General features: G+C 42.3%; 6 protein-coding genes and 3 long non-coding RNA genes across 23 annotated transcripts; 5 read left to right on the forward strand and 4 right to left on the reverse strand.

Moving 5' to 3' along the window:
* Positions 1–247,859: 247,859 nt before the first annotated feature.
* Positions 247,860–272,069, reverse strand: LOC106731884 (uncharacterized). The gene is made up of 3 exons (XR_001368126.3): positions 271,932–272,069; positions 253,835–253,946; positions 247,860–249,280 (listed from the first exon to the last, which is right to left on the reverse strand). It is a non-coding gene; the product is annotated as an uncharacterized LOC106731884 (long non-coding RNA).
* Positions 272,070–376,056: 103,987 nt separating this feature from the next.
* Positions 376,057–386,462, reverse strand: LOC142818453 (uncharacterized). Its single transcript, XR_012895923.1, has 2 exons — positions 386,323–386,462; positions 376,057–376,324 (listed from the first exon to the last, which is right to left on the reverse strand). It is a non-coding gene; the product is annotated as an uncharacterized LOC142818453 (long non-coding RNA).
* Positions 385,070–761,192, forward strand: PDE3A (phosphodiesterase 3A). Of its 2 annotated transcripts, XM_006121290.4 has the most exons (16): positions 385,070–387,142; positions 621,719–621,769; positions 692,171–692,431; positions 695,638–695,792; positions 698,675–698,790; positions 705,743–705,962; positions 710,710–710,795; positions 712,841–713,010; positions 714,266–714,403; positions 727,838–727,949; positions 732,039–732,152; positions 734,422–734,621; positions 740,156–740,359; positions 740,747–740,902; positions 744,087–744,327; positions 751,048–761,192. In XM_006121290.4, exons 1-16 carry the CDS (start codon positions 386,159–386,161, stop codon positions 751,290–751,292), a joined length of 3,453 nt encoding a protein of 1,150 aa, XP_006121352.2. In that variant the 5' UTR covers positions 385,070–386,158; the 3' UTR covers positions 751,293–761,192. The 2 variants fall into 2 exon arrangements, with proteins under 2 accessions (XP_006121352.2, XP_075753972.1); XM_075897857.1 differs by lacking the exon at positions 621,719–621,769 and having other exon boundaries at positions 385,071–387,142.
* A 141-nt stretch (positions 761,193–761,333) lies between these two features.
* LOC102459228 (solute carrier organic anion transporter family member 1C1) lies at positions 761,334–810,369 on the forward strand. 5 transcript variants are annotated; one of them, XM_075897872.1, is made up of 16 exons: positions 761,334–766,581; positions 774,079–774,141; positions 782,412–782,562; positions 786,125–786,266; positions 787,818–787,950; positions 788,445–788,566; positions 792,624–792,770; positions 794,016–794,114; positions 794,866–795,111; positions 798,555–798,719; positions 801,059–801,254; positions 802,577–802,742; positions 803,278–803,462; positions 806,151–806,215; positions 807,389–807,506; positions 808,924–810,368. In XM_075897872.1, exons 3-16 carry the CDS (start codon positions 782,434–782,436, stop codon positions 809,144–809,146), a joined length of 2,136 nt encoding a protein of 711 aa, XP_075753987.1. In that variant the 5' UTR covers positions 761,334–766,581; positions 774,079–774,141; positions 782,412–782,433; the 3' UTR covers positions 809,147–810,368. The 5 variants fall into 5 exon arrangements, with proteins under 5 accessions (XP_075753987.1, XP_075754006.1, XP_006121348.1 ...); XM_075897891.1 differs by lacking the exon at positions 774,079–774,141 and having other exon boundaries at positions 761,334–762,250; XM_006121286.3 differs by lacking the exons at positions 761,334–766,581; positions 774,079–774,141 and adding an exon at positions 775,685–775,926.
* Positions 810,370–822,096: 11,727 nt separating this feature from the next.
* LOC102458991 (solute carrier organic anion transporter family member 1B3) lies at positions 822,097–857,281 on the forward strand. Its single transcript, XM_006121284.4, has 15 exons — positions 822,097–822,251; positions 827,575–827,724; positions 830,343–830,484; positions 830,573–830,705; positions 834,013–834,137; positions 835,067–835,213; positions 837,860–837,958; positions 842,506–842,751; positions 843,987–844,151; positions 846,489–846,684; positions 847,414–847,576; positions 849,164–849,348; positions 850,470–850,534; positions 854,602–854,719; positions 855,822–857,281. Exons 2-15 carry the CDS (start codon positions 827,599–827,601, stop codon positions 856,036–856,038), a joined length of 2,127 nt encoding a protein of 708 aa, XP_006121346.2. The 5' UTR covers positions 822,097–822,251; positions 827,575–827,598; the 3' UTR covers positions 856,039–857,281.
* Positions 857,282–870,973: 13,692 nt separating this feature from the next.
* Positions 870,974–910,561, forward strand: LOC112545500 (uncharacterized). The gene is made up of 3 exons (XR_012895930.1): positions 870,974–871,293; positions 900,019–900,206; positions 904,875–910,561. It is a non-coding gene; the product is annotated as an uncharacterized LOC112545500 (long non-coding RNA).
* LOC102458761 (solute carrier organic anion transporter family member 1C1-like) lies at positions 882,758–937,624 on the reverse strand. Of its 3 annotated transcripts, none has more exons than XM_014572622.3 (15): positions 937,528–937,624; positions 914,745–914,888; positions 913,729–913,870; positions 913,495–913,627; positions 911,404–911,534; positions 910,568–910,714; positions 900,830–900,928; positions 898,994–899,239; positions 897,309–897,473; positions 895,862–896,057; positions 894,836–895,001; positions 890,785–890,966; positions 887,714–887,778; positions 886,046–886,163; positions 882,758–883,265 (listed from the first exon to the last, which is right to left on the reverse strand). In XM_014572622.3, the coding sequence occupies exons 2-15, from the start codon at positions 914,853–914,855 to the stop codon at positions 883,043–883,045; spliced, it is 2,124 nt and encodes a 707-aa protein (XP_014428108.2). In that variant the 5' UTR covers positions 914,856–914,888; positions 937,528–937,624; the 3' UTR covers positions 882,758–883,042. The 3 variants fall into 3 exon arrangements, with proteins under 3 accessions (XP_014428108.2, XP_075754049.1, XP_006121345.2); XM_075897934.1 differs by lacking the exon at positions 937,528–937,624 and adding an exon at positions 935,911–935,932; XM_006121283.4 differs by lacking the exon at positions 937,528–937,624 and adding an exon at positions 919,459–919,824.
* Positions 937,625–951,968: 14,344 nt separating this feature from the next.
* On the reverse strand, positions 951,969–981,252 carry LOC102458523 (solute carrier organic anion transporter family member 1A2). Of its 8 annotated transcripts, none has more exons than XM_025183740.2 (16): positions 981,179–981,252; positions 978,967–979,254; positions 977,174–977,289; positions 975,513–975,654; positions 973,835–973,967; positions 972,595–972,695; positions 970,126–970,272; positions 968,671–968,769; positions 967,718–967,951; positions 963,343–963,507; positions 958,484–958,679; positions 956,560–956,719; positions 955,152–955,336; positions 954,442–954,506; positions 953,373–953,490; positions 951,969–952,441 (listed from the first exon to the last, which is right to left on the reverse strand). In XM_025183740.2, exons 3-16 carry the CDS (start codon positions 977,231–977,233, stop codon positions 952,282–952,284), a joined length of 1,965 nt encoding a protein of 654 aa, XP_025039525.2. In that variant the 5' UTR covers positions 977,234–977,289; positions 978,967–979,254; positions 981,179–981,252; the 3' UTR covers positions 951,969–952,281. The 8 variants fall into 8 exon arrangements, with proteins under 8 accessions (XP_025039525.2, XP_025039524.2, XP_025039527.2 ...); XM_025183739.2 differs by having other exon boundaries at positions 978,967–979,714; positions 981,179–981,226; XM_025183742.2 differs by having other exon boundaries at positions 978,967–979,069; positions 981,179–981,225.
* Positions 981,253–1,008,198: 26,946 nt separating this feature from the next.
* Positions 1,008,199–1,011,406, forward strand: IAPP (islet amyloid polypeptide). Its single transcript, XM_006121281.4, has 3 exons — positions 1,008,199–1,008,284; positions 1,008,388–1,008,522; positions 1,011,090–1,011,406. Exons 1-3 carry the CDS (start codon positions 1,008,205–1,008,207, stop codon positions 1,011,277–1,011,279), a joined length of 405 nt encoding a protein of 134 aa, XP_006121343.1. The 5' UTR covers positions 1,008,199–1,008,204; the 3' UTR covers positions 1,011,280–1,011,406.
* Positions 1,011,407–1,062,769: the final 51,363 nt, after the last annotated feature.

Here is a 1,062,769-nt window from a genome sequence, read left to right on the forward strand (position 1 = left end):
CTGACTCATGAGTTTCCATAGGCATTCATGGCTGCAAGATATTATGGGATCTGAATTGTGAGAAGAAACAATGTCAGGTTTTGTGCTCTGTGTGGTAGGATGAGAAGCTTCTGGAACGAGTGCATTTTCCATTCTTTTTTCATCTCCACGACAACACTCAGTTACAGAGCTTTGAGTCTGCAGTCGGGCCACACCACCCTACAGCTGTTTTGTCTGTGGGAGAGAGAGAGAGTCTGAGGAGAAAGATGGAGGAATATTAGGATGTTAAGTTGTTGCTGTTTTTTTTTCCTCTCTTGTTGGACTGCTGTTGAGTTTAATGCATATTTTACTGTTTTTCCATTGGTGTCTGACTCATTGGGAGACCTCCACCATTGCCTGTTTCCAGGTCACACCCCTCGATTCGACATCCTGCACTAGACCTTTTTGTTTCTCCGCCTTTTCATTATTTGCCACCAGAGTCATGATGGTTGAGCAGCAGAGCCAGATCAGCAATAGGTAATTAGCCAGCCAGCTGCGAGGAAGTTTGCATTGGCTCTAGCACTATCAGTGGCAGCCTGAGGTAGTTTTAGCTTCCACAGCCACAGAATGATCTGGGACCCTTCCAAAAAACTGAGAGAGCAGGTTTAATGGACCTCAAACCCCAGCCATGGGTGCCAGTTTGTGATGACTGTAAAAAAATTTTGATCATAAGGAAATATCTGTAACATCCTGTCAATCAGTTAGATTTAAAAACTATCTTTGAAAGGGGAAAAAAAGAGAGATAAACAAGCTTATTTTTAAAATGAAAACTGAGATCAGTTCTGACATTTCAAGGTCACCAAATAATGGGTGCCTGAGGCTGCAGGCTTGGGAGAGCCCAAAGGCCAACACTATCAGCCAGAAATAAAACTCACTAGATCAGACAACACTCTACTGCCTGAATGTTCATGCTGTATTGATGTGATCTTGTTGTTTAGAGCTGCATTAGATCAGCTGCAGAATTCATTGTTTCCCCGGAGGAACTGGATGACCTTCTGTGACCTGTCCATTTAGATAACTGATCTCTGACACAAGCATCTGCTCATGACTGCATCAATAGAGTTGTTCACACAATCTCTCTCGAGTGCACAGTGACAGCTCTTCCAACAGTTAGCTGCTTCTACGCAAAGCTTTGCTGGGTTTATTGTGAAATGACTGTGTCTTATTTTATTCCACCTCTTCACTTGCTTCTGCCTTTAGAAAATTGCCTTTTACACAGTATTTTAGATTTAGAGCAATGTAGCCTTGACCAGCCCTTAGGGGGTGGGAGGACCATATAACTATGTAGGGAAGCCATGTAACTCTGAACTGATTGCTAATTGAGTTTTGTTTAATTTTTGGTATGGGACTTGACTGAAGATTACTGTTTAACCAAATCTGCAGAGACAAAGGGCACTGTTGGATGCTTGATTTCCTAAAACACCTTTGAAAATCTTGTCCTAATTCTCTCTGCATTGAGCAATGTTTGCATGTTAGCTGTGTCCACAATGAAGTCCTTTGCTCCTTGATCCTCTGACTAAACCTGCACCTGATAAAATTGCTCCAAGGCATTGCTAGCATAATACTAAGCAATAACCTTTCCCCTTCTTGACTCCCAAGACCATTGATTGACCAGATTCTGGAGAATTTTAACCATAGAAGAAAGGTCATTGGCACTGGTACATTGCCACTGGGGCGTACTGGAAAAGAGCAAATTCTACTGGAATCCTGTATGTGTTAGATAATTGTAGAAGTTTGTCCTGGGTTTGATCCTGCAGAGTGCTAAGTTTCTTTTGAGAGATGCTGAGTGCCCTGAAGGATTGGCCCCTCCTCTTTTGTACCTACCAACTGGTTCCAAATCTGTATAAAACTGGAGCTCAATAACTGAATATTTCTGTACATAACCCTCAGTCTTTTTGACCTTTATTCAGCTTTTGAAGCTCACCCCTCCTTCTTGATCTCGTGCCCTTCTTTGCTTTTTCATGACACTGTTTCCTCTTGGGTTCTCATCCTCCTTTCTTAAGCACTTTTTAGGGACTCCTTTTCCTCTCCTCTGTGTTCTATAGGGCTTTCATATCGGTCTCCTTATTTTCTCTAAGCCTTATCCCTGGGTGATCTTAACTCCCTGCATGATTTTTACTATTAGTTTTTGCTGATGACTTACATATCTACCTCTCCTCACCTTTCCTTTCTCCTGCTATTCAGGCACATGTCTTTGACACTCTCTTTCTGATAACAATATCTTTAAATGTCACCATCATAAACTGTATAAAGCTAAAACTCAGTCCCTGATTTTCCCTCCCAAGTGGAGCTGACCCTAGGCATAACCACACTAGGCAATTACTTGAGGCACCGATCAGCTGAAGGGTCCTAATTAATTAGTGTGTATGGAGGACGGCCCAATGGGCTAGCACAAGTATTGTTCCCAAATCTTTTCTAATAATTCTTTTCTGCAGTGCTCTGAATAGCATCACCATCTGCAACTTTGGATCTGTCTTTGTTTCCTTGCTCTTTGTACATCCAGACAGTTACCAAGCTTTGCTACTTGAACGTATAAGACATCTGTCTCAGCCTTTGTTTGGATGACCAGAGCACTAGTTTACAATCTGTTCACTTTTACCTTGATTACCCTAACGTCTTCCTCTCTGGCCTCCTTAATCCCCTCATTCCATTTTTCCATTGAAAAAAAGCAATTGCTAACTTTACCTTCCTTGCCCAGCAATCAAACCACATTGCTATTCCTTTAAGTCCCTCTACTCCTTGCTTCTCACACATGGTATCAAATTTGAACATTTTTTCCTTCAGGTCAGGCCTGCACAACTTCCCCTTGGCTTTGGCTCTTAATCTTTTTTAACCGTGTAACTTCTCATTCTACTGCCAACCTCTCCTTCATCTCCCCATTCAGTTTCTTCTCTGTCCCTCCTTCCATGGAAAGACCTGTTTGTAGGCATAGAATGATCCCTAAGTCCCAATGTAGTAAAATCAATCCTCACTCAGACCTCTCTTACAGCCTTGTTTTGCAAGGCCTACAAACACTGACTCTAGCACTATATTTGGGGTTCAGAAGAAATTTTCCTCCAGATCAGATAGGCAGAGACCCAGCTGGTTTTTCATCTTCCTCTGCAGCATGGGGCACATATCATTAACAGGCTAGAACCTAGAATTAATGATGGTTCTCTGTAACTTAAAGTCTTTAAATCAAGATTGGTTGGCAGATGAGGTTCTGTGGCCTGATATGTGAGGGATGTCAGACTAGATAATCAGGATGGTTCCTTCTGGCCTGTGAGTCAGTCAAATGCTTTCTCCTCCCCCAACATTTTACAATGAGATTGGGAAATATTTTTTCCTAAGCTAACACGTCGCTTGGATTTAATGCCTTACTATGTTTCACCCAGTCTTCTTTTTTCTGTCTTTCACATGAGATGTCCTGAGAAAAGAGGTTCTTCCAAACTCCCACCACTTTCCTTAAGGTGGAGCACCCTCCTGTCATCTTTAGGAAAACAGCAGTTCACCTACAAATTACTCCAGCATCTTGATCAGCAAACAAACAAATAGTCCAAATATTTCTCTGGCATAGGTTCCCGAGTCGTATCAGGAAGTATTGTTCCCTTTTGGCTCTGGACAATTCTTGAGTAGGGCTTCCAAATGGTTTAACAAAAAGTACTGAACCTCCTCCTCCTCCCAAAAAAAACCACTGGGAAATTCTGTTCGGGGGGAGGGGAAAGGGAGGCCAAAGTTGTAAAGCCCCAAAAAAGGGGGGGAGGGGCTTCACCTTCAAAAGGCCCCGCGCTCCTCACTCCCCAACCCCCACCAGACGCAGCAGGGGAAAATTGTCCCCGCTGGTCTTCCATCCCAGGGAAACAGGAAATACCAGACATTTCACATGTCCAGTATTTTCTGTTTTTTTTTTTTTTTTTTTTTAACTAGACGGGGAACCTGAATAACGGACAGTCTGGGTGAAAACTGGACACCTGGCAATCCTATTCTTGAGTGCAGTGCAAGCTCCTACTGGCCACACACCTACTCTATTCCTGAGTCTGTCTCCCATCTGTGAGGTCAGACTCTGGGCCTGCAATGTCCCAGAGCTGTCAGCAGCAGAAGCACTTGCCCTGTCATGCAGCCTCTTCTCAAAAGGCATTCCCACCATGCAATGGAAGGAGAGCTAGCAAGAGACAGTGTGGCTAGGCAGCTGGCAAGAGTTCCCTATCCCATCAGCCTCTGCAGGAATGGACAGGCCTACTCCTCCTGTCTGTTCATTTCTTACTCTATAAGGGCCTGAGTGGCTGACAACCACACCAGGCTCCTGAGTAAGGTGTGCGTGTGGGGGACAGCTCTGCACTCCCAAAAGGAGATTTAAAGGACCTGGGGTTCCATCTGCCACAGTAGCAGCAGCCGGGAGCCTTGGGTCCTTCTGAATCACTGGGCTTTGGGGCAGTTGCCCCCATTGCTCCCACCATCAGTGGGCCTGGTCAGGACTCCAGAGGCGAATGCCAACCTTCATAGCACTGCTGTTGATCTGGGGAGTGGTGATTCCAATGGAAGCTTTCCATGTGTTTCATATAGGGCAAAGCTGAATAATACAAAATAACAGCATTATGTACAGTAGGGGGTTGGCTTGGTTTCATGGCTGTATCTTTGTTTTTAATATCTCTACCAAATGTTTTGTTCTTGACTACAGTGGGTTTTTTTAATGTACAAGTGCTGCTTGTTTAAATTTAAACTTAAAACTTACCGTTTGTCTTAATATTTGATGTAATATATGAAACTTGAAAACATGATATATGTAGGGAAGAAGATATATGGAAATGTATACTTAGAATTGTTGTGGCCTATGGCAATCAGATCAGGCTGTCTATAGTTCAGTGGTATTAAGATCTGAGTCCATCTCTGATATACAAGGGAGGACATATTTTTTACAGAAATAGTTTGACCAGAGCTAAAATGGAGATTTTGCTTTCTATGTACACAAGGCCAATCAGGCTAATTTTAGTACCTGTTATTTTTAAGAATCATCTATCTAAAGCCACATCTTGATGTAGGACCTTTTCAAGTACTCTTGGCTGGTGTACTAGTCCTTAGCTGGGATATAAAGCTGGCAGATGAATTAAGTTGTTTCCAGTGAGCTCCAGAGTAACTAAATCAGTTTTCATCTGTTTGCTGCCAACATTTTTAAAATTTAAATAAAAAATATTTTCCATTAAACTCATGCTGCAGTGGAGTTGTGAAGTGCAAAGAAGTGTAGTTTGAAGAGCTGTCTCTGGAAGGTCAAAGAGTTTGGGCCAAGCAACTGAAATACACATGTTTTGGGAGCAAATATTACTTTGTGGTAAAGTCATGAGATCTGACTATCATTCCTAGTTCAGCCTCCAATATCTTCTGACAACTTGGGAAAGTCACTTGAGCCAAAATTTTCATACTATGCATCTAGTGATATTTAAGCAAATAAAACAGGGCTTGATTTTTCACAGGTACTGAACACACTATTTCTGCTGATTTCAGTGGTGCCCAATTATGGATTGATGCATCTAACTTTAGACACAAACAGTTGGCATTAACCATCATGCACTTCCGTTTCCCTATCTCTAAACATAGGGGTAATACTGCTTCTAGGTGCCGACTTCTCAAGCAGGAGACCATGAAGAGCAAGGTATTCAGAACTAATTCATGCAGAGGGATGCTTATTATCCTTTGAATGAATAAGTCCAGTTACTTGATGACTTTTTTGAAACATTCACCTAGAATCCTAGAATCATGACGTGAAAAGCGTTTCCCTCAAATTGAATTTTTTTGCATGATGTAGACACTTTTTTTCTGTTGAAAAAATAGTTTAACAGAAACTTCTTGAGCTGCCACAATCACATCAATCTCTTATTTAGTGTTTTCTTTTAGTATTTTAAGCATTCAAGTTTCCTCAGTGTCTCTCTATTTTTATTTTAGAATCATAGAGCTGGAAGAGACCTCAGGAGGTCTTCAAGTCCAGCCTCCTTCCCAAGGCAGGACCAATCCCAACTAAATCAACCCAGCCAGGGCTTTGTCAAGCCGAGACTTAAACACCTCTAGAGATGGAGATTCTACCACCTTCCTAGGTAACCCATTCCAGTACAGGCAGTCCCCGGGTTACGTACAAGATAGGGACTGTAGGTTTGTTCTTAAGTTGAATTTGTACTTAAATCGGAACTGGCGTCCAGATTCAGCCACTGCTGAAACTGACCAGCGGCTGACTACAGGAAGCCCGAGGCAGAGTTTCTCTGCCCCGGGCTTCCTGGAATCAGCCGCTGATCAGTTTCAACAGCAGCTGAATCTGGATGCCTGGGACAGAGCAGCTGGGGCACTGTTGGGTAGGTCCCTGCAGCGCCGCACCTCGGCGCTGCGGGGACCAACCCGGCAGCACCCCAGCTGCTCTACCCCGTGTGTCCCCAAGTCAGCTGCTGCTGAAACTGATCAGCGGCTGATTCCAGGAAGCCCGGGGCAGAGCAACTCTGCCTCGGGCTTCCTGTAGTTAGCCGCTGGTCAGTTTCAGCAGCGGCTGACTTGGGGACACCTGGGGCAGAGCAGCTGGGATGCTGCTGGGTTGGTTCAGTAGCGCCGCTCCTCGGCGCTACTGGATCAACCCAGCAGCACCCCAGCTGCTCTGCCCCAGGCGTCCCCAAGTCAGCCGCTGCTCTACCACAGTCGTCCGCGAGAAAAGCCTTGTCTGCTGGGGGGGGGAGGAGGGGTGCAGCTAGTGTGCCCCTCCCCAGCAGACCAGGGAAACGCAGGTGGCGGGACCAAGACGCGCTGCGGTCCCGCCGCCTGGGTCCTCCACGGCTTTGCTCCGCGTCTCCCTGGTCTACTGGGGGGGCCCAGCAGACCAGGGAGACACGGAGCAGCTTTTCTCACCCCGGAGGACGCAGGCAGTGGGACCGTGGTGCGTCTGGGCAGTGCCGCCGCCCGCGTCCTCCGGGGTGAGAAAAGCCCCGTTCGTAAGTACGGATCCGACATAAGTCGGATCCGCGTAACCCGGGGACTGCCTGTACTTCACCACCCTCCTAGTGAAATAGTTTTTCCTAATATCCAACCTAGATCTCTCTCACTGTAACTTGAGACGATTGCTCCTTGTTCTGCCATCTGTCACTTCTGTGAACAGCCTCTCTCCATCCTCTTTGGAACCTCCCTTCAGGAAGTTGAAGGCTGCTATCAAATCCCCCCTCACACTTCTCTTCTGCAGACTAAACAAACCCAAATCCCTCAGCCTCTCCTCAAAGGTCATGTGCTCCAGTCCCCTAATCATTTTGGTCACCTTCCGCTGGACCCTCTCCAAAGCGTCTACATCCTTTCTATAGTGGGGGGCCCAGGACTGGACACAATACTCCAGATGTGGCCTCACCAGAGCTGGATAAAGGGGAATAATCACTTTTCTGGATCTGCTAGCAATGCTTCTCCTAATGCACCCTAATATACCATTAGCCATCTTGGCTACAAGGGCACACTCTTGACTCATATCCAGCTTCTCATCCACTGTAATCCCCAGGTTCTTTTCTGCAGAACTGATACTTAGTTATTCGGTCCCCAGCCTGTAACAATGTTTGGGATTCTTCTATCCTGCATGCAAGACTCTACACTTTTCCTTGTTGAACCTCATCAGATTTCTTTTGGCCCAATCCTCTAATCTGTCCAGGTCACTCTGGGCCTTATCCCTACCCTCCAGCGTATCTCCCTCTACCCCCCCCAGCTTAATGTCATCTGCGAACCTGCTGAAGGTGCAATCCATCCTCTCATCCAGGTCATTAATAAAGATGTTGAACAAATCTGGTCCAAGAACAGATCCTTGGGGCACTCCGCTAGAAACCGACTGCCAACCTGACATCGTGCCATTCATCACTACTAGTTGGGCCTAACAGTCTAACAAGTGTTCTATCCATCTTACAGTCCATTTATCCAATCCACATTCCTTTAACTTGCTGGCAAGAATATTGTGGGAGACTGTATCAAAAGCTTTGCTAAAGTCAAGGTATATCACATCCACTGACTTTCCCATATCCACAGAGCCAGTTACCTCATCATAGAAGCTAATCAGATTGGTCAGGCACGACTTGTCCTTCGTGAGTCCATGTTGACTATTCCTGATCACTTCCCCTCTGCCAAGTGCTTCAAAATGGATTCCTTGAGGATCCCCTCCATGATTTTTCCAGGGAATGAGGTCAGGCTGATGGATCTGTAGTTCTCTGGATTGTCCTTCTTCCCTTTTTTAAAGATGGGCACAACATTTACCTTTTTCCAGTAATCCAGGATCTCTCCCGATCTCCACGAATTTTCAAAGATAATGGCCAAAGGCTCCTCAATGACATTTGCCAACTCCCACGGTATCCTCGGATGCATTAAATCCGGGCCCATGGATTTGTGTACATTTAGCTTTTGTAAATAGTTCCTAACTTGTTTTTCCCCCACCAAGGGCCGTCCACCTCCATCCCATATTGCATTGCCTAGCACATTTGTCTGGGAGCTGACCTTGTCTGTGACGACAGAGGCAAAGAAAGCATTGAGTACTTCAGCTTTTCCCTTATCATCTGTCACTAGGTTACCTCCCTCATCCAGTAAGGGCACCACACCCTCTCTTATCTCTTTCTTATTGCTAACATGCCTGTAGAAACCTTTCTTGTTATCCTTCACATCCCTTGCTAGCTGCAATTTCAATTGTGCTTTCACCTTCCTGATAACTCCCCTGCATTCTCGAGCAATATATTTATACTCCTCCCTAGTCATCTGTCCAAGTTTACACTTCTTGTAAGCTTCCTTTTTGTGTTTAAGCTCACCAAGGATTTCCCCGGTAAGCCAATCTGGTCACCAACCATATTTGCTTTTCTTGCTGTGCATCGGGATGGTTTCTCCCTGTGTCTTCAATAAGGCTTCTTTAGAATACTGCCAGCTGTCCTGGACTCCTTTCCCCTTCATGTAAGCACCTGTTTCATAGGCAAACCAGGCTGCTGTTGGGAATTGTATATGCTGGCTTCTACTGTAGCTCTGAATAGTGGGATCCATTTAGGCTAAAAGCAGCAGTACACAGTGATGGAGAAAAACAACTGATTTAAAACAAATAGGGGTTTCAGTTAGACTCCTAAATCCATATTTTGGCATCTAATCAGGAATCTGAGTCCCCAGCTGATGAGCACCTATTAACATTAGTGGGATTAGCTGCAGGGGAAATCTTTAAGACCAAAGCAACCATCTATGAGGCACTTTGTGCTAGGAATTCTGTTCAAAGTGGCAGCTGCACAACCAAAAATCTAGGCAATAGTTCCTGCCCTGAATAAACATACAATGTACATTTAATATAAGAACGAGGACCATAAGCAAATAAAGTGGAGCAAGGAGGGTGGGAGAAATAAGATCACGTGGTCGCTCAGAATGATGATTCCTTTAGCATCTTATTTTTTAAAATTTGTTTCAGTATAGGCAAGATGGCAAAAGTGAATCTTTAAGAAGGATAAGGTGGGAGAAGTAGGTTGGTGTATAGATTTGGGAATGGGATCTGTGTGTAAGGGACAGCATAAAGGGAGACACAAAAATGTATGTGAAAGGAGATAAAGGTATAAGGGGGAGTAGGAAGAAGATAAGGGTAGAGATTAGATAGGCTGTGTGTGATGTAAGGGCTCAGTGTAGCTATGTGACATACAAGAGTAATCTGATTTCTGATTGCATCACAGGTAACTATTGTATACATTTAGAATACTCGGAATTTGAGTAATATGGTCATGTTGTTTTCAGGCTTGAAATCATTTTGTAGATATTGCATGTGTGTTTATGTACAATTAATCAAATGCAAGCAAATTATGGAAAAATATTTCCTCTATAAGCTTTGGTGGATTTTAGAGCTCCATACATGGCAAAAGTAAAATACTCTAAATGATAATCCTACTGGTGCTGTTTATCAATATTGTGGCATGATGAAAATTGTACATTATAGTACATTGGTTCTCAGCCTAATTACTGTTGTGGGTCGCATATCTCTCTCTCTGTTACGTGGGTCAGATGCACACAATACATACACTACCCGTATGGCCTAGAGCAGGGGTGGACAACACATTACAGACGAAGAGCCAAGGGGGAAAAAAAGTTGTTGAGGAACAAAAAAAAAGCCTTGGCCGCTGCATTTGTGTGACGGCGCGTTGGGGGTCCCCCGTCTCCTGCACCCCGAAATGGCACAAACAGACCGCACCAGCCGGTGGAATAGAGGAAGTTTATTGCCTCTCCAGGATACAGCACAGCACAGATGTAATCTGGTCACAGAGCTGGGCTAGGATGCCTCAGGCCCCCTTGAGTTGGGGGGAGACTGGGCCCCTAAACTCCAGCCCCTCTCCCTAGGCTGTCTCCTCCATGCTCACAGACAGCAACTAACTAACTCTCTTCCAGCCCTGCCCCCCAGCCAGGGCAGCATTCCACCTTCCTTTGTTCCTCTCCCTGGGGGGTGTCTGGCCATACTGGTTTGCATAGTGACTCATCCTGTTTTGCTGGGTCGTGGTACCCACAGCAGCCAGTGGGGGTTACCCCAGAGCCAGCAGCATAGAAACCAGCCAGGTACCCCCACTACGTCACAGTTTGGTCGAACAAAAAACCCCAAACAAACTACTTTTAAGAGCAGCGCAGGCATTGCCCTTTTAAGGTGGCCATTTTGAAGGCAGCCATTTTGAAGTCTGCACAGGATACCGCGACTCCAGCTCTGTCTCTTTCAGACAGAAATACGTTGCCCCTTTAAGAGCCACGAGCCACAGGTGCGGGTGAGGGAGCTGCAATTTTTTCTTTGAGGAGTCACATACGGTTCATGAACCGCGGGTTGGCCACTCCTGGCCTAGAGGGTGTCACATGGACCATAGTTGGGTGCTGATTGAGTCGCAAGCAGCCCCATGTGCCACTGACTTACGTTCCATATTTGGTTATGAAGGTTTGGACCAGTCTAATCAAAGGTATAATTGCTGGTATTCAAAATGTTATGTTCCAACAGTTGTCACTGGTGTTATAGGATGGACCATAAGTTTCTCACTATGCCCACAGGGTAAAAGGTCTACATGGAGGGTGTTAGCTGACATGTTAGTAGTAACGATTGTGGAATGTCTGGATCAACAGTTTAATTACATCTGGGCCAGCTGTAGAACTCCTATCTCTTCTGCATTTTCTTCACTTAGAATTGTCATTATCTCATTTTATTGTATGTATTGCCAAAGACTCGTCACTGTAGTTTCTGAATAGCTTAAAAGTATTAATAGGTTGTTATTCCACAGAACCCCTGTGGAAAGATAGAAGTATTATATTCATTTCAGAGATGAGGAACAGGGTTTGATTAAGTATCTTAATGTCATATGGGAAGTCTGTGAGATGACCCCAGCTCTTCTGAGGCCCTGTCAGATGACCTGTCTGCTAGACCATCCTTCCTATCCCTAAGACTCTTAGTGCTTTTACAACTGTAATGGATTTAGGCTGTCACCCCTGTGAGGAAGATGAAGTGTCAGTCACCATTTTGAAGAAGGTGAAACTGAAGTACAGAAAGATGAAGTGAATTAGCAAAATCCACTGTAGTTAATGATGGAATTAGAATGCATGACTTCCTCATTCCCAGTTCTTTGTTTTGACAGTTAATCCACAGAGATAACTGGCACATCTAACGTGCCCTCCATACAAAAGATAGCTAATTGTTTTACAAACACTGGACGAAAATAAGAAAAAAATAATTGTCTACATTTTCCACAGAAAATCTTAATTTTTTTCAGCAAAAATTGAATATCAAAATATATTTGTCAAAATCAACATATTTTGATTTAATAATGCTGCCATGGTGCCTCATGTGAGTTTTAATTAAATTGTCTCATGTCCTTTTTCTATAAGCCAGGTTCTCTCTGGTCAGATTATGTCTCCCATGATGCACCACAGGATATGTGGAGAATTCTGGGATTCCTTGGGTATGGCATATAACAGATGTGGTTTTTGGACTACAACTCTCAGACACTGTGGTAGTTAATCCAAATTGAAATATTGAAAATAAAAGAATTTTGAGGAAATCAGACGCTTTGTGAAAAAATGTATTTATTGGAAAAATAGTTTTGGTTGAAAATTTTTGACCAGTCCTAATGTACAACTCCTACTTTAATGGTAACATTGTACTATACTCATTTTAAAGTTGGATAAATTGTGACACAGGAAGACTGACTTAACTTAGACCAAAGTTGCAAATGACAGAGCTAAGAGCTAAGACAAAAGTTGATGAAACTCTCTCTCCCTTCTTTTCTAAAACTGAGAGTATGTCTAGACTACAGGGTTTTCCCGGGATACCAAAGGTATCCTGGAAAAACTCCACCACATTCAGGGAATGCGTTTTATCTTCTACATTTTTTTTTGCAGAAGAACAAATGCGGTCTTTCGGAAGCCCTGTCTTCCTCGTTTTACGAGGAAGAAGGGATCTTCCAAAAGAGGGGGACTTTCTGAAATTTGGCCCAATCTAGATGTGCCAAATTTCAGAAAAGCCTCATCTGAAAAAAAAAATTGGAAAAAGGTGTAGTGTAGATCTAACCTAAGCTATGCACTTTTCCTCCCTAATATTGACTTCCGTTGGTACAGTGACTTATACCAGCGGCCAGCCAATAACAGGTTATTCCTAAGAACTAGACTATACCTTTTCTCTCATCACATTTATTTTCTGTAGCACTGGGCATGATCTGGACATCCCAAAAAGTTGTGGCATTTGAACTTTAAATGCAAATCTCTAAAGGTTGCTCCTTCCACCATTGCCTTTTTTAGTTTTTTGTGGCTTTCACTGAAGAGCTTCAGGAAATAGCATTTATCCTTATAATTTGGCAACACCATGCCCTTTTATAAAATTTGCATTTATGCAAAAATTGGGACTGCTTGTTCTAATTGTCTGTCTAGCTTTTTCTTTATTCCATGCCCCACACATTGTTGCATAACACCTGTGATGGAAGTGAACTATCACCATCTTTACATGGATGGAGTAGGTAGAAGGGTAATCTGCTATTCCACGATAAATACTTCTACCTACTCTAAAGATGCCAGATATGTAGAGTGCCTGATCCAATGTGATGTGTGTCATGTCAGATAATAAAATGAAAGTGGCTTTTTAAGAAAAAAAATCCCATTTCCCACTGTAAAAGGAAACAAAATTCTGTGATATCTCTCCGTGAGAGGGATTTATGGCCAAAATATTAAGTAGCTGAAAGTCTGTCTTACAGTCAGTGTAATGATGTCAAAATCCTATATATTGCAGTGTGATTGGCTGAAATATGATGCAACATGAATGAGAATGTAAAGAAATCAACCTTCTCTTCATGTCAGATAGTCTAAATTTTGATAACCAGGATCCCTCCAGAAAGAAACTTTGCAGCTAAATTTAGAAGAGTGCATCAAACAGTGTCATCTAAAATGTGAGCTCTCCTAATGGAAGAGGGAACAGGACTCGCTAAGGTTAGATTGTAGTAAAAAAATCCCACGGCAGCCTTCACCTGTGAGTGAACTTTCCCTCAGGGAAGAAGCAATTCAAATGATGCAATCTATCGCTGTCAGCCTTTCTAAAGTGCTTATCATAAAAAAAAATCAGCAGAGTCACAAAACCCAATAAGGAGGAAGGATGGTTCAGTAATGAAGGTGCTAGACTTTGACTGGAGGAAGCCCCATGATGAGTTTCTAAATACCTTTGTGGATCTGGGTCATAGTAGGCTGCAATTCTCCATCTGTAAAAATGGGGATGATAGAACTTCCACACCTCACAGGGTTTTGTGGCATTGGGAACTGTCTCTTCTCTTTAAGCGATTTAGCTTCCCGGACAGGAAGTCAGGAGGCGTGGGGGAAAAGGAGGGGCTCTGCAGAAGCCTATGCTCTGGTATGCGTAGGCCATTGGAACTGAAACACTGAATTAAAAGAATATCTTTCAGCCACAGAAATCTCATATGAAATGGACATTCACAATGTGTGCTTTTAATAAACAAAGGTGGACAAATCATTCGGGAAAGGAAGTATGCCTACAAAACAGGAGAGAATCTCTGAGCGGCTATTGTGATGTACTGTTTCCTGACTATACGTGCTGAGAGAACCAGGTAAAACTCCAGTGAAGTAGTAAAAGCCACCAGCTTAACTCAAGGCTCAGTTTGGCTCAGAAAAGGATTTTTGTTAGCCAGTCCTCCTTTTCCCCACAACACACATGAATGGAGACCAAATGCATGTGCTAAAACATGCTTTTTAAAGACCTCTTTAAAGCCCTCCTTAAACATTATTGACCAAACCCAAGGAGCTGTCCTCTTCCAATCACTGTGTGACACAAGGCCTTCATGGTAGTTCTGTCCCGATGCACTGTTAAAGCAAAGTCACCAGGATAGCTCTGCAGTCTAGTGAACGCAGCATTCAGCTGATATCATAGTTTGAGACAGCTTGGTCCAGCTGGTAGAGATGGTTGGGTTGCCAGGTGTCCAGTATTCAACTGGACAGTCCATTTTTTGCGCACTCTGTTCGGTAAAAAAATTCAGAGAATACCAGACAGGTGCAATGTCCGGTGTATTCTGCTTTTCTGGCTGAGCGCCTGACGAAAGGCTGGCAGGGGCACGGAGATTGGCTGGGGAGGCAGGGCTGTGATCAGCGCTGGGAGCCCTCAGCTCAGCTGGTTGCGTGCAGAAGCCTGGCAAGGGTGGGGGAGGTGGGCTGCGATGGGTGCTGGGAGGTTAATGTAGTCAAAATATATGATGTAGACTGTTGATTGTTTATAATAACATTCCCATTCAGTGTTAAGCATAGTTGTGGTGGGTTTTTTTTTTTTGCCTGACAAATTTTTAGCACGTGTGTTTGGTATTTTTTAGGAAACCATCTGGCAACCCTCAGAGCTGGGTGCACTGCAGAGGTCAGAGGCTCAGTCTTAGAAGGAGAGACCACCTCATGTCCTCTCTAATGACAAGATGTGACAGGGTTGTCTGGTGCTTTTGTGACAGGAGAGGTTTCCATAGACTTTTGTGTTGCATGTGGTACAAATGGCATATGAAAACTCATCTCATCTTCCTTCCACTCCCGCCTCTGCATTACATTTTTTTATACTGCAGCATTTTTTTCTGATCTAGTTCCTTTCCAATTTTCTTTTCTTTCTTTTAGCACCAGAGAATGCTGACACCAGGGAATCAGTTGGGTTGCTTTAAAAACAGCAAGGCAGGACTGGTGACAGTTGTTCAGATGGAATTTTGAAAGGCCAGAAGGAGTGTGTTGAAGAAAGCAGAGCCTGGAGTCAATCAGACCAGGAGAAGGACCAATGAGGAACAGATGCCCAGGTTGAATGCTGACAATTTCAAACACTTAAAGCTTCAGACAGCCTGGACCTAATTGCTAGGGTACTGAAGCTTTTGTTGGGGTTATATCTAGGAGGTCTGTGGACTGGAAAACCTGGCTTTGATTTGGGTTTTTGGTGTTAGGAAGGAATTGTCATGGAACATTCCAGTCTCAGGAAGGCTGCTCATGACAATAATAAGTAAAGAAACAAACATTCCCACCCTTTTGTTTAATTTGGGAGCGAGAACCGGTGACTTTTTTTAAAGCCAGTCCTGCTGCTCAAGGCGTCACTCTGACAATGTTGTTTGAAACTCTAACATTTCAGGTCACAGGGTTCCGTGAAACAGTTTTGCAGTTTGGTTTTGCCTTGGTTCAAACCTGAAGAGAGTCAGGTCTAAAAGGGTTTAATATAACCTTCGGTACATCAGACGGGGGGTACATATGTAGATGCACAAAGTCACATACGTACAATTTAGTGTCAGCTAACTTTTATTAATCAGTTGTTTGTTTAAATAGAGAGCTCGCTTCATCCCTTCTGATTTGAACCGTTGAATTGTACCAGTACCATTTCTAACCTCTATAAACATCAGTATCCAAGCCCATGTGAATTTGTTTTTCAGCTCAAACTTTGAGAGCACAACGCTTTACCAAAATCTCAAGCCCACATAGGCTGTTGCTCACACATCCGCTGCTCTAGACCCATATGGTCCAGAGAGGAAATCACACTAGGTGAAATGGAAGTTTTCTCGACCCCTCTCTCGTGGGGATTCCACCAGTAAGCCTGCATTAAATTCTACCAGGTCCCACAGGAGCCTTCTAAGGGAATGAAGAAGGGATAGAGATTCAACTTTTTCTCCCTGTCCACCCTCTCACCTAGGTTAGTACTGGTCATTCTTTGTGCTATGTTGGCCCAACATGGCACAGATGACTAAGGTGTCTTGTGCTGCTGTAACCCTTTGCCTCTGGCAACTTTCCTGCACCCTGTGGCTCCTTACAAGGATCTGCTTTACCAAGAAGTAGCTAAGAACCTGAAAGAATTTGGCCTTAGATGTTAGTGACCCTCCCATCCTGTTTTCTATTATTTATTCAGTAACAAAATTGGATGTTTGGGCTGATAATTGCCAGGAGCATTTCCCTTCCTTTTTAAAAAAAGCTGATCCAGTGCTCTATCTCAGGGCTACTCTTACCTGTAAAACAAGCTGACCCAGGTTAATTTTAAATGAACCACGCCTGATTTATGGATTTGGAGGGAGGAAGACCTCCGGGAACTGTGATAGATTTGCCTGGTTTTGAGCCTGCACACTTGTAAAACATAGCAGTGTTCGGCAAGTTTCTCTTTAATTGTCATTAGGGATGTAAAAAGCAATTTTAAAAGATAACCAAGTAACTGCTAAAAATCTTAGGAGTAAGCACTGCCTGCTCTACTCCCGGGGATGAGGCTTCATTGCTGCTGCCCAGGGTGAGACATGCTAGTTAATCAGTTACCCTTTTGCATCCTTAACTGTTATTAGAGTCACAAAGTTTGTTACAGCACTAGCTGCTGTTAGAAAATCCATTTTCCTATGGCTTTTTCAGTAGTTCTCTTCCTTGATGTATTTAAATTATGGACTTCTCAATTATATACAGAATGCAGAGGTTTTAATGAATGGTGACAAATGTATGTTTGTACAAACAGTCATTTCCATTCCTATCACCCTATCTTTCTTTTTTTATCAGAAAGGACGTGACATGTATGTGAAAACAGACTCTAAACATTTTGCCAATGTTATTGGCATAACAGGGTTTGTAAGGAGTCATGTGGTTTATGCAAAGACTAAAGCTAATCTTGGAACACTGACATGTGTAAGCTTCCATTTAAAAAGCCTGTGAAAATAGTGAGAAGCAGATGGAAAGTTGCCATGGAAACCACTAACACTTAAGTGTGGGAGAAGAAAAACTTTTGTGTGGAAACCACAATTATTTTCAAAAGAATCTGCAGATTTCAGAAGCTTATTTCCCCCCCCTACTCCACTGGTGGGACAATTTTAATAGATATGTAAATATACATTCACACCATTCTAGTTATTACATTTTTTTCTGACGACTAAAACATAGTCTTAGAAAAGAAAATTTTCCAGGTCCAAAGTTATGTGCTAAGGACACACCTTAATTGTATGTGAGTGTGTGTATAATTTTTAACCTTAAGAATAAATGGGATTTGATGTATATTTCTGTATAGTCTTAAATGCTGTCATGTTAAAACAAAATGGTGACTATGTACAAGAGGAAGAAATGGTTGTATTGGATTAGATGTACACCACATTGACTGTAGGGAGGTACAACTGACAAACTTGAAGAATTGGGAGATTAAAATAAAAGCTGAAGAGAACATGAAAAGGAAAAGTAACTTGGGGTCCACCCTTGCACCCTTATAAATGTAAGCCAAGATTTTTAAAAAAATCAATGCACTTGCCTGATTGTCGGAAGCATGAAGTAGAAATGGATGAACTTGTTTTAGCGAATAACATTTTTGCTAAAGATTCATTTTTGGGGGCTGTGAACTATCCACAAATTCAACTTGAATTTGACAATTAGTCCCCACCAAAACCCTATTTAAAATGGCACTTAATTTTCAAATGTATTCCATTAACAAAAGGTAAAAACATCTGAAAAAACAAAAAATCAATATTTTCTTGTTGACCAAAATGTTTGTTGACTCGAAACAAATTGAAAAAACAAAAATTTGGTTTCTAAATGTCCTTAGTCTTTCCTAAATTATTTTAAAAAAATGTTTCAATTAATATTTTTCTTACACAGTTTGGTTCAAATTGAACTAGGTTATTTTTTAAAAATTTTCTTCTTCTTTTTTTTGGCCTCCAAACTGAAAAAAATCCATTATTTATTCACCTGTAGCACTGAGCACCCAATAGTTCACAGTAGATATCAAGCAGGTGCCTAAATATAAATCTGAGAAGCTAAATTTAGGCTCATATTTTTAAAACCTTGGCTGTACGAATTATTCATTTGTCAAACTGATGACTGGGATTTTCAAAAGTGCCCATGTGATTTATTAGCAAGAATCCATTGACTTTCACTGGGATTTGTGTACCAAAGGTGAAAATGTCTACCTATCTATCTTAGTACAGTGATGAATGCTCTACAATATATACAAGACTGAAATATCACATTGGGCCTTGTTTTGGCAAAATTACAGTACATTCTGGCAGACCAAACATAGATTTGCTGAGCAAACAAGAGAACGAGATCATTTTAAAATTAAACAAAATATTTGTATTTATAATATTTGAGTATCACAATAGAAGTGGGTCGTTAGGACAGATTTGAATGAGGAGAGGGTGAGGCAGAGATACTGTGATCAGAATAATGTTCCAGATAGAGAATTGTGTACAGTAAGGTTGCCAGGTGGAGAAGGAAATTACAGGCAGTCCCCGGGTTACATGGATCCGACTTACATCGGATCCCTACTTACAAACGGGGTGAGACAACCCCGCACTAGCTGCTTCCCCCCAGCAGACCAGGGAGATGCGAAGCTAGCACCCCCCCCCCCCCCCCCGCCAGCAGACCAGGGAGACGCGGAGCGGCTTTTCTCAGCAGACACCTCAGCTTGAGAATAAAGGACTGCGGGAAGTGAGGTGTGGGAGAATAAAACTGAGCTCTGGAGAAATGTTTGGCTAGAGTTTCCCCTACAATATGTACCAGTTCCGACTCACATACAAATTCAACTTAAGAACAAAACTACAGTCCCTATCTTGTACGTAACCCGGGGACTGCCTGTACAGGGTGCTGATATTGCCACTGGGGGAGAGTGGAGGCATGAGAGAGAATATCAGCAATGAGATCTAAGATGCAGACTGGAAAAGTTGTGCAGGGCCTTCAAATCAAGACTGGGAAGTCACCTTGGTATCATAGATAAGGGGAAATCACTGATATGATTCAGAGAGGGATAAGAGTCGGATATGATGAGGAGGATAATTTTAGCTGTTTTGATGAGGATGGGGCTGGTGGGGAGCCATGTGAGTATCAGAGTACTATATGAAATCCTGTCCCCATTGAAGTCAAAGGGACATGAAGGTTATACCCCCAAAATACTCTCTCAATTGCTGAAGTAGGAGTGGTTGCCATGCTCTGCTGGTAGGCAAAGCATATAAAGCTGGTAGGCAATTGCATATTTTAAAACTACTAAAAAAGTTAAGCTTTTTTTTTTAAACAGCTTACTGTTTAATCTTGTTCTGTGGATACACGGCTCACTCTTCTGCCCCCAGGATTGAATAACAGTGAAGAGAAAATGGCTTAATAAGGATTGCAAGCAAGTAGTCTACACTGTTCATTTTACACGAATGATTATTTACTACGTTTGTTTAGCTATTCATTACCTTGCCCTTTGGTATAATCACTAACTAAATTCTAATTCCTTCCTATTTTTATTAAAGTGGCTGTACTTGGTGCTGTAATGGTGAGCAACAGACTAATCAACAGTGGAAGGGAATTAAAGCTGGAGCCAGATGGGGTTTAGGAGATCAACATAACATTTCTGTAGTGGAAGAGAGTGGCTGTTAAATAAAATATGAAGCAGGATTAATGTTGCAGATGACCTTAAAATACTGAATTGCAAAGAGCAACCCTGAACAGCTGCACCTTTGATTATTGCATGCTTCTCAATCTTCAAACCTGACAACGTATGACACTGATAACCAAAATGAAGCAAATAACCAAACCTGAATGAACTGTATTTTCTGGTGTCTTGATATAATTGACAGGTTATGAAGTTGTATCGGGATGCCCTTTTCCTAGTGTGATTTAAATAAACCAGTTTTGCAAAGAGAAAACTGGAAAAGCAAATTCCATCATGTGCAATTATAAGAAACTGCCATAAGGGTCACAAACAGGGTTTGAGTTTTTGGTTATGAGAGCTTTAGCATGGATTTCTATCAACAGAGCCATGCACAGATTAAACATTTGTATCCTCATTCGCATCCATATCCACAAAAATGAGCTGCAGATATCTGCATCCACATCTGCAGATGAGGATATCTGTGGCTAAAGAGTTGATAGCCTTGGATTTGCAGGCCTCTGTCTATCACTTGAGCTTGAAAGAGTAGCTATTGTCTCTGAGCAGCTTCTAAAGAAGGCTCTATACACTTCATTGGTACATTACACAGATTTGCTAGACAGCCCTAGAACGTTGGGGCTCAGGGTTCTCGGGCTCTCTTCCTGGTTCTGTGAGGCAATGAGGTCCACCAGGGAGAGGTAGAATAGCTAAGGGAGCATCTACACAGCAGCATCATTTCGTAGTAACATCCATTATTCCGAAATAACAATGCAAACTTCTACACAGCAATTCCGTTATTTCGAAATAAATTCAAAATAACGGATGGCTTATTCCAACTTCTGAAAACCTCATTCCATGAGGAATAACTCTTATTCCAAAATAGCTATTTCGGAACAGCAGTAGTGTGGACGCTCCACTGCTGCTATTTCAAAATAGCTCCTCCCCGAGGCCATTCTAATTAATTACTCCCCAGTGCCTCCTGGAACTCTAAAATGAGGTAGCACATCCACAGTTGGGAAGTCTTCCTTGGACTAATTTTGAGGCTTCCCTGCAGTGTAGATGTGCTATTTCAAAATAAGCTGTTTTGGAGTATTTCTTCTAGAATAGCTTATTTTGAAATAAGTGTGCAGTGCAGATGTACCTAAGAGAACTAATTTGATAGGATTGCTGGTGTGCTGAGGCCACTGCCTATCATGCTGACCATTATTGTCTCACTGTTCCCCTGTACTCCCTCATCCATCTCTATCCATATGTTGTCTCTTGTCTTATACTTGATTTCAAGCGGTTTGAGGTAGGGACTGTCTTTGTTCCGTGTTTGTACAGCATGGGGGGGGGGGGGGACTGGACCTTGAGTGGAGTTCTTAGGCCCCATGATGATATTAACAATAACAACCATAATAAAAATAATAATAATTAATGGTTATGTAGATGATCTGCCCTATTGGAAGCTTCTACTTTTATCTCCCATCACATCGTTCCCTCTGCTGATTCTTCTCTTTCTCCTACAATTGCCGAGGATTGGGGGACTGAATGGTCCTTTCCCCGGAGTGGTCTTGCGGCCTCTACTGAATTGTCTATAATATAAACATATTTTATCACCAATTTTAATGTTATTAGTGCTGCCTGCAACCTTTTATATGACTGAGGTATTTAGCCATTGCTTTTCCTCTCCCTTAGATATTCAGGGACTTTTGCTAAAAGGGTTTAACTCTACCTTTCTTTCTGGTCATTTTTAGGATCAGTGGCAAGAATTTGTCCCCAGTCATTTTATTCAGCTGTCAGCATGTCGTATGCCTCTCTGCCTATTGTATTTTCCTCTATATTTAACAATGTATTTAAGTCAGTGGGAGTTGATCAGCATTTGTAAGGAGACGATACCCAGATTTGCATAATCCCTATGTCAGAAACGAGGAATTTACAGGAACTGTTTGATTCTGAATTATCATGTGTCTTTCACTCAGTTCAGTTATTAGTTCTTGCGGTGCTTTAAAATCATACTTATCCAACATAATTTAAACTTTTTGTTGCAGTGTTCTTTTTAAGAGTCTGCTAAGGGCTACGCCCCCTGCTTGCTATGCTCACCGATCCCCCATCTGTCCACTGAAGTGGATCATGGCTTCCCCTCTTACCCGTGCCAAAGCAGGAGAGGAGTGCCACCAGCCCTTCCTGCAGTCAGATGGGGGCTGGACCACAGGGTGATAAGGCAACATGCTGCATTTATAACAAAGTAGCGTATGCATTTACACCCACACACACGTCCTGCTGATGTAATAGTTACCAGTCTGTTGCTCAGCCCAGCCTATTGGCCTGATAGGTTGGGTGCGAGGAAGGAGCTGGGTTCTTGTCAGCCCGTATTGATGCTCCACAGTCATAGTAGAACCATACAAGACACCCCATCCTTTATAGGATTTTCCTTCCATGCAAGTCTATGCATATTTCCTTTTCATGCCCTAATCAGTCATTTAGCATCACAATTGGTCTTTCTGTGACATATGTTAATCTGGAAGTTGTTCTCACAGTCATCTGATATAAGTGTGCTAATGACCTTTCGGGGGGTGTGTGTGTGTGTGTTGTTTTCCGGCGAAAGTTGTTATCGGTTCTCTATCAAGGGGTGTCTGCCACTAACTTTAGGGTTCATCAATCTGTCTTGGTTCAGTTTGCGTCTTCAGTGTGCTTTAGCTTAGTTGATAATTTTTAGTGCTTCTTGGTCTCCAGCCGTTCCTCTGACCATTTAGGCTGTCACACTTATTTCTCCTAAAACATTCTCTCTCTCATTCACACAAATAATACATTTACAGAATTGCAACACAGAACAAAGGGGTACTTTTAGTCACTTTAACAAAGTTACAAAATCTTTCAACATTAAGCTTCTTTCTATCTATTACAAGGCCTTACCTAATATTAACATCACTATGTATTACAATATTCCTTCCCTTCACTTTAACATCAGAATATGCTAACATCAAACAGAGCTGGAGCTAAGGTAACAAAGCTGCCTGGCCTGTCTGAGGCTACATCTTGTGTTTAAGTTTAATCCAAACCTTATGCTATAACATACATTCATTATAACTACCTTATTACCTACAAAATTACAAAGCTACAAAGAGAGGGATGCCTGACATCACAGGAATCAAACAAAACCTTTTGACTTAGCTAGCTCTGCCCTGCTTTACCTGTAGCCAATGCCAAGGCTGGAGGCAGGATGAAAGGAAGCGATCTAGAGCAGTTAGGGGCTGACCAGAGAGGAGTCAGGAGTTGGTTCTGCTGTCTGCAGGACCTGAGCTAGAGCCTATCTACTTGATCAGGCACTGGAGCATGTAAGCCAGGAGTGGACTGGCAATCGGAATAGGCCTGGGAACGGCCCTCCCCATGATGTGGTCCCTCCGTGGCCCTCAAGCCCCGCCCCCTTTCCCTGCATCACATCTAGCATGCAGCACAAGTGGTGGGTCAGGCTCCGTGCGCTGAATGCAGAGCTGCTTGGAGTGTGGGGCCACGGTGGCTTGTCACGGCTGGATACGACGGCCCACCAGGAAATTTCTGGTATCCCGCTGGGCCACTCCGCCCCTGATGTAAGCCTCCAACCCCATCCCCTTGGGTAAAGGTGGGGAACCTACAAGGAAAGGGAAGGGAAAATTTGGACTCTTGGAGCCACGCCCTAAGCTTAAGAACTGTACTTGGACAATAAGCCAGAATTCCTAGGCCCGGGGCACACACAGCAGGAGTCTGCACCCCTTTGCCACCAGCTAATTCTGGGACCTAACCACTAGGCCACCCTGCTGCCAGGGAAACGCAGCCACATATGGATTCAGATAACTCAGTTTTAAATTTCCTTAGAAAGATAATAATTTAATTGGGGTTTAGATTATTTTCTATTGGGTTTTCCCTTTAATAGTGAAATAGCTCCCTCATGATTTTAAAATTGCAGAATTTATTTCAGAGAGAGACAGGACCACAATATCTTTAGTATAGTCTCTATTAAATTCTACAGGACCTTTCCCCCATAAAGGTAGAATTCTCTTTTTCTTTCATTTGCTCACTTTTCCTTTCCCTCCTGTCCAAAAAAAAAAAAAAAAAAAAAAAAGCCATTGATAGATGGAGACTGTTAAAATCCATGGCAGCAAAAATATGAATGTGCAGCAGTTTACAATTTATTAGTAAAATTCCAACTTTTTATCATAAGTTTGTTGCTATACACAGACCTGGATAAAATTTCTGTTCAGAAGCTAATATAAAAATGAAAAATCCCAACCAAAGTCTCCTTTTCAAGTGACATCATGAACATAACTTTGGATTCAATATGGCTCTACTGTAGTGAAGTCAATGGCAAAACTCCTCTATCCCTCCATTAAGAGAAAATAATTTTCCTTCAGGAACTAAGAGCCCAAATTTGCAGCTTTTTTCAGATAAATAATTTAAGTGACTATTGACATATTACTTCACATTTACTGCCTTATTTCTAACGCACTGACCAGGTTTACCCAAGGGGAGGTAAGCTACCAGATCGGCCTCACATGCACACAAAACCAGAATTGCATTGTTTCCAAAATATGGGTCACAGCAGGATACACTTCATATGTTTAATTGAATCTTTTTATGAATGGCACACTTTCATGCATTTTTCATTGGAGGAAATGTAATGTTTTCATTTATTAGGCATTAGAAGCGAGACTTGTATCAAAATGATTATGTAGCCTGGCTTATTCATCAAAGCCTGTGAGTACTTTCAACCAGAGGGATGACATATGAGGGTGCTTCCTCAGGGCAGGAGAATCTCGGTCACTCCATGGCTACTTCTACACTGCAGGCTTTTTGTGCAAGAACTTGTGGAGTGTCTACACTGCATGCGTGTTCTTGCACAAGTAAATTTACAGTAAAGCATCAGAAAAGAGGGCTTCTTGCACAAGAGTTATTCCTCTCCCCACCAGGAATAAGCCCTCTTGCGCATGAGCTCTTGCGCAAGAAGGCAGTGTGGATGGGCAACAGGGGTTTCTTGCACAGGAAACCCCGATGGCTAAAATGGCCATCAGAGCTTTCTTGCACAAGAGAGTGTCCACACTGCCATGGACGCTCTTGTGCAAAAGCACATGTCAGCGTGGGCGTGCTTTTGCACAAGACCTTTTGCACAAGAACTCTTGCACAAAACAGTTCTTGAGCAAGAAGCCTGCAGTGTAGACGTAGCCGCATGTGTGCTCTGGACACACAACTTCTTTAAAGGGATGTATCCCAGCATTGCACGGGCATATGCTGCCTAGATTTGTCTCAAAGGCCTGCTAGGGTAGGTTGACATATCACATAAGCAGAGAATGTGCTAACATACTTTAAGGTTATTTTTCTGTGCAACTGTAGGTGATTAATGAAAACCTGAGTCCTGCCACAGCTGCACAGTAGGGTGGATGCAATAAGACAACCTGCCTGATTCAGTGGCTAATGTCAGGGTTATCACAGGCCTTGCTTAGAGAGCATGAAATAAACTGCTCTATTCTTATTTGACACTCACTCTCTCTCTCTCAGAAAGAGGCAGACTGATGCACAGGGTGGATAGGCTGAACCTTATATGCCTGGGGGAATTCTGTGCCTAAAAATTCTGCACCAAAAATTAACATTTCTGCACATCATTTAAAATTCTGCATATTTTATTTCTTAAAGTAATGCAATATTATCATGCTGGTATTAATTATTTTGGTATCATATTTTAACAACAATACAATTTCTGGAGAATGGGATTTGGGAGCAATGGGGAAAAATCTCCTAACCCCATCTGTTTAATAATAATGTTGCTAGTCTTGACCCTGTACTTGTAGACAGTTATTAGTCAACAAATCTATGCAGCTATGTGCTCAGTGTTACATCATCATCAGCTGAAGAGCAAGTGTGGGCTGGGGACTCAAACTCACAATTCATACCACATTTTTATGGGATTATTTTCAGTCCAAAAATTAAACCAGTTCTAATCACTAAAGTACCATAAGCATTTATAAGGCCATCCTGTCCTTTACAATACAGTTCCTTTATGCTGGTAATGATAAGGAGCCTTAAAATGTTTACATCTATTTTACACTCTTGGGGGAATTCACTAAGAAGAATGGGAACAATTCACTAAGCTGTCAGGCTGCTATATTGTACTTTGCCAGACGGGACAGAGCCTACCTCACACCTACCTCCTCAGAAACACAGCAAAGCCCTGCACCTCCATGCTGAGCATCCTACAAGCATAGATTGTCTTTTTTTCCTCTTTCTCAAATGTCTGACTGCCCAGCCTCCCCTCACCCTGTAAGTGCTTTTATGTCTCTATGGCTGCTCTAGGCTTGCAAACTAACCTGCCTGCACTGCTGGGGGGGGGGGGGGGGAACGGGGGGACGGGGGGACTCATGACCACACTTGTGGCTTCCCTTTAATTCCCCATGAGAACCCATTTTCTGAAAAAGAAATCTGTGGAGGCCATGAATTCTGCACATGTGCAGCGATGCAGTATTTCCCCAGGAGTAACCTTATAAAAGGTTGGAAAATTGGCATGCTCCCTTGCGTACCAGGACAGTCAAGGAGGAATATTCCCCCATTTCAGGGACACCTGAGGCAGAGTGCCTCAGTGTTTCCTCTCTAGGGGTTATGGCTCAACTCCAGGCTTGTGAACTATTGTAGTGACAACCCAAAGACTCACTAGAGGAATTGTGGGTTGTTAGTTTATGCAAACCCCCCTCTCTATGGCAGCACTTTCCCTTTTCACCAACAGAGGGAGCAGAGGAGCTCTTTCCCTCTAAGCATCAGGTCATAGGGTTTACATGATGATTTCTAAATTGTTTTTATAAACCAGTGTTTTTTAGAGTGGTCTGCAAAACCCCTTTGAAAAACCTGTTAACTGGCCCCTCTGGTATGTTTACTTACCAGTGCCGTGGCCATGGAGCCTAATGGCTCCGGTTTGCTGTTTGCAGCTAAGGGCAGCCATGGGAAGGGGTGTGGGCCAGACTGCTGCTTCCTGCAGCTTCCCTTGTCTACAAATGGGTGAACTGGAGCAAATAGTAGCTGTGAGGTGCCATGGCCATGGCCCTGGTAAGTAAACACACTGGAGCAGCCAGTTAACAGGTTTCTCAAAGTGCTTTTGCAGACCATTTGAGAGAAACTGCTAAAAATGCAAGAAAGAAAGGTAGCATTAAAATGTCTTTCTAGTCTGTTTGTCCTTACAGAACTCAAATGGACTGTTCCTTCTTCAATCTCCTCTCCCTTTTTTTGTTTTGTTTTGCTGTGTAAGTTCTCTTTTGCCAAAGTTCTTTAATCTGTGTTACTGCTGTTCTGTATCCTGTTTCAAAACATGACCTTACCAAGGATTCAGCCCATCAGTTAACAATTAACCAGACTTGTTCCCAGTCATAAATACTTAAGGTTTATTAATTGATGTTTATTCCGATCCCTCTCAAATGCAAATCATTTATGCAAACTCCTGCAACCTTGAAATGGAATTCAGATTGTCTGCAAATATTTGAATAAACATAAGTGGGGCCCTTCTTGTTTATGAACATTTTTTAAGCTGATTCACTCCTCAACCTCTGAGGGTAACCGATATTAATAATGATTGTTGTATGATTTTCATTTCACATCTTCCTAACAACACATTTAGCTTACTGAGTTTGACAACAAACCTTGACCCTGTCAAGTTGTTCAGTTAGGGAGGTTTTTGTGAGCCTTGATCAAACAGCAGCTGCCAAAATGGAGATGATGTCACCAGGCTCTCTCAGGCTGTGTCCAGACTCAAGGGTTTTTTCGAAAAAAGTAGCCTTTTTTGGAAAAAACTTCACCTGCATCTAGACTGCAGCCGCGTTCTTTCTAAATTAAATCGAAAGAATGCAGCTTTTCTTTCGACAGTGGAAAACCTAATGTCACGAGGAAGAACGCCTTTTTTCGAAAGTGCTCTTTCGAAAAAAGGCATTCTTGAATGCAAACAGGGCTTTTTCGAAAGACTGCCTGGATGCTTTTTTTCGAAAAAGCAGCTTGCTTTTTCGAAAGTACTGCTTGCAGTCTAGACGCTCTTTTTCAAAAGAGGCTTGCAGTCTAGATGTAGCCTCAGAGAATGACAGAGAGAGGCCCCAACCCCAGACACCCGAAGTATCTAACTTCTCATCCACAGGATCATACTAAAACCAACAGAATAGATGAAAATGAACACTTGAGACATTTATTTATTAACAATTAAATCATTACACTAACAGCATGTATATTAAAAATGTCACTTTAATTGTGAGTTTCCACTGCAAGCAAAACTCTTTCATTTTAGGAATGCTTTTCTGGCTTTGTTGTGTGCAAACTGAAGTATAATTGAGGAAAAATCTAATTTACGTGCAATATCACTGTTAATGTTGACCATTGCGAGCCCATTCAAATGCTCTTGTCCCATTGTAGAATGATGATAGTTCTTTACTTGTTTTAACAAGTTGAATGTGCATTCACTTGAAGCCACTGGTTGAGGGAGACAGACAAAAATATGTAATGCAATTGTGACATTAGGAAATACAGTCGGCAGGCTGAGATTGAGTATTTCTCAAAGCAGTTTTTGTGGCTTGCAGTCTGATTTAAAGTTGGTGGAATGTATATGTTTCAGGAAGACGATCTCATCACAGAGATCACTTGAAGTTTCATTGTTGTTCCTTTGTTGAAATTGTTCAGCCACTGAATGTAGATCTTCGTCACTTCGTTCTCTGATCTCCAAAAGGAATCCAAAAAGGGTACAAATTTGTCGCAGTAACTCAAATTGATGTGTAAAACCAAATTTGATGAAGTCAATAATAACAAAAAGAAAATGGACTCAATAGTGCCTTTCTGCATCAGATTGAGATGTTAGGCTGTGATTAGTGGAAAACTCAGATGAAATGTTAATACCCTGTGCTACTGATTTGGACTCAGAAAGGATTGTGTCCCATTGATCATGAATCTTTTGAATATCTTTAAGAAGTCATTCAATGTTATCCCTCTCAACATCTAACGTACAAGATTAGTTTTGTGGATCATTTTTAGCGGCTTCATCCACACGAACAACATTAAAATGCATTCAAATTTAGATGTATACTTTTGAATTCACTTAAGCTCAATGTGAGCCAGTGCTGGAAGAGTTAGAGATTCAAGTTCACTTATGAATTCATCTGAAGATGTGGGTTGTGCCCACAAAAGCTCATGTTACCATCCACATTTTTTGTTAGTCTCTAAGGTGCTGCAGGACTATTCAATGTTTTTAAAGTTTTTTTCAGTTATAGACTAACACGGTTACCCCTCTGAAACATCTAATTTAAAGGTTAAACTCACCCTCAGACCAGAAAAATCACTTTACAATAACAGAATTCATTAAGACTTTCAAAACCTCTAAACCAGTGGTCTCCAACCTTTTTGAGCACGAGATCACTTTTTGCATTTAAGTGCAATCTAGGATCCACCTCAAACCCAAACACTCTTGCCCTGCCTCCTTCCCGCTGCTTCTCCAAGGCCCTGCCCCTGCTCACTCCATCCTTCCTCCATCATCCACCCTCACTCAATTATATCAGGCTGGGGGTAGAGGGTTGGGGTGCAAGGGAGGGGGGATGCAGACTCTGATCTTGGGCTAAAGGATTTGAGCTAAAAGAGTGTGGCAGAGGTTCTGAGCTGAGCCTGGGGCAGGGAGTTCAGGTGAAGAATGGGTGCAGACTATGGGTGGGAGTTTGGGTGCAGAGGAACTCAGGGATAGGGCAGGGGCTTGGAGTGCAGGAGGTGTTCGGAATCGGGGCTGGGGTTTGGAATACAGGCTCCAGCTGACTACCGTTTTCCACAGGTGGTGGTGCAGTGGCGCTAAGGCAGGCTCACGCCTCCCCTTGCCCCTGTACCATTCCGAAAAGCATCCAGCAAACTCTCTCAATCTCTGCCCCCCTGCTCTGTGGAGATGGGGTACAGGGTGGATGGAGGGGTACCCTGACATCAGCACTCCCTCCTCCTCTTCTTGGGCCCTGCACAGCAAGCAAGAGGCTCCTGGGGCTGGGGTACAGCTCCAAGGCAGAGGGCAGGAGCAGCACGGCAGTGCTAAGTGGGGCAGATGAAGTGCCAGCACTTGGCAGCCTCCCAGCCAAACCAGTCAGATCACCTGTCAAAGGCTCCAAGATCTACCAGTAGATCCTGATCTGCTGATTGGTGACCACTGCTCTAAACTACCCAAAGACTGTGAGCAGTGTTTCATAATGTTGAATCACTAATCACAGAAGCTACTCAAGTTTCCAGTCATGCAGATGAAAACTCAGATGTGACTGAAAAATTGGCTAAGGCTTAAGGTCCCACAATGATTTAAATAATTTTTTGCAGGTATATACAGCTTCACTTATTGTCTCTGTTATAACTGCAAGGTGTATAATAAATGGAAATGACTTGGTAGAAAAATGTCAACATTTGAGGCAACTTTGTCTCCTGAGGCCCGGGGCCAAAAGGCTCTTCTGCTCCCCCACCCCCAGTAGGGCCTGGTAGTCACCAACATGCCCTTTTAACTCAGCTTTCATTCATTTTATGGATCCTATATTATTCCAAAGTGGAAATCTATAATGTTGGTCTCCAGTGGGAGTTTTCTTTGCTTGAGATTCTCCTCCCCCCCCTCCCCCAAATTAGTATAGTGTTGGAAGAGACCTCAGGAGGTCATCAAGTCCAAACTCCTCCTTTAAAGCAAGACTAATCCCAACTAAATTATCCCAGCCAGGGTTTTGTCAAGCTGGGACTTAAAAACTTCCAAGGATGGAGATTCCACCACCTCCCTAGATAACCTATTCCAGTGCTGCACCACCCTCCTAGTGAAATCATATTTTCTAATATCCAACCTAGACCTCTCCCACTGCAGCTTGAGGCTGTTGCTCCTCATTCTGTCATCACTGAGAACAGCCTCTCTCCAGCCTCTTTGGAACCCCATTTCCATTAGTTGAAGGCTGCTATCAAATCCCCTCTCACTCTTCTCTTTTACAGACTAAATAAGCACAAATCCCTCAGCCCCTCCTCCTAAGTCATGTGCTCCAATCCCCTAATCTTTTTTGTTGCCCTCCACTGGACTTACTGCAATGTGTCCACGTCCTTTTTGTAATGAGGGGGCCCCAGAATTGGAAGCAATATTCCAGATGTGGCTTCACCAGTGCTGAATAAAACAGAATAATCACTTCCCTAGATCTGCTGGCAATGCTCATACATCCCAATATGCTGTTAGCCTTTGTTGACTCATATCCAGCTTCTCATCCATTGTAATCCTCAAGTTCTTTTCTGCTGAGCTAGTCAGTCCCCAGCCTGTAACTGTGCATGGGATTCTTCCGTCCCAAATACAGGACTCTGCACTTGTCCTTGTTGAACCTTATCAGATTTCATTTGGCCCAATCCTTCAATTTGTCCAGGTCTAGGATAATGTATGGCAATGCACTGGATCCAATTGTGGGACGCTATGCCCAGTATACATAAGACCTGGGCTGTTATGCCCTGTGACCATAGCTAGAATAATACATTTAATTGTTCAGATCCTAATACCCAAAGGGCTCTGAACAGCTAAACAAAAGAGAGTTAAAACTAACATTTACAAAAGGACAGCATGTCCTAAATAAACTGCAGAGCAACCGGGAAGAGAAACTGCCACAATCCAACCAGAATGCAATGAATAATACAAAGAAATCGTCTGTCCTATAGACACAGAACTTGAAAGAACTGCGCTCTAATAATGCTACTAAGGTAGGCTAAAGGGAAAGGCCACAATCCTTGGCCCTTGATGGAAAAAAATTTCACCTCCGTCATCTTAAGGTTATACTTTGGGATGGCCTTCCATGATTGCGAGCATGAGATAGGGTCTAGATGGTTCCTCTTAGGGCTGATTGGGAATGGGATTGTTTCTTTCTATACAAACATCCAAGGTATATAGTGGAATAACACCCACTACCCCCCCCCAAAAAAAAATATCTTGGAATATATTGCAGAATTCCTGCCTGACTTCCTGGGTGGCAGCTAGAGAGCCAGGCAGCTCACTTTCCAGGGAAGGCAGCCTGAGCAGCCTGCCAGGTGACCAATTAACTGTCTGACTCCCCAGGGAATAGGGGGTGCCCTAGTGATGTGGTCACCCCCCCCCCCAGGTTAAATGACAAGCTAATGAGGCGCATGGGGCTTGCCTGGCAGATTTCCCTGGATTTGGGGGAAAATGGGAGGCAAATCTGCCAAGGAACTGAGAGTGGGGCCTGTCAGACTCTTGGCTCCTTGTCAGTCCATCCATGGACTGACACAAATTAGGAAGGGGTTCTGGGAGAGTGAAGAGAGGAGGGTCTGGCATGTCAGGGGTTAAACAAAGCCTTTTGGCCCAGCTAGCCCTGCCCCACTTTACCTGTAGTCAATGCCAAGCCTGGAGGGAGAATAAAAGAAAGGAGCCTGGCTTAGTTAGTTGCTGACCAGCAAGAAGACAGGAATGTGGTTTTGCTTTGTGCAGGACAGGAGCCAAAGTATGTCCAAATGGCCCCCTGCAGCTGCAACTAAACTTCTGTTCCCTCCTCCACTTTGGGACAAAGGGGGAAACCTGGTAGAACCCTCGGTAAGGGGAAAATCTGGAGCTTTGGGGTCATGCCTCAAACTCAAGGAGTATACTCATATACTGGGCTGGAGTTTCTAATGAGGGGCACCAGTGGCAGGATTCTGCACCCCTTTTCTGCTGGCTAACTCTGGGACCTTTCCACTAGGCCACCCTGCTGCCAGGGAGACCTGGCCACAGGGTCCCTCACAGAATCCTGCCTGATTTTTGTTGGAATGTCATCAAAATGACACTTTCCCAAAGGACATCTTAATTTCAATGAATCAGCATTTTCCGATTTGAAGAACAAAAAAGATAGTTTGTTTTATTTGAAGCTTTAATACTATGAACCTCATTCTACTGCTCCAGTTCCTTCGCATGGTCACTTACGCCTGGTAGCAGGGTGAGGTATAAAATGCTGCCATTCTGATTTGGGAACATCTTAAAATGCTTCCTTGTGCACATCGCTGGAATAAATGACCAGAGAAGATGTACTACAGCATCATGGGTTTATGTCACAGGGGACTGGTTCTTTTTCAGAAGAAGCAGGATCCAGCATGCATGGACAGATTATGTGCTGCCATCTGTGTTTAAAGGAAAAAGTGTGGACTGTATAAAGGAGGAGACTGCCACAGGTGGTTGTTGACAAATGCTTGCAGACATTATAGGGAATAAAAAGTCTACTCCAAACAAAAGGGACTGGGATAGCACAGAAGCAGACCCTTAGGATGGAGGGGCTGCGGCTGGCTTGGGAAGAAGGTTGGAACTTTAAAGGGAAAACATACCTTGAGAGACTGGGTCTAGCTGAAACTGGGATGAAGACATTATGGCTACGTCTACACTGGCCCCTTTTTCGAAAGGGGCATGCTAATTTTCAACTTCAGAATAGGGAAATCCACGGGGGATTTAAATATCCCCCGCAGGATTTAAAGATAGATGTCCGCCGCTTTTTTTCCGGCTTGGGGAAAAGCCAGAAAAAAGCGTCTAGACTGGCCCGATCCTCCAGAATAAAGCCCTATTCCGGAGGATCTCTTATTCCTACTTCAAAGGAATAAGAGATCCTCCGGAATAAGGCTTTATTCCGGAGGATCGGGCCAGTCTAGACACTTTTTTCCGGCTTTTCCCCAAGCCGGAAAAAAAGCGGCGGCCATGTTTATTTAAATCCCGCGGGGGATATTTAAATCCCCCGTGGATTTCCCTATTCTGAAGTTGAAAATTAGCATGCCCCTTTTGAAAAAGGGGCCAGTGTAGATGTAGCCTATAGGTTTGAATTTCACTTAAAGGCATTTGTTCAGGACTTAATAACTTGGATGTCAGAAGGGCACAGTGTTGAATATCTGGTCTGTGTTGGCTTTTTAAGGGTCCTTGAGTGAAGGTGAAACTGAGGCAGGTCTCAGAAGAACCCTGCTGATCAGCAGTATTATAGGATGGGGGTGCCCTTTCACAGTCTAATTTTTAAGAAGTCAGGCACATAGGTGCATGCAGTTAGGCAGGCAGTATATTGTGTGTTTAACTTCCATGTATGCTTTACTATAACATGTAAATCAAGAACTGGCATGTGCAAATGGCTAGTAAGAAGCCTACTGGTGCAAACATTTGCAGTCAGTTAGCAATAACCCAAACTTGAGATCATAAAGGTTTGGCTAATTGGAGAGAGCTGCCTTTGAATTGAAAAGGTTGCCATCTCTAGGCTATCGAAAGATAACAGGTACTTTGGAACACTCTGTCACCTGGAAATCCAGTGGCAGAGATGGGCTCAATAAGACTTTGATCTTGCAAACTATTGAGAGTGGTGAGTATTAGCGGCAGCACTTTTTTTTGCTGTTCTCTCTAGCTCAGACAGCTCTCAAAGAACTGTTCTTCTTTTTACTAAGCCCCAGTCCTTATAGTGTCAGTTCTTTGGGGGAAATGTTGCAATCAGAGAAGGAATTTACAGGGCCTGGACAAAGTAAGAGAAGGTGTACGTGCCTGGGTACAGGCATGTGTGTCTGTAATGGATATAAACAGTAAATAATGGAGTCATTCACACAAGGCAATAAAGGCAAACCCAACAGAAGTATGAGGAGGAACTTCTGTAATGAAGTTCCCATGCTTTCCCCCTTCAGAACAGCATTTCGAAGTGACAAAAGATATAACGAGGTAACACAAATCCTGCATAAGTCCACTGAAGTCAGTGGACTTAGTGTGGATTTACTTTGCTGTAAGTCAGAGCAAGATCTAAGCCTACAATTCTACCTCATGGGCTTATAGCACTGATGGATTCCCATGAGATAAACAGGTTAGCATGAAATGAAGGGTCAGTTCCAGAACCCTGGTTCTCTTTGCCACACAATAGGAAGGAAACACGTTGGCCAGTTGATGGAGAATTTTAACATGGCTGACTATACATGTTAGCTGCCTTGCTCAGACTGTGGGTCTCATCATTATCCGAAGAACACCTTGTCCTTATGAAAACCAATGAGCACATTTAAACTGGAGAGCAGCAGGAGTTTCTGGGTTAGGGAGAGCACTCAACTGCTGATTTCCAGACTGGTGGCTGGGAGAGTGAGAATTGAAGAGGCTAGAAAAACACCTTTAGGAATTGTTGGCTCAAGGCACTGTCTGAGAGAGGTGAGGGAAATATTTTTTGGAGCTGAAGCTCACGTCAAAAGGACATATTACTTTATTTTGCCTCTTTCCTTTTAAGCAATAATGCAGGGCCTGAGACAAGGGCTTAAAACATCTCCTTGGATTGGTGAGACACACCCCTCTCCCCCAGCATAGGTATAGTTGTAAAAGATGCCAATAGAGCTAAATTGATTTACAGTAGCTGATAAGCTGTCTGAAAATGGCTTATCCCAGACCAAAAGAAACCCCCTTCCAATAATTTGTGGCTGGAATGAATGAACAAGCAGCTTTGAGACAAATAATGAATGTAGGAAATGGTAGCTGTTTTATTGTTATAAGGTTGCATTTTATATTGGACTACTTCATGTCTTAGTTTCCAGGTTCCTGGTAGCCTCTAAATGAAAAAAAAAACAACTTTCTGTAGTTGTAGGAAAAGTCCTGGATCCCAAAGACTCGTTTCTGGGAAATGCAAATGTTTGAGTCATTTGTGTCTAAGAAACACAATCTCTGTTGATTTCTGGCTAGTAATTATTATGCACCCTAATAAACACAGTATAGGCTTTTTTTTTTATTGCACTGGATTTTATGCAATTGGTGCAGCATTGCCTGTGTTCATTGCTATCTGGATTCACCTCTATCTTGCCTTTGTCCTCTCATCCTGACTCTTGGAGCTCCCTCCTCCCTGGCTCCAGTCCCAACTTTCCAGCATGAGCAGGACGCCTGCCGCCTTACGTATGTATCAAGAAGCATGAACAGATCAACCTTTTTCTTGAGCAGTTCATCTGACTTCCCATCTGTTTCAGAATCTAATCCAAAAGTGGCCTGCTTCTGTTAAAAACCCTCCATTTGACTAGCTGTGTATTAACAGTTCTACTATTTGGATATACGTGTAGCAGAAAAAAAAAATCTTGTAAAAGTACATTAGTAGGTAATAAATGTCAGACCTCATTTTGTCCAGGAAGTTCTCTAGGCATCTGGCAAAAACAGTACATGGCTTATGTAGTACAGAGAGGCTCTGTAGCCAAAACATCTTCCTCCTGCTGGAAGTCATTATTATAGACTTTTCTCTCCTTCTCCCACTCCCTCGGTTAGATATACCACTGAGAGAAAGAACAAGGGAACCCTAACAAAATAAATTGATTGAGACTTGGTAACAGTTCAGCTAGCTAAAGGGAATGAAGAACTCATAAACTAGAATCTAAGGGCTTGTGTACAGGGGGAAACTAGTGAGCGGCACATTAGGCTGTGAGTTTATGGTGTGCTAACTACAAACTATAAATGTGAAGACACTTACTGAGTCCTAAAAGTGCCTTTGTGTGCTGTAGCTTAATACAAAGAACACAAAGTGATTTCTAGTCTGCAGTGCCTACATGAGTTGGTGAGAAATAGCAGCATGGAAACTTCTCAAGTAGACAAGCCCCAAGAAAGGGTTTGTAATGCTGAAATGCCTTCATTAGGGCCTCATTACACCTGGCCTTTCCATGAATAGGCAAGAGGAGGAGAATACAACTGTGCAAAGATTGAATACCTTATGGACTTCCTGAAGCATTGGGAGAGTTAGTGCTTTAAAGAATGCATCTCAGAGGTCCCTCCAGGGTAGTACACCAACTCTAATACACACACAACAAGTTTCTAATTTCTCAGTTTTTAGCTAGTCAAGTCTGGCATTGGCTATGCATCTTAAAGGGAAAAAGCAAGATAAGTCATATTTAAAGTCACTAGCTTTCTTTCTCTTACATTGAGATGGGCTGACATGCTGAACTTAAAATCTGAGTGAGTCCCTAAAATTTTTTTGGGGTGGGGAAGGGCTTGGGTCCTGTGGTTGGCTTTGACCCTTTATAGAAAAAGGTCTGTGTTGTTAAGATCTGAGTTTACATTTCCATAAAGCTCAGGTGTGTTCACTTATGTGTTTTTTGGTTAGGATAATCTCTAGGGGCATGTCTACACTAGGAAATTATTTCAAAATAACTAAATTCAACTTAACTCCTGATTTTATAAAATCGTAACAGCATGTCCCCATTATGGGAAAGCCTTGACATTAGTCCAAGGCAGGCTTCTTTATTGTGGACACGCAACCTCTACTTAGAGCCCCAGGAAGTACTGAGGAGTAATAAGTTTGAATCAGCGGCACCAGAGAGTCCACACTATTTCGAAATAACTATTTCAAAGTTAGCGTTATTCCCTGAGAAAAGCAGGACTACAGATTTCAAAATAAGCAGCCCGTTATTTTAAAATAACAGTCTTGGTAATGTGGATGCTTCACTTATAAATTCAACCTAAGGGGAGGTGTTATTTTGAAATAATGCCCTAGTGTAGACCAGGACTAGCTGAATATCTCTGTCTCTTTATAAGTGAGCCCCGTGGCCCGTGAGTCTTTCACTTAAAAAAAAATACTCAGGATTAATTCTGTGCACGTATCACCATCCCTTTCCCCAAAATAAAAGCTTTCCTAGCTCAAACCTCAGTCACTGTCTATGTTGTTCTGTAATCAGTCTGTCCATCCATCAGATTCCCCAACCATTTAAAAAAGGGAGACTGGTTAGACATAGATATCAAACCCAGAAGGCCAGTGATGAGTATTTGAGAGTTGTCAAAGGAACATCCACAGTGCATTATTGTTAGTGTCCACTGATTTGCCATAGATGATTATTAATAATTACCAGTTGGTAACTCAAATTTTTTTATTGCATTCTAACCATAGTTAAATAGATATATTTGTATTCTATGGCTGTTAAATGGGAATAAATGTATTATTTAATGGTCCAATGGATATTTCATGAGCATATAAAAGCAGAAATGTGCATATAAAATAAAATATCAGTTTCTGGCCATTAAAACCCCTCCACACAATATTTTGGGCCTAAGAAAACATTGTTTTAATTCCAAGTATTTATTAATTTTTAAATGAAGGGAAAAGCATTTCAAATCAAAACATTTCACTTGGAAAATGTTAAACTAAAACACTCTGGGTTTTTGGGAATTTTTTAAACCAAACAATTTGGCAAAATCAATGTGAACTTGCAAAAAATGTCTTGGTGTCACCGAATCTCTGGGGGTTTTTTTGGCCAGAAAAATGTTTTGGTCACAGAATTTCACTGAGATCTATATAACAGGTCTGTTCTCTTCTAATTTGAGGTGGGATTTTCAAAGAAACATAAAGGAGTTATCTGCCTGACTCACTTAGACTCACTTGAAAATGGCAGCCTAAATCCTTATTTGTGACACAATTTGAAGTGAAATCTACTATTTAAAGAACTATTTATTACTTCTCTACTACTAAATAGAGAAGGGGCAATATACAAAGTCTAGATCCAGAGCTAAACTATTTTTAGAATTCAGGGCCGTTTGAAGATAGGAGTTTTGCTTTTGACCATTATAGGGTTAAAGGCCAGTCAAGAACATTTATCTAACTACTTATATGGTTCTCATCATTAGATTCATTTTGAACTTCAGCTTTCCCAATTTTCTGTGCTGGTTGAATCAAACTTTTAAATTCAAAACCATCTGTATTAACAAATATCTCCCAAGATTACTAGATACTGCTTTTTTTTTCCTGCTTGAAACTCCAACATGTTCTGCCCCAAAATGGACTGTAACATTGATTTGCATTACAAAATATTAGCAGAGTTGTTTGAGATTATAACATGGATACAAATAGGAAGTGGACAGTTGCAAAAAATAATCCTGACCTTCATCGGTCCTTGCTTTAAAATGAAAAAGTGTATTTGGGGAACAATAGAGCTGATGAGAGGAGGAGGATGAGATACTGTGCAAAGAGAAAAATTATCGTAGTTCGATAGAAAACAAAGATAATAATGTATCAGTTTTTCCAAAATGACTAGTGATTTTGGGAGCCTCAGTGTTTGGAGGGTCCAACTGGAGACCCCTTTAAAGGAACTTGATTTTTCAGAGGGAAGGCCCCTACAACTTTTTGAACTGTAGCTCCTTGAATTTGGCTCAAGTTGGGCAATCAAAAATCGAGTATCTAAAATAACTAATCACTTTTGAAAACCTAGTTCATATAAAGACCTGAAAGAAAAGGGCAATACACAAGTCTACGTTTCTGTGAATTCACTACAATAACTTAAAAAAAATTAGACCCAAGTCTTGATTTGCAAAAAATATCCTAAGCAAAGGTCAGACTAGCTAATGCTTTGGGATGATCAGCCTAGAAATCTGGGAAAGTCTGAAATAGCTATACGCAATATTTGTCACTTCCTGAATTTTGAATAAACAGTTTTATGCAGCTGCATGTAATTACAAGATGTTAAAGGACTGTTTATTTAACAATAATATATTGTAAAGTCACTAGGAAATACAGCATTAGACAGAGAGATGTTAAAATGTCCATTAAACTATCTTAAAAGCTGTACCTTTTATGAATGAGTAGTTTTGCACCCTGGTTAATCAGATGTAGATCTCTGTACATGTGCCAACATAACTGATGGAACGAAGTTCTTGGACTATATTGTAAAAGAGGGAGTTGTTAACTTCATTTTACATTTCAAAATAAGGTACATGTTGTCATAGGCCTTGTCTACACTAACACAGAACGTTGATTCTAAGTTGCGCAAGTAATTTAACTTGAATCAACCTATCTTAAAGCAGTGTCTACAGTTTGCTATGTCAACAGGAGATATCCTCCTCTTGGTCTACCTTCTGCCTCTTTTTGAGCTGGAGTACTGATGTCAATGGGAAAGGGCTTTCCCAGTGACTCAGTGTATCTTCACCAGACTCACTAAATCAACACTACTGCATCAATGCCGATTTAGCACCACAGGGAAGACTAGCCCATAGTATTTGAGTGCTTTACAGTCTTTAGTATAGCTATCCTCAGAACACCATTGTAAGGTAGGGAAGAATTATTGTCCTTGTTTTATAGATTGAGAACTGAGATACAGTTAGATTGTGTAAGCTACTATAAGTCACACTGGAAATCTGCGTCTAAGCAAGGAACTGAACCTAGGTATTTAGAATGCTAAGCTAGTGCCCTACCCACTAGCCATCCTTCTTTAGATCATGCCTATTGTTAAATGAAATGCCATTGTACAGTGTTAACCTTTACCTGGGACAATTTCTTTCCTTTGTACATTTTTCTGAGCAAATTAGTGTCATTCATTGCTTAGCATCCATGCTGAAACTGTCTGTGTTTGCCAATTGTAATGTGGACACCTATCCCTTATGAACTACAAATTCATTTCCTATAGATCACCAAATAACTGTCCAAGGGTAGCAAACTTCAGAGAACGCCTACACTACAGTGCAAAAGTCAAATTAAGCTATGCAACTTCAGCTACACCAATTGCGTAGCTGAAGTCAAAATAGCTTAATTTGGCTTTTCGTGCTGTCTACGCAGAAGGAAGTCAAAGGAAGAACACTCTTTCTTTGATTTTCCTTGCACCTTGGGTAATGAGGGTTACAGGAATCGGCATAAAGAAGCCCTCCATCTCAAAATTATTTTGAAATAACGGCTTGCTGTGTAGATTTGCGCTTTGTTATTTTGAAATAATGCCAGTTATTCTGAAATAATGCTGCTGTATTGACCTGCCCTCACTTACTACAGACCCGTGCTGCATTCAGACCAGTGTTGTAGGGTACAAGGCTACATGATTTCTACTCCAAGGCTATGGCTATACTGCGCCCGATTTGCACAAAAAATACGCAAATGAGGTGAAGTGTGGAATATTGCTATGCTTCATGTGCATAATTAATGAGGCTCCGTTTGTGTGCAAGAGGTTTTTGCGCAAAAAGGAGCTTCTACATGTCTCCTTTTTGTGCAAAAACCCCTCTTGTGCAAGAGCCGTTCTTCCACATTTTTTTCAGGAAGAACAGCTGTTGCGCAAAAACGAAGCCTCATTAATTATGCAAATGAGGCACAGCGATATTCCATGCATTGCCTCATTTGCATATTTTTTGCGCAAAACGGGCGCAGCATAGACATAGCCCAACTCTTTTAATCTTACATCTGCCGCCTGAGTTTGGTTTTTTTTTCAGTCTTGACATGACTATCACAAATTCACATTCTTTTCTTTAAACAAAAAACAAACAGTGGGGTGGATTGGTTAGGGTTCTGTTAATAGAATGAAATATACATATTGTTCTCTCCCTACCAGACAAAAATAATTAATCATTGATGTTCTATTATCACAGCTGCAACTGCTATGAAATTCTCTGATTTGTAGGGAACAGACAAACCAGCTAGCTGCCTTATGAGGAAAATGTATAAATAAATGTGAAACTTCCTTCTTCTCCTGATGGGAATCTAGCTACTTTGCCTTGATTAGCCTTGATTAGCAAGGACCCAATCCTGCTGTCAGGGAAGTCAGTGGTATCTTTTGTCATTGATTTCAGCACTAGCCCAAGCAGAACCTTACATAGAATTTTCATAGATAATTTACATAGATGGACTATTGGATCAGCAGATTGGTCCATCAAGTCTGGTATCATCATTTCAGTAGCAAATAGCTGATACATCGGGGAAAGAGAAGACCTTTCATAATGCACTTAGTTAATCATGCAATGTTGCCCATAAACTCCTCACTCTGTAGGAGGTTGGCTTATAATTTGACAAAGGAGTGTAACAGGGTTTACTGGCTCTTTAGGGCCAATGGGGAAGTCTGTGCTGCAGCTGGGAGCATGTCTCTTAGGGCACAGAGACAGATTTCTGAAAGAAGGGTTCAAGTTAGCATACCAACGCCCTCACCAAAAAAATGGATGTTGCAGCATGGGGTGTCCGCTTGGACTCTCAAGTCTACTTGACTTGCTAGCCCAAGTCTTGTCTCTAGAGCTGCAACATCCATGCTGCTATTTTTAGTGAGCTAGCTCAAGCTCCACTATCAAGTTTGTCTACCTGGACTGGGAGTTCAGCTGCAATGAAGCCAAACCCTAAGGGTATGTCTAGACCAGCGGTTCCCAACCTTTTTCCAGATAGGGACCGATTTTGACAATTCAGGAAGACTTGGTGACCCAAGGCAATTCAAAAACAGGGGGAGGAGGGAGGATAAAGCCACCTGGGGAGACACTTGGTGACCCTTTTGAAAAGTAATGGCAACCCATGTTTGGGTTGCGACCCATAGGTTGGGAAACCCTAGTCTAGATTATAGAAAAGATGGAAGCTGCCACTGTCAATCTTCCAGGGTTTGAATTAGCAGGTCTAGTTAAGACATGCTAATTCAAACTGAGCAGGGCACTCCAGTTGATGCTGGTAGTCCTGCTTCCATGAAGAGTAAGGGAAGTTGAAGGGCTAGTGTGCTCATTTCGACTTCCTACAGTATGGACAGCACCAAAAGTCGAGTTAAGGTCCCTTGACTTCAGCTACGCAATTAATGTAACTGAAGTTCAGCCTTGTCCCATAGTGTAGACATACCCATAGAGGCTAAGCTATTCTGTGTTAGGAGTTCTTAAGCAGACAGCAATTATAGAGGAAGGACAAACAGATGCTGAAAAAAGAAATGGTATTAAGGTAACAGCTGGTGTATGGAAAAATCCCATGTACTCAGTCAGATTCTGGGTAGGTGAGTAGCATATAATCTGCTTTTCCCTTCAGAATAGAAAGAGCTTGTTAGGAAGAGAACTGCTTGTCAATTTCTCCCAACATCAGGCAGAATGAAATGGAATTCGCTTTGACTGTGTCTCTAATTGCAAGAGGCCTTAGGGAAACCGCCTCCTAACAGAGATATGTGGAGACACAAGGACAATTTTTGTGGGTTTTTGTTGGTTTGGAATTTTGCTGCCAGTCTGGAAGCAGCAGGTGAAGATAATTTAACTCCCAGATGCTCCTTTAAGGAGGAAGTGTGGAGGTGGCAGTCAGTTCTCCTGTGTTCTAGTCCCATCCCTGACAATGTGTCCTGCTGGTGTCTTAGACACGTTGCTTTTCTTTAGTCATTTGCAAAATGGAGTTAATGGAGTTACAATAGTAAGAGTTAGCTTAATTTTAAAAAAGTCATGGAAGGGATGTTAACTCTCCTTAAGGACTCACATCTAACAGGGGTTAGAAAGAAATAGGTTGTTTATTCCATAGCTACTTACTTCAATGTTTCTTGGAGTTGCCTCTGAAGAATGAAGTACTGACCAATGTTAGATGTAGGATACTAGATTAGAAAGAGTATCAGTCTGCGCTGGTATGGCAATTCTGAAGCTATTAATAATACTTAACTATCTCACAGTGGTATAAATGAATAGTCACAAAGAAGTAGCCATGTTAGTCTGATCTTGGTAAAACAAAAAAGCAGTCATGTAGCACTTTAAAGACTAACAAAATAGTTTATTAGGTGATGAGCTTTCGTGAGGCAGACCCACTTCTTAAATGAGGTATAGGCTAAAACTATGAGGTTTCCAAAATGGTTTGAGATCACTGGGTTAAAAAACACCATGAGTGCAAATTACTGGTAGATTACTGCCACGTTGCAGTAGCAGAGAAACAACGAAAAGCTCTCCAATACGATTCCAAATTGTGCAGTATATTTGTAGGCAAAATAAGTGGTTAATCATTAAATGACAGACAACTGATTGCGCTAAGCAATGGCCTTTTTTCCAGCTAGGCACGTGGTGTCCTATCCCTCCCCAATCATAACTAAAGATAGAACAAAAGCCCTCAATAGCCAGTCAATAAAAAATAATTAGCTCTCACAGCTGGAGATGCATTTGTCCTTGAGTGTATCTAACAAACTGTTTTTGACTGTATGATAATAATGTCAATCAAGCTGGATCGAGAGACATTATTAAAGCATTTGTATGTTATGGGTTTTATCTTTTAAAAATGCATACTTTCTATCATAAGATATTGCTGCTTGTATGTAAGAATCCAGACAGATACAAATCTTGACTGAGGCTGCATCTAGACTGCAGGCTTCTTGCGCAAGAATGTACTTGAGGTGTGGACACTCTGCGGGTTTTTGTGCAAAAACGCCCTTTTTTCCGCAAAAACCCTGTAGTGGACATAGCCTGAAGGTATATAGTCTTCTGGTTTTGGAGGCAATTCTGTCTGTGGTTACAATGTAGTTGCAAGGCAGGCCTTCATCTTCTCTTCTTGGGCTATTTGCTAACCCCTGGGTGACTGCTTATTACTAAGTTAGCCTCTGCACTCACTTTAACATCATTCTTCAGCAATGGCTTTATCCTGCCTGTGCTGATTGCTCTGGTCTGACCCAGCAAGGCTCTTAAGCACAAACTTATCTTTATGTATTCAAATAGTCCAGTTGACTTCAGTGAACATATTCACATGGTTTGCAGTTCTGCAATGCTCGTAGGGCTGGAGGAAGGGACCTTCAGAGGTCTTCAAATCCAACCCCCAGTCTTATCTTCATATTAGAAAAATCCTGTTGTCATTAGCTTTGCTTATCTTTGTGCTCCCTTCATATGCATTCTGTCTTGTGAGAGGTGTTTGTTGCCCTTGGATGAGTATGTGCTGACCAAAGTGAAGCCTAGTGCATAGGTCCAATAGCACAATCTGACTGTGTGGTAGCATTTTCAATTTGGTTTTTCTCATAAAATATTGTTTCTCTGATTCTAGAGGATATTGTAAAGCAGACTTTCCAAAATTGTCATCAAGATGTCCAATGATGTAGCCAAACACCTACCAGTCATCCCTTACCAAGAGGAGGATGAGGTGGCCTGTTGCTCTTTGTGTGCTCTAAGGAGGATTAGGATGCATGAACAGGAGTGCTTTCCACTAGGGATTCGTACAGTGCCTAACGCAATGGAGCTCTGGTTTTGATTTAGTTTCCAAGTGGTACTGTAATGTTACTATCAATGCTGGTGCTGTATGGGAGGGAGGGGGCATGGACAGAGGAGCAGGGAAGGTTGGGAGGAGGTGGTGCATTGCTTGTCAGAAAAGGGAATTGGATATATGCTGTTTGAGGACTGAGGAGGTATGCTGCCTCAGGGGTCGGAGAAGAGAGGAGGGGGAAAGATCATTTATCTTCTCTTTGCCTTGTGGTCTCTCACCTGGTGATCCTTTCATCCTATTTGTGCTGAGACACATTTATAGGACCAGACCTGCCTGAACTCTTGAGGCAGCACCCAAAATAAAGCCCACCAGGATGCTGTTGACCCTAATGGAGCCAGATTAAAGGGCTAATTTTCTGTTATCCCATACATAAGTTCACTTGCCATGAATCAGTATGCAGACTGAATTGTAAAGAATGCTTTGTGTCCTGTGAAATTCTGTGATCACATCACCTATGTGGTCATGAGAAGCCTGGACCCATGTTAACCCAACCAGTAACATATTTTCCCAGTTTACAGCTGACCTGTCTCTTTTTGTGGTTTGCCTGACAACTTTTACAGAGTCCAGGATTTTTTAAGAGGAGTCTTTCCCATGCTTCCTGTATCTTTCCCTCGGTCCTAGACTGATTCTCTATTTAGAAGTCAGCTTCTGTTTTGGTTTGTTGTCTACTCCATCAGTAGAGCCCTGCTGATCCACAGGTATTTGTGGATGGGGATATCCACGTCTCATTTTTGTGAAAAGGGATGTGAATGTGGAAACAACTTTTGTATTGTAAACCCTGCAAATTTGCTGATTCCTTTTATATGTCATGGGTATCTGCAGCTACAGATATGGATGCAGATATCTGCAGCTCATTTTTGCAGATGCAGATACAACATTTTGTATCAACATAGGGCTCTACCCATCAGTGTCTGTAAAATCTGATTTTTTTCCTCTATAAAGCCAGAAAGCAGTGAGATGCTGCTAGATTCTACATTTCCCTTATGACTCAATAACAATATTTATGGAAGGTTTTCCCTGTTGTCTAAATTTCTTTTGGATTTGTTGGAAAGGAAAGGGCATGGTAGACTTTTGCTTACAGTTGAACTGATTTCTCTTTGGATAGAGCCATGTTAGCATGGACGAAACTTGGAACTTCCATAAGAGAGATCTTACATTACTTATGTGGAATGCTTCAAATAATGGTCTCTTTTTGTTGGATACAATCTATGTTTTCAGAACAGGCATTTTAAGATGCCAAATCTGTCTAACTTTAACTGGGAGTCTGTCATGCTGTTCAATTTGTGTTTCGTGACTTGAAAAAAATGTTTCAAGTGTCCTATTATATTAGATTGAGAAGAAAAGTTTGTTCCTTTCTGGTTACTTTCTCTTCTATTCTGTTATGATTTTGACTTATTTGTGCTGTAGCTGATGTATGAAGTGCATTTTTGGTAATATAAAGAATGAAAAATATAAAGTTTTTTTGTGTAGCTTCTTCAGAGACAGCAGGATTTTCTTTTCTGAGAACCCCAAATGCAGCCAGGAGGAATGGATCTCTCTTGCTGTTAAATATTCTGTTTGATACTTTCATTATAACATTCTATCTTACAATACCTGTTCCAGAAGCATTTGTAAGCTAGTATGGGACTGTTAGATCAGTAAGCCTTTCTATGTGAGAGAGAATCACAAAGAGATTTGGAATTGTTGGTTCAAGTGTAAAAAAAAAATTGGTTCTTGTTATAACGTGTTAATTAAGTCCTACATTCCTGCTGGTACATGTATAACCTGGTGGGCAACCCCCTGCCCCCTTTTTTCCACTACAGCATCTATTCATTTAAATGGAAGGATAGGCAGGACATAATTGATATGTCTGACTGCACCGGAGTAGAGCAATTTCCTGTCTGTACCTGGTTTCTCATTAGAACTATAGAGTTTTTGATTTTGGGTTTTAACTGATAAACACCTCCAATCCTCTTCTCCCCTGAAATAGGTGGTTTTTGGATAAACACCAGAGGAAACACAAGAAATGGCTACTTTTCTCAAAGGGCTTGTGTACATGGAGTAGTAATGTAGACTGCATGGGTGTGATTTCTAAAGCACACTAATGTCTTGTATATTAACTGGCCCATGTTGACCCTGCTGCTGTGCACTAAAGGATTCCTAATCAGCTTTAACATAGTGCTGTTTGAAACAGTACTACACTGAAATACACTAAGGAACATTACAAAGGGATTAGTCATTTCAATGGTATATACTGCAACGAGCGCTGCATTTTATATACAAAGAGAGCCTTCAAAACCCTGATTTTTGAACTTATACATAAAACTAAAAAATTGCTAAAAATAACCTCCCAGATGAAATTAATACCCCCCCCTCCCCACCACCACCACCAGAAGGCCTAATTATAAGCTAAGGTTATTAGGTTGCATTAGCCAAAAGAGCCTTTTTTTTATAGTTTCCGTTGGTCAAAACCACTAAGAAATATAAAAAATGCTGTCAGGATGTGTGTATAGGAGGTGAGTTTAATTTATAGACTGCCCTAAAAATTCACGTAACTATAAAACTGGATACTTTTTTATAGCTAGGAGAAATTCCCCTGAGGTTAATGGAATAAGTCTTGTCATTCAGAAGTTTTCCAAATGTAGATACAACTACTATTTAAATTGGTCTTTTTGTTTTTTCCAGCTGTATATGAACTCCTTTTGTTTCAAATTGTTTGGTCATTGTAAAAGAAAAGGACACATCAATTTACATTTTTAAATGACTAATAATCATGATTGGGGAATGTTCTATGGATTTTTTTTTGAAATGGTGGTTTCAGCAAAACTAATTTTCTTTAGGCATTTGAGTTTTGCAGGAATGTTTAGATTTTCTGTCAGGCTTTCTGAATGGAATATTTTGTTTGGGGACAGTTTGACATTAATATGATTTTGCCTTGTCACTGGCGCCTCACAGGAGGTGTAATTTAGGTGCGTCTATTCCAGACCAAATCTCCCATGGTGTGTCATACTGCATGATGGGACATGTAATCTGGCCTGGATGCCCGGCCGATCAAGTAGAATGGGGACATAAAGCAACTGAACTTACCACTGTCATGAGGCACTGCAGCAATTCAGACAGATGCAGCTAAATGTCAAACTACTTTGAAAAGGAACATTGCAAGCTGGAAATGTCCAAATTCCAATGTTTTGACTTTTTGAAAAATTGCAATTTGAAAAAAAGTGAGTTACTCACCTCGTGCAGTAACGAGTATTCTTCGAGATGTGTGTCCCTGTGGGTGCTCCACTCCAGGTGAAGGATCGCTCTGAGCCACAGATCGGATCCTTGCAAAGCAGTTTCCCCCATTGGACCGTGCATGTATAGGGGCTGTCTCGAGCTTTTCCTGCCTCCTGTTAGTGCACAGCTCAACCCCCTCCCTTTCAGTTCCTCGTCTCTTCCCGAATAACTAAGACTCTGAGCAGAGGGGAGGAAGGGAGGGTCATGGAGCACCCACGGGGGGACACATCTCGAAGAACACTCATTACTGCACAAGGTGAGTAACTCCCTTTTCTTCTTCTAGTGGTGTCCCCATGGGTGCTCTACTCCAGGTGACTACAAAGCAGTATTCAATAAATGGCTAGCGGGAGCCGGAGTCAGTGTTTAGCGGTGACAGACAGCACTGCTGTAGCAACTGCTGAGTCATCATTAAGTTGTGGCAGGTTGGTGTAATGTTTGGCAAAAGTATGGTCTGAAGACCATATTGCTGCCCAGTAAATGTCTTTTAAGGGGACAATGTTCAAAAAGGCTGTGGAAGCAGCCGTAGCTCAAGTGGAATGTGCTTGTGGTGGGCATTGTAACAGTTTATTGCCCAGGGTGTGACATCTGACTATACATGTCGATAACCACTTCAAAACTCGTTGTGATAAAATGAGTGTTCCCTTGGATCGTTCAGCAATAGAGATAAAAAGTCTTTGAGATTTATGGAATGGTTTTGTTCTTTCCAGGAAGAAGGCCAAAGCCTGTCAAATGTCCAAAGTATGTAAACTGGCATCCTTTTGTGAAGCATGTGGTTTTGGGAAAAAGGTAGGTAGTATGATGGGTTCATTGACATGGAATTCCTTACAGACCTTCGGCAGGAATGTCGGGTGAGGTCTAAGTATGACCCTAACCTTTGTGAAAACCATGTAAGGGGGTTCTGCCATTAACGCCCCAAGTTTGCTTACTTTCCTAACCGAGATGACAGCTAGCAGGAAACAGACTTTCATAAAAAGAAAAGGGAGTGGCACGGTAGCCAGTGGTTCGAAGGGAGGCCTCATGAGGTGATCCAGGACAAGATTTAGGTCCCATAAGGAGGGTGGGGCCTTGTAGGATGGGTATACATTGTGAAGTCCCTTAAGGAATCTCTTTGTGATAGGATGGGCAAATATGGAGAAGCCATCCACCAAGGTGTGGAATGCTGCTATCACAGAGAGGTGGACTCTTAAAGAAGAGATTGAAAGTCCCGATGCTTTAAGGTCTAGAATGTAATTGAGGATGGTATTTAATGGGGAGACACGGGGTTCTACTTTCGCCCGCTGACACCAGTGGGAGAATTGTGTCCATTTTTCAAGTAAGTTTTGTGTGTGGATTGTCTCCTACTATGGAGGAGGATCTCCTTCACTTGCTGAGAACACTGATCTTCTATCTCTGAGAACCAGAATGAAGCCATGCCTGAAGATCTAGGGTATAGAGCTGTGGGTGCAGTATCCTCCTGTTGTCCTGAGATAGCAGGTCTGCTTGGTGTGGTAGTGGATAGGGAGGCTGAACTGCTAGCCTGTAGAGGTATGGGTACCAAGTTTGATGGGACCATGATGGAGCAATCAGGATGACTAGGGCTTCGTCTCTGCAGATTTTGCGTAGGACTCTTGAAATGACCGGTATGCGGGAGGCGGGGAGAGAGGCATAGTGTAGGGTGGCTGTCCATTTGATGAGAAAGGCATTCCCCAGAGAATGTTTGCCAAGTCCCACCCGTGAGCAGAATCGGGGGCACTTGGTATTCTGGGTAGAAGCAAAGAGGTCTATAGATGGCTATCCCCATTGGTAGAAAATTGAATTTGTGACCTCCGTGTGTAATTCCCACTCGCGATCTAAGGTAAAGTTACGGCTGAGAGAATCCACTTTGGTGTTGTTCACCCTCGGCAGGTACGATGTTATGAGGGTGCCCTGGTTGCAGATGCACCAGTTTCACAGGCAGATAGCTTCCACACAGAGGGAATGGGAGTGGGCTCCACTTTGTCTGTTTATGTAGAACATTGTGCAGATATTGTCCATTAGGATGCAGACTGTGCGACTGGTGTTGTTGGAGGCAAAATGTGCACAGGCATTCCTTACTGCTCTCAATTTGAGGAGGTTGATATGTAGTAGTGTCTCGCTTGGAGACCACCTGCCCTGAACCACTCAGTTGTCCATATGTGCCCCTCAGCTAAGGAGGGAAGTATCCATGGTAATTTGGATAGTGGGTTTGATTTGTGGGAATGGAACCCCTGCCAGAAGATTATTCAGTACTGTCCACCATTGTAGGGATGCAAGAACGTGTGGTGGAATGGTAACTCTCTTGCTCTAAGGGTGTTGTGACGGGATGTAAAGGGTTGCTACCCAGAGTTGAAAGCATCAAAAGTGTAGGCAAGAGTGGTGAACTACATAAGTGGTGGAAGCCATGTGTCCCATTAGTTGGAGGCAAGTAAGTACTGTAGTGGTGGGAGTTCTAAATATCTCGCTTATAATTTCTTGTATAGTTGTAAAATGTGTCGAGGTAGGTATGCTCGAGCTGTGATTGAGTCCAGGCATGCACCAATAAACTCTTTGTCTTGAACTGGGTGCAATGTTGATTTGGGTTCGTTGACTAGAAGGCCTAGACAACTGTGGAGGGCCGTGGTTGTACTTATTATGGAGGCGGTTTCATCCCATGATGACCCCTTTATAAGGCAGTCATCTAGGTAAGGGAATATGATGACGTTCTGTTGTCTGACGTATACAGCCACAACTGCTAGTACCTTCGAAAATACTCTCAGAGCTGATGAGAGACCAAAAGGGAGAACTTTGTATTGGAAGTGTTCTGGGCCAAGGGTAAAGCGTAGGTAGTGTCTGTGAGCTGGATGGATAGCTATGTAAAAGTATGCGTCTTGCAGGTCGAGGGCTGTGAACCAGTCCCCTTGATCTAGCGCAGGAATGATCATTGTAAGTGTGAGGGAGTGCAGACTCTTGACCACATCTTCAAATTTGCTGCTTGGAGGGTTGAGTAGTTGGTGGGTGGGCCTGGTTGGGGCACCTTCTCTGAGCTTGTTGTCTTGGTCTGGTGTCTTCATAGGGCTTCTGTGGTTGATTGTACTGCCTGTATATGTTTCGGTTGTATGTGTTATATGGATTGTAAAGTCTGAGTTTGTAAGGCAGTGTGTACATGCCCAACGTGCGAAGTGTGGTTTTTGAATTTTTGCTGTTATGGAGCTGCAAATAACTTGTGCTTATCAAATAGCAAGTTGTCTACTTTGGGTTGGAGTTCCGGACTGTAGCCAAGAAGTTCTACGCATCTCTACCACCGTAACTGTCACTCTGGCTGCGGTGTCAGTGACATCCATTGCAGTTTGAAGAGCAGTGCAAGTGATTGCATGGCCTTCATGGACTGTTGCTTTCAGGATTGATCTTTGGACTCAGGAAGATGTGGTATTAATTCTCCTAATTTTGAATAATTGTCGAAATCATGATTTGCTAGCAGAGCAGAATAATTTGACATTCTGAATTGTATGGTGGAAGAGGAGTATATTTTCTTGCCAAATAAATCTAGCTTTTTATGATCCTTATCCATGCTGCCGGTCCTGTATTGTGGCAACTTTGCTCTTTGTTGTGCTGATTCCACAAATAATGAGTGGCTGAGGCAAGCTTCTCCATGATGGTGTGGAGTGAACTGAGGAGCGGCGTCTATATGGGTCCCAGTGATACCAGGGCCCCCATTGCGGTGGATAAGGTGGGGGTGGATGAGGCCAGTAAGGATGCCATGGGCTTTGTTGTGGTCCAGCCCTCTAATGGTAAGAGTGAGACCTCCTAGGCAATGCGTGCCAGGAGGAGTATACTGTGTGCCAGTCATCATCAGGCAAGGGACCCTCATGAAATGACATTGGTGACATAGACCTGAGAGGGAACTGTCTTGATAGAGACCTCGTGGGTGAGTAATCAGTAGAAGGCAGGCATGGATGCTGCTGCCTGCTGTGAGTGTCAGTCACTTCCTGGGGCTGTTCTCATAGACTCATAGACTTTAAGGTCAGAAGGGACCATTATGATAATCTAGTCTGACCCCCTGCACAGTGCAGGCCACAGAATCTCACCCACCCCTCCTAGAATAATCCTCTCACCTATATCTCAGATATTGAAGCCTTCAAATACTTTGAAGACCCCAAGATGCAGAGAATCCTCCAGCTGTGATCTGTACCCCATGCTACAGAGGAAGTTCTGTAGCAGCCTCATTTGGCTGCTTATCTATGCCTGCTGTCGGGGCCAGTGCAGCGTCTTGCTGCGCAGCTGTAGCTGGTACTGGCTTAGCTGGGTAGGATTTCTTTTGCTGCGGTGCCGCAGATTTAAGTGGTGCCAGGGCTTTTAGCGGCACGGGGGCTTGAAGCGGCGCTGGCTTTTCTTGCCGTGCCAGCCGCTTGGAGTGTTCTTGGGACAGCTCCGAGGCGGCAAGCACCGGTCCCAGTGCAGAGTGTGAGGATCTTCCCGCTGCTTTAGTAGCAGGGTCCTCATGCTATCCCGTGCCTCTCCTCTGCGTTTCGGGGAGGAGGAAGCTGGAAGAGAGTGGGATGGTGAGACTCTCTGGGCGCACTTTTGGGACGAGGGGGGGAAAGGGGGAGGCTCCTGCCGCCCTGTCCACTGTCCTTCAGCAGGCTGTAGAGCCTTCTCAAATAAAATCATTCTCAGGCAGCGCACTCTATCTTTTCTAGTTCTCGCTGTGAATGAAGCATAGCGTGTGCAGCTGTGGGGTGAGTGGGTTTCCCTCAGACAGCGAATGCATTTTGTATGGCCGTCTGAAGCTGGCATAGGCTTGCGGCACTGGTCACATTTTTTAAAACCTGAGGAGCCGGACATATCCAGTTCTCTCCTTCTCCTCCTTATTCTGTTGTTTATTTTCCTTGTTTTATTTGTTTCTGTCTGTTGTTATCGTTTTCTTCTGTTTCTTTTATTTATTTATTTTCTTTTGGTTGAATATCCGGAAGAGCCCCGGTTTACCAGGGCTCCTCTCTGAAGCGAGTTCAAATGCCCAGGGGGAAATTTTCATTAAATTTGTTCTTCTTATTACTAGGTTTTTTTTTTTTAAGAAAAAACAAGGGAAACTAACTTGGAAGTACAACAGGGGAAACAACTGTGACTAATCCTAACTAATAGAAAAACAGTCTGAGAGACTGATAAGGAGCTCCTGTTTGCTCTGTCCGCTGAAGAGGGCAGTTGAAGAGGAACTGAAAGGGAGGGGGTTGAGCCATACGCTAACTGGAGGCGAGAAAGGCTCGAGATGCCCCTTGCACATGCACAGCCTAACTGGGGAATCTGCTTTGCAAGGCTCCAATCTGCAGCTCAGGGTGATCCTTCACCTGGAGTGGGGTACCTACGGGGACAACACTCAAAGAACTTTTTTTTTCCTGAAAAAAAAAAAGGACTTTTCATTAAAATTTGGGACAAAAACAAATGTAAACATATTGGAATTCCCTGTAGAACAGAAATACAGATTTTTTTTTCTTATAGGGCCCTGATTTTTAGAGGGTGAGTGCTCAGTACTACTGGAAAATCAGGCTGCATTAAGATGTCACTTCTGAAAATCCAGAAAGCATTGTTACAATTGTTAACATTTCTTCCACCTACAAAACCTCCACATATACAAATCAGCCAAAAGTCATAGGGTAGGATTGCATCACACTGGATACATCTAGACTTAACTGCTATTTCATGATATCCCAAAATAGCAACACTGTGTCCGAAGAATGCGTCCGCTTTTTTGGAAAAATTTTTGAAATAACGAATGCACTCTTTCACCATCCCTATAAGCCTCATTTTGTGAGGAATAAAGGATGGCTTAAAAGAACACTTTATTTTGAAATAAAGTAGACATGCCAAATTTCAAAATAGCCTCTTTCAAAATTAAATTGAAAAAAGATACACAATTTGTATAGTACAAATTGCGTATCTTTTTTTGATTTTAGAGTGCAGTTTATACAGAGCCTATGAACCTACCTCTTCTCTGGCCCAGTTCCAGTGATATCACTGACATTGCAGATGTACACCCTTCCAGTTACATCACACCAAACTGTTAGAAAGATGTGGACAAAGATTTTTTTTTTAACCTTTTTCCCCCCCTTAAAACATATGTAAGCCAGGAGTCTGAAGGACTGCTTGAAATGCAGCCAGCTGAAGTTGTTTAGCCTTGCAAGATAAGTAACTGTTGATATGGAAATACAGCTCATGCTGGGATGGGGAAGGAATCCGGAGTGTGGTTATGTAAATCCAATTCAGCCAGGGCTGATGGAGGATCGGTTGTTAGAATGGAATGTGATGTATTGTAACTAATTTGGGCTGTTGTGCGGTCACAAATCATGCTACCTCTAAATGTGGGAACTGTAAAATATGACACCAGTGTTTGCAGGAGAGACACCATCATTGTAAGAAGTCTCAGATGAACAAGCCTCCCCCTTCCAGAGTTGAGTGAACTGAGTTGGGGGGAAAGGGCTTAAGCCAGCCTGCTTTATGCTGGCCAGGTGTGAGCTATAAGACTAGTTCAACCTGCCTCTTTCCCCCTTGTTTTAAGGATAGACCTAAAGCAGACTCTATCAGGAGTCTTTTTGCTAGTCCAGTGGAAGCTGGAATCTTTTGCCAGCCTAGGTGATGGCTAAAGAGTTGAAATCACTGTCACTGGTTTGGCCTGGAGCCAGACCTATTGCAGCCAGCAAGACTGCTGGCAGGAGCAACTGGCAGGTGGTCAGTAGGAGTGGTGGTAGGCAGGTGGTGGGAGCAACCGGTAGGCAGCTGGTAGGAGTGGTGGCAGGTGGCCAGCGGAGCAGCTGGCAGTAACGACTGATGCATAGCCACTAGGAGCAGCGGCAGGCAGCACATGTGGACCACAGGAGCAGCACAAAGGTGGCATGGCCTCAGGCTCAATGAGTGGAGTCATCAGGGTGATGTGTCTGGCTCTGCACTGACTGGACAGAGCTGTAAGTGGGGTGTTTGAAGTGAGGTACTGAGAAAGTTTGGGTAAATGAATGGAACCCTTCCCTTGTGGGACTAGTAAGCCTGAGGGGCAAAGGACATTGCTCAATCCATTTGAGCTGGGACGGTTACTCGTGGGGGGTTAGGAACAATGTTTGTGGTATTTTTCTGAGCTAATGCCATGTGACTTCTCTCTCTCTTTCATTAAAAGTTTGTTTCTACACTCAGACAATGTGCTTGCAAGTGGGGAAGCATTGCCTCTCAGAGGCTCCCGGGAGTGTGTGAATTTCCCAGGCTACTGGGTGGGGGCTTGAGCCGGTTCTGTGTCAGATGGATGAAAAGGGACCCCTAGATGTTGAACCCAGCCCTGGCTGCTGCTGTCACTACCTGGCAGAAGGGTTACACACATATTTTAAAGAAGCCTTATTGAAGGCACAGGAAGAAACCATCATGATGCATAGCAAGAGAAGCAAATGTGGTTGGAGACTGGATTGGCTTACCGGGGAAACCTTTGGTGAACTTAAGCACAAAAAGGAAGCTTACAAGAAGTGGAAACTTGGACAGATGACTAGGGAGGGGTATAAATGTATAGCTCAGGAATGCAGGGGAGTTATCAGGAAGGCGAAAGTGCAATTGGAATTGCAACTAGCAAGGGATGTGAAGGGTAACAAGAAAAGTTTCTACAGGCATGTTAGGGGGTGTGGGGCCCTTACTGGATGAGGGAGGTAACCTAGTGACAGATGATGTGGGAAAAGCTGAAGTACTCAATGCTTTCTTTGCCTCTGTCTTCATGGAAAAGGTCAGCTTCCAGACAAATATACTAGGCAATGTAGCATGGGGTGGAGGTGGACAGCCCGTGGTAGGGAAAGAACAGGTTAGGAATTATTTAGAAAAGCTAAACGTACACAAATTCATGGGTCCGGATTTAATGCATCTGAGGGTACTGAGGGAGTTGGCAAATGTCATTGAGGAGCCTTTGGCCATTATCTTTGAAAAGTCATGGAGATCTGGAGAAATCCCGGATGATTGGAAAAAGGCAAATGTAGTGCCCATCTTTAAAAAAGGGTAGAAGGACAATCCAGGGAACTACAGACCTGTCAGCCTTACCTCAGTCCCCAGAAAAATCATGGAGGGGATCCTCAAGGAGTCTATTTTGAGGCACTTAGAAGAAGGGAAAGTGATCAGGAATAGTCAACATGGATTCACAAAGGGCAAGTCGTGCCTGACCAATCTTATTAGCTTCTATGATGAGATAACTGGCTCTGTGGATATGGGAAAGTCAGTGGATGTGATATACCTTGACTTTAGCAAAGCTTTTGATACCGTCTCCCACAATATTCTTGCCAGCAAGTTAAGGGAATGTGGATTGGATAAATGGACTGTAAGATGAATAGAAAGCTGGCTAGAAAGTCAGGCCCAGCAGGTAGTGATAAATGTCTTGATGTCAGGTCGGTGTTCGGTTTCAAGCAGAGTGCCCCAAGGATCTGTTCTTGGACCAGTTTTGTTCAACATCTTCATTAATGACCTGGAGGAGGGGATGGATTGCATCCTCAGCAAGTTTGCAGAAGACACTAATGTAGGGGGAGAGATAGATATGTTGGAGGGCAGGGATAGGGTCCAGAGTGACCTGACAGATTAGAGAATTGGGCCAAAAGAAATCTGATGAGGTTCAACAAGGACAAGTGTCGAGTCCTGTACTTGGGACGGAAGAATTCCAAGCATTGTTACAGGCTGGGGACCGAATGGCTAAGTAGCAGTTCTGCAGAATAGGAGCTGGGCATTTCAGTGAACGAGAAGCTGGGATATGAGTCAACAGTATGTCCTTGTCGTCAAGAAGGCTAATGGCGTATTAAGTTGCATTAAGAGGAGCACTGCTAGCAGATCCAGAGAAGTGATTATTCCCCTTTATTTGGTTCTGGTAAGGCCACATCTGGAGTATTGTGTCCGGTTCTGGGCCCCCAACTACAGGAAGGATGTGGATGCATTGGAGAGGGTCCAGCGCAGGGTGACCAAAATGATTAGCGGGCTGAAGCATATGACCTATGAGGAGAGGCTGAAGGATTTGGATTTGTTTAGTCTGCAGAAGAGAAGAGTGAGTGGGGATTTGATAGCAGCCTTTAACTTCCTGAAAGGAGGTTCCAAAGAGGCTGGAGAAAGTATGTTCACAGTAGTGACGAAGGGCAAAACAAGGAGCAATGGTCTCAAGTTACAGTGGGAGAGGTCTAGGTTGGATATTAGGATATTTCACTAGGAGGGTGGTGAAGCATGGGAATGGGTTACCTAGGGAAGTGGTGGAATCTCCATCCCTAGAGGTTTTTAAGTCTCAGTTTGACAAAGCCCTGGATAAGTTGATTTATTTGGGATTGGTTCTGCCTTGGGTAGGGGGCTGGACTTAATGACTTTCTGAGGTCTCTTCCAGCTCTATGGTTCTATGATTCTAAAATAAAAATAGAGAGAGACTGAGGAAATTTGAATGCTTAAAATACTAAAAGAAAACGCTAAATAAGAGATTGGTGTGATTGTGGCAGCTCAAGAAGTTTTCTGTTAAACTGTTTTTTCAACAGAAAAAAGTGTCTGCCTCATGCAAAAAAAATCAATTTGAGGGAAATGCTTTTCACATCCTCCTTGTATACCCTTAGAGAAGGCAAGCACTGTCTGTTCTTGAGTCACGCAAGGTAAGCCAATACAAGGTATATGTCAGTAAGTTCAGTAACGGAATAATGGGAAACTGATTGGTGAAAACAAGTGAGGTAGAAAGGATGGTGTTGACAGTTTGAGGGAAATGAGACAGATACATAGAAGGCAGGATGGGGGAGTGGCTACCTAGGGTGGAGGAAGGCAATTTCTGCAGAGCAGAAGCACTGCTAGTGTCAAACATTAAAAAAAAAATCAACCAAGTCCTTAATAAATATGAGATTGGCTTGAAAATCATGAGGCTTCTTTTTTTTTTGACTTCTGTTTTTTAAACATTTGAGATCCACACAGGTTACAGTGTCAAGCTTTTTTTCCACAATCAGGAGTGATTGAAACTAATTTTTTTTTAATGAAAGCTGAGATTCTTAATAAATAGTTTGCCTTTAGGAGCTGGGGCTTCAAATAAAACTTTATATACCACGAGTTTTAGCAACACTGGGAAAGTGTCAATGCTGGGCTTAGAAAGGTATACAAGAATCACTGTAATCCTTGTTAATTTTGTGAACCACTAAATTCATGGGTCTTTTTGAAGGATGAGAATTGGCATTCCTAATATTGTGTTTCTTCCTCCTCATTAAGTCATGTAGTCTGTTTTCTATTGAAAATCAGGCAGTCAGGGCTGCCAGCCAGTGTTCTGAAGAATACAACAAGACCAGAACACTCAGGGACACACAAAAATTAAATAGACCCAGATCCTCATTTGGAGTAAATTGGCATAGCTCCATTGAAACTCCATAAGAGTTAAAGATTTGGTCCAGTCTTTGTCATGGTGGCAAATTCAGAACACTGATTGGCAGCTACTGTGGCATGGATTAATAAACAAAAGAATAACAATGTGGCCAGCAACCTCAGACAGAAATCTCTCTTGACAGCGTTTCCCCCCCTAACCCTCACTGGAGAGAGGCTTAGGAAGACCTATAGTCATACCATATTAAATCATATGTGCTGCCTTTCAGCTTTCTCTTTTCCTTCTTCACTAATGTTTAATTTTGCTGATAAACTACTGCTCTGAGCTACAACTCAAGTTTGTTCTGACATCCAGAGTACACTGAAACATGGACAATAAATCATTTTGCTCCTGTTTCACAGCAGAGGGCCAAATTAATTTCTCATGCAACTTCCAGAGAAGTCTGCAGATTTATACCGAGAATGAATTTGGCTCACTGAATGCTGTATGGGTCAAAGACAGGATGGGAGCAGATGGGCACCACTACTGGAATTAGGGCAGGTCTGTATTAGAAACTCGAATTGGTGCAGCTGCACTGTTGTGGCATGTCTGGCAAAGATGCCCAAAGCTGCTAGAAGAGAGTTCTTTTGGCTTAATTACTCCACCTCTGCGACAGGTGGTAGCAGCACTGGTGGGAGAGCTTCCTGCTGGCATTGTTGGTGTAAGCATCCCTCTTGGGTCAGTATTACTATGTTGCTTAGGGGTGGGATCATTCACACTCCTGAATGATGTAGTTATACCGAAGTAATTCTGTAGAGTATCCCAGAGCTTAATCTCTCTGGCTTTGTTCCCATACATTTGTTTCTGTAAAAGTCATTCTGGAAAGTTGCTCGCCCTTGGCTATGTCTATATTTTCTCATACAAATGAGACTCTAACAAAGTATCTCACATTTTTAGTGTCAGTGCTGTTGGGCAGGAGACTTGTATTTATAAATGTAATTAATATTGGTAAGAGTAGTTAAAGTTCATTTTTGTGTTCCATAATTTTTATATCTCACAGGAAATTTTGATGCAGCCTCTCTAAAGAGGCCTTTCCTTTTACAGCAAAATTGTATCTTCTCATACATGTTTGTGTGTGCATTGACACTTTAGCAAAGCTTACTATTTATCATACCAGCGGTCAGTTCTTTACATCTCCAGTATGGTGTCTCTCAGCATGCTGCTAATGTGGCCAGATCTAAACCTGAATTTTGGAGTGGCTTCTACCTGACACACACAAGTAGTCTTACTGATATCAATGGAAATGTCTATCTCAGGAATCATGAATGAGGAGTTCTGTGACTTGAGCCTGTCTTTAAATCTAAGCATCCTTTCAATCACTTGAAAATCTGTATTAATACTTAACAACTGGAGCATGGAGGAGACAGGAGAGCTACCTGGACCAAACTTAATTCTCATAAAACATGACCTTATGAGATCTATCCAGGCATTCAGATTCATAATAACCAAATGCATCAAGGATTTAATGTTATCTGTGAAGCTGAAACACATGCTCATCCATGCAGTAATAATCTGTATTGTATACCAGTGTATTGTATACCGTTGATAGCTGGAGTGAATGGAAAAGGCTAGTTCAACAGCCAATAATATGCACACAGAAGGCTTTTAATTTGATAGAGTTAACTTTAAAATTAGAGAGCCATTGAATTTATGAATTAACACTGAAATTATGGGAACAGATGTTACTTGCTGCTGAATGAACTGCAGAAAATAGCAGCAGTATACTGTGTAATGTCATCTCACACTCCCTGACAAACAATGTCAAGCTCCCTGAAGTCAGTGCCCTCCTTAAAAGCCTTAGCCTAATGGTTGTCTAGCTAAAGGCAACTGTAGTTGTGACAGAAGGTACCTCTACTGTATATTTCCCCACCCACATCACTAAAGGCTCAGAGCAATTCTATTCACACTAGCCATTACCTTTAGGGATTCACTGAATAAAAAATGAATGCCTGTGCCCCGTCTCAGAATAAAGCACTAGACCTAGACGAAAAGCTACCATTTTCCACTATCAAATGCCATCTCATTAGGGTTGGATTCTTAGCAGCATCTCACTGGAGCAGAATTGTACTACATTCAATGCTAAATTAAGGCATAGATACAAAAATACAATGCCTCAGGCTATGCACCCGAGAGTCCTGTGACATCAAATCAAAGCTTTCATTAACAACCGCCACAGAAATTAACCTCTGCAGTTACAAAGAGAGCCATGGAAATCTGTATCTGAGTGTAAGTGATGCTCTGGTGTCTGCAGACAGTCTCTAGCAGAGGAAGGAACAGGAGTCCTGAGGGCAATGTCTACGCTAGCACTTATGATGGCAAATCTTCTGTTGCTCAGTGCTGTGAAAAAATTCCCCTCCCTCTTGTGCCATAGTTTTGCTGGCGTAAGTGGGAGTGTGCACAGCACTATGTCAGTAGAAGAGCTTCTCCCGCCAGGATAGCTACCACTGCTCACGGGTGGCTTTATGGTGTCGAAAACAGAGCTATCTATCTCTTGTCAGCAAAGAGCGGCTACAGCAGTGCAGTTACACTGGTACTGCTGTGCCACTCTGCGCTAGCTAGTCTAGCCATGACCTAAGCCTAAGAAGGGGCTGTCTACCCTTGCAGTTTCCATCAGAACAGAACAGACTGTTTGAAATCTAAGGCATTCACTTAATGTTGATACATTAATTGTTTTGTTGATTTTTGTTATTGTGTCACTCATTTGTTTTTGCTACAACTGCTGTAAACAAAACATGACCATTATCTCAAAACTAAAAGATAGTTTGTAACCTCACCAATGGGAGACCAAACTTTGGGGCTGTTCTGAGCCTGCAGAATTAGTGTAACATTTGAAAGGCAAGGGGATCTGTTGGATGTATCCCTGGCCCCTTGTTTGAAGGAAAGCCGACACCCAACCTTTACACTTCTAGATTGCAAGTTGTCCATGGTAGGGACTCTCTCCTGTGCTGGGTTTGTACAAAGCCCAGCTCAGGGTAGGATCCATAACCATAGAAAAATGTAGGGCTGGAAGGGAACCCTGCACTGAGGCAGGACCAAATGAATCGATTCCTTTTGGGGCTGTTGTAATAAAAATGATCAATACGATCACTTGATCAGAACATAGATATAAGTGGCAGGAGCCTCTTTTAAATGAATGTCTGTGTGGCAGTGCAATGGTTGTCCTCCACAAGATTAGATCTAGAATAGTTTTTAGGTATTTCAGTAACAAGCTAGTAACATCATCAATAGCATTGGCAACATTTATTGAATATTGTAGAGAATGTGAGCAGCATGAGCTTTTTCTCTCATCACCTTGTACTGGGGGAGGTCTTCCCAGACACTCCCACTCTGTTGCTTTATTATGGACAGGTCACTGTTTATAATAAGGTTCAGTTTAATAGATAATCACCAGATGGTTCAATCTAATATATAAAGGAGAATGTTTGTATGTTTGTGCCCCAATAACTTGGACACCATAAGAGCTACCGCAACTAAACTTTGCATGGGATAACCTTTCCTCCAGGAGAAGGTTTTAAGGTACTTTTGGACCTGACCAGGGTCCTGCCCTGCCCCCCATGGCACCTGCGGCCCTGGGCACAAGCTGGGGTGCCCCTCCCGCGTGTAGCCTCCCAGACTCACCCCCTCCCGTGCGCAAGGTTACATAAGTGACCCTCTTCCCCCACCCGCCCACCAGCACACAGTGCCCCCACCCGCCTGTGCACAACTACTAGGGCACCTGCCCTGCCCCCTGCAGCACCTGCAGCCCTGGGCACGAGCTGGGGCACCCCTCCTGCGTGTAATCTCCCCTCCACCCGGGGTCGCTCCCCACCTGCCACCCCCCCCTCTGGAAACCAAAACCAAAGCCTGCCAGTCTTTCTGCTCAGCTCGCTGGGCTTATCTGAGCAGAAGGAATCTATGTGCCTGCTGCAGCGCAGGGCGGAGGGGCCGGGTTAAACTCTCAATTCGATATACTGCTGTGAAGTCAGACAGCTGCTGTTCGTACTGTGAGTGGGGCTCTTCTGTGTCTGGTTTCAGCCATTGGGCTTAGATGTGAGCTCTGAGCTTTTGCTTGCCAAGGCAGGGGAGGTGGATCCCTGAGCCAACCTTGCAAAGAGAAGTCCCCTTCTGGCCACATGACTGTGTTCTGTTCTCCTGGGGGCTGGCTGCTCGGTCCTGGGGGGAGGAGGGTCCTGCTGCTCTCAGAGGGTCAGGTGTGGTCCAGGAGCCATCAGCCCCCAGGGTCTGTGGCTCTGGGGGTCCCCTGGCTCAGGGCCCCCTCCTTTCCTAAATTTTGTTCCTCCGGTTTCCTGAGCAACGCCGGGTAAATCCAGCTAGTAAATAATTAATTGGTTGTTAGTTAGAATCCAACAAGTCACTCATAACCTCCAGTTACATCCTCTGCTGTTGGAATTACCACCATTTATAATGCATTCCATTCATACTCACAACATATTTATAGTATTTTTATTTAGTCAATAAAACTTTATTTGACATTCATACACACGGCCATGGGTGGTATTGAATGACTCACTGTTTTATGAATATGGAAACTTTTCCTGACTATAGTTTCTGGAGGTGGAGCTGATCAGAGAACCAGTTAGGGATGACAAATTGTATTTATAATGGGTAGTTTATTCTTCCTTCCACAATCTACTGGTGATTTAAAAACAAAACAATTCTTCTGGCTAGCTCTATTAGCTCACTGATGCAGGTTGTATTGCTGCCACCAGTGATATATCTTCACGGGAATATACATGCCATTTGCTTGACTTCAAAGAAGATTTTTATATTGGAGTAATGACACAGAATTAATGTTTATCTAAAACATTTGCTAGTAGTTCTGTTTTCTCTTTGCTGTTGTTAGAGATGGTACCAAGCCATAAAGTTGAACTTTGGATTTAAAAATTCTTAAATGTGGGTTTAAGATCTGAGCTTTTGATGTGGGCTATTTTTGAAGCTGAGTTCTCCAGCTCAGCTTCTTTCCTTCTGTTTGGTACTGTGATTAAGTATAATCCTGTCTTTTGTACCATCATGTTCTGTAGTCATAGAAATTACTATGATGTCAGAAATCCAGTATTATGATTCAGAGTGTGAAGAAATAGACTATCAAGGAGTAAAGGAAGCCATTGTGAATACAAAACAGCAATGCAGGAGGGAATGAAAATTAAATTTGAGCTGAGAATTTACAATCCAAATTTAAATCAGAATTTTCCTGAGTTTGTGGGTGGTTCAGATTATTAGGCTTCATCAATACTGCCAGTTTTCTGGGCAGGAAATATGCTAACGAGGGACTCATTAGCATGAGTCGCAATCTCATTAGCATATTTTCTGCCGTTTCGTTTTGCGCAAGGGGTTTTTGCACAAAAAGCAGTGTGGACATTTTTGTGTGTGCAGAAACCCTGTTTTGTGCAAGATCCTTATGCCTCTCTGGGGAAAAAAACCCAAACCAAACTCTCACTTATCACAGAAAAGGTTGGGAGGTAAACTGATTTACACAGATTTTAGAGATCACCCTCAAAGACGTCAGAGACTAAATTGAGATGGGTTATTTGCACGGGCTCAAAAATGAGTAAATTTTTAGGCTACCATTTTCTTTAGAATATCAGTTCCTCCCTTGACCCTTTTTTGTTTTTTAGTTGAGATTCTCAATTGTCATTGCTAGAGGGGTTGTGTTCCATGCAGTGCTGAAGGGATGGCTGTGGGAGGCTGACCTCTAGTCCTGCTCCTTCTGCCTGAGGCCTTGCCCCATCCAGAGGCCAGAGCCCTACACTGGTATGATTTTTGGGGTCCCAACCTACAGTTTGAGAACCACTTTGGGGTTCCAATTGCCAGGGTTGACATTAGACTTGTTGGGGCCTCGGGCTAATGCACCACAGCCAGGGGCTAGAGCCCAAACCCTAATCCCACTGTTTGGAGCCAGAGCTTGAGATCTTGTCTCTTGAGTGGCGGAACTCAGGTTACAAGCCTCTCGCTTAGAGTGGAAGTCCTTTGTCTATGGCCCTCCTCCCAGGGTGGTAAAGCTTTCACAGGCTCAGGCTTTTGCTACTCCCCTCCCGGGGCTGTGTAGTTATTTTTGTCACCATGCTATGAAGCTTGAGAACCACTGGACTAGAGGGTCGGAATCTCTTCTGGTCTTAGAGTCCGATTAAATTGGCCGATTTTGATAAGGCAATTCCTATTCTGCTTCATGCAGAGGTTGAATTAGCACTCTGATTACACTGAGTAATAATAGTTTCATATGCAGTGATGTAGGTGAAATGCTAACAGTGTTAAAAAGCCCTGGTGGATTAAGGAAATGAATAGGGAAAATGGATTAGCCTTTCTGTTTCAGAGACACATGAGAAATATAAGCTAAGTAATGGCTTTGAATGGATTAATTGGGATTTACTTTTATGTTGCTTACCTTTTATAATGGCTTCAGTTGTGACCCGGGGCAGTAGTTTGTTAATGCATAGTTTCAGTGCTGTTTTTATTACTGTAAGGATGCTTTGCAGTATAGTGCTATAAAAACGAGTGTAGAAGATGGCAGCATTATACGGCTTGGAACTTTAATTTTGGCTAATGAATTCTTCTGCTATTCACTCTTATGTTGGTACATTTATTAAACCAGAGAGTGGCTGTATCCCTTGTTTCAAACACTAACGGTGAAATATTACTATAGTTTCCATTTGCAAGGAGATCTTGCCAGCATTTTCATAGCTGTATCTTTCTTCCTTCATATTTGATTAATGGACTGGATTTTATTTCTTTTTTTCAGGGTGTGTGTAGGGCATGGAGAGATGGCTGTATGTGCAAGAGCGTGTGTTTATATATATTAGTTAAAATATTACTTTATTGTCAGAAGTAAACATATTTGATACATTGCAGTGTTCCAGGAAGAGGTGCTATTGCAAACAATATTAAAGGCACAGTAAAGAGTTGTGGTTTTCATTGATCCTGTGTTTGGAACGTTAGGGCAATGTGTGAAGTAAGCAATAGATGAGCCTTCCTGTGGTTTTAGGAGGAGTCATGGAGACATAGTTGTAATTAGCAAGTACACCAGTGTTTACTGGTGCCTTGTAGTCAATGTGACTCCTTAATAAAAAAAAAAAAGATCTGCCAAGACATTCTGCATATTTATTAGGTCAATATTAAGGAAGAATTATTTATGAGACCATGTCATCTCTCTGAAGCAATCAGTTAAAAAGAACCGGTGTTGCTAAAAACTCTGGCAGAAACACAGAGATGTTCTGGGACACCAATAATAAGGCATTACATAAAAGATTTTTCTGAAGTACAAGTGATTGCAATAGAAGTTGACAAAAGGGGTGAATTATCCTGTTTTGTACCTTTGCTTTTTGAAATAGCAAAAAACCCTACTGTAATCTAGAGGCGCTGAGACCACTGATAAGGGAGCATGAAGTCTGCTTTACAACCTTAGCTGTGAGGCTTTTAGCTCATGCCATAAAAGCACATGGCATTAGCCACTAAGGTCACAGGTTCAATCCCTCCTGCCAACGACCAGGGTTTGCTGGCTCTACACCAGGGGTGAGCAAAAGGGCCTCCATAGGCCAGATCTAACCCACCAAGCAGATTGATCCGGCCCGCGGAGGCCCTGCCACTCCCAGGCCAATTAGAGCCTGGGGGCGGGGGGAAGTGCACAAAGTTTCCTGCACCACTTTGAAGCACCACGAGCTCCTGTCAGGATGAGAGGAGGCTTTGCATGCTCCTCTGGCCCCAGGCCAATCAGGGTCTGGGGGCAGGGCAGTTTCCTCTGCCAGAGGAGGCTTCACGTGCTCCCCCGCCCTTAGGCCCTGATTGGCCTGGGGTTGGGAGAGCACGGGAAGTCTCTTCCCACCCCTAGGGTCATGGGTGTTTTGTGGGAAGCGGGGGAGGGAGGAAGGAGCTACCCCCCACCAGACCAATTATGATCTGGGGGCGGGGAAGCCTGAAGCATCCTGGCCCCACCCCTTCCTTTTGAGGCCCCGACACGGCCGGTGCAGCCCTCCCCTGCTCTACGCTATAAAAATCATAAAGCTGTGAAATGAGTGTAGTTGTTTCAGCTCCACTGGGCAAATGCCACATCACCAAGGCCACCATTGCTGTGGGCAAGAATTTCCTTCAGGAAGAGTTTGCCTCCTTTACTCATGTTGAGGAGTAACTTACTCCATGACTAGTCCCAGTGAGACAGATGACATGCAAAGGACAAAGGGCCTGATAAAGGTTGATGTTTTACTGAGACATCTCATCAGCATTTCCAACAAGGAGTGTTTTTTTTCCAGGAGTGAAGCCTATACCAGAAGCAAATAACGTATCCCCTCTTATGCTGGCTCAGGGCTCCCAAAATACCTACTACTGGAGGGAAAATGTTGCCGCACAACACTTTTTACTCTTGTGTGTATAGACCGAAGAGGGACGGGGGGGAGGAGGAGCTTTTTGGGGTCAAGGATTAAGGATATTAAATATCGACTAATCGAATACTTAATGCATTTTGCATTGGCTATTTGATTAATTGATAGGGCGATTCTGCCTTTGAAGTGTAGCAACAGCCCTAGGACTGTTACACTTCAAAGGTGAAATCACCGCGTGGAGCCCAGGATCAGCTGGGGACTCCAGCTGATCCTGGGCTCTCTGTGGCGCTGCTGCTTTGAAACACCTCAGGGAGCCTGATGCTGGGCTCCCCATGGTATCATAGAATCATAGAGCTGAAAGAGACCTCACGTCCAGCTTTTGGTGTTTCAAAGTGGTAGCACCTCATGGAGCCTGGAGGCAGGGGGGGAGTCCCCAGCTGATCCTGGGCTCCACATGGCACTGCCACTTTGAAATGTCATGTGCAGCCTGGGGACACCTCAGCAGGCCCCAGGCTGCACGCGGCATGGTCTGGCCCTAGGCTTCAAGGGGCGCTGCTGCTTTGAATTACCCCTTCTTCTTCCCCCCCATTGCTGCCTTTTTCTGATAGAGGCAGCAATGAGGGGCAGGGGTGGGGTGGGGCAGGGGGCAAGTGACTAGTCGACTAGACTATCGATTATCTGATAAGCATTTGCTTATCGGATAGACATCTAGTCAACTAGTCCTTCATATCCATATCGGGGATGACTGACCCACAGAAAAAATCAGTCAGGTGGGGAGCAGCAGAGCCTGGACTGACAGCACAGGCTCCCTAATGCTGGGGGCAGGGAGGAGCCCTGAGCCCTGAGGGCTGGATCCAGGCAAGCTGGGGACTACATCTGGCCTCTGGGCCTTTGGTTCCCACCCCGGTATAGACCCTGTTTCTGAGTAACCTGGCCAGGGGGAAAGTTGTATCTTATTTCCTTGCATGACTTCTCAATCTGGGCAAAACTTAATCTATGAAACCAACAAGGCAGTATGGGAAGTACTGGGCTGCTTGTTATCTTTTTATTAAAATAATATTTTAAGCAGAGAGGCCTAGGAATGGGTTTCTAGGCTAAATTGCTTTGTTCTACAAGTTGTTTGCAGTTGGTTTCAGGATATTAGACAGACAGGGTGGATGAGGTAACATCATTTATTGGCCCAATAAATAAAATATAATAGAATAATATCCCAGAAAGGCTCACATTGGTGGGGCATTTAGGAGAAGCTTGCATTACAAGAACTTGCACCATTCCTCTCCTCTGAATACAAGAGAACTTTAGTCACCAGAGCTGTCAAACCTTTCACTAAATTTATTTTTTGAATTACATTAGAAATTAAAGTTTGTTTAAGACTGGATCAAATTCAGTTTTTGTAAAGATTAAATTAAAAACACCTGGAGTAAATCTTCAGTCTGGTTACAAATCAGCCTGGAACAAGTTTCAACATTTGTAACACATTTATGTCAGAGAGTGCAAGTTAGAATTGTAGGTAAATTAAAAAAAGTATTGAATAGTATAAGTTGAACATTTTTATGTGAATCTGGAGCCTCCAACATAACCGAAAAGAACTAGAGTTTTTTGGAAAAAGCATTTTCCTCCCCAAAATGCTAGTTCAAAATATCGTGGTAAAAATTTATTTCATGGAAAATTTGAAAACTAATCAAAACAATTTTTTTGTGTCTAAACGACATCAAGTGTTAAAGTGTGCGTGTATGTGTGACAACCAACTTGTTTGTTTTTTTTTTAACCATTTTCTAACTGGAAATAGTTGGAAAATAGTAAGTGTTTTTTCCCTCACTGACTCCCCCATTTTCATTATTTTTACCTTGCCACTACCACATCTTTTCCAGGGGAAAGCAAGAGAGGAAAACTTAGAGAAAGGAAGAAAATATTACAACCCAAAAATAGAAAACCAAAGGTTTTTCCTCTTCCAAAACCCAAAATGAAACATGGGAAGTTTAAATTAAAGCTAACGTTTTAGTTTTTAAATGTTGACTTGAAGATAAATTTGTGGTTTTGATTTTGGGAAAACTGAACATTTCCACCAAAATTGATATTTTCACACTGAAAATTTTCATTTTGATGAAACTGCACTGTATAGCAGGAAAACCAGATACCAAATTTTGGATGAACTATAAACTGAGATCCTTACCATTGGTGGATACTATAGAGCCCAAACTGGACAGCAAGTAGTGTTAAGTACCTATAAGTTCTGTAAAATGCCAGCTTAATAATTATGTTCAGTTTGGTAAGGTGATGTTCTTTATTTTCTAAAATGCTGTGTAACACTGTCTTGTACTGATAAACATCTGCTGTGTTTCACCCCAGAAGTGGTTGCATTTTACTAGTGGACTGAATGAACTCTGATAAGTGATATGTTGATAAAATTAATGTTTCATTATAACAAATTAAGTTTCAGTATGAATTTTGCATATGAGATAGCTGCAAGCATTAGAAAATTGGTGTAAGCATCTGTGTATAATTCATATATTTGATTAAGTGTGTAATGTACAGATCTGGTTGTTTTCTTCATGTAATTAGTAACCAAGTCTGAATTTTGAAGGGGCCAGATTCAGACTTGGATACAACTCAACTGCAGAGTTAAAATTAACTGGCTGTCTAGATCTAGTTCCTTGAAGACACATCTACATATCAAAAGTCACCACCATTATGGACACCATTTGCTGATTATAAATAAATGTATTAACAGCCAGAGGTTGAATTATCAGAGTTGTAAAAGCTGTCATCTTTCGCAGCTGGCATTTTTTCCCCTATTAAATGTAATCTCATTTAAAAAGGATTTTCCAGCAATTCGGTCTTACAATTTCTTAGCTTGTGTAGCGTAAGAGGTGACAGATCTCTACAATTGTTCAGAAATATACTTGGCATATTGGTGGGTTTGGCTACCTTATTCATACTGCTTGGCGTTTCATATGTATTCTATCAATAAATGACTTTTGATTCCTGAGTATTCTTTCCTGTGGAGGTACTGTATATTGAAATAGGCTTGGTTTTACTACTTCCATTGCTTTAAATGACTAATGTGGGTGCATGAACACTTCTCTCTTCGGGACAAATTCCCCTTTATCAATATGTGGCAGAAAACTCCCCCCACCATTTTTTTTTCTTTTAGTGAATTTTGTGCTTGTGAAAGGTGTAGGATTATAACACAACGTTTATATCTGCAAAGCTAGTAACAGGATGGGCAGTAACAATCAAAGTTCCTCTGTGCCAGCCTGCTAGTGAGCAAGATTACCAATTAATGCTAAATGCAGTTGCTTTTGCAATGTGGACACCACACCTGCTTGTTAGGAAGTGGACTGAGACAGTCAGCTTTTTCCATATAGACTACTGAATAACCTCGGGTATGTCTACACTACAGCGCTAATTCGAACTAAGCTAATTCGAACTAACGCGTCTAGAACTAAAAACTAGTTCGAATTAGCGTTTTGCTAATTCGAACTAGCATGTCCACATTGAGTGGACCCTGAACAGGGCTTAAGGATGGCCGGAAGCAGTGCCGGCAGGGCATCAGAGGAGGACTTAGAGCGTGGAGATGCTGTCTCAGGCTAACCGAGGGCTGCGCTTAAAGGGACCCGACCCCCACCCCGGACAGTTCTCAGGGGTGCCCCGCTTGAAAACCAGTCCTGGCTTGGAGTGCCCGGAGTGCCCACACTGGACACATCACACCACTCGGCCATCAGCCCGGCTGCACTTGCCGCAGGCTGCCATCTGGGGAGAGAGGGCACTTGGGGGGCTGCAGGAGAGCTTCCACCCCCAGAAGCCCGCAGAGCCAGCCCAGTCCTCCCCATCGGGGGCTCGTACCCCATTCCCCCCTCACCTCCTTCCACTTACCCTTCCCTAACCCCTTTTCTTGATGTACAAAATAAAGGACAATTGTGGTCAAAAATGGAATCTGTCTTTATTGAACAAAACTGGGGGAGACTGGGAAAAGGAGGTGGGAGAGGGGAAGAGAGAGGCTGGGAGAGGGGAGGGCAACTAACATGATCAGGGGTTGGGAACAGGTCCCAGATGAAGAGAGGCTACAGAGACTGGGACTTCTTAGCTTAGAAAAGAGGAGACGGAGGGGGGACAGGATAGAGGTCTCTAAAAGCAGGGGTTGGGTGGAGAGGGTGCATTCAGAAATGTTCTTCATGAGTTCCCATAAAGAAGGACTAGAGGACACCAAAGGAAAGGAATGGGTAGCAGGCTTCAAACTAGTAAGAGAAAGTTGTTCTTCACAAAGCAAATAGTTAACCTGTGGAACTCCTTGCTGAAGGAGGCTGTGAAGGCTACAACTAGAACAGAGTTTAAAGGGAAGTGAGATCAAGTCATGGAGGTTGGGTCCATGGAGTGGTATTAGCCAGGGGGTAGGAGTGGTGTCCCTGCCCAAAGTTTGTGGAAGACTGGAGATGGATGGCACAAGACAAATGGCTTGGTCACTGTCTTCGGTCCATCCCCTCCAGGGTCCCTAGGGTTGGCCACTGTTGGCAGACAGGCTACTGTGCTAGATGGACCTTTGGTCTGACCCAGTACGGCCATTGTAAGCTCAGGGCTCAGGGTCGGGGGTCTCAGTGGACCCCCTTGATTTTCATGCACACCTGCTCCTGGGTGGCCAGGCTGGCAGCTCTCCTGCCCTAGACGGCCACTTTCCTGTGCCTAGTGCGGAGATCGTGGACGAGGTCCACGATGTCCGCGCTAGCCCAGGAAGGTGCCCGCCTCTTGCGGTCCCGGGCAAGCTCCCGGGAGCCGCCAGCCTGGTCCCGGGAAGAGGGGGTGGGCTGGGGGACATCGGGTGGGTGGCTCTGTGCCGTGCCAGGTGCAGGGTCTGCTGGCTGGGTGCTGGCAGGCTTGCACCTGGCACAGGCACCGTAGCCAGCCCGTGCCCCTTTAAGGGGTCCGGGGCCGGGAGGGGGGGCAGACGAGTTTTCCTGGTGTTGGCCAGAGTGGCCACCAGGGAAACCTGGGGAGGGCTAGCCTCCCACTAGTTCGAATTAAGGGGCTACACACCCCTTAATTCGAACTAGCTAGTTCGAACTAGGCTTAATCCTCGTAAAATGAAGTTTTCCTAGTTCGAACTAAGCGCTCCGCTAGTTCGATTTAAATTCGAACTAGCGGAGCGCTAGTGTAGCGCCTATGAATGTTAGTTCGAACTAACGTCCGTTAGTTCGAACTAACATTGTAGTGTAGACATACCCCAATTGATTTCCATGATTCTTAATCCCCGTCAGCAAGATTTGAATCAATAACAGAAGGTACGTCTACACTTCAGACAGACACCTGAGAGTAGCCCGTGCCAGCTGAGTTGGTCTTGTGGGACTCAGACTAAGGGGCTGTTTAATTGAAGTCTTGATGTTTGGGCTTAAACTGCAGCCTGAGCTTTGGCACCCTCCCACACCGCAAATAAGCAACCTCTTAGCCTGATTCTTCTGAGACCGAGTTAGCTGGTGCAGGCCAGCCAGAAGTGTCTAACTGCATTTTAGACATAACCTTAAAGGTGACAGGCTCTTTTTCCTATTGTTGGTCTCCTGGATTATGTAGCATTCTCCAGCCCCTTGTCTGACTCTACTTTAGAGAAAACCCATTTATAATGGCCAGAAATAAATAGTAAATTCCATTAAGAAAGTAGAGAAAATTACCGGGATTAAAGAATCACATCAGTGGGGATGAGATTGTTGCTTTTGAGCAAGAAGTTTGATACCAAGGTTTTATTCAGAGGGTTCTTGGTAGAGCACTTAAATGTACTGGAAAAAATATCAGATTACGTTCCAAATCCTAATTTTTTCCTGGCACACACAAGTGGATAACTATAGGTTTAGGAACCACGATAGGTAGCTGGAGAGAATTGGAAGGATGGTATGACAATCTGTTTTCTTTCCTTTTCTCCAATTACTTCATAACAATATTCTGGACCCCATTCTTACTTTGCAAAGCAGGTTTGGCGAATTTAGTTCCCCATCTGCGGCTGTAACCTCTACATTTTCAGTCACATTAATTTGGACTTGTAGGGAGCAGTTCCCCTTTTTTAACCCAATACATGTAATAGACTCATTAAAGTAAACTAATTTGATGTGCTCCTAAACAATAAGATTTGTATTCTTGGAAGATATGAAATGTATACAGCAATCTTCTCTGTGTATAAAAAACTTTGCACTTCCAATTGTATTAATGGAATAGCTGATAAATTCCAGATGCAACAGTTTGAGGGAACAAATTTATGACACTTGGTTACTTTATGCAAAACTAATGTTATGCCTTGTAGAGAGAGGTTGAGAGTTTTTAAATGAGAGGACAATTTTGGACATTGTGAATCTTTCTGTTCTTGCATGTTGAATAGATAAAGAAATAGATACAATTTTATTTTACATTTCTGAAACTGCTATCATTTAGGCTACGTCTAGACTACAAGCCTCTTTCGAAAGAGGCTTTTTCAAAAGAATCTTTAGAAACAGCTTCTTTCGACAGAGATTGTCTAGACAGCAACCAGTATTTTTGAAAAAGAGAGCTGCTTTTCTGAGAGAGAGCACTGAGGCAGTCTGGATGCTATCTTGTGAAAAATCACTGCTTGTGTTCAATAACGCCTTTTTTCTAAAGAGCACTTTTGAAAAAAGCCATTATTCCTCGTAGAATGAAGTTTTCTGTGGTCGAAAAAACTGCTGCATTCTTTCAATTTAATTTCAAAAGAACACAGCAGCAGTTTAGATGCAGGTGAAGTTTTTTCAAAAAAAGGGAATCATACCATTGGTTTTCAATGTTGACTTAGCTTCAGTGAGTAAGGGCTGGTAGACTAGGCTCTTGCAGTAAAATTCACTTTACCCATATAACTCAGAGAAATAGTGTTTTATACAGTAGGTAACATAAATCAGTTTAGGAGGCAGAATCCATATTCCCTACATAAGCATGTGGCTACTGTGCTACTTGCTCTGGCTGTTGGAGCCCCTGAATTTGCAATTCACCTGTGTCAATTCTCTCCAACATGGTTTATAAAGAAGTAATAAGGACACTTCCCCTGCAAAAGCATCCCATGGCACCCTCCTATCACAGTTCCAATGCAGAGAGTAAGGGATGCTGATGACCTCACACCAGGGGTGAGTTTCATCCTTGTCTTCTGGATTGTTGTAACCTCCTGACCATCACTACTCCCTGCCTCCCAATCCTTTCAGAACACAGATACTAGTATTGTCATCTTTGCCCAGACATATCTACTCCCCGGTGTCTTAGAATCTGTCTTTTAGTGCCCCGCTTCAGGGGCTTACGGGGGAACGCCACTCCTACATACTGGTTCACTGTACAAGAGTGAACTTTGTGCATAGTACATTTTCCATCAGCTATTATGGATTCCTCACTCAAGACAGCCCTAAACTCATGCAAACATGCAATTCTGGAAAATTAATCGCAGATTCAATAAATGTCTTGTAAGCTGTCTTATGAGCTCTTGGTAGCTAAAGTGGATGCCATAGAGCAACTGGACTTTTTTTTTAAACAGATCTATATGCAAATGAATTTGAAGTACCTTATGGGAAATGAAGAAAAAAATGTTTTTTGCGAGACTTGTATGTATTTTGGAAGTTATTTGAACATTTGGAATTATGGGTCTATTGAGAAACATGTAGACAGATTGTTTAATTATAAAAAAGCAGTATTTGTTCAGTATGAAAGCAACTCAGGGATGCTTTGTGTAAGATCTTTATTGCTTCAGAGACTATGCACCAGCATAATAAAAGCTTTGTGTTGGTCATCTGCTGATACAAGTACTACCATACTGCAGAGATCAGACATTTTCCCAGGACAGTAAGCCCATACCAGAACTGACAAATCTCCTAGAGCTCTTAGGCTTATGTGCATGGAGATAAAAAGTATGTATATGTGTAAGCACATACTGCAAGTATTAACGTACCTTTCTCATACGGCTCTGTAAATATGTACACTTCTACCTCATGCTTTGGTATGTGAAAAGCTAGGCTCAAATAGATGCATATTTTTACATAATTAAAAATACTATAATGAGCTAAAGAAAATCCTATAAAAATTGTGCAGAGTTCCTGTAAAATGTGGAGCCTCTGGAATTTTCATTGTAATCAATGGGAGCACTTCTTGGGATTTGACCCCACAGGGTTAATTTAAAATGAACACCAGTTACCTAGCACACACTAATGTTACTCCTGGATTCTTCCCAAGAACCTTTCTGCTCAGATCTACAGAATATCAAAATAGCACAAAAGCATGATGCAAATATTTTATAATATTTAGACCCTCTGAGAGGACTAAAGGTACACAGTTTTACCGGTGGTATAATTTACTATGAAAATGTATTCTTTTCACCCCTCTGTCCACATAGTGCATACACATGATACACACCACTGTTTCTGCGTGGTATGTATTTGTTTTATGCACTAAATATACTGCCTGAAAAGCAAAATGCATGGGACAAAATCCTGGCCATGACTACTCTTACAAAGCCATTACTCCTCATACAGAGCAACATAATGCTCCCTAGAGAGCAATCCCTTCTAGTGTGTGCTGTATACTGTGGCATATTTGGAGTGGGAACTGAGATTCTGACCATACTCCCAAACTAGCAAACTACTCTTTCCTATGGATACAATGCAGCAGTGAGCATGATTAGCCACCCCCACAATGAGAGTGATTCATGTATCCTACTTTGCTGCTGTTCAGATGTCTTGACCACTCCTAGCACCCATGCAACAAAAGAACAAATGATAATTTACTTCCACAGCTACTAAAATTCACATATGCTGAGATTCAGAGACTGATGAATGAAGCACAGTGAGCGCTTGCTGCTTTATCCATCTGTTCTCCTCTTATGCTCACATGTGGCAGACTTCTCTCATTAGCTCTGATAGATATGCTGCTTGATAGCATTGCTGAGTTCTCCAGTCCCATTCTGAGGGACCATTAACACTGGTCCAAAAGACCAACAATCTGTTTTGGGGATGTACAAGGAGAAGCTAGGTTTTTTCCCCCTCCATGCTCAGTCCCCACCCCTCATTTAATATTCCCATGTTTAAGACTGAAAGCTCTAGATCAGTGGTTGCCAAACTTTTCATCATGCTCCCCTTTTTGATTTTTGAGAAACCCTCAAAAAAAATAGCAGCAAAACTTGGGGTGCGATTGACAGGGTGTGTGTATGGCTGGGTCGCATCGTGCCCCCCCTCCGGAATTTCTTCACGCCCCACCAGGGGGCACCCCCCCCCCAGTTTGGGAACCCATGCTCTAGATGGATGGTGTGAGAGGGAAATCAGAAGAGAGGAGAGACAGAAGATTCCCCCACTGAAGTCAATAGGAGCTTTTCCTTGGATTTCAATTGGAATTGAATCAGAAGCCGGTGTTAGTTATGGAACCTTGGTACTTCAGATATGCACAATGAGTCCCAAGTGTGTGGTGTGGGTTGTTTGGTGGTTTTGTTTTTGCTCGTTGGTGAGAGAGATGCTATGAAGTCATGGAATATTCAAATACAGTTATATCAACTTTATAAATATTATATATAGCATTGTGGGCTACATGCTGTGTTCTGGCTCCCTGAGGGTGCTGCATAGTTTCCTGCAAGAACTCCTAGGAGTGAAGGGACTGGGAGGGGGTATAGTATGGGTGAAGGAGAGGATTCTGACTGCGAGGTTGCATGCTGCCCCTACCCCCAGCACAAAGTCCGCCCCACCCTCAGGGGCTCGGGGCATGCAGAGCACATGGCCCCTTGCAGCTGGCCACTTTGAGAGGGCATGTGGGAGCATGAAAGCTTGAGGCTCCTGTATCCAGCCTGTGGGCTGCATTTTGCCCACCCCATCCTATATGATATGCATCTTCCTGGCAGCCAGAGCCTTAGTATTTCATTATGGTGTGTTTACAATGATTGTGTAGTACTAGTATCCCATTTTAAATGTCTTTGTAGCACATCAAACATTTCTGCAGATGAAGGAGGTGCTTTTGCTGGTTCCATAAAGTCAAGGGGGTGACAAGAAGGAGGGAGAAAAATTGTTCTTCTTGGCCTCTGAGGATAAGGCAAGAAGCAATGGGCTTAAATTGCAGCAAGGGAGGTTTAGATTGGACATTAGGAAAAACTTCCTAACTGTCAGGGTGGTTAAACACTGGAATAAGTTGCCTAGGGAGGTTGTGGAATCTCCATCACTGGAGGTATTTAAGAGCAGGTTATATAGACACCTGTCAGGGATGTTCTAAACGGTACTTGGTCCTGCCATGAGGGCAGGGGACTAGACTTGATGGCCTCTCGAGGTCCCTTCCAGTTCTAGTGTTCTATAAGTCTATGATTCAGAGAACTTGTAGGTAAGGTCCCATGGGAAGCAAGACTGAAGGGAAAAACAACTGAGGAGAGTTGGAAGTATTTCAAAGGGACGTTGTTAAGGGCCCAAAAGCAAACAATTCCGCTGTGTAGGAAAGATAGAAAATATGGCAAAAGACCAGCTTGGCTTAACAAGGAAATCTTGCATGATCTCAAAATAAAAAAGGAGTCATATAAAAAATGGAAACTAGGACAAATAACAAAGGATGAATATAGGCAAGCAACACGGGAATGCAGGGGCAAGATTAGAAAGGCAAAGGCACAAAATGAGATCAAACTAGATACAGGCATAAAGGGAAACAAGAAGACCTTTTATAAATACATTAAAAGCAAGAGGAAGACCAAGGACAGGGTAGACCCACTGCTTAGTGAGGAGGGAGAAGCAGTAACAGGAAACTTGGAAATGGCAGAGATGCTCAATGACTTCTTTGTCTCGGTCTTCACCGAGAAGTCTGGAGGTGTGCCTAACGAAGTGAATACAAGCAGAGAGAGGATAAGTTTAGAAGATAGGATACACAAAGAACAAGTTAAAAATCACTTAGGAAAGTTAGATGTCAGCAAGTCACCAGGGCCTGAAGAAATGCATCCCAGGATACTCAAGGAGCTGATAGAGGAGGTATCTGAGCCTTTAGCTATGATTTTTGAAAAATCATGGCAGACAGGGGAGATTCCAGAAGACTGGAAAAGGGCAAATATTGTGCCCATCTATAAAAAGGGGAATAAGAACAACCCAGGAAACTACAGACCGGTCAGTTTAACGTCTGTCCCAGGGAAGATAATGGAGCAGGTAATTAAGGAAATCATATGCAAACACTTGGAAGGTAATAAAGTGATAGGGAATAGCCAGCATGGGTTTGTGAAGAACAAGTCATGCCAAACTAATCTGATAGCTTTCTTTGATAGGATAACGAGCCTTGTGGATAAGGGAGAAGCGGTGGATGTCATATACCTAGACTTTAGTAAGGCATTTGATACGGTCTCGCATGATATTCTTATTGATAAACTAGGCAAATATAACTTAGATAGGGCCACGATAAGGTGGGTGCATAATTGGCTGGATAACCGTAGTCAGAGAGTTGTTGTTAACGATTCTAAATCCTGCTGGAAAGGGATAACAAGTGGAGTTCCGCAAGGGTCTGTTTTGGGACCTGTATTGTTCAATATCTTCATCAATGATGTAGATATTGGGATAGAGAGTACGCTTATTAAGTTTGCAGATGATACCAAACTGGGTGGGGTTGCAACTTCTTTGGAGGATAGGGACATAATTCAAAACGACCTTAGCAAGTTAGAGAAATGGTCAGAGGTAAACAGGATGAGGTTTAATAAAGAGAAATGCAAAGTGCTCCACTTAGGAAGGAACAATCAGTTCCATACATACAAGATGGGAAGCGACTGTCTAGGAAGGAGCATGGCGGAAAGGGATCTAGGGGTCATAGTGGACCACAAGTTGAATATGAGTCAACAGTGTGATGCTGTTGCAAAAAAAGCAAATATGATTCTAGGTTGTATCAACAGGTGTGTTGTAAGCAAAACTCGTGAAGTCATTCTGCCGCTCTACTCTGCACTAGTTAGGCCTCAGCTGGAGTACTGTGTCCAGTTCTGGGCGCCACATTTCAAGAAAGATGTGGAGAAATTGGAAAGGGTACAGAGAAGAGCGACAAGAATGATTAAAGGTTTAGAGAACATGACCTATGAAGCCAGGCTTCATGAACTGGGCTTGTTTAGTTTGGAAAAAAGAAGATTAAGGGGGGACATGATAGCGGTTTTCAAATATCTAAAAGGGTGTCACAAGGAGGAAGGAGAAAATTTGTTCCTCTTGGTTTCTGAGGACAGGACAAGGAGTAATGGACTTAAAGTGCAGCAAGGGAGGTTTAGATTGGACATTAGGAAAAAATTCCTAATTGTCAGGGTGGTCAAATATTGGAATAAATTGCCAAGGGAGGTGGTGGAATCTCCCTCTCTGGAGGTATTTAAGAACAGGTTAGATAGACATCTGTCAGGGATGGTGTAGACGGAGCGTGGTCCTGCCTTGAGGGCGGGGGGCTGGACTCGATGACCTCTTGAGGTCCCTTCCAGTCCTATTATTCTATGATTCTATGATTTACATTGTGGTATCTTTAGAATGATCATAAAGAACAATACACATGGCAAGCCTGTAAGTTATTTACATACATTAACACTCTTGGGAAAGTTAGTACAATAGGTATTTTTCAAATCTGGTACCCAAGTTGCAACTGGCACAGTTGATGCACTGAGATACCACAAGGATGAGCAGCAGTATAAAAGTGATGGGAAGTTGCATCAAATATGAGTTGACATATTTAAAAATATCCAGACCACTTACATGTGAGGGGTATGCATCTAGTCCAAACTTGCTTCAGTTTAGCCATACTGAATTTTTCATCCTTACAGGAAATCCTTTCCAGGCTCTGATTAGCTCCAGATTCCCACAAGTAGTTTTTTACCTCAGCTTTAAGGAGATATTGACTGAATGTGTTATGAAATGTGGCCGATACATTTAGGCCAAAAAAGAGAGAGATGCAGCTGGATATAGAGTAATATCACTGATAGCTTGTCCAAATAGCATGTTTATTTTACTTGGCTTTGTCAGCTACAGTCTCTGAACATAATAAAAGATGGAGCATATCTGAGCAAGCTGTGAGCAAACTGTAATCTATGGCATTAAGAGCTACTATCTTTGTAAAAAGGCAGCATGGAAAATCAATTTCCAGCATATGTTATGGCAAGGCTCACAAAGCCTGAGCCGCTAGATTCCTCCATTTTTGGTACTCTACCATTTTTGCACTCATTTTAAATCCAGTAAATTCTAACTCTTTAGTTCTCATAACTAAAAATTCCAAAATGCAGACTTTTTGGTAAAACTGCAAGTCAGTATGGGTTTTTTTTCCCCACAAAAAACGACAGGTTATCTACACCCTATTATGAGTCAGGCCTCCAAAATAATGAGATTTTAAAAATATATCCATTTTAAGTGGTTTTCTTTGCTTTCTAGTTTCTGAATTTTAGACACATGGGTCATATGTTCATACTTTTCTCCATAGCTTTGAGGAGTAGATTTTTTTTCTTTTAAATGAAAGATGAGATTCTCATACAGTCTCCTGATTCTAGTAACTTAGGCTTTTAAGAAAATCATCAAATATTTTTGAGACCAATGATTGAAGTTAATGGGCTTTTCATTGTCCTTTTCAGGGAAGATCTGTGAACCCCTTTAACTGAAGTCAGTTAATTGTGACCCATGTCATGTGTCAGGGGTATTAATATTTTGTGACTCTGACACATGTTAAATGAATGAAGCCAGAAAATAAAGATTAAACTTTTACCAGTATTCCTGTTGTGTAACTGCATTAATACAGTGTCAGAATCTTTTAACCAACATGGAGCAAATTAAGCCGGGGGAATCCTGGAAGAGAACTGGGGGAAGAGGCTGCAGGGCATGTGGGGCGTAATGGTTTTGCATAGAATCCTTAGAGAGCAACTGTTTTAAGTGGCAGGCCCAGAAGCAAAGGATGCAGCATAATAAAGTTAAGGTGTGTGGAGGGATTTTTAATAGACATCATCTACTTTGTTTAGGACTAAAATTTGTATTTTGAAAATAATGTTGTATTAAGAACTGAAAGAGAAAAGTTTACTATGATTTATTTCAGTAGAACAGTGGTCCCCAACCTTTTGAGGTTGTTGGGCGCCAGGGGGCGTGGCCGTTCGCCCGCCGGGTGCCAGGGGGTGGGGACACTTGCGCACCCGGGGGCGCCCCCCCATAGCTGCATGCCCAGGGCCGGGGGGCCCCCCCATAGCCACGCGCCCAGGGCCGCCGCTCCCCCCCCTCCGCAAGCGTTACGCGCCCGGGGCCGGGGCCAGGACTTCCCTCCCTCCTCTCCCCCCCCCCCCCCGCAAGCGCCGCACGCCCGGGGCCGGGGCTGGCGCCTCCCCCCCTCCCCTCCCCGCAAGCGCCGCACGCCCGGGGCCGGGACCCCCCCATAGCCACGCGCCCGGGGCTGTCGCTCCCCCCCCACAAGCTCCGCATGCCTGGGGCCGGGGCCGGCGCTTCCCCCCCTCCACCACCCCCCCTCCAGCACCCTCCCTCCGAGCACCTGGCGGGCGCATGCAAATGCCCCCGCGGGTGCCATGGCGCCCGCGGGCACCGTGTTGGGGACCACGGCAGTAGAAGGAAGGAAGGAAGGGTGGGCATCACCGGAAGGAGCTGCCAGAAATACTCTGACAAGTTCTGTTTAACTGAATATATAGTAGCTGGTTCTTGGAGAAATGTGTGGTGTCAGTTGTAGTATAGTTTTCTTTGGGCAGGTTTTTCATAACTCTTTGACAGGAATAATTTCTTGGGCTGAGTTGCTTGCTGCACAATATATCCGTAGCTGCAAACTAATTCATAACAATTATAGATTCCTTTTGTAGTGCTATGTTGACATCATAATTATTTTTAATCAATAAGAGGCTGATAACTTCAGTGGACTATGAATCAGGCACTATGTGAGTGCTAGTCGGGTACCAATCTGCAAGTATTTTAGTCAATGGGACTTGGCCTCCTAAATCACTGAAGCGCGTTTGGAAATCCCACCTCAAGACTCTTACCTCCCTTCTTTGTTTGGTGATGCTTACTTTGGCTGTATCGCATTGTAAAGGCATAGTAATTTCTGTTCTCTTTCAGCATCAACACTTTCTAAGTTTCTCTTCTCCCTAGGGTATAAGTGTTGTATTACTTTATTCATGGTAGAATCTTCACAGTGCTAAATCAACAAAGTGCAAATATATCTTTCCACCAAACTTAAGATATTCTGGTAGGTCTATTGCAATTTCTGAAAAGACAGCTCCATCATAACTGCCATTGTTACATGAGGTTGTGTACTTTGTTTCAGCCACTATGTGTCTGACTTTTGGTAACTCTTCTGTTTTCTGTAGCTAATTTTCAGTTGTTTGAGATGTAATTTTCTTCCATCCACTATTTTGTGAGGCACTTGCTACATCTGTAACATTAATCGGTTATGTGGAAGTTTGTCAAATGTTCTTTTCTAGGGAAAACCTGCATAAATACATACACCTTAAAACTGCCCTGCAGGTCAACAAACTGATGTTCTATCGAAACAAAGTTGGGGTAAACAAATTTCAGAGTTCAGAGAACTCCACTGAAAACTCCCTGCTCAGAATCTTATTCCCAGACACAGAAATGTAGGCAGATCTCAATTGCCTGACTGGAGCAGAAATTAAGATGTGAATCTAATTAAAATTAACTTTTGTGAGGATTATAAGATAACCTAACTGCAAATTTATCTACTATATATTTTAGAGTCTGTCTGTTTGATCAAAAACTCTTCCTTAAGGGTAAGAATCAGGACCATCAAATCTGACATACAGCTTCCCTTATCATAACTTAAAGCAACGTAATTCTGGTTATGCCAGGAAAACAGGATGTGCCTGGAATGGGCTTGCTTCTCATAAAACCAAACAGAAAAGAGACAGAATCACCAAATCAAGTACAGTCCCCAAAATTGACACAAGTGAGCAACTGTTGAAAGAGATTGAACCAATATGAGCCAGAAAAGAATGTGATGCATTGGAGAATGTCCAGCAGCGGGCAACAAAAATGCTTAGGGTGCTGGAGCACATGACTATGAGAGGCTGAGGGATTTGGGCTTATTTAGTCTACAGAAGAGAAGAATGAGTTGGGATTTGATAGCAGCCTTTAACCACCTGAAGGGGGGATGCCAAAGAGGATGGAGAGAGGGTGTTCTCAATGGTAACAGATGGCAAAACGAGAAACAATGGTCTCAAGTTGCATTGGGTAGGTTTAGATTGGATATTAGGAAAAACTACTTTACTAGGTGGGTGGTGAAGCACTGGAATGGGTTACCCAGGGAGGTGGTGGAATCTCCATCCCTAGTGGTTTTTAAGTCCTGGCTTGACAAAACCCGGGCTGAGATGATTTAGTTGGGGTTGGTTCTGCTTTGGTCAGGGGTTTAGACTTGATGACCTCCTGAGGTCTCCTCTAGCCCTATGATTCTATGAAAAGCAGGATGAACCTGGAATAGGTTTGCTTCTCAATAAATCTTACAGAAAAGAGATAAAACAGAAAAATTTGGAGTAGAGTTCTATTTTGGCATAGCAAATTAATGCTTAAGGTTTGAAAACTGGAAGACAATGTTATTGACTATAGTCCTTTTTTGTTAAAACACACCAACTGATAAGAGTTTATAGGGACGAAGAAAAAATATACTTGATGGAATTCCCATTTAAAATGGTATTAAAATTAACTTAATAAATAACACTATATTTTTGAAAAATACAATTATTTCAATAAAGCATGTACATTTTCCTTTTATTTTTTAAAAAATAAGGTCCTGAGCAATGCTGGGTAAATCTGCTAGTAGCAAAATAATAGTGGGAAAAGACCCCACCTCAAAGTAACTTTTGTAATCAGCAAATTTTTTACCTTTCTCCTTTTTCTTCATCCTCTCCCATTACCCTTACGTGGTTAAAGACAGTAGGGTTGAACTTCTACGAAAAAAACAGATTTAATTATATATCTGTGGTGACGATTCATGTAATTCATTATTCTGTTTTTCATTGTGGCCACTGATTAATTCTTCAAAGGATAACAGTAGCCCTTCATTTTGTACAATGCTCTCATTGCGGGTAGGTCCTTTTCTTTTTGATCCAACTTGATTATCTTTGTGCTTCAGAGAATAATCTAAGATGGTCTGGAGCTGTGTGTTTATAATAGTGAAAAATGTAAAACCTTTTTGAGAAACAGTGTGTGTGTGTTTTTTTTCTAGATGTGAAACCTAGCAAATCTCATTGGTTTTGCTTTCATGTGCAAAATATTTTTGTGCAACTTTTGTTTAAATAAGGATGAATTTATAATTATCCTACCTAAACTGATACTTTTTACTGCTTTTCTATATATTAGAGCAGTTCTCTAGGAGATCAGTGATTATCTTAGTTGGAAATTAATGTACTAAGAGTCATATCACAGGTATAGCGATGGGTTTTGGGTGTAGAATGTTGTATCTTTAGTAGAGGGTACATCACCAGGAATGTTACATGTATGTTAACGCCCTGCCCCCCTTCGCTTCCCGCCATGGCGCTCGGCTGACTTCTGCGCCGCTCAGCCGGACTGCCATGGGGGAGCCCAAACAGCCACTTGTTTCCCCGTGGCAGCCTTGCTGAGTGGTGCAGAAATCAGCTGAACGCCACGGCAGGAGGTGAAGGGGGGCAGGGTGGTGACGTGCGGTGTGACAGCGACTCCAGGCCCCGCCCCCTGGCCGTGAATGTCACCACCCCGCCCCCCTTCGCCTCCCACCGTGGCGCTCGGCTGACTTCTGCACTGCTCAGCCGGACTGCCATGGGGGAGCCCAAACGGCCACTTGTTTCCCCGCGGCAGCCTTGCTGAGTGGTGCAGAAATCAGCCGAACGCCACGGCAGGAGGTGAAGGGGGGGCAGGGTGGTGACGTGCGGTGTGACAGCGACTCCAGGTCCCGCCCCCTCGCCGTGAATGTCACCACCCTGCCCCCCTTCGCCTCCCGCTGTGGCGCTCGGCTGACTTCTGCGCCACTCAGCCAGGCTGCCGCGTGGGAGTAAGTGGCACAAGTGACCATTTGGGCGCCGCACTCCCCGTGTAGCACGGGGAGGGGAAGGCCAAATGGTCGTTTGGACTCCGCGGTCCCCCAAGTGAGAGGCAGGAGGGGGAGGAGAAGAAAAGAGAGAGACAGAGAGAGAGAGGCAGGAGGCGGAGGAGAGCTGAGAGTGAGTGAGGGGGAGGCAGGAGGAGGAGGAGAGAGAGAGAGAGAGAGAGAGAGAGAGAGAGAGACCGGAGGCTCAGGAGAGAAGACCAACGTGGAGGAGAGACCTGAAAATCCCATCTTATGACGGGCTAATTGGCTACTTTCCAAATAATAACCCCTGCTTGTGAAGATGAATAAGCTTATTTCAAAATTTCTATTTTGGGAATTAACCTGGCAGTGTAAATATAGGCCTACCATTCCTCTGCTTGATCCATCTCTGCCCATCTACTTCCTTCCTATCCCCCTTTTACTCAGAACTTTCTTGCTCTTTCCTTGCTGTGATCTTCATTTATTCACTGTAGTCTTTTACTATATTTGCCAACATGACTAAACTACCAGGAATTGTTATTTATTTTAAATGGGATGTGAGGCTGTGTTCCCTCTGAGCTGCACAGCTTCACAGGTGAGTAATCAGCCCTGTCTGGTCAGACAACTAGGAGTCTTGAGCCTCTGATTGGGTGTGGCTGATTAATCTCCTAGGAAGCTGTGCTGCTGTGCAGCTTAGCAGGAACACTGGTGTGAGGTTGACCTTCTTTTTACTGACACAGATAAGAATCTGTGGAAGGCCACAGCTTTAGACCAGATAAGAAAAATGGTGACTCTTTGGCTGACACATTGAAGTAAAGTTTAAAGAAATTACATTTTGTTCTTCACTTGCTTGCAACTTGTGTTATCATTTGCACCTGTGCAAAATGTGACTGGTAGAGTTTTAAAGCCCATTTTGCACAGGAGTAACTGATGACTCAAAGTGCAGCATAGTGGCCAATGGGAGAGCCCCGTTATCTTATTTTCTCTCTTACATTTTCTTAAAAGAAGCAGTCTCTTTCTCATTTTCTGTGAGCATGTCTAACTGCACCCTTTTCTCAAACAAGCAGCAATAGAGGGTATAATATACAATGGATAAGAGTCAAATATGCTGAAAGGGCAGAGGAACTTGAGTCGCTCTGAAAATAAATGGACCATATGCTATTAAAGCCACATAGGTATTATTTAAAATGTCCCCATTTACAGACAGTCCAGCAGCTCCAAAAATTCTCACTCAGTGAAAAATTCTTGTCATATTTCTGAATATTTTTCTACAGTTTGTGGGAATTTTATTTTGTGTGGAAATTAAAATGTGTTGCTTTCTGCATCAATTTTGTTTTGCCCTTGCCAACTCTTCATGTTATGTCTCCGTTAGCCAAAGTCTTTATAACAATATAAGCAAAGCTGCTGTCTTGTTATTGCTGGAAGAAAAAACTATATTGACTTGTATTTCAGGGGAAAGAAAACTGTTTTTTCTCATTTGAGGATTAGACTTCATAAGACCTTTCAAACTTCTGCTTCTGGTTCAGTTTATCACTTTATTTGGCAAGACTGACAGTCTTCCCTCTCCCACCGACCATTCATACATATTTTACTATTTATTTTATTTATTTAACTATGATTTGTTATTTATCCATCATTCATTTTTATTACTATTACACCTGGAAGTCCTAGCCATGGATCCAGAGCCCACTGTGTTAGATGCTGCACTAACATAGAACAAAAAGATGGTCCCTCTGTAGTGCATTTGAGTTAAGGATTTTGAAGTGTTTTGCAATCACCAATCCAGAAAGACTTGCTGTTTCCATTGGTGTTAGGTGAGTATTGTGATACCATTTTAGTGCTGAATAACCCAGAAGTAAAGGAACGTTGTCAAGGTCAGGCAGCTAATCATCAGTACACGAGCATGACCCAAATGCAGAAGTCCTGACTTCCAGCCACATGTAATAAACACACAAGATCATATTCTCTCCCTCAGCTGCTGGTTAGGAGCCTATTGGTAGGGCACATTAATTGTACAACTGGGCAATCAAGCATTCACTTTGGCTCTTATGTGGCAAATGGAGTGCCCAAATGTGGACTTAGAACTGGGTAACTTCATTGCTGTGCCCAAGTTTGAATACTGGGCCTTGTGTGACAAATGCAAAACTGACACAAGAGCCTATTAAAATACAAGTAGCTTGTTTCTCTCATAGAAGCATGAATAATTTAATACTTTCATCATTTATATTATAAATTATCAGCGGACACATTGGCTCAAAGTCTGTAGGGAAAAAAGTTATGGCCAGCATTAACTCCACTGAAATCAGTGGACTTAAATGGAGTTATATTAGCGGATGAATAGGGTCTTGGGAGCTAGAAGGAAAGCAATGTGAATCTGAAAGATAGATAGTGCTCAAGTTTCAGAACCTTTACCCTCTTAGCTTCAGTATTTGGCTACGGAAAAGATCAATGAGCGATCACCAATTTGTGTACTGCCAAACTTAAACTTATTTGGAACAGTTCTCAGTTTTATATGCATATGAGAAATCCCAAGAGCTTTTACACTGTTCAGTTCAAATGTTTAAAAAAAACCTTCATGAGACATGAAAGGGATGTTGACAAAAGCTGTTCCTGTTGAATTCATTTTAGCATATCACCCAGTATGGTGTGGTCAAAACTTGACACACTGCTCACTTGCCAGAAGCCTGTTTGCCAAATACAATACAGTTGGGATGGTGGGATGAATAATCTGGGGAATCAAGTTTTAATCTAAACTTCTACCCCCATGTACGTGTTTGGCATGAACATACCTGTGAATAAATCACCAGCAGTGACTAATTTCCCAACTTGATAATCACAAAGAACAGAAGCAGTAATTTTACTGGATCATCTTCACTGAGTTTGTGTGAGGCATATTTGGAACTGTTTGCTAATAACGATAAACATCATCTCTAAACTGCTTTATGCCTGTGGGGATAAGTGCTAATGTAATCAAAGAATGTGAAATTGGCTGTATGCTTGCAGCCTTGCTTCTTGGCACCAAGTGTGGTTATTCTTTCATCTTAGTTCTGCATAGCAGTTATCAGACTGACCCATTGCAGAGAGAGAGCAGCAGCAAAAACACTTTAAAAAGTGCAAAGGAGGAGGTAAGATTAAGGCAAACATTTACATATCTGAGAAAATTACCCAGGAAGGACTGGAAATCTGATGACATTCTGTTTACCTCCAGTAACGCTAAAACAGTTGGCAAGTGATACAAACCAGAACATTTTGTGTAAATCACAAGTGAACACAAGGGTCTGTAAAGCTTGACAGCAAACCCTAGCATTATCAAGCTGTCCCTGCCTCATAGCATTAGCTTGTTATGCTGTGCAATACTGCATTTGCACTGGGGCATCTAAAACTCTGTTTCAAAAAATAAAATAATTAAATAAAGCATATGACAGTGAACAGTAGGATGTAAAAATGGAACTTAGTTGTTTACTATTTTTATTTTATTGAAAAAGCCCCAACCCTTTTCCCAAAAATCAGGGCAAATGGGGAATGAGGGGAGAAGAACAAAATAAAAAATGCAGAGGGATGAGGACAGATGATTGTTTTACTTTTCACGGGAGTTATCAGGTCAAGGTAAATCCTCATCTCCCTCCTCACTCAACCTGTTAATGTGTGAAAACTATGAACTGCTTTGTTTTTGATAGGATTTTAAAATCAAGGAAGAGCTTTTTTTTGTACTGAAGATGCCTCTGAAGAGTCGTTCTCTATTTTGAAAAGCCCCAGTACAAAGTCTGGAGATTGTTCCTTCCTTTGTTGAGTACTTTGCATTTATCCATATTGAATTTCATCCTATTTACTTCAGGCCTTGTCTCTGGTTTGTCCAGATCAAAGTACTTGCAACCCCTTCCAGCTTGGTGGTATCCACAAATGTATTGACATAAAGAATATACTTATCTAAATTGTTGATGAAGATATTGAACAGAACCCAAAACTGATCCCTGCAGAACCCCAGCATGACTGTGAACCATTGATAACTACTCTCTTGTCCAACCAGTTATGCACCCACCTTATAATAGACCAATCCAAATTGTATTTCCCTAGTTTATTTGCAAAAAGGCCTTGTGAGACTGTATAAGATGCTTTATTAAAGTCTAGGTATATCACATCTACCACTTCCCCTTTATTCACTCTTCAGGGCAAGTGTGGTTTCTTGTCTATGGATCAGATCCCAAGAACACTGAAGTCAGTAGAAGGGGTCCCATTAACCCCTTGAATCAGGGTCTATGTGCTGCAAGGTGCTCACTTTTGGTGCTGGATAAAATTTTAAAGTATATATTTTAAATATTCATCTATATATTCTTTTATCTTATTGCTAGTGAAAATTTGACTTTCAGAAAAAAAACAAGAGACCCATCATGGGTACTTAAAGAAAATCTGAACATACATTCTTCTGAAATTAATTATTTTTATTCACTATATAAATTAATAGCTATGACTCCCAGGCAAGAAAACTCAAATGTTTACTTAAGGCCATAAGCCTTATTCCTGCCTACTGGTGTTATGGCAGGTCATCTGTCTGTCGTTCATTTAAAAACCCTTTGTGTTTAAAAAATAAATAAAGAGAAAAGTTGTATGTGCCCTCAGGGCACTTATTCAACTGTGAACATACAAAGTACAAGTACATTCATTGGTCCAAAAAAGGAGAACATGGCATATTTGAAACAATAGTCAGTTTCAGAAATGCTGTTGATTTATTGAATGTGGCAGCTTCAGATATCTGAGGCATGCTCCCTGCTTGCAGGATTTGAACTCCCTTTTAAAAAAAAAAAGTTCCCCAAATGCATTAAAAACTTAGCTGAACTAGGCCATGACTGACTTACCCAGTCTGTGCTTTTAGAACTAGGGAAATGTTACATACCTTTGTTTCTTCTGCTCTTTATTAATGTATGTTCACTATCAGTTGTGGCAAAGTCCTGGCTGTGCCCCATGGGTCCTGCACTCCTTGAGCCATTATTATATACCTCAGAGGCTCACAGTAACCCTCTCTGCTGCCTCTGATGTTTTTCTAGAGTTTAGGGTTACAGCTTATCGAGCCATTGTGATCATAGGCAAAGTGAGTGAATGGAAAGAGGGAGATCCCTCCATAATTCCTGGACCTCCTTTTCCAGGAATAAGTTATTTCTGTGGTGCAGGGAGGTTTGGGGTATCCCAGGCCCATCCACTACCCTGGGTTCCAGCCCAGGCACCCTAGGCAGCAGTAATGGCTCAAGTTTTTCCCTTTAACCCCAAAACAACAGACTTTTCCCTGGGCTACTTCCCTAAACGCTCCTCTAGTACCTTTTCTGTGGTCCCTGACTGAATCTTTCCCCTGTCAGCTTCTCCACAGACACACTTTCCCCCCTCTCAATCCATCCCTCTTCTCCTTCACCCTCCCTTACCTGAGGGAAACTTTTATAGTAGCTCCCCCTGGCTTTAATTGGCTGCAGGTGTCTAGCCTGCTTCTTCAGGCCAGCTACTAACTAGCCTCAGGTGTCAGCCTGCCTTAATTATGTGGCAGCAGATTCTGAACATTTATTCAGGGAATAGAAAACTGTTTATCCAATGCTCTGTCTATCTGTCCTCCGTTAGAGTGCAACAGCCAGCTATTCTGGGTCTGTCACACAGTAGATAACGTAAATATAAATATACATCAGAGGCCCAGCTTTAGTTACATGAAGTAGCTTGATTTTTAGATAGTGTTTCAGCATTTTCTCTCTGCCCCCCGCCACTGAAACCCATTTTTGAAAATGTGTGCTGATTTACAGAGGAAAAGCTCTTTCTCCTCTTTAGGATTCTTCTCAGGCTCAAGCAAGATGGAAGCTACCTGAATGCTGAATTAAATTTTTGACAGGGTTTTGATGTTTACCCACAATATCCTTTACATCAGAAATAGTGGTGTTACAAAGAAGGTGATCTGAACTACAGAGAGCCAAATCAAAACCCTTGATATGATCACTCCAGTTTGGGGGCAGTCTTTTCAACTTGGGCCCATTTCTAGGTCTGGATGAATTGGAGATGACTATCTCCATGAGGCTGGCTCTTTGTCATGCCAAAAGTCGTGTCTTTTTGGCTACAGCAAAACAAAACAAAAAACTCACTAGTCATCATATTAATTTATTTTAAAAAGATTTAATTCTGGAATGTAATACTGTATTTCAGTTCATTTTCCATTAGAAAAATGGTCAATAGCTGTTCCTAGCAGCTTAAAGATAGAGAAAAGTACACTAATATAGTTGCCTTGCGCATAAAATGGCATGAAAGGAGGTTTCTACTTAAATGGTGTTGCTCCCTGTTTAAGTGGAAAGCCTTTCTCCCTATTACTTAAACATCTGATAAAACAGTTGTCTAATAATAACAAGCAGCTAAGCCAAATGAGGAAGAATATTTCTGAGAGCTGGATTCAAAACCACTAACCACAACGAATGATTCATGTGATGCCCCCCCCCCCCCCACTTGTGCAAGTTTTCCAGAGAATATAAGGCCACTCATTATATTTCCATGTCACGAAGCCCACCTACCATCACAATGCACGTGTACAAAGGAGCAGAGCTGAGTTTGCACTGGAATCCTAATTGATTTCATGTTGCATTCATATTTTTTGGCAATGCTTGTAGAGTATGTGATATTGATTGGTGCTTACATTTATATTGGAAAAATTATTGCCAAGTGGGTTAAAAAAGATATATAACATGTTGGAAGCTGTAGGTTTCATAAAGCCAGGACTGCTTCATTTCCATAGTAACTACAAATTCCACATCATAAATGTTGGTCTCTTTATGAAGTTACTTTGTAATCTCATCTTTTGTCACTGCAGGGAGCTCAGTCCCTTTTCTAATATACTACCTGGTAGCATGTGTTCTAGGACACTATGCTAGAAGCAACAGTAAAACTGCTGCAAGTCCATTAACTTGAATGGAGATAAATGTGCATAGCATTTCCTTAAAAAAGAATCTAAATACTACTTTAATCAGAGTATTTTATATTAATATGTATGTATATAAAGGATGGATAATTTTCAGGCCATTTATAAAGCTGTATGGTATTCTAGCTAAGATAAAGAAGGTACTCAGTTCTCAGTTTCAAGGTATAAACTGATCTTTAGTGGCCAAAAAAGCTTTTCCCAGTATGTTAAATTTTACGTTCTGGGCAGTAATCACATCAGAGAACATTAGAGCTGTGGTGTAGTTGCTTCAGTGAATGTACTACTGTGAATTAACTAATAAATAGTGTAACATTTATGCTCAACGTTGATGGCAGTAATGAGGGCTGTGTTCAATAGCATGTCTAGGGAACTGTGACTGAAACCCCATGGCAAAAGGTCCTCTGTTCTTTTCAAACTCTCACCTCAAATTTGACAAACTTGTTATACCAAAAGTGTCCTAGAGAATTTTTTTCCCAACATGTAAGGGATCTGCAGAAAGCTTCTAAGATTAATAATCATTATGAGATATATTTATAAATAAGGAACCATTTCCAGTAACATAGTTCCTACAATTCATAGGTACTTCTTTTGCTGTTGCATATGTTTGTTATTTCCACTTCAATATATTTGATGAAGTGGGTTGTGCCCACAAATGTTCATGGTTCTATATATTTTGGTTAGTCTCTAAAGTGCCATTGGACTACTCGCTGTCAGTAAAAGTTGTTTTATCTAGTTCTGTACTGACCAGAAAGCTCTATAAACTGGCATTTCTGATCTTCACTGAAAGTCCGGTTTATAGTCTGGTGGTGAGGGCTGGCAAGTTCCCTACTTGGCTCCACGAGGCTCTCCAGAAACGGCAACATGTCCTTGCTGTTCCTGGGTGGAGGAATGGTCACAAAGGTTTTGGAATGTAGGAGACGGAGGTGCTAAGGCTGCAGGGAGCTGTCCGGGTGGGCAAAAGCAGCAGGTCCACACCCCCTTGCCTATGATGAGTGGCCATTTCAGACTGCAGTCTGCCCCTGAGGTAGGGGCTAGATGTTGGTTGGCAGTGGGTCACTGAGGCAAAGTGGGTATTGGCAGTTGGGGTTCCCAGAGGGGGAGGACTCCAGAGTGCGGGGGCACTGCCACAGGGCAGTACTCTGAGAGAAATGCACTGTGGTCTGGGAGAGACAAGTGTCTGGATGAGTGGTGCTGAACAGGCATAAATGTAACAGCAGGAAAGAGGAGGCACTCAGACTGGAGTGAGCTAATTCCCAGAGTGATCAGCAGGAGACACCACAAAGGTGAGTCACAAACTTGCTACACCAAGTAACAGACCGGGCTGCAAATGGAGAGAGCACCAGGGCTGACTGAAAATGAAATCCTGCTGGAGAGAGGCTGGACATGTAAATTAGCTTTATGGGGTGTGGGGACCCCAAGCAATTTCTCTGCTTTCTATCCCCTAATGCTGGCCCTGTTTATGACTGCCCTAAACCCATCCCAGGATGAGTTGTGACCGTCAGGTAGAGGTGACTTTTGCTAAGTGGTTAATCAGTAGGAAAGGAGGTGAAAACACACTCTCCAACAGCAGTTCTAGTGCATTTGAAGGAAGATCTCTGCCAGAAAGTGATAATATATGGTACTAGATTTTCTAGATTAAGCCATATATCCCCCTCTCTTTGAGATGCTACAGATGCCAGAGGTTTAGACATGTGGCAAATAATTGTAAAGGGAAAATGAGGTGCAATAAGGATAGAAAAGGTTGTTGATTTGGCTATTGTGTGGGTGGAGTGGATTTAAAGTGTAGCAACAGTGGAGAAAAACATAACTTCACATATGAGGGTTGTACTGTAGCAAATTAAGCTAAGGACATACAAAAAAAATGAAGAAAACTAACAACATCAAAGGAGGAAGCTGTTAGGAGATATCAAGACAAAAGAGAGGAGAAAGAAAGGAAGGCCATTAAGGGCAAAGAGATAACAACATAACAAAATAATGGAAAAATTAAGAGTGATAGTGGGGATAACAAAGATGACACACTGATTAAAGAGAGATTCCTAGTTTTTATGATTGAAATAATAAACTGCATATCTCAGACAGGAAAGAAAAGTGAATAAATGATCATTATAAAAGCAGCTGAAAAAGTGTTTACATGTTAGCAACCCAGTAGTAGAATGCAGAGCTGGTTTTAGGGGCAGCTCAGCTGGGCATCGCCCGGGGCAACCATTTTCAAGGGGCCTCAAACAGAGCCGGTCTTAGGACATGTCTAGACGTGGATCTATCGACAAGGGAAGCCTTTGTCAACTGCTTCTGTAAACCTCGTTCCACAAGGCATAAGGGAGCGGTCGACAAAGGCTTCCCTTGTCGACCGATCCGCGTCTTGACTCTCATGCTGTGCAGACGATCAGCTGAGCCGGCACAGCACGGCGGCCATTTTTATTTTAATGAAGTCGGGGATATTTAAATCCCCATTTCATTGACTATGTCGGGTAGCCTATTTTACATGTCTCTGTTGGCAGAGGCATGTAGTCTAGACATGTCCTCATATTGCAAAGGGAATTATAAAGGCAGCAAGGCTAGGTATACTTAGGATACGGACTTATCCTAAAGAAAATGTGTGCTCTAGTGGAATATGGTGCATAAATTGGTAACTATGGAAAGGAATAAGACTGGTAAGAAAGCAAAAATTACAACGAATAATGAAGATTTGATGAAATATAAAAGATGTAAGGCAGTTTCACTAAGGACTATACAAAGGGCAAGAGAAAAATGAAGAAAAGCACTGTATGGGGGGTGATGGATTATATTGTAAGGATATATGGATAGAAAAAAAAGCAAAAAAAAGTATGAGAACTAAAAAAATATTGATCGTAACTTTTGTGGATATTATAAAGCTTATGATGTGATATGGAGAAAAAGTTTACATCATAAAGTAGCTACCATAGGTATAAAAGGAAAAATATATGGATGCATAAGGTGCATATATTTCTTATGTGAAAGAACTCTGAAGGTCTGAGAATAGAGAGCCTACTCAAGTGTGTGTATGAATATATATAGTGTGTGTGTATAACAAATAGCACTCCACAAACAGTGTCATCAGTCTTACCTTATTCAACATCATGATAAATGATCTTATGACCAAGATGAACGCAGGAATAGGTGTCACTGTATTTGCTTATGACTGCCATGTGGGCCAAAAACAGAAACCCTGAAATAGTTGCTAAAAGAGTAAATGAAGTTCTAAGGCTTTGTCTACACTACACGTTTTTGTGGCAGAAAACATGTTAATGAGGGACTCATTAGCATGAGTCACAACATCATTAGCATATTTTCTGCCATTTCTTGTTGCACAATGGGTTTTTGTGCAAAAGGAAAAGGAAGCAGTGTATCTGCTTCCATTTTGTGCAAGATCCTTATGCCTCTCCAGGAGCTCTTGTGCAAAATGGGGTTTTTGTGCAAAACAGAAGTGGCTACACTGCTTCTTTTTGCACAAAAACCTTGAGCAAAAAGAAACGGCAGAAAATATGCTAATGATGTCATGACTCATGCTAATGAGTCCCTCATTAGCATATTTTCTGCTGCAAAAATGTGTAGTATAGACAAAGCCTAAGAGAGGCAGCAGAATTGAGAAATAATGAGGTTTAAATTCTCAATTGACAAGCTGAAAGTAATAGTCTCAAAAAAAGGAACATTTAAGTGAAGATTATAAATTCTCTATCTGGACGGCAATAAGCAAAGTTAAAAGCTTCATATTTTAGGTGTGATATTTGATAGCAAACTCACTTAAAAAGACATAATGGAAAATGTTAGAGATAAAATGTAAAGGCAAAATCACTTACTGGGAAGTATTTCTGGAACTCCCTAGGGTTGCAGATAAGGAAGCTATGGTAATATTATATAGAATGCTAAGACCAATTATTGAGTATAATGCTAGGCTTTCAGTTTAGTATCAAACATTAATTTTAGAAGCTTGATTCAATCCATGCTCGGCTGCTGCAAATTGTACATGGTGCTTTCATCACAACGCCGCTGTGTGTGCCATAGATAGCCGTGGGTGAAATACCTCCTACTTTTAGACATAATCTTTAGGGATAAATCCATTGAAAACAATGAAGCTGGAAATACTAAGCTAATACATGATGAATGCTGGGATTTAAGTGGTCAATGTGTAGGGCAAAAACTTACAATGACTCATGTAAGTATGGTTAAAGTGTAGAAACCAGTTAAAAAAACCAGTTAAAATGTATAGCTTTAGGAAAATATAAATTTAAATAAAATATATCTCCTGACATAGATCTGGAATTGTTTAATGAAATTAAAAGAGGAGTGTTAAATGTCCAAGATATAGCAAGTGGCTGCACTGCACCTTTAAGCTGAGGGGAATTAGCTGGCTGGCGGTATGAAGAGAATACTATTTGTGTATACAGGCAGTCCCCGGGTTACGTACAAGATAGGGACTGTAGGTTTGTTCTTAAGTTGAATCTGTATGTAAGTCAGAACTGGCGTCAGCCGCTGCTGAAACTGATCAGTTTCAACCGCGGCTGAATCTGGACGCCAGTTCTGACTTACATACAGATTCAACTTAAGAAACCCAGGCGTCCCCAAGTCAGCTGCTGCTGAAACTGATCAGCGGCTGATTCCAGGAAGCCTGGGGCAGAGCAACTCTGCCTCGGGCTTCCTGTAGTCAGCCACTGGTCAGTTTCAGCAGCGGCTGACTTGGGGACGCCTGGGGCAGAGCAGCTGGGGTGCTGCTGGGTTGCTCCAGTAGCGCGGCTCCTTGGCGCTACTGGAGCAACCCAGCAGCACCCCAGCTGCTCTGCCTCAGGCATCCTGATTCAGCCGCTGCTGAAACTGACCAGCAGCGGCTGAATCAGGACGCCTGGGGCAGAGCAGTTGGGGTGCTGCCGGGTTGGTCCGGAGCGGCGCTGCAGGACCAACCTGGCAGCCCCCAGCTGCTCTACCCCAGGGGTAGGCAAGAAAAGCCTGGTCTGCTGGGGGGGCGGGGCACTAGCTGCACCCCCCCCCCAGCAGACCAGGGAGACGGAAGTGGCGGGACCGCCCAAGTCCTCCATGGCTTTGCTCTGTCTCCCTGGTGTGCTGACCTGGGAGACGTGGAGCAAAACCGCAGAGCACACGGGCAGCGGGACAGTCCAGGCACGCCGTGGCTGTCCCACTGCTGGCGTGCTCCGAGGCTTTGCTCCCCATCTCCCTGGTCTGCTGGTCAGACCAGGGAGTCGGGGAGCAAAGCCGCGGAGCACACCCGTAGTGGGACAGCCCAGGCACGCTTGGGCTGTCCTGCTGCGGGCGTGCTCCACGGCTTTTCTCCCCGTCTCCCTGGTCTGACCAACAGACCAGGGAGATGGGGAGCAAAGCCTCGGAGCACGCCCGCAGCGGGACAGCCCGGGCGCGCTTGAGCTGTCCCCCTGCGGGTGTGCTCCACGGCTTTGCTCCCCGTCTCCCTGGTCTGCTGGTTGGGAGACGGGGAGCAAAGCCGCGGAGCACGCCCACAGGGGGACAGCTCAAGTGCGCCCGGGCTGTCCCACTGCGGGTGTGCTCCAAGGCTTTGCTCCCCGTCTCCCTGGAGACCAGGGAGACGGGGAGCAGCTTTTCTCGCCCCAGAGGACGGGGGCGGCGGACCGCAGCACATCTGGGTATCCCGTCACTCCCGTCCTCCAGGGCGAGAAAAGCCCCGTTTGTAACTGTGGATCTGACGTAAGTCGGATCCGCGTAACTCGGGGACTGCGTGTATATATTTTTGGCTGGGGAGAGAAGAAAGGCAAACCGCCGTAAAAAAAAAAAAAAAAAGAAGACAAGTGGTGAAAATGACACATCCCCTGGAATCTGGATGGGTGGCAGGGTACCCTCTTTGCCCCTGAATGGGTTGAGGTAAAACCCCTTTGCTAATTGCTGGTACCTTCTTGTGATGGATGTCCAATGGAGGTACTCTGTAGGGAGTGACCAGATAAATGGATTGGTAAAGAGAGATTGGTTAAAGGAACAGAATGGGGAGGGGAGTTTGGGACTCCTATAATTGGTATGGCAAGGAGACTACCCCCCCTCTCTGATGGCCCATCTTAACCCTCCTATGAAGGGGTGAAAGGTAAGGTCCAAGCAATTGTTTGGGTCTGGCAGAAGCCCATGAGACGCTATTGAATGAACATGGGGTTATCTGCACTGAACACTTTTATGTACTAGTTGGTCCCAGATGTCTAACAAAGTTGCAATCTGATTAAAACCAAATGCAATGTCTCCTGTCCTCCTTTTCATATAGCTGGACAACCAATACATTTGAGATAAGCAGTGATGCTAGTGTCAAATGTATGCCAATGGCTCCAAAGGTGTAAGGACAGGAAGGGTTAGAACCACATTCTGCATTTCTTTGCTCAGAATCAGAAAAACTATAAGGCTATCAAATTTTGTAGCTGGTTGGATGGCTAAACTGGCAGGAACAGTGCTGGCATTAAATTAGGCCATCATTGTGTACCCAGTTGCCATGGGTCTCCCATCCAATTCCTTAGCAGGACTACTAGCCATCATAAATGACACTTTGGATAGCAGAAATGATATCTTTAAGGAAATATTACTGTTAACAAAACTGATGCGGTTAGGCATAATCAGTGCTTTTTTTGTTTAAAAAAAAAAGGTGCCGGTACTCTAGGGGAAAAAGTTATTGAGCTCTGATTGGAGATGCTGGTACTGCATCTGGAGGTGCCAGTACTGCGTAGCAGGCAGTACCATCACCAAAAAAGCACTGGGCATAATCATAGTAATGGCTTGGATCCCAATCTAGATAGGGATTGTAGGCAGTGAACTGGCAAAAAAATGCTGTCAAACATGAGCGACTCGATTTAGAGATCCCTTAAAGTGAAATGGGGTTTTAAAATCTAATTAAAACGATCTAAGAAAGAAATGACAGAAATATGAGCAAAAGAAACAAAGAAGAAAAGAGTCTATGAACTATGCCCAACAAGTGAAAATGCTGACATGCTCCAAGGACCTAAGAGAAAGAGAAGTAACTTTATTTAGAATTTTAGCTGGCCATTGTGCCTAAAAAGGTGATATTTTTTAACCTCTCCCCAAAGATAACCCTCCCCCAAATATGAAGATAGATGATATGGGATATGCAAGGTCTAGGACACAGTTGTTCATGTCCTAATTTATATGAAAAATTGAAAGGCCTTAAAGTATCAAATTTTTGGTGTAACACCTAGTAAGAGCATCAAAAAAATGAGACCCTATTAAAAAACAAGGTTGAAATAATTTAATACCGGGAATGGTGAAAGGCTTTAATTTTTCAATTGTCCACGATACCCAATGCTTCTACTGACTTTTTGTTTTCATATTACGATTTGTTGGGTTGTCCTGGTTTCTCACAACCATTTGTCTGCATTTTTGTGAAGACATGTTTGATTCACTGCAGACTTCCATTGTGTTGTAATCAGGAAACAGCCTCATATTCCAAGATATATGTCTATAGCAGAGCACTAGCTGTCCCTGCTTTTTCTCAGAGTAAAGGATACCTGCCAGCATTTCTTAGACTTAGAAAACTGTTTGACTTATGTGGTAAATATTACACTGTGATAATTAAAAATCCCTTGGACTTTTCCAATAGTGGCATTATCTTTGATGTTCTGGTCAAATTTTAAACAAGATTATTCTTTCTTTCCGGTCCTCAACATGATTTGTTAAACAGCTGCCACACTTCATTTCAAAGATGGCCGTATTTCATTGGTGGGCAAATCATTCCTATATTCAGTTTACACATCAGTTGCTCAGGTTCATAAAAAATATTGGGTCCTCTAACACAGAGAGTTCTGTATAAACTTATTGTCATACCCACAGTTAATACATTCAGGCAGTTTATGGCAGTAATTAAAGGAAGGGTGAAATACAGTGTTAGAACATTGCACCACGGGTAAGATAAATTATGACACTGCAAGAATGGTGAAACAAGTTAAAATTTACATTCTTTTCTTACCATTTAAATGAGGGTGATTCTGCCTTTTGAAACGTGTTTCCATTCCCACAGGAACTGCATGACGCATTAGGGCTACCAGCTGTATGGGTTTAGCAAAAATTAGGCTTTCCCAAGTGAGATTTTTCAAATCAATTTACAAGATTTTGCCACACATTTCCAACTTACAGGGAGATCTACTGTATAAACACCTGCTCTGCTTTTAAAATCTTAGCCATTATGTTTTTGTTTTTATTAGACGTTTTCTCTTTATTTTTAAGGTGTCTATTTCGTTTTCAATCTTTCCTCCCATTCCAGGCATTTGGATGCTGTGGTGGAATTTATAACTGGGGCTATTGATTAATCTCAGTTAACTCATGTGGTTAATTTAAAAAAATCATGATTAAAAATGTGATTAATTCTACTGTTAAACAGTAAAATGCCAATTAAACATTAGTATATATATTTTGAATGTTTTTCTACACTTTCAAATATTTTGATTTCTATTGCAACACAGAATACAAAGTATATGGGGCTCACTTTTTTGAAACAATATTTGCACTGTAAAAAGACAAATAAGATGTATGAGGTGAATTGAAATGTAATATAAGTACTGTATACAATCTTTTTATTGTAACAGTGTAATTTAGGTAACCAAAAAACCAGCACAAAAACAAAACAATATAAAAATGTAGAGCCTAGAAGTTCACTCAATTCTGCTTCTTGTTCAGCCAACTGCTAAGACAAACAAATTTGGAAGTTTGGTTACAATTTGCAGGAGATGATAGAGCCCGCTTCTTATTTACAATGTCATCTAAAATTGAAGTAGTCTTTGTATGGGACTTTTATAGTTGGCATTGCAAGATATTTAAGTGCCAGATACGCTAACCATTTGGCGGGGTCAAAGCATGGAGGGGCAGACAATCCAAAAGATATGCTGATGAGGCTTGTTAAAAAATGTGTTAATGAAATTTGTGACTGAACTCCTTCGGGTTGAATTGTACGTCTCCTGTTCTGTTTTACCTGCATTCTGCCATATTTTATGGTATAGTAGTCTTGGATTATAACCCAGCACATCTTGGTTTTAAGAACATTTTCACAACAGAGTTGACAAAATGCAAAGAAAATAGCTATGTGAACTGCTATTGAGCAGAACTTGTCATCAGCATGGGTGATGGCCCAGCTGGGGTGGGCAGAAATGGGACCCTCTTTTTCATGCAACAGGCAGGGGCACCTGCAGCCAGACTGAACAGAAATGGACTGCAGCTTTGGCCATGTCTGTACAGGGGAGTCCCACACCTTCAGGTAGAAGGCCACCAACATTTCAATTCTGGTGGCAGTTGGGTAGCACTTGGCCCTCACTCTCATTGGCTGGGATTGCAGTCTGATGCTGGTTTACCAATGTCTTCTCCACCCTCCTCTGGTGGACTTACGCCTGAGGATGATTCACCTGCATTGCATCCACAGGGACATGAAGTCCTACTGTATGGGTCCCACTGATGGTAAATGAGGTGACCCATGTGGTGATGATGGGGCTGGCTCCCTGCTTCACCTACCCCATGATATTAGAGTGGGACTTTTTGGGCTTTGAGGAAATCTTGCATGCCACCTGCCTGGGGGATCCCACGGTCCTACTGGTTTTGAAGGGGGACAGCCTTGAGATCCAGTCAGAGCCTATGGAGAGGATATTGATCCTGATGAGTGTGGGGATGAAGCCTGCCACACCAAACATGAAAAACCATCAAGGAGGAGGTGAAGGTCATGCTAGAACTGGGAGTCTCTGAGCTGTTGCAAAGCAAGGTGTGCAGCCCGGTGGTGTTGCTACCCAAACCTGATGGGACGAGATGGTTTTGTACTTACTTCCAGTGAGTAAATGACTTCTTAAAGTTTGAAGCATACCCTATATCCCAGACTGTTTTAAAGTGTGTTCCATGGCACCCCAGTGTGCCGCAAGGCAATTGGAGGTGTGCCACGGTGAACAGAGTTCAAAATGGCCACCCTTAAAAGGGCAATGCCTGCTCTCCAGATAAAAGGGCAAACTGTTTGTTTTTTTTGTTTAACAACTTCTTTTCCCCGTCATTTTTTGTTTTTGTTCAACTACTTTTCCCTTGGGAATGGCTGCCCTTAAAGGGGACAAGACTCCTTTTTTGAAACCTTTTTTTGCTCAACAAAAAAATCCTTGGTGTTCCCCTTTAAAAAAAAATATTGTTTGATGTTTCTCGGTCTTAAACATTTAACCTTTTTATAACACTGCTATATCCTGTGTCGAAGAACTACTCGTCAAGTTCACCTCCCTCAACCTCACCAAGGGATACTGTCAAATTCCCCTCAACTCTACCTGAAGGAAAGAGATGGTGTTTGCCACTCCAAACAGACTCTCAGTTCACCTGGATGACCTTTGGCCTGTATGGAGTCCCTGTGACATTCCAGAGACTTATGGACTGCCTCCTGCAGCCCCACCAAGAATATGCCATGGTGTATCTGGACGATGTCATAGCATACGGCAGACTCTGGGAAATCCATCTCAATTAGGTGGCTGCAGTTTGGAGGGCTCTGCATGAGGTTGGCTTGACTGCCAACCCCAAGAAATGCTGCACTGGATGGCAAGAGACTACTTACCTTGGACATACTTTGGGTCAGTGGCAGGTACTCATTGGGAAAATGAAGGCCTTCGCAGCCTGCTCTCCATCTGTCATGAAACAATGGGTACAACGTTCCTGTGTCTAGCTGGCTACTACCAGACATTTATCCCACAGTCTGCCTCTATTGCACCTCCTAATCAAGCTCTTAAGCAAAGATAGCCTGTAATGCATCCACTGAGACATTGGACTATGAGGATGCCTTCCAGATTCTCAAAGCTCACCTTGCCAGGAGCCAGTGCTGTACAAGCTAGACTTTACCTGGGACTTTGTCCTCTAGACTGATGCCATGGAGGTAGAATTCAAAGCGGTTCTTTCCCAGAAGGTTGATGGTGAGGACCTCCCCCTCATATTAATATTAACCAAAAGTTATCACCTCATAAAAGAATTTACTCCATTATCAGGAAAGAGGCCCTTGCAGTCAAGTGGGCCTGCAACTCCCTCAGGTACTACCTCCTCAGTGGCCGTTTCATGTTGGTTGCCATTCATGTCCCATGGAAGTGGCTATCTTCGATGAAGAACCGTAATGCTACACTCATGTACTGGTACCTTGCCCTGCAACCCTATACCTTTACTGACTGGCACAGGGCAGCCAAAGGCCATGCTAATGCTGACTCTCTGTTCTGCAGAGAAAGTTTGAGGACACTGGCGCTGATGATTGGTACTTGGACTTGGGTGGAGGGATGTATGTAGTGAGACACAGTGGCCTCCCATGGAGCCAGAAGAGGAAGGACCCCTCATTGAGTGCTGGTGTGTGGAGGCAAGGTGTGATCATCCCTCCCACCAGAAATCAGAGGATGGGACAAGAAATACAAAATGCGGGTCTGGGAGCTCTGGCCTTAAAAAAAAAAAAAAAAAAAAAAAAGCATTTGGAAAATTTTCCATTCCACTAGTATTTCAATCAAGAGTTTTAAAATAACTGCCTGAAGATTTCTCTGGATCATTAATGTTGATTTTAAGTAAACCTTGTGGCACTGGGAAAGTTCCAGAAGACTGAAAAAAACTAATATGCCAACATTTTGAAAAGGTAAATGTGGTGACCTTGCTAATTATAGGCCTGTCAGACTGACATCTATTTCAGGCAAGATAATGAAGTAGCTGATATGAAACATGATTAATAAATAACTAAAGGAGGGCAATATAACTAATGTCAATCAACGTGTGTTTATGGAAAACAGATCATGTTAAACCAACTTGATATCTTTTTTTTGAAATCACAGATTTTGTTGATAAAGATAATAATGTTGACATAACATACTCGGACTTCTGTAAGGCATGTAACTTATACTGCATGACATTTTGATTAAAGAACTAGACTGATAAAAAATAAACCTGGTGCACATGAAATGGATAATAACTGGCTAACTGACAGGTCTCAAAACATAATTATAGGCAAGCAGACATTATCGAGTGGTCTCTTTCCAGTGGGGTTCTGAAAGAGAGGCTCTTGGTCCTACGCTATTTTAACATTTTTATCAGTGACCTAGAAGAAAACATAAAATCATCACCAATTAAGTTTCTAGGTGACCCAAGAATTGGGGGAAGTGGTAAATAATGAAAGGAACTGGCCACTGATTCAGAGCAATCTGGATCGTTTGGTAAACTGGGTATAAGCAAACAATGGTATATTAAAATGCATACATTTATGCTAATAAGGAACAAAGAATATAGGCTTAACTTACAGAATGGGAGAATCTATCCTGGGAAGCAGTGACTCTGAAAGATGTGGGGGCTATAATCAGATAATCAACGGAATATGTGCTACCAGTGACACTGTGTCCAAAAGAGATAATGTGGTTCTGGGGTGCCTAAATGGAGGAATCTGAAGTAGGAGTAGAGAAGTTATTTCACCTCTCCAGCTGGCACTGGTGCAAGCAGTATTGGACTATTGGGTATGTCTACACTTGCACCCTAGTTTGAACTAGGGATGCAAATGTAGGCATTCAAAATGGTAAATGAAGCTGGGATTTAAATATCTTGCACTTCATTAGCATATTCTCGGCCACGTGCTTGTTCGAAACCCAGCTGTTTCAAAAGTGAAAGTGCACTCCAGGCTGCATTAGTTTGAATCAGACCCTTTGGTTTGAACTAACATTACTCCTCATTTTTTGAGGAGGCCCGGAGCAGTTCAATAAGAAGGCTAAAGAGTGATTGATTAGCCTATAAATATCTACATGTGAGAATGTGTGCAGAGGGAGTTGTAGCATGATCCTATGTCTGAAAGTTGAAACTAGACAAAGTTTGAATGGACATAAAGTATAAATTCCTAACGATGAGAGTAAATGACTAATGGAAGAATTTACCAAAGGATGACATCACTGACAATTTTAAAATAAAAATTGGATGCTTTTTTAGGGTGCGTCTACACAGCAAGACTCAACTTGAAATAAGCTATGCAAATTGAGCTGCATCAATTGTGTAGCTTTCTTTGAACTAGCTTATTTCAAAATAGGGAGTCTCTAACCAGCACTTATTTCGAAATAGATCACTCTTCCTCTGACTTCCCTTACTCCTCATACTATGAGGAGTTACAGGAGTCAGAGTAAGAAGTCCTCCAGCTTGGCAGTATTTTGACATTATTGCCAAATAACTGCCTGCTGTGCAGACACGGATTAAGTTATTTTGGAATAGTGCTAGTTATTTTGAAATAATGTTGCTGTGTAGACATACAATTAAAGATGTACTCTAGGAATTATTTTGGGAAAGCTCAATGGCCAATGCTATACAGGAGGTCAAATTAGACGGTCATAATGCTTTTGTCCAGCCTTAGCATTTATGAATCCATACTCTGATTTCTCAAAACATATTGAAGAGGCAGGAAACTGAGTTCAGATTTCTACTATAGTGGTGTGGGCTCCATTAAAATTAGTGGGGTCGCAACACTGAGAGCAGAAATTGGCTTGTTCTGTCTCAGGTGAAGACTTCCGCTGCCAAGTGAGTATAAAACTACTTGTGATGCAATTACTTAATGTATGTGGATCAAATCATGCTCCCACTGAAATCAATGACAAAAGTCCCTTTGGACTGCAGTGGGATTTAATAATTTGACATTTTCTCTTTAACCGTAGCTTGTTTTCTCATGAAGTTTCAACTACTAACATTCTTCCCGCACACCTCAGGATAACTCTGTTGTAGCACCTTGGAGTCCAGAGGAGCATCTGCAGACAGACTGATGTCAATGGAACTGAGGCTATGTCTAGACTGCAAGCTTCTTTTGGAAGAAGGATTTGCGGAAGAAACCTTCCGGAAAAACTTTTTTCAAAAGAGAGCATCTACACAAAGTGCAAAGAAAAAGCAATCTGATTTTTCGAAAGATAGCATCCACCTTGATTGGATGCTATCTCGCATTTTAGTTGTGATTACTGTGGACAGAATACCAGGGCATCTGTGTTTTTTCCTGGAGGCCTCTTCTTTCAAAAAAAACACTCTCTTAGGTGTCCACACATGCCTTTTTCTGAAAAAGCTTTTTCAGAAATATGCTTCTTCCTTGTAGAAAGAGGTTTACCGCTATCAGAAAAACCCTCCATTCTTTGACTTTTTCAAAAGACCGCACTAGCAGTGTGGACGTAAGTGTAGTTTTTCTGGAAAAATGGTAGTTTTTCCAGAAAAACTCTGCAGTGTAGAGATACCTTTGTACAAAGGTCTCTAATTTCAGTTTGCTACAGAAAAACTCTCCTCTCAGGGTATCAGTGGAAGACCTGCAGATATCTGAAAATCACTGTGTTAAGGGTAACATTGCCCATTGCATCTTCAGTGCTCTTCCTTGCAGCATCTTCATGGACAGGAAGGGAGTGAATGAGATCATTTCTTCTGCTATCTCTTTCCCTCCCTAGCCCAACCCAAATGTAGCACAGCTGCCTGACAAATCTGCAAAGAGCACTGGACTGAAACCAAACTAGCAGATGTCTATGGGTGTGTCTAGACTATAGGGTTTTGTTGACAAAAGTGGACTTTTGTCGACAAAACTATACCTGCATCTACACTACTGCTGAGTTCTGTCAACATAACGTCGACAGAACTCAGCAGTTTTGTCGACGCTGGTAAACCTTATTTTACGAGGCATAACGCCTTCTGTCGACAGAGTTTCTGTCGACAGAAGGTGTTATTGCATGTAAACTGTGCTTTGCGTCTACACTACCATGTCGACAAAGCAGCTTGCTTTGTTGACAGAACTGAATCTAGTGTAGACGCTCTTTATCGACAGAAGTTTTGTCGACAGTATCTGTCGACAAAACTTCTGTCGACAAAAGCCTGTAGTCTAGACGTACCCTATATCTAAAATTCCTTTTTAACTTCAGTCAGCATTTCCACTAACTTGCTTGAACTGGGAGCAACTGATAGCTGCCCCCATGAGTAGACTCCTACCACAGTCAAATTATTTTTGCTCTACTGTCTCCCCTGGATGCTATATGCATGCTGTTTAGAAGAGAGATGTGACCAACTTCCAGGTCACAGACCACTGGCTGAGAAGCACACAGTTTATGAATGGTTAACATTCCTTTTCATTAAACAGCAAGAACATAGGAGTCTTATGTTGCAAATCCTCTCCTATTTTTACTCCATGGACTTGTATTTATTTTATCTTTAAGGGTGAGACCAACCTTTTTGCCTCCACCTTTTGTCTAGGACCATGCATAGCTGTGCTTTATTCTAGAGGCACTGGGAAGTGATTCCCACTAAAGATGTCTAAATCTGCACTTCTTAAACCTCTGGTAGCTGTTTACATTAGTGAAAGTGGATGTAAAATATTACAGATTGGAATGGAAGTGGCTTACACCCATTCCACACTGGTAGAGGTAATTATGTAGATGCAAATGCAATGCATGTCAACTCCTCTCCTTTTCTCCAAACTGTGGCTTTAGAAAGGTAATAATTTGCAACACTAAAAGTGGTATATTTTGTATCCCCCTTTCTTGCATGCAGTTAACTGAACCATAGCATCTTCCACTTGTAGGGCTGCTGTTTTTCCACTCACTGATGTGACTGTTAGGATTAATAATAATCTAAATTGTTCTCCTTTAACACGTTAGACCACCAATAAGTGCACCACAGGCCGCCATTGGTATATGGACCACAATTTGAAAATGGCTATAAACTGTGTCAGTAGTGTGAAGAATTGTGAGATACAGCATGATGGTTTGGAGAAAGCAGGTGGCTGGGGAGAAAACACCTGACAGTAAGAAGTACGGAGATAAAAACAGCAGGAGCTGAGAAGGGGAATGGTGTTTTTACAGAAGTGATTACTGAAAGTGGACCTGTATTTCTGGGAGCGGAAGAGGATGGGAAATAAATTAATCAATGAACCTAAAATGCATCGTGGGACAAACTATTTTAGCCTTTTCAGACAGGCTGGGTACAGACACGAAGGGGAAGTAAGTTAAATAACTTGTGGTGCATTTGAATGAGAACATACATCATTTTTGTCAAAGCCTCACAGATATTCTTCAAACTGACAGAAGAGTCTGACCACATTTCCCCATTTTCCCACCCTGACTGAACTTGTGAACTAGTTAGGCGCTGTCTGGGTTCCGGACATTTCAATAGTTTTGGCTCCATACCATTTTAACATCCAGCCTAGGGAATTCCTGTTAATTTTGTTTTATTTATTACACTTTTTGTTATTTTATGCCATCTCTCAATATGTTTAATCTCTGCTTTGTTGGAGAATTTGAAAAACAATTGCATTCAATAAAATCTCGGAGAGAGTCTTGTGCAGAAATCCTACTTCTTCCTTTCCAGAATTTGTCTATTTTATGGGTTTGAGTGATTGGGTCAACTAGAATCAAAACTTGAAACTAAATCCAGTTCTTAATTTGGAATATGGCATATCTCTTTTTTTTTTCTCTCTCTCTCTCTCTCATATGGGGTAAACCCAAATCTATGTTTAGAATGTCCCACATCTGTTTTGTGCAGGTCGCTTATATCTCTGAATTTACCATGAGCAGTCCTCCTCTCTAATTCAACCTGTTGCTTATATAAAGAAACTTATATGTGTTAAGGGACATAAAGTATGAATGAAAGGGGTTGTGCTGCTTGCTTTGTCTGTGGCCAGAATTAGAGTATAATAGGTGCGAGACTTGTCAGAAAATTGGGTGACTGGGCAAAGAAGTGGCAAATTCATGTTGATAATTGCAAAGTAACGCACACTGGAAAACATAATTCCAGCAATATATACAAAACAATGGGGGCTACATTAGCTGTTACCACTCAAGAGAGAGATCTTGGAGTCATTATGGATAGTTCTCTGAAAACATCCTCTCATTGTGCAGTGGCAGTCAAAAAAGCAAACTGGTTAGGAACTATTAGGAAAGGCCACTTTGAACACTGTGTGCAGGTCTGGTCTTCCCATCTTACAAAAGATATACAGCCTCTCTCCGACTTAAATTGGTTGTAACTCGGTTTGTTTGTAAGTTGTACCTCATTGAGTTACACGCAACCGCGCTGTTCGTAAGCACGGATCGCATTCATAACTCGGGGTCCGCCATTTATGAGAGTTTCAGTCGTAACTGCAAATGCTCGTAAGTCGATTGTTCGCAACTCGGGGACCAGCTGTATTAGAGTTGGAAAAGGAAAAGAGAAGGGAAGAGAAAAGGGGCATGAAACAGGGCTTTCATAAGTGGAGAGATTAAAAAGACTAAGACTTTTCATTTTAGAAAAGAAACAACTGATTGGGGACCTGAGAGAGATCTATAAACATCATGAACGGCATGGAAAAAGTAAATGAGGAAGTATTTTTTACCCCTTTGCATAACACAAGAGCCAGGTATCACACAATAAAATTAATAGGCAGCAGGTTTAAAACAAAAGTATTTCTTCACACAACTGCACAGTCAACCTGTGGAATCCATTGCCAGGGGATGTTGTTAAGGGCAAAAACTATAGCTGGGTTAAAAGGATATAGAGTCATGGAGGATCGGGCCATCACTGGTGTTAGCTAAGATGATCAAGGATGCAACCCTAATGATATCAGTGTCCTAATTGTCTGACTGCCAGAAGCAGGGAGTGGATGATAGGGGAAGGATTGCTCGATAATTACCCAATTCTGCTCATTCCCTAAGAGGTATATGGAATTGGCTGCTGTTGAAAGACTGAATACTGGGCTAGATGGATCTTTGGGCGGATTCAGCATGATGGTTCTTATGTGGGGAAACCCAGAAATTCTAACAGCAAGTCAGTCACTTATAAGATATTGTTACCCAGCAATACACTATGTTTTTAATTAAAGCCACTGATAGGCTAAAAGTGATAGGCTAAAATCTCAGCTTAGTGAAGGCCAGATTCAGCTCCTTTATTTTCTTTAAGAGAAGTGGGGAAATATCCACTATACCAAGAATGCTATAGCCTTTAATTTACACATCATAAAGGCTGAGCTCTGAGTGGGTGAGATGAGTGTGGGTGCCTTTCCATATTTGTGTAAGATCTATGAGAGATTTCCCCTCCCTCTTTCTCCCCTTCACAAAAAAGCCAGCTAGTCTGTGTCAGGCCATCTGGCAAACAAACAAACAAACAAACAAAAAATCAAACAGAATTATGACAAGTCTGTACTGTTGACATCTGTCACTGCTAGTTCTCTAGATGCAGGGCCTGACAGATGTCAGAGGCTTTATTTAGACTGGATTGGAAGGAACAGACTTATGATGAAAAAGTTTCATGACCCAGCTAAGAAGTATGTTTTCTCCCTTTTCATCTGTTTACCTTTTGAAGTATTTATATATGTTCTTGTTTTCCCTAAAATAATGTGAGCCATTTGTTTTGGAGACTTTTTAGGGGAAAGTGATCTTGTGCAATGCAGGTCAAGCAATGGGGTAGAATTTCTGTTGCATGAGAACTATTTGATTGGATCAGTATAGTGTAAACCAAAGGTTTTAAGAGAGGCTTTGACTTTACTGTGGCAATGAGAGCCTTATCCAAACAGCTGTTGTCATGACTGGTACTAGCTGCAAGACTGTTTGTCATTTGGAGTTTCACTGGGGAAAGGTTTAATATCAGGAAGTTTCCAAGGGGCTGCTGGTTGTATTATAGCTAATGCATTTGTTTTTTACTATTTCTGGCCTTTCCTGGCTCACAGTGTAGCTTCCTATAATGTCATGATGCCCTTTATTTAGGCCTGAGTAGGGTGCACTTTACTTTGCACTAGTTCTTTGATATTATTTCTATTGTGGTTGCCTTCATTATGGCATGAAAATAAACAAAGATGCTCTTCTAAATTGTGCTTGGTTCTGTTACAGCAACTGAAGGAGTCAGGTTAAAACTTAAACTGTTACAGGTTTATTAAAGAAGCTTATAAATCATATGGTAACAATGGCTATTGCTCTATTTCTTAACTGCTAGCAAATATATATCTTAAAAATGGTTACAAAGAAAATAAAGATAGAAAATAGAAATAATGGTACCAAGTGACAGCTTAATCTTTAAAGAGCTCTAAGTCTATGTGTACACTTAAGACAAAGGACCACATCCAGGTACAATTTTTACCCCCTTCTGTGCCTCTTGACTCCAGCGGGTCAAGCCAGGGCCAGTCCCTCAATTCCTAGGAAAGACGAATACGAGGTGGGCGTCCCCTTGGAACCTCGGGAGGTCAAACACCTAACCCGACTAGCAGATAGATGGTACATTGACACTCAGAGTAAATGTGCTGCTGGACCCATCTTTATACCCATAGGGGCCCGTATCCACTTTCTTATCTAAGATGCCGAATTGTACTGGTTTGTCTTTGTGACGCTAGTTCTTACAAGCAAGTTTCAAGTTAATTTACACTTGCAAGAGAGAGAACTAAATTGTGAATACTAGACATTTTTTTTTACTGGTCGAGAGATTCCTCCCCCTGCGGATGGCTGTGTATTCGTATCAATATGGATTTTAGTCAAGGGCACTCCTTGGCAGCCTCTTGGTCAGCAATTGGCATATCTGTTTACAGACATTCAGGGTCGCTGAGCCTGCCATATCCTGAGCCTCCTGCTCCAAGGCTTACTGCTCTGTGTGCCCTGCATGCTCCAGGCAAGCAAAGATGAATGTTACAGGGGGGTTCCTGTCTGGCTACAGATGTCTTCATCAATGATTGTGTCAACTGAGCCAGAAATTTACACACTTGCTGATGGTGATGTACTTTGTATTAAACAGACTGTCAGATTAAATTATTGTAATAGACCTGTCTGATCTAAAATATCTAATCATTTATGAATAAATATTTTTTGAAATTCACATCTCCTTTTTTGAGGTATAAGTTCATCTGCATTATTAACAAAGAACTTAAAATTCCATGGTGTTTATACTATGGTATTTAGTTTTTAGCCAATAATAAAGAAAATAAGTATTTGAAGAAATGTAGATTGAGATCCAGGTCTAAATTTCAAATACCCCCAAATTTCAGATGCTTGGGATCTAGTCATGACTTGGCTCTAGTCATTTTTTTGTCTCAGGTCCCCAATCTTCCGAAAAAACTTCTTCCGAAAGAGAGCATCCAAAATTTAAGTATACTAAATCCACAGAATACCCCTTGTCCTCATGTTTGTTGATCCCTTCATAGAACTCTATGGCTACGTCTACATTGCACATTCTTGCGCAAGAAGATATGCAAATGAGGCACGGTGATGAATATCGCTGCACCTCATTTGCATACTTAATGAACCACCATTTTTGCACAAGAGGCTTTTGTGCAAGAAGGAGCATCTACACTGCACTTGCACAAGAGGGGGTTTTTGCACAAGAAGGAGCAGTGTAGACTGCTCCTTTTTGCACAAAAGCCCCTTGCGCAAAAATGGCGGCTCATTAGGTATGCAAATGAGGCGTGGAGATATTCATCACCGTGCCTTATTTTCATATCTTCTTGAGCAAGAATGTGCAATGTAGACATAGCCTAGTAGTGTAGTAAGGCATTTCCCTTTACAGAAACCATGTTGACATTTTTCCCCAACAAATTATGTTAATCTATGAGTCTGACAATTTTATTTTGGACTATAGTTTCAACTCTTTTGCCCAGAACTGATGTTAAATTTACCGGTCTGTAATTGCCAGGATCATCTCTAGAGCTCTTTAACATTAATATTGGCGACTTCCAGTCATTAGATATGGAAGCAGATTTAAAGGATAGGTTACAAATTACAGTGAATAGTTCAGCAATTTTACATTTGAGTTCTTTCACAATTCTTGGGTGAATGCCATCTGGTCTGGTGACGTGTTACTGTTAAGTTTATCAAATGGTTCCCAAACCTCCTCTAATGACACCTCAATCTGGGACAATTCTTCAGATTTGTCACCTAAAAAGAATGGCTCAGGTTTGGGAATCTCCCCAATATCCCCAGCCGTGAAGACCAAAGCAAAGAATTCATTTAGCTTCTCCACTATGATTTTACCATCTTTGAGTGCTCCTTTAGCATCTAGTTCACGGGTGGCCAACCCATTAAGCGAAGAGAGCCAAAACAGCGGTGGAAAAAATGTGAAGAGCTGCACCAAACACCTCTCCCCCAAAAAAGGAAGCGCTCCCCACCAGCCCCCCAGAGTTGTTGAGGAAAAAAAAAAGGATGCTGCCCCTTTAAAATACAAGGCTTTTTGTCCACATCAGGCTCCCATTGGCTGCCGCCCTCTTGGTGATGTCATTTTGAATCACTGCACTGGACGGTTCCCCTGCCCCAGTGAGCACAGAGAGCCGGGGGCCAGAGACCGTTTCTAGGGGCGCAGGGTTGGCTTCACGAGCTGCAGGGGAGGCTTTTCAAGCTGCACTTTAAGGGGGGAAGAGCCACATGAGGCTCGCGAGCCACGAGTTGGCCACCCCTGATTTATATAGTCCATGGGCCCCATGTTTGTTCCATGAATGTGGCTAGCATTGAGATGTACAAGGAAAAATTAATATGAAACTATTTTGAGAAATGAAATGAATAGTCACACTGCTTTCTGAGTGCTATTCACAAGAAACACATGCACACTTTCAGGGTGCATCTATACAGCAGGGCTTATCTTGAAATAAGCTATGCCAATTGAGCTATGTCAATTGCGTAGCTTATTTTGAAATAGCTTATTTCTGAGTTTTGGTGCTGTCTATACAACAATTATTTTGAAATAGAGCACTCTTCCTCTGACTTCCCTTACTCCTCATAAAATGAGGGTTACCAGAGTTGGAGTCTGAAGTCCTCCAGCTTGACAGTATTTTGACATGTCGAAATAACTGCTGGCTGTGTAGATACAGACTATGTTATTAATGTTGCTGTGTAGACATAGCCTCAGGCAATTATGAGGTTTCTGTGTAGAAGGTTAGCGTGCACACTAACAAAAAGGACTTGTTCCCATTGAAGTTGGAGAGATTTCCTATTGATGTCTGTGGTAACAGGGTCAGGTTCTAAACTTACAGTGCTTGGTATGGTCACAGTAATACCTGGGATTCCTTATCAATGTGATAATTGTATACTTTTTCTCCAACGTATACAGGAGTTTTTAATTTACTTACTGACAACAACTGCTTAACCTAGTAGATTTTATTCAGGGGGATTTAAAATGCACTCAGAAAATGTCAATAATCCAGATTGAGGTCTGCTCTGCTCTATAAAGGCTCTTATACTATGCTCCTTACTGTAGCATCTGAGCACTGTCCAGTAGTTCATTAAATGACATGACTAATATTTTATAATGGCTGGTTCACTTGCTCTCATCCTCCTTCGGGGGGTAAAGGAGGGAAGAGACATGCGTATGTGCAGTGGAGTGTTTTTGTTCTGGTAGGTTTTTGTTTTGTTTTTAAATGCTCATGTTGTTCTGAGTGTATTTACTTAGTGTTTATTCAGGCAAAATGTCACAGAATGAGGACTGCAGAATTTGGCCCTGTAGAAGGGGCCCCAAGTTGCTCAACAATTTCTTCTTTCACTATATTTACAAATACTGGGATGCATTTGTAGGGTTGACAGAGACTAATAATCTTGTATACTGAGCCAACTTGATCTGGAAATCCTTGACAGAAAATAAATATGGAAGCCTGAGAAATTATTTTAGTCACTTCTAAAGAATAGAGCCCCACTTTAAATCTAAAGTAAACATACATCCTACTACATAAAGGTCAGACAGAATAACATTAGCTAGAAAGTTAAAAGTCCTGCTAGTAAAATCTGATAAAATCCCAAAAGAGATGGGTCCAGATGCCAAAATATCATGAAATATTTATAAGACCGGATTTGTTTCAAATACTGGTTTCCTATGAGAAATACCAACCCATGCCAGCTGAATCCATGAAGTGGGCCAAGAACCCTAGGATATATAGAAGTGGAGCATAACTTTGTAATTTATAGTTCTAAATTTAACTTATTTCAAGATAGTGCCAGTGAGAGCACAGTGATATGTCCAGGAGAGGAGGGGTATTCTATTGATTCATCTTGATGTTACTTGGATAGATTTTTAGTGCAAAAGTCACCAAATTCATGACTGACTCTAGAATATCTGTTTTTAAATCAACTCCCTAACAGTGTTACTATACATCCATTAGGAAACCTGATTTGCATGTAATAAATACCATTTAATCAAGGAACTTAAAATTTGGGACTTACAGAGCCCCAAGGAAACCTACAGTATTTTCATGCATATAACCGGTGTGTGTGTGTGTGTGTGTGTGTGTGTGCGTGCTACTCTCCGGTGCGTGCTACACTCAGGGCTGCATGCCTCACATCCTGTCCCTTCCACCTTCCTTCTAGGGGCATGGAGCTGCCCCCCACATCTTGTCATGGGGCTTTCAGAGGCTGTTGGCACCCTTGACTGTTGGTTCTTGTCTGGTTCTCCCTCCAGAGACATTCTTTCCTTTATGCTACTTCCCTGAGAAATATGAAAGAGGGTATCATCTCAAGCTCATGCCATGAACATTGCAAAGAGAGACATTTTTAACTATTGTAAAAAGATCCATTGTGCGGCTGGAGACTTGAAAGAAGAATGGGTTATTATAGCTCAACCATTGTTAAAGGTTAATGTTCCTATCATTGCATTCCTTTTTCTAGTTCCCATAACCAGTCCGTAATAACAGATAAATATATGAGCTATTTCTTTGTGTTGGCAAAATCACAATTCAGAAAGACACAGTTTCCCTAATTATTTTTAAACTAGTACTCTGCTTTATGGCTAGATGAAGAAAACTGTTTTTTTTTTTAATAAAAAGATTTTCTATGTTATACTGACATTGTATAAACCCCTGTTTTTCTTCTTGTAAAATGGGGGGGAGGCAGTTTTCTGAAACTCATGAATTAAAAGGGACTCTAATTGAAGTAAAACTATGACTTGAAAGGGAAACTAAATTAACACAATATAATAAATGTGGCCAAAAGTCAACCAGTCTGGTATTTATCTGAATTATTTTATTGCTGTAAGACAATTAAAATGTCTTTGTTATTATTTTCTCTTGTTTCTGTAAATTAATGCCAGCAGGTTGATGTTATCCAGTCCCCCAGTGTTAAGCAACATTGACTCAATACTTATGTTCCTAGCTCTTTTACTGACTTTCTGTGTGACCTTGGACAAGCCATTTAATTTGTTTCTGTCCCAATGTATTACTTTCTGAAATCAGTGTAACAATGCCTACTGTATCCAAGTGAGCTGGAGTGTTGCTTAATACATATGGAAAGCACTTTGTACCAGAGTAATATGCTGTTAGGACAGCACAGTAATCTGTTTGCTTTACCATTGATGGTGTCCTTTGAAAGCCCCCTTCTATTGCTAGGAGAACAGCGGTAGTAGTTGAGATGGCAGACGGGCACTGAAGCCTGATGACTGCTTGATTAGGAATTTTTATGATATGATGCTGTAAGTTTAGGAGAAACTAAGAGATTTAGAGATTTTGTTTTATTATGTCATAGCAGTGGTTCCATCGCAGAAAGAGAATCAGCTGATAAAGCCAGACTTTGGGTAGGGGGTTGGATTCAATGGCCTCCTGAGGTCTCTTTCAGCTCTATGATTCTATGCCCTTCACCAGGGTCATGGGGAGAAAGTACACTGCCTTCCTTGGGAAAGTTTTATTTAACTTCAGTTGTCCTGAATGCAGGTTAGGCCTGTCTATGTTGCGGTTTAGTTCACACTGAGTTGATGCATATTAACTCATGTGCAGTATGTAAGCCACAACACAAGTATCTGTACATGATCTATCTCCTGTCTTTCAGCTCATATGATTGTGTAACAAAGTGGGGGCTTGGTGCACAGTAAGCATGCAGCAGTTCAGGTCACCATCCCATGATCCTTCACTTCTCTGCTGAGCTACATGCATTGTGGGATTTTTCTCACTGTGCATTGTGGTATGCATAGCAGAAACCAGTGGAATTCTGGGACATGGAAGCTACGTCTAGACTGCATCCCTCTGTCGACAGAAGGATGCAAATCAAGCACATTGAAATTGCTAATGAAGCAGGGATTTAAATATTCTGAACTTCATTAACATAAACCTGCTTCATTAGTAATTTCAATGTGCCTAATCTACATCTCTCTGTCAACAGAGAGGTGTAGTCTAGACACACCCGGAGGGTCAAACTTCTTTTGTTCCATGCTTCCTCCCTTTCCAGGTGGGCTAACACCATTTTCAAATTGCTATTAGTCAGTGTGGATGCAAGAATGTTCCACATCGCTGTGCTGGCAATTGCAAATATGCAGAGGCTGTCTGTGCTTTCCTTCAGTTCTTGGGGTTGGATGGTTTCAGTTTTGGACTTCATCTGCTGCACCACTGCAGGATAGATAATGCAAGCTGACTTTTTTCTCTCTGTTTCATCTCTAAGGGTATGTCTACACTACAGCGCTAATTCGAACTAACTTAGTTCGAATTAGTTAATTCGAACTAAGCTAATTCGAATTAGCGCAGCTAGACTTAAAAACTAGTTCGAATTAGCATTTTGCTAATTCGAACTAGCATGTCCACACAGAGTGGACCCTGAACAGAGCTTAAGGATGGCCGGAAGCAGTGCCGGCAGGGCATCAGATGAGGACTTAAAGCGTGGAGCTGCTGTCTTGGCTAGCCGAGGGCTGTGCTTAAAGGGCCCCAACCCCCACCTCGGACAGACAGTTCTCAGGGTTCCCCACTTGCAAAGCAGTCCTGGCTTGGAGTGCCCTGAGTGCCCACACGCGGAACATCACAGCACTCGGCCATCAGCCCTTTAAGGGCTCCGGGGCCGGGAGGGGGGCATACTAGTTTCCCTGGTGTTGGCCAGAGTGGCCACCAGGGAAAGCTGGGCAGGGCTAGCCTCCCACTAGTTCGAATTAAGGGGCTACACACCCCTTAATTCGAACTAGTAAATTCGAACTAGGCTTAGTCCTTGTGGAATGAGGTTTACCTAGTTCGAACTAAGCGCTCCGCTAATTCGAATTAAGTTCGAACTAGCGGAGCACTAGTGTAGCGCCTATCAAAGTTAATTCGAACTAACATCCATTAGTTCGAATTAACTTTGTACTGTAGACATACCCTAAGATATTCAATGGCTGTCATTGCTAAATCTAACACAGAAGCAGTAACCTTTTTGTGCAGGAGCTATGTTATGTTTTGGAAGCTGACAGAGCTACAATAGCAGTAGAGGGAGCAGCAGGAGGATAACACCAGGTACAACTGTTAGTACGCGAGCTCTTCCTAGAGTAGCTTCACACAGCCCAACAGTTTCTTGGCTTGGGAAACCAGCCTCAAATAGTGCTGAGGATCAATATACAGACTTGGGATGAGCAGCAATGGCAACAGAATGTCAGGATGGTGAGGGTAACCTTTTTTGAGATCTGTGCTGAACAAGCCCCCAAACTGCAGTAGCAGCATACCTACATTCAGTGTCCCATATACATTGAGAAATGGAGTCTGTGTTACCATTTGAATGCTGTCCGTTGAGGTGGGAAGCTAGGAGCCCCATTCAAAAAAGGCAGACCAATGAGACACACTGACGTTACTCACCCGGATGATGCCCTCAAAGTGGTGCAGGTATGTTAGGGAGTGGTAAGCTCTGCCAACAGCAATGATCGTGAAGCTGCCCCACAGAATCTCTGGACTAAAAACAAGCATTTTCTCAGACTCAGATTCTGCCTTCTGTCCCCTGCAGCCATGCTGAAACTGCAGAGGGAAATAGATTGGGATCTGTACTGTTTGTTTGAAACGTTAACAGCTCCCCTTAGTTTTCCTTGAAATAGGTGAGCCTGTGAAAAGCCATTTATACATACATCCCTAATGTAATTGTTTTTATGTACCATGGAACAAAGACCTCACCATGGAACAAAGTGTGACTACTAACCAAACTCCCCCCTTCCCCACCACAAAACTGTCCTAAAAAACCGTCTGAATTCAGTACAACTAAATAATAGGATTAGTGGAATAGGCTGTGTAAGGGGAGATAGAGGTAAAAGTAGAGAATGCAACTACTCCATGGGCTGCCATTTTGAACACATGAATGAGGGATATTCTGGGGTGGAGTTTGCTCACCTGGACAGATGTGGGGAGGGAGAAGGAAATTAGTAGATGGGTATATGTCCTCCAAGGCATTTTTAAATATCCAATGGTTCGATGTTCAACATGAGATAGAAGCCAATTGCTTAGCTGGTCCGAATGTCATTTTGAGAACATGTTAGGAAGGGGCAGAGCAAAGGCAGCAAAGGAGGGACAGTGGGAGGGAGATGGGATGCTGGAAATTTGGGAACCTATCTTGCCTCTACCAAAAATGGCAGCATCTCTGAAGTACCTGGAAAAGATGTTGGCACAGCAATATAGCATAATACTGCTAAATTATAAAACTTAAAAAATAACAAATAGACTAATAACAGCTTAAAGACTAACAAAACATGTAGACTGTATCATGAGCTTTTCTGGGCACAACCCACTTCTTCAGATAACTGGAGTATTAGACGTTCAGATCCAAGAATAAATCAGGGAAGGGGGGAGAGGAAAGAGGGAAAAAAAGAGAAAAAAGGAAAGGGAAAGAAAAAGAGAGAGAGAGAGAGAGACAGTGAATAGATGGTTCAAATAGTTACTTTTAAATGAAGTTAAGTTCCAATCCTGAAGCAACACAGTGACTTAGAGATCCATGAATGAGTGTCCAGGCAGATTCAAGGGTTCTCCAACAAGTTTCTGTGTATTGCCTTTTCAGATATCTGATTTGTGTCCATTAATTCTGTCCAGTTTGCCCAATATATATGGCAGTGGGTCATTGTTGGCATTTGATGGCATAGATCACATTAGTAGAGACAGTCTATGGGAAAGAATTAATCTCCAAGTCCCTGTGTTGCATCAGGCCAATTCCACAAGTCAAATACACAGGGAAGGATTGCAACTTAACTTCATTTACAAGTTTAATTCTTATGCAAATGGCATGAACAGGGACATCAGCTGGCTCACACACTACCTTCCACATTCTGATGACTTAATCAACCAACCAAACAATGGAGGTGCTAATTGTTCTTATCAGCCTCTTGGATCTGGACTTCTAATACTCCAGTCATCTGAAGAAGTGGGTTGCGCCCATGAAAGCTTTCTTTCTACATGACTACCCTCCGTGTCCTGCATTCTGAAGACACCCTGGATGTTCAAGTAGGTCTCATCACTATTCTTTCTCCTTCTTGTCTTCTCCTGATCACTTTTGCTTGAACCTAGTGGTAGTAACAGCAGGGGTACCACTGTCCATGCGGACATTGGGTTCCGCAGTGGCATGCCAGCAACCAGTCCTGTCCAGCTCCTTCCAAAATAGACACGTCAAATGGGCACTGTTGACTTTTCTTCTATCATTGTTGGGTTTCTGTACATGTTTCTTCGCTCCTTGCTCTTTATATAGTTCTTGTAGGCATGCTGGCTGCGACCCTTCTCAGCCATCTGCTCTGCAATCAATTCAAAAAGTACTTACTGCATTGGCTGGCTACAAGAGCTGCCTGCAATAATGCTTCTCCCAGATGGCAAGGAGATCAAGAAACTCACCACAGCTCCAAGCAGTTTAGCAGGTGCTGGAGTGGTATCACAGCAATGCTGGTATAGTTGAATCCAGGATGAAAAGGGTGAATCCTGGGGAGTGGGGAGGGCACACAGGTAAACAAACAGGTCATGGGCATCTGCAAAGCAGTGTGTGACAGCAGCGGGAGGACTGCCAAAGTAGTGTACAGTGGCAGAGAAAAATAGTGGCTCTGCACTGATTTGCTACACTTTGAAAGAGGATAACAGAATTTGTACCAAGCATAGAGTTAGTTAACATTAAGGGGTTGTGTCATGTGTTCTCAGGCATTTTTAATCCACACTGACTTGAGTTAGTATGAAATAAACCCCTCCTCATTTAGACAAACTCTTAATCACTTGCAGTACTGATGCAGGTCCATCCAGAGTAATAAATGGCAGGAGGAAGTGTCTGAGTGATACATGGATGGACCTTATTCAAGCTGTCCTTAGGGAGGGCAAACTAGTGATCCTGAAACATGTCATGGTCCAACCCTTGTTCTAAAAATTCACATATGTTTGATAATATTACCCATTGTGAGTCAACATTTAATTTTTCCTTTTCAGGGAGAAGCGCTGAGGAGGAGGTAGCAGGTCAATTCAACTCCAAGAGCAACTGGCAGCCTCCATATCTGGAACCTAGCACAGTGGATCCCAGAGCTATTTATGGGTTCATATGCCTTCCAACCCAAATAATTGCAATCAAAGCCTTTTCTGAAGCAGGAAAGTGTTCCTGAATCTTTTTATCATGAAATAATCATTCATTTTCCCATGCCTCTCCATTTCCCAGTTCTGGCTAGAAACAGAAGTGCTGAAATAGTGCAAATGAGGAACGCACAAAAATTCTGCAGACACAAAAGGCATGGATAGCTGGGATAAGTCTGGCTAAGCATCCTTGCTCTGGATTGCTGTCTGAACTGAACCTCAGAAACCCAGCTCCCCCTTTGCTATGCTAATTCTATTTTCACAGGCTTCAGTTTTGCCATTTTTGGTGGACCTGCTACTCCTCTCACTTAGTCATATAACTCCTGAGTTAAGTGAGTTTCTTTACCTCAGAGATGATGTGGGTTCTAATTGTTTAGGCCCTGATTCATCAAGGCACTTAAGCAAGCTTCTTATACTGTGAATTCCAAAGCTCATCAGAGAAAGACTGCTTTTGATTTCAGAGTGTTTTCATTCAGGACCTAATTTCTTGCAGCTTGACTCTGCAACAGTGACCAGTAGTGTGGTGCTTGGGACCACTCAAAGAGTGAGATACAACTTAATGCAATTAATAGCAATAGAATCAAGTCCAAAGGGGTTAGTTCAGGGATGAGCAAAGGACCCTCTGCGGGCCAGATGTGGCCTGCCAAGCCAGTGGATATGGCCTGTGGCCACCCTGCTGCTCCCCCCACTCCCAGACCAATCAGGGCCTGGAGGTGGGGGAGTGTGCGAAGTCTCTTCACCTCCGCTAGAGCACGCAGCAACTAGAGAGACATGCCAGCTGTTTAAAAACAGCTGGCATTTATATCTAGCTGCCACACACCTTGGCTACGTCTACATTGGCATGATCTTGTGCAAATATTCTTTAACGCGAGAGTTCTTGCATTAAAGTATTTGCACAAGAGAGTGTCTACATTGGCATGTGCTTTTGCGCAAGAGATGTGCTTTTGCACAAAAGCATCCATGCCAGTGTAGACGCTCTATGGACAAGAAAGCTCCGACGGCCATTTTTACCATAGGGCTTTCTTGCTCAAGAAATTCATGTTGCCTGTCTACACTGGCCTCTTTCGAAGCACAGTTGCGCAAAAGGGCTTCTTCCTGAGTGGAAGCATCATAGTTCTTGCGCAAGAAGCACTGATTTCACACATTAAAACGTCAGTGTTCTTGTGCAAGAACTCGCGGCCAGTGTAGACAGGCAGCAAGTTTTTGTGCAAGATCACGCCAATGTAGACACAGCCCTTAGGTGGGGGAGGGGGGGAGGAAGCTTTGCAATCAGGGCCTGGGAGTGGGAACACGTGAAGTCTCTTGTGTCCTGTCCCTTCCCTGCCACGGGTGCGTAACAGCTACAGACACGTGTCGGCTGTTTTAAAATTGATTGGCTTGGGGGTGGGGGAGTAGCAGGGCAGCTGCAGGCTGGATCCGGCCCGCAGAGGGCCCTTTGCCCACCCCTGGGCTAGAGAGACAAATTGGCTGTTTTAAAATGGCCAGTGTGTCTCTGTAGACACCATGCACTCTTGTGGGGGTGAGGAGATTTTGCACCCTCTCCCACCGCCAATGGCCTAGACGTGAGGTCTCCTTCCACTAGGCACCTAGAGGGAACTGCCAGCTGTTTTAAAACAGCTAGCGTTTCTCTCTAGGGGGCGGGGTGAGGGAGGGAGTGTGAAGTCTTCTCCCACACTCCCACCCCAGGCCAGTCAGCGGGGGAGGGAAGGGGGAAAAAAGCACAAGAAGTCTCCTGGCCCTGCCATTAAGGTGTGGAATATTGTAAACAGGAATGTTTCTTGTTTGGGTAAAATATTGTTTGTTTAGACAGAATGAGACAAAATACATTTGCTTTGTTGACAGGATATAGTACAAGAAATCTAGGACTTTATATGGCAAATTGGAAATAATTGTGGCACTAATAACTCTTCTCTGTATTACAGATGCTCCCAAGCCTAGTAATTTATCTGAATTTGAAGAGGTTACACATCAAATGTCACCCATGATTTTGAATTGGTTTCGTTTTGCAGAATATAAACCCCAATAGCAAGATTATGCAATACCAACACTTTCCCTGGTTTTGCCCATTTCTGTTTGAAATGAAGATGGACCAAACCCAGAAATGTTTGTGTGACTAGTTTCGGTTTTTAAAAGCAAAACTTAGCAGGTGGCTTTTTGCAATATGACCTGGTGGCTTGTCTAGTTTACCTTCTAACCAGATTTCTTTTAGCTATGTCTTTTTAACGTGCAGCTGCATTGAGTTTATTCCCCTCCCACCTGATGATTCACCCCTTGCAAGGGTGTGGAGCTGCCCCCCTGCCAAACACATCTTGCTTGGGGCCTGTGGTGGCGGTCAGTCCTGCTGGTTGAAGTTCCATTGTGTTTATGCTGTTTCTCTAATTCAAACTCTTAACTAAGTGCTGATATCTGTCTGGGAAGAGTGTTGCAGTTCTCAGGCAGTAAGGCAAAGCATGATTAGACTTAGTAGCTATAAAAACTCTGGTGGAAATTATACAAATATTCCTTAAAGAAACATAACAACTGAAGAAAACCATTGACCTTAATTTCCCTTTTGTTCTCCTTTACCTTCCAATAAACCCTTTTATCCCATAGCTTTATTTGGAAGAGAATGTGGGTTATGTCAACAGCCAAAATGGCCAGCAAATTATGGAAACTGCTCTAAGCGTATAAACATTTATCTTTGGGAAATTGTCATTGGTAGTAAGGGAAACTATGACGAGGAATTCTGGACAGGAGAACAGAACCAAATATCAGGTTAATAAAAACACTTTTTACATTATTCTCCTTATACTCTGCATAAGATCCACTCATATTGATGAGAATTTATTTGGTCAAGTAGTCTCACTGAATTTACTGGGACTACGCAAATTGTTAGATAATACTCTGTGTAAGAGTGGAAGAATCTAGCTCTTGTATGTTAAACTGATTTCCTAAGGAATCTGAAAATGACCATCTGAAAAGATATATGCAGTTTTATATTTTTCAGTAGATCCTCATCATGAGTTCATATTTCCTACCTAATCTTTCTTCAGCTCAGGAGATATTCAGTGTAATCTAGGGTGTGTCTAGACTGCATGGCTCCATCAACGGAGCCATGTAGATGAGTTTACTAAACATAGCAAAATGAATCGGCAATTTAAATTATCGTGCTTCGTTTACATCACGAGGCATACCAGAGCACTCGACAAAACAGATCAGCTGATTGTCGGCACAGTGCGGCGGCCATTTTGATTTAAATGAGGCACAATTATTTAAATCTCTGCTTCATTTTGCTATGTCTAGTAAATTCATCTAATGGCTCTGCCGACGTACCCATGTAGTCTAGACACGCCCCTAGTGTCTTTTCTAATTATGATGCTAATGAACGTTAGCTCTTATTAAATGTTGCAGACAAAACCAATGTGAATCAGCCATATGAGATTGAGACTGATTTGTTTGTGACATGTGCAGTACAATTTGTTCTTAAAAAAAGAAAAGAAAAGAAAATAGCAAAACTTTCCTTTCTCTCATCCACAGTACAGAAGCTGAGCATTGCAGTTTTCAAAATAAATGGCTACTTTTCCCTTTAAAAAAATGCATGTAATGAAATTTTAGTACAAGCACAAGAAGTTCCCAAAGGATTTTTAACTTGAACAAACACATTTCCTGCATTCTTATAATAATGCTGTGTTTACTTTGCCAATTAATGAATCATTCCCCAAAACAACTTGTGCATTACCAATTCCTCCATATTGCATTTATTAAGTTGGAGAACCAATCCTTTCCTGTGAAAAGTTCTGATATTGATGAACTGCCATTTTTCAGTGCGGAAATGTTTAGTCAAAGTGTTCCCAACCAGTTCTCCCTGATAAGTCCTTTGTACCATATCACTGAAAAAGCTGCAACAGCTTACAAGGCATTTAACTCCACCTGAAATAGTGGTGGGTGACAGCTCATTTAGAACAAGTTATTCTAAACGCTAAGAACTAGAAAGCATAAGATTTGCATTTTATAAGTCATCTGACTAGAGCAGTAGTGGGGAGCCCCCGTTTAGATCTTCCCTATTTAGATTGCAAACTGCTCTGGGCAAGGACTTACTTCTTTGTACAGAGACAATCCCTGCTCTGAACAGTTTACAGTTAAATAGACAAGACAGACAAAGAGTTCCAAAATCTATACAAGGGAAATTGCATTCCTACTTAATGCTGCCACTGCAAGTCTGAAAAGAAAACCCACCGTCTAATATCTTGTATGCAAGCTGCTGCTGATGCTATCCAAGGATGCAGGGAAAAATATAAACACGAAGGCCCTTGTCATTTGTTGAGACAATGAATATTAAGTGAAAAAGTTGAGAATGTCTCAGCTGCAAATGTCACAAGTTTGGTCACCCTGGAGACTGTCACTTGATGTGTTGAAATACCACAATGCTTGCCTGGCTACTCTCTGGAGTGCCCCATCACTCTCTCACTAAGTCAGCCTCATCAGTCTCTTCCAGCAGGGCACAGAGTTGTGGTTACAGCCCATGGCAGAGCAACACAGACACTGAGGTCCTCTCAGCCTGGGAAGGCTCAGTTATAGGGTCTTGCCACAGCACCAGGTGCACAGCCCCTATGGGACCAAGACCCCAAATAAATCTATCTTACTCTGCATAAAGTTTTATACAGAGCAAGTTCATAAGTTATTCACCTCCTTTATAAATGAAAAAAAGATATGCACAGCTTCCCCCCTCCGGGTAACAATTATTTACACTGGATTTATCAATCAACAAAGTGAGTTTATTAATTATAAAAAGTAGGATTTAAGCAGTTACAAGAGCTAGCAGATTTTTTCCAGGGTGGAAATCCTTTGTGTTCAGTTTAAAATTTTTCACACTTCCCAATGGAAAAGTACAGCATCCAAAATGGGTTCCAGCATCAGGTGACATGGCCACATGGTTTGACAGGATAGACCATAGTCCAGGCTTACAGGAAAACCAAGACTATTCACAGATCATTGTCCCGAGTACCAAAGCCCTTAAGTTCTTTGACTACTAGTAATTGCTCTCACTTAGCATGTCTACACTAAAAAACAGGCTTACACTTCAGATTTTCTAACCTCTCATGTAGACATAGAATATACACATTCAGCAGATTATAACTTTTTGAATGGTATATTCCATGAAGTATTTTGCATAAAGTATATTCGAATTATGTCATGTTCCTATTCATGAGCATATTTTTCATAAAGAATAGGGACTCTAACTTTACAGCAATCATCTGAAAATTCTGTCATTTGGGTACTTGGCATATGTTTGGATCTCAGTGAGAGAGAAGTTATACCTAGCAGTTACTCCGGACGTTCTTCTGCAACCTTTATCAGAGAGTGTCTCAGCTGGTTGATCAAAAACAGGAGGAACACTTTGCTTTGGTACATCACATTAACATTAGTTATGTTGAAATTTGTTTTAAGCATAATGAATTTGTTTTCATCAAAACACATCAGACATTTTAGATAAGATCAGACTCTACAGCGAGGAATTAAACTTACAATGGAAGGAAGTTCGAGAGAAAAATTTGCCTTAAGTTATAGTTCGTTGGCTACTGCATTAACTGCAGTAGGAAAGCTAAGGAGCTGTTAAAGAATTTGGGTACAGCCAATGACAGAGTGAAATGAGATGACAAGTTAAATATACATAATTGATCTAATCTTTCTGAAATAATTAATGCCATCAAAACGTCCCAACGGTTATACGTAAATAGAGAAATCAAATGGCTCTTGGGCATCGAAAGGAGTCTTTCATTGATTTAAATGAGCTTTGGTTGAGGCCCAACTGATTGGAGAGCCTGACAAGGTTGACAAGCAGCATTGAAATGCTAAGAAATATTATGGGAAATAAACTATCTGCTTAAAGAGGGAGATATTCCACCTATTACAGTGCTCTATCTATGTCTTATATAGAGAGAAAGAGGGAAACCGAACACACTACATGGAAACATTCATGTCACATGAAGAAACAAGAAATTGCAAAGCTGTACCACAAAACGCACGATGGGGCAGAGAGCTAGATAAGAGTCATCATGCAGAGCATCTGAATGAGTAAGACCCATGTGGCAAGATGGTTCTAATCAGTAGATGCAGCAGAGAGAGAAAAGAGCATGGGACTTAGATTACCCATCCATGCAGACACACCCTGTCTGCTGGGATAAGTACAGGGACGAATGGAGTTGACACTCCTTCCATCGCTGCCTCTGTAGGGTAGAAAGTGGACCCTTATTACCTGCTGCTCCCATAGGAAGGAAAGGATCCTGCTGCCCTCATGGGGAATGGGAGAAGGAGAAAGAAAACAGCCCTCTGCCGGTGTTACCTCAAGAGCGGGGAGGGCCATGTGAAATCCCATATTGTCACATGTTAAGGAACAGAGAAACTATTTTCAGATTTCTGAAAATGACCCTTTAAAGGACCGTTGTGTATATATCTCACTTGTTTGGCTTTTATTGTGTTTGATTATAGTAAATGTGATCAAGTCATGACCACTTGTTCTAAGTGACAACTAATTTTTAGTTTTGTGATCAATTTACCTTAATCTCTCATGATATGATCTAAGATAGAATTCTCCCATGTTGCATGCTATACTTTGAGTTAGGAAATATTATCTATAATAAATAGAAATTCTGAAGGTATTTTAGTATTGGCAGCTAGAGATCTTCAGTATATATCACTGGGATTGAATTCCCTATGACTACACAGCTTTTTATCTACACATTTTAGAAAGGTAAGTAAGGAGCCAGTCATCCTGTTCCCTAATGTGAGTTAGTGGTCTGTACCCAACCGGTACTTAGCAGACACAAGTACAAAAGCATTAGTCTCATAACTAGAGCACCTGCTGTTTGGCACTCAATCTGGCTTTTGGAAGGATTGGATGGAGCAAAACCACAGATATGGCTCACTAGTTCTGGGTTCACTGGGCACTTGCATATTTGTATAGCCCCTCACACAATGGGATCTAACTCCTTGATTAGAGTCTATAGGCACTACCATAATACAAAAAAAAAAAAAAGAAAAGTCCTGAAGAGCAACATATATTAGCCCTATTACTGCCATAAATTGCATTGGTTGCAGTAGCCTTCAAGGGGCCATTCCTTGTGTGTGGAGGGGAGCACCACATTGCAGAGGGTTCTCTGTCCACACATACTTTTCTACAGCAATTGCCATATACTGTGGTCTATGAAAGTGGGATTAGGTCCCTAATGAGTATAATCTGACTGTAAAAAAATAACAAGCCCAAAGAAAGGCAATAATTGACTGGCTATAAAATGTAACTACAGTTGCTGTCTAGTCCTACTGCTGGGACAGCCTTAGCACAAATACATTAATCATACAATGTCATCTAGTGTCCACAACTGGCCTCTAAATTTTATTTTTCCAGGGGTTTTTGGTCAGTTTTTGTAGGACAGCATGTACATTGTGCAATGCCAATAAACCAGGCTGATATGCATTTTATAGTTACGAGTGAACAAATGATCCTAGCAAGCAATTAGGCAATAACTATATTAAGAATAAGATGAATTAGGGCCAAAGTCTAGACATTTGCTTTTCAGTTATGAGGCTCTTATCATACTCCACTGAGCTCTGCAAGTCAGTAAAGTCGCTTAGCGCAAGCACTGATACAACAAGAGTTACAGACTTAGCTAAAATCAGTGCCTTTTAAACAATCTCACTCCATTATTTTATTTATGCAATCATTAAAAATATAATGCCAACTCCTGCATTATTTACCATGGTTAAACTCTCATTTATTTCCAGAGGAGTTTTGCCTAAGTAGGATTTAGTCCCAAGTCAGATAGAAATTAAAGACATTTTTATCTTTTTAAACTGAGTTAAGCTTAGAAGCAGTTATGGAGACAGAACTACACCAGAGAGTGTCTTTGGAGGAGGACTGAAGCAAATTGGCAGGACAGCAAAGATGAGCTTGCATGGCTTGTGTCTGTGGTGTACTGTTCTGCTGACAGAGGATTTCTACTTTCAAATGTGTCCATGAAACCTGGTTGACACAAATGTGGCAGTTATGAGGGCATAAAAAGATTTTAATTGGCTAAAACAAGCTCATCAGGTTTCTGAGATCAAGTTCAGGATTCCCAATTCAATTTGCAGCATTTTACCCGTTGTTTCCTACCAGGGATGTTTACCCAAAGAGGTAGTAAGGATCCATGAATAAATCACCTGCTAGTCTCAGTGTTGTTCATTTTGTTTTTTAGTTTATTTTCACTGCAAAGTTACGCATAGTTATGCCCCTGCCCACAGTATTATTTCTTTGTCAGCACTGTTTCTTGAAGGGACTGTGATTCATAGAATCATAGAATCATAGAGCTGGAAAAGACCTTAGAAGGTCATCAAGTCCAGCCCCCTGCCCAAGGCAGGACCAATCCCAACTAAGTCAACCCAGCCAGGGCTTTGTCAAGCTGGGACTTAAACACCTCTAGGGATGGAGACTCCACTACTTCCCTAAGCAACCCATTCCAGTGCTTCACCACACTCCTAGTGAAATATCCTAATATCCAACCTGGACCTCTCCCACCACAACTTGAGACCATTGTTCCTTGTTCTGCCATCCATCACTACCGTGTACAGCCTTTCTCCAGCGTCTTTGGAACCTCTCTTCAGGAAGTTGAATGCTGCTATCAAATCCCCCCTCACACTTCTCTTCTGCAGACTAAACAAATCCAAATCCTTCAGTCTCTCCTCATAGGTCATGCGCTCCAGCCCCCTAATCATTTTGGTTGCCCTCCGCTGGACCATCCCCAATGCATCCACATCCTTCCTGTAATTGGGGGCCCAGAATTGGACACAATACTCCAGATGTGGCCTCACCAGAGCCGAGTAAAGAGGAATAATCACATCTCTGGATCAACTGGCACTGCTCCTCTTAATGCAACCTAGTATGCCATTAGCCTTCTTGGTTACAAGGGCACAGTGTTGACTCATGTCCAGCTTCTCATCCACTATAACCCCCAGGTCCTTTTCTACAGAACTGCTACTTAGCCAGTTGGTCTCCAGCCTGTAACTATGCTTGGGATTCTTCCGTCCCAAGTGCAGGACTCTACACTTGTCTTTGCTGAACCTCATCAGATTTCTTGTGGCCCAATCCTCCAATTTTTCTAAGTCACTCTGGACTCTATTCCTTCCCTCCAGCATGTCTACCTCTCCCTCTAGCTTAGTGTCATCTGCAAACTTGCTGAGGGTGCAATCCATCTCCTCCTCCAGGTCATTAATAAAGATGTTGAACAAAAACCGGTCCCAGAACCGAACGTTGGTGTATTCCACTAGAAACCAACCACCATCCTGACATTGAACTGTTGATCACTACCCGCTGGGCCCATCCTTCCAGCCAGCTTTCTATCTGTCTTACTGTCCATTTATCCAATCCACATTCCCTTAACTTGCTAGCGAGAATATTGTGGGAGACCGTATCAAAAGCTTTGCTAAAGTCAAGGTATATCACATCCACTGACTTCTCCATATCCACAGAGCCAGTTACCTCATCATAGAAGCTAATCAGATTGGTCATGCATGACTTGTCCTTTTTGAATCCATGCTGACTATTCCTGATTGTTGAGAGATGAACATTTATGGTAGCTTCTTAGTGCAGAGTTTAATTAATGTCTGTTATAATAATGCCTCTGTAAAAGAAGGAATGTTGTTTTCTGAGCTTGGAATAGTTGTGAAATATCATTAAATACAAATTATGTGAATTTTCTTTTGGCACAGCTGGTTTCATCCTAATATCCTTTCCTTTCTGTCACCTAAAGTAGAGATTGAATTTATCTGTTCCTTTTTGAGAATGATTCCTTTTTGCATTCAGTATTCCTGATCTACACCTAAATTATCTTCTTTCTTTGAAATGTTTGTCTTTTTATTGTTATGTGTCTTCCCCCAAATTGCTCAGCTGGTGTGTTTCTCTTTGTAATTAGCCTCCCACTGGGCTTTTCTTTCAGATGGTTTTGAAAAAGCTGTAATTACAGCCTATGGCATTACATTGATTAAGTCATAGAAATATATTCTGTTGTAAGATCAACTTGGTTCAGCCTCACTTAGAACCTCCCCCAAAAGCACTGAAGCCAATGGAGTCTTCTAATTGATTACAGTGGAATTTGGATCAGACCCCCCCATTCCTTCAAATATTTATTTAAATGTACACGAATACTATAAAAGCGCACCTATCCAAACATGCTGTATACCCTTGATGTAACTGAAAAAAAGGGACAAATAATACATAAAATACAACAAAATAATTCAATATCTCGTTACCAGTAAGCAAGACTGGACCCATTGTGTTAAAGGCACATGAGGCTTTTCCATGAGAGCATTTCATGTTTCCCTTTGAAGTCTATAGACTAGTGTAAGTGTCACTAGTGTAAGTGTCACTGCTTGGGTTTAGGGCTGGTTTCAAACTTCATAACCTTCCTCAAAAGCTTGGGATGAGAGGATCTCTGGTGTTCAGAGCAAGAACCATTATGACATTACCTAAAGTGCAGTTTGGACTGTTGAATAGTTAGCTGCAGTTCCTTAGCTCTCTCAGGCTACATCTACACTACATGGTTTTAACACAAAACAGGCCATTTTTGTGCAAAAACTTGCGGAAAGTCCTCAAGCATGTTTTAGTGCAAGTAAATTTACAGTAAATCAAAATAACAGAGGAGTTTTGCTGTGTAGGTATTCCTCTTTCTACGCGGAATAACTCCTTTATGCGCAAGAGTTCGTGCTCAAAAAGGTGTGTGTGGATGGGCAACAGGAGGTTTTTGCGCAAAAAGAGCCAAAAAATTCCACTTTTGTCGACAAAACCCTATAGTCTAGACACACCCAGAAAGTCCTGAATTCAGAGAGGTTTTATAAGGAATTTTAATTCTTGGGAGATCTATAATTAGAGTGACAGTCCCTTATTCCTCCACCCAGCAGCCCAACTTCTTTAAAAAAATTGGCAAATTATCCTGTATTTTCCCTGCAGTGGGGCAGGGGGGGAAGGGGACAGAGGAGCTGGGTCTCATGTAGACTGTGACTGAAGAAAAGGTAGTGCCCACCTTGTAACTTTTAGCTGAATGGTTAAATACCCATGTGGGGCATTGGAAGACTCAGGTTCAATTCCTCCTTCTCCCTGATGGGAAGAAAAGATTTGAACAGGTGTTGCACCTCTTAGGAGGGTGTGATAATCACTGAGCTCATTCTACGAGGAAGAAGGGTTGTTCCAAAAGAGGCCTTTTTTCTGACTACTAGCCCAGTGTAGATGGACCAATTGTCGGAAAAGCCTCTTTCAGAAGAAAAGTGGAAAAAGATATGCAAATTGCGGTTCATAATATGGCTATCTTTTTCCGATAGAACTTTATCATCTAGACACAGTCAGTAATGTACCTGTGATATTTCAAGGTGCCCTGACATTCTGTGTCACGCTGCCCAAGAGCCGTTGTTGATCCAGGCCTACCTTTCTCACAATGCAGCATGCCTGCCTGCTTCTGGTCCTTCACATTTGGCAGAGCTAGGCAGTGGCAGCCCTAAAGAGGCCTTTTGTGATAGAGTGGTGCTCTTTATAACTTCCTGTCTTTTTGTTGGTAAGTACCTGTTATATTTCCACTGGTTTCCCCTTTTATATTGTTCAGGAAAATGGTACTTTTCATTACTTTATTTTATTCCCTGAAGCTTGTGCAACTTTAACAATAAATGTCACTAGAAAGTGAGAGAATTAGTTGAGAATTCTGATTTAAAAAACAGTATCTATATTACAGTACCAGATTGGCATAAAATGGTTATGTTCTCCATCACAGACTCTGCTGCATTTCCTTTAAAATGTATTCATTAATAGCTAAGTGATAAAATCCCTGAGGGCTAATACCATATACGAGACACGTAACTGCTTGTTTGCATTGAGGCCTTGCTCTTGCAAATACTTCATGCATAGGCTCATCTTGACACTTGCTGTGTGTACTTCCATTGAAGTTAATTGAGTTCGTCCTGTGTGAAGTCATCCCAGGAGACATACCTGGGTGGTCGACAAATGCCTTTGATGTCGACACCCGCGCGTCCAGACTACCGCGCTGAGCCGACAAACAGCTGATCGGCTCAGCGCGGCAGCCATGTAAATTTAAATGAAGCGGCGATTATTTAAATCGCCACTTCATTTTCCTATGCCTGGTAGCCTAATCTACATGCCTCTGGCGACAGAGGCATGTAGTCTATAGTTAAAGGGTACGTCTAGACTGCAAGCTTTTCTCAAAAGAAGCTTTTTTGGAAGAGATCTTCTAAGAAAAACTGCTTCCAAAAGAGAGTGTCCACACTGCCAAAGCACATAGGAAAAGCAATCTGCTTTTTCGAAAGATAGTGTCCACTCTGAATGGACGCTGTCTCGCTGTGACGGGGTGGAGCAACCCCGCCACTTGAGCGAGGCAGACGGGGCCGCCGCGGAGCCGGCAATCAGCGCGGCAGGCCCGAGCGGGGGCGGAGGGACACGTCATCACGCGGCGCCGGGGCGCGCCGGTGATGATGTCGGGAGAGCAACGCCAGGGACGGCAAGGGGAGGGGGGATAAAAGGAGCCGGGGAGGCCAGGGGAAGGGGGGCGGAACCGGCGGGGCCAGCGGACCCGACTGGGCAGGAGCCAGCGGCGGCGGGGCAGGAGCCAGCGGCGGCGGAGCAGGAGCCAGCGGCAGCGGGGGTGAGACCTGCGGCAGCCAAGCCAGCCGGAGGAGGGAGGAACGAGCGAGGGAGGAACGAGCCACGGGAGCCAGGCAAGGAGGCAGCCAAGGCAGCGGGGAGCCCGCAGAGACAGGCGGGTACCCGGAGCAGTGAGGGTCGGCGGAGTGGAGCAAGACCCAGGGCGGGCTGTGTAACCCGAGAGCAGGGGCGTTTTGGGGTACCGGCCCCCCCTGCTACCACTGAGAGGGCACCTCTCAGTGTCAGGGCCCTGGGTTGGGGTCCGGAGAGAGGGCGGGCCCGGGCGGGCCCGGACCCCCCACTCCGCCCGGTGACCCAGAGCCAAGTGGTATCCTGAGCGCGGCCTAGGGGCAACAGGAGAGGCGGCGGCCCGGACAGGCGGCCTCTTGACACTCGCATTTAAGCTGTGATTACTATGGATGGAGTGGCCACCAGGGCACCTGTGCTTTTTCCTGGAGGCTTCTTCTTTTGAAAAAATTCCCTTTTCTGTGTCCATACATGCCTTTTTCCAAAAAAGCTCTTTCAAAAAAGATGTTCTTCCTCATAGAATGAGGTTTACCAATGTCAGAAAACCCCCCATGTTCTTTCAATTTTCTTTCAAAAGAACACAACAGTGTGGACATAAGCGAAGGTTTTTTGTTTGTTTTTTTTGAAAAATGGCCGTTTTTCTGCAAAAAACCTGCGGTCTAGATGCACTCTAAGTGACAGGTTCAAGGATACACAAGAAGTCTGCACAGAGGCAGTAAATTAACCCTTATTTCCTGAATCAAAATCAAGTGATTTAACGAGAACACCACCTTTCCTTTCCTCTTAAAGAGAGCTGATAAATTTGAATCCTTAGATCCAGGAGCTACCTTTTAGTTATCTAATTCTATGAATTTAGTGTATATGATGAAAAGCTTAGATGCCTGAGATGTAGTATCTAGGATTAAATTTAATCACAGTCAAAATATAGTTGGATCACTTCTTTAGCTTCTTTCTAATGTTAGATATTGCATTATTTTGGTCTAATGGTTACTGTAAAGACATCTGTATGAAAAACAATTCAAATTTAAAATTTGCCATTAATTTTGCCCTGATAATGCTCTACATATTATACCATTCTGAGTTAATAGCTATCTCTGAATAGCTGAATCTGGATGCTGTTGTTACTTAGCTAGCTGGGAAATGCTACCTCTTCCAGAGCGACCACATCCAAAGCTCACTTTCTTAAGTGAAAGAAATAAAAGAGATTTATCATCCATATTTTGGGTCTGCCACAGTTTTTTATCATACTTAGTTTTTAAGGCCAGAAAGGACTATTATGATCATCTAGGCCGGTGGTGACAATAAGTTTTTGATTGTGGGGGAGACATTCCAAGTTTTTGGTAAGTGGACAAGGCCACGCTTTTCTATAGAAAGGATCTGGGGTCTGGGATGAAGGTGAAGTGCAGAAGGGAGCTCAGGGTAGGTAACTGGGGCACAGGAGAGGATGTGGGGTCTGAGAGGGAGTTTGGATGAAGGAGAGGGTTGTGTCCTGGGGTGGAGGCTTGGGGTGCAACATCTGGGAGGGGATATGGTTGCAGGAGGGGATTCTGGCCTTGAGAAAGGGTATTAGAAGGGGTCAGGGTTTGGTGTATTTTGCCTCCCCCCCATCTAGTCTGATCTTCTATGTAGCATGGGCAGAGAATTTCCCTGAAATAATTTGTTTGGACTAGAGCATATGTCTTAAAAAAATATCCAATTTTAAATAAAAAAATTGCTGGGAATGGATAATCTGTTACAACCCTTGAAAAATTGTTCCAATAGTTAATTTATCCACATGCTATCTGTTAATTTTCCAAATGGTAACCATATGTTTCAATGTCATAGAGTATAGCAGTTCTATTTTATATAAATGTTTATACCGTGTTTAGCACAGTACTTATCTAAGCACCTTCCAATCAAGCATTATACAATTTGAGTAAAACCTGTCAAATTATTCTTTTGTTTATTCTCTCATGCAAATTCAAAGGAAGGGGGTGCATGTGCAGTGAAGTGAGTTGTTTTACAGTTTGCTTTCTCACAAAATTCATATGAAAATTTTAAACAAAGTTAAAAAAATGTACTTTGCATTTGGGGTGTGCCAAAGGTGATGGGGTTTACAATGAAAAGTTTTCCCAGGCTCATTCAGTAAATTATATATAAAAAAAATCTATGCAGGTTTTAATCCTAAACAAATTATATAGTAATACATATTATTTCGATTGGTAGTCATTGTGAAATTCTGTAATACGTCACTACAATGTCTTGTTAAGTATATCACATGTTGGTATGTATGGTATCATAATCCTTTGACTATATTGCATCTTTTGGGTTATTTAGTACCCTTGACCCACATTGGAAATGACACTATTTTCAGTGGGAATGCATGTAATTGTTTATATCTATAAAATACAAACCATATTAAGATTTGAATGGGTTTTGGAGAGTCTTAAAGAGCTAGGCTTCTTGACAAAGAAGTGGGTACATTTTGACAACACTTTAAAGTTCTATCTTGTATTCAATTGTCCTGGGTTTGGTTTAAAAAAAAGTCTTTGCTTTCTATATTGATTGTCTGTCCAGTTTGTTTCTCTGGTCAACATGCTCTGGATAAAAGCGAGGAAATGAAAACCGCAAACTATTAAGCGATTTACTTTTGAACAGATGCAATATTGATTTTCTGTTTGTTGTGCTGTCAGTCACCGATGTGTCTGAAACAACTGCAAAAGTCTAACCTGTAACTTTCTGGGAAATGTTAATTAATGAAATGATAACCGCTCTGAATCACTTTTTAAAAAGAAGTTAATGAAACTCATTGTTAACAGAATTCGCATCTTTGTTGCTGATTTGTTTGTTTTTTTCAGAAGTGTTTTTAATATGGCAGAGGAATGTTTGAAAAAGAATAGAAAAGTAAAAAAAAGATAACTGTACAGGTGAAATCATGGCTCTGTTGACATCGATGGCAAACTTCCCATTTACTTCAGTGGGGATAGGATTTTATCATCAGTATTTCCTGGAAGGTTTTTCAAGATACAAAATGCAAAACATTACACATGAAAGGGAATATAAGTTATTCAGAAAATCCATGGAAATGTGACACCAATACTTGCAATTTATCTTATTACCACTATATATACAGAGAGGCAGATGCTGAGCTCATGCTTGTGTTCCCATCACATGACAGTTTATCTTTGTCACTTTTGACCCTTTGAATTCATGATAACTGACATCCAGGTTCCTGTTTTTTACATTCTTCTTGGACTGACCAAGTGCTCTTTGTGCCTTTTAAAATTTCTTTTCTTACTCTGGTCTTTAAAATGGTTAACTTTAATTATGTCACTTAGGCTTTTCCCTAATTTAAGCATAAACGGGATTTTTTTTCTCAGATTAACTAATCATGTAATGGAACTTTCCTCTAGTGGCATCATAGCAAAGATTAACGTTGTCTGGAATTACAGTAAGGAGAGGCTACGGAAATTGGCTTTTGTCCCTGAAGACCTTCTTTACAGCATTGTAGTTCTAAGCAAAATGGTTTAAGGGGTTGGCCTTGAGTGTGTCACATAACCACATGGTGCCTCAGTTTCCCCATGCCTTAAAATGGGAATTGTGATGCTGGCCTTTTGTTAAGTTCTTTGAGATCTACAGGAAGAAAAGTACTATAAAACTACTAACTGTCACTATCTGATCACTTACCTACTCTCAAGGTGCTTGCTTAAACTATATTTATGTTAATGAGAGTTAAATATAAGAGATGAGACTGACACTTTTTATCACAAATAGAGCCAGGAAGAAAATAGTTTACCAATCCCACACAATTTTTTGAGATTTCAAAAACATTTCCTCTCCTGATTTGGGATGAAAAGTCAAAATCTCCCAAAAATGTGTGAACCAATAAATAAATAAATAAACATTAAATTGGTCAGTTGAAATATTTTATTTCAATAATTTCAAAATATTTTTGTTTCAAATTCAACATTTACACTTTTCAAAACTAGGAATGACCTTACATTTTGAAATAACTCATTTCTAAAGAAAAAAGGAGACAGTTCTGACAATTTCAAAACTTTTTTTTTCCAAAAGGGATATTCATGAGAACTGATCCTTTCCTGCAAAAGTTTCAGCTTTGAGGAATCAGCATCTTGTGATGGGAAACATAATTCAGCAGAAAATTGCTGGCCATCTCTAATCAGTAGTCTGAGCATTACTAAAGAGCTCTGAGGCTTGTGAATATGCCTATCTAGGGAATAGATGTCATGTTCTTAGTATTAAGGGTCTACATGGATGCACCGTCTTGCTTGCTTGATAGATAATGAGCCTGAGGGGGTTGAAAATGCCATTACTTCATACAAGTGTTATTACAGTGGCTATTAGTCATGTAGTTAATTATATATAATGCTAAATTAGAGTTTTCCAATTATTATTATAATTGGTTGCTCAGTTGCACATGGAATTTTTAATGGTGTGTGGTTTAAATTGTACTTCCGGGGTGGCAGTTAAATGGGATTTCTTCAGTAGTGAATTGTCACCTGTAATTGGATGATGGATTAATTGAAGCAGACTTAGCAATTAAGAAATTCTATTTAAAGTTGGCAGAGATTTCTCACTCCTCTCCCCCCCCCCCACTTTGTTTGTAACTCTTTGCTTAAGTGAAAGTAATAACCTTGCCCACAGCCTCTGAGCTAATAGATCTGTTTTTAGTAAAGGTGGGTATAAGACACATTCAGATCTAGGTTAGTTTTAGGACAGGATTGGGGCCAAATCAGGGCTAGAGGTTCAACTAAATTGTTCATATTTTGCAAAATCTTTTTGTGTGATTTCCATTAAAAGAGATTACATTCTTGCAAGATCTGCTGATCTCATGAATTATCCGCCATTCTGAAGGAAGTGGGCCAGCAGTTTTTGTGAGAATTTCATCATTGTGGTCCATAATCTCAAGAGAGTGGCTCATTTCCTCGGGAATTTGGCAATAGCCAAGCTACTTCTGGGAAAAGACAACATCTTTGTATGTGACCCATAGACAAAATGATGGAGATGCCTTTCAATCCAGGGTTTGGACTCTGAATTTTTCCTGCCTTCACAATTAGGTGGAATTTGTATTTGAGCCCCATGTTTACTTTTGATTTGCTTTTGTTTTCTGAGACTGGACAGAGATGCTTGAACATTTTAATCTGCTTGAAAGTAAAACACACATGACAATGCTCTGGGCTCCTGGAAGACAAATTTGGGGTGAAATAAAATTGGGATTGGTTGTCTGCAACTGTATGCCTAATATAGTGGAGTTTTGGTCTGTGAATAGGACTCTTATGTGCAATGATAATACACATAATTAACAATAATAATATAGAATTACTGAGATTTTAGTGTTTGTGTGCTGCCCTTTACACTTCTGTGGGTCTTGTGAAGACTGACCCAGATATTTGGACAGGACTGGGTATTGTCTTTTTCTCTTTACATCACAAATATAACACTGCCATGGTGAGGCCCAATTAACAGTGTTCACAAGCATACATACAACATGCAGGGCCTAGCTACATATATATACTGCAGCTCTGACACAGATCTGGCAGCTTCTGAAACACAGAAGCCAGTGACAGCTGCTAGAGAGCTTGGGAAGTATTTCAACCAGCACAGGACAGAGAATGTCCAGTCAAGTAGAAGACATGCTGATTCTATGATCAGTACTATCAGCAGCAGCTATAAAATCTGCTGAGGCTGAGTCTGTCCTTGATCCTATTGGCTTCACTTGTTTCAGCTCATAAGGATGAAGTTCTTGAGGGGGGGCGGGGAGTGAGAGAGAGAGGCCCTGGTACAGTTCTGAGTCCAGGATCAGTGGGTGGAGGGAAGTGGCTAGGTTCTATCTTTTCTTCCATCAGTGCAATACTGAGGTTGCTTCCGTTTCTTGGGCATCTCAAAAAGCTTGTTAACCCTTTTCTCTTCATATGAACCACTTTTTTTTCTTTTTCCTTGTGTACTTAATTCACCAAGTATCAGAGGAGTAGCCGTGTTAGTCTAGATCTGCAAAAGCAACAAGGAGTCCTGTAGCACCTTATAGACTAACAGATGTATTGGAGCATAAGCTTTCGTGGACAAAGACCCACTTCACCAGATCCACGAAAGCTTATGCTCCAATACATCTGTAAGTCTATAAAGTGCTACAGGATTCCTTGTCACTTAATTCACCAAGTTAATTTTCACATATAGAATATTTTAAAGTCAGCTTTAATTATCCTAAAATGTTAATGAAAAATGGTCTCCTCTCGCTGACGTAAGATTAGCAAATCCAGATAAAACTACCAAATAATGCACAGCCATTTCTAAACTGCATAACTTGAAATCTCACAGCAACATTTGGCATATAGATGAATTGGAAATAATAGTTTAGTGATGTTCTTCATTATGACACAGTGCATGTGGTTATATTTATTGAATAAGGTTTTATATTAAAATATATTTAACCTATATTGCTGCCAATAACTGCAAACAGCTTTAGTTTCTAAATTAAAAATCCTGTCTGTTTCATTCCCAGAGTGTATCAGTGTATGTTAATCAACAACAAATAATACAAGCTGGACCTCCCTAGTCCGGCATGCTTGGGACTTGAATGGTCCCGGATGAGGAATTTTGTCAGATCTGGGGAGGCCATTTCTGACCCTCCTGTTGCCGGCCTCATCACCTGCCGGCCTCATCACCACCAGGCTTCCTGGCTCACCCCCCAGCCCAGATGAGGCGTACACTGGCTCCCAGCTCTCCCTCTCCCCACCCCTGCAGCCCAGCTGTGCATCATCCCAGCCTCACCAGCCCTACAGCGAGCTGGGACTCGTTGATCCTGAGCCATCTGTGGAACTTCTGGATCACAGATGTTGACGGACCAGAGAGTTCTGGTATATAGAGGTGCAACCTGTATAAGATACGTAAAATGATGTTTAATTTCATTGTATACTTTTAAAAAACATATTTCCTATTCGTGATTTTTATGCTGGGAAAAGAAAAATATCTTAGACTGATCCTGCTTTTCAGGAAACACAATATTCAGATAACAGGTCCTTAATCATTTTTTCTTTCAACAAATCTGCTCTGCTGGCATGTTTTGAGAATTGATACACAATCCGTCCATATGAGCAATGCCACACTTGAAATCTGTTTTATGAAGCCTTCACATAATGAGAGTATAAATCAACAGAAAGCATTTAAACTGCCTTTCTTGCATTTGCAAACATTGGGCCAGTTATGCTATCCTTGTATCCAATTAGATTTCAGCATAGGATTTGCTTAAGTAAAAACAACAGGATTTGGTCCATAAAAATATTAAAGGAATAATAGTCAGAAAATTCAGTGTAATTAGAAACAAAAGCAACCCCTCCTGCCACACACAAATCTAAATTAATTTGTTTCAGTATGGAAAAATATGTGTAACAGTTTTTCTCTCTTTTTTGGATATTCCAAGGCATATAGTACAATTTCTCCTGTTATATAGGATAAAGTATAATTTCCTGTTATTTCTCCTGTTATAAAGGATAGTTCTTATTCAGCTTCTTTCTGCATCTGAAAAAAAATCAGATTTGCTATGTTTCATTTCCCATAAACTGTTAGATTCAGAAGGAACAAATCTTAAATTCAAGAGTTGTAAAAGTATGCAATCTGAAAGTGACCCAAAATAGTTCAGTCAAACCTATGTGGACTGTTTCACAGTCAGATAGAGTTTCTTGCCCAATTCCGCCACTGACTCACTCTATGAACTTGGGCAACACACTCATCTTCTATGCCTCAGTTTCTTCATCTGTTAATAATAAATTATATATATTATAAGCATAACTACTGTTTCTGAGGTGACTCAGAGGAAGGGTGTAATAGAAGTGAAGGGTAAATTATAAATGCAGGAAACTGCAAAGCATGAAGAGATTATATGCATACAAATAGACAGTGGGTATAGGGAGGAGAAATTTATTAGGAACAGGGAAACTTTTTTTCCAGTAGATGGAGCCTATTCAGGAAGGATGGGCTCCACCTAAACCAAAATGGAACCAGATTGCTGGCACTTAAAATTAAAAAGGTCATAGAGCAATTTTTAAACTAAAGGCTGGGGGAAAGCTGACAGGTACAGAGGAGCATATGGTTTGCACACAGGCATTCTTTAAGGGAGAATTTATTAGTGGAGATTCTCTATTTCCTAGTAATGAGGAGAAGATGGAAGATAATAAAATCTGGGTAGGATCTTATGAGCAACATTTAATTACATCATTCAGTCGCAGACAGCCAAATAGTGACAAGTTCTTCAAGTGCTTAAATACATATGCTAGAAGTCTAAATAATAAGATGGGTGAACTAGAGTGCCTCGTACTGAGTGAGGATATTGATACAATAGACATTACAAAAACTTGGTGGAATGAGGATAATCGATGAGACACAGTAATGCCAGGGAGCTGGTAGGGAGACCAGAGAGGTCTGATAGGGAGGCAGGATGTAGAGCAGGGGTGGCCAAGACAGCCTCTGAAGGCTGAAACCGGCCGGCCAAACCACTTGATCCAGCTCAATTGAGACCTGGGGACGGGAGAGGGCATGAAGCCTCCTCCTCCTCTCACCAGGGGCATGCGGCACCAGAGGGAACCGCCAGCTGTTCAAAACAGCTGGCAGTTCTTTCTAAGTGCCAGGGCAGAGGGGCAAAGACTTCACGCACTCCTCCACCCCCTAGCCAATCAGGATATGTGAGGAGGGGAGCATGGGAAGTCTCCTAGCCCCACCCCTTCTGTCCAAGGCCCATTTCCTTCGTGGGGAGGGGGACCAGGGCCACTTCAGAAATTTGTGAAGTGGTCCCCATTCAAAAATTATGGCCCACCCCTGATGTAGAGGAAGACGTGAGCCACAGACACAAACAAAGAATCTGTTTCGGGTGCTGTGAAGTACAAGAGACTGGGGATGAGTGGGCTAGAAGATTTGATTTTGCTACAATAATGTTCTTTTAGCACAGGTCTGTGTGTTTGTAGTTGATACAATAGATTACAGTAAAGCCAGTACAGCATCTCTGAACTTTTTTTGTTTCTCTGGAGATCAGCAAAATAATCTGTTATTACTTATATTTATATTCTTGGTGTGTTATTCCTAGTGCTAAGAAATCCTAATCCCTTTGGTTTCTTCCTTTCTTTTTTGAGGGAGGAAAAAAATGTCTGGCAGTGGGGGATTGTAGAAACATCAAACGTGCTGTGTGAGCTTCTGAGAAACATGACATTAAATGTTATGTTCAATCATCCAAGTCCTTGAGACTGGAATTGCTGGGTGATCTCTGTTCTCAGAGATCAGCGTAAAGTGAGACTTTTTCTTAGGCAAAGAGGGTGAAGCGTCACCAGTGAGCCATTTATCAAATGTGTCTGTCACTTTGCAGAGTTCAGCAGACAGCCATGAGGAGTTCAGAAAGCACTCTTTAACTGACCACTGACTGTGTTCTGTGCTAAAAAAATGAAAGCCCCGATCTCGCCACACACACTTAACACTATACGTACCCCATTGGATACATCTGCACAGTGAGTGGCTGAGAGACTCAAAACCTGGGTTGGCAGGCTCAGGCTACCACATTAACAGTTGTGTAGAAGTTGTGGCTTGAGCTCTGCCATACCCCTCCCCGGGCTTTAGAGTCCAAGTTCCACCCAGAACTGCAACATCTATACAGCTAATTTCAGAGTGGTAACTCAAGTCTGAGGCTGTTCACTGTGGCTCTAAAATTTCCTGTTGTTCCCCATTGACATCAGTAGAACAGCTCATGTGAGTAAAGTTGCTTCTGGGTGACTACATGTTTGCAGAATCATCTTGGGAAGTAGTCAGTGCATCTAAAATGTTAATCTCTACCCAAGACTCAGAGCCTGGAGTTTATTAAGTCAGTCAATGGGGCTTTTGCTTCTGATTTTATAAGCTTCAAAATAAGATCTAAGGGTAACCCTTTCAGAATCAACATCCCATGTTTGAAAATGACTAAGGTACTTAGATTCCTCAGTATCACAAAAAGTGAATGGGATTTAGATGTCTAAGTGCTGATGGACAAGACCCATGCTATCTCCACTTGAGTTAGTGCACCAAAAATGGTACCAGTAGGGTAGCCAGAGTGGCTCACCTTCTGAGTCCATACGCAGGTGGTCTGAGCAGGTTTATATTCAGGTGGCTTCTCTGAGCCACTGCCTGTACTATCCTGGGCTACACTGTTACTTTTTAGAGAGCTCCTTTTAAGCAGAGTTAGCACATGTGAGCAGGGGTAAACAGAGAAGCACATCCCCAGTTTCAGACTCCTGCGGCAGGCCCCTGCTAGCTGACTCAGACACACAGGGCTGTTAAATTGCAATGTGGGTTTCTGAGTTTGGTCTTCAAAGTGTCATGAATTCTATGATTCTGCCATTTGGGGAAGTTGCAAGAGAAATCTCCCTTTATCTGCCATAGTTCTGATCTTGTGTGATATTAGCATAGTGTATTGATATGGCTACACTAGCAAAATACTCTGGTCTAAGATGCTTGGCTGAGGTCAGATCAGGGTTGAAAAACAGCTAGTTACAACTGAACCCAAATAAACAGATTATACTGGTAGGCAATGGTGCAGTCTCTTTGCTTGAATGCACGCACTCACACACGCTACGTTAATTCAGTCCAGCATTTAGAAGTGCTCCTGGATTCCTGACTGATGCTAAGCTCTTATGTCACAGCATCCACAACTAATACTTAGATCAGGGCTGGCCTTACCAAGAGGTGAACTGAGGCAGCCGTCTCAAGTGCCAGACTGTGGGGGGGGGGGGGGGGGGAGAGCGCCACTAGGACCAAGAGTGTAGAAAATTGTGTCTGCTGCTGGTATATATGTATTCTCTCTGCACAGAGATGGTGGAGTGCCATGAGAGGAGCAAAACAGGAAAAGGCAGAACTGAGACCTTTTAAAGTTTTGGCCCAAGCAAGGAGGCATGGGGGCGTCATCTGAGCTCCCCGCCTCAGGTGCCAAAATGATGTGGGCCAACCCTGACTTAGGATCATTTCTGGTGAGCTAAGAAGACTTCATCCCATCTTGGAGAACAAGGGCCACTTGGCCTCTGATGTACATATCACTGCCTAGGTGGAATACAGCAAAACAACAAACTCAGGCTTGAAGCCATGAGGCCTATGTAACTTCAACTGGAATTGAACACTGTAGCATGTCTGAGAGCATGTTAAACCTATCCTCTTTCTCTCTAGGCTAGCTTTCCATAGAATACAATAATATACAGTATGTAGCAATAATTCTATAAAAAGAGTAATTTAGAAGACTATGGTGATGAGGTACACTACAGATCTAAGGACCTGAATGGAATAGAAAAGAGAGCTATTAAAAATAACGGAAGTATTGGAAAAAGGTGGTAAAACAAGGCTAGATGTTTGATCTGTCACTTTTTATCAGTTCTGAAATGTCACTTGCTGGTTCCATCGGTGTAATAATTATGAAGGTCAAAATCAAGAGTTAATTGTTATAATCACCTTTCAGATATTTGTTCCTATTTTTATCAACAATAATATTTGCACATTTCATGTTCAGGATTTACACTCATTGTAAATTAAGAAGATGGTTTTGGCATATTGTCAATAGATTCTTCCATTACTGTTACTCTAGGGTATGTTTTCCTTTATCTTTGTTGGAGCAAAAGAACTTGATGGAAAATAACATGTTGATTTTTAGGAGAGTTTTACAGAGTTTTGTTTTCTTCTTGTTTTGGTTTATTTATCATGTAGTATGCTTACAAAAGTATAACAAATTGCAGAAGATCACATGGACTAATAAGAAAAGATCTGATGAAAAATAGAGAAAACTGAAAACCTCATCACAAAAACACACAAGGACACCATAAGAACAGCAGCAGAGGAAAATAAAGGACTAAGGGCAGGAATGACAATGAAAAGTAGGAGTTCAGTCTTGTAGGTTTCCAGATAAGACTGCTACAATATGCCATAGCAAATAAGGTTGAGACTGATTATTAACATTTGTGCAGTGTTTTGAGGATGTGCACCTGATTTTTTTTCTTAAAGGAACTTTGCAGCATGACCAAAATACTAGTCATTCTAGCATCTGGTGGGGAAAAGGGGAAGGCACATGCTAGAATCTGAAGGGCCGTAAGCAGAATGCCAGCAGGTTCCTGTCCCTCTTTTGCATCAGAGAAAAACCAGGTTGTATGCCTTTGACCTGGATGTATGATCATACATAAGTTAACACCATGCCAGCAGTAAAGCAGACCAAATCCCTGTATGCTTCCACCAGTACTCTATCGATGTTCTGAAATAACTTTGGTTTTAGTTTGCTTTTGGAAAATATTCTTATTTGGTCTCCATTAACTGATCTGAAGAATAATATGCCCAGCATTTTAATTACATAGGCTACATCTAGACTACATCCCTTTTTCGTAAAAGGGATGTAAATTAGATGTATCGCAATTGCTAATGAAGCGGGGATTTAAATCTCCCCCGCTTCTTTAGCATAAACATGGCTGCCGCTTTTTTTCGGCACGGAGCTTTGCCGGAAAAAAGCGCCAGTCTAGACGCTGATCTTGCGGAAAATAAAGCCTTTTCCAAAAGATCCCTTATCCCTCTATGAAATAAGGGATAAGAGATCTTTTGGAAAAGGCTATATTTTCCGCAAGATCAGCGTCTATACTGGCGCTTTTTTCCGGCAAAGCTTCATGCTGAAAAAAAAGCGGCAGCCATTTTTATGCTAATGAAGTGGGGGAGATTTAAATCCCCGCTTCATTAGCAATTGCGATACGTCTAATTTACATCCCTTTTACGAAAAAGGGTTGTAGTCTAGACGTAGCCATAGATATCTCCACAACCAAAATAAATGGGATTGGGATGGTTTTTTTTAAAGTTTTGTACTCTTAAGTCACATATAATCTTAGCAATTTTGATTTTTTTTTAATATCACACTATAAATTTACCCCCAATGAATTATGCTGCGTTGTCATGGGATTCACAGTCTGCCTCTCCATTCTCCATTGACGCAAACTTTCAAAAGCAAATGTACTGAGAATAACCTAAGTGCTGCCTGTGGAGCTAAGCTTTCTGTCCTTGTTTGTTATTGTAACATTGATATACATATCTTCCATTCCTCATTTGTTATATCCTAATGTCATTAGGACGAGTCTGCAGCAAATTTAAAAGCTGGCTGCACATCCTCTTTGACGTCATTAGAGAAAGGTCCTGACTACAGACCTGGCATATACTGTCTGTGATATACTGTATAAAAATCCATGTCATTGTTGGCACTCAAGGAGCACTGGAAGTGATTCAGCTGTCTGGAATGGGCAGATGGCTACTATCAGAGTTTTATTATCACCATCATTATTTTTACAATGGTTTCTGTGACAAGTTCAACTTTCAGATTTGTGTTAAAGTTTAAGGATTTGAGCAACGCAAAGTGACTCTCCCCCAAATCCCTTCCAACATCGCAGCGAAAAGTAGGACAACAGTTTAAAGCTAATTAGACAGATCACTTGGTTCTATTACCAAGTTTTAGAATAATTGCCTGAAAATTCTTGTGAATTGTTGACTTAAATATTTTCTATTTGTCTTGATTTAGTGAACAATTTAAATGTAAATATATTGTGAGCTTCCAGCAACAAGGAAAAATGTCTGAATTAGTTTGAGTGTTGCACTCTCATAGAGTGTATACCAAGAACGATATTTTGGGAAAGATCAGTTATTGTAGGCCACCACATATTGCCTTCCAAGTAATTGAGCATAAATAACTCAGGAATAAGGGGTTTTCTCTGTCTTAGCCACCTCTTGGGTGTGCATTTTTTGTTTTGTACAATGTTTGGGGGAGGGGGAGACTAGATCACTTTGGGATTGGCATGAGACTATGCAGTCTGAGGCGGTCAGTTCAAATACAGCTATAGTTGGTGGTTTAATGAAATAACCAAATCAATAAATCATTTTAGGAGTGTGTGTGTGGGGGGGGGAGGTAGGAGAGGATGCTGATCTCTCTGCATTTTTGAATACTCATGCTGTCAAAACTACCATCTCAACTTTGCTGGCAGTTTTTCTTCAAACACAGAATAAGCACAGAGGCTAACTACCCTCTCTGTCATCCCTACAGATGATCCCTTCAAAACAGGGTTGAGGAACACTGGATACTTCTACTACTCCTGCCTGAGTGCTCCCTAGTGAGTAAACAAATGGAGAATTTCAATCCGGTCAGGACTTTTTCACAAATTCACTAAACTACATGCACTACCTGTTCTTTTATTTTTAAAGCATCCTTTCAATGTTAAGTTTAACCAATTAACTGCTTAAACAGGGACAAGCAAAGGGGACCTCTGGGGACCTCATTGGTCTGGAGCGGCTCCTGTGCCATGAGAAGCAGCAATTGTAGTGTGCAAGCTTCTGGCTACCTGCCCATGTGGGCTAGGAGTCGGCAGCCTTACGTGGGGCTGGAAACCCTTCCCCACACCACCCGGGCCACTACTTCTGGCCCTGAGTGAGGCTGCTGACTCCCGGAGCTGGCAGCACTGTGGGGCTGGATCAGCCTTCTGCCCACAGTGGGCCACAGGGCAGAGTCTGCTCCCAGGTAACGGTTAACCATTACCCTTCATGGGTGGTGCTTACCAGGTAACCAGTTAACTGTTCACATCCCTGTTAACAATGATTCCCAGTAAAACGTCATATTATCTGAAAGGGGAAAAGCCCTTGTAGAATCTAATCTGCTGTCTTTCCCCGAATCCTCTGATGTGAATGTGTGTTACAGGTCCCACTTTGTGCCAATCCATAGAGGATACAGGCTAATTACATCTACAGCCAACGAGTCTTCTCTTGGCAACTAGTGCTTTTAGCTATGAGGATCCCTGATTCAATCCCAGGTGCTTCAGTCAAGAAGTCAGTTATCACAAAAGCACACAAGTTTTTCATGTAGAAATATACCTTCTTAGCTGTATTATAAAATCATTTGGTATCAGAATTACTCTTATATTTGTAACAGATCCTGAAAAATTCTGCATAACTTTAACTCACATTTAGCACTCACACATACAATACTAAAATCTTTCAAGAAAGTTAAAGTAGCAGAGACAGACTTGTCTTTACTAGAAAGGTAGTGCATAAAGTCATGTTGGGATAAAGCCTTGAACATTCATATTCACTATTGCAATGTTAAACACAATGCAATATAGACAGGAAACAAGACATATCATCTAGACTCACCCTTATGGATCGGACACAATGTTAAACACAATCAGGCCATGTCTTCACTACATGGAAGATTGACACTGCTATGGTTGATCTTCTGGGGTGTGACTTAGCGGGTCTAATGAAGACCTGCTAAATCAAATTCAGAGGGTGCCCCCGTTGGTGCCAGTACTCCTGCTTCTTATGAGGAGTAAGAGAAGCCAATGGTATTGTTTGCTTCCATCAACTTCCCGCTGTGTGAACAATGTGGAAATTTGATTTAAGATACGTCAACTCCAGCTACGTACTTAACATAGCTGGAGTTGTGAATCTTAATTCAACCTTCTGCTGGGTTGTAGACCAAGCTTCAGTCTCTGAACTGTGGCTGCTAAGTCACAAATAAAGTGCTAAGTGGACACAAATAATGTCAATGTAGACAGAGACTGCAAAGACTTTTAACATAGTACTAATTAACATGACTTCTCAACATGAGGTTGTGCTCATCAGTACACTAATTTTCTAGTGCAGAGGAGCCTATTGAGATGAATTTCTCCCTGATTTCAGTTCAGTTCCACAACAGTGTATTTTAAACCATCAGTCTCAGATATTTTCACATTTGTCTCCCAATTTCATTCCCTTTTGATAATGGGAAATATATTTCATTCCCTTTTGATAATAGCTACAAGTTAAACTACTCCAGCACTCTCTGGTCTGGCAAAATCTGTGGTCTGGCATGATTTTTGTTAGCCGGATGTCCATTTATCATGGGTGTGACCAAGTTTTCCCGCAGTCCCATAAGGTTTATTTACAGCCACCAGTCCTGGCTCTCAGTGCTCTGTGCTGTTATTTAGCTCTTATTTACCCTTAAATGTCTTCTAAGAGCCCAGTATCGGTAATGCTGCTAAACAATTTGGACCTCCTGTGATTTGGAAAATTTTCTAGTTCAGCACCAGTCAAATCCTCAGGGCTCCAGATTAGAGAGGCTCAATTTGTAGTAGCACATTTGGCTGATAATGACATAAACATCTTTGATACAGAATCTCACCCTCTCCAAGTAAGAAACCTCATAGAGAAGATGCTCAAAGTGTTTAGTCTGATTAATGCATTGTACGACATAGAGAATCCACTGAATAGTTCACTCTGCTAGGGTATGTCTACACGACCCCGCTAGTGCGAACTAGCGGGGTAATGTATGCATACCGAACGTGCAAATGAAGCCCGGGATTTGAATTTCCCGGGCTTTATTTGCATAAGCCGGCCGGCGCCATTTTTAAATGCCGGCTTGTTCGAACCCCGTGCTGCGTGGTTACACGCGGCACGGGCTAGATAGTTCGGACTAGCAAGCTATTCCGAACTATCTGTACGCCTCGTGGAGTAGACAAGGAATAGACTTGTTTGGGATAGAGAGCCTCTTGGGCTAGAGAAGAGGCAGGAGCCTGGTGGTGAGAACAAAAAAGATCCTTTATTAGGGATGCTGTTAGTTGTCAGCCACTTCAGCTCACAGACTAACACAGAGTCTCCCTATGTTGCCCACTTTTATTAAGCAATCATGGAACAGATTTCTGACTATGCCAGAAAGGACACAGGAGCATGTACAGAGGAGAGAAACTGGAACCAGAATGCAGAGTTTGAAACACTTTCAATTCTATATCCACATCTGTAGTGTGAGCCTACTTCTGGTTTAAATTTATTATTGAAACAGTTTTTGGCCCAGATCTGTGACACTAGGAGTAATATAACAGAGTGTGCATATTTTGTGTGAGCACCAGAACCAAAGAAATGTAAAACAAAAGCAGAAAATCAGACTATTTCTTGGTCTAATTTCTTATGGAAATCCTAGAAGAGTGATCTCTCTTTTTTTTCTTTCAAAAACACTGCCACGTGACCTATTTTCTATTGAAGTTATACCCAGATGCAGCACTTGTTTTTAACAAAAAAGAAAGCAACTTGCACAAAGAGAGAATGGCTTCCGATGCATTTGTCTCATGAAATTACAGCCTGCTTTGTGAGTCCAGGCAGTGTCCAATTTCTAAAGAGCTATAAAAGTCTTAGCAGCCATGTGACAACATGAGGCTCTGCAATATTCTCAGCACTGAATTATTTGGGAAAGTCACTCTCCTAACAGGCAATGGAAGTCTGTTCTGCTTGCCGCAGATTTAGTGCTCTTTGATTGGATCTAAGCGATTTGGAGGCGGCTATTGTTGTTTTTTACAGGAGACGGGAAGAGCTAGGGACATGCCATTTTTCATGGAGCAAAATGACAAAATTCAGTGGGCAGCACTAAATTTTATAGAAAATATTTCAATGGCTAGTATCAAGTGAGCACTGCTTTATAAGGAGCTAGAAATATTCTAGGCTGTAAAGATAAAAAAGAAATCAGGCAATACAAAGATTTCCACTTGCTTCTCCATATTACTTTGTACAAATTCCAAAAAAAAAAGAATACCACATATGATTTGTTCAAGAATAACAAATGACAATAAAAGCCATATCTACATTTCAGTATTTCCTCTGTAGGAAAGTTACTTTTCATCTGAGTCCATTTATCGGCAACATAGTCATTTCTCTGGTTTTGTACTCCTTGTCATTAAGTAGTATAAAATAATGTGAAAAGGAGGCTTCATCAGTTGCTCTCGAGCATTTGTTATTCAGCCATGACTCCACAACTTGCCTTGAATATCTGCATTCTACTTCACCCTCTGACAAAAATATTTCCAGTGCCTTGAAACAATTGTGAAATAGAGAATAGATTTTGACAGGATCAGATTTCTGCCCACACTGGTTGTCTTTGTGCTGCAAACCATACCATGTGCTACTGTGGACTACTGGGGGCACCAAAAAGAGAACTTGCATACTTGAAAACCACACATCTCTACCACGTATGCTTCCTTTAGTTGTTGATTTCTGGCACAATTTTGAACAGATCTGATTCCATTCAGGGCAATGTTACATACGTGCACTTGCCCTTTCTTTAGCATTATATAAGAACAGCTGCTCAATTTACTTTCCCCTCGTTGCTCATTACAAGGATTTTGATAGTCCGGATGGGCTTGTAAAATCAACCCATGCTTTATATTCTAAGTCCAAGTCTAAGACAATAAAACTCTACAAAATGACCTATATTCTGAACCATTAAATTAAGTGCCACAACATAAAGAAATCCATCAAAGACCCACACTGTACTCTTGGACTGACAGCTAATCAGTCTCTGTTAGGTTAGTGCTTGTGCAGTGGTTGAATTAAATCAGCTTTTACATTTTCGTGTCTAGAATTTTGGTAAAAACAGAGTAATGAAAGCTTTATATATTAGAACGGCTATACTGGGTCAGACCAAAGGTCTATCTAGCTCAGTATCCTGTCTTCTGACAGTGGCCAATGCCAGGAGCCCCAGAAGGAATGAAGAGAACAGGTAATCATCGAGGGTCTGTCTAGACTACAGGCTTTTGTCAACAGAAGTTTTGTCGACAGATACTGTCGACATGGCTTCTGTCGACAAAGAGCGTCTAGACTACATCCAGTTCTGTCGACAAAGCAAGCCGCTTTGTTGACATGACAGTGTAGACACAAAGGACAGTGTAGATGCAATAATGACTTCTGTTTACAAAACTCTGTCGACAAAAGGCGTTATTCCTCGTAGAATGAAGTTTACCACCGTCAACAAAACTGGGGAGTTCTGTTAATGTTATGTCGACAGAACTCAGCAGCAGTGTAGACACAGGTATAGTTTTGTCGACAAAAGTCCACTTTTGTCAACAAAACCCTGTAGTCTAGACACATCCCAAGTGATCCCTCCCCTGTCACCCATTCACAGCTTCTGAGAAACAAGCTAAAGACACCGTTCCTACCTATGCTGGCTAATAGCCATTGATGGACCTACCCTCTGAATTTATCTAACTCTTTTTTTTAACCCTGTTACAGTCCTGGTCTTTACAACATCCTTAGAGTTTATTTCTGGAAAGATGTTTTCTGAGAAAAGTAGTATAAATAAAAGAGAAGACTAGGCAAGGATTGTGTTTAGCAGCGCCTCACTAGTCATGTCTGCTGATCCGTACACTTGATAATTCACATATGAGGAAAAGCTTCTTTTCCTCCCTAATTCTCAGCCACATTCAACTCAATAAAGGCATACATTTTTAGATGCTGAATAGCTTCACTGAAGTCAATACTTTGCTGAATCAGGGCTGGTGTCATCTAGTGGGTCACTCACACCAGATCCAGTCTGACTCCCTTAACTTCAATGTTGCAGGATGATGGCCAGTTGTCAGGCATCATTATTTATACATAATATGCTACAGAATATTTATTAGCATATGGTAAAATAACATTTGACACCATACATTAATAAGTAACACATGTTTCATAATTAAACTGCAATAGTATAATAAAGGAATCAGAGTCCAGAGTTACAGGAGAAATTCTTCTTAAACTAAAGCTGTAAGGGATGATGGTAATGTACTCAAAACCCTCAGCAAGACCTTGTGTACTCAAAACCCTTTGTAGCAAGCGGGACCTAAATTCTCATGCAAGGCTCCCTGCTTCCAGTAGCATGAACCAGAGTCCAACTTTGTAGCAAACTAGAAATTCTGTGGCAGCTTCCAGTATATTTTCAACAGGAGTGTATTATTCAATTTCATATGTAATTCATTAAAACTATCAGAAGAATATCTCATGTAGTATTGATTTTTATATTCAAGTATATTGATTTTTAAGAAATCCCTCACATTTTCAGTTTTTATTTTGATGTAGATTATTTGCATTGACAACATATAACTAACCCAAAACCAGTTGTCAGAAGGGAAGCTGGATAGAGGACAATGAAGGATTTTGATGCCCTAGGCTCACTGAAGGAGGAGGAGGTTCAGGGTGCTTTGTTATTTTTCACAGAAGATAGCTGAAACTTTGGGAAGTGAGTGGTTGGGATAATGAATATCCTTCCTTCCTTCTTGAAGCAAAGTCAAACGTGGCATGAAATGTGTTTTGGGAAGCTTTACCTTGTAGATCTAGTCTAAATGTCCACTTTTTAAAATCTTTCATGCCCTGTCAACTGTCACTGAGCTTATGTCTAGATTGCTTTCCTCTTCTGAAAGAGGAAATGCAAATGAAGCGCTGTTAACATTTTCTTGCACTTCATTTGCATATCCTCTTCCAGTCTTTTTTTTGGAAGAGGTTTTTTCGGGGAAAAAAGGCAGTCTAGATGGGGGTTTTCGCACAAAACCCCCCTTTTTCGAAAAACCCCTTCTTCCTCAAAAATGTTAACAAGGTTCTCTCGAAAAATGGGGTTTTGTGCGAAAAACCCTGTAGAGACTATTTTTTTTCTAAAAAAACCTCTTCCGTAAAAAAGATCAGATGAGGATATGCAAATGAAGCATGGGAAAATGCTAATCAGCACTTCATTTGCATTTCCTCTTTCCTCGTTTGCATTTCCTCTTTCGGAAGAGAAAAGCAGTCTAGACGTAGCCTGAGTGCACAAGCAAATCCCCACCATTCCTGTCTATCCAAGGACACTATTTACATGCCCTCTCTGTTAAGTCCCATACATTTTCTCCACTTGAATAGTATTTCTAACACCATTTTCGTTCCTTCAGTGTTTGCATTATTGGAAGCCCTAGCATAGATATGCTACCAGATTTATCATCAGACCACTTACACTATTAACATGCACAGGTTAGGAAAAAAACTCCCTCATTTTTATAATGATAAGTAATTAGAGCAGGAAAGACACAAAGCATATCTCTCCCCCGCCCCTTTCTTGCAGCCTTCATTCTGAAGGGTTTAAAAAACAAAAGGCACAAGCCTTTGGCTGTGAATGTAGTGAAAGTTTGTTGTTCCTTTTACTCTCTTCCACTGTCCTTTCCCATTCCTCTCCTCAGTTCAACTGCTGGCACTGGGTCACTTTAAATTTAAAAGTTTTACTTATGAAATAGGTTCCAATTCAGATTTTTTTTCATGTCAGTGTCAAGCAACAACCCAGCCATTCCTGTAGCCTTGTTCCACACCATGGCTCAAGGAGAGTGAAGTTGAAATATGAGGAATTTCTCTCTGAGGTTTGTCATTGTGAGAAATTTTGAAGTCTTTTTCTCCACTCTCAGATTTTGCTATCAGTCTTCCGCGCTGTTGCTGCTAATGTGAACTTATGACAGTTTACTGTTGTTTTTTGGCTCACAGAATGACACTGTACATACGCCAGTAAATCAGGATGTACCGTGTCTTTTCTGTATAATTTTCTGGATAATTTTCAATGTCAACCAGAACCAACTGTTTTTCTTGGAGTGAATTTCAATAGCATTTATATTTATAATGCACATTTCTAACATCTCATATGTTGAACCCCGGTATTTATTCCATTGGGAAACTAAGGAATAATTAATGACTTTGTTCACCGATAGCATTCATTTCACAATTTAATTTATAAAGGATTGGTGTGGAGGTTGGTGGTGCAATATTTTCTGGCCTATGATCTGCATACTCTTTGGGTTTTTTTGGCTTTCTTTTACATGGTCCTAAACATAGTGGAAACATCAGCATTCAAAATGTGAACTATCCCATTGTATTCTGATTGTATGTGACTATGGGAATTGTCTGCTTCATCATACAATGTATGTCTCCTCTCTAATCAACCTAAATATTTATTGAATTTCAAAACTAAAACTTTTGGGGCCTGATTCTCACTCAGGATATGCCTTCACTGAAAAAAAGGTGCATTCTTAATTTGAGATAGGTAGCCTTTGTTAGGTAATGTAGATTAAAATAGCAGTGAAATGATCACACCTTGTCTTTTATCTTTAGTTAGCAGCTCAAGTTCTATCCCAGAATTCACAATAGGCTTTGCAAGCCTGAGTTAAAAGGCACTTTTTTTTTCAGTGAAGACATCCCCTCAGGCCTCTTTATACCATTCTGTCTTTAAGAGGTCACTTGCTGTCTCCACCTTAGCTGGTGTGCCTTCCCCCACCTGTGCCTGTAAGAACATTGGCTTGTTTACTTGAACTAGGTGGTGGGTACAAAACTTAAATATGAACAAAATTTAAAGATTCATCATTTAGGGCTGTCGGTAAATATTAGCTTTCATGAGGGGCCCAATCCTGAAATCTTTGCTCATATGACTAATTCTTGCTCACATACGTAGCCATTTTGAAGGCAGTGGGACTTTATATATAATATGGTTGAAGCCAAGTCAGTCCTACAATATTAGATCATTTTGTACGGTTCTCAAGCTTATTTCTCTTACTTTGCCTACCTTCTTTCTCAAGTAATATTCAATTTTGTGATCAAAGGCTGCAGGATTGGGACATAAATCTGAACTTAAATTGAATATACTTGGTAGTTCTAGCTACACATCATCCTCCCCTAAAAATATTATACAATTTTTGCAATAATCTGAGAAAAATATGTACTGACCCACATAACATTTCTCCTTCCCCCTAACGCAAATAGCCCATTCCATTTGCTTCAAAAGATATGTGAAAACAAAGGCCTTCTGGTCTAAGACTAAGCATGAAAAATGTCAAGGGAAAGAGTCACAACATAATCCTGGGCATCAGATTGCTGGACTCCAAATGAATTTTGTTATGTGCAACAATATGAAGATGATGGGTCATACAACCCTTCCACATTTGTGCACATAAGAAAAATCATTGTGCTCAGGGATGGAAAAAAATTAGAGGTAACACTATCATATTCCAATGACTGAAAGTGTCATTTTATATCCCAAGCTCTGTACAGAAACTATAAATCTACTGTTTCCTCTTATTTTTCAGTTGAGAAAATGAGTGTCTTTCTGAACTGCAATTATTTGGAATTACAGTACCACTTTAAAATGTCTAATGGCCCAATATTGTAGGTGCTTTACTAATTTAATATTCTATTACCTAATGCAGAAAAATAATATACAATGGGAAGCCATCTTCCCTAAGCCAAACATTTCATCTAAGGAAAACCACTATGACTTCGTACCATTTTTTCCACCTCTGACAAAGCAGAGGTTCAGGATTAGAGCCTGCTCCCTTTGTCAACTAGTGAACTGTATATTTGGTTGTTTGGTCTTGAGTAAAACGAATCACCATAAAACTAAAAATCCCTGAAAATTAGTCCCATGTCTTTACTGTGCATGTTGCTCCCCTTGTGAATTTTCACAATAGGCTGAAACAGAGATTGTCATATGCAGATGGTCTAGATCAGGGGTGCCCAAACTTTTTTCAAAGAGGGCCAGATTTGAAGAAGTGAACATGCGTGAGGGCCGTCCCCGCACTCTCAGCCCCAAGGCGGAGGGCCCGCAGGGTCGGATGTGGGCGGAGAGCGCAGGACACGCCGGCCTCACGGCGGCCTGGGCGCAGGGCGAACCCGCAGCCGAGTGGGGGAGCAGGGCTGCGGACGTGCCCTATAGGGCAGGCTCTAGGACCGCAGAGGCCACGGGTGGCGGCGGCGTGGCCGGAAGCGGCGCGCTGGGCGCGCCAGTTCAAAAGAGCGCCGGGGAGCCAGGAGAGGGGGAGGAAGCGGGGGCCGTATTAAATCGGAACACGGGCCGCAATTGGCCCGCGGGCCGGACTTTGGACATGCCTGGTCTAGATAATGCTCAAAACAGAGTTCCCAAAGTAAATTATGCAGAGAGAGAAACTTTCCTCTATTTAAATACTTGACTACCCTAATATTTGTCAGGAGGTGCATCTTTCCATATGGTGAGCTGTCCACCCCATCATTGCATTATGCAAAGAAGGCACAGTGACAAAATGTAATAAATGCTATTGTTTTTTTCTGACAGCTACGATGTGGCAATGTACATGAGACAGTGCTACAGTACTTTTGATAAAGGTTTTTATTGCATCTACAACAGCACTAAGACTACTGAAAAATAAGGCAGATGAATTCATAAAGGGTGAAATCCATTTCTGTGCAGAACACCGGCACAAGTCTTTTCTCTATTTCTGTCCCTCATAAGTCTTCAAAATATAAGTCTTTTCTCTACAGAGATTGATATACATCCTAAACCAAAGTATGATCTTTGCAAAAGACCTAGGAACCTTGATAATCATTACAAAAAAATATAGTAAGAGCATTGAATTGCAACATGTGGATTACAAAGAACTAAAAAAGGTTCAGATGTTTAAAACAATTTTAAAGTCTATATCTCAGCTTCTTTGTTGTTAGATTCTGCGCCCCTTATTCCTGCTGCCTAGTACCTGATGCTGGGAGATGCTTTGTTGATTTTAATGGCACTACATTATTTTATCTGTAAGACTGGGATAGTATTTCTTTGTGCCATAATGGTGTTGTAAGTAGTAATGTTTGTGCATCATTTTGAAAATATGTAACTATATAAGTGCTAAGTATTAGTAAAGTTTAAAAAATCAGGGCCTTGCAAAGAGTGTATATTTTACGTGGAATATCATGAAATTAATCCTAAAAGCAGAGAAAAGTAGAGATTTGTCCAGTGAATTTCATGGCATCCATGCCTGCTTCTTTAGTAGTTGATATCTGAAATTCAAGCTGTTTTCCTAAATCATGATCAAGTTATGTGGGATGGCTTCTGTTCTCTTGACTGTATTAGTGTAAGTCTCATAAAAGATTAAACTTTGCTTTCCATTAGTATTTGAGCGTGAGCTTAAAATCTGTGCTAATGAAATTCAGCTGCATGAATATTCCTGGAAACCAAACAAAAGGGTCATGAAGATGTCTGGAAAAAAATCATATTAAAATTCAAACAAACATTTACAGGAAATGATTTTACACTATTCACCCAGGTCTAGAACAGAATTTAGAAGTAAAGACTTTTTTTGGTTTGTTTTACTGCTCCCTCTCATCATCTTTTTTTAAAAGCAGAGATATGGGGAGTTTATTCCCTTACTATAGTGCAAATCAGCAGTAAGTCCATTGACGTCAATTGAGACACACCAGTATAAAATCGCTGTGACATCAGAACAAGGCCCTTTTGTTTTCAGTCACCTCTGATCAAACTACAATTCTACAAGTTGCTGAGCACCCTCAATTTCCCTGGAAGTTTCTTGGAGGTCAAGTGCTCAGCATCACTTTCCAGGATTAAATCCTAAAAATATGTACATTGAATTCACCAATGAACTGGAGGAATTAATTCTGTAGATTTAGCATTCCTTATTTGTTGTTTTAGGCCACTTTACACTTGATCTGACCTTAAAGGTCAATGTTCTGGTCTCTGGTTTTAGTGTAAACAAGACTTTATCCTTTTTTGACCAGGACAGCACATCTTAAAAGTATGTGTGCCAGAGCTGGGGTTTATAATATAGTTGTTTCGACAGTTCATTTGTGATAGTCTGTAGTAACGGGGCACATTGTTGTTCTCTATCAGAATTTATAGCCATGCCTTCATCATTTCTGCAATTCTTTATTGCTGCAATGTCCTGGGAAAGTTTTTATCTGAGTATGGTAGGTGATAACAAAGTTTTTCACATCAGCACGGCCAATCAGAATGCTAAAGTACAATTGGTGAGCTTGTTTGGCTTTTTTTCCTCAACTGTTTGGGCTCTATTTATCTTTAAAAAATAAAATAATAAAAAAAAAACCCTTCAAAGTGAAGGACATTCTCAAACTCTCATAAAAAATGCCATGCTTTACCTATAGTCTAAAAGATAGAATCAATTAAGTGGAACCTGCAAGAAAGAAACAATGGATAGAAAATTACAGCAGAGTGAAATACAGTTTGGAGATACTTGGTCTTTTGCTGACCAAGAACAACAATAGAGTGTACCATGCCACCCTGAAACATGCAGTCAGAAGGTGACTCTTGATGGGAATGCTCTTACAACTGTATGTATACTCTTCTACACTTGAGCAAGATCACTGAGAAGCTTTCCTATGAAACCTGACTTCTGCCAGTAGATTAGATCAGCTCACAGTTGGATTTAAAAACAAAATGTGCCACCAAGTGGAAAGTGTCTGTGATGGTAGAGTACCTCTTCTTTAGCTGCAGCTAATAGATGACTTCTTGTCCTTCACTTCAATATTTAGGTAGCCACATAACTTCATACTTGCTTTTACATAAATATATAGGCTACCAATTTGACAAAATTAATTAGTGAGATATGAGCCCCTAGTTGAAACGTAAATTGGTTTACTCTGTTTTAGAAAGCTACCATTGTAGTGAAGCAGTGAGAACTTCCACTTATTATTCTCAGACTGCAGGAGTCTTAATCTATTGCACTATAAACAGTACACACAAATAGATATTTACATACATTGCTAAAGAATTTGTTTTGTCTTGAGAAAAATGAAGTCCCAGAGGTAATTCTTGTGCTGTGTGGGAAATGATGTGTCCTGGAAGAAATTTATAGCCATGATTGTTTAAAAGAAATGAAAAAAAAATAACATTAAAATGTTTCAAACAAAAACACTCAATTGTTTTATACTTTTCATCAGACTATCATTGACAGTTTATAGCAGTTATAAATTCTGGGCAAAAGATTTGGGTCACTTCTTCTAAATGAGTATAACCAACTGTGGGTATTATTGTGGTCATGTTGTAAAATACCTTATTAATGATTCATTTTATTTGAATTAATTGTTAGACCTAAAAATTACCTGAATTGAAAGTACAGGCAGTCCCCGGGTTACGTACAAGATAGGGACTGTAGGTTTGTTCTTAAGTTGAATCTGTATGTAAGTCGGAACTGGCGTCCAGATTCAGCCACTGCTGAAACTGATCAGTTTCAACAGTGGCTGAATCTGGACGCCAGTTCTGACTTACATACAGATTCAACTTAAGAACCCCAGGCATCCCCAAGTCAGCTGCTGCTGAAACTGATCAGCGGCTGATTCCAGGAAGCCCGGGGCAGGGGCTTCCTGTAGTCAGCCACTGGTCATTTTCAGCAGCTGCTGACTAGGGGACACCTGGGGCAGAGCAGCTGGGGTGCTGCTGGGTTGGTCCAGTGGCACCCAGAGCGGCGCTACGGGACCAACCGGCAGCGCCCCAGCTGCTGTACCACAGGCGTCCGGAGCAAAGCCGCGGAGCACGGGGGCAGCGGGACAGCCCAGACGCGCCGTGGCTATCCTGCTGCCCTCGGGCTCCGCGGCTTTGCTCTGCTCTGCTCCCCGTCCCCCAGGTCTGCAGACCAGGGGGAGGGGGAGCAGAGTAGAGCAGAGCGGCGGAACGCGCGGACAGCTGACAGCCCAGACACATCTGGGCTGTCAGCTGGCCGCGCGTTCCGCCGCTCTGCTCTGCTCCGCTCTGCTCCCCCTCCCCCTGGTCTGCAGACGGGGGGGGGGGGGGAGCAGAGCGGAGCGCGCGGCCAGCTGACAGCCCCGACGCGTCTGGGCTGTCAGCTGGCCGCGCGTTCCGCCGCAGCTTTGCTTCCTCTCCCTGGTCTGCTCGAGACCAGGGAGAGGAAGTGCCCCGTTCGTAACTGCGGATCCGACGTAAGTCGGATCCGCGTAACTCGGGGACTGCCTGTACTCAATAGTTTTCCAGTCAGGTTCCAACATTTCATTTGTAAGTAACTAGTAAGTGTTGCATCCAAGGTAGCCATGTTTTTGTATCTGTTTAGAGGGGACCATATAATATGGGTTGCCAAGATTAGTTTACTATACATCAAAGGATCACATTAGGATCCTATTTTCCTCTACGCAGAATTACCCTGTCAGGGGAGAGGGAGCTATGAGTTGAAACTCATAGATGTTTCTATTCATTCTTTCATTGGGGTTATATAAGAATTAGAAATTCTGTTTCCTTAACTTTAGACTTGTAGTGATCTCTGGTATCTACAGCAAACAAGAAAAATTCATATTGATATCCTTTGCCTCTTTCTCACCCTTGTCCCCATAAGTCTCTTGAAAGGATGGTTTCCCTGACCATGGTGGCCCTTAGGCTATGTCTACACTGCAGGTATTTGTCTGCAGAGAGTATCCTAATGAAGCGCTCATTAGCATTTGTCACACTGTCATTTGCATATTCTCTGCCAGTGCTTTTTGCACAAGAGATTTTGCACAAAAACAAGCAGTGTAGACGAGTCCGTTTTGCACAAAAAAACCCTTTTGTACAAGACCCTGTATACCTCCTTTTTGGAGGCATAAGGGATCTTGCGCAAAAGGGTTTTTTTGCACAAAATGGCATCGGCAGAGAATATGCAAATGACAGTGCGACAAATGAGCACTTCATTAGCATACTCTCTGCAGACAAATACCTTCAGTGTAGACATAGCCTTAGAGGACTAGAGTGTTTATACAGTGCGTAGGTCTGAGAGAAGAAAAATCCAGACATACCGAACTGGCTCTTCTATTTTCCTTATTCCAGCACACTCCTGCCCAGTCACACCTGAATGCTTGTGGAGGGTTCAGGATGCTATTGGTCAAGTTGCATAATCTCTCCTTGTTTCATGTTGCTCAGTCTATAACATGAGTGTGACTGTTCTCCTTTTTCATAGCTACTGTAAAGCCAAACTGGACTTTGCAAACCACATTGAAATCCTTGGATGTACAAAGCAAGCTAAGAGAAGATGAAGTATTATTTATGCAGATCACTTAAATAGGTGAGCATTTCAAAGGGGTGAAACTCACCCTATTGCATTGCGTGTAAGTGTCTGGGTTCTCTACACTGGGATAAATGTCATCCCAGATGAGGTATCTGTCCCATGTAGCACTGGAGTATGATCACTGAAATGGAAAATAATGCTACATTATTTTCCTACTATTTCTGCCTGCCCCTTTAACCTGATGTTCAGTCAAGACCAAAGGCTCCTTTGCCCCCAAGTATGATTCCCTCCTCCTTTTATATAAGGCTTTCCCTTCAGGATTAGAACCATGGAGCTGCTCAACTTAATTATCAGCTTCCCACAGACCCTTATGGTCCATGGAAAGCAGGGCAAAGCTTTAATGCCATGGACACAAGCCACACCTCTGATCTGTGCCATAGTTCATGAGAGTGGGCATAGAGTTCTCATAACAGCACTTCACCAAAATGGGAGATCATATGCCCAAGAGATATTCACAAGATGCCATTTCCAGACACCCATTCAAAGCCCCTTTATGCCAGAGTAGTGTAATGGGGCCTAGGGTAATGGAGAAACAGTTTCCTTGAGGTAAATAAATTTTCTGAGGGACTGTTGGTGTCACAATTCAGGAGACTACCAACAAGAGCTGGGAAGTGTATGTAGGGATCAAGAGATACAACCAGGGATTTGCCCCATGAAATAACTATTCACAGTGTTCTGATCCACTTGTTTTATCAAACAAATACGTCAAAGATAGCAATCCGATATTTTTCAGCAAGTCTCTCACTTAAACAATTGTGTTTCATGTGTTCCAAAAGCCTCCACAAAAGTCAACAGATTTATGATTTCATGAAAAACACCCTATCACATTCAACAGCTTGCAAAAAGTAAACTTCCTTCCAAATATGATGTGCCCTGATTGCTGTGTGAAGCAGTTTAAAGTAACACGACCACATAAAAACTGTCAGAGTGTTAGGGTATGTGTTGCTTTTTCTTTCTGTAAAACACTGATGTTGGTCTCCACTACTGCTCAGTGTTGCACAGTCATACCATATATGCTCACATGAATAAGTGCTACCCGTTGTCAATAAGATTAGCAGAATCTGACCATTAATTAGGAAGAAACAACATGTAATCCTTGACCAGTTAGAATCTTTTTAGTTAATTTAAGTCTTCTGTATGAATTCATCTGGATTTTGGGACTAGCTTGTGTTTTTGGCACATAGCCGTCAACTTCAGAAGGTCACAATTCTTCCCACACTCCCCTCTTGCTCCGGGGAATAGCAACTTACTGCAGTCCTAGAAAAAGTTCAGATTACTTCTCTCTATGCCCATACAGCTTTGCTTTGCAGGCTAGTATGTATAGGAGAAAGAAACAACCAAAGATCCACCCATTGCCCAACAGACCATTCTCCTCTTTCTCGCTCACTTGCTCTGAGTGGATGGGAAGCACAGCTCCTCTCCTATGCACAGGACCAAAATCTGGGTATCCCTAATACAGCTATGAGAAGAATGAGGTTATGCTCTCTTAAATCTGTAGACAATCTTTCCACTTTTTTTAGAGCATAAAACTGCATAAAATGTCCTTCAGGCATGTAAATTGCCATTGTAACCAGCTCGTATTTCTGTAAATTCTGGCCCAAATGTTTCACAACCCAGATAATTACCTTTGTGGAACTATTTCTCTATTTCAACCAAGTTATGGCAACAAACCTTGAATTCATTTATACTCACATTCCTAAGAGCTGCAATATGAACGCCACTGTCATAGCAATGTAAACAAAAATGCATTATATGATAATACAATTCCTAGCCAAAAGGTTTCAAGTTCTGGCCCAAAATGTAAACACAGAGAAACCAGGAAGTTCAATTATAATGTCCCATAGAAAAGATAACTGGGTTCTGTTCCACATATGGTCAAAAGTATTTTTTATACTTTGGATGTGTTAATTCATTGCTGTGGGGCCAATAAACTTTAATTTATTGATTTTTGTGCCTTGGAATTCTCAGTCCTAACCATGTGTTGCAATAGCACAAGGCCCAACAAAGACTAAAGTGAGGGGGAAACAAAGTATTTATACAAGGCACTTAAAATGTTGAAGGATTCACTCCTTTAGTGTAAATAATGCCCCAAAGTCTCTTCCAGGATTCTTTATTTCTGATATGAATGATTTTCAGAAACAAATGCAAGAAGATAACAAATTTGTGGGCAACTTAGGCATGGTCAACTTAGGGCTTTAATGAAAGGGATTTTTGTACTACATTTCCTCTTTTCCTTGGAGCTTGCTTTAAAAAAAAATAACACAGAAAGATCCAAAAAGGTTAGTGCAATGTCATGCAATTTTGGATCCAATCAATGCAGCTTGGTATGTCATTAAAATTGGTGGAAAGTTCATTAATAAAAATAAGTTTTGGTATAATATGCTCCAGTTAGCCTGAAGATTGTCACCACCAAGCCAACATGGACTCTAAGCTTCTGTTTCCTGGGCTGTCTGAGTTAATTCAAAAGCTTGTCTTTCTGACCAACAGAAACAGGTCCAATTAAAAATACTATCTCACCCACCTTGTCTCTTCAGTTTCTAGGGCTGACAATTTGGGACTTTAGAGAAACTAAGCTCACTTTCATTTGACAAGAATATCAAAAAGTGCCAAATGACTAGTTCTATATTTTGAGAAGCAAAAAGTCCCCAGAGAACAGAGAGGGTGTGAGAACCTCATGGCTCATCCACATTTTTCATTCGATGTGTACTATACAGTTGTTGTCTACCCTTTTCAGTTTGAAGACATGCAAATTTATGATGAATTAATCTAAAATAGCTATGGATATAGCATATCAGATAAGGGTTGTATCATTCACATTCTAGGTGCCAAAACTGCTTTGCTGAGCAGTTCTAGCACCTGAAATGCTAACAAGATAACACTCATCAGATAAGATGTACCAACATGCATTCACATTATCTAATACAGGAGGAGACCAGGTATTTAGTGTAACTATGTCAACTCCATGGATATAAACTTTACCCCTTCCTGTCTAGCCTTTGAACACATGATCATATAATTCTGACAAGATACAAAATAACGTATTATTCCTCTTAACATAATTTATGGGAAGCCAAATGTTAATAACTTTTTCAGGTTTGTAATTTTAAATAACAAGAATATAAGAATCTACCTAGTTCCAAATGAAGTTAGACACTTGAAATGCTCTCTGCTATGACATATGAGCAATGGTGTTTTCCATTTTTCCCCTTAATCACCCACAAAGTAGCAGGGATGACTGACAAGGTTGCATTCTGTATCATGCATTCAACTCAAAATCCCAGATCCATATGCTGCAGTAAGGGGACTATCTCCTCACTGTACCAGAAATTAGCCCCAGTGTAGGTACCCCAGTTCCTTTAAGGGATACCTTCTCCCTAAGTCTGCTTTCGGCTCTGGTTTATCAGAGAGCCGGGTCCCCTATGGAATGAGTACTTGCACTGGTCATTTGCTTCAAGGAGGCTCCAGCATTTAGCTTGGCTGTCTCATACTCTTCCAGGTTCCCAGCTATTTAACAGTTCCCACCTTAATATCAGCCAGAATACATCTGCTGCTTGATCAGAGAGGTGTACCTCATTGTCTCTGAGTGAAGACGTGTGGCAGTGTCAGAGGGGTACAGGAAAGTGATCCTATTGGAGACCAGGATGTAGGTGGGCATAAGCCTATGGAGGGGATCCATTGAATCCTGGAATCCAACTGATTATGGAGGAGACAAATAAAAAGAAAAGGGAACCTGATGGGGGACACGGAGCGGAGATTCCCCCAACAATGCCTACTGCTCCCCAAAAGCATTGCGAGAGCCAGTGGACGCTGCCCAGAGGAACTTTGCTCAGATACATGAACAGATACAGGAGTAGAAATAGGCCCTAGAGTCTTTGGCTTCTCCCTCAGCTAGACTCAACTCCCTGGGTGTGTCTAAATTACATGGCTCCATTGACGGAGCCATGTAGATTAGGCAGGATGACAAAGGGAAATGAAGCGGCAATTAAAATAATTGCTGCTTCATTTAAATCAAAATGGCTGCCGCACAGTGCCGATCAGCTGATTGTCGGCACAATGAGGCAGTCTAGACAGGGATCTGCCGACCCCAGAACCCTTCGTCAGCAGATCCTTTATGCCTTGTGAAACGAGGCTTACAGGATCTGCCGACGAAGGGGTCTAGGGTCGGCAGATCCCCGTCTAGACTGCCGTGCGGTGCCAACAATCAGCTGATAGGCACAGCGCAGTGGCCATTTTGATTTAAATGAAGCGGCGATTATTTAAATCACCACGTCATTTCCCTTTTTCAAGTAAACTAATCTACATGGCTCCATCGACGGAGTCATGTAGTTTAGACGTACCCCCTGGTTTTATAAACAGTCACCTTGGCCATAGCCAGGAGGAGGTTGATGAGGCAGTCCCGCAACTTTGTGGGGCACAGATGGGGTGTGCAGAAATCAATAGGTGAGAGGGAGAAGTGCAGCCAGAACCTCAATAGGAGGTTCTGGAGGAGCTAAAAGAGGAGCTGTAACCTGGCGTACTCAAGATAGACTTGCACCAGGGTCTCCCTCATCCGACAGAAGGGGCAAGCATCAGGGACAGGGGTGAACCATTTCAAGTGCATGCCTGTGCTAGCAGTGTCATGGAGAATTCTCCTTTTGATGGCCCCAGTGAGCCACAGGAAGTACCAGAGAGTGCGCCTATTGGGGTCCTGGAGGTGGGCAGGTATAAGCCTGCCCACATTTAAAGGACCCTCCTCCAGCCTACAGGGAGCATTCAAAGAGCCTTAAACTACAACTGATTCTGGGGGGACAAATAAAGAGAAAACAGGGACAGGTGTGAGGGTTAAAGGGCTAAAATGAGGGAACTGGATGGAGACACTGAGCAGAAAGCCCGGGGCAATGCCCACTGCCCTTCGACAATCTCGAGAGAGAGCCAGCAGACGCCACCCAGTGGAACTTTGCCTGGATGTATGAATGGATACAGGAGCAGAAATAGGCTGTGCAGTCACAGGCCCCTTCCTCAACCAATCTCTGCTCCCTGGTCTTATAAATTGCTATCTTGGCTATAGCCAGGAGGAGGTTGATGAGGAGGTCCCGTGACTTTGTGGGGCCATGGATGAGATGTACATAAATTAATAGGTGAGGAGAGAAGTGCCCCTCTCCCAGCCTTGCGGGAGGGACAACCGGGCTCAGGGTTCAACTATTTACAGGGGACAAATTATGAAAAACAGGGACAGGGCTGCAGGTCATAGGATTAAAACAAGGGAACCAGATGGGAACACTGAGCAGAGAACCTCGGACAGCGCCCAGTGCTCCTCGAAACTGTCCATGGAGTGAGTGGATGCCGCCCAGAGGAACTCTGCCAGGATGCATGAGGCCAGGGAGGAATGGAAGTAGGCCCCACAGCTGCAGAGCACCACCTCATCTAGCATCCTCCTCCTGGTATTATATATAGCAGCTTTCGCCAGGGCCAGGAGGAGGTTGATGAGGTGGTCTCACAACTTTTAGGGGCTTTGGATGGGGAGTGTGTAAGTGAAAAGGTGAGGGGAAAAGTGCAGCAAGAGGTTGGAGGAGCCGGAATAGGGGCTGCAACCTGGAGCATTCCTGATATGCGTGCCCAGGTTTTCCCTCATGCTGCAGAAGGGGCAGACATCTGGGACAGGGGTGAAGTACTGGAGGCTGCTGGAGGAGAGATATATTTGCCCCAGATTAAATTGGTCCCTATTCCCAGGGTAAACTAGCAAGGGCTAACCCAGAACCAGCAGGAACCTGCTAGAAGCAATCACAGCACTGAGGCCAATTAAAACACCTGGAACCAATTGGCAGGCTTTCAGCCACAAGGGAGCTAGATTAATCAGAACACCTCTGGTGGCTAATTAAGAACCAGTTGAGACTGGTTTAAAAAGTCTTCCCTTCTGTTTGCTCAATGCATGAGAAAGGAGTTGTTGAGAGAAGTGTGATGGTGTGTCTAGGAGAAGAAAGTGTGTGTGTGTGTGTGTGTGTGTGTGTGTAAACGATGAAGCAGAACCGCTGGTGGGGAAGGCTGTAGGGAAGTGGCCCATGGATTTGTAGCTGCCATGCAACTGTTACTAGAAACATTAGAGAGCTGTTATTACGAGGTCCCTAGGCTGGAACCTGGAATAAAGAGAAGATCTGGGGTTCTCTTTCCCCCAACTCCCCATTTCAGTACTAGCAAGAGACTGGCTTTGGTACAAGGGTTTTTCCTATCCTGTACCACTTGGAGGGACCACAGAGATTATGAAGCTCGGTTTCCCCTCTTTTTCCCTGTGCTGGCTAATGAATAGCTCAACAAACAGCAAGCTGGTATATAAATTGAGGGCTGCTGTGAGCCTCTGAGGCAAGTAATGTGCCTGAAAATGCAAGGCACACAAGTTAAGGAAGAGCTTTGTCACAGCCCCCTTATGCTCAGTTTCAATACAGTTTGCAGTCACCTGCTGGAAAGGATCTTGGTTCTTTCCTAAATCACTCTGCTCTCATGATTTTAAAAAAAATCTCTCAGATGGTTCTGGGTTAGCCCTTGTGAGTTTACCCTGGACTAGGGACCTATTTAATCTGGAGCTAATTCTACAAAATCTCACACCATTGTCACTCAGGTATACAACAATCATTTCAGGTGACTGGTTTTTGGCTGCCAAAGAGTATGATGGGGCATTAGCTGACATTAGCACATGTACCTCTTTCTATCCCATTCTCTTCACCACTCAGGCCCACCTGGGAACCTCCACAGCACATGGCTGTTTGCCTTTGGGCTCAATGCCTAAAGATTCTAACCATGGGTCTTATGATCTAGTCTCTTGCTCCCCTCCGTGAATGCCGATTCAAAGCTGCCTTACCATGAATCCCAGGAGCGAATTACCAGGGGAACTGGCTGGGTGCCTGTGCCTTTTGTTTGCATATTCAGTCACCTTCTTCAGTGATTGTCTTTTGTGATGCTAAGAGAGGAGATCTACACCTCTGACTTATTCTTGCCAACAAAGGGGCTACGTCTACATTGGCAGCTTCTTGCGCAAGAACTATTTTGTGGAAGAGTTCTCGTGCAAAATGTCTTCCACAAGAGCGCCTCTACACTGGCATATGCTTTTGCGCAAGAGGGTTTATTCCTCATGGGGAGAGGAATAACTCTTCCGGAAGAAGCCCTGTTTTACAACACTGTACTATAAATTAATTGCGCAAGAACACACGAGGGCTGTGTCTAGACTGGCAAGTTTTTCCGGAAAATCATCTGCTTTTCCGGAAAAACTTGCCAGCTGTCTACACTGGCCGCTTGAATTTCCAGAAAAGCACTGACGATTTCATGTAAAATCATCAGTGCTTTTCCGGAAAAACTATGTTGCTCCCGTTCGGGCAAAAGTCTTTTTCCGAAAGACTTTTGCGCAAAAGGGCCAGTGTAGACAGCATAGTGAAAAAGGCGATCAGGGCTTTTTTGTGGAAAAGCGCGTCTAGATTGGCCGCAGACACTTTTCCGCAAAAAGTGCTTTAGAGAAAGGGTCACAAGGCATAGAAAAAAAATAGATACAACCTGACACTTGACTTCATATATATATGAGATGTCAGAAACTTTGGGGTTTGTACTCCAAGTAAGATGCTTCCATCCCCATTTTAATTCAAATAATTGATGCAAAAATGGGTGATGAGATTGGGTAGCTTGGAACACAGAATAACCTTTGAGACAAACCTGTCAAACCCAGCCTAGCTCAACAATTTTTCTTAAATGCTGTCTTTGGAGAAACCTAGTTACGTTTGGTGAAAATAAAACTCTGAGTGAGGGCCTGCTTCCGCTCCTATTGAAGTCAAAAAAGCCATTGATTTCAATTGGCATATAATTGGACCTTTTGAGCAGTGGTTTATTCTTATTCCTTCTTTTTTTTTTCTTCTGAGTTCCTTCTCCCTCAGACTCCCATGCAACCCACAGTTTAACTTGGCAGCAATCAAAGGTCTAACTGAAAATGGTTCAGCTATTTAACACTATGCCCCTCCTACAGGGAAAAAACTCAGCAGGTCAAAAGCCATGGATATTTAAAAACAAAATAGAATGCCAGAAACTACAACATCTATTACTTCCATGGTTTAAAAAAAAATATCAGCCTTCTGTGCAATTGTAATGCTGGTGAACATCTGATGTGTGAGGAGTGGGAAGATGCTTTAAGAGCTGAATGACAAATAGTATATGGTCTGAGTTTGCTGGCACTTCTGTGACACCAAAGACCCAGAGTGATTTCTGATCAGGATGTGGTCTATTTCCTTCCTGGCATGTCCCCTGTTTGAAATCCAGGTCCAGCAATCATTGTTAGGAGGGGGCCTACATTTAGGACCCCATAACAGATTAGTGCCTGAATGCATATGTCAAAAGCTGGGTGATGATGTCTTTTGGGGAACCCAAGCCAAACGGACCTATCATGGTTTCATATCTAGTTTGGTCACAGCCTGTTATGGCATTGAAGTCTCCAAGCCCTATCATTGTATGATGGAGGCAGGGTCAACTTCATTTTTAATGCTAACTCGTAGTAGAATGCATCTTTTCCCACAGGTGATGCCTCTTCTGTTTGTGTGACTGCCAAAACAACAAATAAGTGTCCACAATGATGTTGTAGCTTAGCATAGAATAAGCATTTAGAGATGGGGTTCAGTGTGGTTAAAGTTTGTGCTAGACTTTGTGATAACATGTGCCACACTTTGAGCGTGGTGTGGTCCACCAAAGTGGCAAAAGGCTGCACCTTCCACTATCACTTGATTGTTTCTTAACCGGTGGTACGAGTACCTTTAGGTAAATTGGAGATAATATTTCATGTCCTCACAGAGGTGTTGAAATGATAAATTCATGTTTGTAAATGTTCACATATGATGATGAAGGCTGATAATTAGATAGGAAGTGAAAGATCACTTCTGGTGTACACAATAAGTGTTCTTTAGCTCAAGTCATTAGTGGAAATCTGTGGTTTTGGATGTCACATTGGGATTTTAATCACTTCAGCTATATGATTTTTGATGATTGTGTGTGTGATTGCAGCACATGTGATATCTCCATAATGGCAGAGCTGAAGGACAAAGGGGAGCTACAGTTTTCTGGCCAAGTTGCCTTGAATATTCCCCAAGGGAACTTTTTCTTATCTTCCAGATGTTATGGTTACTACAGAAAGACATTGCCAGGAGAAGAGGTTGTGCAAGCACTGAAGGAAAAATAGGAAAGAAGCACAGAAATAATTGTGATGTAGGGAAGGAAGGGACCTTGCTAGTTCATCTGTCTCAGTGCAGGGGACAGAGGCAGAACTAAACATTATCTAGACCATCCCTGACAGTTATTTGTCTAACCTACTCTTAAAAATGACAGGTCCAAAAACCTCCCTAGGTAATTTGTTCAGTGCTTAACCACCATGACAATAAGGCTAGCCTAAATGTCCCTTGCTGCAAATTAAGTCAATTACTACTTGTCCTATCCCCAGTGACTAAGGAGAAACATTTGTCACCCTCCTGTTTATAACACTAGTCTTACTCAGCATTTCTCAGGTCCAACCCAGGGGCAGGAAGGAAGTTGTGCAGGCCTCCTGTCAATGTTCCCCAGGCACTGCCTCGAAATGGAGAGGGGATAGGCCTGGGGGGAGGCATGCAGGCTTCCCATGGTGCTCCCTGGACCCAGCTTAGGGACAGGGGCCATGAAAGCCAGTCCCAGGTACATTCCCTGGGCACCAGCAGGAGGGGTGGAGGGAGGAAACACACAGGCCTCCTGGTGCTCCCTAAATCCAGATCAGGGGCAGAGGAGCTGCACAGGTTGCCCCTATAGGCTTTCCCTGGGCCCTGGCTGAGGGGTGGGGGGTGCACAGGTCAGCCTGGCAGCATTCTCTGGGTACAAGCCACGGAATGGAGGTGGGGTGCTGTGCAGGCCGGCCCCTATGGCACTCCCCAGGCCTGGGAGGATGGGTGCACAGCCAAGCTGGGCGCAGCCATTTTGGGTGGCCCAGCTATACCGGGGGAAGGCATGTGGAGGCGAGGGGGAGGGCTGTGCTTCCTGGCCCCAGCAGTGTCCTGGGGAAGGGCCTCAATGGTGGGGCTAACAGGGCTTCCCGTCCCCTCCAGTCCAGGAATGGGGCCAAAGGAAGGGGGAGGGGAGACACTTACCAGGACTAGTGGCCTAAAAGATGGCACATCCCGTCCTCAGCCACTCCCTTCCTTGTGTGGCTACCCCCAGTGGTCTCTTTACAGTATAGCATCCCTCTGAACAGTCCCCTCCCTTTCCATGTTCTGGAAAACAACAGAATTTCAGGCAAATCCCATTTTCCTGACACATCCATACCCTGGTCTTGCTTTAAGTTAGGATAAGAGGAAGCTGCATAGCAAATTTGGTGGTCCTAGCTCTTACCGTTTAGGAGGAATTCTTGAACAAATGGACAGATACAGACCTCCTCTCTTCCCCCCACCCCTTTTCTCAAGAGAGATTTTTATATACTTAGACTTTTATCATGCCTCTTGCCCCAGTCTTTGCTTCTCCATTCTAAACAAACCCCAATTTTTTCTCTGTCTTTGTAGGTCATGTTTTAAAGGATTTTGTTGCTCTCCTCTGTCATTAAAATTTGTCCTCCTATTTCCCAGTGTGCTAGCCTGAACTGGACCTGTACTCCAGTTGAGGCTTTATTAATGCTGAGTAGAGCGGAAAATTATTTCTCATGTCTTGATTACAACACTTCAGCTAATGTATTCCAGAATGGTGTTTGCTTTGTTTGCAACAGTATTACATTGTTGACTCTCATTTAGTTTGTGATTCACTATAACCCGTAGATCTTTTCTGCAGTATATCTGACTAGGCAGTCATTTCCCCTTTTATATTTGTGCAATTGATTATTCCTTACTAAGTATTGTACTCTGCATTTGTCCATATTGAATTTTATCCCAGTTATTTCAGGCCATTTCTCCAATTTGTCAAGATCATTTTGAATTCTAGCCCTGTCCTCTAAAGCACTTGCAACTTTTCTCTGCTTGCATTGGCAGTGCATGTGGGACCACATGCTCTTCTGCCCTCCCTCCAAGGTAGATAGGGCTGGCACCTGCAGCAGGAGTCCAGGCATGTCTACACTGGGGAGTTATTTCAAAATAACTCCCCTTATTTTGAAATAACAAGGTGAGCGCCCACACTACTAAGCCTGTTATTTCTAAATAATGGGCTTGTTATTTCGAAATAATACCTCCTGCTTGTGAAAAACAATAAACTTATTTTGAAATAGTTATTTCTGGAGTTATTTCAAAATGATTTACTTTGAAATAACCTGGTAGTGTAGACATAGCCTTTGTATTGTTGCTGGAGAAAATGAATGTAGGAGAGAACAGTGGGCAGGTATAGAGAACATAAAGACAGTGGAATCTCAACTTTTTTTCAGCAATTTTTACTTTAAGTTCAATGCAAAACAATGTATACAGGCAGGTGTTTTCTCCTACTGTAGCTGTCATAACCTCCCTAGATACAAAACAGGCTTTCCCCTGGTATTTCTGTCTTCAGCCTTTTCCCTGCCCCTGTCTGGTGTTTTGTACAGAGCTAATCTTACTGTCAATGTGGAACAAATCAATACACAATAAAACTCTTTTCAAAAGCCCACGTTCTTTTTCACAGTTCCTTTCTTCTGTGTTGTTGTTGGGTGTCCTTTTCTCTAACCCTTTTTTTCCTCTGTTTCCTTCTGCCAGTATCTGGGGTTTCTCTCCCCACTCCTTTACCTCACACCTCCTTTCTTTTCTTCCCACCACACAGGATGAATGCTTGTGGGAAATGCAGGTTCCAGGAGTCTAGTTCCCTTTCCTTGTAGCAACATTTCACTTCCAAACCAAGCAAGAAAAAGGCAGCTGTATTTTACCAATTGCTGTTAAGGGCATTATTTAGATCATAAGTGCTATGGGGAAGGTCCTTGCCATGGCAACACTGCTTTAAAACTAATATTACCCCTTTGCCCTGCTTTCTTTGCAATATTCTGTGGCATGTTCTTACAGGAGTGGGACCAGTATGCTCCTGTATTCTAATCCCAGTGCAACCACTCCAGTGGCCTTGTACAAATCACTCATCCTTGTACCTCAGTTTCCTCCCATGCATAAATAGAGAGGAGCGTGTCAATCAATAAAAAACCTTTAAAGATTAAAAATGTAAAGAATGAATTATATATGTGCATTGCAGATAAAATTGTTCTCTCTTCCACAAATGTAAAACATGCCAACTGCGCCAAACTGGTCAGTCAGGTTTGGCTGTACGTAATGGAGTATAGAGCAGACGTCAGCTGGGAATATTGCCTGTTGAATTCACTGCAAAGCTTTGACCCTTCTCAGACAGCTGCCTATTGTTTGTAGATTCAAAGCTCATAGTTAACAAGAGTCTCCTGTTATCTTTATAAGAGCTCTGTCTGATAATATTTTTTGTCACAGAGTCAGAGAAAGACTTACCTGTTTCCAGAATGAATAATAGAGAGTAGCTTAATAAAAAAGTAATAATAATTAACACCCGCATGTTACTGCTACCTTTACTGAAAGCAAAAGGAAGCCTCATCACAGCTGGTTACAACAAAACGGGAAAGAGCCAAGAACTTGATTTTAAAAAAAATCTCCAGTGGGAGAAAGCAGAGCCACAGAGGTGACGGGGGCTAATAGAGAAAAGGCCTTTGGAACACATCAGTAAGCAGTGTTAGTAGGGAGTGAGAGGAGAAAAGAGGATGTGCCATAGGCAGGCAGCATAAAAGGAAAACCAACGTCATTAGAGTGGAATTTATTCTCCTTGGATCAAAAGGTCAGTAGTATTGCAATATGCTGTTTGTGTAAAGAGACGCACATGGAAAAAGGAGGACAGTTCAATACGCATACATCTGAATACCTGCGTGATGAGCCCACTCTAATGATAATAATAAAGCAATGTGAGAAACTCTATGTATTATTCTAGAAGGGCAGAACCAGGGACAGACTGGGATGAAAAGACACTAAGAAATTTAAGCAGAACCAGGAACTGATCAGGACTTCCACTGAATAGCTGAGTACAGTTTATCACTACAGTGCTAGACATAGTGGCTAAGATTTTCAGAAATGACTAGTGAATTTGGAGGCTTCTGTTTCAGCAATAATCTTAAATGGAGACCTGATAGCCTGATAATCAAAAGGCTGAGAATATCTTTTAAAAAGCAGCCAATTGTATATGTCCTAAGGTCAACACCCAAAATGCTAGCCACTTTTGAAAATCATGGCTAATAACCTTCTATAAAATGAAAGGGGAGGTAAAGTAACCCAGAGATTTCAACTACATTGACCCTGGATTGGGCCCTAACAGTATTTTCCTTGAATTAACCAAACAAAACACATACACTAAAAACCCACCACCTCAATAGCACACCCTTCAGTGCACATTTCCCTTATCCTACATGTACTGTATTTTGGTATTGTATGTGCTGTATCTGATCTGTTCAATAAAATATTTCATGTCTGTTTGTTCCTGTGAAAGCCCTGGATATGAAAGCTTATGAGTAAACATAACTATGATTCTGGCATAAGCATTAAATATAAAAAATGAATACCGTAGCAAAATTTAATGAAGAAACTGAAACAACTCTTCCTTCCAGAAAGTGAATTAATGCAAAATCTCTGCACAAAATATGAACTGATATCTAGTTTACATGCTAAAAAGAATTGGAAAATAGAAAGTGACAATACAATAATTATTTAGTAATACAGGCTATGCAAGTACCATAATGAGCAGCTTATATCTTGCAGGCAGCTGGTTTCCTCACCTCTTTTCCATATTTGCACGGTTCATTGTCCTACTATGTTACCTGTAATCTGGAGGTTTATGGCAGAATAAACTCATTAATCCTAACAGCCCAGTTTTCGTTTGGAGGATGGAGGAAAAACTGTCAATAAACATCAAAAGAACTTCAGATGACACCTGTTAAAAGATGAGAGGGCCATTAGACATTACATACTCTGTTATCAACTTTTTATTACACATGTTTGTGGTGACTGCATTACACCACTTCTGAGCTATATGCTGGTTTTCTCAAATGAAGGGGAGTAAAAGATTTTATACAATGCCACCACATTGTATGCTACCAAGATTTCCTTTTGGTGTACTTTCAAATAGGGTCTTCATATCCAATTGAAAATATATTAAGGACTAGTTCTACAACCCTTACTAAGTCAAAAATTTTTTACTAACCTAAGCAAATCGACTGAAGTCAGTGAATGTGTCTTACTCATTATGGACCTAAGCCATTGGAGTCTTGCCATTGAGTTCTGCAGGCATTGTACAGGAGCTACTGGTCTGATTATGACATACCTATTTAAATTGCATTGTAATGAGTAATCCCAGAGAAATAAAATTCAATGGACTATTCATGGTGTAAGATACTAATTAACTTGAGGAAGAATGACAGAAACTAGTCCTCTTGGATCAATGCAAGTATAGGCAGAGTTTAATGCAGAATTATATTTACTTCAGGGCTTACATTTTATTTTATTTTTATTCCACGGTGGGTGACATGTTGTAGCTTTATGTGTTGATTACCCTACTGCACACAAGAGTGGGATTCATTGTAATGCATGTGGGGGTTAGAAAATTAGTACATTCTGGTTTGAGGATTAAAAGGTGTGTATCACTTAAAATGTAAGTAGTTGCAGGCAGAGAAGAATACCAATAATACTGAAAAATTCTAAATTATTTTTTTTAAATAGATGCTTAAATCTTCGGCTTCTAAACCTTTTATTAGATATCTAAATAAGTGACCTGTTTCAGAAGCATTCAAGCAATCAGATTTCACTTGATGGGAGTTTCTGGATTCTCAGTCCTTTTAACATGCAGGTCATTTTTTAGGTGCTTAAGTATCTGAATGGTATGGACTTTATTAACATCTTGGCCTTTATCCATAAAGCCAAAGCATTTTGGCAAGGGAAGAAATGAAACCTCCCTGGTCATGCTTCACTTATGCTGGTGGTGTTTAAGGGTCAAGCTGTACTCCCATGGAAACTTATTTTGTCCTCCTCCATTTTGTGGAGGATTATCCTGAAGTGTGCCAGGAAGATTGCAGATATGTTGGCAAATTGACACCTGTGTATGTTTGAACATATTTTTAAATATTTATTGGATAATCCATAATGTTTATAAACCTCTTCATACACCATCATAAATGTATCGACTCTGAACCTTGTCCGTGTAAAGTGTGTGTCCCTTACATTTACATAAACTGCCTGCTGAATAAGAGCTATCTACATGGACAATAATACACAGCTTGTCAAGCTCTGTAATTCATAGGCTCACTCCTGTATCCCTTACTGACAGCATGGAAAGTGATGATTTTGGACTAAGGAAGGCTGTCAGCACAGGATCTAGCCCAATAATAATATTTGATGATCACCCAAGTTCCATTTCTGGTTATTCACTATTTGAAATGAAAACAAAACTTACCTACTGTTTTGAAAAGCTCTTCCCACAAACTACTATCTCCTTAGTCTTCCTCATCTTTTTCTCAGTTTGTTTTCTGGGGGTTTATTTGGTTTGTACTTTATGAATTTTCCAGGAATTTTTGCTAATAGCACAATTTGCCTGTATTTTTCCCACAGCAAATGGTACCAAGGCTCGTGCACAATGCACGTTTCTGGAACTTTATTACCAGCTGAGAAGCTGATTGAGGAATGTGGTGTTTCAGCACCTGCATTCCCAGCTCTGCCAGTGATTTGCTATGAGTATATGGATAGAACTCACTACCTTTCTGCATCTCAGTTTCTCGGTGTATGAAGTAAGAATAATCTTACATTCCTTGGCAAAACACTTTTGGACCTACAGATGAAAAATGATATATAGGTATTAAATAATGTTGCTATTTGCGTTGCAATATCCCCATTTTCATGGAAATATGTTTTTAATATGAATATGCATAACTCAAATAAAGTTTATGTAAAATGGGGCAAGTAACCTGTCATTCAAGAACTTGTGATATCCTGAATGCGTATATTCTACTTGTGTGTGTATATATCTTTTTTGTATCTGAACTTAGAAATATGGAGTGTGAATCTGCTTAAAATCTAGGTCATATAGTGAAAACTGGTAGTGGTACTTATGGTGTTCCAGACAATGATCTGTAAATGGTTTTGTTTTTCCTGTAAAGCTAAATTGTGGTTGGTCCTACAAAGACAGGTGACCATGCCACCTGATGCTTGAATTCATGTTGAATTTGGTATTTTTCCATTGGGAAGGGCAGGAACTCTTTATTTCATCCTCCTGGGGGAAATTCTGTTTGAGGGATGGGTAGCAATGGGTGTCTTCAGCTGGCTTTTGAAACTGCTTCCGCACACTTGACAAGTTATGTTTTGTAACAATTCCTCTTAGAGTATTGGGCTTAGCTGACATGTTTTACTTATTTTTGCTTAGTAACTTGTTTTGATCTGTCTACTTTTACTTGCAATCACTTAAATTAAACTTTTTATACTTAATATAATGTTTATTATCAAGCCCAGTGTAAGTAATTGTTACCTTCTCATCTCTTTTTCATTAAGAGGGAGAACTTATGAGCTTTCTCTATGTAAAACTTTTATAGAGAGTAATATGGATTTATTTGGGGGGTTCATCCTATTTGGGGCTGTACTCCTGAGTGCTGCCAAATCCTTGTAACTGAGCCCTGCTAGAGCTGAGCTGTTATCAGCATCTGTGTTACTCTTCTGGGGGGCTGTTACCTCAACTCTGTGCCTTGACTGGGGGAGACCAGAGGATCTGACCCAGCAGGATAGGTTGGTGGGGTGCCCCCAGAGGGCAGGTTAGGCAAGCTCAGTGATATAATCAACACTCTGGGTGACAGTCTCGGGGAGACCTCTGTAATCCAGTCTGCCCCACTATTTTGGGGCCAAATCCTGATTTCTTTTAATACATTTTTACTCCACTCTTACTTAGATTTCCAATGACTTGAAGAAGTTTTTGCTTAGCTGTAGCTCTTCTAAAGGTCCCAGCAAGATGTAGAGGGTGACATCCACGTGCCATTATCGAGTGTGGCAGGGTTTTGTTGTTTGGCTTCAGAGTTTTTATAATCAGGGGTTTAGATATGTTGAAAATAGTTTTTACTGAATGTTTTATTCTGTCTTTATTCTGGCAAACTTTAACTGTTGTCAGTAGGATTTTGCCCGAGTAAACACTGAGTAAGAATCCTAAGGATGTCTGCCATTATTATTTTTATTAGACTCATTAGAGGCTTGAGCCAGCTCCCACTGTAATTCTTTGAATTCAGTGGGAGCTGGATTGGGTTGTGCAAGAAGACATAAGGTCAAACCAAAGCCCAGCTCTCTAGTACCTCTGAAGTTTAGGGAAGTTTGCCTACAGAAGCAAAGTTTGCTGTTCAGGCCCATCTCTTCCTATAAGAAGTTGATTTTGCTGCTCTCTATTTCAAATATATCTGGAATCTTTTGTACAATAAGAATTGTTCCCCTCTACTAATACAGTATATAAAAAAATCACCTTTCCACTATGTCAGTTCTGTCTTTCTTCTTTTTATACATTTCAGGGTCTTCCTTGTTTGTTTGATGTACCACTTTTCTGGTACTAGTGGAAAATCGTGGAATACATTGTGAATTTAGTTTGAGGGTCTTTTAATAGTTCTTTAAGGAGATGAGAGTGCTGATCTTTAGCACATGTATGGTTGATGTTTGAGGATGGAGGGGAATTGGCATGACACTCTCACAATGATTTGATAGATCTCTTATCCTGCTTTTTTGTCAACAGCACACTTCCCTTACTGAGGAAATACTATTTAAGAAATTCATTCCTGCTGTTTTTTGAAAGAAAAATTAGAGAACAAAATGTGTTATTTAGAGATGGACCCGGACAGGGATACCTAGTCCAAAATACCTCATCCTCAATAGTATCTGAGTGGTAGCTGTGTTTGTATGTATTTTCAAAAACAACGATGAGTCCTGTGGTACTTTAAAGACTACCAGATTTATTTGGGCATAAGCTTTCATGGACAAAAACTCACTTGATTAGATGCATGAAACAGTGGGTCCAGAATCCCTTGGGAAAGTTTGGATCCATGTCGAAATTTTGTAACTCAGTCCCACCTCTAGTTGTATGTAATGTGATGTTGAATGGTTTGTGGAGGTGCTGTGGAACCTGAAGGTAGCTCATGACTTCTTTTAAGGCACTGCAGATTCAGGTGATTGAACATGTTTTCTAATTTGCTTAACTGAATGATAGGCATCTCAGTGCCTGACATCAAGGCAGGTCACCAGACTGAGCAGGAACACTGTGTGCTGTGAATCACTGCATGCTAGCAGAGACTGAATACTCTTAAAGTCTGCAGTCTTAAACTTTCCTCCTTGATATTAGTAATAACAAGAAAAATAGGAGCACCTCAGGGTGATCATAAAGACTTGGTCTTTATTGGATGCATTCTGAGTGTCTTTTCGAACAGATTATTTGATTGCTTTCCTTGTCTATAAAAGTTTTTCTTCTATAAAATGTGCATGTATTTACAGTACTAGATTATTGTAATCCTGCAGCAATTCTAATAGGCCCATCATTGTTAAATCAGGAATAAGAGTGAACTTTGTTTACTACACTTGGCTGTGGTATTAAGGAAGCATACATTCAGGTGGGAAGAAGGATAACATGGCAGCCTTCATGTAATGTGCTAATGTTACTTACATAGAAAGGAAGCAGGGAAAGGATCCTTGTAGCATGATACTTACAGCAGTAAGAGCATGAATGGCTGCATAATGAAATTCAGGCTACGTCTAGACTGCAAACCTCTTTTGAAAGAGGCTTTTTCAAAAGATACGTTCGAAAAAGCCTCTTTCAAAAAAGAGCGTCTAGATTACAACCAGTACTTTTGAAAAAGCAAGCTGCTTTTTTGAAAGAGAGCACCTAGGCAGTCTGGATGCTCTCTTTCAAAAAAGCACAGTTTGCATTACATAGAGCCTTTTTTCGAAAGAGAAAAAGGGAAACGAGGCTACTTTTTTTGAAAAAACCCTGTAGTCTAGACACACACCCCAGTTTTACCCTCTAGAGGTAAGCTCTTGTTACTGCACATTTTGGAAGAAGACCACAGGCAATAATATTTTCTTATAAAGCACCTCCCATCTTGATGGATCCCCAAAACACGTTATAAACATACATTCAGCACAACAAATGCAGCTCTGTTTGGGTTTGGAGGGAGCAGCCTAGCACAAACAGTAACCAACACACAGAGAAATGTTTTTTTCTTTTCTTTACTAGGGAAATAGATAACCCCCACCCCCCACATCCCACTCTTATTAAAAGAGTCTTCAATATCCATTCATTACAGACATGACTACTATCGTTAAGGTCTCAGCATAGGATCGATAGAAAAAACTAAGCTAAACAAACAGTTTGATTTCTCATTGCATTACAGTAGTTTTAGTTTTACTCTGGTGAAACGTCATAGAAACCAATGAAGTAAAACTGGAATCATACAGAAGTGAATCAAGACTTCTTTTACTGTACTGTTTTTGCTTTTCGTTTTTAGCTTCTCCAGTGCAAAACTGGAATAAAGCATTGAATTAGGCCTTTAGAGCTTGAGGAATTGGCCTTTAATGGCCACCCCCTACCATCACACATTAAGTAAAATCAAAGTAGTGAAGACTGACTAGTATTTCATAGGAATCCAGGGCTTGTGCCATATTTTTTAAAAACTTGTGGAATTCTTAGAACAAGACCATTAGGTGACTCAAGAATAGATGGGATTCCAGTTTACAAGAAGAGAATGCCACTTGACTTATGGGCAGTGCTTTGTTTTTCTTTTGTTTTCTGCTACAACTCGTGACCATTAGGAATGGTTTAGGGCCAAAATAACCTTAATGTAGATCCACCCTGGTAATTTTCTAGACAGACTGTTGGGTGCATTCACTTAGAATTCCATGTTTTGTGAAATGGCAAAATATCTTGCCCACTTCTATTTTTTCCTACTTCAAATGTCAATTGTATTGTCTTTCTGCAAAATGTACTCATGAAATTCAGTACAGGTTGAACCTCTCTAGTCAGGCATCCTCAGAATCTGACTTGTGCTGGACCATGGGAGGTCAACATTTTCTAGCAGCATTACCAACACGTCCACTGCTTCTGGGCTCTTAAAAGACATTTAGGGGTAAATTAGAGCTAAATAACAGCACAGAACACAAAGCCAGAGCTGGTGTCTGTAAATAAACTTTATTGGACTGTGGGAAACTTGTCCAAACCCATGAAAAATGGACATCCTGCTAACTAAAATCATGCCGGACCAGAGAGGTTCAACCTGTATTACATGGCCAGAAAATGGCCCAACGGTATTTTCTTTGTAAACTGAAGTCAGGTCTCTCTTTCAGAACCTCCTGAAATACTGCATGCTAATTCTTTTCACTCCTATGGCACATGTAGGGCAGATCGGAGTTGATCTGCAGCAGTTACCCTGCTACTGAACTCTGCCAATAAATTGTTCCATATTCCAAGCAGATGTTTCTCTTTTAGGCTAATGGAGCTCTTATAGACCATTTTCCTTCCCAAGAGAAAATATCAGTAGATTTGGAAGCTGGAAGAACTCCACTCAATAGCAGAAGCAAAGTGCCAGCAGCAACAACAGTTTAATAATAAAAATACCATAGATGGAACAGCAGTTGTATTTTGTGTTTTAGCTTGTTTCCAAAATGACATTTTTCTTCCCTCAATAAGCTCCTCTTTTCTTTGGAAGCACTTTTTGTTGTAACAACTTCCTTCCAGGTAAGGGGACCAACAAGGAATCTTTTGTCTGTAACTGTGCCAATGTGGTCAAGAGATAAGAAAAGAGGGTGGATTAAATGTACAGTAGTTATCAATACAATTCTGCCTTTACCCACGCTTACCACACAGCTGATAACTAACATACTGTAGGTATATATCTTCTCTAATAAAGCTTTATGATCGGGTTGGCCTGCTTGTGATCTCACATAGCATAAGTCAGGAATAAATACACCAAATTCAAAGGTTTTACACTGCCGTTATTCCTGAAAATAATCAGCGTAGAGGAATTGCGCAAGAGGATTTTTCTTGAGCAAGAAGGGGCAGTGTAGACAGCTCCTCCTGGCGCAAGAGCCTCTTCTGCAAAAATGGCGACTTATTAGGTATGCAAATGAGGCTCGGTGATATTCCATGCTTAGCCTCATTTGCATATTTCTTGTGCAAGAAGCCGCGAGTGTAGACATTGCCACTATATATCTACTCCAACAGGTGAATGATTGTGAACCAAGTTAGAATTCCATGGAGCTTGAATGATAACCTCAATATGACTAATTCCTGGAAACTTCTATTCTCTTGGAATTCGCACACTTAGTTTTGGTTCATGAGTTGATATTGAGGATCACAAATAAAATATTAATTAGCCCCAAGGTTTTGTATTTTGTATGAACTCCATCTTAACTCAGGAAAGTCAAGTTTCACTGAGCTGGGGTACAGAAGTGAGAGTCTGCTTTCCCCTCCTTGCTGAGTTCCTAGAGCAGCAGCAAAAAAATCAATCAAGCTGTTGCTGACAGTTCCAGGTGTTACTAAAAGTAAACTTATGAGACTAGATCATAAGCTCATCAAGGCAAAAAAGAGCTCTTTCTGGGCTTGAATAGCAGCTAATATCATAGGGCATGTCTACACTACCACCCTAGTTCCAACTAGGATGGTTAATATAGTCATATGAACTTGCAAATGAAGCCCGGGATTTGAATTTCCCGGGCTTCATTTGCATGTTGCCGGGCGCCGCCATTTTTAAATGTCCGCTAGTGCGGACTCCGTGCCTGCAGCTACACGCGGCACGAACTAGATAGTTCGGACTAGGCTTCCTATTCTGAACTATCTGTACGCCTCGTGGGCATTTTGCTCAGTTTCACTTACTATTTATGTATTTATATAGCAGCACAGGCTACAGGAGGAAAGAGGAAGAGCAAGTTATGCTTTCTACCCTACATCTCCCACCCTTTTCCTCACAGCAGAGTTGCCAGAAGGGTGAGTTGCCAGAAATTTCCCCTGCCAGCAAGAAGATGGAGGAGAGGGAAAAAGGCTAATATAGTCTTGGGATGTATTAGGTGAGGTATTTCCAGTCGAGATAAGGAGATGTTAGTGCCATTATACAAGGCATTGGTGAGACCCCATTTGGAATACTGTGTGCAGTTCTGGTCTCCCATGTTTAAGAAGGATGAAATCAAACTGGAACAGGTACAAAGAAGAACCACTAGGATGATCCAAGGAATGGAAAACCTGTCTTATGAAAGGAGACTTAAGGAGCTTGGCTTGTTTACCTTAGCCAAAAGAAGGCTGAGGGGGGACATGATTGCTCTCTTTAAACATATTAGAGGGTTAAATACCAGGGAGGGAGAGGAATTATTTAAGCTTAATACCAATGTGGACACAAGAACAAATGGATATAAACTGGCTAGTAGGAAGTTTAGACTTGAGATTAGACGAAGGTTTCTAACCATTAGAGGAGTGAAGTTCTGGAACGGTCTTCCAAGGGAAGTAGTGGGGGCAAAAGAACTATCTGGTTTCAAGATTAAACTAGATGGTTTTATGAAGGGGATGGTTTGATGAGATAACATGATCTTGGTAACTAATTGACCATTCATTATCAGTGGGAAGTAGGTCAATGGAGGGATGATAGGAGTTACTTTAGAGAACTTTCTGGGTGTCTGGCTGGTGAGTCTTGCCCGCATGCTCAGGGTTTAGCTGATCGCCATATTTGGGGTCGGGAAGGAATTTTCCTCCGGGGGAGATTGGCAGAGGTCCTGGAGGTTTTTTGCCTTCCTCTGTAGCATGGGGTACAGATCGCAGCTGGAGGATTCTCTGAATCTTGTGGTCTTCAAAGTATTTGAAGGCTTCAATATCTGAGATATAGGTGAGAGGATTATTCTAGGAGGGGTGGGTGAGATTCTGTGGCCTGCACTGTGCAGGGGGTCAGACTAGATGATCATAATGGTCCCGTCTGACCTTAAAGTCTATGAGTCTATATCAGGCACCTACTTATCAGGGCCGATAGGAAAAATGGAGTGCCCAAGAAAACCTACATATAGCACACAACCTACCACCCCTTTTGATTAGGGATGTAAAAGTGTACTTGATTAACAGATAAGCAAAAGCTGATAGGTTAATGCTATAGACCACATATTCGCCGCCCCACCCCAGCCAGTAATTTTTTTTAGCATCTGGTGGGCAGCCTGGCTCAGTGCTGGCTTGTGACAGGTCCAGGACCTATCCTTGCTGCGGCTCTGCATTTAAAGTGTATTAGGAGCCGGATGGGCAGGCAGTTCTGGTTGTGCCAGGTCCAGGAGCTCAGATCTCCCTGCAGACAAGGGCTGCTGCCACCCTGTGCTGCTGCCTCTTTATCCTAGGGCACAGCACAGGGTGACAGGCAGCCCGTCCATGAGGGGAGCTGTTTTTTAACTTGGTTCCCCTTGCAGACCAGCTCCCGCCTGGCACCCTGCACTGCTGCCTTTGATACAGAGGCAGCAATGTGGAGTGGCAGGGGGCTCTTCGAGGGTGAGGCCAGAGAGCACTGGCTGCCGGCCCCACCCCAGGGGTCTATAGAATAGTCGACTAATCGATCAGAATTCATGATCTTACTCGACTATTCAATTAACCGACATTTAACATCCCTATTTTTGATCGTATGGGAGGAGGAGCCTGCTGCTCACTCTCTCCCAGCCTGCCTTCTGTATCAGTTTCTGGGCAGTAGGCACCTGGTAAATTTTCTATGCTCTGCAAATACTTTGACTGCCCTAAACAGTAATAAGCATGCTGCTTATTGCCATTATTTGCTGGCTATCTTGACTTTTTAAAACCATTCTCAATGGTATTTCTGTTGTTCATGTTGGGGAGAGGGGGACAGGAAATAAAAAGTAGTTTCCATTCTAATCCAGTTGAAAGGACATGGCAAAACAAAACTAACTCTCACGTTTCATTGCCAGGGCAGAAACATTTGGCTTTTAATAACATCTTCTTGAGACTATTTACATAGTGTGTTTGGCATTATCCATATCAGTTCATGCCCTTTGTGTGTTTTAGATAACATTGTTGTATTTCCTTTGACTTAGCTTTTAGTGCTCTGTGAACTTGCCAGTAGTCAGTGCAGCACAGGGCTTCTCTGTGTAATCCCTTACAAAAGATGTTTATTAAGTAGTTATTCATTATTTCATATTGTAAATTCACCGTTCACAATGAAAGCCTCAAAAACCTCTTTCAGCAGATGCTCTATGCTTCTTCCACCAGCACAGTAAGTCCATCTCTAGTGTTTACAAACCAACGCCTCTCTGAGTGTGACCCCCCGTTACACTAAAACACATTTTTTGTAAATATTAAACACTATTATGAATGCTAGAGGGGAAGCAGGGATTGGAGGCTGACGGCTCACAACCCCCATATAATAACCTCTCAACTTCCTGAGAGGTCATGACCCCCAGTTTGAGAACTCCTGGCTTATTCCAGACAAGATTTACACAAATTGTAAGAGGGAAAGGACACAAAGTTTCAGTATGTTTCTGGCTGATGAGGAGAAAGATTTTCTTTGAGTCAGTGCATGAAAAGCTGAGATGTTTGGCAAGGTCCATGTCCAGATCTGAACTTCCCTGACGCTCAGGGGTTTCAGTTTGGCTCATTATATAATTCCATCTCCCCATAAAGTCCAAATACAAACTTCTCTGTCTTGTATGTTTGGATCCAGACAGTTTCAGTGCAATACCCATGATAGTCCTATTCACAGCCTCACTTGTGTGTAAGTCAGGAGTGGGGAACCTAAGGCTCAGGGGCTGGATGTAGCCCTTGGCTTGCCTGGATGGCCCCCCTAGGCTTAGGGCTCCCTTTCCAGCTGGCTCCTGTGCTCTTCCTCCCACCCAGACCCCACATCTCAAGCTTGCTTCCCAGCAGCCCCCTCCCACACACTAGCCCCTCATTTTTGGCCCCATCTCAGACTCTACGGGGCCCCACAAAATCTACTAGCTTGGGCCTTCTTAGGCTTTTGTGCCTCCCCTGACTTATTTTTCTGTGGGTCAATGGCCCCTGACCCAAAAAAGGTTCCCCACCCCTGGTGTAAGTATCTGAATCAAGAAAATATGTATCCAAAAGAGCTCAAAACACACTTTGTTCACCAGATGCAAGCACCAAACTAATCTAAACACTGACACACTGGTTAGTAGCATAAAATTCTAGAGAACTTTTAATGCCAAGGAAGCAGAGGAAAGATATTTTCAGGCTCTGACCCCCTTACCACTTGTGACGGAAGAAAGAGAATTCTGATTGCTTGAGACTAGGTAAGTCATAGGAGTATTGTAGTTCTATCTAGTCTGGAGATAGCTAAGAAGATTATGAGACTGTGCCAGGAAACAACTGTTCCCAGACTGCAAGTATGCATGAGCCATCATAAATGTCATTTCCTTCATCTCCTTTTTTCCCTAATCACAAAATAGCACAATTCTTTAGTACCCGAGAAGATTAGGAGAGCTGTAGTTATACCTTTTCCTTCTCTCCAGTGAACTTCACTTAGGTAGATCAGCAGTTTTTAATCAGGGGTATGCATACAATCTTCCACAGGGTGTGTCTGCTCAGCTAGATATATATTTGCCTACTTTTACAACAGTTTACATTAGGAGTGGGGTGCTTATGGTCTGGGGGCCTGATCCAGAATTGCAGGGCCAGTGCTTGCACTCCAGAACTGTGCATCCCCATGTTCCTCCCCACGAAGCTGAAGTGCCAGTGCTGGTTCCCTGCTGAGGAAGAGCCCAGAGCCTCACAGGCTGGAGTCAGGCAAGCTAGATTTGAATCTGACCCACGGGTTCTGCCTGTTGGGAGAGGAAGCTCCAGCACTCCCCTCTGCTCTTGCACTCCCAGTCCCATCCAGACCCCACACCCGCACTCCGCATCTGCACCCTACTACCCTCTCAAGCCCCTCAACCCCCAACTGGCTCCTTCATCCTTCCTCCCAACTAAATCTGCCCCCCCACCAGCTCCCTGCCTGGCAGCCCCCTGCCATACATTGAACTCCTCATTTTTGGCCTCACCCACAATCTAGGCTAGGTGAGGGGAATGTGGGGAGTGTCTTTCTACTTTTGAATCGGGCCACATCATGAGATTTTTTTTCTTTAGCCCCTGATTGATTTTTTTTTCTCTGGGTCAGCAGCCCTCAATCCAAAAAATGTTCCTCATCCCTGGTCTATATAAAAAGAACAAGTGAAGTCAATACGAAGTAAAATTTCATATAAACAAGGACTTGTTTTTACTGGAGTATGTACTATACTACATGACAATGTAACATGCATATATGCACTCCATTAGATGTGGTTTATGTCATTTACTGATGCATGCAGACATGTTAATGAGGTTGAAATTCATGGAGTGTATGTAGTTGATATATAAAAATGCATTGATTTTTGTTTAAATGGGCAGTTGAAAGTAGCATTAGCAGCGATAGAGAAAATTGTAAGAAACTGAATATGACTGGGAAAAAAAACCCATGGTCAGTTCTGCAAGGAATGTATTGCTTTTGGATTCACATGTACAAATAGCGATCCACTTCAAGCTCTGTTTCCTTTACAGAGAAACTCTATCAAATGACAGTATGAAGCCAGTACATTTGAAGACAAAACATGCAGTGGATGCAGGTAAGCCAGTATTTTTTTTTTCAAAGAAAGCTTTCTGAGTCTGGACTTGCCAGCTTAAAATGAAGAAGGGGGAAAAAAGCTTATGTAAGCACTATACCATCCCCACAAATAGTACAAAGCAATTTTTAAGTGAGATGAAACTTTGTGTACATAAGACAAATGAGACTCCTGAAAGAATGCCGGCTAAAACGCTTTCATACTGATCATCCTCCATTGCCTTCCCACAGTTCCCCATGTGTGCCCAGAAATCCAATCAAGTTCAAGATCACTGCAAAAGAATCCTAGAGCAGATCGGCTCACCACAGCACAAAGTAGAATGTGCCCCCAGAAATGCTCGTGACACTCACAGGAAAGCATAACACTAATAAGGACTCAGTAATGTGAGCAGGGCATTGCAATACAGCTGCTCACACTTCAGCTAGGCTAACCCGGGTACAGAGTCCTAGGTACTGATCACCCAGATTAACTCTGAAAAGATGATGTATCCCTTCCCCCCGCTCTCCGAAGACCCATAGTCAACCGTTATAGAGCCTAGAGCACCAGTCTCATGTGGTACTGTAGTGTAGCATTATGTAGAGCTTCTCTAAGGGAACATCTATCCTACAGGACAAAGTCAAATTAAGATGTACAACTTGTGTAGCTGAAGTTGAAGTAGCTTAACTTGGCTTTTGGTGCTGTCTATGGGTGTGTCTAGACTACATGCCTCCTTCGACGGAGGCATGTAGATTAGCCAGATCGGAAGAAGGAAATGAAGCCGCGATTAAAATAATCGCGGCTTCATTTAAATTTAAATGGCTGTCCCGATCTGCTGATCAGCTGTTTGTCGGCAGATCGGGGCAGTCTGGACGCGATGCGCCGACAAAGAAGCCTTTCTTCATCGGCACAGGTAAACCTGGTTTCACGAGGCTTACCTGTGCCGATGAAGAAAGGCTTCTTTGTCGGCGCATCGCGTCCAGACTGCCCCGATCTGCCGACAAACAGCTGATCGGCAGATCGGGGCAGCCATTTAAATTTAAATGAAGCCGCGATTATTTTAATCGCGGCTTCATTTCCCTCTTCCGATCTGGCTAATCTACATGCCTCCGTCGAAGGAGGCATGTAGTCTAGACACACCCTATGCTGCAGGAAGTTGAAGGAAGAACACTCTTCCTCTGACCTCCCTTACTTCCTGTGATTCCACATCCTCGCAATCAAAGTTCTTCTCAGTTCCTCCTTGGCCTAAATGTCTGATGCCATTTCAACTCACTCCCTAGTGGATTGATAGCCAGGTGTTTGCAGTCTAACTTTAGAAACACTAATTAAATTAATTAATTAAATAGAAAAGTCTGTCTGTATTTATAATTTAGTTCCTAGAATGGAGACTGGCCTTTAAATGGGATAGTAGTAACCTGAGTATACTGCCGACTATCTGTATCCAGTATGGAAGTCTTATGGCTTAAAGCTTGCCTTTGTTAATAAAAACATTGACCATTGTGTGAAAGTTCCAGCAGTGATGCTAAATTGACTCTTTTTTGTGGGGGGAGGAGGGAAGGCTGAACCATTTAGGATGACCCATTATATGTTTTGTCTGTGCATACTTTTTGTTCTGTTTTTTTGCCTCTTGCCTCCACTGTGACATATAGGGAGAAAGCATCCAGATATTTTGTCAGTTGCCTGCAGACCCTGTGATATGTCTCACTAGGTTAACATAAACATGTGATAAAAATCACAACTCTGGCATGCATCCCTGTAAGACTTACACAATCCCTTTACCTATAAATATTCATGTTTCATTCATGATGAAATGTTCTCTCTTGTTTGCGTGAGTTCCGGCAGGAAGGGAGTTCTGTCCAAGTGTTGCCCCAGGCTTTTTTAAAATCTGCTTTACTGAATTTAAAATATATATTCTGACCAGTGCAGTCTGATTACAAAGCAGACTAAATCACTTAGCTAAGCATTAGTCTGTGCTGTTTTCTGTAGCATGATTTTACTGTAGTAAATAAAACTGCTACAGCATCATCTGTAACATCTAGTTCTGGCCATTACCAGAGGACCAAGTAGCATGCTAGATGAAACATTTCTCCAATCTAATATTACATAATTTATGTTTCTATGCAAGTGTAATCTGTTTTAAACCCAGAGCCTAATTCTCTGCACTGATAGGGCACCACTGATGTCAGTAGGGATGTTCCTGATTTACATCAGTGTAAGTGAAAAATGAGTCTGGTCTAATAAGTTCAGAATGGGCTAGGTTTTGTCCCAGGTCACACAAGCCTTTGAAGCATTCTGATAGTACAAAGCAGCCACGGATAGATTCCTCAGCTGATATACCTGGGAATAGGAGAAGTGGCTGAAGTGCTGTTGCATGATCTCCAGCCATAACTCACTAGTAATCAATGAAGCAGAGGGACAAACTGGGTCCCAGCATCCTCAGGGTTGAAGAAAACAGAAACAGAAACCCCTCTAGTGCTGATCCAAACTCAACTTGGAAGACTCACAAGATAGGAGCTATCAAACCTACTTCTCTCCTGCTTCTTGTTAAGGGATATTCACATGGATTTGACTTGATTAAAAGGAGTTTGACTCCATAGCTGCTTAGGAAATTTCTCTCCATCAACTGTCCTGCCAAAATAATTTACCTAACATTGAAGTAAATATAGGAAGAAGTAGTGAAAGGCAAGGTATCTATCTGCATTGACTTGTTAGACCCCATCCCTCGTTCGACTCTCCCACATACTTTTTCACCTGTGTGTGCACCCTTTCCTCTCTAATGAGACTTTCTCTGGACAGATTAAAATTGCAAATGTTTAGGTATTATTGCAGGATTGCACATAATATCTCAGGCATATGAGAGAGTCAGGACTAATGTATATTCTGGGTAGTGTTCTGATCTTCGAACTATTATTTGAAGCAATGGGCCAGACAAGAATGAATTTTTGAAGTTAAGTTGGCTTCTCAGGAAATCCTGAGGGGGAAGGGTATGCAGACAAAGCCTGTTGAATCTTTGCCCTGTGGAGGGGACCTTTGTTGTGGCACATGGGACAAGATCAGAGGCCCACAAGGCATGAAGGAGTGACTTTTAGATTCATGGGGGTTCTTGTGAACCTAGGAAGTTATGAACCTGTAACCACTGAAAACTCCTGTGTGGGATTTGAAGGACTAACCAGAATGCTTGTTGGAGTTGGAGTGGTCTCTGGTAAGCTTAATAGCACAGGTATAGGATCTTTTTAACATGGTCTCTTTGCAATGCTTTCACTTTACAAATATGTTTTTCTGCTTAGTAAAAGCTCTGTGGTACCTTATAACAGTGGGAAATTACATTATGGACAGCCTCTAACCAGAGCAGCAAAGCAATTCTCCTTAGTCTATCTGACTCGCTGAGGAATTCACAGTGCATTGTGCAACCTGGAGAAATTCCAGCCAGGAGTGACAAACATGCAGGTGTCTACCTACAAGAGTTGGCACCAAAGGCAATGTGGCTCTGTGGATAGGGCACTGAACAAGAGATCAGGGTTCTGTTTCTAGCTCTGTCCTGAAAGGTAGCCTTTGACAAGTCACTTTGACTCTTTGTGCCTCTATTTCTTCTTTTTTGTGTTTTCTATGTAGACTGTAAGCTCTTTGGGGCAGGGACTGTCTCTTAGGATGTGTTTATATTATAGTGAGACCCTCATTTTTCACTGGAATTCTCTAGGTGCTGCAGTAGTAAAAATAATGCTACTTGTTTTGTGAAGCTCGGTTCTCACAGTCTTGTTCCTCTTTAGAACAATGGAAGAATGCCTACAAATGAGCGCACAAACTTGGCTGAAAACGGTAGTTAACTAACCATGCATGTACTTATCAATACTAGCTCTACTAATGCTTCTGATATTTAGTGCTTAAAAAAGAAAATTCTCAATAGTGGCATCACAACAGTAGGGTCAGCTTGTTCCTAGGTGCTACCACAATGCAAATAAATAATAGGTATAACTAGGGTAGGAAGGAGAAGGCTTAGACAAGAGGAGCTGCTGGAAGGAGCCATTAGTCTGTTCAGCTTTTGCCTTGACAAATGGCTGCAAGGCTAATCATTCCTGTGTGACAAGAATTGCTAAAATGTGGTGGTGCTTTGTGTATGAACCATATATTGAAATATAATTTCTTCTGTATTAGCCTAATATCAGACAGAGTACAGCCTGAGTGTTCGGCAGGCAAAAGATTAATTCCTTAATTACAAGGTTACTTTCTCACTTCCCTTAGAGGAGGTGTATCAGAACACTCCCATTGAATAGAGCTTAACATTTAAGGGCTTTACTGATTTAATAGTTGAGAATGTAATGGGATAATTAAGGGCTAATTTTCCAACCAACTATTGGTCAACAGGTGTGCTGAACCATATGAAAAGAGAGCCTAGGAAAGCAGCCAGAGGGAATCTTTCAGTGGGTTGAATAGATTAGACTTTTAAAAGCTTAGGATACTGTTTTCTGAAGGGGATTATTGTAGCCCAGCTGAAGTCAATGACAAACTCAATTTTACTTCATTGGGTTCAAGACTTTACCGAGTGCATTTTTGCTTTCCCCAGGAACTATACCTGTAGGAGTGGGCAGGGGTTAACAAAATCAAAAGTTATTGTGACTTGTTCATAAAGGGGAAAAAAACTTTTAGGAAAAGAAAGTAGTGGTCATTTTCAAAAGGATAAACCAACTGAAGAAGCTAACTAACACCTGCTGAATCTGCTCTTGTCTTTTACCTCATTCACCCAGCATTGGTTCAGATGAGTTGATCAAAGAATATTCTTTAACTAGATCAGAAGTAATTCACATGCAGTCATTATCTGTGTATCTAACAGGTATTTTCAGTATTGGCTTTCTAGAAAAAAAATTTTTGAAGGAGAATTTTATATGGAGTTCCCAACTGATATTCCAGAAATATTACCAAAATATTGACGTATTAGCTGGACCAATAAATATATCAACTGTCCTAAAGCATGTTATTTCAACAGAAGTGTGATTTAGATTGTATTTTTATTTTACATCATTTGAATAAATATTTTCCATTCTGATCTAAGTGCAACTGAGTTTTCAAAAATAGATTTTTCTTCTTGGAACTGACGTATGTAAATCATAGAATCATAGAATACTAGGACTGGAAGAGACCTTGAGAGGTCATCAGGTCCAGTCCTCTGCCCTCATGACAGGACCAAGTACTGTCTAGACCATCCCTGATAGACATTTATCTAACCTACTCTTAAATATTTCCACAGATAGAGATTCCACAACCTCCCTGGGCAATTTATTCCAGTGTTTAACCACCCTGACAGTTAGGAACTTTTTCCTAATGTCCAAAATAAACCTCCTTTCCTGCAGTTTAAGCCCATTGCTTCTTGTTCTATCCTCAGAGGCCAAGATGAACACGTTTTCTCCCTCCTTCTTATAACCCCTTTTAGATACCTGAAAACTGCTATCATGTCCCCCCTCAATCTTCTCTTTTCCAAACTAAACAAACCCAATTCTTTCAGCCTTCCTTCATAGGTCATGTTCTCTAGACCTTTAATCATTCTTGTTGCTCTTCTCTGGACCCTCTCCAATTTCTCCATATCTTTCTTGAAATGTGGTGCCCAGAACTGGACACAATACTCCAAATGAGGCCTAACCAGTGCAAAGTAGCTGCACCACATCAAATTTGGTGTGCAGCTTCCTCTTACCATAATATAAAGTAAGGTAAACTTATGGTTGTGTCAGGACAAAGAGATGTGCCTGGAATTTGATTGTTTCTCATAAAATGGAAAGGAAGAGGTCTGGTAGGAGGGCCAGTTATACTGGAGAATGACCACAGATAAGGCAGCAAGGCTAAAGATGGGGACCAGGACAAATATAACCAGCAAGAGGCCAGGGTGAAGAAAGGGACAGCCATCTATTATATATTTGAGAAAGTTTGTTTGTTTGTTTGTGCTGTCTGTCCCCCAGCCAGAGGACATGCACCCCTCCCCCAGCTGTGCCAGCTGCAGCTGCCATGGACTGATGCTTCTCACCTGACCCCAAGCTGCTGCAGTGAGAGGGCTGGGGTTGTCCTCTCTACCTGGGGCACCCTGTATACTGAAATCCTCATCCCTAGTCCCACCCCAGAGCAATGATTTAAATAAAGAAAAACAAAACTTACTTAAGGACCCAAGCAACTCTGAGAGGGCACTTTTCTCTCATTGCATAAAACACAAATTAACACAGATGTAAACTGATGGAATTACTGAGAAGTAATTGGATCACACTTCTAGCAACAAATGGCAGAGCAAGTTGCTCGTGGATACATAATCTCTTACAGTGCTGATGAAGGAAGCACACCATCTTGTCTTGGGAACTATTAGTTGATCTTTTTAGCTTTATTCTAATAAGACACTGTTTGACTTGGAAATCACAATAGGCTTTAACATCCAGCTCCCAAATGGATTCCAAAAGTGGCTGTCAATGAATGATGTTCTAGAAGAACAACAGGCCTACCTTAGAGATGTCTACTAGGAAGCTTCCATATCTTCACCTTGACCAAACAAATCAAGAGAAGAAGAATGGACGTGGACACTGACTGGAGAGATAGAAGCCTTAGAAAAGAGACAAGCACAGGTGGTGTGACAAGGAAAACAACACACATGGCAACAGAGAAGGTAAAGAAGAAAAAGAAAAATGAGATACCAATGAAGCACCCGTGAGGGGTAATTTGAAGAAATTGTTCCAGTAAACACTATCATCATGGTTCCGGAGTCACAGTGGTATCATTAAGGTGAAAGATGGTTAACCAGAGAACCAGAACAGAAAGGAACAATGGTGAGAACATTTTAATTAACTCAACCAGCCATGGGCAAGAATTCCAACTGATTGATGTGAAGGTGAAGAATTAAATAACTCAGTGCTAGAATTTTAAGAAGCAGAGGAAACAATTAAGCAGCTAAAAATGACAAAATACCTGGTCAAGATACAAAAAAAAAAAAAAAAAAAAAAACCCACTGCTTAAATGCTTTAAGGGGGGGAGGTGATAGTAAATGAAATACATGAATTTTGTAGTGTAGTTTGGAAGAGCGACTTCTGCCCAGAGGAGCGGAAGAAAGGCATGATCTTTACATTACCAAGGCAGACTATAGAGAGGATGAGTCAAGAAAGAAAGCTGAAGTGGTTTGGATGTGTACTGATGTCAATGAACAAGCCCTTTGTTTTCCTCTACCAGCTGGTATCAATCAATGATAAATAGGAAAATCATTTAGAAGGATATTGCTGTCATGGAAACAGGACAAGAAACATGGCATATACAGACAGAGGTGGAAAGACTGGATTGCTTCATGTGTCTCAAGGCATAAGTGTATGTAATAATAATATATGTGGTCTTTGTATTTCTTACATTCATTGACAGAAAACAAATTGTAAAAGCATTGGGTATGCATTTTATAAACACATTAAGTAAATACTACTAGTAATATTCCTTCATTGCCAATACACCCAACATATAGTGATGTGGAAGTTAGTCTAATGGTTAAAGTAAGAGACAGGAAGTTAGAGTTTGTCCTGACATTGGCTTGGTGATTGACCCTAAAACACCAATGTGTTTTGTGACTTATTTCATTTATCTGTAAATTGTGTCTAACGATACTTATAGAAGTCTTCTAAGTCTTGTGTGTTTGTGAAATATTTTGTGATTCTCAGATGAAGAGCTAGATAAGAGCTGCTATTAATATATCCCATAGGCCTCTGGTTCTCAGTCCCTTTCTGATAGCAAAAATTAGTACATAGCCTCAGGAGGTAGAACCAAAGGCTGACTGCAAATGACTGCTCCAAGCAGGGATAGGGACTGGGCTGGGACCCAATGTAAAAGGGTGGGCCTGGGATACTTGTATACCCTGCTGACAATTCCACCTCTGGGGTGGCAGCCTCCTCGTCTAAAGCCAAGAGGCCTGCATTTGTCTGCCATTTGCCAGAGCTACAATAGCAGGACGTAGTGTCACTCTACCTTGCTTAAGGGCCTTAGCTCTTAGACCTGAGTAGGCAATCTGCCAGGCCACCGCTTTCTGTACTTCCCATTGCCCAGAAACAGCAAACAGCATCCACTGGGAGTTGAAAGCAGCTGTACGTGTGGATGCTCAGATAAACAAAGCATCTGGCAGCCCATCAGTGGCTACCCCTGGCAAACTGCACCCATCCTGCAGGCCAGTTATCGCCCACCCCTGTCCTAGACTGTTGTTACTGTGCCCTACTTTAGGTCAGAGCCCCAGACTACTTGCCACTTGGCCCTGCCTAGAAGTCCAGGGTCTCAGATACTGCTAATTTGCCAGTACGCCATCTCTTGATAGAGGTGCAGCAATGAGTGTCACATGGCTTCCCTTTGAAGCTACATGGGCAGAGAGAGGGATAGGCAGGGGTGGCCATAACCTCCTATATTGGGGTTTAGAACTACTTGTAGAGGGAATATTACTGCCATTATCTTTGGTCCAGATTCTAGTCTCCTCACTCGGGATCAGTTGAAGCATCCTTTGTTAATGTTCCTTCATTAATATTCAGAGCCAACCCTATTCAGGAAGAATAATATCTATCATAATTTGGCCCCTTATAAAAACGACAGATGACTATCTTAGTATTCTTGCTAATAAAGTAGAACACCACAAAATCAAGAAAAATACTAAAGCAGCTTGCCTTGTCATAACTGAGTTAGTAAGAGATTTAATAAAAGTGTGATTAAATAAAGTTGATATGAATCCAGCAGCAGTGCACAATGAAAAATAGTTTAGTGGTCTCTTGCCCTGACTAAACTTTTCACCCACATTACATTACATTATAGACTTGCACAGGCCTAAAATAGAATCCCAGAACCAAACCTATCTGAACTTTGGGAAAATGTGGATCTATATCAGTGTGCAAATTCTGTGGTTCTCATTCTGTCTAACAGAACCAAACCAGAACTTTAATCCAAATACCACCAAAGTTTGGGAAGGGTCCAATTCTAATCTGAATCTGTACTTTGTCTATGAAGCTGAGACTTATCCCTTAAAAACAGGTCATTATACTGATCTTTGGAAAGGACGTACAATTATATCTCTTTAAAAAAAAAAGAAATATAACAATATCCTAGAGGTTTATAGATCCATCAGTTTGATTTGTACTTCTGCCAGAAGACTCTTGATTGTTTTCAAGTATGGCCTATAAATAATATGTTTCTCTCTCACATGAGCAGGTTTTCAAGCAAAACATTTTACAATGTGCATCACTAGTCTGCTTTACTCTATTTCATAAAACAATATACAACAGGGGAGAAAAATCCATTTTATTTGACTTTCTCAAACATGAGTATTGTTTTCAACTTCATTAATTATTCCCGATGTTGGAAAGAAGCGAGTGGAAGGAGTGTGTTTCAGTTCCAGTTCTTTTCTTGCACCAACTCTTTCATTTATCCTTTCTTATGAATACAGAGACTGGTCCAAAATAGTTCAGATTTATTTCTGATGTAGCACCGCAGAACTCTATTTACATCAGAAATTAATTTAAACCATTAAAGACCTTGAGTCTGCAAGACAACTGGCATTCTTGATGTTTAATGGGAGATAGGGGTGCTGAGCCACATAGGATCAGGCTCTGTATTTTTAAGTAGAGAGAAGTGAAAAAGTCTGGATGAAGTGAGAACTGATACGGAACCCAATTCCTGCCTGAAACATCCAGAAGACTGTACAGGTGAACATCTTTGCCATCAACTATAGTGTACGTTTTTGGTGTATGGCACGGGTTTTCGAACTCTGGGTCGCGATCCAAAAGGGGTTCACAAGCAGTGTTCCCTGTAAGCTGTGTGCTCAAGAGAGAGTCAAATGGCACCCAAACCCCAGCTAGCTTTTTGTTTCTACTGATGATGCACATTTCCATGTTTCAACGAACATAGAAAAATTCACACTACACATGGATGGGAAAAATACGCAAATGGATGGAAAAGATTAGAGGGAACATTGCCCAGCATCTTAACAATGGGTCAGTGTCAGAGTCCTCTTCAGGCTGCCACTCCAGCAGGGGGAAGCATCTGTCTCCTACACCACCTCCAGCCAACTGAGTCGCAGGACCTATTGCGATGTAGTAGGAGTGCTGTCTGCTTTGTAACCCGGTGATCCCAGGTGGCTGTGCTGTGATTTGTGATTCCCAATGACTCAGTCCACATGTGTATTGGCCCAGACACCTAACTCCCAGGCTGAGCAGATAACTACCCTATTCCGAGAGAGAGAGAAAGAGAGAGATGGGGACTGTCCCCAGGCTGGGGGGTAAGGCCAGGGAGTTGAATTAGTCTCAGCTGGGCTAGGTTGAGTGATGATGTTTGAGACCAAGAAAAGGGGAATTCAGGGCCCATGAGCCCTTCCCACCAAGAGGAATAAGGCTGTCTGCTCTCGGTGTCTGTGCTAACACCAATTCTATGTCATGCTATATCTCTGAGAAGCAATAAAACCAACTACTCTACTGGCTGGTGGAGAGTCACATCTGGCTGTGGATGGAGGAGCAAGATTGGAGGCTCCCCAACACGTCGTCACACCTGCCTTTTATATATCCTGTACTGTCCCCCTTGCTTTCAGCAGGGTGGATGTCTCTTAGCAGGCTCTGCCTGCCAAGGAGAGGGAGGGAATTCCTCCCCATCAGTCTGAGGGACGCCATACCCCCTCATTGCAATCACCCATTACCAATTTTCAAAATGTTCTTCCATCTTCCCTTTTATTAGCAGATACAATTTCTTCAACATAGTTTGAATATGGGGATCTTTTAAAACAGAGAGTTGGATGTTTGTTTTGAGTGAGCAATCTTTAGATGAGTAGTAGCAGACAGATTTCTTCAGTTCTTCTAGTGACCAAACTTCTCTCCGGGGTACTACATTCATGACCAAACCAAGATGATGCTTGCTTTTGATCCTGTTTCCTTTTACGTTCCGCCTTCTAGAAGACTGATCAGTGATTTCTTAAAATAATAAGATGTTGATATTAAGGATCCTCAAAAAGGTCCATAAGCTGCATTTCTCTTCTAAAGGTCATCCTGTTATCTTAAAATTGTTATCTTACCAGTCAGTTTGAGGGAAAGTTTGTTTTTCATACTAATCTGCACTGTTCTGTCATGAAATGTTCCTTGTTTCCCAGTACTGGTGGAGGGGCTTGGGCTCCCTGAGCAGTTCTTGTGATGGCCCAACTCCATTTTCTGGCCTGTCCAGGGAGTAGGACCCTGGTGAGAAAGAGGAGTAGTAGTTGGTGGGGCAACAGTTCTAGCATAGGTGGCCCCCTTTTCTACATAGAAAACAACTCTTGCACTCCTGTAATCTGTGGGTCCATGTGATAATCCACCACTGCATTAGGCAGAGGATACAAAATGCAACAGGGTGCAGAGTTTGGTCTTCACTGCTTGCCTTGAGTGCTGAAGGCCCCCTTAGAGTAGGAGTACAGCCGTACAGTGTACAAGGGAGGTGAAACCAACATTGTAACTAAACTGCACTGAATGTTTTACCAGCATAAAAGTCTCTGAGCTGTTTGTGGGCTTGAGCAGAGGCGGGAAGGAGTGGTTCCTGCCACACTGCTGTTATGTACTGAGTCATCTCTAGACCCTACTAATTTCACACTCTGCTCTGTCACATTTAAATTGGTATATAATGCTAGGTTCTATTACTGCATAATCAGTAGTGAAGAAGCATAACACAGATAGGTAGCATTTTGATCTCTACAAAATTACCACTCAGGGTTCTCTCGGAATAAACACTTAATAATTGCAGTAATCACAAGCCATTACAATTTGAAATTAAAATGATTCTAATGCACAGAAATCTGGAAAACTCCTAATTTAATTCTGCAAAAATTCATCTCAGTCTATGACCTACCATCTTCTAACTTACATTCTTGACACCTGCATATTTTTCCTGATGTGGGTATCAGGCAAAAGGTTCAAGGAACAAATTATGTTCCTTCAGACCGGTGTCCTGTTATCCGATACATATGGGTGGAGTCCCTCTGAACTCATTTGTGCCCTGCATAGGTGCAAAGGTCCACCTACATAGAATCCACTAATTTTTTAGCACAGAAACAACTATTATTGGTGTTAGTTTTGTTTTGTCTCTGTCAGATGAAACAGTCATAAGAAGAGTTTGCGCTGGGATACAATTTGTTGTTGGTGATGAGATTCTTCAGCGTGAAAGCTATTTTAAAAGAGTAAATTATTCTTGTATTTACTATTGATTTCTTCCATCATTTGGTGCCAGAAACAGAATGACCAATGCTCCTGTGAGAACAAAATTTTCATTAAGACAACGAATTACACTTCTTATATCCATGGCCTGTAGTGTGAATTTATATTTATTTCCTTAGTATAAATACAGCCGTGTTACAGTCACTCAAGGCTAGAATCTGTAAGTTGTTGTTTTAGTTGTACAATTCCTCCATGCTCTGGAAAGTTACTGACAGATGAGGATTTTGTAGGTTGTAACACTGGGGAATTCATAGTTAATTTTAATGGCACTTTGAAGCATAATTGCGTAGCCTTCTGTCAGGAAGATCAGTATAAGAGAGTCTTTAGGAAGTAGAAATATGCATATTCTGTATGGGGAATTGTCTTTTTGAGCAACTGAAAGAGAATTGAGCTTGATCAATTAAGCGTATTCAAACATACCGACAATGTCAATGTTGACTGGATAAACGGTGTTTACTCTCCCCTTTTTCTAAATACCATATGTTATCCAGGAGCTGCAGAAATTATTCCTTACAGAAGTTTATGGAATTACACAGAAACCCAAAATGTTCCACTCGTTAGTATTATAGCTCTGGTCAAGACACTAGACACTAACCAGGCCAGGCCTACTGATGGGGGCAGGGAGGAAGGAATGGGGCAGTTGCCTTGGAGCCCAGTGATTCAAAGTGGCCTGCCACTCCCAGCTGCTGTCCATGATACTGCAGCGGCGACAGCAGCTGGAGCCCCGGGCCCTTTAATCACAGTTGGAGCACCACACTGTGTGTTCCAGGCAGCGCTGAGGGTTGTCTGGGTCTGGTGTGCTCCAGATGGCGTTGAGGACTGGCTGACTCTGGTCACGCCCCTTTTTCCTGAGGCCCCACCTCTTCCAGGAGCACCGAGCCAACTCTCCCCACTTTGCCTAGGCACCCGTGGAGGCTGTCGGCTCCCTGAACCAGGGTGCTGTATATTTGTCCTACATGCTGGGTCTATGTGCTTGCCTTGGTCTGAGCAGCCTCTGGCTCCTCTGACAAACATGCTGGGCACAGTCTGTCTCCCTTTCAATGAAATGATTTCTTGCAGTCCAACTAGACCATGGTACCAGAGCTGATCCCTCACATACACCAGTTGTGTAAGCAACCCAATGATCTATCTTTGTGGGCCCCCTGTTTAATTTTCCAAGGACATGACATAGTTGAAATACTCAAGACACAGACTTTGCAAACATTTGTAACACAATCACTTTCTATGTAAGCTAGCAAGAAATATGCAGATGTCGAGAAAATCATAACATGCCTGTGTGCTGTTTCCCTGCCTCAGTTTCCTCACAATTCTTGAGCGTTCTTTGGGCTTTGATCAGAGTACTGTAAGGAGGCCAGGATCCTTCTGCTGCTAATTCCCTCCTGCACATGGAGTTTCTTCTCACTTCTGCAGCCAGCTTTCTGCTTCTAGTCTCTTCTCCCTCTCTAAAATGGCTTGCAAGAGACCCTTTCTTTTATAACCTCCAGTCCCCTTTGACAGATGACTCCCATCAGGTAATTTATTGCTTAGTTATTCCCCTCTGGAGTTCATACTTGAAAATGTATTTGTCCTGGATAGTAGCCATCTTTTTAAACAAGGGTGGTCCATTCAAATGGTTAATGAAACTCCATTATTAGCTCTCTGCCATGTGTAAGAATTTCTCTTGTCACCTCCTGTGGGTTTAAGATTAATATGGAGGCAAAAGATAACACAAAAGATGAGCAAACCCTATATTAAAAATGGCATTTGTCATGTAAACATAGAGACTCCCCAATAGAAAGCATAATTCATAACCTATACAGAGGCAAATTTCTCCCCAGACATCAGTTGGCATGTCTATATAGACTGCTGAAGCTGTAATAAGCTACACAACGTGAGCTACATCAATTGCGTAGCTTAAGTTGAAATAGCTTATTTTGGCATTTAATGCTGTCTACACAGCAGGAAGTCCGAGGTAAAGCACTCTTCCTCAGACTTCCCTTACTTCTCATAAAATGAGGGTTACAGGAGTTGGAGTAAGAAGTCCTCCAGCTCACCATTATTTTGACTTTATATCAAAATACTGCTTGTAGTGTAGATGCAAGCTATGTTATTTCATAATAACATCAGTTATTCTAAAATAACACTGCTGTGTAGACACACCCTTTGTCAAGGATATGCTACTCAGCTTTCAGCAAAAGATTCTATAGGCTTTGCTTGAGAGGAAGATGAAAATATATTGGCATCAGGCATCCTTTTTAAACTGTCCTAAAGTGTTAAATTTCAGCAAGGTGGATAGGAAACTTAGTGTATAATGCTTGACACTGATTTACAGCAAATGGTGCAAATCATACCTTAGAAAATAATTTTGGATTTCAGAATGTATGTTTGCATATACAATATATAATGAAGTTCGAGCTTCAGCTTTTTTAGCACTAAATCATTTAGGAAAAGTTGCACCCTATATCTCATTGGAAAGGTCACTTTCACTAGACTTGCAGTGAGGACTTAGTCTTGACTTGTAACCAGTTCCCAATACATCCACAAACATTGTTTATTTTGGCAAAGGTACTTGAGAAAAAGTTGTGCTGGAATTACATCAACTTTTTTGGCATTCCTAAAATGACCGTTAAAATTTCGTAGCTTAATTTCTGTGAATAGCTTGCAACCAAATGTGAATAGTTTTGATCCAACTAGATCAGGTTAGAGTTTGATGGGAAACCAGAAAAAAACCCCAAAAACCCCATAATATATAACGTAGGAATTACAGTGTTGGCTTAAATTAGTGGTCTAGATACTTTAGTTCACTGTATCCTGACAATGGCACGTACCAGTTGCTTCAGAGAGAGATCCCCTGAATTATGAGTGCTTATGTTGCTCTAAAAATCATATAACTTCTAATGTAACTGTGGATGCTCTTAATATTCATATAAACATCTCATCCTTGTATGTGTCTTGCTTAGCGTCTTGCTTAGCTGTTGGCTTCAGTGACATCTTAATGAGTTTTGATTTCCATTTTCAGCTCATATTCACTGAAATCTCAAAGCAATGCTCAGGATGTTACCTATATAGTAGTGGGGATGGGGGGAGGGACGGACAAGTGGCTGTAGAGACAAAAGATCATCTTCTGTTTTGGAAGGTGGGGCTCTGGAGTTTAGGAACAGATAAAAGAATTGTAAACACCAGCTTGGGACAGGCTCTGGTTATTTGGTTCTATTGTGTTTCAATAAAAATGTCATTGTTAAATACAAGTTCTCTGTGCCCTACAGAAAGCACATAGATGAACCTAGGTGATTATAAAACAAAGAAAATGTTTGCATGAACCCTGGTAACATAGGGTATGGCTAGACTACATGCCTCTGCCAACAGAGGCATGTAAAATAGGCTACCCAACATAGTCAGTAAAGAGGGGATATAAATATCCCCGGCTTCATTGAAATAAAAATGGCCGTCACACTGTGCCAGCTTAGCTGATCATCGGCACAGCTTGCGAGTCAAGATGCGGATCGGTCGACAAGGGAAGCCTTTGTCGACCACTCCATTATGCCTCATGAAACCGCTCCCTTATGCCTCCCTTATGCCTCTGTCAGTAGAGGCATGTAATCTAGACATACCCATATAAGCACTGAGTTCCACAGAGCTATACTTGGCACCCCTTAGGCCATGTATCCTGGCTAAAAATATTGCATTTCTCAAGTAATTTATATTGATGCTATATCTGTGTGGATCAGTTGAAAGTTTGTTAATTGCAAGTAACTGTCAGCAGGTAATACCTTGTAAAAATTCCCAGAGGTAACTTTCTTGTTTAAAAGATGTGCCTTGAAAAACTACAATACAATGGTATTTGCACACTGCTCCACATGCTGTTGTGTTTCAAGAGGGTAACCTGACATGACCCAGTGCAAAGCATTATAAATCTTAGGATGCCACAAAGTTTAAAGAAATATTCTGTAAATATATACCAGCTGCCACAAGTATCAATAAAACAAATTAAAATGTACAGCATGAACTTATGTAGTTATGGGTCAGTGGTATGACATATCTTTTGCTGTACACAGTTATCAGAGCAAGACTGGGCCAGGTTTGGCGTCTACTTGCAATTACAGCTTCACTGCCAGTTCTGGGGCAGTGTATTCAGTCACTTAAAGCTTGGCTGTCCACAAATGGAAAATTTTAGAGTCATGCTGTTGCTTTTACTTAAAATTCAAGCCTAAATTCACTGGTAGTTATTCAGAGACAGTTAAGGTAGACTGGTACCATTAACCAATCTGCCCTCCTGCTATAGAATGTCACCATTAGCTACTGAAGTGGAACTGAGCTCAGTGACTTCCGGTTACAGTTAAAAAAATCTATCTTGCCTACTCTCAAAGATGGTGTACTGGCATCTTTATTTTATAGATGAGGAATTGAGGCAGAAAGATTAAGCACTCATGTCACAAAGAAGGAAGTCTGCGGCAAAATCAAGAACTGAACTGAAGTCTCTTGACCCAAACAATATCATACTTCTCAGGATCTTTACTGTAACCTTGTGTATAGACAGGGGAGTTGACAGCCACATCGGGCCCCTGGGCAAGGTGGGAGGGGCAATTCCATACTCCTGGAAGGGACGGGGCATTGGGTGGAAGGGAAGGGTCTGGGCAGACAGCCCTCAGTGCCACCCCAAGCCATGCTGCTCCCCTCCCCCAGCCCTTACAGCTGTCTTGGGCATGCTGTGCAGTGCTCTTGCAGTGATTTAAAAGGCCTGGGGCTCCAGGTGCTGCTGTTGCTACAATAGTGGCGGCAATAGCAGCCAGCAGGCCTGGGCCTTTAGATTGCCAGGGCCAAGAACTGTTCCTCCTTTGCCCTCTCCCCATCAGTGGGCCTGTATATAGACTATTAAATATAGGTTTTGTTTCAGGCATAGAGCCTGATATTCTAGTCCTGCCACCCAAATTGTTAATCCTGGATTGCAAAGCTTCCTGTTTCTCCTGGAGCTGACAATCACTGAAGCAGTAAGTTGACCACACCTGGCAAGAAATTACTCACCCTTTCTTTTAATCCTCAAGAGGATTCTCTGCATCCATGGTGGTCAAAACAGGCATTGGGCAGAGTATGAAGTTGGATGACACAATCTGGAAATTGAATAGATTTCAAGTTAAGATGCCTTTAAAAAATTGTAAAAAACAAAGCATAAAGTAACTCATATAATGCTGTGGTCAGCTTACTTCTTGACAGCGTGCATAGAAGAGTGGTTTTCACTGTGTATACTATTCCCAGACCATAAATTTGTGAAAAGATCTAAGGCTGAAAGTGTGTTTTAGTGAAGCCTACAAAAAAAAGTAAAATATATCTGTAAATAAAAAATGAATGAATCCAGCCAGTTCCCTACTACCTTATAATCCTTCATCATTGGCTATCACCCCATCCTATTCACACTGTCCACTCAGCCTTCATTTCTCTCTGTATCTCAGTGTCATGTTTTATTTAAGGTAGCAGCCTGCAAACCTGAGTCATTCTCTACCAGCTCACCTTTTACGTCACTTCCACCCAGTTTTACCCACACTGGCAGCAAAAGTGAAATGAAATCTCACTACCAAAACATCCCTTTCTCCTCTTGTATCCCTGGCATGGGCTTCTCCCAACACTCCTCCACAGTTTTAGAGGTAGGACAAGTAACTCAGGCTTATTCTGTCTGGCCTGGGAGGTTAGCAGAGGAATTGATTACCAATGTTCTCTGTACCCCTTGTTAGGAGGGAAGAAGCTGACTATGTGCTGCCCTCCTCCAGAATTTGTCCTGGTTGATGAAGGGAACTGCCTACATTATAAGGCTCACCTGGCCAAAGTCCTAAAAGAAAACAATAGCCTGGTTTGGTATGACACCAACTATCATCATAGGACCTTTCCGTTCTCTCAGCAACTGTCAATGTTGTTCTCTGGGCTTCTGTCTGCTACAGAACTCCTGCAGTGGGGTGGACTGCCCTTTCCTGCACATTAGGGCTTCCTGCTCTTGCCTTAAAAGGCTAGCATACCCCATTTCACTCCCCACCGTGGCCCCCATTCTGTTTGGTACAGGCAGACCTTTCAGTCTATGCACTGGAGTTTAACTTCAGCAGTGCTCTGCATGGATCGTTCCACACAGGGCAGCTTGCAGGTCTGAGAGCTTTGTTTGGCACACATCCCTCACCGCTTGTTCATCTGAATCGCTCTCCCAACTCCTCTTAAAATCCACTTCTTCCATGAATTCCTCCTTTGATCTAGCCTCATTCACCCTTTCTATTGCCCTGTGCATTTCTTCATGCAATCATGCCGAATCAGGGTGTAAGTACCTTCCTAATGTGCACTGGATGTCTGTAGCAGAGCCAGGATTTGAACTAGGGATGTAAGCGACTAGTGACTCGACTAGATGCTCCCCCCCTTGTTGCCTCTGTCAGAGAGAGGCAGCAAGGCTGGGGAAGCAGGAGTCGGTGCTGGAGGGAGCCAGCTTAAAAGTCAGTTCCCCCCAGCACCATATCCATGGGGAGGGGGGTAAGGGCGCAGTGCAGAATTGGTGGCACTTCTACCATTAAAATGTAGCGAGAGTGTGACTCTTGCTACGTTTCAAAAGCAGAAAGAAGTGCTGCGGGGAGCACCAGCTGAGCAGAGGACTCAAGCAGTCCCCCGCTGGCCCCATGCTCCCTGCTTTTGAAATGTACAAGAGCCCCAGGGGCCTCTTGTACATTTCAAAAGCAACGTGCGCAGGAAGCATGGGGCCAGCAAGGGACTGCTTGAGTCCCCCGCTGGCCCCATGCTCCCAACGGTGCTTTTGCACTTGAAATGCCTGCATTTCAAAGGCAGAGGTGCCCTTATTAACCAATGGAATAGTTGATGGAAATTCCATTGACTATTTGATTAGCTGATTAATCTAAATTTAACCTCCCTAATGTGAACCTAATTTGAACCTTGAGTTCCAGGGTGGTGCCTTAACCACAAGATGATGCTTTGTTTCCAGATGTCTTTATGCTCCACTGTTTTCTGGCTGGGGGGACCATCTTTCCAAAACTGTATATGCCTGTTAATTTTCACGTGATGCAAATAACCATCTTCTGTACTGCACAAAGCATATGAAGCACAGTATTTTTCATTTCCCCTCTCCAACTCATTCTACATCAAGAATCAAACAATTCTGCTTCATTTGTACCAGAATCCAATGAGCAGCACGGTGTCGAGCTGTTCCATGCTTTCTCTTAACTGGGTCCTCTTTTTTTTTGTAAACCCTTTCCTTTGTGTTTTGTTTTGATATAACCAAGTACCTTTTAAAACATTGTGAAGTTTTTATGTTTCTGCCTAGCACGAGTTGGCTCCCACTATTTTAAATCAGGCCTTTAGATCATTCATGATTTATTTTACTCACTATAAGCCAACAGATGAGGTTCCTTCTTGATCCTGCAGCTGATCGTGAAACTGTCAGATGAGATTTATGTACTTCAGTAAGGCATAAATCACATAGTTAATCATAATTAAGGTTGCGGAAGTTAGACAGAAATCAGTTAAAGGCAGAAAACCCATCCAGCAGCCATTGCAGCTGCCCTTTGCACAAATCCATCATTTTGAACAAGATAAGCATTCAGTGAAAAACAAATGCCTTTTGCTTGAACACACACAGTTTCCACGCACTAAGCTACACTGAGATCCTAGTCTTAAATAATTTAACTTACTTATCCAGAATATGAATTAGAGATAAAGATTGGGGGATTTTTTAAACAAAAAATCATATTTGTGAAAATCTCTTCTCTTGCCCAGCTCAGAGTTTGCCTAAGGTGGGAAGTACAAGTCATTTTTAGATCTTTAGGGCATTAGAAAGGGGAATTAAACCTTGACAGATTTGAAAGCCAAACCTGGCTTTTAGTTTTGAGCTGACTCCCATCTCTAGAATTAAAATTCTAGAGCCAAAGCATCCTGAACTTGAAGACTTGTAATTATCCAGATCAGAATTTTGCTGTCAAGCCCATCTCTGTAAAAGGGCTCTCTTGTGACTGTTAGTTGCAGTCCTGCAATGGGTGTGGGCAATAGAGTGTGGACCCCATGGAGCTCTCCCCATCACAGAGGGAGAATGTACACCGCCATACTCTGTGCTTATATTCCCCATGGTCAAACAGGACCTTGCCATTTAGGAAATGCAATTGTAAGGAGAAATTTGAAGACCCAAAGCTGCTGTAATTATTTCTAGTATAAATATTATTTTAATGCTTGTTCTTTGTCTCCAGCTATCTCATTCATCACTGGCAATAAAATGTTCACTACAAATACTGCTTAGAGATGTTTGGTATAGACATTACTGGGAGACATTCAAGGGCCTGTGTCTTGCAAAGGGTCAGACTAGTTGATCACAGTGGTCCTTTCTGACCTTTTAATTTATTAAATAATTTCCATTACAATTGTCTTTTTTAAACTATTGCGAGTAAATTCAGGCTTGCTATCATTAGAGTACGGTCGGGGAAAGAAGGTGATGGGAGACATTTTAAGCCCTGAGCCTTTTGCAGTCACTGGTAAAATGCTGCAGCTAGTACTCCTGGACATAGAGCAGAAGGTAGGTTGTATAATGGGTGGAGCTCAAGGGGGTATGATCAGCTCCAAGAAAGTGGGGTTATACACACCTCATCCCTTTAAGTAAAAGTCCTATTAGACTGAATAGGCAGCAGGAGTAGTGTGTCCAGTTCTGAATGGATTAAAGGTCTGCTCTAGAAAACATGACCTATGAGGGAAGATGAAAAGAACTGGGGTTTTTTTAGTCAAGAAAAGAGAAGACTAAGAGGAAACATAACATCTTTCAAGTTAGGGATGTTAGATAGCGTGTAATTGAATATTTGTGTAACCGCATCAAATTTTAGTCATTACACGACTATTTGATAGTCCCCAGAGGCAGAGCCAGCAGCCAGTGAGCTCCTGACCCAACTCCCGGTGAGCCTCCTGCCACCCTGTGCTGCTGCCTCTCCTTAAAAATTGGCTTCCCATGCAGACTGGCTCCTGCCTGCTACCCTGTACTGGTGCTTCTGAGACGACAGGCAGCAGTGCGGGGTGGCAGTGGCCTCTGTCCATGGGGGTTCCGAGCTCGCCCAGGCTCACAACAGACTGAAGTTGCTTCGCAGCAGCCTCCCATGCCCCTCCTCCCCCCAGTGCTGCTGCCTCTGATACAGGCAGTAACACTGGTGTGGGGGGCAGGAAGGAGGCAACATGGATCTGGTGTTGGGAGGAGCTGGCTTTTAAGCCAACCCCCCCCCCCCCACACACACACACACCATCCCGAGCACTGGCTCCTGTCTGCCTCCTTCTCACTGCCTTCCCATGGGCACCGGCTCCACTTCCCCCCTTGCTGCCCAGGCTTATTGGTTAATTGTGTAATTGTCTACACGTTGGCATCCTTATTTCAAGTACCTAAAAGATTGTTACAAAGAGGATGGAGAAACAGTCTCCTTAACCTTTGATGAACGGACAAGAAACAAAGGACTCAAATGGCAGCAAGGAAGGGTTAGGTTGGATATTAGGCAAAACTTAAATGTCAGGATGATTAAGCACTGGAATAAATTGCCTAAGGAGGTTGTAGACTCTCCATCAATGGAGATTTTTAAGAGCAGGTTATTCAAACAGAATTTCTGTCAGAAATAGTCTAGATGGTGCTTGGTCCTGCCAAGAGTGCAGGAGACTGCGACCGACGACTTCTCAAGGGACCTTCTAGGTCTATGATTCTATATGATTAAACCATTAGAATTCCATAGAAATTTACTAGAGTCTTACAGAAATTACTCTTTAAAAACTATAGAATATAATAGTGAATGATCTTTTCTATAGAGTTTTATTGCAGGGTTATAATTTTCTATAATGTTTAATGATTTAAAACATCCTAAAGAAAGGATATTGCTTTTTTATTGCTTTAGGAATCTTCTGTGAGGTCCTCAATGCCCACTTGTTGCTTCTAGAAGGCTCTGGGGAAAGCATGTATTGCTGTTTATAAAACAATGGTGATTGTTCCCACTGGGTATGCTTCTAGTTATCTGCCTGAGCTATTCAGCTCACTTCTCCTGTGTAGGAGGAATGAAGTAGGGAACCACCACTCAGCTGCACTTAAGGATCTTAGAAATACTGGAGAGATTAAAATACAGCTCTGCTCTGCTCTCCACCCACCCTCCCACATGATCCTTATCGGAGAACATTATACTCTAGGTTTAATTCATTCATGCTCCCACAGAATTCTATCCATAGGTGAAACTGATGGCTGACTAAAGAAACATTGCAAATGAAATAATATGCATGGCCATTGTGTTTAGATGCCACCAAAATGTGCTTGATTAACCCATTTCTCTCATATCCTGATAAGTATAATTTGGGTGTTTTGTTCTCACTAGTTACCAGAAAGGATGCTGTCTCTGGTTTGCAGTGAGTATGATCCATACCCTTTTGCTAAAGACAGAGCTGAACAAGCAGGAAATAAAACAATAAGTATGTGTTATATAAATGGATCTATGAAACCATCAAAGAAATTGAATCATGTTTACAACAACTGGTATGGATTGCCAAATAATTTGAAGCACTTGGCTTTTGCTTTCAGGCACCTTATTTAAAGTGCTCCATCCTATGCTTTAAAATATGAAAGCCAAAAATAATCCAAAAGGGCTCAGAGATGCCAATTGTATGCCAACTAAATGACAAGCACACTAGTGTCAAGGTAAACTCGTTATTATGACCAGAACTATGTGCAGAAATGAGGTAACAAAACATCCAGCTTGGTGTATCTGCAGCCTGTAATTTCCTTGTCTGGGGCTTCTTTGTTTCTGCTCCAGTAGAATGGAAGTGTGCTCAGAAACTAAAGACCATATCTATAGTGTGCAGGAAGTATGGCATCTCTACAATTGTTGGAGGAATTACTCCATACCACATCTTCCCCTTTATACATTTTCTGACTGAACTAAAATGTCATGAAATTAAGCTAACAAACTATTAGAAATACAAGAACTGACCTAACTCTTCAAAGGCATAAAAATTGTGTATCCATATGCCAAACCTTGGTCTTGTTTTCAATTTGTGCATAAATTTTCTCTGCAGCTGGCCTAGCCCAACATGTATATGAGACTGGCAATGTTGGGCCAAAAATAGTAACACTGGAGTTGTCAGAAAGTTTTTGAATTCATTGAACTCTCTTTTATGGTCTAGCATCCATGCCCATTCAGTGACCTCATGGAAGAGATGTCTTAAGTAAGTTGTGCAAGCAATAGCGTTAAGTATGAATTTGTTGATGTAATTCAACTTGACTAGCAGCTTTTGGATTCTTTTTTTTATCTTCAAGTCTTGGCATATTCAGCATTGCTTGAAACTTTGATTCATTGTGCAAGATTTCTATGGAGGTCATTCGCTCTCCCAAGTATGTAATTTCTATTGTTTGAAATTTACATTTGGCCATATTCAGTTTAAGGTTATGAGGTCTCACTATTTTCAGTACTTTCCTCAATTATACCTGATTATCAATGACAGTCCTGCCCCAGATTATGCCATCAATATACACTTTAACACCTCTTTGACCCTCTGACATTTGGCTTCTTGTACAGTGAAACACTTCTGAAACTGAACATATTCCAAAAGACGGTTCAAGGAAGTACAGATCTGCCAAATGGTGATTGGATTTTGGCAGATCTCCTTGGACAGAGAGACCTCCAGGATCTGCACTTTCCAATCAATGCATCTAAATTTGTTGAAGAATTTGGTTACTTACATTTCAGACAACAATTTGCTTCTTGCAAGCAAGTGGAAGTGTTCTCTTTTTGTTGGTCTCTCTCCCCTTAGGCTCCGTACATAGCTATTGTAAATCATTTTTTCTAGGGACACAATAATCCTCAAACATTTTCTTGTTTCTGCAAAGCTTTCTTCTCTTTCTCTTCCATTATCTGTATGGAATGTATTGTAAACATCCCTTCCATTATCTGTATGGAATGTATTGTAAACATCTGCCTGCCACTGTTAGAAACAGGTTTTTTGGTTTTTGCTCATTCTCTAGTGTGTTTGACTATGTGGCTGTCATATACAGATCACATTATTCTTTGAATCTTTTCCAGGCATATTCGGCATTTCCCCTAGTTCTCAGGGCTGGTGGAGAAGTTACTTATAATTGTGTAGGCTTTGTAGCAACCATTGCAATGTTACCTCTCTTGCTGGATTATCTAGTACACTGTGCCTTCCACTTCTGGTGCCATCTAGCATCTTACTGATGAGTACATTGGTGACCATGTCAGTTCTGTATTATGAGCAGAACTATGCACAGAAATGAAGTAACTATGTGACTTTTCTGTGTTGGGTGTCTTTGTTTCTGCCCCAGCAGGAAGTGTGCCTAGAAACCAAAGACTGCATCTTTTCACTTCCGGGAGGACTTATCCCTTAGCAAACCACCCTTTCACCTCCCCAACACAGACACACAAATAGAAGTTGTGGCTTTACTTGAGCCACAGGTATGATTAGTTTATCAAAGACACAGTAACACGTCAAAGGTTCCCACTGAGATACACATATAGGGCACCTCTACAGAGCCTACTAAAAGCCCTCAAGGCACACTGGAATTTCACAAAGAAGATAGGAGACCACAGACAGAATAAGTGAGCATGCCCTATGGAATTCTTGGGAAAAGACTTGAAAGGCGGGGTGAATAGCTATCAAACAGTGGCCTCATCCTGAGGCACACTATAAGGGATGGTGTAGTTAGAAGAAACAAGAGACCATAGTGAGAAGAACAAGCCTCCTCCCCACAGAAGTTTAAAAAAAAACAAATGAAGATTGCTGTGCTTGGACCAGTGTTACTGTCCCCTACAAATACAAACCCAAGCCTCTAGCTTTAGTAATTGACACAATAACCAAGTATCAAGAAGCAAAATGGTCCTATGGAAACAAGATACCTTTTTTCTGAGTGGAGCTATGCTATGCTTTGTTGTTGTTGTTTGTTGTTTATTTCTGTTAGTAACCACCCCCCTGAGAGGTTTCCATGCTGCCTACATCTCCTGGTCTCATGTTTGATGGAACAAGTGGTGGTGAAGTGAGAGAGGAAAGGAGGAGGCTGCAGGGAGTAGAGCATTGGCCTACATCTTGAGAGTCCTAAGCTCAATTCCCTGCTCCACTGCGGGTCCCTGTTTTGGTGTGACAATGGGTTTGCCATTGAATCCTTCTGTGACTCAGTTCTCCATCTGTCAAATAGTGTAAATAGCAATGCCCTACTTTACAGGGGTGATATAAATGCACTAAAGATTCTGAGGTGCTCAAATACTACAGTAATGGGGGCTGCATAGTATGTAAGTAAGATAGATTCCCCTCAACAGCTGCCTGGGAAAAAGGGCATTGCTGGAGAAAAGAGCTAGATTGTCGTCTTGTGCATGCCCACAGGGGTTGTATAGTCATTAACCCTTAAAAATATAGATAGATCCACACTTCACAGATTATCTGATGTTTAAAGATAGAATTAACAAATATACACATGATGGGGTGGAGTAGGCCCTTAGGCCCCATGCTGGTGGCCCCATGACTGAGCCACACCGCACCCTAGAAAAGGGCAGTAGGGAGATCCTACAAGATGCCTAGAGCAACTCTGTGGGATGCAACCAATCAGGGCCAGGATCCACCAGGTTAATATAAGAGTTGCGAGGCCAGAATGCATGTAGTTCATTGCTAGAGCTAAAGGAGACTGGAGGGTGGTCTGGGCTGGTTGACAGGGTGCCAACAGGACAAGACCTTCAGACAAGGGTGAGGAATATGCTAGAATTATGGGGGAGTGGCCCAGGGAATTGCTATAGCAACATGGTTTATTTAAAGGGACATGATGCATGGCTGCTATCCGTGGGATCCTGAGGCTGGGACCTGGAGTTCAAAGTGGATCCAGGTCACCACCCCTCCCTTTGCCCCACCAGCCACTGGGAAAGTGGACCGAACTTTGATACACTCCAGAAAGGAACTAAATTCTTTTAGTGGTCCATCTGACAAACTGGGGCCAGAAAGGTAAAAAGTCTCTAGGGAGGCAGGCCTGCAGGATATGCCCCACAGCAGGCCCAGGGTCAGGACTGCTAGAAGAGCAGGGGGAATTTGAGAGAGCCCAGAAGAGGTTGAGATAAACTATGCTGGACTGATTGAAGAGCAATCCCAGAGACAGAGCTGGAGATTGAGAGACTTTACAGAGGGTGCTGCAATAGGTCCCCTCTTGGACTTATACTCCAGAAGGGGATTGCTGTGTTTTTATTTCACAATACAGACTGTGTGTGACTAGGCCAGAGGGCTGTCACCAAAGGCCCACCTCAAACTGAGAGACAGTATGCAGGCACATGTTCTCAGCCAGGGGGCTGCTTGAGAGAGATGAATGCACCCCTTTGCAATATTATTTTGTGACTCTGTTCCATTTGTGTCTACTCAGCTGGTTTGCTAGTCTTACTATAGATTTATGAACCCATAGTCTGATGGAGTTCATGTGACATTCAGAATTGTAGTAACATTCTTCAATTGTATTTGTTTATTTGGATCATGTAGTTACAAAGAAAAGAACAGCACTGCTATTATCGTTCCCTCATGCATAGAGAAAATTAAGCATTTAGACCCAAATACTCAAGGTATTTAGGTGCTTTATTCCCACTGAATCAAGGAGTTAGATACCAATGCCGATGATTTACCAAGTTCATGGTCTTCCATTATTTATACTGTCATTGCAAGAACAGTGCAATCAAGTTTAGTTGCTTTTCACTATGCACATATACAGCTGGTTGTATGACCCATGAAAAGTAAGTTTAATTGTTTGGAGACAGTGTTAGGGATATTTGTTAGCCAGAAATCTCAAAATAAGAATGACAAAATGACTTGATCTATTTCCTGTAACATGGTCACACGGCCTATTTTTTTAACAAGGAAAACATTGTTTTGTGTGGATATTATTAGGCAATAAAAAAATAGTTTTTTTCTGTCCACTGAGATAATGGCAGAATGTTTTGTCTATGCCTAGCCAATCATCATCAAGCTTCTGGAAGATATGAAACTGATTTGAAGTTCTTGGAACTTCAGCTCAATAGCAGGCATAATTTATAATGCTTTGGACGGGAAGTTTCTAAGAAAAGAACTTTTTGTAATAGTTTTTAGAATTTTTGATGTTTGAAGTACATTTTTGATTATTTGCTGTGCTTGACCATTTGCACGGAATTTATTTTTCTGCCATCTTGCCACCCTTTACACTGTACAGAGCACATGGCGCTTTCCCCTCCCACCTCAGAAGTGCCCAGTGTGGCACTCTGGCAGTGATTTAAATGGTCCAGGACTCCAGCTGCTGCTGCAATAGCAGTGGTGGAGACAAAGAGCCCCGGGACCCTTTGAATTGTTGAGCTTGTTCTTTGTCCCCCTCCTTGTTATCAGATTTGCCCAATACTCTGGGCTATGCTCATTTATTAGGGTTACTCTTATGGGACTAGGGGGAGGTTAACAATTCTATCAGTGTGCTGCTTGTGCTTACTTGTGCTCTTATATGGAGCTGAATTCTCTCTGATGCCAATTCCCCCTCCCACTGGAGCTCTCCTACAGGAACTAGGTTCCTCAGGATGGGGTTCTTCCCTCTTTAGCAACACACACAGACACTCACACCCACTAGCAGAGCACGTCAGAGAGGACTGGGTAATCAGCACTCACAACCTCATATGTCCCTGGACTCAGCAGACTGGGTTTAACAACAATGCACACTGCACCCTCATGTGCCTTTGGACTCAGTGGGCTAGATTAAACAGCACTTTAAATCCCCGCTTCATTTGCAATTGCGATGTGTCTAATTTGCATCCCTTTTACGGCAAAGGGATGCAGTCTAGACACAGCCTATGGGTTCCTACAGTAAGGCCTACCATACCCTTGAGATGGCATTTCTCAGTATAGACCTCCCCAGGATTCCAACCCAGGAAGCCGGGAAAGAAAGAAACAGTAAGGAAACTCCTTCTTTTAAACTGGCCAACATTGACAATGCTGTAGCATTCTTATCTGGATTCAGCCAACACATACCATTTACCTAGGAAGGCTCCAGGGGAGTAGCTGGAGGTTATGAAAAGTTGTGATTATTAGGAGGTGGGAAATTTGTGGATTTGTTTTTAATACTTACTTGTTAATCCTAACACTTTCCTTCCCTAGATCCCATATTCCTTCACCCAATAAAGTTTCCCTTTGTTGCAGTGTTGTCTTGGAGTGTCATTTCTCTGCTGAGTTTTGTGTTGATACTCATCACTGTTTCAATGTATTGGGTTTTACTTTCCTTTCCAGCCATAGTAACATTATGCATTTGCCTTGAGTGGAAGCACCACTGTCATAAAAGTTGTCACGAGAGGCCAGGACACAACTCATGCAAGGAGTGGGAAGCAGCCACTCCAAACAGCAATCACCAGGGAAGAGATGCTTCAGTCATATCTTGTGGGAGGAGATATGTTTAATTGGTATTTTTAATATATGTATGCATTTTTGAATGCATAAAATAATCCCTCTCATTTGTACCAGTTCTGGAGTGCTGCAGAAACTCAAAGGGAAATCCTTATCTTTTAATGAACTTGAGCCTCTCCCATTTGCTAGCCAGACTGATAAATTGAACAACTACTACTATCACACTGCTAGTCACATAATGGTTGAAATATAATTTTATGTTTCAGGCTCAATAAACACCTTGAGGTTCTTTTGTTTATTCCAGTGTACATAGGCTCTGTCTTTGCCACAACTGCTGCATTACCATTATGTTCAATATTAAACATAATAATAATAATGTTAAAACCAGTTATATAAATTGTTTGCATGCCAAAAGCCTAAGTTGGTGCAACAACATTGTTGGATTTAAAAACAAATGTGGTGTGAACCAGAATAAATCTTAACTGATAAAGGGCTTTGTTAATTCATTGTTAAAGACAGGGTTGGGTTTTTTATTCATAATAAGACAAATCATGGACTTTCATACCATTTTGGCTTTGAATGTATGGTTGGATCTTGAATTCCCAACACAAGAAAATAAAGGTTGAAGGAGGTGCTCAACCCGACACAATACAGCACAAGTATATAGAACCCTATGTTGCCCTCACTTCCACTGAACCAGTGAGTTTGCTATTGTCTGCAAAAGAATGGATCGGAAAACAGAATTAAAAAAAAAACTTTGAAAGACCCAACTTAATTTGAGTAATAGGAACTTCCTATTTCTTTTTGGTTCACTGTAAGCAGTACATAGAACAAAGAGACTGGCAATCAGGACTCCTGGGTTCTCCTCTTGGCTTTACCACAGATTTGATTAGTCATCAGGGCTGTGTCTACACTGGCATGAATTTCCAGAAATGCTTAAAACTGAATACTATTCCGTTTTCAGTTTTTCCGGAAAAGGAGTGTCTACATTGGCAGGCTGCTTTTCCGAAAAAGCCGTTTTTCCGGAAAAGCGTCTGTGGCTAATGTAGACGCGCTTTTCCGGAAAAGAGCCCCGATCGCCATTTTCACGATCGGGGCTTTTTTCCGGAAAAGACTACTGGGCTGTCTACACTGGCCCTTTTCCGGAACAGTGTTCTGGAATAAGGACTTATGCCCAAGCGGGAGCAGAATAGTTTTTCCAGAATAGCGGCTGATTTTGTACAGTAGAGCATCGTTGCTGGAAATTCAAGGGCCAGTGTAGACAGCTCGCAGCTTATTCCGGAAAAGCGGCTGATTTTCTGGAATAAGTGGCCCAGTGTAGACACAGCCCAGATGTATTATGGCAGTGTTCACGGTTGTCACCGATATGGTGTTCTGTCAGATGCTGATAGAGGTTTGGCTGTGTGCGTGCTCACTCTGCATGCTGAACTGGCTCTGTGCATATAGGCAGCCCAACAGTCCCTGAGAGAAACCCCAAGGATCACAGAATAAGATAAGGTGTGAAGGTGCCAGGTCAGGGTTATTGTGAAATGAAACATAATCTCTAACTCCCCAAATCAAATGTCCACAGGTCTGCCAGTATATGAGACCTTGACAATGGACCAATTTAGTCAATGGCAGGACTTCCTGAGGCCAGACAAAGAGTTAAAGTGAGGTATCCTGATATTTATAGGCAGAGATAAACTGCGATATACACCGTATGTATCATCTTACATATTTCATGACATTTGTTACTTCCCCTTGTACTTTCCTTCTGACATTTCAAGCAAAATGTTTCTATTCACTATGGCTACATTTATACTGCTTCCTTCTTGCGCAAAAGCCTATGCAAATGAAGTGTAGATTAGCATATTGCCATGCTTCATTTGCATAATTAATTAGGGGCTGTTTTTGTGCAAGAGGCTTTTCCGCAAAAAGGAGCTTCATTTGCATAGGCTTTTGCGCAAGAAGGAAGCAGTATAGACATAGCCTACTTATCATTGCACTTCACTCCTGATGTTTCAGGCAAAATATCACTATTCCTCATTTTTGTCAAATCATTTGATTGTGTGCTAGTTTGGGATGTCCTTGTACTGCCCTGCTGGAATATGTTTACTTATTCTGTGTGTTTTAGCAGCGATAGCAATACTGATGTTGAGTTTTATCTCAGACACTGGTTTACAGGCAAATATCTGTTTTTGACGGGGCCTGATTGTTATTCATAGTATAACTTTTGTTGACTTTGGTTCAGGCCTCAGGCCTTACCCTGGGCCCAGGCTTCAGGTGCTTTCTTATATTGATGACTGATCTTTTCTTTTCCAGGCAGCAATCTGTGAGCGATACATATTTATTGTTGTATTATGGCAGTGTCTAGAGGCTCCAGCACCATTTTGTTAAGTACTATGCCCAGCAGTTGATCCTGCCCTAATGTCCTGGTATCTAAACACTTAGGATATGTCTAGACAACATGCCTCTTTCGAAATACAGCGTCCGGGTTGTATTATGCGTATCGAAAAATCAATCCACTCTTTCGAAAAAAAAAAAGGCACCCGGAAGTGCTTCTGGCAGGGCCTGGGAGCAGCCTTTACTTCCTGGTGGTGCTGCCTGCCCTTTGCAGAGACGTGCTTAAAGGGATCCCTTTGGACAGCAGTGGCTCTGCTCCTGCTTCTGGCTTGCCTACCTCCTAGAGGGAAAGCAAAGCTGCTGCAGTGCTTGCTTTGGTTGCCTTGCTTTCTTGGACACCACAGCAGTTTATTTCCTGGGGTTTTTTTTCTGCTTTTCACTGTGTTTTTGGCCATGGAGCCTGAGCTGCCTCTGGGCAGATGATGGCCCCACGCTGCCATGCTGCAGCTTCTGCTGCATCTTCATGACTCTGTCATGAATCTCCTGCCCCATATGGACCCAGACTAGACCTACGAGACCTTTGTCCAGCATGCAGGAGCTCTGTCCTTGCCCCCAAGCTTTTTTGGGGACAGGCGGATTTGGAGGCATGAGACGAGTTCGGACTGGTGGGACCGGCTCATCATGGGGCTCTGGGATGACGACCACTGGCTCCACAACTTCTGGATGCAGAAGGCCACATTCCTGGAGCTGTGTGCCTGGCTCGTCCCTGCCCTGCAACACCAGGACACCTTCCCCCTGCAGAAGCAGGTCGCAATCGCCCTTTGGAAGCTGGCCACCCCCGATTGCTACTGCTCCATGGGACACCAGTTTGGCGTGGGGAGGTCTATCGCCGGGGCCATTTTGATGGAGGTAAGTCACTTTCGGGGGACAGGCCCTGCTGAGTGTGGGGATTGAGAAAGGGAGACTGCCAGGCAAGGGCAAGAGGGAATGGGGGATGGAGTGGCACTTGGAGATGGCTCCTCGGCCACCCCTGAACTGATGCGGGAGAGGGGGGCATCCTGACAAGGGGAAGGTGGGTGGGTAGGGGGCGGGTTCTCCTCCCAAGCTCTTAGGTAATCTGTCTAACTCCCTGGTTTCTCTCTGTCTATTTGTTTTGTGGTGCAGGTGGTGAGGGCCATCAATGCAGAGCTGCTGAAGAGGCTCGTCCATCTCGGGGACCTGGACCAGGGCTAGACTGAGGCATGGGCGAGCCGGGCAGCTGCCCAGGGCACCAACTGGTGGGGGGCACCTGATGGCAGCTGTAAGGGGTGCACAGCATCCCTTACAGCTGCTATCAAGCGCTGCGCGCTCAGCTCCTGCAGCGCTGGCCCTGTGGCGCCAGCTAGCAGTGCCCTTCCCCCCACGGCCGCGGAGCCCTGCACAGCCCAGTGCACGCGCCAGCAGCGGTGGCCAGGCTGGGCTGGGCAGTGCATGTGCTGTGCACCCCCGGGCTGCGTGCTAGCAGCCATGGCAGGCCCGCACATGCTCCATGTGTCCCGGGGGTGGGCCCATACTCCGTGGGGGTGGCGCTGTGCGCCCGGGCCCGGGGCATTAAAAGGTGGTTGCATGTTGTACCCTCCATAACCTGGTGGAGAGGATAGGGGAGGCCTCCCGCCGGGGTGGGGGACAGGTGCTGATGGCGAGGGGAGGCAATTTGAGCAGTCCCAGATGGCTGCCATCCACCAGGTTCACCAGGCTGGAGTCTGAATCCGAGAGGCCCTGAGGAAGAGATTCTCAGAAGGAGCCCACTGACTCTTCCCAGGGCCTCCCCCGTGGGGGGGTTGGCCTGGCCCACCCCTACCTTTCCCTCCACAACTCTCATCTTCTTCCCATAAAGAATACATACACACCCAGTTTTCTTTGGAAACAGACATTGGTTTTTTATTAGAAACACTATCAGTAAGGAAAATGTGCTAACTGTTTAAAAAAACTTTCTCTTTTTACTGTTCAAATGTTTATATACAAGGTAAATCTTTCATTCAAAAATAAATATTTTTTTATATAACTGAAATGTCCTTTAACTGAGATGGTAGGGGACTGAAAACCTGGAGAAGGGAAGGGGTCAAGTAGACCGCTGCTTCCCTGATCGCAGGGTCCTGCCACCCTCTTGTGTCCTGGCACCACCATGAACTTGGGCTCAGGTGGAGCAAGAAACCCTACACCTGGCCTTGGTGGGGGACGGGGGCAGCTGTTGGGCGTGTGAGGGCTCAGGAGCTGGGGGTCTGGGGGAGCAGGTTCCTCCTGGTGGTGGGGCAGGTGTGGTGCTCCCCTCATGGGTGGAGGAAAAGAGGAGGAGACAATTCATGTCTGTGTGCACCCCCACTGTCCCTGAGAGCGTGCCATCACTGTCAGGGGCTCTCCTTTGGACAGGAGACTCAGGGGTGTTACACGTGACACCGCATGTGAGTTGGGCAGCAGCCTGAAAGCATCACAGGGGCCCCACAGTGCCAATGGGACCAGATGGCTGCCCACACTGCCAACCTGCCCATGTGTGGTGACCCCTCAAAGTACTCACCTGATGATCTCTACCCGACAGGAGCAGTTCGAGGCTGGCTGCGGCAGCTGGCACCCCAGGCGGAAGGCGCGATTAGCCTGCACAGCCCCTGCCTGCACAGCCATTAATGCCTAGTTTGCCTAGGCTCATGGGCTGCCCCTGCTCTCCGATGTCCACAGGCCCGGCTCCTGAGAGAGGGTCCCTGCTGTCTCTTCCTCCTCCTCCGGATGCAGCTTTCCCATCCCTCCTTCCTGGTCGTCGTCCTTCAGGGGTTGTTCCACAATATGGCGGGTAACCCGGATTCCACGACATGCAGTAGAGTCTGAGCTTCCCCACTGCCCAGAATCTGCTCCAACTCTGTATAGTATGTGCAGCTCTGTGGGGCTGCCCCGGAGTGGGAGCTCTGGTCTCAGGCCTTGGCATACCCCCTGCCGCAGTTCTTTCATGTTGGCCCTCACTTGGTCCATGGTGCGGGGGTGATGCCCTTTCTTGGCCAGTCCCTGGACCATGTGCCCATATATGTCCGCATTCCTGTGGCACGACTACAGGGCCTGCAGGGATTCTTCCTGGGACCAGAGCTCCAGGAGTTTTTTAATTTCTGGCCCTCACCAGGCTGGTGCCCACCTTTTGGTGCCCCTGGGTGGATTCTCCTCACGGTCCTGAGAAGGGCCAGGGGGGCCTTGAGGCTTGGACATGGCTACACAGGTGCTCTGGCTGGCTTCCTGACAGTAATGCCTATCTGGGTGCCTGTGCCTTTTAGAGGCTATGGACAGGAACCATAGAGGTGCTCAGCATGTAAAGGATGGACTGTCCACCAGGGCTTCTTCCTGGAGGCCTTTTTTTCGGAATAACAGGCTCCCTGCATCCACACACACCTTTTTTCAACAGATCTCTGTCAAAAAATGCGTTATGCCTCGTAAAATGAGGTTTACCACCATCGCCAAAACCGCCATGTTCTTTTGATTTACTGCCACAGCAGTCTAGATGCAGGTACATTTTTTTTCGAAAAAAGGCCACTTTAAAAAAAAAACCCTGTAGTCTAGACACACCCTTAGCTATCGCCCATGGTGTAATAAAAATAAATTTGTGTTTGTAAAGAGATTTAAGATGATCAGATGAAAGGCCATGGATAAGTACAAAATATAATTATTGGCCAATATTTAACATGCATTTATTATCAGAATATTGGCATTGTAAACAGTATTTAACTTGGTAAACAGAGTGATTGTGCCTAGTTGCCCACTTCACCACATGGTATTTCTCTAATCCTTCTGGAACAAATCTTTTAAAAAAAATTGTTACTTCTGTCTTAGCTTGTTTTGGTTTAGTGTCAATATTCTCAAATTAAATTACTTTGTTGTTTAAATGTTGTTGTTGGGGTTTTAGTTAATTTTTAAAAATCCAGGAATGATTGACTTAATTTCAACAGCTGTTTTTACAAGAATGTCTTGGCAAGAGTTAGTCATTTAGTCTCCCAACAACAAAGAATTAACACATTAAAAAATTCCTCTTACACTTTCCAAAGGACATGCCTATTTATAGATTAAACTACATCTTTAACATACATTGTGCCTGGGCATTGCAACACATGTGGGTTCAAGTCTTTATTTGGTGGAAATTGAAGAACAGTCATTGACTTCATGGGTCTATATTGATTTACATGAGCTGAGGATTTGGTTCATAGTATTCAGCCACTGTTTGACCCACAAAAACAAGCAAGTCATGTGATTTCTGATACAAAGGGATCTGAAAACATATAAGGATAAAGTTGGAAACCACGTGGTTGATTTAATATCACAAAGGACCTTCATGATATTTCATTAGGTCCGTTAGCCACACTGATACAATGAGTGCTATGTCATACACCTTTGCTGCACCCCTTATGGTAAGGGTGACGTTTGAAGAAATGAAGGTCAGTGCCCAATAGGGCATCTGCAGTTACATTAGTTGATAAATATATAAGGCAAAATGGTGCTTTTTAAACAAAATAATATAGCACCAACCAAACATTTCTTTGTCCAAATGTAACACACTATTGCAATAAGTTGTTTACTTTTAATGGATAGCCCTGTTCCAAGAGGCGGTATTTTTTAATATCCAAATTCACACTGGTGATCAGTTATGATTATTTGTCCAATGGTGCTATTTGTTTCCTGACCTGGTAGGTATAACTCTGAGATTGCTGGTGTGAACATACACATTGATTAACTCAAAGTTCACACTTCTCTAATATTTGATGAAAACTTGCCCAGTGACTATTCTTGCCAGTAAACCTCTTCGCCAATCTGTTTGATTACCTCAAACAGAAAATGGGCACAAACACAAGGAAATGCAGTTCTGTAATGAACACCATGGCAGACTACCACTAGGAGTGCGGTGGTACACCAGTCATCTCTCAGGGCCTAGCTACACTGGAGCATGCAATTTCCATCCTAAGTAGGCATGTCCACACATCACATGACATGCTAAAAACAGAAATGTAGCTGTGGGTATATGAATGGCAGAGGAGACTGGCTGCCCTGAGTAGGAACATTTCAGTTGGGATTCTATTCAGGGCTTTTAGCCCCTCCTACTCTTTGCACCACTGTGACTAGACTTCTAGTTTTAGCATGCTAGCTCAATCAGAATTAGTGAGACTATGCTACCCAAAGCTGGAAATTACACTCCCACACTAGTGTAGATATAGCCTTTCTATATTACAGCATGATCTATCTAGACTCTGTAATGTGAGCTGAAAAGCTACCATTAGGTTCTATAGGCTACAGCCTTTGGGGAGTGCCAATAAACATTCACATCTTTTGAAGAACAGAGAATAACTTTACTAGCACTTGCAAAAATCAAAGGTGCAAATATGCCTAGACACAAGGACTTTCATAACAAAGAACTCTGCCCAATAGTTCCTAATTCAACCCTGAAGGAGGGGTGTTTACTGAACTGTTCTTAGAACCGTAAGAACACATACTTATCTCTGGAATTCTAAGATTCCCTTCTTGGTTCTCCTTGATCTCTCTGGCTTTGTCTTCCCTCTTGCAATGAGCCTACCAGTCTCTTGATTACCCCCTACAGCACACCTTGAATATAATCCCATTAATTTTCCCAGTCCCTTCAAATCTATCCTTCCTTTCCCCATGCAAAGCACAGACAAATAGATTGGTGGTTCTCAAACTTCGAGTTGCTGACCCAAAAGTGGGATGTGACCTAAGAGCAGGTTAGACAGACACTTGTCAGGGATGATCTAGACAGTGCTTGGTCCTGCTGTGAGGGCAGAGAACTGGACTTGATGACCTTTCAAGGTCCCTTCCAGTTCTATGATTTAAAGGGGGTCACCAGGGCTCATGTTAGATTTACTGAGGCTGAAGCTTGAGAACACATCTCTCCATCTAAATCCAAAATCCACATCCTTGGGATTCAGCCCTGGATGGCAGAGCTCAGATTGAAGTCCCCCTGTGTAAGCACTTGCACTTCAGCTTCCAGTGCATGTGTACGTGCATGTGCACACACACATGCATGAACACACAGAGTGTTGTGTAGTTATCTTTGTTATCAGAAGTAGTCATGGTGCAATGAAGTTTGAGACCCCTTGATTCAGACAATCCGATCCAGCCTGTGTCAAGGCTTCTGCTTCACATTCACCATATCTTTCTTCAACTTTTCACTCCAGATCAGTACTCTCTTCAGCTATGGCTTCTCCTTTCCCCCAAGAACTAGTGAACAGGCCCTGGCAGGAGACTAGGATGCGGAGCAAAAAGATCAGAGGCAAAGATTAAAAATACTTCAGAATTGACACCACCCATAGGTTCCAGCCTACCACTTTCTCCTCACAACAGCAGGGTCCTGCAAGCTTTCCACGAGCATGTTAAGACTGTCTGTGGTCACTAAGGGTATGTCTAAACTACATGGCTCCGTCGACGAAGCCATGTAGATTTGTTGTTTTGGCAAAGGCAAATGAAGCCGCGATTTAAATGATCGCGGCTTCATTTACATTTACATGGCTGCCGCACTGAGCCGACAAACAGCTGATCAGCTGTTTGTCTGCTCAGCGCGCTAGTCTGGACGCTCCCCTGCCGACATCAAAGCCCTTTGTCGGCAGACCCGGTAAACCTCGTCCCACAAGGAATAACGGGGCTGCCGACAAAGGGCTTTGATGTCGGCAGGGGAGCGTCCAGACTAGCGCGCTGAGTGGACAAACAGCTGATCAGCTGTTTGTCGGCTCAGCGCGGCAGCCATGTAAATGTAAATGAAGCCGTGATCATTTAAATCGCGGCTTCATTTGCCTTTGCCTATGTGTCTAATCTACATGCCTCTGACGACAGAGGCATGTAGTCTAGACACAGTCTAACTTCTGATTTCATTCTTTGTAGAAAAATCATCTCCCATTACACACATGGGCAAAGGGTGAGACAGATTGAGGAGAAAATATCAATCTAAACTGACGGCTCAGAACACTCCAGAGAATCGGCTGGATTTGATTTACATTTAGCAGTGTCACTGGAGTGAGCTCATAAATACCTGAATGAATCTTCCTTGTTACTTCAATTCTGTCAGATTTGTGGTTAGCAGCTTTTCTTGTCCCTAATTCTTTTCATTCTTTTACCCTGTTTAACTGATTGCAACGAATTGGGGAAAGGTAGGGGAGGCAGGAAGGGAAGCAGCCTAACAAACCTTAGGTCTCATAATTCATTACAGGAGGAAAGGTATATTCCTGTAAAGGTTATGATAAGGCTGATCAGGGCAGAAAAAAGTTCACTGATTAAGAGCTGCCCACAGTAGTTATAAATAGAACTTTTCCTCATTCGTGTTAGCTAGATATTCTAGCTTTGGGCCCACAACAGATACAGCCCAGCTCCAGCCAAACAGATCTTGTGCCAAACAATGGAAAAAAGAAAAGTTCTTCTGATCTTAGCATATGAGATGTTGAAGACCTAATGATGAACTTATTTAAGAATGCAGTCTTTTCTGAAGAAGTGATAAAATACTACCAATACTGAACTAATTTTTCCTCATCTTTCATTCTAGATGAGCAGCCATAACTATGCTTCTCACAATTTTTTGTTTCAAAGTCAGTTTATTCAGTCATAGATCATGGCGCCAGATGTACAGTTTTCATTCAGACAGAATTCTAGGAGGCTGAGTCTAGATTGGCATGATTTTCCAGAAATGCTTTTAACGGAAAAGTTTTCCATTAAAAGCATTTTCAGAACAGAGCATCTAGATTGGCACGGGTGCTTTTCCGCAAAAGAACTTTTTGCGGAAAAGCGTCTGTGCCAATCGAGACGCGCTTTTCCGCAAAAAAGGCCCGATTGCCATTTTCGCGATCGGGGCTTTTTTTGCAGAAAACAAATCTGAGCCAGCTCCGTAAAAACTTGCCAGCTCTCTACACTGGCCCTTTTGCACAAAAGCTTTGCACAAAAGGGACTTTTGCCTGAACGGGAGCAGAATAGTATTTCTGCAAGAAGCACTGATTTCTTACAGGAGGAGGTCAGTGTTTTTGCGGAAATTCAAGCGGCCAGTGTAGAGAGCTGGCAAGTTTTTACGGAAAGCGGCTGATTTTCTGGAAAAACTGGCCAGTCTAGACACAGCCTGAATGTAAGTTTACCTGAGGAAGGGCTATGTAGTCAAGTCTCAATGGATTAATATTAAAAAAATTATGATTGTGTGTTTTTATCAATTTGCCATGTAACATAAGATTCTAGTTTCTGTATTTCTATCAGTGAAATGATCAATAATAGTATGAACAGCAAAAGGTTCTTGTTTAACATCAGACTTCTATATATTTGATATCTTTACATTTGTGTCTATTTCCTTTTGTGGGCTCTTCTTGTAGCAATAACTTATCAATCTTGATTTTTTTTACCAATAATTATCATACTTTGTGTGCTGAATGGGTAATTCTTCTATGTTATTTGTATTGCACTTGCATCTAAAGACACAGTTAAAAATTGGGACCCTACATGATGTATGCAGCAGAATACACAACAAAATAGTGGTTCTTGCCCCCAGAGATTTTACAAGGTAAGGTAGAGACAAGAAACAGCAGGTGGATTCAATAAACAGATGGGGACCATAAGGTAATAATGAGATTTAATAAGCAGCAGTCACAACACCAAATGTCTGGTTGCTATTGAGTATTTTTCAGGCATGACAGCAGTTGTAAGAATAGATTTGGAGACAAGAGATAGCAACACACTTATGAGTGGCACTGTGAAGACTTATCTTTGTTGTTATATGAAAACTACTTAGACAAAATGTTCAGTTTCACATGCAAAATACAGTTTTCTTGTTTTGTTTGTTTGCCAGTCCTCCATCTGGGAAGTTGGGTTTATCCTTCCTTGTCTATCATCACCAGTCATGAAGATCCTACAGTCCAAATTCTGCCATCAGTGACATCTAATTGAACCTTATTAAGAACTGACAATGCTACAGAAGTGAGAGAATTCACTTGCTGTTAGCTTTGCAGTGCTAACTAGAAAAAACATGAACTTCTTCACAAGTGTCAGCAGATGACTAATTATACACAGGGAGCAGATCTCTTGAGTAAATAGATGCCATTTTTCACTTAGCTTGGGTTGGTTTCTCCAGCTGAGAATAATCAGGTGCAGCTGACACTAGGTAGACTTGGAACCATAAAGAGAGAAAGGTGATGCTGTCTAGAGGTCCCAACCTCAGAGCTCTAAAAATAGTAGAATTACTAGACTGATGCCATTTTAGTTTATAGGTGGTTTTTGGCGGGGTGTGGAAGAACTTAACCCACAAGAAATGAATGTGGTGAGAGATGCTGTTAGGCTTTTATTTTGTGTGGCTATGCTTTTGATCTCACAAGAATCCTCCAAACATAAGCCTGAAACCCCAGAAGAGCTTAATCTAAGAATCCCCATGGGCTATGTCTACACTGGCGGGTTCTTGCACAAGAATCTGCAGAGCGTCCACACTGTCCACCCTCTCTTGTGGAAGAAGATTTACAGTATGGCGTGGTAAGAGAGGGCTTCTTGCACAAGAGCTACTCTCTTTTTTAACAGGTGTAAGCCCTCTTGCGCAGGGGCTTTTGTGCAAGAGGGCAGTGTGGACGCTCGGCAGGGGTTTCTTGCACAAGAAACCTCTATGGCTAAAATGGCCATCGGAGCTTTCTTGCGCAAGAGAGTGTCCACAATGCCATGGGCGCTCTTGCGCAAAAGCACATCTCTCACATGGCAGTGTGGACATTTTCTTGCGCAAGACTTCTTGGACAAGAACCCTTGCACAAGATGTTCTGCCAGTGTAGACATAGCCATGGAGTTTTCCATTATGGGTCAATAATGCATCCCATAATGCCTCTTTGCTGAATCCACTTACCTCCACCTTGGAAGATGCCTTTTTGGCTCGGGTACGGCAGTAGCAAGGTGCAATCGTGGAGGCCACTATGACTGCTACCAGAGCTACCCCCATGCTTATAATTCCATTTTCAAATGGCGGCGATGCTCTTCCACATATTTAGCTTCTACTTCAACTCCTTCTTCAACACCTTAGTTCACCACATCATTACAGAGTGGGGGAGCTCTCACCTCCATCTGGACAAGCTTCAACCTGCAGATCTTGCTCTCATAGTTCTGCATTCACTGCTGCTTTTGTAACCTCCTTGATCAGGGTTCCATAGCAGTAGTCACATCAGAGGGCAATAATAAAGCAACCTGACAACTTCTTACTAGAGCCCCAGGAGCTTGTTTGGCCATTGCCTGCTGTTGTACTGTCCAAGGAAAACCACCAGTTAAAATCCACTGGAAATATGGAATCTGCTGCACTGGAGTTACCAGTTTCTTAGCATCTTCAGAGAATCTCCTGTTCTCTGTCTGACTATAGTTTGCCAGAGTTAGCATAAAACCTTCCCTGTCCTCAGCCAGAGACCACAGCTGTTTTGGCATTCCCACAATTACTCTGTAGTAAATTTTTCCTCCGTGTTGCTGATTTAGATTGGGCGTTTTTGTTCCAATCCAGCAGGAGCAGCATTTCAGTGGCTGGTGAGTGATCTTTCTTTTTACCGTGTTAATAAAACTTTAGACTGTTTGGGGATCTTTAGGATGAAAAATGGTTTTGATAAGGCTAGCTGAATGTGCATTAATTCTAATAATTTACTGAGCCCCAGGCAATGGGAACAGTACAGTAAAATTCTTTCATGTTACCCAATGAATAAACTGATGCATAGGAACACTCTCCTCCCACCATGAATCAGCATATAGAATTGTTTTGACTTAAATATCATTTAAATCTCTTGTTTGTTTCTATGTCTATTATTTAATTTAGGCCTAAATTCAAGGTGATGGTATAGACAGTAAAGTTAATAAATAGGCAGCCACTGCTAAGCTACCTATCAGAAAACCTGCAAAGGAATTGTGTTAAGAAAGTTTGAGTGATTATAGATTGTCCCATCCAATTTATTTAGATTGTGAACCATTACAGTATTTAATTGATCAAGAGTTGTGTTCATTTTCTCATGCTTCACTTGCTAGGCAGTGGACATTATTCGGTTTAGCAGAAGAGCTATGGGGCTAGATCCTGCTGTTATTTATGATGGTTTAAATCCAGAGGAACAAAATACAGGACTATGTAGCACTTTAAAGACTAACAAGATGGTTTATTAGGTGATGAGCTTTCGTGGGCCAGACCCACTTCCTCAGATCAAATTGTGGAAGAAAATTGGCATGACCATATATACCATGTCCCTGTTTCAAATTGTTTGTCTAATGAAAGACAGCATGTTAGCTAAGCTATATTATATTAATTGAACAAGGGTTTTTCTGTGCAATAGAATGTTCTTAATTGGCCTAGATACAGTGAAAAAGGAAATTTGTGCAGATTATCAAAGGAATATATTGTGCTGACAGAGCTGATTTTATTTCCATTAATTGATTTAAACATAGATGGGAGTGCAACTGTTACATCAAGCATGCAAAAAGTAGGATATTTCAACAGCTAGATTTCTATCACAACATTAATTAGGTCTCACTGTCCATCCTGCATGTTGAAGGCTATCGGCTAATTTACATACTAGTGCAGTACTTTAAAGTTTATATGTAACAGGGATAACAAGAACATGCAATGCTATTTGTATGCAGTGTGCCCAGGGTAACATTGCTGTGGGATCCTAATGACTTTGAATGCTTCATCTCTCAGCCTTAATTTTACATTAACCAAGTGATGCCTAGAGATGAGTCTACAGCAATATCTCAGATCCATAATCCCAGATTTTGCAAATAATTACCATATCTATAAAAGGATAATGTGAAACCTGGGATCAAAATGGCCCCTAACTCTTGGGGGACTAAAAATGAAGGTGCAAAATTTGCATCTTCAACTCATAGAACCATAGAGCTGGAAGAGACCTCAGGAGGTCATCGAGTTCAGCCCCCCACCCAAAACAGGACCAATCCCAACTAAATCATCCCAGCCAGGGCTTTGACAAGCTGAGACTTAAAAACCTCTAGGGATGAAGATTCCACCATCTCCCTAGGTAACCCATTCCAGTGCTTTATCACCCTCCTAGTGAAATAGTTTTTCCTAATGTCCAACCTAGACCTCCCCCACTCTATCTGTCTTGTTCCTGAGAGTAGTTTGTAGGTGAGATGTGAGTGCAAGTGCATAGATACTAAGCTCCACTAATAGCTCATGCCCTGATCTTAAAATGAAATATGCATGGCGTCCCAGTAAATTCAGTGGGGCTCCAAATGGGTATAGGGTTCTGTCAGTGGGCCTCTCAATGAAGGACCAGGGATTAAATATTTTACTTATCTAGACCAGTGTTTCTTAAACTTTTTGAGACCACGGAACACCAAACAATAGTATTTTATTTATGCAGAACATCTATTAAAATTTTCTTCAAAAAAAAAAAATGTCAGCCAAAAAAAGACAAAGACAAAGACAAAGAAGAGGTCATGGCACACCTGCGAGTTGTTCACGGAACACTAGTGTTTTGAGGATCATAGTTTAAGAAACACTGATCTAGACTACTCAGTCACAGTTTATTGTATGGAGACTTAAGAGACCCTCTGAAAGCTTGATTTTAACAAAAATTAAAGGTTAACAAGACATTTAAAAGGATTTAGGGATGGTTTGTTTTGTTCTATCTTTAAATGTTAGGATTAGTGTGAGAAGCAGAGATTAATGTTGTATATAGAGAAAAAGAAAAATATTGTCAGAGCCAAATTTATGAAGCATTGTGTATATAATTGGGGTAAAATTAAAGACTGATATTTTTCATCTTTATGCTCTTATGAGGGTGTTTTTGAGTATATTGAGATGGTGTTCTGGATACCTTTTAGAAGGCAAATTGAAAGAATAGATATAGTTATTTTTAAAACACATTTATTAATCATTGTGGTAGGGAGGATTATCGAATCAGCTGACACCCTTCATGTGAAACTCAGAGCCTATAACTACACAGCCTAGAAAGATTTATGATAGCTTTTCCCCTTGTCATGTTTTTTCAACATTTGTACTCATAGACAGGACACCTTCCTATGGTGTCTGGGGGAGTTGTATTTTTAAAATAAAGTTTTATTGATGGGTTTATTCAATTTAAAGATCATGGATATAGTTAATATATAGCATGTACTCAATGCTCATCCAAGAGCTGAGATAAGCAGTACAGAGTGCAAATAATAAACATGGCAAATTAAGAACGCAGCACAGAGCACACTGCACAAAAGACAAGACTATTAAGTTTTTAAGAATTATGGCCACAGAAATACAAGCTGAAGTCCTTGTCCCATTGAAGTCAATGGCAAACTCTCATTGACTTTTACAAGGCTGCGATTTCATGGTAGTGTCAATGCAGGTTATTCAGCCCTCTCCTTGAATATCTGTTGAAGTATAAGGAAATAAAAGGTGAATGAAACGGGGAATTATTCCTCTATAGAATTTAAAGTAATGAATATGAATACAAGTGTTATGCCGCTTCTGTTTCTCTAGGCCACAGGTTTTTTAAACAATGTATTTACGATTCTTTAAAAGCGCTAAATTATCTCTATCTAGGTTTCTATTGATGATACCTATCACTGTAACAGCTTTGAACAATCCATTGTGTATAAATTGTCGACCAATTTCTATTACAATTATTAGTATTCGGTACTGTCTAGAGGTCACAAAAAAGGATAAGGGCCCTCTATCACTAAGTATTGTGTACATAAACAATATTAGACAGTCCATGCCCTCAAAGATTTATATAAATATTGGACCTGACAAAATAAATAGGCTTACATATAGATGGATAAGGGAAAAGAGGAGAAAGGATTGGATTAGATTAGATGATTATGTAGCTATATAGGGATCATGCTGACTTCTGAGTCTGTAGAAAAGTTGTTGTTCTTTAAACTCTACCTATTTTTAAAAATAATTTCCTATTTCTACTGTCTGAAGTCGATCATGTTTAATCAAATACTGGTAAGTATAATTTTTATTTATCATTTGATTAGCTTTCTAAATAGTTAAATACTACTCAGTGAACAAATGTGCATGACCCATATCAAGTTAGTCATTTGTGAACAGGTTTTTTTTTAGTATTTAGCCTGCTCTCATCTATATTGTCTTTCATGACCACTAGATGGCACAGAATGTATCTATCACACACTATTCTTAAATTTGTAATGTATGTCTCCCTCAGGAGCTCATCAACATTTAGAATCCATGCACTAATTTCCTCCCGTTTTCTATTCCTGTTCCTCCCAAGACACTCTCCTCATCAGATCTGTTATATCCTTTGCCCAGTCTCAACTTTACTACTTCTTCCATCTCATCCCAGGGATTTGTTCTGCTTTTCTTATACACCAGGAAGATGCACTTTTCATCCCACCTAAAACACTCTTCATACTAGGAAACTTTCAAGAGCCACCTCTCCCAAGTGTTTGCAATGACTTGCACTGGAATTCTTTTAGCTATACTGAATGAGTCCAAACCTAGACTATAAGTGCTTTGCCAGTGATGTTAATTTTTGTGATTTCATCCTGAGTTCAGCAGTATTTAATGCTTTTTTAAAGCCCCAGTTCCTGGAATCATGTGATGGTATGTACATTTCAGCATTCATTTTAAGAAGTAATTTGCTACCACTTATGTTTGCAAAGAAAAGCTTGAAAATCATATTATTTGGGGGGTCTCCAGCAATTAGCAACAGTGTGAATCTGATCAAACATACTGATGTAGCTTTAATTACTATAATGGAGTTACTCCAGATTTAAGTCAGCTTTAACCTGAGTGAGGTAATCTCTGTCTTGTGTCTTCTACTGCACAGACTAATAGGTCAGTATAAATAATAATAATTGTACTTCTGATATTGTCTTCTGTTGTGATACAGAAAGTAACAGGCATAATCACTGAAGCCATTAGATAATATCTTTGCCATAAAATGGAGAAACACATGGGTCTAAATTATACTTCCTACTGTCAACAATAAATTAAATTAAAATAATTGAAATGCTGTAAATTAAAGCAGAGTTTGACCCAGTTTCCTGGAAAGTTGCAGTTTGTGACAATATTTTGATTATGCTGAAGTATTGAAATTCATTGACTATATGATTAGTTATGAACTATTTGCTCAGCGCAAGCAAGCAGAATGCCATGTTCTGTCTCAGCTTGTTGTTGCTGTTTTACTCCACCTGCAAGACAGAAAGCCACAATAGTGCTTTGCATTTTCAACAGGCCCTTGATGTTTGATTGTTGCCTTAGAACTGATAACTTCTGTTGTCTCAAAACCTATGTAGATTCATTTTGTTTCCTGTCATAGTGACTATTCTATTTGTGCAGTATGAACCCCTTGGGCAAGAGTCACGCCAAGGATGAATTTGGTCCCTTCTATTATTATATTGTTGTCTTCATTATCTCATGTTATATTATTGCACAGTTGTACTAAGATTTTCATTTAAAGCATGACTGTCTATGGTCCCTATATGACTATAGAATTTCAGTGCCCCGCGCCTTTAAGTGATTGATTATATTCTCCAAATCTGGCACAGTAACTCTTCAGAGGCCAATTCAGTTTACTCTTTGACTTATATTTCTCTTTTTATAATCGAACATGTCAATAGATATGTCCATGTGTTGAGCATATCCTTGATTCAAACACCACAGGAGTTTATACCTGGATCAGAGCTTTAAGGGAGGAGACTGGGCCTTATTTGTAGTTTTAAGTATAAAGCCAAAAGTAATTTTATATTTTTCCAAGGTTAAAAAAAAAATCAACTTGATTCTTATTGTGTTTGAAGTGGTTGGCCAATCCCGCTTTTCTGAACAAAACCTGGACTTCTTTTCCTACCAGAAAGCTCAGTTATTTAGGGGCTTCTGAAAACTTTTCCCAGACTCTAGTAATTTTTAGAATTCTGTAGGATTTATCCATACAGGTCTTATTGCTATTACATTGTTCATGTTTTGCATGTTGTGACCCAAGGACTTCTTGATGCCAATGTGTAGAGGATACAGGGATCTCCTGAGATCACCAAAACAGTGCCATGTAAAGTCTCTAATGAAAACCTGTGGCACACTGGTGATCATAAACATTGTGAGATATATGTACACAAAATATGTTAAGAGTAAGGTACAAATGCTAAACATTATGTTCTCTGGGTCTATGAGTTAAGGCAAATCACCAAGTGGTAATCCACGTACCCTGGCAAAGAAATCAGGGATAGACCTGTTTATCTCATGCTGGCTGGTCATAGGCAAATTGCCTGTTGTATTGTTGACAATGGACACCCATTTACATTCTTAGTAAAATGCTAATCAGTGGATTACAGAGGCTGGAGGAAATAACAAAAAGTGCAGGATTTATTCTGTTTAAGAAATGAACTTTTAAAACTATTTTTGTATTACAGATGAACCCCCAGTTAGACCTTCAGTCTGTGAGGATAAGCTGCTCATTGATTTTAGAAGGAGAGGTTTCAACTAAATTGATTGCAAAGACTGTGGAAAGAGCTCAGAAGAGCTTGCAGAGATTGTGGAAAGAGCTTGGAAGCTGTCTTGCAAGAGATAGGAGAGTCTGGTGTTAGTTAAGTTTGGTCTCTTAAAGTGTGTTATGATTTTGTTTTCTTTGTAGCCATTTACTTCCAGTATTCTTACTTACCACTGAATCTCACTGGATAATATCACATAAAGTGCTATCTGTTAGGGAGTGTGGTGATCCTGAATTGACTCTTCCAAGCCAGTGCAGATCTAAGAGTTCTGTGCAGTTTCAGTGGAACAGGGGCTGTGCAATCAAGAGGGATGCTTGAGTAATTCAGGGAGTTAGTGAGAGACAGAGGCTGGTGGAGGCTTTGTATTGCCACAGGCTGGTGGTTTCAGGGAACTCATTAACAGCAAGTATAGACAAGGCTTCTTCATGCTAAGGGCAGGTAATATGAAAAGTGCCTTACAACCCTTAGACTCCTGGGAACCACACACCAGTAGAGAGTTCCTATCATTCCAAAGACTACCAAAACACTTTACAGTATTTAAACTGATAGCCATTGAATTGTAACCAGGGTGACCACCAACTGTGAAAAACTGGGGCACTTTGGGGAGGGGGGGGAGGAGGTTAGGCGTAGTTGCATTTATAAGACAGAGCTTATCAGGACAGTCCTAATCATACTGGGACATCTTGTCATCCTAGTTGCAAGCACCTCATAAATGTCTATCATTGATTCTTGTTTGTTCCTAGCCTGGCCATTTAATGGTATTTTCCAAAGCACATAACATGGGATCTAAGGCCTCGATCCTGAAATTTACAATTCAGGCTTGACCCTTTTGCCTCAGTGGAGCACCACTGAATCTGTTGGCTGCTCCACTATGACCTTTGTGCGTCCATGGGATGTTGCAGAATAATATAGGGAAGGAAAATTTTGACCAAAAACACTGAAGAGAGTGTGTGCTTTTAAGGGAGGTGTAATGCGGGAAAGAGGAGGGGGCAATAATGTGGCAGCAGTTCACCAGGGTTAGCCCCTGAGAGTCCCTCACCGCTATATTTACCTGCCCCTCTGCAGGCATGGGAGAATGCAGCTCCCTTTAGCTGCACATCACTATTCCCGACCAATGGGAGCTGCGTGAAGCAGCATGGACTGGGACACTGCTTCCCGCAGCTCCCATTGGCTTGGAACAGTGTTCTGTTGCAAATGGGAGCTGCTCTCACCCATACCAGTGGAGGCGCAGGTAAATATAGCAGCAGCAGCCCATGAGGGGCAAACCCTGTGTACCTGGATCAAGCCCATCGGCTACAATTTGCCCACCCCTTGTGTAATGGAATCTTAGCAGACAGAACCTCTGGGTCAGAATCTTCTGTTTGACTGACTGCTCACCAGGGTAAGTGTAGTGGTATTACTCTGATGTGCATGGGTATAAATCAGAGGAGGAATATCCTACTGTTTTTATAGTTTCATCCAAATGTCATGCACATTAAGCTGCAATAGCTCAGTTGAAGTCAATAGGAGCTGTGTGTCTAAAAGTGCAATCAATTGCTATTGAAATAGTTACATATAATGAGACATTATGGGGATAGTTTTCAGATAATACTTCTGATTGCCAATACATTTTCACACACATCTGTTAAAGGAAGCAGTCTCTTGACCAAATGCCTGCTTTAACTCAGTAGTAAGCTTGCCTAAATCAATAAAACCACTACCTCTATCAGCAGTGCTGGCATGCAGTAATAAGCACATATAAGATAAACAAACTTTAGTGGCAATTTCCCATCTTGGCTTTCAAATGTAAAAATTACACGTGCCTAGTTAGTGTAATGAAATAAAATGGAAACGGTGTGACTTATGGGCCTGAAATTGTTCCCAAGGTGTTTTTTACTCCATTGTCCTCAGTGGAGCTGTTTCTAATTCAGACAGATGAAAGTGAGGGCACAATCAGTCTGACTCATAGTCACAAAATTATATCCAGGACACGGTCACTGTAGAAATTGGTGCATGATTAATCACAGAATTTGGGAATTATCACATACAATCTATTGTATCTATCTATCACATGCTCAGTCTATTACTAGATTACTTTGGAGTACATTCATTTATTAGGGCTACTCTTCTGAGGGATGCAAGAGGGGGGCAATTTTATCAATGTGCATCTTGTGTTTTTATATGGCCCTCTGGCTACATCTACACTGGCCCCTTTTCCGGAAGGGGCATGTAAATTTCACTAGTCGTCGTAGGGAAATCCGCGGGGGATTTAAATATCCCCCGCGGCATTTAAATAAAAATGTCCGCCGCTTTTTTCCGGCTTTTAAAAAAGTAGGAATAAGAGCCTCCGGAAAAGGGCACTTTTTCCGGAGGATCGGGGCCAGTCTAGACGCTCTTTTCCGGCTTTTTTAAAAGCCGGAAAAAAGCGGCGGACATTTTTATTTAAATGCCGCGGGGGATATTTAAATCCCCCGCGGATTTCCCTACGACGACTAGTGAAATTTACATGCCCCTTCCGGAAAAGGGGCCAGTGTAGACGTAGCCCCTATGTCTACCTCCTGTCACTTCCTTCTCAATGGAGATATCCTGTAGGACCTGGGTTCCCCAGAGCTGGGTTCTTCCCACCCCACAACTAGATAAACACACACATTAAGGGCATGTCTACACTACCACCCTAGTTCGAACCGGAAGATCCCTTATTCCTACTTGAAAAGGGCTTATTTTCTGCAAGATCCCATCTAGACTGGCGCTTTTCTCCAGCAAAACCCCGAGCCGGAAAAAAGCGGCAGCCATGTTCATGCAAATGCCGTGGGAGATATTTAAATCCCCCGCGGCATTTGCAATTCCGAAGTGTCTCATTAGCATCCCTTTTACGGAAAAGGGTGCCAATGTAGACACAGCCTAAGTGTGAAGTTTTTCTGTCCTATCTTTGATGCAAATGAGGCTAGGATTGGGGGTTTTTGGGGTGGGGGATTAAGTGTTTCTTTCCCTGCCTGTAAACATTGCTTTTTGTAAGTCTTTCTGCTACAGAGACTGGTGGTATGGAGAGTCTTTGATGAATCAGACAGGCTGGATACTATGCCCTGATTCCCCACAGATGCAGAGCTAGTAGGTAACAAGTATCCAGTGAAGATGCCCTCCAAACCTATTATTTGATATTGGCTAATCTTCACTGTTTAGAGCCACTGCTATAGCACAGAGGAGAAAATCAAAATATGAGTCTTGGTAGAGGTAAAATAATATATTTTTTAAGAAAGTGAAGAAGTTTTGTACAGATGGGATTTCCTCCTTTTCCTTCTGTTGCACACACACAGGCTTAATTTAGTGCACACACAACTATTGCATTGCACAGTCCATTATCTGTACTGCAATCAGGAGATGTGAGTGCAGCATGTGGAGGCATACCTGAACTAGATCAACACTAGTGCCAGAAAACATATAGAATGTGCTTTGCTGCCATTCTATATTAGCACTGTTCTGCCCATCCTGTTTTTAGTACAGTCAAGTAAACACAAAAAGAAAAAAAATCCAGAACAAATCAAAATTGTGGAGATTCATGTTCCTCTCACCCCTTGCTTCTTCTATGGATGAGGGAACTCAAGGCAGCTGGTATAGCGATGGAGGGTGGTGGGGGGCAGTTTCCCCTGGGCGCCACACTAGGGGGGCACCAATTTAGTCCCATTCCACTTCCCCTGTCATCCCTCAGCTCGCCTGTTCCTCCTTTGCTCGCCACTGACGGCTGGAGCCTAATCCCTGCCTCTCCGCTCCCAGCCCAACCCTCCTCCATCTCTACTGGTGGGTTAGTGTGTGCAGGCGTCCGGCCCCAAACTGGAGGGGGCAGGAGAAGATGTGATACAAGCTCTCCCCCCCCCCCCCCCCGAGGTTGGGCTCAGTCTTGTGTAAGATTCAGGGCCCTGCTATATGGTGGCGGAGGGAGGAAGGGTGCAAATTTTGCCTTTGCCCCCAGGCACATCATACCCTCACTACGCCACTGACTGGAGGAGGGTGAAAGGAAAATATCAGGTGCCCACTGTTGTTTCTTAGCCCATGACTCGTTCTTCTACTATTTCCTATCTTTATCTCTCTTTTGCTTTTGTTGCAGTATTTGAGGGCTTGCCTAGAAAAATACTCTGAGGCAGACTGGGGTATAAATCTATCCCTTCCTAACACAGTCTCTGTACACGTGGCTTCCATGCACTAGAGATTCAGTGCATTGCAGAAGTTTGTATCTATGACAGCAGGGTCCATGTGATGCACAGTGTGGGCAAGCCCTCAGTCCCTGCTAGCTATGCTATAAATTTGAATGTGCATGAGAATGGTTCCTAGAGAAAAATGCTTGTTGGTGCTGAGTTCTAGTGCTTTCTCCCCTTGCAGTATTATTCCATTATAACTCAAGGTCTTCACTCTTTCTTTATTAATCTGACTATATATTTTAGAAATGAGCATCTGTCTGAGTCCATTTGTTCAAGATCTCTTCCTATAAAGAAAAATCTAGGACCATTTGGTATGCAGCTTCTTCTTAACATAACATAAAGCAAGGTCAGGGTTTGGTTGTGCCAGGACAATGGGATGTGCCTGGAATGAGATTCTTTCTCATAAAATGGAAAGGGAGGAGTCTGCTAGCAGGGATAGCTATACTGTATAATGACCACAGGGGGACAGCAAGGGACCAGAGATGAGGATTGGGACAGTTATAATCACATTGGGCTGGCAGGGGTAGAGAAAGGGACAACTATCTCTGATATATTTGAGAGAGCTTTTGTTTGTGTGTCTGTCTGTCCTCCAACCGGGGGACATGTATCCTTCCCCAGTTGTGCCCACTGCAGCTGCAGAAGCCATGAACAGATGCTTCTCACCTGACCCCAAACTGCTGTGTTTAGAGACTGCTGAGATTGTCCTCTTTTCCTGTGGAAGCCTACCAAGCTCCTCATCTCTAGCCCTACTCCAGAATAATGATTTAAATGAAGACAAACTTATTTGAGTTAAGGACCGGAGCAATGCCAGGTAAACCTCTAAAATACTATAAATAAATGGTACCTCAGTACAAATACTGTGGTCAATGTACTACTTTCTTGGTTACAGAACAATATAGTCACGGATAAAAATACATCCAGCAGAATAATAGGCATGCACACAACTTCCATTTAAATGTAATATGTTTTTCTGCATAAATAATGACTAAGGTTCTGATGCAATATATCCCTTATGCATATGCTTAAATTAAAGCACAAGAGGAGTCCTGTTGAATATAATGGAACTACTAGTGCTTTAAGTTAAGCATATGCATAACGGCTTTGTTGCATCAAGTCAAACATGTGCCTAAGTGTTGCTGGGGTAAGGCCTAAAATAACTAAACATGTATTTAAAAAAAGAGAAATTAAACAATTTCAGATAAAAAGCTAGTTTTAGTCATTTATTTTTTTGACATTATGCTACATTACGATTGATAGTTTTAGCATTGCTGCTTGACCTTCAGTTTATTGTGGAAATATGTCTGCGCTTTGTGTTGGTGAGCTTAGGAATGTTGGCTAGCTTTGGGAATTGGCAAACCAGTTTGTATCAAAAAGAGCCTCTAAACTTGCATCACATCGGAACAGAACCATTCTAGGGTTTATAAAAAATGCTATTAACATTAATTCACTGTTGTGAAAGTTTGCCTGCCTCTGCATTTAGGGCTTCTGGTTGGGACTGCAAGTAGAGATACAAAACAGAGAGGCAGTGTCTGGTTTTGTTCATAACCAGACTGGAAGCAGGAAGTAACAGAAGTCTTTTTTATGAGAGCCTGGCCTTAAGAGTTTTCCAGAGTCAGAAGGTTTAGCTAAGTAGCCACATTTTCAGGTGTGAGAGGCTGACAATCAGCATGAGCCCCTGGGCAAAAAGGATGGGGACTCTTGTGGAAGGGGCAGGGGCAGTCAGCCCTCAGTGCCAGGATGTTCCACCCCAGCCTCCAGAGCCATGTGGAGCACCAGGTGCAGTGCTCCAGCAGTGATTTAAAGGGTCTGGAGCTCTGGCTGCTGTCACTGCTACTGTAGCAGCGGCGGCCAGGAGCCCTGAGCCCCTTTGAATCCCCAATCCCTGGGGTAACTGTCCCCTTTAGTCCCCGCCCCCAACAGCAGACCTGGTTGTCTGTTGGTTAGAGCACAAGATTCGTCATCCATCAAGAGAATCTGTTCCTGACTCTGCCACGGGATTACTGTAGGACAACAGACATTTCCCTTAACCCCGATTCCTCTTCTCTAAAATATGGATGATAAGGCTTGCCTAATTCACAAGTCTGCTGTAAGTCATAATGCATTAATATTTGGACTTTCAAGTCTTTACATGGAAAGTACCATACAAACGTAAGGCACTGAATTATTTTTACTACACCCTAAATAATGGAAGTTAGGAGCCTAACTGTTTCTGAGCATTTTAGGACCTAGTAGAAAGACTTTGTTGGCTTTAACAAAAGACAGAACTATGCAGCAAGATGGTTTATTAGGTGATGAGCTTTCGTGGGCCAGACCCACTTCCCCACATCAATATGTGGAAGAAAATTGGCACGACCATATATCCCAAAGTGATACAATAAAAAAAAAAGGGTTCTGGCCCACAAAAGCTCATCACCTAATAAACCATCTTGTTAGTCTGGTCTAGCTGAAACAAAAGACAGGACTATGCAGCACTTTAAAGACTAACACGGCTACATCTCTATCACTTTGTTGGCTTTGTTTCAGATATTTAGTGGTTTGCCCACAACTAAGTAGCTAGTGTGAAATGTCTGTAACCTCCCCCATAAAATTACAGCTTCATTGTCTTGTTATCCTTCATGCAAATGTGTATGTATACATAGATCTTTTATTCTTCTATCTCTTTACTGCCCAGGACCACACCCTAGTCTAAGTTACTTTGGTTCAAGTGTTGTGTTTGTACTAGCATAAACGTACAAAATGTCATTCTTGGCAAGATGAATCACCTTTCCTTTAATTTAACTGGAAGTTAGACCATCATCAGACAGAGACTGTTTTCCAAGACTATTTTCCTCTCTTTTTAAGGACTGGGAGGCCAGGTTCTACCGCAGGTTGAACCTCTCTAGTCCAGAACATCCATATTCTGGAATTATTTTAGTTAGCCGGATGTCCACTTATCATGGGTGTAGCCAAGTTTCCCCCAGTCCCATAAAGTTTGTTTACAGCCACCAGTCCTAGCTCTCAGGGTTCTGTGCTTTTTTTTATTTTTAATTTACCCCTAAATGTCCTGTAACAGCCTAGTAAATAGTGGAAGTGTTGATAATGCTGCTAGACAATATTGACCTCCTGTGGTCCGGCAAATTCTCTGGTTCAATACCAGTCAGATCCTAAGGGTGCTGTTCTGGAGAGATTTAACCTGTATAGAGGAAAATACAAGATTTTTTTCCTCTTTAAATACAGTACATATTCCACTGGCAAGGTACTATCTTGAAATTACTGCTTAGCATGCAATTCTAAATGCTATTCTGCTATCACTTGTCATCCTAGTATAGGGTGCTTTCAGGAGGGGAATCTCTGATATGTTACCACATAGGTACAGTGGGCTGGTTCTACCCTACCACAGTTGATGATGTACCTCCCCTTGCAACTTCCACTAACATCTTACATGATTACAGAGGCAGTTCCAACATAGGTACAGAGGGAAGTTGGAGAGGACTCTCCTCACAAAATGTAGCTCTCAAAGATGCCTTGGGAGGTGACATTTTCACCCAATAAAGTGTTGAAAACTTATTTTTAGCTGTAAACTAAGCAGCTGTGACATGCAGGAGAATGGTTCTGTTGAGTTAAAACCTGCTGTAGTCCATTTTAAGAGCTAATACTGTATGTTGAAGATATTATGTAAACTGCAGTAAAATAATAGTACTTAGACCACTGTTGGCCTTTTAGGGACTTTATCTGGATTTATTTTTCATCAGAACTGAGACATATGATACACATTGTACCCTCATCCTACTAAACATTTATCGCTGCTTAAGACCGTGGAATGCTGTGTGTAATGAGGAAGTAACTGATGCAACCAAGTCTTTTTATATGGTAAACTTCAAATGCAGAGTCTCTGTTGGATGGTTATAAATAACCTCAGCCTATTTAGGTGTATATTTAGCACAGATAGATCATTAATGAGATACCATACAGTATAAAGGAGGATGTGTGGGGTGGTGAGGTAATGAATTATCTGAGATACAGATCATAACTCCATCAGCAAGATTCATGATTCATAAGAGCCTGCCATGTACTACGATACATGGTTAAGAGTTTTGATTAAAAATTAAACAGAGTGCTAACTTAGAGTATATGCAGCTTCCTGACCTGATTTTGAAGGGGCATATATAAATAAAACAGTAATTTCAGCATCAAACATCCTCTTTAGACTGGGCTGTGGGACCTTGGTGTTTCAGTTCATTTTCCAAAGCAAGCTACTAGCCGTTTCAGCTAAACAAAATTTCTCCAGGTAAAGAAATCACAGAATCCTGTTCTGAAATTCAGACTGAGGCACACTATGGAAACAAATATGCAGAAGGAAAGATCCGCGAAAAGTGAGATTTTTAAAATGGCAGTTTCTTCTAGGTAGCAAAATGCAACAATGAGCCAATTTGCCAGATATGCAACTCGGGCATATTTGAATCTGAATTTTGTTGTTGCATCTTTGTGGGGCTTTCCTGGTCATCCTCAACAAAAAGTAACTGTGTCTGGTCTTTGTACTTGCCTAGCAAGAAGTAGAAAAGCTCCTTGGATCCTTCTCCCATTGTATATATCTGCATAAAGGCTAGGAACAATCTCACCCAAAGGTAGCAGCCAGAGACTTCGAATGAGTGGCTAAGACCTTGCCTTCCTCAACAAAAATGCTTTTGTGAATGTGCAATGCAAGCAGAGGACTGCTGGATGCACCATGTTGCCTGGCCAAATAGCCTGCAACTGTGTGTGTGTATTCTTTAGAACTTCTGCAAAAATTCACATTATTCAACTTCCTGCTTGGCTCACTTTAAAGGGAATGCAGAGCACTGACCCAGCAACCTCATTAGAATGCACAAGGGATTGACCCACAAATATATTTCCACTAGAAGCACAAACTCTACAAACAGGAGTCATCAGCAAGGGTGAGCAATAGAACCCTCATTATAGTTGGTCATCACAAAAGGAAGAACAAAAGCAGAACTGAAAAATTTTCCCTATTACTGTGGCAAGTGATGGGAGGTGCCAGCATGAACATACTGAATGAACCAGCAGAAAAGTTAGCTTGCCTTGGCTATAGTGATTCAACCAAATTTAAATCTCAGATAGTGTATGCCTGGAGAAACTCCCCCTGCATTTACAGTATTTATAGAATTACTTTACATTTACATTAATGTAGTTGAATTCAAGGTAAAACTTTCTAACACACCTACGGGATCAGGATTCCAAACCCTAAGGACATTCAATGAGACTTCATCACCTCAATGTTTAACTTTTGAGAACTTTAATACAGTTGTTCCTAAGTCAGCTAGGTACTTTTGAAAATTGCATCCTTTGTTCACAGAGCCAAGAATTTCTCTGTACCTATTTAGTAGATAGTGAGAATTTGTTTACATGTCCTAGCAAACAATCACAGACTGTTCCCACCCTGTACTATAAATGGCAGTTTGCAGACTGATCAGTACAACTAGTAAAGTGAGCATAACAGACTGAATATACCCCAGTGACCCAGTGTGTATCACATTAGAGGAGATGAAAATCATTGATAATGTTGCACTTTATCCCATCCGCTGTGTGTTTTTAAAAAGTTTGGTACACAGCGTACTCATGTGGGGGGAGGGAAGGGAAGAAGGATTGTTTAGCTCTCTATATCAAGATGAGGTGAAAGATGACATGAGAAGCTTTACCCTCGCTGATCCGTTTCAAGATTAACCTTTTGCTTAAATGAATGCTACTCAGGCTATTTCAGAAGTCCCTATTAAACAGTGTAATTAGGAATGATGGAGTGATTATTGTATGTTTCCTTGGGCGTGGTTGCTGCTCTTGTTATGTCTTTCATGTAGTAAGTTGCAGGCCTAAAAGGTTTGGTTGTATGTGTTTGTTTGGATCCATGTTGGAAAAGATGCTTCTCTGAATATTCTCCAGATGCTTTTGTTTGGAAATCTGGAACAACATAGCTGATAATAATCAGTATGTTTTGGTTTTATGCGGTCCCATGAACAGCCTGTCTCGTGACTTTCTCTTCTGGTTACAACTAAGATGTAGAGAGCCACCTCTTTGTGAAGATCCAAATAGTGTTTTCTCTGACATCTGCCAAACTCAGTTGACGTCCTGTTTTCCCATAGCCTCTGTCTTGATCTGCAAGGCCACTCTCTTTTCTTTCAGGCCACTCTTCCTTTGTCACTGAGCCTTTACCACCACTCAACATTTTTAGTTATACCGAAGCTGATTACTCCTAGAGACCATTGATAGCTTCTGTCAAGATTCTGCTGCACTTTTATTGCTAATGTTGTTTACAGACTACTTTCTTTCCTCACCTATTGCTGCATTTGATGCACTTATTAAAGATTAAGATGCTAATATTTTCCTCATGGAGCTGTTCTGAGGCAGATAAGGATAAGCGTGCTTGAGGCTGGGATATGCCTCTGGGCACTCTCATTCTTGTGATGATCAAGTGGGTCTTGAAGTTTCCTGAAAAGCAGAAACTTATTTCAGAAATAACCATGGTAACCAGACGAAGATGGTCAGCCTAAGTTTGCTCTAACCCTAGTATAAATCCAGCATAGTTCCACTGACACCAAAGGAGCTACTTTGAATTTACAGTGATATAAATGAGAGCAGAATGTGTCCAAATGAGAAGAGAAATGTTTTAAAATGTATGAATATGTCTGTGTCTAAACACTATCAAATGAGCACATCCATTGAGTTTAAAACATTCAAGTGCAGAAGATCCGACTCTCATTCCATTGAACTCAATACCAAAACGTCCATAATAGGACAAAAAATGTATTTTTGTTTGCTTTAGTTTTTCATCTTCAGCTCTACTGCTGTTTCTGCTGAATTACTTAAGTCTATTTTCTCAACCTAAGAGATCTTGCTTACCTGGAACTAAGAATCCCAGCCTTAATTTGAGATTCCACCCTGCTGTCCTATTGGCAGTCCTGGAGCAGCTGATAGGGCCACTGATTCTACTTAAGCCAGCAGCAGGAATAGGAAGCCACTTGAACAAACCTCAAGTTTGTTAAAACAACATAAGCATTCAGTTAAAATGCTTTACACCCTTTATTCTACAACTGTCTTCTTTAAATTAGAATCCTCTCATGAGCATGTGGACATCCATTCTAGTATGGAGATTTTGCCATTAATTTCAATAGGGAGCAGAACTGGGACCTAAATATTTAGGCAAAAGATATGTCCAGTTCTGAGAGCACAGATGTAGACATAACAGAAAGTCACTAATTAGCACCATTCCCAAATGAAATAGGCGTGAAGACTGAATTATCATTTTATTAGCTTGGAGCAAAGAACATAAGTCTGGAACCTCAGGGACAGGAACATTCTTGGGCGAAGATGGAGAAGTTTGCACAGCTGCTGCTGTTCAGTGTTAGCCTGATGGTTGACATTCTCTATCCAAAAAGCTTATGAACTTGACCCCTTTCATGAGCATTCTATTAATTTAAAACTAATTTAAAAAAAAACTGTTTCTTTGGATTTAAATCAGAATAAAATTACACTTACAAAAAAGCACAAGTTGTCCTTACTTATTTAAGTTTACAATTTAAATGATGACTGCCAAGCAGCAAAACCTAACCCAATAATGAATTGATTCAGCCCGCCAATATAACCAAAGAGCCCCTTGGAGTCCCTTTGGATCAGACCCTCAACTTTCCCCATTTAATCTGTGAAAAACATGGGGATTTTGCAGCATGCTTAAAATATCAAATTTAAGGTGGAAGGAACAAGTTCCAGGGTCCCAAGTTCTCCAAAAAGAGTATCTGGCCAGCAGCTCCGCTCTTAAAATGAGGGCAAATTCTCTGCTGGTTGCAGCTGTGACTATATGGCAGGGGGAGAGTTGAAATCATTTGGGAAGACATGTTCCAGGCCTTTGCATTTTGACAGCACTCTTTAAAATATGGCCCATTTTTCATGTAATTATCCTCAGCTTTCTCTTGTCCCGCATGTGTCACCATCAACCTTGCGCCTTTCCTGAGCATTCTATTAATTTAAACTAAATTTTAAAAAACAGTGTGTGTTTGTTTAGATTTAAATCAGAACAAAAATTACACTGACAAATATGCATTACATCAATATGCAGTATATAAGGTCAGAAAGAGTGGGAAGTTTTTGTGAAAGGTTTTTGCTTCCTCATGCATATGTAATTCTAGCTTCAGAACAGTTAGCAAAACTGTCAACCTAGTGTCTTTCACAAGCAGTAAACGTGAATATTTTATTTTGCTTTTACAGGCAAAAGGCTTTTTTAACCTTTCAATCATAAAAAGCATGTATAGGAAAAAAATGTTATCCACTTCTTTAAAAAAATTAATACAAAAATAATTGTACATTTACCGCAACCCCAATTGCCTAATTAAATGAAGAAGAGTCATATCCCATATCCCCCAAGAGTAATGTATAAACACATATTTCACTCCAATATTAATTTTTCCAGTGATTTCAGATATACCCAAAATCTTTTAGAAAACAAGAATTATGATCTTTAACAGTCAGAGCAAATAAAAATTGGTAGAAAGAGATATCATTGATTCCTAAAATTTTAATTTGTTTTAGTCCAAAAGTTACCTACAATTCCAACAATTTTGTCTCTCCTAACTTTTACGTTTGAAAACTGTCAGAAATAAAGAATTATGAAACTGAGGCACAAAAGTTGTTTTATCAGAAGGATTGAATCCCACAGCATCTTAATTTTCCTGCACGAATATATTTTAATGTTTTGCATATTGAATCTTTTGCTCAAACTTCCAATATTGCCAACTCCATGTGTTCAAATTTCAGGAGTTAGAATCATGAAAATCTTTAATAATAATAAAATATTTAATAATAATAAAATAATTTTTAAAAAATGATAAATAATAAAAATTGGAGTTATTTGCATCTACCTTCTGGTTTTTGAGTCTTCAGCCTGAATGTTTTCTGTATTTTTTTTTCTTTTTTCTGCCACCAGGAGTTTTATCAAACTTCCTCATTTTTGTAACATTGAAAGCTGAGATTTTTCACATAATCACATGACTCTAGGAACAGGGTCTTTAAAGGAAACATAAAATATTGTACAACTGACAGTAAGATTTGACTACAAAGTAGAATAGAAAAGAAGCAAGGCTTAGTACCAAGCAAGCACTTAAATGCCTAATTTTATTACGTTGGTTTTCTTCCCCATTTCTCTTTGTGATGACTAGTCCAGTTGAACCACTTTGAACCACTAAGTTACTCTTTCAGATAATAAGGGCAGGAATCAGCAGCAGAGACGCAAATATGAAGTAGACTGCTTCACATCATGTTGTGTCCATTTGCACCATCTGAATAAAACCCAAGATGAGAGAATGGTTAATGAACTGTTTTTCCTGGAAATGTTGGCTGCAACAGAAAGTTTGCAGTACGTTGTAGTCTCATGGGGAAATGAAGGTAAAACCATGTCAATTGAAATGAATGAGGTGGATGAGCAAGTAACCTAAGGAAAGTCTAGACTAATTGGTTTTGAAAGTCTAGACTAATTGGTTTTGGTACCTATCAGCAAGTCCAGTGAATTTCACAGAACATGAACATTTCAGTGCTTTCAAATCTGCATTTTTCACCATTTGAAAAATTTGGCACACGCTAAATGGCAAATATTCTACACTGCTTTAGGCCTATCTTTTAATGTCCTAAACAGCCCAGTGAGGGTTAATAGTTTCAATGGAATAACTTGATTTAAATCTTCCAACCATTTAAAAAATGCTAGCCCCAGTCTTTCCCATAAAGATTCTGGTTAACTTCTTGTAGCAAAGCATTCATGATTTATACAACTGTGCGCTATGTTTCCCTTATACAGGCAGTCCCCGGGTTATGTACAAGATAGGGACTGTAGGTTTGTTCTTAAGTTGAATCTGTATGTAAGTCGGAACTGGTGTCCAGATTCAGCCGCTGCTGAAACTGACCAGCGGCTGACTACAGGAAGCCCGAGGCAGAGTTGCTCTGCCCGGGGCTTCCTGGAATCAGCCGCTGATCAGTTTCAACAGGCTGAATCTGGACACCAGTTCCGACTTACATACAGATTCAACTTAAGAACCCCAGGCGTCCCCAAGTCAGCTGCTGCTGAAACTGATCAGCAGCTGATTCCAGGAAGCCCGGGGCAGAGCAACTCTGCCTCGGGCTTCCTGTAGTCAGCGCTGGTCAGTTTCAGCAGAAGCTGAATTGGGGACGCCTGGGGCAGAGCAGCTGGGGTGCTGCCGGGTTGGTCCAGTAGTGCCCAGAGCGGCGCTGTGGGACCACCCAGCAGCGCCCCAGCTGCTCTACCACAGGCGTCCAGAGAAAAGCCTGGTCTGCTGGGGGTGGGGGGGGCAAGGGCGCACTAGCTGCACCCCCTCCCCCCCAGCAGACCAGGGAGACGCGGGCGGCGGACCAAGACGCACCGCGGTCCCGCCGCCCGGGTCCTCCGTGGCTTTGCTCCGCGTCTCCCTGGTCTGCTGGTCTGCTGGAGGCCAGCAGACCAGGGAGACGGGGAGCAAAGCCGCGGAGCACACGGGCAGTGGGACAGCCCAGATGCGTCGCGGCTGTCCCGCTGCCCGCGTGCTCCGTGGCTTTGCTCAGCGTTTCCCTGGTCTGCTGGGGGGGGACTCCCCCCCCCAGCAGACCAGGGAGACGCGGAGCAGCTTTTCTCGCCCCGGAGGATGTGGGCGGCTGGACCGCGGCACATCTGGACGTCCCACTGCTCCCGTCCTCCAGGGCGAGAAAAACCCCGTTCGTAACTGTGGATCCGACATAAGTCAGATCCGCGTAACTCGGGGACTGCCTGTATTTGAAGATTGTTTAGTGATAGCGCATCAGCTATATCCCATGGCATTACTAACTAGTATTCTGCAGTCTCTTTTGTCTTTTGAACTATTGGATAACATCATATATATTTTTATTTTCATGGGTTTTCTTTTAAGTTTTTATTATCATATGCACCTTACCCATTGTGCAAAAATGGGCAGCAATTATCTAAAGTGTGCACTTACGTAGTACACTTTTCTAAGCATATAAAGTTAAAGTGCTGTTACTGATCAGCCCTTTTTGAGGATACCTTCAAAAATGCATAAGAAAATATTGTAACCGGATGTGAATTGTCATAGTTGGCTTCCTGGAAGCCAATGGCAATGTGACAATTTACACCCACTGTGCACTAGACCTCAGGTACTTTTATTGTATTTCAAATGAAAGTTATAAACCACCGAGATTATTTTCCTCCTATCAATTATATGCTGTCAACTCCCACATTTTCTTTAAAATCTCAAACTTGAAATTATTTTATTTTATCCCACCAAAATAGGAAATATGTCCAAATAAAAAGACAATTGTATCCGATGTGATGTATTTAACTACAGGTTGGACCTTCCCAAAACCAGAACTCCCTCATCTGGCAACATCTGTGGTCTGGCAGGAGCATGGTGTTCCTGGACCAGGGAGTCCTGGCTGGGAGCCCCAATGACAAGAGGGCTGGTGGCTAGAAGCCCAGCTGGGCTGGGGCTGGTGCAAGAGCCCAGGTATTGTAGCAGAGGCCATGGCAGCCCCAGTAGCAGGGCCGGGGACATGGCAGTTGTGGCAGCCACAGTAGTGGGGCTGGGGCCAGAGACATGGCAGCTGCAATAGCAGGGCAAGGGCCAGAGACACAGCAGCCCCAATAGCGGGGTTAGGGTCAGGGATGCGGCAGCCCAGTAGCCCGGCGGACGAGGGGGATGGCTGGGGCAGGCAGCAGGGTGGGAAGGTGGTCTGGGGATCCAGTAGCAGGGCACCTCCTCTGGTCTGGCAAATTCCCTCATTAGGAATCAGTCAGGTCCAACCTGTATAAGGAAACCATTCAAAAATAAAATGTGGCCATGCACAAAGCAGTCTAATTCTGCATAAATTGTTTACCAGGAATGCTGCCACAGAGAGGCCATTTAATTTTGTCCTTTTTTCACCTTTGTCACTTTTTTCAGCTTTTTTTTTTAGCAACTTTTTCATTTCAGCTCTCTAGATAATTGTTCTGTTTTGGCCAGTTAGTAACATTAGCTGAAATACCATTTCTTATCTTCAATCTTACTTCTGGCTCTTGTCCACTTTTCAGCTACTCCTCCAAGTTCTCTGACTTCTTACACTGCTCGAAGAAAGGATTTATAGAGCTTTACTGTCTTCTCCTTGCTTTTGCTGCTTTTTCAGTAGTATGTCCCGTGACTGCGTCATTAAGGAATTTTACAACTTATTGTAAATAACTATAATGTGGATAGCACGGTGCTTCAAATAAATGAGATTGATTGGAGGACTCTACTAACTTCGCTTGCAGAGATTCACAGATGTTAAGACCCTCATTATCTATATTTATCTTCTGATATCCCTAGAATACTCATCTGCTCACTAATCAATCATGTCACATAGTTTTCAGAAACAGTCAGGAGTCCTGTGGCACCATACAGACTATCAGATTTATTTGGGCACAAGCTTTCATGGGTAAAAAACACTTTGTCAGATTTCAGAGTACTGCAATCCCAAGGTGTTATTTAGTGGCAGTGACAGCAAGGAATATCTCTCTTCCCCACCCTACTTGTGGAGTTGATAATGGTACGGGAACTTGTCTTCCCATTATAGGGTGGAGATTAAATTCTGAGGAATTACTTCAATATGTCCCCTATATTCTTAAAACTTTTGTTAGTAAGGACCTGGAATTACTCTGTGTGTGTAAGTCCATCAACATTTTTATGATTCTCAGAGTGGGGTAAGCTTTTTGTTCAATTATACCAGCTGAAGTCTTGCATACCAGAGCAATGAACATAAGAAACCCTAGAGAAATGGACACACACAAATTCTATAAGGCGAAGCCTCTTTCTTCTCATGTACCTTTTTTGTGTGACAGACCACAGTGTGACATTCGCTCATTTTCATTTTAGAGTCAAAATGAAGTCTTTTCAGTCTAACTTTTCTCTAGTGTTTGTTTGATTTCTGGATTTAAACTGTTTTGTAAAACTCTGAAAGCCCATTTCTCTAAGTTGAACTAAACAACCCCTCATTGTACAGTATGAAAAAAGCCTGACGAAAGTTTTTTGGTTAGCCACCAATTTCTTCTCTTATGTTTACAGTCTCAGATTATAAAGCTATCATCCGGCATTCTCACATGTGCTAACTAATTGCTATGCAGTTGACAAAGAACACATTTACAAGTAATGTGTGGAATGTACAACCGGATATATTAATGTCAATTCACATGTTACCTAGATACAGGTTTTGTTTGTGATTCGGGTTAGCAAATTAATTTCTTAATTGTTCAGCACAGAGAAACTAATAGTACAATCCAAAGCCCTTTGGAGTCAATGGAAAAACTCCTGTAGACTTAAATGGACTTTGTATCAGGTCTTTAAGGGATTGATTGTCAACCATATTATAATTCCACGTAGTGAGTCTAGGATAGCAACTTGGCCTCCCTTTGACCCGGAAGAGGAAGGACTCCCCCTTTGATTGTGAATGTGTAGGTGAATTTACCTAAAAAAAATCTAGGTTAAGAGAAGATTATTCAGGATGTAAAGTCAGGCACTCAGAAGTCAGGAAGTACCATAATTAAGATTGCCTACGCAACCTTAATCCAACCCCCTCATGCTTGTGCATTATGAAACATTCTTTAATTACATGAATGATCATATCCTTTTTTTACCCCCTCCATAGGTACACAAGATGGAAAGTGCTCACTTTATAAGCAGCTATTCAATATCCCCACCACCATTGTTCAATGTGTAGCCGTAGGTCTTGTTTGCTACACACTATTCTGAAGATAATTGTTAGTTTCCTTATGGTCTTTTCTATGGGGCTTATTGCTACTATAGTTGAGTGTTTTACAAACATTAATGATTTTATTTTCACCATACCTGTGTGACACGAGGAGGCATTATTATCCCCACTTTACTGACATTCTCCTTCACTGGACAGCCCTGATTCATCTTCAAAGTTGGTCTCTGCATTGAAAGTAGCAGGGGGTTTCTGTGGAAAAAGAAGTAAGTGATCATGTAATATGTGTTGTAATGTTTACACACATGGAGGCTAAATTAAGGTTGTATAGGCAAACCTTAATTCTAACATTTCCTAACTTTGGAATGCTTGACTTGGCAATCGTAGTATTCTTCTAATCTTTTGTGTGTGTGTATCACCTATACATATTTATTAGAAATGAAATCTGTCAGTCTGTTTGTCTGTCTGTGCAAGAACTCCTCCTAAACGATAAGAGCTAAGGCCATCAAATTTGGTAAGCCGCTTCCTCTTATCCTAACTTAAAGCAAAGTCGGGGTTTAGTTGTTCCGGGAACACAGGAAGTAGCAGGAATGGGGTTTTCCCCTCAACACAGGGCCAAGAGATGAGGGACATGATCCTCACACTCACCACTTAGGGTCTGTGAGTAGGGATGGGATACTGTAGAGTGAGTACTGGGAACAGCCACACCAGCATGAGACTGACCAGCTGAGCTGTGCCTGTTGCCGGCCAAGTCACCTTCCTGCCCATAGCTACAGGGCCTGGCCTTCCTCCTCCACCCTGCTACAGGACCTAGATTCCCCTCCCCCACACCTACTAAGGCCTGCATCCTTCCCCTGGCTGCTCCACATGGGCATGTGGAGAATTCCCCTTCCCCATTTTGAGGCTCCTACGGGTCTAGCAATTTTCCCTTCATCCCATCACTTCACCCAGAGCGTGGGGGATTCCCTTCCTCCCACCCAACCTGTGCCAATCCACCTGGGGTCTAGAGATTCCCCTCCACTCCCCCAGCGCCTGAGCAGCTCCTCTGAGGGCCTGAAGGTTACCTTCCCCACCACCCACACCACACAGCTCCTCACAGGGCCAGGCCCTCCTCCTCCCACTCTGCACTGCTCTGCCTTTGATTTCCCAACAAAACCCATCAGATCAATGCTAGGTAAATCTCCTAATATAGTATAATGAATGAGAGAGAGATGGGCCTAAATTGAAACTATAGCATCAGTAGCAACCGAACCTTTGCCTCCCCAAAGTACAGGTATGGATCTGAATCTTACAATTTGGGCCTTGATTGTTAATAGTCTAATTGGAAATACCAAACCCAAACAACCCAGAACTCTAAAGAGCAGATTTGTGATTTACAGTCAAATCTGGCTCTGAACTTCGCTGCCTGAGCTCATTTCTGAAGTCAACGTGAAGATTTTTTTAGTTGCTGGGCAGCCACTGTCCTTTAGTGTGTGTCTGAGTGCAAGACCCTTTTAAATCATTACATAGCACTGGGGAAAACTTGATTTAAACATCATAAGAACATTGCAGCAGAAACAGGGTCTCTATTGAGAAAACCAGATTGCACTGGGAAAATCAGAAACTATGCACGATGGGAAAACAGAGAGCACAAAAGGGAAACCCATGCAAGTTTTGTTAGTCATCATTAACTTATCCTGGAGATTCCGCAAGGGAGAAACAAGGGAAGCATTGCTGGCACCAAGCCAACCACGGTGGCACCTATAACTTGTGGGCAGAGAGGGAACCTTCTACAGAGTTGGTGTGGAAGTGTAACTGGGCCCTGCAAGAAAGAGAGCAGGATCCAGTGCACCTGATTTGATTACCTACTGCTCAGTGAGGCTTAAGGAAAGACACCTGGGCCTTATAAAAGGGGAAACAGTCAGATGATTTGAAGTAATGTCTGCAGGCATTGTAGGAAGTAAAGAGAATGCTGCAGGGGGAAGATATAACAGGGGAAGACCTGTGAAAAAGGCTAAACTCCAAGCAAGAGGTGCTGGGAGAACATAATGACAGACACCCTAGGAAGGAGAGCCTATGCCCCAGGTTGGACTGAAGAAGAAGGCGGCTGGAACTCTGAAGGGCAGATGGACCCACAGGAAAAGAGGATCTGGGCCCAGCCTAAGATTGGGGCAATGAACTGTTAAATAGAGGACAGACCTGAGGGAGGAGGAGCCAGGCCCAGCTGAAACTAGAATGAAAACTTGGTAGGTTTGAACTTTCTTTTGAAAGACTTGTGCTAGATGTAATAAATAGAACACTGGAAGTGGAATGTTTTGAACATGTACCCTGTATGAACTATTTTAAGGCCCCAGGGCAGGTAGGACCATTTACAGGTTGCAATCCCCTTTCTATGAATCACACCACAGTGAACCTCCAGCTGATCTCCAGATAATATTGAGGAACATTTAACTTTTGTGCTCAGTGCTACTGATCTGTAAGAGGTTTTGAGGTATGTAATTCCACTTTGGTATATGTAATGCAGGGGAGCGCTTGACTCAAAGAATAGAAATCTGCCAATTTAGGTACACTTGCTCTGAAGTGCCACTCTACACATTGTACCCTTGAGCACTAGTAAAGATTTTAATGCGCAATATTAGAGGAAGACAAAGGCCTGTATGAACTCACTATCTATTTGATGTACGCAATGCTATCTATCTACCAACTCCAGTCTGACCATTATAGGCAGTTCCATTTCCTCACATCCACTAAAAAAGCTACACGATGTTAAACAGAGATAAGTAAGTTTGAGACAGTCATTTTGTTTATTATATTATCTCTTCCTTACTGTCATCACCTGATTAGATTTTTGGGGGGTCATTCTAGCCTAGTTCTGAGATCAAATACTTTGAGCTAAATCCATGAGGGTCAATGTAGAAGCTCTGATCCTGTGTTAGTGATGAAAAAACCATTTGTCAAGCCACTAATGCAGTGGCATGTATAGATGGACTGTCTCATCTGAAAATACCAAGCCACCTAATGGAATCTAAAATTACCACAGTTGTTTTCAAAAGTGATGAACGGAGGCAGACAGTTAGCAGACAATACATACTGTTCAAGGACATACTTAAACAATAGCTGTGAATTACATTCTGCTTCATTACAAAGAAAAGAGCTGGATTGTCTTTGTCAAATGGAATTTTCCACTACCATGCCCTATTTAAAAGGCACCAAATAAAATTTGCCTGTCGAAAAAAAAATCTATTTGTATTTTCAGCCCCTCCACCTCAAAATACTCTATTGAAAATGTCCTCCATTTGTACAGCATCACAAGCCTTCTCTTTGGAAATGGTTCATTTCCAACTATTTTATTGTAAAAGAAAGCCTCTGTCTCACGTGTTGCGATGGACTGGTGGGCATGCTTCAAAGAGCCCAGGAGTCAAGGTCAGTGTTCCCTGTAGGCTGTGCGCTTGTGTGGCCACTTAGGAGAGATTCCAATGCCGCCCAGCTGATTAGCCGAGCGCCCACGGCTAGGTTGTGTTTCTATTAGTGGTGCATATTCGCACATGCCTTGGTACACATAACAAATTTATTCACACAAATTTATACACACATGGATGGAAAAGATTAGAGGGAATATTGGTCAGGGGGATTAATTTGCACCATGGCCTAGCTATTCACACCTGGAACAAATCATGAATCTATTTCTCTTAGCATAATCCATCCAGGATTCATTTGAGCAGTACTTAGATCGCCTTTTCCATCAGGTTCCCTGCTGATGAAGTGTAGGTACAGCAATAAAGATCTCCTGTTCCGCAGAACATCTTCCATCTCTTTAACAATGTCTGTCCCTAAGCAAAACAGCTTTTATAATCTTTTAAAAGATTGTCTTGCCTTGCAGCCCTCCAGCCAGAGTGTAGATACCTCCAAAAGGTTGAGCTACACTTAGGGCACCATTTCAGATTTTGGTGGGGAGAAGGATCTGTCCATGCCACAAGCAGAGTGAGGGCATGGGGGGACCAGACTGAGGAGAATGGCTTCAGCAGTGTTTCTGAACATGCTCAGTGCAAGCCAAGCAGCAAATGGGGATAGGACCAACCCATTCTGCCCATACACACTCATGCACACACCCTTCCTTCCTTCCTTCCAGAAGCTATTAAGGCACTTGAAAACTCTCATATTTTTTATCAGATAATTTTGGAATTAGCTGACAGAGGGACTGTATCTAATTCCTAAATAAAAGAAAGAAAATCAAATAAATATTAGAGCTGAGTGTGTGTCTAATATTCTGACATTTGTGGCAAGTCACTTATGGGACACATGCTGGTTAGGTTTAACATTTTAATGTATATTCTTACTTTGCAACTAACTCTGTAGAGAGAGAGAGTATCAGGACTCATCCTGAGTTCTATCTCAGAAGGGGAGCGGAGTTGAGTGGGTTACAGTATGGGGCAGATACCAGTGTTCCCTCTAAGATTTTCCATCCATGAGCAGAGTGAGTTTTGTCTTATGCACCAATATTGAAGTCATGTGCACTTGTTCAGATGTGTGCCACTGTGGTACCCAAGAGTATGTCTACACTTGATTCCTCCTTCGAGGGAAGAAAGCAAATGCAGCTGAGCGAAATTGCAAATGAAGCGTGAATTTGAATTTCCCATGCTTCATTTGCATAATCACGTCCGGGTGCTATTTCGAAATACCCTATTTCGAAAAAAGAAACGCTGTCTAGATGCGGTTATTTCAAAAGAAAACCCTTCTTACGAAATAACCCTTAAAACTCATTTTATAAGGAGTATTTCGTAAGAAGCGCTTTCTTTTGAAATAACCGCATCTAGACAGCATTTCTTTTCGAAATAGGGTATTTTGAAATAGCGCCCGGATGCGATTATGCAAATGAAGGGTGGGAAATTCAAATTCGCGCTTCATTTGCAATTTCACTCAGCTGCATTTGCATTCCTCTCTAAAAAGAGGAATGCAGCATAGACACCCTAAGTTATAAACCTCTCCCTTTCCTCTACTGTCCTGACTCCTGCCCTTCTGTCTCCCATCAGCTCTCCTGGCACTTGCCCCCACCTGTCCATCCTCTCTGACCCCTGCACCTACTCTTCCCTTTCCCCTTGTGCCCATCCCTCTTCTAGCATCCCTCTCCTAACACCTCCCTCTACCCACCTGCCCGCCTCTCTCCTCTGCCCTCTGCCACTCATCCCTCCCCTCCAATTCTGTCCCCATGTCTGCTCTTGTGCTTCACCTCCACAATCCCTGTGGCACCTTCACCTTCCCTTACTCCTGCAACTTCCTGGCACCTCCCACCTCCTTCACTGCTCTTGCCCTCCACCTCCCTGGTGCCCACCCCTCACTACCCTCTGCCCCAGTTCTCCTCACACCCCTCTGCGCCCTCACACATGACTTGTTCCAACCCACACCTTTCTCATGCCGATCCCTCCTTTCAAATCCTCTTCTCCCAGCACCTACTCCTCCCCTCCTCTATTCCTTCCTCTTGCCCCCATTGCTCTTCCCCTCTCCTCTCCCAGCATCACCCTGTCCCCTCCCTTCTCCCACTTCCACTGACACCTTCCTATTTCTCCCCACCCCAGATCCTCGTGCCCTTTCCCCTCATTGCCTCCTCTTGGCCCCCTGGCATTTGTCTCTCTTCCATCCTGCCCCTTGGTGCCTTCCTTTTTTTCCTCCTGCCTGGCTTCTCCTCTCCCGTTAGCACAAGCCCCTTCCTTACTTCACTCTCACCTTCCCCTTAGTTATTCCCCTGCCCCTTCACTTACCTACTGCCATCCTGACACCTGCACTTGCCAGGCAGGGTAGCATGGTGGGTGGCTGCCCTGTGTGGCGGGACGAGTCAGGGCTGTGGTGCTATTTTTAGTACTGTGGCCTCAGCCCAGGAGCAGCTGCACCATGGCCTAGCTCCAGTCCTGACACACAGGGCAGCACTTCTCATGTGCCAGGACTCAAGCCAGGGCCACAGTACTATTTTTGGTATGGCGGTCCCAGCCTCAGCAGCCACCATGCAGCCACAGCCACAGCTGCTCCCAGGGACTGGGCCACACAGTGGGCAGCTGCCCCATGTGCCAGGTCACCGTGCTATTTTTAGTTCCATGGCCCAGGTTTCACTCCGGTAGCAGCCACACAGTCCGTGTGATGGCTGCTCCTGAGGTGGGCAGTCAGCCACCACACGGCCCTGCCCCCAGGAGCAGCTGGGGCCGCAGCTGCACAGCTCTGCTGAGGGGGTGGGCGGGAATGAAATTCTTGGTGCGCAGGTGCACACCTTACAGGGAAGCCTGGCAGATACATTTGCATTTTATATAATAAAATCAGAACAGACCTACTGGGTCAGACCAAAGGTCTATGTAGCCCAGTATCCTGTCTGCAGACAGTGGCCATTGCCGGGTGCTTCAGAAAGAATGAGCGGAAGCGGATCAGCGGGCAGCGTGAAACTGCCACTCCTCTCTGGCTATTGGGGTGCCATTCTACTCCTCCTCTTGAGTCCTCTGGCCTGCAGGCTTATGCTGCTTGCCAGCAGCTGGGCATAGCCCACAGGGGGCCAGCCAGGGATGGGTCTGGCTGCAGGAGCCAATGGCAGCAGGGGCGGATATAGGGCAGGGCGAACGGGGCGACCGCCCCAGACCCCGCACTTCAAAAAGCCCTGCGCATGCGCCGTGGCAAAGGGGGGGCCCCGCGGAATTACGCTGCCCGGGGCCCCGCAAAACTGTCATCTGCCCCTGAATGGCAGCATGCAGCTTCTAGGGCATGACAAAATTTGGGGCAATACACAAATACTACTGTTTAGTTTGTGTATCAGTAGGGATGGTCCTGTTTTGAAGCTATTGGCTGATTATCTATTCATGCACTCTTAAGACCCAGATGGATTAAAGCAATGACAGTCAAATTCATGCTTGTGAGACAGACTGGTTATGAAACTACAACCACAGGGGGAAAAAAGCCTCTTAGTGTCATCTGAAGAACTGTTCACCTAACAAAGTCTTTGTTAAAGTTGGGGTGATTGCTGGTAAGCTCAGTCATATGCATGTCGGTTCTTTTATTGTTTCAGTGTGTTTTCTCTGCAATCCATTTACCTTAAGAATAAACATGGCAACTGAACTATGGCAGCTAGGCTGCATCTAGACGGCAAGCCACCTTTCGAAAGAGGCTTTTTCGACAGATACTTTCGAAAAAGCTTCTTTTGAAAAAGAGCATCTAGACTACAATCAGTACTTTCAAAAAAGCAAGCTGCTTTTTCGAAAGAGCACCCAGGCAGTCTGGATGCTATCTTTCATAAGAACATAACATAAGAACATAAGAACAGCCGTACTGGGTCAGACCAAAGGTCCATCTAGCCCAGTAGCCTGTCTGCTGACAGTGGCCAGGACCAGGTGCCCCAGAGAGGGTGGACCGAAGACAATTATCAAGCGATTTGGCTCCTGCCATCCCTCTCCAGCCTCTGACAAACAGAGGCCAAGGACACCATTTTATCCCCTGGCTAATAGCCTTTTATGGACCTAACCTCCATGAAATTATCTAGCTTCTCTTTAAATTCTATTATAGTCCTAGCCTTCACAGCCTCCTCTGGCAAGGAGTTCCACAGGTTGACTACATGCTGTGTGAAGAAGAACTTTCTTTTATTAGTTTTAAACCTGCTACCCTTAATTTCATTTGGTGTCCTCTCGTTCTTCTATTTAGTTTGCATTACGTAGCGCCTTTTTTCGAAAGAGCACTTTCGAAAAAAGGCATTATTCCTCGTGAAATGAGGAGTACTGCCGTCGAAAGAAAAGCCACATTCTTTCGATTTAATTTCAAAAGAACACGGCTGTAGTCTAGACGCAGGTGAAGTTTTTTCGAAAAAAGGCTACTTTTTTCCAAAAAACCCTGCAGTCTAGACACAGCCTTACACTGTACAGATGCTGAGGAAAAAAGTAAAGCAGGCCTGCTTTGGGCAATTTGACTGTGATAGGGAATTCACAGAGAAATAGGTAGCTTGAAAATGCCCCAGTCAAGATGGGGAAGGGACAGTGGGGGGAGAAATACAAGTCTCTTCTACTCAACAATATGTGGATTTTGGGTGGGAGAAGGATGGATGGCCATTGCTAGCCTCCTCTCAAACTACCGTATATTCCGGCGTACAAGACGACCTCTGAAGTTAAAAAACATCCCCCAAAAATCGGGGGTCATCTTGTACGCCGGATGCCCCGCCGCCGGAGCCCCTCCGCGGCTTTGAAAGCCTCGGGGGAAGCCGGCGGGGGGGCATCCCAGGCGTGCATGGGCTGCCCCCCCGCCGGAGCCCCTCCGTGGCTTTGAAAGCCTCGGGGGAAGCCGGCGGCGGGGCATCCCAGGCGCGCATGGGCTGCCCCCCCTCCGGAGCCCCTCCGCGGCAGCGCGGAGGGGCTCCGGAGGGGGGGCAGCCCATGCGCGCCTGGGATGCCCCGCCGCCGGCTTCCCCCGAGGCTTTCAAAGCCGCGGAGGGGCTCCGGCGGGGGGGGGGGGGGGGGCAGCCCAGGCGCTCCTGGCGGCTTTGCTCCCGGTGCCTCTGGTCTGCTGGGGACCATCTCCAGCAGACCAGGGACACCGGGAGCAAAGGAGGCGGAGGGGCGCTGGGGTATAAGATGAAACCCTATCTTTTAATTAAAAAGATAGGGGGTCGTCTTATACGCCCAGTCGCCCTATACGCCGGAAAATACGGTATACAATAAAGAGTTCTGCAGAGGAAACAGGAGTCTGCACCCACCTTGCTTATGAGGCAATGAGTCAGAAATTAGTTTATTAACAGAGTGATTAGCAAGTGATTAAGATAAAAAAGGACTGTCAGGATGTTTCCTAAAGTTATATGATCCATTCCAACCTTGGTAAGTAAGTAGCTCAAATAAGTGGCTCCTTTTTTATACCACGGACCGGCAAACCCATTCACAAAGTTTTGGTAGACCAGTGATAGAAATGTAGCCGTGTTAGTCTGGGGTAGTTGAAGCAAAATGCAGGACAATGTAGCACTTTAAAGACTAACAAGATGGTTTATTAGATGATGAGCTTTCGTGGGCCAGACCCACTTCCTCAGATCAAATAGTGGAAGAAAGTAGTCACAACCATATATACCAAAGGATACAATTAAAAAAAATGAACAAATATGAAAAGGACAAATCACATTGCAGAACAGAAGGGGGATGCGGGGGGGTGGGAAGGGGGAGGAAGGAAGGTAAGTGTCTGTGAATTGCTGATATTAAAGGTAGGGAGAGTGGGATGTTTGTGAGTTAATGGTATTACAGGTGATAATTGGGGAATTTCCAACTCACAAACATCCCACTCTCCCTACCTTTAATATCAGCAATTCACAGACACTTACCTTCCTTCCTCCCCCTTCCCACCTCCCCGCATCTCCCTTCTGTTCTGCAATGTGATTTGTCCTTTTCATATTTGTTCATTTTTTTTAATTGTATCCTTTGGTATATATGGTTGTGACTACTTTCTTCCACTATTTGATCTGAGGAAGTGGGTCTGGCCCACGAAAGCTCATCATCTAATAAACCATCTTGGTAGACCAGTAACATTTTATTTGCATATTTGCCTATCCATTATGCAAATAACAAATATGCAGATATGCAAATAAATGTTACCTGTCCACCTAGTCCCAACTCAGCCCCTGCTCCCCAGTGCCTAACACCTTTTGACCTTCACCCCTACACCCATGTCCTTTAACCTCTTAACCTCTGACCCCTACAGCCCATGCCAACACCCTCTTGCTCTGTGCCCCCACCATGCCCTCACCTCAAACCCTTTTGCCCTTTGACTCCCACCCTACCCCTGCACTCTCCAGAGTGAGGCTGCCCCCACTAGGAAGCATGGCTATTACCGCCGTGCAGGCAGGGGGAGCGGCCATTGGCGGCATGTGCACTCCCTCCTCCTTCACACTACCTCCCTCTCCGAGTTTGTTTGCGACCTCATGGGTAGAGGCGGGAGTGGGGGAATGTGGAACCCCGGCCGGGCTGCCATCTTACCTGGAGGGAAAGAAGCGCTTCCTGTTCTGCCGCCTCCTGCTGCCTCCTCAGCCTCAGTGCCGCCATTGGGCAAAATCTCCAGCAATTGCCGCAGCCTGTCAGCCAGCAGTTAATGGACTGGCACTGGTCCACGGACTGGCAGTTGGGAACCACTGGCCTAAGTGATTGTATTTTGTAGATTTTTTTCTACAATTGTTTCAAATAACTGTATTTAAGAGGAAGCAAAAAAAAGTTATCAATATCTTTTTGAGAAGATAGCTGTTTTTTAGATGAAAGAAATGCAACAGATCTAATCTACCTGAATCTCAGTAAGGTATTTGTTCAATCTGAGAAAATCTTAGTTAAACTGAAGAGCATGGAGTTTAATACAAGAACTGAAAGGTGGATAAGAAACTGATTAAAGAGGAGACTCCAACAAGTCATATTGAAAGGTGAGCAGTTATGTTCCTCAGGAATCGGTCTTGAAACCAATTTTATTCAACATTTTCATTATTGACCTTGGCACAAAAAGTGGATGTGTATCAATAAAATTTGCAGATGATGTAAAGTTGGGAGCTATTGCCCATATGCCACATAATGTGTAAATGTATACAAAGGCAGAGGTTTGCTGTGCAACTTTCAATATATGGAATGCTATATACCAGCTCCTGTGGTTAAGTCTGATCAACTCAGCATAGCTTTGCTTTGTGTCAAATAAAGGAGCCTGAGTGATGAGACTGGGCTCAGACTGAATTCTTGGGGAACGAGTGGAAGAGGTCTCAGGGGAACCCCAACATAGGGGGCCACAATGGCTAGTGTAACATAGCTTTGTCTTCCTCAACACGTAGCTGTGTTGTTTTGTTTCATAGCTGAATAAGAGCTAAAGCATGATAGTTATCTTCTTGTAAAATCCTAAACTGAGACGAGACATTTGTAGTGTTTACTGTGTGATTAGCTAGGAGAGGTCAGCACTATAATTTTGCCTGGTTGACTTTGCCTCATTTACCTCCCAGTAAAACTACAGTACCTTGTCTCCTTATGTTTTTACAGTGGAGTAGTTAACGCATGTTAGTTATTCCATGCTAAAACACACCTTTTTTGTCAATAAAGACAAAGTATTAGGGCATCATTAGGTTCACACCCTGCAAGAATTAGACCTGTCTGTGCTACCAAGGAACTCCTGTGTATTAGGGAAATCTATTGTTGCCCTTTGGAGCAGCTTTCCAGCTGCTTAACATTGCCCGAGTACACTGCGAAGTGGCCACCTGAGTATTGGGTCCTGCCTTTCAAATATTAGGTGCTAAAGAAAATAATCTTGGCAGTTTGTTGTATTTTCCTATTGAGCTTTTTCAAGCTAAACACAAACTTGACAGACTCCTCCCCTCCCCTTCTCCCCCGAGGTTGGTCCTTCTGGACAAAACAAAAAGAAAATAGTTTGCTCTGCCCAGTGTAGGCTGCAAACTAGACAGCCTTTGTGCTTTTATTTTGGTTAGCAGCTTGGACTCCACAAATAACCCGAACAAATATTATGCCTTAGATCATTTCTAGAGGAAAAACTTCCAAAGCAAGCAAAGAAACAATACACAACAAATCTTCTCATGGAAAACTAACAGCCAATTAATTATCCTCTCAAAATGATAGATGATCATTTTGAGGCATTTTGCAAAAACAAGAAGTACAAGTCCTATAGATTTTTAAATCAGGAAGTGGGAGAGGGAGGGGAGAAGGGAAATATGAAGCACAGTAATTTGAACCGGATTCAGCCCACCTGTGCTATGTACATAATGTAATAAATAAGGAATGATTTATACCGTCCCATGCTGCATAAGAGCCCTTTAATTTTGCACACTTAAATTTTGTATAACATACCAGTGTCACACTTTATAGGAAGTATTCCATGTCTTTGGTACAAGAAGTGAAGTTGTGTGGATAATAAATATATTCAACTTTGACTTCTACATCATTTAGCCCAATGTGGAATTTTAGGCTGTTCTCTCAGGATCCGGCTGCAACATATCTGTAGCAAGTCAAATAAACAATAATACCCCTGTGTTGTTGCAAGTTCAGGACCTCTTTAAGATTCATTATGAGGACTGCTGATCTATTACCAAAACATAGCTTCACACGTTATCACTTGAGCAGCCATCATCTGAGCTCAGTCACTGCTTCCTTAAAATAACTGAATTTTAAAAATCAGAGGGGTAGCTGTGTTAGTCTGAACCTGCAAAAGCGGCGAGGAGTCCTATGGCACCTTATAGACTAACCGAAGTGTTGGAGCATAAGCTTTCGTGGGCAAAGACCCACTTCATCAGATGCAACATGCATCTGACGAAGTGGGTCTTTGCCCACGAAAGCTTATGCTCCAACACTTGGTTAGTCTATAAGGTGCCACAGGACTCCTTGCCGCTTTTGTAAATTTTAAAAAGGAAGGGAGCCAAAGTTTATTTACTGATCAGGAGAGTGAGCTCATTCTATGAATTAATGTTGGTGGTTTACTTCCAGAGCGCAGGAAATTTTTATTTGATAGACCCTGCTCCGTTCCTTATACTGTCACTTGAAAAGAGCTACCCAAATGCATATCCATTCTGACTCTTGAAGAAAATAGGAAAGGGCTTAGTTTTGCAGCCGGTGGAGGAGTGCACTCTCCAGGAGCTTGATACCTTCTCCAGCAATCATCACCAGTCCCCATTTCATGTTCCTGGATCCACGACAATGACTGAGGAAAAGTTTGTGGCGTATGTGCAGTAGTGTTTCCAGCATATGCTGCTTGTTTGTTTGGCATTTTGGCATGAACTATTACAACATGGGAGGTTTATTGTGTGATAAATTCCAATAACTATTGTTAGTTGCTAGAAAGAAATCTTGGAAAAGTTAATGGAGATTAAACAGTGTCATTAAAAACTGTAATATTTATAGTGAAAAAAATCTAAAAAATGTCTCAATCTCCTTGTCTTTTCCTAGCCCTACCCATCACCTTTTTAAAAGTTTGTTCCTTGTTTTGTTGACTTTTCTTTCTTTTTCTGTTAAAACCAGAAAAAGTCTGGAAAATGATGCAAGGCAGTGTCTTGCTCACAAAACAGTTTGCTCCTCATGTTCTCTGGCTGCTGACGCGAACGAAGTTTGGATGGTATGTACCAGTCTAATGATAATGCTACCATATTGCTGTATCTTATCTTCCACCTGTGCAAATGTGGTGCTGGGGCTAACTGAACTTCCTGCCTCTCCAGTGTTTAACAGAACCATTGAAATTAGAGAAGGAAAAGACTATTTATGTCACTTCTAGTCTGTTCCAGAAGGCCAGTGCTGGATTGTTCTCAGTCTAACTTCTAACATCTCAACCCAGAAGCTGACGCAGTACCCTGTCACTTAAATCTCGACCAATATATGTACATTGGGACTGGACTTATATCAGTGGTGGACAACCTGCACACCTGGGCCACATGCAGCCTATCAATGGTTTATGTGAGGCCCATGAGAGATTTTCTTTACCATGCCCTGTGCACAGGATTGCCAGATTCTGCTGGTATCTGTCCATGTACTTTTTTCATACCGGTATTACTAAAATGACATGCACATGGGCACGTAGAGGCTACGTCTACACTACGAGTTTTCTTTGCAAAAAATATGCTAATGAGAGATTCATTTGCATGAGTTGTGATCTCATTTGCATATTTTCTGCCGATCCATTTTTGTGCTGGTTTTTTTGCACAAAACAAGCAGTGTGGACATTTTTCTTTTGTGCAAAAACCCCTTTTTCCGCAAGATCGGTATACCTCCTTTTTGGGGGCATAAGGATCTTGCGGAAAAAGGGTTTTTTGCGGGAAACTAAAACGTCTGCACTGCTTGTTTTGCGCAAAAACCCCAGTGCAAAAACAGATCAGCAGAAAATATGAAAATGAGATTGCAACTCATGAAAATGAGTCCCTGATTAGCATTTTTTTGCTGCGAAAACTTGTAGTATAGACATAGCTGAAGTGAGATGCTGGCTGATTGCACACAGCATTGACTGTGAGAGCCACACACTCCCTCTACATCCAATCAAAGCACTCTGCAAATTCTAGATATGCGATTGCAGTTAGCAGAGCTACCCTATCCTGGGAGACCTTATTGGTTACGACAGTCTTGTGGCCCACTGAGATGAAGAAGGGCCACTCATCTGGTCCATTCACTAGCCTGGTTTTCCCATTACTGTTCTATATAGAGGATTGATTAACAAGTGGAGCCGCAGCTGAAAGGCTAAGTAGAGAGGAAAGCAAACTGCAGGAGCTGGAAGCAGATAGAGAGAAAGGAAACACTGGTGCAAGTGAAGCACTTTAATGAAGGCAGAGCTGGGCAACACTGCGTCTAGTGCTGCTTCCTGTCCCTCACAGAAGATGGGGAGCTAGCCTTGACTTGCTTGCATGGCAGGCCATAGCCTGCTGTCACAGTACAATAAAGCATGAATTGGTGAAAGGAGGGAGAGTGATTTATTCTTTTGGGAGCAGAAAAAACTCACCGAGAACTATGACGTTGTTAATAATTTTTAATCAAAAGCATGCAAAATTCTTGGTAGCCACATAAACCAAGAAGAAACTGTGCATATTGAAATGCATTTTGCTGTGAAATATTGTGGGTATTAAAAAACTTCAGATGAAAATTAGTGTTGAGTTCAACTGGACAGAAACCTAGAATGTTCTTACATAAAGCCCTGGGAAGTTAAAGTTTGCATGATTCCTGTCTCCTTCTGTAATCCAGAAGGCAGAACTGGTTAATTTGTGTTTGTACTATACTGCTGCCTTTAAAAAAAGTCAAACGAGAAAAAAAGATTCTTCAACTGAGCCCTGATCCTGAAATGTGCTGGTGTCTTCTGGAAGGTGCTAAGTGCCTTCCATTTCTACTGCGCCTGATTCTCCTCTCACCTACACTGATATAAATCAGGAGGAATGCCAATGCCCCTATATTGAGAGAGAGAGAGCTAGGCCTACTGACTTCAAAATGAATGGAGAATGCTCAGAACTCCACAATATCTGTCCGCAGTCCTTAAACTGTGAATATTTAAGTATGGCACAGACATGGTTTTAATTAAACTACTAGAGGTAACATTTTCAGAAGTGCCTAAATCCCATTTTCAAAAGTGCCTTAGGTGCTTTTGAAAATTTTGCTGCATAACTCTTACAATGGTATGGTGCGTCTCCTTTTCTTAATAATCCAAAATTGTCAAAATCTCATTACTGAGATTTAATAAGAGTCTTACCAACTCTGATGCCATCCTGTCCCATTGGTTTGAATGAGAGTAGATTTAGGTCCCCAGGGTTAGATGAGGGACACAGAAGTCCAGATTCTCCTCTCAGCTGCACCTTTGTAACTGTAATGACCACCATCTTGGAACAGATGCTAGGAGCTGAACAGATCTAGACATGACATGAACTGCTATAGCTTGAATAAAAGGCTATGCAGCTGAAGGCTCTAGCAGACAGGATCCATGCTGTGGATCAGGCATAAAGCAGAATATTTAACACATAGTAGCCTGTGGGTTACCTAAAAATAGGGTGAATTATGGAGTTACTCCATACGTCTTTGTCTTTATTTCCTAGAGTTTTATACTTGGTTTCTATCCAGACGTTTATGAAGTTACACTGCTGTAAATGAGAGCAGAATCCAGCTCCATATCCATCCAGCATTAGGGCAAGAGACATGAACTGGTAGATTTTACTCCTATTGCATTCTCTCTTAACTTGCTATGTAACTGTGCCAGTCACTTAACTTTGCTGTGTCTCTATATTTTGAGCATGTTAAATAAGGACAACAACAATTCAGTTTACATGCCTTGAGTTCTTCTGAATAGAATTGTCATATCAGCATGCAGCAGTACTATGATACTGCCATACCTTGACTTTCTAATCTGAGGATTTCAAACTGCATTAATTACTGGCAAGATACGACCAACACTGATCAACCCACTCTCATGGGGTTTCATGCTGTTGTTTATACTCCACAGTAAAAGTTACTTATGTTCTTATGTCATTATCTCAAGTACAAAGGCTAAGCAGGGTTCCTAACAATCAGGTCTTTATGGATCGAAAGACCATGGTGATGGGAGAGGACTATCGTGTTTCTGATATGAGGGGATTAAGATAACTCCAGCAGTTGGATAGTCAATGCCAGACAAATTCCGTTTGTCAGATGAAATAAGTTGATTTCTGATGTAGAAGGTCATGTGGGTCATTTTTATCTTCAACATTAAAAATGCACTGTGGAAATCAGACCATAAATCTATGTCCAGAGCAGTGTAACACTGCGTAACTAAAAGACATAACATTCAGTTTCTAAAGTATAATGTAACTAGTATATTGACTCAGAATTGCTTGGGTCCTTAACTCAATCAAGTTGGTTGTTTGGGGATTTTTGGAAAATAAAAGGAAGGTGTAAATGCTTTATTTAAGTGATTGCAATTTTCAAAAATACAGTGTTACTTTTATGGAGTTAATTTTTATTTCAGATTTCTTTTAAAAGGGATTGTTACAATTTTTCCATTTAATTGGTTTTTAGCAATTTTTTTAGAATGAGAATTACATCAAGTGTATTTTTTCTTCATCTATGAGTCTATGATCCCTATGAACTCTTATCATTTCCCCAGACAGAGTCAGGAATGCAGCAAATTGTTGACTTTCCTCTCGCTCTCTGATAGTGACAAAGAGGTACAGACAGCAACATCTCCGTATGAATCTGAGGGGGAGGGGGAAGCTTGAGGTCCCCTTCCCCCAACCCTCCCTAGGGTCACAGCTGTGGCTCTGAACAGACAGACAGAAACACAAACTGTCTAAAATATATAGTAGACTAGAAGATTTACCTGGCATTCCTTGCGTCCTTAATTCAATTATATTTTGGTTTTTTAAAAATGTACATGCTTCATTTAAATTATTGCTCTGGGGTAGGGCTGGGGATGAGTAGGCAGGCAGCCCTGTGGAGAGAGGACAATCCAGCCCTCTCTCACCACAGCAGCTTCAGCCAGATGAGAAATGCCTCTCCATGACTACTGCAGCTCCAGGGAGCACAGCCTGTGGAAGAGGCATGTCTCCCAGCTGGGGCAGGTCCAGGTTCAGCTGCCCCCTGCACTTCCCAGCCAGAGTGAGGAATGCAGAAAACGATGTACTTTCCCCTTGCTCCCTGAGGAAGGGGAACAGCCAACAATGTTCCTGTACAAATCGAGGGAAGGGGCAATGTAACCCCACTTCCTACAAGGTGCCTAGAGGGTGGGAGGCATAGAGCTGGGGCAGTCCCATATGAGGAGCACCTACAACCAGCCACTTTCACAGTCACTTTCCTGGTGATTGTCATTTTTCTATACAGTTTTATGAGAATCAATCCTATTCCAAGCACATCCCATTTTCTGGCACAACCAAACTCTGACCTTGATTTGAGTTATAATAAGAGGAAGCTACATACTGAATGTGGTAGTCTTTGCTCTTACTGTTTAGGAGGAGTTGTGGGACAGACAAACAAACAAACTCTTCCAAATATATAGCAGATTAATATGGATGTCTCTGCAATAATCTCTACATTTTCATGAATTTGTTTTTCCAACATGATACTGTTCCAATTGTCTTGACCTCTGAGTTGTTTTCCAAATGTTGTCTATGAAACAGCATATTTTACATCAGTACCAAAATCATTGTGGGCAGCTGTACCACAGGGGAAGAACAAACACATTTAAAGAGAAAGATCTAAACATAAATCATTTACTACTGCTGTTAAAAATCAACTGAAATTTGTGCCTTGAATGCAACAAGATTTTGGCAGGAAAGATGCTTCGCCAACTTTTGGAAAAAAAGAGTTCCTTATTTAATTAAAATGGCCATGTTCCAACAGTGGTTCCTTCACATTTTCTTGTCTTTGGCCAATACAAATAAATAATCATATTAGAGAGTGGTTTCTGGCCGGGGTGGGCAATAATTTTTAATGGGGGCCACTCCAAGATTTTGGAAAATGATCAAGGAGGTCAAGAACTTCTGTGGAGGGGGCATAGGGTGTAGAAGGGATAGAGGGTGCAGGGGAGAGTGTGGGGTCTGAGAGGGAATTTGGCTGCAGGAGGGGGTTATGATTTGGGCCAGGAGCTTAGGGAGCAGGATCCAGGTGGGGTTATGAGTGCAAGAGAGGATTCTGGCCTCGGGGAGGGGTGCAGGAGAGGGTACAGAGTCTGGGAGGGAGTTGTGGCCTGGAGGAGGTAGGGAGAGGAGATACAGAGGGTTTGGGTAGTGGCCTGGGGCTGGCAGTTGGGGTGAGAGAGGAGGTGGGGTGCCAGAGGTATGCTCTGGCGGGGGGTGCTTACCTAGGTAGTTCTCAGCCAGTAGCTCTGCAGGTACTTGAGACAGACTCCATACCTGTGCGCTGGGCAGGCTGCTCCACGTGGCTCTGCTCCAGCACAGGGAGGACAGGAAGGAGGAGGCTTTATTCACTGCCTCCTCCTTCAGCAAAATTTCTCAGCTCCTATTGGCCACAAACTGTCCAATGGGAGCTTGGGGATTTTGTTAGGGGGCAGGAACACCGTGCAAAGCTTTCTCCTCCCTGCCCAGCTTGCTGTTTAAAGTGGCTGCAGTTGCTCTCTAGGAAGCATGCTGGTGAGGCAGCCATGGGCTGGATTCTTGCCCACTCCTGACTTATGGTGATAAAAGTATATAACAAACTCAGACAGTAGTATGTGTATGTACTATACACAGACTTACCGTGCTCACAACAGAAATCTTTCTAGCATTTTAAAAGTTTTTTACTGGTTTGAGAGAAACTTTTTATTTGCATAATATGGAGTAGTGGATGAACATAATAAGAACTTTCAAACAGAAACTTTTAAGTGCAACCATTGTAATTCTTGTACTAAGCGTAATGTTGGGAGTCATTAATAAACGTTAGATAATAAGACAGAAAACCATATTGCCTCTGTATAAAACCATGATACATCCATCACAACAAACAAACAAAACAACAAAAATTGTAATTGGAAAAGTTTCAGAAAAGGCCAATAAAAACAGTGAAGGATATGGAACAGCTTCCATATGAGGAGAGATTAATAAGACCGAGAGTTTTCAGCTTGGAAAATAGATGACTAAAGTAAGATATGGTTGAGGTCTATAAAATCAAGACTGATGTGGAGAAAGTAAATAAGGAAGATTTAACTCTGGCTTCCTTTATATTTGTATAGTACCTAACCCAATGAGAACTGCTTCCTGTCAAGGGTTTTGGATACTTCTGCTATACATATAATAATAATTATTAATAATAAATAATCCATCACCAGACATAAAGCTTTCTATCAACATCTGACCTAACTTATTTTTAGTGACCCTGGTTTATTTAAAATATGTGATTATTGCTTTTCATCCTCCATTTAGAAGCATATTCTTGTACAGATGCCAGAAATTGCAGGAATTAAAAGCAAACATCCATGCGCTAACAATTGTTGCAAGTGCTACACCCAATGCACTCAAGTCCCATGACATTCCTGAAGTCAACCAAAACACATTTCTGTGCTTGCCTTGCCACTGTAACCGCTTAAAGTAAAAATGTTAAAGTAACCACCACTCAATAAATCGTTGCCAAAAATTACAGTAAAACCCACTTTCTTAATGGTCAAAGAATGAAGCCAAAAACAACAAACCAGTGTGCTGTGGTAAATTTTGAAAGCATTGATATAAACCATAAAAACATATTATCAATTATTTTCTTAAGTTGCCTCTCGCTCGCTCGCTTTTTATTTTTTGGTAAGCTGCAAGCAGAATGATGGCCTATGACAGCTATAAATAAGGCTGAGTAACTATAAGATTCACTGTGACTGCATAGGACAAATCCTATAGCCCTTACTTAAGGCTAGAGCAAATCTTCCCTCTCTAGTTGTAAAAACCACAGAAACAAGATAGATTGCCCAGAAAACTACATTAAATTCACATCCTGGTGTTTTTAGTGAATGCTTCAATTGGGATGGAAGACTTGTGGGGCTGTAAAGGAGGCAATGGAGCATCCTTCTGTGAACTCCAGGAGTCCACTGGGAAAAGATGCTACCGCACAGCAGAAAGTCAGAGATTCTTCACTGACTGCTATCCAACTTCTCAAGATGGCTTCTGTTAGTTCTTCTTTGCTTGCACATACCTTAACTCTCTTACGTGGATGAAGGCATGAAGGAAAGTTAGTGCTTCTTGAAGCTTGATGATCTGCTAGGCTCAAAGGGTAACCTACTGTGATATTCTACTACTGTTCTGCCATGCCCCCCCCCCACCCTTTCCCTCCTCTTACTCCATCAGATGCCCATGAAGGTCTGTGGAGCCAGGGCAGAACTTCTGCAGTACTGGCGGACAGCGAAAGGTGGATAGTGACATGGAGCAAATGTTCCACCATCTATCTACTCCATGTACCTCTATTTACTTTGCCCCCGATTTGTTCCTTTGGTTCTGTGTTTCATTCATATTACCAAAGTAAGTACTTAGGCCCAATTCATGCTCCTACAAAACTCAAGAGTAAAGACTGCAAAATTGGGCCCAGTAAAATGTGGCACACTGGAAAAGTCAGATACAGGAATGTCATTAATATCTGTCAGTTTTGGAGGGGATTCATATTTAGATGGTAAACTCATAAGGGCAGAAACTGTCTTTCACTTTGCGTTTGTATGGTGCCTAAAGACAATGAGGACTCCATCTTGGTTGGGGGTTTCAAGGTAGTACCATAATGCTATTAATATATTTTTGTCAGAATGTCTCAACTACTTCACACTGGTATAAATGACTACACAAGTTTTAGGGCAAAGATAAATCAGGCCTCCAATACAGGCAAAATCTCCCATTGAAGTCAGTAGTGGTTTTAGCAGCATAGGGATTGTAAGAGTGGGTGTTTCTTGTCCAATCATGCCAAAATTTAAAATGTTGCTTAGCTCAATAATAAAATGACTGACTGTTTCAGTTAGTTCTTCAACAGTGTGACTAACTGCAATAAATCTATTCTGTCTTACATAAAAAAACATCTCTGAGTTATAGATGCATGTCTTAATACAGTGAATGAATTAATTTGATTACCATCAGTCTGTTCTCATTATGCTCCACTTATTCCACATTTAACAGTATAAAAATATGATTTAAAACATTTTAAATCCTTTCCAACAAGGTTTTAATTTTTGAACTCCAATGGAATCATTTCTGAACTCTTTTTTTAACCAGCTAACATTTTAAGTTTCCAACTGGGGATTTTCATTTATTTTTCAGAATAGTGAAGTGGGGTAATTTTTCACGACACAACAGTTATTTTTAAACCTATGGTTCTGGGGATGGAAAACAAGTGTAAAGCACCATATATGGGGCAAAGCTCGCCTTCAGGTATACCCTAACTATCCTACTAACTTCATTGGGGTTTCCAGGGAGTGCAAAGGAGTGGAGGTTGGTCCTAGATTTGTTTATTTTGCTGTTCAAGAGTTTCTTTAAAAATGAATCCTCACATTCCTGCTTTCCAGAGAACAGGGATGGGCTTGTTCACAACAGCTTTACAACCTTTTACTTTTGTTTCTTTTTTCTCGATCGCTTCAGGGAGAGGGAAAAAATCATGTGAATCAACATTTTGTTCAGATGGATAGTATATGATGGCTTAACCCGCAGTGCTCCAGGGCTATTTATCTTGGCATCCTTCCAGATAGACCATCTGATATGCACAGGACACACTTTGTCTACTCATGAAAAAAGGGGAAATTTGAGATTTTATTCCTACATCATCTGTTTACTCCCTATTCCTATAAGAATATTCTAATTTTCATTTCAAAACTAAGTTGTCTTGAGTCTATCTGCCACTGGCAATACACAAATTTAAAAACAAGCAAGAACTTTAGTTTGTGTGCACATTATTGCTTGTACCCGTTTAACAGCAAAGGCTTTTTGCCAGTGATTTCTAGTGTCATCCTTTAATGAAGGCCTGTTGTAATGACAGACAGATTAACTGGATTAGGTCTCCAAGGATGAGATACAGAACTGAACTTTCCCAAATCTTGAGATATTCAGATTCAATATTTGTGTTCAGACTCATCACAAGTGATTTTTTGCTAAGGGTTATTGGACCAAGAAAATTCAAGATTGAAATCAATTTAACTGCTATATTGAAATCTTGTTGGTAAATCACAGCTGGAGGACACACGCAGTTGTACTGCTCAAGCAGAAGCTGGTAAATATTGCAGTATTTAAATTCTTGTGCAAATGGATGGTTTCTTACTTGACTGTGTGGCCCTGTACAACATGGTTTATGGACATTTTAAAGTATCAGCAATGGCCTGTGTAATGCAGGATGTCAAACTACCAGAGGAGAAGCTGTTCTGGATTTGGTTTTAACAAATAGGGAGGAACTAGTTGAGAACTTGAAAGTGGAAGACAGTATAGGGGACAGTGATCATGAAATAATAGAGTTCATGATCTTAAGGAAAGGTAGAAGGGAGACCAGCACAATTGAGGTAATGGATTTCAGGAAGGCAGATTTTGATAAGCTCAGAGAACTTGTAGGTAAGGTCCCATGGGAAGCAATACTGAAGGGAAAAACAACTGAGGAGAGTTGGAAGTATTTCAAAGGGACGTTGTTAAGGGCCCAAAAGCAAACAATTCCGCTGTGTAGGAAAGATAGAAAATATGGCAAAAGACCAGCTTGGCTTAACAAGGAGATCTTGCATGATCTCAAAATAAAAAAGGAGTCATATAAAAAATGGAAACTAGGACAAATAACAAAGGATGAATATAGGCAAGCAACACGGGAATGCAGGGGCAAGATTAGAAAGGCAAAGGCACAAAATGAGATCAAACTAGCTACAGGCATAAAGGGCAACAAGAAGACCTTTTATAAATACATTAAAAGCAAGAGGAAGACCAAGGACAGGGTAGGCCCACTGCTTAGTGAGGAGGGAGAAGCAGTAACAGGAAACTTGGAAATGGCAGAGATGCTCAATGACTTCTTTGTTTCGGTCTTCACCGAGAAGTCTGGAGGTGTGCCTAACGTAGTGAATACAAGCAGAGAGAGGGTAAGTTTAGAAGATAGGATACACAAAGAACAAGTTAAAAATCACTTAGGAAAGTTAGATGTCAACAAGTCACCAGGTCCTGAGGAAACGCATCCCAGGATACCCAAGGAGCTGATAGAGGAGGTATCTGAGCCTTTAGCTATGATCTTTGAAAAATCATGGCAGACAGGGGAGATTCCAGAAGACTGGAAAAGGGCAAATATTGTGCCCATCTATAAAAAGGGGAATAAGAACAACCCAGGAAACTACAGACTGGTCAGTTTAACGTCTGTCCCAGGGAAGATAATGGAGCAGGTAATTAAGGAAATCATATGCAAACACTTGGAAGGTAATAAAGTGATAGGGAATAGCCAGCATGGGTTTGTGAAGAACAAGTCATGCCAAACTAATCTGATAGCTTTCTTTGATAGGATAACGAGACTTGTGGATAAGGAAGAAGCGGTGGATGTCATATACCTAGACTTTAGTAAGGCATTTGATACGGTCTCGCATGATATTCTTATTGATAAACTAGGCGAATATAACTTAGATAGGGCCACGATAAGGTGGGTGCATAATTGGCTGGATAACCGTATTCAGAGAGATGTTAACGGTGCTAAATCCTGCTGGAAAGGGATAACAATTGGAGTTCCACAAGGGTCTGTTTTGGGACCGGTACTGTTCAATATCTTCATCAATGATGTAGATATTGGGATAGAGAGTACGCTTATTAAGTTTGCAGATGATACCAAACTGGGTGGGGTTGCAACTTCTTTGGAGGATAGGGACATAATTCAAAATGACCTTAGCAAGTTAGAGAAATGGTCAGAGGTAAACAGGATGAAGTTTAATAAAGAGAAATGCAAAGTGCTCCACTTAGGAAGGAACAATCAGTTCCATACATATAAGATGGGAAGCGACTATCTAGGAAGGAGCATGGCGGAAAGGGATCTAGGGGTCATAGTGGACCACAAGTTGAATATGAGTCAACAGTGTGATGCTGTTGCAAAAAAAGCAAATATGATTCTAGGTTGTATCAACAGGTGTGTTGTAAGCAAAACTCATGAAGTCATTCTGCCACTCTACTCTGCACTAGTTAGGTCTCAGCTGGAGTACTGTGTCCAGTTCTGGGCACCACATTTCAAGAAAGATGTGGAAAAATTGGAAAGGGTACAGAGAAGAGCGACAAGAATGATTAAAGGTTTAGAGAACATGACCTATGAAGCCAGGCTTCATGAACTGGGCTTGTTTAGTTTGGAAAAAAGAAGATTCAGGGGGGACATGATAGCGGTTTTCAAATATCTAAAAGGGTGTCACAAGGAGGAAGGAGAAAATTTGTTCCTCTTGGTTTCTGAGGACAGGACAAGGAGTAATGGGCTTAAAGTGCAGCAAGGGAGGTTTAGATTGGACATTAGGAAAAAATTCCTAACTGTCAGGGTGGTCAAATATTGGAATAAATTGCCAAGGGAGGTGGTGGAATCTCCCTCTCTGGAGATATTTAAGAACAGGTTAGATAGACATCTGTCAGGGATGGAGTAGACGGAGCTTGGTCCTGCCTTGAGGGCAGGGGGCTGGACTCGGTGACCCCTCGAGGTCCCTTCCATCCTATTATTCTATGATTCTATGAAACTAGATGAGCACAGTGGTCCCTGATAGCCTTAGTATTTGTGAATCTATGAATTGTATTATTAGAAAATAAATTTAATGAATAACTAATTCTCGTGCTTTCGCAAGTCATCTGAGCACCCATAGGGGGAAGGCGGTCAGAAAGGAATTAATGTTAGAAATTTTCCAACAGAATATGTGTCTGCAGGAAAATGCCATTTTGTTGAAAGTAAAAAGTTTCATGGGAACATGGGGACAGGGCTAGATTATGAAAAGGGCTTTAGGGGCTGCATCCCAGGGGGACCCCGGCCAGCAGCCAAGAAAGTCCCTGCATGATGCAACTCTGCCTGGTGGGGCGAGGGGAGCAGCCAATCCCATCTCCTCCCAGACCCTGCATCCCAAGCCCAGTCCTGTATCCTCCCTCCCTGTCAGACTTGAACCCTATCACCCAGATACTGCACCCGTACCTCCAGCCCTCTCCTGGACACCCATATCCCTCCACCCCACTTCTTAGCAATCCCCTCCCACACACCAAACCCATTATTTCCCCCCCATCCTGGAGCCTAGGGGAACCCACAGAATCTACAGTCCCTGGGCTCCCAGAAGTGTTAATCCGACCCTGTATATGGATTTGAATAAAGTTTAATTTTGGTAAATTCCAGAGCAGAACATTCTGGTTCAACCTTTATGGAGCAGAATATTCAAATGTTAGGTTTGAAAAGCAACCTATTACTATAACCTATTTATAATCTATTACTATTATAAAAGGAGCGGTGTCCATCACGCCGTCTGACACAGAGAGCATTTGAGAAGACTTGAGAAGTTTCCAGAAAATTCCAGAATGAGTGAGAAGTGATGAGCATGGCTGGGGCCCCTCCCTTCGGGCTGCCATTGGTGAGGGCTTGGGGCAGGGCTTGGCACCTCTCCAGCAAGTGGCCAACAGGTGCGGCAGGGAGCTGGTGGCAGCAGTGGTACCATGCAGACTTGTGTCCACTGTGGCAAGCGGCTCGTGGGCTGGGACTCCACGCTGCTCCTGTACCCTGGGGGCAGCCTGTCCAGCAGGTGGGGATGGTTGGGGGCAGCACCTCACGGTCCATCAAGCAGCTGCTGCCACAGCATGATGACTTCTCCAAGCAACACATCAGGCCCGGGGACAAAGAGAAGTGGGAGATGCTGTGAGTGGTGGGGCTGGTGATAAGTCCCTACCCTCCACATGCTGCCCATCCCTTCCTTGGCCCCTTCCAGGTCTTCCCACACCCTGCCTTCCCCCGCACCTGACCCTTGTGCAGCCCGCTTGCTCGCCCCACCTCGCCACCGCATCTTCCCATCTCTGCTGCCCCTCAGCCCGCTGCACCACAGCCGTAAGGCAGGGCTCAGCTAGTACGATATAAGACTAGAGGATTTACTGGCATTGCTCAGGTATTTGTGGGGGTTCAGGGAAGAGGGTGGGGATACAGGAGTCAGGGCTGGGGGCTGGAAGGTCTGTGTGGGCTCATTGGGGATGCCTACAGCAGCAAGGATGGCACTGCTTCAGCAACGGCAGCTCCCTGAGATGCCCAGGGCCATGCTGCCTGGCTGGCAGCTTCTCCCCGGGGGATGGGACTGCACCAGGTGCAGCTGATGACTCTACTGGGGGAGAGGTGGGGCTGCACTGACTGCCCCTGGCCTGCATCTCCTCGTAGGGAGACGGGAGAGAGGGTTGCACTGCCCGGCCTCAGCAGTGGCAGGAAACGGGGCAGCTCCTTGGGGAGCAGGGGCTGAACTGCCTGATCCCAGCACACACGGTTTTTCTGAATGGTGGGAACATGCTGGCCTGTTCATGTTGCTCCTTTGCCAGAGAGTCTCATGCTGGCTGGCCCCGGCCTGCAAGGTTCCTCTGCAAAGATGAGAAGGGATGTGCTGCCGAGCCCTGGACTATACTGCCCAGCCTTGGTTCATGGTTCCTGGGTGGGGGACCTGTGGCTAGGTAGTCCAGCCACAGTTTTCTGGGGGGGGGGGGGGGAGGACATGCTACCCTGACCTGGTAGTGCTCTGGGAAAGAGGGGGATGCTGGCTGGCGAGGCGCCTCCCCAGTGCTATAGCCAAGGGCCAGGTGGGAGGGAATTGCAATAGGAGGGCACTTTCTTGTGGTCAATGGCTGGCAATATGGAAAGCCTGGGCCCCAGATCTCCACTCTTCCTGGTGCAGCTGCCCCCTCCCCCCGGTGGGCTGGGCTGCCACTTCCTGCGGCTACTCTGGATTGCGAGTGGTGAACTGGTGCCAATGGAAACCAAAGCTCCATGACCGCAGCGCCAGTAAGTAAACATACTGGTGCGGCCAGTTAGCAGGTTTCTCAAAGTGGTTTTGCAGGCCACTTTGAGAAACATTGATATAGGGAAATAATAGAGAAATAATTGAGAATGACATTTCCCACCCAAATCAAGTTCCCACCCAGCTCTAATAATTGCCTAGTTTTCTAGTGTTTTATGATGTGGCTTGTACATCTTCTTCTGCAGTATTTGTTAGCTAATACAGGGAGTCAGGATATAGGAGTATTGTCCATGTGCCTTTGGTCTGGTTCTTTATAGTTACATTCCTAACTCCATCGTAGGCTTTTACTAGTATCTATCACACCAGTACCTAAATGATCCAATTAGTTGTTTGCAGTATGAAGCATATTTACAATATGAGGTAAACAACTAATTGTACAGCTTCACAATTTTAATATCTATTAAAATTAGATTATAACAGGCTGATAGCTTTTAACATCCTACAATATTAGCAGGTGGTGATCTTATTGGTTAATAGTTAAATGGTTTCTGCTAACTCAGAGGCAAATTATTGACCCCTCACCTGGACGTAAAGACAATGGGAGTGGACCTTTGCATACAGAATATTTAGGGTGTGGAGTAAAAAGCTTTGACAGAGGAAACCTAGGAATACCCAAGCCCGTGAAGAAGATTTTAAAAATGATAGCAAAAGAAACAACCCCTACACATTTACAGCACCATCAGCAGTGAATTAAAAACTGACAGGATATAAGAGGCATCCATTCAGAAATACACAGCTGCCTCTTGCGTTAACGTATTTGCTTTGGTTCAAGTCTATAGACTATAGAATATCTGATGATGCCAGCAGAGAATGAATATCAAACGTGCAAACACTGTTGGAGAGATTTTGCTTGTGTGTGTATGTATGTACACACATATATATGATAGAGTCTGAAATTGAAAAGAAACCTGTGTGGAAAAACTGACTCCCTCCAATTTCTCTCCGTGAAGGAACTCTCTGGCAATTTTTGACTAGTTTTGAAATGTATATTTCCTTATTTTACTTAAGCTTTTTAAATGCAATATGCCACAGCAAGACACTTCCATGGTATAATACTTTTGCTCCTACTGTCAGGAAGCAAAAGCATGGCAGCAGGCTTCAAAGATGTGGCCTGTGGTGCCTAAGGATCTGTTGTTTTTCCCCTCAGTTGAGGCTTCTAAGGGCAGGATTGAAGACAATTTTCTGTTGTCACATTCAGGACATTGTCACAGCAGAACCAGTGTCATATTGTAAGGTTATGTGCTGGAACAGCAGGACACGATTAGTATTTATTTAGGCTCTGGTAGCAGTCAGGAGCAGTACGTACTTTACAGACACTTTGAAAGGAGCACTTCCTACTCTGAAGAGCTTCTAAAAGTTGAAGACCAAGCCAAGGGAGTATGAAAAGGAATCAACTTTCAAACAAAGTGGTCAGGACGGTGACTAGGGAACGTAAAGTTAGTGTTGCTGTGATGGAGCAGAGAAACCTCATGCCAACAGAAACAAGAGTAAAATAACCTCTGGGCTCAGCTAGCCCTTTCCTGCAACATGTGCAGCTGATGCCAGGCTAGGAGGGGGAAGAAATGGAAAGAGCCTGGCTCAGTTCAGGGCTGACTGGCTGCAGGAGGTAACTCTGTGCTTCTATAGGAAGGGAAGTTTATTATGAATCTCACAGGCAGGAAGAAGGCCTGTGTCATTGACCAAGAGAGAGACTGTTGAGATGACCAGGGAATATGCAACAGCGAGTGAACTTTTATCATTTGACCATAAGGACATTGCAGGGCGAGGCCTCTTCCAGCCTTACATCTGCCCTGCACAGAGGATTTGAGGCCAAGGGAGGATGCTGTGAAAGGTCCAGAAGAGGGCACTGTTCCAGGCAAGCCACTACAGAGTGTTTGGACTATAGGGGTTCTACTCTAATCTGAAGGAATATAGATAGGATGTAGTTCAGGGCTGCTACCAATAGATTCTGCCAAGAGGACCCTGATGGTGTTGCTTCATGCAGGACCCTAGGTTGGAACCTGGTAGAGAAGGAGGGCTTTAGTCCTCCTTTTACACCTTCTTAAGTGCTGAGGTCCAGATGCATTTGAAAACCAGAAGATTCCTGGCCTAAGGTTAGGAAACAGGTACCTCTACCATCCAATCAGAGAAGTTAGGGCCCACACATCAGGTAGGCTAACCATTAGGCTGTCTGGCCTTACAAGCATTCTATCAGAGCCCCCTTTTGTTTTTTATTTGTATAGAATATGTTCAGCTGTTCTTCCTCCCAGTGACTGGATTGATGCCAACATGGTTATAATATGGTCATTATTTGGTCTATATGGGCATTACAATGATGTATAGGCATTACTACAACACAATTGCTAATAACGTTTCAAATTATGATCCATAATTTATAGTGCATACTGGGTGATCTCTAAGGCAATTGGGTTAAGTTTGAAAGGGGGATGTGTGTCTTCAAAATGGACTCCTTGCTAACCAAAAAACTACACTGTACTTTTGATCTTACTGCTGACCAAAGAGGAAGGGAAGACAGAGGTGGGGGTTTGGGAAGAAGTTCCTGATGACCCTGGATTTTCTACTGTGAGTTGATAAAATGGACTTTTCATTTATAAAACAAACAAGCAGGTGGCAGAAACCATCTTAAAGAATTAATGTTTTTTAATGATCAGGAAATAAGGAGAAGTCAAGACCATAGAAGTATGAGTGAGTGCTAGAAAGACATAAAACCTGATCGTAGAATTCAAATTGGATTTAGAAGCCAATTAAGAGGAAAGCCAAAATATGCCACAAGTAGATCGAAAGAATTAATGAACAAAACAGCAGAGATTTGTCCTTTGAATCACTAAAACTATCTCTTGGGACAACTTGTTAAAAAGGGCAGTGCTGCTGCTGGAGGCCTTACTTGGATAAAAGAGTGCACTGGAGTGTACTAAAGTGACTATGCAGTCATAACTATCTAGTATTATCACCATCCAGTCTACTTGGCATTTCCAACCAGGAGATAGAATATTATTATTGTTGCTAAGAAGCAAAAGTAAATTGTAAATTAATTGGCAGGAGGAGTATGAAATCTCTTGTAATCTACAGTATCGATTTTATGAGCCTTGTAGGCATAAGGAAACCAAATTTCAAAATAGAAAGTTACATACTGAAACCATGGAGAATAAGGAATGCTTGTTAATTTCTTCCAGAACAGATTCAAGGCGCCAGCTATCTGATGTTAAATCAAGCAGCAGCCAATCTTTGATTGTAACAGAAGCAGTAAGGTATTATATATCACAATCTGGGCTGGTTTCTTGCATCCTTTAGAAAATCACATTTAGTTCAGGATTAAAGATAAAAAAACAAAGGAATAGGTAAGACAACCTAGCACTGCTAGGTTGACAGAATCAAGAAGGCTTTCAAAACAGACTTAGAGGAAGAAGCTCCTGCTGATGTTACTTTTGCTATTGTATTTTGTTTCTTATTCCCCATTCAATGTTGTTGTAAATTATTAATTTAATAATCACTTAATTATCCTTGTGAACCTTAAAGTAACAAAACTTAGCCTTGGTTTTTATTGTTTAGCAATTTTCTCATGACTTAACACCTTAGCCCACTGTACATGTGTCATCCTAAATGACTGAATAATATAACATTTAATTTTTTATTCAAATGGGACATTTATGGGACACCCAAGGTTCTTCTGTCAGCATATTTTATTTTTTGCAGACAAGGGCTTTTAGAGGAATTCTGCTCACAGTTTAGCAATTCTTCTACTAAATCATTTTTCATTTACTTCAAGAGAGTCTTCTCAGAAGTTTTGCCTGTTGCACTTAGAGGTGGTCAGATAATTATGACCTGGGGCTGTGTTCCCTCTAAGCTGCAGGGGAGCACAGCTTCACAGGTGATGATTAATCAACTCTGCTTAGTCAGTCAACTCCCTGTATGGAGCCCTAAACCTCTGACTGGGTTGGGCTGATTTCACCTGTGAAGCTGTGCTGCCACACAGCTTAGAGGGAACACTGACCTGGGGTTGTCACTTTTTCTCTACAGGCCTTCTGTGGAAGTGTTTCTCCACTCAGGAATGGCTTATTGCATGTTTTCTTGGCTTGTTGCATTTTTCGATAATAGAGTTAGCAAGTTTAACTGCCTATTTGGCTTTACCATTTGGCTGATGATGGTTGAAATGATATGTTTACTATTCATTCCCAAGTGAATTATACTAACTCACTACAATTAAACAGGATCCCATTGTCTAAATCAACATCATTTGGGATACCATGCCTGCTGACGTGCTCCATTGCTTTGTCTGTCATGGTCATTGTTCATCTAGTCCCCATAAGTCTGAATAGCAGTCTATAGGAACAAGATATTTTGTGTGGTTTGTGGTGAGAATGTCCATTCCTATTTTGCCCCGTGGTCTGTTGGGGGAAGCTTTGTATTTTCACTGTCTCTTGACAGGTTGGCCTGTGTTTCTCCATAGGTATTACAAATGTTCATCAGGTTTAAAGTAACTTTTCTCATTTTCAGGCAGTAGGCAACATCTCTGGCTTTTCAGATACAGGCAGTCCCCAAGTTACGCGGATCCGACTTATGTCGGATCCGCAGTTACGAACGGGGCCGTCTCCCTGGTCTCCAGCAGACCAGGGAGAGGAAGCAAAGCAGCGGAGCACGCGGGCAGCGGACAGCGGACAGCCCAGACGCGTCTGGGCTGTCCGCTGCCCGCGTGCTCCGCTGCTTTGCTCTGCTTTGCTCTCCGTCTCCCTGGTCTGCAGGCCAGGGAGACGGGGAGCAAAGCAGAGCAAAGCCGCGGAGCACGCGGGCAGCGGACAGCCCAGACGCGTCTGGGCTGTCCGCTGCCCGCGTGTTCCGCCGCTTTGCTCCCCGTCCCCCTGGTCTGCAGGCCAGGGAGAAGGGGAGCAAAGCAGAGCAAAGCCACGGAGCACGCGGGCAGCGGACAGCCCAGACGTGTCTGGGCTGTCTGCTGCCCGCGTGTTCCGCCGCTTTGCTCCCAGTCTCCCTGGTCTGCAGACCAGGGAGAGGGGGAGCAAAGCAGAGCAAAGCCAAGGAGCCCGAGGGCAGCAGGACAGCCACGGCGCGTCTGGGCTGTCCCGCTGCCCCCGTGCTCCGCGGCTTTGCTCCGGATGTCTGTGGTACAGCAGCTGGGGCGCTGCCGGTTGGTCCCATAGCGCCGCTCTGGGCGCTACTGGACCAACCCGGCAGCACCCCAGCTGCTCTGCCCCAGGCGTCCCCAAGTCAGCCGCTGCTGAAACTGACCAGCAGCTGACTACAGGCAGCTGACCAGAGGCTGACTACAGGCTTCCTGGAATCAGCCGCTGATCAGTTTCAGCAGCAGCTGACTTGGGGATGCCTGGGGTTCTTAAGTTGAATCTGAATGTAAGTCAGAACTGGTGTCCAGATTCAGCCGCTGTTGAAACTGATCAGTTTCAGCAGCAGCTGAATCTGGATGCCAGTTCCGACTTACATACAGATTCAACTTAAGAACAAACCTACAGTCCCTATCTTGTACGTAACCCGGGGACTGCCTGTACAGGCTTCTATTCTAAAATGGCTCTGTTATATTCTCGAGAAAAGTTTTCTGTTCTCAATGATCTGGGAATCGTGATTCAACTGCCTTTATACTGGATGCTGTTTTGTATGCTTGTCTTATCTCAATAGCTCCAGTCGTCTTGAGAGACAAGTGGGATTGCTCACCAGGTATCTGGCCATTCTGACAGAATGATGGAGATGAACTCTAAAACAGAAGAGTGGCCATACTGTATCAAACCAGCAGTCCATCTAGCCCAATATACACCACAGGCCAATGCCAAGTACTTCAAAGGGAATGAATAGAACAGGGCAATCAAGTGATCTGTTGTCCAATTCCAGCATTTGGCAGTTAGAGGCTTAGAGACACCCAAAGCATGGAGTCGAATCCCTGACCATCTTGGCTAATAGCCATTGATGGACTGATTCTCCAGGAACTTACCGAATTGTAAGTATTTCTCTTTGATATTTTCATCTGATAGTTCTGTAACACTCCCCCATTCAGAAGCGAATTTGAACAAAGCAAACATACCAGTCTCAGTGATTGTTAGCTGCTGCAGTGCTCCAATGGTGTACTTGTGAATGTGTTTGTTTGTTCCTTTGTTGTAAGTGCTATAGTAATTATTAGGGGGAAACCAGGCACTTTCTTTACTGTCTCCTACCTTGTGGAAGGATCTAGCTGTTGAGAAACTCCAGTTCTCCACACCATGTGAGTTTCACTCTAGCTGTTGTCAGCTTCTCACTGAAGATGGCTGTTGTATTAGGGCATGGTCATGAACAGATGCAGTTTCATAGATAACAAGGGTCCAGGTAATGAGGGTCTTGATCATCAGAATTAGAATCTTAATTGAATCTAGGAAACCAGTGCACTGTCTGGAGTTCTATGCTCAGGCAGCTCAAGGGTACGTCTAGACTACATGCCTCTGGCGACAGAGGCATGTAGATTAGGCTACCAGACATAGTAAAATGAAGTGGCGATTTAAATAATAGCCGCTTCATTTAAATTTACATGGCTGCCGCGCTGAGCCGACAAACAGCTGATCAGCTGTTTGTCGGCTCAGTGTGATAGTCTGGACGCGCGGGTGTCGACATCAAAGGTATTTGTCGACCACCCAGGTAAACGTCATCCCAGGAGGCATACCTGGGTGGTCGACAAATACCTTTGATGTCGACACCTGCGTGTCCAGACTATCGCGCTGAGCCGACAAACAGCTGGTCTGCTGTTTGTCGGCTCAGCGTGGCAGCCATGTAAATTTAAATGAAGCGGCGATTATTTAAATCGCCGCTTCATTTTACTATGTCTGGTAGCCTAATCTACATGCCTCTGATGACAGAGGCATGTAGTCTAGACGTACCATGTTGAAGATAAACTGTCACATGCTGTAACATCTGGAACTTTTTCATTTTCATTCATGTCATTTGACTTGGGGAACAGCCATAATCATTTCAGTTATTAGGATGATAACTAATGCTAGTCAAGAAACAGAAAAGAAAATCACAAGAGAAACCCAACGTTTTTAGGTGACTTTTCACCTACAGGTTTAGAACAGGAATAATTTTCTTGTTAATTCAATTTCTCTGTGAATATTGTCTAATATTTGGTTGTGTAATATTTTAACTTTCATTTTTTTTTTCTTATTTTTGGTTTTATAATTCCCCCTGTCTTCTCATCCTCCTCTTTTTTTTTTTTTTTGTTTGCATTTTGTCACTGTATAAGAGAGAGGGATGGGGAAAGAAAAGCAATACAGCCAAACTGAAAAACAAAAAGAATCACATTTTCCAGTTTCATAAAAACATGGAAAATCTTGAAAAAACTACTTTTACAAGAATTCCAAATTTTAAGGAAGGCTATTTTTCAGTGAAAAAGTGTTGTTGTTCCAACCATTCTGACCAGCTCGATTAACTTCTTTTGTTTTTTTAACTTACATAAACTATTTATTGGGCCAAATGCCTTCATGGTAGGTGTAACTCCAGTCCTTGTGAAACCACAACTTAGAATGCAGTCCAAAAATGGGAATGCAGATAGATTCAATTATGTTTTAATCTGCCTGTTAACTATTGTATATGTTCTTCCAACAGCCAACCATCCAATTTAAAGCTTCATTTTTGCATCCCTTGGTCTTTGTGCTACTCATTCATTATTGGGGGGAACCTACTGCACTGACTAGATCCCTATTTTGTGGTATGTGCTTTCATCATACACCAGTAATGCTTTGCACAACAGTTTTGCTAGACACAAAGGACCCCTGGAGCACCATGCCCGGACACAAGGAGGTGCTCTTGAGTCAAAGGCATACTTCTTCAGACCATATAAGCAATAATTATGGTGACAAGGAGTCCTGTGGCACCTTATAGACTAACAGATGTAGTGGAGCATAAGCTATCGTGAAGTTGATAGATTTCCAATACATCTATAAGGTGCCACAGGACTCCTTGTCACTTTTGCAGATCCAGACTATCACGGCTACCCCTCTAATAATTATGGTGGTGCTTAAGTATAGCGAAGATCAAGGCCTGCCATTATTTTGTGGAGGCTGTTTTGAGGACTGATGCAGGGTTTGCAACTTTCCCTTCTGTATATGCTGCACTATGTGTTCAGTAAAATTTCATCCACATATTTTACCTATGATGCAATTGTATGGGGTTTGCACTATCATGCTGGTTTGGCACACAAAGAGTTAACAAAATGCTAACTGCCTGCTTAGCCAGAGTTGATTGGCAGCCCCACAGCAGCTGTGAGGATAAAAGGCCTATATGGTAGGAGGGCAGCATGGCTGCCAGAGAGGCAGAGGGACAGTGGAGAAAAGCTCCAGCCAACAAACTGGTGATGAACCACCAGATAAGACAAAGCTCCTGAGAGAGAAACAGGGAAAGAGGCTGGAAAGCCTACAGGTTCAGGAAACAGCAAGGTACTTGAAAAGGGTTAACTTCTCCCTTAAAAGGCTGCTCTTGAAAAGGGCCTTTAGCTGGAATCTAGTGGAGCAGGTGGTCCTGGATTCACCTACCTCTTTCCCAGTCTAAGGGAGAGGGAAAACAGTCAAGGGTTACAGGTGGTAGAGATCAGGTCCAAGACCCTTGGACTTTGAGTTCCTTATTTTTGGGTTTTTCTGTTTACCATAAAAGAGTATATAGACAAAGTCATGACTAGTGTGAGAGCAAGGCCACATCAAATGACAGATTGTCGTGGTGCCCAATTGGGTTAGACATGTTGCTAGACTGAAAGGACCTCTGCAGCACTGTGCCTGGACACAAGGAGCTGCTCTTGAGTCAAAGGCATGCTCTTGCACACCACATAAGCAATTATTTTTATTGGTAAATAATCTCAATAATAAATAGAAAGCCTGTCTGTAGGCAGGCTTAGAAAGATTCAATTAATATCCGTAAATGTCAATTTGACTGTACACCCATAAACTGACAAAATAATAATGAAACTTGCTAATAGGCAAAGTAAGAAACATGCTGCATGAGAATTTATTAGAGTTTTATGTAAGGATCTATTTATGTGTATACTTTGACATGTGATGATGACAGTTTGTGTTTTTAGGGCCTAAAGCTTTAACTTTTTGAAACTCTGTGTCTGTCAGTAAGCAATTACTTGATGTCTATTGTCTGATCGCACAATTTCCCACAACTGTGCAAGTTTATACTGATAAACATTTTAAAATGTGTTTAAAACCCTTAATTTTGCACAATTGTGAACCTTGACATGGATAAAATAAAAAATGCTTAAAAATAAATATCAGTTGAAAATATAAAAATATTGAAATCAAACTCTGACAGTTTTATACATAGGGAAGAATGGGTGCATCAGGCACCCTGACTGGACTACATCTCCCTTGGTACATCCAGCCATATGGTGACTCCCCGATGTACAATACAGGTCAGTCAGTTGGGTCCATATTGAATTATGGGAGATTTAGTCCTCCAGAAGGTGACCCATAGAAAACAATAAGAACCTGAACTACAACTTGCATTAACTGCAGTTCTTTATAAGCATACTGCCTTAGCATTTTTAACTGATTAAAAGCTAAATGTTTTGGGTCAGTTCACTAAAATAAATATTTTTGTTTGGGTCAAGCCAACCACAACAAAATATTTAATTGCTTTTTTTTTCTGCAACTTTTATTTTATTTTATTGTATTGCAAAATTGAAATTTTCCCAAGGAAAATCTTGATTTTTTTGGTCTTAATTTTCTGTTAGAAAAACTCCCAGTTTTTACCAATGGTAATTGAAACACAGAGGTCAGTTATTTTGCCCCAAGACCAGGCAGCTCATTTGCATCAGAATCAGGAATGCCATCCAGATGTCAGGCTGACCATATTTGAAACTGTTCGAATTTCACCTGGGTTGGATTCTTGTGACCAACACCAAACTTAGATCACATTTGTGAAGGAAAAAAACCCATGATCCTCTTGGTGTAGAATTATAAAGCAGACAAAACTTGGTAGTTTTAGCCAAATTTCATTTTGAATATTTCTGTTCTTTGAAATGAAAAAATCTATAGTGTGAAAATGTGACTCCATCTTGACTCATGCAGTACTATCCCTATTTTAACCATTAGAACTGTGCTACATGGTCAAAACAAAAACCATACTAATTAGCTAGGGAAACACTTTCTTCCAGAATGAAAAGATTTTTTGTTTTGGGTGGGATTGTTTTGTTTCTGATTTTTTAAATTAACATACCTTTTTAGGCCAACCTTAAGCCTTGTCCTGCACTGACTATCTGCTGGAGATAATTATGCCTCCTGTATTGGTATTGGGTTAGAGGTCTGTTGTAAGCACCATCTTCAAAGTATTGTACAATATCTGTATTGTGTTTCTAGAAATATAAATACATAAAAGATAAAGCATGCATTCAATTAAGTAACAGGTGACACCTAAAAGCCAAACAACCTTTTCAAAAGAAATTTCCCATAAGCCCAGCAATATCAAAGCATGATAAATGATAACCAAATATACAAAATAGCTTTAGAACTTGCTTACTCTGATCCCTTTACATGGCACTGACAACCACACGTCCAGGAAAGCTACCTACTGTGCACTCGCATGGAAGCAGCAAATGACTTAAGATGAGGAAACCTGTGTTTGAGGGGTTGATTGATTCTGTGACTCTTTGGGATTAGGGAGTGCTATGTGAATTACCTGGATCCCAAGAGGGAAAAGAAAAGACTAAAATGCATAGGTGGTTTTTGTTTGGTTTGGTTTTTGGAGAAGTAAGGAGAGCCATCTATGTCTACTTGTTCACATCTTGCTCTGAATGCAGCTCAGCTGCACCTGAGTATGGAGCGCCGTGATACAGTCCAGGTTCTGGAACCAGGAGCTTTCTGGCTGATGAATACACATAAATTGATACTCGGCCTCTATTAAATGAAGACTGGCAATATCTCCCTTTCAAGGAGTTCAATTTCTCAGTTTCCCTTTACCCCATAATATTGAAGAGCCCTAATCTTGGACTAGTACCCCATTGTATTAGGTGCTGTACAAACAAAGAACAAAGGCAGTTCCTGCCACAAGGAAGGCAGAAACTATCATTTTATGGTGGCCAGTTAGCATCTTGTTCCTAATCTTCCCTTTATGGGTCAAGGTATTAAAACATAACAACAGAAGAACAGTCATACTGGGTCAGATCAAAGGTCCATCCAGCCCAGTATCCTGTCTGCCGACATTGGCCAATGCCAACTGTCCCAGACAGAGAGAACAGAACAGGTAATCATCAAGTGATCCATTTCCTGTCGCTCATTTTCTGCTTCTGACAAGCAGAGGCTAGGGGCACTGTCTTTGCTCCTCTTGGCTAAGAAACATTGCTAGACCTATCCTCCATGAATGTATCTAGCTTTTTTTGGAACTCTGTAACAGTCTGTGGGCATACCATGGATTTATATAGCAGCAATCTGATATTGTTTCTTTTATTATCTATCCCTTTCTTAATGATTCTTAATGTTTGCTTTTTTGACTTCCACCCCCCTCCCGTCTCCCCTATTTATTTTGGTCCGAGACATCCAACACTCTGGTCATATGAAGAAGTGGGCTTTGCTCACGAAAGCTTATGAGACCATGTACATGTTTTGTTAGTCTATAATGTGCTACCAGATTATTTGTTGTTTTTTCAGTTTACCTGTACAGATTAATTCGGCTACCCCCTGAAGCTACTGCACACTGAGTGCATGTTTTCAGAAAACTCCACAGTGACTTCAAAATCTCTTTCTTGAGTGGTAACAGCTAATTTAGACCCCATCATTTCATATGTATAGTTGGGATTATGTTTTCCAATGTGCATTACATTGCATTTATAAACATTACATTTCATCTGTCTTTTTGTTGCCCAGTCACCCAGATTTGAAAGATCCTCTTGTAGCTCTCCGCAATCTGCCTAAGACTTAATTATCTTGAGTAGATTTGTATCATATGCAAATTTTGTCACCTCACTGCTTGTTTATTTTTTCAAGATCATTAATAATACATTGAATAGGTCTGGTCTAATTACAGACCCCTGAGGGACACCACTAGTTACCTCACTCCATTCTGGAAACAGACCATTTATACCTACCCTTTGTTTCCTATCTTTCATCAGTTACCAGTCCATGAGAGGATCTTTTTCTTATCCCATGGCAGCTTACTTTGCTTAAGAGCCTTTGTTGAGGAACCTCATCAAAGGTTTTCTGAAAATCTAAATTCACTGCATCCACGGGATCTCTCCTTATCCACGTTCTTGTTGACCCCCCAAAGAAATATAGGAGATTAGTGAAACATGATTTCCCTTTACAAAAAGCATGTAGACTCTTCCTGAGGAAATTATGTTCATCTATACGTCTTTCAATATTGTCCTTCACTATAGATAGATTGAACCAGTTTGTCTGGTACTGAAGTTAGGCTTATCAGTCTGTTATTGCTGGGATTACCTCTGGAGCCCTTCTTAAAAACTGATGTCACGTAGGCTATCCTTCAGTCATTTGGCATAAAAGCTATTTTAAATGATTGGTTACAGACTATATAGTTAGTAGAATTCACTTAGTTTTTCTGCATTGGCCTTATTCTTGAGTGCTCCTTAAACATCTCAATCGCCCAGTAGCCCCACTGGGTGTTTAGCAGGCTTCCCACTTCCGATGCACTTAAAAAATGTTTGCTATTACTTTTTGCATCTTTAACTTGGACTTCTTCAAGTTCTTTTTTGACCTTCCTGATTATTCTTACACTTCATTTGCCAAAGTTTATGCTCCTTTCTATTTTCCTCACTAAAATTTTACTTCCACCTTTTTCAAAAATGGTGTTTTGCCTCTCACCTATTCCATTGCTTTGTCTAGCCATGGAGAAACTTTTTTAGTTCTCTTATTATATGTATATTGGAATATGCATTTAAATTGAGCCTCTACTATGATGTCTTTAAAATGTTTCCATGCAGCTTGCAGGGATTTCACTTTTTTCATTGTGCCTTTTAATTTCTCCGAGAGAGAGACATTTTAGTTTGTATCTGCAAAAACAATGAGGAGTCCTAATAAAGCTGTTAGTCTCTAAGGTTCCTCATTTAATTTCTGTTTAACTAACCTTTTCATTTTTCTGAAATTAAATGCTACAGTGTTATGGTGCTGTGGTGTTTTTTGCTGCCCATGGGCATATTAAATTATATTATTTTCACTGTAACCCTTCCGCCAGGTAGGCCCGGCAGCAACCAGGGCTAGGTTCAATATCTAGGGGTTCATCTCTCACAGAACCGGCTCGAGCCCCCACCCAGTAGCCTGGGAAATTCACACACCCCTGGGCGCCTCTGAGAAGCAATGCTTCCCCACTCACAAGCACAGAGTCTGAGTGGCGAAAAGAAACTTTTAATGAAAGGGAGAGAGAAGTCACATGGCATTATCTTGGGAAAATACCATAGAGTTTGTAGCCCCCTCACCCACGAGTAACTGTCCCAGCTCAAAAAGGATTGAGCATTGTCTTTTGTCTCTCAGGCTCACCAGTCCAACAAGGTAAGGGTTCCGTTCACTTATCCAAACTTTCTGTGTACCCCATGTCAAACGCCCTACTTATAGCTCTGTCCAGTCAGTGCAGACCCTGACACATCATCCTGATGACTCTACTCCTTGAGCCTGAGGCTATGCCACCTTTGTGCTGCTCCTACCAGCCGCCTGCCAGTCATTCCCACCAGCTGCTCTGCTGGCCACTGCTACTACTAGCCGCCCGCCAGTTGTTCCCGCCAGCCGCTCCGCTGACCCCCTGCCATCGCTCCTACCGGCCATCCGCTGGTCATTCCCACCAGCCACTCCGCTGGCCACCCTCTGCTGGCCCCCTCTGCTGGCTGCCTGTTGCAGCTCCTACTGGCCGCCTGCCGCCGCTCCTGCTGGCCGCTTGCTGGTCATTCCCACCAGCCACTCCACTGGCTGCAATGGGTCTGGCTTCTGGCCAAATCAGTGATTTCAGCTCTTTAGCCACCACGTAGGCTGGCCAAAGATTCCAGCTTCCACTGGACTAGCAAAAAGACTCCTCATGAAGTCTGCTTTAGGTCTGTCCTTAAAACCAGGGGGAAAGGGACAGGTTGAGCCAGTCTTACAGCTCACACCTGGCAGGCATGAAGCAGGCTGACTCAAGCCCTTTCCTCTCCGCTCCCCCCCCCAACTCAGTTCACTCAACTCTGGCAGGGGGGAGGCTTGTTCCTCTGAGATCTCTTACAATGATGATGTCTCTCCTGCAAGCACTGGTGGCATATTTTACAGTTTCCCACATTTAGGGGTAGCATGATTTGTGACTCCCACAACAGCTCCAAATTAGTTACAATACACCACATTCCATTCCAACACTGATCCTCCATCAGCCCTGGCTGAATTGGATTTACATAGACACACCTTGGATTCCTTCCCCATCCTGGCATGGGCTGTATTTACATATCAACAGTTAACAGTTAATTATCTTGCAGAGCTAAACAATTGGAGTGAACATACCCACGCCCAGGGCAGCTCTCTCCTTTTAGCTGGCTGATAGCAAGCAGTATTTCAGCCCTGGCTTACATCACTATTAGCAAGCAGTCCATCTATATTCACCCTGTGGACCAGAACCTGTGCTCTACTTAGGACTAAATCAAGAATTGTGTGTCCTCATGAGCAAGTTGTGGCTAAAGCTGTCATGGCATTTAGATAGTACAGGTTTTCTTGACTCTTGTCAATCTGGATGCCACACAAACACACGGATGGTGTTGGTTTATGATCCCCTTCCAATATAAGAAGATGTCATGATGTTGGTCAAGATCTCATGACCAAACCGTGACCATTAATACAACTGTCATCCATTTTCCATATTATTGACCAGAAGCTGCTGTTGGCTTACTTCTCAGCCATGGATAGAGTGGGCACGATTGTCCTCAAGTGCCTTTATTCTTCTCAGAGCAACCTCAAAGGGTTGTGTTTGATAGTTTTTGCTTCTCTCTCAAGCATCCGCTCAGTTCTGCAGGGCTTCATCTTGTTCTTCCTCTTCTTCCTCAGCACATCTATAAGGCAGAGAGGCATGTTAGTGAAAGAGAAAGGGTGGTGGTGTGATGTCCTCCTGAGGCTGGCCAGCTTCTCAGCTTTCTGTTTCTCTCTTTACTAAGAAGATACAGCACCTTATACGGTGTCTAGCTGATGCTAGTAGGCCTGGGAAGTAAAGGGAAAGTTTTATATCTACCCATCTAATTGGTGGCGTGTGTTTCCTGCAGTCCCATAAAGTGTGTTTACAACCACGAGTCCTGGCTCTCAGTGTTCTGTGCTGTTACTTAGCTCTAATTTACCCCAACTGTCCTCTAACAGCCAAGTGAGCAGTGAAAGTGTTTGTAATACAGCTGGACAATATTGACATCCCCTGGTCCGGAAAATTCTCATGTTCAGAACCGGTCAGGTCCTGATGGTGTCAGACTAGAGAGGTTCAATCTGTATTTCAGAACTATTCTATTTGGAGCTATGTCTTTAAATATATTTAGAAGCTGATGCTCACTGTTTAACTTAGGATTTTTCCCCATAATCATGTTGCCACACTGGCTAAATTAAGGTTTTGACCCATGAGGCACTAAGAAGCTTGGGAACTGCCTGCTTCAGAGATTGAAACTGTGTGTCATGCTGTTGCCCCTAAGATCAGCAAGGGCACTCAAAGTTGATACAATATTGATTTAACAGTCCACAATAGAAGAGTTCTCTGCTGATTTCCTAAAATATTGATTGTTATACTGTTGAGAGGGTGAACCAGAGTTACAGTGTAAAGTGAAAACAGAAGTAAACAGTAAACACTTAAGTTTGTATATATCAATGGTAGCTCAGTGCAATCTATTGTGGCTACATACAACCCCACTGCTCTGTGTTTTTTATGTGTATAGAATCATAGGGTTAGAAGAGACCTCAGGAGGTCATCAAGTCCAACCCCCTCAGTTAATATTAAAAGGGCCTATGAGGAAATCAATCCACCACTTAAGTAGTCTGAAATTGTTGGCTTCTGGGGGCTTCTAGCTGTACATTAGAGTTTACTACTGGATTGGTTTTGATGTTATGATTTGTGGTTTTAATGGAATGCCGCAGGTGCCTACAGCTTGGGATATCACCTTTTTATGGTCTTAAAAATCCACAGAAATAAAATGAAAAATAGTAAAACAAAGATGTACAACTAAAACTGAGCTTTTACAATGCTTCATGAACCGTGCTCAAAGGAGTATTTTAAAACTGAAACCAAGTTGCCAATCTTAAAACGGAGCCACCAGGCAACACTTAATCTGCAGAGTGTCCAATATTGGGGTCACAATATGGGCAGTGTGTATAGGACTTTTGCGAGTCCTGCTGGTGCAAGATGTAGGATTCCATGAGTCCTCTTTGCATTTAAAAGACCCTGCACTTCGAGCCTGTTGCTATTGACCATGTGTCCTCTTTTAAAAACAACCCTCTGGAAAAGACTTTGTTTAACAAACTGTATTCCAAGTTTCACTCTCTAAATGGTGCCCTTACTCCGGCTTGTCCGCCTTTTATTGTAGAGGAAAATAATGGTATTGAACCTTGTGTTCTTTATTAAAATAATGCCAATAAGGCGAACAGGTATGGCCCAAAACAGAAACCCTGGAAACTAACATCTCTAAACTTCTGATTAAGTTCAGATATCTGAGCCAAAACTCACAGCTCATCTCCACCTATATAAAAGGCTGAAACAAAATATGAACTTTACTATGAACCACTCCAGACTCTATGGCTGTTTGGATCTGGATCATAAGTCTGCAGCTTTGGCACATATCAAAGAACAAATAAAAGCCCCAGTTCTGCAACCAGATCCATGAAGTCCAACCCAGGCAAAAATCAGTGCTTCTCTTGATTGTCAGTGCAGCTCTAGTTGTAGACCTGGGACTGAAGTGTTTTGTTTTGGTTTTAATTTTATAGTCTTACTGGAGTGCGTTTCCAGAGAATCCCACAACCTCTATGTGTTTTGGAACAGAATTGGGTTCCTCCTTACTTTGCAGCTGAAATACATTTAATGATGACCTCTAGTCTGGTTTTTCACTTAATTTCACAATGCTCCAAGGGTACCATGCATGCTTTGTATAGCTCCCAACCAGTGGGATGACTTTAGCAATCTTATGAAAAACCTTCCTAAGCCAACTCTGTTTGCTAAACTTTTCTAGAACAAAATAAATACTATTATCACTCACCAATTTGTTTCCTTTAAAGTTGTGGAAGCTTTGTTATATATGTTTTTAAAACAAGGAGGAAAAGTACATTTCTATAGTTGATTATACATTTTTATGAATCATCTTTAAACCATTCAAAAACATTTGAGGAGAGGAGAAGGAGAAGGGAGGAGTTAAAATGAACTAATATTGCACTCACTGAATCTGATTCTTCTCTCACAATAGGTCACTGTCTAGTCCAGATTGTGATCTGAGTTCCATGTAGAAGAGATGGGGAGCTTGGTGCCTCCCCTGAACTGCTCCTTGTGAGTTGAGGTCTGTGCACTGGAAAAGGTTGGGGTTTAGGACAAGGGATGGACCTGGGACTAGTCTGATGAGAGGAAATGCACCATCATGTGCCCCTTCTGATCTGTGAATACTGTCTCAACAGTTAATACAGCTTCAGGTTGCTAAAACCATACAAACCAGAAATGGTGTTAGCAACTAAAGGCTCTATACCAGGAAGGTAGACAGGGAGGTAGCTGCTGAGGACCAGAGCTGACTGAGAACTGTAGCTGAAGTGCACTGTTTTGAGAACAGTATAATTAGCTTTCTACCAGTGTGTTCTAAAATTTCTGAGCTTGTGACATCCTCCATCTGTAAACTATTAGAATACTCATAATTTAAAAGAAATGCTCCCTTAATGCTTAGCAAATGACAGGAATAATGTGCCAAACTCTGCTCCCAATAACTTACTCCAGTAGACTTACTCCAGATTTGCACTGGTGTAACTGAGAACAAAATGTTAGTGACTAGTATAAAACAAACAAATACTGGGGCTAGATTTTGCCTACGGGAACAAATGCGAGTGTGCATGGCCCTGTGCTTTGAGAGAGTTTGTGCTTCTATCACCCAGAACCCAAGAATCTTTCCCATACCCTCTAACTCAGTGGTCCCCAACCTTTTGGGGCTGCTGGGTGCCCGGGGGCAGGGCCGCTCACGTGCTGGGTGTCCGGGGGTGGGGCCGTGCATGCACCGCACACCGGGGGGGGGGGGGCGGAACTGCCAATGCGCCACGCACCCAGGTGCGGGGCCAGCCCAGATCATTCCACAGGCGCATATAAATGCCCCGGCAGGCACCATGGCGTCCACGGGCACCGCGTTGGGGACCACTGCTCTAACCCCTCAGTTGCTACATCCCATTAATTATGAGTAGAGACCAATCTTCTTTCATGTGGGTTGTGTGGCTTATGAATCTCAGGTGTATGCATTACTGTCATGGTTGGGGAAGGAGCTGAATGGAGTCCTAAAAATATTTTTTGTAGAGGGTTCTGCAAAACTTACAGTTGATACACTATTTAGTGGATTTGAAAATATTCAGGCACTATTGCTTCTTTCGACATATTACCTTAGGCTATCACTGCTTACTTTCAGCAGTGCAGTTTTCTTACCCATATGGGGGCAGAGCTATGTCCCTGAATTCACACTCCGTAAATCAACAGAGTGACTCCATTGAATTCACCAGAGAGTTAAGCCAGAATAAGTGAGAGGAGAACTGGGCTCTGGCACTGGATCTTATATATTCAGAAGTGTCATGTCTGACACAGGATAGCTACTTTTAAATTGTCCTGCAACAAAAATACTTCAAAAACAGATTTCAAAGAGAAACTGCAGAGTTACAATTCATTTGCAAATTTGACACTATGGCTACGTCTAGACTGGCATGATTTTCCGCAAATGCTTTTAACGGAAAAGTTTTCCGTTAAAAGCATTTGCGGAAAAGAGCGTCTAGCACTTTTTGCGGAAAAGCATCTGTGCCAATCTAGACGCACTTTTCCACAAAAAAGCCCCGATCGCTATTTTCGCGATCGGGGCTTTTTTGCGCAAAACAAATCTGAGCTGTCTACACTGGCCCTTTTCCGCCGGATCTAGCCCTGCCACCTGGGAGCATGCCCAGCAGAGATGCCGCAGTGACCACACTTTTGGAAACACTGGTCTATAAGGTGCCACAGGACTTCTCGTTGTTTATGCAGATTCAGACTTACACAACTACCCTTCTGATGCTTTATGCACCCCTTGGCACCTCTCCTGGATTCTGGATTGCTCCAAGGGTCAGTGTAGCCCATAGCATAAGTTATCACAGTCTCTATGCCAGCTCTATACTGTCTCTGCACTGGAAGTATTCCCAAAGGATCTGTAAAACTAGATTTGTGGCCTATTAAAGTATCTTTTATGGCCTCTAAGTTGGACACAAGACCCCAGTTTGGGGGGAAGCGGGAAGGAAATGGAGGAAGGGTGATTGGCATGCTCTCTCTTTTCTTAATCTCTTTTAATGATCTGCAGTGGGGAGTATAATCACTAGTAACCCACAGCGAGACAGTGAGGATGTACAGTCCAAAGCAGCTCTTTTCAGAAAGAAGCAAAAAAAGCTGATCTCCATTTATATTTAATATCCTCTCTGTAATCAATACTAGCCTTCTTCATGCTTGTTTTCCATGATCTTCTGCCAGCTTCAATGTCTTTCAGATTTCTTTTGTATCCTGCAGGGTCTTCCCCACACGCAATATAAAACCAACAAAGGACTGTTAAATAAAATATATATACAGTAGGTGACTCAGCCTGCTCTGGCTATATTCTTTATAATTACTTTTTCAGTTTCAAAGTTTAAATATTACTCTCCTGCTCTAAGCTAACAATAACAATATAAAATGCAGGAGAAAATCTGTGTCAGTATATTGTCAGCTACAGACCTGAGAATAAACATGCTCTTGAGTAGGCCTTTTTCTAAAGCCTGAGGGCTAAATTTTTTCTCATGGAAGTAGGTGTAGCTCTATGGATTTCAATCAAGGGTTTTGCCTTTTCATTCCAGCAAAAAATATGGCCCAGAAAGTCTATCTTACCTCTGCATTCCCAAGTTTATTAAGTTTTTGAACCAACACCCGATTTTGGGTTAAAGAAGCAACTCTTTCTTGGTGTTTTGTTACCATTGTCACATGACAACTGCTAAAATAGGCACATTCACTCTTGGGAAGGTATCACATATTCTTCACACAAATTTTGTCCCTCAAGTACAGTAGTACAAGCCCATCAGTGTCCAACACCTGCTCAGAATAATTGATAGCATCAGCAATTGCTCATAATAACCCATGTAGTGCATGGGAATTGTGTCGTATCCCTTTAAATAGTGGTTGACCCCTTTAGTGACACTTTCTGCCTTTAGAACTGTGCCAGAGCAGCAGTGTGTATATGTACCAAGACCATTCCTGGTGTGTATAGTTAGTTCAGTTCTTTGGACTCCCCTGGGCCGCATGGTTCATTTCCAAAGTATCAGAATATAAGGTAATGAACACAGCCTATGACTTCAAGTTGCAAAGAATTCTGGTTCATGAGGGAGAAGGCTTGTGTTGAAAGAAAAATATTCACCACTGTAAAAAATGAAAACAGAAAATTGCTGGCACCATAAGTTGTGTTCTTCCAAGTTTGCCTGAACATGGATATCTTTATTTCAGCACAGAGTCTGTTCATTTAATTGTATTCCAACCCTAATATGGCATGACCAAAGTAAAATATTTGTTTTAAGTTTGTTGATTAGTATATTATACACCTACATAATTTACAAAATATACAGTGTGAGCTACTATTCCCATAAAATGGATGATAATGAAAACACTTCTGAGTATTTCCAAAATATCTGCTCTCCAGAGGAATACATTAAGAGGAGTAGGTGTAACTTAGTCCTTATCAGCTTACAAAGATAGATAAAAGTGCACATTTTTATTGGTTAAGTCATTAACATTAATTCTCATAACTAATTAATTCAACAAGCAATATTGAAGACAATTGCAGAAGTCATTTAGAGCTTCTACTTGGCATTTATAATTTACAGTGTGCAAATGTTTGGTTGTTTATTCTCAGATCTTTCATTATTGTCATTATTATGTTTTTTTCCACTTACACTACCTTTACCTTATGTGTAAATAAAGCTGAAAAGACATGGAGTCTGTGTTAGGCTGTATAATCCACCATTAATTTAAATTAATGAGTCAGCAGCTGGTCTTTCTTTCTTAATTTCATTCTCCACATTTCTCCCAAAGATCACAGGCATTACTTTTTCTCGGTTGCTTATGTAAAAAGAATGACGGGTTCAGGAGATATGGTCCACGCCACAAAGATCAGTGTCACAACTGGGCACACTTCTTCAGTCTTAGCACTTGAATGAGCTGCAGGGGTGAAGCAAACACTTGGGGGAAGTACATGAAGTCTCCCTGGCCGCCACCCTCCCTCCCCCATGCTTAGAAGTCAGCAGAGTCAAAGATGAGGGCACAATTGTAGATGATTTTGAGAAGCTTGCATGTGTATGTCTTGTGCAGTACATATTCTAGAGCTATCAATCCAACACTTCAGTAAGAATTACATGTATTTTTTTCTCCAGCATCCTACCCAATGCATATGCATTACCTCAGACATTCCCAGTCTCTTCTGGATGCTGCTGGGCATAGATCCAACTTCCCCATTAGCTGATGGAGAGGGTGTTTAAACTCCCTTCTGCCCCCAAGGTCGCCCCTACTCCACCCCTCCCCCAAACTCCTGCCGTCACCTGTCCCTTCCCACTCCTGCCCCAATTTAATTCCCAAGCCCTCACCCTGCCTTGTTTCTTCCCTATCCTGCTCCACCCATCTCCTCCCTGAAGTGCACCCCATCCCTGCTCCTCCCCTTCATTCCTGAAGCATCCTGAATGCCACAAAAAATCCGTTTGGAGTGAGAATGTGGGGAAGGCATTGGTCAACATGGCTGCTGGAGAGAGAAGGGGAACTTTAGATGATAGTGGGTACTGAGCACCTGCAAATTTTTCCCTTTGGGTGCTCCAGCCCCAGAGCACCTATGGGAGTCAGCCGTCTTGTGACATTCCACAGGGTACAACTTGGACTGTTGAGCAACTGTGTAACTCTCTAGCTTTGAGTGCCTTTTACACTGTTTTACCATCAGAAGATCATACCTGACCTGTTCACACAGCCTTCAGCTTGTACTGCTTCTTGTACTGTCCAGTACACTAATGAACAATGCGAGGGCACAGAAAATCTGACCTTTCATCTAAGGAAATGATATATGCACCAGCCTTGCTATCTTAATGGAGGGGCCCACATTCTGGAATCCAAACAGATTGGTTAACATACAATAATATGCTTAACTAGAGAAATGCAGATTGTAAGTGATTACAAGGGATAATGCATAAAAAGCCAGATTACAAAAGAAAAGGGAAAGATATGAGCTTATACCTAACTTGACAAGGTGAATGAACTTAAAAGCAAAGGTTGTGTCTCACCATACAATGTTGTAAATTTCACAGTCTGCATCTCCTGTCAGCCTGGGACCACTCCCCCATTTAGCTCAATTCTTTGAAAGTTGTTAATGTCATGAGCAGACAGACAGGAGGAGGAGAGGTGAAATGGAGGCCACTGTCTCTCTCTTTTATGTCTTCTTTGAGGATTATCTCCGTCTGGGTTGCAGACAAACAGTCTCCTGTGTAGGTGAGATCTGAACTGTCTCTGAGATGAAATGTTTGTGGGGGTTTTTTTGTTTACACCTTCACCCCTATTGGTGAATGGCTGCTTAAGCATGTGATAGCTTTTTTAACAACAGCTGGCATACCAATGTGTCTTTCTCTCTCCCTCAGAAAATGGTTTGTGTTACTGAACTACGCTGTAATTCTAGGTAACGGTCATAGAGTACAATCTTTTAACTTTGCACATAATGTTGTTAGACACATCTTAGCAGGACAATAGTGTTTACTTGATTATGACTTTTCACATGATACCTCACAAGGCATATGTTGTACAACATTTCTCATAGTTCTGTAAAAGTTGTGACCCCCCATTAATGGACTCATGTTATCTTGCCTACGTGCAGAGCTGCTTATTGGCATGACATCCATTTATATGTGAAGAAAGCATTTACCTAGGAACAAAGGTGACTAGTGAATTGTAAGTTGTAGTCATACAGCAAGCATCTTTCTTTTTCAGTAAGATCTCTCTCCTGTGATGTGAGCCAATTCATTTTCACATGGCTGTTGACACTTGATTGCACACATTAATACTTTAAATGCATTACAAATTAAATAAGAGGCATGCAGTAAAATTCACAGAATGTAAAAATAGCATGTAAGCAAACATCTGGGAGCATATATTGGGGAATAATTTCTTCATAAAAATTGATAGTTGGACAGTTTATTGGACTAATTCGATAAACAAAAGAATATTGACGCTTTCGGGCATTTTATATACAAGGTCAGCTCTTAGAATTGCAAAATAAGGCCCTGATCCTGAATGAATTTATGCATTGGAGTAACTTTAGAGATGAGTTAAATCAGACTACTCATCTGCAAAATGCCGAGTAGACCCAGATTCGTTTTATGCAACTACTCACATGTTAAAAGTTATTCATAGTTGTAGGCATTTTCAGGATTGGGACTTAAAGGCTCAAGCTTGCAAACTTCATACATGTGCATAACTCCTGTTAACTTCAAAGGAACCATGCACATGAATGTGGACTAACTCACATGAGTAAGATTTATGGGCTCATGGTCTTAGGCATGATTTGATTATAGTTACAGTCAAAAGAGTCTTAGGATGGATGTCACCTGAATCTGTATTTTTCTGTTTCTTATGAACTATACATTTTAGTCAACATTGAGCGTCTACAGGTTTATTATCTCTAATTAAAATCAAACACCAAAGCTCTATTATATTTGAAATAAATTTGTGATGGTAGGGTGAAATCAAGACACCAGATTAGTTTAGTTTAAGATCATAAAATGAAAATGAAAAAGCTTTCAGGGATGCTAACTTGAAATGCTCTCTGTTCAAACATTTTCACTGACTATTTTAGGCAGCTAGGGAAGGGCCCAATGCAAAGCCTTCCATGGGAATCTTTCACCCAACTTCAATGGTCTTTGAACCAGGACCAAAGAATATATGTGAGACAAAAGAGCTGAAGCAGTTGTCAGAGGTCCACAATCCATGGGGGAATATCCTTCCCCACTTTTTATGGGTCTATCCTGTATAATAGCTTATTCCAAAACATAAGCATATACAAAATAAAATCTGTAATGTGGAAATTTAGTGAATTCCATATTTGTACCGAGAGACTGTTTAGGCCTGCAAGATATGTTGAAAGAAAGAGATTGATGAATTAAAATACAATTGAGGATGGGGAAATTAATTACATTCTGGCTATAGATAGAAAAATTCCTATATATAACTAAAAATAGATTTTCACACTGAAAAGAGATTGGTGACACATTTACAAGATTATATTTGAAAATAATTTGTGGGTTGTGATTTGTGATTCTAAGTCATAACAGTAATAAAAATGAACTGAATAAGGTAGGGGCTTGATTCTGATCTTGGTTACACCAATTTAAATCTAGAGTGATGCTAATGAAGTCCTTGAAACCAAATTTTGGTTCTTTTATGGTATTCTGTAGATTTCCTTAAGCAATGCCAGATTATGGCATAAACTAACCAAACTACAGGCTACAGCATTGCAATATGAGAAGTCTCTAAAAAAAATTGACTCCATTTCAAATTTTACCAAAAGTAGTTGATAAATAAAGGAGGTATGGGAAAAAGATTATCTCTAAATATGGACATTTTCATTCAAATATGACATAAATATACATGTGACTACATAAATATCTTTACCCTTCATCACTAATTGTTCATTATTGACAGATAGGAGGCCAGGGCTGAGGAAAAAAATGATAATTGCACTTGTAAAAATAGTATTTCTATGAGTAAGTTGATAAAATCAGAAAAAATGTGAAGTTCAAGATGGCAATGTTGTGAAGCAATCCTTCCAAACTCATATTTGTATGAGACTCACGCTTGGATTGACTTCATGTATAGTGTCCCCTTTAGCTGGTAATAGCCAGAAAACCACCATCTTTTGTTTTCAATCCAGTACACTCAGTCATAAAGTGCCTTCAATCCTTTTTCTTCGTTTTCATAAGTATTAGTGCATTCTTTAGATCTGTTGTATAATTGTGTATTTTAGTGTGCATGCTACTTTCTGCTTCATGTGCTATCCATGCTTCACCTGCAAAGGGAGAAATTGCAGCTTTTGTCTCTAGTGTTGACTCTCACTTGCAAACTTACTGCTCAAAAACCCAGGCATGGTCTTGCTAGCCACTCCTTGTCTTCACAACTTAGACCAGTATCAGGCTGTTGAGGGCATTGCTTGTTTGATCACAGGTTTTACAGCTAAGCTACAAAGTCTTGTCTAAGACAAAAGGAGAGAAACAGAAGGGAGACAAAATAAAGAAAAAAGGAAAAGACACATGATGGGGGGCGGGCGGGCGGGAGAGATGAGCAAAATCTCATATCCTAGGTAATGTTCTGTTCAGGATGTGGCTGGTGCTGGTGGAGGTGGAGATAATCATCTGAGTCCTTCTTTTTGGCTGAGTCTGACCAAGACATCTCTAGGTGTAAGAAAGATGAAGGCCCAGAAGTGTCATGATGAATCTTGAGGTCTCAAGAAGTGCTGGGTGTGGGAGCTATAGTCATGAAGCTTTTAGCTTCTTGTCAGTCAGCTTCTTGATTTCTCCCCAAAATGGAGCGATGGGTGAAATAATGATAGATGAAAAATCATTATCTTTTACAAATTATGTCTCCTTTCCGACATACCAGCTTTGGTCCATTGATTTCTGGGCCTACATTTTTGTTGTTCACCAGGCATGATCTTATCACACTTCCTGAATTACATTAGTAGGCTTTTTTTTGTTTGGCCTAATTCTTGTCTTTGTCTCCCTTTTGCATCTTTTTAAATCAGCATTTATTGACATAGGTCATTGTTACATTTATATGAACTTCTCACATTGGAGCTTGCCATTAGGTTAAAAGGGGCTTGACTATTTGCCATTTAGCAATTTGCAGTGTTTCAATAGCCATATTGGTCCCAGGAAGTAAGAGACAAGGCAGGTGATATCTTTTATTGGGCAAGCTTCTGTTGGTGGAAAGGAGCAACAAAGAATTCTTCCTCAGATTTGAGTGTCTGAGGAAAATAGAAAGTGGAATGCAGACTGTTAAGCATAAGGGGTTCACATAAGCTGTAAACTGGGGTCCATGTCCCTCTGGTGATCCTTGAGGGTACTTCCAGGGGTCTGAGAGTCATATCTGGGGTCGCTGGCCCTGCTGATCAACTCCTCTACCGCCCTTCCAGTGCCTCATGCACACCATGGAAAAGCTGTTCAGCAGTATGCAGGAGGTGCTGGGAGAGAGGAGGAGGAGCAGGGATGGGGTGTGTTTGGGTAAGAGGGGCGGAAAGAAGGAAAGAGCAGGAGCAGGAGTGTAGTAGGGGCATGGCATGGCCTGGAGCTGAGCAAATCTCAAGCACCCTTGGAGAAAATTAAAAGCTGGCTTGGGGGCTGGTGAAAATTTTTAAATTAAATTGGGGGTCCCCATGTTGCTAAATTTTGAGCAACATTGCTGGAGGAGACCACTTAAAATGAAGTCAGTAATTAATGGTTTGCAAGTGGTAAGAGACAAATTGCTGTAATGAGTCATAAAGCTAGTGTGTCTGTTAAGTCCATCGTCTTTAGTGTTCAGCATAGTTATGAATTTTAGTCCCCAGGCTTGTCTTTTGAAGGAGTTGGGCAGGTTTCTTCTGAGGACAAGGATTAAGAGGTCAGATACGGAGCAATTGTAAAAAGTGTTAGCCCAGGGATGACAGCATGGTTTTATCACCATTTTGCTCCATTAGTTCATCTGAAAGCATAATGATTGTCTGGTTTTACCCACACAATTGTTGGGACACTTGATGCATGGATGAACTACATATACCCATGTTGTGATAGACATGTGTAGGAGCTGCCGTTTAGTAGAAATGTTGGGGTTTGTTTTCCATGGCACAGCTAACTAACCACAATAGCAGCAAATCTGCAATTTTCTACTAACAATGGTATAATCACAAACATAAACTGAAGAATTTTAGTGAGTGTTTTAACTAAACCCCAAGAAGCTTGGAAGAGTTTGAAAGCCAGAGATTTGAATATCTGAATCTTTTGTTGCTGCTCTAATTTAAGTTAAGAGCACTGGAGAAACCCATACCATCCACCAAGTTGTGTGCTTCTAACCCTAAGCAACGAAAATTACTTGATAATTCACCATCATGCTGGCCTCACCAAAGAGAACACCACCTCAAAGTTACAGTTCTGTGTCTGCACTATTATGTCATGCTACCCAACAACCCTGCATTTTGTCCTATAGTGTGGTAAACTAAACCAAACATTTTAATTGTAGCCCCGGTTTCATAAGGCATTTGTGCACATACTTGAGGTTAAGCATGTGTTTGTTTAAGAGTTTAGCTAAATCTGTGCTTTAAACTTCAATGAAGGGAGTCATGGCATAGATTAGGTGTTGGCAACCCCCGGCATGTGTGCCCCAGGTGGCCCGTGAGCCGATTTTTACTGGCACGCAGTGTGGGAGCTCAGCCCCCCGCTCCTCCTCCCCTGCACAGCGAGAGCCTGTACTGCTGCTTGAACCTTGTGGTCGGTGTGTAGCCACAGCACCAGCTCCGGGGGACAGGCTGAGAGGCTGCAGATTGGTCTGTGTGCCAGCCAGCGGTCAATGCTCTCCCCCTTCTCCGCCTGCCCAACTCCATCATAGAAGTGATCCGGAGGAAGCAGCAGTGAGCTGGTGAAAGCAGGTGAGCTGCTGTTGCTCATGGTGGTGTCTGTGTGGGGACTCATCTGGGCAAGCTCCGGTGGCTGAGACTTGAGCCACATGGGCTGCTCCTTCAGCAGCGGGGCTAAGACCAGGGCAGGAGGCTGCTCCTGGGTGGCTGGGACTATGGCTTGGGCCACGTGGCTGCTCCTCTGGTAATGGAGCTGCAGTAGTGGGACAGGTAACTCAGCCGGGGATGGGGGCAGAATGTGTGTGTTGGCTCAGCAGCAGGGAGCAGCCCCACAAAGTAATGGAGACACGGTAGTGGCGCAGAGGCAGCCCAGCAACCCAGCTGGAGACAAGGGCCGCACGTGTGTGACTGCATGGGGTGGGTGGGGGAAAGAAGGGGTGGATGGGTGCTGGCATTGTGGTGAGGTTGAAGCAAGGAGGTAGTTTGTCTGTGCTGTGAGGTGGGAGAGGAGTGGATAATTTGTTTGTGCCTTAGCTGGGAATTAGGACAGGACAAACTGCTGGTGCCTGCTCATTTGAGAAACAGGATTTTATCCCAGCCCCCACCTGGGCTGGAGGGAGCAGATTCCACAGGAATGGGGAGGGGGAGGGTAGGTGGGTGCTGGCATCTGTGTGGTGAGTTGGAAGTAGGATAAAGTTATTTGGGGTGTCTGACTGAACACTCAGAGGCTTGTGTACTCCTTAAAGTATCAAACTATGAGCTTGAACCATGTGGGCTGCTCCGAGATTGGAGAACTCAGCAAGGCAAAGCAAGGCCAAGGATCACACTAAACAGTAAGATTTGCATCTTAATTCATTTATTAATGCACCTGCTGTAAATCAAACTATTATTGACTTTAAAAAGTATCACCAGCTCTCGGACCCATACGCACAGGTGAATAAGTTAAATATTGGCACACCACTTCTGAAAGGTTGCAGACCCCTGGCATAGATTATTAGACCCGAAGGGATTATTAAATCATCTATTCTGATATCTTTTATAACACGCCATAGAGTTTCACCCAGTTACCGCTATATTGAGCATGTACTTCAAGACTGCATGAAAATTTCACAGTGTATAAGAAATGAGTACATTCCTGTTTGTCATCTAAATAGGAGCAAACATTGAGTCTGTGTGTACACTGGAGCGATCTTGCGCCAAAGCAGCCGCTCTTGCGCAAAAACTTGCTGCCTGTCTACACTGGCCGTGTGTTCTTGCGCAAGTAAACTGGCATTCTACTGTATGAAATCAGGGCTTCTTGTGCATGAACTATGATGCTCCTGCTCAGGAATAAGCCATGTTGCCCAACTATTCTTGCGCAAGAGGCCAGTGTAGACAGGCAACATGAATTTCTTGTGCAAGAAAGCCCTATTGTTAAAATGGCCATCAGAGCTTTCTTGCGCAAGAGACTATCTACACTGGCATGGATGCTCTTGCGCAAAAGCACATGCCAGTGTAGACGCTCTCTTCTGGAAGAGTTTTTGCACAAGAACTCTTCCGCAAAAGAGTTCTTGCGCAAGAAGCTGCCAGTGTAGATGTAGCCTTCATGACAAGATAGCAGTATATGGTTCTTCTGTAGGTAGCTTATTACATCTAAGAATTTCAAAATGCTGAATAAACATTAATTATTCCTCATTGACACACATGCAACATTCAAACTGTATTAGCACAAATGCAAAAAAGTGAATTTTCAGCACTACTGCTCAAACATTGGTGGCTAATGAACTTTACATTGAATCTAAAAACGTAAAATTCACAATTTGCCATTTGCTCTGTGATTATTTACATAAATAACCCAAGCAAAGAAAGAAATGCTGCTCGTGATTTAATTAACTAACTGCCAGTATAATCTGCCTATCATTAATTGGTATTTGGTAACGCATAATTTGGAATAAAGAGTACATTTGAGGAACTTGTGATCTGTGTGAGGAAAAACATCATGAACAACAATTTGTCAAAAAATTATTTGTTGCAAATTATTTATTTAGCTCTACTGATCAGACATCAGTTGAATGGTGTATAGTCCATTTCCAAATTCCTTGTAAACATTAGTGCGGAAAATGGGCTATACACCATTCAACAAATGTGCTCTAACTTATTGTTGAAAAGTGTCATGGCATATACACATGCCATTTCATAGGGTGTGGGCTCCGAGGGCTGTGGTCCGTCACTCTGAGTCAGTAACACAGCCCTTGGTTTACAGGACAGCACAGCCTAATGGCCAGAGTCAGTACCACGGCCCTAGGGTACGGGGCAGCACAGCCCAATGGCTCACTTTCTTTTAATTGTGAGTACAATATCATTGTACGTTGCCTTGTTTCAGTCTTGTAGCAATCACATTATTGGACTAAATAAAGTTAAATAAATAACTTAGGCTTCAAAACACATGTATAACCCAAACAATGACAGAGCTCAGTGACAGAGTTTAGTGTTGAATGAGATCCAAATTTACAGCCATCAAGTTTACAATGGGCAATTTCAACTTTTTTGCACACTAAGTGTGAGTTGTTAACAGGCTACATCTACACTGCAACACTATTTCAGGTTACCGGAGTATCCTGAAATAGCTATTCCAGCCCATTATTTTGGGCTTGCTATTTTGACGTCCTTTTAAACCTCATTCTACAAGGAGTAAGGGATATTTTGGAATAGCACTTTATTTCGAAATTTGGCGCTGTGTAGACAGCATCAAATGACAAACTTTTTCAAAATATCATCAAAATAAGACTCATAATTTGCGTAGCTCAAATTGTGTATCTTATTTTGAGTTACTGTGCAGTGTAGATGCACCCCTACTGTCTAGCTTGGGGAATTACATTTTGCCTTGCTGATTTCCAACTGTATTTTCAGCTAGATCCTCTAATCATCTTCACTTCCAGCCTAATGCTTGTGTGTTATATTTATGGGAGCAGTTGAACAGTTGTGTTGATTCCCAGGCATGGCTATATTTTATTATAAGGTGATGTGTATCAATGTAAATACTCTGCACTTCCATAGTGTTTTTTTCTACAAAGTGTCAAGGTGCTATACAAATACAGGCAGTCCCCGAGTTACGCGGATCCGACTTATGTCGGATCCACAGTTACGAACGGGGATTTTCTCACCCCAGAGGACTGGAGCGGCCGGACTCCTGGTCCCGCCGCCCGCCTCCTCCGGGGCGAGAGAAGCTGCTCCCTGTCTCCCTGGTCTGCTGGGGGAGCCAGCAGACCAGGGAGACGGGGAGCAAAGCGGCGGAGGACCCGGGCCGGACCCGGGCCGGACCCGCGGCGCTGATCTGGAAGCACCGTGGGTCCAGCCCCGGGTCCTCCGCCGCTTTGCTCCCCGTCTCCCTGGTCTGCTGGGGGGGGACGCAGCTAGTGCCCCCCCCCCAGCAGACCAGGGAGACGTGGAAGCGCCGTGGGTCCAGCCCCGGGTCCTCCGCCGCTTTGCTCCCCGTCTCCCTGGTCTGCTGGGGGGGGGGAACGCAGCTAGTGCCCCCCCCCAGCAGACCAGGGGCCTGTGGTAGAGCAGGTGGGGCGCTGCAGGTTGGTCCCGCAGCACCGCTCCTTGGCGCTACTGGACCAACCCAGCAGCACCCCAGCTGCTCTGCCCCAGGCGTCCCCAAGTCAGCCGCTGCTGAAACTGACCAGCGGCTGACTACAGGAATCCCGAGGCAGAGTTGCTCTGCCCCGGGCTTCCTGGAATCAGCTGCTCATCAGTTTCAGCAGCACCTGACTTGGGGACGCCTGGGGTTCTTAAGTTGAATCTGTATGTAAGTCGGAATTGGTGTCCAGATTCAGCCGCTGTTGAAACTGATCAGTTTCAGCAGCAGCTGAATCTGGATGCCAGTTCCGACTTACATACAGATTCAACTTAAGAACAAACCTACAGTCCCTATCTTGTACGTAACCCGGGGACTGCCTGTATTCAGTAAGCTTCAAAATCTCTTTAGGGATGAGTAAAAATCCTTCATGGAGAGTCCTGTACTTCCATCTCTGGGAACCTATCTCCAAAGGGATGTTGAAGCTTATTAAATGCATATGGAAAACTGAGATTTTCTGATAAGTAAAACTATAGATTATTATTTTTATTATTAGTGTGTGCAATATTGAAATTGTAGGGCACCTCTCTCTAAAGTCAGGTATTTTGGCTGACCTACTGAAGGTGTAACTAGGGGTGTGTCTAGACTACATGCCTCCGTTGATGGAGGCATGTAGATTAGACAGATAGGGAAAGGGAAATGAAGCCGCGATTTAAATAATTGCAGCTTCATTTAAATTTACATGGCTGTCGCGCTGAGCCGACAAACAGCTGATTAGCTGTTTGTCGGCTCAGCGCGCTAGTCCGGACGCTAATATTACACACATACAAAAAAAGCTGTATTAAAAGAACATTATTAAGATTGAAAAGTTAGGAAAACATTTGGCCCCTTTGTCTTTAATTACATGATCACATACTATTTTTTTCCAGAAAAAAGGAAAAAAGGATGGACAGCACTAACTTAAATCTACATAGTTCGGTATGCGGCTCTAGGCCATATTTACTGCACATTATTCAAGCCCCGCTTTAAAGACAGAATTATCTATTTCCTCATCGGCTCTTTTAAGGTTCTCACTGTGATGGTTCCCCCATGCTTTATAAAATTTGGCTTATGAATATAAATATGCTTTAAACAAATATTTCATGTTACCGATCCATTTTAATGTTAAAATCTGCTAGAGCTGTATATCCTATTTTGTTGCATATATCAGTCTTGTATGTGAAGTCAGATATATGAAGGGTGCATCTGTTTACAGTTTTAAAAGTGCTCATGAGAGCCATAACTGGTGTCCTGGAAGCCTGATGGCTTGGTGATCAATTCAACAACTTGTAAACAGCCTTGTTTGTCCTGTAAGTCCAGAAGGTGGTTGGTCTAGAAAGACCATGACACCTGGTACTAAAATACATTTCAAACCTGGTATTTTTCCACAGAAGAAGGAATATAAAAGAAAATATTTCCACCCTGAGGGAGAGTCTATTTAAGAAACAGGAAGCAATCCCCTTTTATCTTCAGCTGGCTTTTGAAACTGCCTGACACACTATGGAGAAACAATGAACTTTAAAAAGGGCTGGAGACCCAAGTTAAAAGTGTTTGTCTCTGACTTGAAGTTTATGCCTGAAATAAGAACAGATGTTTAGGGTAAGAATTTGAATGCAATAAGTTTCTTAGTGAATTAGAACTATGTATGTGTTTTCTATTCATTTTAATTTAGCAACTTACTTTGATCTGTCTGTTTTCACTTGCAGTCACTTAAATCCTACTCTTTGTACTTAATAAAAAGCACATTTGTTTAGTATCAGTAAATATTTGTAATCTAGGGGGGAGTAAGCACTCTTTCATTGATAAAAGGAGTTTACCTATGTAAAACCTTTGCACATAGAAAGATGATTTATCTAGGTAGGTTTGGTCCCATTTGGATGTTGGTTTCCTGGGTGCTGAGCCCTAGAACTGCATCCTACCAGAGCTGAAGTGGTTCAGTGTCTGTATTGCTCTGCAGGGGGGCAGTAACCCCAACTCTGTGCCTTGTCTAGGGGAGACCAGATGATCTGGCCCAGCAGGACAGCATGGTGGGGAGCCCCAGAGAGCAAGAAGACCAGCATCAGTGGTATGATCAGCTCACTGGGGAACAATCCCAAGGTGTCTTCTGTGACTGTATCCCATCACACTCCACACTACAGCATCTAAGAGCTTCATATACATTCATGAGTCTAGCCCCATAACTCTTCTGTGAGATCAGGAAGCTTCCACTTATTTAGGGTGACATATCTGAGATTCATGGTCCTACTTTTTTAGAATACTTAGCATTATATAACACTTTGCATATTCGAAGCCTCACTCCTATTAACTGCAGTTTCAGCTATGAGTGGTCAGCAGTTTTGCAGAACAGACCCTAAGGTCTCAAGTTGGCCGCCCAGAAAATGAGGAACACATAATGGCCATCTGTGAAAAGTTTTGGTAAAGTAACTTGCCCAGCTTCACATATGAACTCTGTGTCAGAGGCAGGGAGAGAAACCTGTTCCCCAAGGTAGTATACAACTGTTGTAGCCAGAGGAGGTGCAGGGATTTGTGTTGTGCCAGCGAAAGTGAATTGGGATGCAAGGTCTAAGAGGGGGTTGTAACCTGAGGAGGGGTGTAGGAGGGGATGCAGTGTCTGGGAAGGTGTATGGGGGCTGGAGCAGGGGTGTAGAAGGTTTGGGTTAATGGGGTTGGGGAGCAGAAAGGAGGGAGAGGCTGGGGTGCCAGTGGCTGGGAGACCTTACCTAGCTCCTAGCCAGCAGCCCAGCAGGTTCCTAAGCCAGGGTCCCTGCCTTTCAGTCTCTGTACTGCTCAGGGAAGTTGCAGGGGCCATGTTTACTTTTCTGAACTGAATGCTGTAAGTGGAAGAGGGGCACTTCACATGCTGCCTGTCCTGTAAACAGGCAGCTGCTATTGGCTGGAAACCAGCCAATGGGAGCTTTTGGGGGTGGAGACAGCATAAGAACTTGTCTCCCCTCCCTCCAGGCTCTCAAAATTCAGAAACACATATGGCCCTGCAGCCAACTTTCCTGAGTGCCAGGCGGGGGGGCGGGGTAGGCAGGGAGCCAACTGAGGCTCTGGCAGGCCAGATCCCACAGCTAGGTGGGCCCGCAGATCATATTTTCCCCACATATCTTGCCACACCTGGCAAGAAGAGCTGGGAGCAGCCAATATAGTGAGTGTCTGTCTTCTCCCTGTAGCCCTGGACTGAAGCACTGTCTCTCTTGGTGGGAGTGGTGCAGGTGCAGTCAGGTCTGCACCAGGAGCTGAGAGAGGCTCAAACTTGCTCCCTGAGGATGGACTCTTCCAACATTTTAGCTGCTACAATCTTAGAAGTCTCTACTGTGCATGTATGAATTGCACATTTTCAAAGACTTCTATAACTTGGTCAGAATCTTATGGGCATGTCCCTGACACACAAATCACTTGGACTCCCTGTCAAATTTCAAGCCCTTGTTTCAAAGCATGAGGGTGCTAGCACTGTACAAAAACAAAGTTGCCATCAATGTATAACATGGGCAAAATAACATATTTTCCTGTAGTTGTATTCTTGGAAACTGCTGAACTGTTTTGGCTGAAAGTTTCCAAACAAATTCAGCCTGAGGCAGGAACCCAGCATGGAAAATTTCAGCCTCAATGGTTAAAGCTTGGCAGTGTTATAATGAACTGAAAACTGACTCTTATAAATGGGAAATGTTGCGCCACCTTAATAATAAGCAGAGCTACCAGCCCCACCTGTAATAAACCAGCCAGCATAACTCAAATTCCTAGCTATTTCCTGGCTATTATAACTGAGTTTATGGTAACTTGTCTTATTTGTGTGCATCCCATATACCAAACTCCAAGTGTTTCATAAAAATCGTGTATTTAAGCTTCTCTCCTATTAACGTTCCACAGTGTCCTGCACTTTCTACCTAGTTGTTCCTGTATCTCAGTAGGTCACATGCAGAAAGGAGAGGGTTGATATTTTCTCTCTTCTCTTAATTGCTGCTCTTGGGGAAGATGATATTAAGAAACAGAGATGTATCCAGTTCAGAGCCTCTGCCCCAATGTGGATCCTTTGCGCTAGTTGTGGTATATAAGAGCTATAAATCTAAATAATGGGCCTGATTGAGATACCTGCGCTCATACTGAGTAGCACCTTGTTTCTCAAATATTCTCACTGAGTTCTGAAGGAAAGTGCCACTCAGTGTGAATCTTGGTAGGAATTAGACCCTAAATTACTAGTACCATACTACTATAACTAGGGCTACAAATGGAGCAGGACTGCAAATGGAGGAGGGATGGGGCCAAACGAGGTAGTTATCCCAAGGCCTGGCAAATTAAAAAGCTGGAGGCTCCAGGTCACGGCTTCCGTGTCAGGCTCTTAAATTGTTGCTGGATCTCCACATGGGGTAGTCTAGTGAGCGATGAGGACTGGCTGGGGGAGGCACAGCACAGTCCAGAGGTACTGAGGGATACTGCCCTTAGCTCTGCCCCTTCCGCCTGAAGTACTGCCACTTCCAGAATGCCTGGAGCCACATCCCCCCAGGGACTGGCGAAGTCTGTCACCAGCCCTGACTACAACTGGATACTATGGCTGAGCTTTCACAAGTCGCTGTGTTCAATGTTCAGACACTGAATACAAACTATTGTCCTGACTCTCTCAGTCTCTTGTAAAACATCCAGAAAAATATATCTAAAGCCCTTGAGCATTTTAAGATGTTGATTTGGCTCAGTTGTTGATTTTTGTTTCCTTGCTCTTTAAGGTTTCTGTGAACCATTGCTGTAATTATTTTCTGTTCCGGGCAGATTTTGTCATGACTTCCTGAAAGTTATCTTTCTCCTGCCATACGTCACTCCACCTAGCTTTACCTATCCCACATAGCTCTTTAACTTTTTGTAAGAGAGGAAGTAAAGAGCATATACAATTGAAATAGCCAGTGAAATTTTAGGTAGGCAAAATGGCCACAATTTAAAAATCAAGAGTCCTAAAAAAGGGTCTCTGAATCTATGCTTAGGAAGCTGTCTGATTTGTCTGAAATGCAGACATCAGTGGGAAGTTTTGGATGCTCTGCACTTTGGATACTCATAAGGGGTATGTCTAGACTACAGGGTTTTGTTGACAGAAGTTTTGTCAACAGATAGGCTGTGTCTACACTACATGCCTCTGTCGGCAGAGGCATGTAGATTAGGGTTGTAGGCAAAGGTAAATGAAGCCGCGATTTAAATTATCGCGGCTTCATTTACATTTACATGGCTGCCGCGCTGAGCCGACAAACAGCTGATCAGCTGTTTGTCGGCTCGCCGCTAGTCTGGACGTTCCCCCTGTCGACATCAAAGCCTTTTGTCGGCAGCCCCGTTATTCCTCGTGGAATGAAGTTTACCGGGGCTGCCGACAAAGGGCTTTGATGTCGACAGGGGGAACATCCAGACTAGCGGCGAGCCAACAAACAGCTGATCAGCTGTTTGTCGGCTCAGCGCGGCAGCCATGTAAATGTAAATGAAGCCGCGATCATTTAAATCGTGGCTTCATTTACCTTTGCTGAATAAACAAATCTACATGCCTCTGCCGACAGAGGCATGTAGTGTAGACGTACCCATACTGTTGACAAAGCTTCTGTCGACAAAGAGCGTCTAGACTACATCCAGTTTTGTCAACAAAGCAAGCCGCTTTGTCGACATAACAGTGTAGATGCAATAATGCCTTCTATCGACAGAACTCTGTCGATAAAAGGCGTTATTCCTCGTAGAATGAGGTTTACATACGTCAACAAAACTGCTGAGTTTTGTCGATGTTATGTCGACATAACTCAAAGGCAGTGTGGACGCAGGTATAGTTTTGTCGACAAAAGTCCACTTTTGTCGACAAAACCCTGTAGTCTAGACACACCCAAGGTGACTACATAGGCCTTTTAGGCTCCTATTTTTGAAAATCTTGATCCAGATGACCTGGATCCAGCTGACCTTGATCCAGCTGGATGATCCTGCTATTGACTTGTTGTGTGACCTTGAGCCAGTCATTTAACCTCCTTGTTCCCTTGTCTGTAAAAGGATAATGATAATTCTACTGGTTGCACACTTCTGCATTTAAAAGCATTTACAAATCTAGGTGAAAAGCACTATATTAGCAATAGTAGATATTTTTAATTATTATGAAACAAACATGGATCTTATAAAGATGCATAGTTATAAACAACTTTGAGATCTTTGGATGAAAGGCACTAAGGACAGTTAGTGCAAAATGTCATTATTAATACAGTAAACATCCATGTCTTACGCTTTTTCTGTTGTGATACAATGGATGTTTCCCAGGTGTTGGAAGGGAACATCATTTGGGCCTTGATATTTTTCACTGTTATTTCCTGATATCTTTTGTTTATGAACCAAAAATAAAAAATGAACCTAATGTCTCCGCGAAGAATTGCATTTATCTTGTAAATTGGTGGAACTTCCAATGACCATAAAATAACATTTTGAAATATTACTTCCTTGTAGGTGGTGACATTTCATGGCTTAAAAATGAACACAACTTGTGCAGCTCGCTTACTAGTGTTGCAGTTATCTCCGTAATGATAGACTGATTTTTCATTTCTTTTCCATTTTAAGGTCCTTGGTTTAATTCTGAAGGATGCTGAACTCCCCCCTTCCTCCCTCCACACACTTCTTCCAAACAAAGTCACTGGAAGCTGCAAGTGCTCAATACCTCTCAAAATTAGGTCTGTATGTAGAACACAAATCACAAGTTAGGGTTCTGTTATAAGTTACAGTGGTGAGTGTGCTGCATTGCCAGAAGAGTGTTTTTACATTAAGATAGTCTGAGCTATCTCTCTAACTTGATCCCATGTGTCCTGCCTCTCTGTTTCTGTGTTTGCCAGCAGCTGGCCAAACACCAGAAAAGAATAACAATGAGTGAAGACCTCAGGAGGAGGCTAAACTCACTGGTTCAAATTCAGAGCTGATGCAAGCTCGCGCAGTTCTACTGCATTGGGCCTATCGTATGTTTGCATAATAGCAAGGTGATATTCTGTAAAATAGAGTAATAGTGCTTCCTTATCTTAGCAGGGTGTTGTGGAGATAAATACACTATCGGTTGCAAGGAGCTCAGACGTGATGGCAATGGGGCCATGTAAGTACCAAAGAATTTCCCAAAATTCATGGATACTCAAATCCAAGGTTTTGATTTGATCCATTATGGAAACACAGCCTAAAGTAAAGTTTAGCTCTGGAGCTGAACTTCCCCAATAGTGAGGGACTCTGGGATGCAGCAATTTGGTTCAAGCTCATTTCTACTTTTGACAAACTTGGTCTGAGGGTTGAGGTTAGAAGAAAAGATGCAGCCAGATAAGTTGTGCTCGGTTTCAGGTTTAACAACAAACATTTTTCATGGCTCTTGCTGTCGACTGCATGTATCACATCAGTTGAGATGTATTTCCACAGTATCAGCAGAAACCACAAGATGAACAAATTGTCCTCACAATTGGTAGCATATCTTTTTCTGCTTTTTTTTTTTTTTTGGAAGAGGCTTTTCCAAAATTTGTCCTGTCTACATGGGGCCAAATTTTGGAAAAACCTCCTCTTTCGGAACATCCCTTATTCCTCATATAATGATGAATACAGAGATGCTGAAAGAATGAGTCCACTTTTTTGGAAACTGTTCCAAAAAAGGGGCCGCATTCCTTGAACATGGCAGAGCTTTTCCAAGATACCTCCAGTATCCTGGAAAAGCTCTGCAGTGTAGACATAGCCAAATAGTTCAAAGCTACTTTCCAAAGGATAATAAACACAGAATAGATTACTAAAAGTGCTGATAGAAGCCAAGAATATAAATGAGTTCTCAAGTATATTCTAGATCAGTTTCCAGAGAAGGAGAGAGGATTGAGGGGTTATAAGATAAAATAGACAGAGGGGCATAAAATAAGGAAATAAATAACTTAAATAAAGCAGTTTAGTTTAGCTAGCCATTTCCTATTGATAACATTTCACAGGTTGTATCTTACTACAGGTTGAACCTCTTTAGTCCAGAATTATCTGGTCTGGTAACATCCTTGGTCTGGCATGTTTTTAGTTAGCTGGATGTCTGCTTATCATGGGTGTGGCCAAGTTTCCCACAGTCCCATAAAGCTTGTTTACTCCCACCAATCTTGGCCCTCAGGGTATGTCTACACTACAGCTCTAATTCGAACTAACGTAGTTTGAATTAGTTAATTCGAACTAAGCTAATTCGAACTAATGCATCCAGACTAAAAAACTAGTTCGAATTAGCGTTTTGCTAATTCGAGCTAGCATGTCCACACAGAGATGGCCGGAAGCAGTGCCAGCAGGGCATCAGATGAGGACTTAGAGCGTGGAGCTGCTGTCTCAGGCTAGCTGAGAGCTGTGCTTAAAGGGACCCGACCCCCACCCCAGACAGACAGTTCTCAGGGGTGCCCCGCTTGCAAAGCAGTCCTGGCTTGGATTGCCCGGAGTACCCACACTGGACACATCACACCACTCGGCCATCAGACCGGCTGCACTTGCCGCAGGCTGCCATCTGGGGAGAGGGGGCAATCAGGGGGCTGCAGGAGAGGTTCCACCCCCAGAAGCCCGCAGAGCCAGCCCAGTCCTCCCCATCGGGGGCTCGTACCCCATTCCTCCCTCACCTCCTTCCACTTACCCTTCCCTAGCTCCTTTTCTTGATGTACAAAATAAAGGACAATTGTGTTCAAAAATGGCATCTGTCTTTATTGAACAAAACTGGGGGAGACTGGGAAAAGGAGGTGGGAGAGGGGAAGAGAGAGGCTGGGAGAGGGGAGGGCAACTAAAATGATCAGGGGTTCGGAACAGGTCCCATATGAAGAGAGGCTAAAGAGACTGGGACTTTTCAGCTTAGAAAAGAGGAGATGGAGGGGGGATATGATAGAGGTCTTTAAAAGCATGAGTGGGGTGGAGAGGGTGCATCCAGAAAAGTTCTTCATTAGTTCCCATAATAGAAGGACTAGGGGACACCAAAGGAAAGGAATGGGTAGCAGGCTTCAAACTAATAACAGAAAGTTGTTCTTCACAAAGCAAAGAGTCAACCTGTGGAACTCCTTGCTGCAGGAGGCTGTGAAGGCTAGAACTAGAACAGAGTTTAAAGAGAAGTTAGATCAAGTCATGGAGGTTGGGTCCATGGAGTGGTATTAGCCAGGGGGTAGGAGTGGTGTCCCTACCCGAAGTTTGTGGAAGGCTGGAGATGGATGGCACAAGACAAATGGCTTGGTCACTGTCTTTGGTCCATCCCCTCCAGGGTCCCTAGGGTTGGCCACTGTCAGCAGACAGGCTACTGGGCTAGATGGACCTTTGGTCTGACCCAGTACGGCCATTCTAAGCTCAGGGCTCATGGTCGGGGGGGTCTCAGTGGACTACCTTGATTTTCATGCAAACCTACTCCTGGGTGGCCAGGCTGGCAGCTCTCCTGCCCTAGACGGCCGCTTTCCTGTGCCTAGTGCGGAGGTCGTGGACGAGGTCCACGATGTCTGCACTGGACCAGGCCGGTGCCCGCCTCTTGAGGTCCTGGGCAAGCTCCCAGGAGCTGCCAGCCTGGTCCCAGGAAGAGGGGAAAGGCTGGGGGGCATCGGGTGGCTGGCTCGAGCCGTGCCAGGTGCAGGGTCTGCTGGCTGGGTGCTGGCAGGCTTGCAACTGGCACAGGCATCGTAGCCAGCCCGTGCCCCTTTAAGGAGTCCGGGGCCGGGATGGGGGCAATAGAGTTTCCCTGGTGTTGGCCAGGGTGGCCACCAGGGAAAGCTGGGGAGGGCTAGCCTCCCACTAGTTCGAATTAAGGGGCTACACATCCCTTAATTCGAACTAGTAAGTTCAAACTAGGCTTAGTCCTCGTAGAATGAGGTTTACCTAGTTCGAACTAAGCGCTCCGCTAGTTCCAATTAAGTTCGAACTAGCGGAGCGCTAGGGTAGCGCCTATCAAAGTTAATTCGAACTAACGTCCGTTAGTTCGAATTAACTTTGTAGTGTAGACATACCCTCCGTGTTCTGTGCTGTTATTTAGCTCCAATTTAGCCCTAAATGTCTTCTAACAGACCAGCAAGTAGGAGAAGTGCTGGTAATGCTACTAAGCATAAGCATGGTTTTTATGCTTTATCTGCTTATTTCCTTTTTCCAGTAAAATTATGTAACACACTAACACTTTGTTATGAAGAGAGATAATAAGCCTTGGCTAAGCATAGACTTATATAGAGTGTATCTGTACAGTCATACGTTATTAAGCAGCATTGCAAGCATTGTTCTGTTTATTTTCCTTTGCAAAATAAAAATAAAAAGAGACCCACTCACTACAATACTGACCTCCCATGGTTTGGCAAATTCTCTGGTTCGGCATCCATCAGGCCCTGAGGCTGCTGGAGCAGGAACTTGACATTTGATGCAGGATGACCTTTATGTTGCAGATGTGCCTTTTGCCATTCCCTCTAAAATTGGGCAACATTTGGCCAAGTTACAAGTCTTTAAAAAAGAGCACTTTGCATATGTGAACATAAAGGATGATAAAACCATTGCAGAGAAACTAAATGATTTCTTTGCTTCAGTCTTCACGGCTGAGGACATTATGGAGATCCCCAAATCTGCACCGTCCTTTGTGGGTGATGAATCTGAGGAACTGTCCCAAATTGAAGTGTCATTAGAGGAGGTTTTGGAACAAATAGAAAAACTTAATGTCAACAAATCTCTGGGACTGGATGGCATTCATCCAAGGGTTCTAAAGGAACTCAAATGGGAAATTGCTGAGCTATTATCTGTGGTTTGTAACCTATCCTTTAAATCGGCTTCCGTACCTAATGACTGGAAGGTAGTCAACGTGACACCAATATTTAGAAAGGGCTCTAGAAGAGATCCTGGCAATTACAGACCGGTAAGTCTAACTTCAGTACTGGGCAAATTAGTCGAAACAATAGTAAAGAATAAAATTGTGAGGCACGTAGAAGAACATAATTTGTTGGACAAAAGTCAACATGGTTTCTGTAAAGGGAAATCATGTCTTACTAATCTATTAGGCTACGTCTACATTGGCAAGATTTTGCGCAAATACTTTTAACGCAAGATTTTTTGCGTTAAAGTATTTGCACAAGAGAGCGTCTACATTGGCATGTGCTTTTGTGCAAAAGATGTGCTTTTGCGCAAAAGCATCCCTGCCAATGTAGACGGTCTCTTGCGCAAGAAAGCTCCAATGGCCATTTTAGCCATTGAGCTTTCTTGCGCAAGAAATGTATGTTGCCTGTCTACACTGGCCTCTTGCGCAAGAACAGTTGTGCAAGAGGGCTTTTTCCTGAGCGGGAGCATCATAGTTCTTGTGCAAGAAGCACTGATTTCACACATTAGAATGCCAGTGTTCTTGCGAAAGAACTCCCCGCCAGTGTAGACAGGTAGCATGTTTTTGCGCAAAAGCACTTGCTTTTGCGCAAAATCATGCCAATGTTGACACAGCCTTAGAGTTCTTTGAAGGGGTTAACAAACATGCAGACAAGGGGGATCCAGTAGATATAGTATATTTCGATTTTCAGAAAGCCTTTGACAAGGTCCCTCACCAAAGGCTCTTGGGTAAATTACATGGCCATGGGATAAGAGGGAAGGTTCTTTCATGGATTGTGAACTGGTTAAAAGACAGGAAACAAAGGGTAGGAATAAATGGTAAATTTTCAGAATGGAGAGGGGTAATTAGTGGTGTCCCCCAAGGGTCAGTCCTAGGACCAATCCTGTTCAACTTATTCATAAATGATCTCGAGAAAGGGGTAAGCAGTGAGGTGGTAAAGTTTGTGGATGATACCAAACTGTTTAGGATAGTCAAGACAGAAGCAGACTGTGAGAGCTAATTTGGCTATGACAAATCAGAAAAGAGATCTTGGAGTTATCGTGGATAGTTCTCTGAAAACTTCCACACAGTGTGCAGTGGCAGTCAAAAAGGCAAACAGGATGCTAAGAATTATTAGGAAAGGGATAGAAAATAAGACACAGAATATCTTACTGCCCCTGTATAAAACTATGGTATGCCTACATCTTGAATACTGTGTACAGATGTGGTCTCCTCACCTCAAAAAAGATATTTTGGCCTTGGAAAGGGTTCAGAAAAGGGCAACTAAAATGATTAGGGGTTTGAATGGGTCCCATGTGAAGAGAAGCTAAAACGACTGGGACTTTTCAGTTTAGAAAAGAGGAGACTGAGGGGGAATATGATAAAGGTATGTAAAATCATGAGTGGTGTGGAGAGGGTGGATAAAGAAAAGTTATTTATTAGTTCCCATAATAGAAGAACTAGAGGACACCAAATGAAGTTAATGAGTAGCAGGTTTAAAACTAATAAAAGAAAGTTCTTCTTCACACAGCGTGTAGTCAACCTGTGGAACTCCTTGCCAGAGGAGGCTGTGAAGACTAGGACTATAACAGAGTTTAAAGAGAAGCTAGATAATTTCATGGAGGTTAGGTCCATAAAAGGCTATTAGCCAGGGGATAGAAATGGTGTCCCTGGCCTCTGTTTGTCAGAGGCTGGAGAAGGATGGCAGGAGACAAATTGCTTGATCATTGTCTTCGGTCCACCCCCTCTGGGACACCTGGTGCTGGCCACTGTTGGCAGACAGGCTACTGGGCTAGATGGACCTTTGGTCTGACCCAGTACGGTCGTTCTTATGTTCTTATGTGAGCAGAGACTTCAGTAGCTAAATTTCATTTAGATTCCATCCACACAACATGCTCCAATGAAAGGCCGAGCAGGACATTCCTGGAGGCTTCTCCATGCTGTGCCAGGTCTGGACCCATGAATGGAAAGCGGGAAAATTATCTTGTTCTTTCAGTTACTCCTCTCTTGGGCTTTGGCACATTAGACAGGGAAGCTGCCTGATTTGAAAGCAGCTGCAACAAGAGCTCAACTTGCCCAGGAGAGAAGTATATTGGATGAAGGAGAGTGATGAATGCTGTTGGGAAGGGATGATAAAACTAAGCAATGGGGAAAGAGAGACTGGTTAGGTAAGGAGACCAGCACTTAAAGCTGGGAAAGGAAATGGGGGACTGGGACAAGCAGGAAGGCCATAAGGGTTCACATTAGATGAGGAGATTCGAAGGTGTGAGAGTAGGACTTGTCTAGCAAAGAAACTGGCATGGGGAAGAAGCTTGAAGGGTAGACACTGGGGCTGGGTGGGTGAGGAGAATGGGATTAGGAAAAGGAGTTCTGGTTAGTGAAGAGACAGGACTAAGACAAGGACAGGTTGGAGGGGCAGGACAGAAGGGGATATGGTTGGGGTCAATGTTCAGAAGAGTCTGGGCCCACTAGAGCACACTCACCTCCAGAGCCTGGAATGGAACCCTGGAATTCTCACCATTCTTCTGATGTCAGTAAAATTCTGCTCTGCAACCTGGCCTGCTCCCCTCTAGAGCTCATCCATATTAGAAGATGATAACTTAAGTGACCAAAATCTGTATGACTGATGTAAAGGTTCCAACCATGCTGATGCCACATAATGGAATTGTGCGGGGGAGTTCAGTTTACATTTTAAAAACCTAAGAATGTACACACACATCTATATTAAAAGAACACTGTTAAGGTTGCAAAATCAAGCACTCAAAGCTAAGAAACGGCAGAAGTAAAGTTGCCTGGGTAATCATAATCAATAGCCTTCTGTGTATGCATTACTATGCAGTCTCTAAATACCTGATAATATGCTGTTTTTCCACATGATCCCTGCACAGAATGGACAGTGCTCACTAAATGAACAGGAAATCATTATTTTATTGTCTCCTTATTGCTGAGGGTGTGGCTGCGGATCTTATTTACTGCACACTATTCAAATTCTGGTCTGCAGGCAGAACTATGAATTTCCTCATAGATTTTAATGGCTCTCATCACTAATGTCTCTAAGTACTTCACAAATATTAATGAATTTATTTTCACAACACTCTGACTCTTTGCATCCTAATCCTAAACCTTCCCAGTGAAAATTTTATAGAAACTGAAACATCTTCACAAAATATTTTGGCTTCAAGAAATACCATACTTGCTGAAATTTCATTTTGGCTAAAATGTTCTGACCAACTCCAGACGTTGCCTGCAACTCACTGCACTATCTTAGCATGAGGGTAAATTAGCTAAGGAAACCAGGAAAAATCTTCACTGAAATCTGAGAGTCAGATTCACTTCCACGGTTGCACTGGTCCTGGTTGCAGACTCTTGTACTATACTGTGACCAGAACAGAAAAGCACTGAGCAAAAGTGCAGTCATGAATGACACCTGTGAACAAAGATTCTCAGAGCAGTCAGTAACCATCCCAAAAGTTAATCTTTCTGGACCCGACTTGGCTGTCTGTGCTTTGTCTAGGTGGTTTCAGTTGTCAGGATCTTTGTGGATCCCCAAAAAGATTGTGTCCTCCCTGGAGTTAATTCTGTCCCCTTGTCTAGTACAGATATCTCTACATAGATACTAATTGGCTTTCCCCGTGCCCATAGATGTAAATGTGGCCTCATTTTCTTGAAAAAATAAAGGATTGAATTGACTGTTGTGAGCTGAACTCATGTTTCCAAGTGGAGAAGCTTCACATTGTTAGTTTGGGCCAATAATCCTTTCCCTCTCACTAAATAAAGACAGTGATAGAACTTAGAGAGAGTATAATTGCAGTTACAACACCTTAAACATGAAAATAGGTATTGTAAAGGGTTTCTGCATACATCTCTTCACTATTGGCTTACCCTGCTGCTGTTGGTCCAATCTTGGGATTAGCAACATTCAGAGGAAATGCCTTACTTATCATGAGAACAAGGAGTTATAACCTTTCAGTTTGGAGAGAGAACTTTCTTCCTCTTAAGCCTGCAGTAGTAGTAGTTTTATGTGAACATGGTGCCAAATTCCTTGTCAAAGGGTGCTTCTGAAAGCTTTGTATCACCTGAGGCAGGCAAAAACGACGGGAAAAGGTGTGGGCATTAATGTGTCACACACAAAAAGGCCAATGAGACATTTGGAAAACAAAATAGCAGTATGATATAAATCAAAAGGAATTGCCTAACAGATGCTGTTCTCATGACATGGTATTCACACATCATCTCTCCATGCTCATTGCAGGCTCAGGTTTTATATGAGAGTTCTTCCTGCTTGTCTTTCCTCTCAGTCTTTCCCATCCCATGATGAAATATTTGTTTTACCACAATCTCACATGGCTTAGCTATGTGCCATTTAGAAGTACGTTATCATAATGGGCCCAGTCATGTTCTCACACAACTAGATTACTCCACAGCCTGTGCAGTGAGGAACAAAACCTGATGTGTACCTGCTGTCAAGTCCTTTTTAGAGTCCATATTGTACATAATCATAATGGTGTACTTGGGAAAGAGAAATTACTGAGTGCCATGTGGATGGGTTTTAGACATCAAACACAATAAAAGAGCAGGGACATCCATTTGTGTGTCTTTGAAGAACTTGAGTAAAGCTACCCAACTGGACTTTATTAATTTTTCAGTATATTAAATATACTGCACCTCTAGTTTTATGTTCAAAGCTATAAAAAGGCATAGCGTAACCTAGAAAAACACAAAGTCAAGTTAAGAAAATATCCCAGAAATATCTGTAAGACTAAATCCTAAAGTTCTTATTCACTTTTGGCTCAGGTGTTATTCAGGTAAACTATTGAAGCCACAGAGGCCCTCAGATGAGGGTCTTTGTGGCCTGATTCATCTCATCTTAGACATCCACTGAGCTGATCTGGATTCATATTGTTCCTACCTTATATCAAATAATAGCTTACTCTGTTAGTAGCCCTGTTAAGTAAGTATTAAGTAAATACTCCATAAGTAACCCTATCAGTTTTGCCTGCCAAAAGACTAAAGGGCCTTTTATATGCCACCCAGGATCCTGGTGTATAAATTACCTCTTCAAACTCTCCACCACCATTTTTGAAAGGCTTGTTTTAATAGCACAGAGGTTTACACAAAATAATGGAAAGTATGAGTATCAGTCTCACTATGTAAAAGATATTTGTAGCTGGTGCTGGTTCTCAAGAAAAAGGCGGCTGGTATCACATTATCTGCCCCGTCTTTGTATTGTACCAAGAATAAGTCTCATAATCTTTACACACTAATATATACAGAAAAAGGGACTATGTGGCCCCAAAGCTTGTGTATTATAAATTATTCTTGTTCCAATAAAACGTATCACATTATCTACCTTGTCTACTTAAACATATGCTCAAGGTGATAAATTAATCTTTATTTTTAGTTCATTTTAAAGTGTTATTAATTCACGTCTCATTTAGCTTATGCAACTATTCTGAGTTATAAACATGTATGCTTTGTATGCCAAATTGAAGAATCAGCCCTTGTCTCTGCTAGCTGGCACTGACCACCCTGTGCTAAGCCTAGATGCTTGGGCTTAATGTGGGGAACAAGATTTAGACAATATGTGCATGCTTAATTTTCCTGGTGATTAACCCAGTGACAGAATTATATAGCAGCATGTATAGAATTCCCTTTTTTTAACCTGGTGGTTCTTCCTTTTAGAGCAATGTTTCAAAGGAGGTGGCATAAAAATTCCAGCAGTAAATTTTGCATCCATGTTTAAACTGTGATAAAATATTATGATGGCTATTGATAATAGTTCCTAAAGTGGCTAAGTGCAATATAAGGATTTTGGAAGCTCTACCTCCAGAATGTTTGCAAAGAGTGCAAATGGCTGAAGGATGTGGGGAAATGGATACTGTAAGCGAAGTGACCAGGGTGATGACTAGCCCTCTATCTTGTTGCTTCTGTGTTGCACATATATAACAATTGCTGTTATATTACAGAAAAACTTACTTTGGGTTTTTGTGGGGGAGAAAAAGGAGAATTGGTGTAAGGGTAGGGCATTTGTAAAGAAAATGGGAATTGTGAGAGTTAGAAATGGGAGACAAGGAGCAGGAAGTGTTGGCAGCTGAGGAGTTGCTGTGGTAGGAGACAGGTGGAATGCATGAGAACCATCACCAAAGGCAATATAGAAAATGCACGGAGGGGGAAATAGAGCTCTTGTTTCTGTGTTGAGTGGATATTTCTGTCAGAAGTTTGTGAAGGTTCCTTGTAGTTGCTGCTGGTGTTCCATGTGATTTAGAGAATGGAAGAGAAGGCTGATGTGAACATGTTTCAGGTAGATTCCCTCAGAGTCCAGTGGAAGTTGGAAAGCTCTAGACAGTCCTAATTTATCTAGCCTTAACTGCCTTTAGCACTGGCTGCTGGTGGGAAAATCCAGCAAATTGCATTAGAAGTTTTGCCTGCACAGTTCATTTTGTGGATACAAATTTTACTACAGCAAATTGAACCTTTAGAAAGGAAGCCCAAACTAAAAATATAGGCAGTTTTGTGTTGAAATTAGAACTGAAGAGCAGTGTTCACCACTAGGGTTAAAACTAGTGAATAACGCCCTATAGGTATGAGCAAAAAGACCCATCTGATCCTGTTTGTATTATCTCTGCAAGTAAGCACCCACCGGTGTATGATGCTGATTATTGGAACTGTTTTGTTGAGATATATACAGTAAAAGGCAGGCATGTCATAAATTTTTGCGGATGGAGAAACTGAAGTGTGGGAAGATTACAAAGACTTGCCTATGATCACACACACTGAGTCACAAAATCCAGAATTCCCGTGTCCACTCCCTTTCTGTAGGCGCTATATACACTGCCTCGCCTCCTGAGGCTCTGTTTAAAAATTGCAGCATAATGATACAATCTTTATTTCTGTTTATTGTGTATGGGTTTGGTTTGGTTTTACATGTTTTATTAGAGTCAGATCGTTGTGTAACTAACATATCAAAGAGGACATTAATAAGAAAAAATGTTAGCTAGTCATAGTGAACCACAATACAATTACCGTCTTACCATCAGGAAATCTGTTCTACTCTAGACTAAGTCATGTGCTTTTTGTGGACTAATTAAATAAATGTCCCCAAATTACTAGAACTCATGAAAGTAACAAGATATGGGAGGTTTTTTGTGTCTCTTGGATTGAATATTTCCATAATTTCCTTTTTATTCCTTTTCAAAGGACTTTAACTTTGGATTCCCCATTTTTCCAAAATGTAGCTTCATTTTAAGCTGTAATTGTTTAAAGAGACGGGGGGGGGGGGAGCAACTTCCATTATTGAAAGAAACAAGCTTTTGAGCTACTTAGAGCTCTTCTTCAGGTCTGGGAAAGAGTGCCAGAGCTAAATACAATCTGTGTTAATTGCTTACAGGAAACAATCTATTCTACCCATTAAGAGTCCATTTAAAGTGAAGTTGCCTGTGAACAATTGTGCAGTCATAGAACAAGAAGGAGGATTTGGTGGGTTAGTTCACCCATATTCTCTCTAGTATGGTGGGACCAACAACACACAAACATTTCAAACATTTTCTTTTAAAACATTTCCTGCAAAATTTATTTTTATGCCTTTTGAAAAATGTTTAGAAATGCCCAATGACAACAGTTCCAGATGACCATGCATTCTGAGTAAGAATGGACTTCATTCCTGGATGTAGTTCCTTTGTCCTCCCCCACATAGCTTCCTCCTTCCCATTCCCCATATCAGGGAAATGTTTTCACAATGGTTTGCCCTTTTGCAGTCCTCCCAGATAGTACAGTGACTGTCTAGGAAGGAGAACTGAAAAAAGGGATCTGGGGTCATAGTGGACCACAAGTCAAATATGAATCTACAGTTTTACAGTGTTGCAAAAAAAAAAAAAAAAAGAAGAAGAAGAAGCTAAAATTATTCTGGGACGTATTAACAGGAGTGTTGGGAGCAAGACACGAGAAGTGATTCTTCCGCTCTACTCTGTGCTGATTAGGCCTCAGTTGGAAAATTGTGTCTGGTTCTGGGCACCACATTTCAAGAAAGATGTGGAGAAATTGGAGATGGTCCAAAAAGCAACAAAAATTATTAAAGGACTAGAAAACAAGCTATGAGGCAAGGCTGAAAGAATTGGGCTTGTTTAGTTTGGAAAGGAGAAGACTGAGAGGGACATGATAGCAGCTTTCAAATATCTAAAAGGGTGTCACAAGGAGGAGGGAGAAATTGTTCTCCTTGGCCTCTGATGATGACAAAAAGCAGCGGGCTTAAATTGCAGCAAAGGAGGTTTAAGTTGAACATTGGAAAAACTTCCGAACTGTCAGGGTGGTTAAACACTGGACTAAATTGCCTAAGGAGATCATGAAATCTCCATCATTGGAGATATTTAAGAGCAGGTTAGGCAGACATCTATCAGGGATGATCTAGATGGTGCTTGATTCTGCCATGAGGGCAGGGGACTGGACTCTTGAATAATTAAAGGGCTCTTGGAATAAGGGATCTTTTGGAAAATGCTTTATTTTCCGAAAGATCCGCGTCTAGACTGGCACTTTTTTCCGGCAAAGCTCCGAGCCGGAAAAAAGCGGCAGCCATGTTTATGCAAATTAAACGGGGGGGATTTAAATCCCTGCTTCATTTACAATTGTGATGTGTCTAATTTGCATCCCTTTTACGGAAAAGGGATGCAGTCTAGACACAGCCTATATGTCCTCCCTTAATCAGGCCCATCTTCATCTTGGCCATCCAGAATTTAATGAGCATCATCAGGCCACGAGCATATAACAAGATGCTATTGGGGTCCTCAAACTTTGTGAAGTCTGCCACGGATGGACACCGTTATTATTATGTGTGCATCTAACTGATGTGTATTTGTAATGTATGCATCAGCTACAAAGACTTTATTATGTAAATGAAAAGCACACTTAATACCAGGATAGTGCCACTCCCAGCTTCCCCCTTAAAATCAATCTAAAAGCATAACTCTACAGGAAAATTAACAGAATAAACAAATTTGGCCCAACCAATCTGGTGTTAGGAGGAGCCAAAAATAGATGGAAAATCTTCAGAAAGTGAAAGAACACTAATTTTTTTAATTCTCTATTTCCCAAATGTTATATCAGATTTGCCATCAGATTTTTCAGACCGTTTCTAACCTTGGCTAAGAGCTGGCATAGAATTCATTGCTGTGGGCAAAGTTTGGGCACAAATTATGCTAGGATGCTATTTTCACTGTGCACTAGTCTCTCCATACTGTTCTCTTTGTAATGGTTACATCATACATGTTGCTGAAGGAGTCTCTCTTCTTGTGAAGTGAAGAGTTAGTGTTAAAATTCAGGGGCAATTATGCCCATATCATCTTACTGAAGTCAGCAGTTACATCATGTATGAATTTGACCCACTGAGGTATTCAAATTAATAAGATTAATTGAGGGCCAGTTTTGTCTCTGGGCCTCATTTTGGGGGGAGGGAGGGGAATTGTTAAAAGGCAAATTTATTTTCATATTTCTCTTCTGCAGCTGCATAAGCATTTCCAATCATTCCTGTGTTTCACTGTGTACTCTGAGAAGGGTTTCCATGCTCAATACAGTACAGCTAAGGCACTTGTGCTGCTGAAAAAAAGATGTGTTGGAAGGAAAGAATATGTAAACAAGAAGACATGTTCACATAAATACAAAATTCAAATATTTCCATTTAAAATCTGTAACTGTAGCCACCAAATCCAAAGGCTTAATCATATACCACCACGTGGCATTTCATGCCAGGGTTTAAAATGATTCCTCTTCAGATTACAAAAAGCTGCTATAAAATGTTGGGGGAGGAGGAAGGGGGAGAACCAGCCTTCTAAGATATCGTAATATAATGCAGAGACACAAACTACTGAATTCTGCCAAAACCACTTTTTGTTATGTAAAAATGAATTTAATTGCTTTAAATTTACATAAATTTATGAAGGAAACTAAACTTATTAAAGCATTTAAAAAATAGAACAATAGGATCTTGGAAAAACCCAGCTGGAAGGATGTTTCCTCATTTATTTTTATGTAAAAACTTTCCAACCTCTTTTGCTCTTTTTGGTCTTTGTGATTTTTAAATGCTTGTAAAAGGTGCCAGATTGACAGCTGTGGTAGTTAGAGTTTTCTTTTTTGATAAGAACACAACTATATTTGGGATAGTATATTCAACACAACTAGAGTTGGGATGTTCCCATGCAGTCCTGCTGGTGTATCTCAATTTGACGTGAGAAGGATGGTGTCTGGAAAGGAACAGATAACTCCAGTTCCATTATTGCCTTTACTGCAAAAACGTATGTCATGTGTTTACCTCACATGAGTGTTACTAAGTTTAATGAGGTAATCTTTACAATATGCTTTGAATTGTGTGAGCAGAATCCAGAGCTCAGGACATTATTTGAATTCATGAACAAAGCCCAAGTAAAAGCTCTTCTAGTTTTGAATGTTGTTTAGTGCAAAAATCAGTGTTCATAGGTTCAAAAGGTCTATGCAGTATGAATTTTGAGATGTACATTGGAAAAATATTCTGCATTTTGTCTCTGTGTTGTAACTTTCTTCGTTATCTTCCCTGAGGAAAGAGAAGTAGGATTTAATGTCAAAAAGTAGGACATTTGGCCATCCTGCCTTAGAGGAAGCAGAAAACAGAATGTCTTGCTGAAAATTAGGGCAATGCTATAAAAAGTAGGACAACTGGCTACCTGTGAGTACCTTGACAAGATCTTTGGATTATTCATAGTATATTGTACTTACTTTACATATACACTTAGTTTCTATAGCTTCATTGAGACATATTAAAGGAGTAATTGAGCAGGATCTGCTCCATAAGTTAATCATAACATATGAAGCCCACGCGGACTCTCAACACATTTTTATTATGAAAAGTATCCAGAAATCAGCTAGAAACTGTTTAGATCAGTTGTAGACAAGCACTGTGACCAGTCCTTTAAAAATACCAATGTCACTGAGTAGAAGCATGAAGTAAGTTGGTAATATATTAGATGTGATTCCACAGACCTATTCTACAGCTACACAGGGCTACGTCTACCCTGGCAGCTTCTTGCGCAAGAACAGCTGTTCTTGCGCAAAAACTTGCCGGCTGTCTACACTGCACGCACATTCTTGCGCAAGTAAATTTATAGTCTAGCATCAGAAAACAGAGCTTCTTCCAGAAGAGTTATTCCTCTCCCACGAGGAATAAGAGGGCAGTGTAGACTGGCAACATGAGTTTCTTGCACAAGAAACCCCGATGGCTAAAAAGGCCATCAGAGCTTTCTTGCGCAAAAGAATGTCCACACTGCCATAGATGCTCTTGCGCAAAAGCACATCTCTTGCGCAAAAGCACATGCCAATGTAGACACACTCTTGTGGAAGACTTTTTGCACAAGAACTCTTCCGCAAAACAGTTCTTGTGCAAGAAGCTGCCAGTGTAGACGTAGACTTATTCTCTGAGGGCACGTCTATACTACACGCTTATTTCAGAATAAGCTATTTCGGAGGAAATACTCTGAAATGTCTTATTTCAAAATAGCACAGCTACACAGCAAAGGCCCATTGAAATAGCGCTGCTCTATTTTGAAATAGAGTATCCAAACTCATTGGACGCTGAATCGCATTTAAGGCCACTCGGAAGCACTTCAGGCAGGGCATCAGGACAGCACTCTTTTCCTGGAGCTGCTGCCTGAGGCTGAGGCTCTAGCTTAAAGGGTCCCCTCCCCCCGTACAGCCATGTCTCAGGCTCTTCTCCTTAGCCTACCTCATTGAGGGACAGCAAAGCCTTTTCTCTCCCTGCTGTGGTTGCCCTTACAGATACCTCAGCTCTCTAGCCATGGAGCCAGACCTGCCTCCCAGCAGTTGGTGGCTTTTATACGCGTTAGTGCACCTCTTGCTGCAGTTTCTGCAGGATATCTTCCTAGCCCTGCAGGAACAGGCCTCCCAGCTGAATGTGGGGCAATTCCTCACCTCTCATTGGGCACTGCTCATGCAGCTCGACTCCACCCGCCTTCCCCTGCACATTGTGCACTGTCGCTTCTGGCGACTGGACACCAGCTCCGACAGGTGGGATCAGATCATCCAGCAGTGACTCCAGAATGTCCTAGTGCGGAAAGACACCTATCTGGAGCTCTATGAATGACTCATTCCTACCCTCCATGTGAGACCCTCCATCCCCCTCCAGAAGCACATCACCATTGCCATCTGGAAGCTTGCCACGCCAGACAGCTACTGATCCATTGGGAACCAGTTCGGAATGGGGAAATAGACTGTCAGGGCCATGATCACGCAGGTATGGTGCTCTTGTGCTATTGTCCCAGAAGGGTGGTGACCTGAACTGCTGGCGTGAGGTTCCCTAAGCAAAGGGGGGGACGGTGGTGGGGGTTTGTGGAAGACCCCTCCCTGGGAGGTTTTTCAGTCCCACCTTCACAAAGTCTGTGGGTGGATAGGTCAAATTGGGGTTGCTCCTGATGTGGGGTAAAAGGGGAGGGGTTGAGCCTGGGGAACTCCCAAGGGCTCTGGCAACTGTGTGATTCTGTTTGTTTCCTTCTACAGGTGATCAGGGCCATCAACACCATCCGGCTGCACAGGATCATCATCCTGGGCAACACGGACTCCATCATCACCGGCTTTGCCACGATGGGCTTCCCCAATTGTTGACAGCACCCACATCCCCATCTGGGCCCCTGACCACCAGGCATCTGAATAAATTAACCAAAAGGAGTACTTTTCAGTGGTCCTGCAGGCCCTCCTTGACCACCGCAGCCAGTTTACAGACATCTATGTTAGCTGGTCGGGGAAGGTGCATGATGCACGTGTCTTTAGAAACTCCAGCCTCTTCCAGAAGCTGCACACTGGCACCTTTTTCCCTGACTACACCATCAGTGTTGGGGACGTGGACATGCTGGTCAGTACTGTAGGGGACACAGTCTACCCTCTTCTCCCCTGGCTTATGAAGGCCTACACTGGACAACTTGATCCCACCAAGGAATGTTTTAAAGCCAGGATCAGCAGGACCCATATATCTGAGGCACCTTTTAATGTCTCAAAGGGAGGTTCCATTGCCTCCTCATCCGGCTGAACATCAGCAAGCAGAACATCTCCCAGGTGGCGGCAGCATATTGTGTCCTTCATAATATTTGTGAAAGCAATTGGGAGACACTCCTGCCAGGGTGGGTGGGGATGGTAAACACTGAGCAGATTGTCAGAGCCTTTGAGCAGCCACACATGGCTGCTATCCAGCTGGTCCTTCAGGTGGCTGGGTGTATCCACTAGGCCCTGAGGGAGAGTTTCACACAAGGACACCAGTGACACTCTCCCCTGGGCCTCCCAACAATGGTCCTGTGCTTTGCCCCTCTTTGCCTTAACTGACACACCCCTCCCTTCCCACCTTTCTCTTCCCCCTTTCCCTCCTCTCCGCTGCACAGACAATAAAGTACACTTTTGCTTTGGAAAGAATGGACTCTGTTTTTTTATCGGGGTAAATGTAACTGGGGAGGGACTGGAGAAAGAACCTGGGATGGGGGAGGAGGGAAGTGGAAGGGAGAGAGGGAAAGAGAGGCTCAGGACTGAGGCTGGGAGTGGTGCCTGCATCGGGTGGTGCCACCGCCTTGTGTGCAGGGCCCTTGGTGGCCACAGGGGCATTAGGGAAAGAAGCCAGAGGGACGGAAGTTGGCACAGGAGCAGCCACCAGCTGATAGATGACCATGTGGAAGGTCATGCAGATGGATTGTCCCTACTGCAGCAGCTCCTGCCAGGTGTTGCAGTGCAGCTGAAGATCCTCCTTCAGTATCCGATCCTGCCAGTCCAGGGTTCACAGGGCAGCGATATGCTCCTTCTAGAGGTCCTCATGGGCTCTCTGGCACTGGCAGATTACGCTGGGTCAGGAGGATAGCACAGTAGGTGTTGACCGCTCCTGTGATGGGGCGGCCCTGCCCCGCACTATAAATGAACCTGTGGGCAGGGCCCATCTGGCTGAGAGGGTCCAGCTGGAAGAGAGTTCCCCTCCCCCATAGCCTTGCAGGGCATGCTCACTGGTGAGCCGCACTATAAAAGTCCCTGAGCCAGCTTACTTGGGGCTCTTAGCCAAAGGGGAAGGACCGGCAAGACCAGCTCCTGACCCAGAGGAGTCCACGCAGCCGGAGCCAACACCGCAGCCCCACCCTCCTCGTCAAACCCGGCAGTGGAGACCATGGAGAGGTATAACCACAGGGGGATGGCGGGGAGACAGAAAGCAGCCCAGGGCAGGGAGCAATAGAACCCTGAGCGCTCAGCAGGTTGCGGGGAGGAATCCCTCGCTGAGCAGGCAGTGGACTGAGTCACTGCCAATAGGGCCCTGGGCTGGGACCTGTTGGAGTGGGAGGGCCCAGGTCCCCCATCACCCTCCTTCTGCAGCACCCCAGAGTCCAGGAGGGCCCATAGGCCCTAGGTCTAGGCCACAAAGCCGTATTTACCCCAAGAGGGGGAATTCTCAAAGGCTGGGCCAGAAGGATGTATTTACCCCAAGAGGGGAGACTTTCAAAGATTGAGCTAGAAGGCCGTATTTACCCCAAGAGGGACACTTGCACAGACTGAACTGCTAGGCCAGAATGAGGGAGATCCCAACCAAGGGGCAGCACCCCTTGACAGCTCCCCCCTTGCAGCTGATCCAGCTCTGGAGAACAAAGAGAAGGGCAGTCATCTCGGGAGACACTGTGCATGAAGCCTAGCCCTCATTTCTGAGCTATGACTGAAAGGCCTCAGGTCAGATGAAATCAACGTGCTTTAAGCAAGGTCACTTGAGGCCTAGACATTGGGCCCTTTCCTGCAGGTGCACAAATATCCCAGGGTATGTCTACACTACAAAGTTAGTTCGAACTAACGGACGTTAGTTCGAACTAACTTTCATAGGCGCTACACTAGCGCTCCGTTAGTTTGAATTTAATTCGAACTATCGGAGCGCTTAGTTCGAACTAGGCAATCCTCATTCCACGAGGATTAAGCCTAGTTCGAACTTACTAGTTCGAATTAAGGGCTGTGTAGACCCTTAATTCGAACTAGTGGGAGGCTAGTCCTCCCCAGGTTTCCCTGGTGGTCACTCTGGCCAACACCAGGGAAAATCTACTGCCCCCCTCCCGGCCCCAGACCCCTTAAAGGGGCACGGGCTGGCTACGGTGCCCGTGCCAGGTGCAAGCCTGCCAGCACCCAGCCAGCAGACCCTGCACCTGGCATGGCTCGAGCCAGCCACCTGATGCCCCCCAGCCCTCCCCCTCTTCCCGGGACCAGGCTGGCGGCTCCCGGGAGCTTGCCCGGGACCGCAAGAGGCGGGCACCCGCCTAGGCTAGTGCAGACATCGTGGACCTCATCCACGATCTCCGCACTAGGCACAGGAAAGTGGCCGGCTAGGGCAGGAGAGCTGCCAGCCTGGCCACCCAGGAGCAGGTGTGCATGAAAATCAAGGGGGTCCACTGAGACCCCCGACCCTGAGCCCTGAGCTTACAATGTCCGTCCTGGGTCAGACCAAAGGTCCATCTAACCCAGTAGCCTGTGTGCCGACAGCAGCCAACCCTAGGGACCCTGGAGGGGATGGACCGAAGACAGTGACCAAGCCATTTGTCTCGTGCCATCCCTCTCCAGCCTTCCACAAACCTTGGGCAGGGACACCACTCCTACCCCCTGGCTAATACCACTCCATGGACCCAGCCTCCATGACTTGGTCTCACTTCCCTTTAAACTCTGTTCTAGTTCTAGCCTTCACAGCCTCCTGCAGCAAGGAGTTCCACAGGTTGACTCTTTGCTTTGTGAAGAACAACTTTCTGTTACTAGTTTGAAGCCTGCTACCCATTCCATTCCTTTGGTGTCCTCTAGTCCTTCTTTATGGGAACTAATGAAGAACTTTTCTTGATGCACCCTCTCCACCCAACTCCTGCTTTTAGAGACCTCTATCCTGTTCCCCCTCCGTCTCCTCTTTTCTAAGCTGAAAAGTCCCAGTCTCTTTAGCCTCTCTTCACATGGGACCTGTTCCGAACCCCTGATCATTTTAGTTGCCCTCCCCTCTTCCAGCCTTTCTCTTCCCCTCTCCCACCTCCTTTTCCCAGTCTCCCCCAGTTTTGTTCAATAAAGACAGATGCCATTTTTGAACACAATTGTCCTTTATTTTGTACATCAAGAAAAGGGGCTAGGGAAGGGTAAGTGGAAGGAGGTGAGGGAGGAATGGGGTACGAGCCCCTGATGGGGAGGACTGGGCTGGCTCTGCGGGCTTCTGGGGGTGGAAGCTCTCCTGCAGCCCCCCAATTGCCCCCTCTCTCCAGATGGCAGCCTGCAGCAAGTGCAGCCGGGCTGATGGCCGAGTGGTGTGATGTGCCCAGTGTGGGTACTCCGGGCACTCCAAGCCAGGACTGCTTTGCAAGCGGGGCACTCCTGAGAACTGTCTGTCCGGGGTGGGGGTCGGGTCCCTTTAAGCGCAGCCCTCGGCTAGCCAGAGACAGCATCTCCACGCTCTAAGTCCTCCTCTGATGCCCTGCTGGCACTGCTTCCGGCCATCCTTAAGCCCGGTTCAGGTCCACTTAATGTGGACATGCTAGTTCGAATTAGCAAAACGCTAATTCGAACTAGTTTTTAGTTCTAGACGCGTTAGTTCGAATTAGCGCTGTAGTGTAGACATACCCCCAGGGAGGAGTCTTAGTACCCCCACTTCCCGGGGACAAGTAGGCATGGGAAGGTGCCAGCCAGACTGGGAACATGCGGGTAGGGCCTTACATGGATTTGTATGATGCCCAGGAGAACCCTGGGAGCTGCCTAAGGCAGTGCTGGCAGTTGGGGGGACTCAGCTGGAATGCAGGGCTCGCCCAAGGCAGCAGGAAAAGCTGTGCAGGGCCTGCTTCATGCCACAATCCCTTTCCCTTCTGCCTGCAGATTTAAGGGCTTCAGAGGAAGAGAAGCTATGGAGTTCTGACGAGTGTGGACAGAGCAGCCAGCAGGGCACCTGTGGTTATTCCTGGGGTATGTCTAGACTACAGGGATTTTTCGAAAAAAGTGGCCTTTTTTCAAAAAATCTGTACCTGCGTCTAGACTGCTGTCACATTCTTTTGAAAGTAAATCGAAAGAAGGCAGCAGTTTTTTTGACCGCGGAAAACCTCGTTTTATGAGGCAGACCGCCTTTTTTTGAAAGTCCTCTTTCGAAAAAAGGCACTATGTAGTGCAAACTGTGCTTTTTTGAAAGAGAGCATCCAGACTGCCTGGATGCTCTCTCTTGAAAAAGCGGCTTGCTTTTTCGAGAGTCATGGTTGTAGGCTAGATGCTCTTATTCGAAAGAGGCTTTTTCGAAAGTGTCTTTCGAAAAAGCCTCTTTTGAAAGAGGCTTGCAGTCAAGACGTCGCCCTGGAGACCCCTTATTTCGAAATAAGTCCAGCTGCCCTGTCTACACATGCCCTACTCTGAAATAGCTATTTCGGAATAGGCGTTATTTCTCATAGAATGAGGGTTACAGAATTCAGAATAAGACGCCTGTTATTTTGATATTATTTCAAAATAGCGAGCTTCCTGTGTTGATGCTTGCATGGTTATTTCAGAATAACACTGCTATGTAGACGTGCCCTTAATAATTACATAGGTAACTATGGGGTTTATCTTTCTTAATAGAACTATTAAGGACCAGATGGTGTCTCGCATTGTGTAGGGAACAAAGGAGAAACAGAACAAGGAAACTTGATCATCCTGAATCTTTGCACAGGGAGCAGAACTAAATCTCAATTTTTGGCCTTTCCTGAAGGTCTAAGGCCAAGTCTACACTGGCAAGTTACTGCACAGTAAATCAGCTCCCAGTGCTCTATCTCTGGCAAGGCACTTAGTGCACACTAACTCTACAATTGGTGCGCTCTACATAAACCACCTCAATGAGACACATAGAGCTTGCTGCACTCTGAATATAGTGCTGGGGAGCCAGTATGGTCACCTGAATTGTTTGTTTGAATTCTGACTGGCCTCTGGAAATGGCCAGTTCCCTGTTCCATCACAGGCTTTCTGTATGACTCTGTGCCTCAGTTCCCAATCTGTAAATGACCATATTAACACTTCCCTATTACACAGGAGCACTGTAAGGGCTAGCTCTATTAATAGGGTGACTATACGTCACTCTTTGGCCAGGAAAGTCCCCTTTTTAAGTCCTATCCCAGATGTTCCTACCTTCTCCCCTCCCCCCCAAGAGGGGGCATTTGTCCTGTTTGCTCTTCCCAAGTCAATCAGTTGGCAAGAGCAAATAGGACAAATGCCCACTTCTGTCAAAAAAAGGCAGGTGCAGAGGAAAGTGGTGGGGGAGTGAACAGAAATGCCAGCCCTCCACAAAGAGGGAAGGAGGCAGCATTCGAGCATGGGGAGAGGGCTGGTAATGGTAGAGTTCCAGTAACAGGCAACAGCCCTGCTTGGGGAAGAGGGTCATGTACAGTTCGAGTGACCAGCAGCAGTATTTCGGGGGGCGGCCTCGGGGAAGGAGCTGGGGCTGTGCCATTTTGTATTTGGGAAATATGATTACCCTACATATTAAAGATGATGAAGTAGTCAGCTGCTACAGAGCTGGTAGCCACAGATAAATGTAATACACTCCACTCTGACCTGTGCTGTCTATGCCTTGGGCACATGGGCCTCCCAGAGCAGTAGCTTCCATGGTCCCTCTTATCCCTCCCTCTCTGAGGGCACAATCCAGCCTAAACGGTATTGTACATTGCTTTTAACAAGAAAGAGAAAGACACTGCTAGGAACCACGTTGTCTTGAAACAAAACAGAACAAGCTTCTTCTAAAACCAAATAACGGTTGTATGCAATGTACAACTCTAACTTAACCCTTTCCCTCATCAGCTGAGCCACGTTCATGCCCCGCTATCATATCAACCCTTACTATTTTTCTCTTCTCAGCCTCCTAAGTCTCAAAGCCAAGCTAGACATGTAGCAGGATAAGGAGACTGTTTCCTGGCACTGCTTCTTGACCTTTTCAACCCAATCCATTAAAAATTCATTCACACAGACATTCTGTGATTTTTAGGAGCGGTGCTGAAATACGAACTGAACAGGTAGAAATACATGGGAGAACGTAAGTGAGAGCACGTGAACACGTAAAAATTTAATGCAGCCCAGTGAACCATTCCCTTCTCTTCAATGCAAGCACACATGCTGTCAAGCAGATATTTGCTCTACCGACCTATCTGATCCAATTACCTTATTGTGTGCATCTGTTGAGCTAAAATGATGTCCTGCTGGGACAGTGAGGTAACCAATGCTCCTTTACAAGACTATCCTTGGATCTGACACAAGGGAAAGTCCCCTTGCACTCTGTCCCATGTTAAGAATAATATTTCAGGCAGAGAAACTGTGTTTTCACTTCAGTCAAAATTAATTAAGCTACCAAATTAGTGCACAGAGCTAGTGAATGAAGGAAGAATTTCTTATTTTTAGGATGAGGAAGCTGATAGCTCTGAAAGATTACTTGTATTTGGGAAGATGTATAACTGGAAATTAATTTCCAGCCTCCAAAAAAAAAAAAAAAAAAAGGAATCCAACATTGTGAGAAAGAGGCCTGGATCCTTTTGGAAGAGATTTGGCTGATCCAGGAAAATCCCAGCACCAGACCTAGCATGTCCCTAGATTGAAGGTTTGCTGGGGGAAAGCAAGGCATGGTCAGTTGAGTGGGGCAAATGTTGGCTGCGGCAGATACAATATCTTTATTTTTTTCTGGGGGCTGGGATGGCTAAGTAGAAGTTTTCCATTTATAATGGAAACTTGAACAAGATGGCTGACAAACTGTACAATGTGTTGTTACGCAGACATCTTTAAAGGTCATTAGATGACAAACCTCAATACTCCTGAGAGAGACAAGAAGAACCAGCTATATTTCATAGGTAGGAAGGTGAGCACAGAGGTTGTGACTTGCCAAGACCCCAGAGAAAATCAGAACCTGGACTAGAAGCCAGGAGTTACTGGCAGTTGGTCCTGTGCTCCATTCAGTGTTTCATTCCCTTCTCTCTAGGCAATATACCAATGGTTAGGTTTACATTTTGTTGTACTATGTTTCAGTTGTAACAGCTGCTAATAACTGAAAAGACTTCATCTCACAAAAGCTGTCTCAGGAGTTTCAATGATAACAATTTGACTGTGCAATGAGAATATAAGATAGTTTTGTCAAGGTGACAGTACTTTTGTGAGGCAAGAAAATAAGAGTTCAGTTGCTTTCCATTTACTGAGCTGGTTGCCTTATTTGCTTGTTGGTTTAACAAGTTTTCCCATTTTGGTTTCTATTGGTTTTTTTAACCTAAAAAGAATATAAACCTAAACCTAATATAGGCCCAGGTGGGACTCAGTAAAATATTTTGAGCCAGAAAAACCATCAATGTCATATACTAAACAGTAATAGAGTTTTTTTTAGAAAGGGTTCTTAATTTAACAGAAACGTAACTACTCTCCATAAATAATTTTTAAAATAAAAATAGAACTTCTCAGTACCATTGAAAACTTTAACATTCCAAGAGCGATTTCATTTGCTGTGTCTTAATCTACACTGTTAAAATGGTTACAATGCTCAGGACATGTAGAGATTATTAATTTATATGTAAGACATCATTTTTCTTATTTTTAGCACTAAGGCTTGCCTAGATGTAACCAAAGACAGACTTTAGCCTTAAGTGTTTAAACTACTTGGCAATTAGCTGCAAGGGTAGGAAAAACATGTATAAAACTCCATAATTTTTTCTTTAACAAACTCCTCTCATGCTGATACTATATCTGCAGGCCCACTGGTGGAGAGGGATTGGGGGACCTGGCAATGCTAAAGGACTCAGGGGTCCCAACTGCTACCACTGCTACTGCCCCTTTTAATTTCTTTATTTGCTTTACATACTCTGAACATTTCAGGACACTGATCATTTGGGCTGAAATTTTCCATTTCTTGTTTCTGCCTAAGGGGGAGTGTTTTTGAAAAGTGCAAATAAAATCTTCCAACTATGTTTGTGATTGGCAAGAATGAGGAGGGCAGGAGAAGGAAAGGAAAGCTTCCTATTTGTAAAAATAAATCAATAAATAAATGTGAAGAACATTTTGTTTCAGAGATGGCCTGTGCTTGCTAATAGTGGGCGGGAAAGCCAGAATGAGGGAAGCCAGCTTCTGCAGTGTCACCAAACATGATCAGTCTGTGTGAGCATGCTCAGTACAAGCCAGGAAGCAAATCTGTGGGAGCATGTGACCTGTGTATGCCCCCCATATATTGCCTCTGTTTTGATTAGAAAGGACTGCAACAAAATGTGCTGAGCTTTTAAACTCAGCATGGCCCTAATTGTGTTTGCTTGGTTTGAGCAAAATTATACCAAACCAACCTCAACCACACCCAGCAACTCTGTGTTTCATTTAGTAAAGCTAAAAGGTTTGAATTAACTAACCCCACATATGTATGGTTAAGAACACAGGAAGTTGGTTTAAAGGCAATTGGCTTCAATTTAAATCAGAGGGTTTTATAAAGCATGCTTCCAAATTTCCTGGTGTTTTTAATCTAAAGAAGAGTGAGAGATAAAATGATTGCTGATACAATGTTCACATTGAAAGATGAAGCAATCAAAAGTCAGGAAATACCAAACATTAAAGTTGATCTAGCAACATGAATTCAGTCAGACTGCACATATGTAATGTTATTTTGCTGAAAGTGCTAATGGCTACCAGCAGGGGTATCTTCTTAGATCCAAAGACTAAAGCCCCACAAATCCAGGGATATCCGCAGGTATCCGAATCTGCAGATATGGATATCCACAGCTCATTTTTGCAAATTTTGTATCTAGAACCTTGCAAATTTGTGGATAGCCACTTTATATCTGCAGATACCCACATCCATGGCTATGAATGCAGATATCTGTGGCTCATTTTTGCACATATGGAGGCGGATAGGGATACAAATTTTATATCCATGTAGTGCTCTACCGAAGAGGAGCACAGACCTCATTAAAGCCAATGAATGTGCCAAGCACTTTTAGGGCATGTCTACATTGCAAAACAAGACCCTCAGCAGCGAATCTCACAGCCAGGCTCATTTTATGGGATTCAAAATTCAGTGTAGGTGTTCCGGGTTGGGCTGGAGTTTCCCTCACTCGGTAGGAGTAGCCAAGCTCTTTTTATGTATTGGAAATGGCTGGGAACAATGGGACTACCACCACCAAGGCACGGAGCAGGCCACATGACATTTCCCTGATTGGAAATCCAGGGTTGAGGATGTCAGAAGCAGGCTATATGGGTTAGTGACAGAATGCCAGGAAGAGTAAACAGGGCTCTGAGAGGAAGCAAAGAGGACACTGGAATTTCTGAGCAGGCTAAGTGGCTGCTGCCGTTAGTTCCTACTGTGTTGAGGGAAACATGATTTTGTTAATCAACAAGATTACACCAAGACTAAGTTTAAGTCATATGACTGATTTCTCACCCAACAGAACCAATCCTGCAAGGCCCTGAATTTTACCTAACTTCTCAGGTCAAAAGGGGAACAGTATTTTTATTCCTCTAATTACCATTTTTTCCATACTGTCTATACTTACCTAAAACACAGAATCTCTAGCATGGCCCAGTTGATAATGCCAGAGAAGCTTTTATTTCTGAATTTTTTTGACTATAGAGTTCATCTTGCAACCTTACTATTCTGTTTGTGCTGTTATTTTTATTACATTGAGTAATACAATTTTTTGCACATATTTAAAAAGCATAAGGCAACTAAGTACAATATTTTATCAGATGCTACTATACAAATGTGAATAAGACTCTTCTATTTTATAATACAATGAACCTTATGAACTCCTACTTCAAAAAATTTTAACAAAGTATTGGAAGGTGGTGAATAGAGGGACAGGGTGGAAGTGACATTTTTGTGCAAACTGTCTTCCAAGAGGACAAAACTATCCATCACCACAAGCTGCTAAGACAAAGTGGGCAGCTGGAGCCTCTCCAGTTTAACGGAAGACATTTCTCAGCTATCACAAGGAGAAATCTTTAAATATTTTAGGGAATGTGATTAAGATCAGTACTGTATTAATCTTCCCAGCGCTCCAATGGGGATAAATGATGGGAACTGCTCAAGGGAAATGATATGATCAAATCCCTCCACAATGGAGAGGGATGAGGGTTCCAAGTGACTGAATCATGGATGAGGTTTGTATAAATATAATAAAATATTTTTGCTTTGCTGTTCTAATGCTCTGGCTTCTGAGATATTAGAGCAACTTGATTTGCTGAGAATTCCAACTTGTCCACATATCATATCTAACTATATAGTTGTGCTTTTTCCTGGACACTCAGTCATGGATTTAAAAATAGCTATTCTTCTACAAAGGAATTTCACTACCTAATGGCAGAGAGAGACTTCTGAGCTGGAATTTATTTGCAAATTTGATACTGTTATTCTGGGCTTGAATAGAGACATTAACTGATTATTGCACTACAAAGCCAATTTCCCCTGCCTTTGACATTCACATTTTCATATCAAAAGCTATGAATAGGATGCATCCAGCCTACTTAATTAGCTTCATTAACAGGGGTCCTACAATTGACAGGTAAATTCTTTTGCAGTTATATATATATATATATGCAAATGAGACTGTGAGAGATGCAAATGGAGCGCTCTTTGCATTTCCTTTTCCAGAAAAAGTTCATAGTGTAGCCATAGCCCAAGTTAGCTCTCTTGTATGTTAGTTTTGTTCAATTGCCCCATCTTTGCTCTCCCTACCTACCTACCACAAGCAGTATTAAATGTTCCTGAACTCCATATCCAAGAAGGTTTAGGATACTCAACATAGGCTCCTCAGCATACTTCAATCTTTTGATCCTAGCCATGTAGCTGTTCCAGTGAACATGGCCATTATATAACATGTTCATGCTTCCTGCACCTCCACTCTAAAAGTGGGCTGAGAGGTTTTATTGAATACTTACAAAGAGAGCAAACAAAGTTCCTGTTTCCACCCATAGCACCCTTCTCCCTACTGATGTAGTAGTTACTGAGAGTTCTAGATTAGAGACTCCCAAGGTAAAATCCATGGACAATTGAGCTAAACACCTTGACCGCACTAGGTAAAAGGTATTGTCTTTCACCAACCTTCGGTTTCAATTTCAGCTTCAATTTCACATCCCAGGCCTCATAAGGAAAGTGTGCTTTCACCAACTACTCCACATTTTTTAACTTTAAGAACAAATTCCCTCAAGAGGACAGTGCCCAATTTCAAGCCCTCATCATTGAGGGCAGGCAAAAATGTCTCTTCAGGCTACCGTGGATGCTGCTGGTACTGGTCCCAGAGCAATAGCTATGGCAATGGTCATGAGATGCAAGTCTTGGCTTTGCCCCTTGAGGTGCCCTAAGGAGTTGCAAAATATCATGGAGGGTCCACTTTTTGACAAGGCTAAAATTGTCCAGTGGAAAAAAATGGCAAGTCCTTTTACTTAGAAACTTCAGAACAACTATCAATTCCTTGGGTATTTATGCCTGAGTTCCAAAGAGGATACACCACAAATAGATATATAGATCAAGACTGTCCACTCAAATTTTCTGTCATCAGCACCCTTACAACCTACAGCACAAGTGCCAGAGAATACAAAGATAATAGCTTTCTCCTACTCTACTGCTGCTACTCAACCCTACTCACCACTGATGGGTTTCTTTGATAGGTTGTTTGAGAACTACATTCTTTTATTAATACCATCCTACGTTACCTTTCAAACTTTTATTGCCACCTCTTCCACTATACTCACAATTGGAAAGCAACAACAGAAGACAAGTTTGTATGACCTCTTTGGATGGACTCGTTTCCTGGCCCCTTTTCAATGATCACCCCCACAAGAAAATCCTCTGTCAAGAAGTCAATTCTTCTTCAGTGAGGGACAATAGAGTAAGTGCCACCACAACATCATGGAAAATGATTTTACTCCTCAGATTTTAGTTCCCAAGAAAAACAAAGGATAGATACCAATTTGTGATCTATGCCAAGTGAATGTCTTTATTCAAAAGTTAAAATTCCACATGGTCACAATGGTATGAATAATTGCCTCTCAGGAGGAGGACACATGGTTCACAGCTCTTTGCATGAAAAACACGTACTTGTGTGTAGATATTCATCCACCACACAGAAGGTTCCTAAGATTCATAGTAAGACAGAAGTCCAATCAGTTTAGAGTACTCCTATTTGGATTGGTTCCATTGCTGAGGGTCTTCCAAAAAGTCTTCTCAGTAATGGTAGCTCAGATAAGAAAAAAACTTCTGCATTGTTTTTCTGTATCTGGACAACTGGCTCCTGACAGGCTTATCCAGTGAGGAGATCTAATCAACAATCCTATTCCTGTTCCAACTGCTAAACTTCCTTGAGAATCTGTATCAGCAAAGAAAAGTTAATTCTGACTCCCACAAAGACCATCGACTTTATAGGAGCAACCACAGATTCAAGTGCAGCAAGAGCCTAGTTCCTTGTTGAGAGATTCCAGAACATGAACAACTTGATAAGACAGGTCTTCTTCAGATGCTGGACCACAGCCTGGGTCTTTCTTTCCTTAGTAGGCCACATGGACTCGTGTACTTACAAAATACCAGCATTGCCTGTCAATCTGGGTCCAGTCCATTTACTCTCCAGACAGGAACAACATGAAGTCCAGGGTAACAATTTCCACCAAGATCACAGCATCTGTTGTCTTAAGGATGAACCTAGAACAAGGTTATCCAGGAGTCCCTTTCATTACCCAGAAACAACACAACCATTATCATGGAGAGCTCCTTCTCTGTCCACAGTGGCAGACAACGTATGAAACTGGTGTTCAGGAACGATGTAGCACTCTCAGGGACATACTAGATGCATAGAAATTTTCTGGTGGACAATCTCAGGAGGCATTTCTCTAGACTATGAGTGACAAGGAGGAAATTCACACTACATTGCTCTGAAGCAACTCTGGGCTGGGACTCTGAGAGTGATGTCTGTCTATTATCTTGGACAGACCACCTCAGATGTGCCTTTCCTCTTGCACCACTACTGCCACAGGTCCTGCAAAAACTGTGTCATCACAAAGCTCAAGTCATTCTCTCTGCACCCAACTGGTACAAGCAATTACAGTTTCCTGACCATCAGTTCAATTTGTATTACTGTCAGCAAACAAACTACAGGAAACAAAGGGTAGGAATAAATGGTAAATTTTCAGATTGGAGAGGGGTAACTAGTGGTGTACCCCAAGGGTCAGTCCTGGGACCAATCCTTTTCAACTTATTCATAAATGATCTGGAGAAAGGGGTAAGTAGTGAGGTAGTAAAGTTTGCGGATGATACCAAACTGTTTAGGATAGTCAAGTCAGAAGCAGACTGTGAGGGACTCCATGAAGATCTCACCAAACTCAGTGATTGGGCAGCAAAATGGCAAATGAAATTTAATGTGGATAAGTGTAAAGTAATGCACATTGGGAAAAATAACCCCAACTATATGTACAGTATGATGGGGGCTAATTTGGCTACGACAAATCAGGAAAGGGATCTTGGAGTTATCGTGGACAGTTCTCTGAAAACTTCCACACAGTGTGCAGCGGCGGTCAAAAAGGCAAATAGGTTTCTAGGAATTATTAGGAAAGGGATAGAAAATAAGACACAGAATACCTTACTGCCCCTGTATAAAACTATGGTACGCCCACATCTTGAATACTGTCTACAGATGTGGTTTCCTCACCTCGAAAAAGATATTTTGGCCTTGGAAAGGGTTCAGAAAAGGGCAACTAAAATGATTAGGGGTTTGGAACGGGTCCCATATGAGGAGAGGTTAAAGCGACTGGGACTTTTCAGTTTAGAAAAGAGGAGACTGAGGGGGGATATGATAAGAAGTATATAAAATCCTGAGTGGTGTGGAGAGGGCCGATAAAGAAGTTATTTATTAGTTCCCTAAATAGAAGAACTAGAGGACACCAAATGAAATTAATGGGTATCGGGTTTAAAACAAATAAAAGAAAGTTCTTCTTCACACAGTGTGTAGTCAACCTGTGGAACTCCTTGCCAGAGGAGGCTGTGAAGGCTAGGACTATAATAGAGTTTAAAGAGAAGCTAGATAATTTCATGGAGGTTAGGTCCATAAAAGGCTATTAGCCAGGGGATAAAATGGTATCCTTGGCCTCTGTTTTTCAGAGGCTGGAGAGAGATGGCAGGAGACCAATTGCTTGATCATTGTCTTCGGTCCACCCTCTCTGGGGCACCTGGTGCTGGCCACTGTCGGTAGACAGGATACTGGGCTAGAAAGACCTTTGGTCTGACCCAGTACGGCTGTTCTTATGTTCTTATGTTCTTATATTAGCATCTGACCCTTCCTGGAACTATTTATGCCCAAGAACAGAAAGGCCAGACATCTAATCCAAACTCCTTCCATCTCACACTTCTTACCATTCACCCACATGTGGAATACAAACTGGGACCAGCATTCGAAGAAATTAAAGTTACTCAGCTGTGGCTCTTCTTTCTCTCTCTGATGTGGATCACTACTGGATTTATGATTTGAACAGGAACGGGAGAGGTGTAAGTGCACAATAAACCACACACACTCAAATCAGAGCACAAAGAGATTGACTGCACAGCTGCAGAATGGCAGATTCAGCTTGCTACCAATCTAGTGTCTCAGGCACAAAGCACACATGCATACTTAGGTATGGAATACAGAGATGGACCACACATCTTAAAGAGCCTCCAGTGACAGATAAGCAGTCTCCATTTCAGCAGATCACAAGGAAAAAGCTTTGTAGGTGGCTGTATGAGACGTACTACCATAAATGTGGATGCCGGGGGTTATGACTAGCTCCTCCCCCTGGGAGCGGGGTCTGGAAAGAAGGTGATCCCAGCACTTAGTGTGGGAGGTGGGGCATCGTGGTATGGGAAAAGTTGAAATTCACTTTTATACACTACAACTCAGAAGCCATCAATCACCCCTCAAATTTGCCTTCTTTTTCTTTCTCAGCCTCCTCACCGCCACATGACCTCTTTTAAAGATTTTAATTGCAAATAAAAGTTTGGCACTCATACCCAGGAACGCAAGCAAATATCCAAAAGGGATTTTGCCTAAGTAAGAGAATACTCCTATTCAAAATTCTGTGGCTAGATGAATATAAGTGACAACACTGATGAATAGATAGTGGCTGGGACTGCCAAAAACCCGACATTAGAAAGCATAAACAAAGCAGCACTGAAAACAGATGGATTCATTTTAAATCTTACCCTTTTTCAGTTAAGAGATGCTAATGAGGCAGCTTCACTTTGTACCCTGTCACATTGTGTGCTAACACCAGTGAGCAGCAGCGAGTGACAAGGGGTCTGAGTGCCAGCACACAGCTGCTTTTCTGCAGGAGTAAGTAATTATTACGGTAACTACAAACAGTATGAATTCTCCTGCTGTACACTGATAGAATTAAGTAGAAATAGGGTATTTTAGAGCTGGCCCCAGAGCCGTGCAAAACTAGCAATTTTTTGGTTTCTGAGCAATTTAGGTTGAGAATGAAACTTCCCCACTTCTGACAGTAAACACAGTTTTGTTTTGTTTTATTTTGTTTTGTTTTTACATTGACTTTACTTTGAATGGGATTTTAGTAACAGGAATACACTTCCTCTCAAACATCTGGCAATAGCCACTGTCAGGTGCCAGACATGCAGTGCATCCAATCCAGTGTCCTGCTTCTTGACAGTAGCCAGTGCCAGAAATTTCAGAGAAAGGTGCAAGAAACTCTGCAATAGGCAATTAGGGATAACCTGCCCCCAGGGAAAGTATCTTTTTAAACAGTTGGGGTATGTCTAGACTATATGGCCTTGTCGACGGAGCCATGTAGATTAGGTTTCTAGACATAGGAAAATGAAGCAGCGATTTAAATCATCCATGGTTGACAAGGGAAGCCCTTGTCGGCCGCCCCATTATGTCTCGTGGAATGTCGACCACGGAGCATCCAGACTACTGTGCTGTGCTGCCAAACACCTGATCAGCACAGTGTGACAGCCATTTTTATGTAAATGAAGCTGCGATTATTTAAATTGCCGCTTCATTTTCCTATGTCTAGTAAATTAATCTACATGGCTCTGTCGACGGAGCCATGTAGTCTAGACATGCCCTTGGATTTAAAAAATATGTGGCATAGGGATTATAGAGCTGTGCATTACCAAAGTGATCAACACGACAGCTTAATCATAATTAAAGATGGACTCTGGAAAGTTCTGATCCAAATACATAGCCAAACTTCATTATGGTCTGAACAATAACCTCCCAGGAAAATCTGGATCTAGCCACTGATTGAACACCATGTGTAGTAAAAAAATGTAATGAAAAGGAGGCTTACATCTCAACATTTATCTTTAAACTATGTTATCCATGGTTCCATGGGGAGCTTTGTAGAGTGCATCCAATGTGCATAACTTGCTATTGCTTCACTTTGTCTTTTCACAAACTTGGTGATTCTTTCTTTCCCTCTTTATCCAGATATGAGAGAGTCCTCCCCCCCCCCACACACACACACACCTTTAGCTGGTACATGACAAACTTTTGTGGGTGCTGCACTGCATCTTTTGTCCTTCATTCATGTGTATAATCCCATTTACTTCAATGAGGATGTATGTTTAGAACAGAGCTATAATTTGGTTCCCAGTATGTTAGAACCAAAACACACATATGTAAGTCATACTTAGTTTTAAAGCGGTCTTTATTGTAGCTTAGCTCCTTGCACTGTATCCTGTAAACAAGAGTTGGTCTCCACACAAAAACGTGTTGCGTTGTTTCCTGTAATTACAATATCTTCAGAAGTGATGTACTCAAGCTGTGCTTTGAACAGCTGAAATTCCTTCAGATAAAGCTGTGTAAACCAAAATTAGTTTTCATCCCTCTTCACAACCACTGTAGAAATGACTTATGACCTTTGCCCGATGCTGACATGATCTCATGTTGACTATTTGGAACCAAAACAGGCAGTATGGCTGTCTGAATGCATTTTTATCATTAATTGATAAATCTGGACAAATAATACATTTTTGTTTTGATGGTAGAACCAAAAAAAAAATCTGATTCCTCCCCATTTTGGGTCACCCTGAAATGGCAATTTATTGGTTGTTCTCTCTGAAAAGAACCAAAAAGCTTCTGGGCAAACAAACCATTTCAACTTATTCATATTTGCGATAACCTCTTTTTTTTCAGCCAAAGCTACTTACCAAATTCATCCTGAATTTACAGAAAGTTTCAACTGACTTAAAACTGCATTTTTAAGCAACTAAACTGTTCACACACAAAAATTGCCCAGTTCTGCAAGTAGGTACATTTTTCTCACCTTCTGAAAATAAAATTTGTAAGTATAAGAGAGAGCTTGGCAATAGACATAACTGTGGAAGGTAAGATGCTCTTTTTTTCCATAGTCACTGAAGTCAAGGCCTGGATCTATGTATAATGAATACAGTGGAGGGGAAAAGGAGGATGTTCTTGTGCCTGATCAATTTCCTTGTCCTATTGAAGCAACAGTGTGTGAGTGTTGGCATTTCAAATTCCCTTTGCTCACCATTCTCCATTCCTAGATCTCCTGTATGGAGATTATTTTAAGAGCGTCTCCAGTACTAGCATTTTCCCTACCTCGGTAGAATATGATGTTGAATGTGTAATTTGTTAATCTAATTCATTCATATAAAGAGATTGAGAAAGATCCTTATACAACCCTCATCATCATGACAGCTTAGAAGCCCTCTTGACTCCCACTGTGATCAGTAGAATTAAAGTGGTTTATTAGGTTTCTGTCAGTAAAAGGGCTATAACAGGAGCATAAAGCAAATAACTACTGAACTTCTGGGTGACAATCCTACCATCCAAATGTAAAGGACAGTCAGTGTTTCTTTTAAACTTTGACTAACAAATGCAATTACACATTCAATTCCTTGTTGTTCTTGAGTGAGGACTTTGCATAATCCTTATGTTACTGGCATCTGTACATCATTTGAATGGTAAATTACAGTTGGGATATGCCAATGCTGGAGTATGAGTGAGAATTATTAACTGATTAGAACACTTTGTTATTGGTTCTAGCTGTTAGATTAACTTTCATTCCTTCTTGATAGTTTATGTACTAGTTACACTATTTTAACAAAATTGGTAGAGCTGGTAGATTTTTTCTTTCTTTCCGCCCTTACTCCCTCCCTCATAAATTTTTTTTACAGAAAATTGGCTTTTCAATTGTATAGAATTGTTTATGGGAAATGTTCATTTTTTAAACCTCCCCAGCATTCTATGAATTATTATAAATACGTAAGTAATTTCATTTTTTAAAAACTGTTTAATAAGGCAATGTTATAATGCAATCTGAACATACCGCAAAATACCTTCACTTATTTCTTATTTAGGATCAAGTTAATAGTCAAAATCTTGGCTAGATTCTGGCTTGCTGGCTGGACAGCATAACTCTGAATACACAAAAAAGGGTGACTAAATTAATAAATATTTATCCTCTTTATCTTTTCAACATACTTGGACTGAAAGCTTTTTCATTACAAGGTTAGTTCATATTTTACTTCACCACAATCCCACTGAGGGGCAATACAAAATTTTTTATGTTAATAATAAATCAGAACTTTCTCATGTTGTTAAAATTTTTCATGGAGGAAAAATTATTCCTACCAACTCTCTAAAAGTCAGTTCTAATTTACCAAAACTGTATAACTACTGATCTGATCAGAATGAAGATATTTGGATCTTTAATCAACAATGATAGTAATCATTATGAGCATTAGTATATAAACTCATTTTAGCCTCTTGAGCCCATTTTTTAGAACAGTTTTTTTTCCTGGAGTGCTATTGATAATGACTCCACTATAAAGGACATTAGCAAAAGAGTCAAGCACAACCATGTTGCTTAAACTCTTTTACATAAAGCAAATGAATTGGTGTGACCAAGAGAAGAATTAAGCATCACCTCTTTGGATCACTGTGGTACAAAGATAAAATAACTGTCTTAATCTGAGACCAGAACTATATTTCTCTAAATAACACTTGATCTTAGACAAAAGGCTAAGGAATGATGCTCTTCATCCTTTTCAAAGTTTTTTAGCATCAAGGGAGATACACATGGATTCTACTTCATATATTGATTATCCCACAACATATAATAAATATCTTTATGTGCCTGTTAAAATTAAGGTCCTATGTCATGTTTTGTGATGCTCTTGATTTTTAATATTAATGAAATGACAGCTTTGTTCACTATTTCAATCTTAGAATTGTGTCAGTTTTGGAATGTACGGCATGTCTACACGAGGAAATTATTTTGAAATAACATTTCAAAATAATAACTCCAGAAATAACTATTTTGAAATAAGCTTATTCACCAAGGAAAACATGAGTTATTGTTTTGAAATAACTATCCTAATATTTCAAAATAACAGGTTTGGTAGTGTGGAAGCTCAGCTTATTATTTTGAAATAAGGGAGGGGGTTATTTCAGAATAACTCCCTAGGATAGACCAGGGCTGGGGGACCATGTTCAGGCCCAGTGTAAATAGATGAAACTCTCATTCTCATCACTAAGAATTTCACATGCCTAATTGGAGCCACCATCTTCATAAAATTCAGTAGCACTTTCCCAGATTGCCATAGTTACTTAAAGACTTCTCAGTTTTGGAAGACTTCAGAAGTTTTCCAAACTTTGTCAACAAACATAATTTTGTAGGTGTGCTTTAGAACTAATATTTAGGGATTTGTGACAGGATTTAAAGACCTGCTTCAGCCAAAGCAGGCCCCGCCTCTCCAACCTTGTCAATCATGTCAGGGGTGGAATAAGGGTACAGAAGATAGTAGCGCTACAGCTTTCCAGAAGAATTCCTGAAGAGCTTCAGAGAACCTCAAGAAGTTCATGCACCACTTCCCCATGCTAGTAGGAAGCAGCGGACACTCCTATGCTGCCAGAGCTGGATTCATAAGAGCCTCCAGGTGAGCTGTTTAATGCTCTCTGATGCAACACTTCACCATTCCTGGGAGTAATGAATCAGGAACTATGTTGAAAGGACTTCGGGAGAAGTAAGCTAAGAACCTCCATCTCCTTCACATTACTGACTCTTGGGCTTAATTTAATAGTGAGAAGACTCCTGTTTATGCAGGCAGGGTCACCTTGCAGATTACACAGCACTCAGAGGCTACGTCTACACTGCCTCTTTTTTGCGGAAGAGACAATGCAAATGAAGCGCTCATTAGCAACTTCTTGCGCTTCATTTGCATATTCTCTGCCTGAGGCTTTTTGCACAAAAACAAACAGTATAGATGGATCTGTTCTATGCAAAAAAACCTTTTGTGCAAGATCTATATACTTCAAAAAAGGAGGTATACAGATCTTGTGCAAAAGGGTTTTTTTGCATAAAATGGATCCATCTATACTGCTTGTTTTTATGCAAAAACCTCTTGTGCAAAAAGCCTCGGGTAGAGAATATGCAAATGAAGTGCAAGAAGTTACTAATGAGTGCTTCATTAGCATACTCTGCTGGCAAAAGAGGCAGTGCAGACGTAGCCTCAGACTGCAATAGGTGCCCCTCAGTGACCCAAGGAATGTGATAAGGTATTATATTACAAGACTGACTTTATTGGAAGCTGCTGATGAAATCTCTTTGGCTATGTCCAGACTCAGGAGTTTTTTCGGGAAAAGTAGCCTTTTCCCGAAAAAACTTCCCCTGCGTCCAGACTCAAGCCGCGTTCTTTCGAAATAATTTCGAAAGAACGCGGCTTTTCTTTCGATGGCGGTAAACCTCGTTTCACGAGGAAGAATGCCTTCTTTCGAAAGTTCCTCTTTCGAAAGAAGGCGTTCTTCAATGTAAATAGGGCTTCCTCAAAAGAGAGCATCCAGACTCGCTGGGTGCTCTCTTTCGAAAAAGCGGATTGCTCTTTTGAAAGGTCCGCCTGCAGTCTAGACGCGATCTTTCGAAAGAGGCTCTTTCGAAAGAAGCCTGCAGTCTAGACATAGCCTTTATGTATAAGGTTTATATCAAGCCCATATATTATCAAAAATGTGTTTATTTCTGAAGGCTATGTGACAGATATTCATAAACTGCAAAACTGGGTATTATCTATTATGCAAGCAATGCCAGCTTTTATTCTTAAGGGTTCTCAATAAGATATTTTTAATGAGGAGGTGTTTTTTCTTGTAATATTTTGACAGTATTTACTCAGTTTAATGATTGATTCTTCACTGATTTAATGTCTTACTTGAACCCCGTTATTTTTTTTATATGGTGTTTATCAATTTTTAGAAACAATCAGTATTATAAAAGACTCATGTAGGAAAACACAGATACAAATAATCTTAGTAGACTAATGGAAAAACCTGAGTGACACTCACAGCAAACAGCAATGCAGCTACAAATAATATTTTGTGGACAGTCCATTTTCCATCTCATTCAATTCTATTGTTCGTATTTTCTTTCTACTTCCTAATGTTAATTTTAAAAGTCCTGATTCAGCAAAGCATTTAAAAAATGCATAACTTTAAGCATGTGAGCAATCCCATCCTATTCAGCAAAAACATAAACACATGCTTCAGTGCCGTATTAATAAAGTGCTTCGTTATTCAACATATACCTACTTACCAGAGATAAGCCTGAATTAAACTCCAGATCCAAAGAGCCACAACTTTTGGTGCAGTTTATATCTGAATCTGGACATTGTTGCTTAAGCCTCTCTCTAGAGCCCCGCAAATCCACAGATATCCACTTTATATCCGCAGGAATCCATATCCACCGAGATAGGTGCATATATCCACGGCCCATTTTTTGCAGATATGGATGTGGAAGCAGATACACATTTTTTATCTGCCCGGGGCTCTACCTCTCTCTGCTGGCAACATTATTAATGTACTTCTGATACGTTAAAGTCACAGCTCTGCTAGTTACTTTGCATCTTCCCATTTTCACATCAGTTCTTGGATACTCTCTGAGAACAAATAGCCAAGAACATACTGTGAATTTACTGGGGAACAGCTCTTTTCCAATGTTGTTATAGTTAAACTACCCCCTCTCGCTAAATAAGTTTAAAATTAGCAGTTGAACTTTTGATCACTGTTGGAAACCCTCCTCACCCCTCATATACAGGCCAAGTGTTGAGGAAAGCATAATTAATTGGAATTTTGTCCTTTGGACCCCAAAAAGATGAAGGTCAAAATGATCAAAGAAACAATTGAAGCTTTTAAAGTTTTTTTAATATAGAAAGGCGCAGAACTCAATAATGTACCAGCAATTTTATTTAATTTAGAGGATACTCTAATGTCCAAATTGCTAGGCATTTTTGAAGACATGCTTGAAATATAAAACTATTCATGTCTTTCAAAATGTGCTAATGAATTACTGATGCCAAACAGAGTTCATGTAGTAATAATGTAAGTCTGCAATGCAACTCAGCCCATTTGGTTAAAAATACAGTCTTGCCTCTGCTTTTTCACAATGAATCTAATTCAACACTCTCTGAACTCAGTGGAAAAAAACGGATTGCAGTGGGAACTGGATTTGGCTGCTACACCCCAATTCTTCAAACACCTCCACACTTGCTTAATTTTATTCATGTGTACAGTCCTGTTCAGTTCAATGGTCCTATCCACATTATATAAAGATAGAGACATATAAGGAGTGTTGCCAGGATCAAGGGTTTAACACTGAAAATGTTTGACAGCCTGGAGCAAGTTTTTGTTTTCAACTGATTTCATTTTATTTTGGTCAATATCTGAACTGACCTCCATTTTATATAGTCTCAGTGTGGTTAATGTCAAAGTTCTTTTTAATGGACAGACATAATTTTACATTAGTGTGTGGTGGGAATACACACATACATTTTGCCTTTGATATGGACTCCCATCTATAAATTATTTTGTGACTTGGATTACTGGCCAAATATGGAAAAAATTTAAATAACACCTCTTTCAGTATTATTTGCATTCTTCATCATCAGTAGAGTGGTGATACCAGAACTTAAGGATAACCTCGCAACTATGGTCAATATTAATTTGATAAAGCTAAGAATATTTATCTACAGCATTATATATTTTGAATTATATGTTACACCTACCAAATATATTTGACCTGAAACCACCATTCCTTCTCTTCATCAAGAGATTTCAGAACCTTAACCTTTTTATTAACTTGTGGAGGGTTTTTTTTGGGGGGGGGGGGTTAGACTTTTATACGTCGATTTAATGCTGTATAAAAATTCCCTCCTATTATGAACATTTCATCAATAAAGTAAGTGTGGTGAGAAATCTGACTAGAAACTGCCTGGGATCATCTGGTGTATATTCCAGACAGTGCTTAATTTGTGCCAGGTTTCAGTTGATAGCCCCAGTAACTCTGGGTTAGCTGCATCAGTTACAAATGTAAAAGAATTGCTTGAACCACAGTACTTCTTTCATTACAAATTAAATACTTGTTCCAGATACTATGCTTGAATCCAAAAGATGTTCCAGAGCAGAGAGCAGGAGATAAATGGCCTCTAACTTCAGAAACAGTTGTATCATCCAAGAGTGGGAGATTCTTGTAAGGTAGATGAGCCACTTTTCTATAATTGGATGTGCAGGGTGCAGCAGTACCCTATTTTGGGGTTTTTTGTTTTGTTTTTCTGGGAGGGGGGCATTATTATGTTTTCTCTTAAGGAAACTTGAAAATCTTTTGTGTGGTTTTATGTGGAGGTGAATTCTTTTTCTCTTATAAGCTGATTTTTGTGCCTTGGGTAAGAGATTTAGATATTTTTGATGTCAGACAACTCTGAATACTTAATGAAGATATATTATTGATAGCTCAGGCCATCTTGCCTGGTGACATGCCCTCAACAGGGGCTAGTCTCAGTCACATTTTGCCATCTTTGCTCAGGCTGAGTACTACCTAATTTTACAAATGAGTGCATTGTCTTTTTTTGGATCGTCAGCTCATATCTCTAGATAGGCCATCTTGTTTTGAAGTAGTTTCAATCTCAGCCAATCTCTGATTTGGCTCTTTGCAACCCTTTTGCATTTCTTGGCTCTGATCTTGAAAGCCATCTACTCTGATACTTCACTGATTTGGAAAATTATCTTCCATAATGCTTGCTAAAAGTCAGAGTGAGTTCTTGAATTATTTTAGTAATCATATCAGAGCTCTTTTATTCCCACTGCTTTCCTGAATGTCTTTCAGGACTGACTCTGCTTTTCTGGACCTCTGTGTCTTCATCTTAGATTTCATAGATCTCTCTCTCTTTTTTTTAATGTGAACGGGATTTCTGGGATATTTTGACAGCTTATTATGTAACTGATCTGCAAGAAAAGCCACTGTTTCAGTGCCAGAATCAAGTGGTTTGATGTGTCACCTGGAAGCCCACAAGGGTGCGCCCTCGCCCACATGCTCTCTCACTAGACCACCTATGAGAATGTTTAAGGAGAGAGGTTTTCTGTGACATCACCTCAAGATGAAGTGCTGGTACATCAGGGTTGTGCTGTGAGGCACTGGGCCAGGGGAAAGAACAAAACCATTTAAATTGACGCACTATGACTTAAAAGAAAAGAAAGCCTGAAAAGCAAGAGGGAGCAGAATATAGAGAATCTTGAAGAGCTCCTTGCATGGTCTGCTGCTGCTCAGGTCAATTCTGAGCTTCTGTTTGCAGGAAGATGGAATAAAAGTGAAGAGGAAGATGGCAGAACCCTCTCCCTTCTGCTACTGGGGCCAGCCATTAAGATATTATTAGATTGCTGGGCTGTGTCTAGACTACACCTCTCTATCGACAAAGGGATGCAAATCAAGCACATCAAAATTGCTAATGAAGCAGGGATTTAAATATCCCACTCCTCGTAGCATAAACATGGCCACCGCTTTTTTTCAAAACGGAGTTTTTTCGGAAAAAACGGCAGTCTGGACACGGATCTGTCGAAAATAAAGTCTTTTTCGACAGATCCTGTAAACTTCATTTTTTGAGGAATACAGGGTCTGTCAAAAAAGGCTTTATTTTCGACAGATCCGCATCTAGACTTCCTTTTTTTGAAAAAACTCCATTTAGAAAACAATTGGTGGCCATGTTTATGCTAACGAGGTGTGGGATATTTAAATACCTGCTTCATTAGCAATTTCGATGTGCTTGATTTGCATCCCTCTGTCGACAGAGGGATGCAGTCTAGATGTATCCCTAGAGAGGACTCTCTAGAATGAACCTTTTAGATCTTTTGCTGTTGGAAAGAATGAAATCTATTTTCATTGTATTAAATCACAAACAAAATAAATTTTATTTTATTACATCTATTACACATATTATTACATCTATTCATCTAGCCTGCAGTTCATGAAGAATGTAATGAACTATTTATTTCCTAGAGAAGAAAAAATATCCATCTAACTGGATTGGAAAATATTCTTTGAAAGGATTTGCAGAAAGGGGCGAAATTTTCTCGTTTTCAGAAATACTGTTATATGCTCATTCTGAGACCTGGGATCAAATGTTCAAAATGTTCTCATTTAAAGTCAATGTGGCTCCTAAGGGCCTGAAATGCGTTTGAAAATTTTACCAAAGTCCTTTTGGTTTAAACTTGCTGTAAAGTATATAGTGAGAGATTGGGTATCCCCAGAGGTAACCCTTGCAGTTTATTTTAATTTAAGCATATTTTGATCCATAATTGCATTCGCTATGTGGAAAAAATGGTTTATTATAACTTTTACATGTTCTGCGCTATTTGCATGCCATCCAATTTCTATGACCAAAATAACACAAACCAAATCTGTTTCAGTCTAGCATAACATTTATTTCAAGACAGATAAAATATTCATTCAACTGCAAGACCTGGGGCTTCATCAAAACTGAATAACTCCATGACAATGGGTCACTGATAAGATTCATTCTCACGATTTCCTAGTTTTTGTGATATGTGCAGCTTCAGAACTGCATAAGGCACAGCAAGCCACTCTTGGTTCGTGACCCGTTGTCTGATCCTATCTGTTTCCCAGTAGATATGTATAAAACAACAAGCTGTGTCAGTATTTTATGAAGGCTCCAAATCTGGCTCTAATAATATTTGCTCAGGCACTGAGAAGGTCTGGGAATTTAATCTTGGCAAATATTTTGAACCAGAAAAATAGAACAGTATATGGGCACATAAAAGATCTGGCACAAATTCATCTGTTATCCCAACTGTCATTCTTGAGCATTCTCAGGGTCGTTTAGACTCCTGTTAGACTTAATCAGGTCAGTATATTTGAATCTAGATGCCAAGTGTATCTGAATCTAATGTGCTGGACTGTGGTTCAAAAAAGCATATTAAATAATTAGGAAAAAAATATTTATTTTGCAGACTGATTTAGTTGAATATGTTTTTATATAAATAAGAAAAAGTTGTTGCTTTAAGAGGTGAAATAATGATTAGCTTTAAAAATTATGTGGACACCAGTTGCTAGTCCTGCAAAAATATTCCACACAAGATGGCCTTTCTGTCTGATGGATCCCTTTTCAGTTTTCCCTATAAGAAATAAATATGATGGTAATGTGGTATCATTTGGCACAAGCTGACCTTTAATGCATGGCTACTGAATCATCTTATCTTAGTGGTTTTAAAGTTAATGTCTTCAGTTGTAGCAGCTCTGTCTATACTGGCTATTGTAGTTTTCCTTTTAAGTGCTCTTTGGAATTTTGGTCTTTACTTGTTCAGTTTAATTCTGAACTGAACAGGTAAAAACTAAAATACTAATCTCTCGCTGAAAGGCTGTCATTTGTACTGTGCTTGTTGTTGTTTTGAAACTTGACTGGTTTCAGATCTCATTATAAAAGATGAAACAGTCCTAATTAAATTGAGAACATAGTTTAGACACCTCTTTTACAAACCTGAGCCAATTTATGGTTTTCCATTAAAAGTATGCATATCTCATGCTTGCAATGCACAAACAGAAGCATAGTGGACTGCAATAAGTTACCTTTGGCTTTAGGCTTGCTTGAGACCCATAGTCTGATGCAGAGAGGAGAATGTGAACCCCATGCAAAAGTTTGTTTAAATCCTTCAAAAGCCCAACTTGTTGACATTTCACTCATATCTTCTGTTCCTTTGAATGTATACATTTGCTACTGATAGCAATAGAACATTGAAAATGTTGCTTTTCCTACCACTCCATACTCTGTTTTAGTGGAAAACTCTACTATGATTATTCTTATTTATACTGTGATATCACTTAAAGACCCTGTTCAAATATGAATATCATTGCAGTAGCTGTTGTGAAAAGGCACAATGTAAGAAGATACTGTCACAATGCTGCCATGAAATTACTACAATCTAAGGAGACAAAGCAAACGTGGAAATGATCAGAAGAAAGGAATGAAACATAATGGCCAAGTTCTTCCAGTGCTGGTTCTTATAAATATCCTTTATATGTATACATGTGCTCCATGTACCCAAGACTGGAGATTTCTAGTATGTATTGCCTGTGATGCTGGAAGAGCCACCCAAACCCCCAAGTCTCACTGAACACTGACAAATGCATAACTGAAAACCTATGTGTTAAAATAGGTATTAGTTTTATAAAAATGTGTTTAGATTTTATGAAATACTTGTAAATTGCTGCATGCTTTAATTTACTTATAAAATCTTCAGCCCATTTTATAAGGTAATATTTAAGTGTTTGCTCTGAAACTGTAAAAATCAAGAAGCATTACCAAGTGTGATATGCTAGTTTACCACAAAAGGTGTCATCTCCTGCTCAGCAAAAGATGGCCCATAGACAACAGACAAGCATTGTGGAACATCAGTGGACAAAATACTTTGTGAATTGCTCCCCCACTTCCATGAAGAGGACAAGTGCACAAACGCTACTCTCATCAGTTTGAGCTCTGGGGGAATAAGAATCCCTATAAAAAAGAAATTGTTATCCCTGTACTGCTTGGACTTTGGGCGTTGGCAAGACTTGTAAGCATAACCTACTGTTTAGCTTGGGTTAGCCGGAAAGGAAATGTAGAGCTTGGACCTTCCAGCAGCTTCTATTAGTTTTGGAAACCTAAGAAACTAACTTGCATGTGTTTTAACTGCTTTAATCTTTAAAGAATTCTCGTGTCTTTTTTTTTAGTTAATAAATCTTTAAGTTAGTTTATTATAGGGTTTACTACAAGCATGGTCTCTGGTGTGAGATCTGAGGCACAATTGACCCTGGGATAAGAGACTGGTCCTTTGAGACTGGGAGTAACCTGAATATTAGTGTGATTTTTTATTTAAGGAACTGTCCATTACAAAGGTAAGCTTGCCTTGTGGCAACATAGATCAGAGTGCCCCTGAGGACTGTCTGTGAATCCAAGTTAAAGCTGTTATCAGGCTTGAGGAATTCACTCTTGATACGTGGTTGGTGAAATCTAAATATGGGACACATAACCAGTTTGGGGGTTGTGCCCTGCTTCTTAATAGTCTGCGCTGAACTTGGCATTCATGGTCATAAGCCAATCCAGACAGCTTGACAGCAAATGCACAGTTGTTCTCCTCGTGTCGGTAGGTAGTTTAGTTTTCCCTGCCTCAAGGAGTTTCTCCCCTTGAGAAAATGACTATGCCCAGAATCTTAGGGGTTCAAGAATTGTATTTCTTGCCCCTGCTTCTTTTCCACTAGTGCCAGATACCAGCACTGCTTTTAGTGCCTTGGGGAGGCTCAAACTGCCACCAAGTGCAGTATTTGTCACCTGCAATGGATGAGAGCTTCACTTGCGGAAACATTTCAAGACCCCAGTTGAGTTCACACCAACGGACCCTATAAACAGTGGCATCAGGCACAGAGCAGCACCCCTCTGATCATGAGCTTTGGGCCAAATGCCAAAATCATTAAGTCTAAGAGAGCATCTCAAGAATAGGGATGTGAACATAGGCATAATGATAGACCCCTGTTCAGATCTGCCTCTCAGGAAAAGAATAATTTCAAGTCAGGTGAGTCCTTGCATGGGCCTGTAGTGTGTAAGCGTGGCCTCCCGCTGATCCAGAGGAGGAAACTCCCCTCAAAGCTCCTTGGTGGGCGGTGCCAGAATCGCCCAGCCCCACCCACAGGAAACAGGAAGCTAGGGCTGGGAGTATAAGAAGGGAAGCTCCCAGCTCAGTTAGAGCCCAGCTGCTGAGCAGGGCAGAGGCTCTCCCCCGGCCCCAGCGGAGGAAGGTCGAACCAAGCTGCGCTCTGCAGGACGACTGGGTCGGACCACCTGGGCCGCTACCGGGCTCTGAGCCCAGGCCAAGACCACCCCAGCCATGGCTGGACCTGAATCCCCAGACACACCTGTAGAGGCCACCGCCTGGACCCACAGAGCTACCCAGACACTCCGGACCCTTGCAAGGCCCAGCCGAGTGGGCCAGACCACTGGGACCCTTACCTTCCCCAGACCCCAAGCCTATGGATACCTTCATCCACAACCGACACCACGGAGCTGCACCTGAGCCAGATAGACCCACCTGATGGGGAAGTGGCCCAGGGACAGCCAACCCCGGGGTGGCTGAGGACATGGAGTTCGGCTGGGCAGCGAGTTGTGGCTCGGAGCCCCAGTGACCTGGATGGCGCATTATGGCTTAGAGCCCCGCTGATCCAGTGGCCGTGGCACCACCACTACTAGGGCCCTGGGCTGGGATGTGGTGGAGTAGAAATGGCCCCCCTGCCACCTCTTTCTTTGGGTGGCAGATTCCCGCGTGGGGCAAAGTCCCCTGTGCTTGTCGGCTCTCCACTAGCAAGGAGACCCGACCCCTGGCTAGCCTGTGAACAGGCTCACACCACTGGACTTTCAGATTTCTTGACTATTTGTTCGCTGCTTTCCCCTGACTCAGGGCCTGGGCTCACAAACTGTTGTGCAGCCCACCAGACTACTATTTAACTGTTAATTTGCCACCCAGTCCTGACCCAGGGTGGGTCACTAGAACTGATAATAGGCCAGCAGTCAAGGCCCTTGAGGTTCCGGACCCAGGACTTACCATGAGTCAGCATGGCCTCCCACTGACTCGAACTGTTACAGGGCCCTAAAGAATAAATCTTCCAGTAAAGGAGCAAAGGTGTGAAGGAGGACAGATCTGTTAGGACTGGGCTTATGCTCCAACTCACAGGCAGAACAATTGGCACCTACCATTCCCAACCAGAAGCTCCATGTTGGACTCCCATTCAATGCTCCTGATGTACTCCAGCAAGGATTTGCTGAGCACTGGCTCTGTTTGTCCAATGTCCAGAACTCATTGATTGTGGGACAGACTATGACTTTCATCCCACTGCTTTGCCCTATCTGCAATCTTCCTTTCCTTCAGGTCCAGTCCTCCTCTGAGACCTTGTGAGACCAGAAGAAACCACTTTGAGGAAATGAGGTTCCCTACCCTGTTCAAGAGCTGGAGTATACTCTCACCAGTGCCAACAGCACCCCAGTAGAACTTAAACCTACTCCTTCATCTGATGTTCCAGACAAAACTTCCACCTGTTCCAAGGAAGACAAATCTGGACAGACTCTCTTAAAGGTCTTGGAGCTGTGATGCTCTCAGACACAGCTATCCGGGGGACTGCTGATAGCTTGGGGCCCTCTCCAACTGGTTGACCTTTTCATCTGGGGCCCATGCAGTCAATACCATAGAAATACCAGATTTCAACAAGAATCACTCTGGTCCTCTTCTCCTGGGCAATACCACGGCCCCATCAGAATACACAGAATAGGAAATTGAGTCAGATCTGCTGATACCAAAATTTTAATGGGGGTACATTATCCTCCTCACCAGATGAGGCAGTCACATCATCATTCCAAGGAGAAATATCAAGAGCTCTTGCAGAGAGTGGCAGCCAACCTCAAGATCGTTTTTGAGGAAGCCACATTGGGTAGGTCTAGATTGCAAAAACAAAAAAACAACTTATGGTAGTGAGTCTCAGAGACTGGGTCTATGTCTCAAGGGCTCATGTTCTAAAGCTAAAAATAGCAGCAGATGTTTGCACCCAGGTGGGAATGTCTGCTCTGCTAATTTTAGCCCCACAGAGGCAAAGCTTCAGCAGAAGAGACAGGGCTAGGGTTAGGGCTAGGCAGTCCTGGCAGTGATTTAAAGGGTACAGGTCTCCAGCAACAGCACCCAGGAGCTCCGGGCCCTTATGTATCGCCGGGCCCCTGGACAATTGCCCTCTTTGCCCTCCCTCCCACTGTTGGTAAGCCTGGGTGAGGATGGCCTCTTTAGTTAGTGCCATCAGCTCCTTGCAAACCATAACATTTGTTCCCACAGGCTGCTTCTCAGAACATACCAGTCTTGTCAGAATGGGGGAGTTTGGACTCTGCTTTTGGTGGGGGAGCATTAGTGACTGACCTGGTGAAAGGGCTGCAGCTGTGGTAAAGGAACCTTAAAATCCCCATATTGGGCTGTGGGAGGATTCATCTGCTGCAGGTTTTGTGGAAGTCGGTTAAAGATTGCCCTCTAAAGACACCCTCACCAGGGGTGTGTTGGGAAACAGGAGTGTAGCCTGTGGAGATTTCAGGCTGCACTGCATCCCGTAAAGCAGGGATGGGCAGGGGGGCACTGACACACAGAAAAATCTGTCGGGGACTGTCTGTAAGTGAGAAGAAAACAAAAACAACCCTCACTGATGTGATCCCCAACTGAGAAGGAGAAAGACACTCCCCACATTCCCCTCCCACACTTGAGCCTGGAGGGGCCCAGGCTAGTAGATTTGTGTCCTCCAGCCCCACAGTAGGGCAGCCAGTGGGGGGCAGGAGGCTTGAGCACTAGCATGGGCTCCCCAATGCTGGGAGTGGGGCTTGAACTTTGGGTGTTGGATCCAGGCTATCCAGGGGACACATCCATCACCTGGGCTTGAGATTCCCCACCCCTGCCATAAAGTATCTCTAGGAGACAGCTGTAATTTATGTCCCATAACTGTCTAAGTTATAGTGGGGGCTGCTCTTCATCCTATAGCTCAATATCTCAATATCCTATACCTCAATAACAATAGAGTAGCTCAATATCAGGAGGACACAAAGATGGTTTAATGCTGCCTTAATGCCCTCCTTGTCTCACACTTTCCTTCGTGATTTGAATTTGGTGTGACAGAGCCTCATGCCTAACATTTGTCAAGTGATTTTACACCCTGACATGGAAAGTGCAGTAGCAGTACCAAGAATAATGTAGTGTTAGTGGTGCAAATCCTGAAGGTGTTACACGGCATAAATACTTAAATGCTACAGGATTAAGCTCAATGTTCACCAATAAAGATTAATCAATATTATTGGACTTCTACTGTATTCACTAGACAAAGGAAAATGGAAGAGAAAACAGAGGTGGTTGGTTTTTTTTTCTTTGTATGAGCCTGAGCTTTTCAAATCTGACGTGAAGCAATATTTGGAAAAAAATCTGCAAAATCACACATTTAATTCAGATAGTTTAATTCATCCCCTTGTTGTAAGTGATTTTACCCACACACTAGGCAGGTATGCTAACTTGTGGGCATATGTCTAATGGCTTTCAGAGTGCATCGGGAGGAGGAGAGAGTAAAAGCCTGTAGCACAACTGAAGCAAAACCAATAGTGTAGCAAAACCTTTGTCACCACTTAATGAGCTACACGCACACGCTCTCTCACTCATTCTAAACACTTGTTATTTTAATCTTAAAAAGCTTTTGTGTGCAATACAGGTAAAAGGGAGTGCTGTTTTCAGTCAAGTATGATCCTCAAACCTTTCTGAAGTCGTACTGTTTTCTGACATGTTGACAGTTTTGCACGAATTAATGAAAGAAGGATCAGAAGTGGCTGACAAAGGTTTGTTTGCTTATTTTTATTATTATTGAACTGGCTTGTGAATCCTAGTTTCTGCTCTGAGCAACAAAAAAAAGGGGGGGAATAGGAGGGGGAAATCTTTAAAATGTATCAATAAAAATATAGAAATTCCCTTGATTTTTAGAAATTCCCTTGATTTTTTTAAAGAGTGAGACTGCTGTCTTAAGGCAGAAAATTCTTGCTCTAAATCACAAGTGCAGCTGTCTTACTGGCCTTGCTTTATACATAGAAAGGAAATGAAAAGTGATGTTTCCAACACTGAAGAAACGATGCCCAAGCTTTGATCACTTAAAAAACAGAGCACTACCTTTATTTAAGTTCTGTTTGCATAAAAGGAAAAATGTTAATCCTGTTTTTAAAAAAATCTTCTGAATGATGTCCTTACAATATATGTAAATTAGTTCTAAATGTTGTTTCTGTAAAAATTTATAATGCATAAGAAAAGTCTGACCTGCCAAACCTTAGAAGCTCCACCTATTTCTTCCCTGCAAAGCAATGATTTGCAGAATCCAGGCAATATATTATACAAAATCCATTGTTGTTGTAGCTTTGTCCTTCCCAGAATATTAGAAAGACAAGGTGAGTGAGGTAATAATATCTTTTATTGAACAAGCCTGTGTTGGTGGGAGAGACAAGCTTTTGAATAAAACAAAATTCTTCTGTGGTTGTCTCTCTCACTAACAGAAGCTAATCCAATAAAAGATATTACCACGTCCACCTTGTGTCTCTAATATAAAATTCACTCTTCATTGATTTGTACACATGGCTTTTTGTTCTGCATATTTCCCTTAATATGCTTTAGTTTTTCCTATGCATTCTGTATTTGGCCATACTTGGCTGGCCTGTGGCAATAACCACAGACATACTGCACAACTGCTGCAGGCTTCCAACAAGGGCTTGGCACGTACTGAACAAGGACTGCATGGCATATGCCAGCTTAAACAGGGACATTTCCTTTTTCTGTTTTCCTGCTCCCAGAAGCCAACCAATCAAAGATGGAATGTCTCCATTCTTGGCTCATCTATTTGAGACTCTTAGAACTAATAATTATGCTTCCATTCCAACCTCAATGCAGGTTCTGGAAAATGAGCAGCAGTCTCTACAAGAACACAAGACATTAGTGGACATGTTCATCCGAGTATCTTAAAATGCTTAACACATGTTTTATAATATCTATCAATTATACTGAGAAATCCCTTATCTCTAAAATGACAGTACACATGAAAAAATAGTAATACTACTTGTGCACCTCACAAGGGTCAGACTAATTGCAAAGGCTTGAAATCTGGGAAACTAAAATTACACACCTACAGCCATACAGATGCAAACCTCAATAAAAGCTTTGGCTAATCACTATCTTTGAAAATAAAGCCACTAATTTAGTTGCTTATCAGAGCAGGCCATATTAAATGGGGTAAAACCTGGCTAACTGATGGATCTCAAAAAGTTATTTTAAGTAGAAAATCCTCATCCAGTGGAGTTGTGTTTATTAAGGTTACCAATGAACTCTGAATTTCCATTAAACAGAAAATGCCAACATTACAAAAAACCCCACATACTATTCAGAAAGAAAACATACATTTCAAAATTCCCCACAAAAGGGAAATTCAGAAAAAGAAATCTTTACAGAAAGCCCAAATGTTTCATTTTAAAAATGATACCAGAGCTTCCAGGATGACTGATTCATGACAGTTGGATCTGCAGTCTGTTGAATTCCACAGTCCTTGGGCAGCTGACTCCAAGGGCTACCCTGGTTAACTGTCTCTCTGGGCTCTCCAGTTCCCACAGGTGCCAGTTTCTCCATTTCCTTGAGCAACTGACTCCCCAGGCAGCCAGGTCTTGGGGCAACTTGCTTCTGGGGCTCCCAAACTCCCTGGGGCAGTGAGATTCTGGGCTGACAAACTCTGTGTTTTGCACAGAAGCATTTTAAATACTCTCCCAGATAATTTCTGTGACCATACCATTCATTAAAAAGAGCACATCAATTAACAAGTTGTATATTAATAGTAGTTGTACATTAATAGTATTAAATAATAGGTTACACTTACATAAGTCTGCTATGTAAGAAGAAATGTGAAATTTATCTCGGCATTTGTACTGCAGTGTCACTAAAATTACAGCCTCTGCTCCTTTCTTTGCTCTCTATGTCATGTCAGGACAATGCAGTTCGTAAACTACACAATAGCATGTACTGAAACACTTCAGCACACCAATATGTGTTAAGAATGGAGTGGAAGCATCTGTCATCTATCTGATCTGTTTCTATAATCTCAAGTGTTCATAGCCATAATTGAATTGTATTTTATTTTTATGATTTTAAATCAAATGTTATGCATCTCCTATAATCTTTAACTATGAATGGATTAATCTGATTATAAATTGATTCTGAATGATCCAAATGTGACTCTTCGTAATTCTGCTGAACAAAGGCTGGTATAACTTCCAAATCTGTGAACAGAACATGAATGCCCTTGTTTTGATGGCCTATATGTCTACAATAGGAATCCAAACTAGAGCAATATTTAACAGACTCCACAGAGATCACTGACAATATCTCCGGCCCGATCCTCAGTAACAGGATGGTTCCACAAAATAAAAGTAATGAAAGAGCAGCAATATTTAGATGAGTTTCTAAACACAAAATCAAAGTCCTCCTTCCTCAACTTTGAAATGCTTCCTTCCCTGATTGTTTTACCTCCACCCCAAAATGTCAGTCTCGGGGAGCTGACAGCCTGTGAGGGCCCCTACGCAAAGTGGGGGGAGGGCAGTAGCAGTGGTGGCAGCATGGAGCCCTGGGCAGCTTGAATCGCCAGGCCAAAGGGCAACTGCTGCCTTTCTCCACGCCCTATCAGTGGGCCTGGTCAATCTTACTCCATTCTTTTCCATTCCTCAACATAACCCTAGTTTCTCAGCCACACGCTTTACCTTTTTCCCTGTGTTCCCACCTTTGCTTTCCTACCTCTAATGTGACAACCCCAGGGAAATCATCCTATCAACACAGGCACCTTCCCTGGACAACCAGTGACCTCAGTCAGTGTGAGTGCCCTTTCTCTGCACGGGGCTTCTGAGATTAGAGCCACCCAGGTTTGTGAAGTCTACTCCCATTCCCCATCCTATTCAAGGTTTCTGGAATGTGCAGATGTAACCCACCAGTGAGTTCATATTGCAGTTCCCCTTTTTGCTGATTCACAAAGGATATGAGCTGACACAGTCCTCAGTCACAGAGTCTGGGCTCTTTTGTTCAAGCAATAGCATGTCTTGCTGTCATACTGGAAATGTTTACACTAGCATGTACTAATAATATTCCTTTGCCACTTCTCATGGGGTTGCTGAATGAAACTAAGAAGCGAATTACAGCAGGAACCATGAATAAGGAATGAATTACAGTAGACAACATGAAGAGGTAGGAAATTAAAGTTAAACACTCTTGTGCCCATGGAGCTAAATGAATGACAGGATGAGCCAAATTCAAACAGGATGTTCTGCAGCTGATTTCAATGGAATCTCACCTCCTTACACCAGGTCTGAATTTGGCTCATATAGGCCTGATTCTGCTAGAAGCTGGCCACTTCTATAAGGTGCTAGATGCCCATAAATCCCTTTACAATAATTAATAATTGAAAGAATTCAGCACCTCATAGACAGGAGTAAGTCCTACAATTTTGATATGATCACTGTTAATATTATAATAAAATGTGTTACTAGTACAGGAATATGATATATACAACATCTACTTCGGATCAAAGTTACCTTTGAAACTATCTAAAGTGGAAGTTGCAATGCAATACTGTAGTTTTTTTTTAAAGGATAATGCTATTTATATCTATGAAATATTTGATATTAAAATAAATGTGTCTAGAATTGGCATCAATGAAAATTAGACCATCAATAAGACCAACTGAGATGTATGTATAAATTCTCTGTAAGTGACTGATTATAAACATCTGAAGTACAGGCTTACAAAACTCAAAAGTAACATTTTCAACACCGCTTAAACCCCATTTACAAAAGCGATTTTCAGTGAGATTTAGGCTAAGGCCTGGATTTTCAAAGGTATTTAGGAGTCCAAAGTATATAAGAATGGCCATACTGGGTCAGACCAAGGCTACGTCTATACTGCAAGCCTCTTGCGGAAGAGCAAATGCAAACGGAGTGCTCATTTGCATATTCAGCACTCTCGTTTGCATTTCTTCTTCCTTTCCCTTTTGTGCAAGCGGTTTTTGTGCAAAAAAGTGCTGTGTAGACAGCTCCTTTTTGCACAAAAAAACCCTTTTGCACAAGAGCTTTTTTTTGTTTTTTGGCTTTTACACAAAAGGGCATATGCAATGAGCGCTCTATTTGCATTTCCTCCTCTGCAAGAGGCTTGCAGTATAGATGTAGCCCAAAGGTCTATTCTAGCCCAGTGGCAGTGGCCAACGCCAGGTGCCCTAGAGGGAGTGAACAGTACAGGTAATCATCAAGTGATCCCTCTCCTGTAAAGTGCTTGTTGAGTTTGTAATGTTGGGTGAATTAATCGTTTGCAGATTCTGTAAGCAGTGTATTCACTCTAACACACCTTAATTTGGGGGCCATTTGGTCATTTATGGTGCTCTTTCACAGTGCTGGAACCATGGTACTTCAAGCTGTTACCTTCAGCCTGCATTCACACTCCTATTTAACTACAGATTTTATTTGAATTACTAGGAACAGAGCCCTTAAAATATATACATCTCATTTGCAAGACAATCCTGGCAATGGGCTGCAAATGTTTATAAATAACCATTCCCCACAAACTAATTATAAACCAAGTGTATGTACGCAAATATTTAAAACTAATCATAGTTGTCTGATAACATTTCTTTCAAAAATGATCTTTGTAACACATGATAAGATGAAACTGGCATACAGTACCATACCACATGTTAGTAAACATCACATGGTTTTCACGGTCATTTCTCAGTGCTGTCACCCAACAGGTTTGTGTTAAAGATGCAGTTTCAGCCTAAGCTTTGAATTTCCTTTCAATTATGGGTTTGTGACCTTCCAGTTGTTTACATACAGTATTTTATTTTAAGTTTTATAAAAATGTTTGCAGAGGGATTGGGTTAGTCACGTAAATATCTGACAAGGGCAAGGTAGTTAAAAGTGATTCTTTAAGTGGAGTTGAAGTCTACTTGAAATCTGGCCTCATTCTGTAGATGTGTGTATAACTTTACTCACATGAGCAGAGCACTAACTTAAAGTTATGCATTTATGTTATTACCAGATTGGGGCCTTAGTGATCTATTAATTTCAGTGGTTTTGAACACAGGATATATTAAATATTTGTAAAATGTAATCTGGGTGCATAAATGGTAATCTCTAATTCAGAGATATATTAAAACAATTGTCAAATTTATTTTAATATACCTCAGATTATTTTGATTTGAAGACAAAAAAAAACTTAATAGTTTTAAATTTTGTATTTATTACTAAAAATACACCTCTGGAATGATTTGAACATTTTTCTCCAAAAATAATTGAATAATACCCGCTAACCACAACTTTAAGGATTCATATTTTTGAGAGATCTATAGTACAAGTGTCAATGCTTTCAGTTAGTCTTTTTGAACTTGTATGTGTAATATGTATTTCTGGCATAATTAGCCAATGCTAATTTTGCATTAGTAAATCAGATTTTCTGGGTCTGTCTTTCCACTGTTACTAATTTAGCTTAGCAGGTAAAAACAGAAGGTCCTGACTATCCAGAGTTGTTTCTACACTAAAAATACAAAAAAAATCAAATATTAACAAAAATTAATGTCTAAGGATTTAAAAATACATCCTACTTTTAATAATGCTTGCCATAGATATAGTCATTATAGGTCAATTCAACCCATTAATTTCAATGGAGTTGCATTAGATACCAAGACTCAGTTTGTTCATACCATCTCCTGTTTTACTTAATTCTTCACAGCTCTCCTTGCACAATGACTAGGAATGCCGTTGCAAGTCCAGAGGAAAAGTAAAACAAATCTCTTCTTTAGAAGAATACATTTCTTAGGTGCCATAAAAAAGAGCTGATAATCATTTCCCATGGAACTGGTAGTGCAGTGTATGGTAGCCTGAACTTCCAGTGAACAGCAGTGCAATTGTGAACTCTCTGTTGCATTAGAACTAGCTGCCCTTTAATAGATAGTGTTAAGTAAGCACATTCTATAGAAGTTTGCATTTTAATAATTTGTTCATTATGAAGGTTTGATGACTGCTCCATAGTTAAAATCACATAAAGATTTGTATTTAAACTAGGGATTAAACCTAAGTGTTTTTTCTATTATTACACTAACCCTGATCTTGCATGATGCTCCTTCTGGGTGGGCAGCCATTAACTTTGTTGCATAAGAGCAGGGATCTACAAACATTTTAATGACTGCAGGTCCACACTAGTTTCACAGCTTCCTCAAATTTGCCAAACTTAGTCTTGGGTTGCAAGAACAATTTTTCTGAGAATTCATGAGTTACTTAATGTATTAATTATATGCATTCTGAAACGGGAAGTGTATACTTTCTTAAAATTCCTCTGGAAAATGTTTTATGGTGATTGAAAAAGTAACTCATTTGAAGACTTCCGCAAAAACTGAGGCATGGTCTATTTTAAGTTTTATTAACATGTAGATATTTATTAATATACTAGTCATAATGATTTCTATTTACTTCACAATGAAAGTCAATCGATATTTTCATTACTGAATGAAAATGGTGGAAGTATTTGTCATCAAATGTCTGCTCCATAATCTAGGATTTAATATTTTTAATTGTGTACTTAGTCCCCATGGTTGTGAAGAAAATCTTGACAATGTGAACCAATTAGACTTGCACAGTGGGCATCTCTTGAGTCTGCAGACAGCCTGAAATAATGTTATATCCTGGATGAAATGAAAAATGGTGCAATAAAGTGAACACTGGTAACTTCTGAAAAGGTTAGGATCACCGAATTAATGTAAAAGCTGCATTTGATACAGTGCTCATAGTGAAATATCCATGAAGTCAATGAGACTACCCATGTGCTTAAGTCCTTTGCTGGATCACGATCTTAATGCCCAATGGCTTATATGACAAATGTATCATCTAAATTTTGATATTTAAATTGTGATGTGTTATGCCTAGTGAACTGCCACAAATTCAGCAGGACACTTGTGCTAAAACTTCCCCATGTGCTTAACTTCTCTGTTAGCTTGGTGCTTGATGATCAGTGGTTTGTTTGGTAAATATATATCATTTCAACTTTGATGGCTCAGGGCTGATCTGCACTAGAAAATTAGATAGACTTAGTATGTTGCTCAGAGGGTGTGAAAAAGCCATACCCCTGAGTGGCAAAGGTAAGGTGGCCTATGTCCCCTTGTAGATAGTATTAGGTAAATGGAAAAACTCTTCTGTTGACCTAGCTACCGCCTCTCAGTGAGATGAATTACTGACACCACTGGGAGAAACCCTCTCACCAGCATGTAGCTAGGGACTATGCTGAAGTACTACAGTCATAAACAGGGGCACTGTGAGAGTTTATTCATATATGTTTGTAAAGTGCTTTGTGGTCCTCACATGTTTCGTGGCTATAGAAACCCAAAACAGTGTCATCCTTAATACTCTATAAATACTGACTGCTGTCAGAAGGTAAGTAAATGGTACCTTAATTAATAAATTTCTGAAGATCCAGTTGTTATAAAATCATAGTCACAGTGTGTTTCCCAGCTGACAACAAATATTTGCTCAAAGTCATAAGGTGAAAAAATTTTAATTAAAAGAAAAAAGCAAATTACAAAAATGCATGAGCAGTCATTTCAAACGCAGTTCCTGAGTGCAGTGGCAGCCCGTCAATATAGGTGAACTAGGCAGTCGCCTAGGGCGCCAAGATAAACGGCTGTTAAGGGCTTTAGAGGCAGGGGCGCCAATCACGTGCCGATCGCGCATTTCGCTTAGGGTGCCAGTTGCCGGCAGCTCCTCTAGAGCCGCTCCTGCCTGAGTGTCACAGGTGTTCTTACTGTAGCTGGAATAAAAAGTGGTAAAACAGAAGCATTCTCTTTTGTCCCTCTGTCCCCCTCTAAACTGTCACCTATTATGTTAAAAGAGACAGGAGGAATTCTTTGGGGACATATGGACATTTTATTTTAATAGCAGTCACCTAGTTTCCTATAGGTGGGAAATATAATCCACCAGTAGAGGAAAGAGGCTGGGCTAAGTACATGTGGGTTTTAACTTTAGTGACATATTTAAGTGTTGACATCTATGGTGGCTGGTCCGGCTGGGCACACGACGCCCGCATCCTCTGGAACTCAGGACTGTTTCAGAGGTTGGAGGCGGGCACCTACTTCCCCCGGCGGGACTTGACTGTCGGGGATGTGCCAATGCCCATCTGCATCGTCGGGGACGCGGCCTACCTCCTGATGCCCTGGCTCATGCGGCCCTACACGGGGCAGCCGGACTAGAACCGGGCCCGGTTCAACGACCGCCTCAACCGGGCCCGAAACCCAGTGGAGCTGGCGTTTGGACGCTTAAAAACCCGCTTCCGTTGTTTGCTCACCCGTCTCGACATGGGTGAGCAGAATGCAACAGAGGTGCTGGCCGCGTGCTGCGTGCTCCACAATATTGTGGAGTGCAGTGGGGAGGCCTTCCTCCCTATATGGGTGGCAGCTGAGGCACAGACCTTGGACCAGCCCGACACAGCTGCCATCCGCCAGGCGCGCCAGGAGGCGGTGCGCATTAGAGAGACCCTGGTGGACATGTTTGCCCAAGCCCCGTAGCAGGGTCGCTTGGGTCACCCCAGACTACTCCGTCCCAGCTCCTACCCTTCCCCACCTCCTCCCCTTACGTCCCCCCCCCCCCCAATAGTAAAGCGTCGGGTCATAGCACATCGGCCGTCATCGAGTCTGTTCGTCGGGTGCGTCGGGCGTAGTTAGGGTTTTTCTTTTAAGTTAGGCTAGGGTTTAGGCCACCATCGCCTGTCCTGAAGAACAGCCAACAGGATTTGGGACTTGTGCGGAAGGCTCACGTCAGTGCCATCTTCGATGGATCTCCTGGCTCTTCCTCTCCTGAGGCCCGGAAGGACCAAAGGATTGAGGTGGCCAGCTTCGCTGTCATCGTCCGTCGAGGGATCTCCTGGCTCTTCCTCTCCTGAGGCCCGGAAGGGCCAAAGGATTGAGGTGGCCAGCAACACCACAATCATCCTCCCTGCGCCTAGACTATGTTTTAGAATCTGTACTGTACTGCATCTTTTAACCATTTGTGCTTGTTTGTTGCTATGTAAATATAGTTTGTGGTTTACATCTTTACTGAAAAGTCTCAGTATTTCTTTATGCGCCGCAAACCAATGACCACTGAAAAAGGCCCCCCCCTCCCCCCCCCGGTGATAGAGTCATGAATTTGTTGTCCACAGTTTGTAACCCTGTTAAATTGAAGTGGCTAATTGGCATCTCACATAATTTCTTTACAGTTACTAGAGGAACACAATAACCACACAAGATTCAAATGAAAACAGAACTTTTTATTTACAAAGGAGGGGGGGGGGACCTTTAACTGGGAGAAGGAGGGGGAGACCTTTAACGGGGAGAAGGAGGGAGGGGACCTTTAACTGGGAGAAGGAGAGGGGGCAGTTACTGGGACGGGTGGCCCCTGCGAGCGCCCCTCTGGGGGCGGACCTGCCCACGATGGGCAGACCGCGTCGGGGCAGCCTGCACGCTGAGGTGGCCACGAGTAGGAGCACGAGTAGGAGCACGGTCAGGGTCAGGAGCAGGAGCAGGGGCAGGGAGAGGAGCAGGAGCTGGGAGAGGAGCAGGGATAGGAGGGGGCATGGGCTGTGCTCCGGGAGGGATGGCGGGGGCATGCGGTCCGGCCATGCCTAGTGGATGGCATGTATTAAATGTGCCGTCAGGGTGCACATTGTGGCGCACATCTCGCGGCATTCCTCCAGGAACGCAGCCCATTCCTCCTGGCGCCACTCCTGGTCCCCCTGCACACGCTCCGCAATGGAGGTCTGGATCCCCTCCACCGCGGTGACATGACACCGAAGCAGCTGGTCCCGGTGTCGGAGCCTGGGCCTCCGGGCTTGGGCAGCTGGGGATGCCGCTGCTGCTGGAGTCGTGGGTCTGGTGCTGGGTCCCGCTGCAGGGAAGAGAAGAAAGGACGGGTCAGTCAGGCAGGCCGTCCACTGTCCCCACACCTCCATGCCCTCCACCCCAGAGCCCAGGTAACCGCACAGTTGTGGCTTGGGCCCACTCGGTTCCCCTTCTGCTCCCGTGTTGTATGTTGGCAAGGAGGACCGCCCCTGGGAGTAGGGTCCTCCCTCCAGTATTGTAAGCACCGGTCTGTATCCTGGCCCCGTGCAGGGCGGGAGGGTGCTTGTGCTGCGTTCACCTGTGGAACTCCCTGCCGGTGGTCACTGTGAAAAGCTTAGGGCTAATTAGTGGTGTTTGACAGGGAGCGAGATGCATCCCCATGGCAGTGCCTGGGAGCACACCTGTCAGTGGCGGTCTGGGCTCTCAGATCCCCTCGCGTGGGATATCTCCTGGACAGAACCCGAAGGGTGACTGGGTGGGGGGATGTCCCATCCTTGCAGCAAAACTCAGGGGCCCTTCTCCCTCCCACTATCCCTCCCGCAAGCCTGGTAGCCCAGGGACAGGTGTGGCCACAGTGGGGACTTCCCTCGGGGAACCTGCCAAGGCACTGGGAGCAGGTGAGGGGCTCGGTGGGGGTCCACGGTCACAGGACTGTGACGCTGCGCTTATCCCAGGAGCAGCTGGCTGTGCCTCACAGCCAGGCATGGGACAGTGTGCCGTTCCCTGTGCTGCACCCCTTGGTGGAGCTGCGGGCTCTGGGCTGAGTCCCTGGGGCATCCACCCTTCCCCCTGGTCCCGCCGAATGTGTGCGAGGAGCACGGTCCCAGGCATGCCCTGCAGCTGCCGGCCACGGCCACCTGCCGCTCGGTCACCAGGCTGCACGTGGTTGCACGTGCTGCTAACTGCCTCATGCTACGCAGCGTGCAGCTCACGTGGCCTGAGTGACATGCTCTCCCCCTTCCCCCTCCGGGCACCTGGCTCTCCCTCCCCTCCGCCTGCCCCGCCCTTTGGGAGTGTAACCTTCAAAGACTCACCAATGGGTTTCTCCCCAGCCACAGAGGAGCTGCTGGAGGGGGCCTTCTGGGTGGCAACGCTGGCCTCCTCTCCCGACATTCCGCCACTGTCGTCTCCTTCCTCCGGCTCGGTGGGACGGTTGATGGGGGGGTGCTGGCAGGTGTCTACAGGGACAGCTGGGGCTTGCGGGGCTGGCTCGCCCAGAAAAGAGTGCAGCCTCTCGAAATAGGGGCAGGCATCGGGTCCTGCTCCCCTCCCCTCCCCGGCCCGCACGTACCCCAGCCGCAGCTCCTTCACCTTCGAGCGCACCTGTTTGCAGTTGCCGCTGGGGTGGCCTTGCTGGGCCAGGTTCCGTGCCAGACGGGTGTATAGCTCTGCATTCCAGTGGCAGGACTGGTCATGGAGACCCTCCTCCTCCTCCCCCAAGTCCAGGAGGGTCTCCAGCTCCCTGGGGGTCCAGGATGGGGCCCTGCATTTGCGGCCCCTGGGGGCTTCCTCCCCTGCCCCGGGTGACGGTGGCTGATGACCACCTGGAGCTGCCATGCCTGCGCTGAGGTGGCTGGGCAGCACAGTTGCCACGTGGCAGAGCTGGGAAGGGTGGTCTCCGGGGGGCTCCTGCCATGTGTGGCCAGTAGCATGCGGGCTCTTTAAGCCCTCGGGTTACGCAGAAGTCCGCGGCTTCTACGGGGTCTCCCGCCGTCCAAACCGCTTTTTTCCGTTTCTTCTGCTTTTCTGGAAAAGCTGTCCACACTGGCCCTTTTCCAGAAAAGCTTTTCCGGAAAAAGGACTTTTGCCCGAGCGGGAGCAGCGTAGTGTTTCCGGAAAAACGGCTGATTTTGTACAGTACAGCGTTGATGCTTTTCCGGAAATTCAAGCGGCCAGTGTAGACAGCTCGCAGCTTATTCCGGAAAAGCGGCTGATTTTCCGGAATAAGTGGCCCAGTGTAGACACACCTCAGGTGTTTATCGTTTTCTCCTAAGTGTTAACTTGTTAAATCGGTGGCTGATTTTGCTCCTGCACATTTGTAACTTGAAATACCCATTCTCATTTGGTTAACCAATTAATATCAATTTATTTACTAAATGGGTCATTTATTGTCTTTCAGGTTCCTTGATTGTTTTACCTTTGTTTATATCTAGATTATATTGCTAATAAATCCTTTTCAAGATTGCTTTCTTTACCTTGGCAGATTTCCTCTAGCAGTATCAGAGGGGTAGCCGTGTTAGTCTGACTCTGCAAAAGCGGCGAGGAGTCCTGTGGCACCTAATAGACTAACTGAAGTGTAGGAGCATAAGCTTTAGTGGGCAAAGACCCACTTGCATCTGACGAAGTGGGTCTTTGCCCACAAAAGCTTATGCTCCTACACTTCAGTTAGTCTATAAGGTGCCACAGGACTCATCGCTGCTCCTCTAGCAGTGGCTCCCTAGTTAATATCCAAGAGAGCAGCCCTGAGACTGTTACACAGCATCTTCTTCCATCTCAGGGGTGTTTAAACTATAACCCAGAGCATAGTCCCCCCCCCCTTTTGTTGTCTGTTTAATACATTACAGCCTCATTTCTCTGTTCACCCTATTTTAAGAGAACAAATAATAGCTCTGATCTATCATTTGAATCACAAGAGGAAAAAGGAGAGTTTTTAAGAATTTAATTATTAAACGGCCACATTTGTGTTTTGCTATAATACTACCACCTACATTTGATAATTTCCTCTTCCTGTAATCACTACTGAAATGTGTCGGTGCTGAGGGACTCATCCTGAAAGGTGCTGAGCATCCTTAATTCATCCAATTCATTCATACAGAGCAATGCAGAGGGAAGACTTTTGACCAAAAACAGCCTACTAATAAAACAAGTGTCACTCTGTGAAGACAAGCCCACAATTCCCAAGGTCTCATTTAAAAGGACCCCTCCCCCAAGATTTAAATGCAGGCAATTCAATTTACCTATCATATCTCCAAACACAGAAGGGTTGAGCTTACTCCTTTGATTTGGAGCTGTGGTTCTAGGAAGTCTAAGTATTTTCACATCTGATGCTTAAATTACTGTTAATAACTCTATCATCAAGTCATCAAATTAACCTACCAAGACAAAGTAATCAATAGCTACATAGGATTCTACAGACTCTTCAAAACAGAAGGTGGCTAGCATTATTCTTGGAGAAATCTTGTTTTGCTTCACATAATGCTGGAAAAGTCATTTTTGGTAAAGTAGTTCCCTTTTTCAGTGAGGCCCATTTAGCTGTGAGGGCTCCATATAGACTCAGGGTCCTATCCATGCAGAGCTTAGTGCATGATGAAGGCCTTAGCTTAGTGTGTTTTAAAATTGCCCTGATATACAATCAGCTAGAAGGCATGCTACTGGAAACTAAAGCATTGCAATAGAAGGTGTTATATAAAAGCACCAAGGATATGATCCACAATGTGGATCACTTAAGTGCATAAGTCCCTTTTTAAGCACCAGTGTGATTTATAAAACACCTGCTCAATTGCTATCTCTAGATGTCTAAACTTCTGCCACTGCCCAGTCCTCTCCCTCCCACACAAATTTAATAGGGAAGTTACAAAATGTATTTACTACAGGTTTTTCTTATCTGCTTACTGTTAGCCTTTCTGATGTTACTAAGTTAGAGTAACAATCTATAAAGTAATAAAGCTGAGGTAAAGTGGAGTTTAAAATGAATGATGTTTGGTATGGAGGACAAGATCAAAGGTGTAATGGGTCCCAGCTGTGTGTGCTGTTGTCTAACATACAGGTTGAACCTCTTTAGTCCAGAGTCTTTGGCCTGACAACATCAATGGTGCAGCATGATTTTAGTTAGCCAGATGTCCACTTAATCATGAGTTTGGCCAAGTTTCTCACGGTCCCATAAAGTTTGTTTGCAGCCACCAGACCTGACTCTGTGTTCTGTTTTGTTATTTAGCTCTAAATGCCCTCTAAGGGTACATCTACACAGTGGGGCTATTTCGGGATACTGAAAGTATCCCAAAATAGCTACCCTTCGTTTTTTGAACGCACCCATTATCTCAATGCCTATTTCGTCATTCCACAAGGGTTAAAGGTCATCTCAAAATAATGTTATTTCAAAATTTGGCACGATGTTGACACACCAAATTTAAAATTTGCTAATTTGAAATTCCATTGAAATAAGATACGCACTTGTGCTATGCAAATTAAATATCATATACGCTGTGTCTAGACTGGCCAGTTTTTCCAGAAAATCAGCCGCTTTTCCGGAAAAACTTACCAGCTGTCTACACTGGCCGCTTGAATTTCCGCAAAAGCACTGACTTCCTACTGTAAGAAATCAGTGCTTCTTGCGGAAATACTATGCTGCTCCCGTTCAGGCAAAAGTCCCTTTTGCGCAAAGCTTTTGCACAAAAGGGCCAGTGTACACAGCTGAGATTTGTTTTCCTCAAAAAAGCCCCGATCGCGAAAATGGCAATTGGGGCTTTTTTGCGGAAAAGTATGTCTGGATTGGCCACGGACGCTTTTCAGCAAAAAGTGCTTTTGCGGAAAAGCGTCCGTGCCAATCTAGACACACTGTTCCGAAAATGCTGTTAACGGAAAACTTTTCCGTTAAAAGCGTTTCCGGAAAATCATGCCAATCTAGATGCAGCCATAGTGTGTAGATGCATGCTAAGAGCTCAGTAAGCAGTGGCAGTGTTGGTAATGCTACTACACAATATAGACTTCCTGTGGTTTGAAAATTTGGGTCCCAAGAGTGCTGGACTGAAAAGGTTCAACCTGTACTGGTTATATAAGACTGAATTCTGTGCACACTACAGGCATTTGCCACACTGAATTTGTTGACTCACAAATCATGAAGAGGCCTGTCTCTTTTAAATTAATAGAGGTGACAGGCATATAGCCCCCATTTTTTCTATAACCCTTGCCCTACAACAAAAGCCCTGGGGGGGACCTTCATACATGGTGTGCAGCCCAATGGTATTTTTATTTTTTACATAGGTGTAAGACTGCCTGCTCTACTGACAACAATAAATTGTAAATCTTTTCAGCAAGTTAGAGATTGGACCCTGACTGTAAAACAAAAACTCCATTACATTATTTGTAATGAATCCAACCCTCAAAACCAAACTTTACTGCCAATACTCGGGTTTCTTTCTCACCAAACTTTAAACATAAAAATGACAAATAAATCTAGATTACATATGATCTAGCTGAGAAAACTGTTATTTTAAAACCAACCTCGGTACATATGCCATATTTCTGGTCACAAAAAACACATTACACAAGAACTATCATTTCAGCCCATTAAAGTCAGGCATTATGGTGATATGCATGCTATTAAAATCCCAGATTTATCCATAAATAAATACACCACCTGAATCTATTTTCGGTCTTAAATCAGTGATTTACTTGCTGGGGGAGGAGCATGAAAACGCTTTTACCTAATCTGTTGATTTCCTGGCTCTAAATGTTCCCCTGCTGTCTCTGTGCTTTACATTATCATGTGCTAACTATATCCTTAGAAAAAGCAATTTACCTGATCCGGTAGCTTTGAGAGCTAAGAGTCTGCTAAGTTTGCAAAGATTTCAATCTATGTGTAACTTAACTCATGAGGCCTGCTATCCATGCACCTAATTAAGTCTTTGCAGGATCTGGGTCTAATTGTTCCAGCTCCCTAAGCATTGTAGCAAGTGCTCTCCCCAAAAGGCACATCATGTTTGCAAGATTCTGAAGGTTTAACTGATGGTGCAGTTAGTTTGGAAAGAGGCGATTGGCCCCACAGTAGGGCTATATCTAGACTGGCATGATTTTCCGGAAATGCTTTTAACGGAAAAGTTTTCCGTTAAAAGCATTTTCGAAAAAGAGCGTCTAGATTGGCGTGGACGCTTTTCCACAAAAGCACTTTTTGCGGAAAAGCATCTATGGCCAATCTAGACGCGCTTTTGTGCAAAAAAGCCCCGATTGCCATTTTCGCAATCTGGGCTTTTTTTGCGCAAAACAAATCTCAGATGTCTACACTGGCCCTTTTGCGCAAAACTTTTGTGCAAAAGGGATTTTTGCCCGAATGGAAGCAGCATAGTATTTCCGCAAAAAGCACTGATTTCTTACAGTAGGAAGTTAGTGCTTTTGCGGAAATTCAAGCGGCCAGTGTAGACAGCTGGCAAGTTTTTCCGGAAAAGTGGTTGATTTTCTGGAAAAGCGGCTGATTTTCTGGAAAAACTGGCCAGTCTAGACACAGCCTAGCAGACTGCAATACAGTAAGACAAAAAGGGGCCCAGTTTCTGCAAGCCCACCTGGCTGGGATGTTCTGGTTCCCACAAAGATAGATAGGGCTGGCTCTGGGGGCTGACATGAAGCAGCCCGCAAAAGCTCATGATACTATATAGAGCTACTCTCTAAGGTGCCCTAGGACTGCTCTTTGTTTTAAGTTACAGACTAACACAGCTATCCCTGTGGGTATCTTTTGATCTGAGGAAGTGGGTCTGGCCCACGAAAGCGCCTCACCTCATAAACCATCTTGTTAGTCTTTAAAGTGCTACCCAGTCCTGTCTTTTGTTACGGCTGTCCCTCTGCGACTCCCCCACCCCCTTAGCTCTGGTGGGCTAGGCTGGGCTCCTCTCTGCAAAGCGAAGTAAAAATGAATCTCGCTAACCGAGGGTGACTTTTTTACTGCCGTGTAATTGCCCCCTCCCTGCCACTCGGATTTATGGCTTGATTGCTAACAGCCGCGGGCAGCCCAGGCTCTCCCGGTTGGCACTTCTCCGCTCGTGCAAAGCCGCCAGGCGGCCTGAGGCGATGCTCTTCCGCCCCGGCGCAGCAGCCAGGAGGCAGCAGCCCGCGCGGATCATCTGACGCCGAGTTCCCGGGGCCGAGGCAGCCAAGGGGCTCGCGCCGCTCGCTGCCCGCCCGGCTAGGGGGGTGGGAGCGGGGCAGCGTTTCCCGGGCAGTCGGAGGAGCGCAGCTGCCAACACCGCCCGCCGCCTCCTGCTTGTCCTACTCTGCCCCGGCTTCTTTAATGCGGGGGACTCGCCTCCCGTGAAGCGGGGTAGCCAACCCTGCCCCAAGCGGGAGGCAAAGCTGCTCCGAGAGCAGCCTTCCTCCTGCGGCTCCGTGTCTCTTCCCGGCACAACGTAGCAACTTTTTAACCCCCCCCCCCCGCCACCGTCCCCACTACCGGTTGCCTTTTATTTTTGCCGCCCCCGGCAATCTGCAATGCACAGGACTCTTCCTCCCCCCGGCCATGGGGCATGGCGAGCCACGGCTTCTGGCAGCGCTGGGGAGGACCGCCCGTGGAGCAAGGAAGAGTGAGCGCGGCAGAGAGCAGCGGGCAGGAGAAGGAAGCCCCCGGCCGAGCCGACCGTCCTTCCTGCAGCCCCATCCCGCTTCCCCCGGCACCTCCTTCCCAGGCAGCAGGAGTGCGGGGGAGCAGTGATGGCCTAGACATGAACCAGCGCTGCTGACTTTGTCCAGCGGCTTCTCCCTGGAGCGGCCACCCCACCCGGCCACCCTGTGGATTGGAAACCTGCAGCGATCGCGGAGGCCGAGCTGACCAACAAGGGCGAAAGAGGCTGTTGGAGCAGGGGGCAGGAGAGGGAGGCTGATTTCCCCCCACTGCCTTGCAAAATGCGGGGCTTTAACTTGAAAGCCTCTTCCTAGCCTTGCGCCTCTGTTCGCAACCGGGCTATTAATATTTGCAAGCTCTATAGGAACTTGGGGAGGCTCGCTCTGCTGGGGCGGTTAGGGGGTTGCCTGGTTGAGGGGGGTGGGCACGCAGGGACGCTGAAACTATGGCTCTGACCAGCGACTCTGCCAGTGTCCGGGGCAAGTCCAGCCGGGGCATTGGCGAGGAGAAAAGCCCAGCGGCAGGAGTAGGGTCCGAGTGCAATGGGTATTATTATGCGGAGGGGAAGCAGCAGCCTGGCGCTCAGCAGGGGCAAAAGGAAGACTCAACCTGCCAGCTCTGCTGGGGTGACCTGGTGCTGCAGAAAATCTGGAGCTCCTGGAAACTTTCCTCGGCTCTCTGCGCCGGATCCCTGTCCTTCTTGCTGGCTCTGGTGGTCAGGCTGGTCCGGGGGGAGATCGGCTGCGATCTGGAGGAGAAGGTGGCGGCGACGGAGGAAGAAGCAGCAAGAGGAGGAGAGTCGGGTGGCTTGCAGTTGCCCCCCGCAGGGCTCCCCAGTAGCAGCCACTTCCAGCTGATTCCTTGGCTGCATCCCATCGCTTTGCTCTTCAGCCTCATGTGTGCCTTCTTCTGGATGGGCTTGTACTTGCTGCGCTCCGGGGTCCGCCTGCACACAGCCGCCTTGCTGCTGGCCGCCTGCTGCTGGGGGGAAGCGATTGTCCAGATTGGGTTCGCAATAGGGGAGGATCACTTGCTCTCCTTCACCGCCACGGGGGTGGTGCTGAGCTGCTTGGCCACTGTGACATGGCTGGTGTTGCAGATGAGGCAGGGCGTCCTCATGATCGCCTTGACTAGCGCGGTCAGGACCACGTCCCTCGTCTCCTTAGAGAGGATCAAGGTCGCCTGGAGACCCTACCTGGCTTACTTGTTCGGGCTACTGGGCATACTCCTGGCCAGGTACGTGGATCAGCTCTTGCCCCATTGCGGGGTGGCGCCGCACCGAGAGATTTCTGGTGCCCAACTGGCCAAGGAAGAGGTCCCGGTGTTTAAGAGGAGGAGGAGGTCCAGCTCCATGATCTCTGCCGAGATGTCTAGCTGCAGCAGCAAGTCCCATCGGAGGACCTCCCTGCCCTGCATACCTAGGGAGCAGGTAAGGCGCGCTGAAAACCTTCACAATCGCAGGAGAGATCTTGGAGTCGGGGGGAAGGGGAAAGAAGGAAAACTAAGCTTGCGGGGTATTTTCACTAACTTTGGGTCGTGCGAGCAGACACTAGAAAACGTTTAGAACAAACACATGAAGCGTTGAAGTTGTCACAAACTTTTTTATTGGCTCCTTTGGCTGTATACCAGGGCGGCTGCATGCTTCCCACAAATCAGGAAAGTGGGATCTCTACCTGAAATTGAAGAGTTGGGGAGCCCCTATCCAATTCCAATTTTCTGCACCCGTATCTTTGTGCTTTAAATATCACTTTAATCTGATTTAGTAACACGTTTAGTTTTCAGCACTCTTGGTCGGCTTTATTTTATCTCCGCTCAGTAGAAGGGGGTTAGAAATCAGAGAGCCTTTATAGAGCAAGTCAAGGCTTGCTTCAAAGTTTCACTATATTAATGTAAAGTCTTGAGGTTTTTACCTGAAGATATTTTTCTAAACTTGGCCAAGAGTGTAGCTAGCTGTTGCTGGGCTGGCTCTAAATACTGCGGTGTATTTGTGTTATTTAAAGTCTAGGTTAGCCCAGGCTGGGGAAGCATTTAGCATCAATTACAAACAGTGATTTCTGAACTTTTTTTTTTTTTGGTTTGTTGGAAGAGGGCATTAATTGTATTAAACTTTCACTGGTCCTTAAAGGGAGCTCATCTTTTTAAAATGAGCATATTTTTAGTACAGTTTGGGTCTAGGAGAAGCCGCTTGCCTAATGTATTGAGTGTGGCTTTTTTAAGAAGGGGCCTGCAGTAGATCAGTTGTCGTCTTAGCATTTGACTACTTGGCTGTTACTACACTTAAGTCATCAAGAAGTTTTATACCCTAGTTCTTCTGTCCATTGACACTATATATTTTTTTTATTTTGTAAAAACTGTCTGGTGTTTGAATTGAGGTGTGTTTTTTGTGTGCAAACGTTTTTTTCCTCCTTATGCTCTGGAAAGAGAAAAATACATGTAAGTACATGAACAAAATGAATATTGAATATCTTTATATTATAAACATAAAGGATTTCAGATTGACACCATTAACACTTACTTTTTGTACTTCAATTTGCGTTCCGAAGTTTTGAGACTTAACCTTAAACAGCAGAAGACTGTTTTTTCAATGGACTGAGTGTAACTGAGCATATTTGGAGTCAGTGTGACACTTGCCACTTATTTCCACCGAGGTTTCCCTTTTCACCACTGGGCAAATGGTGTTATATTTCCTTTTCCATTAGTATTAAAAATGACTTGGTGAACTGTGGCCAGCTAAAGCTTATTCTGTTATACTAAAGGCTTTCTTTCAGGTCCCTTGCTGGATAAGCAGTTAAGTATTTTCTAAGTAATGCCATCTAACCCTATGGTGTGGGTGGCTAGTTCAGGTCTGGAAATGGTTTGATTACATCTCTTTGTGGCTGTTTATGACACTTGCTAGAAGAGTACCTGATAGCCTATATACTTGAGGCATATTTTACAAGAAATGTGCTTATTTTATCTAAACACAAATGTTAAATAGCTACAATAAAATCCAACAGTGTGTGTGGGGGGGAAATTAGAAAATTGACTCAATTGTGACTTTTATTATGAATTATGTGAAAGCAATTAGGGTGTAAGAAACATTTGCAAATACAGTAACATAATAGAAAAAATGTTTACATTTTATTTCATGACAGACATTTCCAGTGGTTTCTTTCAGTAATCACATGTAATGTTTAGAATATTTTACCCCTTGATGCAGCACTTCAGACATGCTAGAAAGTTGTATTAAATTTAATCACTGATATGGTCTATTGATCTGTACTGTAGTTACTTTCTTTTGCTAATGAATAGATCACAAATCATCGTTATCATATGCAGTATTAAATCCTCTAGAGCAGTCAGATCAGTTTCTCTTTTATCTAATGTTTTCATTTAGGAGCACAGGTTTTATTAATTTTCTCCACAATATCCTGTGCAGTGGAGTCAAATGATAAATATATAGCTTACTATTTTTTAGGGATTTGCCACATTTTGGTTAGCGTCTCATAATTTATTATTACTCAGTAGAGGGCTCATGGCTTGCTCATACCATTATTTAGTCAAAAATGGGTGACTATCTTCAAGTTTGTTTTTAGAACCAAATTGTCACGTTGAGTGTGTTTCATTTCTCTCCATGCTCTCTTTTGCCACCCTTATAAACTAAGAGTAACAAACAAACAAAAACCCCACCTGTGGAGCTCTCAGTGACTGTCCCTTGTGGCTGACAGCAAAACAAAATTTGTTTTTATAAGAAAAATTGGCTCCTGCTAGCTTTACAGAAGCCATAGGTAAATGTTTCTCTTTGGGATGGCTTTTAAATATAACATGTTTAAAATAAAATACTTTTAAAACTGCTCAGAGAATCTAAAAACAGTACAAAACAAAACAAAGCCCAACCTAGAATAGAATGTTATAAGTCGAAAAGAGAGCTTCTTTGTTACCTGTATGTTGTTTTAGAGATGTGAAAGTTCACATCAGGAAATAGACCAACAATATTGTTTTAATGGACTGAAAAACCTGCTTGAATTGTGTGTGTAAAGCAAAACTCTTGTGACATTCTTATAGAGATTGACCGTTATCACTTACGTGAATGTTTTTGTTGCCGCTCAATCTTGTTAAGCTTTAATTTGACCGGAGTAACACTGTTTCAGTATTCCTTAGTGTGTATTAATTTGGGATCCTCCTACGGCTCTAAACAATGTGAATGGGGATGGTTTGCTTGTTGTTGCCGGTTTTTTTACCTCAAAGAGTGGTAGAAATGATGGAGTAAGTAAACTGACTTTTTGCCATTGAGATATAAATGCAGTACATTGATAATGCAATGCAAAATACATTGGAAATAAAGTGCGTGGGCTTGTTAGGTAAATTTTGAGTTACACTGGTGTTAGTCTAGTTATCAGTAAGTGCTTTTACATTAAGTCTCTGGTGTCAGTAGCTGAACGCTTTTTTTCCTCTGTGCCCCTAAATTATCTCTGGTGGAACATCTTATCTTTTTCCCAGCCCCAAAGTGAGTAAGCAATGAAAATATATTTAGCCTCCCTTTGTGGAATTGTTCATTTTATTTACTACTATTTTTTTTTAGTTGAACAGATACTTTTGGGAGATTGTAGTGGTCACACTTGGCATGTGTGTAGGCTTTGGAAAGAAGGGAGTGCTTCGGTGGTGGCCTGATGCTGAGAAATACCTGTGACAATTGGCAGCATAGTATTAAGGCATACTGACATGAGAGGCTGGGGTGATAGAATCACTGGCTGGTCTAGGGGATCCCCAAAAGATTATAGTAGTGAATACCTTTTAACTTTCATCAAAGGCAGATGAGGAGGTGTGGTTCCTTGAGGAACCACACATTCACTTTTTTTTAAAAGGGGGCGGAGAAAGAGGGGAACTGGTGAATAAGCGATACATTCATTCATTGTTTGTTTCCTTGTAAATGTGTTGATGGTCAGATCTTCTTTACACCTTGTCAAGCCATCTTTGCACTGGCTAAAGCTCATGACAGAAGAAGCCCAGTAGAGCTGGTAGCCTTTTTGCTGTGTCCTGATGTTTTCAGTTTGAAACCCTACATGGTGGAATGTAATATATTCCCGAGGTTATCATCTTGGAGTCTGCGCCTGCCAAGATGATGTGCTGTGCTGATTTGAATGTGCAATTGTATGTAAGCATCCAGAGGCACAATTTGGGCCGAAGGTGTTATGCAGTATAACAACACTTGCTAATGCCCAGGTGGGCCAAGTTGTATTCCGTGCATAGATTGCTTTGATGTGCATGTAATATGAATTTATTGCAAGTGAGTTTTGCTCGTTTGCTGTATTTATTATGTCACTTTCAGGTATGCACTGTAGCTATCAGAATCTGCACCAAAGACCATTTCACAAGGCTTGAAATATCTACTAGTTTGAAAAACAGACTTATTAACCAGTGGCTAATAGAGGTACAGAAGGGGACTGTCAAGATTGAAGGGTGTTGCCCTGATAAGAAACCTACAACCACTGTTGGGAAGTGGAAGAATAGGTTTCCTACCTGGTTCCAAGGTTCCTTTTTTGTCAGCTTCTGCCTAGTAGATGCCTGATCAGTCTGTGAAGTGTCTCTTCCAATCCCCCTTTCTATGGCTGCTGTAAAGGAGAAAAAGGATCTTTCTTTCTTTTTACTCCTCTTCTGCTAAGCAGTCTCCTGATTTGTTTTAGGGAGAAGAGAGGACTGTCGTCTGGGTGCTGGAATGGTGGGAGATGGTGTCTTGGCTAATGTAACTCTCAGCTGTTAAGAGGAGGTTGAAGAGTTACCGTCACTACCACACCCTTCCCCATGACTATTTTATTTCATATCCTCACTTCCACAAGTAGTTTCAGTGCCTGCCTCTTAGCTTTCTTAGACAGAAGTAGAGTGCAGTTGAGAGAATTCTTGTGAGTTTCACCAGCGCCTTTTGGGTTTTGAGTAGTTCTGTGGAACTGACCTGAGTTTTTGCTACTTTTGCTCTGCGGCTTGGGAAAACGATGAGCAGTGTTGAGCATTGAGCTGGCTGCACACTCAAAACCCCACAGTACTGCATCAGTTCATGTTTGGAAAGTTACCTTTTCAGCTGTAAGAGCTAGAGTTACTGGTTTTGTGTTATATCAAATCTTAGCTTTTACAGAAATTGACTTGTGCTTTTCATGTGTTGGAAGCAAGTAGATTTTTAAAGTTCTCTAGCATGCTACTTTTGAAACCAGACTAAACTTAATTTTAATCTGCAGCTGTCACTGTGGTATGGAAGCTTAAATTAGCAATATTCATACTGTCTCTCTCTGGCAATGGTCCGCAAACTTTTGGGGCTGCTGTGCACTGGAGGGGGGGTCCGCACGCTGGGAGGCGGGGGCGGGGCCGGGGCTGCCTTCGCGCCTGAGGCCAGCACCGTACATGTGCCATGCGTCCGGGGCCAGGGCCAGCCTAGATTGTTCCGTGGGCGCACTTAAATGCCCTGGTGGGCGCCATAACACCCACAAACGCCGCGTTAGGGACCACTGCTCTTAAGGTATGTCTACACAGCAAAGTTATTTCAAAATAACATTCGTTATTTTGAAATAACTTTACTAGCATCTACACAGCCAAACCGCTATTTTGAAATTAATTCAAAATAACAGAGCGCTTATTTTGAATTTGGTAAAACTCATTCTGTGAGGAATAACGCCAAATTCAAAATAGCTAATTCAAAATAAGTGCTGTGTAGACACTTACTTTGAAATAAGGGGCGTCCAGCCTTCCCAGGGTGCCCTAGTGGCCACTCCAGCATCAACCAAGAACACTCCTCTCCCTCCCTCCTCCCTGGAGCTTTAAAGGGGTTGACTCTGGCCACAGTGCCTGTGCCAGCTCCAAGCCTGCCAACCCAGGGCCAGGAGTCTCTGCCCAGTGGCCCCAAAACATGAGCCAGCAAGCCACTGGCAGCCAGCCCTCCACCGCTTCCCAGGAGCAGTCCCCCAGCTCCCAGGAGCCTGCCAGGGCCTGGAGAAGGTGAGTGCATTCCTGGTCCAGGGTGGAGATCATGGACCTTATCCATGGTTTGGGGGGGATGCCCCCAACATCCATGATGCCTGCACTAGACAGAGGAATGCAGCAATCTATGGCAGGATACCTGCCAGCCTGGCCATCAAAGGCCACATGCGAACTCAGAAGCAGGTTTGCTTGAAAATCAAGTTGGTCTGGCGAGACCTCCAACCTTGAGCCCTGAGCTTCCCCTCCTTCCAGGTTTCCCTCTACCCTCTCACACGCTCTCTTCTCCCTTCTCCTACCTTCTTTCCCAATCTCACCAGAGTTTCATTCTCTCTTTATTTAACAAAACTTGGAGGGGGGGAGGGTTTGTGTTCATGAAAATCCATGTATTTTATTTGACATTAGGGAGGGGTAAGTGGAAGGATATGAGGGAGGAATGAGGCACAAACCCCCAGTGGGGCAGACCAGGGAGGCTCTTAGTGCTCCTCAGGGTGGAAGCTCTCACGCAGGGCCTCTTGGATACTGACATCCCTCTGATGGGCCTCCCGGATGGTAGCCTGCAGAAAGTGCAACCAGACTCGAAGCAACGCATCCACGAGAAGCACCAGAGTGCCCACGGGCAGCTCTGGCTCCATGTTGCAGAGTGCTGGGGTGTCCCGAGTGAGGGCAACCAGAGCATACAGAGACAAAATGCTTTGCTGTCCCTCATCGAGGTAGGCAAGCAAGCAGGGAAAGCTGAGAATCAGCTGTCCGGGGGGGGAGGGGGTTTCCTTTAAGCACAGGCCTCTGATGGCAGCAGCCACACCAAGCAACTCCTGAGCTGATGCCCTGCCGGACCTGGTTCAGGCTGGCCTTAAATGCGATTCAGCGTCCACTCAGTGTGGACACGCCATTTCGAAATAGCAAAACTCTATTTCAAAATGCATTTTGTGTGTAGACGCATTATTTCAAAATTACTTATTTCGAATTAACTATTTCAAAATAAGATATTTTGAAATAACGCTGTAGTGTAGATATACCCTAAGAATGAAAGCGAGCTGTAAGAGACATACTTTTTTTTTAATTTAAAAATCTGTATTTAGGCAAATAAATTACTGGTTAGGTGATATCTGGTGACTTGTTCAAATATGGATTCTTAATAATGACAAGCTCCTGCAAAATCACACATGGATTCCAGATGTGATTCTGTTTAAGCATGACTTCATTTAAGCAAATTGATTTTATTTATATTTTATTTTTAACTCTCAAGTTGAAAAGCTGTTGAGAAAACTGTCAGAATCGACAAAAATGGATCATAAATAATTGTTAAATTTTTTTTTGTCCAGTTGGTGTGGGAATAAAATACATGAGTGATTTTCTGCTTTTTCTGAACTGTGTGTAAAGTATGAAAATGCAAAGCTGCAGAGCTGAAAGAAATCCTGTGTATGCTGGGTTGTCATGTTAATTAAATAAACAACCGGAACAGTGACCCTGTATATAAAATGTTTTGAGAAGCCTGAAAAAAAAATAACTCAGTGACACACAAATCTTTGGATCTTAATTGTGACATTTTGTGAGAATATCCTGTTCTTCTGATGTGCTCATTCTCAGATAGTTGTGTGCTTGTTTTTTTTTTTTTTTCAGGAAGATGACACATTCCTTATTTTGTTAAAACTACAGGTTATATCAATCTTGTATATTTAAAAAAAAAATCCATCCACTTTGAAGCTGTAGAAGAGGCAAAGCTTTAATGACTGCTAACCACAGGACTTGAAATGGGCATAAGTTGTCTGCATCCTAAGTGGTTTAAAAATGCAAGACCCACTGAAATTAAAATATTCAGCTGAGAGCTGATTCCTAAAAATGTTACTTTTAGTATTTACCCCAAATGTTAGTCTGTTTTATTCAGTTAGATGGGCTAAGTAATGTTGGTTTTTGAATGGGATTCAAATAGAAAATAAAATATAAACATTTCCCTTGATCGGAGTGGACTTCAGAAACTTATTGCTTAACGAATCAGAGCACAGATTATTAAAACATCACTGAAGACTGCTATATTCTATCCAAGATAGCATTCAGAAATAAGAATAGAAATGTAGCCGTGTTAGTCTGGTGTAGCTGAAGCAAAATGCAGGACTAACAAGATGGTTTATTAGATGAGCTTTTGTGGGCCAGACCCACTTCCTCAGATCAAATACTGGAAGAAAATAGTCAACCATATATACCAAAGGATACAATTAAAAAAATGCACACATGAAAAGGACAAATCACATTTCAGAACAGAAGGGGGATGCGGGGGGTGGGGGGGGGGGGGGGAGGAAGGAAGGTAAGTGTCTGTGAGTTAATGATATTAGAGGTGGGGAAATAAGGATATCTAAAGTATACTGGTATGGTACTAATTTTTTGTTCTGTAAAGTTCTATTGAAATGGTATATTAGAGAACCTTCTGCCTGTGTAGTTTCTGTGTATGGTCTTTTCTGCATCAGAATAGTGACTTTTTTTTGAATAATATCAAAAAAGTTGATGACACTGTCTTTTCACTTTCTAGACATTAGCTTCTAGAGGAAATTAGTTGTTTTCTATGCTGTGTTTTACCTGAGAAGTAAGTTTTGATTAATTGGAGAGAACACTCTGATTTACTCTTAAAAAAACTTGATTGTGAGCCTTACAGTTTAACAGGTCTCGCTTTCCTGCATGTGTGTTTGTAACTTCTGCTCATTGTTACTCAGAAAAAGCTCTTTGTTTTACTAATACCTGTTGAAGTCTCATTTGAAGTCATGTGAGGCTTTAAAAAAAAAAAAAAAAAAAAAAAAAAAGACTGGGCCCTTAGAGGGCATCAAAGATCCCACTCTGTTTTGCACTGTTTGCAAACATTTATATCAGATAAATTAAAAAAATAATAGGCAAAATCCATGCTTGGTACTTCATTGAAGTGAATGTAATTATACCTGGAATAAATGCACCTTCATCTCTATATAGGAAAACATATGTTTTCCATCAGCCAATTAATGTCTTATAATGGAGACTTTATTTTGCTGAGTGTGAGTGTGAGATGGTGTTTTTAAATTTTATTTTCAGTTGTCTAGATCGGCTCAAATGTTGACCGTTCATCTGATTAAATATAAGAATGGTTAAACATGTGGTGGAATGTGATATAGGACAGGGATAAATCTAAAGGATTAGAAGACATGCCTTAAGTGAGTGACTCAGTGAGCTCAATTTATTTGAATAGGGTCAGTTTACCACTTAATCACAGTTAAGTACCTTCATGGGGAAACACATTTGATAATGGGCTCTTTGGTCTAGCAAAGGAAGATGCGAGGTATAACACAATCCAACAATTGGAAGTTGAAGCTAGTCAAATACATAGTGGAAATAAGGTGTATGTTTATATAATTAGTGTAATTAACTAGTGGATCATCTCTAGTGGAGTTTCCATCCCTAACCGTTTTTTTCAATGAAGATTGGATATTTTTCAAAAGATCTACTATAGGAATTATTTTGGGAAAGTTCTATGAGCTATATTGTTCAGGAGATTAGACCATATGATCACAATGGTTCTTTCTGGCTGTGGAGTCTATGAAAACCAGTATAGTTGCTGTATAGGAAAATCATGGCTCTCTAATCTGTTAACATGCTCAAAGAATTCTAACAAATTAGTGGATAAAGGAAAATGTTTATTAAAGGGAGAATTTGTTTGGACCTTCTTAATAGAGCTTTCCCATAAGCCCTCTCAAGAAGCGTCTCTTGTACCTAAGTATTCATGAGGTAAAAGGAAATGTTTTATCAAATTAGAAACTGGACAAGAGTCAGAAAATAAAGAGGAGGCCAATTTTTTTCAATATAGTGAAAGATTAATGATCTTCTCTGTGGTTCTGTATTTGCATCAGTGATGTTTTGTAAGTTAATTATTTGAAAAACTAGACAGACAAGTGGTGAAATGTACACTGAAACAAAATTATGTAGAAAAGTAAGCATTAGAGGAGACTTCAGAAAGACTAACAAAGTTAATTGAATGGGTGTTGTGATAGCCACTTCAACAATGATGACAAATGAAAGAAAACGGAGCAAAAAGAATGATTTCAATTATTCATATGCATTGATAGGTTTAAAGTACCTACGTAATGTAACCACTCAGTGAAAAGGGCTAAGTGTCACTGAGATGTCATTTAAAACTTGTGTGTGGTGTGCAGCCAAAGACAGGGCCAAACAAAAATGATAGGATAGAATATAATGCTGAATATATTATAAAGCCATTATTTACAGTAATGATAGGCTCTTACCTGGGCTGGCTGGCTGATATTTTTGGTCACTCTTTCTCTAAAATGGTATATGTGGTAAAAGACTATTCAGAGATGGATGACTATTTATTAGGGGCTTGAAGAAATTCCATGTGAGGAGAGACTGAAAAACTTGTATCTGTTCTTAAAATAAATTAAGTCCAGGTTGAACCTCTGTAGTCTGGCACACTCTGGTCCAGTAACATCCGTGGTCTACCATGATTTTAGTTAACTGGATGTCCACATATCGTGTGTGTGGCCAAGTTTCCTGATGTCCCATAAAGTTTGTTTAGCTCTAATTTACTCCTAAATGTTTCCTAAGAGCCCATAAGCAGTGGAAGTGTTGGTAATGTTGCTAGACAATATTCACCTACCATGGTTCAGCAAGTTCTCTAGTTTGGCACTGGTCAGTTCCTGAGGATGCCAGCCTAAAGAGGCTCAACCTGTAGGGAAATGCTAGAAGAATACAAAACATTGGTTGGTGTTTAAGACTATAAGAATAAGGGGGGGGGGTCAATTAAACTAATAAGAAACTTTTTCACACAACCAGTGAATAATCTGTGGGACTCTCCCATTATATAATAAAGGACAGGAGCTTAGCAGAATTTTGTAAGTATCCATTTACTATGGATAATGAGACCATCCAGACTTAAATTAGATATGTTAAATTAATACTTTTTTGTGTTTCAAACGCTCATGCTTAAGTGGATAAAGAAACCACTTACTGAAGAGAAGAAACTTCTGTTGACAAATTATTTTATTGCTGCTTGCTACAGGGTTCTTTCTTCTGCCTCTGAAGCATCTGCTAATGACACACAGAACACCGAACTAAGTGGACCACTGGTCTAATCTACTATGGCATTTTGAATACTAACACAATCAAGTACTTAAAATTTTAGGAAAAATGATGCCAGCAAAAAAGTTAGAGAAATGTAGTAAAACTTAATATTCTCCCCCATGGCCTGTGCAAAGGCTGGGAAAATGTAAACCTCTGTGTCAAAAATAACCTTTTGCTATTGATGTGCTCTCTCCCTATCTAATGTACCCTTTTACAACAAAGTGTTCCAGATTAAAATAACTCTCTATTCTGTTGGCTGCCCATGTTTGGTCCTGTTTTATAGATAGAATTGAAGTTTAAGGTTGAGTTTGAAAATAAAATAAAATATTTCATGCATCAATAAAGTCCTCCACAGTATGTTGCCTCTTTATCTCTCCATAGGAAGTCTATGAATATGAGACAAACAGGATATTTGCTAACAATTGAGTGAAGAATTAATGGCAATTAAAGTAACAATTCAAATCTTCTTACAACTAGAACTCGCATTACTCCTACAGATGAGTCTACACAATAAATCGGTCCTGCTTATAGGAAAATATTGAGCCATTCTACAGTTACCACCAGAAATCCCCCAAAACAGAATCTTAATCAGGCTAAGTTGATGATCCGTTTCATCCTTACTTCAAGACTGGTGCCTGTGGTTTTAACTTGATTATCAGAATTGTGCCAGCATCAGGTTAATTTGTTTTGTACTATGGCTGTTAACTTTCTTTGGCTTGCCTGGTTTGCATATCTGTTTAAAACCATCAGGACTATCGTGTTTGGAGGACCATCCTTTGAGCTCAATGGATAATTGGGATGGTGAGGGGAAATGACTAACACTCTGAAACGTTCATGAAATTTGTTGAATGAAACATTCAACGAATCTGAGAACTGTTTCCCCAGCTTTGTACACTGAAAATTGCTGAACTAACTTTGAGTACTGTCATGACATTCTTTTTATATGGTAGGCTAGCATTTGAGAAGCTTGATCCATAACCACCCTTGAGTGTCTGACTGGCAATGACAAAAGGCATTTTGAGAGAGCTGTAAAATCGGAACTACTTGAGAATCTTCACCTGAGCAATATATTTTCTCTTAATTATGCAATGAACAGGCACTAGTCCAAGTTTCCTTGCCTATACTTTCAGTTGCAGGTCCCTTAGGAATAAGCATCTGTGTGACCTAAAGGTATATACACTTCCTTAGCATCTCAATTAAAATGATGCCTTTATCATGTAGCTGTGTGGATTGGGAGGAGAGGCTTGCATGATGCTGAAATTAAATTGCAACCACAGCAAAGATTCAAACACTAAATGAAATAAGAGCCTTTTGTGGGGTGAGGGAGGTGTCACCATGCCTCTGTGGGTGACAAATGAGAATACAAAATTCAGGGCAAACTACTGCAAAACAATGCAGACAGCCCCCAAAACTGATGATGGTTCTCCCATAAGATATACAAGATCAGCAACAAAATTAAACTTCTGTTTGATCACAATGGCTGACAGAAATTGGTAATTCCAGTCCTTCTGTCACCACCAAAACACCTTAATGATGAATGGTTATGTAAAACCAATTTAAACAACCAAAGGATTCTTCTGATCCCAAAGGACCAACCACATACCTAGGTCAATACCTAAATTGGATCTTACCCAATAATTCCTTTGAATAGCTAAACGTTTATTTAAACTTTCATCTTTCTTTTTATAAAATTGGCTAAAGAAAACCAATAATAATTGTAAAGTTCTTGGAGCAGTGATGCAATGAACTGCTGCTGATTTAAGTCTCTGATTATTCCAAATTATTGAAAGTCCTCATTCCTTTAGTTAGAATGGTCCCATTAGTATCAGTTCAAAGTGCAGAGGTTTGAGCAGGAATGGCAAAATTAAGATGGTTTTCAGGGCTTTTAATAGCTTCTGCCATGTAGAGGGAAACCCATTTTGTTCTAGTTTATTTTATGGAAAATTACAGGTAACAGGATGGAGTTTTGAGTCACATGTCCATGCATACTTTGCTTAGTCATAGCAGAGGGTGTTACTAGTGTTCCTTCTGATTTTTTTTTCCCATCCGTGGACAGAATAAATTGTATGTGCACCTCCAATAGAAATACATGCGGCCAGCTGTGGGCGGCTGTGAGTGCTCTGTAGATCAGCTGGGTGGCATGTGACTCTCTCCTGGGTGGCCATCCGAGTGCTTAGCTTACAGGGAACACTGGGCATTACCCGTCCTCTGATGGACTTTCATGTGAAAGTTCTAACTAGGCATGGATGGGCATCTTCCATAGTTCACTAAGTTAAGTCTTCCTTGATGGACTATTTAACTTGAATAGTCCCTTCAAGATGTGCAGGCTAAATACCTTGTAGGTATTACCACATGAGCAAACACATTTGAGCAAACATAATCCTATTCATCAAATTATAATTTTCCAAGGACATCTTGCATGACATACTTTGTCCCAGATTTGTTTTGGCTTTGAGGTGTACAGGCAATGCTTTTGGATGGATAACATTCCAACCTATTTCATAATACAAAACAATAGCTGATAATCATTCACATAAAAATGTGGCCCGATGATTCTAAAATGCCTGATAATTCTAAAGTTCTGAACTGCTTCATTTTTTTATCAGTGATGTTAATGTCAGGTGATTGTAACTGGACCTTTTCATCATAGATTTTACATATATAAATTATACCTTTTAATCAGAATAGAATGATGTGCTAGTTACATTTAAAATATTTATATATTTAATATTAATCCTGGATTCTTCTTAAGCTTGCAAACCAGATTGGTGCAGAAATATCTTTGCTGAGATGCAATATGGGGGCTGATTTTTTTTAAGACACTAAGCTCCTTCATTTCTCACTGAAGTTGCTGGATGGCATCTTAAAGCCTAGATTATGCAAGGTAGGGTAACAAGAAAAATCAGATCACTTTTATTTGAAGGACTACTGACAGTCTCCCGTTTCCATTGTCATCAGCGAGAATTAAAGATGGTCAGCATCCAAGTGTAATGGGGCCATGGACCTCCTTCTTGCCCGCTATTGGTGGGATGTGATGCTGCGGGATTTTTCCTGCTTATGGAATCCTCTGTAGATTGCCAACCTCCCTAGGCAGATCTCCAGTGGCTCAACCCTCTGGCTCCAATTTAAGGAGCTGCAGAGCCTGATAGGCCACTTCCGTGCAGCCTGTCTAAGCAGGCCTGGGGGACCCACCTTCCCTGCTCCTTTCTGGAGTATAGTATGACCTTTAGGACCTTCAGTAGGGGATCCTGAAGGGCCAGATACATCCTATACCTCATCAAAGAGTAATAGGGTAATTTTATGCTGAAACAGAAGTGCTAGTACAGGGAGGGCTTGTTTTTGCCCATGAATCTGCAGCTACTGATGGTGTCCAGTTATGGGAAACTGACAGCTTATGGGTTGAACCTCTCTAATATGTCACTTTTGGGTCCTGACCGGTGCCAAACCAGACAATTTGCTGGATCCTGGGATGTGAATGTTGTCTAAGCAGGATTACCAACGCTTCCACTGCTTAGAAGACATTTAGGGGTAAATTAGAGCTTAATCACAGCACAGAACATAGATTGCTTATACCTGCCAGTCCTGGCTAACTTTATTGGACCGTGGGAAAGTTGACCATGGGAAAGTGGACATCTGGATAACTAAACTCATGCTGGACTACAGATGTTGCCAGATCAGAGTCAGACTAGAGAGGTTCAACCTGTATTAAGAAACATATTTCAGAAGGATTTGTTTGTTGCCAGGTAAATCCCATCATCTTTGTGTTTCAGTGCTGAAAAGAGTAGCATCTTGTGGTTTAATAATCACAGACAGGGGAAAATGCCTATCTTAAGAATAACAGAGTGGAATGTGAACGGATGTGGTTTTTTTTTTTTTTTTTTTTTTTTTTTAAACTCTTGTTAAAGTGGGTAATTCAAAACTAGTATTGGCTGATTTGCTCACTTAGTCATGTGAGTTCTTGTGCAATACCTTTTTAAATCTCGAACTCAAATTTGAAAATTGGAGACTGTGCTTCATTATCTCCTCATTTTACTCCATCCCCAAGAAATCCGCTTTTAATATTGTAGCTTGAAAGAATAGAAGTCTTAGTTCAGTTCTTTGAACAGTGTCTGAATGCAGAACCATTGTGTGGACAGCTAACATTGCTTTCTAACACCTCTGCAGTCACTGGTACTTATATCGTGCAGGTTTGTAGATTGTCAGCCTGTGTAATCTTTGCCTGACTCTGTCATCTTGTATTTTTCATCACACTTAATTTTTAATTTGGGATCTAATTTCACTATTTATTGCAATTTTAAAATTTAACATGAACTTTAAATTACTCAAGTTTTGTTAGAATTTTCTCACTCTTGAATTCATAACTTGCTAAAGTTAGTAGGAGTGTGTGTCTGTGTCTGTGTATATATAAATAAAAAATGTATAGGCTATTTCCGCACTAGAAATAAAAGTTCTTTCAGGTCATGTTCTCAGTCACTTAAGTACCCAGAGTGATTGTCTTGCCACTAACCGCAGCTGTGACCTGGAGTACAAAAGTGTTTAGACGTGAGAATCTGATAAGTTTCCAGTACAGCTTGGGCCAGTGCTGTTCTCATGGATATAGAATGAAAACAATGCCAAAGTGAGCCAGGAGATGTGTGGCGGCTTTTGTAGCATGGAATTCTGCCTGGTGAAGAATGAGATAAGACTAGTTTAAATAAATGGTTGGTTGAGATAAATTTCCCAGATGCACGAATGATGTGCTTTATCCATTATAACTTACTGCTTAGTTGTATGGCAGATTTACTTGTGCCCTGTTTGTACCTATGTTCAAGGAAGAGGCAAATTGGTCAGTGTTTATATGATTTATTAGAGCGATTATGGCAATGAGTGGAAGAAACACTCCTCAATGAATACTTTGGAAGTAGTATTTTTTTCATGTAATTCAACTGGCATTTTTATTTAATTTGAATCTCTGTGTTTGGCTTTCAGTGAAATGCTGCAGGTATAATTCATATTCAAGTACTGATTTAAGACAGGTTTTTTTAGACCAATTTAAATCATCTGCAATTAAAATTCCTAAATGCAGTCCTTATCAGCTGATTACACTGAACTGCAAATGAATAAACATTTCTCTATTAATGGGTTTAATGTTATACTTACCCTATGTTTTGTGATGGGCTAAATTGTGAGAAGGGTTGTGGACTAGGGTTTTTGAAACTACTGTCATGGGTGGACTGTTTAAAAATGCTTTTGATCATCAGAAACACTGACCGTTAGCAGTTCCCACTCTCCTCTTAGAATGGCCTGTAGAGAACTTGCTGGCTAGTTTAACTTCAGATAGCATTATTAATTTATTCACCTGACTAATGGAATTGTAACATTTGCTTCTTGACAGACAGATTTCTGTAGTGGAAATGTGTAAGACGATTGTGAGGTCGAGGAAATTAGGTGGTATACCACAATCGTTCCTTTTGTGCCTGCATTTTCTTACAGGCTTGATTGCTCTAGGCAGCCATTTGTGCTATTTGCTGCTTATTATTCTTTTGTTGTTCTCAGTTAGCTGTTTGTTCAAGATGGTACAGTGTAGGAATGCACTGTTGACTTTCAACAAGTTCTCGGACAGGTCCTGGTATGGGAGTACAGGAGGACCTAGGAAGATCACATTGCTATCTTTGCTGAATGTTTCCCACCTGATAATGCTAATTATTTGGCCTGGAAAATATGCAAAGTATCAACAAGCTAATTATTGGATGTGGGGAAAATATGCAGTGTATCAACGATCTTGTTAGGTTCTCAAAACAACAGGGGTGATTACTGTAGATCCAACAGTATATAAGTGCTTGGGCTATTCCTAACACTGGAACCTTGGCGTAGACCAAAGCCGCAGAAGGTGATATGCACTGGCCACTGGGGTCCGTCCGCTGTCCTCCTTCAGGGGGTTCCCGGTAGCAGAAGGGATGTAGGCATTGCATTTTATTCTGAGGTTTGCTTCATTGTACTTTATTCTAATATTAAGCATTGTATTTTACCTTAATATTTGTTTAGTAAAATCTTTAAGTCTTCACCCAATTTGTGTGCTTATTGCCTCCGAATCCCTTAAGGGAAGAACCATTGCCTCTTGGCAATACAGTAGCCTCCTATTGTTTCTTATTCCAAGGCACATTACACTTTTTGTGTTTTCAAAGATGAAACTTTAACTCTTATTGTAGGAATAATTACTTTTGTATCTCAAAAGCCTGTTCTGTTCTTTGCATGGGCAATGTAATACTATAACATAGGAGCATGAGAAGCAAAATATATGTATTGAACAATAAGACTTTAGGTTCACTCTTGGTGTACAGCACGTGTATCTCTTCACATTACACCACAAAAAAAAATGTTCTTTGGAAGACTGAAAAATTTTCAGTGTTAGAATATATTGAAATCATGTATTGATTTTTTAACTTTAAACCTATTAAATCTTTACTTCAACATCTTATTGCATGTTGTGTGTAAACTTGTAAACTTGCTTAACTGATATTTAAAGCTCTCCATCTAGCTGGTCTCCAAAACTGACTTTTTAACTCCATATTTACTGACATGTAACTGGTTCTAATGGTTAGCATTGCCTGCTAGATACGTGTTCAAAACCTTTCATTCTTGATATTTTTAGCTGTGGCACTCCTTGGAGCTGGCACACTCTTCTATTTGCATAGTTGAGATACATTTTGTCTTCCAGGGTGCCCTACTTACAAAAAGCAGATTTGCATGGTAAAACAGAAATTTTATTTTCTTGTCTTCGTATTTGAAAACTGTCTCTTACTGTTTAGATCTTCAGATTTTGTTACTTTCTTGGGAACCTCAGTGAAGCTGTGATCAGAAGTGATAAAGTGCTTGGCTATGTATTGGTCCAGTTCCTTAATGGATGAGAGCTTGAGTTTGAAAATATGTACTTACCATATTTTGGTTTTGTCTGTGTGGTGTTTGTTCTCAGCTCAAAGTGGAGACAGGATAGTAAAGAATAACACAGATTTGCAGATGAGACTGAGGTATCACCAACTACCTATAAATGCTCTTTTAAATGGTTGTAGTACTAGATTGTCAGCTGGCGTAAGTGGGGGAAACTCAAACTATGGATGTTTGCACCAGCTGAAAACCTAATCTCTGTGTTCGGTGAACTGGACAAATTGAGTTCTGACTTTTTTTTTTTTTTTTTTTTTTTTTGGTCTTTAGATGGTAGGACGCCAGCAGGTCACTGTTCAGAAGGGGGGAATGGGGTATGCTCTGATCTGTATTGTTATGGTCCAGAGATCATTACAATGGGTGCTTTGGAGGCAGAACTAGACTAGTCAGTCACTGGAAGCAGAGAAATGCCCTACTTACACTATTGCCTGAAATTCCCCCTCTCTTCAGCAGCAGGTGGCTCCTTGCTGCATAACTCTTCTGAAGAAAATCCAAAATTTTATTTCAAAGCTTTGATTCACATTTTGGCATGATAATGTACTGGTGTAACTTCCAGCTGTGTCTGAAGAAGGCTCTCTTTTATTTTATTTTTATTTTTTATTAAAGGATACTATCCCCAGAGCTCTGCTTCCTTGTTTGAGGCCTTTGCAAAGGCTTGTACTCCTTTAGGGACGGAGTCTGAGAAATGAGGCACAATGAAGGGTCTATCTCTCTTGCTTTACCTCTTATCAGATGTCTTGTTGGAGAGCTCAGATGCCTTTGCTCGGATGCCTTGCACCCCTCTAAGCCCACTCCAGGCAGGATTGCCTTGACCTTCCACCTTTGCCCCTGAGCAGGAGAGAAGCCAGGCAGAACAGAAAAATTGGTGCTAGAGTAAGCTTCTTCCTCCCTCCTCTCCATGAAGGGCATGTGCCAGTTATACCAGTAGCCCACACCAATAGACATGCTGCAACCGTGAAGCCCAATTGTCTCCTCCCTGTCTCTCGGGTAGACACCTAGATAGCCCAACAGTGTGTGGCCTTCAGACTCAGTTCCCTCAGGTGCTGCTGGTGCTGTTACAGAGCTCCTGGATATCCCTCTGATATCCTACATTGGAGCCTCTTGTAGAAATTAAGACTCTTCAGGCCTAGGTGGAATTTATGCAGTTAGAAGGGTAGAGCCTCTGGGAAGTCGACTCTTAAAACCTCAGGCCAGTACCTTCCTTGAGAGACCCAGAGGGTTCTTTGGGGTGAGGGCAATAGGCCTCTTTGAGGATGGAGATGGCTAGTCATCTGAAATACTTTGGAGCCGTGTCTGACCTCCATTTCCCTCCTCAATCTGAAACAGATCCCTTTCTTCCCCTCCTCCCCCCCAACTGTACTTACCAGAACTGGCTGTGGTATTGTCATCACACTTGCGGTGTGCTGATCAGAGGTTATACAATCTCACAGCTTGAGATTCCCCTGTTGATCCTTCCAAGGATTGCATTAACCCGTTTGGAAACAGCATCACACTGGGAGCTCATGTGTAGATGGATTATCCACTGTGACTTGGGTCTTTTTCAGAGTCACTGCTTTGCAAGACAATCTCTGATCCTGGAATAGTGGCTTGAATTCTTTGTTGCTCTTTTGAGTATTTTATGTGGGTCTGCATGGGCTCCACATGCTTGAAACCAGGGAATTCTTGAATACAGTGTCCACACCTACTCTCCTTGTGCTCTATATGTATCCCTCCTACACTGGAGACAAACGGATCATCTAGAATAGTGTGAAACTGACAATCAAAGATTTGTTTAATTAGAGTGAGGGTTCCTCCCCCTCCACTCAGTCCTCTGCAGAAGAGAAAATTGTTCTTTTTTGTGTAATATATATTAATCCAATGTGTAATTTAGAAAGGTAGAATTGTATTGTCTTGACCGTTGAAGCTGTGTGGTAGGAATGTCAGCGGGTGAGGCATTTCTCTGCTACCAATGACTGGCCTGGTTTGGTCCACTCACGGCAAGCAGGTTGAAGTGCTCCTCATAAAAGGATCTGTAGACGCTTCTACTCAAAGGAAATTTTCAGGTAAACACAGAAAAATGCTCTTTCTCCTGCAAAATATAGATTTTTTTTTTTATGCTTCCCAAAGAAAATCTACATCAGCTGAGAAGTTTGTTTTTTTAAAAAAAATACATTTAAAAAAATGCTGATTGCTGACCGTCTTTTATCTCTTTTCTTGGAGATTATTGTTGTCATTGTTGTTCAACATTTTTATCTTCAGCTTCCAAGATACTGTCTTGGCCCTTTACTCCCTTTAGACTTTATGTCCTGAGTGATACTTGGAAATAAGTGGATCTTGTGACGACATAAATGTTTTTGTTGGCAATACACACAAATGAAATAGGACTGTAAAAGCTAAGTTTAACAATGGTGAGGATGACTAAGTTGAGAAGGCTCTATGTGAAAATTTTTAATATTCTAAAAGAGAGAATGAAGGCATTTGAAATTTGTCTCCAAAAATAACACATGGAAAGATTTGGCTAAGAGCCACCTTTTTAGTGGGAACTGGCTTGCTTTTTGCTCTATCCATCTCTATCGCATAACAATATCTTTCAAATTAGGATAGATGTGGATGGTCATTTGATTTAACTAAACAGAAGCTCCACTTTAGATAAAAGGAGTGGATCAATCCACCCAGGATCTCTTGCTGGATATTTTGGGGGGTATGAGAATGTGTGGGAAGGCAGGACTTAAAGAAACCATGGAGAGACAGGTGGTGGGGTGGGTGGGTGTGTGTGTGTGTGTGTGTGTGTGTGTGTTTTGAGTGATGGTAACGGGGGGAGGGAAAAAGACTCTTTAAAGGAGCAGCTGAAAGCACACTGATTGACCTTGAAAGACACCTGGGGAGAGGTTTTAATGTCAGGGGTACAAGTTGAAAAGTGAGTGCTCTTGCTGCTGTGAGCAAAAGAAGCAGTTTTGTGCTGTATGGTTCCTTCGGTATTCAGCAACACTGGACTTTGTACGTTCTTCGTAAATAAACAAATCCGCATCAAAGAAATACCAGACTACCACCAACTTCTACTCCTAACTGGAACATTCAGCTAGTTAAAGTTTGGGTCCTTCTGCTTGGGTCAAAACGGGGCAACAGTGCTGTTTAAAATGACTGAGGGCTTCTAGTCTCCCCCTGCCTTGTCACTGAAAGACACACAGTAGAATTGAGCTAACTTTCACTTTGAAATTGCACTAATCTGATTCATTCTTGCAAAATACAATGCAAAACAGACGTCTTACTTTCTCAGCAAAGACATAACAATGTCTGCAGGGATTTTGGCTTATTACTAATTAGGGACGTTGGCATATAGTTAAGTAAACAAATAACCGATAAGCCAAAGCTTATCAGTAAATACTATTGACTACATGCCTCCGTATTAGAGGCAGCAAGGTAGGGGGAGTGGGAGTCAGTGCTTGTGAGGAGTTGGCTTTTAGCTGACTCTCCACAAGCACCAGATCTGCCTACCTCGCCACACTCACGCTGCTGCCTCTGGTAGAGAGGCAGCAAGGCGGAGGGAGTAGGAGGAGGGTGAGAGTCAATATGCATTGGGAGAAGGCTTTCGAGCCAGCTCCCTGCAGGTATTGACTCTTGTGGAACTTCCTGCCCTCCCCCTTGCTGATTGCCCCCCTTCGCAGCCTCTGTAGAAGGCAGGAGCTGGTGCTGGGGACAGCTGGCTTAAAAGCTCTGAGATGCTACCTGCATGCTCCCCTTCTCTTCCCCCCCCCCCCCCCCGCCCCGGCAGCAGCACGAAGGGAGGGGTGGAGAGGAGGCCGCTTCAAAGCAGCCTCTGTTCACCGGGGGTCGGTTCCACGCTTCCTGCACTCAGAGGCTGCTCTGCATCCATGGAGCAGCCTCTGTCCATGTGTCAGAGGCAGTAGCATGGGGCAGCAGGCACCCAGTGTGAGGGCAGCTGGTTTTAAAACTGGCTTCACATATGGACCCACTGATAGAGACAGCAGTGTGGGATGGCAGACGGCTCCCTGAGAGTGGGGCCAGTGCACACTGGCTGCTGCCCCCAGGGGCTATCACTATCAGTTACATGATTATTTATCTTATATGGTTACACAACTATTCAATTACACGATGTCTAACATCGCTGCTACTAATATTCTTAGGTATCAGAGTACTTTACAAAGAGGGGAAACTGTGGTTTTTCTCTCCATCCCCCTCCCCCAATTTTGTAGTTAAAACAGAGTGTGTGTGTGTGTGTGTGTGTGTGTGTGTGTGTCAGGGGGGTGAGAGTACTTATCAGAGAGGCTGATCCAAGTCTCTGCCAAAATGCTTAAACTTTGAAAAAGTAGAGAGATGCTCTCAGGTCCATCTTTCCCTTGTTTCCATGTTTTATGGAAAGAGTCAATTATCATTTATCTTTGATTTGACTTGAAAATATTCAGTTTCATGAAAATGGAAATGTAGTGACTTGGTGTCAGTGTTTTATTAACTTGGGGGTATAGCTGTAAAGCCCACCCCAGTCGGCTGGCTGTGACAATCTGGGTTCCTTTGTGTTAGTATTGAGAGTCTCAGTGAGCAGCCCCTTACTTGCTGACAGCACTAAATTGAAAATGTAAGTATTGTGTGCACCAAGGTTCTTTATAGCAGTGATACTTGTCCTGCAGCTCTCAATCTGCACGTGGCTCTTTCAAATGTAGCCTGTTGATCTTCAAGGCTCCCTCCAGTATCCCTGTGAATCAGCTGATTGGAGGAACAGGGCTAGTTGAGTTCTGAGACGTCTTCCTCCCAGAGCTAGCTCTCTTCTTATTGGTCCCACAAGGGCTGAGGACACAAGGGCTATAATAAATAGTATTGCTGCATGGAATGGTAAAGGTGTGGCTGGAGGGACAAAATAAACAGCTTAGCATGCTCACCCAAAGTTAAAATTAGTTTTTTCATTGTGTTGAAAATTTTAGAGAAGGTTTATATTTATAGTTATATTTAACATAATTGTGTATTTGGTGGGGTGATGCACAGGGCACACAGGAGTCATGCATCTCTTTTGGTTAATAGTCATTGAATATGTGGCTCCTGAGTTGCGTAACTGTGATACCACTGCTCTATTAGTATGCAGTTGGAAAAAAATATCTGGCAGTCTTGGTTTAATTAGAACCAGGAGGTGGTAATCATGAAGAAATTGAAGTAGTCATAAAGAGATACAAGTTTGACAGCTATCTTAGTGCTTGGCTGACTCAAAAGTTTTAGAAAACATGTATTTACAGTCAAAAGGAAGTTTTTATATTTCTCTTTTGAATACTGGCATTGGATAGAGTGCTAGTTATGCTGGGAAGATGCTTGATTATCTTATAGGGTTGCCAGATGGTTTAACCAAAACCACCACCCCTCCTCCTTCTCCCTCTCCCCCCAAAAAAAACACTGGGGAAAAAATTCTGTTGAGGAGGAAAAAGGGGGAGACCAAAGATGTTATGGGGGGGCAGGGAAGAACCCAGAGTTAATTTTAGGAAAAAACCAACAGCATGGCCCCTTTAAGAAATGCGTTTGAGATTTTTTTGCTGGTGGCCATCTTGTTTTCCTGCTCTGATCCAGAAAACAGCTCCCCTGTGGAACCAGGTAAGTGGAAGGAGGAATAGGGGGAGGGCTGGGCCCAGTTGCTCTGTGTATAGGGTTGCCAGATCTCCAGTATTTTCGCCTTCTGGCAGGGAAAAAAATCAGAGAATACCACACACCTAAAATACCGGACAGCTGGCAACCCTATAATATCTTAGTATATTTTTGTGCCTCCAAAAGCTTTCCTTTTAGAAAATGCATGCTACCTTTTGTAGTACTATACAATATGAAACTCAGGTAATATTCCTACAAAGCATGCTTTCAACTGGTCTCTACATACCAGTAGATAGCATGTTCTGGGAATGCTTTGCTGTACAGGCAGTCCCCAGGTTACATGGATCTGACTTACATTGGATCCCTACTTACAAACGGGGTGAGGCAACCCTGCACTAGCTGCTTTCCCCCAGCAGACCAGGGAGACGCAAAGCTAGCGCCCCCCACAGCAGACTAGGGAGACGCGGAGCGGCTTTTCTCAGCAGACACTTCAGCTTGAGAATAAAGGACTGAGGGAAGTGAGGTGTGGGAGAATAAGACTGAGCTCTGGAGAAATGTTTGGCTAGAGTTTCCCCTACAATATGTACCAGTTCCGACTTACATACAAATTCAACTTAAGAACAAACCAACAGTCCCTAACTTGTACGTAACCCGGGGACTGCCTGTATACAGAATTTGACTGTGTCCTCACTTCTCTAATGCAATAGAAACTATCAGAATAATTCTTGCTTTTTCTTTCAACCTGTTATTACTACAGTGGTTTAGGTAGCTTGTTGTTTGGGGGTTAATCCAGTTTGGTTGATGATCATACTTGTATTACAGTTCTTTAAAATGTATCTGTATTAGTATTATCTAGTAGACTTGCTGAAAATTTTTCAGAAGAGTATCAAGAGAGAGGTCTAAATTCAGTCCTGTTATGAGTATATCTCCATTGAAGTAAAAAAAAATGTTGAGCTGTCTTTTTATTACAGGATTGAATTTGGGATAGATATTATAAGGAAGATTTCCTGATTTTTAAACACTTGCTTCAATAAAAGAAATCTTAATGGTACGATTAGCATTGCTATAAGGATGCCTCAAAAAACAGCCTATCTCTCCATGAAATAAAAAATGTTAATTACAAACGCCTAAGTGGGCTAATAAAACCAGTAAGGCCTTTTACCTTCATTCTTGCAAATAACTTTCTCTACTAAATACATAACTTGTGAAACTGGAGATTGGAATCATCTCATATTAAAAGTCCCAAGACTGTAAACTTGCAACTTGTAATATTTGCAGTCTTGTGCACATGTTTAAGATAGTATAGTAGTGGTTTTATTAACCCTTGGTAAGATTTCAAAACAGTATTATTTCTCTATCTTGGTACCCACATATAATGCTAGAAAAACAACACTGTGAAAGAAGCCATTTGGACATGGATTGTGAGTAAACTCCTCTGGACAGTGGGTTTTATTAAATCAAATTGCCAGATGCTTCCAGAGAGAGAGCTGCAAGTATAACATCTGTTATTACTTTGTCCATATATCCATGATGTTAACATACCAGATGGCAAATTGATGACCCCTACAGTAATAAGACTTGGCATTATATTGTGCTTTTCATGTCTAAAGCACCCAACAGATATTTGTCCTGATACTATGAGGTACATAGGGTATGCCTAGCCTACAGGGCAAGGTCAAATTAAGATACGCAACTTCAGCTATGTTAATTGCATAGCTGAAGTCGAAGTACCTTAATTCGACTTTCTACAGTGTGGACAGCTCCAAAAGTCAAAGGGAGAATACACTCTCTTCGACTTCCCTTACTCCTCATGGAAGCAGGACTTTCGGCATTGACCAGAGTGCCCCTCTGAGTTTGAATTAGTGCGTCTTCACTAGACCTGCTAATTCAAACCCTGGAAGATTGACAGCAGGAGCCTCGATTGCCTCTGTAGTGCCCTTAGTGTCGTCTTCTCCCATTGAAGGTAGTGGGAAATGAGGGCAATCAACATCTCATAAGAATGGGTAGATAAACATGCAAGGAATGAACAGTTAAATGAGTGCCCTATCAAGTTAAAATGTTCTCCCACAGGTTTCTCTGCTATTTTGAATATCTGATTTGTGTCCATTAAGCCTTTGTCTTAAAAAACTGTCCAGTTTGGACTCATTAAGGGATTTAAAGGTGGTTATTCTCTTACAAAGCAATTTCGGGGGGGGGGGGGGGGGGAGGGAAGGAGAGAGAGAGAGACTCTGCCTGCAGAACTAGCCATCATATGCAAATTTAACCCGATCTCTCATGGCTTGGACAAAGACATGAACTGGATGGGCCTTTGCATTCAGCACCCAAATGACATCAAAACCTAAGTATTGGGCACATACAGCTCATTCTGTTAGACTCATTTAGCACAGACACTTTAATTGTCAGTTTTTTCCCCCCTCTCTTTTTATGTGGAGTTCTGTGCCTCTTGTTCCGTATTTGTCATCTGAAGAAGTGGGTTGTGTCCACACAAGCTCATGATATATTTATGTGGTTTTTGGTTAGTCTCTAAAGTGCTACAGAACCATTATTGATTCAGTCCTTGTTAACACAAATTGTGTTTTGTTGAAGAGCTCTAGAAATTGTTGCCGAACTGGTTGGCCCTTGCTTGCCCAAATTACCTGGGTTAGAAGAGTTTTAGTAAAATCATTGTCCTTCCTCCTGCCCCAACGTCCAGTCCTGTGAAGTGTCAGGTACCCTCAACTCCCACTGAAGTCAGTGGAGGTTGAGAGTGTTTAAGTCTCCATTCTAGGTGGCCTAGAAACACTGATTGATTGAGAAAGTTGATGGCTTAGATTTTCACTTACCTCCTTTATTCTGTACAGTGGCCAAACTATTTGCTAGTGTGGTGAGGCATTATCTCCCTGTATTATCTAGTCTTTCCTTCACAGAAGCTACAATTTTTGCACTTGGCCAGAGAGGAGGATGGCTGGTGATAGATGGCTTCAGAGTACATCCAAAACCAGCTGTCAGTGATATTTTTGAGAGAATTCAGAGTTTTTCTTCTATCTACTTGCTTCCTTCTCAAGTTTTTCTAGTTCCCTGCTGGAAGCTAAATCACCTGTCATGCTCCTAGTCATAGCTGGATGATAAGTTAGAAGTCAAAACTTGCTTCTGAACTCAGTCTTCTCATTTTACAATGTCCTACGAGCCCAGAATTTCTGTTTTTGCATCTGAATAGTATTTTATATCGATTTATTTTGCATGGTGCTTACATACATTAAAAAAACCTTTTGATGGTGTTTGGTAGTGTGTTTTCCTCATAGATGTTCTTGTAGTTGCTGTTCCCTTAAGCAAAGTTGATGAAATATCAAGCCCATTTTGTATCAAGACAATCTTTTGTGCTATTAAACATCACTCACATGTGAAAAGCAAGATGAAGTGGCTACGTGTTGTTGTGGTTTGTGTTGGGTTGTTCCTTAGCTGCCTGATTAAAAAAACACATTTTGAAAGACACAGCATAATTAGGAGTTAGCAGCCAGATCCTTCTGTTTTTATGCATGTAAGCTAGTGCTGTCCAAGTCAATGGAGGTCACTCACATGAAAACAAGCTGAAGAATGTGATCACAGAAAGCATGTTCCACATTCTATTGAACTCTAGTTGTGCTTTTGAAAACATAAATCTTTTTGTCACCTGAATTGTAGCTAACTGGTTTTCAGACCACTGTTAAAATCCAGGCCTGTCAGGTATGAAGTTGCCCAGTCAATAAACGAACATCATGAAATAATCCTTCCCTGAGGGCTATTTTAAGGTTTTGAGTCGCTTCAGGAATGGGTTGGGTATCCTAAGGTAACGTGCTGGGGCACAGCCTTGTTGCTGTTTTGAGAATACTATATTTCTGTTGCTGTGTGTAAGCAAACCATGGTGTACATAATCTGGTTTCCACAATTGTATGCCTCTGCCTTTCTAATATTCGAGCAGCTGGTTAGCAAGGCCCACAGTGCAACCCCACTTGCCTGCTCTTCAAATTTAAATTCAACCCACTTTCCAAAAAACCTCACTTGATGTGGTGGCAGCTCAGGCCAACACTTTAAATAGAGGGCTGTCCTAATCCCTTATCTGTACACATAATTGTTCAATTAAGGTAATTTTGGTAAGTGACCTGGGATGATCCATTATGATTTCCAGGCTATTCCATGAATTGCTGATACTCGTTTCCTTCCACTCCCTAGCAGTCCCACAGTCCTGTGCTTTTTTTGGTGCTATCATACCTCTAGTTGAGTGCCTCTGTGGGACTACTTACCAGACTGCTATGAAGAGATCCAGTTGCTACATTGCCAGGTGTGTTAAGCTTAAGAGTCTGAATTGAGTCCAGGCACCTTTTACTAATCAAAACATATTACATTGAAAATTGCTGGTTTCTCATTTTATTGCACACGCAGGATTGTAATACCATTACTGTTTGGCTAATCACACAAGAAATACACATGTATGCAAAATAATGAATTCCACATGTATTTTCCTGCCTCAGTATACTCAACATTGTAGAAAATGATTTTAGATTGGGGGATGAAATTCATCTGGGACTGTCTAGAGTTCTCCTCCTGAAATTTCTTAGGTTGTGTTTTTGAGCCATCATTCCACTTCCCTGGCATTAGCTGCCCTGTCTCCTTCATCTTTCTTGGTCCATGCTGCCTCTGTCTTCACCAGTGGTACATTCTACATTTATACAGAGGTATTCCATGATGCAGCATTTGTCATAATAACTGCATAATATCATAAAGAATTCTTTAAGTTGTATAGAGATTCCTCAAATTGTCACAGGAGCCCTCTAGCAGAATATGTATTAGTTGGAAAATAGGAAAATATTCCGTGGAAAATTTTGATTTTTTTTTTTCCACAAGAGTGTCTAGACTACAACCAGTACTTTCGAAAAAGCAAGCTGCAAGAGCAGTCTGGATGCTCTTTCGAAAAAGCATACATAGCATTTGCATTGCATAGCGCCTTTTTTCGAAAGAGCACTTTCAGGGAAAAAGGTGTTGTTCCTCATAAAACAAGGTCTTCCGTGGTCGAAAAAACTACCGCATTCTTTCGATTTACATTTTAAAAGAACACAGCAGCAGTCTAGATGCAGGGGAAGTTTTTTTTTGAAAAAAGGCCACTTTTTCAAAAAGAACCCTGTAGTCTAGACACACCCTTAGTGTGCATGGCTGTTAGGAAGGGAATGGCAGTGCATTTTCCCTAATGAGTGTGGACAGCATTTTTAATTTTAGCCTCCGAATCACATAACAGTTCTGTACTAAAATCATGCTATACATTTTAGAAAAGAGTTTGCTAGTAGCAATCTGGCTAGGATGGTTACACAAAACAAATCTAAAATTCCAGTGCCCAGGATAAACTTGGCATAGAACCTACATGGTTTAGACTTCAGTATGGCCTGGGTGCTTTTCCCTTGAGAGAAAACTGTATCTACCCATATTCAGGCTTCAGTTAAACAAGACTACATACTCTGTAACATAGTTGATGATTGTTTAATCTTCAAGTCTTATATAGATGGTAAAATAATTAAAGGAATAGCATGAAGATTGGGTCTCAAGTTTTAAAGAAATGGTCTGATGGGAGAGACAACCTGCAGAAATAGATATTTCTTTTGCCTCCCCTGCAATTAAAGTGAAGCAATTTTTGTGTTTTTGTGTTAATAAGGTTTACTTTCCTTTATGGGAAAACCTTCTGCCCAAATCGAGGGAGCGAAGGCATTGATAAACAGCAGTAACATTTCAGTTCTTCTACAGAAAGGTACAGGCCTGGCTAGTGATTGGTTATGCTTATCTGACTTTGAACAACGGGCTGAAATGATCCTCAAGGACTACTACAGTCTTGTCATTACAATCATGGCTCTAAATTACATGAGATTCTCTTCCCCACCCCAAAAAAACCAAACAAACTTTAGCATGGAGGCTAATAATCTTTATCTTGATAATGATATTTCTTTAATTAGTGACTGACCCCTCTCTTGCACTGAAGCTTTTCTGCTCATATACATATCTTTTCTGTAATAGACGTATGAATGTGGCCCAGTAGGGCTCTGTATAGGTTCAACAGGCCGTGTTATAAATTACATAGCATTTATTTAATGCTATATAAAGTGTGTGTGTTCAAAAATATGGATATATTTGGAATGTGGGTAGAAATGTGCCTATTTATAGATGAAGATATGGCAGGAGGAGAGGAAATCCAGCACCACTGCAGTGATTTATCAAGATTGACATTTAAACCAATATTATTCCAGTAAGCAGAGGAAATTCTTTGTACACCATGTACAAGAAAGGTATTTAACCCACCTCAATGATTTCCTGCCCAACTACATCCAAATAAAATCAGATTTTTTCCTGAATAGGGTCATTTTTATGTAACTTCTGGAGCAGAAGTAGCAACATGCTCTCCACTCACCCATTTCAGTTCATGGTTTCTCTTTTCAAAAACTTCTAAAATGGGTTTAATCTTGTATTTAAAATTGAATCTGTGAAAGTCGGGGAGGAGGCAAATGAGATTGGATTCAGCCTTTAACTGTAAAATTGAATGCTCTGAGGAAAGATCTCCTTGCTTTTGAGTTTCTATATGTCTGGATGACAGGGTGTATAATTGTAATTTTCAGTATGTCCAGGCAGCCCTTTGCTGATATTGCCTGTGCTTCAGGCAATAACATTGAGAAATGTTGTGTGTTTGTCATGTATGTTCTATTTTGCGACTGGGGAAAATTGTGTATTTCAGATTTCTTTTCATAACTGGCTGGCAAATAGTATTGTAACGTCTGTGCAATTGACTTAAGGAAAGAGAGGAAGATTGCAGCTTAACTACTTGTAATTATTAAACCTGTTGTCAGTGCTGAAAAATGTATCTGCCACCATATGTAATCTCAGGCACAAATAAGTGACTTGACCCAAGTTTCACTGGAAGCCTGGGGTAGAGCCAGGAATTGAATCCAGAACTTTGGATACTTTGTCCAGTGCCTTTAGCTCAAGACATCCATTTTCTACTCTCCCTATCCTCTGCCTATGTGTTGACTCCTCTCCACCTGAGAGTGTTTCAAGTGACTGTCCCATGCAGCAGCAGAAACAGTGAACCGCACTAGGCATGAGGGTTACACTTTCTCAGAAATTGGCATAGTTCAATCTTCACTGCTCTCTAGAGGTGTGTGTGTGTGTGTTAATATCTGTACCTGGGAAATAGACAAGAGTCATCTCAATTTCTTTCTTCATTTCCTTTTGGGGAAGCTATAAACTACTCAGATGGCACTGGAACCATTTGTTGATTAAGGGAGAAACCAAACTAGTGCAGAAATGGATGATGGATGTTTTCTCCCTCCCCAATGGAAGCTTCACACTTGCAATTGGCAGGTAGATTTTTTTTTCACACTTTTGCCTAGTTTATAAGAAATACATCTACCTCCCTTATAATATATTGAGAAATTATGAACATAACTTTCAGCTTCAGGAATAATTAGAAAATATAGGTAACAGTTTAACTCATTAGCCTCAATCATGGTGTGAGGGCTGTTTTTTGAGGGGAAAATACTTAATGCAAATAATAGAGGAGTGGCCACGTTAGTCTGTAGCCACAAAACCAATGAGGAATCCTGTGGCATTTTAAAGAGTAACAGATTATTTCAAATGCCATTTTCAATTAATCATGTGGTGGTTGAGAGAAAGCAGTATTTGTCAGTATGTCAATTTAAAATACCAGTAATTAGAGCAGTAGTTCTTAACATCTTTTTCACTGTTACCCTCCTTAAGCTTAACCAATAAACTAAAATACTCCTCCTTTTTTAAAGAGAAATAGATAATCATTTTTTGTATTTCATTTTTTCTCATACATTATGTTGAACAAAATTGAACACGTATTTTGAACTACTTATATATTAGGTTTGTTATTCAGAAAATGAAAACACGACACAAATAGCATTTCTCTGACAAATTTTTAAGTGTGAAGGTTGATATTGCTTCTGTTTGACTAGCTTAGAGAGATGAGGTTTTGTCACAACTAATGCTCCTCTCAAGTCATGACTAAGATCCAGTCTATTTCTTGCCTTAATTTTTAATGTTGACCATGGTAGAAAAACCGACCTCACAGGAATACACAGTGGAAAATGGGCTTAGAAGTTTGAGATCTCTGTCAGAGAGAATTGAGTATTCTAAACCAGCTTTTCACCAAAAAGTTGCCAGATCAGAATCCTGAAAATGTGCCTTCAGTGTATTATCTTCTCATAGACCAAGGAATTCTGCTTTCACCTTGATACCCTTGTCTTGGATTACTTTTTCTTCCACTGTAAATGGTGTCTCAATCCATGCATTCATTTGACCTATTCTATATCTGGAGAGTATCTGCAGATGGGTTCTGTTAGTGACAGTAAGTGTGTTATGATATCATCCGCAAACAAACATTTGTTTGGTTGCCTCAAGCAGAGTTGTCAAGTCTATCAGCATGGATATATCACCAGTTTCAACCCTACCTCAGTAATGTGGAACTTACTGAGGGAGCTAGCAACCTTGTCTTGAGCTGTGAGAATATTCACAGTATTTCCTTTGTAGTGAAAGATTTAGCTGATTGATGTCAGTAAAATTGTGCAAGATTTGCCAATTTTCGAATTAATGTATGGTCCATTATTTTCCCAAACAATTCTTGCTCTTTAGCAGATCGCTCTCTTGCAAAGAACATTGATATTTCTTTTCTTAGTTGCAACACTCAGTTTGTCTTCACGCCAAAACCAGCGAACTTCTGAATGAAACAAAAATGCACTAAATTCAGCTCCAGCCTCTTTGCATAATACTTTAAACACTCAATTTGTGGCATTACCTCGAATATGATTAACAATTTTAACAGCACCGAATACTTTGCCAAGATTTGGTGGAAGTGTCTTCACAGCCAAAGCATATCTATGAAGTGGGTGAATGTGGCATGAGGGAGTGACTTGCTTTATGTGAGTCTTAATGAATTCCCATCATCGTCAGTGCTCCATCAGTGTTCAGTGTTCCATCAGTGTACATACCATAACCCCTTACCAATGAAGAAATTCTGTAATGTTCTGAACACATCTTCTCTGCGTTCAGTAGTGGTCAGTGATTCAGAGAACAGGAATTCCTTCTTCACAGAGTCACCTTTTATGTACTGAGCATACACAAGTAATTCTTCATAGAAGGCAACATCTGTCGATTTGTCCAACCAAAGCACAGAGTAGGGACTAGCTTTCATCTCGGCAACTACTTGATCCAACATGTCTTCACTCATCTCAGAAATGCGCCATTTTATGGTGCAGTTTGAAAGTGATATCTGAGCAATCTTTTTTTGCATGTTGCTCCCGAAGACCAAGCCTCACCGTTTCAGCCAGACATAGTATGATGAACTTTTCTCTAATTGAATGAGGGTGTTTTATATTCAGGAATTCAGAGAGCAATACAATAGGATGCTTCAAGAACCGCTTCATTTGTCTTTGCAAACTAACCAGCTGAATCCAAATGAGAGGATTTCAATATGTTTTTTTAAATATTCAATATCTTTTCCTACAAGCTCTTTATGGATTCGTTCAAAAAGGTCCTTCAGTTTGCTAACCTTCATGCTCTCCCGCAGTAAGTACTTTCACTGGAAAGAACACATCGAGGCTTTTCAACTGAATTGTCAATAATGCTAGTAAATCCCTATTGTAAAAATACTTGAAACTTACAGCAGACAATCCAGGGATGGGTACCCCTAGAGTCAGAACATCCCCTGTTGTCTTCAGTGGTGTGCATACCCTTTCCCTGCAGGTAGGAGCCCAAACCACTGGCAGGAGAGGAACAGCATGTGCAGGGATGGGAGGAAGGGTGTGTTCCGTAGAGGGAGAGAACCATGAGTAGGAAACAAGATGTGGTGGCGCTGCCACCATCAACCAAAATCCTGGAGCCCTGCCCCCAAAGGTTGCTCCACCAGGGGTGGCAGGGGGAACTGTCCAAGGGGAGTAGGCCTGGGATTCTAGAAAGACAGATGCTATTACAGAGAGACTTCACTACCAAGGCTGAATTGAAAATATTCTTTCATTGGGTTTGCCAGTGGTTTTATAGGAGCTGACTGGTAACTGGATGGAACATGTCTCTGCAAGTCAGATCAAGTTGTACTGCAATGTGCACTGTTACTGCATGACTAACACTACATCACTTCAGAAGGAACAATAATAAAATATTGTTGAATAAAGTATATTAAACATTTTACTGATGTTGCCGTTACCGTCTCTCAGTTCAATTTAATATAATTAATATTTTTTTCTGATATTACTCTATTTATCAGAACTGTTTGTAGCTGACCAACTCATTGCCCCCTGAAATATGGCAAATTACCCCTTGAAGAGTAATTATCCCAGGTTAAGAACTGCCAAATTAGAGGCATGTTAATCTGACACTTGAGTCTGAGTGGTAAGGGATTCAGTTAATAAATAATTAAATGACAAGAAGGCAATTAATGCCATGTTGATTGGCATTATAAATGCTTTCAAACTAACTTCATGTCTCTCTTTGTTTTTGTACAAGACTACTGCTTTGGTCGATAAAGATAATTCTGTTGTTGATAGTTCCCAGGGGAAGGAACTCCAGTTTTTAGGAAGAGACTGGTATTAGTAATAGGGGATTCAGTCATTAGAAATGTAGATAGCTAGATTTGCAATGACTGGGAGAACAGTACGGTAACTTGCCTGCCTAGTGCAAAGACTGCGAATCTCTCAAGACGTCTTGATAGACTTATGTGGTGCTGGGGAGGTGCCGGTTATTGTGGTACATGTAGGTACCAATAACATAGGGAAAGAGAGGAGAGAGGTCTTGGGGGCCAAATTTAGACTACAAAAGAGACTGAAATCCATTACCTCTATGGTAGCATACTCTGAAATGCTTCCTCTTCATTGTGCAGGGCCAGGTAGATAGTCAGAACCACAGGTTCCCAATGCGTGGATGAGACAATGGTTTAGGGAGGATGGGTTTAGATTTGTTAGGAATGGGGAAAACTTTTGGAAAAGGAGGAGCCTATGCAGGAAGGATGGGCTCCACCTAAACAGAATGGAACCTGATTGCTGGCACTTTATAATGTTAAGGTAGTAGAACAGTTTTTAAAACAACGGGCTTGGAGGAAAGGCGACAGGTGTGGAGGAACACATGGATCAGAAAAAGACATCCCTTAAGGAAGGGTCTGTTAATAGAGATTCTCTGTCCTAGTAAAGAGGAGAGGATGGAAGATGATAAAATATAGGTAAAATCAGATGAGAAACAGTCAAATGAAAGACTCCTATTCAATCATGTCATGTAATGGCAGACACCTAAATAATGAAAGAGTTTTAGAGTTCTTGTATGCAAATGTTAAAAGTCTAAATAATAAGATGGGTGAACTAGAGTGTCATATACTGAAGAAGGATATTGATATAATAGGCATCCCAGAAACTTGGTAGAATGAAAACAGTCATTGGAACACAGTCATACCAGGGTACAAAATGTATCAGAAGGACAGAACAGGTCATGCTGGTGGGGGAGTGGCAATATGAGACAGATGATGTAGAATCAAATGAAATAAAAATTGTAAATGAACCAACATATTCTATGTACCATAATTTAGCTAATATACCCCGTGGCTTTTTCTATTTAAGTATTAAAAAAAAAATCTTGTATACCCCACACACGAATATAACCCGTGGGGTATACAAGATTTTTCTGTGCTGGGGTATATTTTCTGGGGGTATATTTACAGTGCAGGGAGTAGAGGGGAGGAGGGATTAGCCACTCACCGCCCCAGGTTCCAGCCCAGCCTCTGAGCGGGGAAGCGCTCATCCCACAGGCTCCTGTGCAGCCGCAGGAAGGGGCGGGGGAGCAGGACCCACCAGCCTCCGGGAGGGGGGGCACTCACTGCCCCTTCCTGTGGCTGCACAGGAACTGGGGAGTGAGCGCTCCCCCGCCTGGAGGCTGGCAGCTGTGCAGCCACAGGAAGAGGCGATGGAGAGCTCACCACCTGGTGAGTAAAAAAAATTCTGTATACCCGAGTATACCCCACTGTGGGGGGAGGGGGGGCAGGGTTTGTAAAAACGAATATATTCTGCGGCTTATAATCACTAAATTACGGTAATCTTTATGGATAGTAATTCCATGATCTAATAATATGAATATAGTAGGGCTCTATTACTGACCACCTGACTAGGATAGTGATGTTGACTGTGAAATTTAATTTCAGAAAGGAGAACTATGCAGAAATAAGGTTAAGCAGAAAATAAAATGTACAGTGCCAAAAGTAAAATCCCTGCAAGCTGCATAGAATTTTTTCAAAGACTCTGTAATAGAGGCTTAACTTAAATATATACCTCAAATTACCAAAAAAGTGTGGCTATGGCTTAATAACCAAGTAAGAAAAACAATGAGATAAAAAGACATCATTTAAAAAGTGCAAGTTAAATCCTAGTGAGAAAGATAGGAGGATAAACTCTGTCAAATGAGACATAAAAATATTAGGAATCCCAAAAAGGAATTTGAACTACAGGTAGCCCAAAAACTCAAAGTAATTGCATTTTTTTTTATTACATCAGAAGCTAATAGAACCACTGGATGCTAAGAGAGCATTCAAGGATGATAAGGCCATTGTGGAGAAACTAAATGGATTCTTTGCATCGGTCTTCACGGCTTAGGAGGTGAGAGATTCCAAAATACGATTCATTCTTTTTTTTTTTTTTTAAGATGATGAATTGGCAATTACCGACTAGTAAGTCTAACTTCAGTACTGGGCAAATTGGTCGAAACCATCATAAAGAACAGAATTGTGGATATGTTTTTATCTTCTTTTGATATAGAAGTTGTCTGAAGATAATCGTTAGGATTGTGTGCTACCAGCAGTGCTCAGGGAGGCCTTTAATTGTCCATATTTAGATGATTATGTGAGTAGAACCAAATTAATAATGCTAGTTTTGATAATTGTTTTCAGAGCATGCCAGTTACTGGGGATCTGTGGGGGAGAGAGGAATGGGGAAAAGAGCACTCTGCAACCTACTCAGTCACTTGTCTGTGTAGGAGTGAGATTGAGCACAGAGAACAGGAAATTATTCCTGACATAAGAATGGGTCTGGAAATTGCAATCACAAGTTGAAAGCCTTCTAAATTGTGAAGTAATGTCAGTATAGTATTAGCTTCATATTTAGAGGCATAATGGTCATGTGGTTAAGCATTGGTTTAGGATTTAACAGATGAATTTCTGGCTCTTCTTGTGTGGCCTTGGGCGAGGCACTGATCTCTTTGAGCTCCTTGTTAAAATGAGAAGACAACTTCCTTTCTCTAACCTTTTATGTGTCCCTACTATTAAGGTGGTGAGCTCCTCAAGACAGAGGCTCCCTCTATACAGTGCCTAGCGCAGTTGAGCCCCTCTCGTTTTAGAGCCTCCAGGTGTTGTTGTCACACAAATTATATACCTTGTAGTAACAGCAGTCCATCAGAATATCTCTGTGCCAGTCTCTCATAAAACCACTTAATCTCTGATTGTATATTGGAATCAAGAAACAGAACAGAAAGCATTTAACAATCTAGCAGAAATTTCTTCCAACAAGAGATTATTCATGATTCTGTTGGGACCCAGTTATTAATAACCTTGTGTGTAAGAACCCCAGTCAAGGTGCTAATCTTGTAAGATCTACTGTCAGGAATCCACATACCCTAAAAGACCAGGTAGTTTTAATATTTAGCAGAGTTCTTTGTAGTTATGTACTCTAAACTACAGTGGCAAGCATAATTCCCTGGCACTTCAGAATACGTAGGATTATAAAGGACACTTGATCATGGAGAGAGAAGATGGGTGAGGTAAGACATTTTATTGGACATTCTGTTGGTGGGAATGGTCCACTTCACCTTGAATGGTCCCTTGAAATGTGGGTTAACTACTTACACTAAGCAATCTGTTTCATCCTGTATTTAGCTGTGACATTGAGTAAGTTTCTCAGAGCTAAGAAGAGGAGTAGTGAGTAAGCTGGAAAACTTTTGTGTCTCACCGACAGAAGTTGATTCAATAAAACATGTGACCTCCCCCACTTTGTCTATAATATGCAGGGACTAACATGGCTATACCGTCACTGCATACAACACTTTCTCAGGAGACAAAGGATGTGTGCGCCAAACCTTCTACCTCTTTTAGTATCAGACACTTGTACAAGGGACAACCCTATTCTCCCTCAGTACATGAGGATTATGGGGGTCTAAAGAAGGTCTAATGCTGATACATGCCACCAAAGGGGTGAGGCCTGCCCACTTCCATAAGGTAGTACTTAAGGCTGGGGTTAGGTAAGGTAAACACTCTGCACATTTATGAAGAAACAGTAGGAACCTCTGCTCAGTGACTTCAGTGTATTCTTGCATCTGGTGGGGTTTTTTTGGTAGGCTTTCTGGAGTTGCTGTTGATGCAGTAGATTCAGAGAAGTAGTTGAGTTAGTCTGTAACTGGAAAAACATAAACAATGAAAAGTCTAACAGCATCTTAAAGACTAACACAACATGTAGATGGTATCATGAGCTTTGGTGGGTACAACCCACTTCAGATGAATGGAGTATTTAAAAGTCCAGTTAAAAAAAAAAAAAAAGGAGTTGGAGGGAGGAAAGAAGGGGTGGAGGGAGAATAGTGAATTAGTGTGTTCATGTTACAAGAAGCTGATAGAGTAGGTGCAGTTGTTTGGTTGGTTGCTTTAGTCATTAGGATGTGGAAGGTAGTGTGCTTGCCCTTGTCTTTATTCATACCTCTGTGATGGCTCCCAAACTTGTAAATTAAGTTGTCGCTCAGTCCTGCCTTGACCCTCTGACAGCTGTGACTGGAACTTACAAAGCCTCCCATATAATGTTTAGGGAGGCTATGATATTCGATACAGTTAGGCCTTACAGTTTGGGCTCCTTAAGTCCATGTTCCCTCTATCCTCACGCCTTTTGTTTCTATATTTCTCTACTGATTTTTAGCTCTGTATTTATATTATCTAAACATGTCCCATTTTTCTCTCTCTCTCAAATACTTTGCAGCTGTGTGCTTCAGTGGAGATCTGGAGCAATTTTTGAAGGTCATGTACCAGCTGTGTGATTCTGAAGGCTTTTTTTGAGGCTGCAGGCATAGTCTGTTTGAAATTTGCTAGCAATTGTTGTTGACTGCTGGGCATTGTTTAATTGCACTGTTTTGGTAGTCTTGATGAACTATGTACCTGTGTCCCAATGTTTTGTAGTCTAGTTATATTCAGAAACATACAAAACCAGATCTGCTACTCCTCTCCCTTAGTCAGATGAGGGATAAAATGGAAGTTTTATATGAGCTACAGTATGTAACCATTTGTCGTGCTGATGACATCTTTGCATTGTTCTGCAAAAAAAAGGCTGGTTCATTCCTTTGTACTTGAAAGGCATGAAACACAAATGGTGCTAGAGCCATTACTGAATAATAAAATTATTCTTTGATTGGTACAAACTATATTTCAAGAATACTTTTCAGAATTAAATAACATTGTTGTAAAGTTGAAATAAAATACAAGTAGGGATGAGAAATGTAAGTAGCATTGGTTAGTGGTGGCTTTTGTATCATGTTTGCATAATGATGTTGCATCCCTCTCTAATGGCTGGCCCACAGAAAGGATGACAGCCTAGTACAGCTACCGCTTCAAAGTTATTCCTCTTTAGCTCATGCGATAGCTGTCTGTACCATGGATCTGACAGTTTTGATTTCAGACTACACTGAGTGTGCTGGGAGTCCTTACAGTTTCATAAACGATTTGAAAAGGGGTAAGTGGATGAAATAGAGATACAGGAATATACCTCTCAACAGTCACACTTCAGATGAGGGTTGTGATGTGTGAAACAGAGTCAAATGGCATGGGAGTGGGATGGATAAAATGTATTAATGCAAGAGGATTCAATAGTTTAATGTAAATAAATATATTTTTAAGGTAGGGGTGTTGAAATGGGTTTAGTTTTGTAAATGTGTAACCGCTGTAAATTTCAGTGCCCACATGCATACATGTTGGGAGTAGGTGGGAGCTGATGCTCATGAGCATCAGAAGCAGCAGCATGGAGGGGGCCAGGTGTGCTCTGTAGGTGCTGGTGCTCGGGGAGCCAGCTCTTAAGCCTGCTCCCTGTGAGCACTGATTCTCGCCTTCCTCTTCCCCCCCCCCTTCTCCATCCCGCTCTGCTTGCTTTGTGGGAGCAGCGGGGGGGGAGAGGTGAGGAGAAGGGGAGGCATCGCCGTGGGAGCTTGCATGTGCCTTGCCCCCCCTCCTTCGCTGCCTCTGGTAGAAGCAGCAGGGGAGAGCTGTATGCAACTGTTAGGATTAACTGATGAGCCCAGGCTCATCACTTAATCATGTAAATGGCTAAACGTTCACATCCCTACTTTAAAATCAGTTTCATGATTCTGCATTTGACATAATATGCAACAGTAAATATGAAGAGAGAACCACATTTACATTGATCACAGGTACATATTGAACTTCTCTAGTCTGGCACCCTCAGGACATGACTAGTTTTGAACCAGAGAATTTTCTGGACCATGAGATGTCAATATTGTCTAGCGGCTTTGCAACACTTCTACTATAATTTAGGAGTAAATTGGAGCTAAATCACAGCACAGCACAGAACACTGAGAGCCAGGACTGGTGGCTGTAAACAAACTTTATGGGTCTGTGGGAAACTTGGCCACACCCATGAAATGTGGATGTCTGGCTAACTAAAATCATTCCAGGCGATGGATGTTTCTAGACCATAGTTCTGGACTAGAGAGGTTCAACCTGTAGTGGAGTAAAATGAATGATGTCCCTCAATGAGGGACAGTTGGGTGCGTGGTGAGGCTTTTTTGAATGGTAGGAGGTGCAGAATTGAAGGCTCTTGTAACCTTAACATAAATAACAGTACTTTGTAAGAATAGAGGGTAAAGAGATGAAGCCCATTAGATAGGCAGGAACAAAGCTACAAAGCATTTAAAAATGACACACTGACACATACTGTCCCTTTCATGCCAGGTTTACACTGTGTTCTTACTGAAAATTTCCCAGCATCACTCATCCTCATGTAACTCCATCAGTACTAATAATGGTGGGTTTGCCAGTTCAGGCAAAGGCCTTCACCAAGGTACCTGCTAGATCCTGAAATCGATGAGGAGCATCTCAAAGTTATCCGTGGATGGAGGCAATTTTTATGTACATATGAGAAAGTGGCCAGTAGCATTCTAGAGTCTGGAAAGGTAGGTTTTAGGAGGCCCATGGGGAAGGGAATTGCAGAAGTCCAGGTGAAGCCAATTGCATGCCTTTGCTAAGGCTAATGCACATATTGTTTTAGCTAAGATGTTTCCAGTGGTAGTTTTGTGTAACTTTCTGCTAGGAAACACTCTCAGTATTAGCAGGATGACTTTTTTTCTATAAAGACCTTAGCAATTTATTATACACTTAGTTTTACTCTTTTTATTCGCACATTAAATGCAATCTATATATATTTTTTTTTAACTTCAGTTCCACATATCTTCCATAAAGTTTGAAAGGAAGTTTATTTTTCATTAACAGAGTTGAACTCCTAAGGGAAAGGTGAAGCCTTCTTAGTTGTGAATTATACACAGCCCACTGCTTAACTGTGATCAGAGTTAAAGTTAAATGTAAAAGATTTTTAAGAAATGACAGTAATTACTTGTACACTGTGAAAGCAGGTACACCTACGCTGCTTTTTTGGATGTATGCAGCTTTATACTCTTTGAAACTTACTTTCCATAGCCTTATGATGGTACCATAATTGTGTTTACAAACTTTTAATTTAAAGTAAACACATTTTGAAATATTTAAGAACACTTTTAATTCATAATTTCCCCCCATTTGCTGCAGATTTAGTAGCAGCTCTGTAAGTTGTAGATTTCTAGGCTTCCCTAGCAATTTTCCCTGGTATCTTGCTCAGGGATCAAGTATGATGATACAGCAAACGGGAAAAGGTTCTTGAGTAATACTGGTCAGACAAACTTTCTTTGAGAAGTGCAAAAAACTGAGTGAGTTGGGTTTCTCCTTCCCTTTCCCTCCCCCTCCCCATGACTTTTTTTTTAAACTGCTCACTCACTGCTTTCCTATCAGTTAAGAAAATCCTCATCCTCATCTCCTTCCTTATTTTTAAAGAAGAAAACCTTAATTTAGTGTGGGAAAGAGGGTGCCCTGTGAAATTTTACTGCCTATGCTTTCAACTGTCAAACTCTAGCACATGGAACTGGCCCACTGTTACAGTTAGAAAAGTGAAATGGGCAAATATGTAAGAAATTAATATAATTATTTGCAGATCATGTGAATATATGACTGGTTTAAAAATAGAAAACTATGGCACCTTTTGCTCTTAGGGCTGCAAAATTCTAAGCCTGGAAGAGGGACCACTGTGGTCATCTTGTCTGATCTCCTGTATAACATAGGGCACTAGAATTCCTCAATTATTCCTGCTTTAACAGCAGCATATTTTTTTAGAATATAATCCATTCTTCTTCGGGGATGTCCCTGCGAGTGCTCCACTATAGGGTCCTGGGCTTGCCCTGGCGCCGCAGACGGAAGCTTGAGAAGCAGTGTTCGTCTGGACCGCGCATGTGCCGTGGGCTTGTGGCTTTCACGCTCTTTTCTCTAGCCTCCCGCCAGTTCCTCTAGACCGCCTCTGGCTGCAGATGCTCGGAACTGCGCTCCTCACCTCACTTGCTGAACTAGACTTCTTCTAGTTTCCTCGTGTGTGTGTGTGTGTGTGTGTGTGTGTGTGTGTATACCTTCCCTATATTTTCCCTTTGTTTCTCCTTATTTCTTTAAACAAAAAAAGCCAAACAAAAGGAAGAATAGACACTGACAGTACTGTTCTTACCTTTCGCCTCTCAGCTGTTCTCCCGTCCCGCTCCTTGTACATAGTTGCATCTCTTAAAAAAAAAAAAAAAGACGACAAAGCAGACGTATTTACAGAATAATAGCACAAATACGTATATAAGAACATCAGCAACCAGACAAGAAGACATCTTTCTGCAGCCATAAGAACTGCCTCAGGAACCGGCAACATGTCGGCAGCTACTGGCTTCAAAAAATGTGGCTCTTGCTGGGAGGCAATGCCAGCTTCCGATGGTCACTCAGAATGCATCCGTTGTCTGGGGGAATCTCACGTCCCCCAGAAATGTACCCACTGCAGCAAACTCACTTCCAGGGCCAGAAAGGACAGGGAGAGGCACCTCCGAATGCACCTTTTTGATAAAGCCCCTCAGCCACAACACACTGATGCTGACCAACAGCCCCACAAGCGACGGGCTTCCTCCCCAACTGCGGGGCTTCAAAAAAAAAAAGCCTAGAGACTCCCCTACTAGATCCCTGCTGACTGCTTTACATGGCAGGGAGAGTCAGGCGGAAAGACTGGGGACGTCTGGCACCGCAAAGCCGCGTCCCCCTACCTCAACGGTGCAAAAAGCCAAAGCGGCAGTGGGAGCCTTCTCAAAACACCGGCACACCAGGCAGCGCTGTCTCAGCCTTTCTCTGCTGGCGCCGAGCAGCACAGCGCCAGCTAGCGCTTCAGCACACGCCGCAAGAGCAGGAGCTCTGAGCCCTGCTGCCTTGATCTCTCCGCACTGGAGCTGCTCTCGCTCCCGTCTCTTCTCCCTGGCACCGTCCCCCTCTCCTCCGGTGCCACGCTCCCCACACCTCTATACCGGCTGGCATAGTCTCCCCATGCTTCTTCCAGACTACCTTTTCCATTCTTGGCTGCTGGACCCTCTCATCAGAGATGTCACTCCAGAGAGCTCTCTGCGTCTCCTGCTCCTTCCAGGGCATCGGACATCTGCTCCTGTTCACCTTACTCTCCACACCATTATCGATATCATGATTGTTCTCACTATCACGACAGACGCTCACCATGACATAGCACATACCACCGCAGCAACCACTGTTCCTGAGATTCTTGCAGCGGCTACTCCTACCGATCACGATCTGCCTACGACTATGTCCCAGCTCCGACTCCCCTTACCCCTCCACATCATTCAGCGTCAGCATCTCATCCTCTATCGGAATTGGAGCATATCCCCTTCGTGGCCCAGCTACCGGGGATCTCTATACCAGACTCATCCCCACCAGACAGTCATGCCAGGCGAGGGTTCTCCACCAGATGACCCATGTCAATTCCAGGAGTCGTTTAAATGAGTAGCGATCACACAGGAGATACCGTAGCAGGAGCTCAAGGACAAGCAACACAAGCTTTTCAGAAACCTCCAGCCACAGCATAGGTCGCGCCTGGCCATTCCCCTCGATGAGGGCATCCTGGAAATCGCCGATGAAATATGGTGTGTTCGGCATCAGCTCTTCCAACTAACAAACGGGCGGACAGGAAATACTTCGTGCCCCCAAATGGCATGGAATTCCTCTTTGCCCATCCGCAACCTAATTCCTTAGTCGTCAATGCAGCCCAACAGAGGGCTAGAGCCCCACACCTCAAACAGGGCTCCGACAAAGACATAAGGAGATTGGACCTTCTGGGCAGAAAGGTCTACATATCAGCAACGCTACTCCTTAGAATCGCCAGTTACTCGGTGCATCTATCCAACCATACCTTCGACACCTTTTCCCGTCTCACTCCCCTCGTGGATCATCTTCCGGATTCAAAGAAATCTACCCTGAAATCAGTAATCCAAGAGCGCTACACATCAGCAAGAACGTCCCTCCAAATGGCCATGGACGTCGCTGATACTGCTGCATATTCTACCGCCACTGCCATCGTTATGCGGAGAGTCTCTTCAAGCGGCGGAAGTTCCAAAGGAGCTCCAGGTCAGAGTCGAGGACTTACCCTTCGACAAAGACAAGCTTTTCGCTGAGAACATGGACACAATCTTACACTCCTCTAAAGACTCCTGAACAACCCTCCAAACACCTTCAGGAGGCGCCTGTATTCCCCATACCAACGCAGATACGACTACTATTACATTAGACATCAATGGCAGCGGCAGCAGCAACACCAGCAGTAGAGGTCATTTGACAACCAACGCTCGCACCAGAGACCCCAGCAATGCCAAAATCAAACAGCAGGACGAACGTGCCTCCCAACAACAAGCAACAGGTTTGATGCCTTGGTCGGGGGTGAGCAGACAGTCATAGGCAGCCCAATAAATAATTTGACCCAACTCTTTCACCACCGGTTGAGGCCCTTTTTCCACCAATGGGCCAAAATCACTATGGACAGATGGGTCTTTGAAATTGTCCAAACTGGCTACCCTATTCCTTTCACGTCCATTCCACCCACCACCCCTCCCACCCAGTCCCTTTTCAGGGACCCCTCTCACGAAGCCCTCCTCCGAGCAGAAGTCGACTACCCTCTTTCTCTGGGTGCCAGAGTCAGTCCCAAACGAGTTCAGAAACAAGGGCTTCTACTCACATTACTTCTTCACCCAGAAAAGGTCCGGAGGTTGGTGTCCCATCCTAGACCGTCGTTTGAACCAATACCTCAGGAAACGATTCAAAATGACCACCTTAGCTGCCATAATCCCTACGTTAGATCCACAAGACTGGTTTGCCGCCCTCGACCTCCAGGACACCTATTTCCATGTCCTGATCCATCCAGCTCACAGGAGGTTCTTGCGCTTTGTCGTGGCAAAGGACCACTTCCAATACAAGGTCCTTCCCTTTGGGCTGTTGTCAGCCCCCAGGGTATTTTCAAAGGTCCTATCGGTAGTCACGGCCTTCCTCCGACAACAAGGAGTACTCATTTTCCGATACCTGGATGATTGCCTACTCAAGGGTCCTTCTGCACTCGAGGTTTCTCAGATGGTTCAGCTCACCAGGCAAGCCTTTCAATCCCCCAGACTCCTCCTCAATGAGCAAAAGTCCATTTTGCACCCCACACAGAACATCGAGTTTATAGGGGCCCGCCTGGACTCACTTGCTGGCAGAGCTTTCCTGCTCTTACAAAGGTTTCAGGCTATCCAGGACCTCATTCACACCATCGCCGTCAGACCCACTGTCTCGCTTATGACATACCTGAGACTGATGGGCCATATGGCTGCCACAACATACGTGGTCAAACACGCCAGGCAACACCTGCTCGCCCTTCAGTACTGGCTGACACTCATATACGACGACACCAGATACAACCTCCACCCGCTGTTACCCGATCACTCCTGTGGTGGACCAGCCCCAAGAATCTCCTATCAGGGGTACCTTTTCATCAAAAAGGACTCCTCCACCAGATCACAACAGATGCCTCTCTATTGGGCTGGGGAGCTCACATGGCTCCCCTCTCAGTGCAGGGCCAAAAGAAGCTAGTCTACACATAAACCTTTGAGAACTACGTGCCATTTTCAACACATGCAAGTCCTTCCTCATCCACATTCGAAATACCACAGTGAGGATACTCACGGACAATGTCACAGCCATGCAAAGAAAATAATGGAGATTGCCTATCTCCTAGAACTGGAAGGCACCTTGCAAGATCGAGTCCAGTCCCCTGCCTTCACAGCAGGACCAAGTACCATCCCTGATGAATTTTTGCCTCAAATTTCTAAATGGCCTCTGCAAGGATTGAACTCACAACCCTGGGTTTAGCAGGCCAATGCTCAAACCACTAAGCTATCCCCCAGGGCGGCGCTCGCTCCCGTTCCCTATGCGCGGAAGTTGTCCACTTCTGGAACTGGTGCATTCACCACAGAATAACACCTACGGCATCCTACTTATCTGGCACCACAAAGTCACCGCAGATTTCCTAAGCAGGCACTTCGATGTGAAACACGAATGGGAAATGCACGATGGGGTCTTACTTGACCTCTTCCGACACTGGGGACTCCCCAAGTGGACCTCTTTGCAACCCCCAGCAATACGAAATGCCACAAGTACTGCACCAGGGCAGGTCTCGGCCGTGCATCCCTGGGGGACGCCTTTCTCATTACCTGGCGTGGACCCCTCCTCTATGCCTTCCCCCCCCCCCCATACCGCTGATCCCCAGAGTTCCAGAAGCTGAGGGCAGACTAGGCAATGCTAATCCTCATAGCACCGGATTGGCCTCACCAACATTGGTTTCCCTTTCTCCACCGTCTGTCCGCACGGGCACTGATCCGCCTGCTGCTCCTCCTGAATCTCCTGACCCAGGACCGAGGGCACCTGAAACACCCCTAGATATACACCCTCAACCTGACAGCATGGTTCCTAACTGGTTGACCCATTTGAATCCCTCTGTTCGGCTCCAGTTCATCACGTCCTTATACACAGTAGATGACAAGCCACGAGGAAAACTTACCTTCATAAGTGGTGCAGATTCTTCTTTTGGTGTACCACAATCCGGCACGTCCGTCAATTCCCTCTGTACTGGACTAGGTGTTGCACCTAAAAGACAAAGGACTCGCATTAGCTTCCATCAGGGTACACGTGGCAGCGATTTCAGCCTTGACACCATCAGTAGACGGTATTTTCATCCTCACCCATCCTACTACTAAGAGATTTCTCAAGGGCCTTACCAGCATGGCCCCACCACATGACCCGGCCCCACCTGTATGGAACCTGGAAGTAGTCCTCGATGCCCTAATGAGGCCACCGTTCGAGCCTCTGGTGACTGTATCCTTGCATCTCCTCACTATGAAAACGATTTTCTTACTTGCCATAACATCGGCACACAGGGTGGGCGAGCTTTCCGCCATGATGGCTACACCACCATATACAATTTTCCAAAATGATGGGGTAGTGCTGAGACTACACCCAAAATTCATACCCAAAATCATCTCCCACTTTCATATCAATGAACCAGTAATCCTACCTACTTTTTTCCTGAAGCCCCATACCTCACCACGAGAGAGCCCCATACCTCACTCCCTGGACACCCGTCGGGCCTTAGCATTCTACGTAGACTGCACTAAACCTTTTAGACGTAACGACCATTTATTTGTTTCCCTGGCACATAGGCGTTGACCCTTGGTCCTATCTTCCCAGAGGATTTTTAATCTTATAACCTCATGCATAACGCAATCCTATGCAGCTAAACGCTTACCCCTCCTCGCCCAACCATGTGCCCACTCCACCAGGGCCACGGTATCCTCGACGGTGTTCCTAAAGGGAGTATCCCTTAGGAATATTTGCAGGACGGCAACCTGGTCGTCATATGAGACATTTGCCAAACTCTACTCTGTGTCTCTAGGAATTCATTCAGATGGGGCCATGGTGACTGTGGTGCTCTCCACAGCGGATAAATAGGGACTGGTCCGGCCCTCCTTCCGTTCTGGCGACCACTACTACGCAGTCACCCATAGTGGAGCACCCGCGGGGACATCCCTGAAGAAGAAAGTGAAGTTACTCACCTTCGGTGCAGTAACTGTCGTTCTTCGAGGTGGTGTGCCCGCGGGTGCTCCACTGCCCTCCCTCCTACCCGCTTCGGAGTCTTCTCTTTTCTCTTGTGTCTTACAGACTCCGAGGCAATCTCGAGGAACTGGCGGGAGGCCGGACTGCGCGCTAGAGAAAAGAGCGCGAAAGCTGTGAGCCCACGGCACATGTGCGGTCCGGCCGAACACTGCTTCTCACAAGCTTCCATCTGCGGTGCCGGGGCAAGCCCAGCACCCATAGTAGAGCACCCACGGGGACACCACCTTGAACCACAGTTACTGCACTGAAGGTGAGTAACTTCGCTGTCTTGCTTGAAAAATTGCCAGTGATGGAGAATCCACCATGTCCTTCCCAATAGTTACAAATGTATGCCTTTTTCTACTCTGAATTTGTCTCTATTCAGCTTCCAGCAACTATATCTTGTTAAACCTTTGCTGCTAGAATGAAGAGCCCATTATCAAATATTTGCTCTTCATGTGCAAGTATTTATAGATGGTGTGATGTCATGCCCTAACTGTCTCTTGTTAAATTTGACTCTAGGAGTTCAATCAGTGTAAGTCATATTTTCCAACCTTGTAATCATTCTCAAGGTTCTTCTCTGAACTGTCTCCAGTTTATCAATAGCCTTCTTGTATTGTTAACATCAGAACTAAAAGGAGTATTTCAGCAGTAGTCCCACCAGTGGTCTCACAGAGTTAATATAACTTCTTTCCCCCTACTTGAAATATTCCTGTTTTTATATGCTTAAGGATTGCATGAGCCATTTTGGTCAGGGTGCTGTTCTCAGAGCTCATCTTTAGATGACTTATCCACTCAAATCTTTTTTCAAAGTCACTTCTTCCCAAGATAGAGTAATTCAAAATATGGCCAAAGAAAATAGTATATTTAAAAAAAAAGTATGCTCACATTGCAATTGCTGGTGTATGACTCAACGGTAAGGCATAGGGTTAGGTAGAAGTGAGGTCCTGGAGGCCAAATTTAGTCTGCTAGCTAGGGAAGAGATTAAAATTCAGGACTTCTACAGTAGTTGTGACAATCACCAAGGTACAGCCTGCAACCATGGGACTGATGTGCTGCTACCTTAACTCCCCAGCCTATGCAGTCGGTCTCTTTCTGTACTTTGCTAATGACAAGTAACAAACCCCTCCAGCTTTATCACTCAATATAACAGCATCTGTCCTGCAGGTTTGAAATACTACTTCAATATATTTTTCCACTGAAATCTTAATACCAAAGTCTGCAGAGCAGTCTGAAACTACTATGAATAGTCATTTAATTCTCATGGGGAAGGAACTGTCCACATCTTAAAAGAACAATGAAACCATCAATAAAGGCAACTTGAAAGAGCCTTGAGGTAGTAGTTTTGCATCCTGCTGTGTACATGGCTGTAGTGATCCATTTAATGTTTTTGAGGGCAATAAGTGTGCCATTTTAATACTAAAGCTCCCCAAGAGAAAAGAATATAAGCCAACATCGTGAGCTGGTTTTCTGTTGTACTAAAATGAACATGACCAGGTGTCTCCAGGATCACTGATATTGAAGGGCTTTTAAAAATATTTTTCTGTACTTCATTTGTCACAATTAAGACACACTCATACACACGTGTTTCCTTGGTTATTGCACGGTGATAACAGAAGCTATAAACAATGCAGGGAGGCAAGTCTATGAAGAACCAAGAATAAAGATTGGTTTGTTTTGAGCCTTGTCCTGCTGCCATTAAAGTAAGTAGAAGTTTTATCACTGACGTTGTTAGGAGCCCAATTGATACAGTTTTATTAGATTAATTTGTCTGCACTAGAATTTGGGATGGGGGAGGCTTCTGCTGATATCTGCAACTTATCAGCTCTTGCGTTGAGCATGTTTTGTCACTATTTATTATTTAACGTGAATATTGTGATAGAACTTAAAGTACCTCAGGACTTCATTGTGATGAGCCCTGTATAAACCATTAGTCACAATTTAGGACAACAGTGAACTTGCTGGATGTTTTAGGCTGGAAATGAAGCTGTTGTCACAATTGGCTTATCCCTATCTTAAGTATATTCTCTTCACTTTAATATATACAGAGCAAAGTGTGTCCTCCATGACCTGCAGACAATTTGAGTGTCATCAATGCCAGTATCTTAACTCACCTATGTATAGTTGCTTCCCATCAGTCAGTATGTGATGCTCATTATGTATTTAGACATCCATATTGCTCTATCCATTTAAGTCCAGTGTCTATAACAGAGATGTTAATTAGGTTGCCACTATTTATTGGCTGTGTCGCAACAGAATCAGACTTGAAAGTTTTCATGTAAATAGTGTGACTTAATACTAGTTTACCACTGACAGATATGTGGAATCGAAGGCAGTGAGTCCTAATAGTTATATAGATATTAAGAGTGACAAGCCATGCAAGAATCTAAATAATACAGTTGGGTTGAAATTTATTTTCCAGATTAAAACATTTTTGGTTTTATTAAAATAAGCCTTTTTTTCAAGTTTGATAACTTTCTTGGGGAAAATGTGTATTCCCAATGTTCAACTTTTTTTTTTTTTTTTTTTTTTTTTAAACGGATGATGGAAAGTAATTCTCTCCCTTTCTCTCCTGGATCTTTCAGTGGTGTGTACGTGTGCATGTGTGTTTTTTTTTTTTTTTTTTTTAAATAAATCTGTGAGGAAGAGACCTGAAAACTGAATAAACATAAACTTTCTCGATCAACATGTTTTTTAATGATCTTGAATAAAGGAAAAACTATTTAGTGCCCTCCTAGTCACCCCTCCTCCTGAAGTTTTTTTGTGTGTGATTCTTTTGACTAGTTCATAGATAATACCAAGTGATCTGAAGAATGGTGTTTCACTGAAACATTATGAAAGGGCTACATATAGTACACTGCAAAATTAGTCCTTTTTCATGTATTGTTGTATATTTAATTCTTTGACCTGTTTAATAATAATGTGTTGTTTTGATTTTTTTTGTTTGATAGGAATCTGGAAATATACCATTTAAGCAAGGTGAGGATTTTTTTTCAGGTTAAAAGATTCAAGTAAAATCTGACTATGAGAATTGAGATTTGTGGGTTGCTAACCAGCTGGGATAAACTACTTATTCCACTAAAGCAGGCAACATTAACTTAAAAAACTTCTGATCCTTTTATCTTAAGAAACCTCATTAGTAATAAAAAGCTTAAATGGTGATTGGCTCTTAGTGCAGATTACAGCATTGTTGATTATATTGTTCTACATGATGCTGAACATGCTTGTTCAGTAAGATCTATTGCTGTTCTCTTCCCCCAAACAACCACACCTGATTAAAAACAGGATATGCATCTCAAAGATTCTCTCCCATAAGGAGAATTTGAAACAAAATAAATGAATGCTCCTCAAATCCTCTGGAAGTTTTATTTACTGATTTGTATTTTTTGAGATTGGTTGCAAAAGCATTCTGCTTGAAGAGGATTTTGGGGTGAGGGAAGGCAACAGTCTTAAATTATTGAGAATGGGCCAGGAGAAGGGAAATAAGCCTGTAATGATGTATGGCTTGCTGGGAGCAAAGTGTGTGCTAGTGCAAAAATAATGCAAGAGCCTGAAGGTTCACTTCCTGCTTATGGGGGTTTCATTTTGGGCAAATCTCCTGTTTGACATTTCGAACACTTCCCCAAGGCACCATTGGATTGTAAGCTTAAAATTTTGGTCTTTGCAATTGCAGTGATCAGAATTAATTTACTTGCAGTTCATCTAGAAATCACACACATACTTCCTTGGCTATTGCTGGAATTTATGAGCTGGGTATGTAAACTGTTACCCAAATATTTTAGAAGAATTTACTGGCAGTTTTCTTTGCCAATTTTTTAAAAATTAACTCTGTATGTGATGCAATTTGGCTAGGGATCATTAATAAATCTTTGTAGATGAAGTATGCTCTGTGTGTTTAGATGAAGATTCTGTATTTATATTTTGTGTGTTTATACATGTGTGTGCATGCACATTGATCCTCCTTTTTCTTTGGTTATCTTAGATGGGAAATAATAGCCTGCACTTTCAGCATAAAGATATTTAGTGAAGAAATTTAAGAATGCTGGAAGAGTGGGAGAAATCCTGGTAAAACTGAAGGAGACATAAGTGGCGTGCTCTCTGTAAACTGCCCTAGAAAAGTATTTTATTTCTGCAGGAAAATTAACAAGAGTTTGGTACAACAAGGTAGGACTGTCTAACAAGCCATTTTCAGATCCTTTCCCTCTTCCCCCGCCCCAATATGTGAAACTTTTTGAATAATGAGGGTGTTTGAAACCAGGAACTGGAATGACTACAGTTCACTAATTTTGTTGTTTGTTTGCTCCTGGATGTCAGTCCCAGTATCCTGATTTAGGGATGTACAAAGTCATGGATTTTTAAGCACAATTCTAGTTTGAAATCAGTAGGAAATTGCAACTCAATATGGATAATATGCTATAGTCTTTCCTCGGTGGTGGTGGTGGTGGTGATTTTTTTAAACTACAGAAACATGTTTTAGTTGCAGAAGACAGTGCTCATCACATTTTTTTTAAAAAAAGTATATGCTATGTTCCTCTAAGAATAAACTCCCCTTGGGCAAGAGTCAGGCGAAACTTTTGTGGTAGTCATGCTCAGAGGACCCTTCCAAGAGGCCAAAATGTGCCTTGTGCTGAACAAACACATAATAGATAGTCCTTGCTGCAAAGTGTGTACTGGGGATGTCAATGTGTAGCTCACTACGTGATTAACCAGTAAGACTGGGCCCCGCAGTCCTACCTGCCATCCCCTTGCTGCCTCCTACAGAGGCAGTAGGAGAGTGGGGAGGGGGGGAGGCAGAAGCCAGTTCTGGGATGAGCCTGTTTAAAAGCCCGGTCTCCCTGCAGACAGAGGCAGCTCTGCAATGGCTGCTCCGTGGATGCAGTTGCTGTCTGCAGGGGGTCCAAGCTCCCTGCGGACAGGGGCTGCTGTCAGACCAGCCACTGGTTCCCCTCTTGGACAGGCTCCCACCTGCCACCCCACACTGCTGCCTCTGATACAGTGGCAGCTGCGCAGTGTGATAGGGGGCTTCCTAGGAGTGGATTGAGAGCATTCTGGGTGCCGCACCCCCCTTTCCAAGGGACTATTGAATAGTCATGTAACTGACATTTCATGCAGTTACAGGACGATTCATCCCTAGTGCGTACAGTATGAATAGACAAGTCAAATAACGATAGGAGGGGAAATCAAGGCACACAGAGGTCAAGTGTCATGTCTAATGTAAAGGGACAAGACACAAGATTCTTGACTCCCATTCTGGTATTCGATCCACAACACCAGGAGTGGGCAATAATTTTTGGCCGGGGGCCACTTCAAAAATGTTTGAAGTGGCCCCCGGCTGCCTTGGAAGGGGCAGGGCCTAATCTGGAAGGGGCGGGGACAGAATACTTCTGGACTTCCCCACTCCCAGACCATAATTGGTCTGGGAGTAGGGGAGCCCCTCATCCCACTAGGTGCCCATGGCTCTGGCAGGGTGGGAGGAGATGACATGTGCTCCCCCGCCCTCAAGCCCTGATTGGCTTCGGGGCAGAAGAGCTGTGAGAAGCTTCTCTCACCCTGCTCCTGCCCTGTGCGAGCGTATGGCACTTTGAAGTGCCATGTACTCCTTGCAGGGTGGGGAGGAGGGCGGAGGAAACTTTGTGCACTCCTCCTGCCCCCAGGCCAATCAGGGTTTGGGGGCGGGAGAATGCGTGACATCTCCCCTACCCTGCAAGTAGCGTGCAGCACTTCAAAGCACTGCATGCTGCTCACAGGGCGGGAGGAAGCTTCATGTGCTCCCCTGCCCCCCAAGTCCTAATTGGGCTGGGGGCAGGGAGTGACAGGTCCTCCATGGGCCAGATCAACCCGCTTCATAGAATCATAGAATAATAGGACTGGAAGGGACCTCAAGAGGTCATCGAGTCCAGCCCCCCGCCCTCAAGGCAGGACCAAACTCCACCTACACCATCCCTGACAGATGTCTATCTAACCTGTTCTTAAATATCTCCAGAGAGGGAGATTCCACCACCTCCCTTGGCAATTTATTCCAATATTTGACCACCCTGACAGTTAGGAATTTTTTCCTAATGTCCAATCTAAACCTCCCCTGCTGCACTTTAAGCCCATTACTCCTTGTCCTGTCCTCAGAAACCAAGAGGAACAAATTTTCGCCTTCCTCCTTGTGACACCCTTTTAGATATTTGAAAACTGCTATCATGTCCCCCCTTAATCTTCTTTTTTCCAAACTAAACAAGCCCAGTTCATGAAGCCTGGCTTCATAGGTCATGTTCTCTAGACCTTTAATCATTCTTGTCGCTCTTCTCTGTACCCTTTCCAATTTCTCCACATCTTTCTTGAAATGTGGCGCCCAGAACTGGACACAGTACTCCAGCTGAGGCCTAACTAGTGCAGAGTAGAGCGGCAGAATGACTTCACGAGTTTTGCTTACAACACACCTGTTGATACAACCTAGAATCATATTTGCTTTTTTTGCAACAGCTTCACACTGTTGACTCATATTCAACTTGTGGTCCACTATGACCCCTAGATCCCTTTCCGCCATGCTCCTTCCTAGACAGTCGCTTCCCATCTTGTATGCATGGAACTGATTGTTCCTTCCTAAGTGGAGCACTTTGCATTTCTCTTTATTAAACCTCATCCTGTTTACCTCTGACCATTTCTCTAACTTGCTAAGGTCATTTTGAATTATGTCCCTATCCTCCAAAGAAGTCGCAACCCCACCCAGTTTGGTATCATCTGCAAACTTAATAAGCGTACTCTCTATCCCAATATCTACATCATTGATGAAGATATTGAACAGTACGGGGTGGGCCAGATCCAGCCCATGAAGGCCCTTTTTACTCACCTCTGCACTTCACTGACTCTCATCTGCAACATGCTCTCTAGTATCTAATTTAAGATTTGGATGTACAGAATACTAGAATTGGAACGGACCTCAAGAAATCAAGTCTGTTCTCCTGACCTTGCAGCTGGACCAAGTACCATTTAGATCATCCCTGACAGATGTCTGACTATTCTGCTCTCAAGTATCTTCAGTGGTGGGAATTCTGCAACCTCCCCAGTCAATTTATTCCAGTGTTTAACCATCCTGAAGGTTGGTTTTTTTTCCCCCCTAATGTCCAACCTAAACTTGCTGCAATTTAAGCCCATTCCTCCTTGTCCTATCAGAGACCATAGAGAACAATTTTTCTTCTTCCTCCTTGTAACGCTCTTTTAGGGAGTTGAAAACTGCTGTCATGTCTCCTCTTAGTCTTCTCCTTTCTAAACTAAACAAATCCAGTTCTTTCAGTCTTTCCTCATAGCTCATGTTTTCTAGGCCTTTCATCATTTTTGTAGCTCTTCTCTGGACTTTCTCCAATTTCTCCACATCTTTCTTGAAATGTGGTACCCAGAACTGGACACAATACTCCAATTGAGGTCTGATCAGTGCAGAGAAGAGCAGGAGAATTACTTCTCATATCTTGCTCACAGTACTCCTGTTAATGCATCCCAAAAAGGCCATTTAAAAAAAAAAAAAAAAAAAAGCTCAGTAGTCTAGACGCACCCATAGAGTATTAGCAGGGCTTGCCGAACCATGGCGAGCCCTGCTCGCCAGCCGCGCTGCCAGCCGTGTTTTGCGCATGCGCAGATCGCCTGAACCTGGCTTGCCATGGGCGAGTAGATTACATAGATTGTCAAGCCCTGAGTATTAGTATATCTTAGTTTTGCCTACTCAATTTTAAGTGTTTCTGCTTCTATGTATTAAATAGAGGTAAAGGTGTTAAATGTGGTTGTGGAGCCACTATCCTCTTACTAGCTGGTGAAAAGAATGTCCCTGACATGAAGGACCTGTTTGGTTTACATAATTAGTTTTGGGTATATACATGGCATACTAGCAAATCAAGCATTTGAGATTTTCATGCTTAATTCAGTATCTCTGAAGAACTGGAGTAAAAGGCACAAACAGCACACTAAAACCTTGCATATCAGCTTCTGTTCTGATAAGTGAACATTTCAAGTAATTAAAATCCCCATCTAAAAATCAAGCCGAACCTTCTAAATATAAATATATGTGACCGGCCACAGGACTGGATCTAATCACATTAACCAGTAATGGAACAAATCTGCTTAGTAGGCATGAATCCAGAAAAATGACTCATTGGAACACCATGGTGGTTGTCATTTTGGACCTTCCTGAATAATTGAAATATGCATGACCAGCAGGCATCGAGGTAGGTTTGTTATGTTAAACATTGAGAACGCAATGGCAAAAATTGCATATATAAAGCTTTAAATTAACAGTTATTGAATACCAGAAATAATGCAGCTACCATTGGAAGAAGAATCAGTAAGAGTGTTTATTTTCTTTTTGATACAGTTTCAGTAGCTACTCATATAATAATGTGAAAACAATGTATTTTTATCTGTTCTTTGAGCTGCTCCCTGAATCAATACAGGTAAGTGGGTCAGTTTGAAAATAACCATCATGCTAGGATCTTTAATGGAGAACTGTTCTCATAAACATGACACGAAGATGTGATTGAAGATGCTGTGCTGTAGATGAATGTATAGTATCACTAAAATCAGTCATCCACAATAATGCATGTGTGAGGTATATTTACATGTGCATGTGTAACCCACACACTTGCTGGGTGTTGTGTACTGTACCACCTAGTGGCACTGAGGCCAAAGAGTAATGAATCTGCTCTACAGATTTAGGTAATAGCCAGTTGGCTCTTAGCTCATGTGATATAGGCTTGTGCACTGATCTCCAGAGGTTCCAGGTTCAAGTGTGCTTGTTCGTGTTACAAATGTATAATATAATTTTTTATAAGCAATGGGATGCATTAAATGTGTGCCAGAGTGTTCAGATTGTCCCTCTAGACAGAAATCATAGTTTTTCAGTCCCAGTTGTGCTCTGGTTCTGATCAGACACACACAGTCTCTTGGCTGCAAATCAGGAGAGCCCTGGTGACACTAATGATGCTACTGTGGTACACTCTTTGAGCATTTGACACTCTGTTTATTCCACCTGTAAAAGGGAAGAATAACACCACCAAGAGTTTTGCTGTGAGGATTAATTAGTTCATATTTGCAGAATACTTTTGAAGTGATGAGTATCAATACCGTATTACAATATGGAGGATTTTTTTTAAAGGGCACTTTTTTGTGCATAGAAATCTGCTACACAATGAGAATCCCGTGGAAATGTAGCTTGTTAGGGTAGTGCGAAGTCTCCTTTCAATTAGTATCTTTCATCTGAGACCATTTATTTTCTCTGGAGAGTGGTTCTCACTGAAAGGGGCCATTACAGAAGCTTGCAGTCCAAGGAGTGACATGTAAACTGTGGGAAGTGAGGATGAATGTTCTCAAACTAAATCATAGTTATTGCACAACCAGTTGTTTTAAGCTGTTCTTAAACTGACTCCTACATAAAAATCTTTCTGATGCTTTTCCTTTGTCCTAGTTTAGGACTTCAGGATATTGAGAAAAAGCTATATGGCTTTTTGAAAAGAGAGTCCAAAATTTCCCACCTAATTTTTTCTTTAATTGGTTTTTGTCAGTGCCAGTCAGATGAGACTTGGATGCTGCTACACTCAGTTCTGTTACAGGTGCGCTATTTCTGGCTATACTCCAACTCATTCAAGGAAATATTCTTTTATTTCTTCCTGAAGGTTAAAGTTCTTTGTGCATTTTTAATTACTTCAGATGGTTCTGATTTGAAAGGTTTGTCAGTTGGGTGTGAATCCCAGCTTCTTTTTCCTTATCTGGTATAGCTATGTGGCAAAAGCTTAGGGCTGGTCTGCACAGGAAAGTTCATAAGCAATAGGTAGGGTATGCATCGAAAGTGCAATAGTTGTGCTTTAACGCCCCATGTGGATACTCTTAATCCACACTTAGGCTAGTTCTACACTATGGGATACATTTGAATCATAATAACGCAACTCCAGCTATGTTAATTGTTGAGTCAGCATACCTTGATTTGAAATTTTGCGCCGTTTCTACAGTGGGAAGTCAATGGGAAAAACACTCCTGTCAACGTCCCTTACTCCTTGTAAGGAGTGGTAATACTGGTGTCGACAGGAGCGCCCTCAGTGTTCTATTTGGCAGCTTCTTAACTCTAGATCCACTAAATCAAATGCCAGAAGATTAATCTCCAGAGTGTGGATCCACAGGTCAGTGTAGACGTGGCCTAAGGTTATGTTTATGCAGCAATTGAGAATGTGCATCAAGCACAAGTTGACAGAAAAATGCTAGTTCTGCTGGAGCTAGAATGCTAAAAATAGCAATGTAGCGGGGTGTAGTGCAAGTACAGCTTGCATGGGTTTGCACTCAGACAACTAGCCTGGGTCGCCACCAAGGCTGTCTCCAGCTGTATTGTTGTTTTTTCGCATGCTAGCTTTAGATGGTGTGTCTGTCTAATTTGCTCTGGGAAGCACGCTCCCAGCTGCAGTGTTGACATGCTCTTTTGAGTGCTTTGTGCAATTTAGGATATTCTGCTTCCAAAGTGGATTAACCCAATGTGCATACAGACACTCTTTTTAGTGTGGAATAAGAGTTTGCTCATGGGAGGGAAGGGGAGGGGGAGAGAAGGACTATTCTGCACTACCTGTTTTGTACTGGCCCAAAGAATTGCTTTTGTTGGTATAAATCTCCCCCCCCCCCTTTTTTTTTAAATTGGCTTAAGCTTTAAGCCATTAGAGGGATTTTCGGGTAAAGCTATACCAGTATATCTGCAGTGGGAAACACTTCAGATTTAGATGAGGCCTTCAAGTAGCTGTCCAGTGCTTTAGTTCTGTTTGCTTTATAATCAGCTCAGCCAAGGTCTGTTCTAAAACTCTGTTTTCCAGTTGAAAATATCATAAAATGAAAGGCAAAATACTTGCCCCTGTTCTGGCCCCTTTATACCAGGTGGTAAAGCCACAATGGCATCAAGGAGCTGTAGAAGTCCTGTAACTGGTAAGGGGAAGATTCCCTCAGCACGGACCATAGCTATTTCCAGAGGATCCCCCTGTGAGCAATAGTGTTAAGGGTTGTGGTGAAAGTGGGAGAGGGATGCCAAAGATGTAACCATAGCACACAGCACTGTAGAAATTCCTGAAAGCAAGGTGGTGGCCTATAGAGGTTACCATAACTTAGACAGGTTCCTAGAATTGACTACATCATGCTACATGCCTCCAGTTTACAGAAATTCTAGGATTGGGGAGGCAAAGCTTTGTCACAGAAAAGCTACCCTGGGTGCTGTCTGGCATATATAATAAATACCACATTTCCAGGTAAAGTAAGGTATGCATGCTGGAAGGCCTGGAAGTGATTAAGAGCCTCTGGCTTTTCATCACATATTATTTATAAAGAAAATATTTTTTTTATGAAAATAAATTGTAAATTCACAGCCAGCCCTGGTGCTGATGCTGAATGCCTGAAAATGAAATCTGAAATCCAAGTATGAACAAACCATTCACTGTCATCAGAATCTCTGAAAATGTAAAATATTTGTGAAAGTAGGAAACCATTTTAGATCTCCACCTGTGAACAGTTTCCTTCTCTCAAAATATTAACAAATTCTAACAAGCCTGAATTGTACTCTGTCTTCACTGTAGTAAAGTTTTTAGCTTCTTCTAAAGAGAACCTCATTATTGTACGCTCTGAAAACAAATGTAGTATTGGAAAGTGGTTTCCTGACTAGTTTGGCTTTCTTAATTTCTTGAAACTTGGGCTCATGTATCTCTGATCCTGGTAAAATGCTCAAATCAAAGGAACGTTACATAAGCTTTAGCATTTCTGGTCTTTGTAACCCTTTTTTTTCCCCAACAGATCCATAAGATTTGAAATCCAAGGAAGAAGATAGTTCTCACACTGAATATAGTTGGTAGCAATAAATACCCTGCTGTGTCCTTTGTGGTTATGTTTCACTATTTTGTTGACATTACCCAACCCTTTGATTGTAGCAAAGTGGTTTTCAGGAAAAAGAAAACTAGCAATCCTAGTACTTTCTCACTCTTTTTAAGATCTGATTTATTCATGCTTTACATGAGAGAATGTATAGTATCTGTATACAAGTATTTGTGGAATCCTAGAGGTTTAAGATGGAAAAGGCCTGCCAGGGTATCCAGTCTATATTGCTGCCAACAGAAGATTGTTACTTACATTCTCAAGAGTTTTGTCCAGTCTAGTTCTAAAAGTTTCCTGGAGGGGGATTTTTTTTAATAGGACTGAAGGATGTTAAGTGGGAGTTGGGTGCCAAACTCCCTAAAAATTACATTATGAAAACGCCATCTGGGATTTTTCTACTGGCTTCCTTTGGATAATATTGCACAACCTGTAAACTCACTCCAATTAAGTTTTTTTTAAATCATCTTAATTTTTTCCAATTTTTAATTTTGTTCCATTGCAGCTAGTGCTGTTGATTAATTGTGATTAACTCATGTGATTAACTAAAAAATGAATTGTGATTATCACCATTTTAATCACACTGTTAAACAATAGAATACCAATTGAAATTTATTAAATATTTGTGGATATTTTCCTGCATTTTAAAATACATTGATTTCAATTACAACACAGAATACGAAGTGTACAGTGCTCACTTTATTGTACTTGTGATTACAAATATTTATACTGTAAAATGATAGAGTATTTCTCCATTCACCTTAAATAAGTACTGAAGTGCAATCTTTTTCATGACAGTGTAACTTACAAATGTAGGCTTTTTTTGTTACATTACTTAAACAAAAAATTGTAAAGCTTTACAGCCGTTCAGCCATTCACTAGAACAAACAAGCTGATCACACACCACTGTTGACTTCGTTACTCCACTGGGTCACAAAGAGTAAGGGAAGTAATAGGAGAGTTTCTCCTGTCGACCTCCCGTAGTGGGGATGCTGTAGAAATTCGACCCAAGATGCATCGACTCCAGCTACACTATTCACCTAGTTGGAGTTGCGTTAGGGATGTACAATCCTGGTTAAAAAGTTAACCAGTTAAAGAATGTCTGACCAGTTAACAATGATTCTATGGGCAGGAGGCTGCTCCTGCCATGGTGGGATGCTCTGGCCAGGTCAGACTGGGCCCACTGCACCACGCTGCAGGGGCTGCACTAGCCAGGTTGGGCCAGAGCAGCCTCCCCTCCCCGCACCAGTTAACCAGTTAATGTTTTATAAACTTGAGTTATCTTAGGCTGACGTTCTCCCCTAGAGTAGACTTGGATGATGACTAAGCACATAATGTTCACTTTAAGAATATTTTAAGAAGATCTGACAAAATGCAAAGAAGGTACCAATGTCAGATTTCTAAAGGTAACTACAGCACTTGACCCAAATTTAAAATCTGAAGTACCTTCCAAAATCTGAGGGGGATGAGGTGTGCTGCGCGCTTTCAGAAATCTTGGAGTCACACTCCAATATGGAAAGAAAATTAACCTTCTGCTAAAAAGCTATCTTGTGACACCAGTTACAACAGTGTCATTCAAATGTTTGTTCTCACTTTCAGGTGACATTATGAACAAGATGATGGCAGCATTATCTTCTGCAAAAATAAAGTTATTTGAGTGATTGAGAGAAATAGAATTGAATGGATTTGTAGGCTCTAAAGCTTTGTGGTATTTTGTTTTTGAGTACAGTTATGTAACAAAAAATCTACTTTTATACTTTCACAGTAAAGAGATTGCACTACAGTACTTGTCTGAGAAATACAATTTCTTTTAGTTTTTACATTATTTTTATTACAAATATTGGCAAACTGAACACTGTCCTCTTATGCTGTTGTAATTGAAATCAATATATTTGAAAATGTAGAACACATCAAAATACTAAATGGCATTCTATTATTTAAACAACGATAACTTGCAATTAATATTTTAATTCCTTAACAGCCCTAATTACAACTATTTTTACATTTTTGTCCTACTCTAACAAAATGCCTGATACCTGTCCCCCTTATTTTCTGTGTTCAACACATGGATTCCCGAGCAGGTGGGAAATGCATCTTTCCTATAGCCTGCTTGTGCTTATGGGTGTGTGACAGAACTGTTTCAAACTCTAGGGGCCTGGAGATATTTATGCATGTTCTTGTGTAAGAGTGTGTGTGTGTGTGTGTGTGTGTGTGTGTGTTGTATATTCCAGATTATTTTCAGTCTTCCTGGAAAGAAATTTATAAAATGACTTTCCAATTAAAATTTGTACATTTATAAAAAAAAAATTATCCCTTTTTCTCATGCAATATGTACTTTCTCTACCCAGAAACCCGATTAATAACGGTAAAAGCCACTTACCAATGTGCGGTGGTTACATTTATAGCATCTGATTTAGATAGTTTGGGTCTTAACAATCTGATTCTCAGAGTGCCATTTACGTCAGTTTAATGGGGAAAATTCAGATGGCACCTGTATTAGATTTCCCCTATTAAGTTAACAATACAAACTTTTTACAGATGCCTTACAGAGTCAGAGCTGTGAACAAAAATATGACATTAATGGAAAATCAGGCTTGCAAACATGCAGACGGAAGCCTTTTAAAAATAAATGGTTGCCCCATGCATTGGTTAGCAAGGTTAAGGTGAGGTCCTGACCACTTGTGATTATTTAAAATCTCCTGACTTTTTGAGGAAAGCTATGGTTCCCTTTCAAATTTTAGTTTGGGTGACTGTGACTGCCTGCTTACTTCAAATTTCTCCCACCATTTCAGTTGTATACAGTTCCTAAGGTCCACTCCTTAAGTGTTTAATTGCACAGCTGTGCACTGTTAAATAGAGTAGATGGAACTCATTATGGCAATGTCTAAGATCAAGGCCCCATTGTATTAGGCACTTTATAAACATACAGTAATACAGGTTGGAACTCTCTCAGGATCTTACTGATACTGAACCAGAGAGTTTGCTGGACTCACGGGAGATCAATATTTTCTAGCAGGATTACCAATAGTTCCACTGCTGACTGAGCTCTTAGAAGACATTTTGTGGTAAATTAGAGCTAAATAATACTGAGCTCCAGGTGTATGTAAACAAACTTTATGGGAACATAGGAAACTTATCCATGCCCATAAGTGGATATCTGGCTAGCTAAAATCATTCCGGATCATAGATGTTGCCAGACCAGCCACTAGAGAGGTTGTAATCCCTATCCTGAAGAGTGTACAATGTAAAAATACAAGATGGACAAATAATGGTAGAAGACAAGTGTTATGTTTGCTTTATAGGTTGGGCACACAGCTATTAAACACCTTGCCCAATGTCCAAGCACAGGAAGTTGTAGCAGGGTCAGTTTCTGAATACCAGTATTTGAGTGCCTAACCTCAAGATGGTTTTTGCCTACTAAATAGCTGTCACATTCTAATTTTCTACACTGTGCTTTCTGTTCTGTGTGTTGATATCTGGCTGTACTGCAGTGCTTGGCAAAATGATTCTTCCATATGCGTAGGGCATAATCTTTCACTCTTTAATAGAACTAAAGCTCCATGGGTGTCACTAAGTTTCCTCTCAGTGACCCAGTTCATAGCTTGCATAATTAATTACTAACTTTGTAAAGCCCCTGGAAAGCCAACTGCAGAACAGGGCTCTATTAATGTAAGACACGTTAAATAGCTTTGGGGGGTTTGTTATTGGTATAGTAACGCTTCATAGTATGGCTCTTTGGACTCCTTATCTTTCACTGCTGATGAAATATAGGCAAGAAGTAATTCTGGGGAGCAGTGTAAATGTTTGTGCCTGCTGCAGTATTGTGTATGGGGGGGGGGGGGGGGTTGTGGAATCCTCATTACTTATACAGTCTTTGCCAGAGATAAATCTTGTTCAGAGTTAGAACCTCATAAAAAGCCTGGAGGGCTTGGCTGAGGCTTAAGGAATTGAAACCACTCCAAAAAAATACTCAAGTCATGGTTTATTAGCTTCACAGCATACCATTGCTGTTGAACAAAATTAGCTATACCATCTCATTAAGTAATAAATCTTTGGTAGAGAGGGGCTAGTTAAAATTAAATGGCTTCATATTGGCAGTTTCATGCCATTGCAGGAATGGCAGGATTCTGCATTCCTGTTAGTTAAATGCCCCAGGGAAGGTAATACTCAATCTGGTTGCCTGTTCTTGAAAAGTGCCTACTGGTGCATGCATCTCAGCCATCCTGATTGATGTGATGGTGAAGAGGCCTACATAGGACACACACAAGAAGAGGATGCAGTTTTCTTTATGTTTAAAGAAAATTTAATATTTAATGAGAAACTTGTACATTAGGTGTGTCTGAGCCTACATATGCAACCTTTTGTTGCATACTGAGGCTACATCTAGACTGCACCCTTCTTGCGCAAAAGCCTATACAAATGAAGTGTGGAGTAGAATATCACCATGCTTCTTTTGCATAATTAATTAGGGGCTGTTTTTGTGCAAAAAGGAGCCAGCTACACAGCTCCTTTTTGCGCAAAACCCCCTCTTGCACAAGAGCCGTTCTTCCTGGAAAAATGAGGAAGAACGGCTCTTGTGCGAGAGGATGTTTTTGTGCAAAAAGGAGCTGTGTAGCTGGCTCCTTTGTGCAAAAGCCTCTTACGCAAAAATGGCTCCTAATTAATTATGCAGCATGGTGATATGCAAATCTCTGGTTCATTTGCATAGGCTTTTGCGCACGAGGGGTGCAGTGTAAACGTAGCCTGTGGTATACAGAGCTGTGCAGATGAACCACCCTCCGTTCCTTCTCTACCTCCTTGGCCTGAGACAGAACTGTAGCATTTCCATCTTGTACATGTCTCGTTGCCTTCAGCAGCTTTCTGTCTGTCTTTCTGTGATTCTTCTTGTTTCTTATTGATATTGAAGTTAGACAGTAGTGAGATTTGGTTTGTTATTCCTCTCTGATTGTCCCCAGCTCTGCAGGGATCTTGTTTGGTCTGAATGAGCACTCAGGTTTCCAAATTGAGGCTTCTGACTATGGAACCTTCCCATCAACCCATTTCTGATTGAGATCAGGAGACGTTCTCCCCTGGCCCATGTATCTGTCTCTGAAAAGACACTGCATCAAAGTACAGCCCTGCAGCTGCTTTATCAGCCCTGCCCAGCCAGAAAACTTTGTATATGGAGCCCCATGCCCCTGACTGGGTGGGGCTGAATAAGCAGCCATGTGGCTGTGCTGCTGAATAGCTTAGAGGGAACCTTGTCCAGCACCCCTTCAGCTTTGGCCAAGGTCTGAGCGGGGGAAGACTTTGAAGGACTCAAAGCTCTGAAGAAGGGCTCAGTCTCCCACCAGAAGGAGATGGCTCCTAGGAGGTCTTGATCTCTGGATAAGTCTATGGTGTTGAGGCCTCAACCTTTTGATTTGGTGCTGTGCAAGTGAATGACTTCCACAAATATTGGCAGAACAGAAGATCCCAGAGTTCTTTGAAGAATTATGGCCCCAGCAGGCATCCATGGTACTGTCTATGGGAGGCAGGTGCGGGGGCTGGAGTATGTGTGTGGTCAAGACGCATACTTTGTTTAGAATGGCATGCTCTGCATCATATTTGTGTGAGATGCCTTTTCAACTCAGTACCATCAATATTGGCAAAGTCACCAACACCTTGAAGTAGATAGTACCTATGATTTGCCACCGCTGCATCAGTGCTGCCTCAATATTGCAGTCATGTCACTGCTGCAAATATTTTTCATTGTTAGACAAGCCAGAGTTTGCTGCTATGAGTACCAAACGATGCTCAGTACAGACATCTGGGTCTCTACATTACCATTGCTTCCTGATACCACACAATTTTTTCTTCTGCTCCAGCCTCAAAGGACATTGAGAAGGATGAAGCAGCCATTCGGTCAGTCTCCTCTTTCAGTATGGGGTTCCCCTCCATGTCCATACAGGATCCCATGTTTTGACAAGAATCCTGGTCTTCAACAGGAATGGTAGGATCAGTCCTGGGCACCATCTCTCTCCTGCATGAGCCCTCTTTCTCCATTGGCCAAACTGGGATCCTTGGCTGGCATATTGGTAGCAATTTACCAGACTTCTAGCTCCATTGCATTGACAGACTAGGCTTACACAATCTCCTTTCTCCAGCCCCCAACATAAAGAGACCTTTGGAGAACAGGAGACTAGTGTGGTTAAGCAGGCCACCTCCAAATTCCTTTTTCATCCTCTTCTCTGGACAAGACAGACAGGCCTCCATCCCCATCCAGGGTCAACAGTTTTCACCAATTCCAGGCCTTGTGAAGAGTATGGTTAAGGCTGTCCAGATACCTCTTGAGGTGATTAGAATCACAGTGTAAGCACCTGGATATTGTGCAGTTGGCAACACCCATCTGAGTAGTACTACCTATTAGTGAAGCCTTCCTAAATCCAGCCAGAGTTCTGTGGCAAACTCCTGCCACCATTCTGTCAACTTGCAAATTGATGATTTAAGAAATAATAATATCCTTCCAGGGTGTTGATTTTGTTGCTCTCACCCCCTCCCCTGCCTACTTTCCTGGTAGAAGACACTGTAAATGAGAGAGAGAGCATTGCTCTAGGTCTACCCTAGAGGACTAAAATAATTCTGCTGCCTTGAAAGACAGGGCATAGTTGGTATTGGCTGGCTCAATATATAAAATGCCTTGTTGTCAAATATGTTCTCGTCTTTGAGAATGGTGTTAGTCTGAGCAAGTTTGTACAGTGTGTGTTGAAAGAGATGATGAGGAAGGAGGAAGAGTGCTTTTTTCCTTTTTGAAAAGCTGGTGTGTTATGAGTGGTGTTTTCGGTGAGTATAGACTTGGAGAAACACAGCTATTTTACTTGTCTACCCATTAAGATGACAAGCGTTCAGTGGAAATGTCTGACAACTTCAAGTAACTGATAACTATTCCACATGTACAGTGTTTATCTCAGCAGTATGCTATGTGACTGCTTAGAAGTGACACTGGTATTTGGTGTGAATCGGTCTGTTCCTCTGATTAGCTATCATGATGGCCTGCAGCATTGAAAAACTGTCGTGTTTTTAGAATCCTAGCAGAGGCTCGCTATTCTGAGTCACATTAGTAGTTTTATGTATTTCATTGCCCTTTTTGATCACCCAGGAAAACTCTGTAAAAATACAGCTAGACAAGGATTTTTTTTTTATATTATTAAAAATTCAAGCCCGTTCTCTTGGCTATTGCTGGTTTCATTTATTTTATATTTTTGGTAAGTGTGTGTGTGTGGGGGGGGGGGGGGGCTGAGGGGCTGTACAATGATGGTGGAACTTCTCTATTGATTGCAAAATGTAAAAGGACTGTTTAAATCTGTGGACTGATGCCATGTAACTCCACCAGTGCATCAGAGTCCTGACTGGACAGTCATTCTTCTGATTCCAAATATAGGCTCCCACACATATCTGCTGATTTGCATGTCAAACCGGTCCTGAAACTGTTTTGTGCCTTTACTAAGAATATGCATATCAACTGTGCTGACTCTTGTGATTAGTTCTTTATGTTCATTTGGCTGAATAATCTTATTTTATTGTGTGATCTGTTAGTCTTCATCTCAATAGGTTTACAGGCAGTCCCCAAGTTACACGGATCCACACTTATGTCGGATCCACACTTATGAACGGGGCTTTCCTCGTCCCGGAACTCGCGGGCGGTGGAACTACCCAGACGCGCAGTGGTCCCGCCACCGTGTCCTCCGGGGTGAGAAAAGCTGCTCCGGGTGTTCCTGGTCTGCTGGGGGGGTCCCCAGCAGACCAGGGACACCCCGAGCAAAGCCGCAGAGGTGGCGGGGTCCCACACCTCCAAGGCTTTATTCGGGGTGTCCCTGGTCTGCTGGGGACCCCTCCCAGCAGACCAGGGACACCCCGAGCAGACCAGGGACACCCGGAGCAAAGCCGCAGAGGCGCGGGACTCCACCGCCTCCAAGGCTTTGCTCCGGGTGTCCCTGGTCTGCTGGGGACCCCCCCCCCCCAGTGGACCAGGGACACCCGGAGCAAAGCCGCAGAAGCGCGGGACCCTGCTTCCCCCGCGGCTTTGCTCCGGGTCTCCCTGGTCTGCTGGGGGGGGGGAGGGGGGCGCAGCTAGTGCGCCCCCCCCCCCCCCAGCAGACCAGGCTTTTGTTGTGGACGCCTGGGGTAGAGCAGCTGGGGTGCTGCCGGGTTGGTCCTGGGGGGACCTACCTGGCAGCGCCCCAGCTGTTCTGTCCCAGGCTCCAGATTCAGCCGCTGTTGAAACTGATCAGCGGCTGATTCCAGGAAGCTGGGGGCAGAGCAACTCTGCCTCGGGCTTCCTGTAGTCAGCCCCTGGGCAGTTTCAGCAGCAGCGGCTGAATCTGGAGCCAGCTCTGACTTACGTACAAATTCAACTTAGGGACTTTAGGTTTGTTCTTATCTTGTACGTAACCCGGGGACTGCCTGTACTCATGTGGCACATAAGCACTTTGCTCCGAGTAGTAGCTGGCTACAAGCTTAGTCAGAAGCCACTGGCTGCTGTTCATGAAAATTACTACTAATTAAAATACTGTAAAGGATCATGTAATTAGTTTATGGGAGGAGGGAGGAAATACTTACGTCATAAGAAATTTAATTTTAAGATTTTAAACTGAAATGTTTAAAAAATCAAAATGATCTTTTCCCCCATTAAGGCTGTTTGCACTGTTTTCACCTCATCTAGTGAAAGTAGACTGGTCGTTTTTCTGGTCAGTTTCACTTCTTATTTCTCATGTTTTAGCACAGTGCTTGGTTTGTAAAATCTTCTTAGGCAATATTTTAAAATGCAACAGCTGTCTGTTTTCCATTTATAGAATCCTAAGGCTGGAAGAGACCTGAGGAGGTCATTGAGTCCAACCCCCTGCCCAAAGCAGGACCAACCCCAACTAAATCATCTCAGCCAGGACTTTGTCAAGCTGGGACTTAAAATCTCTAGGGATGGAGATTCCACCACCTCCCTAGGTAACCCATTCCAGTGCTTCACCACCACAACAGTTTTTCCTAATATCCAACCTAGACCTCCCCCACTGTAACTTGAGACATTGCTCCTTGTTCTGCCATCCGTCACTACTGAGAACAGCCTCTCTCCTTTAAAAATTCATCTTAGGTTTTTAAACTTATCCATGTTTTTTATCCAGTTTCCTTAATCTCTAATACAGGTTATAATACTAAGTAATGCAACAATATTTGCCATCATAACACCTACACTTTCTCTTATCTATACAAAATAGGGGGGAAAGTGTTGCTGGAATTCCATATTTGTTTACAAGAGTTTTATTAAATATATCCATTGCTGCTTAGAAGCTGGAGTGCTTTTGCTAGCAATTTCTTTGTTGTTGTTCTCAGAAGCAAGCTTTTAAAAGAGATTTGCAAGAAATCTATGACACTTGGAATATTGGGACTTTTCTTTTAATAGATATAAACTTATAGGAAGAATACAAAGCCACTAAGTCTCTTAGTAACCCAGATGCCTCAGTTGACTCTTGCTTGTGGATTCAGTTTTCACACAGGGCTCCCCACTAGACACAGCCCCCAGTAATTTCAGCTGTTAGTGGGGAGGACTCACTACTAGTCCACACTGTGCAGTTCTCTTGCACCAGAAACACTGACTCAAACTAGGTGAAATAGACTGAAGTATCATCAATTTCAGCTCTGCAGTGTGTAACTCCCAATTTAATCTAAATTAGCTCTGCTATAGTAGGGTGAGAGAAGGGTCAGTTGGTGTTTGGGGCTCTTAGAAAGGGTCCACCCACTGAGTACAAATACCTGCCCCCAACCTCTTTCCACTCACTAGGCTTTGGAACGCATATTCCTTGCCCAGCAAGTTCCATTTGGTTGAGGGTGAGTCATACCATTTGGGGTATGCCAGGCACATAATACTGTCCTGGATTCACACAAAACACTTTTACTCCTTCCCCAATAGCAAGGAGACAGTTGATCCAACACCAACTAAGAGTGATCATTAGGGCAAGCAATCCCAGCATGCAGAGCAGGATATTAGTGCCCATGCAAATGAGATGTGCTCCTGAAGTCCTCTTCCACAATTCACCATTAGATGTATGAACGAGCTCTCCCCAACTGCTTACGTTGTAATGCCATGCCAGAAGCTGTATGAATGAACATAGAATTTGACAGCTCGAGGAGAATAGCAAATGTAGGCAGCCCACCAGGGCTCAGGACTATGTAATCTGATGTTCCATTCCCTAGTGCAAAAACAAAACTTGGGGCCCAGCCATATGTGAGCTGAAATGTCATGGTCCACTGGTGTGCTGGGACACTCCAAACTGTGGTCATGTTGCTCTCCTGTAGTGTATGTTTCAATCTTCATTGTATGCCACAATGGACAGAAACAGAGGGCTCCAGATTTAATTTATAAGGTAGGTTGGGCATGATTTTAAAATAGTGGCTGTTTAACTTCTGCAGTTTCTTTACTGTAAGTATAAAGACAGGGGGATGCATTGGGAAAGCAAGAATCTCTATTTAATAGTGCCTAGTCCCTGTAGTGTGATGTAAACGGGGTTGGAATTAGTTATAGTGAATTCAGCTGCTTTATTAAAAAGCTATGTTTGCTCTTCGCAGTAATATGAATTGAGGAAAATTGAGAAATAGTCGGAAAGAGTATAGAAGAGTGAGGGGTATCCTGAGAGAGCACTGTCTTGTGTTTTAGAAGGGGTGATTGAGATTTTGGGCTTCAAGGTTCTGTTCCCAGAAGCATGATACTGATTTGTTATGGTATTCTGGGTAGCTCTTATTCCAAAAAAGATCCAGGAAGTATTTGTGGATAAATAGCCTTCCTAGGCATATTAATGCAGAACTCTGAGTAATTGATTTAAACTCTAATATATATATATATATATATATATATATATATATACACATACATACACACACACATGTATTTCCTACTTCCCATCCCTTTTAGAAGCAGTGAAAAGGCTTATGGATGTCAGGGATCATGGAGGAGCTGAGGAAGAAGAAGTAATTGCTGGGAAGGAGTCTGGGACAGGTTTGGTGGGGAGAAGTATGAAACAGTTGTTTGATTTCTGAGGGAATTGTTAGGAAGCTTCCCCAATGCAGATCCTGACGGATCCCTAGTCTCTGCCATATGTTTAGCCACCTTCTCCACCTGTTTCTCTAGCAGAATCTATTTTCTGAGGAGGAAAACCTATCTGCAAGGGACATGAATTCTGCAGGTGTGCTGTGGCACAGAATTACTTCAGGAGTAGCTCACTTAGGCTACATCTACACTGTCTGGTTATTTCAAAATGTTACTTTGAAATATTAACTCCCAAAATAACTATTTTGAAATAGTGTGTCTACACTACAGGGAGCCCTGACATTAGTCCGAGTTAGCGCATCCGCATTAAGGGAGCCTATCTCGACTTAAAGCCCCATGAAGCACTGGGGAGTAATTACTTTTAATGAGGTGGGAGAATAGTTATTTCAGTAGTTGTTGTTCCTTGTAGAATGAGGTGTTATTTCAAAATAAAGGGCTTCCTGTGTGGACGCTCACCTTGTTTTGAAATCATGGGAGTTATTTCAAAGTAACTGTAGCATAGACATGTCCTTAGAGCCTTGTTTTGCATCTCTGAAAATCAGGCCCTCAACTTATCCTGCTTCAGTTTTTGGGACATTTAGATGAATTGCACAGATGAACTGTCATGATACATATGGTAACATTTTAAATATTAAGAGCCAGCATAGCTGAAATTTTACAAATTGCTGACTCATAATTTTGGGAAAAGTTTATTCGTAATTGTCAGTGGGCTATTTTTTCTGTGCAGCAGTTTTTGGGAAGAAAGAAGTGGCTACAGAGCTGGTTATGGGGTAAGCTGGTGTAAAAGCTGGTTTTTCCCCCCCACACACACACCCAGCACCGGCCCTCCCCCAGCGGGGGCGGGAGGATATGGGAGGCTGCCACGAAGCAGCCTTTGCCTGCAGCAGGCTGAGCCCCTGGCAGCAGCCTCTGTCCACGGCGGCCCAAGGTGGCCATGGGCAGGGGTTGCTGCTGGAGCAGTCTCTGCCTTTAGCCAGCCTGGGCTGCTGTAGACCGGGGCTACTGAACCCTGGTACAGTCTGGGACCAAGCAGTCCTGGTTTGCGCGGGTCCAGGACCGCTGCGGCTCTGCATTTTAAATATAGTAAGAGCCAAACTGCCCACACATCGGTTCTTACTACATTTAAACTGCAGAGCTGAAGTGGAGGTAGCTCCTGGACTGGTGTGAGCTGTCTCAGAACACCTTTCCTTATCCACTAATTGTGTAGTTGATACAAATTGTATTGATGACATGAGTCAGTTACCTGCCTCTTAACATCCTTAGGTCTGGCACTCTCAGGACCTAATCAGTGCTGAACAAGGGAGTTTGCCGGACCAGGGAAGGTCAATTCTTGCTCTGCTCATGGGCTACCCTCACTAGCTGGGCTCTTGGCAACTGGCCCCGCTCAGGCTGCCAGGTTTGGCAGGGCTCCCAGCCACAGGCTTTCCTGCTGTCCAGCTTCAGCTGCCAGGGCTCTCTCGTCTAGGGACATCTGTACTCCTGCCAGAGCATGGATGTTGCCAGACCAGAGTGTCCTGGTAGAGAGGGGTTTAACTTGTATGCAAACTATTGTCTTTTATGAAAGTTCTCATCAAGGCTGTTGAATGCCCTCATTTTGTCCCACTGGGGGCTTGCTGTGGATGGGGAGCTGTTTCGGTCATCCAGAACAGTCCCTGTCCTTGGCAGGCCTGTGTGACTCCTAGGCAGGGATGGCTTTGTTACCTGGATCAGTCTTTGTCCGTGGTGGGCCCGGGCTCCCCACAGGCCGGGGCTGCTCCGGATGACTGGAGCAGTCACTGGCTGCGATGCACCTGGGCCTGCAGCGGACAGAGCTGGGTTGGAGCAGTGCACCCTCTTTAATGAGTTAACTTACGTCTAACCCATTAACTAATTAAAAAGGATTTTACATCCTTACTGGCCTGGGATGTGGGAGATCATAGGTTCAAGTCCCTACTCTGTTTGATTCAGAATGATTTGGGATGAAACATTCTGCTCTCAATCAGGAAGAAAAGGGGCATTAAACCTGGACCTTTTACTGCCCAAGCCACTGCTTCAGTCACTGCCACTATCCTTTGCTCAGTGTGCACACCTTCTCTAATCAAAAGCTCACACTTCAGTGTGAAAACACTTATTTTGCTCCTGCCAATGCAGAAAGAAAACAAATGTTGATATCCTGACAGTTGCCACAAAATGAAATTGTCACCCTCATGTCTGCTCTAAAGGACGTGTATAGGATCTGATTTTGTAACACATACACAAAGAGGTAGTCCTTATTCATGCAAATAGCCAAGGGGTTAAATATAGAAGTAACCATTACTCATGTAAATTAGTGTTACATATATCTGCTAAGAACATGGTTTTGTATTAGTTAGAAAACCGATGTCTCATGCAATATAGAAGCTGATTTATAAACATGAATTAAATGTGATTTTTTTTTTCAGATTTGTTTGAAGTGGGGTGTATGTGGTGATGGTATGGTGATCATTAACAAATCATTAGTCTTCTATAGTAGAAGCCATAATAAAGGATTTTAGAATATTTTCGCCTTTATTGAACTGATTGTATCTGCCATTTAGTCAGATGACAGGCAGGGAATGGAGTTTAAATGTCTTGCTGTGGGCCAGGGTGGGATAAATCCATCTCTTTGCCAGCATGCCAAAAAGATAACTTGCCACTTAGTTTGCTGCTCCATTGCTGTGAGAACATAGAGTGCTGTACTGCATATAGATTGTTCAGAGTTCAATGGAAAATTACACCATGTGACTTAATGTGGTCTAAATTGAACAGCCCCATGGCCATGCTATTGCTGTACTCATTTGTACACGGCAGTTCATCCATTTGCTTTATGTTCGCTCCATTGCATGTCTGTCTGTCTCTCTCTCTCTCTAATGGCTACGTAACTGTTGTTTAACTTCTTGTCTTAATATCTTTGTGGAGGAATGGATAGGTCAACAGATTTACACATCATGAAGTCATTGTACATGCAGAAAACTGATGAAGCATCCGGAGCAAAGTAGTACGTTCTATTCTTTCTTGTTTGAGAATTGGGCTAGGGTAACAATTTACCTTCCCACCTGTGGTTTGAAATAGTTATCCTCTAATCCACTTAGTTGCTTCAGAGAGGAAGAATCTATGTTGCATGTCAAATGGGCATTTGATACAGCAGAACTGAGTACAAGAATAAAGAAGATCCTCCCAATATAAACATCTTCCTGCATTTTGTTAGTTCATTTTCTTAGAATTATGTTGTTACAATTGTTTTGCGCTCACAGAACAATGAATCTGTTTTTCCTTTTGTGCAGGTTTGCCAGGGAGAATGGGACTGACTAAACAGTAGAAGATAGCTAACCCTAACTAGTGGAATAATCGTGCAGGAAAAACCTAAACTTGGCTTGACTTGAGGCCAACTTTCACATTACTAATTCAAGACTCTTGTTAACAAGCAACAGAATTGCTTGATTCAGTTGAAAGAAATGGTGTCAGGATGTTAATACTTTTGCAGTTCCTTTAACTGTTAAAAATTTTTCTACCTGAGCCAATACTAAATTTAGAGGCTTGTTGACTGATTTGGAGTTGGGTTTTTTTTATTTTAACTGCTCTATATGAAAGGGTAAAATATCTCTTTAAATAGTAGTTGTAGTTTTCATGTTAAGGAAGATTTCAGCAGTGATGGTTGTTAATTTAAATTCGAGCATACTTGGAAAATGACCTGTTAGCCCCAAAAATCCTCTTTTCACAAAACCTATCACAGGCTGTATCCCAACTCCTTTATCCCATCCCCAACTGTGACTATTGTATGGAGGAAAGAACTCCCATCAGCTCCTGGAAAAATGGTTAGATTTTTATTTATTTATTTATTTATTTATTTAATAGTAGTTCTGTGAGTGGCCAAATCAAGTTTAGCCTGTAAGTGGGCTTGAAACACAGTACATGTTGGTGATGTTGGTTTTCCCAAACATACACAAAAGAAATGGGGGAAGAAAAAAACCTTTCAACAACAATGATGTAAATGTACAGCTAAAGTAAAAATGCTGCTTAAGAACTTCTTAGGGTAAAAAACTCAGGGAATTTGATTTTGAATTTAGGCTTGTTTATAAATGGACTAGCTAAAGAATAGTAAAAATGTTTTGATTTAAGGATATTTACCTTTATATTTTGAGGTGATGTTGACAGTTTGTTTTTATAAAGCTTTAAATTTTTACAACTCAAGTTCTATTGTCATTAAATTATTCTGTTCCCCAGTGAATTCACGTGATTGTGACTTTACATAGATAAAAATAGGAAAAAAAAAAGCTGAAAAAAAAAATCAATAAAAAAATATAAACAATCTAATTGTGCCAAGCCTGTTTGTAAGACCTAATGGTGGGTCACAGCAGAAGATGGGATAGCGGCAAACAAATCTGTTCTCACCTTGCCTTCTAACACTTTAAATGGTTTTATTTAACTCACTCTGTTTGGTGTATCAATTTTAGTGAATGCTTCCATTGATCCTAGTATCTACCATTGTAGTTATGTCTGTGCTCTGCTTTGCTCAGTGAGCAGCATTTGGAAGGTATTTAATTAATTGTATGCAATTTAAATTTCAGTAATTGGATTTTAAGTGAAAAATTAATTTTCTCACAAGCTGTGTTTACACATGGGTTGGTACAATAACATGCTCATGTGTATATACTCCTAGTGCCAAACACCCTTTGTCATTTATTGGGCTAAGATTCGATAACATTACATGCCTAAACCTGGGTCATATTCAAAATTTAGCTTTTTTTCTTAATGAAAATATAAACATTTCGAAGCTCAGCACAATAAATGTGTGCTTTTTATTAGGATCCAGAAGAAAATGAGTTGTGACAAGGAGGTCTGCTATGGCTGGGGAAGGAGGATGTTACTGGCTATGTTCTAATGCCCTGCAGGGTCCTGGCAGCAATCCATTAGACTGACATGCACTGCATCATCAAATTGCTACTGTACTTCTGAAGTGTTTTTTAAAATTCGGATACAGCATGTGATCTAGCTAATCAGAATATAGCTGACAGCTGAAACATCACTTGAAAGTCTCATAAAATTAATACACAACTTTCTTCAAGTGGATTTTCCATATTTTTATTTTTAAATTAGTTTGCTGTTGTTCCCCAGGGCTCAAATTACAGCCAGTGTAGTTGCTGAGCAGGAAAACTCTTTGCTCACCTATGCTGTAAAGGCAGGCAGGAAGACTGTAGCTGATACCCCTCAACAGAACCTATGTTCACTGACTACCAGGATCAGCTGATTAGCAGTCCAATATGCATTGGTACCCTCCTGTCATTAAGCTTCCTGTTGCTGTCTCACCTGAGCAACTTGTTGCTATCCTGCTTCAGACCAGACTCTTAAAACCAAGCCCCTGCCTCCTTGCCCACTTTCCTTCCCTCACTCCTTATTCTGACCATGGTTTCTGACTCCTAGCACTTACTCTGGTGTGGCTTCTAACTGAGTCTAGCTTGACTCTTGGCAATACTCCTGTCCCCTCCCAGCTCCCCTTCCCCTGCTACTCTGGGGCTTTGACCGATAGGCAAGATTGCCCCCATGCGGGTCCTGACAGTTGCATGCAGTGAATTCGCACCTTGCCTACAAAATGCAAACGAGTTAGATTCTGTCCCCACTGACAATGGTGTATTACTGTGGTATTGAATGGGGGAGAGATACACACTTGAGGGCCGAATTTGTCCCCTTGAGTTGAGTTTGGAGGCTTTACAAACATACATTTTGTTCATCAGGTAAATGAAGCTTGCAGAAGATCTTGCTGTGAATTTCTCCTATCTTCTCTTTGTCTGTGATGGTTTCTTTTTGCTTTTGCACCTGTAAAAATTGTTTTGTGCTTCAGAGTTAGAGAGGGAATTTTTTAATCACATCTGTGGGGAACATTATAGCAATTTCTAGCCTAAACAGGCCTGAGCACCCTTGTTTTTTGACATTCACTCTCCCTCTCCTGCAAAGCAGAGTTTGAGAGGGCCAATATGAGCTGAAGTTCAGGGCTCACTGCAAGGCACATCCCCCCCTCCCCCACACCCTTCTCTAGGAGCTGCTGAGGAAGACCTATTGTTAGGGGGTGATTTATCTTTGAGCAGTCAGACACTTCCTTGTTTTAGGATATCTAAAGAATAAATAAAGAAATTCAAATAATTGGATTTTCGGGCCCATATTATCTTAGACTAGAGTGGGTAATAAAACTGAGGCAGTTCGCCAGGTGTCTCAGTCTACTCTGCTTCTCGCAGCTTCCACTTGTCGGGAACGGTGATCCTCAGTGCAAGCTGCAAGCACCTATACCTGTGAAGGTGCAGGTAAATACAGCGGGGCATACAGGGGGGCTAACTCTAACAAACTACATCCGACCTGCAGGCTGATATTTGCCCGCCACTGTCTTAGACAGAGGTTTGTAAAGAGGTGGACACCCATTATTGTACAGTCTCAAATACTGGCACTTAATTTGTGTCTGGCATAATTTTTATGTAGGAAAATACCTAGGTTGTGCTGTTCTAGCAGACAAGTAGCGTGTTAGTCTGATTTTGGTCTTTACTTACCAGACCCTAATTAGCTAATAAATATTGGCTTCAGTGGCTGGATGGATGTGAGGTAATTTGTGGCAGCATATTGAGCTTTTGGAGTTGTGAGGTACAGTATGATTCCTTTCTCTCCCTACAGTCCCCATCATGCAGTGCATATAGCCAGAGGATGGTGCATTAAATGATTCCTTTACATTATACTTAGGCATTTTAAAGAGGATGTATTTTGTTGAAAGAACACAAGTGACTGAGCACTCTGTCCTATTGAAGTCGGTAGAAGCGAGGCGAGCTCAGTACGTCTGAAAATCAGGCTATCCCAGAAAATGCTTTTTCTCTCCCACATTGGAGCGGATGTTCTATACAGAAGTAAATAATTCATGAGTACTTCTGTCCATTCCCTACTGAATGGTGATAGAGCTCTCTCTCTCTCTGTGTGAACCTGAAAATGTATTCTTGCTGGCATGATTGATGGATATGTCCTTTTCACTCTGTCTCTGCTTACGTAGAAGGGAAGCATCTGTTTCTTCCTTTGCTGTGTGCAAGATCGCCTTAGGCAAGGGATTATTTTTCCTTCTGGGACGTGATTATTTTCTCTTTTATCTTCACCAGGAGTTTTGATATTGTGGAATGGAGAGTTTTTCCTCCCTCAACACCTGCCCTTTCTCACCAATGCTGCAGGGCTCGGGGACTTTGGACAGAATTTCATCAACCTGCTTATAGAAAAACGGCAGGCCTGATGCTTGCTCTTAAACGCATGTTTTTCTCCCCAAGGTCTTTATAGATGAGACTTAAAAAGAAAGATCCTCTATCACCTTTGTAGTGACACAGACAATCTCTTGGCACTTGTTTGCAGGGAAGTTTCTTTAGCCAAAATTCTTCCTTTTCCCACCCTGTAATAGTCAAACACTCAAATGTTAAATAAAATACATGGAAACTGCTGAATCATCTATGGTTTATTATCTCTGCCAATTTAAGATGTCTCTCTTTTAATTAAATGCAAGAAAAATTATTATTTTTGTCATCCGGAAATGTTACATGATTAAAGTTGATGACAATTTTCTAGGAATAGCACTGCGCATCAGACTTATGGGTTAATCAAAGGGAATGCTGATTAGCAAATCTTGTTAACCTTTTCTGCTCTGGACTTAGGAAATAAAAAAAATTATACCCCTAAATGACACATTATGATGCTTGGAAGTTTTAATCATTTAATTGTCCATCTTGTTTGTAGATGATTAAAATTAAAATAATAATAATGGACAATATACTTAGTGGAAGACTGCCTGATTCAAACAGAATATTAACTCTCTGACTCTTGCACAAAATCTTCTGGGTTCTTAACACTGAAAACTTGTTACATGTGTATCCAAAGCATGGGGATGAAGAGAGAGGAGGGTGAGACCTTTAAAAAACAGCATATCTAAATGGCTCTTGTATTGGCATGCTATAAATGGTGAAAGACAACCGCCAGCCTGTGACTAATGATGGCAGGCATGGCAGCATCATGGCTCATTTCCCTACTTCCCTTCAGGACGGGTCTTCTGGCTCTGTATCTTTCGCTGGCCCTTTCTCTTCCCATGTCAAAGCCCTGCAAGGAATTGTGCATATGTAGAGCTCTGTGCGGATACAAAATTAGTATCCGCATCTGCCTTCATATCAGCAAAAATGAACTGTGGATGTCCACATCCACAAATGCAGATATAAAGTGGATATCTGCGGATTTGCAGGGCTCCTGGCATATGTATGATGCCAAATACATAAATTCATTAGTTCATTTGGTCTTGGAGGAATGTATTATTGGTGTGACCAACTGTGGGGCTTTTTTAAATACAGGAATGCTTGCAGTATTGAGACCATAGTAATTTATTTGTTTTGAAAATTTCACAATTTGTGTTTTCTCCCTATTCATTGCCTTTTTAATAGCTTGCCCATTGCAGCTGTTCTTTCCTTTACCCTCTCCCCCACCTCAGAACTTCACCTCCACTTGCTCCTACTTCTCTGCTTAGTGAAGTTTTCTCAAGTAAAGTTCTTGGACTAAAATATTAGTCTGATACCACACAAATTGGTCAGGTGATGTTGTGTTATCTTCTGTCCCATGACCAAGCATGTGAATATTGTAAAAGACCCTGTATAGTGCAACAGATTGCTATCTAGCACTGTAGAGATCCATATGTGCATGTTTGTTGGTTTGTTTGTATACTTAATTCTAGCAAGAGCGTGCAACAAACCCTGTTTGGGGTCAAATCCTACAAATTGTTCCACACCTCCTGTGAAATGCTCAGCTCCTTGCAGGATCAGATTCTTGATATTTTACTGCCTCAACTGGGTGCTTAGAGCTGAGGCAGTGTCTGACTCCTCCTGTAGTTCAGGAAATTTCCCTATTGTCGAAAGTATTCCTATGTTACCTTACTGCCAAAGGATTTTCTATTGTCTTAGTAATATACGACTCCAGTGTGAATTTGTTCACTTGAGTGGCTGAAGGTTACGATTGTGCTGCAATAGTCCTAGCAGCTTGCATGGTTTCAGTTTGAATGGGAAATAGTGGACAAGATTCTTCTGGTTTTGAGGAGCAAAGAAGCTTTGTGCTTTCCTAGCTTAGATAGGGTCATCTGTGTGAATTGCTTTCTTTTTCCTTGTTGGGATAACTTTAAATGCACGCGATTTCTATTTAGATCTTTTATCTGATAATTTGTTGACCACATTAAATCATTCCAATGATTGTGTGATCAAAGGTCTCCTCCCTTGCAGCCATCTTTTCCTCCACCTTAATACTGTAGTGAAGTCTGAAAGCGACACAACACAATTTCCATCTCAGATAGGCGAGAGCTGCAACATTTGGCTCAAGATCCAAGCTTGCTTAAAGCTCATCTAAGAATTGGGAGGTTTGGATCTTGGGCTCTACTTCAGGCCCCTCAGTCACTTCCATGCAACAAATGGTGAGCTAGAAACGCGGTATTATGATACTAGTCTATGAAAAACAGCTGGGCTAGGATAGAGCACTAGTTAAAGTATTGCAAAGTGGGGGATCTAGCAATACAATGATATGCAGAGCAGGGAACTTTTGTGAAGGCCTTTCCCTTCTAAAGGGAAACTGATTTGCCTACTTGGATAAAGCCTTTTAAAATAAGCACTGCCTCAGGTTAATGATATCTAAGCAGGGCCGGCCCACAACATTTTGGCACCTGACGTGTGGAGCTCAAATGACACCCCCATTCCTCCTTGCTTGGGCCAAAACTTTGAAAGGTCTCAATTCTTCCGCCGCCTTGTTCTTTGTGCCTTCCTTCCTCCAGGACAGCACGCCACCATCTCTGTGCATCTGGAGCAGAGAGAATACATATACACCAGCAGCAGGCACAATTTTCTACACTCTGGGTCCTAGTGGCCGCCTCTCCACTGTCTGGCACCTGAGGCGGCCGCCTCAGTTCACCTCATGGTAAGGCCAGCTCTGTATCTAAGATCAGAGCAGGCTTCTACATATGTAGACTGGGGACAGATCCACATTGTGTCAATGAATTCCTGGCATCTGTTAATACCAGCGATTTTTCTTTTGAAAACTATTGTTTCTAGTATTTAGCTGGATATATGTGTTAATTAGAACAGGCTTTCAGAATAGTCACATAAGTGGGATGAACAAATCTCTTTCTACTAGATGTCTTCGTTGTTATCCTGCTTTTGCGCCAAATGTTGGCCACATTATCAATAGGTCATGGGGAGCTTTTTAAGGCCCTGGATATAAAGATCTTGTACGGAGTGGGCTATGCATACTATGTTAAAATCTTACTAGGGAACTGGAAAGGTATTTTGTAGCTGCTGACTAATTATTGAGGTGGACGGTGCCTGCAGGACCACCCATACAGATTTCATATTTGTGATGGGAGGACCACAATTCCTGTTTCTTTCTTCTGTGCTCTTTAAGCTTTACTGTTAATACAGTAGACAGAAGGTGAAATAACAAGTGTGAGTAATTGAAAGGATTATACTTATTAGGACAGAGCTGAGGGACAGAGAACTGATGAACTAAAAGGCATGTTCCCTGAAGTGTGGCGATACCTTGTCTTGAAATCATACAGGAAAGAGAGAAACAGATTGATTATTTGTAATTCTTTTGAGAATGAGCACCAGAGATGGTGAAAAAGTGGGAGTCCAAAAAGTGCCATTTTTTAAATTGTATTAGAAAATGCTGCTACCAAAATACATCTCACCAGAGAGGGAAAGATGAGTTTTATGCTTGAGCACATTCAAAACCTTACATATTGCTCTGGTGATGAAGAGTTGTTATGAGACTTCAAGTGCTACTCATGAGTGGTGCAGAAGGCCACAAAAATAAGCAAATAAAACACACTTGTGTTTCTCTTGTAGAAATCTTGCATAAAAGTTTTGGTGCAACACTTCGTACTGTATGAGTCTCCATCAGATCACATTTTCAAAGCAAAAATACACAACTGGTGAAAGGGAGGACAGTCTTGTATGGTAGATAGAATGTTCAAATTGTGTCCATGTATTCTTGTGTGAATAAACTCCTAGGCTATGTCTACACGCGCAGCTTCTTGCGCGAGTAATATGCAAATGAGGCTGAGTGGAATATTGCTGAGCCTCGTTTGCATACCTAATGAGCCACCATTTTTTTTCAGAAGAGGCTCTTGCGCAAGAAGGAGCGTCTTCTCTGCCCCTTCTTGTGCAAGAAAAACCCTCTTGCGCAATGCTGTTACTCCTATTACTTGAGAGGGAGAACGGCATTGCGCAAGAGTGTTTTTCTTGCGCAAGAAGGGGCAGTGTAGATGCTCCTTCTTGCGCAAGAGCCTCTTCTGAAAAAAATGGTGGCTCATTAGGCATGCAAATGAGGCTCAGCGATATTCCACTCTTAGCCTCATTTACATACTACTCGCACAAGAAGCCCGAGTGTAGACATAGCCCAACAGTGGTGATCTCATACATTGTGTAGGAAATCACCTTTTCCACTCCTCTCAGCTCTGTTCCCAGAGAGTAACTGCTTAAGAACTGACTCTATCTAGATCAAGAGATTAAAGCTGAGCTCAAATACTTTGCTTGCCATAGTGCATCACAAGATTCACAATTATGCATTTCTTACAAAAGGATCAACTTGCCTGGTAGGAGAAAAAGAACTTGTAAGAGTTATGTAATAGAACCATCTGGTGATCACCCTACCAAGACATGTTACTCATCTGTACTGCAGAGTGGAAGTAATCCTGACTAAAGCAACATTTGCACTAGAGACTAAAGCCTTTGGTGTCCAGATTAGAGGGAGCTGTGCTGGTATAAGGCTGCACTTTGCTTGAAAACAGGGTAAGCTGTACTGATTCACATTGCAATTATAGCAACTTCTCCTGTTTGCTTTCATGGCTAGACACCAGTGGCTGAAGTCACAGTAAGTCCTCAGAGTCAACAGGGCCCAACTCAATTACTTTGTTTATGGTATGCTCTTTTCTTCCCAGCTCTCATTTAATATGCAGCTGATGAGTTCAAAGACTGAAAGATGCTTTCTTCAGTTTTGGTCTTCTTCAAAAGAAGTGACCTTGCATAGTTTTGAGAAAAGAGAAAGGAGGTCAAGGTAGCACAATTGTTTAAGCTGCTGCATTGTGTGCGCTCTTCTGTGTAGAACATCGTGCTGTATTGCGGTAATTTACAACGTGGCAGAAAGTGTTCAGAAGCCTTATTTTGGGTAAATGTTTAACTTTTGATAAATGTGGTATTGTTCTAGCCAGACTGCAGTAAAAAAACATGTCGTCATTAAGAAACACTTCAACTTGCACTACTTGTTCCTCTGTGATGCTTGTGCTAGATTTGAGTGACACAAAGGTACATTAGGTACCCATTTGAAAGGAAAGCCAGAAACAGAATTCAGTCCTACCAAAATAAATTAATCTCTCATATAACTGCTTTGGTACCAGTGGATTTGTCTTAGTAAATTCCTTTCTTGTTAGTGCAGTTAGGCGAGGGATGAATTTTGGCCCATTTTTCAACCCTTATGTGAAAACTGGGTATTCAGGCAAGGACAGAAGTTATTCCGCAGGCATCTGGGGCAACTCATGGTGCTACCTGAGCAAACTGTCATGTTTCATGACCATGGAGTAAAGATGCGGTAAAGTGGGGGCAAGTTGAGTGACCCTAAGCATGGCATTGCTGAACTAATGGCAGAAGGTGGCTAGATGGGCTGAGTGGGAGTGGAATAAAGAGAGCTGAACTGCCTTAGGAGTGAGGGGGAAGAGGTTTGGTTGAGCAGAACAACAAAACTGAACTGCTATTCAGAGGAAAGGGATGAACTGAAGAGAGGCTTAAGCTTTGGTTACAGTAGAGAGCTTACAGTGGCACCTCACTGCTCTTTCTAGAGTAGCTGCTGTAAGTCGATGAAAGTGTTCTCATCGATTCATCTACCACTGCTTGTTGGGGTGGTGGTTTAATTGTTGGGAGGATGAGCTCTCCCCAAATGTAGTGCTGTCCACACTGGTACCTGAATTGGTGTAACCTGTCGCTCAGGGATGGCTTGTTCCCATTCCTGAGGAACTCAAGCTATACCGACATACATAGTAGCGTAGGCATAGCCTTACAGAGCCATAGAATTGATTGGCTAATTGGCTGGAGAAGCATCAGTGGTTGCTTCTAAAATGTATTGAAATCCACAATAAATGGTGGCACACATGCGTGTTTATGTAAGTGCTAGCCATGCCTCTTACTTTCTGGATATTTTGTTTTAGATAAAAATATTGTTGTCCTAAAGGAGTAAAATGTGGATCTTCCACAATGAACTTAATCAAATCACGCCTACAAATATGAATTCCAAGTTTATTTTCCAGTTCTACTTGCAGATATGAGTGAATAACTCATTTATAGATGCTTTACAGCTCCATCAAGTTAGGTATTCTTTATTGACTGGATGGGGAATTAGGAACAGTATTTGTTCATACATGCACTTTCATAGTGAGTCCCCAACAGCAGGCAACTCGTAACACAGGGCTAGCCTAGTGTTATTCTGTATAATCTAATTTTGAATTAGACAGATAAATACAAATTCATAATATTATTTACATATTAGAATTTTTACTGGCTTCTGAAATAGGTCATTAAACAGTTGCTATTCTGACAGACAATCTGAGACTGGTGCTGGAAGTGTCCTTTTGGCATATGTACTATAACAAGGGCAGAGTTAAATAGAAGTGCCTTGAAAACCGAGAATACAAATGGAAATCACTGTGCACAGTCACCCAAAACTGAATAGACAGAAGGTAGAGAAATGAGCATTAGACAATTGCAGCAAAAATAATATTTCATTTAATTTACTCAAGAGGTTAAGACCAAAGCCCGAAAATTGGGAAGATAATGCTTTCTGCAAGTAATCAGAATTTTTCTTTCCATAGCCTGCCCTAATTACACACAGCTATGATAGACTGTTAATACTATTTTATCTTGAAGTCCTGGAAAATTGACTCTCAAGGCTGATACCTTCAGGCAATTAATGTAGTGTATTTCTGTATTTTGAAAATATAAATTAACTTCTGGCATAAACAAGCACACTTTGGTTGAAGTCACTAGAATAGCTTCAGCTTTCATGAGGGCACACTATGGACCAAAATATTATATGTGAAACTGCATATTGTACATCCATCTTAAACAATTCTCATATAAACATCCTTAGAAAATTATGCAGAATTCTGGTTTTTGTACATGGAATCCTGCTATTCTGGTACAAAACTCTAAAGCAACAGCTCTCTTATACAAGTTGATTTAGTTTGAAAACAGGTGTAGTTTTTTTAACTGGCTATATAATCAGCCAGCTTTCAAGCAAATAACCTGTTCAGAGATTTGTATGCATTTACACATACTCTGGCTTATTTTATTGGTGGACAGATTTATTCCCTGGATGTTGTAGAGTCTTCCTTTGATTAGTTTGCCTATCCTATTTATGCCTATCTAGACTTCTGAGAAAACATACATACTGTTTTTACAGAAAAATTAGCAACTTCACATGTGTGTTCAGTATCTTTAGTTTCCAAGCAATTGCAATGGTGGCCTGGTCTCCAAAGGTTTAAAATAAGGGGGTTGTAATAATGCATTGTGTTGTGTACAATTTGTGTATTAAAACCAAAACAAATATTTCAGTGTTTGATATATGAAAAAGGAATCAAAACAGGTTAAAACAAGACTGCAGAATTTTCTGAAAGAGACTCACCTGTTACCGAGGGTAGGATTAATAGGATTCACCTATTACTGAAGATGTCAAGGATGGGCAAAGCAATTTATCTCATTTTATTTTAGGTCTTGTGATCTTTCAGGGTGTCAAGTGAATACTCTGTATTTACTAATCCAAACACAACACCTGTGGACCACTATAAATACAACCTGAAAAAGGCATTAACTTTTTAAACACTTTTTCCTTTTGAGTGATCATGAAAGCAAGGTTGCAGGCTGCTACTTTCATTGTTAATTAGCATGTGAGTAAATGGCACTGATAGTACAGTGAACAATTAAGGTCTCTCTTTCAAATGGCTAAGAACACTGTCATTTCTAAAGTCGTTTAGATCCACACATGCGGCACATAAAAGGATTCAGCTAAATTTTGCATGTCTAATGTCCTGTTGGCTTTCTTCTTGTGCCATGTACCCAGTCTGAATCCATTTTGCTGTTTTGTATCTGAAATTGATGACATTTAAATGCCTGATTATCTGCAAACTTTCTTTCTAGTGTACTAAGCCAAAAAGTTGCTTATGGCTCTAACAGATGGTTCACTCTTATAGTATTTTTGGAAGCTTCCCACACCACCTCTTCCCTTATATAGGCAATATCTGGAAATATTGCACTTTAAAATCCAATGTGGATATGTTTGCTTGGTGGACCCTTTATTTATTTCTAAGACACAAACTCCCTCACCCCAAATTGACATGTCCCTACTTTGCTGAGAGTTTATTGTTGTATTGGTAGCTGCTTCTGGCAGGCAGAGGTGGGATGTTATTTTGGCCAGGATGTTTCTTAGCTGCAAAGTATTTAAAATACCACTACGGGTATGATGCCTCTGGGACAATTTATATAAATACAATTATAATAGTTTAATAATCTCTATAGCATATGCATGGGCTGGCATAGTCTGTGGGGCTGTTAGGTACTCAAATCCCATTTAAAAGTTAGTAGGGGTTAATACCCATTTCCCATTTTTATCTTTGAAAATGCTAATTGCTTGCATAGCTAGGTTTGCTCAAAATATATTTCTGTCCAGCATGATGTTGTCTCCATATTATTTAACTCAGAGTAGTAGAAAATAGCTCCTTAGAGCCGCCTTGGCAAATAGAAAAATAATTCAAACAGAGATATAAAGATAGGAAAAAAAAATCAATGTACTATAGCATAAAATATATTTGTGTGAATTTGTTTAATATAAAACTAGATAGGTCAGATCCTTAGCTGGTGTAAATTAGTGCACAGCCATGGTTTTTTAGCTCCTCAATATTTTAAACTTTTTGGACTTACTGAGATGTGAAAGATTTGTATTCTGTACTTCTAGGTTATATGTTGTTTGTTTTACAAAGCTTCTATAGTCACATAACCACACATTTTAATGAACATACCTAGCGCTCTTTATTCTTAGATCTCCGAGGGCTTCTCAGTGAAAGTAAATATCATTAGCATCATTTCATAAAAGTGGGAAATTAAGGCCAAAAGAGATGAAGTAACTTGTCAGGGGAGCATCAGCCACCCAATAGCAGATTAGGAAATAGAGCTCATGTCTGCTGAGTCCCAATCCATTCCCCCACCAATTTCCCTTTGAATGATGAATTATGTATTGTTCTAATCACAATTAAGCAAACTCAACCAGTTTTCCCTTTCACTAATAGGGATCAGGGCAACTTGGCCTGCAGTATGGAGAGGCTTTGATCCCCTTTTGTGCTGAACACATGCACAATAGCAGTGTTTGTTGTTGTAAAAGTCAATTACTTTGTTTCCCTAAGTTAGGCCTGTGGGTCTCTGGTGGAGCATAGATAGCGGCTGCGTATGTGTTGTAGGCTTTCTTCCTCTTTTAATGACATTTAGAATTGAAAAGCTTTCAAAAATCCCTTAGCACTTTCTAAATATTATGTATCCTGGTAAGGATGTGCTATATTTGTCAGATTGCAATAAGATCATGAATTGGTGGGGAGGCTATCAGCACAACTTCAGTGGGAGGTTGTGTTACTGGTGATTACTGAGAGAGTGTACCTGTACTATAAGACAAGACTTATGGGCACTATATTGTGTGGACTATAAACTTAAAAATATGAACCAAGCAATTTCTCTTTCCTTGTAACTGCTCACAGAGTGAGTCTGCAACAAGAGATGTGACCTTCCTACGGATGCAAAGCAGAGAGCATCAGAAGATGTCCAAAGGCAACATGTGGGGTGCGGGCAGGGTGGTGTGACTCCTCCCCAGATTCCTGTTATGGTTCACACCAAAACGTGATCAGCAGCAGCTTTTCATCATTGTGTGAGAAGAAAGTGATAAGAGCTGCTTCTAGGTGTGTGTGGGAGAAGGGGGAGAGGAATTACTTGGCCCTGCATTAGCAGAGCTCATGTCCTTTCCTTTCTCCCTTCCACTTCCCAGTGGATGGAAGCGGCTTGTCCCTTCCTGCCTCTATTGTGTTGAAAGGTGGCTAATGCTTTCTGGGCTGCTGTTGGCCACCGACATAATCCAACCATCTCCAACTACAGGGCGGGCAGGAAGGGGTTACCCCCAAAGGATGCATTGTGCGCCAGGGCCCAGAGACCCTGACTTCAGGAGCTTCAGTGAACTGGGTCAGAGATAGTGGCTCAGCAACGGATGATGCCTAAGGGACAGAACAGTCCCTACGCTCCCTGGAACCTAAATCCCTGCCCACAGGGGCTGCTATGGCATCTTCAAGGCTGGGCCACAAACAGGCTGGAATTGCCCTGTCTTCCTCTGCTGCTTCAGAGTTTAGCGAAGGGGTGGAGAGAGGTTTACCCATGCCAGCAATGTGTGAGGATTTGGCATTTTAGCTTCTTCTGGTCAGTCCCCCAGCTCCAAGGATCTTGGGCTTTCCCTGGTGCCAGCCCAGCCTTAAGTAGTGGGGGGGGGGGGGGGGAGCCTGTCATACAGATAATTGGTGAATTGAACACTCCAGCCAGGGGCTGGTTGTACAGCACTGGGAGTAGGACACACCCAGCTAATGGAGCAATAGGGCTGGGGGGGGGGGGGTGCAAAGGAGAAAAGGCAGGGAGAGGACAGTGAGGGGGAGGACTTAAACAATGAATGGGTGGACCACAGCGGTGACACATGACACAACCAGTAGCAGCCTACTTGCACTCAACAGCCACTGCAGCGTGCAGCCAGTGCCAGCTGGTAATGGGATGGGGGGAGGCTCTGGCTGAGAGCCAGCACACTGTACAGGCTGGCCCTGTGTGCTGCAGCTTTGTCTCACCATCAGCCTTGTACACCGAGCCCAGCCACTGGCCTCCTCCACTCCCCAAAGGTGGGTGACTGGCTGAGGAGCAGGGATCCAGCCAGCAGCAAGATGCATCAGTACTGATTGGGGAGGGGTGAAGAAATAAAATGTGGGACAATTTTGGCCTATTTTTAAGAAAAAGTAGGGACACCTGCCAGAGGGCTGAAACATGGGACAGTCCCTTCTAAAAATGGGACATCTGGTCACTTTACTCCTTACTACATGAGAGAGTCCTAGGGCTGCCAGATGGTTTCAACAAAAATACCGGATACACTTGACATTACATCACAATCCATGTTACATCTTATTTAGAAAATACCGGACATTTATATTTTCTCAACTTGTTTCCTGAACAGAAAGCTCAAATTGTACTGTCTGGTTCAAAACCGGACACCTGGCAACCCTAGAGTCCACTTAATGGAAATTTAAGCATGATAAAACATTTCTGTAGCATCTGAATTTGCTAGCTCAGAGTGGAGTAATGTAACAATGAATCCTGAGCATTTCTGGTCTGAAATCTGTACTGTCTAAACATACCAGGTCTACTGTCTGCCAGCAGAGTGAGGCTTTTGTTTGGCTGAGCGAAAGATTTTGTTAGGGTTTTTTTTTTTTTTTTTTTTTTTTAAATCTTGCTCTGTAAACTTTTTTTCTTTCCTCTTCTACCGTTACAATAAGTTTATCTAAGAGCTCTGTGTTAGAATTTGCCTACCTGTGCTTGGAATCAGAGAGGCAGTTTTGAGTGATTTAAAAGTTTGTTTTTTTTTAAACAGTATGCTGTCTTTGAAAGTGCTTCATAGTTTGAACTTGCTGTATGGTAAACATTTTCTTAGACAAGGAAAATAGAGCCCTTAATCAGTCTGGCTAAATAGAAAGGCAATAAGGAAACAAGACTGCATAACTCCATGTATGTGATACCCTTGGTCTCCACAGTGCAGCTGCTCTACTTTTTGTGTCTATGACGCAAATCAAAGAGCATCAGTGATACTTACTGCCTGAGGGAAAAGGCAAGGAGCTTGCTTGCTTTCTATGCTTACATCTTCGCAGAGAAGGAACAGAAATCTGGGGCAAAAGAATGGCCAAAGTTCAAATACAAAAGTAAGGTGGTATTTTAAATAAGAAAATGAGTACCTTTTATTTAACAAAAAGAAAATAAAACGTACTGAACATCAAAAGAAATAGTCACTGAAGAAACTATTTAGGATCTCTGTAGGATCTAAAATGTATACGCTGTGTGTGAATGCATACACACCATACACTTGCTGTTCAAAACACCATAAGCTTGCAAAGACAATTTCCTATGCCACCTTCATAATGCAAACACAACAGGGCAGAGTTAGTCTTTAATTATAATATTCAGAACTCTTGTGTATAGTTCTTTTTATTTATAGATCCAAAATGCATTATAAAAGGTCCCAATATCCCCATTTTACAGAGGGGAAAACTGGAGGATAAGGCAGAAAAGTGACTTGTTCAAGGTTACAGTGGAGGCCAGTGGTAGAGATGGAATACACCCCAGGTCTCCTGAATCTGTCCATTGCTCTAGCCATTAATTTTTGCACTTCTTATCTTCAGAGTGCTTGAGTTTGCAACCTTTATTGTACTTTTTATGCATGTAACTTTCTAGGCTTTTTTAAAAGAAGCAAAGTGTGGGGGGGGGGTAAACCCAAACCAAAAATAACCAGAAATTCTATCAGGGAGCATCATACAGGCAGTCCCCGGGTTACGTACAAGATAGGGACTGTAGGTTTGTTCTTAAGTTGAATCTGTATGTAAGTTGGAACTGGCGTCCAGATTCAGCCGCTGCTGAAACTGACCGCCAGTTCTGACTTACATACAGATTCAACTTAAGAACCCCAAGCTTCCCCAAGTCAGCTGCTGCTGAAACTGATGAGTGCTGATTCCAGGAAGCCTGGGGCAGAACAACTCTGCCTCGGGCTTCCTGTAGTCAGCGCTGGTCAGTTTCAGCAGCGGCTGACTTGGGGACGCCTGGGGCAGAGCAGCTGGGGTGCTGCTGGGTTGCTCCAGTAGCACCGCTCCTGGGCGCTACTGGACCAACCCAGCAGCACCCCAGCTGCTCTGCCCCAGGCGTCCTGATTCAGCCACTGCTGAAACTGACCAGCAGCAGCTGAATCAGGACCTGGGGCAGAGCAGCTGGGGTGCTGTCGGGTTGGTCCAGTAGTGCCCAGAGCGGGTGCTGCAGGACCAATCCGCAGCGCCCCAGCTGCTCTGCTCCAGGGTCCAAAACAAAAGCCTGGTCTGCTGGGGGGGGGGCACACTATCCGCGCCCCCCCCCCCAGCCGACCAGGGACACGGGGAGCAGAGCAGCAGCGGCAGCGGGGTGCCGCGCCTCTGAGGCTTTGCTCTGGCAAAGTCTCAGAGGCGCGGGAACCCCCCCCCCCCCGCGGCTGCGGCTTCAGTCCCGGTGCCTGTGGTCTGCTGGGGACCGTCTCCAGCAGACCACAGGCACCGGGACTCAAGCGGCAGCAGCGGGCGGGTTCCCGCGCTTCTGAGGCTTTGCCAGAGCAAAGCTTCAGAAGCGCGGAAACCCGCCCGGTGCCCCTGGTCTGCTGGAGACGGTCTCCAGCAGACCAGGGGCACGGGAGCAGCTTACGAACGGGGCTTTCTCGCCCCGGAGCTCGCAGGTAGCAATCCGCTACCTCAACCTCCGGGGCGAGAGAGCCCCGTTCGTAAGTGCGGATCCGACGTAAGTTGGGGACTGCCTGTATTGATATCTACATGGCTCACAGCAAGGTTGGAACCTTTACATCCACCAGCAAGACCTCAGCCATAAACCAAAAATGCCCCCCTCTCCTGAAATCCCACAATTTGGTGTCCAAGGACAGTGCCAGGGAAGGCTATTATACCCCACTGCTCATGATTTATTATCCTCTTCATGTTAATCAACCTGCTTCCTCCTCCATATTGCTTGGGTCCATCAGGGCAGTCACTAAGAGCATAGAAGAGACAAGCCTTCTGTTCTTTGTTCAGATGGTCAGACCCAGGCCTGGACCTGACATGGCATGTAGCTGCTCAGATTTGCTGTTACCGAGAAAATACTGTTCAGCCCCATACAGGAGCGTGGCTAGTACAGATGGGCTGTCTAGGAAACATAGCTTCTAAAATTTAAGAAGTCTCTACTGAGGAAATGTGAATTGCAGTTTTTAATAAAGGAATATAACTTGACCAAATTTGGGTGAAATATCCATGGAGGGGGGGGGGGAAAGGCATATCCCTGACAAAGGCCACTGCTCTGCCAAATTTCAAATTGTAGCTCCAAAGAATGGGGGGGAGGGGTGGACAGAGTTGCTCAAAGAAAAAAGTTGCCAGAATATTTTAACATGCACAAAACAAATGTATTTTTTCTTAGCCTCAGATTCAGAAGCAGCTGAACTGTTTTAACTAAAATAAAATATAATTTCAACCTGAGGCAGATATCTGGCATGCAAGGTTTCAGCCAAACAAGTTACAAGCAATTCATAATTGCTTATAATGGACGTGACAGACATTCTTAATAAAGTTACTTGGGTTCCTAAGTGACTTAGGCCAATCAGTACTAAGTCACTTACGTGTGCTACCAAACCCGTGTACAATAAAGTTGCTGATGGATCAGATTCTGATTTGAATAAAAACTTTCAAGATTTGGCACCAACATCTACTTTTTTTATGCTCTATATCAGTGGTTTTCTTTTGTGGATCCCTAAGAAATTTCACATGAAGGAGTAGACCTCTTGAGAAATCTTAAACATAGTCTAGAGATCTCCAGGGGTTCATTCACCACAGGTTGAAATCACTGCAGTATATAATAGAAAACAAATTCTCCCTCCCTCTGGCTAGGATTTAAGAGTATGCTCTTTAGATCCAGGTTTATTGCTTCAATTACAGTTAAAAATAATTTGTAGGATTGAGAAGTTAGCATAAAACTTACCAGTTTACAGCATTTGGATAAAGTTAATAAGTCAAAATGGTTTCAATGCATGTGCCAGTTTGATTTGTAATAAAGTCTTGTTGACTCTTTTGCTAGGAGCTGAACTTGCTCCCAACTAGAAGTTGTGTCCGGGGGAGTATTTTGACACAGAGGCTTTGTAATTGCATTTCAGACCTTGTTTGCTTCCGGTCTTAAATTTCTTGGAACATTATTACCCTCTCACATTGAAACCACAATGAGAAACAAAGAGGAATGATGTACATGTTTTTCAGCTTTTTCCTCCCCTTCTTAAAAAACCTGTTAGAAATGTGCAGTAAGTTACATTTTTCAACATTTGGTTCCTTTCAGTGTCTTTGTCCTTGAACCACTACAATACTGACTACCTGGCAAGACAAATCAATAACAAACTCTCTAAAGTAATGGAGCATCTCTATTGTGAAGATGCAGTAATCTCAGCATGAATAGCAATAATAAAATTTAAGCCATCTGTTACAGAGGCCTGATACTCCAGAAAGCCTTACTGGATGGGATGCACTCAACATCAGTCTGATTATTATATTTTCCAATTTCTGCTGTGTATAGTTAAACTAATCGGGCATTAAAGGCTTTCTAGTGAATCTGAGGGCATGTTTCTTACAATCAGTACAATGGTACAGTTGCAGTACTGTAGTTACGGAGCTGTAGCAATGTAGTGTTAGACACTAGCAATAGGATCAGAAGAGGTCCGCAATACTTAAATCTACACTGTCAAGAGGTGTGGTAGCTAGACAGTACGAGTAATTCTTCTGCTGACTTACAGATGTCTGCACTGAGGCACAGGTTGACTTTAAGGGTATGTCTAGACTCCATGCCTCTGGTGACAGAGGCATGTAGATTAGGCTACCAGACATAGGAAAATGAAGCGGCGATTTAAATAATCGCCGCTTCATTTAAATTTACATGGCTGCCGCGCTGAGCTGACAAACAGCTGATCAGCTGTTTGTCGGCTCAGCGCGGCAGCCATGTAAATTTAAATGAAGCGGCGATTATTTAAATCGCCGCTTCATTTTCCTATGTCTGGTAGCCTAATCTACATGCCTCTGGCGACAGAGGCATGGAGTCTAGACGTACCCTTAATGTCTCTCAGGAGTTGTGAATTTTTCAGCCTTCTGAGTGACCTGGGGGGGGAGGGAGGTGTAGGGGTGTGTGTGTGTGTGTGTGTGTGTGTGTGTGTGTGGTGCTTACTTTCCTCCTTCACTTAATGTTTCAAATCTTGGAAAGGTTGGGGGCCCCTTTTGAGAGACTACTTATTTCCCCACCAGAAAAACTTGCTTTTGTAGGAAATTGGGAGGTTTAATCCTGTTAGATTGGCAGGAAAGGTCCCCGCCCCTTTTCTGTTTGTGCAGTTAGCATAGCACATAAGATGCTGTTGAATGTAATGATTTGAGAGGCCTCCCTCCCACTTCTTCCCTCTTACTCCTCCCCCATCCCCCACCATGAGTACTCCAGATTGAGTATTGTCTGGAATTAATTTTATATGGTCAATCAGAAATTCACTTTCTTGGCTGACATCTTCCACATGCATATATATTCTAAATGTTGAGATGTTTGTAGAAAGAAATTCAAGAATAAACGTGAGGAAATTGTAATATGTCAACAGGTTGTCCATGTGAAGTAGGTGAAATTCACCAAATTCTCTGTTAATATTCAGATGCTTTTTACATACTCCCTTGCACCCATTGCAATAACCCCCCCCTTTGAGCAAGAAACATAGTTCTATGTGCCTTGTATGTAACTCTGTACTTAATATCTACGTACTGTTGATTTCAGTGGGACATAGAGAATGAAATAATTTTAAAAATCTTGCTGCAAGTAACAGATACTTTTGAAAATGGGATTTGAGCTCTTAAGTCACTTAATTTCTCTTAAAAATTCTACACCTAATCATTAAACATGACTTATGAGGGAAGACTGAAAGAATTGGGTTTGTTTAGTTTGGAAAAGAGAAGACTGAGAGGGGACATAACGGTTTTCAAGTACCTAAAAAGGTGGGAGTTACAGTGAGGAGGGGGAAAAAAATGTTCTTCCTGGCTTCTGAGGCTAGGACAAGAAGCAATGAGCTTAAATTGCAGCAAAGGATATTTAGCTTGTACATTAGGAAAAACTTTTTAACTTTTAGGGTGGTTAAACATGGGAATAAATTGCTTGGGGAGGTTGTGAAATCTCCATCACTAGAGATATTTAAAAGAAGGTTAGGAGTTTTATTAGGGATGAACTAGATGGTGCTTGGTCGGGCTGTGAGGGCAGGGGACTGGACTTGATGATCTCTCGAGGTCCCTTCCAATTCTAGTATTCTATGATTTGTTCCATTACAAGACTAAATCCTTGAACCATGCAGGATATTGATCTGGATAGAGAAACATGCTTACTGTTCCTCCAAATTGTATTATTGCAGAGTCCCTGAGTCAGTTATAATTGGGGTGTAGACATTAATTTGAGAGAGGAAAATGTCATCGTTTAGCTGCATTTCAGGGTTCTTCTCAATAAACATAGAGAGGCTTTTAAATTTTATTTTGACATTTTTAAATGAGCTCAAATGTGTGATAAAATCCTTTTTGATTTTGATGTTTTAAAATAGACTTCAGGAGATTAATGGTGATTTTTATCTGCTCAGTGTTTCCTGACTATCCTACTGTATTCACATTGTCCACAAACAGTAAATATATTAAAGCTCTTTCCTGTAACTTTCAAAGTAGCAGATGATTTCCTTGTTGGCTCATTTCATTTGTTTATTTTAACACACACCAGCTTAATTTGTATATATTAGACAGTCAAATGTAAAGACAAATATTGGTAATGCTGTCTTTCAGTAATACAGCAAATGTACGGTCAGGTAAACAACTTAGTGATGTGAAAGTCATGTTAACATAATGATCTTACTAATATAAAATGTGAGCTACTGTGAGATGCTTTGCTCCGCTGGAGATGATAGTTGTAGAGAAGAAAATACTAGATATGTTTTTGTTAGTCTCTTAGGTGCCTCAGGACTACTCGTTTTCATAGTATAATTGTGACTTGTAGTGGAATGGGATGAGAACTCACATTCAGGATTTTATAGTGATGGTAAACAATTTAAGGAATAAATGGTGAAAAAAACTATTAGGGGGAGCAGTTGAGATCAAAGGGTCTGTCCTAAGCCAAAGAAATTTCTAAAGAATGAAATTTTAGGTGCTCATTCTGAGCAATTAAGTACAATGGAGTAAATAGTGAAATTCTGATAAACAGACCAACATTTTACTCTGTGTGAAAAGTATTTCTTTTTCCTGGGTTTGTATGTTAATTAAGCTTAATGCCTATTCCACATACCACTAAATTGTAAAGTTTAGTTTCACACTGGCATTTCCCATCAGCATGGACTTGATGCAGCAAGGTGCTGACCATGACCTCAGTTTCCACTGTTTTTGATAGGGAGTGGAAGACTTTCTGAACCTTGCATGAGTGCTCTGTTCTTTCTCAGCACGGTCTTTCATCCCCTAGTTTCAGAAGGCATTTATACGCATGCCTACCTATAAGCATGTAAACGGTTTCATTGACTTCAACAATTTCTTCCTGTGTCTGGTCACATCAACGCAGACTGCACAAATTTGCATTGCGTAAATAGCGCCATGATTTGGGGCCTTTAACACCCAACATCATCTGGCTGGGTTCAGTCTGATAACCAACAGGATGAAGAATGGTTTGAAATGCTGCTTCCAGATTTGTTTTGTGTATGTTTTCAAAATAATTTCTCATTATTTTTCTCTGCTTTTACGTGAACTGCAGTTAAACTCTGTTTTTCCATTACTTCCAGCGTATGGTATTTAACTGTTTGCTGGTATTACTTCCTAGAATAAACTCCATAGGCAAAAACTTAGTTCCTCTGTCCCTTCTTTGTAACTATTGTGATCTAATCTTCAGTCAGGGTGGTTATTATAAATGCAAAAAAGTTCTCTCTCACCATTTAACTTTGAAATCATTTACCCCACTTCCACCCACCCCCATTTTGTAGGGCATGGGCACTCAATAGATTTGTTCTGACAGGACTCTTCATAAGTGCAGGGGTGTGTGTGTGTGTGTGTGGTGGTTTTCATGGGTTTTTTGGGGGGTGGAAAATATGGTAATAGGATATATCAATGAATAAACACTAAAAATGAAGAACTGGTGGAAAAAACCAGAGGAATTTCCAGTACTGCACTTTTAAGGCCCAGTTGAATGGTCTAGATCTGAAAGATAGTGAGTTTGACTCTCCCCTGCTTTGCACTTTCTGTAATCAGTTACACCTGTGCAAAGAACATCTAAAATTCCTACCACTTCAAAAGAGTAGCCTCCTGCACCTTGCCTTGCTTACTTTACATAGGTGTAAATGACTGCAGGAGATGCAAAGCAATGGAACATCAAGGCTGATGGCTGCAGATTCAGGAATACCTTCTGTCAGCGTAGGAACGAGTCACCTATACATTGGGGTGGAGGCCAGTTCTTTCCTCAGATATACTCCCACAATTCCTGTTCACTTCTGAGCGAGTTGCATGCTTGGACCTATTTCAGGCCTCAGGCACAAGACCTTTCCAGAGGGGTCAAAGATATTCTCTGCCTCCAACACCCTTAGAAAGTTAGATGTCTTAAAATCACCAGGGCTGATGAAATGTCTCCTAGAATACTCAAGGAGCTGACAGATGGGGTATCTGAGCCTTTAGCTATCATCTTTGAAAAATCATGGAAGTCGGGAGAGATTCCAGAAGACTGGAAAAGGGTAAATATAGTGCCCATTTATAATAAGAGAAATAAGAACAAGCCAAGAAACTACAGACCAGTCAGTTAAACTTCTGTGCCAGGGAGGATAATGGAGCAAGTAATTAAGGAATTCATCTGCAAACATCTGGAAGATAATAAGGTGATAGGTAACAGCCAGCATGGATTTGTAAAGAACAAATCATGTCAAACCAATCTGATAGCTTTCTTTCATAGAAAAAAGGAGAAGTGGCGGATGTGGTGTACCTAGACTTTCATAAAGCATTTGATACGGTCTCACATGACCTTCTCCTCAATAAACTAGGGAAATATAGTTGGGGCTACTATAAGGTGGGTATCTGGCTGGCTGGATAACCGTTCTCAGAGGCTGTGTCTAGACTGGCAAGTTTTCCCGCAAAAATGTCTGCTTTTGTGGAAAAACTCGCCAGCTGTCTACACTGGCTGCTTGAATTTCCGCAAGAACACTGACGATCTCATGTAAGATGGTCAGTGTTCTTGCAGAAATACTATGCTGCTCCCGTTCGGGCAAAAGCCCTCTTGCGCAAATCATTTGTGCAAGAGGGCCACTGTAGACAGTACAGTACTGTTTTGTGCAAAAAAGCCCCGACGGCTAAAATGGCGATCGGGGCTTTTTTGCGCAAAAGCGCGTCTAGATTGGAACGGACGCTTTTCCGCAAAAAGTGCTTTTGTGGAAAAGCGTCCATGCCAATCTAGATGCTCTTTTCTGAAAATGCTTCTAACGGAAAACTTTTCCGTTAAAAGCATTTCCGGAAAATCATGCCAGTGTAGACGTAGCCAGAGAGTAGTTAATGGTTCATAGTCATGCTGGAAGGCCATAACAAGTGGGATTCCGAGGGGTCTGTTTTGGGACTGGTTCTGTTGACTAGCTTCATCGATGATTAGAGATGGCATAGAGAGTATGTTTGTTAAGTTTGAAGATAGCAAACCAGAAGGGGTTGCAACTGCGCTGGAGGATAGGGTCAAAATTCAAAATAATCTGGACAACCTAGAGAAATGGTCTGAGGTAAATAGGATGATGTTTAAGTAGGACAAATGCAGAGTGCTCCACTTAGGAAGGAAAAATCAGTTTCACACATGCAGAATGGGAAGGTATTGCCTAGGAGGGAGTATTGCTGAAAGGGATTTAAGGGTCATAGTGGATGGCAACTTAAACATGAGTCAACTGTGTGATGCTGTTGCAAAAAAAGCAAACATGATTCTGGGATGCATTAACAGGAGTGTTGTGGGCAAGACACGAGAAGTCGTTCTTCCGCTCTACTCTGCGCTGACCAGGCCTCAGTTGGGGTATTGTGTCCAGTTATGGGTACCACGTTTCAAGAAAGTTGTGGAGAAATTGGATAAGGTTCAGAGAAGGGCATAAAAAATGATTAAAGGTCTAGAAAACATGACCTGTAAGGGAAGACTGAAAAAATTGGGCTTGTTTAGTTTGGAAAGGAGAAGACTGAAAGGGGACATAATAATAGTGGTTTTCAAGTATATAAATGGGTGTCATGAGGGGAGAGAAAACGTGTTCTCCTTGGCCTCTAAGGATAGGTCAACAAGCAATGGGATTAAACTGCAGCAAGGGAGTTTTAGGTTGGACATTAGGAAAAAGTTCCTAACTGTCAGGGTGATTAAACACTGGAATAAATTGCCTAGGGGGGGTCGTGGAATCTTCATCTCTGGAGATATTTAAGAGTAAGTTAGACATCTATCAGGGATGAACTAGACTGTGCTTGTTCCTGATGTGAGGGTAGGGGACTGGACTTGATGACCTCTTGAGGTCCTTTCCAGTTGTAGTATTCTATATCTGAGATTTTGTTAATGTTGTAATAAATCTGTCTTTCCATTAATTCCCAGGCTTTGATTCTCTCTTCCTCCCCACCTATTAAATTATTTTATTACTTGTCACCAATGTAGATAGCCTTCTTTGCCAATTATGACCATCCTATATAAGAGTGTCGTCAGTTGCTTAAGGTCTTCTCCTCATGTTGAGCATGTACCACGAACCTGTACTGATTTCTGTGGTCAATTATTTACTGCTTCTATTTTTGTGCAGTACAAAAGAAATAAAGAAGAGTCTAAATGATTCTTAAAAGATGTGTAGAACAAGATAAATATGGAATACAGACTCTGACTGCTGAACGGCCATCCCATACCAAGCACATCAGATTATTAAATCAAGCTTTTACTGTTGCCAAAACATTTGTCATATACACCTGTCCTCAATGTGTTTAAAGATGGGAGGAGAGGGTGCAAAAGAAAACCCTGTTCAGTGGAGATATTTTTTGTAATAAGTATTAATTTAAATTCATTCATAAAAATGGCAATGACTTATTCACAGTTTCTCATAATTGTCAGATGATCTCTGCATGTGAACAGACAATAGTAATCAGACAATCAATTATTCAATAGCCCTCCTGCTTGTCTCGACATTTATTTCCACTTAGAACAGTAGGAGAGCTCTGAGGGGTTTACTTTTTTTTAAAGAAGCAAGGATTTAATTCAGCTGCTGTTGGTATCTTGATGGAGGCTTTTTTAGTTTTGATACCACATGTAGGCAGATGTAGAGACTAAGATAGACCACAGCTTTCTTTATTGTTAATTTACATAAAATCAGAGAGTTGAGTACCGTAGAACACTCAGGTTGTAAAAAGCTTTTGGTTACACTAGCTAGCCCCTGCAAAAGCAGTGGCTTGCTGGCCTTTCCTGAAATGGCAGTTAGCTGAGGTGAGTGAATGCACATGGCTTTTAATACAGTGATGAATTGGACGGTGAGACCATGATGGCTTCAGGAGTTGTGTGTTCACCATCAGTGCCCTGAAGCCATTTATGTTCTGTGTCGGTGGTGCATCTGAATACCATATGTCATAAAACTAATGTTCCCAGCAGTTCCTTCTAATGGGCAAGGCAGACAGCACGTTCTTGGAAATTTCCGTGCCTGTCTCTGAGATAATTAACTGGCCCTGTTACTGTTTGTGTGTGTGGTTAGTTGCAGAGCAGCTCAGTTGTGAGGTGCGTGCTCTCTCTTTCAAATAATGAAAATTATTTTTTTTTAATCTTGGAAGAGACTCGGCTAATAAGAAGGAATATCATTAGGCTCATTGCTCCATTGATGCTGCTTGTCGGGGAGAGTAGAATTGCAGAAAAATTGTATGCATTCCAATAATCTTGTCAGTGCCAGCTTATGTTACCTTGGGCACTTGATTACAGAAGCCAGTTCAGGAACAAACTTAAGGGAGAAAGGAGTAAAATCCTAAAGTGCAATTGGGATTGAGAATCTTAAGTGTTCAAAAAACGTGTCATCAAATACAATTGGTGTAAATCCTTACTTGGCATCACAATGAGTCTTTTAGGCTGAACATAAAGGATCTTAAAGTAGAATGCTAAGTATAGACAGCAGCATAGAGCACAATTATTATTTTTAATTCTCTTATTTATGTGATGTGCTTTTTATAAGCAGTAGTGGCTTTTTGACCTCCTTTATGTTTAGACCGTGGACAGAAGTGATGCTCCTCTACCTTGTTTTTCCTTCTCTAATCTCATTCCCTCTTCTGCCACAGGATAGAGTCAGGTTACAGAGAAGCCTTCATTGCTGTAATTCAAACATGCTTGCTAGTCCAATTCGGATGCTGATGAATTTAAAAACCTATAGAAAAAGGCCTAACATGTAATTTTAATGGCACTTAAAGACTAAGTGCCTTTTTCCTCTTCTAATCATGGTTTAGGTAAGAGGCTGTGTAATTACTATATCTCTGAGAACGTAAGCACTCTTGGGGAAATAGATTGCCATTAATTTCATATAAATATGCACTAATCCACCTTCTGTTTTTCTTGACCACAGGGCAAGGAATAGAAAGGGAGATGGGAAAAGAGATTGAGGGGATTATAAAGTAGTGGAGGAGAGGGCAAAAAAGTGGCAAAGTGATCCCCCCCCCCCCCCGCAAATATTGCTTGAATCCCCAGAAATATATAGCCACGTCTACAACTGCCACCTTGTCCCTTCTGTCAACACTTTGGTCCAGTAAACAATATGCCAAGGATCTGCAAATGTCAGGGCAGCACAAAGAATAAAAATATAATAATTTAACAATCTTGGCTTAATTCTGAAGTATTTTAATATATTTTTTCCCCCTGTTTACAGTCAGGAAAGCAACATGACAAAGTTGAATTCACAAAAGGTCTAATAGTATGACAACTACACCCATGACTTTCTTCTCTGACATGCTATAGCTGCCAAAATGACAAACTGGAATAGAACATGCAATCCGTTATATTCACCACTCTCCTCAAATATGGGGAGGTGTTTATAAAATGAACAATTACAGTTTGCTCTTTAAACAGAGAAGCAAAAAAAATGGGAAGGGCAGAATATTATCCTAGGAAATGGAAAGAACAGAAAGTGGCATCTTTATTTTAAAACCAGGCAAAATGTACAAAAGTTCATATTGCATATTCAGATGTATTTTTACCTCTGTGCTAAAACATACAGTATTTTCATGACATGTTTGGCTTGTGGTGCAGAGGTTCCCATCAGGTGTACCTGTGTTTACTGAGTACTTTGAGCAAATAGTCACAAGGAATGAGCAGAAATGGCAAGCACATATTTATTAGAGCAGCTAAAATTCACACCCCAGTGCATATGAAATATTTTGAAGCACCATGTTATAAATATTTATTTATAATTGGCATGTCTGTAGCCATTTTCTGCACTACACAGACACTAATTAATTCAACTTTACAACACTAATGAATTCAACTTTACAACATCTCAGGAGTGTAGGTTATAATCTGTTGGAAATTGAATCAGTTACTTCTGATGCCTGACAGGTCACAAACTCTAACTTTTACCTTCCCTTATTCTGAACGGTAAAATGCTTTATTATCTATGGAGCGTTGAGCAACCAGACTCTGACCATTAGTGACATAAGTTTGTCAGAGCATATTACCAATCTTAATTATAACTTTTCAGACCTTAGAGTTGGGAGATACTCTTCCCATTTTGCAACAGAGTAAAGTGACATACAGAGAGGTTAAGTGACCTGCCCCAGGCCATGTATGGAATCCATGTTAGAGCTTTTGAATAAAATAAAGAGCACTTACCAGATATCTCTTATAACCACTAGGTGGTATTTCCCTTCAAGAGTGTGGTTTCATGTTAAGTATTACAATGGGGTCAGACTTATTTCTAAAAGCCAGCATTGCTTTGAATTATTTGAATTATTTGAATTATTTTTAGCACCCAGGACCTTGGTCCATTGCTAGGATTCCTATTATACTAATACTAATCCATTAGACTGTCACTAGAGAAATTGGGGAACAGAGAGGTTATGTAACTTGCCCAAAGGTTCTCAGTCACCAGTGTCATATCTAGAGATAAAAGCATCTAATTGTGACTGTTGCCTCTAATCGTTGGGAAAGAAAAAGTTAGTGTGTGATGGGGATGGGACAGAAGCCATGGGGTGATGATAATTCTTCCACTGTGGAAAGCATATTCCTGTCTCTGCTGAATAGACTATCAATTTATATCAAATTTTACCCAGTTTAAGCAATGAAAATCACTAACCTGTAATCACTGAACTGATCTCAACATTTCATGCCTCGTGATGCTTCAGGTCGAAATTATTATTGTCTGAAATATTATAGTGCCTACTTGTAATGAAATTTTTGTAGAGCAAGTTAATTTTGTTTCCTTGATGCATTCTAATCTGGCTTCCTGTGATAAATGGCTTTTCATGTAATGGGTGCACTGATTACTTCATGGTACACATCTGCTAAGAGATGCCTTTGAAAGTCAGGGTAATTTGCTGAATGAGTGGCAGATTTCTGATTGCAATCTCCTTTCAGTACAGTAAAATCTTGTTCAGGCTGTTTTATCCTGCTTGTGTTTCTCATGATTTGTTTTTCCTCCCTCACCCCCTCCCCCCATTTCCTAATTGTTCCTGCACCTCAGCCACGCAATGGCTTCGAACTGTTTTTAAATCACCTTCAAATATGATTTCTATCTAGCATATTTGTCTCACAGTTTGCATGAACATCTGTCCCAATTATAAACTTACAGAAGCTGTGCTGTATGTACCAACGGTATGGTTTGAATTAGTCCTGTCACTAAACAAACAAACAAATCCTTGCACATACTGGAGACTGCAACTCGAGTAGGAATAATCATGCTTCAAAATGGTGCTCGAAGACCATTCTAGCTGATGTGTAAACTATTCCTAGCACACTTCATGCATGTGGGTGTATGTTTGACTGTCACATACGGACCTGGGGATGTCTGTCTGTCTCTATATACTAACAAGATACTTTAATGAATGCAGTTCTGCTTTCAACTCCAGATTACCTAATGCACTGCAGTGACCAAAGCATCTTTTATAAGAATAATTAACTCATTTAATTGTGAGTTTATTATACTATGCAGAATTTTGAAGGGTGTGAATTTTTTTCTCAACATTTGTTTCTGAAACAGAAACAAAGCCTGGTTAGCTGTTTTTACTTTGCTTAGTAGTGCAACTACAGTTGAGGAAAATATTGATCAGATCAGTTGTCTACTTTGTGATTGTCTAACAATACCAAAACCTGGTGACTATTTATATGTAGTTTGTCCACTATTTGAACTGGTGTCTTTGTAGAAATAATGCTAATGCTTTTCTTCCTTCGCTGTTAATTGGTTGATCTTTTCTTAGCCATGAGAGAGAGTGAATATATGAAGGAGGGGAATGAGGTAGCAGAGTTAATGACTGTCTCCTCTGACTTTCTAAAATAGTGCAAGGCACTGAGTCATTTCATGACACTAAAAAGTTGCATGGCTTTGCCAGGATCAGAATGTTCCAGTCTCAAAGCAAATACTTTTTAACATCAAAAACCAGTTGTTTCCATGTAAACATCCTCTAAGGTGTCTACCCATCTTAAGTTAATGTTCTTTGTTATTGTTTGGGGGGATGGCAAATCAGTAAGCTGCTCCTACTATCTCCACTCCTGCTTCCCATAATCTGCAGTATATTTTTTATACCAAAGGGGACACAAAATGGATGTATTAAAAGTGCAATCCTTTAGTGATATTGCAATTTGTAGGTGTGTATGGAGAAATGCTGTGAATTTGAATGTGTTTTGTTGTGTGTTTTTTAAAGTGGGGAAAAAATAGAGCAGAGATTATGGCACTTGTTTCATTTTTTTTCTTTACATTTACTGAGTAAATCTTTCTTGTTTCTAGCTTTAAAACTGGTGGGAGAAATTATTGCAGGTAGGGATCATTGATATGTTTTAGGACTACATCAAGGGAAAGAAACAAGGAGGAAGGAAAATGTTTTTGAAAATTGAGGTAGCTTTATATCATACATACCACAGATTTTCTTTGGTCTACCAACAGCCCTGGTTAGGGTTGATTACACCAGACATTGGATATTTTTCTTGAATGTGAATACAATGTTTAACAGCCTTGTAAACTAAAATTTCCTCTCTAAGGAAAAGGTGGAATATGGAAAGTAGCAATATTAACTTCTCCTGGGCCTGAAACCCATACTTAAGGAATCCCTTCTAAAGTTTTTAAGGGCTCTGTAACTCATTATACTGGAAAAACCAAAAATGAGTCCAGTGGTACCTTCAACCAACAATTTGATTATGGCATGAGTGTTTGTGAACTGCAGCTCACTCTATCATATGCATGAAGTGATAGAAAAAGAAACACATAGTAGGGGTACGGAGATGGGAGTGTTATGTCAGAGCTAATGCAGTCAGAGTGGATGTGGATGAGATGGTGAATACCTAAAGAGGTAAATTACTCAGTGTAATGAGGAGCACTGATTACCCCAAAACACCTTTCTCCAAAATATTTGCAGTTCTGACATCAGCCTTAGTATGTACTTAATTGGCTCGTTATGGAACAGAATTGATGCAGGAAAATGGGTCTGTGTGCTGAATGGGAAGAATAGTGAGCACTAGTTGGCTCAGGTGATTGGTGGGAAATGGAATCTCTCATTGTTGCCACTTCATATCACCCAAACAGATGATAAAAGGGATCTGTATTTTGATCTGCCATTTGGTTATTATTGGATTAACAGGGTTAGGACCCAAATAATTATCCTATTAATGTTTGATTTAAGAGGTGACTGAGGTAAAACTAATGGGAGAAGAGGTTGAGGCGTAGAGATGGAGAGTTTTGAGGGCAGTAGTTAGTCCAGAGTACCCCGATTTTTACATACATTGTGGCTTTCGGTACCCATATAATGCTGACACAATTCCATTTCTAGTACTGACAAACTCAGTAGCTGCTACTGTACATATACTACTTGCAGATGTTCATTTAGAAATTTGGCAGCTGACGTACAGGAGGATGATGGTATTGTGGTTGAAAGCTGGTTTCCTGTAGAAGCCTTGTATACATGCTGGGTCTCAAAGCTGCCTAGTGTTGCTGAATGCAGTGGTGACCAGCATAGAGATTTACATTGAAAAGAGAAAGAAAGACTCAATTTTTTCCATGGTAATGCCATAAAATGAAAATAGAGATCTGCTAGTTAAATATACCTCCTTAGAAGACAAGTTTACTGATGTAATTCCGTATACACGTGGATGGTATGAACCAAGGTGTATGAATTAAGTGATATTGTGTACTGATGGACACAAATTAATGTTGTCACACTCTTCTTTCACCTCACAATTTACAGTTTGGTACTTGCCCAATGTGCAGACACAAACAATCCCTGAGTCCATGCTGGGCTGTGTAAACTGGGTGCACAAGCAAGAGTAACTTGGTGTTACTTTCTTCGGCTGAGCTGGCAGGGAAAGGGTGCTAATTTGCTGCTGACATAGGCCAGCAGAGAAATGCCACATCTTTGGAGCAGGGCTGGGAGCAAAGAAAAAATTGTATGCCTGAAGCACAAGGCCTCCTGAGTAGAGCTGAGTGGAAATTTTTGGTTGAACTTTTTTTGGAGGCAAAAATGCAGTTTCATCAGCACCAAAAAGAAGAAACATTCTGGAAGGTCTAAACATTTCATTTTGATACTTTGGAAAATGTTTTGAAGGTTTTTTGTTTGAAATTACTGTTTAAATCAAAAGGAAATTACTTTTTTAAATTATAGAAAAGTCTCAGGGGGTAGCTGTGTTGGTCTGTATCTGCAAAAACAATGGGGAGTCCTGTGGCACCTCAGGCTATGTCTACACTACAGAAGAACGCGTCTGCTTTTCCGAAAAAAATAATCGGAAAAGCAGATGCATTTTTTGGCATTCCTGTAAACCTCATTCTACAAAGAAGAAGGGATGTTCCGAAAGAGGGTTTTTCCCCAACATTTGGCTCCATGTAGAAAAGCGGAAAAAAATATGCACATTGCAGTTCACAATTTGTGTATCTCTTTCCCCACTTCTACCTACAGTGTAGACATAGTGTCAGACTAACAGATGTAGTTGGGCATAAACTTCATCTGATGAAGTGGTTTTACCCACAAAACCTTTTACCCCAATAAGTCTGTTAGTCTCTAAGGCTGAATCTAGACTACATCCCTCTTTCGACAGAGGGATGTAAATTAGACACTTCGAAATTGCAAATGAAACAGGGATTTAAATATCCCATGCTTCATTTGCATAATCATGTCATGGCGCTCTTTCAAAAAAGCTCCATTTTGAAAGTAAAACCACAGTCTAGATGGGGTTCTTTTGAAAATGACAGGCTTTTTTAAAAGATCCTGTAAACCTCATTTTTTGAGGAGTACAGGATCTTTTGAAAAAGCCTGCTGTTCTCGAAAGAACCACGTCTAGACTACGGTTTTACTTTCGAAATGGCGCTTTTTTGAAAGAGCGCCATGATGTGATTATGCAAATGAAACACTGGGTATTTAAATTCCCGCTTCATTTTCAATTTCGAAGTGTCTAATTTACATCCCTCTGTCGAAAGAGGGATGTAGTCTAGACACAGTCTCAGGTACCACAGGAATCCTCCTTTTTAAAAAAAAAAAAAAAGTAAACAGTGCTTGAAATCTGAGTGTGTCAAATGGTTTTGTTCAATGCCAAAAGATATTTTTTTCCCAGAATTGCCAGCCATTATTCTCACACTTGTATTCTGAAGGCTACTCCTAGTTTGCTGACGCTATACATTTGACCTTGTTGCTTAGGGCTTTGCCTAAAGACCGCATGTCCCTTGAAGTAATAAGAAAAGATCTTGAGGAGACTAAAATAAAAAGTTCACTTAGTGGTAGAACAGAATAATAGAATTCTAGAACTGGAAGAGACCTCCAGAGATCATCAAGTCCAGTCCCCTGCCCTCACCGCAAGACCAACCACTGTCTAGAATCATCCCTGATGCGAGTTTTTCATTAGACAGATACAGGCAGTCCCCGGGTTACGTACAAGATAGGGACTGTAGGTTTGTTCTTAAGTTGAATTTGGATGTAAGTCGGAACTGGTACATATTGTAGGGGAAACACTAGCCAAACGTTTCTCCAGAGCTCAGTTTTATTCTCCCACACCTCACTTCCCTCAGTCCTTTATTCAAGCTGAGGTGTCTGCTGAGAAAAGCCGCTCCGCGTCTCCCTGGTCTGCTGGGGGGTGGGGGGGCGCTAGCTTCGCATCTCCCTGGTCTGCTGGGGGGAAGCAGCTAGTACGGGGTTGCCTCACCCCGTTTGTAAGTAGGGATCCGATGTAAGTCGGATCCATGTAACCCGGGGACTGCCTGTACTTAACTTGGGGTACATATTCATTTTGGATACACATACAAACTTTTTCATGATTTTCTGAGGCACAGACCAAGCTCTTGAGTCTGCCAACCAGGGCTACAGCTATCAAACTAATAGGCTTTTTACGTTTTCAGTGATTTCTTTTTCAGTTCTAGCCTGAAATACCAGACATATGTGATGTGCTCTGATGCTCCATATCTTCAAAACTCATGAGTCATACTTCCTAAAATCATGAGTTTTTTTTAAAAAGAAGTCTTTTTATTTTATTTTCCTATTGGTTTTTGAGCCCTTAGAGTGAGTTCACTCTTTTAAGCTCTTCTCTGGGCCACAAGGGCTGTAAATGTTTTTTTTAATGAATGTTTTCACACAAGGCAAGACTACCCTGCAGGTGAGAGAGATCATTCCTTGTTGAATAGACTTATAGGTGGTAGCTCCTTCCTGGCGCTAGCACACTAAAAATGCCACCATGACAGCAAGGTGGCAGCTCAGGTTCATTTCCTGAGTGCTCACCTAGCATCTTGGACAGGCTACCACTCAAGTAAGTGGCTAGCCCATCCAGCTGTGGCCATGCTATTATTTTGAGCAAGCCAGTTTGAGAAGAGGTAGCCTTAATTACCTCTCAAGTTCCTGCACTCCAGCTTATCTCAGTGGGACTTTTGTATGCAGGAATGCAAGCTCAGGATGGAGTTTTAAGAAATGTTGGGGCTTCCAGAAAAATAAAAAAAATATTGTGAGTTTCCTGCCAAAAAATAGAAGCAGAAAAAGATGCTTCTCTGAATATTTTGGGGGCCTCAGAAAAGATTTAAAATTGGAATTTAGGGATGATCTGTTTTGTGAAACTTATTTGTTTTGATATTTTAGCTGTCCCTACATATGGTGGGATTTTGGGGGTTGTTTGTTTGTTCTGTAACCTTTATGGGCATGTTTTTTTTGTTAGTTTTCAGTGTTATCTGAATGTATTGACTAACAATATTAAACAATCACATCTTCTTGGTTATATGCATGTTTGTCCTGTAGATAAAAACTAACCATCATCTACCTGTTTGGTTTTTCATTTTAATTGTATGATGATGAAGAGAGCTGCCTCTCCATTATGAAGAAAATGGTTGTAATTGCATGTACTGAACCTGTGTAAGGGGAGGTAGGAAATTAGGGCTTGATCTTGAAATTGATCCATGCACACAGACACTGGAGTTCCACTGAAATCCAGTAAGGTGGTTATTAAACTGTTGTGCTCATTATCATGAAAAGTGACTTTTTTATATCTTTAATAAGCTTCAATGTACGCATATTTACCAAAATACCTGTTTTCAGCATGTATCCTTGCAATGTGGTGGTGCACAGCTGTTTTAATTTTAAACTGTTATCGGATAATGGGACAACTCTCCTCTCCTTTTCTTTGCTTCCCACCTTCCATCCAAGAGGCATGTTTTCCATGACTGAGTTACGGTTTGAACATCAAGATGTTGCATAAGCCTAATGGGAAGAAATATAGACAAGCAGCAAATGGTCCACACCATCCAAATAGGCTATTTATTGTGACAGAACAAAGTATTACTTATGAGATACGCTAGGAAAAAAGCTAGTTTGTGAAGTGTGCTTAGTTAGATGGCATATGGATCTCGAGTCAGATCTGTGTTCTATTTCTGCTTTGTCTATTTATATGATTAAATGGCCATTAGGAGAATCAAAAAGTTCTGAAGGCTAACTTATTGGACAGATCTGCCAATTACTGACATGTTTCATGGGTGAGTTGGGGGGAGGGGACAGGACCTATCTTATGTCAAGCATCAATCCTAGACACTAGAAAAAAATCTTGTAAGTTTTTATGTAATTACTGCTGACGTCCTGAGCGTGCATATTCCTGCACACAAAATTCCCATTGAGGTAAGTAGGAGTTCTGAGTGCTTCATTAATGCAAGAACTTGGTCTCCTCTCCTGAAATCTCTCAGTTTAAATTAAAATCAGTGAGATTACTCATTTGAATCAAGTTAAGCATGTGGGGGTGTTCACGGGGTTGAGGCTTAAGTTTGTGAAGCATTTTTATGAACTGTTCTGGTTATACATCGGGTTGTTTTCTTGCTCTATAAAAATGTAGTCACCTGAATGTGGGCTACAGGTTTGTCTATCTATGCAATGTGCACCCGAGTGGGTGTATACTAGAGAGAACTCTCAAGTGTTGCACTCTAGCTGCCCTGTGTAAGCCCTGCTGTGGTACACTGTGCATGTTGATATAGTCCTGTTTGAAACCGTACTATGTTATTGCATGCTAGAAACCTTTGAGTGCGTATCGGCAGGGTCTGTGTAGGGGCAACTAGAGCTCAAGTTTCGTGTGCTTTACAATTTACATCCTCAGGTTCTCACTGACCTGCTGTCCACTAGCCCTCAGGTAGCCTTTTAATATTACACAGCTGTGCTCCAGACATTTAGAGTGAAGAAAAACACTGCCTGACAGTGACGCTGCAGAGAGACTTTAGGAAGGTGGAATGCATTTACCTGAGCTGAAGTTTGCCTAGGTCACTTTGACTGTCTCCCCTGACCTTCCAAAAAAGGCCATTGAATCTTGAATGACCACACATGGTCCATTTGACCTCTCCCCCTCGTAGTAGTGAATAGACGTTTTCAAGCAAAGAATCAGCCAAGGGTGTCTGTGTTTTCCTGCTAACCCATCAGAAATTTGGAGCTAGTGCTGTGTTCTGTGGTAGTGTGGTGTTCTAACGAGTGAACAGAGAGCATTCAAGTTTTAATAGTAGTTCCTGCTGGTCAAGGATCAGGTCCTGACATCATATAATCAGGAGAGCAGCTTTGCTTTCATGGGTACTCTCTGTCTTCCTCATTCTTCCCTGTTTGGATTGCAGAGAAGGAATCTGTTTGCCCACTGCATCCTTTATAACCTTTTAAAAAAAAAACCACAGAGGTGATTAAGCTCTGCTTGAGAGGCTCATTCTCTTTCAAGTGTAAATGAAGGACAGCTGTTGCCAATAAGCTCTGGCTCACACAACAGTTAAAAGGCATGATTTTACATCAGCGGTGCAAATCAGTGCAGACAGGGAAATATCAACAGACACTTCATTTATTTTGTGTCTAAGGTCAGAAGGGACTACAATGTTTTAACCATCAGTGTCTGTTTGGAGTCGTATTTTATCTTGGCCCATTGAAGAATGTCAATTGACAAATTGCGGGATTGCTTCTTCCTTTTTGAAAGGCAGGCAGATGAAACAGGACTGAGACTAAATAACCCTCCTTGAGAGGGGGAGAGCAGCAGCCTGGTTACACACACTTTATGGGCAGCAGGAATACTGAGAGTTTGATTGGCTGAACAAATCTGTCCCTGAACTCCGCTATCGATGTCTTACCTGAAAAAATCTCTTTCCTGCTTTATAGCTCAGGGCAACTCAGCTAACACTTTCTTGCTTCACTCCTTGTCCCAAAGGTTAAACTTCATGGAATTTGATCCCTGATTACCTTCTTTTCTTTGATACTTGCTGGCTGCTCTTTCTAGTGATATCCATGAGCCTGGAGTTGATGGACTTGATGGCACCTTATTGGGTTAGGTTTCTTCTTACTATCCAGCATCACAAGAGCATTCTGATAGTGGTAACTTCCTTAGCTGTGGCAATGATCTCACCTTTGTGGATAGGTCTCTAAACTAGAGAGTTGTGATAATGTGGTACATACTTTTTAAAAAAAGTTAACCAAAAACAAAATAGCTACTAATATTCAGTAGTCAAATATCTAAAATACAGCAATAGGTGTCCAGGTTTTGAGTACCCATCCTAAAAATTATAAAACAAGCCAAACGACCTTCAAACTTAATAGCTATTGCTACTCCAAGATGGTTGCGCTCTCTTTTTTTGGCCAGACTCTGAAAAACAGAAATTGTGCGTTATTGAAATGCACTATTTCCAACTCAGTGTGATTCAAAAATCAAGTCAGGCCACAAAAAACATAAGTTTGTCTTTTAAAATCAGGCAGTGCTTTTTTTGTGATGATACTGCCCAGTATGTAGTACCGGCACCTTCAGTCAGAGCTTACCTGGAAAGAGAGTATGGGCACCTCTGTAATGAAAATGGCTGACAGTTGGCTGGGTCTTAAAGAGTACTGGCACCTTTTTTATACCAAAAAAAAAAAAAAAAAACCACTCAGATCAGGTATTTTTTTGCTTTTAATCTTTTTTAAATAGTCTCCCTGTTTTTCAAGCCTTTCTCCACAGTGATGAGAGTTAGAGCCTTACTTTTCCTTCAGATGAAAGCAGAGAGTCTCACGTAATTGTGACTCCAGCTGCTTGGGTGGGTATTTTAAAGAAAATAACCAAATATTTTGAGACTTGTGATGGAATCAAGAGTTGGCATTGCTGAAATCCAAGAAAAAGGGGACATCTTTCACAACCTGTAAATTCCCCTTGAGGCTAACAAGACTAGTGCAAATGCACTGCACCAAGCTGTTCTTGGATCGTTTTGGGGACCTGACTGCATCCTTTAATTCAGGGGTAGGGAACTTTTTTTGGGTCAAACCTTTTTTTTTTGGCAGCTGACCCACAGAAAAATCAGTTGGGGGGGGGGGGTCATACAAGTGAGGAGCCCCTGACTGAGGAGAAACACACTCTCCACTTTCCCCTTGCACACCAGAGCCTAAGGGGACCCAGGCTAGTAGATTTTGTGTTCTCTAGCCCTATGGGTGGGTAGCAGGGGGCTGGAGCACCAGGATGGGCTCCCCAATGTGGGGGCAACCCTGAGCCTCCCGGGGCCGGGCCCAGGCAAGCTGCCCCCCTCCCCCCCGGGCCTGAGGTTCCCCGCCTCTGCTTTAATTAGATGTAAATTGGGTCCTAGGAATTCACAGCCATGAAAAACACATCATGGTCCAAGAAATCTGGCCTCTCCTCTGAAATCTGCTTTTGTGTACTTTTATACTATACTGAACAGCATTTTGCAAACTGTCGGTCCTGATCCAAAATGGGTGTCTCAAGGCTACGGTAAGGGAATACAGTATTGCCACCCTTGTTTCTCTACTGCTTTGAGAGTTGGGAGGCCAGAGAGCATAAAGCAGTATGACCACCAGCACTAATGCAGAAGTAAGGATAGCATGGTATGGTAGTACTGTGCCATAATTTTTGGAATGGGTTACCACAGGCTTTCTGTGTTTATAGTTTGCCTTTTTAAAATACATATTCATGCTTTCTTTCAACACTATGAAATTTAAGATTTAAATATCTGAAACCACGAAATTCAAGATTTTTAAAATGCTGTGGCTGTAAAACTTTAACAAAAGTGGACTGTGAATTTGGGGGAGCCATGGATCGAAAACTCAGACTGCTTGTCTTCAATCAAGGCTAAGGCAGAAAAGCGTTTTACTCAAACTGGAAACTTTAGATAAATATGCAAAATCTGTCATGTGGTAACAATTCAGAGACAACAGGTTTGCTGGAAATGTGCAAGCATAAACTTCGTAAAATAAAAGCTTAGCTTCTAAAATCTCTCTGTTGAGGAGCGAACCAGATTTTCAAAAGTGCAAACCGCCCTTGTGGTCAGTGGAAGTTGGTGGGTGCTTGCAGCATAGTTCCCTCTAAGCTGCGTGCCTGCGCGGCCGTGCACAAGGAATTTCAGGCATGCCCACTTCGTGCGCAGAGCCATAGAGCAACCCTCATCATTCACTTTTTCTGCTTTACCTGCTGGACAATGAGTGATGGTGGTGGGTTCTGGCAGGGCCATGTAGCAGGCGGCTGCCGCCTTTCTGCTCTGGCTGGAGTCGGGATGCGGTGAGGCTGTCCCTGCTGGGACACCATGTGGGCCGGCCAGCCGTCAGCCAGTTTCCAGCATCAGGTCTCCGAGCATTAAGTTCAGCTACAAAAAAGCGAGCACGCTTTCCCCGTGTGCTGAGAGAGACGTGCATATGCTAGTTCTGCATCTGCTGCCAGGTACTCCTGTCCCCCCTAGTCTGAGCCAAAGGCCATGCAGAGCAGGGGGAGGGGAGTCGCTCACTGACCTGAGCACAGGGTCCCTCAGGCTTTCCAATTTGAGACCCTTTTCTTTCTCCCTTAGGTTAAAGTGCAAACATGAACCCCCAACCAAGGTGCTTTACAACAGATAATAAGCATCCGTCTGAGCCTGGCTCTGTAAGACAGGGGGTAAAGCAAAGGGCAAGAGCTTGTCTCTTGTAAGCACCGGGCGATTGCTGTTTAAATCTGTCCTTCTCTCTGCCAAGGATGCACCCGGACAGACAATCCTCAGCCCCCTGGGTCTGGGCAGTGGCCAGCCAGTCCCCGGAGAACTTCCTGAAACAGCCCCAGGGTAATGGGACTTCGACTTCTCCACTTGGTTTTTACTCTAGCGGCTGTTAAATGCATTTCAGGGGAATGAGAGACATGACTATATATTAGGGGATCGCAGCATTTTATGGGTTTTTCAATCCCTCCTATATCTACTCCTCCACACACACACTCCCCCAACGCCCCCATGTTGTTGTGTACCTGATACCTCTTTTCTAAATGTCTGTCGATATTGTTCTCTAAAAACATTTTAAATGTAATTTATTTGCCTAAAACTAGTTGATATCTCTATCTACTCTTCCTAGATAAAGCTAGATAAATTCATGGAGGTTAGGTCCATAAAAGGCTATTAGCCAGGGGATAGAAATGGTATCCCTCACCTCTGTTTGTCAGAGGCTGGAGATGGATGGCATGAGACAAATTGCTTGATCTTTGTCTTTGGTCCACCCCCTCCGGGGCACTTGGGCCTGGGACCTATCCCTCTGCAACTCTGCAATTTAATGTAGTAGGAGCCGGGCTGCCTGTGTGCCCAGCTCCTACTACATTGAAACTCCAGAGTTGCAGCAGGGCACCTATCAACTAACCCTGTAGTGAACAAATTGTATTAACTACACAATGTGTCAGTTATCCGCTTCTTAACATCCTTACAGTGGAAACTTTCAAGATTTTGTCTATGCTGCAAATTTAACAGCACTATGATCTCTTCTTTCCCTAGTCTTTAAAATTCTGACTGATTTTTGTTAGAGCTCAATGAAAATTCTGTTTGTTGCAAATTGGATCTTATATTGAGATTCAAAACGTCTTGCAAGAGACAAAAATGAGAGGTTTAGACTTAAATACTTCCAACTCTCATGATTGTATTGCAAGTCACAATATTTGGGGGGTATTTTTAAAGCTTCAGATCATGGAGGCATGTAATTATGTGAGAATAATAATTTTAGTTTGGCTGCGTATTTTGGGAGAAGTGGGTAAATAATGTAAGTTTCTAGCCTTGCTAGCAGTGGGGGAAAGCTTTTAAGCATGATGCAAGTGCACCCTGAAGAGTGATGCAAGAAAAGGCAAATTTAAAAAAAAAATAGACAATTTTTTTTATTTAAAAAACAAAAACAAAACATGTTTTATACCAATTTTTTTTTCTGTTGGGATCTTAAATCTTCTTTTCTGGATGCCTGGTATTCTCAACTGCCATAACAAAATGTATGTCTAATAGCAGTCTGTTAGCAGTTTCCGTGGCTCCCTCTTTGTTGATTTTGATTATAAAGATCTTCAGAACAGACTCTGTCTTTGTGTCTTTGAAGCACTCAGACACCCTGGGTATTATAAGATAATATTTTATAGATTGGAGAAAAGTCTGAGTGTGCAGCTTGTGTGCATGCACATAAGTGGGTTAGGTTGGAAGGAGGAAAATGTCACAGTAAATGCTTTAAAATTTCAATGAGGACCCTTTTTATGGGCACAATGAAGTAAGGCAGTGAACACTCTAGCCTTGATCCAGAAAAGCACTTAGTAGGAGCTTTAAGTATATGAGTAATCCTACTGATTTTTTTTCAAATGAAATCCATTACAAATTATAATAACAGGTCTTCTCATCTGCTTACATTTAAGCACCTGCTTAATGTGCCTTTTGGGGTCAGCACATTCCTTCCCCTTTGTTAGGGTTGTTTGGCATCCAGTTTTTGACAGGAAAGCCCAGTCCAAAAGTATCTAGCCAGCTCTGGTCAGTACCACTGACTGGACTATTAACAGTCTAGTCTGCAGCACAGGCAGCTAAGGCAGGCATCCAGAAATGGTGGCAGGCAGCTCCCAGGCACAGTGGCAGCTGGGGGCTCTGAACAATGCCCCCATCCTGAGCATCACCTATGCAGTTTCCATTGTCTGGAAGCCATGACCAATGGGAACTATGGCAGCAGCGCTTGTGGATGGGGCGGCATGTGATGCTACCTGGCTGTGCCTCCGTCTAGGAGCTGGAGCAGGGATGTGCTGCTGCTTGCAGGAGCTCTCTGAGGTAAGTGCCACCTGAAGCCTGAACTCTGCATCCCAACCCCCTCCCCTGCCTTGAGCCCCCTCCTACACTCCAAACTCCTTATCCCGAAGGGCAGGAGTAAGCCGCCTTAACTCTGCTGCTCTATCCCTGGGGCAACTGTCTGGCTGCTCCTAGGTTGGGCGGGGGGGAGGGAGGGAGGGAGAATCAAGCCCCTCACTCTGAGCTCCCCAGACAAATGTCTTATCCCCTAGTCCATGGAGATCGTGCCCACATTTGGAAAGCAGGATAAGGGATGCCCTGAAGGTAGGAAGGTGGGGTGGGCTCTCGAGTGGCCTAGGGGATAGGGCATCAGAGCCCTCACCTCTTCCCTCACTCCACCTCTCTGTCCCAGCCCCCTGAAGGTGAGTGAGGTTTGAGGCAGGATAGTGTGAGCAGGGGGTGGGGCCTCAGAGAAAGGATGGGGCCTTGGGTAGGGCCTGGGGAGGGCAAGGTAGCTTGCTTTTCTGCAATCAGAAAGTCAACAACCCTACTACCTACGGGTGTGTCCATAAAGTCCACATGCATTTAGACTTCCTTAAATCTGTAATTGGAACAACTTAAAAGCATGCTGGGGGTGTGCCATGGGCTTAACAGATGCAAAGAAAAATATGGTTTGTCCTTCAACAAGCTTACAATCGAAGCGGACAAAGGGAAGTCATAGAAAGTGATCAGATTACAAATAGGCATACTTCTTACGGTAATTGTCAACCACAGTGTCACTCTCCCTCCCCCCTCTCCCCCCAAAAAAGTATTAATTGGGTGTGATAACTTAATGGCTTTTCGGGGTTGGTTTATTTGTTTGTCTGTTTAAATAGTATACTGGAGCACTTTTTTGGAGTTGAGACAAGTAAATTGTGAAGTTTTGCTAGAGCTCAGCCATAGATTCTGTATTCTCATCTGTCTGTGGTACTTGGCTTTTCTCTGGCCCTCGTCTCCAAATGGCCTTTATGCTTTGTCCTGGTTTCACTAGTTCAAATAAAGCAGCTGGAAGCAGCAGAATAGTTTGATTTCACAGACAAGATTAATCTTTGGCACAACCAAGCTGTCTTCCGTAGAGTCACGCAAAAGAATGAATTTTGGCCCCTGTTGTTTTGATTTCCCTTCTCCCCGCTTCCCCCCCCCCCCAATGCTTCTCACAAAATGGGGTTGCTCCTGCACGGTGTTTCTTAAACTGTGTTCTTAAACAGGAAATACCGGTGTGCCACGAGGCAGTCGGAGGTGTGCTGTGAAGAACAGAGTTCAAAATGGCTTCTTTTTTTTTTTCTCAATTACTTTCCACCAACCCCCCCTTTTTTTTTTTCCTCAACAAAAAATTCTTGGTGTTCCTCAAAAAAAAAAAAATATATATATATATATATTGATATTGTTTGGGGTTCCTCGGTTTTAGAAATTTTAAGAAACACTGCCTCCTGTGTGTGTTCAATCTGTGTCAACGTAACACATTCCCTACTGATTCCCTAATAGCTGCTCTGGGTTTCGTGGTTTCACTAATGACTAATTTATTTAATTCCTGGAATTAGAAACTGTATTGCCAGAGGTCTTTAGCTTTCATCACTGATGAGCCTTAAAGAATAAGTTATTCTGCTATAGCACAGGCATGATGGGTCATTAAATAGGGAATGTCCACTTTCGTTATAGGAAAATATTTATATTGCGTAGAAGAAGAAATAGTTGAGGTTTCTTATTCTAAGAATGGGTGGATTTGGGAATCTCTGTAGGATTTGAAATGTAATGGAGAACTCAAAGAATACAACAGGTTGGGATGGAAAATGGCATTGATGTGAAGGGTGGGACTTTTTTAGTATTTTTAAATAAACTGAAATATGGTTTGGGTGGATCCAGCTATTTCTATGAAAAGAAGAAATTGTTAGTTGGTAACTTTTGACTATTATAAATTATCACATGGCAGTTTATCAGTGTCCTGAGAATCTCCTATTTTCTTCATAGAGACTTACTCTCATATAACTGACAAGCTTGCCATATTCTGACCTTTTAATTTTATAATATGTTTTCACTATAGTTGTATTTTTTGTTAGCATGTTGATTAATTCCTTTCAAGAGCTGATATATGAAGAAAACAATTGAGGAAATGAGTCTTGTTAGTGGCATAAAGAAGCCCTATCATTAACAGACAATGTGGTTCTTAAATTCTTTACTGCCTGTCTTAGGTTTGCATACTTGATCTTGAAGGAATGGGCTAGGCACTTGTAAAATAATTTAGTTGCTCAAATTTCCTGGATTGGTTGATTTATGGGTAGCATGATGAAAATACAAACTATCTCAATTCTAAAACATCATTTTCCATTAGAACACAAAAGTATTAAATTATGAAATGCTGAGAGAGAATTTTAGGGAAGAATGAACTATTTAGTGAAGAACTGGTGAGTTACCTCAGAATTCTACTCCAATATTCAGTTAAAAATCTTCTATAAACTTGAGTTGCTGCTCTTCTGATTATTTATCCAATGTTTTTCAACATGCTTGACCAACATTTGTGTGATGTTGGTAGGATTCAGTACATCTGCATTCCCTAAATGAGATTTTTGTGTCTGACTTCTCCAGCATGGAATGCAACCATTTTCATTGAAAAATATGACTTCTGAATTCAGGTCTGAATAAAATGTGAAGAACTTTTTCACTGATGTTGGAAGCATCTGAAATTGGGTGTCTTCAAAGCAACCTGCTATTTCCTACTGTCAGATTTGTGGTGTTTGTCCAGTTGTGTGAAATGATTTATATTTCATCCCATTATCTGGACTGTTGCAAAATTTTAATTGTGTAGCTGGCTTTTGAAACAACACTATCATTTACTATAGAATATTATTTAAAATACCTGCATATAACTGATCCACCTTTCTATCTGAAGTCAAAAGAGCATTTTACAGACGAATTAACCCTCAGGAACCTTTAGCTATAGCTAAACAAAGCAGGCAAAAGGTTTCTGATGACAACAGATCTCTCTATATATAAACCAACAAGCATTTGGGTTTTTCCATGACTGAAGACAGTCTCTTAGGGCTGTTGTGAAAATATGAGAGAATCTGCAAATTACATCCGCTAGCTCTGCGGGCTCAGAAACGCAACGCTGGTAATTGATTTTGCATGTGCTTTTATTTTTATTGGAAAGCAGGGCTGAAATAATTCCCTTAGCTCCTTGTATGTAGGTTAAATGTGTTTGAGTGGGTCCCTTGGCTCTTTTGTACTTGCCAGTGCTCTTGGAGAACATTGTGAAAGCAGAGAGGCAACTGTATGAATTAAAGCTTAACTGAATAACTGTGATAAGAGAAAAACCTTGTTTTCATGGCAGTTACTTCTTAAAAATGGACTAGTGTTGTCAAGCATTACATTGTGGATTTTTTCACATTGAGTCTTTCTTACATCAGGGGAAGGTTGAGTTTCCTTTTCGTTGTAAGGGCCAAATTCAGCCATGATGTGACCTGCGTGCTGGTGAATTGATATAAGTTCTTGTAAGTTGGTGTCATTTATTTTCTGAGTGGGCAGGAGAAGTAGCAAGGAAAGCAAGACCTAGGGCATAAAAAGGAGTAGGATGAAGCAGAAGATGCGCTTTAATTTATACTCTCTCGCTGATGACTTTTCTTCCTACATCCCCATTCTTCCTTCCACTCCACGTTTACTTTACTTAAGACCAGATGTGTGTATCCTACATCACAGTTCACTTTTCCCCTGAATTTGGCTCTGAATTGGTACTAATGAGACATATAAGAAATAAAATAGCTGCTTTGCGTGTATAAGGCTATCGTCATGTTGGCTAGCTGTTAACATATATTTGATCTATGTGGTATGACTTGGATATTGGATTAGTTCTCCACTTATTAGAAATGATGGTGTTAAACCAAACCTGGGCCAGGAACAAGCCCATCTTTTTTTCCCCAGATCGAAGCCACTCCAGGAAAAAGCATCTCTTCAGAGACATTTGTGATATGCCCCATGCGGACAGGCGAGGCAGCCATATTTGCTATTCAGCTTCCTGGGTTCCTCAGTAATCTCCCTGGTGTCCAGGGAGGAACCCAGGAAGCTGACTAGCACATAATGCCTCCGAAAGCTGCTCGGGAATCTGGCATTATAAAGTTAAAACGTCACCACCAAACCCTGCAATAGGGCATCCTGCTGCCTTTCAGGGCTGCTTATACCTGCCACCACCAAGGTAGTATTTATTAGAAAACTCATATGTCCCTCAGGTTATCAGTTTGATGTTACCTGACCTGAATACAAGGTGTTAAAGGAGGATATAAAGGTAGAAGAAGAGTACACAAAACAGTGACAAGGCCCCTGAAGGAAGCAATGCAGGGAAACTGTGAGTTAGGGAATACCCCAACCTGGCTCCATTCAGAGGGGAGAGGTTTACTTTTTCCTAAGGTTGCACGTAAGATCAAAGGGGATTCTAACATCAAAGATGCTAGAAAAAGGAGGAGGGTTGGAGCGAGTGTCCAGAGGCTAAGTAGGGGGCAGTCAGTGAAAGATGACAAAGAGCTTGCTACACTGGGAAGGATGCTTCTCCCTGACAGAGATAATTAGCTGGGCTGAGGGGAACTTGCAATAGCTGGCAAAGAAAGGTAAAAGTGTAAGTAGAATCCAGGCATATAGGCCTTTTGTTGGTGGTGCCTTTTGAGGAATAAATAGGTAATTCATTGTTTTGAAGATATTGTTCCTGTGACTCTACAGTTGACAATTTTTTTTATCAACATTGGATGTTTTTCTAAAAGATTTGCCCTAGGAATTATTTTGAAGAACTTCGATGGCTTGTATTGTACCTGAGGTCAGATGAGATGATCGCTTTTGGCCTTGAAATCTTTGTAAAAGGCACCTTTTGAAAACCATGAAACCCCAGTGGAAATCCCAGTTGACATTTTTAATTTGCTTCCAGTTGTCCAGCTACGTTTTGGAACTAAGGATGTTAAATTCTGGTTACCTAGCTAATCGTATAGTCAATACCATTTGTATCAACAACACAATTAGTCAAGCAGGGCCACTATGCAGAGCTTCAGCAGGAAAAGCTCCAGGAGCCGGCTCGAGCCAGGACTGCTGGTTCATGCTGGCTCCGGGAGCCTCCTGTGCTATTGCTCTGCTTTTTAAATGTAGCAAAATGCAGAGGCGCAGCGTCCGGGACCAGCACAAGCTGAGACTGCTCAGTCCCAGCTCAGGCTAAGTCCAGCAGTCCATGAACAAGGGCTGCTTGGAGGCAGCAGCCCTTGTTCGTGAGGGGGCCCAGCTCCCCACTGGGACTGCAAGGTGCGGGGGAGAGGGGAGGAAGCAACTAGTCAAGTAACCACTCAACTCTCAGATAAGCTTATGCTTATTGGGTAGTTGACTAGTCACTTACATCCCTGTTCGGAACAGCAAAACTTGTGTATTGAATCCTGGGGCTTCTTGTCCTCCAGCCAAAACTACAGAGTCCAGTAGAAATTGTCAGAATCCTGTTGGAATTTCCAGTAGGGATGAACTAAATGAATGGGAGACTTTTCTTCCAGTGTACTTTCTTATAAAATAGTTTCAATGTAAGCAGCTTCATGCACACATCATTTTGAGAGCTGCTGAATCCTTTCTGTGAACAGATTGGTGAGGCTTATGTGGAGTAAGGGAATGCTACATATTGTTTGAGTGTCAAGTGTTGTTCATGACTATTGAAATAGTCTGTATTTCAAGAAGCTTACATTGATGAGGTAACTGGCTCTGTGGACATGGGAAAGTCAGTGAATGGTTTATACTTTGACTAGAGCAAGGCTTTTGATACGGTCTCCCACAATATTCTTGCCAGCAACTTAAGGGAATGTGGATTGGATAATTGGACGGTAAGATGCATAGAAAGCTGGGTAAGAAGGCTGGGCACAACAGGTAGTGATCAACGGCTCGATGTCAGGATGGCGGATGGGTTCTAGCGGAGTGCCCCAAGGTTCGGTTCTAGGACGGGTGTTGTTCAATATCTTTATTAATGACCTGGATGAGGGGATGGATTGCACCTTCAGCAAGTTTGCAGATGACACTGAGCTAGGGGGAGAGGTAGATACACTTGAGGGCAGAGATAGGGTCCAGAGTGACTTAGACAAACTGGAGGATTGGGCCACAAGAAATCTGATGAGGACAAGAATAGAGTTCTGCACTTAGGGCTGACGAATCCCAAGCATTGTTACAGGCTGGGGACCAACCAGCTAAGAAGAAGTTCTGCAGAAAAGGACCTGGGGGTTACAGTGGATGAGAAACTGGATACGAGTCAACAGTGTGCCCTTGTAGCCAAGAAGGATAATGGCATATTAGGTTGCATTAAGAGGAGCATTGCCAGCAGATTCAGAGATGTCATTATTCCCCTTTATTCGGCACTGGTGAGGCCACATCTGGAGTATTGTGTCCAGTTCCGGACCCCCGACTACAAAAAGGATGTGGACACATTGGAGAGGGCCCAGGAGAGGGCAACCAAAAAGATTAGGGGGCTGGAGCATATGACCTATGAGGAGAGGCTGAGGGAGTTAGATCTGTTTAGTCTGCAGAAGCGAAGAGTGAGGGGGGATTTGATAGCAGCCTTCAAATTCCTGAAGGGAGGTTCCAAAGAGGATGGAGAAAGGCTGTTCTCAGTAGTGACAGAACAAGGAACAATGGTCTCAAGTTGCAGTGGGAGAGGTCCAGGTTTGATATTAGGAAAAACTATTTCACTAGGAGAGTGGTGAAGCACTGGAATGAGTTACCTAGGGAAGTAGTGGTGTCTCCATCCCTAGTGGTGTTTGTTTCGGCTTGACAAAGCCCTGGCTGGGTTGATTTAGTTGGGATTGGTCCTGCCTAGAGCAGGGGGCTGGACTTGATGACCTTCTGAGGTCTTTTCCAGCTCTATGATTCTATGAAATTAAAACTTTGGGATCAGATTTTCCATTGGTGTGAACAGGAGCTTCTTTGAACAAGTGGATTAACACCAGTGGAGGAACTGGGCCCCTTGTAAATCACGTAATGGGGGATTGAGGTAGTGGTGGGACTTTGCACAAGTCATAACACTGTTGTTCTGAGAATATATATGCCTTCCTTTAAAATGTTTTTAAGATGAAATTTAGAGCATAAAAACGTTGTTTATACTACACCTCTTTTGTGAGGTAATGGGGTAGGAAATTATTCATACACCTTAGTATAAAAAAGTATTGCTACATACCATCCTGTTTTCTCTCAAAAGCCCCTTTCACTACTTTCTATCCTCTTTTTCTAAGTAGCTGATTTTTTTCCCCATGCAAGCTATGGGAGAAAGTAATTAAGTTGTGGCTTCTATACAGATATATGCCTTTTCTCTCTTTTTTTTTTTTCTTTTTTTCCCCCCTCTGAGTAGTCAAAAGTAACGGATCAAAAGGCAGCTGTGCTGCTACTTTGTATGTTTATTTGTCTTTAAAGATAACATCATTCCCATCACCACCCCCTCAAACTCCCATAAATAGTTAGCGGGATACTTCACCAGACCTTCTTTTTCACGTGAACCATTTTCAATGTTCATTTTTTTTATGAGACCCTTTATGTTTCCAATGTTGCTGTTTTGGTGCAAATTAATGGCCACTAACATTGGACCAGATAAGAGAGAATCTGTTCTGAATGTGGGGTCTTGTCATACAAAAGTGGGGATGGTATATAATGCCTCTGGCTGCATGTTTCCTCCTCCCCTCTCCCCCCAGATTGGGATGGTAAACACTTAACTACAGTGGTCACCATTAAAATGACACCATAAAAATTACCTGTTAGCAAATCCTAACTACATGGCAGTCAGTGAAGGACTTGCATGAATTGTCACCCTGCAGGATTCGACAGAGCCAGCCTGTCCTCTGCAGCTGTTAGGATTGAGATACCAGTTGCTGATGACTCACTTTTGTCGCTCCATTTACTGCTTCTCTCTAGCTGTCTCCTTGAATGTGATCTGGGAGCATCTACTAAGTAACTGTTTCTGCAGCAATTTTTTTTCTCAGAACTTGATCCATTCCCAGCCACGGGCCCGCTGATGAGGGAAGGGTGAAGGGTGCAGTTACCTCTGGGCCTGGCGATTCAAAATGGCCTGGGATTCCTGGTAGGATTGCCAGATGGCTGAAACAAAAATACCGAATCTCCCCCCCCCCACCCCCCCCCGCAAAAAAACCGGTCCCCCCTCCTCCTAAGTTGAGCCTCCCCTCCCCAAAAAAAACACTCCAAGAACCTAGATCACTGCTAGGGGTTACCAGGTAGTCATTAAACAAACAAACAAACATGCTTTTGGAAGGAGCGGTGCTGGCCAGGAAAGGGGGAGGGGGCCTAGAAACAGCTAAGGGGGGGGGGGCAATGGAGCTGGCCGGAGGAGATGGGGGGCCAATGGGAAGCAGGGCTGGTCGTGGGGGTGGGGAGCGGGCGGAATGGGGCTGGCCACGGGATATCAAGGGAGGGGGGACTGGCCAGGAGTAAGGGTGGGCGGGAAGCAGAGCTCGGGGGGGGGGGGGGGGATGCAGCGGCGCTGGCTGGGGGAGATCAGGAAGAGGAATGGGCCGGTGGGAAGCAGATCTCGGGGCGGTGCAGGGGTGTAGCCGGGGAAGATCCGGAGGGGAAGTAGGGAAGGGCTGGCTGGCCGGGAAGGGGGGTGTGAGCAAATTGGCGGGTAGCAGGACTGACCTCGGCACCTGCTGCCCTGCGCAGTCTCCTGGCGATGCACGAGCGAGGAGGGGTCTTCCCTTCGGGCAGATGACCATTTTGCAGTGCCCAGGGCAGCACAATTCGCGGGACCCCCCCTTTGCCACGGCTCATGCGCAGGGTTTCTTGAAGTGCGGGGCCCGGGGCAGCCGCCCCGCTCACCCTGCCCTATATCTACCCCTGCGTCCCCTCCTCCTCGCACTCAACCGACTGAGGGCTCCTGGCGACAATCGCGGCCCTGCCTCCCAGTGTGCAGCCGGAAAAATCAGAAAATACCGGACATTACACGTGTCCGGTATTTTCTGATTTTTTTTTTTGGGGGTAGTGGATGGGGGTGGTCCTGGCCCTGCCCTTGCTGGCAGCATAGAATGGCCCCTACCCCACCTTGGAGGCTCAGAAAGTCTGTCAGTCCCCCTGTCCAGCCATTTGCACTTATAGTCCAAATATGAAATCTGATTTCTCTTTGCTTGCACTCTAAGGTGTCGTGGCTGAATTGCCTTACTCGGGTAACCCAGGAAATGAGCAGTACAGATAACTCTGTTTGGGGGCAGTTGTGCTAGCTTACATTTTTATTTAAGAAGTACTAAATATTTGATCAAAATATTGGAGGATATGCACAGCAGTAATAAAATGTTATTAGACCCGTTTTTTCTTTGTCCAAATTAGCATTTGTTGCAGAGAGACTAGAAATGTAAAATCTCATTTAGTTAACTGGTTAACAGTTGTTTAATTGGTATAACCAGGTAAAACGTGTTGGGGTTGAACAGGGGTTGGGGTTTGTCTGGCCGAGTCGGGCTAGAGAACTCCTGGCTACAGCATGCCAGGCCAGGCCTGCTATGGATAGGTGCCCTGCGGGGCTGGAGCAACCTCATGCCCATGGGGGGCTGCTCCCGTCCCCGCCAGTAAACCAAATACCTATTCACATCCTTAGAAGAAACACAGTAGATATCACAATCAATAGTAGTATGTTTTCCAAACATCCTAGGATGATGGACTAGGGTGATCAACAAGTTGAGATGTATGTTTATGATATAAGCATTTGCTGTTTTGTTGGCTTATTTGGATGTCATTCTTGGGAGCTTGTACATAGAGATGACTCAAGCCACAGTATGATCCTTGCAGCACGGATTTCAGTAAAGTTTATTTTGAATCACAGGAGTTGAGATGCTAACTAGTTTTCTCTGATCCTATAATATTGATTCAGCGAGGTAAGTCCAATAACTAGATGCAAGTAGATTTGCCAGAGTTTGGCCTTGTCAGTGTATATAATAATTTTAAATGTGTATTACTTTTATTTTAATTTTCTGCTGTCCGTAGCAACTTTTTCATATGCTGATTTTTTTTTTCTACAGAGAAATCCTTGTCATAGAGATAATTTAGCATACTGTATTTTCTTCATCTGTATGTGGCAATCTTGGGAGGTATGGTGATGTGGGGGGTTACTGTTTTGTCTGGTTTTTTTGAGGGAGGGTATCTTAGGGTCGTCAGATGGTTTCAACAAAAATACTGGATGCACTTAATATTACATCACAATCTACATTGCATCTTATTTAGAAAATATCAGACATTTATATATTCTCATTTATATTGTCTCAATTTTTCTGAACAGAAAGTTCAAATACTGGACTGTCCGGTTCAAATGGACACCTAGCAACCCTCGGGTGTCCTGAAGTAAAATCAGAGGAAGAATTAATTGTTAAACATTGGATTAATTTTTCACCCAAGTTAGTTATTACATAGCCAAAAAAAAATCTTATTATCTGTCTCATTTGGAAATCCTTTGGCTGACCATGTATTTGTCTCTCCCAATAGAAATCTTTGTATTGAGCAAACTGTATTTCACAATCCTAGGGTCCATTTTCCAGATGTTCATGTGTATTCAGTAAAGACAGTCCTCTTTATTTGACTTTTATACCCGCTTTTATGATGTATTGGGGGGAAAAAAAGAAACTAGATAATCAGACTCCCAATATTAAATAGCATCTGGTTTTCTCTGAGTGAACCAGAACATTGTGGTGGCATTAGAAATAGACAGACATATATATGTGTTTTTGTTCTCATTAAACATAACCACATTTTTCTGTCTCCTCCCCAAAAAGATGAAACAGTAAACATTTTGGGACTTCTCTGTTCGGTTACTGAATGCTCATGCAGTTTAGAGAATATAGTTGTAATGATTTTTTTCACATGAGCTGAGGTGAATCTTATTTAACGGTATTGTTATCAGGTGCACTATTGGTCACTTTTATGACATGGTTTCAGTTTGGATATTTATTAATTTTTCTATTTAATTGACTGACAGAAGTTTGTATAGTTTAGTGAAAGAAGGATATTTAGTATAAAGCTGCTTAGGATTCTTAATTAGAATGTTAATGTCATAGTGCAGGAAGAAGAAAGTCTTTCTCCATCTTCCCATCCCCAGCAAATCTTGCATTTAATCTGAAATAAGGCCATGTTGGTTCCTGCCAACTTGGTGATAGAGGATTGCTTCCAGGGGAGCCGACAGCCACACTGGGCCCCTGGGCAAGGTGAGGCAGATCCAGCTGTGCACTCCTGAAAGGGGTGTGGCCTCAGGCAGCCAGCCCTCAGCACCATTGGGAGTGCACCATGCCTCCATTGACAAATTAAAGGGCCTGGGGCTCCGTGTCTTGCTGTTGCAGTGGTGGTGGCAGCGGCCAAAAGCCCATCACAATTGCTGGGCCCTGGGACAGTTGCCCCCTTCACCCTCCCCAACCTCCGTCAATGGGCCTGCTTGTTCTCCACCTCAGTCACAAAAAGTAAAACAAAACACTGGGACTAGGAACTTGTTCTCTGTTGTCCCAATAGTGGGAGTTTTTTTATTCCCAAAAGAATAAAAAGTGTTACACAGTTTAAGCATATTAGTCTCCTATATAAAAGGCTGATTTGTAAAGTGTTCAGACACAAAGGTAAACAAAATGAAGTGTGTGTTGTGAAAAATGTGGGAGCATATTCATGCGTCGTCTGATGTATTTTGCTGGTTTTTGTGCTGTTCTGAAATTTGATGTTTTATAGGGGAATGCGGGAAGGGAGCTTGCATAATGAACCTAGCTAGTGTAGTGAAGAAATTGAGCTTTCTGTGTGTGAGGCGCTAAAGCAGTACGTTTTCAATAATTTACATTTAGTAATAAATTAAGGATAATATTTGTAACACACAGAGTATTGGAATCTTTTTTTGTCTTCATCTTTTGTAAACTTGTAGTGCTCTAAATAAACCAGGTATTTGAATCATGTATAGATGATATTGAATAATAACAAAGTATTATTTTATTTCAGGGATTTTGCTATTCTTTCATTTATTGTTTGTTGCATTTACTTGCTTTATGTATGGGGCTTTTACTATCGCATAGAAAAATGTTGACTAAACTTGCACTGTAGAATATCCATTTTATTGCCAAAGTTTATGATGAAAGTAAATTCCTAATCAGCAGTAAATATATTTTTATTTTTTGCTAGAGAATTATACTTTAGCACTTTGTGGCAACCGAGAGAAAATGCGTATTTAGCAGTGCAAGAAGAGATGGTGTCTTTGCCCAATTAATGTACTGTAGAGAGTACTTGAGAATTGATTTGTTAAACTGGCAATGTCAATGAGTCAATTACTTCATTGGAATGTGGCCCAGTGTTCAGGAAGTTCTGTTTTATGCTGTTTGCTTCTGCTTTAGCAAAACCTGGTGCTTTTTCTTGCCTAATAGAAGATGAACTGTCTTTGTCTGATAGCTAATAGTACAGGATATTCATGGAATTGTATAAAAGGTACGAACCTCTATTTCTGTTGTAGCTGTAGTGACCCTTCCCAGGGAATGTTAACCTAAACAGGGCTTTGGGACAGATTCTTGTGCTCCCAGCCGGCAATCTGATGAGATCCTTGCCAAGTCAAAAGAGTAAGTGGAAGCAGCTGTGCTCATCAATTGGGCTCCTGTTCTACCAGCCACAACTGCCTATCACTCAGCTGCCACAAGCAGTAAGCCTCTCACCTCAGACTCTTGAGTGCAATGAGGAATGCAAAGCGAGGGAGAATAATCATGCCTCTACTCTCACCGCTATAGATGGAACTCAGCATCTGTAAATGGAGTCCCTCTGGAAAAAGTGAGTTGGCTCATCTTCCTGGAGAAGTCAAATGGACTTTGTAACAATTCCTGCCTCTTCCCTTTGGTAGGCCACCATTTGCCCTCTTTTGAGTACTCTTTCATTGGCTTACTCTTCAATGGGAAGAAATATTCTGTCTTTTTACCTGGAGCCTTCAAAAGATTATTTCCACCCTGAATCTGTATCCCCTTGAAATTCTTACTTAAATTAAAGCCTTTGATCCTGACCCCAAGGGAGAGGCTAAAATAAAGTAGGATGTATCCTTAAGTGACCCAAAAAAGATAAATTAAAAGGTTATCTCGTTAAAAGAATCTTTTCATTGACTCGGGTTAGGATTGAACTCCTACAGTGATCAAAACACAAACAAGTCCTCAACATTGATCCACACACAAATGTGCTGAAATTTTTAACTCCTCCTCTGGAGGTCTCCAAAACCATGATTTAGTGTGTATAAACAGCAAGATCCTAGAGCACACATGTAAATACAAATGGGCAAAAAGTACAACAGAAAATCTGATCCTTTGAGCTCATGGAATTGTGAATTCTTTCTTCCTTCGTTATTTAATTTCAAGCTTATACCTCAACATAAAGAATCTATGCCCTATCTATGTAAGCCAATAAATCTTTCATATTTTTGAAGCTTTCACTTAAGCATGTTCATTAAGTGATTGGATAAGCCTCAAACAAATAATACTGGAGTCTGTGACTTACAAAGAAATTTTTTGTCTATTTCCTGATATCTTGCTTCATTGTTTTTGTGGGATAGAGAAATTATCTGTAGCAGCTGATGCCCAATTTTGACCTGGACCAAAGAGCTCCTTTATTTATTGCTTTCTCTGCTATTCAAAGAGAAAAACATCAATAATTTGGGGAACTTTTTTTGTGTCAGGGGCTATTGACCTATGGAAAAATCGGGGGCTGCACATAAGTGAGAAGCGCCCCCCCCCCCCCAAAAAAACCCAAACCCTCACTGATAAGGCCCCGACTGAGAAAAAAGACACTCCCCAAATTCTCCTCACACCAGAGCCTAGTGCGGCACAGGCTAGTAACTTTCATGTGCTCCAGTCCTTCAGTAGGCATAGGATCCCCAATGTTAGGAGGAGATCCCTGAGCCTTGGGGGCTGGATCCAGGCAAGCTTGGGGCCACCCCCGAGACTGAGATTCCCCACGCCTGATTTTAAGGCTTCTCAGACTCGTAGGCTGGGTCTAGACTGGCAAGTTTTTCCACAAAACCAGGTAAGCAGGAGTTCCGGGGGCAGGAGGGTGGGGGTGTCAGGGGCCCGGTGGGGAGGCCGGGGACTGGGTCCAGTTGCCGGCTGTGTCATAGGGTTGCCAGGTGTCCAGTATTTTCATCTCCTGGCCGGGAAAAAAAATTAGAAAATACTGGACATTTTAGGTGTCTGGTATTTTCTGAATTTTTTTTTACCGGACCAGAGGCGAAAATACTGGACTGTCTGGGTCAATACCGGACACCTGGTAATCCTACGAGTTATTCGTGTAGCTCTGGGAGCATTATGCCAATCAGTCCCCCTTTCCACAATGGGAGTGGAGTAAATGCCTAGTTTGCAACTGAGCTCTGTCTGCAAAACCAGGATTGGCCAAGGTAGCTATTAAAAGAATAGAAATGAACAGGTGAGAGCAAATATTTTTTTCAGTATGACATAGTCCCTTCTTCTCTTGCATTGGGGAAAGATATGCCTAAGAGCTATTAGTTGCTGCATGTCTAAAGAGATGAAAAGTCATTGCTGAACACAACTGTTAGCCCTGATAGGCAGAACTAGGAATTGTTTTAGTCATCTGCAGTGGATAGCTGGGGCTGATTAGACTTTGAGTCTGTTACTTTATGCATTGCAAAGATGATGGAATAGGAATGGTGTAAATGTGTATGTAAAAATGAAAAGAAAATATCTGGGAAAGGGATATGTGAAAAGTTGTAATTAATTCTGCTTTTACTAAAAAAATTCTCATGACTATGAACTACTGGAATCTAACTAGATGCTTTCATTTGTATTTTGAGTATAAATAGTTGTAATAAAATCAGGAAAAGTGCACAATAAAACACAGTTAAGCTTATTTTGTCTGGGGATAGATTACACGTTTACTACTTTTTTCCTAGTGTAGCCAGGTTTTGGATAACAAAGTCTGCCCATTGATTTTAGCTTACAGTAAACAAAGCTGTTGTAACTATTTTGAGCTGTAGTTTGGTTGATGGCTTTTTGTTTGCTTCTAGAAAAGGAAACGCATCCTCAAAGTTCCTCCATGCAATGTAACAGGTGCAGGGTTACATTATTATTTTTATAATAATTATTATTATTCCTGAATAAGTACTAGGAAGCGCATTCAAAAAGCATCAATCAAAATGTGTTCTGTTCTTGATATGTTTTGCAATATCCTATATTAAGGTCATATCTGTGATTGCTACCTTGGTTTTTTTTTTTCTTTTTGTGTCATGTTTACCATCTTGAAAAACATTCTCAGTGTACTTATAAATTGACTTATGCTATTCAAAGTATTATTTGGAGATCAAAATGGGATGACATTTGCAGAATGTGCCAGGGGAAGGTTAAGATTATATCCAGTGTCATGCCTGTGTTTATAGGTTACACATTTTAAAAACGCAGCTTTTTCATGTGAGCAGTGTGGTTAAAAAATAATTTGTGAAGTGGTCAACTGTACTATACGTCATTTTCTGGCTTTGTCATAATGCATTTTCTCCTAAATCAATTCCCAATAAGTAAATAAATCTGTCAAGGAAATAAGTTATCATGGAGGTCAAATGCACATATAAGGAGTTTTTCACTTTACATGTAGAAACAATGCTTTATTTAGAGACATGAATTTGAGTAGATTCATAGGATGACGTTTTAATGTTTGTCTTTATTGGTCCCATTGGCTCTCGTGGCATAACAGTATTAACAATTTTTTTGGTCTTTCGGCATCGGGTTGGCAACCTTTCTTTTCTTATATGTAATTTTTGATAAATACATGTATTTAGTGTTTTGTTTGGAGGTTTTAAAGATTTTTTTTCTCTCTAGTTGCAATTGCTTGGATCATGTCATAGATTCACAAAATTGGTTGCCTTTTTCTTAAAGTTTCTAGTAATTTTTTCATTTGTTTCTAATGGCATACTTAAGTTTATCCTTCTAGGTTTTACCCTGTGTGTCTTAAGTAAACTGGCTGAAGGATGACTGAATTGTGCTATGCTGTTGATACATACTCTTGTACCATATGGGAGATTGCATGTATAGATTCACATATTGTGTGCATAAAATATTATAGTTAAATGTGTCTGCAAACATATGTAACTGTGTTATGCAATATTTCTATAGCTTGCTTTTTAAAAGATGCTTATAGACATTATTACAAAATAGATTTCAGCTTTGTCTTAGTCTGACATCTAAATCACATAGCGATGAATACTTATTATTGGCTGCTGATAAGATTAGAACAGTGGTGGGCATACTACAGCCTGTGTGCTACATGCAATCCATTGGGGTTCTGTGTGGCCAGTGAGACATTCTATTTATTCCATCCTACGCTCAGGGGTGCCACATTCCACTGGCTTCCTTCTGTGTAGCTTCTTGCCTGCCGATTACTAAAGTGACACACGTAAAGCAAAGCCACATGAAGTGAGGTGCCTGCTGAATTCACCCTACATTTACTGAGAGCTATGCACTCCCTCTGAATCCTGTCAAAGAATTACTATGGTTCAGTCAGCACACCCCACAAATTCTAGATATGCAAGCACAGTAAGCAAAGCTCTCATATCCTAGGAGACCATCTTGGTTAGGACAATCTTGCGTCCCATTGAGATGGAGGGCCACTCACGTGACCCACAAAGCATCCTTGGTTGCCTATTGCTGCATTAGAAGCCCCTCTAAGACATAGAAGAAGAAATTTTGAATAGCAAGAAAGGTGTGTCTGTATAATTATATCACTACATAGTATGTTTACTCCATTTTTTACTTCTGTTAGTAGATAGGCTTGTTTAGTCTGTCACTGTTTTTTAGTTAGTTTGCTTTGGATAAGTTTTAGTTTCTGTTAAAACATTCATAGACATATATATTGTTGGTGCTTGATCATACTTCATTAAAATCAATTGAAGTTTTTTTTCATTGAAATCAGAAACAAACCCAGAATCAGCTTACTGTATGTTGAGAAATCACTTATAACACACTCCATCTCCAAAAGAGACATTTTCTGAGCAATTGGCCAGTTATTGGCTCTGTTGGATTACAGTAGTGGTACAGATTCTTTTATTCTCTTGGTGCTGCTTTTCATAAATGATAAATTTGTAATAGACTGTTCCTTGTGATGTTCTCTCAGAATGAAGATTGAACTCCCATCTTGACTAGAAGAAATTGCTTTGGGCTACCATTGATACCTGTTGTCAAGGGAGCTTTTCAAAAGCACGAGTACATTGCAAGTTGAAATCTCACATAGAATTCTAAGAGTATTGGGTTTTGCACAAAATGAAACCAAGAACTCAGCAAAAGTGATTGACCTGAACCGATAGCTAAGATTTGAATTTTAATCCACCAAACTAATGCTTTGATGAACGGTGAGAGCAGGACATGTAGAATCTTCCTCCTTTTTCTGGAGAGTTAAACTTGAGTTATGTCCAATTTAGTTATGTTTACTGATAATTTAATGGTGAAGGAGGGTGGGACTTTTCTCAGTTTTGGGGGATTTGTTTTTTTGAGTACTTCCTCAGCATTTTAGTGAATGAAGTTAAGATTTGGGGGTTTAACTTTAAAACTAGAAACCAGTGCACAGCATGTCATTGTATACCAGTGTTTCTTAAACTTTTTAAGACCCAGGAATACCAAACAATATTTTTTTTAATGAGGAACACCAAGGATTTTTTGTTCGGGGGGGGGGGGGGAGGGAGGGAAAGGTCCGGGGGGGGGAGGGGAGTTATTGGGGGGGGGGGGGAAAGGGTTGAGGGAAAGTTGGGCGAAAAAAGTCTCCTGCTCCTTTAAGGGTGGCCATTTTGAATTCTGTTGTCTCCAAGGCACACCTCCGACTGCCTCACAGCACACCGGTGTGCCACGGGACATAGTTTAAGAAATACTGTTGTATGCACTGACCTGGTCGCTGGAATTGGAGTTGTTGGCCTCAAGTTCATATAGGCAAAATAGTGCTTTCTGTATATGTGACTCTGTAGTACAGCAGGTTTAGAACACACTCCCCATCTGACCACAGATTTAGTCAATTTTTTAATAAAAAGCTTTAAAATCCTTTTGATTTAAAATGGCCTTGTTTGTGATTTTTGCACTGGTTTTGAATGTTTTTTTAAATTTTCTAATCATCCAGTTTATATTTATTAGTGTAGGACTTCAGAGGAAAGATACAATGTAAATGATGCCTTAATGTTTTCTCTTTTGCTAAATCAATGAACAATAGCAGCTGCTTTTTGTTCTCCTTTGATCATGCAATCCCTTGCGTCTTTGACCCCGTATCCTAAAGTGTTTAAAGGGTGCAGCTTTCTGTTTTCATTTAATTTTTTATAATTTTCAGTTACCACAAATAAACCCTTTCTGATTTAAGAATAAACAGTAAACACACAATTCAAATGAAACATGTTTAAAAATAAGTGCTTCAGATCACTTTGAACCCTACAACAGAAATGCTACCAAATAAAATAAAAAGACAATACAAGAACTCCTGCAGAGGGAGGCTAGGAGATGCACTCGTATAATGAAGTACGAGAGCATATCAAAATAGAATTTAATGAAAAATAGAACTGGTAGACTTGACCCTAAATTGGTCTCCAGTTCTCAAACAGAAGCTATAGAAACTGGTTATTTGTTCCTGATTTCAACATACAGATAAACACAACTGAGTTTTTATTGGTATTTATTTGTATAGCTATATGAACAAAGTTGGGTTTTTTTTTCCCAACATTTCTATGCAGGACAAGTGGTGAAGATTGTGAAATTACAACAGAAGGGATATGTTCAAAGAAAATACTTCACAGTACTCTCTAGTTACTTATTTTAATTGAAACATTTGAGCAATAACAGAGGCATCAGCATTGCATAATAGTGATGATGTATTGCAGTAATGTAATGACTTTAACAAATACTCTCCAAAGCGCTTTACAATCAGTAATTAGCTAGCACCAACAACCTTCCTGTGTGGTATTGTCTCCCCCGGGATTGTGAGAGACAACCTCCCCCCCTCCCTCATTGGTTCCTGGAGGCATAGAGAAAAGTACTCCTATTAGCCTTTAACTTATGGTTACAAAGTATTATCTAAGGAGGTTGTAAGTCAGTGGTTCTCAGTCTGCGGAGCTGTTCCTAGATCTGGGCTGCATTGTTGTACAGCAGGGTCAAGGCTGCCAGCTGGCCAACAAGCCCCAGGTCTAGGGCTGCCACCCAGCTCATACAACAGGGCCCCAGGGCTGCCTACTGGCAGGATACCCCTCTATGCCACAGGGTTTGGGAATAGCAGTTGACCCCTCCCCCAACCTCCTCCATGCAGTGGGGCTTTGGGGCAGCTGCCTAACCCTGCAAGCTCCACAACAGCCAGGCATTGTGGCTCCGGGGCAGCCAGCCATCCCCGAGCAGCGGGCCTAGAGGATCTGGGTCCAGGCTGCCACTTCCCTGCCCCTTGGCCCCTGCAGTCCAAGTAGTACATTGTTGAGAACCATTACCGTGAGTGAATAGAATTAAAGAAAACAATTCTTTTCAGATTCTTTCAGGCGTTTCACTTAATTTGGGGGGCAAATACTGATTCTCATCTGTCTCGGTGACACACTGGGCACTTCCCTAGTAGCATGGAAGGAGATTCCTGTATTATTGAGGGAATTCCAGGGTGCTGTCTTTCTGCTTCTCTCTAGCCACTCCAGTGAAGGCAAAAGGGCATTCATGGTTAGGCCCCACGGTATAGGCTGGGACAGGGGAGAATAATTGTAGTGCCTCATGACTTCTGTCTGTCAGATGGATTGCCAAACAGGCAAAACTTAGAAATGCTGACTTACGTTGCACTGGGTGTTTGATCAGCCTTTGGTCACAGCTAGGATCAGCAGAGCAAAAGCTGCTTCAGAAGCTATCTTTCCTCAGCCCTGGGTTATATGCTGTGCACAGCTTGCTGATCTGCCAACCTCCCCCCTCCCACCCGCCGTGTGTGTGTGTGTGTGTGTGTGTGTGTGTGTGTGTGTGTGTGTGTGTGTGCGCGCGCGCGTTGAAAATGGGATTTTTTTTTTTGTAGGGGTGCAAAGAAAATCTTGCTTTTGTGGTAGAAATTTGAGTGCCAGAATGTGTTGGCTGAAATCCAAACCATTTCACATTGGAAATGCTGCCATTGTGCCTTCTGGGACTTGTAGCTCAGGTGCTTCATGTTCCCCCAATCTTCTCTACAGGATGGACTCTTCAGTAGACCACCTGCAGGTACACCATCATCTTTTTCTCTAGGAGGAGGGAGTGGTGCATCATAGGTAGGGTTGCCAGGTGTCCGGTATTTGTGCTCTGTCCTGTTAAAAAAAAAAAAAAAAAAAAAGGACAATACCGGACATGTGCAATGTCCAGTATTTTCTGATTTTTCTGGCTGCGCACTGGATGGAAGTCTGGCGTGGGCAGGGGGACCAGCGGGGAGTCCCGGCTGGAATGCGGGGCTGCGATTGCTGCTGGGAGCTCTCAGTTGGTTGAGTGTGAGGAGGAAGGGAAGCCTCCTTCTCGCTCGTGCATCGCTGGCAGCCTGCACGGAACAGGCAATGACCCGGGATCTGCAAGTGCCCGGGTCAGTCCCACTCTGTGCTGGCCAATTTGCTCATCTCTCCTCCCTTCTTGGCCGGCCAGTTCTCTCCTGCTTTCCCTCCTAAACTTCCCCTGCACTGCCCCCCAGCTCTGCTTCCCGCTGGCCCGTTTCTCTTCCTGATCTCCCCTGGCCAGCACCGCTGCAATTTCCCCTCCCCCCCGCCCCCTGTCAACTCGGCTTCCCGCCCCCCCTTCCTCCTGGCCCTCCCCTTCCTCCTGGCCAGCCCTGTGGTCTCTGTCCCCCTGTGACGGCGCGTTGGGGGTTCCCCGTCTCCTGCACCCCGAAATGGCACAAACAGACTGCACCAGCCAGTGGAATTGAGGGTGGTTTATTGCTCCTCCAGCACAGCGCAGCACAGATGTAATCTGGTCACAGGAACTGGGGCTAAGAGGCCTCAGTGCCCCCCCTTGAGATAGGGGAGTCCCAGCCCCCTCCCCAGCTCCTTATTCCCTGCCTTCCAGCCAGGAACTAACTAACCCTCTACCAGCCCTGCCCCCCAGCCAGGGCAGCATTCCACCTTCCTTTGTTCCTCTCCATGGGGGGTGTCTGGCCACTGGTTCAACAAGTTTGGCATTACCTTGGCCTGGTGAGGCTTTCCCTGCTGGGTCTTGCTCCAGACAGCAGGGGTCACCACAGCCCAGCAAGTACCCCCACTACGTCACACCCCCCCACCCCCAGTTGTGCTTTCCGCTCCCCCCTTCCTCCTGGCCAGCCTTGCGGCCCCCAACCCTCCCCTAGCTCTGCTTCCTGCCTCCCCTTCCTCCCGGCCAGTCCAATCAAGTGTGTCCGGTTTTTTGGGGGGGGTCTACCTGGCTAATTATAGGAGTTCCTAGCCATGATGACTCATGGGGAACACGGTTTGGTTTGGGAGCAGAAGTCTCTAGAGGAGAACAAGAACATGAATCAATCAAATTACAGTTGCTCTGGGGCACTGCATGAACATTTAAAAAAAATACTGCAGTTTGGTGGCCTTTTAAAAATGCTTATGAAATGTTTAAATTTTTCACAGAACACTGATCCTTTTGGTGAAGATGTCACTTTGTTGGAAATCAAAAATTTCAATAAAAACAATTTTGGTGGAAATTTTTCAACCATCCCTAGTGCACAGTTTCTTTCAATGTTTTTTGTGGTGTGTAGTCAGTCAGTGAACGTCTTTCTTTATTTCTGCATATCAGTCTTCCACACTACAATGGAGAGACACAGATATGCACATATATATATATACATTTTTAAAGTAAATAGTGACCTGTAAAATCTGGTAGATGTTTTCCCTAATTGTAGGCAGGCTTGCCCATGACCTGGCAAAAAGAACACAGTAGAGACTCTTACACCATAAAACAACACACTATGAGGTGGTTTGTGGTGTTACTCCAAAGCAATACATTGAGGAAGTTGAAAGCAAGGCATTTGCAGAGCTAAATATCTCCTGGGTGTCATTATGCAGCTTCGCGTTCAAAGAGCAGTGTCCTTTGAATGGCTTAGTTTTAGAATAAACTCTGTGCATGTCAGGGTATGGACGTGCATAAGATCATCATCCCAGATCTCAGAGACTGGTTTTGCTGACAAGTTCTTTTCTCTTTCCAACAGTTGCACAATTTAAAAATAAACAATGTTGGCTCTAGTTTAGGAACACCATGAAACATAGGTGCGCCTTTGGAGGGAAAGTTGGAACTGTAAACTCTTTCATCCCCCCCCACTTCTCAGCTATCTAGCTGTTGTTTCCCTCATTTGGCTGTATGTCTCATGTCCATTTCCTTTACAGATTTTTGAGGCTTAATACTGCATAATTTGCTGAAGTGCCTGGGTGTCTCTGAATGTTCACAGAGGCTACACGACAAACATAAAAAATATTAACACTGTGCATCAACAAGCAAAACAATGAAGTTCTCATCCTCCTCTCTGTGAGGACAGATGGTTCTCTTGAAATTTTTATAGTCCGTGATGAGATATGTCTAAGGGAATGTTCCAATTGAGGAAGGCAGTGCAATAATGATGCAAATGAATGTGCCAAACAGCCTTTTTTCATTTCTCAGACGACCCCCTCTCTTTATTGAGGCTTCAGCTCAATGAGCGATTCTGGTTTAAACTGAATAAAACAGTGTTGTTCCAGAGGATAGTAAAGGAGGAGTCAGTGGACTAAGCCAGCAAGTTAAACCTGACTTTTTTTTTTCCTGTTTTTAATTTTCCCTTCTTCTCTAAAGCCTTTTTAAAATCTGTTTTTTCCTCAAACTCTGTCCAAATAGTCCCTTTGAGCTCCCTCTCCCACCCCTTCGTCCAATACCAAGCCCTGTGTAATTATGCAGCACATATTATGAAAACTGCTTGCATTCAGTTTCTTGATAGCCATCCTTCCAGAAGTAAAAACTTAAAGGAAATGCAACAACAATGCAAAAGTTGTTCGTAATCTGCGAATTACAAATTTATTTAAAAATTGTCTTTTGCATTGGGGTATGAAGGGTAGTTTGTCATAATGCAGTAAGGCTTTCCTTTCTCTGATAATTAGCTAGCATAATGATAGGCTTGAATGTCAAACACCATTCTTTAAGTAGTCTCGTACCAAATTGACACATTTATCTGAGCCCACCCCACCCACTCTTTCATTATTAATAAAAAGTAAAGCAACTTTTCTTATGTAATGGGCGGTGTGCAGTAGCAAATGAATGTCATACCTGAATCAGACTAGCAGAATTTGGTGCGTAAACATTTCTGTAGATGAATATAAATCAGATGGCATTAATGTAGCTCATATTTGGATCTGCAATAGCAAGACTTGTGATTTCAAAGTTAAAATCCAAGTAGTCACAGGTTTTCAGCCATCCAAGGCAGAAGTATTTAGTTCTGTCATTGATTCTGTTTGTGAGAAGGGGCTGTGTCTTCTGGATGAGATCTTAATAAACAACTGAGTGAGAATTAAAGATTGCCTTGCATTTTCTTTAGGATGGAAGGTGCTTAGCCCTCATTCCCTTTGCCACAATGTACACTCTCACTCACTATTGTGCACTGATTGGCTGCTGTCTTCTATCTTAGAGATGTCCAAATTGTAGTGGTGCTACATGTGTCTAGTTGAAATACTTCTGACATTTCACATGAAAGGACAGTGAAATATATGATTTTATTCTCTTACATTACAGTATTAATTTCTCATAGCATTGTTTGTATACATGCTGTCCTGACTTAGGGTGTGTCTAGACTACAGGGTTTTGTCGACAAAAGTGGACTTTTGTCAACAAAACTAAACCTGCGTCTATACTACGGCTGAGTTCTGTCGACATAACATCGACAGAACTCAGCAGTGTTGTCGATGCTGGTAAACCTCATTTTACGAGGAATAACGCCTTTTGTCGACAGTTCTGTTGACAGAAGGCGTTATTGCATCTAAACTGTCCTTTGCGTCTACACTGCCATGTCGACAAAGTAGCTTCCTTTGTCGACAGAACTGAATGTAGTCTAGATGCTCTGTCGACAAAACTTCTGTCGACGACAAGCCTGTAGTCTAGACGTACCCTTAATGTGTAATTGTCTCATTGAATAGCAGGAGGAGACAGAATGTTAGTGTAGGCAAGGGCAAAAGAGATATTTCAGATGAGATTTCAAAAGTGGTTGAGAGTTAGGAACGGAGAGAGAGAGAGAGAGAAAGGGAGGCTGTTCACTTCTCTAATAACATTCCAGATAAAGTAATATGGATTCAAATTTTGAAGCCCATTTATGCACTAGTCATGAAGAGCAGCCTCTTGAGCCCATTTTAAAGAGTTTTTCTCCCATCTTGTTGAACTTGGAATAATATTTGAGAATCCCTTCCTTACCTCCTTAATATATGTCTTTTCTGGGCTGCAGTAGGGATATTAAATTTCCGGTCATCCTGAAGTATCAGGTTTGGGGGGAGGGGGGGTGTTTGTTTTTTGCTGTGTGGAGGAAGGAAGAAAATTAAGTGGAAAATACTAGCTGGCAGTTGGCTGGCCTACCCAGGAATATAAGGCCATAAACCCAAGCCAGCAGAAAATTGTTCCAAAATAGTATTTACTAAATTAGTGACATGCAGTAGTAATCACTTTTTTAAAAAAAATAATTGGGATTCAAAGGTTAATCAAGCTCCAGTTCACACACATTTTTCTGTGGACTACAAGGAGTCCTTAGATCAGGCCTAAATCTGGGCTCAGGGATAGTGATCTGGGGGATTTGTAGACCAAGATTCTATTCCCACCTCAATTTAAGACTTCAGATTAGGAATGTGAAAGTGTAACTGTGTGCACAGTTAACCAATGGCCCTCGGTTACACGCAGACGCCCAGGGAGCCACCTAGCTGCCCCACACTGCTGCCTCTGTATCCGAACAAAACAAAAGGTTTATTTAAGAAAGCAACGAGATTTCATTAGAAGCAAAATCATAAAACATAAACTAAGGCCAACATTTATTAAATTCTTTCCTCTCTACTAAAGTAGGCTTCTCCCTAACATTGTCGGTTGGAGAGTTGATGGGTTTTACAAGAATGAGGAGCTAATTTTTCATCGAACAACTTCATTCAACAAGATATGTTTCTCAGCATATGGATACAGTGCCTTTCACCATTACGTATTGTACTGAAGCCATAGTTTGTGTCTATTCAGCAATAAGGTGATTGTGTGTCCGTTGTAATGTTCCTTTCTTTTTTTTAACCTGTGATTTTGATTACTTGCAGTTACCTCTGGTGATTTATGATTGGTAGTTTTAAGGTGGAGCAAGGGTCAACAACTGAACCTTGCATTATATCTCTTGCTACAAAGGGTGTGGTAGGAACTCGCTCCTGCCTGTGTGTGCCAGACAGTTTACAATCTAAGTTAGGGTTGTCTGTTCAACAAGAATAAAATACCATTTATTTAAATATTTTTGGATGTATTTCTACACTTTCAAATATATGGGTTCAGTTACCATGCAGAAGAGAAACAGTACAGTGCTCATTTATATTTATTTTTTTATTAAAATACTTGCATTGTAAAAAAACTAGCATTTTTCATTTAACTTAAAAAGACTGCAGTATGGTACTTATATTATCATGAAAGTTTAACTTACGGATGTAGAATTGTGTGCAAAAAACTGCATTCGGAAAGAAAGCAATGTAAAATTTTAGAACCTGCAAATCCACTTAGTCCTACTTCTTGTTCAGCTATTTGGTCAGACAAACAAGTTTGTTTACATTTGCAGAAGATGGTGCTTGCTGCCTGCTTCTTATTTACAATGTAACCTGAAAGCAAAACAGGCATTCACATGGCACTGTTGTAGCAAAATGTGCTGAAGATTCAAATATCCCTTCATGCTTCAGTCACCAGTACAGGGGATGTGCACCCATGCTCATGACTGATTCTGTTTAATAACACCACAAAGCAATACAGACAAATGTATGTTTGTTTTCATCATCTATGTCAGATGCAACCATCAGACAGTTGATTTTCTTTTTTGGTGGTTGGGTTCTTTTGTTTCTGCAACCGAATGTGGCTCTTTTAAGACTTCTGAAAGCATGATACATGCCTCCTTCCTCTCAGATTTTGGAAAGTACTTCAGATTTTAAAACCTTAAGTTAAGTGATATAGCTATATCTGTAGAAATCTCCCATTAGTACCTTCTTTGACTTTTGTGAAATCTACAGTGAAAATGTGCTAGGTCATCATCCAAGACTCCTGAAACATGAAATATGTCAGAATGTGGTTAAAACAGAGCAGAAGACATGCAGCTCTCAAACAAGGAGATAAGTCACAAATTTAATTACCACGCTTTCTTCATGAGTGTCATCAGCATGGAAGCATGTCCTCTTGGATGATGGCCTATGCATGAAGAGTCGTATGACTGTTTAGAATATCTGGCATGTTAATACCTTGCAATTACAACTGCAAAAGTGCCATGAAAATTCCTGTTCTCACTTTCTGATGACGTAAATTGGAGGGCGGCCTTATCACCTGTAAATGTAAATAAACTTGTCTTAGCAATTGGCTGAACAAGTTGTCAGACTGAGTGGACTTTTAGGCTCTAAAGTTTTACCTTGTTTTGTTTCTGAGTGCAGTTATGTAAGAGAAAACCCTTACACTTGTAAATTGTACTTTCATGACTGGCTGCACTGTAGTACTTGTATGAGGTGAAATGAAAAATACTATTTTTTTCATTTTTATGATGCACATATTTGTAATCAAAATATACACTTCAATTTCAAGTATACCACAAAATATATATGAAAATATTGAAAAGCATCCAAAATATTTCATAAATTTCAATTGACATTTAATTGTTTAATAGGGTGAATAAAACTGATTATTTTTGAGTTAATTGTGTGAGGTCAGCTGTGATTAATGAACAGCCCTAATCTAAATATAAAACAAGAGACAACAGATGGATACTGACAGATGGGGGGGATTACAAGAAAACAGTGATTGAGGTAAATAGATGCATATCATTCTGGCAGACTGCATTTTAAAAACATAACCTTTATGTTTTTCACAGAAAGTAAGTATGAATGAGTAGATGGATCACAGCTGTATCCAGATGCAGGAAAGTTACTTCTGGGTACAGTTTAGGGTTAGGAATAAATTAAAGATGAAGTGAATTAACAGTCAAATTAGTGAAATTTAAATGGCCTTTAGAGACACCTCTGTGATACATAATGGTGTTGTGGAATGTGTTTTAAAAATATAGTAGTTATACGGTGCACAGTGGAATTCATCAGTGCATAATGAATAATACATCAGCCTTTCATCTCTGGGATTTTGAGTTGAAGTGTGTAAGTGAAGTACATTTTAGTTGTCTCATCCATCCTTAGGAGTTGACATCATAAAATAATTACGTATAATTTAGCACATGAAATGGGTGTCTCTGGCTCATGATGGTTGCCTAGAATTGGATCACGCTCTCCCCCAGAGACATTGAGTTTCCTCCATGTCAAGACTGAAGTAATTGGGAGAGTTACATCAGGGAAGCTTTCAAAGGAGTGTTTTGTTGTTGTTGTTTTTAATTAACTTTATAAATGACCTTTACAAAAACAGCAGAGCCAGTGTTCTCTCTCGCATGCTCTCTAGTGGCAACTTTTTAATTCTCTTAGAAGAAAAATATTTATATTAAAAATAACTCTCATATGCGCACGCGCACACCACTGCCACCACCCTGGCTTTTCCTGAAAGCTTTTCAGCTTGAGCACATTCTTGCTGCTTGAATTTTAGTCCATTCCCATGACAGGAGAGGCAAAGAGGGCAGTTGCCCTGGTGCCCATCGATTTTATCAGTGATAGCCGCTGGATCTCTAGGCCCTTTAAATCATAGTCGGAGCACTGTATCATGCACTCAAGCCAGCTCTAAGGCTGGGGTGGAGTGAAAATATGCCACACTAGGGGCTGGGTTGAAGGCTGGCTGTCCTTGGTCCCACCCATTTTGGGAGCACAGAGCTGAGCCCCCTGCAGAGGCTGTCGGCCCCACTGATTTTAGGGATTGGAGTGTAGGACTGGAACGCAGGAGATCTATTTCTGTTTCCAGCTTTGCTAGAAATTGAGTTTGTGCTTTGGCAAATCGTTTAGGCTTTCAGTGACTAAATTTAGTTTCTCCCTGTGCTTGTCTGCCTCCCAGAGATTCAGTGAGGCTTATTCTGCTTCTAAGGCACTTTAGATCCTTGGATAAAAGGATCTGTGTGAGGACTAAATATTGTTATTGATTTATTATTTTTAACTCTGTAAATCCCTTACCTAGAAGCCTCTATTTAGTTTGAAATAGAGATTTTAACACTTTTCTTCTTAAGCTCTTCCAGTCATTCTATCGCTTCTCCACACCCACTTCCCTCCCTCTTATTCTACCAAGAAAAGCCTCACCAACTTCTCTAATCTCCTTAGTCAAATGCCTGATAAAGCCTTTCCCATCCTTGGTTATGAGCTTCATGCTGCCTGCTGTCATGCTTACATTACTCCCATGCTCACCTCCCCACTGCTGGCCATGGGTATAATAGGCCAGGGGAATTTAAGCCTCCCCAGATCCAGGCCATAGCCTCACTCAAACTTTGCTTCAAGACCCTGCCCTCTCATGCCCCTTCTGCTCCTGAAGATGGCTGGGGCTCAGAGCTTGGCTGGCTGGTGTGTCAGGCTAGCTGGTGGTCATGAGTGGGCAGGGGCGGATATAGGGCAGGGCGAGCGGGGCGGCCGCCCTGGGCCCCATGCTTCAAGAAGCCCCATGCCGTGGCAAAGGGGGGCCCTGCGAAATTGTGCTGCCCTGGGCCCTGCAAAATGGTCATCTGCCCCAAGAGTGGGGAGTCCTTCTTTTGAGCGGAGGGGGTCGGGGAAGAAAAATTATGTAGAGAAAAATGTAGTTCTTCATCCCATTCTATATTCTTACAGAAGTTCGGGGCTGAGAACATTCTGTTTAAAAAAATCAAATCTGCTTTTAGAATTTTTTAAAGTGTTTCTGAATCTGTAAAAAAACAATTTTATAGCTTGAATGGCAATTTTATTTTTATTGGACCAACTTCTGTTGGTGGAAAAAGGCATGCTTTTGAACTCCTCAGAGCTCTTTCAGGTCTGCAAACAATCTTTATTTTAAAAACAATGAGTAATCCTGTGGCACCGTTGAGACTTAACAAACGTATGAGATCATGAGCTTGCATAGGTAAAACCCACTTCATCAAATGACTTGCAAATCATGGCTTATATACATAGATTGAATTCATGGGTTAAATTTGAGTTCACATCCTGCTGATACAGATCATTTTTCCCGTTTGGGAACTTTTTGGTTAATCTGTATTTCTGATTCAGACGTGGAAACTGAATGTGGGTCTTCAATATGATGCATGAGTGTCCTTGTCGTCAGGCTGCTGGCAGTTCTGCAGGATGGTTAGTGTCCCCAGTAAGTTGTGCACTTGGGCAGCCTCCCAGACAAGATTCAAATGCCGATTAGCAGAGCACCCACAACCAGCAGTATGTTTCCCCATTGGTAGTGTACATAACAAAATGTATTTTGCATATGGATGGAAAAAATTAGAGGGAACATTGGGGGGAGGGGTGTCCCCTGATTTTTTGAAAGGTCTTTGTTTTCCCCGAGCACAGGATGTGATAATTTGTGTGATGAGAGAACAATTTCCCCACTCAGCTCTACTGATCAGTGGTTTCTCCTGAAAGTGGTCAAAATTGGCAGCAAAACCTTTAGTGAAGGCTATTCCTTTGAATGTTACTTTCCTGAACCGGCGTATATTTAATAATAGTGAAATAACATTTTTATTTACTCTAGTAGAAAGCTTTTAGATGATAGCAAGTGTTTAATTTAATAGCGCGTAAGTGAGTGATAAAGCACTTTAAAAGTCTCTTGTACAGACAGCTTGGTTTCCAGTTTTGTAGTAGTGGACTTATTGCTAGTCATTATTTATTTACTTCTAAATTGCTGATTTGTCTGCCTGATATAATTTAAACACTGGAATGTTTGCTTAGTCGATAAGAACATTTTTAGAGGTAGTTTAAATTAACGGGCACTCTTATTGTAACTGTCTTGTTTTTTCTGTCTTTGCAAATATCTAGTGGTAGTGTACAAGTCTAAAATAATTGCATCATACACAGCTGAGACTAAAACATGTGGCCAAATGTAAAGCCATCCTTTGTCTGGTTTGAAAGGGTTTTTTAACATTCATAATGAAAAACATTTTTATTGTAGATGTTTTCTTTCCATTTGATATAGTTTTTTTCATTGTATATGGATTTTAAATAGTTGCCTATAACTATTGCCTCTGCTGCTTACGTGCCAATTTTCCTTTTGTTACCAGTGCTCACAGTGACACCTGATGGTGATAACATATAGATGCTATACTTAACACTAGCCTTTCTGATTAGCTTGTGTTTGCACCACTTCACTCGTCCAGATTGGTTAGAAAGATCCAATCCAGTAGGCAGGGTGTAGAGTGCTTTCAGCTCTCTGGAAGTTGATAAGTAATCTTGATTCCTACTTCTTTCTTCCCCCTCCATCCCTGATCTCACCAATAGACAACTTCAGGCATGCCAGACTTTGGAGAATTACCTCACTGTAGTTGTTGTTGTTGTAGTTTCTGACTCACTAATGTGTGAGGAATTAAAGAGGTGTCTTGGAATTGCTTACACTTCATATTGAATCAGCTGTTGTATTGCACTGGCAAGTCTGTGTTTGGAATTTGAGAGATTTGTTTCACAACTCAGTATGTAACACACATGCTGTTGCTGGAAACCAGCAAAGTAGCCCCTCAAGCTTTTTAGAAACTTTCATTAATTCTACCAACTTCTCTTGCATATTGTTTTGCATCTCCTCTACATCCTGTTTGGTTCCATGCCCAAATGTTACCTTAGCTATTGAGAGAAAGTCATCCCCTTCATGTCTCTAGTCTGCAACAGCCAACAGCAACTGTAAATCTACACTTCTTTCCCTATCTCTTCATATCTTTATCTGTTAATTTTTACTCTGACTCCTCATTAGGTTTTAATTTTGAAACTTATTTTTAAGCATGTAAAACACTTTCTGGAATCATAGGATGGAAGAGAACTCAAGAGGTCATCAAATCCAACCCCTTGCCCAAAGCAGGACCAACCCCAACTAAATTATCTCAGCCAGGGCTTTGTCAAGCTGGGACTTAAAAATCTCTAGGGTTGGAGATTCCACCACTTCTCTTGGTAACCTGTTCCAGTGCTTTACCACCTTCTCACTGAAATTATTTTTCCTAATATCTGACCTAGACCTCCCCCACTGCAACTTTCAGGTACAGTTGTTGAAGGATGTTCATCTCTTTCAGGAGAAGTTTGTTGAAGTTACTACTGTAGTCAAAACCAGATGGGGCTACAGTAGAAAATTTCCTGTAAGGGTTGGCTTGCATCAGCATTGAGTCCTTTTTTGACATGCGGTTGTCATGGATGTGACAGTTGAGACCGTACAAAGGGTGCATGCTCTTCACTGAAGACTCATGGATATGCTCAGATGATTGTGAGACCCTGTAAACCAACTCTGAACAGTGGCAGCACAGTTTTTGAGCAGACAAGACTTAATAGGAATGTTGGTAATACTGAGACATTGTATCTGAGGCAGGAGAGCCCATCAGAAAGGATATTACAGGCAGAAAGCTTTGAGTGAAATAATGTAAATATCTAGTGCCATAATACCCATGGATTGATGTCCAGCATTTTACCAAAGATGCTTGGTGAAAATGACAGATGACCTCAGTTTTTAATTTGATTAAAAATGCCAGTAAAGTTAAAAGGCACTCACCATGTCTAAAGCCGTTGTACTGGCACTAGAGCCGTGAAGAGAAAGGTAATTCTATTTTATGGCATGAGAACCAAATGTTTCAAAATTCCATGGAAGGGAATGGAGCCTTGGAGAGTGCTCTTGACTCCTGGGTTCCCTGGTTGAGCCAGGAGTCTTTGAACTTTCTGGCTTCCCACTAGACCATCTGGTGGGGTCTCAAAAATCCAAGTTCTTGGAATCCTTGGCAGCTCTGTTCTGCAGAATTTGTGTCAAGTGAGCTGTGAATGAGCTGAAGAGCCTGAAAGCTTCAGAACTTGGAATCGCTGTCTCCCAGGGCTTTTAGGTTCTTGGTGCCTCATCAGCTCAACAGGCAGGCTGATGAAGGGTCAGAAGTCTAGGTTTTCCCAGTAGCCTGCCAGCTGGGCAGTATTGGAGCTGGATGAATGAACTGGTACGAAACCAGGCAGACTTCCATCGGAACCCTGCTTTGAGTTCTGTTGCAACTTTGTCAAAATTGAACAGTTTCTGTGAAATGTTTAGATTTCACTGAATTAGTGTTCTTGGACAGAAAAATACTGTCAGAGAATTTCTCAGTAGTTTTAGTTAATACCACTATCTGTCATGCTGACCCATATTGTCTCATTATTTCCTGTCTGTCTGTGTCTCTTGACCTATTCCTAGATTGTAATGTCTTTGAGGGGAAACTACCGCATAAATAAGTCTTTATTGCATTGTTATGGGGCCCAGAAAGCTAAGTCCTGGACAATATAATTAGTTCATACTTTTCATTTGAAAAATAATTGCAACTTTATACATGAGTCTACAACATGAAGTGATAATATGTAGTCACAAAGCCACAATATTCTAGGCAATAATTGCTTTTCAAAGTTTCTAAAGAATGAAGGGTGTATAGGGTCTAATTTATCCTTTATCAAAACACCAAAACTGAAGGATGCTAGCCATGGAGAGAGGGGAAGTTAGATGCTTTGCCATCGTATGTGCCTTTTAATGGCAGACTTTTAAGTTCACCTTGTCCTCCTACCCGTGTTTTTCTGTTGCTTTGAATGGTGTGGAACATCATGAGCATTGTGGTTAAGCCAATCCAGGTTCACATTCTCTGGTGAGCTAATTCTCCCTCTAACTCATGTCTTTTCAAAGGAGTAAAGCTATCATGGGTAGTAGTTTCTGTGTGTTTGCGTCTTGTGTGTCCAGTTCCAAAGTTTTATATTCTCTGAACATTTGTCTTTTTTAAAAACCTAATACATAAAATTAGTGAATACAGTAGTCAAGACAAAGGTCAATATGCCAGCTCTAGAGAGAGTAGTCCTTTATCCACAGCATGGCTGTCCCTTGAGTGACATTGTTACAATCTGGTCTTCACTGCATGGCTAGAGTAGCTAAGCTCTGACCACAGGGACAAGAAGTCCCACTCCTGCAAAAACTTTTGCAGATGCTTAGCCATGTCTACCCCAGTACAGGACTGTTTGTGGCAGTACAGTTAAGCAGATGTGTTCATTGGGGGGCCTGAATGGGTGAATCAGTCTGCATGCTTATGCCATGCATGTTTTGTACTCCTGCCAAGAGTCCAGCTAGCTGCCAGTTGTAAAAAACCACTTAAGTGGTAAGAACTTAGCTGATACAACGAGCTAATTTTCATAAAGACCATTAAAACCTTCAAATGGGGTAATAACCAGAGCAGGGAGAATAATATTTACATATTAATTATTTTTGCAATATTTTCCAAACAATTATAGGATCAATATTATTGTGTTATTCACCACATGAATAGAGTTTAAATGAATAGATAAATATGACATAATTCTGTGGGTTTTTCCAATATATAAAATATTTAACAAGAAACTCTTCCTAACCAGTTTTAGTAGTACCAGCCTCACTTGTGCAGGATTGAATCTGTCATCCTAAAGGTGAAAAGCTGTGTGTTCCACTCCCATTCCGTGCAAGCTGTTCAGTTGCACAGCTCTTGATTATTCAGCTAGCTATTGTTTAATGTGTTTGGATTTCCACATAAATTTAACTTCAAGTGTAAAAGAGAAAAGCGGGTGTTTCACTGTCTTTTGCTCTTTTTCCCCCTCCCCACTTGAATTGAGAAAAGCTTTGTTTAGAAAGACTCTGTAGGTGCCATAAAGTGATCCGTTGTGTCAAGAAGTTAATAGGCTTATTGAAATCCTTGCTGCTTGCAAAATATGCAGGGCTGGTAACCAAATGCATACATTTCTGATCTTTCATTTGATGCAGAATAGTCAGTCATAGCCTCTGGCTTACTCAAGAAACGTTTAGATGAATCGTGAGAATTCCAGTTCATAAAACTCCATATTAATCTTAATTTGGCAGTTTGTTGAAGATGGTTCAAACTATAGAGTTGTTTTGGGAGGTGGAAGGAGGCTGAATGTATTTTTATTATTATAGACTTTCCATTAAATATTTTAGCCACTGCCAGTGTTCCCTCTTTTTTTCTGTCCGTATGTGGAATAAATTTTATGTAGACCAAGGAATGTGTGGATGTGCACCACCAATAGAAACACATGCTGAAGGCCCTGAGTGCTCTACTAATCAGCTGATTAGCATTGGACTCTGTCCTGGGCAGCCACTCAAGCACTCAGCTTACAGGTAGAAAACACTGGCCACAACACAAGAGAAGTATGTGTCTTTCATGTCAGCTGTAGAGTGAATGGGAGGAACTGAGTCCCAGGATCTTGAGCCCTTTGAATATGTCATAAGGGGACATATGAGAGTCAGTAGCCTATTGTTTTGTCATAATCATTGTGAAACATACACATGGATAATATTGAAGGAGTATGTATCTCTTCTAAAAATGTTCTTAATGTTTTGGACATAAGACGGGTTTCTAGGAGGTAACTGACACCTATTTTCCTCTTTGATCATTTGTGTATTACATGCCGCGTACTGGATGCTTATTTGCATATAGAGTCAGGTGCAAATTTAAAAATTGTGAAATCAAAACAAGGAAATCTACAGGATGAAACAAACAGCAGGTGTTGTCCTGTATATGAATCAAGACAAAGGATTGATCTGGTATGCAGAGACAAGCATCGAATCATTCACCTAGGAGGCAAACTGACAGCATGTTGGCCTTATGGAAGGGAAGGTAATAGCCAGCTAGACTGAAAAACATTGCAAGGAATTTGAGTGAGCAATGGTCTACAAGACCTAAGTAGCTTGTTAATTAACTCTAAGCTTTAGAATAGGGGTGGGGTATAATTATTAAATGGGAGTCACTTCACAAATTCAGCATGAAATCATGTCCTCTGGAATGGTGGCTAAAGCATGAAGAGGTATATCACTTTTTAGCGTATCTGGAAATAAACCTTGCAACACCTGCTGTAAAAGCGACATGCAAATTGCTGTTCTCACTTTCAGGTGACATTGTAAATAAGAATCAGGCAGCACTATCTCCCATCAACATAAACAAGAAGTAGGACTGAGTGGACTTACAGGCTTGAAAGATTTGCATTGTTCTGTGTGAGTGCAGTTATGAAATTAGAAAAATCTATACCTGTAAGTTTCGCTTTCATAGTAAAGAGATTACATGTCAGTACTTGTATGAAGTAAATTGAAAAATACTATTTATCATTTTACAGCGCATAAATTTGTAATAAAAATAACAAAGTGAGCACTTCACCCTCTGTATTCTGTGTTGTAATAGAAATCAATATTAAAAATGTAGAAAATCTCACAAATTTAATACATTTCAGTTGGTATTGTTTAACAGGGTGATTAATCACAATTATTTTGTTTATTTTAGTTTAGTGAGTTAACTGGGATTGACAGCCCTACTCTAAATGTATCCAGGTGCCTTGTATTAAGAAAAGTGTTCTGAGGGGAAACAGGTAGGGTGGACTATTTCTTTGCAAGTGGCAAATCTGTAAATAATGTATCCTGTGGAACAGGAGCTAGATGATAGTGGTTTTGAGGTAAACTTCTATTTCCTGAACATCACCAGTAATTAACTATATGGATTAACTTAAGAAAATTATTCAATGGGAAGTGTATAGACCATTTACCATAAACTTTAAAGTGAAATCTGGACAATGACACTATCATACCACTTGCCATGAAAATGTTAATATTCCCTTTTGGTGTAGGAATCAATAATTATAGTATAGAAAGTAACTGTCTGTTTACATAGTTAATATCTAACAATGAGTATTACTTCTAATTCTGTAACAATACAGGCTTGCGTTTCAAAGCTCTAGTCCATTTACCATTACTGTTAACTATTTCTAAGGAACAGCCCTAATTACCATTTATACTGGGGTGGCCAACCCGTTAAATGAAGAGAGTCGAAACAGCAGCGGGGAAAAAATGTGAAGAGCCTCACCAGAATTGTTGAGTGCATGCGCCCCCCCCCAAAAAGCAGCTCCTCACCAGCCACAGTTGTTGAAACCCCCTGTCAGCCGACGGTCAGGGCAGTGTGTGTGTGTATGTTTCCGAGAAAAGGTTTAACGTCCGTGCCTTTACTGCTAGGACCGGGGTCCCATCGCAGAGGGTGGCCAGCAGGCCAACAGACGCCCCGTTATATAGGAAGAGCTTATTACATCTTAGATTTCAGCTGCTAGAATTTCATAATTCCTTCGCAGCGGGCAGCCTTGAGGAAAGACTGAAAGATGCCCCAGTGGGTCCTGTCACCTGGGAGTGACACAGATCCAAACGCCCAAGCTCTTCCTATAACTGTCCCTTTAGACCGGCTGAAGTTCTTTTAAATTGTGCTTGGTTCTGTTACAGCAACTGAAGGAGTCAGGTTAAAGCTTAAACAGTTACAGGTTTATTGAGGAAGCTTATAAATCATATGGTTACAATGGCTATTGCTCTATTTCTTAACTATTAGCAAAATATAGGTCTTAAAAAATGGTTACAAAGAAGATAAAGATAGAAAAATAGAAATAATGGTACCAAGTAACAGCTTACTCTTTCTATGTGTACACTTAAGACAGAGGACCACATCCAGGTACCATTTTTACCCCCTTCTGTGCCTCTCGACTCCAGCATGTCAGGCCAGGGCCGGTCCCTCAATTCCTAGGAAAGACGAAAATACGAGGTGGGCGTCCCCATAGAACCTCGGGAGGTCAAACACCTAACCCGACCAGCAGGTAGAGGGTAGAATGACACTCAAAGTGAGTGTGTGCTGGGCCCATCTTTTATAATCATGGGGTCACGTATTTCTCTTTCTTATCTGTCATGCCAATTGATGCTGGTCTGTCTGCTGTGAGACCAGTTCTTACAAGGGAGTTGTGAACTTAATTTACACTTGTAAGAGAGATTTGAGGTGATTAAATTTTGAAGTACAGGACATTGTTTTCTCAGTGGGAAATTCCTCTTCCTGGGACTGTGTGTGTTCGAATCAACATAGGTGCCAGCCGCAGCCTCGAGGCCAGCTTATTGACTTAACTGCTCTCTATCCACATATCTGTGTTTCAGCTTCTCAGGATCAGATGAGCCAGCATAGACTATGCTGATATTATTGCTCCTTCTCTGCCCTGTGCTTCAGAGAGGCAAATAAGATGGATGATATGGAGGCAGGCTGTCTGGCCACACCCCCCCCCCCAAAAAAAAACCCCCACGGGTTAGGCCTTTTGGTTACATCAGGCTTCTGTTGGCAAACACCATCTTGCCAAAGCCATTTTGCTGCGCCGGACAGCTCCTACACCTGGTGAGCACAGAGAGTCCGGGGCTGTTTGTAGGGGTATATGGGGGGCGCCTTTGTGAGCTGCAGGGGAGGCTTGGCGAGCTGCACTTTCAGGGGTGAAGAGCTGCATGCGACTCATGAGCCCTGGTCGGCCACCTCTGATTTATACGCTGCAAGTTGTTTAGCCTTTTTTAGCCGTGTGTCACAACTTTGCCACTGACCCGAACAATGAGATGGCTACATTAACTGAAAAATCAACATGTTCTAAATATAAGAAGTTACATGATGACAACTAATATGGATGGAGCCACAGAGCCTTCCTGCTTGATTTGGTAAACAATAGAGTTGTCACATTACATGCCCCTTTGCCTTCCCCTCTATACCGCTATTGTTGTGCTCATTGCTGATACAGCCAGAAATACTATCAGAGACCAAAGATTAAATAGATTATTAGATAGGAGAGTTTTTGACAACCTGTCCCTTAGTAATGATTAATTCCATGCTAATGTCTGTTTCAGCCATTAACTGTAAAGTAGAATCTCACAGATGTGTTGCTGCTTTCTTTTCAGTCCATTGGTCCTCTCTGCTGTGTGTTCAGTCCTTGGGTCTCTTTCCTTTTTCCTGCCAGCAGGCAAGTTGGTGGGGAAGCAGATTTTCTGTTGCTGTGTGGTATTTAAATGACATCCGTTCAGTGCCATAATCAAAATTGCTTTAGCTTGATAGGCCAGAGGAGTCATAAGCATATGCTGATGTCCACAGGGAATCAAACCAAACCTTGAGGTTTGGGCAAAAAGTCTTTCCACAAGAGCAAAGATCTGTCAACAAAATTATAGCCTATACTTAATTCCTGCAAATCTGTGGGCAGAAAGTGCCAGTAGTTATTAAACTACATATTGAAAATCATTGAGCATATAATTTCTGTGAGTCTTCCATTCATAGTTGCCATTAGCAGTGAATTAGCTCTTGTTTTTTTTTGTTTTTTTTTTTTTAATTTTCAGGAATGTGTAAACCCAGAACCATGTGGTAATTAATAAGGGACTAAGAATAAAATAATTCTCCATCTGCTATTGTTTCCCCTTCCTGACTGTTTTATTTTCCAGAATGTTCACATTTCTTTGTTGCTAGATTTTTACTTAGTACTGCAACGTATCAGGATTGCTGTATAGAATTGTGTTAGGAAAACATTTCAGCTGAAAGCAGGGAACGTTTCAGGCATTTGCTTTTTCAGCAACAATTTGAAAGTTTCGGAACAAAGTGGAAACTTCTACTGTGGTGGGTTTTTTGTTTTATTGTGGGGAGAGGGGTCAAAAACTCTGTCAAACAGTCTGTATGGAAAATTTCCAACTCTCTCTACTCTGTGTATAGTCACCACCCCCAGAATGCCTACGTACCTCTCAATCTTTAATGTATTACGCTTAGTGTCTCAGTAACTCAAATTTCTACCTTGAAAATGGAGATAATTCTTCCCCCTCTCTCTTGGGAGCACTAAGTGACTTGTCCAAGGCCACACTGGAAGTGATCCAGTATGTCTTCGTTAACTTGCATTTTTTTAATGTAAATTCTTTTTATCCCTTTGGTCATCCAGTAGATCCTTTGTCTCTTAAAAAACAAAGAAATTCTGGCCTCACCCTGTTAGCACCTTCAGTTCCCTTTTTAGTTCACAGCTGAGTTATTTATGAACATGTATGAGCAGGGCTCGACAAACTATAGAATCTACTCGCCCATGGCCATGCGCCCTGTTTATCGGTGGCGCGCGCAATGCGGCTCTTGCGCATGCGCAGTGCGGGACTGGTGAGCGGCTTTCGCTGCCGTTTGTCAAGCTCTGTGTATGAACATTCTGGACTGTCTTTAACTGTGTGACTTATGATGTGAACAAGAAAAGTTAATATTTAAGAGAGTCTTGGAAGGGATATAAGACCTTTGAGTTCTTTTTTGAGTAGTGCCCCCGTGGTTGCTCCACTGTAGGTGTGCTTGCATCCTTGCATTGCAGATCTGAGAATTTGGTAGCAATGTTCATTAGGCCTTCATGTACACTGTGTCTCCTCATGCCCTGCCATGAGGCTAGTCAGCACATGTTGGCTTATCCCCTGTCAGTTCCTTCTCAACTGCCTCTGGCTAGAGATTGAGCTATTCGCTATCTGTTAGTATCATTGCCTTCTATCTGCATTAGAAGAAGTTAGCCCCTTTGGGTACGTCTAGACTACATGCCTCTGGCGACAAAGGCATGTAGATTAGGCTACCCGGCATAGGAAAATTAAGCGGCGATTTAAATAATCGCCGCTTCACTTAAATTTAAATGGCTGCCACGCTGAGCCAATCAGCTGTTTGTGGGCTCAGCGTGGGAGTCTGGACGCTCTGCGGTCAACAAAAAAGGCATTTGTCGACCTCCCAGGTATGCCTTCTGGGATGAGGTTTACCTGGGAGGTCGACAAATGCCTTTGATGTTGACCGCGGAGCGTCCAGACTCCCACGCTGAGCCGACAAACAGCTGATCGGCTCAGCGTGGCAGCCATTTACATTTACAGAAGACAGTGCTGTCCACACGTTCCCCCTCTGAGGAAAAAAAGTGACTCTGAGGGCCTCCTCCGTCGATGAAGCAGTCATGCCTTTTCCCACCCTCACCATCTCCAGTAGATGACTAATTTCTTCTAGGATTTGGCGCAGAGAGTTTTATGAAGAAAGTATATCATGGTTTTGGGTATTAGGTGAACTTCACAGACGCCCATGTTTTAAACTTAGATCTATTTTAACAAACTTTTTTGTCTGTGAAGATAGTTAATTCTTTGGTGGGAAGTAATCATTTCATCAGACTGTGCTAAATTCCACTAATTTGTTTTATGCCAATATAAATTACTAGGGTTGTGTCTGTCTGCTATTATTTCAAAGTAATTGCTTTTCTGGAAGAAAAAAAAAAAGCCTGTTTTATGTTCACTCCAGTCTGAGTTCAGTGGAAAGAATGTCTTGGGGCAAGGAGAAAAACATGTCAAATAGCTGGAATAATGAAGTACATATTTTCTGAGCTGGTGACAATGGTGGTCTTATACATGGCGAATGCTGTTTTTAATTTGATAAAAAATATTTAAAAAATCCTATTTTAAAAAGACCACTTTTAAAAATGGAGATTGATTGGATTGTCCTTCCAGTCCTTCAACAGGCCGATATCTCTGTCCTCACAATGAAAGTGATTCTCTCTTTCTCTCTCTACCTCCAGTTGAGTCTCTGGAAGGCTCTATTAGAGGGATAAGCCTCTGCCAGACTTCTCTTACTCTCTGGAGTGTGCAAGCCTGGAAGAATGAATTCAAACAAACAAATAAATTAATGAAGAAAGCCTAAAAATCTTTCCTAAGAGTCTTCAAATGGCTCATATCCCAGTCCAAACATACTGTCAACATGATTCTGTTGGAACTGGGATTGTAATGACTGCTTGCAAAACACATGAATTGGAGAAAGAGCACTGAAGTTAAAGGCTCACAGCATTTAAGCTTTGCTAGAGATAATTGTTCCTGACTAGAATGAAGATGTGGAAACAGCTCTTTTGTGGGGTATTTTTTTCCCTTTCATGATGTAGCAGAAAAAGCGTCCTTGAATAAGTATTGTGCCTCAGAGCTCATGTATAAACACTAAAAATCACATGTGATTTGCTGATTACAACAATGGATTGTACTGTTGTCTAATTAACCAAACAGCTAAGGAGGACTGAATGCATTAAATCTTTGGAGAATGTGAATGCAAAGAAAATATCTTTTCTTGTGCCCTTTGTTGTATCTGTTTAGGTTGTAAGCATTTGGGGGCCCAGACCTCTCTTAGAATGTGCCTCTAGACAGTGGGACTTCAATCAGAATTGGAGACTCCAGGAACTAATGACCCTACTAATAATACATGTACCGTCGTAAACATTCCTTTAGCAGCAGTATCTTGAGGGCCAAGTATTTTGTGGGGTAATTCAACTTAATTGAAGTACATTGGGGTTTCCGTTAACTCGAGGACAATGAACAAGCCCCTTTAAAGAATTATCCCTATAAGCTGTCCTTTTGTTCCATTCTTGCTATTCATAGGAGTTCCACTAGCATCATTTCATTGTGTATTTTGTTGTTTTTATAGTTAGATTTTTAGGTGTTTGCACCAGGTGACTCAATTACAATGGGGCTGTATGTATGAAAGAGTGTACTGGTTCAATGGTATTACCTGTGTCTATATGGGGAGCTCGATTAGAAGCAGTGTTATATTTCAAACCAACAACCATTTTTAAGGGCAGCTGCTGTAAGTATAGCTGTTCATGGCTTTTGAGATAATTGAGGATGAAAGGTGCTGTATAAGTATAGAATATAATTTTCTCCCATTAATTGATTATTGCAACTTGTGCCTTTGCAATGCACTTTCCAAAATGAGGAAGAGGGATGGGGAAACCCATTGCTGAGCAATGTACTGAAAAATTTAGGGCTGCTTGGACCTCAACCATGTTCTCAACCATGAGGCCTACATTCTTTTCCCGCAATCAAAAACAGACCCACATGCACTCTGGGCAGTACGGTTACCAGATGGTTGAAACAAAAATACCAAACATCTCTTCCCCCCCCCCCCCCCAAAAAAAAATACCTGGAAAAAATTCTATTAAGGGGGCAAAAGGAGGTGAGGACCACAGTTGTTGAACCAAAAACAAACAAAAAAAGACTCCAAGGACTTAAGCAAAAAAAAAAAAAAAATTTTTTTTTAAATAAAACAGCATGTCCCCTTTAAGAGTGAGTGCAGGGATATGAATAGGGGAGAGTTTGAGCACTAAGACCCAGGGAATTTCCCCATTTTGTGCCGGCAGCCTTGGGGAACCAGGTAAGCATGGGGGCTGGGGTCAGGGGGGCTCGGAGGGCGGGGAGGCCGGGCGCTGAGTGTTTGTAGGGTTGCCAGGTGCCTGGCATTTTTGCCTCCTGGCTGGGGAAGAATTAAGAAAATACTGGACATCTCAGGTGTCCGATATCTCTGAATTTTTTTACTGGACAGGAGGTGAAAATACTGGACTGTTCGGGTGAATACCGGACTGCCCGCGTGAATACCGGACCTGATACATTTGATTGTGGGTCTTCTGCAGTCAGCTTCTGCTCCTTTTGTGTGCAAATGCAATAGCGTGCTTTATCCTACATATTGGAGAGCAGCATTGAGCTCAGACTTGGAATTTATCCTTGCTGTAGTCACTTGTTCATTTTCCACACCTTCTTCCTCTCCTCCAGATGCATTCCCCATTTTGGTGGGGAGGGTATCAGGAGAGTGGGTGTTTTGCTTTATTCTGTTACTGCTTGATCATTTTCTGTTTAGCGCATCATGTGCCTCTTTCCATGGTCCTGGGTAATATATTAAAATAAATCCTCCTGCTCTGATGTTACTCTGAAGGTTTGGAGGAAGGAGGTTTATATTTGAGAAGAATATTTATTGCTACTCATCTTGATGTCTAAATAATAATTCCTAGCACTTTGAATTTGTATCCAAATGTGAGCACATCTTGTATTTATTTTTGGCTAGCAGGGCAAAGAGTGTGGTTGGAAAGTGATTCAAATTACACAGGGGCCGCTTGGACAGGACTTTAGCAGATGGAACTGCTTAGCAGATACTCACCACTGTTCCATGTTCCCTCTATAAAAGCTTTTTACATATCGACAAGCATTAGATATCAATATCTTAAATCACTTGTGTAACATTTAGAAATAATAGAACAGATACTATGTAGTCTCCCCTTCCAAAAAATAATGCTAATTATAAAGCCAAAAGCTAATCATTGATAAAAACCTTTTCTCAGGCAGGGTTCAGCTGTCCATTTCCTGAGTCATCTATAGCACTAGAGAATAATTTTTTTGTTTGTTTGTTTTTCTCTTCTTAGGAACAATTTCTTCCTGTGGTAATGTGTGTCCTATTCTCCGTATGTTGTCACTGGATGATGGCCAGGAAAAAAACCCAAAATAATACTACTCCAAAATCTGTCCTTAGATCCAAACACAGTCCTTTTGACTCAGAGAGCCCCATGCACATTCATCTGATTTTGCAATTCTTAAACAAAGTTCCTATTGACCACAATGGGTTAAAATGGATTCTTGCTTAATTAGGGACCAAAGACTTGGTCCAGGCTTTCATCATATATCCCTAATTTACAAACTTGAAATGGACAAGCATGGTTATAATATGACCATAAAAACCATTGTTGATACCACTGTTACAGATGCAACAAATCTTGAGTCCAAGTAGGACACATGGCCAGAAAGGTTAAACAACTCAGGCCAAATGACATAGAAGTCAACTTGTAAGAGGCATGTGAGAGTGTCCTATAAATGGTAATTAAGACCATTCAATGCTAGTTAGGTTAAAACTTTGCAATGTAAACCTATATTGTTAGAAATTAGAGGTAATATTAGTTGTGTTTACTTCTCATAGATGCTGACCATGTAAACAGGCAGTTCCTGTCTATCACTATTACTAGGGATGGGTAACTACGAATAGTGGTAAACTTAAAAAACAAGAAGTAGTCTGGTAGATGGTATCATGAGCTTTCGTGGGCACATCCCACTTCTTCAGATGATCGGAATGTTCGATGTCCAGAACCTAAAATAAGGAAGGGGGTGGGGGGAGAAGAGGCAGTGGATATATAAATATCAAAGGGAAAGCCAAGCTGCTATGAAACAGGCAAAACAGGCTCCTAAAGACTAGATAGTTAAAAGAAGCCAGATAAGAACCATTAGTTAGCTGTTAGAGAGAAAAAGTACTAACACCAGATTGTACACAAAGAACCATTGGCACCTTCATTGTTTGGTTGGCTGATAATGTCCCAGCCATCCAGTATCTCCATTCAGACCATTGGCATGAGAATTAAACTTGTGAATGAATTGTAGTTCCAACCCTTCCCTGTCTATTTGGCTTGTGGTGTTTTTTAGGTTTATCCTGTACAGACTAACTTGGCTACTCTCTGAAGCTTACAAATAGTGGGTGGGCCACATGAGTGGCTCTCCTTTACCTCAGAGAGCTGCAGCAGCCTGCAGCCCATGGAGCTCCACTGATGGTGCTCTCCTCCTCTCGCCCCCTGTTTGTTCTCCTCCCCACCTCTCACACTGGGGCACTGGAGCTCCACGCTTACCTGCTCCTTCCCCTCTTGCCCATCACTGTCAGAGCACACAAATGGCCTGATTAGCACTCCATTCCCACTCCTCCCCTTGCCCTCCCAGAGCTGGAATGATGTGAACAGCTGATGCAAGCAATTCATGGCAACTCTGAAAGTGCTATGAAAGGAGGGGGGGGGGGGGGAAGGTGTAGGAAGTTCAAGGCTCTGGTAGATAATTTCATGGAGGTTAGGTCCATAAAAGGCTATTAGCCAGGGGATAAAATGGTGTCCTTAGCCTCTGTTTGTCAGAGGCTGGAGAGGGATGGCAGGAGACAAATCGCTTGATCATTGTCTTTGGTCCACCCTCTTTGGGGTGCCTGGTGCTGGCCACTGTCGGCAGACAGGATACTGGGCTAGATGGACCTTTGGTCTGACCCAGTACGGCTGTTCTTATGGTGTCCCAGTGAGCAAGGAGCATGAGGAAGGGAGGGCAACCAGGAGTTCATGGACTGCAGGTGGAGCCTCAGTAGGCCACTTGTGGCCCACAGGCTGCAGTTTGCCCACCGCTGACTAGAAAAGATGATTCGGAGATCGAATGGAAATATTAACATGCAGATTCATCTTGGGTGAAAGTGTCATTGTTGCGATGTTCTTTAAAGTTTGTGATAAATTGCTGAATGGATGAATTACTTTAATTACCATGATGTTTGGGAAACAGAAGGTTACATCAAACATCTGTTTACCCATGACAGTATTAAAAGTTCTTTGGTCCTGGTCCTGTTTATCATGTATCTGCTTGGATGCTCATGGTGCAAGCTGAAAACCATAAGAAATTAGATCCCAGGATATCCTGGTGCCTCTGTAATGGACATTGACTTAATATCTTAGATCTGTTTAAGGTTTCTTGACTGGAGAGTGTAAACCATAAAGACTGAGATCAGAGTCCGAACTCTGAACATGATGTTGGATTTTGGACTACAGCCTCTCCCCGACTTACGAACCGGTTACTGACCAAGCAATTGGTCGTAACTCGGTTTGTTCGTAAGTCGGACCCCATAGAGTTACACATGACCACACTGTTTGTAAGCGCGGATCGCGTTCGTAACTCGGGGTCCGCCATTTACAACAGCTTCAGTCGTAAATGCGTTCAGTTGCAAGTTGACTGTTCGCAACTCGGGGACTGGCTATATAACCATCTACTAAATTCAAACAGAACTTTTTGCAACTACAAGATCGTGATCTCTAATATTTATCTGAAACTCAAGAGTCGAATATTGATCTTCTTATCCAATACTGTTTTTTCCTTTTTCATACATTTTAGCTAAGAATTGGCTATAAGCATCTATTTGGATAATAGCTTGAAATATTTTGACCTAGGAGGTAATGTGTCCGATCCTTAGGGACTGATAGAACTTTTGTTGGACTTGAGTGACTGGGTGGAAGCCTGAGGCTGACACTTTAAAGGATCTGCATTGTTGGACTTCTGTATTATCTTTTGTTAAATCAAAGTGGTTTTATGCTGGGCTTTGGGGGATTGTCCATCCCATTTTTTGCAATGCACCCTAATTGAGTGACCTCAGTGGCTCTCCTGAAAGGTAAGTGAGGCAATATTCAATATATCAATCTACACAGAGTTCTTCTGCAGTCGTTGGGAAGGAATCAAAGTGTCTGCAATACATCTTTTTTTAGCATGAAACAAAAAACCCTCTTTAATCAACTATGAAATTTATTTGAACAAATTATTTTTTAAAAACAAACAATAACTATACTTTTGTCTTCCATATCTCCTTTCTTGTGATAATTGCAAAGCACTTTTCAAACATTAAAAAGCCTCACTTAAGTATGCTCATGATCATTATATGTATGCACTCAGTGACGTTACGAGCTCTAGTACATTTCTAGCACAGTTTAAATCTTTGCATAATTTTATGCAGAAGTAGGATCCATTGAGTTGCATATTGAGAGAGCTCTTTTATGCAATGGAGTAATCAACTTGGAACCCGAGAGGGAGCGTCTGAAGGAATGAATAACTTGAAGTTCAGAAACAGCCAAGGACTATGAGAAACTGAATATTTCACAAACAAGCAACCATGAAGAAAAAATTTAAATTTTTGTTTGCAAAACCCAGATGCTCATATTAAATCTGATCTTAGAAACAATGTTGTTAATCCCTAATTCTGCAAGGTGAAATCAGTGGGGTCTTTTGTGGATATAGGGTGTTTTCCCATGTCAAATGCTTGTGTTTTTAAGCATTTGTAGCAGGGACTTTGCTGCATTGTGGTCTGTGCTTAGAAGGGGGGTAGTATTATGAATGCTACACAAGTAGTAATAAATCTGACAAAAGCAGCTGCTTAGGGAGATTTTGACAGACGGAAAAATGAGTAACGGTGTAGAGAAGATGATTAAGTTTGGAGCAAAACACTGAGAATCTGAGGAGCCCTTAACTCTTACTAAATTAATAATTAGTGACTATATCACTTAGGTTTCTGGAAGTTTTGTGGTCTGACTGAATGTTTTTATTTCTTGTACAGCTGCTCTTTTATATGGGTACAGTTGAAGCAGAGTTTATTGGCACTAATGGCTCAATGCAGGGATGGGGAACCTAAGGCCTGGGGGCTGGATGCATCCCCTGGCTTGCCTAGATCTGGCCCCTAGGGCTCAGAGCTGTCCCTCAGCATTGGAGAGCCCATGCTGGCACTTCATCCTTGTCCCCGGGGCTGGAGCCCACAATCTATTGGCCTGGGTCCCCTAGACTTTGGCTTTGGTCTGTGAGTCGAATGTCAGTGGCCCCCGCCCCCAAAAACATTCCCTACCTCTTGCTTAATGTGTTCTAGTGTGCGAAGTACAGTTCAATAAGAAGAATACTTTTCTTTGGACAGCGAAGAATATCTATGCAACAGAAAATTGAGCTTGTTTATTGCTCTTAATCAGTCACTGCTATGGAATGTCTGCAGCACTTCCATTGTGTGCAGTGCCTTGGAGTGGTATATAGATTGGCCACGGAGGTTGTGTTAATTGAAATGTTGGAGCTATGTCACTTTACACTGGCTGAGAATATGGCCTATTGCATGTAATTTTTCAGCTGGAAAGCAACTGAAATTTTTCTTCCCTCATATTAGCAACACTGCAGTTATGATGGAATAAGCTCTTTTGTCGGTAGCCCCTGTTTTTAGATGTATGTAACTATAAGGCAATTGTGGCTTGGGTTGAAATTCCACTTGATTATTCTCAGAGCAAGGGTCATTTGTTGGAAGGTATAGTGGAATGTTGTTCGGCCACTTTGAGGGAAGGAGAGAGAGGATGAGAGAATTTGTAACCAATCCAGTATAACTATGAATTTCCTAAATTCACAGGATTGGGTGCAAGGAGGTTCTAATCCAGGTTCTGCAAGTGATTTGTTGCATGTCCTACAGAAAGCCACTTCATCTTTCTGTTGAGGATAAATTAGTTAATACCTATATTGTGCTTTAACCATAAATGCTAAGTGCTACTTAAATGCTAGCTATCCATGTCTGTGGAATATTGGTCATTATGGTGCACTAACATAATTTTGGGGTTTTAACACTTGCCTATTTAAAAATTCTAGTTAAGACATCAATAACTCTTGTAGGAGAGTAAAATTCAGCAGGGCATTGCTTCTGCTCAACTTTTTGATGAAAATTAGTTTAATATTTGATAGATCCCTCTGGACAATAGTCTGCATCTGCAGGAAGATCACTAACTTCTCTAATCCTATTTATAGTGCCTTGTGGAAATAATTTAATGCATTTCCTGAACAAGATATTTGTTCAGTAAACCACAAATGTGAAGTTGCTTCACTTCAAATAAAATCCATGCTATTGTACCACCTTCTACAACTCTTGCTGGAAAAGACAGAGTTCAGGGTGCTGAGATTTTTTTAATGAATTCCCAAAGCTTGTATCACAAGAAGTGAACTGGAGGACTGTTTTGGCTTCTGGCCTGCTGATGAGCATACCTGATAATGCATCATACTTAAGAACTTCTGTGCCTGACAATGTTATAACTCATAGCTGGGAATTCTGAAGCACAATGGTGATGCTTGGCTATGTGGTGAGGCAAGGTATAAGTCCTGTGTGTCCAACTAGTTCCCTTGGTTATAACCCAGGCATAACCCTAAAGTTATTTTCTCTGTCTTGAGTATTGGGGATGTAAAATCCTGTTTAATTGACTAACCAGTTAATTATATTATTTAACCAATTAAAGGGGGGGGAGGGCGAACAAGGGCTTGGAGTAGTACCCTTCCCTGCCCGCCACTAAGTTGGAGTGGCTTCCCCTCACTCCCCTAGCTCAGCCAAAGCCTCTGCCTGCAGTGAGCCAGGGCACTCCACAGGCAGGGACTGCTCTGGTTCAATCTTAACCCATAAGGATAGAAATGTCCCATAAGGGTGAGACTTACTGGTTAAACCTTCATGTCCCTTGAGTGTATATGTGGTGCAATCTATTTATTGAATGAAAGCATAAATCCCATTATAGCGTTTCTTTACCTCCTTTGTTCTCAGTTAATTTTCCCCATTCAGAAATATTTTTAATTCTTCCAATCATAGACTTGTTAACTTTTATTGTAAAGGTGACTGTCAATATCACTTACAATTACTTTAATTTATTGGGGTCTTGAGACAACAGAGATCTAATCTCACCAATGCTTTCAGTAGCTAACCAATCATCTTGAATTTCTTTACATTTCCTGTCACTAATTAATGGATTTTAGATTGGGAAAAACCCCAATCAGAACATTTACAGAGCTTTAGGATTGTTCCTTCCTTTTATTAATGCTTTGTTCATTGTCATCCCCTACTTCTTATAGGCCTACTATACCTCCATTTGGGAAAGTTTTTCCTGATATTCAGTCTAAAAGCTCTTCATTTGATGTGATTCCTGTTTGAGAGTGATTTAGTGAAGCTTTTCCCACTATTATCGGAACATGGTTAGCCTGGTCAGTGACTGTCTATGGCTTAACTGATCACAGAGTGGTTAATATGGACATTGGATAGAAAGCTTCAGAGGGGTAGCCTAGTTAGTCTGTAAGCTGATAGAGAAGGAAATACACAGGCAAGCCTTGGAACTTAACTTCATTTACAGGTTTGGGACCCATCACAAAGGTATGAATACAGACAATGCCTGGCAAGCACGCTACCTTCCACATCCTAATGACTTAAAAAACCAAACAATGGGTACTTAAGAACAATTTGCACCTTCTGTATCAGCTTGACGTTTTCCCCCTTTTTCTCTTCCTTCTCTCATTTCCCCCCTCCCCTCCCCAGTCCCCTACGTATTTTGGAACTGGATCTTTAATAACTCCATTAATCTGAAGAAGTGGATTGTGCCCACGAAAGCTCATGACACCATCTACAAGTTTTTCTGTTTACATGTTTTGTTAGTCTTTAAGGTGCTGCTAGACCAGATGTGGCCAACCCGTGGCTCACGAAGATGCTCCTGTGCCCCTCCAATGGCTTCAGCCCCCTCCCCCCCCAGCTCTCCCCTTCTCCCCCCCCCCCCCCCCCCCCCCAGCTTTTCTGGGCTCACTGGGTTGGAGCATTTTATATTTTGCTCGACAATTCTGTTCTGGGGAGCTTTTTTTTCTGGGGAGCTTCGCATTTTTTCTGCCGCTGTATTGGCTCCCTTTGTTTAAGGGGTTGGCCACCCCTGTACTAGTTAATCGATTAATTTCGGCAGGACTATCATTTGGTTTCTCCAGCGTGTGTTAATATTTAGAAGTTCCTTGCTCCCTGTCTTGCAGTTCTGCTGTTTGGTGAACTAGATCAACGTTCCAAAGCCATTTTGCTTAGATCTTGCTTTTCTCTTAGCCCATTTTCTTGCTTTGGAGTGGTAGGCCCAAGCGGATGTGAGCCTTTGTGACTTGCCGGATTTTTGCAGCCACTGTGGTCTTTAGTTCTTTCCACATTTCTTTTAATCATAATTTTGATCTTCTGGATATTTATCCTGACTATCTATTTCTTTATGTTCAAGTGTTTCAAATTCACATTGGGTTTCTTTCAGGCAAAAATATCTGAAAATTGTTTGATTATGTGTAGGTTTTTCACTTCACATGTCAAGTGATACATGTGTGTGTTGTATCAGTCTTTATCACTGAAGGAGAGAATTCAAGTGGATACCAGCTGTTACATAGAAACACATTTCTGTGTTAACAGGCATAGTTCATGAACACAGAGAAAGTGTCCAGCTGACTGTATTTAAAATAATTCTTTTTGCCAGTCTCTGGTATCAGATGTCGGGCTAGCTTGTGTACTTTGCAGTACAGCTGGATGCCACTTGTTTCTTCTGTTCTTGGATCTGTTTCAGTACACTTTGTTTCCCAGTGTGAGACACGGTTGTGCTGTATTATCCCGCAAGGAAACAAGGGAAATGCCAACATTTTTTAGGTACAGGCAGTCCCCGGGTTACGTACAAGATAGGGACTGTAGGTTTGTTCTTAAGTTGAATCTGTATGTAAGTCAGAACTGGCGTCCAGATTCAGCCGCTGCTGAAACTGACCGCCAGTTCTGACTTACATACAGAATCAACTTAAGAACCCCAGGCGTCCCAAGTCAGCTGCTGCTGAAACTGATCAGCAGCTGATTCCAGGAAGCCCGGGGCAGAGCAACTCTGCCTCGGGCTTCCTGTAGTCAGCGCTGGTCAGTTTCAGCAGAAGCTGACTTGGGGACGCCTGGGGCAGAGCAGCTGGGGTGCTGCTGGGTTGCTCCAGTAGCGCTGCTCCTGGGTGCTACTGGACCAACCCAGCAGCACCCCATCTGCTCTGTCCCAGGCGTCCTGATTCAGCTGCTGCTGAAACTGACCAGCAGCGGCTGAATCAGGACCTGGGGCAGAGCAGCTGGGGTGCTGCCGGGTTGGTCCAGTAGTGCCCAAAGCGGCACTGCAGGACCAATCGGCAGCGCCCCAGCTGCTCTGCCCCAGGGTCCAAAACAAAAGCCTGGTCTGCTGGGGGGGGCACACTAGCTGCGCCCCCCCCCCAGCAGACCAGGGACACGGGGAGCAGAGCCGCAGTGGCAGCGGGGTGCCGCGCCTCTGAGGCTTTGGTCTGGCAAAGCCTCAGAGGCGTGGGGAACCGTCGCTGCTGCCGCTTCAGTCCCGGTGCCTGTGGTCTGCTGGGGACCGTCCCCAGCAGACCACAGGCACCGGGACTGAAGCCGCAGCCGCGGTGGGTTCCCGCGCTTCTGAGGCTTTGCTCTGGCAAAGCCTCAGAAGCGCGGGAACCCGCCCGGTGCCACCTCGACCTCCGGGGCGAGAGAGCCCCGTTCGTAAGTGCGGATCCGACATAAGTCGGATCCGCGTAAGTCGGGGACTGCCTGTATATGGCATATTAAAAGAAATGTTCTCTTTGCTGTCAAGTCAGGATATGTCATAAATATAGAGTATATATTGTATAGTCAAAAATGAAAACTTACAGATAAAAATGTTTATAATGTTTATAATCAAAAAGCGATACTTATTCAATTTAATAATTTTCAAATGTAGAGGGGGAAGTTGGTCAGAGAATCAAGGAAGCACAGCAGTGCCAATTTTGTGTGTGTGTTTGTTAAGAGATTATGCCCCCAAATATCTGTTTATTTCTAATGTCTCTCTTAAATGACGGCTTCGTAAGCTGAAGTATCCCAAACAAAAGCCATAACGTTTACTTTGGCCATTTCTAGTAAACTTCCCCAATCTAAACATCATCACTGCCTCTCATAAATCATTCCAATGACGTCACCTTTTCAATTAACAAAGTTGATGTGTGCTCTGGCTTAGAGTTTTCTGACCCATTAGGTCTAAAAGCTTCATGCTGTCCCAGAGCGTATACTATCTAGTTTTAAGAAGGGCTGCTGGAAGTGTGAGCAATATGATGATCAGGTAGCAAACAACAATTTACTATAGTCTTATTTTTGTTTACTATATAAAAATATTTTTAAGGTTTTTAAAGTCCTTAATATCTTGCACTTCTGCATGTTTGTAGACACACACACACAGAGAAGTGGGGGAAATGTTTGCATTTTTCAGATGGGGATAGTGAGCAAAAGAAAAACAGTGATTTACCAAAAGTTACATGAGAAATTGATGGTAGAATCTGAAACAGATCAAAAGTCTCTAGTACTTTATCAACTAGATAGCTCTGTCTTCCACAACTTATTTGAATTTAAGGTGGCGCTTATATTCAGAAGTTATTCAGATTCCATATTCCTTCCTCCTTTTTACGGAAGCTTCTCAGATCACATATATGTTGATATAGAAACACTGTTGGTTTGAGAATATTTAGGTTATGAAGTACCTTGATAACTAGCTGAGAGCATTTTGCATTTCTCAAAAACCAAAACATTAATCCATTTTGACACAGGTTTTAAAAAGGACACTTTCTGAAGAGAATTAAACAAAAGAAATGTGAATATATTTCTTATACTCACATCTGCCTTTCCCTTTGTGGAAATAACATTGTGTGATGTCAGTTAAGAAAAGCCAGGAAATTCAGAATTGAGATTTAAATTCTGTCCTTAAGTCACCCTGGCAGTGTACTTAGGTATTGCAACACCAGTGCTGTGTAAGTTCTCCTGCTGTTTGGAGATTCTTGCAACTCTGTAGTTTCAGCCATGAGACTGCATTCTCTGAAAAGAGAACAATTATAATATTTTAAAAAGTTGTGATATATAAACAAACAATCTCAAATTATCACCTGGATATTTGCTGATTTTTTTTTTTAATTATGAAAATATTTTTAAAGCTCTTAAGTCCCCTCCTCTTTCAATGTCTTGGGAGAAGACCTGAATTTCATATTTTTATTCACAATCTTGACACAAACAATATGTGTGTGCTGATGACATTATCTAATAGTTGGGAGGCATCTGCAATACAGAAAAAGATCAGAATATTATACAGGAAGATCCGTATGACCGTGAAGAAAGAGGATGAAATTCAGTAGTATAAAGTGCGAGATCATGCACAGAGGCTCCCTGAAGAGTTTTTTTCTACAAACAGAGGAAAGTGACAGAGGAAGAGAAATCTGGGTGCATTGGACAATTAGAGGATGACTACAAGCCTCCAGTAAGACACAGTTGTGAAATGGCAATACGATCTTAGGATGCTTTAGACAAGGCATTTCCAGAAGAGAAAGTATTAATGATCAGAGGAATAGAAGGCTTACTTTATCAGTGTAGAGTGCAAAAGTGTGGCTTGTTTAGGCTTACAAAAAAGGTCAGAGGGGATATGGTTTGCACTGTAAATATATTCAGTGGGTAAAGAGCTAGATAAGTTAAAGGACAATGTTGGCACAAGAACAAACTGATATAACCTAGCGATGAACAAATTCATGGTGGAAATTAGAGAAAGGTTTCTAACCATCACAAGGGCAAGGTTCTGGAAAATATCCCAGTAGGAGCTTAGGGGACAAATAATGATTTTTGAGAGTGAGAGGTTGATGAGTGTAATTGTATGATGGGGTTATTTGTGTTGGTTGGGGACAGGGTTCAATAGATGGGGGCTCATTTCTGGACTATGTTTTTATGTTCCAAAAGCTCATACTACTTGATGTCTGCTGTCCATCAGCAGGGATCAAAAAAGGATTTCTTTTCTACCATAAAGGTATTCTGAAATGTTCTTTTACCTCTTCCTTCTGATGCATCAGGCACAGCCATGGCTGGAGATAGGCCTGCCCTCCGCTCCATGTCCTTGCTCAGATGCACATATGTTCAGGATCTAATTCAGTTCTACTCAACTTTGGAAGCCCCGCCCCACAATGATACTCACAGTGCATGCCGAGGGCCACAACTTAAGTGTGGTTGCATATACATGCAAATGCATATGCAAATAGCATCTTTCACACTGACGGGCGTGAATACAAATATTAAGGCAAAATTATACAACATGCAGGCCCCATTTAAATCAGTTCTTCTGATACTAATAAAATGCAATATTTACCTGATTTCCACCCATATGACAGCACTTTTAATGAGCAATGACAGTCCAGGAATTTAACTACTAAAACTCGTATAAACAGAAGACCATCATATTGGCCACTTTTTTGATTTGGCTTCCACCCGTGGGCCACAGATTGAGCCCCACATAAATCCAAACCACTCCATGGGCCGCAAACAAATGAGCTGTAGGCTGCATGCAGCTCACGGGCAGTGTGTTGAGTAGCCCTGATCTAACTGGTCATCATATGTGGGGTTGGAAGGAATTTTCCCTTCGGGCAGAATGGCCATGATTTGGGTGTTTTTTTTCCCCCACTTTCCTCTCTAGTTAGGGCCCTACCAAATGTAAGGTCCATTTTGGTCAATGTGATGGTCCATAGGATTTTTAAATGTTAAATTCATATTTAAATCTGAAATTTCAGTACTGTAATTTAGGGGTCCTGACCCAAAGAGGAGCTGTCTGTGCATAACAATGTTATTGTAGGGTGGTTGCAGTATTGCTACCTATACCTTTATGCAGCTGCTGGCAGCAGCATTACTTTCAGAGCTGGGCAGCTGAAGAGCAGTCACTGCTGGCTAGGACTCAAACACTAAAGGCAGAGCCACTGCCAGCAGCAGTGTGAAGTAAGGGTGGCATAATTGGTATTTCCATCCTTACTACTGTGTTACTGACTGCAGAGATGTGCTGTTTGTCAGTAGCCATCCCATTCTGAAAGCAGCAGTACAGAAGCAAGGATGACATGGGTATAGTATTGCCCCCCTTACTTCTATGCTACTGCTGGCAGAGTGCAGCCTTCAGAGCTGGGCACACAACCAACATTACAGTCATCAAATTCCAGCTTCCTAGCTCTGAAGGCAGCACAGAAGTAAGGGTGGCAATATCGTGACCTTCCTAAAACAACCTTGTGATTTCCCCCTGCAGCTGTCTTGGGACAGAACCTCCGATTAGAGAGATGCTGGTCTTACCCTGTACTAGACAGATTTCATGGGGAATAGTACACAAAAGGCCAGATTTCATGGGAGCACACCAGATTTCGCAGTCCGTGATGCATTTTGCATGAATGTGAATTTGATAGGGCCTTGTATATAGCATGTGGATGTAGGTGACTCATCAGGATTATTTGAGTATATATCATGTAATCATTTCTCTGCCATTTTAGGGGTCTCAAGTACTGTTGTACTTCAGGTCCTGCCCTTATCTCTGCCTGTGGTACATAAGTCTAGTTTCCCCGGGGTTTTGTTTACTTTGGACTAATTTCCATTGCTGAGTTTAGTGTGTGACGGGGTGGTACTGGTGGGCTTTAATATACATGAGGTCGAACTAGGTGATCTAGTGATCCTTTCTGGCCTTACACTCTTAAGCTCTCTAGAGTCTGTATCCTTTGAGACTTTGTATGCACTAAAGTCCTTTATCAGAAATTTTCCACCATTATGAAAACCAATACAGATTATGCCAGTGACCGTCATGTTGTGATCTCAAATGGCAGGTTTGTTTTTTACTAATTCCAAGCGTGGTTAGGTAATACAGTGTTAATGCCATTGTTGCAGGAGACTGGTATATTCTAGGGCTCTCACTGATAGAATTGCATCCATGGGAATTTTTTTTTTTTAATAAAGGCTAGTGTAGACACGGTCTTAGAGCTGATAACACCAAGCTCTCAGACGTCAGGCTTCTGTTTCAACAACAGTTCCTCTGAGATGTGAAGGTTCTTGGGGTACTCTTAGCTCTCACTCACTGGTATGCCTCACATATTTAAACTGGCCAGAATTACATGAAGCACCAGCAGCCAAATGTTATGCACTTCAACTCATCTCATGCTATGATGATTGATACACAACTTAATTCCGCTATGCATATTATTTCAGGCAAACTTACATTTATTTCTCTGCCATGGTTACCAGTTCACTGCAATAATGCTCAGTCTAGTATGCAGATAAGAAAGCATAGCAAAGATCTTGATGAAATTGTGTGATACTCCATATCTGCTGCTAACTAAAGACTTGTTTAATCCACTGTATGGTTGCCTTGGTGTGGATACATTTCCATGTGAGGGATTGATGGTAGAGGATATGTGGCATGCTTCACAGTCTGCAGAGAAAGCGATAATTTTCTTGTCTCTGACCCTGGTTAATCTCCTCTTGGGTTTGATTTCCTGCAAAGGCAATAGAGCCTTCTGAACTAGATTCATACTGGGCATGGGATTTGTGCTGCACTGCAATTTCAATAGCATTTTAGAGAGAGTCTTCTATGTCAGTATTGGCAGTCACAAACTATGGTGCATACTAAGGACTGCAAAATGACTCAACTTCTGTGAGGTGTTTGTGTCTTGAATATCATTGATAATACACCAAATAAATAAAGATCAGTTTTCTGAAATGCAGAGAAACTGTGACCCAGTCATATCTCTAAGGGTATGTCTACACTACAGCACTAATTCGAACTAACTTAATACAAATTAGTTAATTCGAAATAAGCTAATTCGAATTAGTGCATCTAGACCTAAAAATTAATTCGAATTAGTGTTTTGCTAATTCAATATAGCACGTCCACATTGAGTGGACCCTGAACCAAAGTTAAGGCTGGCCGGAACCAGTGCCGGCAGGGCATCAAGTTAGGACTGAGAGAGTGGAGCTCCTGCCTCAGACTAGCTGAGGGCTATGCTTAAAGGGACCCGACCCCCACCCCGGACAGACAGTTCTCAGGGTTCCCCGCTTGCTTGTCTAACTCGATGAGGAACAGCAAAGCAGTCCTGGCTTGGAATGCCCTGAGTGCCCACACTCGGCACATCACAGCACTCGGCCATCAGCCCGGCTGCACTTGCCACAGACTGCATGGGGGGGGGGGGTCAATTGGGGGGCTGTCCGGATCTAGGAGGCCCTGCAGGAGAGCTTCCACCCCAAGGAGCCCACAGAACCACCCCAGTCTTCCCCATCGGGGGCTCGTGCCCCATTTCTCCCTCACCTCCTTCCACTTACCCCTCCCTAGCTCCCCTTCCTGATGTAAAAAATAAAGGACATGTGTATTCAAAAATAGAAACTCTCTTTATTTAACAAAACTGGGGGAGTGGATTAACCTCTGGGGAGACTGGGAAAAGGAGGTGAGAGAGGGGAAAAGAGAGGGTGGGAGAAGGGAGGGGAGAAGCCGGGGGGAGGAGGAGGGGAAATATAAAACTATGGTATGCCATATCTTCAGTACTGTGTACAGATGTGGTCTTCTCACCTCAAAAAAGATATTTTGGTCTTGGAAAGGATTCAGAAAAGGGCAACTAAAATGATTAGGGGTTTGGAACAATATGAAGAGAGGCTAAAGAGACTGGGACTTTTCAGCTTAGAAAAGAGGAAACTGAGGGGGGGAATATGATAGAGGTATATAAAATCATGATGTGGAGAGGGTGAATAAAGAAAAGTTCTTCATTAGTTCCCATAATAGAAGGACTAGAGGACACCAAATCAAATGAATGCATAGCAGGCTTAAAACTAATAAAAGAAAGTTCTTCACACAGCGCATAGTCAACCTGTGGAACTCCTTGCCACAGGAGGCTGTGAAGGCTAGAACTAGAACAGAGTTTAAAGAGAAGTTAGATAAATTCATGGAGGTTGGGTCCATGGAGTGCTATTAGCCAGGGGGTAGGAGTGGTGTCCCTGGCCTTTGTTTGTTGAAGGCTGGAGATGGATGGCACGAGACAAATGGCTTGGTCACTGTCTTCGGTCCATCCCCTTCGGGGTACATGGTGTTGGCCGCTGTCGGCAGACAGGCTACTGGGCTAGATGGACCTTTGGTCTGACCCAGTATGGCCATTCTTATGTTCTAAGCTCAGGGTCAGGGGTCTCACTGGACCAACTTGATTTTCATGCAAACCTGCTCCTGGGTTCGCATGTGGCCTTTGGTGGCCAGGCTGGCAGCTATCCTGTCCTAGACGGCTGCTTTCCTGTGCCTAGTGCGGAGATTGTGGACGTTGGAGGCTTCCCCCTAAACATCGATGAGGTCCACGATCTCTGCACTAGACTAGGCGGGCGCCCGCTTCTTGCGGCCCCGGGCAGGCTCCTGTGAGCTGCCAGCCTGGTCCTGGGAAGAGGCACAGGGCTGGGTGGCAGCGGGTGGCTGGCTCATGCCATGCCAGGTGCAGGGTCTGCTGGCTGGGTGCTGGCAGGCTTGCAACTGGCACGAGCACTGTAGCCAGACCGTGGCCCTTTAAGGGTTCCGGGGCCGGGAGGGGGACAGAAGAGTTTCCCTGGTTTGGCCCAGAGTGGCCACCAGGGCAACCTGGGAAGGGCTAGCCTCCAACTAGTTCGAATTAAGTCGCTACACAGCCCTTAGTTCGAATTAAGCACTCCGCTACTTCGATTTAAATTTGAACTAACGGTTTGTATGTGTAGCCCCTTTTAAAGTTAATTCGAATTAACAGCTGTTAGTTCGAATTAACTTTGTAGTGTAGACATATCCTATGTCAGGTTGTCTCCCAGTACTATTTTGGAATTGGTGCAATTTAGCTTATGCTCTGGTTTGTGCTTAGTCACAATGTAGCCCTAAGTATCAGAAGGGTAGTCATGTTAGTCTGAACCTGCATAAACAGTGAGAAGTCCCGTGGCACCTTGTAGACTAACAGATTTACTGTAGCTCTAAGTGTTGCTCTAGTTTAATTTTTTTTACCTCCATTGTTAAGTGATGATTATTTGTGTTATGCCATGGTTTCTGTTTTGGGGAGAAATGAGATTTGAAGACATTTCTGGTTTTGTATTCTTCCTTGGTTCAACATGCAAACAAACCAGGACTTTTTTATGACTAGATAATCATAGGAGAACTATGGAAATTCTACTGGAGTTCAGCCCAAGTTGATATTAATGACCATCCCAGCAAATATTTTATCTCAAGGAATCAAAATTTGGAATCTTAACCATGCCACTGAGGCAGAAACCAGTACAGGCAGTCCCAGAGTTACGCAGATCCAACTTATGTCGGATCCGCAGTTACGAACGGGGTCCTCTCCCTGGTCTCCAGCAGACCAGGGAGAGGAAGCAAAGCGGCGGAACACGCGGGCAGCAGGACAGCCACAGCGCGTCTGGGCTGTCCCGCTGCCCCCGTGCTCCGCGGCTTTGCTCCGGACGCCTGTGGTACAGCAGCTGGGGCACTGTCGGTTAGTCCCGTAGCGCCGCTCTGGGCGCTACTGGACCAACCCGGCAGCACCCCAGCTGCTCTGCCCCAGGCTTCCTGATTCAGCCACTGCTGGTCAGTTTCAGCAGCGGCTGACTTGGGGACGCCTGGGGCAGAGCAGCTGGGGTGCTGCTGGGTTGGTCCAGCGGCAGCGCTACTGGACCAACCCAGCAGCACCCCAGCTGCTCTGCCCCAGGCGTCCAAGTCAGCCGCTGCTGAAACTGACCAGTGGCTGACTACAGGAAGCCCCTGCCCCGGGCTTCCTGGAATCAGCCGCTGATCAGTTTCAGCAGCAGCTGACTTGGGGACGCCTGGGGTTCTTAAGTTGAATCTGTATGTAAGTCAGAACTGGCGTCCAGATTCAGCCACTGTTGAAACTGATCGGTTTCAGCAGCGGCTGAATCTGGACGCCAGTTCTGACTTACATACAGATTCAACTTAAGAACAAACCTACAGTCCCTATCTTGCACGTAACCCGGGGACTGCCTGTACTTAAACTTAGTGAAAGTCTCTTTTAGATCTTTAGCAAGTTTTAGGTCACATCTTGTCTTGAATAGTGCTGATACTACGCATAGTTGGGTTACATTATGCTTATTCTACCAAAATTTTTAGAGGGATTATACCTAGAGCTGGTTGAAACTCGTTATTTTCATTATTCAGGAAGTTTTGAAGTTCGTTTTGGTTCCCATTTGGAATGAAAATGAATTTCTAGAATTTCCTGTGAAATGGAATTTAAAAAAAAATTTCTAGTTCTGGTACATTTTTGGTTTGGAATCTTGAAATGTTCTTTGTATTTAATGGGCTTGTTCATTTTGATGCCTTTATTTTTTTGGTTATTTCATATTCTGCACTATTAGTACACTAATTAGAAGCATTGCTAATTTCTGATTGAAGCATCAAACAGTAGCAGCTTTGTTTAATTCTTTAAAATCAACAATTTTAATGTATATTATGACATATTAGAAGTGGACATTTTGTGGGAATTTTCAATGAATTTGCATTTCCTTTTACAAAATAACCTTGTTTATCAAAAAAAGAAACCTATATTTTGAGCAATTATATACTAATAGTGTACACTATGTAGAGACAATCTTGAGAACTTAAGTGGTGGCTGCTGAACTGGATATTGATGGGAGATGAGTCTGTCAAGGCTAATAGCCATGGAAACGTTCATTGTTAATATTTATGCTCCACTAAAGAAAGATCTTGATTTTCTTCCATATGATCGCTCAAAATTACACAGCTATAGAGACATTGAAGTTAGGGGTGGAAGCCAGTGGTCGAGCATCTGCCCTCAGTCCATTAGGTATTCCAGCAATTGGAAAGAGATATAGATTGAGTGACATCTGGAGTTTGACATGTCTAGTAAATAAAGTCTGTATCCTTTTTCTGAGGAGGCAAAAAGCATCTTCAAAGCTATATCAGCTTAATACACGTTAAGTGTTATAGATGTAGTTAGTGAGTCATTCACTGGCATTGTAGAATCAATCTGAGCATACGCTGAACTCTACAGTATTATAATTTGGGGGGAAAACTTCAAATCTTATAAACTGGGCGGGGGGGGGGGGGAGGGGGCCACAAGAGGTCCCAGAGGTCTTTAGTATATTTAAAACAGAGACTTATTCTCACAGTTTGGTCTCCTGTTTGACTGCTTCAAGACTACCATGTGGGAAAATAGAACAGCAAATGCGGGTTGTTGCATACAAGATAGTTTTCTTGGATTGTTTTTCTCTCTCTAGAGGCAAAGATAAGGTCTTTCTGAGGGACATTTCTACAAATAAGTCAAAGAATTTTGAATTGTGAATTCAAAAGACATTTGGGTTTAGGAAGCGGGTCACATGGAATTGCTTTAGAATTTGCTGACGCAAAATTATTTGACTGTCGGGCCAAGAGGATGACTCACCACCATACAGGCGAAACAAACAGTCACATTGCAACAAAATAGGAAAAGATTGCCTGCAGCTTGTAAACACAAAACGAAATGAGCTTTTCACATTGTTCTCTGGGTCCTTCCTTATGCTGGACAATGGGAAATTCTTGCTATTTGGACATGGTACTGTTCTCCTACTATTATTGAGGATGCATTGGATCTAGTTGCTCTCTTTTTAAAGGAGATAAAGCATGTTTTACCTGTTGGGGAAACCATTTTGTATGGGATTTCCTTTTAGATACACTTCTACCAGCCTTTGCTGCTGTGATCTTGAGATGGAGCCAAGCAAGGCAGCACCGTAAATTAGCGTATATAACCCGCACCCATGCATAACCTGCTGTTTTTCCTGTGTGTGTGTTTAAAAAAAAAAAAGTCAAGAACCTGCACATGTGTATAGCCGTATATAATAGGTTATATACGCTACTTTAAGGTGTCCGGTAATTGCTGGCCGGCCTGCGGGAGGGGAGCTGCACTCGTGCCCAGGCAAGTAAAAATAAACTTGTACACCACACAACATTATACCCCGCAGGGGATTGCAGGGTTCGTCAAACTTTGTATAACCTGCAGGCTATATGCGCTAAAACACGGTAGCTTACAAGAGATTTTTGGGCCTGATCCTGAAATCTTTACACATGTAGCCTGTTGAAGGTTGTAGTATTAACATAAGCTGTAAGAACAAGCAAGGACTGCAGGATAGAGCCTTTGGACAAAAATCCTGATGTGCAGTAAAATTAATGCATACCGTATATGCAATGTGTCTGCTGGGATGGAGCAGTAGAGAAGATCTAGAAAGATACTAAATCTGTGGTAGTTAGTGTGTAGGAATACGCTCAGAGAATATAATGAGAATGACACACATCTTTCTCTTTGCTTTGTATGAACCTCCCTGGCTAAGACATTATTGATTGATCAGAGCCAGGAAGCTGACAGAGGGAAGGAGGCAGGTTTTGCTTCCTTTATCACCGGGCTGCTTTGTAAGCTTAATTAAGTATGGATTTTTGAATAACTTTACCAGATCTAATCCTATAAAATGCCCTCAGTTGAATTAAACACTGATGTAACTGCTAATTTCACACAGTTGCTCTAGGGATTAGTTTCATTGTGTGGGTATCTGCTCACCTTATAAATGTTAGACAAGCCATTCTAGAGGTTTCTAGATGTTCTAAGCATGGTTTTGGCATGTGGATTTTAGTTATCATTTTAAAGTTTTGCAATCAGACTTAAAGCACAACTGATACAGTGCCCAATCTCCAGAGATCAAGGTGCTGATGCAGCAAAATACTTACGTGCTTAACATTAAGCATGTGAGTATTTCTGTTAGGGTTGCAGGATTGGCTGTCTTCTGTGTCTCAGGATAAATGTACACTGCAGTTAGACACCTGCTGCTGTCTTAGGCCAGTTGACTTGGATGCCCAGGGCTTGGTCTGTGGGATAATTTCACTGCACTGTCAACTTCCTAGCTTTGTCTAGAGCTTAGGCTCTGGGACTCCCTCCCACATTGCAGGGACCGTGACCATGGGCTCACCCAGAAGTCTATGTTGCAATAAAATAGTCCTGTAGCTTAAACCCAATGATGCTGAGTCAACTGGCATGGGACAGCTACAGGTGTCGAGTTGCAATTCAGACACACCCTATGTGCCCTGAAGTCTTTACCCTGGGTACCTTTTTATTTTAATGCAATTCTCATGCTCCCAGATTGGGCCCTCGGCTGCAGCAATGCTGTGCCTCAATCGTGCTTACTTGGCAGATCTTCCTGACTACAATTCTTTTGGTATTTCATTAGAATTCTATATTGAGACGTTGTGTCTTTGGCAGTTTGGATGTGGCATTTCAGAGGATCCGTTATGTTGCAGAATACGTTGTAGCAAGAACCTTATAATAATGTATGTATGGTCATATACATAGTCATGGGAAGCAGAGATGCAGAGGATGCTGCAGCACCCCTGGGGTTTGCTCCCATCTTCCCAGGGGCCAGCCCTACTGCTAACCACTCCTCCAGGGTCCCACCCCACCTGGCTTCCTTTCCCAGGGATTTTGCTGTCCCTGTGGGCTCTAAAGCCTGCATTGGCCCTGGAAGCTCTGCTGCCACTTTGGCGGGAGAGAGAGAGGGGACTCTGCAACTGCTTCCAGTAGTGGTTAGGTTGCCAACTCTGGGGGTTGCCAGGTGTCCAGTATTGAACCGGACAGTTTGGTATTTTCGCCTCCTGTCTGGTTTAAAAAAAAAAAAAAAAAAATTCAGAAAATACCAGATACCTAGAATGTCCAGTACTTTCTGATTTCTCTCTCCCACCCCCAGCTAGGAGGCAAAAATCCCGGGCTTTCCAGCTCAATATAGAGGCAGCCTGGCAACCCTACTGCTTACTGGGTTCTGCAGGGGAGCAGTCTGGCTCGCTGCAGGGAGGCAAGATGGCAGGCAGCCTGTTAGGGCCAAAAAGCCTCACACATGGTTTTTAAAGAAGCCATGGGGTGGGAGTGTGTGTGTGTGTGTGTTTGTGTTTTGTTTTTTGCTTAACAACTCTCTGGGTCCTCCCCCCAACAAACTTTTTCCTGGCGTGGGGTGTGTGGTGGTGGTGGGTATTTTTTCTGAAACCATCTGGAAACCCTACCAACTCTCCCAGACCAGATGTGGGAGTTGGCAACCCTCGCTGTGACCCCAGCCTAGGGCAGTAAGGGGCGTAAGTGGGTGTGTGAGGCAAGGGAGCACTGCTCAGCAACATTGCTCATATAGATCAAAAGATTTTTTTTTCCCTCCATTCATCTCCTTTTCCCCACTTCAAAACAGATAAAACAGCAGTTTATTACTTGTGAAGATGTTCTGCTGTGGGAAGCAAATATTGAGTTACGTGAAGAGCTAATCATTCCAAAGTGCTATATAATAGCTCTCTATCTAAAATGGTAATGCTGTCGACTTACTCATGCAGCAATAAAAGTGGCTGTATCAATACCTTTCTGAATTTACTGCGTTATACTGATATTTTTCCATTCTCAGATTAAATAGATCATTCAGCCATATTTAGGCTGCCTTAATAGTAAGATGCCTGGGATCTCCTGTTTTCTTTGGGAGTACTGGAGTCCATGTATCAGTTCACACAGTTGGAGAATCTAGATCAGAGACGTTCAGTTGCTTGTTGAGATATAATGACTTGCTTTGATATCACACTTTTTATTTCAAAGGATTCTAAACATTTCTCCCATCAGATATATGTATATGATTCCTGTTGATAATTGTTACTTTTTAAGGGAAGCGTAGGTCCCTATAGGCTGAGGAGATGCATGTAAAACAAGTGGAGCTGTATCTAGTGAAAAACGCAGCAAATATAAAATTTATGCTTAAAGTGGTACATATATTTAGGTCAAGAGGAGAAGAATAATTTATCCGTTTGAAGTTATAGCAATGAGCAAAATTGTCTTGGCAAAACTGTGGGTGGCATTGATATCTCTGATCTTGTGGAAAGACTTGAGAATCTTTAGTGATCAGAAAAGATAAGTACTGTACACTATTTTGTGTGTGTGTGTTTACCAAAGGCTAGCGCCTGCCTGCTTCATTTGTTAGATCTCATATAATTGCAGTAGGAAGTTGCAAGACCGTGGGCTAGAAATGAGACCCAATTTGTGCTGTTGCATGAAAATGTGCAAATAATCCTTTTATGGTCACAAGTGGGTCAGAAGCCACATTTGTGCATACAGGGGCCAAATTGAATAATGTATGTAAAGTTTTGTTAAGGAAAAACAGTCACATTGGTGCATAAATAGATGATAGTTTCTTCTATGTGGCTGACGATATGTATTTAATTCTTTTTATGCATGCTGCTGTGGTATGTAGATCCTCTCAAATCTCCTGGTATTTAACCAACTCATGATTCATTCTGTATGTCAGCTGTTCAAAGGATATCACATCCATACATATAAACCAGTCTTTAAGTGTGGGAGGAAGCAGAGTTTTGCCAACTTCATTGTAAATATTCTTTTGGCTTACATATGAATGCTGTTTTTTTAATTTCTTGTCCTTTTTTGTCAGTGCTTTATAGTCATAAAGTTGTAATGTATCAATATACAGAAAAGGTGGGCCCATCATATTCCTGTAAAGCTTTTATCACAGGTAAATCCTTGTATGGTTACAGTCTCAGTTGGATACTTGTTTTTAAGCATGCTGGACAGCAAGACACATCCACCAATAACTTTTTTTTGCCTTTGGACCCATTAACCTTTTTCTGTACTCTCTGCTTTTGACTAACCTTGAGTCGGCTGGAAAGAAGTTTAGGCATCAGATCCCTTTTAAGCATGCTTTATCTGTACAGCAGCATTTTGTAGTTTTGGGTTATTCACAGTCCAAATTTTTGTTTGGGCCAATGTTAAAGATGGAAAATAGAAACCTACATGTGAATTTCAGAATACACCTATCATCGAATTATGTATGGATCCTGAAGTTTGTTGTGGATGCTTCCATGATTAACTATTTCTTCTACTGAACTATTTGACCAGTACTGGTAAGATCATATAACACCCTGAAACATGACAGGACTACACATTTGTTTTGAGGTAAGGCATTGCTAGGAAGTAAAATCTGCTTCTTTAATCATAATTATCAAAGTGCATGTCCTCTACTCTAAGCACAGAACAATAATTGTGTGGACATTTAATGAAAGCAGCAGCCCAAAATGGTAAAAAGTGGAATCCCCTCAATCTAATTAAAATGCAGTTTACCTTACTCTTTCGTAACTTCTGGAGGATCAAGAAGAGGAAGTACTTCCCTCATGAAGAAATACTGGCAGCAGGTCCCTCTCTTTTAAACTATAGTACCTTCTTTACCGTAAACTCAAGTACCTACGCTGTAGCTTTTTTTGATATTGTATTTTGGGATAGGACAGTAGGTGGTCAAAATCTGTCATGTAGGATAGCCTCACCCTTTTTCATACATGAAAGGCCTATATCGGTCAGAAAAAGTTGTAGGCTATTGAACAATTTTTTTGCATGAGACTTTCTGAACTCAGGGCCGACTTATCCATTAAGCACAGTAGGCATAGTGCCTAGGGCCCACAATACTTTTAGGGGCCCATGAAAATGTTTTAATTTCATTTAAAATCAGAAGAAAAAAAAAGAACTTTTAGGGTCAAAGAAAATGTTTTAATTTTTTTCTCATATCAGAAAAAATGAAACTTTTAGGGCCCACGAAAATCTATTAAATTTTGCTTAAAACAAACACACAAAAAGTGGAAGTATTTAAAGTTATATCAAAAATAATTTTTAATATATTTTTTTTAATGGAGGAAGAGGCCCAGAAAGGCAAAAGTGCCTAGGGCCCACAAAAGTCATAATGCGGCCCTGTCTGAACTGTGCACCATCCTGCTTTAAATACTTTTTTTTTCTTGTCACCCTCCCATGCAGATGAATTTAGAATGTATCTGGATCACTAATGATTGATCTGGGCTGGAAGCTATAGGGAGATGTTGACATTGTTAAACTCAGTGATAGAGATCTCTGAAATTGCTGTGAAAAGAGACTAGCATGTGCAGTTGGTCTTAATCTTGCTGTGTGGGAGGGTTTTTAATTTATAATCTAATTTCTGAAGCATTCATAACCATCTATTTATGCATCATTTGGAGGTCTGTCAGATCTCTAAAATTACCGTATTAAATTATAGCTGCTAACTTTTAGTGCAGGTCATAATTAGTTACTCTTACCAGTGGGGAATTACAATCAAGCTGTTAGCCTGTACATCTTTGTCTAAGAACAAAAAGCTGTGGTTAATTATTTCTTCAGTGTGGGACTGCTGGCTGATTCATAATGCAGAAAGGGGACTAGTTGGAGCATAAACTTAGGAGGAAAGCTGCATGTTGCATCCATGTTGTGAATTTAACAGCATATGATGATGCTTTTTCAACTTGGAACTACAAAGTTAATGATCTTAAAAGTCATGGAAACTGTATTGATATCTGTGCAGTTATTTAAAATTACACAGTCAATTTCTAAACCACATGAATAGCTAGGAGTGAGAAATATCAGTGATGATGTTACAAAGTAGTCATAAAAACGGAGTACTTTCCTACCCCAAATAGTATGGTATGATATAGTGTTCCATAAACTGAATTTATAGAGAGAGACTGGCTATGACACATACCCAGAGAAATGGGCACACAGACAATTTGGATTCTTTATGGTTTCCCAGTTAAATTTACTGGGCTTTACATTGGAAAGCTAATCTCTGGCTTTTCAGTGTAATATACCAATTTCTCAGATCTCAGAGATAGTGTCAACCACACACTAAACGGCTGTAGATAATTGGCTTATGTACTTGGCGTTATAATCTGGCAAACCATGGAAACGAGCTTGTCATTGGAGTGACAGAACCAAATAAGTATCATGTCCTTTGAATCCCTTTCCCTTTCGAATGTGTTCTTTCTTCCTTGTTTCCTTTTAACTTAAGTTTTCTATCTCGCCATTATCTTTGGTTCCATATCCAGACTAAGGCTTCCATCTGCAGTCAGGTATTTCTCTTCAGTTGGCAGATTTGATCCTAAACAAATTCTGTTATAGAAAAGATTTGATCTCTTACTTGATAGAGGTTTTGAAGAACAGGGAGGGCATCATAATTTTTTGCATGTTTCACATGCACATAAAATTATTCCTCTGTTTCGTTGACCAGCAGTAGCCTAGTGATTACTACCCTCCCTTCCCCCCCATTCAGGATTCAGTTCAACTCAGGAAGTCCTGCATAGAACTTGCAGCAGTCCTTTGAATGCTTGTGTTGATATCCAAGGATTTTTCAGGGCGGTCTTTGTTTTTCCTTGGAGAACGGTTACGATGTCCAAATCAAGGCTAAATTCAGAAAGACATTTTCATATGCGTGAGTGGAACTAGTCAACTTCATGACATGCTTTTCTTCCTTTTGACATATTCTTACTGCATATTTATGAATGACTCGTAGTTTGACCATTTTAGTTGACTTTAGGATGAATTTGCCATAAAGGTTCACTTAAGGTTTGGTTTTTGCTTTCCAAACCTTACATCAGATTAACGGTTTGTTTGTTTTTTTCATTTTAATTAGAGCATAGAGCAGGGAAACATCCTTTTTGGCATCAACAAAAAGGGGGGGAAAGTAGTAGTGAAATTGGGAAAGAGGCTATTGTTGAACCTTGTGGAACAATTGTAGCAAAATAGAGCAGAGCAGGAATGCTGTTGGTTTATCTGAGTCCTGTTGATCAGTGTTTCTCAACCAGTGCATAGGGGTACTCCAGAGAAGTCTGGTGGGTACCTCAACACAACTGAAATTTGGAGAAAACTGAATTTTTGGTTTTAGTTTTACAGCGCTTTATTATTTTTGCACTTTTACACCCAAAAATGTCATCGCCCGCCCGGTTACCATTACGTTGTTTAAACAAGTGTGTTGCAATGGTAGAAAAAAATGTATGACTGAAAACTGTAGGTACTGGGTGTACTTTTTTTTTTTTTTTTTGAAAAAGGGGTACTTTATAAAAAAAAAAATTGAGACACTGCTGTTGATAACCCCTCAAACCATAAGCTTCCTGCCTAGCCATCTTTCTTTTCATATGGTTTCATTTATTTTACTTTATTTGCATAACTATCTGATCTTTAGCCACATGCATATTTTCACGTGAATATAAATCTGATATTACAAACACCCAATTGGTTACTGCATGTTGGTAAAAGGTTTGTCTTTGGTCCAGATGTTGTACACATGGGTTTTAAGTGATAACTGGATAGTTTACAAATATTTCTATGATTCAGTTTAAAAAACCCTATAATATGCATATTCAGGAGTGCATTCTGCAGGAATAATAAAAGGTCCTTTAAAATGTACAGTCAGACAAAATGGTTTATTTCTTGTGCGATACACTATCTGTACAGTCTAGTTTCACTAGTTCTATGCTCATCGCTTGAACTAATGTTTACATAATTGGCATGTAACTGAGCCACACATCAGAGCTGTATTTTTTTTAAAAAAATGGCACACATTTGTGATGCCTATTGCAGGTTTTCTTGATCTTGTTAACAAAAAGTGACACCAGTGCATAATGTTGGCATCTGTTGTGGTTATTTTAGCTATTGAAAATAGACAACATTTTTTTTTCTTATATTCCATGATTTTCAGTAGGCTGGGGTGGGTGGGGTGGTTTGGTGAAGTTTTCAAGGAGAGAAGGTCAGGATTCCTGGATTCTGTTCCTGATTGTACTCAGAATATAGTTTTTCTTAACACCTACCTTCTGCAAAATGAATATAATGCCTACTCGAAAGGGGTGTTGCTTAGGGCAAAACTATCAAAACCATCCAAGTCCCATTTTCAAAAGTGACTTATGCTTCTAAAACACTTGTGCTTGTAAATTTTACCGATAATATGCAAAGAACTTTGATTCTTTGGTGCCACAGCCTGTCTCTATTGCCAGTTTAAGAAATTAAAATACTAGCTTATCTTTGCATACTAATTAATTATTATCCTGGGGAGTAAGTGACCTCTCCCACCATCACACTGGAAACCAAGTAAGCAGCTAAGAGTGTAAAATATGCTTCAGTTCTGTGCCAGGGCATTGTGGTAATACTGACTTGTAAGGACTAGTATCACAGATGAAAGTTTGTCATTCATTTCCTCTTGTTCATGTTTATTGTGCTACAGATTTAGCCTGTGATGTATTTCAGTGTGTCCAGTTAAAAAAAGAATAGAATGTTATATTCAATCTAGCATTACCTTTTGGTCAGATGAGCAGTGCTAGTTACCGACAAAAATAATTGTAGTGGTGGCTTTTCATAACACTGGAATTCCATTAGAAAATACTAGGGGGCTGTTCCCTCTGCTCACTACGCTCATCAGATCCCCTTATCTGTCTGCCACAGCCGGATCATGGCCTCCCCTCTTACCCATGCTGCAGCAGGAGGGGGGGCTGTCACCAGCCCTTCCTGTGGCTAGATAGGGGCTGGACTGCAGGGCCTGCTCCAAGATCGGGGTTGGGGACAGGATGCTGTGGCCAGATGTGGGGGCTGGGTCCCTATTTGGTCAGGGTGTCTGACCGGGAGGGGGGAAGGATTAGGAGCAGGTTGGGGGCAGGGTGTCTGGCTAGGGCAAGGGGGCAGGAGCAGGCTGGGGACAGGGTGTCTGGCCAGAGCGGAGAGGGGGCAGGAGCTAGCGGGTTGGAGCAGGGTTTTCTGGCCTGGCCAGCCCAGCTGGAAGAGGAGGGAGCCGGTGCCCAGGGGGAGTGCATGTAGACTGCTAGAGCCAAGCAGCAGCTGCACCTGGGGAGTCACCCTTCTCCATGGGTTCTCCATCCTGGCCTGCAGCAGGGAGAGGGGCTGGCCCCCTCTAGAAGCGGTGAATGCAGGAGCACCTTGGGCCATTGAGACTCGTTGCTCAGGAGATAACTTTCCCTTTCAGCCCCTGCCAACTGGCATTGTGATCTCTGCCCCACATGGGGGGGCTGCTCATTCTCCTGTCTCTCCAAGCACACACATACCCTGTCCACACTGCAGCTGGGCCCAGCAAAGAGCAGTGGTGGGGAGAGCAGCGCTCCGAGCAGTACTCAAGGAGCAAAGCCAAGAGTCTCAGTGAGTGTGGTTGGGCTGACTAGGGAGCTCTCCTGGGGGCCCAGCTTAACTTCAGAGGCAAACTTTGCAGCACCCGCCCCCCTGGAACAGCTGGAGTGTTCTGGCAGCTAACCTCCCCACAGCAGCACATGCGCTTCCCTGCAAGTCGCATCCTATGCGGAGCCTCAGGGATTTCTCCTACCGGCCTCCCACTGCAGGAAGCCCAGCACTGGGGAAGGGAGTGGCTGCGTGGCTTCCCTCTCCTCCCCCTCCAGCATTGGGGAGGTAGTAGAAAGAGCCACGTGGCTACCGTGGCACCCCAAGCACAGAGTAGGAGAGGAGAGAGGCTGCACGACTCATGGCTCCCGCAGCTCCCCCGAGCAAAGGGAAGGCAAGAGGCCGTGCAGTGGAAGCGGGGCATCAGGATGCAAATGATGTATGACATCACTCTGTCATCTGCAGCAAATGTGTTTGTGGTGGGGTTTTTTTAATACATACAGAGAGAGAGATTAGTACAATTAGCTCATTTCACATAGGCTACCAAGCAGTTATTGGAGACAGTAATGATTTGTGTCCATTACCGATCTAAGTTGGATTTGAACTAGCATCTGAAAGTTTACAAACTCTCTCCCCCATTTTGCAAGTTTTTATTTTCTTGTAAATATAGTATAATAATTTTTATGGATTACTTTGAAGCAATGTCTATGTTCTTTAGGTCTAAATTTAAGCTTCTGGCTTGGCACAATTCAGGGTAGCTGTTTTTCTTCTGGATATGTAATTCCTGGCAGATTTCCTTTTATCAAATTTAATTAGTAAAGAAAAGCCAATTGCCATTGAAATGAATATCTTCAACATTCATTCTGTTTTAGTGGAAAAACTTCCAAATTTTCTTTGCTTATATTCTGCTAGGAATGTGGGTCCTTCCAGAGACAGATTGAATCTCCCAAATCTGGGACTCTCTGGTTCAGCAACATCCATGGACTGGCAGGGCCACGGATGTTGCTGGACCAAAGAGCCCCAGAGGCAGGGCAATGCACGGAGCCCTGGCTGGGACAAGTGGCATCTGAGGAACCCGGCCTCCAGCTGGGGACCCCCTGGCTTTAGTGGGGCAGGCAGTGGCTGGGAGCTCCTGCCCTGGCTGGGGAACCCCCAGCATAATCTGGGCCACATGACCAGGGAGTCCCAGCCCCAGTGGGAGAATCCCCAGTTGCAGTGGGGCTGTCAGCGGCCAGGTGCCCCTGGCCAGTAGCCCCCCAGTGGCAGCGGGGCTGGGGTAACTGCACAGACTCTGCCGGGGAACACCATGGCTGAAGCAGGGTTGGTGGAGGCGGGTGGCTGGAATCCCCAGCAGCAGCAGGGTGACTTTAGCAATGGGGCTGGGGAGGGCGGTGGATGGTCCCAGCTGGGGGACCCCAGCAGAGCAGGGCTGCCAGCAGCCAGGTGACCCCAGCCAGGAACCCGGGGAACATTCTGTGGCAGTGGAGCTGGCAGCGGGAGACCCTGGGTCAGCGGGGTGGGAGCCTGTGCAGGAGCCCGGGAGCAGTGCAGCCAGCAGGTGAGCACTGACCTCCCCAGGTCTGGCAAACTTCCTGGTTCAGGACAGCTCATGTCCCACAGGGTTCCAGACCAGGGAGGTCCAACTTGTACTGTATTTGGTTTTGCATTTATTTGCAGTGGTGTCCTACAGACCAGTCTTCGTGCTTGTATTGCTTTTCTTTACATACACATCTGCTATTAGGATACACTTGAGCATCAATCCCTCTAATTATCCAGATGTGTGTAATAAGATCAGTGAAATCTAAATGGCATAGCCATATAGTCCAGATTCTCTTCTGTCCTTACTTCTGACAGTGACCAGTAGTTGGTCAAATGAGTACAGTATTTGAACATAAGTGTCTTGCAGATGAACATTTTATTCATTCATAGAACCTTAGGGTATGTCTACACTACCCCGCTAGTTCGAACTAGCGGGGTAATGTAGGCATACCGCACTTGCAAATGAAGCCCGGGATTTGAATTTCCCGGGCTTCATTTGCATAAGCGGGGAGCCGCCATTTTTAAAACCCCGCTGGTTCGAACCCCGTGCAGCGCGGCTACATGGGGCACAAACTAGGTAGTTCGAACTACCGTTACTCCTTGTGAAATGAGGAGTAACGGTAGATCGAACTAGGAAGCCTAGTTCGAACTACCTAGTTCGTGCCCCGTATACCCCGTGCCTTGTGCTGCACGGTGTTCGAACCAGCGGGGTTTTAAAAATGGCGGCTCCCCGCTTATGCAAATGAAGCCCAGGAAATTCAAATCCCGGGCTTCATTTGCAAGTGCGGTATGCCTATATTACCCTCCTAGTTCGAACTAGGAGGATAGTGTAGACATACCCTCAGATACATAAAGTTGCGGGAGCAATAGACCAGTAAATGGGAAAGTTTTGAGTTTCTGCCCATAGAAGGGCAGATTTTTTTAAAAAATATATTCATCAGTTAATTTAATTGTGAGGGCTCAGGGTTCTGTCTAGAAGCACAACTCATGGAGTGAAGCATGCAGAGTCTGTATTCTCCCACCCTGAAATGTGAATAAATTCCATTGTTTCATTCAGTGTCAGCAGTAGTGGAGTCCTCATCATTGTGCATCAGTTCTTTCTTTGCAAATTGTACGTTCTACATACTTCCTCAAATACTTCAGTAAATTAATAGCCATAATGTTAAGTAAATAAACCCTTTAACACAAAACAAAACACGTGTAACTGTTTTTAGAAAAGGAAATCGCACATGTGCACTTGTGTGCCAAGTGAGTAGTGTTGGTGACCTGGAGCTCCGTCACCACTATGACTCCTCACTATGGGAGTCCCCAAAGGTCAATACACTCTCTGGTCTTATTCAACATCCACACGAAGCCACTAGGTAATCAGATGAGGTGGATTCAAATGCCAGGTATACTCAGGTGACACTCAGCTCTACTCATCCTTCATCATATATGGCCAAGCACCTGCTCCAAAGATCACCCCATGTGTGGGTAGCTAACCTGAAATTTGCATTTCCATCTGGATTCTGTGTTTGGGTGATATCAGCTCGTGGATAAAGAACAGCTGGTTGAAGTTGAAGATGAGCAAGATTGAAGTGATGCTGGTGAGCAGAAAAAAAGCATTCAGAAGAGTTCTTAGCCATGGCCCAGTCTCCTTTCGTTGAAGGTACCCATTTAAAATTGGTAAATTCAGTCCATAGTTTGGGAATTCTTCTTGATTCCTCACTGCTGTTAAACCCTCTTGTAATTACATCTGTGGTTCAAGCTTTCTACTGTCTCCAGTTGTCGAGGAGGCTCCTCTCCATTTTAAAGAACATGACTTAGTCCTGCTTGCTGTACTCCAGCTGAGGATAAATATGCCTGGGTATAAAACCAGTAAGAGGTAAAGTAGGTCTGTGTAGGAGATAGGAATTTCATGTGGGCCAGCCTGAGTCTGAGGAGTGAACTCCCTTTGGTAACTTGAGAGGAAAACAAACTTCACCACCTTCCTCTCTAAGTACAAGGTGCATGTTTTTACTTCTATGTTCAAATGAGCAACACGTAAGCCAAATGAAAGTCAGACTAAAAACCAAGAGAATGGGAGTGCAAACATTATTCTTTTCAAGGTCCAATACCTGCCCTCTGAAAATATCCAAGAACCTGATCCTATAGACCAAAGCAGAACAAGCTGAGCAGCAACGATCCTTTGGACAGCAGCAATAAAGTTTTATTTCGGTTGACTATGCAGAATGGAGCCATAGCCTGAAAATAGGGACATTCTTGTTAGTCGACCAATTTTTAAAGTCTTAGGTGCCTGTGAACAAGTAATTCAGAAGCTTTTTTTAAACCAGACTAGGAATATTTATTGAAATATTTGCCTGCCTGTATTGGGATGGATGTGAGGTGGGGTATTTGCATCATAAGTAACAGTTATGACTGTTTGTTTGAAATCCTTTGAGAAATGCAAAGTATTAATAATTGTTACTATTTAATTCAAATATGGTTAAATTTTGGAGTCTTAGTGTCTAATCTGTGGTTCTCTCTTTATTTTTGTGTTTATTTTTTTTAGTTATAAATTTCAGCTCTATTTTGTTACTACTTTATCTGGTTTTATGAAAACACGGAACCCAGAGGAAAATGTAACGTTTGCGATTGGCTGAGTAAAATCTCTGTCTGATGATAGTAGTGGTCTAAGTCTAGTCTTGTACCTGTTGTTTTGTTAATGGCCTTGTTAGATGTTAATTGGGAAGTAGCTTTGCCTCCATAAGGCTCAGAAAGTAATCTGTTAGGGATGCTGTTGAGTATTGTGAGATTTTTCAAATGAAAGATTCAGGCAGGCTGTGTTCTCTTTTGAGAGCCCTATGCTAGGCCATTTGGGCTCTGTAAGCATACATTGCCAAATAAGCTCAAAAGGTCACAAAGGTATTATACAGTGGGGCAGATATAACACTAGATGACATGGGTCTCTCGAGATGTCTCTTTCTGTAGAAAATACTGAGACTTACTTGAAAGCACAAGCAAAAGCTGACAACAGCCTCAAGTATAGTATTGTTAGAGAAACTATACTGTAGACAGCTTTCATCATGCAAGTCTCTCGGTAATAACATAGGATAAGGAATGGGGAAGAGGAACTACTTCACTTGTAACTGTGTTTAATTTGCTCAGCGGTATTACTTTTTTCTCTGCCAGGGAAAGATTATATTTATTTATGGGTATGTCTTTCCTCCTCCCAGCTATCACTGATTTCTCAATATTTTCCAAGGGCATGTGTACTTGAGTTAAAGGTTCCCACCAGAATCTCTCAAAAGCTTCTTGTAATGCAGGCAAGAGGCACTCTGGGAACTTATAGAGCGGTATACTGCACCTTGCACTAAAGAATGATTCTTGTGGGGATGTTGTAGCCTGAGACACTCTACCCAGTGGGACACTGTCTTCATTGCTTTTTTTTACACAGGAGGGCTGTTCAAAGCACTCTGGCGCCATTCTAAAAAAGGAACAGCTGTGGATACAAATACCTTCTAGCTTATTATGCAAACTGAGGAGGTTACGGAACAGAGGCAGGCTGATGTGGTTATGATGCTGGCAGATTGGACGCTTGGCTTGTTTCTCAAATATAATTGAATCTGCCTTTCAAATGAAAGTGCTTCATGCTGATTCATGTGCTGATGAATCCAGAAGTGTGATCAAGTGCAGAGTTGGAGGCTCTGAAGTGCTGTTTGCAGAGGCCATACATGGCCCAGGTGTCTTGGTGGATAATTAGTTGCCGGGGGTTTTGTTCTGGTTTTTGTTTGGCTTTGCACTGAAAATAAGCTCTTGTTAATTGTCAACAGAAAGGACAACTTTCAAGGGCTACCATCATCTGTCAAGGCTGCCTGATCTCTTAAGCAATATTTATTTTTATTCAGTGTGAAAATGAACTAAGAATACTGACATCATTACATCCTCGCTGCTGTTTATTTGTTTTTCTCATTAAATAGTGACCTAGTGTGATCAGCAAAACAGTGTTGATGATTTGGTTGGGAGCTAATGCTGCTTAAAATGGCATTAACTGTTACTAGATTCCTAATTGGTTGCCACTGCTCTTCTCCCTCTTCCTCTACCCTCCCACCCCGCCCACTGACTGCACTTCATTGCTCTAAGTATCGCTCTTTTCAGTTCTCTGTTGAAGTGAAGAAAGGCCCGTGTAGCAGCAGCATGGCCCTTTCTCCCTGAAGACTCTCTGCCATCACGGTTTTAATTAATAAGTTTAGAAGACCTGAGAAGTCTGGAGGCTGCACTCACTGTCCCTCTCCGCCCACCACATGTCCTCCAAGCCTTTCATCTTGTGTTGTCCCTCAGCCCCTTGGGCCACCGCCTAAGTTTTCCACGGGAAGGGACAAAGTAGCCCATAGAAATCTAATATAGAGTGCATGGATAGGAAAATATTGCTTATTTTATAATGTTTCATGATCAGTGATGTCTCTCAGGGCTTTGAAAGCACTTTATGAGCTAGTGAAATATGTTAAACAGAGACTTTTATTTGTGTCCAAGGAAGGGAATTAGCCTTTAGTGGGTTTGAGACTCCTCTTTGCACAAGTGGAAGGATTTTGCCAGATTCCTAATGCTATGCTTTCCTCTGCCTTTGAGTTTGTTAACGTGAATTGGATCTGTATTTTTCAAATTCTGAGGTTAGCCTGCCCCCAGAGGAAGATCAGGTAGGTCAATGGAAAAATGGGGATATTTTTCTGTCTTGATTAATCATTTTCACCCATGGAGTCTGCTGAAGCAGAGCAGTTTAGCGTATGTGAATACATAGGAATGGTTTTTTGCATACTGAGCTCATTATGGAAATGAGCCAGCTGAAAAGCTGGAGAAGTTAACATTCTGCCCACATGTTTAGAATGAACTGCTAAACTTTATCACATCCCTCCCACCTACATGCTTGCTTTCACTCTCTGATGATTTCTCATCCTTGCCTTTAAAAAAAATATTTATCCCTTGGGAGAGAGAGACTATATTTTTCCTGTGAGGGATGGGTGCTGGGTACAGTTTTTGAGTGAGAGATGATGCTTTTAAACTATGAAACGCTTGAATTTCTCCTGTATTGCTGGAACCTATTGGCTCTAAAAGCCCTTAATAAAGTCCAAAAGAAACAGTGTCCCCCTTCAGAGAGGTTTAGCTTGCATTACACCCTTTGCTTGTGGAATCATATCCAGCGATGAAATGAAAATATGCGGAAGTGGTGGTGTTCAAACCTCACTCCCGATCAACTCCAGTCCTGGACAAAGGACCGTAAGTGGTGTTTATAGCCCTTATTCACCACTGTGGAGATGAAAGCCAAAATGTTTAAGTGTACCCAATTTATTAGATGCGCTTAACAAATTCTCCTACTTCTCCTTCCTCTGCAATAAGGAAGATGGGCATGTTGACTTTGGAAAGTATAAACTGCTGAAATACTTCTTCAAAATCTTTCCCAAGTTGTGGCACTTCCTAATCCTAGCCCTACAGAGAGAATTCCTGTGAGTTTTTGACATTTTTTAACAATAGCAGAGGCAGTTTATTGGGAAAGGCAGCAGTGTTTTTTAATCATCACTCCAGCAATCCTGCATTGCAAATGTCTACAGCACCCTCTCTATTGTTAACTGCTTGTTTGACATAGAAAAACCAACCCTCTGTTTTTCACTGGAGATATTTTGTAAAAACCTTAATAGAAAACTGTAGCAAATCGTTTCTCCTTTAGGTTTTTCTAATGTTTCTCTCAAAGAATTATTAGCTGTAGGCAGATAGATCCTCATTTGCCTTTGTAAACAGGTTTTTTCTTATTGCCCCCGCTCATTAAATAAATACTTGTGTGGCCTTTCCTGGCTTTGTCAGTTGATTCTCAAGCCTTTCAAAAAAAGTAGGAATTGATCCTGGTCATCAGCCTTCTGACCTTCATCTAGTTGCTACCTATCTCTTTGGACTGACTCTCTGTCCTCAGGTATGGGTTCCTTTCTTCACTGCAGTCATTCCTCATTTTTTTGAACCAATTCATGGCCCAGGTGCAAGTGATGCTTATCAGCCCCTACAATTGTTAACTTTCATTTTGTCTGTTCTCTGTATGGTGCTTTCTGTGCTATCTTCCAGATCCTGTTAGTATGGATGCCAGTTTCTTGGGACTAGTCACCACCTGAACTACTTCTTGGCTCAGGAGGTTGATTCTCTTGCAAGCAGGCATAGGCAACCTTTCTATTCTCTTAATGTTTGAGTCTCCTCCTTTGCCTTTCCCATGCTCTTTCAAAACCGCATCTTAGGCCAGTGCAACAACCAGTCTGTGGTTACATAATGACATCTGACAAAAATGAACTTAGTCAACTACTCCTTTCAGACTCTTTGCCTATGCAGAAATGCCACCTTTTCCTTGAATTCTGAATGTCCAGCCTCACAAAAGCAACACTTTTGCAGATTGGGTCTGCTGACTCCTGGCTAATGCAACTATATTTCCCTTGTATTGCAATAAATATGCTTGATCCTGCAAGCACCAGTGATCAAATAGTTATCTCCATGGAGACAATATGATACAAATCTAGTATCTGTCTAACACTGTTGTTGGAGGAACACTGTACCTCTGTTTAGTTATACAGAATTGGTATCAAATTATGTTAAGCTATATGTTTTCCTCCTCCTGCTCTCTAAGAAGATATTCTGTTGGTTCTTAATGGGAAAGGAAAAGAAGCAGAAAATAGGACACAATTTAAACTACTAACAGGTCCTTGAAGTATTCTTCAGCTGCAGTAAGGAAAATAGTGAAAGTTGTAAGAAAATTACAGTATACTAAAAAGTAATAGATATTTTAGAGAAGGTATTACTAGGTAGAGCTATTGTCTAGGCCTGAGAGCAGGTGTAAATAAGGAAATGAGTTTAGATGGTTTTATATTTGCTTTCTGATCCAAAATTTCATATCCGGTAGGCAAATGCCTTTGGAGTCACAATTAAGCCATTTACACGAAACCAAAAATGGCATTTGTTGTTCATCCATTGTTCAGAAAAGAATGGCACAGAGAATATGTAGCAAAAATAAATGAGGTGATGATAACATTCTGGTTTAAGCATTGTATTGATTCAGCAAATCTGTGCTACAGCCTGACTGTATATTGAAACATCTATACACGTGAGTTTGAGGTAACTTAGCACATGGTCACTTGGCTATAATTTGATAGTGAGAATTTACCCTGAATGACTGGTTTTAGGGAAATAAATCATTATAATGTTCCCATTTTTAATGGGCTCTAACAAATAATATTTTTGGATAAGAGAAAAAGTACAACTTTTCCCAAAGAACTGCTTTGGGGAAATTGTATATAAAATCAGGTGTTCATTGTATTATTAAGGAAGGGTTTAAATTTCTATTTTTAATGCTGGTACCCTATTTTAAAATTTAAATGAATACTTATATTTAAACTGTCTTAGCAATGCTGTATTTTAGAATTTTCTGTTACATTAAGTGGATGTTTATATAATCCGTGGCAAGGGGGTTTCTTTCTGGCCTTAATTTTAACATTTCAAAAAAATCCAAATATTTTCTTTCATCTGTTCTCACACCGCATTTGTGAGAATTTGTCAATGAAAATCTATTAATTATAAATAAGCTATTTCATAGTTATCTCCTTAGAGGTATCTATTAAGGCTGTTCAGGACTAGTTGACAAGCATTTGCTTATCGGATAATCTCTTGCCTGGTCGACTGGCCGATTCCCCTCCTCTCTTCTCTCCGCTGCCTCTGAGAGAGGCAGCAAAGGTGGGGAGAGGTACTACAAAGTGGCAACGCCGCACAGCTGAGTTGGGGATCAGCTGTGCGATGCTGCTGCTTTGAAACCCCAAGGCACTGCACCTTTAAAACACCAATTCTGGGGTCAGCTGGGGAGTCCCCTGCTGACTCCAGACTCCATGGCTTTGAAATGCATAAGAGCTGCCACTGAGGACTCTTGTACATTTCAAAGCAGGCACCCGCGTGCAGCCCGGAGTCAGTGGGACTTCCCGCTGGCCCTGGGCTGTACACGGAGTTCCGCGTTCCTCCTTTGAAATGTACAAGAGCCCCTTCGGGCATTCAAAGGAGGAATGCGCAAGTTCCTATCGCTACTCAACTTGTCAATTTACCACATTTTAACATCCCTATCTATGTGACTAGTTTTCGTCTATCTGCACTATACTTTTTTCAGAGTGACCTCTGGGTCTTTTTATGCTTTAATTTCTCTTCATTGGAATTTGTTTCTAATTTTTTATGTCAGAAATTGAAGAGGAGTGTTCACATAAGCATTCTGGGCAGATCTCCAAACTGAAAGGGAGTGTCATGCAGTACCCCTGGCTTGATGAGATGCACTTCATATGAAGTGCTTGCATAAATAAGAACACATCTGAATCTACTAGATATTTGAGTTTGTCTGTGTGTGTCTATCTGTTCAAGAGCTCTTCCTAAAGTCCTAGAACCACCAAATTCAGTATACAGCTTCCTCTTAACATAATGTAAAGCTGGGATATGCAGGGGGCAGACAAACCTGGACCTGCCTTTCATCTTGGAGTAGATAAACTGAAGTCTTTTCACCTGCACTAATGTTGAGGGAATGAGACAATGTTTTTTTATATTAAAAAACAAACACACTGTGAATGCAACATTGGTCTTGAGATATATTTAAACAGACAAAAATCAAGGCATATGTAAAACATAATTTAGTTTTCTTGCAAATTTGTATTTAAATATTGTTTATTATTTAAAAACTTGGCATGTGCTAAATTGGGTTTTGATCTAATACTTTCCTATACTAAAAATATAGTAGAGGCCAATAATAAACTATATGCTTTCTTGACTTTTGAATAGTAATGCAATCCCTGCCTCCAAAGAAACTGTAGTCTCCGTGATGTCCAACACCATTCACCACTAGCCACACGTGGCTGTTTGGCCAGTTGAGCGTGGCTAGTTCACTATAGCAGTACCCACTATAGTGGCTATCGGTTGGACACCACAAGTTATGGTTGTTATTACAGGACCGATAATATTATAATAATTTCCTTTCATTCCAAGAAGCAGCTACTCTTTACTCATGGTAGCTTTCGCTCCCTTCCTAAATTTCCTTACTGTCAACTTGGCTTATTTTTTTAACCTAACATTTCTCCCTCTGTGTGTTTTCCATGGAAGAGATTGTATTTGGTCCATAACCTTGGCATTCCTGTATGTAAAATGTTGACCATACTATTAAAAATGTATTATTTAATTTAAACTATTTCATTTTCTCATTGCCTTTAATTTTTTTAAAAATGGCCCAAGACTTTAATTGCAACATGAGAATGAATCATCTGATCACAGGTATTTGTATGCACCGTAGTTTGCGTATCCAAAACTCCGTAACTGTATTTTATTGAAAGGAACTTATTCTGGAACCATGCATTTATTCCAGCATATGGTGCAAATTAAGTGTATTTTCACATATATCTGTAATCAGCCTTTGAAACAACGTGCAGAGTACAAGACAGCTTGAACTACACACCTTAATACCTTATGTTGTTGAAATGAATGGAAAGTCACATACTGGATGTGCTTTAAATACTAAGAAGTTTATTCTCTCTAAACTGGAATTCTTCATATTTGTCAAAAGCATTTGGCCACAATAAGCATTAAGTGTGTTGTGAGGAAATTTTAAGTAAGAAAAGAAAGCTGTTCTTATGATTGATAATTTAAATATTTTGCACTTTACAGTGCATTTCAGCTTAGGATCTCAAATCTTTTAAACAGTGAATTCAGCCTTATAGCCCATTTTGATGTAGAGAAGTGTAATTAACTGCACTTTATACATGGGAAAAGTGCAGTCAAAGAAACTAGGCCACTTCTTTGAGGATTTAAAAGGAAAAACATCCCAGTAATTTTGAAAGACTCTTTTCCGTGCTCTTACACTTATAAAAAGCCCAGCTAAATATTATCATACTTAATGTGTGTCCATGTGTGTGCGCACATTCATGCCTTCTCTCTCCTGGCCTGAAAACGATTATTAGTAAGTTTCATCCCAGAGGATATCTCAGCCATAAATGTCAGGGGAAGAAAAGACAGCGGTGTCTAAAATGAAAGTGCCTGCTCAACCAGAACTCTATCTCCATCATAAAGTAGCATTTTTAATTTTCCAAGATTGAAAAACAAATTACATAGGACTAATAACCAGAATCACAGTGCATATCATTAAAACTTCCTAAGAGAAAATTCCTGAAAGCTGAAGTTTACAAACGATAAAGCCTTTGGGAAGATCTGCAGAATAGGTTGTTGGCAATAACAAAATATTGCTGTTAAGCTAAGAAATATATTTAGAAGTGAAAAAGTTATTAAAAATTTTAAGCCAGTTTATGAACTAATGAATAAGGGCTCATTTCTGCCCTCAGTCAAATTCCTATAATTCAGTTGGATCAAATAAGCAGCAACAGTATTTGTAAGCAAAAAATAATTGTTGGCAAAAAATATTTCAGTATAACTTGAGTAGACATGTATTCTGGCCTCAGATTTCTCTGCGTAACTCTTGTGGCTAAAACACTGCTGGTGTCCAGATGAGACCTCTTTTCAAATATTTATGGAAGTGAAAGTCAAAGTAGGGTTTTAAGTCTCTGAAGCCATAAAATAGACACAAATAAATTATACACAAAAACCTCCATTAAAATAACTTCATTAGGGTTAGACTCCAGCTCGGTGAAGTTAGGACATTCCAGAATTAAGATTGCCTGTGCAGTCTTAATTAGGTCCCTTTGTTTAAATGCATTACGAGAGTCTTGAATTATACCGTCACAAACTATTTCTTCCAAGGGAAATGTTGGGTTTTTAACACAGCTGTTGTGTGAGTAATTTCTAACATTGCAAAATGAGCAAACTGGAAAAACAGGAATTGAATGATGTGGACATTCACATGCTGGGTTATCAGCAAGTTTGGATCTTCAGGTCTACCACAGTTATCTCTGGCATTTGAACTAATGGCTTAACTAACAGCAGAAGTAGGTTGTCATCCTCTGTGTGGACCAGTGGTACACAGGATGAAAGCTCCCCTTTGTCAGTGGGTTTCACAGATATTTGCTAACAGCAGAGAAAGAATGATGCTTATAGATCTTATAAAAACATACAACAAAAAGACTGTGCAAAGGATATAGCATGAAATCTGGCATTAGAGCATCAGGCTTAATTTTACTGGATGTGCAACTGATTCATTTTGATATTGGACTAGTATATTTACCTCTTTGCCTCAGTTTCCCCCATTGTAAAATGAGGGTAAGGTATTTATCTATGAAACCTATTTTCAGATGTATAGAGTGGCATAGCCAGAAGGGCCCACCTGACTTCGGGTGGGTTGGCAACGGTAGCGTGATAAGGTTCTGGTGCCCAACCCCGCTCCCAGCCTGAGCGCTGGTGATGCAGGGTCAGCCCCTGCACCCTAGTACCACTCCCCAGCCAGAGCGCCAGGTGGAGCAGGCTCAGCTCCCTCCCACCCAAACGTCCTGGGTGGACTGTTGCAGTGCCTGCAGAGTGGGGTCCACCCCAGCACAGGCTCCCTGACCAGAGTGCTGGTGGAGCAAGTTCAGCCCTGCCTCCTGGTCAAAGCACCAGGCAGAGCGCTGGGCACAGCCGGGGTCAGACCCCATGACCAGCCAGGGTGGTCCTGGATGAAAAGTGAGAAAGTGATAGCCTGGAAGGGAAAGAAAAAGCCTAGCCAGGACTGGCCCAAAAGTGCGGAAATCATGGAGTCCCCACTCCAAGGTAGCACACATAGCGGGGGGAAATGACAGACCCTGGGAACCTGGCATTGGTGTGCAACTGACATTCTTATTTGTTTAATCACTGCTAATAGGAGTCAGAATCATAGGGATTGTATTTAGTTTAAGAAACGGCTTGTGTTGGCATTTCCAAAATAAATTTGTTTTGAGCGTCCAGGAAATTTTGAAAAAAAATGTTTTTGGTAAAGTTCATAAAGAAACCAAACTTCAAAATAGCAAAATTTTCCACAAAACTAGAAATCCCACATTTCGGCAAGCTTATTGTCGTATTTAGTCCAACCCTTGTTTGATGATATTCCCAAAGTTTGTGTTCTGTGTAGTAAAATTCAGAGCGGCACTTTCTGAACTGCTCAAAACCTGTATGTACTGCTGTTTGTGCTCCTTTCAGTTTGTTACAGCCCCAAACAGTAAATACTGTACTCTTTCCACTGAGTGGCATGTAGCAAAATAAAAAACTTCACAGTCATAAAAGCAAGACAGTATTTGTTTTGGAGAATCTCCCATGGGAGTATTGCACATTGAACCATACTACTTTTGGGGATGCTACCTACAATATTTGAGGATAATTTTCATGTAATTTATTTGCTGTGGTTATTGTGGGGGAAAAAAAGATTTTTTTTTTGTAGCTGAAGCTGCAATTACTACATTTTTAAAGGGTTCATTTAAAAGCTGTGCCTTTTACATTGGAATACTGGCAAGGATGGGAAGATGGCACAGGAGGACGTGGGGGCTCAGTAGCACATTAGTGGCGTATACACAATTTGATTTGATTTTGGTAATTTTATGATTATGCATTGCACAGCAGAAATGACGTTTATTCTGTCCTGCTATGTGTTTCACATATACACACAAAGTTTTAAATATATATAATCAACTACTTGCATAGCTCCACAGTTTCACCATGTATGTAGTGTCTGTTTCTATCACTATTCTAGCAGTGAGTATCTGAATTGGTTCTTCAAGTTACTTATTTAACCTTTTAATGGAAAGGGTTAAAAACTTTGAGTAAACTCTGTTATACAGTTCCCAGGGGTCTATTTTTAGTTTCTCTTATGGGAACAATGTCAAAAAAATAGTCTGGCACTTGTGACTTGGGATTTAGTGCACATAATGTTTGAGTTGGTTGACGCTGTGTACATACATCACCATGCTCACTTTCATGCATGTAATACATTTCCTTGTACATTCATTAACCATGCTTCAAGACGGAGCTACTGTTGTCACATTATTCACAATAACAGTCTTACACTGCTATTGTAATCTATTCTGATTCTAACATAGTATTTGCAGTCTTCTTTTGGGATGACTGATCTGAAAGAGGATTCAGGTCTGCATTTCACCAGTGAGGGATTTAATGAATTCATAAGCCTATTTTATAGCTCTGACAGCTTGGTTTCTTCCATGACCAATAACTGGCCTTTAACAACCCCGCCTCAGAGCTATCTAATTTTTCTTTTGGAGACATAGAGGGCGCAGACAGAGTTAAGGGACAGAGAGGCAGCATGCTGCTGTGTTCATTGGCCTGAATCTGGGAAAGAGCCTCAGAGGGACAGGAAGGAAGGATGGAGGATAAGAAGTGTTCAGAGGACCAGGCAGAGTGCTGTGGTGGGGTATAGGAGACCAGATGAGCATAGAAGAATGTACCAACACCCTGTGCTCAAAATCATGAGAGGTTCTGAAAAACAGAGAGATTGGTTTAAAACTTAGTTTTAAAAACTTCAGGTGCTCAAAATTTCATGAGCCTAAGTGCTTAATTTTAAGCCTAAGTGCTTAAAAGTTTTCCTTTTGACTACTTGCTTCCCTTTTCTTTCCTGCTGTTTTCTATTATGCTGATACTGTGCCCACCAGGTAAAATTTACAAACTCTTTCTAAGGCAGTGTCTGTACTAGCAAACGTACAGCTGTATTGATGCAGCCACACCTCTGTAAGATCTCTTGTGTAGCTGCTCTATGCCAACAGGAGAGAACTTGCCCTTTGATGTAATTAGGGCTATGTCTAGACTGGGGGGGGGTGGGTTTCTGGGATACCAGAGGTATCCTGGAGAAACTCCACCACATCCAGGGAACATGTCTGCTCTTCCTCCTTTTTTTCTGTGGAAGAGCAGACGCGCTCTTTTGGAAGCCCTGTCTTCCTCCTCCCACGAGGAAGAAGAAAGGATCTTCCGAAAGAGGAGGCTTTTCCAAAATTTGGCTCAGTGTAGACTGGCCAAATTTCGGAAAAGCCTCTTTTGACAAAACTATTGGAAAAAGGTATGCAAATTGCAGTATCTTTTTCTGATAAAACCCTGTAGTCTTAACCACCTCAACAAGCTGTGTTCACTGTGTTGGTAGGAGAAACTTTCCTGCTGACATGGCATATTGTGTACACTGGCGCTTCTGTCAATATAACTTATGTCATGCGGGAGTAATTTTTTCTCACCTATGGGTCACATGAGTTGTTCTATATTAATTAGCCATGTCAATATAGCATAAAGTCTGATGAAGTCTAATGCAGTTTGTTGGATATTTGAGCCTGTGCACCCGCATGATTTAAATTTTTGGCACTCATTTAAAAAAGGGAAGCCCCACCATTTATCCCAACACACTTCCCCCAGACAGACAAAAGAGCCCAATGTGGTTTAAAAGAATTGGGGTTTGAAAGTGTTTTCAGTGGTATCTGATTAATACCATCCCAAACTGCATTTCTGCTACAGAAATTCTACACTTCTAAGGGAAACTCCCTCCACCCCAAAACATTTACAAGTTTGGAAATGAATGGTTAAGGAATCCTGCTAGTTGCCCACCATTAACATCATAACCCTTCATCACTGATTAGGAATTTACATCGTAGTTATTTTCTGTCTGTATAGGATGTATTCATTACAGAGGCTGTAAATTCAAAGATCCCTTAATGCAGTGATTGTAGTTAAGTCAAAAGACTGTTCTGCAGCAGTATGAGCAGTCTTCTGCCTTATCCTCTTCCTTCCTCTCACCTCAGTCCATCTATATTTGAAAAAAGAAATCCCCAAATATATTGCCACATAGAGGGGACATGCAGGTCTAGCTACAGCTCCTTATGTGCTTTTATGCCTCTAAACGACTTCTCTGTCTTGGCAGCTTCCTCCCGCTCAGCCTCCCTGTAGCAAAATAAATATATATATATATATATATATATATATATATATATATATATATATATATATATATATATATATATATTCTGGAAGTCATTTTTGCCACCAATCTGCTCATATTGGTCAAAAAACTAAACAAGATAAGCCAGTATATGAAGAGTCTGTAATCTGGAAAGTTAGACCATTGTGCTGCTTTTAGCAAATCTATTTTTATTGGACCATGTGTGTCTTTTTAGAAACTTAGGAGCTTGTACATTCTACTTAGTATGCTCAGTGTGCATCATATTTGCATTTTTATATACGGTGCCGGTAATAACAAAACTGTTATCCTGCAAAAACTTGGAGCTGACCAGGTAGTTTCATGGATTTATTCTGAATTATGAAACTGAGAACAATATTCTTAAACACTTTCAACAGAGGGTTTTTTTTTCATGTCAATAGCTATATTTTTTTTCTTCTCGTCTCCCATCTGTAATGTGCGCGCACACGCCTAGCTTTTAGGGTTAATGGGGAGGGCAAGGAAAAAGCAAAGCTTTGAGTCTGATGCACTGTTTCCTTTTCTCTTTTCCCTCTCTCCACACATCCCCCTTCAACCAACCTACATTTCTTGGCTCCATTCAGCTGTTAGTCTGTTCAAGTTGTGACGTAAATGACTCATAGCAAGTGACCCCCGTGGCAAACCTGCAACATATTATACAGCATGAATAAGAACTTTCTTATTAGATCTGCAGCTGGCTAGATGTAGACATATGGCAGTAAGGATGTTTTGGAAGAAAGGCACGGCTTGACAAAGAACCCAGTCTCTTGAATAAAGGTTTATACTGGCACATAGCTGTGTTTATAATACCATATGCCAGGGGCAGGGCTTCTTTTTTTTCATCATATTGTTATTTAACTTTTATACCTAATCAGCTCTTATATTGAGGTGGCTGAGAGGTGCAAACTATTTTTTTTTTCTTGGGCTTCTCATACTCAGGCTATCCTGCATGATGTTTTGAGGTCTAGACTTAACTCTCTTTCATATCTAGGCCAAAGTTTATCAGAACCAACCGTGCCAATTACAGGCAAGATTTTCTTGTATTTCTGAACATTTTGCAAGACAGACACAGTGTGACTGGATTTTTGTTTTGATATTTGAGGGATTTTTTTTTTTTTTAAATTTAAGATTGCTTGCTGGTTGTAACTGTACTCACATAGGCCGCAGATGTAGTCATAGAGCAGTGTTTAAGTGGGCCGTGGACCCGTGCCGCTTTGTTTATCTAACAGATTCATAGCCACGGAGCCTTGAGAATCCCATTGGCTCCAGTTCGCCATCCCTAGACAAGGAGAGCTGTGGGAAGCAACAGCCCGGGCCATCCTGCAGCCTACTTTGAGAGACACTGTCGTAGTGCCAGAGGAGCTGACAAACTTGCCAGGCCCCTGGGCTGGATGGGGGGTGGCTCTGGGTTCCCAGAAGGGGCAGGGCTTGAGTGGAAGGGGCAGGGGTGGGGCAGCAAGCCTTCAGCACTGCCTAGGTCATTGTCTCCCCTCCCCCATCGCCAGCCTTAGTGCTGACCAGGGCTCCAGCAGTGATTACAAGGTTCCGGGGCTCTAGCTGCCACAATGAGCGCTCCAGACCCTTTTGATTCACAGGCACCAAAACAGACGCTCTTTCCTCCCCCCTCCCCCCGCTTACCCCATCAGTGGGCCGAGAGAGAGAACATGTACCTTTTTCCTCCCACCCCCATTCTACAGCATTATTTAAGCCAATGATAGTCATTCCATGATTTTCCATAGTTCTGTATTCTTCTCTGGTTTTTCCAAGGTTCTGCATGACCACAATGGGGTTCTTCTGCTTAGACAAAATCTCTGCAGGAGTCTCCCTTCCTCTGGCCCTTAGACTGGTGGAGTAAATTCATATTTTCACTGGTAGCCAAGTGAGAAGATGAAAACATTTGGCTCACAGTGTGATTTACTTAGTTGCTTTGAGGAATGTGCTAACAGGGGCAGATGACAGTTTTGCGGGGCTCCGGGCAGCGTAATTCCGCGGGGCCCCCCCCCTTTGCCACGGCGCATGCGCAGTGACGCCATGCGCATGCACAGCGGCTTTTTGAAGCACGGGGCCCGGGGCAGCCGCCCCGTTCGCCCTGCCCTATATCCGCCTCTCTGTGCTAACTATGACTTCTTAACTAAAGCCCCATCCTGTGTGTTACTAATCACCTTGCAATGTCAGGTCCTTATATCTTGTGAAATAAGGGTTTGTATTTTAAATACGTTCGGTCTTTTTTGTAGTTCTCTGCAACTCCGTCGAATGACAAAGTGGCTCTTCAGTTGCTGACAACTGAGTTGCTAGTGCCGTAGACTGTGGCCTCTGAGGGCTATTAAATTGCTTTGCTCCAACAGTACAGCACGGTCAGTTCAACACAAGTCTCTAGAGATTTCTCGGAAACACACTTTCAATCTGAGAGAGAACTGGAAGGGGGTGAAAAAGTTCACAGAATAAGAGTGATGCTAGTAGAATCAAAAGCTGGCAAGAGCAGAGTAAGATCTGCGTTAATTCTTTGGTTTTCTTTTAATAATTCAATAAAAGGGTAGAAATGATCTGGAAATAAATAAGATTCCCTGTCCTAGCCTTCTTCACCCATCCTCCCCTGGCTATCATTCAGAGTTATAATCCTGGTCCCATAGATAGAGTTGCAGCCAGGGTTCCATTATATATGCTATTTTTCCTTGTGTAAAATAACTCTTTTCAGGCCATAGGAGAATTTCTTTGGAAAGTTAAAGTAAAATGGTCCAGTCATTTCTGACTTTATCTTTGAGTTCATCTGCTTTAAAATGGGAATTGCCTGTACTTTGGCACGCAGCCTGGAAAGTTGGCTAGTTATTTTACAACTTTTTAAAGTTTCTCTCTGATGATACAATTGCTGGGTTATTATTTGCTACTCATTTCAAATCTAATTAAATCACATGCAGGATACTTTTTATCCTCCTCCATTAATATTAAAGGTTTGCACTCTACTCTGAATTTTCCTACATTCATTAATAAAGATAGGAGTGCGCACACACAAGAACAGCCATACTGGGTTAGATCAAAGGTCCATCTAGCCCACTATCCTGTCTGCTGACAGAGGCCAATACCAGATGCCCAGAGAGAGGGAAGACAACAGGTAATCATCACGTGACCCCTCTCCTGTCATCCATTTCCAGACAAACAGAGGCTAGGGACACCATTCCTACCCATTCTGGCTAATAGCCACTGATGGACTTAACCTCCATGAATATATATAGCTCTTTTTTGAACCCTGTTAAAGTCCTAGGCTTCACCACATCCTCTGGCAAGGAGTTCCAGAGGTTGACTGTGCACTGAGTGAAGAAAAACTTCCTTTTGTTTAGTAATAGAGATGTAGCCGTGTTAGTCTGATCTCGCTGAAATAAGAGAGAGGACTATGCAGCACTTTAAAGACTAACAAGATGGTTTATTAGGTGATGAGCTTTCATGGGCGACCTGGGTCTGGCCCACGAAAGCTCATCACCTAATAAACCATCTTGTTAGCCTTTAAAGTGTTTCATAGTTCTCTCTTTTGTTCCTTTTGTTTGTTTAGCCAATCCCTAATTAAAAGGTTTTCATAAAAAGAAAGGGCGAGAGTTAAAATTGTTCAATGACTCAAATGCATACAGCAGTTGCAGAGGTCTTGGTGTAGGCTTGTAGCAAAGGTGGAAAATCTGCTGTCACAGAACAAGTCCCTGGAGTACATCCTGTGTTAGGATGGTCACTGCTCCTTTCAAGCCTCAGTTCAAAGTTGAGATCCTTGAGAGGTGATGAGTCAGATAAAAAACAAATGGAGGACACATCAGGGCTTTCTTTATAACCTTGGCCATTTGAAGGGTCTCCATTGCTCTGCCTGTGTACCAAGATGGAGTTTGTCACATGAGAGAGCAACCTGTCCATGCATGACTCAGTCCTTTTAGGCATATGACATAACCCACATTCCAGATGAAAGGTCTGCAGGAAAGTCCGTTCAGTCTAGCTGGGTGCCTCCCATTCTTTACTGTTCATTGAATGTTCCTTGATGGGCCAATCAACCTGAATAGCCTTTCTCTGGCATGCTGAGTAGCTACTCTGTGGATGTTACTCTAGGAGCTAACATTTGAAATAGACACACAGCTAATGTTCAGATTTTCAAGTACAAAATTGATACATGCACAGAAATAGTACAAAAAAATCAAATCATAAGCTTTCTATGAACACTTCACATTTGCAAGATTTGGTGTAAACCTATAACAATGGTTGCAACAATTATTTGTAAAGGCATATAATCCAATAACGTCACAGGCTCTGACTTTGAGGTGCTTGAAGTCTGAATCGAAATGACTGTTATAGTCCTGGTATTGCAAGAAGGTGAGACGACACTTTGATACTCAAAATAAATGTAACAGACCCCTCATTTGTCTATTTGGTTGATTGGCCTCCTTATATAAGGCTTTGTTTCAAACTCCAAAAGAGCAAGTGTAGCCATATCTAATTACAAACATTAGGAAGCTGTCGTCTTTGATGAAATCTTTGTGACTCAGAAGTAAACAAGGCTCTCCAGAGGTCCTTGGTAGCCATCACTTTCTACAGACATAGATAGACTCTCCCACTTTTGTACATAACACCAGTTTGATGTCTGTAAGGTGTTATTTCATTGTAATCCCCAGAAATAGTTTGAAAGTCCAGGTGCTGAAATTCCAGTACTTTAAGGATATGCAGAAGTAGACTGTCAGGGCCAAAGGTGAACATGCTGTGCTACCTATATGCTTCCTTTTCAGTGAATCTACCCCATCTCTCATATCCAACCACATGACCCCAGTTTGCCTTCTTATATCCAAACAGAAATACATTCAGTTTCCAGATAATCTACCCCTTCTATCTTGGAATCTTTCTGTATATTTTCCTCATTCTGCACAATCACTGAGTCCAACCATGCCAAACCCCCACCTTTGTAATTTACTAAACCAAAAAGGGGTTGCTTTCTGCATCATGAGTACACAGGGTAACTGCATCTCAGCCATGTGAGCTACACAGGGCATGTTTGGCTGAAAGTCCGTTACGAAAGCAGGCTTGTCAGAAGGCTTTCTGCTAATATCTCTAGAAGTGAGATTCTTTTCTGGCGTGAAATGTTAGACCTGTGACGCCCACACACAGAAAAATAAAAACAGCCATCCGCTTGCCATCGTCTTTGTATGTTTTTCGCTCCTCCTCCCCTTTTTCAGGAAAGTTGACATTTTACTCCCTACCACCTCGAACTAGTAAATTAACTTAGATGAAAATCAAAGTTAAAGACCTTTTTAGCAATTTTGCTTCGATGTTCTGTCTCTCATAATCTGAGGGTGACTGAGACAGGATCCTTTAGGATTTGGATCCCAGAGCAGAGGTGCAGTAAGGTGTCAGGCATGTTCCTGGCCAGTCACAGGCTGCCAGGATAGGCTCCCATCAGAAGGAGGTCTTTCCACACACTCCAACTTGTGAAGAAAGGATGGGCAGATGTCATTGGTACATGGCATAGTTTTCAACTGTATCAGTGACTTGAAAGGTGTCTGAGTTAGGGATGTAAAATGCACGTAATTAAGTTACCATGTAACAGCTGAAATTTTCTGTGGTTATGTGGTTGCACCTGGGGAGTCAGTCTGTATCAGTGTATTCCAGTGTAATATGGTTCTGTCAGCTGTAAGGGGCAACAGGTGGCTTCTCATGCATACCAGGAATCTGAATGTAACCGTGAATGTTAACCAATGAGCCCAGGCTCATTCGCATCCCTAGTTGAAGTCTGGGTTCAGTGTAGTTCCAATTCACTTCACCAGTCCATTGCTTTCTAATGTACGTTATCTCCGCTTAGTTTTCTCACGAGAACAAACTTTGGAGGGTTCCGAGACACGTGAGGGTCTAGTAACTGGTTGGTGCAGGTTTCTTCATACAGAGAGCATACTGTATTCATTGCTTTTAAAACCAGATTGCTGTTGTCATTCTGTCCACTGCTCCAACATTTGCACCTCCATACTGTGATCCTGAAGTTTGTCATTTGTCTTTGTCTCTGAAAGCCAGTTTTCACTATTCTATGCAGGATAGGCCATTTTTTGTATATGCTAGTTGGCTTGCTGCCCAACCCTTAGATTGTACATTGGACAACTGATGTTCTGTTTCACAAAGGATTTCATGGTACTGTATCTAGCTTTGACTTAATTTCCCCTCAAAATTTCAGAATTTTTACAAAAGGAAATTCTGGCAAGAAATCATTTCACATGGTTCAAAACATTTCATTTTAACAAAATTGAAATGTTCTGTTTCACTTTCTGAAAAAAAATTGAATTAGATTTCAATATGTAATATGTTACGAAATAAAATCAAGTCATTTCAAAATGTAAAATTAGAATAAGATGTTTTGTCATTCTTCGATTTTTTTTCCAATTTCTTTCAAAATAAAAGTAGAGTGCAATTTACTCGGTTTTACAATACATTTTGTTTTCCAAGTATTCCAGTGTAATATGGTTCTGTCAGTGTTTTTTCTAACCAGCTCTGCCTCATGTTTTCTGCAGACAGGGTGTTGGTTGCTATCACTAGTTGCTCTTTTCACACTGGTTATGAGAGAGCAGGCTGTTTCTCTATGAGCTGTTCTATATTGGCCTAATAGGGTGCTCTTCTTCCTAACTGCTCTAACTGCTAATCAAAATCTTATTTCACTGGCAAACCTCCATGCTGGTTGGCAACTAAAGCTAAACATAAGATTAATATTTTTTTTGTGTAATAATTTTAGCCTTCCTTCCCTCCATCATGAGGCCTGCAGTAAATTGGGTGGATTTTTCACAGTATTCTGTACAATTACAGAAAGATATTTGAAAAGTGGAAAAGCTGTTGGACTGGTTACGCGTGCTTTCTGACCTTTTTGACTCTCACACAGCATGTGGTCTTCTCAAGTAGCTACTGAGATAATTTGGCCCGGAGATAAAGAGTTTGCTATAATTAACTCTCTCTTACTTTTGTTCTTTCCTGGCATTGAGGGATTTTTGTTTGCTTGTTTTGGTTTTACCATATCTACCAGTCTGGTGATAAAACTCAGGACTTGAGGCTATTCCATTAAATACAAGCTGGTACAATCTGGCTTTATTCCCTAGGCATTGTCACCCCCAAGCATTCAGCCATAGGGTCGCCAGGTGTCCCATTTTGATCTGGACGGTCCAGTATTTGAGCTTTCTGTTCGGGAAACAAATTGAGAAAATATCAGAGAAAAAATATAAATGTCTGGTATTTTCTAAATAAGATGTAATGTAGATAGTGATGTAATGTCAATTGTGTCCAGTATTTTTGTTGAAACCGTCTGGCAACCCTAGTCAGCCATTATAAGGCAACCCCCCAAAATTGCCAAATTAACTTAATAATCATGAGCTTATATATAATAAGTTGTGATGCTTGCTATTTACGCCCTGTTTTCAGAACCTTTCAGATTAATATTGTTTTCTCTTGATGCCATCACAGTTAGGAACTTTTACTTTTAAATCAAAGCTGATATTTTTACATAGTCACATAGTTCCAGAAGCTGGGACTTTTAGAAAAAGCCTCATATTGTGACACTTGAAGTGTAGCTGTAAGAAACATGGTACTACCATAGACATTCTTGAAAAATTATGAGACTATTCTGGCTAAATTAACCTGAGACTTGGGAGCATTATTTGAAACATTAAAAGATCTTTGAAGTGCCTTTCATTTGTTCTTTATTTTCACCCTTGAGGTTTTTTTGCTCACCTGAAAGTTAGGGTGCAGTGAACGTGGCTGGCTTCACATCCATAGTCTGAAGCCTTCTGCTTATCCACAGATCAAATAAATACATTGCATGCTTCCTTACAGTGCATTGCCAGAGTACCCCTAACCTAGAGAACAGTTCAGGCTTCATGCCGATTTAATTCATGGTTTCTCCTTAGGGTTGTGAATGGTTAACCAGTAAGCCTCACCATTAGTGAGGTGAGGCTTACTGGTTCTGATTAACCAGTGGGGGCTGGAGCAGCTATCCACCCGCTGTGGGCAGGGAGCTATCCTAGCCCCTTGGGGTTGCAGTAGACAGAGGTGCCCTGGCTGGCTGGAACAGCCCCTGCTTGTGACAGGCCCAATAGTAAAAGGTTTTATAGCCATATAAATAGGAAAAAAACAAAAAAAAGAAGTAGGGCTGCTAATTACTAAAGATGGAGTGGAGGTTAAGGATAATCTAGGCATGGCCCAATATCTAAACAAATACTTTGCTTCAGTCTTTAATGAGGCTAATGAAGAGCTTAGGGATAATGGTAACATAACAAATGGGAATAAGGATATGGAGGTAGATATTACCATATCTGAGGTAAAAGCCAAACTTGAACAGCTTAATGGGATTAAATCGGAGGGAGGGGGAGCAGATAATCTTCATCCAGGAATATTAAAGAAACTGGCACATGAAATTGCAAGTCCATTAGCAATTTTTTTTAATAAATCTCTAAACTCAGGGGTTGTACCATTTGACTGGAGAATTGCTAATATAGTTCCTATTTTTAAGAAGGGGGAAAAAAAGCAACCCGGGTAACTATATTCCTGTTAGTTTGACATCTATAGTATGCAAGATCTTGGAAAAAAAAATTGAAGGAGAAAGTAGTTAGGGACATTGAGGTTAATGGCAATTGGGACAAATTACAACATGGTTTTACAAAAGGTAGATTGTGCCAAACCAACCTGATCTCCTTTTTTGAGAAAGTAACAGATTTTTCAGATAAAGGAAATGCAGTGGATCTAATCTACCTTGATTTTAGTAAGGCATTTGATACAGTACCACATGAGGAATTATTGGTTAAATTGGAAAAGATGGGGATTAATATGAAAGTTGAGAGGTTGATAAGCAACCGGTTAAAGGGGAGACTACAGCAGGTCATACTGAAAGGTGAACTGTCAGGTTGGAGGAAGGTTACTAGCGGAGTTCCTCAGGGTTCAGTTTTGGGGCCAATTTTATTTAATCTTTTTATTACTGACCTTGGCACCAAAAATGTCCTGATAAAATTTGCGGATGACACAAAGTTGGGAGGTATTGTCAATTCAGAAAAGGATCAGGATATCATACAGGAAGATCTGGATGACCTTGTAAATTGTAGTGATAGCAATAGGTTGAAATTTAGTAGTGAGAAGTGTAAGGTTATGCATTTAGGGATTAATAACAAGAATTTTAGTTATAAGCTGGGGACACATCAGTTGGAAGTAACGGAAAAGGAGAAGGACCTCGGAGTCCTGGCTGATTATAGGATGACTGAGCCGCCATTGTGACATGGCCGTGAAAAAAGCTAGTACAGTCTTGGGATTCATTAGATGAGGTATTTCTAGTAGGGATAAGGAGGTCTTAGTGCCGTTATACAAGGCATTGGTGAGACCCCATTTGGAATACTGTGTGCAGTTCTGGTCTCCCATGTTTAAGAAGGATGAATTCAAACTGGAACAGGTACAAAGAAGGGCCACTAGGATGATCCGAGGAATGGAAAACCTGTCTTATGAAAGGAGACTCAAGGAGCATGGCTTGTTTACCTTAACCAAAAGAAGGCTGAGGGGAGACATGATTGCACTCTTTAAATATACTAGAGGGATAAATACCAGGGAGGGAGAGGAATTATTTAAGCTTATTACCAACGTGGGCACAAGAACAAATGGATATAAGCTGGCTAGTAGGAAGTTTAGACTTGAAATTAGATGAAGGTTTCTAACCATTAGAGGAGTGAGGTTCTGGAACGGCCTTCCAAGGGAAGTAGTGGGGGCAAAAGACCTATCTGGCTTCAAGATTAAGCTAGATGGGTTTATGAAGGGGATGGTTTGATGAGATAACATGATCTTGGTAACTAATTGACCATTCATTATCAATGGGAAATAGGCCAATGGAGGGATGATAGGAGTTACTATAGAGAACTTTTCCTGGGTTTCTGGCTGGTGAGTCTTGCCCACATGCTTAGGGTTTAGCTGATCGCCATATTTGGAGTTGGGAAGGAATTTTCCTTCAGAGTAGATTGGCCCTGGAGGTTTTTTGCCTTCCTCTGTAGCATGGGGCACAGATCATAGCTGGAGGATTCTCTGCATCTTTGGGTCTTTAAACTATTTGAAGGCTTCAGTATCTGAGATATAGGCGAGAGGATTATTCCAGGAGTAGGTGGGTGAGATTCTGTGGCCTGCATTGTACAGGGGGTAAGACTAGATGATCATGATGGTCCCTTCTGACCTTAAAGTCTGAGTCTGAGGCCCACCCAGGACTGCTCCAGCCAGTTGGGGAGGCCCTGTCCACCTCCCCTTTTTATGGTTACCTGGTGAAACACTACACTTAACTGATTAACCAATTAAATGGGATTTTACATCCCTACTTCTCTGCATAGAATGACGAGATTCTGGTTTATTGTCCATTGTTAATAGTAGCTTTAGGATAAAGACATGTGCCATAGGTAGGGCCCTGCAAATTTGTGGATATCTGCTTTATATCCACGGGTATTCACATCTGTGGATGTCTCTGCAGATATCTGTGGCTCATTTGAGTGGATACAGATGTGCATTAGGAATGTGAACGACTAGTTGACTATCCAATAAACATACTAGTCAACTACCTCCCCCTTTGCTGCCTCTATCAGAAAGAGGCAGCAAGGGGGGAGAAGCGAAGAGGGGGACCTCGAAGTGGCAGCACCCCATGGAGCCTGGGGCCAGACCCTAGGCTGCATGGGGCATTTCAAAGTGGCAGTGCCGCGTGGAGACTGGGGTCAGCTGGGGACTCCCCCACTGACCCTGGGCTCCATGTGGCGCTGCTGCTTTGAAATGCCACGGGGCCAGTGGGGGATGCGTGAGTCCCCCGCTAGCCCCTTGCTCCCCACAGTGCTTTCACCTTTGAAGTGTAGCAATAGCCCCGGGGGTTTTACTACATTTCAAAGGCAAAGGCACCCTTATCTAGTAATCAAATAGTCGATGCAAATTACGTTGACTACTTAATTAGCCAATTAATCTAAATTTAACATCCCTGATGTGGATACAGATTTTTGTATCTGTGCAAGACTCTGTCTGTAAGAGCTAGATTTGATACCATCAGATTCATTTCACATAAGTCACAGAACATCAGTCAAGTGATATGTTTCTTGTGACGACTGACTTGTGCATAATTTGAGTTGGCAGCAGAGATAATATTCTGTTACCCCATAGACATCCAGACCCCTAATAACTTTATTTTCTCTTTTAAAATAAATCAATTTTCTCTTTTACTTTATTAAAATAAACAAAAAATGACACATCTAGGACAAATGAGATAGTGACTTAGAAAAAACATATTTACAACTGCAAATAAGATAGGAGTGAGGTGGGAATATTTCATTTGTCCTTCCAATGTTCTTGGTTCATAGATCAATTATCCCCAGTACTGCAGAGATTGAAGGCAACAGATCTTCATGTAGGGAGGCACTCTTAATACAAAGGGCATCTCTACACTGCAACTAAAAACTCACAGCTGGCATGTGCCAGCTGACTAAGGCCAAGGAGCCATTTAATTGAAGTGTAGGTGTTCAGATTTTCATGGAGAGCTTTACAAGTTTTTAATTTTTACAAAATTTGGCTGGAAATCTTTTAAGAGATGCCTTTCTCACAAAACCCATACATGTGACCAATAATTGAATAGCTTAAGTTAGCTCTACTCTTTAAAAAAAAAAAAAATCTGAGAGTTCATTTTGGGTGGAGCTGTTTGGGTTTTATTTTGCCCAAACCAGTGGTCCCTAATTAAGTCCTTCTAGCAGAGGAATGAGGGTGGTAGCACATCAGAATGTTCAGCAGCTGGACGCAAGGGAAGCTTTCAATGTTTATGCTGGCTGTGGAGACACTCTTGAAGATTTCCACCTGGCTTGCATCATTTCCTTGCTGTATTGCAAAGGCAGATAGTAGGTGTGCACAGCCTGCCCTCTCTCTGACATATAGTGCAGAAGAGTAGATTTCAGGCAGAACGCTAAGATCACACAGCAGCTGGCAAAAAAGGATATTCCTGCACCTGCATGAATGCTCCTGAGACCTTAGGAATGGATTAAAACATGAGACAAATATTGTTGACATAGATATTCAGTGAACAAGAAAGAGAAAGTGGTCTAGGTGAACGGCTTAGAGCTAAATGCCATGATTTCCTGAGTTCTAATCTTGGCTGAGATGGTGTTCCTTGGTAGTTATCTGTGCCTCACTTTGTCTACCTGTGAAATGGAGCTAATAGTTCTAAACACTTTCACAAGGCTCTTTTGAGCCTTTCTAATTCTGGGACACAGCTTTGAGATTAAATGCTAAGTAACTAATTACTAGGACTCCACATATGTTATCTGGGCCTAGAGAAGCCAAATGGGACTGAAACCAAAGTGCAGTAAACTTCTGATAATCCGGCACCTTTAGGACCCAGGGGGTGCCGCATTATCAGATATGACGGACTATCGGGGGGGGGGGGGGCTATGAGGGGTCTCGAGTGGGACCAACCCCACAGCACCCCAGCTGCTCTGCCCCAGGCATCCAGATTCAGCCTGCTGGTGAAACTGACGCCCCTCGGCGCTGTGGGACCAACCCGGCAGCACCCCAGCTGCTCTGCCCCAGGGGTCCCCGATTCAACCGTTGCTGAAACAGATCAGCGGCTGACTCCAGGAAGCCCCGGGCAGAGCAGCTGCTCTGCTCCCGGCTTCCCCGATTCAGCTGCTGGTCAGTTTCAGCAGCAGCTGAATGGGGGAAGCCCGTCCGGCTGCCCCAGCACTTCTGGGTTCCTGATGGTGCCGGACCAGCAGGAGTCCCGGAGCATTGGATGCCGGACTAATGGAGTTTTACAGTACATGGAGTCAGAATAATTGTAATTATCCAGTATCAGAGGGGTAGCCGTGTTAGTCTGAATCTGTAAAAGTGGCGAGGAGCATAAACTTTTGTGGGCAAAGATCCACTTTGTCGCATCTGATGAGGTGGGTCTTTGCCCACGAAAGCTTATGCTCCAACACTTCGGTTAGTCTATAACGTGCCACAGGACTCCTTGCCGTAATTATCCAGGTGTCTGCAGTCTCAAGGACAGGGACATGTCTGGTGTCTGGGCACTAGGAAAAATCAGAGTGAAATATTTGACCTTTGCTTTGATGGGACCATGATTTCATCTATGTAGTTGTCTTGTCCCCAACCTAGGAATCTAGTCATTAGGGTTAAATGATGTGCACTAACTTCTACTGAAGCAGGCCTTCACTGATTGGAATACAGAAGTATAATATCTCTAGCCAACCACTTCTGTAAGAGGACAAAATGTACATATTTTGGGACACACAGTAACTGGGGAAAGCAGAAACTTAAATTACTTTGGCAACAGTGAGAAGGAGGCCTCAGGGGCCGATAATGGGACTGAGTAAGGAGGAATATCCTCTTTCAGCTGGCATCTTATATAGATTCTTCCACTAAGTAGAGAAAACATTGTTTTCTTTATTGGTGCTATCCCAGTTAAGTGATGAATCTGTGTAATAAAGATTAATACAGGCAGTCCCCGGGTTACGTACAAGATAGGGACCGTAGGTTTGTTCTTAAGTTGAATCTGTATGTAAGTCGGAACTGGCGTCCAGATTCAGCCGCTGCTGAAACTGATCAGTTTCAACAGCTGCTGAATCTGGACGCCAGTTCTGACTTACATACAGATTCAACTTAAGAATCCCAGGCTCCGCGGCTTTGCTCTGCTTTGCTCCCCGTCCCCCTGGTCTGTAGACGTGTCTGGGCTGTCCGCTACCCACGTGTTCCGCCACTTTGCTCCCCGTCCCCCTGGTCTACAGACCAGGGGGACAGGGAGCAAAGCAGAGCAAAGCCGCGGAGCACGCGGGCAGCAGACAGCCCAGACGCGTATGGGCTGTCCGCTGCCCCCGTGTTCCGCCGCTTTGCTTCCTCTCCCTGGTCTGCTGGAGACCAGGGAGAGGGAGGGCCCCGTTCGTAACTGCGGATCCGACATAAGTCGGATCCGCGTAACTCTGGGACTGCCTGTATTTGATTGTACAGATTTTAATATAATGAAAGGTATTCTAGGGTTGTAATTCTCCATCTCTTCTGTACTGTGACCCCATGGGGCCATACAAGAGTTTTGGTCCCACACCACCTCCATTTAGTCATAAAACGTGGGGAATCTGCTGAAACCATAAAAGGAAGGCAGTCTGCTAAAACCTGTTTCTTGGATGACTTACATTTGTTACATGTTAGTATGTGAAATGTATTTATCCTGGCCTTTTCCCTCCCTTTTTCCTTTGTACTCTGGAATGTTGGTGGCTGGTATTGTTTGGGATTACAGCACCTCAGAAATAGGTACATAACATGTATCATTTGGTGCTTCATGTATACATAATATAATTTGAAACTGTGTCGTTTATGTAAAAAATTTCTGGTTTTCTTATTAGCAAAATGGTGATTGGATGAGAAATAAGTTATTATTGAGGACAATATGAGATTGTGGGCAAATAAATGTGCCATGTGTAAGATATAAGGAGCGCTGTCTTTGGATAATACTGGTAATATGCATTTGTGAATATAGCTCATTAAATATAAATCATCAAAAAAATACAGTTGCTAAACCAGAGCATCCAAGCTCATGGAACAACTTGTGCAGAGAAATTCACACAGAGGAATTCAGTGTGATTCTTTTAGAAAAGATTCATTTGCCCAATTTAAAATAAAGCAGTAACAAAATACCAGAGAGACCTGCCTTCTGAATTATATTGAAATGTGGATGAGTTCGCTAAGATACTGTAACAATTGAAACAAAATGGCAATTTGCTACTAACTAGCTTTCATTGTTATATTAAGTTATTTAAAATATGTTTGTTTTTGATACTACAGGTTGAACCTCTCTAGTCCAGCACCCTTGGGACCTGAATGGTGCTGAACTGGAGACTTTCTGAAGCAGGGGAGGTCAGTGAAAAGTGCCAGCAGGTCCACATAGGCATGAGAAGTAGGGTGCAGAGGGTGCTGCAGCACCTGCAGGCTTTGCACCCAGAATGGTCCCATGTCCGGGACCATTTGAAGCAGTATGCAGGTAATCAAAGGCATTTTAATACCAGACTTGAAAGAGAAACCTCTGAACTGTCATTCATGCTTAAATTTGACATTTTACGCTGGGGTCTTAACAATGACGCTAATTATTTTACCCATTACAAAGATAGCTTCCACAATTATCACCTCTAATATCATTAGCTCACAGATGTTTACCTCTTGCCCCCCATCCTCCCTCTGTTCTGAAATTTGATTTGTCCTTTTTATATGTGTTCACTTTTTTTGATTGTATCCCTTTGGTATATATGGTCGTGCCTATTTTCTTCCACAATTTGATCTGAGGAAGTGGGTCTGGCCCACGAAAGCTCATCACCTAATAAACCATCTTGTTAGTCTTTAAAGTGCTACATAGTCCTGTTTTTTGTTTCAGCTAGACTAGACTAACATGGCTACATCTCTATTAGGGTTTAAAATTGTGATAGTACTTCAGCTTGCATTTAAGAAGAATTTACTTTTAATTTGACGTGTAGATATTTACATTTAATCCATTCCTATTTAGAGTCGGTATCTTATGTACATCACCAAGTTTGGGTTTTCTGTTCTGTTTTCCCACCTATTGTGAACTATGTATTCATGCCCCTTTTGCCTGTTTATATCCAGCATCTATGCATTCCAGATGGAGTGAAGTACATGTGGCAGGAATGTATGTGATTTGGAACAGGAGTTGGGTGTGAATGAGAACCAGTTGTCTGTTTAGACACCTACTTAGAGATAACTCAGAATCCTGCCTCTTTGCATTACTGTTTGTTGCTCTCTAGGTTTATCTCAAAGGACACTGTCAAGGCCGGTAAGCCTAAAATGACCTGTGTTGACAGTGATCCCATGTGGACATCTACACTTTCAGAACCTTTCACTGCCAATACAAGTTAATGATGCCTGTTCCCTTTACTGAGTCATTGAGTGCTTTTTAAATGTTGCTGTAGGGGGAAAAAGGGCAAATGAGAGGAACTTCCCAAGGGCAAAGCAGTTGGACCCACCGACCTTTGTGTTTTTTGTTGTGTGAACGAGCTGGCCACTTCCATCTCTTTATTATATTTGAACATTTTGTTTTTATTTTCTGCTGCTGTTGTCGGTTTTGTGTAGCATATAATGAAGGCTATTGAAAAGTAAAATTTGCTAAAAGACTAGGGGCTTTGTACAATATTCTGCAGGAAATCCAGGAAGACTGAATTTACCACACTTTCTGTGGTTCCTTGCACAAAAGGCATCTTTTGTGGATTGGTTGAGGACTCCCTTTTCAGGGATCACTGTAAAATGGAGGTATTTATTTTGGTAGGAAAATCCATGTTTTTGTTAACTCAGACTTAGCAATTAGTTTTGATAAATACAATTAAGACCCTGGTTGTTGGTTGTTTACTATTCCAATTTTCCTTCTCTGTCAGGTAGAGTTGCTGATGCAGAATAATTAATTTGTGAACCTATCGCTGCATAAGCTTTCCGTTTTTCAAATTTTCTACTCTGAACTTGGCAGTTGTGAACAGAAAAAGAACTCGGGAGTTTTGGCACCTACAATATGAACTAAAAGCAACTGTCTCCGTGTCCTTTAATAACATGAGTGTTAGTAGCCCATGTAAATTAAGAGAAAAGTAAATCTCATGCACAGTTGAGCAGATCTGCCATTTCATGTAGATATACATTGTTGTACACTTAGGTCCCAATCCTACTGAACCCAAAGGGGTGTGCTTAATTTTACTGACTGTCATAATCCCTCCAAAATCAGTGGGATTAAATGCATGCCTAAACCTTTGCAGAAGATGGGATGATAGCCACTGCACATTTTGTCCAGCAATTACCTGTCTGTTGGCAGTCAGATAAAGGTAAAAAGTAGCCCTCATTTCTCCTGAAAACTACCATGTCAACAGACTGACATAAAGCAAGAACTACCCTTTCATACCCGGACATATAACTGCATTGAATCAGGGTTGAGCTCTGATAGTGAGGTACTACAGGCAAAACATTGAGGTGCTGCTACTATCTGGGCTGTGCTTGTTTATTGGATAAATAGAGGGCTTGAATCTCCATGTCGGCCTAAAATCTTTCATGAGCCTAAATTCCCCTATGTTTCAAACAGAAATTCACATGGAGGGGGAAATCCTGATGTGGTGCTGCTGTTACCAATGCAGCATGACCAGGAGTTTCTCTGTATACATTTAATAGGAAACCAATATGGTGGTTTTGTCAGTTGTTTTTCTGTGCCTTGTCGGGATAGATGGCTTCTCTGTTCACATCCTCTTGGTTCCCAAAAAAAGTGTTTTATCCAGGACAGTTGGTGGAGGTGGGGGCTTATAAAGGAAAGGGTGTCTGTGAATGTGTCACGCTGGAGGGAGATCGCTGAACTGATTTAATTAGTTCTGTTTCAGCAGCTTCGTTTTTGCTCGGGTCACTGCTACATTCCTCCACTTGCATTTTTCCCCCCTCTCAGCAATAGATAAATGCATACTGATAATTAATTTGGCAGGTTGATTGAGATGGGGTGGCAGAGAGGCAGGCTTTCCTGCATGAATGATGAAGCATTGCTGGTTGAACTTAAAGTGAATAGACTGAAATAGAAAGTAGTTAGTTTAAAAGCCCCCACTTCCCAAGGGTATGTTTAAATAGAATGTACTTTGAGTTTTGACATCATCTTCATAGTAAACTACCAGATGATACAGTGTCATTCAAGGACTTTCAGTAGCTGGGAGCTATCACCTGAAACTCCAGGCCAGCCTTAGGTGTATTGCAAAGACACAAAGATCAGGGTGGGGGAGCAGAGGGTAAATGACAGAACCCACTTTTCTCTTTTTGGAAATGCAGCATGACTTAATAGTGAATATTCTGAAGTTTTGCTTTAGCCATTTATGTTGTGAATCTTTAGAAGGATTAGTTTATTAGTTAACCCACCCCATCTGATTCAACTTTTCTCTGGGACCTATGTGCTCTTTAATTTTGTTTTGTTGCTTCACCCTCCTCCTCACTACCTATTAATTTCCTGCTGGGGTGGTATGCTTAGACTAGTCAACACCCCAGTCACCTTGGCAATGTTGATTAATAGGCTCATTTTAAAGGTGCAAGTAAACTCCTTCACACCAGAAGTCCATTGCTAAATGTTCAGTTCATAGTTGAGTAGTATGATGAAGAGTCTAGATCTTTTAGTGCTTAATTTTGCTTCATTAAATCACAAACATTCCATTGGGTGCTGACATTTAACATAATGCAACACAAGAAAGTACAATTGTGTGCAGTGAACCGATGAGAAATTGTACATCAGTTTTGGACTTACCATTGTGTTGCTCCGCTGTATTTCAACTCCGCTCTGGAAGTCAGGGGAAACATTAATCCTGAAACTAGCTGTTCCCATAATCCAAGGGTTTTGCATATCACATCAATCAGACATCAACTTGTTCTTTCAAAAATGTCTAGGTAATTGTTCTGTGGCACCTTATAGACTAACAGATTTATTGGAGCATAAGCTTTCATGGGCAAAGACCCACTTCATCAGATGCATATAGTGGAAATTTCCAGAGGCAGGTATAAATATGCAGGCCAGAATAAGGCTAGAGATAATGAGGTTAATTCAGTCAGGGAGAGTGAGGATTCCCTGACTGAATTAATCTTTTCTGCTACGTGCGTCTGACGAAATGGGTTTTTGCCCACGAAAGCTTATGCTCCAATACATCTGTTAGTCTATAAGGTGCCAAAGGACTCCTTGTTGCTTTTGCAGATCCGGACTAACACTGCTACCCCTCTGATACTAGGTAATTGTTGTTTTTATTAATTTTATTTTTTTCATTTTATCACTTGCTGACAAGTGCGCACAAATCTGGAAAATACCTGCTTTGTTCTGTTATTTGTTTATTATGAAACTTTCCTTTTATGGAGTTAACAACTGATATGTGTTGGAACTACTTGAAAATTGTAATACAATGTTTTGATTTTTTTTTTTTTTTAAACAAATCCTTGTTTTCCCCTCTTCTTTCACCTAAGGACTTTTTTTTTCAGGCCCATTTAGTCCTAAACATTTCTTCTAGGGCAAATTCTGGGATTTTTTTTTAAATTAGCCTTAATGTGAGCTTTCATTTTCTGGGTTGGTTAGTGCAGGTGGATCAGCCAAACTATGTAGGTCTTAATTCAAAATTAATGAAAAGTCTTCTCATAAACTTCAGTGAGCATCATTTCAGGCTCTCAATTATATGAACCAGCTATTTTAAAAACTCTGTAATGCTTTTACCAGATAATATGTCGTATAGATGCTCCCATGCAAAATTGAAAAACATATGCATATTAAGAAAAACATTGCTGTTTGGGACCAGTTAAATAATGGATTGAAAATATGTTGTGTTCGGAGTGGAGGTTATGTACATGCTGAGGGAAAGAACCATTATGACAACTGCAGTATTTGCAGTACCCAAAGCAGAACAGATTTCTTGTAGGAGAAAAGTGCTTAGATTCATTGCTACATTCAATGGCTGGATATTCTTGTGTATGGTGTGATGATTTGCTGTATACTTCGGCAGATTGCTATTGGTCAGGTCAATATTATGACTGTGCTGCTCTGTTAGTATGTAGTGAATGATTCTCCCGGAAAAGCAAACTGGTACAAATGAACTTATATTATTCTTGTCTTTTTCTAGGAAGCTAATTGCATAAATTCAAGTCCATTTTTGTGCATTTGAACTGCAATGCATCTATTTTGAATAGTAATCAGGGTTTTGGAATATAGTAGATGCTTGTTTGCAGCAACACCTTGTCAAAGCAACTGCTATTTATGAATACCACTTATCCGGGAACACTGTTTCTACTGTGAATTGTCTCCTCGGTAACAGCATATAGCCACAGTGTAAGAGCAACATTTCTGGTGATGTGGTGTGAGGTCATATCTAAAGTGTCGATTAAGGAGGGGCATGTAGAGGTGCTACCCTCTCAACCCTGGCCCTTCAGCACAGCTCCAGGGTACATGGCTCTATTCCACTTGCCTGGTCTGACAGAGTCTGCAGGTAGTACCTGTGTTTAGGGGGGGGGGGCGAAAGGGGGTGGAGAGGAGGCTCTGGGGGGGTGGAGCTAAGTTTGGAGGGGAGCAGCAGAAGTGCAGTTGGAAGTTCTCCACCATTCTGCCGCATCTGGCTTGCAGAATGCGGTGTTGTGGTACTCCCCCTTGCAAAATAGCTAAATCATACAACTCCCCCCTCCCCCATGTGTATTGAGCTTCCCCTCCATCTTGATTGACACTGGCAGGGTGTTTGTGTGCTGATTTGCAGTGGGTGGCTGCCAGGGTCCTCTCTCCCCAGATAACTTGCCTGTCCCCTTCCATCCATCTCCGCTGTCCATGCTAAAAGCCGCTCTCCCCTACGTGGCTAGCTGTGCACTATGCCTTCTCCAGCCAGCCATCAATCATTTCCCCACAACTCCCTCTCCAGCATAGCTCCCCCTCCTCTTCTTCAAAACCCTTAATTTTTCTTCCATTCTACTTCTGCACTAATATCAGCTCATTATTGTGCATCCTTTTCGTCAGTTCTGAGCCACAATAAGGGCTTCACAGTTATTGTGTTCCACCTACGGATTAGCCTTCCCAGGGTCATTTACCCTCCGTGCACTACATTCCTGCAGGTTGACTGTGCACTGAGTGAAGAAAAACTTCATTTTGTTTGTTTTGAACCTACTGCCTATTAATTTCATTTGGTGAGCCCCTAATTCTTTTAATGTGGAAATTGTTGCAGGGGATGTGGATTGCAACTGCTTTAAACATTAAGGAGAGGGGATCACCGCATAGGAGTGTAAAGGGTTTGTTTATTCAGTTAAAACTGTGAAGGGAGGGAAATCTCACTCAGACATTCAACCACACTTACAGTCCCAGGTAGGTTGATAAGGCAAGCAGAAGGCAGTTCATGTTGTTTGATCTTCCCAAGTTGACTCCTAAGCTGGTCCGCTGGCCAGGTGATCCGAGCAGAGGGCGTTCTCAGAGACTCCACTTGATGGTCAACCCACTGTGTCTCTGTCCCTCTCTCCTTTAAGGATCAGCCGTATGCAGTTTCTGGGCCTCTTGGGGCCACATGCGCTCCCTGCAGGGGGCCATGTGCACTGTTGTTTACTCCTGCTGTTTACCTCAGAGTTTTCCCACCTCTGGTGTCCACCTCAGACATTCTTCTGCACTCACTCAGGGAAGGGGTAGAGAGTTAACAGATAACACTTTAACAGTTTAGGGAACCAAATAACATCATTAACCGGTGAGCGAGAGAACAGCATCCATTTTAACTCTCCCCTTGCTCCTCCTTTGCCCCCAACAGAAATAAGTAAATAACTTTTCCTTATTCACTTTTTCCATACCAGTCATGATTTTATAGACCTCTATCATATCCTCCCTTAGTCTCCTCTTTTCTAAGTTGAAAAGTCCAAGTCTCTTTAATCTCCCGTTCCAAACCCCTAATAATTTTGTTGCCCTTTTCTGAACCTTTTCCAATGCCAATATATCTTTTTTGAGATGAGGTGACCATATCTGTATGCAATATTCAAGATGTGGGCATACCATGGTTTTATATAGAGGCAATAAGATATTTTGTGTCTTATTCTCTATCCCCTTTTTAATTACTCCTAACATTGTTTGCTTTTTTGACTGCCGCTGCACATTGAGTAGATGTTTTCAGAGAACTATCTGCAATGACTCCACAGCTACTTTTTCTTGAGTTGTTGTAGCCAAATTAGTCCCCATCATATTGTATGTATGGTTGGGGTGTTTTTTTCCAATGTGCATTATTTTACATTTATCAAAATTAAATTTTATTTCCATTTTTGTTGCCCAATCACTTAGTTTGGTGAGATCTTTTTGAAGCTCTTCACAGTCTGCTTTGCTCTAAACTATCTTGAGCAGTTTGGTATCATCTGCAAATGTTGCCACCTCACAGTTTACCCCTTTCTTTAGATCATTTATAAATAAGTTGACTAGGATGAGTCCCATGACAGATCCTCGAAGGACCCCACTGGTTACCTCTCTCCACTCAGAAAACTGACCATTTATTCCAACCCTTTGTTTCCTGTCTTTTAACCAGTTATCAATCCATGAAAGCACCTTTCCTCTTATCCCATGACAATTTTCTTTACTTAAGAACCTTTGGTGAGGGACCTTGTCAGAGGCTTTCTGGAAAGTATACTATATCCACTGGATCCCCTTTGTCCACATGTTTGTTGACCCCCCTCAAAGAACACTAGCAGATTAGTAAGGCATGATTTCCCTTTACGAAATGTTGACTTCCCCCTACAAATTATATTCATCCATGTGTCTAACAATTTTATTCTTTACTATAGTTTCAACTAATTTGCCCGGTATTGACGTTAGACTTACTGGTCTGTAATTGCCAGATCACCTCTAGAGCCCTTTTTAAATATTGGTGTCACGTTAGCTATCGGTATGGAAGCCGATTTAAAAGTTACAAACCACATTTAATAGTGCTGCAATTTCCCATTTGAGCTCTTTTAGAAGTCTTGGGTGAATGCTTGATCCCAGTGACTTGCTACTGTTGAGTTTATCAATTTATCTAGTAGAGACAGCAGCATGGGAAGGAGATCAGAGGAGGCTGCCACAAAGCCCGTCTCTGACCCACCACAAACAGGGTCTGCTGCTGGGGACCAGCCTCTGTCTGAGGCCAGCCCAGGCTTGCCACAGAGAGGCTACTCCGTGGGAAGTGGAGCAGCCTCTGTTCACAGGGAGCTTAGACCAACCATGAACAGGGCCTTCTGCCATCCCACTTTCTGCCTATGTATCAGAGGCAGCAGTGCAGAGTAGCAGGCAGCTGGTCTCTGAGGGGGCTAGTTTTTAAACTGGCTCCCCTCGCACTGTGGCTCCTGCCTGCCACTGACGGGGGGCTCCCCGGAGTGAGGCCAGGAGCACACTAGCTGCTGGCCCCGCCCCTGGGGACAATTGAATAATCATGTAACCGCAAAGATTTCATGCAGTTACATGATTAATCAATTACTTTTGAATGGAGATGTTAGATACGGTGTAACATCTGAGGCATACACAATTATGAGAAGTTCAGTGGCATTACTGAACATATTAGCAATCTAATTTGTTTAGTAATATAATCAATGTGGAACAAAGACTTTGTGGCAGAACATCCTGGTAAGAGGATGAAAGTTGGTAGATCTACTCCCTTCATTTTTTTTCGAATACAAACTATTTACTGTAGAAAGTTAAACCTGATCATTTCAAGTCAATGTATCAATCAATGGGTGCATAATTTCTCCTCCATAAATTACACTGCTCTCAGTTCCAGTTGGCCTGGTTATATATCTGGGTTCCTCTTGTTCCCATGCAGTGAAGCCAGGATTTCTAAAGAAGTATAATATTCCACTCAAACTCATCTGAAGAAGTAGGTTTTACACACGAAAGCTCATGATACATATACAGTCTGCTAACAGTCCGTATGGAAATTTAACAGAAGTCATATGATACCATGAAATAAGTCTTCAAAAACAAAATCTTTTTTGTCTCCTCTTCCAGAACCAGAGCTAATCTTATTCCTATTATTCCTTTGGAATGGAGCCCGTGGGTTGCTGCTTCATCATTAATACTGGGAGTTTTTGTTATTTCCTTTTACATTGTTCTCATGTGCTGCACCACCAACCATCATCTCATTTATTATTTTACTTGAGAGTTTTACTTTCCATGTTCCCTGCTGCCTGTTATCCTGCTAACTGACTGCTTTAAGACTTACGTTTTGCTCTGCTTTGCATGGTCTTGTGTTAATATGATTAGTTGCTGGACTATGGCATACCCATGATCCAGACTGTGACAGTCAGCTAATAAGCCCATGGAATCTGACTGAGTAGTTTCCAGTTTCATTATGACACCAGCTTCAAAGTGCTCATTTAGCTAGATAACCATTTGGCATTTGTTCTGCAAGGAAAAAGCTCCATGCAGTCACTCTACAGGCTGACACTGCTGCCTTTCAGTCCCTGCCAATTAAACCTTAAACATGGGATGATGCTGTGATTCTCAGACCAATTTAAACAATTTCACAGCCTCTCTCTGTTTTAAAATTTCCCTCCATCTCCAGCTGTCATCCAGCAAACCTCGAACTTTTGAAGAATCTTTATTGAATCAAAAAGTGTCTAAAAGGCATCACTTCTGGCAGGTCTCAAATCAGCCAGCTTATCTTTGTGATTTGTAGGATTCCACACTCTTGGGAGAAAGTAGGTGCAGAAGTTGCCACCTCTATAGTCCCGCTGCCAAAGGACAATATCAGGCAAGAATGTAAGCTGAAATCTGTACAAAGCCTCTAACAGTTGTTTGTCTTTTCTTGCCGGTTAGAGCTGGCCATGCTTAGAACCTGGGAGTTTGTTGGTGGTTGTTTGAAAAGGCTCAGAAAGGTAGCCATGTTAGTCTGTAAATTTAAAAATGAGTAGTTCTGTGGCACCTCACTCACTCACTCACATACATACATACATACATACATACATACATACAGCTGGAAGAGACTTCAGGAGATCATCAAGTCCTGCCCCCTGCCCAAGGCAGGACCAATTCCAACTAAATCATCCCAGCCAGGGCTTTGTCAAGCAGAGTCATAAAAACCTCTAAGGATGGAGATTTCACCACCTCCCTAGGTAACCCATTCCAGTGCTTCACCACCCTCGTATTGAAATAGTTTTTCCTAATATCTAACCTAGACTTCTCCCATTGTAACTTGAGACAGTTGCTCCTCATTCTGCCATCTGTCACTACTGAGAACAGCCTTTCTCCATCCTCTTTGGAACCTCCCTTCAGGAAGTTGAAGGCTGCTATCAAATCCCCTCTCACTTTTCTCTTCTGCAGACTAAACAAACCCAAATCCCTCAGCCTCTCCTCATAGGTCATGTGCTCCAGCCCTCTAATCATTTTCGTCATCCTCTGCTGGACCATCTCCAATGCGTCCACATCCTTTTTATAGTGGGGGGGCCGAGAACTGGACACACTACTCTAGATGTGGCCTCACCAAAGCCAAATAAAGGGGAATAATCACTTCTCTAGATCTGCTGGCAATGCTCCTCCTAATGCAACCTAATACGCCATTAGCCTTCTTGGCTACAAGGGCACACTGTTGACTCATATCCAGCTTCTCATCCACTGTAATCCCCAGGTCCTTTTCTGCAGAAGTGCTACTTAGCCAGTCGGTCCCCAGCCTGTAACAATGCCTGGGATTCTTCCGTCCCAAGTGCAAGACTATACACTTGTCCTGTTGAACCTCATCAGATTCTTTTGGCCCAATCCTCTAATCTGTGTAGGTCACTCTGGAACCTATCCCTGACCTCCAGCATATCTACCTCTCCCCTAGCTTAGTGTCATCTGCAAACTTGCTGAGGGTGCAATCCATCCCCTCATCCAAGTAATTAATAAAGATGTTGAACAAAGCCGGTCCTAGAACAGATCTTTGGGGAACTCCGCTAGAAACGGACCGCCAACTTGACATTGAGCTGTTGATCACTACCCGTTGGGCCCGACAGTCTAGCCAGCTTTCTATACCGCTTGCAGTCCATTTATCCAATCCATACTCCCTTAACTTGCTGGCAAGAATATTGTGGGAGACGATATCAAAAGCTTTGCTAAAGTCAAGGTATATCACATCCACTGACTTTCTCACATCCACAGAGTCAATTACCTCATCATAGAAGCTAATCAGATTGGTCAGACATGACTTGCCCTTTGTTAATCCATGTTGACTATTCCTGATCACTTCCCCTATTCAAAAAGTGCTTCAAAATGGATTCTTTGATTATCTCCCTCCATGATTTTTCCAGGGACTGAGGTAAAGCTGACTGGCCTGTAGTTCCCTGGATTGTCCTTGTTCCCTTTTTAAAGATGGGCACTACATTTGCCTTTCTCCAGTCATCTGGGATCTCTCTCACTCTCCATGAGTTTTCAAAGATAATGGCCAAAGGCCCTGCAATGACATTTGCCAACTCCCTCAGTACCATTGGATGCATAAAAAATGGACCCATGGATTTGTGTATGTTTAGCTTTTCTAAATAGTTTCTAACTTGTTCCTTCCCCGCCAAGGCCTGTCCACCTCCTTCCAAAACTGCGTTGCCTAGTGCATTAGTCTGGGAGTTGACCTTGTCTGTGAAGACAGAGGTGAAGAAAGTATTGAGTACTTCAGCTTTTCCCACATCATCTGTCACTATGTTACCTCCCTCATCCAGTAAGGGCCCTACACTCCCCCTGATCACCCTCTTATTGCTAATATGCCTGTAGAAACCTTTCTTGTTACCCTTCACATCCCTTGCTAGCTGCAATTGGAATTGCACTTTCGCCTTCCCGATAACTCCCCTACATTCTTGAACAATATATTTATACTCCTCCCTAGTCTTCTGTCCAAGTTTCCACTTCTTGTATGCTTCCTTTTTGTGTTTAAGCTCACCAAGGATTTCCCCGGTAAGCCAATCTGGTTGCCTACCATATTTGCTTTTCTTGCTGTGCATTGGGATGGTTTCTTCCTGTGCCTTCAATAAGGCTTCTTGAAAATACTGCCAGCTCTCCTGGACTCCTTTCCCCTTCCTGTAAGCATCCCAGGGAATCCTGCCCATCAGTTCTCTAAGGGAGTCCAAGTCTGCTTTTCTGAAGTCCAGGATGTGTATTTTGCTACTCTCCTTTCTTCCTTTGGTCAGGATCCTGAAATCTACCATCTCATGATCACTGCTTCCCAGGTTAACAGACAGACAGACTCTAAATATAATATGTATAATGAGCAAAACCCTCTTCTTCAGATGAGGTTTGTTTTCCATATGTTGGAATAGTCCATTATAAGGAGGGATTTTTCTTTATTATGAACACAATAATCTTGTTAGTAAAATGATTATCTGTATCAAATGATTACACAGCATGGTGGGCAGCACTCATTATACACTTTTATGTTTTATAAAAATACTCTTTATATCTTCTGAGCAAAGATTGGTGGGAAGTGTTGTCCTTATTTACAGATAAGGAAACTCCAATACATTAAGGCTTTTGATTCAGAAGAAGCCTCGTGTTTTGATCTTAGCCCTCACTACATCCTCTGGCAAGGAGAACCAAAGGTTGGTTGTTGAAAGCTGCACTTCCCTATAAATTATAAAGGCCAGAGCTGGATTTCTAGATTTGGTGTGGATCTGATCTTTTCAGTTCGGAAAAGGGACTTTTCTCTTTGAAATTTGAAATGTATGTAATTTGATGTGTTTTAGCCTTCCTCACAACATCCCGGTGGGAAGGGATTATAAAAAGGGGACTGATACCTTATGAAAAATCAAAGGAAAAGAGGATTACAGGAAGGGATAATAAATGTCAAATATTGTCACAACTTGCAGTCAGTGTCCAGGCTTAGTAATAGACTCTGAGAAGTCATCTCCTGTAATAAAACCCAGAGGCTGTCTACACACTGGCATGAATTTCCGGAAATGCTTAAAACGGAATAGTATTCCGTTTTCAGTTTTTCCGGAAAAGGAGTGTCTACATTGGCAGGCTGCTTTTCTGGAAAAGCCCTTTTCTGGAAAAGCGTCTGTAGCCAATGTAGACGCGCTTTTCCGGAAAAGACTACTGGGCTGTCTACACTGGCCCTTTTCTGGAACAGTGTTCCGGAATAAGGACTTATGCCCGAGCGGGAGCAGATTAGTTTTTCCGGAATAGCGGCTGATTTTGTACAGTAGAGCATCGTTGCTTTTCCGGAAATTCAAGGGCCAGTGTAGACAGCTCGCAGGTTATTCCGGAAAAGCGGCTGATTTTCCGGAATAAGTGGCCCAGTGTAGACACAGCCAGACTGTTTAGCTTGTAGAGGCCTTAATTTCGGCAGACTGAGCTCCCTGTAATGTCTTTCTCTCTGACTGTGGAAGAGTAATGGGATTCAGCAGTGTACCCAGTCGGTCATTAAGTGGCAAGGGTTTGACCAATTCTCAATTTTTCATTGGGTAGATTGAGGTAAACTCATACTGGAGACAATTAATGCTTGGTAATTTGGGGGGAGGAAAAGAGCCTGGGGATCATTGGTAGAATAAGGTGGGGAATAAGCCTATCTATTGGTATTAAAGTTGTTAAACTTGCATCTTGATGCTTAAAATCCATTCTCATCTGTCTTCTTTCTTATGCATATCTTGATCCAATAAAGCTGTGATCCTTCACTCGTTATAATTTCAAAAGATTGCGAATACACTCATTTAGACTTTTCTTTCTGTTTTCTTCATCTCCTGATTTCTGTTAAACACATAAAAGTAATGAATTTTGAGGAGTGTAAGTCTAGTATAATTGCTTTGCTGGTGTTCTAGTGTTTACTGATTACCCATTGAGAGGAAATCTTTTCAGGCTTTGGAACTTATCTAACAAAGTATGGTGTGCATAGGTAAACAATGTGGTAACTAGTAAATTGGCCCATTGCAGAAAAACGTGTTGTGCTTGCAAAGGTTATGTGGAAATTCGTTACAGCTACTGTATTTGTGTGTTCTTATAAAACTCTAAAAGCTCTCGAACAAGAGTGATTTCCCCACTCTCTCTTAATATGCTGTGGGCTACTGCAGATGTGAACCAGAGTGCAATAGCTTAACAGGCAAAAAGTCACTATTCTGTATTTTTGATGAACTAAACACTAATGTAAACCAGGTTTCTGTAGGTTATAGGAAGAAACATTGATTCTGTAGGCATGACTTCTAAGAATATAAGTTTATTGCTGTGCTTGAGAACAGGCTGGAATTGTAGAAGTCTCTTCTTGTTCTGGAATTCTTTTTTCATGTTAGCATGTTACACCACAATTTTATTCAGTAAAATGTGCTAATATAACACATGCGTGGGGTACAGCATAAAAACAATGTTTGCTAAGTTTGCCTTGCATTAGGAAGCCTGTCATGGCAGCAGAAAAAAAGAAACATGCCAGATTTTTTTGAAGACACATTTGTTGAGAAATGAAATGAAAAGCAGATGGATCCTGTAGTTAGGGTTGCCAGATGGTTTCAACAAAGATACCGGACACACTTGACATTACATCACAATATACATTACATCTTATTTAGAAAATACCAGACACTTATATTTTCTCATTTATGTTTTCTCAATTTGTTTCCTGAACAGAAAGCTCAAATACTGGACTGTCCGGTTCAAAACCGGACACCTGGCAATCCTTTCTGTAGTTTGCAACTCGAAGCAATGGTAGTTTGCTAATAAAATTGTTGCCAAAGCATTGTTGGCATAAGCAGGAGTAATTTCAGTGTTTTCAGTAAACTCATAGGCTATTTACTTCACTGCAGGATTTGGCCCTTCTTCATTGAACAGTTATACTACAAGAGAGTTTTAAATAAAAGACTATCTTAATGAACAGTCTGGGTCCTTACTCAGCACACTGTCAACTCTCAGTGTAACCTCCAACCTCCAGTGTAATCCCTCTAGTGCATGAAAAAGAACAGAAATCATGGGGGACTTGGCTCAGGAGGAAACAGGAAGCTTCTTATGAGTAGGAGCAGCAGGCCATAGTACTAACTGCAGAGAGAATTGCAACCCAGAGTGTGACCAGTTGAGGTTATCCGCACTCATACAGCCTTAAGAGCATGCTGTGCCCAGTTCTAGGCACCACATTTCAGGAAGGATATAGACAAATTGGAGAGGAAGTCCCCAGAAGAGCAACAAAAACATTATTAAAGGTCTCAGATGCATGCTTGGGGGTTTGTTTACCATGGAGAAATGAAAATTGAGAGGGGATATAAGTTTTCAAGTACATAAAAATTTGTTACAAGGAGAAATATTGTTAACCTCTGATGGTAGTACAAGAGCCAGTGGGCTTAAATTGCAGCAACAGTAGTTTAGGTTTGACATTAGGTAAAACTTCCTGTCAGGGTGGTTAAATAAATTCCCTATGGAGACCGTGAAATCTCCATCATTTAAGATGTTTAAAAGCAAGTTAGAGCAACACCTCTCAGGAATGGTTTAGATAATACTTAGTACAGACATGAGTGCTGGGAAATGGACTACATGTCTTCTTGAGGTCATTTCTCATCCTATGGTTCTGTGATCGAACCTGGATGAGGTATTGACTTTACCTATGCCTGGAAAAAACCCTGCTTACACCACTCCCCAGGCGTTTCTGCTTCAAACACGTACTAATCTCATGCAGAGGGAATTCATAATTTCACATATAAAGTTAACACATTTTACAATTATATTAATAATCACTATGGTGTTAGCTTTCCTAGGATATCTCAAGGCTTATTTTGTACAAATTTTACTGCAATAGCATGTTCTCATGAACACAAGGGAACAATTTGTACCATCTACCTTTTTCAGTCATGTATATTGCCTATCACTTATTAGATTGTTCCTTTGGGAATGCACATGGAGAGTGGGAGAAATTGGGAAGTGAAGACAAAAGCAAACACAAGAATTTGGGGTAATTAGCAATAAGCTCGCCTACTTAATATTTATCCTTGTATGTTCATGTTGTTGTATATTTGAATAAAGTTATGCTTCTATGAGTAGCAAAGACTAATGGTCTTGTTTCCTCGGTCTTTGTCCATTTTATATTGTAGACCGTTCAGAAGACAGACTATTTGGCATGATCTACCCCAATGTCCCTTATAGTTTATAGATTAGCAATTATGAAGTCTGTTGCCTCTTCAGGGATGGTACAACACAGCATATCAAATATAAACTCTTATTTAAACCATATATGTGCGTTTTGTGTGTCCAGATATAAGCATACCATTTTTAAGTCATCCAGAGAAAATACAGAACTCCAAATGCTTATCTTTTGGCTTTGTCTTCACTTACTGGGAGATTGACGCTACAGACATCAATCTCCCAAGGGTCGATTTAGTCAGTCATCAATTTAGCATGCCCTTATTAGACCGATTGCACACACATTGACTCTGGGTCATGAGGAGTAAGGTAAGTTGATGGGGGAGTTTCTTCCATCAACATCTCAGTAAGTTGAACTTACCTTAGTTTGACTTTGCCCTTGACTATAGACTTGGCCTTTGGGATGCTCATACAATCCCATAGAACCCAATTCAATCCCATGTCTGGAGCTGAACCTATGTCAGTGCCATTTCATGAAGAGTAACTTGCATTATGTAAGACTATACTTGCATAGGAGTAGATATGACCTGCCCCTAACAATTTTATCCTTGAAAAAATAAAATAATATGCAAGGCTAATGTTTTTAAACCAGGTATGCTTACTAAAATGTATATTGATTAAATATGAAAAAATAAACCTTAAAAGAAAAACTATATAGAATACCAAATATTATGAATCTTCCTTTTATAGCAAATCAGCATAACCTATCACTTACCATCAATTTTTGTTTTCTTCTCTGTTTTAGCTCATGGGACATTCTGAATGGGATCACAAACGAGGGTCCAGAGGATCACAGGTCAGTTAGTTGGATTTTTCTCTTGCTGTTCTGTAATTTTGGATTGGCTGCTCATTCTTCTGTAGTTAATCTGCTGAACTTGTCCTGGAAAGGGAAAAATTTAAGAAAATAAGTAACAACATATGCTACTGTTGAATATTGAAAGGATAAATTAAGGGCTAAATCCCGTAAAAACACATGCTGAATAGGTCTATTCAAGCAAGTGGGGCTGTTCACATAAGTGCATTTACTCACATGCATGTTTTCAGAAAAGGTCCAAAATGTAAAATGTGTAAAATGGTGTGACAGCTTCGATTTAATAGCGGTCATGTTCAAACTGCAATAGTCAGAGAACATTGCTGCATTGGCCGGAGGCTGGATTAGATGCATTGACATGCCTTTTCTAGCTCCATTTTCTATCTAAATCAGAATATTAAGATTGTAACTCCACATTCTCAAATCTTATATAATTTTGTTTTTCTTTTTGCATATGCAAGACTGTTTGTAAAGCTCTAAAATGCTCCCCTACAGTTCAAGGATAAACAGAATTGATGGTGGCATAGAATTTTATGGGAGTTGTTCATTGCCCCTTTTTACATTGATTCATTGTAAAGTCAGAGAAATAATGGCAGTTTTGATACTAGTATCATCCTGATGCATTAAAATATATCTGTAGAAACAATGCCATAGGGTTACGCTTCAGAGGAGGCATACCTACAAGTCTGATGATCAAGAGATTTCCTGTAAGGGCAAAGCACTCCAGTGGTGAAATTACTTGACTCAATAGCTAAAGCCACCACACTTTAGAATTTTTCATCATTCTGTTTTATCAAGGATTATTGTTCACCTACTAAAATCTAAGCCTAAACTCACTTCATAGAAATTTCTGCCCCTAAGAAACTGCCTGCTACTTATTATCTTTGCTGGGTTGTGGCAATTGGTGCAGTGAACTGGGTTGTCAAACCTCCTCCTGCTCCCCTTGAAAAATCATTGAAACATCAGCCTTTTAAATGAGAAATGACACTTCTTTGTATGGTCATACATATTAGTTTTTATAGGATTCACTCCTTTCAGTTTGGAAAATAAACTCATGTAGTTTGTCATTATTTCTGTTGGTTGTCCAGATAAAAAAAAATCTAAAAACTTTACCTATAAAACAAATGTTCTTTACTTCCAATTAAACCCAATCCTTATAGAAATACAACAGAATTTATTTTGCACTGCTGTGTTAGGCCTATACATGTAATATTTTATAAAACTCTGCTCAAATGCATGAAGGGTAAATTTTACCTCTTCGGTCTTCCCAGTAGATCAGGACTTTAATTATCTGCTCTGCCTAAATTGGCAGAAAGCTGGTGTTGAACCACCAGGTGAATCAAGCAGGCAAATCTTATTCTAACATAGTAACCCAAAGAAACATGAGCCAAGAAAGTCAAGGTTATGACTCACTGATATTCTTCCCTAAGCCTGCACTAAACCTACACTTTCAAAAGTGTCTAGTGGAATATGGTGTTTCAGTATTTCAGTCCTGAACATGAAACACTTTAAATGGGCATGATGTTCAGGAAAACAGGGTTCAGTGTTTTTTGAAAGTTAGTCCCTCTTTAAAGATGTTCCAAGTGTGGAAACCAAAACTTGTCACACTTAGCAATATAAACATATATCCCTAAAAGCTTCAACACTCACAGAAAAGGCATTGTGTAAAGTAGCAAAATGTTGAGGGCCTTTTTAATGCATATCTTCAGAATTGGGTGCAGATTAAAAGTCTGAATTTGGCAGTGCACTGGAAGCTCAATGGATTTCAAAAAGGAGAAGCAGAAGAGTGATCAAGCAGTAAACAGACCTCTTGTAGAAAATCAGTAATTATTCTAGCATCTAGACTTCTTGATGTTGTGGGTTTTTTGAAAATAGTGTTCTTTCAGCATAGAGGCGGGGTGAAATACTAGCCCTTTAAGTCAATGAGAGTTTAGCTATTGACTTAAGACATGGCAGAAGGGCTGAGAGGGGAATTATGTCATCTAGGGATGTGAAGGACTAGTCGCTTCCCCCCCCCCCCGCCCCCTTTGCTGCCTCGATCAGAAAGAGGCAGCAAGGAGGGAGAAGAAGAGGGGGTACTTAAAAGAGGTGAGACCCAGGGCTTCGCATGGCACTGCCACTTTGAAATGCCTCATGCAGTCCGGGGCCAGTTGGTGTGTCCCCAGGCTGCATGCAGTGTTTCAAAGCGGCAGCACCACGTGGAGTCCAGGGTTATCGGGGGAGTCCCCAGCTGATCCTGGGCTCCATGGGGCACTGCCACTATGAAATGCCATGAGACGCCTGATGCTGGGCTCTCCGCAGCGTTTCAAACCAATAGTGCCTCAGGGGATCTGGGGTCAGCAGGGGAGTCTCCAGCTGATCCTGGGCTCCACACAGTGCTTTTGCCTTTGAAGTGTAGCAACAGCCCTAGGTCTGTTGCATTCCAAAGGCAAAGGGGTGCTCTGTCGATAATCGAACAGTTGATGCAAAATGCATTGACTACGCGATTTAGTAAATTAGTCACAATTGCACATCCCGAATGTCATTAGCTTTTTCCACGTTGCTTCTTCCTGAGGATGGGAAGGTTTCCACGCGTTAGCATTATTTCAGATAGCGAGGTCTCCTGGGTGTTGAGAAAGTTCAAGAAATATTCATTATATGGAGACCAAGAGAAAACCTTTGTTGTGTACTCTTAAAAAATATTGCCTAGTGTAAAAGAGAAGGGTAAACTGTTGTTAATCCAGTTTTTGACAAAATTGTTCAGGTTGCATAGTGAATGAAGCAAGGATGTATTTGTGGGCAGATATGAGTTATAGGTGTGAACTTCTATGTCTTTACAACCTCACTGAACTCAGTACTGGGCCTTATTCTGTGTAGGATTGAAGCAACACTGTTCTTTTTTCATCTTGAATGATGTTTCAGACAGGTTTCCTGTTTAAAAGAAAAGTTCTTTGGAGTTCAGTGGTACCTCAACCATATAGCTTATCATAATGAAGCTGCAGTGTTTTTGTCTATTATTGTTGAATACTATGGTATTTTAAAACCAAGGGTTATTACGGGGGTTCCTTTTTCAGGTACTCACAGGTATATAATAGAGAAAACTTGTCTGTTTAATTCCTACTAAAGAGTCTATTTTGAGATTTCTGGAATTTTTTATCAGCGTTATTGTAATTTGAATCTTAGATGGTCAATATAGAATCATAGAATACTAGGACTGAAAGGGACCTCGAGAGGTCATCAAGTCTAGTCCCCAGCCCTCATGTCAGGACCAAATACTGTCTAGACCATCTCTGATAGACATTTATCTAACCTACTCTTAAATATCTCCAGAGATGGAGATTCCACAACCTCCCTGGGCAATTCATTCCAGTGTTTGACTACCACCCTGACAGTTAGGAACTTTTTCCTAATGTCCAACCTAAACCTGCCTTGCTGCAGTTTAAGCCCATTGCTTCTTGTTCTATCCTCAGAGGCCAAGATGAGCAAGTTTTCTCCCTCCTCATGACATCCTTTTAGATACCTGAAAACCGCTATCATGTCCCCCCTCAGTCTTCTCTTTTCTGAACTAAACAAACCCAATTCTTTCAGCCTTCCTTCATAGGTCATGTTCTCTAGACCTTTAATCATTCTCGTTGCTCTTCTCTGGACACTCTCCAATTTCTCCACATCTTTCTTGAAATGCGGTGCCCAGAACTGGACACAATACTCCAACTGTGGCCTACCTAGCGCAGAATAGAGCATAAGAATGACTTCTCGTGTCTTGCTCACAACATACCTGTTAAGGCATCCCAGAATCATGTTTGCTTTCTTTGCAACACCATCACACTGCTGACTCGTATTCAGCTTGTGGTCCACTATAACCCCTAGATCTCTTTCTGCCATACTCCTTCCTAGACAGTCTCTTCCCATTCTGTATGTGTGAAACTGATTGTTCCTTCCTAAGTGGAACACTTTGCGTTTGTCTTTATTAAACATCCAGTTTACCTCAGACCATTTCTCCAATTTGTCCAGATCATTTTGAATTATGACCCTATCCTCCAGAGCAGTTGCAACCCCTCCCAGCTTGGTATCATCTGCAAACTTAATAAGTGTACTTCCTATGCCAATATCTAAATTGATGATGAAGATATTGAACAGAGCTGGTCCCAAAACAGACCCCTGAGGAACCCCACTTGTTATGCCTTTCCAGCAGGATTGTGAACCATATGTAGCTCAGCATTGTGGATTTTAAAACAGAAATGATAAAAACCCATGCTGTGGAAGAGTTTCCCATTGTCTGTGATTTTGCTGGAATAAAGAAAAGAAAAAACTGAACTGGGTTTTAGAGACTTCTTTCATCAATGAGCATTTGCCTGGTGCCTCAGGAGAAAGAAGTGGAACAATTTGCTTGCTATAAAATACCACCTCAAACTCTTATTGAACCAAGATTTTTCTTCTGTTATGAATAGCAAGTTGTCTCTGGTTTGTCTCTAAAAGCTGCAGAAACTAACCAGTAGTGTACTATACATCTAATAATCAGATGACAAATGTTAATTTTGTACTTTCTGATTATTGGATTTAAAAAGGGGTGAAGACCTACCTTGAAGGAGTGCAGGATGTCTAAAAAATGCCTTTATGCTTCTGCAACGAGAAGTCCTATGGCACGTTATAGACTAACCGATTTATTGGAGCATAAGCTTTCGTGGGCAAAGACCCACTTGGTCAGATGCATGTCATGTTATGCTTCTGGGAATTCCTGATTGTGAAATGAGGTTTATTTCCCATGCGTACCACTGTGGTTGACTGAATTTTAACATGTCAAGTACAAGGCTAAACTTTAATATCACTTATCCTGCTGCTAATTTCCAAAGCAATATCTTATCCATTTTCTATTTACTTGTATGTATGTATGTATGTATGTATATAGTGTAAGACTCCTGGTAATCCAATTAAAGTCAATAGACTGCTGTTGTCCACAATGAGCTTTTGGATTTGTTGAATGCTTAGTATGGAATAGGAAAAAAGGACAAACTACAGAGTTTACAGTGGCTATGTCTATACTACGAAGCAGTCTGTCGGACTTCCAAGGTTCGATTTAGTGTGTTTAGTGAAGACATGCTAATTCATCCCAAGAGGGCACGTGAGTAACATTATAACATACAGTTTCTTCCTTGTGATAATGCCGACATTGTGATATTGATGAGTTTTACCAATCCCCCAACTTTTTCTAGCCTCCACCAAAATCTAGAAATTTCAAATTACCCTTCCATGTTATAGAAATTATTAGTTACGTATCCTGCGTTTGCTGTGCAGGTCAAAAATATTAAGGTTCTTCCTATTGGTCTTCTCTTCCACTAAATCATACTGTCTCATTCATATATTCTATAAAAGAATACATACATAATATGAAAGACTGCATGGAATTAATATTTATCATTATCTCCCTCTACATTAAAAATGTGCAGCCTCCATTAACTATTACCAACTTAAAAAATAGATTGCAAATACTTGGCACTTCTAATCTCTTTACAAGTGCCAAGCACTTCATATACGTACATCATTTTAAGGCCATCAGATAGATGGGAATTATTTCTTGTTGTCATCAAGCCAAGTTTTGCTTGTGTAATGGGTAAGCGTAATCCCAGGACTCTATGGAATCTATGATCCTTCCTTTGTTAATCTTGTAAAATGAAGATAATAGAGAGAAAAACACACAAGTCCAGTGTTTTTAATTCACTTTAAATGTAAAAGCTCTCAATTATATATAGCTGAGGTGCTGCATTTTACCCTTCCAGTTCCTAAGCAACAGCTATTTTCAGATTGAGTGCGTCTGGTGTTGTCTACCTACTTCATGCTTCTGTGAGGTAATTCGTCAGTGGATGCTGGGCTTTCTAGCTATCTCTCGCTATTCTCTTTGTTATGGGACTGTAAGGAGACAGAAGCTTATAAAATAGGAAATAGCTTGGGCAAAGCCAGTATCAGCCTTGCAGCTTGCAAAACTTGTGTACCTATAGGAGCTCTGCAGTCTACAGCAATGAAAATAAAGAATCAGAAATAAGGTTCTTGTCATTGATTTCAAATTCTTAAGAGAATTCTAAAGAACCCTCAAAATCATGAGCCGGAAATCTTTGTTCTTACTGAAGCGTAGATGGGAGTCCATTCCCGTTACTGATCAGGTACCGTGTACTGGTGCATCTGTTGTATAATTGTGTCCCCTCGCAATATCGCTGTTGATTTGATTATAATGAAGTAACTTTGTAACTGATATTTCTTCTTAAATACTGAATTCCAATTGTCCATTGCCTGTAGTTTCCATAATGATTAGTCTATCCTAACATAAGTATTTATAAAGCTGATTTTTACAAGAGCCTATGCTTGTGCTTATGAATGTATAGATACCCCTGCTGTGTGATCTTATGTCTTGTACTGTTAAGGACAGTTTTAAAGACTCAGCAGAAACCAGTTGTCTAGCAAAGGTATGTATTTAAAGATGTAACAGAAATGTATGTAGTAGAAAGACTGGGGATACTGTGAGCTGATCATTGATGAAAACATAGCCTATTGTAGGTTGGTTCCTTAATGCCTGAGTTACATTATTTTATAAGCTGTACCCAATGATTGCACATAAACTTTGTGAATTAGAAAACATTCAGCTTTGTTCAGTAACATCTTGCTTCATGTATTAATTCAAAGTTGCTAAACGGAAGAAAAGTATCTTTGTCTTTAAAATACATAGACCCTAATTTAATGTAGAAATAATAGGATGCACCCTAGTGTTTGCATCACCATAGATCAGAATTGAACCCTCAATATGGAAGTATTCATTGGCTCTGTAATGTTTTTAATACTCTTATTTGGGATGTAAGGATATAAAAAAAGAAGGTCTCCAGAAATGTGGAATCTTAGGCAAAAGCCTTACTTACTTCATACCCCTTTTCAGACTTGGGTTATTGTGACGCTGATAGCAAAGTGCATTTCTAGCAATGGGAAACTGGTACGCTGGGGACAATTCTTGTTTCTTGGGCCTTAAGAACAACGTAGTAAGTAAATACTGTGATTCAAGTGTTCAGATATGCCCCTTTGCCCTGTATGCCTTGGCTATTCTGCATCCTAAGGGTTGAACTTGTGTAATAGTTGAACTGCACTAAACTAAATAGTTGAATAGCTGGGGTTTTGTGGTCCTAGATTATTTTCCTCCTTGACAATTGCAGCCCATAATGGCATCACTGTATGGTGATGCATTTAAAACACTATCATAGTTATATGAACTGGAACCTATAAAGTGCTTAGCATTTCCTGTAAGGTGTTTGAGTAGCCTCAGTTCCTTTTCACGTCAGTTCTTAAGACTGGGCCCTAAACCACAGGAGAAGCCTTGAATTTGAAATGACTGGATTTGGGGACCAGGCAGAATCTGCACACTTTAGTCCACAATGTAAGGATAATTATGGAATTGTCCCTCATTGTTGGCTGTGAATGTAAAATCAGGAACTGGTTTTACATGGTGCAATAAAAGCTAAATAAGCCAATAATTGATAGAGATGTTTATAGAGCTGTAAACAGTTCAAAGTGATGTACTGTAGAAGTAAGTAAAGCAATCAATAATATTGCCTTAGTGAGAAATGTTATTTTATAGCAATATAAACAGCAGTAACACTTAAATCACTAGCTGAGAGTTTGATGGGTTTATGTAAATGTAGCAAGCAATGCTTCTCTCACTAGAAAGGATTTAGTGTACAGATGCACCAAAGATGGTATGCACGTGAAGTTCAGTTCCCAATTCCTTACACATGGTCTAGCACACATAAGCAGTTCCAACAGCTTGACACTCATGCAACACTCTTTCCCAAGTGTTTTGACAGCAAATACATATTTTTATAAAAATTGTGACTAAATTTCCCTCACTTGTATCTTTTGACAAAGCATGTCAGTCACAGGCAATTTTCTTCAAACACAAACCTGGTGTTTAATTCACTGTCAATTACTGTTAATTATTAATTTAGGAAATACTGCCTCATAGTTATAAAAACCTGTATACATCTGAAACAAAATATCATCCACTGATGGCAACAAGGGAATGAGTCAAGATTCCTGGATTCTATCTGGTCTCATCTTTTAGCCCTAATGTTCTTGACAGTGGTACCATTGACTTAAAATTGGATCTTTAAGACTCTCTGTGTGAGGAGAGGGACTACTTCATGTACGGGTTCTAGGACAAGGCTCACCTAAAAAGTTACCTAATATTTCCTCAGTTAGTAAAATAAGTGCACTTTGGGGAAAGAGTTGAAGGAGGTCAGATAGAAACATGTCAGGAAGGGAATACCAGGTGTGCAGTGGTGGTTGTGTGAGAGAACCACCAGAGATAGGAGTCGGGTGTGGGGGAAGTGACGAAGGAGAGTTACTTTGTGGCTTAAACCTGAGACACAGGTCGAAGGGTAGTGCGGGTGCCTCTGATGGAAAATTCTAGATAATTTAATAGACAATATCCTTTATTCTTTTTCTTTGATCTTAAAGAATTTAATAGAGAATAATACCCCTGATACAGAATTTTATATGCTGGGTGAAACAGAGATACATAAATATATAGAGAGAGATCACTTTGTATTCTATTCTAAAGATTTTTAAATTAATTTCTATTAGCATTGTCATTAAGTTTTGTAAGACTTTTTGGTATGTATGAAAGGAAGACCAAAGCAGAGAGGTAAGATGGGCTGATAGATGCAGGATTGGGTATTATCTTTTGATCTGACGAGAGTAAAACCCCCATGGAAGCCTTCCTCGGTAGGGTTCAGGCCCTTGGTTAGCAAATAGGAGGAAGATCGAGGAAGCGTTTTTTCCTAAGGTATGACAGGAACAACACTGAAATGTTAAAACACAATATCTGGTTTAGTGTTTTGAGTATTAATGGGGGTGGGAAATCTGGTGTGGTAGGCCTATTTTTTAACATTTATCTGGAAAGTGGAAGCTCCCTCTCTGTTGTGACATCATAAGTATTCATTCATTATGACAATTGAATCTGGTGGAGCTATAATTGTTTACTCTCCAGTTGGAGTGTAAAAAGTGTCCAAACTATGGAGGTTCTGGTATGTAGTTCCCCTTACTGTTTGTTATACTACTAGTCTAAACAATGCTCCAGACTTTGAGGGTAATGTCTGTTTTGTTGGTGAGTTCTTTTTTCTGCTCTTAGATTTACATGAGCAAATTGCTTACTCATGATTAATTATGTCGAGATTTTTTTTCTGTTAAGGTACGCAGATGCCTTTCGGCACTGGCATCTAAAAATTAAAATATATATTTGTGTGCGCTTTTTGAGTGCAAAATACCGATGTATAATATACAGGCAGTCCCCGGGTTACGTACAAGATAGGGACCAAAAGTTTGTTCTTAAGTTGAATTTGTATGTAAGTCGGAACTGGCATCCAGATTCAGCCGCTGTTGAAACTGACCAGCAGCGGCTGAATTGGACACGCCTGGGGCAGAGCAGCTGGAGTGCTGCTGGGTTGGTCTGGTAGCACCGACCGTTGGCATGGCGGGACCAACCCAGCAGCACCCCAGCTGCTCTTGTGGATGCCTGGGGCAGAGCAGCTGGGGTGCTGCTGGCTTGGTCCCACAGCGCCACTCCTCTGCGCTACTGGACCAACCCGGCAGCACCCCAGCTGCTCTGCCCCAGGTGTTCCTAAGTCAGCCGCTGCTGAAACTGACCAGCGGCTGACTAGAGGAAGCCCGAGGCAGAGCTGCTCTGCCCCGGGATTCCTGGAATCAGCCGCTGATCAGTTTCAGCAGCGGCTGACTTAGGAACACCTGGGGCAGAGCAGCTGGGGTGCTGCCGGGTAGGTCCCCACAGCGCTGCACCTCGGCACTGCAGGGACCAACCCAGCAGCCCCCCAGCTGCTCTATCCCAGGCGTTTGCGAGAAAAGCTCCGCATCTCCCTGGTCTGCTGGGGGGGAGGGGCACTAGCTCCATGTCTCCCTGGTCTGCTGGGGGGAAGCGCCCCCCGCGCTGCCGGAGGCACCCCACGCTATTTGCACCCCCCCCCCCCATTCGTAATTAGGAGTCCGACTTAAGTCGGACCGACATAGCCCGGGGACTGCTTGTATTTATATCATACACTGTGTGTGTGTGTGTGTGTGTGTGTGTGTGTGTGTGTGTGGAGGGAGGGAGAGAGAGAGAGAGAGAGAGAGAGAGAGGGCACAACCCATTTCATCAGATGAGTGGAGCAAAAGGCACAAAAACTTCAAAATTTAAAGCAGAAAAAGGGAGGTGGCGAGGAGGCAAAACCCTCTTGTTAATTATAGTATCGGTGCTGAATGAGGCTACTAGTGGGCTGAAAGTGTCCTGTAGCTAGCTTTTGATGTCATTTGGGCATTGAATATAACGGCTCATCCAGTTCGTGTCTTGGTTCACCCCCTGAGTGATGGTGTCAGATTTGCGTATGAAGGCCAGTTCCGCAGTCTTTTTCTGAAGTTGGTTCCTGAAATTACTTTGTAAATGAATGGCTACTTTTAAATCTATTATTGAGAGTCCAGGCAGGTTAAAATGTTGCCCCACAGTTTTCTGTGCGTTACCATTTCTAATATGATCTGTGTCCATTTATCCTTTGTCACAGAGACTGTCCAATTGGCCCAGTATGCATGGCCGAGGAGCATGGCTACCCCTTGGTGGCATAAATCACATTGGTGGGTGTGCAGTTATATGAGTTTCTGATGTGGTGGCTTATGTCTTAAGTCTTGTGATGGTATCACTTACATAGATGTGTGGACAAAGTTGGCAACAGAGTTTATTGCAGGGGTGGGTTCCTGGATGAGTGTGTTTGAGGTGTAATACGTGGTTGCTGGAAAGAATTTGCGTCAGGTTAGGGTTTGTCTGTAGGTGAGGATAGGCCTATCCCCCAAAGCCTGTGAGAGTGAGGGATCATTTTCCAGGATAAGTGGTAGGTTGTTAATGATGTCCTGGAGGGGTTTAAAGTGGGGGCTGCCCATATAGATAGAATCTTCTGAGAATTTGGCAGCTACATTCTCTGAACACTTGTTTGAGCATGTGCGAATGGCAGGTTTTCAAAGACATATAAGTTGGCCAGATATCTACAAGGTAGTAAAAAACTACCTGATCAAAAGTGCTGTCTAGTTCCATATGTTAAGTCCCTCTTCTAAAACATGGGGATATGCAGTTTCTCAAGCAAGGTTACCAGCATTTTTTTAATATTAGCAAAACAACATATTTTGTTCTAGATTAATTCTCAAAAAAGGCTGCACAGTTTTACAGTGCAACATTTTACCATCTTAATATTAGGCAATGCCACTAGCCCCCTCTAATAAATACTGCATTATAAAATTATGTACAGTTTGGGCTTTGAGAATGATGAAAAGTCAGATTTCAACTTCTTCCTTGTTAATATTAAAGTGGAGGCTCTGTCACCTGAATCTTTACATTTTTAGTAACATCTTATATTTTATTTGTTACTTCACTGTCTTAAATGTATTAATAAGCTTTCTTGAGATAATTCAGTCATACACATGACCGTTATTGGAAGAGTTACATGTGAGAACACTGTTTACAAAGATGAACTCAGCAAAACTCAATATCTTTAATTTTAACTTAATAGTGAATAGACCTATTTCTCAGCTGAAAAACTTCACTGATGTGTTCAATAATAATGCAGCTAACAGATGCAACTCCCATTGCAGAGTCTCTGTAGTGTAACGTTCACATCACTGTAAGAAGATACCATCTATAACAAGGTTTAAAAATTGCAGTAAACTGCTAGATTTTATTCTGGAATGGAAACTTGCGTTAAGCATTTCATTAGAATTATTTTTTTCCGTGTCTTGTGTCCATACTGTGGAAGACATTTCCACCATAATTGCTGTTCTCTGGGATAGTTTTTAAATAAATGTAGAAGTATTTCCCATTGTTCCCTACTCACGGGAACATAGGCTGAAGTCTCTAGTAGCTCATTTTACAAGCTCCCGCTGGAAAAGCTCACAGCTGATCAGCTGTGTTCTCAGCACCAGATGTTCTCTTTCTCCTTTAGAAGTGAGCTATAATTTTTTTCTGAGTCTGATAGATCCGTGTTTAAAATTTCAAAATGAATTATTGGAACAAGCTCATGGAGATTTTAGTAAGCCGGAGCTGGAGTAAATCTTAGTCAAGTCATAAAACAGAATTTCATGTGAGGTTGGGCTTTCCAGATCAAAGGTTCATTGTGTAATAGGTCTGCATTGCTCAATTTCCAATTCCTGAACAACCTTGAGTGTTACAAGAGCTAGGTCAGTTCTTGCAATCTGTACAGAAAATCTGGAGATTAGGAGTACTTGTTCACTTAATTTTGGGGCCCAAAGGGCTTGAATAATCCAGTTGCTAGTGGTGAAGGAGAGGAAAACCTCTTCAGTGTGAGGGTAGAGGTATCAGCCACCAAACTCTGCAACATGTAAGCTTTCATTTAACCAAAAAAAGAAGCTTTAATGATTTGATGGTAATTTTTCATGATGCAGTGTTGTCTTCCTGAGTCTTTAGGAAGCTTTTGGTCCCAGTGCTTTCGTTGTTGCTCAGAGCTTTGTCAAAAAACTGCAGTGCTGCTTTTGAAGAAAAAACCTGAATAACAGCAGAGACATTAGATTTATTCATTGTAGCACCCAGAAGACTGGGAAAGATATATAGCAGTGGCGTTCCTACCACTCATCCCAGCATCCCGATAGCTCTAGGTAAGGGTTCAATAGTGGATACTATCTCCTCTTCCCATTGCCATGGAGCAGCCAGGACACCCTGAGGAGATAGTGGAGTAGTAAACATGTTCTTCTTTCTAGTCCACTTCCTTTCATTAGGAGCAAATAGGCAGCCAGGGAGAAAGAAATGAAAACAGAAAGCTTCTTCTCGTTTGTGTTCATCAGTGGGACGCTTCCTATTGGTCAGAAATCAACCAGTCAGAAGGTGGCTGAAAAGATGAAAGCCATATACAGAATACAGGGATTGCCCTTCAATAGAAATCTCTCCTATCTTCCTCTCCCCCCTCCCGCCCCCCTGGCCCCTTGGAGAATTGCTCCTGAAATTCGTGGGTGAACCCTTGATCTTAAACTTGTATTTCCATAAATGCCACTGACTAATAGGTGTAGTCCTTCATGACTAGTAAAAATGCCACGTCTGCTTTGGAATAAGGTGCCAAAGAGCAAATACTGCCTGCAGAGCCTTGCATGTCGTGGCTTCCATTGACTTCAGTGCAAGTAGTGCTTATGTCCATACCTCTCAATGTTCCAACCTCTTGGTGTGTGGCCTCAGCCATCAAAATTGTGGCACGAGATGTGGAATATCGATAGGAACGCATCCTGCCATGGCTGACCAATTTTAATGTTTTTAACAAGTAAGTGATAGATTCTAATGTCTTTTAGCTGGCTTTTTCTTTTAAATAAGTTTGCTGAGTTTTCATCTCGAGGGAGAAACGTCTAAGTGAACAGTTCAAGGGTGAAAAATAATTTTATAACACATTGTTGATTTTAAAATAGAAGGGAGGGTAGGAGATGAGTTTTTTGGAAGCAGCCCCCTCTGGGATTTGACATATGTTTGTCTGAAAAGGAAACAATAAAAGCTTAAGATTTTATAAGTGGCCTTCTCTTTTTAGTGTCCCTTTCTTACATCAAAGAAAGTCACTGCTGTTTCTAATATATATATTTATGTAGCGTAGCGTGTCTCTGCTATCATATCCAAAAGTGTTTTTTAAAACAAAGCAATTAGGAGAAGAGAAAAAGTTATGGATAGCAAATTGACATGCAACAATTGGCATAGCCTGCCCAAGGCTTACTTTCTGTGGGTTCCCTTTGGTCTTTTTCAGACTAAGGGGGATGTTGTCACAGCTTTGGGGCTACAGAGGCAAACAAGGCAGCATGCTTCCCCTGTTCTCTCGGACTCTGTTGTTCCCATCCCCATGAACGCTGAAGATTACAGTGGGAGCAAGGGGCTCAAAGTTATGTGGTTCCATGTAATTGAAGGAGCTGGATCTCTGATTTGCCTGTGGATTCTCCAGATGCTCCTGGTCCCATGGATGTTCTATTTTTATTGCTAGAGGCATTTTAAAAGATGTACTTCCAATATTTTGTTTTGGAATTATTGCTGTGGAAAATGTGAAGCATTAAGTCCAGGGTTTCTTAGCAAGTAGTCACTGTGGGAGCAGAAAAGAAACTCCTCCAGAATGTTTTTATATGGCACATACATACATACTGTTGTCAGATGGAAGATGCTCCACATGCATAACAGTGTAAAGGTGACAGTAGTTGACAAATGTGAAGTGAGATGACGGTCTCAATCTACTTTCTAATGGACAACTATTTCCACTGCAGGAGCTATTAGCACATTTGGTGCAGATTAATCTCTTGCAAGTTAAGAACCAATTATCCAATGGGCACGGAGATGATATTCTCAATTAACCTCTAGAGCTAGTGTCTTCAAGACGGGCTTGAGGAGTCTTGAGAGGAACAGTATGTATGAAACTTCCCCATTGTTTAGGTGCCATGCGTTCACCTACAACTGTTCCCAGCCCTACTGTCTCAGAACAAGAGGAGGATTTACTCCCCCAACCCAGCTCCTCTCCATCCGGCAGTGTGGCAGTCCAATCCATTTTTAACAATAGCAGGAGATTCTTCCCCGTGGTGTTAGCAGTTCCACTTGCCTCTTCAGGCAATGTGAGTGGAATAGCTCATACTATTTTTTTGTCTTCCTCTGGTGGAGAACTGCTCAATTTTCAGGGATCACCCTACTGTGAAGTTCCTAAAGGGTCTCATACAGACATTTCTTCTGGTCTCTAAACCTATATCTGAATCTCATGCATTCTACACTTATGATCCCACTCTTTGAGCCTGTTGCTTCCTGTTCCCTTCAGTGCCTATCTGTGAAAGATACCTTCCTGTTGCTAGGAGAATAGGTGAGCTTGGTGTTCTTATGATAGACCCGGCATGTGATCTGTCACAAAGAGAAAGTATCTTTAAGGTTGCATTCCAAATTCATCCCTCAGTTGCCTTCTGAATTTTACCTTAACCAGATTGTTGTGTCTCCCTGTATTTTGCCCAAAGCCTTACCATATCACAAAAGGAACAGAATGTATGCAGGGCTGATGACTCCTAGTTACTCTGCTCCAGATCCTTTCAGAAGTCTCTAAGGTTATTTATTGCTGTTGCCGAACGACTGCAAAGGAGAATGTCTTTCAAAGGACACCCTAAGTGGGTTTTCTTTATTACAATCATAGGGAAACAGCTCCTCAGATTGTTAGGGCACACTCTCCTAGAGCCCAAGTATTCATAGTGGTTTCCCTGCAGGAAATTCCTCACTCTGAAATATGTAGACTGTGTCTACACTGGCATGAATTTCTGGAACTGCTTAAAACGGAATACTATTCCGTTTTCAGTTTTTCCGGAAAAGGAGCATCTACATTGGCAGGCTGCTTTTCCGGAAAAGCCCTTTTTCCAGAAAAGCATCTGTGGCCAATGTAGACGTGCTTTTCCGGAAAAGAGCCCCAATTGCCATTTTCGTGATCGGGGCTTTTTTCCGGAAAATACTACTGGGCTGTCTACACTGGCCCTTTTCTGGAACAGTGTTCCGGAATAAGGACTTATGTCCGAGCGGGAGCAGAATAATTTTTCTGGAATAGCGGCTGATTTTGTACAGTAGAGCGTCGTTGCTTTTCCAGAAACTCAAGGGCCAGTGTAGACAGCTCGCAGGTTATTCCGGAAAAGCGGCTGATTTTCCGGAATAAGTGGCCCAGTGTAGACACAGCCGTAGTGCGTAGGGGCTTTGTTCATGCCTTCCATTAGACATTATGTACTAATTCAAGCTTTGAGTGGAGTTGCTTCCTTCAATTCTGTAATCCTTAAGCCTCTGGTCTGGTCCTTAAGCTTCCTGTACCCTATTCTTCAATGAGTATTTCTTGGGAGTAATGGGTATTTTTTGAGATGTCTGGTCCGTAAGGATATTCATGACCCGTCTTCCTTTCCCTCTGCCCTACCTCCACCCCTCTCACATCACTATTCCTAACCTCATCTCTGTCTCTCCCCCCTCCCCCTTCTTTTCTCTTGCTGTCTCTGAAATTCCCACTGTGTCTAAAAAGATCATAATCATCCAATCCATGAGTCTCTTCATATATCTCTCCTCTAGTTCCTGGCTTTCACAGTGACATAGATGCCTTCGTCTTGCACTGCCTCTACACCTGTTTTCTTTCAGAGGCCTTTCCTTCTCTCACACCTCCACCCTGATCAAACTGTTTGGAGGGGAGCTTGATTTTGCCTTTCCCTTTCCTGCCACTTCCAACCATCCCTTTCTCCCTTCCAAAGGTTTCTCCTCTTTTGACAGTATTGCATTTAACTCCTCTGCTTTTCTCACTGTAGGTTCCTGTCCTCTACCATCCACCCAACATCTCTACATCAGCCTTCCTCTATGATTTTAATCCTGGCATGTACTCTCTGTTCCCCCACCCACTTACTCAGTCTTCCACATTAATCCTTGGTTACTTCAAATTGCATATCAGTGAGCCCTCCCACGCCTCAGCACTACATGTTTTTTTCCTGCAACTCTAATTCACCAAAATCACTAGATTTGGCCTTCACAGAATCATAGAGCTGGAAGAGACCTCAGGAGGTCATCAAGTCCAGCCCCCTGCCCAAGGCAGGACCACTCCCAACTAAATCAACCCAGCCAGGGCTCTGTCAAGCTGAGACTTAAACACCTCCAGGGATGGAGATTCCACCACCTCCCTAGGTAACCCATTCCAGAGCTTCACCACCCTCCTAGTGAAATAGTTTTTCCTAATATCCAACCTAGATCTCTCCCATTGTAACTTAAGATCATTGCTCCTTTTTCTGCCATCCATCACTACTGTGAACAGCCTCTCTCCATCCTCTTTGGAACCTCCCTTCAGGAAGTTGAAGGCTGCTATCAAATCCCCTCTCACTCTTCTCTTTTGCAGACTAAACAAACCCAAATCCTTCAGTCTCTTCTCATAGGTCATGCGCTCCAGCCCCCTCATCATTTTGCTTGCCCTCTGCTGGACCCTCTCCAGTGTGTCCACATCCTTTCTGGACACACTACTCCAGGTGTGGCCTCACCAGAGCCGAATAAAGGGGAATAATCACTTCTCAGTCTGCTGGCAATGCTCCTCCTAATGCAACCTAATACGCCATTAGCCTTCTTGGCTACAAGGGCACACTGTTGATTCATATCCATTTTCTCATCCACTGTAATCCCCAGGTCCTTTTCTTCAGTACTGCTACTTAGCCAGTCGGTCCCCAGCCTGTAACAATCCCTGGGATTCTTCCGTCCTAAGTGCAGGACTCTACACTTGTCCTTGTTGAACCTCATCAGATTTCTTTTGACCCAATCCTCTAATCTGTCTAGGTCACTCTGGACCCTATCCCTGCCCTCCATCATATCTACCTCTCCCCCTATTTTAGTGTCATCTGCAGATTTGCTGAGAGTGCAATCCATCCCCTCATCCAAGTAATTAATAAAGACGTTGAACAAAACCAGTCCTGGAACAGATCTTTGGGGAACTCTGCTAGAAACCGACTGCCAACCCGACATCGAGCCATTGATTGCTACCCATTGGGCCCAACAGCCTAGCCCGCTTTCTATTCATCTTACAGTCCATTTAGCTTTTCTAAATAGTTCCTAACTTATTCTTTCCCCACCAGTGGATGTCCACCTCCTTCCCCTACTGCGTCATTTGTCTGGGAGCTCACCTTATCCAAGAAGACAGAGACAAAAAAAGCATTGAGTACTTCAGCTTTCCCCACATCATCTGTCACTGTTACTTCCCTCATCCAGTAAGGGCCCCACACCCTCTCTGATCACCCTCCTATTGCTAACATACCTGTAGAAACCTTCACATCCCTTGCTAGCTGCAATTCCAATTGTGCTTTTGCCTTCCCGATAACTCTCCTGCATTCTCAAGCAATATATTTATACTCCTCCCTAGTCTTCTTTCCAATTTTCTACTTCTTGTAAACTTTCTGTTTGTGTTTAAGCTCCCCAAGGATTTCCCTGGTAAGCCAATCTGGTCACCTGCCATATTTGCTTTTTCTGTTGTGCATCGGGATGGCTTCTTCCTGTGCCTTCGATAAGGCTTCTTGAAAATACTGCCAGCTCTCCTGGACTCCTTTCCCCTTCATGTAAGCATCCCAGGGAATGCTACCCATCCAGTTCTCTAAGGGAGTCAGTCTGCTTTTCTGAAGTCCAGGATGTGTATTTTGCTACTCTCCTTTCTTCCTTTGGTCAGGATGCTGAAATCTACCATCTCATGATCACTGCTTCCCAGGTTGTCACCCACTTCTACTTTCCCTACTAGTTCCTCCCTGTTTGTGAGCAGCAGGTCAAGCTGTGCATGGCCCCTGGTCGGTTCCTTCAGCACTTGTTCCAGAAAGTTATCCCCAATATTCTCCAAAAACTTCCGGGATTGTCTGTGTACTGCTGTATTGGTCTCTCAACATATTGGTCTTCACTTGGTCTCCATCTGTTCTCTTGTCTTAGACTGGAAGCTCTTTCTGGTAGGGACCATCTTTCTATTCTGGTTTATGCCGCATGTAGTACAGTGGGATCCTGGTTCGTTACCTTACTACTAATAATAGTACATTGTGAGCAGGGTCACCAATGAGGGTAAGGGGGCAAAAAGGGGCAGCTGCCCTGGTGCCTGGCAATTTTAAAAGGGACAGACCACAGCAGCTGCTGCAGCCAGACCCCCAAGTGGCAGGCCCTTTAAATTACTGTCAGAGCCTATTGGTGGAAGAGACTAGCCCCAGCCCTGGCTCTTCTGTTTGAAGCCCCTTCTGAAGGACCCAGAGCTGAGCACCCCTCAGACCTTACCCAGGGCCCAGCGAAGTCAGTTGGTAGCCCTGGGTTTGTCCTCCCAACCTGAGGCCAAGTCACTAAGCAGTTGTTACGGTCACCATATAAACAAGTTATCAGAATGTTTAACATCACTAGGACCACAGCTTATCTATACCTCCTAACTATGACTCCATTTTTTTAACTAAATCCATTGCTGTGACCAGAAGTCTGTTGCAGTTTCTCTGAAGAGAATGACCTTTTCTTGTTTGCCCCTCCTACTTTTGTATTTCAAATCCTATGATCTGTACTAAGTTATAAGTTCGGTGGTAGAATTGACAAAATGTGGACTATACAATTTGGTGGCCTCAGTGTTACAAGCAAGTTTCTCTTTAAGTAGCAGAAAAAAATTCAACTCAGCATCAGCATTTTTATAGAAACCGCATGGCAGATGACTTGATCATGTTTTCACTGTTGTCTCCTATTTCCTGGCTTTCTACCAGTGGAACAATATAAATTTGGCATTGATATATTTGATAAAAAATATCCAAAACACATATTTTATCTGTTTCATATGGTTTGATCATATCATATTGTAGCTGTTTGAATATTCAAACCAAATAATATTGGGAATTTTTAAAAACTTTTAAGTGTTGAAGTAGTAAGGAAAAATGACTAAGTTTACAACTGTCCTTTATTTTTTTTAAAAGAAGATTAACGATAAAACCAGTATTAAATGATAGATTGGCAAACTTAAGAGAAGCTGAGCAAACCTATGATGTTGCAAGAAAGGATTGCCAAAATGTCTTGGATGATGCAATATAGCATACTCTCTATTCTGCACTGTGGATACTTCAGTGAAGAGTAACCTGGTTCCTGCAGCCATAGGCTGCAACAGAAGTATTGTTAGCTGGGAGGTACATTTCAGGCTCAGTTGCTGGTGGAGGTTTGAAGGTGGTATGTCCACTCAATATGATATATGTGTGTATATTCATGATGCAGTTTTCATCGACTATTCAATTAGTCGATAAGGGCGCTTCTGTCTTTGAAGTATAGCCCCAGGGCTATTGCTACACTTTAAAGGTGAAAGTGCTGCGGGGAGCACAGGGCAAGCAGGAGACTCAAGCAGTCTCCTGACGGCCCTGTGCTCCCTGTGTCATTTCAAAGTGGTAGCACCACATGAAGCCTAAAGTGAGCGGGGGACTTCCCAGCTAGCCCCAGGCTGTGCACAGTGTTTCAAAGAGGCAGTGCCCTGTGGAGCCCAGGATCTGGCATCAGGCTCCACACGGCATTGCTGCTTTGAAACACCCCCTGCCTCCCCCACACGCACATTTGCTGCCTTTTTCTGATCGAGACAATTCAAAATGACCTGGACAAATTAGAGAAATGGTCTGAGATAAATAGGATCAAGTTTAATAAAGACAAATGCAAAGTGCTCCACTTAGGAACGAACTTTCAGTTGCACACATACAGAATGGGAAGCGACGGTCTGGGAAGGAGTATGGCAGAAAGGGATCTAGGGGTTATAGTGGACCACAAGTTAAATATGAGTCAGCAGTGTGATGCTGTTGCAAAGAAAGCAAACGTGATTCTGGGATGTATTAACAGGTGTGTTGTGAGCAAGACATGAGAAGTCATTCTTCCGCTCTACTCTGTGCTGGTTAGGCCTCAATTGGAGTATTGTATCCAGTTCTAGAAAGATGTGGAAAAATTGGAGAGGGTCCAGAGAAGAGCAATGAGAATGATTAAAGGTCTAAAGAACATGACCTATGAGGGAAGGCTAAAGGAATTGGGTTTGTTTAGTTCAGAAAAGAGAAGATTGAGGGGGGACATGATAGCAGTTTTCAGATATCTAAAAGAGTGTCATAAGGAAGAGGGAGAAAACTTGTTCATCTTGGCCTCTGAGGATCGAAAAGAAGCAATGGGCTTAAACTGCAGCAAGGGAGGTTTAGGATGGACATTAGGAAAAAGTTCCTAACTGTCAGGCTGGTCAAACACTGGAATAAATTGCCCAAGGAAGTTGTGGAATCCCCATCTCTAGAGATATTTAAAAGTAGGTTAGATAAATGTCTGTCAGGGATGGTCTAGACAGTATTTGGTCCTGCCATGAGGGCAAGGGACTGGATTTGATGACCTCTCAAGGTCCCTTCCAGTCCTAGTATTGTAAAATTTAAAGATTTAAGATCTAAGATTTAAAAATGGAAGTTGGCACACAACTCTTTTGTCCTGTTCTACTGTCCTCCCCTTGGCCTTTGCCTCATGCTATCCAACTGATGGCTCAAAGACTTGCATTTTGAGTACACGTTTCTGTGTTCTGCTGATTTTTCACCTTGAGGGACACAGGGTTTTGCTCGGACCATGCAAGTTCCTGTAGCTCCCATTTGCCAGGAAAGGCCACCCACAGCCACTGAGTGGCCATGCCGGTGGATGCTGAGGTAAACAAACAGTCTTGGGGGGCCCCCAGCAGCTAACCCTGACTAACTGTGTGCAACCTGCAGCCAGACGTTCCTTCCATCCCTACCTATCACCCCGATTTGTCAGGCACAAGATTTCCTCGGTTACAAGATTTGTGAATTTCCTCTGACATCTTACCATAGAAGCTCACTAATGTACATCATATGTTGGTAACGTTTCTATTGTGTTTAATGATAGCAGCAGTTCCCACTGGGCTATCATGTCATGCTGTCCACATGAAAACATTTTTTACCCAGATTTGCAAGTTTTGTGAAGAGTGCTGAAATAAGAACTCACATATGTCCAGATGTAATTCTATGTGGACATGCCATATTTTATATATACTTTGAAGAGGCAGATGAAATAATGCAAAACCCATTTTCTTAAAAAAAAAAAAAAAATCCAGCAATCAGTCAAACCTTAACTGACAAAAAAATAGAATTATTTTTACAGTGATGTGGATATGGTTTTTGAGACAAGTTAACGTATAGCATCAGTTGCATCTTCTGTGCATATTCATGTTCTTCAGTTCCTGAGTATGGAAAAAGCAGTAGTTGCATCTATACTAACAGAGAATCAAGATATTTGGCTTGCTTTTTTAGTTCTGGCAATGAGTTCCTGTGTGATCTTGGGCAAGCTACTTATGTCTTCCCTGTAATTAGCCCAGATTCTTACTTGTGTGTTGCCCCGTCCATGCGTGTACATGCCTCACCGGAGGCAATGAGGGTATGTCTACACTAGAAAGTTAGTTCGAACTAACGGACGTTAGTTCGAACTAACTTTCCTATGCGCTACACTAGCGCTCCGCTAGTTCGAATTTGAATCGAACTAGCGGAGCGCTTAGTTCGAACTAGGAAAACCTCATTTTACGAGGACTAACGCCTAGTTCGAACTAGCTAGTTCGAACTAAGGGCTGTGTAGCCCTTTAGTTCGAACTAGTGGGAGGCTAGCCCTCCCCAGGTTTCCCTGGTGGCCACTCTGGCCAACACCAGGGAAACTCTATGCCCCCCTCCCGGCCCCGGACCCCTTAAAGGGGCACGGGCTGGCTACGGTGCCCGTGCCAGGTGCAAGCCTGCCAGCACCCAGCTAGCAGACCCTGCACCTGGCACGGCACAGAGCCACCCACCCGATGCCTCCCAGCCCACCCCCTCTTGCCGGGACCAGGCTGGCGGCTCCCGGGAGCTTGCCCTGGACCGCAAGAGGCGGGCACCTTCCTGGGCTAGTGCGGACATCGTGGACCTCGTCCACGATCTCCGCACTAGGCACAGGAAAGTGGCCGTCTAGGGCAGGAGAGCTGCCAGCCTGGCCACCCAGGAGCAGGTGTGCATGAAAATCAAGGGGGTCCACTGAGACCCCCGACCCTGAGCCCTGAGCTTACAATGGCCGTCCTGGGTCAGACCAAAGGTCCATCTAGCCCAGTAGCCTCTCTGCCAACAGCGGCCAACCCTAGGGACCCTGGAGGGGATGGACCGAAGACAATGACCAAGCCATTTGTCTCGTGCCATCCCTCTCCAGCCTTCCACAAACTTTGGGCAGGGACACCACTCCTACCCTCTGGCTAATAGGACTCCATGGACCCAACCTCCATCACTTGATCTCACTTCCCTTTAAACTCTGTTCTAGTTGTAGCCTTCACAGCCTCCTGCAGCAAGGAGTTCCACAGGTTAACTATTTGCTTTGGGAAGAAGAACAACTTTCTCTTACTAGTTTCAAGCCTGCTACCCATTCCTTTCCTTTGGTGTCCTCTAGTCCTTCTTTATGGGAACTCAGGAAGAACTTTTCTGAATGCACCCTCTCCACCCAACCCCTGCTTTTAGAGACCTCTATCCTGTCCCCCCTCCGTCTCCTCTTTTCTAAGCTGAACAGTCCCAGTCTCTGTAGCCTCTCTTCATCTGGGACCTGTTCCCAACCCCTGATCATGTTAGTTGCCCTCCCCTCTCCCAGCCTTTCTCTTCCCCTCTCCCACCTCCTTTTCCCAGTCTCCCCCAGTTTTTTTCAATAAAGACAGAGTCAATGTTGGAAGAAACATTAGCTTTATTTTGTACATCAATAAGAAGGGGGGCTAGGGAAGGGCAAGTGGAAGAAGGTGAGGGAGGAATGGGGCACGAGCCCCCGATGGGGAGGACTGGGCTGGCTCTGCGGGCTTCTGGGGGTGGAAGCTCTCCTGCAGCCCCCCAATTACTCCCTCTCCCCAGATGGCAGCCTGCGGCAAGTGCAGCCGGGCTGATGGCCGAGTGGTGTGATGTGCCCAGTGTGGGCACTCAGGGCACTCCAAGCCAGAACTTCTTTGCAAGCGGGGCACCCCTTAGAACTGTGTGTCCGGGGTGGGGGTCGGGACCCTTTAAGCGCAGCCCTCGGCTAGCCTGAGACAGTATCTCCACGCTCTAAGTCCTCCTTTTATGCCCTGCCGGCACTGCTTCCGGCCATCATTAAGCCCTGTTCAGAGTCCACTCAATGTGGACTTACTAGTTCGAACTAGCAAAACGCTAGTTCGAACTAGTTTTTAGTTCTAGATGCGTTAGTTCGAACTAGCTTAGTTCGAATTAACTAATTCGAACTAAGTTAGTTCGAACTAGCGCTGTAGTGTAGACGTACCCTAAGTGTTTTCAGCCCAGGCTAGTTGGCACAGTTAGGATGTGGGTTAGAGTCCAGGTTCTGCTTTCATTTGGGCTGGTATTCTGCCCACTTGGAGGTGAGCATCAGGCCCAGTCTTAGGGCAAGGTGAGCAAGCGCTGTTGCCTTGGGCAGTGCGCAATCAGGGCTCTGTGCTGCAGATAGAAAACTATCCCAGGGTGAACTTCAGCAATCTCTCCAGCCACATTGCGACGCCTCCCTTCTCTGGCTCCCTTGGGCTCGGCGTGCTGCAAGTTGCTTCTCCTTCCTCCCAGCTGCCAAAGACCTCAGGTCCCAGCCGCCTAACTCCCAATCAGCTACAAGAAGGGGGAGGGGAAGGAGAGAGAAAGGATCTTCAGTGACATGGAGCCAGACCTCAGCCGTTCCCCCACTAAGTTGCCCAGGCAGCCATCACAGAGCGCAAAGCTCGCCCCAACCCCAACCCCTGTTCCAGATGGTGCCCTCCCCCAACTCTGGCTGGCTTCTCCGTTTGCCTGCTACGGACAGCGCAAAGTAGCTGGCCAGTGGACTCCCTGTTGCTCCCATGACCATATTCTCCTGGCTCCACCAGCGTCAGCCAGGGCTGCATAGCCCACCCAGTGCACTGAGTCACCTCAGAGGCTCCTCCAGGAAGCAGGTGATTCTCCGCATCCAGTGCTGGTGGGGAGCTGATGGTGGAGCGGGGAGCAGTTCCTCCTTAGATCTGTCCTGATGGGGTCCTGGTTGGAGGGTTGGGCTGATCTGTGGGGGACTAGTTGGGGGGTTTCCCCATGAGCAGTCCTGTCTTGGGCCCTGCAAACTCTTTGGCTAGGCCTGGTGAGGATGCCAGTCAAATCACAGGAGTGTGGATAGCCCCTCACTCCTCTGCGCACTTTGCTTGTGTGTGATGAGAAGAACAGACAAATTGCCCTGCAATTCACTGTGATTTATAAAACTGCTGTGCTTGCTTCATCCCAAAGAGTCTTGGGTTATACCCCTGAAGTCTTAACACAGGTGAATGTAGCACCAGAGAAGACACGGATAGGGCTTTGCAATATGGATGCTTACTCTCAAGAAAAAAGTTAACCCTGGATGCTCAGAGCTAGGAGGGCTAACTGCAGTAGAGACCTCCCTTTCAGCTCTGCACCTCCATTTCTCTGTTCCTGAAAGACAGGCCATATTTTCTTTAATTCTCAAAAGCTTTAGGAGGGTTACCTCATTACAATGTGTGAGGTGCTTACAGATCCCTTCATGGAAGGTACAGTCTAAGTGGGAATAACAGTAACTGTTCTATCATAATCTGTTAGCAGGACCGGCACAGCTATTAGCCCCAAGTTAGAACAACTGCTGCTTTTCAGGAGGGTGAGAAGTTAGGGTGAAAATGCAGTTTAAACCTGAAAAATTGTCTTAGGGGTGTTTGTAGTTGGGGCTTTAGCTGGAAAAAACCCTGTTTTTACACAGGAAGGGGAACAGTGAAATATGTCTTATCCATCAGGATGTGTTAAATCTTATCGCTTAGTTACGAGACAGCTTGATTGTGACCAGAGGATTTCGTTCCAGTCCATATAATTGTTCAGTTGTTGTGCACCAGGGTTTTATTAACATATAAAGGAAAGTACAGTAGTCCCCAAAGCGCTTTTCAGGTGCAGGCTAGTTAATACACATTTATAATTGGTACTGTCCCGACTATTTCCCTTTCTGAGAATAAAATGAATAACGCACTCAGCAGCACTTGTATAAAATGCACAGGAGAGGGAACAGGATGATCATTCTTTCAAAACAACTGTTGCACTTCCCGGCAGGAGAACAATTGAAAGAATCCACCTTTTAATTTTATTTTTTAGACTGACATGTGGTCATTAGTTACTGCCATAGCAAATGAAAATTTCCTTTGACAGTCCTTCTAAAATCAAATCATGTCCCTCTTGGTGTTTTCTGATAAAATTAGCACAATTGCATTAATGTTAAAGGCTATTTAAAAAGAACAAAAAGGGCATGTTACTATGGAGTGGGATGCACGGTAACAAACCAGATTCTCAGACCAGTGCAATCTTTGAGGCTGCATAATTGGCAATAAACTCCATATGACTCCAGAGGCTTACAAATATTTTGGCTTTATCAGATGAAGTGGAAAGCTTTGTTTTCAGAATGGTTTGTATTGAAGTAAAGTAAGGTTACATTCACAACCGTAAAATTAAATCATAAATCCTGTGGCTTTTTAATTTTATTTTTATTTTTAATGTTTGCGGATTTAGAGTTTGAAAAGGATGCTAGATTATTAACCCTCCAAACTGAAATCTTCTGTTTAGTCACAGAATAGACAAAAGCACAAGCAGGAAGAATGAATGCAATGTTCCCCCATACTACCCTGACTTTGTCTCAAGCTTGAGCCTGTTATCGATAAGGGATTTGTCTGGTCGCAGATAGCCAGGTCCCTTCATTCCCTGGTTTCTCTTTCAAGACTTCCAACAAGGCTGATGTTTAGTGTAAATTCAGTGATTTAGTATTTTTAGAAGGAACTGGACTGAGATGACTTATTACCCAGATGCCACCAAACTGCTATGAGATGGTATTGACATTTGGTCACTAGTAAACTAAAATGGCTTCTGTTTAGCAGTGGAGAGGTAAGGAATTGTATACAGGAAGTCCCCAGATTACGTACAAGATAGGGACTGTAGGTTTGTTTTTAAGTTGAATTTGTATGTAAGTCAGAACTGGTACATATTGTAGGGGAAACTCTAGCCAAACATTTCTCCAGAGCTCAGTTTTATTCTTCCACACCTCACTTCCCTCAGTCCTGCAGACCAGGGAGACGCGGAGCGGCTTTTCTCGCCGTGGAGGACGCGGGCGGTGGGACCGCGGGGCGTCTCGGCGGTCTGCTGGGGGGGTGGCGCAGCTAGTGCGGGGTTGCCTCACCCCGTTTGTAAGTAGGGATCCGATGTAAGTTGGATCCATGTAACCCGGGGTCTGCCTGTACCACACTGCAAATTCCCACACTGTTTAGTCCGCATAAAAACTTTATTCTTTAAAATAACTGTAGGCTTAAATTCTCCCAAAAGATGAAAAGTATAAATGATTTCTGAAGCCGAAGCAGTAGGAATGCGCAGACACGAGAACGGAGATCAGTAGATAGTGGCAGCCTGATTCTGTTGAAGAATACCTTTTATGTATTTTTAAAGAAGAAAAAGCAATTGTTTATAATTCCAAATAGTCTTCACTGTGTTGGCCAACCATGTGGCACGCTCTCCATAGGAACTTGATCCCTCAGCTTTATGCATTAAGGGATACAACAGTTTCAATTTCCCTAGCCAACTCCAAAGGACAAGTTATTTCCTGGCCTTTCTTTTTTTCATGTCTTGAGATATTTGAATAAGAAATAGCTCAAACCACAGCTATTTCATAAGAGGGAAACATTAGGAAAATCATGAAGCTGAAGCAACAGGCATGTGCAGACAGCAGAACAGCAGTGGGCCATAGTGTGACTGGAACAGTTGCCTCCATTGCCCTCTTTCAGGCTCCAGCTAGCCAGCCCCTCTTACCACACTCCTGCTTTCAGATTTCTCAGGAGCAGCCACTTCCTTCTTTCTGAGACTCCTAAGTCACCAGGTCTCTGGAAGCTCTCCTGGTCCCTTCCTGACTGAAGCAGTCTGCTCTGACTAACTGGGCCCCTTCAGAGCCTTCGGGTGCTGCCCCTTCCTTTTAATTGGCCATGTGGGAGCCCCTATTTCATTTACTGCCTCCCCCTGTAACCTGCTATATAATCCTTTCTGCAAGTGGGTGGGTGGGTGGGAGTGAGAGTGTGTGTGTGAGAGAGATGCACTCAAACCCCAAAGGAGACGATTAGTGCTGTAACACACGTCTCCGAAGGCACAGCTACAGCTGCACGCACAGGCACTTTTTTGCATATGACTCACATTTACAAGTGAAATAGATTTCTAAAGTAAAGCATCATTTTCCTCACCTTGTTGTTTTTCGCATTCCTATAGGAGGAAAAAGGCCAAGGCCTATGTGAGTGCATGTGAAAGAGTGAATGAATTAGCAAATGAATGAATGTTTTACAAACACTGTATAGCTGAATCCATAAAATACAGTGGTGTCCGATGTCAAACCATTTTGTGCAAGAAGACCACACTGCAGTTTTCAGTTATTTCTGTAATCCATTTTATTTCTTTGTACAGCAGAGCATGCTGCTTCCTCCCCCCTTCCCTCCCCTCCCCCCCCAAGAAGGTGGATGGGATAGAAAACAATCTAGGAGGAGTTAATCCTGTTTCACAAGGAAGCATAGAAAATTCAAATAGGGAAGACTTATGATTTTGCATTCTACCTTCCTGATGATTTGAGATTGATCTATTTAGATTTTCCCAGGTCAATATTAAATGAAAGTGCAAGAGGACCTGAAAAAAGGAGTATTCTGTTATCTCTACCAACTACCCATTCTATTAACTTTAATTTAAATATTTTTAAGTTTAAGCTATTAAAATTTAAGTTTGATTCTAACTAGAAATGCTTATTTGATTCCAAGTCTGAAAGTAAACGCTTAAAACTCCAAATAACTGAGGTTAACATTTTGGATGTCTGTTTATGCTAACAATTTATGCAAGTGCGGGAAAGAAACCTCTTTGGAACAGCTATTCTAAAAGAAAGTGTGACTTAAGCCTACAGAAATGTGAAAATATGTAGCTTGCTGCCAAATCTGGTTTACATGAATCAGATTTATTACACACTGGTCATAAAGAAATTCAAACGTGCAATGCCATCTGCTCATTCTATACAAAACTGAGCATAAGCTTATTGGATAGTCGAGTAGTGACTTGACTAGTCACTTCCCCATCTAGGGTTACCAGGACTAGTCCGAACTACCTAGTCCGTGTCGTGTGTAGCCACGCAGCACGGAGTCCGCACTAGCGGACATTTAAAAATGGCGGCGCCCGGCTTTATGCAAATGAAGCCCAGGAAATTCAAATCCCGGGCTTCATTTGCAACTCCGGTTGCCTACATTACCACCCTAGTTCGAACTAGGGTGGTAGTGTAGACATACCCTTTGATACTTAAGGAGTGCTTAACTTCAAGCACTTTGCACAGACCAATTGTAATCAATGGCATGGAATCTCATTTATGCTAAACCCCCTCTTGGTACTATGGAACAGAAAAGAGACCTTAAAATGGGTGTAAATTACACAGTATTTTTTCTCTAAGATGTCAGTGATCAGACAATTCAAAAGCATATTAACTTCAAAAGTTATGTTCATGCTCACCTATCTAATGCCTCTTAATTTTGCTAAGGTGGTGTAGAGAGGCCTAAGTGTAAATGAGAATCGGACCTGATAACTTAACTGGGAATCCTCTCATTAATAAACTTTGACACGCCCTTAAATAGCATGCTGAATCAGGACTTTTACAAATATTTTTCAGGGCATTTAAGATGTTTTGGGGAGCACGTGCTGGGGGAGGGGAGAGGGATATGATCTCCAGATATAAAAGTACACCATTTTGTATCAAATGGTCCATTTAGACAGGCATTGTCATCTTCTGCCCTGTGGATGTTCCCAAATATTTTCAACCAAGGGGTCCCAACCTGAAGATCTAAACCATCTAGACTTTCTCCCATGTTGCTTTATGAAAGGAGAGTCTTTCAAAGGGGGAGTCCCAGTTTTTAGTCAAGGTTGAGAACCACTTTTTCCGACCAATGCTGCATCACTGATGGAAGCTAAAGAAAACCTCATGACCCCAGCTAGTAGTTTTTGTCCTACGTCTGATGATTTAATAGGCTTTGTCATTTTTATTCTGGCTAATGTAAAGGAGTTTTTGCACTTTGGACCTAGTGGAAGTCAACTTTGTTTGTATGGCCTTTATGAGCATAGCACCTGCATGGGAAATCTGTCTGGATGAACGGAGCTGCTCTATACAATTTATATTGGTGCCATAAAGTATTGTGAAACTATTTTCAGATGAGAATGCACAGTCTTTAAGGGAAGTAAACGGTGATTCTGTGGGATATTCATTATAGTTGCATGATAAGAATAGTGTCTTCTGTTAATGAGCATGATAACATTAAAAGATGAACTCAATGGCATTTTACATGCCTGAGCTGGAGATCAGTGAGTGTTGCCATATTTTTCCTTCAGCCGATAGGTGTGTAGAGACTGCATTCCTTCCATAGAATTCACTCCACAGGCTTTGATAGCGAATAAAGAAATTATTTGAATTGTTGGTTTTAACCTCCATGGTTTAATGTCAATCAATTAGTCCATGCTCCTATTTGCAGTTCAACACGCTATGTAATGTTCTTAAAGCATATCAGTTCACTGTAAAGGAAAGCTTGTGTTTCCTAGAATGAGATGAGTTTTTGGACACCTGCTAAAATGCTGTCAAAATAACTCATTTCTACACCATCTTTCATCAGAGGCTCCCAAAGTACATGAAGGACCATATCCTGATGCTCGTCCACTCTTCCCACATACCTGTGTAGGTTGGCTGAGCACTGTTAGGACCCTGATTCCTCCCTACAGTAAGTTTGTGAGGCTATAGAGAGCACTTATGGAAGTTTGCAATTTCTATTGAGGAGATGGAGGGAATTAGTGTTTTTATGTGCTGTCCAATGACCCATAACCTTGGAGGAAGGAGAACAGCGCACCCCGATCACTTCTTCTTGCTTATACGGCCTGACCAGTTGTGAAGTTGATGATTCAGTTCCTCAGCTCCTTAGATTTTTGTGTAGAATAGAAGCTTCTTTATGTTTAGAAGAGAAGTTTCTTTAGGCAGGCTTTGATCAAAGCAACAGGATTTTTTCCCCCTAAGTAATTAAGCCTGTTCTTCTCTGAAGAAGATAAGTACAATATTACCATCCTCATTTTAATAATGGGAGTAATCCAGGAAGAGAGAAGCTAGGTGATCTACCCAGGTTTGTAGTAAGTTAGTGAGAGAGTTGAGATTAAAACCTCTGGGTCCTCATGTTTGCTCTCTTATCTAAATCCTTAATTCTCTTCCGATATCAGCCACATTGTCCTTAGCTTGTTACAGATATGGTTACAGATATGGTAAAATGCATATTTTAATGTATAAACTAAATACCAAGTACTAGAAGTAATTAATGTAAAATAGGGTCTACATTTACATACAATTATCAACAGATCAAAGGATTTAATACCACAGGGTCCACTGGCTCCTAGAAATGCTTCTGGTTAGCTGATCACCCGTCAGTCTTCACTGCTGGATTTATTCCATTAATTATGGACTGAAATTGCCTGACCAAGGTTAGGCCTTTATGGATTTTAACTTGCTCAGATCTAATGTTAGAACTGAAGACGAAATGTCTAGAAGAGAATATGATTCCTCCCAAAAAGCAATGCAGTAAAGGATTCAGGAGGAGTTAGCTGGGGTTCGAATGTTTGTTTTGTTTGTGAAGTCCATGAAGTTCGAGTACTGAAAGAATTGGAACAGCTGATGAATTGGCTTGGGGAAAGTTTCAAATATGCAGAGTAGGAAGAAGGTACAGAAGCTAATTTAAAAAAAGAGAGATGCATTGGTTGGCAGGCAGAACAGATAACTGAAAAACAGGAAATAGCCATTGGCTATTTAAGATAGGATTAATTCTCTAGGAATAAACAAAAAAGAGGAATTGATTCTTTCAAGATCAAAAATAGTCCATTGTCATTTTAAAAATGGAATCTTTATGGGGCTAAGATAAAATAGTTATCTGTCTTTTCTCTACAGTATGTTATAATAGTGATATAAAGTTGTCAGCCTAAACAAGGGGCATACATTAATCACCAAGGTTGTAATGGACAGAGAGTGGGAAAAAAGCCAGATTTTGACACAGCCATTTCTGTTTCAGCATTTGCAAATTTAAACCCTTTTGCTATTATTGTGGTTATCACATAGGATATGTCCATACTGCAATTAAACACCCTCAGCTAATCCAGTCAGCTGACTTGGGCTCACAGGGTTCAGGCTCAGAGGATGTTGAATTGTAGTGTAGATGTTTGGGTTCAGGCAGGAGCCTGGCCTCTAAAACTTTGTGAGGTGGAAGGTTTCAGAGCCCGGGCTCTAGTTTGATTCCAAAAACTTACACCGCAGGTAAACAGATCCTTAGCCTGAGCCCCCATGAGCCTAAGTCAGCTAGCATGGGCTAGCCATGGGTTTCTAATTCCAGTATAGACATAATAATTGCTTGTGTCTGTAGCCATCTTGTCCCATATCTGTGGGATTGAACCAGGGACCGCCAGAGCCAAAAACCTAAGTCTCGATGGCTGGACAGCCAAGCTGTCAAAATGACTATAGTGGGAGATCCATGTTCTATGTGGATTGGCCATGTTGACCAGGTGTTATACCTTCTGGGGAGAGGAAACTCATTCCACACCAGTTAAAATTCCAGACAAGCCCCCAAATATCTTAGCCAGCGGAGCAGAGATGTCATAGCTGAAAGCAGATGAGCCACATTCTGTAGCTGGGACTGTAAGAGACTTTTCTCCTCTGTAGATTGGCCACAAAGGAACACAACACAGAGCTCATTTGGGTTGCTTCAGATTGTGGGTACCCAACTTTAGACACCTAACATTTGCTTTTCAGAAGGGTTGAGTGCCCACAATCCAGCTGAAAACAACAGATCCTTAGAAACACTAAAACACCAAGCCAAAGGTATCTCAAGTTGGGCCTCCAAATGTTGATCTACCCAAAAATTGGCTTGTTTGGAAAAAAAATTGCCTTAAGTGATTTGTATGAGGTTCACAATGAGTCAGTGTGAGAACCAGGAATAGAAACCCATTCTGTCTAGGGCTTGTCTAGTCAAACAGTTAATGTACAGCAGCAGGGGTGTAAAACTGCAGTGCATTAACATGCCCCATGTTAACTGTCTATATGAACCTTTGTTTTGAAACAGCACTAGATCAAAGCACAGAAGGGAACTTACAGTGCCCAGTACTAGGGTCCACAGGGATTGTTAGTGTGAAACACACATGTATGCTGTAGATTTACACACTGTGCTTGTCAGGCATTAATAGTCTGTACAAGCCATAAGTGTATAGGGGAATTGAATAGTTGGCAAATACCTAGGAGTATATTACAGAAATCACCAAATATAAGTTCTAGGTAGAAAAATGTCTGCAAATGACACAGATTACCTCCTCCCCCATAACACCTTCTGAACTATTAGACAAGTTAGGTCCAAGGTATGTTTTATTACAGTGAATTTCAAGCACTTTTTTTTTTTTTTTTTTTTACAAACAGGGATGGGTAAAACTCACAAGAGGAAATCAGGGTTGATTAAGAATCCAAAAGTGCAGGGATTTATCTTAACCTAGTGTTTGTGCAGAATGGGACTGGAAAGCTTCAGAGAATGAACTATCTTGTGTTATTGCTATTTTATAATCCCAGTTGGAAATTCTTCAAGAACAGCTTGTCTTGTTATAATTTGGCAGTCCCAGTTGCAGTGAGAAACCAAAACTGATAATGCACATGTTCTCCAGTTTCCGAACCCCAAGGTTTGATTCAGGTTTTTTAGTAGAAGATTCAGCTAGACTGGGAGGGGACTGACTTGATTTGAATCTGTTCTCTAGGACTGGTTAACCTGTAAGCATGACTCCTAATGGCCCTTAATGAGTGAGGTTTGCTGATTCTGGTTAACCGGAAGGGCTGGAGCAGCTCCCCACTTGCTACAGGTAGGGGGCTACTCCAGCTCTGTGGGGTCCATCTGGCTGGTCCATCAGCCCTTGTCCGCGGCTGGGCAGCTATTCCAGCTGCTCTTCACCCTTTAATTGTTTAACTGGTTAAACATAATGTTTAACCGGTTAAACGGGATTTTACACCCTTACGATTCACACAGTGCATTTATTTAAACATGAGTTTTAAGTCTCATGTTACATTTCTAAGGCTTCCAATGAACTATATTTGGATCAAAAATCCAGAGAAGAGATGCATGCAAACCTAGTAGTCCCCATTTACCATTGAGCTCAGGTCCTCCCACAATCCTATAAGGTGGCCTTATTAATGTAAACTTTAACTGTACAACTGCAGTACCCCTTGTGCAATTGGAATATATACAGAAAATTGAAATTGTCGGTGAGAGGGGAAAATATTATAAAATCTTTCTCAAATTGAATAAGCAGCTCTACCTCATTTCTTCTCACCTCATGTAAGTTTTCTGTAAGTGCACCTTCCTTACCCTTCTAGGCATCAAGTGGAGAGTGGATACCCAAACAGAGCACTGCATGATGCTGTTTTATAAAATCAACAAATATGATTTTTGAGTTTAACCGAAATGGCAATGGGGACATATAACTGTGTCCCTCCTCTCTCCTTTAACTCATTCGCACATTAGAATTTACTACTAACCGAATTAAACGCACACTTCCCCACATGCTGCCCCCATGCCACCATCATACAGTCAGTAAGGCTTTTTTCTTCTTTTTTGAATTGGGCTTATAGCACACATGGCCACTTGTGAGCAAAAGGTCTATAGAGAGACTGTGGAACACCAGTAAATTTTCTTAATTGAATTGAGCCCTTAAGAAGTAGCTTGAAAACTTTCCAGTTTGCAAACAGACCTGTCTAGTTGCATTTATTTACACAGCGCTGCTATAACTTGCTTTAAGGAAAAAAAGTTTACACCAAGGCAGTTTTTAAGAATTCAAAGAGCTGTTTTGTTTTGTAGGCAAAAATGACTAAACTTCATTTAGGGACAGGCGGAGGTGGGGGTAAGAGGAATGGTTTGTTACAAGCTAGAGACAGACTTACTCCAGGCAATTTTATATGTACAGGTCACTATGGCCCCAATCCTGCTAAGATTTATGATGTGTTTAATTTTATATGCTGTGAAAAGTCCAGTTTTGGAACTAGCCCTCGTGCAATTAAGTAGGTGTGCAAACTTTTGCGGGCTGAGAGTTCTAACTTTCAGTGCACCACTCTTTCTCCTGTCTTGGCGTGTTCTTGATGTCACCATGGCTTGGAAGGGCAGCTGTGGGATGTAACTTAGTGCTTTGGAGGGTTTATTTTTAAAAACCATTGTAAAATTCATCTTCTGTTGCTATAATATCCTATAGGCTTTTCATTTTTAATTTTAAATCTGGTTCAGGGCCGCAGTGAACAAAAGCTGCTAGCTTTATGTTTTGATAGTCTATGTGAAATGAGTTCATGGGCCTAGTTCTGTTCCCAGTGTGATTTGGAATGTACACAGGACACATTAAAATAAATAAATAGTAATGAATTAGTGAAGTTTATGGAGCACTTTTCATATTTGAATTACCTTGCAGACACTACATTTCGTAAGATCCCTTCTGAGGTAGTTGGTGTTTTGTTTTGTTTTTTTGTTTTTGTTTTACAGATAGGGAAAGTGGCACCAGAGAGAACTGATTTGTCCAAGGCCCCAGGGAGAATCTAAACCTCATCCCAGTTAGACTCCCATTAGCTTCAACGGGATCAGGGTCATCCGTTCCATGGGTAAAACAATGGCATAGTCATGCTGATGGCCATAGCTACACTTTGAGAGGCATTGTTAATGGAGGGGTGTGATCATCCAGATGCCTTGTTCTAAAACATTGTTGGGCAAACTGCAGCCTATTGTCCATATGCAGCCCGTCGGGCTTCTATGTGCAGCCTGTGCCTCTTGTGCGCTGGGGTCCCGGCACTTACCTACTCTTTCCACTCCCTCCCAGAATTTTCAGAGTGCTGTGAACCATCCCTGCTCCTCCCGCTTGCTCCCAGAGCTTGAGCGCCGCCGGTCAGCTGATGTGTGGTATCCAAGCCCTGGGATGGAGGTGGAGGAGCAGGGACAGGAGGCATATTAGCTGGTTTATGGGGCTCTAGAAACGCTGGCAGGAAGGGAAGAAGGAGGAAGGGAAGAGACAAGTCATGCTTTAGGGAGGAGGAACCAAAGAGGCCAGGTGGGGGTTTTAGGGAATAGGTGGAATGAGGGAAGGGCCTTGCAGCGGAGGGGTGGGTCGAGCAGCCCCTGGAAGATTGAAAAGTGACACATTTCAAGCCAGGGCATGTGTAAGGTATACGCTGATTGCACACAACATGGTGAGAGCCATGTGCTACCTCCACTTCTTTGTTACTCTTGCTAGCAATTTAATTTGCCCCAATAATGGATCACTTTGTTTTGAAAATAGGGATGTTAATTAACATTTAAAATGTTAACCAATTAAATGCTAGGTTTAACAGGGTAACCCTAGAGTAGCCTCTCACCCGCAGTGTGCTGGTTAAACATTTATATCTCTAGTTGTGTCACTGCATAGCTTGAGAGCATTGTAGTTCAGAATGTTGGTCATTCCCTTCCGTTGCTGTAGAGTATTTGTGCTTTTAAAATATAAAGGGCTCATTTCTTCCCTGTACTGCAAGAGCACAAAACAAACCTCATATCCTGGAAAATCTGGCCAAAACTACCTCAAGATAGCAGTGCTGTTTCCTGTACCTTGCTGCTTACCAAAGCAATATAAGGTTTTAGCTGGATGTCTTATGAAAATCCCCTAAATCTGTATCAAGCCATTTATTACTTCTATAAACATGTAGCAAAACGATAATATGAAACTTAGGAGAAGATGTCATAAATTCATGTTTTTCTGCTATATATAAGTCCCTCAAACCAGGGTGCCAGAGAACTTTTGGCTGCTTGATGGTATAAAATGGTGTGATTGTGAGCACTGATTTTGTCTCTTCTTTGAGACTTGTTAAAGTAGACTGGGAATTGCTTATGAGAGAAGATCAAAGCCCCATTCGTGTTGAATCGGAAGTTAGAATAATAGTGTTCCTTATCACCTCTCTGATCGTAACAATCCTTTCGTTTTAAAGCACACAAGGGTTCTATTGAGAAGAATTAAATTTATTTTGGCAACCATTAATGCATTAAGATGCACAAAGGGGGCCTAGTTGTTGGGGGGAGGGGGGGGAGGGAGAGAGTTATGTTAAGTGCATGAGAGATACTGTACTTGCCCTGAACTGCTTCCTACAGAATTTCTGGTCTCTTGGCTGACAGCACTGCAGGTTTTTTAGTAATAGAAGCATAAAATGAACACACCATAAAAGGCTGTGTTTTTTTCCCCTGACCAAAAGCCTTGGCTTTTCAGGGGGGGAAGTTGTTGTTGTTTTTCTACATTTGCTGACGTCAACAAAATCGCCAGATGGTATTTCAATGCTTTGCAAAGAGACAGCAGCCTTTTATTACAGCTGTCACGTGGACTCCATTCATTTGCATTCCCAGAAGTGATCTGAAGCTTTTCCTAACTGAACTGGCAGTGAGGGTTCTGCACCTTCCAGAGACCCAGAGGGCCTTTTGTAGGATATTGTTACCTTAAGTGGATCTGATAAGATGCACACATGGATGAAGGCTTTTCCTCCTATCCAACTACCAAACACTAAAAGCTGCCAGACTGTTTTGCCTTTGAAGGGAAAATTTAATTAACAAAAATGAACACAAGGCTCCTTTTGAAAACTGTGAGCAGTAAACAGATATAGGGCTTGGCCTTGAGAGAGCGAGAGGCTGTCTAAAATGTAGGTGGCTTAGAAGCTTATAGAACAAAAATACAAGTCTTTTTATTTACCTTAGTAGGCGTAGAAGAATCATTTGCACTCATACGTGGAGACTGCCAGGCTACAGTATTAGGGCTAGATTCTCACTTGGTCTATATACTGTACTCATCAGACTCCAACCCTATATTCCCCTATAAAGGTTATTCAGACCTTGGTTCCACATGTACAGGAATAAGCAAAGCTATTCTGCTGCCTATCATTGTGAAGCAGAATTCACTAAGCGTTGGATTGTTCACCCGCTAATAGTGCAGGTGGGCAGGGAATTGACACAGCCTTTATGTTGTACCATTCCTTTCTTTGATCCTCACTGGCTAGAGTAGTTGAGTCAGTGTGGAAGGCTACTTCTTATTCTCTTACATTGCAGCTGTTGTGCCTGGAAGCCTAGTTATGGACCAGGATCCAATCATGCTAGGTGCTATACAAACACAGAACAGGAAAAAAAAGGGTCCTTGCTCCAGACAATTTACAATCTAAATGCAAGACAAGAGACACTGGGTGCAGACAGAAGCAGGAGTACAGGAAACAGTGAGACAATATTGTCTAAATAGACAACCAGGACACAAGATGGGGAAAAGGGTTAGAATAGCAGATAAATAACTCTTTGTTGGTATGGGCAAGATATAAATTGCCAGCCTTTGGCGCTTTAGAGTTTGGTTCAGCGTATAGACCTGTTCATTTTTCAGGACTGTGCCCAAAATCATGACAAGCTCTTAGATGAGAAACCCAAACTATGGGCAACACATGTTCACATCCCTAACCATCTCTCTCTGCTCAGGAACACACAAATCAGTGTGGTCTCAGGAACACACAAATCAGTGTGGTCTGTGTTTCCAGCACTTCACTCGAGGTGGCCTTTTGATGATCAGAAATCCATGCAGCTGGAAATGCAACCTGTGTTACTTCTTCTCTCATCTAACCACCAGCAGGGCTAGCCCATAATGGTACATCTACACAGCAAAGAAAAAGCTATGGCTGGCCCATGCCGGCAGACTTAGGCTCACAGGGGGTAGGGCTGCATGACTATTTTACTGCAGTGTAGGCTTGTGGCTCGGGCCAGGGCCAAAGCTCTGGGGTCTTCCCACCACACACTGTTCTAACAGGGTGACCATCTGTCTCAAATTGGGTGGGACTGTCCCCAAATACAGAATTCAAGTCCTGGTTTGAATGACTCCAGGACAGCATTTGGCCTGATTCCCTGTGGTGCTGCGTTGTGCCTGCCTGAGGCTCAAGGGCAGCATTGGCCTCCTCCCAGTGGGGAGGGACTGAGGTACCGTGGCCCTCCTTGCCACAAGGCCTTGCTCCTGCTCATATTCTTGCTCCTTCCCCTGAGGCCCTATCTGCAGACCTAGCTAGAAGTTGGAGCTGGGCCATGCTAAGAACAGCCCAGGGAGCCGGGCTGCTGTAAGGAACCCCAGACTCCCTATCTGCCCTGGGCGGTGTGCCCGAGGGATGGGGCGGTGATATGCTCTTAAGCATCCCAGCTCCACACCCAGGAAAGATGGATGGTTTAGGGCTTGCCACAATGGCGTGGGATTCCTGGGCAGCTTTTCCTATGGCCTGGCTCCAGCACCTTGGGGGAAGAGGAGGGGCAGGGCCACACAGGAGGGCAGGGCTCCAGCATGTGTCACAATTTTGCCTTTTGAAGAAGGTGCTCACCCTAGCTCTTAGAGCCAGAAAGACTACTCCACAATGAAACAGCCCCGCAGCTGGAGCATAAGAGCTTGAGTCAACAGGTAGGACAGCTGTGGGTTTTTTCTATACTGTGGGAGACTTTAGGGATGTAAGAGTTTAACTAGTTAACCGATAAGCTGGTGCTTATCTGTTTGTGTTGCCAATTAAATTCTGCCCATTCCTGGGTCACTGGCTGCAGAGCCCACAGTGTGGGGCAGCTGGCTCGCCAGGCGTGGGATTGGCAGAGCCCACAGCATGGGACAGCAGGTGCCGTGGGACTGGGAAGGTACATCCCAGGAGGGGCACCCATCCACCATCCTTCCCTAGCCCCTGCCTGTACACCCCCAGGTAAAACGGTTAACTATGTAACTCATAGGAATTGTTAAGTTACACGGTTACTATTTTCATAGATACTTTACATCCCTAGTAGACATACCCTGAGTTGCCTTAGTAGAGAGAGACTGTTTGAGAGTCAGGTTTCAAGCATTCACCTGGGTTTCTCATCTAAGGGCTTAGTGGTGATTTTGGGCACAGCCCTAAGAAAGACATGTGTCTTGCAACATACTCTTCAGTGTGAACAAATTATGGCTCTGTCAGACCAAGAGGAGGAAGAGCAAATTCTAAACTTGAGGATCCTTCACAGAAAATGATCTACAACTGCAACCCCCTTTGCAAACCTCGGAAGTCTTAGCTGAAGCACACTTCTGTTCACAGTTGTGGTGGTGATGTGTAGTGGGAGAGACCCATGTAGCCAGGTCCAACACCATTTAGTACTTTATAGTTTAAAAGTAAAACTCCGTAAAACTCCCATAAATCCATTGTCAACTAGGAGAAACTCCAGAGCTGTCCATGATGCAATAGTCTCAGTGCACAAATCACTGCTTTATAAATGGATGACAGAATTTGGTATTACCTTCAGCTCCCAAATGGCCTCTCAGAGCAGCCACATGCAGAGCCTTTTGCAGTAACATAGGTGACAGAAAGGTGGATAAGTAAGGCTGCCTCTGAAAGATAAAACATATACATGTACAACCGCCCTAAAGCCCTACTGTGAATACTTTGTAGCCTAACAGTGTAGCTGAGAAGCATGAAACAGCATTACTGCGTCCCCATTGCAACATTTTAGTAGTAGTATCCTGTTAATATTCCTCACCCTGGTTTTGCTTTAACAGTTTTCCAGCCATATTACATGTCCTGAGCCCTGGTGATTGATTGTGGTATCCCGTGTACATTAAACATTGCTTCATTTCACAAGGAGTTAAGCAGTTGTGGAAGGATAAGGATAAATATCATGAATTATTTGACTTTTTTTTTGGTAAATGTGATATCATTAAACTGGCTCACAGGCAGACTGGTTGATGTTGTGCAGTACATGTAATATTAACCAACTTGACCCTGTCATCATAACGGCATCCTCTAGCCAGAGGACGGGAGCACACTATTTCTTAAAGGCGGACGTCTTAGAGGAGCTTATTGTTCATGCTGTGCTCTGTCTGAGATCTAATTTAATGTCGCAGGGAAGCAGTAATGGCATTTGCATGTCTTACAGACATATAGATCATGGCATAGGAATCAGCCTGCAAGCTTCAAGGGATCTCAAAGAGAAGAAAGTTGCTTAGAGAAAAACAAAACTATGGTTTGGGAGAAAAATAATCTCTTTAGCTTGATAGGCACATTTGAACTATGGTACAACTCCAACTAAAGTCAGTGCAGTTGTTCTGGAAGTGAATTTGCTGAGTGAGTTATCAAAATTCACAAAGCTGTACTAAGGAATTTGACAGGAGATGAATTCTTAAACAAAAACACCATTCTTTGTTCCAAGGCAAAATTTTAGGACTTTAAAAGCTGCGTGAAGGTGTTTCCACATCCTAATTCTGCATCAGATTTTGTGCTAGATTCAGCTACTTTGGTGCAGGAAGTAGTCACATTGGCTACGTCTAGACTACACAGTTTTTCTGGGATACCTCCAGTGGTATCCCAGAAAAACAGTTCCACTTTTTTTGCGGAAGATCAGACACACTCTTTCAGAAGTCCATGTATTACTCATTCCATGAGGAATAAGGGGGCTTCTGAAATAGGGTTTTTTTCTGACATTTGCCCCAGTCTAGATGGGCCAAATGTCGGAAAAGCCTCTTGACAAAATCGGAAAAAGCAGCAGTGTAGACCTAGCCATTGTCAGCAAAAGAATCCACAAAATATGGAAAATATGTGGCTAAATATTTTTAACTGTTATGAAAATCTCAGTCAGTATATTGAGATAATCAGCTTTGTAATACTTCATGTGTAGGAGTGGAGGTAAATAATTTCTTGAGTTATTATAATGTACCAAATTCTGCTGCAACACTTCATTGTACTACTTTCATATTTTTTTTCTCTGTGCAACTATTGGCTCTAGAAAAGCTTTTAAAGTTAATTTTAAATTACTCCCTAAGTGAAATTAGGGAGCCCTGTTATGCGAGGCACTGCACTCACACAGAAAGTGATAAAGACCCTTCCTAAGCAGCATATAATCTAAATAGAAAATACAAAGGGAAGAGAAGCCCAGAGATGGGGTGTGATTTCTCCTCCCCTCCCTCCCTAAGGTCATAGAGTAGGTCAGTGGCAGAGATAGGAACAAAAGCAACTTTGCCAGATCTCCTGTCCACTGGACCACACTGGCTGTCAATCATATGAATGCTATTCTACTGTTTTGAAGCAACATTGCACAATAGACCTAAAGATTTCAACCACAAGGAAGTGCTAACAGACAGCAGAAAATTTTCTCCACCAATAAAAATATTTGAAAATGCCCTTGGAAAGAGCCCTTCCGTGTAGCTGACAAGGACTTTGGATTAAGTGAAGTGTAGAAGTTTCTGATTAATCTGTCCCAGGTTTTACACAAGAGCTAATGCATACTGGAACAGGACAGCTAGGGAGCTTCTTAGTTTTGTGTAGACATCCAGCTTGAAGTGGTGTTTTTATTTAATAAAACTGCCCGTTCACCTTAATGCTGAATCTTAGTATATTGATTCAGAGCTCCTAGTAACCTGGAAAAACAATGTGGGAGGGTTTAGCAGTTGTTTTTCGAGGCTACCCTATTGATAAAGGTTAAGATTAGGTAGGTTATGTCGAGAGGAGTGAGAAGTTTTGAGACAACTCCCCTTAATATCAAAAGGAATTGCTAGCTTTGAAAATGTTACCAAAATGTTGTCGTCTTGTACAGCCAAGCCAGTTAATATATTCCTTGCATAACATGCACCTGTGAATCCCAGAAAATAGCCTTATGATGAAAGGGTGCTATATGTATTTTTTAAAACAGAATTTAGTATCCGTACGTGCTGGCTCAGAGTGGATGATATATCTTTCCTATCCATAGATGGAGATGGGAAGACAGAGAACTTTTGTTGTCTGTTCTATATGTTAGATTTGCTGGCTGCCAGGTTCCAGTTGTTCCTGTCACCACCTCATGGTTGTTCTCATGGTGGGTGCAATGCTTCCTCTCCCCCCCCCCCCCCCCTTTCATTTTCACTTGATTTGACTTGAATTATCTTTCAGGGTCTCATCTTCTGGAGGAAGCTTTGCTAGCCACTGGTCTCTACTTCTTGCCTGACCTGTTTGTCCTGTTTTGGCCCAGCTCCCTCACTGGCCACTTGCCTATTGTCTTAAAACCATTGTGCATCTGCATGCTTTTATGACCAAATCCTTACTTATGCTAGTGGTTGGTATGTGTTACCCAAGAGAAGCTTGGTACAGTATAGGGATGTTAAATATCAGTTAGTTGAATAGTCGATTGACCTCATGAATTCTTATTGGTTGGTTACTCAACTGTTTTATAGTCTCTGGGGGTGGGGCCAGCAGCCAGTGCACTCCAGCCGCACTCCTGAGGAGCCCCCCTGCCACTCTGTGCTACTGCCTCTGTATCATAGGCAGCAGCTAAGGTTGCCAGATGGTTGAAACAAAAATACCAAACCTCCCCCCCCCCCCCCCCCAAAAAAAAAAACACTGGGAAAAAATTCTGTTGAAGGGGGAAAAAAATGCAGGGGAGACCAAAGTTGTTGAGCGCAAAAAAAAAAGTACTCCAAGGACTTAAGTAAAAAAAAATTTAAATAAAACAGCATGTCCCCTTTAAGATTGAGTGCAGGGATAGGAACGGGGGAGTGGTTGAGCACTAAGACCCAGGGGAAGCATTTTGTGCCAGCAGCCTTGGAGAACCAGGTAAGCATGGGGGTTGGGGGTGTTGGGGGGGCCAGAGGGGGAGCTTGGAAGGGGGGGGACTGAGTGTTTGTAGGGTTGCCTGGCAGGGGAAAAATTCAGAAAATACTGGACATCTCAGGTGTCCGGTATTCTCTGAATTTTTTTACCGGACAGGAGGTGAAAATATCGGACTGTCTGCGTAAATACCAGACACCTGCCATCCCTAGCAGCAGCGTGGGGTGCCAGGTGGGAGCTTGTCTGCAAGGGGAGCCAGTTTAAAAATTTCAGTCTCCTCTTGCAGACTGGCTGCCAGCGCTGGGTGGCAGCAGCCCCATCTGGGAGGGAGGTGGGGGGAGGTCTGAGCTTCCAGACCCAGCCTGCCCGCCTCGCTCCTAATACACTTCAAATGCGAAATCACAGTAGGGGTAGGTCCGGGACCTGGCGCAAGCCAGGACTGAGGCAGGCTGCTGGCTAGCCTGCTAAAAAAATTACTGTTGGGGGGGAGGTAATGTGTGTATTTTATAGTATTAACTGATACACTTTTGCTTATTGGTTAATCAACAATGCTATTACATCCCAAGTACTGCACAATCATATAGTGACAAATATGGCTCCTGCCTCAGACAGCTAACAGAGAGGTGACATGACTAGCCCTAGGCCACACAGGGGATCCTTGGTCCAAGTCTAGTCCCCTATCCAGTACATTTAAATAGGACACTCGCTCTTGCTTGTAGTTCCACTGAAATCAATGTGACTGTTCAAAATATAGCACTATTGGGTGGCAAAAACTAGCCCTTGTTTTAACCAATTCTAAGATAATACTGGTTTATGCTGAGTATTTTAACATCTTTTTTTGTAGTTTCTTCCCAGTGTGGAAGATTTTCTGAAGAGAAGGCCTAATTGCACTTTCTCAAAGAGAGATGAAAAAATCCAAAATGTATGTTCCTATGCCTCAATCATAGGGGCTATCCCCTTAGAGAGAAATCCGAGAATTTTCTAATGTTAGTTTAATTGACAAGCAATGTATTAGGTTCACGTTTCTTTGCAGAAATGTTTCAAGGATGCTCCTAACAGAGAACATCTTAGGACACAGGCCAGTTAGAAATGTTTTGAGATTTACTTTTTTCCAAGGTTATAATAATTTCTCTGTTTAAGATTCTCAAGCTCATTGGAAGAATAAATGAGAGCAGTGAGAGACTAGTTAGCTAAAGTATAAAAATTGGATGGAGACCTAGTTCCTTCTGAATCCATATGAGTTCATGTACTCAGCATATGTGCAAATTTGCAATCTGTTCTGAAAGCAGAACACTGCCACCTGGTGCCTATTAAGACAGCTTGTATAACAAAAATAATTAATAATATGCTATTTTAAAGATTTCTACTTTGGTCTTTCCATATTCTTACAGCGTATTCATTGCCATAGTTTCTTGAGACCCTGAATCAAAGATCTTTATGAATGTTCCTAATGTTAGCTGTTGACTTAAGTGGAACTGCTGACTTCTAAGTACTTAAGTGCTTATGCTCTTAATTTAACATGCAGCACCAATCAGAAAAATAACTTTGTTTTATAGCTTTGGGGGTTGCCTTGTTCTCTCTGACTCTGTCACATTTAGTTACTTTTTCTTACAGCTACTACTCCAAACACAATCTCTGATCTTCCCTCTCATTTTATCATCACCAGTAACAAAGATGCTGCAGTTGGAACTTCATTGATAATGTGTGAGCCTGCTCTGAGGAGGTTCAGGAAGTGTTACTATACTGTAGGAAATCAGCAGCCCATTGTATTTACCTGCCAGAGTGGACCGCTTTTCAGGTTTAGTGTATTTCCATGCAAATTTCCCCCAACATCTGCTACTCTCCCAATGGTCCTATACTGTATACTGCCTTTAAAGAAATCAGGACTTTCTCTTAGTTCCCTCAAAGTACCACCCCTGCCCCCCGACCATACAAGCCTTCTATCAACAATTAGAGAGCTCGTTCTCACACCAATTACAAAGGGATGCCTCAAGAGTACAGTAAACTTTTTTTTTACCTCTCCTTAGATATGACTCAATGAACAATTTAATCAATCAGTTCAGAAAGAGTCCACAGACTTTGGTTCATTCGTGTCTCACCCTCCAAGGTACCATGGCACCCTGTACTCTTTGTGACACTTTTTGCGAAGTTTTATCTTCACTGCCTACAAACCTGGCTCCAGATGGTTTGTGTCAAGCAGAAACAATAATATGGACAAGTTAGCCAAGTTTTTCCCCACCACCCTTGATGGCAGAACAGGGAACAAGTGTGTTGAGTCCCCTTCTTGCTTTCTCCTCCCCAGCAACTCTTGATCACAGTCAATCCCTGTTCAGATAAGGAATCTGAAGGACAAGGAAATAGAGAAAATCCCATTTAATAGGTTAACCGGCTAAACAATATGTTTAACCGGTTAACTAATTAAAGGGCTGGGCCTGCCACAGGCAGGACTGCATTGACAGGTTAACTGAAACAGCTACTGCTGGCAGTGGGAGCCATGGGGCTGGAGCAGCTACCTCCTCATCGTGGGAGGAAATCTGTTCCAGCCCCTATCAGTTAACCATTCACAACCCTACTACGGATTGAGCAGGAGTCCAAGATTCACACTCATCTCCTTGAGCAGAGAAAGTTTTTTGGAGGCCTGGAAGAAGCTATTTCATGCCTACAGACAATCCCAGCACATCCAAGTAGACTGAGAGATTCCAAAGCTAGAAGGAACCACTCTGACCATCAAGGCTGACCCCGTGTGCAGGTCTGGCTAAAGCACAATTCATAGAAGATATGTTAGAAAAACACACAATCTTAATTTTAAAATGGTCTGATATATAGAGAATCCAGCACCAGTGTTACTAAATTGTTCCAATAGTTAATTGTTCTCACTGTTTACAGCCTGAATTTATCTAGCTTCAACTTTCAGCCATTAGAACATGTAAAATCCTTTCTCTAAGTTGAAGAGCTCATTAAATATTAGTTTCCCATATAAGTAATTATATATTGTAATCAAATCACCCCTTAACCTTCCTTTTTTATAAGCTAAATAGATGAGCTCCTTGAGTCTATCACTGCAAGGCATATTTTCTAATCCTTTAATCATTCTTGTGGGTCTTCTGTGAACCCTCTCCAATTTAGCAATATCCTGCTTGGATTGGTGACAACGGAACTGGACACAGTATTCCAGCAGCAGTCATAACAGTTCTAAGTACATACATAAAATAACCTTTGTACTTTAACTTGTCAGTCCCCTGTTTATGCATCCAAGGATCATGTTAGCCATTTCAGTTTTCTCCAAATTTCAATTGTTGACGTTACCCTTCCCCCCCAACTTCTATTGAGTACCCCTAAGGTTACTTGTACCACTGGTTGAGAAACACTGATCTAAATTCTCTGTAGTAGTGTTGGACAATGTGACACCAGTATTGTATATCAAGAAGCAAGGAGGAGCAAGATCCACTCCTTGTTGCCTACAGGCAGTCAATATGTATAACTGGTGTATTCAAAACCTGGCCACCCTGTCAGCTGTATACTCGTAGGAATACACATTACCCAAGTGGACAGCCTCAACAGGCAGTTTCCCGGCTATGGTAGAAGGGAACTTCTGTGGTGCTTTCATGGTGAAGAACATATTCAGACAATGAACATGTCAGTTCGGAGACCTATTTGCATTGCAAGAAAACAGAAAATGAGAGATGCTGTTCCAGGGGAAAAATGAGAGATGCTTTTTCCAGGGAAACACATGATCAAGACACTAGGGGAGATGCCCTCCAAAATGTATGGACAGCTCACCTGGGATATGCTGTCCCTCCCTCATTTCGTTCTTACCTTGAGTTCTCGACAAGATCCAGTGGGAGAGGGTTATGATCATCCTCTCTGTTCCCATAACTGTACTTACATACTACAGCTCCTATGTTACTCTCTAAAGATCACACAGTCATCAGGTATCAGAGGGATAAACATGCTAGTCTGTATCTTCAAAAACAACAAACAGTGTTCCCTGTAAGTCGAGTGTCTGGATAGCCACCCAGGAGAGATTCAGGTGTTACCCAGCTGATTAGCAGAGCATCTGTGTCATGTGTTTCTACCGGTGGTGCACATATGTGATTGCCTCAGTGCACATAACAAAATTTATTCCACACAGAGATGGAAAAATTAGAGGGAACATTGACCAGAAGTCCTGTGCCACTGTGGATGCATATGACAATGTGGTTCTTTGCCCACAAAAGCTTATGTCCCAAAAAACTGTTAGTCTTCCAAGTGTTCCTGGACGCCTTGTTTTTATAGTCTTCTGAGAATCTTTTTTATTTCTGTCTCTTCTTCTCTTGAAAAGTCCAACACAAACACATTTCCTTCCAACTCTGTTAATTAATCAATGTAAAGTGTCATAGGAGTGAATTAAATATCAGTAATTGCCTTTGTTCTTCATTAAGTTGAGATATTGCTAAATTTAAGCTTGGAGCAGGTTTTTGTGACTTGTTATAAAGTTCTGTTGACTAACATGTTCAAATTTATTATTTGTATTATCATAGCCACTGGAAGCCCCAGGCATGAATTAGGTCCCCATCGTGCCAGACGCTATACAGACACAAAACAGAGACAGCCCCTACCCTCAGACAGTTTATAATGTGTGTGTGTGTGTGTGTGTGTGTGTGTGTGTGTGTGTGTGTGTGTGTGTGTGTGTGTGTGAATTAAAAATTGTGACTTGAAGGTCATTAATATTTGTTTGCAGGTCAGGGGCTCCACAGGGACTAAATGTAGCCTTCAGTGTGCTCAAATGTATCTTAAAATGCATTCCTGTAATGTTGTCCTCTTCCTATAACTGATCTATGAGGATAAAGGTGTGCTATGGTGAGTTTTTATTTCTGGGAATTCAGGCACTTTTTCTATTCCTCTATCAGAGACTATATAAGCAGAAGCAAGTACTGGGTATGTGTGTTTGTTTTTGATAAAGGTTGTATATTTGACTTTTTCCATAATATATTACAGAATGCTTTCTCTTTACTCTGTAGAGCAACCTTTGCCTCCAATAAAAGACAAAGTGAAAACACATGTCTAAACTTACATGCAAATTAGGGGCAGTCTGCACACTCCTGGTAAATTGCCAATGTATTGCAAAGTCTGGGCATCACATGTTGATACTTCCTGTTCTCCTGACACTGCCAAAAGGTTCATTGTCTTAACACTTTGCTGGAACCCAAAACAACAAATAAAGGAGAAATAATTTCACTTGGCCCTTTCTTCTTTCTTGAAAGACCAGTTCCCTTGGAAACACTCCCATCGATTGCAATAGGAGCAGTACAGGGATGTACATAGAAGAATTTATTTATTATTATTTCAATTGGGATGGTAGCTTGGGAGTTATTTCACTTTGAATCTTTTTTAAAAAGTATTTGAGGTACTACAACAGTAGTTCCATGTAACGATGGCACCATCCTGATTCGCTCAGTTCCGTTTTGCTGCTTGTGGCCTAGAATTGAAGCTCTGTGTGGTGCCTTCACCTCACGCTTTCATCTGTTTCCGATAACTTTTTGTGTAATTTAGTAATACTGCCTCAAGTTTAGTTAAGTATTAGTTTAGTGCAATGCTTTGTGTGTGTGTGTGTGTGTGTGTGTGTGTGTGTGTGTGTGTGTGTGTGTGTGTGAGAGAGAAAGAAAAGGTGCCAATACTCCAGGCTCAAACTTATTGAGCCAAAAAAAAGGGGCAGGGGAGGAAATGTGGTCGTGACCCCTTTAAGAGACACAACGCTGCACTGGGAGCTGGAAAAAAAATGCTTCCTGTCCCGAGCAGGCTTCTGTTGGGAGACGAGAGACTCCAGGAAAACAGGTGCCAGCATGCCCAGGAGGAAATGCCCTCCCCACCCCACCCCCCCGCCCAGTGCTGCTCCCTCTCTCAAAAAAGACAGCTCTCTGCATACACTGGCTCCTGGGGAGCTAACTGCTGCCCCTTGTAACTTAGTAACCACTGAAATTTTCAGCAGTTACACATTTACTTAATGAAATGCATTTTATCATCTCTAGGTGAGGCTAGACATGGTACTGAAAGCCCCTGCAAGGTTGGGACATCCTTCAGCAATGTCATTTTCTAGGCAGTGGAACCCCTCATCAAGTTGAGTATCAACCTTGATGCTGACACTTCCCCTGGGACTCATTCAGAGCTGCTGGTACCAATTTTACATCAGCTATGTGAGATTCCATAGGATCATCCCAGCACCTGTCCTTCCCATCTTAAACTGCAATATTTGGTTCATTGCCCTCGATTCTTTGAGTGCTTATTTTAAAGTAAAAATTCCGAAGAGCCCACAGAGGATTTCTCTGGCTTGTTGAGGTGGACTGGCACTATCAGTACACCACACTGCCCTTTGGTCTATTTTCCACTCCTTGCATTTTTATCAAATGAGTGGTCTTGATGATGACATACCCCAGGAGAAAGAGATTTCATATGTTCCTGTAGCTGGATGATTAGTTACCGAGGAACAAGTCCAGAGAGCACATTGTCTGTCATGTCCAATTCATACTAAAACAACTCAGTCATCTGGGTTTCATCCTAAACAGTGGGGATGGTCAACATTAGTTCAACTCAGAGTTGAGCTCAGTGGGGCCTTGATACACTGTACAAATTAGAGAGCATTTTTACCAACGGGGCCATGGGTGGGCAATAAAAAAACAGCAGCCCACAGGGTTACTCCGTGGTGGGCTGCGACTGCTATGTTTACCTGCACCTCTGCAGGTATTGGAGGATTGCAGCTCGGGTTTGCCGTGAATTGTCGTTCATGGCCAACGTGACTGACAAAGTGTTGCGCACTGGGACGCCGCTTTTTGCCACTCGCATTGGCCATAACACTCGGGTGAGAGCTCACCCTACAGACTAGATCTGATCTGTGGGCCGGAATTTGCCTACCCCTGAAGTAGGCTATTCCAGGCAATTTGCCACTTATGTCTGGAGCTGCAGTCTCTACCCTCAACTGCACCCTATGTGTTGATTGAGATTGCTAGGCTATATGGCTTCATGCACATATGCTGCACCTTCATCCTTTTTAAATATGGCTGAAGTTGGTCTATCAACCGTATCATCATCCCTTGGCAGACTGATCTGGCTTCCTCCACCATCCTTTACAGTAGGAGATATTCAGGACATATGTGCCAAGGCATTCCCTTTGCTTGGTCTATACTGGCCAGAACTGTTGTCACCGATGCCTCCTTTATAGATTGGGAAATACGTCTACAGACACTAAAGGTTACAGACCAGTCACTGGAGTGCAAAGTTTCTCTGTGTAACAATGTGTTTCATGTCATGTATAATGTCTATCAGCCTTTCAAGATCACATCAGGGGCTCAGTGATTCTCATACTGACCAACAATAGAATCACAATGTGTTATCTGAACAGGCTCTGTAGCCAGTAAGGTTCTGGCAGTTTTGCATCAGGCAGAGGGTGTCGTCCTCTCCCCCCCCCCACCCCACACACACACATGGTTGATCACTTTCCTGGGATCCATGATCACCTCCCCTCCTTGAATCATAAATGGTCTCTGAAGCCCAGCATTCTTTGGTCCATCTTTGTAGTTTGGGTCTCCTCCACATAGCGTAGGTCAGGCCTTCTGAGCCACAGTAGCTCGCACATGACCCTGAGGATCTTGCATTCCTCAGCTGCCGGCTGCTCCAGGGGATCTTCTCAGTAAAGCCCCAGAGAGTGGGGCTGGGCTGAAGCTGGGACATATGCCTCTCTCTCAGCACAAAGCTGAGACTGGGGAACCCAGAGTTGAGGGCTGGCTCAAGGACTCGGGGATTCAAGTACTTTCATCCTTCCCTGAGGACTGGAGGAATGAGGGGAGGGGATGCCCAGCCCCTGTGTGAGGGTAAAGGATCTTGCTCCCAACACAGCATCTGTCAATGACTAAATAAGAGTTTAGGTCCTGTTTTGAAAGGCGGGGAGAGAGAGAGAACCTTATCCACACCAGAGTGGCTTTCATGCAGTAAGTGGTTTCAATTATTAAAGGGGGATGGGTGCTAACACTGCTTTCAAATCTTGCTGTTTAAATCAGTAGCAGCCCTATCCCTCTTTAGCAGATTTGCACATCTGGTTGTTTTCATACGTAGCTAATTAGTCATATGCATTGCAACACATTGTGTAATATTGACCCTAATTTGTTATGTCAATCATTTTTGCATTTGAGGGAACAGAATGTTTTGGTTTTCTAGGCACAAGGCGCGCACACAAAAGGTACATTTTACTTGTCTTAAAACTAATAAATGTCACAGCAGCAAGAGACTTATTAGCTGTTGCTCAATGCTGTTCTTTTGTAGAAATTCTGTGGTCACACTGGTCACTGAATACTGCACCCTGTGGTTCATAGCAATCACCATCAGTGGAACTTGGGCCCTTTATTCCAAAAAAAAAAGGGGGGGGGAGGGGAGCAGCTCAGGATCCTACCACCAATACAGTACATGCATGAACAAGCGTGCGCACACACACCCCCACACCCCGCCCAATCAGTGCATTGCAGTAGTCTTGACTAACATGGCTGTAATATATTTGGGTGCTAAGAAAAAGAAGTGACCTCATTTCAGATCGGAGAGGATACTCGCTAATTTTCTTTTAAGCACTAGAATCTCAGTGTTCTCTCCAGGATTGTTCAATGATTAGTTCTGTTTTATAGACACTGGAGTAGAAACATCCACGTTATTTGTCTCCCCAGTTCAAATACGCAAATTCAATGGATTGACCATCTATCCACACACCCATCTGCCACTTTTTATGCCGAAGATCTCTTTCAGATCCGTGTCAAACCTTTATCCGTAGCAGTGGTTAAAGTGGTGAAGGGGGATGTAGGAGAGAAGGCCCAAGACGTCACACATCTGGCCAAAAATGAAGAAATGAGGAGCACACTTCAAACTTTTTTTTAACCAAAGTTGCTACACCATGATTAGGACATCCCCGTTTCCCTGTGTGCGTGCGTGAATGCATAAGCACGCACGCACACAGGGAAAGGGGGATGTCCTAATCATGGTGTAGCAACTGTTCAGATAACACTGTTTTCACCCCCATTTTAAGCATTGGTCAGCACCCCATTTTAAGCATTTCTTCAGCTAAGCCAACTTAGCTGAAGAAATCAGAACCAAGAGTAATCTAATCTATTTTAAATACTCGGATGTATGTGCCCACTATTTTATTTCTATGCTTAGATGAAGGTATAAGAAACGTTACCATATGGGACATCTTAAATTGATTGACAGCAGAGTTGCAGATACCATATATATCTCTTCCAAGTGTGTCTGTTTCCTCATCTCTATATCGTTATTGATAAATTAAAGGTGCATTTTAATAAGTTTAGATTTGAATCTGTCTCCAGATTTTCCCAAAGCTCAGAGGTGTTGAGCCAAATCTAGCCTTGAGCCAAATTCTCAGTAGGGTGAGATGCTTGTGATCCAGGAATTCTATATATATTGCCTCTGAATTCTAATTAAAGATCAATCACCATATCACAGTCAGGACACTGCTTGAACCCTCACTTTCCATCCATCTCCTTTCATCTGTACTGAGTGATCAAAAAGAAATCTTTTGAACACAGTAGAAGACCTGAACAGGAGAGTGGTTGCTTAACTCTTGTGCTTGAATTAGTGTGTCTGAGCTGATCTTAACTGAAGTGGTTGCATACCTGTGATCCAAGTAGAACTCAACGATTTGTCACATTTTATATGAACACATTTAAAGTGTATCAAATTGTGAGCTATTGAATGGTTTAAAATGGTTAAGCGATATGTAGACTGCCTTTTAGTGAAATCATAGCTCTCCTGGGCTGACCTTGGAAACAGATCTTGTCAATTCACTGAGTAAAAACAAACAGAAGAACCATACATTATGACGAAGGAGAATAAAAACTGTACATTGCACAGGGCTGGTAATTAGCACAAGGCCAATCAAAGGAATTCAAAGATGAAAACAGAGGAAAAATCTACAGAAGGATGGGAGCTCATCAGTGAGGATTATGATGACGTGACTGGCACAGTTAGTGTAGGAATAGTGTTGTAAGCTGACTGATTTCATTGCAGTGAAGTAGCCAAGAACCTTATAAACTTGGGCTTCTAAGTACATGTCTTGTCCAGAATATATTAACTGCTTCTGACCTGATTTAAATGGTCTGTTGTCCACAAAATACTTGTCCAGCTCTTGGCCACTGATATACCGAGACTACTGCCTGTGTCACAGCGAACAAAATTGTCTTACTGAAAGATTTACCTAGTCTATTTCAGGCCCTTAACTCAGTTAATTTTGGAGGTTTTTTGAAAATAAAATGAAAATGAACGGGCTTCATTTTAATCATTGCTCTGGAGTGGAGCTGGGGATGAGGGGTTCAATATGCAGACTGCTCTGGGGAGAGAAGACAACCCCAGCCCCTTCTCAACACAGCAGCTCAGGGCCACGTGAGAAGTGCACCTCTATAGCTGCCTGGTAACCTCAGTCGTGCAGAATGCAATGCCATCCACAGCCTCCGGAACAACTCTGACATTATAATCAAAGAGGCTGACAAAGGAGGTGCTGTTGTCATCATGAACAGGCCTGACTACCTAAAGGAGGCTGCCAGGCAACTCTCCAATACCAAATTCTACAGGCCACTTTCCTCAGATCCCACTAAGGAATACACTAAGAAACTGCACCATCTGCTCAGGACACTCCCTAAACAAACACAGGAACAAATCGACACACCTTTAGAGCCCCGACCAGGGTTGTTCTATCTATTACCCAAGATCCACAAACCTGGAAATCCCGGACGCCCCATCATCTCGGGCATTGGCACTCTTACTGAAGGACTGTCTGGCTATGTAGACTCTCTGCTCAGACCCTACGCCACCAGCACTCCCAGTTACCTTCGTGACACTACGGATTTCCTGAGAAAACTACAATGCATAGGTGATCTTCCAGAAAACACCATCCTAGCCACCATGGATGTAGAGGCTCTCTACACAAACATCCCACATGCAGATGGAGTACAAGCTGTCAGGAACAGTATTCCTGATGATGCCACAGCACAACTGGTGGCTGAACTCTGTGAATTTATCCTCACACACAACTATTTCAGATTTGGTGACAACATATACCTCCAGACCAGTGGCACTGCTATGGGCACCCGCATGGCCCCACAATACGCCAACATTTTTATGGCTGACCTGGAACAACGCTTCCTCAGCTCTCGTCCACTTACACCCCTTCTCTACCTACGCTACATCGATGACATCTTCATCATCTGGAGCCATGGGAAGGAGACTCTGGAAGAATTTCACCATGATTTCAACAGCTTCCACCCCACCATCAACCTCAGCATGGACCAATCTACACGGGTGGTCCATTTCCTGGACACCACGATACAAATAAGTGACGGTCATATCAATACCACCCTATACCGAAAACCTACCAACCGCTATACTTACCTGCATGCCTCCAGTTTCCATCCCGGACACACCACACGATCCATTGTTTACAGCCAAGCACTGAGGTACAACCGCATATGCTCCAACCCCTCAGACAGAGACCTACACATACAAGATCTTCAACAAGCATTCTGTAAACTGCGATACCCACACGAGGAAGTGAGGAGACAGATTGACAGAGCCAGACGTGTACCCAGAAGCCTCCTGCTACGGGACAAGCCCAAGAAAGAAACCGACAGAACACCACTGGCCATCACCTACAGTCCCCAGCTAAAACCTCTCCAACGCATCATTAGTGATCTTCAACCCATCCTGGACAAAGATCCCTCGCTTTCACAGGCCTTGGGAGGTAGGCCAGTCCTTGCCCACAGACAACCCGCCAACCTGAAGCATATTCTCACCAGCAACTACACACTGCACCATAATAACTCTAACTAAGGAACCAATCCTTGCAACAAACCTCGGTGCCAACTCTGCCCACATATATACACCAGCAACATCATCACAGGACCTAACCAGATCAGCCATACTGTCACTGGTACATTCTCCTGCACATCCACCAACGTAATATATGCCATCATGTGCCAACAATGCCCCACTGCTATATACATCGGCCAAACAGGACAGTCCCTATGTAAAAGAATCAATGGACACAAATCTGATATTAGGAATGGCAACATACAAAAACCTGTAGGGGAACACTTCAATCTTCCTGGACACACAATTGCAGATCTAAAAGTAGCCATCCTGCAGCAAAAAAACTTCAGGACCAGACTTCAAAGAGAAACTGCTGAGCTACAGTTCATCTTTAAGCTTGACACAATCAACTCTGGATTAAACAAAGACTGTGAATGGCTCGCTAACTACAAAAGCAGCTTCTGCTCTCTTGGAATTCACACCTCCAGATCAGCTGCTAGAAGTGGGCCTCATCCTCCTTGATTGGATCCACCTCGTCATCTCCAGCCTGATCCTGGCCTGCATATTTATACCTGCCTCTGGAAATTTCCACTACATGCATCTGATGAAGTGGGTCTTTGCCCACGAAAGCTTATGCTCCTACACTTCAGTTAGTCTATAAGGTGCCACAGGACTCCTCGTCGCCTCTATAGCTGCTGCAGCTCCACCAGGTACAGCTAGTGGAGGTTGTATGTCCCCCAGTTGGGGCAGGCCCGGGTCTTTGTCCTCTGTACTTCCCAGCCAGAGTAAGGAATGCAGCAAACTGTGCACTTCCCCTTGTTTCCTGGTGAAGGAGAACATCCAGCAACATCTCCATATGAATTGGGGAGAGGAGAAGCTTCAGCTTTTACCCTGCGCTCCCCAGGCAAACGCCCTGTCCCCTGAAAGGACACCTAGGGCATGGAAGGATCGGGGTTGCAGCAGTCCCAGCCCGGGGGGAGCAGGAAATGCCTCCAGCCAGCCCCTTTCACCTGCCCAGTGAATATGACTCTTCCCTATATGGTTTCATGAGAAGCAATCTCATTGCAGGCACATCCCATTTTCCTGGCACAGTCAAACCCTGACTTTTTGAGTTACGATGAGAGGAATTTGGTGCTCTTAGCTCTTACTGTTTAGGAACGGTTCTTGAACAAACAGGTGGACAGACAGACTCTCTCAAATATATGGTAGAAGATTGTTTCCTTGTACTCCCCCATTGGTCTGTCTGTATCCATCAAATGTCTCTTTACTTTATACTAAGTTTGGTCCTGCCCCAGAGAGCTAACATTCTCTTTGCTCTGTGTTTGTACAGAACCTAAATACAATGGCACCTTATTCCATGATTGGGGCTCCTAAGCTGACACTCCTAAGCTGATACAAATAATGGTGATGATAGAAATACTGAGCATCCGCACTTACTATTGATGTTAGTGAGCTGGGATTGCTGGTCCCTTCTGAAAATCAGGCTATATATGTAATTATTTAAATGTTTTTGCTTTCCGCCAGACATGCCAAACTTTAGTGGCAGCAGGCTCTAAGGATACCTGTAGTTGCAGTAAAAGATCCTTGGCATAGTCACGGGCAGCTGACTGAGAGTTAGAACTAGTAGTGCACCCTGAGCCTGAATATCTACACTTCAGTCATCTAGCCCTGCAGTCCCAAACCCCATGAGACTGAATGAGCTGATCTCTGAGACTTGGTTTTGCAGGTTTTGTATTGCAGTGTGGAAGTACCCTTAGAGTTTGTTCCCACTGTCATCCATTGAAGGTGTCACTTCAGTGGAAGTAGTGTCTTTGCAATCAGGGGCAGCCCGTCCATATAGGCGAACTAGGCGGTCGCCTAGGGTGCCAAGTTAAATGGGGCACAATGGGGCGACAAATTGTGGTGCAATATCATTGAGGGGTTTGGAGGTGGGGGCGCCGATTGCATGGTTCGCCTATGGCACCAGTTACTGGCAGCTAGTCTAGGGCCACTTCTGTTTGCAATGAATGAAACATTGACGTTCCCTTCTGAAGTTTTTCAAGATAAGAGAAAAACTTCCTTATAACTTTATTCAATTCACCATTTCTTTTTTTCAGCTTTTGTTTCTAGCAGCCCTCTACAAACTCCTTGAAATGCATTTGACATTCCTGGTAGTAATTTTTCTTACGACAAACATCGACTCATTTACTTTATATTAAAACCTGTATTTATTTGGCTCATATTTTCTGATATTTAATGATGTGGTGCTGCTTAAAATTGTACAGTTTATAGCCGAGAAAAATGAGATGTATATACATATTAAAATAAATATGGAAAATGATTGATTATCATGTCTCCTAAACATCCCATTAATAGCACAATCCGTAAATAAACTACTTTTCAAGCTGTGTGCTAAATGAGGTGTTGAGTGGTTTATAGAGTTTAAAAAACCAGTAGGGGTATGTGAATTCTTTGATTTTATTTTAACTACAATATAATCTTGCACGTTACCTTAAAATTTAGAAGGATTTGTGAGAGTGTAGGGGAGGGAGAATGGTGATTTTTAATGGAATGTATTTTAAGCTCATAGTATGTGTCTAGCGGCTCTATATTGGATCTTGATAGAAGCAAAACGGCCTGCTCTGGTGAACAGACAATTTGAGTATCAGGGCTGATACCTTGAGTGTATGAGACCACCTGGCTGTGGACTGGTAAGGGGCACGTCCCCAACCTCATGCAGAGCATGCATGTTCCTCTTCTTCCCTCTCTTCAAAAATCACAGCTGGTGTTAATGAAGTTCAAGGTTAGAACAATGACAGTTGTCATTGTTTCTCTTGCATCAACATTATCAGCTTCAAGTTACCCATTTGTAACCATCTGGATGTACACATTAAAGAACTAGGATAAGACAGTTGAAACCAGACTATTAAATAGGGAATTGTGTTGATCTTTTCATATAATTCAAAGCTAAATTGAGCTCCATTTGGAATGTAATGCTTTCCATCCACCACATTTTAAATAAAAGCAAAATTAAAACTCCCTAAATTTAGCAAAAACAAGGAGTGCCGTGGCACCTTAGAAACTAACAGATTTGTTAGGGGCATAAGCTTTCATGGGTAAAACTTACTTCATCAGATCAGATGGAGTGGAAATTAAAGTGGCAGTAGTATATTTAAGAACAACAAAAGGAGTTACTTGTCAAGTATAGGATCAATGTTAATGAGGTTAATCAAGTCAGGGTGGATGTGTCTCATTGGCAGCATTGGATATGGAGATATGAAAATCAAGAGAGGGGAAATTTTTTGTAATTCATTAACCAGTTAAGATCCTTATTCAGTCCTAAATTGATTGTATTGAATTTGCAAATGAGCTGAAGTTCAGATGTCTCTCTTTGTAATCCGGTTTTAAAATTCTGTTGTAGAAGGACTAGGGGGCAGTGCTTGCTACGCTCGCTAACCCCCCTCTCTGTGGGAGTAGGCAGGCCTGGCTCTCCCCACAACTGCCAGGGAGGGCTCGCACTCATGCCAGCCCTGGCTTCTCGTCCTTCCTTGGCTGCTGAGCATGTGCTACTCCAGCTCTTTACCCCTGGCTTCAGGACGGGAGACAGGAGGGTGGCTGCTCCAAGGCCTCACCAGGCCCAATGCTGTCCCCCCTGACACCAGGGAGGGCTGGGCTGCGGCCGTACACCTTCTCCACTCCACCTCTGCCTCCCGCTCCATCCGCCCTTCCCCTCTGCCCTTCCCCCCTCCTCCTCCTCCCACCGGGCCATGCCTGCCCAGGCCCTTCTCTCCCCCTAACCGTGCCGCAGCCTAACCTTAACCCGTCTTCTCCCAGCTAGGGTTGCCAGTGTCCAGTATTCACCTGGACAGTACGGTATTTTCACCTCCTATCCACTAAAAAAAAAAAAAAAAAAAAATTCAGAGAATACCGGACACCTAAAATGTCCGGTATTTTCTGGTTTTTCTCCCCAGCCAGGAGGCGAAAATGTCGGGCACCTGGCAACCCTACAAACATTCAGCACCTGGTGTCGCCCCCCCACCAGCTCCCGACATCCCCTGCCCTCATGCTTACCTGGTTCTGCAAGGCTTGCGGCACAAAATGGCTACTGATGAAGGGGAAGCCTGGGTCTTAGTGCTCAAATGCTCCCCTGTTCCTATCCCCTGCAATTACTCTTAAAGCAGACATGCTGTTTTAATTTTAATTTTAATTTTTTTTTGGCTTAAGTCTTGGAGTCCTTTTTTTTATTGTTTTTGTTCAACAACTTTGCCCCTCCCCCCCTTTTTTTCCTTCAACAGAATTTATTCCCAGTGGGCTTTTTTGGGGGGGAGGGGTCAGTATTTTTGTTTCAACCATCTGGCCAACCCTAGAGGCCACATCAGGCCCCACTCTGCCATGAGCCGTGTTGGGGGGGCGGGGAGGGGTGCCACTCCGAGGCCTTGCGCACCCCATGCTCTCCTCCTGGCCGCTGGGTGGGGGAAGGCTGCTCTGAGGCCTCATGCACCCTACCCTCTCTTCCCGGCCACTGAGGGGGCTTCTCCAAGGCCTTGTGCACCCCACACTCTCCTCCTGGCTGCCAACTACAGGGGAGGAGGGATGTGTGTGGTGTGGCAGCCAGCACTGGGGAAAAGGGAGGGAGGGGCTGCAGGATGCGACAGTGATGTGGCAATGTCACTCTGTAGTCCTGCAGGAGAACCTTTTTTATAGGTATAAGATGATGACTATTTTTAAATCCATTATGAATGTCCAGGGGGGTTACATTGTTCTCCTACAGCTTCGTGTGTGTTACCTTTCTTTAAGCCTGATTTGTGTCCATTTATCCTGTGGTGCAGAGAGGCATTGTCTCTGAAATTTCCATATCATCTAATGAAGTGGGTGAAAGCTTATGTCCTAATAAATCTGTTAGGGTATGTCAACACTGCATTCCTCTTTTGAGAGAGGAATGCAGAGGAACAAAATTGAAAATGAAGCATGGATTTGAATTTCCCGCGCTTCATTTGTATAAACGTGTCCGGGCGCTATTTTGAAATAACCACATCTAGACAGAGTTTCTTTTTCCAAAATAGAGTATTTCGAAAGAAAACCCTTCTTTCTAAATTACCCTTAAACCTCATTTTATAAGGAGTAAGGGTAATTTCGAAAGAAGGGTTTTCTTTTGAAATAACCGCGTCTAGAGTTTCTTATTTCGAAATAGCGCCCGGACACGATTATGCAAATGAAGCACAAGAAATTCAAATCCAAGCTACATTTGCAATTTTGATCCTCTGCATTTGCATTCCCTTCTCAAAAGAGGAATGCCGTGTAGACATACCCTTAGTCTTTTTGTTGTTTTTGCAGATACAGACTAACACAGCTATCCCTCTGAGACTTTTTTCCTAAATTTAGCTTTAGTGATCGTTAATTATTTTATAACATGTGCTATTTATGACCGATTCTTCTATTCATTCTCATGTTGTTATTAGTCCCTTTGGCTAGGATTTTCATAACAGCCTAAAAGATATTGGCACCCAAATCCTATTAAAAGTAAATGGGAATTTGGTGCCTACCTCCTTAGCTTCTGTTGAGGGTAAGAGCCATAATTATATGTCAGCATTTCCAATAGTGTTGACAGGATCTCAGTGATAGTTCATCTTGCGTTATTTCTTCATTTAAGGAGTTCCTTTCCCTAAACTCTTCTCCTCACATGTATCATCTTCTGGGAGTCATCGTCGTCTTCTAGGGGATTCCCAAACACGTCTATGCTTTGAGAGCATATGAGAAACAGACTCCCAACCCATCTCTTTTTTTGGAACTGGAGGTACACAATCAGGCAGCAGTGGGGGGAGCAAATACAGTAGCATGTTAAATGTAAACTACTAAAAAAGTGAAAGTTTAAAAAAAATTGACAAGTTAAGGAACCAGTTTGTGTCCTTTTCATTTCAATTAAGATGCATAAAAGCATTTTTCTTCTGCATAGGAAAGATTCAAAGCTTTCTTAGGTTAACAACCATAACTTTTTTGTTCAGAGTTATGAACAACCTCCATTCCTGAGGTGTTTGTAATGCTGAGGTTCTACTATATGTTAGTGCAAAAGAACAATCAGAAATCATAAGACTCAAATTTTCCGTCCTTAAAACAAAAGAATTTATTGCTGAACAATTGTACACCAATATTTTTCTTTTCTCTTTCATCCTGTAGTCAAAGGTGGTAATTGGATTTGAGATGGCATTAAAAATGATCCCTTATTTGCATAGGGGCCAGTTCATCTTGATATTTCAAATCACTCTGTGCATATTTAAAAAACAAAACAATGTGAGAGAATTATGTTTTCTTTTCATTTGGTTTTCAGACAGCCTGGCCTGAAAGTTCATGATGTGACTTGGAGGCCATACCAAATCATGATTTATTATTAGCCTGCGATTCTGTGATGACAGAAGACCTGCCAGATACTGGTGATGTTAGATAGCGGGAGATAGAATAGTTGACTAACCGCATGAATTCTTAATGGAATTCTCTCTGGCTCCACTCCCTGGGAGCCCCTGGCCACTGCAAGCCAGGCAGGAGCTGGTCTGCAAGGGGAGCCAGTTAAAAAAACAGCTCCCCTCGCAGACTGGCAGCAGCATGGGGTGGCAGCAGCCCCTGTCTGCGGGGGTCTGAGCGCCCAACAGATAGAGGCTACTTTGCGGGATGTGGAGCAACCTCTGTCTGCAGTGAGCCTGGGCGCAATGCTACTGTGAAGCAGCCTCTGCCCGTGGTGAACCAGGGCCCACTACAGGCAGGGGCTGCTTTATGGCCGCCTCCCCACCCACTACTGCCTGTGATAGAGGTGGAGGGGGGGGGCGGTTAATTGTCTACTCATTCACTTCCCTACCAGATACTGCTGTATTTTTGTTTCTTCTCACTAGCAATGTGTGTCTAAAAGTAACGTAGTGGTGAGGCAGCAGCTTTGCTTGTTTTTTTTCTGTTTTTTCTTATCTTGCTTTAGCTTGAGAGGCTGAACATTGTGCAGCTACAAATAGATAGTGCCGATGTAGTAATTAGGGCCTTCTCCAGTTGTGGGCCGAACTATGGAAAAATAAATTAAAGTTTCTGTAATGTGGTCCAGTTACCTGTAATAATAAATGCTGATGGCTGGTGACCAGACTCTAGGTCAGCCCATTACATAATATTGTTTATGAAAATCAGTAAAAATGAAAAAATTGAACTAAGTTAGTCTAAAAAGAAGAATGTTTACTGATGCAACTCCAAGACACTGTTGAGACTATATCTGGCAAAAGGGTAGGACCCGTAGTTAATGGAACATCTCACAGCGTGTCATGTTGGAAATTATGCCTGATTGGTGAATACAACAAGGAGAAGAGAGAAATTCTGCCATCCCCCTCTTTTGGAGGCCCTTAGAAAGAGACGTTCAGAGGTGAGAACAGAAAGACCAACCCAAGGGATTTCTGGAGGAGGAGGAAAGCAATCAGCCACTCTGGACACTTTGTCCTTCACTCGGGGATACTGAATGTGGTCATACCATTGTAAAGCTAAAATTTCGGCACATTAGTGAAGATGCACAGTGAAGACTTCAGCCAAACTTTTGTGAGATCCTCCCCTTCCCTTGTGTGTTCCTTTCTTCCCCTGCTATTGTTCCTCTTGCCCTGTTTCAGCTTTCATTTTGATCCTGAAGTCAACAGCACCACCATAAGAGAGTTTGTCCAGCTCTGCCCAGCGTGAAAGAAACCAGCCAATGACATCCCAGGCCAGAAGGTGAGCCTGAGCCCCAGGCAGCAGTGGTCATGGCTGACTTGCCAACCTAGAGCAGCCATGAGTGACTGACTTGCTGCCCAGAATCTTGAGAGTATCAACAAAAACCATATTTCCCACATCTTTTACTATCCTGTCTTTTCTCATTGCTCTGTGTGTGTCTGTTTGCAAAGACAGGAAAAGTGGCCATCCTTCACTTCTCAGAGTTGAGCAATAAAACAACTTTTCCTTGACACCAAGAATGGTTCTCCCATATAATGAGTCTCTAATATCCTCTCCTTTAAAAGGGGCTGTCATATGTTTGGTTAAGCTTGTTCTACATAGTCATTCAGTTTCAAGTGCTTTCAACTTAGCTTTTTGTTTATTTATGCTAACAGAAAATCTTTAAACTGAAGCATGAATTTCTTAGTGTGATTGCTATACAACTAAGCATACTCAGGTCTCTGTAAACCAAACCCTGTGTAAAATTGTCCAATGTGAAATAGTTTTAAGGTCATGTTAATTCTTTGAGACTGTACACTCTACCTAAATTATTACAACAGTTGTTTGCATTTAATAGTAGTGCATTTTTTTCTTATTTATATCGAAGGTTTGATTGCTTTGTGAACGAACGTTAGCCATCTTCGTTTTCTGCAGATGTACTTTGTGGTTTTAGTTTGGGTGGGTTTAAGCATATGGTTCTCAGACATGGAATGCCTGATGTTAGACCTGGGGACAAAGTTTTATTTGCAGTGAGGGGAACTGTTGGTGATAAGGATACTGAATCTGTTTCTTAGATGAACAAGTCAGTTGTTGTTCTTGCCCAAGAACATCTTGTCAGCTGAATTGGTTGATAAGGATTTATGAGGGAAGGAAACCTTTGATCCTATGTTTCTTTGATGTATTTGTCCTACAGATACGATATTGTCTAATGTTTCTCCATTCATTAAGTGAATAGTCTCTGATTTTTGTGGAAAAGTCCTCTAGAATTTAATAAGACAAATAAGAATCTTTAAAACTTATTGTAAAACCTCCATAATTTAACATTCATATTTCAAACTTTCTTGTAGAATTCTATGAGGAATACAGTTCTCTTAAATTCTAAAACAACTAACCAAAAAAAAAGTGTCTTGAAAGGTAACTTTCCCAGAGGGATGGAAGATTGTTTTGGTGGCTAAGGCACTGGAAATAGGAGTGAAGCTCCGGGCCCTCCCACAGACTGCCTGTATGACACTGGATAAGACTCTTTGTCCCTTGTCCAGAATACATCATGTATATGTGTATATTTATGATGTGAGGTAGTCCAATTAACTTCAAAATGAAAATACTATATGCATAAAAATAACCACCTAGATAATGGTTTACATGATGGTTTTATAATCTATTTGTGCCTGGATATGCCATCTATAAAATGGAATAATACATACTCTCTCCTTTACTTTATCTGCCTTTTCCTTTTAGATGGTAAGGACTTACAGGCGTAGACTCTTGCTTACTATAAGTATCTACAGACCTAATGCAATCAGGCCCAGATCTTGATTCAGGCCTCCAGGTGTTACTGTACTGTAAATAATAATAGTAATCATGAATGCTAAATATGAAAAAACTTCCCAGCATACATGCTTATTTTATGCGTCATTCAGCTACATGAACAAACATAGGCTAATCTGTTATCCTGCTTTCGCTTTTCTTTCCAGTGCTCATGCCCATGCACACCATTGCAGTTTTTGAGTGGGAAACATTGCACAAGGATGTTTGTTTAAATCAGAGTTGGACTGAATTTACAAAGATCAGATGCACATAAAAATGTATTCAAAATTTCAGGGAGGAGTTCAAATGCGAGATTTTCCATTATAGGTTAGTAAATGAGTACTGACCCAGCAAGAGCATGAAAGCAAAATTCATGTTCCAAAAGCAGCGTATTGAGCATTTTGCCTTGTTGATTACTCTTACGTTGTTTCATGTCTGTGTTCCCAAATTTCCGGACTTTGGGCTTGAGATGAGTAAAGTGGTTTGAAAGAAATCCAGGCCAGTTCATAGAGAGGTTGTTCACATCATCAGAAAACTAAATGCAAAATGTAGCATTGATAGTGTGTGTTTAATGTACTTCTCGTCACTCCCTTAATCTGGCAGCATATATAAAAGGGCAGAAATCCAAAAATCATCAGCAATTGTTTGTCTTGCATCGATCTTCATTGTTTCATTTTGCCCCATATGTAGTTTGTCAGAAATAAATTCCAGATTTTTTTTTAAGGAGGCAATCCATTCTAGGTTACATAACTGAGCAATGTTGTTAAATCATATTAACCTTTATATTTAATGTTTTTGTTATAATGTGGGGACGCTGAAAAGAGTAGCATAGCTCTTCAGTGAGGTGCAGTATAGTTGTTTTACAAAAGGATTTTGTTGTGGTTTAAAGTCAAGACATTGATAGTGTTCTCAAGATAAATTTTTTTGCAGATTAAATCCCAACTATTTGTGTGAGAATTTGTTTTAGCTGTAGAAATTATTTGAAGTCAATTTATGACATACAAATTGTTTATATTCAATAGGCATTGTTACCTCACTAGACTTCATTTATTACAACAAAATTTCTCCTATTTTTTTTTTTCTGCTGCATTCTTGTTGAAATGATACATGGCTATATCTAGTTTTAGATTTTGTACTTATAAATTTAATTAGAAGAATTACACAGTTCAGGCCAAATAAATGTTTAATTTTTTTTTAACTATAATACAGGTTGGACCTACCTGGTTGGGCACCCTTGCAATCTGATTAGTCCTGAATGAGGGAATTTGCCACATCAGGGGAGGTCTCCTGCCACCAGCTCTCTAGCCCACTGTCCCTTCTTGCCATCATCCCCATCTGGCCCTCCTGCCGCTGGCTCCAACCCCGTTGCTGGGAGCTGCCCCGGCTCCACCAGGCTCCCAGCTGCCAGCCCTGCTGCCACTGGGCTCCCGACCCTGGAGTTCTCTGATTCAGCTCCCGGACCACCAAAGAGTCCCAGTTTAGGAAGGTGCACCCTGTATATACTAGAGTGATTGCCATTTTAAAGGTTAGCATCAGTTCTCAGTTACCGATATACATGGCAGAGGGGCATTGCTGGCACTTGATGGCATAGATCACATTAGTGAATGTACAGTTGTATGAGCCTCCTATGTGGTGGCTTATGTGGTTAGATCCTGTGGTGATATCGCTTGTATAGAAGTGTGGACAGAGTTGGCCCCAGAGATTATTGCAGGGGTGGGCTCCTAGGTGAGTATGATGGAGGTGTGCTGCGTGGTTGCTGGAAAGAATTTTTGAGATTAGAGGTTTGTCTATAAGGGTATGTCTACACTACAGCACTAATTCGAACTAACTTAGTTCGAATTAGTTAATTCTAACTAAGCTAATTCGAACTAGTGCATCTAGACTTAAAAATTAGTTTGAATTAGCGTTTTGCTAATTCGAACTAGCATGTCCACATTGAGTGGACCCTGAACTGAGGTTAAGGATGGCTAGAAGCAGTGCTGGCAGGGCATCAGATTAGGACTTAGAGCGTGGAGGTGCTGCCTCAGGCTAGCCGAGGGCTGTGCTTAAAGGGACCCAACCCCCACCCCAGACAGACAGTACTCAGGGGTTCCCCGCTTGCAAAGCAGTCCTGGCTTGGAGTGCCCTGAGTGCCCACACTCGGCACATCACAGCACTTGGCCATCAGCCCGGCTGCACTTGCCGCAGGCTGCCATCCGGGGGGGGGGGGTCAATCAAGGGGCTACAGGAGAGCTTCCACCCCGAGAAGCCCACAGAGCCACCCCAGTCCTCCCCATCGGGGGCTCGTACCCCATTCCTCCCTCAACTCCTTCCACTTACCCCTCCCTAGCCCCTTCCTGATGTACAAAATAAAGGACACGTGTGTTCAAAAATAGAATCTCTCTTTATTGAACAAAACTCGGGGAGACTGGGAAAAGGAGGTGGGAGAGGGGAAGAGAGAGGGTGGGAGAGGGGAGGGCAACTAAAATGAACAGGGGTTTGGAACAGGTCCCATATGAAGAGAGGCTAAAGAGACTGGGACTTTTCAGCTTAGAAAAGAGGAGACTGAGGGGGGATATGATAGAGGTCTAAAAAAGCATGAATGGTGTGGAGAGGGTGCATAAAGAAAAGTTCTTCATTAGTTCCCATAATAGAAGGACTAGAGGACACCAAATGAAATGAATGGGTAGCAGGCTTTAAACTAATAACAGAAAGTTCTTCTTCACAAAGCAAATAATCAACCTGTGGAACTCCTTGCTGCAGGAGGAGTTCGAATTAACAGACGTTCGAATTAACAGACGTTAGTTCGAATTAACTTTGTAGTGTAGACATACCCTAAGTGAGGATTGGCCTGTCCCCCCAGGCCTATGAGAGTGAGGGGTTATTTTCCAAGATAAGTTGTAGATGGTTAATGATGCGCTGGAGGGGTTTAAGTTGGGGGCTGTAGATGATGACCAGTGGTGTTCTGTTGTTATCTTTGTTGGGCCTATCCCGAAGAAGCTGATGCCTGGGTACTTACCTGGCTCTGTCAAGTGGTTTTTTCACTTCCTCGGGTGGGTATTTAAGTTTTAAGAATGCCTGATAGAGAACCTGTAGGTATTTGTCTCTGTCTGTGGGAGTAGAGCAAATCCCCTTGTATCTTAGGGCCTGGCTATAAATAATTGATTGGGAAATGTGTCTTGAATGGAAGCTCACAGAATGTAGGTAAGTGTAATGGTGAGTAGGTTTCCAGTATAAGGTGGTAGATAAATTTATGGAAAAATACCATGAAAATATTGTGCAATATGTAGTGTTTGTCTAGGACAGTAAAAGATAGCCTCTGCAGTGGGTGACAGTAAAGGATCCATGTCAAAATTTGATGAGACAGGTTATGACAGAAGCCTCTACAATAGCCTAGTGCAAAGCTTATCTTGTGCATCAGATGGCTGCTGTAAATAATGTTGCCTGTTAATTAATCACATGCAGCCTGGGGTTGCCAAATCATGAGGAAAGCCCCAATGTGGTCTATAAGTCAGCTTTCGACCCCTAGAGAACTCTTTTTGCTCAATTGCTACTCTCAGGCACTGCTGCAATGCTGGCTTGACGACCACTTTGCAAAAACATCAGCATCACAAGATAGAATATGGGCTTATATCTTTGTCCTGCTGAAGTCAGGCCCATTTCCTCCATTGAAGAATTGACGTATTTCCTCATCTCTCACTCGGATAAGCTGGTCACCAGTGTCAGACTCTTGGTCTAATAGGATTTCAAACTGTAATTGGTGCTGTTTTGCTGAAAATGTAAGACCTAATTTTATTTCCTCTTCTGTAGCACTTTTTACATCTCTGAATTTTTTCTTTTGGCCTGTTTTGGTGGGCTGAGATAAGGAAAGATAAGTTATTCCTTTCACCCAAACCCTGCCTTTAAATTAAAAGTTGGTGCTTTTATTTAGCATCTGCCAGTTATGGTCACTGCAAACCCAGCTGAGACATAGGCTTACAGCTCAAGGTTTGCCTTTAATCTTGGAGGAAAAAGCCCCCTGTTGGTTGAGAGGAGAATCTGGTAGGTAATGACTGAAACCTTAACTCTGATGCACTAAAAAGTCCTCTGTACCTAGGGAGGGACCAGCGCCAGCAGCTGGTATCTCTGTGCACCTTTATTGGTTTGGGATGCTGCCATCGGTCCCTAAGAGTCTGTTTGCCACTTGGCCATTGGGTTCTCTTTTGGCAGGTGTAGTGTGGGGTGAGTGGTGAAGGGGCCTTTTAAATACACTCTGCTGCAAGAAAGGGGAAGATCAGAACTCCTTATACCAACCCACTGGGCTCTAGTCCCTTCTCAAGAAAGGCAGCACAAGTGAGCAGATACCTTCCTGTCCTCTCCCTACCTTGCTGTGTTTGTCACAAGCGCATATATGGGGAGTGGGATTGTTGTGGATGACGTTAGCAATGCGTCCTGAGGGATTCTGGTCAATGTAACATGGCTAGGTGTGGATTGAAAGGATGTTGGTGTGAGATCCCTGTACTAGCTGTGGATAAGGGGACTGTAAAAGAAAATTTAAGGAATCGCTTTATTCTATCAGCCTGTCATTGTCTTACTGGGATTTGATAGCATTTCTGTTCGCAAAGTAAGTCACCTCCCATGTTCAGTAAGACATGCAGTAGGAAGTACATAAGCATGGGTGGTCTTGTGACTCAACTACGGCACTGAGTGTTGGAAGATTGGAGTTTTACTCCTGGCTATGCAACAGAATCACTATTGTAGCCTTGGCCAAATATCTCTCTCTCTCCCCCTCTCTGTGTCTTAGTTTGCCAGCATGTAAAATTCAGACAGTACCTCCTTTCTCAGAAGTTTTTATGTCAGTAATTTTGCAAAGGGTTTTGTGATCCTGAAGAATTTCAAAGAATTACTAAGGATCCACTGTTTTAATGTATTGTTAGTTCAAAAAATGCAATGGTGACTGGTGATTCTTCCTCTTGTATTATAACCCTTCTCCCATTTTTAGAGAATGCTTGGTTCTCCAATCTATCAATGTGCCCACCCGGAAAAATATTATGCTCTCTCACAGTGGCAATTCTAACTCTTGGGAGTATTAGCCTGCTAACATCTGAACATCTATGAGAGTAAAATGGAGGGGGGGAGGGGTTATCTCAGTTGTGCATCCTTTATATATAATAGGTTGACAAAACAGATCTTGCATGGTTGGCTGTGGGGAGCATTTGTCCCAGTGCCTCTGGGCATGTACATTGCATCTGTGCCCAGGAGGGCTCTCCGAAGCAGTAACAACCAAGCAATCACTTTCAAGAGTGCCTTTAATTGATGATCCCATGTGGAGTTATAGTGGAGGCAATATAAATCACTAAACTTTTGACCTAGAAATGCCACTGCTTTGTCAATAATTTAGAAGGGATGGAAGACCCACTTTCTACCTCAGTTCCTGTCTATTCTGCACCTTAATTTTAGACTAGTTTTTATTCATATAATTTATTCCATTAGACATTACAATTCCTTAATCTTTTCTTTAAGGCTAGACCATTAGCTGCTATTGCACATTATAGATCATTACTGTGTATGTCTATATATATAACACGTATATTGCAGTTATGGTACTTATAGCACTAGTTGTATTTAATCATTTTTTCTTTTTTTAATTACGTTCCCAGTATTATTTCATGAACTAATTAGACTGTCAAGGCTGTTATGATCATCTAGTCTGACATCCTGTGTACAATCACATTCTGGAATTCCTGTATGGTGCTCAATAACTCGTAGCTCAACTAGAGCGTATCATTTAGAATGGCTTCAAATCTTGATGTCAATATTCAAATTTCAACATTGTTGCCCAGAGCATTCCTACTTGGCAGAGACTTTTTGTGGTTGTCATCATCATCATCTGCTTTCTGACTGGTCTCAAATTTCCTGTCTCTGCTTGATTGTTTTAAATATCTAAATAAACTGAATTCAGTAAATCTGCAAACTTGTTCTCAGAGAAAGACGCCAACCTAAGGGTGGATCTGGTCAGAATGTTCAGAATAAATCTTGTTGTTTTAAGTGGCTAATTTTTTAAGCTTTTCCTAGCTATAAATATCAATTTGAATAAAAGACAATGGTAACTGTCCCTGAAAAGATATTGGGTTTGACGTGTGCTTTAATTTCACATCTGTGACATACCCATAGCCTTACAAGTTCTTTTTTATTTTCTTTTTCAGTCTTCAGGTACCAGTATTACAGTTGATATCGCTGTTATGGGAGAAGCCCATGGGCTCATTACAGACCTCCTTGCAGATCCTTCATTGCCACCTAATGTGTGCACTTCCCTGAGAGCAGTGAGCAACCTATTGAATACACAGTTAACCTTCCAGGCTATTCATAAGCCAAGGGTTAACCCTTTGGTATCCTTCAATGAGAACTACACCTGCTCTGACTCAGAGGAATGTCCAGAAAAAGGAGAAAAGCTGGCTGTTCCCAAGGTATGTGCTCGTTTATATGTTGGCTATCACAGCGAATTTGTTCTATCTACAAGTTGAACCTCTCTAGTCCGGCACACTCTGGTCTGGCAACATCAGTGATCCAGCATGATCTTAGTTGGCCGGATGTGCACTTATCAAGGGTGTGGTCAAGTTTCCCATGGTCCCATAAAGTTTGTTTACAGCCACCAGTCCTGGCTCGCAGTGTTCTGTGATGTTATTTAGCTCTATTTTACCCCAAATGTCTTCTGAGAGTCCAGTAAGCTATGAAAGCATTGGTAATTCTGCTAGACAATATTGACCTCCGGTAGTTCAACGAATTCTCTGTTTCAGGACTAGTCCAGGTCCTGAGGGCACTGGCTTAGAGAGGTTCAACCAATACTAAAATTTGATTCATCCAACTCTGGCTTTTGGTATAGTATAGCATGGTTGGGTGTGTTAATGGAGCTTTCTTCCTCATTTTCTGAAGCATTAATCATTGACTTCTATAAGAAGCAAAATGAAACATGTTCTGAAAAAATGGTTCCTATTCCTTCAGCACTCAGAATTCAATCTGGATCCTTCATGCAACTTTAGAAATGGGCATTCATCACAGGATGATTTACATACTTGCTATTCCTGTTTCTTACTCTAAACTCCTTCAAACACTGATTAAGGGGGAGTGACAAGAGAACAGTGCTCTTTATACTATTCCAAGTATTGTGGAGCTTAGGGCCTTGTCTTCGTTAGGGGAAGATAGACACTGCCGCGATGGATCTTCCAGAGTTTGATTTGGTGGGTCTAGTAAAGACCCACCAAATCAAACTCAGAGGGCATCCTCATCAGTGCCTGTACTCCAGTTCCTCACAAGGAATAAGGTAAGCCGATGGGAGTGTTTGCTCCATCAACCTCCTGCTTTGGAGACTGCGTGGAAACTCAAATTAAGGTACACCAACGGCAGCTACGTAATTAACATAGTTGGAGTTGTGTATCTTAATTTGACCTTCCCCTTTAGTGTAGATCTGGCCCTAATCTCTCTACCTTGGGGAAACTCATCTCTGCTTTCTCTTTTTACTTCATTGTTGATAATTCCCTTTCTCATTTCAACTTTAACCACTGGGTGTTGGTTGTTGTTATGCAGTAGGGAATGAAATGGTGATATCAGTGCACTCTTCAGTTCTCAAGATCAGAGTTCATATCTTAATTAGAGTTACAGGTGAAACAAGTTTGACATTCTTTCCTTAGTACCTTAGTAACTGATCCAAAACCAATGGAAGTTGATGAGTGTCTCTTCATTGATCTCCATGTGCTTTTAGTTTTATGCCTCAGATAACCACTCTCTACTTGAAAAAGCCACCACAGAATTTCACATAGTGGACAACATTTGCTCAAGAAAGATCCATTGCTGTAAATGAAAAGAGATTTAGTAAGAACTATTTTGCTCTGACAGAGCTGTGTATCAGAAGACAAGGTATTAACACATGGGCCATGTCTACACCGCATCTAGAATTAGGCCTTCCAGCCTGGGTAGATAGAGCCAGTACTGTGGATCTTGCAGCCTGGATAGCCACCTGAGTCTGGTCTCAGGGGATCATTTGGGGCTTGTACTTTGGCAACTAGCCTATGCTGCTGCTACCTTAGCCACAACATCTACACTGCTTTTTTTTCCTACATTACCGCGAGCAAAACTAGCACATGCTTGTGTACCTAGGCTGGGAGGCTCATTCTCAGATGCAGTGTAGACATACCCAGAGAGAACTCACCAGTGCTATTAATTATTGGTTTCTGTATATTTCTGCAAAGCTTATATTTTAGTTTGGGAACTAAGTAAAAAAAAATCTGTTTTGTTTTGTTCTTCTCTTGTAAAAATAATTTTTGCTGCCTACAGTTATGAAGGCAACTGATCATCAATTTTTATATTTTATGGGATTTTTTAAATGCCTCTTTAACTTTAACTGAAGAAAATTACAGTTTCACTGAGCACTTGCTCTATATACTTTATATAATGTAATAGCGCATATTGAAAACTCAGTATTCATTGACCCCACTGACTGCAGTAATGGCAATATTTCTATATGCATAGAATAGTAGATATTAAGTAATCTCTGCTGATCGGCAAGTGTTGAGTTTCTTGGGGGGAGCTCTGTAGCAAGATATGTTAGATACAAACTATCATTTAAATAGTTTTGAAAAAAACAACCTATACAGCTAGAAGCTGTGTTTATTATTAAGGTTGCCTAACACTTTCCATTTTAAGACCCTGATTTCAGTTTCTTATAACTGAGCAAATCTTTAATCATTTGGACTGAAATTTATCATCCATTTTGCCTCAGACGGCCTGAATCTGTTGACTCGATGATAAACAAGCCAATGGCATCTATTGTAGGGCCTTATAAATGTGTATATATTTAATCTTTAGTACTTCTCAAACTGAAAATTCTTCACAATAATTAAAAGCCAACAAATAATATAAACATTCAATATCTGAAGCATAATTGGACCACTTGTATATCAGCAATGAAACTGTTCCCCAAAATAACAGTACCCCCTAATAAATTCCACCCATTCCATCAACTTGCTTCCTCACCAGACACCTATGAAAAGCCCCATTAACAGAGATCAGTTAGTGATGTAGGGAACATACAAAACAGATAAGTCAGAAAAATGCTGCTGCAAGCAATTTGCTATCATTTCTCCCCACCCTTCTGTCCTACCACAAAAGATTTTTACTGGTAATATATATATTTTTTGAAAAAGCATTGTGGAAAATATAACTTCAACCATTTAAATATTTGATTTTTCATGGATCATCTTCAGTTTGGCTGGATAAAGCAGAGAAAACTGATGGGCTTTTTTTGAGGGAAGAGCAGGGTGTAGAAGTGAGGTTGTTTTGTTGGTTTTGCTTCCTTTCCTGCTTCCTATCTATTATACCAGAATGCGTGTGGCTGCTATTTCCAATTTGCTAGTGTGACTTTAGTCAAGTCACTCACGGCTTGTTTTTCAAAGGTGCTGTGCCCATTGATGGTGACTTCAATAAGAGATCTGAGTGCTGAACACTTCTGACAATCAATCCCTTGACCTCTCTGCTTCAATTTCCCCCTCTGTACAACAGGACTTATGGCACTTTAACCACCTTATAAGGTGTGCCCAGCTCAATTAATGAATAGATATGTGAGATCTCTGAGGAAGAGTGGTGTGTATATATAATAGCAAAGCATTGTTTGTTCTAGCGCCTACGAAAGAGTCTGCCTCCAGGGCTACTCAGGCGAGTGTCATCAACTTGGACCACAACAACATCTGCCACAGGTTTACCTACCTTGGAACCTGCACCCATGAGAAGAGACCGCAGTGGCAGCATCAAACCTCATGAATCTTCTTCATCCAGGTAAGAAAAATATCCTCTCTTAGTATCTTCAGGAAAATTTCTTTGGTTTTTCTGAGGGTGTGTAGGTGGGTAATAATGTCTTTTTCTTGAGAAACTGTAAGTCAGAGATTTGAAAGGATTCTCATTCTAGGGCTTATGTGGAGGGGGGTAGTTAAAAATTTGAAGCCTTTATCTTAGGCCAAATTAATACAAACACAAATTCAGCAGGGTTTAGAAGCCAGAAAGTTGAAAGTTGCAAAACAAGAACTTATAATGGTTATATAAAAAAGTCAATTAAAAGTCTTTACCAATTCTTTTCCTATTTCTTATACTCTTTTCTCAGTATTTTCTAAGCAGATAGTTCTCATGATTGATTATAAATATTTGTAAATGAAATGTACAATTTCAGGCATCTGACTATAAGAACAAGACATTTCAGGATGTATTTTAGAGATTCCATTAATAATATTATTTTAAGGACATCACAAGTGTCCAAGGGGCAGTTCAGACATAAAAGCAAATAAGGCCTCTGGCTTGATGAGCATTCAAGCTCAATCATTCAAAGGTAATGTAAACAATAAAAGGTCAGTTGCAAAAGCATAAGCCGACACCACTACAGAGGAGCATAATCTTGGTAGGCAAGGCCAGAAAATGGAGTTGAAAGAGGACAATGAATGTTGAAAGCATGTTCCATACAGTAAAAAAGTATAGCAGAAGAATTATGACACACAGGGCTGATCTCCACTACACGGTAGATCAACACTACCGCAATTGATCCACCAGCCATTGATTTATCGCGTCTCTTTGGACACAATAAATCTGTCTCCAATTGCTTTCCTGGTAATCCACCAGGATGGGAAAAGTCAACAGGAGAGCAGCCCCGCCAGTCTTACTACAGAGAAGATGTTGCAGTAAGTACGTTGACTTGAGCTACGCAGCTATTTGTGTAGCGGAAGTCACGTGATTACATTGAGAGTGGGAGTTAGTGTAGGCAAGGCCAAAGGCAGGAATTAAGGAGAAATTGACTGAGGCATGATAGAATTTGAAACCAGAGACACAGGTGGGGGCGGAGCTGTGTAGAACTATTCCTCAAAGAATGTTTTCTAGTATTGTATCCAGGCTGGTTTTCAGGGTTCCCAGGGAGTGTTGTTCACCCTGGTGAATGATACAATTTTATGTGGGAACTGGCAAATTCTTATTACAAAGTTTATAGTTCTGGGATAGAAACAAAATAGCTAAACTTTCTGTTCCTGTATGTGTTACGGTTCCCAAGCTTCCTTGTGCCATCAATATGTGACATTTCCAAATTCTCTGAGTCCTTTTTGTCTCTTCTTATTAATAGGCTTATCCAATAAAGGTCTTCCTTTCCATTTGCTGCTACAGGAGCAGGATCTTAGCAAGTATTTCATGGGGGTGGAAATTGTGAGGCCCATATTTAAAAATGCCTGAAGTTTCATTGGAGGAGGCTGCCTCTAGGGGGATACCTTAAGAATCCCAGCTGCAGATATAATAATTACTAAGGCCAACGCTCTGGCTGTGTGGTAAAAGCTGGAAGGGGAAGATCATGTTTTTTGGCCCTGGAACCAGCCATAGAAGTGTCCTTAAAATCTCTGGGGGCGGCAGTGTATCTTAGAAACCAAGTGTCCTAGTAAATTGAAATACAAAAAAAAATGGCATTATGTGGAAATCATTTTCAGCCTGTGTGTGTGTGTGTGTGTGTGTGTGTGAGAGAGAGAGAGAGAGAGAGAGAGAGAGAGAGAGAGAGAGAGAGAGATTCAGAAGGTTTTCTTGATTTATATTGTTGAATCCAGACTCTCACATAATATGTAAGCTTCCTAAGAAGGGACTCTAAAGTGAGGGGGAGAGGAGCAATTAAATATTGCAGTTGGTGTTTTTCTACTGTTATATAACTCCTCAGGATGAGCCAACTAAACAGGCTATCAATTCTTCCAAAGTTTAATGTCATCAATTGCATAATGATAGCTTTGTCAAGCCTCCCAGCCTACTGTTTGTAGCTCTCGCAATAGAGGAGCAGAAGTAATTCATACACCGGGGGAGGAAAACGAGGCCTGTATGACTAGCAAAACAGATACATATTGGGGCATTTTGCATCCGTAAAACACTGTCAAGAAAAAGGTCTTTGGCTAGGGGAAAAAAATCTGCTTAATGGCTTGTTATTTTCCCCCTCACTTTATCTGTGTTTGGCAAGGTGAGGCTATAGGGAGAAGGAAAGGAACATGTCCCATTTCATTGTCCCCAAAACCACAACGAAGCAATGGAATCATTCTGTGGCAGTTGTGCCCCACGCCACCTTCTAAGCAGGTGGTAGCCTATGCATAGCTTTGTCCAGAACACTGCATGGATTCCAGAATCCTGCGCACACATCTCTACAGATTGCAATAAATGGCACCCTTGTTGGCAATCCAATGGGCCTGATTTTCATGGACATCAAGGCCCTTTTGCACTGCTCTAAGTACGTAAGTTAGTGGTACCAATATAATTTGTCTGTTTCCACACTGCCAGCACAGCATAAAGGAATTTAAGTATAAATTAAGTGAATGGGCCTTGGCACTGCGGTCTCCACACCAAACATGGTTTAGGGATATTGGAAAGCCATCTTGGAAGAATCATAGTATTCCATGTTGTAATTGTGTTTGGTTTCAATCAAGGGCTTAAATTATTGAAGTTGTTAATCCAGCTCCTTTTGGCAATATTGAATTCACTAAAAATAATAAACAGTTGACAATACAGCCCTTCATAGTAGAGAGTTTTGTTTCTCACTCAGACTCCTGTGTGGACTGTTGTGACAATTAACTTCTCTCAGAACTCTGTCACCAAGACCTTTTCCAGCAACAATGCTTATGTAATAATAGTTATATGTGTTTGTACTCTTGATCTTACAGCACCGACCCTTGGAACAGCTCACTTCTGATGGCAATCACAAAAAGCAGGTCCTTCTCAGCCTCCTATGCGATGTCTGCAACAAACCATCTTAATTCCAAAAGGCAAAGCCGACAAGGTGAACAGCTATTTCTAGGTTGATGTTAATTTTATGTAGGCAAGCTTGCCTACACTGCATCTTTTTCTTTCTGCCTATTCTTTCGCCCCTCTCTCATTGCCCTACATAAGACTTCAGTTATTTCCATAATTTAAAAACACAGTAATCTAAACCACTACAGCATTGCAAGTTGTGGTGTTGTGTATTGACCTTTACATGATAAAAGTTGTTAGATTTATTACTTCAGTGATCTATATGCTAAATTCTGCCTTTGGTTTCCTCTAGGCAATCCCATTGACTCCAGTAGGGTTGAAGACCAATTGTGTCTCATAACATACTCGTTAAACTGACTGACTCTGTATTTTCCATTGTCTCCGTTAATGCTGTCTGGGTATAATAGATTGTGGAATTTGACTTTGTGGGAGATAGGCATAGACAGCTAATTGTCCTTATCATACAATTATATCCAAATGACAAGAACATTTTAACCTATATGCCTTTCTGTCCATCATGGAAAAAGTCTCACGGGTCTTTATTGATGATCAGATCAAATCAAATGCACATCTGCCAATTTGTGAAGCATGGTTCTTAGAACAAGGCTTTTTTTAAAAAAAAAGTTAACAGTAACCAATGAATAAAATTATCCAACTACTTTCAAAAGGTTCTTTTAAAAAACCTATTTTTTATCCTAACATTGTAGACACAAATGATATCGGTTACATAATATCTTCACTCAGTACAAGGAGACTTCAAAGGAATGTCAGATAATGTTTTAGCCTGAAAAAAGTAGAGAAGATAACTTAAGTGATAATAACATTTACAACAGAACGCTTTTAAAAAAAATAATTGTGTTTTTTTTACTTCCCTGGAGACCAAAAGAATGTTACCTCATGTTCTTAAACACCAAACAAATATGGGTACAGTGGCTTCCCTTGCTGGAATCACCAAATAGGGACTGAAATTTTCAAAAGCAGCCATTGGTTTTGGTTCCCAGTTTGAAACAACTTGCGGCCTGTTTTTTAGAAGTGGTGAAAATCCACCAATCAAAGGGAGGGCCATGGGACCTCTCTTCCTAGCCTTATGTTTGGCCTCAAGGAATCCAAAATTAGACACCATTTTGAAATTACATCTGCATGTTTATTAGATCATTGTCAACCGTATGTGCTAGAAAAAATTGTGCACTGCTGCGAGGTCCACCAATGGGGTAGGCAATGGGGCAACTGCCTTGTGACCTGGTGATTCTCAAGGGCCAGGGGCTGCTGACACTACTGCAGCAGCACCCGTAGTCCTGGGTCCTTTAAATTGCTGCCATAGTGACACACCATGTGTTCTGGTCAATTCTAAGGGCTTGGAGGAGGGAGCATGAACTCCAGGTGGTGCTGAGGGCTAAAGGGGAGGCATATATGGTGCATTCACTGCCCAGCCTCACTCCCTTTCTCCTGAGGCCCCCCTCTTACAGGAGCACTGAGCCGGACCCTTCCCAAATTGCCCAGTGGCCCAGCATGTTTGTCAGCTAACCTAGCTGCTGATACTTCTCCCCCACCCCCCAGTTGGCAAAGAGCAGAATCTCCAATCCTGACCCCTAGCAGGGCTGCCACTATACAGTCTCGAGGAATTGCTGCTTCATGGAAGTGTAGGGGGATGGGCTTTCACAGATCCTCCAGACTTGAAGAGAGGTTGTATGGGTGTTTAACCTCTGTGCACATCAAGCCTTTTATGTCAGCCCCATCAAGCAATGTTAAATTTACATCTGTTTTTCTTCCAAGAAACTCACTATTACCTGCGTCAACGGACAAGAATGGCCGAGAACATATGAGGTCCCTTCCATTCTTAGCAATTCTAAGAGACTTGATTCGGTCATGTAAAAATTTCATTTCAGCATAACGATCCATATTGAATCTTGATCTCTTGGTATTCTAGGGACTTTGAATATAGTGAATCTCTTAATTATTGCAAATGTTTTTCAGCATTTCCATGTAAAGAATCTTTCCTTACGATTATTACCAACCAGATGCTTACATATTAGATTCCTTAGCAATATACAGTAATCCTCACTTGAGACTAGTTGTCAGCCGACGGTCAGGGCAGTGAGTCCCTTATGACCGGCTGAAGTTCTTTTAAATTGTGCTTGGTTCTGTTACAGCAACTGAAGGAGTCAGGTTAAAGCTTAAACAGTTACTATTTTATTGTTACAGGGTAAACTTAGCTGTTAAATGCTACTACTGTGTTACAGATAACACAGACACTACAAAGGACAGGACAGAAATTACACTAATAAGTCACTTACAGGTACCATGAAACCCTTTGGTTCTCTGAGCTCTTATTAAATGCATGCAAAATAGACACATAGCAAGTATATATTCTCACCCCTGCGTTCCAGACTTGGCGTGGCCAGCATCTTTCTCTCAATCCCTCGGGAAGAAGTAGGGCGAGGTTGGGCGTCCCACAGACCTCGGGAGACAATCAATACCTGCCAGCAGGTATAGATGATTGGAGCTCAAATGGGGTGGGCTGCTGAACCTCTTTTATACCCTTTGGGTCATGTAGGCTTCTTCCTGGTTTCAAGTGGCCAATTAGGAAAAATGGCTTTGAATGCCAAGTTTCCCACGAAGGGTGCAAAGCATAATTTACACCTGGGAAAATGCAGACAATGGGCACCTCTGGTATGTGATGGGCGAAGATTCCTCTCCTGGGACAGTGCAGGCGTGTCCATTACTGGTACTAGCCATCAGGGCGACGGGAGGTCCCGGGTCGTCAGCTAGCCCATTTACTGTCTGGTTTCTGTTTATGGTAGAGTCAGGGACAGGCAGCAAACCTGTGTTCCCAGGGCATCAAAGGCTGACTGCCTTTCTCTTGCTCTCTGGGAGGGGGGGGGGGGGGGGAAACAAGATGGGGCTCGTGGAAAAACAAGATGGGGTTTTTGTGTCTGGCTACACTAGTGTATGTTTTTCTCTCACACATTGACTTTAAAACATGCCCTTTTAAATGACATTATTTATTATTTGAAAATCCATGTGTACCAATGCTTCTATTTTGGCAAGTCTAAGGTGCAACCACAAGTGTTTTCATGTGTTGTTTCATGCCATATCAGTGTCAGTGCTTTACTACTTACATGACTACACTAATCTGAAAGATCTCTTGAGACCCTAAACAGATGGATATACTTACATTTATTTTTCCACCACTTTGTTTATCTTCTCTTCCTTTGATTGTTCAAAGTCGCAAGTGGTGTTAAACATATTTGCTCGTAGTCTTGGAAATAAAGAATTAAGCATTAGATTACTCTAAGGAAGTTAATATTTACCCTCCAAATTTTTTGGTACCTGTCCTCACACTTATGTATTCATGTTTTCATAAGACAGACCTTTGTCCGATGCCTGCTCATAAGCAGGAGTGAGAGAGGTGACTGTAATTAGATACACATTCATTACCACAAAAGCTAGTACTTCAATTTATCAGATTGGCTTTGAACTGATGAAAGATGTCTTCATGCACTCTTTTCTCCAGGAGTGACAAAGAATAACAGGTGACAGACAGAATCTGGACAAATAAGTGACTGTCAAACATTTAAAATATGATAAGCTAGTTTGGTGTGAATGGGACAGCTTTGAGAACTGGTAAACCAAAACAGAGCTTTCCCCCTTCTAACTTACTAAAATTTCGTTACCATCAGAAAGCTTTTAATTAGCTTGCATGTAGTAAATTTCAAATCCCAGGCTAATCCTTGTATCTCTGCAGAGAAGCCAATGATTTCGATGGTCATGGAGATTGAACAGGCCTCTCACTCCCTAAATTTCTCCTTTCAAAGCAGGATTAAGGCATGTTAGTGGGATAATAGGGGGCAGCTTACCACTTCTGTCTGTTCAGTGAATGGGTGCTAAGGAGAACTTGGGTGGTCAGTGCTGCCAAACCTAGTGTCTTTCACCAGCTCCAATTTCACTGTTGGAGAAAGTGAAGGAGATTGATGCAGGAGATGAGTTTTGTTATTTCCTAAATCTCATTTGACTGTGAAAACAATGCAAAATGTTGAGGGAAGAGGGAGGAAAATTGTATCCGCTCGGGTGTGACTGCTCAGTACTTTAAGGAAAGTTGTTTTGTGATCCAGTTACGTTCAGGAGATGCTCGTGACCTACAGATTGCAGAATATTATTGGGCTGCTTTCTCCAAAACTTTCCTATGCAGATGTCTCTTCAAAATTGATATGGTGGTTGCAATTGTGCAGCTAACTTCTGCCAACCTACTATATCACTCACCCACCACAGTCATTCTCTGTTCAAGGTACAGAGAAAAATGGTGCGATCTTTAATATTACTGTGTGATAACTGTCAACACATTTTGACTTTTGAATGGTCACCATTAAATAAGGTTTCTCATTTTGCTCCTTTAAAGTGATAGGGGGAGATCAAAAAGTTATGCTGAGGACATGTGATTTCCTAGAAAGACCGAAATATTAAACGTATTTACTATTATGGTTAATGCTTCGTAGTCTTAAATCAGCATTATTGTCTTAGTCAGAGATGACTGTTTTACCAAAAATACATTTAGGTATTTGTCACAATACAAAACTTTAAACAATTAAAAATAACATTTTTATGGGCCCTAAAAATAAACTGGGTGTGAGAAACATGGCTTAGTAGATCAGGTACAAATTCCTGGCAGGTTGGTTGAGTCTTTCATCCTTCTGAAGTATGTGCATTTATCCAGGGGGTTGGTTTCTGACCAGAATGTTCAGTCAAAGAGAGACCCTAGTGGTTCTGGTCAGCACTGCTGACCCAGCCTTTAAAAATCCAGTCAGAGGAGTAATGAGACAGGCAGGCTCCCATCCATACCTGACTCCATGTGGCTCACAGAAGTGGCAAGATGTTCCTCCAGCTGGGAGATGGCCAGGGAGCTCCCCACACTGTCCCTGCCCCAACTGCCAGCTCTGCAGCTCCCATTGGAAGGGAATTGCAGCCAGTGGGACCTGGGGGGAGGGGAGATGTTTGTGGACAGGGTGGCAGACCAATCACCCTGACTCCTCCACCTAGGAGCCAGACATGCCAGCTGCTTCCGGGAGTTGTCTGAGGTAAGCATCACCCAAAGCCCACACCCACCTGCACCCCAACCCAATCTCCTGCCCCAGCCCAGAGCCCTTTCCTGCAGCCCAAACTCACAGCTCCCCTCCCCCCGCTGAGCCTGCATCCCCAGCTGGAGCTCTCCCTCTCACACCAACCCCTTCCCCCAGCCAGGTGAAAATGCACAAGGGTAGGGGAGAGCAAGAGATGAGGAAGGGGGGAATGGAGTGAGTGGACGAAAGTGGTCAGGGTAAGGATATTCTGGTTTGGGTAATCAGAAAGTTAGCAACCTTTTGTGTGTCTCTTTTGGTATGTGGCTTTATGGGCTTTTCTGCTATGGGTGGATCATGAAGTGTAGGGATTTCTCCCAATGGACTTGGCTCAGAATGTCGACTTGCCCCTTTGTAATGGGAGACTAGATGTGGTATTGTAGTTTTTGTCTTCATTCTGGCACCCATGCAGGCTGCTGGCCAACCATGGTGGATCTTGAGTGCCTTGGTCCTCCAGCCAAATCACAAAGCACAAAGCACCTTCCAGGGTATATACCACTCTCCCTATGGCAGGTTGAGAAACCTAAGTCCACCTGCTCTCCAGGTCCACACCAGGGACCCTAAATAGAAGCTTTATACTTGTAAATTCCAGTTCGTTGCAGCTACTTCCATGGGCCTTTCCTGTCTGACCCCTTTTAGTGTCAACCTTATTTCAAGGTTAACATTCACATTCATCTTCTCCCTCCCTGCAAACCCAACTTAAGCAAATCAGCCAGGAATTGACCTGACAAGGCCCTGCAGCTTCTCTCATCTGAGTCTGATGGGCTCTGATTAGCTGCTGCTTTAAAGCCTCTTGAGACAGCCCTGGAGGACCCACCTTCACTGCTCTCTTTCCAGTCACATTGCTGCTGCTTGAGGTGGGGTGTAGGAGGACTCTAGGGCCAGTTATTGGGAGCCAAAAAAGGTCCGGTATATTCTCACACCCTTTCTTTGCACAGGTTTGGGTGCTGCGGTCCCCTCTGAGGGTACGTCTACAGCACAGCATTATTTTGGAAATGTTATTTCGAAATAACATAGTGCGTGTCTACACAGCAAGCCATTGTTTCAAAATAATGTCGAGATGGAGGACTACTTACTCCCGACTCCTGTAACCCGCATTTCACGAGGAGGAAGGGAAGTCGAAGGAGGAGTGTACCTCCTTCAACTTCCTGCTGTGTAGACTGCGCCAAAAGCCAAATTAAGCGATTTCTACTTCAGCTACACAATTGATGTAGCTGAAGTTGTGTATCTTAATTTAACTTTTGCCCTGCTATATAGATGTACCCTGAGTCACAACTGAGATGACTGTATCTCAGTGATGCTTGAGCATGCATATTGTGTAGTGGAATCCTTCAAGATGAAAGGATACATTATTATCCATATTTTAAATATTACTCTTTGGTTTATCACTTACTCATATGTAGAATACTGGGTTCATTACCAAGTTGAGTAAGCATTTTTTTCTCTTTCTTTGTGTTTCAATTTCTAATTTATAGAAAATCTATAAATTAAGTGGTTTGCCCAAAATCAAACAATGAAGCTGAACCTGGACTAGAACCCAAATATCATGACTCCCCATCTGGTGTCATAACTTCTGGATCATGCTTCCTCCCCTTATTTTCCTACTATATGTTCTTTAGTTTGTGTATACTGCTTGTAGGTTGTCATCAAAGGGGACTATGCCCTAAACCTGTAAAGCTGATAGAAGTTGGCATAGCTCCATTGAAATAAATGAAGTTTTACTCATTTATGTTAGTGTTAGATCTGGTTCTCTGTGGAGACTCTTTGTATTGTTTTGTGCATTTCAAAAGTAGTCTGTCTGCATACAATTCATTGATATAGCTGCATAGTGACCTTTTTTGAACTGAAGAAACTGTTTTCTCTTGCTAGGTATCCCGCCAAACATCTCACCTCTCACCTCCCCATGCCATTCACCTATTCAGGGAACCCCAGCCGCCAGTCCCACTGGGAAAACCTTTTCTGTGCAATTTCCAGACTCTACTGACACTGACACTAAACAAAGTCTGAAACCACACAAGATTTTAACTTCTACGCAGAGTGCACCTGACCTTTCGGAGCAGATTATGGCCCCCCCCGTTATCTGCAGCAGGTAAGATGTTAATTTGATACACACCTGCTTGTTTTTCCCTGGACCATTCTCTTGATTTATTTCAGTACAGTATATTGATATGATTTTCCCCCATAGTAAAGTTGTTCACTGTGTATCTAGTTCAATGCTACGTGGTGTTTTTAAAGTTCAAAACAATTAATTTCAACTAAAAGCTTTTGCTTTTGTTGAGTATATCGACTGATTTACAAAAAAAATCATAGATTGATTTTCTGTATCTCTGTTCATGTTAATGACGTGTTTTTCATGCCACACTCTAGTTACAATAACATACACTTCAGGGTCATGTTTCAGTTTTTCAGTATACTCATTATTTCAGAAATGGCAGTCAGGCACAGAGGAATTAGACAAGTACAAAGATCCACTGTTGGTTAGTTTTGCTGAGGCAGACAAACTATTGTACTTGATATTCAAACTTGTTTTTCAAAATAGTTCCAGATAAACTATTGTACTTGATATTCAAATGGACTGTCTGTCCGTCCTCTTCCCTGGTCCAGATACATTTTATGCCCAGTGTATTACTGCCACACTAGCTCTTTGCTGTTAGCATTTGCAAAATACAAAGTTTCTACTATGTTACACAATACATGTATATTGTGCTAGTTACTGTATATAATTAAACTGAAGTCTACATTAATGTAGGATTATATCCTTCCGAAGATGTCGATACATACATGCACAGAATAGCATTGGTAGTGAATATTTTTTTTAATCAATTGCAAGAAGTCTGATGCTACTGCCAGTTATTACAAAATAATTTAGTAATGCCATACTTTACTCTTAGTTGCTCTAAGAGAACACAGTTGTGAGAACAAAACTTGGGTAGCTGGACCCTGGAAGTACTATTGTTTCATGTCTTCAGAAAAGACTCATTTGAAGTGAAACCTGAATAATGGACTCAGCAGTGTGTGTCCAATGTAAGACAGTGAGAAAGTTCAGTATTGTGGTGTGAAGTGTATAAACCCTGTTGGACATTGGCATGAACACAGTCAAGCTCATCATGTAGCCAGGTTTGGTGTCAGCTGTTTAGGCTTTGTGACCTGGTGTCAATGAGAAGAAAATACTTTGCACGAGGGCTCTCTTTCATCCTAAATGTTGGATTAGATGCTAGAAAATGTTGATATTCTATCTCAATCCCAGTGGTTGAATTCATTTATTTCTCAAAAATGATGAGTTATTATCTGTTGATGGAGTTTGCTGTGTGTGGAATCAGGTAGGGAGACTCAAAGTTGAGGCTATGAATAGTTGTTTTGATAAGTAAGTACATTGCCCACATTTACCAATCTTACCTAGTTTTTGAAACAAAGTGTAGATTTAGAATAAATAAATAGTTAAAATCAACTAGCACCACTACCAGAAATTTCAGTGTTGTCAGCACAAACGTAAATGTGCTCCATTAGAACACTACTAATATATAGCAGCATACACTGTGAACACTGTTGCAGAATCATCACTAAAAATAGCAATTTACTTGTTATTGGCATACAGATGTCACTTCTGCAGATACAAGCTGCATCCCAGCACATAAACAATGTGCCCACTACCAACATAAATATAATATGCAAAAAACAGCTCAGGGTTATTCCACAAGAGGATGTCCTTGAGAATTGGTTACATCCGTAATGGTGATACATTTTCACAAGGCTTTATATTCAGAGTGTAGGATACTATGTGTTTGTGGTAGATGCGTTGAAAACAATGAAGAGAAGAGTACATAATTCTACATTAAAAGGAAATAAAAAATGTAGTTGCCCTGCTCTTACACATTGACCGGTAATTTAAGGCTGCTGCTCATTGGAGATGGGATCCAGACTCAGATGAAATCAATAAAAAGACTTTCCTTGTCTCCAGTGCGCTACAGGCCCAGGAGATTAGTGGCAAACATTCAGCACTTGGTTTTAACTCTAGTTGTAGCACTTGGCTAATAATCTACACTTGAGTGAATTGTGGCAAGTTAGCTGCCAATTTAACTGTTCAGCCAGTTTTTCTAAATGCTGTTGCATCACAAATCAATAAGTCATTTAATGTTGTCTACATTGTCCAGTCTTGTGGCCCTCATTATTTGGGCCTTATCCAGGGTGAATTTGATAAGCACTTTTAAATGGGGATAGAATCAATAACATACATAGAATTTCAATTTTTTTCACTTAGTTAAAATTGCTCCTCATTTAAGGTAAAAAATCCATGGCAGGCTCATAGTATTTGCAGGATTCTCAGTTACTGTGCTGATCATCACATGATTAAAAACATAACTACACAGAACACAACCTTAACACTGAACCTAAGGAGTGTGAAGCTTCACTCCTCACACTGCAGATTTCTAAGTAACAGGATGAGGAGATAGGAATGAATTTCTGGGCGTGGGGGACAGTGGGAAAATGAGAGAGAGAGAGAGAGAGAGAGAGCGAGAGAGGAAAAAAAAAAAAAAAAAAAAAAAAAGAAGAATACACACAACATACAGTGATACATACACTATTTCATAACATCATGAAGGTCTGGTGCATCACAAAACACCAGAAGGCCTTTTCCAGTCTTTTGCTATATTTTGACATTTTATTACTGAAATTGTGGTAACATCCAGAACCAAAGCACTAACAAAACAAAATTCTCAGTAACAATCCTGTCTGTGTGGGCTCATTTACAAACTCAGTGGTTTACATCTTCTTACATGATGGTTTTATAAAATATGCACAATTGTTATAAAGGTTTTCTTCTACTTTTTCAAATTCTCTTCAGAGGGCACCTCAAGCTCCAGAACATACTGCTAATTATTGTGGTTACCCTTACTCAACACCAAAACTTGGATTTCAATCTGTTCCTCTTCAGTGTAGTAGAACATGCACAAATGTTTCTTCTTTATGCAATTTTTAATCATGTTAAACAACCAATCACAATGTTAGAACTGCACTCTTTTAGTTTTGTAAGCAAGGCTATAAAATTCTGCCAATGTATGAGACACCAGTGGCCTCATCCAAAGTCCCTTTGAAGTCATAAAAATATGCTCACTTTTGCAATCATTAAAAAAGTTTCTTTGCCTCCTAGGACTTTGGATCAGGCTCCAAGTTTCCTATAGACTGTCTTGTGTGTTCACTTTTGCCTTCCTTTTCAATCTGCTTTCACTTGATATCCCTGCATTCAGTGCTTATTTTGTGCCATGGCTGACCCTTGACACCTCTAAGTTTGGGAGTTCATGGCCCTTACATCTTGGGTTTTGTCTTGTGAGGTAGGAAAGAAAAAAATTGCTAAAACCCTGGCACCTAACTGCTTGAGTTCTAGCACCTCTTTTATTACAAATTAAACACTAACTAAATAGTTTGTATTTTGCAACTCCAGGCATTCCAAATATTTTTTGAATTCCCATTTAGCCCTTTGAAAGTGGAATCATTTTAGTTAAAAAAAAAAACAAAACAAAAAAACACTACCTTACACTCACAATGTACCCTATGTAGCGTTAACCTGGAAGTACAGAACCACAAACACCCTAAAGACATTTTGTGTTTGGAATAGTTCTACATGTGCCTCTAGATGTAGTTCTGCTTCTTGGCTGCTAAAACATAAATGTTCTGCTTGCAACAAAAAATAGGACAAGAAGGGGTTTGTGAAGAAGTATTTTCTGTATCCAGTACTTTTAACAGTCATTTTAATAAAAGTATTTATTTTAATGTATTAAAATGTACCTCATTGAAGCATAAATTGAGTGAGATTGCTTTTGTGGCTAAGGAACCAATATCCTGGCTTCTCCACCACCAGGTTCCTGTGTGATCTTGGGAATGTCGCTTACTTTCTCTTTGTGCTTCAGCTCCGTCTGAAAAATGTGGCTCGTGCTACTATCATGTGGGAGCCTTTCAGGCTCTCTTAATTGGTGTTTGTGCTGCTACTACAGTTATGAGAACCTTATAGGTAACCAGATAGATTTTGCATTAGGCAAATGGGCTCAGAACTCTATCCCCAAACAATGTTTCAAAAATAAAATTACAGTGCATACCAATACCTTTAGAGGCAAATATTTCAAAAGATGTTCCTGGTGTGTGATGCATGGTAGGTGTTTGTCGTTTTCGTTTTAAAGCATCTTTCCATTTCCTGGAAGTTGGTAAGTACGCTCTTTGTCACCTCCTCTCAGGCTTTTTAATTGAGTACCACCCCATTTACCTGGCGTGTCCCTCCAGTAGTAACAAATCAAGTATAGTATCACTAAAGTCCAGCAGCAGTGCCTCGCTTTTATATTACTTACGGTGATGTGTGTATTTCTAAGCAGGCATGTGATGCGAGGGGAAATCTGCTAAAAGTGTCTATAGTCTACTTGAATCACTTTAGACTGGACTGGATCCTGGTGAATTTTCCCCTTGTTCATTCTTTATTCTTTTTTCATAGTGTAATTGTGTTATATTTTCAATTTGCTCTTTTGTACAATAAACATAATGAAAAAAATCATACTGGGATTGATTCAAAATGCGTCTCTTTGCATCACTCTGGCAATGGCAAACAGCTTCTAAACCCAGCATAGTTGGCTGGTTAAGACACATTTATGATGGCCTTTTGCAATACAAGCACCCAACAAAAAATCTGAGCATTCCTGTGAATTTGTCCTTTAAATGCACAAAGAGTTGCAGATTAGATGGTAGGGCATAATCTTGTATTAGCAGCAAGGATCAAGAAATAGTCTAGATGACTTTTCCTCAGTAATGTACCTGATGCTTTAATGCTCATGTTCTTTGGTATTGTGTTCCAGCTGTGGCAGACCATATAACCAAATAGGTTCTGGCACTGGTGCACTGGATAGAGGTGATGGAACAGCACATGCCCTGACCAGAACAGGTAATTTGGTGGTTGTAAAATCAAAAGAGATGTCCCTCTATAATGTAGTAGTTGTTGAGGGAGTTTCTTTTTTGTTTCTTTGTATCCAGAGATTGTACATGGATGAGATCACAAGGTGTATGTATATTTTCTTTCCTTTGGAACAGTAACACTTACCTAGGCCAAAACCAACTCCTGAAGACACACTCTATGCAATGGGTGGGTGTCAGTGTCTGAAGGCATCAACTGTTTCTTCAGCAGCATCCTCAAATGTAGGGGCCTGCAATGGAAAAGAGATTGGATGGAGACATATCCCTGGCCCTGCCAATTCTGTGGGCAACTTGCAATAGGGTCAATGCAGCCTACTCCCTATTCAGATTACCACACTGCTGTTTGTGCCAAGAAATCCCTTTCAAGGCATGGTGACTCTGGCAGTTTGGCTCCATTAAAGCCACATTACATCTATGTCTTCACTACACACTACAGGCTACATGCTGCAGAGAAAAGTAGTTCTGTCCGTGCTGCATTGTGTAGCTGCATGTGTCAGTGAAAGGAGGGAGGCAGTGGGGAGAGACTGGGAGGGGGGCTTCCCCCTACCACAGATTTTCACTGTGGCACAGAAAGGTTCTGGCAGAAAGGTAGCACCTGCCAGAGCCTTTCTCCTCTGCAGAAACATTTCACTCCTGAAGTAGCAATGTAGGTAGGAGAGGAACTACATGGGCATGTAGAGTCATGTAGAGTACTTACCCAGGTATATATGCCCAGGGTTCAAGCATGCTTTTATTCCACTCACCAAAACAGTGCTTTATTGTCTACACTGCTATTTATGCCCATCAAGGAGGGCAGATAGATAGCTGCTGAAAGGAGTGGGCCATGTAGACATACTTGTCCCTATCCCTGGCTTACTTGTAGGGTATGTGGATCACCTGGGAGCTAGACACACAAGAGCCACGGTTTCTGCCAGAGTGTAACTGTTGGAATAACTATTGCTGACAATTTTTTAATCAAAAGTGGTTATTTTTATACAAGATCTATTTTAGGAATCACTTTGGGGAAAGTTCTGTGGCCTGTGCATTACAGAGGTCAAACTAAAAGATCACAAGGCTCCCTTCTGTCTTAGAAATCTATGAATATAGCAAAAGTTTAAACAAAAAAATAAAAAAGCAAAAAAAGGACTCAGGTAGCTGTATGTTGATTTCCTGTTTATATTAGGTACCCATGTAGCATTTGTTGTATATGTTTATTCACTAATTAGAAGTATAAATGATTCAGTACAATTGACCCTGGAATAGATGTTTAGGGTGTTTATAACGTCATTGTACATGGTAACATTGAAGGCTACAGGCAGCACAACAGTATTTAATTCTCTCACTTTTTATTTTTACAAGAGTTGAGATAAAATAGGCTTTGGGAAATCCCTATAGCTTTTTTTCTATCCAGAAAAATTTCCTTTCTACCATTTTAATATTTTCTTCCATTGCAGACTTCTCTATCAGCAGTTGTCTTTTTGTCAGCTTCATTTGCCTTTGTAATTTATACCAATTGTAACTCTTGCTCTGGGTCTAGGAAGCAGAATAGCTATATGTTTATATCTAGTCACAAAGCTAAATTCAGCCTTAAGATGTAGATATTTTCACTTCTCAGTAACTTCAGTGAGAGTCATATTCATCCAGGGGCAGCTCTTATTCCATGCTGCAAAGATGGTATGTATGTTAAAAACACACCATGTGTTGCACAAAGTATTTATAATAAGGAATCTGAAAAAGGTCTCCATTAACTCAGTTCTAGGTGGTTCAAAATATATAATAGATGTGGTCTCGCTCTGTTACGTAATTTGGCCCATCAGAGTTTATTCATTCTCCATGCTATGATCCCAGTTTTTAAGCCCTGTCTGAGAGGGGGGTACCTTCTTCAGTGCAGTTGAGTAGACTGTCAGATTTCAGACCTAGCCAAGCAGCACATGTGTGTATGAATCAGAGGTTGTGTTGGCATTACTCTGAAGGTCAGAGAGAATGCTTTGTAGTGTGGTCCCTACTGTTCTCAAAACAGTCTGGTTTGCTTTATAGATGATCCAGCTCAAGCCACCTCTGACTATGAAACCAACAATAGTGACAGCAGCGATATTGTACAAAATGATGATGAGACAGATTGCTCTAAAGAACAGATGCGGAAGGGATCTGTCTGCAGAACATATACACCGGAGACTATCGTATTGCACCCTTTAATACCACCTGAGGTAATTCACAGTTGTTTTAAGTAATGCTTTCATACTATATTTAAGTAAAACTCAAGACACAAAAACTTAGTGTCATGTCCACATGTATGCATCTTAATAGGACATCTGATTTTCAAAAGCACTAAGCTACCCATCGGAATTGTGAGTGCTTAGCATTTTTTAAAATTAAGCTACCTATTTTGACATTTAAATATGGATTCAGGATTCCAAACTGAAGCATGCATTTGTGAAAATGTTCTTTGTGAGGAATATAGATAATCTTGTGTATGCTACCAATACAGTATGTACAGTCTTCCTGATTAGCCATGTAAACACTTTAATGGGCTAATAAACTTTGTAATCTTGGTTAGCATTTGCAACGGTCACCATTTAAAAAGTTATAATTTGCAGTAACTTTGACAAATGTTTATAGTTATTTCCTGTACAAATATAGTGAAACACATTTGTATCTCCTATGCCATATACACTGTATTCTGAAACTGTTAGCAAATGCTGATGTTTTCATGGGACCACTGTAATAAGTTTGGTTCAAATAATCAGGCAAATGTTTGAATGTTTAGTCAAAATTTTAAAGCCCCTTCATCTGTGCAATTAGACTCAACTCTCACGAGAACAGAATTTGGGGTAATCTCTGCTTCTTGTCAAAGTTGGATATACCAGGAGGAGAGATTTACTGGAGATATTTTGGCTCTTTTTTGTTTCCACTTTTGGTCATTACTTGAAAGTCAAGAGCTAAGAGAGCATCAGAGGCATGTGAAGAGGGAGATATCTTTCAGATTTCAAAACAGGTTTCTTTTCAGTGTCTCTGAGTGGAATAGGGGAGGGGTTCTAATTATATTTGAATGTTACTTACCCATTCCTTTTCACTGTAAGACTAGCTTGGAATTTATTGCCTGAATCCCTTTGTTAGTCTATAGCAGACCACAGTATGGAAATAACAAATCAATATATTTTCTTCTGCCTAGTGCAAGTTTAAAAATAAAGGTGAATGACCTCTCTGCAATTGTGATAAGGACACACTGATCTTTCATTTCCAGGATTCCCAATCAATTCCAGTTTAACAAAAATTATAAAGCAGAAAGGCTAAATTAAGGTATGGTGGAAATAAGCATAACTCCGTTGTCACCAATAAGACTTCATCTGCTTATGCCCGTGGTTAATTTTGGCCCTAGATTTACAGCACCTTTACCTTGTTAGTTTGACTCTTCATAAGTCTGTGATCTAGAAGAATTCTGTCTTCTCATTCTTGGTGCAGGACAAACCCATCCTTGCCCCGGAGCCTCTTGTCATGGACAACTTGGACTCTCTTATGGATCAGCTAAACTATTGGAACTTCCCAGTCTTTGATTTGGTGGAAAAAATAGGAAAGAAATGTGGTCGGATCCTCAGCCAGGTAAGAAACATGTTTTGTACAGGCAGATTGGAGGTGCAGTCCCAGTATACTTTATGTACATAGACAGATACAGAGTAAAAGAACTTTTAAATATGTGATGGGCCCTCTTCATCTCTGTGGCTAGGAGCCAGGAAATCCTGCTATACAACTCCATGATAGCAGCAGTTGCAGTAATTCCACAATCCATTACCATTTAAAAAGTCTTCCTTCTCTCCAAATGTTGTCTCTTAAAAGAATTATAAATGCCTCCTGGCCCAGTGTACCTTCAGCTAAGACTGGAAGAATTGCTGCCAACATCTTCAGTTTCTTGTTTTATGGGATTTTGCATTGTCCATCATATGAGGAGTATAGGGCAACAAGTAGACAAATGACCCAAAAGAATAGATATGGTCTTCTCTTGCATTTCCGATCCTAGTCAAACTGTACATGAGACCAAGATACATGAAAAACATCTGATCCTACTATCTCAGCCCTGTGCCTCACTTTTAAAGAGTTAACATGTTACCAGTAAATACTAACCATCCATCTAATACATATGTGATTCAGCTGATGATAATCTGCTAAGGTTCCTTTTTAACTGCCAACCTTTTGTTACTCCTGTAGAACCTGCAGGAAGATGCTGACACAGCCTTTATTTACACAATACAACTTGCACCCTAATTATCATCAGTATTTTCTTGGCCAGGTTATCATCAGGACTTCCTTGGCCTCTGTTGTTGGCCTCTGTTGTTGGCCTCTGTTGTTCGCCTCTTGATGGCACAGTGGCAAATGGGCCATTTTCCCTTGTAGTGAGATAATGGTTTGTAAAGAGGAAAGTGTATAATGTATGATCAGGACAAAACCTCTGAACAAATTTGTTTTTTAGTGATAGTTTCCCTTCTATAGTGTAATGTGTGCAGGAGGCTACTGGAAAGCATTAAATATGCTAATTGAGTTTAAATGTCTAACTCGGTGGTCACCAGCCAGTAGATCTGGATCTGACTCGTTTCGCCCCATGGCTATCAAGTGCAGCATTTCAGCTGCCCCTCCCCCCACTGCTGCGCATCTCTAGCCCTTTGCCTTGGAGCTGTTCCCCCTGGAGCTTCCTGTTTGCTGGGCAGGGGAAGAAGTGGAGGGCACTGATGTTAAGGTGCCCTCTTCCCACCCTCTATCCTATCTCCACAGAGCAGAGAGGGGGGCACAACAGGATTAGGGATAGAGCAAGTTTGCTGCCTGTTTTGGGGAGTGGCGCAGGGCCAGGGCAGGGGAGAGTCTGCCTTAGCCCCACTGCACCACCATCCAGGAGCCACCTGAGGTAAGCAGTGCCCAGCTGGAGCCCACATCCTGAACCCCTACCTAAGTCATGAACCCCCTCCTATACCTCAAGTCCCTGCCTTAGCCCTAAGACCCTCTGCATCCAAACACCCTCCCAAAGCCAGCACCTAGAACCCCTTCCTGCAACCCAGCTACCTGCCCCAGGCTCGTCTCAGAGCTCTTCGCATTCTAAATCCCTTAACCCAAGACCAGAACCTGCACCCCAACTCTCTGCCCCAGCCTGGTGAAAGTAAGGGAGGATGAGGGAGGGAGGGAGGGAAGGAGGGAGGGAGGGAGGGAGGGAAGGGAGAATGGAGCAGGGGCAGGGCCTCAGAGAGAGGCGAGGCAAGGATATTTGGGTTTGAGGTAGATCTTAGATTGCACTTAAATTCAAAAAGTGATCTCACGCTTTAAAAGGTTGGAGACCCCTGATCTAACCTAAAGAAGTTAATGTGCTAACCAGTCCCTAGTGAAACAAACACCAATTAGGGTACATCTGGACTTGCTTTCACTTTCGAAAGAAGATATGCAAATTTGGCGTGAATTTCCATATCTTCTTCCGATTGCTTTTTCGAAAGAGGTTTTTTCAAAAAAGTAATCTAGACACGGTTCTTTCAAAAAAAGGGTTGTTGTTTTTTCCTCGAAAGAACTGTGTAAACCTCACTTTTTTTTTTTAGGAAGAACATTTCTTTCGAAAAAGGGTTTTTTTCTTGAAAGAATCACGTCTAGATTACTTTCTTTTACGAAAGAACCTCTTTCAAAAAAGCAATCGAAGATGATATGCAAGTTTGCACCGGATTTGCATATCTTCTTCGATAGTGAAAGCAAGTCTAGCCATGCCCTTACTGCTAAATCAAGTCCAGGTCCATTAGCTGTTGATTTTTTTCAGATGCATACAGATAATTCAAAAGCCAACCAGGGAAAAAGACTAATTCAGAGTGACATTAGAATTTACTCACTGAGCTGTTTCCTTGTCAGCAATGGCAACTCCATCCGATACCTCAGTATGTAACAGCTGTGCTAAACCAGCTTGCCAATATTCTGGATTCCTTCTAGGGTAAAGGGAAAGTCTAGTCTGTATATTGGTGATCATTTAGAATGTTCTACAATTGACAGATTTTTTTGTCTAGCTCTTTCTGTTATGCGTTGCAATAACAAGGCCAATACACAGCAATTAAATATAGTGAAAAGCAGGATTAGCTATTTCCCCCTCTGAGTACAGGCAGTCCCCGGGTTACATGGATCCGACTTACATCGGATCCCTACTTACAAACGGGGTGAGGGAACCCCGCACTACCTGCTTCCACCCAGCAGACCAGGGAAACACAAAGCTAGCGCCCCTCCCCAGCAGACCAGGGAGACGCAGAGCGGCTTTTCTCAGCAGACACCTCAGCTTGAGAATAAAGGACTGAGGGAAGTGAGGTGTGGGAGAATAAAACTGAGCTCTGTAGAAATGTTTGGCTAGAGTTTCCCCTACAATATGTACCAGTTCCAACTTGCATACAAATTCAACTTAAGAACAAACCTACAGTCCCTAACTTGTACGTAACCCGGGGACTTCCTGTATATTTATTTAAACATTTGCTCAATGACACACCCAACAAATGGGATCTAAACAAAATCTTTGGATTGTTCATATGCCTCTGTATTTCACTTATCAGTTCTTAACAGAGAAAGCATGAAACAACACACTTCCCCCAGCCATTTTCCCCTGCTGTCCCCACTTCAGTCGCCACTACTCTCCACCATTGCCATTTTGTTTTGCCCCTTCTGCTTTTACCTGCAGAGCTTGGGTGTTTAGAAAACCAGCTTGAACATAAGAGCACTTTTCACACTTCGAATGAGTTGTCACTAGTCACAGACCAAATGATGTGTCCTGGGTGAGAGGCAGATACGTAAGATGAGGGATATTAAGCACCATCTAAAGTGCTTCAAAATGTGAGGATAGTTTATAATTTATTTAGCATGAACAACAATTGCATCCTTAACTTCAAGCTTCAACATTTCTGATGACAATCCATTTACAAAGAAATCAGTGTAAATGGGATGACCAAGATCAGAATGGAAGAAGATTAATTTGGATTTAAAATGAAGATGTCTTCCCACTAATGAGGCGGCACAGTGACTAAACTAAATGAGCCTTTTAAAAGAAACAAACAAACCAGGGTGTTAGTTGACTTTTCTGATGTGTAATTTATATCACAGTTTGTCTTTAAGTGAAATGAAAAAAGGAAAACCAACGTATCGGTGATTTAATCTCAGCTTTCCACAATTAAATGGTCTTCCCTTTGTAAAAGAAAAAATAGAAAGAATGAAAATTAACCAGAGGAATTAACAATGCATGCCCCACAATCCAAAATGTATGAGGTGGAATAAAGAGGAGTTGACATGTGCCCCCAGGCGGGTGTTTGGCTTAGAAAGCAAATGCTGGCCTAGCATTTTTAAGGCTACTTGAGATGTTGCTTTCTTATATGTGGAATGTTAAATTGATTTAGCCATTCTATAAAAAAGGCCCCACACAACTGTGTCCATAAAAGCATACTTGTTTAATACAATGGAAAGCACTTAAATGCAGCACAGAAAAACCTATAAACAAAGGGGTAGAAAGACCTTTCCAGAAAAATCTCACTTAAGAATGGAACAACAAAACTCTCTGCTTGAAAATGCCTTACTTTACACTTATTTTATCCCCTCTTCTAATTGTAATTCCTGTAAGGAAGAAACCAGTTTGCTTTAAAAAGAAAGGTGAGTTTGGAAGAAAATGTATAGCTTGAAATGGAAGCATCTCCCCTCTGACCATTACCAAACTGCCAGGGCTCAAATTCTAGGGGAATCTACAGTGTCAAGGTTCCGATTCTGTCCCTGTAAATAAAGCCCCTGGGAAACATTTCACAGCTAGCAGCTGCTGGAGGCTATTGGCCACAGTCTGATCATGTGTATGTTTCTTCACAAAGAAAAGAATGGCATGGGAAATCTCATTGTAGGGAACATTGTTCCTTAAAAGAGGGATTCTTCTGAATGAAAATTAATAACCCATGAATGGAAATATTGGGGTTTTGGAGTCAGGGCATTATTGGTGGCAGGATCTAATTTGTTGAACTCATGACTGCCAGAAACTCACCTAACCTGAACATGACTATATTCAGAAAGCATTGGCGCACCTGCCTGGTTGGCCAAACTTTTTCATAAGTACTTGTTCAATTTCCTGTGTCATCTTATTTCTGATTTATTTTGTCTTAATGTTGATGGGAACGTAGGCTTCTAGATTCCTATACATAAGAATATATTTACTTAATTATTTAGCTGTACACAATCTTCCTAGCTACTGTGGGCACAATCCATGTGCCTATACAGGCAGTCCCCGGGTTATGTGGATCCGACTTATGTTGGATCCCTACTTACGAACGGGGTGAGGGAACCCCGCAATAGCTGCACGCCCCCCTCCCCCCAGCAGACCGCCGAGACGCGCCGCGGCAGTCCCGCCGCCCGCGTCCTCCGTGTCGAGAAAAGCTGCTCTGCATCTCCCTGGTCTGCTGGGGGACCCCCCTCTCCTCCAGCAGACCAGGGAGACGCGGAGCAAAGCCGCGGAGGACGCGGGCGGCGGGACCGCGGCGCATCTCGGGGGTCCCGCCGCCCGCGTCTCCCTGGTCTGCTGGGGAGGGGGGCGCACTAGCTGCGCCTCCCCCCCCCAAAAAAGACCAGGCTTTTCTCGCTGACGCCTGGGGTAGAGCAGCTGGGGGGGCTGCCGGGTTGGTCCCACAGCGCCGAGGTGCGGCGCTACTGGACCAACCCAGCAGCACCCCAGCTGCTCTGCCCCAGGCATGTCCGATTCAGTCGCTGCTGGTCAATTTCAACAGCGGCTGAATCTGGACGCCAGTTCCAACTTACATACAAATTCAACTTAAGAACAAACCTACAGTCCCTATCTTGTACGTAACCCGGGGACTGCCTGTAATAAGCTGTACGTAGAAGATGGTTGTGCTAAGCAACACGTGAATAATGAGTTCCCTCTTTGAAAGAAACATCTATTAAAATCATTTCACTGGAAGGGTTTGTTTTTGTTTTAACAGATGCCAGACACGTTTGATATATAAATTATGCATTTAGGCATTTAAGCTCTTCATAGACAGGGAAAAAAAACAGAAGGAATGAGAGAGGGAAGTAACACTACTTGCCAAACAAAGGGCATTTGTTGAAATGTATTTATTCCATGCAATTTAACGTAGGATTACCAGATGTTCCATTTTTAAAGGAATAGTCCTGTATTTTAAGCCCTCTTCGGGTGTCCTGATCAGTTGTCCCATACGTTGTGCACTTTTGCAGCCACTCGGGAGATACTCATGCTGCCCAGCTGATTAGCAAAACACCCACACCTAGGTTCTTTGTTTCTGTTGGTGGTGAACTTTCACACATGCCTCAGTGTATCCAAAAACATCACGCCTCGCATGTATGGAAATGATTAGAAGAAATATTGATCCTGACTTTTTCGTAAAAATGGGAAAGACCCTTTGACCAGGAGCACTGTCCAGGAGGAGCTGAGCCCTGTGTATCTCAGAGCCCTGCACAGCACTAGTATGAGGTAGCCTCCCCGCTCCTCAGCTATGCTCTGGACTGGTGTGGAGGGTAGGGATGTGAATAGCTAGTTGACTTTCGAATAAGCAAATACTTATCAGGTAGTCAGCACACTAGTCAACTTAGTTGTTCCTCCTCCCCCTCCCCCAGCCTGCTGCCTCTATCCAAAAGAGGCAGCAAGTGGAGGGAAAGACAAAGAGCTTCTTCAAAGTGGTAGCACTGTGTGGAGCCTGGGGTCAGCTGGGGACTCCCCTGCTGATATTGGGCTCCACACGGCACTGCCACTTTGAAATGCTGCATGGAGCCTGAGTCCTCAGCTGACCCCAGGCTCCATGTGGTGCTGCTGCTTTGAAATGCCGTGGGGCGCATGGGGCCAGCAGGGGACTGCTTGAGTCCCCCATTGACCCTGTACTCCCCGTAGCGCTTTCACCTTTGAAATTAAAAAGGGCAGAGGCACCTTTATTGACTAATTGAATAGTCGAAGCAAATTATATTGACTATTCGATTAGCCAATTAATCTAAATTTAACATCCCTAGTGCAGGGGTAGCGATTTCCCACCTCTATATCTCCTGAACCTGCAGGCTCCACAACAGCCGCAGAACAAGGGCTCAGCACTCTTTTCCCCTGAGCTCTACCCCTAAGGAGCACAGGCCTGCTCTGTCTCCGAAGGATCTCCCCTGCTGAGCAACTTCTCTGGCTGGGTTTGTTCAAGCCCCTGCAGTCAGGTTCCCAGGGCCCTGGTGCACAGTGCATCCTTAAGGCTTAACCCCTTCCTGCCCACACTGTTGCAGGGGGACAGGAGGCAGCTGAGTTAGGTCTGTTGCTAGCAATAACCAGGAGGCGTGAGCTGCCTTTCACCCTGTGTGGTCAGGATGGCATGAACTCTTCAAAGACATGAGCCAAATTATCACCCCCTTCCCCATAGCTGGAAGCAGCTCTCATCCCTTCCCTCCCACACAGTGCAAAAAGGCTGCTGCTGGCCACCCTCTGATGTGCTCCCTGACAGAAATCTTAGGGAGGAGCACGTGACCCTGAGTGTGCTCCCATGTGTAGCCTCAGGAAGAGATAGCACCAAGTGCCAGGTGAAACAGGTCCTTCCTGGGAGCCCAGCCAAGCATGGCGTGCCAAGAGCTGGGTAGTGAGTGTCAGGTGAGTCAGTCCCCCCCCCCCTCCCCCATGAGAGGTGTGTACAGGAGTGTGTGTCACATCTCTCTATGAGTGGCGTGGGGGAGGATAGGGGTATGCATCACCCCTCCCCATGTGAAACCTTAGAACCTTAAAAATAGGAAGATAAATCAATAGAAAGAATCCAACTACCTAGTATTTCTTTTTCACAGGGACTCTGTCAACTTTATGATTTGATCATTTGTACTGAATAGCACTGTGATTGCCACTGAATGTACTTGACTATGAGTAATTTTACCAGGTGTCCCATATTCAGCATAGAGAAATATGGCCACAGTTGTTTAATGTGTTTAGAAATCGTAGGCCCTTGCTGAAAAGGCTGCCTTCACAAGTGAGTTCTCACTGCTACTATAGGGCATAGAGAGACTAGCTAAGTGAGATGATACCTTTTTTATTGAACTTCTGTTGGTGAGAGAAACAAGCTTCAGAGCTACCCTGAGGTCCTCATCAGGCTTGGGAAAGATACTAAGAGTTACAGGTAAATTCAAGATTGAACAGATAGTTTAAAGTAAGTAGTGAGCACATACAAGGGACCAATTCCAAGACCTACAGAAGAGCAGTGTCTGGCTTGAAAGCTTATCTCTACCTCCAACAGAAGTTGGTCCAATAAATGATATTCGTTTGTCCACATTGTCCCTGTGATATCTTGGGACAAACATGGCTGCAACACCTCAGCAAACCACAGGGCATAGGTAGAATACAGCCTGTTGGTTCCCCCTTTATAAGGTTTGTCCTAGCTGATTTATGCAATGCACAGACCCACTGACTATGGTTCTGGCTATAATCCTTCTCTTTTTAGAGAGCTATTGGTGCCTGTCTTGAAGAAACCTCCAGTCAGTTTTCATGTGCTGCTGACTCTGGTGCAGCTTCCTATATTTAAGATGCTCTGGGCCTTCTCTGGGTACATAACCCTCACGGGGTTTTGACAGTTTTTGGTAAAATACTTTGGTTTATTTAAGGATTAAATGCACAGGCTAAAGTTTTCAGAAGAGCCTTATCAAAAGTGCATGTCATTGGGCCGAAGGTCACTCTTAACTGCCTAGGTCAATTTTTAAAATGGGGTCAGGTTCCTAAATCACTTAACTGCTGTTGAAAACTTTACCCAGCAAATACACACAACATATTATCCTCTCGTTCCATTTCCGTTCTATTTATTTTGGCTGTACCACACAGGAGTAAGACATTGATGGAAATAAAGTTAAGGAGGCATTAGCTATGGGGTAGGTAAAAGAAAACTAGGGGGTGATTGATTGGGGTGTGGAACTACAGAACAATATAACATACAGAAAGATGAGAGAAAGCAGTATAGGTAAAGAGGGGGGGTTGATAAGTTGATGACCTATCACAAATAGTAGCTCTTCAGTGTAACTTTCTTATATAGTCAGGTTAGAGGACGAGGGGTTCATTCCTTCCTCAGTTCAGAAAAAAATAATAATTTTTTTTCCTTTCTCTTTCTCTCCCCAATGGCAAATCAGAGATTTTAAGAAGTGTGTTTTGTGCTCAGAGAAGACATGCCTAATTCTGACAGATGCCTGGAACTCTTGCACTAACTCCTGCCCTGAGCCCGTCATGTTACCCATACTCTAATGCCTACGGTTAGCCTCCAGAACTAAGATGCATAGGGATTTTCCATTGCAAATCTCCTGTAGCCACTGAAGTTATAGCTAAAGAGATAGCTAAGAGTCTTTCTAGAAGCATTTTTCCATATTTGGTGCCCTCAGGTTTTCTAACTTTCTGTGACTGAAGAAAGAGTTGTATCCCTTTTTTGATGGTTCTGCTATATATTTTCATCTTGGTTGGACACTGAATTCTAAAGAGGGATAGTCCATGCACTGTAATAGCGCTATTTCAAGCTGCTCAGATGTGTCCTTTATAGCACTACAGCAAGCAGCTCCTGTTGATGGTAACTTTGGTGCTTATGGCTCACCATGCCAACACTTTCCAATATTGCTATCATGTTCCTGGGCATTAGTACCAAACAAGTGCCATTGGTACCCTGTGCCAAGTAGCAGCTGATCAGTGCGCAGGTTCTACTAACAGAAGCACAATGGTCAGACACTTGATAACAGAGAGAGATCCTTTGGGCAGAGTCAGAAACTACATTTGTGCTCTCTCTCCTTCACCCGTCCTTTCTCATTTTTGTTAGAATTGTTCAGCATTAATCACACCAAAATTCTGCTTGATAGAAAATTCCTAGTAAAAAAAAAACCTGGAAGATCGCTCAGATTATAAATTCATATCCGTTAATTACAGTTATTTTAATGTATCTACCAAGGCCAGATATTCAGAGTGTTAGTTTAAAGGTTGGATATAACACCCCCATCAGTGTAGATTGTGGATCCCAGTTAAAACATGTGATGCGCTGAAAGGAGCAGCAGTTGATTGAGACAGCAGCTTAATTTAGGTTCAGGAATGTTGTCAAAACAAAGGCCAGTACAATGTTTGGTACTGCATGTGCAAATTGTAATATATGGTAGAATTGGCAGACAGTGGTTCCACCTTGATACAACTCTGGTGAGAATTGGGGATGTGAACAGGTAACCAGTTACACCTTAAACATCACTCTTAGGGTATGTCTACACTGCAAAGTTAATTCGAACTAACAGCCGTTAGTTCGAATTAACTTTCATAGGCGCTACACAGGCAAACCGCTAGTTCGAACTTAATTCGAACTAGCGGAGCGCTTAATTCGAACTAGGTAAACCTCATTCTACGAGGACTAACGCCTAGTTCGAATTAAGTAGTTCAAATTAAGGGCTGTGTAGCCACTTAATTCGAACTAGTGGGAAGCTAGCCCTCCCCAGCTTGCCCTGGTGGTCACTCTGGACACAACCAGGGGAACTCGTCTGCCCCCCTCCCGGCCCTGGAGCCCTTAAAGGGTCATGGTCTGGTTATGGTGCCCGTGCCAGGTGCAAGCCTGCCAGCACCTAGCCAGCAGACCCTGCACCTGGCACGGCACGAGCCAGCCACCCACTGCCACCCCGCCCTCCGCCTCTTCCCGGGACCAGGCTGGTGACTCCCAGGAGCCTGCCCGGGGCTGCAATAGGCGGGCGCCCACCTGGTCTAGTGCGGAGATCGTGGACCTCATCCAGGTTTGGGGGGAAGCCTCCAACGTCCACGACCTCCATACTAGGCACAGGAAAGTGGCCGTCTAGGGCAGGATAGCTGCCAGCCTGGCCACCCAGGAGCAGGTTTGCATAAAAATCAAGGTGGTCCAGTGAGACCCCCGACCCTGAGCTTAGAACATAAGAACGGCTGTACTGGGTCAGACCAAAGAGCCATCTAGCCCAGTAGCCTGTCTGCCGACAGCGGCCAACACCAGCTACCCTGGAGGGGATGGACCGAAGACAATGACCAAGCCATTTGTCTCGTGCCATCCATCTCTAGCCTTCCACAAACAGAGGCCAGGGACACCATTCCTACCCCCTGGCTAATAGCACTCCATGGACCCAAACTCCATGACTTTATCTCACTTCTCTTTAAACTCTGTTCTAGTTCTAGCCTTCGCAGCCTCCTGTGGCAAGGAGTTCCACAGATTGACTATTTGCTTTGTGAAGAAGAACTTTCTTTTATTAGTTTGAAGCCTGCTACCCATTCATTTCATTTGGTGTTTTCAAAGGCCAAAACATCTTTTTTGAGGTGATGAGACCACGTCTGTACACTGTACTGAAGATATGGTGTACCATCGTTTTATACTTCCCCTTCTCCTCCTTCCCCTGTCTTCCCCCTTCCAGCTTCCTCCTCCAAGGTTTCCCCCTCTCCTCTCCCACCCTCTCTCTTCCCCTCTCCCACTTCCTTTTCCCAGTCTCCCCAGAGGTTAATCCCCCCCCAACCCGAGTTTTGTTCAATAAAGAGAGTTTCTATTTTTGAACACACATGTCCTTTATTTTTTACATCAGGAAGGGGGGCTGGGGAAGGGTAAGTGGAAGGAGGTGAGGGAGGAATGGGGCACAAGCCCCCGATGGGGAGGACTGGGGTGGCTCTGCGGGCTCCTTGGGGTGGAAGCTCTCCTGCAGCCCGCAGATTGACCCCCCCCCCCCATGGATGGCAGCCTGCGGCAAGTGCAGCCAGGCTGATGGCCGAGTGCTGTGATGTGCCGACTGTGGGCACTCAGGGCACTCCAAGCCAGGACTGCTTTGCTGTCCCTCATCGAGGTAGACAAGCAAGTCCTCCCCTGAGAACTGTCTGTCCGGGCTGGGGGTTGGGTCCCTTTAAGCACAGCCCTCGGCTAGCCTGAGACAGCAGCTCCACGCTCTAAGTCCTAACCTGATGCCCTGCCGGCACTGCTTCCGGCCAGCCTTAACCTCGGTTCAGGGTCCACTCAATGTGGACATGCTAGTTCGAATTAGCAAAATGCTAATTCAAACTAGTTTTTAGGTCTAGATGCACTAGTTCGAATTAGCTTAGTTCGAATTAACTAATTTGAATTAAGTTAGTTCGAATTAGTGCTGTAGTATAGACATACCCTTACTGATGACTAGTGAACCAGCAGCCGCCAAGTGCCTGGAGCCCTGCACAGCTGGTAGTGTGCTCCACAGGGCTGCCAGCTCTGCCTGTGAGTGAGGCAGGGACCACTCTAGTCCGGGCCCCGTCCATGGGATCCTGCGTAACGTTTAACCGGTTAACTGATTAAACAGGATTTGACATCTTTAGTGGGAACACACACAGAATGCAGTGCTTGGTTCTAAAGATGTTAAGTATCGAGTATTTCACTGATTGAATGGTTAATGCATTTTTGCATTGACTATTTGATTCGTTGATAGGGTGGCACTGCACAGTTGATCCTGGGCTTCCTGCAGCACTGCCCCAGCGGCACTTCCTGCAGCAATGCCACGGCATTTCAAAGCAGCAGTGCCGCACCAAACCCAGACTCCCTCCAGCGCTGGCGCTTCGAAGTACCCCTCCTTGTTCCCTCCTTCGCTCCCTCTATGTGACTGAGGCAGTGAAGAGAAGAGCAACTAGTCGACTATCCGATAAGCATTTGCCTATTAGATAGTCGACTTGTCCTTAACATCCCTGTTTGGTTCTAGGCACCTTATGACAAGAACATTTAATAAAAATGCTGCAGAGGCTGATTTCAAAGGGAAATTTGGAATAACGTAATATAGGCATTTCACTAGGTCCCATTACATTATGTATACATTTGAAACTTGTCAATGCTTTCAAGCTCTGCCTATATCATAAAACTGCTGTCTGCATTGCTGACATTGTCTTCTGTTCTATTCCCCCATCAGCTTCTTCACTCCACCGCTGCTACCAGTCTTAACACCGCCTCTTCCAAAATTCTCTGTAACCTTCTTCCATGCTTGCATGCTCTGAGTCACTTCCCTACTGAAAATTCCTTCACTTCAGTCATATTCCTCCTGAAAACTCACTTCTGTAATTTTACCAACCATATTGAAAAATAGCAAAATCATTTATTAGGCCCACTTTATTTGACAGTCTTGTGCTTCTTCTTTTCCTCCTCTCCTTCATCTGTTTACATGATTATGCAAAGTGCAGAAAAAATGTCAATGCGTACTCTTTGGGACAGGATATGTGGGGGGGAGATTTTCAAAGATTCTAATTCCTATCTGCTTTTTAAATCTCCCCCCACATGTTTGAGTTTCACTTGGTGGTGTAGGGTTTTTGGGGGGTTTTTTTGAGGCGCTACCACATTTTGAGGCACTTAAAACTTTGTGTGTAGGCTGTCTAAAGTTCAAGAACAAGGAGTATAACCAGATACATGTTTTGGAAGGGGGTAACCATCAGAGAAGAATTGCTTTGAACAATCAAAGGCTACGTCTAGACTGCAAGCCTCTTTCGAAAGAGGCTTTTTCGAAAGATACTTTCAAAAAAGCCTCTTTCGAAAAAGAGCATCTAGACTGCAAGCAGTTCTTTCGAAAAAGCAAGCCACTTTTTCGAAAGAAAGCACCCAGGCAGTCTGGATGCTCTCTTTCGAAAAAGCCCTGTTTGCATTCAAGAACGCCTTTTTTCGAAAGAGCACTTTCGAAAAAAGGCGTTCTTCCTCGTGAAATGAGGTTTTCCGCCGTCGAAAGAAAAGCCGCGTTCTTTCGATTTAATTTCGAAAGAACGCGGCTGTAGTCTAGACGCAGGAGAAGTTTTTTCGAAAAAAGGCTACTTTTTTCGAAAAAACCCTTGAGTCTGGACACAGCCAAAGAGAGTACAAAGAAGAGGAACATTTGGGTGAATAACAAGAACACTTTCTAAACAGCCTATTTAGCTGGGTGTGCCTCAGCTCCCCGACATGAACTAAGCCAGATGATACATGTGGAAAAAAATGCCACAGGGAACAATCTTGTATTGAGTAGGGATATACCAAGTGACTTAATAGGATCAGCTTTTTTGGTCTACTTAGCATCATGGTTGTTTTCCTTTTCCAGGTATCATACAGGCTTTTTGAAGACATGGGGCTATTTGAAGCCTTTAAAATTCCAAAGATGGAGTTCATGAATTATTTTCATGCCTTGGAGTGTGGATATCGGGAGATACCTTGTAAGTAAAACTGCAGGTCAAATAAGAGTCTATTGCTCAGATGTCATTGACTTTTTAACATGTTCAACAAATATTTGTATACATTCTTTCCTCTCCCCAGTCACTACAGCTATTTTTTTTTGCAAGGGCTACATTTTGTCTTAAATGCGTAAGAACAGTATTTCCCTTTTGGTGTTCAGGATCTGATGTATGTAAAGCTTTGTGAGTATCTTCCAATTTTGTCAATACATGTGTCACTCCTAAATCAATTGTCCTCTGTGAAGACTGTTTCTGAACTCTCTGTACTCCTAAAGGAATGCTGCACCCAAGAATTAAAATTTCTGTTCACAATATTTTCTGATTCTGTAAAGTTGTTCATATTTTATTTGTCAAAAAAACACAATATAATCACAACAGTTTTAATTATTTTTGGTCACTCATTTCAAAATACCTGGCAGCAAGTATGTTTGTAACAACGCAGACAAAAAAAAAAAAAAAGATTCAGGAAATGTTAGGTGTTTTTTTTTTTTTTTTGACAGATTCCTTACCAAACCACCCCCCTCCTCGCCCCCCTATGTGGCTCTCCACCTCCACTCCCATTCAGCCCCTTCTCCAGTCTGTCCTCCCTCACTAGCCTTTGAGCCCCTGTCTGACCTCCCTCTCCTCCCCCCCCCCCCCCCCAGCCCAGCCCAGCCCAGCCCAGCCCAGCACAGCACAGCAGTCCATGCTATATGTGTCTCCCCTCAGATCACGAGAGCGGGCTTCAAAGTACTATCTCTTTTGCTTCCCTAGCTGACTGGGAGCCAGTACTCTGTTCTAGCACCATACCGCCCTCCAGTGGGTAAAATGCAGAACTTTAGTAACTTTCTGACAGAAGCTTTTTTTTCCTGTGCAAAAAGCTAAAAATATGCATAGCTCAGTCAGAATTTTGTCAAGCGTAACTCTGTCCTCACATTTCTCTCTATTTGGCATTTAGGATTTGGGGTGTTTTCTTTACTTATCTTCTGGCTCTGGTTTTGAGAGTGTATAGGTATCTGGGACTTTTATCTCACCATGTTTGTTATTGGTTGGTGTCACTATCGGCCTTGTCTGCCTTTGTTGGAATAATTGCCCATTCCTGCAGAAGAGCTAAGTTAGAGATAGGCACACTGTGATATGCTTCCACATGAGAGATGCTGTAGGATACTGATTTCCAACCTGTGATCTGGAATAGCTTTCAGCAGACATCCCAGTTGTTCTATGCTAGATGGCTGTGGGTTAAAGAGCAAATACATGCCCATATGTATTTGTTGTTAACGGTTAACAACGGAGTTGTTGTTAACGGTGCTAAATCCTGCTGGAAAGGGATAACAAGTGGAGTTCCGCAAGGGTCTGTTTTGGGACCCGTACTGTTCAATATCTTCAATGATGTAGGTATTGGGATAGAGAGTACGCTTATTAAGTTTGCAGATGATACCAAACTGGGTGGGGTTGCAACTTCTTTGGAGGATAGGGACATAATTCAAAATGACCTTAGCAAGTTAGAGAAATGGTCAGAGGTAAACAGGATGAGGTTTAATAAAGAGAAATGCAAAGTGCTCCACTTAGGAAGGAACAATCAGTTCCATACATACAAGATGGGAAGTGACTGTCTAGGAAAGGAGCATGGCGGAAAAGGATCTAGGGGTCATAGTGGACCACAAGTTGAATATGAGTCAACAGTGTGATGCTGTTGCAAAAAAAGCAAATATGAGTCTAGGTTGTATCAACAGGTGTGTTGTAAGCAAAACTCGTGAAGTCATTCTGCCACTCTACTCTGCACTAGTTAGGCCTCAGCTGGAGTACTGTGTCCAGTTCTGGGCGCCACATTTCAAGAAAGATGTGGAGAAATTGGAAAGTGTACAGAGAAGAGCGACAAGAATGATTAAAGGTTTAGAGAACATGACCTATGAAGCCAGGCTTCATGAACTGGGCTTGTTTAGTTTGGAAAAAAGAAGATTAAGGGGGGACATGATAGCGGTTTTCAAATATCTAAAAGGGTGTCACAAGGAGGAAGGAGAAAATTTGTTCCACTTGGTTACTGAGGACAGGACAAGGAGTAATGGGCTTAAAGTGCAGCAGGGGAGGTTTAGATTGGACATTAGGAAAAAATTCCTAACTGTCAGGGTGGTCAAATATTGGAATAAATTGCCAAGGGAGGTGGTGGAATCTCCCTCTGGAGATATTTAAGAACAGGTTAGATAGACATCTGTCAGGGATGGTGTAGACGGAGCTTGGTCCTGCCTTGAGGGCGGGGGGGGGGGGTGGACTCGATGACCTCTCGAGGTCCCTTCCAGTCCTATTATTCTATGATTCTATATATAGATATCTGATTTAGGGATGTAAAAGAGTCAACTACTAGCATCCCCCCCTCTCCTTTCTTGCCTATATATCAGAGGCAGCAAGGTGGGGGGAAGCCGGTGCTGGGGGGGGGGGGGAGGCAGTTTAAAAGCCAGTTCCTCCCAGCACTGTCTCTGTGGTACTGCTCTCACATGCTGCCGCCCCACTCTCACATGCTGCTGCCTCAGATAGAGGCCAGGGAAGCTGCTACTGCCTGCATGTTTTAGGAGCCAGGCAGGCAGCCTGGCTCAGTCCCTGCTCACGCTGGGTCTGGGACCACACTCCTACTGCCTTTTAAATTGCAGAGTCACAGCAGGGTTTGGTCCCAGACCCAGTACAAGCAGGGACTGAGCTGTCTGCCTTCCCCTTTTAACTAATTGAGTAGTTGATAAAAATTCTAGCAACTACTCGATTAGTAAAGTAAGCTCATATTAACATCCCTAATCTGATTTACTGCAGAGTAGGGATGTAAAATCCAGTTTAATTGGTTAACTGCTTAAACATCATCATGTTGGAATGACTCTTCTCTCCCCCCCCACACACACACAACACCACAGACAAGGGCTGCTCCAGCCGGATGGTTGGAGCAGCCCCTGCCTACTGTACGGGGGGACAAGGCGGGGCCCACCACTGTCAGCCAGCTCGTGGGTCCCTCAGAGCTGGAGCAGCTCTCTGCCTGCAGTGGGTGGGATGCTGCTTCAGCTCCTGCCCGTTAACCATTCACATCCCTCCTGTAGAGATACATATTACTGTATATAGAACATGTTGGATGTTATTGGGATACATTTACTGAGTGAATCTGTATAGAAATACATAATCTAATAGTTTCCTGGTTCCTAGAGCTCTGTCCCAGAATCTTATTACCTTTGCTAAAGAAATACCACATTTAAGTTCCTCTGGAGTTGAAGGGCCCTTTTCCCACTTGCTGCATAGTTAAAGATCGATACCAGAGATCAGTAAAATCTATATAGGGACCCGTGTGCTTGTGGTATTAGCTCAAGGTGTAACTCTAGTGTTGTCCCTACTCTGACTCCCATCTCCATGCGTGCACCTTTAGCTCAAGTTCAGTGGTACTCTGCTTTAAACTTGAGTTGGCTGGCCCATCTGGGGTGTGTGGATTGAAGCCAGTGTTAAGCAGGGATGCAGCTACAGGCAACAGCTTGAGTTAGCACAGCTGATCACATGCTAATCCAATCACAGTATAGCCTGACTGTTGTTTCATGATGTGGCTGCTCTCACTCAAGCTAGGCTAGTGGAATAACTCAGGCTAATTATTGCAATGAAGACAGGCCTTATTGTTAGAAGCTAGGAGAAATCATGGCATTAGTGACATGAATGGGAGTCTTTCCATCAATTTTTAGAAGAGCCAGGATTCACCCCATGTATTAACCAGGTGGATGATGCTTGCATAACAAAAGGTGTAGTGAAAGTGGAAGGGAGCATGGCTCTTGTTCCAAAAGCTCCCTCTTTTCTCTGTCTCTTGAGAAAGTGGTGCTCCTCCATAGCTTCTCCTTGTCGTTCCTAGTGTATAAAAGCAACTTACTGGTAAAAGGAAAGCTGAACACTTACAGCATTGTAAAATAAGTGGTGGTCTCATGCCTTGTAATGTATGCTGGTTTTTTACTGTTCCTTGAATTGAAACTTCCAAGAGGTTCACCATGGTATCCAGTAGATGGTGCTATGTGCCCTTGGATAGGAAAAAATCTGCATGTTTAATAATGCTGTCATTGATTGCCTTAATTTGTATCCTAGATCACAACAGAATTCACGCGACTGATGTTCTACATGCTGTTTGGTACCTTACCACTCAGCCTGTCCCAGGACTCCCAACTGTGATGAATGACCATGGGTCAGCAAGTGATTCAGGTATTCTTTTTAATATACTGTTGTCCTTTGATTTTAAAATATGGGTTGTGGAATACGGTGCATTTAATTTTCTAGAGAAAAATCATAAAAATAAGGAGGCTGCATAGGGAGAACTTTCAGAAGAAGGCATGCAATTTCAGCAATATATATTAGATATTTAATGTGTGCTAGAATATTTATTGGTGTATGGTAGTCCCAGTCTTTCCAATGAATTTCCATCAACTATATGTAGGGCCGTATCAAATTCATGGCTGTGAAAAACTCCTACCAGTGAAATATGGTCTCCCCTATGAAACCTGGCTATTGTAGGTGTGTCCCAGTATTGCCACTTTTACTTCTATACTCCCATCAGAGGTGGGTAGCTGAAGGGGAGCAGCTTCTGGCTGGGCACGCCATGGTGAAAGAAGCCAGCAGCAGCATGGAAATCGGGGTGACATTGTACAGGAGGAGGGGGATCATCATTTCAGGGGAACAGAGCTGGCAACATGGGCAATATGCCCAAGATGCTCTGATCAGGGAAGATGCCATGCCCCCTCCACGTACACACACTCACTCTTCTGTTCCAAGGCCCTTTAATCCTTAAACATTGACCCTGGAATTAGAGAGGTCTGGGATTAGAGCCCCAGATGAGGGATCCTACTGGGCTCCAGATGCTAATCCCATCTGAGTTGAGGGACAGGACTTCCTCTTTCCCTGCATGGACCATTGTCAGACCCAGCTTCAGGAATCTCCCTTGGGTGCAGTAATCTCTGTGGCTGCTGGCTGAAAACCCACTTCTGAAGGCAGCACTGCTGCCAACAGCACAGAAATAAGGGTGGCGATACTGCAGCTCCCCTATAATACACTTGCGACCACCCCATTACCTCCCTTTGAGTCAGGTTACCTATGGTTACAGCACCTTGAAATTTCATATTTCGGTATCTGAATCCATGAAATTTAAGATGCTTAAAATCCTGGGACTGGGAAATTTACCAAAATGAACCACCAGGAATTTGGTAGGGTCCTAACAATACTGTAGAAGCACAATATTTTACTCTTTAAAAATATATGAATTCAAGTCTCTTGTAAGCTTTGTAGGACCATCTTACTTTGTATATTCTTTTTAAGCCCGTTCTTTCTACAAGCTACTTAAGTGATGACGTCAATGATGTCTGCAGATTAGCGGAGTTGGTGTGTATTGTTTAATAAACACTTGGGATCTTTTGGGTGGATAGATGTTTTACAAATAGAGTGGTTTTAAACAGAAACATTTTTGAAAGACGTTCATTCATAGGAATCACCGTAGCAGAATAGGTCAGTGATCTGTCTTGTCCAGTATCTGCCTCAGGAAGTGATATGTTCCAGAAGACTTCTGTGTAGGTTGTGGACAGCAGAGATTGGTCCCAGAACCTCCATGTCTAAAAGCATGTACCTCCACTCTCTGAGCATAAAGGCACAAATCTATTAGCTCAACGTCTGTAAATGACTCATAAACCTCTATGTGGTCCAGAGAGCCATATTATGCAAGCTTGGATTTAGCTAAGAAACTCTAGAGTGCTCATTGATTAATGCCTCAAAATGAATGAATTAATGGCTCATAATATTAAAGTGTTCTGATTAGACTTGAAGTTTTTATTTTGATTGGTAAATGTTGTTAACAATGATTGTACTGTATACACACAAACTAACAAAAAAAATTCATTGATATTAACCAAAATTACATCTAGGTAAATTAAGAAAAACGGTGCTTGAGAATTTCTAAGAACTTGATTAAAGATGTTTACTTTTGGCACGTGATGTTAACTGTTTGTGTTTAACGGTTTTATAAAGTTTTGACTTTTTTAATTGAAACATATCCTGCCACTGAATAATTATTGCCTGAATCCCCCATTATTTTCTCCAAAATTTACATACATAAAAAGAGGAAAATGTTAAAAACCCATCTTTTGCACAACAGAGAAACTTTAAATAAAAGTTGGAAAAAATGCTTAAAATAAACATTGATATCAGAATAATAAAAAAATTGATCAGAATAATAAAAAAAATCCAATTCTGCCAATTCTAGTTAGGGTAACAGTAATTTTTGAGTTGCTGAAACATACACAAAATACCAGAAATCCTGGAGTTATGTGTTTCTGCATTGTGTTGCTAGACCAGATCGGAGATGATTGGTTTGGTCAATATTTTTTGTTTTTTGTTTGTTTTGCAACACACAGGCACACAATTTTGCTCGTGGTCTATATTTTCAATAAGTAATTAAACCTCAATAAGGGACTCTATTTCTGCTCAGATTCTGATAGTGGAATCACTCATGGCCATATGGGATATGTGTTTTCGAAGATGTGTACACCTGCGGATGATAGCTACGGCTGCCTAGCTGGCAACATCCCTGCCCTAGAATTGATGGCGCTCTATGTAGCTGCAGCCATGCATGATTATGATCATCCAGGAAGGACCAATGCCTTTTTGGTTGCAACCAGCGCACCTCAGGTAAGTGTTGGGCAGTGTTTTTAAGTCCACGTAATGGTTAAGCCTCCAAAGACTTGAGCACAACTCTTCACTGTTAAGGATTATTCCTGGCTTGCATCAGGTACTTGCCTAATGTAAACTATGGAAATGGTTAGCATCAGCTACTGTATTTCTTATTGCACATATTGTGATTGTTGTAGAGCATGGTGCGCTAACTCTGTACATAATCTCAGCACCATTACCATTAAAGAATTTTCATTTAGTGCTAAATGGATTTTTTTATATTTAACTTATTGATGTATTTGTTTTTTTTAAAAATAGCTTATTTTGAAATAGCAGGTCTACACTGCAGGGAAGCCTCAAAATTAGTCCAAGGCAGGCTTCCCTAATGTGGACATGCTACCTTGATTTAGAACCTAAGGAGGCACTGGGGAGTAATTACTTATAATGGCCCTGGGGAAGAGTTATTTTGAAATAGCAGCAGTGGAGCATCCACACTCCAAAATAGTTATTTCAGAATGGCTGCGTCTAGATTGGCATGATTTTGTGCAAATACTTTTAACGGAAAAGTTTTTCTGTTAAAAGTATTTGCGCAAGAGAGCGTCTATACTGGCATGTGCCTTTGCGCAAAAGATTTGCTTTTGCGCAAAAGCATCTGTGCCAGTGTAGACGTGCTCTTGCGCAAGAAATCTCCGATGGCCATTTTAGCCATCAGGCTTTCTTGCGCAAGAAATTAACGTTGCTGTCTACACTGGCCCTCTTGCGCAAGAATACTTGCGCAAGAGGGCTTATCCCTGAGCGGGAGCGTCAGAGTATTTGCACAAGAACCACTGATTTTGTACATTACAAAGTCAGTGTTCTTGTGAAATACTCGCGGCCAGTGTAGACAGGTGGCAAGATTTTGTGCAATAGCAGCTGCTTCTGCGCAAAATCATGTCAATCTAGACACAGCCAATAGGTGGTGTTCTCCTCATGGAATGAGGTTTACAGAACATAAGAATGGCCATACTGGGTCAGACCAAAGGTCCATCTAGCCCAGTAGCCCGTCTGCTGACAGTGGCCAGCACCAGGTGCCCCAGAGAGGGTGGACCGAAGACAATGATCAAGTAATTTGTCTCCTGCCATACTTCTCCAACCTCTGACAAACAGAGGACAGGGACACCATTTCTATCCCCTGGCTTATAGCCTTTTATGGACCTAACCTCCATGAAATTATCTAGCTTCTCTTTAAACTCTGTTATAGTCCTAGCCTCCACAGCCTCCTCTGGCAAGGAGTTCCACAGGTTGACTACACACTGTGTGAAGAACTTTCTTTTATTAGTTTTAAACCTGCTACCCATTAATTTCATTCGGTGTCCTCTAGTTCTTCTATTATGGGAACTAATAAATAACTTTATCTGCCCTCTCCACACCACTCATGATTTTATAAACCTCTATCATATCCCCCCTCAGTCTCCTCTTTTCTAAACTGAAAAGCCCCAGTCGCTTTAACCTCTCTCATATGGGACCCGTTCCAAACCCCTAATCATTTTAGTTGCCCTTTTCTGAACCCTTTCCAAGGCCAAAATATCTTTTTTGAGGTGAGGAGACTACATCTGTACACAGTAGAGACAGATAGATAGATAAACAACAAAAGAAGTTACCTGTCAATTGTAGGACAAGTGATAAACAAGCTAATTGATTCAGGGTAGATGTGTCTAATTCAGGCCTGGTCTACACCAGGACTTTAGTCCAGAATTAGCCCCTCAAAGTCAATTTTCTAAGCATGTTACCAAGCTCGTTATTCAGGAATAAGGGCTGTGGAACTCAAACTTTGTAGTCCTGCTTTTCATGAGGAATAACACTATTCCTAAACTTCTAAGTGTGAAATAACATTAGAGTGGATGCTTCAGTGTTCCTAATTACAACTAATTGGCCACTGGAAAGCCACCCACAGCTCCCCAGAGTGCTTCCTGGAGCCCTGAGTCTGAAGTCGCACATCCACATTAATGGAGCCTGCCTTGGACTATGTTCGATTCTTCTCTGTAGTGAGGACATGGAACTTCGAATTTGTAAAATTGGGTGCCCAGAAGTCGAACTTAATAATTTCAAAATAATCTTCTAGTGTAGACATGGCCCCACAGTATTTGATGTGGAGATGTGACTATTAAAGGTGGGCAAATTGCTTTTGTAGTGCCTGTAACTGGAAAGGATCTTTATTAAAGTGTATGTTGATAGTATTGGACTTGTAAATGAACTCCACTTCAGCTGCTCCTCTATGTAATAGGGTGATATAATTACTTTGTAAAAAATGGCTTTTAAATCAATTTAAATGCATTATTGAAAGTCCAGGGAGGTTAAAATGTTCCCCCGTAGGTTTACGTGTGTTACCATTTCTGATGTCTGAATTATGTCCATTTATCTTTTGGTGCAGAGACTGTCTGATTTGACCAGTGTATATGGCAGAGAGGTATTGCTGGCACTTACTGAAATATAGCACAGTAGAGTATGTGTGGGTGTTTGAGCCCCTGTTATTCTGGCTTATGTAGTTAGATCCTGTGATGGCATTGATTATATAGATATGTAGACAGAAGTTGGAATAAGTCATCCATTATTTTGAATTTATTTCAAAATAACAGAATTGTTATTGCTATTCCAAAACAACACTGCTGTGTAAATACACCCTTGGTCTGACTGTACTTCAGTTTTCCATCTACAGGCAGTCCCCGAGTTACGCGGATCTGACTTACGTTGGATCCGCAGTTACGAACGGGGCCCTTTCCCTGGTCTCCAGCAGACCAGGGAGAGGAAGCAAAGCGGCGGAACACGCGGGCAGCGGACAGCCCAGACGCGTCTGGGCTGTCCACTACCCGCGTGCTCCGCGGCTTTGCTCTGCTTTGCTCCCCGTCCCCCTGGTCTGCAGACCAGGGGGACGGGGAGCAAAGCGGCGGAACACGCGGGCAGCGGACAGCCCAGACACGTCTGGGCTGTCCGCTGCCCGCGTGCTCCGCGGCTTTGCTCTGCTTTGCTCCCCGTCTCCCTGGTCTGCAGACCAGGGGGACGGGGAGCAAAGCCGCGGAGCACGCGGGCAGCAGACAGCCCAGATGCGTCTGGGCTGTCCGCTGCCCGCGTGTTCCGCCGCTTTGCTCCCTGTCCCCTGGTCTGCAGACCAGGGAGACGGGGAGCAAAGCAGAGCAAAGCCGCGGAGCCCAAGGGCAGCAGGACAGCCACGGTGCATCTGGGCTGTCCCGCTGCCCCCGTGCTCCGCGGCTTTGCTCCGGACGCCTGTGGTACAGCAGCTGGGGCGCTGCCGGTTGGTCCCGTAGCGCCGCTCTGGGCGCTACTGGACCAACCCGGCAGCACCCCAGCTGCTCTGCCCCAGGCGTCCCCAAGTCAGCCGCTGCTGAAACTGACCAGTGGCTGACTACAGGAAGCCACTGACCAGTGGCTGACTACAGGAAGCCACTGACCAGTGGCTGACTACAGGAAGCCACTGACCAGTGGCTGACTACAGGAAGCCACTGACCAGTGGCTGACTACAGGAAGCCACTGACCAGTGGCTGACTACAGGAAGCCCCTGCCCCGGGCTTCCTGGAATCAGCCGCTGGTCAGTTTCAGCAGCAGCTGACTTGGGGATGCCTGGGGTTCTTAAGTTGAATCTGTATGTAAGTCAGAACTGGCGTCCAGATTCAGCCGCTGTTGAAACTGATCAGTTTCATCAGCGGCTGAATCTGGACGCCAGTTCTGATTTACATACAGATTCAACTTAAGAACAAACCTACAGTCCCTATCTTGTATGTAACCCGGGGACTGCCTGTATATCATAGCACTTCTCTACCTTATAAGGACGTTGGCAAGATAAAATCCATTGATGATTGCTAGGTACTATGCCCACTTTTGAAAGAAAAGCTGCTTTTGCATTCTATTAAGAGCCAGCAAAAACACGTGTGATTAGCCAGTTGTAAAAAATCAAGAATAGAAGTTAGCTGATGTACTTCAAGAGCAAATATTTACTGGGTTGTAAATGAATGGACAGCACCAAAGTTCCTGTTGGATATCACTTCACTTTGGTATCAGATGAAGTCTGCAAAGTTGCCATTCAGATTTGGTTCCTGCCCTCTTTTGATGACTTGCTTTGGTACCAGAGCAGCAGCAGTGGGACTTGAGGAATGGCAAAGTGCTGCCTAGCCAAAACTCTCCTATCATGAGTTATCCCATCTATCAGGGCAGATGTCTCACATGGCTGACATGTTTCGTCTGTGGCTAAGCTGCTCACAGCAGCTCAAATTTTGTTACCCGATATAAGCAGTGAGGAACAGTGATGGCTTCTGAAGACAAAAACAATATTACTCTGACGCAGGTGGTACGTGAAAACAGTGATGATCAAGTATGTGCTTGAATGTATGTAAACACATCTCCACAAAACTAAATAAAACCTCTGCTGTATCCCCAGACAAATTTGGTATGTTTCTCCTTATGCTAAACAGCCAAGAGATTGTGGCTGAAGTTGAAACACAATTTGACCATGTGACTTTAAATCCTGGGACTATTCCTTAACCTATATTCCTTAGTGCAATCTAGTTTTTCAATGGAAATCCATCATTTCTCAGAGCCGGGGCCTTCAACATGAGTAGGATTTTAACCAATTGGGGATTTTGGTGTTGCAGGTTCTGTCAGGTCATATATGTCTAAAACATAGGATCAGGAAGGCCCACTGATGGGGGGAGCTGCCCCATGGCCTAGTGATTTACAAGTGCCCTGGGGCTCCTGGCCACTGACTGCAACAGCAGCTGGAGTCCCAGGGCTTTTAAATCCAGGGCTACAGCAGTGGTGGGGCATTCTGGGCAGCTCCAAGGGCTGACCTGCTCCTTCCTCCTGAGGCCCTGCCCCTTCTGGGAGTACAGAGGCAGCCTCCCCTCCCCCCCCCCCCCCCAACCACCTTGCCCAGGGGCCAGGAATTCTGTTAGTTCCCATCAGCCTATACAGGTGGTCTGAGTAACCATAGTAGATTGAAAGACCCAGTCAGAAACCCCAACCATAAAACGTCATTGCTCTTGAAGACGAGGTGATGAGACGTCTCATTCTCTTGCTCGCTCACGCTCTATTTATCTAAATAATGTATTTAATATGCATTAATGGCTAATATTAAAGTGTGTGACTGTGTAAAATATATATAACCCACATACACACATGCGTGCACTTTTAGGTCTGACACTCCAAAGGATCTCATATTTCCAGTTTGCCACTGCCACGTGGTGAGTTTCTGTTCACTTCCAATGCATTAATGGTGAATATAAAATTAGATTGATTCATCATAGCCCTGGTCAACCAGAAATGAAAGATCGTCTGGAAGATAAGACCTGAAACTTCCAAATCAGTCTTAACAACGACTAGGAAAGATATTTAAAATCTATTACTGCTGTCCGAATTCTCTGCAACTTTTTTTAAGACCTGATCCTTTCTCTCATTTGTCCCATTATCAAAAGCCATTTCATAATTCCAATAGCCATTCTTATTTCCAGTTTTTCTGTTTCATATGTTAGGTGAATTCTTAATTCAGTGAATTGTTTCCACAGGCCGTGCTGTATAACGATCGCTCTGTTTTGGAGAACCATCATGCAGCTGCTGCATGGAATCTTTTCATGTCCAGGCCAGAATATAACTTCTTAGTCAACCTTGATCACGTGGAGTTCAAGCATTTTCGCTTCCTTGTAATTGAGGCTATTTTGGCCACTGACCTGAAGAAACACTTTGATTTTGTAGCCAGATTCAATGCCAAGGTAACAAGGAATTCTCATTTCTAATGCTTTCTAAAGGGGAAAAGAATTATTTCTGCCCTCCTGCACATCAAATGGGTCAGCAGCTGGGAAATATCACTAAAAAGGCAGCCCCACAGACACAGAAAGACATCTTCATTCAATGAATAGTAATACTGAAACAGTAACAGGTATTTCTAAAAACAAACAGTTTTTTATAATCCTTATTTAGCTATCTAAGCTATTGAAAATTACCAAAAATTGGTTACTTTAACTGCATAATAAGCTACATCACTCAGTAATGTGGTTTGTAGTTTTCATTCAGTAGCTGAGCTTGGTTTAGCAAAACACAGAACAAGAGTTTCCTCTTATCATGGGCTATTGTAATGGCTTTCACTCCCTTTCTTCCAGGTGAACGATGAAGTTGGTATTGATTGGACTAATGAAAATGACCGCTTGCTGGTTTGCCAAATGTGCATCAAACTGGCTGACATCAATGGGCCTGCTAAATGCAAAGAGTTGCATTTGCAGTGGACAGAGGGCATTGTTAATGAATTTTATGAACAGGTAAAATGTGTGTCCAAAACAGGAATGTCTTACTTTACTTCCTGCCCTAAATTATTCTGTAATGTTGCTATGTTGTACTGTGAAGTTTACTGCATTTCAGTGCTAAGTGAAATAACTTTTCTTTTTAGTTTGAGGAATACACTTTCTGGTTTTGTCAACTAGTCAGCATTCAAAGTTCACAATGGCATTCAGGAACAAAACACCATAGCTTGGTTTGCAAGAATTGGAAGCAAAGCAACCCACTGATACTCATTTGGAAGTTTGGGTTCTGAGAGAGCTCTGATCTTAATCTTTTCCAGTTGTACATGTTAAACTTTCTCAAAATCCACCTATTTTGCCCAATCAGCATGGCCTGTAATCAGGGAACCTATCCCACTGCATCTGGGGCCATTGTGAGCGCCGAGGGCTCTGGGTAACTATACTGCACATTTTACATCATCAGAAATAGGCCAGTAGGCTAACCCACTTCCTCCCAACACCCCAGAATCTTTTGGGAAGGGCTGGACAGTGACCCAGAGGTCACTGCAGGATGCTGACAGCCCCTAATTTTAGCACATTAGTGACGTCATTAGGAAAGGGCTGGCTTCCTCCTTCTGCTCCCTGGTAGTATATGTAGGGGGAGTGAGAGGAAGAAAAATTCAAGCATTTATCTGGCCTCCTCATTCAAAGCACTGGAGGATGCAAGAGGAGATTGGCCTCTGCTCAAATATAAGACTAATCACTAAAAATAGATCCTACTGCAAGAGTAAGTTCTGCCATTATTGCCTGGATTTTTTTTTCAGGACTCTGTTGTTTGTTTGCTGCACCTCATGGTACCTCCCATAAAGAGATGCAGTCATTTCAACACCACTGCAAACCAATCAAGTATAATGATCTGGCTCACCTTGGCTCCATCAGAGCTAATGGCACGCAGAGTACTTGTTCTGGTATACTATAGCCAGCATTGTCATAAAAGCCGTTGACAATAAACTCTGAAACAAGATCAGTAAAATTATTACGTTGTTGTCTTTTTTTACAGTAAATTCTGTTGGCTCACTGATTAAGGTTTTATCTTTGTTGCCCTTGCTTTCCATCTTCCTTTGGGGATGGACATTATATAATATGTTTGCAAGTAGATTACAACATGGCTGCTGCTAGCCAGAAACATTCTATTAAATTGTTAGATATTTTTAATCAGTGCACTTTGTTCCTGAAAAAAAATCAATGCTTCCAAGTGCTTTATGCAATGTGCTTTCCATTGTGTCCTTTGAATGACATTAGTTGCCATACCAACATGCTGTACAGTAGCAATTTGCCTCCAGAACTTGGTGGAGGCATTAAAGACAATGGACTCATATGTATCAGCTGATTTACCCTGGCTGGGATCGGGCCCAGTGGCTCTTATACTTGGCTACTACCCACCAGCCTACCCACTGTCTCAGTCCCTGAAATAATTTATCTGTATTAGGGAAAACATCCAGTTTCTCATTTTTGAAGGAGGAATTTTAAGGAATATACCGATCTTCCCCAAATAGGTTTCCTTGAAAACTGGATTGCAAATGTACAATATAGTTCAGCATGTGCTATGAAAATTGAGCCATTCTTGACGGTACCCTTCTCTATTAAAAAACAAAGGTGTACCAGGCTTTGAAAAATTACAGCTCTGTACAAGTGTTATCAAAAACTTTACTGTGTTTAAATTTAGAAAAACACATACGCAGTATTGTCACAGTATGTTAAATTCATTTCCTCCATGTGCTCAAAGCTGATATTTAAAGGTATACCAGTTAGACATCTATTTAATAAAAAAAGCAGTATAATGTTCCAAACTGTAAATCAACCTCACCATCAAGCTTGAAAGAATTACATGTTAAACTTTTCATCAGTCAACTTTCTTCCCACCACTGACAACTTCTTCACATGAAATCTGAGATGTCATGCTATGAAGTGGAGAGACCTGCCATCTCTGGTTAATCCACTTGTTATCTCAGGAATGTGCACACATTTTGGGTTTGAGATAATGATGGGGGGTCTCAAATATTTGATAGCTGATCACTGAGCTGTGTGCACCTTGTTAGGAAATGCAGGAAAGCTGGAAGTGAGGCATTCATCAAAAGTTTAACTGTTTACCTTTTGGGCTTCTCTTTTCTCAAAAGGGTGATGATTTAGTTACCTAGTTTCCCTGAGAACCTAAGATTTGGTATTTGGAAACAAATTCAGACTGGAAGTAATGTCTTAGAAACTGAGTATGGGTCTTCAATAAAGTTCATGCCCTGTTTTTTCTCAAATGCTGCTCTTTGTTGTCTAGTTGACATCAGTTTGTACAAGTCACATGCATTATCAATTCTTTTATTATAGAACTAAATCCTATAATAAAATAATTTTGCTGTGCTAGGGATAACTATAAAAGAAATTGAGTATTTGGTTCATAGAGTGGACCTTGCTAGAAAACCAGCTCTTCAATCAGAGCACCAGGATGGGGTGTACTTTCTTTCTTTCCGTTCCCCTCCCGCCTCTCTCTCTCTGTCTCTCTCTCCCCCTCCCTCCCCACTTGGCCACAAAAAGACATGTGTGGAGGATTTTGCATTTCTGAAAGACCCTACATTGGCATGTTCGTTACAAGATTCTCCAGGAAATGATTGGCTATGGCCTAAAACGTGGCATGTTAAACATGAAAGAGGAGTTGCCCAACTTAAGTGTAACACAGCTTAAAAGAGAGGCAAAATTCATAAGACAACTAGTCTGACAAGCCAGCCCTTTTCTGAGAAGTTAAATCTCATCCTCTTGTGAATAAGGTGACTAATTGCTAGAAAGCTACTGATGATGATAAAAATCACAAATGATTTGCATACATTATGGGGAAAAAAGAACATGGAGAAAGGTGATTTTCATTTTCAAGCTTCCAATACATCAATGTAAACTACAGGACTGGAAGATGTGATTATTTTACAAAGTCCTCATATACCATGCTTTGTAAATTCAGGGTATTCTTCATAGCAGATTTTTCTTGTGTTTGAGTATGCAGTGTTACCTTTTATTTGCTAGTCTGCTTTAAAAAAGGAAATGGGAAAAGGAAATGGCTCTACAGCAGAATAATTTTCCTTCTAATTTTTGCAATTGCCTTTGAAGCTTCCCTTACCTTTTCCCCCACATTTCCAGCTAATTAATGTCTCTCTCAGAAGTAACACATTTTTGTGCTCTCTAGGGTGATGAAGAGGCAAGCCTTGGCCTTCCGATAAGTCCTTTCATGGATCGCTCAGCTCCTCAGTTGGCACACCTTCAGGAATCCTTCATTTCTCACATTGTGGGTCCACTGTGTAATTCCTATGACTCAGCAGGGCTGATGCCAGGGAAATGGGTGGAAGATAGCGATGAGTCAGGAGATACTGATGAACATGAAGAGGAAGAAACAGCAGAAATGGAAATGTGTGAAACTTCTGAGTCAAGTATGTGTTTGCATCTATCTATCAATGGTGATGATTTCACATTGTGGACTGCCCTTGAGCAAAAGTTAAGAAACCCCTGTAGAAAAACTTACAGAGTTTATGCTGGTCAGCCACAACCTGAATTTCTCTATAATTGGGCTAGCTGAACTGTCCCCCAAGGGGTTCAACAGGTGGTCCCACATTCTGAGAGTAGAGAAGCTTCTAAAGACTTCTTGTGGAAAGGGGTCCAGTTTGCTATATTCATGGTAGTGCTATGCATTGGCATGTAAGGGTACGTCTACACTTGCTCCCTAGTTAGAACTAGGGATGCAAATGTAGCCAACTGAAATTGCTAATGAAGCGGGGATTTAAATATCCTGCGCTTTATTAGCATAATCTCGCTCGCGCGCTATTCCTCTCACCAGCTGATTCGAACCAGGAAGTGCACTCTGGGACGCATTAGTTTGAATCAAACCCCTTGGTTCGAACTAATGTTACTCCTCACTTTTTGAGTAATGTTACTCCTCACTTTTTGGGGAGTAACGTTAGTTCGAACCAAGGGGTTTGATTCGAACTAATATGTCCCAGAGTGCACTTTCTGGTTTGAATCAACTAGCGAATGAAATAGCATGAGGGTGAGATTATGGTAATGAAGCACAGGATATTTAAATCCCTGCTTCATTAGCAATTTCGGTCGGCTACATTTGCATCCCTAGTTCGAACTAGGGAGCAAGTGTAGACGTACCCTAAGAGATTAGGTCCAGAACATTTTTCACGATACTCAAAGTAATATTGGTAGATTCCCAAGCTAAGCTAGTCCTTTGCTGAACGTATGATGGTGGCAGTGATTGGCCTCTAGGAGAAAGCATTGGTACAAGGAGATGTCAAGGACTCTGTGAAAAATATTTTGAAGTGGTAAGTTAATTTGGAACCTGTGTCTCTTGGTAGTTTCCTTTTAAATTGATCCAGTACCTCAGCACATACACCCTGTAGCCTTCCTGCCCATATCTGGGTCAGGGTGCATCAGGTATCAGGGATTCAATAGGCACAGTCGCTCAAATAGCAGTTAAGACCTCTGTATGGGGATTAAGCCAACTACCAGTCAGCTGTGAGCCTAGGCCTCCTGGCTGGGTTAAATGGCAATATTCCATTCCTCAGACTCTGAGTGTGAGCTGAGCAATTAACATTAGCTGGCCTAAAGAAGAACATGCTACTAGCCCCACATATAGGGTTGAAGGTAGGGGGACCCAGTTTCACTACGGTCTCAGCCCAGGGTGCTAGAAGTGGTGGGTGATCCTACCATGGAGTTAGCAAAGAAACATGCTGTCTCAGCAGGATCAAAGCCTTGTTTTCCTGCTGTGCTGCTTTGTCACCACTGGGATCTGGCTTTCAGTCTCGTGGTCAGGTGTTCCTTCTTCTAGTATCTCCCTGGCGCTTTCTGTCTCGTGGGGCAGTGGTTTGACTTTTCATTCTGCTTCCAGTTATGTGCTAGATGGAAGCTCAGCTCCCTGGGAGATATGCCTGCCACCTTCTCTTATCTGGCCCCCATTCTTATACTTCCTGCCCACCCCTGCACTTCCTGTGGAGGGAATAGGGCAAGGTTAGCTGCACCCATCAGGGGGACATAACCCCTTCAGTTTTGTAAGGTGTTACACTGCCTCATTATACCACCTCTTTTCTGTTCCTCCTCCTTCTGCATTCCCTTCTCCAATTTTAGTTCTGTTCCTTTGCCTTCTCCTTTGCCTTCCTTTTTGGCATCCCATGTGAGCCTTCCCTATTTCTCCAACACAACCTTTTCCTAGGAAGGAGGACTGGATCTAGGGTAGGGCGAGGAAGCCATAAGAGTTCTAGTACAATATTAGTAATAGTTAGTACTTGTATAGTGTTTGTTACCTGATAATCTCAAAGTTCTCCGTAAAACAGGGTCAGTATTATTCCCATTTTATATATAAAGAACTTGATGATGTGAGCGGTGAAAGGACTTGCTTAAGGTTAGAGAGAGAGTCAGTATTTGACCTCAGATTTGAGCTGGGGATCCAGAATTCTATCGACTGAACCATATGGCCTCTTCAACCACACATGTGATACTGTAACTTATAACTAATAAACCGCCGTTCTCATCCACTTTGAGTTCTCTTCATAAATGAATTATGTTCATGTGTATAGGTTGGCAACATTAACATATAGGAATTGCCCTACTGGGCTGCCTAGTGTAGTATCCTGCTTTAGTAATGGTCAGTACCATTGAAAAGCTGTTTGCCGTATTGTTGATCTGTGTATGTCCCAGGATATTGGAAAGACAAAGGGAGTGAGGTAATATTTTTACTGAACCAACTTCTGTTGGTGAGAGAAACTTTAGAGCATACCAAGAGATGCTCTTCTTCAGAGGAATTGATCAGAGAGGGGAAATTTCTTCAGTTAGTGGTTCACTTATCCTTTGGAGCATGACACTTTATATGTGTTACATTTATTTAAAAAATAACCTTAATTAATATGACAGTGGCTGTTATAATCTACAAAAATGTCTAGACTCTTTTGGAGATACGTTTACTCTCTTGGCCTCCATGACATCATGTGGTAGTAAGTTACATATGTTAATTGTCTATTGCCTGTTTTTTTTAAAAAAAAGCTTTAATTTTATCATCTTTCATGTCCACTAAATATCCTCTTGTCCTTTTATGAGAAGAGGTCAATAGAACAGCTGATTCATATTCATTTGCCAGCATCCTGCCAGAATTGTTAGAGCTCTTTGAAGTTCCGCATTGTCTTTTGAATTCTTGATTATTGTTAAAGATTTTTTGTCATCTGTAAATTCACATCTTTGTTTCACTCATTTTTCCAATTATTAATAAATGTATTAAACAGTACTAGTCCTGGTATAAAATTATGGGATGCTGCTAATCTGATGCTATATTGAAAAATACCTATTTGTTCTTTCTTTTTGTTTTCTCACTTAGTTTCTATAACATTACAATATTTTGTCTGACATGCAGCTACTTAGTTTCCTTTGTAGGCTCTGGTGAGGGCTATGTCAAAGGCTTTTGAAGGTACAAATAAATTCTTCCTGCCAGTTTTTTTCTTTTCCTATTTTGTCAACATGCTTAAAAAATTGAGACCCTTTTCCTTCATGAAGGTCAGATTGATTTGTTATGTGCAACTTAGGGTGTGTCTAGACTACAGGGTTTTGTCGACAAAAGTGGACTTTTGTCGACAAAACTATACCTGCGTCTACACTGCCTCTGAGTTCTGTCAACATAACGTCGACAGAACTCAGCAGTTTTGTCGACGGCTGTAAACCTCATTCTACGAGGAATAATGCCTTTTGTCAACAGAGTTCTGTCGACAGAAGGCATTATTGCATCTACACTGTCATGTCGACAAAGCGGCTTGCTTTGTCGACAGAACTGGCTGTAGTCTAGATGCTCTTTGTCGACAGTATCTGTCGACAAAACTTCTGTCGACAAAAGCCTGTAGTCTAGACATACCCTTAGAGATTTACAAGAATTCTCTTTTAATTATTGTATTGTGCAGTTTTACTGGCACTGAAATTATGCTTCATAGCCTGAACCATTCAAAATAAATATGCATACTGTGTCTGCTATCATTCAGTTCTCAGGTGTAGTAGTTTATTTCAGTGACAGATTATGTATTTTTAACAGCAATTTTAAATTTAAGCTGTCTAAGGGGTTACACTATCTGGGCATGTAGGTTGGTATAATTTAGGGTACCAGTTTCTTTCAACATCTCTTCTTTTGACACCTTAGTCCCTCATCTTTAATTCCTGGAAAGTCTAAATCTAAGGTAGATCTTTCTTCAACATCCTCCTTGCTGATGAATCTATTTACAAGATTACAAAAAAAGAGTGTTCCTTTGGCAGCTTAGAGACTAACCAAGATATTTCTAATCGTGAGCTTTCGTGGGCAGAACCCATTTCATCAGATGAATTGGAGTGGAAATAACAGATATCTATCTAACTAACAAAAACAGCAAAAGCTGGGCTTGTCAGTACTTCTGCTGTTAGACATATCTCTTGGTTTCTGTTATTTCCACTTCAGTTCATCCGATGAAGTGGGTTTTGCCCACAAGAGCTTATGATTCTATATAGGTTAGTCTCTAATGTGCCACAAGTCCACTTATTGTTTTTAAAGTTACAGACTAACATGGCTCTCCCTCTAAGATTACAAACATGAGTCTGGTATTTCAATCTGTTTCTATGTCATTTTGAATATTCCAAGCTCTTTCAGCACAACACAAAAGACATTGGCTTTTATCAAGGGGATGAATGCCTCTGATTTACCTTTCTCTGTCAGATATTTAGAGAATTTTTTTACCATATTCTGGTCAACTCTAAAAGAAATATCTTTGGGAAGATGGAAAGGGGAATTTATTGTAAAAGGCATTTCATCATAGTCGTGGTAATCTATTAGAACATTTTAGATAATTGGGCTTTACTAAAATGAACCACTGTATTGTCTGACCTGCAAACAATTAATGTAGCTTAAAAACAAGAGCTATTTTGTTATATCTGAACTGATAACTTTTGACAAGTCATGTTGTTAATGTAAGAGTTAAACTGAATTAGTCTTTATTGGGTTCAAACAATCTCTGCTGAGAACTGCAAGATTTGGGGTCACAAGAAACCTGGGATAGAATGTACTAATATGGTGCATTGGTGGAATAGAGGGTTTCTTATTATTAAACCTGAAAGTTTCCAACAGGGAACCGAGAGCTTTCTAATGAAGGATTGAACTGGATTTAGGCTGTGCTGCAGTGAAAAGCTCTTTGTTTCCAATTGAAAAGCTTCAAGGACTCAACATTTTGGCTCCTGACCCAAACACGGTTTAGGCCACCTGCAAACTCTCATTTACGCAAATTTATTTAGAACAAAACATTGCTGTACGTCACACTGTTGGGTTTTTTTTCAGTAGAATTCCTGAAGAGGTTTATTATTTAAGCTCCATAGCCACCACTGCCACTCTTCACGATTGGTGGAAACCAACAGGCTTTGTTGAAAGGAATTTTAGCTGTCAGAACTCTATCGCTATTAGACTTCAACTCTATCTACAATAGTGGGCAGTCACTTAGGGCAGGAAAAAGTTTGTGGTGCAAGTGATTCTGATGATGGGGGCAATGGAAACTACAAATGGCAAATATGTTTTGTAGTATAATAGCAGCATGGTGACTCAAAACGAGAGAGAGAAGGAAATTTCAATTTACATAGGACTTCACTTATTAACTTTCCAGATAGTCCATCTGGTATCAAACTCAATTGTCATAGCAACAGTCTGCACTATACTGTGTAAAACCTAGATTTGATTTTTTTCATTTGCTGTTTCAGTGACGCTCAGGTCCATTTCAACTAGGGATGTAAGTGAGTAGTCAAGTCTATTGTACCAACTACATGATTAGCCAATTACCAGCCTTTTAACATCCTTAATTTCAAAGATGAGGTAATGTGTAGAGCAGGTCTTTAAGAGGAAGAATGCATATGTGCTATTTTGTTGAGTAATTTATAGAACATTTATTGCTTGCTTTGTCTCCTCTCACAGCTCCAATCTGTGCATAGGTAAGGTATGAGAAAAAGAAACCAAAGATTTCAGAGAGTGGTGAAGGGTCTTAAATTGGTCAGCTGGAAGTTGGCCATATTTGCTGTCAAAAAGAGCACGTTGCATGCCCAAATGAGTCGGGGAAGACATGTACTTCGTAATATTTTTACAGGGAATGTAGAATTCATTCATTGGATGTCTTTGTGTTCTGTTGTGTGTCTTGAGCAGGGTGTGCTCCTTGGGAGGGATGTTAACTATTGTTCATTAGTGTAAATATGTAAATACAGGTATTTTTAGACATTTATGCATGGGGGAATGGGTTTAGGCGGGAGCCAGTGCTCAGGGGCAGCTGGCTTTTAAGCTGACTGTCCATGTGTGTTGACTTCTGTGGAGCCGCCTGTCCCCCTCCCTTACAAGGGAGGCAGCGGGAAAGAAGGGGTAGGAAGCTCTGAGGGTGCTGGCACATGAAGGAAGTCAGCTTAAAATCACACCCCCCTCAGGCACTGGCTCTCAACTCTTCTCCCCCCCTCTTCTTCCCCCCTGCTGCTTCTGATACAGCAAAGAGCGGGCAGCAAAGAGCGGAGGAGTTGTATGTAGTCGTTATGATTAAGCAATGAGCCCAGGCTAATTGGTTAATCATGTAACCTACTTCACACTAGCATCCCTATTCCTTAGTAGTATAATAATATAATATCCCAATTAATTAGTTTGTTGATTAAACTTTAGGTTAACCTAATGTTTAACTAATTAACCAACTAAGTAGGCTCCCAGTCCCAGCACTAGGGCTGTCACCAGTGGCGGTAGGCTCCCAGTCCTAGCACTAGAGCTGCCGCTGGCTCCCGGCCCACTGGGGCAGGCCGAAGGCAGGTGGCTGCTCCCAGGCAACAGTTAACCTGTACCCGGTAAGCATTACCTGGTATGAGTGATGCTTACCCCAGTAAGCATCACCCGTTAACCAGTTACCCATTCACATCTCTATTCCTTGGTAAACAACTACAAAGCTGGGACTCAAATTGTATGAAAGTTGGCTTGCTTTTTTCCCCTTTAGTTGTACCTTTAAAAAAAAAACAAATCCTAATTAAGATGGAGTTTGATTCCATATATCATGGCTCTTGCTCTCTCCATCCTGCACTACCACCTTCTCTGTCTTCCCTCCCAATAAAATAATACAGCAATCTGGTCTCATATTTTACAGGAAAGAAAAAGTTCAAGAGGAGGAAAATTTACTGCCAGATCACTCAGCACCTGCTTCAGAACCATAAAATGTGGAAGAAAGTAATTGAAGATGAGGAAAGAATAGCTGGGACAGAAAAGCAAGGTCTAGAGCAATCCACGCTGCACCAGTCATCAGAACAAATTCAGGCCATCAGGGAAGAAGAGGAGGAAAAAGGGAAACCCAAAGGGGAGGAGGAGAACACAGCTATAGAACTGAACCAATGACAATATTTTCAGCAGTATTTTAAGACAGATTGACTTGTGCACAGACTCCTTTTCAAGCCAGCACAACATTTAGACACAACACTGTAGAAATATGGGATAATGCGCCTACAGCAGTTTGATTTGTTTTTCTTTCCTTTCTATGGTGAGGTACATTGTTTAAACTTCTATGTTCAAGAAGCTTTCGCATCGCAACACTGGCTTTTACAGACTTTAAGGGGGCAAGGGGAGGGTGAAATTATATACATAGCCGGTCATTGGCTGCGTTCTTCAGCAAAATACATGGAATGATATATTGTGGCCACTGATATTACAGAAGGAAATGCTGCTCCTAAAGCACATTTGCAGTTAACCGTGAGGTACCAATTAAGTAGATTTTGCTTTTAATGCTGAGGGATAAAAGTTCCAAAGCTTTCTCAGAATGTTAATACATCCTGCTAACATATATGTGGGGAAGTGGGGAAGAAGGGTGGGGGTGGGTGTGTGTGTGTGTGTGTGTGCGTGCGCTCGCGCGCATTTGGCTAAATGTACTAATATCTATTGTAGTTTGAGTTTTATTGGACCAATTTAGCACATGACCTGTGAAGAAACACAAGGCCTCAATTCTAGGAAGTTTGGGTGCGCATGGAAAGTGGAGACCTTTGTAAGGAGCCCTGCATTTTGGTGCCAATTGATATCTCCTTTTGTAGCCAGGTTTCATGCCCCACAACCTTTCAGCAGAAGTTGTGCAACTCTCATTGCTGACCTGGTGCCATTTAGCAGCACTTGTGACTGAACTTCTAACCACCTGCCACTCATGCATTTTCCAGACTGCCAGTGAAAGGAATGTGCATGGAATCCATTGTACCCAAAGTGGGGGTGGGGGTTATAAGGCACACTTTGTTACTCCTTGTTAAAGAAACTGTGCCTTTGAATGAGTTAGTGTTTCAGAGAGGTGTGTGTGTGTGTGAGAGAGAGAGAAAGAGAACATGCATGCTTGGGAATTAACTGCACACTATCGCTTTCCCCCTCCTCTAGCCTTACTTTTCCTTATGTCAGTGGCCAAACACATTGTAAAATAAAGTCAAATTGTTATCTTTAAAGTGCAGCAGGAGAGGAAATGTGACGCCATCCAGTTCCTTGGGCTCAAAAGGCAATGTCTCTGTGAGGCTCCAATAGAAGAATGGGGCAAGGAGTCAGCTGCTTTCCATGTCTGCTAGTTGCTTGTATGCCTCAGCCGTCACTCTCACCAGCTTCAGAGAATGCCAGTTTTCAGCCAAGGGTGCTGAAGGGGAGCAGTTTGCAGCTGCAGCACACCCTATCCATACTACTTTGCGCTTTGGAAAAAAAATCAGGCCTGTAGAAGAGCAGATAATTTTTTGTTGGTTTCTCTGTCATTTATGCTGTGAGCCAAATGTCTATTTAAAAGGTTGATATTCACTTTCAATATTTTATTTCACGATATTATATTTGTCAATGATTAGTTATCTAGATGTAAATATGGAGAAATTTTTATGAGTTCCTGTAGATAATGAAATCTTTAAGGAAAAAGAAAAAAGGGAAATGTTTTTGTAAAGGTAACTTTAAAAAAAAAAACGCAAACCACCATTTTTATACTGTGTAGCCATTTCCAAGCCCAGCAAATAAGGTCTTGAGTAGTTATGTGAAGCCACTGCTCTACAGGAGCAAGACATTAATACATTAATGTTTTGGACTGGTAGCTTCAGCCATTCCCTTGCTAATTAAGGATTTACCAGAAATCTTTTGGTCTCAGAGGGAGAATCTCAATTCACTATATTCCATAAAGGTGGAACAATGAGGTATGCCATTCTACAATATGAGCCTGTGGCCTTTGTTCATCAACGGAGTTTGAGGGGGCCACTTGGATGAATAAGAAATACGTAAGTAAGGTTGCAATAACATGTTGCCCATTCTATTTAACATAAGTCTCTGATCTCTCCACTGCTCTCTACCTTGTATTTACTATTTCTTCACAGTATTTTAATGACCCATTAATACTTCTTGGGGAATAACAGAAAACATTCTGTTTCTAAACCATTCTGCATGTGTGTTACCACTTCTGTATTTTTCTCCAGTTCAGCCTGCAATGTGGGACTCTTGTTTGTGGGTTCATCTTCTCTTTTTTTCTTTTTCTGCCCCCCTTCCAATAATAGAAAGAGACACTCCACTGTTTATAACAGCATGATTACAGAGCATGACTTCAGCTGGAAACATCAATGAATGGAATTGATGAAGGCTACAAAAAAAATCAGATCCTGATGCCATTATTTTTGTAAAGTAAGGGAAATCATAATTCATAATAAGCATAATTCTTCCAAAACTAAATAGAATGCCTAAATTTTCTCCAAAGCACCAGCAGATCTCCAACAATTCAAGCTTTGCACTGTTTTAACATCCAGTCACTTCAGTCTATCATTTAATGATTTTCCACCATATTAAATACCAGGTTGAAGAGCTTTCTCATAGCATTTAATACATCCTTTAATATTACTTTATAAAAATCAAACTCACAGACACTGTCAAATTTCAGATCCAAACTGATCATGAAAATGTATGGGTTTATATGCACAGTGATCAAAATTGGAATTTCCAATTATTTTTAAAAAAACCCTTGGTGAAAACAAAGGCCAGGGTTTAAAAGTGCTAATAAGAGCACAGATATTGTAATATAGGCTATGTCTAGACTATGTAGAATTTTTTAAATTATCTTCCAATCTCAGTTCCGAAAGAGGATCTTTCGAAAGTGATAGTAATCTGGACACGTTTTTTCACGGGAAAACCCCTCTTTCAAAAAAACTGCTCTTCCTTAAAAAAAGGTTTACATGTTATTTTCGAAAAAGGGTTTTTTCCCCCCAAAAAGTGTCCAGACTACTTTCACTTTCAAAAGATCCTCTTTCAGAAGTGAGATCAGAAGAAGATATGGAAATTCCCACAGAATTTGCATATCCTCTTTCCAAAAAACATAGTTTAGACATGTCCAAAGAGGGGATGCATTCCACATACAAGGTTGAATCCTGCAAATCTTTTATTCATGCACATAGTCCTGTTGAATTCCTTTTATAAATAGGGGCTACTCACCAAAACAAAAGTGCAGGACTGAGCCTCTGAAAAAGTGCTCTTTAAAATGTACCTACAGGACAATTTTAAGATATATCCTTCATTGTTGTCATTCTGGTTGCTACTAAGCAATATTAAGTCTGTTTCTAATTCACTGAGCTTACTTCCTGTAGTGCCAGTGCAGCTGTTACAAATTACTACACTACTACGCAAGCCTATTTGTGGGCTCAGTTAGACAAACTCAGGTCTTTTTAAATGAAGGAATTGCTGGCAGGCTTAGAACAGGAATGGTGAATGTTATCCTAACACTAGAGCAGGAGGCAATACTAGTGAAAGCAAAAACAGCTGGGACTGGTTAACTTGATTACGTGTTGTCTGTGGGGCTGCATAGAATTTATTTGGTATTAGTAAAGCACCAGCTGCATTTAATAACAAAGCAGGTGACACCCTTACAAAGCAGGTGACACTCTTGCACTCCACATTTGTTATTAGTAGATCCCAACTTCAGCAGGCAGCAAACCACTTAGAAATCTTACCCATTGTCTTCGGAAATTTGTTTCCACCCAGAAATTATCAAGAAGCTTCCCAGGCATTTAGTATCAGTTTTAAAAAAAAGAGAGAGAGAAGTTTGTATTGAGAGTGTGACTACAGTTTTGCTTTCTTTTGTGGTAGATGGCAAATTGTTGATTATCCAGGGATTGATATATTGGTCTTGACCCAAAAGAGAGGTAAGAACCAAAACTTTAAACTAAAAGTTTCAGCAACCCATTCAAGGGCCAGGCCATTTTGATTTCCTACTTTCTACAGCCCTTTGGTATTCTGATAACCAGATAAACCACAGCCTAGGCAATAATTTTGAAACAAAAAAGCAAATTGTATTGCATAAGCAATGTTCAGTTTTCAGGTTCAGTATCCGTGAATGTTTTAAGTGTTTATATGAGATTCTTGTATGTACCGTATATAAATTATTTAATACTGAGGAAACCAAAGACCATTTCAAGAATGTTTCTCGGTAGTAGTAATAATTTAAAAATTACATATTTCAGGAATACCTGCCTTTGGAGAAGGCAGGCACATGTCTCAAAAGCTACATTCTTTTTAAAAACAGTGAGAATTGGTTATGACTTCAGTGTTTACTCAGAACCCCCAATTCCTTTGCTAAATTTGTCTTCTCCACTGTTATTGCTAACTGCTCTTGTGGTGTGCACAGCCACAATTATGAAGGAAAGTACACTGAATGGCTTTATATCAATTATACAGCAAGTCTTTTTTATGCTACCCAGGCAGTTGCTGCTGGTTCATCCTTACTGGTTTTAGACTCTGTCTGTCAGCCGACATGTATTTTGTATTGCTGCCCCAACACACAGAATATAGAGGCTGGATAAAAACACTGAACTATTTCTCTTTCCCTTTGAATGTTACCTATACTGAAATCATCCTGATTTTGATCCAAAACCTGCCTATCTCTGGAAGTAACCATTCTGCTTATGCCCAGATGGTCATAATCTAGGCTTACTTGCTCTGATCCTAACGGGAAACTGACATCACACAAAAAGTTTTGATCCAATATTCAGATCACTTATTGCCACATGTCTTGGAAAACCAGCTACTCCCCTTGATGCCAAAATAGTGTTAGATTTTCCAGGTGATGCAATGTTGCATGCCATGCATTACATACCAGGATGGAAATTCAGTGGCAATCCAGGGTTGAAAAGAGTTCAAATCTCTCTTCGCAGAAAGCTAGAAGTGTCAAATATGCCACCAAAACACAGCTTTGAGCACATAAATGGAACTTAGGTGGAATCTGTAGGCATAGTGCTTGCCCTTGTGGGAGTGAATCTCACCTTCTGAGAATAGCTTGTTCACAGTGAGGGTATATTTTTGTGAATGCATTTGTTAACACTACAAAGTAAATCCTATAGTCCTTACCCAGAAGAAATTCTCAATGTCATCAATGGGCTAAACCCTGAAACTGCATCATTTAGATAATTCACTGGGAATTTTGCCCAACTATGGGCCAAAGACAATTTTCAAAAGTGCCTAAGTGATTTAGGAGCTTAACCGCCAGAATTGAAAATGTATTTAGTCACTTAATGAGATTTTTAAAAAGCACAGAGGTGCCGAGCTCTCATGGATTTCAATGAAAGACCGGCATCTGCCTCCTTTAAGCTCTTTTGAAAATCCCACAAAATGCTGTTCATATTTTTGGGTGCCTAAATACCTTTGGATGCCTGACCCCAAAACCCCATTTTGAAAGTAATTTAGATGCTTAAGTCCCATTGACTTTTAATGAGATTTAGGCTCCTAAGTGTGAGTTACATCTGAAAATGGGACTTTGGCATCTGTGTCATGTTAGTTAATTATTTAAAAAATGTACCCTAATAAAAACTGAGTACAATTTTTTTAAGTTTGGCCCCAAAATATTAATGAAGCACTTCACATGTATCAATTATTAGTAATTACCCACACTACCTTACTCTCAATAGGACCTTAAGCGGCACCATTGACACCAATGGAAGGCTTTGCCCATTTAAGTCAACAGCAAAGAATCAAGTCCATCGTCCCACTGATTTCCAAAGGACTGCTTGAGACGTAAGGTGCGAGTCAACATGAATTTAGTTGTTGGCAGAATCAAGCTGTGAATGAGTCAGATTAAAGTACAGGACAGCTTGCCAAGCCAACTCATACCACACTTTATATTCTTGTAACTAACACGTACAAGGTGAGATCCAATGATGGCTTGATTAATCTTAGATATTGAAATTGAAACAGAAAACTATGCAGTCATGTTTGGTTTACACTGGGATAAAACAAAAGAGAAATAGCTGGCAGTTACTGTGCTTCCTTCCCTCCAATGAAGAATATTTTGGCATAATTTGATGGATGGATATTACCTTTTTTTCCCCCATGCATATTCATGGGGATGAAAAGCTCAGACATCATAGAACAGACCATAAAGGTTTCTGTTTAAGTGTGAGTGATGTGAGACAGGAATGACACATTGATGACAAAACAAATTGGCTCCAAGGCATGCAAGTGGTTTCATCTACAGCCAAGTGTGTGCCTTTTTGTTCTATCACAGAACGGTATACAGTGCAACTCAGGGCTGAACACCAAGAGTCATTCAGTCTTTCCAGCCTTGGATTGGGTCATTTGCCTGAAAACTTGGATATCCCCCAGCTGGCAGTGTGGTATTGACGTAATTAGTCCTAAACTTGATGGGATTTTAAAAAGAGGTGGAGACTGTTAAATTGGCAACCCCTAGGAAAGAAAGAAAATCTAGTCAAGTTCCAAATAGACTTTATACAGTGCAGCTGGTTTTTACCTTTCACTCAAAATAGGGAAGTAATCCTTTGGAGAGAATCAAGCACTGAGTTTCAAGGGTGTTAACAGTAATAATGTTTGAAAGACATACCTCAATAAATACACTAGAGATTATTCCCCTCCCCTCAAACAGAGAAGGAAGAATCATTCCTTAATTTTTGGAATGAACCCACCAATGACTTTTTCACATCTGAATTATCACTCCACAGATTTGCTGGCAGTGTTTGTAAAAAACCACGCAGTGTGAAGGACTTGCGGGGAAGAGGGGGACAGGATATGATTTTGGGGAGTTTTTTTAGACAGTAGCCATCCGTCCTCAAGAAAATAAATTGAAATAATAGGCACTGTAAAGTGGTCAGCCTTAAAATTGTGCCATTTTTTCTTTAGATATCGCGTGATGGTTACCACGGGGTGTAGCATTTCTTATACTAAGGTTGGCAGAATTTGATGTTTGTTAATCATTTTGATGGATAATATTGGTGTTTATTTTCATCTTTTTTGGTTTTTTATCCATTTACATTTTCACGGTTTGTTAAATTATGGGGGAAATCAAATCATTATTTAATGATAGTGACCCTGAGATTCAGAATGTTAAAGTATTATAACTGTTAACATCAGTTGTTAACATATATCACAATACACAAAGTAAATATCCTTAAATCAAACTCTAGTAAATTCTCACGCAGTATTTTTTCTTATCTTTTCTATCAGTAAATGTTGATTATCAACAGAAATATTTTCTCGTCAATTTATGTGTGTACAGGTGAAATTGATGTTTGCTGACATTTACTGATAAAAATGAAGGACCTTCCAAACCTATTCATTTCTAGTTTCTAAAATTGGCCAGTTTTTCATGGGGACCATTACAGTTACAATCAACCAGCCTTGTCCATAGTCTGTCCACTTTTTATAAAGTAATTCCGAGACACTGGAAGTAAATGTTAGTCTGTTTTTAAATAACCCTTAACTCACTGTAAGAGGAGGAAAAATCAGTTATGCCTATTTTAATCAATGTCTCAGATGGCTGATGTGGGTAATTTTGTGTTTTCACATTTCTCAGTATATGTTTCACATAGCAGTATGTTCATGGTGTGAAAATTGCACATGGGCTGTAGATGTTGAACGGATTGCTGCCAAGCTATGTGAGCCACCTGACAGAGTTCTTGTGATATATGGTATCTGGGCAATGGTGAAAATGTTGCTAGCAACGTAAGATATGGCATTGCACACGTTTAAAAAACAAACTGGGAGAAACAGCAATTTTGTCTTAAAACTACATCCAGATTTGAAATATACATGAAGCATTCTGTCGTAGTCAAAGTTAAGGTGTATTAATTAATGTAGTTTCCTTTTTGTTTCTTGGCTCAAAAAGTAAATGCAGCTGAGCCCAAATAAGCAAAAAGTCCTTGTATCGCCACAGTAAGTCGTGTGTTCGCTTCCCCCTGTTTCAACCTCAAAAGGAAACTGTCATTGCACCTGGTATCTGTAGGTAGATGGCATGGGGCCAGAGACTGGGGCTGAGGACAGAAGAAATTATTTTAAGGATTTGGAACAGTTAGCATGTCTACAGAATAGTTGGAGAAATATCTCAGGATAGAACAGTCCAACTCTATGCCAACCGTAACTTACTTTGTTCTTAGTATTGCTTTGAAGTAAACAAACTTAAATGTTCCATTCTTCAACAATGTCTTCCTTTATGACAATGAACATTTACAAACTATTACTTAATGTGAATTAACAGTTACAGTTTGCTTTTAAATATATAAGGAAAATGGTTGGTTTTTTTCCCCCTGACCCTAATAGGTTAATCCAACATGTATAACCAAATCCATGTCTGTAATGTGAAAATCAAAGAGAAAATGGTGAATGGTTTGCCATGCATGTACATAATGTTTTAGGTAGAAAGTCTCATCCATCTATTAATGCTTTCCATCCTCCTTTCAAGATTTCTGCCTGATCCTGAAATTTAACTAAAATCTATATTACAGCAAAGGTTCAATTTTAAGTATTTATTATTAAAACAGTACTACAGATTAGTATCTTAAAAGATCAAAGGCCACATTTGTAAATGTTCTTTAATGTCAGTGGTACATTTATATTTTGATTTTTTTTTATTAATATATATTTGGTCATTACTTCGCACACCCTGTTTTTTAATCAATATAAAAAGTTTGCATGAGGAAAAGAATCTTGAATTCAGTCATATTTCTAAATTGTAATTCATACTGTAGTTTGTTTGCTTAACTGTTAACATTTTCACAGGTGGATGGCAGTTTATTTTGTGATAGGAAAAAATAATATGAATGTTCAAACAAATATAAATTAAAACTTTTCCATCACCAAAAATACTGGAAATTAGTATAATTCAAAATGACTCAGAGATCATTTTCTAATATGGTTTCATCCCTTGGACTATAAATGAAATCCAGTACTTGTACACCTGTGTATAATACACACACATCCAAACATGCTCTCCCAAACCACGAGATACAATACAAAACCTTTTTCATAATCAGTTGAATCTCGGTTAATGCAATTGTGAAATCAGTTCTTCAAAGTCAAAATGAGAATTGTGGAGCAGATGATGTAGTTGAAATAGCTTGATCCTCACTAGGTTTGTGATTAAATTCTTCAAGCCCTGGTACATCCAAATCTCACCTTGAAGTCCATGAAAGTTTTTGCCTACAAAAAACAAAAGTTAGGTTCTTTGTGGGGATGGTTAATAACTTTGTATCGTAACCTTGTGAGCTGCAGACCTCAGCATCTTGAACAATCATTCATTCTCAATGTATAATCTATTCCCTAATCAATTCTGGTTGTAAGTTTTCCAGTATATCACAACTGTGATTTTAAATTAATCCATCCTTAATGTTTCACTAGAAGGGGTAACCTATTTTATAATGTAATATTTGATGAGCGTGTGTGTGTGTTATCTTGGGGATTCCTATGAAGCAATATTTTTAAAAACTGCCAACCAAAATGGCAATGCAGGCAAGTGCCATTTTGTTCAGGATTTGTACATGCCAATTTTTAACACAGTGTTCTTTTCACCAATACTACATGTGTTAATTTATATTTATATATTGTCAATATTGTAACCAAACTTCTCCTTTTTAAACACTTCAAGAACAAGGCATTGTATTTTTAGGTGATCTTTCACAGAATAATTCTTTTCCTTTCACTAGTATCTTGCACTCAAGACATGTAGCAATACTTAATATATTCCCTTCACAAGTATTTGTTAAGTGATTTAGTTAATGGCAGATAAATGTTTTGTACAAAATAGATTCTGTACAGAAAAAAATCTTTTAGATAAACATTATTTATTTTTACTGTTTTGTAAGTTAGACACTATAATGAAGCTCCTTTTTGCCAGAATTACTGGAAGTGCCTCTTGGTAAAATGTATAATACAGTAAATATGTATTCAAAATTATTAGACATACTTGTCACAAAATGAACAATGTGGATGTTGCAATGTGAAGACAAATGTACAACATAAATATAATTCTGTGGTATCATACTTGCTGTGGTTCCTTTTCCTTTTATTTAACAGAACTGAATTTAGCCACCCACTTTCTCTGTGCATAGTGCAAGAAACCAATGCTCTCTCTGGGCCATGATGCAAATCCTCTGACGTTCCATGAAACGATTCCAGTGGGTTTTGATTCAGATCCTTAGTAATGCATCTTGTCTCCAGCAGTAGCTAATGCCTTACGTTTCAGAGGAAGGTGTAAAAGCCTGTGTGTGTCTAACAAAGATATGTGTTAGGAGAGGTGTTCTTCCTAACTCCTTTCATATCAATATATACTCTTTAGCATTGCCTTCTTCAGTGGGATTATTCACATGCTTTTAAAGTTGCGCATGTACTTAAGTGCCTTGCTGAATAGGGAGGCTTCGTGCAGGTGCTGGGTTTTTATAGTGGCTGCCAGCAATGACTTTAATGTTTGTTAATTTTCATTTATTATTTTAGAGCTTTCAACAAATATATGTAGATGCTTTTCAGTAGAGACATACAAAAAGTTCCCACTTCAAAGAGTTTGCATTATAAATCTTAGAAAAGGAATAGGGAAAGTGACAAGCAGTTAGGAGGGAATGGGGAAAGAAAAGAAAATGGTTACAGCAATAAGATCACATGATTACTTTAGGCATGTGCATGTGTTTCTATGTCCAGACCTTAAATTATTCTTTTAGCTCTTCACTGAACTGTCTCCAATTTTTCAACAGCTATTTTAAAATGCAGACACTAGAACTGAAATCTCAGCTGTGCTGTATAGTAGGTAATATCACATCCCTTCTTCCTACTTGATATTCCCCAGTTTACATAACCAAAGATTGTGTTAGTCCTTTTAACACAGAATTGTGTTCAAACTTACATTCCATTGGTTATCTACAATTGTCCTTAAGATTCTACTTAGTCACTGCTTTCCTACTTGATGCTTGAATGTATTAAAATATACTTTGTTTAAATATCAGTTTCCCCACTAGTTCAGACTGCTATACATCAGTGACCTGGCCTCCTCGTTGTCACCTCACCAATCTGCAAATTTGATCAGCCGTGGATTTTATACTTTCTTCCAGGTAAGTGGAAAAAATATGTAATGGCTTTTGGCTAAGAACCCATCTGCGCAATTCCTCACCAGAAATATCCCTACTCAAGAATTCTCGATTGAAAATCGTATTTTGAAAACTATTTGTTTTTTAATCCACTTAATGTAGACCGTATTGATTTTTGTGAGCTACTTTTAATCAGAATTTTGTACAGTACTGAGCCAAATGCCTTACAGAAATTCAGGTGTATTATTTGAGCACCTTTATAAACCACACTTGTAATCTTGCTAAAGAATATCACATTTTTTAACATTTTATCACGTTTTTTAACTATTTTGTTGAAACCATATTTTGTATCTTCTCATTCTTTTATTAATGGAATTTATCAGTTTATCAACCATGCCATTTTTTTGCCCAGGTTTTGTAATAGCCTATAATTTGCTTGGACACCTATTTTAGTCTTTTAGTTTAATTCTCATAATATTCATTTCTCTGACATTTAAAGTATTCTCATCAAATGTCTAGAGGGCTCCTTTAAAATTCCCTTTAAAACTCATGGGTGCAGCTGTATCTAAGCACAGAAGTAGTGATGGATATAAACTACAGACTTTTGAACTCCCAAAATTTCTCCTATTTTTGGATCTGAAATGTTGGCCCATCCCATGGAAGGAAGGAATGCTCATTTGCCACTTTGTATCTGGATTCAGGTTTAGATGTTGAACACCCCAAAAAGTTTAAAGATACATGTTTCAGGTGGAGCTACGGAGGTATTGATAAAGTCCAACTTCAAAAATTAATAAAAATCTATTACAATACAAATATCACTAATGAATTCTTTTTAGTCTATCCCCAGCATCTAATCAGTATGTTCCACTGCACAAGTCACTCAGTGCTCAAAGCAAAGTATATACCATGAGGGCATAATTAACAACTCTTCATCACAATCAGGATAAAAGCAATCAGGATAAAATCACGCTGCTAGTTAGAGCATATTAAACACTGTGGATATTGTCACTTTGCAAGAGTTTCTCATGAGAAGAGGCAAGCAATAAAATACCTAGTACAGGTAGCCAATCAGTTAGTGAGACCACACACATACTTCTGCTAACCTGGGAAAACATAAATGAGGTCATGACTCACTGATGTCAGCTCAATTAAATGTAGCAATTTCCAGGTATTCAATTACACAGGCAAATCTACTTGCCTAAAACCACTTTTTTTTAACTAAAACAAAGAACACCCAGAGAGCAGATGCCTTTAAAAGGGAAGGGTAGTTTGTGGTTATAATTTTTATTGAGATAGCACAAAACAGAGATCAGAAACAAGATGGTTGTGGTGTAAAATGACACTGAAAACTCTGTTGATTCTTCCATGGGGGAGCTAGGGCTTGCTGCTTCTTTTAGGAAATAGAGGAACGTATTACCCCAATTTCACATCACTCAAAGCCACTAGTTTAACAGAATCTCTCATCTAAATGAAGGAGGTCTCTGAAGATAGAAAGTCCATTGTTTCAAATCATATATTGAACATGTGAACATTGCTCGTGGGAGGGCACCAAACTGGCCATCAGCTCAGGATTTTATTCAACAGCCAAATAACAGCATCAGGATACTTTTGAAGGTTGTCTTAAAGAATGAGCACATAAACAGCTAAGTAAACTACTGCCTCTGGCCCCCCGCTCCCTTCCCCCAATCACATCCAGCCTAGATGTATAGCTGTGCCCACTCCATATTCTGGGTTGCTCAAGGTTGTATAAGCTCAGAAGTTTAGTCTCGATCATCAGCTGCTCATTTCAGGTCACATTTTGTAGAGCTATTTAGACACTGCTGCGTTCAGAGCCAAAGTGCCTTCATCATGTTAGGCCACAGAAAATTGGGCCTAGGGTGGTTATGCTAAGGCAGACCAAGAAAAGTCCAGCAAAAAGTTCTGGGTAGTCCCTGAACAAAATTTAAAACATAAATTAAGCAAGGGCATAAAATAAGCAAACAGCTGCATCTTTGTACTTGCTGAGTTAAATAGCTTCCTTAAGAAACTAATAAAAAAACTCCCTGTCTCCTCATCGTCTGGTACTTGCCTTCTGTCTTAATAAAAAAGTTGCTAATGTATCAAGGCCACCTTGTATAGTTGGCAAGGTATGTACCCATGCTAGAAGTTTCTAACTAACAAAGGGGGGTGGGTTGCTTAAGTAAATAGTCTATAACGCGATGGAACTGTCTCTATAACCCTACTTGCTATAAAAATCGGGGGCTGGTTCTTGGTAAAAACAGGCTGCTCTCTATTGTAGTGCGCACTATTCAATAAAAAGCTTGTAATTGGATCTTGCTGGCGTTGCCTGTCTCTTTGCGGTTAGACAACGAACTGAAGCCGTCTGGGTTCAAGTCCCCAACAATCAGATGAGTCTTTGGCACCAAAATTAGGAGTTAGGCACAGCTGCACTTAGCATTGTACATGTCTTTAAAGAGCTAGGCTCACATGCCCTTGTTTTATATGCATGACTTTGTAACCACCATCAGGCGGATTTGAACCTGGGTCCTCCGGAGCTGAGTATAGAAGCCTCTGAACTAAAAGCCAGCTGACTCCCAGCCCATGTTGTAGAGGTCTCTTGAGCTTAACTGTTGCTGCGACCTAGGGACCACTTGCATTGCTCAGTAACCATATTAGGTGTTTCAGGGGGTAGCCGAGTTAATCTGTTACAGAAAAAAACAGCAAGCAAATGGTCTGGTAGCACTTTATAGACTAACAAAACAGGGTTACAACTTCATCTGTGCAAATCTGTGATTCTCAGACTATGGGCCAGGATGGCCTTTGAATCGGGTTGCCAGGGCTGACTTTGACTTGCTGGGGCCAGGGACAAGGCCAAAGCAGAAGTCTTGTTGCCCAAGACCAAGGCCAATGCCCGAGGGCTCCAGCCCTGGGCAGCAGTGTTCCCTGTAAGCTGTGTGCATGTGCGGCTGCTCAGAAGAGATTTCAGTGCTGTTCTGCTGATTACCAGAGCGCCCGCAGCCGGGGTTTTGTTTCTATCGGTGGTGCACATTTGCACATTCCTCTGTGCACCTACATTTATTCTGCACATTGATAAAATTAGAGGGAACATTGCTGGGTCGTGGGGATCTGTTTACAGGCCCCAGACTGGGCTGAAGCCCTGGAGCGTCAGCTTTGGGTCCCTTGCACAGAGAAATGGGGATTTGGCTTTGGCCCCCTTTATATGGAGCAGTGGAGACTGAACTGGCTCAGGCTTGGGTTCCTGCTTCCTGAGGTCATGAAGTTCTTTTTGTTGTCAAAAGGGGGCTGCAATGTGTAGTCCCCTTACTAAAGGGACCTCTGTTTTATTCTGAAAAGACCCTGTGTGCTACAATCCAGACTACAATTCCCATGAGCCCTTGGGAAAAAACAGGAAGGGAGGACTCTGGGGGGAGAGAGGAGGCTCTCTCCATGTGCTTGAAGAAGAGGCCTAGCAGTCTGGGACTCTGCCTTGGAGTTGGGAACCAAGGGGGAGCCAGGCTGCTGCCAAGGACATTGACCCAGTGCAGGGGCTGTTGGATGCAGCTACTAGATGCCTGTTGGAACTGGGAGTTAGCAGGCTGCTTCCTATAGGCACAGCATGAGGCAGTAAGTTTGAGCCTTGTTGGAAGAGTGTTGCCTGGGTCAGAGCTGCTGTTTAGCCTGGACCAAATCCTCACCACAGCTGCAACATCAGCGCACCAACGCAAGCAAGTGTCTGGGACTGAGACTAAGGGTGTGCACACTCTGGGGTGGAGTCACTGTTGTTATTGATATGTTTTGTAAATGCTATTCACTCCTAATTCTGTTAATCCCTGTTTATTTAAGTTAAGTAAAGATGGTTTATTTTAAAGTGTTCTATTAGATGTATATGATTTGTAGTTGTTCTGGAATTAGATCCAGATTTATGTTGGAATGAGTATATTCCTGGAGGCTCTCAAGGCACCAGTGTGTGTACAAGGCCAGCCAGGTGGAGGGACCGCCACTTTACATTCATTGCCAGCAAGAGACTGCAGCAAAGGGGTGGATAGGGCTTTCCCCAACTAAACACCATCACCACTGGGGTGCTCAGGATCTCTTGGGTTAAAACATCAGGCGCCCAGGCACATCTATGAGTGTGACCTGCTCCCCAGTAACCCGGGGAGGAAAAAGGGGTTACAAATGCAATAAAGTTTGAGAACCCCAACCTAATTTGATTACAATATACTACATACTAGTATTATTTGTTTACATTCCTCCTTTGTACTTTGTCCTAGTTTTCACTTTTTACAGGACTCCTTTTTGATTTTTAGGTCATTCAAGATCTCCTGTTTAAGCGAGGGTGGTCCCTTGCCATACTTCCTCTTCTACACAGTGGAATGGTGAGCTGTTCCACCCTTAATAATGTCCCTTTGAAAAATTGCCAACAGTCTTCAATTGTTTTTCCTCTTAGTCTTGCTTCCCATGGGATTTTACCTACCAGGTCCCTGACTTGGCTAAAGTCTGCCTTCTTGAAATCCATTGGCTTTATTAGAATCATAAGCTCTATAATTTCATGGTCACTCTCACTCAAGGTGCGTTCCATTTTCAAATTCTCAACAGTTCCTCCCTGTTTGTTCATATGAGATCTAGAACAGCCTCCGCCAAGTAGCTTTCTCCACCTTCTAAAATTAAAAAAAAAAAGTCTCCAAAACATTACAAGAACTTGTTGGATAATCTGTGCCCTGTTGTGTTAGTTTCCCAACAGATGTCTGGAATGTTGAATTCCCTCTTAACCTCCAAATCCTGTACTTTGGGTGATTTTTGTAGTAGTTTTTTAAAAGCCTCATCCATCTCTTCTTCCTGGTTAGGTGGTCTACAATGGATTCTTACTATGACATCACTCTTGATTTTTACCCCCTTTAACCTTACCCAGGGACTCTCAACAAGTCTATTTCCTAGGTCCATCTCCACTTCAGTCCAAGTATATACATTTTTAATATATAAGGCAATTCCTAGATAGATCATTCAAATCACTTGGGGAATTTATGAAAATGTTAGTAATGTGTCTAGGGTGTAGATAAGTTCCGTGGTTAATATTTTGTGAGTCCTGATGATTGTTTTTTAGAACACATTCATAGTGCTCCTGGAATGCTGTTAAGAATCTGAAAAGCAGGAATTAGTCTCAATGGAAATCAGGCCAACAAAAATCTCTTCAGGCACCAAGATGATTGCTAGCGTGACTTTATTGTATGCTCTTGTCATCTGTAACCCATTAGTATTAAAGCTTCTGTTCCTAAGAGCTAGATAGAAAAACTCCATCCTCAAGAGTAAAACACATGCTACGAGACCAGACCCTGAAGCTCCATATGTCTTTAGTCATTGGGCAGAGTGGTTGCTGCTTCTTTTTTACTGCAGGGGGGGGTGTTAACATGGAAGTTGTTTTAGAGGCAGTGGGTTTTGTTTGTGTTTCAATTCTTATAAATTGTTGGGTTTACTTTAAAAATAGATTGCATTTTAATAAAATGAAAATACAAATGGTACTTAAAAATAATTAATCCTCAGCAATAGCAAAGACTCAGACTTCCTGTATGACTTTCAGGAAATCTCTGTGCCTCAGTTTTCTGTCTTTAAAATAGGAATAATATCATTTTCCAATCCTTTGTCCCAATAGGCCTGAGCTCTGTGTAGGTCCAGGAGCTCTTTGCAATATCAGGGCTTTGAACTGCAAGCTCTTAAGTGCAGCAACACTCTATAAGTATATGCATCTTTGGTACCTAGCACAATGGGTCCCTGACCCTGGGTGAAGCATTTAGGCACCAGTGTAATGCATAATATGGTGGGGGGTGAGGGTGGGAGGAACCTAGTTAGCTGCAGTTAAAGGCTAAGCTGTTGAGGTCTTCATTGTACAGAATGATTCTTTCATGTGGATTTTCTTTCCGAAGCAGTAATAAGAATCTGGAGCACATTCTTCACCAGATTATTGCAATTTTAAAATGGTCAAATTTTTAGGCTAAAAAGGTCAATTGTGCTCCTTAACGTTTATATTAAAAATGCCCGTTGTTTTTTCCTCATTGAATAAAATCAACAATAGTTTTCTTTACAATTTTTTTCCATCTTTAGTAAGATTTGTCAGCGTTAAGTTAATCCTTGCAATCAAAGCCCTTATGCTTTATATAACTCTATCCCGGTATGTTTTAACAAAATGCCTTTTATGTAGCAAATAGGAACGAGCCAAGGTGTATTTATTTTGTGCAATCTTAGGAGAGGAGCAATGTTTAAATGTTCAGCACCTGGTGCTTATGCAATGGGCTGGAAAAGGGAGCAACCAGTTCACTGGAGCTTTATCTAGGAGGCTTGTTGTTTGAGGTTTTAGAGACTGACCCACAAAAATGCTTTGCTATTAAAGCATTGAGAATTGTATGCAGCTAGATTATTCTTTTGGCTGTCAAATCACACACACAAAAAAGTCATTCACTGAGGCTAAATTAGTTTTAGTCCATGTAATTAGTTTAACCCTTAGCTTTAGAAGTAGATGTGGTCTGGCTTCTAATTTCATGTGGCTAGAATGTAAAACTATGGAGACAGAAGACCTCTGGTAACTATATCCAGGTGCTTTTTTTTTCCAGTTTCTTCTGAAATGCTTTGTTTCATTTATACAAATTGTTCCATTTTGTGGGACCACAAAATTATTTAATTGTCTATGCAGTTTCCAAATGAGTTCACTGGGGTTGACCTCTTGGATAGTGCTGTACGCTATCACTTGGGAGGATCCAGCTTCTAAAGAGGAGCTCAGGGCTCTTTCAGGGTAGATCAATCACCATGTTGCCTCTATTTGAGGAGGCAGTTAATGGAGCATGTATCAGGCCAGAATTTGTAGCCTTAGAAGTATTGGCTAATAATAATAAATACCTGGCCTATTCCATAACCTTCCAATGGAATGTGTCAGCTGTTAGAAAGGAACAGGGACCCAGAGATGGATGAGGTAGAAGGGTTCCTTTATTGCAGATACTTGTTATACCTCGGAACCCTAAAACCCTGGTCCCAGTGAACAACAGTTTAGGTACAGGCTCACTTCAAGGACTATGATGTCCTTTTGTCTGGTGGTTTGATCAACCAACAAATAGTGATTTCAGGGGCTGTATAGCAGTCCTCTTAGTGGTGTAGATTGTGATGGATGTGATATTTAAGATGTTCACAGTCCATTTTTCCCCCTGAAGCAATCACACGAATGAGCAAGAATGTGGTTTCACCTGCAATAAGTGTACTGTCAGATCAGATTATGCTTTTTTCTTATGACTATCTGTGGGAACATCAGGGGGTAGCCAAGTTAGTCTGTACAGGATAAACTTAAAAAAAAACCAAATAGTCTGGTTGCACTTTAGTGACTAACAAAACATGTAGATGGTATCATGAGCTTTTGTAGGCATCTGAAACTGTGGGAAAATCATCATTGTAGTGGTGTTGTCCTTGTGAGAGACATTTTTTTAGGTGGATTCAATGGAATAATTATTTTAGGTCTCTACATGTTAATGTGGTAAATAAGTTCCATGGATCCTACACATACCTATCGCAGTACATGGTGTATCTGATCCAGTGCACTAAATGCCACAATAACAACTATATGGGTGAAGCAAGACTACCACTACAGTCTCGAATGAACACGCAGCAAAATGAGAAGACAAACAGCAATCACCTTGTGGGTGAATCCTTTCCATAATACAATAGCTTTATATCTGACCTCTCAGTCTTCATCTTCAAGGAAACCTGCATGCCTTCCAAAGATGAACCTAAAGGTTTATATTCATAACTTTGCTAGATGCTCAAAATCATAGACTGATTTATGAGACTAGATTCATTGCTTATTACAATAATCCTCCATTCTCCTCTCCATGACTGGGCCAATGGGCCAAGTCAATGAGCCACTTCACCTTGAATTGTCCCTTGTGGTTAACACTTATCATATACCAAACTAACTATTCCACTCTGTATTGAACTGTGATACTCTGATTACATTTCCCAGACCTGAAGAGGAACTCTGTGTAAGGTTGAAAGCTTGTCTGTCTCTCCAATGGAAGTTGGTCCAAGGAAAGACATTACCTCATCCGCCTTTCATTGTGGAAGCAGAGAGGCTGACTTACTAAACTCTGAGATACACAAAATGCTGTAATATCTGGCTGATTTCCATTGAGCTATAGTGAGGGTCTGAGTCTTATTTACTCTTGGCCTTGGTAGTGTAAAGTGACCGTAAAGTCAACATAGAAGTCGTCATTTCTCAGTGTTACAAGTGGCCTGTAATGAGGTGGCAGGATCTTTCTATTGGAAGGTGTTATAACCCTACAGTGGGGTTTTGACTGATTCCTTACTCTTTATGTGCAAAGAGATGGGAGTGGCTCTTTGGGGAAAGAGAACTAGAGTCTTTGCAAAGAAATGATAGGAAAAGCTAAGTGAAGGGAGAAACTTTAGTCCAAGTTTTATGTTTGTTGTTGTTTGAATTATTACTAGTGCCAAAACCCAGAAAAGAGGATAAATGTGGACTAAATACAGACGGCCTAAGTCTCTGTTACCTCATTCTGTGCTGATGTAATGTCACCTATATTAATGTAGTTACGGTGGAGAGCCAGGCCTTGTGAACATAGATTATCTTCAGAGTAGGCTAAAAACCTTGTGTGTTCAGGGCCAAATTCTGCTTGCCTTATATACAAGAATAGTCCATCGAGCAAGTCAAGCAGGATTTGGCCCATAGTACACAATGTTTTTTTTATTGTAATTGTTTAGCACTCTGAATTTGTTATAAGCAGCTGCACATTTAGAGTCTGATTAAAAGAGAGAGAGAAATAAATACTTGATTTTGTGCATTTAACAATGGGGAAATAAGACATGTTCAGATATAAAATGTGACGTGTACACACCATGATAGTCTAACTGCATTATTAATACACAGTGTTATGGTTCTCCATTCCTCAATTCAGAGAATCATAGCATCACAGAATACTCAAACTGGAAGGGACCTTGAGAGACCTCGAGAGGTCATAGAGTCCAGTCCCCTGCCCTCATGGCAGGACCCAGTACCGTCTAGACCACCCCTGATAGATGTCTATCTAATCTGCTCTCAAATATCTTCAGAGATGGAAATTCCACAACCTCCCTAAGCAACTTATTCCAGTGTTTAACCACTCTGACAGTTAGGAAATTTTTCCTAGTATCCAACCAAAACCTTCCTTAATGCAGTTTAAACCCATTGCTTCTTGATCTATCCTCAGAGGCCAAGGAGAACAATTTTTCTTCCTCCTCCTTGTGACACCCCTTTAGATACCTGAAATCTACTATCATGTCCCCTCTCAGACTTCTCCTTTCCAAACTAAACAAGCCCAATTCTTTCAGTCTTCCTTCATAGGTCATGTTCTTTAGACTTTTAATCATTCTTTTTGCTCTTCTCTGGACCTTCTCCAAATTCTCCACATCTTTCTTAAAATGTGGTGCCCAGAACTGGACACATTACTCCAATTGAGGCCTAATCAGCACAGAGTACAGCGGAAGAGTGACTTCATGTCTTGCTCACAACACTCCTGTTAATGCATCCCAGAATCATGTTTGCCTTTTTTGTGACAGCTGTTGGCTCATATTTAGCTTGTGGTCCACTATGACCACACTGTTGGCTCATATTTAGCATGTGGTCCTCTATGACCCCTAGATCTCTTTCTGCAGTACTCCTTCTTAGACTATGATAAACTATGATACCCACACGAGGAAGTGAGGAGACAGATTGACAGAGCCAGACGTGTACCCAGAAACCTCCTGCTACGGGACAAGCCCAAGAAAGAAACCAACAGAACACCACTGGCCATCACCTACAATCCTCAGCTAAAACCTCTCCAACACATCATTAGTGATCTACAACCCATCCTGGACAATGATCCCTCGCTTTCACAGGCCTTGGGAGGCAGGCCAGTCCTTGCCCACAGACAACCCACCAACCTGAAGCATATTCTCACCAGCAACTACACACCACACCATAATAACTCTAACTCAGGAACCAATCCATGCAAAAACCTCGGTGCCAACTCTGCCCACATGTATACACCAGCAACACCATCATAGGACCTAACCAGATCAGCCATACTGTCACTGGTTCATTCTCCTGCATGTCTACTAACATAATATATGCCATCATGTGCCAACAATGCCCCACTGCTATATACATCGGCCAAACAGGACAGTCCCTATGTAAAAGAATCAATGGACACAAATCAGATATTAGGAATGGCAACGTACAAAAACCTGTAGGGGAACACTTCAATCTTCCTGGACACACAATTGCAGATCTAAAGGTAGCCATCCTGCAGCAAAAAAACTTCAGGACCAGACTTCAAAGAGAAACTGCTGAGCTACAGTTCATCTTCAAGTTTGACACAATCAACTCTGGATTAAACAAAGACTGTGAATGGCTTGCTAACTACAAAAGCAGCTTCTCCTCTCTTGGAATTCACACCAGATCAGCTACTAGAAGTGGGCCTCATCCTCCCTGATTAGATCCACCTCGTCATCTCCAGCCTGATTCTGGCCTGCATATTTATACCTGCCTCTGGAAATTTCCACTACATGCATCTGACGAAGTGGGTCCTTGCCCACGAAAGCTTATGCTCCAACACTTCAGTTAGTCTACAAGGTGCCACAGGACTCCTCACCACCTTCCTAGACAGTTGCTTCCCGTTCTGGATGTGTGAAACTGATTGTTCCTTCAAGTGGAGTACTTTGCATTTGTCCTTATTAAAATTCATCCTGTTTACCTCAGACCATTTCTCCGGTTTGTCCAGACCATTTTGAATTTTGAACCTATCCTCCAAAGCAGTTGCAACACCTCCCAGCTTGGTATCATCTGCAAACTTAATAAGCGTGCTCTCTACGCCAATATCTAAATCATTGATAAAGATGTTGAACAGAACCAGTCCCAAAACAGATGCTTCAAAACCCCACTTGTTCTGCCCTTCCAGCAGGATTGTGAGCCATTAATAACTACTCTCTGAGAATGGTTATCCAGCCAGTTATTCACCCACCTTATAGTAGCCCCATCTAAGTTGTATTTGCCTAGTTTAGTGATAAGTAGATCATGCGAGACTGTATCAAATGCCTTACTAAAGTCCAGATATACCATGTCCATCACTTCTCCCTTATCCACCAGACTCATCCTATCAAAAAAAGCTATCAGATTGGTTTGACGTAATTTGTTCTTTACAAATCCATGCTGGCTGTTACTTATCACCTTATTATCTTCCAGGTGTTTACAGATGGATTCTTTAATTACTTGCTCCATTATCTTTCCTGGCACAGAAGTTAAGCTGACTGGTCTATAGTTTCCTGGGTTGTTTTTATTTCCGTTTTTACTTCTCCATCTTTCTCTTAGCGCAGGTCATGTAGCACCGAGTGCCCATGACCACAATGGATGGTTTTATTCCAGGTGTCTTAGAGTTCCAGAGGGCTATTACTGATCTGAGTTAGCCATGTTAATTGTAGGTGAAAGCATGACTCCTACCAGTCCATGACTGAGCAGTGTCCTGACCTGATCTCAAGTCTAATCTTCAGAGTATCATAGAATCCTAGGGCTGGAAGAGACCTCAGGAGTTCATTAAGTCCAGCCCCCAAGACCAGAGACTTTATCCAAAAAAAACCAGCTGGAAGTGACCAATGATGACTTAAATCATCTTGAGGTCAGTTTTCAATTATTAATTATTTATATTAGATCTAGTTATGTAGAAATCTGCTCCAAGGCTCTGCGTTTATCCCATGAGTAAGAGCTGAAGGATTAAGTCCTCAACCTTGTGCTTGAGAATCCAAAACACAATGGGTGGAAATTTTTTGAATAGCAGCTTGATTTAATTCTCCTGTGTTATTTAATTCAGATTCATATGGTGGTAAAGCTGCCTTACCTTAGCTGTTGAGAAGTGCTGAATCCATGACGGATGGTGAGTCAAGAGAGCTATTGTGTAGAAATTGTTTTGTGATGATGTTAAATAATACTTCTATTGTGTTAGCACTTAAGGTCCCATGAGTTTGGGGCCCCATTATTCTAGTCAATGTCAGTGCCTGGCCTAAGAGCACATCATAACAGATTGATGAGTCAAACCAGTGAGTCGAGATAGGGGTTGGAGAGATGACAGGGTAACAGAAAGAAAACATTGGCCAATCAAAGGAAATGAGGATCAGTAATAGCGCCCTCCTCACTGTTTCCAGGCTGCGGTCTGCATGTATTACAGGAGAGGTGAACTTGGAGGGATGCCTCCACAGAGGAACAGGTGCCGACTTAATGGATTTTGAATAGGAGCTTCACCAACTTGCTGGAGGAGAAAACAAGGCCCAATGATCCTCAGTCTCATAAGTGATTCCACTGGAACCCTGACACCTCTCCAAAAAGAGAGGAGCAGCTAGTTCTGAATTTCGAAACCCACAAAAGCAGTGTAAAGCAGTACAAAATGTGATGTGTGATTCGTGTGAAGGCATAATAAAAACTCCAACCACATTAATGACTCCAAAATGGTGATATAATTAAGGAATGGATAAAAAATTGTATTAAATCGAATAGAGCAGAAATCTGCTCCAAGGCCCTGTATTTGGCTCTGCATCAATTCCAGTATTTAGCTACCATAGCAACATACCCTTTGGGGGGAGAGGGAGAGGAAGAAGAAGAATTTACAGTAATACCTTCCACCGTTCATCTAATTAAATCTCACAAGTTTAGTGAAACATGCTGGATTTGTAACTACTCACAATCCGGTGGTTGCACTTGAAACTATCACACACTCTTTAAAATAACATGTTCATATGAATTCATGCAGCAATTTAAACATGCAAAACCTAGAAATAGGTAAAGTACCAGGCTGGAGCAGAAGGAAGGTTTCAGAAGCTCCTGTGTTGAACAATTTTCCTTACTTTTTGCAAAGGCCACTGCCAGCTCTCAAAGTTTTGAGAAAGAGGGAGCTCATCTAAAACTAGTTTCTGCCACTTTAATGCATCACTCCTTCCTGGCACATGTATAAGGGGACTCTGTTACAGGGGCTTTGGGGGAAGCAAGGCATATTTTAAAGTTCTATGGTCCAAGAGATTCAGATGCAAATCACCACCACCACCAAGCATTGCTGATGTAAAAGAATCTTTGGGTAGGAAGCGAGAACTTTGTGAGTAACCTCTCTTCCCTACAGTCCCTGCTCTATCCTTTACTGTCAAGTCCCTCCCCCACCCCCAGCCATAAAGTCTTTTATTTCTTGGGAACAGGCAACTAATGAGAATAGGCTTCATCATGTGCCTATGTCAAACTTACAGTAAGTTGCAAAGAAAAATATCCCAAGGGAGGAGAGGGGGTTAACTGCTCTTCCAGGATTTGAGATCACAGCACCCACCTGTTTTTGCTCTGGCAGTGTGATTAGTGTTCTGAGATCTATAGGAGGGAAGAAAGGGAGAAAAAAAATGAAAAGGTGGGGAGGGGAGATGGGGGGGGGGGAGAGAGAAACACACAGATCCCTCAAGCAGAACAAAAGACAGCAATTCGACCACCACCTATGTTTCTCTCTCTCTCTCCACTGTAAGATCTACCTTCTCGAGGCTGAATAACTTGTACGAAGAGTTTTTTCCCTCAAAACTTTTACCACTTTCCAGCTGTGTGTGTGTGTCTGTCTGTGTCTGTGTCTGTCTGTGCGTGCGAATGCACCTACTGTAAATTGGTAAATACTATCCTTTGGGATTGCTACTGCCAGGTAAGACATGGTTTTAATTTTCCTTTTTCTTGAGGTCCATTTTGCACAGGTTGGAGGGCTTGTTTTATTGACTGTATAAGTTGCTTTACCTCTTCCCTGACCCCCTTCCCCCAGTTCAGTTAATGCCTCTCTGTGTTGGATGGTAATAAATATAAGAGGACATTGATTGCTAAATAGATGCACCTTCAGGGATCCTGTGGAAAGAAAAGGGTTTGTCAGGGACTGAAGTTGGGTGAAATGAGTGTCTCCTCGGGTAGTCAGGGGATTTTCTGATCTGCTCAGCCCCCCCCCCCCGCCCACACACACACACACACACACACACACACACACACACGCGCGCGCTTTTTTCAGACCATGAAGTAGGGTGCTGCAGCAGTGCACCCCGCCAGCAAGGAGGGTGAGGGAACAGAGGTAATGCAAACGTTGTATCATAAATTGGTTAGCTGGGGTGCTATTTCTCTGCTTGTCAGAAAAAAGGACATTACAATAAGGGTTCCAGCACCCTGGACAGCTGGAGGGAGAAATGTGAAAATAGGAGGGTAAATGCTTTAACCTCCTCCATCATGGGGAGAGAAGCAAGATTGCTAGATACCCTGATCAGTAAATCCATTAAACAGAATATCAGTCATCTGTGTACATCTAACTTTTAATTAATCATTTTGTGGTTAAAAGCGCTTTTAACCACAAAATGATTAAATAAAAGTCCATGAGATTGTTTGCTTGTTTTTTTTCCACTCAATCTAGTCATTTTAAGTCTTTGCTTATATAAGTAGTTGCACTGACAGCAATTTTATCACAAAATGCCATTGGTCTGTGCTGTTCATGGTTTGCCATAACTGTGAAAGAACAACAATAACAAACAAAACCCCCTGCATCCTATAGCTCAGTAGAACCAGCAAGGTCTTCGTTTTGGTGTCTCCTGTATTGTCCCCAGAGACTTCCCTGAGAGAGACAATTCCATTGTGGAGATAATTGCTTCAAAACTATCACTTTTACATCAAAAGAACCAATTCCTGAGTTAATGTATGCTAATACCCCAGCCTGGAAGTTATTGGGTTGATCACCTACACATAAGAAAATAATTTGGCTGAAGTGTGTTTTTTTTTTTTTTTTTTTTTTTTTTTGAAGAATTTGGTAAAACAGAAAATAATAGAACAGTAGTATATAGTTTTTGGTTCCCACTTCAATAGGAAGTTGATTTCTATTCTCTACGCTTTTTCAGTCCCTAACAAATAGCCTCAAAATGATTCAGAATTGCTAAATATAAATCAAATTCAAGGAAACACTAGTGATTAATAGTTAATGTCTTTATGGCATTTTAAAGATGTTCGAGTGCTATATAAATTCCAGGTCGCACTGTTTTTGGTAATTATGATTATGAAACAAAATTCAGCCTCAGAGAAAGAGAAATCAATGCTACCTGGCTGTCATCAGAAGCATGTAAACTAGTCTCACTTACTTGGTGTATATTTGCACACTATTTATTGCCTATATTTGAGGGACGAAATACATTAATTGCCGTAGACTATACAAACAGTGTCAGAGGGATAGCCATATTAGTTTGTATTAGAAAAAACTTTAAAAAAAATTAATAGTCTGCAGCATCTTAGAGACTAACAAAAAATGTAGATGGTATCATGAGCTTTTGTGGGCACAACCCACGTCTTCCGATGAATGGAGTTTAAGGAGTCCAAGTTCCAAATAAACAGAAAAGAAAAAAGGGGAATAAGGAGGAAAAGGAAAAGAGAGAAAAATGGGAAAAGAATAGTCAATTAGCATTTCCATGCTAAATGAAGCTGATAGAGAGGATTCTAAGAACCCTTAAGAACTTGGTGCTTGGCTTTTTATGTCGTTAGGATGTGGAATGTAGCAAATAATCCAGTTAAGGTCTTTGTTTAAACCTCTGTTGTAGGTATCAAACTTGTAAATGAAATTATGCTTTGCAGCTTCCCTTTCAAGCTGTTTTTTGAAATTGGCTTGTAATAATATGGAAACTTTGAGATCCATTAATGAGTGCTGGGTCAAGTTGCCTGGGCAAGTGTTTGGAAAGACGGTTGAGATAGTGTAAACTAGGTAAGACTACATATTGATTATATTGTGTTTTTCCAGAGAAGAGATACATTTGAAAAAAAAATGAAAATTTCATACAGAGGAGGTTAACATGTTAATTCTATTTTTATCTAATAAATATCAATAAGCAGGTTGGAATGTAATTCCCCTCCCCCCCCACCACCACCACACACACACTTTAATGTGTCTTAATGTCAGAGGATTGTATTTTACATATTAGATTACTTTCTGTCATAAAGTTCTACAAGTGTATGGTTGGAAAAATTGGTGGCTGTTTATAAAATTGTGTGTACATGTTTATCTCTGTTTTAATGATGCCACAGCTGAAACTTGTTGTTTTTGTCTTCTGCTAGAAGTCTAAACAATTGTCATTTACCATTAAATAACTGTGTTGAATCAGATCACCCCAAATCAGTTTATGGATCACTAACTCAGCCCACACAATTTTTGAGATTTATTTTGAAGATCCACTTTTGTAGATTTGCCTTAATTTTAAGATTTATACTTTCTTTTTTGGTTTCAAAACAAAAATGTATTTTAATATTTGCACCCCAAATAATTGTTTCCATAAAGTGGAAAATGTTATGTTTTTGTAGCATTAAGACAGGAGGAGTTGACCTTGCCATATATCTTATCTTTAAAAAAAAATAGTACAAGGGATGTGTGTACAGGCACGTGCGCATGTGTTCATGTACATTTCCATTTCCCCTTATTCCTTACTCAGACAAACTTCTACTGACTGGACATTTTGCCTGAATAAGAACTGAGGAAAGCTGAAAAAGATATTCAAGAGGTTGCCAACAGATGGGCGGTGAAATCCTGAAAAATATATATATATATCAAATACACAGGGCTTGAATTAAATTTTGTTACCTAAGGGTAGCTATATTTTTCAAGGGGAATGAGTTACTTAACATTTTGCTTAACTTTTCTTGCTTTGTACTTTTAAATGTAAATAGACCAAGAACAAAATGTTCAATAGAATAGATTTTGGTGCAGTTTTGCAGATCTAGACTGCTGCAAAATTAAGTAACTGGGTAGGTTAAAAGATATGGTTGTCTCATCTCAAAAAAGATATATTGGCATTGGAAAAGATTCAGAAAAAAAGCAACAAAAATGATTAGGAGTTTGGAATGGGTACCATATGAAAGGAAGATTAAAAAGACTGTGACTTTTCAGCTTAGAAAAGAGGAGACTAAGGGGGGATATGATAGACATTTACAAAATCATGACAGGTATGGAGAAAGTGAATAAGGAAAAGTTATTTACTTATTCCTGTAACACAAGAACTAGGGGTCACCAAATGAAATTAGTAGGTAGCAGGTTTAAAACAAACAAAAGGAAGGTTTTCTTTACTCAGCGCACAATCAACCTGTGGAACTCCTTGCCAGAAGATGTTGTGAAGACCAGGACTTTAACAGGGATTTAAGAAGAACTAGATAAAAAATATCCATCCCCCTGTGCACCATAGATACAGCAAACTAACACTGCTACAATGTGGAAATAAGTACTCCATAGACTTAAGCAAAGGTAATTCCTACAACTGGAAACCCAGTTCATCACTTATAGGCTGTCTCTCTGTTATGGACTTATGCTGGCATAGCTACAGTACCAAAGATATTCTGCTATAGTACCCATGGTGTAGACATGGCCTGTCTTGCCCAAAATCAGATAGGAAGTTTGTGACAAAGCAGGAATCAAATCCAACTTCCTAGAGTCCCAGACTAGTGCCTATTTTATACACAGGAGTGCTGGCAAGAAAATAAACTTTGTTTTCCCAAGCCCTTCTCAGCCTTTGGTCAGAGTAACAAAGTTCAATATCCCATCACAAGAACACAGGTTATTGCAGCTATTATTTCCATTAACATGATGGAATGATCTCAATGGAAGTACACTACTTTTCTTTCATGCCCGCTTTCTACTTGGTTGCATAAAGTTGTACATCTAGTATATCTACCCCCTGAAGCTAGTTAAATATGATTAGACCTAAGGGCATCTAAATTCCCAGAGACAAAACCACTTATTCCACAGATGTCCTAAAATATTGTAAAGATCTATACTTTAGACCTATGTCTCTAAATTTACTTACAGAATGAATTATTAATCAATCAGTTCTTAAGCACCTGGAAGAAAATGGGGTTAAGTAATAGCCAGCATGGATTTGTCTAGAACAGATCATATCAAACCAACCTAATTTCTTTCTTTTGATAGGGTTACTAGCCTAGTGAATGGGGAAAAAGCAGCAGAACATGAAATGTGTCTTGATTTTGGTAAATCTTTTGACACAGTATCATATGACATTCTCATAATGATACTAGAGAAATATGGACAAAATGAAATTACTATAAAGTGAGTGTCCAGCTGGGTTGAAAGATTGTCAAACTAGGGGTCTGAACATCCTAAACTCAAAACTCGGGTCATTTGAGGTATGTCTAGACTACATGGCTCTGTCGACGGAGCCATGTAGATGAGTTTACTAGACATAGGAAAATGAAGCGGCGATTTAAATAATCGCTGCTTCATTTACATCAAAATGGCCACCGCGCTATGCCGATCAGCTGTTTGGTGGAATAGCTGGGCAGTCTGGACGTGCCGTGGTCGACAAGGGAAGCCTTTGTCGACCGCTCCAGTAAACCTCATTTCACGAGGCATACTGGAGCCGTCGACAAAGGCTTGCCTTGTCAACCGTGTCGCATCCAGACTGCCCCGCTGTGCTGCCAAACAGCTGATCGGCACAGCGCCGCAGCCATTTTTAAGTAAATGAAGCTGCAATTCTTTAAATCGCCACTTCATTTTCCTATGTCTAGTAAACTCATCTACATGGCTCCGTCGACTGAGCCATGTAGTCTAGACATACCCCTGAAGAAGTGGGTTGTGCCCACAAATGCTCATGATACCGTCTATATGTTTTGTTTGTCTATAAAGTACTACCAGACCATTTGTTGTTGTTTAAGTTTAAACTAGGAGGTGTACCTAGAGGGGTTTGACAGAAGTCAGTCCTGCAATATTTTCCTTAACAATGTGGATAATGGAATATGAGCTTACTTATAAAATTCAGATGCTACCCCACTGGGAGGGGTTGGAAGCACTTTGGTGGACAGTATTAAAATTCAGAATGACCTTGACAAATTGGATAATTGATCTGAATTCAACAAGAGGAAATTCAATATACACAAGTGCAAAGAACTTCACTTAAGAAGGAAAAATGAAAAGCACAATTACAAAATGGGGAATAACTGGTTTGGTGGTAGTACTACTGAAGATCTAGGGGTTTTATATTGGATCAAAAATTCAATATATGTTTAAAAAAAGGGGGGGGGGATATAGCCATGAAAAAGGCTGATATTCCAGAGTACTTACAATGGAATTATCATACATAACACATGGGAGGTAATTGTTCAGTGCAACTTGGCAAAGGAGAGGCCATCACTGGGGTGTAGTGTCTGAGCACCGCACTTTAGGAAACGAGTGACCAGAGGAGGGCAACAGAAAAGATACGTTTTGAAAACCTGACATATGACAAAAGGTTAAAAAAACAAAACATTGAGCATGTTTAATCTTGAGAAATGAAGACTGCAGGGGCATGTCACAATAGTTTTTCGCTATGCTATGGCTGTGAAATCCCCATTGCTGTAGGTTTAGGTTTAAGGACAGGTTAAATGAACACCTGTCAGAGATGGGGGAGGTTTAATTGATTATGCTGCACCACAGGAGGCTGGATTCAATGATTTCTCAAAGTCCCTTCCAGCCTTCTGTTTTTATGATTCTCTATCAGAAAGGCAACTTTAAGAGTTTCCCTATTTCTGGCCAACCTTTTCTGTTCAGTGAAACCTAAGGTTGCTTAAAGATGAATAGAAGAGACTAAAAATATTTCCTAACATGATTTAGAGACTGAAATGATTAACAAGGCTCTGTAGGATGTAGGCATGGTTTTAAGAAATGTGGCTATATTAATATTTAAAAACAAAATACAGTACTGAGTTTTTAATTTGTCCTATTTACTTGCAAAGACACAAGTTCTGGTTTTTCTCCTGCAATATTTGATAAAGATCATTGAGACTTATGGCCCCATCAGAACAGGCAAAGGAGCTAAATTTATGATAGAGAATTAAAACCAGGTTCTTTTTCATTTTGCTCATTAACTGATATCAATGAGGTAGAACTAACTTAGTAGCACTTAGAACAATAAGCTTACCTATAAACCTAATGGTGACTATTTAAAAAGCAATGTTTTTTTCTTAATTGTATGGGTAATCCAATGGAAATTAATTTATGGAAATTTTCAAACTCCCCATTTCTGATTTTATTGTAAACTGGTCATTGTTGTCTGCTCAGAAAGCAGTTTTGCAGGTTTTAATGTGGCATAAGCTTTCAGTGCTGAGTCCCTAGGTTAAAATGATAATGGTGTCTTTTAGATTAGAGACAGGGAATAGTATCATGGAGAATTCATCAAAAGAAAATGCTCAATTGTTCTCGAAAACCATAATCCTTCCAATAGATGGGTCTTCAGCTAAATCTGAATCTTTCGCATCCAAGGAGAAACAAACATGCCGTGGAGGTATAAAGGTAAGGAAGAGCTCTGAATTTTACCACACACATCTTTGAATACCTTAGGTTTTGATGCTGGGTGCATTCCCTCCCTTGCCCCTATATATTTTTCATTTTCCATTCAAGCTATAGCTGTTTTAGATGGATGTAATGTATGTGCTGATTCAAATTTCCCTAACTTTGTTGGATGTTCAGATCTGGAACCCTGGTTCACACTCCTGTGTAGAATGTGTCTATTTTAAAAAAATTGGCAGCCATGGTAATACAGGTTTCTAGAACTGGAAAAAAATATTCCTACTGCTTTAAATACAGTTTGACCACTCACTGAATCAACAAACATGCATTTTGACAGGTGGTAGTATGAAGGAGAAAGCCAATAGTAATGTTTTTATTTTTTGTTCCCATCAAACTCTGAGCCTTCCCAAAATTGCTGTGCTTGAATGAGCATGCTCTCTGTAAGTTCAACTTCAGCAGCCTGCCTAAGACTTGTGATGTAGCATTTCAAGGTGATAATGTCACAACACATGTATGTTACAAAGCCAGAATGGACAAGCACTCCCTCTGGAAATCCAGCCTTGCTCAATTGGGTGGTAGAAGATTAGTTGCTTTTTTCCTGCAACTGGTCTTTTCTTGCAATCTGCATTCCAAGGACAACTTCAGAAGTCTTCTGGACTTCTGCTGAGGTGTGAGGTCATCTGAATTCACTGAGGTATGTTTGGCACAACCTGAACCAGAACGTCTTTGTTATTACCTAATCCTTGCTTGCTCTTTGCATTTGTTATTTCTTCTGGTTTTCCATTGCACTCATCTATAGTCTAATCCAATATCTCCTTAAGTCCACGTGAAGACACCTATTGACTTCAAAGAGAGTTGGATTAGATGCTGTAAATAACAACCTATAGCAGATAATTTGTTCTGTGATACCATGAGTCTGGTAATTTTGTTCTGAATAAAATGACTACTTTGATAACATAAACTCCTGGATATTCCCATTGGCCTCATCTACCACCATAGAATATCCATTGGTGGATGAGAACTGGGCCACTGTTGTTTACAAATGGGGAAAAAAAAAGTTATGCTAATTAAAGTTGCATTATACAGTACTAGCAATAAAATCATTGCCACTCTGTTTGCTCAACAATAATCTGATTCCCTCATTGAAAAAACCTTCAGTCACAGCCACTAAGGAATTGGCTTATTGCTTCCAAAATACACTAATATTATAGCTCAAACAATTAGTCCAGTTTGGTGGGTTTTGTGTATTGTTTTTTTTTTGGTAAGTAAACATGATTTGGGCTAAGTCTACACTACCAGGTTATTTTGAAATAATAACTCCCAAAACAACTATTTAGAAATAAGTTTATTCCTCTTCACAAGCAGGAGTTATTATCTTGAAATGACATGCTTGGTGTGTGAACGTTCTTATTTCGAAATAACTCCCCAGTGTAGACATGCCCTTATGGTGCATTCAATATCCAATGTCACCTATGATTGGAGGTGAGTTGGAGGAGAATGGAAAATCATGGGCATTTTTACATTGCCAGTGTAATTTTAGAGCATTTTGGATACCTACTGATTTCAGGTTCCCTTCTAGGTAGTTCCAAGACATGTGTGAAAAATAGCATCAATATATGTCCAAAAACGAAGAGGTTGGACATCCTGTTTTCATTATATTACCCCTGAAAATCATATTAATGTTTTTACATGACCTTGTAATATCCACAGTCATTTACACCCACACAAAGGAAAAAGACAGTTACGCATATTTGCTGGGAAAGCCCTCATGGTGGGAAATACTGTTTATAGTATTCAAAGGATGGAAAGTTTTATTTAAATTCCAGCCAGCAACAGGGAGATTTCCACAGGTAGCAGCTTCTCCTAGGAAGCAAGGCCAGTGTGACATTGGCAAATTTGGAAGCTAAATGAGAAAATTTGCATTAAGCTTTTATTTTGGTGCAATTCTACAACAAACCAAATTAGGAGGGAAATATTCACATGGAGCTTTTGATTTCCCCAATCTGTGTAACTGCACTCAGGATAGGCATCAATACATGGCATGGGGGATATTGTGGTCCTTGGTATGTGATGCTCATTGTGATGTGCATCATTGCTATGGGTTTTTCCCTATGCAAAGGAAAGCATAGCCTTCAGTAGTGAGAAAACATATGGCCTCCATCACATAAGCGCATAGTATGTGACTCTATTCTGGAGTTGGGTGCAGCTGGATGAAAATAACTAACTCTCCAAAAGGAGATGTGGGGAATCTCCATTTAACAGAAACAGTACACAGAAATCTAGTGTGTGTAAGGGCAGGGCTTACTGGTGCTACTACCTCATGGATAGGTCTTTAGGTCATAACTCTCACTCATCTCTGGTGTCCCCAGCTGGTCATCACTCCAGTGTGGTGGTGGTCTCTCTTCTGGTACGTAGCAACACGTCCCTCTGCCCAGGTCACTACTGAAGTCTACCCCTTTCTGAGGTAACAGTGTCTAATAAAATCTAGAAGTCCAACAGCTCCCCAAAAGGAAGTTTTGCCCAGATCTGGGCTCCTAAAGGCCCCATGTTTTTATTTCAGGGCTTACACTGTCTTTATCCCTCGTGCCTCTAGGAGGCAGGGGAGTTGTCACGTTTGCTGCTGGTTGGTAGGGGCCCCCGGGCCTGTCCTCTCTGCAGGGTTCCCAACCAGAGCTCTGCAAGAGCCAACACCCCGGAGTGTTCAGAGGTTACCTCCCCCTGGACCGCTTCCTTCCAGTAACTTTCTCAGTTCAGGGCAATTGGAGAAGAGAGTGAGTTCAAGAACCATAAAGATCTTTAATTCAGCCCTTTTCTGCGCCATAGGAGCTATCTCTGCAGCAGCAAAGATATAAGAGAAAAACACAGATACACTTTAGTTACTAGATGGCAGGATATTTGATGGGGGAAGAGCCATTCTACAAAGGATGTTTTTCATATGAAGAATTAAAATGAAGATGGCTTGTGGATGGCGCTGGAGACTGATAAAGGGATGCAACACCTTTTACCTCATGCTCATTGGTTAACATGAAGTCCAGGTTGGGGTTATTTAAAGCCCATATTCTGCAAGTTGCTGCACAGTGGCAGACTTACCTGGCTGGGGGACGTCAGGAGAAACAGCTTTCGGGATAGGAGCATAGACATTATGTGAAATGTGGGCACCCTATGTGAAATGGTTTGCTCCTGTCAGTCTAATTCCCTAGTGAGCAAGTGTCCATGTTTTAAAAAAATAAAACAAACCAATTAAACTACTCACAGCTGATGCTAATTGCTGCTACAGGAGGCTGAATTATCCCCCTATTCCTAGAGACAGTGTTTGCTTCGTCATTTTGTTGTTCTCTGCTAGGGATAATAAAAGTATTGTCAGACCGTGAAGGAAATTTAAATGGCTCTGTCCATGAGCTGCGGATAAATAGAAGACTGTCAATCCAGCACTGTTTACAAGCACAGAGAGTGTGTGGGTGGGGGGGGAGGGAGCATCACTCAATTAAAAATATTCAATACAGTTAATAATAAAATTAAGTATTTGTTCTTCTATGGTCTTAATCACCATTAACTTCTCTCTCAGATATTTCTTGGCGCATTATCCTTTGTTTACTTCGCTAAAGCACTGTCAGGAAGTTATTTAAAAAGTACCATCACCCAGATAGAAAGAAGATTCGATATCCCTTCTTCTTTGGTTGGTGTTATTGATGGCAGCTTTGAAATTGGTATGTGGTGCTTCCATTTTTAGACCAAACTAATGCCACCATTCCCTGTGGCAAATGATCATACAAATCTCATAGGCTTACTGCAGTTAAATGAGATTCGCCTGGCAAGAGCAAATGTGGTTTACACTTGGTGTGACAGTGATGAGACTGAGCTTAACATGACCTTGATCATGTTATGGGTGAAAGTGTGGTGGTGACTGTTGCATTTCTCTAAACTAATGTGGCCAGGGATTTCATTGGCCACGGTGCAGACTACTCCTCTAGGCAGTACAGTACAGAGTTGTGGCTGACCTGATTCACCCACAATGTGGACTGAGCTACAGATGTTTCACTTATCTATGTAATTAAACAGTGGTGCCCACAAGCATACACACCTTACACAAAGTGTGTACTATTGGTTGTGGTGAGAGGGAGGAGTAGCAACACTGGCAGATGCTTCATTGCCAGCTCTGGTTTGATCACACACACACCCCTCTGTCATGATGGAGGGGCCATGGACCCAAATGTGTGCGAGTACGCTAGATAGTGGGGTGCCAGTCTCCTCTGCCTTGCTGCGACAGGAGGGGTGGGCAGGGCCTTCCTCAGGGCTTGCCACACTGGGCCTATCCAGTCTCATGCAACTTTCAGTGGCCCCATCCCCTCTCAAGTATGTGATGCTGTCTCTTGGCAAACGAGGCTGGTAGGCGTGGGGCGGGAGGGGGCTGAGCTTGGCAAGGATTTGGAGACTGGAATGCAGGGGCTTGCAACTATAGCAGGGACGGCTCCACAGAAACCGACTGTGTGTATCATGACCTAGGGAAGGACACCTCTTAAGTGTTGTGATTAGGGAGCTGCAGGCGTCAGACCACACAACCAGAGACCTATACCATGGAGGTTAACGGTTACCCTGGAAAGGGTTGGAACTGGTGTTAGTTGTAGACAGGCATCACTTTCTTGTGCAATGTTCAGCCTTCTCTTCATTGCAGTTGTCACTACGAGATCCTCTCGTGTGTAATCCAGTCACTATAGCTCTGTGACTTGGTAAACCGAGAGAATACAAAGATCAATGCCTAATGGATATGGGGCACTCCTCCACCAAGAGCTTCACCATGACATCATGTAAAGTGACCATCAAATCTTTGGACATATTTCAAAATTCTTTCAGTTTAGTGGGTTTTGGAATTTTAGTACTCCTGAGATCATTATTATTGGCTGAGGTACTCAAAGTCCTGTTGCTTGGCTGCCTCATTCCCTCCCTTTCACCCTTCCCTCCTTCCCCCCCCAACACACACAAACCTTGGCATTCTGCCTCTCATTCCAGTGACTGGCAGCTGACTAGGACCTTGTTTCCAGCTGCTTTTAAATGTGCCCATGTTCTTCCTAGCTATAACCCTCAATGCTTTCACACACATTTGGAAACCAGAAGGAAACCCATTGCCATGTAAGCAGCCATCTGTCTGTGGACCCCCCAACAAGCACTAAATAAGCCGTGTTTTGGGAGCGACTAGTTCAGTGCATAGTTCTCTTATTAATGTATTGCAAATCCAAGTTATTCTTTTGTATTTTTCAAAGGTAATCTCCTAATCATAATTCTTGTAAGCTACTTTGGAGCAAAACTTCATAGGCCAAAGATAATTGGAGTTGGTTGCCTAATAATGTCAGCTGGAACATTTTTGATTGCGATGCCCCAATTCTTTATGGGACGGTAAGTGTAAAGCAATCTGTTCTTTCGATTCAGAAAGAAATGCACTAGCACAGAACTTACTTTTTGCCCATGGACATTATGTATGCACCCATTTAAACAAATAAACATTGATTGTGGAAGTGCTGGTGGGAACAGAGAGTAATATGATTGCTATTAATTATGTATTACAAAAATATTGTTTATTGTTATCGTTGAGCAAATAAAAGTAACATTTTCTCATCAATATCCACTAAAATTTGAAACTCCTTTATGATTAGCTAATGTTTGTCAGGACTTTGCAGGCATGAGCTAAAGTCTATCAGTGTCCTCCGTGATAAAATGATGAATAAAAATAGAAAATAGTGAGTGAGAGAGAAGTATGCAAGACCCAGATAATATTCCTACTATTCTGTATTCTACACTAGTCCAGATTTGGGGCTTAGAGTTTTCAGTGAAATTTTTTGTGGTACTATATTGTAAAGGGATGAGTAAAGAAAATGTTTATTTTATCACAGATATAGGTATGAAATATTTTCTTCCTCTACCAACTCCACTGTCAGCAACTCCCCATGTCTACAGGATAAAAGTCAAATACCACTCTCAGTCTTAGAAAGACCTCAAGCCAAAGTAAATGCAGGTAAGAAAATTCCATTTTTTAACAAAATGGTGCATGTATGTAGGTGGGGCTGGTAGCTCTGGCTATTATGAAGGTTGCCCAATATTTCACATTCTAAGATCTTATTTTCAGTTACCAAACTTTAACCATTTAGGCTGAAATTTTCCAGGCTGTATCTCTGTGTCTGGAGAAAATGTGGCCATACGTTTTCAGACAGTTCAGAGAACAATCACAACTCCTATTGACCTCAGTTGCAGCTATGAGAATGCAACACTACTGCAGCTCTAACCCAGGGTCTCAGAGAAAATTAGAAACCCAGAGTCCGTCCATTATAAGTAAAAATTCTCATATAGGTGACTTGCCCAGCATCACATCAGAGTTGTGAACGCTGTAGCAGATGCAGGTATAGCATCTAGTTCTCCAGAACAGCATTTAACTATTATAACAATGCCGCTTCTTCTCTTCCCCTTTTTTCCTCTTCTCGCTCTGTGTATTGCCTGACTCATTTACTATGTGCCTTTCTGCTTCTGCAACAAATGAAGCAAGGGTCCCACAGACAACAGCCTCTTTCATTGCACAATCCTGATTAATCCCCAGAATAGCTTCGTCTTTTATAAGAGGCAAGAGGAGGCAATACTTTCCCTGGGTCTTGGTGCTTAACCTCTTTCCTCTTCCTAACCCTTTTCTGACTGTTCCTGAAGGCTCCCACAACAGGCTGTTGCAGACTGCTGGTGACATTTCCTCTAAAAAGTGGATCTGTTAACTTAAATGCAAAAAGCCTTCCAGCTTGCCAGACCTGTTAAAATAACATTGAGCCTGTGAGTGAGTCATTAAGTGGCAATGAAGCCATTTAACAGGCATTTGCCAACCCTGGCTAACAGACTTTAATTTGTTGCTGAAGATAAAATCACATCTCTTTAAAAAAAAAAAAACTTGCATAGATTTACAGATGCACAATCTGAGTATTTAGCTTTAACCTTAAATGCCTGCATCTTAAATCATATAGTTTCTAAAATAAATTCTTCAAAAGACCACTCTTATCTAAAACACACACGTCACTTTTAATCACTATAGCACAAAAACTTGCTTCCAAAGCCTTCCTGTCTTTTTAATCCATCCCCTACTCTGTTTTCAACCCTCCCTTGAAGAAAGCCCTTAAAGGGATGACATTCCTTTCCTTCAGGATAGTTGGACAAATGAGTTTTTCTCTTTCTTTACTTCTGATTATTTGATGAATTAGTTTTAAGAGGAACCTCAACCAAAATTAATATGTTTCTGAGATAATACCTTTGTTATGCCTAAAATCTTTGGAAGCATATTTTTAACTTAAACATACGGTGAAATTTTATAAACATGTCTATTGTTATGAAGATTGCACAAAATAAATTAGTGTTCCCTTTTTCTAAAAGCAATGAACTTTGTTATAAACACACTAAACTGCTTTGACTGATTATTTTAAATTAATGTAATTGTTTCGGTGAGTTTAAATATGTGGTAATCTGGAATTATTACTTTATTAAGGCTTAAGAGTATATTTAAAATATAAAATCAGCTTACAAATACTGATGAAGAAAATGTAAAACACAGAAGGGCTGTATCATGTATTCCATAACATTTAATGTTGTGTTCAGCAGGACAACTGACTTGCACTTACTATAAAATTTTTGCAAATAAATCTCTAACAATCTTCAGGATATATTTAAAAAAAAAAAAAAAAAACCCTGTGACTCACTGTTTTATTCCCAAATTTAGTGCCTTTTAATTAGGTACTTTCTGCAAGTCAAGTTTTCACAATCTGGCATGCAGTGGAAGACATGCTCCATTTTCTTTTAGAAAGACATTTTAGAAGAGTGGTGTTTTTTCAAATGTCATTTCCTGCATTTGGGTTCAGGGATTTGGCTAGAAGGGAGTGAGCAGAGAGGGAGAGGTAAGAGAAGAGGGAGACAGAAGGGAGGGGATGAGCGGGGCCATGCTCTGGAGCTTGCCTCCTCAAACAGCAGCTTCCCCTACTGCTCATGTTGCCACACACTGAACAACAGGGAGAAAACAAAATGGAATAGCTCAGGGGTGGCCAACCCGAGGCTTGCGAGCTGTATGCGGCTCGCGAAGAAAAAAATTGCGGCTACTGACGGAACCAGGACAGAACCCGGAACCGCTCAGGTCAGCTGCTCTCACGACCAGGCCTCTATGAGCTGCAAGCGTGCTCACGGCCTGCGCTGTTCCGCTCACAGCCCCCAGCACATATCCTGCATGTGCAGGCTGGGTTGCACACAGCGTCCCAGCCTGCAAGTGCTAGCAGCCGGCTGCTGCGTGCAGGCAGCAGGTACAGCAGTGGCTCCGGGACCTGGGCATAAGGTTGGGAGGGAGATGCCTGGCTCTGGAGAAGGGGAGGGGAGGAGGATCGGGTGAAGTGTGTGTGTGTGGGGGGGGTGAGCACGGCATCCCAGATGCAGCACAGTGCCTCTGGCTCTGGGACCAGAGCATAAGGTTGAGAGAGCGGGGAATTGGATTACAGCAGGGAGGGAAGGTGTCTGGCTCTTGGGAAGGGAAGGGGGATTGGGTTGCTCATGGTGTCCCGGCCAGCTCATGCTCAAAGCCGGCCACTCAGTGCACATGCCCCAGCGCCTGGAGGGAGACACGCGGCCATGGTGGCGGCAGTGACTCTGGGACCCAAGAATTAGGTTAAAGTGGGAGGAGGGGGATTGTGTTAGGGTGTGTGTGTTCCTGGCTTTGGGGAAGGAGGGGGAGAGGGGGATTGGGTTGGGGGGGGTGCCTGGCTTTGGGGAAGGGGGGGAGAGGGGGCTTGGGTTGGCGGGGGTGTGCCTGGCTTTGGGAAAGGGAAAGAGAGAGGGGTTGGAGTAGAGCAGGGGGGAGAGGGGTGCCTGGCTCTGGGGAAGGGAAGGGGACTGGGTTAGAGCAAGCTGCTCTTCCCCTCCCCTAAACAGCTGCCACACTTCCTGAAATGCCATGTCTGTTGCACCACTGGGGATTTTTCCCCCTGCTGCCTGCCTTCATTGGGGGGGGGGGGAGGAATCCTGAGACTGCATGCCAGTTCCAACTTCTCAGGAAGCACGCAGCTGTCGTGGGGAGTAGAGGAAGAGCACGCTGGGACACCCCCCCCCCCCCCCCCGCAGGCAGCAGGGGGGAAGGAAGTTCCCGGTGGAGCAACAAACCGGGCATTTCAGGAAGCTCACCAGCTGTTTAGGGGAAGGGAAGAGCAGCCTCACAGCAGGACTATGCACCTAGATCATTTCTGATAGAAGTCCACCTAAGCTGCTCTTAAATATCTCCAAGTATGGAATTTCCACAATCTCCCTATGCAATTTATTCCAGTGTTTAATCACCATGACACTTTGGACATTAGAAAAAAATGTCCTACCTAAACCTCCCTAGCTGCAATTTAAGTGAATTGTTTCTTGTGCTTTCATCAGAGATCAAGGAGAAGATTTTTTCTCTCACTCCTTGTAACACCCTTTTAAATACCTGAAAACCGCTATCATGTCCCCTCTCAGTCTTCTCTTTTCTAAACTAAACAAACCCTGTTCTTTCAGCCTTCCCTCATAGGTCGTGTTTTCTAGGCCTTTAATCATTTTTATTGCTCTCCTCAGGGCCCCAAAAAATTGTATTGGTCCAAAGAAACCCTGGTCTTCGCCACTGCATTTTCACCATTCAGGAACTGAAATAACTTGTCACCAGTGTGGTACTGAGGAAAATACAGATTTAAAAGCCAATAGGAACTCTACTGATGTTTGCCTGAATGACACGAAAAGAACTGAAGCGCCATTCAAATCCCTTTTACCTCAGCGCAGAATTTTAGCCATTTGAATGAAATGCACTAGGTGTGTACCATAGCACAGGCACCGATCTCGTTTGAAATTCCATTCCACCAAAACTCTTGGGAGTGTTGTTTTGTCATTGCAAGAAATCTGTGGGCTTAGTTCTCTCCTCCCTCCCCCAGGTGCCAACTGGAAATGCACCCATACAGCTGAGAGCAGAACTGAGTCCTGTGTATAGAACGTCAAAAGGTCACACACCGTGTCTTGTTTTACTCTCTTTATCTCTGACTTTTTGTATCCAGGATGTGAAAAAGAAGTTGGATCGTCCATGTGGATCTATGTTTTGCTCGGAAATCTTTTGCGTGGGATAGGGGAGACACCTATTCAACCTTTGGGAATTACATATATTGATGATTATGCCAGTGAAGAGAGTGCTGCTTTCTATATTGGTAAAAAAAAATAATCCAATTACTGTAGCCTTATTTTTCACAAGAAGTAAATTGAGTTATTTTCAGTAACAGAACCTGGTGCTACAATTGACAGGTACTTCTTCTGCTGTTTTATATATCTTGCCCTCTGTTATTTCCACTCCATTTCATCTGATGAAGTGGGTTTTACTAATGAAAACTCATGATTCTGTATATTTGGGTTAGTTTCTAAGGTGCCACAGGATTACTTGTTTTTAAAGGTGCTACACAACTACCCCACTGAGATTTATTACATTTAATTGTCCTGATTATTTGCTTGCATGTTTTAACATTTTCAAGGTTTTATTTAAAAGTCCTCTGCATTTTAGGGGCCAAATTCCACCCTTCACTATACTGATGTGATTCCATTATCTTAACTGAGAAAATTTGGCATCAGGTTCCTGGTGCTACCTTCCTCTTATTAAATCTTCTGAATTTGGATTAGTGGATTCCACACTCAGTTCGTCAGATGGGAGTAGAAATGAATTCAGCATACATTTATTTGGTGGTTAACACGGAGTTTATGTCACTATGTTTCGTGTGTGACCATCCTTGTATGTTAAACTGAAATGCTATCAGGAAGGTTTTTACCAGTAGACGCTTTTTGAAATATTTCTAGCCTGGCTAGAAGAAAGAACTACCAGAAATTTTGTCCACAAATTTGTTTTTGCCAGATCCATTTTGAAAACTCAAAAGATGTGTGGGAATTACATAAGACCATCCTAAAACTTTGGAACAGTTGGGCATTAATCCAGTGTTTAATCTTTTCAATCTATTTGAGGTTTGTCCGTCACTAGTAAAATATGTTGGTTATTGTACACACATTTTCTGACCACCTTGCAACCCTGTTAGTGGCACTCTCGAATTCACATCACAAACATCCATGAGATCGCTTTTTCCAGGTTGAAATTGGTCTGATAATTGGGTGACTGCATAAAACAAAAGTGAAATTTTATGCCATGAACCAATTTTTGCTTTTTGATACAATGGTGCTGGTCTGGAGTAATTCCATTATCTGGGAAGAAGAATGAGATGATATTTTGGATTTGCACTGCACCAATGTGTGAGAAGGAAGAATTTGGTCCTGTATTTTATGATACTGGTCACTTTTTCCTCATACATTGCCATGCTCTGTTGTTGTGTGCAGAACAACAACAAAAATATGGCAGAAAAAATAACCGTTTCTTCTGTGTGTGCGTTGCTTTTTGTTTTGTTTTGTTTTTGCAGGTTGTGTGCAGACAGCTGCCATTATAGGCCCAATATTTGGATTTCTTTTAGGATCCCTCTGTGCCAAACTATATGTTGACTTGGGCTTTGTAGACTTGGGTAAGTCAGAAAAATCATTTAAAAAAATTGTCTACTCCCTGTATGTTGACCATCCTTAAGTAGAATCTTTTAGTGACTATTTAGAATTCCATGCCCTGACCTTATTGGTACAGAGGTGAAACAGCCATGCATCAATAGCCATTTGTTGTTGCTGTATTTTAGAAACTGATTCCACTGATAAGTTGATGATTCTCTTCTCAGTGGGACTGATCTAGTGAACTTCCAAACATTTGTCCCTTTAATGTTATTGACTTAATAGGAAGTTGCTTAGCATCTGTCATGAACAGGATTACAGTTTGAATATGAAACATTGATAAAAACGTGGCAAAATGCTAGATGGGTTGGTTTTCGTGTCCCTGCTGGAGACTCTTCTGTGCTGTAAATGCTGATTACATTTAACCCAAATCACAAAAGATCCAGAAATATGATAACTCAAAAGAGAAACTCCTAGTCTCCGTGGGAGATGTATCTGGCAGCATCATGATTATGTGCCTCAATGGCAAACTTTCCAACCACTTCAGGAACAGCGTCGATACTTTCAAAAGGGGGATGTGTACTCCACAGCTCTCAGAAAAGTATTGGGTAGGAGTGGGCATGGTGGTTATTATGGAAAAGGAATCGGAGGTAGGGGAACTCTATTGAAGAAATTAGAATCTCTGCTGAAAACATACCCTCCAAAATGTGCTTTGTTCTTGACAAGCTTTCACTAAATATGCAAATGTGTCCCTCTTTTTCCCTCCCCGTCCCACAGACAGTGTAACAATAACTCACAATGATGCCCGATGGGTAGGAGCTTGGTGGCTTGGTTATTTAATAGCAGGTGTGTTAAGTGTTCTGGCTGCCCTCCCATTCTGGTTCTTACCAAAGCACCTGCCAAGACCAGAAAGCAGAAAGGATTCCAGTACCTCCTCTGAGCAGTCAAAGTTCATTATTGAAGATAACAGGGAGCATCACAGACCATATGAACAGCAAGTAAAGATCATTGAAATGGCTAAAGGCAAGTAACCACAGTTTGTTTAATAACTATTTAGTTGTATACTTCTACCTTTCGGATTTGATCTCTTTCAAGGCCTCAGAGTGGATATTGGTCTAGTGGCACCATAAGATTAGCAGTGCGAACAAAAAGGGCTCTCTCTTTGATTCCCAGACCTCATTTTGTACGGCACAGTTTCTCCAACTGGGCTTGTAATCCAGAAGAGTTCCTGAGGCTGAAGGGAGAGAATGTGCAAAAAGGCTGAGTCTTTCCCTGTAAAAGTTATATGTTTAAACAAAGCCAAGAGAGAGCAGACCTATAAACTCCCCCATAGAAAAAAAAATACATAAAATTTGCAAACCCCTGCAGTAAAATCTCTAGGTTGATTATAAGCACCATATTCAGAAAAAACAAATGGGAAAATATTGGCTTCTATTTATGTGAGCACGTGCATGCTAACCAAAATGTTGACTTGTGTATTCTGGTAGGAAAAGCCAACATTATGGGCATCTGTTTACATGGGACCATGACATGAAATATTTTATTTACAAAGACCAAGCCATCCTATTTCAGTTTAACGAATGCCCTTTTCTCTAATTTAGAGGAATTTATGTCAGCAAGTATTTTGGACCAAAGCTAAATAAACATTACAGCATTCTGGCTACCTAGCAATCGAAGAATTATGGTTGTTCTTTAATTAATGAATGCATGCAACAGTCATGTGCTTAAGGTTCCATGTGCATATAATGTTCCACTCATGTACATTAAGGTCAAGGATATAATAAACTTTGGCCAAAGCCTTTATTATATCCCTCTCTCTGTGAAAGGCAGGAGAAAAAGGTGGGAGATGGCAAAACTAATGGGGCCCTGAAATAGTTCAGTAATTTTTTTTCATTGGCCATGCCAATCTTCTACTGGAAATATAAAAATATCATAGTAAAAGCTGTTTGTGTGGTATTTCCAATGTGCCTCAAGGGAGGACATAAAGATGGCTACACTGAGTCAGACCAATGGTCCATTTAGTGAAATATCCTGTCTTCTGACTGTGGCTAGTGCTAGATGCTTCATAGGAAATGAACAGAACAGGCAGTCATCTAATGAACCAACCAACCCCTGTTGTCCACTTCTGGCAGATAGAGAGGCAAGGGACACACAGAGCACAGGGTTGCATCCCTGACCATCTTAGTTAATAGCCATTGAAAGACCTATCTTCTATGAAAATACCTTGCTCTTTTCTGAACCCGGGTATAGTTTTGGCCTTTTTTATTCTATTCAGTTAGTCTACATGAACTTAGTTTAAAATTTGTTTAAAAAATATTTAATTAGTGTGTTGCTGAAAATTATAATATCACATCTCTAAAAAAATTGCCCCTCCCTGCCACCATCAGGCATAAAGGCATCAGTTTAATACCACTGTGTAGGAGCCCATAAATCCTAAACATAACTCTGTTTGGATGACTCGCTTATTTTGGTGTTCAACTTTTGACAACTAAAGGCCTAATTTTTTCATGTTCAACCAGCTTCCCACTACATGGGTCAAACTGTCTGCTCAACTGTTGAGGCATCCAAAAGTAGAGACCACATTTAGAATTCTAAAGCAAATGAAAAACAAGTTAGAACACGTGGGATTAGAATCCCGATCTTGTGATTTCTCAACCAATGCTTTAAACTAGACTGTGCCCCATATCTACTTTGATAAAGTAAGGTATAAAATTTAGAAATTGATGAATTGTAAAAGGCAGAGAAATTTGGATAAGCTTCAGTTTACTGTGTGTAGAAACAGCTTCCACAGACTCTCACTCTTTGACACACACATCTGTGAAGGCAATATTTTCAGATAAAAACTTCACAATACCTTGATTTCCAGTTCTTACTGATAAAGTTAATTGTTAATTTAAATATAAGAAGTCAACAGGACCAGATGGTGTTCACATAAGAGTTCTAAAGGAACTCAAACATGAAATTGCAGAACTACTAAGTGTGGCACGTTGCATACAATTTAAATCAGCTTCTGTACTCAATGACTGGATGATGAGTAATATATCAATTTTTATAAAAGGCTCCAGAAGTGATCCTGGCAATTACAGGCCAATAAGCCTAACTTCAGTACCACGCAAATTGGTTGAAACCATAGTAAAAAACAGAATTGTCAGACACAGATTAACACAATTTTGGGGGAAGAGTCAACTTGGCTTCTGTAATGGGAAATCATGCCTCATCAATCTCTTTTAATTTTTTGAGGGGGTCAACAAGCAAAAATATAAATGCGATCCTTTAGTTGAACTGTGCTTAGACTGTCAGAAAGCCTTTGACAAGATTCCTCACCAAAGGTTCTTAAGCTAAAGCATCCATGAAATAAAGTACAAAGCAGACTGTCAAAAATTAAAATGGGTGTCTGGGAAACAAAATGGCAGATGAACACAAAATAATGCACTTTGGAAAATATAATCCCATTGTACATACAAAACAATCAGCTATATCAGCTGTTAATGCTCAAGAAAGATCTTGAAGTTATGGTGGATAGTTCCCTGCAAACATCTGTTCAATATGCAATAGCTGTCACAAAAGATAGCAGAATGTTCAGAACTATTAGGAAAAGAATAGACAGCAACACAGAAAATATCATGATTCTACATACTACATGGTACACTGATACCTCGAAAGCTGCACAGTTTTGGTCACCCTATCTCAAAATATATATTAGAACTGTAAAAGGTACAGAGAAGGCAACACAAATTATTATGGGTAATGGAACAATTTATGTATAAGGAGAGGCTGAGACTTTGCATCTTAGAAGAGAGACAACTAAGGGGGGGATATGATGATGGTCTATAAAATCATGAATGGTGTGAAGAAAGTGAATAAGGAAATGTTATTTGCTCCTTCACATAACACAGCCATTAGGGGTCACCGAATGAAATTAATAGGCAGCAGGTTTAAAACAAACAAAAAATATTCTTATGTATATTCAGAAACTGACAGGATATACCTGGGGTTGGCAAATACCTGTTAAATGACTTCATTAGCACTTAAATGGCTCTTTCACAGGTACAATGTCTGCTCATAGGTCTGGCAGGCTTTTTCACTTTTAAGTTAACTTGAACCTCTTCAGAGGAAGCAGAGCCATAGAGCAGAGATAGGAAGAGGTGAGTGAGTGGACATTTACACTCAATGGTGCTCTAGATTTTCAGGTGCCCTATGCAGCTGCATATTCTGCATATGGTAAGGGCAGACCTGCACTCAAAACAAGATGCCATTTTTGAAAGTTTGACACTTACCTAGGTTGTTCCTTACTTCCCCCCCACCTGTAAAACAGGGATCACACCCATCTCCCAGAAACGCTTATTGCACTGACTTCATTAATCTTCTTAAGCATTTTGTGGTCCTTGATGGGAAGGTGATATTGAATTATAAAATAGCATTTTTCCAATTTCCTTTTCATTAACTTACAGCATTTTGGTTTGCAGATTTCCTGCCATCAGTGAAGAACCTCTTTGGAAATCCAGTTTACTTTCTATATTTGTGTGCAAGCATCATTCAGTTCAATTCTTTAATTGGCATGGTAACATATAAACCAAAATATATTGAGCAACAGTATGGGCAATCTCCTTCAAAAACGAATTTTGTGATAGGTATGTTAAGTCAACTTCTTGGGGCCGTAAAATAAAAAAACCTCTAGGATTGCAGACTGTGGATAGAAACAGGCCAAAAAATGCTTTTAAAGACTGCACTTTCTGTTTTCCTTGCCAAATATTTAAATACCAGATGCTGAACGTGAATCTGTTTCATCATTGGGTTTAGTACTTTAAGTCTGATTTTAAGTTTGTGAGAACTGTTGCAAGGGATTGTTGAAGTTGCTGGTTTACTTACCTTTCTTTCAGAAAATATAAAAGAAATATCAGGATATCACAAGAAAATAATTTAAATCGGAAATTAATTTATGGAAAGTATTTTAAAATTTACATTTATAGGAGGAATTGCGCACTACCTATTCCAATACAATGAGCATCAATTCAGTAAACAGAAGGAGGTAAAGAAAACCAGCTGGGCTTCATATTTGCCTCCTGTAAAATACATGAAGTTTGTAGTTATTTGCATGTGAGAAAATGGTGAAAAGAAAAGAATAAGTGATGTTTAAGTGAGCTCCAATGACATGACTCCGCATAAAGGCAGCAAGTCCCTCATTTGTCCTACTCGTTCTTATTGTAAAACACCTCTTCCTGGTGCCTTCCTGTTGATTTTTGCTATGTTACAGATCCCCAGTCCCAGTTCACACCTTTCTGCTGATTTATCCTTCCTCATTCCCAGGCTGCATCAATGTGAATACTCGCTAAGATTTAGGTGCATGTTCCCACCTTGACCTATGCAGACCCTGGACCTTGCAGAGACTCATTACTGGGACTGAGGCAGCACTGTCCCTGTTCACACAGAAAGGAGTATATCCACCAGAAAATATACCTTTCATACACTGATGGAGTGAAGACAATTCCTGATTAGTTCATTATATTTCACTTGTTACCCATGAGCTTGTCATGAAACAAGTACACCAGCTGTAATTCTCTAGATACTTGGTTCTGCTCTTGTATGGATTTTGGAGACAAGTCTTCATGTACTTTCTAAACTTCATAATTATTGTATTAACATTGGGTTGAACTAGGAGTGTAATACGGTATAATATCAAAGTACTGAGTCATGGTTAAATTTGGATGCACCTGAAATGCTGCTGTGATTTTTTTTTTCCTCTGTAAAGCAGCCATTACCATGCAAATTCTTGGACAAGATCTACTTCTAATATAATGTCTATATAAGAGTGCATCCACCTAATATCACCTAGATCAAAATCTGTGTTAACACATCTGGTGCTGTGTGATTTCCTTAGAGAATCTGGGAGCTGACCTAATTTTTTTCTCTCCCTTTGAACTAGATATTTTTCAAATAATAGAAGTCCTGTCCCCCAAAATTGTGGACTGCTTTATAATCAAGTTTGCATGTGTGTGTTTGAAGTATACATCAGAATGCCTCAGCTCAATGAAAGAATGTAATGACAAAGGCTGTCCTTTCTTGACACTATCTTTAGGATGGTGCATCTCCAGCTGGCCATTTAGTGAAGCCAGAGATTTGAATTAAACTACTGAGTTTCAGTATCTCATCCGTATTAGACAACAAAAAGATTTTCATCTGCCTAATGCAGACAAGACTGTCTTCATTTTATGGCTCTCAAGACAGCATTGGTTGCACAGCAGCAGAGGCATACGTATGCAGGAAAGCCACAGTGATCCATTGAGCTATGTTAATTCCTTAAAGATAGACATAGGAATTTCCTGGCATAAGACCCATAGAAATGTAGGCAAGTAAAGGTGGTGTCCAGAAAAGTATTCAAAACAATACACATATGCAATACAGTACTTAGCATTGTATTTAACGATTTTCCAAGTACTAAGCTTTCAAGCTATCTGTGATATGATTTAGGATTAATACCACTCTGATTTCATACAACACGGGAACAAAGCTTGGCAAAGGTGTCTTCTGGTAATGTCCTATTATAATTTTTACAGCGTTTCATATTTTACATTATGCAAACAAAATTTATCATGGACTGGGGTCCATAGGCATTGCAGAAATTGAAATATAATAATAAATAACAACAACTACGAGTAGCCACTAACACTTTTATATCAAATGGAATGTAAAAGGCTACTGAAACCTTAAGTTAACTGTCTGTACTGTGTTCTATTTGGCCTGATGATTTTGCACCATAAATTAATCAATTTTCAAGAAAATGATCAGCAGTGACTAGCAGATGCCGTATAATGTTAATATTAAAGTTGTAGCTGTCAATCGGGTGAGGGTATTGTCATTTGGGCAGTTGTCAAATGTTCATTTTGTGGGCTCCCTGCCCAAAAGTGGCTGGTTATAGCAGTCCTCCTAATTCAAGCTTAGGTGTATAATGATTTTGCTTATGTGTTTATAGGACTTATCAACGTTCCTGCTGTGGCCTTTGGGATATTCTCAGGAGGACTGATCATGAAAAAATTCAGGATTAATGTTGTGGGGGCAGCAAAGCTGTCCTTAGGATCATCGTTCTTTGGTTATCTCTTGCTACTTTCATTATTTGCACTGGGCTGTGAAAACTCAGATGTGGCAGGACTGACTGTGTCTTATCAAGGGTATGTTGAAAAGGACAACCTGGAGTACAAAGTTCTATTTCAAAGCAAACTGCTTCCTCAAACAGATCTACACATTCCATGAATATACTTACCCAGGGACATGATCCAAAGCAACCAAAATCTTTCCATTGATTTCATGGGAGTTGGATCCTTCTGTAATTGTTTTTAGCTCTCAGGCACTTATTTTTCTCTCTGCAGGTTATACCTGAGTAGACGAATAGAAATTCATGGCCTTTCCTGTGAGTTCTCTGATTGAGGAAAGAATGCTAGTGGTCCCACCCCCTTTTAATTCACGGATCTTTGGAGAGATGAACAGCTGAACAAGCCAAGAGGCTTCCATATTAGTGTTTTATGCCTCCATATGTTGTCGAATGTCCCTGGCCTCTCTAATATCTTCTAGACACGGCTACTGTAGAGATCCCCCTAGAAGGATGACTATAGAAATCCCAACAAGATGGAGATTTTGACTGAAGAGGGTGAAATACAGTGTAAGTTACTCAACACTGAGTGAAATCCTGACCGCCTACTGAAGTAAATGGAAGTTTTGCCACTGACTTCAGTTGGGCCAAGATATCACACTCTATCTGCAGTAATTTATACCAGTTCCCCCAACAAGTTTTGGTAGAAAAATCCAGCAGTGCTGATTCCCCATTCCAGTGATCCCTCTATGATGCAAAGATGGAAAGGCTCAGTTCAGTATGTGGATGCATCTTTTCACACTGCTGCAGCCAAAATCTGCAGGCACAAGCTTTCTTATGCTTGCAGGAGAAAAGATGTCCCTACTGGGCTTTCTGGATGGACATTCTGCACTTGCTTCTGCGGGGATCCTCGCATTGAAGTCCAAGGGTCTGTAGACTGAGTGGCTACATGGTCATGTCCTCAACTTAGATCAATCTATCTATGATCACTTTCTCACCTCTTTTTCAATAACTTTTTTGGTACGGATAATTTTTCCCTTTGTCATCAAAGTGAACGATGTTCTGAATTTGGGTCCAATTTTATTTGATTACACTGTGCCCCAGATGCCAAAGATCAATATTATAGAAAATAGAAACAATACATCAATAGATACACATTGTTAAAACAATAGTGAAGGTTGACTCTTTAAAGTACCATATTTTAATAGGCATGACATATTGTAAAATACTGTTTGATACCTGTGAGGAAACTTTTATAAAGGGAAGTGGAAAGACCTCTCCATAGACTAAAGATCTACAGTTGGGTGTATCTGTCTGAAAAGAGAGCCCATGGTTTCAAGACCTTTCTGTTTAAAGCTGCTGAAAAACAGCATTTCATTTTGTTCTATGTTTTGTTTAAATCAGAACCAAACAGATCTCTAGCTTTGAGCAAGCCCTCTTTTCTGAGTGCAATGCAGGATGCGTATGTTCAAAAAACGAATGGGATCCTATATGTGGGGAAAATGGAATCACCTATGTATCGGCTTGCCTTGCTGGTTGTAAAACATCCAATGGAAGCGGGAAAATCACTGTAAGAAACTTCTCTATTATCATTCATGATGCCTTGGGGAGTCCTAGCATAGCTAGTTCTGTTATGGGCAGTGAATTGCAATTCTTTTAAAAGTAGGGATCCATGAATTTCCTTAGGTTCCTTGTTTGCTGGCAATGTGTTACAATGTTTTGTTTTCAAAGAAAATGTTCTGCTTTTCATAAAATGAAAACATGAAAATTGAATATGTAATGGTGTTTGACAAAAATGGTTTCTAGTTATGAAAGCCATTAGCAGTTTGGTTGGTTGGTTTTTTTAACCCTGCAATATTTTGTCAATAATAAACTTTTTCTTGAAAAATTCTGTTTCAAGAAAAAAGACTTGTTAAAACTTTTCAAGGGAGAATTTTTTGCCAACTCTAATTTTGGACTGCAAAAGGAGATTTTGACTGTCCAGGGTCAGGAAAAATACACAATACCCAATATTTTAACATTTTAGGTTATCATTTTCCCCTTACTCATCTGCTATACATAGCATATTTAAATAAAAGCACATGCTGTCACTTGCTATATTTCAGGAGTTTTATAACTGCAGCTGTGTGGGAATTACAGCATCTCCATCAAGAAGCTCATCAGCAGTGATGGGAACATGTCAAAAAGGAAATGAATGTCCAAAAATGTTTCTGTATTTTCTGGTAATATCAGTCATCACTTCCTATACATTGTCAATAGGCGGTACACCTGGATACATATTACTTCTAAGGTAAATAGTGATAATTCCTTTTTTCTATTGGCAATTATTTTCACGGTGATTCGGTATTAAAATCCATTTCATGTCTTCCTTCATAATACTGGGTGCCCTTTTCAACAACTAGTCTGAAAGGAAGTGGAAAGAGGATTTCAGAAGGTTTTTTCACCATTAAAAAGGACCCTGACAAAAATGTGCATAGCAGTAAAAATGCTACCAGTTAAGCTACATTTTGCTTTATATCTCAGTTTATCATCAGCCTACTTATACTCACTTTTCTATAAAAATAATCTGGGTCTAATTCTTCTTTACAACAAGATGACTTCTTATTGCTCTGGTAATGGAAACTTACATAACTTTAAATGCCCTTTAAACTAACCTGCCAGAACGGTGGCAAATTATCTTAGTTTACATGAGAATTAGGCCTTATGTGTATGCATAGTTAGTCAAATGTTCATGGGTACTGAATATCACAAATGCCGCTGATTTAAGTGTGTATGTGCAGGCCTGCCAATGAGGAACTGGGGGGAAGGAGTTGCTCTCGCCAACTCTAACATGAAAATATGGTTCTGGTACATAGTGGAAAAATGAGATGTTTGCCAAGATACATGCTCATCTGAAAACTAAGGAAATTTGAAATGCAAATGTGGCATATGAATGCAGAAACTAAATCCCTATAAATCTTTAAGATTTAGTGACATTTGCTTCAAGGGTTTACAAGATTACAATTAGTGAAATGGGCTTATGCCCAGTGACTGATTCATTTGGTATTAGGCTAATTGCAATTGCCAAAGTACTTTAGAAACTATTGAATATATGTGACATAAATGAAATGCAGACAGGAATAATTTAAGTAAGTTATTAATAGAGTGAAGAAGTCATCCTAAGTCCTCTCTTAATGGACAGGCTTTCAGAGCATGGGAAATATAGAGGAATTCATATACTAGATAAATAAATGTTCTGATGAAATTTTCAATCAAATTGGGGCAACTCCTTAATGTAAGGAATAATTTAAATAAAGGAGAAATGTAAGAACAAAGAAGCAGATTTCAGATATCAAATTTCTTTTTATGGTTTCCAGAATCTGAATGTATTAATTTTACTGGTAGATGGGGGTTTAGTCACTATTTCTTTTTTGAACCTTTATGTTCTCATTTACACCAGTACAAAGTGAATATACGAACATGAGACTGTTCTGATCCGTTATTGTTACACCTACTTTTGCACTGTGTAAATGAGTGCACGAGGGCAGAACATTAGAGAATCAGGCCTATAAATGTAGTGGCTAAGACATTCTTTTGACTTTGGATACTCCTCAGCCATGTTTTCGATGCAGGCCTCTCGGGTATTTGAGGGTTGGTTAAATAAATGGAGGTCTCTTACACAGGCCTGCCAACAGGGGACAGAGGGATGGGCTGTTGCTCCGGCGATTCAAAGGAGTCCGTGGTTCTGGCCGCTGCCGCAGTAACAGCAACAGCCATTGGAGCCTTGGGTCGTTTAAATTGCTGCTGGAACACCATGCAGTGTGCTCCATGTAGCTCTGAGGTCTGGGATGAGGGGCATAGCACTATGGTCCAACCCTGCCCCTTCAGGAGGTACAAGGGCACCCCTTCCTCCCCTCCCCCCCACACACACCCCTTTTCCAAGGGCCTGCAGATGCTGTTGGCTCCCTTGCATTTACACTAAGGCTTCTTGACAATGCTGTGGCTGTGTAAGAGGCCCTTGGAGGGGTCAGACAGTGTAATTGGGCTTTAGTGTAAATGAGAATCTTCTAAGCAGGCTTTAAAAACTTGTTAAAGTACTTTTTGAAGGGATGACTTCCTGGAACGTCTTTTCAAGGCCTTCATTTAAAGTTTCTAGCAGTATGTCATTGCTGCCATCCTTGGATAATATCCTTGAAGTGGCTTTGAGGGGGGAAAAAAATGAGTCTTCGTAGGTGCGAGGAAAGGAACTAATCCTGCAAGGTGTTAAGCATTTCGTGAGAGGGGCTGAGCCTCACAACCCTTGATTTCAGTGGAATCTCTGTGTATGCCTTTAGCTCTCAGAAGACACCAGTACCCTGTAGGATTAAAGTCCAAAACATTCCATTTATCTTCAGTAAAGAAATAGTGTCAGCCTTACCTGTGAGCTACTTACATATACTTATTATTAACTATCATTAACAGGAGGAAATGCATGTGTCAAGTAGAGCAAAGTATTTTGACACATGACTAATTTTAAGCATGTCAGTAGTCCTGTTGATTTCAGGGGGACTATTCGTATGCTTAAAGACCTGTGCTTAAGGTCTTTGTCAGGGTCAGAATGCTTGTTTGCTAATTGTTTGCTGTGTATGGAAGGGTATGGTCCTGTAGTTCTAGTGACTGCAAAACTCATTTACTTACATCAGAGCTATGTCTGTGCTGATTAGGCATATATTGAATCAGAAGGATTTTTAAATGCTTTTCGGTGGGCAGAACTCATTTTCCGGATGTTGTGTGAGTAACTCCAAGAAGTTGTTTCAGTTTGAAGATGCATCACTTTTTTCTTAAGATTTCATACTGAAGTTAGATGTTAAGAATTCCTTGAGCTGATTTTCACACCATCACATTAAGTTCATGCCAAATGTACCGCAAATTAAATTTAGTATAAAAGAGTGGGAAATCAAGGCCCTCCATTTGTAATTCATGTTTCATTTCACTTTAACAATCATTTCTATATTTTTAGATGCATTAAACCACAACTCAAATCTTTTGCACTCGGTGTTTATACCTTGGCAATACGAGTTCTTGGTAAGTTTGGTTCTACATTTCATCTTATTTTGGATACATTGTAGGGCTGTTCCTATTAACTGCATATATCAGCAGTGACTCAGAATCTTGTCTAGAATTAGTTTCAGATTCCCCATGAATATTAATTTTTAAAATATAACAAATATTAGCAACAGGAAGTGTGAAAATTTGTTTTGTTAAATCTGTGCATATTTTCCATTTTATTAAGAAGAGTTAGCAAATACTGTAAGAACTCACAAAGACAACAAGGAAAAGCAATATTTTTTCTAGAGTTGTTGTTTCTCATACAACATTAAACCATCTTTGAGTCTCCTCTCCCTTACTGGATATTCTCAGTAGATACGATGGTGATTGTCATTATATTACAATTAGAATAGAACAGGGCCTCAGGTTCTTCCCATTCTTCACTCAGACATATTTTTATTGACTTTACTGAGAATTTGCCCAAACACAGGCCACTGATGTCAAGACTAGATTTAAAATTTTTCTATTTACTTCAAAGAGAAAGTAATAAGACTGGAACTTTTACGCTTGGAAAGAGATGATTAAGGTATATGATAGTAGTCTATACAATCATGAGGAGTGCAATGGCACCTTAAAGACTAGCAAATTTGGGCATAAGCTTTCATGGGCTAGAACCCACTTTGTTAGGTGCATTTTAAAATGATGGAGAACATAAAGAAAGAAGTGTTATTTACTCCTTCCACGAGAACTAAGGGTGGGGTCACCAAATGAAATTGCTAGGTAGCAGGTCTAAAGTAAGTGTAAGGAAGCTTTTCTTCACACAACGCAGTCAGTCTGGAACGTCTTGCCAGAGGATGTTGTGAAGGCCTATAATAGGGTTCAGAAAAGAACTAGATAAATTCATGTCTGCCAGTGACTATTAGCTAGCATGGAGAGGGATGGTGTTTCTTGCCTCTTGTTTGCCAGAAGCTGGGAATGAGTGTCAGAGGCTGAATCTCTTGGTGACTATCTGCTCTGTTCATTTTCTCTGAAGCGCTTGGCACTGGCCACTGTTGGAAAATGGGATACTGGGTAGATGGGCCTGTGATATGATCCAGTAAGGCAATTCTTATGCTCTTATTGTGTATCATTTTGTTAATAAACATATCAAATTCATTCTATTTTATGCAAAAGCCTCATTCGTGCTCTTTGTTTCTTTAATTCTTACAGCAGGAGTCCCAGCCCCCGTGTATTTTGGAGTATCCATAGATACAACTTGCCTGAAATGGGGAAGCAAAAGTTGTGGGGGAAGAGGAGCATGTAGACTATATGATTCTAATGCATTTAGGTAACAAATCTGATGAATTTATTCTTTCTGCTCATATGTTTTTAACTCTGTTGAAACACTGAGGACTAGAGCTGGTGGAAAACTACAATTAAAACCTTTTTTGGATGGACAACTGGGTTTTCAATTAAACAAAAATTATCATGGAAGATGTCTGCTTTTCTGGAAAGTAAAACTCAAAAATGAAAAAAGTGGTGGAGAACCAAAAAAAATCTTTGGGGACATTTGGGGCTGACATATTTTGTCTGGGGAACTTTTTAGCTAATATTTATTCATTTTGGTTCCTGCCCTTTTAATATAAAGTTTAAATTGCCTGCAGAAACATTGTTTCTTCCTCACCCCCCAATTTTTTTCTACTAGCTCTAGTGCAAGCTAGATTGTGGTAGCTAATACTTGCACTGAGAGAAATGGGTCACAACAAGGCATTATAGTAAGGGAGCCACAAAACTCTGTAACAAGGTATGCTAGCTTTTTAAGGACCAGTCTAAGTTCAGTATACAGCCTCTTCCCGACTCACGAACTGGTTACAGACCAAGCAATTGGTTGTAACTCGGTTCGTTCATAAGTCGGACCCCATAGAGTTACACAAGACCGCACTGTTAGTAAGCGTGGATCGCGTTCGTAACTCGGGGTCCGCTATTTACGACAGCTTCGGACATAACTGCGAACAGTCGTAAGTTGACTGTTCACAACTCAGGGACTGGCTGTAGTTACTGATTTCTTCCTAGGACAGTGACATTCTCAGAGATTTTCTATGGAATAACATCTAGGAGTTAAGAGACTGAGAAGCCAGACACGCTAGGAAATGGGGTTGGGATATAATAGTCTCCTCCTTTCTGGTAAAAAAGGTTACCTGGAGGAAGCAGAGTTTCTGATAGGTCTCATCACTGAGGAGACAAGAAGTAAGGTAAGAAGTAAGACCTATTTTAAATAGTTGGAAAGAAAGAGAAAAATTAGGAGCCGGGGAGGACTCCATTTTCATTTGGGGGTCTCCAGGTGTTTCTGTAAAACAGTAACAAATAACTATACTAGTTCATAATTATTACTAATGGATGCCTGCATCACAGAAATGCCAGTCTTGTTGTATCTCTGAAACTGCCAAAGCTTGAATTGACTGCTAAAGAGATGTAAATATTCCTCTTGTCCTATAAAGTGGTCTCTCCAAAATCTTCCCTCGCTTTCTCTCACTAAAGGACATTGGCAGTTTCAGTGTGTGGGGAGCTTACATTGCCCCAAACTGTGCTGTACCAGATAAAGGAGGGTGTTCATCACGCACCTGGCATGAATTCTATATTCATTTAATTTTACTAATGTTATTAGATTATAAATGGCTCCCTTTTGCAGAGTTCTTTCAGATATGACTGAGGCATTAATTGTGCATTACCTTTCTGGAAGACTGACTGAGGTTCTTCTTTTATAGATACATATATTTGGGATTAACAGTGGTATTGGGCTCCATCTCCATTTTCTTGAGTATTGCGGTCCTTTTCGTCTTAAAGAAAAGGTATGTTCCACAAGATGAAAACATCGCAGCCAACGGAGGGAGAGGAAAGGTCTCAGTACAAAACAGGAAAGATAATTGTGTCAATAGTGACTATTTAATTCAGACCACGTACTGGCCAGAAAAGGAAACTCGACTTTAGGAAAATGGATATTTTTTAAGGGAGATTTTTGACTAGCAGGAGGAGTTCCATACAGAATTCTACTTAAACATGTTTGAGTGGGTGGGTGTTATTGAGCAACTATTTTGAAAATGTTCCCCTTTATCAAAGTTTGATCGTAAATACCAAAAATCTTCCTAGAATGAGTATAGGTCTGAAAATATGGTTCTACGCTTGCCTTAAAAATATAAGGTGAAAATCACTCCCCTCCACAAAAATCCAGGTATTGGACTCTTTGCAGGGAATTAAGTGAGGGCTCTTGAAGGGCAGTTTGTTTCTTATCCTGAAGGCAAGCCGTGTGGCTGCCCCACAGATTCCCCTCAGCAGTTCTTGCTACCCCTTTTGTATCTCCCTTGTGTGAGAGGTAAAGAGTGGCCTGGAACTTATGACCCAAGGCTAGTGATCTCTTCCATATTGACCTCTAAGGAATGAGTGTAGAAATACCCTTGATGGAACACAAGAGACATAGAATCCCCTACCATGAATGCTTCCCCATAAATGAAACAGGTAGTGCATTGGGCTTTCTGTGAGATTCTCTACACCAAGGTAAATCCATCCATGATGTTTCGCAGCTAAGTGTTGTGGTTAGGAATTCCTTCTCAAATTTACTCACATAAGCTCTGTCAAATCATGACCTCAATAACAAAGAAGCTGTCACTAGTAAAACCACTACTTAGGGGTTTCATACGACTTTGCCAAAGGAAATCTGAATTAAAGACATAGCTATTCTATGTTTTACATGGTTTCTTGCTGCTTGCTTACACTCAATGACTGTATAATTCCATACCTTTTTTATACAATGTAATAAACAAACTGATTTAACATATGCCTGATTAAAAAACAATGGCAAGACTCTTTGGGAATAATAAAATGAATCCTGAGAGCAACTGTCTTTGTTTGTTTCCTTTTATTTATGCATTTTAATTTATTTAATTCCTTAGGGCAGAAATGTGTCAAACCATCTACATTGATTTTTTTTTCATGGTTTTGGTTATATTTGTACTTTGATGTGTTTGTGAATAAGTTGAACTGAATTAATGTCTGCATTAAGCATGCACCATGTATACTGTAACGTTTACTGAAAATATCACCCCAGCCAAAATTCTTAAAGGAATAAATGATTTTTGACCAATATTCTTCAGCTCTGGGTCATATTATTTGAAACAATCTCACATCAGATGACTGTAAATCACATGGGAACTGAGTTTCAAGGGTGAATCTGTTAGCTGGAGTGGTACCTGAGTTGTCCGGATTCACCGTTTGAAGTTATCCAGTCCATTCTAGTTATCAAAGAACTGTTAAGGCTTTTATTTATTATCATTTAATATTTGTTACCTGGGCCTCAGTAAGGAAGAGGATCTCAATGTGCTGTTCAAACATAATTTGAAAATGTGGCTCCACTTGCAAACAACTCAACATCTAAGAAGCCACATGACAGAGAAAAGTTGAGGAAAAGAGATGCAACAACAACAACAACAAAAAGCCAGGATGAACTCCCATGCTCTTCCAGATTGAGATCCTTGAAATTTGTGGGTCCCAAACTCATGCATGCTTAATCTTGGCTCATTCCCAGTCTCACGCAGGTTAGGTCTTCTCTCATTCCCAGACTCAGAAGTGTAAAGCACTGACGTATTGCTATCTTCAGGTCAAAACCCTGGACACACATTCCCAGATTTAAGCCAGAAATGTAAGGATAATATAAATGTAAGGAAATGGCCTCAAATTTCAGTAGTAGATGAGACTGACCAGGACAAGAATTTTCAAGAAAAATAAAGTGCATCATATCTTTCGGATTCCGAAAGACACAAAAGAGAAAGTCCAAACTTCTATGCCTATTTCCATCATTTGTACGTGTGTGTGTGTGTGTGTGTGTGTGTGTGTGTCTCTCTCTCTCTCTCTCTCTCTCTCTCTCTTATGTGCTGGTATCCCCCTGCCCTAAAACTTGAAATGAAGGCCACTATGGGTGAATTCAGGCTTTGTTTGTGACAATGCATGTTTTCACTAAGGTTAAATATGGTTGTTTCCATTGCTATTGTGTAGTATCGCATGGCCAGTAGCAGTATCTTAATCTCAGCAATCCTCTAGTCAGGTAGTCAAGGAGGGCTAGAGATGTATGGCCTGTATTGGTTGTACCCAGTGGCAATCAGGAATTCTGCCACAATAAGTTGTCTTAAAGAAAGAGTTCTGAAGGGGTTCTTAACAGAATTCCCTTCCCTAAAGTAAATCTATAAATGACAGTTTATGACCAATATAATCCTAATTTGGAATTTTTTTTTAAATACAGATTATCTAATAGTTTATTCTCTTCAACACTTGCAACATGTAGGTATTAAAATGAGCCATACATATTCCACACGGATGTCTTTTGAGATGTGGTCTGAGGAGAGGTAAGTGTTTCTTATTGGTCTCTCAGGATTAAATTGTATCCATTAGGGATCCACTGTGACTGTGTTTTATAACTCAAAGTAAGAGGGATTGATCATAATGTTATGTAAAATTAGTTAATCAGTGAAAGCCTGTTAAATCTAACACTCCTCCTTGGCTTACGTGGTGGAATGAAGGATGCTGGGATCAGGAATGCTGCCATATCGGCTAGCTGACATGGTTTCCATCATATACAGGGTTGAACATTGGTTAAATGGCTCACAGAACCCCTTCTGTAAAAATTGATTCAGTGCCCAGTCCTTGGGTGCAGGAGAACAGACACAAAAGTCAGGATCCAGATTTCCACAGCTATGATTTTAGAAATAAAAGAAATCCTAGCCATTGTTACTAGATAGGGAGGGTAAAATTGTCTTCAATTTTGCAGAAAAGACAATGTATCAAATAAATGTCTGGCTTGTGTTTGGGAGAAGCATGTACTCCAAGCTCAGAATGGTAAAGAAATGCTTTCTATTCCGATAGTAGTTAACAGTTGCTGTTTATCATCTTGTAAAACTAAACATTTGCACGACTATATAACTTGTACCCAAGACTTTTCAAAGAATTGACTGAGGAGCTCTCTAAGCCATACTTAACAAATCTTGGAATTCTGGAGGATTTGGGGGGTGAGGGAGGATGGATAGAGAGCTAATGCTGTGTGTTTTATTTTTCATAAAATCATGCTGGCTGGTATTAATTATGCTGGATCAGCTTTTCTATGATTTTGTCTGCAGTCAACCTCAAAGGTAGGGAGGGGGGGTGGATTCTGGAGTGGGCTAGGGGACAGGTCATTTGCCTGGGGAGTGCAGGGAGATGGGCACAAGCCCCCCTCCACCTACCCAGGCAGCTGCTGGACAGCTAACACCAATTGCCCCAGGATGGAGCTGGCTCTGGCATTAGGAAGGCAGCATAAGGGATCCTCTAAAACTAGTCAGGTGGGATGGCTTCTGGAGTGGATTAGGGAATAGGGGAGTAACCTGGGGAGCTCAGGATTGGGGGCTTGAGTCCCCCACCCACCCTGATAGCAGCCAGACAGTCCACACAGGCTGCCCCAGGGATGGAGCTGGCTGTGATTATAAAAAAACAACCCAGAACTATACAAAATCAATCCCGCACACATTACATAGAATAAATTTCACTAACTGAAGAACTTCAAAAAGTAATTGTAAATAGGCAATAAACATTTCATGGGCCATATCTAGTGGGGTTCTGCTGGAATCTGGTCTTGGGTCATTATTCTACATTATATTTTCTTCCAGATAGTTGTTAAAAATAGTTGCAGGTAGAGTTTGTACATGCTCTAAAAATGGGCAGTGTACTAAATAATTGACAGGTGAGCTCTATGGAGTGATGAAGATTGTTGAGTAATCTTGGCTTATGTGAATAATGTGCATATTAACAAACCTAAAAGCAATGGCTAGGAACCAAAAATATAGCTCTCACTTATAGGATGGGGAGACTGTACTATGGAAAACAGTGTCTCAGAGAACAACTCAGCTGTCATGGTCAATAATCATCTGACCATGATCTCACAGCATGATGTGGTGATCTGGAGAGCCATTGCAATCCATGGATACATAAATAGAGGAATATTGAGTAAAAGTAAGGAGGAATTATCACTGTAAATGTCATTAGTAAGACCATTACTGAAATACTGTGTAAAGTTCTGGTATCTGCACTCTTTAAAGGATATTTGCACATTAAAAAGGGTTTAGAAAAGAACTAAAAGAATTATTCCAGATCTGGAAAATCTTCCAGACAGTGAAACACTAAAGAAGCTCAATCTATTTAGTTCATCAAAGAGAAGGTTAAGGGGCAACTTGATCATGACCTCTAAATACCAAGTGGAGTGAAGATTTCTGACAGTCAAAGGATATTTAATCCATCAGACAGAAGTATGGCAAGATCCAGTGCCTGGAAGATAAGGCTGAACAAATTTGAACAAGAAATAAGACACACAATTTAAAAAAATAATTATTTTTATAGCATGGATAATTAGCATTGGAATAACTTACTTAGGGATGTGGTAGATTCATCATCTCCTGATGTCTTTAAATCAAGACTACATGTCTTCATTCAAGATATTTTTAAAAACGACAAGTGGTCCTGTGGTACCTTAGAGACTAACCAAAATATATAGAATCATGGGCTTTCATACGCAAACCCACTTCATTAGATGAAATGGAGACTTGTAGTTCTAGTTGAAATTATAGGTTTGATAAAGGAATCATTAGTGAAATTATAGGAACTGTTTTATGCATGAGGTCAGACTACATAATAATCTCTAGATATTACCCAAGACATTTTGAAGTCAATTGGAGTTTTACTATTCACTTCAATGGGGCTAGGAATTCACACTCTGAATCTACTATGCTATGATGACATGTCTTGAACTTTAAATAAAACCCTAAAAATGAGTAGTTATGTAGTACTTTAGAGACTAACAAATATAGAGTATCATGAGCTTACATGGGCACAACCTACTTTGTCAGTGAGCGGAGCAAAAGGGACAGAACCCCCAAATTTAAAGCAGAAAAAGAAGGGGAAATTCTGTCTATTATAGTGCTCATGCTAAATGAGGCTACTAGAGTGGGCTGTAAGTGTCCCATAGTTAGCTTTTTTTAATGTCATTTGAGTGTTGACTATAGTGGTCCACCCTGTTTTCTTTGTTTCTGATAGAGGAGGTATCTGAGCCTCTAGCTATCATCTTTGGAAAATCATGGGAGACAGGAAAGATTCCAGAAGACTGGAAAAGGGCAAATATAGTGCCCATCTATAAAAAGGGAAATAAGAACAACCCAGGAAACTACAGTTTAACTTCTGTGCCAGGGAAGATAATGGAGCAAGTAATTAAGGAAATCATCTGTAAACACTTGGAAGGTGGCAAGGTGATAGGGAACAGCCAGCATGGATTTGTAAACAACAAATCATGTCAAACAAATCTGATAGCTTTCTTTAATAGGATAACGAGTCTTGTGGATAAGGGAGAAGTGGTGGATGTGGTATACCTAGACTTTAGTAAGGTGTTTGATACAGTCTCGCATGATATTCTTATTAACAAACTAGGTAAATACAACTTAGATGGGGCTACTATAAGGTGGGCGCATAACTGGCTGGATAACCGTACTCAGAGAGTAGTTATTAATGGTTCACAATCCTGCTGGAAAGGCATAACAAGTGGGGTTTCACAGGGGTCTGTTTTGGGACTGGCTCTGTTCAATATCTTCATCAACGATTTAGATATTGGTATAGAAAGTACGCTTATTAAGTTTGCAGGTGATACCAAGCTGGGAGGGATTGCGAGTAATCTGGAGGATAGGGTCATAATTCAAAATGACCTGGACAAATTGGAGAAATGATCTGAGATAAATAGGATGAAGTTTAATAAAGACAAATGCAAAGTTCTCCACTTAAGAAGAAACAATCAGTTTCACACATACAGAATGGGAAGCGACGGTCTGGGAAGGAGTATGGCAGAAAGGAATCTAGGGGTTATAGTGGACCACAAGTTAAATATGAGTCAGCAGTGTGATGCTGTTGCAAAGAAAGCAAACATGATTCTGGGATGTATTAACAGGTGTGTGGAGAGTAAGTCACGAGAAGTCATTCTTCAGCTCTACTCTGTGCTGGTTAGGCCTCAGTTGGAGTATTGTGTCCAGTTCTGGGCACCGCATTTCAAGAAAGATGTGGAGAAATTGGAGAGGGTCCAGAGAAGAGCAACAAGAATGATTAAAGGTCTGGAGAACATGACCTATGAGGAAAGGCTGAGGGAATTGGGTTTGTTTAGTTTAGAAAAGAGAAGATTGAGGGGGGACATGATAGCAGTTTTCAGGTATCTAAAAGGGTGTCATAAGGAGGAGGGAGAAAACTTGTACATCTTGGCCTCTGAGGATAGAACAAGAAGCAATGGGCTTAAACTGCAGCAAGGGAGGTTTAGGTTGGACATTAGGAAAAAGTTCCTAACTGTCAGGGTGGTCAAACACTGGACTCGATGACCTCTTGAGGTCCCTTCCAGACCTAATATTCTATGATTCTAAATGCCTAACGAGGCAGTCACTGGAATGCAGTGTTAGGTAATGCACCCAAATAACTGCAGCATGATATAGGTTACTGAAATGAACATAGAATCATATTGTGGAGAATGCTCTTCATTGTTTAACATTTTCTTGCTTCTATGTTATCCATTTTCTGAGTCTATTTCTGACACTCAGTTTCTAACATTAAGAGCATCAACCAGCCAATATAGATGGAGAAAATTTGACTTCCCTGTATGAGTTAACTTTCTGGGCTCAATGGATACTTTGTTTAAGGATTAGTGGCCGGAGAATAAAAATGGCTTCAAAACAGATCTGCTTAGTTCAGTGTTTTCTTATTGCCTGACTGCAGAGGACTATTGCTAAGCTACTGGTTACCAACAACTATGGGTAGCTACTTCTACTGGTAGGAGTCTGCTGCCACCTTCTGGTTGGAGGATTTTGCAAAAAGCTACTGCTATAAAGGTAACGAGTAGTCCTGTAGCACCTTGTTATTGTTTCTAAAGTTACAGACTAACACGGCTATCCCTCTGAAACTTTTAAACATGCTTTAAAGGTGACTTTGTGTGGCTTTAGCTCATGCTGCTGGTATAATCAGCCATTGCTACAATCGCAGTTTTAAGATGATGGTGATCTTATCAGATGCCAATCACTTCCCTTCACCTATGTAAAGTCTAATTTTGTAGGAGGATTGGGGTGAGGTGAAAGACCAAGTCATATTTTCTTTCAAGGGTGGGAAACACATAATATTTGATTATAACATAGCACTTTTCCTTTCCCTTTTTTATTAATAACACTGCTCTACAGCCAAAATGCTTCTGAAATAAATGTAGTCAAACTTTACTAATTCTGGGCCACTGAGAACGAAAATTATGCTTAAAATGGTTGATTGGCTCTAGTTTTCAAGATATGCTTTTGGGTCAGTATATACGACCCTTGACTTGCGAATGGCGGATAAGTGAGTTATAAAGGGAAGGGATCTCAATTTAAACCATCTTTGACTGGATCTATGAATAAATCTATGACTGGGTTTGAACAGTACTTGCTTTTCAGGCAAAACAATGAATGATGCAATCTGAAGCTGGTATTGCGTCATACATGATATGAATTGCATCATGTTATTCCTAGAAGTCATGGATGTTTTGCTGCATAATCACAATGTTTTGCCATCAATTCCAGTTGGTCATGCAGTCCATATGAAGGAAACTTATGACAACATGAAACAACTTTTGAGGTGCATAAACTATGACCAACATCAGTGGCAGCTTTGTGGCGATTTTAAGGTTGTTGCTCTCTTGCTTGATCTGCAGACTGGATACACAAAGTACTGCTGTTTTCTCTGCGAATGGGATAGTCGTGCAAGAGATTCCCACTACATCAAGATAGATTGGCCACTCTGACAGTCATTGGAGCCTGGGAGGAAAAGTGTTCAGCTTGTTGAATCAAGGAAGATTTTGTTACCACCCTTACACATCAAGCTGGGTCTGATGAAGAACTTGGTCAAGGCCATGGACAAAACACAAGCAGCTTTCAAGTACCTCTGTGGAAAATTTCCAAGGTTAAGTGAAGCTAAGATAAAGGAAGGTGTCTTTGTTGGTCCTCAGATTCGTGAACTTCTTTAAGATGATGCATTTGACCATGCACTGCGTGGCAAGGAAAAGACGGCATGGAAAGGTTCCCAGTTAGTGGCAATAAATTTTCTTGGAAACAACAAGGCAGACAACTACAGGTTGTTGGTGGGAAAACCTCCTCAAGGCATACAAAAGCCTTCGTTGCAACATGTCACTAAAGATACATTTTTTGCACTCCCATCTAGATTTTTTTCCACCGAACTGCGGAGCAGTGAGTGACGAACACGGCGAGCGATTTCACCGGGACATTGCAACAATGGAGAAATGCTATCAGGGCAAATGGAGCCCATCAATGCTTGCAGACTATTGCTGGACAGTGACAAGAGATGCTCCATTTAATGAATACAAGAGACAAGCCAAGAAGCGCCAAGTAGACACTGAATAGGACTAAACTATGTACATAATAGTTTTTTGCCTTTTGTTTCATAATAAATTTTATTTATATAACCCTTTTGCTGATTTTTAAAGTGTTACATAAACAGGACAGGTGAAATATTATCATGTAAAGCAACCATAAACACATGAAAAGACCTAGGTTTACAATTTATGATTAAAACTCTACTATCTGCACAATATACATAGACGTAAAATGTAAAATCTTAAATATGTTGGAAACAGTAGCCAATCAGTTGTTTTAATTGTCATATTTGAATTCAGCACATCAAAATACATAATAAATAGCACATTTTATCTCTGAAGCAGACGGCTTCTAAAAAATTGTAGACCAGTGTAATGGGTCATTCTCAAGACTTCTACCTTAGATAGGCCACTCCAAGCCTGGATGCTTAGAGAGACACTCTGGACTTAGATAAGAGAATAAAATGTAAGTAACTTAGTGTTACAATAAGAAATGTCATGAGTTCCCCTAGCCATGTATAAATTAGAAGAAAGGAATTCATTGTTTTCCTTTCCATTTCAGAACAAACGATAGACTGTTAATGTACAGAGGCCTGGGCACTTCTGAGACCAATTGCTTTGAAAACATTTATTTAATATGAGGAAACCAATCATCTTTGTAGAGATGTTAAAACCTTAACTGTTTAAACAATAGCTCTTAACCAGTTAATAATTTTAACTTGGAGCCTGTTGCCCAGCACTGCCACGGCCAAATATGTGAGGTCCCACCATGGCTGTGAGATCCCGCTACTAGTCCTGGTTCAGCCATGAGGTCCCACTACCCGGTGCCTCCTGGGTTAGTGTTGCTATGGCCAGTGCAGTTGGCCACCACCGGTGTTTGCCAGCAAGGGCTGGTTAACCAGTAAACACACCAGTCAGCTTCATGCTTAACAGTATGCTTACCAGTTAACCATTTAACATCCCTTACTCTTTCTCCTTCTCAGAGTACATCTAGACTGGTGGGTTTTTCCAGGATACCAGAGGTATCTGGGGAAAAACTCCGTCACATCCAGGGAAAGCATTTGCTCTTTCGCTTTTTTTTGCGGAAGAGCAAATACGCTCTTTTGAGGAGCCCTGTATACGTTGTTCTGCAAGGAATAAGGGCTCCTCCAAAAGAAGAGGCTTTTCCTCTAGACAGGGCCAAATGGCGGAAAAGCCTTTTCCAGAAAAGCAATCGGAAAAAGCTACATAGATTGAGACCTAGACTCAGAGAAACAAAAATCTAACACAGAGAAAAATATTCCAATTGGTTCCTCTAGATTGCCTTTCTGTTCACACCAGGAGAAACTCTTTCCTCTACCAGATGTAAAGAGGTATCAAATCTTCTAGACTGCTTAAGAGAGCCAGCTGCTTTATAGAAAACATGCAGAAACTGGAAGGTTGATCCCTCATGCCCAGATGTGAACATCAGCATCAACATGTGGAGAAGGACCACCCCTTGGAAAAGACAATGAAACTGTATCTCCACCAAACTCATGAATGAGGACCCTTTGCATGTGTGTAGGCAGGACCCGCTCTAGGTTTTTTGCTGCCCCAAGCAAAAAATTTTTGGCCACTCCCCCCTTCTTTGGCCTGCTGCTGAAGGATAAGCACTGAGGAGGAAAGCTCCCCTTTCACCTTGTGGCTCTTTGACTCCCACCACGCCCTCTGGCCAAACCCAGCCTATGTCCTGTCTCCCCTCCACACACATCCCCATCCATACACATTCCGACCCTCCCCCAGGCCACTCACTCACCGAACCCAGTTTCCACCTTCTCTTCCCCCCCCCCCAGGAAAAACCTGACCGAACCCAGTGCCCTCCCCCCACTTCTCTTCCCCACCTAATCCACCCTGCACCCTCTCTCCCCCCACAGCAAAACTCAATCCCCCCCACACACCAGCCCCAGTCCACTCCCCTCTTCCACCTCCCCCCACTGACTGAACTCCATCTCCTTTCCCTCTCCCCTCGTGTCCCCTCCCCACAGCACGCGCTTATTTTAAGAGGAATAAGGGATCTTTCGGAAAAGTCTTTATTTTCCAAAAGATCCAAGTCTAGACTGGCGCTTTTTTCTGGCAAAGCTCCGAGCTGGAAAAAAGCGGCAGCTGTGTTTATGCAAATGAAGCGGGGGGGATTTAAATCCTCGCTTCATTTGCAATTGTGATGTGTCTAATTTGCATCCTTTTTACGGAAAAGGGATGCAGTCTAGACATAGCCAGGCAGAAGAGGTGGATGATTCTTTTTTTCAACAAAATCATCCAAAGCACAGGATTTGCTGGTGATGGGGGACTTCAACTATCCAGACATATATTGGGAAACTAACACAGCAGGGCACAGATTATCCTATACATTCTTGGACTGCAGTGGAGACCATTTTTTATTTCAGAAGGTTGAGAGCTACTGGTGGGGAAGCTGGTCTAGATTTGATTTTAATAAAGAGGGAGGAACTGGTTAAAAAATTGAAAGTGGAAGGCAGCTTGGATGAAAGTGTTCATGATTCTAAGGAACAGTAGAAGGGAGAACAGCAAAATAGACAATGGATTTCAGGAAGGCAAATTTTAATAAACTCAGAGAGCTGGAAGGTAAGATTCTATGGGAAGCAACACTAAGGCTATGTTTTACAGGATCTTGCGCAAAAGGGTGTTTTTTGTTTTTGTTTTTTTTGCGAAAAATGGCCCCATCTACACTGCGTTTTTTTCTGCAAAAACCTCTTCCGCAAAAAGGATCGGATGAGACTATGCAAATGAGACCACAAGAAATGCTAATGAGTGTTTCATTTGCATTTCCTCTTCCGCAAAAATGATGCAGTCAAGACGTAGCCTTATAAGAGGAAAAACAACTGAAGAGAGTTGGCAGTTTTTCATATGGACCTTATTAAGGGCCCAAAAGCAAACTATACCACTGCACAGGAAAAATAGGAAGTATGGTAAGAGACCACCTTGGCTTAACCAGGAGATCTTACATGATCTAAATATCAAAAAGGAGTTGTATAAAAAGTGGAAACTAATCAAATTACAAAGGATGAATACAAGCAAACAACGCAAGTATGCAGGGTCAAGATTAGAAAGGCAAAGGCACAAAATGAACTCAGTCTTGCTAGAGACATAAAAGGTAACAAGAAGACTTTCTGCAAATATATGAGAAGCAAGAGGAAGACCAAGGACAGGGTAGGCCCATTGCTCAATGAAGAGGGAAAAACAATAACAGGAAACTTGGAAATGGCAGAGGTGCTTGATGACTTCTTTGTTTCAGTTTGTCAAGAAGATTGATGGTGATGCCTCACATAGTGAATGCTAGTGGAAATGGGGCAGGTTTAGAAGTTAAAATAAAAAAAGAACGTTAAAAATTACTTAAGAAAGTTAGATGTCTGCAAGTCACCAGGGCCTGAAGAAATGCATCCTAGAATACTCAATGAGCTGATAGAGAAGATATCTGAGCCTTAGCTATCATCTTTGAAAAATCATGGAAGTTGGGAGAGATTCCAGAAACTGGAAAAGGGCAAATAGAGTGCTCTTCTATAAGGGAAATAAGAATAACCCAGGAAACTACAGACCAGTCAGTTTGATTTCCATGCCAGGAAAGATAATGGAGCAGATAATTAAGGAATTCATCTGCAAACATCTGGAAGAAAACAAGGTGACAGGGGACAGCCAGCATGGATTTGTAAAAAACAAATCATGTCAAAACAATCTGATAGCTTTCTTTGATAGGATATCAAGCCTTGTGGATAAGGGAGAACTGGTGGATGTGGTACACCTAAACTTTAGTAAAGCATTTGATACAGTCTTGCATGGCCTTTTTATCAATAAACTAGGGAAATACAACTCAGATTTATTTGGGCAAAAGCTTACATGGGCAAAACCCCACTTCATCAGATGCATCTGACAAAGTGATGTTTTACCCATGGAAGCTTATACCCAAATACATCTTGTTAGTTTTTAATGTGCTACAGAACTTCTCTCTGTTTTTGCACAGCTTTCCCTCTAATACTCTTCACGTGAGTATTGGTTTTTTGTCCTTGTACCTAGCAATGTAAATTTTACCCTCTTATATTCCTTGACTGGAGATAATAGGACCCCGAGGACCTGATATCAACATGAATCAGGAAAATAAATCTATCTAGATCTAGAAAGTCAGTTAAATAAAATAACCAAAAAAACACATTCTATGATATCAGAGTGCGCCAGAAAGAAGTAACATTCAGAATCTTAGTCTTTGAAAATAAATTCAAATGTTTGCCGCCTTTGCTTTTTCCTTTTTATAGTATTAAGATTGGGTCATCTATTATGTAAAGCCAAGAGCAGAACTCCTCTGTCTCAGGAAAATGGGAGCTTCACAAAACAGTTACAAATGCAGCATGCCATTCTGAAACTATTCTACCCATATGATATTTTAATCTTGTAGTATGCAGGTATTTGGGGCATAGAGAAAGAGGATGGAACTGGTCAGAGACGGAGGATTAAAGCAATGTATCTAAACTGTAGTTTCTATTTGCCTAGTAAAATGATCATGCTGGAAAGTTAATGAGTAGTCTGATAAAGATCAGAACCGTTTTAAGGAGAGGATCCAGTTCTTTTCAACAGTTTGAGTGATGGGATAGCTGCTGCTGTGTTGGATACATAATCTAGGTAGGCACTTTTTAAATATTACTTATACTTTCATTTGAATTTCAGATTAGCCATGTAAGGTGAATCTGTGCAAAATACCCTTTGAGTAAATACAATGTTAGCCATTCAACTATTGGCATATACTGGTTGAAGCTAATTAGTATTACCATGGCATTGGTGGTATATCTAATGCTACATTGCACCTATGAAGGCCAATCACCTTCACACAGTAAAAAAATTACAATTTAGAGATGACCACTGTATGTAGGCATACTTGATATGAAGATACTTTTCTAGTTTATATATATATATATAAATAAATAAAATTTGGGAGAGAGTATACTACTGGAATTAAAAAGTCCTTTATATAAGTATTGATATATAGAAGATACAGCTATCACTAGATATTTCATGAGTAAAGCAAGTACCTGCTGTATAATACTTGCAATAATATTTTTATTGCTTATTTCTGCATATTTTTGGAAGTTGTGACTTTAAAAAGGATTTTTTTTCATTTGTTATAATGTATTCAGAAATTGATAAGAATATTAGTTTAGCTCCTCAGCAGGGGTAACTTGATATAGTTTCTTTAAGTTCTCGACAGTCCCTGGCTCATTGCATTTCATATGGTAGTTTGTTGCATGCTGGTACTGCCTTTTAAAAAAGATTCAAATAGAAAAGTTAGCCAAAACAGAGTATATAAGGTTTTGTTGTTTGGAACTGTAAGTTTTCTTTTGACATTTTGGTATTTTTTCTTCCTGTTAATTTGTAACTACTGTAGTATCTTGATCTTCGTAAACTAATTACATGTTATCAGGATAAAATGTTTGATGCTTTTCTTATCCATTCTGATTTAATGTAAACAGAAATGGGAAGTCAAACTGAATTTCTGAATAAACAATGAGCAGTCCTATGGCATCTTCAAGTCGGAAGCTCGCCACCTAGTAAATGTTAGTCTCTAAGGTGCCACAGGACTGCTCATGTTTTACTGTGACAGATGAACACAGCTACCCCTCAGAATTTCTGAATGGTTTTGTAGTATTACATGTAATTCAAATCCCATGCAGAGAGGTCACATATGGTTTCCCACTTATGTCTAGGTCCTCAAAGTATGGCTTATGTGATTCAGAAGCTTTGGGCTGGCCCTCTGTTCCATGGTGAATTTCATCCTGTGGATATGACTTGCCAGGTGCTGAGTATCTAATGTGATGAGGTGAAAGCTCTCAACTTGAACTGTAGTGAATAGCCCCTATGGGTTAGACCCAGGATCTTACACTGTACACTGAGAACTCCTCCTCTAGATGCACTTGTTGAACACAAGAATAAGCTCTTTACATTTTCTTACTTTATGGTCACAAATGACACCTGCTGTCTGTCAGGTCCCCACACAGATGCAATGGGTACTGAATCTATAGACACAGATCTGTGAAAAACAGTGAGAACATCACTGGAGCACCTTCTGTAGCACCAGCAGCAGAGGTGTTATCTATTCTTGGCCAAAAGTAGCTACCCTGGCTTCCTTACTGTGGTTTTTCTCAAAATTCTTCAGAGCATCATGGGCTCTTGAGGATACCATCACTGACATGTTCAGCTACAATAAGCCAGATATCTCCATTGCTCCTAAAAATCTTCCCAGCAGCCTTTCCTCTTCCTCCCATTGGACTAGGTAGTGGATTCACTGAAGCTGCTACAGCAGCTGCAGTGGTGCACCTGCACCACAGCAAAATTTTAAGTGTAGAAAAGCCTTCATGCTTGATGCTAAACCTTTCAAAGGAGTGGGAGTTTTTTCATTGGCATGAATGGAAGACTTATCAAACCAATAGTCATTTTTGAAAACTTTATACAGAGTCCTTTGGGCTATGACACAGGGCAGAGATACTTGCAAATGCTATTGGATTTCCCCCAAAGGAGGGAAGGTTTAGCCAACTTTTACAAATCTGTTCCAGCTGCACTGTTGGAATTGTTTACCACTACACTTTTTTTTTTTGCTTTCATCCTCAACTCTCAAGGGTACCAGGAAAGGTGAGGCAAATTGATTTTGGCACTGTATGTTTTATTTATTTGTTTATTTTTGCGATTTGTCTTGGAACAGTTAGTTCTAATACTTCAGACTCCTTTCTCTATTAAAAAAAAAAGCTCTTCTGAACTTGTTTGTCTTAATGGATTCACTAGTTCATGGAATTCGGTGACTGTACACAGGAGTTCTTTAGTGGACCCAATTACAGGTCAGGTTCTTGTTCTATATCGTATTTGGAGTAGTATATGCTAGCACATGTTTTCTTTCCTTAAATAAGGTTTATGATTTGCAACTACATATGACTCTCACTAATTTTTCTGGGATACAATAGTCTCATAAGAGTTGTTGTTATTCACCTGGCTCTGAAACATACAATACTACAGAGAACACAAAATGGAATGTGTGCACTGTATCTCAATAAAAACAAATGCAACCTAATCCACCTAAGTCATCTTGAATCAACAATAAGCAATTCTATCGGGACGGGGGGAAATCTTGCCCTCTCCTCCAAAGCTGCAGTGTGTTCAGTGATCCACATGATTCTATGAACAGGTAGTGGAAGGAGTAAGAACATGTCTGCAGAATGCTGTTTTTAAGGATTTCCTGCACATCAGCACAGAATGGGGCTTTGGAGATAGCTGGGCGAGGGGAAGATCATATGAATTGCCAAGCAGGTCCTTGACCTCTTAGATCTGCTGGCCATTCCTCTGTAAATGAGGTGTGTGGGTGTGCACGCATGTGCACAGTTGCTGTAGTGATTGCTAAAGCCAAGAGGCTTGGAAGATAGATTCTTTCCTCCCAGTCACAACAGAATTTCCCAGCTCAAATTCTAGTTACTCAGACTGTACACTGGGGATAGAAATTTCTACTCCTGCGTTTTAGTCCCAGCGACAATTCTGAACCACTAATGACCCAAGAAGCTCTGGGTGCCAGTTGGCAGAGGACTATATAGGGACAGAGGGATCCCTAGGATCCACCAAAAGAATGTCACATAAGGTCTCTAATGAAAACCTGTGTCAGACAAGTCAGCATAACCATTATGAGATGCATTTAGGAAGAATAAGTGAGGACTTATGTATCCACACTAGAAATGATTCTCTAAGTCTGTCGTTAAAAACAGCTCACTCAAAAGTAGACTATCTTGAGACATCTGGGGGGAGGGATAGCTCAGTGGTTTGAGCATTGGCCTCATAAACCCAGGGTTGTGAGTTCAATCCTTGTGGAGGCCATCTGGGGAAAAAATTTGTCAGGGATGGTACTTGGTCCTGCTGTGAGGGCAGGGGACTGGACTCAATTTAATAACCTTTCAAGGTCCCTTCCAGTTCTAGGAGACAGGCAATCTCCATTAATTTAATCCTCTCAAGAAAGACCTTGGAAGACACTTCTCTCCAAGAGCAGGAAGTGGCAATATGCGTGTATTATACATCATACAATAGAAGTCTATTGGCATTCTTAAGTCAAGAGCTGGAGAAGATGTAAGGAGAAGACTGAGAGGAGGTAGTAAACATAGGGGACTACCTTGAGGAAAATTTCAAAAGTCTGTAGTAAACATAGGGGACTACCTTGAGGAAAATTTCAAAAGTCTGTTTTGGTATCTACGAAGGTACAAGAAGCACCCTGATACCCTTTGCCTAGAAAGTAAGTTGACAATGAGTTTGCTTAGTGAAAAGGGGATCTGACAGGTTTGGTTGAAAATGCTGGAGAGAATTTTGGTGAGAGAAAGTTCTTTAGAAAGGAAGATAACTTGTTAATTAGGTTTGGGCTTGAGAATATATGTAAGGGTGGTGATTTATATGTCACCATTTGTTTCCATCTTTTTTGCTGGTTTTTATTTGAATCTCTATTTCTTCAAAATAAATTTCCCTTTGTTTTAATCACTGAAGTCAAGTGCTGTGAGCATTACAGGAGCAGTGGGGAGGGGTCTAAAGCAAACCTGCTAAACTGTTCCTTTGGGAACAGAGGGTTTGAGATTTCTGTGGGTATCCAGTGATCAGGAGCTGTCTACCACAGGAGGACACTTTGAAGGGCCTTGGAGGGCTGGGGTTAATCTGCTGTTAACATGCAAGACAACGACTGCACTGGTGTAGCCCAGAGGAGAGCATACGATGAGTGACAAGCTGGCTGTGTTAGGGAGCTAATGTCCAGGTGTCATTACTCTAGAGGGAGGTGGTAACAATATGATTCTGTCCTGGTTGTCCTGGGAAGCATTGTTATACCTTCTATGAAGGAATATTTCCTTTAGTAAGCAACTGATTTTTTTAATGTGGTTCCTTATTATTCTATGACATGAAATAGATGGAGTAAGTCCCCTTCCCAAATTAATGTGAACTCTGGAGTTGGCTATTTTTGGTATACAAGGAAGACCGGATCAGGCCCACTGCATGTTGTTCCTGGACTTTTGCAATCTTGGTTATTTACATTCCAGCAAAGAATATACCAAGTCTTGTGCTGCATTGTGGACAGATATCTCAGAATTCCAAGAACCTATCTGTCTTTGACCTTACGTGAAATCCATAGTCACTTTCTCTTTTATCAGATACAATGTTTCCGAAAACATGCCAATTGTTGAGTGTTTGCCATGATTAGTCCTTTTCTGGCTAAAGTAACAGGTAGCCAGACACTTAAAAACTGCTTCTAGTCTGATGGCTTTCACTTTTGCCATGAGTTTCAAAAGGCCTCCTTAAAACACTCTTATTCTAAGTTTTCTTTTCCCTATATGGATTTAATTGTCAGTGCTCCCAGTACTTTTTGTTATATATAATCAAGTTGCTTTTCTCTTGTGAGAGCACTGCTCTGGTTCTTATTTACAAAGCTCTCACTTATTCCTTTGTTGTTTTTATCCTCCCCATCTCTTTGTTTTCCTATTTACATCTCCTCCTCCACTTTCACAGTGATCATTTTTGAGGCCCAGGACGTAAATAAAACCTAACTTGCTATGTTCTTTATTTTGTGATATTCATTCAGTCTCCCAGCTCGCATCCTTCATTTAGTTCTTTAAATGTGCAGTCACATTTTTGTAAGCAGTCACTAATGTTGATTGCTCACTGCGTGCCAGAATTTTAGTGTTACTGAGGACCTGAAGAATCAATCTACAGGGATATCATCTTCAGAGTATCAGCTTTAGTGGCAAATGCAGATTTTCAGTACATCTAAAAATTAGGTGCGAGCTATCTCTATTTGGAAACAATTAGTGACCACTTGTGAAAATATTAGCCATGGTAATGTAACTTTTTACATGAACGTTAATTACAGATTTCCAATTCAATATTTCTGTGGAAGAAGCCCTGAATGTATTTTAATTTTCTCATGTTTTCTTATACAAAACAGATAATCAATTCAAGATAAGACACCATGACAGTGGAAACTGATTCAAATGTTAACTCAAATCTGGAAATGGAATCTACCCAGCCTTTGGAACATGGAGCAATCAAACAAGTACCAGTCAAAAAGAGAACTTCCTGTTGCACTGGACTGAAGGTTCAGTAGATTACTTTCAATTATTATTTGTTAACCATTGGTGATATGTGTGGTGTTCTTCAAAGTACATAAGCAGGCATGGTTCTTGTCCCCTCTAATTTTGTCATCCAATTAACAAAGAATACTAGAAGTTTATTTTAAAATATATACAAGACAATAATAAATAAAGAAATCATATTTAGGTCTTTTGTAGAATTTATCATCAGTAAATCTCGGTGTGCTCCATGATGGAGGTTAGCATCTTTATTCCCATTTTACGGAGGTGGAAATTGAAACACAGGGAGAGATGTAATATGCTCTTGGTCATCCAGTAGAGAAATGGCAGAGTCAGGTATTGAACTGGGTTTATTGAGTCCCTGTCCTGATAGGCAAAACTTAAAAAAAAAAAAATAAAACACCACCACCACCACCACACACTCAACGCATTTTACAAAGGAAGTAATTATCCTTATTCTCAATTTACAGTGGAAAAAGTGAGGCACGGGAAGGTGAAGTGACTTGCCCAAGGTCACTCAGAAGAATGGCATAACCAGAAATAGAACCCAGGCCTGCTGAGGCCTAGTCTGATGTGCTGTCTGCTAGACCATGCTGTTACACTTAAATTATTAAATGTCCTGGCCAAATAGGACTAGAAAACTAATGAGAATTTTGCTTTCTTGTTAGAGACATAGTATTTACTGCTTCTGATAGAGCTGGAAGTACCATAAGGTCAGAATTTCTTGCAGTATAATGGTGCATTTTGGGCAAAGGTTAGAATATTTCTTATTTGAGCTGAACCAATTTTTTCACCCCTGTATATTTCCTGTAGTAATTGACCTGGTCTGAAAACTCTCAAATACTGAGATCAACATCACTACTGGCATAACTAGGCACAGCTCCACAGAAATCAGTGAATTTGTCCCACTTATTCCAGTGGAGAGCATAGCACAGAGTATTATAGCAATTAGAATTTAATAAACACAACACCTCTAATGTTACAGTTGGGCACAAATTTTCAGTTACAATGAGAATCCCCTTATCTTTCTGTCAGACTTTGAAGTCAGTTGTGGGTGGGGGGAGGAAAGGTTAAGAACAGTTCAGCTAACTTCTTGCTTGTGTGATGAGGTTTAAAACAGTTCAGCTAACTATTTTTTGTTCATGCTTCTGTGCTTGTTTGCACTTCTTGGCTTTAATTTGTACTAGATGAAAAACTACTGAACTAGTGCCAATAAAAGAAAAATTTGGGGCATGGTAAATATGAAAATTCTTTCATTCGATTTTTTTCAGTAAAATTTCTAGACAAAAACTATTAAGTCAAGCTTTCATGGGTAAAGCACACTTCATCAGATGAAGTGGAGTGGAAGTTACAGAAGTTAGCAGTATATATAAAGAGGAAGTTGTTTTTAGGCAAAACCAGTTTGGCAAAACATAGCATTCAACTCTTTTTAAAAAACATTCTCTTAGGATTGGCTTTACTTATCATCAGTTACAGTAAATAGCATTATAAAGTTCAAATCCCATTTTAATTTGTTCACTTATCTACCATCAGGTTAAACAAGCTATTTTAACTTTTACCCGAAGGGCACCAGGTTTATTTGTTTGGGATTCAGTAAAAAGCTGTAATGTTGAAATACTTGGATAATATTTAAGCACTCCTAGGCTGTCTTGTCATCTTAAGCATGGTTTTATTTGCAACCGAGCCGATACTTAGGAGTTTGTGCACCAAAGTAAAATGTGTACTCAAATGTTCTTGTTTTAAGCCCATAAAAAGTCAAATGTGAACATTTCCTTTGCAAAGAGGTACAACAGAAATATAATCCAAATACTTCAAACTATATCCAAATAGGGATGAGATGGCCCAAGAATCTGTACAAGACCTCCAAAAAGAGGGATATTGTGAAGCTTGTGGCTAAGTCCTGTGTTGTAATGCTGTGACACTACTTCTAACCTGGGGATGGACAAATTGACTTAGAAAAAGTTACAACTAATTGATGCTGAGACTCAATTACCATTTGCAATAATTATAATTTCAGCAATGACCCCTGACCAGAGCTTCTATTTTTGTTAATTATTTGTATTCTAGTAACACTTAGAGGATGTGAGGTTGCTTCTGCACCCAATTGATCTCAGGGTTAGTGCTAGCTGGAAAACTGATAGTAGGCTTCGGTAGGGTAAGCAGTACCCTGATGAGCTTATTGCCATCTGCATATTCTGTAGTCCTTAGCATTTAGGCTCAGAAGCACAAATTCTATTCTGGGGAGCTTTGGATCAGCAAAAGAAAGGAGGCCAAGCTTTCTGAATACTGAAGTTAGCAATGCCACCCTTAAGTATGAAGTTAGTTTGGGATGTCCCATGTATGTAATTTCTGTAGTTCACAATCTCTACCTATTTCCCACTTCAACAATGTGACTGGAATGGTAAGAAAACATTACTGAAACCCCAAGTAGCACTTCTGTCTGAATCAAGGCCTTACATTGTACTAGAAAAATCCCATATTCCCTATTGGAGTTTGATGAGTAAGATTAATGAAATTAAGGTTTAATTGGTGCAGATCGTTCTAAATAGATTAAACTCTCTTGATCTCGATATTATAGTTTGTCGTCCCTTACTTACCACCTTCTGTCTTGATCTTTCCTCAGATGTTTCTTGCTGCTTTGTCATTCAGTTACTTGTGCAAAACATTATCTGGAACAATTATGAAAAGTTCCATCACTCAGATAGAAAGAAGATTTGATATTCCCTCCTCTGTAGCTGGCTTAATTGATGGAAGTTTTGAGATAGGTAATTGGTATTCAATAACATACAGTGAATTATTCAGGGCAAATACAATGAACAGCATCTACTAGTAATGTTTTCTTTGCTTTTTTAGGTAATTTGTTGGTGGTGGCTTTTGTAAGTTATTTTGGAGCCAAATCTCATAGACCAAAAATAATTGCTTTGGGATGTTTTATTATGTCAGCTGGAAGCATTTTAACAGCAATGCCTCATTTCTTCATGGGATAGTAAGTATTCAGTAACGCTAACTTAGGTACCAGAACACTGGGCTTCTATACCAGTTTCTTCATTTGTCAAATGAACACCACTGTGTTTTTAAAGCACTTCAGGGGGTAGCCAAGTTAGTCTGTTACAGAAAAAAACAACAAATGGTCTGGTAGCACTTTCTATAAAGTACTACCAGACCATTTGTTGTTTTTTTCTGTGTTTTTAAAGTTTGGGATTGTCAAAGGGCCTAAGACTGTTGTTATTATTTAGGGCCAATATAAATGGATATAAAAATAAATATATATCAGGCAACTCTACAGATATGGTAGCACATATTAGAACTGGTGGGAATTCCCTCTCCTTTCCTACCCAAGCCAAAATTTTAACTTCTTATGAAAAATGCGAACAACTGAAATGTTTCCATCTTCAGCTATAAATGTATTGGTTTGATTGTTTTGGAGGTTTTTTTGAGGAAAACTTCACATTTTCTGCCAAAAGTAAATACTTTCTATGATGATTTATATTTCCTGAAAAAAAAAATGTTTTCATCAAAAATCAATTTGACAGAAAATTTTTCATCAGCCCTAGTGTGCATCATACTGCTTTTCATGACATTACTACAGATAGCTGTTTAGGGGAAATCATTGGAACTACTGAAGGAGTGAGAGATTGCTCAGCGGAAGGGGGCTAGTAGAAAGTGGCCTTATACAGGGCTGAGCAGAATAATTATGTTCGAACGATATCTGTAACTCGGTATTTTTGCAGTGATGTACATGACCCTGAAGCCATTCCAATGAAGCGCTTAAGCATGTGTGAAACTTGAAGCATGGGAGTTCTCCAATGCAAGTCAATGGGGCTACTCCTATGACTAAAGATACATACGTGCTTCAGGACTTTGCTGTATTAAGACCTTACTCCACAAAGCCAAAAAGATGCATTCTACTCCAAGAGCATTTTAACTACATGGTTCAATGTGGTGGAGTTTCTGCAGCAGCACTAACTCTTCAATAATTGCTCACAGTCATTTGAATGCTGGTTCAATGGAAAAATAGTGAGAGACAAATATGGGAATTCCCTGAAATAAGTTGGGGAGAAAATATCTTACTGAATTAAGTTTGTTTCCTTAAGTCCACTGTATAAAGTGCAAAATATTGTGGTTTAGCATTGTGCATACTCTTTCTAGGGGAAAGATGTGAGTGAGGGGAGAATTCAAATGATTATCCTGAAAATGTGCCAGACAAGAATGGATTTTTGGAACAAATCAGTTCGACCTGGATTTCCTGGGGAAATGCCTATTCTTAATGTAAACTCCCCACCTGTAGTTATACAAAATAACTCTCCCAGAATTCTAAAGCTACGTCTTGAAGGGAGCATCATTATTTGATTTCCTATTACTGAAGATGGGGGCTGAAAGGCCTGCCCTATATAAAAAAAAAACTAGCTGATCTGTCCTGTCTAGGTTCAGGTTCTGAATCTGAAACAGTTATGAAATTGTAACAATGTAACCAATTATAACACTTAGGAAATTATAACCAGTTGCAGATTTTGAAGCACTGACATTTACCAGATCTCTAGTTTGGAGTGGACGGGTGACATCTCTTTTAGAGTCTTTTGTTGTTTTGTTGTGATTTCTCTAATTCCTTCACCTTAAGAATAAAGGTGCTTGTTTAGAAAGAGTTACATTAATTATTGGCAATAAACTTGCCAGAGACTCTGGGTTGAAAGCAAATTGCAATTGCTGACCTTTTAGACAGTTGGGCTTGCTTAGGATATCAGTGTAAATCAGGAATCGGCAGATCAGCCTTAACAGCTTGGACAGGAAGAAGAGGGATGTTGGTCTCAGCCCAAGAGAAGTGAGGACCAATGAGGTGGGTATCTACAGTTTGTGTCCTTGATGGACCATAAGAGGGCATTACAGGTGCAGCTACCCTCAAGGTACAGGATGTTTCAAAAGGATGATTCCTGGGTTGGATAATTTACATTCCCCTCCTGCCATGTATCTCCTAGTAAACTCACTCAACTAAAAGTTCCATCCTGTTTGGCCTGTTGAAGCTCATACCGCCTCCTAGGTTTACATGAGTCCTGTGTCTCTGTTAAAGAAGTTACATACTGTTCCACAGTGCTACATAAACATTTGCATTCTTAATGCAATGAACTGCTAAGTTTCTTAAATTTAATTCAGAAAGGTTTAACTTAATTCAATAAGGTCTGTCTAGAAAATAGCAGGAAATTATTCTCTCTGTCACAATGGATTTATAATTAAAAAAAACCTAAAGAATTATGTTCAGCAGAATATTTTTCTAACTTCTCTGCTGGTCTGCAGAACACTAAGCTTATCGTTTCTATTATTTAATTCAAAGCATATATAAGACTATAGTTACAGAAAATAAGGGTTTGTTCACATGAAGAGTTAGCACATGACAAACTGGGTGTAAATCTACAACACTGCGTGGCCTGCTAGTGTATGTATATTGCCAGTTAGTGTATGGTAGGCTAAAGGACTATATATTTACATTGCAGCTTATCTCCATATAGACCTAAGAGTGGGATTTTCAAAGAGACCTGAGGGTACGTCTAAACTACATCCCTCTTTCGAAAGAGGGATGTTAATTAGACATATCAAAATTGCAAATGAAGCCAGGATTTGAATTTCCCACGATTCATTTGCATAATCGTGTCATGGTGTTCTTTTGAAAAACGCTATTTTGAAAGTGAAACGTGGTCTAGATGTGGTTCTTTTGAAAAGAAAAGCCTTTTTCGAAAGATCCTGTACTCCTTAAAAAATGAGGTTTAAGGGTTATTTCAAAAGAAGGTGGGTTTTTTTTTTCAAATTAACCCTGTCTAGACTGCGTTTTTTCTTTCAAAATAGGGTATTTCGAACAAGCGCCCGGATGCCATTATGCAAATGAAGCATGAGATTTGTAAATTTGCACTTCATTTGCAATTTTGCTTGGCTGCATTTGCATTCCTTTCTCGAAAGAGGAATTCGGTGGAGACATATGTGAGTTAAATGTCCACATTTCTTAGGTTTCTTTTAAGTTAGCCATTTAAAATGTTATACCTAACATATTGTTGCTTTTGATATTTTCTTGCTCACTGTTTTAAACTACCCTCCTCCCCCCCACTTTTTTTTTTTTTTTTTAACTGAAATGACCCTCCGTTTTACTGTTAATACTTTGGGGGAAAGTAACTTGAATGTGGTGCACTTATTTTCTATTCCCCAAAACAGCAGTCACAAAATTCTCTCTGTACTGAGATAAATATACCCCTGTATTTCTCCAACTGTCCAGAAACATTGCCACTAAATATAGTGTTGTATATGTTCAGTTATAAGCATGAAGCAGCATCACATGCAGTGTTTTCAGTCAACTCAACTTCCAGTCTCTCTCCCTGCTCCATGGATCAAAATATAACTGGTGTCAGTGGAACCTTGCTGAAACATCCAAATTCAGGTAAGGAATTGTAACTGTAAATACATCTAAATAAGACAATTTTGTGCTATTATAAACCTTCACCGAAAAGTGCAATTCAACTCTATGTGAAGAACAGCAAAATCCTAACCTCCATTTAGCTTTTATGGAGAGTATTAAGGACATTTCAATGATTCAGAGGCCCCGGAAATTTCACTCAGAACAAGCGAATTTACCAATCCAGAAGTATTTGGACTATTGGGGCCCATTTTTCCCATCCCAGATACAAGTACCCCACAGTGACATTGGGAACCAATTCTCAAAAATAATATGAGAAAAAGTATTTAATGTCACTGTGGGGTTCTTATATCTGGGCCCCAATAGTCCAAATACTTCTGGATTGGTAAGTTCGCTTGTTCTGAGTGAAATTTACAGGGCCTCTTTGGGAACTAATTCTCAAAAATAATATGAGAAAAAGTATTTAAAGAAAATGTAAGGGCCTAATCTGTGTTAGTTACCTGGAAATGTACAGGCACTTCTGTGATCTTCACACACCTCACTAGCCATTTAGAATATAGCTATAGAGAATCTACAGGTGTATGCTGCACCAGAGGAGAAAAATGCCACTGTGGTACTTGTGAGCCAACTGATAGCCTGAATAGCTGATGATGTAAATGAAATGCCCAGAGAGTATGCGTCTCACAATTTCAATCTATTGTTTATTTTTCCTAGATAGTCTTCTCTAACAATACAGATCATTATCCTGACATTACTATCTTGGTAGACGAGCAAAAAGTGTTGCTAAAGAGAGGGGTGATGATTATTGGATTGAATGAGTTTGGAAACCTAGACAGAATCTTAGTTTTTTGTATGAAAAAAAAGTTGAGCAAGATGAGGGTGTGTTAAAGAGTTCTAGCCAGATTCCTGGTTTATTGTTCTACTATAAAGATGGCAATTACTGTTATTTACAGATTGTGTAAAGGAAGCATCATCACCTATGTGGATATATGTCTTACTGGGCAACATGTTACGTGGAATTGGGGAATCACCAATATCACCCCTAGGAATTTCTTACCTTGATGATTTTGCTAAAGAAGAAGATGCTCCTTTATATATAGGTAATCTTAAAAAACTGGAAAGACTGGTGGCTAAGAAACTGTCAAATTTGCTGTAGCTTTACAAGTACAGGCAGTCCCCGACTTACGCGGATCCGACTTATGTCGGATCCGCACTTACGAACGGGGCTGTCTCGTCCCGGGAGGTCGAGGTAGCGGATTTGCCAGAGCAAAGCCTCAGAAACGCGGGGAACCACCACTGAAGCCGCAGCCGTGGGGGGAGTCCCACGCCTCTGAGGCTTTGCCAGAGCAAAGCCTCAGAGGCGCGGCACCCCGCTGCCGCTGCGGCTCTGCTCCCCGTGTCCCTGGTCTGCTGGGGGGGGGGGGAGGCGCAGCTAGTGTGCCCCCCCCGCAGCAGACCAGGCTTTTGTTTTGAACCCTGGAGCAGAGCAGCTGGGGCGCTGCCGATTGGTCCTGCAGCGCCGCTCTGGGCACTACTGGACCAACCCAGCAGCACCCCAGCTGCTCTGCCCCAGGTCCTGATTCAGCCGCTGCTGGTCAGTTTCAGCAGTGGCTGAATCAGGACGCCTGGGGCAGAGCAGCTGGAGTGCTGCTGGGTTGGTCCAGTAGCACCTGGAGCAACCCAGCAGCACCCCAGCTGCTTTGCCCCAGGCGTCCCCAAGTCAGCCGCTGCTGAAACTGACCAGTGCTGACTACAGGAAGCCCCAGGCAGAGTTGCTCTGCCCCAGGCTTCCTGGAATCAGCCACTGATCAGTTTCAGCAGCAGCTGACTTGGGGAAGCTTGGGGTTCTTAAGTTGAATCTGTATGTAAGTCAGAACTGGCGGTCAGTTTCAGCAGCGGCTGAATCTGGACGCCAGTTCCAACTTCCATACAGATTCAACTTAAGAACAAACCTACAGTCCCAATCTTGTACGTAACCCGGGGACTGCCTGTAGGTCATCTATATCTTCTTCTAAAGAGTTCAATATTTTTTAAATAAAATTCTGTCCATTAAACCAGACAAAATATTTTGGATAAAACTTTTTTTTGTCTGATAAATGCAAATTTACATCAACAGAAAATTTTGTGTATTAGTGTTGAATTTGCCAAATGGTTTTAGTCAATCAAAACACAAACAGCCTCGCTCCTAAGAAACCTTAGAAATGCAAATGACAAATCAGACAATAAAAAAAATCAGAAAAAAAAATTTGTGGTGATTTTTTTCTACATGAAATATATCAGCTTTTTAATTCCAAATTACTTTTCATTTCAAAATTTTCTGCACTTTTATTAACAAATTTTTATAAAGTTAAAAAAAATCCCTCAATAATGAACATTTTTCTTCCAGGTTGAACATCACATTTCATTTGACCTAAAATCCTGAAATGAAATTTTGGTGACTTTTTCAGTGGGTTTATTTTTTATCATTTATTTATTTTTATAGGGTTTTTTTTTTAACTTTTGTGGTTTTTTAGGGTTTTTTTTAGTTTAGTTTTGTTTTACCACCTAAACAAAGAATTAGTTATCCTTACCACTCTACTCTCCATTTTGACTGTGATTTTCAAAGGAACCTATATGTGTTAGATGCCTAAGTATGTCCGTTGGATTTTGTTGAAAATTGTAGCCTTCTTTCTTAGTTGATTCCTGCCTTCAAAAGAAAATTGTGAAGTCATATAAATTTCCATGTAATGTTTTTGTCTTAACCCACCAAGCCTAGTTTATTCTACTTGAACTGAGACTTAAATTTGAGTTTTATGTGAGTAGAGTTAATTTGTCTCTTGTCGTCTTGGATGGCCACTAAAAAATTTAAATTAATCAATAAATCATAAATTAATATTCCCAGCGTGATCTTTTTCACCAAAAAGGAGACACACCACTCCCCCTAGGATGCTAGTCTTTGTACTTCCTGGAATACACTGGTTCTAGGCCATGAATAAGAAGAATAGATGGAAAATATGTAGGGCTATAGAATCATAGAATATTAGAACTAGGAGGGACCTTAAGAGGTCAAGTCCAGTCCCCTGCCCTCGCGGCAGGACCAAGCACCATCTAGGTCATCCCTGATAGACGTCTATCCAACCTGCTCTTAGATAGCTCCAGTGATGGACATTCCACAACCTCCCTAGGCAATTTATTCCAGTGTTTAACCACCCTGACAGGCAGTTTTTCCTAATGTCCAACCTAAACCTCCCTTGCTGCAGTTTAAGCCCATTGCTTCTTGTTCTATCCTCAGAGGCCAAGGAGAACAATTTTTCTCCCTCCTCCTTGTAATACCCTTTTAAATACTTGAAAACAACTATCATGTCCCCTCTCAGTCTTCTCCTTTCCAAACTAAACAAGCCCACTTCTTTCAGTCTTCCCTCATAGATCATGTTCTCTAGACCTTGAATCATTCTTGTTGCTCTTCTCTGGACCTTCTCCAATTTCTCCATATCTTTCTTGAAATGTGGCGCACAGAACTGGACAACATACTCCAACTGAGACCTAATCAGTGCAGAGTAGAGCGGAAGAATCGCTTCCTGTGTCTTGCTCACAACGCTGCTATTAAAAGATGAATGAGGAGCTCAGGAGGGCCATGCTGCACTTACAGACATGGGACTGAACCAGGGACCTTCAGTCTAACACTCCCCAATTGAGCTACTTTATACCTATATATATATTTATTTATATGACTAAATTTTTCGGTGTCTACTTCATTATATTTTCAGCATGTTTACACACAATAGCAATGATCGGGCCAATGTTTGGCTACCTGTTGGGATCGCTGTGTGCCAGTTTATATGTGGATATTGGATTTGTGGATCTAGGTAAGGAAAAATGGAGAGCCAATTACATTAAAGTTTTATAAAAATCAATATGGCTAGAGCTTATCTCAGTCTGTGTCTAATATTTGCATGCCTTTCAGTAAATAATAATGATAACAATCTTATAAGTTTGTTTCAAGGAGAGGTGAGCCTAAATTATTTTCACTGTAAAAGTAAAAATTGTCTTAGGTGTAAGTATGGAGAATAGTTTAGTCCCAATTCACAAAAGCACTTCAGCATGGGCTTGTATCCATCCCTATTCAATTTTTTTAAGTATGTGTGCTTCCATTTCAATATATACCTAGGCACCCTCACTGAATGCTTTGCTTAGTCATGTCCTTACTTGGCTAACAACCATTTTTCATTTTAGGTTGGCTAATTTCAAATGTTGGCTGAGCATATAAGATGTTAATTGTTTAACACTACTCTTTGTTACTGAGTTCAAATTTTACTGAGGGGTTATTACTCAAAGGTGATGTTTTCAAAGGGGCTGTTGATGTGCATTCAAATTTTCACACACAGACATGCATGCGAATTCTTTTCCATTCTATTGCAAACACATGAGCATGTGTAACACAAATAAATAATACAGGTTGGACTTCCCTGGTCCGGCTCCCTCAGGACCTAACTGGTCTGGGTCAAGGGAGTTTTCTAGACTAGGGAAGGTTGAGATGGGGCACCAGCCTCTCCGTTGGGCTCCTCTCCCTAGCTCCTTGCCACTGCTGCCCTGGCCCCCTGCCTGCAGCAGCCTTGTGAGCTCCAGTGGACTTGACTGTCCCAGGAGCTCTGGAAGCAACCCTATGGACACTTGCAGCCCTACCAGCAGTGAGTTCTGCAGCCTCCCCTCCCCCTTCTGGCCCCATCAGCTATGTGCATTGGGCCCCCCCCTCATTGGGCTCTGGCGCCCCTGCCTGCCTCCCAGCCCAACTGGCTGTGTGCTCTGGTACCCCATGGGCTCCACTGGCCGGCTCCACTCCCAGCTGCTAGCAACCTCTGTTCTGGGGCTCTCTAGTCCAGCAACATCCGTGGTCCTTCCAGACCCTGGATGTTGCTGGACCAGAGTGTCCCAGACTACAGAGGTTCAACCTGTATGACAGACGTGCTTAAATTTAACACCCATCTGTGATATTTAAGCAGTCTAACATCTCAGCCTATACTTGCAGAAGGAGATTGTTCACCATGCTGCCATAGAGGTGTTTGCTTATTTCGCTTTTTGAAGGCCATGATCTCAACTAAATTTTGGCCGTGTGCGCCATGGTCACTGGATTAACTACAGCTCCTGGTTTCCTAAAGGGAAGTCTCTCCGGTGACAGGCCTCATTCCCTTCACCTCATTTTGGGATGGAATCCTGCAGGTCTCTTGCTCTCAGACCTGGCCTTCAGCTGCAATCCCTCTTGGACCAATCATCATTTCTGAGCAGGTTCAACTGGCATTTTGGATCCACATACAGACTTTCTTCGGAAGCTTCAACAAGTGGCTAATACACTGACCAAGCAGGTTTCTTTAAGGGAAGCATTGCTGGTTCAGAACCAAGGCAATCAGAGGAACAGTTCTTAAAATAATAAACATCTACATGTAAGGTGGTATTAGGGCAACCTTCCATTAACCGGAAGGAATGGATCACAGAGCAGACATGGAGAATGATTGAAGAACGGAAGGCACTCAAACAACAAGTTAACCAAGCAAAAGCAAGAGGCCAGAAACAAGCTGCATCATCCAGATACCATGAAATCGCTGGGGAACTGAAGAAAAGTCTCCGCAGTGATAAGAGAAATTTCATAAACGAGATTGCAGAAAAAGCAGAGGCAGCATCTAAACAAGGAAACCCTGTACAATACAATTTGAGTCTTGAGTGGAAGGAAGAGAAACCCAAGCAGACCAGTCAAAAACAAAGATGGTCAGCTACTTACCTCAGTGGATGAGCCAGCTAGCCAGATGGAAGGACCATTTTGAAGAAGTGTTAAACAGACCACCACCATCAAGTCCACTACAGCTAGAAGTAGGAGAACCCCTAGACATCAACACTGGGGCAATTAAAAAAGAGGAAGTCTGCAAGGCAATAAGGAACCTAAAGAATGGCAAGGCAGCAGGACCTGATAATACTTCACCTGAAGTACTAAACGGAGGAGGAGCTGCTATAGTGGACCTGCTGCACAGTTTGCTAAATCTGATATGGACAACAGAAGAGATCCCAAAGAACTGGAGAAAAGGGCTGCTAGTGAAACTCCCTAAATCCGGTGATCTGTCACTGTGTGAAGAGTGGAGGGGGATTACTCTCCTGTCTATCCTAAGCAAAGTATTAACTAGAGTCATCCTGGAATGAATGAAAGATGCCATAGACCGCAAACTAAGAGAAGGGCAGGCAGGTTTTAGGAGAGGACGATCTTGCACAGACCAGATAGTAACACTTCGGATCATCGTAGAACAATGAATTGAATGGCAAGCACCACTCCATATCAACTTCACAGATTTTATGAAAGCCTTTGATAGTGTGGACAGGCAGTCCATCTGGATCATCATTCAACATTATGGAGTTCCAGGCAAACTGATTATCATCATCAAGAAACTGTATGAAGAATACTCTTGCCAGGTCATCCATGAGGGAAAATTTTCGGAAAAATTCCAGGTCACAACAGGTGTATGCCAAGGCTGCCTTCTTTCACCATTACTCTTCCTGATTGTCCCAGACTGGGTCACAAAAACAGCATATGCTGACTCAGGAGGGGGACTCCAATGGACTCAAACTAGGAAACTTAAAGATCTAGAGTTTGCAGACGACTTAGCCCTGCTTGCAGACAAATTAGAGCATATGCGAGAGAAGACACATGCCCTTCAGGAAACAGCTAAGCGAGTGGGCAAGCTGTGCAAGAGGTAGATCAGTTTGTATAGTTGGGAAGTGTTGGGAAGTGTTATCAGCAGGGCTTGACAATTAAGGTAATCTACTCCTCACAGGTGAGTAGATTATAACCCGGTACAGTGCCGCAGTGTGATCAGCACATGCGCAGTGCGCTGAACCACCCTGCTGGCGAGCAGGGCTCACTGCGGCTTGACGAGCCCTGGTTATCAGCAAGAATGGGAGAACTGAAGAGGACATCAGTGCAAGAATAAGAAAGGCGCAACAAGCTTTTGCCATACTATGACCAGTCTGGGGTACAAGAGCCATTTCAATAAGAACTAAACTATGTGTTTTCAATTCCAATGTGAAATCAGTGATGCTGTATGGCTCGGAGGCGTTGCACGTTGTTCAGAGCAACACTAAAAGAATTCTGACATTTGTCAATAAAAGCCTTAGACACATTCTCCAGCTAAAGTGGTACAATAGAGTGCCAAATGAAATCTTGTGGACTAGAACAAATCAGAAACCAATTGAGGTCCAGATTAAGAAAAGAAAATGGCGATGGGCAGGCCATATTCTGCGTGAGGAATGTATCACAAGACAAGTGTTAGAATGGAATCCAAAGGGAAAGAGGAAAAGGAGACGTTCCAAACAAACATGGCGATGAAGCTGCCTGGATGAAGTAAAAGCAGCTGGCTTACCATGGGATCAAATCAAGACTATCGCTAAGGATCGCAAGAGATGGAGAATGATTGTTGAGGCCCTATGCTCCATTAGGAGCCAAAGAACTAATAGTACATCTACATCTTAGCTATAGCTAAGGCAGGCCTTATTTATCGCAGGCATCTCTACCCTTCCTTTGTCAGCTGAGACAAGCCAGGAGACCCTTGATTTGTGTCTCTCTTATTGTCCCAACAGAGGCTGCCTTTTTATCAGTGACACAGCTTTCTGTTTGGATTTCCTGCCTTGATTCCCCCACCCTGTCCAAACAAGCACACACTTGGAAGCACCATGCAGGCAGTGCCCACAGTAAGGTAGAGGTAAAACTTAATAGGAATTGGCACCTTTATTGTATTTGTGTACCAGCAGGAGGGCTTATTTGAAGCCAATGTCTACTCCTCAGCAAATGTAGCCAGTTCCCACGTGATTTAATTCTTTTGTAGCCACAAAGCAAACAATAGACAAGCTACCCAACAAATAGATAGACATACGATATTCTTAAAAATTATTACAGTTTCCACATTCTCCATAGTACAGACTTACATATGCTATGAATCTGACTGAAACCCCCTAATAGGACCCATCATGTCCTTATTGTTAGGAACATGATTTAATGTTTTGCTGGAAGGTCCTATAAGAAAAATAGATTAGTAGAAAGTACTGCATCCTAGCAGATCCAGGGTGTGTGGGAGACTCTACCTGACACCTATTTCAGATCCCATGTGTTCAAAAGTACTATAAATTCGGAGGCACCTAGCCTTGAATTATACAAGTCAGCAAATGTATGAAGGCAAGGACAAACAACACCACCTAATATATTTAGGTGCCTGCTGAGGCCCTGCTTGCTTTATGGCATCTTTCAATATATCTCATTAACAATGAAAATACTTAGTTTCCTTCTAGTGTACAATGCAGAGTTCCCAGCAATTACAGGAATAGGTGGGGAAGAGTCTTTTTGTTAATAGAATTCACTCTTTGTCTCATTTTATTCTAGGTAGCATAACCATAACGCCAAAAGACTCCCGGTGGGTAGGTGCGTGGTGGCTTGGTTTTCTTATATCTGGAATGATTAATCTCATTGCTGGCATACCATTCTGTTTCCTGCCCAAGAGTCTGAATAAGCCGGAGGAAAAAAATAATGGCAAAACTTCATCTGGTCTCTCCAAAATTAAAGGAGACCAGAGCAAGCAATACAAATCTGAAAGCCATCAGCCAATGAAGTGGTCAGTAGTTTCAAAAGGCAAGTGTTTCATATGTTTTACCAAACTGGAAACCTATCAGCATGGTGTAACACAGCAACCCCCCACTTCTGCCCGCACTCTCCCTCCGTCCCGACACACACTTCTTTGAAGTCATTGGGTGCCCAGCGGCTATGAAGGTCGTCCCTTGTTGAGTTAGGACCTCCATTTAAAAGTTTGCGCTAGAAACAAACTGGAACTGAGGAAAAATGAGTGACCCAAATTAGTTAAAATCTGTGTTAAAATTAGGGATGGGTAAGCATAAAAAAACCAGAAGGGTCTTTTCCCAGCAAGGCAGACTGTATCTTTTCTCACAGTCTTATTATATAGGGTTACGTATTTATATCCAGAATTTATTAAGCCTATGGCCTAGTATGGCTAAGCTAAAATCTTATGGCCAACCCATTCCAAGCAAAGAACCAAGACATCAGTGGATCCAGCACGAAGAACTGGGGCAAAGTTGTCATGAGAAAAGAAAAAAAAAAGAGGGCTGCCCCTTTAAAAGGAGCCTCCAGTCACGTTCAAGCAAAAAAAAAAAAACCTGCCACATTAACAAAAAACGTTTAGAGGCTTTTTGGCCGCATCAGGCTCCCTCCAGCCAACAACATCTTTAATACTCCATCTTTAATGGCTGGTGAGCACAGGGAGTCGGGAGGAGAAGGCCATTTTCAGGGACATGGGGGTGGATTTACGCGCCACGGGGGTGACTTCGCGAGCTGCGCTCTAGGGTGGGAAGAGCCGCATGAGGTTCATGAGTGGCAGATTGGTCACGGCTGCTGTAGGTCTTGCATTTCAGCCTTACTTAGTTAGATACCTATTACATAATTATCCCATCTAACTATGATCTATCATATACTTCTATAATCCTACACCTTAACTCTCTTTAACATATCACATATGACTTAACATGTTATTTAATCATACTATCACACAGTAAATGATTGATAAACTAAAATTATTGGCTGCAGTTCCCAATGCATGACATGGTCACGGTACAGAGGACCCATGGAGAAATCACTTAGGTCTGGTCCTGCAGTGAAATTTGTGTGAGCAGACTGACCCTTCTAATTGAGGACACAATTCTGCCCAGAGATACTCATCTGCAGATCCCACTGAAACCTGTGGAGTAAGCACATAGGTGTCTGAGGGCAGGATTTGGCTCCAAATCTCATATATTGTTTACCAATAATTATTCCAAGCATTTTTAAAAAATGAAACTGTATATCATTTCTTTCAGATTTTGTTCTCTCTCTGAAAAAAGTGTTGAGTAATAGAATTTACATCACATTTTTGTGTTGTACACTGTTACAATTCTGTAGCTTTGTTGGTTTCTTGACTTACAAACCAAAATACATGGAGCAGCAGTATGGTCAGTCAACATCTAGATCTAACTTTGTAACAGGTGAGTGTTATAGTGCTTTGGAAAGTGTTTTGATGTGCCTTTTATTGAGCATTCTGTGAGAAGTTTGGCTATTGTTTCTTTAAGGGATGCAAAAAAAAAAAAAAGAGTCCTTTTTCTGTGATGGAATTATATAAAGCCACCACAGAGCCTAATTTTCTGGTGGACAGCATGACTGTTGTGTGTCTGTTTCCTTTTCACAAGCCAAAATTTTAAAAGATGGGTGCCAGAATAAATTTGCATGAAGTTTTGAGTATAAGGAATTGCTCAGGACTCTATTATGACTTTATCATCAGCAACTTTGGAGCAGACACACCAAGTGGCAGTTTGTGGGAGACAGTCTTACAGGCTTTGTCTACACTTATGTGTATATCTGAGAACCATCCCAGGAGGGTGCTGGGAAATGTTCCTTCTACTCTTTTACATCTATCTGTGGATTTTGTCCATCCATGTACAGAATAAACTTTTCTACGTGCACTAAAGCATGTGGTTTGTGCACCACCAGTAGAAACAAAAACTTCACAGCAGGCACTCTGGTAATCAGCTGAACAGTATTTGAATCTCTCCTGAGCAATGTAATTGAAGAGTAACTGGCCAGAGCTGATTTACATGGCTGGAGGCTGTGCATGAGCAGAGTGGTTGCTCTCAAAGGGTATGTCTAGACTGCATCCCTCTGTCAGCAGAGGGATGCAGTTTAGGCAGGTTGACATTGCAAATGAGGCAGGGATTTAAATATCCCATGCCTCATTTGCATAAAAATGGCCGTTGCCGTGTTTTGCCAACTCAGCACTTTGTCGGCAAAAAGCAGCAGTCTAGAGGGGGAATCTGTTGAGAGAGAAAGCCTTTTTTGACAGATCCCTTATGCCTCCTGCAAGGAGTTTACAGGATCTGTCGAAAAAGGCTTTCTTTCTTGACAGATCTCCCCTAGACTGCCGCTTTTTGCCGTCAAAGTGCTGAGCTGGCAAAACACGGTGACGGCCGTTTTTATGCAAATTACGTGCAGGATATTTAAATCTCTGCCTCATTTGCAATGTCAACCTGCCTAATCTGCATCCCTCTGCCGACAGAGGGATGCAGTCTAGACATACCTGTAGTGAAGCAGTGTAAAAGCAACTCTGGGTTGCAAAACTGAGGGAAGAAGGTTGTTCAGCAGTCCTCCAGACAGTAGTACCTTGGGTAATGGCATATATCTGCAAAGTCTGCAACAGACAGCTGTTCCGCTGCAGGCACATTACTATCGGTGCAAAAGGCAACAGGGACATAGGCTTTGCAAGAGCCAGGACGTAAAGGATTCAGTACATTGTGCAACAGGGGTTGAAGGACTATTGAAACTCATAGACTCGTAGACTCATAGACTTTAAGGTCAGAAGGGACCATTATGATCATCTAGTCTGACCCCCTGCACAGTGCAGGCCACAAACTCATCCCGGTTCATGCTGCAAACTGGCACAGGTCTGTAGATGCCTGCCACTGTCTGCCTCCTAGTGTCCCCACTGCCTCCTGGTACCCCACATTGGGCCTCTACATGGTGTGCGCTGCATGTCACCTAATGTACCAGTGCAGTTGTTCTGGCTGATACTTTGGATGGGCAAAGCCAATGTTCCGTCTAAGGGGAGAAAAATCTCATGGTTCTCTGGATCCTACTTCCTCTCCCATGCTGCAACCAGTGGGGACAACAGCCAGCCACTGTGGCCCCAGGGCCAAGGTGTATGGGGGTGGAGGGACAGCTCCAGGCTTGCCAGAAGGGATAGGCCAGCCAGCTGTCCCCCTTCCCCTGCCCCCCCCACACACACACCTTGCCCTGGGGTCCACAGTGGCTGGCTATTAGCCAGCCACTGTGGCCTTAGTGCTGCCTAGACCACCCCGCACACCTCCCAGCCCTCGGAGCTGCACGGAGCATCCACAGCTGCCGCAGTAGCAGTGGTGGTGGTGGAGAGCCCCGGATCCTTTTAAATTCCTGGTGCACCCTCTCTCCCCTTTGCCTCCACCCCACACCCCATCCGTAAGCCTGGGTACAGGTAATCAACACAAGGGCATAATGTGGATCCTTATGCCTCCTTTTCCTCTCAGGATGCTGCTCGAGTTGGGACAAAGTTTGGTCCTGACTTACACCGCTCTAGATGTAATTTTTACAGGTACATTGACAAAAATATTAGAGGAGGTCCTTGGGCTCTTAAAATGTCATGGTATTTTGAGCCTCCTGAAATAAATGGATGCTATTTTTCAGGCAATATGTTATTCAAATGTTCAGCAATTTCAACACCACACCTGTGAAATCAGTTATGAGTGACTGAATAAGACTATACCACTTCAATATTCCTCCTCTCTCTCCCATTGCAGGAGTAACTGCTTTGCCTGCTGTAAGCATTGGGATATTTTTAGGGGGGTTCATAATGAAGAAGTACAAATTGGGCATCGTTGAAGCTACAAAATTTGGATTGGTGATGTCATTTATGGCTTTTCTCATAAGCGTCGCTCAATTTTTTGTGGGCTGTGAGAACCATGTAGTGGCAGGACTGACAGTATCCTATGATAGGTAGGTATACATTTTCTATAACATATAGCTATACCTTTCTTGAGACGGTAGCAGAGAAGCATTACAAATGTGTGGTTATGACTAACTACAAAGACACCATTTTAGTAATGAGTGTATTCCCTGAAGGCTGGTATACTTAGAAAATGCCAGATGCTAATGAATTTAGATTTATAAATTCTAATGGAATGACACGGATTTACACCAGATGAGAATGCATCCCTCTTTTCACATTAGAGAGAGTGAGAGAGATTCAAACACAGTGAGTGTGTGTAAGTTACATACTGCTAGTTTTTGGACTTGATAATTACATCAGTTTGGGGTATGGGTCTTATTTGAGTAACTGTCAGCATGATTCATATACAAAATTCATTCGGTTTGGTAGCTAGAATGGTGGAACTGAACACAGTCCAGAATTTTACTGGTAGTAAGAACAAAGGGTCTGATTTTTCTCAGCTATAATAACCTGAAATTTCTTTTTGTCAGAATTTTTCCTAACCCAGTAGTTATGTGTATTTCAAATGTACCTGGGATGGAAGCTAACGCAACAAGATCCATGTACAAGAACAGGAATAATTTAAGTTTGTCTATCTGAAATATTAGCTTAGCTCTATGATAAGGACATCAAATAGAAGGGAAAGGAAAAAGTTTCTAAATTAGTCTTTAATGTTTAAATGAAAGATAGCTTTTGAATTAAAATAATTTTATGCATTTGTAAATTTACCTTGTAAGCAAACCAGTGGCACATCATGAAAATAGCCCATTTTCTGCCTGCAATGCTGACTGTAAATGTGCCACAAACCGATGGGACCCTGTCTGTGGAGACAATGGAATCTCATACATCTCTGCGTGTCTTGCCGGATGCAAGGCTTCGACAGGATATGGCAAGAACACCGTAAGTGCCTTGTTGCCCAGGGGTGGGTGGGTTGGTTGGTTTTTTGGTGTTTTGTTTTTGTTTTTTGCTTAAGAATATTGGTATATCAGTGATGGATATTTAGAAAAGATCAAATGGATAACAGAGCAAGAGCAATGATAGTCCATTTGTGGGGACCTCTGAAAACCTCTGACCTTCAAATTAGATGCTGGAGGCTCTGGAGCTTGAGCCCAAGAGTCAGGCTGTGTATTGGAACAAACTCACATTGGGCATTGAGGAGAACACATAACATGTACATTGTTGGAGTTACAGATCTCCATTTGTTTGCCTTTTGTAAATCCAATGTTGGCTACGCTAAGGTTCCTGGCCAATGGGAACTGGGGGGACAGCACTGGAGGTGGAGGCAGCCCACAGAGCCACCTTTTCCTGCCCCCCACCCTTCAACAAAGGGCCATAGAGACATCCCTGAGCCCTGATGCACAGCTAAACTTTTAGCAGCCCAGACATCACAATCAACTGGCAGAGGCGCCAAGACTGACCAGCTGATTGTGATCAATGGATTGGTGGCCACTGAATTAATTATGGATTTATTTTTGTGGGGACAAAAGCAAGAGACAAGAAGCAATTCTTCTGCTCTACTCTGCACCAATTAGACTTCAACTGGAGTGCTGTGTCCAGTTCTGGGCGCCACATTTCAGGAAAGATGTGGACAAATTGGAGAAGGTCCAGAGAAGAACAAAAAAAAATTATTAAAGGTCTAGAAAACTTTACCCATGCAGGAAGAATGAAAGAACTGGGTTTGTTTAGTTTGGAAAACAGAAGACTGAGAGATCACATGATAGCACTTTTAAAGTACATAAAAGGTTGTTACAAGGAGGAGGAAAGAAACATTTTCTACTTAACGTCTGATGATAGTACAAGAAGCAAAGGACTTAAATTGAAGTAAGGGAGTTTTAGGTTGGACATTAGAAAAAAAATTCCTAAGTGTCAGGGTGGTTAAGAACTGGAATAAATTGTCTATGGAGGTTGTGGAATCTCCATCATTGGAGATATTTAAGAGCAGATTAGCCAGATACCCATCAGGGATGGTTAAGATGGTGCTTGATCTTGCCATGAGTGTAGGGGACTGGACTTAATGACATCTCTTAAATTCTCCCTGCTCATCTCGTGACTAGGATTCAACACACTTTCACTGCTGTGAACTGAGTTCAGGTCCTGGTAAGGGAACACAACCATGCCTTTCTGTGAATACTAAACTGCATTATATGATTCAGGCATTACGCGGTGCTGTGTATCAATATTTAAGCTAATCTTAGCTGGACCTGGCAGAGCACTAAAGGATTCTATAGTCAAGATATCTGGCATGCATCTCTCTGAGAAATAAGCTGTGTAGTAAGTTTATAATTGATCCAGAAACTTAACCTGCTTGTGCTTTGTAACCTACCATGTACAAGAAGTACATGACACATAGGAAAGAAACCAAGAAACTACTGAACACAGAAACCTCTGAGAAATGCAAACAAGAGCTAGTTAGAAGCTCCTAGTGTGTTTTTCTGGGCCATGTTTCTTTTCGAGAGGTTTTGCCTTTATTTTCATTCTGTCTTTCAGGTATATCATAACTGCAGCTGCATTGAAATTACAGGATCACAATCAGGAAATAGCTCTGTAACTTTGGGACTATGTCCAAAAAGCGATCACTGTTCAAGAAAATTTATTTATTATTCAGTAATACAAGTCGTAAGTGCCTTTTTCTATGCTTTAGGAGGCATCCCCTTATACGTGCTTACATTTAGGTAAGTGTAATCAAAATCATTATTTTAATATCACTAAGGGCTTTTCCCAGCATGGAGACCTAGAATTCTTAATTTCTCCAAATTACAACAACTTAATTGAAATCTGACACTTTCACTGCTGTCTTCTCTGAATCCATTTTCTATTATGATGCATGAAAGCAGTTTGTGGGAACTACCAACAAATATAACTATTGCTTTTATGCTTTAAATTTCACCCTATTGCTCTTAAGTTGACCCATGACAGCTTTTGCATTTGACTTTTGTATTACTGTGATTAGGAGCTGAAAACACAAATAGATATGTACTGTGTATGAATATGCTGAAGAACAAAAAGAAGTCCATTGAAAACACATTTTGTTGAGAGTTTCTTGATCTGAAATAGGTAGTTATAAATGCTTGGTAATGCGAAGGTTTGATCACCGAGAAATCCCAAAGGCAATTTGGAAGCAAATTCAGTTGGAATTCTAACAAGAGTTCTAATAATTACTTTGTTATATATGAATGTGCAGAAAAAGCATTAAACTCACCTTCTTGCAGACGTAACTTGTTTTAAAGGGTGTTTTTCATGACAATAACTGTAAAGAGATCCAACACAGATAGGACAACTTACACAAAATCTATGTCAGTGTGGTTTAATCTCTTGGAAATTAGTTATACACCAATTTGAGAGATGGCTTTCTTTTCCTCTTTTTTTTAAGAATGAGGCTCCTGAAAACACAGCTGTAGAAATGTCATTACAATACTGCTCCAATTGTACCATTTCTAGAAGCTTTGCATAAAGCAAATATCCTAGTTCCCCCGTCCATGTAATGAAAATAAAGCCTGTAATGAAAAGAATGAATATTTAAGGACACCACTTTCTTCAAATGCTGTGTAGAAGGTGCTGATACTTCATATACATTCTCCTCACTAATTATATGAAGTGTATTGATTTCTCAGGGCAAATTTGATGGAGAGCACTTGATTAGTTCGTATTTTGCATAGTATTTAATGTCTTTTTGACAATTCTGAGACAGCTTCCTTTTGAAGTTTTGCATTCTGTCATTCAGAATAATAATGCCATAGGTAAATTGTGAGTATTTCTAGGGATCGAGGTGATGACTTACATCTGTCTGTTTTAGGTGTGTTCAACCAGAGCTGAAATCTCTTGCACTTGGTCTGCATACACTCGTGATGAGAAGCCTAGGTATGATAAATTATTCTGATTATAGTATTTGAGCTTTTAAAATACCTTTGAGTGTCTGTGTGGCTTTTGATGGCACCAAGTCCATTATCAGTTTGTAAAACAGATGGACATTATGGCAGTGCTATTGTTATTCTAAGTACTTGTTGTATAAGTAGTAACATTGTTAGGCTTAGGAGCCCTAGTCTTTGAGCAGGACGCCACTGTGCTAAGCACGGTGCAAACACAGAACAAAGATAGTGACTGAGTTAGATTCTGGGTTGCTCTTGGATGTCCAAGATGCTGCCAAAAGTGCATTTTTCCAACTGCACCTGGCTAAACAGTGTTTCCTCTCTGATTTGTACCTTACCACAATTACCCAGGATAAGATTGCTGTAATATGCTGTGCATGAGCTTTACCTTGGAAACATTCAGAAACTGACCCTACAGCAGAAGGCTGCTGCCTCCTGTGTAAGTGGAATTGCACTTGACGTGGAATTGAATATCAGGCTAGTGCTCCACGATCTGCGCTGGCTGCTAATAAGCTTCTGACATTCAAGGTGTAGGTTTTAACCTATAAAGAGCCCTAAAAGGTTTGGGATCTGGTTGCCTGTGGTGCATTGCCACAGTTGAGATCAGAAAAGGGACTCAAAATTGGAGCTACCTCAATATAAACAGGAGGGAATTGCTGGTAAATTTTTGTGTGTGAAAAGTCCTCCATTTTGGAACTTAATCCCTTCATTGGTCCACCACAGCCTGGAATGTTCCAGATGTGCAATGACAATTCTCTTCCTTCCTCGTCTCTCCACACTCACATTGAAGCAGCTGAGGAGGGATGGGATGAGATGGATATAGCAATAGGCAATCCTTTGTTTGCTTGTTTGTTTGCTTGTTTGCTTGCTTGCTTGCTTGCTTGCTTGTTTGTTTGTTTGTTTGTTTGTTTGTTTTCTTGTGACTGAGAGAGCCATGCGGTCCCTCTGCATCTAATCAAAGCTCTCCTCTGGTTCTGTCGCCACACCCTGCAAATTCTAGATATGCAAGCAAAGTTAGCAAAACTTTCCTATCCCAGGAGACTATCTTGATTATGACAATCTTGCAGCCCTCTGAGATGGAGGGTCATTCATGTGGCCCACTCATTGGCCTTGGTTGCCTATTGTTGCTCTTGGAGGAATACATACACAGAGAATACACTCCTTTTTAGATTAGGAGTGTGCTTTCCTATATAGAAATGCGATATTTTTATGCAGAAACATGCATGGTTTGGTACAGGATTGGAATCCTGACACTTTTCATAAGGTGAACTACCGTGAATACAAAGGTTAAGCAATATATCATTCCCTCACTCATTTGCACAGCATAGACCAGCTCTCATCTCATTCAGAAAGATACAACATCTCTGAGGCAGATATGGCATATGCCACCTGAGACATTGGAAAGTGAATATGCGTTTTCAGCTGTCCTCAATGAAGCAAATGTTTTAGAAAAAATAATAACATTCAGTAAATGTTAAAAAAAAAAAAATACCTGAAGCCCATTTTCAACCATATGTCAGGGACTGACTTGAAATGAAGTTTAGATTCCTAAGTGCCTACATCATTCTGTGAAATAGGACTTCGCTAAATTATTTAGGCCCACATTTTCAAATATATTTAGTCTTTGTTCTGCTCGGCATTACAATACCTAAATGACTTTGTAGCTTAAGTCTCATTGAAAGTCAATGGGACTTAGTCTCCTAAGGCCTGCGTTCACATGGATACCTAAATTCCTGACTCGGGTATTTAAATTTCAGTTTTAGGCTCATAAGCTATAGGCACATAAACTCACTTGGCCTCTAAGGTTTCAGGTCAGAAGTTCTTTCAGTGCCCATTAGAGCTTGTGTGCTGCTACCTCACTCTAGGCCTCTGAACATTTGTCTCCCATGTATGCCCCTGAGTAATTCACAACCCAGTATTGTGTGGGGTCCCAGTCCAGTTGATGTAACAAGAGGCTACCTACGGAATAAGTTCCCATTTTAAATCTGGCGACTAGAGTAGAAGATGGTACCTACCTTATACCTGTTAGCCCAGCAATTTAGAGCTTTCACCTACAAGGTGGAAGACCCAGACACAAATCCTCCCTTTCTTGAAGGGGCAGAAAGGATTAGAACATTAAACTCTGACCTATGGTATATTCTGCTGTGAGTCTCCCTCAGTCTCTGTGAGAGGGGCGTGGCTTAGCACACACCTGTCTTGGAGACATCTTCCATTGGCTAAGCTTAGGCAGCTCCCCATCTAGTGTGCTGGTGTAACTGCTGACAGGCACATTTGAACCTGGAACCTCTGGAGCTTAGTGCATGATTCTTTGCAACTTGAACTATAAAGCCAGCTGACTCTTTGATTAGGCTGTGGAGCTCACTCATTCTTATCTCTCACTGTAAGTGGTCTAAGGATGTTGTGAAGACCAGGACTTTAACAGGGTTCAAAAAAGTGCTGGATAGATTCATGGAGGTTCGGTCCATCAATAGCTGTTAGCCAGGATGGGTAGGAATAGTGTCCCTAACCTCTGGTCTGGAAATGGATGACAGGAGAGGGATCACGTGATGATTACCTGTTGTGTTCCCTCCCTCTAGAGGGAGACAGGATACTGGGTTAGATGGACCTTTGGTCTGACCCAGTATGGCTGTTCTTATGCTCTTATGTTCTAAGTGACACTACAAGGGACTGTGAACCACACCCAATAGGTGTGTGGGTTACACTGGCTTATTTGAATTACATCATAGGATGCCTGTCTCCTCCCCATGCAGTCGGCTAGGTGTTCAGCTTAGGCTTTGCAAATTGTAATTTTGTTCCTGTGGTTTTCTAGGGGCCTAAAAGTTAGGTATTGCCATGCTCAGTATCACCGCATCTACATAGTGATTTAGCCTCTAAATGACTAGGCTACTCTTGAAAATGTGACTTCGGTGCCTGGGTTATACTTTGCAATGATGTGTGGGGTAATGCCTAAATACCTTTAAAATCTGAGCACGAGGCAGTGTTGATCATTTTGCCCATCTCCTTTTGCACTTGGTTTCATCCACTGATGGGGCAAAGGGGCAATTTCCCCAGGGCCTGGTGATTCAAAAGGCCCAGAGGCTCCCAGATACCAACACCTCTACTGCCACAGGAGTGGCAGTGGTTGGAGCCCTGGGCCCTTAAAATTGCCACTGGAGCATGGCATGGCGCACTCTGGGTGGTTCTGAGAGCTGGAGAGGACTGTGTGGTGTGCGCCAGATGGTGCTGAGAGCTGACTTCCTGGAGTGTAGAGTTGGCCCCTCTGCTTTGCCCAGGGGCTGGTGGAGGTTCCAAAGAGGATGGAGAAAGGCTGTTCTCCGTAGTGACGGATGGCAGAACAAGGAGCAATGGTCTCAAATTGCAATGGGGAAGGCCTAGGTTGGATATTAGGAAAAACTATTTCCAGTGTTGGTGAAGCACTGGAATGGGTCACCTAGGGAGGTGGCAGAATCTCCATCCCTAGAGATTTTTAAGTCTCGGCTTGACAAAGCCCTGGCTGGGTTGATTTAGTTGGGGTTGGTCCTGCTTTGGGACTTGATGACCTCCTGAAGTCTCTTCCAGCCCTATGATTCTAAGTCTGTCAAACTCACCAACTCTGGTTTTATTTCTCCCTTTACCTTCCCCCCTCTCCCATGCATTTTTTACAGTGGTAAATAAAAAACAGAGCCAGCTTCATGAAATGAATTTTACCCCACTGCAAGAGTGTCAGGATGAGGTCTGTGTGCTACTAAAAGTTGTGAAAAATGCTGTAGTAATTGAGCTGCAAACCAGCAGCATTTTATAGAACAATTTGAGAGCTGCTAAGCTAATAATACATACTGGAGAAAGCAAGAGTGTGTCACCACAGCCTGATAGCCTGGCCAGCCATGTCACAATGGAGCTCTAAACAGCACCAAATTCAGTCACCCCATTTATTCTTCTGGAGCATTCTTTCCAATTAAAGGGAGGAAGTGGCTCCCTATTGCCTACCCAGAGCACCACTACAACCTGGGGCAGGGTTTGGAGCTTATATGAAAATGCTATTATCTTTTCCATGATATATTTTTGATTCTTTTATTGCAGCCGGAATTCCAGTCCCAGTTTACGTTGGTGCATTAATAGACAGGACATGCTTGAAATGGGGAAGCAGTAGCTGTGCACAGCGAGGCGCTTGTAGGATATATGACGCTGATGCGTATCGGTAAGTTTGCTCAAAACACAGAGTGGTTGCGAGTTGCTTTTCTGCATCAGGATTCTAAATTATTTCTTCTTCTGGCCATGGTCACTGAATGTTGGCTTCACCTCCATATAGGTCTCAAATGTGAAGAAATCTCCATGTTAACTAATCTGGGGGCCAAATCCTAAAGACTGTACTCCTAAAGGCCTTACTTATTCAGGCAAAACTCTCATTGACCTTATGAATTAATCTTTCCTGAATAATAGATCTATGTTCTATGCTTTGGACCAGCTCAGAAATCCATAGTCACTATGGCCTGGTCTACATTAGGGGATAAGTTCGCTTAAGATACGCAACTTCAGCGACATTAATTGTGCAGTTTAATTTTAAGTACCTTAGCTTGAATTTTGGTGGCGTCCACACTGTGGGAAGTCGAAGGGAGCACACTTTCCCTTTGACTTCCCTTGCTTCTCGTAAGGACTACCGACATCGCTAATTCGAACTTTGGAAGATTGACTGTGGCTGCTTCGATCTTATCAGTAACATAGACATGGCCCATGTGATTTACAAGCAGGAACAGAAAAGACATCCAAATTCACACTGCCTACCATGCATATTGGAAAGACTGCCCACTTTGCTTTTTGGCCATGTTTAACCTGTGAGCAAATGAAAATAAATGCCATTGGGCAGCTGAGGACAAATACATTGTGGTTGCGCTTAACAAGTGTTTCTCTACAAAGCATTTGCCTGAAGACTATTCAAAGCAACTATTTTTTTCACATTTCGTACAACTTAGTGGCTACACATTTGTGGAGTATTTCTATTTTTATGCAAGGTAGCCAGGACAAGGGATCCTATGACACAGGCTTATAGGAATCCTGGCCCCAGAAGCTCCTACAAATTCAGTAGGAGTAGAGGGAAAATGTCCACTTGATAGCACACTTCACAAAGTCATGTGAGATTTTGTCTCCTAAGCTGTTATGTGAAAGAGTTCTGGAACTAATGTGCATTTCTGATTTCTTTTTGTGCCGTTCTTGAAAGGATCCATTTAAATGAAGTTAGTACATGCAATTTTTTGAAGTTTGTTTATATTAGAAGAACTGTTGTTTGTCATTTGTCTTCACAGGTATACCTACCTTGGCCTAGTAGCAGGCTTAAGAGTACCATCCTACTTCTTAGGTTTCTTTCTTTATGTATTGGTGAAGAAACACTACCAAGCAAAGGACCCCAAATCCACAGAAAATGAAGGGCAAGAAAGTGTTCCTATGAACAAAGACACTAACTCAAAAAGCAATGAATATTTGTCAAGTTCTTCTGATGTGGAAAAAGAATCATGTATTTAGAAAAAACGATTCCATCCATGTTGCATGAATGAGGACGGCATCTTTTAAAATCAACTTGCAGAATGTCCTGAACAAAAGAATCACACTGCTTAGAATGTAAAACCTGAATGAATACATAGTCACTAGCAAGAGCAGTTAGGTGCACATTATGATTTATATTAAACTTCCTTATATGAATCTGCTTGTCAGTGACACACACTACTAATTCCATGAACTAACTAATGAAGAAAATGCTGTTTAACATGGATTAATTGCAACTGTTTGTACATTTTTGAATGGTTGGAATGTGATTTTAGGCACAATAACTGCATTCCAAATACTACACTGGAACACCTCAGTCCTACCACAGATCCACTTTGCATAAGTTTTAAGTATCTACAGGCAGTCCCCGGGTTACATGGATCCGACTTACATCGGATCCCTACTTACAAACGGGGTGAGGCAACTCCGCACTAGCTACTTCCCCCCAGCAAACCAGGGAGACGCGAAGCTAGCGCTCCCCCCAGCAGACCAGGGAGATGCGGAGCGGCTTTTCTCAGCAGACACCTCAGCTTGAGAATAAAGGACTGAGGGAAGTGAGGTGTGGGAGAATAAAACTGAGCTCTGGAGAAATGTTTGGCTAGAGTTTCCCCTACAATATGTACCAGTTCCGACTTACATACAAATTCAACTTAAGAACAAACCTACAGTCCCTATCTTGTATGTAACCCGGGGACTGCCTGTATACAGAACTGAAGGAGCTAATATCATTTTCTGAACTCTGGCCTGCCAGTGCATGGCTTAGGTAGAAAACCCAACCCCTCTATTTTCCTCTCTAATTTAATGGAGACACTCTCAACTTGACAATCATATTTCCAATGAACAGTGTTCTGCCTACTGAAGTTGTAGGTAGAACTAGTCACAAAATGGTATTTCTATTCCACCGGAAGCTCCACCTTTTCAAGTTTTGCTTTCTTCCTAAGTTAGAACAATAAGCTGAGATTCTTAAGAATACTGTGAAATAAAAATTTCAAAGCATTTTTTCGGAAACCTCAAAATGACTTCACTGAAACATATTGACAAATATTCATTGCTCAACTTTTGTGTTACATTTGTAGCATAAATGTTTTAATATTTTGGTTTGTATATTGTTTTGTTAAATGATAATATAATATAATATCAACTTGAATGTAAAATTGAAATAATAAAGTCAAAATAAAACATTTTGACCTTATTGAAATAAAACATGTCAACTTTATCAAAATGGAATATTTCTATTTTATCAAAACAGATTATTTAATTAATTTCCAGTTGAAAATGTCAATGACATCAGTATGTTTTGTACAAAATGTTTCAATTTCACTAAATCAACATTTTCCAAGGGAAAACTGTTCTGTTGGAAAATTTTCATCTGTCTCTAGTTGTAAGAAACACCTAAGATTTTTCTGAATGGAAAAAAGTCAATTATTTTTCTTTAGTTTGTAGATTTGGACTGTACTTTGTGTATAAACAGTTTCACTGTTCCTCAGCCTAATGAGTTTCTCCCTGACAAAAAGGACTTCTCTAGACATCCAGAGGAGAGCACCAAAACCTGGATAATTTATTTTTTAAAGAATGCAAAAATAAGCTTTCCACAACAAACCAGGGTGTAATATTTAAAGATTTCACTTTCAAAACAAGGAATTTTTCAAAAGCATCTCTGAGGAAGTCAGTGGAATTTGTCCTCCTAACTTGCATGCTTTTTGGAAAATCCTACCACATTGCAAAAGCATTCCATTGACAGTTTAGCACAATTTTACTAATATTAAAGCCACAACAAGTCCAGCTTCTGATACTCTTCCCATAGTTTTTATATCAGCTTTTTCCAAATGTATTCACATTACTTTCAGTGCAATTAATGATAAAGTAAATGATGGAGCAATATTGGGAGCCTAATTGTAGGCACCATTTTTTAAAAATCATGACTGACTCATCCATCATATCTTTAAGTACATTGATAATTATTTTTTTTAAGAAAGTTTAAAGTGAAGATTATTAAGTGAGTTCAAAGTTGTAGCATTTTATCAAAATTAGAATAAATTTTATACTAAGTCGATCAGTGAAATATTTTTCAGATTTGTAGTGACTTTATTTTTTCAAAGCAAAACCCAGATGGTTTCAGCTATTTTATTCTGAAGCTGATCTCTGTTACCGTGCCATATAACAACCAGCAGAGGGCACTCAAAGAATATTACTTACTTAACTATTGGAACTCAAGTCTATCTTGTTTATTATATACCAAATCCTAATCCTCACTGTTTTTAGGAAAGCTGAACTCTAGAGGGTGTCTTTGAGACAGTCTATATTACCTGTTTCAAAACCATTGCTAAATCTAAATGATAGTATTTGAAATATGCCACTCAAAAGAAAGCCTCTAGTCTAGGCATTTCATCATGCTATTGGACTCAGTCCTAGTAGAATCCCATAGGTTTGGTGACTGTTTTAGACATCAGGTGCCTAAAACTTCCCCTACAATGGGGGTTTTGCTTGAGTAGGGATCACAGAATTGGAGCCCAAGACTAGACGGTAAAACATAAAATAACCTCTACTGTTATGCAGGAATTTCCATGTGGTGTGAGGTTTTTTGTTTGTTTGTTTTTGTGACATACAACTGCAATACATCAAAAGAAAACCGTAAATTACCACACACAATTCAATTTAACATATGTTATTACCACGGGGCCCATTTACTGGATGTTTTTCCTAAAATGATCAATAGTGAAACAGTTAACAAGGTTCCTCATGCCTGTTGTCTTTAGATTTCAGGGATACCACCTCATTGAGGAGGCAGATGTAACATAAGCAGACATAAGCACTCCCATGGCCAAGATGGAATTTGCTCTGTAGATAGGTCTGGCACATGCAGGCATGCAGCAGCAAAAGTTCCTTCCACCCCAAGGACACCTGTTCACACACAGAAGAAAAGTGCAATGAATAGAGTAAAGGGAAATATTTATTTACAGAGGGATGAAAGGAGAAAAACAACAGGAGAAATATAAAGGCTGTTTCTTTCAACTCAAGGCAGCACAGGCCCTGATTACCACAGTGCAAAAGGGCAGACACTGAGCAATGGGGCTGTACTCAGAGTTCAGGTGTGCTGGGAAATGTTCAAGTCCGGTGGTGTTCCTGGTCATCTTCAGCACCAGCAAACTTTCCCCAACAAACCACTCTGGTGCCCTCTTCTGCCAAGCCACACAGAGCAACAAACTTCTTCCTTATTCCCAATGCAAAGTCACAAGTTCTGGCGTTCATGGCTCCATACAACATTGTGCAGCAGTGATACTGGGTGCAGCTCTGGTTTGTCTTCGGATGATTCCTCCCTGGCACAGTGCTCCTGCTGGCTCCTGTCCAGGGGCATCCCCAGCCAGCTGTTCTGCCCTTTTAGTAGGTTCTTGGCTGCTTCATTATGCAAGGGCCTGCTTGCTGCAGACCTCCTGGCTGGGACTCCAGACACACCCCGTCTGTTGCTCTCCCCTTTCTGCTCCAGTCCCTCAACAGCACTTCTTCCCCCTCAGGGAAAAGAATTAAAGGGGCAATGTTTTCTACACCCCAAAGGGGTTACACAGGGCAGGACACACCTCTCAGAGGTATAGTGTCAGGTTGTCTGCCAGAGTCAGGAAGACAACATGACCCTGTTCACACTTACTGCCAGACTTTTAAAGGCATCCAAGTGCCTAGAAATGCAAGTAGCCTTCCTGTGGGATTTACAAAGATTTTAGCCCCTTAGTTGCCTTTAAAAATCCCACCTGCCAGTTGTCAGTGCTAGAAACCCATTGTTCTGGTAAATAAAAGTCAAGAGCCCAGAGAGTAATTTGACAACAATGGATGGATCCCATGCCAAATATGTCTGGAGTGGAATCACAGAGTACAAGGACCTAGATATTAGCCACATCCAGAAATAAAGTACCATAATAAAGTGTATTGTGCAAAATCTATTGATCTGTTTAGAAATTTCAGTATTGCCTGCTCTGATTAACCATACCTGAAGGAAACAGTGGGAGAATTTTTCAAATGAAGAGAGATTTATTTGTGGCTGTAGGGCAAGGAGGGCGGCACGCTGAATGTGAGTAGGCTGTTACAACTCTTTCCCTGCTGTTTTCTTAGCAACCCATGTGTTGATTGATCCAGAGGTGTCAGTAAGCAGGCCTCTGGAAGCTGAATTGATGAGCCATCTCTTCAAGCCATAAAACCCTAGAGTTAGTTGTGTGTTTGTTTAGGGGCATAGTAGAAATCCTTTGACTTGCATGGCTGACATTAATATTACCTAATGTATTTATTAATTATAAGATTTTCCCAGCATTGCTTGGTCTTCACTGAAGCCGCAGCTACACCAGTGCAGCTAAAGTGTTTTACATGTAGACCAGCTCAAAGAAATATATCTATTTCTATATCTCTAAGGAAAATAAAATACTGCTCAAGACAGGAGGGAGGGAGAAGGCAGGTTTGCACACCACCTACCGAACACCTAGATGTCAGATTTACTTGACACATGGACCTGGTATAGTAACCAGAGAAACAGGTACCTGAGCTGCAAGCCATGCTTAAATGAACAGCTAGACCTATGAAGCTGCAAGGAATGGTTTACTGAAGCAGTTATGGTTGACATGGCTGACTCAAAACAAGACATGAGGAAGGCGAATGAAAATTCATTAGTAAATGGGCCAGCCATCTGCTGTGGAACCTTAGTCTCTTCATTCAGAGCCACCTCTCTGAACAGACAAGTTCTACTCAAGCTGAGATATAAGTGCACATATGACAAACTAAAGCCAATAACCTGGCAGTTTTATTCATATTGATAGAGATTTTCAGCTAGTGTAAATCAGTGTAGCAACATGGTTTTTCATGGACCAATACTGATTTACATAAATTGAGGGTCTGACCAATTTTGCTTCACTTGACACAGTAAGAAATAAAGCAGTAGTTTTTAAATATGCCTAAAATGATAATTGGCTTCCTGGCAAAACTAGTTGTAGACAGACACTTGTCCTTATAGTATCATTACTTGCTTTTTAATAGTTAATAAAATACTTATTTGAATTATATATATATACATTAATTCCCTGAGTTCATGTGCAATATTCACAATTGTATATTAACATTCCAGATTGATTTTGGTGGGACTACCCTTTGTGTAACGCTCTGTACCTCATATAACACCCTGTAACCTCATATTCACCAAATGTATATGATCATCATATAATGTTCAAAGTATGTTTTCTGAGATGTTATTTGAAAAGTCAAAATCTACTGAACGTCACTGTCTTGTTAAAATGTGTGACTCAATGTTTTATATTCAGTTAGTGGATATTGCTATATGTTTGCTATTAAAACGTGTGGTGATTCTAGGAAACACCCACAAACTAGTGCCTCAGAAATAACAATGGACTATAAATAAAGGCATTGCTCGTCATCACAAACGTCAGCATACATATATGGTGTGAGCAAGATATACAGTTCAACTGAGGGATGTTTTGACTCTCATGTACACCACAGTGTAATTGTCTGAATCACAGCAAGGGGCTATTCCTGAAAGAAAGGGAAGAGAGTATAAAGCAAGTGACAATGGCTTCCTCATTACAGGCGACCCCCACACTTAGGACCTCATTGGTTCCTGGAGAACCATTGTAAGTCAAGCCGTCATAAGTTGAACCCTTATTTACCATAGGAACAATATTATAAATGGCAGTTCTGTTCCTGGAAACCCATCTCATACCCTAAAAATACCAAAATTGACCACGGAAATGGAGGAAAACTAAACTAAATAGTTAAAATAATGCAAAAAAATAACTAAAAAGTGAAGACCGATGTAACAGAGCTGCACACAGTTCAAGAAGCAGCTGCAGACTGGCGAGTCTGACTGACCTTATGCATTTCCTGTTTTGGGATGACGTTTGGAGTCTGTGTCGTAAATGAGAGCTGCAGAAGTAAATTGGGGTTTTTTAGGAGCTATCTTGCATTTAAAAAATGGTTGTAAATGCGGGGGGTTGTAAGTCAGGCAGTTGTAAATTGGGGAGGGTCACCTGTATCTCTCTTTTCCCCCAGTTCTACTCATGGAGAAAGATTGTATGAAAGATATGAAGCATCATTGACCTGGAGGAATGGTCCCAGGCCATAAGGAAATTCAGCTGGAGAATTAAAAACTTTGAACTGCCTGCAGCATCTGGTGGAGTGAAAAAGTTGTTTGGTTCAAGTCTTGCTTAGCGGGGTAAAGTTTAGTAATTAGATTGTGGTTATATATTTTGTTTCTTTTGTAACCAATTCTGGCTTTTATGCCTTAAACACTTTTTCTTTCTTTAGGTAAAAACTTTGTTTTATTATTCTTTCTAAATCTGTGCATTTTGGTTGAAGTCTTTGGGGAAAACTATACTCAGGTTAACAAGGTTATGTAAAAAATATCACCTTTTTGTATGTTGAACTTTATGTATGTTTGGGCTGCACAAGGAGTGAACTGGGAAGTACAAGATGCATATTTCTGAGGGTGCAAGTCTGGAAGTAGAGAAATGGCTGGGATTGCAGTGGGTGGCGTTCATGAGTGTCTGGGAGACTGTTCAAGTAACACAGCTGGGTATGATTTTTGCATACTAACAGTGAATAAGCCAGGTTTGTTGTTACGGTAAAATAGCAGAAAGCTGACCTGGAGAAATAAAGGGGCACAGAGTCAATAAGTCTGGGGCTGCCCCAAGCTCACGCATAAATAACTTGTTGCATCAGGGCCATAATCCCACAGTAGGTGAAATTGTCACATAGTTTTAGCAGACCAAGAGAAAATGGTCTGAGAAACACATTTGCTAGGATCAGTGTTGTTTTCTTTTTTAGAAATTAGCACTGCATTAGCTAATTCTCATTACACCCATTTTACATGCATTCCAGAGTGTATTATTTACGTGTTCAAAATTTGCAAGTGTTTCCTTACATACCATTTATACAGTTTCACAAAAATATAACTTTAAATTGTTCATACTAACATTCCAAAGTTTTCTTCCTGGAGTTCAGTATCTCAGCCATTTTTGAGCCATCATTAATTTAATCATGTAGTCATGTATTAATGGACTTATTTTAGCTCTAGAAATCTATTTCCCCAATGTAACTGTAAAATACCTTCCTACACTCCAAGATCTCAAAGACTAGCATTAGCTAGTTTTTCCTTTTAGCTTGCTCTTTTCTTTTCCCTGTAAGCTGTAAATGACTCTGATGATGAAATTCCATCTTCATTGACGTCATTAGGAGTTTTGTCTCCTTACTTCAAATACTGGTCGTCTTTTCTCTTCAGATCTTTGAACAGAAACTTGTGATGCCATATAGTCCCAATGGCCCCTAAATTGTATTTCTCTTTGCCCAGGACTAAGGTCAGCTAGGGATTTGTTTAGGATTACAACTGGATCCTTTAAAGAGAAACGTTTAGGCATTATTTTGGATAGTAATGACGTCTTTCCAGTACACACAACAATGTCAAAGCACTTAACAAACCTTGGTTTTTTAAAAAGGAATCATAAGTCATTCTACAAATATGATGTAATGTTGCACTCCTGTGTTAACAAAAAATGCAAGGCTAGTGCATGAGTAATATGCAGCTCAATTGTCCAAAGTCTAATGCTAGGAATAGTCAAGAATCTGTCTTGTTAAGGACAACATTTACATAGCCTGTGTGACATGATCTGTGGACTTGTCCTACTGTTTGTCCCTTACTTTGAAAAGTGTTTCTGTGAACATGGCATTCTGGGGCTCCATGTCACAGCTGTAAATTACCACATATGGCAGTGGCAAATAGGGTCCTTTTTGCTTAAATCTGCACAAAATCAACCTTACAATTTCTCTTCCCTGTGATGATCCGGCGTATGCCTCTTGCATGTGGCTTTGAAACCATAGCTCTATGTCAGTGCCAGCAGCACAAAACACCCTGTTACATATTCTCTGCAGATAAGAATTCTTCTGGGGAATGAGGTGGGGGAATGACACAGAAATAATAAAAAATGTTCAGTTCCCATCTGCTTTCATAGTACCTGATGCTTATTATGGAATGTTTAATCATGTGAGACTGCAGATTCAAACTACATACCATAATTCATCCAAAGGTTAGTTCTGTTAAATCCCCATTTGTGGGTATGTGCTTGTAATGCATGGCTGACTGAATTCCCATTACTCAGATTCCTGCACCTTACACTACCTCATTAGTGGGTGGAAAGTGCTTACTCACTCATGAGGCATAACAATCAATATTTGCTTCCACCATATGCTTTTCATAGAGCTATTTTTTCACCAGTGATAAATGAGTTTGGTTTGGTTTTGTGTGTGTGTGTGTGTGTGTGTGTGTGTGTGTGTGTGAGAGAGAGAGAGAAATAAAGCTAACATGAAAGCGCATGATACCATCTACATGTCTTGTTAGTCTATAAAGTGCTACCAGACTATTTGTTGTTTTTTCAGTTTACCTGTACAGCTACCCCCTCAAGCTTATGATCACACTGTGAAGCTTCTAGGTAAACATATGGATACAATTACTATTTACTTCTAATCCTCTGACAATACAGACTTGCATATTAAAGGATTTAGTTTACTTCAATGGCTTGGATAACAATCTATAGGAACAAAAAACAGGACTTTGTAGCACTTTAAAGACTAACAAGATGGTTTAATAGGTGATGAGTTTTTGTGGGCCAGACCCACTTCCTCAGATCAAATAGTGGAAGAAAATTGTCACAACCATTTGATCTGAGGAAGTGGGTCTGGCCCACGAAAGCTCATCACCTATTAAACCATCTTGTTAGTCTTTAAAGTGCTACACAGTCCTGTTTCTTGTTTCAGCTGCACCAGACTAACACGGCTACATTTCTACCACTAATCTATAGGAAATGGCTCTGTTTACTATTTCAACGCTTCCTTAATATGTTCTTAAAGATTGATTTTAGGTTACTTAGCTTGCTGGTTGCTTAACCCTTGCTAGCTCCATTTCACAACTGTTGAACTCACTTGTGAACCTAAAATTGAGTAACTTTACTTGAGTGCATATGTGGTTTCAAGCTCAGAGCTTTGTTTTGTGATTTTTTTTTTAACATTGGCCTCATCTCACCTCAACATTCAGGATAGTTGTTGTCACATCTAGAATGATGTGTGGAAATCCTAATACTGCTACAAAATGCAGGGTTTATAACTCCGAGAAGTGGTCATGGTGGTAGAGAACACAAAAAATAGTACAGAATCCTAAGCAAAGGACTTTTGTGAGTCACATACTGGGATCCACATTCAAGATTTGGTATCTGTTACACTACCAACCTTTGGAGACATTTGAGCAGTTTGTGGCTCATAAAAGAACTAATAAGTAGTATCAGTGTTCTAGCAAAGAGATAAGAATGGCCATACTGGATCAGACCAAAGGTCCATCCAGCCCAGTATCCTCTCTGCCAACAGTGGCCAAAACAGGATGCCCCAGGGGGAGGGAACACAACAGGTAGTCATCATGTGATCCCTCTCCTGTCATCCATTTCCAGACAAACAAAGGCTAGGGACACCATTCCTACCTATCCTGGCTAATAGCCATTGATAGACCTAACTTCCATGAATTTATCTAGCTCTTTTTTAACCCTGTTAAAGTCCAAGTCTTCACAACCTCCTCTGGCAAGAAGTTCCACGGGTTGACTTTGCGCTGTTTTAAACCTGCTACTTATTAATTTCATTTCGCTCTTTTATTATGGGAACATGTAAATAACTTTTCCTTATCTACTTTTTCCACACAGTCATGATTGTATAGACCTTTATCATATCACTCCCCTCCTTAGTATTCTCTTTTTTTAGGCTGAAAAGTCAAGTCTTTTTAATCTCTCTTTATATGGGACCCATTCCAAACCCATAATCATTTTGTTACCCTTTTCTGAACCTTTTCCAATGCCAATATATATCTGTACACAGTATTCAAGATGTGGGCATACCATGATTTTATAAGAAGCAATAAGATATCCTCTCTCTTATTCTCTATCCCTTTTCAAATGTTTCCTAACATTCTGTTTGTTTTTTGACTGCTGCTGCACACTGAGTGGATGTTTTCAGAAAACTATCCACAATGACTCCAAGATCTCTCTCTCGAGTAATTGTAGATTAATTATTCCCCATCATATTGTATAGTTGGGATTATTTTTTCCAATGTGCATTACTTTATATTTATCAACATCAAATTTCATTTGCCATTTTGTTATCCAATCACTTAGTTTGGTGAGAACTCTTTGAAGCTCTTCAGTCTGCTTTGATCTTAACTATCTTGAGCAGTTTAGTATCACCTGCAAATTTTGCCACCTCACTGTTTACCCCTTTCTCCAGATCATTTATAAATAAATTGAATAGGACAGAGCTTTGGGGAACCCCACTAGATAGTTATAAAACAAATATATAGGATACTCTACAGCAAAAAAAGAGCCTTGAATCATTATTTTAACATATTGCGTAAAAGAAGCAGGTTCACATATCTGGATATATGTTCTAATGGGCAATTCTACATGGGATCAGGGAAACACTGGTAATGCCTTTGGGGATTTCTTACTGGGATGACTGAGATTATAGAAAGCAGAGCTTTCTATAGTCTCACATAATTCATTGAAAGAGCTACATCATTTATGGGTAGCAGTCATTTGGTCAGAGATGCTGTAGTTTAGCATGTAAGTCAATTAGGTATGTCTAGACTACATCCCTCTGTCAGCAGAGAAATGTAAATGAAGCACTTTGAAAGTGCAAAAGAAGTGGGGATTTAAATATCCTGTGCTTCATTTGCATAATCATGTAATGGCTCTCTTTTGAAAAAGTGCTATTTCAAAATTGAAACCACAGTATAGACGCGGTTCTTTCGAAAACGGGGCACTTTTTTGAAAGATCCTGTAAACCTCTTTTTTTTTTTTTAGTTTTAGATCTTTTCATCTTCACTGAATTCAGATTCCGTAAAGTAAAGGACAGTTCTGTTCATTGTAGGGGCCGCCAGGCGGGGCTGCCAGACCAGGCGGGGGTGAGGTCGCGCATGCGCCCAGGGCACATGAATGGCTCGGGCCGGCCCTGTGCAAAGCATAACGTTAAACACTAGAATCCAAGGACCAAATCCTCTTTTGGTTTATCTCAGTCCTTAATCAGGCAGTCACTCAGGTTAATACAAGTTAGTCTGCGTAAAGACTAAACAAATATGAGTTGGGTCTGAATAAGGACCTCAATATTGCTCCCTCATAAGGAGCTTCCTGAAGCTTCTTCCTCCTCCCTCTGCCAATGCCGAAGCAGCCTCAATTCATGCAAATGTATCTGTCCTGGAGCGGGGGCAGATTCTCTAGGAAGCAGTGGTTATAACAGATGCACAGGCATGAGGTAAGTCTGCTTGAGGATTGGCAGAGGAGGAAGAAGACATAGGCAACTCAAGGAATAATACTGATCCTTATTCAGGTTTATTTAGCGCAGGTTCATACTTAAAAAGCCACATTTGTGCAGCTACACCAATGCAGTTGTGCTGCTGTAGCACTTTATTAAAGATGTCCTATGCCAACGCAAAAGGGGAACTGAGTTGAAAATCTGCACCAGGAGCATCATTTGATATGTCTGTATTTGATTGTTACTTGCTCTGTTAGGCTTTTCTGTAGCAGTGCTAAATTCTAGACATGATTTTCTAGCACCAGGAGACAAGCTGGGCACTCTAGAAGATGCACTGCAGCTTCTAAGGTGGGAGGACTCTTCTCTCTGGTGTTCTGATTAGCTGTAGCTACATTTGCTGAAGAGATGTGAGAGTTTCTCGTGCTAAATTTCAGCACATGAATTAAATCTCGTTGTGAAAGACATTGGCTACGTCACACTGGCATGATTTTCCGGAAATGCTTTTAACGGAAAAGTTTTCTGTTAAAAGCATTTTTGGAAAAGAGCGTCTAGATTGGCACGGACGCTTTTCCGCAAAAGCACTTTTTGCAGAAAAGCGTCCGTGCCAATCTAGACGTGCTTTTGCACAAAAAAGCCCCGATCACCATTTTCGTGATCGGGGCTTTTTTGCGGAAAACAAATCTGAGCTGTCTACACTGGCCCTTTTGTGCAAAAGTTTTGCGCAAAAGGACTTTTGCCTGAACGGGAGCAGCATAGTATTTTCGCAAGAAGCACTGATTTCTTACAGTAGGAAGTCAGTGCTTTTGTGGAAATTCAAGCGGCCAGTGTAGACAGCTGGCAAGTTTTTCCGGAAAAGCGACTGATTTTCCAGAAAAACTGGCCAGTCTAGACACAGCCATTGTGTCTAAAATAGACCTAAAGCACCTTGAGGAAATTTCTTTTACCAACATTATTGGCTTAAGGGTTGAGTGAAAATGGAGCAGCAAAACTCTCAGGAAGATTTTCTTTAAGCAACAACCTACCATAAACATGTGGTAATTTGCATTCGTGAGACAGACTTGGATCAACACAAAAAGACTCATAGAAACAATGCATTTTAACTTTCAAGTCTGAGCGCCAATAAACAACAGCTATATAAAACTAATCAGGGCACTAGTAAATTATTAGTTAATGAAGCAATTGTAGACAGGAAAACAATGTACAAAATAGCTATTTTATAACTTGTGTTTCTGCTTCTTGCCTAAGAGAACTTAGCCTCCCAAGAGAAGTGGCTCAGTATCCCAGGAGTACACATACCTGAGCTGTCTTATATTGGTGTCATAGGGCTCCTTGATTTTATATTTCACTTACATGAAATAAGCTGATTGAAAAAATACATTCTTCCACTAAGAAAAAATGTTTAAAAAGATAAAAACAATTTACACTTGGTATAATGCCTTATCTCACAATACACTTTTCAGATTGATATTCAAATGATACTTAATATGGGGATTCCTAGAGCTTTGGTGATGTTGAGCTTGTATGAACTAAACTGGGGTTGCTAGGAGATTAAGGAAGAACACGGATCTACTGGTTTAGTTTTATGATGAGCTCTTTGTGAGGTACTCAGATATTATGAGGTATTAAAAACTGATTAGCGACAAAGATCTGAATACTAAAAATGCCCCCTTCCATTACCATGGGCCAACCCAAAACCTGAGACTGAATCCCGCTTAGCTCTGGGGTATTCAAAATCCAGATCACATTCTGAATTCTACCGTTTGGGCTCAATTCTGCATTTACCACATATTTTGGTTTTGTGTCTGTTTTATTCAAATACTATATTGATTGCATATGTGACTAATTGCTACCATTTTAGGAGTAACTGTTTTTCCACCTGCAACTTTCAGGCTTTTCAGTGGAGAATTAAACAAAAATCTACAAATCAGGAATCATTGCAGCTATGAAACTTGCACTGATAGGTTTCCCCCCCCCACACACATTTTGCACCTGTCACGGCTCACAGGTCATGCCCACGCTTGGCCTGTCTGTCCGTGGGCGGGACTCCCTCTCCAGTGCGGCAGTCCCTTCTTGGGGAGCCCACTCCACTCCAGCGGCAGTGTGACAGCCCTTTTTCAGGGTGTCCACTCCAGTGCAGCAACCTTCTCTTGGGGTGCCCATTCTCACCTGGGGGGGTCCACCCCTCCGGGACTGTGCCTCTCTGGGCTTTTAGCCCACCTGCCTCCACCGTGAGCCCCTTTGGGGGTTTCACTCCCTCTGGACCCCCAAGGCCTCCACTCCCAGAGGGAATAGTGCAACCCTGCTCTCCAGATCAGAGCAACTCTCAGCCAGCACAAAACCGGAGGGTTTATTGAGCCTTGAACGCAGCAACAGATCTCTTAAGCCTGGCCCTCAGCCCTGCACGGCAGTCTCCCCTGCAGCTAGGTGAGCTCTGCCTGCTCTGCTCTTTGTCCCAAACAGCCCCCCAGTCTTCCAGTAGAGCCTCCAATATTTCCCAGCAATAGCCCCTCCCCAGTCTATTGCCTCTTTCCAGATAACAGGGCTGCCGGGGCCCCTCTCTTCTCTGCCTCTCCCCTCCTCCGTCCACTGTTCTCCCTCTGCTGGAACCAGCTGGGTTGGTTACCGGGGTCTCCCTTCTGCAGCCCATTGGCTGTCATCTGGCCAGAACCCGTTGTGTCCCCTGAGCTGGGTGGGGGTCACTAGTGCACCAGATGCCGGGGCTTAGGGTTGCCAGGTGTCCGGTATTCACCCGGACAGTCCGGTATTTTCAGCTCCTGTCCCGTAAAAAAATTCAGAGGATACTGGACACCTAAAATGTAGTAACAACTTCAGTCTCCCCCCGCCTTTTTTCCCCCTTCAACAGAATTTTTTCCTGGTTTTTTTTTGGGGGGGGGAGGGGTGGAGGATGTTCAGTACTTTTGTTTCAACCATCTGGCAACCCTACCGGGGCTCCAGTTCTGGCTGTTCTCTGAAACAACAAACTCTCTTCCCCTTGTCACATTAAACCAGTAACATCCGGGCACTGAGTGCCCCCGCTGCATGGTACCCTCTGTGAAACTCCCCCCCCCCCCAAAAAAAAACTCCGCACTTCTTCACAGCATCTTTACTCTTTTGTGCTTTGAACTTGGCTATGAGAACTCCAAGGCGACAGGATTAACAGTAACCTATGATGGTTATGGAAGCTCCTTGTTACACAGATAGTAAATGTCACTGTCCTCTACTGATATCAGGAATAGTATGCACAGCCATCAGGTGAATGTGCCAGAGAAAATTACAATTACTGTTCCAACTAGAAGTATCCCTGAGCAAGAAGTTTGGATCCAGAATTGTAACTGTCCAAGCCAACCCAAAACATACAGCGGAGTTGAGTTCTATCTTCCAGAAATGTAGAGTATGGATTTTTGAGTTTAATAAGCTGATGTATTGTCTTTCAGGCCCTGATCCTACAAATTTCCCTGAACAAGTCTCTGAATCTCACTTTCCCTACCTTGGAAAATGGGAATGATAATATCTGCCAAGTTAGGTCTCACAAACACCTCTGAGTTATGCAAAGTGCTTTATAAGTGAAAAAGAGAGTGGATGGCAGAGATGAGGATATATGAAATCTGAACTCATAGCCATATGACTTCAAATAAGAACTATCACCTACTTCTTGAAAATATGATCACGTTTGCTTGCAATTTCATGAGCGTTATTGTCATAACCGTGAGGGATGGCCAGCAGCCTAGGTACTAAGGGGTTAACCTAGCCAGGTATCTGGTCAGCCAATGGTAAGGCAGATAGGGATTTCAAACTGGGACAAAGGAATTTTTAACTTTTCCCTCCTTTGTCTGAGTCAGAGCAGCTTCTTCCAAGTAACAAGGAGATGGGAAGGCCTGTCTCTTTCCAAGAAAAGTCTCCTCAAAATGTGTAAGTAGGGTAAAGTTAGATCATCCATCAGGTTTTATTGTTTTTCTGGTTTGGGAATGCGGAAATGATGTCTGTGCTGTCAAAGTGGATTTTCCTTCTCTTTTGTAACTAAGTCCTGAGCCTAGGAGATTCCTCTGAGTATCTAGATTAATTGGTGGCTCTTTTCCATCTAGTCACTATGCTGGAAAACTATGGCATTGTTTTGATAATAAAAGTTTGTTTCTTTTTTTTAATTAATGTAGTATTGTTGCATTTCTGTGTCCTGGAAAATCTTGTCAGTGGATATCTGCATACCTCTGACTATGGGGCAGCTACCACAGACTGCAGCTTGTATTTTCTCTTTTCTTTTTCAAGCCCTTTGGGGGAAAGAGCTTGAGGTACCCCTGAGGTTTTTAGGGAGGAGATTTCCCAAGTGATCTCTTCCCTGGTTTCTTTGGAGAATAAAGAAACCACTGCCACCACCCAAGTATTCCAAAGTCCAAGTATTAGGATTTGGGGGGAAGTTTTTGTACCAGAGCCTGTAGAGATCAGGCTTTGGGGTGCTTTTGCAGGCCCCCATTTCAGCATTCATCGTACCAGAGTGGGGAACAGCCTTGACAGTTATGCTGATTTGAAACCTAGATAATTTAGTCCAAAAAGCTTTCCACAAATTCAGCTCCCATTTAAGGCAATGGAAAAATGTATGTTGACTTTGCCTAGAATTAGTTAAGGTCCCAGAGCACAAACTGCAAATAAAGAATATGCATTGCAGTCAAACAATGGCTGATTTATAAATGCTGTATGACCTATCGCAGTGTTGAAATGGTATTGGGATTGCACACACCTTTGAAGAGAGACCTTTTTAAAAATTGCCCGCTGTGCTGGTGCCTGGTAAGTTCCAAGAAGAGTAGCATATTTAGCCAATATTCATTTTGGCATTATTCCAAGGAAAGGATGTAATGATGCCTCAAGGTTGACATGTAATAACTTCTTTATCCATTACGTACGACTCCCTATTGGAACCCCATTAAGTGCCTCAATTTCAGTTTGCAGCACTGGCAGCATGTGTAACGCAAAACAGTGGGGCCCTGTCTGTGGAGATAATGGAATCCTGTACATATCAACCTGTCTTGCTGGATGCAAGGCTTCGACAGGACAAAGACAGCACAAGTAAAGATCCTTCCCCGGTGTTCTGCAAAGAAATATCTCCCTATAAGCTTTTTTAAACATGTATCTCTCCATAAATGAGTCACAATCAGAGATGAGGCCAAGCTGCAGCACTGAGCACCATGTTTGGATGGTGGCATTTCAGTAAAAAAAAAACCCCATAAGTAATTAATAATATTGACATCATGCTTTTCATCAGTAGATCTCAAAGTGTTTTACTAAGGAAAGCTGTATCACGAGCCCCATTTCACAGATGAGGAAACTGAGGCACTGAGCTGTAAAATAGTTTGCCCATCTAGGTGACTTTGAGCAGTGGTGTACACCCAAGACTAAAATCTAAGTCTCCTGTGTCCCAGTTCTGTGCTCCACTGACTTGAGATTTTTGTTGGAGCCCAATTCAAGTCATGAAAGTAGCAGAATAATCATACTGGCTGTGTCTACACTGGCACAATCTCACGCAAAAGTGGCCGCTCTTGTGCAAAAACTTGCTGCCTGTCTACATTGGCCGTGCGTTCTTGCGCAAGTCAACTGATGTTCTAATGTATGAAATCAGGGCTTCTTGCACCAGAACTCTGATGCTCCCGCTAAGGAATAAGCCCTTTTGCTCAACTGTTTTTGCGCAAGAGGGCAGTGTAGACATAAATTTCTTGCACAAGAAAGCCCTATGGTTAAAATGGCCATCAGAGCTTTCTTGCGCAAGAGAGTGTCTACACTGGCAAGGATGCTATTGCGCAAAAGCACATGCCAGTGTAAACGCTCTGTTGCGCAACTACAGGCAGTCCCCGGGTTACGTACAAGATAGGGACTGTAGGTTTGTTCTTAAGTTGAATCTGTATGTAAGTCGGAACTGGCGTCCAGATTCAGCCGCTGCTGAAACTGACCGCCAGTTCTACCTTACATACAGAATCAACTTAAGAACCCCAGGCGTCCCCAATTCAGCTGCTGCTGAAACTGATCAGCAGCTGATTCCAGGAAGCCCGGGGCAGAGCAACTCTGCCTGGGGCTTCCTGTAGTCAGCGCTGGTCAGTTTCAGCAGAAGCTGACTTGGGACGCCTGGGGCAGAGCAGCTGGGGTGCTGCTGGGTTGCTCCAGTAGCGCCGCTCGGTGCTACTGGACCAACCCAGCAGCACCCCATCTGCTCTGCCCCAGGTGTCCTGATTCAGCCGCTGCTGAAACTGACCAGCAGTAGTGGCTGAATCAGGACCTGGGGCAGAGCAGCTGGGGTGCTGCTGGGTTGGTCCAGTAGTGCCCAGAGCGGCGCTGCAGGACCAATCGGCAGCGCCCCAGCTGCTCTGCCCCAGAGTCCAAAACAAAAGCCTGGTCTGCTGGGGGGGGGAGCACACTAGCTGCGCCCCCCCCCCCTCCCCAGCAGACCAGGGACACGGGGAGCAGAGCCGCAGCGGCAGCGGGGTGCCGCGCCTCTGAGGCTTTGCTCTGGCAAAGCCTCAGTGGCGCGGGACCCCGCCGCGGCTGCGGCTTCAGTCCCGGTGCCTGTGGTCTGCTGGGGACGGTCCCTAGCAGACCACAGGCACCCAGACTGAAGCGGCAGCAGCGGCGGTTCCCCGCGCTTCTGAGGCTTTGCTCTGGCAAAGCCTCAGAAGCGCGGGAACCCGCCCGGTGCCCCTGGTCTGCTGGAGACGGTCTCCAGCAGACCAGGGGCACCGGAGCAGCTTACGAACGGGGCTTTCTCGCCCCGACCTCCAGGGCGAGAAAGCCCCGTTCGTAAGTGCGGATCCGACATAAGTCAGATCCGCGTAAGTCGGGGACTGCCTGTACTTAACTCAAGAACTCTTGCTGTTTATGGACAAGTATCAGAGGGGTAGCCGTGTTAGTCTGAATCTGCAAAAGCGACGAGGAGTCCTGTGGCACCTTATAGACTAACTGAAGTGTAGGAGCATAAGCTTTCATGGGCAAAGACCCACTTCGTCAGATGCATGTTTATGGACAGTTTTTTAACTGCAAAACCAAGCCTCTTTGTTGAACATTTTGGGCCACTTTCTTATTGAGTGTACATCTGTGTATCATCATCGGTATAATTCCGTTGAAGTTGATTTACATCAGCTGAGTTCCCAACTTCTATTTTTGTGCTAGTGCTTTAAAATTTGATTTGACATCCTGACACATTTGTTGCTTGTTTCACTACAGGTGGCATTGTAGCCCAAGCTTAATTTGGTGCTTTGATAGACAGAACTTGATTAGAATAGGAAAACAAAATCGTGGGGGAGGGTCGAGGAGTTTGGAGGATATATGATTCTAATGCAAAATACAGGACTATGTAGCACTTTAAAGACTAACAAGATGGTTTATTAGATGATGAGCTTTCGTGGGCCAGACCCACTTCCTCAGATCAAATAGTGGAAGAAAATAGTCACAACCATATATACCAAAGGATATAATTTAAATTATTCTAATGTGTGTGTTGGGGGGGGGGGGTTCTTTATCTTTAACATGAAGCTATGTTGTCACTGTCGTCATAGGTGCTTTTCTTACCCTTTGAAAATTCAAGAAATGTCCAAGTGAAGGCTGTGTTTTCTATTAGAGCAAGTTGCTCTCTTTCATGGTTATTTTATTGATAACATTTCAGGGCCATGTTATAGGCATAGATCTGGCCACTCAGCCCCAGACCTGCTATATAGGAAACACTTACAGAGGCATGACTGGAACATATGTCCATGTTGGCTATTCTCAGCTGCCAGAACAGCCAGCTGGGAACCATCGGTATCTAGGTTTAAGACAGAGCAGCTTTCTGGGTCTTCTAACATACACTTCGTACCAAAGTGGTAGAATGCCATATTTCTACCTGTTCCCTCTCCCACCTCCTGTAGTGTTCGCCAAACCCAAGATTCAGATCCTATGTTGAACTGTATGTGATTTGCAGCAGCTAAGCATCTGTGTTGCAAAGAAAGTTTCCTGGACAGTCTTTAATTTCTTATCTCTGTTCCCAGATATACCCACAGAAGCCTCACTGCAAGGATAAGGGCACCTTTATAGTTTTTAGCTTGCCTGTTTATATGTGGGGGAAGAAATATTATCACCTGGGAAACTGCAGTCCCACAGAAAATGGAGGACCAAAGGGAGGAGTTTGGGATATTGATGTTATGTCATAAAGCAGGGATTGTTTGGTAGATTCCACTGATGTGGATAAAGACACTAGCTTTAGACAAGAAGCATAAGTCCACATTGCACTAATCAGGTGTGATCATGTGGGGTATGTCTAAACTACATGGCTCCGTCGACAGAGCCATGTAGATTTGTTTGTTCAGCAAAGGGAAATGAAGCCGCAATTTAAATAATCATGGCTTCATTTAAATTTAAATGGCTGCCGCGCTGAGCCGACAAACAGCTGATCAGCTGTTTGCCAGCTCAGCGCGCTAGTCTGGACGCTCCCGCGCCGTCATGAAAGCCTTTTTTCGACCTCCCCAGTAAACCTCATCCTACGAGGCATAACAGGGAGGTCGATAAAGGGCAGGAGCGCCCAGACTAGTGCGCGGCTTCATTTCCCTTTGCCGATCAGCCTAATCTACATGGCTCCATTAATGGAGCCATGTAGTTTAGACACACCCGTGAGGTGTTTGGCGCTCCGGCCACAATCCAGCAAAGCACCTAGGTTTGTGCTTCACTTTAAGGGTATGTATGAGTGGGGCTGTTTATGCGATGACTGAAAGGGCAGCAGGTTTGTATAATTGGTGGTGCCCAGAACAGGTACACAATCCACTCCCCTGACACCTGCCTAGTAATCCAATGGAGGGGTGAAGGCTGCAGGGTGGGGCTTGGGTGCAGTGGGGTTGGGCTTGGAGGGCTGGAGTGTGAGTGGGGCTCAGGGCAGAGCATTGAGGTGAGGATATGAGGGCTGCAGGGTGGGATCAGGGATTCGGGGTTCAGGAAGGGCTCCAGGGCTAGGGCAGAAGGTTGTGGTACAAAGGTGAGGACTCTGGCTCATGGTGCATGTGCAGGCATGGGACTGAGGATAAGCAGTCTGGGGTACATGCAGACTGCCCTGGGGCTGGGACCATAGGAGCACTCCCTCCAGCCCTCTCCCTGCCAGTGACAGTGAGCTCTAGGGAACAATTCCTCCACTCCACACTGGCCTGGACCACTAATGGGGGAGAGTGAAAGGGCCAAATGCCCAGAGGCACAGCCAATTTAAGAGGGCCAGGGGTCCCAGCCTCAGCCATGGTAGCTCTGCGGAAAAGCATCTCATCATTCAAAGATACTTTTGATAAACCCCAGGCAGGTTCTGGGGTGACTGAGGGAACAGAGTAACAAATACCCCCAAACCTACATGGGGCATATCAAAAGTGTCTTTGGTGAAAAGTCACACCTCTTGATTCAGAGCAGTGAGGTCAGTGTGGCATGGCTGTGGCTCCGCTGGGCGCTCAGGGCCTCTCAGTGGATGGAGAAGGCTTGTGGCTTTGGTTGCAGGAGGGAGGCTGGGAACAGCAGCCAGCCACTGCATAGGGTACCAGGATGCTCCAGGGGAGGTGGGCTGGACTAGGCTGGGGAAGAGGGATAGGCCTATGAATATTAGTAGAGTACAGGCACCACAGGCCCATATAGGTCGCCACCTATGAACAGTGGAGTGGTGTTTAAAAAAAATGAAAAGTGAGCAAAGGCTTCAACTAAGCCCCGTATTCCCCAAAAGAGAAGTGGGTAAACTCTGTCTACCTGTGACTGCATTACTATATTATATGCTTTAAAGTTGTGTACTTCTGTAAGTGCTTTTGCTGGATCAGGGCCAGAGCTGCCATGACTCTAGAATATCAAGTTTTGAGAGAGAGAGATGGTCTGAGTCTAGTCTAATTTACACTGAGGTAACTTTAAGGGACTTGCACTTGATTTAAATCAGTGGGGGTATGTCTACACTACAATGTTAGTTCGAACTAACGGACGTTAGTTCGAACTAACATTCATAGCCGCTACACTAGCGCTCCGCTAGTTTGAATTTGAATCGAACTAGCGGAGCGCTTAGTTCGAACTAGGAAAACCTCATTTTACGAGGATTAAGCCTAGTTCGAACTTACTAGTTCGAATTAAGGGGTGTGTAGCCCCTTATTTCGAACTAGTGGGAGGCTAGCCCTCCCCAGGTTTCCCTGGTGGCCACTCTGGCCAACACCAGGGAAACTCTATGCCCCCCTCCCGGCCCTGGACCCCTTAAAGGGGCACGGGCTGGCTACGGTGCCCATGCCAGGTGCAAGCCTGCCAGCACCCAGCCAGCAGACCCTGCACCTGGCACGGCACAGAGCCACCCACCCGATGCCCCCCAGTCCTCCCCCTCTTCCCAGGACCAGGCTAGCGGCTCCTGGGAGCTTGCCCTGGACCGCAAGAGGTGGGCACCTTACTGGGCTAGTGCGGACATCGTGGACCTTGTCCACGATCTCCGCACTAGGCACAGGAAAGTGGCCGTCTAGGGCAGGAGAGCTGCCAGCCTGGCCACCCAGGAGCAGGTGTGCATGAAAATCAAGGGGGTCCACTGAGACCCCCGACCCTGAGCCCTGAGCTTACAATGGCCGTCCTGGGTCAGACCAAAGGTCCATCTAGCCCAGTAGCCTGTCTGCTGACAGCGGCCAACACTAGGGACCCTGGAGGGGATGGACCAAAGACAGTGACCAAGCCATTTGTCTCGTGCCATCCCTCTCCAGCCTTCCACAAACTTTGGGCAGGGACACCAATCCTACCCCCTGGCTAAGACTACTCCATGGACCCAACCTCCCTGACTTGATCTCACTTCCCTTTCAACTCTGTTCTAGTTGTAGCCTTCACAGCCTCCTGCAGCAAGGAGTTCCACAGGTTAACTATTTGCTTTGTCAAGAACAACTTTCTCTTACTAGTTTCAAGCCTGCTACCCATTCCTTTCCTTTGGTGTCCTCTAGTCCTTCTTTATGGGAACTCAGGAAGAACTTTTCTGAATGCACCCTCTCCATCCAACCCCTGCTTTTAGAGACCTCTATCCTGTCCCCCCTCCGTCTCCTCTTTTCTAAGCTGAGAAGTCCCAGTCTCTGTAGCCTCTTTTCATCTGGGACCTGTTCCCAACCCCTGATCATGTTAGTTGCCCTCCCCTCTCCCAGCCTTTCTCTTCCCCTCTCCCACCTCCTTTTCCCAGTCTCCCCCAGTTTTCTTCAATAAAGACAGATTCAATGTTGGAAGAAACGTTATCTTTATTTTGTACATCAATAAGAAGGGGGGCTAGGGAAGGGTAAGTGGAAGGAGGTGAGGGAGGAATGGGGTACGAGCCCTCGATGGGGATGACTGGGCTGGCTCTGTGGGCTTCTGGGGGTGGAAGCTCTCCTGCAGCCCCCCGATTGCCCCCTCTCCCCAGATGGCAGCCTGCGGCAAGTGCAGCCGGGCTGATGGCTGAGTGGTGTGATGTGCCCAGTGTGGGTACTCCGGGCACTCCAAGCCAGGACTGCTTTGCAAGCGGGGCACCCCTTAGAACTGTGTGTCCGGGGTGGGGGTCGGGACCCTTTAAGCGCAGCCCTCGGCTAGCCTGAGACAGCATCTCCACGCTCTAAGTCCTCCTCTGATGCCCTGCCGGCACTGCTTCTGGCCATCCTTAAGCCCTGTTCAGAGTCCACTCAATGTGGACTTGCTAGTTCGAATTAGCAAAACGCTAATTCGAACTAGTTTTTAGTTCTAGACGCGTTAGTTCGAATTAGCTTAGTTCAAATTAACTAATTCGAACTAAGTTAGTTCGAACTAGCGCTGTAGTGTAGACATACCCTGGAGGAAAGAACATTACTGGATTCAGCACATCGGAATGTTGTGTAAGTCGCACCCTTCTCTATCAGCATAGGAAAGGCGTAATAACAGCAGAGAGACAATGGAAGATAATGGCGTAGGGTTACATTATCTAGGCAAACTTTGTGACACATGGAAAACAAGCAGAATATGTGTGAGGGTAACAGACTCATGCTATTAAGAACTAGAGAGGAAACCACTGTGATGGGTGCAGTCACAGAAGACCCCTTGGGGATGCTTCCTGGTTTGCTGACAAAGCCACTGGCACTTGCCTCCTGGCTCTCTGGGATTTCCCCCCACCCTGTCCCTCTGGGCCAGATCACCTGGTCTCCCTCCGACAAGGCACGGAGCTGAGTTCAGCACTCCCGAAAGAGCAATACGGATACCGAATCTCTTCAGGCCTGAGGAGAACGTAGGTTTGGGCATAGCTTCCAGGGACCCCACTCCCCAAATGGAACCAGAACCCTAAATAAATCATTCAGGCAAGCCCCCTTTAACAATGAAAGGAAGATGTATACAGTGATTTACACTTATTTTATTATTGAACCATTATTTACACTGGACTTGATAGTACATAAAAGTGATTTTTAAGTACAAACAGTAGGATTAAGTGATTACAAGTGAAAACAGGCAGAGCAAGGTGCATTACAAATTTAAAATAAAAAACAAAGTAGAACTAGTTATAACACTCAAATTACACTAAAACTGTTGTTATTTAGGGAAGACCTTTTCCCCCTGGATCTCTGGTTCATTCTCTTGGGAGTGACATGCCAGCCAAACACCAAGGGCCTGAAAACTTTGCATCCTAAAGAGCCTTCCTTTTGGATGGGAATGCTGTCATTACATTCCACCCTTCCACAGAAAATTACCTGGTCAGACCTTAGCAGTGGTTGGCCTTAGGAAGACATATGATCACCCTAATTAATAAGATTTAAAGGACAAAAGGGGCTATTTACAGGTGAGCACCCAGACATTGATGGAAACAGCCCTGATGGTTTTCATTTGCACATTTACAACCATAAACCATTTCCATACTCCATATAGCTAACGTAGTGGTCACCAACCAGTAGATCAGGCTCTACTGGTAGATCTTGGAGCGTCTGACAGGTGATCCTGACTGGTTTGGCTGGGAGGCTACCAGTGCTGCCCCTGGGAGCCTCCTCATTGTCCAAGATTGGGGAGACAGAGGCAGGGGTGCACTGATGTCTCTCTATCCCCTTCTCCTGTAGCCCATCTTCACAGAGTGAGGAGGGTGGGGCCTCAGCAAAGGAGTAGAGCAGGGGTATTTGGGTTTTAAGTAAAGCCTGGACTGACTTAAATTCAAAAAGTTATCTTGTGCTTAAAAAGGTTGGCGATCACTGAGCTAACGCTTCATACAAGAATATCTACGCCAAAACAAGATATACAGATCCAGCAAATTGTGACATCATAATCGATAGGTTACACGAGGTATTTTGTTCAAAGCATCTTTGAGTTAAGCATATGTGTATCCATAAGTCAATTTCATAAAGCATGAGGCAAGGGACAAAACCATCACAACCATGTTTCACATAATGACGTGTACGTTTTTTATTTGGCTTTGAGGGGGCAGGGAGACTTCTGCCAGAATGACTCAAACATCCATTACTGAGGGGAACTATTTCTGTATCATTGTGTCAGGATCTACATTTGTTTGTAAGAACACCTGGTAGACGTATCCCACATTAATCAGGACATGGCGTTGTGCTCTTGGATCGCCAATCCTGACCCATGCTTCACTCTCAGCCTGACATATTGCTTTGGCGGCAGCAAAAACAGAACCTACTGCGAAAGGTAAAGAAAAATTGTGCGCAAATAGGGCTCTTGTTTTGTCAAAAATATTTTAGAGTAAAACATGCTATGGCATATATTCACTGATCAGCAGGCATCAATATATTTTAATTTATCACCTCCCCCCCCAAAATAAAATGAATTGTGTGGAGCCTGCGTTCAGTTCAAGCTATTATGCTAATCATCATGTAAGAGGGCCTGAGCTTCTCATTTTCAGTGTGTCACTCAGGAGCAAAGCAAGAGAAATCAATGCAATTGTACCAATGTAAGTGTGAGGAGAAGGGGGCCCACTAATGTTGAATACCTGAATGTGCCGGTGTGTTTGAAGCTGGGATTTTGAGCCAAGCCCCTCTCGAATGCTGACATAGAAGACAGCAGGCATGTGTGTATGTCGGCCTAGAAACACCATCATCACTAACTAGTTGAATGAGGTTCTTGTATAAAGGGCCTTTTGACTTCAGGCTACAACGTATGAACATGTTGGTTGAATTGGTTGAATAGGAAAATGGGGGCAAGTCTTCTGCCCAGGACCAGAATTTGAAGAGCTCCCACACAGGTGACCTGCACGTGTGTCATGTGCTTGAGTTTATAGCCAGAGTGGTAGGGATGAGGGAGCTGGTGGAATCACAGGCTCTTTGGGGAGCCAACTTTCCAGGGGAAACAAAGCAGATCTCATTTTTTAGACCTGTTGAGCTTCCTTCCATTTTCTGTACGATAGCCTAAGCTATGGAGATTACAGTCCAGTCATGCATGTTTCTCACAGCCCCTCGGACTGTGCAAAGAGCCTGTGGAGACAAAGATTTAACCCTAGACTAGGGCAAAAGTCTATAGTACAAAGTTTTGCTGGCATATCTATGTTGGCTCAGAAGACACCTGCTGTAGATGAGAGTACGCTGGCAGAAAAATGCTTCTTCTGGCTTAGCTAATGTTTGGGAAGATGGCCTAGCTGTGCCAGTGAAAGAACTGCTGTCAGCCTACACTGCATCTCCTTTAGGGGGCGTTCTGTCAGCTTCACTAAATCAGCAAATGATCTAGAGCATAGACTACCCCTAAGCATATGACACAACATGATGCGACTGCAGAGCTGTTCTTATTAGTAATATTCATTCCCTTAAAAAAAAAAAGCCACACAGCAGACTTTGTCAGGGGGACATCACACTTCAGGTATTGATGTAGAGATATTTTAGTAATAAACGATAGGTGCATTTGTTATTAAGGAGCTCGCTTCTCTGTCATGTCACGGCAGCACTGTTTGAGAGCTTTTAGCACTTTATGTAATGGCCCTTTTTTGGTACTTTATGGGGGATGACGTGTTTATATAATAGTCTTTCAATTATTTCAAACTTACGTTGATAAAATAAAAAAAATTAAAAAACAAAGACATGTAATTCCAGTATCTGCCACCTCATTGTCCTGGATCAGACTAATTATAATAATGATGACAAAAGGTTTGATTCAATACTGAAAGGGACTTTAAAATTAATACAGTATAGTCTATCTTTTGCAGTTTATTTTCACTGGGTAATGTTTGAGACAAATCCTGAAGTTTTCATGAAGTGTTTATTCAGACTCAAAGCTCATTGAGGTCAAGGTGGCTTTTGCCTGGCTGGAGGACAACTGAGGGACCAGCCCTACAAGGCTTATTAATGTGAATAATCCTCATTCATGCAAGTGCACCCATCGAACTCAGGAAGAACAATTGGGTATAGAAGGAATATTTGATATAATAAGAATTGCAGGATCAGACTCAGGGCAAGAACTTAAATAGATCAGGTTGAAGAACAAGGATTTTTTTTATTTTATTTTAAATTTCCCATCTGTTTTTTTTCCCATCAAAATCTGAAACTGGAAACATTTCAATACCAGCCTTAAAAACTGGTTAAAAACACAAAAATAGAAGAATAATTTTTCCCTGCTTTTTGGAAAGGAAGTGAAGGGTATAAACTTGGAAAATGGTCATTGACATTCCAAAGAGCTGTAGACTTCCTTATTTGGCCCCATGTAGTACTTTGAAAACCTGCATATCAGCATTCAAAGTTATAAAATGCCTTTGTTCTGTTCACATACATGTTTCATCGTTTGCGTCCGAAGCTTTTGAACATGGAAAAGTTTCCTTTTTGATTACATTAGTTGACCCATTCTTGGATGGTACTTTTGTATTTTTCAAATCTATCACCTCTTTGCTCTCTGGTCTGAATCGTTTTATTATTAAAATGGAGAGAGTTATATATAAGCAGCAGCATCCTGTCCTCAGTCCTGCAGTGAGTCCAAGATAGACATTTCTAGAAAAAAAAATGACATGCATGTTAGTATCATTGATACTTGTGACATAGTGCAAACACCCACAATCCCAAAGGAAGAACTGGGTTTTGAAGCCCAAAGAACAAGCAGTTGAATCTAACGATTGCATACTATGTTAGTTTGCATAAAAATATGTTGAGGAAGGATTTTAATAAAAGCTTGTAATGTTCTAACCTTAATCATTATGATGTGTATGCTGACTATGGTTATGAATTTACAATTCTATGTATACAGAGAACTGGGCTCAAGAACTAGGCTCACAAACTTTGGTTCTGCCTCACAGCAGTGCAGGCCTACACTCAAAATGCTGCATTGTCACAGTTGCACATGTGCCTCCAGAGTGCTTCAATGAAAAGGCTTCTCCTCGTTGTTAACCCACCTCTCTGAAAGGGCGAGCTACGTTGATGGGAAAAACTCTCCTGGTGACATAGCACTGTCTCCACAGGGGGTTAGGTTGGTTTAACTATGACACTCAGGGGTAGTAGTGTAGTGTAGTAGGTCTGTGATGGGGTGTGGTCAGAGAAGACTCCCTTGGGGCTGCTTCCACGTGTGCTGATAAAGCCACTGACACTCGCCTTCTTGCTCTTTGAGGCTCCTCACCACCCTGTCCTGCTGGGCCAGATCTCCTGGTCTCCCCCAGACAAGCCACAGAGCTGAGATAACTGCCTCTCTCCCCCAAAGAGCACTGCAGTCACTGAATCATTTCATCTCTGAGGAGAATGCAGTTGCAGGCACAGCTCTCAGGAAACCAACCCCCAAATGGGATCAAAACCCGCAAATAAACCCATCTTTCACTGTGAAAGGAGAACGTACAGGCTGATTGCTCCCCCAGATAATGATTTACACTGGGCTAAAATAAAAGTAATGTTATCAAGTCCAAACAGTAAGATTTAAATGTGAAACTTACTTTGCTCTGTTTTCACTTGCAACCATTTACAAGAAAAGAAAATGCATAGCTAGTTTAAACACACTAAGGCTTATTGCAAACTTATCCTAAAATTGTTCTTATTTCAGCTAAACCTCCCAGCCAGGGAAGATCTTTTTTTCCCCCTCTATGGCTATCAGCTATTCTCTTGGTTTTTGTCTGGATAGACGCACCCAAGAGACTCATAGCTTTCCAGTTTAAATAGACTTCCTTTTGGGCAGGAATTCTTTGTTTCTATCCCCTGCTCCAATGGAAAATTACCTGGTTAAACTGATGTACCAGTGTAAGTTGGTTTGGTCACATGTTTTTCTGGGACCAACCACTGCTCAAACTTAAGAGACAAAACCAGGCTGCTTACAGACAACTAACTTTGATCACACAGTGGACAAGGTTGTCAAACACCCTTGATGGCTTTCATTTGCACATTTAAAACCATAAAGAATTCCATATCCCACATTTCTAACTTTACATACAAGAGTGATACATACACCAAAATAAGGTATACAGCTCCATCAGACTGAGACATTAAAATTGACAGGTACCACGAGATATTTTGCCAAAGCATCTTCAAGTTATGTATATTTGTATACATACAGCATGGGGGGACCGTCACAATCTCCCAAGCCACATGTTTACACAAAATCAGACTCAAATAACACTCTGTTGTACAACTCAGGAAAAGACAAGGATGGGCCATTAAACTTAATGAAAAGACATTGAAACAACTGGAGATTTATCCACATTGAATATCTGTAGTGTCCAAAGGTGGGGGGGGGGGGGGGGGACCACAGACTTTTTTTAAATGAAAGGAATTTGAAGGGAAAAGCATCCAAAAATAGCTCAACAGCCTGAGGGAGAGAAGCTATTGATTAAAAGCTGGATTACCCTCTATTGTGGGGATTGGGTATGCCAGGAAGTTGTTCAACGAAAATGGGTATCGTGTATTAGAAAGGGCATTTATCTAATATAAAAGTGTAAACCCTGTAGTTTCACCATTATGTTTCTTTTCTCTGCAACATATATGTATTTGCTTTCCCTTACTATTTCATCTTTGAATCTGAGGTAAAATAAACCAAGGATTTCTTTAATTAAAAATACACAACCAGGTATCTGTTAAGCAAATTGTGTGGAGGCCAAAGAAAATGGTATCGGCGGGGGGGTAGTGATCTGGTTTCACACATTTTGGGGTGATGGATCATGGAGAAAAATCCAAGTATATAGTAGTTAAAAACTTGGGGAGACATTGCAGAAGACATGGGACCAGAAAGGCTATTGGGAGTCACTCTGCAAGGAGTAACTAGGCTGAAGGAAGCCAGGATGAAACCCTGTTCTTATAGTCTGGCTACTGGTGTCAGGGTTCTCTGCCTTAGCAGAAGAACATTAAGGCATCCAAGATCACAAGGCAAGTGATGACAGAACTTCTGACTGGTCTGGATGATTCCCAAACTGTCAATACTTCCAGGTCTTAATGAAACTTAAGTGTCAGATGTAACATATGCATTTATGAAAAGCTTCGTAGTCACTCCAAATCTTGCTAAATCAAACACAACAGTAAGGGCTAGAGTCTAGGATGTGCTAGGATGCCTCTGCATAGTTCATAATTTGTCTGATAATTTCCAGCAGAGAAAGAGCTCCCTTTCCAGCCAGTTTGGGAAGTATGTCAGAGCAGGGAGAGGGTGTAACAAACAGAGAAGCATTCTATTTGCAGTGCCAATCCTCCAATGAGGCAAGCTTGTTAATGGATGATACATCCGTAGCACCTCTTAGTTCTGCTGGGTCTTGCCTCTGTTGACTTTTCCCCATTGCTTTTTGCCTTTATTCCTAATTTCATCTCACCTGAATGCTTTCGTGTCATACACTCTACAAGATCCTGAGCCCCCACACTTCTTTGTTCCCCATTTCAAGCAGGTCTGATCTATCAAAGCTCCAAAATAAATAGGAGCTGGAAGTCCTCCTGCAAAGAAAATACATTAGTAGAATGGACATAGCATTATAACAATGAGCGAGCTTAGTTTATAGCGGAGGAAGGAGCCCCTTAAAAATGGTTAAAACAGGAGCATATGAATTCACAACTTCTGGATTGTGGTTCCACCTCTGCTAGCTGCATGACCGTAGGCAAGTCGATCAGCCTCCATGTTTGCCCAGCTGTAAAATGGTAATTTGCTATTTCCCAGTCTTGTTGTCAAAATAATGCACATAAAGTGCTTTGAATTCTTTGGATGGGGGATTCTGTAGACTGGACGGGCATTATTATTATGCTCAAATAAGAAAAGAAAGTTAATTATTCCAATAATTCCAATTTTTTCCCCTCTCTCTCTCTAAAAAAAAGTTTCACTGTCTTCTTCACACTCTCTCTAGCATCAATCTGTTCCTGGTTTTGATTTGTGTGTCACAATTCACCCGCCCCACCCCATCTACGCCACAGTAACCATTCAAGATGTGTAATTAAAACAGATCAGGGCAAGAGCTCTGTTCACCAAAACACTTAAGTAAATACCAGTACTTAACGTTAAGCATGTGTTTAAGTGTCATTGGGCTTGCCTACACTGCAAAGAAAAACCCAGTGCACTGAGTCTCAGAGCCTACATCAGTTGACTTGGGTGCACAGGCTAAAAAGGCTAAAAATAGCCATGCTGACATTCCCGCTTGGGCTGGAGAGGCTCAGAGCTTGGTCTGTAGCCCAAGTGGGAATGTCTACACTGCAGTTTTTAACCCTGCAGCCCAAGCCCCAATTGCCCTGAGCTCTGAGACATTGTGGGGGGTTTCTTTGTAATATAGACCTACTTGCTGACGTCATGTACTTATGCATGTGCTTTGCTGGCCTAAACCATTCATTGACCGCCTGCCAAATAATTCCATTTTCAAAACAAAAATCAATCACAAATTACAGTGATCAGCATTCAGCTTTGTAAGGAAAAAATCTTTTAACAACATATGAAAATAGCTAGGTGAGAGCTCATTGGGAAATGGGCGCCTGCAATGGCCAGATATGGCGGGGGTGGGGGCAGAGGGAGGTCTTTGTGACAGTCAGGGGGTGGAGGTAGACAGAGCACACGGAAGCTCTGGGAACACAATGCTTGGAAATGTCCCCAGTGGTGGTCTAGGGGAAGGAGGACATGGAGATGCAGCCCTAAAGGAACTGGGTTATCTTATTCCATTTTTAAGTCTGAAATACCAAATCATAATCCTCAGGTGCCTGCCTCCGTGAATAAAACCAAAACCCTGCAGTTCAGTCCCTTCCTTTTCCCCATCTCTTTCATTACATAGATCTTTAAATAGATAAACATATTACATCATCATATGCTAGGACACATCTATCAAGCATACTGAGGTGGGACATATTCAATGCACTTTACAAAATCAATGTTTGACAGGTTTTGGGGGGAGGCAGTTGGTTCTCACACAGTACGAGGGCATTACACCTTCTTAGATCCATCTTTATTATTGTATTCTATTTAAATCCCAAAAGGAATAAAGAAGAATGAAAAAAACCCACATTTTTACCTAGTATCCTTCCACACAAAGCCTCAATGCCTACAGCAAAGGATTTCAACTCTGGTGAAACAGATCTGAAAAGTAAGAGGATAAGATTACATTAAAAACAAGTGGTCCAGTGGCACCTTAGGGTGCATCTACACAGCACCATAACTTGAAATGAGATACACAATTTGAGCTACGCAAATTGCATATCTTATTTCAATTCTATTTCAAAATAGCTTATTTAGTCATTTGGCACTGACTACACAGCGCCAAATTTCAAAATAAAAGTGCTATTCCAAGACATCCCTTACTCCTCATAGAATGAGTTTTACAGGGACGTCAGAATAGCGAACCCAAAATAACCCTGCAGCTTACTGTGAAGATGCAGGATAGCTATTTCAGGATACTCCAGTATCCCAAAATAGCATTGCCGTGTAGACATAGCCTTAGAGACTAACAAAAATATATAGTATCATGAGCTTTCATGGGTAAGACCAACTTCACCAGATGAGCTGGACTGGAAATAATAGAATCCAAGATATATAAGGTTATATTAACTTACATTCATGGAAAGAGCACATAAGATAGAAGCAGGCATAACTGCATCTACATTGTGCATGTCCACATATGCTCCATTGTAATAAGTGCTATACAATTTTATTTTATATAGCATAAATAATGCATAGCATGCCTCAAAGGATTCATTTAAGATGCTGCTTCTATGCCTATTGAGCAGGATTCCAGTTAGGCATGTAGTGTAAAATAATATGTGAATTCATCATAGAATTTTAAATTATTTTTCTTCTATCATAATACTTTTAAGGACCTTATCCAGCCAGATATTTAGGGTATGTCTACACTACACAGCTTTTAGGGACACTGCTGTGTCAACACAACCGTGTTGCTAAAAGAAAGCAGTAAAAACATTGTTTGTTGGCACTTTTGCTGATGAATGACTTTTGTTGTTCTGGGTGCAGGGGGTCAGGGGTGTTTCCTACCTGACTCTGCATGGCTCTAGAAATGGCAATGTCTCTTGGCTGAGTAGGCTCTGAGGCGGAGTGATAGTCACGGGGCCTCCATGCATTACCCCTGCCGTGCTCTGAGCACAGGCTCCAGAGCTCCCAATGGCCAAGCCTCCGCAAAGGGGCCAAAGGATATGTTGCCATTTCCAGGAGCTGCCTGAGATGAACACCTCTGGAAGTGAGGGTTACCAGACGGCTTTCAAAAAAATACTGGACACACATCATCTCAGAACGGGAGTTCAGGGGACTGGCTGGGAAGGTAGAGGGGCTGGTTGGGAGGGGAGCAGAGGGAGTGGGGCTAAGAGGGTGGGGGGGGGGCGGGAACCGGCCGCCAGGAAGCAGGGCTGGTTGGGAGGGGACCAGGGGGAACAGCGCTGGCCAGGGTGGAACTAGCCAGCGGGGAGCAGGGCTGACCCAGGCGCAAGCAGATCCCGGGACGCTGCCCGACCTGCACACAGTCCCGGTGGGGCACATGAGCAAGTCCGGTCCCGGGGATTCCATCCCGCCCCCGCCCTCCTCCTCTCTACTGCGTAGCTGCGTACTGCGAGGCTAGTAGACATGCTCACACAGTACGCAACTAAGTACTGATACTCATGATAACAATAAACCTTACTTAATATGTCCTGTATTTTCTCAATTTGTTTCCCCGACAGAAAACTCAAATACCAGACTGTCCAGTTCAAAACCGGAAACCTGGCAACCCTACTGGAAGCCTAAACCCTGCACCCACTCCTATGCCCCAGCACTGAGCCTCCTCTGCCACCCAAATGCCCTTATGGAGCCCTCATCACCTCCCACTTTCCAACTCCATGCACCAGTCCTGATCCCCCACCTGCCCCCAAAATCCCTCCCAGAGCCCATGACCCAATGCAGCTCAGAAATCTTCAGGTCCCAGCCGAGATCCCCCTCCTGCATCTCAGACCCGTTAGCTCCACCCTTGCTCTAGAGACCACACCCCCAGCACCAATAATTTAAAGATTATAATCCATCTTTGTGAATGAACAGTAGCAGAATTTGGTAATTGAGGCCAACAATTTTTGTTTTACTTTTATGTTTAAAAAGGGCAGGGATAATTGGGTTCTTTGCTTTGATTTTTGTAACAGTCAATTTTCATTGGTGCTGGAACTACACATTTTGTTCCAACTTGAGACAAAATAGGAGATATAACATTTCAGGTTGTGTATTGAAATGAGGCAATTCAAGTCTACCAAAACCCACAAATACAACTGGAAAGCGCAACACAGACCAGAGATTCTAATCTCAGATGCACAGCACTTTACTTTGTGCAAACCACTTTATAAAGGCGGGTCCTCTCTCAGAAAACCCTAAGTAGGTACAGGTTGGATCTCCCTGGTCTGGCACCCTTGAGACATGAACAGTCCCAAACAAGGGAATTTGCTGGACCAGGGGCGGTCAAGCCTTGAGATTCTCCTAGGGCTCCCTTCCTCGCCACTGCTCACCCAGCCCACCTGACTGGCTCTGCTTCCCCCTAACCTGCTCCCAGCCCCCGACCCTATGGACTGCCGATAGTCACTCCCAGGGCTCCCTACCCCTTAGCCACTGGCTCTGTGGGCTGCTAGCCCCCCAGACAAGCTCTGCTCCCAACTGCTCTTAGTCTCTGCAGCTGGGGCTCTCTGAACCTCTCTGGTCTGGTGTGGCAACATCCGTGGTCTGGCAGAATCAAGGATGTTGCTGGACCAATCTATATTGTATCCATTTTACAACTGGGTTAGCTTGGGTACAGAGAACTTAAGTGACTTAGCTAAATTCATGCACAGTCAGAAGCCATTGCTCTGACTATTGAATAATACCCCTGTGCCCCAACTATAATTAAGTGGAAAGGGTCAATCCAATCCATCACATAATTCCCAAAGAGTTTAAGTTAGAAAAATGATGGTTTGGCCTTTTGCTGGCCCTCTGCAGAGGAATGCAGGAATGGCAGAAACACCAGCTGCCTCTCTGAGATTAGAATATCATTCTTCAAAGCAGCAATGAAATGCCAGAATGGTACATTACTACTTGGATTCTATTTGCCACAAACATTTGGGTCAAAATTAAGGTAAAGTATTTTACCTAAACATGATCATGTATGCAGGCGTGGCTCCTAATGCTAAAAAAAGTGCACACATGCTCAGTAATGCTAAAAAATAGGGAAATGTTTTAGTACACTTTTCTCTTTGGCACTGTCCCAGAATTGCAGAGAAATTGCCAGTCTCGGGCCCTTGACCTTGCACACAGCTGCAGTTGTGAAACACCTGAAAGACAGAGATGACTCCCTTACTTCATGAGCACTCATACATTAGCAAACATCTACACCTTTGATGGTAATTAAGAATACAACACATTTCATATAGAAATAGAGGACCTCTAAATGCTTTGCAGACTGTACAGACGTGGTCGTCTCATCTAAAAAAAAAGATATGTTGGCACTGGAAAAGATTTGGAATAGGGCAACAAAAATGATGAGGGGTTTGGAATGGGTGCCATATGACAGAGATTAAAAAGACTGTGACTTTTCATCTTAGAAAAGAGGAGACTAAGGGAAGATATTATAAATGTCTATAAAATCATGACAGGTATGGAGAAAGTGAATAAGGAAAAGTTATTTACTTGTTCCCATAACATAAGAACTAGGGGTCACCAAATGAAATTAATAAGTAGCAGGTTTAAAACAAACACAAGGAAGTTTTTCTTTACTCAGCGCACAGTCAACCTGTGGAACTCCTTGCCAGAGGATGTTGTGAATTCTAGGACTTTAACAGAGTTCAAAAAAGAACTAGATAAATTCATGGAGGTTAGGTCCATCAATGGCTATTAGCCAGGATGGGTAGAAATGGTCTCTGTAGCCCCTGTTTGTCTGGAAATAGATGACAGAAGAGGGATAATGTGATGATTACCTGTTATGTTTACTCCCTTTAGGGCATTGGCCGCTTTTGGCAGAGAGGATACTGGGCTAGATGGACCTTTAGTCTGTCCAAGTATGGCCGTTCCTATGTTCTTATCTCTTTGCTAAAACACTGATACTACTTATTAGTTCTTTTATGTGCCACAAACTGCTCAAATGTCTCCAAAGGTTGGTATTAGAACAGATACAAATCTTGGACGTGGATGTGGATCCCAGGTTTAAAACAAACAAAAGGAAGTTTTTCTTCACACAGTGCTCAGTCAACCTGTGGAACTCCAGAGGATGTTGTAAAGACCAGGACTTTAATAGGGTTCAAAAAAGAACTAGATAAATTCATGGAGGTTAGGTCCATCAATACTTATTAGCCAGGATGGGTAGGAATGGGGTCCCTGACCTCTTTTTGTCAAAGGCTGGAAATGGGTGACAGGAAAGGGATCACTTGAAGATTGCTTATTCTGTTCACTCTCTCTGGGCATCTGGCATTAGCCACTGTCAGATGACAGGATATTGGGCTAGATGGACCTTTGGTCTGACCCACTGGCTCTGTTTATATGTTTTTATGTTCATGTCCCATGGATCAGATTATCATCTATTCTTCTGCTGCTTTGCACTACTCCAGTCATGGGTGCTGGGTGCCATATGCTGGGGGAAAATGTCTCTCCCCAAACAGCCTTGTTTAGCCCTGCCCATGCCCTGCCCCCAGTTCCAATCACCTGCTTGAACATCTTGATATACTAGTAGGCAGCTCCAATCCCCATGTACAATGGCCCGGGCTCAGTCTGGGGCTCTGCTGCCCATCCTCTTGGTGCTCCAGGGCTTGGAGGAGCTAGCCTGGAGCCAGGCTGGTGGCCATTGCAGGGGGGGGGGGGAGGGGACCAGAAGGGGCAGGGCCGCAGGCAAATGCAGAAGCCCCCAGCCTGCTGGTCTCACTCCTCCCATGGTTCCAATGACAGACCAGCTGGGAATGCAATTTAGGCAGCCGTGTTATTACTGGGTATGAAATTCTGGGCTTCGATTAAAGAGGAATTAAAGTTAAAATCTGAACTCCAACAAGTTTGTTTATAGCTAAGATTTGGGGGGCATCTAAAGTACATAAATAAGTATAGATTACAATGGGCCTAAATATTCAAATGTGTGTACCTAAATCTGTATTTTGGGACCTAAATAAAAGTGGCTTGTGCAATGGTGTAACAGGTTTCGCTTACTCCTAGGGAGCCTTCCACCAAGCCTGGCACCCATTTCCTGACATCACGGCCCTTTCCTATTTCTGGGACTCAGGGTACTCCCTCCTCCCACGTCACTAAGATCCACACCAGACAACAACTGTCCCATGAAGTCTTTGTCCCCACTACCCAGTCTATGCCACTTTGGAAATAGGGTGTCTAGATTGGAACCCAAAGTATTGGGCTGGCCTGGGTTCCCCTAACAGCCACTGAGCAACCACCATGATCTGCTTACACCCAGAACCTGTTGCTATTTCTTTTGGACTTCTTCCTACTTTTTTGCCCTTATCTTCTAGTCTGAGTATATCAATCAAAGCCCCTTCCTCCCAGCAGAAAGTGTGGGCAGGCTACCTAGCACATTCCATTTCTCCCATGAAAATTACTTCCCTTGTAACCTCTCTCCAATGCCAATTTGTGGCTTTTATCATTGTCACCTATTCCTTCCCAGATGGGCTAACTTTTCAATCCCCCCCCCCCAAACTCTCTTCTCCAGGTGCAGCCTATTAAGTTAATGGACCTCACTCAACTGGTTCTACCTTGGTAGATCCCATTGCAGCTGACCACTGAAGTCAGGAGAAGTTGTGATTACTCAACTCCTCTGAAACCCAGGACTTTTATTTAGGTGCCTAGGAATATGGATTTATCTACTGTGAAGTTAGCAAGTATTGCTTTATATTTTATAATTGCCAAGTGATAAACTTAACATGATTTCTGGGATATCACAGATTAAATTTGAATATTTTCTACTTTCTCACCACTTCCTAGAACAATTTACCAGTTGAGATTTTCAGAGCAACAGAGGGATAGAAAAGCAATGATGTGCTAAATTGCCTGCATTGCTTTGAAAATCCTAGCCTTGCATGTTATTTTAAGCACCTAGTCTTACATTGCTTATATCACAGCTACGTTGACAAGATTCACTATGAGTAGGACTCAAGTTTGTAGCTTTGTTGTAATTCGAATTAACTGATAGATAACTTTGGTTTAACTAGCAAACGCCTTTGTAAATGCTTGGAACAAGCAAACATTTGTTCCAAGATGTTTCAACTTTTTCATCACACTGGTACAGGCGACATATATTGCCCTGGGTGAATCAAGAAGTTTAAAGTTGCAGAGGTTTCTTTCAAATTGCTCTTAAACTGATGCAAACGTTACTGTAGATGCTCTTATTTCTGTTTGCGAATAACTTAGTTTGGTTTAGCTTAAGCTGATTCTAAACTGAATTAAAAGAGAAGGTGCCTATCTTTTTGTACCAATTTAACTGAACAGCTTTGGAGCCACATGTTAACCTCCTCATGTAGACAGTCCCTCAATGCAAATGAGTATCAGACCCTAAATTAAGAGCTTTCCATTTCACATATTGTTCTCAGTAATACAGATTCTCAGTAATAAACCATCATGGACATTTGAACAAATCTGTTGTCTTTTATGTATTTGCATAGGTATGACTTAGCATATAGCTAACAACTCTGCTCATAATACACAAAAGGCTATAGAATCGTCTTATTTGGTGTTGCTCCTGCGATCTAACAGAAACAAAGGTAGTGACAAATTATTTTTATCACTGACATATTCAGCCTTCTATCTGCTTACATCTAAGTAACAGAACTTCTGATAAATATATATCTAAAGTAACTGAGTAGTGAAACATTATTGAAAACACCACATTTTAAGTTGTTTTTTAAACTTTAAAGACAAGTAAAGCTATTGAGTGAGTTTAGGTTATTGAACTCCAATAAGAGTTGAGTGCCTAACACCCTTAGATTCTTTTCTCTGAAAATGGAGCTGAGCATTTAGCTCCCTTTGGCTCCCTTAAAATTCCCAGCTGGACGTTTTTGTGATTTGCCTATTCACTAGTTCAGAGGTAAGTTGCTAGAGAATGAGTAGCTATCTCTATATGGTTACTTAGCCATATAATAAAAAGAATTACAAATAAGGAACAGAAATCCATCCATATAAATTATTATTTGCATTCTCTTAATCTATATCTACTTACCATGTTCTTTCCAGTCCCAATTGAGGATTTACAACCAGCAAAACATGCGGTCATATAAGTGATTCCATTGTCCCCACATACAGGATCCCATTGATTCAATACACAGCTGCAGTTAGAATTGCAGCTGGCAATTAGGTTGTTTTTTAGGATGGAAGATTGTTTTACTCTGGAGAGATTACAAGTAGCATTTTAATTGATCAAATAAAACAATTCCTTATTAGAAAAACAAGCATAGACAACTCATGAATAACTAAGCACAGAGCAATGAGGTGGAGTAAAACTGTCTCCATGGGCAACCTGTATCCAGTGAAGGATGACATGAATAGACACAAAATGGGATTGCTAATAGATTTAGTGGACAGCCCAGGAGAAAAAAAAATCATGCGTGAAATCGCAACAGCATCAGTCTAGCTATATCCTTTCTACCTCCACATTTTCCTACTACTTCTGTGACTGTGAGGTGGTGGCATAAATCCCTACATCTACATGATGATAACTCCAGGTGTTTGGGCAGAGTAGCAGTGCTACTCATTGGTTTGGAGGATACATGTGTGTGAGGCTTGGTCTACATCCTGAAGCATTTCCTATAACTCTTAACACTTTAGTATGCACTGTCAATACAGCCATAGAAACAAAGCTGGCACAAATCTGTGTGTTTTCATTGACCTCGGTAGAACTGAACTGATTTACATTAGCCGAGGATGTGATACCAGGGTACTTTTCTCTTTATCTAAACACTAGAAACTTTACATGTTAAGACAACCAAATAGTCCTAGTGTATTTGTGTGTAAAGTTATATACCAGCAAATTACAGCATAGAAATAATGGCCTGAGTCACAGAGCATAAATCTAAATTCAGATCTGAACTACTCCCTAGTTTAGATCTAAAGTCAAATATGGATTATTCCCTAATGTCCTACTTAAGGCCTAACTTGAAATGGAACCATCATGAGAAGAACTCAGGAATACACAAAGTGCGTTTTTGGACGATGAAGTCAAGAATACAAACCCAGAGAGAATACAAACCCAGAGTAGGAAACTGTTAAACCAGCCACCTGGAGCACCTCACAATCGCATGCGAAGTACAGGAAGCTTAACAGATATGCAGTTATAAAGGTGGCACTTGCAAATTTTGCCATTCCAGTTATGTGTAACTTGAACTTTTTAATGATAAAGCCTCCCAGAAACATGCCCAGAATTGTAATTGGCAAAAGTATCACACCTGGAAACAAAAGGGAACAGAAGGATGTTAGAAATGTCTGTGTGTAGTTTGTGTTTTTGTGTCATTTAGTTTCTTAACTATGAATATGTAAAATTTAGCTTAGCTGAAATAGACCCTAATCCAAATCTTGCCCTATTCTTCAGACTGAGTGTTTGAAGCTCAACAAAGTTGTTTCATTTTTGCTTCCTGCTCCATTTTCTCCTTATACCTGTAATTCCCTTAGAAAAAGACTATTTTCATTATATTCCTTGCCTTTTTGGCATGTCATTGCCAGCACAGGTTTGCAGGTGCTAGACGTTTGAACAATTCAGATAAAAATCACCACCTTTTGGACACTTAGCCCTGGTTTACACTAGGGAGTTATTTTTGCAGTAATTACTCCCCAGTGCTTCCTGGGGTTCTAGGTCGAGTTAGTGTGTCCACAATAACAGAGTCCTGCCTCAGACTAATTTCAAGACTTCCCCATGGTGTGGAAACACTATTTCAGTTTTGTTATTTCTGGAGTTATTAAATCAATTTTCGTTATTTCGAAATAGTTTCCTAATGTAGACATGCCCTGACACAGCTGACATGAGCCTCTATATCTTTTGGGATCTGGCCATAGGTAGTTAACAAAGCTGGTGAAAGAGGGCAATGTTTGGATTTGATCTGAGCTTGAGTTAAGATTACACTTGTAGGTTGGAGGCTGATCCTGGCTAAGGTTTGGGCTCATAGTCAATGAAGTCAAAACCTCACAGACTCTCCTCCTGAGATTTTGACCCCAAACACTGTTGTTCTGAGATTTTAGTCATCTGCTCTTGTGAGACTTTGGAATCATCCAACCAGGGCCATAAATAAGTCCCTTTCAGTTTGGATCCAATCAATAATTGAGAGCAGTAGGGACTGGTTCAGATTCAGGAATCTGATTCCTAGTGCCTTGCTATCCTTAAAATCCCAAAGGGTTCAGATGGCATAGTTTGAGATGTATTATCAGCCAGTTTACTATATGAAGAAGTACATGAAAACAATCATTAGATCTATATATTTCAAAAATACTGTAGGTAAATAATAATCTTCAATTTAAGCATTAATCCACCACTCACAAAGGAATCCTTTATACTCCATGTTATACCTAAGGACCCAATGCAACTCCACTGAAGTGAGTGTAAAAGCTCTCTTGGAAATGAGTGGGATCAGGATTTGGTCTTAAGATAGAAGGAGAAGTAACAAAATGATATTTTTTCATTTTAGGTTGAAAAGAAGGACACGTACCGATTAGAAAGATGGCTCTTGACACTGATATATTAAATTGCTGTTCCATAAACTTTGTCTCAAAAGTTATCAACCCAACCATAGAATTATACTGCAGAACAGTGAGAAGCAAGTAAACCAGAAAGACTGGGTTCCCAAGAAGTTTCTTCAAAGTTGGTAGGAAATCTATAAAAGAAAGATGAGTGTCATCTGCTCATATGGAAAGCTTTGTCATTATTCAGCTGATGAATCAGACACAGTTTTAGCTACTGGCTGTGTTAATCTGAGGGGGAGGAAATTAATCTTTCTAAGGGCATCCTTACAACAGTGAGAACTTTCCTCTTCTTCCATACTTGGCGGGGGCCAGGTCTACACTAAAAGGGAAGGTCAAATCAAGATACGCAACTCTAGCTACATTAATTACTCAGTTGGAATCAATGTACCTTGTTTTCAGTTTCCCCGCCGTTCCGCACAATGGGAGGTCAACAGGAGCAAACCCTCCCATCAGCTTCCCTTATTCCTTGCAGAAGCAAGAGTACCTGCCACTGTTGGGGGTGCTTTCTGAGTCTGCAGCAGCATTGATCTTCCATTTAGTGAAGACATAGCCTTAGAGATACTAGTACATAAACAGGTGGTACAATATAATGGATAATGTACTCAACTGGGAATCAAGAGACCTGGTTTGTATCCCTGAATCTGTTAAAAGCTTCTTGGATTGTATAATTTTTGGAGCGAGGACTAGTACTTATATGCATGTACAATGTTTAATCCAAATCATGAGTGGGACCTCTAATTACCACTAGACTACTGCTACTACTAACAATAATGTCAATGGTTGCAAGTTATCTGAAGTACTGCCAACCATAGGTATTCAAACCTCATGTGCTGGGTCCCAAAAATCATAATATTTTAAATAACTTTAGGGCTTATTTTATTTGTCTTTTTTCTTTCTTAAGTGAGACAAGGTGGGTGAGCTAATATTTTTATTGGCTCAATCTCTGTTCGTGAATGAGAAGCTATCAAGCTACACAGAAGGCTTGTTCACATGAGCGTGTAGGGTTTGCATCTGAACGTTTTCCTCTTCAATCATGAGAGCTAGAACCTTACTTCAAAAAAGAAAAGATTGATAAGTCTCCTATAGTCATGCGATTCCAGGAGCTGAGTTTTTAGCATAAACACTGCATATCATGAGATTTGCAGTAAAAGTGTAGGCGGTAGCAATATGGTACTTGTTATTTCCCTCTTTTACATTGATCTTGTTAATAGAGGGGAATAACTTCAGAGGAATGAAGGACACATTGTCAGGTTTTCCTGCACTGACTTCCCTACTCAATGCCACTTACCTTATGTTTATGGATGTACCATGCCGTGCCAGTGTGATGGCTAACACACCGAAACATTAAATCAGGGACCTCCACACCTAAAAACACCAGTTGTTACAGCTTTAGCTAAAGTTCAATTGATGGAGGTAGGTTCTACTACCTCATATTCTTTGTGGGGTAGCATTGGTGAGTGGGGAATCTGTATCACATTCTCACCAGGGAGAGTGTACCAGCACTACATAGGATGACTGATGATGATGATTTACTATTTGCACTACAGTAATATCCAGGGATACAGCCTGTTTGTTGTCATTCAGTTTTTAATGTAGGGCTGCTTACGTGTTTGTATAGCAATGTGAAATAGATCGTCCAATGTGCTGTTACCTTTTACTGCTTCTGAAAACTTCAGCTGTGGTTGATTTGTGGGTTCTATGTTACAGTGATCTTCTTGGATAGTTATAGATGATTCACTCAGCTTCTTGAAATTTCTTTCTTCTCCTTCTTTTGGTAAGGAATAAGGAAGGAACCAGAAAGGCAATGAAGCCAGAAAATTGACTGCTGCACATATCACCAGTCCAAGCCACCAGGCTCCAACCCAACGAATATCTTTGGGATTTATGGTTAAACTCTCTTTAAATAAAGAAAGAGAGATTACAAATTAAGCACCAGGTTTTTGTTTCTTGATTAAGTGAAATCTTTTATATATTTGAGAGAGTCTGTCTGTGAGTTTGTCTGTGTGTCTATTTCTGTTTATTCAAAATGGTAAGAGCTAGGACCACCAAATTTGGAATGCAGCTTCCTCTTATCATAACTTAAAGCAAGGTCAGGGTTTGGTTGTGCCAGGAAAATGGAATGTACAGGCAGTCCCCGGGTTACGTACAAGATAGGGACTGTAGGTTTGTTCTTAAGCTGAATTTGTATGTAAGTCAGAACTGGTACATATTGTTGGGGAAACTCTAGCCAAACATTGCTCCAGAGCTCAGTTTTATTCTCCCACACCTCACTTCCCTCAGTCCTTTATTCTCAAGCTGAGGTGTCTGTTGAGAAAAGCTGCTCCGCATCTCCCTGGTCTGCTGGGGGGGGCGCTAGCTTCGCGTCTCCCTGGTCTGCTGTGGGGAAGCAGCTAGTGCGGGGTTGCCTCACCCCGTTTGTAAGTAGGGATCCGATGCAAGTCGGATCCATGTAACCCGGGGACTGCCTGTACCTGGAATGCTTCTCTTAAAATGGAAAGGGAGGGATGTACTATATAATGGCCATGGGTAGAGGCAGGGGACAGCATGGGGCCAGAGATAGAAACCAGGTCAGCTATAATCCCATTGGAACAGCATGGGGAAGGGGCAGAGAAAGGGACGGCTATCTGCTATATACTTCAGAGAGTTTGTCTGTTTATGTGCCTGTCTGTCTCCCAGCTAGGGAATCTGTACCGTTCCCCCTGGCTGTGCCTGCTGGAGTTCCAGTGGCTATGGAGAGGCACGTCTCACCTGGTGGTGAGAGAGGGCCTGCATACTGAACCCCTCATCCTCAGAACTACCCCAAAGGAATTATTTAAATGAAGATAAACAAAAAGTAATTGAGTTAAGGACCTGAGCAATGCCAGGTAAATCTTCTAATATAATATATTTTAGTACACAAAGCAATTTAAATGTATAGACGAATATTTGTATTAAATATTTAAACATTATTTGATAAGAGACTTAATAATTATTTTGTTCTCCACTGTCCAAGAATAGGAAATACAAGCCACTTATTTAGGGGCCACCATGTCCCTTACCATTCCTTGATGTCCCTTTCTTGCTGCAGTCTGTCATTGCAATGTTTTTTTTCCAGGAAACCCATATGAATGCAACAATTCTCCCTTTATAGGACCCAAAACTCTACTCTGGATTAGAAATGGGCAACCTGATTTAAATGATGGAAGTGGCCTCCATATGAAGCTTTGCCCATTCCCTCACCTGGAGCAGAACCAGCTCTTCGGAAGTCCTACATCTCCATTTAACATAGTCTCCCTATTGTTCTTTTCATCTGTGCAGATCACTGCATTTCCAGTCCCCTATCTAACATGTAAACCAAACAATAACATTAGCTACCAAACTAGTAACACCCATTGGAGAGCCCTTTTTCTGCAGCAACTGACTCAAAAACAATTTCTGAACACTGACAGAACGTCTGAGTCACTGATATTTCAGGATTATCATTCAGTGAATCAACTCTGTGTCTTACCAAGATCCACCACTCCAATGTCTACCCACAGATTAGCACAGAAAGAACCAAGCAAAAAGCCAAGTGTTGGGCCAACCATTCCAGATGATCTTATGGCACCTGTAAGAGAAGGAAGATTTCATGGTAACGTAATATACCTCATGCAGAAAAAAAATATTAGTCTGAAAAAATACACACAGCTCATGAGAATTTCTAATTATATGTTTTAGAAATGTTGCCATACATTTTCAGGTCCCTCTCCTGCCTGTTACAATACTCAGGGAGATTCTTTCACTCACATGGAGCCCAACAGAAATCAAAGTAGCTTTGTATGGGCTACCATATATACAGGGCATCTCCACTATAAGTTGCCCCGATATACATCCGTTCCACACTAAAGTTGTTGATGTTTGTAGGAACCAGGGCTAGACGGAGCCATGGGCGAGCCAGGCAGCTGCCCGGGGCACCAACCGATGAGGGGCGCCTGATGGCATCTGTAAGGGGCGCGCGGCGTCCCTTACAGCTACCATCAGATGCCGCACACCTGGCTCCCGCAGCGCCCCGTGGCGCCTGCCAGCAGCGCCCTTCCCCCCACGGCCGTGGGGCCCTGCACGGCCTGGGCTGGGCAGCGCATGCGCCGAGCACCCTGGGGGCGGGCCCCGGACTGCACGCCAGCGGCTGTGGCTGGTGCGCGCATGCACTGTGCGCCCCCCCCCCCAGGGACCCGCGCTCCCTGGGGGGGCGGGCCCATGCCCCACGGGTGAACCCGCGCATGCGCCGTACGCCCCAGGGGTGGGCCCATGCCCCTGGGTGGGCCTGCGCATGCACCGTGCACCCGGGGGTGGTGCCACGCTCCCGGGCCCGGGGTGCCAAAAGGGCTCAGGCCAGGCCTGGTAGGAACTGATGCATTATAAGTCCTCCCATTCTCTGCTATAAGTCGTGCAAAACACTACCCCGAATTTGCTTAAATGGAAATCAGCCACTTTAAGTTGTTTCGCTATAAGTCCAAGTTTTTTGGAACATATTTCAGACTTATAGCAAGGACGGCCTGTACTGTATCTGGCAGGATCAGTGGCAAGATACAATATAGAAAAAAATATATCTCGGTGATGTTCATTAACTGAATGATACAGTCACATAGAGCTGAAAAGAAAAAAATAGATTTAAATCACTAAGACACATAGGCTGCGTCTAGAGTTTTTCCGCAAAAGCAGCTGCTTAAAGTTAAACATGTACTTACACACTTCATGTGGAGCCTAAATACAGTGATTTATAGTACAGGAAAACAAGTAGAAATATAGATTTATCAATGTATAGATAAAATACTTTGAATATGTCAGTCAACAATTAATATGCCTCTGTTTAAGTGTAGTTCAGTAAAAAGAATGTTTACGAAATGCAAATGAATGTGAGAATGTGCAAACCAACAAAAAGCTATGTTAATATTATTTATACAGCTCCAAAAATAGGCTAGTAGAAAAACAAGGAGACAATCCTGGCTCTACTGAAGTCAGTGGGAGTTTTGCTGTTGAATTCATGGGGGGGCCAACATTTCACCCAAGGTCTTTGCTTACGAACTAACCAGACATCAGAGACCAAGGACGGAGATGAGCTGCAACAAGAAGCAAATGAATGAGCAGGAAAGTTTAGTACAAACTCGTCAGGCCCATGCTTCACTTTGTTACACTGTTTTACAGTCTAATTTGTGGAATGCAGCACAATTTGATTTTATTTATCACTAGGTGTCATGGCTATACAGATTTTTTTAAACAAAGAAGCAGCAGCGCCAAAAAATTAATTTCTACATGGATGGCAGCGTTTCCCTTTCTCTTTCTCTTATGCTGCTCTGTAGAATTTTTGAGTTGTAAGGAACATAATGGGGGTAAAATTGTCAAAAGTGCTTAGATTCAAACAGCTATTGTAATGCTTAATGTTGCAATGCCAGCTCTTAGGGGCCCTGCTACCCAGTGGAATACTGTTCCCTGAGTTAGGTGCTCAAGCTCCCCATTGTAAGGAGAGAGCAAGACATCTAAAAAAGGGGTTTTCAGAATCCAGTAAATTGGGTAGAAAGCAATCTAAATTAGCCAGGAGTGAATGCAATGGAAAGGTGCGGGATTTAGATCTAGATTCTCAAAGATATTAAAAGCAGCGAGGAGTCCTGTGGCACCTTATAGACTAACTGAAGTGTTGGAGCATAAGCTTTCATGGGCAAAGACCCACTTCGTCATATGCATCTGATGGTTTGAGAATCATGCTTTGGGGCTGCCAGTGTTTTTGCTTGTGCCACAGCTTTGAAAAGCCTGTTAGCTAAGAGGTGGCATCCGGATTTGACAGCTTTGTGCACGCCCACTGGTGGAAGCTTAGGAGCCTACAGGGTCAGGTAGCACCTGAATGGTGTTTCTGAGAACATCGATGGCACCTAAAGGTTGAACTTAGGCCCTAAAGAGGCAGTTAGTCACCTAAGCACCTGGGTGAATCCAAGTGACCTAAGTTCCAATAATTTTCAGCAGGACTTGGATGCCTACATTACTTAGGAATTTTGAAGATGTTAATCTTGGAACAGATTTCTTTGATTTTCTTTTGTTTTTGTTGGTGTTGTTTTTCAATAGCAGGAAATAATCTTTTAGTGGGTAACAGTTGAAGACAAGTTATATTAGGCATGTCAATATAGATTTCAAGGATGGTCAATCCAATTATAACTTTTTCCCCTCTCACGTGGAGATTTTTCTAATCATTTTCTAAGTTGAGAGGCTCCTTGTTTTACAGATATCATTACAGGTTGTACCGCTATAAACTGGGGACTCTGGTTTGGCAACATCCTGCACTCGGGACCATGGATGTTCCAGGATCAACGAGTCCCAGTGCATTGTGGGGGGTAGTGGGCGTAGGAGCATGGTGCATTGCAGGGAGGTAGGAGCTCGGCCTGTGGCTCAGTTAGGCTGAGGGGGAAGTCGGGAAGGCCAGTGCACAGCCCAGTTGTGCAGGGGTAGCCAGGCTGTGGGGGGAAACGGGAGGCAGGAAGCCCTGTGCACAATCCAGCCAGGCAAACCCGATGGAGCAGCAGGGCAGCAGGTAGAGCTGGCATGGGGGGGGGGCGGCAGAAATGACTTCCCTTGATCCGACAAAATCCCTCATCTGGGACCAGTCAGATCCCAAGTGCGCTGGACAAGCTGGGCAAGATGCAGCCGGGGGCCAGATCCAGCCCACCTAGCACTTTGATCCAGCCCATGGACTGGTTGTGTTCTATTCATATCCTATGGCCCATGCCACCAAATTTCCTATTTCAGTGGCTCATGGCTTACGGTTGCGGCAGGGGATGGAGCCATGAGCCCTTTAAATAGACACAGCAACCCTGGGCAGCTGCTCGACAATGCAGCCCAAGCCCTTTGCTGTGTTTTTAATTCAAAACCTCTAACCCCAGACAGCTCTGGAAGGAGGCTAGTCCCCAGCCCAGCCCCTTCTGCCTCAGTTCCAACCCCTGCCAGGGGTGAATTTGGCCCCTGCTATGTACCAATATTCATTAAGTGCCCCCCCTCCCCCCCCCCCCCCCCCGTGAACGTTATTGCTCACCCAGGTCCAACCTGGACAATGATCACTCAGCAAATAAACAATGTTTCTTCTAATGGAGCCTCACACTATAATCCCATTATGCGGACTTCATTCTCCACATTTCAACAGTTCTACCTCACTTCCGCTCAGTTCACTTCACAGGAGAACCTGAAGTTACTGCCTAGGGAATCAAAATGAAATCTTGAGACAATAACAAAACTCGTGGATTTTTAGTGGAGCCAGATTTTATGCTTTCTATTTATTTACGTCAGTTTTACTCATCTGCAGTAAGAAAGCACCCACCAAGAGTTCTGTGCACTCCTGCCTATCTTCTAAAAATACACTAGTAAGTGAACCCACCTATCGGTATATTAATTGTCATTCAAGAATTACACAGTAAAACTTTAATATACATCAAACCATCAGCCAGATTTTGAAACAGATGCAACATTTTTCTATGTCTGTAGAGAAATGTATACCTAAGTTTCACATCTCCCTGTGTTTTTTATCTTTTAAGATATATTGAGCACCAATTTGATCTCCCCTGTAAATCGAGAGCCACTCTACTGAAGTAAGTATTGTTACACTAAGGTATGCAATAGGTATAAGAAAGAAAATAAGTTCATTTGTGACATTTTCCTGTCCAGTTCCTCAAAAGTTTGTCTCTCTCACCAACACCTCTTATTGGACCAAATTCTATCACCTCACACATCTTGTATCTCTATTAATTCTAATTTTTGAACAGCTATAATGATAGTCAATAAATGCTACATGCTTGCATGTAGAGCAGTGGTCCCCAACACGGTGCCCACGGGCGCCATGGTGCTCGTGGGGGTATTTGTGTAAGCCCGCCAAGTGCTCGGGGCTGGCCCCACCCCGGGCATGCTGCGCGTACGTGGCGCCAGCCCCAGGCACATGGGAAGCGCCGGCCCCAGGCACGCAGTGAATTGGATTCCCACACCCCGGGTACGTGGCGCATGGGGAGCGCCGGCCCCGGGTGTGCAGCAAATTGGCCTCCCCACCCCCGGGCGCACGGCTATGGGGGGGTGCTGGCCCTGGGCGCGCGGCTATGGAGGGCGCCGGCCCCAGGATTGCGGCCAATGGGCGGCCCTGCCCGTGACCACGCGGTGCGTGGGGTTGCTGGCCCCAAGCACATGGCTCATGGGGTGTGGCATATGCGCCGCCCCGCCCCCGGGCACGTGAGTGTTCCTGCCCCCTGGCGCCCGGCAGCTCCAAATGGTTGGGGACCACTGATGTAGAGAATCAATTCTTCAACTGTTATAAATCAGTGTAACATCACCTGGTCCGTATATTGTTTAATAATTATTACTTTTAATCAGTTTTAACATCTGAACACATCTTGGCTATTGGTTTCAATGCAAGCAGGATTAGACCCCTAATGCCTTATTAAATCTCACTCTAGATGTTTCATTCAGCAGCCTCTGCTCTGCAGAAGAAACAGAGGGCCATACTCCTGATAAACTGCAAATTGCTCCTCTTGCAGAATGTTAAAAGTAATGGATGGCTAAACTAATTAATTGTACAAATACCCAATTACAATTAAACTCAGCAGTTCAAAGGCATGTTGTTTGCTGAGGATAACAGAAGGCTTAGTGATTAGTAGAGCTATGAAGTGAACAGTAAACCAGAACAGCCCACCAATCATATTAGAAAGGATTACACAGGAAGTCTGACAAAGGAAACAGAACAAAGCCAGGCATTCAGATTCTGATTCCTCTTCCCAAACACATCTACATATAGCTAGGTAATAATAGATGAGATTCCCTGAATTACATTGAATAATGCCTTACTCCACAAAGCTTCCACTGAAGTCAATGGGCCTGTTTGTTTGGGGAATCAGATTCTACTCAGTAAGAATAAGGATGAATCATCATCAGGCCTATGGTACTTACTATTAAAATTACATAGATTAAAGGCTGTAATGAAACCAGAACATTAATAAAACAGGAAAAAATTCACCCATGCTGTAATGCTCACAAAATACATGACAGTGACTTAGCATCTGTGACTACTAGTGTAATATTGCTCTCACTAACGAGAAGTCCTGTGGCACCTTATAGGCTAACATTTATAGGAGAATAAGCTTTTGTAGGCAAAGACCCACTTCGTCAGATTGTTCTCACTGTTACTGTGCTCCTCTATCTCTTTCTTGAAACCGTCTGTGGTCTCTCATCATATAAAGCTAGTGCCTGCAAATGAACCTGCACATGAAGATCCCCGAGTCTGTGTGAAGTCCTACTGACTTCTGTGGGGCTCAGCACAGGTGCAATAGAGTGCTGTGAATTGCAGGATCAGGGTCTTAAATCCCAATCCTGCAACCATGAAAACTTTCTTTTGTGCATTATGAGAAGTTTAATTGGGGTCAATAGGTCTATTCATAGTGCATAAAGTTTACAATGTGTATAAAACTGTACAGGACCAGGCCCTTAGCTTGTTTGGGACAAAGCTCCCCTCACACAAATCTCTTCTCATTATTCTTGGCTACATTGTTTAACACAATGGAGCTATAATCTTTGACTGTGGAGCTGCCACGATAAAAAATATGTAAAAATAAACAGAGAGAGAGAGAGAGAGAGAGAGAGAAATAAATAATGGAGACTTTGTACTTATATGAGTAAAGGAAATGGCATAAACCTGACCCTTCTATTTTTAAGACATGTTACAATTGAGTCGTTAATTATTACATATAGTGGGTGCCATTAAAAACTGGACATTTACTCCCAAAGCAATGACAGCTTATGCCAGCTGTACTATAGATATCAGTGGGACTGCTTACACCAGCAAAATTATGCACCTGCTTCAGTGTCTGCAATATTGGAGCCATATTACTTAAAGTCACTGGCCTACCTCCTGTTCAAAGTATGCAGAAATTATAAAAATTGCAGCGAATGTTCATTTTCCACAATGGTGCCTCATGTATTAGAATTTTCCTGATTTTTTAAATGAATGAACAGAAAGGAACATGTTCCATCTAATATATCCAAATATGTTGGATTTCTGTTTCAGGAATCCTGCAAATATGAGGCATGTGAATAACTGTACTCACATGAGTAGTGCTGCTGAAATCACATGAATAAAACTCTAATATGAATAAGCTTTTGCAAAATCAGCTCTTCAGTCAAATTTGGGCTGCTTTGATTTATTTTACATATACACTATAAAGATTCAAATGCTAATAACTCTGTCCTCTTGGGCTCCCTTGTGACAAAGTCCCATGGAATGGAATGGGATGAATCCAGTAGGGTTCGGCAGAATTTATTAGTGAATGATCACCTTTCTATAGATTTTCTTTAAATGAAATAAATAATAATAATAAAACTCATAGAATTCTATGCCAGGGATATCATTTTCTATTTAATTGTAGTGGATGGGTAAAAAGCTACAAAAAGGCTTTCATTTTCCATTGAGTTCTATAACATTTCAGATGTTATACGTATTTATAATTTGGATTGCTGTAACCACCCAACAACTACCTTTTCCTGGACATCCAGCCATTCAATTAACTAAATTGCCTGTAAGGATTAAAACCATAGGTAGTGGGTCCTAGAGAGTTTCCAGAACTGCTAGGGCAGCAGGAAATATTGGCAGGAAACCAGGAGAGCCAATGAAAAGAGTGTGGGGTTTTTTAATTAGAAGTAGTGACCTTCCAGTTCCAGTCTTTGTATTTGTGTTACCAGAGCAGAGGTAGAAGAGATGAAATGAGCCCGGAAAACAGACATGGAGGATTCAGCAACATCCATGCCTAGGGAAGAACTAAACCTTGGAATAACAAATATGTGAGTAGAGCAGGGATTGTTTAGATGTGATCAGATTATTTTCTTTATTTTTGGGTTTGTTGGGCTTCTTTGTGCTGCGCATATGTACAGCTCCTTCCTTCCTTACACTAACTTTTAAACTGAATCCCAAGGAAGCAATTCTCTGTGCTTTAATCTTTCTTTTTCAGTTGCTCTGTAACACCTAGCAATCAAGTATGTTTTACCAGTATGTTTTGTTTTGTTAATAAAAATCACCTTTTTCAGACCATGATCTTATACCTGTGTCCTAAATGAAAGGCGGTTCTGTGTGCATGTACCTAAGCCTGAAAAGTCAACTACTATGAAAATTGGAGAGTTTTTTTTAAAGCTCTGTCCAGGGAAAGGGTTAAAATGTATGAGGGTACCCCAAAGGAAGAAATTCCCAAAGGCATCTTTAGGTTCTCAAAAGGGGTTTGCATTTGGATGTTGGCAGCGTATTATCCATGGTCAGGGAATCTGTGACCTTGGGGAAAAGCAGTTAGTGGCATGGTATTTTAAAGTCTCTTGTGGGCCCCCAACTTCTGCATATAAGGCTGTCTACACACAGTGGGGTTTTTCCAGGATAAGCCCCACCGTGACCAGAGAACGCATTTGCTCTTCCACTTTTTTGCGAAAGTGCAAATGCGCTCTTTCGGAATCCCTGTCTTCCTTATTCCATCAGGAAGAAGGGCTCTTTCGAAAGAGGGGAATTTTCTGAAATTTGGCCCAGTGTAGATGGGCCAAATTTCGGAAAAGCCTCTTCGGGAAAAAAAATCGGAAAAAGCTGTAGCTTGACCTAGCCAAAGTGCCAGAATGGAGAACAGCCTTGACACACCCAATTGAGATCAGAGCTACATTGTGAGAGGCACAGTGCAGAAACATAATAAGAGACTACTCCTACCCCAAAAAACGTACACTCTAAGTAGACATGGCAGACAAAGGAGAGAAAGTGGAAGTGGACGTGAATGCACAGAGGTGATGTTATTTGACCAAGGCCTCACACAGATCTGTGGTCAAAATTTAATGATAGGCTTGAGTGGATTTTTTCCATTAGAAGACAATACTTATTAGGCACTAATATGGCATGGATGAGTCTTGTACATCAAATATGCAGAAGAGTATTGGAATGAAAGATGATCAATAAGTGGGATTTACAGTTTGCAGGAAACCCAATATTTCAGCACTTGGTATAATCCCAAATTAAGATGAAATGTGAACATGTCAAAACATTTAATGGAATGAAGGTATGAAAATGTTTGACTCAGGAATGTCTGAAGCATTTCTGGTTTCCCAACCATTTTTTTTTCAGTTTATTGGCCCAAAAGAAAACGTTTAGTTTCAGGTTGATTCAATATTAATTTCTGGGTCTGTTTAAGGTGGCAGAGCGCCTCATGCTGGTCCCATTGTAACTGCTCCTACATTTCCCTGATACACCGTGGTCCTTCTTGTGACTGTAGTGGGACTTTTGGAAATGGGACATTTTTTGACTACTTCGAATTAGAAAGTTCTGAGGCGATTATGAATATCTTCATAAAGGGAAATAGGGAATTAGTGGTTTTGTACAGCCCCATTCTGAATATTCCACATCTTTCTATCTACGATTTTTCTTTCTTCATCCTTAAGCAAATTCAGTTTTCAGTGGCTTTTGGTGCAATATCATCTATTCTGTTCTTGCTGAGATTAGTATAATATGCTGATATTTCCATAGCCAGTTTATGTGCCATCAAATTTATTCTGATAAATTGCTTAGCCATGCATCAGCTGCATAGATTATGGTTTAGATATAGTAATTAAATGTATTAAGCTGGTTATGAATATGTTAATACAGTTGGGAGTCTCTCCCCCCGGTCAATAAGAAATCCAGCTTCCAGAGAAATGCCCATTAGCAGTGATGGGAAATGACATCCTAACAGGTGATTGAGTATGTCCCTGCCTGACACTAGTGACTTTTCCTGAATTGCACAACATCGCAAAACTCAAATTGCTAACTGTAAACTTTCTGAAAGCTTTTTATAATGTTAAAAGTATTTTCATTAAGGTAGGTTATTTGGGGAAGGATGGCTAAGAAGAGTTTGCCCTCTAAAGCAGTGACAATCTGTGGTTCTAGAGCTAAACATGGCTCTTCATGGTCCCCTTGTAGAATTATCAGGGTAAGTCTCTGCTATGCTCTAGTGTTCTTCTGTCAGCCAACAAATTGATGCATGTTGCAAAAGACCCTGAGAGGGAGAGAAAGGTGCTGATTGAATCCCTTATCCAAAAGATAAGACTGGAACTTACTCAACATTCCACTCTTATCTTTGTAAAGTGAGGAAAGAATACAGAATATTGCCAAATAAATGCTTGTAGTGTTCTAGTTTTGATGCAGACATGTTTAAAAGATTGCTTTTGGCATTGATATTGTGCATTAACTTATTACCTATGTAGAATGCTGAGTTTTCTTCTTTGGCAAAATCATCAACATATGAAACCCCCAGTGGCATAATAGGTGCTTCACCGATTCCACGTAAAAGGTTCCCCATCATTACAAACATCCACAGATAGGAGCTTGCTACTTTTTCACAACCTGTAGGCAAAAAAACATTTTTGGAAACAGAGCTTTCAGAAGAACTTATTTGCAACAGAATTGAAATGGTGCCTTTTGAACAATGGGGGGAAACACCCATAATAAACGTAATCACTGTTTTCACAATCTGCTATACCCTTGAGGTCCATTTTATAGCCAGCCATTCAAGAGAAAGTCTTGTGTGTTCTGATAGAATATTTTGACATGAAAAATGTCATTGGATTGCAGTGAGAGGACATTTTGCTGGCCACAAAATGGGGCTGGGGAATGGAGGCAATAAACTTGCAATCAGGAGCATTTACTCAGACAGATAGGCTTGCTGAAGTCAAGGCACTTAAGAGGGTGCTTAAAGTTAAGCACCTGCTTAAGTGCTTTGCTTAATCAGGACAATGGGTATGTTTTCTTTGGATAGTCTCCTTCATATGTTAGTGGAATTACAGAAAGTTGAATATCTATGTAAATAATAGGAGCTTCTAATCTGGATAATAGGAATGCTACACTTAGCTCTTTCTATTTTCTCCTCAGTACATATAAATACGGCTTCCATTAAATTTGGGGGATGAGATGGGTGTATGTGACTGGAGAACATGCCTCCCCTTAGTGATTTTAATCTTATGTTTTCCAATAAAAAGAGAATATATAAAATGAAGCTAAACAAGAGGGATTCCAATTACAGAGCTTTGGCTTACCAGAATTTTTCAACTCCCTAGTCATTTCCATGGAATTGAAAGTTGGATGATATAAAGGTAATGCCAGAGAGCACGCTGATAAACTTGTAGATGAGTTGTCCTCTGTAAGCGGTATTCTTTCATAATTATAACTGGAAAATAATGGTGTTATATGTAGATGAAATACTAAAGACTCATCTCTTAGAAATATTGTATGTAAACGTGATGTTCATGGAATTACTTTGTCTATTTATGAAGACAGAGTTGATAGACAACTAACTGTGGCTTGGGCGAGTCACAGCTTAGTGCTTCCTCAAAAAGAATCGATAGTTGATGCACCCTCATACAGGATTCTAATGTTGTCCCCAGACTAAGGGAGCTATAAATGGTTACACACCCAGTAAGCCAACCTTGAGCATAAGAATTTCAAATTCAGTTGTGACCACTCACAATCCAGTGTCTGGCTTGGCTGCACATTCAAATAGCTGTATGTTTTTAGCGAGAGACTTTGTTCAGCGGATTCAAGAGACAACCTGGCATTGATGGAGTTTGGTAGAGTCCAGGGTTTCAATATACTGACAGGCACATTGTTATTTTTAGAAGGAATTAGTACAGCATGCAGTAAAGGGGACACCCGCTGCCCCACAGTGGAGGGGCCACTTGCAGAGCCCTGTTGAGAGGAGCTAGGCCATGCTCACCCCTCCCTTCAGAAATCAGTGGAAGGGACAGAAAATGTAAAAGGTAGGTATGGGAGCTCAATTTGGTTGCAGCTGTTGAAGGAGCCAGACACCTCCTGCCTGCCACTGGCTAATATGGTACTAAGGACTAGCTGATGCTGCCAGAGCCACCAATGTACCAAGTAACAGTTGCTGGGATTGCCGCTGGCCTTCTACCCAGATGACTCAGAGGAACCCATACAGGCCCAGGTACATCCAGCAGGGGAGATAGGAAGTAACAGAGGGGAATAGCCTGCAATAAGGTTGGTGTGTTGCAGGGGGATATCTACCGGCCCAGTGGCAGCCCACTGCACCACTGTCAAGGACCTGGGCTGGAATGCAGTGGAATTAGGTGTGCCCACATCCTCCCTGCCACCCAACCCAGAACTACAAGCCAAATGGGACTTGGCTAATTCCCCAACTGTGAGCCATGCCTCACGACATAATGAGGTGGAGTGGCATCCCACAGACCTCGAGGGGGGAGAGGCCACCACTAACTCACTACACAACCTCTACTAATTTGATGAAAGACAATATGGTCCATGGCTCATTCCCACCTGCCCACTGGAGGTGTGGGGAAAGGTTTATCTTTCAAAGCTGTATGGAGATCATCGATTACATTAATACATCCCTCACTGGGAGGTGCCATGCTGTTCTCAGAGACTGCTGGCCCTCTGCATTTTCCCAAGCAGAGCAGAGGTTGGGATCTTTTCTGCTCTTTGGTCCACATAGCCCCACTCAGTATTCCTACACAATCTTCCTTTTATGGCATCTCCTCTCTAGGTAGGCCTGTTCTGGGGAGAAACAAGCCTCTCTCATTGGCATTGCCTTCCCTGATTTCATTCCTTCCAGTGCCCTGGTTGTCCTCAATGGCAGTTGTAAGGATAGGAAAGGGGCAGAGCACCATACAGCAGCCAGGAATTAGTGCTTTCTGGCAGCTGTGTACAGACACCATTGAAAGACCTCTGGCTAGGCGGATGAGGACCAGAGGAGGGCCCAGAGATTCAAAGCAGGCCAGAGCTCCTGGCTGCAGTGGTGGTGGTGGCAGCCAGAGCCCTGGGCCCTTCCATCTGAGCCCCCACTCCTTCCAGAAGTGCAGAGCCAGGAGGGCCCCCCACCTTGCTGAGGGGCCTGTGCAGGCTGTTGACTCCCTTGGCTCTGGCTGCCTTCATACCACAGAACGAGGCAAGCTCAGAATAGGGCCTTCAGTAAGTCAGAGAGTCAATGAATACTAAAATATCATGCCCTGCTATGCTACTGAAACCATCCCAATCTTTGGGGGAAACCTTAATTTGCCAAACCAGTTCTTCAGCTTTTCTCTCAGGTGTCCTGTAGAACATTTGCTTCAAAAGTTGGAGTTTAAATGGTACAAAATGTAATAATCAGCCATAGTTACCGTCCCATTAGGAAGTGAGGCATCACTGATAAAAATGCTCCAAATGACATGATGAGACATCCAACAGCAATTACTCTGGGCCGGTGAACTTTTGGTCCAAGATAGCTCACCAGAATCATCACCATTAAATTACCTGAAAATATATATACAAAGCTCCTATGAGAATAACTGCCTTTAAATAAATTGTTCATTAAAATGCTCATCCTTTTTACTTGCAATGGGAAAGCTACCTACCTAACTCAAAGCTTCCATCAATGAGGCCGACAATTGATGAGGGAATTTCAAATCTCCTTTCAATTTGAGTTGACATACTATTCATGTAGCTTCCAGAAAATCCTTTGGCGAAAAAGGAGAATGCTAGCGCCCCAAGAAATAGCTGAAGAAAAGGAAATTGAGTGGGTTAAGAACCATCTCTCCACAGTGATCAGATGGCTCAGGGGATCAGAAATGAAATACAGACATTAGGGGTGTGTCCACAGAACAGGACTTAACTCGAAATAAGCTACGCAAATTGAGCTACATCAATTGCGTGGTTTATTTTGAAATAGATTATGTCAAAATTGGGAGCGTCTACACAGCACTTATTTTGAAATAGAGCACTTTCCCTCTAATTTCCCTTACTCCTCATATAATGAGGGTTATAGGAGTCAGAGAAAGAAGTCCTCCAGCTTGACAGTATTTCGACATTATTTCGAAATAATTACCAGCTGTGTAGATGCGGACTAAGTTATTTAAAAATAACATTACCATGTAGACACATTAGATGTGCTGTTTGGGTGATGCCTCCTTTCATTATTTTCCTTCAGTCAACAGCTTTTACTTTATAATTAGCCTGGCTTTCAAATGCTCACACTTTGCGATGAAAAATGTTGAGCTTGACCCCCTGCCCTGTTTTTATGTGCAATCTGAGAAGGGCTGCTGGCCACAGGGAGAATGGATTCCCTGCCTGCATTGTAATCTTTTCTGTTGCCTTCTCTGGCAAGAGTTTCCTGTCTAAAGCTATTTAAATGTAATAATAATAAACATAGCCGTAGTTATTGTTATTATTTCCACTCTATTTCTGATGCACCCATTTCCAAGATTCAGGCTGATCCTAAACCCATTGAAAACTTCCATTGACTTTACACTATTTATTAAACTTTATGAAATGTTACTGCTTTTATGGTCTGAATACAAACCCAATGAAGAACTAGCACACTGAATTCACAATGCTTTTTAGGCAATTAAAGATTGAGCCATGGTCTTTATACCTTTAACTTAGAAAAATAAGGATACATTCTCTTGATAGGAAGTGGCTCAGTACTTGTGTCCAGGAAACGTGGGTTGTCTTTAGATTGGTCAGGAATCATTCTTGTTTCCATGATGTTGCTCTTCTAGATTGGATACATGTCTTCCTGTTTGGAAAAACTCATAAGTTATCATTTATATTGCATCTTGTAATACCTTCAATTATTTAGATAATAGTATAGTGAATACACTTATAAAATTTGCCAACAATATCAAGCTGAGAAGGATTGCAAGTGATTTGGAGGATAGAATTGTGATGATTTGGATCACAGAGATCCCGTTGTCAGCTGGAATGCTGATCTTACCACTGAGGCCACCTACCCGCCCTCTGGGGTGCCCTATTACCATGTCCTGCTGGGCCAGAAGCTCTGGTCTCTGCCAGCAAAGCCACAGAGTTGGGATAACAGCCCCCACAGAGTAACACAGATGCTGATAAAAGGAGCACTCAGATGATAAGAAAGGACTCAGTTACAGGGACTTGACAACACCCTAGGCACAGCCAAAATAAATCCATCTTACTCTGTATAAAAGTTTTACACAGAGAAAGCTAATGGAGTTCTCTGCCTTTATCAATGAAAGAGAGATATGCAGAATAGCTGATTCCTTGCCTCCCAGGTAACAATTATTTACACTGGATTTGATAATAAACAAAAGTGTTTTGTTAAATAGTTAAATAGATTTAGTGATTGCATGTGAAAGCGGACAGATCAAAATAAGTTACTAAGAAAAATAAAGCAAAACATGCTAGCTAAGCTTAATGCATTATGAGAAGTTGTTACAAAGCACATTTCTCACCCTAGTTCTTATATCAGATGCAATTTTTCAAGTCAGAGCTATCTTTTTCTCTGACCTGGGCCCAGTAATGCTCCTCCACTCTTCTCATTACAATTGTTTCTTGCTCCTGCCACTGCCAAAAGTGAGCGTGTGGGGGGTGCGATGGCTGCTGCCATGTAGCGCCAGACCCCGCCCCTGATCCCCAACACCGCATGCTCAGGGGACAGAATACCATGGATGGGGAAGAGGGTGGGATGATGGACTCCTCCAACCCCCACTGGCCTGCTGGGAGTCTCAGACTGGACTGTGCAATTGCTTCAGCTGGAACTGGCCAACGGGACTGAAGTTTTAAACCCTTGGCATAAGGGAAAACCAGGGACATACCCAGAGCAGTGCTCAACATTCCAACAGACACACATCACAGCTGAATCAGCTGAGGTATTGGGCACAGAATATTCTGCATGGATCCTGCAGGAGTTTCTGCACATAGTAAGGCCCCTGAGGATAAGAACTCCAAGAAAGAAAAGATATGAAGTTCTACCTTAATGAGGCTGAGAATGGCAGTACTTATCATGGATGTTGTACTCGGACATATTTTTGGGGGACTCATTTGGACCCTGCTGTTCACATGTATAATTTTCTGCTTCTCTTGTAGAAATGCTGAAGACTTATTCTAAACCCAGACCATTGCTGTCAATATGTGTGTCAGGCATGTTGAGGGCATAAAGTATTAATGGCATGGTTTGCCACACAATTCAATTGAAAACTGGGAGAAGTTCAGTGATAGGTTGATATAGAAACCACTAAAGTTGTGTCTGATAGGCGAGGACCTTGCCCTCTTAAGACCTCAGATTAACTAGCACTTTACTATTGGATTTCTACTAAAACTTTTTAATCCAGCCAATCCCCCGTTCCATATTACCCGGGCACTATTGCTCTAATGGCCCAGTGCACCCATTCCAGGCTAGTAGAGCCCAGCCTGTAGCTTGCTTTCTCTTTCAGTCACTGCCTTGCCTGGCTCCGGTTGCAGTTTGCCTAATGTCTGTGTGCTCCTGTGCAGTTCCTCCTCTCGTCTGTGTCATTGACAGTCTCCTGCACAGCCAGCCACACACTCACTGTCAGACACGTGGGCTGTTGCCTGCCTTGCCCTTCTATGCCCTCACACAAGAGATCATCACGGCCTAGCAGCTACCTACTACCTGAGCGCCTCAGAGTTTGGCTCACAGCGATGTCCTGGGATGACAATATTGCCAGCATAAGAGTCTGACCAATATAATGCTATCTGTTCTCTGTGTGCTGAAATTACTGGCATCATGAGTTATGGTTTTTTCCAGTGAAAGTGTCACTTCTTGGTGTTATGTATGCAGCCTTCTTCTCTTTTGTTGTTGTTGTTTCTTTGTATTTCTCACTAGCAGGCATTGCTCCAGGTTATCCAGACCAGTCACCACTGCGCCCTTTCATGAGACTTACCCAATTTCCATCATGTCCTTTCCTGCCTCCTCTTTCACTAAAGTTCTTGGAGGCTGTACCAGCCATAAGGATGTTCACAGGCCTGTTCTGGCTGAGGGAGATGGATATAGATGCATTGATTTGCTCTGGCTAACTTAGTTATGCACTTGCCAGGAATAGAATAGCCGCACTTGTTTGGGATCCCAGCAATCATTTTAGGGCTTCTAAAAATTCATGGTGACTGGTCAGCCCCTTAACCATGTCCCAGCTCTACTGCATTGTTCCTGTCTCCCAGCCAAAGGATGACTCTGCTCCTTTTCTGAAAATTCCTAGGGTACCCAGAAAGATCAAATTTCACATCTTAGCCACCCAAACTTCTAATTTCAACAGTACAGGCAGTCCCCGGGTTACGTACAAGATAGGGACTGTAGGTTTGTTCTTAAGTTGAATCTGTATGTAAGTCGGAACTGGCATCCAGATTCAGCCGCTGCTGAAACTGATCAGTTTCAATAGCGGCTGAATCTGGACACCAGTTCTGACTTACATACAGATTCAACTTAAGAACCCCAGGCATCCCCAAGTCAGCTGCTGCTGAAACTGATCAGCGGCTGATTCCAGCCCGGGGCAGGGGCTTCCTGTAGTCAGCCACTGGTCAGTTTCAGCAGCGGCTGACTTGGGGACACCTGAGGCAGAGCAGCTGGGGTGCTGCTGGGTTGGTCCAGTAGCGCTGCCGCTCCTCGGCGCTACTGGACCAACCCAGCAGCACCCAAGCTGCTCTGCCCCAGGCATCCTGATTCAGCCGCTGCTGAAACTGACCAGCAGTGGCTGAATCAGGACGCCTGGGGAAGAGCAGCTGGGGTGCTGCCGGGTTGGTCCAGTAGCGCCTAGAGCGGCGCTACGGGACCAACCGGCAGCACCCCAGCTGCTGTACCACAGGCGTCCGGAGCAAAGCCACGGAGCACGGAGGCAGCGGGACAGCCCAGACGCGCCGTGGCTGTCCTGCTGCCCTCGGGCTCCGTGGCTTTGCTCTGCTTTGCTCCCCGTCCCCCTGGTCTGCAGACCAGGGGGACGGGGAGCAAAGCGGCGGAACACGCGGGCAGCGGACAGCCCAGACGCATCTGGGCTGTCTGCTGCCCACGTGCTCCACGGCTTTGCTCTGCTTTGCTCCCCATCCCTCTGGTCTGCAGACCAGGGAGACAGGGAGCAAAGCGGCGGAACACGCGGGCAGCGGACAGCCCAGACGCGTCTGGGCTGTCAGCTGCCCGCGTGCTCCGCGTTTTTGCTCTGCTTTGTTCCCTGTCCCCAGGGAGCAAAGCGGCGGAACACGCGGGCAGTGGACAGCCCAGACGCATCTGGGCTGTCTGCTGCCCGCGTGCTCCACGGCTTTGCTCTGCTTTGCTCCCCATCCCTCTGGTCTGCAGACCAGGGAGACAGGGAGCAAAGCGGCGGAACACGCGGGCAGCGGACAGCCCAGACGCATCTGGGCTGTCAGCTGCCCGCGTGCTCCGCGTTTTTGCTCTGCTTTGCTCCCTGTCCCCCTGGTCTGGCGGAACGGGGAGTAAAGCAGAGCAAAGCCCCGGAGCACGCGGGCGGCGGACAGCTAAGACGCGTCTGGGCTGCCCGCGTGTTCCGCCGCTTTGCTTCCTCTCCCTGGTCTGCTGGAGACCAGGGAGAGGGAGGGCCCCGTTCGTAACTGCAGATCCGACATAAGTCGGATCCGCGTAACTCGGGGACTTCCTGTACAAGTTTTGGGAAACGTTGGTTTTAATGGCAATTGAAGCTAATCATTAACAATTAGATAGTAAATCCAATAAGCATTCACAGTTTGAGTTTAGATAATTAATGTATTGTATTCAAATCTACTCTGGTCTTAATGAGACCTGAGCTGAAAAATTGAATCCTCTGAAGTAAATGAACTTTGTGCCCTCTTATCTTATACTGATGATTAACTATGTAGAATAGCAGGCTCCTTAGATAAATAACATTTAAATTGGGTGATCAGATTTTCTTCTCCAAATTTTTACTGCTATTGCTGCTAGGCTAAGGATTCACTTTTAAATAATAACAGACATTAAACTCTATGTAGGTATTTTCCTGTTCTTCATAGAGAGACAGTAATATTTTTAGTGAACCACATGTAATAATAGCAATACTAGTGAACAAACTAGGAATTCAATTGGAAAACAATTGAATTATTTATGTAAACAAGTTTTTTAACATCAGCTGTCCACAACATTTGTCTTTTTTACAAAAAGTATATTTCAGCTTAGTTACACTGCACCTTTGTATTGTGTGGAGTTAAATAGTCTCTTCCATATTTAAGTGAATCCAACACATGGAAACCCAGTGTTACTTAGTGTTAGGTACACCTTCCCCCCAAAGGTAGAATTTAATCTTTTTTTTTTTTTAAAAAAAAGGGAGAGAAACTAAGAAAAAGTGAGAAAAAGGACTTACTTGTGTCACCTCTGTGTCAGACCCTTTCTTCTCAGTGCTAGAGAATTTTGGGCAGGATGCCAGTGTAACGTCACAGCGGGAGGGCTGCCGTCTTTAAAATGTAGTGGATACTCCACAACAGTCCTAAAACTCGGTGTTTTGGATTTTTTACAGATATTTCATAACTTTTCCAAAGTCAGTGAAGCAAAACCTTTTCAAAAGAAGGCAATTTTTTTCAGTGGCCCTAATCTGGCATTCTGCCTTCTGGAGAACTGCTGGTACCAGCCTCTTCCAGGCAAAAAAACAATTTTTTCTTCATTATTCTTTTACAGCATAAATGCTAAAGCTGCATTGAAAACCTTCACACCCTTAAACTCTGATAGCAGTTTGATGACCTATGTGAAAGGACTTTGAGGGAAATGGCTCATTTTCTAAATAAGTATCCACAACCTTTTTAAACACTCTAACTTGCATTAATTGATACCCCAGCTGAGTGTCTGAGTAGAGAAGCCAAGACTGAATTAGTCCTAGTGATCAAACTAGCCCTTCACATCTGAAGCTCCTGGTCCCTAATACAGCCACTTTGCACCATGCCTATAACACAAAGTTGCAGCAAATTTGCCCTACTAGGGAGCTGAAGAAAAAGGAATGTGCCTGGAAAAAAGGGCATGGCCAGAGTACTGATATACTCAAAGTTACTGACTAACATAACAATCCCAAATGAGTGTTAGAGCAACTTTGAGGCTGTTCTAACTTACTTCAGGGACCAACCAGGGATTGCAGGAAACACAAAGGTGGGTCCCCCTTTGTCCTCCTATATGAGCCCATTTATTTGCAGTTAATATGTCTCTCTCACACATGCAAATCTGCCCTGTTTAGAACATCAGCTGTCAAATCCAGTAGAGCTCTTACATTCCTTGAACCAGCTATCAGCATGCTTCTTCTGAGTTGAAGCTTGTACTTTGCAACTACAAATACTAGAAGCTATTCTAGCTCTTACTACAAGACTATCAGAAGAACAAGATTTTATCAAGGCTTGCAATTATCTGGTGCTATCTTTTGCCCAAAGCCAAAGAAAACTGAACCACAAAAATTGATTTTCTTTCCCATTTAAACCCCTGATTTTTAAATACACTGTAAGCATATAATAAAAGGAGTTTTCCCTTCTCAGTAACATCTATGTCCCTTCTAAAACACTGCAGCTAGGGCAGCGTGCTTTTACCAGGTGTGGATAGATGTGCTAGCTTGCTTGAGATAACGCACTATAATATCAGCATAGCTGGGGGTAGCATAGACAGCAAGTTGGCTTAGACACCTGAGTATGTACCCAAGGGGTCCAGGTGAGCACATATGTGGGAAGCTATCCTGACACCATGTGGGCTACCCCAGTTACTTTTTAGTGGGACAGATTGCTCGAGCTAGTGCATCTCTCTACCTGCACAGGGAAACACGTAGTTGTAACCTGCACACCTCGTATGGTTCACTGTCCCATGTAGTGGCACTTAGACTACTTACAGAGAGCGATAAGAATAAGGGAGCTCTGCAGCCTAAACTGCAAATTAGCTGGCTTTATAGCTCAAGCTGTAGAGACTTCCATACTAAGCTTTAGAGGGCCTAGGTTCAACTCTGGGTGGTGGCAGTTATACACACATCCCCTAAGACACTCTGACTGCTACTCATAATTAGCTTTCTTCACACACATTTGGCATCATCTGCTGGGAGGTTGGCTAGTGGTTAATTTGACTCATGAACTATTTAATATGTCAATAATTTAATCCAGAAATATAAATGCAGTTGTACCCAAAAAGACATTTTAAGCATTTCAATGCCAGCATATTAGAAGGTAAGGATAAAAATCTAGTCAGTCATGTTCACAGCTCTATCTGTGTCTTGCCTGGTAATGGATTGTATATTATATTATCATGTTTTTATTTAGTATATTTGATTATTTGCTGTGCTTGATAGGGTATCAATGGTGGTTTTTTCCTTTAAAAGATATTCTTTAGGAATGATTTTGGGGATGTTCAATGGCCTGTATTATACATACTAGAACGGTTCTCAAACTGAAGGTCACAGCCCCATTTTAATGGGTTGCCAGGCCTGGCATTAGACTTTCTGGGGACTGGGGCCAAAGGCCAAGCACCCCAACCTAGGTGGTGGGGCTCAAGCTTCAGCTCTCACCTGGGACTGAAGCCCTTAGGTTTCAGTTTAGCCCCCCATCAAGGGCAATGGGGCTTAGGGGGCCTCAGGCTTCAGTCCCCTTTTCTGGGGACTTGTAGTAATTTTTGTCATCAGAAGGGAGTCACAGTGCAATAAAGTTTGAGGTCCTCTGGTCTAGAGTATCATAATGCTGCCTTCTAGTGTTGGACTCTATGAACTGAATTAATTGCGCATTTCTATACTGTGATATAATTGACACTGTGTTGTGGGATCTGATATTTGGTTTGTGTGAGCAAATCAAGTTGCATTCCATTTTTACTACTGTATAAGAAAAAATACAAACCTTAGAAATTATACTCAGACTCCTTTTAATCACCATGTGCCTAATGCTTCAGGGGGTAGCCAAGTTAGTCTGTTACAGAAAAAAACAACAAATAGTCTGGAAGCACTTTATAGACTAACAAAACAACGAAACCCACAAAAGTTCATGATACCATCTACATGTTTTGTTAGTCTACAAAGTGCTACTAGACCATTTGTTGCATGTTCCTAATGTCACTGTTAGTCTTTTAACAACAGGCCCCCTAGTTTGATTGACCAATTTTTTTTAACTTTCATCAGGAACATGAGCACTAAAACTCTCATTCCTAAAAGAGTTCAGATTAAGGGATATGAAATCCGAGTCAGCTGTCAAAAACTTGACCTATTGTCCTTTCAGCTCATAAGCTTATTTAATTAAAGAAGCTAGCTCACCATGGCTTTTCATGTTTCAGTTACAACAAGAAAAGAAAAACAAAAACAAAACAAAAGCTTCCCTAAAATGTTAGGGCTATCTTCACAAAATTACTTAAAATAAATCACAGTATCTCCTCCATCTACTTAATTTTGGGTTTTGTATGATGTGCTCAACAGTTGCATTTAGGATATGTTTTAATGGTGTGGATATTGGAAAAGTGGGTGGAAGCCCCTTGTTAGCCTTGGCCCCATCCTGCAAGTCCATGCCAGTGGACCAATACAGGGTTTCGTTGGCGTGGAGCCAATCATAGGATCTGTGCCTAAGAAAAATCCAGAAAATGTTTCTGAGACTTAGATGTCTAATCAGAACTTTATAATCACATGTATTTAATTGGAAAAAGTCCACATTAAAAAGAAATTAATAGAACTCTGAAGTTTCAGTTAATAGATTCATACTTTTAGTGACTTCAGTGTTTTTGAAAATGATTCACATTCTGTATACGAAACTCTATTTATCTAGGGAAGGTAGAGCAAAAAAGCAGACACAATGCTGGCTTACCCATGCTGGCTCCTATTCTGGAGGAAATGAGCAGAAGAGAATAAGCACATAATTCTGTGCCCATTGAATTCAATGGAAAGATCTCAGTGACGTCTATGTCTATGAGCAACAGAAGGCAGCAACAGCTTTTATAATAGTGATTTGTGTTTAACTCATTTATGCTCAACTACTGGACTGTATATTTTTCTGGAATTTCAGTAAATGAGCCAGGGCAGAGAGGGGACAGGATGATGTGGTTGTTCTGAACCCTCTTGAGATATTGTATTAATTCTGTCCTAGAATCTAGAGTAGCTAGGACTAAGATAGAAAACTATGCATACAAAACACTCCAGCACATGGGGAGGTCCAGTCCCCCTTAAACACCATCTTACGCAGACAATGGTCTCTTGAAAATCTGACAACTATTCATAGCTCCCTTGCAAAGCAGATGGACTCTGTTTCTGCAGCAAAAGATTAGTCACCTTGAGGACTATTCTCCATACATCATTTTTTATCTAAAAAGCAAATTTAATTTTACTGAATCCAATAAGGTGACTATCAGAAGAAAAGCTGGTTTGTTGTCTTAGGTCTTAATTCACTAAGGCTATGTCTACACTATAGAGTTTTTTTCAGAAAAACAACCGTTCTTCTGAAAAAACTTCAGTTACATCCTGTGACGTAGTGGGGGTACCTGGCTGGTTTCTATGCTGCTGGCTCTGGGGTAACCCCCACTGGCTGTCGTGGGGACCACGACCCAGCAAAACAGGATGAGTCACTATGCAAACCAGTGGCCAGACACCCCCCATGGAGAGGAACAAAGGAAGGTGGAATGCTGCCTTGGCTGGGGGGCAGGGCTGGAAGTTAGTGAGTTGGTTGCTGGCTGTCGGAGGGCATGGAGGAGAGCCTAGGGGAAGGGGCTGGAGTTTAGGGGCCCAGTCTCCCCCATCTCAAGGGGGCCTGAGGCATCCTAGCCCAGTTCCTGTAACCAGATTACATCTGTGCTGCGCTGTGCTGGAGGAGCAATAAACCACCCTCAATTCCACTGGCTGGTGCAGTCTGTTTGTGCCATTTCGGGGTGCAGGAGACGGGGAACCCCCAACGCGCCGTCACACTGGTGTCAGGGGTGGGATGCACTGCACCCCATGGATGGAGCTTCCAGCGGTGAGCGACAAGGCGCTGTAGAAGCAAGAGCCCTGGAGCCAGGCGTGCTGGAGACAGAGCGAAGCGGTTCCTGGGAATCGTGGGGCGCTGCAGCACTAGACTGGTGAGTCTGCACCGAGGGGCCCAGCGGGCAGATGGCCTACGCCCGACTCTTGAAGGCAGAGCTGGTGGGGCTGTGCAGAGAGAGGGGCTTGCCTGTGCAGAAAGCAACCAAGGCCCAGCTGATTGCCCAGCTGGAAGATAATGACCAGCCACAGGGCCAGGATCTTGTCCCCAGGGGAAGCAGCCAGACCCCCCCTGAGAGTGTGTCAGGCTCAGAGAGGGGGAGGAGCGCTGGAACCCAACGGAGAGATGAGACAGCGTCTCCCGGGAGGCCTGCAAGCCGTAGCCCATCTAGGGCAGGGGCCAGCCCAGCGGAGCTGCGGCGCCTGGAGATCCAGCTGCGGATCAGGGAATTGGAAGTAGAGGACCGAGAGAAGGACCGCCAGGACCGAGAGAGGGAGCGCCAAGATCGAGAGAAGGAGCGCCAAGATCGAGAGAGGCAGCGGCAGCATGAGCTGGCCATGGCAGAGCGGAGAACCGGCGGGGCACCGGCTGCGCCAAGTGCGGAGGGGCCCCAGGGTCCCAGGACTGCCAGATGCTTGGAGAGGCCCGTGGTGGCCCAATTGAAGGACATGGGTGACATAGACGGGTTCCTCAGTGCCTTTGAGAGGGCCTGTGGACTGCAACGGGTTCCCCCAGCTGACTGGCTGCAGGAGCTCATCCCCGCACTGAGCCAGGAGGCGGCCGGAGTGCTCAGTCAGCTGGAGGACCTACAGCCAGGGGATTACAACCGAGTCAAGGAGGCCCTGCTGCACAAGTTCGGGCTGACCCCCGAGATGTACAGGAAGAAGTTCCGGGGGGTACAGAAAGGGCCACGGGAGACCTATGTGGACCTGGCCTCCCGCCTGGCGCAATACTGCCGCAAGTGGGTGTCTGGAGTCGGAGCCCAGACCGCAGAGGAGCTGCTCAAGCTGGTCATGATGGAGCAGTTCTATGAAGTGTGCCCACCCAAACTGAGGCTGTGGCTCAAGGACCGGAGACCAGAGAACCCCCAGGAGGCCGGGAGACTGGCGGATGAGTTCACGGAGAGCCGGTCCGGGTGTGAACGGGAGTCCCGGAGAGAGAGGGAACCGCGCAGAGACCGGATCTCGGCTGAGCGACGGAGGGAGTCAACTACGGGGCGAGACCAAGGAACAGGTCATCTGTGCCCCAGAGAACCAGCCAGGGCCGGGACAGAGACAGCCCAAAGCCTAACTTGCCATCGCTGTGGGCAAAAAGGCCACAAGAGGGCTCAGTGCACCAGGTCCCAGGACCGGGGACTTTCCAGGGTTAACTGGCTGGGGCGGGAGGAAGGGCAGGCTGCCCCAGAGGCAGGGGCTGGCAGGCAAACCTCAGCTCAGAGAGAGGGGAAGGATGCTCTGTGCACCTCCCCTGGGAGGTCTGATTCTCAGGAGGCGGATTTCTCCGTGTACCGGGTGGGGGCAGGACGGCCCCTGCGGAGCGAGTGCCTCATACCCCTGGAGGTGGATGGTGGGAAGGTGATGGGCTTCTGGGACACGGGGGCGGAGGTGACTCTGGCCCGATCCGACATAGTGGCCCCGGAGCGGATACTACCCCACACGCAGCTGACCCTGAAGGGCATAGATGGGTCCCCGTTTAAGGTGCCTGTAGCCCGGGTGCATCTGAAATGGGGGGCGAAGGAAGGCCTCAAGGAAGTGGGGGTGCACCCGCACTTGCCCACCGAGGTGCTGATGGGGAATGACCTAGAGGAGTGGCCCCATGAATCCCAGCGGGCTCTAGTCACTACCTGGAGCCAGAGCCAGCGGGGGGCTGACAACGTGGGTCCAGGGAAGGACTCCTGGCAGCATCCTCAGGGTCCCATCCCAGTGGACACGGGGTCCAGCCAGGCTGGGACTCCGGACCTAGGCAGAGGTGGGGGACAGGTCCCGATCCCTGCCTCAGCAGCTGAATTCCAGGCTGAGGTGCAGGCAGACCCCTCCTTGCAGAGGCTGAGGGACCAGGCTGGCCTCCATGCAGCTCAGCCCCGGGGGAGAGGTGGCCAGGAGAGATTCCTGCGGGAGCGTGGGCTCCTGTTCCGTGAGTGGCTCCCCCCCAGGAAGGCGAGGGCATGGAGGGTAGAGCGGCAGCTGGTCGTCCCCCAAAAGTATCGCCTCAAGCTGCTGTATTTGGCCCACGATTCCCCCGTTGGGGGCCACCGGGGGATCCGGAGCACCCGGCTGAAGCTGCTCCAGCACTTCTATTGGCCGGGAATCTTTACAGCCGTGCAGCGGTACTGCCGGTCCTGTGACTCCTGCCAGAGGGGCGGGAAGGCCCAAGACAGGAGGAAAGCGGCTTGGGGGTCTCTACCCCAGATAGAGGACCCTCTGGGCTTGCTGAGAGAGTTATGGGAGGGGAAGTCCTCCCTGGATGGAGCATCGGGGGTGGAAGCCGCCCTGGCTGTCCAGAGAAGGCTCGCTGGGCTCATGGCCCCGGCCCGAGAGACCCTGGCCAGAGATCAAGGCCAGTGGAAGGGTGGGTGTGACCCCCGAGGACAGGCCTGTGCCAGTCGCCCTGGAGCGGGGCGGCGAGTGGACAGAGGGAAGCCAATTCATGTGGGGCCTCGCCACGGCCGGCCCGAGTCAAGGGGAGCACCCATGTCCCCAGGGCGGGTTCCCACGCAGAGGACCCGAACTTCCCTAGGTCACGAGCGGAGTGACCCTGCTCAGTTCGCTCTCGGAGGGGGGAGAACTGTGACGTAGTGGGGGTACCTGGCTGGTTTCTATGCTGCTGGCTCTGGGGTAACCCCCACTGGCTGTCGTGGGGACCACGACCCAGCAAAACAGGATGAGTCACTATGCAAACCAGTGGCCAGACACCCCCCATGGAGAGGAACAAAGGAAGGTGGAATGCTGCCTTGGCTGGGGGGCAGGGCTGGAAGTTAGTGAGTTGGTTGCTGGCTGTCGGAGGGCATGGAGGAGAGCCTAGGGGAAGGGGCTGGAGTTTAGGGGCCCAGTCTCCCCCATCTCAAGGGGGCCTGAGGCATCCTAGCCCAGTTCCTGTAACCAGATTACATCTGTGCTGCGCTGTGCTGGAGGAGCAATAAACCACCCTCAATTCCACTGGCTGGTGCAGTCTGTTTGTGCCATTTCGGGGTGCAGGAGACGGGGAACCCCCAACGCGCCGTCACACATCCACACTGCAATTGCGTTCTTTTGAAAGAAAATCAAAAGAACACAGGGGTTTTACTGACATTGGTAAACCTCGTTCTATGAGGAAGAAGCCTTTTTCTGAAAGAGCTCTTTCAGAAAAAGGTGTGTGTGGATGGGGAAGAAGGAGTTCTTTTGCAAGAAGAGGAAAGAGGAAAAAGCACAGGTGCCCTGGTGGCCATTCTTCTCATAGTAGATTCTTCTCGCAGATTACATGCGACATAGCGTCCATTCAGCGTGAACACTATCTGTCAAAAAAGCAGATCGCTTTTTTGATGCACTTTTGCTGTGTAGACACTCTCTTTTGGAAGTTTTTTCGGAAGATCTCTTCTGGAAAAGCTTCTTCTGAAAGAAGGCTGCAGTCTAGACATAGCCTAAGGTACTTAAGCATATGTGTCATGTGAAGCATTTTCATGGTGCAATTGAAGTCAATGGAATGTCTTACGTGCTTAAAGGTACACATACATTGAAGTATCTTGAATCAGGGCCTTTAATTATCTAAAAACTTAAAAAACAACAAATAGTCTAGTAGCAATTTAAAGACTAACAAAACATGTAGATGGTATCATGGGCTTTCGTGGACACAGCCCACTTCTTCAACTCGGCTACCCCTCTGAAACTTAAATTCTCTGACAGGCTTATTTCTTAAAAATGGATTTGCTGCTCACACAAACAAGTAAAACATTATGGGGGACACTTTCAAAGGCAGAAAGGGGAGTTAGACACCTAGCTGGTATTAAAATGCTTTGGAAAATGGGTGCCTAGTTCCTATTTGTGTCATAGACATCTGTGTCCTTCTGTGGCTATATTATGAGCTAGGAGTGTGATTTCCCTGCTCCTGCATGCATACTCACGCTCGCTCTCATCAAGCTAGAATGAGAATAAATAGTGGTGTAACTATGGCAGCATGCGTAGCACTAGCAGAGTCACGACTGAGCCCTGCCAAGCACAAATGCTCATGAAACTGCTCAAAAAAAACGTGCTAAAAAAAAAAAAAGATGGGAGAAAAGTTGTTCTCTCTTCCCACCAGCAGTGCAAGTGGGCCTATATGGGCTGATACGTTGCACCAGCAACGTATGTCTAGATGGTACAGCGTACTGTAAACAGACTATACAGCCCACCAGTCCCTCCACAGAGCTGTATTTACTCTGTCTCTGTCTTATATAGAAGCAGCCCTGCAGGGGAACAGGGCTGGGGGAATTGGGGACAGTACAGCAGCTGGAGGAACTGCTGGTGTTCTGCTCCTTTCTTTGCTGCCCCTCTCAAAGGGGAAAGGAACAGAATCCCCAGCCCCACCCTCAGCCCCATCCTCCAGCAGGGCTGCTGCTCTGCACACAAAGCCAGGGAAGAGGTAGCTTGTGGAAGGGCAGGGTTTAGGGCTGAGGTTTCTGCTCCTTTCCCCACTAGCAGGGGCAGAGTGGGAAATGCAGCAGAACTACAGGCAGCTCCTTCCGCTGGTGTACTTCCCCCAACCCTTTCCCCTGCTAGGGAGAGGAGGGGAAGAGCATCAGGGCACTGAGCTAGGGACAGGGACAAGTCACATGGTGGTCACATGGGGAGGTAACGTGCCCCCCCCCCCTCCTTAACTGGTATCCTCCCCTTCACCCGTACCAGTAAGAAATTTATTTTCCTTGCACCGCTGCTTCCCACAGAGGGTAGAACAGGAGACAATGGATTCAAACTACAGCAGAGCAGATTTAGATTAAATCTCAAGGAAAACCTCCTAACTGTGAGAACAGTAGGACAATGGAGCAAACTGCCGGGAGGTTATGGAAGCTTTCAAAAGGAGGCTGGATAGCCATTTGTTTAGATGGTGTAGACCAGCAGGGCCAACAACCTCACTAGGCCCTTGGGCAAGATGAGGGGGCCCTGCTCCATGCCCAGGAAGGGGCAAGGCCTCAGGAAGAAAGGGCGGGACTGGAGCAGCCAACCCTCAGCACTGTCCAAATAGTAGAATGTCTCCCGTCCTCTCCCCCCAAGCCCTCAGCGCTGCCTGGAGCGGGTCATGTGGCACCCCTGTCTCTCAGGCAGCCCTAAAGACTGCCTGGAGCATGCTGCGTGGCACTCTAGCAGCGGTTTAAAAGGTCCAGGGCTCTGGCCACTACCACATGCCGGCGACAAGGCACTTTTGTATCATTGGGCCCTGGGGCAGTTGCCTCCTTTGTCCCCCTCTGGCAACAGGCCTCATTTGGACACAATAAATCTTGCATCATAACAGGCAGTTCGAGGACCCTTGAAATCCTGTCCAATCCTGTGATTCTATTATTCCAGCATGTCTCAGCCATGCTACTGCTCTCTTTTGCCACAATGGCTACACTGATATTCGTACTCAGGCTAGCTGGATGAGAGGTAGTGCAAATACGCTACACAAACAGATGAATCACACCCTTTGCTGACAATGGAGATGTAGCCTATATGTACATTAAAGTCATATTAAACAACACCAACAGACACCATGGGAGAACATAACTAAACATTTGCAGCCCATTTTACTGCAAAGTTTTGAAAAAGTTACACAATGAACTGCCTAAAAAATCTGATGTAAAGTAACTCAGCTGTAGCTCTATCTGAAGTGCTACTTTCTTCGGGCCAGATTTTCTGCTACCTTGCTGAGGGTATTTCTACACTGCAGAGTTTTTCCAGAAAAATGGCCATTTTTCCAGAAAAACTACACTTACGTCCACACTGCCATTGTCTTCTTTCAACAGAAAGTCAAAAGAACGGCGGGGGTTTTCCGACCGTGGTAAACCTCTTTCTATGACGAAAAAGCCTTTTTCGGAAAAAGGCGTGTGTGGATGCAGAAGAGAGTGTTTTTCAAAAGAAGAGGCCTCCAGGAAAAAGCCCAGGTGCTCTCATGGCCACTCCATCCACAGTAATCACAACTGAAATGCAAGATTTCAATCCATGTGGACACTATCTCTTGAAAAAGCAGATCACTTTTTCGTTGTGCTTTTGCTGTGTAGATGCTCTCTTTTAAAAAAAGTTTTTCAGGAAGATCTCTTTCAGAAAAGCTTCTTCCAAAAGAAGCTTGCAGTCTAGACATAGCCTGAGTGTGGAGGTCAAGTGTTATTACGCCTGGATGGTCGTGCTCTAGAGCAGTGGTCTCCAACCTTTTTACACCCAAGATCACTTTTTAAATCTCAGAACAGGGGAAGATCTACTGCCCCTCCCCTTCCTTGAAGCCCCGCCCTCTCTATTCTCCTCCTGTCCATCACTTGCTATCCCCAGCCCTTACTTACACACTCTGATAAACAGTTTATTTTTTAAATTATGTGATACATAAAATTAAAATCAGGTGTTTATAGTTATGAAATAAATGGTCTGTTTTTTATTCATGCTATTTACATCTAAAATGAAACATTTATAATTATACATTTTGTGGGGACAGAGTTCTGCGGCGGGGGGGCAGGGGAGAGGGAACAGAGTGCTGGGAGGGCAGAGGACAGGGTTATGCAGCTGGGGACAGGGTGCCAGTGGGGACAGAGTTCGGGGAGTGGGGACGGGAATAGGGACAGAGTTCTGTGGCTGGGGCCAGGGGAGTGGGGACAGCGTTCTGTGGCTGGGGAGTAGGGACTGGGGAGTGGAGTGCCAGTGGAGGCGGAGAGTCCCCTGCATCTCCCTCCTCCCAGGATTCTCCCCTCCCGCCAGGGAAACCAGCCCGTGCCTGCCCCAGGACCGACCCCATGCGGCGCAGGGAAGCCCCGAACGCACCTGCCCCGGGGCCGACGCCCCCCCACCAGCGTAGGGAAGCCCCGTGCGTGTGCACCTGCCTAGGGCGCGAACCCTCGGTGCGGTGAGACCCCACGCGTGCATGTACTGGCGCCAACCCCCGCTCAGGGAAGCCCCACACGCATGCCTGCCCCGGGGCCAACCCTCCCCCCACGTGCCAGGAAGCTATTTTTCTGAGGGAACATTTCCACACAATTAAAGATGCCCGTCGCTGAGCTGAATGACAATAAGGTACTGAGGGCATGTCTACACTACCACCCTAGTACCATACTACTCGAAACGAGGAGTAATGGTAGTTCGGAATAGGAAGCCTAGTCCAAACTATCTAGTCCGTGCCGTGTGTAGCCGCGTGGCACGGAGTCCGCACTAGCGGACATTTAAAAATGGCGGCGCCCGGTGAGATGAAAATGAAGCCCGGGAAATTCAAATCCCGGGCTTTATTTGCAACTCTGGTTGCCTACATTACCACCCTAGTTCGAACTAGGGTGGTAGTGTAGACATACCCTGAGTGTATTAGCCAGATGATCCATTCTTCATGTCTTAAGTATTCTTTAGTTAATACCACTTTAAATGAAAGTTCTGCATCTATAAAATGTTTATATTTTTTACTTCATAATAAATTATTCAGTTATATTTCTCGGAAGGACCCCGTGGTCCAGAAGCAGCTGAGAATTAAAATAATTAATGAAAGGCTTGGACTGTGTTGTAAGGTTGCCAGGTGTCCAGTTTTGAACCAGACAGTCAGGTATTTGAGCTTTCTGTCTGGGAAACAAATTGAGAAAATACTGGGCATACGAATGTCCAGAATGTTCTAATTAAGTAAGTTTTATTATTATCATGAGTATCAGTACATAGTTGCATACTGCCAGGCAGTACGCAACTACACAGTAGAGAGGAGGGGGCAGGGCTGGGGTGGGATAGAATCCCCAGGGCCGGACTCGCTCGTGCACCCCACTGGGACCATGTGCAGGATGGGCAGCACCCCGGGATCTGCGTGCTCCTGTGCCAGCCCCGCTTCTCGCCAGCTGGTTCCCTCCTCCCTCCCCCTGCTCTCCCCAACCCCATCCCGGCCAGCCATGCTTCTCACTGGCCGGTTTCCCGCCCCCTCCTCCCCAATCTCCTCCGGCCAGCCCCGCTCCCACTGGCTGGTGTCCCCACCCCACCCCGCTCCTTCCAACCCCCTCCCAGCCAGCCCTACTTCCTGCAGGCTGGTTCCCCCTCCCCCCTGATCTGAGATCAAGTGTGTCCATTATTTCTTTGAAACCATCTGGTAACCCTATGTCCAGGCCTGCATGAGCATACAATGGTGGGTTGGGCAGAAGCAAAAGGAAGATTGGCGAGCAACGGAACCTTTCCTTCCCAACTGCTCCTAGCATGCCTATATATAGGCCAAGCACAGTCCTGAGGGAATTGTACAGTGGGCCTTATCCTAGTGAAGTTGCTGGACTGGCACAAGGAAACTGAACATGCACTAGGTAAAAGGGTGTAAGTGAGTATACTTTCCCACAGCACTTCTAGTGGTACTGTGCCAGACTGCCAGAGCAAGTGTGACTGATGAGTTCTAATCTCCCATCAATGGGGTTTGTATCTTAAAACCATGAGAACAAGCTCTCTGCTAGTGTAAACTGGTGCAGCTTCTCTGGACTCATGTAAATAGGCCCTGGTTATATTGGGGTTACTGATGCAACCCAGTGGCGTTGAACCAGTTTTAACAAGCAGGGAATTTAACCCTTAAAAAGTCAAGATTAACATGTCACCCTTCTTACACAACGATCAAACACTTTTGATTTCACTCTGGGTGAGAAGAATAGTGAAGAATGAGGAACTCAAAGTTCTTATGTTCCCCTGCTTTGTGAAACACATGCAAGGGATACAAATTAGCTCTTGAAAAGCACTCCTGTGTTCAGAGAGGCTCAACCACAGCTTTTCTTTTGGTTTGCTCCTTCTGTGCAGAAGGTGGGAACGTACGGGGCAAAAAGTATTAAATGCAAAACCAGGGTGAGAGAGAACCTGCTTTCAAAGTCAGGCAGAATAATACAAATACAGATCTTTTCAGGATTTATTCAGAATCTGATTTCTAAAGAAAAATAATGGTGTAGGTGTTTCTCATTCGATGGCTACGTCTAGACTGGCCCCTTCTCCGGAAGAGGCATGCTAATTTCTAACTTTGGAATAGGGAAATCCGCGGGGGATTTAAATATCCCCCGCGGGATTTAAATAAACATGTCCGCCGCTTTTTTTCTGGCTTGGGGAAAAGCCGGAAAAGAGCGTCTAGACTGGTGCGATCCTCCGGAATAAAGCCCTTTTCCGGAGGATCTCTTATTCCTACCTTCAGGAAAAGATCCTCCGGAAAAGGGCTTTATTCCGGAGGATCGCGTCAGTCTAGATGCTCTTTTCCGGCTTTTCCCCAAGCTGGAAAAAAAGCGGCAGCCATGTTTATTTAAATCCCGCAGGGGATATTTAAATCCCCCGCGGATTTCCCTATTCCAAAGTTAGAAATTAGCATGCCTCTTCCGGAGAAGGGGCCAGTCTAGACGTAGCCTTTGTGTATTACAACATTTAAGAAGATAGTGAAGACAGGACACAAAGTAAAAGATGGATATATGAAAAGAGATTGAATGACTACTTTGGTTATATGCCAAAGGCAAGATCCTCCTGAAATATGCTGGGGGTGGGGGAGGCGGAGAGGGGGGAGCTTTCTTTATGGTTGTGAATTAGTTTTAAACATAGTTGGCTGAAATGATAGCAACAGGAAAATCTGAAAATGGCTAGCACATTGATAACACAGAGACACAGAGAGAGAACAAAATGCAGTTTTCTGCAGTATTTCATGTTGAAGGACCTAAGGGAACTAAGAGTTCTTTCTCATCAATGTCTACACTGTGGTGCTATTTCGGGATACTTCCGTTATCCCGAAATAGCTATTCTGCATCTTGACAGTGCCCATTATTTCAAAATATCTTTCAAAATAATGGACATGCTATTCCGATTTCCTGTAAACCTTGTTCCATGAGGATTAAGGGATATTTCGGAATAGCGATTTATTTCTAACGTTGGTGCTGTATAGACAGTGCCAAATTACAAAATAAACTATTTCGAAATACACTCAAAATAAGCTACACAATTTGCATATCTCACATTGCGTAGCTTATTTCAAACTAAGGGTGCAGTGTAGACGTACCATTAGAGAAGTTACAATCCTTCAGTAGTGATATGACAGTTTGTTGCCATGGAAATGTCTGCTGTCACAAATTCAGTAGCGTGATATCACTTCCTGACTGAATAAGAAGAGAAAACCCACAGGCTATATCTACACTGGCGGCTTCTTGCGCAAGAACATCTGCCATGTTGCCATGTACGAGCTGTGCTTTTGCGCAAGAGTGCCCATGGCAGTGTGGACGCTCTCTTGCACAAGAAAGCTCTGATGGCCATTTTAGCCATAGGGCTTTCTTGCGCAAGAAATCCCTGCCAAGCGTCCACACTGCCCTCTTGCGCAAGAACTCCTGTGCAAGAGGCCTTACACCTGTTAAAAAAGAGCATAGCTCTTGTGCAAGGAGCCCTCTCCTACCACGCCGTACTGTAAATTTACTTGCGCAAGAGTGGGCAGGCAGTGTGGACGGCCGTACTTACGCAAGAAGCTGCAAGTGTAGACATAGCCACGGAGAAGATGTAAGCCCTTCTCTAAATACAAATATCTGCACTGATTAATATGGACGAGACTGAGAGAGAACCAAATATCTCTGAATGTAGGAAAAGCAAATACTTATATCCAAGTTTCACTGCTCAAGCTATCTCTAACTAGCAAATGTGACAAGAAAGGGTAGTTTAATTCAGTGGTTCTCAACCTGTGCTCCATGGACTTCTGAAGGTCTGCAGACTATTTCTAGGGGGTTGCAAAAGACTTAAACTGCAAACCAATTAAACAGTATTCAACTATCTATACAAACAATAGATTTCCAAAAGGGTCTGTACCTCCATTCAAAAAATGTTAGGGGCCTGCATATGAAAAAAAAGGGTTGAGAAACACTGGTCTAATTCATCTGAGACTTTTCTCCAGTGTGATAACCTTCTATTTTCTCTAGTTTGTGGAGAAAGGTTTTATGATGCCAATCTGTTACATAGCAACCAATAAAAATAATTACAAAAAAGGAAAGAAATTTTGGGCTATTGATTCCATTGAACTCAGCGTGGGTTTTACAACCCACCCTTAGCAACTGGCCCTTAGTACTCCTTATAATAAAGAACAAATAAATAAAGATATCTAGGTCTAATATTGTTCTTAATAGGCATATCCATAGAAATATCTCCTCATCGGTGGAAGCAAGGGTTTTACAATATAAGCCCTAAGGTAGCAGCAGCATTGTTATAAGATGTTGAATTTCCTGCTAGCCAGATTATTTAAGGGATATTTGATAACAATGGTATAATGTGATATGGCAAACTACGTCAAATAAAATAATAAAGCACGACTCACGCTCTATTGGTAGTGCAGCAATTTCTGACGTTTTCTGAGGAAGTGCAAGATTTTCATTTAATTTATTGAGTAAAGTTTCTCATCCATCCCAAAGGACAGTCATGTGGCTGCCTGCTCACTGTGGCCTGTTTGCCCAGCCTTCCAGAAAAATGCCCCGAAACAATAGTAACAGAAAGGTACAGTATGAACTGTACTACTTTTCTTCCCCCATTCATCTCCCTGAAATGTCTAGTTTCGAAGTCTGGTTGGAGCCAGTTAAATGGTAACACTGTTAAGCAGGCCAGCTATTAAACACGCACACACATTGGGATCAAACACAGGTTTTGAACTCAATCTCTTCCCCTTCCCTGGCCCACTGTTCTCCAAATGAGGACTTTTCTGTTACACTGCCCAACTTCGAACAATTCAATAACTCCTCACTCACTTACACATTACTGCCCTGTATCACTGTCATTTTCCTTCTTTGGAGATAATACTTATTTGATACATGACCTGCAGCTCAGAGAACAGGCACTTTTGCCCATCTAAGCACCTACATACATTTGGGCTACGTCTACACTGGCCCCTTTTCCGGAAGGGGCATGTAAATTTCACTAGTCGTCGTAGGGAAATCCGCGGGGGATTTAAATATCCCCCGCGGCATTTAAATAAAAATGTCCGCCGCTTTTTTCCGGCTTTTAAAAAAGCCGGAAAAGAGCGTCTAGACTGGCCCCGATCCTCCGGAAAAAGTGCCCTTTTCCGGAGGCTCTTATTCTTACTTTGAAGTAAGAATAAGACCCTCCGGAAAAGGGCGCTTTTTCCGGAGGATCGGGGCCAGTCTAGACGCTCTTTTCCGGCTTTTTTAAAAGCCGGAAAAAAGCGGCGGACATTTTTATTTAAATGCCGCGGGGGATATTTAAATCCCCCGCGGATTTCCCTACGACGACTAGTGAAATTTACATGCCCCTTCCGGAAAAGGGGCCAGTGTAGATGTAGCCTTGAGGTTCTGGGCCTTGGCTTCCTGGCGCACTAAAAAAGAAAAAAAAAAGCTATTTACATGTTTGACTGGACATAGGGAGCTGGGCATTATCAAGTACTGTGGTATATTTGGCAGGCAACTTTGTAGTGCTGAGCTTAATGCCAGCATTGAAAATTGAAACAAGTTCTTGGCTAAAATTTTCAAACACCTCCTAAGTGAGGTAGGAGCCAAGATTCTGTATTCAAAAGTGATGTAGGCATGCAGGAAATTAAGTCACATTGAAAGACAAGAGGACTTGGGCTCCTAGAAACCTGAGGTATTTTTTTTAAATGGGGCTACACACTTTTGAAAATTTTACTTGGAATCTAAGCCTGGATTTTCCACCATGATGCAGAATCATTTGGATTGCTGAGCATTAAGCACCCACACGCCACCAAATTTCAACAGAAGTTCACCACCTCACTATCTTAGGCACTTTTGAAAATCCCAGCTGAGGTTTTTGGGAGCATGTTATGACATGGCATTATTAATGGAGCCAAAAACTGGAAATACATTAGAATAAATAGCAGAATAAGCCTCTTCATTATGGGAAGGTTGAATATATCCAAAGGTCATGAGCCAGAGACTCACTATAGACTTTACTCAGGTGAAAATCTATGTTACTTAGCTTTACAGTTCGAGAGATACGTTTCAATATTTTTAACCCAAGAAAACAATTCTAAGAAAAATGTTTTCAGTATCAGACAGATGAGGTGTGGCACGTTATAAAGGTTTTATTAGCAGTCATTTCATATCACCTATATAAATGCATGTATAGTTTTGCCACTTGCAAGTAAAATGCCCATCTCAAACTCATGCTGATATAATCTGATTATCTATACACCATTCTTTCTCTCACACCTACCTTTTAATATCTGAATAGATTAACTCGACAGGTATTGACTTCAAAATGTCTGTATACAGTGTCCCTTTACTAACTTCCTCGTTCTGAATCAGATTAACTGAGAAGCATATTTTGTACATTAAAAACAAAATTGAACATATGAACTAACATAATACATAATTAAAACCTAGAGGATTTTCCTACCTGATTAGTACAAATTCAAAATACAGTGAGTTAAACAGTCCAGAAATCCTGGGCAGTGTTCCCTTTAAACTGGTAACAAACTAAGCTTTGTTGCTGCACACAACTCTGGGACTTGAGTGCCCTGTATCTTCTCAAGTTTCCCAGGTTACCTTGGCACTAAACTGACTGGAGAGAAATGTTTGAGAGAGATTTTAACTCTAGCATTGGAGGAATGTAATTTCCATAGAGCAGGGTGGACTTGAGGTAACAAGAACAATGAAGGAACTTCAGACAAGCACAATGCCTAAAGATACACAAAACTGCTTTCTATTACAGGATGAATCATATATCCATCTCCCCACTTCCAACAGCACTCCAGTAGAGCTCTGCTAGCTGGTGCAGAGAGTGAGGAGGGGCATGGCCTATGTTTTCAACTAGGGAGAAATACCTGGTATCACATAACCAGAGCTGAAAATGTTAACCACGAGGGGTGAAATTATGGCTCCATTAAAGTCAAATTTTGCCAGATGTTTCAAACAGATACATAAGCACCCCAAAGGTAAAACCTAATTCAAATGACCTACTGTATATACTTTTGGGGAAGATCCTTCCCACTCTTCTGTGGGTGTAGAAAGTTCCCTGTTGCAGAAGGCTGGTTCTGTACAGAGTGAAATATAGGGGAAGCCCCCACAAAAGATGCAGAGACTGTTGCCAAGCACAGCTCCAGAGCTCCAGGCAGCTGGAGGCAGTCATAGGACATGTAAGGGAAAATGTGGGCCTGATTACCATCCATTTCTACCAGCAGCAAGGGTTACAGCAATTTCAAGGAAGCAGAGGTGGTAGAGTCAGTCCCCAGCTCCTTCCCTCCTGCCTGAGGCCTTGTTCCTGCTGGGAGCTAAGACCCCACCCCCACTATAAGAGCAGGCCACCGTTCTACCCACTGGAAGGTGCATAGCCTCAGCTTTCCTCAGCCTTAGGGAGCAGAGACAGAGGATAGGCAGCATGTGGTGGGTGGCTCCCCAGCTCCCGAGTGGTGGCAGTGCCGGGCGCCAGCCTCCCTTTGGTTCCAGAAAGGCTGATGTCATGGCCCCAGCCTCAGCAGGGCTGAAGTCCAAGCAGCCACAGGAAACTAGGGGAGCCATGCTGAATGAGGAGGAAGGGGGGCGGGAGAGAACGTGGGCAGGGCCGGCAGGGCAGTTTGGGAAGGTATTGCCTTCTCTGCTTCTTATACCCACCGTCCATGGCCACGGATTGTTCCAGAAGCAACAAGCAACAATCTCTCCTATTCACTCTTCATATACCGCCGGGCAGCCAAATTGTGGCTCATGAACCACATGAAGCTTTTTCCACAATGAAAACCCAGCTCCTGGAGCCGCCTCCTATGCACCCCCATTTTCCATCTACCAAACTGAGGGCGGGGAGAGGACCTTGGGGCATCTGAGCTGTGTTGAGATTAGAGGCTTCTGCCAGAGACAACTATTGCCTTTTGAGAATGGGGGACACAATTCAAATGTTTCCCCCAAAAGCTGGAGTCATGCCCCACCAAGTGCCTCCCTGTAGCTCCCAGATGTTAGCTCCATGTAGAGAGACAGACAGCTGGGAGCTGCAGAAAAGGGCTATTGCTTTAGCTCTGCAGGGAGAGGCAACAGCAAAAGCAGAGGCTCTCCCTGCTGGTACCAGATGTTTGTCACTGTCGCTCCTCTTGGCCCAACTCCCACATTGCTGGTTCCAGAACAGGGTGGGCAATAATTTTTGGCCAGAAGCCACTTCAAAAAATGTTGAAGTGCCCCCGGGGCACCCAGAAGGGGCAGGGCCTAAACCAGAAGGGTTGGGGCCAGGATGCTTCTGAGCTACCCCACCCACAGACCATGATTGGTCTAGGGGCGGGGGAGCCCTTTTGCTCTCCTTTCCCACTAGGTACCCACTGCGTCCTACCGCGTGCTCTTCCCATAGCGGGGGTAGGGCGGGAGGAGGCTTCAGGTGGTCCCCCCGGCCCCAGGCACTTTGAAGTGCCGCGTGCTCCTCGCAGAACCGGGGCAGGGCAAAGGAAGCTTCATGCACCTTTGTGACTTAAACGTGCTATGTGCCCCTCACAGGGTGGGAGGAGGCTTTGTGCGCTACCCCCGCTCCGAGGCCAATCAGGGCCTGGAGGTGGGGGAGCTGTGCGAAGCTTTCTTTGCCCTGACCCAGCCCTGCGCGAGCGTACGGCACTTTGAAATGCCCTGTGCTTAGGGATGGATTACCCAATAGGCAGACTAAGCATGTACTTTGGGCACCAGCAAAGAAGGGGCACCATAAAAAAATGAGATTTTTTTTTTGAAAAAAATTGATATTTGATATTTCAAAAAAAGTATCAAAGTAGTCATCGTGGGGAAAATCAGAACTCTGCAGAATGCTCTTTTTCTCAGCTGAAAAGACTAAAAAACCCTCAGAGAACAACAACGTGTCAGGACAGACTTGATTCACTTTCCCTATTGTGTATGGAAGCGGACGTGCTTCGTTGACTCAGCTTTGATGAACTTATCCAGAATTTTGCAATCAGAAAAATCTAGAAAGAAGCTATTTTAATTTCAGCATACATGCAAGTTTTGTGACATTTTGAAAAATAAAATTTTATTTTACAGTATAGCATTGTTTTTATTTTGAATTACATATGGGGGGCACCATAATCTTTTCAGTGCTTAGGGCTTCTAAAGATCTTAATCTGGCCCTGCGTGCGCTCCTTGCAGGGTGGGGACGGAGAGGGTGAAGGAAACTGCACGCTCCTCCTGCCCCCAGGCCAATCAGGGCTTAGGGGGTGGGGGACCCTGTGACGTCTCCTCCCGCCCTGCGAGGAGCACATAGCACTTTGAAGTGCAGCGTGCTCCTCTCAGGGCAGGAGGAAGTTTTGCACACTTCCCTGCCCCCAGGACCCAATTGGCCTGGGGGCAGAGGAGCGGCAAGGCCTTCGCAGGCCAGATCAGCCCGCTTGGTGGGCCGGATCCAGCCTGCAGAGTCCCTTTTGCCCACCCCTGTTCCAGACGGTTCTGTGTGGGAAAGGGGCCTGGTGGCACCAAGTGACCCAATAGGGCCAGCAAGCCATTAGAGGGGGAAGAATGCCCTCTATGCATTTACTCTGGTTTCTGCCCAGCAGGAGAGAAGTTTTGGGGCTTCAGCCCCAAAGAAAGTATCTGCTGCCACTAGGGGCTTCAGCAGGAGCAGAACATGTGCCTTCTGCGTAGGTTTGTCAGATGGTTTCAGCAAAAATACCTTGACATTTCATCCTTGACATTACATCACAATCTACATTACATCTTATTTAGAAAATACCAGACATTTATATTTTGTCATTTATATTTTCTCAATTTGTTTCCTGAACAGAAATCTCAAATACTGGACAGTCCGGTTCAAAACCGGACATCTGGCAACCCTACTTCTGCGTGTTGAAGCCCTGAGTCTCAGCCGACATGCCTAAGTTCTCAAATTTTGGAAGATTATATGCAGCTCGGAAGGTCAGTAAGCTTGACCATCCCTGCTGCGGCATGTGAGAAGTCAGAAGCTCAGAGCTGGCCTTAAGGAAAATAGCACCTTGGGGGAACTTGTATTTTGGTGTCCCTTGAATTTAAGTATGTAGAAATATTAGCCAGGAGAGGGTCAGCAGATTAAGGGACAGGGCACATGAAGGAAATTGCTTAGTCCTTTGCTCCCCTGGGTGCAGAGTCTGCTTTTGTCTCTGCCCCTTGAAGAGGGAATTGTTATGATCAGTGTCTTGGCCAAACCCTTCCTTTAAGAGCTACATGGGGAATGGACTATTTTAGATGAAATATTTACCCTAAAACACGAGGTACAGAAGGCAGGCTGCTATGTCTGAATGGCACCAGATTGTGAAATGAAACAGTGGGTGAAAGTGGGGTTCTTCACCTTCCGGAGGTTCTTCCTCCACAGTTTGAGCAGCTCGGCAAAAGCACTGACAGCTCCCTTGCTGCAATATTTTAAAAGGGCTCTAGAGGCGATCCTGGCAATTACAGACCGGTAAGTCTAACTTCAGTACCAGGCAAATTAGTTGAAACAATAGTAAAGAATAAAATTGTGAAGCATGTAGAAGAACATAATTTATTGGACAAAAGTCAACATGGTTTCTGTAAAGGGAAATCCTGTCTTGCTAATCTGTTAGAGTTCTTTGAAGGGGTTAACAAACATGCGGACAAGGGGGATCCAGAAGATATAGTATAATTAGATTTTCAGAAAGCCTTTGACAAGGTCCCTCACCAAAGGCTCTTGTGTAAATTACATGGCCATGGGATAAGAGGGAAGGTCCTTTCTTGGATTGAGAACTGGTTAAAAGACAGGAAACAAAGGGTAGGAATAAATGGTAAATTTTCATATTGGAGAGGGGTAACTAGTGGTGTCCCCCAAGGGTCAGTCCTGGGACCAATCCTTTTCAACTTATTCATAAATGATCTGGAGAAAGGGGTAAGCAGTGAGGTAGTAAAGTTTGCAGATGATACAAAACTGTTTAGGCTAGTCAAGACAGAAGCAGACTGTGAGGGACTCCAAGAAGATCTCACCAAACTGAGTGATTGGGCAACAAAATGGCAAATGAAATTTAATGCGGATAAGTGTAAAGTAATGCACATCGGGAAAAATAACCCCAACTATACGTACAGTATGATGGGGGCTAATTTGGCTACGACAAATCCGGAAAGAGATCTTGGAGTTATCGTGGACAGTTCTCTGAGAACTTCCACACAATGTGCAGCGGCGGTCAAAAAGGCAAATAGGATGCTAGGAATTATTAAGAAAGGGATAGAAAATAAGACCCAGAATATCTTACTGCCCCTGTATAAAACTATGGTACGCCCACATCTTGAATACTGTGTACAGATGTGGTCTCCTCACCTCAAAAAAGATATTTTGGCCTTGAAAAAGGGTTCAGAAAAGGGCAACTAAAATGATTAAGGGTTTGGAACAGGTCCCATATGAGGAGAGGTTTAAGTGACTGGAACTTTTCAGTTTAGAAAAGAGGAGACTGAGGGAGGATATGCTAGAGGTCTATAAAATCATGAGTGGTGTGGAGAGGGCCGATAAAGAAAAGTTATTTATTAGTTCCCTAAATAGAAGAACTAGAGGACACCAAATGAAATTAATGGGTAGCAGGTTTAAAACTAATAAAAGAAAGTTCTTCACACAGTGTGTAGTCAACCTGTGGAACTCCTTGCCAGAGGAGGCTGTGAAGGCTAGGACTATAATAGAGTTTAAAGAGAAGCTAGATAATTTCATGGAGGTTAGGTCCATAAAAGGCTATTAGCCAGGAGATAAAATGGTGTCCTTGGCCTCTGTCTGTCAGAGGCTGGAGAGAGATGGCAGGAGACAAATCGCTTGATCATTGTCTTCAGTCCACTCTCTCTAGGGCATCTGGTGCTGGCCACTGTTGGCAGACAGGATACTGGGCTAGATGGACCTTTGGTCTGACCCAGTACGGCCGTTCTTATGTTCTTATGCACTTGCCCCTTATACCTGGTGCTTGGCCTGCAGCTCAGAGCGAGCTCCATGCTGTCAGACGGGGGCTGCATCTTGCCTGAGCCCATGACCCTCCTGCAGCCCTCTGGCCACTCCTGATTCTCCAGGGGCACCATTTCAGATTTTGTTGAGGGGGGACAACTTTAACTGTGATTCCAGAGGGTACTTACGCATCTGAAATCTCTAGGATTTTTTTTTTCAAATAACTTGGAAATATTTCAGGATTTGTGTGTACTGTGAAATCAACAGTCTCATTTTTGGAGGAAGAAGGGCTCTTGCGTAAACGGGGAGGGGGTTATGCAAAAAGGCGCCATCTGCACAGTGCTTTTTTGTGCAAAAAATTCTTCCACAAAAAGGATCAGAAGAGAAAATGCAAATGAAAGCACAACATATGCAAATGAGTGCTCTATTTGCATTTCCTCTTCCGGAAAAAGCTTGAAGTGTAGTCGTAGCCTAAGTGTAGACCAGGGCTCTAAGTTTAAGAGCCTGACTGTAAGTGCAAGTCACAACAATCACACATTATTCTCAGATCTTCACATCAGGAACCTCAGTGACTTCCAAAGCATGAAGAAGATTTGCTGGTTCAGATGGGAGCAAAGAAAATTTCCTTATTCTTAATCTTGATGCAAGAACAACACTATGCCCAACAACAGCTTTGACAAGGCCTCCTGCCTCGTCACATTTCAGCATCCTGTTAAATACAACTTATTGTGAAAACAAACAGAACCTAAGGGTGTACATAGGTGATCACGAGTTGAATGAAAGGTCTGAGTTTCACACTACCCACTGTAACCCCATTTCCCTCTCCTCTGCACCCACCCACCTGCCTCACATAGGGGAAGCAGCAGCAGCCCCCCAAAAAGTGAGTGACACTTCTGAGCCAGGGCAGTAGGGAGGACAGGTCCTTCATCTGCTGATGGGGGACAAAATTTAAAGGTCCCCCCAACAACTCAAGTGTCCTACACCCTTCCCCAACTGGTAGCCCACCCCTCCCCCTCAGTTCCCCTATGGGAAAGCAAATGTTCCTTCCTCCCTAACCTAATATCAGCAGCCTTCCCTCCTCCCTACTACACCAGTCTCAGCTGTTTGGTGCACATGCTACTTGTTTCTCTCTTCTGTCCTGGCCCTGGGCTGGTTCCAGCCAGCAGGAGAGGGGAAAAGAGCTGGGAAGGCATACGCTAGCAGAAAAATGGGTGGGGGGATAACGTGACCCAGTGCAATTCATGTCCCCCTATGTGTCACCTCTCTACAGGGAAGGGATGGGATGGGATGACAGGCTGGCTGCACACACACACACACACACACACACACACACACACACCCTCCTTTAAACCCCACCAAACTCAGTCACCTACCCCAATCCTCTTCCAGCACAGCCTGCCTCACCTACTCCCCACATGGCTTCTACAGGGGTCCCTCTGTCCTGGGGAGAATAGGGCACCCACCCCTGCTATGCTCCCACCAGAGCAGACCAGATACCTTAGACAAGTGAGGGAGTGCCTCTGTCCTCCCTGACCTGGCAGAGCTGGCTGCTGTGTTTCCCCGCTTAGCTGGCTGGCCCCAGGTAAGGTCATGTGAGACTATTCATATATGCCCCCTTCCACACATTGCCCTGAGCAGCTGCCCTCACCCTCTGGGTGCGTCTAGACTGGCAAGATTGTGCGCAAAAGCGTCCCGCCAATGTAGATGCGCTTTTGCGCAAAAGCGCATCGTTATAACGATAACTCCGGGACCAATCTAGACGCACTTTTGCGGAAATACTTTTAACGGAAAAGCTTTTCCGTTAAAAGTATTTCCACAATATCATGCCAGTCTAGACGTAGCCCCTATGTCTAGGGCCAGCACTGCAGCAGCTGCAGCAGTCTGTGTAAGAAACATGAATGCAAGTAAGGTTACAACATTGCAATTTCATTATTAAGTGTTGCCATTAATTACTTCTTCAGTTGTAGCATTGCCCAAAGGGTGGATTCCTAAATCATGTCAAAGGTGCCTGACACGTGACTTGGCACACTGTTTTAGCATTTTTCTCTAAAACAATAATAATACTTAATAATAAATCATGGGTAAATTGCATTTCTTCCACACTAGCAATTTGTAGGCCACATTCTTCCCCCAGTACTATTTAGGGGACAGTTGAGAGCCACAATAACACCCCATGCTCTCATCACACAGGATTTATTAGACATCCAAATTTCCTCATTCTTCTCTGCCCATCCTAGGCTGGAAAGAGACTCCTCTTCAAAGGAAGAGGCTCCTTGGCTGTGTCCAGACTCAGGGGTTTTTTCGAAAAAAGTACCCTTTTTTCGAAAAAACTTCACCTGCGTCTAGACTGCAGCCGCGTTCTTTCGAAATTAAATCGAAAGAATGCGGCTTTTCTTTTGACGGTGGTAAACCTAATTCCACGAAGAAGAACGCCTTCTTTCGAAAGTGCTCTTTCGAAAGAAGGCGTTCTTGAAAGCAAACAGGCTTTTTAGAAAGAGAGCATCCAGACTCACTGGGTGCTTTCTTTCGAAAAAGCGGCTTGCTTTTTCGAAATTCCGCGTGCAGTCTAGATGCTCTCTTTCGAAAGAGGCTTGCAGTCTAGACATAGCCCTTGTCTTTTACGGGTTCATAAAGGGTTCAGGAGTAGCCACTACTCTTGTCTTTCTGGGGAAGCAGCAGCCCAGGCTTAAAGTCTATGCACATGTATACATAGCAGGCAGTTGCTTCAAAACACTGTCTTAAAAATATCTGCTGACATCGGCACTTCAAAAGGAAATTAAACAATGAAAAGAACAGATGGAAACTGTTTATGGGACAGTGCTTCTAAATATATATATTATTTTCAAAGAGTACATATAGGGTGTGTCTAGACTACAGGGTTTTGTCAACAAAAGAGGACTTTTGTCGACAAAACTATACCTGCGTCCACACTGCCTTTGAGTTATGTCGACATAACGTCGACAAAACTCAGCAGTTTTGTCGATGTATGTAAACCTCATTCTACGAGGAATAACACCTTTTGTTGACAGAGTTCTGTCGACAGAAGGCATTATTGCATCTACACTGTTCTTTGCGTCCACACTATTATGTCGACAAAGCGGCTTGCTTTGTCGACAGAACTGGCTGCAGTCTAGACGCTCTTTGTCGACAGAAGCTTTGTCGACAGTATCTGTTGACAAAACTTCTGTCGACAAAACCCTGTAGTCTAGACATACCCATACATTGATGGTGCCTCTTACAAACTCTTTCACAGGTTCATCTCTCCCAAACATGCACATACACAGACACGTGACTAAAGTAAGCTCTTTCCCTCACTTTTAATATTTTGGCTTACTTTCATTAAAGTGATATATCTGGATCATTTATAATAGGAGATCATGCTGTCTGTGTGAGTTCTCTGCATTTTAAGCTCCAGTAATAATATACCTGACAGGACAAGCCTTAGATATGGGAGGGGGAAAAAGAAGCAATTTACAAATCACTTTGTCCAAAGGAGATGCTAAATGGAGATGCAAGAAGTCTTTATGTCTCTGTTTCTTTCCTTGCTCCCCCCTTCATATTTTAAGACACCTCAGGAGAGCTTGCTCACTGGAGTTCCAACTTCTGACAGATAGTTGCCTGCAGCACTAGTTCAGACCTTAAGTACAGCATCATCTAAATGGGAGACATAAAAACATTACTAAAATTCCATCAAAGCTGATGGTGTCATCAGTCAGGCGGGGTTGTCCTGATGGGTTCCTGACAGGTCTTCTACTCCATCTATGATGGTAAACTTTTAGCTGCATGTGTGCGTGTGTGTCCTCCTCTGTCTAATGTGTTAACCATGCACAATTAGTTTACATGACAAACTCAGAAAGCCCCCAAAACCACAAATCAGATAAGGATCGAAAGCACTCAGTTAGGTTTATTGCCAAGTGAAATACAATAATAGTTGTCAGCAAAAAGATTTGCTGCTGTGCCACTATAAATATGTACACTGTGACAATGGACTAACACCCAATCAATACCTGGATTTTAGCATTACCCCCTCAGTCAACCAATGACCACCCTTTGGGGTGCACTTTTATACACAGGTACAAACATGTTACATATCACTCCTGACGTATCAGGTTGCCAGCCTCTGTTAACTAGTTACCACTCCTTACCGCACAGAACCAGGGTTTCCATGATATCCATCATGCAGACAATTTAGACCCTGTCCAGAACGTAGGTTGGTATATATATTATTTGTGTGTGGGGGGAGGTTGGTATCAACATGTTTCTTAATGAGGTATTCTGTTATAACCCCTCTGGAATGTGTTTACAGCCTATGCCTAGTACCTCTTACGTATGAGGTTTCTGTAATATCAGCCCTGTTCTTGCCAATTTCTGTGAGCAGGGCTTGCCTGTCTTGACCATAGCTGTAATGGACATGAGGAGTGCTGACCAGCACCCAGTGACTAACCGGTTAAACTTAGATAGCTAGAAAAGGTGTTGGCCGGGGGGACAGAGATAGAGTGTTGAAATTTCAATTGGATATAGATCCCTTGCCTGCTTTCTTTGTGTGGAAGAGAAAAAGCAGGAGTTGAAAGACACAGAATTATTTGAACCCAGGAAGGACTTCCATGTCTCCAAGGAATTTGGGGCATGGGAGTGGACTGAACAAAGAGAAAATTGGAAGTAAGTAAGGGGAAAAGTGAATCTAGTCACGTTCAGGGTAAGTTTTCTTTATTTTGTGGTTTGGTTTGAACTGCTTTGTGTGAATCTATGCCTCACATCCCCATTTACCATTGAGCACTGTGCCCAGAGACTTTTCTCTGTGTTTTAATTTGTTTTCCTTAGTTGCTCTGTGACATCTAGCAACCAAGTATGCTTTATCAAGTTTATCTTTTGGTCTGTAACAAAAAAAATCACTTTTTTTAAGGTGATGATTTGATTCTTATGTCCTGGAAGGTCTGTCTGGGTATGTCTACACTATCACTGTAGTTCGAACTAGGGTGGTAATGTAGTCAACCGGAGTTGCAAATGAAGCCTGGGATTTGAATTTCCCAGGCTTCATTTGCATGCTGCCGGGAGCCGCCATTTTTAAATGTCCGCTAGTTCGGACTCCATGCCCCGCAGCTACACGCGGCACGGACTAGGTAGTTCGGACTAGGCTTCCTATTCTGAACTACCTGTACTCCTCATTCCAATAGGAAGTCTAGTCCGAACTACCTAGTTCGTGCCACGTGTAGCCGCGGGGTACGGAGTCCGAACTAGCGGACATTTAAAAATGGCGGCGCCCGACAACATGCAAATGAAGCCCGGGAAATTCAAATCCCGGGCTTCATTTGCAACTCCAGTTGACTACATTACCACCCTAGTTCAAACTAGGGTGGTAGTGTGGACATACCCTCAGTTTGTGTGTATTTGCGTGCCTCAGACTGGGAGATCAGCTACTAGAGACTGCAGCTTGTTTTTCTCTTTTCAAGCTCTTTTGTGGCAAAAGAGCTTGGGGTACTCTGGGGGTGGATTCAAGTGTTCACCCCTGATTTTTTAGGGATAAAAAATCACTTGATGGTCGCAGCAATTCCCCAAAATCTGTGTATTGGGATTCTGGAGGGAAGTTTTATGACCAGTGTCTGTAGAGGCAAAGGTGTTTTTTTCCCTTTTGAGCTCTTTGTGGGTCCTCATCTTCTGCACTTGGAATGCCAGAGTGGGGAACAGCTGTGGGGAACAGGCAGAGTGGGGAACAGGTGTTTCAGGCCCTCATCTAACTACAGATGGCACAAAGCATGCTATAGTAGTGAATGTTATCATTTACCATGGCAAGTACAAACTGGAAAACCATGGGGAAATCTGCTAGCTGGCTCAATACAATTGGAAAATTAAAGCTGTTTTTTCCTTATGTATAATTCAGGTTCTCTCTACACTACAGTGCCTATGTTGGCATATTTATGCTGGCATAGTCTTCCAATGTAGACACCATGTACCCTAACAGAAGTTTTCCTGCAGGTGTACAAATATCACCTTCCCAAATGATGTTCTCTTATGCCAACAAAAGTGCACTTCTGTCACCATAGCTATATCAATGGTGGGTTTTTATTAGAATTAGCTGTGCTGGTCAGTGATCTGGTTGTTCACTTACCTCTGACTGTCATAGCTATGCCATTATAGGGTAGCCCAAGCCTCACAAGTGTCATTTTTTATTTCCTTTTTAGGTGTATCCTTTTGCCACATCACAAACAAATGCTGAGAACTTTTCACCATCAAGACTGCATACAAACACCTTTAACTAATTCTCATGTAATGATTTGGAGTGATCTATGTACGATTTATGAATTTTGGTTGATTTTTATGAAATTCCTATGTTAATGAATGCGCCTTCCAAAAGGGCAGTTCTAGCCAGTGTGGGTTTCTCCCCCCACACAGAGGATCTCCTAACATCTATAAAAATGCCTAAAAAGGCTAGTGTCTATGACAGACAACTTCATATTGTGGAGGTGTTCTTACTAAAAGTGAGGCTATGAAGAATGAGTATCTGGTGCCTTTAAAAAAAACAGAAAGCTCAGGGAAAGTAGGGCCCGTTCTCCTAAGTGGGCAGTCTACCTAGAAGGAAAACTCTTATTCAAACCCCATCTATGTTTTGAAACCTGGCATTATGTAAAGGCAACACTAATATCTCCTGTTGATGGTCCACGAGGTCTTTGGCAAGAAGGTGGGAAGAGAGTGAGCAAGTACTTAGTCTAACTAGGGGAAAACCCTCGACCAACACACCATAGTATTTGGCACATGATGACTATTCTGGCACAAGCAGTTTTCTTCTTTTTGTAGTAAATTACCAAAGGGATGTACCTACTGGTTAGAGTGGAAAGTGAGACTGGCCAGTATGCTTTTCCACAAAGGATGATTGCTATTGGAGGGAGTGTGTTTCGGGTCTATACCAGAAATTTACCCGCCTTAAATCTGGCAGCCACTGGCTAACAGGATTTCTGGCACTCGGCAACTAAACTGAGGTATGTGAATGGTTAACTGGTTTACTGGTTACAGTTAATGGGTGGGGACTAGAGCAGCCCCCATCTGCAGTGGGTCCAGCCAGCAGAGCAGCCCCCTGTCTGGGGCAGACTCAGTGGGAGCAGCGTGCTGCAGGCGGGGGCACTCCAGCCCAGCTGTGGAGGGTGGGGTTGCTGCTTCAGCCCCACTGGGCTGGAGCAGCCTCCCTCCCCCACACCTGCTCCTGTTAAGCAGGATGAAGGTGAAGTGAGGAAGCGATGGGATCTGGTGGAGATAGCACAGGAGAAAAGGGAGGTAGGAAAGAGACCCTGGGGGAAAGCTGAGCAAGTCTCAAGTGGATTGCATGAAAGAAGATGATAAACAGGTGGACCTTTATGTCACTTCAAACAGATGTAGGTGGCTGATGCTTGCACAACAACCCAATCCTGGTTGATGGGCTAAGGGGATGAAGCAGCACGAGCTGTACCATTGAATACTTCAGTGGATGCAGAGTCCGCTATATGCTATCAAGGTTGGTGTTACATCCCTTCCAAACTAGGAACAATGGAGATTTATTAACAGGATTAGTTCCCATTCAGATGAGAGCACCTCAAAACAATGTTATGGCTGAAGTCTGGGAGATCCAGTCGGACATGACTTGCCTGCAGGGACCAGGGAGCTGAGCAGCAGAATTTCCATAGAGGGAGAACAAAGTGACTGAGGTGTAGATTCAACTTTTAAAAAATACAGAGGGACTCTATGAGAGACAGGGAGAAACAGAGGGACTTTTAAGAGGGAAGGGGGACCTGTTGACTGTGTGACCAACCAAAGCTGAAGAAAAAGGATTGCAAAGTCAGAGAGACTCCATGATTTGAAGGAGAAGCCATGAACTGGAAGAGTATGGCTAGCAGAGTGAACCTGGAATTCTGAAAGGACACCAACCCACAGCCCAAAGAAATCTTAAAAGTGTTGAGGAAATAACATAGGGTATGTCTACGCTACCCCGCTAGTTCGAACTAGCGGGGTAATGTAGGCATACCGCACTTGCAAATGAAGCCCGGGATTTGAATTTCCCGGGCTTCATTTGCATAAGCGGGGAGCCGCCATTTTTAAATCCCCGCTCGTTTGAACCCTGTGCAGCATGGCTACACGCGGCACGAACTAGGTAGTTCGAACTAGGCTTCCTAGTTCAAACTACCGTTACTCCTCGTGGAATGTGGAGTAACGGTAGTTCAAACTAGGAAGCCTAGTTCGAACTACCTAGTTCGTGCCCCGTGTAGCCACGCGGCACGGGGTTCGAACGAGCGGGGATTTAAAAATGGCAGCTCCCCGCTTATGCAAATGAAGCCCGGGAAATTCAAATCCCGGGCTTCATTTGCAATTGCGGTATGCCTACATTACCCTGCTAGTTCGAACTAGCGGGGTAGTGTAGACATACCCATAGGGAGTCCTGTGCAAGTGTGTTTTATTGTCCTAAATCTATATATCTTTTGTACTGTCTAAAGAAAAAAGTCATTGTGTTGGAAATCCTTCTGCATCATCTGTGTATATTTGCACTGTGTCCTTGAAGGGATAAATTGTATATTACCTGCAAGGTTGGAGGTCTGGAATTGGTATGATTAAGCTATTCAGGGGAGCTGGCACTAGTCTCAAGAACTAAGCAGTTGGCTGCAAAGCCCCAGCTCTCGGAAAGGATTGCTGAATGCAGGATCTATGCTCTCAGGGTTTGCCTAGAGATGTAGCTTGGATTCTGCCTGCACTTAACAAGCCAGAAGTACACAGGTCCAGTGCTGGCGTCCAGAAACAGCAAGCTGTGAGAGTCTAGCAAAGGGAGCTTGACCACAGCAGTAACACCTCCCAACAGGGTAAATAAGTATTACCTACATTGTAGGAAACAAAGGCACACAGCTGTTAAATGATTTGCCTAAAGTCACAAAACAAGTGTGTGGCAGAACTGGATGAAGAATTCAAGGATGTAATCCTGGCCCTACTGAACTCCATGGAAAAAGTACCACTGACTTCAATGGAGCCATGATTTCAACTCAGCTGTATTAGGTTCACAGAACTATCCTCGGATCACTAGCCTCTGACATTTCCTATGTTAGTATAATATTGAGAGTTTCTATTCTTGTATGCCATTTGCACCCCTTTTTCCTGTCTACTGTCTTCTGTTTGAAATTTTTAATAAAGGACCTGAGAACTGGCTATGTGTAATTATATTTGTCTCGGTGCAAGTGAGTTCACTAGTTGCAGTCACCAATCCTTAGTGAAGATGTGTTCAGGTTTACGTTATATTTCATGATGTGCCCTGCAAAAATCTGAGCTTTTGGGATGCTTCTCTCTTCAGTCATTTTGCTCTTCTATGTCCTCCATTGCCATTGGCACACTCTTTAAGGTCTTCTCTTGAGACGATTTAAGTTGTTTCTTTAAATGAAGGAGGATTAACACACATGGGATGTAGGACACTCCACGTAATATCGCTTGCAGTCCCAGATAGAGCCATCTGGAATAAAAGGTGCAATTAATTAAAAATGTCTGCTTGCAGCATTGAAATATAGTTTTTTGTTCTCGTCAGGGTAAAGTCTGGCTGCTCTGTAAGTACGCCAATGGCTTGGGCTGTGATTCTTTTGGATCACAACATACCCTGGATCAGTACACAGATGAGGTAACGCTTAGGTTATTTAGGAGGCAGCTTTCTTACTTCCAAGCCTATACTGAACCCATATCCTAACAAAGGTCTATTGAATAGTGGTCTCTTGAAGGGGCCTTTTTTTTTTCAATGAGACACATATGAGGAGCTGAATACATGTGCTTTTAAAGCATTTCTTGTAGAACTACAAAGGGCTATCGCCATGGTATCGTAGAAAAAATTCCAACTTGGATAACTACATTCTCCCTACCTGAACTACATCTGTGATTCCATTTATAGACTTTCTCCTTCACTTCCTATTCAAAGCTGTTATATAATGTTGTTGTCAGCTGTTAAAACAGCTGCCACTTTGCCAACAGCAGCAGCTGCACTTAAGAAATGGAAGCCCTGAGGGGCAAGGCCTGTCTTTTTGTTCTGTTTTCGTACAGTGCCTAACAGAGTGGGGTCCTGGTCCATCGCTAGGGCCCACTGGCACTGTGGTAATACTAATTAATTAAATAGAATAATAATGTGTTTACCATAATAAAGCATTTTAGGAAGTTTGATGATGAAACAGGTGATACACAGGCATAATGCAATAATGATAAACTTTGGGTAAGAAGCTCTTAAGAAACAGAGTTCTCAGCGAAGGTAACCTTAACAGGGAAATAGGTTGATACTGATGAATATGTGCATGGCCAAATCTATAATCCAATGCTTGTGGTTTGATCAAGAGCACTGATGCTATAAGGAGGAGCTAAGTACAGAGGAATAGATATAGGTAGGCTTACAAAAGAAAATGTACCTATATGTGACAATGTCATACATCCTACACGCTCCTTTACCACCACAACTCAGAGATCCCCATTTCAAACATGTTGTGTCTATCAAAGCTCCAAAATAAATCGGAGATGGAATTCCAGCTAGAAGGGAGAGAAAGGTGTGACAGTGAGGATAAATAAGGTATTTTCAATGTTTTTGTAAGAGGCATACTTTTCTTTTGACCAATGGAATAAATATGGGATCATTAGAGTTCCCCATCTGTTTGTATCTTCTGTTTTCTCTATAGTTCAGACAAGCTGCTCTCCTTCCTTAGCCTCCTTCTCCTCTTCCCACCCAAGTAGTTTCTTTCTTGATGCCTGTTCAGCATTTTACACACACTGCAGTTTAAAAAACCCCACAACTATACTGTAGTTACCATTCAAATGTCAACATTTGCCAACGCTCATCAAACCGAAATGTCTAAGATACCTTGGAAGAGATTTTCTCTTCCAGCTGAACTGTAGTCAGTGAACATTTGGCAGGAGAGAAATGGCACAAAATGGCTTTAAGAAGTCATGAGCGGTTGGTGCTGCTGGGGCTGAGAGAAACAGGCCCTCAACCCCACCTACAGCCTGCTCCATCTGCTAAGGCCCCATCACCTCCTCCCCCTCCCCATCACCTCTGCAGGGAGGGGAAGAGATGAGAAGGCGAGTGCTTGTGCCCTCCTGCCTGCCCAGCCCCCAGAGCTCAAGGAGGGTGGGTGCTGGGGGCAGCAACACTCCTCCCCCAGAATGCCTACAGCAAGTGTTCTGAGGGCGGAGTGTGGGTGAGGCCATGCCTGGCAGTTAGGGAAGGCAAAGCCTTCCTCCACCTTGGCTACTGGACACCCATTGGCCTGCTCAAGTCCTTGGCATAAATTAGCCAAGAATAAAAACTGCTCTAATTTGCACCCAGATGATGAAACGCTACAGCCAAGCCTATGTGTAACTAGCCATGCCTCCTGTACCAGCAGTTCAGGGGAGGTTTTTTCAGGTAAGTGGAGATCATATTGTAAATACAATTCTGCATTTGTCCTTGTTTACACTCACAGCATGGTTTAAAATATTTCTTACCAAATATTCTTGAAGCAAGTACATGGATACCCACACCAAATGACTTTTCTTCAGGCTTTAGAGACCTAGGTGATAATTGCATTGTCTATTGAGCAATATTGGAAATATACATATGAAACAAAGGTGTTAGTTATTCAATCAAATTACTCCAGAATCCAACTGCCTAAGCCATTCATTACCAGGCTCCATCATCCTGATTAAGTAGCTCTCATGAAAGAGGAGGTCTTTTAAAGATCCTTGACTAGGACTTTTGAACTACCAGAGATCCCACAGTAGTGGTGGGACCTCCTTGGTCTGGTACCCTGGGGACCTGAGCGGTCCCAAACCACAGATGTTGCCAGACTAGAGAGTCCCGGATTTTAGAGGTTTAACCTGAACCATCCACTGCTTTGCAATGAACCCATCGCAAGATGGGACCAGGCTTTGGAAGTTAAATGAAGGCTGTGTTTATATGAATGCTGAGCAGATGTGATCAGTAAATTACATTTATTATACACCTGGCCAAGGTGTCTCAGTGTAATGGCTCAGTGAGCTCCCATTGATCCGGAGCAGAAACAAAATGACCTTCCAAAGTTGAGAAGACTTATCATGAAATATAAACCCTTACAATCAGCATCAGAAGCCAGAGAACCTCCACCAAATGATAGGGATGCACCACCTCAGTATAAACAATTTTGGAGGGTGCTTTCAGTAAGGGCATTCTACTGTACCTTATTAAAACCATATATCCAGGGATGGCTCCTAAGGAAAAAATGAAGCTGCAGACTATTGTTAATATTAAAAAGTAATGAAGCATCATGTCACAATTTGCATCTTTGTCACACTGGCCGAGAACTGCAGAGACATTTCCAGATGAAAATCCTGAAGCTGCAATACAGGTGCAATTTTCAAATACCTGTTAAAAGATGGTTTTAATCATTTAGGCCCACAACAATATGCTTATACTGAGTCGTATCATGAGGTCCCACTGAAAGCAAATAACAGACTAAGGGTGTGTCTACACGGCACAGTTATTTTAAAATAACTGATGATATTTCTAAATAACAATGCAAGCATCTACACAGCAATTCCATTATAGTAAAACTCCAATTGTCCGGCATCCAGTGGTCCGGCACTCCTGATAGTCCGGCACCAACTGGAACCCGGAAGTGCTCCGTCCAGCCGGACAATTGGAGCTGCTCTGCCCCCAGCTTTCTCAAGTCCGCCGCTGGTCAGTTTCAGCAGCGGTGGACTTGGGGAAACCCTGGGGTAGAGCACCCCAGCTGCTCTGCCCTCGGCTTCCCCAAGTCAGCTGCTGCTGAAACTGACCAGCGGCGGACTTCATAGAATCATAGAATCATAGAATAATAGGACTGGAAGGGACCTCAAGAGGTCATCGAGTCCAGCCCCCCGCCCTCAAGGCAGGACCAAGCTCCACCTACACCATCTCTGACAGATGTCTATCTAACCTGTTCTTAAATATCTCCAGAGAGGGAGATTCCACCACCTCCCTTGGCAATTTATTCCAATATTTGACCAGCCTGACAGTTAGGAATTTTTTCCTAATGTCCAATCTAAACCTCCCCTGCTGCACTTTAAGCCCATTACTCCTTGTCCTGTCCTCAGAAACCAAGAGGAACAAATTTTCTCCTTCCTCCTTGTGACACCCTTTTAGATATTTGAAAACCGCTATCATGTCCCCCCTTAGGGGAAACTGGGGGCAGAGCAGCTGGGGTGCTGCCGGGTTGGTCCTATAGTGCTACCCTCTCCCACGCTGCGCAGTTCCCCGCCGACTCCTCATAGCCCCCCCCTTCCGGTACTCCGGCATATCTGATAATCCGGCACCCCCTGGGTCCTAAAGGTGCCGGATTATTGGAAGTTTACTGTATTTTGAAATAATTTCAAAATAATGGACGGCTTATTTTGAAATCTGTAAACCTCATTCCATGAGGAATAATGCTTATTCCGAAATTGCTATTTCAGAATAGCAGTAGTGTGGATGCTCCACTGCTGCTATTTTGAAATAGCTCCTCTCTGGGGCCATTCAAAGTAATTACTCCCCAGTGCCACCTGGGGCTCTACATCGAGGTAGAATGTCCACATTATCTAGATTTTGCAGTTTAAGATGGTGTGCCTTACTGTATATTTTCCATCTGATGCTTTACAACCAGCAAGACAAGGTGAAACATACGTTATTCCATTCTGCCCACATACAGGGTCCCACACTTTAATTGAACAATCACAATCACTGTTGCAGTCAGAAAGTAGGGTTTTTTCCATGTATGAAACCTGTTCTTTTCTGAAATATATTTAAAAGGTGAACAATTCAAGAGTTCAAAAAACAACTTTCACCACCACCTCAGACAATAAAAACTTAACATTCACTCCATAAAACCTTCTCAGTAGGTCAGGAGCTTTTCCAGGACTCAGACCTCCACCTCTTACATAAAAACAGCCATTGTTCAGACCCTTAAGGTTAGTCTTTCTTTTGTGTAATGTTTTGGCTTCAGATATTATATCAGGGGTCAGCAACCTATGGCTTGTGAGCAAAGTATGGCTCACTAGGGTGTCAGATATGGCTCTTGAAGTTCGAGCCCTTGCTCCCCCGCTCAGCAGGGTGCCTGCACTAGCACTACAGCAGGCCTAGGCAAAACAATTCAGAATGCAGATGCAGCGGGGAGGCCCCAGGCAGACTCCTCTGCTTGCCCTGCTCCTGCACGCTGCTCAGAAAAGTGGCTGCGGGACCTTTAGTTTTTCATAAACTGTGAACCGGGAGGGGAAGGGGGAATGGTGCCTTATGGCTACTCCCACCCCCAGCACAATCCCATTGGCCTGAACCCTCTGCTCTGAGCCCCTCATAATCCCACATCCCTAGATTCCTGCACCCCCACATTCCCAGTCCCCTGCCATAACACTTCTGCACCCCACACATACCCCAACCCTGTGCCCTGAACCCATCCTACACCCAAACCCCCTGCTCTGAACCCCTCATAATCCTACATTCCCAGACTCCTGGACCACCACATCCCCAGCCCCCTGCCACAAGATTGACAGAAGACAGCCTGAATGTGCACATGAAGCTGTATTTGACCAGTTATGATGTAAGCGTCAAAGAAATTCACGAAAAGATGCAGACGTCCCATTATATACAGTCGGTGAGTACAATGTTCATTTACGCTATTATAAATCATTCCATCAATTATCAATAATATTAAGTTGTATATTTTCAGACATGAAAATGGGCATTCTTATACAGCTCTTTGTTAACCACTTGTTCTGAATTTTGATGTAGTTTGGCTCTTTGGTTTGACAAGGTTGCTGACCCCTGCATTATATGATCCACAGTGAAATACTATGACTGCTGTACAACTTGATTTTCATAGCCTGTGGTGCTTATATAATCCATTCATGTGTGCATATGTATATAAGTTTAGGTTTGTATACACACAGGCACATGTATACAGATTAGGGGTAACCTGCAACTCAAGAAACTGCATAAAAAATTCCACATTATCTCCAGGAATCTCCTCTAGGTCCCTCGAATTCTTGCAATTAAATATGCGGTCAGTCAGACACAGTACTGGGCACTTATACCTGCAACTACCTGAATACACAATTTTATTAGTCCCACATGCAAGTGGGACACACAATGGTATGTGCATTTTTGTTTATGTATTGTTGCATGGAAGCTTTGGAAAACTGGAGGCAAACAGGCTATTTTAAGTGTTCAGAACATATGAACTCTGTTCACAGCACTTTTGCCTCTTTCACTTCAATTTCACTTTTGTTTGAGACCTTGAGTAGGTCATCTTCCAAAGAGAGTATCAGTGGACTTAACTTCTCAACATTATTATTTTAGATACAGGGTGGGAAGATAAGTGGAGGAGGGAGAGAGACACTCACTGCCTTTGGGCATTGATGTATTGGATAAATTAGAACCTGAATCTGAAAAGTTCCTGGTTTTGCTTTTGCAAAACCAAACTATGGCCTCCTTGGCCCATTTCTAACTATAAACTGTTTTATTACAATATAATATTTCAATATTACAACTTAAAGAACATACCCTTCATATGAGACTGTTAGACCAGCAACTGGAGAATTGTCGCAGACCGTGAAATAGGCAGCAAAAAAGATCAGGTATTCAATTAAAGAGATCCAAAAGGCTATGTTGGCAGCTTGATTGGTATTTATCTTGAATTTCTTCATTAGATAGCCACCAAGAAAATATCCAATGCATATAACTGGTAAATTGTAAACTCCTATGAAGATACAAGCAAATAAAGTTTTTCTTACTGTGCAAATCTACTATAAATTTGAAAGAGTTTGTCCTTCTGTGACTGTGTCTGTCTGTCTTTTCTAGAACTCCTCCTAAACGGTAAAAGTTAGGACCACTACATTTGGTATTTAGTTTCCTCTTATCATAACTTAAAGCAAGGTAAGGGGTTGGTTGTGCCAGGAAAATGGGATGTGCCTAGACTGGGATTGGTTCCCATAAAATGGAAAGGGCTCTGCTATATAATGACCACATGGGAGCAACAGGGTATATGGAATGGAAGGAAGAGACAGTTGTACCACATAATGACCACAGGGGGACAGCAAGAGGACAGAGATGGGGATCGGGACAGCTATATCCCACATTGGGGCAGCAGGGGAGGAGGGGTAGAGAGAGAGGGACAACTATCTATTATATATTTTGAAGAAAAAACTTAAAAAACAACAAATAGTCTGGTAGCACTTTAAAGACTAACAAAATATGTAAATGGTAGCTTTCGTGGGCACAGCCCACTTCTTCAGATGACTGCAGCTGTGCCCACAAAAGCTCATGATACCACATACATATTTTGTTAGTCTTTAAAGTGCTGCCAGACTATTTGTTGTTTTTTAAGTTTTTCCTGTTACAGACTAACTCGGCTACCCTTCTAAATATTTTGAAGAGTTTGTTTGTTTCTTTCTTTGATTGTGGATTTGTTTGTGCAAAATAAAGTCAGACTTGGCAATTACATACAGATACCAAATTTTGCATAAATAATTCTGCCACTTAAATTAACTGAATGGGCTACTTTTTATACCAGAATATGCTGGGTGAAGGATTTAAATAATTATTTTTGGTTTTCATCAGAAAAAAAGTCATGACTATTATGATTAGAGTTCATAAAAAATATTTGCTAAAATTAAAATCAAGTTGACTATTCAACTGTCATTTTAGTGTAAAGAAAATTTGTACTATTACAAATCACACAATAATTAAAATTAGTTACGGAAAGAGTTTCTGATTCAAATTGACTATGTATGGTAAGTATTCAATAAAATAAATAATGTTTGAAGTTGAAATCCTACAAATTTCAAACTGTTCTTTTACTTTCCTTTTGCAAACATGTTAATAAAAAAATGGTATTACATATATTTAATTTATTGAACTTTCCTGTAAGTGTAATCTACGCAAAATGACTTTGCCCGGTCAACAACAGGTCTCACCTGCTAGTCTAATATATATTTGAGATAGTTTGTCTGTTTGTGTGGCTGTGTGGCTGTCTGCCCCCCCAACCAGGGGACATGCACCACTCTCCTAACTGTGCCCACTGCACTTGTGGTGGCAATGGAGAGGCATTTCTCACCTGGTCCCAAACTGCTGCAATGAGACAAGGTGGGGTAGTCTCTCTCCCCTGGGCAGCCTGCATACAGATCCCCTCATCCCCAGCCCCACCCCAGAGCAATGATTCAATGAAGAAAAACAAAAATTATTTCAGTTAAGGACCTGAGCAACCCTGGGTAAATCTTTTAGTAGATATCATACAAAGCCCTCCGCAGAGTCACTAGCTGGTAGGTAAAACTGAGATATAATGCAGGGGTGGGCAATAATTTTGGAAGATGGGTCACTTCACAAATTTTGGAAGTGGTCGCGGGATGGCCTGGAAGGTGCGGGGCCTCCGGAGGAAGGGGCATGGTTGAGAACTACCCTGCTGGGTATGGTGACCTTATTTTCTGAATCAGCTGCGACTAGTAAGAACAGTTTAATTTAAATTATGAAACAGATTAAGCATTTTAACTTACTCATGTTAGTTTATCAAGCTTCATTTTAAATAAAGTAAAATATTATGTCTAACACAAAAGGTTTCAATGTTTTCTTTATTTATGGCAGGGGTAGGGAACCCTTTTTGGGTCTGAGGTCACTGACCCACTGACCCAAAAAAGCAGTTGGGGGCCACACAAATGAGAAGCAAAAAAAACTCCTTCCCCAACGCTCACTGACGTGGCCCCAACTGAGACACCTCACTCCTCTGGTGTCCCAGCCTTACTAGGTGAGGGGAAGGGAAGGGAGGAATGAGGTTCAGGGCTTCCCATAGGCCAGATTTACTTTTCTACGGTTCTAGAGTTAGTGGATTTTATGGACCTCCTTAGGCTCTGGTGTAGGGACAAAAATTAGGGGTACAGTACACAAGACAGGGCTGCCCAAAATTAGGATAGGGATGGGGTACAGGATCTGGGAGGGAGCTGAGGTGCAGAAGCAGGGTTGGAGTAGGGTGTCTGGCTAGGTGGAGAGAAGAGGAACAAGGGAGGGTATTGGAGCAAACTGAGGGTGCCAGGTCTTGGGGAAGAGGGAAGTGATGGGATTGGGGGGGGTCTGGGCATGAGGGGGAACCTTACCTGGCTTTTTGCCCCCTTGCAGAAATGGTTGAAGCCACGTTGTCTTGGTGTAAGCGGGGGAATGGTCCCGCTATTGTGGGGAACTTTCCTGGCTTCTATACACCCCGGTGAAATGGACCAGCGAAAGGATCTGAGTCCCCGCTCCCACTTCCTTTACCCCACGGCCTCCCTGATCCTGAGGGCTCCCCCTCCACTCTCCTGAGTAGCAGAGCCCTCGAAACCCCAACGAGGCTGGGCCCAGGTTTCCTGGGGCTTAATCCCCGACCTTGTAGTCACTAGGGGCAGGAGTTAGGGTGTCCCCACTCCGAGGTGCTCTCTTTACACTGCAGGCCTTCTTGGCCCAGTGATCACTTCATAAGGTTCAAAGCAAATACAATTTATTAAACATCAACTGATTAAAGAGAAAAGAATAAGAAAAAAATGAGAATGGTTAAATGAGAACACACAGCCCTGCTCTGTAGCACAGGGACATCAAAACAGCAGTCTGCAGAGTGTAAGGACAGTCCACAGTATCTTCCTTAGAGGCCCCTTAGGGTGTGTCTAGACTACATGCCTCCTTCGACGGAGGCATGTAGATTAGCCAGATCGGAAGAGGGAAATGAAGCCGCGATTAAAATAATCGCGGCTTCATTTAAATTTAAATGGCTGCCCCGATCTGCCGATCAGCTGTTTGTCGGCAGATCGGGGGAGTCTGGACGCGATGCGCCGACAAAGAAGCCTTTCTTCATCGGCACAGGTAAACCTGGTTTCACGAGGCTTACCTGTGCCGATGAAGAAAGGCTTCTTTGTCGGCGCATCGCGTCCAGACTCCCCCGATCTGCCGACAAACAGCTGATCGGCAGATCGGGGCAGCCATTTAAATTTAAATGAAGCCGCGATTATTTTAATCGCGGCTTCATTTCCCTCTTCCGATCTGGCTAATCTACATGCCTCCGTCGAAGGAGGCATGTAGTCTAGACACACCCTTAGAGGCCTTGGATGTGCTGCAGGGGGGAGGGGGCTGCAGGCTGGACATGCTTGCTCTGGCAGTGACCACACGGCCTCAAGCTCTAAGTGGCCAGACCCCTCGCCCAGTCCAGGGCCTCTCCCCACACTTTGCAGTTCCCAGCTGCTCACCACATCCAGCTGCAGGCTGTGCTGTGTGGCCAGTCTCTAGCTTCTAGCGTTGCTTCTCTGTTCCTTTTGGCTCTCTGAGCACTGCCAGTCTGCTGCTCAACACAGGGTCTGCGCTCCTTGAGCTGTGTGTGTCTGGCTCAGCTGCTGCAAAAACTGCCCCTCAGCACACAGCTTGCTTTGCTTGGGCTGTCTCTCAGCTCCCTGTTTTTGCAGGACTTCTTCTGCACACTGCTTGCCCCCCCTTGGGCAGTCTCTCAGCTCTCTGTTTGCTCAGAGCGAGCCAGAACAATCCCAGCTCACAGGGAGGATGGGTCCTGGCCTCTTGCTTTTCTCACTGGCCTGTCCAACTTGTCAATCAGGCTAAGCTGGAGTGTTGGCTGCTTTCCATTGTCTCTGGGGTCTGTCAGTCTCATGGACCCTTCCCCTGTTGACACTGGGAGCTTGCAAGCCAAAAAACTCCCACAGAGTTTAAGTAAGGGGCTAACAGTCCCCTTACATTGGCAACCCAGGAGGGAGACCCCGCAGCTGTGGCCATGCAGTTCGGGGACTTGCCCTGAGGCACTGCAGCCACAGGCAACCCCAGAGGCGCCGTTGCTGCCATCACACAGCCTGTGGCCAGCCCCAGAGGCTGGAGGCACCACAGGCTGGCCCAGAGGTGCTGCTGCCATGGCTACACAGCTTGGGGCTGGCCCCAGAGGCTCCGCAGCCATGTGTGCCCAGGCTGCTCCCGAAGCCGGGGTGCTGCAGCCTGGGGTTAGCCCCGGAGGCACTGCTACTGCACCCATGCCACTCGGGGCCAGCTGGAAAGTGCGCTACCATGTCCCAGGGCTGGCCCCAGTGGTGCCACTACCATGGCTAGGTGGCCCCGGGCCGGCCCCAGAGGTTCCATGGCAGCGGTCCCTGCAGCCCCTGGAGCTGGCCCCAGGCTGCCTGGCCATGAAAGCTGTGCCTCCAGGGCTGGCCCTGTTGAGGACCCTCAGCCCCAGCGCTGCCTCCTCTCCAGAGGCTGCGTGGGGGAAGGAGGAGCGGGCCTGAGCTCCTTCCCCCGCAGCTTAGGGGGCGGGGCCTGGACTTGTCTCGCAGGCTGGATCAAAGCCCAAGGTGGGCCAGATCTGGTCCACTGACAGGCTTTTTCCCACCCCTGATATAATGGGAGCATACCTATTAAAAAGATGGCCTGTGATGCAGATTTTCCATACTGTTGTTCCACATATTTTGGCATGAAAGTTATCATGCCAATGAAAGCACTGAACTGCAGCACAGTTATGCATATAAACAACATATAGACTGGGTTGTAAAACAGACTCCTGAGGTATGGGATGAAATCTGGAATGAAAGAATATGATACGTTATTCTGAAGCTTTACAAGACAACATTACTCAGTTGGCTGAAGAAGGTGGGAAGTAGAAGTGGCCCTATATTGGATCCAATTCTATCCTGGATTTGGTCAGAGGCCACAGACCTATTGCAAATAACACCATCTGGATTGGTCCCCTGGAGGGTCTTTCGTTAGCCCTATATGTCCCTTACTTAACCCAACACACCCCAACTTCAATGCAAGGAGCTGCCTGGAAAGCACGATTAAATGCTTATATCTCTTTTTTTATCATGATGTATTTGTTTAAGCCCTTCTGATTATTCATAAACCATTTAGACCGCATTAACTCTTTCTGGGTTTGTTTTCCTGCCCTCATCATTTAAACAATAACTTTAATTGACTCTCTTCTTGTTTGAGTCTCCCCCTTCCCTCCAGGATCTTTTTGTGTTCTCATTCTTTTCTTGCAGGCATTCTTGGTTCCATGCATTTTTCTTTGACAGTGGAATTCACATACATTTCCTTTTAAATGATGACTTATTTTAAGCATGCCCTGCATATATTAAATACAGATGCATATTAATTCTTCTTCTCACTGCACCATGCTAACTAGATCTCATAATTCTTTCAGATTTTACATTCCTGAAATGCTGCACTGCTGGTCTTGAAGGGTATGTCTACACAGCAGGGTAAAAGTCAAATTAAGATATGTAACTTCAGCTACATCAATTGCGTAGCAGAAGTCGAAAAAAGCTTAAATTGGCTTTTGGAATGGTCTACACAGCACGAAATCGAAGGCAGAACACTCTTACTTTGACTTCCCTTACTCCTTATGAAATGAGGGTTACAGAAGACAGAGTAACAAGTTCGCCATCTCGATATTATTTTGAAATAATGACTTGCTGTGTAGATGTGCATGATCAGGGCTTGACAAATTCACTTATCTATTTGCCCGTGGTGAATAGATTTCAACCGTTCACCCCGTTCACCGGCGGTTCACTCATGCGCAGTGCTGGTTTCGAACATGTGCAGTGCGGGGCTGGCGAGTGGTTTTCGCCGTGATCGTCGAGCCCTGCGCATGATGTTTAATTGAAACAACATCATTTATTCCAAAATAATGCTGCTGTGTAGACATAGCCATAATGAATGGTTCACTAGAATCTACCCCTGGCTCCTCTACTACATTTCTAAGAACTTGATCCTAAACTTCTCATTCAGTTTAACCTCCCACTGAAGTTAGTGGGACTGACTTTCTTTGGGAGTTTTGCTAAGTAAAGTGTATAGAATCAGGACCCAAACTATTAAAAATTTCCCGTTTATTTTTTTGCACCAGCTAGTGTGCTGATCTGTTATTGAGAAACTTTGCAAAACAAACTGAAATATTTATAAAAAAATGACCTAAATTCATTGAAAATGGGCACTGTTTTTCATTTAAATGTATCCTTGAAGGTAGGGAGGGTGAGTCTCTAAGGTATGTCTATACTACAGAGAAGATCAACCTTATGAAGGTCAATCTTCTAGCATTTGTTTTAGCAGTCTAACGTAGACCCCTAAATTGAGCATTGAAGGCAGCCCCCACCAATGTCCAGTACTCCTCCTTCTGTAAGGAGTCAGGGAAGCCAGTGAGAGTGTGTGAACCCATTAGCTTACAGCAGTGTGGACACCACAGTGGCTGGGTTTCAGACAAGCCAAATCAGTTATGCATTTTGCATAGCTGGATGGCGTACCTTAAGCCGACCTGATTGGTCTAGTATAGACCAGGCCTCAGTAAATGAGAGTTAGTATATCAGTCTCTCAGTATAATAAAACATCAAATGGCTCTATTGACTGAAATGCTATGAGCAGGTAGCCTTGTTTGTAGAGGCCACATGGTCTAGAGGCAAAACATTCTGGGAAAGGAATGGGACTTTAAATACTGTCATTTAGCGAATATACCCCACACCCGAACATACCCCACAGTTTTTGCAGTTTGAGTAAAAAAAATCTTGTATACCCCACGCACGAGTATAACCTGCAGGGTATACAAGACTTTGTTTCAAACTGTGCGGGGGGAGGGCCTCTACGGGTTGGGAGGGGATTAGTCACCCTCCAGGTGGGGGCGCACTCACCCCACCTGGTTTCCGCGTGGCCTCACAACCCCCAAGCAGGGGAATGAGAGTGCTTCCCAGCCCCTTCCTGCGGCTGCACTGCTGCCAGCCTCCAGCCTCCGGGTGGGGGAGCGCTCATCCCCCGGTTCCTGCACAGCTGCAGAAAGGGGCAGGAGGCGCACTCATCGTCCGGTTCCTGTGCAGGAACCGGGAGATGAGCGCTCCCCCACCCAGAGACTGGAGGCTGGTGGCTGTGAAGCGGGGGAAGGGGCGGGGGAGTGCTCACCACCAGGTGAGTAAAAAAAAAAAAATGTATATCCGCACCTGAGTATACCCGCAAGGGGAGTGCGGGGTTTGTAAAAATGAATATAACCCGCGGGTTATATTCGCTAAATTATGTTAATATGGCTCCAATATTGCAGACACTGATGCAGGTGCATAATTTTGCTGGTGTAAGCAGTCCCACTGAAGTCTATAGGACAGCTGGTATAAGCTGTCATTGCTTTGGTAGTAAATGTCCAGTTTTTAATGGCACCTACTATATGTAATAACTAATGACTCAATTGTAACATGTCTCAAAAGTAGAAGGGTCAAATATACTTTGGGTAGACCAAGACATTTTTTAATTAGATATTTTCAAGATCAATGGACTTCCATGTAAATACAATAAAAAGTACTGCTCTGGTGAATGGCAGCAGAAAGAAAAGGGTTATGAAATATTACTGCAGGATTAAAATTGCTGAGCTGTGGAATGGACACCTTTCTTCATCAAAAGATTATTTCATGGAAAAAAACCTGGCTGTTGATTTTTGGGCTACGTAAATGAAAAGAAATGACCCTGTATTTAATAAAGTGAAGAGTTCATATAAGTCAAGATTTTTAAAAGGAACTCATGATTTGGGGCGCATTAAATGTGATGTGACATCCATCTTGAGACTCCTTTAAGTGATAAGATTTTCAGAGGCAAATGCTCAGCACTTTCTAAAAATTAGGGCCAGTTAAAATTTCTCTATTGGGAAATTCAGTACCATTAGTCACTTCTGACTATCTTCTCCTAGAAGAAATGTTATTTAGTTATGCTCCTTAAGGCCTAATATGAAGAGCTAGAAGAATTACAGAAATTAAAAGAAAAAAATGAGCTACAGCACATATAGAAAACCAGGAAATGTGCAAATCTAAACACAATTATCTAATCCCATGCAACAGTAAAAAAAAAAAGTAAATCTTTCTGGGTGAAATCGACACATTTTCAGAGGTCTATGAACCACTTAAGTGCTTTGTAGGTCCTTTTTTTGAGGATTTAATTGGGTCTTAAGTGGCACACTGGCCTTGTGATGGTTCTGTGCTGGCAAGTGTGGGGAGGAGCTTCATCTGCTAATGTTTGCAACTTTCTAAGATTTTTTTCAGTTTCATTATCTAAACTTTTCCAGTGTACGGTAGTCTTGCCCAGCTCTAGTTATAACTAGTGGTTGTCTTGAATCAAATTCTAGCTCCAAATATACCTGAAATTTGGGAGAAGTAGGGTAGGGGGGGGTGATCTCATTTTCACAATAGGCATCTGTCTCTGTGAAGGGCAATCCAAAATCCCAGATCCAACACAATTGTACTTTGAAGAGTTGAAACTCAACATGTTAATACTGTAGCTTGGTACCAGCTTTAGTTATAAAACACACACAATTCAGTCACAGAGAAAAAAAAACTTCCCTAGATTGGTGCCATTTTTAATGTATTCAACTACAGGCAGTCCCCGGGTTACGTACAAGATAGGGACTGTAGGTTTGTTCTTAAGTTGAATTTGTATGTAAGTCAGAACTGTTACATATTGTAGGGGAAACTCTAGCCAAACATTTCTCCAGAGCTCAGTTTTATTCTCCCACACCTCACTTCCCTCAGTCCTTTATTCTCAAGCTGAGGTGTCTGCTGAGAAAAGCCGCTCCGCATCTCCCTGGTCTGCTGGGCGGGGGGGGGGGCGCTAGCTTCGCATCTCCCTGGTCTGCTGGGGGGAAGCAGCTAGTGCGGGGTTGCCTCACCCCGTTTGTAAGTAGGGATCCGATGTAAGTCGGATCCATGTAACCCGGGGACTGCCTGTATACAGTGACAATGGTACATTCAAGAAATAATTAGATTAACTTACCTTTAGTGATTTCATTCATTTTATGTTTGTCTTGAACTTCACCTCTCTCTTCTAATACTGATGCATTTCTCTTACTTAACAACTGAGTATCATTTGTTTGTCCTTCCTTCGGAAGAGACTTGGGCAGAAAGTAAAAAGGTATTGCAGCGAGCAGATTTACTGATCCACAAATCAGAATGCCCAGCCACCATGCTCCAACCCAACGGGCATCAGTAAGTGTTATAGTCACCTCCGCTAAAAATAAATGAACACACGTCTGATTACTTATTTTCCCCTGTGGTCATTGGCTGTGCTGATCACGTCTCATATTTAAGCTAAAATAAAACAGTTTGAAAGATTCAAAATATCTCTTTAAATGAGGCTTGTGGAGGTCATCAATATCCCTTCCTTATGCAAATAATTTATTTGCCATATCTGGATATTTTACATTCAATGTGGGTTTTTTTTTAACTGTTAAACTATCTCAGGTTAAGGATGATAAAATGCATGTATTTAGGTAAACGTGTACCTGCTGATATTTTCAGTGGTTACATGTTTACACGTGGGGAGAGGTGGCTCCCTGGGAGCTGCCTGCCCCGTCCATGCTGCTACCTCTGATACAGAGGCAGAAGCACTGGGAGCGGGGGAGTAAGTGGTTCCACAGGAGCCAGCTTAAAAACTGGCTCCCTGCATGCGCTGGCTCCCACCTGCCGCCTCCCGCTATGCTGCTGCCTCTGATACAGTGGTACAGTTTCACATTCCCATCTCAGATGATAAATAATTCGCAAATAATTTGTTTTACAGATTCTTTTTATCATGTTTGAATTTAAGTGGTGTGTTGAACTGAACAACACATGATTTCTCATCAGAAAATTATTACTAGCAGACTGGCATAAAACCACAAGTGCAGTTGATGCTGAGATATTCACAAATCATCCCTGCTCATTAATACGTACAGAATATATATTCATTACCTATATCTGCAAATCCCAGATCCACATACAGCTGCGCACAGTATGATCCCAGCATGAAACCAAGAAAAGGGCCTAACACAGTTGCTGTCTGTAGGCAACCTAAAATCAGGAAAGGGGAAAAATACACAAAATTAGAACCTATAAAGAGTTATTTTAATAGAAAATCATTTGGGTTTTAGCCCGGTTTAGACACATAGGAAGGGAGTGTTGTCTAGTGGTTAAAGTAGTGGGCTTTGAGTCAAGAATTCCTGGGTTCCATGCCCAGTTCTGTGGCTGACTTGTTTCCACTCTACACTGTGCTAAGCTTCAGCTGCAATACTGTGTGCAGTTCTGAGCAGCACATTTCAGGAAAGATGCAGACAAATTGGAGAAAGTCCAGAGAAGAGCAACAAAAATGATGAAAGGTCTAGAAAACATGATGTACAAGGAAAGATGGGGGGGAAATGGGTTTGTTTAGTGTGGAGAAGAGACTACTGAGGGGGAACATGACAATAGTTTTCAAATACATAAAAAGTTGTTATAAGGAGGAAAGTGAGAAATTGTTCTCATTGAGGAAAGGATAAAAAAACAGTTGGTTTAAATTGCAGGAAGTGAGGGTTAGGTTCAACATTAGGAAAAAGCTTCTTGTCAAGGTAATTAAGCACTGGAGTAAATTGTTTAAGGAGGTTGTGGAGTCTCCATCATTGGAGGTTATTAAGAACAGGTTAGATAAACACCTGTCAGAAAAGGTCCAGTTATTGCTTAGTCCTGCCTGGTGTGGCAAAAGACTGGACCTAGATAATCTACTAAGGTCCCTGACATCCTACTCTTGACTCTGAGGTTTCCTGGCATATTTTGTTCTCTAACTCTTATAAATCAAGTATCAGAGGGGTAGCCGTGTTAGTCTGAATCTGCAAGAGTGGCAAGGAGTCCTGTGGCACCTTATAGACTAACTGAAGTGTTGGAGCATAAGCTTTCGTGGGCAAAACCCACTTAGTCACACATTCACTTTCTGTCCCTATTCTCCAGTACATGCTTCATGAGCCTGAATCTTTCCATTGATTTCAATGGGCTTTGCATCACGTCCTTTATTTTTTGGTTAGTCAAATATACCAGCCATGTGACCAATATTCCACTAGAATATTTACAGAAAAATGAATGCTAAGGGCACATGAATGGATCCCTGAAACCAGGTAGAGCTCAATTAATTTAAATGGATCTCTGCCTGTACTCAGTGATTCTCAATGCAAGATCCCAGCTTAGATGAGTGCAAATGAAAATTCAACTCTATTTGAACAAATAGTTGAATGACATTTTCTGGAGTACGCACCTCTTAACGACTAAGTAGATAAATAAAAAGAATTTGTGTGCACTATTCACCATGAAGAGCCATAAAGGATAGAGAGGAGTTGGAGTTTTAGGGGGGTTTTTTAAGCCAGCACATGACACAACAAGACTGAGCACTTGAAGATATACCTATGTAAAAAGGTGAGTTTTCTGCTTTGGAAAAATCCTCCACATATGAAATGCCTAATGGCACAATGGGAGATTCACCAATGCCTCGCATTATGTTTCCTACCAACACAAGCACCCACATCAAGGACCCAGACTTTTGCTCACACTCTGTGAATAAAACAAGAAACTTGTATTAGTGGCGTTAATGTTGCCAGGAAATGAAATGCTTACTACAAAGAGAAATGAATATGAAAAGCCATCCAACCACTTAAGGCCCAGCCCAGAGAATGGGGCAATGAGAAGTCATATATAGTAACCCAGTCAGAGAACTGGGAAGGAGTTTACCTTAGTCATATTATGCCTGCTGCTATATCACTTTATGGATTGCAACTTACTCCTTCCACATAGCCAGTCAGCAGTGTTGGCCACTGCCTGAGCCAAGGCTTTGCCTCCTCTGCACCCCACTGGGCTACTGTAACTCTGAAATTAGTAGCAGAGGATGGTGCCTGCATTCTTGTGAACAGATGGTTCTGAAATTCTGCCTGGCTCTTTGGTGAAAGTTATTGTACCATCTCTTCCTCCTTCAAAACTGTTGTTTACCTGCATAAAGTCCTGGCAGAATTTGACCCCTATATAATTAATGGAGTAGATGGGAATCCTTAAAAAGACAAACACCTTTGGGAACCAAAAGTGAGAGATGATTAAAATATAGAATTAATGATATAGCGATATTTCATCACTTGTCATCGCAAATGAGCACAACATATATATTTTCTTAAAATAAGTAAGCTGTAGAAAAATTTAAGTGGGAAACCTTGCATTATATTTTGATATTGTTTTATCAAAAGGAAATCTTTGATAGTCTCAAACTACAACAAAACATTTTGTTCTGATTTACTCTTTTCTGTGATACACCACGGTCTCTGCCTGTGGTGGATTTTCTATTCTAACTGTTTTGGGTTGAACTACCTGAAATGAAGCTTTTGTTTCAATGCTCCTGATGGAAAACTTTGATGAAGTTTATGTTTTCCTGCAGAAATTTGATTTCAACAAAATCTATTTTTTCAGCGTGAAAATGTACCATTTGAATTTTTTCTATCCAACCTCCTAAAAGATTGTTTGCCTTTGAAAACCTGACTTCAGATTTCAAAATCTGATGCCTCCATCAGGGCTGCCATGAAAATACAGGGCTGAGCTAACTCAAAATTCAACACCTTTGTCAGAAGATTCAGTTTACAGTTGTACAAAGTCAGTATTTTGTGCTATCACTTAAACTTGAAAACATAAGCTGACAGTACATACTGAGCTATGCAAATCTGATAATGTTCATGGTGAAACCAAAATAATTTACTCAGAGCAAATGACTGGGAATCAGGACTTCTGGGTTTGATTCCCGACTTGCAAACTGATTTACTCTAGACTGTTTAACTTCCCTGTGCATCATTTTCTGCCTTCATAAAATGAGGCAAATACTTCCCTAAATCCTCAGATGAAAAGTGCTATGTAATACAAACTGTGGTTGTTAAATAGCATGTAGTATTTTCATTTTTCTTTAAGTGCCAAAATAGTGGTGCACAATGATAAAGAGCTTGAAGGCCATGTTCTTTGTTAAACTGAGCCACAAAGAATCACAAAATAATGACATCCTGTCTTCATGTTACAAAGTTTGCTTAATAATATTTGCTTAATAATATTGCATCATGATGATACAACCTTACCATAGATAAATGGAACATCTGAGGATAGAACAAGAAGCAATGGGCTTAAACTGCAGCAAGGGAGGTTTAGATTGGACATTAGGAAAAAGTTCCTGTCAGGGTAGTCAAACACTGGAATAAATTGCCCAGGGAGGTTGTGGAATCTCCATCTCTGGAGATATTGAAGAGTAGGTTAGATAAATGTCTATCAGGGATGGTCTAGACAGTATTTGGTCCCGCCATGAGGGCAGGGGACTGGACTCGATGACCTATTGAGGTCCCTTCCAGTCCTAGTATTCTATGATTGTATGATAAAAAAATAACAACTTAGTGGCATGAGTATTTCATTAGTTTCTGTAGTGCCACTTGATAGCACTGTCATTAATTAACATTAAGATGGCACTGACATGGTACTTGTGTTTTTTAATCTATAAAATAAGATAAAGACCCTAATTTCTCCCTATCACACATACCATCTATTGAAAGGGCATAGAGGCTATTACTCCTCTTTGTTCTGACTCCTCCTTTTCTCCACTGCTTATAAGAAGGTGGGATGCTGTGTTCTGTTTGTTTTTTCCCCATAGTCAGCCCCAGTGTGAACACTGAATATCTCTAGGACCACAGTCACACAGCCCTAAAGAACAACACTAAGATGAGGAAACCACCTGAACTCCACAGCATTTATATCTAACCTTGAGCCCTAGAAAAAGTGCTAATAAACCATCCAGCCTACACAAAACCTACAAAAATAGTTGTAAAAAGAAAAGAGCACATGACATAGAAAAAGACTCACCTGCTGATTGCTTCTCCATATGTGTGGGGGACTGGCTTTGATTTATAAGACACATGGATGATGAATTCTCTTCTAGTAAAAGGGAGGTTTCGTACTGATACCTGGCTGAGCCAAAGTAAAAGGTTTCCAAGTTAAGAGAGAATATATCAGATCCAGCTCATAAAGCTGTTCTTTTGCATTGAAGCTCTTTAGGAAAGGAATGAGCAGATACAAGAAGAACCAAAACTTCATAAAAGTTAACTGAATATTCCATTCATTAACCAAAAAAATCCTTTCTGGAATAAAGAAACCGTCGCCTATATGTGCTGCAGCCAGAGAGCTGGGACTTCAGTCATCCATGCAGGAAAATAGTTGAAGCAGTCAAGGCAAGAGAAAATAAAGCTACTGGGAAAAAAGGGATTTTGTAGAGGGGATACAAGTCAGTGATGTGCATGTGTGATATGCATGTGTGATTCTGCTTGAGGTTACTTTAGGCATCTTTACAGACACAGGAGATACAAGAGAAAGAGACATAAGGACCAAAGAAATATAATATGTATACAAATAATACTGTTATGGTATCCTAATACTATAGTAATAGACAGCACTGCAACTTGGAGCTGCACATGCTGAGATAGTACAGATCAAGGAGATAATCATGTATGGTGACAGGTGCCCTTTCAGATCAGGAGATGAAACGAAGTGGAAGAACATTGGTTGCCCATAGGTGATGATCTCCTTGAGTTCCAGGGCTCAAGTAGCCATGGAAAAAATAGCATGTGCTCAGCATCCACTAGACGCATCTTTTTTTGGCCACTTTGCCAATAAGCTTGCAGGACGCCAGAACACAGCAAGCAGTGGGTGGGGCTTTGGAAAGGAAGGTGGAGAAGAGGCAGAGTGAGGATTGAAACCTCAGGGGAGGAGGAAGGAGCAGGTGTGGAGAGAGGCAGAACAAGAAAAGGGATACAGGGGAGTGTCCTGGGGAGCACTGGAGCATCCCTCTAGGGAAAAATAAAAGTCAACACCTATGGGTTGCCCAGTACAGATGTGAATCTCTGAGCCATTAATCTGTGTTTAGGAAATTTTTGGGGCCCTTGCATAAAAAAGGGACCAGATTCTGATACCCCAATTCAGGCTGAGCATACCTTCCTTACTCTGCAAAAGAGCCTACTGATTTCAGTGGGACCACTTGTTGAATAGGACCACTAGTGGAATAACATGAGTCAGTATGCCACAATCTAGTCCATCATTAGCTACTCACCGTTCCATGAGAAAATGAGGCAGTGCTATCAAAAGACAGGCAAAAGACATAACTGTGCACCCCAAAGCAATTATTCTTGGTCTGTGAAGTTTAGCACCAATGTAGCTCACAAATACTATCACCAACAAGTTTCCTGCAGAAAGAAAAGCTTGGTCCATTTTCACATTTACAAGCCAATTTACCTTATGTGGGTGTAACTGTAATAGCTAGATGATTAAAAAAGACTTTTCCCTCAATGATATCCCAAGCACCGCCATTTTTAAATGCCCGGTAGTTCGAACCCCCTGTCCGAGGCTACACACGGCACGGGCTAGGTAGTCCGAATTAAAGCTCCTAATTCAAACTACCGTTACTCCTCCTGCAATGAGGAGTAATGGTAGTTCGAATTAGGAGCTTTAATTTGAACTACCTAGCCCGTGCCGTGTGTAGCCACTGGCAGGGGGTTCGAACTACCGGGCATTTAAAATGGCGGTGCCCGGGAACATGCAAATAAAGCCCTGGATATTTTAATCCCGGGCTTCATTTGCAAGTTCGAATGACTACATTAGCCACCCTAGTTCGAACTAGGATGGCAGTGTAGACATACCCTACTGAGACACCTCACTGCCCTGGGGCTCCTGCCTCATGGGGGTGGGGGGAAATGAAGGAGCAAGGACAGCCAAGATTCAGGACTTCCCACAAATCATATTAACTCTTCTGGGGTCCTGGGATTAGTACATTTTGTGAGCTTCCCAAGGCTCTGAGATGGGGCCAAAAACCAGGGGTTCATTGTGTGGGAGGGAGCTGCCAGTGAGTTGGGTAGGAATGGAGATGCAGGAGAAGGGGAGGGTGAGAGTCTGGGTGGAAGGGAGGGTGCTGGAGCAAGCTGGAAGTGAGGGTCTGACCAGGAGTTTGGGTTCAGGAGGGGCTGAAGAGGTGAGGTTTGGCCAGGAGTTTGCAGGAGTGGGCTGGGGGTGGCGTGTCTGACCAAGAGGGAGCATGGAGGAGCAGGCTAAGGATGGGGAGGTTTGGTAGGAGGGAGGGGACAGAGCAAGGGTGGGACAGGTGCAGGCTGGGGTGCTGGGTCTTGGCAGAGGATGCGTGTGGGGATGGGAGTGCTGGCGTGAGGGGACACTTATCTGGCTTCCTTTGTAAGTGGGCCAATTGACTTCAATGGGTCTTAACCCACAAGCCACAGTGTATAGGATCTGGTCACAGACTCATCTACAGGCAGGGTCACCAACAAGAGAGGGTAAAGAGAGCAACTGCCCTGGGGCCCAGCTATTCAAAAGGGACCAGGGCTCCCAGCTGTCACTGTTGCTCCTGCAACAGCAGTGGCAGCCGGAGTCCTGGCCCCTTTTAATCACCACTGGAGTCCTACTCTGCATGCTCCAGGCAGCTCTGTGGGCTGCCTGGGAAGAGGGGAGTGGCTCACTCGAGGTGGCACTGAGGCTGTCTGGGGGAAGCTAACCCTAGCCCCACCACTTCCAGCTGAGGCTGCACCCCTTCCAGAGGTGCAAAACCAGCTCCCTCAGCCTTCCTCAGGGGCCCGACACACCGGTCAGCCCCACTGCCTACAGGTCATGCAATGGCTGCAGAGCCAGATAAACAAATGTAACAGGAGAAAAGCCAAAATAGCTCTTCACCAAAGCTATGGAAAAATACTATTTTGTCAAAGAATATTAAAATAAATGATTACCAGTTTCGAAGCTTCCATTAATAATGCCCACCAGAGAGGCTGAGATATTAAATCTTCTCTCTATTTGTGTGAGCATGCTATTCATGTAACCCCCAGACATGGTTTTAGCTAGATATGCAAATGATAATGCCAGCAGAAATACCTGGGAAAGGAAGACAAGAATATATGCACACTTTAGCTAGGGTACCACTATTTAGCTTTATAGCTACTTTTCCCAACAAAGTCATGTTTCCAGTGAAAGCAAATACTTCATCCTGGAGTTTTGAACTAAATACGAATTTCATACTCTTTATCTGCCGTACTTATATGTACTGTACTGCCTTCAGTGGGACTACATACACAAAAATGGGGTGTAGATTTTATTCTCCATCTCTAGACTTCACATATAGCTGTGTTACCGCTGCTGCTCATCCCTTGGATCCCCATTCTTTGCCAGACACTGCTTAACATGGGACTCTACAGCCAAGGATGTGCTTGAGGTTCGTTTTTAGAAAACATAAGTGCTCAGCAGTTTCCCCATTGAGTAGATGTCTGTTGCAAGAGAGCCATCTGCAGGACTAAATAACACATGCACCAAAGGAAAAAGAACCCCAACAAAAGTCAGTGACCTGAAAGGTCTTTACCCACATGGGTAATCAGTTACTCACAGAAGCAGTCCCATTGGCTTTGAGAGGACTCCTTGTGTGAGTATCTACTCTCCCATCTGAGCAGGGTTCACAAACTGGCCTAACATTAGTACATTTAAAATATTAATAGTAAACTATAATTAGGGTGACCATAAATCCCATATTTGCTTGGACTGTCCCTTGTTTAAGCTGTGTCCCAGTCCTGACTTTTTTGGCAAAAGACTGGGCATCCGTCCAGTTTTGCCAGTGGGGCAAGGAGCAAGGTGTGTGGAAAGGACAACTTGGGAGAGTAACTTGTGCTAGCCCCACACGAGTGGACAGTAGGAAGGCTTGGACTACCCTTGTGAAGTGTCCTATTTTCCATTTGTGAAAATATCATCACCCTCATAATATGTCATTTTTTCAAGTAATGTTTAGTAACTGATAAAGAAGATTTAAATACAATTGCACTCAGTTGCTGAGTGAGGCCTTTACATTTGGGGATTATTTAGTAAATGTGAATTAAAAGTTTGGAAATTATTTAAAATATTATTTTTACTATCATTTCAAGCCTAGTAAATGCAAGTAACAAACAATGACTATGAAATAATAACACAAAATGAAACAGCTAAGCATTTTTCTTAAAACGCCCAATTTGATATATTCCAAAGCAAGTATTCCCTAACTACTCGCAAGTATTTTTGACTTTGTATTTGACATATCTGCTTTGGACAGGATCCTTTAGCAGTTTCCAGAAACGAGGTGTCCTTAGCAGAGGAATGGAAATCCCCTCAGATGCTCGTTCAGTATGGAGAGGAGCTTTAACAAAGAGCTTTCAAATGCTCCTTTCAGTGCATCACAGAGCTTAAGACTATGGACATTAAATGAAATTTTACAGTAAACTATGTTTGAACTTTATGGTTAACTGTGAGCTTTTAAAAAAGGCAGTGCTTGTTACCTTTGTAGCTACTATTCCATTGGTTTATAACTTTTAACCTAGGGGCAAGCAGCTACAACAACTGTAGGTATAAATCAATAAAATCATTAAAATACCACCTTCAGCTTGGGAACGCCGCAAAATTTCTCAGTTGCTGCTAGTTTCTTAGCTTCTTTCATGTTGCTTTTTTAAGGAGACTGTGGATGTTTGCTTGTGCCTATTTCTAATAATGCCACTAATGTATAAAAGAAAATAAAGAAACCAGTAGTTAAGGAATATTGTTAAAAATGCAACAGAAACCTTCTGAGATTGAATAATACCACTAAGCTGGAACAGGTTCCATTCAAACCAGTGAGCAAAGTAGTGAGTAAAATTAAATATATACACAAATAAAAAATTAGGTCATTATGGGAATGAATTATTAACTTTTCTAGTTTAAATATTTTAAAACATGAAGCTCATTTCTGTAAGATACTGGCTACCTCTTATGAAATAATGACCACCCTCCAAAGCATTGACTTCAATAGCAATTAAAGGCACCCAGATGCCTGCACTCTGCCCTAGCAAGATTAGGCCCTTGCCTAGCGGTCTCTGGGACTCCCTTGTGAAGTGATCGTGTACATAACAGAGAAGGAAAAATGGCTAAGAGCTCAGAGGTGTAACCTGTGATCCAGTACAGTACCAGAGGCTTCAAAGGAAGGAAGCCTATTATGGACAATGATATACCTACTCTACTAACCTGCTCACAGAGCCATCCCATCCAAAGGACAAATCGGGGCAGCCAACTCAGGTGCCGCTCGTTTGAGGGCCCTGCAGCCGCCACCACAACCATCCTATGGATGGGAGAAACCTGGGGGATTATAGAGGCTTGGCAAAGGGCAACATCAGGAATTGGCACACACACACTCACCACACAGGCAGCGGGAACCTACTCCACCCCATTCCGCCACCCTCCCAGCCAGCTGTTGTGCTCAACTTCTCCATGGTGGCAGGAAGCAGAGCGCCCAGACTCCAATGCGATCTGCTTCCTGCTTCCGCAGAGAACCAGAGTGCAACAGGCTGGAAGAGGGTGGCATAGTGGGATAAAATCCACTGCTAGGCTGCTCCAGCTCCCACCACCCAGATGGTGAGTGGGGGGGAGGCGGCTCCTGCTACTGCCATGCCAGGCTCCCCTTTAATCCCTGGGCCACTTTGCTCGGGGAGCAGGAAGGAGGTGTAGAGGGAGTTGAGCAGGGCTGGGGCCTGTGGCGGGGATGCCCAGTCCCCACACCGGGGCACTGTTGAAGGTTTCCCCAGGTCCCGTGGCCCCCTCAGGACAGCCCTGCCTGCTCATATAAGATGTTTCTTCCCAACCACTATCAATGAGTGGTTAAAGTATACTCTGAAGCATGATTTTTTTTAATCCAATCTATTGTAACTATGCATGTACTTATTAGCCATATCTAGTCCCATTCCAAATTTTACTGTGGGCCCAATCCAACTTCTACTTCAGTCAATGGATGTTTCTGTATTCAGTTTAATGGAAGCTAAATTGGGACCTAATCTCTTGGTTTCAAGTTATATGTGGAAAACAAAAACAAACCATCCTGGACTGACTTAAAATACTGAACTGAACAAAACCAGAAACAGTTTCCCCATAAAAGTTTTGGTAAGTATTCCCCCTCTCTACTTGATTCTTTTGGTCAAAAAGCCTCTTACCTTTACTGATATTCTTCCTGGTATTTTAGCTGAGCTAGCAATTCTGCTAAGACAAATGCTGTCTTCAAATTTCCTGCATTCTGGAACTTGTCCAGAGATGAGACAATACATTCTAGGGTGCCACTAACCTGCAAAAGCCCTTGAGAGTTTGAGATTTAACTACAGCAGACAGACAGAATGAATCGGAGAAAATGCCAGAATTGAAGGAATTTACCTTTAATGAGCGTTGTCAAAGGTCACCTTCCTCTGCAGCACAAGGCACAGGTCACTTGCAGGTTTATACTACTGTATATGCTGGATGTTCTATAACCTGAAATCTTGAAATCATGGAGTTCAGTAACGCAGCCAGAGGTTCGGAGTCTATTGCAGAAGTGGATGGGTGAGGTTCTGTGGCCTGCAATATGCAGGAAGTCAGGCTTGATGCTCGTGATGATCCCTTCTAGCCTTAAAGTCTCTGAAAGGGCTTCATTAACTCAAATGATATACTATAGCTACCTTCTGGCTGTAAAAGAGGGAATAGGAACAAAACAAGAGTGAGCTAGAGTTCAATGAGGCCCTATGGTACACCAGAAGTGGATGTGGATTTATCAGTTCATCTTTCATCGCAAATACGCTGCTTTATGATGTGTTCTGTCTTCCATCTCACAGCCCCTGCTCCTCTCAACCTACTTCACCTTACTGGATCACGGCTAAAACAAGAAACAGCCTCAGCAGACCAACCAGTGGCTCTCAACTGCTCTTTCACATTCTTCCTCTTTAATCCCACAGGGTCAATATTGTGGAACTGGAATTTCCACAGCAATGTTAATCCTTTCAAATGTATTTCTTCACTAACTTGATTCTTGCCTGATTCACTAGCATTAAGCCTTATTACAGTCCAGCTTTAACCTCTTCCTTTTCAGCCTTTAATCTTCTACTATATATTTTATAGAGTCCATTCTTCAGTCTGTGTGTCTGTCCATCTTGGGACCAACATGGATACAACGACAGTGCAAGGAATTAAAATATGTTTATTAGGCTGAACATTCACTGGCAGAATTTAATCATGAGAAAATATATGCATCATCTTATTTCACCAGTTCATGCAGATGGCAGAGCATATAGCCTGCCATAACACATGTAGCAACATGTAGGCAACAGCAGACTCTTTAAGATCTCTATTCCCTTCCTTCCCAGATAAGTGCATGAACTGTAGGCAGCATGGGATCAGCAATAGATGGATCCTTGGTTCTGCCAACATGCCTGTCAGTTAAACTGCACTGGATATATATGAGAACTTATTGTGTATTTGCTCTGGGGTTGACCCCTGCCAAAGAAGAAGGGAACCAGGAGACAGATTGTGATTCAAAATCACAATCAGGTTTCTGGTCTCCTTTTGGGGCATTACAACATATAGACCTACACATAAGACAGTCTGTAAAATGGCAATTTTGACCTTAATTAGTATTTATTATTGCATTTGAAACACAACAGTTAATCATTCAAATCTGTATTTTTAAAAAGTTTTTTGAGTAAAGTTACTTTTAATCTATTTTTAAGCAGGAGAGACGATTACCTGAAAGTCATAATTGTCTCCCAACCATATCATTCCCAGCAATATTCCTGAAAAAGGGTGGAGGGTACATAAGGTTGCCAGATGGTTGAACAAAAAATACCGAAGACCCCTCCCTCCCCCCACACACACACACCAGGAAAAAACTCTGTTGAAAAAAAAAGGGGGGGGGATCAAAGTTGTTGAGCAAAAAAAAAGGGGGGGGGTGCTGTGCCTTTACGTGGCCCCATGCTCCTCACTCCCTGATGGGCTTCTGTCTGAGGGAAACAGAAAATACCAGACATTTCACATGTCTGGTATTTTCTGGGGGGATTTTTACCAGACAGGGGACCTAAATAATGGACAGTCCAGGTGAAAACCGGACATCTGACAACCTTAAGGGTACAATGGAAAATAGTCCTAGCTTTCAGATGCTATTGTGGCTTCATGTCCCAAATGTTTGGTCATATAGTGCTCAAGGAAACACAGACTTGATAGAGATCTCTCTGTAACTTTCTTACTAAAAGTTGATTGTCAAAAGTCATTCGGGGACTTACATAACTAACTTAAAAATCTGAAATTTCAAATTTCATCAGATGGCACAACCATTTTCCCTGAATAATGTGATGACTTAAGTTATTCTTTTGTGTACAAAAGAGATTTTCTGGGAAAATTGACATAACCAAGAAATTCATAGAAAGCATTTAGAACAGTCAATAATTTCTGGGGGTAACGTCTCATATCAGTGAGAACTCTGATTTTTTATTCCTTGTCATTTAAAAAAATGAAAATCCTGTGTTAATAAAACCAATTCAAACTTGGCTAACCAAGTCAAATTATACTGGAGAAAACAAATTGTACAAGGATTGTAACAGAAACTTTGTCATCTACTTACGGAGCTTGCCACGTTGTCTGAAGAAGTGGTTGAAAATGACCCTTCAAAAAAGAGACTTTGCTCAAAATAGATTTTGTTAAAAATTAACCACATGCTGTATCCAAAGTTCTGTTTTAGTCAAATATTTGCAATTTCCTATAAACTATGTTATGACAGCCACCATCCACAATGACCATCTCACCGACTATAGCACATACTGAAAGAGTTGTGAAATTTGGCCAGTTGGGGGTGGGAAGGGGACTTAGGGTACGTCTACACTACAGCGCTAATTCGAACTAACTTAGTTCGAATTAGTTAATTCGAACTAAGCTAATTCGAACTAACGCGTCTAGAACTAAAAACTAGTTCGAATTAGCGTTTTGCTAATTCGAACTAGCGCGTCCACACTGATTGGACGCAGGGGGGCATTTAAGGGCGGCTGAAACCGGTTCTGGCAGGGCATCAGGTCAGTAGTTGCTTTGTGTGGCTGCTGTCTGAGGCTATCTGAGGCTCATGCTTAAAGGGACCCCCCCGGACAGCTGGTTCTCAGCTTTTCCTGCTTCCTTGCCAACCTCGCCGAGGGACAGCAAAGCGTTGATCTCTGTGCCCGTCTGTGTCGGTGCTTCCCTTTGGGGCCGCCGCCGCAGGTGGCAACATAGAGCCAGAGCTCGCCCTGCACCTTCTGGTGCACTTTCTGGACTTGCTGCTGCAAGCCTGCCAGCAATGGCTCGAAGCTGCCTGGCACCTCCTGGTGCACGTCAGCCCCCTGCCTCTCCACCTGGCCGCCCTGGGAGCCGTGGAGGAGCCACGGCGGCGCCCCGGCACCGGCGTGCCCCGCCGCATCTGGCATCTGGACACCAGCACCGACTGGTGGGACCGCATCATCCTGGAGCGCTGGGAGGACCGACAGTGGACCCAGAACTTCAGGATGAGGAGGGACACCTTCCTGGAGCTCTGCGAGTGGCTCGCCCCTGTCCTGCGCAGAAGGGACACTCGCATGAGGCCCGCCATCCCCCTCCAGAAGCGGGTGGCCATCGCCCTCTGGAAGCTCTCCACGCCGGACAGCTAACGATCCGTCGGGAACCAGTTCGGCGTGGGGAGATCCACCGTCGGAGCGGTGCTCATGCAGGTATGGCACTCGTCGGCCACCGAGCCGGGGGGGAAGGGGGCTTCAAGGAGGGGATGGGCCGCCCCAGGGACAAAGGGGGGGCCGGAGGAGGCGAAAGCGCCCCGCACCGGAGGGGTCGGTCTGTCCCGGCCGTACTACACGCCGCCAGGGGGGTTGCTTCCGGGAGTGGGGCACGGGGCACTGCCAGGGCACGAATGCTCCCAGCCACCCGGGCGCCCCACTGATTGGCGCTTTGCTGTGTCTCTCTCTGCAGGTGGTCAAGGCCATCAACCGGGTGCTGCTCCGCAGGGTGGTCCGCTTTGCCGACCCGGACGCCGTCATCCAGGGATTCGGAGCCCTCGGCTTCCCCAACTGCGGGGGGCCATCGACGGGATGCACATCCCCATCCGTGCCCCGGAACACCAGGCCTCCCAGTACGTCAACCACAAGGGGTACTTCTCCGTCCTCCTGCAGGCCGTGTGTTACCCCCGGGGCCAGTTCACGGACATTAACGTGGGCTGGTCCGGCAAAGTACATGACGCCCGGGTGTACCGCAACTCCTCCGTGTGCCAGCGGCTGCAGGACGGGACCTTCTTCCCCGACCGCCACACCAGGGTCAGGGACGGGGACATGCCCGTGTGCCTGGTGGGGGATGCCGCCTACCCACTGCAGCCGTGGCTGATGAAGCCCTACACGGGGCACCTCAATCCCTCCTGCCAGGGATTCAAATAACTGGGGTGGGGGAAGGGAGGAATGAGGGTGGGAGAGGGGAGGGGGAAACCTGGGACGAGGGAGCTGGAAGGGGAGGGAAGGGAGGAAGGGAAAGGAAAGCTCAGGGGTGGGAGTCTGGCTGCCTCTCCCGTCTCACCACACTGCGGGTCCGGGGGCGTCGGTGGGGAATGGTTGTGGAGGGTGGGGCAGGAGGGACAGGGGGTGTGGAGGAAGCAGGAGCGGGAGCAGGAGGGGGAGAAGGGGGAGCAGGGGGAGCAGCAGGGGGAGCAGGAGGAGCAGGGGGAGCAGCAGGGGGAGCAGGAGCAGGAGGAATTGGGAAGCGGTCGAGCAGGCTCTGGAGGTGGCCTCGCAGGGCACGGCCCTGCTCCTCCAGGGCCTCCAAACTCCTCCGGCGCAGCCTCAGGTCCTCCTGGACCCAGTGGTCCTGGGTGCGGAGCTGGTGATCCAGGAACCGGAGGTGCCGCCTCTGGTAGTCCTCCTCATTCCTGGCTCTCCTGCTTGCCCGGGCACGGGCAGCTGCTGCAGGCGGTGTGGTGCACCCTGCAGGCCCAGGTGCTGCGGCTGTGGTGCAACAAGACCAGCGGTCAATTACCCCAGGGGCCCAGGTGTGTGAAACCCAGCTCCCCTCTGCAAGGCCAGGGCCCCTGCAGGATCCCCAGCTGCTGCTCCGTGGTGGGCAAGGCCCAGGCACACGGTCCCGGGGCTCCCTCTCGCCCAATACCCCCGTACACATAAGAGGAGCACGATGGTACTCACAGGTGGACACCTCCCCGGCCTCAGACGACACAGGCGAGCGGTTCTGTGGTGTGCCTCGGGGGTCCCAGGTCCTGGGCAGGCTGCCGGCAGGCTCCTGGCTCTCGGAGCCCTCCTCCTCCTCCTCCGTCTCCTGGAGCGGTCCCTCTGCCCCGGGGTCTATCATGTCCCGGGGGGCAGGGACGGCATGAGCCCCCAGGAGGCGGTCCAGGGCGTGGAAGTGGGGGCACGCCTCCGGGTCAGCCCCTGGCAGGCAGGCCCAGGAGTAGGACTGCCACAGGTCTTTGACCTTGCAGCGCACCTGCTCCCGGCTGCGCTGGTGACCCCTGGCGGCCAGGCTGGCAGCCATGTGGCCGTAGACAGCCGCGTTCCTGTGGCTAGTGCGGAGATCGTGGACATTGGAGGCTTCCCCCCAAACCGCGATGAGGTCCATGATCTCTGCGCTTGACCAAGCGGATGCCCGCCTCTTGCGTCCCCGGGCAGGCTCCTGGGAGCCGCCAGGCTGGTCCTGGGGAGCAGTGGAGGGCTGAGTGTCCTCGAGTGGCTGGCTCAGGCTGTGGCAGGTGCAGGGTCTGCTGACTGGGTGCTGGCAGCCTTGCAACTGGCACAAACTGTGTAGCCAGCCCGTGGCCCTTTAAGGGCTCCGGGGCCGGGAGGGGGGCAGGCAAGTTTGCCTGGTGTTGGCCAGAGTGGCCACCAGGGAAACCTGGGGAGGGCTAGCCTCCCACTAGTTCGAATTAAGGGTCCACACAGCCCTTAATTCGAACTAGCTAGTTCGAACTAGGCTTAATCCTCGTAAAATGAGGTTTACCTAGTTCGAACTAAGCGCTCCGTTAGTTCGAATTAAGTTCGAACTAACGGAGCGCTAGTGTAGCGCCTATGAAAGTTAGTTCGAACTAACGGACGTTAGTTCGAACTAACTTTGTAGTGTAGACATACCCACAGTAACTGTGACAGAAAGAGGTATGTGATTTGTCCTCGAGATAGTGATATACTATAACAGGGTACGTCTACACTACAACGTTAATTCGAACTAAGCTAATTCGAACTAACGGATCCAGACTAAAAAACTAGTTCGAATTAGCGTTTTGCTAATTCAAACTAGCATGTCCACATTAAGTGGACCCTGAACCGGGGTTAAGGATGGCCGGAAGCAGTGCCGGCAGGGCATCAGAGGAGGACTTAGAGCATGGAGATGCTGTCTCAGGCTAGCCGAGGGCTGTGCTTAAAGGGACCCGACCCCCACTGCGGACAGACAGTTCTCAGGGGTGCCCCGCTTGCAAAGCAGTCCTGGCTTGGAGTGCCCGGACTACCCAAACTGGGCACATCACAGCACTCGGCCATCAGCCCGGCTGCACTTGCCGCAGGCTGCCATCTGGGGAGAGGGGGCAATCGGGGGGCTGCAGGAGAGGTTCCATCCCAAAAGCCCGCAGAGCCCGCCCAGTCCTCCCCATCGGGGGCTCGTGCCCCATTCCTCCCTCACCTCCTTCCACTTACCCTTCCCTAGCCCCTTTTCTTGATGTACAAAATAAAGGACAATTGTTTTCAAAAATGGAATCTGTCTTTATTGAACAAAACTGGGGGAGACTGGGAAAAGGAGGTGGGAGAGGGAAAGAGAGAGGCTGGGAGAGGGGAGGGCAACTAAAATGATGAGGGGTTGGGAACAGGCCCCATATTAAGAGAGGCTAAAGAGACTGGGACTTTTCAGCTTAGAAAAGAGGAGACAGAGGGGGGGACAGGATAGAGGTCTCTAAAAGCAGGAGTTGGGTGGAGAGGGTGCATACAGAAAAGTTCTTCATTAGTTCCCATAAAGAAGGACTAGAGGACACCAAAGGAAAGGAATGGGTAGCAGGCTTCAAACTAGTAACAGAAAGTTGTTCTTCACAAAGCAAGTAGTCAACCTGTGGAACTCCCTGCTGCAGGAGGCGGTGAAGGCTAGAACTAGAACAGAGTTTAAAGGGAAGTGAGATCAAGTCATGAAGGTTGGGTCCATGCAGTGCTATTAGCCAGGGGGTAGGAGTGGTTTCCCTGCCCAAGATTTGTGGAAGGCTGGAGAGGGATGGCACGAGACAAATGGCTTGGTCACTGTCTTTGGTCTATCCCCTCCAGGGTCCCTAGGGTTGGCCACTGTCGGCAGACAGGCTACTGGGCTAGATGGACCTTTGGTCTGACCCAGGACGGCCATTGTAAGCTCAGGGCTCAGGGTCGGGGGTCTCAGTGGACCACCTTGATTTTCATGCACACCTGCTCCTGGGTGGCCAGGCTGGCAGCTCTCCTGCCCTAGCCGGCCACTTTCCTGTGCCTAGTGCGGAGATCGTGGACGAGGTCCACGATGTCCGCACTAGCCCAGGCGGGTGCCCGCCTCTTGCGGTCCCGGGCAAGCTCCCGGGAGCCACCAGCCTGGTCCCGGGAAGAGGGGGAGGGCTGGGGGGCATCGGGTGGGTGGCTTGATCCGTGCCAGGTGCAGGGTCTGCTGGCTGGGTGCTGGCAGCCTTGCACCTGGCACGGGCACGGTAACCAGCCCGTGCCCCTTTAAGGGGTCCGGGGCTGGGAGGGGGACAATAGAGTTTCCCTGGTGTTGGCCAGAGTGGCCACCAGGGAAACCTGGGGAGGGCTAGCCTCCCACTAGTTCGAATTAAGGGGCTACACAGCCCTTAATTCGAACTAGTAAGTTCGAACTAAGCTTAATCCTCGTGGAATGAGGATTACCTAGTTCGAACTAAGCGCTCCGTTAGTTCGAATTAAATTCGAACTAACGGAGCGCTAGTGTAGCGCCTATGAAAGTTAGTTTGAACTAACGTCCGTTAGTTCGAACTAACTTTGTAGTGTAGACATACCCATAGTGATTAGATTAGGCATCTGGAGAGAGGCATTCTAATTCTGGTTCTGACACAGTCTTCCTATATAATCTTGGGCATGTCAATTAAGTTTGTTTACCCCTTATGAAACCTTCCCCCTGTTCCTCTTGGCTGGAAGTGGTGAACTGGAGTCAATGGGAACTACAAAGCTCCATGGTTACTGAGCCTTTAGATAAACAAAGCAGAGCAGCCTGCTAGCAGCTTTCCCAAAGCAGACCCATGCTGCCTGTATGTGAGATGAATATATTAAGTTTACCTGCCTCACACAATGTATAAAGCCATATAAGTGAAGTGTCAAGTACTGTTAAGGTCAGTGGTTAAGAAACTCAAGCTGTGTGTTCAATCCACTTAGAATAGATGGTGAGTCTGTCTCTTTTCTCCCACCCACGTTCAAGTAAAAAACTCATAAATATTTCAGAGGAGTAGCTGTGTTAGTCTGTAAGGGTACGTCTAGACTACATCCTTCTATCGCCAGACATTAGACATACCGACATTGCAAATGAAGCAGGGATTTAAATCTCCAGTGCTTCATTTGAATAAAAATGGCCACCACATTTTGCCAAGTCAGTAGTTTGTCAGCAAAATGTGGCTGTCAAGATGAGGATCAGGCGACAAAGAAAGACTTTGTCGGCTGATCCTGTAAACCTCATTTTACGAGGCATAAGGGATTGGCTAACAAAGACTTTCTCTGTTGCCTGATCCCTGTCTTGACAGCTGCTTTTTGCACCATGGGAGATTTAAATCCCCGCTTCATTTGCAATGTCGGTATGTCTAATTTACATCCCTCTGGCGACAGAAGGATGTAGTCTAGACATACCATAACTGAAAAAAAAATTAAAGAACAGTGACTAGTCCTGTGGCAACTTAGAAACTAACAGAAAATTTAGATGGTGTCTGAAGAAGTGGATTGTGTCCACGAAAGCTTATGATACTATCTACATTTTTTGTTAGTCTCTAAGGTTCCTCTGTTTACTGTTTTTTAAGTTTACTCATAAATGTGAATTTTAGCAAGAGTAGCTTTTCAATTGCAGATACAGGGAAACGGTTTGCAAGAAAATCTGTAGAAAATTTTCCAATATGTGAAAATTTCACAAAAAATTGTAATTTAATGAGACCTACATTTTTGCATTCAAATTTGCATTAGTGATGGCCACCAAAACATACCTATTTGCTGTCTGTGCTAAGAGAATTTGGTGGGCCATATTTTAGATTATGTAAATAAATATAGAGATACTTTTAATTCTTAGTTTGCTTTAGCAAAGTCCCCAGGGTTAAGCATTATTTCCCTGTAAGATGTTTCAGATTTTTGCATTTCTGATGCTAACCCAATTTCTCAGTTATGGCTTTGGAGAATAAAAAATTATCAGTGACAGAATAAGAGAAAAACATAAAGATAATGTCCCATGCTGCCTGCTCACATATTGCATGATGTGGAACAAAGACAGTAAAATTAAAAAGTCGTGGGGGAGCCATGCAAAGGAGGAAAATATCTGGACAAAATGCTTCTCTGTAGCCATTTGTGTGTCTTCTTTTCCTGAAAGTTGGGCAGGCCAGACATAGTAGAAAGAGTATGTTTTCTGTGAAAACTGCAGCTATTCTGCAGAAAAAGTCAGCAACACTTGAATACACCCTGGAACTTACTTCTCTGGCATTCGAGATGCTGTGCATAGTAACCCGCTGCCCTCCTCTGCTCCCCTGCATATGGACCTATCCACTTCCATGTAGAAGAGAAATTCAGCTGCCCATGAAGCACTCCCCCACCCCACTCCAGGATGTATGTAGAGCATTCCCTCCATAGACTTCAATTATGTGACTGTAACATTCCATCCATGCAAATCAGATTGCAAGAGCAAGACTTAATTAGCCTAAGCAAATTATCCTATAGACAATGCGGACTGGGGGGAAAGAATTCAATAAAAGGCATTTTCATTCATTCATTAGAATCCATGCCTTCAAACCTATTATTATTTATTCTTTACTTTATGATTAGCAGATGATATTTTCATTGTTTTTGGTGCTAATCCTTTCTTCTATATGCCGATCTCGCCACACACCCATCCCTAACTATTGTGGTATTCTAACCATTAGATAGGTATAGAGTATTTTTAATTTTTTTTCTATTATTCTAAGCAATAGCCAGAATGTTTTGTACAATGGGCCATAAATGACCATATTTTTTTTAAAATTGCATTTCAGTCATACTTATCCTGTATGTCCATTTTAATGCACATGAACGTTTAAAATTATGTCTCACACCACGTTAAGCTTTGGAAAACAAGCAAACAAAACAATAGCAAGAAAGTCCTTTCTTAAATAGACAAGGACAAAATATGAAGGAGAACATCTTATTATGTAATTTGCAAGGGCAATCCTAGCCCAAGTGAGGAGTCCTTTTTCAGACAAATAATAGATTTCCACAGGATTATTTGCATGAAAAAATGTTGCTAGTATAAGGACAGCAGATTCAGGCCTTAAAGGAACTGCAAGCAACAGTGAGCAAAATCAGTCTATAAAAACTAGATGGCAGATACTTGACAATTTCATTTAAAGTACTTATTTCCCTATCACAGAAAACCATCTGGGCAGCAGTTTAAGTCATTTATGGCATGTGCCTACAGTAGTTATGGTTCCATGGCCCCAGTTTAGAGAGTTCTGCTTTTACCCAGAGCATGTCAGAAACAATTTTCATTTTCAAATCTTAAAACAAATAATGGCCCTCTTTTCTGTTTACAAAAATACTCACATTTTCTATTTTAAAGACAAATGCATCTTCAGAAAGCCTTCAAATTACTGTATATTCTGGCTTATCTCAACTGGGATTTGACATTCAAATGCCTACATTTCCAGAGATTTAGATTACCCATTTATACAAAACTTATTTCCAGTACACTTTGCTTAAATTTAATATTCCCAAACTCACTTTCAGTTTGCCCTAATTTAGTCAGCTCACACAACTGTACTTTCAGTGTGCCTGGGAGGTTTCTGGCTTCATGGTATATTCATTTAGATTCTTTTGTTCTATTTTTCTTGAGGCATTATGAAGGTAGACAAACCATACTGAACTGTATTAATTTGAAGATAAAGCAATTTGCGCTTATTGTTTGCAGGTGAATACAGGCTGCTGTCCTTAACTTTGCTCCATGATTCTGGTGAAAAGGAATTTCTGACTTTCTGACCTTTTAATGGAGAAGAACTAAATTTTCACTAGTCTCCGCACTTCTTCATTTTGACTTGAGCAGGGTTCTGGTCCTATATTCTGACTATCATTGGGTTAGACAAACCAGGAATGGCCAAAAATCTTGGGAGAAGATTTAGTGAGATTTGCTCATCAATTTTTAGATCAAAGTGCTATCTGAACTGTATTATTATTTGTTTGGTACTGAGCAGGTTTTAATGCTCTGCAATATATAGAATAAGGATGGCCCCTGCTGTGATGAGTTTACAATCTATAGTTTGCAGGATATATTAAAACGATGAGCTTTGAGGAGAAGCTACATGCTCCTTTCTCAAACAACTCCTATTGAAGTCAGCGGGAGTTTGTTTGAGTAGGAAATTCAGACTTAAGTCTCCATCTTATATTTCAGTCAAGCCAACCTACTGACACCAATCTAAAATCAGGGGAATATTTTATATAGCGTTGGATGAAGTTCAAAAGATTCAGGGGGTAACCCCAGCTGTCAATTGGGATTTTGTATCATTTTCTTGGCACCATTAAGGCCTTTCCTCCAGCACAAAAGCAGGGTAGACCACAAGAGCAGTGCAGAGGCATTCCACACACAAGGAATGTACTGCAGTGGGACTAAGAGGGAAAGGGGAAGCATCCATACTAGAGCTGAGCATTGTGGATATTGAGGGCCACTCTGGGGTGTAGCGAAGTCCCCAGGCAGGGTAGTCCACAGCTGACTGGGGCAGCTGTGAATTACAGTAGCATCCTTGACAGCTGCATGGCAGCTGCCTATTGACCTAGTATCCGAGCCACACTCAAGTGGCTTAAAGCCACCCTTCTTCCCTCTGTGCTGCACATCCCATGAGGTACAGCACAGAATCTGCCCCTCACAGATCTGCTCTCGTTTGGATAACTATGCGGTGTGTGGATGCATGTCTATGCCTTTTGAAGTGATCTGCAAAACCAGGCTGGGAATCTCACATGGACAATCTGTACATATACATATGGCCTCTACTTGGGCTGGAAATAGGTATAGTTGTTTTTGTGGTATTTGGGGTCTCTCTTCTAAACCCAGTATGAGCTAGAAAATACAGAGGCTGAAAAATAGTAAGATAGCTGGCAATTTAATTGAAGTTCTTTCATCTAAAGCAGGGAGGGTTCAGGAAGTTGTCACAGTAAGTTGAAACAAGAGGGGGTGATGCCACTGCACTGGGGAACATGCAAGATCACCGCTTTTCCATGCCAAGCAGCGGATGTGAAACTACCTTGTACATTTATTGAAGGAAAAGGAGTTGTGCTCTCCCCTAAACACACTCGGATTTTGAGTGTGCAATGGCTTATGGGACAGTTTATCCTTATCTGAAAGACAGCATTGTTTAGTAGTTAGATCAGGGACTCAAGAACTTGGGCTCTATTCCCCAGTCTACAACTGACTGGCTATGTAGCTGTAGGCAAGCCACTTAAATGCCTCCTACCTCTGTTTCTCCCTCTGTAAAATGGGAATCATATTAATTAATCACATTCATTTCTTCAGATGAAAACTAATCTGACATGAGTACAAACTATTCTTAACTACTATTTTATTTTAGTTATTATCCCTGTTTATTTAGATTGAAGCCAAAGTCAGTCAGAACACAATTTGGCATCATAATTTCCATTGTGTATTATGTTATCATTGTTTTCTAAATAAAACAGGTTGATGTCTTCCAGCCATGTGGTAAATTTACTAAGACATTCTGTTACACAAACTTCTATTTTTAAATGTTAGGAAACATAAAATGTTGTGGCTGTCAAAGCAGCTTTTCAAATTAATTGACTTACAGAAAAAATGGTGAATACCCAAGCATGCAGTTTTGGGCAAGAAGATATTCTGCTAAAGATTCTAAGAAATTTGTTGTGTGTTCCGGTTTGTTAATTTTCTGCTAACAAGGCACATTGTATTGTGAACATCCTCTAACTTTTCATAAAGTAGCAAACGTGCTGAAGGTTGACTGGCAGTTCAAAAGCTTCAAAGTCTCTCCAGAGTCTTTCCCTCTGAAAAATGCCATTAAGTATGATTCATCAGTCAATGGTTTATATAACCTAAAAACATTTCACTTTCATTATCCATCAGGCCTCATTTTTTTGGCTTGTGATAACATGCTTTGTGTGCACAGATATCATCATACAGCTGGTTAGTCTCCCAGTTAATAGAGAATGTTTAAAGGTAATACATTCAACATTTCTAAGTACATTTTTAAATATGGATTTCTTCTTGTATTGAAGTGTCCTGCCAGATGTGAAACATTCTCATCCCGCGGTGGGAGCTGCTGGAAATTTTGTGCTTTTGAAAATCATGCCACTTATTTAAGAACCTAAACTATGGGCTTTGTGTCCTAACTTGAGATTCCAGTTTTTAAAATGTTCATAGGATGGCGAAAAAAAGGCATTTTTGCTGATAAAAAAGTTACTCACCTTGTGCAGTAACAGCGGTTCTACCAGATGTATGTCTTGTGGGTGCGCCACTCCACTCGAGGTATCGGTGCATCTTCACGCTGGTGATTGGAGATTTTTGCTAGTAGTGGTTGGCCACACTGCACATGTGCAGCAGCCATCTTGGGTGCCATGGCTCCCTCTCTTTTCTTCCTTTACTGTGGAATTGTGTATATAGACTCCAAAGAAGAGGGGAGGAGGGTGGGTAATTGAGCATCCACAGGGACACACATCTTGAAGAACCATCATTAGTCCACAAGGTGAGTAATTTCTTCTTCTTTGAGTGCTGTCCCTTTGAGTGCTGCACTCTACGTAACTATAAAGCAGGGCCCACTCATTGGATGTGGTGAGCTTTGGAGTCAAGTCTGTGAAGTGGTGGATAGTACAGAAAGCTCTATGGTAGTAGAGGGGAAAGGGCCATTCAATATGGCATAGTATTTAGAAAAAGTGTGTTAGGAAGACTAGGTTAAAGCTCTGCATATGTCCGTCAGTGGTACATTCTAAAGGAATATGGTCGAGGCTGCCTTTCCCCAAGTAAAGTGCACTTTAACTCCCTGTGGGGGGTTTCGGTCATGATTTGTATAGCATGTGTATTCTTCTTTGAGTGATATCCTTCTAGGTGCACCACTCTAGGTTTCTATGGGTATGTCTACACTACCCCGCTCGTTCGAACTAGCGGGGGTATTGTAGTCATCCGCAATTGCAAATGAAGCTCGGGATTTGAATTTCCCAGGCTTCATTTGCATAAAGCCGGCCGGCGCCATTTTTAAATGCCGGCTAGTTCGAACCCCGTGCCGCGCGGCTACACGCAGCACAGAGTAGCTAGTTCGGATTAGGCTTCCTAATCCGAACTAGCTGTACTCCTTGTGGAATTACCTTTCATCACAAAATGTTCCAGAGTTCTTGGCTTTCCAAGTCAAAACCACTGAAATGTTCACATCAAGGAGTTTGAATATGTTTAACCATTCTCAGCATCTCAAGAAAGCAATTTAAGATCCTGACTCAGGAAAGTATGTAAGTATATATTTACTGTATCTATATGAAGGACAGCACTTAACCATGGCTACGTCTAGATTGCATCCCTTTTTCTCCCTTATTTTAAGAGGGATAAGGGATCTTTCGGAAAAGGCTTTATTTTCTGAAAGATCTGCGTCTAGACTGGTGCTTTTTTCCGGCAAAGCTCAGTGCCGAAAAAAAGCGGCAGCCATTTTTATGCTAATGAAGCAGGGGAGATTTAAATCCCCACTTCATTAGCAATTGCAATATGTCTAATTTACATCTCTTTTACAAAAAAGAGATGTAGTCTAGACGTAGCCCATGTATTTAAGACTAATGACTGGAATGGAACATAAGTGTGTTCTTAATATTAAGTGAGTTCTCCAGTGCTTTCCTGAATTAGGGCCTGTGACAGAATGCTGTGCTGTATCCTGTTGAAATTGTAGGTAGAATGTGGATAGGCAAATTTCCGTTTGCCTGGGAGATTGTTCTTGTAAAAAATGTTGAGGGATTTCTGCAGCCCCTGAGGTTTCCCTGAAGATTCACACAAATACTGAAATGGGTGTAATACTGCACTGAGACTATTTAAAAACACCATGGCTACATCTAGACTGGCATGATTTTCCGCAAATGTTTTTAACGGAAAAGTTTTCTGTTAAAAGCATTTGCTGAAAAGAGCGTCTAGATTGGCATGGACGCTTTTCCACAAAAGCACTTTTTGCAGAAAAGCATCCGTGCCAATCTAGACGCGCTTTTGCGCAAAAAAGCCCCGATCACCATTTTAGCCATCGGAGCTTTTTTGCGCAAAACAGTGCTGTGTTGTCTACACTGGCCCTCTTGAGCAAATGATTTGCGCAAGAGGGCTTTTGCCCGAATGGGAGCAGCATAGTATTTCCGCAAGAACACTGACAATCTTACATGAGATCATCAGTGTTCTTGCGGAAATTCAAGCGGCCAGTGTAGACAGCTGGCAAGTTTTTCTGCAAAAGCAGCTGATTTTGTGGGAAAATGGCCAGTCTAGACACAGCCCATGGAAGAAGCTCCAACCTAATGTATATCTTAAATAAAAAAAACCTGTAAGAGTACCAAAAATGCAACTATGGCCACCCAGTAGAGTATAAAAGGTGGTTAGGGGCAAAAAGGCATCATTGAAAAATTGGAAATCAAATTCTACTGAGAAAAATAGGAGCATAAACACTGGCAAGTCAAGATAAAACTATAATGAGCCAGGCCAAGAAAGATTTTGAAGAACTAGCTAACCACATAAAAACTACTAGCAAAACAAAAATAATGTATGTGCATCAGAAGCAGGAAGCCTGCCAAACAGTCAGGAGGGCTACCGGATGATCAACATGCTAGAGGAGAACTGAAGAAAGATGAGGCCATTGCAGAGAAGCTAAATGAACTCTCATCATTCTTTGCTACAGAACATATGGGAAGATCCCCACACCCAAGCCATATTAGGTGACAAATACGAGGAACTGTCCCAGATTGAAGTGTCAAGAGAGGAGGTTTTTGGAACAAATTGATAAAATAAACAGTAATAAGTCACCAGTACCAGATGGTATTCACCCAAGAGTACTTAGTAATTCTGCAATTTCGAATCTGAGCTTCTTAAGTGTGGTAAGTAACCTATGCTCAAATCAACCTCCACACCAGATGAATGGAGGGGAGCTAATGTAATGCAATTTAAAAAAAAAAAAAAGGCTACAGAGGCTATCCTGGCAATTTCAGGAGAGTAAAGCTAAATTCAGTACCAGTCAAATTGTTTGAAACTATAGAAAAAAACAAAATAATCAGACATGTCAATAAACATGGTATGTTGGGGAAAAGTCAACATGGCTTTCGTAAAGAGAAATCATGCCTCACCCATCTATTAGAAGTCTTTGAGAGGGTCAACAAGTCTGTGGACAAGGTTGCTGCAATGGAAACGGTGTAGCTGGACGTTCAGAATGCATTTGACAATGTCCCACACCTAAGACTGTTGAGCAAACTAAGCACTCCTGGGATGGGAGGGAATGTCTTCTATTGGATCAGCAAATGGTTATGTAGATAAGAAACAATGGGTAGGAATAAATGGCCACTTTTCACAATGGAGAGAAGTAAATAGTGAGGTTCCCACAGGAGTTTGAGACTATGCAATTCATCACATTTATAAACAATCTGAGAAAGGCAGTGAACAATGAAGTGGCAAAATCTGAAGACAATACAAAATTAGTCAAGATAGATAAGTCCAAAGCTGATTGCAAAAAGTTACAATGCAATCTCACAAACCAGGGTGACAAGGCAACAAAATGGCAGATGAAATTTAATTTTGGTAAGTGCAAAGTAATGCACATTGAAAACCCAATCCCATCCATGCATAAAAAATGATGGTTTTTAATTAACTGTTACCACTGAAGAAAGAGATTTTGGAATCATCCTGGAGAGTTCTCTGAAAAATTCCATTTAATGTGCAGTAACAGTCAAAAAACTAATTGAATATTAGGAACTATTAGGAAAAGATAGATAATAAAACAGAAACTTTCATAATGACACTATATAAATCCATGGAACATCCATACTCTGAATATTACATACAATTTTGATTGCCCCATCTCAAAAAAGAGCTATTAAGATAGGAAAAGGTGCGAGAAGGGAAACAAAAAATTATTAGGTGTATGGAACTGCATTCATATGAAAAGAGATTAAACAAACTATGATTGTTCATCTTTAAAAAGAGACAACTAAGGCAGGATATGATAGAGTTTACAAAATCACAAATGCTATGGAGAAATTGAATAAGGAAGTGCTATTTACCCCTTCACATAACACAAGTACTAGGTGTCACTAGGTGGAATTAATAAGCAGCGATTTTGAAACAAACAAAAGGAAGTACTTCTTCACACCTGCACAGTCAACCTATGAAACTCATTGCTGGAGGATGTTATGAAAGCCAAAAATATAACTGTTCAAAAGAGAAATAGATGAATTCATGGAGGATTGGTGCATCAATGGCTCTTAGCCAAGACAGTCAGGGATGTGACTACATGATCTGGGCAGCTATACAATTCAACTGCCAGAAGCTGGGACTAGATGACAAGAGATGGATCGCTTAACATTGCCCTGTTCTGTTCATTGCCTCTGGAGCTTCTGGGACTGCCCACTGACAAAGATGTGTAGGTGGAGCATTGGTCTGACCCAGTATGGCCATTCTTATGTTCTTCTGACTATTCCACAATGGTTTTTAACAGTGAGATCTGACAAGATTGCAGGCTGAGGTGGTCTGGCTAATCATATGCAAAATAGCAGCATTTGTTGTAAAGTGCACTGCTCTTAGCAGAGATGTGCTGAAATTTTCCAGTTAAATATGCTAATCTTCTAATGACTTGTTAAATTAGAGAGACAATTTCCTGTACTGAATCATGTAACTAGTGCTTGTTAAACTCCTCTCTCATGATCAGGAAGAACAAAAAGGTCAGGTTCTTTCCTCTCACGTGCAATAACTTAAGTGTATATGCTTTTAAAGGACCACCATTGCACTTCTCTTTGAAATACAAGACATGGCGACATTCCACACATAGGTTCATTTATGTTTCACGCCACTTGCCAACGTAAATCCACCCACATGAGCTAATACACTGCACTTGCTCCTAGTGGAAAACTATTACCAACATGACTGATTCTAAGTTCAGCACAACTCTCCTTTTTAAACCACAGGAAAAATGTCACTATTAATAGCAGAGCTGTCAAGACAGCATCATCTATAAAACTCAGAGTGTTTTAAGACAAAGCTGGATTGTCATTCTCTCTGTAACTGGTAGGGGGGAAAAACCTAAGTGTTGAAAGTAAAATAGCTTAAAAGAAAATTTAGATAAAACTTAGTTGTATAAATGAGACGCTGACCTGGGTCTGTGGAGATTTATTTTTAAAAAGCAAGCCTCTGAATGCTGGATTGCTCTCTTTATTATTTGTATTTCTTGTAATAGACATAGATAGAATGTAGGAGGCTTTCTGGTTTCACTGTAGCTTCCTTAAAACAGAGGTCTCTCTATATAACTATATTTTTAATTAAAAAAAAACCTTTGTCTTGATGAAAAATGCAATTTTATGTTTATTAAACATGTTGATAAGGAAAAAAAACAACACCCACTACATTTTTTACATTAAATGTTTTTATTTTATTTTTTCAATTCAATTTTTGTTTCAAAATTTGCTTCCATATTATTTTTAAAAGGGTTTAAAAAAACTTAAAAATTAAATATTTCGTTTTGGGTTACACACAATGGCTGTTTTCACCCAAACTTATTTTTTCCCTTTAATTTAAATGATAATTCTACACCTGTCAAAGCAGCAGTCACTACTCTCTCCGGGTATGTCTACACTACAGCGCTAATTCGAACTAACTTAGTTCGAATAAGTTAATTCGAACTAAGCTAATTCGAACTAACACATCCAGACGAAAAAACTAGTTCGAATTAGCGTTTTGCTAATTCGAACTAGTATGTCCACACAGAGTGGACCCTGAACCGGGATTAAGGATGGCCGGAAGCAGTGCCGGCAGGGCATCAGATGAGGACTTAGAGCGTGGAGCTGCTGTCTCAGGCTAGCCGAGGGCTGTGCTTAAAGGGACCCGACCCCCAACCCAGACAGACAGTTCTCAGGGGTGCCCTGCTTGCAAAGCAGTCCTGGCTTGGATTGCCCGGAGTACCCACACTGGACACATCACAGCACTCGGCCATCAGCCTGGCTGCACTTGCCGCAGGCTGCCATCTGGGGAGAGGGGGCAAATGGGGGGCTGCAGGAGAGGTTCCACCCCCAGAAGCCCACAGAGCCAGCCCAGTCCTCCCCATCGGGGGCTCGTACCCCATTCCTCCCTCACCTCCTTCCACTTACCCCTCCCTAGCCCCCCTTCCTGATGTACAAAATAAAGGACAATTGTGTTCAAAAATAGAATCTCTCTGTATTGAACAAAACTCGGGGAGACTGGGAAAAGGAGGTGGGAGAGGGAAAGAGAGAGGCTGGGAGAGGGGAGGGCAACTAAAATGATCAGGGGTTGGGAACAGGTCCCATATGAAGAGAGGCTAAAGAGACTGGGACTTTTTAGCTTAGAAAAGAGGAGACGGAGGGGGGACAGGATAGAGGTCTCTAAAAGCATGAGTGGGGTGGAGAGGGTGCATACAGAAAAGTTCTTCATTAGTTCCCATAAAGAAGGACTAGAGGACACCAAAGGAAAGGAATGGGTAGTAGGCTTCAAACTAATAACAGAAAGTTCTTCTTCACAAAGCAAAGAGTCAACCTGTGGAACTCCTTGCTGCAGGAGGCTGTGAAGGCTAGAACTAGAACAGAGTTTAAAGAGAAGTGAGATCAATTCATGGAGGTTGGGTCCATGGAGTGCTATTAGCCAGGGAGTAGGAGTGGTATCCCTGCCCGAAGTTTGTGGAAGGCTGGAGATGGATGGCACGAGACAAATGGCTTGGTCACTGTCTTTGGTCCATCCCCTCCAGGGTCCCTAGGGTTGTCCGCTGTTGGCAGACAGGCTACTGGGCTAGATGGACCTTTGGTCTGACCCAGTACGGCCATTCTAAGCTCAGGGCTCAAAGTCAGGGGTCTCAGTGGACCACCTTGATTTTCATGCAAACCTGCTCCTGGGTGGCCAGGCTGGCAGCTCTCCTGCCCTAGACGGCCGCTTTCCTGTGCCTAGTGCGGAGGTCGTGGACGAGGTCCACGATGTCTGCACTGGACCAGGCGGGTGCCCGCCTCTTGCGGTCCTGGGCAAGCTCCCGGGAGCTGCCTGCCTGGTCCCGGGAAGAGGGGGAGGGCTGGGGGGCATTGGGTGGCTGGCTCGAGCCGTGCCAGGTGCAGGGTCTGCTAGCTTGGTGCTGGCAGGCTTGCACCTGGCACGGGCACCGTAGCCAGCCTGTGCCCCTTTAAGGGCTCCGGGGCCGGGAGGGGGACAATAGAGTTTCCCTGGTGTTGGCCAGAGTGGCCACCAGGGAAAGCTGGGGAGGGCTAGCTTCCCACTAGTTCGAATTAAGGGGCTACACAGCCCTTAATTCGAACTAGTAAGTTCGAACTAGGCTTAATCCTCGTACAATGAGGATTACCTAGTTCGAACTAAGCGCTCTGCTAGTTCGAATTAAGTTCTAACTAGCGGAGCGCTAGTGTAGCACCTATCAAAGTTAATTCGAACTAACATCTGTTAGTTCGAATTAACTTTGTAGTGTAGACATACCCTCACTCCTTTCCTCCTCCTGCACCCTCATTACAAAAACCTATAACAAGACCCTTAGCCTCTTGATACTTATACACTGCACACTTAGAAGCATATCCTATCACTTCCTTGGTGGATGCTGAGGCTGCTGGTAGTGGAACTGACGTGATACCATTGCCCTGAGCACAGCAGGGGATGGACTCCAGCTGTGTAGGAAACACTCATGTCATAAGAATTTCAGAATTTGGTATATTGCAATTTAGAGCAAAAAAATTCAAAATGTTCCATGTAACAGAATTACAGTTTTCTGCCTGGTTCCACCGAATCCCTAGCTCCAGGGCAATCTTCCCTGTGGGCTGCCCCATAGACATGGGGCCCAGATTGCTATGGAGTTGGGAGCCAGAGCTTTCAGGCCATAAACTCCACACCAGCCTGCCAGGTGCATTGCTGAGGACCCAGACTGCTAAGCTGGCAGGAACCATGTAGGTTTCTGATGGAAACTTCTGTTTAATTCAAACCATTGCAGAGAAATATTTGATTTGACAAATCAAATTTCAATTTGAAAATGTTCTGTCACAATGTTCCCGAGCAGCTCAATTGTACAGCTTTTGTACAGCGTGGAGCTCATCTCTACTGCAGCTCACTGCACACTAGCACATTGTGGGTGGGTGAGGATCAAGTGTGGGATTAAAGGTGCCTAACATGCAATGGGGCACCTTTGAAATTCTACTCCATAGTCTCCTCTTTTGCCATCCTAGACATCTGTCCTAGCCTCTGACCAGCTATTCCACTGTTGGGACTAAAATTTTGAAAAGCTTCTAAGCGGTTTAGGACCAAAATCCTATTTTCAAAAGTGATTTAGGAACTTAAATCTCATTGAAAGAAAATGGAATTTAGGCTACTAAGGGCCAGATTTTCAAAGATGTTTAGTTAGGTGCTGAAAGATGCAAGTAGGTTTCTAGTGAGATTTTCAAAAGCACCTAACCAGGTTAAACACCTAATTTTTATGGACACTTTTGTACATTCCACTTAGTACCTATCTGCATCTTTTGCCATCTAAATACGTTTAAAAATCTGGCTCTAATCATTTTGTAAAATGGGTCTTAGGTTGCTAAACATTTGAGTGCTTTTGGAAATTTTATCTGAAGCCTATAACTTTCATCAGATAGTTTTTTGAGTAAAAGCAATTTGTTCTGTCCCTGAGTTCTAGGTGCTTTTCGCTCAAATGTTTGGCGAAGTTTTAAACTGCTTGCATAGAGACGCCGATGGCAACACCATTGAAAGTTGAATATCTTGTTACAGATGAATTCTTATAGGCCAGAGTTTCCCAAACTATGGGCCGTGGCCTGGTACCAGGCCACAGGAAAAAGTACCGGGCCTCAGCATGGCTGCCGGGAGGGGAGCAGAGTGGGGCAGGCTGGGAGGAGGTGTGTGTGTGTGTGTGGGAGAAACCGATGGCCAGGAAGCAGGGTTGGGGCAGCGGGACTGTCCCATGGAGATCTGGGCTGGCAGGTGGGCAGCCGGTGGAAGTAGGGTTGGGGGCAGCAAGGCTGTCCCACGGAGATCGGGGAGGGCGGGTGGTGGAACCAGCGCTGGATGGGGGAGGGGGAGCTGGATGGGGGAGGTTGGGAGGAGGAGGACGGGAGAACTAGCTGCCAGAAGCAGGGCTGGACGGGGGCAGCAGACTAGCCAGAGGACGGGGCGGGGTGGGTGTGGACAGGGGAGACTGGGAGGAGGAGGATGGTAGAACCAGCTGCCAGGAGCAGGGCTGGGCAGGGGGGTTGTTGGGGGAGCGGAGCTGACCAGGGGAGATCGGTGGGGGGCGGATGGGGGAACTGGCCCCTGGAAGCAGGGCTGGACGGGGGCAGCGGGCTGTACTGGGGAGATCAGAGGAGAATGGGGGGAACGGGAATGACTCAGGCACATGCAGACCCGGGCACGCTAATGAGTCGGGCCCTGGGGATTCCATTTTGTCCCCCTCCTCCCCCCCGCCACATACCCTCCCTCAAGTAGTTGCAAATTGCCTGGCTGGTAGACACACTCATGGAGCATGAGCACATCCACCAGCCAGGCAGTTCACAGCTAAGGACTGATACACCTAATAATAATAAAACTTACCTAATTAGAAAATACGGGACATTTTATATGTCTGATATTTTCTCAATTTGTTTCCTGGACAAAACCCTCAAATACTGGACTGTCCGGTACAAAACTGGATGCCTGGCAAACCTACCCCTCCTTGCACCCTCCCTCTTAGCCAAATACCCTACCCCCAATCTGCTCCTGCTCCCGCCTCCTGGAGTGCCCATGTGGCGCCTGGTCCCTCAAGCCCGAGCCGAGGCTGGGCAGAGGATGCAGCCAGGTGAAACACTGAAAATTTACTCATTTTTAATTATTTTTTTACATGTATTTATATTTTTGGGCTGCAAAAAACAGTACTGAAAAAACACGGGTTCCAACTAAAGTAAAAAGTTTGGGAAACCCTGGTCTAGCCAGCTTTTTATCCATCTTACAGTCCATTTATCCAATCCATATTCCTTTAACTTGCTGGCAAGAATATTGTGGGTGACTGTATCAAAAGCTTTGCTAATGCTGGCACTGGGGGCTTTGGGAGGACCAGAAACAACTTATTTGAATATTCATCATTTGCTTAATGATATGCAAATATGCAAATGAATGTTACTGGTCCTCCAAAAGCTCGTGAATGGATTTACTGATTCCCATGTCAAAAAGTTTGGGAACCCCTGTTATAGGCACTGGTATAGATGGCAAACATATCAATTAGCAATAGTGTAATGTGTGGTAGCACAGGTGTTAATTAGCATGGCAGTGTTGATTTATTGTATATCACTGCCAAAGGTTTATCATTAATGTACACTTCTAAGTGACACAAAGAGATAATAGTCTACACAGAGATGCTTGTGTGAAGTGCAATGGGTTATAAAAGGGATTGGAAATTTTATCTTTTCCTAATCAAGAAAATGCAACATCTAGATGTGCTTTTCCTTCTGGTATACATTCGTTATGCATAAGGGCCTCATCATAAGTAAACACATAGAATAACAAGAATCACTAGCAGTATAATAATGTGGGCTGGATTTATGACACTTCCTACACTTGACTATTATAAAAAATCCATATCCAAAAGAGGGTAGCGTTAGATTTGGTACCCCAGTGAACTTGAAGACCATTGAGGTTTAAATGCAATCAAGAAGAAACTTTATTCCAGGAGTCTCACTGGCACCCTCTAGGTTTCTTTCTCTCAACCCTTACTAGGGGGCATGTCTACACTAAGAAATTATTTTGAAATAACTTATTTTGAAGTAATAACTCCTGAAATAACTATTTCGAAATAGCGTGTCCACACTACAGGGAAGCCTTAAAATTAGTCTGAGGCAGGCTCCCTTAACGTGGATCTGCTACCTTGACTTAGAGCCCCAGGAAGCACTGAGGAGTAATTACTTTAAAAGGCTCTGGGGAGTAGATATTTCAAAATAGCAGCAGTAGAGCATCCACATTAATGCTATTTTGAAGTAACTATTTCAAAATAAGTGTTGTCACTCGTGAAAAGCAGGAGTTATTTTGAAATAATTAGCCCATTATTTGGAAATGAGAGGCTTGGTAGTGTGGACACACCACTTGTTATTTCGAAATAACTCCCTAGTGTAGACCAGGGATGGCCCCTCCTCTTCTTCTTCCTACCCCCACTTACTAATTTCTTCTTCCTAGCCCCACTTAGTAGTTACTTAAAGGAGCCATGCCTCATAAGCAGACATAACCAAATCCCATGCTGGATGCTAGCCTTCTGGAGAAGAAACCTAGAAATCATTATTTTGTGAACTGGAGGTAGCAGTTGCATTCAGAACTAGCATTTTTACTGACAGGTACAATTGCAGGTTTTATTTCCCTTGTTTGGGATTTTCCAGATTAAGAAACCAATACAGCACCAATACTGCTGATCTCATTCTCATTAGATTCACCAACATCGACACTCTTATACAATCATGTTTCTCATTTCTAGAATTTCCGTCTGTGGCAGCAAAAACAATTATTCCTTCTACAACATAAGTGGAAAGTTAGTGTGTCATACCAGCATGTACCCAGGTTTTCCTAACCATCCAAACAACTTGATTCTTTTTATTTCCCAGTGAGTTCCTTGGATTTTTTTTTTCAATAAAGTTACAGGCTTTTTTATAGGGGTCTTTGCTCCCATTCCCATTGTTGCTTTTCTGCTGCTGTCACCAATAGCTTCTTTTAAAATTGATTTGGCCTCAGTTTTGGGTCAACAGGAGGCACTGGAGTGTTCCATGCTAAGTGAGGACAACATTCCAAAGATCTCATAGCAAAAGCATGTTTGAGAGACGATACCCGTAAAATAATTTATGATGCAAATGCATTTGGTGCCCTTTATAAATTAGCACCTCTATAACTTGACATTAGCCGTGTAACCCACCACAGTTGCTATTAGCAGAACATAACAGGTGGCCCAGCACATCCATTGTTTGTGTTACAGAGGCACAGAAAAAATACAGTCACACATACTTACCACCCCCACAAATAATGGGGGCACAATTTTTGATGCCCTTTTAATAGAGTAAATGCATAACCTGAGAGCATCAGTGTACAGTACAGAATGCTCAGTAAGTGCAGCAGCAGATATAGGATTTGTCTTAGGAACACTGAGGAATTTTCCCCAAAGCAATGGTGGCCCAAGAGTAACTTAGTAGAAATGTAATTTGCTGAAAGCAGCAAGATTATGCACCACAGCAGTAATTGGCAGGGAATGTGGTACATTTGGGTTATGATTCCCCCACAAATGGAACACAGATGTCAATTTCCAAAGGCTATCAGAATCGCAGACATATAGGGGAGTCGCCAGCATTATTTAAACAAATTTGTCACTTAGCAGGTGTTAAAATACAGTAAAGAGAGTGGGAAGTGACCACTGGTCACATGCTGAGACTGACATAAGGAAGCGCTGGCTGGACAAAAGCAGGAAGCTGATCTCAAATTGGAGGGACCTGAGGCTATAGGACTAGGTGAGAGATGGAGACAACCAAAATCTAAGGACAACCACATATTTGAGAAAGGACTGAACACCTTTAACCCTGTTGCCAATAAACTTGGACATGATGCTTCCTCATCATCCCTGGAAATCAGAGCACTTACTTAACACTGGGATTGGCACCTAACACTTTCAGGATCCTTTGAAAACCTCAGCCAAGGTGTCTAGATTTGAATTCAGGTGTACGATTATAGGCCCAGATGTTAGAAAATACAGGCTTAAGTGCTACTATAAGCTCCTCATAGTATATTCAGCTGCTTATATATTTCCCATATGCTTGTAGGCCAGGCTTCCCATGAGTAATTTGACATAGGTGAGGCCTCTTTTCTTGGGAGACAGGGATAGATAGGGAGGTAAATGAAGCAGACAGTTAGAAATAGAATGTCTGTACCAGCTAAGATAAGGGGGAACACACAGCAAACCACTGATAATGGACAAGATATCAATGGACAAAAACTCAGAAAGTAAGAGGAGGTAAAAATGAGGCCATTTATGGACAGTGTGTGGACAGAGCATGCAGTATAGAGACGGGTTCCTACAAAGCAACTAAGTCTATCCCAAAATGTGATGCAATGTATAGTAAATGCAGTATTATGTGTAAATATACATAAAGGAAAAGGTTTGCTGTGTAACCTTGGATATGCAGTATGACCCTCTGCCCTCCCAATAAACTTGAGTCTAGTCACCTCAGCCTAGATGTGCTTTATGCCAAATAAAGAAAGCTGGAAAACAAGACTAAAGTCAAATGGCGTTTTTGGAAATCCAACAGGAAGAGGTCTCAGAGGATCCCCATAATGTTAGTTATTCAGTCTGAAATATTCTGTACATGATCTCTGCTTTAGGCTGACTAGGAAGGGAACTGGGAAGTGAGTTTCAGCATCAATAGTGCAATTATTTCTGAAATCAAAGTTGAGTCAAATGGTAGTGTTGTCAGCGATCACAATATTTTCCAAATATTCATTGAAAAGTGCTAGCACCACTCTGGTTTTTGGTAGGAACTTGAAACTTGGTTTAAGGATAGCCGTGGCATCAAAGAGGTACCTTATGCTCTCACTGTGAAATTTTTCCTTGGTTTGCTCAAATTATAAGATGTGAAAATTGGTACACATCTACTCAGAAGAACTTCTGTAAGTGCCCATTTCTTAATTTTCTGAACATTGCATCTGTATTGCAAATGCTCTGTAAATCTCATTGAGCTGTCCTGGCCTGCCCTGCCAAAATATTCACTGGCTTGAAAAAATGTACCCTGGGCTTGGGACATGATGAGTCACCTTTTTCACTCACTGCATTTATATTTTTGTTTATTTCACAATCCTTAACATTGTCCAAGGCTCCAGATCTTTGTGTTACAGGCTGGCAAGTATCATTATCCTCCTCCCTGAAAGCTAACAGAGAGTGCATAAGATCACTTCCAGCAGAGCTGGGAATAGAAAATAGGACAAATGGTTTTGAAAATAGGTGTACTAAACCCACATTTTGACACTTAAATACGTATCCTGGTTTTTCCAAAGGGCTGAGAGCCCAGCAGCAACTATTTATTTCAGGATTTGGATGCCTAATATAAAGCACACATTTTTTTAAAATATAGTCCGGTTCTTCAGTATGGGACCCCTCTGCATCCACTTCAACTGCTTTTTCAGAATGCCAAATCTATCTTCTTAGCCTTAACTTCTCTCTGCTACAGGTCCCCATCTGTAAAGTGGAGCTAATAGTCCCATAACATTTGTAAGGCATTCACATGCAACAATGATGATCACAACAGAAAATTCCACGAGGAAATAAAATAATTCAGAAGACTTGCATTACATTAGGTACATAGCTGCATAACGAATTACAAAGATAAGAAGAAACATTAAATTGTTGCTTCATTCACTCAGAACTGCCCACCCAGCATCCTGAATGGGCAGAAGAAAAATGTGATTAAAGGCTTTAAACTTGGATAAAGTTTTCAGAAGTGTTTAAGGGGTACGTCAACACTGCATTTAGACCCTCCCAGCTTGCAGTGGCCCAGAACCCAAATATCCACACCTCAGTTAAACAGTCTCCTAGTCTGCACCCCATGAACCCAAGTCAGATACCACATTCCAACTATGGATTTTAATTGCAGTGTAGATATATCCACAATGATTTAGTCCCTTTTTCAAAACATAAATTTATAAGCGGAAGGGAACAGATTTACAAAGGCTTTTTTAAGGTGCCTAAAGATGCATAGAGACACTTGGAAAAAAAATTTAAAGTACCTACACAGATTAGGCTTTAGTACCTACATAGATTTAAAGGAGAGTTAGGTGCTTTAACTGTTTAGCCACTTTTGAAAATATCACTAGGTACCTCTATGCATTTTTATGCACCTAAATACCTTTGTGAATCGGACTACATGTCACTTTTGAAAACAGGACTTTGTCTCCTAAGCACTTAAGTTCTTATGAAAATTTTACTCTGTAGCATAATGCATACTCACAAGGGGACAGAAAGATGTTTGCACAGGCAACCTCTATTCTGGATTTTTTGTATTTCTTGTATTTCTTAACCTTTATATGCCTCACTTTACAACTTTAACAATATTAATTTATTTTAGTTTTCATATTTGAAATATTCTATAGTTAGAGAATGAACCAACAAGCAACAGGAAAACTTACACTCCATGAAAGTGCTACCCAACACTTTATGTGTTATCCCTATGGATGTTCAAGCTATTCTTACTGGTCAGTTTTCTTCTCATTCATCCAGATTTCATTCTTTCATGTCATTTGTTCTGTACAATAGCTATCATTTGTCTTTTCTCTTTTCTATCATTTCTATTTTTTGTTTCAGTTACTTTTGATCTGGTGTTTCATTTTGCTTCCTTTATAATTTTTCTTACCTTATTTAGCCCTTGAAAACGCCCCCAGGAAATATGACCTCAGCATCTTATTAGAACTGCATAATTGTGTCTTCAGTTCTGTGTGCAATATAATATTCCAGTAGCTTTATGAGGGCATCTTGCATTGGCTAGGTTAATGTTTACTGATGTTTTAATGTAATAATAACCCATCTACTTCTGCTCATCTCTGGGACACTTTCTATCTATAGGGATGGAAATGAATGACAGTCTCTCTGTGCTGCCTGATGTCAGAGCTGAGAAAGGTGTGAAGGGTATATAAGAGCTGTATTACTTGCCAGCAAGGAGGGGAGAAAAAAGGGATACTGCAGAGGCAGATGCAAGCGTGGAATTGTTGCATGCACCCTTCCTGCTAGTACAGACGTGTGTGGAACTTCTTCAGTTAGTTCCTTAACCTCTTCAAGGTAAATGATTTCTCCTTTCTGTTATTTAAGATATAAAACTACACATATACACACTTGAAGAAGGGCACAGTGTGTTTCATTATTAAGGAACATCATTATTCAAGGAAAGGCTAAAATAAATATTTCAGGACATGCTGTAGCTAAAACCACAATCCGAAATTTAGAAAATATTGAGGAAAAAACTCAGGAGAGATGGGAAGAGGATGTAATCTACTAGATGCCAAAATTTACTAGAGAGCCATCTGAATTTATCTGTGTTGTGTCACTAAAGTTTGATAATGCTTTTGCTCTAATTAAATAGCTGAAATTAACTATTGTCTGTTTAGAACAGCATTAGGGTCGGATCTATTGAATGTTGAACAGTACTTAGGATCTCTTTTAGTTTTGAATTATTATTCTTTTCAGAAACTTAAGAAAAGATGTGCAACCTAAAGCTGCCAGTTGTCTTCATTGTACTCTCTGTTACTTTAAGCTATCTGGAGGCTACACCTATGGAAAAGTAAGTAATGAAAAATATTATTTATTTTTAATGAGAAAGCAGATATTTCAAATAATATGAGCTAAATAATGCCATTCAATTTTACCGTGTATTTTGTTTAAAGACTATTCTCTGTGGCTGATGATCTATCTGATGGGACTTCCAACAGACAAGGATGGCTATTACCAATCTTGTCAAGGAATACACCCTGGGGACTTAACAGGGCATTGCCACAACCAGCTGCAGCAAAGCCAAAAAGGTATCAAATTTCTTTTGCATTCCTCTATTCAAACCAAATAGAATTACATTAAAAGGTACAAGTTGTGCCAGTGATATTCTTTTCTTTTAGATCCTTTCAATTCTGTTCAGATTCTCTCAGAAAGCTTAAAATATCATTTTTAGTAAAAATGTAGCCATTCTGTAAAGCAAAGTATTTTGAGCTAAAATGTGAAATATAGTTGGAAAGCCAGTTTTTCCAGCTCTGTTATGGAAATCTGAAAAGTTCTGGAAAATTATGGAAATCTGAAACACTTTCAAAACATGTTCTCTGAAATTTTAGGTTATGTTCTGAAAGGAGGTTTACTTTGAAATGAATCTATTTAATTATTTTAAAATATTACTTTTGTCAGTAGGAGAATGATTGCTCTTTTTTTTAGATAAACAGCAATTTCAACATAGTAAGAATCAACAGAAACAGTTTGTCATGCTAGAATTCAACTGGTTTAGAGTATATTTACAGAGGCATGAATGTAATTTTCAATGGACTTTTGGTGTATAAAAATACAATTTTTAAAATAATTTGGAGTTTATTCCAAGTGATAAGCAGTACTGAATAATATTAGGAAAATTAGCTATATTGCCTGGTCTGTCTGTTTCCTGGATCTTTACATGATTGTCCTTCACCACACAATAAACACTTCTCATTTTATAGTTACCTCTGAACACAGATGATTATTACAATCCAGAATGATAATCCTCCAATTTAATATGGGTAGTGAATTTACAATCCCAGAACTCTTATAGCTAGTCTCTGTATTTTAAACAGTTACAATTCCTCTGCAAACTATTTTCTTTAGCTGCGAGGAGGGTCTGGTACCTTGCTCATCCATGGCCCAGTCCAACAGCCCTCTTCAAAGTAAGCAGCCTTCACTGAAGCCAGTGGTGTACCCCACTTAAATAAAGGCTGCAGGATCAGGTCCCCAGAGAGCTCACAGCCATGATGATATTTGGTGTCATTTTGTTCACCTGTGTAATAATGTTAGGTATTGCTAAGATATATAATAACTTGCTGCATCTGTTTCATAATGTTAACTATTGTAAAAATACTTGTCCAGGGTTTTGGGGCCTGGACCTATACTATTAAAGACAATGGGAGCTTTATAGTAATTTCATGAGAATAAGTGATAGATCTATCTAATGGGATAAAAGTACTTAGCAAATTTACCATCCATTAAAAACCCGTTATATTGTTTGCTAGCTGTGTGATAGTATTTTGTGTCTTTTCTATTAGGATTATGATCACGCTCCTCTTGGAGTCAATAGAAAGACTCCCACTGACTTAAAAAAAAGTTGAATAAGACCCTAAATCACCATTTAACTGAAATATGACATGTTTAAAATATGACTCACTTGCAAGCTATTGCCCATTTGCTAACTAACAGCTGTTATAGCTCAGACATTGAGCATGCAGTTTCTATTTCACCTGCACTCTTAGATTCAAAATCACACTGCTGAAACATACTGTGACATTTTAAATACTAGACTTAGTCAATTAATGGAAAAAGATATTAATCAGAAATTAGTCAGAATAACATTGCCAGAATTCACATTTACAATGAATTACTTGACTTATTCAGCTACAAAATGTAGTTTATTTCATGTCACATCAGCATATAGATTACTTTGAAGAAGTATAAGGAAATCCTTCACAACAGATGGTCCTTACTTCAGGAACCATTGTCAACGGTAGAGAGTCTTTAAGGGCATGTCTTAATGGTCTATGAAGGAAGTTTGAAATCCATGAGCACCCAAGAAACAAAGATTCGAACTTCCTCTTTCTAAAGCGAGTCCCCTGCATCTTACTGTGGGGAGGTCTGTCTGGTGAAATCTTAAACCCAAGGTTTGCTTTGGACATGGATGTTTAGAAGAAAGGTAGGCTCCAGTCTCAAAATGGCTCTTGCCCACAACAGCAATATTGCCATGCTGCCGTAGGCTGATTTTTAGTAGTGAAGCAATTGTGGTTTGTACAGAGCCAAATCTTTAGTGGCACAGAAGCCAATGGAAGATGCAGGTGCTGAGCACCTCTCAGGATGTAGCCCAGAACTTTAGCCCCAATCGTGCTGCCTTTTTTAATTAATTGGTGGTTTGCCATTGGCTTTAATGGGAGCAGTATGGCCCCTATGAGGTAAAGGGAACTGAATAAATGTGATTATTATAATGCTAATCATTCTCATGATATCATCAATTTCTCTAAATAGCTGTAAAAATAATCCTGGAGCTAAATCATTGTTGTCACTTACTGACTTAACTATACTGTTATTAGAGTTATTCTAGGTGCCAGAAGCTACTGTGCTGAATATCAATAAAAATGGCATGTGAATGTTGAGGTTTTTTAATGTAACCTACACCTACCATTAAAATATCATTAATAGCATGCGGTGTGACTTTTTCAGGCACAAAGTAGGTGGCAGGAATATTGTAATGTTCACATATTTGTGCTCACATTAAAGAACTCCTACATTATCCGTTAAAATGCCTTTTAAAGGTGGCATATTTGATTGTTCATCATTAGCCTTCACCATGGCTCTGTTTGTTTTGTGTTACCAGTCACCACTTGGAGAAACGGAAATGCAACACTGCTACATGTGTGACGCAACGTTTGGCTGACTTTTTAGTTCGATCCAGCAACAACATCGGAGCAATTTATTCACCTACCAATGTGGGATCCAATACATATGGCAAGAGGGACAGAGTTGGGCTTTTAAACAGAGAACCCTTAAATTATCTACAGCTTTAGTGCGTTGAAATGATTAATGCTGCACTCTTCATTGGGAGTTCCTCCCAGTTTTTATGTATAAATAACCTTTTAGTCATTTATTACCTATACATTCTTAACAGTGCCTTGTTTTCTTTGTGTGTGCGTGTACGTGTATGTGACTTTTATGTTTATCATTTCACTATGCATGTATGACAACATGCGTAGGCTATGGTTTTGAATTCACTAAAAGCTTCAGAAATCTGCTCATTAAATTCCTTTGTGAAAAAATAAACCACAAAACTAAACTGAAATGTAATTGTTATAGGGTTCTTTTTAATTAAAAAGATTAAAAAGGCAACCAAGATGTGTATGTCTTTGTAGTCAAAATACGGTGAGGGTAAAAATGAAACCTGTCCTAAACAACCACTCAGGGAGCTAACTAAAATCATGCGGTTAATGGAGGTTGTATCCTATTATAAATGAAGCAGAATTGTAACTTTTGGAGATATTAAGGAGGGCACTGCCCTTTTACTGGGCTCTAAACAGGAATTACTGGGTGAAATTCTATAGCATATTTTATGCAAATCAGACTAGATGATCACAATGATCCTGTCTCACCAAAAATCTGTTAGTATAATAAGGATGATTTTGTGTACAGGTTTAATTATATATTGCAGTACAGTATTTAGAAGTTTAAAATTCATACGTCTAAATTTTAGCTCATTTAACTCTAACCATTATGAGAAGCAGTAAATTATAAATCTGAGCACAAGCAAATCCTGCTAATGGGGTGGCAAAAACTTTGTATTTTTCTTAAAGTTATGTCCTAAAAAAGAACTGGCATCTTTCTTTCTTTGTTCCTTTCTCTGAACTGAATTAATAAACTGATTTAAAAAAAGTAAGCAAAAGCATTAAAAAATTCTGTCCGTGACTTAAAGATTTTTTTTCAAACTGGTACTTTCTAATACTAAGCAATTAATTAAAATCTAAGAGAAGTTTGACTCCGTAGGTTTTTCATCGCATCTTATCCCAGAACAACATGGGTGTGCATTTATGAAATGTACATGTCATTTTAATGTGTTGTGGACTTTTGAAAAATCTGCCTCCTCCAGTATAGGATTTTTTGTGAAAACCTTTTCTTAGAAGCTATGTGGGCCATTCTTTCCTTCTCATTAAAAACACCATTAGTGGAAAAGTAAATTAAACCTTAATACTCTGCATTGGTTGATTCACTTTCTTGCATTTTCTTTATAAAGTGTGCCTTAAATTACAAACTCTACGTTTTACCTTTATTTTAATTTATGTTTTGCCTTCATTTTATTAACTGATCGGAAGTACAATGAAATAAAAGCTAAAACAATGTGCAGGCTATTGCTAATCATGATCATTTGTCCAGAAAAGGTTATCCTTAATGATATTGCAAAGTATAGTTATTCATAAAGTCTTTGAAAAAGCTGTCCAAAAAGTATGCTTGCTTCATATGTCTGGCAGTTTAAAAACAGGTGTACTTTCACTTCATTATTGCTCAAGTTATTTTACAGCTCCTTTAGGTATCCAGTTTAGTTTAATTTTTTTCAGTTCAAGTAGGACAATCACTCTCCAGAAAGCAAACAACCAGATATTGTCAGAGTAGCTATGAGCTGTCACAGATAGGAAGCAATGGTGCATACAGTAATGAATAGCATGTTGCAGGTGGCTGCTTCAAGGTTTAGTGCACTGTGTTTACAAAGGATGTTGGTGACCCCAGAATTAAAAGCCTTATACATATTAATTATGAATTCATCAGTGGTCTCTAAATTGCCATTTGATGACCCTACCACAGTGATAAAATTGGCCACACTAAAACACTGCATAGATTTCCAACACTACAGTTTCAGTAGTACGGTGTACATTTTTTCTGGTCTGTTCAATTCACTCTCCTGGTGATTGTGATGGTATCAACAATGCCATTTCTTTAGTTGGGAGGATATCCAGAAAGGGATCATGTCCTCAAAGTCAACACATCAACTAATAGTGGGTCATAAGTTAATATAATTAAAACCCAATTCAGCAAAAACACTTTAGCGTGTGCTTAAGTCTCACTGAAATCAATGAAACATAAGCATATGGTTGGCTACATTAGAGCCTTGATGCCACCACCACATCTATGTCACTTTAGGCTCAGTCTTGCAAGGTGCTGTGCAACTTCCATTACCATTAACTTCAAGTGCCTCCAGGTAGCTAACCCCTCATATGGTTGGAGCCTTCCATAACATACACAGAAAACTATAATCCAAGTCTGGACATTTCCAGCTCCCTAGTCAGTGCTGCTTTGACCACTTGGTCATTTGGAGTTTTGCCTGAACATAGAGTTAAGATAACCTTTGGTCTGCTTTAGATATACTTTATTCTTGGCAAATTTTTTCATGACCTCCAGTTAGGGTTGCCAAGAGTCCCTTATTACAAGAGATATGCCTCATTTTTTTCATCTCTGTACAAGAAGATTTGGAGTTGAAGAGTGCTCAAAAAGTAACAAGAAATACCCCTACCAAATAGAGGTAAATACTGATTAATTTTTATTATTATTCTACCAGAAGGCAGAGTGGGGTGGGGGTGCTAAGAAAACAGTTCCTTCGTTTTGAAATACAATGTTGGCAAACCTCCCCACGATTCCTCTTCTACCACAATGCAGGGTGGAACACAGTCTATCAACCCCAATCACTTGAGACATCTAAAATGAAGCTGGACAATGCATTAGATGTTTCCAGCTATCACTTCTGAAGTCATGGTTCTAGTTCTCTCTGAACTCAGTTACTGATGGTGATTTGCTCAGTGGGAAAACAGTCCATTTGGTATCACGAAAAAGAAGCCAATCTATAAAACCAACAGAATGATTGGTCCACATTGTTGGAAATATGCAAAAACCCATAAAGAATTAGGTGCCCAGAAGGAATAAAAGATAAATGAATCAAGCTGTCAGCTCAGTTGTCTTATAGCCAAAAGTGAGAGTTGTTTCTGTGTAATCCAATTCCAATACCCCTACTCATTTAGGCCTGGTCTACACTAGGACTTTATATCAACCCCAGCTCATCATGGAGCTCATCATGACTCTGGAGACAGTCCTGTCCTCCCAGGACATCTCCCTGGCCATCGATGACCCCAGGGAGGGCACTTCTGGTTAGTTCACAAACTTTGTCTAACTACAAGCGGGTTCAAGCAATGGGCAGTGAGCTGCAACACACTCTTGCTCTGCCTACTCAGCGTGGGGAGCACGGAATAGTTTGTTCATGTGTCTGCAGATGGAGCGCAAGTCTTGTCTCCACAGCTCCATGAAGATCTCACATAGGAAGTCTTTGATTCTTCTCAGGTTTTTGAAAAGGCCAGCCTTATGCCATCCTCCATGGTAGGGCACCTTCACACACCAAGCCACCAAGCCATCATGGAACCACAACACAGCGCAGCATAAGGCCCAGGTTTATAGCCACATTCAGTCAGCATTCACTCCTGATCACTCACTGTGATTTAGAGAAGACTCATATCTTGCCTGGCAACCTGGAAAGAGGATAAGGGGAATCTATTAGCACTCTCCCCGGGAGGTCATGATTGCCAGACACACATACCCTCCCCCCCGCAAACGTGGGCAGGAAAAAAAGCACAGTCTCTGGCAAGTCGCGTATGCCAGACCCGGCATATGCCGGACATTGCAGGAAGCCACCTGCCCTGGCTGGGAAAATAGCATTGGGAAGTCTCATATGCCAGACGAAAGATGCATGTGCTGGATACAATGGGAAGCCACTCTCTGCTGCTACCTCACTCCCACCTACAGGATCCTGACCTGGCAGGCCACTTACCATGCCTGCCTGCCTCCGGACTGAGTATGTTCCAATGCTCCCTTGAGACGTCTGGGTACCTGATATAAAGTGCCCACTTTAAAGCAAACATTTGGCCTTGTACGGAACACTTCTCTATGGTCTTTAAAGAGGACTTCACTGTACGCTTAACAGATTAGGGTTAGGCTTAACACAATGTATCTCCTGTAATGTCTGCCCTTATAACTTTTCTTGCAGCTGTGCCATCTGCAAGCTCAGTGCGTCCTCCACCTCCAACAGCATCTGCCCGCCTGGCATAAATCTTCAGGCGAAAGCAGACAAGAGAAGAGATGTTCCAGGACCAGATAGACTGCATACACTCCCTAATACAGGAGATCTGGACTGAGCACCAGGATCAGACTGCGGACTGGCAGCAGAGGAGGGCCACCCGGGAGCAGCTCTCAAGACAGCATAAGACAGTGTCATGGAGTACGTTGAGACCTGTCTCGAAAGGGCCTTCTCCCAGAACCCCATCCATGCCAATGACTCTCCCAGTCCTTTCTCCTCTAGCTTCATGGCTTTCACCACCAGGGCCCCAGGAGCCACTAGGACCCCAGGACATGGGGGAGAGAGACTCAAGGTGAGACAGAGACTCCAGGACCTTGGGAGGCAAAAGGCAGCCCCACTCCCATTACTGAGGCTCCCTGCCCACTTCCAGATTCCAACTAATTAATTTCCCTGTGTTTTTCCCCAAATAAAAACTCCTGTTACTTGCACAATGCTCTTTATTGCTTGAACTTCAGGGGTAGGGAATTAAAAGGGGCTACATCTAGACTGCACGCCTTTTTCGACAGAGGCTTTGTCGACAGTATCTGTTGACAAAGCCTCTCTCAAAAAAAGAGCATCTAGATTACATTATGCGGATCAAAAAATCAATCCGCTTTTTTGAAAAAGAGCATCCAGACTGCCGGACACTCTGTTGACAAAAGAAGGCAGATCCGTGTACACACGCCAGTGCTTGCAAGTGCCACTGGTCCGGGATGGTGGTGGGGCAGGTGTGGGGGCTGCCCCAGAGCGGGAGCTCTGGTCCCAGGCCCTGGCATATCCCTGCTGCAGCTCCTTTACCTTGGCCCTGACTTGTGCTATGGTGCAGGGGTGATGCCTTTTGGTGGCCAGTACCTGGTCCAGGCACTCATAAATGTCCACATTCCTGTGGCGTGTTTGCAGGACCTGCAGGGCTTCTTCCTGGGACCAGCGCACCAGGAGCTTTTTGATTTCTGGCCCTGACCAGGCTGGTGCCTGCCTTTTGGTGCCCCTGGGTGGGTCCTCGTCTCTGTCCCAAGAAGGGCCAGGGGGGCCTTGAGGCTGGGACATGGCTGGCATGGGTGCTCTGGCTAGCTGCCAGACAGCAAGGCCTGCCTGAGTGCCTGTGCCTTTAAGAGGCTGCGGCCAGGAACCAAAGAGGTGCTGTACCTGTAAAGGCTAGACTGTCCACCAGGGCTTCTTCCTGGAGGCCTTTTTTGTCGACAGAAATGGCTCTCTGCATCCACACACACCTTTTCTCGACAGATCTCTGTCGACAAAGGCGCTCTTCCTCATAAAAGGAGGTTTACCGCTGTTGACAAAACTACCATGTTCTGTCGTCTTACTGTCAACAGAACGCGGTGGTAGTGTAGACGCAGGTAGTTTTGTCGACAAAAGGCCACTTTTATCAACAAAACCCTGTAGCCTAGACACACCCAGGGAATGCAGAGGTACCTTATAGAGAGCTACAGGGAAGAGTCTCAAACCTGGCATAAAACTGTCCTCCAAGACATCTGATTTGCACTACCCTTTGCTGTGCTCTCCTTATAGCACTGGTGTCTGGCTGCTCAAACTCTCTGGCTAGGAGCTCGGTCTCATTTCCCCATCCTGACAGAAAAGTTTCCCCTTATTCTTGCATAGATTATGGAGCACACAACAAGACAACAACACAAAGGGGATGTTGCATTTTCTGAGGTCCAGGTGGGTTGGACCTGTAAACATCCAAAGGCACATTTCATCACCATTTTGCACCTGCTCAGCATGTTGTGGAACTCCTCCTTCCTGGAGTCCAGGCTGCCTGTGTAGGGCTTGATGAGCCAGAGGAGAAAGGGGTCTGTTTTGGGACTGGTTGAGTTCAATATCTTCATCAACGATTTAGATATTGGCATCGAGTGTATGCGTCGAGGGACATGGCCCCCTCGGATGGGGCCTCTCCGTAAAGTCCCCTGTGAGTCCGCATGTCAGGGCCCACGCAGCCTAATGGCCAGCGCCTGCATAACTGATGCCCCTCGGTCAACGTCAGTCTGGCCCTGTGGCCTAATCCATATAAGGCTCCCCTCTTGGGGTAAATATGATCCTGAGGCCCAGTCTTTCCAAGGCTCCCCTCTTGGGGTAAATATGGCCCTGCAGCCTAGTCATTAGGCTTCTGGGCCTTCCTCTGCTCCAGAGCACTGCAGAAGGGGAGGGGCAGGGAGACACGGGCCCTCCCACTCCACCGGGTCCCAGCCCAGGGCCCTTTCAGTAGTGGCTCGGTCTACTGCTTGCTCAACAAGGGGTTTCTCCCCTCAACCGGCCAAGCACTCGGGGTTTGCCATTCCATGCCCTGGGCTGCTTCCTGTCTCCTTGCGTCTCTCCACCCTTGTACCTCTCCCTCGGCTCCGGGGCTGGGGCTGTTGCTGTGACGGCAGCAGCAGTTGCTGCTGGGTTTGTAGTTGTGTCCATGTTGGTTCAGGATGCATAGGCTCCTCTAGCTTGGGAGCTGGCTCTGCAGGTCCTTGCCCTTCAGCGGTCCAACCAGGGTGAGGTGTCTGAGGGCTTTTTATCGTGCTGCTCGCCAGGAAGCATGTCCGACAAGGCCGTGGGAGAGAAGTATTCTCAGTCAGCTGGGCCTCACCGTGCACCCCATCACAGTATTCTTATTAAGTTTGCAGATGATACCAAGCAGAGAGGGGTTGCAAGTGTTTTGGAGGATAGGGTCATAATACAAAATGATCCAGACAAACAGGAGAAATGGTCTGAAGAAAATAGCATGAAGTTTAATATGGGCAAATGTCCACTTAAGAAGGAACAATCAGTTTCACACATACAGAATGGGAAGCAACCGTCTTGGAAGGAGTACTGCAGAAAGGGATTTAGGGGTTATAGTGGACTACAAGTTAAATATGAGTCTGTGTGACACTTGCAAAAAAAGCAAACATGATTCTGGATGCATTAACAGCAATGTTGTGAGCAAGACCCGAGAAGTGATTCTTCTGCTCTACACTGCACTGATTAGGCCTCAGTTCTGGACACCACATTTCAAGAAAGATGGAGAAATTGAAGAAGGTCCAGAGAAGAGCAACAAAAATGATTAAAAGTCTAGAAAACTTGACCTATGAGAAGGAAGAATGAAAGAACTGGGTTTGTTTAGTTTAGAAAAGAGAAGAATGAGAGGGGATATGATGATGTTTTTCCAGTACCTAAAAGGGTATTACAAGGAAGAGGGAGAAAAAATGTTCTCCTTGGCCTCTGATGAAAGAACAAGAACCTATGGTCCTAAACTGCAGCAAGGGAGGTTTAGGTTGGACATTAGGAAAAACTTCCTGTCATGGTGGTTCAACAATGGAATACATTACCTAGGGAGATTGTTTAATCTCCATCTCTGGAGATATTTAAGAGCAGGTTAGATAGACAGTTATCAGGAATAATCTAGATGGTGCTTGGTCCTCTGTGAGAGCAGAGGACTGGACTTGATGACCTCTCAAGGTCTCTTCCAGTTATAGCATTCTATGATTTAGGCACCTAAATATCTTTAAAAATCAGAACCCTCTATTCGCTTTGGATTCAACTAGAGTTAAAGATGCTATGTACCTCAGAAGAGGTGCTTAGCAGCTTACAGCATTGAGGTCCAAGAAAAAGATTTAAGAAGTGATGGGCAACTTGGGGCCCAGGGGCTGTATGCAAATCACTGGGTTTCTCTGTGTGGCCCACAAAACATTTTGTTTACTGTTGCCCATGCACAGTATGTATGTGACATTACTATATTTTATTGAAAAATATTTGGATTAATTTTTTTTTATTTTTCACAAAGGAAATACAGATATTTCTGCTGCCCACAAAGATTCCAAATTAGCACTTAGCTTAGGCTGGTAATACTGCCATTGACATCCAAGAGGTAATGTTTAGCAACAAATCTGGATTTAGTTGAATGGCTTTCTAAAGGTGTTTACAACTTAATATAGTGGTCCTATAAATAAAATCAGTTTCCAGAAATGTTTTAGTTCATGTCTTGGATAGCTACAATCAATTTTGGAGGTGTTCTTTTTGAGTCTATTAGTTCATATAGGAATATAGCTTGACATTTATGGTAGACTGCTTCTGTTGACAGCAACACAGTTAAGCAATTTTGTTGTCTAACTTAGTTATCATGTTCAAAAGAGACTGTTTTGCATTGCTTCTTTTGTACGCCACTAGCAAAACGCTCTGGTTAGAATGACATCTCATTGCTGTGTACAGAAGCTAAAAATAATGGATGAAGTACCATAAAATAGAATCTAAGTGAAAATGACAACTTCTACTTCAGTCATCTTATTGTTAGCAATTAACTCTCCCCTGCCCACACACACACTTAAAAAAATCCCAGTAAGTATACTGAAAAGTTAAATCATAGATGAATTACATTTGTAGAGTAAGACATGGCTCAATACCCAGACTCAAAACCATAGCTGAAACCTTAGGCTCAAGTCAACCACTACTGGGCAATTTACGTGAGCACCTTAAAGTTTGGCAGATTTTCTGAACATTATGACTGTAACATTAATCTGAAAATTCTGTGCAGATTGGTTACCAGTTTAAGAACTACCATACAAATTATATATATCCTGAATCATATTCCTCTAAGGAGGCGATGTTTCTTTAAATGCAATCTATTTCCTTACCAAAATGATAATTCAATTCAGATGAAACTGGTAATTCATATTATAATTAACAAGCCATCAAAACCTGAAATTAGTTATCTTTTGAAAGTTATCATATGATGTTAGCCTGAAAAAACAGAGAAGGCTGAGACAATGGTAACACTAAAACAATAGTTTAAATTCTGTTCATTGTACAATAGTTTTAATCCTTAATACTAAAAATTCCTAACAAAAAGAATACATTTAAATGCATTTTGATCCTAACAATGATACTGATTTGTGTAATGATTATGCAATGAAGTCACTACTTATTTCTTAAAGAATGTCATATAAATCCAGATTGTTTAACTATTCAAATTAGAGATCATTCTTTTTCATCTATTCTGGTAACATTTTTGTTTCTGTGTTAATGAGGCTCTTTTAGATTCAGCACTAGAACTATTTCTCATATATAGTTCAGATCCTAATATCCTTACAATAATTAGTATTTTACTCTGCAAGTAATTTCATTATCTTTAATGAACCTACTGCAAAGTACTAATCTGTGAAATTAGCAAAAAAATGTGTTAGAAGTTGAACATACGAATTTAGCCTCGTATTTTACTTAGTGAATTATTTATTTTTGTTTGTTTTGTTCCCAAATGAACTCATTGGAGCAGATTCTCATAGCCTTACTCACATACTGTAGTATAGTACCATATTGCATCAGTGTACTGAAGTCAATAAGAACTCTTGTAGAAGAAGGTGCTACTCAGCATGTGTAAGGATATCAGAATCTAACTGGAGTTTAAAGTATTCAGTGAATGGGATCACAAATCTGCCCCTAACCAGTTGGGCTAAATAATTTTCAGACTATCAGTTGTTTGTAAACTTTTCTTTCTTCAGTATCCATTATTTCTGTTGCATAGATAGAGAACTAAGAATACAAATCAATTCTGATGTGAATTTTCTTTTCAGACCAATAATCAAATCACTCAGGGTATGTCTACACGACCACCCTAGTTCAAACTAGGGTAGTTAATGTAGGCAACCGAAGTTGCAAATGAAGCCCGGGATTTGAATTTCCTAGGCTTCATTTGCATCTTGCCGAGCGCCGCCATTTTTAAATCCCCGCTAGTTCGGACTCCGTGCCTGCGGCTACACGCGGCACAGAGTAGGTAGTTCGGATTAGGCTTCCTATTCCGAACTACCGGTACACCTCGTTCCACGAGGAGTAAGGGTAGTTCGGAATAGGAAGCCTAATCCAAACTACCTACTCAGTGCCGCGTGTAGCCGCGGGCACGGAGTCCAAACTAGCGGGGATTTAAAAATGGCGGCGCCCGGCAAGATGCAAATGAAGCCTGGGAAATTCAAATCCCGGGCTTCATTTGCAACTTCGGTTGCCTACATTAACCACCCTAGTTCAAACTAGGGTGGTAGTGTAGACATACCCTCAGATGAGAATTCGTGAAACTGGGGTGAAAAAAGACTAAAATAAGATCTAGAAATTAATCTAAATCAAAAAGTTTAGATTACACTTTTGAACTTCCACAAAGCTTAAATGATGTTTGGATCAGGTACCTCTCTCATGGGAACATACCTCAATCTTCATGCAAAATCTGAAGCAAGCCAGAACTGATCTTTGCAGCCTAAATAATTTGTGCATCTAATTTTTTTTAAACACCTCAAAGCTGGGAACAACTTAGCTGTTTTGGTTAATAAGTTTCAAGTGATGTAGGTTAACACCCTCTATGTCTTGATTTAGTTTTCAGGATTCCATTTCATTTAAATGGATTCATCCATTCATCATGCACTATTTATAATTAATAGTAGCAGCCTGATTGATATATTAAGTGGCAAAGGAACACATATACTGAGAGAGCCCACACACCAGAGAGCTCATAATCAACAAGACAGTTAAAGCTGGGGGCATGTCTACTAAAGATGTTAAGAGGCAGGCAATTCACTAATCTTGTAGTCGATACAATTTTTATCAATTACATGATTAGCCGATAAGGCTTGCTCAGTCCCGGCTTGCACCGGGTCGAGGAGCTATCCCTGCTGCGGCTCTGTAGTTTACATGTAGTAAGAGCCAGGCACACAGGCAGCCTAGCTCCTACTACAGGTTGGACCTCCTGAAGGACCTCTTCCATGGTCCCGAAGGAGGGATTTTGCTGGACCAGGAGAGGTAATTTCTGTTTCCATTCCTGGTCTGGCCTCCTGGCTGGTTCCCCAGGTAAAAGTAGCCCTGCTGCCCTGCCACAGCAGCCCATAGTCCTGCCTCTGGGGCTTTCAGCTTCACTGAGGCAAACCACTGCCCCATTGCTGCCACTCCCGGCTGCCACTCCAGCCCTATCGTGGCAGCACTCTCATTTGCATATCTTCACCAGCCCTGTCGTGGCCACGCTCTCATTTGCATATCTACTTCTGATCCTTTTTGCTGAAGAGGTTTTTGCAATAAAAAGTCCGGTGTAGATCGGGTCATTTGTCAGAAAAAAAAACCTTTTGCGCAAGAGCCTGTAAACCTTATTTTTTGAGGAATAAGGGCTCTTGCTCAAAAGGGTTTTTTTCTAACAAATGGCCTCGTCTACACTGGGCTTTTTATCACAAAAACCTCTTCTGCAAAAAGGATCAGAAGAAGATATGCAAATGAGAGTGTGAGATATGCAAATGAGTGCTCCATTTGCATTTCCTCTTCCACAAAAAACCCCCAAAGTGTAGCTATAGCCTCAGGCCTGCTCCTGGGACTCCTGCCCCCCTCCCTCTCTCCATGGCAGACTGCTGCTCAGCCGCCAGGGCTCCTGACCCTGCCAGCCTGACCAGGACAGCACCGGCTCCACTAGCTCTGCTGCAGCAGTCCTGCAGTCCAGCTGCTGGGGCTCCTGGCCCCACCACAGCAGACTACTGTCTGGCCAAAGCCTGCTGACATTCTGGCCGCCCTGCCACTGGCTCAGCCAGACTCCCACAGCAGGGCTTCCAGCCACTGGCCTCCCTGCAGACAGTCTGGCTGGGTTGCTGCACATGCTGGGCTCCTGCCTCTGGCTCTCCACCTGGTCTCTCTGGTCTGGCAACATCCGTGGTCCAGCAGGAGTCCCGGTTGGGAGAAGTTCAGCTTGTACATTTAAACTGCAGAAGTGCAGCTGGGGTAGGTCCTGGACCTGACATGAGCTCAGACTAAGCAAGTCCGGCTAAGTCCTGGCTCGTGCAGGGTTTGGGAGCTACCCCTGCTGCAGCTCTGCAGTTTAAATGTAGTAAGAGTCCAGCTCCTACTACATTTAGACTGAAGAGCCACAATGGGGGTAGCTCCTGGACTCGGCATGACCTGGGTCTGTAGGGGTAACATATTAATGTATTAAAAATGTGATTCCCCCAAATGGAAGTGACTCCCCATAATTTGTTCCCCACAACTTAAAGTATTTAGATTTATTATTAATTCTTCTTACTTATTATTATTTGTTAAGATTGTTAAATGTTTAGATTTATTATTATTATTGCCCCCTTTAGAAAATAATGTATTAGGTAATATAACTTAGAACTGTTAAAAATATAATCCTATGTAACCAGAAACAGCCCCCCCCTCTGTGCTCCAGGGCATGCTCAAGCTTGTGCAAGGGGCTGCTTGAAATTGACATTGCAGAGATACATTGTAACAATGCATTGTCTAGCCATTAACTCTGCTATGGGAGCCAAGCCCTGTAATTGACTAAGGCCATTGTTACTTAATTGAGGCCTGTTCTCTTTAAAACATTGTAACTTTATTCAGCACTCAGAGAATGTTTTAAGCAATACCACCCAGAAACTTTCTGTAACTACAACTCTGATATATGTAAAGTTATTATTACCAGAAACTTTTTGTAACTACAACACTGATATATGTAAAGTTATTATTATACAAAAACATTGTATGGGAAACATTAAGGAATGTATGTAAGAGAGAGAGAGAGAGAGTGCTTGGATGATGAGTGAATGGTTCTAAGAGGTGCCAGCCTGAGAATACAGCAACAAAGGGCTGAAGAAGGCGTCAGGTGCCAGTGCAACCAAAAGGTGTCAAGTGGAGAAACTGGAGGTCCACCCGATGAGATCACTGATGAGCACCTGGCAGCCACCCTGGAGACATCAGCATGATACAGCAATTTCCATAGACTGGCATAGGAAGAAATTCCTATAAGAACTGGACTAAAAAACAATGGAATCAGAGTCCAAGGTTCTGCTGCCAGCCTACCAGGAGCTTCAGATGCGCATCTGATCAGGACTTCGCTCCCCACTACCATCACTTGTGTACAGAATACCTGGCCAGTATTCTGTCACAAGCAACTTCCAGGCTGGTAACTATACACAGAACTTGAATGAATGGATGTATGAATGAATGGTTTATATATATATATAAGTGTATAAGGGTTAAGTAGTGTTAGGAATAAGTAGTTAAACAACGTTGTTTGCTTCTATCTTTTCTTTATTTTTTTATTATCTTTACAATAAATGTGGCTTTTTGCCTTATCCCCCCTCATAAGATCCTGCTTGCTTTTATTTGGTACAACATTTTGGTGGAGAATGCGAAAGGGGGAATATTGGTAAAAAAGCCTCAGGTATTGTGAACATTAGTGTGCACACAGCTGACTCTACAAAGAGCAGTTCTATTTTTTTTTTCTTTTTCTTTCTTTTTATTTTGGTTAACCAAAGCCTGCTGACCTCCAGAGGGTAGAGGCTTCACAAAAGAGCTCATAGTAAAAAGAAGCTACAATTATTGAAATAATTTAGGCTGTAAATAGAAGCTATGGTTATTCATTGAAATAATCTAGGCTGTGTAAGAAGCTACGATTATTCATTGGAATAATCTAGGCTGTGTAACTAGAAGCTACAATTGTTGATATAATTTAGGCTGTAAATAGAAGCTACGACTATTGTTGGAATAATCTAGGCTGTGTAAGAAGCTACGATTATTCATTGGAATAATCTAGGCTGTGTAACTAGAAGCTACAATTATTAAAATAATTTAGGCTGTAAAAAGAAGCTACGATTATTAATTAATAGTCTAGGCTGTGTCACTCGCTGCAAGGGTTCAGGGGTGATAAAGGAAACTACACAAGTATTAAAGATGTTTAAGAAAAGTCCAGGAAAAGCAGTCTCAGAGGGAGGAATAGAGTTTGAAGGAGCTCTAACCTCACCTTTCATAAAGAAATAACACCCTTTAAACAAATCCTTCAAAGATATGGGCACAGTCCTTGGACAAGCCCTTGAAGATGTTTGTAATATTTTGGACCTAGAGGATAGATTGGCACAGTATATCCTCATGTACAGACCTTCTAATGCTGCCAAAGAAGATGCAGCAGCAATTTGGCTATTATGGGAGGCATGTAATAACAGTTACCTCCACTTAGCTACCTGCAAAGAAAAAAAAAAATCTCTCTCTGCAGAAAAAGCTAAACCCAAAAGAAAAAGGGAAAAGAAAACACAGATTCAGTTTGGCTCCTATAAAACCTGTAATAAGGTGTTCCTCAAATTCAAATAGGAAACTGCAAAATGTAAAAGCCTCTGCTGCAAAAGCAAAAAGTTGGAAATGTCTGTCCCTCAGTACCCAGACACAGTTAGAGTCCCTTAAGGATGGGTACTGAGAGTTAAAGTAGCACTCTCAAAGTTTTCAGGGATATGCTTAAGGAAAAGAACCAGGAGGTGTGGGGTTTAGTGAACAAGGCCACCCTCCTTGCTAACCTGGTAATGGGACAAAGCCTGTGTCCATGGAAAAGGGCCATTCAGCAAGAAAAACAGGATCAGGCCCAGACAAGCAGAAGTTAACTCTACAGAGTATGGAAGGAATTGAGCAGTTGTAAAAATGCTAAAATGTTATAGGAAAAGAATTCTTGGTTTCTTTGCAGCCATTCTGAAGGAAAAAGGGGCCCCTTTCCAAAAGAGTGTCTGTAAATAATCCAGGCAAATTTCACTAAAGAACTTCAAGAGGGTACTATTGGAAACTTAACTACCCCCAAATGAATAAAAGTGAATGTAATCTTTGTACAGGTATGTAAAAATAGTGTTAGAAATATTCAGAGAATATATGCATGTATCTGTGTGTAAATACAGTGTAAATAGTAGGTAAGGTTTTTAAGATCCAGAACTCCTGTTTTGTAGGTTAGTAAACTGTTTTGTATGCTTAAAACAAATTGGTTTGTTTTGTTTTCAGTAAAGCCATTTCATACCAAGTTGTTTAATAAAAGTATAGGAAAACTCAGTGAGCATAAAAGAAATAGTTACACCCAATGCAAAAATTAATATGGCTAAATAACATTATAAACAAAGAATGCACATTTGCCTGTAACATGCAATGTATATTGTAGAAGGAGGTAAAAACTGGAAACAAATCAAAATCCTGTGAAGGCTTCAGGAGCCACAACAGGATGTAATTTCCTTTTCAGGTTGCTGTGTGAGAGAGCAGGACTTAAAGTAAAAACTCAAAACTGTAAAACTCAAAACTGGCAAAAGTTATTGTGTCCCTTTTTAAGACAAAGCTACAAACAGCTTTAAATCTAAAAGCAAGCCAGAAAGTGTCTGTGGTGCAAATGCCCTAGCTGGCAGCACACAAAAAAAAAATGTTTGCAGGTAAATAAATAGTTTGATTAGCAAACTACCTGAGACCAGAACAAAAAGGGGTCTGCATATGGAAAAATTTCAAGATGGTTTTAAACACACTGGTCTCAAAGCTAAGTTGTCTAAATAAAAGGCATGCTATCACAGGATACTTAAACACCTATTGGTAAGATCGACAGGGCTACTTGTTATTTGATGCTAATGTTCATAAGTAACCCTGTAATATGTACATGATTTTCTTTTTTAAAAAAAAGAAAAGAAAAACCTTTAAAATGTTAAAATAATCATTGAAAACACATCTCACACTTAAAACCCTCCCAGCATTATAGTAATAATGCTTCCTGGCTACTCTCTATTCATAAACCTAACACAGCAGAAACTTACTAACTTAGTCTGCTGTATAAGAGAAAAACTAAAGTACACCTCCTAAATTTAATAATTACACAGTGGGGTAATTCACCCACAAGAAGGGGTAAAAACCATTGAAACCTGTTTTGCTACAAAACAAAAATATTTAACTATAGGAGTAATTGTAAGCAAAGAGACATGAAAGCATATTTGTAAAATAAAAAGAGAAAGTATGTAAATAATAATGCCACCCCCAAAGGGGTAGAAGTATGTTCTTGTTTTGTCTTTCAGAAAATCAGGACAAGCTGGTACCAGCTAAATACCCTACAACACCATGGATGTATTGTTGCAACAAAGATTGTTTTATGTTTTGTGTTTGTCTCATGTCTGTCTGTCTAACTAGCTAGTATACTGTGTTAAAGATAATCTGCAGTAGGCAGGAAAGGTTCAATAAGCATTAAACATTTTAACTGCATTTAGAGAAACCCAGTGTGGATGGCTGTGGAGAGATCTCAGAGGGACTGAGAGTTGTTTCAGAAGAGGCAGAATCAGTCAGGGAATTGGAGCAGTCTGGCAACCAAGTGACTGGGTATGACCAGCTTGCTGGGAAGTCAGTGTTTTTGGGACAGGAGTGTTCCCAGGGGAGGCACACCCAGCCAGGCCTTTTGTCTTTGAAAGAGGGAGTTTTGCATTTGAAACAACAGGGCAATGGGGCAAGACCTATGTGGCCAAGGAAGGCTGCAGATTTTTCAACCTAAAAACCCAAAATTGTCAGCGTACACTTGGGATGAATTTGTTCCTGCTACTTATACTAACTTTCATAACCACTGTACTGCAGTTACTAAGAATGTCACAATGTTCAATGTGCAGGATTTTGTACCAAAACCCTGGAAATGGTTAAAACAAAATGTACCCAAGAGCACATTGTATGTTCGAAAGCCTTGTAACACTGGTATTATACTGTTAGTACTTGTAATTAGTATTGAAGCTTCTCACCTGAGAAAGGGGAATTCCAAAATTGGTGTGTGATGTAAAAAGGGAAACTGAGGCACACCACCAATTTTGTTTTCAGGGCTAAATGCAAAGATGCCTACACTATGTGGGATAAGAGCACATACATTCATGCACTGTTAATTGGGTTTCAGACTGTTGCCCAAGCTGCCCTGGATAAAATCACTATTTTTTCTCTCGCTCTGGGCAAAGTCACCTAACCTGGATAAAAAAAAAAGAACATTTGTTACATTACAATCAAACACATGTTGCCTCACGATACCTTCTCTTAAACAGATTAAATACAAAGTGACACTACGAGTATACCAGATATCGTAGTGTCAAAAGGGGGAGTATGTAGGGGTAACATATTAATGTATTAAAAATGTGATTCCCCCAAATGGAAGTGACTCCCCATAATTTGTTCCCCACAACTTAAAGTATTTAGATTTATTATTAATTCTTCTTACTTATTATTATTTGTTAAGATTGTTAAATGTTTAGATTTATTATTATTATTGCCCCCTTTAGAAAATAATGTATTAGGTAATATAACTTAGAACTGTTAAAAATATAATCCTATGTAACCAGAAACAGCCCCCCCCTCTGTGCTCCAGGGCATGCTCAAGCTTGTGCAAGGGGCTGCTTGAAATTGACATTGCAGAGATACATTGTAACAATGCATTGTCTAGCCATTAACTCTGCTATGGGAGCCAAGCCCTGTAATTGACTAAGGCCATTGTTACTTAATTGAGGCCTGTTCTCTTTAAAACATTGTAACTTTATTCAGCACTCAGAGAATGTTTTAAGCAATACCACCCAGAAACTTTCTGTAACTACAACTCTGATATATGTAAAGTTATTATTACCAGAAACTTTTTGTAACTACAACACTGATATATGTAAAGTTATTATTATACAAAAACATTGTATGGGAAACATTAAGGAATGTATGTAAGAGAGAGAGAGAGAGAGTGCTTGGATGATGAGTGAATGGTTCTAAGAGGTGCCAGCCTGAGAATACAGCAACAAAGGGCTGAAGAAGGCGTCAGGTGCCAGTGCAACCAAAAGGTGTCAAGTGGAGAAACTGGAGGTCCACCCGATGAGATCACTGATGAGCACCTGGCAGCCACCCTGGAGACATCAGCATGATACAGCAATTTCCATAGACTGGCATAGGAAGAAATTCCTATAAGAACTGGACTAAAAAACAATGGAATCAGAGTCCAAGGTTCTGCTGCCAGCCTACCAGGAGCTTCAGATGCGCATCTGATCAGGACTTCGCTCCCCACTACCATCACTTGTGTACAGAATACCTGGCCAGTATTCTGTCACAAGCAACTTCCAGGCTGGTAACTATACACAGAACTTGAATGAATGGATGTATGAATGAATGGTTTATATATATATATAAGTGTATAAGGGTTAAGTAGTGTTAGGAATAAGTAGTTAAACAACGTTGTTTGCTTCTATCTTTTCTTTATTTTTTTATTATCTTTACAATAAATGTGGCTTTTTGCCTTATCCCCCCTCATAAGATCCTGCTTGCTTTTATTTGGTACAACAGGTCCAGCAGCCTCTGTCCGCAGGGGGACCCAGTGGGCTGCTGCCAAAGAAGCCTCTACCTGTGGACTGCCCAGGCCACCATGGACAGGGGCTGCTTCACAGCAACAGCCCCTGTCTGTGGGGGGTCCCAGAAACTGTTCACGGTGCAGGGGAGGGCAGGCGGCACCTCGGAGACAGTGTTTGGGGGAACCAGCTTTTAAGCCGGCTGCCCCCCCAGCAACTACTTTTGCTTCCTTCCCTGATACAGACACAGCAAGGGGGGGAGGGAAGCAAGTAGTCGACTCAACTACCCTATAAGCCCTTAAAGTTGATGGAACAGGCTTGGCAGTGTGGACTCATTGTTTAGAAAATCAACCTTATGCGGCTACATTTGACCTGAATTCCTAGTGTAGACCAGGCCAAAGAGGTTCCTAGTTTACATTCATGTAATCCTCTTCAAATAGACTTACTTTCCTGTGTACTAAGAACCTTTTAGCTCACACCCACATCTTCCACACAGGGAAGTTATGACGCAGCACTTCGGAGTGCACAGCTATTCACCAGCACCCTTCCCACCCTGGATAGTCTGTGCTGCAGGGCAGTGTAAGGAGTTAGTATGAAGTTACTACTGCTTCTGCTTATTCTAGGTAAAATACAAGGGATTTATTGAGAAAGAGGATGGCATGATGGGACTGACAGAGGTTTCCACAAACAGAGGCAATATGGAGAAAGTCATGACAAGAAGAAAAAAAATAAGGGGTATTGATAGGGTTGCCAGGTGTCTGGTTTTGAACCGGACAGTTCAATATTTGAGCTTTCTGTTTGAGAAACAAATTGAGAAAACATAAATGACAGAATATAAATGTCCAGTATTTTCTAAGTAAAATGTAATGTAGATTGTGATGTTATGCCCGGTATTTTTGTTGAAACCATCTGGCAACCCTAGGTTTGCATCAATAACAAAGAGATTTTTCCAGCTTTTTAGGCTGATTGGGTGAAATTCATCCCTCTGAATTCATCCAGAACACACTTATCAATTCAGCTCTCAACCCCAGAGCTTAAATGGAATAGAAGTCTTTCATGGATCCCCTGCACAAGGGTTAATTACATTCTTCAGAACCAAATTTTGCAGTCCTTACTAAATTCTCACTCCCAGTGGGAGTTTTGGCTGAGTAAGAAGCACAGGATTTGGCCCATTGACACTCTAATTCATATTCACAGGGAAGAATGAGAATTTTATATTTTGGAGAGAATCATTTTCTGTAACATTCATAAATATAAGCAGAAGACTCCAGTTAGGTCAAACAATGCTCATCAGGTTTGATGCTCAGCATCAAGGGAATGGGAGGATTGATTACATCTGACTATTAAGGTTGTAAACATCGCAAAGAGGAAATCAAAACCTAACTGTGAACTTCACCCTCCTCATCCCCGTGAATTCATCACTTTCTAATAATTGGAAACACAATTCTAATAAAAAAAAAACCTGCACCGTTCTCAGTCCGCCTATCAGTTCCCTGTACCTATTTGACAACAATAACATTTTAGCATTTTAAATATGTGTGCGTGCGCGTGCTTGCGCGCGTGCACGCACACACACACACACACATACACACACACACACACACACACACAGCTCTGCAAAGCCAGACAAATCAGAGTGAGGAATCTGAACTACTTTCTGGGTCATGCATCACAGCAAAAACGCTTCTCTCATAAGTTTCCATCATTGCATCTTGTCTGTACTTGACATCAAAGTTGTAAAGGTAGACTGCATAGGATTCTGTTACTTTTGCATGTTCAGTGCCAGCCTGTGCTCCAAAACCTCAGTTTTCATTTTATGATTATAACAGTAAAGCTCTATTCTTTATGACTGTGAAAAGACCTCGCTGAAAGAGGTGCCTAAGTCCACAGAAAGACTGAAAGCACAGTCCTGAGAGAAGTGTGAACTGCCCTCATTTATCCCCGAGGCTGTTACGGTTGACCCCTACTGATTGCTGTTCAAATGTAAACCTTGTTAACTATTTCACTGCTTATACAAGCTTGCAAGAACAAGGCAAAACATATTATGATCTACATAATCTGCAGTTTGGTGTCACAGACAAAAGAACTCATTGTTGGCAGAGCCTGACAAAGTATTACTTTTTTATTATTATTACAGGAAGTAGTTAAATTAAAAAAAAGACACCTCACTTGGTCAGGGTTACTGGCGAGAATGTGAGCGCCACAGAAAAACAGAGTCTGACTTTCAAGTTCCCAAGGGGAGTTTGTAATGCTGGTAGGAAGGAGGAGAAAAATTCCTAACTTTGTCAATAGAGCATGTTAAGTCACTAAGGCCTGATCTACTTGAAAGGGGAAAGTCGACTTAAGATATGCAATTCCCTCTACATTAATTATGTTAATTACGTAGCTGGAGTTGAAGTATCTTAAATTATGTTTTTGGGCTGTTCACACAAAGTGGGAGGTCAATAGGAAAAATCTACTTCCTTTACTCCTTGTGAGGAGCAGGACTACTGGTGCCGATGGTGGTGCCCCCTCAGTTCGAATTTAGGGCTGTCAATGTGTAGTCATCTATACGATGGGACCAGGAGCTCACTAACAAATAGTCATATAACGACAAAGATTTCATGCAGTTACATAACCATTCAATTATCTAATATCTAACACCCCTATTCAAATTAGCAGATCTTCATTAGACCCACTAATTCAAACCCCAGAAGGTTGACTGTCTCAGCGTTGATCTTCTGCGTAGGGTAGACATGGTCTGGGAGCTAAGAAACATGAACCCCCATTGTACCATTTGTCCAGAGACATTTTCAGAGCTGAATTACAGCTTAAGATCCCAATTGTGGGGATGGAACTAAACTTTAAGCATGGGTGTAAATCCTAATGAAGTCAAGGAGACTTAAGCTAATGCTTAAATTTCAATGTGCTGATTCATGGACAGAAAAAAGATGGGAGAATGAAAAGTTAAAGTTCAGTTTTCTGTGTATTAAAAGTTACTCTGTGTAGAATCATGAGAAATTTGGTTTCTCTCTTATCTTCTTTTTCAACAAGCAAACTGTCCTAGGCAAAATAAATTAGACCTCCACTGAGGAAAGTACTTCAGCATATATGTAAGATTGTTTTCATTAAAAACATCAACACATATGCACATGCTCAACAATACCCTTAAATATCACTGACTTCAAAGAATTTAAGGACGAGTTTATGCAAGAGGCTTAAGTATATGCTTAAATTAAGCATAAAAATTATACTGATCTCCTTTTCGTAAAGTGCTTTATCACAGTATTTCTCAAACTTGAGGTGGGACCCCCAAAATGGCTGGCTTAGACTTGCTGGGGGCTGAGACCAAAGCTGAAAATCTACTCCCGCCATCCAGAGACAAAGCCTGAGGGCTTTAAACCCGAGTGGCAGGGCTCAGATTACAGGCCCTTTGCATGAGGAGGAAGCCCTTGGGCTTCAGTTTAAAGCCCCACAGCATGGGGCAGTGAGGCTCAGGCAGCACCCCACCACCCTGGACCGTGAGGTTCAAGCAGGCTCAGGCTTCAAGCCCCCCTGCTGGGGTTGTGTAGAAATTTTTGTTCTCAGAAAGGGATGCAATGACGTGCAAGAGTGTAATGACGTTTGAGAACCTCTGCTTTATCATTCTCAAGTGCGTTACTGAATTGAGGCCTAACTGAGAAAATAAATCATAGTTCAGAAAAAAAGTCACAGTGGAATGATGATCAATAAACAAATAAAAATCCAGGAGTCTCTCTGCAGGAATATACAAAACTACTGTTCACAGGCCACTCTTTTGCTAACATTCCCTATTTCTCAGAGTACCAATCAGCCTGTCCTCTACATTAATATTGCTTGTAAATACTCACTGACAAGAATGTCTAGAATTCAAATTACTTTTTTCATTAATATAAATTTTATATAAAGATCACTCTAACTATATATATAGCTCCATTTGATAGTAATGGAAACTTATTCTTTCTGAACTTACTTTGTTGAGAGACTGATGGTCACAAATATGCAGTTCAGTAGAATCAATCTACAGGGCCACAACTGCCTTTAGAAGAAAGCACAATGTTACTACAGATTACTTCTTCCAATTGTTTTTGACCATTAGGAATCATTTAAAAACCCTTCTCCCACAGTGAACTCAAATTTGAAAACTGACTAAACTTCTCCTACCCCAATACAGACATATACTTCAATTTGAATAAAAGTAATATCTTCTGTCAAATCCTTCTCATGATATCAAATGTAAGTAGACTAAATATGTTCTGTGGGCCAAAATCTATTTCTATGAAGTCTGTTTAAAGTCTAAAATGACAATTAAGGAATGAATGTATTTAAACTAAATAGCAAAAGAGTTTGTTAATACAAAATTAAGATTGCTTGGTGGCATGTTATCCCCTGGCAGAACAATCAATTGGCAAAAATCAAACTTTTGAATACCAGGAAATCCAGTTAAGTTTACGTGTGTAACTTTAACTCTGCCCTCCTTCAGCAATGCCTCAATATGCTCTTTTAGCACACATATCATTTCCACAATTACTTAAATGTACAAGCTCTTCATTTCCTTTCACATTTATTTACTCTCCTTCATAGGATTCTATGCAATACTAAAGGGGAAAATAAAAAGTTGTTCATACCGCCTTCCCTCTGTTCCCCAGAAGTTGGCAGTAGCCAGTGGGAATTATTTGGATACACTCCCAGTGCAGCCAGTGTTTTAGGTATACTTACAATAAATGTGGGAGGAAGTAGATGAGTCAACATACCACCAAGCAACCTTAACTGGATTGTCATTTTTTGCCATTGAATTTCCTAATTTTTTGAACAGAAGAAGATAGCTATGTTTTTGGTAGGAGTTAGTAGTCATTTAGGTAGCTGTACATATATATCTCCTCATTTTGCATACTAAGTCAACCAGTCCTGCTTCACCTTCTCTACACCAGATGGGACCCACATCTCCCCAGCCATGCCTCTGAATCATTCACTGTGTTCCTCTTTCACTACTGTACCCAGACCCTCAGATGCAAGCCCCCGGCCACCCGGATCTAAGTGCCACACAGCAGCCAACTGCCAGGCCCAGCCGTAGGGGTCACAGTTCAAAAAAGGTTGCGCACCACTGAGCTAGCTAATAGTGCCATGGTTCTGAACCAAAGCTACACAAGACAAAAGCACCCCAGGGTTACAGGGAAGGTGGTGACAGAACCCTTAATTGAACTGGGTGATCCTCAAAATGTCGTCCCATCCATCTAGTTTCCCACTCTTCCACCTCCTAATATCCCTCCCTTCCCCTGAAGCATTTACGTCTCATTCTCCACTCCCCGATTACTTTGATAATCTCCCTCCAATTGATAAAATTGCCACTCATGAGTCACAAATTGTAGCAACCTCCAGTCTTTCGGTTCAAAAAACTCCTTTTGTCTTAGATGAAGATTCATGAGTAATTGAAACAGAATTATCACATCCAAAAATGACTTCACAGTCATCACTCTCCATGAAGGTTGTGATTAGCACTTCTCAGTCTAACAGTACAAGGCAGCAGACAGTTTTCTTGAATTTCCTAAATACCATTATCAATTTGGGTCCCCCAAAGAGTTAGCTAGTGCCATGCACTTCCTTACATAAAATTCAGATTGAGACCAGTGTAAGTGGTATTACATCTTATCTTCATCTCTAGCTCTGCACAAAAACAACTCCACTTTTTGAAACTTTTTTTGGAAAATCACTATTCCCCTTCCCAGACTTACAATTTTGCAAGCCCTAGCTCAAATGACTTCAGATTTGAATCATTAACCTTTGCTGGAACCTTTCTGAAGCACACTCAATTTCAAAGAAATCTAAGTATTTTAGAGGGCTTAGAAAGGTTGTTCTTTAAACAGAAGTTATATCCAATCTTAACTGTAGTGCTCCTGTTGCATCACTAACGTTAAAATCTAGATTAGAAAAATGAGAATATAGAGGATGGGGTCTTAATCTCTATAGTCTTGTGTAATTGCAAATGCAGTTCCTATATTTATCCTCTGCTTTCGTGGTCAAATATGAGGTATCTATTATTGATAAATTGCTTATGATATAAGTAAAAATAAGTTAAAAGTGATTAGAGGATTATGTTAAAAACATTAGGCTTTGCTTTGAACAGTTAGCATTTACATATATTTGTGCAACTAGCCCCTTCTAAAAGTAAAGGACTGTTCAAATGTGCAATTAAGTCCATCATCATATTTTGTGCACCAACTTTTAAAATAATTTAAGCTGTTACTAATCAGTGAACCTTCCTGAGGCTCTTTATTTAAGGCTTAATGCATTTTAGGTTCTTCATCTGCGTATAAACTTCACACATCCCTAGTACATGTTGGTCTTTTATTCCATTTGGCTACTGGACTAACTCCTTTTAAATGGACAATGTACTAGGTCTTGTCACAGAAAATAATGGGACTTTGGTCATTGTGACCAATAATCTCAGGTGAAACTTCCCCCTTTCTACCACCATGGATACTGGGACACTGTAGTTTAATTATCTGACACAAGTGTTAACTATACGTCCTTAAAACATCAGTGTTCACAGAATTTTTCTAGGCTACACAATGAGAGTAAGCAAGCAATGAAGCAGTCTAACTGATGTTACTTCTTGCTGCAAGGACAAGCACATCTGTACAAAATCTGGATACCTCAGAAGAGGTGGATTGCTGCAGGCATTTGGCATAGGTGCTGTGAGTGGTGCTTGCCTTACAGCACAAACCCGAGGTCACCAACTGGTAGATCGTGGAGTCTCCATAGGTCGATCTTCAGTTCCCATTAGTGGGATCTGCTGGCGCAGTGTCGGAGAGTTGAATGCCCCAGGCAGCTGGGCTGGATCAAAGAGGGGTGTTCAGTCTGCTGAGGCTGCGCCGCACTCCAGGTGGTCGGGCAGACGTCCTTCTTTACTCCAGCCTACGTGGTGCATGGTGCAACCTCAACCGGCTGAATGCCACAGCCAGCTGGTTGGGTGGCTGCTCCTCTTTGCTCTAGCCCAGTTGCGCCGCACTCCAGCTGGGCTGGAGGAAAGGGGGGCAGCCTCCCAACCAGCTGGCCGTGGCATTCAGCCCGCATAGGCTGCGCTGCACTCCAGCTGGTCAGGCAGCTGCCCCTCTTTGCTCCATCTGGGTTGTGCTGCACTCCAGCTGAGGTAGAGCAAAGAGGGGCAGCTGCCCCGACCTGCTGCCTGTGGCCAGACCCCCACCAGCACCCTGTCCTGTCCCTCCTGGCCTGACTCCCACCATCACCATGCTCCCTCACCCCTGGCCAGATCCCCACCAGTACCCTGCTCCTGCCCCCTCCCTCCTGGCCAGACACCTACCCCCAGCTTGCTCCTGTATCTTACTTCCCACCCAGATTCTGCACCCCCATCCCAATCCCACTCACTGGCAATCCTGTCCCGCACACTGGATCCCTCATTTTGGCCCCTCCTCAGAGTGTAGAGGGGCCCACAAAATCCACTAACCCTGGAACCCCAGAAGAGTTAATCTGGCCTGAGGCCTTGAACCCCAGTCCTACCTACCCTCCTCCCTATGGGGCTGGAGTGCCAGGGGAGAGAGGTGTCTCAGTTGGGGCCACATCAGTGAAGCTTAGGGGGTTTTTTGGGGGAAGGTTGGAATCTCACTCCCTGACTGATTTTTCTGTTGGTCAGTGGCTCCTGACCCAAAACATGTTTCTCCCTCCCATAAATAAAGACAATGTTGAAACGTTTTGTGTTGGACATAATATTTTTATTTAAAAATGAAGCCTGGCCAACAAGCCCCCAATTGGGACCAAGCCTGCATCTGACTGCAGCATCATAACACTCCTGCACCACCACGTTCCACACCTGAACCGCCTGCCCTAAGCCCTTCACATCCCCAAACTCCTGCACTCCCACAACCACAATCCTATGGCTTGCTCCAGCACCCTAACCCACCACCTGACTCCAGCACTCTCCAGCCTGAAGCCCCCTCCCTAAGCCAGCATTCCCTTCTCCACCTCCTCCTGTACCTGAATTCCCTCCCAGAGCTTGTACTTCTCACCTCTCCCCACACCCAAAACCCTCATTCCCACTCCAGAGCCTGCACTTACTGCCTCAACCCAGTCGGAGTGAGTAAGGGCTGGGGACAGCAAGTGATGGAGAGGAGGGGAATGGAGAGGGCGGGGCCTCAAGGAAGGGCTGGGGTCTTGGGGAAGGGATGGGATAGATCTTGGCTTGCCCTGACATTTAAAAAGTAATCTTGGTTGTAAAAAGGTTGGAGACCACTAGCCTAAACAATCAAAGCAGAGCAATCCCACCCAATTCAGCAAAGTAGCTGAGCACTAACTTATCTTTAATCATGTTTTTAAATATTATAGAAGTCAAAGTCATACTACCATGCTTTGCTGAATAAAAACAGGATCATACACATGCTTAAATTAAGTGTGTGCTTAAATGTTTTGCTAAATACATCTAAATATGGATTGGGGTACCTAACTTGAGGCACTTAAAAGCACTGGGCACAGTGACTTTGCCCCAGATGACACAGCAAATCTTTGGCAAAGCTGGGTAAAGAGCCTCAATATCTTGTGTAAATAATTGATAAAACATTTATTCAACAAACGTAGCCTTTTTTATTCTTTGTGAATTATTTTCACAGAATCAAATTCACAGTGTTATCGTAATATTTTCATGAACATTTTGTGCAAATATATTTCTGGCTATCAGATATTTACAAATGATTCCCTTTGAACACATCTTCAATTATCTACTATTTGAATAATGGTCACCAATGTCTCATGGCGTTGCTTCAGCTCCCTATTCAGCAAACAAACTTTTAAAAGCTGGAGGAGAGAAACAGACTTTACTACAACAAAATGCAGGACTATGTAGCACTTTAAAGACTAACAAGATGGTTTATTAGATGATGAGCTTTCGTGGGCCAGACCCACTTCCTCAGATCAAATAGTGGAAGAAAATAGTCACAACAGTCCTCAACTGCCAACCTGATAGCAGACCTTTGTAACTTTGTTCTCACCCACAATTATTTCCAGATTGAGATCAACTTATACCTCCAGATCAGCGGCACAGCCATGGGTACACGCATGGCCCCACAGCATACTAACATCTTTATGGCTGACCTAGAACAACGTTTCCTCAACTCCCGTCCCCTTTCACCCCTTCTCTACTTACGCTACATCAATGACATCTTTATGATCTGGACGCATGGCCAAGAAACACTGGAGATATTCCACAGAGATTTCAACAACCTATACCCCACCATCAACCTCAGCCTGGACCATTCTACACGAGAGGTCCACTTCCTGGACACCATAGTACAAATCAAGAATGGAAAATTAGACACCACTCTCTACAGAAAACCCACTGACTCATACAGTTACCTACATGCTTCCAGCTCCCATCCAGAACACACCATACGATCCATCGTCTATAGCCAAGCCCTTCAATACAACCGCATCTGCTCTAATCCCACTGACAGAGACCGGAAGCTTCAGGATCTCTACCAAGCATTTATAAATCTCAACTACCCACCCGGAGAAATAAAAAAGCAAATTGAAAGAGCCAGATGAATACCCAGAAACCATCTACTTCAAGACAGACCCAAGAAAACCAACAATAGAACACCACTTGTCATCACCTACAACCCCCAACTTAAACCTGTCCAACACATTATCAATAAACTACAGCCAATACTGGAACAGGATACCATACTCCAAGAGGCTCTGGGAGACAGACCCATAGTCTCCTATAGACAACCACCTAACCTCAAGATGATTCTTACCAACAACCACAGGACATATCACACTAATACCAACCCTGATACCTTCGCTTGCAACAAACCCCGTTGCCAGCTTTGTCCACATATTCATTCTGCCGATACCATTATTGGACCTAACCAAGTGAGTTATAAGATCAAGAACACATATTCCTGTGCATCCAGAAATATAATTTATGCTATCATGTGCCGAAAGTGTCCGTCTGCTATGTACATTGGACAAACGTCTCAGACACTTCGCCAAGGCTATGTCTAGACTGCAGGCTTCTTTCGAAAGAGGCTCTTTCGAAAGCATCTTTCGAAAGAGCCTCTTTCGAAAGATCGCGTCTAGACTGCAGGCGGATCTTTCGAAAGAGCAATCCGCTTTTTCGAAAGAGAGCACCCAGCGAATCTGGATGCTCTCTTTCGAGGAAGCCCTATTTACATTGAAGAACGCCTTCTTTCGAAAGAGGAACTTTCGAAAGAAGGCGTTCTTCCTCGTGAAACGAGGTTTACCGCCATCGAAAGAAAAGCCGCGTTCTTTTGAAATAATTTCGAAAGAACGCGGCTTGAGTCTGGATGCAGGGGAAGTTTTTTTCGGGAAAAGGCTACTTTTCCCGAAAAAACCCCTGAATGTGGACACAGCCCAAAGGATTAATGCCCACAAAACAGATATCAGACAAGATCACAAAGAAAAAACTATTTCTTTCCATTTCAACCAGATAGGACACTGTCTCAATGACTTAACCACCTGCATTCTGCTACAAAGACCTTTTACATCTGCACTTGAAAGGGAATCCTCTGAACTGTCATTCATGTTAAAATTCGACACTCTCCGGGGGGATTGAACAAAGACCCCAACTACCTTACCCATTACCAAGATAGCTTCCCCAATTATCACCTCTAATACCATTAGCTCACAGACATCTAACTTTCCCCATCTCTAATATCATTAACTCACAGACACTTACCTTCCTTCCACCCCCCCACCCCCGCATCCCCCTTCTGTTCTGAAATGTGATTTGTCCTTTTCATATGTGTTCATTTTTTTAATTGTATCCTTTGGTATATATGGTTGTGACTATTTTCTTCCACTATTTGATCTGAGGAAGTGGGTCTGGCCCACAAAAGCTCATCATCTAATAAACCATCTTGTTAATCTTTAAAGTGCTACATTTTGCTTCAGCTACACCAGACTAACACGGCTACATTTCTATTACTTCACTACAACAGAATGAGCATGTGCCTACTGATAAGAAATTGGCTTTTCACACATATATTTGCAAACAGACACCTACAGTGACTTTATATAAAAAATAAATAAAAAGATTCATGTTAAAGCTGTGATTCATAAACAGATAAGAACATAAAAATGGCCATACTGGGTCAGACTAAAGATCCATCTAGCCCAGTATTCTGTTGTTAATATTAAGAGGTCTTTATTGTTTATCACTATTCAATTATTTTATCACGGTAATTGATATTGGTTTTATCCAATATATATTTTAAAGGGTTTGTCTGTTAATCAAGTACTCCTCCTAAACAGTAAGAGCTCGGACTACCAAATTCGGTATATAGATTCCTCTTATCATAACTTAAAGCAAGGTAAGGGTTTGGTTGTGCCAACAAAATGGAATGTTACTGGAATGGAATTACTTCTCATAAAACCATTCAGAAAAGAGACAGAATCACCAAATCAAGTACAGTCCTCAAAATTCACATAAGTGAGCAAATACTGAAAGACTGAACCAAAATGAGCCAGAAAAATAGGATGAAACTGGAATAGGATTGTTTGTCAATAAACCTTACAGGAAAAAAAAGAGATTAAGAAATGGAGAAATTTGAAGTAGTGCTCTGTTTTGGCACAGCTAAGACAACTTCTAGTTTGAAAACTAAAAGACAATGTTATTGTGAATCCAGCTAACTATAGCCCTTTTTTTCATAAAGCATAGTGAATTATAAGAGTTTATAGGGAGGGAGAAAAAAATATGCTTGATGGAAATCCCATTAAAAAAATGTACTAAAATTAACTTCACAAAAATAACACTGTGTTTTTGAAAAATACATTCATTTCAATTAAGAATGTACATTTTCCTTTTATTTAAAAAATTGTGCTAAGGACCTGAGCAAAGCTGGATAAATCTGCTAGTGTGTTATAATTATGCCTTTGTTAGATCAAAATGGAGTCCTGCAAACATTTAAAATGGAGTTCATGAATTATGACCTAACTGTCATAATTACATCTGTCACAAAAGCCTGTGTGTCAGGACTATGTCAGCTAGTACTAGATCAAACCAGATTTTCCCATCTGAGTGCCATCTCCTCAGAACATTCCCACCAAAGAATGTATAAAAGGTTCTTCACAGCAGCTGTTGAGTGCTGTCTGGCCTCACAAGGGTTGCTCTTTGTTTCATTGTATTATATACTGTTGTGTTGCTGCTCCCATTTTCACCCATGCTCTGTAATTGAATCTCTTCAATACACTGAGTCTTGTTTGCATTTTATTCTTATGTCTGTCATCCTTTCTTATTCACACCACATTGGAAAGGAGTACACACAGTCAAGTAGCTATTCCATCAATGATAATATATGGATAGAGGTGGGCCTGACATCTCTTGGAGAGGAGGGTTATCTTTCCCAAGTTGTATTCTCCTTGTTGTCTATTCCCCTGGGTGACTGCAGCAGGACCTCCTCTGGATTAGCTACCTTGATTAGGTCCTGTGAGCATCCCTGACTGGATTTTGGATTTTATTTTCTATGACTAGTGACCAAATCGGTTTACTTGACACGAGGACTGAGTACCTAGACTGAAATCTGGTCTTGGATGTCGACAGGTTTCTTTGTTAAGCTTCAGAGAGAGGGGGGATTCATTGCCTGGGTGGAACTGGCAATAAGAGTGGTGAGCAGTTGTTTGAAGTTGTGATCCTCCAAGATAACCACTTTCAGCCTCCTTCATCTTAGGTGTTTTTGGAGAATTAGTCCACCCAATTGGATTGGATCATAGGAATCCTGATATAGGTTGTGGAGGAGCCAGGGGACCCCTGACTCCCTTCTCAAGTCTCAAGTAGCAGTGTTGGGCTATGTCTAGACTGCAGAGCTTTTCTGGGATACCAGAGATATCCCGGAAAAACTCTGCCATGTCCAGGGAATGCGTCCGCTTTTTCATATCAATTTCTGAAAAAGTGGGCGTGTTCTTTCAGCATCCCTGTATTCCTCATTTATGAGGAATAAGGGATGTTCCGAAAGAGGAGGTTTTTCTGATATTTGGCCCAGTTTAGACTCATAGACTCAAAGACTCATAGACTTTAAGGTCAGAAGGGACCATTATGATCATCTAGTCTGACCCCCTGCACAGTGCAGGCCACAGAATCTCACCCACCCCTTCCAGAATAATCCTCTCACTTATATCTCAGATATTGAAGCCTTCAAATACTTTGAAGACCCCAAGATGCAGAGAATCCTCTAGCTGTGATCTGTACCCCATGCTACAGAGGAAGGCGAAAAACCTCTAGGGCCTCTGCCAATCTACCCTGGAGGAAAATTCCTTCCCGACCCCAAATATGGCGATCAGCTAAACCCTGAGCATGTGGGCAAGACTCATCAGCCAGACATCTAGAAAGTTCTCTATAGTAACTCCTATCATCCCTCCATTGACCTATTCCCCCTGATAATGAATGGACAATTAGTTACCAAGATCATGTTATCTCATCAAACCATCCCCTTCATAAACCCATCTAGTTTAATCTTGAAACCAGATAGATCTTTTGCCCCCACTACTTCCCTTGGAAGGCCGTTCCAGAACCTCACTCCTCTAATTGTTAGAAACCTTCGTCTAATCTCAAGTCTAAACTTCCTACTAGCCAGCTTATATCCATTTGTTCTTGTGTCCACATTGGTGTTAAGCTTAAATAATTCCTCTTCCTCCCTGGTATTTATCCCTCAGAGGGTATGTCTACACTACCCCGCTAGTTCGAACTAGCGGGGTAATGTATGCATACCGAACTTGCTAATGAAGCCCGGGATTTGAATTTCCCGGGCTTCATTAGCATAAAGCCGGCGCCACCATTTTTAAAAGCCGGCTAGTGCGAACCCCGTGCCGCGCGGCTACACGCGGCACGGGCTAGATAGTTCGAACTACGTAGCCATTCCGAACTATCTGTACGCCTCGTTCCCGCGGCACGGGGTTCGCACTAGCCGGCTTTTAAAAATGGCGGCGCCGGCTTTATGCTAATGAAGCCCGGGAAATTCAAATCCCGGGCTTCATTAGCAAGTTCGGTATGCATACATTACCCTGCTAGTTCGAACTAGCGGGGTAGTGTAGACATACCCTCATATATTTAAAAAGTGCAATCATGTCCCCCCTCAGCCTTCTTTTGGTTAAGGTAAACAAGCCAAGCTCCTTGAGTCTCCTTTCATTCCTCGGATCATCCTAGTGGCCCTTCTTTGTACCTGTTCCAGTTTGAATTCATCTTTCTTAAACATGGGAGACCAGAACTGCACATAGTATTCCAAATGGGGTCTCACCAATGCCTTGTATAATGGCACTAACACCTCCTTATCCCTACTGGAAATACCTCGCCTAATACATCCCAAGATCGAATTAGCCTTTTCACGGCCATGTCACAATGGCGGCTCATAGTCATTTTATAATCAACCAGGACTCCGAGGTCCCTCTCCTCCTCTGTTACTTCCAACTGATGTGTCCCCAGCTTATAACTAAAATTCTTGTTATTAATCCCTAAATGCATAACCTTACACTTCTCACTATTAAATTTCATCCTATTGCTATAACTCCAATTTACAAGATCATCCAGATCTTCCAGTATGATATCCCGATCCTTTTCTGAATTGGCAATAGCTCCCAACTTTGTGTCATCCGCAAATTTTATTAGGACACTTCCACTTTTGGTGCCAAGATCAGCAATAAAAAGATTAAATAAAATTGGCCCCAAAACTGATCCCTGAGGAACTCCGCTAGTAACCTTCCTCCAACCCGACAGTTCACCTTTCAATATGACCCGCTGTAGTCTCCCCTTTAACCAGTTGCTTATCCACCTCTCAACATTCATATTAATCCCTATCTTTTCCAATTTAACCAATAATTCCCCATGTGGTACTGTATCAAATGCCTTACTAAAGTCGAGGTAGATTAGATCCACTGCATTTCCTTGTAGATGATCCAAATGTCAGAAAAGCCTCTTTTGAAAGAACAAGCGGAAAAAGATATGCAAATTGCGGTTTACAATTTGCGTATCTTTTCCCTCCATCCCAAAAAACCACAGCAGTGTAGACATAGCCTTGGTGTGCTCCCATCAAGACTGCTAGTGCTGGACTGAAACGTGGTTAGGTATGAGGGACATGCTGACCTCTCTTTTTTTACAGCAAACAACTGTGACTGCTATAGCTGCTAAGTGCAGAGCTCAATAAATTGCCTCCTCTTATAGGCTCAATTAAGAATGAGCAATTCCAGAATTTCTTATATTGTTTGCCATTCTATCCCTGGATACAGACCCTAAGGTACCCAGAAAGGCACAGCTAAGGTTGGCAGTTTCTTTCTTAAAGGGAACTCCATCAGTTGTGTAGACAGCGGCCAATATACTGTCTCCCCTGGGCCCTTGCATTACAGGTTCCTGTGCATTTAACATTTGCTTGGTTTTGCAGATGGCTTCCAAGGTCTTCAGCCTCCAAGGATGGCCCTCCCTGAACAATAAACATTGGCTTGAGTTTAGTGTGGATCTTTTCAGGAAGGGCCAATATCCCTTGATATTAGCAGGAGATGACTCTTTAAGCCATCCACACTATGGACTCACTATTTGATCATTAAACCAGATCCTAACAAAAAAACACAAAAGTGTATTTTAGATTATGGTCTGGCCTCAGTCAGCTGTGGGTTCCACTCCCAAGTTGGCCCATTAAAAGTCCAAACAGAAAAAGTCCTTGGTGAATGTGATGAAGAGGAGAAATTGCTGGGTTTTCCAAGGATTTGCATGCAGAGAGGGAGAGACTCAGTTACCTTAGGGGGTTACTGGTTTAATGAGGTGAGGGAAGAAGGAGTTTGTTGTTATGGGGTCCAATATAGAACTTGGGATCCCTGCCAGTGGCCTAAAGAATGGAGACACCAGCAACTGGTGACTGGGAGACTCAACTTGGATGACACAGCTGGTTCTGGCCAGTGGGAGGACAATGGGCTGGGGAGAAAGGACTCCGGTGACCTGACCAGCTGGTTTCAGCCAAAGGGAAATGAAGGACCCGTGTGAGAAAGGCAAAGAAGAGAGGGGCCCAGGTGATCCTGTTTACCTGGACAGAAGGCAAAGGACAGGGGAGGTGCTGCTGGGGAGGATATCAGAGGACTGGCTGGAAAGAAAGGGCTTCTGGACTGGTCAAAGCCCACTTGGATGCTGGGGATGTGCTATGCTGAGGGTGGCCAGGCCTATGGGCCATGAGAGTTCCTACACTGTGTTAATATGCTCAATAAACACTCCTCTTTTGCATTGGCTGAGATTCTCTCCAATCTAGAGCACAGGATTGCATTATTCCTTCTGGGAGTGGAGGCCCCAGAGGTCCAGAACAAGTGGACTCCCTGAGGGGTCCATGGTGAGGGACAGATGTGGTGAAGGCAGTCTCAGGAGGTGAAAGGGCTTAATCCCAGAGAGAGAGTGGACCCCTGAGAAGGGCTGTCACACTCAAGGGCATTCTCCCCGGGATTGTACAAGTCAAGTGCCATAGGACTCCTCACCGTTCTTGTCTTAGCATGTAGATTTTAGAGAACCTAGAAAAGTTGTCCTTTAAACAGAAGCATGTTGTGTCACTTTAATAAAATAAAAAATGATAACAATAATATAGATATCAGGCACATTCTGCACATTTTCAGAGCTAGATTATACGTGTTTTTTTATTATTGGCAAGCTCTGGGTATATTAACTTTTTAACATAACATACACTTATAAAGAATCTTATCTTATTTTAATCAGTGATATATATGTCAGTTATTTTTATTCTTCCAACATGAAAATATTTGGATAACCTAAAATATCACTATCCAAAATTTGATTATTTCATCCTCATCTCTGTAATATATGCATTAGTGAAGTTAATTTTAGTCTTCCTGGTGACTTTGTGAGCTTTGCTCAAAGCCGTAGATTTACTGTTTCTCTCAACTTTCCCATGGACATATATCTGCACACTGGGAGAATATATTGTTTGTTGAATGTATCAGTGGAGCGTTAATATCAGGAAGTAAAATCTTGCCTTTTATCTCAAATGTTAAATTTATTTACCAAAAAATTCCTTTGGGGAAAAGGGTTATTATCACCATGCACGAGCAGGAAAAAGGTGAAGGGCCAGATTCTGATAGCCTTATTCATTCTCGTTGTTAAATGGGATTACTTGTAAAGTAAGCTGTTATTCAGGGTGAATAATGCCATCAGAATCTGTCCCTAAATGAGGACTTATTTAGTTCTTAAATAGAATCCAGTAAGACATTAAAGAAAACTTATAGAATATTAATGGACCAGATTTTCATATGTTGTAAACTGACGTAGCTCCATTGAAGTCAATGGATCCATGGTGATTTACACAAGCTAAGGGTCTGGCCCAATCGTCCCTCATGCCCTATACTTCACCCCCAAGCTGGTAAAGTCACCATGATTTGATATGTACCAAAAATAGTCTTCAAAATATTAAAAACAAACACACTAAGGTGGACATTACTTGAAACATGGTGATTTACAGTGAGAACTTGAAAGATAATGTCCTTGTTATTTTTCATAAAGCTGCATTTTTCAGCTCGCAGTAAGAAGGTATCGTTAAGGATGCTGTCATCCTGCCAAAGTACATTTTGATTTTATACTTTGATTAACATCATTGTAGAATTTTACATATTCTGCCCAGAAGGTAGAGTCATGCTGACCTTTTCAGAAAAATTACACTATGGAGGAGAAACCACTTCTGATAGCTTTATGCTATTGAAAAAGTTTTAACAAATGTCCCAAAAGCTTGAGATCAAGTTGAGACCATGCATCCCTATTGAATTCAACTGACAGAGTCTATATTCAATGAATCAGGCAAAGGGACTAATGAATGACAAACCATTGCATCTCCATCAATCTCTCTACAAATGGTTCATAAATCTAATCTTAGACAGATATTAAAATGTGGATAAAGGTGGGTGGTAATGCTGTGAGTGGTTGGTTTCTAGGGATCATAGCAGCTTTCCTTAAGTTCCCAGCACTGGCTTTTCACTGATGTTAATGCAGAAGAAACAACCACATCATATTCTCACAAACTAAAATGTGGCACATTATGATGGCTGTTACTGAAACATGTCATCAGCTGCATTTTACAAGTACCTTTGTCTCTTTTGCCTGCACCTTGCCTACTGATCAGTTTCCACTAGAGCGCATTCTGATATTCCAAACTTCAGAGGTAGGGTTCCAACAGTTACTTAAACTAAATAAACATGCAACAGACACCTGCCAGTTTCCTCTTTTCCTCCAGAATTATATTTGACAAAGGCTCAAGCCTGGTCAAGTGAATGATCTGGGGCAGAGTTTTTCCACTCTTGTTCCTGCTGAAATATGTGGAAAAGTTGACATAATAAGGAACTACTCAACCTGAATAAGGAGAGTAAAATCTGGCACTTCCCCATAACACTACTAAGTTAAAAATGGAATTTTTTAGAAAAGGGACACGCTCAGCTTTCCAGAAGGACACACTTTACTTCTATCCCTGGAAACTCCTAAGATTCCAGATCTTAAAACTGTCACATTTTAATATACAGAAAAGCTATTTTAGGTCATTTGTAGGGATTCCTAAAATGTTATTAGCTGTAAACTTCCTTGCTATCTGAACCACGTATTGTTGGATTCAATAATTTTAAAATTCTCTAAAACATTTCTGAAGCAGTTCTTCTTTAAGATATGTGGTCTTTAGGAAAATGTACAGTGTTTTTACCACTTTTTAACTCCTCATATAGAAAGTGCTACAATATACAAATGCCAAATTATTGTTATTTTTGCTGCATTCATTAAAAACATACTTAATTTACATAAAAAGTATAGTTGAATATCTAGCTAACTACAGCATATATGTCAAATAGTGTTGAATTGTGTGGAGAGAGAGAGAAAGAGAGAGAGAGAGTCATCATATACTTTAATACAACAGATTTAAGAACATACAATATTTAAAAATGGAAAGCCTGTACACATTGTAATGGTAATAGCAACTCATCTGTGAAAACCAAAAAAGGAAACAAATCCACACTGACAAACATCAATATATATTCATCATGAGGCTTCTGGAAAATGACAGTAAAATGGAAGAGGTTACAAAGGAAGTTTCTGTCCCTACTCTGATGGTTTCATTTGTCAACAGATGAATTTAGCTCCATGACAAGACAACATTAAGAAAAATATTAAGCAATAGATGTGACCAAATGTTATTTGTTTAAACTATCAAAACTTATTATTGTCAGAGTCACTGGAAACATGACAAGCTTGCAGAAAGAGAATCAAAAGGCTGGTTGCTTTTTAACCTATAACTAGTAAAAAAAAATTCAGTTAACAGGCACAAAACTCTGAGGAAACTTTTTCTTACCATATATCCATTGGTGAGATACTCCTAGAAGAAAACCAAACTGTGAAGGAGTGGAGAAACAAGGGCCTGACACCCCAGAGGTGAAAGAGAGACTGTGGGTTCAGCTAGTCTCACCCCACTTAACCTGCAACCAATGCTAGGCCTGGAGGGGGGGAAAGGAAGGAGCCTGGCTCAGCTGTGACTGACTAGTGAGGAAGCAGGAGCTTGGTCCAGCAGTCTGAGGGCCCCAAGAAGAGCCTGCCCTCCCAGCAGCCACAGAAGCAAGTAAGCCCCCACCTCTCAGCAAAAAAGGGGGCAACCTATTGAGAAACCCCAAGGGAAATATGAACTCTTGGAGCAGGGAATTTGGACAGGAAGTGGCTTGGAGTTCCTGGGCCAGGAACACAAGGCATCGATGGGGCCAGCCTTTCCTCCCTTTCCACCCACCTACTCAGCCATCTAGCCACTAGTCTACTTAGCCTCCAGGTATCCAGTCACACACACAAATAAATGTGAAGGTATAACCATGAGGGGAGTGATACAAATCTCTGTAAGTTCAAACCTCTGAACTGTTTGCTACCTCTTCTTTTATGCATGTGGTCAAAGTTGGCTGACCATATACAAATGGGTTCAGAGAGTTTCACTAGGAAAGTTATCTGGGCTGGATTATAAAAATCTAATGTTTGCAACTCATTCCAATTTAGCATCATCTGAATAATTAATACAGATTTTTTCCTTCTCGGGATTATTAGTGAAGTCAGTCATTATAAAATAAATTAAGCTAAAGGTTGGTAGGTAACTGATATCTCAGTCTAACGGTAGGTAGGCCACTGATATCTTTGTTCATGATCTCAGCAGAGAAGCCAAGAACTGGTTGGTTGAGATGACTGGGAATCTTCTGTCAGTATAACTTCTTTATGGAAAAACTGACTTGTTCTGCATCACAGTTTTCATTTTACTTATGTATTGTATTGTATTGACTTCAATTTTCCATTAGGAAAATCTAATTAAAATATTTCACTCTGGTGTGTTGAACCAAATAAAAAAACTGATTTCTAGACAGTCTGACATTAACCTGCATGGACTTAAGGTGCTGCAGTGTCTCATAGAAAGTTGTAGTTAAGGTGCCTTCATGCCTATATTCTTTACTATGAACTAGGCTCTTCAGCCTGCCTGCTTCTCCCATGATGCAGTACAGCCTGCCCTTTGACCAAATCACATGGTAAATCCTGGAAATAAAACAGTCTGGGGTTCATTATTGAAAATGTGATTCCATCGGGAAGCCTGGCTTACAGGGAGGAATGAGGGAATAAAGCATCTGAACAACTCTTGTGAGACTCTGAGATACCTTAGGAATATACAACTTAATATCCATGGGTACGTTTAGACTGAGGGGCTACTTCAGGATACCAGCTTCGGGATACCAGCTATGTTTTAAACGCACCCGTTATTTCGAAATATTTTTAGAAATAACAGGCATGCTCTTTCGGCATCCCTGTAGCCCTCATTCCACAAGGGTTAAGGGATATGCTGAAATAGCACATTATTTTGAAATTTGGCACTGTGTAGATGTGCCAAATTTCAAAATAAGCTATTTCAAAATGCAATAGAAATAAGATATGCAATTTGCGTAGCACAAATTGTGTCTCTTATTTCAAGCTTAGGGTGCTGTGTAGACTCACCCTATCTGACTGGAAATTTTTAAAAAATTATTTGATTCAACACACCCAAATGAAATATCTTTATTCTGGAAACAGGGGAATGTTTCATTTCTATTGAAAATGTTGGAATAAATCATTTTGAAATTATTGATATTTTTCAGAACTTTTTGCTACATGAAAAATTTTGATATTTTAACTTTTCTTTACAATTAAGGGCAAAAACAAATGCTGAACTTTTGGAAATTTCTATAGGATGCAAATTCTGATTTTTGTCTAGCACTTCTAAATGGCTATGAAGACTGAAGAAGTGGTTATTCCAGGTCAGATGTAAGGAACATTGAAAGGTTAGTATGCTGTTGCTACACATGCTTTACCTGTTCTGTGAATAGACATTTTTAATTTCCATGACATTCAATTTAGCACCTCTCAGGAGCAATACAATTAAACAAAACATTTTCTTTAAAAAATCAGCATCATCTCAAAAGGTGAAAATGCTACATGCTCTCCACTTCCAATGAGCAGGATTGGGCTCACAATAAAGGCTTGTGCAATTGTTTATAATTCATCCACCCTCAAACTAAATTATCTCTATATGCTTTAAAGAGAATAGAATTTTAGGAAACTAGTCCAGACAATTTGTTCTGAAAGCGTTACTTCTCTAACTACCCAGTTCAATAGGAAGCCATTAGGAGAGATGCCACTTACAATCTAGATGACGATGAGGGAGAGGGGGAAACTCACACAGAAACCAAAGCCATAAAATGAAAAGAAATAAAAATGTTGTTTCCTAAAATCAAATCACTTCTCCAGGCTGAATTACAAGCCAGTCAATTTGCTCAGATGGCCTCTTGCTTGACGTCGTTGGGGTCTTTCTGCTACATAGCAATCATACTCCATCCATGTATAGAATGAGTGATGAATAGAAGACAATGGCTAGCAAAAGAACAATGTCAGAACCCCTGATAGTGTAAATTTTACCAGTAGAACTAATTTGGACCGGCTTGGACAGGCACAATTAACATGAAGTGACACCCACTGTGGTCTGATAATGAGGTAACAAAATAGAACTGTCAGAGTGCTTTTCTGTACAATGATAAATGATGTCATCTCTACTGCAGAACGTTTCAGATGAAAGGAAAGCTTAACCACACAAATCATGGAGTGAGAATGACAGGAGAGTATTACATCCAACTCCAAGAATGGAAAAACAGCATAGATTGCCCGATTCAACTTGATGTAGACACAGCAGCAAAATGAGGATAGATAGAATTAGCCACAGGCCACAACTTTTATTAAATTTTAACATGGGGGAGAAATGCTGCTCACCCCGCACTCACAATGTCCTATGCCAGGCATTTAATTCAGGAGGTTATAGGGATCTTTGTCATATAACCCATAACTAACACTAAGATTAAACAAAAAATAGGACTATGTAGCACTTTAAAGACTAACAAGATGGTTTATTAGGTGATGAGCTTTCGTGGGCCAGACCCACCTAATAAAGCTCATCACCTAATAAACCATCTTGTTAGTCTTTAAAGTGCTACATAGTCCTGTTTTCTGTTTCACCTACACCAGACTAACACGTCTACATTTCTATCACTAAGCTTAAAGGGATCCTTACCCTAAAACTCATAGAATGAGGAAGGGTCTCCTCAGCCTGTGCCCCAGGACACAGCTCTCTTTGGGCATGTCTATACTGGGAAATTATTTTGAAATTTTAACTTATTTCAAAATAATAACTCCCAAAATAACTATTTCGAAATAGTGCTTCCACACTACAAGGCACCATCAAAATAGCGCAGAATTATATCGAAATAGTGCGTCCATGCTGATTGGAGCCAGAATCGCATTTAAAGCCCCCCCAAAAAGCACTCCGAGGAAGGCATCAGGAGAGCAGTCGCTTCCTGTAGCTGCTTAAAGGGGCACCTCTCCACAGCCACATCTCACACTCCACTTCTCCGCTGACTACCTCCTTGTGGGACACCAAACTCCCATCCATGCTCTGGTTGTCCTTGTGGATGCCACAGCACTGACATCATGGAGCCGGAACTACTGAAAAGCAGTGCCAGGCTCTTGGGTTTCCTGCTGTGCCTCATGGCATAGCTTATGCAGGCTGCCCATGTGGTACTTCAGGACCACGATGACCAACCCAGACCAGGGGACCTCTTGACCCAAGCCCTGGCACTCCTGATGCACCAAATTCCCCTCCATCCTCTCCTGTACAACATGGAATGCCGCTTCTGATGGAAGGAGACCAGTTCCGACTGGTGGGACTGCATCGTCCTACAGATGTGGGACAACCAGCAGCAGCTCCAGAATTTCCACATGCGGAAGACCACCTTGCTGAAACTTTGCGAATGGCTCGCCCCTGCCCTGAGGCAACAGGGCATCCATTTGCGACCTGCCATCCCCCTGCAAAAGCATGTCACCATCACACTATGGAATCTTGCCATGTCGGACAGCTATCGCTCCGTTGGGAACGAGTTCGGCATGGGGAAATTCCACAGTTGGGGCCATGCTCATGTAAGTTTGACTCTTTTACTGTTTTACTATGGGTTACCTAGGAAGGTGGCAGAGTCTCCATCCCTAGAGGTTTTTCAGTCCCAGCTTGACAAAGCCTTGGCTGGGATAGTTTAGTTGGAGTTGGTCCTACTTTGGGCAAGGGGTCAGACTCAGTGACCTCCTGAGGTCTCTTGCAACCCTGTGATTCTATGTTTCTATGATTCTATAGGTGGTCAAGGCCAACAATACCATCCTACTGTGGAAAGTCATCACCCTGGGGAACATCAACCCCATCATCGCTGGCTTTGCTGCCATGGGCTTTTCCAAGTGTGGGGGGCCACTGACCCCAACACATCCCCATCCTGGCCCCTGACTATAGTTCTGACAAATATATCAATAGAAAGGGGTACTTTTTGATGGTGCTGCAGGCCCTCATGGACTACAAGGGACGGTTCATGGACATTTAGGTCAGGTGCTCGGGGGAGGTTCCACAGGATGCACACTGGCACATTTTTCCCCGACCACACCATCAGAGTTGGGGATGTGGATATGCCCATGTGCATTCTGGGTGACACAGCCTACCCCTTGCTCTCCTGGCTGATGAAACCCTACATGTGCATCCTGAGCCCCACCAAAGAGACCTTCAATGGTCTCCTCACCCACCTGGACCTCAGCAAGCGCAACATCCCTCTGATGGAGACAACTGCTGCATGCTCCACAACATATGCAAGAGCAAGGAGGAGACTTTCCTCCCAGGGTGGAGGGCAGAAGCTGATCGGGTGGCCAGAGCTTATGAGCAGCTGGGCACCACTGCCATTCAGCGAGCACATCAGGGGATTGTACTTATCCGGGAGGTCTTGAGGAAGAGTTTCAGCCAAGGCTGCCTGTAGGACTCTCTCCTGAAGCTCCCTACAAGGAGCCTCTGCATTGCTCCTGTGTGCTTTCCTTCCCCTGTCCTCTCTTCCCATCTTCCCCCCTCCCATGCAGACCAAATAAAAAAGCATTTCTGTTTGAAAAGAAAACTGCCATTTTTTATTTGGGGAATATACTACAGGGGAGGGACTGAAGAAAGAACCTGGAATGAGGCATTGAGATGGAGGGGGAGGGAGGCTCAGGGATGGGGCTGAGACTGGCACCTGCCTAGGATACCTTGGGAGGCTTTGGCTACCCGAGGTCCCACCACCATATGTTCACGGGACCCAGCAGCCCCTGGGTGGGCTTAGGAAGAGAGGCCAGGGGGTAGGTTCAGATGCTGGGAGTTGGGGGGAGCCAGTGCAGAGGTGGCTGGTAGACCACTCCATACATGCGACCATGTGCTCCATGACTGATGTGATGGAGGAGCAATGGCCTCGGGCTGGCATGACAGATGCTGCCACATCATCTTCCTCAGTTCGCAGTTAGCCTAGCACTCCTGGCGCTCCTCGTCGAAGCTCCAGCTGAGGGAATGGAGATAGTCTAGGTGTTCTCACACCAGGTCCTCATAGGTTGGCCTCTGCCTGTGAGTCTTATATTGTTGGGCAGGTGGTGCGGGAGGTGTGGGTGCACCACACTCACAGATGGACCACCTGTGAAGAAAAGTTACAAGGGCGGTCATCCCAGGAAACACTGTGCGTGAAGCCTAGTCCTAATCTCTGAGCCAACACCAAAGTCTCAGTTCAGACAATGGCGATGTGCTTCAAGCAAGGCCATATGTTGCCTAGACAGTGGGCACTTTCCAGCAGAGGCATGGACATCCCAGGGGAGCCTCGCTACCCCCATGTCCCAGGGACAAGCAGGTATGGAAAGATTCCAGCCAGGTCAGGAGCCTCTGGGCAGGAGGGGGGCACGAGGCAACTTCTCTTGCACATGCTGGGTCCAGTACTGGTGGTGTCTCACAGAGAGAGAATTTCTAACCCTGTCCACTGGAGGAGTGGGGAGAGGGTGTTGGGGGAGATGTGTATTAGTGACAGACACTGCTTGCTGGAGAAAGTGCTACTGAGGTCCCCTCCTCTTTTTCCCACCCAGCAGGTTCTTATGCAGGGAGTTGGTCTCCTCTGCATTGCCACGCTTGACTGGGAGTGGATGCTGGCCGAGAGTGCAGGCATGAGCATGTGCCATGCACAGCCTGTTGTGTGTTTCCATGACCCCAGCCTCTTTAGTGGTTGCTTGTTGTGGGAAGGTGTCCCACCACAGAGTTGGGAGTAAGGCAGGCCTGTGTAGGAACCTTGTGAGAAGGGCTTCCTGTGTGAGAGCATCATGGGGCTGAGTGCTCTGGACTGGCGCTCCATGTGCACCCACATGTACAGGCTGTTGTGCAACCCCTAGGCGGAGAAGGGCAAGCAAGGAGCATGCAGCCCCTCGCCACCCACCACCTGCCCCCTCATGTGTATAGGGAAAGTTATAGAACTCACCTGAAGTGTCTTTGCCAGGTTCATCTGAGCCCTCGGAGACATCCCGGGATGGGGGGGACTGGCTCCAGGCAGATGATGACCTCTGTCTGGCGGGCATGGCGTCCAGGCTGGTCTGCTCCTCCTCCTCCTCCTCTTCCACAACCCTGTCTTTATGGTGGCTAATGACGGGCATGTCCTGGTCAGAGTTAACAACAATGATGGAGAGGAGACAGGCCTCCCAGGATGGCATCCAGCTGTCCTTTGTGTAGGCCTGCTAGAGTTCTTTTATTTCCATTTGCACCTGATCTAGGCTGCTGTTGTGTCCCTTCTAGGCCAGGCTAGTGGCCATCCAGCTGTAGACTTTGGCATTTTGCCTCTTGGTATGGAGATCCTGGATGTTTGTATCCTCACCCCATACTTCAATGAGATCCAGGATCTCTACACCAGTCCACTCTGCTGGTGCCCTCTTTTGGCCTGGCCTAGGGTTTCTGAGGTGGCTGCAGGCATGCTAGCAGCTGTGAATGGCTCAGAAGGAGCGCTGGGGTCTGCCGTGGCTTCATAAAAGGACGGTGCTGTATGGAACAAGGCTGGTATGGCTGGTGTGTTGCCACTAGCCCTTTCCCTTCTGCCTGTGGCTTTAAACACTTCAGGAGAAGGGGAGCAGTGGAGTTGTCTGGTGTGTGGCCAGAGTGACCACAAGGGCAGCTGTGAGAGGCTCCTGGAGGCCAATTATTTTGCAATAACAGCAGCTGAGTGCCTACACTAATGCTATTTTGAAATAACAATTTTGAAATAAGTGTTATTCCTTTTCACAAGCAGGAGTTGTTATTTCGAAATAACGAGCCTGTTATTTCAAAATAACGGGTTTGGTAGTATGGACTCTTGCCTTGTTATTTTGAAAAAAAGTGTAGACCATGGCTTTGAATTCCACGCTTTAAGTCCAAGTTTTTTGGAACATATCTTGGACTTATAGTGAGGAGAGCCTGTAGTAAGGTGGAGTGGCCTCCTACCAGCTTGGAGGAGAGGACACAATCACGAGTCCACTACAGAAAGGATAACAGAATCAGGGCTTACATTTTTCAGTCTTCTCACTTAAAATGAAATAAAATTGAGGTTAAAGGATGAATTACAACTTCATGAGGGCAAATCTAGAGTAACTCTATTGTCTTCTCTGAAGGTAATCTAAATGTACACCTATGAGTTCAGAATCTGTAATAGTCGTTTTCACCTATCAGTCATGGAATATTGTTTACTAATTGCTTTACTTGCAGCTAATAAAATTATTATGACAACATGAAACATTCGTTTGGCTGGTGTTTAATTATCTATCTGCTTATTTCTTTGCACGTCCAATGTGTCAAACAAAATTATAATATCCATCACACAGATACTTCCTAGCAAAAAACCTCAGAAGAGTAATCTGCTTGAAAACAATAAAACAAATGCACCAATCATTGGCTATTATGTTTAAAATAAAACGTTTAAATTGTTTATTGGAGCACTGAAATTACAGTACAACAAAATAATTTATTTTTAAACGGAAGACTGATAAATAGCCAGAAGCAAGTTCATATTTTTAAAAGTCATTCAAATTAGTCATCTTGATAATATTACATCCTCTGTCGCTTAGGTTATCCATGTACTAACTGACAAGGAGTTTCATCTTGGAACCTCAGAATATGTAATGTTTTTTGCTGTTTTAATGCCCTTATTACTTCTCTGGACCACTTCCAACGGGTCCTCAAATACAAAACAATTTTCAGTTCCTCTTTGTCACTCCACAGTGGGTGGGAGAACCCTTTTAACTGCTCTTATGAAATGTATGATAGTGTGTGGTGCTATAGCAATTTTAGTCTCATGAGTTGGAGATTAATGTATTAGCTGAAAACCTATAATGCCACGCAGAGCTAAACTGTAAAAGTGTAGAATTTAAAAATTGGATGGTAACAGACCATGAATAGTAGTGATGATTGAACCTGGTAATATTCTAGATTAAAAAATAACTCTCAGTCATGCTTGTAGGTATGTCCATCACTTCACACTGATGCAACAGACATTCTAGGCTTCAGAATGATACACAGACAGAATGATGAAGCTGGAACCTTACTTTACAGATTCATGAGTGGTGCATTACTCATATTCCTGCATGAATGTTGCTGTCTCCTCTCAGTATCAAGAAATTTTTGCTTTGCATGTTCTGAGATAACTGGCAGCACCTCAACAGAGGTCTACAGAAAAACCTTGGAAGAGATTTAAAAAACACTGTAAAATTCACTTCCCATAATTAATATAATCAATGTGGTCACAATATCAAGGTTCTTCGGTTTGCATACAACAGTAATTAGTTTTAAGATTAAGGCTGTAATTAAGTAGAAATGAATGTTAGTTTAAGTTTAGAAAATCCAGCATGGCTGACCAAATTGGCAGAGACAAAGATGATAGTCTAAATGTAGGTAGTGAAAAGTTCTAGCAAACAAGATGGCATCAGAGGGAGAACATTAGAAAGGTCAATAATCCAAGATGGCCTCAGGGGAGGATCTTTTCTATCTAAAAATAGGTATGACAACACAGGGAAGAACTGGAAAGCTAGCAGCTAACTTGGCTGACAGGAGCTGACCTTGAGAGAGCAATTAGTATATAAGGTCAACAACCAGCAAGCTGAGACTGTAATGGGTTTGATGTTTCAAGAAAAGCAAGAGTGATGAAATATATAAGGAAGACAATGCTACCTGGAAGATCAGGAAGCCTTAAGGAACAGCAGTGGTAACACCAGCAATTCTGAGGTTGCTTTGGCAATGAACAACTGCCTGCTGGCAGTCACCTTGCCAGCAGCAACAAATAAGCAGCAACTGCCACTGTATCCATGATGTGACGGAGCAGCAGCGCAGCTGTGGAGACTACACTCTCTCAAATCAGATAGATCAAAAGGACGAGTTAGACAAATCAGTGGGACTCTGCATATAAATGTAAATCTGATCTTTTCCCCTGCCTGTCAGAGTTTAATAAAGCTGTAATTAAAGCTGGATGCCTATGTTTTGAATGAGGTCTCCCCTCCCTGTCTTGTAATCATTTGGTCAGAGTTTACAGAAAGTTAAATGTCAAATGCTAAATGTTAGTTATGTAATGATGGTGTGATGAGTGAGAGGAGTACTATCCTCGTGTCTCCCTGGTCTGCTGCGGGGGGGGAGGGGGCGCTAGCTTCGCGTCTCCCTGGTCCTGCTGGGGGGAAGCAGCTAGTGCGGGGTTGCCTCACCCCGTTTGTAAGTAGGGATCCGATGTAAGTCGGATCCATGTAACCCGGGGACTGCCTGTACTGTAGCAGAAACTGAATCCCAGGGAAGCAATTCTCTGTGCTTTAATCTGGTTTTTTTAGTTGCTCTATAACATCTAGCAACCAAATATGTTTTATCAAATATCTTGTTTGAATAAAATCACCTTTTTAAGACTGTCATCTGATTTATTTGTCCTAGAAGGCAGGAGGATCTGTGTCCATGTGCCTGAGCTGAGGGTTAGCTATTAAGATATTAGTTTGTTTTCAAGCTCTCTCCTAAGGGAGGGGTAAAGATTTTGAGATTACCTCATAGGATGAAGTTCACAATTGCATTTTCCTCGCTTTCAAGGTGTGTTTGCATTTGGGTGGTGGCAACGTACCACCCAAGGTCAGAGAGTCTGTGACCTTGGGGAGTTTTTCAACAGAATCCTTTAGTGGCAGGATATTGTAAAGTATCTTGCAGGCCCCCACGTTCTGCACTTGAAGTGCCAGACTGGGGAACCGACTTGACATGGTGGCAGTGCTGGTGGAATAATTTTGAACCAAGAGCATAGGAGCAATTAATTACCTCATAGCACTCTCAGGGTATGTCTACACTACCCCCCTAGTTCGAACTAGGGGGGTAATGTATGCATACCGAACTTGCTAATGAAGCCCGGGATTTGAATTTCCCGGGCTTCATTAGCATAAAGCCGGCGCCGCCATTTTTAAAAGCCGGCTAGTGCGAACCCCGTGCCGCGCGGCTACACGCGGCACGGGCTAGATAGTTCGGACTAACAAGCCATTCCGAACTATCTGTACACCTCATTCCACGAGGCGTACAGATAGTTCGGAATAGCTTGCTAGTCCGAACTATCTAGCCCGTGCCGCGTGTAGCCGCGCGGCACGGGGTTCGCACTAGCCGGCTTTTTAAAATGGCGGCGCCGGCTTTATGCTAATGAAGCCCGGGAAATTCAAATCCCGGGCTTCATTAGCAAGTTCGGTATGCATACATTACCCCCCTAGTTCGAACTAGGGGGGTAGTGTAGACATACCCCCAGACCCTAACCTTGAGCCTAGGTATATATTCCTGAGAATTCAAGGTTCTTCAGTTCACAGTGCAAGAGAGGGATGACACAGAGTGGCTTGAAGGAGCCTACTATGAAGAGAAAGGCAAGGATGGCATTGAAGAAATAATCCTCTCCATGAGCCTTGGCTGTGAGCAGCGACAGCAAATCAAGGAACTGTGCACCAGCTTTGTGCCATTGTTTTCAGCCACCCCAGGATGAACTGAATGGGAGTACCACTCTATTAACACAGGTGAAGCTCACCCACACAAAGCCCAACCATACTGGATGCCTTCTTCAGCCAAAACCAGTAGAAAGGAGATCAAGTTTGATAGATATGGGTTGTAATCTGCCCCTCTCAGAGTGCCTGGACCTCTCCATTGGTTCTAATTCCCAAACCAGATGGGGAAATCTGATTTTATATGGACTACCATAAGCTAAATGCTGTAACTCACCTAGAAAACTATCCAATGCCACACACAGATGAGCTATTGGAGAAACTGGGAGACACTCAGTTCATCTCCACCCTAGACAGCACCCAAGGGATACTGGCAAGTACCTCTGAATAAATCAGCCATGCCAAGGTCAGTCTTCATTACATATGTGGGGCTATATAAATTTAATGTTCTCCCAGCCCTCTCTCACTGCAGCAGCTTGGGGTGAGGGAAAAAACACTTCTCCATGGCTGCCTCAGCTGCAGTGGGCACAGCTGGGGGAGGGGTGCATGTCCCCTGGCTGGGGCAAGTCCAGGTTCATCTAGCCTCAGGTAGAGTGAGGAATTCAGCAAACTGTGCGCTTTTCTCTTGATCCCTGATGAAGGGGAATAGCCAGTAATGTTTCCATATGAATGGAGAGGTAATCTTCAGGCCCACCCTCCGTCTTCCTTAAAAGGGCAAAGAGTGGGAGGCTTTGGAGTCCCAGACAAGCCTCTTTCACCTGCCTCGTGTTTCTGTCTCTTTTCTGTATGGTTTTATGACAAGCAATTCCATGCCAGGCACATCCCATTTTCCCGGAACAACCAAACCCTGACTTTGCTTCAAGTTATAAGAGGAAGCTTAGTACCAGATTTGGTGGTATGGCTCTTACCATTTAGCAGGAGTACTTGAACAGAAAAACAGATAGTACATGTCACATGAAAACAAAAGATGTTCACATGGCACTTTTGTAGCTAGCATTGCAAGGTATTTACATGCCAGATGTGCTAAACATTCATATGCCCCTTTGGCCACCATTCCAGAGGACATGCTTCTCTGACAATGATACTCATTAAAAAAAACATATTAATTAGATCTGTGACTGACCCCCTTAGGGTTCTCTGAAGAGGGCTATTACATTTCATTTTTATGGTTAGATTATGCCGGTTAGGCAAAGCACTGCACTGAAGGTGGCGCATTAACACACTACTCCAGGAAGTGCCTTCCACAGCTCCCCAGGGCTCCTCATCTGTTGCTGCACCTCTTTAATGCATACAGTTTACACTTTCTGTCCCACCCCCTCTCTGTCCCATGTGCCTGGCTTCACAGGAGGTGGATAGGATGGTGTAGTGAATTTCTCTTTGTTTACAATCATTGCTGATACATGAAGTAATTTAAATAAATGTTTAAAAATATTTATATAAAAGCATTATTAGTATTGGAAATATGTGTACAAAATTACATTTATCTTTCATAGTTGATGCCCCTGGTTTTGAACCCATTTTCACCAGGTCTGATTTTGGTCCAAAGCATTTAATAAAATTTTTATTCAACCAATTTTGTAAATGATGATAGTAATGAAACTGAGCAAATACATCAAGCTAAAAGAGGAAAGAACATTTATTTTTCTTCTTGCTGTCATATGCCAATGATACAAACGTGAGGCATGTGTTTATATCTGATGAAACAAGCCTATCCAATTTCTTGCATTATTTAGGTTAGGTCATTTCTTCAAGCATTTACTGTATGACAGATTGTGTGTGGAAACCAACGTTTAGTTCATGACCAAAATGGCCAGCAATTGCATGGATTGCGAAATTACCTTCAGCACTGGAGGGGGAGTGTTGGGAAATGTTGCTTCTTTAAAAAGACAAAGTCAAAACAAAACAAAAAATATTACTAACAATTTCAGGTAGTCACTGCTTCCAAATCCAAGACTGATTTCCTGATATCATTTGGGATGTGTGAAAATGCATCAGTTGCATTTCATAACCCAGATTCTGAAACTGTCTAGCATGTAATTGATATCTTTCCCAGGAAATCTGCTTGGGAAGGGACCTATTCTGGTTTAGGATTTAAATGTAGATATTAGAGCAGGGCTACTCAACCATGGAAGCCCTAGGGGCCACAATGATACTCTCAGCACATGCCAAGGGCCGCAACTTAAGCGCGGTTGCATATACGCGCAAATACATATGAAAATACATGCAAATAGTTTTTACACTGATGGGCATGAATATGAAGATTAAGCCTTGAACCACAGTGCTGGACCCAAATGTGGCCAGTGTGAGCCAATCAGCACCACTCAGGCTTTGCCCTCAAAGCTAAGCAGCCAGTACTTCCCACAATGCCCCGGCGCTCCCCGCTGACACCTCCTCCCTGGGGGCTAGAAACACTAACACTCTATACCCGTCTGTTCCAGCCAGCCCATCCGCTTGCGTCCTCAACCTCTCTCTCATAGCCCACTGAAAGTAGAGTCCTTGCTTAGCAAGGTTCTTTCTGCTGCGAGCCTTTTCCTTTGGAACAATTCAGCACAGTCATATTTTTCTGTATCCCCACAAAATTGCAAACATTGTTAACCATATTCTAGCTATTCCTATATTTAATACAAACATGGCTAGTCACAAATTGATTACGAGCAAAACACCATTCCATATGTTGAATAGCTAGCACTTTTAATCAAAGCAGGAGCAAAGTATATTTCCACTGGAACACCCAGGGTTTCTCCCCTTTCCCAGATAGCTGTAATGGAAGCATTTTTTCAGGTTCTGCTTACATGCCTTTTAAAGCTCCTTAGACAAAATGGGGCAAACATGAGTTAGCGTCTCCTGTGCACATAGCACAGTTTTCATATAACAGGGTGGGGAACCTAAGACCTAGGGGCCAGATGCGTCCCCGGCTTACCTGGATCTGGCTCCCGAGACTCGGGGTTCCCACTCCCCAGCATTGGGGAGCCTGCGCGCACTCTAGCCACCCCGTTGTCCCCACATGGGGATGGAGC

This window comes from Pelodiscus sinensis, chromosome 1 (genome assembly GCF_049634645.1).
Source record: "Pelodiscus sinensis isolate JC-2024 chromosome 1, ASM4963464v1, whole genome shotgun sequence".
NCBI classification, from domain to species: domain Eukaryota; kingdom Metazoa; phylum Chordata; order Testudines; family Trionychidae; genus Pelodiscus; species Pelodiscus sinensis.

What these genes read in the sequence shown, in the direction of transcription:
- PDE3A (XM_006121290.4), top strand. Translation starts at nt 386,159, where the DNA reads ATGGCTCTGACCAGCGACTCTGCCAGTGTCCGGGGCAAGTCCAGCCGG. An exon ending in TTGCAACCAGCGCACCTCAG is followed by an intron (nt 734,622 to 740,155) that starts GTAAGTGTTGGG and finishes TTGTTTCCACAG; the next exon opens with GCCGTGCTGTATAACGATCG. An exon ending in TAGCCAGATTCAATGCCAAG is followed by an intron (nt 740,360 to 740,746) that starts GTAACAAGGAAT and finishes CCTTTCTTCCAG; the next exon opens with GTGAACGATGAAGTTGGTAT.
- LOC102459228 (XM_075897866.1), top strand. Translation starts at nt 782,392, where the DNA reads ATGATAATGGTGTCTTTTAGATTAGAGACAGGGAATAGTATCATGGAG. An exon ending in AAAAACGAATTTTGTGATAG is followed by an intron (nt 798,720 to 801,058) that starts GTATGTTAAGTC and finishes ATGTGTTTATAG; the next exon opens with GACTTATCAACGTTCCTGCT. An exon ending in CTTGGCAATACGAGTTCTTG is followed by an intron (nt 806,216 to 807,388) that starts GTAAGTTTGGTT and finishes TAATTCTTACAG; the next exon opens with CAGGAGTCCCAGCCCCCGTG.
- LOC102458991 (XM_006121284.4), top strand. Translation starts at nt 827,599, where the DNA reads ATGACAGTGGAAACTGATTCAAATGTTAACTCAAATCTGGAAATGGAA. An exon ending in GTGGTCAGTAGTTTCAAAAG is followed by an intron (nt 842,752 to 843,986) that starts GCAAGTGTTTCA and finishes CATTTCTTTCAG; the next exon opens with ATTTTGTTCTCTCTCTGAAA. An exon ending in TTATACGTGCTTACATTTAG is followed by an intron (nt 849,349 to 850,469) that starts GTAAGTGTAATC and finishes TGTCTGTTTTAG; the next exon opens with GTGTGTTCAACCAGAGCTGA.
- LOC102458761 (XM_014572622.3), bottom strand. Translation starts at nt 914,855, where the DNA reads ATGGAAACAAGAATGATTCCTGACCAATCTAAAGACAACCCACGTTTC. An exon ending in TAGGGAGTTGAAAAATTCTG is followed by an intron (nt 910,715 to 911,403) that starts GTAAGCCAAAGC and finishes TTTTGCCTACAG; the next exon opens with GTTGTGAAAAAGTAGCAAGC. An exon ending in GTTTTCAGAAGCAGTAAAAG is followed by an intron (nt 897,474 to 898,993) that starts GTAACAGCACAT and finishes TTTCTTTTATAG; the next exon opens with ATTTCCTACCAACTTTGAAG.
- LOC102458523 (XM_025183740.2), bottom strand. Translation starts at nt 977,233, where the DNA reads ATGAAAGAAGCTAAGAAACTAGCAGCAACTGAGAAATTTTGCGGCGTT. An exon ending in GCGGCGTTCCCAAGCTGAAG is followed by an intron (nt 975,655 to 977,173) that starts GTGGTATTTTAA and finishes TTCCTTTCCCAG; the next exon opens with GTATTTCTGCTGGCATTATC. An exon ending in CCTCATTTTCTCATGGAACG is followed by an intron (nt 972,696 to 973,834) that starts GTGAGTAGCTAA and finishes TGGCTCAGCCAG; the next exon opens with GTATCAGTACGAAACCTCCC.
- IAPP (XM_006121281.4), top strand. Translation starts at nt 1,008,205, where the DNA reads ATGTGCAACCTAAAGCTGCCAGTTGTCTTCATTGTACTCTCTGTTACT. An exon ending in GAGGCTACACCTATGGAAAA is followed by an intron (nt 1,008,285 to 1,008,387) that starts GTAAGTAATGAA and finishes TTTTGTTTAAAG; the next exon opens with ACTATTCTCTGTGGCTGATG. An exon ending in GCTGCAGCAAAGCCAAAAAG is followed by an intron (nt 1,008,523 to 1,011,089) that starts GTATCAAATTTC and finishes TTGTGTTACCAG; the next exon opens with TCACCACTTGGAGAAACGGA.